Source organism: Schistocerca serialis, chromosome 1, assembly GCF_023864345.2.
Source record: "Schistocerca serialis cubense isolate TAMUIC-IGC-003099 chromosome 1, iqSchSeri2.2, whole genome shotgun sequence".
Classification (NCBI taxonomy): domain Eukaryota; kingdom Metazoa; phylum Arthropoda; class Insecta; order Orthoptera; family Acrididae; genus Schistocerca; species Schistocerca serialis.
Window position 1 is genome coordinate 909,825,762 of NC_064638.1, and position 1,004,485 is coordinate 910,830,246.

Genomic DNA, 1,004,485 nt, shown 5'->3' on the forward strand with positions numbered 1-1,004,485 from the left:
CAACTTACAACTGAAAGGGAACAACAGTTACAATGAATTGTGGTTAAATGCATGAAAGGGGCGGCGGTGCTAATCAGTTGCGGTTTATCTTGAAGTGCGTGAAAGAGTTTAGCAGATCCAGCTGACAGAAGAAATTTAGTGTCCATTAGAGAAAGCGGTCGGCTACGGCGTTTGCAATGCAAAGCAGCGGCCGTCACAGACGGACAGGAGGAGGGAGTCAGTTCCCAGCCCGTTAAAGGGGGGGGGGAGGCGCGCTCTCGTTAATTCACTTCAACTCAGCCGGCGGCTCCACCCCCAGGCCCAGAGTTACGGCCGGAAGCATAAAACATGGGGATCCTGCTGCAGACATTGCCGACCACGACACGGCCTGTCGGTAAACCGCGTGACGTGCAGTCACCACGTGCAAGTCCACCGTCGTGTTACGGCTTGCAATGAATGCGTGGGAGAACAGGTCGCTATTGACTCCGGGAGCGAGAGCTTTTTTTTGGCCAGCTCCCAGTCAGAGGACAAGGCATGAACGAACACGTACTTGATTTTGAGGAACCAGTAGTGCAGCACCCAGTATTCACGAATCCGTTCACTACAGTCGTACACGAGGAGGAAATGGGCTTCTTACTTTCTCCCGGAAAGTAAGAAGACTGAATAAAACTGTTAGAAGCCGACCTCGGGGAAGATCAGTTTGGATTCCGCAGAAATGTTGGAACACGTGAGGCAATACTGACTCTACGTCCTATCTTAGACGAAAGTTTAAGGAAAGGCAAACCTACGTTTCTAGCATTTGTAGACTTAGAGAAAGCTTTTGACAATGTTGACTGGAATACTCTCTTTCAAATTCAGAAGGTGGCAGGGTTAAAATACAGGGAGCGATAGGCTATTTACAATTCGTACAGAAACCAGATGGCAGTTATAAGAGTCACATGAAAGGGAAGCAGTGGTTTGGAAGGGAATGAGACAGGGTTGTAGCCTATCCCCGATGTTATTCAATCTGTATATTGAGCAAGCTATAAAGGAAACAAAAGAAAAGTTCGGAGTAGGTATTAAAATACATGGAGACGAAATAAAAACTTTCAGGTTCACCGATGACATTGTAATTCTGTCAGAGGCAGCAAATGACTTTGAAGAGAGTTTGAACGGAATGGACTGTGTCTTGAAAGGGGGGTATAAGATGAACATCAACAAAAGCAAAACGAGGATAATGGAATGTAGTCTAATTAAATCGGGTGTGCTGAGGGAATTAGATTAGGAAATGAGACATTTAAAGTAGTAGATGAGTTTTGCTATTTGGAGAGCAAAATAACTGATGATGGTCGAAGTAGAGAGGATATAAAATGTAGACTGGCAATGGCAAGGAAAGCGTTTCTGAAAAAGAAAAAATTAACATCGAGTATAGATTTAAGTGTCAGGAATTATGGAGTATAGCCATGTATTGAAGGGAAACGTGGACGATAAATAGTTTAGACAAGAAGAGAATAGAAGCTTTCGAAATGTGGTGCTAGAGAAGAATGCTCAAGATTAGATGGGTAGATCACGTAACTAATGAGGAGGTATTGATTGGAATTGGGGAGAAGAGGAGCTTGTGGCACAACTTGACTAGAAGATGGGATCGGTTGGTAGGACATGTTCTGAGACACCGAGGGATCATCAATTTAGTATTGGAGGGCAGCGTGGAGGGTAAAATTTGTAGAGGGAGACCAAGAGATGAATATACTAAGCAGATTCAGAAGGATGTAGGCTGCAGTAGGTACTGGGATATGAAGATGAAGATGCTTGCACAGGATAGAGTAGCATGCACAGCTGCATCAAACCAGTCTCAGGACTGAAGACCAGAACAACAACAACTTTCTCCCGGTATAGGCCACAATGAGTATATGATTCTGGGCCTGCGGTTTTAGAGGTCACGCAAGGTGTTTTATTTAATCGTCACACTCGTCAATCTGGTACTGTAAATTTCCTGTGTGAATGAGAACATTATCATCCTGGAAAATTCAACCCCTTGATCAGAACAAAACGTGAATGAAGTTAATTCCCCAAGGTGGCATAGCAGACCTGAGCGGTTATCTTAAAGTGCGAAAATATGACCCTCTGAGAAAAAACGGTGTAATCACCTAAATCATTATACAATTCCAATCGTGGTTCAAAGCTGGAAAAAAGCGATCCGTATTTTAGATATCGCCCGGTGTTCTTCAAATGTAGCTCGTTCCATGGCAGGGAAAAGTGCAAAAATAAACAAATAGGAGGACATTACGTGTTCATAAATTTATTCGGTATTGAGCGTAACTATGATATTTAACAAATCGTCTACTTTCACAGTGAGGTGACAGAAGTTATGGGATATCCATATGCGCACACACAGATAGTTCTAGTATCGCGTACACAAGGTGTAAAGGGTCGCTGCATTAGAAAAGCTTGCATTTGTTCAGTTGATTCATGTGAAGAGGTATCCGACGTGATTGTGATCGCACGGCGGGAATCAACAGAAACTGAACGCGGAAAGGCAGTTGGAGCTAGACTCATTCCATTTCGGAAATCGTTAGGAAATTTGATAATCCGAGATCCACAACGTCAAGAGTGTGACGGGAACACGAAATTTCAAGCTTTACTTCTAACTAAGGACAACACAGTGACTGACGGCAGCGGAGTTTGCGTAGAGTTGTCAGCCTTAACAGCCAAGCAACACTGCGTGAAATAACGGCAGAAATCCATGTGGGACACACGACGAACGTATCCATTAGGACCGGGCGTCGAAATTTGGCGTTAATGTGCCATGGCAGCAGACGACCGACACCACTGCCTTAGCTAACAGCACGACATCGCCTGCAGCGCCTCTCTTGGGCCCGTGAGCATATCGGTTGGACCTTAGACGACTTGTCCAGATTTCAGTTGGTAATAACTGGCGGTAGCGTTCGAGTGTGAAGCCATGTACCCATGAAATTACAATGAAATGAAAACCCTTACCTGCTTACAGCCGTTGACATACGTCAACGGGGACAGGTGAAAATGTGTGCCTCGACCAGAATTCGAACCCGGCATCTCATGCTTACATGGCAGACGCTCTATCCATCTGAGCCACCGAGGATACTGAGGATAGTGCGACTGCAGGGATTTATCTCTGGCACGCCTCCCGCGAAACCCACATTCTCAACGTATTGTCCCGCACTACATTCATAGTGCCCCCGCCCATTATACTCATTACTCGCGGCGCGTCGCCGATTCCCGAAAGAGTTCGGGCACTGTTTGCGCATTCGCACAGAAGAAGAAGATGGTCAAGTGGCCGGTGAGCCTTGACTATATATATACTAAGATGGTATCTGTTCTTTCATATATAGTAAAGACTCACCGGTCACTTGACCATCTTCTTCTTCTGTGCGAATGCACAAACAGTGCCCTAACTCTTATGGGAATCGGCAACGCGCCGCGGGTAATGAGTGTAATGGCCGGGGCACTACGAATGTAGTGCGGGACAATACGTTGAGAATGTGGGTTTCGCGGGAGGTGTGCCAGAGATAAATCCCTGCAGTCCCGCTATCCTCTGTGTCCTCTGTGGCTCAGATGGATAGAGCGTCTGCCATCCAAGCAGGAGATCCCGGGTTCGAATCCTGGTCGGGGCACACATTTTCGTCTGTCCCCGTTGACGTATGTCAACGCCTGTAAGCAGCTAAGCGTTTTCATTTCATTGTAATTTCATTCTAACGAGATGCATGGTCACCGATGGTATCTCTTCTTTCGGACATGTCCGAAGGAACAGATAGTATCCTAGTATAAACAATTCATTGTGCAAGATGGAGGTGGCTCCATAGTGATGCTTGGCTGTGTTTACATGGAATGGACTGGGTCCTCTAGTTCAACTGAACGTATCATTGACTAGAAATCGCTACGTGGACACCACTTACAGCCCTTCATGGATTTCATCTTTCCAAACAACGATGTCATGTCACAGGGCTACAATTGTTGGCAATTTGTTTGAAGAACATCCTGAACAGTTCGAGCACATGATTTGGCTACCCAGATCGCCCGACATGAATCCCACCGAACATTAATGGAACGTAAACGAGGGCTCAGTTCGCGCACAGCATACTACACTGGCAACACTTTCGCAGTTATCGGTGGCTATAGCGGCAGAATGGATCAATATTTGTAACGACTTGTTGAGTCCATGCCACGTCGAGTTGCTGCACTGCGCCGGGTAAAAGAAGTCAGACTCGATACCAGGAGGCGTCCCATGACTCCCGTAGCCTCAGTGTATGTGATTTGTTCCTATTGGTAGTAGCCCCAGTTTCCTGCGCCTTGTACATTTAACACTTTGACTGTCGCGAGGGCACCGGCGGACGCAGCATAGGTACAAACCTGACGTCGTGTGCCCGCCGGTGGCCACGCTGTCACACTCTTGTATAGCAGAATATACTGAGTGATTCCGTGATACTGTTACAGACTTTCAGGGATGATGTAGAAGGTAAATGTATGAATCTGAGCTAAGGGACTCCGGTCCGGAAACGACCGAATCGGAAGTTATGAGCGAAAATCGTTTTGATATCTCTGTTAGTGGACTTCTTCTGTCCGCAAAGCAAGAAAATAATGACCAGTAAGCATAGGCTCTAAAGTGCGTACCTTAAGACCTATGAACACTACTACAACATTAATCCTAGGATTGGCAATAATCTGTTTATCTGCATTTACATTACATTACTCGAAGATGCGCCGGTTTTGTATTTTCCCTATGCTTCACGTTGTAATGGTACTTGAATTGCATAACCATTACGGCAGCTCACCCGAACCTCTCGATACCAGCAATATTCTACTGTGTTTCTGTAACGTAGTACTAAGGAATGACGAGATACGTTTGAAGTTCTCTAACGTTATAGATACAGCAATAAGGAATAGCGCAGTAGGCAGTACAGTTGAAGAGGAATGGACATCTCTAAAAACGGCCATCACAGAAGTTGGGAAGGAAAACATAGGTACAAAGAAGGTAGCTGCGAAGAAACCATGGGTAACAGAAGAAATACTTCAGTTGATTGATGAAAGGAGGAAGTACAAACATGTTCCGGGAAAATCAGGAATACAGAAATACAAGTCGCTGAGGAATGAAATAAGTAGGAAGTGCAGGGAAGCTAAGACGAAATGGCTGCAGGAAAAATGTGAAGACATCGAAAAAGATATGATTGTCGGAAGGACAGACTCAGCATACAGGAAAGTCAAAACAACCTTTGGTGACATTAAAAGCAACGGTGAAAACATTAAGAGTGCAACGGGAATTCCACTGTTAAATGCAGAGGAGAAAGCAGATAGGTGGAAAGAATACATTGAAAGCCTCTATGAGGGTGAAGATTTGTCTGATGTGATAGAAGAAGAAACAGGAGTCGATTTAGAAGAGATAGGGGATCCAGTATTAGACTCGGAATTTAAAAGAGCTTTGGAGGACTTACGGTCAAATAAGGCAGAAGGGATAGATAACATTCCATCAGAATTTCTAAAATCATTGGGGGAAGTGGCAACAAAACGACTATTCACGTTGGTGTGTAGAATATATGAGTCTGGCGATATACCATATGACTTTCGGAAAAGCATCATCCACACAATTCCGAAGACGGCAAGAGCTGACAAGTGCGAGAATTATCGCACAATCAGCTTAACAGCTCATGCATAGAAGCTGCTTACAAGAATAATATACAGAAGAATGGAAAAGAAAATTGAGAATGCGCTAGGTGACGATCAGTTTGGCTTTAGGAAAAGTAAAGGGACGAGAGAGGCAATTCTGACGTTACGGCTAATAATGGAAGCAAGACTAAAGAAAAATCAACACTTTCATAGGATTTGTCGACCTGGAAAAAGCGTTCGACAGTATAAAATGGTGCAAGCTGTTCGAGATTCTGAAAAAAGTAGGGGTAAGCTATAGGGAGAGACGGGTCATATACAATATGTACAACAACCAAGAGGGAATAATAAGAGTGGGCGATCAAGAACGAAGTGCTCGTATTAAGAAGGGTGTAAGACAAGGCTGTAGCCTTTCGCCCCTACTCTTCAATCTGTACATCGAGGAAGCAATGATGGAAATAAAAGAAAGGTTCAGGAGTGGAATTAAAATACAAGGTGAAAGGATATCAATGATACGATTCGCTGATGACATTGCTATCCTGAGTGAAAGTGAAGAAGAATTAAATGATCTGCTGAATGGAATGAACAGTCTAATGAGTACACAGTATGGTTTGAGAGTAATTCGGAGAAAGACGAAGGTAATGAGAGGTAGTAGAAATGAGAACAGCGAGAAACTTAACATCAGGATTGATGGTCACGAAGTCAATGAAGTTAAGGAATTCTGCTACCTAGGCAGCAAAATAACCAATGACGGTCGGAGCAAGGAGGACATCAAAAGCAGACTCGCTATGACAAAAAAGGCGTTTCTGGCCAAGAGAAGTCTACTAATAACAAATACCGGCCTTAATTTGAGGAAGAAATTTCTGAGGATGTACGTCTGGAGTACAGCATTGTATGGTAGTGAAACATGGACTGTGGGAAAACCAGAACAGAAGAGAATCGAAGCATTTGAGGTGTGGTGCTATAGACGAATGTTGAAAATTAGGTGGACTGATAAGGTAAGGAATGAGGAGGTTCTACGCAGAATCGGAGAGCAAAGGAATATGTGGAAAACACTGATAAGGAGAAGGGACAGGATGATAGGACATCTGCTAAGACATGAGGGAATGACTTCCATGGTACTAGAGGGAGCTGTAGAGGGCAAAAACTGTAGAGGAAGACAGAGATTGGAATACGTCAAGCAAATAATTGAGGACGTAGGTTGCAAGTGCAACTCTGAGATGAAGAGGTTAGCACAGGAACGGAATTCGTGGCGGGCGGCATCAAACCAGTCAGTAGACTGATGACAAAAAAAAAGAAAATGTTAACAAATTTCTGAGACAACATTCAGATTTGATTTCATTAATGTAGAGGTACTTTGATACATCGATATGTTTATGTTGCAATGATATTGTTCTTATGTGTATTCTTTCTTTTGTCACTATGATCTTTGACGTACTTGTAACTCTGATTTTTGAGCGCGTAAGCGATTATTAGTTGCTAGAGAGTCAGACCTTGAAAAAGTCAAGTCTTGGACGTCATGTTGGAAAGACGCATATTGTAGTCAGCTTATAAAATGTGAACTTTAGCAGTGACTGTGAGGAAGATGTTTTCAAGTATGTTTTGTATTGTGAAGTGATGTTTTGTGTACTACGTGATATTGCAACAAAAGCAATAAAAAGGATGTGTAACTTAAATTGGGAGTGCTGATTATTTTTTTTTACATCACTATTGTGCTAACTTTGAAAGGTTTAATCTTCAAGAATGGTTTGTGAAGCGCATCTACAAAACTTTTGAACATAGCAGAATAAAACCTAGGCCTCTTTGCATCCGAGCTTGGAATCATCACCACCTAGATTTTCGATTGAACCATGATTTTACAACGAGACCAGCGTGGGATACACGAAAAGATGAGTGCCTAGTTTATTCATTATTACATGAAATGAGTTTATTAACTGTGCTCTAATGACACCTGCCATATAATAACTTTGTTGTTGCCCGAAAATGCAGTATTTAGCAGCGTGAGCAACACCACAATCATTATTAAATTTTGACCTTTGTTGTGGTCGGGTTGTTAGAACGTACAGCAGTACAACTCTCCCATTCTTGTCTTATTTTATAACCATTTTTCAGCAATACATTCAGAGAATTAACACTTACATCAGAAACTTCATATTGCCCCGGTCTCTACAGACAGAAATGAACAAATTATTTCTTTGAAACTGCAACTATATCCATTCTGTGCAAATCAACATCGAAGAGCAAGACAGCGGGTGGTTCTCATTATAAGTTGCATTAGCGTTCTTTCCGGTCCATCTGCGTGTGGACGACGAGAAAAACAATCGAGAGCTTCTGTGCACCCTATCTTCGCGGTTCCTGCTGCAGCGGTATGTAGACAGCTGTCATACATTCCCAGATTCCTCAGTCAGTGCTGTTACTTGATGCTATGTAAATAGTATTTCCGAGGTAGTTGACTTGTACCTTCAAGTGTCTACCTGTTCAGCTTTTTGAGCAGCTCATTGACGCTCTTCCGTGGGTCAAACAATCGTGTAACATGTCGCGCTGCCTTACTCTGTAAAAGTACAGTATCCACTATTAGTGCCATACTGCACTGGACCCACACACTTGAGCCATATTCTGGGATGAATCAGGCGTTGTGACACCAGCTTCATATAGTTTGTGCCTCATTCAGCTTGACATTTCCACGTCACAACCGCTTAAAAAAGAAAAAAATGAGGCTTAACATATTGTCAACCAAGTTGTCTTTAAGTCAGAGTGAAGATTCGGAATCGGGAAAGCTGGGGAACATCTAAAGTACTGTGTTAGAGGAATCATCTAAGCATTCACCGTAAGTGCTGTCCGCCTCCGGTTGCTGAGTGGTCAGCGTGACGGACTGTCAATCCTAAGGGCCTGGGTCCGATTCCCGGCTGGGTCGGAGATTTTCTCGGCTCAGGGACCGGGTGTCGTGTAGTCCTAATCAGCACCATTTCATCTACATCGACGCGCAGGTCGCCGAAGTGCCATCAAATCTAAAGACTTGCATCCGGCGAACAGTCTACCCGACGGGAGGCCCTCGGCACACGACATTTAAATTGACATTTTACCGTAAGTGATTTACTCAAATGGCTGAAAATCTAAATCTGAACGGCAGGACGGGGATTGAACCGGCGTCCCTCACAACACTAGCCCAGTGTCATACCGCTGCTCCGCCTCTCTCTGACTAAAACAGCTGAGTGAACGCTGAAATAGGTTCTGGGAGATAGCAAAATTTACTATCGTAATAGTTTTTCAGTTGGAAAGAATGTTACCACTGAGTGTGATATACACTACTGGTCATTAAAATTGCTACACCACGAAAATGACGTGCTACAGACGCCAAATTTAACCGACAGGAAGAAGATTCTGTGATACGCAAACGATTAGCTTTTCAGAGCATTCACACAAGGTTGGCGCCGGTGGCGACACCTACAACGTGCTGGCATGAGGAAAGTTTCCAACCGATTTCTCATACACAGTTGACCGGCGTTGCCTGGTGAAACGTTGTTGTGATGCCTCGTGTAAGGAGGAGAAATGCGTACCATAACGTTTCCGACTTTGATAAAGGTCGGATTGTAGCCTATCGTGATTGCGGTTTATCGTATCGCGACATTTCTGCTCGCGTTGGTCGAGATCCAATGACTTTTTGCAGAATATGGAATCGGTGTGTTTAGGAGGGTAATACGGAACGCCGTGCTGGATTCCAATGGCCTCGTATCACTAGCAGTTAAGATGACAGGCATATTATCCGCATGGCTGTAACGGATCGTGCAGCCACGTCTCGATCCCTGAGTCAACAGATGGGGACGTTTGCAAGACAACAACCATCTACACGAACAGTTCGACGACGTTTGCAGCATCATGGACTATCATCTATGAGACCGTGGCTGCGGTTACCCTTGACGCTGCATCACAGGCAGGAGCGCCTGCGATGGTGTACTCAACGACGAACCTGGGTGCACGAATGGCAGAACGTCATTTTTTCGGACGAATCCAGGTTCTGTTTACAGCATCATGATGGTCGGATCCGTGTTTGGCGACATTCCGGTGAACGCACATTGGAAGCGTGTATTCGTCATCGCCATACTGGCGTATCACACAGCGTGATGGTATGGGGTGCCATTGGTTACACGTCTCGGTCACCTCTTGATCGCATTGACGACACTTTGAACAGTGGACATTACATTTCAGATGTGTTACGACCCGTGGCTCTGCCCTTCACTCGATATCTGCGAAACTCTACATTTCAGCAGGATAATGCACGGCCGCATGTTGCAGGTCCTGTACGGGCCTTTCTGGATACAGAAAATGTTCGAGTGCTGCCCTGGCCAGCACATTCTCCTGATCTCTCCCCAATTGAAAACGTCTGGTCAATGGTGGCCGAGCAACTGGCCCGTCACAATACGACAGTCAGTACTCTTGATGAACTGTGATATCGTGTTGAAGCTGCATGGGCAGCTGTTACTGTACACGCCATCCAAGCTCTGTGTGACTCAATGCCCAGGCGTATCAAGGCCGTTATTACGGTTGTTCTGGGTACTGATTTATCAGGATCTATGCACCCAAATTGTGTGAAAATGTAATGACATGTCAGTTCTAGTATAATATACACTCCTGGAAATTGAAATAAGAACACCGTGAAATCATTGTCCCAGGAAGGGGAAACTTTGTTGACACATTCCTGGGGTCAGATACATCACATGATCACACTGACAGAAACACAGGCACATAGACACAGGCAACAGAGCATGCACAATGTCGGCACTAGTACAGTGTATATCCACCTTTCGCAGCAATGCAGGCTGCTATTCTCCCATGGAGACGATCGTAGAGATACTGGATGTAGTCCTGTGGAACGGCTTGCCATGCCATTTCCACCTGGCGCCTCAGTTGGACCAGCGTTCGTGCTGGACGTGCAGACCGCGTGAGACGACGCTTCTTCCAGTCCCAAACATGCGCAGTGGGGGACAGATCCGGAGATCTTGCTGGCCAGGGTAGTTGACTTACACCTTCTAGAGCACGTTGGGTGGCACGGGATACATGCGGACGTGCATTGTCCTGTTGGAACAGCAAGTTCCCTTGCCGGTCTAGGAATGGTAGAACGATGGGTTCGATGACGGTTTGGATGTACCGTGCACTATTCAGTGTCCCCTCGACGATCACCAATGGTGTACGGCCAGTGTAGGAGATCGCTCCCCACACCATGATGCCGGGTGTTGGCCCTGTGTGCCTCGGTCGTATGCAGTCCTGATTGTGGCGCTCACCTGCACGGCGCCAAACACGCATACGACCATCGTTTGCACCAAGGCAGAAGCGACTCTCATCGCTGAAGACGACACGTCTCCATTCGTCCATCCATTCACGCCTGTCGCGACACCACTGGAGGCGGGCTGCACGATGTTGGGGCGTGAGCGGAAGACGGCCTAACGGTGTGCGGGACCGTAGCCTAGCTTCATGGAGACGGTTGCGAATGGTCCTCGCCGATACCCCAGGAGCAACAGTGTCCCTAATTTGCTGGGAAGTGGCGGTGCGGTCCCCTACGGCACTGCGTAGGATCCTACGGTCTTGGCGTGCATCCGTGCGTCGCTGCGGTCCGGTCCCAGGTCGACGGGCACGTGCACCTTCCGCCGACCACTGGCGATAACATCGATGTACTGTGGAGACCTCAAGTCCCACGTGTTGAGCAATTCGGCGGTACGTCCACCCGGCCTCCCGCATGCCCACTATACGCCCTCGCTCAAAGTCCGTCAACTGCACATACGGTTCACGTCCACGCTGTCGCGGCATGCTACCAGTGTTAAAGACTGCGATGGAGCTCCGTATGCCACGGCAAACTGGCTGACACTGACGGCGGCGGTGCACAAATGCTGAGCAGCTAGCGCCATTCGACGGCCAACACCGCGGTTCCTGGTGTGTCCGCTGTGCCGTGCGTGTGATCATTGCTTGTACAGCCCTCTCGCAGTGTCCGGAGCAAGTATGGTGGGTCTGACACACCGGTGTCAATGTGTTCTTTTTTCCATTTCCAGGAGTGTATTTGTCCAATGAATATCCGTTTATCATCTGCATTTCTTCTAGGTGTAGCAATTTCAATGGCCCGTAGTGTACTAACATGTTTCAAAAAGAACAGTATTACTTAAAAATGAAAGATTGTTCCGCAATACATGCGTTGAATACAACGCTTCGAAAAAACTTTGCATAAGCTGAACTTAACAAAACTCCATATCTCTACCGTCGTGAAGGACTTTTGTCTGCTCCCTGACCCCTGCTTCATCATCTATAAATACTTGAGTACCATTGGGATGGCACTGTTCTACGTTCTGATGTTCACACGCAGCAGCCTCACAACTGTTAATGGTGGACCCGGTACTTCTCCTTAAAAAGTGGCTCCACTGCTGCTCTCGCAGAGACTTCGTGGGCCACACTGAAGTACCTGCACTAAGGAAATACTCTTGACCATAGTGTGGCCAAACTGGATCCTCATTTACAGTCGGACGAACTTGGAGCGAACAATCGCTGAATTTACTCCTTCAAATTTCTAGTGTAATATTCCTGAATATGCGTGGGAATATGTTACCCAACACAGATTTGTGTAATGCGTATGCAGTAGGTATGAAGTTGTAAGTTACAGCTAAATTTCTTCTAAAATAAGAACTACTATCTGTTCACACTCTGTCTAGTGTTCGCACTCTGGTTACAAGACCCATATCGGAGGGGAGAGTTAGTCAAAATTCTGTTCCATCACTATTGAAGTAAGGTCCCAGTGGTTTCAATAGATTGTTCAGAATGAGCTTCCAACAATGCCGCCGCTGCTTACAAATCCCCTCCTCGCCTCTCCACCGCCGTACGAGCATATTTCCCAAACTGCTCTTTCTCCAACTAACATAAGATATCGACAATTAGTCACTAACTTCGTTTTCTTCACGAAATTCAACTATTAGAGCGTGTTCCAACACTTCTTCGATGTCAGTCAGTCACGGGCGTTAGTAAGCCACATCTACAGATCGGAGACGCATTGGGTATTCATCAGTTTTCAATGGGTACCATCTCACACTGCTTCCCTCCCCTCGGTAAACATCCTGTTTATTTTGATTGTGTCAGGCCTGTGTTAAACGTTCGGTTACATATGTATCCAATAATCAATTTACGACTGTAAATTACTGCAACCAGCTCCCTTCAACACAGATTGACAAGCCGCAAAATTATATTTGCATTGCAATTGATCTATGCACATGACTATGAGGGTACGTCACACACAGGTGACATCTGTTCATCTTATCAAGTCAAATCAATCTTATAATGGCTTCCTACAACATAACGGGATTACAGAAGAAATTTCAGTACATCTTCTCAGTTACTGTAAAACATAGCGGTTCTCTTCGCGTTTGTCTTTGAAAAATTGTTCTTGCTGTACCGCGTTAGCAGCGTCGCAAAACCTAACGGATTTTTCCGTTATCTCTAGGCTGATATTTAACTGACCACTATTCTTAAAATCATGTAGTTACACTATGAGATCAAAAGTGTCCGGACACTCCGAAAAACATACGTTTTTCATATTAGGTGCATTGTGCTGCCACCTACTGCCAGATACTCCATATCAGCGACCTCCGTAGTCACTAGGCATCGTGAGAGAGCAGTATGGGGCGCTTGGCGGAACTCACAGACTTCGAACGTGGTCAGGTTCAAAAGAACGTTCAGATGTGTGTGAAATCTTATGGGACTTAACTGATAGGGTCATCAGTCCCTAAGCTTACATTCTACTTAACCTAAATTATCCTAAGGACAAACACACACACCTATGCCCGAGGGAGGACTCAAAGCTCCGCCGGGACGTGGTCAGGTGATTGGGTGTCACTTGTGTCATACATCTGTACGCTAGATTTCCACACTCCTAAACATCCCTATGTCCACTCTTTCCGATGTGATAGTAAGGTGGTAACATGAAAGAACGCGTACAGCACAAAAGCGTAAAGGCCGACCTCTTCTGTTGACTGACAGAGACCGCCGACAGTTGGAGAGGGTAGTAATGTGTAATAGGCAGACATCGATCCAGACCATCACACAGGAATTCCAAACCGCATCAGGATCCACTGCAAGTACTATGACAGTTAGACGAGAGGTGAGAAAACGTGGCTTTCATTGTCGAGCTCATAAGCCACAAATCACGCCGGTAAATGGCAAACGACGCCTCGCTTGGTGTAAGGAGCGTAAACATTGGACTATTGAACAGTGGAAAAACGTTGTGTAGAGTGACGAACCACGGTACACAATGTGGTGACCGGTGGCAGAGTGTGGGTATGGTGAATGCCCGGCAAACGTCATCTGCCAGCGTGTGTAGTGCCAACAGTAACATTCGGAGGTGGTGGTGTTATGGTGTGGTCTTGTTTTTCATGGAGGGGGATTGCACCCCTTGTTGTTTTGCGTGGCACTATCACAGCACAGGCCTACATTGATGTTTTAAGCTTCTTCTTGCCTCCCACGGTTGAAGAGCAATTCGGGGATGCGTTTGCATCTTTCAACAGAATCGAGCACCTGTTCATAACGCACGGCCTGTGTCGGAGTGGCTACACGACAGTAACATGCCTGTAATGGACTGGCAGGAGGCACAGAGTCCTGACCTGAATCCCATAGAACACGTTTGGGATGTTTTGAAACTCCGACTTCGCCCCAGGCTTCATCGATCGTCATCGATATCTCTCCTCCAGCACTCCGTGGAGAATGGGCTGCCATTCCCCAAGAAACCTTCCTGCACCTGATTGAACGTTTGCCTGTGAGAGTGGAAGCTATCAATTAATGCAAAGGGTGGGCCAACACCATACTGAATTCGAGCATTACCGATGGAGGGCGCCATGAAGGTGTAAGTCATTTTCTGCCAAATTTACGGATACTTTTGATCACATAGTGTATTTGTTCTGTTTTCAACCCAATTTTTGTCCAAATCCTCCGTACGCATTTTTTCCTTTCGATCGTCATTTGGGTAATAACTTTTAAAATAGCCAACATATTCATCCCTAGAGAATCAACAACTGTATTAATATTTAAGGCAATTCTTATTTATTCTTTAGGCGAAGATGACAGTTTTATGTACACGACATATTTCGATCTCTTGGGATGATCTTTAGATCTACGTCATTACATCACCAACCCGTCATGTCTCCGTCCGTGGTATGAGGTTCTGACTCGTACAAGACGGATTGCTGAAACAATTAGTTATATCTGAAGATGATTTAGAGAGATCGAAGCAGGTCATGGGTTTAAAAATGTGCAACTGAGACTGAGGAATATTGAGAGTTGTTTTAACTATTTTCAACTTTGATTGGCAATAGCGAGTCTTAACATTAATATACTTTTCGCTTGAAATATTGTTAACGTTAGGATCATCACAGATATTTTCGCTAGTAAAACGATACGAATTTACGACCATTTTTACGCACTGTTAATGGTTTGAGATTTTTGGTTTGTTTCCGATATTAAATAATGCCGTACGGCACATTGTATTCAGTTTAGAGTATAACTACAAATTAGAAACATTCTTAAATATATCTGGTTTTCCTTCTTATCTGTTATACTTAAGATATGATCTTATAATCTGACAACTCGAAATGTTTGCAAATTAAAACTAGTTATCGTTAACGTTTTTCGAAACTGCGACAAGTCATCTTCGCCGTTGTATGCCCTTGTCATTCGTGGATCGTCACCTTGTCTCAACATATTCAACAGGTTTTAGTAACTACGTAGCTCTCTGCTAAGTCTTACTGCATTTTTTTTGATGTGACACATAACATACTTAGCGTCTAACACCAAACGGTGAGTTTTCCAGAAACTCATGTAACTTTTCTCTGTAATTGCGGCACTGAAATTTCGTGATTTTTCCATGTTGTATAATTCATCTGGCATTCAGTTTAATTTATATTCTACCACACATACTATAAACATTTTGAAAATGTATTTTATCAGACATTTCTCAAAAATCCTATTTAGTCTCTTTATCTTTAGATTCAATTCTGGATATATCTTCTTATCCATATTGACGCTAGTTTCTATATAATCTTTTATCGTTTCCACCTATTTCCAGGCAACATGCAGTTTATTCATCATATTAGATTTTTATATTTTCAGCTTTTGTTTTTCCTACTTCTCTCACAAGTCACTGTTTATTTTGCTAATTGTCTCTATCGATATCAAAATCTTTAACTGGTTTGAAAGCATTTATTGTTATACTGTCTTGTGTTCCCATTTTACACACCCTTCGTAGCTGCCCGAGTTTCATCTTAGTTTTTAAAGCACATAACTTGTAGTATTTGAAATTTGTTCTCATAAAAATTCAGTAAGATTTTGGATTTATTCCGTAACCTTAATATATAACTTTGGTTTACGTTTTATTCACGTCTTTTCAGTGAAGCCACTCACCATTTTCACTGTACCTCGTGTGACGTCGCCAAGCCATATTCTCACGTTGTCATTTTTAATTTGATGTACAACGCTTTTATAATACTCCTACTCTTTTACTCTGCTCGCTAATAAGAAATAATGTTTCCACTCTATTTTGACTATATGCACTTTCCGAACGTAAGATTTGCTCATGTTAGTCCCTATATAAATTAGCTTCGGGTATACAAACATAATACCTCATTCACAGATTTTTGGCACAAAATTCCTATTAATATTTTCTTTAGAGTTCTTAATCATTTAGGGACGGAATACATATTCCTATGTTCACGTACATCTTAGTCATTCACTTTATTTCTCTTTCACTCTTCTTAGTTATAGACAGTTCAGAATGCCGTATATCTTACACAGACATATAGCAATATACTGTACAACACTGAATGTGCCAATGTACTTCAAGTACTATTTGAAGAAGTGCTTCGAATATCACTGTACCGAATCTGGAGTTACAGCCTGTTCTAATATTATATCCTCGCTTTTTATTCCACTCGTGAATTACTGGCGCGAAGAGCGAGTGTCGGTGATTGGCCGTATAATGTCCAGTCCAGAAATTTTAACATAAACTTTTCTTGAACAATTCTGCTATTATTTTGGGCTAAATAAGCAAACTCATGGCAAATCGAGAAATTATTCACCCTCTTTTCCACTAACACAATTTGGTAACTGTCCCATATTAACCATCAATATCATGTAATCCGTCATCTTAAAACCTGACTTCCTTTGGATCATTCTATTCAAATTCAGTCTAGCATCTCTTTCTGCACCTCGAAATTTGCGTGATATTTCCATCATGAATCATTCTGGGATGGAATCTCTGGTTATTTAACGGCAATGACACATTTGTGCCAGTGATTTTGGGAATTTTTTTTAAAGGAATCCGCATCCTCCTGATTATTCACGTAAATTACATTTATTCTGGTTGACGTAGTGCCCGCAATTGTTCCAAGCACTGATCGTCTTTATACTTCTCTGCGCTTCAGAACAATTTCCCAACTGCTTCACTTGTCTGCATAACAATACTATGTCCTCTGTCAATAATGCAAATTATTAGGTGGTTTATAGTGAACAGTTACGGTATTATAAAACTGTCTTAAGGTATTAAAAACACAATATTCACGTTTGGAAATATTTTTCTGCTGAAAACGATTTACAGATCCGTTTCTTACGAAGTCTTTAGTCGACCTTTGCGGTCTCTCGATAGCAGCGTTGCCTTCCAAAATGAAAAAAAAGTGAGGTTTGGAGATATTTGTCTCGGTTCGGTCATGGCTGTGTGTTTAAAATTTACCATTACTGTACGTATTCTATAAATTCAATATAATCTAAGAGTGTACGTTGCTACTGATTTAATGCACAATATCTTCTAAATACATCAGAATGAAACTTGCCAGTACACTGAACTAGATCCTCAGTGCTGATTCCTCACTGGGCCAGTGATGTCTCAGGATAACCTCGTTTTAAAGGGAAGTCTCTTTCTAAAAGACACATTGTGTGACATACCGAAGCCATGTACGTTATTTACTGCTGGAATGGTCCATACAACTAGTGAAAAACTGGTTCATATAGTTCACCACAGCTGCAGTACCTTGCAACAGACTTACAACATGCCTTTTGCTGGTGGAGGGTACCTGGCGGTATCGATCACCCACGACGAGTATGTGGCTAAGGTGGGTGGGGGGTTGCTTTCACACATGCCAGCCAGTGAACGCTTCTCACTTGGGCACAAGCGTGACGTCCGCATTCCAGGAGCCGCGCTACCCTCTGCAGAACGCGTGTCGCCGGCCACTTCCCGGGGCCTTTGTCCACCCTGTACCCGGAACAACGGGAGGAGCGATATAATAGCAAACGACTCTCATGGTATAGAGGGGTCTGAAAAGATTCATCCGCTTTTAGGAGACTATATTTTCCACAAGAGAGAAGATAGAAACTTTGGGCTGGTTTTAACTTAGCATGTCACTACAAAGCCTTTATTTTCAAGAGAATCACCCTATTTTACATGGGCTATATCTTTCACGTGTATGTAAGTTCAGCCTTAAGGTACTTACTATAATTAAATGGTTCAAATGGCTCAAATGGCTCTGAGCACTATGCGACTTAACTTCTGAGGTCATCAGTCGCCTAGAACTTAGAACTAATTAAACCTAACTAACCTAAGGACATCACACACATCCATGCCCGAGGCAGGATTCGAACCCGCGACCGTAGCGGTCGCTCGGTTCCAGACTGTAGCGCCGGCCGGCCCTTAGGTTAAAATTTTCATTTCGCTTCCACAAGCGTTTAGTGTGTCATACTTTTTCTTCATTTTGGGTACTATAGCCACAAATTTACTAAGTACATAGAGTACTTTTTCATTTAAGCTGCTATTTATTTAAACTTCTTTTTCGTTTCATAACTACTACTTTGCAGGTACTAGTAGACGGGAACAGTGGCAGGAGGGTGTCCACAATGAGGAAATCAAAGAAAAACTGGGAATGAACTCTATAAATGTAGCAGTCAGGGCGAACAGGGTTAGATGGTGGGGCCATGTTACACGCATGGGAGAAGCAAGGTTACCCAAGAGACTCATGGGTTCAGCAGTAGATGGTAGGAGGAGTCGGGGCAGACCAAGGAGAAGGTACCTGGATTCGGTTAAGAATGATTTTGAAGTAATAGGTTCAACTTCAGAATAGGGGATCATGGAAGAATTTTATAAGATTTGCAGATCTGCTTCGTTACATTCGATCGGTAACGTTGTTTTAAAGCTACACTCACACCTAGGTCGATAGGCTGTATGAGTGTCATAATGTAAGTTAGAAGGTATGTCAGAAAAATCAGTCGGTCAATCGAAACAAGCAATTCTTCTGCAGGACAAAGTGCGTGTTCCATTAAAGTAACAGAAACCACCCGTAGCTTCAGCAACAACAAGAATTGTGATATAAAGTAATGGTCCATTTTAGGAGCTCTTATTGACGTATTTCAATTTCTACAGAAACAAAATTAACCTTGCATCTCCTGGACTTTTAGCCTCTAGGGAAAGTTACAGACCAGTATCGACTGCAGAAAATGGTTCAAATGACTCTGAGCACTATGGGACTTAACATCTGTGGTCATCAGTCCCCTAGAACTTAGAACTACTTAAACCTAACTAACCTAAGGACAGCACACACATCCATGCCCGAGGCAGGATTCGAACCTGCGACCGTAGCTGTCCCGCGGTTCCGGACTGAGCGCCTGAACCGCTAGATCACCGCGGCCGGCATCGACTGCAGACAGAGTCCCTACACTTACCTGAAGATGAGATGGGAACCTACGGACAAATATTTCAGGGGGTTCGTTCATGAGATTGGGGCTTGGATCAAATTCTAGCGGTAAAACATGAGTCACGTATTACTCGTTTATTCTCAACAAAAATATTCGTTCCCACGACAACATAATACTCCGTTCTTCTTTACTTTTTTACAAATCTTCAAAGTTTGTGTTGATAATCGGCAAACCGGAGCAGCCGCACCTTGAAAATAGAGAGCCTGTGTGTGTTGCGTGCTGGGAATAGAACAACGTAGCTGTTTAACGACTTTACTGTTTCAGGAGTTGGTACGTCATTGAATGTCAAATTGACAATAAAAATCAAAGTTTTAGAAAATCAAACATAAAAAACCAAAGCTTCGTAGACAGATTCAAACATTTTTTCGTTTTACACTTTTTTGTCTATGTTGATTTGTTTTTGACATATTCTGATAAAAGACAAAAGACGACCGTTCTGAATGCTTCAGCGGACCCCATTTGGATGTCCATAAGAAAATGCGAACCATTTATGTAGTTGTTACTTTACAAGAAAAAAAAATAACCTGTCGCAGAAATATCAATTTCATCAATTAGGTAACGAGGATGAACACAGATGGTCGCTTTTAAACCGTTAAACAGTGTACTCAAAAGCTTAGCACATTGTTTCGGCGAGTTTAAACGCCACTCCTGCGCAAACGAAAATGAAATTCCTCTCTTTTGGAAGCAGAAGTTGTTAATTTTATTCGGAGCGACTAGAACGACATTTATGAGAGAACTGTAGCGGCTTGTTCCCCACGCCGTTAACCATTTCGGCAGGGCTGCTACATGAAATTCTGGTATTTAGCTTTATGTACGGTACACATTCCTCGAATGTTTTGTATTTACTCTACAGCGAAGAAGTTATGCAAACATGGGGAAGCTTTTAACCGTATGTTACTGCGGAGATGAACGTACCACATTACTGCATAGGTGCAAAGTCACTTTGGTGGTGGTGGTTGGTGGTGGTGGTGGTGGTTAGTGTTTAACGTCCCGTCGACAACGAGGTCATTAGAGACGGAGCGCAAGCTCGGGTTAGGGAAGGATTGGGAAGGAAATCGGCCGTGCCCTTTCAAAGGAACCATCCCGGCATTTGCCTGAAACGATTTAGGGAAATCACGGAAAACCTAAATCAGGATGGCTGGAGACGGGATTGAACCGTCGTCCTCCCGAATGCGAGTCCAGTGTGCTAACCACTGCGCCACCTCGCTCGGTAAAGTCACTTTGGTCCTGCAACATAACGTAGAGAAAAACCAATAGGGGAAACAAATAACACGTAAATTTCTTTACAAGAAGCATGAATGATTACCGCTAAGTTTTGTCGCTGTGACCGATTAGATAGGCCTCCCGCTTTATAGTTTCGGTATCCCAATGTCATCTTAAGGTATTCGTAGAATTGCTACATAAATCTAACTTTGAATCTTCTTTGCAATATTTTGCCTCTATATGTGTTCGGCATCTAGGTAGATCACATGCTGTGGCGTGTATCAAATGCGATTCAGTTGTTTTGCGCTCACGAACGTCGGGGCTTTTAGTGAGGCGCACGTTAGCTACGTTTCAGTCAATATCTATTATCTGGCGTACACTGCATGAAGACAGAGGTTTCTTTGTGTACCACAAAAAGTATGTTGTTTCGCTGGGCAAGGTTTACTAATAGAACAAGGAATAAGTAATAAACTGTGAACATGCTTGTAGTATAAATTTACGAATTTATGTAATATAAAGTTAGAGATCTTATTTCAATTCATTTGGAAATGAGTGATATGGTTATTTCCATATTCACTAATTATATATCTACTAAAATGAAACGTGTCCTTTCACAAAATTAACTGACAGTTGTGCCCTATATGTTTATCTAAATAATTTCTTTTATGCGGGTACAGATATTAAAGAAGCCCTTGGTGAATGTAAACAGCAAGTTTTATACTTATTTAACTTTTACGTTTTTTGCTGTAAGCAACTACGTTTTCCCAATACTCTTTGTATAAAATTTGTAACACCAAAAACACGCTTTGCACAGAACTATTTAGATGATAATTACTCAAGTGTATGGAATACTGATATCTTCTTTAAGTGAAGTTTCACAATTCTTCGAAGATCCGAAGACAGCAAACTATTTGTATTATTTTGTTTGCTTTACTTACTTATTTTTCTTCAATACAGGCTGTCCTATTTATTTTGTGCACCCCAAATAACTTTTTATCCAGAAAAACAAAAAATGTGCAATGTAAATGTTGTTTAACTGTCAGGGGAACATTATCTAGCACGACTAGCGTGATTGCTTTTCTTACATTTTTGTTAGTTACGAATATGTGAATAGCAGTACGTCTTTTTTAAATAGCTCTTCTTATACTTTAAGCGGTAATCCAGTTCCTCTCCTTAAAACCTGCTTAAAATTGTATCCATATTCACGCAAACACAATATTCGACATAATTAGTAGAAACGAAGAATTTTAAATGTCATTTCGTAGTACTGTAATATATTATGAGTACAAAAAGCTGGAATATTCAAGAGTGCTTAAATTGGTGACCATGGACCGCGAGAAAGAATTCATAGCTACTGGCGGTGTGCCCGTTGAAGCGAAAATACAACCAGACATACTACGTTCTGCATGTTTCGTAGAGTTGTTGGAATATCGCGACAGGTGGCGTCTCTTACACATCCTCCCCCCCCCCCCCACCCCCTAAAAAAAGAAAAAAATTAAGCTACGGTGGCGGGCTTATCCACTGCCCTCCACGACCAATCCATTTGTCGGGATATCTTCGGTTCAGAAGACGACATGATCTCAAGGCGTTATGTGCTGGACATCCGTCGTGTTAGTAGCACAGAGGCATTCTGGTTCTCAGCGGCACTTCGCGCAGGAGACGAGGGAGAATTCGTGTGAAAAAGTGGGCATATACACCTGCGTTTAGGCTACCATTGATGCAAGAAGGACGAAAAACTGTGTCATCAAGCAACAAAAAAATGGTTCAAATGGCTCTGAGCACTATGGGACTTAACAGCGGTGGTCATCAGTCCCCTAGAACTTAGAAATACTTAAACCTAACTAACCTAAGGACATCACACACATCCATGCCCGAGGCAGGATTCGAACCCGCGACCGTAGCGGTCACGCGGTTCCACACTGAAGCGCCTAAAACCGCACGGCCACATCGGCCGGCCATCAAGCAACCCACAGCTGGCTTTAACTGACCATTGTCGCTAAAGCTCTACTTGTCGAAAGCTATCCTGGGTTTTTGTGGATCAATAATGCACATTCTTTGTATTTATTTCTTTTTTTGAGAAGGAACTTTCATCACCAAAAAGAACGTCAGGGAAGAACTTCTGATTGACGAGGATTTCCTTCTGCTCCCATCGTCAGAAATGTACACGATTCTGAAAATAATTCCCATGCAATTCTCGGCGTAAGTGCACATTATAATGATGGAACTGGTGACGTGTTTGAGTGCGATGTGGGCAGGGTGGCATCGAAGCTGTTGACGAAGTGGGAGGGGGAGAGGGGGCGGGGATATTAGAGGGATTCTTTGCCATTTTATACACGCACGTGTCAGAGTCTCACCGCTTCACGATAATGTGTCAGAAAGGTACGAAACAGGAGAGCTGAAAAAGCATAAGCGCATTTTTCTGTTTCGCATGACGTTCAAATTTCGTCGAATGATTTTGAACGGTCCCTAGTGTTTCCACGCTGTACAGCAGAGCAATTATTGCGCTCGCACTGCACTCCAAAGGGGTGCGATCACGTCCAATGGGGTTTCCGGCACACAACATCCTTAGAAAGGGTTGAATCGTCCGGGGGCTGTGAGCAGTGTCAAAGGTTGTCAAGAACGTCGATCTGTTGCTCACTGCACTGCGAAATCATTTTCGACCGCGAAATCTGTGTGAAGCAACGTCCCAAAGAAAGGTGTCGCTTCACTGACAACCCCCAGAGGCCTTTTCATATCTATTCTGAGTGTCGGTTTGTCTGAAATGTTTTCCTCTGCCACCCACAAGAGAACCGGATGATTGCAACGATGAGTGCCACGATTCTGACCTCTGACCTCGCAGAGGTTTCAAAAGAAGGGGTTGAATTTGAGTTAGAGAGGTTGCGACGACACTACCATTGTGTGACACGTCTACTGTGGCTTTCGGCGGATTTGTGGTGAAATTTAGTGCCAATTTGGCATCATTAATCCGCCTCAGACAAATATATGAGCTGTGGGCTTTTTCTCCTTAAGTGTCGGCACCTCACAGTCTGCAGCGTTGCCGAGCCCGAGTGTGACGTCACAGAGCGCCACGTCTTGCACTACTACAGAAGGAGGTTCTGGGCACCGGTGACCGGAATTTCAAACTTCTACGTCGCAATGATACACAGTTAGGGCATTTCGAAAAAGTGATCCTTTAATTGCGTTTGTTTACTCTGCCGATATCTTGCATGACTGCCGAACATATTATAGCGATCCCCTGTAAGAGACAAAATGGCTCTGAGCACTAATGGACTCAACTTCTGAGGTCATTAGTCCCCTAGAACTTAGAACTAGTTAAACCTAACTAACCTAAGGACATCACACACATCCATGCCCGAGGCAGGATTCGAACCTGCGACCGTAGCGGTCTCGCGGTGCCAGACTGCAGCGCCTAGAACCGCACGGCCACTTCGGCCGGCTAAGAGACAAGTAAAAAGATTAACATCTGTAATTTTTGCAAAAACGCGCAACGGAGCGAGATAGTCTCTATTCTGATACACTGGACTCGTACTGTGGAGGTCGGCGCTGAATCCCCGTCCAGCCATTCGGATTTATGTTTTCCATGATGTCCTTAAACCCCCAGATGGTTCCTTTAAAAAGGATACGACTGATTTCCTTCTTCATGCTTCCGGAATCCTAGTCCGTGCTCTGTGTCTAACGACATCGTAGCCGAGGGTAACTCACCGCCGATGGGAGGTTACTCTCACTTTTCCTCCCCTTTAAATGGACTGAACTATCGGCCTGTAGGACATTTCCATGTAAGCCGAATGCTGGTTCACCCACTGGCCTAAAAAGTCTCTGGACGGCAGTTTTGCAGTTATCACACGCTTCCGCATCCGTTAATGTCGATTGTCGTAACCAGAGACTCTGTATCTAATTCAGATAATTGCTAATGCCTCTTTACGAGACTCAGTGTATATGACTGCAGACCTCTCACTGAAAGATTTCGTTCGCCCGAGCCTCTAAGCTGTCGTGGTATCCGGCGGATGCGGCCATAAACCACACACTCTCTTACCAATATTCGGCGCACGGAACAGATAACGCAACGTGTTGCTCCGTATATTTACTCGGAAACTTTTATTGGTGAACCCTGATTAATCCTTTCCTCTGCTACATTATCAAGTGCCTGAAAAAGAGTCGCTAGTCTCGTTTTGATTAGAGAGATATCGTTCAAATTGTGACTGCTGTGAAGTCCATCACTAAAGTCCTGTAGCGAACTACTTTTCAAATACTCAGAATACAATCATTGGAATGGAATATTTCCCCGCTAACAATTTAGGAGTGCAACGGGAATTCTTCTGTTTAATATAGAAAGGAGAGCGGATGCAAACTTACTACTTTCTTCTGTAATCAGGACTTTAATAAAAATGGCAAAGGTAATCTTAATCAGCCAACAGGAAGGAGTTGTGAACTAACTAACAATAGATTTATTCATTCTTAACATCACAAGACAAACACTTTCACTAATATGGGGGCTACGGTGGACAAAGTGATCACGTGGGGATCGACACACGGCACTAACCAGAACACTAATCGCTTTATCTGACTTCATGAAAGTGAATCCGGGTTATGGCACAAAAACTACGCCACAATCAAGCATCTATACTCTACTATTCCATAAAGAAAAATATGGTTCCAAAGAACAGGGCGCTGAGAAGCATATATTGGAGCCCTAAGCTGTAGCAGCGAATACTTTACCATCCTGCTGGTCAGGTCGCCACACCACGATGCGTTCGGCGACTGAAGTCAAGGACGGCAGCAATCTGTTACTAATGGCGCGCGCCCGAAAAATTCAAGTATGCGGTCTCGCGTTCGGCTAATTCGGAATGCAGGTATTTCCCTATTAGCCTCAGAAAACCCGGTGGATTCCAGTGTGCAGGTGCACCAGTTTTCTAGTCTGCCAAACCAATTTGACTCCATCCCACGACTATGCGTGACGGAATATGTCAAATGTTTAGACGGCCATCTCAAGACAAATAAGTACAGTCACACATTACTCATTGTGTGCCTGTTGCTAGAGGCAGTACCTCTAATGGTTCAGGAGGTGATTGGCACAGGCTCTAAGTGGCACATCAGCAAAGGACACCGTTTAGGTAAAGACCTGCCGTTCCTCACTAGCGAAGCGCCAGTACAAGGGTGTCCCTTCTCCTTCTCTCCGCTTTCCTCGCCAGCTCAGCAGCAAAGCCCATTAACATCTTAGACTACTCCCACTTTAGCAAAAGCCAATCACAAGCTGGTGCGCCGCATTCGAAGATGGGAGACTACCACTTGCTCTGCATACACAGATTTGACCAGTCAGAGACTTTAAAGTTAATTGGGAGAAAAACAAGATTCAACTTTGCGGCCTCTTTCCCACACATTTATGCCATGTCTTTTTGCTAACAACATGCCCTGGATGGAATCACAGCCCTCCATAAAAAGATCGTTATCTCCCCTGTGCCATCCATTTAGAACTTTACAAAGAGCGGCCATAAACTCGCTAAAAGCCTGATGTCTTCACAAATATGTTTTGTGACAGAGTCTGGACGTCTGGGTGCCATTTACCTGTCAGACGGAAATTAGCAGAAAGCTCACAGTCGTCTCGTCGGCTTCCTGCCTAACAAGGGCCCATCCTCTGCTTTACTGCCGGTCTTTAATGTGCTACCCGTTGCAGCGGCGACTTCTCAGCGCTAGTCAGTCTACATGGACGCGGACGCCGACCGACCGGCGCCATCCAACATGTGTGCACAATGAGACTGCAAAACTCGGCAGTCCGCAGAAAAAACGCTCCCCTTGGCTCTCAGCCACTGTACGCTTTTACTGCAGTCGTTTAAATCGGCACCCTATTCCTTTGAATGCAGGTAAAGCTTACTGCTATTCCTTCACTAGAGCACACAAGCAAGAGCATTAACTACTGCCCACCATTTCATCATGATGTATGAAGTCAGATCGTATCCAGGTATAGCAACGAAGTAATAAAGGTCAACTTCTCTAAGAACATTATGCAGCACGACACCGAATCAGAAATGAGAGTGCCCTGCAATCTTTCACGGATAGGTGGAAAGAGTACACTGAAGGCATCTGTGTGGGGGTTGACTTGTCTGATGGCATAACAGAAGAGGCAATGGGAGTCGACAGCGAAGAGATAGGGGATTCAGTTTTAGAGTCAGTATTTAAAAGAGGTTTGGAAGTCTTAAGATGAAATAAGGAAGAAGATATAGATAACAATTCATCGGAGTTTCTAAAATCGTTGGGGAAAGTGGATGAAAACGACTATTGACTTTCAGAAGAACCTCATCTACACAATTCCGAATATTGCAAGAGCCGACAAGTGCGAGAATTATCGCACAATCAGCTTAACAGCTCATGGATCCAATTTGCTGACAAGTATAATATATAGGAGAATGGAAATGAAAACTGAGTACTGTTAGAGACGATTTGTTTGGCTTCAGGAAAGGTAAAGGTACCAGAGCGGTAGTTCTGACGTTGCCATTGATAGTGAAACAAGAATGAAGAAAAATCATGTTCACAGTATTTGTCGACCAGGATAAAGCGTTCGACAAGTAAAATGGTTCGAGCTGTTATAAATTCTGAGAAAAATAGGGGCAAGCTAGAAGGAAAGACGGGTAATACATTGTAAGCATATTCGGAAGTTCCCATTACAAACATCTAGGACTTGTATAGCGGAGCGAGTACATAATATTTTGAATAGGAACTCATGGCCGGAAACATACCGTTTCCGTTGTACGACGGTTTCAGTTTAGACGTTTAACTCATCCACTTTAGTTTTAGGAACTGAATTAGGAGTGACGCAATACAATTATTAGGTAACAATTCGGAAGGAAACATAACGAAACTTCCATTTATCTCTTAAGCACATTTGTTTGTATTAAAACTGAAATGCAAACATTCCAAAATGAAAAGGAATCCGGCATACTATACGTACAGAACAATACCAATGCATTGCAACAGCGGCTCGATGTGCCGACTAGCTACGTTGTTGCGGGCATTCTACCTGGAACACACTCTCCGCCCCACCTCCTCTCTTTTCAATTTCTGCTGCAGTGGCCAGAACTCGCACCATTAGGTCTTCCACTGTCGCTAGAGGTAAATTAAATTTTACATAGGACTCCACAAGAAGTGTTTGATGGTGGTTGGTAGATTCGAGGGTGGGGACCAAACAGCGAGGTCATCGGTTGCATCGGATTAGGGAAGGATGGGAGAAGAAGTCGGCCGTCCCCTTTCAAAGGAACCATTCCAGCATTTGCCTGAAGCCATTTAGGGAAATCACGGAAAACCTAAATCTGGATGGCCGGACGCGGGTTTGAACCGTTGTCATCCCGAATGTGAGTCCAATGTGCTAACCACTGCGCCGCCTCGCTCTGCCACAAGAAGTAGTACGCGTCATCCTGTCCTATTGCATACCAGCAGAACCTACTGTGAGACTTTTCTCTTTCTCTCAGCAGACGTGGTTGCGTTACACATCCGATCTGAAACCGTCGTAGAACGAAAACGGCACGCTTCAAATTGGGTTCCTATTCAACATATCATGTACTTACTGCCTTCTGGAGCTCTTAGAAATTTGTAACGGGAATTTCCGAACACACTGTATGTACAACAGCCAAGACGGAACAATAAGAGTGGGAGATCTAAAAAAGGGAGTGAGACAGTGATGTAGTCTTTCGCTCTTTCCGTTCAATCTGTACATCGAAGAAGGAATGACGAAAATAAAAGAAGGGTTAAAGAGTGGAATTAAAATTCAAGGTGAAGGGATATTAATGATAAAGAGTCGCTGAGGACATTGCGGTCCTCAATGAAAGTGAAGAAGAATTGCAGTATCAGTTGAAGGGTATGAAAAGTCTAATGGGCACAGAATACTGATTGAAAATAAGTCGAAGAAAGACGAAAGTAAAGAGATCCAGGAAAAAATCAAAATAATGAGAAACATCAGAATTGTGGATCACGAAGCAGATGACGTTAAGGAGCAAAATAATCCATGATGGAAGGACCAAGGAGGATATAAAAAGCAGACCAGAACTAGCAAAAAGGGGATTCCTGGCCAAGAGAGGTCTAATAGTATGAAACATAGGCCTCAATTTGAGGATAAAATTCCTGAGATTGTGCGTCGCGGCGACAGCATTGTATGGTAATGAGATTTGAGATGTGGTGGTACAGAAGAATGCTGAAAATTAGGTGGACTGGTAAGATGGGGAATGAAGTGGTTCTCCGCAGTGTCTGCGAGGAAAGGAATACATGGAAACACTGACAAGAAGATGGGATAGGATGATAGGGCATCTATTAGATGGAGCTGTAGGAGATAAAAACTGTTGTGGAGGGCAGAGATTGGAATACATACAACAAATAATTAAGGAAGCAGGGTGCAAGTGTTACTGTGAGATGGAAAGGTTGGCACAGGAGAGGAAAACATGGAGGCCTCATCAAACCAGTCAGAAGATTGATTACTTAACTTTATACACGTTACAGTATCTACAGTTCGTTCCTAATTATTTGTGCATGTAATCTTCACATCTACAAAACAGGAAATAGATATGTAAATAGGTAAAAGCCACACAATAGAATATTTTAACTTTCCACGAAAAAAGTTTCATGCATCGACCTTAGTTAAATTTGACCAATACGTCTCTTCTTCAAACGCCATCTCCCATTTAGCTACTGTCTCACCAATCTGATGTAATGGTCCTGTAAAACAACCAGTTGCATGCTCGAAAACAACACTCGCCTAGAAAACCATAAAATGCGTTAGCAGAAAAGCACGCTCTCATCCGAGGACGCACTTCGTTTTAAGTGTGGACTCCCAGTACTGTAACAGTAACTTCACTCATCAGAAACGATCACAAATTCCAGGCTTCTGAAATGATAACAACCTTAGAAAACAAACTTAGCTCCAGAGTGCACACAACTTGTACCTCCGCTAGCGCTGCCGGCTTGCTTCTGGTTTTGCAAGCTCCAAACCGCTCCACGAAATTATTGCTACATTCTGGTCTTTCAGCCTGTCATTAGATTCACTAGCAGAATGTAGGCATTTTATTTTGTCGTTTTCTGCTCCTACTAACAGCGCTCTTCAACAACGAACTGCCCCCAGCCAGGGTTTTACAGAAGTTTCTCTCCAACAGATGCAGGAAAATATCTACCGTCATGGGAAAGTCACAAGAGCTTGAGGCATCCTCTTAGATTTTGACCACAACCCATTTACAAGGTTAATGAAGAGACCGGTCTATCATCTTAGAGCTGAACAAAATCCCCCATCTCCTGGATACCGGAAAAGGGCTATAGAGTCCACAATAGCAACAGGACGAAAATACAAGTGCCGTCAGGAAACGATATGTTAGACCACAAAAGAAAAATCAATGTGCTGCTGGGGATTGAGCCTGGGCCTTCCGTGTAGCAGACTGCCCAATTTCAGTTTTTCTGCGGAGCAGGGAAACTGCGGGTTGGAGGCACAAATACGGAAGTTATCTTTCTTCAACTTTCCTGCACGTTTCTCTCACTCGTGTTCTTGCCTTTTCTACATCTCTGTCGTCAGATGACGAAGACGGAAGCCTACGGGCCAAAGCACCATGCGTGTCAAGGTGAACCGTATGAACTATGCTGTCTGCCAGCCTCATGTATGCACAAGACGCTCTCATAAAAAAAAAACATGAAAACCGAAATCGAGAGACAGCGCATTGCAATATCGATTTTACATCTGGAAGCAGGAGTGACTTCTATTCAATAATTTATCGTGGCTACGAATCCATACATCAAGAAAATGTTTGAAAATATTTAGCCATTGTTTCATTCTAGCACCTGTTATATTAATGTACAAGCGGAACCGGCAATGCTTCGCAATTCTTAAATGTTCATGCAAACTACATACATATTCTAATCTCCTCTCCTTCCCCCTCTCTGCACATTTCCCCGTCCACGTACCTTTGTCCGCCTTCACATCCTCTCCCCTCTCTCTGTCCTTCCTGTCTTACCGTCTCCTCTATCCCCTCTCTCTGTCAGTCGCCTCCTTCCATCTCTCTATGTCAATTTCCCTTCTTTCACCATCTATTCCTGCCCCTTTCCCTGATCTTGAGCCTTGTTCACTGTTACAGCAAATTCAGATTACGTAGCAGTGCTCTAATCATAAGCTGATAAGCTATATACATGAGAAAGAATTTGTATGGAAGAAACAATTTCTCTAATGGTCTAACTATCGTGTTTAAAACTGATAGCGAGAAAAAACGAAACCACACAGATTCACAGCAGAGCAATGGACGAAATTTATTTCTGGCTTTCTGGCAGTCGGTTTTGACAGAAAACATGTACATTGCTGTTTTTTTATTTTTATTTTTTTTTAAAAGGTCAATATGAATCTTTAATAGGGTGTCCTGTAAAAATTCAAAGTGATTTTGTTAGGAACTTTTCGTAATTTTTACTAACAACTTTTCCGTATTATACAGGGTGTTACAAAAATGTACGGCCAAACTTTCAGGAAACATTCTTCACACACAAATAAAGAAAATATGTTATGTGGACATGTGTCCGGAAACGCTTAATTTCCATGTTAGACTTCATTTTAGTTTCGTCAGTATGTACTGTACTTCCTCGATTCACCGCCAGTTGGCCAATTGAAGGAAGGTAATGTTGACTTCGGTGCTTGTGTTGACATGCGACTCATTGCTCTACAGTACTAGCATCAAGCACATCAGTACGTAGCATCAACAGGTTAGTGTTCATCACGAACGTGGTTTTGCAGTCAGCGCAATGTTTACAAATGTGGAGTTGGCAGATGCCCATTTGATGTATGGATTAGCACGGGGCATTAGCCGTGGCGCGGTACGTTTGTATCGAGACAGATTTCCAGAACGAAGGTGTCCCGACAGGAAGACGTTAGAAGCAATTGATCGGCGTCTTAGGGAGCACGCAACATTCCAGCCTATGACTCGCGACTGGGGAAGACCTAGAACGACGAGGACACCTGCAATGGACGAGGCAATTCTTCGTGCAGTTGACGATAACCCTAATGTCAGCGTCGGAGAAGTTGCTGCTGTACAAGGTAACGTTGACCACGTCACTGTATGGAGAGTGCTACGGGAGAACCAGTTGTTTCCGTACCATGTACAGCGTGTGCAGGCACTATCAGCAGCTGATTGCCCTCCACGGGTACACTTCTGCGAATTGTTCATCCAACGATGTGTCAATCCTCATTTCAGTGCAAATGTTCTCTTTACGGATGAGGCTTCATTCCATCGTGATCAAATTGTAAATTTTCACAATCAACATGTGTGGGCTGACGAGAATCCGCACGCAATAGTGCAATCACGTCATCAACACAGATTTTCTCTGAACGTTTGGGCAGGCATTGTTGGTGATGTCTCGATTGGGCCCCATGTTCTTCCACCTACACTCAATGGAGCACGTTATCATGATTTCATACGGGATACTCTACCTGTGATGCTAGAACATGTGCCTTTACAAGTACAACATGTGGTTCATGCACGATGGAGCTCCTGCACATTTCAGTCGAAGTGTTCGTACGCTTCTCAACAACAGATTCGGTGACCGATGGATTGATAGAGGCGGACCAATTCCATGGCCTCCACGCTCTCCTGACCTCAACCCTCTTGACTTTCATTTGCGGGGGCATTTGAAAGCTCTTGTCTACGCAACCCCGGTACCAAATGTAGAGACTCTTCGTGCTCGTATTGTGGACGGCTGTGATACAATATGCCATTCTCCAGGGCTGCATCAGCGCATCAGGGATTCCATGCGACGGAGGGTGGATGCATGTATCCTCGCTAACGGAGGACATTTTGAACATTTCCTGTAACTAAGTGTTTGACGTCACGCTGGTACGTTCTATTGCTGTGTGTTTCCATTCCATGATTAATGTGATTTGAAGAGAAGTAATAAAATGAGCTCTAACATGGAAAGTAAGCGTTTCCGGACACATGTCCACATAACATATTTTCTTTCTTTGTGTGTGAGGAATTTTTCCTGAAAGTTTGGCCGTACCTTTTTGTAACACCCTGGATATTGTACATATATTTATAATAGCGTATGTACAACAGAACGTTTGTTAGAGAAACGTGGAAAAATATGAAATCGATCCGTCAAACTACATTTCAAGATTTTCGCTAACAATGTTTTCCTTTTCTATATTATCTATGTATTTAGATATTATAAGATGGCGCTGCAGTAGGTGTATAAACCAAGCGCGTATTCGAAAGCACCATTTTGTCAAAATTTCCAAACAATCGGCCAAGAACTTTCGAAGATTTAAGATTTTGAACAAATGAACATTTACGTTTTTGTTTGTTCAGTTATTTGTACGTTTATCCATTACTCATCTGTGTACCTTAGTTTTAAGTTTGGTACAATGCACAAAATACTGCTGTCCAGACCCAGCGGGGCTAATGTGCGAAGGCGTATTGCTATTATGCATTGTATTAATAATTTTTAGCGTTAGAGAGGAAAGGGAAAGACGACAGGAACGGAGAGGCGGAACAGTGTTAATAGCTTTTAGCAATAGAGATAACAAGTAAAGTATTGGTTAATGTAATTTGTTCTTGTTAAGTTATCCTGCTCTGAAGAAATAAGGACAACCCAAAGAAAAAAAAAAGATAAGAAGTAGTATCGGAGCTGTCATATGAAGCAATGACAATTTTTGAACAAAATTTTGTATCAAATTTTCAGTGTGGCGTACGCACTTAATTCTGTCTTTTATAGTAATAACATCAATGAATTTATCAAGTAATTTCTGTTCTTCAATTCTGAATGTGCAGTCTTCTTATTCACTTGTCACTAGCGTCCATACTTTTTGTTTGGACTGTATTGACAGCAGTAAGAGTAAAATTTCTGCTGCTAAACAGTCAATTACAAACTGATTGTAAAGGTGCTTGTGGCGCCTGAATTCCTCCACCACCTGAGCTTTGGCATAAAGTTTTCTCTTTTAATGACCGTAGTGGCAGCATTAATGAAGTACGTTAATGCTTCGTAAATCTCGTAAACAATGGGCGACCTTCTGATCTCCTCGCAGTCACCAGTTTCACTGCTCTCTGTTTAATAGAGAGCTATTCATTAAGAACTCCAGGGTTCCACAAAGAGAAAATGGTTCAAATGGCTGTGAGCACTATGGGACTTAACTTCAGAGATCATCAGTGCCCTAGAACTTAGAACTACTTAAACCTAACTAACCTAAGGACATCAAACACATCCATGCCCGAGGCAGGATTCGAACCTGCGACCGTAGCGGTCACGCGGTTCCAAACTGTAGCGCCTGGAACCGCTCGGCCACTTCGGCCGACCCACAAAGAGAATGCGTGAAAAGTACGAGATATAAAACAAAACGACACTGGTCGATGGGCTGAACATCTCTCGAACTCTCGATTCGTAATACGCTCCGTGGCGTTGTCGCACTAGACTGCAGGCGTATCAGAAAGTTTACAGAAATCATCCACACCTTATAGTCGCATCGAACTAGTTCACGTCAGCAAACAGGCGACCTAACAAACAAATTTCCAAAGCAGCCCTTTTCCGCCAATCTGTGTCAGCGACCTCAATGAACTACACCCACGTATTGGCGTTTGTGTCGTCACAAACGTATTGAGCATCTGTGACGTGATTCACAAAGCTGGGGAAATGCTCTATCCACAGATTCGTGTCTATTTTCTGCATCTACATCTACATACATACTCCCCAAGCTACCGTAGGGTGCGTAGCGAAGGTCACCTTGCACCACTGTTATACTTTGTTCATCATAAGACTAAACGTGATGTAAACAAAAACAAACGCGAAGACCGGTTATAGGCCATAGCACATGTACACTGGCGATGTTACGTGCTTGGAAGTAGGTCCTACTTTTAGATATTCTAATACATTTCTTTTAATCATACTTTAGCTATGAAGTTCTTATTTGAAATATCGTGTACAGTCGCAGTCACTGTGGTGTTGAGCTCTGATTGTCGCACTGATAATATGAAAACAGCTGACGCTGCTACCTACTCCGAAGTGGAACACGGTTAAAACGTGACGAGAAACAAGTTGCTCTTGATGTTTTTCGTACGTTTGCAGAAAAAGGAAATCAGATTTGAAGATTTCTAAGGACGTTTATTCACTAAAGTGGTGGACTTAGGAAGTACGATACATAGCTGAACTAAAAAAAGAAAAAGGAGTTAAGGACTCAACGACGAACTTGAACGTCATGTGACGTCTGCCCAGACTAAATTCGTTCAATTTGGAATATCTACATCAGTTAAATATAAAATTCATCAAATATACGTATGTTAGTTAACACACATCTCATCTCCATTTTTGATGAAAAATGCGCGACTTTCTGTTTCTAATTACAAATTGCACGCAAAATTCAAATTGTCACCGCAAAAATAGATTCCTTATTATCAACATTTTATAAAAGATTGTTGATGAAGGCTGGGTAAATTAAGGAAACTTAGCAAATAAAATTTATACGACAAAAATGAAAAACCAAGTACTCTTTACGTGGAGTATGTCCATTGTTTTATATCACAGATGTTGTCTCACACTAGTCAAACTGAGACGCCTCGCATGCAAACATGGAAAACAATAATTTTCAGAACATTGAGCACATCGTACAAACTCTGCAGTTTTACAGTTGCTACCCTACCACTGAATTATGAACCAAGCAGAACTGATCTGGAGCCAATTTAAGAGATTTGTCTCGAGGAATAACTAGATATTAAAGCTGCCAGACGTACTGAAACTAATGGACGAAGCTTTGTCACGTGTCACTGCCGAACGCTGGCAGGGTACACAACGGCACGCCGTACAAGAAGGGAAGAAAATGTGGGGCATGGATGACTTCGTGGTTTCTTTTGTTAATCGACTCGTTATCAACAGTTCCAGTCCTGAAATGTATTTATTGGATTCGGAGTTAAGATATTACCAGATAACTGCTGTAAGTAATACCTTCAGTGGCTTCACTATTTAACTCTACGGTCAAATCCCTGCACTTTTTCGTCGCGCAGAAAAATTATCCTGTGTTTAAGAATTTTCAGCACTCTCGTCATTAATTACAATATTATTTTAGCTAAGAACGAGAGCACGCTATGCTTTCCGTCCGGTCCCCAGGAAGCGTGCGGAATTGCTGGAGTTTTGCCGAATATTATTTCATTCTCTTTAAAAATTTAATCACATTTGAAGCTGTATTGTTTCTCAGCTCATCTCTTTTTATGTTGTAACTGCATTGCTCACATCACTGCAAACTAGTTGCACCAGCTGAATGGCCAGTACTGTCCAATGTAAAGTGCGGGTCAAGCAGTGGTCCTGTATTACCGCTCAGTCGATGTGCGCGTAACGCACAGCATGTAACGAATCCTTATTATCGTACCTGACTGTACTCTAGATAGCTTGGTTTTCTCTCCACGTGAAACCAAATTCAATGAGATTCCAGCAAACACCGAAGAATACATGGGGCGATTTTTACATAAGTTTATTCTTATGATGAACACAGTATAGTCATTTACTTCTCTGATCAACTCACAAATAGAGCGAGGAGAAAAACGACTGTCCACAAGCTTCCGTACGAGAGCTAATTTCTCTCATCTTATCTTCGTGTTCCTTATGCGAAACATACGTTGGTGGCAATAGAATTGTTCTACAATGGGCTTGGCTGGTCCCGGCGGAGGTTCGAGTCGTCCCTCGGGAATGGGTGTGTGTGTTTGTCCTTAGGATAATTTAGGTTAAATAGTGTGTAAGCTTAGGGACTGATGACCTTAGCAGTTAAGTCCCATAAGATTTCACACACACATTTTTTACAATGGGCTTGAAATTCCGGTTCTCTGAATTTTCTCAATAATTTTGCGGGAAAAGAATGTCGTCTACCCTCTAGAAATTCCCACTTGAGTTTACGAATATCCTCGCAGTGCTCACGTGTTGATTAAACCTACCGGTAGCAAATCTAGCAGCCTGCCGTTGAACTGATGACTTCCTGTAAACCAGCGTGTTGCGCATCCCAACATACGAGGAACACTCTATAATGCGTCGCACTAGTGTTCTGTACGTAGCCTATTTTACAGATGAACCGCACTTTCATTAAATTTTTCCAGTAAACCATTTCGACCATTACCCTTCCCTACTGCCGTCCTTACGTACCCGCTCCATTTCAAACCGTTATTCAACGTTACTCCTAGGTATTTAATCGATGTGACTGTGGCAAACAGAGCACTACTAATGCTGTATTCGTATATTGCGGAATTGTTTTCCCTACTCAGCTACAGGGACATACGTTATCCAAGAAAGCAGCCTCCAAAACAGCCGCCGTGCTTGTAACATAGCTCTTGACTCTCCCCCCACCCCCACCCCCACCCCCACCCCCACGCCGTATCCCAATATCCCACATTGAATACCAACGTAGTTGCCGCTGCCAACCGACCGCATGGTGAAGAGACGCCTGGGCTGGTCTTCAGTTAAATAGTTTTAATTCGACATGGTACCACGGTACTATAGGTTTTAATTTTAGTGTTGACTGTGCCTTACTCTGGCATGTTATAGTAATTTTAAGCTTCTGGAGAAGGCTAGATTAATTTAGCCGAAACCTGGTAAAGACCAGAAAATTTGCGCAACTGAGGCTGATTTTTCAAAATATTAAAAATATAAATCCGACACTAGTCGTCGCCAAACCTGCACTCATTCACCATCCGTCTTGTAGTTTTCCGCGCAGTCCATTACTGAAACCCCGGAGCTACTTGCGGACAACCGTGTGCCTCACTGAAGTGACAGAAGTCACGGGATAGCGATATGCATATGTACAGATGGCGGCAGTATCTCGTACATGAGGTATAAAAGGCCAGTGCAATGGCGGAGCTTGAGCTGTCATTTGCACTCAGGTGATTCAAATTAAAAGGTTTGCGACGCGATTATGCTTACCACGGCAATTAGACTGTGAACGCGGAACGGTAGGCGGAGCTAGAAGCATGCGACATCCCATTTCCGAAGTCGTTGGAGAATTTGATATTCCGAGATCCACAGTGTTAATAGCGTGCCGAGAATATCAAATCTGAGGCATTACCTCTCACCACGCACTACACAGTTGTCGACGACCGAGAGCAGCGGCTTCTACTTAGAGTTGTCAGTGCTAACAGACAAGCAACACTGCGCGAAATACCCGCAGAAATCAATGTGCTACGTACGACGAACGTAGGCGTTAGAATAGTGCTGCGAAATTCGGTCAGAACGGGCTATAGCAGCCGACGACCGATGGAAGGTTCCTTGCCAACAGCACGTCATCACCAGCAGCGGCTCTCCTGACCTCGTGATCATGTCGGTTAGACCATGTGTAACGTCCCCCTTCCCTTCTATCGACAATGTTAGAAATATATGACCGTGTAAGCATGTGCCTAAACAATTGAAATAAAATTTTGAAAAGGCTATCGTTCGGAAGATTCAAAAGAAAGTCGATAAATGAGGGCGAGGTTAACCACTAGATGCCTTCTAGGACAACTTATTCCGCCTACTTAATTACTGTAAAATTTAGTATGGTTGTTCGAAGGGTTTGTGCTATCATTCACGTACTGTCCCGACAAGAAGGGGTACCACGTGGATAGGAAAAGAATAATAAGAGTTACTGAAATAATTATAGCTAAAAGAAATACGGTCGCCAGCCCAATTGGGCAAAATTTCTGTTCGGTAGGTGAATGAATGAGCCGAACAGTCAATGTGAAGAATTACTCGAACACGCCCGGCAACAGAGGGCTGAACGCACGTTAGCAAAAACAATTGAATCATTTGCGTATTAAAGCGAGAAAGAAAACAGTTTGCACTCGAAATATCATTAACTAATAGAGCTGAAATTTTAAAATCATACAAGATAACACTTAGTTTAATGGTTACTTACTGTTGTAAGTGACAGTGGCGCAACCTCACAATGTCTACTTTTTTCATATGAATTTCGGAAAACGGCAAAAATAATTAAAAGAAACTCTATTGACTTCTGAACAGGGCAGTAGAAATTGATAATTACTGTATCAAAAGGTAATTATTATACTTTAGCACGGCTGCAAGTCAAAATGTGAACCAGAACTTTACTAACAACAGCCGGCCTCGGTGGCCGAGCGGTTCTAGGCGCTTCAGTCCGGAACCGCGCGACTGATACGGTCGCAAGTTCGAATCCTGCCTCGGGCATGGATGTGTATGATGTCCTTAGGTTAGTTAGGTTTAAGTAGTTCTAAGTTCTAGGGGACTGATGACCTCAGATGTTAAGTTCCATAGTGCTCAGAGCCAATTGAATTTTTTACTAACAACAAATTACAATAATCACTGATATTTGCACTCATTCATTAATTCTAGTTAGTGCTATTTTCATAGTGCCAGGAATCATTTCAATTTGATTAGTTGATTTACTATTTGCAACAATTAGATTGCCTCAGATTAAAGTTCAAATTTAAAGTTAGTGAGACTGAAATTCCTGAATGCTTTAAGTTCAAATCTTTAATCTAACTGAATCATTTAGTTCATAATCAAAATTAACTGTCACTGCAATTTTCATTTTTCATAAACGGTACTCGGATTATTGTAACAACGGGACAGGAGAGGAACCTACTTGGTGAATGATTTTAGGAGAATCACGGGTAAACAGTTTTGATTAAACTGTGGTAGATATTCACTCGCAAGACGCCACAAAGCTGAGTAACGCCGTTACAAAACTAGTTGACAATAAGTTGTGATGCAGCAATCTTACTTCAGTCCATTCTCGCCGAGACGAAGTTGCTGACGACGATACTGCTGCTGGGTCCTTTCCATGATAATTAGCGAGCTCGGGAGTAAATGGCAATGATATTGGCGTGGCGGGTTCTTGATGTTACGGCAGCCAATATTTCCAGCGCCCACGCTCATCACTTGCCACGTGCCGCTAAACAATCACTCCTCCAGTACAGTGCACGCCATCCATGCGTCCGCACTTCACCGAGTCTCACACCAGAGTCCTCTCTCTGTCTAGCGCGCGCTCTGACGTAACATCCTCCCGTGTCCACAGACGCCGCTACTCCAACGATACTTATTCGTTGACAAAAACCTAACGTTTCCTAACATTCCCTCAACGATATTTACATAATATACATAACTGATTATACAGCAAAATAAACAAATTAATTCATACAGCGCGTAATATAAATTTTCATAAAGATAAAAGTAAGTATATATACAATAATTTATTTTTATTATTTTGAGCTTTTCCTCATTACAGAGGCTTATCTCCAACAAAATAGTTTACTTGGAAATTACAATACAAACAGTAAACATTCTTAAACTATATTCTCAAAATATTCCTCCAGGTGTTTCGATCAAGTGTGTCCTCTTCCTCTGCGCCCATTCTCCTCATTGTGTGCTGTACATTTTGGAGCCAGGTGGTCATAGGTCGTCCTCTTCTTCTTCTCCCCTCCGGTTCCCACTGCAGTATCAATTTCGGTATTCTGGCTTTCTCCATTCATCGTACATACCCGTACCACTGTAATTTCTTCCTATCCATTACGTCATATATTCTTTCTTTTATTTGCATTCTCCTTATTATTTCGGTGTTCCTTATCTTTTCTTTCCTGGAGATTCTTGGCGATCTTCTCCAAAAGTCCATCTCTAGAGCTTGTAATTTTTAATGTGCTTCATGTTAATTGTCCAGGTCTCCGTTCCATACAGAACCACACTCTCTAATATGGATTTGTATATTAATTTTTTAGTTCTGCTCATTACATTCCTGCTCCATAAGATTGAGTTAAGCATCCCAATAACCCTCCGTCCGCTACTAATTCTTTTATTGATTTCTGACTCTGATTTTCCCTCGATTTCTAAAACGGATCCCAAACAACAGAAAGTGTTTATCTTTTTGATTTTCTTTCCTTCAATGTATAGCTCATCTGAATCATTAGTCAAGTATTCTGTTTTTTTGGTAATAATACAATAATAAATGGTCAAAGAGCACATCGGCATGAAAATGTTAGACATGGAAAACCGTGGCCTGGTCAGATGAGACCTCATTCCAGTTGGTAAGAGCTGATGACAGGGTTCGACTGTGCAAGCTGGTGGTGGCTTCATAATGTTATGAGCTCGGGCGAATGAACGGGACACCCATATCGTCCGACTTCCATCGAACATAATCGAGAGGTCAGTGCATAAAATCCTGAGGGCAACACTTTCTCAATTATGGACGGCTCATTATTTCTGCAGGGGACTTCCAACGACTTGTTGAGTCCGTGTTACATAGAGTTGCTGCACTACGCTGGCAAAAGAAGATCCGACACGATATTAGGAGGTAACCCATGACTTTCGTCTCCTCAGTGCATAGTTTAGGTACTAGCCATGCTGTGGCGGAACGGCGATGCGTGCTTGACCCCGCGCAGCCTGGTAGTGTACACGCAGCATTGGGGGCGGGTCGCGTGAAGAGGGCTCGCGTGCCCTGTAAGCGATACGAGGCCTTAGGCAATCGTCAATGGTTGCCGCGCCGCTATCACGTTGCGCGGGCGGACGGCTCTTAGCGAAACCCGAGGCGGCGCGGCGCGCAGCGTCGTAGCAAAGAGTTTGCCAGGCAAACACGGAGCCAGGCCGGGCCTGTGATGCTGCGCGCTGCCAGCAGGTTGGCTGGCCGGCCCAGAAGCTAACTGGCGACTGGTGACTGGTGGGTGACTGATGCCGCTGTGGGCCGCCGCGCCGCGCCACGCCAGCTCAGCTCTCGAACGCACCCGCATCTCGGTTGCTGCGAAAGCAGGGCTCGCACGGAAAACTTGTGGGCCAGTTTTTCGCACACCCTGTTAGAGAATGGAACGGTAGAAAAATAGTCTGACGGTGGTTCGATATACCCTCTGCTATGACCTTAAAATTGCAGATGTATATGTAGACGAAGATGCAACCTTAGATGCAGCCTAGAGGCCCTTATAACAGAAAAAGTAAAAATTTCTGTGTTAGATAGCCGTGCTGCGGGTCCTCGTAGAATAGTAAATGAAGTGAAAGTAACTATTCTCTATGGGATTATTCGATTCAGTTTTCCAGAGGTCACCTGATATGAATCAAGTCTGCATTCTCTTCTCAAACCTCCGCCTTCTTGCGCCAAATACTAGTGGCGCCTAGTCGAACGCCTGACACTTCCGTTGCTAAATCTGTTGAGAGTTTTAAAAGATGGATTTTCGGCACTTTGGACTCACGGAAACTTGATTTACTTTACACTTTATACTTTACTGATCTTATCGAAGCCAGGACGTTCTCTTATCGGTTTGAAAGGACATGATTTATGGTTTTTAACGACCTTAAATCTATTACATATTTTTAAAATACATATTATGGCATATTTTCGAAATGTATAAAAGCTACTCATTTCTACGTCTTTTAAAATCGTAAAAATAAATTACGCACACATATGCAGACTTTTTTGTATTAATATTATTGTTTGTTCTCTATGTCGAATAGTCTTCCAACAAACACGTCACAAATTTTGGCCTAACGTTTTTTGCATGGGAATAACTGCATCACTAAGTAGACTACGCCTATCAGTATAGACTAACAGTTTTGCGTCCACGTGTCCACACTTATAACACCTGACGTGCTGCTGAGGGGAAAATAAGCATTAATGACTTGCTCTTGTCATATATACCTGAAAGTATTAACCAATCTAAAAACGTACTACTCGTAATAGCTACAAATATTAGTCTCCAAATGAAGTAAATACTGATGTATCGTTGTTCAGTACACCTTCCTCAGCCACCAGCAGAAATACCTGCAATTATATACCCGTTACACCCTAACGTATATATATACACTCCTGGAAATTGAAATAAGAACACCGTGAATTCATTGTCCCAGGAAGGGGAAACTTTATTGACACATTCCTGGGGTCAGATACATCACATGATCACACTGACAGAACCACAGGCACATAGACACAGGCAACAGAGCATGCACAATGTCGGCACTAGTACAGTGTATATCCACCTTTCGCAGCAATGCAGGCTGCTATTCTCCCATGGAGACGATCGTAGAGATGCTGAATGTAGTCCTGTGGAACGGCTTGCCATGCCATTTCCACCTGGCGCCTCAGTTGGACCAGCGTTCGTGCTGGACGTGCAGACCGCGTGAGACGACGCTTCATCCAGTCCCAAACATGCTCAATGGGGGACAGATCCGGAGATCTTGCTGGCCAGGGTAGTTGACTTACACCTTCTAGAGCACGTTGGGTGGCACGGGATACATGCGGACGTGCATTGTCCTGTTGGAACAGCAAGTTCCCTTGCCGGTCTAGGAATGGTAGAACGATGGGTTCGATGACGGTTTGGATGTACCGTGCACTATTCAGTGTCCCCTCGACGATCACCAGTGGTGTACGGCCAGTGTAGGAGATCGCTCCCCACACCATGATGCCGGGTGTTGGCCCTGTGTGCCTCGGTCGTATGCAGTCCTGATTGTGGCGCTCACCTGCACGGCGCCAAACACGCATACGACCATCATTGGCACCAAGGCAGAAGCGACTCTCATCGCTGAAGACGACACGTCTCCATTCGTCCCTCCATTCACGCCTGTCGCGACACCACTGGAGGCGGGCTGCACGATGTTGGGGCGTGAGCGGAAGACGGCCTAACGGTGTGCGGGACCGTAGCCCAGCTTCATGGAGACGTTTGCGAATGGTCCTCGCCGATACCCCAGGAGCAACAGTGTCCCTAATTTGCTGGGAAGTGGCGGTGCGGTCCCCTACGGCACTGCGTAGGATCCTTCGGTCTTGGCGTGCATCCGTGCGTCGCTGCGGTCCGGTCCCAGGTCGACGGGCACGTGCACCTTCCGCCGACCACTGGCGACAACATCGATGTACTGTGGAGACCTCACGCCCCACGTGTTGAGCAATTCGGCGGTACGTCCACCCGGCCTCCCGCATGCCCACTATACGCCCTCGCTCAAAGTCCGTCAACTGCACATACGGTTCACGCCCACGCTGTCGCGGCATGCTACCAGTGTTAAAGACTGCGATGGAGCTCCGTATGCCACGGCAAACTGGCCGACACTGACGGCGGCGGTGCACAAATGCTGCGCAGCTATCGCCATTCGACGGCCAACACCACGGTTCCTGGTGTGTCCGCTGTGCCGTGCGTGTGATCATTGCTTGTACAGCCCTCTCGCAGTGTCCGGAGCAAGTATGGTGGGTCTGACACACCGGTGTCAATGTGTTCTTTTTTCCATTTCCAGGAGTGTATATAGACTCTCCTAAGAGTAGCATTTTCTCTTGTGTTTTGGCAGATAACTGCAATTTTGTGTTTGTAATGTGTAGCTGGAGCCACCCCAAATAAACACCACTCATCATATCTTTCGTACAACGTGCAGTGTTGGAGAAAAGGGTCGGTTTGTTTCCCGCTGACAAACAAAATGTTTTTTGAAGCGGTATTTTACGGGCTCATTCGATAGAGAGGTTCCAAATTAATATAGTGCAATGTTTATTTTATTGATATGTATTAACAGGACAGTAGAACACGATGAATAGCCAGTACCCCAGCAGCGACTGAGTAGCGCTACTGCATGGCTGTAGCAGTCATCACAAGAGAAAGCAGTGCTCTCGCAGCTCGAGTACTGGATATACTTTGTATCTTACTGTCCCTGCTAGTATATATGAATACTAGACTAATTTAGAACCTCTCTATCGAATGGGCACCTAAAATTCCTCTTTAATAATATCTCTTTTTGTAATGGGAAACAAACGGATGGTTTCCGTCGAGTTTGGGCGTCACATGAAAGATGTGATCGGCAATATTTGTTTCACTGTCTCCAGCAACGCACTGCAAAACGCAAAGCTGCAGATACCTTCGGGTGCCTCTCTTAGGAGAGGCACCCAGTAATACACTGAAGCGTCAAAGAACTTGATAAGGGAATTCGTATTCAAATACAGAGATATATAAACAGGCAGAATACGACACTGCGGTTTGCGACCCCTATGTAAGACAGCAAGTGTCTGGTGCAGTTGCTAGATCGGTTACTGCTGCTACAATGGCAGGTTATCAAGATTTAAGTGAGTTTGAACGTGGTGTTATGGTCGGCGCAGGAGTGATGGGACACAGCATCTCCGAGGTAGCGATGAAGTGGTGGTTTTCCCGTAAGACCGTTTCACTAGTGTACCATGAATATCAGGAATCCGGTAAAACATCCAATCTTTGACATCGCTGCGGCCGGAAAAAGATCCTGCAAGACCGGGACCAACGACGACTGAAGAGAATTGTTCAGCGTAGCAGAAGTGCAGCCCTCCTCAAATTGATGCAGATTTCAATGCTGGGTTATCAACAAGTGTCAGCGTGCGAGCCATTCAACGAAACACATCGATATGTTCTTTTGGAGCCGAAAGCTCACTCGTGTACCCTTGACGACTGCTCGACTCAAAGCTTTACGCCTCGCATGGGTCCGTCAACACCGATTTTGGACTGTTAATGACTGGAAACATACTGCCTAGTCGGACGAGTCTCGTTTCCAACTGTATCGAGTGGATGGACGTGTACGGGTATGGAGGCAACCTCATGAATCCATGGACTCTGCATGTCAGCAGGGTCTCTTCAAGCTGGTGGATGCTCTGTGATCATGTGGGTCGTGTGCAGTTGGAGTGATATGGGACTCCTGATTCGTCTAGATATGACTCTGACAGGTGACACGTACGTAAGCATCCTGTCTGATCACCTGCATCCATTCACGTCCATTGTAGATTCCGATGTACTTGGCCAATTCTAGCAGGACAATGCGACCCCCTACACGTCCATATATGCTACAGAACGGCTCCAGGAACTCTTTTCTGAGTTTAAACACTTCCGCTGGCCATCAAACTCCCCAGACGTGAACATTATTGAGCATATCTGCGATGCCTTGCAACGTGCTTTTTAGAAGAGGTCTCCACCCCCTAGTACTCTTATGGATTTATGGACAGCCCTGCAGGATTTATGGTGTCGATTCCCTCCAGCACTCCTTCAGACACTCGTCGAGTCCACGACACCTCGTGTTGCGGAGCTTCTGCGTGTTCGCAGGGGACCTATACGATATCAGGCAGGTGTACCAGTTTCTTTGACTCTTCATTGTATATAAGTGGCTATCAAAAAATGTCCATTTGAGGCCGTTGCTGTAGAGTATATGCAACCGAGCGCGACTCGGTGCGGGTGTATAAGCACCAACATGTAAGCAAGGGATTAATGTGACCTTGCAACTGAAACTTCTTTATCGCCCCTTTACGTAAAGAATTTTTTTGAATAGTCTTACGTGATTTTTACTAATGCAATTAGCCTTGATCAATATCCCCCCTCCCACTCTTGTTCATCTATGTACCATATACGTGCCCTCGTGTCACTTCTGTAGTCGTAGGGAGCTTGTTCAGTTCATTCGCACATTTAATTCGTCCTTTTTTTTGTTTTATAAATCTATTGATATGTTTTTGTTCGTATTTTCCAAATTTCATTTATCTTATGGCAAAAACCGGTAAGTAAGTTTGTAAAATAGAGTATGACCAAGACGTTGGCTTTTATAATTCATTCCGATACAGAAAGTGCTCCTCCACAGGGTCAAACGGCATCATTTCGCGAAATGCAGGAATTTAATTCCAAAAATTCCCCTAAAATGGCCCCACCATAGGTTCAACCTCCTGCCAGCGCCACCCCTTCACCACATCTTGAAATCGAAGCGTAGCACACACTAGGGCACAGGCGACGCAGTGCAGCGAGGTGTCGCGAGGTGGCCGAGTGGAAGGAGTTCGATGTGGGCCTCAAACCCCGAAACCCCCGGAGACGTGGTGGAGAAAACATCAGGGAATTCCCGCAACAGTTGTTGGAGGTGGTCACCCGCCTAAAGAGACTGGACCGCTGGCTCCGAATCATGGATCTCCAAGCACAACAAAGGGAAAAGATCCATGCCCAATAGGTTCGTGGCCATCTAGTGGTACATTACCGACTACGAAGACATTCTGATAAAATTTACAAGAAAATTGTTGTGGCAAATGATGAGGAGAAAAAAACCCAGCAGAATTGATTCCTAAAAAACCGACAGTCCCGGGAGAGGCCTTGAAGTGTGGCAATCCAGTCCCTGTAATATTGGGAGGGGAGCTTCTGACAACAAAAAAACTTGTGACGGGCAGCCGCCGCGTGGACCTCAGAATCAAAATACTCCAACGAACTCGAAGTCAACTGTTCGTACGAGAGAGCGTGCGGCTCCGTGTCGGGGTGCAACTGCTGCAACAGATGATATACTTCCGGACCGACATAGGCAAGAAAAAATGCGCGCCTCTGCATCTCGCCAACTCAGTAGTGGACTGTCAATTATGACGACACGTACGATGACACAACACCCAGTCTCCAAACGGAGAAGAATCTTCGACCCGAGCTGGACTCGAAGCCGGGCCCCTACCTTTAGCAATCCGCCGCGTAGACCGCGCAGCTACCGAGACAGACGAGGAGAAGTTCCGCGGCTCAGCGTAAGCGCGCACTGGCAGGCTGTTTCGCAGGCGAGGTCGAGTGTTTCTTTGTGAAGCTGTGGATCTTAGTTCTGAGTCGGATCCTGACGACGAAATGGACATGCTGATGTAGTTGTTATCTGATACTTGAAATCGAAAGACATCAAAATGGAAAAACTGACAGACGAGCAAGAGAAAAAACCCAGGGGAATTCACTTCTTTGTCGTGGTTTTTCTAATAAACCATTTCTAGCCCCAAGAGTTCTCAAGCAATGTACAAAATACTACAATAATCAACATGAAAATTTCCGTCAAAACGAATAGTCAACATAACAAAAGAATGACTGTGTTACGGTAGCTCAAACCCACCTTCGAATTAAACATCGTGACGTACTGCCCCCGCTTGTGTGTCGGAAACTTCGAGTTCACTGACACACATATGATTCTGTTTCTCACCAAGAAGTTAGTAACCGAATTTTATCAAGCTATTACTTGCATTTGTCGTGTCTCTTTCACAATTAAGTAACCACACAAAAAGAGACAAAAACTATATAAAATTATCCCCTCCAGAATACTGCACACACATACATATAGAAACAAAGCAGTTGAATTATGTAAAAAAAGTTTCATAAAAAGGTGATTTATACGCAACGACCATCCACAACGCCGATTTACTCACAACACAGCAATACCACAGCAAATTAAAGGCAGCAGGAATTAAAGGAACAACATATATTATAGTTAAATTAATCTGTTACCCCTTAGACCTTCTACTGTTATTTTCCTATTCCACAATAGCTTCGTTAACTTACTGAAATAAGCAGAGGACCAATTGCTATCCTGTCCGTCACCCACAATGATTTTACAGTGGTGATTGGCTTGTAACACGCATTTCCTCTATCTTTTTATTGGTACACATTATCTTTAGGGATCAATTCTGCCGTTTTTTCTCCTCATCATTTGCCACCTCAATTTTCTTGTAAATTTTATCAGAATGTCTTCGTAGTCGGTAATGTACAACTTGCCTTTAAATTCACATTCAACCCCTTTCGCGATTGTCTGCCTAATGAAAATATAGTTTGTGATAAATCGCCCCCTCACCTTCCAGAGCCTCATCCTATAAAAACTTGCAGAGCGAATAAATATAAAAGATGAAATGGAAGAATTGAACACCGATGAAAAAAAAAGTACGAAGCATTTATAGTATGTCATAAAATGAATAAACACCGAAAACCTACAGATTTCGATGAACGTGATAGCGAGCTAATCAAATATTTATTATTGGACCCGAAATAAGAACTACAACTTAGAATCAGTTCGAGGATTAACGTTACGCTGCTGCTAGTCAGAGAATGCTGCGAAGTTATATAGTGGATGGTTTAGTGGTAACGATAGTGTTAATATTAAAGAGGTATCAATATGAAACTTCTGTTTAATGGTGCGAGTGACTGTCCTAAACGACTTCGGTCAAAGGTTTGTAGTCAATGACCCTTGCAACCATACGAATGTGCCACAGTCGTTTTATGTTCGCGTATTACCGACAACGGTGAAGTTCCCTCCGCCTGTCCAGTCGCTTCGTTAATCCTTGTCGCAGGCTGCGTGTAGCGCCTATTAAACGTTAAGCGAGCGGAACGAGCCACAAATGGAGGCATAAATGTCTATCGTGTTGCCCGTCGACTGTTCGCCTAGGGATTTATGGACGATTACAGCTCTGTGTCACTGAGAAAATGGTTGCGTGGAAGCTGTAAACACACTAGTATTTATATGTGTAGGTCGACATGGATCTAAGGAGAAACGACTTACTGTAAATTAGACCAAGAGAGTCCTTTTGCAGATTGTAGCAGAATCAGTTTCCAGACGATATGGTTACACAATGTGAATTAACAGAAACATAACTGTGACATCAAAATTTGGCTTTTATTTTCTTTCACTAAAGATACAATATACTTTCCAAAGTTACTGGACAATAATTGAGACACTAATATGAGTCGAAGAAAATGGGGTGGGGGCTATTCAACTTTTCAGTCAGCGATTTTGTGGTACGCTTCTCATGATTGAAAAGAACTAAAACCGTCAATGGGATTATCGATATGGTTGATTAGATTTCTATAGATTTCCTTTCCCATCCTCGTCAGTACGAGCTTGCGCTCTATCCCTAATGAACTCAAGGCCAATGGAATACTGAACCCTCCTTCCTTGGTCACCCACTGTTGTTGCTTGAAAGATATCTACCGATCTCTGATCCATAATTCAGTCGGTTCTTCAACGTAAATCTCCTACTAAATTCTCATAAATACATTTAGTCTTTTCGCAGTCGGGATTACAAGCGAGTTATGTTTTAAGGTAGACTATGTGTTTTTAGTGAACGATGCAATGAACTTTCATTTACTTAATATACTATACTAGTGTTGATATCCAATTTTTTATCAACCAAACTCTTTTTATTGTGTATAAAGGTTATTTTATGTGGCGTCTTGCTATTTGAGGGATGATATCAGTATTATACTATTACGAGGGTTGTTCGGAAAGTCAGGTCCGATCAGTCGCGATATGGAAACCACAATGAAAATCAAAAACGTTTGCTACATCTTCCAGCTATTTCTCTACGTAGTCGCCGCTCCGACTTAGACATTTGTCTTAGCTCTGTACTAACTTTCCAATACCCTCGTTATAGAAGCCAGCCCCTTGTGCGTTCCACCACTTCTCTACACTGGCCTGCAGTTTGTTGTTTATACCAAAATGTTATCTTCATAATCAGCGGTTCATGTGAGCAGAATGAACATCAGAGGGGCTCATTCCGGGCTCTATGGTGGGTGAGCAAACACTTCCCATCGAAAACGCTCCAAGTGCCCCCTGCGTTGTGCCGCCGAGAATTTTCATGAAGAAGAAAATGCGTGACAGGTACGTTATGTGGGACTGCATGAATTCAGGAGAAACCTCGCAACGAGTAGACATACTTGGCCGGAGACACTACTGTATAGACTGTTTTACATGCCTAATGTGTCCTCAGAACTGAAAAGAGCGACGTGATGCGATCGACAGGTGTACTAAAGACACTGCCCAAGACATCAGTGCAGACACTGCCCAAGACATCAGTGCAGAGTTTCATCGGATTTTCACTGTCGGCCGCGCGACCACTACAGTCGCAGGTTCGAATCCTGCCTTGGGCAAGGATGTGTGTGATTTCAAAAATGGCTTCAAATGGCTCTGAGCACTATGGGACTCAACTGCTGTGGTCATAAGTCCCCTAGAACTTAGAACTACTTAAACCTAACTAACCTAAGGACATCACACACATCCATGCCCGAGGCAGGATTCGAACCTGCGACCGTAGCGGTCGTGCGGTTCCAGACTGTAGCGCCTTTAACCGCTCGGCCACTCCGGCTGGCTGTGTGATTTCCTTAGGTTAGTTAGGTTTCAGTAGTTCTAAGTTCTGGGGGACTGATGACCTCAGAAGTTAAGTCCCATAGTGCTCAAAGCCATTTGAACCATTCACTGCCGTTTTCATTTCGCGATCTATCGGACCTGACATTCTGAATAGCCCTCGTATAAACAGCTTCAGTCCATATCAAGAACTGCATTGCCAGTGAATTGTGCTAATAAATAAATATATATGTAATTAACAAATTATTGAGGGCATTTCAGGAGCACGCACATAAAATTATTTGCTTCATGAAAGTCAAACTCCAGAATGTGTCATTCACCAGGTACACATACTTGTATGAGTACTTGTATGAGTATGTGTGACCAACGAATCTATGAACGTCACATCAAATTTTGTTTGTAGAAATGCTCTTTATGTTAATGACAGCGCCAATTACAGGAGCAATTGTCATACCCTGTGGCTTCTGGTCATATATTGAGGCGAATGCCGACGGTTAGTTCGTTTTTGATGGCAGTGTTTGAGTCCATTATGTTCACTTTGATGACTTCTGAATGGAATCTGGGAAATCTCCAATTGTATCGTCAGATATCGGCCGCTTTCTGGCACCAGGATAGCGAATTATACCTTAAAATATCTATGTGTAAATATAGTCAAGCACCTTCTTTCATACACTGCATGAATTTAAGGTTGTGAGGTATACTGTTTGTAATGGGTATAAATGTAGATATTTTTACTGATAACTGAGGACGGTATGCTGAACGATATTACATCAGTATTTAATTCATTAGCAGACTAATAATTTTAGCTATTAGGAGTAGTATGTTTTTAGGTTGCTTATTACCTCCAAGTACATGTAGCAAGAGTAAGCCCATAATGGTTATCTTCCACTGGGCAACACATCAGATGCTGAAGAGTGGACTCATGGATGCGAAATGGTTAGTTTGTTCTGTAGGCGCCATCCACTTAGTAGTACAGTTATGACCTGACTAAACATCAGGTAGTAAATTATCTGACGTGTTTGCGGGAAGACTATTGGATGCGGAAAAAAACAACCAAGACACTAATGTTATACATACACTACTGGCCATTTAAATTGCTACACCAAGAAGAAATGCAAATGATAAACGGGTATTCGTTGGACAAATATATTATACTAGAACTGACATATGATTACATTTTCACGCAATTTGGTGCACAGATCCTGAGAAATTAGTACCCAGAACAACCACCTCTGGCCGTAATAACGGCCTTGATACGCCTGGGCGTTGAGCCAAACAGAGCTTGGATGGCGTGTACAGGTACAGATGCCCATGCAGCTTCAACTCGACACCACAGTTCATCAAGAGTAGTGACTGGCGTAGTGTGACGAGTCAGTTACTCGGCCACCATTGACCTGACGTTTTCAATTGGTGAAGGATCTGGAGAATGTGCTGGCCAGGGCAGTAGTCGAACATTTTCTGTATCCAGAAAGGTCCGTACGGGACCTGCAACATGCGGTCGTGCATTATCCTGCTGAAATGTAGGATTTCACAGGGATCGAATGAAAGGTAGAGCCACGGGTCGTAACACATCTGAAATGTAACGTCCACTGTTCAAAGTGCTGTCAATGCGAACAAGAGGTGACCGAGACGTGTAACCAATGGCACCGCATACCATCACTCCGTGTAATACGCCAGTATGGCGATGACGAATACACGCTTCCAATGTGCGTTCACCGCGATGTCGCCAAACACGGATGCAACCATCATGCTGCTGTAAACAGAACCTGGATTCATCCGAAAAAAAGACGTTTTGCCATTCGTGCACCCAGGTTCGTCGTTGAGTACACCATCGCAGGCGCTCCTGTCTGTGATGCAGCGTCAAGGGTAACCGTAGCCATGGTCTCCGAGATGATAGTCCATGCTGCTGCAAACGTCGTCGAACTGTTAATGCAGATGGTCGTGTCTTGCAAACGTCCCCATCTATTGACTCAGGAATCGAGACGTGGCTGCACGATCCGTTACATCCATGCGGATAAGATGCCTGTAATCTCGACTGCTAGTGATACAAAGCCGTTGGGATCCAGCACGGCGTTCCGTATTATCCTCCTGAACCCACTGATTCCATATTCTACTAATAGTCATTGGATTTCGACCAACGCGAGCAGCACGAAGCATCACAATAACGTTTCACCAGGCAACGCCGGTCAACTGCTGTTTGCGTATGAGAAATCGGTTGGAAACTTTCCTCATGTCAGCACGTAGGTGTCGCCACCGGCGCTAACCTTGTGTGAATGCTCTGAAAAGCTAATCATTTGCATAGCGCAGCATCTTCTTCCTGTCGGTTAAATTTCGCGTGTGTAGCACGTCATCTTCGTGGTGTAGCAATTAATGGCCAGTAGTGTATAAACGTACCGTATATAAGAAATATATGCACTTACACCAGTTACACCCTCTGTAAGGGAAGAGTAAGAAAGAGAGACAAAGCTAAACAGATAGTGTGGAATTTGCAGTGACTTCCTCACCGCAATTGTAGTGTTTCCGATTTTACGCGCCTCTTAGAATCACAAACGCAAATCAACGTCGTGGGTGGCGCAGAAACATCATATACTGCACGGAAAATAAACGTAGGCTTTGCACATTCATGAAGAGGCCGCAAGGCCCTAGTTTAGACTGGTCTCTGGAAATCAAATTTTGTATGTAGGCTGATGGTTGAGCGCCACTGACGTAATAAATCCGGTTACACTTCTTTCTCCATATCACCCGTAACCGACAAGCAGTGGAAAGCTAGGGTGGCATGAGTTAAAGACTGTTGATACCTTTATTATCGGAAGCAGCAGTCAGTCGCAACTACTGTATGTTGGCGGAGTTAGTCGATGGCAGCGGTGGTGGAACTGTAGCGGAAGTTACCCCAGACTGCATGCTCGTGGTCACTACAGGATCGGTGTTGGTAGGTCTACCTCACGATTATTTCCTTTTGTCGTTATTTCATTCCTACTTACAATCGTGTGACAGCGGTACAGCTCTTCAACTGAGGCCACTTACAAAATAAGTAAACAAAATTTTCTAAAAGTATAAAATATTCATTTTACAACTTCACACGACCTTTTCTAGTTTCAATATAATATTCATTAATGTTCCAGATGCGTTGCACCTTTTATGCAGAAGGTGTCTGCAGTGGATTCTTTCTGGAGAAATAAAATTTTAATTGTGGTGTGAACTACACTCCTGGAAATTGAAATAAGAACACCGTGAATTCATTGTCCCAGGAAGGGGAAACTTTATTGACACATTCCTGGGGTCAGATACATCACATGATCACACCGACAGAACCACAGGCACATAGACACAGGCAACAGAGCATGCACAATGTCGGCACTAGTACAGTGTATATCCACCTTTCGCAGCAATGCAGGCTGCTATTCTCCCATGGAGACGATCGTAGAGATGCTGGATGTAGTCCTGTGGAACGGCTCGCCATGCCATTTCCACCTGGCGCCTCAGTTGGACCAGCGTTCGTGCTGGACGTGCAGATCGCGTGAGACGACGCTTCATCCAGTCCCAAACATGCTCAATGGGGGACAGATCCGGAGATCTTGCTGGCCAGGGTAGTTGACTTACACCTTCTAGAGCACGTTGGGTGGCACGGAATACATGCGGACGTGCATTGTCCTGTTGGAACAGCAAGTTCACTTGCCGGTCTAGGAATGGTAGAACGATGGGTTCGATGACGGTTTGGATGTACCGTGCACTATTCAGTGTCCCCTCGATGATCACCAGTGGTGTACGGCCAGTGTAGGGGATCGCTCCCCACACCATGATGCCGGGTGTTGGCCCTGTGTGCCTCGGTCGTATGCAGTCCTGATTGTGGCGCTCACCTGCACGGCGCCAAACACGCATACGACCATCATTGGCACCAAGGCAGAAGCGACTCTCATCGCTGAAGACGACACGTCTCCATTCGTCCCTCCATTCACGCCTGTCGCGACACCACTGGAGGCGGGCTGCACGAAGTTGGGGCGTGAGCGGAAGACGGCCTAACGGTGTGCGGGACCGTAGCCCAGCTTCATGGAGACGGTTGCGAATGGTCCTCGCCGATACCCCAGGAGCAACAGTGTTCCTAATTTGCTGGGAAGTGGCAGTGCGGTCCCCTACGGCACTGCGTAGGATCCTACGGTCTTAGCGTGCATCCGTGCATCGCTGCGGTCCGGTCCCAGGTCGACGGCCACGTGCACCTTCCGCCGACCACTGGCGACAACATCGATGTACTTTGGAGACCTCACGCCCCACGTGTTGAGCAATTCGGCGGTACGTCCACCCGGCCTCCCGCATGCCCACTATACGCCCTCGCTCAAAATCCGTCAACTGCACATACGGTTCACGTCCACGCTGTCGCGGCATGCTACCAGTGTTAAAGACTGCGATGGAGCTCCGTATGCCACGGCAAAGTGGCTGACACTGACGGCGGCGGTGCACAAATGCTGCGCAGCTAGCGCCATTCGACGGCCAACACCGCGGTTCCTGGTGTGTCTGCTGTGCCGTGCGTGTGATCATTGCTTGTACAGCCCTCTCGCAGTGTCTGGAGCAAGTATGGTGGGTCTGACACACCGGTGTCAATGTGTTCTGTTTTCCATTTCCAGGAGTGTATTTTCGAGTATTGATATACAGGGTGTCCCAGAAGTCTTTCCCTGATTACACACACGCATAAGGTAGAAAATACACTCATCAAAAAAGTTTTGTATCACCTCGGTTCCGAGACTTCCGGAACCTGTACAGAAAATTTTAATTCATATCTCGAGTGTATTGAATACAGTCCCGTCTGAAGCTGCAAAATACGGATAAAATTTAAAAAAATCCAATAGTGTTATGTGTGGTGATCGTAGAGGCCGGTTGATGTGATGGTCACGCCTTAACGACCTTCCTGGAAATGTCGTATCCGAAGTTGTATATGTAGGATGCGGTGTAATGATGGCTTCGGAATCTGCAACTCTTGTGAGGCTGTGTGAACTGACTTCTTGGGGCTTCTCACGAAAGCATCAATCACTGTCTGAATTGTCTGCGCACTAGGTTCAGACCCGCCTGTTCTAGAGAGACCACAATGCTAGCAGTTTCCTTAAACTTCGCATATCACATCTGGTTTCTATCTATGGTATGTCGCGTGGAATTTTCTCTGGACGGTTATTGGTGACTATCTCGTGATATCAGACTATGCATTCGACTTTCCCCTAGTTTGAGTACATGTTGTTTGCAAACGGTTTCCGATTCCCCTGTCCTTTCGTAACTGGGCCATGTAACAAACAAAGTAACATTAACTATGTATGTACACATAAATTTGAATATGTGACATGCATTTAAAGATCAAAAGTATTTGTCTGTGTACCACGTTTTATACCTTATGAATATTTGTGATCAGGGTAAGGCTTCTGGAACACCCGGCATTATTTCCCAGCGTAGTCTCAACGACGTGCAATGCAGGTATTCCACCGTTTTGGAAGTGCATGGATACCTCGTGAGAAAAATTCTTTTGGTTGTGAATGTAGGCAATTGTGACCTCGGTTTTCATCGCTTCTGAAATGTCTGCCTCCCAAAGCTTCGCAGAACCATCCGAACATATGGAGGCCACTTGTTTGTGTAAGATGGAAGTTCCAGACATTAAAACATAAACTGTAACGTTGCCGCAACTGACCCAACATTATGGGGTGCAGCATTGTCATGTTGCAACAAACATTGCAGTCAGACGTCCTCGTGATGTACTTGTGATTGCAGGAAGAAGGTTATTTTGTGGCAGGGTTGAATATGACGTACTGGACACTGTTAATACCCTTTCCGCGTAATGCTCCGAAAATACTTTTGCTTCCCAAAAGAGAGTGAACATGGTTTTTCTGCCGTTTTGACGAAGAAGTATGGCGCCATGCCTTGTTCAGTCGCTACGTTTCTTGTTGGTGCAACCAGCGCTCATCTTATGTAATAATTGTGTCCAGAAATCCATATATTTCGCCATGGAAACGACGTAATAGTTTCTCACAGCATCGACGCAGTGGTCTCTGATATGCCAGTAATCTTGTGGACAGTTTAGTGAATCATGGACAACATTATGTGCTGAACTAATGCCAATGTCTAAAACAGTGGTTACTTCGTTTACAGTTTTGCGCCATTTCTCCTTCACAAGCTTTTCCACTTTGACAATGTTTTCGTTCACCACCACGCACTTTCCACAGAAGTTACGCCACTTTGAAATTCCCTGTACCACTCGTACGCTTGCTACAGGGACACTCATGATTCGCGGCACTGTACTTTCATTCTGAAATGCATTTCCACAGGTTTAACAGCTCCACTGCTCAAAAAATATGTCGCAGATCTCTGTTCCAACATGGTGCAACTCGATAATGGAACGGGCATCTTCGAACTCTGACAGATTCCTTTTCTGTGATACAACAACATGCTGCCATTTGTGCAAGCACGTGGCTAACTTCTTCCAACTGCGGAACTGATAGCAGACTGTTTAGGAATTTTGTTACACTTCTAAGGCTTTCATCTGAATCACCTTCGTATTTTTCAACTATCTTACACTTCTTGTACCTCATTGCGATAAAAAATTATTGTACTATTTGACTTTCGACGAAAATTCTCCTTGCAGCTGCGCGAAGTAAATAAATAAGGAATTATAAAAAAAGTTGTCTGAGCCATAACGTTATAAATACTCAAGCACACGCAGTTGCGGTAGCAGTGAAAAACGCTCAGAGAATACAGTATGAGAGACCGCTTATCCTTTGTCCCTCTGCCTCGCTGTGACGTCCTGGCGCAACAAGGGGCAGCAGCGCCAAACGGAGATGTCTGAACAGCCGGAGTTACGGCGGCCCGTCACGCATGCTCTCCGCCCGCGATGTTACGTGCACGTCGGCTCTCACGTGCCCTCCTGGAATAGTAATCGGCGATTAGCACTGCTCTGGAGGCAGCTGACTCTTCTTACGTGCATCCAGTGGCAGCGGCGTAGGAGCAAATCGGGTGGAATGCTGAAAGAGCAGCAGCCGAGTCGTAGCGCAAAGTCTCACTGCTCACTTCAGTCACTCTGACCTGAGAATAAAATATGAGCGATGTCATCGTTTAGTGCCAGAATATCTTTGTGATGGGATTGAAATAATTGATGTGTGCTCACTTTCGGAAGGAGCAAGTTTCAAACACTCATTCAATCATCGAAATTAAACTTTTACGCTGAGGTTTCTTCCTTTTCTTTTTTTTTTTTTACAAAAAAAAAAAGAAAAGTGTTTTCTTTCCCTTGCGATGGATCTTGTGCACCGTCTCTGATAGGTCTGTCCGCGGTTGTGCGCTAAACTTTAATGTTCCTTCCTTCCCCCCCCCCCCCCCCCCCCACCTCCTCCCGGCGCTGATATATTCAAAACCTGCCCCATTAGTTAATGATTCTTATTTATGGTCTACAGGAAAAGTACTCTCTTCAGAAGATCTGCCAGTTCATCATCTAAGTTTTCCAGCATCAAACTAACCTGACTTTGTGTGTATTCCTTAGTCTTTCCTTGGGTACAGAATAAAATGCTCCACAAGAAATCGCGAGAAGTTGGTTCAAGCCACATAATACTACTAAACATGCGAAATTATCACACAAAACAATGAACTCGAAAGAGTTGACACCCCATTTAGTCACAGGCTTTATGCAACTACCACTGGATGTTGTTTTATGAGTTCAAATTGTTATGACAGCAATAGGGAAAACGCTGCAGTAAATGAAAATACATTATGCCGTCTTGTTGACATTATTAAAAAAAATACATAATTATTGCACGCCCATTTAGGAATTTTGTTGCCGCAATGATTATTGCAACATGCAATAGAGCGAAAAAAAATTCTCTGTAGTAAAAATTACAGATGATCTTATATTCATTCTAGTTGTTCACAGAGACAACATTTCACAGATCATATAGGAGCAGAAGGTTTTTATATTGGTTTTTTTCTGAATGTCGATGACTTTCAATTGTGTTCGATTCATATAGGCCACGGATGCATCACTGTCGTTGGTCAGTAGTGTGTGCTGACCACAGCTGCTACCTGCCAGTCGAAAGTTCCTTTTAGGCCGTACACTGCTCGTTAGAGCGCACCTCTCGGCCAGTCCTGCGCTCGTCACACCAAGGAAAGGACAGAAAGAAACATTCTGCAAATTCCTACTCCTATCAAATTTACGCTTAACTGAGAATTAAAATTCGTTTGCCTCTTATTAACAAGAATTTAAATTTCTGAAGCTCTATGCAGGCAGTTTTGAAAGTAGCCAAAAGACCAAAAGAGGAAACCAAATCAGGTCTCTAAAAGCAATGAGGGAATTGGGATCTCACAAGAAGAAGACAGGCACTAGGCATGTTGTTTGGGTTCAAATGGCTCTGAGCACTATGGGACTCAATTTCTGAGGTCATAAGTCCCCTAGAACGTAGAACTACTTAAACCTAACTAACCTAAGGACATCACACACCTCCATGCCCGAGGCAGGATTCGAACCTGCGACCGTAGCGGTCGCGCTGTTCCAGACTGTAGCGCCTAGAACTGCTCGGTCACTCCGGCCGGCGCATGTTGTTTACTGACATAACATCCATAGCAGGCGGCATTCCTGCAACTACTTCCGGTAGTGAAATTAAAATTAAATCAATACCATTGACTGCTTACAGGCGTTGATATACACAAACGGGGACAGTTGGAAATGTGTGCCTCGACCGGGACTCGAACCTGTGATCTCCTGCTGATATGGCAGACGCTCTATCCATCTGAGCCACCGAGGGCACAGAGGATAGTGCGACTGCAGGGACTTATCCGTGGCACGCTCCCCGTGAGACCCACACTCTCATCTTATAGTCCACACACTACATTCGTAGTGCCCTTGCCATTGTACCCACTACTCGCGGCAGACAATCCACTAAGTCCCGTAAGCGTTCAGGCAGCTCCTGTGCATCCGCACTGAAGAAGGTCATCAGCCGGTTAGCCTTAACGATATGAAGATGGCATCCGTTCTTTTAGGACATGTCCGAAAGAACAGTTGCAATCTTCATATCACTTCCAATAGCGAACTCACCCTGATTGCCAGATGTGGAAAAATATTGTTAAACTTGCCAGTAAAGTGACGTTTGTTAAGTCCTGATCCCACTATGTAGATATTAAACCAGAACTCTGATTCCTAGTCCTCTTGCGACGAGTCAGTATAATGGATAAGCGGATGAAATCAGATAGTACCACCACTACACTCTGGGTTTAATTCTAGGCGTAATAAATTGGAAAGTATGTCTGACAGCAACTGCAAAATTGTTAGGTCCAACTGCACGATGGTGGTATTTGTTAGTAGAAGGTGATTCCATTAAATGGGACTGAAAATAATAAAATTGTTTTCCAAAAATAACTTCCTCAGTTGAACTATATCTGCTGTTGAGAGCCCCACCAGCCGACCGGAAAACGTTTCTCAGAAACGTTCGCTATAAAATTTGTGGGTGTACTCTGGTGGAGGATGATGGGTCTGGGTGAGTAAAAAAGTCTTGATGACTATAGACTCTCTCTATCACTTTCCAACATTTTGCATTAGTAGCTCAAACCCACATCTGGCGTGCAAGGTGAACAATGATCCACGAATCTCGATAGCACTGTCATGAAGACGTCTGTAGCTGCTACGCCCAATGCAGACCAGTTTCTGCGCGAACCTGCTTGGTAAACACTCCCGGCTGGTGGCTGTACTACCTCAGGACTTGATGCGGCATATTGGCAGAGTCAGACCGAATGTAGGAGGAGCTGGCAGCCTGTGCAGCGGTGGTGAGTGACGAGTATGTAAACGTCTGGGGACGAACCCCGGCCCGGAATTTGGCTGGTGGCATCAGGCGCTGGCGGACGCCCAGCTCGGTCGCTAGGAGAGCCTCAGTTCGACCCTCGGGCCATGAGTGCAGCGGGTGGACGCCCTGGTAAGTGGTCCTGTCAGTATGACGGTGGATCAGTTGCGAACTCATGGCGAAAGACATCACTGACATTCGATGAATCGGAGACTGAATGATCTGCTTGGCTGGACAGCCATTGTTTATACATGCCAAAGCAGGTTTTTTTTTGTGTTGTTGCGGCTGCAAATATCACGTATGCCATATGCTGAAGTGCCTCTGGTTTCAGTACTAGCTGGACACAGACCGGCAGAAGGCAGCGGCGACCAGTGGATGGCGTCGCATTGCATTTTGCGGTAAGAGTCCTTTTACGGCATCGAGCCCTCGTTCCTAGGATCGCACCATTAGAGCTATGTCACAGGAAGAATAGAAGAGAATCCTATAAACAATTGCCACAAAAAGACTGACTATGGTAAGTGTCTGGCATCCTAATCCGAATACATCGTTTTCGTGGGTTTTACGCTATCATCTGTGTCAGAAATGTTGGGAGACAATTTGTGACAGACTGAAATCGGTCGGTGTGTATGAGGCGTATTCGAGTGCGTGCGTGGGACTCTTCCAATTTACCGCCGAATGTCAAATGTTTCAAATGGCTCTGAGCACTATGGGACTTAACATCTGAGGTCATCAGTGCCCTAGAACTTTGAACTACTTAAACGTAACTAACCTAAGGACATCACACACATCACGCCCGAGGCAGGATTCGAACCTGCGACCGCAGCGCTCGCGCGGTTCCAGACTAAAGCGCCTAGAACCGCTCGGCCACAACGACCGGCGCCGAATGTCAGCTAATGGTGTGAACGCATAGATTACTTTCTCTTACAGATCAACTGGTCACGCTATGTAGTTATTTCACCACATGATAAAATTGAGAGGGAGCTTTCTCACATCAGCTGTACAACTACATCGTCACCAGCATCACACGGTGTTCCTAAATTGTCATTCGCTTTCACGCAGTTACACGGAAACTCGGCATCGACTATCAGCGCCGATTACTTTCCGCACACTGGTACATTCCGGCTGGATGCACGTGCAGGCCATCAGCGCGGCACGCAGAACGCGGTGCGCGACCGCACTGGGAAGCGGGTGTGCGAGCCGCGTCGTACAATGCAATATAAATTGCGGTCTCTTATCTGGTGGTACAGGGCGCGCCGCGATAGCCGCCGGCCTTTTTAAAACACACGGACAGATCCGACGGCGGCCACAGCGGGCGGCCACCGCCGCCGACTGCCGGTCCGCTGCTGCGCCCACTCCGCGCTCCCTGGGCGCCTCTCACAGAGCAGACCACACCTACAATGCAGCTGATGCCATGCCAGACACCTTCCTAGAGGCTATAATACACTACACGACGGTCGTTCCCAACCTTCTAAGACCATCAACCCTGAGCGTAATTAGACATTAGCTAGTACCCTCCATCCCCATCGCCAGCCGCGGTGGCCGAGCGGTTCTAGGCGCTTCAGTCCGGAACCACGCGACTACTACCATCGCAGGTTCGAATGCTGCCTCGGGCATGGATGTGTGTGATGTCCTTTGGTTAGTTAGGTTTAAGTAGTTCTAAGTCTAGGAGACTGATGACCTCAGATGTTAAGTCCCATAGTGCTCAGAGCCATTTGAACCACCCCCATCCCCCGCATTATCACGAACTTCATCACCTAACTACACAGTAGAATGACTTTTCTTGAAACACACTTTTAAAACGATGAAAGATGACTGATATTGTGTGTGTGTGTGTGTGTGTGTTTGTGTGTGTGTGTGTGTGTGTGTGTGTGTGTGTGTGCATGCCCGTGTTAGAATGAATGACGAAGGAATTCGTGGTGCTACCCACAACTCCTTCTCAGATGAGAAAGCGAACTATCCACACTGAGGGTAGACACTTGTTGCAAAACCTACCTCCCCTGCATTACTCTTCATTGTGACACTTGGTTGACTTGCACACTGCATCCCCATTTAAAATGTGTGCTCTATACTTACTGTTCGAAAAACACTTGATTGGTGCACTCCTTACTTCTGATCTGGCAGACATTGGAAAACTAGTCTGTTAATGCTTTATATCTGACCACGGTCATTAATAATAGTATAATAGTAATAATAATAATAATAATGTGTCCAGCAGTATAGTAGCCCTTATGTAATTACTGCTATGTCATGCTGTTAATTAATTCATATTGCTGTTACGAAGTGAGTAATGAAGAAATTTCTGGACTACTGCAGATACTGTCTACAACATTTTCTTGAGATATTTAGCATTTGTTACGTATATATCTCACTTTTATCACCAGCGATGTACGGGATAAAACACAAGATAAGTATGTGGTGGGTGACTATGTCATGAACCTGTAACCTTCATCGCCCGCCGAGCGGTCTGAGGCGCTGCACTCATGGACTGTGTGGCTGGTCCCGGCGGAGGTTTAGCCGGCCGAAGTGGCCGTGCGGTTAAAGGCGTTGCAGTCTGGAACCGCAAGACCGCTACGGTCGCAGGTTCGAATCCTGCCTCGGGCATGGATGTTTGTGATGTCCTTAGGATAGTTAGGTTTAACTAGTTCTAAGTTCTAGGCGACTAATGACCTCAGCAGTTGAGTCCCATAGTGCTCAGAGCCATTTTTTGAACCGGCGGAGGTTCGAGTACTCTGTCGGGCATGGATGTGTGTGTTGTCCTTAGGACAATTTAGGTTAAGTAATGTGTAAGCTTAGGGACTGATGACCTTAGGAGTTAAGTCCCATAGGATTTCACACACATTTGAACATTTCTTTTGTAACCTCCACCACATTAATGCTAGTAGTTGAGAAAAAATTACTATTGATAACTTCTATAATCAACATCAGACTCTTATAAAATAGTGATAATAGTAATGATCTTTGGAAAATAATTTAGTTTCGTGACCTAAACAGAATCGAATCTTTTAGTTCTTACCTCACAGAAAACTTCATTTTACCCCCAAGTTGGGAACCACTGCTGTAGAAAGTTGAAAGTGTTACATAACGGGTGGGCATCCGGCGAGATCAGGGTGGGATCCGACCTTCGATTGGTTTAAATCCGGCCCACTGAAGAAATTCGTACTCAGCCGAGCAGCATTTTCGGATGTTTCCACCAACGCTCGGCTGGTGTCGGGTTTGCAGCTCGTGACGGAGACCAGTCTAGGTTTTATACTTATATGGATATGGTGTCTGCTCTTTCGGACATCTCTGAAAAAACTGACACCATTGATGACCTGCAGCCGTCTAGAACAAATTAGAATTATATATTAATACCTTCAGCTTCTGACGGGCATTGATATACACTCCTGGAAATGGAAAAAAGAACACATTGACACCGGTGTGTCAGACCCACCATACTTGCTCCGGACACTGCGAGAGGGCTGTACAAGCAATGATCACACGCACGGCACAGCGGACACACCAGGAACCGCGGTGTTGGCCGTCGAATGGCGCTAGCTGCGCAGCATTTGTGCACCGCCGCCGTCAGTGTCAGCCAGTTTGCCGTGGCATACGGAGCTCCATCGCAGTCTTTAACACTGGTAGCATGCCGCGACAGCGTGGACGTGAACCGTATGTGCAGTTGACGGACTTTGAGCGAGGGCGTATAGTGGGCATGCGGGAGGCCAGGTGGACGTACCGCCGAATTGCTCAACACGTGGGGCGTGAGGTCTCCACAGTACATCGATGTTGTCGCCAGTGGTCGGCGGAAGGTGCACGTGCCCGTCGACCTGGGACCGGACCGCAGCGACGCACGGATGCACGCCAAGACCGTAGGATCCTACGCAGTGCCGTAGGGGACCGGACCGCGACTTCCCAGCAAATTAGGGACACTGTTGCTCCTGAGGTATCGGCGAGGACCATTCGCAACCGTCTCCATGAAGCTGGGCTACGGTCCCGCACACCGTTAGGCCGTCTTCCGCTCACGCCCCAACATCGTGCAGCCCGCCTCCAGTGGTGTCGCGACAGGCGTGAATGGAGGGACGAATGGAGACGTGTCGTCTTCAGCGATGAGAGTCGCTTCTGCCTTGGTGCCAATGATGGTCGTATGCGTGTTTGGCGCCGTGCAGGTGAGCGCCACAATCAGGACTGCATACGACCGAGGCACACAGGGCCAACAACCGGCATCATGGTGTGGGGAGCGATCTCCTACACTGGCCATACACCACTGGTGATCGTCGAGGGGACACTGAATAGTGCACGGTACATCCAAACCGTCATCGAACCCATCGTTCTACCATTCCTAGACCGGCAAGGGAACTTGCTGTTCCAACAGGACAATGCACGTCCGCATGTATCCCGTGCCACCCAACGTGCTCTAGAAGGTGTAAGTCAACTACCCTGGCCAGCAAGATCTCCGGATCTGTCCCCCATTGAGCATGTTTGGGACTGGATGAAGCGTCGTCTCACGCGGTCTGCACGTCCAGCACGAACGCTGGTCCAACTGAGGCGCCAGGTGGAAATAGCATGGCAAGCCGTTCCACAGGACTACATCCAGCATCTCTACGATCGTCTCCATGGGAGAATAGCAGCCTGCATTGCTGCGAAAGGTGGATATAATACACTGTACTAGTGCCGACATTGTGCATGCTCTGTTGCCTGTGTCTATGTGCCTGTGGTTCTGTCAGTGTGATCATGTGATGTATCTGACCCCAGGAATGTGTCAATAAAGTTTCCCCTTCCTGGGACAATGAATTCACGGTGTTCTTATTTCAATTTCCAGGAGTGTATATCAACGGGGACAGGTGAAAATGTGTCGCCCGACCGGCTTACATGGCAGACGCTCTATCCATCTGAACCACCGAGGGCACAGAGGATAGAGCGACTGCAGGGACTATCTCACGCATGCCTCCCGCGAGACCCACATTCTCACCTTATATGTCCACACACTGCTTTCGTAGTGTCCCTAACCAAAACAATCATTGCTCGTGGAAGACATTATTACCAAGTCCCATAAGAGTTCGGGCAATGCGTGTGCACAGAAGAAGAAGGTCAATGGCCGGTTAGCCTTAACTGTATGAAGAACAGATACCATATCTATATAAGTATATAGTTCTGGATATACCGGCCTTCTGGGCGGATGCACACATATTACCCGAACGCTTATGGGACTTGGTAAGAATGTCTTCCACGAGTAAAGAGTGTGTTGGGTAGGGGCACTACGAAAGTAGTGTGTGGACATACAAGGTGAGAATGTGGGTCTCGCTGGAGGCGTGCGCGATATAGTCCTTGCAGACGCACTATCCTCAGTGCCCTCGGTGGCTGAGATGGATAGCAAGTCTGCGATGTAAGCAGGAGACCCGGGTTCGAGTCCCGTTTTCACCTGTCCCCGTAAATATAATTCAACGCCCGTCAGCAGCTGAAGGAATTAATATATAATTCTAATAGTGTAGGTTTTGCTTACTCCTATGTATATAGATCCATTTAGCCGTCACTCAATTTGAACAACAAAGAGAAACAGGTTTCCATTCTTAGCGCGAAATTACGGTCCATGTGCTCATGTGCTTGCGGAGAGTGGGGGGAAATGGCTCATTATCTTGAAGGGCTCCGGTGAGAGGTGTTTTCGCCTCTGGATCAGTGCTAATAACACGCACACGTATGTACTGCTTACAGAAATAACCCATGTGTATGCGGCCAGTTATGAAAAGCACTTTTAGACAAATATTTAAAAATTGCTTGCTTAAAAGGTTTGTGAGCATCACACTAAATTTCAAACAGTCGGATGACCTGCCTGTGCCCAAAAAACGCAAATTTACTCCCTATTGCTTTTCGACTGGAATAGCATATTTCAGTGGCATATTTTGTTTTTACTGTTCTTTCGCGCAGAACGTTATAATTAATTCTTGCGAGCTGCGGACGTACGAGGGGTGATCCGAAACTGAGTTTACAAAGCCTGCAGTGAAAGGAGTACTTTTTATTTCATACAACCAATACAGCCAACTGACAGTGCATACATTAGGTTATTTTTCTACTTCATATCGATTTAGGTACTTGCGCCTGTGTGGAATGCTTTCAATAAATCCTCCCGGTAAAAATCGTGTCCTTGCTTGTTCAGTCACGTTGTCACGAAGTGTTTCACCTCTCCGTCAAAAGCGAATTGTTGGCCTCCTAGGTGCTCCTTTGAGTGACGAAGTAGGTGGAAGCGGCTTGGAGAGAGGTCCGGGCCGTAGGTACGAGCAGGTTGGTCGATGATGTCCCAGCGAAACTGCTTCAACAGCGTGGTGCTCGGCCACTGCGATCCTCGCCGATGACGTATTTTCTACCGGCCGCAACCATTCGCCACCACTCTGCTACCAGCTGCCGGTGAATTGCAGACGCGATTACATCTTGCGTCCACAGAAAACGAATAACTGAGCGGATTTCTTCGAGAGACATTTTCTTCTCACGGGTCGCCATTTGTTTCTACCTACAACTAGCGCTGAAACTCTGCACAGCTGCCAACTGCACGTATCATACTTACTGCACAGGTTACTTATTTCTCTAAACAGACGAAACTCTAGGAATATCGTTCTTGCAAACTTGGTTTCTTATCATTCATCGTATTATGACATTGCAATTTGAAGGTTATTTATTGAATTGGCTGCAACTAGTTGCTTTCGATGGCATTCATTTTTCCTTAATGACATTTGAAGAGGCCTCGCAATCCACTCCTCAGATATTTACTTTTAATTACGTGTCACGAACATTGTTTCTTTACTAAGGGCATTGTACAATTTCGTAACGGAAGTTTTTGAGACGACTGTTGCAAAACGTCATTAAGTGGAGAAACAATATTTACGAGGCGTAAATGAGACGGAGTGAACATAAAATGAATGTTTCTTTATATATAATTTGCTTGTGTGGCGTAGTGGGAAAAGATGATATTCATATCTGTTACAGCATGGAAATGTTTTCTGTTGATATAATAGCGTACCTGATACGTGACACGTCTTAAAACTCAATCTATAGAAAATAACAGAACATACGAATGATAGAGTTTCCACTTTTATTGTGAGAATGAAACTATTCATAGATGATCTGAGTCTTTACTTTCGTCATCGAGATCAGTTTGATAAGTAAAACACATCTCCGATCCCTGGTATGTCACCTTATTATTTAAGGTTACTAGGACAAGAAAGTCTTTTCGATTTCACTTGTCTGGGTTTGCAACCAGTGGTGGAACTATGAATGTACCTGACGAGCTATGGCACACAGAATTCCACGTTTTTTGGCTGCAGCAGACAGTTTCTTTTCCAGAAACAGTTGTTGTGGTCTTCAGTCCAGAGACTGGTTTGATGCAGCTCTCCATGCTACCCTATCCTGTGCAAGCTTCTTCATCTCCCAGTACCTACTGCAACCTACATCCTTCTGAATCTGCTTAGAGTATTCATCTCTTGGTCTCCCTCTACGATTTTTACCCTCCACGCTGCCTTCCAGTACTAAATTAGTGATCCTTTGATGCCTCAGAATATGCCCTACCAACCGATCTCTTCTTCTTGTCAAGTTGTGCCACAAATTTCTCTTCTCTCCGATTCTATTCAGTACCTCCTCATTAGTTATGTGATCTACCCATATAATCTTCAGCATTCTTCTGTAGCATCACATTTCGAAAGCTTCTATTCTCTTCTTGTCCAAACTATTTATCGTCCATGTTTCACTTCCATACATGGCTACACTCCATGCAAATACTTTCAGAAACGACTTCCTGACACTTAAATCTATACTCGATGTTAACAAATTTCTGTTCTTCAGAAACACTTCCCTTGCCATTGCCAGTCTACATTTTATATCCTCTCTACTTCAAAAAAATGGTTCAAATGGCTCTGAGCACTATGGGACTCAACTGCTGAGGTCATTAGTCCCCTAGAACTTAGAACTAGTTAAACCTAACTAACCTAAGGACATCACAAACATCCATGCCCGAGGCAGGATTCGAACCTGCGACCGCTGCGGTCTTGCGGTTCCAGACTGCAGCGCCTTTAACCGCACGGCCACTTCGGCCGGCCTCTCTACTTCTACCACCATCAGTTATTTTGCTCCCTAAATAGCAAAACTCATTTACTACTGTAAGCACCTCATTTCCTAATCTAATTCCCTCAGCATCATCCGATTTAATTCGACTACATTCCATTATCCTCGTTTTGCTTTTGTTGGTGTTCATCTTATATCCTCCTTTCAAAACACTGTCCATTCCGTTCAGCTGCCGTTCCAAGTCCTTTGCTGTCTCTGACAGAATTACAATGTCATCGGCGAATCACAAAGTTTTTATTTCTTCTCCATGGATTTTAATTCCAACTCCGAATTTTTCTTTTGTTTCCTTTACTGCTTGCTCAATATACAGATTGAAAAACATCAGGGATAGGTTACAACCCTGTCTCACTCTCTTCTCAACCACTGATTCCCTGTGATGCCCCTCGACTCTTATAACCGCCATCTGGTTTCTGTACAAATTGTAAATAGCCTTTCGCTCCCTGTATTTTACCCCTGCCACCTTCAGAATTTGAAAGAGAGTATTCCAGTCAACATTGTCAAAAGATTTCTCTAAGTCTACAAATGCTAGAAACGTAGGTTTGTCTTTCCTTAATCTATTTTCTAAGATAATTCGTAGGGTCAGTATTGTCTCACGTGTTCCAACATGTCCCCGGATCGAATCTGATCTTCCCCGAGGTCGGCTTCTGCCAGTTTTTCTATTCGTCTGTAAAGTATTCGCGTAAGTATTTTGCAGCAGTGGCTCATTAAACTGTGTCTGAGGGTATTTTGCCTGTCTCATACATCTTGTTCACCAGATGATAGAGGGAAACAGGGATCAGTAAATTATACCTCTTAAATAATTACCAAACAGAGGAAAATAAAGCGTTTGCAATAAAGCGTTTGCAATATTGCAACTGATGATATCAGAAGGCAATAACTCTCGAGCCAATACTCCGGTTTCGAGTACGGTATCTGCGCAACTGTTGCACCGTACCTCCTGATGAACAGGAAGAGAGGGGGAGGGGGAAAAAAATTCACCTAAAGCTTGTTCAAGGCACTGCACGAACCTGCATGTGTAGCGATTTAGAGAAATTATGGAAATTCTAAATGAAATTCCTCTTTTGACGAATACTGTCGCGTTGTGTTGGCCATAACGGTTTGTGTCCCACGCCACGGCGGGAGCAGACATAGGCTCTGCTGTTCTCGACCGCTGCACTAACTCGGACGTTAAGGCGTTTTATGGAAATCCGGCGGCAGTACGTGAAATACTCGGCGAGGCACTTGGACGGGCCGTTTGTGGCTTTTGTGCTGAGCGGGGGGCACGAGCCTGTGGCGCTGAATTAGCATTTTAATTTGTCGGTTATGGAGGCGGCGTCGCTTCGGGCGCGGGGCGCTGCGACCAGCCGTCTTCACGACAAGCACGGTCCCGGGTGTTCGCCGCCCTGGCAGCCAGCAGCTGCTGTCTCTCGCCTAAATATGTATACGCAAACAGATATTCGCTTCGGCATCCTTCAGTTCTCTCGTTGATTTAAATGTAAACGGTTTCGAAAAGTACTAAAGCAAGAAGTTAGCTTTTATAAATAGCAGCTACATTGCTATATCACGAAGGCTTTCACGACCGTATGTTTCAGCTGCTGAGAATTTTTCCGGGTTGTATGGCCGTGGTCCAAGGAACTATTCAATCCCTGACGTTTCGTCCAAGGGTACGTTGGACATCTTCGGAGGTGCTCCTGGTTGTGCTGAATCTTGCCGACTGACGAGTTGGACGTCGAAGAGCGGCCTAAATACTGTGGAAAGTGGGCGTGGTCTACATTTCACGTGATAACAGAGACAAACCTTGTCAAAGATAAAATTTTTTAACTATCGATTGTAGTACGTCAGAAATAAAAACTTCTCATTGATTCTGTAGCGCCACAGTCCAAATATCGCTGAGTTTCATAGCTTCTTCTTTTCTGTTAAAAACAGAAACGTCTATCTGTCGTGACATAGATGGGCGTCAATACGACTTTTCGTCATTTTGTATGTTCTTTCCTCGAAATAGATACATGATATAAGATCTTTTTAAATTGCGTTTCTTTTGAAATAATCCATAGAAATAAGAAATAAAATGCGTCAATAGAATATTGCGTATTTGCAAAGACTTTGCGTAAAAGAAAAAAGAAATACGCACAAGGGTTTTCTTCTCTGTTAATTAGTCCTACACGTTCAGTTAGAGAAGTCATCGCTTTTATGCAGCAGCGCTCTGTACCTGTGACGTGGCCGCAGTGTGCGTGACTTTTAATTAGTTTCGATTCCGCGGCAGCACCGTCTGTTTACGGGCAGGGATGTGGCCTGGCCTGCAGGCGAAAGATCTTTGTGTCTCGACGGGCCAACTTGCCTAGAGTCCCCCTTATCTTCTCATTAAATCTTCGGTAACTTATCTCCTTCACGACGCATCGCTGCTTTATTAATTCAAACTTTTAGGCCGCGACGGACCGTAAGGAGTGTACCGGACCTAAAGTGCTTTATTAGGCTGGATAATATTGCCAGTCCCCAAAGGTATCGATACGGCATCACAATAGCAAGAGACTACCTTTTGTCCTGAAAAAAAGGAAATAAGGCAATGTTTTAAGGGCAGGTATTGTGTTTTTAATGTCTGAATTATTCGCTTACAAAATTTGTCGTTCCTGTTAGTATATATGAACCCAAAGTAGTGAATTATTACCTTTCTCGGATGAAAAACTGTTATTTCTTCAAGTATGAGTGTTCAACTACGGTCAGTTCTGAGTATTACTAAAAAGCTTATATCAGGTTTACATTTACCTGCCATAGTATTGTAACTGTGCTTATCAAATGGTTCAAATGGCTCTGAACACTATGGGACTTAACATCTGAGGTCATCAGTCCCCTAGAACTTAGAACTACTTAAACCTAACTAACCTTAGGACATCACACACATCCATGCCCGAGGCAGGATTCGAACATGCGAGCGTAGCAGTCGCACGGTTCCAGACTGAAGCGCCTAGAACCGCTCGGCCACACCGGCTGGCAACTGTGATTATCAACAGCTGTTGTATGAAACAAATATTCTCCTATATTGTAATACTAAAATACTGAGCCAAAGCTGTTGTGATATTAATGAACTGACTATGTCTTCAAGTCTAGCAGGCGATGCATGGTGATACCTCGCGTAAGGCAATCAGGTTATGAAAATATTGCGTCAGGAAGTTAAATCCGAGGAAGGTTTCGTATATTGATGTATGCTTTTTGTCTAAAAGTCGTAAGACAGCTGTACAGCTTTATAAGAAGATGATAACGGTAAAAGTACTTCACATCCACGATTATTCAAAGCGCTGCATTACTCATCCCTGGGGCTTTTATAAACACAAGATGTTACTGATGCCGATCTGTTGTCTGCATTACATCGCTCCCATAATCCACGCTAGCAATGCTGAACGTGCATTATTATTTGATGAATCATAGCGTACTTTTAGGACCTATTAAACAGTTGACATTACAGCTCCAGTCCTTATAAAAGCTCAGGGGCCTACTAAACTGTGTAGCTATTTTTTTTTAGAGTTAATTGCGGCTATCAAGACAAGCCACAGTTTAGAGGCTTTGTATACGTCCGTATTTTCAGTGAAGATGGTATAATGAATTGTGGTGTAGTGTAATCAATAAATTATAATTTGCGAGCCATATCCTTGTTTGTAGTGTATTACCTTACTTTTCCACTGGAGGACAGAGTAGCTGTACTTAAGTCGAATGTTTAGTAGTCGTTCTGAGAAATGTATATTGACCTCTATAATTTGAAAAGTAGCATTTGGGAACTGAAAGTAACTAACTCATACCCCAAATAACGGTGAGCACAATAAAGCGAATGTGTTTCGCATAATATACGCCACAATTAACAGGCCCTTATGACTTTAAACAAAAAGTTATATGATATTTGTTTTCCCTACACTGGTGTGTGAAAATAAGACATGGGTTTTTAATAAGAAACAAGAAAAACATTTTCAAAGTATCGAAATGAAATTTTAATTGCCACCAAAGCAGGTAAAAGGAGGGGGAAGACGGTAAAAGAGAACGTTAGGAAAGAACTTCAGACAGAATGCGAACGAGAACATTTTGGAAAACAGCAGATGAAATGAACACCTAAGAAGAATGTTTCCAGAAAGGCCGTTAACGAAGTGTACAAAATTCGAGATAAGCGAGTTAAGCAGTATTGACGGTTAAGGAAAAGATCGGGGTCATAACAGACGATTAACACACCTATTCGGTTGAGGAATAGGAAGAAGCAGAAGAAGATTAAGATGGAGAAGAAGATGACATTCTTTTCGTTATTTTGTTCTTTGCGGAAATTTTTGAGACGTGTTATATACTTGTATCTATCCTTGATAACTTGTTATTTGCCCGCATCTCGTGGTCGTGCGGTAGCGTTCTCGCTTCCCACGCCCGGGTTCCCGGGTTAGATTCCCGGCGGGGTCAGGGATTTTCTCTGCCTCGTGATGGCTGGGTGTTGTGTGCTGTCCTTAGGTTAGTTAGGTTTAAGTAGTTCTAAGTTCTAGGGGACTTATGACCACAGCAGTTGAGTCCCATAGTGCTCAGAGCCATTTGAACTTGTTATTTCAGTTTACTCCTCTGTATTGCTCTATAGTATGGGTTATCACCTCAACTTCTTTTACTAACAACGTAACAGAAAAACGCGTGAGAAACATTTATGACCTTTATTTGTAAGTGGATGACATTTATCATGTACTGTTTTCATACACTTACATATTAGCTTTAAGTTTCTGTTCATTACAAGGGTCATAGTCTACTATATGCAGAAACCTTCTGTCGTATTGTTAGTGCAAAGTTAGTTGACTGTGTCGGCGATGACAGCTACGTCGTTCTCTGCACAAATAATGTGCCCAACTGCTAATGCATAAGCATATCCTACATCTCTTTGCACATAGTTTGGACTCATTGGCTCGTTGCCAGCTTGGTATTAAACGGCGATTTACACATACATTGATACGAACCCGACCTTACCACGTGTTTGCTCTTGCTCGATGACACATCATCTATCAGAGCCCACTTTGTCGGGCAGGAATTCATCAAAGGCCTGCATCACCGGCAATTAATCAAGCGAGTGCTCGGGGTCCCGGTACACCAGCATTGTCTGTCGCCGTATCATATGAAGAGGAGGCGTGACTTGGACTATTTACGGCGGGAGTACTCACAGGACAGAACTACAGTGACTGCGGCGTGTTCTGTTCATTTAACGAACATTCAACCATTCCCTCGACAGCTGATCAATAGCAGCCTTCTTTGTGACATCTCGGATGGCAGGAGCTCTTACAAGCGAAATCTACTGTAAGGCTAATGAACACATATCTCCTCATAGGATGGTTGACTTTTTATTATGCATGCTTCGATGTTTTGCATGTTTTCAGGTACATATGTACGGCCGTTATTTTAGTGAGACAGGTAAGATACAGTTATAAACACATACACATATTTAATTTAGTTACACTCGGAGGCCACGGATTCGCTGGAGGCCACGGTTTTCAAGTTATTCAAGAAAATCTTGTAAAAGGGACTTTCAAACGCATCTCCATCCCCACACTCATCGCTCACCAGTCAGGATTTGTAGTATGCTGATCGTGCCACTCCTTCCTACCACTGCACAAAAATTTCTTACTAGACGAACTATTCCCGATATTCAACATTATCTATTAATTGGGCTGTTATGGTGTCACCATAGACGGCTATTTCGTTAAAATTGTTAATTTAAACATTTCGGTGATGGCAATGAAACAAAAACTTTTGCAAACGTTATGCTAAAACTAATTACGTGGAAAGTTCGATCTAACCTTAACCCTTGCAAGTACAGTAGTTTCGTTATTAGAAGGCCTGACGAATACAGTGATGTAATTGTTTATTTTATTCCTGTTAAAATTCATAAAATTATTAGGTAAAATTTGCACAAACATCTGTTTCACAATTTTAAACTAAGGCGGGGTCGTATTGTCAATCGGTGAAGACCTAAGAAGGTCGAATGTGGAAAATAATTGGTGCAGTCGCAAATGTTTCTACAGCGGTAGGTAGAAGTGGCACGAACAACATACTAGAAATCCTGGGCTCACTTTAAAAGTGGGGGTGCATTTATAGGTTTCATTTCGTAACTTTAGGTGGGTGATCGATTCTTTTGAATGTAGGGATTCTAACGTCTCAGGCAGTTAATTAGAGGATCTGTGAGGAAAATATCACCTGAGCGTAGTTTTTGTGGTACTGACCGCATCTCAGTTGGTTGTTGTTGCTCGGAAATAAGGCTTAGAACTTCTTTGTGAGTTATGTATCGTGTGGTCCATACAAATGTGTACTGGCTAGTGGAGGGTACACTTATAAGACCATGTTTTGGCCCGTAATTAGACTGTAGTATGCTGTTTCTACAACGGAATATTACGATTATATACCTTATGTCATACATTTTTCACAAGGGAATGTTTCATATTACGCCATATTAGGAAAGAGGTAAACAAAATATATGTAACTTCCTGTCAGATTAAAACTGTGTGCCCGACCGAGACTCGAACTCGGGACCTTTGCCTTTCGCGGGCAAGTGCTCTACCATCTGAGCTACCGAACCACGACTCACGCCCGGTACTCACAGCTTTACTTTTGCCAGTATCGCGTCTCCTACCTTCCAAACTTTACAGAAGCTCTCCTGCGAACCTTGCAGAACTAAAGCTGGCAGAACTAAAACTGGCAGAAGTAAAGCTGTGAGTAGCGGCCGTGAGTCGTGCTTCGGTAGCTCAGATGGTAGAGCACTTGCCCGCGAAAGCCAAAGGTCCCGAGGTCGAGTCTCGGTGTGGCACACAGTTTTAATCTGCCAGGAAGTTTCATATCAGCGCACACTCCGCTGCAGAGTGAAAATCTCATTCTGAAAATATATGTACTCTAAGCGAACTTTAAAGTTTTAAACAATTCAACTGCTTACCCGAAACGTTTTGAGGGGTCGGCATAGCTTTTCCAAAATGGTTAGAAAATGTTCTTTTCTTTACAATTCATATTATAAGATAATGTAAAATGCACCTTTTTAGCTTGTGGAGGATAAGAACATTTTCATTGCTTCCAAAATTGTTAGCTATGAGCAACTGCAACTACTTAACACAGCAGCACCCTTCACTACTGTAACTGTGTAACTCCGTCAGGAGATTCTCACAGGCCCATCGATACCGACCGACCGCCGTGTCACCCTCTGCCAGTAGCGTCATTCCATGCGGTATGCGGGCGGTGGGGTCAGTTTACCACTCTCTCGATCATTGTCAGTTTTCGTGACCTAGAGCCGCTACTTCTCGGGCAAGTAGCCTCACGAGGCAGATTGCACCCCGTACCACTCCTCCCACAAAGTAAAAATCCCTGGCAGTAACGGGAATCGAACCCGTATCATATGTGTAGCAGCCACACACGCTTATCACTTAGCTAAGGAGGCGACCCCTTCATCAGTGTGGTGTATCAATATTAGGAACAATATAACTTTTTACAAGCTAAATACGAGGGCGTTCTGAAAAGTAAAGCCACCAAATTTTTTATGTGAAAACTCTTAAACTATTTTAAATTAAACGAACTTGCTTAACACTCCAGAACTTTATTCATCATTTCTACGTATTTATTTCTCAACATAGTCACCCTGGCGCCGAAAAGATTTCTCCCAAGGAGAAACCAGTTTGTTGATATCATTTCTGTACAATGTTTGACTTTGTTGACGGAACCACAGCCTCACCTCTGCTTACACCGCTTCGTCACTATCAAAGTGAAGTCCTTGAAGGTTTTCTTTGTGTTTTGGAAGCAGATGAAAATCAGATGAGACCAAGTCGGGTATGTATGGAGGATGATCGATGACAGCGAACCCAAGGGGTCGGATTGTGGCAGACGTAGCGGAGTTCGTGTGTGGTCAGGTATTAGCACGCTAAAGAAGAGGGTGCTCCACGTACTCTTCTGGTGTTAGAAACTCGATTACAGCACGCTGTTTCTCGCGCGGCAGCCTTTTTAGTTTACACACCGCCATGTTACACGCTACAATTCGGAGCCCTCTAACGCCAGAGGCTTGAGACTTACGTCAGCGGCCGGTAGCGGTGGCCGAGCGGTTCTAGGCGCTTCAGTCCGGAACCGCGCGACTGCTACGGTCGCAGGTTCGAATCCTGCCTCGGGCATGGATGTGTGTGATGTCCTTAGGTTAGTTCGGTTTAAGTAGTTCTAAGTCTAGGGGACTGATGACCTCAGATGTTAAGTCCCATAGTGCTGAGAGCCATTTGAACCATTTTTTACGTCAGCGAAGTGGGAAAGTCGAGCGAGTGATATGTGTGACACGTAATACCGGGTGGTTGTAATTAAAGTGCAGTTACTCAAGGAGCTCCAGTGTGTGGTGTAGTTATCGCATGGCGGCGAACGTTGGTAGATATGCCAAAATGTCAATGAGGCACCGATTCACGCTAAAAATCAAAATAATTCCAGTTTTGGCCACAATATATACACTGTTCCTATGACGGCATGACAACCACACTGCCATTTGAAAAGCCATAACGTGAGTGAGCAATATGGCTGTCAAGGAGAGACCTGTTAGTTGCCGGCCGCGGTGGTCTTGCGGTTCTAGGCGCTCAGTCAGGAATCGCGCGACTGCTACGGTCGCACGTTCGAATCCTGCCTCGGGCATGGATGTGTGTGATGTCCTTAGGTTAGTTAGGTTTAAGTAGTTCTAAGTTCTAGGGGACTGATGACCTCAGATGTTAAGTCCCATAGTGCTCAGAGCCATTTGAACCATTTGATAATACGTGGGTGGGCAACATTCTATGGAGTGGCAAAGCATTCATTACGCTACAAGGTGCAGTGAATACACAGAACTGCCAAATATGGGCTACTATTAGATCACGTGTTGTGCAAGAAGAGCAATGTGTGCGTGATTTGAATCGACAGGCACCTTTACATCTACATCTACATCCATACTCCGCAAGCCACCTGACGGTGTGTGGCGGAGGGTACCTTGAGTACTTCTATCGGTTCTCCCTTCTATTCCAGTCTCGCATTGTTCGTGGAAATAAGGATTGTCGGTATGCCTCTGTGTGGGTTCTAATCTCTCTGATTTTATCCTCATGGTCTCTTTGCGAGGTATACGCAGGAAGGAGCAATATACTGCTTGACTCTTCGGTGAAGGTATGTTATGGAAACTTCAACAAAAGCCCGTACGGAGTTACTGAGCGTCTTTCCTGCAGAGTCTTCCACTGGAGTTTATCTATCATCTTTTCTATGAAGAGAATACACCCAGAGGGCTGTCATGTGTACCGCAACGTCTACACGGATGGAGACCTCATAGTACGGCATGTGATTCCTGCTTTGGAAGAGCAAAACTGTGTGAACTGTTTTCATGCCAGATGGGGCGACACCCCATGTCGCTCGCCCAGCGAAAGATCGGCTTAATGCGACCTTCCACGAACGTGTTATCCCCAGAGCTATACCAGATGCATAGCCTGCAAGATCATCTGATCAAAATACGTGACTTCTAGCTCTGGGGACATCTAAAAGTACGCGTCTTCCAGGAACATACTGGGTCTCCACATGACTTTAAGGCCAGTATACAGGAATACCTTGCTCAGATTCCACCGGAACTGCCGCGGGAAATTCTTGATCACGTCGTTATGCGGATGCAGCATTTCGTCGACGTCTCCGATGCTCATACTGAACAAATTATGTAAGAAGCGGTTTATAATAGTTATGTGTTTCTCACTTGTCTAACTTATCCATTACATGTGGAACCATTTCTATACCTTTTTGTTACATTCACAGCGCCAGATATGCACCTGGTGGTCTAAACTGAAACTAATTTTTCCCAGCGTAAAGCGGTTCCACATTAAAGTATCAGCATATCTTTCCAATTTCGCTGCCATTCGATAATTAAAGCCACGCGGGATTAGCCGAGCGGTCTTAGGCGCTGCAGTCATGGACTGTGCGGTTGGTCCCGGCGGAGGTTCGAGTCCTCCCTCGGGCATGGGTGTGTCTGTTTGTCCTTAGGATAATTTAGGTTAAGTAGTGTGTAAGCTTAGGGACTGATGACCTTAGCAGTTAAATCCCATAAGATTTCACACACATTTGAACTTTTGATAATTACAGCTCACGCTGAACTTCTGTGAGCAGCTGCATTTTAATTATGGCCACTCGATACCTCAACCGATATTGACAAGGGAACCAACCCATCGCACCCCCCTCAGATTTAGTTATAAGTTGGCACAGTGGATAGGCCTTGAAAAACTGAACACAGATCAATCGAGAAAACAGGAAGAAGTTGTGTGGAACTATGAAAAAAATAAGCAAAATATACAATGTGAGTAGTCCATGTGCAAGATAAGCAACATCAAGGAGCGCGTGAGCTCGGGAGCGCCGTGATCCCGTGGTTAGCGTGAGCAGTTGCGGAATGAGAGGTCCTTGGTTCAAGTCTTCCCTCGAGTGAAAAGTTTAATTTTTTATTTTCAGTTTATGTGACAAACTCTTATGTTTTCATCACTTTTTTGGGAGTGATTATCACATCCACAAGAAAACCTAAATCGGGCAAGGTAGAAGAATCTTTTTACCCATTCGCCAAGTGTACATGTTAGGTGGGTCGACAACATATTCCCGTCATGTGACGCACATGCCGTCACCAGTCTCGTACAGAATATATCAGACGTGTTTTCCTGTGGAGGAATCGGTTGACCTATGCCCTTCCGATCAAATGTTTTCGGTTCCCATTGGAGATGCACGTCCTTTCGTCTACTAATCGCACGGTTTTGCGGTGCGGTGGCTAAACACAGACACTAAACTTATTAAAGTGAACAGAGAGGTCAATGAACGAATGGCCAGATCATAACTTTGCGAAAATAAAGAATGTAAACTTTTCACTAGAGGGAAAACTTGAACCAAGGACCTCTCGTTCCGCACCTGCTCACGCTAACCACGGGACCAAGGCGCTCCTGAGCTCACTTTATCATTGATGTTGCCTATCTTGCGCATGGCTACTAAATTTGTATATTTTGCTTAGTTTTTTCATAGTTCCACACAACTTCTTCCTGTTTTCTCGATTGATCTGTGTTCAGTTTTTCAAGGCCTATCCACTGTGCCAACTTATAACTAAATCTGAGGCGGTGCGATGGGGAGGTTCCCCTGTGAGAACTGAATAAAAAATTCGGAGGTGTCACTGTTTAGCACACCCTCATAACACCGTGTTGTTGCGTCCTAACAAAACCACGAAGTAAATAATGTGTTGCGGGTATGGAGCTGTGTAACATTCTTATATGTTGGTAGCCGATTTAGGAGGCATAGATTGCAGCTATCATGAACGGTATTGTAGACGAAGACCAGAGCGTAAGGTGAACGAGGGAGGGAATGTGAGCAGCGCGGAAGACTCAAAGTGGCGGCCGGCGTGCTGGCTGCCGCCTGCCGGCTGTCGGCTGCCTCTGGTGTCGCATTCCTGGCGTTTCCGCAGGACACGGCGGGCATGCGCCGCCCCAGGCGCCAAAACACCGGAGGGAGGCGAGGCCGCCGCCCCACCTCCAATACAAGCACGCCCTGCGCCCCGAAACACCTTCTCCGGCAGCTTCGTCTCTAGCACTGACAAGCGCAGTTAGGTTTGCATTTCTGAGGACAATTAAGTGACTTCAACAACAGTGAGTCTCAATTGGAATCAGTTAAGTCGAACAAAAACCTTGACGAAAATACACAGCCTGACAAAGTGAAACACCCAGAAGACACTGTCGGATGTCATTGTAACTTAGTACACGTACACACCATCGCCGGGTATGCATATGATTAGCGTTGAAGTTCTCTCGGATAAATAGACCGGCCACCAGACTGTACGAGTGTCGTTCATGTTTAGTGTTGTTACTAGGCCCCGTGGGTAATACACTGAGATCACAAAAATTATGGGATACCTCCTAATACCGTGTCGGACTTCCTTTTGTCCGACGTAGTGCAGCAGCTTGATGTGGCGTAGCCTTGGGAAGCCATTGGAAGTTCCCTGCAGAAATACTGAGCCATGCTGCCTCCATAGCCGTCCATAAATGTGGAAGTGTTGCCGGTGCAGGATTTTGCGCACGAACTGACCTCTAGCTTATGTTCCGTAAATGCTCGATAGGATTCATGTCGGGCGATTTGGGTGGTCAAATCATTTGCCCGAGGTGTCCAGAATGTTCTTCAAACCAATCGCGAACATTTGTGGCACAGTGACATGACGAATTGTCATCCATTAAAATTCCATCGTTGTTTGGGAACATTAAGTCCATGTTGGCTGGAATTGGTCTCCAAGTAACCGAAAGTAACATTTACAAGCAGTGATCGGTTTACTTGGGCCAGAGGATCCAGTCAGTTCCATGTAAACACAGCCCACGCCATTATGGTGCTACCACCAGCTTGCACAGTGCCATGTCGACAACTGGGTTCGATGACTTAGTAGGTTCTGTATCACAGTCGAACCCTACCATCAGCTCTTACCAACTGAAATCGGGGCTCATCTGGACTGGCCACGGTTTTCCAGTCTTTAGGGTCTAACCGATATGGTCATGAGCCCAGGAGAGTCACTGCAGGCGATGTCATGATATTAGCAAAGGCATTCGCGTCAGTCTTCAGCAGACTTCGCCGCACTGTCCTAAATGATACATTCGTCGTAGTTCCACATTGATATCTACGGTTTTTTCGCACAGTGTTGGTTGTCTGTTAGCACTGACAACTCTACGCCAACGCCGTTTACTCGGTCGTTAGCCGGCCGAAGTGGCCGTGCGGTTAAAGGCGCTGCAGTCTGGAACCGCAAGACCGCTACGGTCGCAGGTTCGAATCCTGCCTCGGGCATGGATGTTTGTGATGTCCTTAGGTTAGTTAGGTTTAACTAGTTCTAAGTTCTAGGGGAATAATGACCTCAGCAGTTGAGTCCCATAGTGCTCAGAGCCATTTGAACCATTTTTTTACTCGGTCGTTAAGTGAAGGCCGTAGGCCACTGCGTTGTCCGTGGTGAGAGGTAATGCCTGAAATCTGGTATGCTCGGCATAGTCTTGACACACTGTATCTCTGAATACTGAACTCCCTAACGATTTCCGAAATTAAAAGTCCCATACGTTTAGCTCCCGCTACCATTCCGCGATCAAAGTCTGTTAATTCGTCTCGTGCGCCACAATCACGTCGGAAACATTTACACGTAAATCACATAAGTACAAATGACAGTTCCCCGAATGCACTGACGTTTTATACCTTGTGTACACGATACTACCGCCATCTGCATATAGGCATTTTGCTATCCCATTGAATTTAGTCACCTTGGTGTATAAGGGGCGTGAGCAGCGTCAGATGTTGGCCACTTTGAAAGACACGCAGATGCAGTGCACTCGTTTGAGACAGCGTTAACAGCACCTGAAAGAGTTTGGAAGGGCACTCATTGTGGGAACACCATTTGATCAACGAATCTGTTCTACATTACCTCGGAAGACCATCGTCGGCGAGATCCCACTCTTCCTATGTTTTGGAGAGACACAATAGTGTTACCCCTGGCGTTATAGTGTGAGGAGTCATTCGGTATGACTTCAAGTCGCGTCCGACAGTGATTGAGGGAAGTCTGGTGGCACAACGGTACGCTATGAATTTTCTGCGTGGCATCAGCCCTGCCGATAGGTCCATATCTGTCATAGAAGTAGCAGTGAGGACAAGCTGTAAGGTACGCTTCGGCATGTCGACTAGATGATGCGCAACTTTAACGTAGTATTATGCCCTAAGACTCTTAACATCAATGGAGTCTCCATATGCATCCCTACAGCAGCAATACGGGACGAAATTTGGAACTTTAGACCTAAACTCTTTTCACTCTGTCCAGGCGGCTACAGGTCATGTCGCTTTATGCCCACTCTACACTCTCCCCCATACCTTCTTGCCCCGACCGCAGTGGTCTAGTGGTTCTAGGCTTTCAGTCCGGAACCGCGGGACTGCTACGGTCGCAGGTCCGAATCCTGCCTCGGGCATGGATGTGTGTGATGTCCTTAGAGTTAGTTAGGCTTAAGTAGTTCTAAGTTTTAGGGGACTGATGACCACAGATGTTAAGTCCCATAGTGCTCAGAGCCATTTGAACCATACCTTCTTGCAAGCACACTGCACAGTCAACAGCTATTCCCGGTTAAACAAGGCACCAACAATAGTAAATATTTCGGATTTTTGAATTAATTTATTCCACTTTAATGAACTTTATTTCGCACAATTCAGTATGTTTAAACACTACTGTCAGGATTATTACAGGAAATAAAAGGAAAAGTTTAAATTTAATCCACCAACCAGAAATTGTAGTGGGCAGACGTCATCTCCACTACCTTCGTCGTCATCGTTGTCGCTGGAACTGTCGTCACTATCTTCACAGATTTTTTACAATGTTCTGAATGCGTTCATCTAGAAGTCCTTCCCACACAAAGTCTTCTTCCTGCAGGCGCTCAGCAAGGGCAACAAATTTCTGCCAATCTTCTATTTTCAAGCGTTTAATGGCGTCCTCACTTCTCTCACGTATCTAATTTTAAATGTAGAATTCTTGTCTGCTACCTCTTGCTTTATTTGAGCCCATCTCATTTCAATGGGGCTATACTGAAAGCGATATGGAGAAAGCCGTATTGCTTCATGTTCCGCTTTTGCAGCTAACTCATCAGGTTCATATCGCCTATAATTGTTGCTGTGTTGCCTAACAGTGAAAAGCATCTCGGATATTGTAAATGTAGGATCATGAGGTATGCTTCTGATTTGTAGCCATTCTAAAATGTCAGCTTTCATGGATTTTGTGTTGAGAATTTTTTCGTTAAGCTTGGAATGATAGTTTGTATTATCAACGACCATCACACATCCTTCCAGGCTTCGAGGGAGATCGGTAAACCATTGACTAAACGCTATATTATTCTTCTATTGATGATGATGAACACCGCTTTTAGACTGAAACAGCAATTCTATCCCTCCGTGAAACAGGGTTTGGCCTATCCGGCATGGCAGATGTAATCCTTTACCTAACGCAGCCTTTGGACCACCGTTTCTTTTAAAATCCTATACAATAAAATATCTAGAGTGATTTTAAGTGACCCAACATTCGTCGATGTAAATAACAGGACGACATCGATCCTCATTCCTTAACTCACACAGTTTTCTTAAAAATGAGGCTCTTGCGGTTTCAGTATCTTTTCTCTCCATCAAGAATGTCAGACCGTCATTAGCTTTTCGATTCCTAAAGCCAAGCGTTCTTAAAATTTTATACAAAAAAGGAATAGCTCCTGTATAATCTATTTTAGCTTTTAAAACAGCATTACGTTTTTTAAGTACTGAATATTCGCCATTACCACAAAATTCTTGAATTGAACGACGGTTTACGTCTTTCTGGAAATCATCTAATCCTTTGACAGGTTTTTCGTGCAATGTTTTCTCTTGGAAAGGAAAAGCTTGGCCCTAGAACATCCTCATTTTAGAATGCATTTTTAAGGGCTTCCTCACAGAAACGCTGCTCTGTTCTTACCGAGACCTGACAGGCTACTGCGGTTGTCTTTTGCGTATCTCTGAAAAAACCATAAACCTTTTCTTGGCAGTTTTCCAGCACTTCGAAAAAATTGTACACTTTATACACAATGTGCTCAGACTGTCGCCTAATACCACTCAGATTCGACAATAAGAATAATTTAAACGTAAACGCATAGACTCACTCCCGCGCTTTTCTTGTATGACTGCATAACGGATGGATATTGCTTTGGGAGAGGAGCGAAAAGCCATTGTGGAGGGAGTGGTCATGTGAGGTGCGGGCGGTGTGCGGGACGAATGACTTCGAGCCGCCTGGCGGCTGTGAAAAGAGTATAGTCACTGAGTGATTCAAAATCTTTTGTTCTCTTCTTATGTGAAGTGTCCGTTGTCCATGCTTCACTTCAGTACAAGGTTACATTCCAGCCATGCCCCCCCCCCCCCCCCCAGATACACTTCTTAACATTGAAATTCATGAATGATGTTAACAAATTTATCTTTTTCAGATATGCATTTTTAGCTATACTCACTCTGCATTTTATATCTTTTCCATTTCAGCCGTCGTCAGTTACTTCGCTGCGCAGCTAGGGAAAAACATCTACTACTTTTACTGCCTGGTTTCCTAATCTAATTACCTGAACGACGTCTGCTTCACTTTGACTCCAGTCCACTGTCCTTGTTTCAGCTTTGTTGATGTTCACCTTATAACCATTTTTCAAGACGCTATCCATTCCGTTCATCTTCTGTTCGAAGTCCTTTGGCGTCTCTGACAGAATTACAGTGACATCGGCAAACGTGAAAGTTCTTATTTCATTTCGCTGAACTTTAATTTAATTTTCATATTTCTCATGTTTTTCTTTACTGCTTGTTCACTGTACAGATTGATTAATATTGTGCATTGGCTACAACGCTGTTTCACTCTCTTCTCGAATACTGCTTCCCTTCCATGTCTATCGACTTTTACAACTGCAGTCATGTTTCTGACTAAAACACTAACATTCTATGCTAGTAAAGTCTATTTTGAAATCCTATACTGTTATGATGAATTTGGCTTTGTGATGTAATTCACTGATTCTTTGTCAATGTAAGATCTATTGCTAAATTTCAATTTACGTATAGTAGATTTCTTCAGATGGAAGGAACTTTAATGATCATACACTACATTTCCACGTAACAAAAAGGGATTCTGATGTCAGATTACAAACTTTCAACTAAAACATAAATTTTCTCTGCTTTATTCGTTTCCCTTGTTGTTAGTAAGTTCTCCTCATCGTGTGATTAACGTCTTCGCTTTTAGTTCTCTCTTCAGGTTTTAAGCTGAGAATTACTGGTACTTATTTGAACTCAGAGCCACTAGTGACGTAATAGGTTTTGTGGGAAACAGCTACCATGAAATTGTCCCACCATGCATGATACGAGAGCACTGCTTAAATTGTTTTTTTCTGTCTTTATAAACAAAACTCAGATATCTCAGTCGACATACGAGGTCGCTATATTTCGATTCAGGTAACTCGATTCCTCTAATACACCAAGATGGTTCAAATGGCTCTGAGCACTATGGGACTTAACATCTATGGTCATCAGTCCCCTAGAACTTAGAACTACTTAAATCTAACTAACCTAAGGACATCACACAACACCCAGCCATCACGAGGCAGAGAAAATCCCTGACCCCGCCGGGAATCGAACCCGGGAACCCGGGCGTGGGAAGCGAGAACGCTACCGCACGACCACGAGATGCGGGCAATATACACCAAGATTTAATTAATATTAATTAATTGAAACATCAATGAAAGTGCATCCATAACTTTCAAAATAATTTGCCTTGACGAAGTTCCGATATCAGATTTGAACTCTGTAAATCAAATAAAAACATCTGATTCAAGTGTGAATATCATTGTGTTCAGGTTTCATCTGCACATTTTAAAAGCAATTTTCGTTTCTGTATTGTTTTAGCTCTTTTATCGCCATTTCAGCTCGGTTCAATCAACATATTATAAACACAGTTAGCATACGAACAGAACTGGCATTTTATAAGGAACTTCAAAGTTCATTTTAATCCAGAGAATCTAACAAAAAATTAATCTTCAGAGTGATTTAAAATGATGCAATCGATAATATGGATCGAAGGAGATTGTATTTGGCGACATAAGTTACCATTACAAAATAAGGTTCCCCGTCTGTATGGTGGGCGGTTACTGAGTGAGTGGCAGAGGTTGTCAGCAGAGTGAAGGCAGCGAGCGACACGTGGTGATTGGTACAACAGCTACAGCTGTGTGCGATTCAGATGGCACTGTACCTTCGTTTTTGTGTAATGGTATATTGGCAACGCTGATTGAAGTCACGTTGGGGGGCATCAAATAAATTTTTTGTTGACAGTAATAAAAAATTCACTACAGCTTCTCACTTTTCCTCAGTATCACTTCAGACGTGGAATGACATCGTGGACCTGTAACTCCGAAGGAAACAGAATTTGGTTACCTATTAATGGGGCCTCGACTGAATACCAGGAAAGAAAGATGGATCAGCCTGGGCGTACCGTTGTGGCTTTCCTAGATGAGTTTTTCCTCAAGCACGTGCCTAGTTGTTTTCCACGGACCAATCGAATGGACTGGTGTGTTGGCTGTATTAATGCTGGTGTCAGGGGGACGTTAAACTACCGCTCTATTCCCTCATTTTCAGGCGATTGTTGTCCACGACATAAATAAACACCACGAAGTCGCCAAGTAAGCCCAATGCGCCAAGCATCGACATTTAAAGGAAAGTCTCCTGAGTTATTCGTTCTTGCTCCTTTTCGGCAACAATGGCAGATACCGACAAGGACTAAGCGAGAAGGAATGCTGGAGAGAAATATTCTAATTTTTATGGCATTGCGGTGAGCGCTGGGGTGTGCAGAACGAGTACTCGGAGAGCTGCGACAGAGAACTCTTCCACGCCACAAACATCCTCAATTCTCAGAAATTGTCGTCTTCCTGTATATCTATATAAATTAATTTAATCTTGGCGGAAGTAACAATGAAATTGCGGCGTCTTGACGAAATCAAAGAAGTGCTGCGCTTTATTACGGGAGGGGAAGCAGTTTAGTCTAATTGGAAATGTAGCGGCGCGTTAAGACCGTTAGAGATGTGTTTGTGCGGCTTCCTTTAAGACGGCCGCCCGCCTGCTTTCTCACCGCAGGGGCGGCCTGCGTCTGCCGAGCGCTGCCGCTGTCTCCGCCGCATTCATTACTTGCACGTGTTTCGGTGTACATGCACCTCCTGAGCCGAACCTGCGCACCGCAGCTCCATGCTCACAGTGTGCAGACAGAGCGGCCATTATTCCTCGCATTTCCCTTCCCTTATAACTGTAATGTCTCGCGTTCTCCAGCACGCATTTTGGGATCTCCTTCTCCGTTAAATGGTTCAAATGGCTCTAAGCACTATTGGACTTAACTGCTGAGGTCATCAGTCCCCTAGAACTTAGAACTACTTAAACCTAACTAACCTAAGGACATCATACACATCCATGCCCGAGGCAGGATTCGAACCTGCGACCGTAGCGGTCGCGCGGTTCCAGACTGTTGCGCCTAGAACCGCTCGGCCACACAGGCCGGCCCTTCTCTGTTACTCGTGTTCATTTTCTCCTCGCATTTATTTTCAGTAACTTTCTTAGAAATACGGCATTCCACGGTATTTCGTCACGATATTTCCCACTGCCTAGTAGGTACAATATTTTCCCTCTCTGCTTTTACCGTAAAAGCTCTTACGGTCTATCCGATGACATATGCGGTTGGATAGAATGTTTTCTAACAGACAGGGAGCAGTATCTCGTCCTGAACGGGGTGGCTTCAACAGAAACAAGCGTAACTTCAGGTGTGCCCCAGGGCAGCGTAATAGATCCACTGCTTTTTACGATTTACATTAACGATATGGTTGATAGTACTGTCAGCGTCATTGGACTGTTTGCCGATGACGCTGTAGTCTACAGGAAAGTAGCATCACACGAAGGTTGTGAACAAATCAATGAGGATTTGCAGAAAATAAATGCGTAGTTTAATGACTGGCAGTTATCTCTCAATATTAGTAAGTGTAAGCTACTGCGTATAACATGGCGAGAATCCCCATTAATGTAAGAGTACAAAATAAATGCCCAGTCTTTGGAAGCAGATAGACGGCGCACTAAACGGAAGGGGGTGTTCACTAATTTCCGAAATCCGATCTTCACCGAGGATGTAGAGCATATATTAGTACCACCAACTTTCAAATCGCGCAGTGATCACCATTCAAAGATAAGGGAAATTGGAAGTCGTACTGAGGCGTTCAGACAGCCGTTTATCCCTCGCGCGATCCGCGAGTGGAACAGAGGGGAGAAAATATGACTTTGGCGCGAATTGTGCCCTCCCCCACACACTGCTTGGTGGCTAGCGGAGTATATATGTAGATGTAGATGAGTGATTGAGTCTTTCAGCGCATTTATTTTTCAAAAGGATTTGGCTGTACTCTCCACAAACCTGGTTTTTCGTTTTCCCATGGCCTTCCACTTTCAGTATATTTATTTTTTCTTATACCAACGTTTAGATGAAATGTCTCAAACTGTACAGTTCTTTTCGATGTTGAATACTTAAAACTGCATTTTGCTTCAGCTTACTGAACTGTACAAAGTTAATATCATTGGTTTAGACTTTACATTAAACTGTAGGTTCACCTGTATTTGGCTCATGAACTTAATTAAAAGCACTTATGAACGCAAGTGTATACGACTCCTACTACGACCTTGCCTAATGAAGCACTGCAGTTTTCAAACCCAACAGCCACTTGAGGGTAGCCTCTTCACTTGTTGATATTTATCTTATAATTGTGAACTCGAAGAGTGATTATGTACGACCTTCTCGATGTTTCGCCATTCTTCCCTTACCAGGAAAACAAAGTGGTCAATAAGGATATTTATGAAGTGCATTACATTTTGTATGACACAAAATGAAATTATGGCTTTCTCTCATAACATTTAATAAAATTTAAAGAAAATGCACGATACGAGATGTTCTTAGCTTTTATTCACTGTGGTTTTTAATGGTTTTTAATGTTCCATAAGTCGTCTGAAGCATTCTTTTATTGAAATGATGTGGAACGATTCAGTTTACAGGCTATGTATGTATGATTAGTGTTGACGTTAATGCACCCATCGTTATTTTTAGTCCTATTCATGGAGCTATGCTTTTATGTTATTTTATTTCATTTTCTGGCTACCAGTTTCTAAGTAGAAACTCGTCAATGAAATAGAAGGAGTAGTCCGGGAGAATTTAAAATTTGCTTCGCTACCTGTCAGACATTTTATATTATTGGCCAAATGATGAAAAATATTCGTTGCTTCATATTGAACTTCTCTCTGAGCCACTGACAGCTTCAGCAGTGGATAATAAATGTAATTTTCCTCTCTAGTGTCATAGCTGTGGGCATCACTGTACTTCGAAATTTGTGATGGATTATTTATGACGAATTTCATTAGCGAATACTTGTATTTGATGGTGCGGTAAAATTTATAGCTCCTTGAAGAGGTACCTGCATGACGTCTGTGGGTGACCACCACATATTGTTCTTACTGTTCGCTTTTGTGCACTCAATACTTTTTTCCTAAGTGATGAGTTATCCCAGAAAATTATTGCGTAAGGCATTATTGAGTGGAAATACGCAGTGTGTCAGGAGATTGATACGTTTGTTTACAAGAGTAGCAATTATACGAACAGCAAAAGTAGCTGAACTTAAATTATTTGAGCAATTCAGTTATAATCTTCTTCTGATTCAAATTTTCATCAATATTTACACCCAAAAATTTGGAGCATTCTCCCCTATTTACTGACTTCTGCTCATGTGCTACTTTAGTTGTTGGTATGGCTCTGTTTGTTGTAGAGAACAGAATGTAGTGCACTTTTTCAAAATTTAGGCAGAGTCTATTTTCAGAGAACTAATTAATAATTCTTGGGAAAGTATCAGTTTCTAACTCCTCTGTTTCATCCTCTCTAATGGGACTTGTTTTAACACTATGTAATTAAGACGAATTATCAACAGTGATTAGCAGTTGTTTTTCGAGTCTATAAAGTTTCATGTGCGAGAAGATATGGAACCCAGAAAAGGATATTATTACTTAAGATTAGTTTCAACCTCTAATGTCAGTAAACCTACGAGAACCGACAACTCATAACATCGATTGTTTTCATGTTATTGTTCCCACAGACCGGATAACCTCAAAATAATGAATGATAAAATTAACCACGTAAAGCTATATCCTAATGATTACATTGTTTTCCAACAAGTGACTGTGTAGATTGTTTTGATTCAGTTGTTCCCGGCACAATTGCTTAGAGTCCCAGATTTTTTCACTAAACCACATATAACGGTTCTCTGGATATTTTACAGAGTTTTTATAAACTGATTTCATGATGATTGTTCTAGACAGGGTACACCCGATCTCCAAGAAAAATTTCGGGTGTTATTCACGTATATTTTTTTACATTTATGGTATTACGGGATCTTGATCTCCCGTAGCACTTTACAGAGTTTGGTTTGGTTTCTTACCACCACGTATCATTGCATCTGGATTTCACTGAAAATATTTGCACAACAGTGCAAATGTCGGCGGTACACACTGTGCCCGTTGTTAAAGGAAACCTTGTGTCATTCACGTGCAGTACTTTCTTCTGATGCCCACTCTACTCTTCGCCCTCAATCTTGAACTCAGTACTGCTCGACTATACCTCGGGTTTGTTTCAATGGCAGTGTTAGTTGTGCGTTAACAGTGATACACAGAAGTATGGATAACTTTACTGATGGAGAGATGGTCGATAGCACCTACTACATGTGTTCACTGAATTTAATGAAAGAGCTGCTATGCTGAGCTGTTCCCGCAACGACGGCAACCACAGCACATTGGTCTGACACCTGTACATAAGCGCCTATGACAAAAAGGATTCTTAAATCTTGGAGCGAAAGATACTGTCCGCATTTTACAGAATTAGTCTCTATTGTGAAGATATTTTGCGGTATGCCCTTTGTTTCAATAAAAGTCTTCTGGGTCTGTAACAATATCATTATGTAAGGTATTCATACATTTTGTCCGTTGTAATGAATCTTAACAAAGACCAAAATTGCTGTTTACCTGTATGTAGTAACTTAGTAACGGAAACTCATTCCGTTCATCGATCTGAAAAATGCAATATACAGTAGTTAACTGCACGGAGAATGAAATCCTTACTGGTTTCAAAAGTTTGTTTGCATGGCCACTCTCCGCTTCAAGCACAAAAGTATTTGTTTTTTAAATAAAACCATCTCTTCTTGCTGCACTGTATTTTATTTTTCCCAGATGCGTTTCACTTTTTTGAATTTTTTATTTATTTATTTTTTACTTTGTGCCATATTCAATGGAATATAGAGTGATAGAGTTTTGTTTTGATAAGTGTTATTTGTAGATTACGGGACAGTTGACGTCTCGTTTCTATGTACATAAGTGATTACGTACAGTTCTTCACGTTTTTGGTTGGCATCTGCGTTTCTCTCGTCTGGTCAGTGCTGAAGGTCGCACTATAACTGCATTTGCCAACCGTAAGCTTGTTTTCATGTTACGAACCTTTGTCTTCACAATTTTCATATTGTTTGCTCTTTTTGGTGTGCGCACTATTAGTCGTCTGTCACAGGCTGTGGATATTTGGTCGAAAACCGTGATTTGAAGACGTAATCTCGTAAGTTCACTGTATATCTCATCCCGTTCGGTTTGTTTACGTACCTGTTGTCAGCTTTACGGGTTTGGTTATGAACGAGATGACGCTTGGACATTCTACCCCACAAAGAATATATATGGCACGCCTAAAGTTCCTGTATGGCCTTCAGTCGAAAGAGCAGTCGCAAAAATTATCTCTTTATATTAAACTTATCTGTTACAGATATTTTACAACCCGTGACTGTTAACTGAATGTAAATACTTAAAACTGCAATCATCACTTTTTTGAATAGTTATTTATTATTCCATGAATAGGTCTTCGAACCTTTTCAGGTTCATCTTCAGATGGTTTTCCGGAATTTACATGTCTATTTCTAGCATAAAGCTGGGTGTTGGCTCTGTGACAAGATGATGGAACATGCTTTAATTTAACGCCACGTTTATTGTTTATCTGTCGACATGGATGTAAAATTTTAGTTTTTTAGTTACTGCTGCGGTATGGCGGCTGTTTTCCGTTAGTGTCCATCTGTCTGCTTACATTTTGACGGCCAGTCTGTACTTTATTTTGCACACTTCTGCATAACCTATATGCTTTCGCGAAAGCTCCACCATCCAGCACGTCCTATACAACTGTTGCTTGTTACAAACATCTTGACAGAAAGATATGACTTAGGCCTACTTTGTTCAGAGATGTTATTTGTTGTTGTTTGCATGTATTAAAGTTGATACATGGGCGAATGATTTAATCAGACTGTCGTTAACATGAAAGCTCAAAATAAAATAAGGAAATAAATGAATTACTACAAGAACAAACATGAAGTGATCTGACGTCTTCTATTCGTACATTAACTTATAATACTGACAATTTATGACCAATACTTTAATCAAGACTGGCATTAACTTGATTGCCTAGCAATAAAATGATACAGAGTTATAGTATTTGCAATGAAATGCAGGTGTTTGTGTTTATATTTATATTTAAAACAGTAACAAAAGTTGAAATGAAGTGCTAACTTATTTCTGTTTCTGCATTAATATCTGGAGTACTAGCAAAGGCAGATTCTGTTTACTTCAGCTAGAGGTAACATGAATAAAGGTACTGATATATTTTAACAGTAGAGAGCTTCACCATTTAGAAATATAGTACAGGTTTTATTCTGTGGTAGGATATTTACATTGACACCAGTGTAGTTAGGATGTAAAGAGAGGGATAGGGGGTTTGGGGAGAGGGGGGCGGGCTTTAGCGGAGGGGGTGGCCTCAGAGACTAGTTTCATTCGGTTACTTCATTCAACTAAAAATCCGACTGAACGAAAAATCAATCGACTGGCCGAATAAAACTAGTCTCTGCGAACACGTGAGCTGTGCGGATTTCTTCTCTAACGCTCTGGGTTTGAGTTGTTTCATTCAGTGTGAGACAGCCGACTCACACAAGTCCCTGACGATTACATGAGTCATGTGAATGTTTTCGCTCATTCCGCAGGTATGAATGTTTTCACTTACATACTCACTCAGTCTTTTCGTTTCTAAATGAACTCTTATTAGTCTCGCCAACTTTTTGGAGGCTGATGACGTATTTTATTTCAAGACGACGGAAATAAAAATTATATATCTAAGATTACTCGTTTTCAGAATTTATAATTTATTTACTTTCATCGCCACATTTTACGATACAACCGTAACGATACAGGCTAAGTGCACTTTGTAATCCTCTGGCCCTGCTGCATAATAAATGTCTTTCAGAGACATAACAAATTTGTATCTCGAGTTACGCTGCTACGAGTATTATTTTTATCTAAACTGTAGGCCCATTTACACATAAAAAATTATTCAGTTAATCGTCAACGGACAAAAAGAGTTTATCGAAAACTTTATTGACATTATCCAGCAAGAGCCTGGATACACCATAATACAATTAGAGACAAAATTTAACTTAATCACTACCACAAATAACCATTGATATCACCCAATAATATCGCCGATAGAACTGTCAACAAGCAGCCATAACCATGCAATATCGCTAATTATCTGACATAATTGCTGTCACACAGTTTTAACTGGAAATTAAGTTTATTACTGACAGTTACTAGTGAAATATCAGAACATAACACACAACTGATTACTACTAGAGCTACAATAAAAGAATAATCAGTAAACAAATAGCAACAGAAATAACAGAAGCGCCGATCATATGTCACAGCTGCTGTCACTAACTGTCAGCTACAGACTAAGATTTGTGTCTGACCACTACTAAACGAAAAGTCAGGAAATACTCCAAAATTGATTATTGTTGCTACATTAAAGTAAAATGTAATCAGTATTAAGTTGACAGCAACAGAAACAACAATACTGCATGGAAGTGAGGACTCGTAAACGTATGTAAAGTCATATTATTCATAAGTAACTCACATGTAGTACAACAAATGCACCAAAATTTATAAAATGTTCTACTACAGAAAACCTGATGATGGGTGTGTAGCTGAAATAGACTTACAGTTCGTATAAAACTTGTACTCATAGTAGAGAAACTCGCGACACAGATTTTTTATGTCCATGAGAGACACTAAGTGCAGTTATTACAATAGTTGACACCGAACGAATTTAAGATGCGTATATAATATTTCACCAACAAGGGGTACCGATAGGTTGCTGGATACGAAACGTCTTGTGTCTGACACCTAACCAACGCCAGAAGGCTCGCCAACAAATTTTATTCTGTCTCCCTTTATTTATTCCGTGCTCCGATCTGTTCATCAATGAGTAGGCTATACTTCGGGTACTAAATCAAAGCCTAAGACTAAAGAAAGACAGGGAAGTTACGCCGGCAGTGGCCACGGACAGCTCGGCGGCGGTGGGTGGCGCAGTGAGCACCCTATCCTCTCCTCATACCGAAGTCGGTTTCCATTTCTGCTGTAAGGCGCTTATGTGGCCGATCGGTAAACGCGTTTCAGCGTCGCTGCTATCTGCCCTCCAGACTGCGTCACACCACCAACCTTCACCAGCAGGCTCTTGGCGGGCGTGAGCCGCCGTCTACATCGCCCGATGAGGACCGTCTCCCTGTCTGATCTCCTACAGTGAGTGCTGCCCAGCTAGGAGGATCAGTTGGAGCTCTCCATTTCATTGCATTTCGGTAAATCATTGTTACGGTGGACAAAAAAAAAAAATCAGTCATTTCCATAAGACATCACCACGTAACTCTGATTCCCGCAGTTGTAATGTTCTCATTTAGCGAGCACGACAGTACACGAGCTTTCCTGGTATGCTATACGCAGGTGAAGCCACTAATTAATGTTTATATCCCTTAGAGCAAGCCTGTTCATTCGATCCGGTTGTGCGAGCTGGTTCGTGCTCACGCCACAACAGTGCGCCAACAGCCAGCTCACAGCGCGTGACGGCATGAAAAGGGTTGGAAAAGGGGAGTGGGGGAGGCTAGTTCCGTACGGGAAATTTTTGTCAAAGAATCGGTTCTCCGGCCACTAATGTTAATTGTACGGAGATGTATCGCTTCGCGGTTGTTAATTAATCCCTTTAGTGGCAAATTAATTTTCTAAGGTTGTTACACTGATGAGAAATGACAATGAAATGAATCTTATATTTCTTTCAGTTGATGAAGCGAAGAACCTGGGCAGCTATGTACGAAACGTGACAATTCTTACGACTGATGGAACCATAAGATGAATATCGTTATCGGATGAAGTTTAACTGGCGTTAACTTGTGAATATTTTATTCACAGTTTGAACATGTCAATGAATACTACTTATTTTGCTTCCCCCTAAAGAATCAACATCTTGCATCAGTTTGTGAGCACTGCTGATTCGAAGTCCGTCAGTGAGCTTCTGTGGGTCGATTACGTTCTCTTCACTGCGGAAGAAAGTTACTGGTATGAACATATAGATTGCAACATCGACATACCGTAGCATCAAACTTATGACGTTGTGGAAATTTATGTGGAGTTAAATTTTTGTGCAAATGTACGACTATGAGAATTATTTTATAATGAAATTCATCACACAACTACCTGTTACACTGTGGATCTATAAGCGCTAACTATAGCTAAGCATTCTGCACTGACGCCTTGTACATTTATGTCTGTGTGTCTGAACTTGGCCTTGAAGTTTCTAACCCGGCCATAGTACTGTTGCCGGTCGGGGTGGGCGAGCGGTTCTAGGCGCTACAGTCTGGAACCGCGCAACCGCTACGGTCGCAGGTTCGAATCCTGCCTCGGGCATGGATGTGTGTGTTGTCCTTAGGTCAGTTAGGTTTAAATAGTTCTAAGTTCTAGGGGACTGACGACCTCAGAAGTTAAGTCCCATAGTGCTCAGAGCCATTTGAACCATTTGAACCATAGTACTGCTTGTCGTCTATTTCAAATAAGTTACTCAGCACTTTAAGCACTGCGCCGTATGTATATACGGGTTGAGTCACTAACTATTGCCACATAGATTAATTCCGGAAGTATGATGGTAGCTGAAAAATTTGTACAACAAATGTTGCATGAGACAACGGGGACCATAATATGACTTTGCTTTTTTGTTGCTAGGTGGGGTCGTGTCACAGATATGAAGGTCAACTTTGATTTTTTTAAATGAGATGTATAGTATAGTACTTATATTCTGATAGCGGATATCGAGACGAATCCAATGACGTGCCACAATTAGGTCTTTGAAGGTCAGCGAAGGTCAAATAGCATGAACGTCGATTTACAGAAGATGTTCGAAGCGATGACCATTGGTATAAATGCAGTGCTGCAATCTTCTTATCATGGATTGAGTGGTATCCCTTATCACTTCGGCACTTATCGCAGCACATGCTCTGACAATTCTCTCTCGTACATCGTGCAAATAGTAAATATTCGCCGAATACGGCGTATCCATCTAACGTGCCATTGACATGTGAACACCATTCTACGGTTTCGCAATACAACCCTTATAGGAACGATAAGACTAGTATCGTGGAATCAAGCGAATATTAACGATGTATTCCTTCGAAGAACAAGTCAATATACGTCTCATTTACGGAGAATGCCAACGAAATTCGGTGAGAGCTAGAGACTTATACGCTGCAAGACATCGTTAACGTACTCCCCCTACACGTCGTACATTTAAATATGTGTATGATAGATATATTGAGAACATCGCATCGGAAACATATCCGGCAAAGGCAAGTTACTAACGAGGAATGGAAATTGGTACCCTTTACACTGTGTTTCGAGATCCTTGTGTTAGTTCGCGTCAAATCGCAAGGGATTCTGATACGCGCCAGAGTAGTGTTGTTCGTGTTCTGCATCGCCATAAATATCATACTTACCACATCAGTATGCACCAAGAATTAACTGGTGCGGATTGTATGCGTCGCATCGAATTCTGACGATGGGCTCAACTTCAGATTTAGAGGGATGACACATTTATTGATTTGATTTTATTTACTGACGAGGCTACATTCACGAACCATGGAAATGTTAATTTGCATAACATGCAACTGATAATCCATGTTAGCTGCGGAAAGTTGCATACCAAAAACCGTGGTCGATGAATGTATGGTGTGGGATTCGGGGGTATAGAATTATAGGCCCCTATTTTATCGAAGGAAATCTTAATGATAGGAAGTACACCACGTTCCTGAGAGAAATATTAGGTCTGTTAATGGAAGAAGTACGTTTAGGAACAATGAACAGAATGTAGTATCAACACGATGTGTATCCGGCACATTTTTCGCTGATGGCTAGAAATGAGTTGCAGAGACAATTCCCAGATCGTTGGATTGGACGCGGAGGAGATGTGTCGTGGCCGGCTCGTTCGCCAGACTTGACGCTTCTGGATTTTTACTTGTGGGGATTCGTAAAAGACATTGTTTGTAAAGACGTTGCAGATACACCTGAAGATATGTGTGAGAGAGAATTATCAGAGCAGGTGTTTCGATAAATGCCGATGTGATAAGGAATATTACTCAATCCATGATAATAAGATTGCAGCACTGATTTGACACGAATGGTTATCACTTCGAATACCATCTGTAAATGGACGTTCGTGCCACCTTTGTGACCTTCGTTTACCTTCAAAGACCTTACTGTTACACATAACTGGACTCGTCTCGATAGCCGCTATCAGAAAATAAGTATCAAACTATAGCATCCCATTAAAAAAAATTGACCTTCACATCTCTGAAGCGACCCCACCTAGCAACAAAAAAGCATCGTCTTAATATCGTCCCCGTTGTCCCTGCAAATTTGTCCCACAACCTCTCAGCTCCTATTATACTTATATCAGAGTTCTTCTTGGTGGCAATAGCTAGTGACTCACCCTGTATACGACGAACCTTGTATATCGTCGTTCCTCTGGAGACAGCGCACAGTTTGCGCTCCCCCTGACTGCCTCATTTTACCACGAGCGGTCACTATCCAGAAGGTGATGGAGTGCGAGCGCTCGCGCTCGCCCAGCCGCCTCCTGAACAGGCCTGACTTTCAGCTTCAAAATGGAAGGGATGTTTACTGCCACGTTTCATTCGCTCTTTTAGATAGCCCCGATGTTTTCCTTGGGATTATAACTAGGTGATTTAGGAGGCCAGTTGAGGTGTGATAGCGTGCCTGAATGTTCGTCAAACCAGCAACGTACGCACACAGTCCTGGGAACACCGCTGTTGTCATATTGGAAAACGTGTATGACCACAGTACACTCATCATGAACATTTAGAAGAAAGGGCGAAACTTCGTCATCATGAATGTTGAAAGAAACGTCTTTGTTCATGTTCATGGCTCCCTGAATTAGCAGACCCTTGTCATAGAACGAAAAACGCCTCTATCCCGAACGTCATCCTCCACCCACTATCGATTAAACCGTTCAAAAATGGTTCAAATGGATCTGAGCACTATGGGACTTAACTTCTAAGGTCATCAGTCCCCTAGAACTTAGAGCTACTTAAACCTAACTAACCTAAGGACATTACACACATCCATGCCCGAGGCAGGATTCGAACCTGCGACCGTAGCGGTCGCGCCGTTCCAGACTGTAGCGCCTAGAACCGCTCGGCCAACCCGGCCGGCGATTAAACCTTCATTTGATTGTTGGCGTGCTCGACGCCTTGCATCACTTGAAGAGTGACCACACTATACACTTCTAATTGGCTCCCGTCCAGTTCCAGAGTTATTTTGGACATTACAGTAATGAAACTTTATGTGCCGCTATGCCGACGGCCTTCTGCGAGGTACCCGACCTCAAATATCCATTGTATGCTCTTCCTTTCGCGGATTTCTGTCGGAAAATAGGTAGCTTACGAAACCCACGTTCGCAATATTTGAGTATTGCTAGTCAGTATAGTATCCGTACCAGATAGGGTTGATAGAGGAAATAGAGAATATCCAAAGAAAAAAAGCGCGTTTCGTTACAGGTTCACTTAGTAAGCAGGAAAGCGTTATGGAGATGATTAACTAGCTCCAGTGGCAGACGCTGAAAGAGAGGAGTTCTGCATAACGGTATGGTTTACTCCTAATGTTCTGAGAGTGTGCGTTTCTAAAAGAGTCAACAAATATATTGTTTTATCTTATGTTTGTCTTACGAAAAGACCATGAAGATAAAATTAGAGAGATTAGAACCCAAATGGAAGCTCACGGCAAAATTTTTTCCCGCGAACAACTCGCAACGGAAACAAGAAAGTGGGGAAGTACCAGTGGTACGCAAAGTACCCTCCGTCACACACCCCAACGTTGCTTGCGGAAGTCAGATGTAGATGTAGATCTAGAAATTAGTTCAAATGAACATTTATTCATTGTTAACAGCAATTCATGTCAAGTTTGCAGTCGACTATCGTTGATAAGACGTGACACTCGTTTCTCTGGTGACTGCCGGACTTCTTTTTTTTTTTTTTTTTTTTTTTTTTTTAACACACCGGCTACAGCGCTCCAAAGTGACCCGTGTACTCTTTTAAGGAAGACGTCTAATATTTTTCCATATGTGTTTTCGAATAGATACGTCCAGAAGGAACAGAAAGATAGCAACCACAGCTAGTGTGCAGATAAAGAACAAGAAATTATTATTATTTCGTATCTCCGTTGTCAGACGGTATGTTTTAACGTGATATCGGGCAGTATAACTTACAAAAATAATTCTAAGGATAGGGAGGTACGAAGCACAAGGGTAGGTCAAAAATTATCCGCAATTTTTTTGTAGTCATACTGCTTTCCCCGGATGCGTGTTTACGGTTGGTACTACTGTGGTGACGCGAGCCTCATTTGACCTTCATCGAAACAGAAGTGATCCGACAATAGCAGCGTAAAAATGTTCGCTCCGCTAGCATTTTGCATGAAGGAAGAACAATGAATACTAATACGATTTCTTTGGTCAGAACGAGTGAAAAGTGGTGAAATTTATACTGGACTATTAGCAAAGAACGGGGTCACTATACTGCAGCGGTCAAGTGTCTTAGATTGGTCGAACAAACGTAATGCACAACAGGAAACAGAGGGCCCATCAATGTTCACAACGTCCCGACAAAATAGAGCAAGCTCAACTGAAAATTTGACGAAAAGGCGACTTACTGTCAATGGCATAGCGTCTGCGTTAAACACCAGTCATGATTGTGGCTATACCATCATCACCCATGATGAATTTCGCTTCCGTAAAGTTTGTTCGCAATGGGTGCCACGAGAGCTCACTGGAGAACACAAACTCTGCCGATGTTTACTCGACCATTACAACACAGATGGCGAGTCAGTTTTGGAAAGAATAATTACCTGTGATGAGACGTGGCCTCATCATTATGAGCCAGAATCAAGACGCCAGAGTGTGGAATGGAAGCACCGGGAATCACCAGCGAAGAAAAAAGTCAATTTTACGGCATCGGTGGGGAAGGTTATACCAACCGTGTCTTGGGACACAAAAGGGCCAATCGTGGAAGATTACATGGAGAATGGAATAACCATTAACTGTGCATTGTCAACTAACAATCTTAAATCAGCAATTCCCAGCAAACGATGAGGTCTTTTGCCAAGGAAAGTGTTGCTGTTACATGATAACGCCCGTCCTCACGCGGCTCGCCTCACCCTTGAAACCATCCAGAAATTGGGTTTCAAGCTGGTTGAAAATACAGCTTGCAGCCCAGATCTTGCTCCGTTCGGGCAGCTGAATGACGCTTTGCCAGGTCATCGATTTTTCTCAGACTTAGGGAGGTAAGAAGCAGTGTCTCACTTACTTTGCAACCAATCAAATAGCTTCTTTTCGGCGGGAATACACAAGCTTTTGTACCGCTGCACCATGTACATTTCTAAGAAGGGAGCCTATGCTGAAAAATAATTTTTAAATCAACCTGTATTTTGGAAGTAAACAATGTGTTTTATGAAAAGCCCAGATAATTTTTGACTTACCCTCGCACTATAAAGCTATATTGGTGTCTTCCTTTGAGTCACCTAGCGTAGCTTCAATTTTACACGTCGCTTCATGTTATTTAAAAGCCATAACTGTTTCAGCAAGGCACAGAGGTATGAAGTACATCAGACAAAGCACATCCACTGCTGTCAGACGTGCGTATGTTGTTAACTGGCTCCGTAAAAGAGTACAGCCTCTGATAGCAGTGAGTGTGTTCTATCTGATGTGCTCTTATGATGTATTTGATATCTCTGTGCCTTGCTGATAGAGTTACGACTTTTGTTTAGTGTACATGGTGTTGCATGGGAGTATGTTGTCTGTGAGTTTACTTCTACGTTTGCAATAGCCAGATGGCAATGTACCACGAGTAATTACAGTTGTTACTATAAATAAGAGTGACAATGTATTCGAGTAGTATGTGGGGTTAGGCAGATTTAGATCATGTTCTGAAATGGCGAAGGTACGTAGTAACGACAGTTACTCAGAACTGCCGTGCACCAATGGGTAGTGACAGCAGTGCGGGTGGGGGTAGGGGTGGTTGAGGTAAGACGAATGGTTTTTGCATGAGCCTTTGAGTTGTCTATAGGGAGATACCTGTGTCGTAAGGCCAAATAATGTTTCATTATTGTAGCCGAAATAAACGGTCGTTCATCATGATTGTCTCTTTTCCCTGGATAGAGACTGATTTGTAGATGCCTTCCCAGCTCATTGTATATACATAAAAAGCTTATACTTTTCTAGACCGATCCCAATATTTTGTGCTAACGCCCGTCTTTCTGCCCTCTTACTTTTACTGTACTATTAGTCCCTGTCACCTTCGCCAAACTCCAACACGGCTATACGATCGCCTATCTTTCAAGTCCTGGTCGTAAATAGGAAGGCGAAATGACTTTCCTGGAGGAAAACAAGTTTATCTCATACAATCGACACTGATTAAGCAAACGCCACTCCTGTGAAACACAGCCTGCTTTATTTATGCATGGTATCTTGCAAATATTAGATGTAGGTGATAACTAAATTCCGTTTTTCTAGACTTCTGAAAGGCATTGAACACTGTAGCTTATCGTCGCGTACTAATCGATATACGATTTCACGTAGTATCTTCACAAGTACGTGACTGGCCCGAGGAATATTGGAATAATACAAGGCAGTATGATATATTATAAGGCGAATGTTCCACAGACACGAGAATAATATCGGGTGTTCCCAAAGGAAGTAGAGTAGGGCGCCTAATTTTTTCGCTATACATAAACGCTGTATGAAATAGGATCAGCAGCATTTTAAGACCGTTAGCCAATGATACTACTGTATACGAAAGTGTATCTTCGTTGGAGAATTGTAAGGAATTGCAGAAAAATTTGGACAAACTTTTCACTTGATGTAATGAATGGCAGCTATTTTTAAATTTGGAAACATGTAAGGTGATGCATATCAGAAAGAGAAAAAAGCCCGATAGTGACTGAGACAAGAATAAAGGTACATATCTTGAGCACAGTACATGACATCGTATTAGTATTTATAGGTCATACAAAGAAGCATATGAAGTGGGACGACGTCGTAAAATCAACAATAGGGTAGGCGGATGTAAGACTCGTATATGTTGGAAGGGTTTTGGGAAAGGCAGTACATCTGTAAAGGAAATCGCGCACAAGGAAATAGCGCGACCAATTGAAAGGGTTGTTGGAAGAAAGTGTCGACCCACAAGAGCGTATTTTCAGTTACTGCGTGTTATGTTTGGTTAAATTAAAAAAGAATATAAGTATAATAAGACAAGACAATTTATATAGCAGACAGCATTTACGGAACCGCCACCATGTGGACCTACTTGCTAGAGCATGTGGTGCGTTCAGAAACACAGACTGATCCAATGTCTGACGTTCTTATCTAGTAGGCGTGACGGCACGCCTCGAAACAGTTCAAAGACGTGCTGCTAGGATGTAGGCTGTGCAAAAGTGTTGGACAAATGCTCTTGGAACTTAAATCGCAATCCTTGGAATAACTGGAATAATGACGACTTAGTTCTCACGAAAGCCTTTTGGGTAAATTTAGAAAACCTCAATTCGAAGAAGAATGTGTATCGACTATGTTGCCATTATCGCATACATTCGCATAGGAATAATGAAAAACAGACAAATGGATTTAGGACACTTATAGCCTTGCTCTATAGGGAAAGAAAGGAAGATTAGGGTTTCAAGTCCCGTCGAAATCGAGGTCGTTTGAGACAGCGCATATGTTCGGTTTTCTTCAAGTGTGGGGAACGAAACCTGCGGTGCACTTTCAAAGAAACCATTCCGTCATTTGCCTGTATAGATTTAGGGAAATCACAGAAAACCAAAGCCTGGATGGCTGGACGCGGATTTCAACCGTTGTACTCCCGAATTAGAATCCAGTGCGCCAACCACTGCGGCATCTCGCGCTGTTCAATAAGTTAATGGAACAGGAAGGTAAAGCGGTAATTTTTGTTTCATGCAACCACCCGCCATGCACTATACAATAGCTTGCGGAGTTTACCGACAACGTTTCATATGTTGTGCGGGAAGGCAAACTGATCGATTTTCAAGAAAATAACTGTATCCGAATATGCATGGCGTGGGCGCTGGAAAGCGTCGAAGTCTGAAGTGGGTGTGCATTCCAAATTACGCTAGTAAACACAACATGGTTAATACATCGTGCTGTCTCCGTTACAAGCGGGCTTAGAACTGCCTACCTCCTACTTCAATGCAGAGCCTACATCGGCGGTGCTGTGCCTCACGCATATGAGCCAATATGTGCGATTGTCTTTGAAGTATTTCAAGCACGCCGTGTACTCGAGCAATAAGGTCCTCCGCTGACGTTACAGGTGTCCCATACACCATACTCCTCTTACTATGCCACAGACCATGCAACTTGTCCACCATTACCAATCCATCGATTGAGATATGCGACGTTGAGGCGATTCCTCAGATCGACATCAAAGTGTGCTGAAGCTCCGTCGTGTTTCAGCCACATATCCATCCCAACATTTAGTGGCACTACGTCCGATATGGTAGGCAAAACACTTGTAATAAGTTTGAAATAGATCAGTCCTGTTAGTCTGTTTTGCAGTAGATATGACCTAATGATATGGTCACCAGTTATTCCGGAGTAGATGTTAGTACCCATTCTGTGTTGGTGATTTTGGATCACCTGCCCACGCGGATTTCCGTCCGCCCAAACACAGAAGTTATGCAAGTTTAATATGCCATTTGTAGTAAACGTGCATTCATCCTTGAATAGCTCCAAGCTCATAAATTTTGGCTAGAGTATTGATTGTTGTAAGTACTACTGCACAAACTGTGCCCATCGTGGGCAGTCCTCCTTTCGTAATGCTTGGACTTTCTGCAGATAGCAAGGACAGAGCAGGTCTTCATAGACAACAGGCCACACAGAACTTTCGCCCCTGTACAGCGCCTAAGCCACGTGCCGAGTGCTGATGGCCGGGTCGTCGTCGAACATTGTCACCGCGTCCTCCTCCAACTATAGGGTTCGAGCCGAGTGGGACGACCTAGTCAAGTTTCGGCACCTACCAGATCACAAACAATAGATTGGGGATAGTATTCTCAAATGTCAACTATAAAGTGCTACTACTTTACTGTACGATGGACACAACTCAGGCAGAAAATACCTACATGCAACTTAGCGGCTTCTCTCTGTGGACGAGAACGTGGAATAATACGGGTTACGTCTGTTCGGAAAACGCTCCGCATACAACCTTGCAGCAGCTCTCCCCACTGAAATGCTCTTTTCTGTATGTAAGCACCATATTGGTCATTTCCGCAGCTATGTACTGGTACACGTCGCACAGCTGTCAACAACGTTACTGCCCTGGCAGACCACACAAGACCCGCAGTAGGACGCGCACAAGGAGTATGCAGAAGAGTGGCGCATGGGCGTGAACGTTATTACGCTCAGGTCGTCCATCCCCAGCTGTAACACTGATACAGCATGTGGAATAGTACCTGCCAGAAGAGTAGATCCTGGATGGTAGTAAAACCTGCATGGGTGTGTTGTGGTAAAACCGGATAAAAATGAAAGATGTAACAGTCATTTTACAGTAGTCCAACGGTTTGATAGACTTCAGTGGAATTTTATTGTACAAGAATGTCTTCAAACAGGGGTCTTGATCTGAACTGAATGAAGAATCACATGTCGGAGAGCTGCCTGATGATGCCGAAGAGCAGACCAGTATTAGATGTAAAAAAGTTAACGATCTCGTAACGATGTGCTATTTTAATATAAAGTTGACAGAAGTTGTTTAAAATAATTAATTAGTAGGTATATGCTATGTTATTCCTTCTAGTGTGCGATGTCCCACCCAGTTCTATCCCTATATGGATTAGTTTTCGCCTGTAAACGACCGTGGTTGGCGAACGGACTCGTAATTATAATGGGCAGACACTCGCGCGCTGTAAGACCTCAGGGGTGATTTCGCTAATCACTCTAAACGCGGCAGAGCTAATCTCTTACCAAACAATCTTTAATTTTGAATGATTGGAACCGATATAGTAACTTGACGAGCAAACAAGGAGGAGGAGAGCACACACTTTGAATTAGCGACATACACTGCATGTGGAAAATATATATTACTTTCGTAACCACAGCCAAAGACACTTTCATCAGTACATTGTAAGTCTATTTTAAACTTGACTCTTATGTAAAATAACACTCAAATATTGAGTGAAAAGATCCTGCTAAGCACTGAAGATGCATAGCTACTGTGGTGGTGTTATTTGTAATTTTTGTAACTTATAAACGTCTTTCATTAACCTCCTCAGTATACATTTAGCTGACCCATGACCTCAGCAGTTTGGTCCCTTAGGAATTCACACGCTCACAGGTAAACTGTACGATGGCGACAGAAGTGCATGAGGCAAGTCTTGGCGGCTGAAAACTGAAAGCCTTGGGTGAGGGCCCTTGACTGCATCTTTTGCATGGCACTCTGCAGTCGATGTTCAGACACACTAATAGTCGTCAGCGTGTAAGAAGGGTGACAGTTAGGACCCCACAGCCGCTGCGAAACTATTAATGGGCTCTAAAACGGGAGGGACGCTCAGTACAGAGCTCCGTGGGACCCCATTCTCTTGGATATGTGGGGAACTGTGTGAAGCACCCACTCTAACTCTGAAGGTACGGAACGAAAAAAAGTTCTGTATAAAAATCAGGAGTGGGCCCTGGAGACCCTACTCGTGAAATGTAGAGAGGATGTGGTGTCTCCAAGCTGTGTCATTAGCTTTCGTCAGGTCAAAAAAGGCGGCAATAAGCTAACGATGACGAGAAAAGGTCGTTCGGATGGCAGACTCTAGGTATACCAAGTTGTCAGTGGTGAAACGGCCTTGGTGAAAACTGCCATGGGATGGAGCCAGAAGGCCCTTAGAATCAAGAAGCCAACACAATTGGCGGCTCACCATACTTTCAAGCAGCTTTCACAAAACGTTGGTGAGACTAATAGGATGATACCAAGTGTTAGCATTGGAATGATGATACTTTCACCATCGCCATCTCTCCAGATGCGGTAAAAGATGGCAAGGATGTGGCGTTGGTAGTCTGCTGATAGATGTTTAATCATTTGGGGTTGGATGCGGTCTGACCCAGTGGTGTCAGCACAATATGCACAGACACTGAGAAATTCCCACTCACTGAACGGAGCATTGTATGGTACAAGGTGGCGTGTAGTAAAAGCCAAGTGCTTTCGTTCCACTTACTGTTCTAGGGTACGAGAGGCAGGCTGGTAATTCTCAGACGCAGAGGTGCGAGCAGAAGGCTCACCAAAACCTTCTGTGATGGTGTCTGAGCCAGTATAGATAGCTCCATTCATGGAAATTCCAGGTGTAGGAGTTTGATATCCGTAAAGGCGTCTGATCTTAGTCCAAGCCTGGGAAGCAGAGGTTTGTGTTCTAGTTGTGGAGATGTACCATTCCCAGCACTCCTGCTTTCGTGTATTTATTAGCTGACAGACTTGAGCACTCAGCCATTTAAAGGCAGGTGCCATTGACAGGTGCCACTTATGATGTTGTAGGGTCCACCTAAGATCTCTAATGGCCGCAGCGATTTACATCGACCACCAAGACTCTGTCTTCCGCCGGAGGCAACCTGAGGAACACGGGATTGCCAGTTCATCTGCAGAAACAATGGTTGTAGTAATAGTCTGCATCACCACACCGATGTTGACGTGCGATGGAGATCCAAAGGTGGTAGCAGAGGTGAAAGCATCCCAGTCAGTCTTGGTAAGAGCCCATCTGGGCAAGCGTCCAGGTGAGTGACATTGGAGGAGGCACAGGAAGAGTGGAAAGTGGTCACTACCACGCAAGTCGTGAGTTCTCCAGTGTATAGATGGTAGAGACAGAACTGCAAACTAAGAGAATCGCCGAGTATGTACTATATGCTACACTGAAATGAACAGTGTTTGATGTTTCTGAGCAACAGTCATTCAATGATTTTTAAATGAACACACAGTCATTTGACTGTATTGTTGTTTATTTAATTACGACCCGTGTTTCAGCCTTTTATACCATTTTCAATTGACTGAGTTTATATCATTAACACATAGTGAAGGATGTCAAGCTCAAAATTGACCATAAACTAAGAAACATATTTGCTCCCCACGAAATACCATATGTAAAATCATATTGTAAAAAGATCAGTAAATAAAACCAGTAATATGATGTGCTCCCACTATTATGCCAGATGTAAAATCATAATTTTGTAAAAAGATCAGTAAATAAGATCACCAATAGGACGCGCTTCCACTATTATACCAGATGTAAAATCATCATCTTGTAACAATATCAGCAAATAAGATCAGTAATGTGAATATTATTAACTGACCTTTTTATAAGATGATGATTTTACATCTGGCATTTCGTGGGGAGCGAATATTTTGCTAAATTTATGGCCAATTTTGAGCTTGATGTCCTATAATATACGTTAATGAGACATACTCAATCACTTGGAAATGGCCTGATCGTAATTAAATAAACAACAATACAGTCAAATGATGGTGTGTTTATTTAAAAGCATTGAAATGAGTGTGGGCACCCGTATTTAGGGGGAAAAGGTCGAGTTGACTCAGTAGATTCTCGACATCTCTACAACAGCCACTAATATTGATGCTACACCACAGAGGGCTATGGGCCTTGAAGTCACCCAAAAGCAGGAAAGTTGGGGGGGTTGAAAATATAGTGCAGCCAATACGTTTTCTGATATCTCGTCATCTGGAGGAAGGCAGACGTTGCAAATGGTAATTTCCTGCATTGTCCTCACCCAACAGCTAAAGTTGTTTGAAGGGTCACAGGTTCGCTATATACAGAGGCAAGGGTGTATGTACATACTCTGCCCGATATCGTATTATACTCATTAAGATTTTTGTATACCCCTGACGGCCACGAAGGATGGGGGTCCGCATTGCTGGAAACCAGATTTCCAGAAGGGTAAGGCTGAAAGCATGTGTAATATTTAAGAATTAACATAGTTCAGTCAGCTGGTGGAAAAATCTGCGGCAATTCCACTGGAGGATGACCCCTTCTGTAGTCTGGGGAGGCACGAAGGGACCAAGGAGGCAATTTACGACTGTGGCCTGCCTGCGACCATCGTTTGAGTGCTGGTATCCATTACCATAGATTCTGAGGCGTCTGCGAGATCTAGGGGGGAAGATAGAATCTCCACCTCATCCTCAGACACAGAACTCGGAGTGGTGGTCTGGGGGCCACTTTAGTCTCTTGTTTCCTTACAATTTTCTTCTTTGTCTGCTGTCTTTTAATCCTAGGAGCTTGCTGGGAGGGCGTCTCTGAAGTAGCTGCAGGTACAGATGAAGAGCGTGAAGCCCTTCGACCAGCGGCTTGTGACTCCTTCAGCCAGAGGCTGGTGTCCACTTTTTCACAGGTGTAGACCTTGAAAGGTAGAGTCCCAAGGACCTCTTCCATGTGAGAGGAGCTGGAGCTATAACGACGTCACCCACGCTGGCGACGGCAGTTCCCTCTTTTATGCCTACTATTTCTCCCACAAGTGCCCCCCACTACTGAAGGTTGGAGGGGGGAGTAGGGGAGGCAGACGGGTGACCCTGAGGGCCCACTGTTGAAGGCATAAATGAGGAAACTACCATCGCTAGTGAGAGCGACGTCGTCGTAGTTGCAGCATAGGACGTTAGGAATCGAATGGGGTCCAACCAGTCATATTTCTTTTTAGCCTCTTGATAAGTAAGCCTGTCCATGATCTTGCGTTTCATAATTTTCCTATCCTTTTGAAGAACCATGCTGTCTGCCGAGCAATGGGACTGCTGCTCTTCACAGTTGACACAGGTGGGAGGAGGGTACTTGGAGTATGAATGCAATGGACGCCTGCAATCTCTATACGTGGCACTGGAATTGCATTGGGAAGACATGTGCTCAAATTTCCTGTGCTTAAAGCACCACATAGGGGGAGGGATGTACATCATATTGGTACAGCATCACCTTGACTTTTCGGGTAAAAAATCACCCTCAAAGGCCAGATGAAGGCACCAGTAGCAACTCCATTATCTTTTGGTCCCCTATAGATGCGCCAGACGAAGTGAACAACCCGTCGTCCTAAATTGGCGCTTAGTTCATCGTCGGTCGGATGAAAAATAATGAAAAATAATCTCCTGGACCACGTTTAGGCATTTATGAAGAGTGACTGAAACAGCAATATCACCCAGCTTGTCACAGGCGAGAAATGCCTGTGACTGGGGTAGGGACACTGTCTTAATCAGGACTGATCCATTTCTCATTTTGGGCAGCACCCCACTTCCCCAAGTTTATCATCTAGGTTTCAACAAAAAACAGAGGCTTTGTGACCAGAAAGGAGTCCCCATACATTCTACTGAAAACTACCAAGGTGAATATGTCTCTTGTTTCTTAAGCCCTACATTCCTCCCTTGGCGAAGTTAGGAAGGGGAACTATTTGGGGTCATAATTCTCGCCATTGAAATGTAGCCTTCCTTCCTTAGAGACTACTTGGGCATTTGGTCACCAACAAAAGACGACTTGGTCCACTTCATTGCGGAGCATCCGCCCAGATGCCACCCACTCTGACCAGGGGCTCTCCCTATGGAAACCTCCCAGCCTCAGCAAAGTCTATCTGGCAGGATGGTCGTCGCCAGGAGTCCTGATCAGCAATGCCCCTGTGTTGTTAGGGGGCTACAACCAAGAGAGTACATGACAGCCACTCCAGGACAGATTGGTTACCACACTGGGTACTGGATGCAGAACATGACAGCGGACAGTGGATGTAGATTATGCACCCTGCAGGTGTTCTCGGCTGCATAGCTGCAGAGCCAGGTCAGTAGTAAGTGCAGAAGGTCTCAGTGCATGATGGATATATGATGCACCACGTAAGGTGTCCTTCCCCAAGTGGTCTGCAATTCTGAAACATCTGGTTGGTTGGTTGGTTGTTTGGGGAAGGAGACCAGACAGCGAGGTCATCGGTCTCATTGGATTAGGGAAGGACGGGGAAGGAAGTCGGCCGTGCCCTTTCAAAGGAACCATCCCGGTATTTGCCTGGAGCGATTTAGGGAAATGACGGAAAACCTAAATCAGGATGGCCGGACACGGGAATGAACCGTCGTCCTCCCGAAGAGTCCAGTGGAAACATCTGGAAAATATGGAGATCAAGCCCTAAAAGAGGACCATAATACTGAAGGTCGAAAAGTAGGAGACTTCTTTTAGTCGCCTCTTACGACAGGCAGGAGTACATCGGGTCTATTCCAGCCCCCAAACTCGCAGGGGGACCTATCAGGTTGCCTTCCCGCACAACATACCAAGCATTGTCGGTCGTTTTTGGGAGACCTTGTATATGGAGATGTAAAAGTTCTTCCAATAGACTGTAACCGACGAAGGTAAAACATCTGGACGTTGATAATGTGTGCTAAGAGAACGGCAAGAGAGTCTCGTGTGACCGCATTTCGTGGAAATGAATCTCTTGCGTGTGAGTCTCGCACCGGCTGATAGTCTTGACGGCGGAGACGTCATCAGGTCGCCGTAGCGTGTCGGCCTTTGTGGCGGGCACCTCGCTGTTTGTACGTATTCCGGCAAGCGTCGGTTACGTCAGCGGCTGGGCCACGTCGTAGGGGCCGTGGGTGGCCTGCGGACGGAAAGCGGGCGCCAGGGGAAGGCGAGGCGAGGCGAGGCGGCGCGCACCGCGCAGTGTGTCGCAGGCGGCCGGCCCGGGCGCGGCAGGCGGCAGCGGCATGCAAGCTGGCGTGCGTCCGCTACTACCGACGCTATGGCTCGCTCCAGGTACCAGCGAACGCACACCAAACACTGTTCAACACGTTCTCTGACCTTTCAAAGTGTAGCGATAGTTCGTCTTTGAAGAAACAATTCCACTTGACTTTTTCGATTTTACGGATTTCGGCAGTTGACACACTTGGCTCAGCGCACCTGCTGTTACCGTGGGAATAACGAGAGATCAGTCTCTGCAATGAAGATAAATCCGAAGAAATACTTCCTATGCCTTTTATACCTCTTAAGACCATTCCTTGCTCCCTTGTATCCAAGTATCCCACCCTTGTATAAATCTTCTTTCAAATTCCTTCGTTGCGTATTCTCCAGCACTTGACTGTTCCATTCCGCAAAGAGTCTTCCCCTTTATCTTGTGTGGAGGTAGTCACGTAGCACTTATTTATGTCATCGTACATCCCCTAATCACATCACAGGCCCGTAACATTCTAAAACGTCTTTTTTCCACCTCTTCGCCGATGTAGATATGCGCCGGAGTTTTCATTTGCTTCTCGATTTTTTTATTTGGGACTTTTCTTGTCTTCAAACCGCACAATTTCTAAAAAAAATCAATCTGAGTGGCTACTAGTCTTCCATCTTGTTTTGTCGTTTCCACGGATTCACTTCTATTTAAGCAAATGCTTTGCATTATTGAGTCATGTAAACTTTCCATGTCTTTTTATTAATATTATCGGACCAAATGATAGAATTAGCTTATTGATTGCTCGTTTACCTTTCGTTGCCCTGTGCCTTATTTTTTGTTTTCTGGAACCCTGATGTGAGATTACAAGTGCCAGATATTTATACTTTTGAGGTGTCTCAACAGCTTTTCCATCAATGATAATGTCATTATATTTGTTTCGTATAGAGAGATTATTTACTATAGAAAAATTTATTGTTATTCTGGCCTTTTTGTGAGTTTCTTAGATTTTCTTCATAATATCCTGTAAATCATAGCCATCGGTAGCCCATATTATTTGATCATCGGCGAATAGTACAGTCGACAGTTTATCTCCATCAATGTCTAGGTCTGTTCCTCCGCACTTTCTCATCCTTTCTTTAAGAAGATCATTCAGATAATATTTAAACGAAGTAAGTGCTATACAGTACCCTTCTCAAAGGCCATTGGTTGGTCATATTGCTCGGGGGAGTTCTTTTCCAATTTAATTCTTGTCTCTAACGCCTCATAGACTTTTTTAATTGCAGCAACGTATTATCTTGTTTATTGTGCTCTCACGAAGATATGGACGCAGATTCTTTATTAGTACAGCGTCATAAGCTTTTTGTAAATCTGTGGAAACTATGTGTGTGTGTTTCTTCTTTTCGCTCTTCTTTTTTTCAGTTGTCTCTAACGTATTGTCTACACAGGATCGAGCCGCGGTAAAGCCATTATGCTCAACTCCTATTACAGTTTATTTCTACGGAAGTTCTTTTACAATTCTTCTATAAATAAATTTAAAATGTATAAATTTCTTATAACTGCAAAAGAACAAAATACTACGCAACTGGAACCTTTGAAGTCCAGTGAATCTGTTCACTTAACGAGGAGGTTGCAACGTCACAAAGACTGTCGCTAGATGGAGTAAGACCTGCAGACGCTCGACGTTTGGTTGCACTGTATATTTGGTGTCAGTCACTCTATAAAACTGATCTCCATTCCCATATGGTACCGAGCGAGGTGTCGCAGTGGTTAGCACACTGGACTCGCCTTGGGAGGAGGACGGTTAAAACCCGCGTCCGGTCATCCTGATTTAGATTTTCCGTGATTTCCCTAAATCGCTTCAGGCGAATGCCGGGATGGTTCCTTTGCAAGAGAATGGCCGACCTCCTTCCCCACTCTTTCTTATTGCGATGGAATCGATGATCTCGCTGTTTGGTCCCCTCCTCCAAATCATACAACCATCCAATCCCGTATGCTACTTGCAAGCGAGCAATTATTTCTTTAATGTTGAAAAGAACGTCTTGTGAAACGCTGCACATTTGTATTAACTGAAGCCTTGACTCTAGAACTCCTTTCTGGCACAATGGCAACTTAGATTTTACATTTACATGTAAAAAAGGCACAGAATCAGTTGCGTGGTATAGTTTCCTCAACGACGTTTTGCCGATCTCGTAAATGTAGGAACAAAACAGCTTACGGTAGGATGGCTAAATCTCACGTTCCTGTCCAACTCTGTAAGCTCTAACCGTTGTGCAGACATTCTTGGCTTCCTTACTCTAGAGACCTCGATTACTTCTTGCTAATGATGGCCAATGAATGGGGCAGGATCGATATATTACTCGTATGTCACATGAACGTGACAGACGTTGTCACTGAGGTATACTTGTCCTAATTTCTTTTATGTTGCAGAACATTATTTTTTTTTATTATAATAGACTTTTCACAGAAACCTGTTGAAATTTACTACTTGGCTTCCGGCTAGGTAAACTGTACAGCTAAGCGCTAATAGTGGAAACATTGTGCAGATAATCAATTAGAAAATTAAGGAATTGCTCTCCAAATGCCCTTGAAACTAACCCACTGAAGTACTAAATGAACGAAATCACGGATGTTACACATTGACACCCTCTTCCTGCTTTCTTTTATTTCTTCGTTTTGTTCACTTATGGATCGTCTTCGAACTTGGTAGTTGGGCTTGGTGATTTGTGCCTTCTCATATTCTCAAAATCTCTCCATGAATGCACCATATTTTGTCTTCCATTTTTCTGATTATTTTTTGCCAGTCTTCTTTTGGAGTTTCACTGGGAATTTGTGCTTCGTTACTAGTTATCCACAATCTAGACGATGTGTTATGTTTTCTTCTGTGATTTTCATGTCTTGTAAATCTTCCCTAGTTTTTTTATAACCACGTGTTTCTGACCTTTTTTGTGTTAAAAATTTCGAATACTCATTTGATGAGTCTGTGGTTATCCATTCTACAAATGTGGCCATAGAATTTCATGTGTCTCTTGCGTACGGTGTTACTGAAATTACCTATTTGTTTGTAGAAGCCAGATATTCTCCTCTTCCTCCGGTATTAATAAATCATTCTAAGAGTTTTCTGTGCCTCTTTCTGACTTTCTACAGCTTTAGAATGTTCTTCAAAAATTACTAGCTGTGATCTATGATGCATATAGTGATTATGGTAAAGAAACTGTCTTGTAATGTAGCAATTTCGTATTACGAATATGCGGTATTACTTGTGGTTATAGGGGTTCCATATGATTCTGAGTGCCTTTTAAAGTTCATGGCCTTTTTTAGGCTTGTGATAGTGTTCAAGTCCAATGGAAACATGATATTCCCAAAATATCTAAAATAGGACACCTGCAAAACCGTCCCATATTCTATATTTAGACGAAGATTCCTGCCTTTTTGATGCAGAGTTTCTTGTAATGGTTTTCTATTAAGATATCAGATGGCTTTCTCCCGCCACTACTTCGTATAGCTTTCCTATGGCACGTTTTACGCCTTCTCTAGTGTTGGCGATCACCGCTAAATCATCAGCAAAGGCTATTTTTTTTCGGAAAGACACTTGAGTACCTCTAGCAAAATCTGTAATGTAGGACCCTAAATTGATATGAAGAGATGGAAGAAACTGTTGTACCTTACCTTAAGAAATTACCTGCGTAACCTTTCCTTTCAGCTCTTATAGAGTCAATGCATTCTATCCAGTGTTTGTGTCACTTCAACAAAATTATGCTTGAAATGATTTTACAGTACCCATTACGATTTCAGTAGTTCTGAGTCGGAAAATAAGGCAACATTGCGTCAGCAAATAGTAATTTTGTTTTTGGGTATTTATGCTCAGAAACTGCCACTTTTGCGAGATCACTACTGTGCGTCTCACTTTGTTCGTTTACTTCCTTACAAGATTTCATATGGGAATAAAACTACTTATCTCTTGTGCTATAATTGCTGTGCTTCTTTTCGGTTACATAGAAACGATATAAGTAAAAAACCCGACTAAATATATTTATAAAAACAGTCATTCTAGAACAGACGCTGATGAGTTCTTAATAAAGTATTCCATTATGGCAGTTTTCCGCAGTTCATCCATTTCCTCAGTGAGATGGAAATTATCCCCATTTTTCTTTTTGAATACGCCGTACACAGTCGTTGGACCAGATAAGAATTCAGATGTTGATCATAATTAATTCTGGCTATGAAATTATATGGTGCATAAGAATAAATTCCACAACATTGTGATGAGCAGGCTACTAACCTGTCACCATGCAACTTGCTGTAATGATTCTTTTCAGTTTTCTTTTTAATTCATACATTAACATACTACAATATTTTGTTTTAAGCCTCTCAATAATTTTTAGTATATTTGAAAAATGCCGTTTAACCTCTTTGAGCAAATAATGAAATTCTTTACTTGCAAAACCACTTTCGGTCAACTGACTGTCATCAGCTTTTTACACGGTTAAAGCCTACTGCAGTTACAATATGAATTAGTGTACTACCTAGTACGCTTGCTTTCAATTAGTATTCGATTCCTATTGCTGTGAAAACGAAATTTCAAATGGTAGTAAGAAGATGAAGAATAACTGTAACACGTAGGTTAGCATCCATGAAATCTACCATTGAAGAAGCCTTGCAAATAATGAAGGCAAAAAAGCGTCTGGCACAAAAGTATGTTTTATTCAGTTGTGATTCGTCGGTCCCCAACTAATAATTATCTGCATACCGTAATACTTACGCCACTCAGAACGACGGAACTACGAAGCTGAAGATAATACTAAGTGACAAACTACCTGCTGACATCCATGCTTCCGACTGCTCTGACGCAAATTTACCTTCTGCTCTACCAGGGATAGCTTATAGCAGCGGCTGTGTTGCAAGTCTGTCAACCTTTAAATAAAGATCGTCTAATTAATAGCACTTTCGCCATCTACTTGCTGTTTTAATACGTTTTGGACACTATTGCAATTTAGGATCTACAGCCATTTCCATATACTTCGGTATTACACTATGAAAATTATCAGTTAATTATAATAGTAACGTCCATGCATGAAAACTGACAACGGCTAGGAAAGCGGTGTGCTTACCACATGCCCCTCCATATCCGCATCCGGTGATGCCTATCGGCTGAGGATGAGAAGGCGGTCGGTCTGTACCGTTGGGTCTTCCGAAGCCTGTTCGGATGGAGAGAGGTAAAAGTAATGAATAATGTGGGAATGATAGCAGAGCCGAAACTACTCTGGTGTCGAAAAGGAAATAAAAGAACAATGGATGAAAGCGTTTAAACACCTCTAGGTAACTATGACATCCAAAAGTAAGAAAATCATCTATTGCGTCATTGTAACTCTGAGAGGAAGTTCTGAGAACTAAAAGAAATACCGTCCAGAACACACAGAGACGTAAAACCTGGTCCGAGCGAGTGGCCAGCCCGCCCGTGTTTCTCTGCTGTCGTGAGTTGGAGACCGGCAACTTTTTACTGTCGCGAGCTCAAACTGAAGGAAGCACTATGCTGCTGTACCTCTTCTGAAATCTGACCTGTAAAAAACTTTATTGCTCGTAATTCTCAGAGTCAGTTTCTCAGGTTACGGTGATCAACAGAAATAAAATCAAAATCGTAAGTGAAATAACTAGTAATGTCTCGCTCGATCGAGAAATAACGTAAAATATGGCATGGTGTTTGAAAATTGAACTTTTAGGGTTTCTTGTTTCAGTAAACGATGATGCTAATTTTGTTTCGTAGGAGGAGTGAATTTCTAACCATTTCCTTTTTGATTAACATTTCGGCATTTCATTTCGACTTAGTATTCGACCGACACAGTATTACATGATTTCTTACATTTTACACATTGTTATTCTTCATACTATCAACTCTGATTAAATAATGCGTGCTGCATCGTTCCATTAGATTAAATGTAGCTTGCACTGCGTCTGGGCGCTGATGACCCCGCTGTTTAGCGCCCGTAAACCTCAAAACCACACACCGCACTGCGTCACATTAAGGAACTGCAGTGCTATAGGCAGAACCCGCGGTACAGGCGCCAACAGAGGAATGTTGTGATAATTAAACCGCAAAAGTAACATTTTGGAACAACTTTCGATTAAAAAGCATTTAAAGTTTATTGTTAAATTATGTATAATTTTAGTTTACTATTTATGATTTAGTGAACTGACGAGGTTAAGAAATGAATAGAACTGAATCCGTTAAAATAGCCACCGTGATTTACACTATTTACGCTCATAACAAATTTTCAAAAAGAAAAGAAAAAAAGTGGAGATTCATTGTCATGCAAAGATCAACATTTCTGTTTTAAAAAGAATTCGTTGCAACTAGAAGAAAACATTTGGTTAGTCAAATGAAATTTGTTAAGGGAATGTCACAACGTAGCAAATATTATATAATTACGAAATATTACGTTACGGCAATGTTACGTTTAAGAATAAAGGTATTCGAAAGTTGTCTCTCCAGTATCAGTCGCTTATATTTAAAACTTCCTGGCAGATTAAAGCTGTGTGACTGACCGGGTCCCGAACCTCCGTCCTTTGCTTTGCCACCGTTTGAATCTGCTAGCAAGTTTCGAAGCAGCGCACACCACGCTGCAGAGTGAAAATTCGTTCTCACAACAATCCGCAGGTAGTGGCTAAGCCATGTCTCCGCAATGTCCTTTCTTCCAGGAATGATAATCAAGCAAACGATGCAGGAGAACCGTTAAACTTGGAAGGCAGGAAGTAGGATTGTGAGGGCGGGTCGTAGGTCGTACTTAGCTCAGTGTGAAGAGTATTTGCCTGAGAAAGGCAAAGGTTCCTAGTTATAGTCCCAGTCCTGCAGACAGTTTTAATCTGTGAGGACGTTTCAGATCAGTGCAGACTCTGCTGCAGAGTAAAATTTCATTCTGGAGCTTATGTGTAGTTCAAACACAATATGTATTATACTGCAATATTTCGTTAATGAATAAAGTTATTCGGAAGTCATCTTTCCAGTGACGCGCGTCTGGTGACGTGAACATGAGATGTGGAAGAAATTAGCTTTACACCAAACATAATTCACTTTAAATTGCCAAAATTTCATTAGCCATTATTTCGAAAATTAGAGATTTTTACCTTTTGAAACTACGGACGTTTGAGCGGAGTGCACCGAAAATCTGACTCTATGGAGATAGGGACTTGAGAGATGAATGCAATGGCAAGAATTCAGACTTGTTCTATGCAACAGAACCGAGTAGAGAGTTGTTAGCTGTACCGAAGCTGAGCCAGTGAGCGTGCGACTCCGCTGACTGTCTAAAGAGCGCCTCTGGGCTCGTGAAATTGAGTTGTCGGTCGTGTACCCTCTTGGACGGAAGAAAACAGGTCCTACGGGAGCAGGATACAGAATTTTATTACCGTTTCCGAGATTCGTAACTTATTTATTTATTTACTTAATTTTCTTTTTTTTTCTTTTTTTGTGCATTCGTGGTAGATTTCATAGTGATAGTTTTGCTGTAGGAATAGCTGGCCGTCAGTTGTGGCTTTCAAACTCGAGTGTGCAATGATTTAGCCCCAGCTTGTATAATTATTCGGTAGTAGTTTCGTATTAGATGAGCAACCTAGAAGTTAGAAGAGACGCTGGAAGGAGAAATTAACTCTGTGAGGTTTATCAGAGCACGAATAATCCGTATTTTCAAAATGAGTCACACGCTCTACGGCGAAGTGTGCGCTGTTTTTGTTATTTCCTGGTAGATCAAAATTTTGCACTGGAGCGCCACACGAACCCCGATCGAGCTGTCCAGTCACGTCTTACAAGGCCCCCTTGCACGTTTATTTCTACAACTACTAGGTTTATGCTTTATAAACTCCACAGTACGTCTCCTGCAAACCGTGAAGGAAGAAAGGAATCAAGTGCATTGTTTCCGTGGAATGAAAGTATTTTGTATGACAGAGTGACCCACATATGTTTGAGCTGTTCTATAGAGACTTCTATCTTTAGTGAGATTGTCAAGGGCTTTACAACGAGCCGGTTGTAGGTGAACCCGGAGCAGTTTGCGGTGAGTGTTTCCAGCCCAGTGTTCAAATGGCTCAAATGGCTCTGAGCACTATGGGACTTAACTTCTTAGGTCATCAGTCCCCTAGAACTTGGAACTACTTAAACCTAACTAACCTAAGGACATCACACACATCCATGCAAAAGGCAGGATTCGAACCTGCGACCGTAGCGGTCGCGCGGTTCCAAACTGTAGCGCCAAGAACCGCTCGGCCACCCCGGCCGGCCGCTCAGTGTTCGGATTGGGTTTGCTCTGAATGAAATCACGTTACTGCTGGCACATTTGTGGCTCTTCAGACTTGTCTCGGGGGTCAGAGCGAGGATAGCAACTTTTATCAAAAACTGTATAATATTACCGCCGAAGAACCAAATTTACTTATTTGCAAAGCGGTTTCAGAACATTATAGCTCAATTTCCAATGGAATTAATTGATTTTCGGTTCTTTTACGTTGTGTACTAACCTCATGTTATAGCACTATCCCATCGGAAATAAAGTAGTATGCCACTTCTACGATGAAAAATTTATTAAATGAATCGTTTGCGTGTAAAAGGAGTCTCTAATGCTCTGAAGTCGGCATGATAACAAGCAGATTCTGAATCTGTGTGTGAAGATATTTTTATTTCATATAGTGAAGGACGCTTTTTCCGGCCCATCCCGTTCCACCATATTGTGGAAAAGTCTCTCATTAGAAAAAAAATATTGTTAAAGTGATATTGCAGTACACGGACTAGATTCCAATTCGTCGACTATCAGTTATTATAGTTACTTCGTCGATAACAGCGCGATTACGTCGCGCAGCAGCTTCCTATTATAACGAATTGTCAGTATTTTTTCTTATAAATCCGTAGTATTTCAAAATCTGGAGGAAGAGGTATAAATTACATCTTCTTTGTGATGTGAGCTCTGTCTGTCTTTGTTCTTCTGTCTCTTCTTTCGTTACCTTTCCTCCTCCTGACCTTGGTCTGTTAAGATGTACATATCATTGCGAACGCATGCAAGTGCGAATAATTATAACTCTTGTAACGTGGGTGTGTCTTATTACCTGAGCGCGGCTTGGTCGATATTTGTTTAGCCGCCATTGCGGCCATCTTAGCAAGATAACTGAGCAATGTAGTAACTGCTTAAAAATTGCTCTGAGCACTATCGGACTTAACTTCCAAGGTCATCAGTCGCCTAGATGTTACAACTACTTAAACCTAACTAACCTAAGGAGATCACACACATCCATGCCCGAGGCAGGATTCGAACCTGCGACCGCAGCGGTCGCGCGGTTTCAGACTGTAGCGCCTAGAGCCGCTCGGCCATCTCAGTAACTGCTTAAACTCTGCATATCATCTGAATAAAAAAGTATGATTGCCAAATGCGAATCAAATTAGTACGCTTGCGATATTCCAAATCCTTACGGCCAAGCTAGTTATACCGAGAGAATAATACTTTGTGAACAAATTTTAAATCCTGAAATCTTTTATCTTTCTAAATCGCCTAGTTTTCATTACGGTGTATTAAACAATGCACGGAAAATGCACAGAATGCGTAGGCAGAGAGTCAGTTGTGCTTTAGCGACACTATAATGAAGACTTCTGTTCACAGTAGTCGGCGAGATCACCTCCCCGGTGGGCGCAGGGCAGGTGTGTGCTGTCTAGTGGCAGATATTGCCTGCACCCGCTCTGCCACTTGCCCCTCATTACAGCTGGCCCCATACTTGAGGCGTCGATCGCGTTCGACCGAGCTGGTAACTCCTGCCGGTCTCCCTCACTGTGACAGCTGGCTTGTTCTGTCACGCGTTTGTTTACTGCGCGCAAGCAGATTGTGGTATAGCTGGTTGTGACTGGTTTCACGTAGTCTCTATATACAATGGTTCAAATGGCTCTGAGCACTATGGGACTTAACATCTGACGTCATCAGTCCCCTAGACTTAGAAATACTTAAAGCTATGTAACCTAAGGACATCAAACACATCCATGCCCGAGGCAGGATTCCAACCTGCGATCGTAGCAGCAGCGCGGTTCCGGACTGAAGCGCCTACAACCGCTCGGTCACAGTGGCCGGCCTCTGTATACACTGAGGTGACAAAAGCCATGGGACAGCGATATGCACTTACACAGATAGTAATACTATGGCGTACACAAGGCGTGAAAGAGCAGTGGATTGGTGTTGTCATTTGTACTCAGATGATTGATATGAAAATGCTTCCGACGTCATTATGGCGGTACGACTGGAATTAACAGACATTGATCGCCGACTGGTAGTTAGAAGCATGGGAAATTCCATTTCTGAAATCGTTAGGGATTTTAGTATTTCGAGATACACAGTGTCAAGAGTATGCCGAGAATACCAAATTTCAGGTATTACCTCTCACCACGGACCCCGCAATACCTGACGGCCTTCACATAACGACCGAGAGCAGCGGAGTTTGTGTAGAGTTATCAGTGCTAACAGACAGGCACCATTGCATGAAGTAACAGCAGAGATCAATGTGGGACGTACGACGAACGTATCCTTTAGGATAGTGCGCGAAATTAGCGTTAACGGGCTATGGAAGTAGGCCCCTCATTACCTTGGCTTGTTTCGTAACCTGCCAGTGAATCTCTACAGTTCTGTCAATCTTGAGGGCTACGACAGGGGTGACAGACCAAGGTACGAGCACTTCTACGTACCCATCACTCTACACATCTCCTTGTCGAATATAGAATATTCCCTTAAGAGAAAGTGCCTAATTTGTTACCTTTTAAGACGCCCCAGTTCAAAACTACTATTTCGAATCTGAAATCGACAAAAGAGCACTTTTGGCAGAGGGATACAAGTACGATTTCCACAATTTAACAAGAGACATTTATATCCTTCTGCCACAAGTTTATTTGAATCGCGTTGGCCCCAAACGCAAAAAAAATCTTCAAAGTGTTCAAAATAGGATTGCACTCTTCTGCTCAAATGACGTTATCACTATTGCTAGTGTTAGATTTTCTCATCTTTTTCCCCTTATATCTGAAGAAGAGCCAGTCATTGCCAGTTACTCAGATATAAATCTTCTGTAAATAGCCCTTTGGCTATTTAACTGAAGCATGCTCTTTCGTCTTTAAGTTAACGCTTCCTTGGATTTCACCTTCCCATTAACAGGAATAAGACTGCTGGTGTTTCATTGCCTGCAGCTAACCACAAAGATTTTAGTGAGCAGAGAATTTTCTGTGTAATGTGTACCCAGCATAATTGCAAGGCACACAGGAATGTAAATGATAATATCAGAATGGTTACGATGTAACTTTTTGGCTTAATAGCATTGTAACACGTTAGATTTCCTTTCTTTATAATATGAAGACTCTCCACAACGACCGAAATCGATTATTGCCTATACATAGTGTATCCCAGTTCCATTACTGCTGTGGCTGTGAAAAATATAAGCCATGAATTATCTTCACTAAACCACTGCATTTATTCAAAATAATTATTTCCTGGATCAATACACAGCTGAAATCGTTTTAAGAGTATTTAGAAACAGTCACTGTAGTCTGTGGCGTAACGGAGTTCCAATTTTGGAACTACCATTACTACTGAAGCACAATTTTGCCAGGCTGTTCTTATCTGTGTCGTAACGGTACCTATCATTCAAAGCTTCAATTAAGGAACAAACAGAAGTCGGCTGGGTGCAAGTCTCGTTAACACGGTGAATGATCCAGAACTGTCGTCCGTCTACTGACCAAACGCTCGCGCACGATTTTCGGTTTTTGGGCATGAGTGATGTCGTGGAGGAACAACCAGAAACCTTCCTATCGGTATTTGGATTTAATTCGCCAAATTCTCGTCCACAAAACTGATGCTGCCTCGCTGCTCCACCGTCGTTTTCCGACGAGTGTCATGCATGTACTGTTAAATTCGTGAACAGGAAGCATGCTGTAGAAGCTTTGAGCTTCTACACGGCTGTTATGGAATTGGCGCAGTATCAACCTGTAATGTTGTAGATAGTCGCGGGAAGGAAGATGATGTGGCTGGGGTACATGCATTACGTTTACATGTGACGCGTCTTTCGAAAGACGAAAACTGAACTTCGGAAACCGGTTTTCGCTGAAGTGTTTACGTATTAACAACTGAAACGGATTTGCTAGCCCATTCAAATATGGTGTCTGGGAAACAGCTGCTCCAGTTTCTGAATTATTCAGAACAGTCACTATTTTTCTTCGCCTTAATATTAGAGGTAGACAGGTTCATGCTCAGTCTAATATTTCTGCTTTTCCTTCACTGCACAATAAGTCATTCCGTACATTTCATTATAATTTCATTCTATCGTGCTGCTTGGTCACCGATGGTATCTGTTCTTTCGGACGTGTCCGAAAGAACAGATACCATCTTAGTAAATATATAGATAAGGCTCACCGGCCACTTGACCATCTTCTTCTTCTGTGCGAATGCACAAACAGTGCCCGAACTCTTACGGGAATCGGCAACGCGCCGCGGGTAATGAGTATAATGGGCGGGGCCACTACGAATGTAGTGCGGGACAATACGTTGAGAATGTGGGTTTCGCGGGAGGTGTGCCAGTGATAAATCCCTGCAGTCGCGCTATCCTCTGTGTCCTCGGTGGCTCAGATGGATAGAGCGTCTGTCATGTAAGCAGGAGATCCCGGGTTCGAGTCCCGGTCGGGGCACACATTTTCATCTGTCCCCGTTGGCGTATGTCAACGTCTGTAAGCAGCTAAGGGTACAAATTAGTCGAAAATTTTGATAACAAGACGTTACCTGACAATCCAAACACGTTTCAGAAACTGTTGTGCGTTTACGTGGGAGCGAAAATCAGTTGTGGAAGTGGAAAACCGGCAGCTAGAAAGGGATCTCCAGAATCAATTTTGGAGTGTTTACATGACGAACCAGGAACAGAATTGTGAAATACATTTACGAGACACAATGCTGGAAGCCTCATGTAAACATAGTGATGGTAACAATGGAACAGTTGGTCGCAGAGACCGAATCGTCAGCCTCCTGTGCGAAGACGAAAATGAGGTCATAGAAAATCAAGATGTATAACCATTGTAGGAATCTGAGATTGAGGAAGCGTAACGTGAATGAGATTCGTGGGGATTAGAAAACGTCGTGATCTGTAGAATTACAGGGAGATGACAAAAGAAAACGAAAAAGTAAGCGCGAAGCCCCGGTAACAACACATATTTTCAGTTACATTAATAACATTTAAATGCTCCAGGGTTGTAAGCAGTTGTATGGAGACGCGCGTACAAGGACGTCTTGCTGGCGGCTCGTAAATGTCGGCCAGATGAGGCAGCAGACATTCGTTGAAAAGAGCCATTGGCGTTGTTTTACGTGCGACGTTGACCAGCAGGCTAAGTGATTGTTCGGGTCCGCCAGCATGTGTGTCTATTCCGGGACGAGGCTGTTCAGCGAGCAGGCTGCAGCCCGCGCCGCACCTCGCAGCGTTACCTGGCTAGCTGGTTGTAAATTCTCAGTCGTCGCTTATTAAGGGCCGGCGGCAAGGGTGCTTATTGTTCACTGCCGTTTCTCTCAGGTGTCACACCCCGGCGAAATAACTACGCACGCGATGTGTACAGAGAGAAACGTCATCTTATAGAAAATGTACGACAGTCATACAAAGCAAATTTTAGCACAACGAACCAATCACTTTACGAGGAAAGAACTACGTGCCGGCCATATATCAGTCATTTCGAAAACTGCGAGGGGTGTTATATAAGTAATGAATGACTTTTTCTTATAGGCCTGTTTAAATTGAAGAGCTGCTGAATTTGTTGTGGTACATTGCGGAATATTCCTGCTGAAGCCACTTTAACTTCATGGACATACGAAAGTTTGCGGTGCAATATGTAGTTTTCAAAATGGCGTCCATAACGGAGGTGCATTCCAAGCAGGGATCTGTCATTGAATTTCTTTTGGCGGTAAACCAGAGCATCGCAGTTATGCATAAGCGCTTGCGGAGTGTCTACGGAGACCTGGCAGCCGACAAAATGGCTCAAATGGCTCTGAGCTCTATGGGACTTAACTTCTGCAGTCATCAGTCCCATAGAACTTAGAACTACTTAAATCTAACAAACCTAAGGACATCACACGCATCCATGCCCGAGGCAGGATTCGAACCTGCGACCGTAGCGGTCGCACGGTTCCAGACTGTAGCGCCTAGAACCGCTCGGCCACCCCGGCCGGACGGCAGCGGACAAAATCACGGTGGGTCGTTGAGAAAAGCATCCAACACCGTTACAACAAAATTTGCTACGTAGACTATTTTTTTAAATTAATTATCATGGCAACAAAGTCGCCCAAATCTGTCTGATCTTCCGCGTGCTGGGACCAGTAGACCAGTAGTGATATACCATGCGGGCATACAGACCCTCGCAGTTTGGTGGCATAAGCCATCGCATTGAACGGACATTATGTTGAAGAATAGGGTTTTGTCGCCAAAAGAGCAGGAATAATATGGTGTATTGGAATCCTGAATAAAGCCAACCTGTTTTCAGAAAAGAAAAAAAAATGTTGCACTACTTACAGAAGACCCTCGTATGTGCCACTTGCCTATATTTAAATGTCGGCAGCTCAGAACAAAGTTGGACTGATACAGCACTGTCTACTGATTTTTTTATGAAACCACAGAACTCGTCAGAGCTGTATTTATGCGTTGGCCAGGTAGAACCAGGTCTAAGGGCACGTTAGGAAAGCACGTAGTTCGAAAACTTGGAAGGAGTAATACTGTCGCTTAGAACAGCATTTGATTCATTGTTGTATTCAGCTGGAGTGCGATTGCGAATTTTGCTGGACGAATCTGCAGTATAGATGGTTTCACATCGATTCGAATCATGTTGGCACTGCTTTGTTTTTCAATTGCCATCCTTTCGCTTTTTAGTTATTATTTGCTATCTCTATTCACGCTTTTGCTCTTCCTTTAAGAAAATGAACAATGCATATCATATCCGTCCGTTATAGCCACCCTCAAAATGCTCCTGTCAGCGACGATATCGAATTTCTCAGCGAAAAGGTCCTTTTCTGTTTTAAAAAGAATTCAAACGATCTCCGGGTTACTCCTCTGCGAGGAAGTATTGTCGCTTTAACTGCGTAGGAAATTGAAATAGGATTATTTGTGATGGTATAGTTGATAAATCTGCCGAAAGGAAATCTTGAAGAAAACATTTCTAGTTGAAATGGGAACTTTATGGATCGACGTTTGTATTCATGAATCAAATCAAAATATATTTACTTTTTTGTTTCTGTGAAAGACGGTATGAATCAGATTAATTTGATTGTTATCCTAACTTGAAAATGGCTGTGGCGTGTCCCTCGTACGTACCCTCTTCCTTTCTATAACGTCTCATTGCATAAGTCAAGCTGCTTCTTTCCCTCTCGTTTCACATCAGCAAGATAACTGTAAGCAGAAAGATAACTTTTAAATACACTAGTAGCAAAAATTTCGTTTACGTGGTCTCTTCCAGGTCAATAAAAAAGTAAGAAAACTAAAAACTGGTAAAATTGGAAACAAGTTACGGAAACGACACGTGTTTTGCCTGGGGCGCCTCCGTCTGTAAATCAAGCCCCAGGAAGAAACTGTGTTGATTTAGTAGTCGTTTTACTGTGGGTGAAGGCAAACAAGAGCGGGTTCGAAAATCATTGCTCTCACCAGTTGCCAAGTGCTTACGGTGGCTAGACTGATTACCATAGCATCGAGACACACCAAAAATGAACGCAAAATACATAGATGTGAAACAGCAGATAACAATTTCCAGAATGAAATTTTCACTCTGCAGCGGAGTGTGCGCTGATATGAAACTTCCTGGCAGATTAAAACTGTGTGCCGGACCGAGACTCGAAGTGGGGACCTTTGCCCTTCGCGGGCAAGTGCTCTACCAAGGCAAAGGTCCCGAGTTCGAGTATCGGTCCGGCACACAGTTTTAATCTGCCAGGAAGTTTCAGATAAAAATTTGCTTGACGCCTTGCTAAGAGACAGTCTCCACTCCTTCCACTCAATGCAAGCGTAGACCAAATGTGGTTTAAATTCAAAGAAATAGTGTCGATGGCAGTTGAGAGGTATATTCCAAATACATTAATAATAAATAGTACTGTGGTACTGATCCCCCATGGTACACAAAACAAGACAGAACACTATCGCAGAAGAATGGAAAAAAATGCCAAATTTAAAAGAACGCAAAGTTTTTTGGCGAAGTTTTAAGGAAGTTCGAAATTTAGCGCGAACTTCAGAGCGAGATGCTTTTAATAGTTCCCAAAACGAAACTCTGTCTCGAAATTTGGGCGAAATCCCAAGGAGATTCTGGTCGTATGTAAAGTACGCCAGTGGCAAGACACAATCAAAACATTTACTGAACAGTAACAATGGTGATATTATTGATGATAGCGCCACTAAAGCGACTTTTAAACACTGTTTTCCGGAATTCCTTCACAAAAGAAGACGAAGTAAATACTCAGAATTCCAGTCAAGAACAACTATCAACATAAGTAACTTAGATGTAAGTATCCTTTGTGTAGCAAAACAGCTTAATAAACGCAAGGTTTCCGTCCCAGATTATACACCATTCAGGCTCCCTTCATGGTATGCTGATAGTGTAGCTCCATATTTAGCATTCATTAGCACTCATATACGACCGCTCGCTCGTAGGAAGGTCCTCATGTCACACTAACACCCAAGAAAGAAAATATGAGTAATCCGCTTGAATTGCAAACCCATATCACTAACATCGATTTCCAGTAGGATTTTGGAACAACATATGCTGTGTTCGAACATTACGAATCACCTCGAAGAAAACAGTTTATTAACAAATAACCAACACGGATTCAGAAAATATCGGTCTTGTGAAACACAACTACCTCTTTATTCTCACAAAGTAATGAATGCTTTCTACAGGAGTACGTAAATTGATTCAATGTTTTTAGATTTCCAGAAGGTTTTTGACACCGCTCCTTACAAGTGACTTCCAATTAAATTGCATTTTGAAGGAGTATGGTCTCACTTGTATGACTGGATTCATGATTTCCTGTCACAAGGGTCACAACCCGTAGTAATTGACGGGAAGTAATATCTGGCATTCCCCAAGGAAGTGTTACAGGCGCTGTGTTGCTCCTGATCTGCATAAACGATTGGGGAGACGATCTGAGATGTACTCTTAGACTGACTGCTGGTGATGCTGTCATTTACGCTCGTGTATCGTCATCAGATGACCAAAAGGAATTGCAAAATGATTGAGACAAGATAACTGTATAGAACAAAGAAAAGCAATTGACTCTGAATCATGAAAAGCGCGAAGACGTCCACATGTCCACTAAAAAGAGTCCGCTAAGTTTCAGTTGGGCGATAAATCACACAAATATAAAGGATGTAAACTCAACTAAATAATTACGGATTACATTTAGGAATAACTAGAATTGGAACAATCACTTAGATAATGTTGTGGGAAAAGCAAACCAAAGACTGTGCTTTATTGCCAGAACATTTACAAAGACAGGTTTTCTGCAGAAACTGCTTACACTACGCTTGTGCGTCCTCTTCTGGAGTACTGCTGTGCGGTGTGGGTTCTGTATTGGTAGGATTGACGGAGGACATTGAAAAAGTTCAACGAAGAGCAGCTCGTTTTGTATTATGGCGAAATAGTGGAGAGAGTACTACAGATATGATACACGAGCTGGGATGGCAATCATTACAACAAAGGCGTTTTTCACAGCGGCAAAACCTTTTCATGAAATTTCAGTCACCAACTTTCTCCTCAGACTGTGACAATATTTTAGCGCCGCCCACCTACAAAGGGAGAAACGATCATCATAGTAGAATAAGAGAAACCATAGCTCATGCGGAAAGATTTAAGAGTTCGTTTTCCCGTGCGCTATTCAAGACTGGAACGGTACAGAACTAGCTTAAAAGTGAATCGATGAACCCTCTGCCAGACACTTAATTTTGAATTGCACAGTAAACATGTAGATTTATATGTAGATGTAATTCGATTTTTAAACGCAAAATGATCTACAGTTGCTAGACTCATCGGTAGCTAAGCCTTGTTTGTGGGTCCCTTGTATTGAGCAAAGGAGAGATTAGAAAACAGTGTCGAGACTTCAAAAGTGGCTGTGCAAATCATTATGCAGAGCGGAGTGCCAGAGCCAATCGCACGACTAGTGTACCAAACACTGCGCCCAGTTGATGACTGAATATTGGTGTTCTGGCTAATGAATTTTCTCGTGCAAGAAAACCCAACATTTACGAGTGTGATTAGACGACTCCAGAAGATACTTCACGACCAATACAATGGGAAGCTCACGAAATTACAATCACCAACTTTCTCCTCCGAATGCGAAAATATTTTGTTGACCCCGACCTGCATGGGGAGGAACGATAACCACAATAAAATAAGGGAAATCAGAGCTCGTACTGAAAGATATAGGTGTTCATTCTCTGCGCGGGCTATACGAAATTGGAGTAATAGAGAATTGTGAAGGTGGTTCGATGAACCCTCTGCTAGGCACTGAAATGTGATTTGCAGAGTATCCATGTAGATGTAGATTTAGAGGATGATGAGGATTTTACCACGCCTATGGAAAAGTCCCGATCTCACACGTGGCGAGTATTATCTTTCCATACACTTCACGAAAGGAGGATTAAGGTTAATCGTTCCTTCGGTGACGAGATCTTTATGGATGGAACTTTAATTCCGATCGAGGAACAATGAGATATAATCGTTCCATCGGTGACGAGATCTTTATGGATGGAACTTTAATTCCGATCGAGGAACAATGAGAATAGAAATTGGCCACGCCCTCTCAATGTAACCACCAGCAGATAAATACTCGTATTAGACTACAAAAACTGCGAGTATGTTCCTGTTTATTTAAAAGACTTTAAGACTTTGACTGAAAACTGGTATACCAGCTTTTTTATTCTACCTTCAATAATGTTCACATGTGAACATATTCATGACTCTATAACATTCAAATCACGTGGCACCCACAAGCTTCCCTAACTGTAACTCGCTCACATCCACTTCTACATCGCTGTACGTCGCTCATATCCATCCACTCTCGCCCACAACCTTCCACTCCCAGTTGCCCTCCCTCACTCATTCATTCATTACAGCTCATCGTCATTATCTCTTTGTGTCTCTCTGTCATTGTCTCCTATGTCACAGCCGCAGTCCCCTTCGTTCTGTCCTACTACTACAGTCTCCTCTCACCGTCGCTGTCTCCCTCTTACTCTCTCTCTGACTGCTAATATCTCATTCTTTCCTTCTTACTGGTGCTGTGTCTACTCACTGTCACTATCTCTCCGTTGATCGTTGTCGTTGTCATAAACTTTGTCACTCATTATCACTGGCTCTCACTCACTTCCACTTTTTCTTCCTCTTTGTTATTCCCGCCTGACGCTGTCTCCTTCACTCTTTTCCTAGCATTGTTCTGTCACTGTCAGCTATGCTGTACTGCCACTGTGTACCTATCTTTCTCTCATACTGTCATTGTCTCCTTCGCTCTTTCTGTAACACAGCTACTGTCTACTATCTTTCGGTATTAATTACATTCCCGTCTTGAAAGTCTCTTCGGGTTTGCTGCCGGATCCTAAAATCAACTTGACTCGATATTTCGGCCATCCAACTGGTCGCCATCTTCAGGAGAATGCTGTTTCTGCTGATGAGTCCCGCTGAGAAGCAGAGGCAGTGGGAGCAGCATTCTCCTGAAGATGGCGACCAGTTGGATCGCCGAAATATCGAGTCAAGTTGATTTTAGGATCCGGCAGCAAACCCGAAGAGTCTTTCAAGACTTATTACGCCGGGAAAGCCTACGTAGTTACTTTCCCGTCTGTCTACCACTCTCTCAGTATAAAAAAGCACAGATATGTCTGCATGCCAAAATATTTGGAAAAATTTTAAAAGTGCTGAAGAAGGCAGGTTGAGGCTGCCGACACCCCACTTATTGTTCAGTATTTTAAATAATCCGGAACATATTGGCATTTTTTTGCTCCAACAGGAGCATTTTCCCGCTGGTTCTCTTCTTTCCCCCGTTGCAGCAAGGTATGTATTTCTTATGAAAAGAAATGTATGATTAATAAGATCTAGATAAGTTACTTACGTGAAACTGAAATAACGCAAAACTAATTTCATACCTCAAAAAATGGTGTATGTGCTTCAATACTACAACATGGGATTCCCAGCACTCTTCTCTTGATAACAGAGACGCTACACGGCATATTTCTCCGTGCTACGTCACTTTACAAACTACGTTTCCGCCCCACACCGTACTTTACGTGTGAAAGAGTGTAACTTTGAACCCCTGTATCTCGGAAAAAGATAAAGATATCAAGAACATTTGAAAGACTGTTCGAGATCGAGATATTAGGAACATGTCATAAAAACGTCAGCCCCTTGCTGTGCATTGCCGTCTCGGAATTCTCTAATGGGTTTTGGTCCGCTGGCGACGTCGAAAATATAGTAAAAAACTCTTTTTATGGGATTTTTCGAGGGACTTCACGTGAGTTGATGATGCTTCCGTAAGTCCTATCAAGCACACCGTAGACCACATCAAATGCAAAAAGACTCAACCAATTTTCTCGAATTGCCTATGCAGGAGGAAGTGTGTAATTTTCGTACTTTAAATCTGTACTGTGGGATAGTTACAGTAAGATGATCCTTCCGTTCCGTAACAAATACTCTCTAGGCCAAAGGCTATTCAGAATACTTGATGCTACCTTTTTATCACCAATGGAACCGGAGAATCAAGTTTTTGTGCGCCACGTTTTTGGAACATATCAGAAATTTTAAAGACTGCCGTATCCTTGACGATTCTAGGATTTTCCTTCAGTTATTAGAGGAAATTACACACTCAGTTTAAAATAACATCCCCAAGAATTGTTTTTTTTTAAAAACGGTCTCATTTCTAAATTTATTTGTGATTGCGATGTAGGAAAAGATAGATTGCTACCTACCGTAAAGAAGACACGTTAAATTGTAGACAGGCACGATTAAAGGACACATGAAGACACTCACACGTAGCTTTCGGGCACAGCCTTCGTCAGTAAAAAGACATTCACATACACACACACACACACACACACACACACACACACACACACACACAAGTAAGTACACCTCACGCACACACGACCACCAACTCCAGCATCTCAGACCGGAATCTTCTCCTATGTTGTTCTGAGATTCCTACCTGGAATTTCGGTTGTTTTGATTTATGCGTAACTAATTCGACAACCTATTATGTAATTTTTAGTTACATTTTTCGTCTTCAATTAGTCCAACGTTTCCTTTATTCTACGTTTACTTACTTGTCATGATTACTTTCATATTTCGTATCTGCCAGATTATAAACTGTAGACTTCAGGCATTAAGAGAACTGAGCGTTGCTAACGTGACGCACTAGCTCACACAAGTTCTTTATTGCAATGAAACTATGATGAACTGAACCTGTTCTTACTTCGTTAGGTGAGGAGAAGTGCTGTTTGATTTTCTAAAGCCATTTAACCAGGGGATGCAAGCTTTATTGTTGTCAATATTGTTGGTACCATTTCAACAGGCAAAATCAATACACTTAAGGCACGGTGCACTGCAGTTTATATTGCTCCTAGTTTGACAGCAAACCAGCAATTAGCGTTATGCAGTAGTCACATCTCCTGTGATGAAGCGGCTGCTGGGCGCGTCCAACGAAATCCGTACGGACACGCCCTGCTTGTTAAACATGAACGCCATTCAGACTGCCTGTGCCTTCGGGGATGTTGGATTGCCCGTCAGCGACAACAAAGAACGTGCTCGCAGCCTTGACAGGCTGTCTGCTGCTGCGGGGTCAGATGTCATAGCGGCAAACACACACACGTTGATATTTTGAAAGAGTGCTTAGGCCGTGACAATTGAAAACTTGGACCAAAGGGGGACTCGAACCCGTATTTACCGTTTACCAAAGCAGCCGCATTAGTATTTTTTCATTCACATTAGTTTGATTATAAAAGTACAGTTTCTTTTGTACGTAGCGCTTAGAGTTTCCTATAATATACGTCATGGGAGCGGTATGCAGTAAACAAAACAGAAAGAAGCACTGCCTGGCTTACTCAGATTAACACTTCAATTTGTAAGAGAGACAGATTAATATGAGAATCAGTATTAAAGTTAGTTTACATCATTTTCAAAATTTGGGAAATGAAAACAATATCATTTGTGTTTACAATCCACTTTTTAAACAAACGAAAGCTAATAGTCAATTTGAAACTTCTGTTTGTGACTTTTTCAATATTAGTTTCACTTGCTTCATATCATACTTTTCCACAGTCTCGCAGCAAACGTCACAGGCTTTTCCTTGTACTGTATTACAAATGCTAAATTTACAAAAATTTGTCGTTCCGTATCACGTTTAGGAAAAAGTGGGCTTAAAGTAAAATACCAACATCATGTCAATAATGTAAGTATGTATTTATGTTACTTTTTTTAGACAAGCTATTTTTTGACATCTGCCGAGTTTCAGTGTAGGATGTGGTCAAGAAGTGTTGACTCCTGACCCTATACACCGGCGGTCGACACATGCAGGACGAGAAAAAATCCTCGTTGAAAAATTGCCAAGACCTCAAAATGCACGAGCAAACTGGCGAGTCCGCTACGTACCAAATAGAACACGATATCTTGTTTTCTTTATCGATCATTTCTTTCTCCACCATCCTACATATGAGGGATTGTGGGAGTCGGTAGTGGGCTGTAGAATTGGCAACAGTCATATGGCTGCTCTTCAGAATAATGTAATTTAACGTTTGAGTACATATTTAAATTTTCTATCATGTGTGTCTCCTTGTATGCAGTTTGCCGTCAGTTAAAAATTGTGTACAGACGATGTTAATTCGGCTCAGAAAGAGCTGAAGGTCTTCTATGTTATTAGTGAGTATCGCAGTGTCACCTGCATAACAAAATAATTGCCCAAGTGTTTACTATTTTTGTTTTTTCCTCCAACGATAACATTCAACGCTTCTTGAAGAATATATCTTAGTCTGACAGGTTTCATTTATCATATACGTGGTCGTATAACATGATTCGGGGTGTCTGAGTTCAACACAGTTCGTCAGTAACGTTGTCTCCTTGCTGTCGAGCCCTATGAGTTTAGGCTTCTCAGTAATGGCCTTAGTTCAGAGACTGCACCTAGAACCAGACTGTGTTTCGCTGACTTCTGCCTCTGTTTCTCCCGTAGCCGACTCTGCAGCATTTTCAGGAACACTTGCAGAGCGTCACACATTAATCGCGGTAGTTTGTAGTCAGTACCGTGTTATACAGTTCTTACGCAGTAGGACTTCAGACACTGTAAAAATATGTTCTCGGTTTTGTAAATACATCTGTACAATTTCAGTAGTATGTTAATATTGTCTCAATTGATACGGTCCATCTGCGCTTCGATATTAAATCCTATTTAACGCTTCCTTTAGAATTTATGAGCCCACTAGTTCCTTTGCAGCATTACTCACTGTCAGCGATTGTCAGTGAAGTGGTCTGTCGGTTATTTAGTCCAGACTAACTCTTCTTTTTCTGTATCTAAGATTATTGCCATTTCCAACTCTTTTTTTTTTTTTTTTTTTTTTTTTTTTTGGTTCTAGGCTGAATTAGTGAAAGGGAGAAACAACCCTGAAAAAAAAACAAAGAAATTACTTTGGGAGGAAAGAGGCATTGATGACCGAAGTTACATAAAGGTGGGACATTCATTTCTCTGATTTTAACAAGAAAACTTGTCGTCAACACGATGTTTGACATCGACACCTTATCATGCTCTATTGCAGGTGGTACGCCGCTGGCTTCCTCGAACCTTTGAACTCACCAAGCCAGATATAAGAGGAACTAGAGCTTTGATGTTGATAGCGAACCGCGGTGCAAACCGGAATTTTTCACGTAAACAAGCGTCGCCAGAGGTGGAAGAATAAGTGACACATCGGAATCTTAGAACTGGCCAGGGATCCAACTCGAGACCTTCAGATTTCTAGCTGCCACTTTACTTCTGAGCCAGTAAGCCACAATTATTTCATTTAACCACAAAAATAAGAAAAATACTCTTATTCACCGGAAATAGTAACTCTTACTCTTTGAGAAACATGAAGAATGAAGAAATGTAAGAAATGGAGAGATTCACAATATTAACAAAGACTGGAAAAGGATTGAAACATAGTTTTAGGAAATATAAGCGTTCATAAAATACTATTAAAATATAATAAAAACAGTCAGCACTGGGTAAAATACTCTAACGGGAAAAATCGCTGTACCAAGAACGAGTTATGCGACATAAACGAAAGTAGAGTGTTTCTACATCTAAAAGATGATGTCTGTATAATTTCGCGGAATTCGCATCAGAGTGGCGCTAGTAGCGCCAGAATGATAATGCGGTAACGGTCTTGAGCGTTAGCTACCTTATGGTGATGAGCGTTTGTTACCTTTGAAATGGGACATGATGAGATCATGTTAACCAAGAACGCCTTTAAGGCGACAAAGACGCCGTTATTAACACCTCACTATGTTCGAACGAGGTCGTGTAATAGCGCCACGAGAAGCTGGATGCTCCTTATGCGATACTGCAGAAAGGCTTGGCAGGAATATAGCCACTGTACGTTATTGCTGGCAGCAGTATGCATGAGAATGTGCGGCCGCGAGAAGACCGGGCTCTGGGCGGCCATAGTATTCGGCTATGGCTCCGGCGAATCGCTCTGCATCTGCAGCAGCAGTTTGTGCAGCAGTTGGCACTACAGTGACGTAACGAACTGTTAAAAATCGGTTATGAAGACAGTTTCGAGCCAGACGCCCTGTAGCGTGCATTCAGCTGTTCCCAAATCATACCATTGGCGATTACAGCTGCGCCAGGAGAGAGCTCACTGTAGGGCGGGTTGGAGATGTGTTTTCTGATAAACACGTTCCGCCTCGGTGCAAGTGATGGCCGTATGTCGGTTAGGAAGTCGCCAGTTGAGCGTCTGCAACAATCCTGCCTAAGAGCTATTCACACTGGACCTTTGACACCAGGAGCACTCTCGTGGCTATCACACGCCCACTGGCTGCAGAATTACACGTCAGTCTGGTGATTCAACCTGTTGTGCTGCCATTCACGAGAAGCATTTCTGGTGGAGTTTTCTAACAGGATAACGCTCGACCACATATCGCTGTTATGACCCAACATGCCTTACAGAGTGTCGACATGTTGTCTTGACCTGCTCGATTATCAGATCTGTCTCCAATCGAGCACGTATGAGACGTCATCTGTACAACACAATACATGCACGTTTGCATGCTTGTATTCAACATTCCGGCGATTACACTGGTTATTAATGTAGCAACATTTCACATTTACAACGGTTTATCTTGCGCTTACATTTTCCTGTGATCTTGCAATGTTAATCACTTAAATACCAGGGGCGTTTGAAACGTCCGTGCGAAGACCGAGAGATGGCAGCACTGTCGCGTATCGAGGTCATGTTTAGTTAGTATCATCTTTGGAAAGAACGCACACCAAATTTCAGCCATATTGGTCTATTTCTTTGTGTTTGGCATTCGTGTGAATCAAAGACGTCGAGTGACTGTCAAAAAATGGACGAAAAAGAATTTCGTATGGTGATTAAACATTACTTTATGAAAGGCTAAACGCCTCAGGAGACTAAAGAGAAGCTTGATAAACATTACGGTGATTCTGCGCCTTCGATTGTAAGTGGTTTCAAAATTATTTGAGTGGCCATATGGGCACAAGTGATGCTGAACGTTCTGGACGCCCTGTGGAGGTTAAGACTCCAGAAATCATGGATAAAGTCCATGATATGGTGGGATGACAGAAGACTTAAGGTGCGTGAGAATGCAAGTGCTGTGGGCTTCTCGAATGAATGGGTACATAATATTTTGCATAAACGTTTGGACATGAGAAAGCTATCCGCAAGACGGGTTTCGCGATTGCTCACGCTTGACCAAAAACGGAATCGTGTGAAGTGTTGCAAGGATGGTTTGCAGCTGTTCAGGAAGCATCCGCAGGACTTTAAGCGTCGTTTCATCACTGTGGATGAGACATGGATACATTACTATACTCCTGAGACCAAAGAAGAATCTAAACAATGGGTTACCAAGGGAGAAACTGCACCTAAAAAGGCGAAGAACAGTCCTTCGGCCGGAAAGGTTATGGTGACTGTCTTTTGAGATTCGCAAGGGATAATCCTCATCGACAATCTGGAAAAGGATAAAACTATTACAGGTGCATATTATTCATCGTTATTGAACCGTTTGAAATCCGAGCTGCGAGAAAAACGCCGGCGATTGGACCGCAAAAAAGTCATTTTCCATCACGACAATGCACCAGCACAAACCACAGCACTTGTGGTCGCAAAATTAATGGAAATAGGATTCCAACTCGTTTCACATACCCCCTATTCTCCAGACTTGGCCCCCTCGGACTACTATTTGTTCCTCAATTTGAAGAAATGGCTGGGCGGACAAAGATTTTATTCAAACGAGGTGGTGATTGCAGTAATTAATAGCCCATTATTCCGAAGGGATCAAAAGTTAGAACAGCGTTGGACGAAGTGTATAGGTCCTAAAGGAGACTATGTCTAAAAATAAAAAAGGTTTACCCAAACACGTAAGTAGTTTTTATTTTTGCACGGACTTTTCGAACGCCCCTCGAATGTTACCTAGACAAATGTATTCCCGAAATTTCATTACCTCGTCAGTATATTTTATTTTAAAAAACGGTGACCGGTTGCTCTTCACATCGGTCAACAGCAATCAGTACGCCATGCCACCTGCTCCAGCAGTCAGCAAGGCGTATGTAACGCTCTGATGATGATCAGATATTGGTCATAACCGGTCACCATTTTTAAAAATAAAATATTTTGCGCGGTCTAGACTCATTTTATTACATATTTAACTGGAAAATGAGTTTATTACGCTCAATGCATGATGATAACTTGGGATTACAGAAGGCACTAAGCTCTCTCTCTTAAGGCGTGCGTACGCCACCGCATCCCGGATCCCTGTCTGTTTCAACTTTACGACCATGTTTATGTGAAGAGTTAGGAGAAAGTCAGCTTAGTGGAAAACGGGAAGGATTAGCTGTAATGAGTTTACGGCAACGTCGGGATGCCCGGTGTAAGCACCACTTTCGTAGAATCTCTTATTATAAACAAGTCTGTTTCAAGCTTCACAATCACTCAGCCCATTGTAGTCTGTTGTTAAAGAATGACAGTAGGAGACCTGAGAAACTGAAAGTGTTTGTAAACATTAGGTCACCTACCGGCAATAATACTACATAGCAAACCATACATTTTAATTATCTACTACGTATTCTTTCACTTCACTCCGATCTCTTCTGGGAGAGCTAGTTTCAAGTCTTGCTTCGGCTATCCAAAAAACGTTCACTTGGCTTCTTGCATGCCATCACCTTCAAAAGGTATGCGGTCGATTCCCTCTCCCTTCCTTGCCCAATCCACGCTTGTGTTCCGATTGTATAAACCTTGGTGTTGATAGTGATCATCCTTCCTTCTCCCCTGATGTTTTACCTGTCACATATCTGCACAGAAAAGTGTTTATTTACTGCGTTTTACTAATTTCTTCTGCAGCTCCTTTCTTGACGGTCGGCTGTTAGTGTCTTTATAATTTTTTCGCCGTAAGTATCGGTACGGAAAGCTCTTAGGCTAGGGGCCATTTGTATACCAAAGAGAAGGATCGTCTTACTGTATCTGTCCTACAGTCCACGGTCAAAGTTTAACCGCCAGCTTAGGCAAATGGTCCTTTTGCATTAGATGTGGTTTACGGTGCGCCTCAAGCGACTTATGTAGGCGCGATTTGGTTCACGCGCGATTCATGAGAAAACCAGAAAAAAAGGTTTTCATTATTTTTTCTCCGTCAGCAGTGGACATCCAAATAACTAACAGCAACAAAGTGCTGAAATTTTAACGTGCATTTTCTAGTCATTTTTCAAGATATACCACCCTCCCGTTTTCAAACATCTGTATCCATTATCGATGAAAACCCCAGAAACATGGTTTTAGGGTTTCAAAACTGAGCCGCAGATTTCAAGATGGTTATGCACGGCAAATCGCTAAAATTTTCACGATATATTCCTAACGTCCGGTTTCAAATTCCTTGAAAGATTTATTGATATATTTATTCGTTTCCGAGATGCAGAGGTTCAAAGTCTGCACGTGTATATGTAAAACACGTACGTAAAAAGTATCGTAACACTGAGAATAGGTTCTAAAACGTCTCCTTTAGTATTACAAGGTTTCTGGGAACGCCATGTTGTAGTACTAACTGAGGCCTGAAGTGTAAAATTAGTTTTCCGCTACTTCAGTTTCACATAAGTAAACTATCAAAATTTTTCTGAACGATAAAGTTCTTTTCATATGAGTGGTGCCCTACTGAAGCAGGGAAAAGAAAGGACCCGTCGATAAAATGCTTCTATTGTAGCACAAAATCATGCTCCTATTCAATAAAAGACTTTGGTAGCAAACTGGGATACCAACTACCTCTTTCTGCCTTCCTTAACGTCTTCAAAAATTTTCGCAAAAAAATTGGTATGCGAACATATTCGCGCTTTTTTATACTGAGAGAGATGAAAGCAGTGGCGGTGGGAGAGAGGACGGCAAAGTAATAAATACTGAAAGATAGTAGATAGTGGTTGTGGTACATAAATAGCGAAGGATACAATAACACTGTAAGAGAGACAGGTAGACAGTGGTAGTGGAACATAGCTGATAGTACAGGACAGTTCTAGAAAAAGAGTGAAGGAGACGGTGGCAGTGGAAGAGGAATAAAGAGACGGAAGAAATGGATGTGGGTGAGAGGCAGATAATGAGACACAGTATCTATGACAGTGACAACCACGAAGAGAGAAATAGTGACCGTAAGGAAAAGACAGCGGCAATGGGAAGGAATTAATGACTTTTTTTTTTTTTTGGTCATCAGTCTACTGACTGGTTTGATGCGGCCCGCCACAAATTCCTTTCCTGTGCTAACTTCTTCATCTCAGAGAAGCACTTGCATCCTACGTCCTCAATTATTTTCTTGACGTATTCCAATCTCTGTCTTCCTCTACAGTTTTTGCCTCTACAGCTCCCTCTAGTACCATGGAAGTCATTCCCTCATGTCTTAGCATATGTCCTATCATCCTGTCCTTTCTCCTTATCAGTGTTTTCCACATATTCCTTTCCTCTCCGATTCTGCGTAGAACCTCCTCATTCCTTACCTTATCAGTCCACCTAATTTTCAACATTCGTCTATAGCACCACATCTCAAATTCTTCGATTCTCTTCTGTTCCGGTTTTCCCACAGTCCATGTTTCACTACCGTACAATGCTGTACTCCAGACGTACATCCTCAGAAATTTCTTCCTCAAATTAAGGCCGGTATTTGATATTAGTAGACTTCTCTTGGCCAGAAATGCCTTTTTTGCCATAGCGAGTCTGCTTTTGATGTCCTCCTTGCTCCGATCGTCATTGGTTATTTTACTGCCTAGGTAGCAGAATTCCTTAACTTCATTGACTTCGTGACCATCAATCCTGATGTTAAGTTTCTCGCTGTTCTCATTTCTACTACTTCTCATTCCCTTCGTCTTTCTCCGATTTACTCTCAAACCATACTGTGTACTCATTAGACTGTTCATTCCGTTCAGCAGATCATTTAATTCTTCTTCACTTTCATTCAGGATAGCAATGTCATCAGTGAATCGTATCATTGGTATCCTTTCACCTTGTATTTTAATTCCACTCCTGAACCTTTCTTTTATTTCCATCATTGCTTCCTCGACGTACAGATTGAAGAGTAGGGGCGAAAGGCTACAGCCTTGTCTTACACCCTTCTTAATACGAGCACTTCGTTCTTGATCGCCCACTCTTATAATTCCCTCTTGGTTGTTGTACATATTGTATATGACCCGTCTCTCCCTATAGCTTACCCCTACTTTTTTCAGAATCTCGAACAGCTTGCACCATTTTATATTGTCGAACGCTTTTTCCAGGTCGACAAATCCTATGAAAGTGTCTTGATTTTTCTTTAGCCTTGCTTCCATTATTAGCCGTAACGTCAGAATTGCCTCTCTCGTCCCTTTACTTTTCCTATAGCCAAACTGCTCGTCACCTAGCGCATTATCAATTTTCTTTTCCATTCTTCAGTATATTAATCTTGTAAGCAGCTTCGATGCATGAGCTGTTAAGCTAATTTGTGCGATAATTCTCGCACTTGTTAGCTCTTTCCGTCTGAGCAATACTCAAGTATAGGTCGAACGAGAGTTTTGTAAGCCACCTCCTTTGTTGATGGACTACATTTTCTAAGCACTCTCCCAATGAATCTCAACCTGGTTCCCGCCTTACCAACAATTAATTTTATATGATCATTCCACTTCAAATCGTTCCGCACGCATACTCCCAGATATTTTACAGAAGTAACTGCTACCAGTGTTTGTTCCGCTATCATATAATCATACGAGGGCGGTTCAGAAAGTAACCTCCGATTGGTCACAGTGCGGGTTGTGGGGGGAGTAGCGACGCCATCTGTGCGTTCACGCACTCAACAGGTCAGTCGGCATCAACCCGTGGTCGAGTGAACGTCGTACCTGCGCTAGTTTAGTTTTTGTGGCAGTTTGAAATGTGTGCTGCAATAGAAAACCCCGCCAAATGTGAAGTGCGTGCTGTCATAAGGTTTTTTACAGCCAAAGGATATTCTGCAGCAGCTATTCATCGTGAGCTTTGTGCCGTGTACGGACCAAGAGTTATGAGTGAAGGAGTTGTCCGTGAATGGGTACGTTTATTTAAAAGTGGACGAGAAAACGTTCATGATGAAGAGAGGAGTGGTAGACCATCATTGGTGACTGACGAACTCGTTCAGACAGTTGATGCAAAAGTTCGTGAAAATCGACGTTTCTCAATGTCGGAGTTGTCTACTGGTTTTCCACAGATTTCTAAGACTCTCTTGTACGAGATAGTGACAGCAAGATTGGGTTACCGTAAGTTCTGTGCACGATGGGTGCCCAAAATTCTTACCGACCACCACAAAACTCAAAGAATGGCCTCTGCATTAGACTTTCTGTCACGTTATGAGGACGAAGGAGAACCATTGTTAAACAGAATCGTGACCGGTGACGAAACCTGGATTAAGTACGTGAACCCTGAGACAAAAGAACAATCAAAGATGTGGGCACATTCAAATTCGCCTACCAAACCAAGAAAAGCCTCGCAAGATTTTTCTGCCAGAAAACTGATGGCAACGGTGTTTTGGGATGCCAAAGAGGTGTTGTTGGTTGAATTCATGGAACGTGGTACGACCATTAATCAAGACGTGTACTGTGAAACAATAAAAAAGTTACGACGGGCTATACAGAACAAACGCCGTGGTATGCTGACTTCCGGTATCGTTTTTTTGCACGATAACGCCCGTCCTCACTCTGCTCGCAGAACAACGGCCCTTCTTGAGTCCTTCAAGTGGGACGTTATCAACCATCCACCTTACAGCCCAGACCTGGCGCCAAGTGATTATCACCTCTTCATGCATTTGAAGAAATGGCTCGGGTCACAGCGGTTTGATGACGACGAAGAGTTCAAAGATGCGGTCACAGGCTGGCTCCAGGCACAAGCGGGTGATTTTTATGCAGAAGGAATTTCAAAGCTTGTGAAGAGATACGATAAGTGCCTCAATCGCTATGGAGACTATGTAGAAAAATAGTGCAAAGATGTAGTTGTAAGATGTATATATTAAAATATTTTTATTTAAGTTGGTGTATTTTTTTAAATCAACCGGAGGTTACTTTCTGAACGGCCCTCGTACAATAAAGGATCCTTCTTTCTATGTATTCGCAATACATTACATTTGTCTATGTTAAGGGACAGTTGCCACTCCCTGCACCAAGTGCCTATCCGCTGCAGATCTTCCTGCATTTCGCTACAATTTTCTAACGCTGCAACTTCTCTGTATACTACAGCATCATCCGCGAAAAGCCGCATGGAACTTCCGACACTATCTACTAGGTCATTTATATATATTGTGAAAAGCAATGGTCCCATAACACTCCCCGGTGGCACGCCAGAGGTTACTTTAACGTCTGTAGACGTCTCTCCATTGATAACAACATGCTGTGTTCTGTTTGCTAAAAACTCTTCAATCCAGCCACACAGCTGGTCTGATATTCCGTAGGCTCTTACTTTGTTTATCAGGCGACAGTGCGGAACTGTATCGACCGCCTTCCGGAAGTCAAGAAAAATAGCATCTACCTGGGAGCCTGTATCTAATATTTTCTGGGTCTCATGAACAAATAAAGCGAGTTGGGTCTCACACGATCGCTGTTTCCGGAATCCATGTTGATTCCTACATAGTAGATTCTGGGTTTCCAGAAACGACATGATACTCGAGCAAAAAACATGTTCTAAAATTCTACAGCAGATCGACGTAAGAGATATAGGTCTATAGTTTTGCGCAACTGCTCGACGACCCTTCTTGAAGACTGGGACTACCTGTGATCTTTTCCAATCATTTGGAACCCTCCGTTCCTCTAGAGACTTGCGGTACACGGCTGTTAGAAGGGGGGCAAGTTCTTTCGCGTACTCTGTGTAGACTCGAATTGGTATCCCGTCAGGTCCAGTGGACTTTCCTCTATTGATTCCAGTTGCTTTTCTATTCCTTGGACACTTATTTCGAAATCAGCCATTTTTTCGTTTGTGCGAGGATTTAGAGAAGGAATTGCAGTGCGGTCTTCCTCTGTGAAACAGCTTTGGAAAAAGGTGTTTAGTATTTCAGCTTTACGCGTGTCATCCTCTGTTTCAATGCCATCATCATCCCGGAGTGTCTGGATATGCTGTTTCGAGCCACTTACTGATTTAACGTAAGACCAGAACTTCCTATGATTTTCTGCCAAGTCGGTACATAGAATTTTACTTTCGAATTCACTGAACGCTTCACGCATAGCCCTCCTTACGCTAACTTTGACATCGTTTAGCTTCTGTTTGTCTGAGAGGTTTTGGCTGCGTTTAAACTTGGAGTGAAGCTCTCTTTGCTTTCGCAGTAGTTTCCTAACTTTGTTGTTGTACCACGGTGGGTTTTTCCCGTCCCTCACAGTTTTACTCGGCACATACCTGTCTAAAACGCATTTTACGATTGCCTTGAACTTTTTCCATAAACACTCAACATTGTCAGTGTCGGAACAGAAATTTTCGTTTTGGTCTGTGAGGTAGTCTGAAATCTGCCTTCTATTACTCTTGCTAAACAGATAAACCTTCCTCTCTTTTTTTATATTCCTATTAACTTCCATATTCAGGGATGCTGCAACGGCCTTATGATCACTGATTCCCTGTTCTGCACTTAAAGAGTCGAAAAGTTCGGGTCTGTTTGTTATCAGTAGGTCCAAGATGTTATCTCCACGAGTCGGTTCTCTGTTTAATTGTTTGAGGTAATTTTCGGATAGTGCACTCAGTATAATGTCACTCGATGCTCTGTCCCTACCACCCGTCCTAAACATCTGAGTGTCCCAGTCTATATCTGGTAAATTGAAATCACCACCTAAGACTATAACATGCTGAGAAAATTTATGTGAAATGTATTCCAAATTTTCTCTCAGTTGTTCTGCCACTAATGCTGCTGAGTCGGGAGGTCGGTAAAAGGAGCCAATTATTAACCTAGATCGGTTGTTGAGTGTAGCCTCCACCCATAATAATTCACAGGGACTATCCACTTCTACTTCACTACAGGATAAACTACTACTAACAGCGACGAACACTCCACCACCGGTTGCATGCAATCTATCCTTTCTAAACACCGTCTGTACCTTTGTAAAAATTTCGGCAGAATTTATCTCTGGCTTAAGCCAGCTTTCTGTACCTATAACGATTTCAGCTTCGATGCTCTCTATCAGCGCTTGAAGTTCTGGTACTTTACCAACGCAGCTTCGACAGTTGACAATTACAATTCCGATTGCTGCTTGGTCCCCGCATGTCCTGACTTTGCCCCGCACCCGTTGAGGCTGTTGCCCTTTCTGTACTTGCCCAAGGCCATCTAACCTAAAAACCCGCCCAGCCCACGCCACAAAACCCATGTTACCCGTGTAGCCGCTTGTTGCGTGTAGTGGACTCCTGACCTATCCAGCGGAACCCGAAACCCCACCACCCTATGGCGCAAGTCGAGGAATCTGCAGCCCACACGGTCGCAGAACCGTCTCAGCCTCTGATTCAGACCCTCCACTCGGCTCTGTAACAAAGGTCCGCAGTCAGTCCTGTCGACGATGCTGCAGATGGTGAGCTTTGCTTTCATCCCGCTAGCGAGACTGGCAGTCTTCACCAAATCAAATAGCCGCCGGAAGCCAGAGAGGATTTCCTCCGATCCATAGCGACACACATCATTGGTGCCGACATGAGCGACCACCTGCAGACGGGTGCACCCTGTACCCTTCATGGCATCCGGAAGGACCCTTTCCACATCTGGAATGACTCCCCCCGGTATGCACACGGAGTGCACATTGGTTTTCTTCCCCTCTCTTGCTGCCATTTCCCTAAGGGGCCCCATTACGCGCCTGACGTTGGAGCTCCCAACTACCAGTAAGCCCACCCTCTGCGACCGCCCGGATCTTGCAGACTGAGGGGCAACCTCTGGAACAGGACAAGCAGCCATGTCAGGCCAAAGATCAGTATCAGCCTGAGACAGAGCCTGAAACCGGTTCGTCAGACAAACTGGAGAGGCCTTCCGTTCAGCCCTCCGGAATGTCTTTCGCCCCCTGCCACACCTTGAGACGACCTCCCACTCTACCACGGGCGAGTGATCAGCCTCAATGCGGGCAGTATCGTTATTGCTGTATCTATAGCGTTAGAGAACTTCAAGCGTATCTCGTCATTCCTTAGTACTTCCATATCCCACTTCATTGCGTATTGATTCTTCCTGACTAATGTCTTGAACTTCAGCCTACTCTTCATCACTACTATATTGTGATCTGGGTCTATATCTGCTCCTTGGTACGCCTTACAATCCAGTATCTAATTTCGGAATCTCTGTCTGACCATGATGTAATCTAATTGAAATCTTCCCGTATCTCCCTGCCTTTTCCAAGTATACCTCCTCCTCTTGTGATTCTTGAACAGGGTATTCGCTATTACTAGCTGAAACTTGTTATAGAAAATTAGTCTTTCTCCTCTTTCATTCTTTGTCCCAAGCCCATATTCTCCTGTAACCTTTTCTTCTACTCCTTCCCCTACAACTGCATTCCAGTCGCCCATGACTATTAGATTTTCGTCCCCCTTTACATACTGCATTACCCTATCAATATCCTCATACACTTTCTCTATCTGTTCATCTTCAGCTTGCGACGTCGGTATGTACATCTGAACTATCGTTGTCGGTGATGGTCTGCTGTCGATTCTGATTAGAACAACTCGGTCACTGAACTGTTCACAGTAACACACCCTCTGCCCTACCTTCCTATTCATAACGAAACCTACACCTGTTAGACCATTTCCTGCTGCTGTTGATATTACCCGATACTCATCTGACCAGAAATCCTTGTCTTCCTTCCACTTCACTTCACTGACCCCTACTATATCTAGATTGAGCCTTTGCATTTCCCTTTTCAGATTTTCTAGTTTCCCTACCACGTTCAAGCTTCTGACATTCCACGCCCCGACTCATAGAACGTTATCTTTTCGTTGATTATTCAATCTTTTTCTCATGGTAACCTCCCCCTTGGCAGTCCCCTCCCGGAGATCCGAATGGGGGACTATTCCGGAATCTTTGGCAATGGAGAGATCATCATGATACTTCTTCAATTACAGGCCACATGTCCTGTTGATACACGTTACATGTCTTTAATGCAGTGGTTTCCATTGCCTTCTGCATCCTCATGTCGTTGATCATTGCTGATTCTTCCGCCTTTAGGGGCAATTTCCCACCCCTAGGACAAGAGAGTGCCCTGAACCTCTATCCGCTCCTCCGCCCTCCTTGACAAGGCCGTTGGCAGAATGAGGCTGACTTCTTATGCCGGAAGTTTTCGGCCGCCAATGCTGATTATTTATCAAAATTTAGGCAGTGGCGGGGATCGAACCCTGGACCGAAGACGTTTTGATTATGAATCAAAGACGCTACCCCTAGACCACGGGTTACATTATTAATGAGACAGCACCAGTAAGAGACAGAAACAGGGAGATAGCGACAGTGAGAGGGGACAGTAGTAGTAGTAGCAGAGAACGAATGGGACAGTGACTGTGAGAGTTGGAGAGACACAAAGAGATAATGAGTTTGGTTGAATGATTGACTGAGAATGGGCACATGGGAATGGATGTGCATGAAGAACTTAACAGCGATGGGCTCGTGAGGATGAGCGAGTTACTGTTATGGTAGCTTATGGAAGTGAAAGGTGAGTTGTACGTTAAAAAGAGCGCGAATATATTCGCATGCCAAAATTTTTGGGGAAGATTTTTATAGCTGTTGAGAAAGTTATGAGGTGTCTGGTCACCCCAATTTCAGTCAGAATCTTTTATTAAACAGAAGGATATTAGTTTTTTGTGTTCCCATAAGAGCAAGTTTCTTCTGGTATAATTTTCTCAGTACTTTCTGATTGTGGGATCCTGCCCACTCGCGTAATATAGGGTTCCAAGGAGGCTGTTTTCTCGGATAGCTAGACAACATACAAGAAAATCATGTTATTACAGTAATTGAATTGTCAAGCAAATGGCGACATGCAAATAATCAAGGTCCTTCGATATATGCGGTTTCCATGCAATTAATTGCACTAGATCACAAGTCTCAGCTAAACAGTTAGGATGACGGCTCTACTCCTAGTGCTCGTCTTCTAGTGCGTCCGAGGCTAGCAGGAGCTGCGCTTACATTCCCTTCAGATAGGGGCCACACCTGTCGTGGTGCGGTCCTTATCAGCCTACTATTGGCTGGCGTCATCTCACTATATATTCTAGACTACACTGAGTGCCAAGGAGCAGATACGTCAGTGTCCATGATTACTGCCCAAGTGTATGTGTGTGTGTGTGTGTGTGTGTGTGTGTGTGTGTGTGTGTGTGTGTCAGAAATTCTTCCACGACTCTTGTAATTCCTTCTGCGAGGAGGTCACGAAAATGTAGAGCGTTTCTCTTTCAAACGCGACGCTTCTGGGTGAAGCCTGTACGGGATTCGCAAAGAAAAATCTCATTTGCTTAAGCGCCGACTTGTTTCATCCACTTTAGTGAAGTCGTTCTACTCCGAACCCACATTTCCGTACTAAGACGTCCTGTTATCTCTCTCAGGATTAAAAATTTTGTAGTTACTGCTGAAATACACTCATTCCATCGAAATTATATAGTAAATCTTTCTGATCTGTTCACATACTATTGACTTATAGTTAACGAAATTAACTGTTGATCAGTTGTGGAGTCTATATCATTATGAGCAACAGTAACTTCAACTGGCGAATCAGAAACTGATGTGTTATTTCTGAACTCTTTCGTTCAAATTTAGCACTGCTTTTACAAACGTAAGAAGTCTAGTAAGATTTTATATCGAAGTTCCATCTATTTCCGCATAATTATTTAGCAGCTCGGAAGCTGTTTGAGAATACTAGTTTTCGCAAAGTCACTTACGCACGTATTTGACAACAGAGCCGGCCGAGGTAGCCGAGCGGTTCTAGGCGCTACAGCCTGGAACCGCGTGACCGCTACAGTCACAGGTTCGAATCCTGCCTCGGGCATGGATATTTGTGATGTCCTTAGGTTAGTTAGGTTTAAGCAGTTCTAAGTTCTAGGGGACTGATGACCTCAGAATTTAAGTCCCATAGTGCTCAGAGCCATTTGAACCATTTATGACAACAGAATAAAATTTACTCATTTTTGCTTTATTTGGGTTTTAAAAGTCTCAGCATGATAAAAAGTTAAAATGAACTTTTGGTAACAAAGAGATTTAACTATTTTTCTGTTTTTCTATTTAGATACGAAAATTAGAGACATATGTAGTCGTGTTTAAGTTATTTCTCTGTGATAAGTCTTATGTCATTCGTCTTTACGTTTGTCTATAAAATGAATTGCCGTATTCAATGACACCAGTATGAAAGATCCTGCATCCAATTTTTTTTGCGTTGATCTGTAGTTCCCTCTTACAGATATGTAATAGAAAGCAACGATTGTAGTAAAGGGATTTCCATCTGTGGTTGCTCTCTATTCTATAGGACCTTCTCTACCTAATGAAATCAGAATAATCTAAAGGGTTTTCCTTTCGTAGCTACACTGGCATAGACTTAGTTTCCCACCAGCCTTTTGTTGCTGTCGTAAAACAGGCTCGAACATCGACTGTGGATCTACGCCTTGTGCGTCAGATTTGCAAGGTATATTTCTCTACCATAGTACTTTCGTGCACAGAAAAATCATTATCGGTTTCCAACTTTATATTTGCGCATATACCACGGCGAAACAATTTACTCGTTGTATTTGACTTATGTCGATATTCGGTCTAAATGAAAACGATATGTTCCACGGATCTTTATTGCTTCGTAATTTTTTTTAGATTGTTCTGTAAGGCCATTACGACTGTCGTTACTCCAGTTACATTCAGTGTTTCAGGATATTATAAAAATTGCGATACATAGTTGGCAACAGAGCATTGCTTATACAATCTGCCGCTACCACGTCTGAGGGCACAGTATCCGTTTCTCTGTCCATACACAAAGTACTCACGTTCTAGTAATAAAGATTAATTTCGAACAGCATGGTACGTCACAAAAAATTATCTCATGAAGAAAGCACGCAAGTGTGAATGATGACGATTTTTCATTAAACATTTATTTGATATGAAACTTACTGGATCAATAGCTCAGTCTGCTGGGCATTTGCCAGCTCAAAGAAAAGGTTTCCTGTTAGAGACCCAACCCAGCACACAGTTTTGATTTTCAAGAAGTTTCAGACCTGCGCGCAACACGATACAGAGTGAAAATTAATTCCGCAAACTATTTGATACCTTAAATCAAAAGTGCTATTGGAGAAACACTGTTAATTTACCATATAGAGAGTATAAATTGCAGGATAACATCGGAAGCCTGTAGGAAGGATGTTTTCTCCATATGAGTAACACAGAAAAAGAAATGCGTTGAAGTAAGTAAGTGAGAAATTCAGAGATGCTACTTGAAGTATATAGTACAGTTAGATAACCGATTACAAACACAGGAAGAAATATTGATGGAAGTCTCCAGAAAACAGGAGCCAGCCACGTATTTCATAACTTTCAGGACTCTCTTTCACTGCTGCGGAAAGGCTTTCAGCTATAAGGTACAGTCAAATAAAAACGAGAGAGATGGAACAAAAGTAAGGAAACTGGTTATTTTTTTAAAGTAACTGCCATAACTGTTGATACAGGTTAGTTATAATTAAACTTTATCTACTTGAGCCAATGTAGACGGAAAACTGTTTACCATATGAATGCCCAACTTTATAGGAATGATTATCAGAATGCACACTGCAGGATTTGCTTTGTTAGTACTCTTAGTGTCACAACTTTCCGTTAGGCGCCGATACTGGCACCGCGAAGCAGGGTTGAAACATAAGCATCAGTGTGCAGTGCAGGTGTAGACAGTCAACGTGGGTCTGGACAAGGTGAGCAGGACTCCAGTCGTAAAGTTTATATACACTCGCAAAAAGCAGCAGCACTATTGCTGATATATATACTGAGAGGTGGCATGAGCCCCCTCTCATATTTCTGTCTTACTCTGAGTAATTCGATTTTCCTCTCTAATTGCATGCGGTGAAAAGTTGCTATTCCTTCACACGCGGACTTCCCACGCAGTGTCTCTCGTCACCCGGGTGGTCCGGTGGCAGGCGGGTTCTGCTGGTCCTGAAAGGGTTAAGCAGAAAGGTGTGAGTGAGTCGAGTGGATGCTTTCCAGACGCCGACATTGTCATAAGAGCGGGGGCGACACGCCCACAGGCGCCTGACGGAGCGGCTGGGCTAGAGATTCCGTTACTTCGCAGAAACTTAGTGAAAACACTTTCTGGCGGGCTACCAGCGAGGCGTGGAAATGACTTGTGTTCCCAGACAGTCTTTGCGGGCAAATTCCCGCGTTTTCTGCAACATCGTAACTGTTATTGGCTTGCTCAAGGGATAGCTCCGTGGCGTAGCAAAATCGGTGCAGAAATTGGAGCCAAGTATCTCCATTAGTGGAATAGTAGTGCATCGCCAATAGAGTGGAATTTTCCGCCGGTTTTCGAGTTGCGGATTGGAACGTTTAACCACGGCCACTGTCGTGGGGGCGGGAATGTTCTGGGTTCGGCTTGTACGGTGTTCTTGAGGGAGTCGGCTCTCGCCTTTCGGTCGGAGTAGGTTACAAGACTGAGCTCTCGTTGCTCTGGACAGCCTGCCTTCCGTTGGCTATCTAATATACTTTATTATAATTGTAGCTCTTTGACGAAGTTGCTGAAGTTTCGATTTCAACGTAACTTTCCGAGTACAGTGGGCAGTTGAGCGTTCTGCATACAAGGGCCTATGTTGTCTGTCTTTAGCAGTTTTGACTAAAGTTGACTGTATCGGAGTTACTATGTGACTTCGTTTGTTAAAATCAATCACTGTTCCATCAGTGATTGCGTGGCGAGCCTTCTTCGCCTCCCTCAGAGGCGCATTTCTATTGATAGGAAGTCTTTAGTCTGGAACAACCAGACCAGGATAATTTGTTTCGGGCTATACTCGTGATATTATCATCACCACGATTGGACGTCGAAGCAACCAGCCATCGCTTCCGGTACACCAGATCGTGTCCTTGCAGTTAAGAAGACAGCTTGGTAATGTATGTCCACAGCACCGGCAGATTAGGGAATTTTGCTCTGTGATAATCAGAGCTCAGCAGAGCGCGCCTGTTCCCGTCTTTTCTTACGTGGTTCTGTCTTGCGTGTTCATTATCTGAGTTCTCACTACTGTAACAGCAATTAATGTTGGGTTGGCTGGGTGTTTCTCTTAAGATTTGAGTTGCAAGGAATTGGCTCCACATACCACTTGGTCATAAAGGGCACAAGTTAGTTTACGGACAACTTCACTTTCACAGCATTTATTTGAGTATTCATTTTGACGTATTGTAAATGTTTCATGTGTTGTGTTTATTATTTTGAGTTTAGTCATAATAAATCAAATTGTTATTTTAGACAGAACTTTCATTCTGTAGATCGATAGAGCAACCTTTCTATTTCTCACCACGTTAATGAAACTTATTTATCAAATTAATTTCTGTCAAATTAAATTATTGCAGGTGCCAGACTCTTTTCTACTCCACTTGCAGGGTCGATTAAAGTCAGATCGCGTTTCTTCTTAATCCATGTGCAACAGCAAAAGTCGGAGTAAGAAAAGGGGGGGGGGGCTTAGAGCATCATTTCCATATGAAGATTCTAGAAGAATTTAGTGTTAAATACACTGCTAACCCCGGCACCTCGCCATACATAATGCTCTTCTCGAGTGTCGACGCATACCGGGAAGTCCTCTTTCTGCACCGGGATTGAAGGACGTCATTTAGAATTTCAAGTTAATTGGCGATTTAGGGAATAGCTCCTGGGACAGGCCGAGTGACAACTGTGCCACAAATTGTTGAAGAAGCTATTGTTGCCATCGCAGAGAATACTGGACGCAATGTGCGAACTTCAAACAGGGCCAGTAGCACGACTGCTGAACATTCCACAGCCCACCGTTCGAGAAGTGCTACGAAAAATCGTGACCTGATACCTCTGATACGATTCGAGGCTGTCGTGTATATAGATGGTTGTCACATTGAGCAACGTTTGTAACCTGCAGCGTAAACTTGCAACGCAATTAACTAAAGTTACTTGATTTAGAAAATAAAATGTGCATCTATCAATTGTTCATGCGTTATTTCTCTTCCACGTGTCTTTAAAAAGGTGTTCACAAAGTTTTGTTGTCCTACGATCACTTGTTTTTCATGGAAGCCCTCTCAAGTACATTTAACCCACGGCGAGACAAGACAGTCAGTGCCCTCATGGAAGAATCTCTGTGGTTGCCTGCGGAACCATCACCTTTTCGTCCGAAACAAATCGTCGGCAATGACTGTCTTTCTTCAGGGCTCCAAAAATGTGGAATTCGCATGGAGACATATCGGGACTGTTTGGAGGATGTGTAAGAAGGGTTTCCAAGCGAAACTTCTGCAGTGTAGTCGAAACAATCTTGGTTCACGCGGCAGAATTTCGCTGTGAAGTCCTGACACATCCTCCATACAGTCCCGATATATCCTCAGACGAATTCCATATTTTTGGAGCCCTGAAGAAAGGCAGTCGTTGCCGTCGATTCGTTTCGGGTGAAACGGTGCTCGCCTGGGTACAATCACGGTTCCGTAGACACCCGCAACATTTTTCCATGCAGGCACGGACCACTGACCGCTTTGTCTCGCAGTGGGATGAATGTATTAACAACTGTGGCGATTACATTTAAAATAGTAAACAAATTATTTACTTTTTTCCATCAATCTCGTTTTAATTTGACGGCCCCTTACACATTCTGATTCACTAAGATGGAGAACTTTCCCATTCGCCTTGTAGCAGAACGATTAGTCGTCCGTTTTTGTCTGAACAGATATGGCATGCAACGAAGGTTCGTGTGTGTGTGTTGATGTAAGTCACATGCCTCGTAATTCGAAATTTGGAAATTTTTTGGAAATTTGTGGTAAGGTCTCATGGGACCAAACCGCTGAGGTCATCGTACCCTAAGCTTACATACAACTTAATCTAGCTTAAACTAACTTATGCTAAGGACGACACACACATCCATGCCAGAGGGAGGACTCGAACCTCCGACGAGGGAAGCCGCGGGGACCGTGACAAGACGCCCTTAGACCACTCGGCTACCCACCGCGGAGTAATTCGGAATAACACAGCCACTGCAGTATCGTATTTATCCGCCGACACCGGGCAAGCGACTGTCAAGTAAAATATGTCTCCTATAAGGGAATTTACGTAATGGATGTAAGAGTACAGGACGTAGCCACGTGGCTAACCATATATGAAAGTTTGGGTCTGGGCGTGAGTTGTGCACTGGTAGCCAAATAGTGAGGTGACCGCTCGCGATAAAGTGGGAAACTGTCGTCGTTCCCTTATATACCTGACGGTTATCCATATTCGCAACTGTGAATACATTTCTTGTCACTGAATTAGATGGGGTATATGTGGCATTAAGAAAAAGTGTTTACGTTAGGTCAACAACCTTCAGAATGTTTCATATGAGAAGTGCCTGAAGACTTTCATTTTACAGGTAGTGTCCTGAATCCATCTGTTCACGGCAGAACCGTGAATAATTATGACCTAACATGGGAGCCATAGTCATTTACAGATCAACATCGTGTAAAGAACGTTTAGGAATTCGAAGTCTTTTAAACGTATTATTTGAATTGCTATGACTTGTGCGTAATCGGTTCTCTATAGCTTTCTTTAATTGGAGGTACATGGGAGTAAATTGTTGCATGTATCTCTACCGTCAGTACACATTTTATACCTTTCAGATCTACAATGTTATAAATTTTAGTATATATTTGTGATATATGGCAACTACATAGTAACTTATATGGAAAACGTTCGATTCTATCGTCAAAATAATTTGAGAATATTCTATCGCACGGTGCGTCTGAATGTCAAACGTAACACTTTAAAAGTAATATCTAATGCAAGATTCCAGGCTTCGAACTAAGTACTCAAGGAATTTTATTTTATATTTTTGGTCATTTGGTCTGCGAATAAGCACTATGTCTTATCTTTAGGATATATTAGAATGCGGCCTCTGTTCATCCATCTGACGCGATGTGCGTATCTGTGTCGTATGGATAATTGTAACGAATGCCTATTCCATGTAGTGCTGTGTTTCTGTTTCGCAGAAGCGTTCACAACTTTTTGCGCAATAAAAATTACTGAATCGCTTTTAGATCTGACCAGCTGAAATATCACACCAACAGTTTATGGATCGATCGAAAGTATCTTTGGCAGAAAGTAATTCATACTGGTGTAACCTTACCACTAACTGCTAGATGAAAGTTCCAAGAAGAACCAACTACAGACCCTCCAGCTCCAAGTCTCTGTCGATATCTACACTCATGCTAATAAATTAAGGATAATGCTGATACATGGTGAAATAACGCTCTGGTGGGTGGTTTGCGGGTTTAAATCACCTCGGCGTATGGCTATGCGGTGCATTTGACCTGCGGTCGTCGCACGGTGGCGCTGGCAGCAGTCCACATATGCAGAGCTGTGTTTGTGCATGACCGAGTACGGTGCAGCAAGTGTACAGATGTTTTCAGACGTGCTAATGGTGACTGTGTGTTGAAAATGGCTCAAAGAAGACATATTGATGACGTTATGAGGGGTAGAATACTAGCGAGACTGGAGGCTGGTCAAACACAGCAGATCGTAGCACGGACCCTCCGTGTGCCACAAAGTGTAATCCCAAGATTATGGAAACGATTCCAGCAGACAGGAAACGTGTCCAGGCGCTACAGTACGGGACATCCACAGTGTACAACACCACAAGAAGACCGATATCTCACCATCAGTGGCCGCAGACGGCCACTGAGTACTGCAGGTAACCTTGCTCGGGACCTTACCACAGCCAATGGAACAGTTGTCTCCAGACACACAGTCTACAGACGACTGAACAGACTCGGTTTATTCGCCCGGTGACCTGCAAGGTGCATTCCACTGACCCCTGGTTACAGGAGAGCCTGCAAAACCTGGTGTCAAGAATACAGTACATGGTCATTGGAACAGTGGTCCCAGGTTATGTTAACGGACGAGTCCAGGTGTAGTCTGAACGGTGATTCTCCCAGGGTTTTCATCTGGTGTGAACCAGGAAACAGATACCAACCTCTTAATGCCCTCGAAAGGGACCTGTATGGAGGTCATGGTTTGATGGTGTGGAGGGATTATGATTGGTGCACGTACACCACTGCATGTCTTTGACAGAGGAACTGTAATAGGTCAGGTGTATCGGGACGTCATTTTGCACCATGTCCGCCTTTTCAGGGGTGCAGTGGGTCCAACCTTCCTCCTGATGGATGATAACGCATGGCCTCACCGAGCTGTCATCGTGGAGGAGTACCTTGAAACAGAGGATATCAGGCGAATGGTCTGCATGTTCTCCAGACCTAAACTCCATCGAGCACGTCTGGGATGCTTTCGATCGACGTATCGCTGCACGTCTTCACACCCCTAGGACACTTCAGGAGCTCCGACAGGCACTGGTGCAAGAATGGGAGGCTGTACTCCAGCAGCTGCTCGACCACCCGGTCGAGAGTGCGCCAACCTGTTGTGCGGCCTGTCTACGTGTGCAAGGTGATCATATCCCAAGTTGATGTCGGGGTACATGCGCAGGAAACAGTGGCGTTTTGTAGCACATGTGTTTCGGGACGGTTTTCTCAACTTATCACATATACCGTGGACTTATAGATCCGTGTCTTGTGTGTTCCCTATCTGCCTATGCTATCAGCACCAGTTTTGCGTAGAGCCACGTTGTGTGGCGCCACATTCTGCAATTATCCTTAATTTATGAGCAGGATTGCGATTTATTGCCGGCCGCGGTGATCTAGCGGTTCTGGCGCTGCAGTCCGGAACCGCGGGACTGCTACGGTCGCAGGTTCGAATCCTGCCTCGGGCATGGGTGTGTGTGATGTCCTTAGGTTAGTTAGGTTTAAGTAGTTCTAAGTTCTATGGGACTTATGACCTAAGATGTTGAGTCCCATAGTGCTCAGAGCCATTTGAACCATTTTGTGATTTATTTTCACTAGGCCACACATATCTTTTGTTTTTAGACCCATTCAGCGGCATTTTAAACTAATTGTAATTATTTAGAATTTAGCGAATTCACATTTCGTTGAGTGACAAGTGAGGAAAGAGCGGTGGATCTTTACCGTCGTACGACGCAGGCAACGGGGCGCTGTTTGCCGTCAGCTTACGCAAGCGGGCTGCAGGTGCCCGCTGGGAGTGGAATGTTTGTGACCGCAGAAACCGATAGCACGCCGGCGACACCGCCATTAATCATGGGGTTTTGGTCTGTGGACGGCTATCATTAATGACGCAGGGGACGTACAAAAATGTGGCACTCCCTCACCTCTAGGGCTTAGCAAAATTTTACCTGCCGGAGCTTGATTACCGCGAATGTCCGTGTAGCGAGTCTCTTGCCACAACAACATACATGCATACACATGCGCTTTGCTAATGTGCAAGCTTAGTCCACAAAACTAATTTAGAATATAGATATTTAACCCGCTCCAGATGACCGGAGCGCGACAGGAATCAAATGTGGACATTTAATGTGGATTGTGTTCTGTCCTGTTTTTTATCTGCATTGTCATATGGCTTAGAAATCAGTGTGAGACTTCTGAAAGCTGATATGTCATATCGTATGTACGGTTTAAGCTGTGTGTAATTAACGAACTCACTGAAAGGCATTCCTTATAACAATGATTACTTCTCATTGATGAAAACAAGTTACCAACAAGAGAGCTATGATTAAATCTGGTGGTGATCCAGAAAAATACAATCAATAGTTATTCTAGTGCAACAGTTGTGTAAACTGTTATGAGTGTCTAGACCTTCGAAGATCAGAATGTAAATTTCGTGACAAATCACGGTCATAAGTTGTACAGTATTTATGGAACTGATTCCTTCTTACTTGAAAGTTCTTTTTTTTATATCCTCATCTCTCTCTCTCTCTCTCTCTCTCTCTGTGTGTTTGTGTGTGTGTGTGTGTGTGTGTGTGTGTATGTGTCTGTATATGTCGTCTTTCTGTTTCTGATGGTAGTAGCATTTACGGTAGTTTCTGTGCAGAGTGGATTTTTCTTACACTAGTGTACAGTGTTGACTGAGAATTTTCAATGAACCAGCTGTAAGCCACCTCCATGACAAGACTTCACTGCCGTATCGCTACGCCTGACCACGAATTCTTCAGACAAAATAATCACGGAACTTCATATCTTCACTGCAAGTGAAGTGTTGTTCTTTGAAGTCATCTATCTTCGAACTGTTTTTAAGAAATCTTCCACCTTCCTCTGTCTTCTGTCAACCTCCTCTCCCACCTCCCCTTCACTCGACGTAACTACCACATACAAACTCCTCTGCGATCTAATTGATATACACTTCTGGCCATTAAAATTGCTACATCAAGAAGAAATGCAGATGATAAACGGGTATTCATTGGAAAAATATATTATACTAGAACTGACGTGTGATTACATTTTCACGCAATTTGGGTGCATAGATCCTGAGAAATCAGTATCCAGAACAACCACGTCTGGTCGTAATAACTGCCTTGATACGCTTGGGCATTGAGTCAAACAGAGCTTGGATGGCGTGTACAGGTACAGCTGCCCATGCAGCTTCAACACGATACCACAGTTCATCAAGAGTAGTGACTGGCGTATTGTGACGAGCCAGTTGCTCGGCCACCATTCACCAGACGTTTTCAGTTGGTGAGAGGTCTGGAGAATGTGCTGGCCAGGGCAGCAGTCGAACATTTTCTGTATACAGAAAGGCCCGTAAGGACCTGCAACATGCGGTCGTGCATTATCCTGCTGAACTGTACGGTTTCGCAAGGGATCGAATGAAGAGTAGAGCCACGGGTCGTAACACATCTGAAATGTGACGTCCACTGTTTAAAGTGCCGTCAATGCGAAAAAGAGGTGACCGAGACGTGTAACCAATGGCACTCCACACCATCGCGCCTTGTGATACTCCAGTATGGCGATGACGAATACATGCTTCCAATGTGCATTCACTGCGATGTCGCCAAATACGGATGCGACCATCATGATGCTGTAAACAGAACCTGGATCCATCCGAAAAAAATGACGTTTTGCCATTCGTGCACCCAGGTTCGTCGTTGCGTACACCATCGCAGGCGCTCCCGCCTGTGATGCAGCGTCAAGGGTAACCACAGCCACGTTCTCCGAGCTGATAGTACATGCTGCTGCAAACGTCTTCGAACTGTTCGTGCAGATGGTTGTTGTCTTGGAAACGTCCTCATATGTTGACTCAGGGGTCGAGACGTGGCCGCACGATCCGTTACAGCCATGCGAATAAGATGCTTGTCATCTCACTCGACATTCACACAAGGTTGGCGCCGACAGCACCGACAACGTGCTGACATGAGGAAAGTTTCCAACCGATTTCTCATACACAAACAGCAGTTGACCGGCGTTGCCTGGTGAAACCTTGTTGTGATGCCTCTTGTAAGAAGGGGAAATGCGTAACATCACGTTTCCGACTTTGATAAAGGTCGGATTGTAGCCTATCGCGATTGCGGTTTACCGTATCGCGACATTGCTGCTCGCGTTGGTCGAGATCCGATGACTGCTGGCAGAATATGGAATCGGTGGGCTCAGGAGGGTAATACGGAACGCCGTGCTGGATCCCTAACGGCTTCGTATCACTGGCAGTCGAGATGACAGGCATCTCATCCGCATGGCTGCAACGGATCGTGCAGCCGCGTCGCGATCCCTGAGTCAACAGATGGGGATGTTTCCAAGACAACAACCATCGGCACAAACAGTTTGACGACGTTTACGGCAGCATGGACTATCAGCTCGGAGACCGTGGCTGCGGTTACCCTTGACGCTGCATCACAGACAGGAGCGCCTGCGATGGTGTACTCAACGACGAACCTGGGTGCACGAATGGCAAAACGTCATTTTTTCGGATGAATCCAGGTTCTGTTTACAGTATCATGATGGTTGCATCCGTGTTTGGCGACATCGCGGTGAACGCACATTGGTAGCGTGTATTCGTCATCGCCATACTGGCGTATCACTCGGCGTGATGGTATGGGGTGCCATTGGTTACACGTCTCGGTCACCTCTTCTTCGCATTGACGGCCCTTTGAACAGTGGACATTACATTTCAGATGTGTTACGAACTTTGGCTCTACCCTTCATTCGATCCCTGCGAACCCTATATTTCAGGAGGATAATGCACGACCGCATGTTGCAGGTCCTGTACTGGCCTTTCTGGATACAGAAAATGTTCGACTGCTGCCCTGACCAGCACATACTCCAGATCTCTCACCAATTGAAAACGTCTGGTCAATGGTGGCCGAGCAGCTGGCTCGTCACAATACGCCAGTCACTACTCTTGATGAACTGTGCTATCGTGTTGAAGCTGCATGGGCAGCTGTACCTGTACACGCCATCCAAGCTCTGTTTGACTCAATGCACAGGCGTATCAAGGCCGTTATTACGGCCAGGGGTGGTTATTCTGGGTACTGATTTCTCAGGATCTATGCTCCCAAATTGCGTAAAAATGTAACCACATGTCAGTTGCAGTATAATATATCTGCCCAATGAATACCCTTTTATCATCTGCATTTCTTCTTGATGTAGCAATTTTAATGGCCAGAAGTGAAAAGCAGTCGTCGGGCAGCTCTATATCAGCCACACATTATTATACTCACTGCCACGCGTCGCTTGCAGTGGTGAAAAGGGTGACGGCACTGATCGGCGGATGGCTCGAAAAGAGTGATTTGAAGTGATGAATCACGGTGCAGCCTATGGCAGTTTGATGTAAGAATGCTTGGAGAATGTGGTAACAGTGAAGTATGGAGGAGTGATTTTACGTTACAGGTGTTCCCTTGGTGGTTAGGGCGTAGTGCGCTCATTGCGCTTAAGCAAACGATAAAAGTTGAAGGATATGAACACAATTTACAGGATTTTTTTCAGCGTACAGTAAAGAAGCAGCGTACAGTGAGAAGACGGTGATTGACTGTATCAACTCGGCAGTGCGCTCTGTCATGAAGCAGCACCTATTTCGAAATATCCTGTGGACAGTAAGATTCCCAAAATGAACTGGTTACTCCATAGTCCCGACCTGATCGCAATGTAACATCTTCGGCAAGAGTTAGAACGTCGACTTAGCACGAGAACCCCGGCGTCCAGGATGACTTCCTTCTCTGGTTTCGGCTTATCGATTCCTTTCAACAGGCCTTCTAGGTCTTCCTTATCCCTGGCCAGGAAACGTTATGTCGTCTGTGAACTTTAGGATTGGAATCTAAAAACATTGTTTCGCTTCATTCATTGCTTCTTCGACGTACAACAACAGTGGTGATAAGCTCCAATCCTGCCTTACATGTTTCCGAAGAATAGTGTTTCTTGACCTCACACTTTCATTGCTCACACTTGGTGTTATTTACATGCTGCAGAGTATTCGTCTGTCTCTGTACATAAGCCCCTTTCTACCAAGGAGCGTTTACTTCCTATTTCACCTTGCCTCAAACAGGCCTCTGTTACAAAGCGAAACGTCAGAACTGCTTCTTTCCTCCTTTATTCGTCTTGAAATCAATCTGATGTTCGTCCATTACGTCTTCAATTTTTTTGTTCTATTGTGCTATACATCATTCTGATCAGAAATTTTCAAGGATGACTTACCAGACAAATCGCTCAATAGTTCTTGCACGCGCATTCTTCTGCAACGTGATGGTAATACTTTTCTGGAAATATTATGGTAGAAAGTGTTGTTACGAACTAATTACTACCTATCGATGCCAGTTCTCTGTCGGGCATGGTATGTTGTCATTAGAAGTTTAACTCGTGTGTTTTGTAATAAGAAATGAACTACACCCATGAGCAGGGAATAGTAAAGCTCTGAAGTTCTACACTATTCGTTGCGAACCTTCAAGCGCCACAATGGAACTGGAATCTGAGCACTATGGGACTTAACAACGGCGGTCATCAGTCCCCTAGAACTTAGAACTACTTAAACCTAACTAACCTAAGGACATCACACACATCCATGCCCGAGGCAGGATTCGAACCTGCGACCGTAGCGCACACACACACACACACACACACACACACACACACACACACACACACACACACACACACACACACACACACACGCGCGCACACAAACGGTTTATGGATACCATTTCCATCTAATATCTCAGCAAGGCGCCAGATCACACCGCATCACAATTAATAAGCAGCGATCGCCGTAATCGCAGCCGTAGACCTTTCATTCCACATCTGAAATCTAATTTCGTCATAAGAGGGAATAGTTATTTACAATGTTTTGAAGTTGCAAAATTGGTTCAGTGAGTGGCATCTGATGCGTAAGAAATTCACGAGCCTTATTGCAATCAGCAAGTGTAAGCAATGTGGCGGCGTAGCATCATAGCGCTGTATCCCTTGCAAGTAACAGAGAAATGACTTGGTGTACATGGAAAAAATTAAGAATGACGTTCATTCATAAGCAAATATTTTGTTGCCGAAAGACTAGTTGATTTATAAGGCCACATGGGTCCACAAAACAATACAAAGATGTGTGAGCGTCACAATGAGCAATCTGTATATTAAATTCTGGCACACAACATTTAATAACACAGCAATACTTCTACAAATTAGGAGAGGATGATAACATTGACTACACTATGTAGTGGCTTGAAATGGTAACAGTCGTCACTACAATCAGCTCCCATTTATTTTATTTTTTCTGTTTCCCATGCAAACAACTCTTGGATTTCTGTGCCAGTATGGGCTTAGTAACCACAAACTCCTTTTTTAAACATAAGAACATTCACCGGTATACTTGGGAAGGCAGGGGAACCAGATCTGTCATTGACTGTATAATAACAGATCAGGAATTCAGGAAGGCTGTGAGGGACACACGTGTATTCAGGGGATTCTTTGATGACACTGATCATTATTTAATCTGCAGTGCAATTGGGATTGTGAGGCCGAAAGTGCAGGAGGTCAGGTCCATATGTAGGAGGATAAGAGTGGAAAAACTTCAGGATAAGGAAATCAGGCACAAGTACATAACAGCGATCTCAGAAAGGTACCAGTTAGTTGAGTGTAGTCAATTACAGTCATTGGAAAAGGAATGGACAAGGTACAGGGACACAGTACTAGAAGTGGCTAAAGAATGTCTTGGAACAGTAGTGTGTAAAAGTAGGATGAAGCAAACAGCTTGGTGGAATGATACAGTCAAGGCAGCCTGTAAAAGGAAAAAGAAGGCGTATCAAAAATGGCTACATACCAGAACCCAGGTAGACAGAGAAAGTTATGTTGAAGAAAGAAACAAAGCCAAACAGATAATTGCAGCATCCAAGAAGAAATCATGGGAAGACTTTGGAAACAGGTTGGAGACTATGGGTCAAGCTGCTGGAAAACCATTCTGGAGTGTAATTAGTAGTCTTCGAAAGGGAGGTAAGAAGGAAATGACAAGTATTTTGGACAGGTCAGGAAAACTGCTGGTGAATCCTGTGGATGCCTTGGGCAGATGGAGGGAATATTTTGAAGAGTTGCTCAATGTAGGTGAAAATGCGATCAGTAATGTTTCAGATTTCGATGTATAATGGGATAGGAATGATGATGGAAATAGGATCACATTTGAGGAAGTGGAAAAAATGGTCAATAGATTGCAGTGCAATAAAGCGGCTGGGGTGGATGAAATTAAGTCGGAACTCATCAAATACAGTGGAATGTCAGGTCTTAAATGGCTACACAGGATAATTGAAATGGCCTGGGAGTCGGGACAGGTTCCATCAGACTGGACAAAAGCAGTAATCACACCAATCTTTAAACATGGAAACAGAAAAGATTGTAACAACTACAGAGGTATCTCTTTAATCAGCGTTGCGGGTAAAATCTTCTCAGGTATTCTTGAAAGGAAAGTGCGAGTATTAGTTGAGGACCAATTGGATGAAAATCAGTGTGGGTTTAGGCCTCTTAGAGGCTGTCAGGACCAGATCTTTAGCTTACGGCAAATAATGGAGAAGTGTTATGAGTGGAACAGGGAATTGTATCTATGCTTTATAGATCTAGAAAAGGCATATGACCGGGTTCCTAGGAGGAAGTTATTATCTGTTCTACAAGATTATGGAATAGGAGGCAAACTTTTGCAAGCAATTAAAGGTCTTTACATGGATAGTCAGGCAGCAGTTAGAGTTGACGGTAAATTTTCATGGTTCAGAGTAGTTTCAGGGGTAAGACAAGGCTGCAACCTGTCTCCACTGTTGTTCATATTATTTATGGATCATACGTTGAAAACAATAGACTGGCTGGGTGAGATTAAGATATGTGAACACAAAATAAGCAGTCTTGCGTATGCAGATGACTTAGTTGTGATGGCAGATTCGATTGAAAGTTTGCAAAGTAATATTTCAGAGCTTGATCAGAAATGTAAGGACTATGGTATGAAGATTAGCATCTCCAAAACGAAAGTAATGTCAGTGGGAAAGAAATATAAACGGATTGAGTGCCAAATAGGAGGAACAAAGTTAGAACAGGTGGACGGTTTCAAGTACTTAGGATGCATATTCTCACAGTATGGCAACATAGTGAAGGAAGTGGAAGCGAGGTGTAGCAAAGCTAATGCAGTGAGCGCTCAGCTACGATCTACTCTCTTCTGCAAGAAGGAAGTCAGTACCAAGACTAAGTTATCTGTGCACCGTTCAATCTTTCGACCAACTCTGTTGTATGGGAGCGAAAGCTGGGTGGATTCAGGTTACCTTATCAACAAGGTTGAGGTTACGGATATGAAAGTAACTAGGATGATTGCAGGTACTTGTAGATGGGAACAATGGCAGGAGGGTGTCCACGATGAGGAAATCAAAGAAAAACTGGGAATGAACTCTATAGATGTAGCAGTCAGGGCGAACAGGCTTAGGTGGTGGGGTCATGTTACACGCATGGGAGAAGCAAGGTTACCCAAGAGACTCATGGATTCAGCAGTAGAGGGTAAGAGGAGTCGGGGCAGACCGAGGAGAAGGTACCTGGATTCGGTTAAGAATGATTTTGAAGTAATAGATTTAACATCAGAAGAGGCACCAATGTTAGCACTGAACAGGGGATCATGGAGGAACTGTATAAGGGGGCTATGCTCCAGACTGAACGCTGAAAGGCATAATCAGTCTTAAATGATGATGATGATGATGATGTTTCCCATGCGGAAGGATACGACGACTAGCCCGAACGCGGAGTAATCGCAAGTAAAATGTGCAGAAATTTAGCAATCGTTCCGAACTAACTTAACCAGACCACCTAAGCGACTCACCCAACGTTTTCACCATTGTAGAATCTCCAAACCAGCAACGATCGACATCAGGCAAGGCCAGCATTCCTCCCAAAGTGCAACTCCCACAGATACAAGAAGAGAACACAGAATAACACGGAGTGGCCGAAGCACGGTCAAACAAAGAGCCCCTCGTGGGTTCCAAACGGCGAATCTTTCTCCTCGGTTAACAGAGAAACCGACTTCTCAAATACAATAAAGCGTCTCAAAAGACATGCAAAGAAATTTCTCAAAGAACTTATTTCGATCTGTCGAAGCTGAGTATAGTACAGATGTCCAAGGTATCGCACAGATAACTGTCGCAAATACAGTGGGTAAAAGTGAATTTTCGGAATGAACAGACAACTTTCAATGGGTAGTTAGTAGTGGACGAGGAATAGGAACCACACCTATCCTGACAATTACCTGACAAAAAACAGTAACCATTTCCTCCTGCAACCATTCTCCAAATGAACAGATGCTCAGTTTGCAACATCATTCGCTACACTTGTTTCAGTTTTCCCATTGGATAACGTATATGGTTGAGAACAGCGATTCCGTGCGTGCTGTTTTGCACCTTCTCGTGAAGTACGTAACATCGTTTGCGAAATATAAGAACAGTCAAACCTTACTACAGATAGCACATGCAGTAGGTAGGCATGAAAGAGGTCACAGGCAGACCTGAACTCAGTAGTTAAAGTGGAACTCTCATACCTACGCATTACATCGAAATTTCTACGATCATTGTGAATGGGAGAAAGGTCTGTTCGACTGCGAGAATCCTAGAGCACAAGCTCTCCTTTCCTGTGACGCCCCCACGTCAGCTGCGCGACTCTGACTAAACTGACCCGTTACGAAATGTGCAAGTTAGCTGTGGTGTACCACTGAGTCTTTCTTACACGTTTCTTGGATGAACCAAACATGCTGGAAATAACTCTCTTCCAAAATTACTAACAAACAGATTACTAATACAGGGTAGGAATTTGTAATCGAGTCACAGACCTTTACGTCGCTTACCATCCAGAGTGATAATTCAATGCCGGAAAATAAAAATGCAACACCCTCAAGGACAAGCACCTTTTATTGACGAGTTAGGCGACAGGTTGTTCCTCATTGCAGCAGTATACGATAAATTCACATCAGACCCCATTCAGAGTCACATTCAGTGTCACAGTAAAGGAGGCCCAAAGAGTTGCACCGATACACAAGGTACCACGCCCCCCTCCCCCCCTGGCGACCACGCAGCCATGTATTCTCACTTACAAACTATCATAATGGTACCAAATGGCATCCTGCGACAGGTTGTGCAAAACATCTTACTCGTTGTCGAGAGCCTGCAACAAAAGGTGCAAGTTCCCACTTCATTTTGTCCCATTCGTGTTCAGTTGCAGAGAGATATGCTGATCTTGCTGGTAAGGGCAGACACTACGAATACACGTCGAGTCGCAACGGCCTTATGCGGACGTGCTTTGTGCTGCTGAAAAAGCACGTCACCTTCGCTTGGGATGGGACCTGTGTATTGTGGGCGGATACACTCTAAAACAGGACGCTCGATAAGCCTACGAGTACACGTCCACGTCCATGACTCGCATACAGACAGATCCTACTCTCAGCACTGATGATTCCACGCTTCAGTAAACTCTTTCACGACACTGGGTTATCCGTGCTTGGCAATGTGGTGCCAGTGATTGATGTCAGTGATGGCCTAACGAGAGACATACGTGATCTTAATCGTGGTGCACGCTGACAGTTCCCAGTGGTCCTTTGTGCCACAGAAGGTGCAACGTGTGCCATGGTTTCTTCCTTGGGTTGTGTTCCACCGATGCCCACACAGTGCGTCGATCTTGACGACGTCCAGACCCTTGCCTACGGGCGTGGGAATGATCCACAGACCACTACTGTAAACAGCGACACCCATGTGCCGCCGATACGTTCATCGAGCTTCCCGCAGGCCCACAGTGTGACCCCGTTCAAACTACTGATGTTCAACAAGAGTACATACTCGTCGGTGGGGCATGGTTGTATCCTAGAATGAATGTTGTAAACAGTGTTCACCTCTAAACTCAGTACAAACACTGCCGACAGAGTCAAAACAGAAGGCGCTCAGGAAGGTATTCTGAGCGCTGTGTGATCGCCAATGACATGACAAACGAATAACTAACGATACACCGCGACAGTACTCACGTGTTGTATATTGGCGCCACTGAATTCAGTTTTTGAGGGGGTCGCATTTTTTCCGGCAGTGTGTGTTTTTGAGTTACTCTCCTTTGTTTGCATTGCATATTTGAGATCCAGATAGAAAACTTATCAACCTGACAAACATGTCTACCTGTATCGATTACTGCACCATTGATCATCAATGCAATTGACAGATCCGAACCATGTATGTTCAGCTAACGGGTGTGAAAGCATCTACGAACTACTGTTCTGTTAACCGACCAATAGAACAGTTAATAAGCTGTTTACTCATTCCACGTAGACACGTCAGGTATACTTTTTCAGTTTCGTCCTGCTTTCCGTGTAAAAGCAGAATGTCAGACTCCCTCGGCAAAGGTTTCTGGCCGATAAGAGATGGCTGACGTATGAGATAAAGTTGCGGGAGACTCAATCTCAGTTGGGAATTTTTATCCTGAGGGGAGAGGAGGAATGCAGAAGGGAACAGGACTTGGCACGCTGCTTTGTCACAGTCACTAACTTTGGCTGGAAGCTCGGAGAATGCTGCGGCCACTTAAGCTGTGTATGTTTGTGGGAAACACAAACAGATCTTCACAAAAGGTCGACGCTGTGTTTAACGACTGTTACACAAAAGTTGTCCACCAACATTCATCAACAAAAGCGTCGTGCATAAGTGAGTTACAGTCTCCTAACAACACACAACTGAACTTTACAATTAATAACACTTATTTTTACAGTTTTCTGTGGCACAAAGAATTACTGCCGCCTTTCGGACATAGTAGTCGTATGAAACCAAGTCATATCTCGATATATATCTCAGGCTATCTTTGAAAGAGTTCTAACGTGTTCTTTTTCCTCCTCCTTAATGGAACTCCTTCGTTTACATAACATATTTATCACTGTTAAGTTTTAATCCCTGTTTCCAGAACTTCAGATACTGAATATATATTTACTGACCAATTTAGAGACGTATGAAACTATAAAAAGCAATATGTACATAAAACATAATTTAAAGACAATGATTTACTAGCTCTATGATGAGGGAAAAAGTTATTTATTATCATTATTACCTAATCGACAAAAGATCTAAAAAGAATAAAAAGTTGTCATTCAGTGTTCTTGGAAGTGCAAATGTAATCATGTGCGAGCCGCCGTAGGCTTTAAGCGTAACACATCTTTTGACGCTATCATACTAGTTTCTTTTACAGCTTTTATTCATCAGCCATACGACTGGTTTAGTTGCATGATAGGTATACGTAGATGAAATAAATCGGTGAATCACGCCCAAAACTGTTTAATTCGCGATTCTACTATTTTGTGCAATTTTGTTCCATTTGTTCAGTCAGCCTTAATTATCAGTTATAAATATTTTACTACTTCTTGAGCCATTCTATTTTTCCCATAACCACTTCTCTTGCCATGTTATCTTTTCCTGTGCACGATACCGTATATCTCACTACCCTCTCTTTCCGTCTTGTAAGGCTTTTCCAGAGACTTATTCGTCATCTACTCTTCAACAATACTTTCTCCGGTCGTGATACATCGGTACGCTTTGGCACGCAGCACTTTCTTCCTTCAGCCATTTCCACAAGGTCCATATAGCGCTCGAGCTTAATATTTCAAAAGGAAGTTCGTAATTTTATGTCAGCTTCTGATGCCACATTGAAAAATCCTTGTAGGGTGCCGCTTAAAATGTCTCCCTTGCTTCGCCTGCTATCATCGGAATTTAAAAAGTGATTGCCAAATGGAGTAAAGTTCTGGCAATTGTAATTTCACTTTACTGTCCCTCAGTACGTATCCAAACATCAAACTCAATTGATGATCGTTTCTTTATTGGAGACAGCAATCCCAAAAAAAAAATAAAAAATAAAAAATAAAAATAAAAATAAAAATAAATAAATAAAAAAAGTTCAAATGTGTGTGAAATCTTATGGGATTAAACTGCTAAGGTCATCAGTCCCTAAGCTTACACACTACTTAACCTACATTACCCTAAGGACAAACACACACATCGATGCCCGAGGGAGGACTCGAACCTCCGCCGGGACAAGCCGCACAGTCCATGACTGGATAATCCCGCGCGGCTGGAGACAGCAATCCAAAATTTTCAAAAGAGGACATTTCCACCATTTGACCATAATTTTGTTTATTATAGCCAGTACTCCAATTTATGCCAACGGACTCTCCGCAGTGGTAACTTCTGTTCCCGCCAGACGTTAAGAGCCGTTGGGCTTGACTAGCAGTTAGGTGGGTCATCGTCCAGGTCTGCCAAGCACTGTTCGCAAGTGAGGAGCGCTCAGCCCTTGTGAGGCCAATTGGGGTGCTGCTTGGTTGAGAAGTAGCGGCTCTGGTCACGAAAACTGACAACGGCCGGGAGAGCTGTGTGCTGACCACTTGCCCTCCATATGTGCATTCAGTGACGCCTGTCGGCAGAGGATGACAAGGCGGTTGGTCGGTTGCATAAAGCCGTTGGACCTGTTGGGTCGGCGAGAGAGAGTACTGCAATTTAGTGTGTGGAGTCATTACATGCTGCGTTCATCCCACTAAGACATCCTCAATCTAATCACTAATTTCACTTGATATCCGTTTTGATCGGGTTTCAAGAATAAACGTAGATGTGGAAGTAAATGAGATCCTTTGTGGAAGTCAACAAAAACTGCAGCCACTTGGTGACCACTTCCTTTCAGGGCGTTATGTCCGTGTATGGTTAGTTCTCGCACTTTGTGACAGGACGTCTGGTTGAATTACGCACATAACAAATAAAAGTGTGATGAGTCCTTTTATATGCAGATCTCGACATGTTTGACGTCTGCTGTGAGATGTACTGCACTTGAAAATAGTTCCCAATCCGATACCAAATACCTGGACTTCATAAAAAGATTTGCGATCAAATGGCAAAAATGACTACAAAATTATTTAATTAGTTGTGCTTTGTACTGACGAAGTACCCCAGTTAAGCATCTTACAACAGGTTAATATTCCTGAACATGTTTCCGACCGTAAAAATTGTATTAGATACATTGGAATGATTCCGCTGACGCCAAACCGAAGAACAGATAATTTATAAAGCGAGGTCAAATGAAAACGAGACAGTTGGTAAAAAGTAAGCAAACTGTTTATTATTTCAACAGTAATCGCTATAGCTGTTAATACATTTGTTGTGTGTGTGTGGCAACGTGGTGGTAAAATGATAAACAACATTTTTGAACATGTGTTGTGACCAGGCGAAACCACTTTCATCCGACCACCACTGTGGTTTCTTTGATTGCTCTGGGAGAAGGCTTATCGCACTAGAACAGATGAAATACTAGTTCACTTTATTACGTAAATGAATAAAAGATTTACTTAATTTTAACACAACACTGTCCTACAACGATGATTATCTGTAGCTGAAGTCCTCAGCACTATATTGACCTCAGCGTGAGGACGCTGCTGTGCTGAGAGGCGAAGTGTCATCTTGACGAGTGAGTCTCATACATCGTTGCGAATTGCAGGTAGCCTTCGCTAATGTCTGTGGTATCGATCTATGTTGTCAACTTTGGTGCGGCAACATTATCTCAGTACAATGCCACAACATTTATCCCTCTGTATTACAAGACGATCAATGCCTTCATGGAAAAATGTTTGTGGTTGCCTAAAGAATCACCATTTTACCCAGGCATGCACCTATTCGTCAAGAGCAAATAGATTGCAACGGATGTCTTTCTTCAGGGCTCCAAAAATATGAAAATCGCATGATGAGAGACAGGGGACTGTGTGGAGTATGTGTGAGGTCTTCCCAGTGAAACTTCAGGAGAGTAGTAGAAACAACTTGGCAACGTGTGGGTGGTTCCACACACCATACCAGTCTCTCCCCATACCATTTCGGTATGTTTGGACCGAGCGAGAAGGTACAGTGGTTAGCATACTGGACTCGTATTCGGGAGGGCGGCGGTTCAAACCCGCGTCCGGGCATCATTATTTAGTTTTCCGTGACTTCCCTAAATCGCTTCAGGCAAATGTCAGGATGGTTCCTTTGAAAGGGCACGGCCAGCTTCCCTAATCCGATGGGACCTACGACCTTGCTGTTTGGTCCCCTCCCCGAATCAACCAACCAACCAACCAATCAGATGTTTGCAGGCCTGAACAAAGACATTTGTGTCCGTCAATTTACTTTAGACAAAGAGGTACACATCTGGATATGATCAGTGAAGCCATTGACTGTCTTGTTTCACAATGGGGTAAGGGAATTACCGAATATGGCGATTAATTTTGAAATAATAAATTGTTTACTTACTTTTTTTTGTCTCTCGTTTTCATTTGATTGCCACTTTTATTAGGTTGGTGCAAAAGTTCGTAACTTTTTCGTTTTGCATTTTATTATTCATGTTGCTATTGGTTTATTTATCGATTGTCATTTTTTATTTGTAGTTCGCTGTTGCTATTTGAGTTTGCGTATTGTCATTTTGTCATTTGCAGATAGTAAGTGGAGCTGTGGACGCTAGAAAAAAGAGAAGAAATCAGAACATTGCGACATATTATTTTATTTGAGTTCGATAGAGGGGTGACAGCAACAGAGGCAGCCAGAAACATTTGAGCCATGTGTGGGGATAAATGTAAATGTCGTGTAACTAGGGCCCCCCGTCGAGTAGAACGTTCGCCGAGTGTAAGTCTCGATTTGACGCCACTTCGGCGACTTGCGGGTCGATGAGGATGAAATGATGATGATTAGGACAACACTACACCCAGTCCGTGAGCGGAGAAATCTCCGACCCAGCCGGGAATCGAACCCGGGCTCTTAGCGCTGACAGTCTGTCGCGCTGACCACTCAGCTACCGGGGACGGACTGTGTGTGTGATGAACTACCATTCCAACGTCGCGCGACTTTTACATTCAATGGGGAAGGTTCAAAGATCGGATGTACGGGTACCACACACTCTAAGCCAAAATCACGAAAATCTGTGGGTTGCCATAATTGCATCTCCGCTTGATCCGCATCAATTGGCTCGTGAACCACACCGACCATTACTATCCTGTATCCCTACTGGCCACGAGAAATGGTGTCTTTAAGCTAACACAAGGAAAATAAATCAGCAGTTGAGCCCAAACAAAGCAACAACTTCCCGTACAAAGAATTGCTCGCATCCACAAAAATAATGTTATGCATCTGGTGGATCAGCGACGGTGTTGTGAACTACGAATGACTTCCCAGAGGTGTAACCATCACTGGTGACATGTGCTGTAAACAACTGAAGCGTCTAACAAACGCAGTCCGAGAACAACGCTCAGGAAGACTGTGTGAAGTGATGGTACTCCACGATATAGCGAGCCCACAGTCAGCTAGACTGGCAAACACGCTGGGTTGGAAAGTCATTCCGCATCCCCCTTATTCACCGAATCTTGGGCCCTCAGATTTTCATCTTTTCCGCTCACTATCTAACAACGTTCAAAGAACTTCCTTTCTGGACGAAAATGCGCTCAGCACATGGTTCGAACAAAATTTTGCTTGAAAACCATTGATTTCTACAGCCACTGGGTCGAAAAGCTACCCCAGCCTTGGCAGACTGTTGCAAAAGGTGAAGGAGAAAATATTGTTGATGACTAAAGTCTCCGTTGGCAAAACGCACCTACCCTATATTATAGGTATAATGTTTTGCGATACAGAACAGTGTATTCGCTTTGGCCTGTTTCACGTTAGTATGCGTAATGCGTCGTGAGGTCATTACGGCAGTGCGTCTGACAATAGCTGCCCTGGGCCTAGTAATGGCTCGTCACTCAACAGAACGTTGCGTTTAGGCAGCGGTCTGGGGGCCGGACCAAATGAAGACCGAGAGCGGCTCTAGCGGAAGTGCGACCACTCGCGGTGGCCGGTTTGCCCCCTCCTCCTCTCCCTCTCCCCCCCCCCCCCCTGCCGTGACGTAGCGCTCCGTGGCTCTGCCTCTGTGGCGGCGCCTGCCTTGATCCCCGCCAGATTTAGTGCTGCGCCGTGCCGCGCCACGCTGGCCAATCAATGAGCCGGCAGGCAGCGTGCGTGCGTGTGGGGTGTCTGCCTGCTCACGCCAAGGCCGCACGTTCGCGCTAGGCACCGTAACAACTAAACTTACCGATACCATCCCATTACGTAATGATGTTACGGCGTGTGACGTCATACATGCGCAAACAGGAAGAGAACAGAACACGGACAATATTTCTTTGCATCTGTACAACACTGACGGAGAGAATCACAGTACCAAAATGTACTTAATGTAGAGTAATGAATTTTCAGGAATACATTGACTAGGTAACATACTTAAGTAATATAAGGGCGATACAAGCCTTTGCAAATGTGAAATGCTGGTACATTAATAACCGGTGTAACAGCAAGCATGTTGCATGCAAACATGAAAACGAGCATGCATTATGTTATACAGGTGTTGGGTGTCAGTTTCCGGGATGTATTTCTGTGGCTGTTGCACTTGGTCGCCCAATGCCGGGACCGTTGATACTGTTTGTTGATGACGCTGGATGTCGTCGGCTGATGTCCAACACGGAGTGTTACGGGACCTTTGCTTTTCACAATATATATAAATGACCTAGTAGATATTGTTGGAAGTTCCGTGCGGCTTTTCGCGCATGATGCTGTAATATACAGAAAAGTTGCAGCATTACAAAATTGCAGCGAAATGCAGGAATGTCTGCAGCGGATAGGCACTTGGTGCAGGGAGTGGCAACTGACCCTTAACATAGACAAGTGTAATGTATTGCGAATACATAGAAAGAAGGATCCTTTATTGTATGATTATATGATAGCAGAACAAACACTGGTAACAGTTACTTCTGTAAAATATCTGGGAGTGTGGATGCGGAACGATTTCAAGTGGAATGATCATATGAAATTAATTGTTGGTAAGGCGGGTACCAGGTTGAGATTCATTGGGAGAGTCCTTAGAAAATGTAGTCCATCAACAAAGGAGATGGCTTACAAAACACTCGTTCGACCTATACTTGAATATTGCTCATCAGTGTGGGATCCGTACCAGATCGGGTTGACGGAGAAGATAGAGAAGATCCAAAGAAGAGCGGCGCGTTTCGTCACAGGGTTATTTGGTAAGCGTTACGGAGATGTTTAGCAAACTCAAGTGGCAGACTCTGCAAGAGAGGCGCTCTGCATCGCGGTGTAGCTTGCTGCCCAGCTTTCGAGAGGGTGCGTTTCTGGATGAGGTATCGAGTATATTGCTTCCCCCTACTTATACCTCCCGAGGAGATCACGAATGTAAAATTAGAGAGATTCGAGCGCGCACCATACGCGACTGGAACAGGAAAGGAAGGTAATGACAGTGGCACGTAAAATGCCCTCGGCCACACACCGTTGGTTGGCTTGCGGAGTATAAATGTAGATGTAGATGTAGATGTAGTCTTCAACTGGTGACGGATTTCGTGATGGAGCAGGCCAACGCAACATGTCGAAGCTCTGTAGAGCATGTTAGGTTACACAGCGGTGTGAGGGCAAGCGTTATCCTGTTGGAAAACACCCCTTGGAATGCTGTTTATGAATTCCTGCACAACAGCTCGAACCAGCAGACTTACGTACAGAGTTGCAGCCAGGGTGCGTGGGATAACGAGAGTGCCGCTGCTGTCATACGAAAGCGCACCCCATGCCAGGTGTAGGTCCAGAGTGTCTAGCACGCTGGCTGGTTGGTTGGTACCCTCAACTGGCCTCCTGAGCCACACACGGCATCGGGGCAGAACCAGTTTTCATCAGAAAAGCACAAAAGACCTACAACCTACCCTCCAATGAGCTGTCGCTTGGCACAACTAAAGTCGGAAATGGTGGTGGTTTGAGGCCAGTGCAGTGCACGTTACAAGGGCGTCTGGCTCGAAGCGGTCCTTGAAGTAACCGATTTGTAACAGTTTGTTGTGTCACTATGGTGTCAACTGCTGCTCAGATTGCTGCTGCACATGTAGCACGGTGCGCGCCAGAGCCATACGCCGAACACTATGGTCTTCCCTCTCGGTAGTGCCACGTGGCTGTCCGGAGCCCGGTCTTCTTGCGACCGTGCACTCTGGTGACCAACGTTGCCAGCAATTATGTATGATACGTGATTCCTTAATCGTACCCACTTACACGCCATATCTTAAATAGTATAAAAGAGGAAGTGGAATGGAATCATGGGTGGCAGTCCCAATTTATAATTAAGACAGTTTATTGACATTACCCCTTTAAAAAATTGACAATTGCAAATTGTGGACGAGCCACTAGATAAAGCTTTGCAAATACAGTTAGAAACCCAACGACTCAATACATTAACAAACAATTCCAAATTAAGAAAACAGGGTTACTGACAAACTTAAGAACTTCAAACTCCCATATAGGACTTCCCTCAAAATAGATATCGTGGAACCAACTACAGGTAAAGGGTGACTTAAGAACACTAGAACACTAGTGCCAAGCTAAGATGCCATTACATAACATGATAGAACCACTTAAATAAAAAAAAGACAACAGAAACACTGATCTTTAAAAAATAAATGTTCACTTGCTCAGACGTGTTAATAAAAAATACTAGAAAAAGCTGCAGAAGGAACGCAGCAGCTGCTATGCAGTTTAAGGTTTAGCCAGTTGCCAGTCCCTGATATTCCAGAAAACAAGTTCATATGCAAACAGGTTACATACAATATACAATCCTGGAAATTGAAATAAGAACACCGTGAATTCATTGTCCCAGGAAGGGGAAACTTTATTGACACATTCCTGGGGTCAGATACATCACATGATCACACTGACAGAACCACAGGCACATAGACACAGGCAACAGAGCATGCACAATGTCGGCACTAGTACAGTGTATATCCACCTTTCGCAGCAATGCAGGCTGCTATTCTCCCATGGAGACGATCGTAGAGATGCTGGATGTAGTCCTGTGGAACGGCTTGCCATGCCATTTCCACCTGGCGCCTCAGTTGGACCAGCGTTCGTGCTGGACGTGCAGACCGCGTGAGACGACGCTTCATCCAGTCCCAAACATGCTCAGGGGGACAGATCCGGAGATCTTGCTGGCCAGGGTAGTTGACTTACACCTTCTAGAGCACGTTGGGTGGCACGGGATACATGCGGACGTGCATTGTCCTGTTGGAACAGCAAGTTCCCTTGCCGGTCTAGGAATGGTAGAACGATGGGTTCGATGACGGTTTGGATGTACCGTGCACTATTCAGTGTCTCCTCGACGATCACCAGTGGTGTACGGCCAGTGTAGGAGATCGCTCCCCACACCATGATGCCGGGTGTTGGCCCTGTGTGCCTCGGTCGTATGCAGTCCTGATTGTGGCGCTCACCTGCACGGCGCCAAACACGCATACGACCATCATTGGCACCAAGGCAGAAGCGACTCTCATCGCTGAAGACGACACGTCTCCATTCGTCCCTCCATTCACGCCTGTCGCGACACCACTGGAGACGTGCTGCACGATGTTGGGGCGTGAGCGGAAGACGGCCTAACGGTGTGCGGGACCGCAGCCCAGCTTCATGGAGACGGTTGCGAATGGTCCTCGCCGATACCCCAGGAGCAACAGTGTCCCTAATTTGCTGGGAAGTGGCGGTGCGGTCCCCTACGGCACTGCGTAGGATCCTACGGTCTTGGCGTGCATCCGTGCGTCGCTGCGGTCCGGTCCCAGGTCGACGGGCACGTGCACCTTCCGCCGACCACTGGCGACAACATCGATGTACTGTGGAGACCTCACGCCCCACGTGTTGAGCAATTCGGCGGTACGTCCACCCGGCCTCCCGCATGCCCACTATACGCCCTCGCTCAAAGTCCGTCAACTGCACATACGGTTCACGTCCACGCTGTCGCGGCATGCTACCAATGTTAAAGACTGCGATGGAGCTCCGTATGCCACGGCAAACTGGCTGACACTGACGGCGGCGGTGCACAAATGCTGCGCAGCTAGCGCCATTCGACGGCCAACACCGCGGTTCCTGGTGTGTCCGCTGTGCCGTGCGTGTGATCATTGCTTGTACAGCCCTCTCGCAGTGTCCGGAGCAAGTATGGTGGGTCTGACACACCGGTGTCAATGTGTTCTTTTTTCCATTTCCAGGAGTGTATATATCTACCAGCTTAACGAACTTTGACGGAAAGGAAGATAAATACTAAACTTTGGAAGGCAATATGTGAAAAACTCCGGTAGTGGCCAGATTCTTAAAACACTGCTAGGCCTAGACCTCGGGTGACATTTCACTCCCCGCCACGGCGCTTTCACAATCAAAAGTTTCTGCCCGAATCACAAAGACATTCCAAAACTCTTAAACATAAAAACACTCGGCAGAACCTTAGACTCACTTACACATGGAGAGCTGTATTAATAGAGTACTGGCTTTAAAGACGGCAACATAAAATCATTTGATTGCAAGAGACACAAAGCACTAGTAACACTGAGAAAATTTTCAAGTAACGGCCACCATTTAACTAGGCCAACTAAACTCTTCCACACCGTCTTAAGGTTCGGCTACGAAAGTCGCACCATAATAATAACGTTTAAAATCTCTGAGTGCGTCGGTAAACAAACACAATCACGACGACTTACTCCATATCAGGTACACAATACGAGGGAGCGCGTTCCACAGCTTCACCGCTTTCCTTCAAATTTTGTTCCCCTCGAAGTAACAGAACTTGTATCCCCAAGCTGCCCAGTCGGAAAAACGCCCAACCAATTTCACACCACAACGTGTAACGGTCATCACGCTTGTTCGGCAGCAGTTGACACTCGTCTCCCCACGAATGTCACGAGATCTCCAGGGTTACCCATAGAAGGCTAAGAACCAACTCGCTTCTCCTGCCAAACCGCAAGATAAGACATGGGAAAAGCAAAGATAGCTTACGTCAACCACAATCAATCTCAACTATACATGAACAAAATAAGACTGGCGCCAGCTCGCCACGGCGCATTGTAGAATGACTACATTCCTGCGAAGTATTCTTGCAGTATCCCAAAATAACATCCAACTTTTCATAGCCCTATAACATGACCTCATTCAAACTCAGTAAAGTGTTGATAATGGTGTCTTTGTCACCTTAAAGGCATGCTTGACCAACATCAACCCGGTACGTCCAGTCTCAAAGGAAAATATCTCTCACGATCGTCGCAGCGTCAACTTAAAGCAAACCTGATTTGCATCGTCATAGTGGCGATACTTGCTCCATTCTCATTCGACTGGCGCGAAATTTGAATAGACTTCATCTTTCAGATCTAGAAACAAGCCTACCACATTTGTTCATGTCGCACAACTCCTTCTTCGTGTTGCTATTTTTTTTTTCTTTTTTGCGTCAGTGTATTATTTTTGGAACGTAGGTTGTGGTGATAGACTGATCTGTAGCGTAACTCGAGGTCCAGATTTGGTTCGAACGGCGACATTCTGGTTGCGTGTTCGAGAAGCGAACGAAAATAAATACGAAATCTTAGTCGCGACGAGCACTGATATGTAGCGTCCCTCTAGGCCTGTGTTGTATTGAAAGGTGACTGATTGTGGGTTGGCAAAGCGATATTGAAGGCGTCAGTTAATGCCTAGACACCTGCTGTCCGACGTTGTTCGTGTATCTTAGCAACGTTAAACGCACATTTAGTGAACTAGTACTAAAAGTAAAGTATAGAGTACACAGTACCTTTTTCTATGACAATGGATCCTAATGGGGGCACTAAAACTTCCAGAATGTATATTTCATTCTGAACGCTGTTTCGAAACTTCGTGGCAGATTAAAACTGTATGCCGCGCAGCGACTCGAACCCCGAAGGTTGCTATTCGGGGCTAATGCTAATATTTACTAAGGCGTCCAAGCATGACATAAAACCCAGGCTCACAGCTGCCAGTATCTCGGTTCTTCTGCGTATGCTTTTAATACAATGTTTTACGAAATATTGTGTCAGTACCACATAGCTTTTCCGTGACTTTCACTGATAACGTGTCAACGACATGCGGGTCTATGATGCAAAATTATGTGCGGCCTTGGTGACGCAGGAGTAGAAGAGATGTCTTCAAACAGCTAAACTCGTGAGTTTTAATCTGCCAGGAAGTTTCAGCGGATAACGTAATCCAGAATGTTGACGACGCCCTTCTCCAGCTAGAAAAGCTGGGGAATGAGGTGTCTTTCTACTGTGCACCAGGGCAATTTAGAGAAACGAGTTATCAAATTCAGCAGCCAAGGAGCCGTATAGCTATAATCAGATTGTGTAGCGGGCCTTCTAAGTGCTATCGCCTAACTGTTGAGGTGCAATTCACGCGTAGATGGGAAGGAGAATGGCTGGAAATGATGGACAATAAGCTGCGGCTAGTAAAACCAACAGCGCGGCCAAGGCTTACCTCCGTCCCGTAATACAGACGAGATGAATTGCTATTTCGTCTTTTCGTAGAACACAACGTTATGACGCGACTCTTCTTGCTCCAACGAGACGGAACTCCAATGTGTGGTACGGATTACAGTGTGCCATAGTTTAGTTGACTGTTTTACGTTCACGTTTTAACGCTATTTTAGCTGACAATGAGGAGAATTTTGTACGACTTCTAAGATTCACTGAGCTGTTCGAATTTCTCCATAAAATATTAGGGAGCAGTTTTTAATGTGTTGTTACCAGGACTGGTAGCTCTTCCAAATTCCTTCGTAATAATCAGCCAGCTCCATACCTTTGTGTAACTATCTCAGCCTCTTTCTTCTATTACCTGTGTTTCAACAGAACATTTAACGAAACTTACATTACTGTAAAACATGCGCGATAGTGGGATTGTGTTATTCAAAGTGAGAGAGACTGTTGTTTATTTTTCTTTAATATTTTACACGCTTTACCCATAGTCATTTTTACTTGGCATTGAAAATCTGGTCATTGAGAGCGCCCGTACTTAACGGGACAAGCACTCTGGAAGAAATTATATTGCGAGTAAATGGAATAGCCCCGACTTAGGCGATTATTACTAGAATGAATCTCTCACCCAGCCTCAGCATTACTGATAACTCTCACTGGGCGTTAATGACAATTATTGGAGGAGAGAGCTAAAGACAATTAGCTGTGCAGATGACCAACAGTCCTGGCTGACTCAGAGGAAGAACTACAGTTTACTATGGTCGCAAAGAAGGGAAGCGAGTACTGAATGTGGATAGACGCAGAAAAGACCAAGGTGATGAGAACCAGAAATCAACACGGTTCAGTCAAAATATCGATGTAGGGAAAGACCTTAGAGCAAGTAGAATCTAGTAAGTACTTATGAACTTTGGTGACGAGAAGTGGAAACTGCATGAAGGAAATAAAAATTAGAGTGTCTGTCGGTAAAAGAGATTTCCGAAACGTGAAAGTTCTGATAGCATTAAACAGAGTTCCAATATAACTAAGGAACAGATCCAGTTTTGATTGGAATGTTGAGCTTTATGGCTGCGAATCAAGAACAGAACAGAGAAAGCGACAAATTAGTTGGATACTTTTCAGATGTGCGTATGGTGTGACAGAACGAGGAATGAGAAGGAAATAATAGTATTATAAGTGATAAGAACGAGGAAAATATGTTGAACGGCACATACATTGCTAAAAATTTGCCTTCAACGAAGTCTCCTTGAAGGAAGTACTTATGTCAAAGCGGTAGGTGGATCAAAACAAAATGTCCAGACACTCTGTGACCAAAATGGTACTGAAATAGAGGACGACAGACTAAAGGCCGAAATACTAAATGTCTTTTCCAAAGCTGTTTCACAGAGGAAGACTGCACTGTAGTTCCTTCTCTAGATTGTCGCACAGATGACAAAATGGTAGATATCGAAATAGACGACAGAGGGATAGAGAAACAATTAAAATCGCTCAAAAGAGGAAAGGCCGCTGGACCTGATGGCATACCAGTTCGATTTTACACAGAGTACGCGAAGGAACTTTCCCCCCTTCTTGCAGCTGTGTACCGTAGGTCTCCAGAAGAGCGTACCGTTCCAAAAGATTGGAAAAGGGCACAGGTCATCCCCGTTTTCAAGAAGGGACGTCGAACAGATGTGCAGAACTATAGACCTATATCTCTAACGTCTATCAGTTGTAGAATTTTGGAACACGTATTATGTTCGAGTATAATGACTTTTCTGGAGACTAGAAATCTACTCTGTAGGAATCAGCATGGGTTTCGAAAAAGACGATCGTGTGAATCCCAGTTCGCGCTATTCGTCCACGAGACTCAGAGGGCCATAGACGCGGGTTCCCAGGTAGATGCCGCGTTTCTTGACTTCCGCAAGGCGTTCAATACAGTTCCCCACAGTCGTTTAATGAACAAAGTAAGAGCATATGGACTATCAGACCAATTGTGTGATTGGATTGAAGAGTTCTTAGATAACAGAACGCAGCATGTCAATCTCAATGGAGAGAAGTCTTCCGAAGTAAGAGTGATTTCAGGTGTGCCGCAGGGGGGTGTCGTAGGACCGTTGCTATTCACAATATACATAAATGACCTTGTGGATGACATCGGGAGTTCACTGAGGCTTTTTGCGGATGATGCTGTGGTATATCGAGAGGTTGTAACAACGGAAAATTGTACTGAAATTCAGGAGGATCTGCAGCGAATTGACGCATGGTGCAGGGAATGGCAATTGAATCTCAATGTAGACAAGTGTAATGTGCTGCGAATACATAGAAAGATGGATCCCTTATCATTTAGCTACAAAATAGCATGTCAGCAACTGGAAGCAGTTAATCCATAAATTATCTGGGAGTAGGCATTAGGAGTGATTTAAAATGGAATGATCATATGAAGTTGTTCGTCGGTAAAGCAGATGCCAGACTGAGATTCATTGGAAGAATCCTAAGGAAATGCAATCCGAAAACAAAGGAAGTAGGTTACAGTACGCTTGTTCGCCCACTGCTTGAATACTGCTCAGTAGTGTGGGATTCGTACCAGATAGGGTTGATAGAAGAGATAGAGAAGATCCAACGGAGAGCAGCGCGCTTCATTACAGGATTGTTTAGTAATCGCGAAAGTGTTACGGAGATGATAGATAAACTCCAGTAGAGGACTCTGCAGGAGAGACGCTCAGTAGCTCGGTACGGGCTTTTGTTGAAGTTTCGAGAACATACCTTCACCGAAGAGTCAAGATTGCTCCCTCCTACGTATATCTCGCGAAGAGCCCATGAGGATAAAATCAGAGAGATTAGAGCCCACACAGAAGCGTACCGACAATCCTTCTTTCCACGAACAATACGAGACTGGAATAGAAGGGAGACCCGATAGAGGTACTCTAAGTACCCTCCGCCACACACCGTCAGGTGGCTTGCGGAGTGTGGATGTAGATGTAGAGGGAAGAGTGGAAGAGGTAGAAGAGTTTAAATGCAGGAAGACATTAAAAATGGTCGACGTTATCAGCACAGTAAGTAAGAGACACACGATATACCAAAGTGGGTAGTGCCCAGCACGGCAGTCTGTCAGAGATGAAGAGGAAAGTGAATGGATATAGCGTGTGTCGTGGTTCCGGCTCCTTATTCCGCAAGGAAGATGGGATCTGTTGCACATACCAATATTTCACAACGTCTTATCTTTCTTGAATGGCAGTCCCTCTTCGTCACAACATACTGACGGCATTAGCCAACGACAGTAACTTCCTTAAGGAGGCATATACAGCAGAAAAAGCCGTAAATTTTTTTAATGGCGGAGAGGACACAGACGATCCTCGTAATTATGAGTAATTATCGATCTTATATGAGCTGCCGGTGTATTTTCCGGGTTGTATGGCCATGTGCATGAAACTTTTTGTTCCTTACGTCTCGTACAGTTCTTCATGGACACATTCAGAGGTACTGTGGGCGGAACGTCACCAACAAAGGTTGCATGAACCACGCCTACACAGCCTGGAAGATGCACCATCAACTAAGACAACTGGCCGTCAAAGCCTTTATTTTATATAAGTGTGTCGCTATGCTATATTTCATACCATATAGCAGAATGTGCGATAATTATTATTTAGTGTACTCTACATGAAATTATTCGCAGTTGTGAATATGGAAAACCATCAGCTGTATAATGAAATGACGACAATGAAAGTTTGAACCGTACCGGGGCTCGAACTCGGATTTCCCGTTTATCGCGAGTGATCGCCTTACCATTGGTCTATCCGAGCATGACTAACTGCTAGACTGAAACTTCCATATTTCGTCAACCATGTATCTTCAACCGGTACTCGTACATCCACTTTGTATTTTCCAGTACAGGTGAGATATTTTTACTTGAATGTCGCTTTCCCGTTGTCGGCGGTTAAATACGATATTTCAGTGCCTACATTATTCCAAATTACGATGCAATGGAACATTCCATCGCAATTATCGATCTTATATGAGCTGCCGGTGTATTTTCCGGGTTGTATGGCCATGTGCATAGTGTACACAATATCCAATTTAGTTTACTCTATTGCGTAGCACTGTAGATTTCAGCAGTAATAAGCAAATATACTTTTTCATTACTAATATTTAGTATGAATTACAGGCTGTACTAACGCACTTGGAAGCAGTTCAGATGGTTACCTTAATACTGACTTCTTACGTGCCCCCCATGGTTTCGCAGTTCTTCATACTGCATTATGAAAATATTATTGCCTTGTTCCTAGTTTTCTTTGTGAGCTTTTATGTCATAAAACTCACTAACGATGCTTTCAGGTGACGAATGTACCATCTTCAATAATGTTTTATAACATTCACGGATTGATCACAATAACACTAGTGAAACTCACCTCTTGAAGCATATCGGCGTTTGCAGTGATGGAGTGAAGATTACAGTAGAATCGATTTTTCCAAAGCTCCGTTATTCCCCTACCTTAAAATTTCCGTCATATTCATATTCGCCTTCGTTATGAATTCGCCTGTTCTCTATTATTGTGTTTGTTAACCATTGTTATCAAAGATATATTCCACCTTCGACATTTCCCTGCTTGTTAATCTCAGAAAAGAAAGTCCGTATCCTATGCCTTAGATTAACGTTTCGTGAGTAATAACGTTAAGGGCACGCACTAAAATAAGCGACAATGAAGATAAACGCGGACATGCTAGGTTAGGCCGAAAAGCAATATGCAGAGCAGTTTTAATGCACCATTTCCTTTTTTGGAAATAAGTGCTATCACGAAATACAGGGAATGTGCGATGGTTTTTTGGAATGCTGCGTAGCAAAGTATTTTACAAATAAGGTAGAAATAGCTCTTATGCCATTCATTCTTGAGAACTGTCAAATCAGTATCGGATATTTTCAAAATATTAGTTCTTTTGATAGATACTGGTCTGTGAAAGGCCTATTCGTTTTTTCTATAATCCTCTATATTGATTTATATTATAAGTCTTCGCAATTCAACTATTCTTTGAATCTTTTCTAAGATGTACTGCACTCCATAAAAGAAAGGAAAAAAATTTTGGATACCTGAAAGTATTTTTCTAGGAAGAAGCTACTCTTTAACATAAAACATCAATATGGTTCAATGATCTATGAGTAAGTAATCTTGAACGTGATACCTAAAACTCAAGATCAGATTTCAGCTGTCCATTGAAAGTTATTTGTTAGCTATGTTAAGTGCATTCGTGACGGAGAGAGAAACTTTTCTTCAGAGAAGCGAACTGGCTTGCCGTTGTAACGAAATTACCTGCGAAATTTTGTGTATTTTGCTGTATGACTAACAACACATTGAAGACCTTTATTCAGACTTTGGCTATAGTAAGGTATAGTGACAAGATTCACTGTCTAGAAAAATCGAATATCATCTGCGAGAATAAGGAACGAAATATGGATCACCCGATACGAATGAAGAGGCCAAGTACAAGAATGAAGATTTGTTTGTCCGAACGGTATCCTCTTAATGCTCTCGAATACCTTAATACTAATTCATTATAGTATTTTAAAAAACAACCTTCCTTAATAATTTACTTAATGACTGCAGTTACTGTTACAGCCTATTATCAAAGTAACATTATCAATGCTGAGATTTTATGATGACCATAAAATGTCAAAAGCTTGATTCAAACAATAAAATTTCTTACGATCAGAGATTGTACTTGCTATAAAATAATTTTTTGTGGATAAAGTTGTAGGAAGTAATTTTTGCGACCCCATAAATTGTGGCAGAAGCAAAGCACAGAATAATGACAGGGGTACGTGATTTAAGAGAATCAATGTCTCTAAGCTTTCTGCCTCTGAACAATTCGGTCTGTAAAATAAGCTGTGTGGAATGCTCTACCACTAAGCTACACTCCCACAAATAAACTGTGCCCGGAGATTTATCCCTCTTAAAACGCGCAATAAAACATACAGAAGCGTTTTATTGGTTATTTTATCGGCCATAGAAAGGGGCAGATTAGTCGGTATGTGCGTTACTTCTTCCCGTGCAGCGAGATGGGTGCATTAGCGCTACAGTGTCTGTGTTCGGTTACTCACCCCCTGAATCGCAGGTAGCAACTAAAATGTTGTTTTGAATTCGTAAGGAAATTTAATCTAAACCAGGAAACATGACATAAATTTACCTGGGGTTAAGTTAAAATACAGGGTGTTTATAAGTGAATATCGGGATTTTAACGCTTTATAGTATTTATTACATTACACTTAGAGTTATAGGTGATATGTCAGATGAAAGAGCAACTCAAACAGTTGTGTTTGGCATTAGTATGCATACGCAGCGCGCAATGTTTCCGCCACATTCCTCTAGATTGTTTGAACTTCACTGTACCCAAGCGCTGGGTAGGCCGCAAGGGGCCCAATGACAGAGTTTTCTTTGCATGCCCTCCAAGCTCACCCGACCTAACGCCATGCAGTTTTTTTTACTTTGAGGCTTCATCAAGGATCGTGTGTACGTGCCTACGCTACCAGAATTAAGAAACCGGATTGAAGCAGCTGTTGCTACTATCACTGAAGACACACTTATCAACGTTTGGGTAGAACTCGGCTATAGACTTGATGTGTGCCGTGTCACGAATGGTGCTCACATTGAAAATTTATATGGTTCTTGGTAAAACTGTTTGAGTTGTTCTTCATTTGACATATCATTTATAACTATAAGTTTAATATAATAAATATTATAAAGCATTAAAACCTCGATATTCATTTATAAACACCATGTAGTATGTCGGATTGGGACTCGAAAAGAATCACTTATATTTCTTAGACAAAGGAGCGAGGGACTTTCAAATTGAATATTTGAGTTAGACGTACCTGGGAAGCTCAGTTAGTACCACTGTAGCTAACGAAAGCCAATTGTACGCTTCAAATACTTTATAATGTGGGTGTATCGTTAATCTTTTCTTGGGTAGGCGTTAGTCCACCAAGAAATGCAAGAGGAGAGGAACTAGAAAAGTAGGAGAAACCAGTTGGCGAATCAAGCCCTTAATCTAGCTTTGGGACGTACCTGGATAATGTAGCCAGCAAGAAATTTTTTTATGAAAGCAAAAGTCTGGATTTTGCCTACGACTTGTTAGGAAGTGTTATACGAGTGTACACCTCTTCTCAGAATGCTAAATTCATTGTTGTCTACAATATTCCTCAAAAGTGGCAGTAGGACAGTATGTGGTAAATATTCGTATGTCAAAGCGCTGTTTCCGTATTCCCTTCCCAACAGCTAAAAGGAGTTGCTAGTGACAAGAGACCTCAGGATCGAGAGAATAATATAATTTTATATCCTCCTGTCGACATCGTGATCGTCAGGGTGAAATTAATGAGGCTCTAAATAGGCTACAGCATTTTGGAAGTAGTCATTCCACAATTCACCTGAGGTATTGTGCTGGAAAAAAGCGGGAACGTCACTAGGGAAGGCGGCCGCCCATACTACGTGCGAGTCCCGTTCCTTGCTGTCGTATAGGCGGAACCGTAATTGTTCCTCGTATGAACACCGTAATAACATCGTTATCATCATCACGGTCATCATCAACCGTTCAACACGAAATTACGTATCGAATAAACAATTGTTTAAATTCACAATGTGAGTGAAAGAACCAAAGTGAAGTGTAAAGATGAAACAGACAAATATTGTTCGAGCGACGTCCAATAAATAAGTTTCCCTACTTTTATAAAAAAATGTTATACACAATTTATTGGGTTGAAATAATTTTATTCACATTGTGCAATGCTTCTTTTACCTTTCTACACAGTCGCCATGTTTTTCCAAGCAGTTTTGGCAACGTGACAAGTTTTTCCAAACCAGTGATGTACCAGGCCGGTTCCTGTGTTCGTAACCAGCTGTTCACTGTAGATGTGACTTCATTATCGCTGCTGAAGTGGTTATGTCGACTATGACCTCTGAGTTGGGGGGAATATGTGAAAATCACTTGGGGCAAGATCTGATGAATATGGAGACAGCAGGAACACTTCGAGTTGAATCTTCATAGCTAACGTCAAGATATTTGGTGCTCATACGCCTTCTCCACGGACAGAGGAGGACACCGACAGCGGATGGTTATTCTTCGGCGAAAAATAGGATGACAGAGCGCAGTTCACAAGCGGACCCATTTTGTACTGGTAAGTCAACGCTAGCTGTTACCTTACTGGCAAGGTAATGCGGCATGCATCGTAGGCCGATGTGAGTGTTGTCAACACATGCCAGTCGACCTCGCCAGCCCTCATATGTCACGGACACAGTTTATTCTGCAGAGGAATAAAATAGCGAAACTTACTTATTAGACGACACTGGTGTATATTTATTCCAAGAGTAGATTCATATACGCTGAGGTGACAAAAATCATGAGATCCAATACAGTGTTGGACGTCCTTTTGTTCGGCGTAGTGCAGCGACTCGAAGTGGCAAGGAGTCAGCAAGTCTTTGGAAGTCCCCAGCAGAAATGTTGAGCCTTGCTGCCTCTACAGCCGTCTGTCAAAATGCCACTGGAGGATTTTGTGCACGATCTGACTCCTCGATTACGTCTCATAAATGTTCGATGGGATTTATGTATTGCGATGTGGGTGGCTGAACCATTCGCCCGATTTGTCCAGAATATTCTTCAAACGAATCCCGAATTGTGGCCCGGTGATGTGGAGTATTCTCATTCAAAAACAATTTCGTAATTGCTTGGGAACATGATGGGTTCAGTTGGACCAGAGGACACAATCCATTCCACGTAAACACAGTCCACACCATTATAGAGACCCTACCAGCTTGCACAGTGCCTTGTGGACAACTTGGGTCCATCAGTTCGTGAGATCTGCGCCACACTGGAACCCTACCATCAGCTCTTACCAGGTGAAATCGGGACTCAGCTGACTAGGCCACGGTTTTATAGTCGTCTAGAGTCCATCCGATATGGTCACGAGTCCAGGAGAGGCGCTGCCGTGCTGTTAGCAAATGCACTCGCGTCGGTAGTCTGCTGCATAGCACATTAGTGCCAAATTTCGTTTCAGTGTCATAACTGATACATTCGTCGTACTCCCACATTCATCTCTGCGGTTATTTCATGTATTGTTGCTTGTCTGTCAGCATTGACAACTCTCTGTAAACGCCGCTGCTCTCGGTCGTTAAGTGTAGGCCGTCGTCTACTGCGTTTTCCGTGATTAGAGGTAATGCCTGAAATTTCGTGCTCTCGGCGTGTTCTTGACACTGTGGGTATCAGAAGCTTGTTTTCCCTAAATATTTCCGAAATGGAATATTCCACGGATCTAGCGCCACCTACCACCCACGGTTCAAAGTCTCTTAATTCCCGTCGTGAGGGAATAATCACGTCGGAATTCCTTTCGCATGAATCAACTGAGCAAAACTGACAGTTCTGCCAATGCACTGCTCTTTTATACTTTATTACGTGATACTACCGCCATCTCTATACGTCCATATCACTTTCCCATGACTTTTGTCGCTTCAGTGTAAATATCTGCATGGTTAAGGTTCCTTTCTCTCAAATAACGTTCTAGAGGACAAAACGTACCTCACTGGACGGTATGCTTCCTTCTATGCAGTACAAAAAAGAAAATGTTATAGTTAATGTAAGACAGTGCCGAGCGCGAGTTTGGTTTGGCCACTACAGTGCTTTACTATGCGTGGGCCCCTTGCGGGTTGTGTTCCTTTGCCTTCCATCGACTTACGGGCTGATATACATGGATAGTGGTAACGGGACTTATAGCCTATCAAAGGACGCTTAACCACGGAGCAGTTCGGAATTTATCACACTAATAAATCATTATCAGAGGTGAAGAAATGGATAAGGCCTCTAGAGGTTTCCATTTGTTGTCTGACACTTACACAGTATGGCATTCAATGGTAATAAACACCCGAAAAAAACTTACACCCTAGGAGACATCTTGTCAATACAGTGAATTACGGCTTTTAGCCCTGAAAATATCCTCTGTTCAGCGAGGAAGAGAGTACACAAATTTCTTCAGATATCCAAATAAAGCTGCTCATTGATGATTGTACCTCACCTGGAAATAGTCCCACACATCTAATGTAGGATTCAGATCAGGTGATGTAGCGGAGCACTCGAGCTGCGGTGAAGTGCCTGAGTGTATATCGAGCTTGCAATGTATGCGGGCAGCCCCGTGAAAGCGGTTGTTGCCATCTTGGAAGGCGGGAGCGTCCTCAGTTTATCTGTCACGAAAATGTATAATAAAGGACTACACTTGGTCATTGCGAATGTTGAAATAAACATCCTCGTTCATTTCACTGTAACCTGAATGAGTATGGACAAGTCATGTTACAAAATACATACCCATGAAGGATGCAATATCGAACTTAGTTTCTGAATCTGGTAATAATCTATTTTTAAGTCATGTAACTCAGGTCGAAAACTTTATCTTTGGCGTCAACGTTATAAGAAAAACTTGGGCCAAAAAAAGAAAATATTTTCATTTTCATGTTTTGTAAATTATTGCATGAAAAAGTCAATAACAATTCTACTTATTAGAGTAGCTACCGCATACAGTTGGGTTGGAAGACGACTAATTTCAAAATTCCTAATCGACAGCGAAAAGAAATGTTTCCCCTTCGCAAACATTATCCGTAAATAATATCAGGCTCGTAAAATTAAAATGATTGAAAGTTCTAACGGATATGGTAAATGCATTAGTCACGCACAGAACAGTGATTAAAAAGATCGTAATCCAAACGGAAAGTCCCCGTACTTAAAAAATTAACCTTGACCAAAAATAACCACTTTCACTATGACTTTTAATGAGAAGAAGTGTAAAAAATGAAGTCTACACGCAAGAAAGTATTTTTGAGAGTTTCCAATATGAGACAGTTAACACACAAACTCACATTCCAATCGACACAGCAGTTAGCAGACGAGACAGCAACAGTAACAGGAAAACTGGAAGTAACGGTTGTTTTTCTTCGTATCGGTACTTCTATATATATGATATAGGGTTTTTATATTGTTATTCACTATTGATTACATACATCGCATACTAACACAAAATAAACTTAAAAAAATATTCTCTCATTTACGTGTATCATATGTGGTCATATAATAAATAAATTTAAATGTCGTGTGACTAGGGCCCCCCCGTCGGGTAGACCGTTCGCCGGGTGCAAGTCTTTCGATTTGACGCCACTTCGGCGACTTGCGCTTTGATGGGGATGAAATGATGATGATTAGGACAACACAACACCCAGTCCCTGAGCGGAGAAAATCTCCGACCCAGCCGGGAATCGAGCCCGGACTCTTGGGATTGACATTCTGTCGCGCTGACCACTCAGCTACCGGGGGCCGACGTGGTCATATAATATGTAATGTTTATCAAACAAGGGGAAATTTTTCCAAGTCCGGCTGTAACGTCACAACATCACAGCACCACTTCAGAATTAAACGGCACGCACCGCAGACTGAGGGTTAAACACCCCATTTGAGCCGTTCGTGCATCATATGAAAATGATTGAAGTGGTGAAGGCAAATAGCTGACTTCGTTTAAATGGGGCAATTTTAGGAAAGTCTGGTTCATCTGCACAGGAGACCCATTCTTGAGTACTGCTCAATGTTTGGGATCCGCACCACTCGTCTCTGGTCGCTGCCGATGAGGGTGTTTTTAGGTCGCTGTTGCTAGGCTGTGAAAGGCATACCATTCTCTGTAGACACGTTGGGCATTCTTTGTTGTCACACGAAGAAATCGGGCAACTCTAACCGGATGGTATGAACGTGTCCAAACACGATAGCTGCTTCCTGTCGTTCGGTCATGTCTCCACTTCGAACCGTCTTACTGCTGTGATCTGCAGCTGCTTCGTACCAGTTCACCATCAGCCACTGTGCTCTAAGGCGACGAGTGACTCTGTTAAAGGGCGGTTGCTTATATTACCATTTTTACTTAGTCCCTCGCCAACCACTTAATCAAGGAAGCAAAGAGCTTTACGTCCCGTTGACAATTAGTTAATAACAGACGCTGTAAAAGCTCGTTATGACGAAGGATAGATGATGTTTGGTTTGTGGGGCGCTGAACTGTACGGTCATTGGCGCCCGTACAAAGTCCCAATTTTTTCACAGTCCAATCTATCCCCTCTCAGGAATAATAATGATGATGATGATGATGATGATGATGATGATGACAACACAAACACCCAGTCCCCGGGCAGAGAAAATCCCTAGTCCAGACGGGAATCGAACCTGGGACCCCGTAATCCAGAGGTATCAATGCTAGACACTAGACCATTAGCTGCGGACATGATGGAGGATAGAGAGGGAACTAGGCCATGCATTTTCAAAGCATTCATCCCGAAAGTTACATAAGCGACGGGGAGAAATTACGGACAATCTATCTGATTGGCTGGACGGAAATTTATCCTCCATCCTTTCGAATACTAATTACTGTATCATCTCACTTTGTCTCCCTTAACGCTAGTATTCCTCACCAAAGCAAATTACATGCACTCGAGATTGATTTACTAATCCCACTTTAGAAAGTTATTTGGAAGACGCATGAAGCTTTTATAAGATCTGTGGCTGAGTGAACGAGAATTGAGATGTGACGTGTATTTAATACGCCACTTATTTATTCAACATCAAAATAAAATAGCGGGTAAAGGCCATAGACGTGGAATTTATCTTAAGTAAAATGCTACGCATAAAGATGTCTTTTTAATATTCTACAAGAATTGGAGCTATTTTGAATTTGGCCCACTTATTTGCACTTCTTGAGGCATAATACGAACGGCTATTGTTGGTTAGTAACTATTCCAGCTAAGATTTGAAAATTAATTGCCTAAAAACTTTGGATTGTGTTCAATAATAAATGACAACTCAAGAACAAGGCCTCAGATTACTTAGTACTGCACAATTCTTCAGTATTTCAGCAGTTTGTATTTGAATCCTAAAAACACCTCATCTGACTATATCAAATTAATAATAGGTAGTGTCTTGATAAAATCTTCACAGCAATTACGCTGCGTTCTTTACTGCTGTACCAATCGTTATTTGCCAGTACACTATAATATCATTGTTTATAAAAATCTGAATTAAACTGGAAATTATGTTAACCAAGTAACGGGAAATATTCTGTAAATAAGGTCGCTGACATCTGAATAATTTGTTAGAGTGTAAATTAGATATACATATCTCATTAAGTTGGTAAGTCCTTCAAGTTGGTTTTTGTATTTCGAACATTTTCGTGTTCAACAACTGTTTAAACATTTCCTTTTAGAGCTAAATAATATCCGTATTGAGAAAAAAACGGAACTCTAAAGTAGTATTGTGCGTCATTTCGTAAGTTAAGATTTTGAAATAATTGGAAATTCTCGAGTCGCTACAAGTACAGACAAGTTTTTAAAATTAGTTGTATAATAACTCAGTTTATTTTACGTAATGAGTGTGATAAATGTACTCAGGTGTTATGGTTACTGGACTGTATATTTTATTTTAATACCGAAAACACTGAAAATGTCAGATATTGTAGGTGCAAAAATCAAATGTATGTTCTTCATAAGAAGCACCAGCTCACGGTTTGTCCCTATAGGTTTTTTCTGCAACGGTATGTTGCGTTAATAACTGGAATTTAAAGTAAATAGGTTGCAATCTCCGTTTGACATATCGTTTCAGTCTCGAAAGAAGGATTACTAGAAAAGAAAGTCTACTGACATGGACGTCATCAGAAGCAGTACACTAGTTCAGATGGCTTAGAACGGGCCTGGACTTTGGTCTAGCTGAAGGAATCATTGCATCATTCGGATTTGATCTGAAAGTACCAGGAAACCTAAATGTTGGTGGTCGGCTGCACATACTGCGGTTTAGGATGCAGATATCACCCGGTTCACACATCTAGAGAAGAAAATCAATCTAAAAGGTCTGCCAACTATATCTGTGTGTTTTTGGATAGCCAATTATGCCCATTTCCCTTCAATGTCCGGCTGCTACTCGTTACATCGATCACCCTTCGCTAGGGTGTCGGCTTCGTTCTGTGAGAATAAACTGATGCCTGATTGCGTTTGGGATTGGAACGGCATTGGAACGCTTTAATACGGCAAAGCACTGAGGTTGATTAAAAGCTTCAAGAATGATTTGTGTCAATGGCCAAATAGCCCACCTTCGACTAAAGGGACATACACATCCACGATTTATAATTTTCTCATTCACTAATTACGGGCGCATAACTGTGCTGTTCTCTTATTTCGGTTAACAATAGAGATTCTGAATTCAATAACTTTGTATTGTTTCGCAGTGGACAGAAATGCGGAAAGGACAAAGAGCTTCTGTTCTTTTAGGATCGCTCAATACAGTTCACTTTATAATGTGTTTCTGGCCCATTTGCAGAAATAAAACCAAAACAATGTGTTTACTGCACAGAAATGAATTTTTTCCGTTCTGAAATGACGTGACAAGAAATATATGAGGATCGACTTCGGCTCTCCAGATAATATTTATTTTTCATTCGAACTTGTGATAAGACGATCGTTTTTAAATAGCATACTTGTCATAATCATCAACACAAGAAGAGATAACTTTTTCTTCTTTTTGGTATAAGTAGACATTGAGAAATTCTCTTACTGCTATTTTACATTTGATTGGGGTTTTATTTCAGTGTTGTGTGTGTTTGCTTACTTAGCTGTAGGTTAACTACTCGGTGAGTAAGGAAATTTGGTGGCTTTGTTATTGAGAAAGATATTGCTAGTAAAAGTTAGATGGAAGCAAAGGAACTGTGGCTACAGCTCCTATCTGTTCTTATAACACACACAAATATTTTAAATTTTACTAAAATGTAATAATATTGCTTGAATAAAATGAATGATAGCAGAGCAATAAAGGAAGTAGAACCACTGCCCGGAAACAGTCCCATGGTTTACACTCGACTTTAGCTTTCCGTCTCTTTATTTCACCCCGTTAAGAATGGTATCCCCTGTCTTCTAGGTATTTCTGAATATAATCAAAAAGCGGTCCCATATTCTTAAGCTTGTATTTTATTCATTAGGCGGCAGTGTCTCCGTTCGTACATTTTCAGTACATATTAAAAATGTTGTGAGTTCGTGAAAACTGGATGGTTTCCGTTTTCTCCCATCCAGAAATTGGGGATGAAAGTCACTTAAATTAGTGACTTCCTTTTCCATTTGCATATGCAACTAAGCAAATGATTTGTCTCTCCACGTTTCGTTCTGTATCAACTTTGATCGAGATAGATGAGGGTGATAATTCTTGTCAAATGATGATAGGCAAATGTCCTGCCTCAATTACGTATATACATTATCTGACCAAAAATGTGCAGACACTTATTGATGAACATTAATATGGGGTCCGTCTACTCTTCACTTTAATGACGGATTGACATCTGCTGGGAACACTTTCAATGAGGTGTGTGTGAACGTCTGTGGAGGAATGGCTTCCATTCTTTCTCAAGAGCGGAAACCAGAGGAGGTAGCGATGTAGAATGCTGAGATGTGAAGCGATGTCTACGTTCTGACTCATCCCGGAAGTGTTCCAAGATGTTGAGGTCGGGGCTCTGGGCAGACAAATCCGTATCAGTAATGTTACTGTCCACAAACCGATGGGTAACAGATTCCGCATTATGGCGGTTTGCATTGCCATACAAATTACAGCCATCGTACCCGAACTGTTTCTCTACTGTCTGCAAAGGTGTACAACGTGTTCACATCTACCCACATTTAGCGTTTTCTTAAATGCAATAAGAGCTCGACAACCTAACCACGGAAAACAGCTCCTTACCTCAATATCACCTCCCCCGTACATCGCTATTGACACTTCATATGACGGCAGGTAATGTTCTCCAGGCTTTCATCAAACCCAAAATGACTGCAGAAATCTGTAGCTTATGAAGAACTACTCGGTCACCGTACTCCATTCTTTTCAACGCCATACGCACAGTTGTTGAGCAGGCAGGACTGCTAGAAGCGCTTTGGGACTCACGAATGATTCATTTCACTGATTTTTTCCAACCACCTTCTGGACGTTCGAATAGCCCTGTCCATAGGTACATGAGATCTGCCTGGTCGTGGCTAAGCCTTGGTTTTCCTTCACCTTTCCATTTCAGTCACCTCACCGACATTCGAGTTGGCCGGATTCTAGAAATTTTGGAATGTCCGTCATCGGTTCGTCACTCAGTCGACAGCCAATGGCTAGTCCACGATCGAAGTCAATGATCTCTTATGACTGATGCGTTCTACAGTTACCGTTTTTCTACTGGCAACACAATACTCCCCGCCTCCTTTTATACTAGCGGGCGAGCCTCTTGCTACAACTAGTGGCCAGTTCGACGTTACATAGGAATGTCAAGATACTTTTTTTCAGATGTGAAGAGGTGAAAATATCTCTGAAGAATAATCCTTAGCTGACCAATCAGAGTACCCACTATGAAGTAAAATATTGCGTTTTAAGATGCGAGGGTCGCATTGTAAGTTTTTATAAATGACGTTACTGAAAAACCACATTACTATTGTTTCCAAATTTTCCATTTGTTATTGCTAAAATTATGGTAACTCAGAAAACAGCCTAGTGCACAGTTTACAGTGCGCGTTTATAGAAACAGTGTCGTAAAAAGATGAAAATGTCATGTGAAGGCTATCAGTGGTTAATTTGTTTAAATATTTTCTTAACTGAAACGGTAGATTTGTTCGATTGGTGACTTCCAGTAATCGATCACTTTCAGAAAAATCTGTTTACGATTGACTGTCAAAAGTTTTTCGTATTCGGTATACCATCAGTGACGAATTTAGTGACTGTGCAGCAAATCTTCAACTTCCCCATCACTTTTAATACCTGGTTGCACCCGAGGTCTGTAATTTCTCTGTTTCTTAGCGAATATGGATCAAAATCAGTTACTGTTCCAGTAACATTGATTCTGTGCAAGAACTGATTGACGAGGATAAGCGTGTGATTTACTGTGAGACAGCTATACTCTTAGGCATATCTTTGTTTTGTCACTCACTCCCTTCGGCATCAACAGTTTAGCCATGGAAAATAATCAGTTCCCAGTCAGTTCGTCCCAGTTTGACCTAAATTCAGTGAGAAATTTATCTCTATTACTGCAAAGAAAATGTGTAAACATTGTACCGAGGAAATCCGAAAATCCATGAGTTATGCAACAGCGTAAGAGGTGATGAACTTTGGGTATATTTCATAGATCGATAAACTGAGCAGCAATCAACTGTTTGGGTATTAGAGCGTGCACTACCTGGTCACGTATATCTAGGATTAAACTTCAAGAGATATCATTTCTTGCTACCGGACCAGAGTTTTAACGTTGAGTGTACACAACCAACTTACTATATTTTGTGTTGAAAAGCAGCGCTCTCCACACTCAGATACATTTCAAGTGTGGCCCTTGGCTATTTAGAGTAAGTTGTCTTGTCGTGAGTTGAGTCCGTGGTTTTATTACATTTTATGGTGGTGTGACACGTTGCATTTCCACAGTTCTGAAGATGTTCGCATATGCCGAGTGAAACATGTGAATAAAACAAATTTGCATGCGATTTGTGGCTGCTCTACAATTTTAATTTTCAACGGTCGCTGTTTCCCCTGTAGGCAGTGACTGCACTCGTTACTTGACCGTGTGACAAAGAGGTATATTCAATTTATGTCTCATTGCCTATATTCGCCTGACTGAAGAATTCTTTTTGTTTCCATATGTGAGACAAGAAATATGTGGACAGTAACCATGTTTTTGAGGTACTAACATCACAGTGGAAAAAATTTTTCCATGCTTGATTCGAACGCATGAAAAATTGTGTAAATTTTAAAGTGGAGATCTTTGAGAAAGACTTTATAAAAAGTTAATAGTAAGTCCTCGAAATGTAAGGCTGTCATCAACTAAACGTTTAGTTTGAACATAGCAGTGCTGCTCTAGAGCTGATGTTATTGGAAGTGGTATGCGTTTGTCTTTCTTCCATCTTTGAAGTGAGTTATCTAGGGAGCTAAAAGCGTACTCTGAACATTTCTATTTCTGGTTTAAAGTAAGATGCAATACTATATGAAAGCACAAGACCAGCTAGAGTAGTCGCAAACTGGGGACAGAGGTATCAGATCCGCTTGAAACAGCCTGAAAATTATTTTCCTTTTCAACATACTCCCCTTATAAACTCAGAATTATCCCATCAGAGATACAAGAAGACCGTTGTGTCCATGTTGGCAGCTAAATACGTCTAGACAGGGAGAATCAATGTGCCAAAAGCGGATGAACAGAGCGGCCGGTACGCTCCTTGTTCGTGATTTTTTTCGTCCTTTGCTGAAACCCTGTGTCAGATTGAACAAATTTCCATTAAATACATCTCTAACTATTTACGGGACGAAATTCACTATGGACGAGCTCTGCGGACAGTCCCTCAGCTCACAGAAATTGTGCTGTATTCGGGTTCACACTCATAGCACACCTGCCATTTTGGTCTGATTGCAGATCATAAATCATTGGCCGCGGAATGTCGTGTATCGGCTACCTTTCACACGACGTGTGCTACCTTCTTCTAGGTACGAAATTTAAAATGATTAGCGATATTCCGGCGTTTGGGACTTATTTATTGACTCGCCCTCGTATACTTTTTGTCCTGGTATGTTGTAGAATAACCCACAGCCTTATTGCCAGTTCATAACGTAAATCGAGCACAATATATCGGCGATCAGACGTGTCACCAACTTCAGGTCCCTTTTCGGCCGCCGAAAGGCGCCCAGGGGCTCGGACCAAACACGGAGCGGCCCACTTGGGAAGAGGATGTAAGTGATCCGTGGGACACCCAGGAAATCATTTAGTTAGCGCACCTGGTGATTGCAACATGTCTGATAGCCGAAATATTGTGCCGCTGGACAGTATGAACCAGAAAAACAGCCAGAGACTGTACGATTCATATTACCAGTTAATTTTGGCATATGGACGTTGTTGCTGGGCTGACACAAGCCTTGTGGTGGTAAGATGAATGAAATACACCTAAAGTAATATAAACTCCACGACAAACACGAAATGGATGAGATGCAGTCCGATCCACAAACATTCAACCAACGTCTATAGTTCGTGGCGATTTACCAGAGCTTGATAGCATTCCTAATTAATGTGACTGAAATTAGGTTAGCTAACCTAAGTCTTGGAGAGGGGGAGCAGCACACAAGCACTTCCATACATAAATGAAGCGATGAGATGATTAAATAGATTAACTGTCGTGGGTTATAGATGGACATAATGGCAGGTACATAACTGTCAGAATTGAAACACTGTGGAGGCGGTATGCAACAAGCCTCAAACTAAAAAGAAGAATGCTACCTAGGCCGACAACCTTGCCACAACGATACCGCCGGTTCCCGTTAGATCACCGAAGTTAAATGCTGTTGGGCTTGGCTAACACGTGGATGGATGACCGTCCGTGTCTGCCGAGTGTTGTTGGTGAGCGAGATGCACTCAGTCATTGCGAAATCAGTTGAGGAGCTACTTGACTGACGAGTAGGGCACCGGTCACCAAAACCGAGAACGGCTGGGAGAGCGGTGTGCTGACCACATGCTCCTCCATACCCGCATCCACCAATGCCGTTCGGCCGAGGATGACACGGTGGTCGGGCAGTGCATTGAGCCTTTCGAGGCCTATTCGAACGGAGTTATGCTACATAGTTGTATATGCGGTGATAAGCATTTCAGGGTGATCGCACAAAATAGCTAGGAGTAACGTCATAAAGTGTATATAAAGGAAGTTTACGCAGCGAGCTCTCATTCATAAATGTAGTTTTATTGCAAATCATTTGTGAGAATATAGTGTTATGCTTCGTGTGAGGACAATTGTCAGCCACTATGTATCGGATAAGACATTGCCAGCGTCGTGGCCTATAGAGATTGCGCATTAATCCTTCCGCATTACTGATGCTACCATTGGTCAAGATCTTCTGATAGGGAATCTATGGGTTCAGGAGGGCCATAGCGCCTTGTAGAATCTCCGCGGTTCCATGTGACAAGCGCCCAAGAGGATAGTGGACAGTATGTCCACTGAGTTGTGCAAGAATTTACACTCACATCATGCACCTTCAGTCACAAAATTGCCTTCTTTGCAGTAAGACACATATCCACACTGACAGTGCGGCGATGGCTGTAGCAACACGACGATCATTGTTGCAACTTTCATCGACGCTGCGGCAAAGAAAGGCAGGGTGACACTGGATCCCCAGGGACAGCTCTGGACACGAGAGCGACATCACGTCGTCTTTTCAGATGACTCCTAATTCTGCATACAGCATCACGATGCACGTACCCGCGTGTGGAGGCTCTGAGGAGAACTAACGCTGCCAGGCTGCATTCATTTTTGTCGAACACGGTCCCAGAACTCTGCGTGACGTAAGGGGTGCTATTGGATGCATAAAACGATCACCTGTAGTTCATATGGTAGCTAATTTGGACAACAGTCTTTACATTTCCGAGCTTTCAAGGTCATTGACTATGCCGTATCTTTGAGGTCTCCGTCATCTTTATCCTGGAACAAGATAACGCGTGTTACCCATGCTCTCCTGACCTACCATCGTACAGAGGGCGTTCAACTGTTGTTCTCGGCGGCACGTTCTCCAGATCTCTCATTCTCTGCAAATATTTGGCTGTCGGTAGGCATGGCACCACTCTCCAGTCACTGCTATTCATGAACTCTGGCACAAAGTTGAAGCGATATGGAATGAGGTACCCGTATCCGACATCCAGTCTGAGTTCGACTCGCTGCCCAGCCGTTGTTGCTACCAGACGTGGCAACTCTAAAATGGTTCAAGTGGCTCTGAGCACTATGGGACTTAACATCTGAGGTCATCAGTCCCCTAGAACTTAGAACTACTTAAACATAACTAACCTAAGGACATCACACACATCCATGCCCGAGGCAGGATCCGGACCTGCGACCGTAGCGGTCGTGCGGTTCCGGACTGAAGCGCCTAGAACCGCTTGTCCGTGGCAACCCTATATTTTAAATTTCGCATGTTGTGTTCCAGCAAATCATGTGTAAGTCTTTCCATATACTACATTGTATATGAACAATAAGTAAAATTTCTTTAGTTGCTATCCTTACTACAATGTAATTCTGCGGCAGTGTGTATCAGGGTCCCTATGGAACACACTGCACATGAATGTACCAGCCCGAATAGTGCTCAGTCGGCGATCGGGATGAATTGTCTTGTGTGGTTTTCTGCATGCTTGTACCTGTTATTTGGTTGTAAGAACGTGTGTCACGTCTGATCAGTCCAGACGATCTTCCAGTGTCTAATGTCGGTGTTCTTGCGCCGACTTTAATCTCGGGGCCATATGGCCTTCGATGACCGGAGGTACTCGCCCAGGCGGTGGTATCTGCTTCCCACAGTGTGTGCTAATTCGGTATTGCATGGCTGCTTGTCGATTGTTGTCGCTCAGCGCTAGATTCATTGCGAAGACGGGGAAGCTCTTCCTCCAATACAACAGCTGTCTCCAATTCAGTTACTGATGAGTGTAAGCTTTTTCTCAGAGCCGCAGTGATGACGTTTTTCAACAAATTCGTTTTGAAGTTTTATCAGTGTTTCTAATAAAAAGTAGGGAAGTACGCAGCCTAAATTCATATTACGAAAAATTTATTCACTTGTGGCAGGCGTAATAGTGAAAAATATACGAAGTTTACGAATATCTCACAGCAAGTAAGTCATTCCAGAGAATTGTGCCTTCGCTACATGTACGTGTGTGGTGTGAGAAGAAAAATCTAGTTGTACGTGATGTATGAGTAGTTCAGAGGGTTTGAATACACGGAAGTGCTTCTGGAGCCGGACTTGTTCCGTGAGTTGGTCGGCGGCACACGCTGTCGGCAGCCCCCGGCTCTTCAGTTTTCTGCTTTAAGCCGTGCTGGCAGTAACTCGAAGGGTCGCAACTTTCTCCTCAAACAGGACAGCCCTTTCTGGCAGGCTACACCAGCTCCATGCCTCTACCGAGTAGCCGCTCACCAGAACACATACCAAACGTCTAAACCTTCCATCGGTCTATACTTCCATCCTTCTTTGAAAAACATTATAGTACTAACCACAACACACACGAATAACAACTGACGGACCATGTACAGTACCGAGTATATCCAGAGTAAATATCTCGTTGTGGCCCAACGTGAGTAGTTTACGGTTGCGTCTAAACACGGGAGCCCAGTGTGCACCGTAACCACTTCTAAGTGTTCTACCAATAAATCGCAGTCTTTGGTTAGCTTTTCCCACAACTTTATCTATGTGATCGCTTGTCTTTAAGTTATTCATAATAGTAATCCATAAGCATTTAGTTGAATTGACAGCTTTTAAATTTGTATGACTTGATTTGTCGCGTAACCAAAATTTAGTACTAACGTGGATGACTTCGCACTTTTAATTATTTATTGTCAATTAGCACTTTTCGTACCTTACAGATATTTTGTTCAAAATGGCTCTAAGCACTATGGGACTTAACATCTGAGGTCATCAGTCCCTTAGACTTAGAACTACTTAAACCTGACTAACCTAACGATATCACACACTTCCGCGTCCGAGGCACGATTCGAACCTGCGCCGTAGCAGTAGCGCCGTTCCGGACTGAAGCGCCTAGAACCGCGCGGCCACAGCGGCCTGCTCAGATATTTTGTCTAAATCATTTTGCAATTGCTTTTGATCATCCAATGACTTTAAAGGACAGCATAATCTGCAAACAATGTAAGAGTGCTGCTCAGCTGTTCTCTTAAATCGTTTATATTGATTAGGAATACCAGAGGGCCCATAATGCTTCCCTGCGGACTTCCAGATAATACTTTTGCTAGACTCAATGACTTATCGTCAGTTACTACGAAGCTTTCTGACAGGAAATCACGAATCCAGACGCCCAACTGAGATGATAATCCGTAGGCTAGCTGTTTGATTGCAAGTCGCTTATGAGGAACTGTGATTGTTTCTTAACTGGTTCCTGTTTGGTGAGTAAATTATGTCCATACTAAAACACAGTTATCAGCTCATGACTGGGATTAAAAACAACAAAAAGCTTATATATTTTGTTCTATTGTATTAATTTGAGATTTACTTCCACAGAACTAGCAGCTCTTACTGATGTTACTCAGAAGTAACGAAGTATTGAATACACATGAACTCTATTATTTATTGTTACACGCTTTCATTAAGAGGAAACTCTTCACTTACCATTAAAAATTATCACAAAATAAATTAAAAGGCAGGCTGAGCTTCGAAAGAGCCCTTTTCTGGTGAACAGTTGCTTCTGATCGATAGGACCATACTGCAAATACCCGGAGCTTTTAACGACCATGTTTCGGTTTTACCTTCAGTTATATACTACTTCACTATTAATCGTCAGAAACACCCTGCAAAGTCTATACTGCAGAGCGTGAAAAAGGTGGAGGCTGGGTTGCGCTCCCACCGCCCTTTAAACAATCATTCCACATTGCCTGCCCGTTCGGTCTGGTTTAGCCGATAGAAGCAGTGTTGACGAAAATTCGACTAAATACCTACTACGCAAAGCCCACGTAACTCCAGTCCAGGGACAGTAGCTGAAAGTTAGTTAAAGTGTCGAGCATTCGGAATTCAACCATAACTCCTTTCAAAAAATGTCTAAAATTTCCTTTCAGTTTTTTACTGTCTATAAAACACAGAAAATGGCTATCAAGACCGTATTTAATATCCCGACATCATAATGCACTACTACTGATGTCTCTGATACAAGTGCACACCCGAAAGCAAATATTTAGTCCGATCCGATATTTTAGACGTCCTACAAAGTCACTGACCCACGACTGCTGGCGAGTTAACACATTCAGTCGTTCTACAGACTTCTTGTAAAGAAGTGCTCACCATAATGTCTCTTTAAATGCACTAAACACGCCACGCGGAGTTCCTGGACGACGTGAAATGTTCGCAAGCAAATATCTCTTAAAATAAACCACTCACAAGACTCAAACTTTCATAAAAACTCAAAACTGTAGCAGCTTTCCGTCAGCGATGCGAAAACCGATCAAACGGGTGAATTTCTTTGTTTTGGCACAAAGCTGATAGGCGTTTACCAGAACACGGCCCCCGAGCGACTCTATTGGCTCACAAATCTAAAGCACAACGCCCTACACAAACGCGCGGGAAAACATTCCATTTCTGTTCGCTACTATGTTAAGCGGCCAATCACATGATCTCGAGCACGTCTATACTCGCGACATTTCTAATGTCATCCAATCTGATTACCACAAATAATTCAGACCAGAAATTTTGTTATTCCGAAACGAAACAAAATTTAATGGAAACAAAATACGATTTCGTTCCACAAAATAAATTATTAATAAATTTAATACTCCACGCCCCTTCTGGCTGCCTTTTACAAAATCAGGCTCACTCGGACATACATCACAAATTCCCCTATTGCACAATTTTCTCACGCATACATTTATTCAGTTTTAGTAAAATATCACATTCTCACTTGACGTATGTCCGCCATTCATTCTCAATCTCTCGAAAACACTCAAACAACCAAAACACGATGAAATAATTTTCCAAAGTACTTTTTATTGCGTCAGAAATCTGTGGTAATGAAACTGAAGAAAATTCCAGAAAATTATATTATATGAACCTGTTCTCTTAGTTGCAGTTTCAGTTCATACTATACATGAATACATTACAGTACCTAAACCTGTTTCACTTTGTTACTATGTGTTTTAGGTAAAAATTTTTTTCCCCGGAAGCATTGAAGTTATTGATCTGAAATTTTAACATTGTGGTTGTGTTATCCACAGAATTTGGTACACAAAGTATGAAAAAGATGGATTAATATTTAACAGTACTTCTTCAGATTCGTAGAGAGCATGTGTAATGTATTGCATGCAGCGTTAAGCAAGTACACGTCTCGCCCTGCCCAGTATCCAGCGTCAGCTGTGCAAGCGTGAGAACTAAACGTCTGCTCCCCTTGTGGCTCCACGGCTAGCTGCACTTTCAGTGCAAGTTGACAACTCGTAATAATCTGCTACGTTACAACTTCGTCTACTACACGTGTTACACTTCCAGTAAAACTGAGGCACCAAGCACGGCAGGGATGGTTCAAATGATTCTAATGGCTCTGACAAGGGAACCTCCCCATCGCACCCCCCTCAGATTTAGTTATAAGTTGGCACAGTGGATAGGCCTTGATAAACTGAACACAGATCAATTGAGAAAACAGGGAGAAGTTGTGTGGAACTGTGAAAAAATAAGCAAAATATACAAACTGAGTAGTCCATGGGCCACATGAGCAACATCATGGAAGAAGCGTGCTTAGAAGCGCCGTGGTCCCGTGGTAGCGTGAGCAGCTGCTGCACGAGAAATCCTTGGTTCAAGTCTTCCCTCGACTGAAAATTTTACTTTCTTTAGTTTTGCATAGTTATTATCTGTCCGTTCGTTCATTGACATCTCTGTTCACTGTAATAAGTTTAGTGTCCGTGTTTTGCGACCGCACTGCAAAACCGTGCGATTAGTAGACGAAAGGACGTGCCTCTCCAATGGGAACAGAAAACATTTGATCGTAAGGTCATAGGTCAACCGATTCCTCCACAGGAAAACACATCTGATGTATTCTATACGACACTGGTGACGACATGTGCGTCACATGACAGGAATATGTTGTCGACCCACCTAACTTGTACACTTGGCGAATGGGTAAAAAGATTCTTCTACCTTGCCCGATTTAGGTTTTCTTGTGGATGTGATAATCACTCCCAAAAAAGTGATGAAAACATAAGAGTTTGTCACATAAACGGAAAATAAAAAATTAAAATTTACACCCGATGGAAGATTTGAACCTAGGACCTATCGTTCCGCAGCTGCTCACGTTACCACGAGACCACGGCGCTCCTCCGTTCGTATTGTCCTTATTATTGCTTATCTTTCCTTGAACTACTCAGTTTGTGTATTTTGCTTATTTTTTCACAGTTCTACACAACTTCTTCCTGTTTTCTCAATTGATCTGTGTTCAGTTTCTCAAGGCCTATCCACTGTGCCAACTTATAACTAAATCTGAGGGGGGTGCGATGGGGAGGTTCCCTTGTGACGACTATGTGACTTAACATCTGAGGTCATCAGTCCCCTAGAATTTAGAACTACGTAAACCTAACTAACCTAAGGACATCACACACATCCATGCCAGAGTCAGGATTCGAACCTGTGACCGTAGCGGTCGCGCGGTTCCAGAATGAAGCGCCTAGAACCGCACGGCCACCACGACAGGGATCAAACTGGGCTTTTGAAAGCTTTTTCTAAAGTAAGGAAGATAAAGAATGAACGATGAGGACTGCCTCCAGTATTTTCTAAGAGCAGTGACTACGGATTTCAGAGCGGCAATTGGAACTGAAGCCCCTGCACGGGCCATTCGTCGAGTGCTGGCAGACATTACGTCATCATGAGTGAGTGACAACACACAAACAGAAAACTCCCGAACTGATTTCTCATCGACGTTTACAACGATGCAAAGAACGATGCTGATGGACTGTAATGTGTGATGAATTACGTTACACACCGAACTAGTATACTGCAAGCGTGTGAATCAGAGGAATACGAATACCGCTTTATTAGCTCTACTGTTCGCAAAGTGCGTAATTAATGGTTAAGAATTTACGTTGTTGAACTGATGCTGCTGGTCGACAAGTTACGAATGACAGCATATCGACCATTAACGGACATTTCTCTGCTACTCTCTATCAGAAAAAAGTTTTGAAAATGCTCCCTTTCGTTCAGTCATAGACATAAAAGATTAGCTCGGGAAAACACAAGGAAGTGAAATAGAACTGCAGGCTCTGCCCTCCACAATACTGCCACTTTTGGTACGAGACACAGCTCTGGTTTACGGAAGATAACGGCTGCGGCAGTTTACTCCTGTTCGACAGTGCTAACCTCTCTTCCCAGTGAAACGTGAGGCAAACGCAATTACACAGCTGCCGGAATACTCAGGAGAACTGTTTGACGGATAAAACTGGCAGAACTGTTCGCTTCCTGGCGCTGAAAATTTAAGACACTACCTTCGACATCTGCCGAAATAATACGAACACGATTTTAACATCCCACCGTAATCGAAGTCATGGAAAAAACTGAAACGGATGATAATGAGAAATAATTCGGAAGCAGGCTCAATGGTGGACTTTCACCAGCAGGTGCTATCTTTTATCGAAGCCGTAGCGTCCAAGCTTCTGCAAAACATAGTCTGATACCGTAATGTGATGTGAATTCTTTGAACAAGAGGGCAAGATACGTCTAACACAGACACAATGACGGCGCCATGTAAGTACTCTCCTATGGTTGACCTGTCACTAAATAGTCATGCCAGGATCTACGACCAAGCCAGGTGGTGCAGTGGTTAGCACACTGGACTCGCATTCGGGAGGACGACGGTTCAATCCCGCATCCTGATTTAGGTTTTCCGTGATTTCCTTGAATGGCTTCAGTGATGGTTCCTTTGAAAGGGCACGGACGGCTTCCTTCGCCATCCTTTTCTAATCCGATGAGACCCATGACCTCGTTGTTTGCTCCCTTCCCCCGAATCAACCACCACCATCACCCCAGGATCAACGTGTAGTAGAGTCATTTCAGAATCTACTTGTAATAAAGTCATTGCAGGATATACGTGTATGCAGTTTAGGTAAAGCAGAAAATCTCCCAAAGAGTTCTGATTATACTTCACTGCTGTTCAATAACTTTGCGTGTTGAGCTAGTCCTGTTGAATGCAAGCAAAAGAATAACGAAGAGGTCTGGTAAGTCGATTAATCTGAGTGAGGTTCTTACCCGGTTTTCAATATTCCTCTACGTGAATTCCTGTTTGGGTTCCCACTTTATCTTCAGAGCCACAACACGTGCAGCGTTACCTATACTGAATAGAATGTGGGCGCTGACAGGCGGTTAGTGTTCATATGGTTCAAATGGCTCTGAGCACTATGGGACAAAACATCTGAGGTCATCAGTCCCATAGAACTTAAAACTACTTAAACCTAACTAACCTAAGGACATCACACACATCCATGCCCGAGGCAGGATTCGAACCTACGACCGTAGCGGTCGCGCTGTTCCAGACTGAAGCGCCTAGAACCGCTCGGCCACTCCGGCCGGTGGTTTAGTGTTCGTATGGCATTCCTGTCTCGAGATAAGATAAAGCTTGATGACAGAAACGAGGAACATGCAACACAAAAATGAACGGAGGTGCATGTTGTGGCATTAAAAGTGAGAACGAAACTTCAATCAAATAAATAAGAAAAGCACCCTGCCATATTAGATTGTAGAGAATATGCTTACGAACGAATCCAGAGTGAAAACTCCCTCATGGTATCATCTGTAATTTACAATCTTATGACTTATCATATGGTGATGCATCCTATATATGGATAAAAAGTAAAAAGGTAATAAATTCGGGGCCAGAGATAGAAATAAATAAATTATTAGTAAGGGCAACAATTTATCGTCACTGACAGTGCTTCAGTTAACATTTTAGATTGTAGGTATATTGGTGAAACGCAGGTACGGTCGTGGGCATTTACATGTGTGTTAAGCGGAAAGTGCGCCTCATTTTTGCACAGTTACATCGAACAATTATTTTCCTAGCAATCGGCATATCCGATAAAGTAAAGACGGGCGTTAGCTGTTGGTGATGCACGGCAATATTATGATGACAAGTTTTTACCATCTAAAGAAATGTTTTTTAATCATTTTTATGAAAATTCAAATACCTCTTCGTGTTACCTATTCTCCCGCCCTAGATATAGGCTGTAACTGCTATAAATCCAGGTATTTTTACATGTGGTACCTTAATGTGTACAAACGTCAGGGTGCTGGTAGTTTTCTCGCTGCGTCTAATGGTATACCGACAAATTTTCTGCATGGTAGTAACCACATGGCTAAGTGGACTACACCTGCCGGTATAGACCAATCACGTTGCACCCATGTGTTCACACTTAAACGCCTCATCTGCTGACGAGCAGGAAGTAAACATTTATCGCTTGCTCTTGCTATTCATACTTGGAGGGGTAGCTAACCTAAAAACATACAACTTTCACAAACGAAGACGACAGTCGCCAGAGAAGGCTCCGCATCTCACAGCAATTGGTCGTTCATCTTTGGCGAAGGCTTACTTTACCGTGACAACATGATTCCTGTTATTTTACAGCCATACCTGGAATAAATTTGGCTTGGTAACATTTTTATGTAATCAACATTTCAGCGTTACGGGTTAATGTAAGCGCGAGATAAGCCATTGGAAATGTGAAATGCTGATACAGTAATAACCAGCGTTAACGCAAGAATGTTGAAGGCAACCGTGCAAACGTGCATGCATTCTGTTGTACAGGTGCCGGTTGTCAGTTTGTGAGATGGGATTCCATGCCTGTTGCACTTGGTCGGACAATACAGTGACGATTAATGCTGTTTGTTGTTTACGCTGCTTTGTCGTCCGATGATGTAGCATACGTCCTCGACTGGAGACAGATTTGGTGCCGGCTGAGGTGCCCGAGCGGTTCTAGGCGCTACAGTCTGGAACCGCGCGACCGCTACGGTCGCAGGTTCCAATCCTGCCTCGGGCATGGATGTGTGTGATGTACTTAGGTTAGTTAGGTTTAAGTAGTCCTGAGTTCTAGGGGACTGATGACCTCAGCAGTTAAGTCCCATAATGCTCAGAGCCATTTTGAACAGATTTGGTGATCGGGCAGGCCAAGACAACAAGTCGACACTCTGTAGAACATGTCGGCTTACAACAGCGGTACGTGGGCGAGCGATATCCTGTTGGAAAACACAGCCTGGAATGCTGTTCACGAATTCCAGAACAACAGGTCGAATCACCAGGATGACGTACAGATTTATAGTTAGGGTGTGTGGGATAACAACGAGAGTGTTTCTGTTGTCATACGAATTCTCACCATTGTAGGTCCAAGTTCAGGTGTGTCTAGCACGCAGGCAGATTTGTTGCAGGTGCCTCTTTCTATCTAACACACAGGCATCATTGGAATCGAGTCAGAACCAGCTTTCATCAGATAACCTCTACCTTGCCCTCCATGGAACTGTTTGCTTGACACCACTGAAGTCGCAAACGGCGGTTGTTGGGTCAGTGAGATGTTGGGTGCCTGGCCCTAAGCTGTTCTTCAAGTAACCAGTGTGTAAGAATTCGTTGTTACTGTGGTGCGAACTGCTGTTCATATCACTGGTGGAGATACGTACGATGCGCCTGAGCCATACGCCAAACACTACTATCTTCCCTCTCGACCGTGGCACGTGACCTCCAAAGACCGGTCTCCTTGTGATTGTACCTTCCGGTGACAACCGTCATGTACAGTGGCTACATTACTGTAAAATCTTTCTGTAATACTGCAGAAAGAACATCCAGATTCTCGATCAAACTCAGTGAAGTGTTGATGGCGTATTTGTCGCCTGAACGCCATTCTTGACTAATATCAACTCACTGTGTCCAATCTAAAAGGTAACTCACACTTATGTCTGTTACAGTGTATGTTTAAGGCAAACCTGATTTGCATCCTCATAGTGGCGCTACAAGCGCCACTCTTATGCGACTGGCGCGAAATTACATCTTTAAGATGCAGGAACATGTCTATCAACTTTCGTTTATGCCTCACAGCTCCTTCTTGGCGTTGCAATTTTTTTTTCCAATCAGTGTATATGGAGAGTAAGTAAAATCCCGTTATTTGCTGTCCTTCTTGGTGTCGCGGCACAATAAATTTTAAGTCATCAATCAATGTTCATTAGAAAAACAGAAAGCGTTATCTTAAAGTAGGATGATTTTGATATGCGTGTAGAGAGGGCAGTGACGCAGGTAGTCGCGAAGCAGAGGCCGCCGCGAGAAAAGAGCCTGTGGAATGGGTGTGGGCACACTTATCTGGTGCCAGATCCCGCGGAGCTGTGACAGTTAGTTACGGGAAGACGTGCCTCCGCCTGATAACGGCTGCGTCACGGCTTTATACCTCTCCTCTCCGCACTCCGGGAGAAAAATACCGTTAATTAACTCGACTTGGTTGATTAAAAACTGAGTTCTGCGGATTAGGGAGGCCACTGGGTCGCCGAGTGTCTCTCAGACAGCCACTGTGGCAGTAGATGGGTTCCCACCCCTCCCCTCACACCTACTCTGATTGCAGCTTCGCTCGTCAGAAGCGCCAAGAAAAGGAAAATTCCGGTGTCTCTAGCAACACGAGAGCCGGAACTTTGAAAGAACTCCGGGAATGATGGTCTACAGTCTCTGTCTAGGGAGGCATGTGCAGCTTCTACTGATTGACTCTTAGTTCCAAAATTGTTATTTTTCCTAGCTTAGGTTCACCGTCATCGTCACCTTTGACTATTAAACCTCTTAAAATTGTCCCTCTTTTGCTTAAAACACTTGTATTACTTATTTTTATTTATGTTTGTGCTTATATTCCTGATTCTTATTCATGTTCGTTTTCTTATTTTCTGAATAACATTTTTTCCCGTGTGCCATGGACTTCTGGGTAACTACTATGACTTTTACTAAGCCTTTTACAAAACCTCCCTGTATCCCAGTTCCACCATGTACTTTGCCATGTGAAGTCTCTATGAAACTACACTTTTATTCTCCACTGTGAATTATTAAAAAAGAAAGGCGCAACGGAAATGAATTTTGAGACTTCAGTAAGACAATCCAGAGAAAGGGTTTTATTAAATACTAGTGCACGAAGCAATGTTTCGCCTTTGCTGAACATGTATGGGAATTGGATATACGTCCTAACATCCTTCTATCCCTTCTCTCTATCCCTCTCCTCCTCTCCCTCCCTTTCTCCATCTCTTCCTCCCTATCTCTGTCCATCATTTCCCCCCCCCCCCTCCCTGTACATCTCTTATCCCGCAATCACTCTATCCATTTTCTCGTCTCTCATCTATCTATCCGTATCCTCCTTCGCCTTATTTACATCCATTTCCTTCCTCTTACCTGTCCATCTCCTCCTCACACCTATCTCTTATCTCATTTATTGTTGTTATACCGAAAACTGGATTGAGAATAGAACTCAAAACGAATGGGTAAATTGGTTTGAATTATTAGTGCACGCCGGATGAGAGAGATCTTTCCGGCTGCTGGATCTATGAATAAAATAGTTTTAAACGGCGTTATTTTGGATGGTTTTAATCAACGAACAGGAAGGATTAGAAAATTATCAATAAACACAACTTCGCTATTTTCTGTTAAAAATAACTGTGAAAGGGAAAACAAAACCGCTTATTTTCGCACCGCAGCTCAGTATGTTCTATCTCGCAGCCGGTTGAACAGAGAGTGTTAGTTGTAGAGTTCTTATTTGATTTGTCTCCAAACGCTGTCTACCCTTTTCGTCATTGACCCGATAATCGTGTAGTCACTGGTGTCATTTTTTCCAAAGAAATAAACCACGGACTGAAATGAATTGAACCTTTGCAAGACACCAAATTATCACGAACTGACGTCAATTAAATATTTGCAACACATCAAAGATATCCTCATCACCGATAATACTCTGAAATATCGCTTTCGAGTGTATTCGTTTTCGCAAAATATCAACATTCATTTGCGGAATTTGTTTTTGTTATGAAAACATGCAGCAGCAGAACTGTCGAACTGAACGTCACATTTTTTCTCTTTTTATGAAAATATGTGATAGAACCGTCAAATCGACCGTCACATTTCTTTCATTGAGATTTTCACACAAAAATACCATGCAATTTTCCGACTTTTCCAGTAGATTTTCCAAAAATATTTCTTCACTGTCCCGACAATTACGGACACACCACACGCACACACACAAACCACAAAAAAAAAAACAGCCAAATCGGCCGACTCGTTCCCACCTGATGTTTCATACATGCGGCGGTTGATTTTTATTTATATAGAGTAGTTATTTCCCCAGCAAGTCTATTTCCATCAGTATTTCACAGGGGCTGCAAGAGAAATGGTGGAAATCTTATGGGCGAAAGAATCAAGCATGAATTATAATTAATGAAAAAAACACTTAACAGCTAGACATTCTTTCCTCTCGATTCACACATCGTATACCAAGAAACAATCGTATTAATATGATTTCTTAAAAGGAAGCAGTATTTCCCTTAAACTTTATTTACATTTAATATCAGCATCTGTGTTCAAAGTTGATAGGATATGGATACACTGGGGAACGCAGTAAACTCCGACTATTGCAATACACAACACTTATTTACAATTTGTAAGGCTATTTACAATTTGTACAGAAACCAGATGGCAGTTATAAGAGTCGAGGGACATGAAAGGGAAGCAGTGGTTGGGAAGGGAGTAAGACAGGGTTGTAGCCTCTCCCCGATGTTGTTCAATCTGTATATTGAGCAAGCAGTAAAGGAAACAAAAGAAAAATTCGGAGTAGGTATTAAAATTCATGGAGAAGAAATAAAAACTTTGAGGTTCGCCGATGACATTGTAATTCTGTCAGAGACAGCAAAGGACTTGGAAGAGCAGTTGAATGGAATGGAGAGTGTCTTGAAAGGAGGATATAAGATGAACATCAACAAAAGCAAAACAAGGATAATGGAATGTAGTCTAATTAAGTCGGGTGATGCTGAGGGAATTAGATTAGGAAATGAGGCACTTAAAGTAGTAAAGGAGTTTTGCTATTTGGGGAGCAAAATAACTGATGATGGTCGAAGTAGAGAGGATATAAAATGTAGGCTGGCAATGGCAAGGAAAGTGTTTCTGAAGAAGAGAAATTTGTTAACATCCAGTATTGATTTAAGTGTCAGGAAGTCATTTCTGAAAGTATTTGTATGGAGTGTAGCCATGTATGGAAGTGAAACATGGACGATAAATAGTTTGGACAAGAAGAGAATAGAAGCTTTCGAAATGGAGTGCTACAGAAGAATGCTGAAGATTAGATGGATAGATCACATAACTAATGAGGAAGTATTGAATAGGATTGGGGAGAAGAGAAGTTTGTGGCACAACTTGACCAGAAGAAGGGATCGGTTGGTAGGACATGTTCTGAGGCATCAAGGGATCACCAATTTAGTATTGGAGGGCAGCGTGGAGGGTAAAAATCGTAGAGGGAGACCAAGAGATGAATACACTAAGCAGATTCAGAAGGATGTAGGTTGCAGTAGGTACTGGGAGATGAAAAAGCTTGCACAGGATAGAGTAGCATGGAGAGCTGCATCAAACCAGTCTCAGGACTGAAGACCACAACAACAACAACACTTACCTGAGCCAAAAACAAACTTTGGGATGACGTTGCACAGCATTCACATAGCAGAGTGCACTATCATTACAGATGACTCAAGGCAAACAAGAAGCTGAGCCTACCACGCTGACTAAAAGTCAAATAATTCCAATAAATCCTCGCTAAAAACATTATCTGGCTTGTGAGTATTCATTTTGATCAGGAGACTGGGAAGGGTACGATTTTTTATGATCCTGTTGTCGATGTACACTAACTTTAAAGTCAACCCCTCAAAATAGAAGGAGGCTGATGAAATTCGGCATACGAAAATTTATATATATGACACAGAGACCGTGCACATGGGTCGTAAAAAGCACACAATAAATCTAAATAAATGCTCGTTTTACACAATGCCACTGAGTAATAATTCTCTTGGTTCTTGATGCAAGCAAACACTATCATCACCAACATTGAAAAGAAAAACGGTTAACCAATACCGACAAAACTGAAACTTACATCATGTGTTCCCCGAAGAGCGCCATCCACTCACCATGCCGTCACCAGGGTAGTTAGGAATGAAATCCTCTTATTTTTGGACACGAATGAGATGAGATTTTGTTACAAAAATAGCATGCAACGAGTGGAGGCATGAGATGATGTACGCAGCTGATATAGTTCAGAAACTGAATGAACCGAATACGACATTGCAGGGAATGAGGTTGTTTGCATATGAAATGTGACTATATGTAAAATCAGAGCAAAAGTAGGTCCCTTTATTAGGAAGACAGAAAGTGCCTGAAAGTATTTCTGTTGAGATTAGGTATCATCCGCAGAGTGTGGAGGTCGAGCTGACATGAAGATTTCAGGACTTTAAGAAAATTAAGCCTCGATTCAGTTTGCTACTTTATCCCGTCACTGATGATTCTGACACAGCACATGAGCAGCTGCAGCCTGAACTCGGTGACATGCAGTCATATCACACTGTGAAAGAAATGTTTAATGCTATGACAGTTGACATTTACAAATCCACGTTTGAAGGAATTTGCTGGGCGAGTGCTCTTCATACTCGAGTTTATTTGTGAGGAAAGCTTCTCTTTTTTGAAGATCAAGAAGAGTAAATGCCGATAATCTTTGAAGGACATTAACTTTCAGGGAGGGATGAGAATCTCAACAAGCAATCTCACTCCTGATCTAAAAAAAAATCGTACAAAAGTGTGATAGGATACAACAGTCTCATTAAACTGGTTCTGAAATTAAATGTGCTTGCAGATATAAATGATATGAAATTAGCAAAATAAATAAATTCAATAAAACCACGACTATTTTATTTATGTTTATTGATTTTTGTGTAAAGTTTATACCTTTTCCGAAACGCAAAGTTAAGTAATGGATGCATTTACTTTAAAAGGTGCAGCCCTCCATTAGCCTCCGCTTCCGCAAGCTATCCCTCGAGTCAAAACAATTGCCCACTCCTGTCCTAGACGGCATGATTCTCGCAGAATATACCGTGCGACGTGAGCTAATAGCGTTTTGCAAATGTAATTCGAAATATACTTTTTCTCATTAATTGTAACCCAAATAAAACCTTCGCATTCACAAATTAGAAATAGCATAAAACCTATCTTCACTCGACGAAGGAGGTTCTTAAATGTTGACAACGATTCAGTTGAAATAGCTAATAAACATCTATTTTCCAAGTTGTATAAAAGTGGTAGATGCTCTGTTAAAAAACAGCTTCCTTTTCCACACAAAAATTATTAAGTTACGTCAATGATCTCGGACCAAAGGTTCTCAGAACACTCTGCTTCATAAACGGTCCATTCTTGTGTGGAGATCGTTCTAGAATCTCCAAGTGAGTCGGAGCGTCAGAAATTGTGCGCTACGATTCAATCTGAAAAAGTCCTATATTAAAAAAAAACCCTTATTCACAAGCTACTGTTTTGAGTCAAGAGCCCTTTAAAGTTCCACAACAAATGAAAGAAAAGCGGAAGAAAAGAGAGAGAGAGAGAGAGAGACTACTATTAATTCCAAAGGCCAATGAAACAGAGCAGGTAACTATCTGTTACGGTACTACTATCTTACTCGTTCCAGTCTGTTTGATTTAGCTGTAGGATCGCAATAAATATGTTTATACGCTGCTTATTCTTCAGAGAGTTTCATATTGTCAATTACTGACAACATCCGCTGCTTCTTGAAATCGGTGTAATTTGCAACGTAACTATCACAAGAGTAAGGTAAATTAAATTAAAGATTCCGATCTCGAAACAAGTAAATAAGTATAATATTAGTCAATTTTAAATGCTAATAACAATGCAAGAAGTGTTAAGTATTCTGATATTTATTCACACATTTTGGATCCCACAGGTGCGACGTACAAGTAACTTTCGATATCAATTCTTCATGCCAAGCGGGATAGCGGGATGGTTTCGGTATGATACTGTCGTATTTGTAAATTCGCAGCCGAGTGAGACTTTTGTACATATACTCCCCACTCTCTGCCCCGTAAGTGTGGAACGGGCTGTTCGAGTTCTAATCAGTTGTCAGATAAGGATCTATCAGTGGGAGAGATTTTGTCATCTGGCAAGAAAAACCATACTGAACTTATGTCTGGGAGATTTGTGCCCTTAGCCCGCTGGCCGACCTCACCTCCACGTCGCCCGGCGTTCCAGTGTTCCAAAATGTACGAAACGCGATGTGCGCGTTACTTCGATTCCCCCGATGGACTGGTACAGCCGTCCGCATAAATTTCGCCAAACGCGCCCCGTAGTCGGGTGTAAATCAGCACGAACAAGGGAGCGCTTTATCAGGGTTAATTGAAATTTTCGTTTGCGCAGTGGGACGGACTGTGAGGCTGGCCAGCGCCCCAGTAAACGCCCGCAAGGCAGCCAACCGAGCAGTGGCGTAGCTGTTGCTCGCCACAGCACCAGGAGCCACTGTGTGTGCTCTCCTCGACAGGTGGAGATAACGCGTGAATTTTGCGTTATTACACGATTGTCGATACTATTATTGATATCATTATAAAATAATCGTTTAAATAAAAATGAAAATTTAATGTATGACGTTTCTAAATCACACTAAAAAGGTAAATTATTTCTCCTAGACCCATACCGATTACTAAACTCATACAGATTGTCGGAAATTTGTGATTAAAAATTTTTCATAACTATTAAAATTCTTGTAAGATTTAGAGCGAAAAGCGTGGAGCACATTCAGTAGCCAATACAACTACGGAGAAAAATCGTAACACCAAGAAGAAGTTGTGCGGCATAAAAGAAAGTTGGTAGATGTGTTTATACATCTGAAAAGTTATGTATATTCAACTTTCACGTCAGTCTCATAAGAGTGGTTCTAGCAGCGTCGGGACTGGTGACCTCAGAAGTTAAGTACCATAGTGCTCAGTGCCAAGCCTAGCAGCGTCACTATGTGGATGCAAATCTGGTTTGCTTTAAATACTCGCTGTAACGAATGTGAGCTTTAGTTGCCTCTGAGAGTGGACGCCTTTAGGGTGTCAAAGATGCCACTATCAGCACTTCACTGAGTTTGAACGAATCTTGTAATAGAGCTACGAGAAGCTGGATGTTCCTTCTGCGATACTACAGAACGACTTCGCAGGAATGTAGGCACTGTTCGTGATTTCTGGCAGCAGTGACAACGAGAAGGTACGGTCGCTAGAAGATCGGGCTCCGTACGACCACGTGGTACTACAGCAAAGGAAGACCATCGTGTCCGGCGTATGGCTGTGACGCATCATATTCCATCTGCAGCAGCAATTTGAGCAGCACGTGGCACCACATACTGTTACACGAACTGTTACAAATCGGTTACTTCAAGGACAGCTTCGAGCCAGAACCCAAACCACCACCATTTGCGACTTCAGTGGTGCTCACTGGAGGGCAGTGTTTTGTTGTACTGTGTTTTCTGCTGAAAGCTGGTGTTGTTTCGGTGCCAGTGAAGGCCGTGTATTGGTTAGAAGGGGATCAGCAGAAAGCCTGCAACCAACCTGGTTCAAATGGCTCTGAGCACTATGGGACTTAACATCTATGGTCATCAGTCCCCTAGAACTTAGAGCTACTTAAACCTAACTAACCTAAGGACAGCACACAACACCCAGCCATCACGAGGCAGAGAAAATCCCTGACCCCGCCGGGAATCGAACCCGGGAACCCGGGCGTGGGAAGCGAGAACGCTACCGCACGACCACGAGATGCTGGCTGCAACCAATCTGTCTGCGACCTAGACACACAGCAGCTACACACTGTCTGGAGTGCGACAGCAGGAACGCTCTCGTGTTATCTCACGCAGTCTGATACAAAGTTTGTACGTCCGTCTGGTGATTCGACCTGTTGTGCTGGAATTCATGAACAGCATTCCAGGGGGTGTTTTCCAACAAGATAACGCTCGCCCACATACCCCTGTTGTAACTGAACGTACTCTACAGAGTCGCAACATGTTGCGTTGGCCTGCCCGATCACCACATTTGTCTCCAGTTGAGCATGTATGGGTCATCATCGAACGACAACTTCAGCGTCCTCCACGAACAGCATTGACAGCTCCTGTACTGACAGATCAAGTTCAAAAGCTATGGCACTCCGTCTCACAAACTGAAATCCGCCACCTGTGTGAGACAATTCATGTACGTTTACACTCTTGCATGCAACGTTCTGGTAGTTACACAATCGTTTCACTTTGCGATGGCTTATCTCGAGCTTACATCAACCTCCGACTTCGCGATGTTAATCACTTAAATATGTTACCTAGACAAATGGATTCCCGAAATTTCATTACTCAACATTAATTAGTTTTTGATTTCGCGATTTCTTTCATCAGTGAGATAAAAAGGTGAATTATTTCACGTATCAGTTAGTACGCAATCTAAAAGTAATGATGTAAATTACTCATTCATCAATTACATACTGCATGCACCCCAGGTTTTTTGTTTCAAATATTAGAAATATTTTCGTAGCTAAAAAAACTCACAATCACGAATGTTAGGACTATCAGTATGGGGTGAGATTATTTTATACTTTTAGTCCGATTTAAAAATATGTACGTTAATCATTCTTTTTCATTTAAATAATTATGTTCTGCATTTTAATCTCGTGTATTTGAAATTTTTCAACCATTTAAAATATTTTTATAAGATTACAACATGGAAATTTGGTTAACTTTCAGGTTTATTTTAGTGCCTCGTCACCTGACACACTATATATTGCTTCCTCTTTCATATACCTCGCGAAGTCACTGTGAAAGTCAAAATGAGAGAGATACGAGATCACACGGAGGATGTCTAGCAGTTGTTCTTCCTTCATAACATTCGTGACTGGATCAGGAGAGAGAGGTTGTGACACTAGTACACAAAGTATCCTCTGCCACACACCAGACAAGAAAGCGAATTAATACCGCATTGTCATGCAGTGCTGAGCTACGTTAAATTTCGTCTCTAGCTCATCCGGGAGTTACTTTAAAATCAACTGCAAAATTTGTGCCGAACAGATAGACAGACCAGAAAGAGACCTAATAAAACTTACATGGAGATGGTATCTGTTCTTTCGGACATGTCCGAAAGATCAGATACCATCTCTATATATAGTTAAGGCTAACCGGCCATTGACCTTCTTCTTCTGTGCGAATTCACACGCCTTGCCCGAACTCTTACGGGACTCGGTCATATTGTAATGAGTGTAGTGGGCAGGGGCATTACGAATGTAGTGTGTGGACATTAAGTTGGGAATGTGGCTCTCACGGGGAGCGTGCAAGGGATAAATCCCTGCAGTCGCACTATCCTCTGTGCCCTCGGTGGCTCAGATGGATAGAGCGTTTGCCATGTAAGCAGGAGATCCTGGGTTCGAGTCGTGGTCGGAGCACACATTTTCAACTGTCCCCGTTGATTTATATGTAAGATTTGAAAATGTCGCCTACCTTCATGAATTTTATGGAAAAATCATTCTGTTCCATAGGATGGAATTATGGCGACGTCAGAGAGAAGAAGTAAAAAAGATTATTGTTTAACGCTCACTAAAAATCGTTGTAATTGTAGATGAAACAATGGGTCACTTATATAAGAGTGTAAGAGGAAATCAGCACGGACACAATGAAAGAACCGTAATGGCATTCATTGGCATTCATCCGAACCGAGCGAGGTGGCGCAGTGGTTAGTACATTGGACTCTCATACGGGAGGACGACGGTTCGAACCCGCAAACGGCCATCCTTATTTAGGTTTTCCATCATTTCCCTAAATCGCTTTAGGGAAATGTCGGGATGGTCGAAAGGGCACGGCCGACTTCCTCCCCCATCCTTCTCTAATCCTATGGGACCGATGACTTCGCTGTTTGGTTCCCTTACCCCAATCAATCAAGCAATTAAACAACCACTCTTCCGGAATGATACAGACGCATCACGGAACACTTAAATCAGAATGGCCAGAGGGTTATATGAGTGTGATCTGTCGAGAACTTAACCATCCCAATGCGTAATGAGATGGAGTACACAGAGAAACGAGGATGTCATTAAAAGTAGGATAGTAAAATAGATATTTTTCAATGCGATTCGACGAGAATCTTCGTGACGGTGTACAGTTCACTAAACGGGTGTGTGAGGAAATATGCTCCTCTTCTTTGGATCGACTTTGTTTCCTATATCATTCATAGATAAGGGTCCGCCATTGACGAGCAGTACTCAAATATCGGTGGCATGAGGGCATTCCTTCGTAGGTGGGATTAACCTCCTTAACGTTCTTTCGCTGTTTCGCAGTCTGGTACCTACATTTCTCATTCTCAAGTGACAGATCACTACGAAGTGCCTCTATGCATAATCGTTTCTTTTAAGAGGAGACAGTTCTCGTTTCAACCCTGTTTACGTATCTGATACATATACTAACACAAGATTATTCGTGAGGTGTATAAATGGCCATAGAAATTCATGTAATAAATCCTATCGTATTCATCTCTTATAACGCTCTTAATATCTGAAAGAAGAATTAAGCCAGTTGGTTACATGTTCGTTGCAGATCTGAGCTGCATCGAAAAGACTGCGTACCAAGTACTGAGTATGCTGAATGATGCGTGCAATAGGGCTAACCTGTGAATCCTTGGATGATCAGGGGCCTGAGTAATATAAAAGAAGAAGATTTTCAGATTAAAGAGAAGTATTTTGTGTAACACAGAAGGATAGAGATCGAATCGTCAGATTAATAGTATACAGTGCGTGTAGGCAAATTTGAAACATTTTGTCTGATTATGGGTAAAAGCTGCTTATACACAAATGACGAGATATTTCATAAATTTCTGATAAATTAAATGCAGGGTCACAACACTGTTTAAATAATAAATGGGAATGCTGGTGAATTCCAAACAATGTGAACGCACAGAAACATAACTATATTCGATCTATGTTCAGGTTCAGAAACTGAAACACACTGTTTGCCACCGTCTATAAATCATTAACGATATTATTAAATGGTACTACGGAACCTAATTGTCAGACATTTCACTGTACTGTGTTTACAAAAGGGCCTGTTGCAATTGCGGGTTTTCGGCTTGCCGTAATTATTCGGAGTTAGCGGAGTAAGTATGTCGGGTGGTGTGGTAGAAGGGATTACGGCCCTATTTCACACCTAACAAATTGGCCCTGGGTCAATGCGCGGCTCCCTCTGTTGGGATTACTCCCAGGGGCTGTAATTACACGCGTTTGCCCGCCAGAGTAGCCCTCCCACTGTTACGGGATTTGTCCAAAGTTTGCCGAGCACTACAAATGAATTCAATGACAGAGTTTACTCCATTGTTTTGTTACTTTTATGTTCTCTCGAACAGGTTTCAGGTGTCCGGGGCTAATGTGTTCGCACTCCAGTCGTGAATAATGCTCTTACTATCCTAGATGCTAATACGATAGCAAGTAAAATACGGAAATAGTTATTTCCACGAGATTAAAAAGGGGCTGCAACTATAGAGAACGTCTATCAGAAGGTATAAACTATTGAGCGTATTTACTTTGTAGTTTCAAAATGCTGAACCAGTAACTATGGTGCTGTATCTATACTACGATATAAAGACAAAACGTTGATTAACTTTGTTACCAAAAACCTCGAAATATTCTTGACCGATGTGCTTCAGATTTTTATGCAATGCTCCAATAAACACCTGGACGGACGTAGGCTATATAATAAAGGAGAACCCCATTTCTAAAAATCTAGAATATTTCGTGACTGAATTATTTTAAATATTTTGACCGGTTTATACAAAATTTTTGCAGAGTACTCTCATAAACAATAGGACGGACGTACACTATATATTCTCATATATAAAGACGATAGGTTATATATTCTTATATATGTGGACGAAACGTTGCCTCACATTGTCTCCAAAAATCTCGAAAAGTTCTTGACTGATTTACTTCTAATTTTATCACGATCCTCGTCTAAACATACGGACGGACAAAGAATAATTTTGTTAGAATAACTGGGGACTACTATTAGCAACAGTCTCGAATAGTTCTTGACCGATACACTTCTAGTTTTTCCATGATTAATAACAAAATGGTTCACATGGCACTGAGCACTATGGGACTTAACAGCTAAGGTCATCAGTCCCCTAGAACTTAAAACTAATGAAACCTAACTAACCTAAGGACAGTACACACATCCATGCCCGAGGCAGGATTCAAACCTGCGACCGTAGCGGTCGCGCGGTTCCAGACTGTAGCGCCTAGAACCGCTCGGCCACTCCGGCCGGCGATTAATAACATTTCGGAAAAACATAAGGTCTCTAGCAAAAACCTCTAAAAGTTCTTGAACAATTTAATCCTAATTTTTACACGATACACGTGGAGAGACATAGGATCTTTAGGAAATACCATTATTTTAAATAAAAATGTACAGGTTTTCTGTTAAAACTGACTGCGTGAAACAAAATGCTGTGCTAGAAAAATTTGTGATTTCTTTTTCTTTCTCGCAGTTACTTTTAATAATGACAGCAGGGCATTTAAGCTCATAGTCAAATTGCTTTCTCCCTATGCAGTCTGTACATAAAGTCCGGAAACACTTTCAGTTATTTATTGCACAAGAACTAAACATTGTACAGATGTCATGCATATTGCATTTTGAAGAGAAACTCTGAAAGTTTTTTTACATACATTCGATATGCGAACCATGAGTGACCTGCCAAATGTCAATATGGTAATCGAATTCTTGCCATACCCGTTCCAGCGTGGCGTCGTCGACTGTGACAGTCGCTTCCCGTATTCTCTCCCGGAGCTCTGCTACATCACGTGGTAGAGGCGGTACATACACCAGATCTTTAATATGTCCCCTCAGAAAAAAAGTCACTCGGAGTGAGGTCTGGTGATCGGGGAGACCATTTCATGAAATAGCTGTCCCCATCTGTAGCAAAGCCGGCCGCGGTGGCCGTGCGGTTCTAGGCGCTCAGTTCGGAACCGCGTGACTGCTACGGTCCCAGGATCGCATCCTGCCTCGGGCATGGATGTGTGTGATGTCCTTAGGTTAGTTAGGTTTAAGTAGTTCTAAGTTCTAGGGGACTGATGACCACAGATGTTAAGTCCCATAGTGCTCAGAGCCATTTGAACCATCTGTAGCAAAGCCGATCCATCGATGCAGCAGCTCGGTGTTCAGGTACCGACGTACTTCACGATGAAAATTGGTTGGAGCCCCATCTTGCTGAAAGATGAACTGAGAATCCGATTGCATTTGAGGCATCAGCCATTGCTGAATCATGTCCAAGTAGGAATATCCAGTGACAGTGCTATCAGCGAAGAAGAATGGCCGGTACAGTTTTCGACTTGACAAGGCACAAAAAAACATTTGCTTTTGAGGAATCACGCTCAAATTCAATGCATTCGTGTGGATGCTTTTTACGCCAGAATCGACAATTATGCCTGTTCACTTTACCATTAGTGTGAAAAGCGGCTTCGGCGTTAAAAATTAAGCGATCAACAATGCCATCCCCATCCTCATTCAATTGTTGCAACTGCGAACAAAACTCAAAGCGCTTGTCTTTGTCGTCATCACTGAGCTTCTGCACTAGCTCCAATTCGAATGGTTTCATAGACAGTTCTGTCGCAGTCGCAGGACTTTCCACACTGTCATTGGAGCCATTTCGAGTTCACGGTATGCACGACGCACTGATTTCATTGGATTCCTTATGAATGTCTCTCGTACACGCTCCACATTCACTTCACTCACATTGGGATGTTCGCTTCTCTTTGCCGGGCACAAGCAACCCGCCGTAACGAATTTGTTGTGCCAGTGGTAAATGGCCTTCCTTGTTGGTGAATTACCGTACTTGGTTCTAAACATCCGTTGAATAGCTGAAGCACACTTGTTTTTGTCGAACTCCAACAAAGTAAAAGCTCGCTCCGCACCTGAACTCGCCATGTTTGCAACTAGCGCTGACTATCGGCAAATTATCAAGCTACGCTGTGGCGGTATACATGAAAAAAACCTTTCAGGGTTTCTCTTCAAAGTGACGTATGTATGATATCTGTACAATGTTTGTTTCTTGTGCAATAAATAATTGAATGTGTTCCCGGACTTTATGTGCACCCTGTATATTCTTGCTCCTTATATACAATTTTAAACGAAAAATTGTTCACGCAATATTGTGTTGATTTGTCTTCTTCCTTGCAGTCAATTTTCACAGACAGATTGCAATGTAATTCTTCAGGCTTTCTCGGCCAGGCGTTGTCATATTGAAGAATAGAGTTTCTGCCGGTTATTCGTGCCTTTCCTGCACAAATATTTGCATACAGACTGTACTTATGGCTTATGATTAGAATACTACTACGGAATCTGTGTCGGCCTAAACTCTGTAATCCCATCCGTTCGCAGACTAAAAGTATGTGAAATACTGTCACTGAAGCTGCTATTTTCACAGATCCAGCAGCTGAGGGGATCTCTCTCGTACCCTGTATATCAACGACCCCAACAGATTTACGTATTCATTTTAAGAGACTTCGAGAGATGGGGGAAGAAATGGAGGGGGGAGGTGATGGATAGAGGAATAGGGGAGGGACAGATGAATAAAGAGAGGGAGCGAGAAGGAGACTGATAGAGAGCGGTGGAGAAGAAAATTAGGACATCTATCCAATTCTCGTACTTGTTTAGCAATTGCGAAGCATGCCGGGTTTGCTAGTATAACATAAATCGAAAGATGCATTACGAAGGAAGCTTTAATACTGTGCAGGAATAAACCGAAACATTGCACTCAGGGCAAACTGCGGCAGAAAATGAAGAGAAAGACAATTGCTGATGCGGAATCTACTGAGCATTTTGATGAATTATTTATTTGCAGGAAATAGATTGTTGCTGGTAATACCGTCTTTTTCTATACACACGCATTGTGACTGTAGCTCCTTACGAATTACGCTGACTCATTTGACGAGGCATATTTTAGAAACATTGACTGTGGAAGGCTGTCGTTTTAGTTATTTTTTAGTGGATAGCGTGCCCTATATATTGTTTTGTTCCCAAAATTATTTGATTGGCACGGCATGTTTCGTAGAGGACCTTCGTTTTAGTGTTTTTGGTTAACGTAGTGGGTTTTATAATGACAAAATTGAGAGGAATTTACAAGAACTGTGCACACAAGAGTAACAGTCTTTACAGCATATGTGTAACTGGCTTTTATTTCATGACGAACTCAAAAAACTGTGAAAGGGTGCTCCGACGAGAAATTGCAGTGAGAGTGTTCCACAGTCCTTCAAAAACGAAAGAGATCTTCGGCGTTTATGCGAACCTCACTCCATAAAATGAGAAGGATAGCGACATAGTTATTGATTTCCATATCTGGGCTCGAGACTTAAGTGAAACTGCGAGCGGTGGTGCAGAACATCAGTAAGGAGAGTGGTTTATTTTAACTGCATTTTGTCTCTCTGACACAAAAATTAGAGATTTATGATGCTGTAATAACGTTTATTAGAGGGTGCAGTGTAGAAAGAGTAATTGGGAAGCTGGTAATGAGTATTAGAAAGTATACAGTGGAAGTAGTTCACGCCGTGGATACAGGCGGAGTATGACAAGCTGAGCTTTGAGGAAAATACTATGTGTGTTAGAAAAGTTTTTTTGTCAATCAATGTCTTTTTCTTTCAAAAAAATAATATTTATCTCTTCTAAGCATTTCACCTGTGGAGTCGTTGTTCACAGTCTTGCTAGCACCGCTGAAAGGCTGCAACTGGTAGGGCCATTAACATGTCGGTCACATTCTTTCGGATGTTCTCCAAAGTCTCAAAATGACGTTCTTTTAAAACATTTTTCAATTTCGGGGAAAGGAAAAAGTCACAATGATCCAGATCAGGTGAACAGGGGAACTGTGGAACAACAGGAATGCCTGTTGAGATCAAAAATTCCGTGATATAAGTGGCCATGTGACATGGGGGGTTGTCATGGTGCAGCATCCAATTGTCTGCAATGTCCGGTCTCACTCAGTTCACCCTGTACCTGAGCCGTTCAAGGACGTCTTTGTAAAAGGCTTGGTCGAAATTTTGTCCTGGACGACAAAATTCTTTATGCACAACACTCCTCCAACCAAAAAAGCAAATCAGTATTGAAACTTCCTGGCAGATTAAAACTGTGTGCCGGACCGAGACAGATTAGGGACCTTTGCCTTTCGCGGGCAAGTGCTCTACCATCTGAGCTACCCAAGCACGACTCACGCCCCGTCCTCACAGCTTTACTTCTGCCAGTATCTCGTCTCCTACCTTCCAAACTTCGCAGAAGCTCTCTTGCGAACCTTGCAGAAGTAACGCTCCTGGAAGAAAAGATATTGCGGAGACATGGGTTAGCCATAACCTGGGGGATGTTTCTAGAATGAGATTTACACTCTGCAGCAGAGTGTGTGCTGATATGAAACTTCTTGGCAGATTAAAACTGTGTAGCGGACCGAGGCTCGAACTCGGGACCTTTGACTTTCTCAGGCAAATACTCTACCATTTTTTTTATTTTAATTTTGTTCATTATTCATCGTTGTGTTTGGTCGTTGCGGACGTCACATGACATCCGCTGAAGTTCGTTTGTTGATCCGTTTACTCAGTTTTTTTATTACAGAGGCCAACCGGCTTTCTGACCGAACACGCTGAGCTACCGTGCCGGCGACCATCTGAGCTTCCCAAACACGACTCACGCCCCATCATCACAGCTTTACTTCTGCCAGTATCTCGTCTCCCACCTCCCAAACTTCACAGAAGGTCTCCTGCGAACCTTGCAGAACTAGCACTCCTGGAAGAAAGGATATTGCGGAGACATGGCTGAGCCACAGCCTGGGGTGTATTTTCAGAATGAGTAAAGCTGTGAGGACGGGGCGTGAGTCGTGCTTGGGTAGCTCAGATGGTAGAGCACTTGCCCGCGTAAAGCAAATATCCAGAGTTCAAGTCTCGGTCCGGCACGCAGATTTAATCTGCCAGGAAGTTTCATATCAGCGCACACTCCGCTGCAGAGTGAAAATCTCATTCTAGCAAATCAGTATTGTTTTGATCTTTGACTTTCTCATTCGAAATTTTTTCGGTCGTGGAGATGTCTCAGGGTGACGTTCGCACTTTGTCACTTCGTCTCAGCATTGTATGCAAAAATCCGCTGTTCATTACTTGTGCTCACGCAGCTGAACCATTCGTGGTCTTTGGCAATCCTCTCAAGTAGATCAACGCACACGTTTCTTCGATTGTCCTTCTGCTCATTTGTGAAGTTTTAAGGCACCATTTTGGCACCAGGTTACTCATCAACCTTATTGTTAAACGTCGGTCTGATCTCATAAGAGCCCGCACGCGTTCAATGTTTCCTTCCGTTTTTGAAATTTAAGGTCTCGCTGAGCGAAGTTCATCATCAACCTCTTTTCGGTCTTCCAAAAACGATTTGCGGCAGCGAAAAAGTTGTGCTGTTGTTAATGGATGTTCCCCGTAGGCCTGTTTCAACTTTTCAAATGTCACACTCACGGATTCCCTAAGTTTAACAGAAATCTTGATGGCGTAACATTCCTCTAAATTGCACTGTTCCATTGTCGTAACACACAACAAAAACGCAGTTTCACTGATGGCGCTCTTGAAAATCACTTGTTGACTATACGGAGCTGAATCTCGGAGAGAACGTCTGGAGGGGACAAACACGGCGGTCTACACAAGCAGAACAACAAAGCTTTGCTAGATAGATCTCAGTGTTGTCAGTCTCATTACTCTCCTCGCACACCTCTTATGTAACCAAAAAAGCTGGAACAAAAGGCAACAGCTGTGGCAGAGTGTTGATGTACGATATAGAACAGAGTGTTTGTAATTAAAATCATGTAACAATAAAACTGAGAAATTTCATACTAAAATTTTAAATGCCGTTTTGCTTCAGACAGCCCTTTTTCTCGGAATCCATTTTGCCTATTATTTTGAAACTTGCACAGATTCCTCGACAATCATCTGGGAAGCTATTGAACTGCGCTCATGAATATACTTACTATTAATTCATTTTATGTATATATTATAGAAATTTCCAATCACTCCAACAGTCTCCGAAATAACTGGTTATAAACATCGGATATGTGGCAAGATAGGACACCAGATCTGACCTTAATGGAAACTCTTAGGAAAAAAGTTTGTTCAGTAAATTATATGTAGCTATGCTGTATTGAAACTGTTTTTATTTTCATATAAAGAAGGCAAATTCTGGCGACCTAAATTTGACTCCTTACGTTTCACATGAAGGTTTAATGTACATACAGAATCCTCATTAATTTAAAACAATACGACAATACGTGAGACGTTGGTGGTTAGCACCGAAACAATATCAGAAGTATATTGGTGCAAGTATGGGAAAGAGCTGGCATCAAAATTGACAGTTTAGTTCGAAAGGGAGCGTACCTCAAACACCGCATCATATTGAAAAGAAAACTAATGAAGGAGTCGGGTTCAATTGAACTATGGTGCTAGAAATGCATTACAATAACAGATAAACGATACGTTGGCTGTAGCAATCTACGGACGGGGTAATCGGGCATCTAATATGAAGTCTATGGCTAGCAACGACCATTCGTTATCATGCCAACTACAGAAAAGCTGAACTGTATGGCAATACGAACCAGGTCCTTGGTTGTAGCACGTATGTTGAGACATTACCTAGTTGAAGACAGGAAGGGAGGAAGTGGGATGGGGGATCACATCACACCAATCGGAAAACTAATGACATAAAAAAACTCCAATTATGCAAGATGTTCTATGGAAAAATTTTGAAACAATAACAGCGAAAAAAATTAAAAACTTCTGTAAGATAGCGTCAGAACGTTCAGAGAAAATATGACTGGATACCAACCACCCAACTTGTGCTTCAAAAGACCGAACGGAACCCTGGAAACCAATACCAAAAACAATTGTGACATTCTGGCAAAGCACTTTGAAAAACTCAACACGGACCCCCCTATGGAAGAACTGATGACAGAAGCGAGTACGTACAATCCATATAGTGAACCTCCAACTCTAAAAGAAGTTAAAGAAATAAAAAAGTCACTCAAGAATCGTAGAGCACCAGTTGTAGAATTTTGGAACACGTATTATGTTCGAGTATAATGACTTTTATGGAGACTAGAAATCTACTCTGAAGGAATCAGCATGGGTTTCGAAAAAGACGGTCGTGTGAAACCCAGCTCGCGCAATTCGTCCACGAGACTCAGAGGGCCATAGACACGGGTTCACAGGTAGATGCCGTGTTTCTTGACTTCCGCAAGGCGTTCGATACAGTTCCCCACAGTCGTTTAATGAACAAAGTAAGAGCATATGGACTATCAGACCAATTGTGTGATTGGATTGAAGAGTTCCTAGATAACAGGACGCAGCATGTCATTCTCAATGGAGAGAAGTCTTCCGAAGTAAGAGTGATTTCAGGTGTGCCCCAGGGGAGTGTCATAGGACCGTTGGTACTCACAATATACGTAAATGACCTTGTGGATGACATCGGGAATTCACTGAGGCTTTTTGCAGATGATGCTGTGGTGTATCGAGAGGTTGTAACAATGGAAAATGGTACTGAAATGCAGTAGGATCTGCAGCGAATTGACGCATGGTGCAGGGAACGGCAATTGAATCTCAATGTAGACAAGTGTAATGTGCTGCGAATACATAGAAAGATAGATCCCTTATCATTTAGCTACAAAATAGCATGTCAACAACTGGAAGCAATTAAATCCATAAATTACTGGGAGTACGCATTGGGAGGGATTTAAAATGGAATGATCATATAAACTTGAGCGTCGGTAAAGCAGATGCCAGACAGATTCATTGGAAGAATCCTACGGAAATGCAATCCGAAAACAAAGGAAGTAGGTTACAGCACGCTTGTTCGCCCACTGAATACTGCTCAGCAGTGTGGGATGAGTACCAGATAGGGTTGATAGAAGAGATAGAGAAGATCCAACGGAGAGCAGCGTGGTTCGTTACAGGATCATTTAGTAATCGCGAAAGAGTTGATAGATAAACTCCAGTGGAAGACTCTGCAGGAGAGACGCTAAGTAGCTCGATACGGGCTTTTATTAAAGTTTTGAGAGCATACCTTCACCGAAGAGTCAAGCAGTATATTGCTGCCACCTACGTATATCTCGCGAAGAGACCATGAGGATAAAATCAGAGAGATTAGAGCCCGTACAGAAGCATACCGACAATCCTTTCCACGAACAATACGAGACTGGAATAGAAGGGAGAAACGATAGAGGTACTCAAGGTACCCTCCGCCACACACCGTCAGGTGGCTTGCGGAGTATGGATGTAGATGTAGATGTAGATGTAGAAGACGGCTTCATTGTGGAAATCTTGAAGTTACAAGACCCAGAACTCACCAAAGACATCTACGGGACTTTGGAAGATATCTGGGAGACCATGGAAATTCCTGAAGACTGTAAAACTGCCCTGATACACCCCACGAAAAGAAATTATTCAGATAGTGAAGGGTGACGAAAATTTAATAGTCATGGGTGACTGGGAATCGGTAGCAGGAAAAGGGAGAGAAGGAAACGTAGTAGGTGAATGTGGATTGGGGCTAAGAAATGAAAGAGCAAACCGCCTGGTAGAATTTTGCACAGAGCACAACTTAATCATAGCTAACACTTGGTTCAAGAATCATAAAAGAAGGCTGTATACATGGAAGAAGCCTGGAGATACTGACAGGTTTCAGATAGATTATCTAATGGTAAGACAGAGATTTAGGAACCAGGTTTTAAATTGTAAGACATTTCCAGGGGCACATGTGGACACTGACCACAATCTACTGCTTATGACCTGTAGAATAAAACTGAAGAAATTGCAAAAAGGTGAGAATTTAAGGAGATGGGACCTGGATAAACTGAAAGAACCAGAGATTGGACAGAGTTTCAGGGAGAGCATAAGGGAACAATTGACAGGAATTGGGGAAAGAAATACAGTAGATGAAGAATGGGTAGCTTTGAGGGATGAAGTAGTGAAGGCAGCAGAGGATCAAGTAGGTAAAAAGGCGAGGGCTAGTAGAAATCCTTGGGTAACAGAATATATATTGAATTTAATTGAAGAAAGGAGAAAATATAAAAATGCAGTAAATGAAGCAGGCAAAAAGGAATACAAACGTCTCAAAAATGAGATCAACAGGAAGTGCTAAATGCCTAAGTAGGGATGGCTAGAGGACAAATGTAAGGATGTAGAGGCTTATCTCACTAGGGGTAAGATAGATACTGCCTACAGGAAAATTAAAGAGACCTTTGGAGATAAGAGAACCACTTGCATGAACATCAAGAGCTCAGATGGAAACCCAGTTCTAAGCAAAGAAGGGAAAGCAGAAAGGTGGAAGGAGTATATAGAGGGTCTATACAAGGGCGATGTACTTGAGGACAGTATTATGGAAATGGAAGAGGCTGTAGATGAAGATGAAATGGGAGATACGTTACTGCGTGAAGAGTTTGACAGAGCACTGAAAGACCTGAGTCAAAACAAGGTCCCCGGAGTAGACAACATTCCATTGGAACTACTGACGGCCTTGGGAGAGCCAGTCCTGACAATACTCTACCATCTGGTGAGCAAGATGTATGAAACAGGCGAAATACCCTCAGACTTCAAGAAGAATATAATAATTCCAATAACAAAGAATGCAGGTGTTGACAGATGTGAAAATTACCGAACTATCAGTTTAATAAGTCACAGCTGCAAAATACTAACGCGAATTCTTTACAGAAGAATGGAAAAACTAGTAGAAGCCGACCTCGGGGAAGATCAGTTTGGATTCCGTAGAAATGTTGGAACACGTGAGGCAATACTGACCCTATGACTCATCTTAGAAGCTAGATTAAGGAATCGCAAACCTACGTTTGTAGGCTTAGAGAAGGCTTTTGACAATGTTGACTGGAATACTCTCTTTCAAATTCTGAACGTGGCAGGGGTAAAATACAGGGAGCGAAAGGCTATTTACAATTTGTACAGAAACCAGATGGCAGTAATAAGAATCGAGGGGCATGAAAGGGAAGCAGTGGTTGGGAAGGGAGTGAGACAGGGCTGTAGCCTATCCCCGATGTTATTGAATCTGTATATTGAGCAAGCAGTGAAGGAAACAAAATAAAAATTCGGAGTAGGTATTAAAATCCATGGAGAAGAAATAAAAACTTTGAGGTTCGCCGAGGACATTGTAATTCTGTCAGAGACAGCAAAGGACTTGGAAGAGAACTTGAACGGAATGGATAGTGTCTTGAAGGATGAGCATCAACAAAGGCAAAACGAGGATAATGGAATGTAGTCGAATTAAGTCGGGTGATGCTGAGGGAATTACATTAGGAATATCCCTACTATCGGTCACATACACGATCCTCTCTAAAGCTTTACTAAACAGACTAGAATGCCAGACCGACCACTTGATTGGGGAATACCAAGCAGGCTTCCGTAAAGGGCGGTCTTGTTCGGAACAAATATGGAACCTGAAAATGATTTTACAACACAAACAGAACCTGATCATTACCTCTGTCGACTTCAAAAAGACGCACGACTATCGACCGGAAAATGCTAGCTGAATACAAAGTCGACAACAAAACACTATCAAGAGCAAACCTTGACCAACAAGACCTCCAAAGTAAAGTTCTGTGGGGAAGTATCAGAGCCCTTTGAAATTCGCACAGGTGTCCGACAAGGCGATGGGCTCTCACCTCTCCTTTTCAATCTAGTGTTAGATACGGTAATAAAAGAATGCGGAAATATCAAAACAGGGGATAAGCTTAGCAGACCTACAGATTAAATGCCTGGCTTTTGCAGACTATTAGGCTATTGTGAAGAAAGGAATAAACGAAACAAAAGAAGATATTGAAAAACTACAAGAAGTCTCTCTCAAAACTCTTACGAAAAGACACAGTTTATGAGTACAAAGAAACTCTCATCCCTGAACACAAAGTACGGCACGATTTACAAAACGGCAAGCTCCAAATACCTCGGTGAAACACTACAAATGAGCGGACATAACAGAGACTCAAACGAAGAAAGAAAAACTAAACTGGCCAAAGCATACAAAGTAGTGTGGAATCATTACAGCAAGAAGTCTATCTCACAAAACGCCGAATTACGGCACTACGACACGGTGGTGCTCTCCGAGGTACTGTATGTAGCAGAGACCACACTAATCCTAGGGCATACACGTATCAGACAACTAGAAAAAGTAGATCGGGAAATACTTAGGAAAATATTTGGCGCAACTAATATGGATCAAGAAACCTACAGAGGAACTATACAAACATACGGGCACAATCACAGAAAAGATTAGAAAACGTAGACTACAATTCCTTGGACACCTATAGAGAATGCCATGACACAGACTGACCAAACAGATCTTTGACTGGGTAACCAATAGAAAGAACAAATGAGTGGCAGAGGTGAAAACGACCGGAACCAACTCAACATCACACCAGACACAATAAATGACAAAATAAAATTGAGAAACATCATTATGAAAAGTAAACTATATGAGATACAATGTGACAAACGGACAGACGTAAAATGGACCGAATAACGCAAACAAGATCACAGCCGGAAGATGAAAGAAATATGGGCAACCAAAAAGGCAACTAAGATGATGCCGAAGACACGAAGCCGACAAGAGGCATGGACAGTAGACTGGATCAGAAACACAGCGAACGAATGAGGGAAGTTTTGACAGCAAGGAAGACAGCTAAAGGAATTGGCCATGTGGTTTAGTCCACCTGCGCTCTTTAAAGGCAAAACATCAATAATAATAATAATAATAATAATAAGATAGTGTATCGTTGTAGTATTTCCAAGCAAAATTATTCTAGTGATAAATTCTCCAGTAATGACTACACAAGTATCTTATAACACAAAAATATACTGATAATGATGATGATGATGAAGATAATGAGGATGACGGTGACTTTGATGACGACAGGTTTGAAGACACTACACATCTAAGGCCATGTCTCTTATTCACCCCGCAGGACGGAATGTGTGTCTTCATCTGTCTGCTACTAGAGTAAATTTTATGTGCAAGTGTGAGATACACTCCTGGAAATTGAAATAAGAACACCGTGAATTCATTGTCCCAGGAAGGGGAAACTTTATTGACACATTCCTGGGGTCAGATACATCACATGATCACACTGACAGAACCACAGGCACATAGACACAGGCAACAGAGCATGCACAATGTCGGCACTAGTACAGTGTATATCCACCTTTCGCAGCAATGCAGGCCGCTATTCTCCCATGGAGACGATCGTAGAGATGCTGGATGTAGTCCTGTGGAACGGCTTGCCATGCCATTTCCACCTGGCCCCTCAGTTGGACCAGCGTTCGTGCTGGACGTGCAGACCGCGTGAGACGACGCTTCATCCAGTCCCAAACATGCTCAATGGGGGACAGATCCGGAGATCTTGCTGGCCAGGGTAGTTGACTTACACCTTCTAGAGCACGTTGGGTGGCACGGGATACATGCGGACGTGCATTGTCCTGTTGGAACAGCAAGTTCCTTTGCCGGTCTAGGAATGGTAGAACGATGGGTTCGATGATGGTTTGGATGTACCGTGCACTATTCAGTGTCCCCTCGACGATCACCAGTGGTGTACGGCCAGTGTAGGAGATCGCTCCCCACACCATGATGCCGGGTGTTGGCCCTGTGTGCCTCGGTCGTATGCAGTCCTGATTGTGGCGCTCACCTGCACGGCGCCAAACACGCATACGACCATCATTGGCACCAAGGCAGAAGCGAGTCTCATCGCTGAAGACGACACGTCTCCATTCGTCCCTCCATTCACGCCTGTCGCGACACCACTGGAGGCGGGCTGCACGATGTTGGGGCGTGAGCGGAAGGCGGCCTAACGGTGTGCGGAACCGTAGCCCAGCTTCATGGAGACGGTTGCGAATGGTCCTCGCCGATACCCCAGGAGCAACAGTGTCCCTAATTTGCTGGGAAGTGGCGGTGCGGTCCCCTACGGCACTGCGTAGGATCCTACGGTCTTGGCGTGCATCCGTGCGTCGCTGTGGTCCGGTGCCAGGTAGACGGGCACGTGCACCTTCCGCCGACCACTGGCGACAGCATCGATGTACTGTGGAGACCTCACGCCCCACGTGTTGAGCAATTCGGCGGTACGTCCACCCGGCCTCCCGCATGCCCACTATACGCCCTCGCTCAAAGTCCATCAACTGCACATACGGTTCACGTCCACGCTGTCGCGGCATGCTACCAGTGTTAAAAACTGCGATGGGGCTCCGTATGCCGCGGCAACCTGGCTGACACTGACGGCGGCGGTGCACAAATGCTGCGCAGCTAGCGCCATTCGACGGCCAACACCGCGGTTCCTGGTGTGTCCGCTGTGCCGTGCGTGTGATCATTGCTTGTACAGCCCTCTCGCAGTGTCCGGAGCAAGTATGGTGGGTCTGACACACCGGTGTCAATGTGTTCTTTTTTCCATTTCCAGGAGTGTATTTTCTAAATGTTTGCGTAGCGTGTATCTGACGTCGTACGTAGGTACCAGCCCGATATTCACCTAGTGGGATGTGGGAATCCACCTAATAACCACATCAGGCTATCCGGCGCAGCAGCCTTCGCAGTTAATCCACGAGGTCAGGTTCACCTCCCGGTGTCTCAGAAGCCGTAGGTTAACGCGCTCGGGTAGGAGGGAAATAAAAGTATACTAATATGTGATACTTTTATAAGCTCTTTAGTATATCTCAAGTCGAAAATACTGATTACAGGCACAAAGTACTCCTTACAGATACATTATCTTGTCAAATATCTACATACTACTTTTATATGAAAAAGAAACTGGAATTGTGATCACTTAAGCTTTTCCTCTCACTGAAAACTGCTACATTGTACACGATGACTCGTGTAAAATATGTACGCAAATACTGCGGAAATGGAAGGCGCTTCTGATGTGCGGTTTTCACAGAATGGCTTCGTAGTAAGGGGATTGTATTTTTAGCCAATCAACAGATTGTAATAATACTTAGGACGTTTATTTTTTGTGCAGACATACACTTTTTAAATATAATAATGCTTATTGACATTAACAAACTAAAACTAGAGAGTAAATTAGAATGCCAGTGGTGTTTGCTGCTGGATTCTGGTACGAGTCGTTTAGGTGATAACGTATTTTGAAAAGTTCCCACACCGACACTTGTTTGCGTCATTCAACCTTTGTAGTTTGCAAGGTTGTTATGTTTACTTGCAGTGTGCCTGTGTCTTCTTTGAGCCCACTGCGACTGGCTAGTCAGTTAGTGAGTGACAGTTCTAGCAGGAATTCGTGAGTGGACGATGGGATTTACCAAAGCAGAAAAAGTCGACAGGCCCATGGTGTATGGAGAGTTTAGGAAGAATGCATTTCGTTCTTGTACTGTGTATGCGGCCACATACCCCAATACAGTCAACCATCGAAGCAATTATTTACAAGCTCTTCAACCAGTTGCGTGGAAGTGGTACTGTATCATCCAGACAACTTACTGAACGACAGAAGAGGGGGAAATTATATGCGAATAGTGATAACTTCTGTACATGGACATTAAGACAGGATACACCAGATATGTTACGTACCTTTATTAGTGATGAAGCCACATTTACCAGGTAAACAACCAAAACACGCACTGTTGGTCGGTTGACAAACCCCGCTGGCTTCGTCCGGTGGGACGTCAGTGCCCATGGAGTGTAAACGTGTGGTGTGGGATAGTGTACCATCAGCTCATAGGCCCTTTCTCATAGACGGAACACTGAACGCGCACAAGTATCACAGCCTCCTAATAGACCATTTTCCACGGATGTTAGAAGACGTTCCTTTGCAGACTAGGAGGAACCTGTGGTACCAACGTGATGGTTATCCAGCCCATAGTGCGTGAAGTGCTGGAGCTATGTATTCACGAATTCTTTCGAAATCATTCGACTGGACGGGGAGTGCCAGTTCCTTCACCCATCCTCGGATTTTACGCACCTAGAGTTTTTTTCTGTGGGGAAAGCTGAAAGACGCTGTCTACAAAAACATAGCAACTACTCCCGATGATATGTAACGACGTATGGCTACAGCCTGCTCAGACATCTCCGCTGGAATGCTACCATATGCCGCTGCCGGTATTCATTTTGAACACATCCGTAATGTTCAATTGCCTCGTTACTGCTCAAAATCAGCTGCCTCGCCTTTGCTCAAAATCCACGTAACTAGTGTATACCCTTGTGTTGTTCTTTAATCTGTGCTGCCACATGTATTGTATAAGTAATTTTCAAAATACGATACCTCGTAAGCGGCTCGCACCAGAATCCTGCAACAAACACCACTGACATTCTAATGTACCCAACTTTTAATTTGTTAATGTTAACAGGAATTGCTCCATTTAAAACCTGTGTGTTTGCACAAAAAATAAACTTTCCAAGTATTATTACAATCTGTTTATTGGCTAACAATACGAGTTCCTTACTACCAACCCGTTTTGTGAAAACCGCACGTCAGTAGCACTTTCCATTTCCGCAATATTTGCCTTGAAAGTTTTAGGTGATTCACCTTATGAGTTTCGGGATTTACATTTACGAGCTTTCTCTTCATAACCCACTTGTTTCTACAGCACTTGAAGCTACCTGTATCTCGAATCGTCCTTGTGCGCACGGTTTGCGTTTCAATTGTTTCATTTTATATACGCTTTGCCCCCTTGTGGCCAAACGAGGTAACACATAGATCGCTGTAGCCCTTGCGTTAGGATTCTGCGACCGAGCCTCTAACTTATTGCTACCGTTAAGACATTCGATACATAATAACCACTGTAGTGCTGTGACAAAGGTGATCATCTGTCACACTGCTTTAACTGGCGTAGGTTCCTAAACGGCTCTCCAGCAAATAATATTTATTCTTTATTCGACTACGTTAGTTGACTAACCCTGTATCTTAAATCGCTCAATGACGTTACTTTGCAGGACGTAACACACGAGTATAATGTTACTTTGTAGAGATATTAGTTTATCCTTGTTGTCGACATAACTTTATATTGTCGAAGAAGTGAGTAAAACAGTCGCCTGCGACTGATGTTCTTTTATGTTTACACAAAATAAACGGAAGGTGTTTTACCTTCGTTTAAGCTAAGTAGCATCAATGATCGCTGAAGAAAATTCTGGATTCCAAATTTGTTGTTCTCACAATTGTTTGAAGCATTCGAAGTGATTTATTAGTGGAAAGATTACACCAATCTTCCTGTTAACCGGTTTTTAAATTTCCACCTGGTTATGGAAATTTTAGTTTTTTCGAAATTAGTACTTGTGTGTACCGAGGTAGTGTCATAAATACGGCCGCTGCCGTTGTAGCACCCTCTTCAAAAATGTTCAAATGTGTGTGAGTTCTTGAGGGACCAAACTGCAAAGATCATCGGTCCCAAGACTTACACTCTACTTAAACTAAATTAAACTAATCTATGCTAATAACAGCACACACACACACACACTATTGCCCAAGGGAGGACTCGAACCTCCGGGGGGAGGGGCCGCGTAGTCAGTGACATGGCGCCTCTAACAGCGCGGCGCTCCCTCTTCTTTACTCGTTGCAAACGGCTACAAAATTTAATTTAGTGATCTTTTTTAGGATAGGCGACAGTGTTATACCCAGACGATACAGTACTCAGGCACATATGGTGGCTTTTGGTCAGTGACTGAGTTTGGAATCACATGAAGGACTGAGCACTAGAGCTCGCCATAAGAAGTTTCCGCCATTTTCTACAGTTTTTGTTGTTGCTGGACATATAGTATTTTATGCATCATCTACATCTATGTCCTGTTACTCTGAACACCACCGTGAAGTGCATGGCAGAGGGTACGTCCCATTATACCAGTAATTAAGGTTCCTTCCTGTTCCATTCACGTACGGAGCGCGGGAGGAATGTTTGAATGCCTATGTGGATTATTCTAATCTTGTCCTCATTATCCCTACGTGAGCGATACGTATGGGGTTGTACAATAGCATATTCCTAGAGTTGTTATTTAAACAAGAATCTGCCAGCGCAATTTCTTCAGGATCTCGGTAACACACACACGGGTCAAACACGCATCAATAAATTTTTCTAATACTGCACAATTAAATATTGTGTGGTGTAGCCAAGCCATTTGGAACAGATTGTTAATTCATCAGCTGCAGAGTTAATGGCAAGTAAAATGGTATGTGTTTTTAAAACTAGTTATATAACGTGCGGACGGTTTAGCCATTTTTCTTCGGTCGCTCACCATTCTGCATTTGAAATAGAAGACGGCGTTTTACCAAGAAACGTATGATATTTTCCAATTAAATGAGTTTCGTTAACGTCTTAACAATTTCACCTGTCTTGAAAATGGAAATTCGTATTAGTTTCCAATAGCTTCAGTATCAAAATGTATTTAACTTGTAACATGTTAGTTTCCAGTAGCTTCAGTTTCAAAATGTATTTAATTTCTGTTTTTTTTTATAATACTTCTGCTTAGTTTGATTTTAGTTACTGCTTATTGGTGTGTAACCGACACGCGATGAAATACAGTACTGACAAGACTTTCTCAATTGCAACGCTTTTAAAATTTAGTGGAATATTTGATCCTAGATACATAACCATGTTGTACATCAGAACATGTTTTTACGTTTTGGGAGAAACTAAATTTTTCTGGAGTAATTTTTGTAAACTCTGAAAAAGACAGCAATACATGAAACGTGAACGCCCGCAGTTAAAAATGGGATATGAAAATACCTTAAATCTGTATTATAGGGCTGGCTAGAGGCGAAGGTCTGAAGAGTGTTGCAAGATACAACCCTCTACCCTATATTCCTGCAAGGGTGTCCGCAAATCACTTGGAAACCTCTTCCATGTATCCCAGAATAAATCGTCCGCTCTGTAGCAGAGTCTGCGCTGTTTGCAAACTTCCTCTCAGGTTAAAATTGTGGGTCGTACTGAGACTTGCACCAGGAACATTGCCTATCGCGAACAATGCCCTTATCGACTCAGCTACTCAGACTCGTATCACGACCCGCCCTCACATTTTCCCTTCTGTCATTACGTCTCTCCAAGCTTCAAAATGTCAAAGACATTATCCTAAGTACGTAGTGGGACTAGCACTCCCGCAAGAAATGGTAAGATAGTGAAATGGCTTTGCAACGGAGTGGTGGATTGTTTCCAAAATCAAACTAACGTCCTGGTTTCGAGCCTCGGTATGGCACACAGTTAATTTCTTGTCTGTGTATGTTACAATAAAGAGATAAACAACGTGATTTGCAGTCCTGATATATCTGTGGACATTTTAATGAATATGGAGAAAAGGTAACCCTAATGTCATGGACGTCGAATGTTACATGATATACCAGAATGATTTTCTCTCCTTCGTGTTCCATCCCCGGGAAGGAAGGTTGCCTATACGTCTCTGTAAACTACAGTTTTTTTTCTGACACTGCAGTTGTCGTTATTAAGCACTGTGCATGTTGGAGGAAGCGATAATCATTTTGAGTTACAGGAACGTACCGTTTTGTATTTAGAGAATAAATAATTCCACAAAGAACAGAGACTTTCTTGCAGAGGTTTCCTTTGAAGATGGTTGAACATTTCTGTGGCGTTCTGTCGTCGATTAGCGCGCAGATCTTCCTTGAATATTTTACGTTAATCTCACTTGTTAAGGGTATCAGAAAACTGAAGAATTGGTCAAAGGAGGGTTTTTAAAGCTACATCTTTCTTGCGTGAAGTAAAATTCTCTTGGACTCATCAGACAAATTTCAGTCTGTCATTTGCGTCCCCGTGTCATGATTCAATTGGTCTTTCCACGTTGCATCTGTCCAAGTAATACTCCCAGATAAGTGACAGTTATGACTGAGTCTCATCGCTAATCGTCTAACATTGAATACCTTCTTGAATTTTGAAATAATATTCTAAAAACGCGACTTCTCTGTATACAATTGCATCGTTTCCGAACAACAAGAAGAATTTAAAAAATGTTACCTGCCGGTAACTGTTCAAACACACTTCTCTTTGCCACTAGATATTTGGAGAATAGCACACACGGACTAGTTTTTGAACGTGTCTAAGGTCCAGGAAAGGTCAAGAGAAGATGCTAATGTCATTTTAAAATCTTAAATGAAAATAAAAGACAAAACTATCAGAAGTTGCAGAATTTGAATCACATACATTGCGATGTTTGAACACTGTTCCAACACAACTACAGCCATATGTACTAGTGTTTCTGTCTGTCGTTGGCGTGTTGGAGCACTTGGCTGAGGAGAAACACCAGAGGGTGAAATATAGCGAAATTGCGAAACACGGATTCATTCATCTATTAGCTCTTACCATTTACATAGAACGAAATTATTGACAATAGAAATGAGAGTAAATCGAGTTTATACAGGACTTTCCTAATATTAGTTACTATCGCACAACATTTTTACAAGTAATGGGGAGGTGAGGTGGTTAAAGTGGTAGGCAATACACTCTCTTCCACACATCATAAGTTACCTTGACACCGTAAGTTATCATGCTAAATAGAAATCTGGATCATCTTTATACGGGGACGGACAAAAATATGGAAGCACTAAAAATACAACACATTATACATATATACATTGATCTTTGTTCCATAGATCATGAATGTGACATTTCGTAATGCTGTGGAATATAAGATTTCTTTACGTAAAATAATTAATTTTTTTACAGTTACTACTACATATTTAAAAATTCATCTACTGAGTATAAGGAGTAGAAGGAGTTCTTCAAGTGTTGTAGCTATGAACTTCGCTGGTATTTTTGAATTGGGGTAGGTTAACGACAAATTTCATAAGTGAATATATGTATTGCGAAGGTACTGGGAATATCCCGAGTTCCTTAAACAAATGTCTGCAAGGTGATATTGGGTGCACTCCAGCTATTATTCTGATTACATGCTTTTGTGCAATGAATACATTCTCTCTTAATGACGAATTGCCCCAAAATATGATACCATATGAAAGCAATGAATGAAGACAGGCATAGTAGGAAAATGTTCTGTTATGCTTATCACCAACATTTGCAATAACCCTAATAGCATAAGTAGCTGGACCTAATCGATTCAGATGATCATCAATATGTTCTTCCAATTCAATTTCTCGCCAATGCATACACATGGAAATTTAGAATACTCTGCCTTAACAACAGACTTCTGTTCATAGTCTATATTTATCAATGGTGTTATGCCATTTACTATACAGAATTGTATAAACTGAGTTTTCTCAAAATTTAGTGAGAGTCCATTTCCAGAGAACCACATAATAATTTTCTGAAAGACATTATTTACAATTTACTGAGCTGATTCTTGCTTGTTGGGTGTGATTACTATACTTGTATCATCAGCAAAAAGAACTAGCTTTGAATCTTCATGGATATAGCACGGCAAGTCATTAATATATATTAAAAACAATAAGGGACCCAAAACTGAACCCTGTGGACACCATTCTTGATACCTCCCCAGTTAGAGGACTCTGCTGATTTTTGCAGACTATCTGTACTGTTATCATATCTAATACAGCGTACGAAAACCGTTGGCGTTCAGAACAGGTTCCAGTCGTCTCATAATGGATAAATACAGGTCCTGTAAGCTTCTCTATGGAATGCGATACTGACTCTGCAAAACAGTAGCATGTTCAGGTAATAATGATGGATTTGGATCGCGATCACGCAACTTTATCTCCAAAGTAGAGCCCAAAGGTCCAATAACATTGATATCTGGGGACTGTGGAGATGCTACAATTCATTCTCGTGCTCACCAAACCAGATGTGTACGATGTGAGCTGTGTGAACAGGGATCCTGTCGACTTGCAACACAGCATCACTACTGAGAACAAACGTTACAGTTTTGGAAGGACCGGGTCAGCCAAAATCATTACATATTACATATTGTGGCCAAGATAGACATGAAGCCCACACTTACTACAGTAGTACAAGTTTATATGTCAACTAGCTCTGGGGATGATGAAGAAATTGATGAAATGTATGATGAGATAAAAGAAATTATTCACGTAGTGAAGGGAGACGAAAATGTAACTGTCATGAGTGACTGGAGTTCGATAGTAGGAAAAAGGAGAGAAGGAAACGTAGTAGGTGAATGGGGGGGTAAGAAATGAAAGAGGAAGCCGTCTGGTAGAATTTTGCACAGAGCATAACTTAATCATAGTTAACACTTGGTTCAAGACTCATAAAAGAAGGTTGTATACATGGAAGAACCCTGGAGATACTAGGAGGTATCAGATAGATAATATAATGGTAAGACAGATTTAGGAACCAGGTTTTAAATTGTAAGACATTTCCAGGGGCAGATGTGGACTCTGACCACAATCTATTGGTTATGAACTGTAGATTAAAACTGAAGAAACTGCAAAAAGGTGGAAATTTAAGGAGATGGGACCTGGATAAACTGACTAAACCAGAGGTTGTACAGAGTTTCAGGGAGAGCATAAGGGAACAATTGACAGGAAAGGGGGAAAGACGTACAGTACAAGAAGAATGGGTAGCTTTGAGGGATGAAGTAGTGAAAGCAGCAGAGGACCAAGTAGGTAAAAAGACGATGGAAAGTAGAACCCCTTAGGTAACAGAAGAAATAGTGAATTTAATTGATGAAAGAGAAAACATAAAAATGCAGTAAATGAAGCAGGCAAAAAGGAATACAAACGTCTCAAAAATGAGATCGACAGGAAGTGCAAAATGGCTAAGCAGGGATGGTTACAGGACAAATGTAAGGATGTAGATGCTTATCTCACTAGGGATAAGATAGATACTGCCTATAGGAAAATTAAAGAGACCTTTGGAGAGAAGAGAACCACTTGTATGAATATCAAGGGCTCAGATGGAAACCCAGTTCTAAGCAAAGAAGGGGAAACAGAAAGGAGGGTCAGTATAAGGGCGATGTACTTGAGGACAATATTATGGAAATGGAAGAGGATGTAGGTGAAGGTCAAATGGGAGATACGATACTGCGTGAAGAGTTTGACAGAGCGCTGAAAGACCTGAGTCGAAACAAGGCACCGGGAGTACACAACATTCCATTAGAACTACTGACGGCCTTGGGAGAGCCAGTCCTGACGAAGCTCTACCATCTGGTGAGAAAGATGTATGAGACAGGTGAAATACCCTCAGACTTCAAGAACAATATAATAATTCCAACACCAAAGAAAGCAGGTGTTGACAGATGTGAAAATTGCCGAACTATCAGTTTAATAAGTCACAGCTGCAAAACACTAACGCGAATTCTTTACAGACGAATGGAAAAACTGGTAGAAGCCATCCTCGGGGAAGATCAGTTTGGATTCCGTAGAAATATTGGAACACGTGACGCAATACTGCTCTTACGACTAATCTTAGAAGAAAGATTAAGGAAAGACAAACCTACGTTTCTAGCATTTGTAGTCTTAGAGAAAGCTTTTGACAATGTTGATTGGAATACTCTTTTTCAAATTCTAAAGGTGGCAGGGGTAAAATATAGGGAGCGAAAGTCTCTTTACAATTTGTACAGAAACCAGATGGCAGTTATAAGGGTCGAGGGGCACGAAAAGGAAGCAGTGGTTGGGAAGAGAGTGAGACAGGGTTGTAGCCTATCCCCGATGTTATTCAATCTGTATATGGAGCAAGCAGTGAAGGAAACAAAATAAAATTTCGGAGTAGGTATTAAAATCCATGGAGAAGAAATAAAAGCTTTGAGGTTCGCCGATGACATTGTAATTCTGTCAGAGACAGCAAAGGACTTGGAAGAGCTGTTGAACGGAATGGACAGTGTCTTGAAAGGAGGATATAAGATGAACATCAACAAAAGCAAAACGAGGATAATGGAATGTAGTCAAATTAAGTCGGGTGATGCTGAGGGTATTAGATTAGGAAATGAGACACTTAAAGTAGTAAAGGAGTTTTGCTATTTGGGGAGCAAAATAACTGATGATGGCCGAAGTAGAGAGGATATGAAATGTAGACTGGCAATGGCAAGGAAAGCGGTTCTGAAGAAGAGAAATTTGTTAACATCGAGTATAGATTTAAGTGTCAGGAAGTCGTTTCTGAAAGTATTTGTATGGAGTGTAGCCATGTTTGGAAGTGAAACATGGACGATAACTAGTTTGGACAAGAATAGAATAGAAGCTTTCGAAATGTGGTGCTACAGAAGAATGCTGAAGATTAGATGGGTAGATCACATAACTAATGAGGAGGTATTGAATAGAATTGGGAAGAAGAGGAGTTTGTGGCACAACTTGACTAGAAGAATGGACCGGTTGGTGGGACATGTTCTCAGGCATCAAGGGATCATAAATTTTGCATTAGAGGCCACCGTGGAGGGTAAAAATCGTAGAGGTAGATCAAGAGATGAATACACTAAGGAGATTCATAAGGATGCAGTAAGTACTGGGGGATGAAGAAGCTTGCACAGGATAGGGTAGCATGGAGAGCTGCATCAAACCAGTCTCAGGACTGAAGACCACAACAATAACAACAATGGTTGGCAGTAATGCGACCTTGCAGAACACATATGGAGCTCATGGAAAGCAGCGCTTATCTGCCAAAATTATCAGGAAACGTTCTTCATGTTTCACTTTTGGGACGTACATTCGACCAGAAACAGTGTGAAACAAGAGCCATCTAACCAAATGACTTTCATCCATTGCTAGATAGTGCAGGTTTTACCGCTTCGATCCACGTCTTCATGTTGTGGGGGTTTGCGTCAATGATGAGTGTTTCTGAAATACTGCTTGCCCAGCAACCTCCATGTTGTACAGCTGTTCCCTTCGTGTTGTTTAGGTACTGACAGGGTTCGAGAGTGCGACATTCAGTTCTGCAACGTCTTTTGCAGCTGTTGTCCTCATTTTTTTCGCCACAATCGTCTCCGTCTGTATCTATCACACATTTTCGTCCGAGTTGTGAATTAACGGTTACTGTTTTTCCGGTACTGTATAAATCTTCGACCTCTTGACACACCAAATACTTCGGCTGCTTCGGTTACGGAAGCACCCACCATGTGAGCACCAACAATTTGCACATGTTCGGTTTCACGTAGCTCCGATATAATGCACTCACAACTAAACAGAAAACTGTTCTGACCCGATGTATTTAAGACATTGCACGTGGCCGGATACAACAGCATATTCTGCAGGCCTAGCTAACATCTGCATTTATGTTCAAGGGCGTGTTTCTTGCAACGTTTTGTAGTTTTGTCCAAACGCTGCTTGTAAGTAACCTAGATCACTGACTCACAGTGAAAACCCAAGTTGGGCTGTTCCCACATTAAACAGTTAAATAAACGGTTAATAAACCTGTGAAGGCAAATGGCGAAACTGATTCAGTGCACTGGCGAAAGTGAACACCCAGAGCCGGCACTGAATGCCACGGAAGCGACCTGATATAAACTTCCTCCTCGCATTAAGCAAAACTACACCTTGTCGCCTATAAATGATAATTTACGAACTGTTGTCAGATATAGTTGATAGTAATACATACAGGGTGATCAAAAAGTCAGTATAAATTTGAAACCTGAATAAATCACTGAATAATGTAGATAGAGAGGTACAAATTGACACACATGCTTGGAATGACATGGGGTCTTATTAGCACCAAAAAAATACAAACGTTCAAAAAATGCCCGACAGATGGCGCTTCATCTGATAAGAATAGCAATAATTAGCATAAGAAAGTAAGACAAAGAAAAGATGATGTTGTTTACAGGAAATGCTCAATATGTCCATATTCATTCCTCAACAATAGCTGTAGGTCGAGGAATAATGTTGTGAACAGCACTGTAAAGAATGTCCGGAGTTTTGGTGAGGCATTGGCGTCGGATGCTGTCTTTCAACATCCCTAGAGATGTCGGTCGATCACAATACACTTGCGACTTCAGGTAACCCCAAAGACAATAATCGCACGGACTGAGGTCTGGGGACCTTGGAGGCCAAGCATGACGAAAGTGGCGGCTGAGCACACGATCATCGCCAAACGACGCGCACAAGAGATCTTTCACGCGTTTAGCAATATGGGGTGCTTTTTTTGTTCTAATAAAACCCCAGGTCATTCCAAGCATGTGTGCCAATTTTTACCTCTCTATCTACATTACTCCGTGGTTTATTAACTTTTCAAAATTATACTGACTTTTTGATCACCCGGTACAACCCACGAAGAAAAATAGGAATAAGGTAAATGAAGAAACGGTTAATATATAATATGTAGTAAGACCGTCATAAACTTTTAATTACAACCGTGTTGTTTCGAGATCAAACTAAAACACTCAACGCCAGGAAATGTACAAGGCGACTAAATAAATCATCTGGACTGGCCTGACAGATGCAGCATGTAGACCGCTTCCTCGGTTCGGTGTGTTTTTTGTAGGGGAGTGAGCGATAGTGAATCCCACAGGGCGGGGACCATTGTCGTGTTGAAAATATTGTGCAAGATTTTGAAAACTAATCCACGACTGCTAACCACTTTTTCCACCATCGCGTGGTGTGTCATAAGCCAGTCTTCAAGCACCAGGGCATCTACTTTTCGCGAGATTCCCTGTTATTTACAGAGAGGTGGTCTCCCACTTCATTCTCCGTCATTCAGACCACGATGGAAGCAGTTACGCCACCTAATCACTGGGTCATATCGACGGCTCCAAGTACTGCGTGTAATACCGTAATTCAAAAAAGGCCAAACTGAATTACGAATTCACCAGACTTTTAACTATTCTTCTCCTTCATAAAATTCACATCTTCAGCGCCGCGACTTACGCAGCAATCTTCTGAATATTGTAAATGATCTAAGCATCTTATTCACCAGTGAAAACAATCGCAAATTGTGTTACGATTTATCCTGGGAGAATGGTAGCACAACTAAAACTATAACTGCAGCTACGATGTTCGTACAGGGAAAGTTTATAATTCACAAGAGTGCGATGTTTATCGTCCTCGCTATCAAGTGTGGAGCATAGGCAAGCAGGGTTGCCTGGGGCCAGTAATAGCTAGCTCATTGTAGACGTGATCATCAGTGTGGGTACAACCAGCGATTTCGCCTAGAATACTAATTTATGAATAGCTGTGTGAAAGGGCTTCGAGTTGTCTACTTTTATAATTGGTATCAGTAATTAAGTTGTTTACTAACTTTGCAGTCAAGCCCAATATTAAAAATAATGAACATGCTTCTCAACCCAATGAATACTGTTGAACATAAGTATTCATTTTCTGCCGTAATAACAATTAGAAAGAACATAATGCCGTTTGGAGAAATGAAAATCTGAAAATGACCCTGAAATTCTGTAGATAATAATATATGTGCAAATTAAGATTATTTTTCTGAATTTGTTGGCTGCATAGAGGTCTTTAGCGCCACAAATAGGGATTTGTGTTGTTGCAGTAATCATTATTATTTGAAACCACCTATTTATTTTCCACAGATGAGGGAAGAGAGAGAGAGAGAGAGAGAGAGAGAGAGAGAGAGAGAGAGAGAGAGATAAAGAAAGAGAGAGATAAAGACTCGTTTCCCACTGATGTTGGAGGATGTAGTTTGTAATTTCCAAATGATCATCCCAATAACGGCACAGATTTATTATCAAAAGGCGATTACTGAAGTATTTATTGTGCATTATTGTGTAGAGGTAATATCAATTCTTTGTTTTGTTCGTCCCACCGGTTTTTTGAAAAGCTTTATTTTTGTGCAGCTGAAGTTGTGACAACGAGGAAAAGAGCAAAAAGTATTGATTCCTCGTGTTTTGGTAATGGTGAGGACTCTGATGTTGACCCTCATTTTGTTGTCACAACTGAAGTTTTACATACAAAGGCCGAAACAGAGCTGGACTCCAAGCTAGATTAATGAAACCTGGATGTAATCCTAACTTACGCCTACCAAAATGCCATAGTAAGTTAACCCAAGGAAAAAGGCAGCATATTTTTTGGGAGACCATAGCAGACTGCGAAAATTCATCAGTCGGCATTTGAAATATGTTAGCAGAAAACAAATCAGATGTGTGACTGTATGAAGAAGAAAAATTTCAAGACTGTCTCTAACAGTTGATGGGAATAACTTTAATGTGTGTTACAATTTGTTTCTGCATAACCTCACTATTACTGGTATGAGGGTGAGGACTGCCATGAAAAAAGTAGGAGAAACTAAGACTTTCTCGCCTGATATGGAAGGAAAAAGCTCCAAAAGGGTAACACAACAAAAACTGAAATAAACTGAGCCAGTGCGAGAACATACAAGAAGCTTTCACTGTGTGTAGTCACACTGCACGAAGAAAGAAACAAGCACATTACGAACTTTACGATAGTTCTTCTGGAGAAAAGAGAGCAAAGTTGTGAGACGAATATGCTTCTGACATTGCAAATGAAGCAATTGTCAGTGAATTGAACGTAAAAGACAAAATCAATACAACCTCAGTGAAGAACATTAGCAGTCCATGTTTCTATCTGCAGAAACGTTGGCTGCTCGTCAGTCTACGAGAACCATTATTACTACAAACACAAGTATTTCACTTTAAATTTCACTGTATACGACATGGGAAACAACGAAGGGCACTGAAATGTTCGGCATGAGGCCACTGACCATCGTGGTCCAAATGAACCAGCCAGCTGTCTTTACAATTTCTTACAAAAACGAGGACGAAATTAGTGTTTAACGTACCGTCGACAACGAGGTCGTTAGAGACGAAAGACAAGCTAGGATTAAGGAAGGGTGAACAAGGGAAGCGGCCGTGCACTTCGAAGGAACCATCCCGGAATTTTTTTTAGCGATTTAAGGAAATCGAGGAGAACCTAAATCGGGATGGCCGGATGCGTGTTTGAACCTTTGTCCACCAGAATGCGAGTTCAGTATGCTAACCACTGCGGTATTCCGCTCGGTTTATTTCTTACTGGTGCAAACTGGTAAAAGACGTAAAACATTAAAACCTACTCGGATAGCTGCGGAGGGAAAAATAGCGGCACATTCCAATTTTCTGCGTTTGTCATAGCATCTCTTAAGTTTAGAATGTCAATCACACAGTGCTTTTGTAGAGCGGATGCAATCGCAGAATAAAAGTGAGTCAATGCACGCTCGGGTAGAAAGAAGAAAAAAAGGAGCAATTTGTGTTCATTCTGCATCAGTGGGTCACTTTAATTAGAACGAGTAAGGTCATAGGTAAGACATATATACAATTAACGGGATGAGTCTGGACTTAATATGCGACTTCAAAAAAGCAGTGCAGAAGCAAGACTGAATGTGCGAGCCCAGTAAGAATAAAGTGATGTGGAGTAAAATGCGGGACACTGTTGCCTTGGAAGGACGACCGTACGAAGTGAACTTCAAATATACTTACCGGGAAGAATCAAAGCGTTATTTATCCAGAAGCGTTCTAGAGGTAGCTAGCTAATATCCTCAATAGGCATCTTACGCGATCCTGCCGATCAGTGAAGAGAAGCTGAATGATTGTTCGACCATATCCGGTAGCAAGTACATCCCAACTGCGTATCAAAGCCTGTTCCAATACAAACCGCTACACCAGAACATACTGATGATGATGTATCAACTGCTGATTAACGAGGATCTCTTGTGAATAGAGCACAGGAATATAATAAAATAATTTTTGTTATTGTAAAGGTGTTTTAGCGCAACCTACGATAGAAACATGCTGTATATTTTTCCAAAGAAAGGTATCGTGAGTTCACAAAGTCCATTTTACAAAACAGGTGGCACACATTAGTACGAACGTTTACATCTGTTCATTTGTAACTCTTTATCTATGAAGTTTCAATAAAATTTAAATATTTTTGGATTTATACCTTTCATTTAAACTTATTTTGCTCTCCTGTAAATCTGACAGTTTGAAGATAACACCTCGAGCTTCACTATGATGATGAAATGATACCGTATACTTCCATAAACACAGCGTGGGCTGATGCAGCGCCGTACTTGTTCTAATGCAACACGCGTATTACCCGAAGGTACACTACTTCATCTTTAGATGTACCATATTCTCAGGCCCTTCTAACGGTGTGATACGAAATTGCGGCGCGGAGATTTCAAATTGTACCAGAACTGCAGACATACACCTGTAAACAAATAATTAACGAGCGGAAAAATGTTCCTATCGGAGCACAAAAAATGCGAATATGTTCCCACTTATTTAAAAGCCTCTGACTGACAAGTGGGGTACCAGCTGCCTCATTCTACCTCCCTGAGCACCTTCATAAATTTTCTCAAATATTTTGGTATGTGAACATATTCGTACCAAATGCCACAAATGGCTCTGAGCATTATGGGACTTAACATCTGAGGTCATCAGTCCCCTAGAATTTAGAACTACTTAAACCTGACTAACCTAAGCACATCACACACGTCAATGACCGAGGCAGGATTCGAACCTGCGACTGTAGCGGTCGCGCTGTTCCAGACTGAAGCGCCTAGAACCGCTCGGCCACACAGGCCGGCTATTCGTACCTGCAACTCACGTTAAACACCCACAAGCTCCCCCAACGTAACTCGCTCACATGCACTAGTACATCGCCGTAAGTCGCTCATATTGATCCTGTTGTGTTGGCAGAAGAGCCAACACCTTGTTACTAGTGGCGGCCGAAAAGGCACGCGTTTTAGCTCACGCAAGCTGGCGTGAAGAGGGAAGAACTATACTGACGTGTGGTCTGGCACATGACAAGGAATGATAATTCAGAAAGCGGACATAATTAGTTTGATACTTTAGTCCATTAATGATGAACGTCGCTCTTGATGGTACATGATTCACAATATTATCTGTTCAGAATAGTAACTGAATATGGCGCCTTGCTAGGTCGTAGCAAATGACGTAGCGGAAGGCTATGCTAAACTGTCGTCTCTGCAAATGAGAGCGTAAGTAGTCAGTGAACCATCGCTAGCAAAGTCGGCCTTACAACCGGGGCGAGTGCTAGGGAGTCTCTCTGGACTAGACCTGCCCTGTGGCGGCGCTCGATCTGCAATCACTGATAGTGGCGACACGCGGGTCCGACGTATACTAACTGACCGCGGCCGATTTAAAGGCTACCACATAACAAGTGTGGTGTCTGGCGGTGACACCACAGATACACTCCCAGTTGCCCTTTCTCACTCTCTCATTCATTCCAGCTCATCGTCATCATCTCTTTGTGTCTCTTTGTCATTGTCTCCCGTGTAACAGCCGCAGTCCCCTTCGTTCTGGCCAACAACTACAGTCTCCTCTCGCTATCACTGTCTCCCTCTTGCTCTCTCTTTCTTCCTTCCTACTACTGCTGCTGCCTTTTCTCACTGTCACACTGTCCTTCTCGTTACCGTTGTCGTGTACTCTGTCTCTCATTGTCACTAGTTCTCACCCAATTCCACTTTTTCTTTATTCCTCTTCCACTGATGCTGTCTCCGTCACTCTTTTTGAGCACTGTTGTGTCACTGTCTGTTATGTTCCACTGAAACTGCGTCCCTCTCTTTCTCTCACACTGTCATTTTGTCCTTCGCTCTTTGCATAACACAACCACTGTCTACTCTCTTCCAGTATTTATCACTTTTCCTTATGCTTGCCAATTCCATTGTCTTCTTCTCTCTCAGCATAAAGAAGCACAATATGTTTGCACACTAAAATTTTTGGGAAAATTTTGAAGGTGCTGGGGAAAGTAGAACGATGCAGCTTGTACCCTGCTTTTCAGTCAGAATATTTTAAATAAACAGCAAAATATTCACATTTTTTGTGCTTCGATAGGAGCATTTTTCCGCTGGTTCCCTTGTTTTCCCTGCTGCAGCAGGGCATGTAACTCAAATGTCTTGATCGGTAATGTTTAGACACTTTACTGTGTGAAATTGAAATAATGCAAAATTAATTTTACGCCTAAGATCGGATTTTTCGTGCAAAACGTATTGCATGTGCTGTAGTGCGACAACATGGGATTCCTGGCTGATAACACACTCGTGCTGCGTCATTTTATAAGCTGAGTTTTCGTCTCACACCGGATTTTATGTGCATATTTTACGTCTACAAGTTGGGTTAGTTTTAACCTCTCTATCTTTATGAAAGGAATTGTCGAAATTCAGAATGAGAATGGTTCAAATAGCTCTGAGCACTATGGGACTTAACATCTTAGGTCATCAGTCCCCTAGAACTTAGAACTACTTAAACCTAACTAACCTAAGGACACCACACACATCCATGCCCGAGGCAGGATTCGAAACTGCGACTGTAGCAGTCCCACGGTTCCGGACTGTAGCTCCTAGAACCGCACGGCCACCACGGCCGGCAACGAGAATGGTCCCAAGTTCGAGTCTCGGTCCGGCGTACAGTTTTAATCTGCCAGGAAGTTTGAATTTTCAAAATTATTGCCATCTGCATCTTAAGAATACATCGTAAAAACTTCAGCCATTTGCTATGCGTAGCCGACTTGGTACACTGGACTGGGTTTTGATCCACTAGTGACGGCGAAAATATAGTTTAAAAATTATTTTCTGAGGGTTTTCTTGGCAACCTCCCATGAACTAATGGTGCCTCCATAAGTGTCATCAAGCCCACCGTACACCACATCAAATGCAAAAAGAACCAACCGATTGGCTCCATTTGCCTAAATAGGAGGAATTGTAAGATATTCATACTTTGATCCTGTCTGTAGGATACTGGCACTAAGAAGATACTTCTGTTGAGTGCACAAATGATCCCTAGTCGAAGGGCTACCCAAAAATCTTGATCCCATCCTTTTATCACCAAAAGAACATCACGTATGAGCACCGTAAAATCCCTTTATAATGCGCGGCATTCTGGAGAGTATGAAGTAAGCATGCTATCACAGACATACGGATTACATAACTTCTCCTTCTTGAGCTGATAATTAATCAAACTTTATGAGCCCCTTCCCCTCGTAGTTGTGAAAATTTCTGACAGCTTATCACCATTCAGCAGTCGGACTGTTCCCTCCACAGCCTGGAACGCCTGCGAGCGTCCTTGTCAGTAAGTGCAGAGAGGTTCTCGGCTGTTGCAGGAGCGAGGCGAGGCAGGCGCAGGCATGGCGGGCGAGCAGCCGCGCCAGGGGCAGCCGGCCGCCCCTCCGCCCCCGCAGCCGCCCCCGCAGGCGCAGCCGCAGCCGCAGGCAGACGCGGCCGCCGGCAAGTACGCCGCCGTCGTGGTGGCGCTGACGCCGGCCAGGCCCCGCGAGACCTGGGCCAAGAAGGTCGAGTTCCTGCTCGCAGTAATCGGCTTCGCCGTCGACCTCGGCAACGTCTGGCGCTTCCCCTACATCTGCTACCAAAACGGCGGCGGTGAGTCTCCTCTACTATGCACTCTTTTGCTGACAGCATCATGTTCTAGTGGCCAGGATGTATGCCTACGTATATGACAATATCGTGGCTTCGATTCACAGTGACAGCCTCACATTATACTTACATGAAACCTAAGACGAGGTCCAGAGCACATCCCATTATACCAAGTCTAGTCTGCTACGATCTGCTCAAGTCTCTCCTCCCCCATTACATTGACCTCCACCCTCCAAAAATCCGAACGTCCCTTTCAACCGCACCTCAACCAGTGGTTCCTCGGCATCAACCTTTCCAAGACTAAAGCAATAATTTTAGGACGAAACATCCACAGCTTCTACGTCTTCTACCTCGCCATTGCCATTTCTGACTGACCTATTCAATTAAATAACAAACTGAAACACTTCACACCAACCGTCGATTGCAGTTATTAATTATATGGCAAAGAGTTCTCAACAGATTGAAATTACTAAAAACACTAACCAGCAGAACATAGGTGAAAGAACTCTTTCACTTCTCATCTATAGGACCTAAATTTGACGTAAGCTCTCTTATGTCAATGTCGCTTAGATTTCCTCTTCGACAATTTGTAAACCCTCAGAAGCCATGCATACCACGTCGCCTTACATATCTAACCTTCCCACTTCGAATAAATAAACATGTTCATAAGGATATGAACATGTTTATTTCACTTCACCTCTTCTGAAGTGGTCACCTTTGCTTTTGGTGCGTTTTTCCTAAACTTGACGATTCATCCATATCAATCATCGTACTCTATCACACTTGAAGCTTTCACCTATACTTTCTGCACAGGTCATATCTTTAATGACCTCCTTAATCCGAGTACGAAATCCACCCATCCTTCTAGCTTTAACAGAATATCCCTGTTCCTTTCCATGTCCTCTTAGTCCTACTTTTCTCCCTCCCTTCCCAACAGCTAACTTAGGGTCAACTTTCTCATCTTTTCCATTCAGTTTCTCCGTTTTTTCCTCGTCAGTCTTCTGGCTGGTTTCATGCAGCCCATCACGACTTCATCTCATAGTAGCACTATCACCCATATTCTTAATTATTAATTGTATGGATTCCTGTACTTGTCTTGCTCTGCAGGTTTTACTCTCTACAGATCCCTTTTAGTACCATGGAATATATTGCGTGATCTCTTGACATGTGTCGTATTATCCTTCTGTCTCTTCTAGTTAGTTTTCCATATGCTCCTTCCCTCATCCATTCTGTGCAGAACCTCTTCATTTCTGAGAATGTCAGTACACTTAATCTTCGACATTCTTTTGTAACACCACATTTGCTACGCTTCAGTTTTCTTCTTCTCTTTTTCCCACGATTCATGTTCAGTGCTGTACTCCAGAGGAACATCTATACAAATTTCAGCCTCAAATTGAGACCTCCGTTTGATACTAGTAGATTTTTTGTTGCGATGGAGTCCTTCTTTACCTATGATGTTCTGCTTCTTATATCCACCATGTTTCATCTGCCCTGCAGTACTCTGCTTCGAAGGCAACAAAAATCATCCATTATGTCGTCCTCGATATTGATCTTAAGTTTATCGATAATGTTGTTCCTACTATACATTAACACTTTCGTGTTTCTCAGTCCATATTCTTCGCACCTCAGACTGTTCATTCCTTACAATGGGTCCTGTATTCTTCTCCACATAGTAATGCCATCGGCGAACCTTATCGTTGATATTTTGTCTCTATATCCAAGCACATTATCTCTCTCTTCACCTTTCCTAAAGGCGAATTTTCTGTTTCTACTCTTCTGTAATATTACTCTTGACAGCAACGTGGGACCATGAGCTGATTGTGCGATAGTTTTACTACTTATCTGACTGTGTTTATCTTAAGAATTATGTCTGTGGTGCTGTGCCGAAAGTTCGATGGCATTTATCCAGTCACATATATTCTACAAGTTAACTTGAATAATCACTTAGTTGCCACTTCCATCAATGACTTAAAAATTCTGCAGGAAGGATACGCATCTTTTCCGTCTTATTTTATTCCAAATCTTCCTCATATCTGTGAAACTCTGACTCTGTTAGTGTATGTACCATGTCTTCCAAATTTACATCCATTCCTTCTTCTATAATGTCAGGAAACGGTTCGTCTGTTCTTAAAGTTCCTCAAGACACCATTTCAATTAATCCGCTCTCCTCTGCGTTTAAGTTGGATTTCTTTACACTTTTATTGTTGACAGCTTTACTTTTAATTTAACCAAAAGTTATTGTGACTTTTGTATTTGCTGAATCTGTCCTTTTCGATTTCCCCACGTTTTTTCCTGTAACCGATTCCCTTAGATGAACTTTCTATTGACTTCATTCCTAAGCGACTTACGTTACTGAATTAAATTTTATCCAGAAATATTTTTGTGTCATCTTCTTTCGTCGATCCATTGAAATACTCCTGTTACAAAAGATTCCTTCATAGCTACCTGCATTGTACCTGTGTGTGTAGTAGAAGCTACAGACTAGAAGAGCATCAAAAGCACATTATTCTCTTGTGATTTACAAACAGTGTATTTGTTATTACTAGTTGAAGGTTACTGCAGAACTCGAAATTTTTCTCATTTCTATTTCCTACTACAAGCCTGTATTCTCCAGTAACACTGTTACTGTTCCTTCTCCTACTACACCGTTCAAATCCACATGATTATGAGATTGTCGTGTACCTTTATACGATGAGTTTTACGTTCAATGCTCTCACATACTCTACCTCTTCGGTGACCTTTGTTGTGGGTTTTGGTTTGCTGTCCAGTCTGATGAGAGTAATTCTACCACTGAATTGTTCACAGTATCTCACTCTTTATCCCTAGTTTACTATGAATAACGAATCATACTTCAGTTACATAGTTTTCTGTTACTATATCTATATATATACCTCATTCGAGCAATCACAGAGTCAGATTTGCACCTGGTGATCAAAATTGTTACTAATTTTTCCCACCTTAAATCAGTTTCACATTAACGCATTACCTACCATGTTTCGCTGACATACAATAATCACAGCCCACACTGGACCTCTCTGAGTAGCTGCATTTTAAGTATAAAAACCAGATAGTAATGTAAATTTCGTCAACAATTCCGGATTGTCAACATTGTTATTATGAACATTGTTGGGCGTAGTGTTAGTTGCGTAGTTACTGTCACAATTTATAATGACGCCCGCCTGACGAATGAGAGATACACGGCGCAGTCAGTGGCTGACTACGCAAATAGAGTGACTGCCACAAATAGCCATGGTCTGGCGTCCTGCAACCACAGAAACATTGCTGAGAAATCGTCTCGGAAAAAAATGGTCGGAAGGATTTTTTTTTACCGTAGAAGTAATGTCTCTTGTTGTGGCGTTCAGTCCAAAGAATGGTTTTTTGTAGCACTCCATCCTACTCTAACCTCTGTAAGTCTCTTCATCTTCGAGTAACTTCTGCAACCAAATCCTTCTGAATCTGCTTGATGGATTCCTCCTTTGGTTTTCCTCTACTATTTTTAACCCTCCTGTACTAAACTGGTCATCTCTTGATGTCTCAGAATATGTCCTACCAATCGATCCCTTCTTCTAGTCAGATTGTGCTACAACTTTCTTTACTCCCCAGTTCTACTCAGTACTTCCTCATTAGTTACGTGATGTACACATCTAATTTTCTGCATTATTTTGTAGCACGTTTAAAAACTTCTATTTCCTTCTTCTATAAACTGTTTAAAGTCCTTGTTACATTTCTATACATAGCTACACTCCATACAAATACTTTCAGAAAACACTTGTTAACACTTAAATCTATCTTCGCTGTTAACAAATTTCCCTTCTTCAGAAATGCTTTCCTTGCAATTGCCAGTCTACATTTTATATCCTCTCTACTTCGTGCGACATAAGTTATTTTGCTGCCCAAATGCATAACTGATTTACTACTTTAAGTGCGTTGTTTCCTAAGATAATCGCCTCAGCATCACCTGATTTAATACGACTATGTTCTACTGTTTTACTTTTATTGATGTTCATCTCATATCCTCCTTTCAAGACACTGTCCATTTCGTTCAACTGCTCTTCCAAGTCCTTTGTTGTCACTGACAGAATTACAATGGCTTCGTCAAACCTCAGAATTTTCATTTCTTCTCCCTGAACTATAAATCCTACTCCAAGTTCTTTTTTTCTTGTTTCCACCACTGCTTGTTCAATGAACAGATTGACTGACACCTGGGACAGGCTACAACCCTATCTCACTCCGGTCCCAACCACTGCTTCCCTTTCATGCCCCTCGATTCTTATACATGCCGTCTGGTTTCTGCACAAGTTGTAAATAGCCTTTTGCTCCCAGTGTTTTACTACTGCTACCTTCAGGATGTCAAAGAGAGTATTCCAGTCAACATTGTCAAAAACTTTTCCTAAGTCCATAAATGCTTAACCTATCTTATAAGACAAGTCCTATGGTCAAATGCTTCAAATGGCTCTGAGCACTATGGGACTTAACATCGGAGGTCATCAGTCCCCTAGAACTTAGAACTACTTAAACCTAACTAACCTAAGGACATCACACACATCCATGCCCGAGGCAGGATTCCAACCTGCAACCGTAGCAGTCTCGCGGTTCCGGACTGAGGCGCCTAGAACCGCACGCCACCTCGGCCGGCTAGGGTCAACATCGACTCATGTTCCTACATTTCTCAGGAATCCAAAATGATCTTCTCCAAGGTCGATTTACATCAGTTTTTCAATTTCTCTCTAACGATTTCATGTTATTTTTTTGCAACAATGACTTATTAAACTGACTGATCGTGAATTTTCACATCTGTCAGCAATTGCACTCTTTGGAATTGGAATTACTATATTCTTCTTGAAGTCTAAGGGTATCTCGCCCGTCTCATACGTCTTGCGTGCGAGATGGAATAGGTTTGATATGGCTTGCTGTCCCAAGGCGACCAGTAGTTCCGACGGAATGTCATCTACTCCCGAATTAAATCTTTCAGTGCTCTGCCAAATTCTTCACGTAGTATCATATCTCCTATCTCATCTTCATCTACGTCCTCTTCCGTTTTTATAATACTGCCGTCAACCACATCTCCCTTGTATAGATCCTCTATGTACCCCTTCTATCTTTCAGCTTTCTTTTCTTTGCTTAGGACTGTTTACCATCAGACCTCTTGATATTCGCAGAGCTGCTTCTCTTTTCCCCAATTACCTCTTTAATTTTCCTGTATTTGGTGCCTATCTTTCCTTTAAAGAGATATGATTGTTCGTCTTTTTATCAAATAAATTCAGTATTCTTGTGTCACCCAAAGATTTCTACTAGACCTCGTCTTTTTACCTATTTGATCTTCTTCTGCCTACAGTATTTCATCTCCCAACGCTACACATTCTTCATCTACTGTATTCCTTGTCCCCGTTTATCCAGGTCCCATATCCTTAATTTCGTACCTTTTTCCAATTTCTTTACTTTTAATCTATAGTTCATAGCCAATAAATTGTGGTCAGAGTGCACATATGCACCTGGAAATGTTTACAATTTGTAATCTAGTTCCTAAATCTCTGTCTTATCATTATATAAATAATATGAAATCTCCCAGTGTCTCCAGGTCGCTCCCACGTATACAACCTTCTTTCATGATTCTTAAACCTAGTGTTACCTATGATTAAATTATTCTCTGTGCAAAATTCTACCAGGCGGATTCCTCTCTCATTCCTTTCTCCCAGTTCTTCTTCACCCGCTATTTTTCCCTCTCTCTTTCTCTACTCGCGAATTCCAATCCCCCATCACCATTAAATTTTCGTGGCCCTTAACTATAAGAATAATTTGTTTTATCTCATCATAGCTGTGGGGCTAGCTGACATATGAACTTGTACTACTGTGGTGGGTGTGGGCTTTGCGTCTCTCTTGCCCACAACAATGCATTTACTATGCTGTTCGTAGTAGCTTATCCGCATTCATATTTTCTTATTTATTATTAAACCTTCACCTTAATAGCCTCAACTTGATTTTACATTTATAGCCCTGTATTCACTTGACGAGAAGTCCTGTTCCTCCAGCCACAGAACTTCCCTAATTCCAAGTATGTGTAAATTTAAGCTACCCATTTCCCTTTTTAAATTTTCTAACCTGCTTACTCGATTAAGAGATCTTATATTCCACGATCCCATATGTAGTTTTGTTTCTTCTGATAACGACATCCTCGTGAGTAGCCCCCCCCCCCTTCCCTTTAACCATACAGTGGAACTGCAAGTCAACGGAAAGGTTACGGTTGCAGTTTCCCCTTGCTTTCAGCTGTTCGCAGTACCAGAACAGCGAGGCCGTTTTGATTAAAGGCCAGATCAGTCAATCATGGAGACGGTTGCTCCTGCAACTACTGAAAAAGCTGCTGCCCCTCTTCAGGTACCACGCTTTCGTCTGGCCTCTCAACAGGTACCCCTCCGTCGTGGTTGCACCTGCGTCTGTATGTATCAATGAGGCACGGAAGCCTCCCCACCAACGGCAAGGTCCATGTTTCCTGGGGAAAAGTTATGTCGGTAATTCTAATATGACGATTATGTTTTCAGCTAAAATTTACACCATGAACACTACACTTTTTCACGAACTTTCAGATGTTAGTCAGAATGAACTGTAGGTTTACAAGGAAGACAATGGAACTCAAACAATTTTGCAATATTTTTAGGCCGAGTTAAAATGTGCTGGGCCGAATTGTTACTGAGGTTCTTTTCCGTCTTAGCTAATTGCCAGACACCCCCGATTCTTTAAAGAATCGAAATGCTATGTATAAAACAGTTTCAAATTTACGGATACCTTACAAATGAGTTAACCTATTAAATATTTGACATTGAGGGAGTAAGTGAAGAAAAGTTTACAAAAAGTTTTAAATTAAGAGTAAAGTTTGTTGGAAGTGGCTAAGTGCTTTCATTATCAAATACTAACCGAATATAATATGGTTAATTTCCGCGCCGCGAGTAACGCTGCCTCGAAGCATATGTGCAGTTTCTAACTGTAATACTTGATTTATTACGTCAAACCTGTAAACTGAAATTATTTTTTTTAAATAGTCGAGTATGATAGTGTGTGAAATTTTTATATTCGGTCAATAATTATATGAAATACTGAAAATCAAATTCTTGCTGCCCTGTAAGTCATTAGATAGGCAACCTGCAACTCAAATTCGGTGACGGGATGATCGTTTCAGTCGTTCAGTGATACAGATACGCCACAATTAATAATTTTGGTACAAATTACCATTGGGTGCCGGGCAACCCAAACGCTGTGGTGAATTCAATCTCTCTACTGTATCGCTTCTTATACTGGTAGTAGCCATAGACCATAGGAAGAGAGACTCTGTGGAGTCTTGGGATACAAACAACAAGTTGACAGCCACATTGCGAGCCACGTGACTGGTTGCACAGAGCACTGTGTACTACGCTGCATTAAATATGAGGATCGTTCAATAAGTAATGAAACACTTTTTTTCCGAAAGCAGGTTGGTTTTATTCAGGATTCGAATACATCATATTAATCTCCACTCGTTTGGCTTCAAAACTCTGTTTTTCAACATAATCTTCGTTCAATGCGACGGTCTTACGCCACGTTACTGGCAGGGCCCGTATGTCTTCATGGCACCACTCTACTGGCCGACGTCAGAGCCAACGTCTTGCTGCATCAATAAACTCCCCAACATCCACATACTGTCTCCCTCGGAATGCATCCTTCATGAACAAACAGGTGGAAGGCGGAAGGTGAAAGACCCGGGCTACAGCATGGATGAGGAAGAACAGTCCAATTGAGTTTTGTGCTTGTCTCTCGGATGCGCAGACTTGCGTGAGGCCTTGCGCTGCCATGGAGAAGAAATTCGTTTGCATTATTGTTGCGACGAACACGCTGAAGTCGTTTTTACAACTTCATGACGGTAGCACAATCCACTTCAGAGTTGATCGTTGCACCGTGAAGGAGGACATCAAACAGAATAATCCCTTCCGAGCTCCAGGAGACCATCATGACTTCAGCAGCTGAGGGTGCGGCTTTGAACTTTTTCTTCGGAGGAGCGCTGGTGTGGAGCCACTCCATGAGTTGCCTTTTTATTTACGGTTCTAAGTGATGCTGTTCGACAAAAAATTGTCACAAACGGCCTCGTAACGCCCCTGCAGATCCGCACAGATGGCCCTTCGTTGCTCTTCATGGTCTTCTGTTCGGCGGCGAGGAACACATCAGGCACACGCATCTGAGTACCCCATCCGGTAAACGAGTGTGTCAGCACTAGCTACAGAGACGTCCAGTTGAGCAGTGAGATGTTGGATTGTGATCCGAAAATCACCTCGGTTGAGACTGCCGGTGAGTTCCAGCATTTTAGGATTGTAGGAGTCACAGTTGTTGCGGCCAGCCGATCGGCACGCGGGAGATCGGACATGTTTGAGCGACCTCGTCGCGACGATGGCAGACGCCTCGCCACACGACTCACCGTGCTTTTGATTATGGCCAGGTCTCCATTTACATTCCACAAAAGGCTATGAAGATATACGATGCTCTGGTTTCCCACCTAGAGATGGTTCAAAAGACTCTAACAAGGGAACGTCCCCATCGCACCCCCCTGAGATTTAGTTATAAGTTGGCACAGTGGATAGGCCTTGAAAAGCTGAACACAGATCAATCGAGAAAACAGGAAGAAGTTGTGTGGAACTATGAAAAAAATAATCAAAATATACAAACTGAGAAGACCATGCATAAGACAAGAAACATCAAGGATAGTGACAGCTCAGCAGCGCCGTGGTCCCGTAGTTAGCGTGAGCAGTTGCGGAACGAGAGGTCCTTGGTTCAAGTCTTCCCTCGAGTGAAAATTTAATTTTTTTATTTTCAGACAATTATTATCTGTCCGTCCGTCCGTCCGATGCGATCACTTTTTTGGGAGTGATTATCACATCCACAAGAAAACCTAAATCGGGCAAGGTAGGAGAATCTTTTTACGCATTCGCCAGGTGTACAAGTTAGGTGGCTCGACAACATATTCCTGTCATGAGACGCACATGCCGTCACCAGCGTCGTATAGAATATATCAGACGTGCTTTCCTGTGGAGGAATCGGTTGACCTATGACCTTGCGATCAAATGTTTTAGGTTCCCATTGGAGAGGCACGTCCTTTCGTCTACTAATCGCACGGTTTTGCGGTGCGGTCGCAAAACACAGACACTAAACTTATTACAGTGAACAGAGACGTCAACGAACGAACGGACAGATCATAACTCTGCGAAAATAAAGAAAGTAAAATTTTCACTCGATGTGAGACTTGAACCAAGGGCCTCGCGTTCTGCAGCTGCCCACGCTAACCACGGGACCGCGGCGGTGCTGAGCGCACATTAACCTTGATGTTGCCTATCTTGCACAGGACTACGCAGTTTGTATATTTTGCTTATTTTTTTCATACTTCCGTACAACTTCTTCCTGTTTTCTCGATTGATCTGTGTTCAGTTTTTCAAGGTCTATCCACTGTGCCAACTTATAACTAAATCTGACGGGGGTGCGATGGGGAGGTTCCCTTGTAAGCACTATGGGACCTAACATCTGAGGTCATCAGTCCCCTAGACTTTGAACTACTTAGACCCAAGTAACCTAAGGACATCACATTTGAACCTGCGACCGTAGCAGCAGTGCGGTTCCGGACTGAAGCACCTAGAACCGCTCGGCCACAGCGGCCGGCTCCACCAACTCAATTACAGCTCTCTACTTGGAATGCTGGAATGCACCTCCGTTAGACGCCATTTCGAAAGCTACGTATAGCGCCGCGCCCTCCCGGAACTTAATAAAGCTGCATTGGCTGAAGGCTGAATATTGCGCGATGCCGTACAACAAATTCTTCACTTTTTCAACCGAAAATGGCTGAGAAAAATAAGAAAGTGTGCATTACTTATTGAACGACCTATGTAAGATACAGCAATAAAAAAGGTTATTATAATTAACTGCAAGAACTGACACAGGTGCGACTATACAATAATAAAACCAAAATCGTTCCAGCAAACTTAGATCCTCAAACTAGTCATTTACGAGATTGCTGCGAATGTATGATTACTGCTCACTACTGACAGTATTATGATATTTTTTAGTAATCAGCACAAAACTTGAAACATAAATTTTTCGAATAAATCAGCATGTAAGAGACCTCAAATTTCACTCGTCAACCCTGTTTAGGAAATGAGCATGTATGACATCACACTGGCATATTTTTTCCGTTGATATAAGATGGCGTCTAACGCGCCATTGTGGCCCAAGATGGCTAGGTCGAGCAGGGCCAACATCTTAGCCTTCAAGATGATTTGACCTCCGTCCTCTGGATTGTTCTGCAAGAGTGAATTCAAAAATGCTCCCGCAGATGAGGTTGAAGAACTGGAGCTGCAAACAGTACAGTCTTGTGAAGTCACGAGATAACCGTGAGGTGTTCGAAAGTTTTCTTAACTCACTGCGGAGATAAGAGTAGTGTTTCATCCAAGCGCAGAGACGCCACGTGGAACATTATCTTCAACGGTGCGAGTCTATAGTAAATTTCATAATGTAGCGCGTTGAAGCGGTAATGCATTTCAATTCATTATAGAACAAGGGTGAAGTTTAAATGGAAATCGATGGGATCTTGAACGAACAGACTACGTCATAATTATATTAGTATTGACTAAGACAATATTTCATACCGGAGTCAGTGGCTGCCCGAAACCATACATCTCCAATTAATTCCTACTTCAAATTCATCTTTTAATGAATGACATCGGGGATAGGCTACAACCGTCTCTCACTCCCTTCGCAACCACTGTTTCCCGTTCGTGTCTCTGGACTCTTGTAACTGCCACCTGGTTTCTGCACAAGTTGTAAATAGCCTTCTACAACCTGTATTTTACTGCTGCTACCTTCAGAATGTCAAGGAAACTATTCCAGTCGACATTGTCAAAAGCTTTCTTTAAGTATACAATGCTACAAACGTATATTTGCATTCCCTTGCCATATGTTCTATGAGAAATCCTAATGTCAGTATTATCTCGCTATTCCTACATTTCTCTAAAATCCAAACTGATCTTCCCCGAGGTCGGCTTCTATCAGTTTTTCCATTCTTCAGTAAGGAATTCCTGTTAGTATTTTGTAACCATGACTTACTAAATTGATAGTTCGGTAATTTTCACACCTGTCAGCAATTGTTTTCTTTGTAATTAGAATTACTATATTCTTGAAGTGTTGTGATATTTCGCCCACCTCATACATCTTGCACACAAGATGGAATAGTTTTGTCATGGCTGGCTCTCCAAAGGCTATCAGTAGTTCCGACAGCGTATCGTTTACTTCCAGGGCCCTGTTTAGACTTGGGTCTTTCACTGCTCTGACAAATATTCTCGCAGTATCATTTCTCCCATCTCATCTTCATCTACGGCCTCTCCCTTTTTTATAATACTGGCTTCAAGTACATCTCCCTTGTATAGACCCTCCATGTACTCCTTCCACCTGTCAGCATTCCCTTCATTGCTTAGGACTGGTTTACCATTTGAGCTTTTGATATTCATAGAGCTGCTTCTCTTTTCCCCAAAGAGCTCTTTAATTTAGCTGTAGGCGGTATCTATCTTTCCTCTAATGAAATATGTTTCTAAACCCTTACATTTGTCCTCTAGCCGTTCCTGTTTAGCAATCTTGCACTTCCTGTGAATCTCATTTCTCTACCTTTCACTTGATTTATTTACTGCATTTTTAAATGTTCTCCCTTCATCAGTTAAATTCCCTATATCTAATGTTAACCAAGGATTTCTTCTAGGCCTGGTCTTTTTACCTATTTTATACTCTGCTGCCTTCACTATTTCATCTCTCAAAGCTACCCATTCTTCTTCTACTGTGTTCCTTTCCCATGTTCTAGTCAACCAATGTGTAATGCTCCCTCTGAAGCTCTCAGCAACCTCTGGTTCTTTCAATTTATGCAGGTGCCATCGCCTTAGTTTCCTGTCTTTTTGCAGTTTCTTTAATTTTAATCTGCAGTTCATAACCAATAAATTGAGGTCAGAGTGCATATCTGTACCTGGAATGTCTTAAAATTTAAAATATGGTTCAGAAATTTCTGTTTAACCGTTATATAATCAGTCTGAAATCGTCCAGTGTCTCCAGCTCCACGTATACAGTCTTATTGTATGATTCTTAAACCAAGTGTTAGCGATGATGAAACAATGCTCTGTGCAAAATTCTACCAGGCGACTTCCTCTTTAATTCCTGTTCAAAAATGTTTAAATGGGTGTGAAATCTTATGGGAATTAACTGCTAAGGTCATCAGTCTCTAAGCTTACACACTACTTAACCTAAATTATCCTAAGGACGAACACACACACCCATGCCCGAGGGAGGACTCGAACCTCCGCCGGGACCAGCCGCACAGTCCATGACTGCAGCGTCTTAGACTGCTCGGCTCTTTCCGCGCGGCTTTAATTCCTGTCCCCCAGTCCATGTTCACCTACACTTTTCCTTCTCTTCCTTTGTCTGCTATCGAATTCCAGTCCCGCATCACTATTAATTTTTCGACTTCCTTACCTATCTGAACAATTTGTTATATTTCATCATATATTTCTTCAATCTCTTCACTACTGTGGTAGGCGTGGACTTTGTGTCTACCTTGGCTACGATAATGCGTCCACTATACTGTTCTTAGTAGCCTGTTCGCATTCCTATGTACTTACTCATTATTAAACCTGCTCCTGCATTGTCCCTGTTTGACTTTGTATTTATAATCCTGTATTCACCTGACGAGAAGTCCTGTTCCTCCTGCCACCGAACTTCACTAATTTCCATTACACTGCTGGTTACTAAAACTGCTACACCAAGAAGAAATGCAGATGATAAACAGGTATTCATTGGACAAATATATTATACTAGAACTGACATGTGATTACATATTCACGCAATTTGGGTGCATAGATCTTGAGAAATCAGTGCCCAGAACAACCACCTCCTGTTATTATAACGGCCTTGATACGCCTGGGCATCGAGTCAAACAAAGCTTGGATGGCGTGTACAGGTACAGCTGCCCATGCAGCTTCAACACGATACCACAGTTCATCAAGAGTAGTGACTGGCGTATTGTGACGTGCCAGTTGCTCGGTCACCATTGACCAGACGTTTTCAGTTGGTGGGAGATCTGGAGAACGTGCTGGCCAGGGCAGTAGTCGAACATTTTCTGTATCCAGAAAGACCCATACAGGACCTGCTACATGCGGTCGTGCATTATCCTGCTGAAATGTAGGGTTTCGCAGGGATCGAATGAAGGGTACAGCCACGGGTCGTAACACATCTGAAATGTAACGTCCACTGTTCAAAGTGCTGTCAATGCGAACAAGAGGTGAGCGAGGCGTGTAACCAATGGCACTCCATACCATCACGACGGGTGATACGCCAGTATGGCGATAACGAATACACGCTTCCAATGTGAGTTCACCGCGATGTCGCCAAAGACGTATGCGACCATCATGATGCTGTAAACAGAACGTGGATTCATCCGAAAAAATGACGTTTTGCCATTCGTGCACACAGGTTCGTCGTTGAGTACACCATCGCGGGCGCTCGTGTCTGTGATGCAGCGTCAAGGGTAACCGCAACCATGGTCTCCCAGCTGATAGTCCATGCTGCTGCAAATGTCGTCGAACTGTTCTTGCAGATGGTTGTTGTCTTGCAAACGTCCCCATCTGTTGACTCGGGGATCGAGACGTGGCTGCACGATCCGTTACAGCCATGTGGATAAGATGCCTGTCATCTCGACTGCTAGTGATACGTGGCCACTGGGATCCAGCATGGGGTTCCGTATTACTCTCCTGAACACACCGATTCCCTATTCTGCTAACAGTCATTGGATCTCGACCAACGCGAGCAGCAATGTCGCGATACGATAAACCGAAATCGCGATAGGCTCAATCCGACCTTTATCAAAGTCGGAAACGTGATGGAACGCATTTCTCCTCCTTACATGAGGCATCACAACAACGTTTCACCAGGCAATGCCGGTCAACTGCTGCTTGTGTATGAGAAATCGGTTGGGAACTTTACTCATGTCAGCACGTTGTAGGTGTCGCCACCGGCGCCAATCTTGTGTGAATGCTCTGAAAAGCTAATCAATTGCATATCACAGCATCTTCTTCCTGTCGGTTAAATTTCGCATCTGTAGCACGTCATCTTCGTGGTGTAGCAATTGTAATGGCCAGTAATGTATATGTAACTTAAACCTATGCATTTCCCTTTTTAAATTCTCTAATCTACCTGTCCGATTAAGGGAATTACCATTTCACTCTCCAATCCCTAGAACGCCGGCTTTGTTTCTCTTGATGACGATATCCTCCTGAGTAGTTTCCACTCGCAGATCCGAATGGGGGACTGTTTTATCTCCGGAATATTTTACGAAAGGAGACGTCATCAATTAACCATACAGTAGAGCAGCATGCCCTCAGGAAAAATTGCGGCTGTAATTCCTTCTTGCTTTCAGCCGTTCGCAGTAACAGAACAGCTAGGCCGCTTTGGTTGATGTTACAAGGCCAGATCAGTCAATCATCCAGACTGTTGACCCTGCAACTATTGAAACGGCTACTAACCTTCTTCAGGAACAACACGTTTGTCTGGCTTCTCAAAAGTTATCCCTCCGTTGAAGTTGTACCTCCAATAAGGTTCTCTGTATCGCTGAGTTTTGTTATGCGCTTTAGTATCGACCCAGTTTACGTTCTGACTCACAATAAGACGACCAGAGAATCCTCACTCAGAGGTGCAATGATACTGCGGTCTACTAATACATCCCAGACAAGCTAAGTGAGGAGATTTTGCGGGCAGTTGGATCGGGAAGGTCATTGAACTGGTTCCAAATATGATGCTTGTGTATAAAACCTTTGAGCGAGCATTTCGCTGTTGTAGTTGTTCTGTTGATGTCGTTATTTCGGTTGGTACTGAGCCTCAAAAATACGTAAGTGTATACATTTTGTACCATTAAATTAATAACTGTTTTACTCGGTTTGCTAAATGAAACTGCAAGTACAGAAAATAATTCCACAGCCACAATTTCGTTGTGAAAAATTCTCTCTATTTACACTGAGAATAAATTCTCCATAAATAATGATGTTTCATGTATCAATTGATAATTCGTCTTGTTTTTCGCTGGAGCTTAAATAATGGACAGCTGACGGAAAATGTGTGTGCAGCATTAATTAACAATTTTTTTGTCTGGTCACCACGGTCACAGCTTTGACAAAGTCCTGATTGAGTTCTTTTGCAGTGCGGATTTACGACTCACTCATTTCATTCCCTTCATCAGTTGTTTGTGAGGAGAGAGCACTGTGTACGGACACTGAACGACCGCAGTTAGATTATCACTGGGATTTGTGCTGAAAAGAAACGAATTGTAAAAGAGCACACGAGCTCTCTCTCTCTCTCTCTCTCTCTCTCTCTCTCTCTCTCTCTCTCTCTCTCTCCCTCCCTCCCTCCCTCTCTCTTTTTCTCCTTCTCTCTTTCTCTCTGTCTTCATATTTTTACCTGGCGCAATATAGTCCTACAGATATGACATATAGTGCCAATACTCCACTTACATTTGAGGCATTTGGAGGAACCTTTAGGAAGGAAAACTTTTGTCACCAAAGAGACGCTTTTGTTGGAAAATATTGAAATGAACGATACTTTTAAAAATCTCAAAATATAGATGTTGAGTACAGTTGAAGTTAAAAGAGGACCTCAGGGACATCATAGAAGAAGAAAATAGGTATATTCGAAAGGTGATGCTAATAATGGAAATTAAAAACCGATGTAAAGTCTTCATCAGGCTCGTCTATTGCAATATTGCAACTGCTGCCATTTCTTTCATCCAGATTGCCAGTGGTGTCCATAGCCCCAATAGCCCTAGCTGTAGTGATCGATATACCATGGCTCGTTGAATTTCTATTGTCCGATTCCATCAAGGTTGTCCTCTTTTCTTTTCCTTCCTGGCAGTGTCTAGTCTATCATTCTATTCGGCGATTTGCCTAATGGGTTTCCCTCAATGCGCCCAAACCACGTAGTCAACCTTCTCTATAATACCAGTTTCGATTCCCTCCCTCCTCCTCAACGCCCCCCCCCCCCTCTCTCTCTCTCTCTCTATCCCTTAGTTCTTCATTTCTTATCCGATCCCACGATGTTTTTTTCTTTTTTTTTGTCATCCTTGTTTCTTCATTCTCTTTTTGTGCCCCACATGCATATATTTTTTCGACAATCCTTTTATGCACATATCTCTTGCTACTCTTGTATTTTTGCTCCACGTTACTTAGTTTGTTTATTGTTGCCCTGTTATGATCAACTTCGTCCAAACTCTATGGTATGCTACTTTAGTTGTAACTGACACTACTTGATACTTTTAGCAGAACGTTTCAGTGGAGCCCAAACAAGATTTGTCAAATGTTTGCGAACAGCGAAAACAAGATCCTTAAAAACTACACAATGGGTTATTGTCCGAATTTTCATAGCTTAACTAAGATTTGAAAATGGATAAATGTGGTATACCAGCGTGAAGCCTAGTTTTGCAACAATATATTTAATCGCTTCAAAGTATTCAGAGTAATTAAAAAAGTTTAATGAGTATTTTGGAGGAATTTGCAGTATTTCAAGAACATTTGCGGCTAGCTATGCACATGAAGTATCGAAAAGTTCGTATCTTCCAGGCGTGGGTATTTTGGTCATAAAAAGTTACAGTGTTGTGACATTTAACTGTCAACATGATTTCTTTCATATCAAGTATCGAACTAAGGGGATTTTGAGAACACAAGACGTTAGGAAAGCGAATGAGGCGTCAATAAGACAAAGCCTACTCAAGAAAACTTAAAAAAATTAAAAAAAGAAGTAGCTCAAACATTTTGTGAAATGATCTGTCTAAAAGGGAAATGTGGTGTCACCGCCAGACACCACACTTGCTAGGTGGTAGCCTTTAAATCGGCCGCGGTCCGTTAGTTTACGTCGGACCCGCGTGTCGCCACTATCAGTGATTGCAGACCGAGCACCGCCACACGGCAGGTCTAGTCTAGAGAGACTCCCTAGCACTCGCCCCAGTTGTACAGCCGACTTTGCTAGGGATGGTTCACTGTCTACATACGCTCTCATTTGCAGAGTAGACAGTTTAGCATAGCCTTCAGCTACAGCATTTGCTACGACCTAGCAAGGCGCCATATTCAGTTACTAACAGATAATATTGTGAATCATGTACCGTCAAGAGCGGCGTTCATCATTAATGGATTAAAGTTACGTATCAAACTAATTACGTCCGCTTTCTGAATTCTAATTCCTTGTCATGTTCCAGACCTTACGTCAGTATAGTTCTTCCCTCCTCACGCCAGCCTGCGTCAGTTAAAACTCGTGCGTTTCGGCCCACAATCGTAACACGGAGTTGGCTCTTCGGCCAACACAACAGGAAAAATAGAGCAAAGGAGGGAAACATCTGACACGCCTTTCTCCGCTCGATATTATGTACAGCAAATGACGTGCATCAAATGTTTCTCCTGTGTATAAGGGGTAGTAAAATGAATACGAAACAGATGGACGAAAAGTAAGTAAACAGTTTATTATTTCAAAAGTACCCGCCATAATTTTTAGTACATTCATACCACTGTGAGACAAGACGGACAGTGTATTCATTGGAAAATGTTTGGGGTTGCCTACGGAACCATGTTTGTACCTCTTTGACCGAAGGAAATCGACGGCCATGAGTGTCTCTCTTCAGGATTCCAAAAATATGGAAACGGCATGGGTTGAGATCGTGACTGTATGGAGGGAGGATGTGTAAGTGCTTCCCAGCGTAACTTGTGCAGCGTAGTGGAAACAATCTTGACAACATGTGGGCGTTGAGTGGGAGTAACTGTCCTCATTTCGAGCACTTGCTGTCTTATTAAGACGTAAGTTTTTATGTCAATTAAAATCTAAATATTCATTTGTGGTAATTATTTCCTCACTTAGGAACACCAACTTTAGCTTATTCTATAATTTTAACCCTAATGGCCTATGGATGCGAAAAGAGTGTTGTGGATATTATAGAAAGCTTTCGATAATGTTCACCGTAATTCACTCTTCGAAGTTCTGAAGTCAGCGAGGGTGAAATACGAAAAAAAGAATTGTTTACAACTTGAACAGAAACCAGATGGCAGTTACAAGAGTCGCGGGTGACGGAAGGAAGGTGATGGTTGAGACTGGAGTGAGACAGAGTTGTAGCCTTATCTTCTTCCCGATGTTATTCAATTTTCATTTTGGATATTTAGCAGGCAGTAAAGGCAGCCAAAGCGAAATTTGGAAAGATAATTAAAATTCAGGGCGAGGAATAAAAACTTTGAATTTTGCTAATGACGCTGCAATTCCGTTCAAGACAGCGAAGCACCTGATAGAGAATGGATCGTGTCTTGATAAGATAGTAAAAGATGAACATCGACAATTACAAAACAATACAGACTGCAGAATGCAGTCACATTAAATCAGGTGGTTCTGAGAGAAATTAGGAAATAAGACGCTAAAAGTAGTCGATATGTTACACTATTTGGACAGAAATATAAATGACAATGGCTGAAGTAGGGAGGATTTAAAATATAGTTAGGCAACAAAAACAAATGCGTTACTGGAAGGGAATTTTTTACGTAAATTGTAAATTTAAATGTTAGGAATACTTTTCGGAAGGTATTTATCTGCAGTGCAGCCTTGTGGGGAATGAAACGTGAACGATGAACATTTTAGACAACAGTAACCTTTTGAAACGTGCTGCTAAAGAACAACGCCGAAAATTAGGCGGCGAGATCGAATAACTAATGTGGAGGTACCGAATCGAATTTGAGAGAAAAGAAAGTTATGCCGAAACTTGACACAGATTGAGGCATCAAGGAATTGCCAGTTTGTGAAATGTGGAATAAACATCGAAGAGGAAGACAAGGTATTGCTTTATATAAAGGTCCACATTAGTGGGAACCTTTTTCTCACGCGTGTATGCGCTTTACTTTATTTGAATACATGAAAGTTTCTCATAAAATCTCAATGAATTAAGTACCACATAATGAAAAGTAATCCCAAAGAAAATCAGGCACATAAAACAGACACTGAAGGGTATTTTTCATTTGTCTTATGGTAGGATAGTAGCTCTGTATATTTTTCTTCAGTGTCTTTTGTTAGCCTAACCTAGCGAGCAAACGTACTCGTATATTGTATCGCGACTCGATGATTGTTAGAGTTATTCTTAGAATTCAATATGAACCATGTGGAACCTTTTGTTATTATTCTTGTAATAAGTTCTCCCACTGTGGATATTTACATGTTTGTATAACTCTATTTTAGATTGTTTTTGGGTGAAATAGCGAAGCCAGCAGATCATTGTGAAGAGAATTAACGGCAGAATGGGCATTGATTTCAATAATTTGTTCCTCCTCATAGCTAACTGCAAGTCTGAGATTAGGTGCCGATCACTGATCATTTTTATATGTCTTTCGCTTATTATGTGCAAGAAACTATTCTGACTGATTCAGTCATTCATGTCTGGTCATCGATTCCGTCAGGCATCGATTCCATTAGGTACTAGGCACACTAAACAATGTTGATAGATGATGGTTGACATAAACTAGCTAGGGTATTTGTTAATAACGTATTACAGCTTCTTCTGGGCATATTAAGTGGTCATAACACGCACGATAGCGGTGCGCTATTAAGTTAGTTGATTAGTTATATGTTCCAAAGATCATTTGAACCATCCTTTTATCGAAGTGATGTGGAACGAGTCAGTTTACAGGATATGTGTACATGGTCAGTGTTCACATTAATGAACGCAGTATCATCTTATTTATACTCGTAGAACTACACTTAACTCTTTGTTTTTTGCTGACTACCAGTTTTTAAGTAGAAATATGTTGATCGAATAGAAGGCATTGTGTAGAAGAAATGATCTTAAATTAGATTTAAGACTTGATCCGCTACTTGTCAGACGTTGAATGTTACTGGGCAAATGATCAAAAATTTTTATTGCTGCTGAGCAGCTGACAGCTTCAACTACGGATAATACAGGTTATTTTTCCCTCTAGTGTTTTGGATATGTGCATCACTGTTCTCAAATTGTGATGAATTATTTATTACAAATTTCCTTAGCAAATATGTGTATTACGATAGGTCAGTTAAAATGCCTAGCTGATTGACGAGGTGAATACATGACCTGTGGGTGAACACCATATATTCTTGATGTTCGTTTCTGTGCAATCAGTATTTTCTTTCTAAGTGATAAATTACCCCATAATATTACTCCAAACGACATTATTGAGTGGTAATATGCAAAATATGTCAGGAGGCTGATACATTTGTTCCAAGATGAGCATCTATACCAAGAGCAAAAGAAGCTGAACCCAACTGTTTGAGAAGCTCAGTAATGTATGTCAATATGTACACCCAAAATTTGGAACATTCCAGCCTACTTACTGACTGCTGCTCATGTGCTACATCAACTGTTAATCAATAGTTGGTATGATTCTAGTTGTCATACACAACAGAATATAGTGTGTTTTTTCAAAACATAGAGAGAGTCTATTTTCAGATAGACACTTAATAATTCTTTGGGAAAATGATTTACTAACTGTTCTGTTGCCTTCTCTCTAATGGGATTTATTGTAACACTGTTATTATCTGCAAAAAGTACCAATTTCGATTGTTGAATGTTAAGTGGGAGGTAATTCACTTATATAAGGAACTTATATAAGGAACGAAAATCAACCCTATGGGACTTCCTTTGCGATTTGTACGCCAGTCATTAAAATCTTCTACCTTTTTGGCATTGTCTGAATTATTCAAAACAACAAAATTCAAGCCAGTTGTACGTAACGCTATTGATGTGATAAGTGAATGTATAGATACCATTCTCAGTAGAGCAATCTTGGAATCAAAACTGTGATATGTAAAGCAAGTTGTTTCCACTCAAGTGTGCGACTACTCTTAACTACATTACTTTTTCGAATATTTTGGAAAAAGATATTTGTAAAGAAAATTGGTGGTAATTGTTTAAGTCTGACTTGTTACCTTTCTTATGAAGTGGTTTCATAATTCAGTATACTAACTTCTCTTGACAAATTCCCTGTGCATTCCATATCACTAAGGACATTACTTGTTAAGTTGGAGAAACCTTCCAGATTTGTGTTTGAAATACGATCAACCTCACAAGAGCTTTTGTTATTTAGAATTTTTATAAATGTATTAATTTCAGTGAAGTATATTGATGCTACTTCTAGCTGCTTAAAGTTTTGTGGAAAGGCATTTTTAATATATTCTCTTGTTTCCCCAACTGAACCATTTGATCCTACATTTGCTGCTATGAGTGGAAATTGACTATTAAAAATACCTGCAACTTGTGAATTGTGTGTCCCAACATTGCCATTTAGTTTAATTTCTATCGAATTTGTACACTGACTGGCTGTCCTGCCTCCTATTTCACAATGCTTCATATAATTTTAATTTTATTATCTGGATTGTTTATTTCTGTCAGGGCATGTGTACTCCTGGACATTTTAATGACTTTGCTTTAAACAGAATAGTATTTTTTGTAGTATGCAAATAATGTTGGATTTTGTCTTACTGCGGCATTTGCATACGTTTCCTTCTTGCTCTTACATGAGATTTTAATTTCCTTCTTTATCCAAAGCTTACTTGCTTTTTTTGAAATGGATCTCTCAGATAAGTTTTTAGAGAAGCCACTTTCAAGTATCAGCACAATTTACTATGGAATAAATTTAATTTGACATTAGCATCTCTTTCTACATATACCTCATCCCATAGCATCCCTTTTAGCTAACTCTTAAAACTTTGTATCCTGTTCTCATTAATAAGCCTCACTACTTTGTTTGAACCTGTCTCATGCCTGTAAGGTGCCATAGTGTTTATTTCCATTAACTGTATGTCATGATCAGATGGTCCATTAGCAATTGGTTACACTTTAATTGTTTCAGCCTTTGCACTGTCTATAAAGATATTATCAATCATTGTCCTACAATTTTGCTGCCCTTGAATTGGAGAATTGTCTACTGAAGTTAGTTTGAAATAAAAATTCTAGGTAACTTTTCTGGCCATGTCTATTAAGAAATCTCCACTGAAATCCCCAAAAACTAGTAATTGTTCCTTCTTATTTGACAGATAGTTCAACAATGCATCTAGATTTCTCATAAATAACATAAAGTTTCATAGAGGTGATTGTAAGCTGTTATAATTAACAAAGAAGTATTTTGTAGTAACAACTCATAAGCATATGCTTCTAGGTTCTGATCAATGCAAAAACCATTTGTTCCAATATTTTTTACTTTATGTCTAACTTGTACATATGAATTGGTTCATAAAGAAAGGGCATTAGTCACATTTTCTTCGAATTTGGGTTAACATTGAATTTACGACTTGAATGTTAAGCACATTTTTTTATAAAGAAAGGAAATCAGTCCACTCACTCGTTCACTGTGGTATTGTGATTGGAACGTTAGCGTTTTCTGTAGGAAGGGTATCAGTCCGGACTGAAGCCTTACTTTTGTGAAATATTCATAGAGATGCTACATGCTCTTATTTCTTGTTTATTGTCTTGAGGTGATTTGAGTGAGTAACTGAATCGTTATTGCATACTGAAGTATTTTACTAATTTTCGTTATACAGAATCTCGAATACTTTGTTTTAGCATGTCTGGCATTCACCATGTGACAGTAACGAATGACGATTGTGTTGAATGCGATTAATCAAAAGGAAGACGGAAGTGTGAGCCATCACTCTCGAAACAGAATGTCAGAAAACAACGTCGGACCAAAGGCTTGGAGTACATCAGTGCAAAAGGGACAACTATGTCAACAAAAACAGTTGGGCCTGACTTCAGGTAGACTATACTAAAATGTTAATTTGCCCAGTCTAGTATACTGTATATCTATCCGAATTTATTAGTGAGGTTATGGAACAGCATTAGTTTACTAGCTATATGTGCCTATTTTGTTTCTGTTACGTCCCACGTGCAAGAAGAAATATGTGCAGAAACTTCCTGCTGGTGAAATATTATTAATTTATAGGCGGGTTTCTAACATGGACAGCAAGAATCAACAAGACGCATTCTTAAATGGTCTCGTTGATAGTCATCCTGTTGCCTGGTGTAATAAACGAGTGAAAGATGGTACATCCACATTTATATACCATGTAATAGTGGGTGAAAACCGAATAGAGATATGCTTGAAAGCGTTCTGTCCATTGTGCAGTGTAGGTCTGAAACGAGTGAGAAGACTTCAGACACTTCTACTACTTGGCCGGATTCGAAAGGACTTATGAGGAAATAACACGAAACGGTTTGCTTTACCACTAGGAACATTACTTCTTGTCAAGGAGCATATTGAGAGTTTCTCATCATATGTAAGTCATTATTCTTGGTCTGAAATTAAATATTTTGATGAAAGGCTTAACGTTAAAGAATTATATAGATGTTAAAATAGGCTTCACCTCATACTATCAGTACTTCAAAACACAATCCCACCTGAAATTTGGTCAGCCTCAAGTTAATTACTGCAGTATATGTGAAGCACTGAAAATGTAAATAAAGAGCTCGCATTTGAGCGATGCAGTGAAAAGAACTGCTACTGGTGAGATGGTAGTACACCAGCGGAGAGCAAAGAAATTTTATAACAGGTTAAAGCAGGTGTCTCAAAAAAAGTGAAAATAAACAAGAGTCACGCCATTTGCCAAGATATACGCAAAATTTAATTGTGCCAGCAATTCCTGCCAGTAAACATATTACTTAATCAAATTAATGTCAATGTTTTTGCCAATCATAACTTCAAAGAGAATACTGCCAAAATATATCGGTATCATGAAGGACATGAAAAAAGTGTCCCGATGAGGTATGTTTATTTCTCATGGGTTATGTGAACAATGAAGTCCCCGCAACTGCTGAAGAATTGCATACTTATTCCGATTATTGTGGGGGCCAAAATAAGAATCATGCCTTCTTCAAATATCTTTGTGCGCTGATGGATATAGAAAGCTTAAAAAAATTGAACACTTTTTCCCAGTGAGAAGGCACAGCTTCATGCTATGCGATCGAGGTTTCCGTATCATTAAGAGATCACAGAAAAGAGAAGACCGTTTTTACACAACGAGAGATATAATGCTGAGGATTATTCATAGCTCAAATAATCTCAATATGTTCATTGTGAAGTGCATTCACACTCCTGACGTAATATATTTTAAAAGCTGGCGGCTTCAGTTTTGTTCGAAGATTTCAGTTTCAGAGGAGACTAGAGCTAGAATGATCTGGAAGAAAGACAAAAATCACTTTAACATCCAATTGTTGTAGCATTTGAATTGATCGGTAAAGAAAGGGCTTCAGTGCGTTTTAGCTACCTGTTGGGAAATAGAAACTATTTAGACATTTTGCTGCCATAATAGAAATTTAAAAATGGTTACCATGAAATAGATAATGTACGTTAGGATTCCTCTGAACATGTTTCATGAATAGTTGAATTGTACAGGTTATTTAAATCTTGTCGCCTGTTGATCTTTCTTTAGGAATGAGTGTTCAACTGCGTACCCGTAGTGATCTAACCACACAAAGTTTCTAAACAGCCATTATTTGTTAGACTATTATAACAAACTTCCTAGTTTCGGGATGAAGAACAGATAATGAAATGAGACTAAGTCTTCCATGTCCCACTCTAATAATCATCTTCATTCTCATCTCCTCCTGTCACAGTAGGCCAAGAAATCAGCTCCATGAAGCACTCCTTATACTAACCAAGTACATATTCGGCCAGTTTCTCCAGATCATCAGTTTTCCTCTTCTTTTCCTGCTGGGTACGCAGGTTCCTTGGCATTCGATTGGGACTATCTAGTCTGAAAGTGTTTATGCTCAAGCCATCAATGTATGCATAGCAATGATAACACCCTTAAACTCTGAAATATAGGACAAAAATGTTGCAGCTCCTAATTTTTACATGTTAACTCAACACGAACATGATGCATGTCTCTAATACCTGATACTTAACTTCTCTACCCCTATGATCACATTATGTTCGGAGAGGCACGGAACATCTACCTCTTCACATGTTTTTTACGTATTATAGGCGTACTATTAACTCATATGCATTGTTGTTTAACCCTATAATCTTCAGATTAAATAAATTAATTTTATTTTTCTGGAAACTGTTACAGGTACTATGGCCAAGTTACCACTATCTAAATTATGTGTTGCTCTACCTCCTTCTGATCAGAGTTTCACTATTTTTAAAGCTGACAACCATACTTAACAACTTTACGTTCAATGGAAGCTATAGCTAAATTTCCAGAGCAGAGCTACGCAGAAGAGGCCAAGGCTTGGCTATAGTAAACAGGTTCAGATGGATGTGGGTCACAATGGTTATGTGGACATACGCTTAGGCTAAGCTAGTGTGGAGAGTTGTATTAACCCAGTTTTCAGAGTGAAGACAACAACAGCAGCAGCATTCCTACTTGAATCGATTATTTTGTATGGGTTCTCACAGTTTTACAGTTTCCCTGTACTTTATTACTAGCTGAGATGTTTTCTTACATGGTTCATCTAGTTATAAGCTAGCATTCCTCACCGTAGCCAAAAAGAGCCTTTACATGGTTTACAAAAGGACGGTGGATGTCTCTACTTCTTTCGATATACTTTCTAATCATCTGCTCCAGGTAAAACGCGTTGCTTGTGCGTGATCTTCTAGTCCGAAACAACTTTGCGTCTGTTTCTTGACTCTGTCTACAGTACTTTTTATCTGCTGGATCCTGTATACTTTCGCAACTGTTCCTGTTGCCAAAGAACTTATATTGTGTAAGTGGATCAACCTTTCCTGTCCAATTTCCCGAAGATTTCAGTTCTTAAATTCCACTCACTCTTTTCTTCTCTGGTTTTCAGTAGGTTCGGCAGCAATTCAAAGCTTTTTGTGAACGGTTTTTCAATATTCGTTGTATGTATTTCCTTGTTCAGGGGTATTCATACTTTTTCAATTTTACCACTGTTTGACGTCATTTATTGTAATTTTTTTACGGAGCTATCTCTCTGTCTCCAGGGTGTTCACTTTGAAATTGTTGTCTGCTTCCCTTGAGTTACATCTTTTAAAAATTTGAAAGCTATAGTGAGAGACTAAAGATACCAAATAGAATACTGAGATAAAGAAGTTTATGAAGAAATGTTACCAAACATAAGGACAGGTAGGTTACTGAAGGATCAATAGACAGGTAACACGGTAGTGTAGGACAGTAAAACATTCAACTGGGGTCAACAGAATAGCAAATAAGCAGTATGATAACGTTGGGGCTACATAAAGATATCATATGTTCACTCTTGTTTGCGCCACTGTGTTTGTAAAGTGGCAACAGACTAAAACAACAATAGATGTCAAAACACATGGCTCTGTACAGGAATGTAAGAGGTGCCATTTGATGTTGTCCTATACTGCCGAGTTTTGAGCATTCCAAGTATTTTACACATCATCGTTCCATTTTAGTCTAACACGTCAGTCCAAAAAGTTCCAATATTGGAAGAATGAAGTATAGAGAAACACTAAGATGGTGGTTTTAATGCTTCAAATGCTGTAAATAGTTTCCTCCCGCTTGAATACAACGCAATGAACGTTCTTTCAACCATGTGAAACTCAGCAAATTCTTTGGGATGTTGTCCAACTCGTGCGTCACATTGGCGTGAATGTCACTAAGTCGTCAAACCGTTGAATCTTCATGTGAATTTCAGCAGTTTTGTCGTTCTGTCATAGGTTCGATTACAACACCAAGTCTTGTCACCCGTGATGACGTCTTTCCAGAAAAGAAACGTGCTCGTTTGGAATATCGATTAATCGCGGCAGAGGTCTTCTCGACATTGTTTCTGTTCTGGAGTCATTGTGTTCGGGACTAACTTCGCAGCTTTTTTTCTTCTCTTTTTCAAAATATTCTGCAATAAATTTGTGTCGGAATCCACTGGAAACGGCTGCAGATAGAAACAGATAACCGAATTGTTTGACAATCGTATAACAGACAGTAGTCTGGAGAAATTATTGTTAGTTCGTAAGTGTAGGGAGAGAGAGCGGCTTGAAACGAGTAGTAAGAAAGGGAGAAATGGGGAATCTGAGACTAGCAGATTTGACGTAGAAGATAGGTTAAGGAAAGGCAAACCTACGTTTATAGCGTTTGCATACTTACAGAAAGCTTTTGACTCTGTTGACTGGAATAACCTCTTTGAAACTCTGAGGGTGTCGGGGGTAAAATACAGGGAGCGAAGGGCTGTTTCCAACTTGCACAGAAACCAGACGGCAGTCATAAGAATCGAGGGGCCTGAAAGGGAAGCAATTGTTGAGAAGGGAGTGAGACAGGATGTAGCGTATCGCCTGTATTATTCAATCTGTGCATTGAGCAAGCAGTAAAGGAAACAAGAGAAAAATTTGTAGTAGTTAAAGTCCAGGTAGAAGAAATAAAACCTTTGAGGTTGGCCGATGACATTGTAATTCTATCAGTGACAGCAGAGGACCTGGAAGAGCAGTTGAACGGAATGGACAGAGGATACAAACTGTAGACTGGCAATGGCAAGAAAAGCATTTCTGAAGAAGAGAAATTTGTTAACATGAAGTATAGGTTTAAGTGTCAGGATGTCTTTTGTGAAAGTCTTTGGATGGAGTGTAGCCATATATGAAAGCGAAACATGGACGATGAACAGGTCACACAAGAAGAGAATAGAAGCTTTTGAAAGGTAGTGCGGCAGAAGAATACCAAAGATTAGGCGGGTAGATCACTTAACTAACGAGGAAGTGCTGAAGAGAATTGGGGAAAAAAAATATGTGGCACAATCTGACTAGAAGAAGGGATCGGTTGGTAGGACATACACTGAGACATCAAGGGATCACTAGTTATTACTGGAGGTAAAAATCGTAGAGGGTGACCAAGAGATTTATACAGTAAGCAGATTCAAAAGGATGGAGATTGCAGTAGTCACATGGAGATGAAGCTTTCGCGGGATAGGGTAGCTTGGAGAGTTGCATTTAACCAGTCTTCGGACTGAAAACCACAAGAACAACACATATTCGAGAATACACACTCCTTTCACAAATTTGTGCAACGTAAGCTACAGTCGAAGCAAAAGGCACTTTCGAAAAGAGACGATGCTCGAAGCATTTGCTTCTGGTGGAATCATTAGTTCATTCTTAAGCCTACTGGTTACGTGCACACATCTGTTTGTTAATATATGCATTCCTTTCTTTTACTTTGCTGGCGTGGTACAGCACGTGACATTTCGCTCGAAGCGAAAATAAACTTCTATTTTTAATCGCCCAGTTCATGAACTTCTCTTATTGCATTATGACTGTGTGTGCGTGTGTGTGTGTGTGAGAGAGAGAGAGAGAGAGACAGAGAGAGAGAAGAGCGGTGTGAATAGAGCACGTGACATTTGTGCGCGCCTGTTCCTGCGCCAGCACGAGTGATTGAATGCACGGTCTGACGGGCGTGCTTAATAGCCTACCCCTGGCTGCTGACGTCGCCGCTGCCCCGCTCCCTACTCCCCCACCGCCCCCACCAAAGCAACTCCCCGCACACGGGGGCACTGACCACCTGTTGCTAGCGGTCACGTGCGCTCTGGCCTACATCACGTGCGGCACGCGCAACTCTGCATGAGGAACGCCGCTATTTTCACGTGCTATGCCACGACGGATGCTAAACGATCGTCTACGCCAGGGCCAGAAATTCTGCACGCGTGCGGTGCTCCTGTACGTGTGCAACTTCCGGGTCACAGCGTGCACGCCGCAGCCGTCAGCGTTCATGTAGTGCATGTTTCAACGCACAGATGTCGCTTTATCCACTTGCTGGGATACTCTGTACCGCAGCATTCTAGTGCTCTTTCCACAGCTTGCAAGCCAACCATGGGAAGGTATTTCGCGTATTAAACATTTAAAATACTGTCACAGTCTACTCGTTGAGATGTCAACTTTTATGTTAACAGTTTAACCCAGTAAGACAAGTAATACAGTTAACAACCGTGGGTTTTTATGAAGGCAGCTTGACTGACGGCACGTAAATACGCGTAATGTTTTTGATCTAGTATTTAAGAAAGAGAGCACTTGGCGACTTCCAACGAACCTTATTCATGATTTCAAATAACATTAAACTAATGCAAAGTTTCCTATAACTAATTCTCGGTGCCCTCAGTTACACCCACGTAATTTGTCTCATTGACCTCCGAACAGAATGATAACCGCAGACGTCTCAATGATCACCTGTTATTTCAATACCATTATTGCTACATCTTTCATCAGTTCCGTCTGAAATCTACATAATAACCGACAATTAGATGAATGTTACGTTTTATCGACTTCAGCTGAGCATAGCCCTTCACACATTAAAAAAAAAAAAAAAAAACCCTAAATGTAAGTATACATTGGAACAATCGGTTTAATGACCAACTTTACTGATAATAATGTAACATGGAGCAGAATGAGGCAATAATGCACAGTTAGTAAACAATAATTTTAAATTATGAAAGGAATAAATCCAAACACGTTCATCACTGCTCATGAGAAATGATAATCGAGTTGATGTGTCTCATCCATTGTCTTAGGGACATTTAGTTTTGCTTGCCGTTCTTCACTGTTGAGTACACTACACTCGTCTTTGTGATATGTATTGTAGTGTCTTTCAATTGAAAACTTACGCTGGCCGCCTATTATTCGGCGGCATAGCAAACACTGTGAGTTTTCACCAAAGGTTACAAAAAAGAATTGCAGTTCCCAGTCATTTTTAAGCGACTGATAATACAGATCTCCCGTCCTTTGCTTTTTCACAGTACCTGCTATTTCTCAGTACCTCTCTGTTAAGGTTACGGTTACCAGGGGTAAACGAGACTGGGTATGTTGCGCTCTTGCTTGTGCCACATAAACAGGGAAGTGGAGCCGCCGCCGTTCATTTAGGACACATGTCTAATAACAGATGTCGCTATCGCTCGCTGTCGCACACGTGCGCACATGTGCAGCACTTCCGCACGTGTGCACACTGTGCAGCGTTTGGCCGGCCCTGGTCTACGCCTTTTCATTTGGAAAACATACATGCATCGAAGAAAGCATACGACCATCGGGTCACCGATTTTACCCACCTTTCGCACGATAATAGCACGTACTTAGATGTACAAAAAAGAAGTTGTTATAGTATGATGAGCTTCTTAAGGGGTCCTATAAATCGAGATGCAAAGTTTTACGAACCTGGTGAGTACCATAGAGCAATGCCGTTAGCGCAGCCGGCGAAGAGCCAGTTTACCTGATCTTTTAGCGCGCGAGGGAACAGTAACTGACTAATGAACACAATTTTTAACTGAGTCTTTGGCTGCTATAACTTCTCAACACTACAAAATGCACACATTGATCATAACAAAACAACTGAACACCTACTGACATCACACACAACACAATGTATAACATGGTAATCAGAAGTTCCCTTTAATTTTCAGGTAAACATATGAATTCTAAATACATTTCAACAAATAAACAATATATAGTAAAAATATTTGTATTTTACACTCAAGGAGCTATGAACACAATCATTGCAGTACTTCCCTGAAGAGAATTTCATGAGATCGTTAAATATTCTGACAAACGCACAAACTTGCAAATTTGGAACCTGCATGCATTTCAACATGCATAACTATGTACAAACACACACACACACACACACACACACACACACACACACACACACACACACACACACACATTCTGGAGAGAGCTGTACACACATTTCAATACATGAGGTGTCAAAATGAGATGCAGCTGCAAATATATCACACTCCATTAAAACTGTCAAATTCTGCATCAAATACAGTGAATAAGGCATCTCACTTTGCAGGTAAGTCAGTTCAAATATTGAAAAAAATTAATATAATTTAACAGATTTTACAATCATTAACTGCAGCCAGCTTCTGTTTTCTGAACAACAGTATGTACATGCTGCAGTGCAGTTTCTAATAACTGCTCACTAGTTGTCTTACAAGTATCTTCTCTGGACTGTACAAGTAACGTGTTGCCTACAACCTTTAAAAGAAGCCTTGTCAGTGATGACGCACGGGGATGGAAAAGATGGTGAGTCATTGTGATGCCCGTTCCCCTCAGAGCCTCAGCTACGGCCCACAATAACTTCTCAAAAATTAAAGAGACTGGTTCACACAAAAAGTTTCAAACATTTACTAAGTGCCTTACTGGTTAAATATCATATTAGAGCTGTTCATGCTTGTGGGGAATTACCTTCTTGTACGTGCCACTTATTCTACTCTCTGATGCTGCTTGACTTGAAGAAAGTGGCTGTGTAAATACTTGGCTTCTATGATTTCCATTAACGTAAGACGAATTTGACTTCTCTTCTGTCAGCTGTCTGCTGACTGATGAGTGTCGGTTGAATTGTATATTATGTGATAAGGAATGCCCCACTGGCTGAGAGGCATCAAAGACAAGTCTACGTGAAATCTTTCTTGGATGAGATTGTGAATCATGCATCACTCTTTTTCCATTTATATTGAAATTTTCATTAAGATTGCGACTTCTGTTTTCTGCAAGCTTTGTCGTTCCTCCCCAAGCATCTGTTTTCGTATTATTGGATTCTGTCCTGGATTTTAAATAAGAAGAAACTTTCTTCTCATCACTGGGCTCTGGAAGAGCGCTCTCCTTGAACTTCTTAGCATGCTATCGTCTTCCCCTATAAAGATTGTGTTTCTCTGGAGTCGGCGATTATTAAATTTATGTTCCTGTAGTTTCTCTTTTTTCCTATAATACAGAACAGTCAACTCAGGAACTAGTCACACACACACACACACACACACACACACACACACACACACACACACACACAGAGCTACGCAGGTTGTGAAAACTCGCTTCTCCCACCTTGCTGCTGCATGTTACACGGAATTATAAACAAGTCTATATCCGTGTGTGAAAGTTCAGAGGATGTTACACTAATGCTGCTGATTTCTAGCAAAAGGATTTACTCACATTTGTGCTTCCAAGCGGTGAAGACAACTGCAGCTGTGCATTTCGTAGCTCTCGCTGCGTGCCGATTAAGTGCTACCGAGATGAAAGAAGGCAGAATAAGCAAACTTCCTGAAAACAGCACATGAGTTAACAGAAAAGTATGAAGGCGTTTGACATAAGATGTATGGATTATCACAACAGAAACTATCATTATACAGCATTAAAGGAAATATAGTGTATGTTAACGTTCTGCGCACACGGTATGGTGGAGAATCACCCGCCCGCCCTATTTGGCTTAGTGCGTAGACGCGATGTAGCTCAGGTCTTGTCTCCAGCTTGTGTATCCTTCTCGCCCGTCACACTCACCGTACTGGAGCTGTCGCCTGCTCTGTGGTACGTACTACCACGGTGGCACTCCACCCGACGTTGTTGTCAACGTTCTTCCAGTTTGCGTTATGGGCAAAGGGTTGGAAGAATGTAGGCTGCAGACGGCAGGCGAGTATATTAAAAAGAACATAAAAGCTTTGTGTTCACAGTACTACTAAGAAAGGTGTGTCATTGAAACCTCTAAGAGAAGTACTGTCAGTGAGAATGTTAACTTTCGGAAAGTACAATTTTTTGAGAGATTTAGATGCACCATTGCTTGGAATCTTAGAGTAACCGATAACTTCTCAGAAGAAGTAATTACTTTTCTCATCACAGTGTCTTGCTTTGTCAATTTACATTGCAAAAAGTTCTTTAAGAATCGATGATTATCCTCACTAATCAAATAACTCTGGACGGGTATTCCTCCTCTAAAAGAAGTAATTTTTGGAGAATTTTGAAGTGTCCCCTCTTTACCCGTCTGCTCACACGTTGTTGCCACTATAACGACGGTTGTCTTTTCGTGTTATTCACTACCACAGAATATAATGCAGAGAAAGCAATACGTACTGATTTCCTATTAGCATACGACGCCATGTTAGTTTCCTTTCTGTGCATGCTGAGTTGAAGTTCGCTTTATGGCGACTCTGACTACACACGACTTTCCAGTTCAGTTAAGCGTGCGCATTGCTGCGTACTTCGAGGCAGGCGTAGATAGGCATTAGGTCGCCGGACTAGCAATTGTTTCAAAATTCGATCGAGTTTCGCCACTGATTTGTTTTTATAATCCATCCCCAAGCACTTTTATCGATACAGCGTATCGTGTTCCTTCGGGAAGAATCGGCAATAATAATAACGATAATCATAGCAATGTCTGATCGAAGTTCAATAACGAATTATAAATAAATGAACATTTATATACGAGAGGTATATGTAAATATCGCAGTAACATCATACTTGCTTCGGATAATGTACACAGCATTTGTATCACATTTGGAGCATTAATAGAAAGCAGCTACGTCCCAGATTTGTGGAATGAGCAGAGGGCTGCTTTCTTTCCAACCTGGTGCGTTGCAGACCTCTTCTTTTCGATACCAGAACTGATCGAGTTGTTAGCCAACAGTTCATAATTGTTCAAGACGCACGTTCGTTACTATAGACAGCATAAATATGTTACTACAGATAGCGTAGATATGCTTACTGTGCTTTCGAAATGAAACCCTTACAAGGGCATTCAACGGCGGTTGAAGAATCGTCGTACGACTTTTTAATGGAAGAGTATTTTAGCAGTTGCACTAGCGCCGCTGTTCGATGGCTGATGGTCTTGTCTGCTATTGTTAAACAATGGACCTCTATTTCTTGGAAATGTTTGACAGTCGCGTCGCTCTGTAGCTCCGTTTGTTGCTTCTAAGCCCATACTACGGTTGTGCGAAAGATGAGCAAATTTGGTGACCATTGGGTGTATAACGGACTAGTAACTTCCAAACAATGTACGCAGTGCCATTTGCGAAGCTCAGTTCCATTTATAAAAAGGTGTGCTAGAAGCATTTTTATTTATTTATGCATTTATTTTATTGAGCACTGTTATAGTTCCCACAGCCCTTTTCTCACCTCACATCACACATTTTAAAAGATTTTCTTTCCAGTAAATATTACACTGCGCTTAGGAAATATGATGATATAATAAAAAACAATAAAATAATTATAGCGTGGCAACCATTAACTGGATAATTTCTGACATACTAACTTTGTGATACGGGCGTTACTCCTGTCAAATAAGTGTAATGATATTCCTACAGCAACACTGGCAAAAGCTAGAAATATCAAAGGTAGCACAAGAGATAACGAAATGAAAAGCAATGGAGGCGAAACAAAAAAAAAAAAAAATCATTGCAACAAGGGAAGCTTGGAGTGTGCTGGCAAAGAACGGTGATTTTTGGACAACATGGTTGTGGAGATGAAGCAGCGATTAATATGGTTAATCAATTATTCAAAAACAGTCTTAATCGCAATTATTATTATTATACCGCCATCGGGTTTCAACCCGACGTAGGGCTCATCTTCTGGGCGTTTACACCATTGGTCGACTGCTGGTGGTGTCACTCCTGTCTACATAACTGCAGGAAACTATAGATGACCCCTACGTCGGGTTGATACCGGTTGGCGATGTAATAATAATAAATGCGATTAAGACTGTTTTTGAATAATTAATTAAAGGACGGTGATGTTGGTTCGCTCTTTGACAGATGGAGAACTTAGCGAGAAGCTACTCAAAAATCTAACACGAAAGCTCCCATCTCCTTTAAATTGCAGCGTCGTTTTTGGATAGACACAAATTGTTGGCTAATTTGTTCCACTTATGACTGGCTAAAACGGAGGACAAGCAGATAAATTGAGACATAATAGTTGCAGGCAGGACGCTGAAAATTACGGACTGTGCTTTTCAGTGGCTAACTGACGATGGGTACTAATAGGTACCAAGAGGTTGTAGTTATTGGAATTTGCTCTAGTAATGGGCACATGTTGATGAAACACTTCAACCTTATTACATTTATTAATAATAAGATACTTGCATTTGAGTGCTTCGTTTCAGCATTGATAATAAACAGAGAGATCAGGTGCTCCAGCTCTGAGAATGTAAATAGAGCTCATTATAACGTTTTATTTGCGCCACCCGTTGTCTAAGGCGTCTTTGATAAGTAATCAAAACGTGCTCGTTCCCGGGTTCGAAACCCGACATCGCTTAGATTTTGACTAATGATCAGCATTGGCGGCCGAGTGATTCCGGTATAAAAAGCCATCCTCATTCTGCCAATAACCTTGTCAAAGAGGGCGGAAGAGCGGACAGATGATCAGGGCATTCTCTTGTCTAGGAAACGGCCCCTAAAGAACCAGCAACGACCAACGACATGAGGATGCAGAAGACAATCCAAGCCACTGCATTAAACACACGTAACGAGTATCCACAGAGCATCCGGCCATTAATTGAAAAGTGTCATGATAATCTCTCGATTGGTAAAAGATCCCGGATAGTCACCTATTCGGATCTCTGGAAGGGCACTGTCAAAAGGGACGTGGCCGTAAGGGAAAGATTGAATAACCAAGGGAGGATAACATTCTACGAATCGGAGCGTGGAATGCCGGAAAACTGAATGTGGTAAGGCCGTTAGGAAATCTGAAAATGGAAATGCAGAGGCTCAATCTTGACATAGTTGGGGTCGGTGAAGTGAAATGGAAAGAAGACAAGGATTTCTGGTCAGATGAGAATAGGGTAGTATCAGTAGCAGCAGAAAATGTTATAACGGGAGTTGCATTGGTTATGAATAGGAAGCTAGGGCAGAGCGTATGTTACTGAGAACATTTCAGTGATATGGTAGTTCTTATCAGAACCAACAGCAAACCGTCACCGACAGCGATAGTTCAGGTATACATGCTGACGTCACAAGCTGAACACGAAGAGATATAGAAAGTATATGAGGATAATGAAAGGGTAATAGAGTACATAGAGGTAGACGAAAATCTAAGTCATGGAATGCAATTGTAGGGGAAGGAGTAGAACAAGAAGTTACGGAAAAATATGCGCTTGGGACAAGCAATGAAAGAGGAGGAAGACTAATTGAGTTGTGTAACAAGTTTCAGCGTGTAATAGCAAATACTCTGCTCAAGAATCACAAGAGGAGGAGATATACTTGGAAAAGGCTGGGTGATACGGGAGGATTTCAGTTAGATTACATCATGGTCAGACAGAGATTCCGAAATCAGATACTGGATTGTAAAGTGTACCCAGGAGCAGATATACTCAGATCACAATATAGTAGTGATGAGGGGTAGGCTAAAGTCTAAGACATTAGCAGGGGAGAATCAACACGCAAAGAAGTGTGGGATAAGGAAGTACTAAGGAATGACGAGATACAGTTGGTCTAAGCCTATAGATACAGCAATAACCAATAGCTGAGTAGGCGGTACAGTTGAAGAGGAATGGACATCTCTAAAAAGGACCATCACAGAAGTTAGGAGGAAAACATACGTACAAAGAAGGTAACTGCGAAGAAACCATGCGTAACAAAAGAAGTACTACAATTGATCGATGAAAGGAGGAAGTACAAAAATTTGCCGGGAAACTCAGGAATACAGAAAGAGAAGCCGCTGAGCAATGAAATAAATGCGAAGTGCAGGGAATCTAAGACGAAATAGCTGCAGGAAAAATGTGAAGCCATCGAAAAAGAAATGATTTTTGAAAGGATAGACTCAGCATAAAGAAAAGTCAAAACAACCTTCGATGACATTAAAAGCAAAGGTGATAACATTAAGAGTCCAACGGGAATACCACTGTTAAATGCAGAGGAGAGAGCGGATAGATGGAAAGAATACATTGAAAGCCTCTATGAGGGGGAAGATTTGGCTGATGTGATAGAAGAAAAAACAGGAGTCGATTTAGAAAAGATAGGAGCTCCAATATTAGAATCAAAATTTAAAAGAGCTTTGGAGGACTTAAGGTCAATAAGGCAGAAGGACTAGATAACATATTATTGACAAGAAAACGACTATTCACATTGGTCTGGCGACATAACCATCTGACATTCGAAAAAATATCATCCACACAATTCCGAAGACGGCAAGAGCTGACAAGTGCGAGAATTATCGCACAATCAACTTAACAGGTCATGCATCCAAGCCACTTACAAGAATAATGTACAGAAGAATGGCAAAGAAAATTGAGGATACGCTAGATGACGATCAGTTTCGCTTTGGGAAAGGTAAAGGCACGAGAGAGGCAATTCTGACGTTGCGGTTAATAATGGAAGGAAGACTAAAGAAAAAACAAGACAGGTTCATAGGATTTGTCGATCTGAAAAAAGTGTTCGACAATGTAATATGGTGCAAGATGTTCGAAATTGTGAAAAAGTAGGGGTAAGCTATAGGGAGAGATGGGCCATATACAATATGGACAACAGCCAAGAGGCAATAATAAGAGTGGAAGACCAAGAACGAAGTGCTGCTATTAAAAAGGGTGTAAGACAAGGTTGAAGCCTTTCACTCCTGCTGTTCAATCTTTATATCAAGGAAGCAATGATGAAAATAAAAGGAAGGTTCAGGAGTGGAATTAAAATTCAAGGTGAAAGGATATCAATGATACGATTAGCTGATGACATTGTTATCTTGAGTGAAAGTGAAGAAGAATTACATGATGTGCTGAACGGAAGGAACGATCTAATGAGTACAGAGTATGGATTGAGAGTAAATCGAAGGAAGACGAAGGTAATGAAAAGTAGCAGGAATGAGAACATCGAGAAATTTAACATCCGGACTGAGGATCACGAAGTAGATGAAGTTAAGGAATTCTGCTACCTAGGCAATAAAATAACCAATGATGGACGGAGCAAGGAGGACATCAGAAGCAGACTAGCAATGACAAAAAGGCCATTCCTGGCAAAGAGATGTCTGCTAATTTCCAATATCAACCTTAAATTGAGGAAGAAGTTTCTCAGAATGTACGTCTGGAGTACAACATTGTATGGCAGGGAAACATGGACTATGGGAAAACCGAAGCAGAGGGTGAATCGAAGCATTTGATATGTATTGCTACAGACTAACGTTGAAAATTAGGTGGACTGATAAGGTAAGGAATGAGGAGGTTCTACGCAGAATCGGAGAGGAAAGGAATATGTGGAAAACACTGACAAGGAGAAGGGACAGGATGACAGGACATCTGTTAAAACATCAGCAAATGACGTCCATGGTACTGGAGGGAGCTGTAGAGGGCAAAAGCTGTAGAGGAAGACGGAGATTGGAATATATTCAGCAAATAAACGAGGACGTAGGTTGCAAGTGCTACTCTGAGATGAAGAGGTTAGCACCAGTCAGAGGATTGATGACAAAAAAAAAAAAAAAAAGACAAGGTGTACAGCAACAACCCCAAACGATTACTGAGCTGAAAACGGCTGTTCAGGATGTCATCGACAGCACTGACGTTGCGACACTGCAGCGCGCCATACAGAGTTTCGCTATTAGTTTGCGTCACATTGCCGTCAATGTTGGCAGGCATGTCGAACGTGTTATAACCTAAATCCAGTTATCTGTAGTGATGCTTACATGTTGAATAAAGTGTGTGCACGCCTTGCTTTGTAACTGATTACGTTTTTTTCCTTATAGACCAATAATTGTCATCCTGTGTATAACATATTCTGCAATTTCTGGACACGTGGTTATTAGCGTTTTAAGCATTGAAGCTTGCCACATGGTGGCGAAATAGCCGAAACCAATTAGAGCATAATGACGTTTTCCTCCTGTGATTTTAGAGGTTTTGTAGAAATATTATTCATCCTTTCTGTCTTGCTTGCTTTCAAAGAGAAACTTTAACTCCGTGCCTTCAAAACTTACATCTATTTATTCTTCTACCATGTTACCAGACGGCTGCTCTCGCTTGTAGAGCCTCACAAAGTGCTCTTTCCTCCTGCCTTGTCTCTCTTCTGTGTTTAATACTGTATTTCTTTTTGTCATCTTAATGCTGGCATATTCACATTTAAGTTCTCCGAAAGTTAATTTTACTTTTTCAGTATGCATCAGATGTCCTTCCGACGAACGTCTCATTCGTTATTTTCAAATTTTTCCTGCAGCAACTGCTTTTCAGCTTTTTTCATCTGTTAATAAATGTATCAACTAACCTACTTAATACGTTACACAATTTGTTCGCAGTCAACCTACCTTATATCTGATTTGTCCGTTGCACTATTTTGAACAAGTCATTTGAAATGATCTTTTGCGGATGTGTGTGGCTTGTTTGAAACTATCAGTCAGTTGGATGAAAGGAGGTGATGGTATGGGACGATTGGCCGGGACATTGCGACAGAGGGCGGACCTTTCTATTGGAGCCACTCGCCACTTCATCGGCGGCTTGCACGTCGATAAAAATGATATAAAATGACTAGCACAACACACACAAAAACATAAAAACACACACACACACACACACACACACACACACACACACACGCACACACACACACACACACACACACACACACACAGTCCTCGAGCGAAGGAGATTCCGACCCGGTTGAGAACAGAACCCGGGATCCCGCGACATAGAGACACCGACGTTAACCACTGGGCCTCAAGTTGTCGAGAGTCAGTTTGTTTATTTATTTCAGCAGTTGTACTGTGTTGTTTTCCGAATCTCAGTTAATCTTTGTCGCGAACGATGTCAGCGTATCTAGCACAACGCCATTGACCTTACAATTTAGTGCCCTAAAACTGTAGCATCATCATTATCGTAAATACTGTCTATAATAATCTAATCGTTCTGTATTACATGGAGGTCTTCGGTTATTATTGTTGTATCTTTGAGAGAGCACCGACAACTCTGCAGCTGCAGACCATTAGATTCTCTTGAAGACATATTTTCATTGTCACTACTTGACAACGTTATATCACGGCAATGTATGCACATACTTGAATCGAAATACTGGAATTAACATCCTCGAAACAACAAACATTCACTTGGTCTCGGTGACTACCCGATTGACAGCTCGTGTATTTCCGAACAGAGGGGAAATATCCGGATTTATTTTGAAAAGAAAACTAGTCAGTGACTTACGTCTTTTTCCAAATATACGAGGGCAGTTCAGTAAGTAATGCAACACATTTTTTTTCTCGGCCAATTTTGGTTGAAAAAACCGAAAATTTCTTGTGGAATATTTTCAGACATTCCCGCTTCGTCTCGTATAGTTTCATTGACTTCCGACAGGTGGCAGCGCTGTACGGAGCTGTTAAAATGGCGTCTGTAACGGATGTGCGTTGCAAACAATGGGCAGTGATCGAGTTTCTTTTGGCGGAAAACCAGGGCATCTCAGATATTCATAGGCGCTTGCAGAATGTCTACGGTGATCTGGCAGTGGACAAAAGCACGGTGAGTCGTTGGGGAAAGCGTGTGTCATCATCACCGCAAGGTCAAGCAAGACTGTCTGATCTCCCGCGTGCGGGCCGGCCGTGCACAGCTGTGACTCCTGCAATGGCGGAGCGTGCGAACACACTCGTTCGAGATGATCGACGGATCACCATCAAACAACTCAGTGCTCAACTTGACATCTCTGTTGGTAGTGCTGTCACAATTGTTCACCAGTTGGGATATTCAAAGGTTTGTTCCCGCTGGGTCCCTCGTTGTCTAACCGAACACCATAAAGAGCAAAGGAGAACCATCTGTGCGGAATTGCTTGCTCATCATGTGGCTGAGGGTGACAATTTCTTGTCAAAGATTGTTACAGGCGATGAAACATGGGTTCATCACTTCGAACCTGAAACAAAACGGCAATCAATGGAGTGGCGCCACACCCACTCCCCTACCAAGAAAAAGTTTAAAGCCATACCCTCAGCCGGTAAAGTCATGGTTACAGTCTTCTGGGACGCTGAAGGGGTTATTCTGTTCGATGTCCTTCCCCATGGTCAAACGATCAACTCTGAAGTGTATTGTGTTACTCTTCAGAAATTGAAGAAACGACTTCAGCGTGTTCGTAGGCGCAAAAATCTGAACGAACTTCTCCTTCTTCATGACAACGCAAGACCTCACACAAGTCTTCGCACCCGAGAGGAGCTCACAAAACTTCAGTGGACTGTTCTTCCTCATGCACCCTACAGCCCCGATCTCGCACCGTCGGATTTCCATATGTTTGGCCCAATGAAGGACGCAATCCGTGGGAGGCACTACGCGGATGATGAAGAAGTTATTGATGCAGTACGACGGTGGCTCCGACATCGACCAGTGGAATGGTACGGTGCAGGCATACAGGCCCTCATTTCAAGGTGGCGTAAGGCCGTAGCATTGAATGGAGATTACGTAGAAAAATAGTGTTGTGTAGCTAAAAGATTGGGGAATAACCTGGTGTATTTCAATGCTGAATAAAACAACCCCTGTTTCAGAAAAAAAATGTGTTGCATTACTTATTGAACTGCCCTCGTATATAATATTGCACTCAGTGATAAAATGGGCCGAAAGTATGTAGTTTCTGTTCTTTTTATACAAATATATGTATTTCATTAACCAACGTAACTTAATTTTTTGGTTAATTGGCTTCAACTGCCCTTCAAATAATCGGTTCAATTCTTTGACTTATACAGATTTTTATTACATTGAATATTTCGTAAAGTCACAGCCCGTTGATTTCTGAAGTGTGGTACAGTTCTCGCGGTTTCCTTCCGATGTCAAAACGTAAAATCATAAAAAGTTTGTCTTCATAGTACAGCAATGATGAAATTGTTCTACTGTTAGCTCTGAGTCTATGTTCTGCGGTTTGAGAAATACGAGCGTCGGTTATTGTTGATATACTAGCGTTCCTCCGTATAGAACTGAGCAGTGTGGAAGACATGTGTGGCTACCGGCTAAGTTCACGATGCAGGTTGTTCGCTGGTCTATTTGGTCCAGTTTCTGTCTCTAGGCTTTAAACATAGCTCTAGCGTAAACATTACTGTGGAGGAGCGTGGAAAGGAGTGAAACGGAATACTATCAATGAGGCTAGAACACACAGTGAGTGCAGAAATGGTCACCTAACTTTTACGAGAAGTGGAATAAACTGTAAAAACAACAAGCAGTACACTAAATGGTCCTCTCACAGCTTACAAATTTACATCATATGGCTCGTGCGCTTCGTTCTGTTAGCTGATCCGAGAGTTGTGGGATTACTGATTTATATCATTGTATAGAAACTAAAGGAAAAACTTAATGATATATGTTGTTGTTGTTGTTGTGGTCTTCAGTCCTGAGGCTGGTTTGATGCAGCTCTCCATGCTACTCTATCCTGTGCAAGCTTCTTCATCTCCCAGTACCTACTGCAACCTACATCCTTCTGAATCTGCTTAGTGTATTCATCTCTTGGTCTCCCTCTATGATTTTTACCCTCCACGCTGCCCTCTAATACTAAATTGGTGATCCCTTGATGCCTCAGAACATGTCCTACCAATCGATCCCTTCTTCTGGTCAAGTTGTGCAACAAACTTCTCTTCTCCCCAATCCTATTCAATACTTCCTCATTAGTTATGTGATCTACCCATCTAATCTTCAGCATTCTTCTGTAGCACCACATTTCGAAAGCTTCTATTCTCTTCTTGTCCAAACTATTTATCGTCCATGTTGCACTTCCATACATGGCTACACTCCATACAAATACTTTCAGAAATGACTTCCTGACACTTAAATCTATACTCGATGTTAACAAATTTCTCTTCTTCAGAAACGCTTTCCTTGCCATTGCCAGTCTACATTTTATATCCTCTCTACTTCGACCATCATCAGTTATTTTGCTCCCCAAATAGCAAAACTCCTTTACTACTTTAAGTCTCTCATTTCCTAATCTAATTCCCTCAGCATCACCCGACTTAATTCGACTACATTCCATTATCCTCGTTTTGCTTTTGTTGATGTTCATCTTATATCCTCCTTTCAAGACACTGTCCATTCCATTCAACTGCTCTTCCAAGTCCTTTGCTGTCTCTGACAGAATTACAATGTCATCGGCGAACCTCAAAGTTTTTATTTCTTCTCCATGGATTTTAAAACCTACTCCGAATTTTTCTTTTGTTTCCTTTACTGCTTGCTCAGTATACAGATTGAATAACATCGAGGAGAGGCTACAACCCTGTCTTACTCCCTTCTCAACCACTGCTTCCCTTTCATGTCCCTCGACTCTTATAACTGCCATCTGGTTTCTGTACAAATTGTAAACAGCCTTTCGCTCCCTGTATTTTACCCCTGCCACCTTTAGAATTTGAAAGAGAGTATTCCAGTCAACATTGTCAAAAACCTTCTCTAAGTCTACAAATGCTAGAAACGTAGGTTTGCCCTTCCTTCATCTTTCTTCTAAGATAAGTCGTAAGGTCAGTATTGCCTCACGTGTTCCAGTGTTTCTACGGAATCCAAACCGATCTTCCCCAAGGTCGGCTTCTACTAGTTTTTTCCATTCGTCTGTAAAGAATTCGTGTTAGTATTTTGCAGCCATGGCTTATTAAACTGATAGTTCGGTAATTTTCACATCTGTCAACACCTGCATTCTTTGTTATTGGAATTATTATATTGTTGTTGAAGTCTGAGGGTATTTCACCTGTTTCATACATCTTGCTCACCAGATGGTAGAGTTTTGTCAGGACTGGCTCTCCCAAGGCCGTCAGTAGTTCCAGTGGAATGTTGTCTACTCCGGGGGCCTTGTTTCGACTCAGGTCTTTCAGTGCTCTGTCAAACTCTTCACGCAGTATCGTATCTCCCATTTCATCTTCATCTACATCCTTTTCCATTTCCATAATATTGTCCTCAAGTACATCGCCCTTGTATAGACCCTCTATATACTCCTTCCACCTTTCTGCTTTCCTTTCTTTGCTTAGAACTGGGTTTCCATCTGAGCTCTTGATGTTCATACAAGTGGTTCTCTTATCTCCAAAGGTCTCTTTAATTTTCCTGTAGGCAGTATCTATCTTACCCTAGTGAGATAAGCCTCTACATTCTTACATTTGTCGTCTAGCCATCCCTGCTTAGCCATTTTACACTTCCTGTCGATCTCATTTTTGAGACTTTTGTATTCCTTTTTGCCTGCTTCATTTACTGCATTTTTATATTTTCTCCTTTCATCAATTAAATTCAATATTTCTTCTGTTACCCAAGGATTTCTACTAGCCCTCGTCTTTTTACCTACTTGATCCGCTGCTGCCTTCACTACTTCATCCCTCAAAGCTACCCAATCTTCTTCTACTGTATTTCTTTCCCCCATTTCTGTCAATTGTTCCCTAATGCTCTCCCTGAAACTCTGTACAACCTCTGGTTCTTTCAGTTTATCCAGGTCCCATCTACTTAAATTCCCACCTTTTTGTAGTTTCTTCAGTTTTAATCTACAGGTCATAACCAATTGATTGTGGTCAGAGTCCACATCTGCCCCTGTAAATGTCTTACAATTTAAAACCTGGTTCCTAAATCTCTGTCTTACCATTATATAATCTATCTGATACCTTTTAGTATCTCCAGGGTTCTTCCATGTATACAACCTTCTTTTATGATTCTTAAACCAGGTGTTAGCTATGATTATGTTGTGCTCTGTGCAAAATTCTACCAGGCGGCTTCCTCTTTTATTTCTTATCCCCCATCCATATTCACCTACTACGTTTCCTTCTCTCCCTTTTCCTACACTCGAATTCCAGTCACCAATGACTATTAAATTTTCGTCTCCCTTCACTATCTGAATAATTTCTTTTATTTCATCATACATTTCTTCAATTTCTTCGTCATCTGCAGAGCTAGTTGGCATATAAACTTGTACTACTGTAGTAGGTGTGGGCTTCGTATCTATCTTGGCCACAAGATCTTGGCCACATGATATATACGTTAGCGTTACCTTCACTGTTAAATTAAGAAATACTTACCACAGCTGAAACACACATTAGTTAGTAGTGACACAGCTGACGCAGCCCACAGTTGTAATTGAGACAGAGCTCTCGTTAATCAGACACGAAAGCACATCACGGATCCGAAAGTTAAATTTGTTACTGAGGTACTTCACTGTCGTAATGCAAGACGTAATGTTAGGAATAATGTAGTTTTGTAAGACGTTCAGCATAATATCATTATTTCCTGGAAAATTCTACTTTTTCAAATTCTTCTCTTAATATGGAAAACTTAACGCTCTTTTAGCAGAGTAATTCTCGTTAATGTGCTTGCCGTCCCAAAGTTATGTATTTTTCACGTCGATCCGCTCCTACGTTTTTCTTATGGTATTTATCAATTCTTTCACCTTTGGCAACGTTTATTGAAAGATGTGTATTCTTTAGGGGGGGGGGGGGGGTCTACGTAAGCTTTATTCTTTAGGGGGGGGGGGGGGTCTACGTAAGCTTTTGGTTGAGTCTACTAGTGATTTTGGACAAGGGTCGCCAGATGCCCGGGCATCAGTGATTAATACAAAAATAAAGTTTTTAAATAAACACACCGTCATTTGGCTGTATTGTTGTTTATTTAATTACAACCCAGGTTTCGGCGTTTTACGCTATCTTTAAGTAACTGAATTTATGTCATTAATATATATATTGTATGATCAAGCTCAAAATTGTGCATCAATTAAGAAAAATATTGGCTCCCTACGAAATGCCAGATGTTAAATCATCATCTTGTAAAAAGATCTGTAAATAACAGTGAACACATATCCTTGAGTCTTAAACTATGGCTCAAGGACTTGCGTTCATCTTTTATATACGAAAGTAAACCTGTTTTTATTAAATATGACGTGCTCCCACAATTATTTACTGATCATTTTACAAGATGATTATTTTACATCTGGCATTTCGTAGGGTGCCAATACTTTCTCTAATTTATTTCCAGTATTGTGCGTGATCCTGCACTATATGCTAAGGACATAAATTCAGTCAATTGGAAATGTCATAAATGGCCGAAACCTGGGTCGTAATTAAGTAAACAACAGTACAGCCAAATGACAGTATGTTCATTTAAAAAGTATTATATAACTGTTTCTCAGGAACATCAAAAATTGTTTACAAAAATGAAGAAATACATCCCATGGCCTGTAGGCTGATTGGAAGCTGTCTGTTAATTAAAAGAATGTTTTCACCATGGATTTGTCATAAGAAACAATATCCCTCCCACATTAGTACGGCTGATGTACTTCATTAATCTGTATTCAAGCGACATATGGTTAACTAACTACCAAAATGATGCCGAGAGGAATTCTATAAGTTCACATTTATTTCGCAAAGGTCTACACACCTGAGTAAAGCTAAACGTGACGAACGTCTTTGTTCAAAATAACAAGAAACACATGAAGTATTAAACTGTCTCAGTTACAAGTAAATCGAATGTGGTGGGTCCGCAAAACACTGCGAAACACGGCACAAAAGACGTGTTACTTCCAGAGATCGCGACTGAATGGACTTTAATCGATACAGCGGAAATAACTTCTTTACCTATCGTATTCGGCAGAGTTTGGATATGCAGCGGAATTAATACTTCTACTGGGCAAGTTAACGAGCAAGTCATGGTAACATCAGATTCATTGTAATGAACGTTGAGTCCTGCATCGCGTAAGAATAGAATGATAAAATTAAGAATGATGACTGCGACTGTAAATCGACAGTAATTTCATTCCGAGGTTCTTAAACTTCATTCGATGCTAATCTCAGTTAAATCGTAACGCCGTAGTGAGAACAATTACCATCCTGTGCAGTCTCGAACGAACGTCAACTGCTCTCCATCTATCTCAAAACCAAAAATCCCCTTACCTCCACCGCTTTTTGAAATAGCATTCCCTCTTCACACGTCTCCGAAACCGAATACCTTCCGTACTTTTAGATTTCCTAACTCTCGTGTTTCATCAAAAATAGTTGCTCTAGAATCCCACATCGGCCAATCAAAGTTCGTGATTATTAGCTGATCTATGAGGCTCAAGAAGATGTACGCCATTTATCAGCGGTCAATGACAGCTATTGTCTCAGCGTTAGCCTATGCATCGTGATCAAATGTTCGTCTCTTTCGGTACCACTCAGAGTATTTTGGAAAGCCTCTTAACCAAACGACGAAAGTTCCCACGATTCTTTTAATTAACATACTGTCTACTCTTGGCTGGGTCCAGCAAGTCTATCGTGAGCGTATCCCATCGTCAACTTGTAATCTGCTTTCTCGCGACAGGTGGCAAGGTGTCTGCAGAAGGTGTCGCTCCCCCGTCAAGTGGAAGGCTGTCTACCAATGTGCATTCCCCAAGCTCCAGCAACGACAGACTCAGAGCGTGTTTGAGAAGAACTAGTAAGCGACCGCCCAAGGAAGATAGACGTGTATCCATTACGTGAGGGTCTCCATTGTCTCAGGGACCCAAAAGCCGATCTGCCTTTAGAGACACGCGACTGAAGTAAGAGTTCGTTCAGGCGAAACCACAACATGAGACGAAAACACACTATAATTCAATAAACTGTGACTTGCTTAATCCTTACCCAGTTAAGAGGGGTGTCGAATTATCTGTTTGGATACTATTATCAAGATGATTGTAACTACTTTTGCTCCTCTTATGCGCACACTAAAAATACTTGTGGAAACTAATCAGGCCGATGTCTCGCTGAAGGCGCAGGTAGAGAGAGAGAGAGAGAGAGAGAGAGAGAGAGGCTTACATCTTCATGCATTCCCTTCATTAATCAATTTACTTCTTCATCATTCGTTGTCCGATCCGATTTTCATGTTAGGTGCATTATAAAAGGAGTTAGGAATGCGGACCAATTAATTAAACATGCAAACGTAAAGAATACAATGGCACACTTCTTTCTGAGAGATTGGTTACTTTCCCAAAATTTAGCAAGTGATAAATGCAACTGAACAGTTCAGAAAGGCAAAAAGATATGAGAGGGATCTGACAGGTATCTCTCATTGTTAATATGAAAAATCCCGAGCTTCACTGTCGTTTGAAGTCCACGTTAAATTGTAATTCCCCGTATAACACACAAAAGTCTGCTCCTAGGAAGGCAACTGCGTACCACCTCCAGTTAAGACTGTAAAAGTGAAAGAGATTCGGTGTTCCAGCCAACTTTTGGACTGATGACAGCTCGGCGTTTTGTCGTGACAGGGGTTCACCTAAATTATATGCTAGGTTAAGATTTCAATTGAATAACACTTTTTTTATTGTAACTGAATAACAGCTTCAAAGAATAACAGGTTGACTGCTACCAGGGCACTTGATCTCATCAGCGTCGTCACAGAATCGACGCTCGGATATTTAAGGACCACGTTATCTGTACTTTGTAAGGAAAAGATTGGAATGATAATGTTTTACACAATTACTTACGTTCTCAGTCACGTAACTTGCGATCTGTCTGCGAGAATCTGTATGTCTCTGTGCTAAGAGAAATCTGACAGTAGCATCTTAATTAACTTGCGTCCCGTTATCGCAGTTTGCCACTAGAGCCTATTTAAAGTACACCTAGAAAGTTGTGATCACTGGGAACGATATGAGACTTACTCGAAACTGTCGCATTTTCCTCGTCCCATAAGACCTTACCACAAATTTCCAATTTTTCCAAATAATTGTCACCATGTGCTGTAATCTTAAACCGGTCTCTTTGATGGCAACGAGCTTCACTATTGGAAACAGCATCAGACTTACTCGAAAATCGTTGCATCTCCTTGGCACCGAGAAGGCCATGTTAACATTGCAGTACTTAGTGACATTTACTCAAAAGGGTTGTTTGGGATCTCTTATATATGGGGTGGCTGTAATTTAGCTTTCGTTATTTGAGCCATTATAGACGGAAAACTATTCATACATTAAATGTATTCGCAGTTGCGAACACGGACAACCATCAGCTGTATAATGGAACGATGACAATGAAAATTTGTGCCGAACCGGGACTTCAACCCAGATTTCCCGCTTTACGCGACCTGTCGCCTTATGCCGGCCGGTGTGGCCGTGCGGTTAAAGGCGGTTCAGTCTGGAACCGCGTGACCACTACGGTCGCAGGTTCCAATCCTGCCTCGGGCATGGATGTGTGTGATGTCCTTAGGTTCGTTAGGCTTAATTAGTTCTACGTTCTAGGCGACTGTTGACCTCAGAAGTTAAATCGCATAGTGCTCAGAGCCATTTGATCCTGTCGCCTTAACCGCTTTGATTGTCCATGCACGACTCACGGGCAGACCCAAACTTCCATGTGTCGTCGTCCATGCGTCACAACCTACACTCGTACATATTATGTAATTCCCGTACAGGGGGAGGGAAGGGGGACATTTTAATTGAATGTTGCGGCTTGGTATCGGCGGATAAATACGATTTTGCAGTGCCTGTGTTGTTTAGAAGAACGATGCAGTGTTCTTTAGGACATATAGGACATGCCTCCCAAACAACCCAGGCACTGCAATATCGTACCAGAAAACTGTTTACCATATCGGTACACAACTTCATACAAATGATGTTCAGACTGCGGTGCTGCAGTATCTGCGCGGCTGGTGGTGACAGTGTCATGACTTCCCGTTAGGCACCGGGACTGGAACGACGACATTGGAAGGAACTCTAACACCAACGGCCAAGGACATGCAGCGTGAACGGCACACGTTACTGTGGTCTGCTTCACCAACGTGTGAACACTGCTCTGTAGGCGAGAGGTGATTTGGACTCATCTATTTTGATGCACGTTTAAACTCCATCTCACGCTGTTCGTGTGGTCACTCAGTCACTCCGTAACACATTGGGAGAAAGCCGAATCATTGGCCGATCTTTACGAACTGCTTGGCCACGTAGCTCACAAGATCTGAACGAGTGCTATTTTTGACCATGGGGTTTCTTGAAGGGACACTAACATACGTTGGAAGTTCAAGCTGAGAAAAGCCAACATCACGCCTGCGATGTTTCGTGCAGCAGTAGAGCAATCTCTGGTGCAGTTACAACGTGTCGGGGATGTAGATGGCCGCGACATTGAGCAACGTATGTAACCTGGAACGTAAATATGGCACGCAATTAACACATGTCACCCTCTCATCTGGAACCTAAATGTGTTTCTTTCAGTGGTTTACTCGTTATTTCTCTTCCAAGTGTCCTTACGAATGTTTTGATAAAGTTCTACGATAATTTGTTTGCCATAGGGCCTTCACAAGTAGCGAAAGATTAATTGTAACTGTGGTTGTCTTCCATGTATCAAAATATTTTTGTTGACCCTATTTACGTGTTTTTATGCCACAATACTGCCCGAGATTCGAAATTTAAGCTAGTTACTGGCCAATGACGTCAAAGCCACGGCTTTGACAAGACACTCTATTTCTGTTGACAGTAAAATTTACTTGTCAACGGGGAAGACACGAAACGAGTTATAGCAGCAGAAAGTCATGGGAGAGGCTAACTGGGTTAAAAGTTACGAAGGAGGTCAAAGTAACGGGCACAATAAAATTCGGGAAGTAACTTCACGTCATAAAATTACGAAGTCATTATTGTTAGGTAGGTATGAGCGTGGTAGGAATTAGCGTCTTAGATGGGTAGTGTTGCTTTTGTACGACATAATTACAGTTGCAAGCATACTGAGACAGACAAAACGGCTCTTGGGCTGTAGACGTGTTAATTCTAAGCATATGATAGGAGCGATAACTATTCCGTTTAGCACTATGCTTTAAGGAACCCGTAATATACGTGCAAAGGCACATAACTTATGGATGTGCAGTTCATAAGATGCTCAGGCTCAGTGAAAGTACGTGTTGCGACAAGGCAGTGTGAGAAGAAATTTTTCTTTAATGACTATTTAAAATTTCTTGAAGCTCTTATTGTTACTACCGTACACTCTGACGTTTCAGGGCGATGGATCCATGAACAGGGTGTTTCAAAAATATATTTACAAACTTGAGGGACATGTTCATCACATCAAAACAATAAATAATTTCAGATTCCTATACACCCGAAACTCCTTCGTTTTTGTGATATTAATAAAGGCTGACGCTCAACTGTTTCCCAGGTACAACTCATCAACTGTACTTTTCTAAACATCCTTTCGACGCACTGTACCCCGATGGCACTGTGTTGCCAGTTAAACTTATTTACATTCGACATTCGTCTGTCTGCAACGTGTCAGCTGTGTAACTGTGTAAATGTACTACAGGTAGTGAGTTAACCACAAGGGCACCGTTCAAACATGGCAGGCAGGCAGGCACGACTTTTATGTACCTCCGTGCTAATTGTAATGGACACGAGGCTGCAAGGCTGTATCAGGCGCCGTTTCCAGACCGGAGTGAGCTGAGTCATCCAACCTTTGATGCTGTATATAGTCGCGTTGCCGAGAGAGGTTCCGCAGCTTCACAGACTATTGAGTGAGGAAGACCACGTGTTGATCGTGTGCTTGACCAGAAAGAGCACGTTTTCTAAGTACTGTCAAAGAAGCTGTACCAGCACGAGAGGAGTGGCTGTGGTACATCTCCAAGTTCAATATGGAGGATACTTCATGAGCAACTCATGTTTCCCTATCATCTTCAACGTTGAAGGGCCTTACGCATGCCAGTCATTCACTACGGGAGAGCTTCTGGCGATGTCTTTTTCTTTCTTTTTTTCACAAACTTCCAGTTCTGTTCGTTATTTGTCTGTTTAGTTGTTCTTACAGGCGAGACAAGGTTTGGAAGAGATGGAATAACAAATTTCCACAACCAACACATATGGGACGATCACAATCCTTAGTACAGGCTAGGCATCAGCATCATACGTGGGCTGTAATTGTAGGTGACTCATAAGCTCTCCCAACACGTCTTACAGGTGCCACCTACAGGGTCTTTAGTCAGAATATCCTTCAGGACCTACTAGGAGAAGCATGCTTGCAAATAAGATGAAATATGTGGTTTATTGATTTAGGAGTGATGGAGCTCCAGTACATTTAAATCTCAGTGTTCGAGATGCACTGACTATTATCTGCCATGACAAACGTATAGGTAGAGGAGGATCAGTTCCATGGCCTACACGTTTCCCCGACCTCAGTTCCTTGGATTATTGGCTCTGGGGGTATTGGCTTACGCAGTAGATCTCCTGAATGTAAAAATTAGCCATTAACGTGTCGCGGAGGCTTGCGAAAGTATTCGAAACTGTCAGGGAGTATGTGAAAGGGTGTGATAACCCTTAGTTGGACGTGTGCATGTGTATTTAGACGCTTGAAGTATATTTCGGGCGATTATTATGTCTTTGTTGTTGAGATCCTGTCACCTAAATTGAAAACTTTCATTAATAACACGAAAACATAAGATTTTTGCATGCAGTTTTGCCTCTGTTTTTCTGTAAGGAACCTGGTATCAAAGTTTGTAAAAGTACTTTTGAAACATCCTGAAGAAGAGCGGAACGAACAATTATCAGTTAAAAATCGCAATTTTGATGTGAACTGTGCTATTATCAAAAACCTTCGGAGTAAATCCACAATTAAAACCTATTCTAAACATGTTTTGATGCTACGTCATGATTACGTGTTGCGCAGAAGAAAGAAAGAGAGAGAGAGAGAGAGAGAGAGAGAGAGGGGGGGGGGGGGGGGAGAAAGAGAGAGATCGACCAGCGCTACATCCTGAAATACATCAACAGTGATTCGTGATGACAGTCGTAGCTATATTTAAGACGTGTTCTAAGCGTATCATAATAAACAGCGAAAACTGATACAGAATAAAGTATGTGGTAACAAAATCAAAAACGGTCGGGTAAACGTGACCGCAATCGAGTCGTTTGCTAGATATTGCGAATGTGTGATTTGGCGCCGTCACTCCCTTCGCAACGAAATATTGTCCTACTTAGTACAAATGTATCTGACATGCAAACTTTTCACTTTATTCCGTAACCAAGTGTTTTCAAATTTATGACCTACATAGACAAGAGACAGAGAAGCCACTACTCCAGAACACTACACGATACAGTTCATTGTATACTCAAATCTGTTAAAGAAGGAGTTCCACGTGTCATCCTCGCATTTACACTCTTATCTGCAGTGAGGAATGAAACTTGCAAATCATGGCAAGATTGTGCTTTGTTCACTAATTTAACCTTACCTACGGAAGTGCCGTACACCTCACTTTTTGGAAGGTCCAGGGCAGAAAAACTAGAAGACCGATGTCAGATGGTATGTTATGCCAACTAGAGGCCCTGCTCGGCCTATTCGACTTCAGCCAAACTGACATGTTAGATGTCGTCTTACACCATCACTAAAATATCCCGGTGCCTCATTCTCCGCCCACGGGACTTGGGTGAAAATCGTGCCCAGTTAGATGGGGATGTTATCGAAAAGATTACATTTCAAATATTTTTGTACAAACAAGGACAATATTTCAAAGTGAAATTAGTTGTAAATCGTAACTACACACTCGCATTTATCTCGCTAACGGCTCGTTTGCGAAACCATGTTTACTGGAAGTCTTGTGCTTCTAATGTCGTGTACTTTACCCGTGCCAATGTTTGCTATTAATTATGGTAGACCCTAAACACCGCAGGTGGACTTGAGAAGATGGAAGGAAGATGCAGACGTCTTGCGGAAAGTGTGAGTGAGTAGTGTCGTATGGGGGTCCGACAGCACACAGTGCGTGTCTCGCGTCGCCAGCTGCCACCGCCGCCACCGCCTCCGCCAAACACTTTGCGGCAGCGGTGATTGCTTTCTTGTTTGTCCTCCTGATAGCGCCACCCGGCTGTCCAAACGTCATCACCGAGTCCGGCCTCCCTTCAGCGAACACTGCTTTGTCACCAAGCGCCACTGTTTGTTTCGCTGTCTTCTTCAGGGGCAAGGCCATAAATTCCTGTCTGCCGGACACTGTTCGAACAAGCAGACGAACTTGACGAATAAAATTGACGACCGAAATAACTACACTATGGTGCTATAGAAAGAAAAGAACGCGTAGATGAAGATGAGATACGAGATGTGATACTGAGAGAAGAACCAAACAGAGCAGTCCTAAGTCGAAACAATGCTCCTGGAGTAGACGGCACTCCCTCAGAACTACTGATGTCCTTGGGAGAGCCAGCCATTAAATTACTATCAGTTTAACAAGTCATGGTTGCAACATACTACGTGGCCGAGCGGTTCTAGGCACTTCAGTCCGGAACCGCGCTGCTGCCACGGTCGCAGGTTCGAATCCTGCCTCGGGCATGGATGTGAGTGATGTCCTTAGGTTAGTTAGGTTTAAGTAGTTCTACGTCTAGGGGACTGATGACCTCTGATGTTAAGACCCATAGTGCTCAGAGCCATTTGAACAATTTGAACAATGGGAAAATTAGTAGAAGCCGACCTCAGGGGAGATTAGTTTGGGTCACGGAGATATTTAGAAACACGCGAGGCAGTACTGACCAAACGTTTTATTACAGAGAATAAGTTAAGAAAAGGCAAACGTACACTTATAGCATTTGCAGATTTAGAGAAAGCTTTTCTCAATGTCGACGGAATACACTCTTTGAAATAATGAACGTATAGGGGCAAAATACACCGAAAAATAGATTATTTTTGTAACTTGAACAAAAACAAAAGCCAGTTTAAGAGCCTTAGTGTATGAAAGGAAAGCAATGGCTGAGAAGAAAATGAGACTTGGTAGTAGGTTATCCCCAGTTTTATTCAATACGTTAAGGAAACTATGAACGAAAGGAAGGAGAAATTTGGAAACTGAATTAAATTCCAGGGAGAAGAAATAAAAACTTTACGGTTTGTCAGTGACATTGTAATTCTGTCAGAGACAACAAAGGACTTGAGTGCAACTGAACGGAATGGACAGTGTCTTGAAAGCACGATATAAAATTAACGCCAATAAAAGAAAAACAAGAGTAATGGGATGTACTAGAATTAAATCAAGGATATTGATGGAATTAGAGTAAGAAATGAAACAGTGAAAGTAGTAGATGAGTTTTGCTACTTGGGCAGTAAAATAACTAATGATCACCAAAGTAGAAAGAGTAGTCTCATATGGAAGTGAAAAGTGGTCGATAAACAGTTCAGACAAGAAGTTAATGGAAGCCTTTAAAATGTGGTGTTGCAGGATAATCCTGGAGATTAGTTGGGTGGGTCATGTAAACAATGAGGTGGTACTGAAATGAATTCGGGAGAAAAAAAATTTTCTGCGTAACTTAACAAAAAATGGGATCAGTTGACAGGACTATTTCTGAGACATCAAGGGATCATCACGTAATACTGGTTCGAAGTGTGTGAGATAAAAATCATACAGGGAGACAAAGAGATGAGTACAGTAAGCAGAATGAAAACTATGTATTAGTTTGCAGTAGTTATTCGGAGATGAAGAGGCTTGCCCAGGACAGAGTAGTGTGGAGAGCAGGACAGCTGCATAAAACCAGTATTTGGATTGAAGACCACTGGAATAGGTTACAGTTTTTTTTCCGGACGTACCCATGCAACCATCTCAATAGTGTAATGTCTAATGTGACGATACGAACGAAGGACAATACAACACCCAGTTCCAAGCGGGAATCGAACCCAGGCCCTTTTTGTTACAAAATATAGGCGGAACATTTAGAAAATTAGAAAAATTAGAACAACAAAGATTATACGCCAATGTAGACGTAAGGGTATAGAGGGCATCCTTAAGGCTGAAATATTTAGCGGATTTCTCTGTATCCCCCAGAGTTAAAGGCAATTAAGGTCACTGCAGTTAACGTCATAAAATGCGCAGACGTCTAACGATAGTGGAAATCAATTATTAATAATAAAAATCATAGGAAGATTCCAGGCACTAATCAGTATCGTTATGACACTTACAACAGGGATTTCCTTACTCAATCAGATCATAAAAGCAGTTTAGTTTCCAAAAATCGTCACCTCTGTGCTCACGAAATCGAGTAACTAAAATTGAGAGAATGTTTCCGATTTCATTGGGATTATGAAACCACAGACAGATAGACAGAAAGAGATCAACTTTGGAGTGTGCAGTTCGTCTAGGCTGTCTGATATTTATTTCTGGTTTTGCATGTTAATACTTTTTTTGTAATTTCAAGCATAACTAATTCCGGCCTAATACCCAGTAAATAGGACCGTCGCTTCAACTGCAATTACTTGCTCCCCTGGAATGCGATCTACTGACAACATGCTCTCTATGCACTTGCTTTGGGTAGCCCAAAAGCCTTTGTCTCGCCATCTCAGAGCCCACCAAAACTGGCAAACGGCCGCACTGTCCGACCTGGTCGCGCCCATTCTTCTATTGAATATAACCTGATTCTATTACTTCTTAACCACGTATTTCATTTACAGATCCCTTCAGATGTCCACATCCTCTGATTATATCTCCCCTGCACCTGTACAGAACAGACAAGATCCGAAATACAGGGTGTATCAAAAAGAATCATCCGATTTGGCACGTCAATATTTCTGAAACTAAGAAACATATATAACGAATTCTGCTTTTTGATTAACGGGAAACTCAAAAAGATTTTTTTCATAACTTTCCATAGGTGTTCATTGTGGCCCTCCCCCCTTGAGATGCACGGCATATGTCCGTGCATTATTCAAATTATTTACACACTGTAGCGAGCATGTCTTGAGCTACAGCTTCGACAGCTGCTATTATGCGATGTCTCAGTTTATTCATTGTTGCTGGTAACGGAGGTACATAAACAGAGTCTTTTATAAAGCCCACAAGAAATAATCACATTCAGTCAGGTCCGGTGACCTTAGAGGCCAGTAATGTAAGGCTGAAGCATTTGGTCCAGTGTGACCTATCCATCGTTCAGTAATCCTTTGATTTAAAAGCTCCCGCACTTCCAGATGTCAATGTGGCGGTGCCCCATCCTACTGGTAAATGAAGTCGCTCGAATCAGTCTCCAACTGTGGGAAAAGAAAGTTGTCAACCATATTGATATATGTGCTTCCTGTAACAGTGTTCTCGGCAAAGAAAAATGGTCCATACAGCTTTTCCTCTGAAACTGTACAAAACACATTAAAGTTTGGAGAGTCCCTCTCATGCTGTACAACTTCATGTGATTGTTCCCTTCTCCATAGTCTAACATTATGACGGTTCACCTTCCTCTTAAATTGAATGTAGCCTCGTCACTAAAGACTAAGCGTGGAAGAAAACTGTCATCCTCCATCTTACCAACAACGAAATTACAGGACTGCACACGTTGTTGTTTGCCACCTTCACGAAAAGCTGGCAGTAACTGAATTTCGTATGGTTTCATATGTAAACGTCGACGCAACACACGCCAGAAGGACATCGGGGCAATGATGAGCTGTCGAGCTGCACGGCGAACGGATTTCTGCGGACTCCTTGTGAGACTATGGCGGATGCGTTCGACTTCTGTGTCAGACACTGGTGGACGGCCCGGTGATTTGCCTTTACACAGACAACCTGTTTCTCGGAATTATCTTCACATCGTCTAATGCTCTGTGCTGTAGGAGGTTCCACACAATACATAGTACGGAAGTCACGCTGGAAAGTTATTACCGACCCGCACTGCGCAAAACGTAGAACACAAAATGATTTCTATTGTCCTGACACCATTTTCACTAGAACTGAAGTGGACGCATACTGCTGTTACCTAGGGGGAACCGTGTAAGACCCGAGAGTTTGCTCTTTTCAACAGTACGTTGTTCATGCACATATCTCATATGACATAATTATTATGATTTTTTTTAAACTGGATGATCCTTTTTGATACACCCTGTAGTTGTATTCACTTATCGGCCGTACCTCACAGAATACGTTCCACGAACAACGAAGGATGACTTCTTAGTTAATTATTTAGTTAGTTAGTTACCGAACTAGTTATTTAGTTAGTCAGATACATAATCCGTGGGTCACTTTGTACGATATATCGTACTGGCATGGAACCAATCATTTTAAAGAGTATTAATTACTGTTTAACTATGACTTTATGCTCACAAAACAGAGGACAAGGTTCACTTTAATAACTCGAGTAAGTATGTAAGATTCTTGCCCTAAATAAGCTACAAGTTTCTGAATAATGTTTCTACTATGAAACAGAAGAAGTTACTAAGAAGGAACTTATTCATGTTACCTTCAAATTTAGTTTTGTCGCCTGTCAGAAATTTAACGTCATTGAATGGATGATAAAAGATTTTTGTACCTAAGTTACTCACCTTTTATGAGCTAAAGCCAATTTTAATCAATAGTAATGAAGAAAAATTTTCTTGTTTATAAGGAGTGTTCAAATGAAAAAGTAAGAAATGTCGTCACAACCAAATCGGTTGAAATTTGCACATGCCGCTTTGGGATGACGTAGTGAGTCATCTAGGGAAGCGACTGAAGCGTCGTCACCTCCTCATAAAAGATTCAAAGCTTTGCTCTCTGCAGACAAGGTGATGCTTACCCTCTTTTTCGACGTCCGAGGTTCCGAATTCGTCGAGCACGGGAATACCATTAACAGTGATTTGTATTGTGTGACACTACATAGCCTATGCAAGTCTATCATGTGCAGAAGGTTTGGGCTGCTCACCGAGGGAGTGATTCCGTTCCACGATAACGCGCGTCCACACGTCTCCAAGGTCACAAAAAGTGTAATGGTCAAATGCAAGTGCGAGCAGGTTGAGCACCCGCCCTGTATTCCGGACATGTCGTCCTGTGTCTCCTATCTATTTGGTCTGCTGAAACAACACCTCAAAGAAAAGCGCTTTAACAAAGTAAAGCACATCAACTCGGACGACGAACTGAATGACACGGTGGAGGCATGTATCCTGATACAGAAACGGGAATTCTGGGAGCAGGTAACCCTTCGGCTCGTGAAATTGGGGTAGTTGTGCTCACGCCTCTGATTATTACTTTTGAATAAATACTTCAATTATACCCACAGTGTTGTTTCGTACCATTTCTTTTGAACATCCCTCGTGACACTTATAGACGCCATTATTCCTTCTGAATGCCAACGTACCGTTTACAATAAATGTCATGAGAACGAATATGCATTGCGACGCTGTACTTACAGTACTTAATTTTTTAATCAGTTTCCTTCTTTATGATCAGCACCACATATTTTATGGCATGCTTTTGTGCAATTAAGATTTTTTCCCCTTAAACATACATTAGCCCAGAACACAATCCCATATGACATTAGTGGAATCAAATTAAGCATAGTATGTTACCGATTCACATGTTTCCATGATTTCGGTAACATGCATTGCAAAAGTGTCTCAACAGCGGTGTATAAGATTCTCTGAAATGTATTGTGCCCCACTTAATATTTAGTCATATTCAAGAAGTTTCAAAAATCTGCCTTGGTTACCAAGCCATACTCATAATTTAAATTTATCTCTGCTTTTGTACCCTTTGATGTGCAGAACTGAGTACGTTAGTTTTTTACAAAATTAAGACAGAGACCATTCGCAGAAATCCAACGAATAATGCTTCTAAACATGTCAATTATAATTTCCTCTGCCTCTGTTGCTGCTTGTCTATTAAAATTTATTATAACACTTATCTGCAAAAAATTCATGTTGATGATTATGTAAATACCTGATATTAGTAACAGTTCTAAAGACATAATTCGCATTTCAGTTGTGATTTGCAGCGACGCATTCCCACCACTATCTTGACCATGTATATTTCATGCTAGTGCCTGTCACAGCTTTCACTATCAGGTACTACATTGTATAGAAAAACATGTTAGTAGTAGCCTGAATGGAAATACGTGTGCCACAGAACAGTAATCACACGGAAATACTGCACTCTAGCTCTAGCTCTAGGAACAATGTTACTGAATTCAAACATGCACTCGAAAAAACAACTGAGTGATAATGCAATGAACAATAAGGAAGAAAATAAGTAAACAGAGCAGTGAAAACGCATAAGGAAGATGACAGAAATTTTCTAAACTACGTCACACGTCTTATATCATAATCGTTCATTACGTACTCTAGACACACATTAGTTTGTGCATAGTTCCGAGCAATATCTAAAAAGGAGCAATGCAGCGTAAAATCTAATTAGTCCACCACCGTTTGTAATGAAAAGTTTGCTACCACTGTCATGTATTTCAATTATGTGGTTCGGTATTATTTTTACTATCTTTGTTATCTTTGCTCATATACACGAGCAAGGTATCAGAACCCAGTTTTAATCAAATTCAGATTTTAAAAAGTCTCATAATTTTTAAATTTTTAAATGAAGAATAAACTTTAGGTAATATTCGATTACAGGTTTTATGTTCTGAGGCCAAATAAGAAGCCTGATGGAAGCTGTGAAATAGCAGTTACTCTAAAGTGTATTGTTCACGATAAGAAATGATAAGATTATCAAATAAGAATTTTTGTAAATGAAATAGTTCTTATCTTGGTAAAAAGAAATGTTAAGCCAATTCTGTAACATGTGATACCCTACCACTAGATGACTCTATAATGTATGGAGTACATCCTACACAACGACAAATATGCTGACGATGTTATCTACTGATTTGTTGTCGAAGATTTACATCTGTAAGGTACTGAAATAAAAAAGAAGACTGTAAGTGGGATGAGCATATTTCTAAGGTGGTGGTGGTTAGTGTTTAACGTCCCGTCGACAACGAGGTCATTAGAGACGGAGCGCAAGCTCGGGTCAGGGAAGGATTGGGAAGGAAATCGGCCGTGCCCTTTCGAAGGAACCATCCCGGCATTTGCCTGAAACGATTTAGGGAAATCACGGAAAACCTAAATCAGGATGGCTGGAGACGGGATTGAACCGTCGTCCTCCCGAATGCGAGTCCAGTGTGCTAACCATTGCGCCACCTCGCTCGGTGCATATTTCTAAACTCAGAGACGCAGTAGCCAAGTAGTTGGACAGTTACACTGGCGTTGACTGTGTTTATATCGGGCGATTATCCACGCCACGGAGTTGTGCAGTGCTGCATGTGTTCCAGATGCCTAACGCTGATAGGATGTCGCACGCGGCAGCGTACATTTGGGGCACCGTAGGTTAGGTCGCCTTGTTGTTTCGCACGGTTGCATGAGTCGCAGGCGCCCACCTGTTACGGTGCCCCAACCGTCGCAGCTACAGCTGATGTGTGACGCCCTTGTGTTCTCTTGCGTTTCAGGCGCCTTCCTGATCCCTTACTGCATCATGCTGGTCTTCGGCGGCCTGCCCCTCTTCTACATGGAGCTGGCTCTGGGGCAGTTCCATCGATGCGGCTGTCTCACCATCTGGAAGCGCATCTGTCCCGCTCTCAAAGGTAGGTTGTGTTCCTTACAAATAATACAGCAAAAAAGTACAGGATGCGGAATGCTAAACTAAGGATATAAGATTTTTGGAACCATATATAAGTTTCCCATTGGTATTACTGATACATCGCTTGTGGCATGTTCATACACTATTTTTTTACTATACAGTTTTTCTCGTTCCAATAGTACTTCCTTACCTGAATTCGATACTTTCGATAAGTCTCAGCATCTCAGCGTGACACATTCATATACATCTACGTGCGTACTCTGCAAGATGCGGTACAGTGCATGGCAGAGGGTACTCTGTACCTCTACCAGTCATTTCCATTCCAGATCCACTCGCAAATATAGTAAGGGAAAAAGACTATCAATATGCCTATGTGAGTCGTATCTTATGTTAGTGGTTCCTACCGGAAATGTATGTTAGCGGCAGTGTAATCGTTCTGCATTTAGCTTCAAAAGCCGGTCCTCTAAATTTTCTCAATAGTGTTCCTCGAAAAGAACGTCGTCTTCCCTCCATGGATTCCCATTTGGGTTCTCGGAGCGCTCCAAATGATCATGCATATTAATTTAAATAAGGATACTGTCACACACCTGAAACGTCTTATTTAAATAAATATTAATAGGAATGGCCCAATTAAGCATAAAACAAATGGGTACCACACCAATTCCGTAGCTATGTTAATGGGAGGAGGATCTTCTAGCTTTGAACGGGAACAAGTAATCACTATATCAATTATATTTATTGTCTTTAAACATTAAAATCTCCCAGTGATATATTGACAAACAGACAAGGGATTATAACTCTAAATTGTAGCCTTGGTACGGCTGGACGTGAAAGATGAAATGTAGTTACGTTAATAATTCGTAGACACACAGGGACTGCTTAAGTTGTTACTTAAATGAAGAAAGACCACGGAAAGATAGGAGAAAACACCAAAATATTGCCAAAACGCGCTGAAGGCAACGAGCTGGGTGCGTGACTTTAAAATCGTGTACTCGGCTCCTGAAGGAAGCGAGTTAACTTCGCTTCTAAATGGTGCCCGCACGTGCAACTTACCAGGCGCGCAGAGTACGAATAAATTGGACGGTGGTTGTAGCGATAGCAGTTTAAGATGCAATTGTCTCTTTGTACGTAACGCTCAAATATAGACATACCAGTGGCAGGAAGGCTTCTCTCACCAGTCATCTCTCCTGTGCTAACCTGAAGTCTTTACCCTGCAAAAACATGGACAGAAGTCTACCCCTTTTGGTTGCTCTGTAACCCTGGTGTTTTCCGCCAGAGTAGGAACTCGCCGGCCAGTGGTTACAAAATGCAAGCGCCGAGCAGTAAAACTAAGTGAAGATTTCAACAATATCCTACGCTTATGGATTTTTGGTTTGTCGAACCAATAGTGTTCTTAGGTGTGGAGGAATGCAGAAAATCTCTCACACTACATGGCACAGTTTTTTAAAGGGCCTATCCAGTGCTCTGCACATATACACAGCGAGAAAGTGCACGCTCTCGGGCAAGTGACAATATGATCCAATCAGAAAGCTGGATTCCCAAAGTTTAAACTTAACGTTATTCTGAGGCGTCGTAACGAAAATTCACATGGTCTCTGGGAAGCCACACCTGCCTATAAACATCGTATCTTGATAAATGCCTTCTGCGAAGAATTCGATGTTCGTTTCGACAGAAAAAGGGGTGTCTCGCGTCGCACCTTCGGGGATGGGCGCGGCAGGAGCGGTTGAGAATTGCTGCGAATTCCAGTCAGGGATCCGAGCTAGGGCTCAATATTTTTGTAACGGCCAACTCCTCTTAAAATGATTTTTATTCCGAACAGCCAGCTTGTCAACTTTCAACTCTTGTAAACCTCCGCCATGCTACAGAGCAAAGGTAAAGAAACCAAAAGTGAAATGAAAACAGCCCCTGGCATGCTAATCCATATCCACAATTATAGAGCAGTGTAACTGAGCGACTACTAGATCAACGGAGCTTGCATATCATCCTCTGAAATATGTTAGTAGGCAATCATACAGAAAATTGACCATGTTACAATGTATCTGTCTTTCAAAAGTACGTGGATTTTGTGAAATATTAATTAACTGGTATTTTCTTCTTTCCAACCTTAATACGAAATTTTTACATTCACTTTACGTAATCAGTAATACTGGTAAAGCTTTTGCTCACTACTGAAGTACAAAGGAATGCTCGGACTCCCTCCTTGACTGGAAGAATTTTGTTTCGTTGATCATAAGCAACTACGCAGCCAATATTTATTACCTGAATAACAGTGAGGTCTTTGGTGTCAGAAGAAAAGTAAAGCCTGAGTAATGTGAAACTAATTTTTAATTTTATTTTCGCATTTAGCACTTAAAGAAAATACCATTGTAGAGAAATATGCAAGCAACGTCTTATTTGCACATTTATCGATATGACTGGAAGAACATTATTATATACAAGTTTTAATCACTTAGACGTGTCGTTAATTACATTTGAAACTGAATTTAGGTGAAGTTGTATTCAATCTGTATAAATTCTGACAAAACGCTCTATTACGAAAGGGATCCTGATGCAAAATCGTAGCACAAATATTTCCGTGCGTTATACGATCATTAATATTTACGTTGGTCCTCAGAACCAAACTTTACGAATGAGTAGTATTTTGAAATGATAATATTACCTGATTCACTTCATTGGCTTGAAGAATGATCTTAGGTGTCAACGTTTTCCAATATATTCTGCATCTTGTGTTATTGTTGTCTCAACATGCGTACTAGATTTAAGGAAATATAGTCACTTGTTTTGCGCAAAAATTGAGTGTGATGGGTAGCGTCGGATATCATTTCTGATACAGTATAAGAAGTATTTTACACATATTTTTGAGGAATCGTGTAAAAAGGCAATACTTCCTTACAAAAGTAACTATATTCCAGGCTTGTGGAAGCCAGATGATACACAGTGTAAGAATGAAGAAATGTTAATTACGGTCCTTGTAAAATTTTTGTACAAAGATAATTGTAAATATGTTTCAAACTGGGTTGCGCTTTTGTCTAAAAGTCACATTTATATTGGGAATTTTGCAGAAATTATGTTAACTGCATTGATACTTGAGTATTATTAATACAACACGGGCTCAGTTGTTAAAATTAATTTCCGATTTCTGCACTTCACATACGGCATGACGACAGGAAGCCAACACGTGAATTTGATGTCAATGCTTAGAACAGCAATCCTTGGGTCATGCATGCTTTCAACGTATCTATTATATAAGGTTGCAGCCATGTGAACAAAATGGATGTCATCTTGAGCTTTAGTCATGTAACGTGGGCACATACGCTCTGGAACGGAACAGGGTGGACTCCGAAGACATTTGGTTCATATTTACAGCCAGTCTCATAGATTTAGATATTCTGTGGTTCCCTAAAGCGCTTAAGGCAAAATTGGAATGGTTCCTTTGGAAAGAACATTGGCGACATGCTTCCCGACCTCTATCCTAGCGGCTGAGCATTAATCTCGAATATTCAATCAGTTTTTACCTAACGATCGTGCTACGCATGAAGATACTCTACCTACTGATCTCACCAGCTCTTCGCTGTGGAAGTAGCATGTCAGCGCCACGCTGTGACAAACACATTTGACAAAGGCCAATCATTGCGCCACATTCGAGCTCCATCACATGCTGATATTTTGTCTTTTGAGATCGTGTATGCACTTTTCCACTTTTTCGCACGACTCCTTAGTGACTAAAATTGTCCTAACATTTCTTTCCCGCTATATAAGGAAGGGTGTTTCTGTCCTACAAGCACGCCACCTCTGCTACCTTAACAAGTTATTTCCGGTAAACGTTTTAGTTTTGATTAATTCGGATCGATCTACGTGATTGAGGTGTTGCAGTGGTTAGGACAGTGGACTCGTATTCGGGAGGACGACCGTTCAAAACCCCATCCGCACATACAGATCTAGATTTTCAGAGATTTTCCTACATCGTCCCAGTGGGTCCTTTGAAAGGGCTTGGTTGATTTTTTTCCTCATCCTTCTCGAATTCTAGCTTCTGCTCCTCATCTAATGATCTCGTTGTCGACTGTACGTTAAACTTAGAATCGTCTTCCTTTCTTCTGTGTATTAGTTCCGGTTTCAGAGCAGTTAGCGTGCAGTTACTGGTACCTTGAATGTTTTCAAAGGGGGTTTCATCACCCAGACCAATTGTCGTCAATCTGTGGCCCGCTGGGCCCATGCGGCCCGAACCAACTATTCATGTGGCCCGCGATCCTCAGCCGTATTTTATAACAATATGCATCTGGCAACTAACAGCCGAGTCCAGCACGTCAGCTAACGTTAAGATCTGTAGTTTTTCTGCTTAGTAACAAAAAAGTACTTACACAGCCAGTTACGATTTTAAGATGTGCTTGATTTTAATCGATGTTAATGAAATCGTCCATGAGCTATGTAAAGTTACCTCAGGGGTATACGGGTCAAGTAGCGCTTCCACTGCTGTGTTACAGCGGGAAATTTTTATTGTTTTGTCTTCCAGTACCGATAACTCACGCGTACGAGCGTCTCGTAGCGATCAGCTGCTACGGTATGAATTTTGAGACGGAAGTAACATGGATTTGTGAATGCGTGTTACAGAGACGGTCATCTTCAAATGTGGTACTTACTTGCAGCGAGGAACATTACATTAAAGAGAAGAAAATTGACATTCATATGTCATAGTGTCATAGTGTCTCATATTGAATAATGCTTTGAAACATTAGTACAGTTACTTTTATTAACCAGTTAACCATCCGTTCACAAAGAGAACACAACACTTAGTTAGGGAAAGCTGTCCTACGACTTTGGGCTCGCTGAGGGTGCAACAATCTGAAACAGAGAACAGCTGATAGGAAGTGGTCTGAATCGTACCGATTTTTACGATCACTACTTGGGGGACAGCTGCCAACTTATCGCCCCCTTACCACAACTAGTCTACCGGACGCATGCAACTTACCGATTTGTACAGCTTACCAATTAACAATACGATTGGTACGTATGCGGCCCTAGGTATCGTCCCTCAATGTTAATACTGGCTCTTTAGCAAAAAGCTTTGACGATCGCTGACCCAGACCTTCATCCGACCAGTCTTTTGCTTCCTGTCGAATGTAGGTTACAATGAGCCGCCGTTGTCATCCAGAGGAAGGAATGTGGTACACGCTGCTAAGAATACATTTCCGACTGAAAAGCATTTCGCCGCGTAAGCCCTAAGTGATCTACGACAGAGAAGTGCTCCCGTAAAGCGACCTGCTACTTGTTCTGCCGCGGCAGGTGGCGTGAGCGGCCACCGTTAGCTCGTGGTGGACCGTCAGCGGGATCCTGGGGACCCCGTCAGCCACCGCTGCTGACGCGGCAGCCGCCGGAACCGGCGCTGCTGACTCGGCCGACGACCAAAGATGGACGCAGCTGCTCGCCACCTCCTCTCGCTCGTTTGTTTTCGTCGCCGAAACCCTTACGTTTGCCAGCTAGTTCACTGCTACTGAATCCGAACGTGTGAATCTTTGGTTTGGGTCTCACCGCAGGTTTTCATTGCCGAGGCTTAACAAGAAAAAAATATTGTTGTGAGTGAGAAATCATAATAAAGTACCGAGCAAATGATAGATTACTTTCAGGCGATGTAATTTTTTAATTGCAGAATATGGTAAAGTTGACGTTCCGTTTATAAGGGATACTCTTTCGGCAGATAGGGTTCTGCGCGCTTGGAGCAGTACTAAAACTTTCTAGTAGAAGTTTCACCTTTGAGAGTGTCCATAACTTATCATACAGATTGCCCCCTACATTCTTCCGGTAATTAAATATAAAATAAAGGAAAATTACTACCAAGCTCCTGCTCAAATGTCTAATGAATTAATTTATCTTTTGAAACATAATAAAGATTGTGTCTGGTATCTAAGGTGCAATAACACATTGGGAAATATGGGTGAATGTTGTCTTAAAATATGAGTAGTGGAGACAGGGGCATGCTGACGATGTTAACGCTCAACTATTTTTCGTAAATCCCTTACCGTATGATAGCTAGTTGTATTAATTTTTACTTTAAGATAATTACAGTTATATTGCTAATTTTAAAAACTAATTCAACTGCGCAACGTTACGTTCTTTCGGCTTTTTTCTTGCTATAAACGTTCTTCTTCCCTGATGTAGGCTTCGTAGTCAAGCAACTTCTTTTTCATTGTATCTCCATGAAGAAGTGGAACAGGAAATAGCGGAGAAGAAGAGTACCAGGAATCTGTCGAGGAACCTACACTGGAAGAACTGAAAGCTAGTATCAAGACTCATAAAAACAATAAATCGCCGGGAGAAGACAATATTGCAACAGAAATGACCAAATATAGTGGAGAATAACTAATAACGTTTTTTGCATGAGATCATAGAGGAAATTGGTGGAAAGAAAATATGCCGAACAGTGAAATACAGCAATATTGTGCCCTATACATAAGAAACATGACAAAGCCGACTGTGCGAATTATAGAGGAATTGCATGGCACTGTATAGTACATAAAGTAATAGGATAAATCATGGAGGGGTGACTCAGAAAATATGCAGAAGAGTATCTAGGAGACTATCAATGTGGTTTCAGAACTCAGAGATCCACTACAGATCAGATTTTTACTATCAGACACACCGTTGAAAAATGTTATGAGTAAAACATCGATGTCCACCAGCTATTCATTGATTTCAAACAAGCTTATGATACAGATCAACTCTGGAAGGCAGTTCAAGAGGCAGGATACCCAACGAACTAATGAGATTGGTTCAAATGACTGAGAAGAACAGTACCTAAAGGAAAAGTTGCGGGAACTTTGTCAAAGGCATTTGAAGTTAACCAAGGATTGCAACAGGGTGATATGCTCTCCACTATTCTTTTCAATGTCGTCTTGGAGAGGGTAATGCGAAAGACACAAAGTGGCAACCCTGCACGATCTTGCATATGTAGATGATATTGATATGTTATCCAGGAGGAAACAGGGCCTGGAAGAAAAGCTTGAAAGATTAGAAAGATCTGGAGCAGAGATTAGACTGACAATTAATCAAAGACCAAGTATATGTTAACATCTAGGTAAAGGTATAGTGAAGGAGAAATAAACGTGACTTTGAACGAGAAAGAATTTGAACGCTGTGAGGGCTTTAAATATCTTGGGTCACTGATAACTGAGAACAGTTATGTGAAAGAAGAAATACATGCAAGCATTAATGCTGGTAACAGGAGATACTTTGCTCTGATTAAAGTATTTAAAGCAAGAAACTATAGTAGGAATCTGAAGCTGGCAGCGTATCGTACAGTAGTGAGACCTGTGGTGCTGTATGGTTCGGAGACTTGGACAATGTCGCATAACGCTGAGAAGTTGCTGCAGAGATGAAAAAGGAAGGTATTTAGGAAAATATTCGGGCCAGTGAATGATAGGGGTTTTGGGCGAAATTTAATTAATGAGATCAGAGAGTTGTGCAACAAAACCAGATATCGTGACAGAAATAAATACGTGACAGAAATAAAGAGTAATAGACTACGCTGGTTGGAACATGTGGAAAGAGTGGTGGAGAGGAGCACAATCAAGAATGTTTTCAAGGGAAAACCAGGTGGACACCGTATAAGGGGCAGATTAAGGGCCAGATGGCTAGACAACGTGGAGAGGACTTGAGAAGAATGCGAGTTAGAAGATGAACAGCCAGCAGAGAAAAGTGTGCAGGAATTGTCCAGGAGGCCAAGGTCATACACTGGCTGTAGCGCCAAAGAGTAAGTCAGTACGTAATGTGTTTTTCATAGTTGAGATAGTTAAAACACTTGCACATTGATCATGGGGCAGCATGACAATAATGACATAGTTGAATGCATTTTTGTTCAAAAAATATAAGACAGCGTGTTAATTAAGTAAACATTGCCGTGTATTTCTTATTGAGTCGAATATAATGAAATGATTATTGTTTTGGAAATTAATATATATTAACGTAAGAGCTTCTCATTTTAAAAAAATACACATGAAGATACCTCCCCGGATCACGTTCTGTGGCGTATGGAACACACTACCTAGTCTTCTAATGGAGGGCAACGTATGTTTCATCACATGCAGGACACTACACTTTCCTCGGAAGTGTTTCTATCTTTTTTTTAAAATGTTCTCGTTCTATGTTGTGTGCTTTACAATATCAAACAGCTTTTTCATTAGTGGGCTTGTTAAAACACTTGTAATTTCCGCCATGTGACTGTACTGCTCATTCTATCACTTGTTTTTTTTTCTGTACGCAATGGTTAAAATAAAAAAATACTTCGGTGAATTTTGGTTTAATGAGAGAATCATTTGTTGTAGGCATTCGTCCTTTGTTTAGCCTTACCTGACCCTTATCAGGAGATTCTGCGAACATACCTTTGGATGTTGCAACATGAACTGCAGCTTTTCCAGTTTCGGCACGGTCTGTAAGAAGAATACGATCTGTGGTTTTCGCCTCAGTAAAACTGTACAAGTGAAACTCGCGGGATCAAAAGGTTAGAATCCACAACCTTTGAACCCATTAACTGCATTACCGACATTAAATGCCTCGGAAGAAGCAGAGCTCAATAGATCCGCAGTAGATAAGGAGGTCGTGAGCTTGCCAATGTCGGATCTACCAAAAGTCTTTGATTTTTAGAATAAGACTAACAAGAATAACAGGAAGTACCCAGTCAGTGCAAAAAGTACCCGGACTGAATTAGTTAGAAATAGAGAAAAGTAAGGAAGGTTGTTTTAGCGCTTCAGGTGTTTGTAACGTATATAAATTTTCGGTGCCTACAGTGTCACGTCTTTCAGTGTCACACAAATTATTATTTTTAAAGGGGATCACTTAAGACTATTTCCATTGGTTCGCCCCTCAAATTTCTCCCTCAAATCACAAAATTGTCGTCTGATGTAGTACAAACTGAAAAAATAAATTTCTTTTAAAGCACCGTTTCGTATATAATTTATATTCAAAACCTTCCACGTGTGTCACAGAACAAATCCTACATCGAGAATACTTTACACAAGTTTAAGGGAAGAAATGCTTCCAATAATTATTACAGTATTTAAATAACATGAAAATATGAACAGGCTGAAATGAACAAACAATACATGAGACTATGTTAATCAATTCAACTGTAAAAAGCTAAGGAACATGTTATTAGCAAAATGAGAAATATGCAAAAGTGAAATGCCAAAATGAGCACTTCTCAACTGGGAGTAAAAAAGAGCTAAACAACTAAGCAAATAAGAGATTAGGCAAAAATGAGATGCCAACAAAATGAGAGCTGGCTGAACTCCGTCGGCACTTATATACGGTTGCGCTCGTGGCGGCAACTCGCGGCCAATAAGCAACACTTGTGCCTGCTATCGCAATGCACTCTTAGCGCTCGTGGCGGCGTCTAGCGGCCCGTACGCAAGTTGTGCGATTGCTGTCGCAGGTCGACCCTTAATCTATGATGTTAGATGTTCTACATAGTCTTCTCCGTTAACCCACTTGAGTACAGTGGAAAGAACATTTATAAAACCGCTTGAAGCAACCGGAAAACTCCTTTGAGACGTTTTTCAGTTCAGAAGCCGTTCTACATTTTGTCGTGTTGTGGTAGGTTTCATATTGATGACACCAGTGCTTCCTCTCCCCTGATGATTTTTTCCAGAAAATACTTCTCCGCGTTTTCCATTTCATTAAATGAAACAACAAGTTTACGGTTACCAATCACTGTTTATTAACCTCCACGACGCGTTTCAATGGTTTAAAGCTCCATCATCAGGTAGATTTACATTTGTTAGTATGACATTTGTATGTGTGTTGTGTTACGATTTTTTGGAGGAACTTGTGGCACTGTCTAGTGCTGTGAACACACACACAAATGTCATACTAACAAATGTAAATCCACGTGATGATGGAGGTATAAACCTTTGAAACACGTCGTGGAGATAAATAAACAGTGATTGGTAACAGTAAACATGTTGTTTCATTTAATGTCAATAACAGTCACGGTAAAGCCTAACCTAAAATGTTCGCACTTAAAGTTTTCCGTTTCATTCAAGTCACGGCAGGGGTCAATGTATTGTTGCTTTTCTTCTGGAGTTAAGGTGATCGGCATGAACTTTACTCTTCTTAAAAACACTCTGGATAATGTCTTTAACGCTTGATTTAAAGATGTTCGGTTCGTTGCTACACTTAGGCATGCGACACAACAAAGCTGATGCAGCACGGCCGCACGTCCTCCGCTTAACATAGGCTGCTCGCAGCTGAGTCGTCTGATCGACATATGTTGTTTACAATTGTTAATTCTAGCTTCCACCGTAGTTACTGCTCTGTCGTCGCTTATACGCCAGGGATGAAATCAGTCCCGGAGCTTGCTTGACGGACAGTATATATGGCGACTTTGAAACGTTTATATCTAAAACAGCCATGTGTAGCAAAGAGTAACTAAATACCGTATATTTTAACTCACAAGAGCTTTTAATGAATGTCTTAAAACTTGTGTAATGGTTCGTTATAATTAAAGTGCAGCTATTCACAGAGGTCCTCTGTGGACTGTAATTATCATGGCAGCGAAACTTGGTAGATATCCTGCTGCGTTTAGCATTTATGCTAAAAATAATTGGTTACCAGGTGTAAATCTGGCGCTGTGAACGTAAGAAGTACAAAAATGTTTTCATATGCAATAAATTAGGAACGGGACTTGAGCTGAAAAGGCCAAGCAAGTGAGAATGGCATATTGTTGATTTTCTTATTAACCGCCACCGCTTACGCAGTTTGTTATGTATGAGCACCGCAGATGTCGACGAGATACTGCATACGTAAAACGACGTGATCAACAGATGTTTACAGCAGTGCCTGTCGAATCTGAGCCTTCAGATAGGTAGAGACGCAACGTGTCCCTGGTAAACGCGTTCCTTTAGTCAGTTTCAAACCAGGTGATATAACAAGCCATGCGTTTGTAAATCTCAGGAGACAACACGTTCTTGGAAGGTTGGATTAAGCAGGTCTTTCACTGGGCGAGCGACATGAGGTGTTGCCCCAAACATTCGTTCCCGCACATTTGTGCTCTTCCAAAACAGAAACCACGTGCCGTACAAGAAGGTCTCAATAACGTGCAGACGTCACAGAACAAACGACAGGCCCTCTGTGTGTATTCTCTTCAAAGAAAGACGGATGGGGAATGAAGGTGCTTGTGAATCCACACCACAGAGTCACATACAGCGAGTGCAGTTGCTCTTCGTGCTCGTCATGCGGTTTAACAGTACACGGCAGTTCTATTTATTCACTGCACCCTGTAGTGTAAAATGTACCTCATCATTGAGTAGAATACTGCCCAACCACATGTCATCATCTTTGATCCGTGAGAGAAACCGAAGAGCAAATTCAGACTGTTGTTGCGGATAACGGGGTTTCAGCTGCTGCACCGTCTGGATCTTGAATGGTCACCAGTGTAAAATAGACAGCAAAACTTTCACTACTGTTGCTCACGGAGTGGACATTTCTCGGGACACTGCACAAGAAGTATCACCGCCCAGTGCACTTGCTGCATGGTCAGTTGCTGCAACAGCAACCTCGCCAATAACTTCCACCGGAATAGGACGCCTTCCTCTTCCAGGTGCCATACTAAGCTCACCCGCGTTTCCGAATTTCATTGTCATCTTCTTTAAACCATTAAATGACATCGGGCCTCTCATCAGACATTTCAGTCGGTGATACTCTCTCAATGCAGCACTATCACTTCACACAAAACAATTCCACTAATAGCGCAGGGTCTCTTTCCTCGGTAGCCATACTGTTCAGTTACGTTACGACTTCTCAAATGACAGCGTGGATGACACACAAAACAGTGTACATCGCCAGATTTGCACCTGGTGATCACAACTGCGAACTAATTTGTTTTCAAGTGTAAATCTGTCCCGCATTAACTCATTAGCATATCTTTAACTACAATCACGCGGTACATGACATTTATGTAATTCACACAGAAGTGGCGACAGAGGGTTCACTGCGATAGCTTTTCACCGTGCGAAACGTTCGTAGTGCATGTATGGTGGTGCTGCCTGGAAGCATCAACTTTAAGTAAGTAATTCTTCATCAACGTGCTCACGTCTCCCGTATTTAATAACTTGCACCTCTCTGCCACGTATGATAATTGGCATGTCGTCCTTGATAGAAGACTGAAGGGAAGTTGAAGCATACGCCTGTATCTGTATTTGTTCAAGCGGCAAATGATAATATTTCGAGAGAATGTAACTGGGTATAGCATATGTGAGACTATTTCCTTACTGCATTGTTAATGCGTCACTCGCTAGCACGGAAACTTGTTTGACATCCCACAGTTCCAGTCTGTGTGGCGCATCCATAATGTTCGTGGTGTCAATGTCATCAGGTACTGAGGTACTGTTTGCGTGCGTATAGAATACCCACAACATTTCGTGTTATTTAAATTGACCTGCTACCGTTGGTAAGATTCATTGCAGCTGATTCCTACGGTGCAAATGACAGGCTTTTATCCTCGCAGTGGCTTGCCGGCACATAGATTTTGCATCGTGACTGAACCATCACGACTCGTAAGCTAGAAGACACTACCAGTGAACTTTGCAGACGTCGGTTTTTCTAGTACTTAACCAAAGTTTCTATTGTAAAACATGAAACTAGTTCACATACCTCGCAGAGAATTACGGCAATCAAAGTCCCTCTGTAGTACTCCTGAGTGTTTATACTCTAAGCAATTTCATAACAACCTATTTTCGGGGCAAGAGACCGATGAAAAACGATCGTATGACGTTACTGGCCGGGACACTCCATCTCGGTTTCTTTGCCCACGTGGTGCAGGTCTTTCTACTTGACTGCACTTCGGCGACTTGCGGGTCCTTACGATGAAGCTGACATGAAATGATTAGGACAACACAAACACCCAGCGAATGAAATCTCCGACCCGGGCGGAAATCGAAACCGGGACACCACAATCTAGGGACGGAGAAGCTAAACGCTACGCCACGAGCTGAGGACAGAGAACGATGCTGAAACGTGTCACACACCACAAGATGTTTGCAAAAAATTCATCCGATTTTACAAAACTGAGTTTTTACTTGAATTAATGTGTATGCTTGAGATTAATTTTAACTTGTGCATAGAAACTGAAGTTTTACCCTCACGCCAGTTTATATTGGCTATTTATGTGGTTGCCTGTAAGTGTCCCCTGTGGCAGCTATCTCGCTCACTGGCTCTCTCGCTTGTGTTGTACCCAGTGTGCGTCGAGAGAGGTGGCGATAACACGGCAACAATAAGGCAAGTTGGTACACCGTTCGAGCAGGAGCAATTCAGTTTCAACAGTGCGGACGCGAATTTCGAGATTACGGCCACGACGATGGAATCACCGTAAGGTGGGTAATGGATATAACATTGCACCATTATCTTCCAAGGTTTCCTCACGCTCTGCGACATTTTTTGGTGGGCTTGTGTCAAAGATTCCGTCTATGTAGCTCCCCTTCCAATAGCGATGAATGATACATAACAAATTTAATGGTCTTGTTCGCCATTTTGCCTGAGAAAAAAAGTGTAGCACCCAGAAGACATTGTTAGATATCAATGTAACTATGTATACGTACACACCATCGGTGGTTATGGAAAGGATTAGAGTTCCAAATCTCTGTGACAGGTAGAACTGCCACCTTAGTGCGTTAGTGTTTTTCGTATTTAGTGTTGTTACGAAGCTTGGTTGCGTATATCAGGGGTGTGATGAGCGTCAGATGTTGAGTAATCACTGTGAAGGAATTGGGGATGCCGCATACTCTTGAGAGACAGCGTTATCGACACCCAGTGGAGAGGCCTCATTGTGGGTCTCCGTTTAGTCGGCTGGTTGAATCACGCAATATCCAGATTTATGGGATATTCGGATCTGACAGGGCCTGATGTTGGACTATATGGGAACTTGATGGCAGGTGTCCTTATCGTCAGTGTTTTGGTAGACCACTTCTGACCACTACAAGGGAGGATCGCCTTATTGTGCGCCAAGTACATCGTACCCCCTTCACATCTACCCTCAAACAACAAGTAATGGACTCTATGGAAGATCCCGTGGCATCCCTCACTATTGGCCGCAAACTATCAGAGCAGAGTATTACTGCTCCATTCGTAGGCTGCTGTTAACACAACAGAAACCGCTCCGTTCAGAGTGGTGCCATGACAAGGAACCATGGTCTGCTGATGAACGGCGTGACGTTTTGTTCAGCAATACATCGTGCTTCTGCACTGCTCCTGATGACCACAGTCAGCCAGTATGATGTAATCCTGGGGAAAGGTCGCATTCCTCCAACATTCTGAAGAGGTACAACGCTGTTACTCCCGGCGTTTGGGTATGATTTCAGGTCATGGTTGATAGTGACTGAGGCAAATCTGAGTACACAACGGTGTGGCACAGACAACTTGAATCTTCATGTGTCATCTCTCATCCGTCAATCTCTTGGAGCCATTTTTCATCAGGAGAATGCACGTCCACAAATGGCTCATGTCTCTTTGAACTGCCTGCGTAATATTGGGATACTTCCATTGCCAGCAAGATCCCCTGATCTGTTCTTGATGGAACATGTTTTGAACCAGGTCACACGTACACTCTGTCGCAGTGTCATTGTCCGCAATATTAAGGACCAGTTACAGCTGTAGGGCAGCTTGCCTCAGGAGAGGATACAACGGTTTTACGACACCGTTCCCAGTTCACGTCTTCAGGCCAGACGATGTGCAGCGTCATAGCCATAAGTGGGCTCATCCTGTCTAGTTCTTCGTAAATTTGCCTCGATTTTGTAATCACTGAAATAACATCACACACCCTCTCAGCCTGTGAAGTTTCATTTCGACTCCTCTTCCCTTTCTGGGTGCTTCCTTGTCAGGCATTATATCCACTCTTCTAAAATCGTATGGTTGTTATGAAAATGAAACCTACCTTGTCCTATGAAAAAGTAAAAATTTAGCCCCAGGATAACTAAGTCAAGTTTCCAAACGACTACCAGACGAATACAAACAGTACGCCAAAGTTACGAATCACCTCGACGAAAACGATCTTGAACCATGATTTATTTTCAAAGAATATACTTAAGAATTTATTTTATTTACTAACGATTCATCAAGAACATTAACACATTTAATCACACTATGTAAGCATGGAAGTAGTTGCCAGGGAGTAAATGATGAAATCATAACCAAATTCCTTTTAACAAATGGGAATATTATTCACTTTAATAGTGCCTAAAAGCATTTTTTAAAAGAAACAGATTTAAAATTGTAATCAGAAAGCACCCTCTAAATATCAAAGTTACAATTTATTCAGAGGCAGAAAGAAACAAGTTTTGACTGTATGTGCTTTCGAGGAGAGAACCTTGCCGCTCCCTTTTGACACGGCCGTTGTTACGACCGCTCACAACAGCGTCTGAAAGACTACACTGGTGCAAATCTGCAACACAACAGATAACTTTAAACTAAGAGTTTTAACAATTTAAACAAGCACACAAACTATGCACCCCCCATAGCAGGGATGGAAATGGTAAAAAACACTAACAATTAAAATATTAACCTTGCCACCGAAGGTGCAACTTGATTTTAACTTCTAAGAAAAGTCTTACGATGAAAGGGTGGCAACTTTATATACTAAAATGATCATTTAAGTAAAAGCCCATGAAATGAAATCTTATATAAATTTCTACAAGGTTGGCCAAACAATAGTTAAGATGCTCTGAAGTACACCGATACCGCCTCTCAAGATCATAGGCAATAATATAAAAGTTTCCATAGATCAAAACATATTTCAGGTACCAGGCCGTTACACTCCAAGCAATAAATTCGTTAACACACCAAATCCGACAAACATGACAGAGGCAGCTACTGACATACAGTAGATTGATAGGGAACAACTCGAACCGCAGGTTGCTCTAACCCACCCCTACTCCACAAGGGAAAAACGGACCACCCAATTTATAAACAACCACTTTCCCGCAGGTGGGCAAACGGAGAAGAATGGTGGGACGACCCCAAAGCAAAACGGCTGGTGACCTCACCAAGAAAACAAGTAGAATTTAACAAGAGTAAATCAAACAATATATCACCAATCACTTAACTTCTAATAAACTGCGACTTCTCGAGAATACCTGGAGCAGCACCCACAAATCGCTCTCCCGAACCGTCCGCTGCCAGCCGCTTCAACAGAAGCAGGAAGGCGCACCGATCTTCCGTCTCACGGCGTCGCAGCTCGCACCGGCCAGACTGATGTCGTGGGTTGACTCCTGTTGCTCTCGTGTCGACCGCGAAGTCACTACCCCTCGCTATACGCCGCGGCCCACTGGACTCACGTGGCGACCTCACATGCACCGACGCTCAAGACGGACAAGTCATCTTGTGTCTCAATGCGCTACCGCCAACCGATCGATCCAACCGCCAATGACCATTGCCTGAGCAAACTCGAGCAGACTGGCGGCCTAAAGCGCAGACTCAGATGCAGGAACTAAGCCCGACCGGGTGACCACTCGCAGAGTTCTCTTACTGGCGGAGTGGAAAGACTCTCATTTTGCCGGCTTTAAAGATTGATCCGGACGTTAGACATACTAGCACTCCGAACGACTGCCTAACGAATGCGGACGAGAGACAGACTAGCAAGCTGGGGACGAGAGACTGACCCAGACTGACCGACTGGCGAGCTCATAGCGCCCCTCAAATGCACGTGAACAGGCAACCTTTCCCCTTTCCCACCAGAGGGAGACAACAAAGCTGCGATTGCCAAAGCGGCGCCACCGCCAGAAACGGAGGGCGACTGCTTCACACTACGCGCTGCGGCGCGCTCTTCAAAACAGCAATTTTTATCACGGCTCAGATCTGTTGACAAATAGTCATCACGTATTCAGAAAATATACATTTTGTGAAACGCAACTAGCTTTTCATTCACACAAAGTAATGTACGCCATCAGCAGAGGGCGTCAAAGTGATTCCACACATAAAGATTTCCAGAAGGCTTCCGACACCGTTCCTCACAAGGGACTTTTAAGGAAATTGCATACCTATCGACTGTCGTCTCATTTGTGCGGTTCGATTCTTTATTTTCTGTCTCAAAGTCGCAGTTTACAGTAACTCAAAGTCATTGAGTAACGCAGAAGTGATATCTGGTGTTTCGCAAGAAAGTGTTATATGCTCCTTGTTGTTCCTAATCTATAGAAACAACTTAGGAGTCGATGTAAGCAGCCCTCTTACGTTGTTAGCAAATGATACTGCAATTTATTCTCTTGTAAAAACCTCAGATAATGAAAACCAACTGCAAAATGATTTTGACAAGATAGCTGCATGGCGCGAAAAGTGGCATTCGACCCTAAATAACGAAAGCTGTGAAGTCATCCACCTGAGTATTAAACAGAATTACACGATAAATCACACAAATCTAAAGTTTGTGAATTCAACTAAGTACATAGTGATTACCGTTACGAATAACTTAAATTGGTACGATCACGTAGATAATCTTGTGGGGAAGGAAAACCAAAGTCTGTGTCTTATCGACAGAACACTTAGGAGATGCAACAGGTCTCGTAAAGACACTGCCTAAACCGCGTCTGTCCGTCCTGTGTTAGAGTACGGCAGCGCGGTATGGGGTCATTATCAGATATGATTGACAAAGGACAACGAAAAAGTCCAAAGAACGGCAGCTAGTTTTGTATTATTGTGAAATAGAGGAGAGAGCGTCACGAATATGATGCGCGAGTTCGGGTGCCAATCATTAAAAGAAAGGCATGTTTCCTTGCGGAGATATCTTTTCTTGAAATTTCTATCACCAACTTTCTCTTCCGAATGCGAAAATATTTTGTTGGCACTCACTTATACAGGGAGAAATTATCGTCCTAATAAAATAAGAGAAATCAGAGCTCACACGGGAAGATTTAAGTGTTCACTTTTTCACGCGGGCTGGTCAAGTGTGGGTCGATGAACCCTCTGCCAGGTACTTTATTGTGAACTGCGTTGTAGTCCATTAGATGTAGATGTAAAAATGTATTATTTTCAACCAGCATATCGTATTTATAGTAATAGTGTCGTTAGTGTCGTTGGGGATGCTTGAAAAGGAGGGAGCCCCTAGCTGATTATACCAAGTAGTATTTTCTTCCTTTGGCGGTCGTCCCAAAGCTGTATATGTGGTGCTAAGCACGCAGCAGCCGGAATGGTCAGCTGTTTTTTGCTTTCTCCAGCGGTGAAACTGTAACCGCCACCAGCGACCATTTCGCGTGGCACCGCTGGCAGCCCGCTATCGCCCGTGCGCCCCTGTAGATAATGACGCGGCTCTCGGCAATGAAACAGCGGCTTAATTAACTCGACGAATACACACGCCGCTTCCGCCGCAAATAATGCCGCCCCCTGGACGCGCCTCGCCTCTAACGGCACCGCGAGCGGCGCATTGCTCGAGGCTTAGCTGACCGCCCAGTCCCGGCTAGCGGCGCCAATGAAGCTCGCCGCGTTATGTCCACGATGAGGATATCACGCTGGCCCACAGAAGCTGCTTTTAAGCTAAAAAAAGAACATCAAAATCTTTCTTTCACTACATGATCCTAAAATTCCAACGAATCAGTCTAGATTCAATGTTATAACGATGAAATCGAACCAAGCAAACACTGAGAAGGAAAATAATAGTAGCGAACAGTAAACAAGGAACTAAAAATTCTGGGTCGATCATTTAACATTAAAAGCTGACTATTTCAATGGTCATAGTCCATTTCGTCTCCCCTAGGAGCGAATATTTTTGAGAAACGTCTGAAATCGGCTTTGGTCAAAAAGAGAAACTTGGAAGAGAGACGTGAAATATCGCTTTCAATGGAGATAAATCTTCATTCCTTCACAGAGAATCTAGCAACTACAATCATACAGACAGTGATGCTGGGATAGGCCGTCGAGAAGAGGTGACTGACAAAGTTTTTTGGGGAACTTTTGGTTTATTAAAAAGTTTTCGATGGTGTTGAGCCACAGTCATGCAAAACGTTTTGAAAGAATAAACCCTCATTTGACTGTGTGTTACTGTATTTATCCTCTGTACTATCTAGATTTCGGCTTTTATGCCGTTGTGATGAACAATCCTAAATGTTCTCAGACCATTAACCTGCCATACGCATTAAGGAGGTCCAGACAAGAGTAACATGATGTGATACATGTGCTAGATGTTAAAGATTATTATTAACCCCAGGTTACTAAACCCCACCAATCTGTTATTGCTAGTATAGTGTGTAAAACAGGACACTTTATACTTATTTTGTACGTGACATACCAGTGGAAAACTTATAACCATAATTAACTAATGCCTAAACTATAAATTATGATTTCCTTACAATAAAATACAGAATAGTGAAATTTACAATGGTTTAGTAACAATGTAACATTTTCTCTCCTTTAGCGTTCCGCAGTTAAGGTCAAAAAAAATGTATGGACAATGAAAACTAAGTGTACTTTTAGCTAAACATAAATAATGGCTGCCGGCCGCGGTGGCCGAGCGGTTCTAGGCGCTTCAGTCTGGAACCACGCGACCGCTACGGTCGCAGGTTCGAATCCTGTCTCGGGCATCGATGTGTGTGGTGTCCTTAGGTTAGTTAGGCTTAAACACTTCCACGTTCTAGGGGACTGAGACCTCAGCTGTTAAGTCCCATAGTGCTCACAGCCATTTCAACCATATTTTGAAATAATGGCTGGAAGAATCAGTAACACATCAACCAATCAACAAGAGATGCGGACAGTATTCAGACAATCCCAACAGATTTCCGGTTCGAAATCGCTATCACACAAAACCAATTTGACGCTCTACAATAGGATTCTAAAACCATTATACCATGACACATCATAAATTTTTTTATGAAAAGGGCCCTCGTTGTACAAAAGAAGGAAAGAAAATTGCTAAGTAAATGAGAAGAACTAAAAGGAAAAGTAGAACGTCTGTATGCTACACTATGTGTTCCAAAGTAGCCGGACACATGGCTGAAAATGACTCACAAATTCGTGGCGCCTTCCATCGGTAATGCTGGAATTCAATAGGGTGTTGTCCTTGAAGACGGCTTCCACTTCCACAGGTATACGTTCAATCACGTGCTGGAAGGTTTTTTCGGGAATGGCATCCCATTGTTCACGGAGTGCTGCACTGAGGAGAGGTATCGATGTCGGTGAGCCCGGCACGAAGGCGGCGTTCCAAAGCATCGAAAAGGTGTTCTATAGGATTCAGGTCAGGACTCTGTGCAGGCCAGCGGATGTTATTATCGTTTAACCACTCCGCCACAGGCCGTGCATTACGAACAGGTGTTCGTTCGTGTTGAAAGATGCAATCGCCATCCCCGAATTGCTCTTCAACAGTAGGAAGCAAGAAGGTGCTTAAAATAACCTGTGCTGCGATAGGGCGCCAGGGTCGGACTATATTTTTTTGTGTGCCTTCACGTTTCCACTTCACTATCGCATCGGAAACAGTGGACCTAGGGATGTTTAGAAGTGTGGAAATCTCGCATACAGACGTATGACACAAGTGACACTCAATCACCTGACCACGTTCAAAGACTGTGAGTTCCGCGGTGCGCCCCATCCTCCTCTCTGACGATGTATAATGATTACTGAGGTCGCTGATATGGAGTAACTGGTAGTAGCTGGCAGCACAATGCACCTAATATGAAAAAGTGTGTGTTTTGGGAGTGTCCGCATACTTTTGATCACATAGTGTATAAAGGCCAGTGAAGCAGTCCTTAAAATATTTACGGTGTAGGACATGGCCTGATGATTTGAAGAAGAATTAGAAATCACTTGCACTGAAGAAAGACAAAATTACTTAAGAAATATCATCGAAGGACAAAAAGGAAGAATTGTGTAACCTCGTAGAAAAATTAACAAAACGAGAAACAACGATGATTCTACTTTGTGTACTCGTATATTGCGATTAAAAGGACTTTTTAAAAATATAATAGTTGAAATCGTCACCTGAATTTAGCCGGGTTGTGTTTATTTCATAAAAAATAAATACCAAGGTTATTAATATATTCCAGACTCTTGCGCCGTGGCAGATGGATTTCTTGTTGAAAGCCAACGTTATGTCTTCCTTTGCAGAGGACATCTTCAGAGGTAGTTATAGATTTTCCGAAGGTTCAGCGTAGTTAGCAGCGATCCAGTATGTGCATAGGGCCTTCAAGAAAGCTACAACACCCCTTGACAACTACCTCCGCAGAAAGGGACATAACGTAAGCCATTAACAATAAATTCAACGGACCACAGCAAAACAGCCCTTAAAAATTTAATAAGTATATATTCATTTCATGAATTGGAATAGTTGTTCAGTTATGTCGTCCTGTTGTCAAAGGAGTGGCAGGAAGTGGCGGAGGGCGGAGGAGTGTGTTAATAGTTCCTTTTCCTCAAGAACATTCTCTAGATAAGTTAATGTAGTTTGAATGAGTCGGTCATGGAATTCTGTTCCGAAAATAACATTGCTCTTTGATGAATTCAAATGAGACGAAGAATAAAACTGGGGTGATTGTATCAAAAGGAACTTGTTACTGAATATGTAAAGTACATTTCCAGATTTAGAATAGCACAACGTACAAATACACTAAGCAGATTCAGAAGGATGTAGGTTGCAGTAAGTACTGGGAGATGAAGAAGCTTGCACAGGATAGAGTAGCATGGAGAGCTGCATCAAACCAGTCTCAGGACTGAAGACAACAACAACAAACAACAACGTACAAATCTGCAGCGTTGAAGGACATGCTGTTCTCCATCTCACGAGCAGGTCTTCACGAGCTTAAAGTCATCGTCATAATTAGAAGCCTACGTTGCAACAACGCATATCACTTTCGAGCGTGATTTTGACCTCTCGTGCATGTTCGTGCAGACCGTGTAGAAACCATTACTAGACGGAGGTATTCCTTGGCGGATTATTACGGAACAGTCGTCACTGTTACATTCATCGTACGTGGCTAGAACTTTTGAAAACCCGTAGATAATGATGGTGATGGTGATGTGTTCTTCCCCTTAGTCATATTCAGCTTTCTCTATTTTTCCTAGTTTCCGTCATTCTTTTCGTAACTGCGTATCTGTATTTGCCTTGATGTTATCAATTCGCTAATATCTTCTTCAAACTCTTTTCAGTCACCATTTATTCTAGTGCACGTTTCATTATGAAGTCTTTTCTCGTGCAGTGTCATAGTCAATTTATTATCCACCTCTTAATTATTTCCAATATTTGCATTTTCTCGTTCATCCTTTTTAACATAACCTCAGTCGATAAGAAAATTATAATAAACTGCCCGTTTCTTACTCTTTCTACCGAGTTTCACCTTCTGTGGCTTTCTCAGAAGGCCATTAAGCTTGTGGTTTACACAATTTACAAATATACCTGTTCCGATGAGCAGAACTAGCGTGACGCCGCAGTATTACTCTATGAGTTATTTATTACAACGCATGAGTTTTAGGAAGTTTCAGAAATAAATGTATCATGAAGTTACTAAATCCCCTCATCTTTCGTTCTTTAATATCTGCTCTTAAGTTCTACAGAATGTTCCCCATTATTTGACGAATCATCAATAATGTGGAAACATTAAAATATGCAGTGAGTTATTTAATCTAAAGCAGATAGTTTCTACTTCACAGGAAAGCTGCACAGTGTGGAGTCCAAATGAATTCTGCCCCATGTCAGCTTGGCAATATATACTTCCTATATAATAATGGGGGCGCTGCACATAAATCTGCCAGATGAGTGACTGCTCCCGAAAACCAAAACTCGTACTGAAGTTTACGCAAGCGCTTTAGTCAGGCAGTGGGAAATGCCAAACTCATGTACGTTCCTTGTAGCGTCCTTAGTCCGGTTGTTTTCTAGAGAAAATACGTAAACTGAATCACTATTCACGCACATCATAAAACGTGCAGAACGATAAGATATATACTGTCACAACAAGTGAGAAATTCCAGGGAACAATGATATTACCATTTGCTCGATTAAAATCGATGCATTAGTGCCCATTACGACCGATAATTTCAATTTTTACTTTACATTGTATGCTTTCATATGTAAATTTAGGCTTACTCTAATAAAACCTATTCCATTGAAAAGTACCACAAATTTCCGTTCTGATTATAAACATTAACTCTTTTTTCAGAGTTGCTAAATAAACAGTGCGCGATCAGTCACTCGGTGATCGGTGTTAGTATCATTGTTACCGTCCTCATAGATGAATATCGTATCTTCATCACCGCCCTTCAATTCTATGTAAGCAACACACCACAGAATTTTACACAAGTTATAAACTCTACTAGCGACTCCAGACTGTTATGACTGGTCCGACAAAACGGGACTCAAGCCGAACTGCAGGATGTCCCAGGAGTAAAGGCCAATATTCAGCAATGTGACGTAAATGATCATTCGAAGCAAAAAGATCTGTTAAATATGGGTTCCAAAAAGGGTACCTTAAGATTTATGAGCACTTCATTATCTTCGCTACAGCAAAACATATTCTTTTCTATTGAAAAGGATTCATGGCTCTGAATGTAGAGTGCATGTGTACAAAATTTTTTTCTTGTTTTGGTCCATACTACTTCCTCTCGAAATACGGATAGCGAAAAGCTTGCACTAGAAGAGATTTGTTTCAGAGTATCGAGGACGGAGTTTTCCTAGCCTTTAAGGTATGCATTTTAGAGCCCACGTTTACTAAAATCTTTGCTTCGAATAATCGTTTTTGTTATATCCTAAAATACTGGCCATTTCTCCTCGTACACACTGTATACTATACCACAAGGTATCTTCATAGCGCATAAGCGATCTATCAGTTTAATTCTATGTGAATGTCTTCCACCCCTCATTCTTAATAATAGAGAAATATCTTTGAATACTACAGATAGAGGTGAACGAACTTTTGAACTGGGCTGAAGATACCGTGTCTTTGTTTCACAACTTCAAGTTTACAGCCTCTTTCCCAGCGGCCTCAAAGGGACCAGGGACGTGATTTGGGCATCTTGGTTACTTTGACGTCTTGCATCGGGGTCTAAATGGCGATAACAAAGGAGCCTTGAGATTGTCTAAAATACCTTTACCGAGCGAGGTGCCGCATTCGGAGGACGACAGTTCAAACCCGCGTCCGGCCTTCCTGATTTAGGTTTTCCGTGATTTCCCAAAATCGCTTCAAGCAAATGCCGGGAGGCTTCCTTTGAAAGGGCAAGGCGGCCGATTTCCTTCCCATCCATCCCTAATCCGTTGGGACCGATGACCTCGCTCTTTGGTTCCCTCCCCCAAAACCACCCAACCAAAATACTTTTCTGGGATAAGCAGCACCGTATGATCGCACTAGCCCCTCTTACAGAGGATTATCGACAAGTGTAGCGTTTGTGGCAATACACCAGGAAATAAATTGCCCTGTAACGTCAGAGAAATTACTAGTTTCCAAAAGCAAACTGGTAAATTGTTCTCAGCTCTTAAAGAGCTGTCACACCCTGTTTATTTACCTTGTAGAGGCATGAAAAATCGGAATCAACTACATGCAATTTACAAATACAGCTCCCCCCTGCCCCCTTCCCCCACTCACCAATTTAGGAGGCCTGTTCATAATAAGCGATCAACTTACCCGCTCCAAATTTTCGAAAATTATTATTTTAAAATAATAAACGACAGTTAAAGCATAAAATAACAAATCAGTGTGACAGTAGAATATAAGATAATGACAGCACTGTAATCTAACATTAGCAAAGCGAAAAAAAAAACAGTAGTTTCACTTTAGGAGTATCATTTTGGTCAATATACATAACATAATACTGGAAAATCCTAACTCATTGTAAATGAAAAAAAATGATGCAGAATATAAGCTGTATTGCAAATGTCAGGGAGCCATATAAACATCAGTATGTGATATTAAGGTATGTATTTTTCTGTTATTAACGTTGTAAACGTAAATAATAAATCTCAAACCTGTTTATGTTATTACGAAAAAAGCGTCCTTATTGTGCTGTTCGACAGAAAATAAATAAAATCACCGACGATGGCGAAACTACAGCTATACACATTTGGGCGCTAAACAAGAGTAAAAGTAATAAATGGTTTTAGATCCGTCACAAGTTGCGTTACGAAGTATCTTTTTTATTTCTTGATGGTGATTAGTTTCGGACACCTATGTCGATTTTCAAACTATCCGTATCGTAAGTCTGACAATGCAGCGAAAGCCTGTGTATAAAAGTTGCCCCTGTAGTGACTATCAAAGGGACACAATGGCCGACTCAGCAACAGTAAATAGGCCACATAGGACAGACACTGGAGCACTCTCCAATGTCTTTGCTATGTAGTCTATTTAATGTTGCTGAATCTGCCATTGTGCCGCTTCGATAGTCACTGCAGGGGCAAGTTTTGTACACAGGCTTTCGCCCGTATTGTCACACGATACGGATGGCCTGGGAATGGACACAGGTGTCCGAAACCAATCACCATCAAGAAATAAAAAAGATCGTTCTTAATGCATCTTATGACGGAATTACTATCATTTACTTCAATTATAAATAAAGTTGCAGACTTATTTTTCACCTGCGACATGCTGCAAGTTCGAAAAGGAAAATTGTGTTTGCTCAAATCAAAACTGTATTTCTAAGATCATATTTAGAGTGTAAACGTGGTGCTACGTAATTCAGCTATAGATAGGTGACATTTTTATGACTGTAGAAAAATCACTAATGGTGTTCCTCAGTTAATATTAACTGCTGTTTCTTATATGTAGAAATGACTATTTAATAATCTTCAAGCATAATTTATTGTGATCTTAGATGACTGGAATATTATTCAGAATTCCACAGAGTATCAAAAGAAACTGGGATTAATGTGTTTAAAAGAATTATAAATTTTTTAAATAAAAAGGTCTTTCTTAATTAAAAAGACAGCAATTAAATTCTGTACCCATAAGGATACCACACAAATGACAAATTTAATGCTTTGGCAATCGGCTAATTTAAATAAAAAAATACGAATACTCGTTTATGAACTTTTTAAGCTCAGTCCAGTCTCCTTTCCACTTCGAGTTACTTCGGGTGTTGGACAGAGCCGAAGCTGTGAGTAACAATATTGTGATTCTTTACATTCACAAACTTACAATGGAATTCTGCTCTACATGAACAAAAATATTCCTGTCACGTAAATGTTGATAAGAATGGCTTCTGAAACTCCATCATGATCAACTTGTAGTCAACTGTTTAAGGAGTTAAATATTTCAGCTAAATTTTCACAATTCATACATTCTGTCATTAAAATCGTTGTAAATAAATTTCGATGTTACATTTCAGTTGGAATAATTATATTCATAGTTACAAGGTAAAAATAAATCTTACCTGCATTCAATTTCACTAAAATTAACTGTAGTTCAAAACAAGATTAATCTCTTACAAAGATTTGTTATCATTCATAGGATACAAAATCCTCGACCAACAGCAAAGCTCAAGTTGAACGTAAGGTACAATGTTTCTTTTGGACAACTGGTAGGATATCCATTACATTTAGATATGGTGTTCCCAAATGTTAGACATATAAAGTATCTCACTGAATTGGCTACGAATGGTCATACGTTAAGACGTATATACCCAGCCGCCGTGTACTCTGCTACTGCATGTGTACTGAAATTTAAAATGAACGCTGCCGTTTTATCCAGCATACCATTTACTTCCTTCATTATATTTTCACTTCAGTTACTTTATTTGTGACCACCCTTGCTGCAATTCTTTCTTGTCGATGTCCATGATTTCCCAGTATGTCACAACAAAAGGAGTGTGTTTTGCTGTTTGTTGAGCAGGGGAAGTCTCTTTCAGAACGGTGTAATTATGCAGCCGTATCATGGCTTTGTGTTTTGAGTATATAGCACGGAGGTATTCTCAGAGCTTTCTTATTCTCTCTTAACAGCAATAAACTGTGACAAAAGATAGCGCATTGCTATTCCTTGATTTTATTTTGTTTGTGGAGTTAATTGACTGCGTGTTAATTTTCCCTAGTGGTCCAACCAAACCGTTGTGTTCCATGGAAATATCGCGACTTAGATCGAGCCCCGCTTTTCTAATCAAAATTTATGTAACTGATTCCTTAGGTTGTCCAAATGGTTCAGATGGCTCTGAGCACTATGGGACTTAAGTGCTGTGGTCATCAGTCCCCTAGAACTTAGAACCACTTAAACCTAACTAACCTAAGGACATCACACACATCCATGCCCGAAGCAGGATTCGAACCTGCGACCGGAGCGGTCGCGCGGTTCCAGACTGTACCGCCTATAACCGCTCGGCCACTCCGGCCGGCTTTAGGTTGTCCACTAACGATTCTTTCGCCTCGACCAACAACAAACCCGTTAGCATACTGCACACATCTTTTGAAATATGTTTTTACCATCATCGCGATATGGGCAGTTAATCCGAGTTTTCCGTTCACTGTGACGTACAACGCCCCACCACATGGTCACAACGTGGTCGTTTAAGCCATGCTTATGGTGATAGAGACCTTACAATACTCATCTCTCTCCAGTTGAGAAGTCCGAGGGTCGTCAAACTGGAACTCGGCGGCGAAGACTGCTTTGCTCTATTTCAGTTATTAAAGCAAATATTTTTCTATAACATATGAAGTAATCTGTATGGCGACAGGAAGGGCATTCGGTCACCCTTTAAAATTAACATGTCACATCTGATTAACCAGCAGACCCCTCATATATATATGAAGTAATCTGTAAATTGTCAGCATCTAGGTGTAGATAAATAACATTTCACTTAATATCATTTAGACTAACCTTCCACTCAGTCTTTTGAAATTCTGCAAATAATTGTGTGACTCAAGAGACACTTTGCACTGCTGACAAAGGGCTTGGTTGCCACCGTAATAATGACGTCACAATTCACCATAATAAAAGAAGATGCCTCAGCTGAACGTCACTGAGTGACGGCAGTTACTATCAGTGTGACGGGAGCAGCAGTTGCTGATTTGTTTTGAAAGTTTCAGGTGACTGGATTTGTTCCTGAGATCTAGTGTTGTCACTAATGACGGCCATATTGAAGTGGACCAGAGATGTTTTTATTTTTATGCTGAAGGATAATATTAAGAAACTGTACGCAGGCTTTTTGTGTGTTATTGATACCTATCAAGTGACCCCAGATATCATATGAAGCAGAGGACCTAAAATTCCAGACAAAACGGCTCAGAAAGATAAATACATCCCCAGGACAAGTGGATTTTAAAAACTACTGAAGAGGATCTGCATTTATACACTCTGCCATCAAAATTACATGGACACCATTTAGTGGACACTAATATGAAAGCTTGAATTCTACTGGATGTGGAGAAATGGCAGTCCATTCGTGCTCAAATTCCGAAACTATAGTAGATCGTAATGTTGAACGCTTGTCTCATGGAGCGAAGTCGACATTCTAATTCATCCCAAAGGTGTTCCATCGGATTCAGCTCTGGGCTCTCGGTTCACAGTTTCATTTCAGGTATCTTATGTCCACCAACCATTGCCTCACATATGCTGCTTTGTAACGGAATGCATTGTCATGCTGATATAAGCAACCATAGTCTCGAAATACTCACTCTAGTGTATGCAGTAAACAGTGCTGCAACACAATTAGTATTTTCTTAAGTACTATGAGGGGACCGCACCGTAATCACGAAAATCACCTCTGTGCTGTAACATCACCTCCTCCGTACTTCAATGTTATTATTACACGTGATGTCAGTAACGTTTTCCAGATATCCACCAAACCCAAATTCTTCCACTGAGTTACCACAGGGCACGAAGTGATTCATCAGTGCAAGTCAGTTGGTTGCAGCCGTCCACTCTCCAGTGGCATCGCTCTTTACGCCACCTGGCACTGACTACGGAAAAATGTGGCTTATGAGAAGCTGCTCGAGCATTGTAACTCAATCTTTTTAGCTTCCTATACACAGTCTTTGTGATAGCCGGACTGCTGGTAGCATGTTGCAACTCACGAGTGATTCCTTCGGCCGATTTCGTGCGAAATTTCACAACTACACTCCCAATGCTCGACAGTCTTTGGTCGTCAGTACATTAGATCTGGCTTCTCCCTGATTAGCTGTGGTTGTCCCTCCGTGTTACCACTCCTCAGTTGTATCACCAACAGACTTGATCAGTTTTAGAAGTGTTGAAATCTATCTGATGCAATTCTTACTCATATGACATCCAAAGACTAATCCACATCCAAAGTCACTGAGTTCGCTGACCGAGCCATTGTGCTGTTACTGCTTCCATACTGATAATAAAGCACTCCCTGTCTGCTTTAAAGCTGGCGCCTTCGCCTCTAAAGACATACGCTTGTCAGTGCTGCAATACATAGCAGTGTCCAGATACTTCCGATCACTTAGTGTCCGCCAAAAACAAAATGTAGGTAAACCTGTAGCTAAATATTCGCAACTTCTGAAGCAAATCACCCATTGATTCTGCGACCCATGATGGCCGTCAATCCAGAACGAGATGTTTGTGTAATTACTGCGTGAAGGACATGTTAAGGTTGGTAACTGACACAAAGGAATTGATGGTAAGTTAGGTGGTCTCTAGGATTCAGCATAAAATTGCAACCTCTCCTCAAATGACATAGAAACAGGTGACTATGCAGATTTCCTCAAAGGATCAGGCCGCTGAGCTATTGGCCTCTTCCAGGTTGGACGACGCGTTACTCTCCCTCTAGTTAGTGGTCGCGCCGCTGGAGCGCGCCGTCAGCGACCGTCCGGAGCAGCCAGCCGGAGCAGGGATTTCTTCTACCGTGCCTTATTGGCGCGCTCGGGGCTGCGACCTGCCGTCGCGATATTTGGCCAATAGGGGCGCACCTCCGACGCCTAACGACCGCGCTACTACCAGTGGTCGCCTACCCGGGACGGGCGGCCCTCACACCCCGCCAGCTTCCAGACCGCGAAGAATCAGCATTTCAATTAAGTTTAAAAGAGACTCCTCCGTTATGGAAATCTCGAGACTTTTAACAACTCCAGCGCTAAGAAAGTTGATGTTTCACCGCATTCAGGACTCGCAGTGCTTTATTTTTCAAGACTCCTCTCTTTCTTTGTTTTTTGTTTTCAGAGAATTCAAGACAGCGTTTTGATACCTCCCCTCGACAGACGGTAAACATCATGGACGCTCGCAACTCCAAAAGTTAGCTGAATATTGTACCGTTTTTGTTGAATGTTATAGCTTACTACAAGCAGAATAAATAAATGACCGCACACTTTAAACACTCCTTAATTCTACAAGTATTCACTGAAAGACAGAAAGAAAACTAGAGAAAATGTGAAATGTGACGCAACTAAATATCTATGCACATTCTGATTAAGGCCTGTAACGAGAGCCTTGCGAAGTGTTAAAGCACACTGAGAAATTCTGTATAGAAGACAAGAAATATTCCAATGTGCGACCATTTCTAAGAATTACTTCGATTAAGAGTAGATAGACGTAGACTTGAAGGATTCTTGATAGAACAACAACGAAAAGCACAATATTGTGTCTACTATACAACTCTAATTTATTTAGTTAAATGATTTTCTACTTACAAGTTATCATCAGACTTTAACTGACTCTCACCGTCAAAGAAGTTAGAATATTTGTAAACGACATTGGGAAAGATGTTACTCATTCAGACTGGGGCACGAACACACAGTAAATGTCATCCCTGACAGTTGTGGTGTTAGCAACATGACCCACTTCCTTTCTGCTGGGCCGATGAAAAATGGTAGTGTAGAAATCTTAAGGTATGATAGTGGTAGAGGAAAGACAGAATACTGCGCACATTTTTACATCTATGCGCAGATATGAAACGTCATTGTAAGCACTATATACCCACAACGTGCGATTGAGATCGAGTGTTTACTGATGGGAAGGAGCCGTTTACATTTTGACGGCGTGACTTAGGGGTGCCTTGGACGCGAAAGAAGAAGAGGCCGAGACGACGATGGCTGTTGTTCCGAAAAGAAAAACGAAAGAAGACTGTATGGAGTTACTTAATTAATTACGTACTTACTTCTAGACTTTGGGATACTAACGATCTTTTTTTTTTTTTTTGACGAGTTTTGTTATCAAAAGCTTAAATACGAATGTTTAATTCATATGTTGAAAGTGTTATGCAGACTGTTAACTAGATATGGATTTCAAAAAAGAAGTGGAACGTGATTTCACAGCTACTCTTCAATATCACAGCGCTTTCCTGCAGACGGCGAAGAAGTTAGATACAGCTACGAGTATCCATGCGGCTTTTCGCGGATGATGCTGTAGTATACAGAGAAGTTGCAGCATTAGAAAACTGTAGCGAAATGCAGGAAGATCTGCAGCGGATAGGCACTTGGTGCAGGGAGTGGCAACTGTCCCTTAACATAGACAAATGTAATGTATTACGAATACATAGAAAGAAGGATCCTTTATTGTATGATTATATGATAGCGGAACAAACACTGGTAGCTTCTGTAAAATATCTGGGAGTATGCGTGCGGAACGATTTGAAGTGGAATGATCATTTAAAATTAATTGTTGGTAAGGCGGGTACGAGGTTGAGATTCATTGGGAGAGTGCTTAGAAAATGTAGTCTATCAACAAAGGAGGTGGCTTACAAAACACTCGTTCGACCTATACTTGAGTACTGCTCATCAGTGTGGGATCCGTACCAGATCGGTTTGACGCAGGAGATAGAGAAGATCCAAAGAAGAGCGGCGCGTTTCGTCACAGGGTTATTTGGTAACCGTGATAGCGTTACGGAGATGTTTAATAAACTCAAGTGGCAGACTCTGCAAGAGAGGCGCTCTGCATCGCGGTGTAGATTGCTCGCCAGGTTTCGAGGGGGTGCGTTTCTGGATGAGGTATCGAATATATTGCTTCCCCCTAATTATACTCCCGAGGAGATCACGAATGTAAAATTAGAGATATTAGAGCGCGCACGGAGGCTTTCAGACAGTCGTTCTTCCCGCGAACCATACGCGACTGGAACAGGAAAGGGAGGTAATGACAGTGGCACGTAAAGTGCCCTCCGCCACACACCGTTGGGTGGCTTGCGGAGTATAAATGTAGATGTAGATGTAGAGTGGTACTGGCCAGCAGGACCAGAGATTGAAGGAGCGATACGACTACGGAAAGAGAAGATTTAAAAGTGAAAGTAATTGCGAACATACGACTGGCAGATCACATCACAGAACTGGTACCCTGGTTAGCTGTTCTCCAGCGGTAACATTGCACAGTGCAGTGGTATGCGATTGAAAAGCTAAAAGACTTAACGGTAAATAAATATAAAGGCAGCAAAGCAGGAAAAACGTTAACGCTAAATTCGAAAAGAACAGTGCCTATACAATAATCTAAAGTAAATTAACACTCCCCATAAAATAAAATTAGTACTTGACAACATACTGTGCCAGTATTGGCCTAGTAATCATAAACTCCTTTTTTAAACATAAGAACATTCACCGGTATACTTGGGAAGGCAGGGGGACCAGATCTGTCATTGACTATATAATAACAGATCAGGAATTCAGGAAGGCTGTGAGGGACACACGTGTATTCAGGGGATTCTTTGATGACACTGATCACTATTTAATCTGCAGTGAAATTGGTATTGTGAGGCCGAAAGTGCAGCAGGTCAGGTCCATATGTAGGAGGATATGAGTGGAGAAACTTCAGGATAAGGAAATCAGGCACAAGTACATAACAGTGATCTTAGAAAGGTACCAGTTAGTTGAATGTAGTCAATTCCAGTCATTGGAAAAGGAACCGACAAGGTACAGGGACACAGTAATAGAAGTGGCTAAAGGATGTCTTGGAACAGTAGTGTGTAAAGGTAGAATGAAACAAACAGCTTGGTGGAATGACACGATCAAGGCAGCCTGTAAAAGAAAAAAGAAGGCGTATCAAAAATGGCTACGTACTAGAACTTAGGTAGACACAGAAAGCTATGTTGAAGAAAGAAACAAAGCCAAACAGATAATTGCAGCATCCAAGAAGAAATCTTGGGAAGACCTTTGAAACAGGTCGGAGACTTTGGGTCAAGCTGCTGGAAAACCATTCTGGAGTGAAATTAGCAGCCTTCGAAAGGGAGGTAAGAAGGAAATGACTAGTACTTTGGACAGGTCAGGAAAATTGCTGGTGAATCCTGTTGATAATTTGTGAAGATGCAGGGAATATTTTGAAGAATTGCTCAATGTAGGTGAAAATACGATCAGTAATGTTTCAGATTTCGATGTACAATGGGATAGGAATGATGATTGAAATAGGATCACATTTGAGGAAGTGGAGAAAAAATGGTTCAAATGGCCCTGAGCACTATGGGACTTAACACCTGAGGTCATCAGTCTCCTACAACTTAGAACTACATAAACGTAACTAACCTAAGGACATCACACACATCCATGCCCCAGGCAGGATTCGAACCTGCGACCGTAGCGGTCACGCGGTTCCAGACTGAAGCGCCTAGAACCGCACGGCCACACCGGCCGGCGAAGTGGAGAAAATGGTCAATAGATCGCAGTGCAATAAAGCGGTTGGGGTGGATGAAATTAAGTCGGAACTCATCAAATACAGTGGAATGTCAGGTCTTAAATGGCTACACAGGATAACTGAAATGGCGTGGGACAGGCTTGGCTCTGAGCACTATGGGATTTAGCTTCTGAGGTCACCAGTCCCCTAGAACTTACAAGTACCTAAACCTAACTAACCTAAGGACATCACACACATCCATGCCCGAGGCAGGATTCGAAACTGCGACCGTAGCGGTCGCGCAGCTCCAGACTGTAGTGCCTAGAACCGCTCGGCCACTCCGGCCGGCGTCGGGACAGGTTCCATCAGACTGGACGAAAGCAGTAATCACACCAATCTTTAAACATGGAAACGGAAAAGATTGCAACAACTACAGAGGTATCTCTTTAATCAGTGTTGTGGGTAAAATCTTCTCAGGTATTGTTGACAGGAAGGTACGAGTATTAGTTGAGGACAAATTCGATGATAATCAGTGTGGGTTTGGGCCTCTTAGAGGTTATCAGGACCAGATCCTTAGCTTACGGCAAATAATGGAGAAGTGTTACTAGTGGAACAGGGAATTGTATCTATGCTTTATAGAGATAGAAAAGGCATATGACCTGGTTCCTAGGAGGAAGTTATTGTCTGTTCTATGAGATTATGGAATAGGAGGCAAACTTTTGCAAGCAATTAAAGGTCTTTACATAGATAGTCAGGCAGCAGTTAGAGTTGACGGTAAATTGAGTTCATGGTTCAGAGTAGTTTCAGGGGTAAGACAAGGCTGCAACCTGTCTCCACTGTTGTTCATATTATTTATGGATCATATGTTGAAAACAATAGACTGGCTGGGTGAGATTAAGATATGTGAACACAAAATAAGCAGTCTCGCATATGCGGATGACTTAGTTGTGATAGGGGATTCGATTGAAAGTTTGCAAAGTAAAATAGAAATGTAAGGACTATGGTATAAAGATTAGCATCTCCAAAACGAAAGTAATGTCAGTGGGAAAGAGATATAAACAGATTGAGTGCCAAATAGGAAGAACAAAGTTAGAACAGGTGGACGGTTTCAAGTACTTAGGATGCATATTCTCACAGGATGGTAACATAGTGAAAGAACTGGAAGCGGGGTGTAGCAAAGCTAATGCAGTGAGCGCTCAGCTACGAAAGAAGTCAGTACCAAGACTAAGCTATCTGTGCACCGTTCAATCTTTAGACCAACTTTCTTGTGTGGGAGCGAAAGCTGGGTGGATTCAGGTTACCCTATCAATAAGGTTGAAGCTACGGATATAAAAGTAGCTAGGATGATTGCAGGTACTAGTAGATGGGAACAATGGCAGGAGGGTGTTCACAACGAGGAAATCAAAGAAAAACTGGGAATGAACTCTATAGATGTAGCAGTCAGGGCGAACAGGCTTAGATGGTGGGGTCGTGTTACACACATGGGAGATAGCATCAGAAGAGGCACCAATGTTAGCACTGAATAGGGGATCATGGAGGAATTTTCTAAGGGGGACTATGCTCCAGACTGAACGCTGAAAGGCATAATCAGTCTTAAATGATGATGATGATGATGATGACCTGACTTGAGTCAGTTCTATCTTTTACTCTGTTTCTCTATCACTTTTCATATGCAATATAACTTCAAACTATTCTTTAGTACTCTCGTCAACTACTAATTTTATTTAATTATTTCTCAGCACCTAACAGACATTGAAAGGAACATCATTGCTCGTCTCCATTTGGCCGCATGGACGAATCGTGGAATTATCAGGTTATCGGATGTGACAGCGCCCGATGCTGGAATGCTATGGAATGCGAGGGCAGGCATACTCGTTAAGATTCCAGTCGACCACCACAAGGGATTTTCGATGTACTGTGCACGGAGCACACCATAACCCCTCCTACGACAAGCGAAGGAATCCCTGCGGCATTCTGTGTCTTCACACACCACTGGTCGGAAACTGACAGCTGCCGCACCGGGAAATTACCGTTCCGCGCGCGGGCTGCAGTTAACACTGCAACACAAACGGCTGCATTTCAGTGATGCCGTGATCTGGAAGCTAGGACCGGTGATGAATCGCGTTGTATTATGTTCAGCTCTAAATCGAGGTCCGAGCGAGGTGGCGCAGTGGTTAGCACACTGGACTAGCATTCGGTAGGACGACGATTCAAACCCTCGTCCGGCCATCCTGATTTAGGTTTTCCCTTATTTCCCTTAATATTTTCAGGCAAATGCAGAGATGGTTCCTTTGAAAGGGCACTGCCGACTTCTTTCCCTATGCTTCCCTAATCCGATGGGACCGATGACCTCGCTGTTTGGTCCCCTCCCCTAAGCCAACCAACCAATCCACCAGCTAACCACCCTCAATCGTTGAAGTGCTCACCACGAATGCCACCGTCGGCGAATAGGGCACCGACCGGAAGAGGTCCCATTCTCCTAATGTTCTGTGAGGCACAGCGGCATAAGTCCTGACGTCATCGTGTGGAAGCCAACGTGTTTGGCTTCAGGTCACCACTGGTAGTGGTTGTGGGCGCTCTGACGGCACAACGGTACGTCGCAGACATCTTGCATCGTCATATATTACCGCTCATCTCTCATGCGACAGTATCGTGGAGGCACAGGGAAATGCTCGTCCACACATGGTACGTACCTTTATGAACTACTGATGCGTGTCGAGGTACACGCGTGGCCGGAAGTGTCACTACATCTGCCGATGAATGAACACATGTCAGAGCTGTTCGGCAGCGAATCCAACCCTGTGGCAATATCCAGAAATCAAGGACTATTTACAACAGTTGTGGGTTAGCTTGCCTCAGGAGAGGATGCACAGTTCCCTATCGAATCAGTGCATGCATTCACACAAGAGGGGGTGCAACGCCATACTGATAAGTGGCCTCATAGGGCTAAGGTTTTTTTTTTTTTAACTTGAATCGATATTAATTATAATCACTGAAATAACATGGCCGCTCGTGGTGGCCGAGCGGTTCTAGGCGCTTCAGTCCTGAACCGCGCGACTGCTACGATTCCAGGTTCGAATCCTGCCTCGGGCATGGATGTGTGTGATAACCTTAGGTTAGTTAGGTTTAAGTAGTTCTAAGTTCTAGGGAACTGATGACCTCAGATGTTAAGTCCCATAGTGCTCAGAGCCGTTTGAACCGTTTGAAATAACATCACATACTTTTCCTTAACCCGTGAGGTTTAATTTCTTTTTCCTCGTCTTCTGGGAGTTTAACTTCTTTTGTTAGGCAGTGTAGAATATGATATGGAACAGTCATTGTTCTCATTTTAAGTGTAGCAACCTTTCTTTCCGCTTCTAGACTAGAAGTGCCATAAAACGCAAACACTTCTTTCATAGTTTTGACGAAAAAGCTTTATTTTATGTTTTTCACGATGAACGAAACCACTTTGAAATCAATATCATTGTTTTCTGTAAACCCTGCCTCCTTCCATAGCAGAAGCGGTAAACGCATACCTGTCACCAGGCGCTCGCGTTGGAGGAAGCCGGCCGGAAGATACCTTCACCAGCTCTGTTTGTCCAGCAAGGAGATGCCAACTTTAAAAGAACGTAACATCCCCAAGATCGGCAAAGTTTTTGCAGAAGTTAGAAATATAGGGTGTACTTCAATACGAGATGCTTTTAACAATTTCCACAACGAAACTCTGTCTCAGAATATGGCAGAATACCCAAAGATATTCTGGTCATACATAAAGCCCACAAGTGGTAAGACGAAATCAATACCTTTACTGCGCGATAACAACTTGACTGTGCCACTAAAGCAGTGTTATTAAACACGGTCTTTCGAAACTCCTTCACCAAAGAAGACGAATTAAATATTCCTGGATTCCAATCAAGAACGACTGCCAAGATGAGAAACATAGAAATCGATATCCTCGGTGTAGCAAAGTAGCTTAAATCACTTAAAAAAGGCAAGGCCTCCGGTTCAGATTTCATACCAGTCACGTTCCTTTCAGAGTATGCTGATACAATAGTTCCATATTAACAATTATATACAACCACTCGCTCACAGAAAGATCCGTACGTACAGACTGGAAAATTGGTCAAGTCACACCAATACACAAAAAGGGAAGAAAGAGTGATCCACTGAATTACAGGCATGTATCACTAACGTCGATTTGCAGTAGAGTTTTGGGACCTATAATGTCTTCGAACATTATGAAGTACTCGAAGAAAACGATTTATTGACCCATAGTCAAGACGGATTCAGAAAATATCGTTCATGTTAAACACAACTAGCTCTTTATACTCGTGAAGTAATGAGTGCTATCGACAGGGGATGTCAAATTGGTTCCATATTTTTAAATTTCCAGAAGGCTTTCAACACCGTTCCTCACAAGCGTCTCCTAACCAAACTGCGTGCCTACGGAGTATCGCCTCAGTTGTGCGACTGGATTCGTGATTTCCTCTCAGAAAGGTCACAGTTCGTAGTAATAGACGGAAACTGTAAAATATCTGGGAGTATGCGTGCGGAACGATTTGAAGTGGAATGATCATATAAAATTAATTGTTGGTAAGGCGGGTACCAGGTTGAGATTCATTGGGAGAGTGCTTAGAAAATGTAGTCCATCAACAAAGGAGGTGGCTTACAAAACACTCGTTCGACCTATACCAGTTTTCTCCTCCGATTAAGAAAAAATTCTTTTGGCACCCACAATCATAGGGAGAAATGATCATCACGATAAAATAAGAGACATCAGGGCTCGCATAGAAAAATGTAGGTGCTCGTTTTCCCGAGCGCCGTTCGATAGTGGAACGGTGGAGAGAGCTTGAAGGTGGTTCATTGAACCCTCTGCCAGGCACTTTACTGTGAATAGCAGAGTAATCTCGTAGATGTGGATGTAGATTAGGTGATAGCGTTAAGTTCTTGATGCACTGCGTTTGTGCCCTATGTTAAACTCCAAACCTCTTCGCAAAGTCTCACGGAGTAAGCGCGCCCGTGATGCGTCCTTCGGATGGGGACGTTTATAAACCATTGGTCTCATTGCTGATATTCGACAGGAGTAGACTATGCACTGACGCCAGGTTTCACCCCCTTCTTTTTATAGTTATCATATAACACGAACATCTGATGCTGTTCACGCCCCAGAGTCCTCGTAACGACTCTAAATACGACTGATGCACTCTGATGGCCGTTCCACCCGTCACAGAGAATTGCTCTGTCGCCGTTTACCTACCCGCCGATGGTGTGTACGTAAAGGAAATTACATTGACATCCGATCACGCCTTCTGGATGCTTCACGGTTTATATCAAGCAGTGCATATTTTTCATTTTTTGGTTAAGAAGAATGTGTTGAATTATGCAGTTCCATGAACAACGTGTACTGCTGGCACGCAAATTTGAAACCGTGTTTATTAAGTTGTCACACATCCTGAATAATAGAGGTAAATTTGGAATACTTAGCGAGACATAAGTTTTCTAAAAGTAAGTGAGATATTCAATTTAGTTTTTGTGAAAAGTGCTTGAAATGATTACTGAACTCGATTACATCCATAATTTTATAATTTAGTTGTAGCTTCTGAATCACTAAAGAAAAGCATTTCTAATGTGGTTGTTATGTTCCATCTAACAAAAATGGCTCTGAGCACTATGGGACTTAACATCTGAGGTCATCAGTCCCCTAGAACTTAGAACTACTTAAACCTAACTGACCTAAGGTCATCACGCACATCCATGCCCGAGGTAGGATTCGAACTTGCGACCATATCATCGGTCGCGCAGTTCCAGACTGAAGCGCCTAGAACCGCTCGGCCACACCGGCCGGCGTCTAAGAATTAATGCTAAATTTTAATGGTACTTATTACTGGAGTAAGAGCTTTTTGTTCTTATTTGAATTTTATATGAATAATTGTGTCGAATATAAGAAAAATTTGAATGTTGTTTAAGTTGCACATTATAAAACACAGCAGCAGCTTAATCACTAATTACCCCTCCCTCCCAAAAGAAGAAGCATACGGCGGCCATACATGCTGTTATGCTACTATGGGTACTTGCTAACAAACTGTATGTATATCACGTTACGCCACTAACAAAGTGAAAGATAGAAGTCAATATGTGGGTTTCTACAATAATCTTCGAAGCTAGCACTCACTGAACTCTTGAGCCTATTTCTTGGTGCTCTTCCTCTCTCTCTCTCTCTCTCTCTCTCTCTCTTTCTCTCTCTCTCCCTCTGTCTCGTCCTTCAACTGCCACCTCGCTCCACTACCTCTTTTAATCTCTTCTCTCTCTCTCTATCTCTCTCTCTCTCTCGCTCCCTCACTCTTTCTCTCTACCTCTGTCTCTCGTAATTGCTCTGATTTTTTCATTTGATATCAGTGTTAGGATGATAGCGCATACTTGCTTCAAGGTGTCGCCACGAAAGTAAATTTCCATCTTCATCGATATTGAGTGTTATGGATATAACAGTTTGGTAAATGAAAATCAGTATGTAAAATTCCTATAACAAACAGAAGTGTACAAAAATTCAACAAATTGTACTAAATTCATAAATTTCCTTCCGTTTTTGTAATAAATGACACGTTTCGAGGTCAGAGTCTTGTTACCAGGCACCTTTGATATAAAAATCAAGCGATACTAATCTGTATCATGGGTAATGATTTGATATTTAGTGAAATTACGACGGCCAAAGTTGAGGGATTTGTCTCAATGCGAATGTCGTTATTAAGTATAAAACGAAAAGACTGAAGCGTATTTCTTTAGACAACGTAGTGCTTGTAGTTTGTAAAAACGAAATTACACGAAGCACATTAATATGTGTGTACAGTACCCTGAGAATACAAAAGTAGAAGGATCGGTCACAAATACGGCAGCAGTCGCAACAAAACACGACAGGCTTTCAGTCAGGACACCATACAGATGGTCCTGTAAAACTATACAACGTAAAAGCACATTTTCAATGAACAAAATCCAAGGATGATGGCATAGAGGTACCGAAACGCGTTTGGATAACTAGAAAAATCAGTATTGTAGTATAATAGGCAAAACCTTTATCCGATAATTCTTTAGACTTCTTCAAACTATTTACCATCAAGTGGGAGTGTAAAATAATTTTAGCAGGAAAAGAAAAGACATGATTTCTCAATGTAAGGGAATAAAAAAGTCATATTGTGGGTGAGGTATTAGGCGCGTGGAAAACAGATCTGCCTCGGACGTCGAGATGCTCCGCTCTCAACAGCGTCGTAATGTCGCGTGGTGCTATCCACCATCCTGTTACGCATAATGTATCCCCTCGGCTAGATCAGGCTTAGTCGCCCTTAACTGAAGCCCTACGCGTAGTGGAACCATTGATTACCACCCGCGTAATACCCTCTACTTAATGACGCCCTCGGCAGCTATTCTGAGGTCGATTTTCTGATGTAATAAAGTTCTGCCCTAAACTGTTTTACGGATAGACCATCTTTTGTAGACATTTTCCAAGAACTGAGAATGACAAAGACTGTGGTGTCGGAATTGTGAAATGCGTCGTATCATACAGTACACTGAGATGAAAAAAGTTACGGGATAGCGATATGCAAATATACAGATGGCGATAGTATCGCCAACGCAAGGTATAAAAGAGTAGTGCATTCACGTAACGACCTAGAGCAATGCCGTTTGCATTTAGTTGTTAGTGCTAACAGACAACAACATTGCGTGAAATAACCCCAGAAATCAGTATGTGATGTACGACGTACGTATCTGTTAGGACAGTGCGGCGAAATTGGGCGTTACTGGGCTATGGCATCATACGAACGAGTGCCTTTGCACGACATCGCCTGCAGCGCAAGGGGCAAGAGGAGGTCCGACACGATATTAGGAGCTATTCCGTGACATTTGTCACCTCGGTGTATTGTACCTCTAAGATAAGCACAAAAGCTCATCAAACTAAGTGCTGGTCACTTTAGACAGCACACAAGTCTCTCCGGAGGGTGTTGAGTACCGAATGAATCGGAGAAGTTATTAGTTCTCTGGGCTCAGATTCGGGAGGACAGTAATTCAGGCCCACATCTGGAAATCCAGATTTAGGTTTTTCGTTATTTCCCTAAGTCACCTAAGGCAGATTCCAGAAGAATTCCTTTGAAAGAATACAAACAATTTGCTTTCCCATCCTTCCCTACTACTTCTCTAAATGACCTAGTTGTCAACGGCACGTTATACCCTAATCTTCCGTCACCAGCTGAAGGCAGCGATTGGTGTAGAAATTGTCCCAGACGGTCTTATGATCCTCCACCACAAGTGTAAGTCACGGAAGGGAGGCGGTGTGCATTACCAGTCGGCTGGGTGGAATCGACACAGTAAGATGCATCGAAGCCAATTGTGACACAATGGCAAAGGAGCTGTGTGTTTTGACGATGCCCATGACCAGACAGAGAAATAAAATTGTCCAGTTTGTTGGTGTATCAAAAGGGACAAGGAATGGTGTATTACTCGCAGCCACAGCATAAGAACATTGGGCTTAAAAAGATCGAAATTAACAGGGACCTGAGACGAATGTCATGTCTTGCCAATGCCTATCGGCTTCAAACCAGATAGAATTGCTGCTGTCTAGGAAAAGGAGTAAGACAAGGATGCTGTTTATCACCTACTCTTTTCAACCTCTATTTGGAAAATATGATTGACCAATGCTTATTAGATGACAAAGGAGTAGAAATTGGAGGAAGAAGAGTAGGGTGTTTGAGATTTGCTGATGACATGGTCCTTGTAGCCACAGGGGAAAAAGAATTACAGGATTTGGTGGACACCATTGCAACTAACAGAAAAAAAATATGGAATGAAAATTAACACAAATAAAACAAAAGTACTGGCACTAGGAGGAAATAAGTAAATAAAAATTATGCTGAATGGAGAAACACTAGAACAGGTGCAAAATTTTAAGTATCTAGGAAGCAGGATAGACACCGACTGGAAGTGCACCACAGAAATTAAAACAAGGATAGCAATGGCAAAAGAGGCGTTTTATAAGAAAAGGAGAATCTTCTGCAGCGGTCTGGACAGAGAACTCAGAAAGAGACTAATAAAATGTCTTGTATGGAGTGTTCTTCTATATGGCGCTGAAACATGGACTATGAGGAAAAAGACAGAGAAAGGCTGGAGGCTTTTGAGATCTGGACATGGCGGAAGATGGAAATAATACGTTGGATGGACAGAGTAAAAAATGAAGAGGTACTGAGAAGAGAGAAAAGACAGTTAGTAGATGTAATAAAGAGAAGAAAAAGAAATTGGATTGGGCATATATAAAGAAAGAATGACGGACTGATAAAAACAGTTTTAGAAGGTTATGTAGAAGCGAAAAGGAAGCGAGGAAGGAAGAAATTCCAGACACTGGATGGCATGATGGACAGTACAACATACAGCAGCCTTATGAAGGAAACAATGGAGCGCAGAAAATGGAGAGGCAAAGGACCTGCTAATATAGCAGATAACTGATGATGATGATTTACGTAGGCCCATCTTAACTAGTTTTCTATCAATCAGGGAGCTGCATAGAATGGATAGCTGGAGTCGCAAAAGGCCGTAGGCTTCAGCCCCAATAAAGTTGCATCTGCGAATTGCTCCGTTTCAAATTAAACAAATCATCGAGTCCTCTTCTAACATATTGAGGCGTTTAACCATAATGTGTTGAGGTTGTAGTTCGGATCGGAGGTGGTTATGTAAAGCTTCGGGGGTTTTTTCGTGCCATGACTTGGGGCGATTCAAACATTTATCGTGAAGATAAAGTAGGATATTTACTTCAACATTATCGATGACCAATCTTTCAGCGTTTATCTACGTCTTCACGATGTGTATGTTGTGGTCACCCCGTGCTCCAAGATTACGACAGCCGTTTCCGCAGGGTTGTACGTCCACGTTCCTAACACCCTACCGCACCTCATCTGGCCATATAAATCACCCAATTATAACTCCATAGAAAATGTCAGGAGCTGTTTGTAATACTGGGCCAAACGCAGCAGCAAGCATCTTAGCAATATGGCAGCTCTACAGGATCTGATCTTCAGTGACTGGCTGCAGCTCGATATAGCATACTTCCTCAACGGATTGAGGCCTTTATCGAGGATAGAGGTGGTGTTACACGCTATTAGCGTGATGACCAGTTTTTTTGCCCGATGTACAACTGGGAGATGGGAGGATGTTGTGGAAAAATTGTCACAAGACATGTAGCATCATTAAGAAAGTACAGCGGGTGGATAAAAATATGGAAACACCAAAAACCCAACAAATTCCGTGTCTAATATGGTGTAGGAAAAACAGCTTCACACAGCTTCCAGTTGTCTCGAATAGGGATAAATACAGGTCCGTATGCTCTTCAAGACAATATTATACCGTTCTTCCTGCAAAATAGTGGCAAGATCAGGTAACGATGAAGGAGGTGGATAGCGATCAAGCAACGTTGTCCCCTAAGTAGATCACAAAGGTTCAGAGGAGATGCGATGCTTGATCCTCGTGCTCACAGAACCAGTGCTGGATGATGCGAGCTGTGTGAACAGGGGTGCTGTTGTATTGGAACACAGCAGTATCACTGGGGAACATACATCATACTACGAAATGGACCTGAACAGTCAAAATAGTCACGTAACCCTTGGCCGTAATACAGCCGTAAAGAGTGAACATAGGGCCCATGGAACACCACGATATGGCTGCCCAAATTATCACCGAACTCCAGTCATGTTTCACTCATGGGACGTAAACTCGCCCAGAAGTTGGAAACAGTACATTACAAGACTTATCCGATCGAATGACATTCTTTCATTGCTCCTTAGTCCAGGTTTTATGGTTTTGGTAACACGTTCTCCTGTTACGGGCTTTTGCATCACTGCTGAGTGGTTTTCGCATTCCAGCTCTTCCTGTAATTTCCTGCTTGTGGAGCTACCTTCGTATCGTTTTGTTGCTGTCAGGGTTCGCAAGTGAGACATTCTGTTCCGCAGTGACTTTTGCAGCTGTCGTCCTTTTATTTTTCGTCACAATTCTCTCCAGTGACCATCTGTCACAATCACTCAACACCCACTTTTCTCCTCGTTGTGACTTAGTGGACAATGTTTCTTCGCATTTCCTGTATGCGGTATAAATCTTCGTTGTGGTGCCTATTGAAACACGGAGCACTTCGGTTACTCCGGTAACAGAAAGACTCCACCATACGAGCACCAACCATTTTCCCAAGTTCGAATTCACTGAGCTCCGACATAAAGCACTGTCATGTACGCAGAACACTTTTCTACCATGAATAACACTTGCAACGTATGTATGACATTGCAGAGGTGCAGTTCGTGGTCAAATACAACAGCGCAACCTGCAGGCTTGCCTAGTGTCTCCATTTATGTTCAAGCATGCGTTCCCGCGGTGTTTCCAAATTTTAGTCCACCCCCCTGTAGTAAACAGTGGTAAACTGTTTTGTGAGGACTACTGTTTGATGAGATGTCTACAGTTACAACTGATTGTGAGGAAAAAAATAACGTTCTGGCCAAGAGATTAAGTGATTATGTTCTTCTTCTTTTTTTTGTACAATACAATCAAATGAACATTTCTCAATACTGTAACCCGTTTCGCCTACTGACCATCTCCAGACAAAAGGCACATGCTGTAATGGATATGTAATATTTTCCGAGCGTTGTCAAAGACACGTGCATTCAGAACGAAAGGCACCGAGCGAGGTGGTGTAGTGGTTAGCATTCTGGATCGAATTCGCGAAGATAGTGGTTCAAACCCGCGTCCGGCCTTCAAGAATTAGGTTCTCCGTGATTTTCCTAAGAAGCTCCAGGGAAATGCCTGGATGGTTCCTTTGAAAGGGCACGGTCGATTTCCTTCCCCATCCATGACATAATCCTAGCTTGTGCTCCGTCTCTAACGACCTCGGTGTCGATAAGACGTTAAACCCAATCTTCCTTCCTTCAGAACGTAAGCTGGACATTGCGGCACCACATACATATGCCTATAATCTGAAGACGATCGGCGGCTAGTCGAAACCGGTTCTGGTATTGTGAAATGCTTCTATGACTGTGTCGTAAATTATATACAAAAAATAAAATTGCAGTTTCTGTGTTAATTACAGCGACTCGGCGTGCCTTCCCGGTAATCAGGTTTGCAACTGGCGGGGCATAAAGCCCGCCTCCGGTAATCTAATTCACGGGTACGTGTAAGGTGTTATTAGAATCTCGCTTCGGATTAGTCTTTTTGGTTAGGCGGATACAAAAGAATAAGTACTTTGTAGACACCTGTTAGTCAGTAACAACAATTTGTCAACTTTACATGCAGAAGTTCTTCTTCAAATATCAACGTTTGTGGAGATTGTAGAGCCGATTGTGTCAGAAGTGAACTTCGTACCACCCATTAGGTGCGTGATAGTACATATAATTAGGTTTTCAAAACTGCTCTTCATATGACGTCGAGAATTCATTTAATTGTAAAGCCACCAGGTGCTGCGTTGGAAGTCTTTTAACATCGATGGCTGCAATCAAAGAATGTTCCTGACGAATCTCCATCCGCACATTAGTATACAAACCCACAAAAATCCTACAGTGGCTGCTGGAGGGCGTATCCTGGAGATTACGGATCGCTGATATCACTACGAATCTGCAGGCACTGTAGATCGTTCATTGAACAAGTAAGGGCTTGCACATTACTCGCGACACTTGATATCTTTTGTTTTACCAAAAAGATAAACATTACCTAGGCGTCCCGTCTTGTAGAGACTGCTATTCTGAGTGTCGTCAGTACGTAAGAATCCAGACTGCATTTTTCCCACCGGTGCCTGGAACCATAACACTTGGCGTTAATCCGCAATGCGGAAGGAAAATTCCGAGATTCTAATGACCACGGTAGCGTTTCACACGTACGCAGGTATGACTGTAAGAGCGGTTGAGGCCAAATTCGTCCTAAAACTCCGCATTTTTCTAAGAAACGCACCACCGGTGGCTTCTAATTGCAATCTGTCACATATGCAACTTCTGGGTGATGGAGGCCGGCTCATCGGTATGAGTGCCATGTGTCCAAACCTGCTGCAGTGCCCGAAGCCGATGCAACTCTGTGGATGACGATACACCGGTTGTTGCGGCTATTCGCACAAGATGGTGGTCATCCCATGCTGAGATCACGTTGTATGGTCCAATGTCTCCTCGCCACTGGGTTCTGTCTGCTTGTGTCTACTGCTATCACTTAACCATCACTGTCGTGACAACGTGCATTCTTGAGTAGAAACGTGGCGGTAGAAGAACTTGTCTCCTAGGAACAGACGATATGCTAATTCGTTATTAATCCCTGACAAATCGATTTTATCTCCTTTTTAAGTAGATTAGGCATACTCGCACTTGATTTCATGTTTATTCTGGCTCAGGTGAACGGCGAGTGACGCTGTGCGTGCGCAGAATTAGAACAAAACACTGACATTATTTATTTTGATACTTTAGATGTTATTGTTGTAATATTTTAAATTCCAGTGCCAGACTGATCTGTCACGTGGCTCTAGACGAGGCACAGGTTCGAAGGGGTTACTTGGGAAATGTGTCCGCGAAGTCTATAAATGTGAACACGCAATGTTTGTTGAGGTGACATTCTCATCTACTGTGTCAGACATATCTTGACCGCATCAGCTTGACGAAACACTGCGTTCCAGGTCCCACAGGAAAATGCAACGCTACTCCTAGCTGCGCGTCATCTCTCCGGAATCTTAATTATACTTATTGTATATGACTCGCATACATTCGGATCATTCTTATTGACTGTTGCAATTTTCGCGAAACGTTGTGTACCTAAATGTTAAAAAGTGGTTATTATAAAGCATACATATGTGCAATGTTCATATACACTCCTGGAAATTGAAATAAGAACACCGTGAATTCATTGTCCCAGGAAGGGGAAACTTTATTGACACATTCCTGGGGTCGGATACATCACATGATCACACTGACAGAACCACAGGCACATAGACACAGGCAACAGAGCATGCACAATGTCGGCACTAGTACAGTGTATATCCACCTTTCGCAGCAATGCAGGCTGCTATTCTCCCATGGAGACGATCGTAGAGATGCTGGATGTAGTCCTGTGGAACGGCTTGCCATGCCATTTCCACCTGGCGCCTCAGTTGGACCAGCGTTCGTGCTGGACGTGCAGACCGCGTGAGACGACGCTTCATCCAGTCCCAAACATGCTCAATGGGGGACAGATCCGGAGATCTTGCTGGCCAGGGTAGTTGACTTACACCTTCTAGAGCACGTTGGGTGGCACGGGATACATGCGGACGTGCATTGTCCTGTTGGAACAGCAAGTTCGCCGGCCGAAGTGGCCGTGCGGCTAAAGGCGCTGCAGTCTGGAACCGCAAGACCGCTACGGTCGCAGGTTCGAATCCTGCCTCTGGCATGGATGTTTGTGATGTCCTTAGGTTAGTTAGGTTTAACTAGTTCTAAGTTCTAGGGGACTAATGACCTCAGCAGTTGAGTCCCATAGTGCTCAGAGCCATTTGAACCATTTTGAACAGCAAGTTCCCTTGCCGGTCTAGGAATGGTAGAACGATGGGTTCGATGACGGTTTGGATGTACCGTGCACTATTCAGTGTCCCCTCGACGATCACCAGTGGTGTACGGCCAGTGTAGGAGATCGCTCCCCACACCATGATGCCGGGTGTTGGCCCTGTGTGCCTCGGTCGTATGCAGTCCTGATTGTGGCGCTCACCTGCACGGCGCCAAACACGCATACGACCATCATTGGCACCAAGGCAGAAGCGACTCTCATCGCTGAAGACGACACGTCTCCATTCGTCCCTCCATTCACGCCTGTCGCGACACCACTGGAGGCGGGCTGCACGATGTTGGGGCGTGAGCGGAAGACGGCCTAACGGTGTGCGGGACCGTAGCCCAGCTTCATGGAGACGGTTGCGAATGGTCCTCGCCGATACCCCAGGAGCAACAGTGTCCCTAATTTGCTGGGAAGTGGCGGTGCGGTCCCCTACGGCACTGCGTAGGATCCTACGGTCTTGGCGTGCATCCGTGCGTCGCTGCGGTCCGGTCCCAGGTCGACGGGCACGTGCACCTTCCGCCGACCACTGGCGACAACATCGATGTACTGTGGAGACCTCACGCCCCACGTGTTGAGCAATTCGGTGGTACGTCCACCCGGCCTCCCGCATGCCCACTATACGCCCTCGCTCAAAGTCCGTCAACTGCACATACGGTTCACGTCCACGCTGTCGCGGCATGTTACCAGTGTTAAAGACTGCGATGGAGCTCCGTATGCCACGGCAAACTGGCTGACGCTAGCGCCATTCGACGGCCAACACCGCGGTTCCTGGTGTGTCCGCTGTGCTGTGCGTGTGATCATTGCTTGTACAGCCCTCTCGCAGTGTCCGGAGCAACTATGGTGGGTCTGACACACCGGTGTCAATGTGTTCTTTTTTCCATTTCCAGGAGTGTAATTTATCAGAAGAAACAGTGAAACAAAATACATTAATTTTAAACGTATTTCAACCTACTACACGTAACATTCGTTATATGCGATCTGAGCAGAGGAAAATTTGCTAAAGATCTCTCTGATCAAACAACGTCCGCAGTCACGCTGATTCATCGAATCACGATTTAAGTTGACAGGCGTCGTGCGTCGTATCGGCGAGAGAGACGATTGCCTTGAAATTATTAATAGTAAAATAACTTTCTCTCACGCTGTTAATTAGTACACTGAACATGAAATATTTTCTTTTGAATTGACAGGCTTAGTTAAAAGAATTCTATGACCGTGAAATTCATATTATAAGACCACCAATTTCTGTTCCTACTGGTAAATCAGACTTCGTCGAAAAATAAATATGCGGGTGCTATGTGCAACAAATATAAATAATTATTATCTCAGTAAGTAATGGCGGTTAAACACATCGCGGCCAAGCCAGCTATTCTTTTCACCAAAAACTTGCCATTAAAAGAAATTGATTTAAGTCGTCCGTCTTCTGACTGGTTTGATGCGAGCGGCCACGAATTTTTCTCCATTGCCAACCTCATCATCTCAGAATATCGCTTGCAACCTACGTCCTCAGTTTTTTGCGGATTGTATTCTAACCCCTGTTTCCCTCTGCAGATTTTACCCTTTACAGCTACCTCTAGAACCATGGAAGTTATTCCATGTCCATTCAGCAGATCCTGTAATTCTTCTTCACTTTCACTGTAGATAGCAATGTCATCAGCGAATTTTATCATTGATATCCTTTCACCCTGGATCTTAATTCCACTCTTGGACTTTTATTTCCGTAATTGCTTCTTCGATGTGTAGACTGAACAGTACGGGCGAAAGATTAAATCCCTGTCTTACACCATTTGTAGTCCGAGCACTTCGTTCTTGGTCTTCCAGTCTTGGCGGCTCCCTCTTGGTTCTTTTACGTATTGAATATAACCGTCTTTCGCTGTAGGTTACACCTAATTTTCTCAGAATTTCGAACATCTTGCACTATTTTACATTGTCAAACGCTTTTTCCAGATCCAGAAATCCCATAAATCTGTCTTGGTTTTTGTTCAGTCTTGCTTCCATTACCAACCGCAACGTCACAATTGCCACTCTGGTGCCTCCACCTGTTCTAAAGCCAAACTGACCCTCATCTAACACATTCTCAATTTTCTTTTCCGTTATTACAATATTATTCTTGTCAGTAACTTGGTTGCATGAGCAGTTATGGTGATTGTGTGGTAATTCTCGCACTTGTCGGCTCTTGCTACATTCGGAGTTGTGTGGATGATGTTCCTCCGAAAGTAGATGGTTTCTCGCCAGCCTCATACATTCTACACATCAACGTGAATAGTCGGTTTGTTACCATTTTCCCCAGTGATGTTAGAAAATCTGATAGAATTTTATTTGTCCCTTCTGCCTTATTCGATTTTAGGTCTTTCAAAGCTCTTTCAAATTCTAATACTGGATCCCCTATCTCTTCTATCACGTCTTCTCCCATCAAGTCATCAGTCAAGTCTTCTCCCTCACATGGACCTGCAAAGTACTCTTTCCATCTATCCGCTGTCCCCTCTGCATTTAACAGTGGAATTCCCGTTGCACTTTCGTGTTACCGCCCTTGCTTCTAATTTCGCCGAACGTTGTTTTGACTTCCCTATACGCTGAGTCAGTCCTTCCGACAATCATTTCTTTTTCGATGTCTTCACATTTTTAGCTTCCCTGCCGTTCCTATTTATTTCATTCCTAAGTGACTTATATTTTTGTATTCCTGAATATCCCTGACGTTTTTTTACTTCCTTCTTTCATCGATCAACCGAAGTATTTTTTTTTTGTGTTGCCCGGTTTCTTCGCAGGTAACTCCTTTGTATCTATTTTTTTCCCTCCAACTTCTATGATTGTCCTTTTTAGAACTGTCCATTCCTCTTCACCTGAAATGCCCACTGAGCTATTCCTTATCACAATATCTACAGCCTTTGAGAGCTTCAAGAGTATCTTCTCATTCTTCAGTACTTCCGTATCCCACCTCTTTGCACGCCTATTTTTCCTGACAACACACATCAAAAAAAGTTTTGCATCACCCCAGTTCCCAGAACTCCTAGAGGTAGACATTGACTTTTGATATTGTATCACAGACACAGTCCCTTTGACTGTTCACAGATGTCACTAAACACGCCCAAAGATGTAAACAACCATGCATAAGCAGCTCCTATTAGACGGAGGGGGGCCAACAGCAGATCAGTTCCAGTCATTCCATCAGGAAGGAGGTACATGGCTTGTGTTGTTTGTAGTTCAACCCCAATACCGCAGTTTGATCGCATCCGCATTTTTACTTTGTGCCAGGGAGGACTCTCAAAGGGGGAAGTGTCCAGGCGTCTCGGAGTGAACCAAAGCGATGTTGTTTGATCATGGAGGAGATACAGAAAGACAGGAATTGTCGATGACACGCCTCGCTCAGGCCGCCCGAGGGTTACTAATGCAGTGGATGACCGCTACCTACGGATTATGGCTCGGAGGAACCCTGACAGCAAAGCCACCATGTTGAACAATGCTTTTCGTGTAGCCACAGGACGTCGTGTTACGACTCAAAATGTACGCAATAGGCTGCATGATGCGCAATTTCAATCCCGACGTCCATGGCGAGGTCCATCTTTGCAACCACGACACCATGCAGCGCGATACAGATGGGCCCAAATTCATGCCGAATGGACCGCTTAGGATTGGGATCACGTTCTCTTCACCGATTGGTATCGCATATGCCTTCAACCAGACAATCATCAGAGACATGTTTGGAGGCAACCCACTGTTCAGCGAGTGCAGTGAGGTAGAGGTTCCCTGCTGTTTTGGGGTGGCATTATGTGGGGCCGACGTACGCTGCTCGTGGCCACGAAAGGTGCCGTAACGGCTGTACGATACGTGAATGTCATCCTCCGACCGATAGTGCAACCATATCGGCAGCATATTGACGAGGCATTCGTCTTCTTGGACGACAATTCGCGCCCCCATCGTGCACATCTTGTGAATGACTTCCATCAGGATAACGACATCGCTCGACTAGAGTGGCCAGCATGTTCTCCAGACGTGAACCCTATCGACACGCCTGAGATGGATTGAAAATGGCTGTTTATGGACGACATGGCCCACTAACCAATCTGAGGGATCTACACCGATTTGCCATTGAGGAGTGGGACAATCTGGACCAACAGTGCCTTGATAAAATTGTGGATAGTATGCCACGACGAATACAGCCACGCATCAATTTTCTTAAACTTCAGCCTAATCTTCATCACTACTAAATTGTGATCTGAGTCTATATCTGCATCTGGGTACGCCTTACAATCCGTTACTTCGGAATCTCTGCCTGATTACGACGTAATCTAACTGAAATCGTCCCGTATCTACCAGCTTTTCTCAAGTATACCTCCTCCTCCTCTTGTGTTTCTTGAACAGAGTATTCGCTATTAATAGCTGAAATTTATTGCAGAACTCAAGTAGTCTTTCTCCTCTCTCGTTCCAATTACCAAGCCCAAATTCTCCCGCAACTCTTTCTTCAACTCCTTCGCCTGCAGCCACATTCTAATCCCCCATGACAATTAGATTTTTATCTCCCTTTACGTACTGAATTACCTGTCTAATATCCTCATAGATTTTCTCTTTCATTTTCGGCTTGCGACATCGGCATGTATACCTGGACTATTGTTGTCGGTGTTGGTTTGCTGTTGCTTCTAGTGAGCTGTAAAAACGTAATAATAGGATTAAAATGATTTATATAACACAGTACGTTGTCTTCCTCACAACTTATTATTTGACATAACTTACACGGACTACATGTTCCTTCACTTACAAGCCATAGGTAAAAATAAGAAACGATCACAAGAGGGACGTAAAAACAAGTGATACAAAGACGACGGAGTTTCTTCCCCCTTACTCATGGAGATAATAAATCAGCGTTATTGTCATTTAAAGTCCAAATAGCATGCGAGTCTTTTGCTCGTAATAACATTATTTTCACTTCAATAAAATGTCACTGTCTCTTCGAATTAAATTGTACAGACTAAGAAAGAAGAGAAAACATGTCATTCATCCCTTACATACAGCACTGCCTCATGTGAAGTAACATTAATATCACGACCTCATAGTGAAACATATTCCTTAAACTCTGCACTAAAAAGTATGTAACTATGAATACGGATGATAACGACTATTTGCAACTAAGATAAATTTTAAGTCATAACCTGGGCAGAATGAGGAGGTATTGAATAGGATTGGGGAGAAGAGAAGTTTGTGGCACAACTTGACTAGAAGAAGGGATCGGTTGGTAGGACATGTTTTGAGGCATCAAGGGATCACAAATTTAGCATTGGAGGGCAGCGTGGAGGGTAAAAATCGTAGAGGGAGACCAAGAGATCAATACACTAAGCAGATTCAGAAGGATGTAGGTTGCAGTAGGTACTGGGAGATGAAGAAGCTTGCACAGGATAGAGTAGCATGGAGAGCTGCATCAAACCAATCTCAGGACTGAAGACCACAACAACACAACAACAACCTGGGCAGTCTTGAAAACAAAACACGGCTACACTGAAAGAAGGAATTTAACGCCAGTAGAGCTTTATTCATAAGTACACAGCACAGTAGAATTAAAGGATTACGTTTCGAAACCTCTTATCTGCTTTCTACTGAGACGCCGTCACACGATGCCGTCATTTTGCACCAATACAGAGGAAAGTTTTAGGGACCTTTGTGCCAAATTTAAAAATTCTGTGTCCCAATGGGAGACAATTAATGGGTTTCTATAGAATGAAGCTTTTCGCTGCGCAGTGTACTTCCGGGTTTTTACAACTGCCTAAAAATTCAAGACATACGGAAAAGTGAAACACGTCAAGTGATAGAGCGTCGGTACAAGTTTCGATTCGAAACAAGTGGCACGGTGTAGATGCACCAGGGGGCAAACATGTCACAATATGCAGAAAAATTGGAAAAGTGTGTGTAGTAGCACTCAAGCTTTCTGGGTCCCGGGCAAACGTAATAATATATGCACGTATAGTTCATCCGTCCTAGGAATCGAGAATCCCAACGATTTTTGCCAGTTTTCGGTATAGATACTTGTTAGATTACTGTCCTGGAAATTTCAAGACTGTATCAAAATCTCTACAGTAGTTCCTCTGACTAGCCCGGACAATAAAAAGAAGCGAACATGATACTTCGGTTTATACCTCTAGGTATAAAAGATTTAATAGAATATTATTTATTTTCCTACCAAACCATGCCTACAACTTACATTTTGTGTTTGTGTGCAGTAACGTTCACCTGTTGTGCTTTTGACGGGTGACGAATGCAATGTGTGTTCTAACGGCAAAAAGATATTTTTATGTGATATAATTGCAGTCTAATAAGTTTCAGACATTTTTACATTACTTTTACTGCGAAACCTTGCTTCTTACCAAATTTCATGATTTAGGTTGCAAGGCCATACCGGACTTGCCATATGATTTGAAAGGATACAGGCGACTATGAGTTTAGGCCGTGACGATATTCACTTTGACTAGTAAGCCTTCCACTTGACTAACTGGCCCATGCATCTGCTAAATTGATTTTCAATTGTCGCTGTGATTGTTGTTGTTAACCTCTATTAGAGGTTATCACGTTTATCAGCATCTAAATGAACTTGGATGCTGATATAATGTTAATGAAATGGCGGCTCTGTCATTATTGTAGTCAGGCGTTGATGGGTGATTAATATATCAACATGGGATTGATCTTATATAAAAGTTATGGCTCAAGTTTATTGATTGAGAAATAGGACAAACAATATATGTTAAGCGTGATGAGAAATAAATCCTGAACTTTTGGCTACACAGATAGACGCAAAAAACGGTAGACAGTCCACTAGATGGTTACTGGTTGGCAAAGACTAAGATTGTCTGATCGGATTATTTACTCTGGCTCAAAACATGGATACCGCGATCTGAAATTATCTAACACAGGATAGATTTTGATGGATTTATTCTACCCAGAATTTATACTGTGTTGGTGCAGCTGTGAAAGAGCGGCAAGATTGTGATTCTGTTTTCCCCACCAGGCCAGAACAGCAATACTATAGACCTTACTCGATGTGCAGCGAAGTCTCAGGTGACGGTTGTGGTTCAAGCGTCTGCAGAGCACCGATGTGCGGCGGCTGTAATTCGTTATCGTGGGAATAAAATATGCAGAATCGCAGCTGGCCATCTGTTAGATCGCAATTACTCTCTAATGGAGCCCTGAAATCTCGGCAGATTCCAGCGTGTGATACTTCCGTTCGCTGATCATATCATGGGCCAATTTGAATCACTTATACAGGAGTGTGCGTAAGGAGATCAAATGTCAAGGCGGCAGACCTGTCACGAAAAAGATTTCACAGCGCGTTGTCCGGGATGACTGAGATCTAAACTGTCGCTATAGCTAAGTCCTTGCCACAGCCTCCCCAGTCAAGTCCAATGCTAGCACAAAGTCACACTCGGGGCAATGTCCCAAGTGCAGCCCACTCAAGAGTCAAGACCAAATATTCTCCAGACCGGAGTCTGAATCAGAAGAGCAAGCTTCTCCTCTCCTCCTTTTCAATCACACCTTGGCAAACTCCACAAAAGCACACATGCAACCACCCCACACGAGTTTCGCGCCTGTCACCAGATTCCAAGAGCTCCATGTCTCCCATCTAATTCATCAGCTCTACCCTCTACCCATCATCCAATCCTAATCAGAGTTAACAAAGCATTCTGGAGAAGCAGCCAATCCCTGACTTTCACATTCCTTCACAGAGAGGAGAAGACATTGTGCTCCTGAGTTCTTCTTCTTCTTCTTCTTCTTCTTCTTTTTTCTTTTTTTTTTTAACACATTTGCCACGGAGATCATTATCTCGATGCCCCCAACGTTACAGCGTGTCCGATCAGATGCCTCGGCTAAACTAAAAGAAGTGCTTTTCTGACCCAACATAGACCATTTCAGAGCCGCCATAAATGCTGTGTTCCATTCTAAAATTGTTTTAAAGGCCTGAGGTTTCCCAAAAGAAGCTCTTCACGCAGACGGATGACACCACCTGACGGCTCCCTCGAAAGTGTCTCGTCCACAATGAACATGGAAACTCGTAAATTCTTGTGGCGACCTTCCACGTTCACAATGGGCGTTTTGGACACTGTCGAAACACCCTGGCTGGGCGACGAAGAATTCTCTCGCAACTCCGCCCCTACCTTGGCTAGAAGCACCTAACAGGTAGGCGAAGGTACACAGTTTTTCTGCCTCTTCAGCTAAATGCATTGTCTGCATACCGGCGCAAGAAATTCTTGGGACCAGCATTCTGTCCCCAGTAAGCACTTTGAGATGTTTCTTTCCCTAACAGCTTCATGTCGATTCCAAGGCTCAAACATCCACTGCAAGATTAACTGCTAAATAATCAAACTGCCCGCTTGTTCCCAACTGCAGAAATATATTATTCGAAGAAGAGCTATCATAAAGATCACATACGCATTAACAACGTACGTGCTCCATCAGTGCCTGTTCATGCTGACAGATGTTGTGGATTGGCAAGACAGCCAACCCACTATGAGAGGAAACCGAAAGGCACGTGTTTTAGCTCACGCAGGCTGGCGTGAGGTCTGGAAGAGGTCATGGAAATGAGACTAACAAAAAACGTAAGTAGCTGCTGGAACACTTAACTTTAATCCATAATTGGTGAACATCGCTCTTGACGGTACATGTTTTACAGCATCAATAGTAACTGGTAATGGCGCCTTGCTAGGTCGTAGCAAATGACGTAGCTGAAGGCTATGCTAACTATCGTCTCGGCGAATGAGAGCGTAATTTGTCAGTGAACCATCGCTAGCAAAGTCGGCTGTACAACTGGGGCGAGTGCTAGGAAGTATCTCTAGACCTGCCGTGTGGCGGCGCTCGGTCTGCAATCTCTGATAGTGGCGACACGCGGGACCGACGTATACTAACGGACCGCGGCCGATTTAAAGGCTACCACCTAGTAAGTGTGGTGTCTGGCGGTGACACCACAATAGATTCCTGTCGCCTCACAAAAATGATGTCTTGGGTGTAAAACCAACATTAAATAGTAGCTTTGAATAAGGAAAATAGTGAGAGTGTGACTCTTCCTTTCTCAGGATGAACAGAAAGTACCATATAAGTTTTGATGAGTGAGTTTACGAGTTTAAAAATATGTGACATAAATAATCTAATCTTTTGATTGAATTGACTTATAAGCTTAAATGTTGTTCAGCAGCAAGGGATCATAGACCTTAGTATGTCACATAAATTTCAACTTGATGTGCCAACTTTTTTCAGAGACAAATAATAGGGCAGACAGACAGACAAAGACATGGACAACAAAGCGATCCTCTATGAGATCCGTTTTTACAGATTGAGGAACAGAACTCTAAAACTCATCCACCCCACAGAGCCACATCGAATTATCTCGCACCTGCAGGTAGGCAACACAATTAACTTATTTCCAAAGAGGGCTGCCGTCGAGCCATGTTGTGCAATTCGTGTCCAGTGATTTCGACAAACTGTACGCACGCTGGTCCACAAATGTTACCAATGTCGAGCACCTGTAATACGAGTTAAAATCTTGGACATGTACTCTATCCACTTACATGTGTATCTTTATATACACTACTGGCCATTAAAATTGCTACACCAAGAAGAAATGCAAATGATAATCGGGTATTCATTGGACAAATATATTATGCTATAACTGACATGTGATTACATTTTCACGCAATTTGGGTGCATAGATCCTGAGAAATCAGTACCCAGAACAACCACCTCTGGCCGTAATAACGGCCTTGATACGCCTGGGCATTGAGACAAACAGAGCTTGGATGGCGCGTACAAGTACAGCTGCCCATGCAGCCTCAACACAATACCACAATTCATCAAGAGTAGTGGTGGCGTATTGTGAGGAGCCAGTTGCTCGGCCAACATTGACCATATGTTTTCAATTGGTGAGAGATCTGGAGAATGTGCTGACCAGGGCAGCTGTCGAACATTTTCTGTATCCAGAAAGGCACGTACAGGACCTGCAACATAGGTCGTGCATTATCCTGCTGAAATGTAGGGTTTCGCAGGGATCGAATGAAGGGTGGAGCTACGGGTTGTAACACATCTGAAATGTAACGTCCACTGTTCAGAGTGCCGTCAATGCGAACAACAGCTGACCGTAACGTGTAACCAATGGCACCCCATACCATGACGCCGGGTGATACGCCAGTATGGCGATGACGAATACACGCTTCCAATGTGCGTTCACCGTGATGTCACCAAACACGGATGCGACGATGATGATGCTGTAAACAGAACCTGGATTCATCCGAAAAAATGACGTTTTGCCATTCGTGCACCTAGGTTGAGTACAGCGGCGCTCCTGTCTGTGATGCAGCGTCAAGGGTAACCGCAGCCATGGCCTCCGAGCTGATAGTCCATGCTGCTGCAAACGTCGTCGAACTGTTGCTGCAGATGATAGTTGTCTTGCAAACGTCCCCATCTGTTGACTCAGGGATCGAGGCGTGGCTGCACGATCCGTAACAGCCATGCGGTTAAGATGCCTGTCATCTCGACTGCTAGTGATACGAGGCCGTTAGGATCCAGCATGGCATTCCATATTACCCTCCTGAACCCACCGATTCCATATTCTGCTAACAGTCATTGGATCTCGACCAACACGAGCAGCAATGTCGCGATACGGTAAACCGCAATCGCTATAGGCTAAAATCCGACGTTTATCAAAGTCGGAATCGTGATGGTACGCATTTCTCCTCCTTACACGAGGCATCACAACGTTTCACCAGGCAACGCCGGTCAACTGCTGTTTGTGTACGAGAAATCGGTTGGAAATTTTCCTCATGTCAGCACGTTGTAGGTGTCTCCAACCTTGCGTGAATGCCCTGAAAAGGTAATCATTTGCATATCACAGCATCTTCTTCCTGTCGGATAAATTTGACGTCTGTAGCACGTCATCTGCGTGATGTAGCTTCTAGTTTTCGCGCAGTTGTCTTCCGAAACTCGAGCAATAGTGATGAACAGTCCCGTGTGCGCGATAGGGCCGTGGCTGATGAGGTGTCACCGGAGTCAGGGAGGACAAGACGCCGGCGCGGCGGCGGGAGTATCGCGTTAAGGATCTGGCTGCTGGCTGCTGGCTGCTGCTGCAGGGACAGGCGTAACTCTGCTGCGAACCGCGGCCACCAGGAGGCAGGCGGCCTGCGGCATCGAGTTATGGCGCACAATGGCGCCTCATTTGCACCTGCCGGAGTCTAATTACGGCGCGAGGCGCGGCCGTGGAGCGGGAAGGGCCAGACCGGAACGTCGCGTCTTGCCGGTAATCAGCTTTGCAGCCGGCGGCGCAAAAAGACTCGCGGAGAGCGCGACTTCCGACTTCTCGCTGCCAGTCTTGTCGCTGTTTCTGTCCCCTTCTCGAACTGCACCAAGTAGCAAACAATTTTTTGGTGGAAGCAAAGGGAGTTTTCCGCATCGGAATTATTGATTTTCGACTGTTATTTGCCATTCCAAGTACCTCCATTGTCCACCGTGCTGCTCCTCTTCGCACCTTTTCCAAAGCAGAACGACTGTTTACGGATCTAATAACCTAACGAAAATTATACACTTTGCCGACAAGCATCCTTTATATATTGTAAAGATCATTTAACCTCACAGAGTATTTCCACAATTGTACTTAATAACTATTAAACATAGATTAAATGATGATTAACTGAAACCTTCAGCTGCCGACAGGTGTGTTGATATACCTCGACGAGGACAGCTGAAAATGTGTGCCCCGACCGGGACTCGAACCCGGGTCTCCTGCTTACATGGCAGACGCTCTATCCATCTGAGACGCCGAGAACACAGATGAAGGTTTCAGTTAATCATCATTTATTCCAGGGAAAAGCTGCGCGTTCATGAACAGTCTCTCTTCTTTCGAGAACAGTTACTGTCTTCATATATATATAGTTAAAGGCTACCCAATCATTGACCTTCGTCTGTGCGAATGCGCACAGGTTGCCCAAACTCTTACGGGAATCGCCAAAGTGTGCGCGAGTAATGAGTGGAAGGGCAAATGTCTATAAGGTACATTACATGCCTAGAATTGCGGACAGTTGGGAATGCGAGTCTCACGGGAAGCGTGCAAGGGATAAGTCCCTGCAGTCGCGCTATTCATCTGCCATGTAAGCAGGAGATCCCGGGTTCGAGTCCCGGTCGGGGCACACATTTTCGGCTGTCCACATCGAGGTATATCAACAACACCTGTCGGCAGCTGAAGGTTTCAGTTAATCATCATTTATTCCAGAGAAAAGCTGCACGGTCATCAACAGTCTCTCTTCTTTCGAGAACAATTACTGTCTACATGTATATTAAACATAGGTTTTACAAGTCCCTATTTCCCTTTCATCTATCCAAAAAGTTTAATCCGAAGCGGAAATGTGATAACATCTTACATGTTACAGCTATTTTTAATTTATAGACAACTACTTGTAAAGTATCACCATGTTTACATTATAAGTATAAAAATCCAAGAATGTGCTATAATGTCTTTGTAAGACATACAGAGTGCTCTAAAATTCCTCTTATAAAATTCTACGACTTGTAGAGAGGACTCAGTAGACAATATTTTGAACTGGAACCCTTGTCCAGAAAAGTACCGCACCTGTGTTACAGCCGTTTGAAAACATGTTTGCTAGGGAGATATGCAGCAATGTGGGGATTCTAAGGTCGGATCGGCTGTGGTTATTTGACGTCTATCCTATCTCTCTGACCTCGTTCGAGCCTCATTCATGTGCTGTGAGAGTTAGAGTAGCGTGGTTGACTACATGTTTGCGCAAATACACCGACAAGATCCTTCTATAAGGTGAAGCTCAATGTTGTGGAAAAACTGCTCGTGCCTTCATCAAGATCGTTATCCACAACATCCGAGACCATTGCATACGCTTTTCGCCACAATTACGCAATGATTTCCAGAAAGTCTTTACCTTCACCATTTGCAGGCGTGACTGTGCGAGTTCCAAGGAGGCGTAGCACATCCGAACTAAAAAAGGCCGTACTGCATCACGTTAAGATAATCCGTCAATGAGTTTTTTTGTCGTTAACGATTGGAACTGCGAAAAAAGTGAAGTACTGGGCCACATCTAATAAAAAATGGTTCAAATAGCTCTTAACATCCGACGTCATCAGTCCCCTAGAACTTAGGACTACTTAAACTTTACTAACCTAAGGACATCACACACATCCATGCCCGAGACAGGATTTGAACCTGCGACAATAGCGGTCACGTGGTTCCAGACTGAAGCGCCTAGAACTGCTCGGCCACAGCTGCCGGCCGGTCGTTTCCGGACATGGTTCTAATTCAAAATGATATTGCGCAGTTCCCTCTACAAGTCCAAGAACACAGACAAAACTATCTTTTACGTTCTGCAATATTAGTTCCTTTATGTGTGGGGATACAACCTCGACGTTATTTCTGAATAATAAAACTTTTCAAATGCTTTACACAAAATGATCTGTAATTCATCACGTATTAGATTACAATCCTGGCCACTTTCGGCCTGTGACCATTTTCAAATGCATGTAATACCATCAAAGTAAGAACATAAACTATTTCTTCAATACTATTACGCTTTACGTGTTATAATTACCATTACATTACTGACAGTTGCATCTGTGATGCGTTTGTCACTAATTACTGCTACGTCGGAACAGATACTTGTTCCCACACACACACATCGACAGTCTGCGTGCGTAGTCTTGCGTATCACACGCTGCATAACGACTGTGCTTACGTCTGTGGAAGCGAAAGTACAAGTCTTGCTCCTACATAAATTATGTAAGGACTTAGAAGCCGTTTGTTACACGACGTATTACAAAATGTGTTCTTGTGTGCAGATGGCTTGTGATACGCAGATTTTCGGCGTGTGTGTGTGCGTGCGTGAGCGTGAGCGGGTGTGTGTGTGTGTGTGTGTGTGTGTGTGTGTGTGTGTGTGTGTGTGTGTGTGTGAGAGAGAGAGAGAGAGAGAGAGAGAGAGAGAGAGATATTGAGATAGAGGTATTTATTCATTCGTCATGTATAGAACCAAAACCGATATTTATTCATTCGTCATGTATATAACCAAAACCTTTAAGTAAAATTAAAATTGTGTGGGCTTATGCTAAAATATTTGATTTTGAAATGAAGAAGTCGTTTAAATAAGAGAATTTTTCACAAGATTCCAATACCAGTAAACACAGCCCAGTTAATAGTGCTCGGCAGATATTTTTCGTTTTACTCAGAAGGAAAAGAAATGGAATTATTGTCAACGAAAAACATATTTTCCTAAGAGACCTGATTGCAGGTGTATGATGAAAAGTGCACAAGACATGGACAAAGAACATATTTATTCTTGATCATTGTTGTCACATAGCTCTATATGATTTCAAAACAACGGAAGAGAGAACCGGTGGCAACTGACCCTCCATCTCCGTCAGTGTCGTTTTTACCGTGTTTTCATTTTAAAATAATTACTGTGGCCCGATAGGTGTTCTTTTGAGCTGTTAATTAATCATTAAATGATTTGTGGTATCCTTTACTAACTGTAAAGCCGCAGAATTTATTGCTTTTCTTGAATTCGGAAGTTTTATTGATTGTCATGAAGTTCTACAACCTCTTGTTGTTCGTGGTTGCAGAATGCTTGTACCGTCTGCTTTTATAAGGTCTATTAATCAGAGGTACGCTTTGTTGAAGGATAAGCAGATTACGGCAGCCAGCACGAAACCTTGCAGCTGGAGAAGACAATGTATTAATTAGGGTGGGGCAAACATCAAACGGCGTCCTTATCCGCCGCAGAATGTTGGAAATCACAGCCGTATCTCTTACCACAACTTCGTCAGCAGCTCTTGGTACATGACGTGTGACGTAGATTTTACTCGATGGGAGAGTGGATGTAGGATACTCTGTACAATGAATAACGAACAATTTTTATTTATTATTTAAGTAAATTTATGTAAAAAGGTACATTTTGGCTACTTGTTAGTGACACATATTAAATCCCAAAGAGAGATACACTGCTTTTTATGGGTGGCAGTCCTCAAAACAGGGAGCATGCGTTTTTCATAGTGATCTATAAAGTGATGTAAGCCAAAAATAATTTATGGAGAACGTAATGACAAAAATTCCTGCCCTGCACAATGGAAACATGATGAAATGAACTGTCAGAAGAATGTCTCAAGGACTGAGGTAAAATAAGATCTCATATATATTGCTTCACATCTGTCAATTACACTGTGATGTGATTGTGAAAATAAATTTTCTACATTCTGGTAAAGTGCCAATACACAAGGTTCTTAGCTGTGTAAGAAACTAAAGCTAGCTGACGTAGACATAAACATTAGAAGGAATTAATTGTAAATTTCACTTGAGATAGTCGTTAAAGGAAACGGCTCCAACAGGGATTTTAAGAGCACATAATCTTCAAGGGACCAATAACCTTAAAACTACAGTCTTCATTTCCTGTTCATTGTCCGAAAGCTAAAAAGAAACAAAAAGAACATTCCATATCCATACATGAAACTATGAGTACAGTTTAGATATTAGGTGACAATATTTTGTAGCAGATATATGCATTGAGCTTAAGCTAGTAAGAGTCTATGTACAACTAAAACGTAAATACTAGGTACTTCAGTAATGGGGGACGACATATCCCTAAAGATTTTACACATTACTGATGTTTCTTAAAAGGGCTATGGACGGAATTGTGTGACACAAGAAATAAATATATGCGAACACTTAAAAATTTTGTATCAATCATATTAATACCCCGCAGTTGGATATAAGCAAATAGTTTACATAACGTCTAGCATGAGTGTGATCAAAACAACATACGAGCAATTATAATTCAAGAAAAAAGTACTAATGTTACTACGCATGGGTGCACATTTTTTTTAAATCATGGTAATAGTAACATACACTCATTAAATTAACATAACAGAATTATTTAATGCAGATAGATCTGTATCTTGTGATAATATTTATACACAGTGAATACATGATCTGCACTCTTAATACTGAAAAACAGCTGTGTATACACAGGGTGTCCCATTTACCTTGAGTACGGCAAATAACGTAGTCCCCAGAAGCAAAATAAAAAAGTCAAGCAAATATTGTTTAGATACTAAGGAGATAATAACCAGCATGGTTGCGTTTCTTCTAATTTCGTTCGTTATATATCCAGCAGTAAACATCAACAGAACAAGTAAAGTGGACTGTATTCCATCTGCTCCCTGAACTTGTCATGAAGGAAAAAAGTACAGAAAAGCATATTGTGGATTGTTAAGTTTATTGCATTAACAGTCACAATTATGGCTAGAAATATGTTTTTAAAGCTTTACCGTGGTAAATAAGACTGCAGTGTACTACAACATAATATTTAAAATGCTACAGATTTTTCATGTCTAGAAGCGTGAATTCGATTTTTATTTATTGGGATGTATGCCACACAAGAGAGAAGGTACAGTGCAACTGGATTTATTTTCAACTATAATATAAATGAATTATGCCTAGCAGAAAATAAAAGCTATGACAAGCTATATACGTAGATACCACCATCAGAAACTGCATAACGAGCGAATGAATATATATTTGAAATAGAACTATTGTTAAAAAGTTATATAACAGTGTATGCTGATCAAGACTATATAGAAGATTCCATTTACCATATTATCATACCATGGCATTTTAACGAAATTGAAATAAAGTATTTGTTCGTCATCAAATAACACTCTTGATACAAAGATCATCTTTGACATGATTGTCTTACGAAACAGTATCTAGAAGACACTAGTCACTATAACCATATTATGAAGGCTTTCAATCAACATTTCATGGGTTGCTCCTCGTTAGGGACTCTACCTGACTTTACTTTCTACAGCAGAATGCGAGGAAAATTTAAGTAAACAGACTCACCCACAAAATGAAAGAAATGTTATATGTTTATACAAAATGTTCCCAAATGTTGCTGAAGGCCCTAGTTTGATGCTGCTTCCTTCGACAACCAAAAACAAATCTCTTGTAATATTTCCGCTTCCGCTGGAAGTGGTGAACTACACTCCTGGAAATTGAAATAAGAACACGGTGAATTCATTGTCTCAGGAAGGGGAAACTTTATTGACACATTCCTGGGGTCAGATACATCACATGATCACACTGACAGAACCACAGGCACATAGACACAGGCAACAGAGCATGCACAATGTCGGCACTAGTACAGTGTATATCCACCTTTCGCAGCAATGCAGGCTGCTATTCTCCCATGGAGACGATCGTAGAGATGCTGGATGTAGTCCTGTGGAACGGCTTGCCATGCCATTTCCACCTGGCGCCTCAGTTGGACCAGCGTTCGTGCTGGACGTGCAGACCGCGTGAGACGACGCTTCATCCAGTCCCAAACATGCTCAATGGGGGACAGATCCGGAGATCTTGCTGGCCAGGGTAGTTGACTTACACCTTCTAGAGCACGTTGGGTGGCACGGGATACATGCGGACGTGCATTGTCCTGTTGGAACAGCAAGTTCCCTTGCCGGTCTAGGAATGGTAGAACGATGGCTTCGATGACGGTTTGGATGTACCGTGCACTATTCAGTGTCCCCTCGACGATCACCAGTGGTGTACGGCCAGTGTAGGAGATCGCTCCCCACACCATGATGCCGGGTGTTGGCCCTGTGTGCCTCGGTCGTATGCAGTCCTGATTGTGGCGCTCACCTGCACGGCGCCAAACACGCTTACGACCATCATTGGCACCAAGGCAGAAGCGACTCTCATCGCTGAAGACGACACGTCTCCATTCGTCCCTCCATTCACGCCTGTCGCGACACCACTGGAGGCGGGCTGCACGATGTTGGGGCGTGAGCGGAAGACGGCCTAACGGTGTGCGGGACCGTAGCCCAGCTTCATGGAGACGGTTGCGAATGGTCCTCGCCGATACCCCAGGAGCAACAGTGTCCCTAATTTGCTGGGAAGTGGCGGTGCGGTCCCCTACGGCACTGCGTAGGATCCTACGGTCTTGGCGTGCATCCGTGCGTCGCTGCGGTCCGGTCCCAGGTCGACGGGCACGTGCACCTTCCGCCGACCACTGGCGACAACATCGATGTACTGTGGAGACCTCACGCCCCACGTGTTGAGCAATTCGGCGGTACGTCCACCCGGCCTCCCGCATGCCCACTATACGCCCTCGCTCAAAGTCCGTCAACTGCACATACGGTTCACGTCCACGCTGTCGCGGCATGCTACCAGTGTTAAAGACTGCGATGGAGCTCCGTATGCTACGGCAAACTGGCTGACACTGACGGCGGCGGTGCACAAATGCTGCGCAGCTAGCGCCATTCGACGGCCAACACGGCGGTTCCTGGTGTGTCCGCTGTGCCGTGCGTGCGATCATTGCTTGTACAGCCCTCTCGCAGTGTCCGGAGCAAGTATGGTGGGTCTGACACACCGGTGTCAATGTGTTCTTTTTTCCATTTCCAGGAGTGTACAAAGGAAAATAAGAAACAAGCATGAAAATACCTTTTCTCGACCTCTGTGCCTGCTGTGATTGTAGCCAGTGCTGTGTTATTCTGATATTAACGCAATAGTTATGCTTTAAGCACACAAACTGTGTGGCGCGACCCTGAGAGGGAGCGCGAATGGCGCGCAAGGGGGTCGCGTTATGTTCTGGAAAAAAATGCTCTTAACAACAAACAATTAGATTTATCTTTTGTCGAACAATCGACATGCCGCTGATCTGGTTTGAATTTCGCCCGACCTCGGTGTTAACGCCAGACGTTGTCGACGTCACTGAAACCGCTGTCATATTTTCAGCCTTGTTTGAAACGATCGGTCGAGCTGCGCGACTTCCTTTAAAGCCACCCAAGAACAAAGCCTACACACGCGAACTGAGTAGGCTTTGTTCGTAGGTGGCGTTACTTCCTTCGATGGTCGGCGGAATACCCTTTGTCGCTAGCGCCTTTACTGTTTCCGTAACTATCAAGGTTTGGCTCGTGTATTTCAAAGCATCCTTACAGTGACGACTATAATTATAGTCTTAAGATTATATATTTTTCGAGGAAGACTCGACTGCAGTGTGGAGCTGTTACTAATTAGTGACAAACATGTAGGCAGGAGTGGTTTGTTAACTGGTGGAGCGGAGAGAGATACTCCAAAGGCGTAAACGAGGAGGTACGACAACTCATCTGCTCTTTTTTAGTAATGCTCGGCGGCTTTCAAGGGGTAAACTATTGAAAAGAATGCTTGAACGGAGGAATGAGGTATTCTGTTTTTTAAAGGAGAGAAGTCACTCTTTGGCAAACTGTTTCAACGGAGACGTTTTACTTAAAAAGGCTTACTTCACTGATATTTCTGAGAAACTAAATATTCTTAACATTTCAAGGTAGTTAGGCAACTGAACTATCTTGGAATGAAAATCATCTGATGAAGATAAAGCGACTTCTTCAGTTTCTTCAAACACACCCTCTTTATCGATGTCTTGGTGGGCAATTAGTTCGTCTTGTTCCACAATGAGAGGAAGCCGAAAGGCACGCGTTAAGCACACGCATTTTGGCGTGAGGTCTGGAACAGTTAAAGGAATTAATAGTAGCAAATAAAGTACGTAGTTGATGTAATACTTAACTTTAGTCCACAATTGGAGTACATCGCTCTTGATGATACAAAAGTATAATAAGCTCAATATAACGGGTAATGGCGCCTTGCTAGGTCGTAGCAAATGACGTAGCTGAAGGCTATGCTAACTATCGTCTCGGCAAATGAGAGCGTAGTTGTCAGTGATCCATCTCTGGCTAAGTCGGCTGTACAACTGGGGCGAGTGCTAGTAAGTCTCTCTAGACCTGCCGTGTGGTGGCGCTCGGTCTGCAATCACTGACAGTGGCGACACGCGGGTCCGCCGTATACTAATGGACCGCGGCCGATTTAAAGGCTACCACCTAGCAAGTGTGGTGTCTGGCGGTGACACCACAATTTGTTTCTCCGCTAACATTTCGAAAATTCTGCGATATATTTCTTCTCCGGTTTTCACGTATTCTTGTGATATTACCGCAGAAGGTTTCGAAGCGATGAGATTGCTTGGAGAACGGGCTGTTAAATGAGCACAAGAGTCGTCTTTAATCGTACTTTTGAAACTTCATGGTAAAGCGATTGCTGTCGAAGTACCAAGCACATCAATACGATAACTCGTAACATCAGACATCATGGAGCGTTGACATGTGATTACCTCTGGGTGGGGCTAACATGCGAATGAAGTGTTCTTTGTCTTTGTAAAAGCTGTTCCCTTTCCCCCTCCATCAACCGAAAGTTTTTTGTGCACACGCAGCTGTACGTCAAAAGTAACTGCAGGATTAACGGGAAAATGGGTTCATGCAGTGAATCGTACCATAGCTGTACCTATACCGGGAAAATGGGGTCATGAAGGTTTGAAACGTAACTGCAGGAATATGGCTACAATGGTAAACAACTTCGAAAACGTTAGACTGTATGTGTGTGTGTGAAATCTTATGGGACTTAGCTGCTAACGTCATTAGTCCCTAAGCTTACACACAACCTAAATTATCCTAAGGACAAACACACACACCCATGCCCGAGGAAGGACTCGAACCTCCGCCGGGACCAGCCGCACAGTCCATGACTGCAGCGCCTCAGACCGCTCGGCTAATCCCAATAGGCGAAAACGTTAGAGAAACATCCGAAATCTCAAGGTGAAGATTATGTTAACAATTAATGATCCCTTAGGTGCTGATAATTTGCACACTCACAAGAATTACGCGGGCATCGAAATTCATTTCAGAGTCCTGCATCTTACGAAACCAAGCGCTTACTGTCGGCTGCAGACTCCTTGGCTACTAGCGGATACATGTAAGCTCATATGCATGCCTAAAACTATCAAACTCGATTTTGATGAAAACGGTTGAGAGTTGCGCCTTCCATTTTACATTTGCTGCAGTCCTAGCCATGATCTACACAACTTATCGATACGAATCGAATCGGGGAGGGTAAGTACGTAAGGTCTCCGTGTCAGTATTGCGTCGCTGCGTTCACCGGACGTCACCCTCTGCCTGCCGGTCTGTGCCCAGCCGCTTACCGTGGGCACGGGCACCTCGCCATGCGACGCACGTATACCCGCTCTGGCACGTGTAGATACTGATCGTACATCCAGGCAGGTCACTGGTTCATCGGCCAGATAGGGAAGGCATTGAGTCGTTAGCCGTCGTCGTGTCAGCTTGCCCCTCGATGCCCCTCTGTCGCCTCACGCCGGGCCGCAGCCAGCTCGACATAGGTCCGGAGTTCATATCCGGATGCCTCAATCACCTCACAACGCGCCGACTGCCTTCAAGCCTCGCCTGCGGCCGAGCGCGGCCTCCGAGTCTCTGGGCGTCCGCCAGCACCAGCCCTCGCCTGCCGGCACGCCCTTTACTCGGCCGCCACGCTAGCACCGTTAACAACAGACGTCCACATCAGCATCTGACTCGGCGCCGCTGAAGAATGCTTCAAACACAGGGACGTCCTCTGCTCAGGCCACGCTGTGCGTTGCAGCAGTTGGCGACTTCATGCCGTCGAATGTCACGAAATCGACGCCTCAACGCGCTTTCGAAAGACGGACACTGTGGGCCGACGCTTGGCTCCGCTAGGCAACGACGGGGCGCTACTGCAGCTTGTTGGAATAATAAAGTGTTTACATGCACGACATCTGTCTTACTGCAGCCACCGTATACCTGCGTAAGAGTTACTATCCCTCGCTGTCCCGTCAGGTGGAAGAGCAAAACGCTCTCTGCAACTATAAAAATGGCTCTTCCACCCGTACGTATTGTTACTGCTTACTAGACTGCAACATAAAGTGGTTTGTAGAAAACCGATTTCTTATTTTTAAAATTAATTAGTTCAACATGCAGGGTACTCGGAAATTCCTGTTGCAGTCTTCTAGGTCTTGTAGACGGAAGTGAGGATATAATATCTGAATTGGAACCGATGCCCGGAAACTTACCGTTTCCGTGCTGCAGCCATTCGGAAACATGTCGATAATGCGATGATAGTTACAAGCGATTTAGTAGACACCACACAGTACATCATTTGTTTTACAGTTTTACTCATTAATAGCCAAGGAAATTACTCGTGTACTCGTTGACGGTTTCTCTTCAGCGCGATGAAGTACGGCGTCTTCGAATTCGGGTGTGCGGCGTCGCCTCGGAGCACCACAGTCACGATTGCTGACAAAAGAAGTACCCTTTCCTCCGTAACTATGGCGAGAAGGGTATGCGATGGAGTCGGAGTGTGCGGAGAACGATCTTGACAAAGAGGACCAGAAGCTCACCCATTACCGTGAGATTCGCCATTCAGAAGGGTCATGTCGGTGTCTTGTGCAAACATATAGTCAACCATGTTGTTCTAACACTCACGTGAATGTGGCTCTAACAGGTCAGAGAGGTAGACAGACATCAAATAACATCAGCCGATCCAAAGTAACCATCCCCCACCATGATTACACTGTTGAATACCTACCTAAAAAACCTGTTTTTAAACGACTGTGTTCCTATTGAAAATGTCATGTACTCACTCCTCTCTGTACGTCTTAAAGATTATAATGGGAATTTCCAAACACGCTGTAGATTTCAAGTGTTAGTAGCGTTTATGACGTTTAGCACCTTTTGCATCCTTTAATTGGAATGGAACGAGTACAGTTTTTTTCCGTTTATTTCTGTTCTCTACTATTTGGAGACTAAGAGGCTTTTGGCATATCTCTGTACCTCAGACTGGCGGCGAAATGGAAGGGAAAAGGGAAGTAGGCACTGAGCAGCCTCTGTTATAGTAATAAGCCCGTTGTCAGTATTAAGGAGCATAAGATCGCAGTACATTAGAGAAACTGACTACCCACAGACACCACTCCCATCACACACACACACACACACACACACACACAGAGAGAGAGAGAGAGAGAGACAAAGGTGCGCACGCATGTATAATTGTCATCATCACCGCCACCGCCACCATCAAATCCTGAAAATTGTACCAACTGAAAGTTGGTTGAAATCATTATGTAATTACATATTTGTTTCGAATTAATCCTGATGTTATGACTATTGACGAATCCTAATCATTTTAAAATGCTTTGTTTGCTTTTGTCATACAAGTTTTCTAATGAGTTGTATGGATTGATGTTTCTCCCGCAGAAATGTTTTACCCATTTCGAAGTACGTTTTTTGTATGTCAACCCTAGTAAAATTGCCAGCTCTGAATTTAGATGGATGTGAAGCAGTCTTTTTTCTTTCTTTTTTTTCTGCAATAGACGGAAGATAAACGGTTATCATCTTTTCCATCAGCAAATTTCACTTCAATTCAAAATGTAACTGTGTTTTGGTGAGCCAGGCGATCTTGTGTCATATGGATCAATATGATTCTGCCTTGAGTTGCGAACCTATCGAATATCTTGCCCTTTAGACTTCTGTTTAAAGACTCAACAGTAGATGTTTTCGAAACTGAAAAGAGAAGAAGATAATAAATAATTTTGAGTTCTAGCATTAACTCTTTGAAATTGTTGTACCAAAAATTCTATTCCTATGCAAGTTGAAATATTTTAGGATAATCTTTCTTTTCTAATTGTATCTCCAACTACAGTAACAGTTTTGGTCCCCAGAGCAGAAACCTACAAATATTTAAACTTGTAACACTATAAATACCTATAGAAACATGTAGTTGGAAATTAAGTTAGATTTGTTGCAGTCAGCACAAGAATGTAACTATTGTGACATCGCTGATGGTGCACATACGAGTGAGTACTGAGAACGCAGTGCAGCTGGAACCAGTGGTGAAGGAGGGGAATGTGTTACTTCCATCTTTTGTGTTCGTCAGAAATACGGATATTGAAAGCAACTACCAGAATTTCTTTGAAGCGTGCAAGAAATGGCGTTCAAAGAAAACTAATTTACGGTAGTCTATTAATCAAGATGCTGACATTTAGGATACGAGATAGAAGATCCTCATGAATAGTTTGATAGTCATGAATGACAAATGAGCCCACTGTAAAATAAAATACTTTATTTTATTGCGGAAGAAGGAGAGAAACTAAAGAACGTTTCTTCAGAAGAAAACTTTGAACATGATATCAGAAATGACAGAGATCGTATTTTAGTAGGATTTCATGGACTTGCCAAGGACATAGTGAAAGTAGAAAAGAAACTGACTGCATTTCACAAGACAATAAGGAAACTGTGCAGCATAAGACGTCCTAAAATCACTTCATGATCTCTATCTACCACAAAATATGAACTGGGAGATTAAAAAGCTAGTTGATAGCCAGAAACAAACAAATTCATAGCGCAGAAAATTATAAATGGAAGTTATGAGAATAGCTAAAATTATGCAACAAGTTTAACATTTCAGAAAACGAAGAGGATTTTGATGTATAAGAAAGAGGAGATTATTTCACATAGGTGTTTAGCAAACAGCAAAATACGTCACAGATACGATTAAAATTAAGAAAAGAAAATCTGAAATGGGAAGATTCAACTACGTCTTTCAGGAACCTGAATAACTGCCTTTCGCAGTGCAGACCGCTGCGAGATATGCAGAAAGAGAGTCAATGAGGTTCTGGAAGGTACCAGCAGGGATGTGCAGCCATGCTGATTACAGGGGCGTGGTCAGCTGCGTTAGGTTTCTCGGTTGAGGATCCATTGCGGGAACAACCTGATCGTGTTGTCCCACAGGTTCTCGATATGGTTTAAATACGGGGTGGCTGGTGTTCAGGGGAGTGTGGTAAACTCGTTCCGGTACTCTTCCAACCATGCACGTACACAGCGAACTGTGCGACACGTTGCATTGTCCTGCTGGTAAATGTCATCGTGCTGGGAAAAAACAAACTGCAGGTAGGGATGGACATGTCCCCAACGATAGGTGTATACTTGTGTTGGTTCACTGTGCCTTCCAGAATGACGAGATCACGCAGTGAATTCCATGAAAACATTCAGCATACCGCAGCGTCCCTCCTCAGGCCTGGAGCCTTCCGACGCTTGTTGCAGGAGGGTATTTGCCTTTCAGAGGCTCAACGTCGTACTTGTCATCTGAGGAAGTCGCCTGTCTCCACTCATTGGTCGTCCAGTTCCGGTATTGGCGTGACCACTCAAGTCTTCGTCGCAGATGAACGGCAGTCAGCAAAGATGCATGGACGAGGCGCCCGCTGCGGAGGATCATACGCAGCAATGTTCGATGAACGGTCGTAGTGGAGACGTTATTGGAAGTCCTTCGGTTCAACTGGGCGATCAGTTGCTCAACAGTTCCACGTCCGTTCGCCCGTACATGTCTCCGCAACCGTAGTTCTATGGCCCGTGGTGCAACTCAGTTGCCTTGATGCTGGATTTTGAGAGCGCCGTTTTTCCATGGACGGTACGCTTTAACGGCGGCGACACGGGATCAGTTTACAAACTTAGCCGCTTCGGAAATGCTTCTAAATTTTGCCCAAAATCCAATGATCACGCCTCTTTTGAACTTCAGATAAACCGCTCCGTTTCTGCATTACGACAACGAATGCACTGTTTTCAGCATCTTCCCGACACGCTTTACATACCCTCCAATGCTGTTGCTGCCACCTGTCGTTTGTAAGTGGTTATTTCACTTTGACGTCTAACGTAGGCGGTGGTTACAGCAATGTTACTGGATCGTGTGTTACAGAGGGGGCGAAACTCTGAAGTAAACGCTACTGGGTGCACGTTAGAATATGCTGAACTAAGAGAATTATTTAAAGTCTTCAAGAGGATGCGAGGATTTTGTAAGAGCAGTAATTGCAAAAAATAAAATTGTGAAGAATAGTAACAGAAAAGTAAGCTAGGAAGACATCACATCTTATGAATTACGATGGTAGGTTATCTCGTAACTAACTACCGAGAGAAAATTTTACAGTTGTCATTGGTAGGCACGTTTTACAGCAAGGTTCTGCATACGTAGTGCTCATTTCACTCCTGTTGGACGAGGGGACTCGTTGTTCTTTAATTTCCGTTTCTACTTCTCCCGTGAAGACGAAGTCACAGCTTGCAAGCAAGTTCATTTTGAGACGCTGATGCTAGTGGAGAGACTCTGGAAGTTACCCAACAGTGAATTTTCCTGCAGTGGAATAAAAGAGCCGTATTCTCTGTTCCTTTGTGCTGTTTACATTTGGAGAATTGGCCGTAATGAAATCAGCGACAGTCTACAGCCTAATGAAGTACTGTGTTCATTACCCCCTTGCCTACTCGAAAATTGGAGACCCCACTGACAGACAAGAAGACGTAGAAATTTATGAAATGTGTTTGGCAATTTCCATGTTCTAGGTGCCTCAAATGCTGATGTTAGTACAACTACACGGAGTAAGACAACGTACACTTGACACGAGTTATTCTTGGTTACGTTTGATTATTATTGTGACGGATAACCGGAATGCACTTATAATAACATTAATTCTTGCTTGTCATACAGTAAACGGAAGTGTATATACAGCAGAATATTCGCAGATCACCAGAAACTCTGCCGCGTGTCAGAAAATCCAGAGCTTTGGCTGTTCAGTTCATTCATTAAAAGAGAAAATTGCAATGAAGCAGTAGGTATATCTGTCGCTGCGAGGTCCCCCGGCAGCACTAACAGGAAAATTTTGTTGCTCGGAGCGTATCACATCGAACTGTATGAAAAATCGTAATGAAACGAGTTTTACGTTCTGATCATTGACCTGTCTGACTGTTCGCATCAGACGAGTATACTGTATTTCGTCTGATTTCTGGAAAATCAGGCGAACCGAATATCTCACGATTACAGATATTAAACAATATTTTTGTGTGAAATAATTATTTTGGAAATACCAAATCCACTATGGGAATAGCATACGTTAGAGCATGACAATACAGGTTAAGTTATGTAGCCTTGTTATTTTTCTCCCCATTCCTCCAGACACTTTTTACACCTTGGGAAACGTTGGCACGGAAACGTTTCTGAGGCAGGTTCTTCTTGAACAAATTCAGGTAATAACCCGGCTGCGGTTTTCACGAACCTTAGTTTTGTATCTTACCTTACGCAGGAATATGATATACAACATGTCCAAAATAAGTAGAGTGGAAAAGATAATTAAGATTAAACTGGGATCTTCTCTATCTCAGATGATGAATTTTGCCCTGATCGAGAAACAGGAGAAACCTTCAAATCCTCTGAAGGTAGATGACCTCAGGAATGTCGTTACTACTGCTAGGCCATTTGACCCTAGAAGGTTTTACAAATGGCAAGACAAAGCTTCCTCGAATGTGACAGTGCTTCAGTAACATAGACAGACATTTCGAGGCTTCCTGCTAGTCAAGTTTCGTATGTACGGACCACAGAAGAAGATTTATGGGTCTTTTATTGCAAGAAAAACTATGGTGACCTACTTAAGTGTGACAAGCTTTTACTTTAAAACGAGGAATTATTGCCTATCAAGCAAGATCAGCACAGTTCTCGTGTTTTCCTACTGTAGTACCATTGAGTAAATACAAGACATCTGTCCTAAGCTTGAATTTTTGAGAGAAGAAAGTTAGGAATTTTACAACAGTATTCTAAGAACTCAACATCTTATTTAATGGTTGGACAACTCGACATGGATACAGATTCTTTTCTGACTTCAAAAATTGAAAAGGTTCATTTGATCTGGCTTTCTCGAAAATTAAAAAAGAATAAAAACAGAAATTGGCTAATTTCTTACCGCCACGATGGTTTTTGGTTCTCCTGAAAAAGAAAAAGGCGATGGAACTTTGATTAATTAACTTTTCACTCGTATAAATTATTAATTATTACGCATAACGGAAAATCCAAGCGTCATTTAGTCAAGACTTACGAGATGAATATTATGATGTTGTTATGTACAATTGTGATGATGACACTATACGCCATGGGGTACTTGAAAGATGAAAGTCCCTTTGTAGTATAGGTACTTCTTTTAGAAAATAGTGTAAAATCAGTTTTTGAAAGAAATGTAGCACTGTATGCAGATACTAATGACATGTTTATGACAATCCTGCACCCTATCATACCGAAACCATATGCGAACTCCTGCGTGGAAGGCTACCTAGCAAGTCGTTCACAATCTTGCATACATCAATCTGTTATTAAGGACCTAAAATTGTTTTGTGAGATGGGGGTGTCTTTTATTGCCTATTAATTAAGATGAATTCCAAAGATTGTATAGACACCGCACTATTCATGAAATGATGCCGCCCCACTGAGATGAATGTACAATAGATTCTGAACCTGCTGAAGGCTGGAGTTTACAAGATTGCTTTTGTTTCGCACGTGTTGTAATTAAGAGAATAGCTAACGTACTTGTCTAGTTTTCTTTTAAAGAATTGTAAACTGACAAACGAAGATAACCATAACTGCCATCAATCTAGCTATCTTCCAAAACAGATATATTTAGATGAAGAAAAACAGTAATCATATACTAAGGTTCCACTCCTGCAGATGGTGCATCTAATACCTTTATCATTAACTGAAAATGCAAAACTCAACTGTAATTACTTATAAGTAGTGGAACTTGTAACATAATAAATGCATCATTGGTTAATGAACTTCCACAGTAGCACTAACCAAATGGGTCACCCCCTTTCTAAGCTTAACAAAACGGGGTGCAAATAATAACAGAACTATGTACTACATCGATTGTCTTCCAATATGGCTCTAACAGTCAACACACTACAGCTCTTTATGACTTCCTCTCAGTATCTTCCACCTACCTGTGGCTTACGTCAAACCAGTTCTATCGATGGCAGCGAGTCTCGCTGTTGTTGGCTGTATTCACTGTCGGATTTTTTTTTATCTTACAGTATTTGCTTCTTATGCTGGTTTTGGGCACAATAAAAATATAAAAATTAAAACACGTAAACTCTTACGAACTAACAGTAATCTTCTACAAAACAGTTTACACAGAGTTATTAATTTGTAAACATTTAAAGTTATTTAAAAAATTAAAAAACAGTCGTATGCTGCCTCCGTTATTTGTCTCATTAGCTCTCTGAAACCAATAGAAAGTAATTGATTATTGTACACTAAGCTCTTTTTATGATTGATGTAGGTCTGCAGAAGAACAATGCGGAATTTGTGGGTTTACGCTGAAGCAAATACTTCGTTTCTTTTCACTAAATTAATTTCAGGATTGTTTTCCTGCTATAGAATGCTTTGAACGATGGACTGCTAAATAACATAAACTTTTTAAATGTTTATTTGATACGTTTCATCCCGATATCTAGCCCACCACCATTTACTGTTTAAATTATTCCTTACATGTCACCATTGAACGAAAAAAGCACAATAAGTTATCAAAGTAATGTCATCTAAGGCACAGAAAGAAAGAGAAAGGTGAACATATTAACTAGTTGGAAACAAATTCTCAAAAAATACAAGAGCAAAAAGAACCCAGGTAAGGAAGGAAAGAAGTTTATTACACTGAAATATGACTGTGTTACCAAAAAAACAGTACAAATTAGCATTTCGAACTGCAACTCAGTTAAGGCGAAAACTAAGACTTAAAATTGTACAAAATGTAAAAAAAAATATGCATCTGGTGTGTATGGATTACAGTGTCGAACATGTGATCGCTTTTATATAGGCCAAACCTGTTATAATTTTTTAACTAGATACAACGAACATATCAGCCCAAACTACAAGACTGCTTTTGGACATCATTTGCGAAGCACAGAACACACAGTGGGTGTTGTTAACAGTACTATGAAAATTTTACACGTAGAATCTAAAGGAATGAAGTTAGACATATTTAAAGAGTGGCAAATATATAAACGGAGGATTGAGGAGATGGACCAATTGATGAAGGAACAATCCTAATATAAATACAATGATTTCTTTTGCTCTTCTTCAAAATGATTCATGATTTAGTAAGGCAGTTAGCTTATGATATGCCAGTAATTTATAAAACAGTGAGATAATGTCTGCGACCTTTACTAATATAGCATCTATGTATTTAGTTGTCAATGAGCTCTGTCTCTTAGAGATCCTAATGTTACAAACAATAGACAACTGAAGGCGTCTGTTGAATTGTTATCTCTAAACAACTAAAAGCACATCTCGAATTTGGAATGTATCAAGGCACTTGGTGTAGAGTAAAGTAACATGTTTTATATTGATCTTATGTAAAATTAAACGTTGTATCTGTAGTGAAACATCACATATGCAGGTATGTTACAAAAGATTTATTGTATTGCACTGCTGTAATCTGAGCAGACAAAATATTTGAAAATGGTGTATTTCATGTTTTATCAATAACACTGTACCTTTTAATATAGCTACTGGTTTAAGAATTATCGGAAATTTCGAAACTATTCACTAATAAAAATATTATTTTTAACTTCGACGGACACCTTAATTAATAAATTACAAATAAACAAAGCATCTGTACCAAGGCGTAGCAACAGATCCCATATCAAAAGTATTCATCTCTGGTGTTCAAAGTCCCACGGGCAACCGAGTGCCATTTTCCCTTGATGGACGTACCACAATAAAGAACTTGAAGCGTGTTGTCAAATGGTTCAAATGGCTCTGAGCACTATGGGACTTAACATCTGTGGTCATCAGTCCCCTAGAACTTAGAACTACTTAAACCTAACTAACCTAAGGACATCACACACATCCATGCCCGAGGCAGGATTCGAACCTGCGACCGTAGCAGTCGCGCGGTGACTGAGCGCCTAGAACCGCTAGACAACCGCGACCGGCGAAGCGTGCTGTCCCACTGGCTCAACCGTAGGTGATAGATTTAACTGTAACGAATATTTTGTTTTATTTTTTCATTATTAAAAATGATTTTATTATTTCCGTGAAAACCCGACGCTACTAGGTGCTAGGGGTGATAATTGTTTAATTACGCTGCTGGCCGTTAAAGGTCCAACCAGTAAGACGACAAACAACAATATCAAACTCAATCCACTGCATACAAAAATGATCACCATTTCAGTGAAAACGTGCGATGTAGATGAGAGAAACACCATCTAAATCCATACATATTGTAAGAATGTATGTGTGTATGTATGTTCTACGCCTCTTCCTACACTACTTGACCGACTTCAACCAAGCTTGGGAGACGTGTTCCTTACTATCAGGCAACAATCGCTGTGGCGGTAAGAAGCATCTACCCATTATAGTTCAGGAGACATAAGTCATAAACAATGAGATGCGTGAAAAGTTGCCGCAGTGTGCATGACGTTTATCTTTATTACTTCTTCGCTACTGCCTGCATTCACAATAAATACACCTACAAAATTATATCACTGTACGGCACATAGTTCAGGACATATAACATCACAAACACTGAGATGAATGAAAAAATGCCGCATCATGCGCGAAGTGTTAATACATTTTTTCTTTACTACTAAGTCACTGCTGAAGTCGAATCAACTTAAGGAAATCCATAACTCGTGGCAGCACTTTTGACAGCTGTCAACTGCCAAGGGCAAACGGCTGTAGGAGAAAACAGTAGTAGTGTGTAGAGCTACGAAGGGATGTTGCCATAGAGACCTTTACAAAATCACGTTAGACACGCGAAGCTGCTGCGCCTAGCGTACAGAAGCTATCCGGAATCATTTCACACCGACTCTGCTGCAGATGTACATACATTGAAGCGCCAAGGAAACTAATATAGGCGAGCGTATTCAAATACAGATACATGTAAACTGGAAGATGGTTCAAATGGCTCTGAGCACAATGGGACTTAACATCTGAGGTCATCAGTCCCCTAGAACTTAGAACTACTTAAACCAAACTAACCTAGGACATGACACACATCCATGCCCGAGGCAGGATGCGGACCTGCGACCGTAGCGGTCGCGCGGTTCCAGACTGAAGCGCCTAGAACCGCTCTGCCACACCGGCCGGCTAAACTGGAAGAATACGGCGCTGTGGTCGGCAACGCCTATATAAGAAAACTAGGGTCTGGCGCAGTTGTTAGATCGGTTACTGCTGCTACAGTGGCAGGTTATCAAGATTTAAGTGGGTTTGAACGTTGTGTTATAGTCGGCGCACGAGAGATGGGACACAGCATCTCCGAGGTAGCGATGAAGTGGGGATTTTCCAGTACGACCATTTCACGAGTGCACCGTGAACATCAGGTATCCAAATCTCCGACATCGCTGCGGCCGGAAACAGATCCTGCAAGAACGAGACCAACGAAGACTGAAGAGAATCGTAGAACGTGACAGAAGTGCAACCGTTCCGCAAATTGCTGCAGAATTCAATGCTGGGCAATCAATAAGCGCCAGTGTGCGCACCATTCAACGAAACATCATCAATATGGGCTTTCGGAACTGAAGGCCCACTCGTGTACTCTTGATGACTACACGCCTCGCCTGGGCCTGTCAGCACCGACATTGGACTGTTGATGACTGGAACCATGTTGCCTAGGTGGACGAGTGTCGTTTCAATTGTATCGAGCGGATGGACGTGTATGGGAACGGAGGCATCCTCATGAATCCATGGAGCCTACTTATCAGCAGGGGACTGTTCAAGCTGGTCGAGGCTCTCTGAGGGTTTGAGACCTGTGCAGTTGGAGTGATATGGGACCCTTGATACGTCTAGATACGATTCTGACAGGTGGCATACGTAAGCATCCTGTCTAATCACCTGCGTCCATTCATGCCCATTGTGTATTCCGAAGGACGTGGACAATTCCATCAGGACAATGCCATATCCCACACGTCCAGAATTGCTACAGAGTGGCTCCAGGAACACACTTCTGAGTGTTCCTGGACATGAACATTATTGAGCATATCTGGGATGCCTTGCAACGTGCTGTTCAGAAGAGATCTCCATCCCCACGTACTCTTACAGACTTATGGACAGCCCTGGAGGATTCTTGGTGGCAGTTCCGTCCAGCACTACTTCAGGCATTAGTCGAGTCCATGCCAAGTCATCTTGCGATACTTCTTTGAACTCGCTAGTGCCCTAAACGATATTAGGCAGGTGCACCAGTTTCTTTAGCTGTTCAGTGTATAAGATACAGTTTCTGATCGAAAGGTGACAGAATGATTTCCAGGGAAACGCTAGTTTTGTATACTATATAAGGAAAGACTACACAGTCGATTTCTCATTCGAAAGTCTCTTTTGAATGTTCAGCACAGCATCATTTACTATTTTAATTTATTGCTTACGTCTAATCATTTAATGAGTTTATTAACAGGTTATCAACGTAAAAGCATGCAAGAAATAAAAAACAGAAAAAAGTTTTACGACGGTTCTGATGTTACATCTACACTAGGAAGTGTTCTGGATTCACATAGTATTTGAAAAACCCTGGGAAATACCCTGAGGCAGAAGGTTCGTCAATCAGGGAAATGTCTCTGGTATTCTGCCGCAGCCACACAGGCACCACCACTACCTCACTACCTACCTGTATACAAACAACATGTCTGCGAATTCTGCGTGGGTGAACGTATGCGGCATGTTGGTATTCACCGACACAGTGGACCAGCACTTGGGAGTCCGTGGCGCCCCTCTCAGCTTGCCGTCCGAAGCGGCCGTTGTCAATCATTGTAATATGTCCCCGTATAGAAACCTAACATTTGTGGTGACTCTGACACCCCTGCCATGTTGGCACCCCAAGCGGGTGTTTGTGTCGATTGGGCCTCAAACCGGCTCTGCATCTGTGGGAGGAAGTAATATGAATTAAAACGTGCGGTCTCAGAACATTAAACTCCCCAGTGATGCACAGTAGCAACCTTTAGCGCTCGATACTGACGTTAGTTGTTCATCTTCGTAACGTTCTCGCGGTTACTAAACAGTTCCATTATGAAACCTGCCGCTTTTCGTTGGATCTTCTGTATCTCACGTATTAAGTAAAGCTGCCCAGGGTATCAAAACGATGACCAATGTCAGTAAGAAATATTACAAGCGTTTTGTATGCAACTTCATTCGAAGGTGGAGTACATTTTCTTAACGTTTTCCGATGAATCTCAGTGTAGCATTTACTTTTGCTACAATTATTTTCATCTGTTAGATCGCTCTGGAGGATTACTTCTAGGTATTTTACAGTTGTTACCCTTTCCAGTTGAAAGCTGGCTACCACCTATTGGACGTCAACCTGAATGCATAGCATACATGACTCCACTATGAGTATTCTGAAAATATTGCCTCTCACGAATAAAACTGTGAGCCACGAATGAATAACAGCAAGATGTGATTTCTGTTAATAAAATATCTGGTAGTGAGCACACTGTCGTAGCGCAACGGAATACATGACAGGGTCTTTAAGAAGTGCAAAGTAACTCACAGTTATAACCAAAACGCTCAACTATTGTAACTCAACGAATAAGGGCAGCCGCGTCTTCTCTTATAGCGAAAACTTGTGCAAAGCAGATGTAAACTGCACCTTGCATTGCCTAACACCTAGTACCAAGAGACATGAATCACAAAAGCGAGAATTCCCGATGTATTCAGGACTCTAACACATGTCTCAAAGTTCTCTGCTGCTCAAATCTACGTTATGTTGGCAGTAAATTCCATGCAAAGAAAAAATTCTCTACCTGCTGAAAACACTTCGTAATGTTACTAATTCTGGTAAAGGCAGCATCTGGAAAGTGACCAGTGCTTACATTGGTTGCTGACGTGAATAAAGGACAAACGAACACGTGTAGAATGAACATAAAAGTCGTAAGACTGGAAATGATTGCAAGAAGAAGATAATTAGGGAGAGACTTTCGATTAGTTCCACTGTCCAGAGGCGTCACTCGTGACACCACATCAAGCGTCTCTCAGAACACACTACAGAAATGCGTGTCTTATAAAGACAAAATGAACACTGTATAGTGTATACTGTATTGTAACTCCCTACGCACAGTCAGCGCACCAGCAGGACTGCTGGTAGTACTGTCAAACTCACGATTTGCATTCCACTCATTTCATGCGGTTTTTTAAAACCACTTTTCGCAACGCTGGACGGTCCCCGTCCGTCAGCACATCTACATCTAGAATGAGATTTTCACTCTGCAGCGGAGTGTGCGCTGATATGTTAACTTCCTGGCAGATTAAAATTGTGTGCCCGACCGAGACTCGAACTCGGGACCTTTGCCTTTCGCGGGCTCTTTGGTAGAGCACTTGCACGCGAAAGGCAAAGGTCTCGAGTTCGAGTCTCGGTCCGGCACACAGTTTTAATCTGCCAGGAAGTTTCATATCAGCGCACACTCCGCTGCAGAGTGAAAATCTCATTCTGGAAACATCCCCCAGGCTGTGGCTAAGCCATGTCTCCGCAATATCCTTTCTATCAGGAGTGCTAGTTCTGCAAGGTTCGCAGGAGAGCTTCTGTAAAGTTTGGAAGGTAGGAGACGAGGTACTGGCAGAAGTAAAGCTGTGAGTACCGGGCGTGAGTCGTGCTTCGGTAGCTCAGTTGGTAGAGCACTTGCCCGCGAAAGGCAAAGATCCCGAGTTCGAGTCTCGGTCGGGCACACAGTTTTAATCTGCCAGGAAGTTTCACATCTACATCTACCTCTACGTCTACATGACTATTGTGCAAGTCCCACTTAAGTGCCTGCAAAGCGCTCTTCGAACTACACACTATTTTTCTGCCACTCCACTAACAGAGCGTGGGAAAAGTGAACACTTAAATCTTTCATTACCAGCTCTGATTCCTCTTATTTTGCTATGATGACGATTTATCCTGTGTAGGTTGGCGCAAATAAAATATTTTCACGTTCAGAGGAAGGAGTTTGTGACTTGAAGTTCATGAAAAGATCTAGCCGCAATGAAAAACGCTATTGTTTTAATGACTCCCATCCCAACTAGCTTACCACGTCTGTGACACTTTCTCCCCTATTTCGCGGTAATAAAGAACGAGATGCTCTTCTTTGAACTTTTCCTATGTCCTCCGTCAATCCTATCTGATAAGGATCCCACAAAGCACAGCAGAGGACGAACAAGCGTTGTGTTTTAATAGACCCATTGCATCTCCTAAGCAATATGCCAATAAAACGTAGTTTTTGGTTTGCCTTCCACGCAACATTATTTGTCTGATCATTCCAATTTAAGTTGTTCGCAACTGACTGTAATTCCTTGGTACTTAGTCTAACTGACAGCCTTTATAATTGTGTGACTTATCGTATAAACGAAAGATTATGAGATCTTCCTGGTTTTGGTTTAGGTGCGATTGTTTCTTCGCTTTTTAACTTCCCAACCAAATCACTAACAGTTGATTTGGGCATCTTTAGAACGATTCAATTGCTCCTGATGGATTTCTTGTTTAGATGAAACCCAATGACTGGTCCACGTTCGAAGTCACTGAGCTTTCCTGGATGACCTATTTTGCTGTTACTGCTTCTCTGTCCACAAACCCAGTACCCCAGGCCCCTTATAGGGTACTCCGTCTTTGGTAACCCCTAGTGGCCAATGTCGCATTACATAGAGGTTTCCGGAGACTTTTTATCGGGTAATGTATACGACACGTCCTAGTATTCACGCCAAAATACCTGCCGATTGAAATCAATTTTCGAGATTATGACACCAGACATTAAATTTGGTTAAGAGGAGGAAGGTCGCCCAATTTGAGGAACATTTGCTGAACGGCCAATATGCTAATTGCAGAGCCGTGTAGAGAGGAGCTGGTGTCATTCTCTAAGCCGTAATACGGAATGAAAGTAGGATTGGTCTGGGCGGCGGATGTAATGGGCGGTTGAGTAGACGGTGAATGCTCTAAGCTCAGGGGGCCGCGGAGGGAAGGCACGGAGCGAGGCCGGGGCCCACACAAAAGGTAAGCAGCGTGTTCTCGCAGGCTGGCCGCATCTGCCTAATGGACAGCCCACCTCCCCAGCAGCTGGGCCCCTGGGACAGCAGACTACAATCTCTGCCAGCACTCCCTGAAAGAGGCGCCGCGATCCGAGTGTTGTGGCCATCGCGGCGCAGCATCCCGTGATAAGCTGCCAGTGCCAGGGCTAAACCGAGATACCAGCATTTCCACGGTACAGGCAATAAATTCCGACAGTCAGTCGCAAGGATAGCGAAAGACAAAAATGAGATGTCTGCAGCAGTAGCACATAGCGGTAGTTTGAGCTAGTTGCATCAGGGAATGCCATCTCACAGTCCCAATGGTATGAAGGTTAAAGAAATACATTCAGCACGTCACTGGATAGAGAAAGGTTCAAAGTTCTGTGACAGCTACCCTGTTATTTGTTTGTTAGCAACATAGCAACGACACCAAAAGAGAAATCATTTTGTGTGTTGTACTCTGTCTCTGTAAGTGCAGCATGCACTCCGCCGCCGTTTCAGCAAAAGCAGATCTATCATTACAGAAAAAGATCTTGGAAGTTGTCTGCATATGCAAAAGGAAGAGCACTGGTCGGCCACGCATGCCTGATGAAAATGTCGAGAGTATTCGAGATCCGTCCATACAGAGCCCTCGAAAGTCCACAAGACTTCCTCAAAGAAAGTTGTGGCGTGTTTTGAAACGACACCTGCGTATGGAGCCTTATAAGTTGCAGTTACTGCAGCAATTGCTTACCGGCGACCGCAACATAAGGTACGAATTTTGGATCTCAATTCTCCTGGATATGGCAGCGGATGCTTTTTCCGAACGATTCATCTTTTCAGATGAGTCGAAATTTCATACATCCAGTAAAGGAAACCTCCATAATTTAAGAATTTGGGGATCACAAGACTTGTAATTAACTTAATGTCTAAGGCACGAATCAACGCCACAGTAAACCAACCAATGCCCTGAGTTCTGGTATCGTTAGTCTCTACAGTAAAATTTAAAACAGCAGCGACAAAGACACATGACAGACGGAACATTTTGTGCGACAATTGGTTTGGTGTTAATCTTAATGTTGTCCACAGATTTGTAGATGGTAGACGCAGCACATCTTCTTCTCATCCTGTAATGCGGTATCTCCTTGGCTCCATTCAATGCAGTTGCCTGTGCAGCAGCCCGATCAAGACTGGAGAGGCAGTCAATGTCGGAGGGCCTTTTATACGGTTGCCTCCTGGAGCCCCTGGTTCGTCGAACATGAAGAAGACTCACCGAAACTGAATGTGTTTTGTGCCATTTCCGTTCACAATGATTATGCACCTTTCTTTTTTGAGGAGAAAACTGTGTCAGAAGTGTAACCCCGAACACGCTGAAAAATTGGCTGTTCCCTCTACTGCACGAAGATTCACCTTGAGGTGCTGCGTTATATCAACAACACCATCCCACAACGTTGGATTGGAAGAGGTGGACAACAAGATCTCATTCATTGTTTTTGACCACCCAGGTCACAAGAACTCACGCCTTGTGATTTTTTTTTTTTTTTTTTTTTGTGGCGATAAATAAAGGCAGAGTCCTTGTACCATCTATGGCAGTTGCTCTTCAAGGTGTGAGAAATCGAAATTTTGAAGCTGTTGATTCAGTAAATAGGGATCTGGAATGAGATTTTCACTCTGCAGCGGAGTGTGCGCTGATATGAAACTTCGTGGCAGATTAAAACTGTGTGCCGGACCGAGACTCGAACTCGGGACCTTTGCCTTTTGCGGGTAAGTGCTCTACCATCTGAGCTACCCAAGTACGACTCACGCCCCGTCCTCGCAGCTTCACTTCCGCCAGTACCTCGCTTCCTACCTTCGAAACTTTACAGAAGCTCTCCTGCGAACCTTGCAGAACTAGCACTTCTGAAAGAAAGGATATTGCGGACACATGTCTTAGCCATAGCCTGGGGGATGTTTCCAGAATGAGATTTTCACTCTGCAGCGGAGTGTGCGCTGATACGAAACTTCCTGGCAGATTAAAACTGTGTGCCGGACCGAGACTCGAACTCGAGACCTTTGCCTTTCGCGGGCAAGTGCTCTACCGACTGAGGTACCCAAGCACGACTGTCTGTTGATTGGGGTGTGGAATGAACTACCGTTTCGAAGTTTCTCGAGCAATGCATGGTGCTCATGTTGACTGTATGCTATAGTGTCCGCGCAGACGTAAGACTTTGAACCTTCCTCCACACAGGTGGTCTGCTGTTCTTTCTTTTTGAATCCCCCTGTATTTCTCCATATTATCCATGCCAACACTTAGTGCTAACATTTCACTAGTCTAGTGCTTCTTCTGAAATTGGTTTTTCACAAACTGGTTGCGGTAAAGTGCACACAAAGTGACTTGGATTGTACCTGGGCAGACGGCACATTACTGGGGGAGACCAGGCTAGAGGTGGGGGCTCCGCTGCGGATGACCACTGCACGGTAACAGAGGTGTAGCTGGACAGCTGAAGTTTATGCACGAACTCATATCTCGTGCAACTTGTAAGCTACAGCTGATGAGTCTGCGAACGATTGTATCAACAGTTTATGTCAGTACAACCAATAATTTGACAGAGTTAGACGTTCAGAGTCAATAGTTTTGTATTGGAGCACCCAAAAAAGAAACAGCTGCATAAACAAAGGGTCAAGATCGACCGCACATAGCTAGAAAGAATCTCATAAACACAAAAGGGGTAAAAAATTTAGAACAGTGAACAGTATCGCTTACTACAACATTGACAACATAATATAAAAAAATATTTCAGATGGAAGTTTTATAGTACTCCAGTTACAACCTGTTCGGGTGTATTAGGTAAAAATTGAATTTTCTTCTTCATCTTCTTCTTCTTCTTGCACATCTTTCCGAAGTAGTGAAGCATTCGGGAGTATACTCAAATAACCGACGACGCACCACGAAGGAATTATCCGAATGGGGCCGGAGTCGGTAGATGTGATGTGCTCTTACATGTACAAACAAATGATTACAATTTCAAAAAAATTGGATGACTTACAAAAGAGAAACAGCTTCACAAATTGAGCAAGTCAATAACGCATTGGTACACGTTTGGCACTGATGCAAACAGAATTCGGCTCGGCATTGAGGGATAGAGTTGTTGTATGTCCTTCTGAGGGATATTGTGCTACATTCCCGGCGGCCATGCTGTCCAAGGAAGGGTTTGGCAAGCACGAAGACAAGTAGTACCAACTCTCGCCGTGTGCGGGCGGGCATTACCTTGCTTAAGCAAAGGCCTAGGACGGCTTACCGTGAAGAGCAAGGAAACGGGCTCGGCTTTGATTGATGGAGTTGTTGGATGTCCTCCTGCGGGATACCATGCCAAATTCTGTCTAACTGCTGCGTTATATCGACAGAATCCCGAAATATTTGGAGGGCCCTGCCCATAACACTCCAAACGATCTCAATTGGGAAAAGATCCGGAGCCCATGCTTGCCGAGGTAGGGATTGGCAAGCACTCAGACATGTCTAGATTAATAGAATATCTTGAGAGTGAAATGATGTCTTTATATCCTTTATTCTGATACTAAGAATAAAGACAGAGTAGCACCTAAATGGTTTTGGCGATGGGTCGCTTGGCCCAGTGGAAACACTACTGACAATAAAGAAGACTTTTATTTAATTTCGGTACTTGGTTTGTCGTGGCTCGGTGAGGAAAACCACGCCTCACACGGTTGACACTGATGTACAGGCGGCGGCCTCCGTCCTGGTGAGAGGATGTTGCGTAGGCACCTCGCAGTGCTGTCGACACACCCATGGACACCCAGTCCCTCTGTAGGCCATTGTCGTGACGTCAGCAGGACACCACTGCTTCGTCGGCGGCGACGACTCTGACAGCCCATCGTTTTTGCACACGGCCACCCCGATGTCGAGACTGCTGTCCACGGGATTCGACCCGCTCCTCCCTGGCGGGAGTTGGACGGCGGCTGACGCTATGCTACTAAGCCCTGGTGAAAGAAGACAGTGATGGCGGCAGCAAGTGCCGATGTAGACATAGCGAGCTGTGGCACCAAGGCCCGTGAGGAACTTAATGTTGGTGGCGACATGGGCCCGTGGCTGGTGCTGGCGATGCCCAGTATTTTTCGTTGTGTGACGTGGCCCTGATGTCGTAGTGGTGCGGCCAGTCTGTAGTAATGAGAATGCTTCTGGTTCAGAATTATATGTACATATCACTCCGAGACTAATTTGTTTCACTAATGAAGTGATCCGGCTTGGGGAACTTTCGCAATAAGTCATTTGATTACACTAAAAAAACCAGTTTATTGAGACAATCAGTTTTGTTGATAAATATGAATTCTGCTTTCTTCAACATTTCAAAATCAATGAGAAAAGTCCTTGAAAATAAAAGAATGATTTCTTTGACAACTTGAAGTTCTTGATAAACAACACAAGTAAATCTCTGCAGAAGACTATCTTCTGAAAATTTCTCTCCCAACCGAAACAGACTATCTTCTTAGACAACAACAGTAGACAGAAAATTAAAATCACATGTCACGAGCAGTACAAGGAATTCTGGCATCAGAATTCACTTCTAGAGCAGCGGTCACGACGTGCGGTAGTTCCAGGTGGCAAGGGGCCGAGCAGACGCGACGAAGCTGACAATCTTCTAATTCGGCTGGCTGAGACGGAACTGCCTGCTGCTAGCTAGACGAGGGCATTTACAGCCGCGTGTCGGATGACTACCGGATAGCTATTGGTCTGGCGAAGTGGGCTAGGATTGTCTGGAAAAAATGTCGAGGTGGATGCAGAAAAAGGTCCGTATATGTGGCGGCCTCTGCTGCTCGAAAGGTTCGTAGGTGTGGCTGCCTCTGCTGCTCTTGCGTGCACCCTCAGAACTAGTCTGCTTCCTGCAGGTCAGGGGAAGTTCGGCTGACTTCAGCCGGTGCGCCTGCGGTGCGAGAGCGATGACCCGCATAGCGCTGCCACGTTGTGGGTTGGCGGCATTGCAGGAGACCCTGGAAACACGGCAACTGAACTTCGCACCTAGTCACATAGCCCGTAACAAGAGACTTGTCCTGGTGTGGTGACGTCGACCCACCCGCTCCGGTCATTACAGCTGTGTGGTGCAGTTTCCTGCCGAACATGTCTAACTTCGGGTTGCAATCCCCTTGCGTGTATGTTTACTCCGATCCACATATCGCCACACTGAGGCTACCTGCCTGCGGCTGTTATTGCAATAGTTTATCGTGGCTTTCTGACTCCTGCTTACTACTTTTGCTAAAACACTGGGTAGTGACACTAAACTTCGTAAGTCTCTACATTTCATATGAAGCACTGTGTTGTCCAAATTTCTTGATACGTTTCATCTTTCATATGTTTTGGCCAGCAGAATATGTGTCTTGTACCTAGTAATCACCTGTCACTGCCCATATATATATATATATATATATATATATATATATATATATATATGTATATATATATATATATATATATTATTGGTGTTTTGCCCTTAAAGAGCGCATTTTGACTAAACTACATGGCCAGTTCCTTTTGCTGCCTTCCTTGCTGCCCAAACTTCCCTCATTCGCTCGCTGTGTTTCTGTTTCCGGTCCTCTATCCATGCTTCTTGTCGGCTTCGTGTCTTCGGCTTCATCTTGATTGCCTTTTTGGTTGCCCATATTTCTTTCATCTTCTGGCTGTGATCTTGCTTGCGTTCTTCGGTCCATTTTATGCCTGTTCGTTTGTCGCATTGTATCTCATGTAGTTTACTTTTCTTGATGATGTTTCTGAACTTTATTCTGTCGTTTATTGTGTCTGCTGTTATGTTGAGCTGGTTCAGGTCGTTTTCTACCTCTGCCACTCATTTGTTGTTTCTAGTGGTTACCCAGTCAAAGATCTGTTTGGTCAGCCTGTGTGATGGCATTCTGTATAGGTGTCCATAGAATTGTAGTCTGCGTTTTCTAATCTTTTCTGTGATTGTCTCCGTATGTTTGTACAGTTCCTCTGTAGGTTTCTTGATCCATATTCCATTGTTGTTAGTTGCGCCAAATATTTTCCTAAGTATTTTCCGTTCTACTTTTTCTAATTGTCTGATACGTGTATGCCCTCGGATTAGTGTGGTCTCTGCTGCATATAGTGCCTCGAGGAGCACCACCGTGTCGTAATGGCGTAATTTGGCTTTTTGTGAGACAGACTTCTTGTTGTAATGATTCCACACTACTTTGTATGCCTTGTCCAGTTTAGTCTTTCTTTCTTCATTTGAGTCTCTGTTATGTCCACTCACTTGTAGTGTTTCACCGAGGTATTTGAAGTTTGCTGTTTTGTAAATCGTGCCATACTTTGTGTTCAGAGATGAGAGTTTCTTTGTGCTCATAAACTGTGTCTTTTCGTAAGAGATCTGTAGTCCAGTTTTGGAAGCGATTTCGTGCAGTTTTTCAATAGCGTCTTTTGTTTCCTTTATACCTTTCGTGACAATCGCCAAATCGTCTGCAAAAGCCAGGCATTTAATCTGTAGGTTTCCTAAGGTTATCCCCTGTTGTGATGTTTCCCATTCTTTTATGACCTTATCTAACACCAGATTGAAAAGGAGAGGTGAGAGGCCATCGCCTTGTCGGACACCTGTGCGAATTTCAAAGGGCTCTGATAGTTCCCCACAGAACTTTACTTTGGAGGTCGTGTTGGTTAAAGTTTGCTCTATGATAGCCCGTGTTTTGTTGTCTACTTTGTATTCTGCTAGAATTTTGAAGAGAGTTTTCCGGTCGATAGAGTCGTACGCCTTTTTGAAGTCAACAAAGGTAATGATCAGGTTCTGTTTGTGTTGTAAAATCATTTTCAGGTTCCAAATTTGTTCCGCACAAGACCGCCCTTTACGGAAGCCTGCTTGGTATTCCCCAATCAAGTGGTCGGTTTGGCATTCTAGTCTGTTCAGTAAAGCTTTAGAGAGGATCTTGTATGTGACCGGTAGTAGAGATATTCCTCTGTAGTTGTTCGGGTTAGTCTTGTCACCTTTTTTGTGTAGTGGGTGTATCAGGGCAGTTTTCCAGTCGTCAGGAATTTTCATGATCTTCCAGATGTCTTCCAAGATCCTGTGGATGTCTTTGGTGAGTTCTGGGTCTTGTAACTTCCAGATTTCCGCGATGATGCCATCTTCTCCTGGTGCTCTACGATTCTTGAGTGACTTTATTATTTCTTTAACTTCTTCTAGAGTTGGAGGTTCACTATCTGGATTGTATGTGCTCGTTTCTGTCATCATTTCTTCCATTGGGGGGGGGGGGGGGGGGGTCCGTGTTGAGCAGTTTTTCAAAGTACTTCGCCAGAATGTCACAATTGTTTTTGGTATTGGTTTCTAGGGTTCCATCCGGTCTTCTGAAGCACAAGTTGGGTGGTTGATATCCAGCCATATTTTCTCTGAACGTTCTGTAGAAGTTTCTTGTATTGTTCTTCATGAAGTCCGATTCGATCTCTGTCAGTCGCCGTTTGTCATACTGTCGTTTTTCACTGCGAATGATTTTGCTTGATTGCTTCTGTGTTTTCAAGAAGTTCATCCAATTCTCTTGGGATTTATGGCAACTAAATTTTTTCCATGCACTGATTCGTTGGTCAATAGCTTGGTCACATGTGTGGTTCCACCAACGGTGTTTCCGTGTTCGTGGTGCTTGCGCTAGTTTCATGGCCTCTCGGATTCTTCGTGAAAGTTGTGTCCAGTCTGTCGTTTTCTCCATTTTAATTTTGTGTAATATTTGTGTCTGGTTTAAAGTAACGTATTCTGGATCTGGTCTAACAATTTTGTTCTTCTGGAGCTTTATATATATATATATATATATATATATATATATATATATATAAAGTTAGAAATAAGAGGGTTTCCAGTGAAACACAGAGGACAGTGACATCTGGACAGGTGATTACTAGGTAAAAGACACACATATATATGTCGGCAAGCAAAGACCTACTAAGGACACAGCCCACAGATACCAACTCTTCCTTATACATAGTGCCAATTCGGACGCAAGAGGGATAATCGATACTACACCTGAACCAGTGGCGCCAGACAAAACGGTCTTCTGACTCATGGCTCCACTGCTGAGCAAGGACGCCACTAATGTCTGAAGTAGTTCTGGAGGAAATTGACACCATGAATCCTGCAGGACTGTACATAAATCCATAAGAATACCAGTGGGTGGAAATTTCTTCTGAGTAGCACGTTGCAAGGCATCCCAGATATGCTGAATAATGTTCACGTCAGGGGAGTTTGGTGTACGGCGGAAGTGTTTAAACTCAGAGTAGTGTTCTTGGAGCCACTCTATAGCAATTCTGGACGTGTGGGATATCGCATTGTCCTGATGGAATTGCCCAATGCACAATGCACATGAATGGATGCAGGCGATCTGGCTCAATGCTTACGTACGTGTCATCTGATACACGAGTTTGTCACCATACCCTTACAGGTCCATCTGCTCGATACAATTTGAAACGAGACTCGTCCGACCAGGCAACATGTTTCCATTCATCAACAGTCCAATGTCGGTGTTGACAGGCCCAGGCGTGGCATAAAGCTGTGTCGTGCAGTCATCAAGGGTACACGAGTGGGCCTTCGGTTCCGAAAGCCCATATCGATAATGTTTCGTTGAATGGTTCACACACTGACACTTGTTGATAACCCAACATTGATATCTGCAGCAGTTTGCGGACGGGTTGGACTTCTGTCACTTTGAACGATTCTTTTCAGTCGTCGTTGGGCCCGTTTTTGCAGGATCTTTTTCAGGCCGCTGCGATGTCCGATATTTGATGTTGCACCGGATTCCTGATATTCATGGTGCACTCATGAAATGGTCGTACAAGAAAATCACCACTTCAACGCTACCACGGAGATGTGTCCCCTCGCTCGTTCGCCGACTATAACGCCACGTTCAAACTCACTTAAATCTTGATAACCTGCCACTGTAGCAGCAGTAACCGATCTAACAGCTGCGCGACATATATGCTGTCTTGTATAGGCGTTTCCGACCGCAGCGCCGTATTCTGCTTGTTTACATGTCTCTGTATTTGTTAGAGATTGAAAATACCGCTTGAGTTGTAAATTTTTTTTATTGTCACGACCGGTTTCGGGCTCTCATAAGCCCATCCCCAGGTGTCACTACTGTGCTGCAACTGAGCGCTCATAGATAGCAAACCGCGCCTGGTACACGTCCACCGCGATGCTCGGGGGCCACAGCACAGTTACGACACATGTGGATGGGCTTATGAGAGCCAGAAACAGGTCGTGACAATAAAAGAAGATAACAACCGAATCGGTATTTTGAACCTCTAGTATAATGCTCAGTTGCGGATGTTCGTCCGACAGGATTCTTTGTATTTGTTTACGCATGTCTGTACCAGTTTCTTTGGTGCTTGAGTGTATATCTAGATAGTATACAAGGTGTTACAGAAGTTATGGTCAATATTAATGGATATGCCAGGAATGGTCTTTCGAAACAAAAAAGTCAAATAAACACGGCCTCTAAAACGCATACCTTTAATAGCTATGAGCAACTACTCTTCGATACTGTCAAACAAATCTCTTCTACAGCAAGCTCTTTGGTCTCATATTTTGGGAAGTGGTAGTATACACGAAAAGAAGAAAGAACTGTCCAACAAGCACGTGGTCTAAAATGCATACCTTAAGAGCTATGATCACTTGTTCATCTTCGATACTTTGGAACTCTATTCTTCTAATGTTCAAGTGCTCATAACTTCTAAGGTTCGCTTTCTAGATGACATGTTTACTGGCAATATTTTCTTTGTTTTGGTCCGTACTACTACTTCCAAAAATATGGAAAGCAAAGAGCTTGCAGTAATAGAGAGTTGTTTGACAGTATCGAAGTTCAAGGTATGCGTTTAAGAGCCCATGATTACTTGATACTTTGTTTAGAATGATCATTCCTATCATATCACTGACTATTGACTACCACTTCTGAAACACCCTGTATATTTTCAAAACAATGTTGGAACTTCTGTGAGGTTTTATTGCGCAAAGTCACATTTTTAGATTAATTTCCTGGCCGTCCACCTTTTGTCTGATTGTTTATGTATGATACCATCAAGTATTAATAAATTCTCATTTTTCCTGGTCCGTATCTTGCGAGATCGGCTTGTTAATCTGGATTTGCCAATGTTAGTGGTAGAGGGTGTCCTGTTGCGCATCCTGTCGCAAACTCCCCCGCCTCCCACCCCTCTCCAGTGCCCGCGTGGCCGAATTTGTGTACCCCATCCGTCTGCGTATAGGGTTTCCCGTGCGAAATTGTGAGAATGTTTTCGAAATGTTTCTCGTTAATCTGCCAGGTGCATCCAATCTGAGACTGGCGCACATCTGCGAATCCGACAAGCGGTGTGTTAACGCGAGTGGATATCCGGGCAAATCTGGTACCTGAATAATTGATACATTTAACAATTTATTTCTGAAGTTACAATCAAAACTAAATTTTACGTATCAGTACTGTTACTTTCTGTCGTAGCACATCACCTCTTCCCGTAGAAAAGAACGGAGATTGAGTAATATTGGGGGAAATTCGAAGGGTGTTCTCTGTTTTCAGACACATGTAAACGTCAATTAGTACAGCTATTAGGTTTTAGTGGCGTGAAAGCAACATGCACACAAGTACGATATCGTCAGATGGGGAAAACGTGGAAGGTTTTTACCTTGTGACATCGAACGTTAATTTGAAAACAGCGAACGGATTCGGAGTGGCGTTCTTTGAGAGTTTCCACGCAGCCAGGCGTGACAGAAAGTCAACCAACATCTTCCACCTGAAGGCGCACGTCCTTCCAGTGACAGTCTGATGGGCGAGCGACTTGCCGGAGGTTTCTGCTGGGTGGTGGCTAATGTGGCGTGTCTTTCTGTGAGGGGGAGGGAAAGGAGCCACAGTCAGCGGGATTTGGCTTCTGGCGCACAGGGGAATTGCCAACAAGAAGCCTTTTTTTCCTGTGTCGCTTCGCTGTGGAACGAGCTGCGACAGTTGTGGCTGGCTAAACACAGAGATAACTTATTATTGGTTCTTGTGTACTATTTCTAGCTGTGACTCCATTCGTACAATGTCCAGTGAAAAAATATAAGATCAAGATTTTCAGGGGGCAGGCACTATCTTCAAACCCATGGAAATATGACTGGTTAGCTATGTGTTTGGAGATCTTAGATGTAAACTTTGTTTTAGAAGTGACGGCATAGTAAATACACTCCTGGAAATTGAAATAAGAACACCGTGAATTCATTGTCCCAGTAAGGGGAAACTTTATTGACACATTCCTGGGGTCAGATACATCACATGATCACACTGACAGAACCACAGGCACATAGACACAGGCAACAGAGCATGCACAATGTCGGCATTAGTACAGTGTATATCCACCTTTCGCAGCAATGCAGGCTGCTATTCTCCCATGGAGACGATCGTAGAGATGCTGGATGTAGTCCTGTGGAACGGCTTGCCATGCCATTTCCACCTGGCGCCTCAGTTGGACCAGCGTTCGTGCTGGACGTGCAGACCGCGTGAGACGACGCTTCATCCAGTCCCAAACATGCTCAATGGGGGACAGATCCGGAGATCTTGCTGGCCAGGGTAGTTGATTACACCTTCTAGAGCACGTTGGGTGGCACGGGATACATGCGGACGTGCATTGTCCTGTTGGAACAGCAAGTTCCCTTGCCGGTTTAGGAATGGTAGAACGATGGGTTCGATGACGGTTTGGATGTACCGTGCACTATTCAGTGTCCCCTCGACGATCACCAGTGGTGTACGGCCAGTGTAGGAGATCGCTCCCCACACCATGATGCCGGGTGTTGGCCCTGTGTGCCTCGGTCGTATGCAGTCCTGATTGTGGCGCTCACCTGCACGGCGCCAAACACGCATACGACCATCATTGGCACCAAGGCAGAAGCGACTCTCATCGCTGAAGACGACACGTCTCCATTCGTCCCTCCATTCACGCCTGTCGTGACACCACTGGAGGCGGGTTGCACGATGTTGGGGCGTGAGCGGAAGACGGCCTAACGGTGTGCGGGACCGTAGCCCAGCTTCATGGAGACGGTTGCGAATGGTCCTCGCCGATACCCCAGGAGCAACAGTGTCCCTAATTTGCTGGGAAGTGGCGGTGCGGTCCCCTACGGCACTGCGTAGGATCCTACGGTCTTGGCGTGCATCCGTGCGTCGCTGCGGTCTGGTCCCAGGTCGACGGGCACGTGCACCTTCCGCCGACCACTGGCGACAACATCGATGTACTGTGGAGACCTCACGCCCCACGTGTTGAGCAATTCGGCGGTACGTCCACCCGGCCTCCCGCATGCCCACTATACGCCCTCGCTCAAAGTCCGTCAACTGCACATACGGTTCACGTCCACGCTGTCGCGGCATGCTACCAGTGTTAAAGACTGCGATGGAGCTCCGTATGCCACGGCAAACTGGCTGACACTGACGGCGGCGGTGCACAAATGCTGCGCAGCTAGCGCCATTCGACGGCCAACACCGCGGTTCCTGGTGTGTCCGCTGTGCCGTGCGTGTGATCATTGCTTGTACAGCCCTCTCGCAGTGTCCGGAGCAAGTATGGTGGGTCTGACACACCGGTGTCAATGTGTTCTTTTTTCCATTTCCAGGAGTGTACATTTAACTACAATGTCCTGTGATGCGTGTGTGAGTAGAGACTATACAGGGTGCTCTGAAATTTCCCTTATAAACGTCTAGAACTCGTAGTGGGAGTACATAATATTTTGAATAGTAACCCATGCCCGAAAACCTATAGTTTCCGTCCTATGACGTTTTAAGCTAAGATGTTTAACTCATCCGTTTTCGCTTGAGGAATTGAATTAGGCGTGACACAGTACATTTATAGGCAACAGTTCGAAAGGAAAGATAACGAAACATCCATTTATCACTTAAGCACATTTGATTGTATTAATACTCAAACAGTACGTTTTTGCATTTTTCGAGAACAAATGTAAACACGTGCTGTTTACGTATTAATGCAAACAAATGTGCTTAAGTGGTAAATGGATGTTTAGTTATGTTTCCTTTCGAACTGTTACCTAATGGCTGTACTGTGTGGCGCCTAATTCAATTCTTCATACTGTAAGTACAGAACAATACTCATGCACTGCAACAGCGGCTCGATGTTGTGACCACCAACGATGTTACATACATTGTAGCTATGAAGGTCCACCCTACTGAATACCAGGGCTAGTAACTCTGAGGCTTTTCTCTTTCCCTCAGCAGACGTGGACGCTTTACACATCTGAACTGAAACCGCCGTAGAGCGGAACGGGGCGTTTTCGGACGTGAGTTCCCATTCAAAATATGTAATCACTCCACTCTATAAGTTCTAGAAGTTTGTAACGTGGATTTCCGAGCACCCTGTATATATACAGAAAAATTATTTCGTGTAAAATAAATCTTAAACTATCTTTCTACGGAGCTCTCACCGCATTGTAGGCACTTAGCACCGCGGAGGAGTTTTTGCATGCCTTTCTCATAGCACAGTGCCACCTCTTTTGTTAACCATGAGGTAATTTTTGAAACCCGAGGAACGTTTTCAGGTGCAGCTCCCAGATGCAACAAGAGATGGAAGTCACTAGGGGCGAGGTCAGGGATCTAAGAAGTCACTTTGGCTCCATCCGAGGAGTTGTCGCGTCTTGTTCCCGGTGTGATGTCGGGCATTCTAATGAATCTAAACAATACGTTTGTGGGCTTTCCGTAGCTCTTATTCTATGTTTTGTGACGTTTTTTCACTAGCATCTGGCATTAAAAGTTCGTATTGATTGTTTGACCTCGCAGTAACAAACCCACTAGAAGAACGCACATGACTTGCTGAGGTGTTAAGATTTCCTTGGCTGTAGTCTTTACCAGTGACGCAGTATGCCTCCATTAAATTGATTGTCGTTCCAATTAAGGGTTTCATAAGCAACTCAAATCCTTTTCATGTTTATTATCTCTTGCTCTGAAAATCACCACTTTTGTTGTAACGTAAATAAAGGTAAGTACTCTGCCCAGACGCTGTTTCTTGTGTTGATATGTAAGAGTTTTGGCACCCAGGGAGCACACAGTTATCTAAAATAGTTTTTCAGAAACAATTTCATCAAGAAGTCATGTTTAAATTTGCGGAAATTTCGTAGAAAGATCAGATGCCGTAAATGTACGGTTTCACTTTACGAGTGCTTCAACTGCACGAAGCAGTGCTTCATTAAACAAACGGCGACACTCACTCGGTTCGTTAACATGGACTTGATTACGTCCTTGATTGAACTATCGGATCCATTTCCTTACCACTGAATCACTCTGCGAATTTTGTCCGTAAAGCTCGCAAATCTATCAACGAATGTCGACTAGTTTAGAGTTCCTCGCATTTAGAACAGGTCTACTCTCACAGGAGGCGACATTGTCAATTGATTATGTCCTTTTAAACAAACATTATACAACGTAAAGAACACACAGAAAACTGTAAATGGTATCACATGCTTCTCCTTGACTCAAAGCAACAACAAACTCTTTTCGCAGCAGCAGACCAAGTACAAAACAGGTTACAGTTTGCTTGTGTTTTACGATTAACACCAAGTAAGTATCCATGCAATTGTCCACCTGGGGATGATGGTGCGAGCCTTCGACACGCGTAATGCTCCCGTAAACAAGTGACTGACGCAGAAAACTGTTTCATTTATATTGCAACTAATACTGCTGCTCATTCGTAGCCACTATCCCACTCACAAAAAATATGTATGCAAGGCATATTTTCTGGTTTCTAGTTACACATTTATCAGTTATTCTCAATAGAGGATCTCTCAGTGTCTCAAAAGTTCCTTCACTGGTCGAATGTATTCTGGCATCGGAAATAGGTAACACGTACAAGAGGACATTATTTTAGATTGCTCACGCGCTCAAAATGTGTTTTAGCCTGTTTCAAAATGTACTATTTTGGAAGCATGCCCAACCTATAATCTGGGTGGCAGTTTTATCCTTACTCGTCGCTACAACTGTACATCAGCTACCCCGATGGCACCAGTCTTCACAGTAGTATGGAAAATGTGACCTTTGATAAATCCCTTTAGAAAAGGAAGTAATGTTGGGTCACCTAGCGAGCTGGTACAGGAAACCGTCATGGGTAGCTTTCAGCGGCGCCATTTTGGGCCAGGCACGCTGCTGTTCGCTGCAGTATATTTCGCCGTTTCCGCCAAAGCAGCGATCGTAACTACCTTGTGTATTGCTAAGGTAGAGCGCTAGTTTCAAACTGAACGTCTATAGCTCTTAACATCAAAGAATGGAGGAAAAGCGTGCCGTAAAAATCTTTTGTGAGGAGGATAAGCACCGGTTCAACTATCGTGATGGTGTAATTTATTCGCAGCAACAGCGACAGACGGCGTAGTTACTGTTACGGAAGCGAACTCAAATACCTAGTGTAATCGTAAATATCTTTAAAATGATCATCTTGAGCGCTAGGCAACAGCAGCAGAAAATGATAACGTTGGAAGAAATCGTTTTCACAAATAGAAATCAAAGCTGCGGGACAAAAACCGGAAATTTGGAGCAGTGTATTTAAGGAAACTTAAAAGAAACTACCTTATTGCAGTGCCGGTGTTATTCTTATGACGACGCACTGCGGCGGCCATAGCCGTTACTAAACCCATAACATAAATTCGCAGTTGCGAATAATGACTACCATCTGTCGTAGAATGAAATGACTGCAATGAAAATTTCTGTCGGGTCGAGACTCGAACCCGGATTTCACGCTTATCTCAAGCGGTCGCCTTACCATTTGGATATGCATGCACGACTAAGCGCCAGACCCAAACTTCCATATGTCGTCAACCATACGTCTACGATCTGTACTCGCACATGCACTATGTGTATTCCCATACAGGTCAGACGTTGTGCTTCAAAGTCGCATGCCCGGTATCGGCAGATAAATATGATATTGAAGTGCCGGCGGCCACAGCCGTTACTAAACACATCAGATAAATTTGCAGTTGCGAATTGTCATCATTCCATTCTACAGCTGATGGTAGTCCTTATTCACAATTGCGAATTTATCTGATGTAAAAGAAACTAGATGAAAAAACTACTTATTATCACAGATGCATAGATCTTCGTCAGCAAGGTTATTGAAGGGTCGAGGTTAAATGTTTTCCTGTTTCAAGGTTTGTTATTACAATGCTTTCGTAAGCTCTCATTTATTACCAAGGCAGAATCATAATTTGTTATATACTGTGTGTAATAAGTTCGGATTTTTGACAAGGGATTTGTCTGAAGCCAAGCTATCACAAAAAAACTAAGTGCGTTTGGTATCATGGGTACGGAATGAACAGGATCCTCTGTAGAACTGTATCACCCAAGTATAAAATATTTACAGCATTCTTGCGTTATAGAAAACAGACCATACAAACATATATCGACTACGGTGTAATTGTTGTGTAACGTATGTATAGGCCGCTGTAAGAAGTGTTTGAACTTTCCGCAAAACTATACAACAGACATTGTTTGACACACATACTGCACATAGTTTTCCTTTTAAAACTGCTTAGTCTAGCACAGAAATAGCTGTAAAATAACGAGGATTAAGAAAATCGACTGTACTGCTCCAATAACATTTGCAAGTCCATCATGGTTTGTTAGCTTTCTTATTTCTTTGTTGGTCGTAACGATGCACTAAATGAAAGTAACAAATATGCAGCAGTCTTCAAGAGTTCCACATTAACTATGAAATGAGGTGAAGCAATAATAACATTTGTAGCATCAGTTATGGGTCATCTTTGCTGGAGTATTTCAACCATCTGCATACATTAGTATAAAACCTCGATACGTCATGAATTAAACTCACATCAGTATGCAGAAAATTTTCGTCATGAATTTGTTCAAGCTGAAACACTGCTGCTCTTTTTCACGTGATAAACTCCTTAGAGAATGTTAAACGTCAGCAGGATTCACCGTAATCTTCTCTCTCTCTCTCTATATATATATATATATAAAAGATAATGCCCCGGCTGACTGACTGACTGACTCACTCACTGACTTACCATCGCGTAGCTCAAAACACTAAGGGCAGAAACTCGAAATTTGCAGAGAATGTTGACCTTATACTGTCGGCGTCATTTAAGAAGGTATTTTTCGAAATACCACACCTAAGGAGGTGAAATAGGGGATGAAGGTTTTGCAGTATTCTTGCTTTACACCACTATTAATGCAATGCTGAGACTATAGGTACAAAAATTGGTATTTGGTTTCTCAGTAAGACATAAAGAAATACTTGTTTCAGAATATTTGGAAATTTAACACCTATGGGGGTTAAAGATGTACTAAAGCATTTTTAAGGCTACATCTATGAAAATTAGTTTCAGTTTTATTTGTTTATTTATTTTTTTAAAATTCAATCCCTAAGGGGGTGAAGTGGGAGATGAAACTTTTTATGGAAATATTTCATTACGGAAGTCATTTCAGGAGCATTTTCGAAGCTAAACCTATGAAAATTTGTGTTTGGCTTCTCGGTTTGAAATGAAATACAACGTGTTTCAGAGTTTTTAGAAAATCAACTCGTAAGGGATTGAAAGAGAGCCGTCCATTGACGCATCATCGCCCAGCCCATACCACTAACGACAAAAACTTGAAATCTGAAGTGGGTGTTGATCTTATACTGTAGATATCGCTTAGTAAGGGATCGTTCGAAATTGCACCCCTGGGAGACGAAGCATGTCATGAAAGGTTTTTTGAAAAAGAGTTGCTGTTAAGATAACTTTGAAAAAAGTGGCTGATAGCATTTTTGAAAATAAATCATCGCTAAAGTCCTAATAAAGTATTTTTAAAGCCACGTCTATGAACATTGGTGTTCAATGTCTCGAATAGAAATAGAAAAACACATGTTTCAGTGGTTTTGGAAATTCAACCCCCAGGGAATGGAAATTTTTATGATAGTATTTCATCATGAAATAATTTTTAAGCTAAATCTAAGAAAATTTGTACATGGCTATTTGATTAAGAAAAAAATTCGTGTTTCACGGGTTTTGGAAAGCCAACCCCTAAGGGGTAAAATAGAGAGCGAAAATTTTTATGAAAATATTTCGTTATATTCTTAAAGTTAAATCTGTGAACATTTCCATTTGACTTCTAAATAAATATGAGTTAGGTGATGAAAGTTTCTATGGAAATATCACCACGAGAACTCAAAAGGCAATATTAACAAATGCCTCCAACTCTATCTGCCAGAATCGATTTTTGTCTGACGTAAATTCGAAAAGATCATGCTTCTGTGGCCTTAATTAGCGTGCAACGTTTAGAAGATCTTGCAATTTGTGAACAACATAAATATTCGATTAAAGGGAAAAAAAACAGCGAAAGCGTGGAAAGGAGCGGCTGTTAAACCAAACTATTTTTTCTTGCTGCACTTTTCTCTCAAATTTCCTACTCTTCCTGCTTCGAAAAATCCAGCCAAAATCACAAAACTGCAGTATTATTCATGTGGAGACTTCCGAAAATACATAACATGGCCTATGTCACAGAAGTAGCTGGAGGGGTGAATACAGCCGGAAGGGACATACATCGGGGCTTCATACAACCGCAAAGTATAGACGGCTGTGTAGAGTAGAATAGTGTCCACATTTTCCCTATACAGAGCTTTACATTATCTCTCTGGAGGATGTAAGATAGTTATTGCGGCATTACTGCGTAACTGTGCTTCTAGTTGCCTACACACGACCGTTATGTTCGTTCTGCATACAGTAAATGTGAAAAAAGGGTAATTCGGAAAACTCTGTCTTCTTTAGGAAGTCTGGATATTCATTCAAATGAAAATTGATCACAAGAAACTGGGTTGCAACACTCCAAACCTCTTTAATCGATATGGAAACAGCGGTAAATGTTTTCGAAGTTCTCAGTACCCGTTTGTTCTATGAATTTGGAGCTCTTGCGAGCTACTCCGGAGAGCTTTGCGTGTCGAAGGCTGGAAAATTGTGTAATAGCTTTAGTTGTCCTTGGCCAAACAGAATGAAGCTCCACATTGTGGGCATGACATTTTCGTGCTAATGACGTATCGATGGTGAGTGTGATTGCCTTACCTACTGTGCTGGGAAATCCGTCTGAACATGAGAGGTCAGATGTGGGCAGTACTCAGTACTCTGTGCCTTTTATTTGACAATAGTAACTGCGTTACTTTCTTGAAGTAGCCTGACACATGCACATGAAAACCTTTTAGAGTTTGTTTCGCTTATGTTACTTTTATCTGCTGGTAAAACAAATTAAAATGGTTCATAAATTATTTTCGTAGATATTGATTCCGACAGAATGTAGTTCGTGTAACTCATCTTTTTATCACCGGTAGCAGCCGTTAAATCTCACAAATACGAAGGCTGTACCTGTGTGTTAAACTGTTAAAGCAACAAAAATGCCCCACAACCAGCCGCTATGCTCTTTTTTTATTTATTTTGTCAACCATTTTACCGTGACGCTTTGCGTGAGCTCGCCATCTCTTATTACTAGTAAAGAATTAGATCGCATTAACACTGGGCCATATTTTCTGTCTGGATGTATTTTTCGGGGCATAAATTGCTTTCATACTTAGTTTGAACACTCCTGTATGGGTCTGAAAGGAGTGGCACACTTTTTTTGTCTTCGTTCAAGAGGTGTGAGATTCGTAGTAAAGGAAGGCTTATCAGACGCGGATTGTACAATGAAACAAATAGAAGTTATGTCAATTTACAAAGATTCAATGCTTTCCATTCACTGTTTACTCCTTTGTGCCTGTCATAGATTCAAGACAAACTTTACTGATAGAGACATCGCCGTCAGTCACCTTAAAACCATCAGTTTAGGCTTGAAGTTACCAATACGCACATCAATTTTTCAGCAAGTTCTAGCAACTCACTTTCGAAGATAAATTGGTTTATTAATATTCTGGTGTAATTATTTTGTGTAATTTATTTACACAAGGAAAAAAATATTAAAAATCTGTCACTGTACGCCACTTTCCTGAAGGAATGCAAGATCTTTGCTTTCAGCACCCTCTCTCCTTTGAAATCTCCATTGCATGAGTCCATCGACTGAACTTGATAATGAAAATTATTTTTCTTATCTTTTTATAACTCTGTTCAAGCTACAGAAATATCTAAAAATATGTACTGTGAAATTCGTCGATGTAGTCGTGCAAATATGGTCAAACTCTCTCTAAATTCTTTTGAAATAGATATACTAAAAGCTCCTGATAATTTGAAAATGGAAATGTCTGGACAGCTTATTTCTTAAGATTTGTTTGATAATAGTAGTTTTACGTCAATTTTAAATGTTTCCCGATGCCTGGTGTTGAAGTAAAGACGTCTGTAGCTAGTATGCTCTGTTTTCTACACCAGTGCTTACGAATGTGCGACAACACTTACCATCTAATTTAGGACAGTACAACAGACAACAAACTGCGAACCATAAGGCACACGCATCATATTGTTAAAAGTTTCCTGATACACATTCTCTCTTACATTACGTTCTCACTCAAGGCTACATACTTTCCGCTACAGGATATCAGTATGCACGTGACTATGTGAATGTGTCAGTGGACAGGAATGAATCACCACGGGCCACGGTTTTAGCGATTTCACGGTAGTTACATGTACCCAGAGCCACCATTAGTGATGTTATTGTGAATTCTAAACATGGAATAGTTTCAGAACTCGCTCCCTCACGCCTTTGACATAAACACGATAGACGGATTGCTGGATTATAGAGCTTATCCATATATCGGTTATGAAAAAATATTGTTAGCCGTTACAGACGATCAGCGACCAAGCTTAGGTACAGAGGCCAGGCGCAAAAAGAGATTTTAAACGCTGTTGGTTGCCTGACGTATTTGGAATAAACAGAAATGTCTTTAAGGAGACATTTGCTAATATAGTGAAAGAACCGTATGTTTTCACATTTTATTCACTATTGCTTAGTTTTGAAAGAAACACCGAAGTCATTAATACATAAATGTGAAAAAATATGTTTGACTGAAATCTAATGTCGCCTTCATGCGTTGTATTTCCTCGCCCGCTTAGGTTCGGAAATTTCAGTGCTTTTCATCATAGCATTTCAATATCGTTCATCATACGAAGGCTGGACATCCAGATAGCATATATTTGACAAAGAGGATTTTTACCCAAATAATACAATTCAACTAGCTTAGAGTATTTTTTTTTTACTTAAAAACATTTTTAGGACAATGTCATTATGAGAGTGAAAACTCTTATACTTCAGCAAATTGTCAACTCATGTTATTCGTAAGTATTCATAATTGTCGATTTTTAAGTAATCATAATTGATACGTGGTATTTACTGGAATTAATGATAATGTGGAAGGGACGACCCACCAATATAACTTTCTTTTCACACAAACTGTTTATTTAACAATATATATAACCAAAAAAATTTTTGCACAAAGTGACAAATTTGCAAAATTCTTTTGACCTTAAACCTAAAGATGAATAAACCTTTGCAAAAGAATTCATAACACCAAACAATATGGTAATGATTACAAGACGGCCGGACCTGCCGCCCGCCCCTTATAGGGTGAAACAGCGGTGTTTACTACCACGCTGCACACAGTCTCTCTTATTAAATGCCCTCCTGCAACACATGAAAACTATATAAGCACCATTGATGACAAGAGTGATTCAGTTACCCAAAACAGATGACGTAACTTTTAATTTGAAACATGTATGTTGAAAAGTTCGGGGTTAAGATGAGCACATGTGCTTAAAGATTAAACAGATTATGGAAACAATATGACAATGATAAGGGTTACCTCAAAGCAACTATCCTCTTAATTTCAATCGGCAACCAAGGTGCGTCTGGATCCCACTCTTCTCTTTTGACAATCTTATTTTGCCTAAAGCCCTGGTGACAGTTGGCTGTTAATATTTTCAAAGTTAGACATTGTCAGTCATTAAGACCGTTCTGAAGAAACGTCTTAAAACATTATTGTGATCACTTATTACAAGGGAACTCACTCGGTGGAACTACAAGATCCAGATAAAATACGCCAATAATGACCTGGTTTTTCCAACGCAGAAACGAACAGCTTAGTACAGCAGGTTGTTCAGATTATAACTAATGACTAAGAAATGCAAAGTCAAAGAATTGAACCGGTTAACAACTAAATCTAACCACAAGAGCCCTCTTTTGTTTAACGACAACCTGTGCGTGACTACAATTGTTCCATTTGTATTTACGACCAGGAACTGTTTCATTAGAACATTAGTGATCGGGTAGAATCAGGAAGGAAAGGCAGTATAACAGAGGGACAAATTTTCTAACGACAACTAGTGTCTTAGTACAATACTACTGCCTATTTTTAAGACCAAAGAGCCGACCAAGTAAAACCCTGCGTGTCGGGTACAAACCGGAAAATAATAAGGAGGGCGGGTAGACAATGACACAAATCGACACGAGGATTACAGAATGTTAATTAACAAGCAGTTCCATGGATCCACGGTGCATCGCAGCGGTTACTGAGTGGTGCCAATGAAAGCCAGGTAGAAGAGGGCAGTTATTCCACTAGCGGTCGTCCGACACGAATGTTGCCAACCAACGGGCGGGATGTCGGCTTTTCATTCGACGCTGACCCCGGTGAAGTACTTTTTTTTTTTAATTTCTGGTAAGGTCTTATGGGACCAAATTGCTGAGGTCATTGGTCCCTAAGCTTATACAACACTTACTCTAACTTAAACTAACTTACGATAAGGACGACACACACCCATTTGCGAGGGAGGATTCGACCTCCGACGGGAGAAGCCGCGCGGACCGTGGCAAGACGCCTCAAACCGGTCGGCTACCCCGTGCGGCTGGTGAAGCACTACGTATCTTCGCTCTGCGCAGGCCCTCCTTGCGCAGCTCGTGGCTTCGGCCGCTCGGACCTCAGCACCACCTCTTGTCGCGACGCTACCGCCAATCCGCAAACATCTGAGGTCATCAGTCCCCTAGAACTTAGAACTACTTAAACCTAACTAACCTAAGGACATCACACACATCCATGCCTGAGGCAGGATTCGAACCTGCGACCGTAGCAGTCGCGCGGTTCCCGACTGAAGCGCCTAGAACCGCTCGGCCACCTCGACCGGCAAGCACCACGTCGGCAAGCTCTCGATTCGAATATGGAACAACTGTGTGCAACGCTGTATAACATCCATTACAAGTTGAGTCAGCAAGATACACTCCTGGAAATGGAAAAAAGAACACATTGACACCGGTGTGTCAGATCCACCATACTTGCTCCGGACACTGCGAGAGGGCTGTACAAGCAATGATCACACGCACGGCACAGCGGACATACCAGGAACCGCGGTGTTGGCCGTCGAATGGCGCTAGCTGCGCAGCATTTGTGCACCGCCGCCGTCAGTGTCAGCCAGTTTGCCGTGGCATACGGAGCTCCATCGCATTCTTTAACACTGGTAGCATGCCGCGACAGCGTGGACGTGAACCGTATGTGCAGTGGACGGACTTTGAGCGAGGGCGTATAGTGGGCATGCGGGAGGCCGGCTGGACGTACCGCCGAATTGCTCAACACGTGGGGCGTGAGGTCTCCACAGTACATCGATGTTGTCGCCAGTGGTCGGCGGAAGGTGCACGTGCCCGTCGACCTAGGACCAGACCGCAACGTTGCACGGATGCACGCCAAGACCGTAGGATCCTACGCAGTGCCGTAGGGGACCGCACCGCCACTTCCCAGCAAATTAGGGACACTGTTGCTCCTGGGGTATCGGCGAGGACCATTCGCAACCGTCTCCATGAAGCTGGGATACGGTCCCGCACACCGTTAGGCCGTCTTCCGCTCACGCCCCAACATCCTGCAGTCCGCCTCCAGTGGTGTCGCGACAGGCGTGAATGGAGGGACGAATGGAGACGTGTCGTCTTCAGCTATGAGAGTCGCTTCTGTCTTGGTGCCAATGATGGTCGTATGCGTGTTTGGCGCCGTGCAGGTGAGCGCCACAATCAGAACTGGATACGACCGAGGCACACAGGGCCAACACCCGGCATCATGGTATGGGGAGCGATCTCCTACACTGGCCGTACACCACTGGTGATCGTCGAGGGGACACTGAATAGTGCACGGTACATCCAAACCGTCATCGAACCCATCGTTCTACCATTCCTAGACCGGCAAGGGAACTTGCTGTTCCAACAGGACAATGCACGTCCGCATGTATCCCGTGCCACCCAACGTGCTCTAGAAGGTGTAAGTCAACTACCCTGGCCAGCAAGATCTCCGGATCTGTCCCCAATTGAGCATGTTTGGGACTGGATGAAGCGTCGTCTCACGCGGTCTGCACGTCCAGCACGAACGCTGGTCCAACTGAGGCGCCAGGTGGAAATGGCATGGCAAGCCGTTCCACAGGACTACATCCAGCATCTCTACGATCGTCTCCATGGGAGAATAGCAGCCTGCATTGCTGCGAAAGGTGGATATACACTGTACTAGTGCCGAAATTGTGCATGCTCTGTTGCCTGTGTCTATGTGCCTGTGGTTCTGTCAGTGTGATCATGTGATGTATCTGACCCCAGGAATGTGTCAATAAAGTTTCCCCTTCCTGGGACAATGAATTCACGGTGTTCTTATTTCAATTTCCAGGAGTGTAAGTGAATCGCAAAATCACCACGAATGGCCATGGCGGGAGAGGGCGCTAGGGCGTGACGTATCATGGACGGTACCACCCTCTAGGAGGAAACCAAGCGTACTGCGTGGCTGCATGGTTCAGCGCCTATTAGATCACAGTCTCTGTCAGCAAGTATAATTGAATTAATGGCCTCTAGCATGGAAACCATCCATTTCTGGACATAAGTTCATTAGACCATTTTTGTTCCGTATCAACTCATCGATCAATCCCTAGTTTGTACACGGTTGAAAAAATCACCCTCTATAAAGATTTAAATACGTATAGCACGATAACCAGAATGTTACATATACACTATGTGATCAAAAGTATCCGGACACATGGCTGAAAATGACTAACAAGTTCGTTAGGCCCTCCATCGGTAATGCTGGAATTCCATAAGGTGTTGGCACACCCTTAGCCTTGATGACACCTTCCACTCTCGCAGGCATACGTTCAAACAAGAGCTCGGAGGCTTCTTGCTGAATGACAGCCCATTCTTCACGGAATGCTGCACCGAGGAGAGAAATCGATGTCGGTCGCTGAGGCCTGGCAAGAAGTCGGCGTTCCAAAACATCCCAAAGTTGTTCTGTAGGATTCAGGTCAGGACTTTGTGCAGGCCAGTTCAGTACAAGGATGTTATTGTCGTGAAACCACTCCGCCACAGGCCGTCTACATCTACGTGATTACTCTGCTATTCACAATAAAGTGCTTGGCAAAGGATTCATTGAACACCTTCATGCGCCGGCCGAAGTGGCCACGCGGTTCTGGCGCTGCAGTCTGGAACCGCAAGACCGCTACGGTCGCAGGTTCGAATCCTGCCTCGGGCATGGATGTGTGTGATGTCCTTAGGTTAGTTAGGTTTAACTAGTTCTAAGTTCTAGGGGACTAATGACCTCAGCAGTTGAGTCCCATAGTGCTCAGAGGCATTTGAACCATTTGAACACCTTCACGCTGTCTCTCTTCCGTTCCACTCTCGAACCGCACGCGGGAAAAACGAGAACTTAAATTTTTCTGTGCGATCCCTGGCTCTGAGCACTATGGGACTCAACTGCTGAGGTCATTAGTCCCCTAGAACTTAGAACTAGTTAAACCTAACCAACCTAAGGACATCACAAACATCCATGCCCGAGGCAGGATTCGAACCTGCGACCGTAGCGGTCTTGCGGTTCCAGACTGCAGCGCCTTTAACTGTGCGATCCCTGATTTCTCTTATTTTATCATGGCGATCATTCCTACCTATGTACGTGGGTGTCAACAGAGAGTTTTCGCAATCGGAGTAGAAAACTGGTGATTGAAATTTCATGAGGAGATTCCGTCGCAACGAAAAACGCCTTTGTTTTAATGATTGCCACTCCAGTTCACGTATCATGTCTGTGACACTATCTGCCCTATTTCACGATAATACAAAACGAGCTACCCTTCTTTGTACTTTTTCGATGTCATCCGTCAGTCCCACCTGATGCGGAACCCACGCCGCACAGCAATACTCCAGAATAGGGCGCACAAGCGTGGTGTGAGCAGTCTCTTTAGTAGACCTGTTGCACTTTCTAAGTGTTCTGCCAATTAATCGTAGTCTTTGGTTTGCTCTCCGTGAATTATGGTGCTTCTAAGTGTTCTGCCAATGAATCGCAGTCTTTGGTTTGCTCTCCGTGAATTATGAACAGGTGCTCTATCGTGTTGAAACATGCAGTCGCCATCCCCGAATTGCTCTTCAATAGTGGAAAGCAAGAAGGTGCTTAAAATATTAATGTAGGCCTGTGATGTGATAGTGCCACCCAAGACAACAAGCGGTGCAAGCCCCCTCCATGATAAGCACGACCACACCATAACACCACCGCCTCCGAATTTTACTGTTGGCACTACACACGCTGGCAGATAACGTTCACCGGGCCTTCGCCATACTCACATCTATCCATCAGATCGCCACATTGTGTATCGTGATTCATCACTGCACACAACGTTTATCCACTGTTCAATCGACCAACGTTTACGCTCCTTACACCAAGCGAGGCGTCGTTTGGCATTTACCGCCATTATGTGTGGCTTATGAGCAGCCCCTCGACCATGAAATCCAAGTTTTCTCACCTCCCGCCTAACTGTCATAGTACTTGTAGTGGATCCTGATGCACTTTGGAACTCCTGGGTGATGATCTGGATAGATTTCTGCCTATTACACAATACGACCCTCTTCAACTGTCGACGGTCTCTCTCAGTCAACAGACGAGGCTGGCCTGTACGCTTTTGTGCTGTACGCGTCCCTTCACGTTTCCACTTTACTATCACCACGGAAACAGTGGACCTAGGGATGATTAGGAGTGTGGAAATCTCGCGTACAGACGTATGACACAAGTGACACCCAATCACCTGACCACGTTCGAAGTCCATGAGTTCCGCGAAGCGCCCCATTCTGCTCTCTCACGATGTCTAATGACTACGAGGATCGCTGATATTGAGTACCTGACAGTAAGTGGCAGCACAATGCACTTAATAAAATGTCGTGTGACTAGGGCCTCCCGTCGGGTAGACCGTTGGCCGGGTGCAAGTCTTTCGATTTGACGCCACTTTGGCGACTTGAGCGTCGATGGGGATGAAATGATGATGATTAGGACAACACAACACCCAGTCTCTGAGCGCAGAAAATCTGCCGGGAATCGAACCCGGGCAGTTAGGATTGACATTCTGTCGCGTTGACGACTCAGCTACCGGGGGCGAACACCTAATATGAAAAACGCATGTTTTGGGGGGTGTCCGGATACTTTTGATCACGAAGTGTATCAGGCATCGTCAGCCACCTTTTTAAAATAGCACACTGATTTATTCGTAGCGCTGTAGACGCTGCAGAACTGGTATCAGTGAGTCATGTGAGCTCTCGCCGTTGACGAGCCATGTCGCTGACGTTATTATACACCCCTTTGTTATATTACTATTATAACAAGTTAGTGGTAAACTTTTGCACGATTTATGGCCGTGATCGTGTTATTAACGGACTTCAAGCAATTGCAACATCTGTGTATAAAATGACAAGAAGTTGTTTAACGTTGTTAACAAAAATCTTGACAAATTCTTGACCGATTTACTTCAGATTTTCACACGATGCTGTAGTAAACATTCGGACAGACTTAGGACATATATATGGAGGGGAAACGGTTTTGCCAAACATATCGAATAGTTCTTGACCGATTTACTTTAAATTTTTACACGATACTCTTATAAACATTCGGCAGATACAGAATATATAATCAAGTTCCTATTATTCTTTACACGTTGTAAATTTTGATGGTGATCTGATGAACATAAATGAAAATGTGAAATTGCTTTTATGGAAACCATTTATTTTAGAAAAACGTACAAATGATTCTATGAAACTACAAATATTTTTAATGAAATTCTAAAGTGACATTGTATTTCGTTTTTTCGTCTGTGGGTTTGGTAAAAGTATTGGGGAACTAATACTGTCTAGTTCTCTGCAATGAGTTGCTTTCCTCCTTTTATGAGGAATGAGCGCCTCTTGTAGTTATTCCTGTTTGCCTAACCCGGCGTAAGATGCAGCCATATTATAAACGCATTCGGTACACTAATATCAATAATGTTATAAAATAATATCATTAGCCACCTGCTCATTCTTTTCGTAGTGTACGTTCTAACCAACTTGTCTACTGTATCTACTTCTGACTCTGTTTTACTATAATCCAGAATCATTATTTACTTGGATTCTTCACGATCTTCTATTCCTACCTTGAATGCTTTATAGTGAGCAAAGTTGTAACCTTGCCCTTTTTGGACAATACAAAACATTTCTTACATCTCTTGGATCCCAAAAATTGATGGCTATTTGACTATACCTTTGGTCTGAGTGAAAGCTCTGCTCTATTTCTTCTAATTGTTTGTAAACGTGTGCGATTGATTTTCAGAAGTGCTCTCGCCAGACTAAGGATTATGGAAAAATGTCAGCTGTCACATTTTTGCCGCTGTCTTCTAAGCCTTTCACCCTCAGGCAACTCTCTTGCCTTGACCAACTTCAAGTGATTCATTTTCTTGTCGACCCGTGTAAGCCTGCAGATAGAGAACGTAGAATGTTGCACTATCACATACAGCTCGTAACTTCAACCCATATTTTCCTGGTTTTCGAGGAATACACTCCTGGAAATGGAAAAAAGAACACATTGACACCGGTGTGTCAGACCCACCATACTTGCTCCGGACACTACGAGAGGGCTGTACAAGCAATGATCACACGCACGGCACAGCGGACACACCAGGAACCGCGGTGTTGGCCGTCGAATGGCGCTAGCTGCGCAGCATTTGTGCACCGCCGCCGTCAGTGTTAGCCAGTTTGCCGTGGCATACGGAGCTCCATCGCAGTCTTTAACACTGGTAGCATGCCGCGACAGCGTGGACGTGAACCGTATGTGCAGTTGACGGCCTTTGAGCGAGGGCGTATAGTAGGCATGCGGGAGGCCGGGTGGACGTACCGCCGAATTGCTCAACACGTGGGGCGTGAGGTCTCCACAGTACATCGATGTTGTCGCCAGTGGTCGGCGGAAGGTGCACGTGCCCGTCGACCTGGGACCGGACCGCAGCGACGCACGGATGCACGCCAAGACCGTAGGATCCTACGCAGTGCCGTAGGGGACCGCACCGCCACTTCCCAGCAAATTAGGGACTCTGTTGCTCCTGGGGTATCGGCGAGGACCATTCGCAACCGTCTCCATGAAGCTGGGCTACGGTCCCGCACACCGTTAGGCCGTCTTCCGCTCACACCCCAACATCGTGCAGCCCGCCTCCAGTGGTGTCGCGACAGGCGTGAATGGAGGGACGAATGGAGACGTGTCGTCTTCAGCGATGAGAGTCGCTTCTACCTTGGTGCCAATGATGGTCGTATGCGTGTTTGGCGCCGTGCAGGTGAGCGCCACAATCAGGACTGCATACGACCGAGGCACACAGGGCCTATACCCGGCCTCATGGTGTGGGGAGCGATCTCCTACACTGGGCGTACACCACTGGTGATCGTCGAGGGGACACTGAATAGTGCACGGTACATCCAAACCGTCATCGAACCCATCGTTCTACCATTCCTAGACCGGCAAGGGAACTTGCTGTTCCAACAGGACAATGCACGTCCGCATGTATCCCGTGCCACCCAACGTGCTCTAGAAGGTGTAAGTCAACTACCCTGGCCAGCAAGATCTCCGGATCTGTCCCCCATTGAGCATGTTTGGGACTGGATGAAGCGTCGTCTCACGCGGTCTGCACGTCCAGCACGAACGCTGGTCCAACTGAGGCGCCAGGTGGAAATGGCATGGCAAGCCGTTCCACAGGACTACATCCAGCATCTCTACGATCGTCTCCATGGGAGAATAGCAGCCTGCATTGCTGCGAAAGGTGGATATACACTGTACTAGTGCCGACATTGTGCACGCTCTGTTGCCTGTGTCTATGTGCCTGTGGTTCTGTCAGTGTGATCATGTGATGTATCTGACCCCAGGAATGTGTCAATAAAGTTTCCCCTTCCTGGGACAATGAATTCACGGTGTTCTTATTTCAATTTCCAGGAGTGTATATTGTAGGAAACGACACCGAGCATGAAATGTCAGAAGCTGTTCGTCAGTTGTTATATTCCTGTGAGAAACATAAGCATCTTGACATGTCTTTACCCTCATTTCAAATATTTCTCTCATGGGAGCCAGCTTGTCACAGGCACGATTGCATCGTCTCGCATCCATGTCGTCAAATCAGTTGCATCATGAAAGTTGGATGAAATGCCATTGCTTCACTAAAATGGATCTACCATATTTGTATCTTTGTTCCACAGATGTGTAATTACATCATTATGGGACCTGTAAGCAGCTGGCAGCATCAAGACACCGATAAAGCACTTCAGTTCAGCTGCAGCTATTGGTGTCCATATACTACCGTTAACTTCCCTATTTGTTAGTGCACTTTAGTATTTCATCAACTATCTTCCTAAGAAATAACTAAAAAGCTGATTTTATGGTGTCCACATTTTCATTGCATATTTTGCTGGGCCTGGCTTTACTCACATCATGTTGCATCTTTCTTCGACAAGTTCTTCTCAACTCGTGTTTGGGCCCCACTTCTTTGTTTCTTTGACCTAGAGTTGTAGATAGATCAAAGAAATAAAAAGTACGTATCGTGGCACTAGACGCTTCAGAACTTATGTAGTAATTTGAAATACAATAGGTACTTAACTATAAAAGTCAGAAGTATGTGTCAGTCTCTTTACGGGCTGGATGTTTGCACTGCACAAATCTTTTTCCGAACTTTCATCTGATCCAGGAATGTTCTCTTGTAGGTCGTCTATTTTTCCATCACTACATGAGACACCAGACTCTATATCTCAAATATCACTATTTGATTCTACAGAGAGAGGATTATCTTGCAGTAATATTTCGAACCCTGCTGTCAGTTAACGCAGCTCCATCGCAAACAGGTTTTCTAGCTAACAATATGAAGGGTAGTGCGTACGGTGGACATTCGTAATCGGATATCTCGCTAAAGGCCATTGTAAGTGGTATTTAAAGTTGCATACCTTTAATGGAGCAAGTAAAACAGTAAACGGACAAAATCTGTTAAGAGACATGAGTGTGGTGCGACGATCTACGACTTTACCTCTCTCTAAAAGATGTAACATGCACCGACGTCGTAGTGAGGCATTTAACCCAAAGGATGTGGAGCTGTTACTTCAGGCTTCTGTGAGTTTTTGGTAGTGTTTTCGTACTTTGACTTGGACCCAGTCATTTAGGTTACGGTAAACACGAACCAGGATAATTGTTTCAACACTGTTGGTGAACAGGTGTTGCCACTAGTTCCTCGTTTTCATGATCAGTGTGCTATTGACCCATCTTCCAGGACAACAACAGTTCCATTCACAGGGATACTTACATACGTTCCTACATTTACGTTTTCTCACGTACCCTACTGCACTGCGAATGGCCCACTAAATCAACTGCTGCGAAATGTCGTTGAAAATTTCTGCGACTATTTGGAAATGCGGATGAAATGTAGCAATCAAGATCCGTACAGGTTAGTAGCCTTACAAGTTGCAGTCATCAATGAGTGGCTCCATCTGTATATGGCATACATAACACTGAGGATATTATCAAAGCTACAGACAATTTACACCATACTAACGTGCAGTCTGCTATTAGTGACAATTTTATTTTCAGGTGTGCTTATCTCGAGTTGGAACACTAACGATACAATTAGATGTAGGAAAGCTTGATGGGAGCCTAACACACAAATGTTAACAACTGCGTGCTTTACGAATAATTTCTAATTATTTTCTACACAATTTATATACGAAAAACTAGTTTTGAAAGGAAATTTGTTTGGGGCGGAATCCACCTTCAGAAAACACAATTTTTCTTCTTATTCGCAGGCATGTTCCTCTGAAGTTACAGCATCATAAGTCTGTTTTTATTCTCTTTTTATTACATAATAGGAAAATTTCTATTTACTATCCGTACATATATAATGTTAGTTCTTAAAAGAATATTGACAAACAGCCAAGATTTTTATTATGTCTTGTGACGTCGTGATTTATGTCCGTTCTGATAGCTGAGTGGTCAGCGTGACGGACTGCCGTCCACAGGGGCCCGGTTTCGATTCCTGGCTGGATCGGGGATTTTCTCCGATCAGGGACTGGGTGTTGTGTTGTCTTCATCATCATTTCATCCCCATCCGGCTCGCAGATCGCCCAATGTGGCGTCGAATGTAGTAAGGCTTGCACCCAGGCCAATGACGCCAAACGCTCATTCCCTTTACCACGTGTTTTATGCACTATTTTTTCTTTGAAAATTTTTCATTTGCATCTGGGAATGTAATAGTTGTTTGTTTTATTTTATATGGAAGATTCTGTAGGTGTGTGTGTGTGTGTGTGTGTGTGTGTGTGTGTGTGTGTGTGTGTGTGTGTGTATGTGTGTGTGTGTGTGTTTTCAGGTTAGTGTCTGTTGCAGAGAGCTCTCTATTCGTTTATTTCTTCTTTTGCTTCAACTATGGCTTCCTGAACTTAATTATTAACTTTTTTTGGGTGGTTATTGATGACTTTGAGAATTGTTAACTCTTTGTTGATGACAGGTGATCTGTATTTCATATCCAAATGGCGTCGTTACGGATATAGAATGACAATTCTAACTTTTTAGTCCTCTTCTGTGTACTTAAGACTGAAATATCTGCTAGCCTTTCTAGTATAAATAGAACTGGGATCTTGACATGTCATTTGGTAAATACCAGATGTGTTGTGTTTGTCTATGTTGGTATTGCGTTTGCTTAGTTTTCCTTGCATTAAATTATCTGTACTGTAGGATATTTCTAGTCCTTTTTTGAGTTTGTTGCCTATCCTGTAGACTGCTTTGTTGCTGTCAATAGAAGTGTACCGTTTGTTTGTTGCTTTGTGTGTTTCAGGGTTTCTTATTCATGTGTTCTGTGCCTTCTATGTGTTTGCATTGTGTGCATCTGTGTTTGCATGTTGGTGATCATATGTTTGTTTTTGTGTACCAGGTGTCTCTTTCCACTTTTATTTTTGTTTTAATGTTTGCGTCATATCCATTCTCCTCAGCTATTTGTGTGATTATCCTTAGCTCGTTTTTGTCTTCACTGAGTGGAGTTTTATTCAGTCAGCGCAGTATGTACTGGAAACTGGCTTGTTTGTGCATAACTGGATGGTGTGAGTTTTTGTATACACCACACTTAGACTAAAACATTTGAGACAGTAGTAATCCACAATGACATTAACACAGAACATCCAAAAATAAAATGCGCCATAGAAAATAATATGACAAAAAATTGAATATCCTTGACCTACGGAACACAGACATCAAACAAACACCAATTTTCCACCTTCAGGAAATTCACCACCATCAACACAATTGTACACAAAAATCCAAGTCTTGCGATTAAGCACAAACACAGAGAGACACAGGGCATAAAAACACACAACAAAAAACACACACAAGCAAATAGGAACAAGAAACACCCACAACAACAAAGAAATGGTAAACTCTCACTTACAACAACTAAGTAGCCCACAGGATAGGCGTTATGCTAAAAAAAAAAAAAAGACTAAAAATAGCCTACAAAACAGATAACTCAATACATGGAAGGATAATTATAACCAGTTCCAACACAGACAAACACAACACATCTGGTATTTAGCAACTCACATGTCAGAACTATAACTGAATTTATTCTGGACAGGCGAGCAGGAATTTCAGTGTTAAGTACACAGGATTACAGGAACACTAAAAAGTGGTAGCTGCCATTCTACATTCGCAGAAAGCCTTATGGTTATGAAAAACAGACCAACAGATATCTTCACCAATATAAAAATCCTAAAATGCAGCAACAGCTGCCCACAAAAATTGATAATTTAGTAAAACTACGAAATATGGGAAGCCATAGTTGAAGGAAAGGTAATAATGAAGGAATACACGGCCCTGTGCAGCAGAACTGTTTACTCCGCCCTCAAAGAACTGCTAAACCACACGAACCCATTAAAGTGTCAGCACACACACACACACACACACACACACACACACACACAGAGTGTCAGATAAACCTCTAGAAGATTCAAAACTCCCACCCAGAACACATTTAACTATTCAACTTTGCGCCTACTTGATTTCGTCGTTTCATAAACAGTGACAGTGAAAGTTAAAAAAAAAGTGCATGTTTTCACAGTGAATGGGAAACTGTAAGTAAGTGAAATATACTACACACACACACACACACACACACAGCACAGGTACAAAATGTTCCACCCGGAATAATTTAATGTTAATCATAATATTCTCAATTGCAGTTGAAAAACTGTGAAAGTAAAAAGCTGTAACGTAAAATATAAAAGTCACAAAAACCAGAGCATGTGACGACAAGGTAAATATAAAAAAAATTTGGCTGTTTTCAAAATTGCGAGAACTTTCTCAAAAACCCTTATTCATATTTGTACAGGTAGAAAAGAGAAAGTTCCCGCTTATTTAATGGAAAGAAAATAGAAAAACTCATTGATACTGCGCTTGCAGCGAAACATGTCTGTGTGAAAGAAGAAAACCTGTGTTTGCTCGAAACTGATTCCGTCCAAAAATAGATTTATTTGTTAAGAAACACGGACACAAAGATTTCAACCTCAAGAGGACGACTCTATATTATTATTGAGTCAGTGCCAATTTCGCAGCTATAAGCTGTTAAAAATCCTGGCCGAGCTTTTCGATCCGTTGACAGCAGGCAGCCCACCTGTGTGTAAATTCTTCCCGTGCTGCTTTCGGAAGCTGGGACGGCTGGTCGCGTCGATATGGCGCGGGGATTTACGGCGCCCCGCCACGCAGATATCATGGGCCACAAGCGCTGGCGTCTTTTGTGCCCTGCCTTTGCCTCGGTGTGCGTCTCCCCGCTAGCGGCCGACGCACCTTGCCGATGCCGATACGGCCGAGCGTTGAGTATGACACGTCGCCACAGCCTGCCGGCCTGGTTCGGCCCCCACCTTTGACGCGACCCGCAACGACACGACTGTCCCGGCACTTCTCTTATTTCCAGTATTATTTTCTCACTAAACTACAGCCGTAATTTTTCCCGAGGGCATGCAGCTTTAGGTTCGCCGATGACACTGTAGTTCTGTCAGAGACAGCAAAGGACTTACAAGAGCAGCTGAACGGAATGGACAGTGTCTTGAAAGGAGGATATAAGATGAACATCAAGAAAAGCAAAAGGAGGATAATGGAATGTAGTCGAATTAAGTTGGGTGATGCTGAGGGAATTAGATTAGGAAATGAGACACTTAAAGTAGTAAAGGAGTTTTGCTATTTGGGGAGCAAAATAACTGATGATGGTCGAAGTAGAGAAGATATAAAATGTAGACTGGCAATGGCAAGTAAAGCATTTCTGAAGAAGAGAAATTTGTCAACATCGAGTATAGATTTAAGTATCAGGAAGTCTTTTCTGAAAGTATTTGTATGGAGTGTTGCCATGTATGGAAGTGAAACATGGATGATAAATAGTTTGGACAAGAAGAGAATAGAAGCTTTCGAAATGTGGTGCTACAGAAGAATGCTGAAGATTAGATGGGTAGATGATATAACTAATGAGGAGGTATTGAATAGGATTGGGGAGAAGGGGAGTTTGTGGCACAACTTGACAAGAAGAAAGGACCGGTTGGTGGGACATGTTCCGAGGCATCAAGGGATCACAAATTTAGCATTGGAGGGCAGCGTGGAGTGTAAAAATCGTAGAGGGAGACCAAGAGATGAATACACTAAGCAGATTCAGAAGGATGTAGGTTGCAGTAAGTACCGACCGGGAGATGAAGAAGCTTGCACAGGATAGGGTAGCATGGAGAGCTGCATCAAACCAGTCTCAGGACTGAAGACCACAACAACAACAACAACATTTTCTCACTGGCCGCTTCCTAGATTTGAGGACAGTATCTGACATAGTGACACACTGCACGCGGTTTACGAATGTCCGAGCATGCGGAATACGATTCATATTTGTACCCAGTACGTTATCCTGGAGAACGTGTTCACTAGAGGCAAAGGTATCGACAGCAGAGAGCCAGGCAATTGCGATACGACCGCTCTTGTTTTCTATACGGTGTGAACCAGAACTCCACCTACTGAACTTCAGAGGTGCTAGCATGGGTCAAAACAAGAAGAAAATATCTAATAATCATAGGCTCTAAAATAGATACTTTAAGACCTATGAGCACTTGTTCATCTTCGCTAGTGTGAATGACATCTCTTGAAAACAAAAAGTGTTCATAGCTGTTAAGGTACCCACTCTAGAGCCCATGTTTACCACGCACGGTTCTCTCGTTCCTGTAGGTGAGTTCCGCATCACCCTGTGCACAGAAAACATCTTACTGATATGCTGAGCAGCAATTTGCGACTACTTGCTGATGACGCTGTACTGTACGGAGGATACAAGACGACCTTGTCAGAATTTCTATACTGCGTGGTGAATGGCGCCTTGGTCTAAATGAGATAAAATATCAGTTAATGAGCCCGGCCGGCTAGCCGCGCGATCCAACGCGCAGCTTCCCTGGCGGGATTGCGTGAATGTCCCCGGCACAAATCTGCCCGGCTGATTAGTGCCGAGGTCTGGTGTACCGGCAAGCCTGTGGATGGTTTTAAGGCGGTTTTCCATCTGCCTCGGCGAATGCGGGCTGGTTCCCCTTATTCCACCTCAGTTACACTATGTCGGCGGTTGCTGTGCAAATACTGTCTCCACGTATGCGTACACCTCAATTAGTCACTACGCAAACATTTGGGGTACAATAGCCTGGTATGAGTCGTTCCTGGGGTGGGGGTTGGAAGGGGGGGGGGGTGAACCGCACAATAACCCTGAGTTCGGTGTGGGGCGGCGGTGGGGTGGGTGGACTGATGTGGCGTGTTGTGGGGTTGTGAACCACTGAGGGCTACAGCGGGACGAAGCCTCCCCGGTGCAATACACAATCAGTTAATGAGGATGGGTAAGAGAAAAAAATTCTGTAATATTCAAATACAATATTAGTAATGTGACTGACACAGTTCCATTGATTAAGTATTTATGCATGACGTTGCAAAGCGACATGAAATGAATCGAGCAGCTAAGGTCGCATGCAGAGGAGGTAAATGGTCAACTTGAGTGTAATGGGAGAACTATAGGATAGTGTGGCACATATTGCTATAAAGGAGACTCTGCACAGAACATTTGTGCGATCCCGTTCTTGAGTACTGCTGCAGCGTTTGGGATCCCCACCAGGCCACAGAAAGGAAAGCTAAGAAGCAGTTCAGAGGCATGCTGGAAGATAGGTTACTGGCAGATTCCATAAACGCTCGTGTATTATGGAAACGCTCCGCGATCTTAAATTGGAGCTCCTGGAAGTTAATAAGGCGCTTTTTTCGTGAAACGCTACTGGGTAAACTTAGAGAACCGACTTTTACGAAAGACTGGAGAAAGATGCTACTGCCACTAATGTACTTCACGCGTAAGGACCGCGAGAACAAGTTAACAGAAATCCGCGATTGTATTGAAGCGTATTGACCCTTGTTCTATCCTCACTCCATTTTCGAGTTTAGCGAGAAGAGGGGATGACTTGGAAGTCGATGTCATAAAATTATAAGTTCGCTGATTTTGTAACATATTTTCTACTCTTTGCATTATGATCGTTCAAAGTTTTGGGGATTCGAATCGCACATTAAATTTTTATTGCTTAAAAAAATATTTTTGTTACAAAAATTATTAATCGGATCGTAAATAGATATACAATTGAGTTTGTCCAACAACTCATATAGTTCCTTGAACCGATATTTTATTTACAGTTGCTCGCCATATTTCTGCACTAGGCTGAAAAGTTCATCTTTACTCAAAGTATAATAGGAAATTGTAACGGCTGTATTGTGAAGAAATAAGATACCATGTTCCTGCGGACATGCATGGATGTGCGAAGGAACATTGCACTGTACTTCTTGACAGCATAGGCACTACAATTTCATTTTTATTGGCCAATACCCAGCGTGCGACTTGCAAATAAAATTTCTCCCCTGTACGGGAATAGCATTAATGGGACGCACGAGTACAGGTGTGACACATAAGCGCGATCGTACTCGGATGGCCGAAACGGTTAAGGCGACACCTTGCTTGAAGCGGGACATCCACCTTCGAGTCCCGGGCCGGCAGCAACTTTCATTGTCATCATTCAATTATACACCTGGAGGTGGCTCAAACTCGCAGCTGTGAATTCATGTCCTGTCAAAGATATACGTTGACTATATAAATTTTTAGTATAATCGCACAATACTGTTTCCTGTTCATCACTGAATCCTCTTGGAAAGATCATATTAGTTATGAAAGCCGATTTCATGGCGACCTTTTTCGTTCTCCCCTAAAGTTTGACCTCTGCCCCTAATGTACATCTTGGATTGGAACTGAATACTGATCGTCATTTCAGGCACTCTATTTTTTTTCATTCTATTAATGTCCTGAGTTTTACGTCATTGTCTTTCAAAGAAAAAAAAAACAAATTTTAGTTTTGTTGCTATATGTTTAGTCCGACACAACCCGAAATTGCTTTCTCCGATGCAACCCGAACGTACAACTGTGGCAGTTTAATATTCCCATAGCTATTATTTGAGCTAGACACTGCGACAACCTAGAATATAGTGCATAATGCCAGTTGGCTTTAAAGACACAATAAAAATGTAATATCACTAACTTGCAAACGAAAACATAACAGTGGCGCAAAAGATGCTATCACTAGCGCTTGCGTTTAGAAATTGCTCTTTTCCGATACAATCCACTGATACTATCCGGCCTCCCCAAACCCAGGGTCATAAGAAACGTTCAACGACATAAAAATAATGAAACTAACAATGTTATACATCTGTATATCGAAGTCGAGATACTGACATTTACAGACCCTTGACGCTGCACGACTGCTACATGTACTATAAACCGTAAAAGAAGAAGTAACATGTTTTTAATGTGTGGTATACGACGTAACTCTCTCAACGTGTTTCCAAAACTTTATTTTTATTCTGATTAAGATATATTCATCCAAGTTGCAAGTAAGAAATTAGTTTATAACCATTTAGGTAGGATGCCCGACACTCAGGATTCAAATAAAATTGTAAACATGGCGTGGATATCTTTGATACTGTGATATTAGTGTAGATCTAAGTTGAGTGCAGTTTAACTTCTTTTAAATATCAGCATCTGAGGCTGATTGTAAATACTATCAGGATGACGGTCTGGTGTACTCTCAAAGAAGAGATAGCAGCAATATGCATTACAGATATTCACTTTCTTCATTTATTATGGGTTCTACATGATTCATAGGTCTCTCCATTCACACTTCGCTGAGGTGATTACTCGACTGACACAGACGGTGATGATGATGATGATGATGATGATGGTGATGATGATGATGATGACGATGTGGTAAGAAGGCAGTTCTCTCCGTGAATTGTGAATAGCTGCTTCTTAAATCACTACAACTGAGGGTCGCAAACATTTCACGTTGTCTGCATCTCTGTGAAACATTTAATGGAGTGATGTATCGCTTCACTCGGCTGTCACCGTGATACGTAATGGACAACCGCTGTAAGGAGGAGGCAGCCTAAGGGGGTGCGCACGCCTGTGTGGTTGCAGCAGGAACTGGAAATTACTGGCGCTTCTCTCTCTCAGCAAAAGCTTCGCTCAAAGACCGAATGTTGACAAGTGGAGGAATCAATAAATGATAAATTATGATGTGTACTGATATGACCAGATATTTGACAACCTACGTCTAGAATATCACTAGATATAATCACGCCGATGTGCCGTAATATTATGGACGCCTGCGTAATAACATTTCATCCACCTTTGTAACGCAATACAACAACGATTCTGCCTCGCACTGATTTCATATAATAAATTTCCTTGAGACGGGAAATCGTCTGTTCACAAATAAGCTCCGTGCGAAATTCAGCTTACCCTTTTTCTCGTGGTATACTGCGAACCATGAATGAAGGGCAACAGAATCCACAAACCTAGATTTCAGAAAAGCGTTTGACATAGTGCCCCACTGGTGACTGTTAACGAAGGTACGACCATATCGGTTCCCAGATATGAAATAGAATTAGCATGTAAGGATTGTATTAGGGAAGGCGAATAGTCAAATTCAGTGTATTGGGAAAATTTTAGGAACGAGTCGTTCATCTTTAAAGAATACCGCATATAGAACACTATTACGACCCATTCTTGCGTACTGCTGGAGTGTTGGGGATCTCCACCGGTTCGGACTTAAGGTAGATATCGAAGCAACTCAGAGGCGGGCTGATGTAGTTGTTACCGGTAGAGTGTATCAACAAACAAGTATTATGGAAATGCATCATGAATTCAAATGGGAGTCCCTAGAGGGAAGACGACGCTATACTCGCGAGGGACTATTGAGAAAATTTAAAGGAATGGCACTTGAATCTGAATACAGACTGAGTCTACTGCCACAAACTTACATTTCACGCGAGGACCACTAAAATAAGAGAAACTAGGGCTCGTATATAGATAAACGTTTTTCACTCGCTCTACTTCAATATGGAACAGGAAAGGAAATGACTAGTGGTGGCACGGTGTACCCTTCGACATTCACGGTACAGTGGCTTGTGGAGTATATACGTAAACGTAGATGATGAGTTCTTTTTACGTTACAGGTGGCGTGTGGCACGATATGTTTACGTGCTGTTCACGCGGTTCCCGTAAATTTCTGGACGGATATTTGTGGGCACGTGTAACGCTACTACCGAGCACCTTAAACGATAATCGGTGTTAACGTTATACCTCTGCGAGGAATTTTTAAGTAGTCGTGGCCGTGGGATACCCTAATGGTTGGTTGGTTGTTTGGGGAAGCAGACCAGACAGCGAGGTCATCGGTCTCATCGGATTAGGGAAGGATGGGGAAGGAAGTCGGCCGTGCCCTTTCAGAGGAACCATCCCGGCATTTGCCTGGAGTGAATACTCTAATGGAAATAGAACAATAAGACTGGGATTGGTTATGGTGACATTAAATCATATAACTTTCCTATTTCCTTTGCAGATCACCTATGTCAGGTGGCTTGACCTCCACCTCGACTTGGGGTTGGGTTGATTTGGTGGAAGAGACCAAACAGCGAGGTCATCCGTCTCATCGCATTAAGGAAGGATGGGAAAGGAAGTCAGCCTGCCCTTTCAAAGGAGCCATCCCGGTATTTGCCTGAAGCGATTTAGGGAAATCACGGAAAACCTAAATCAGGATGGCCGGACGCGGGATAGAACAGTCGTCCTCCCGAATGCGAGTCCAGTGTGCTAACCACTGCGCCACCTCGCTCGCTCAAGTGGCTCCTTCGGTTTCGGGAGTTAAAGTTTTTAAATACTTGAACTCCTTTTTTATGTGGTATCGTATCATCAGGTGGTTCTTTCTTTCTTTACTCAGTAATCACGTTAGGATTTTGTGGGGAAACATTGTCATTGGTTGGTACAATATTGCAATTAGTTGCACTTTCATTGGTCTCAGGTACATCAAAATTTTCGTCATCCGAACAGTCGTCCGAATCCCACCATTCTATTTCGCTTTTGGGCTCTAACATGAAAGCTTTCTTAAGACAGGCGCTAATTTCGTTTTCCGATTTCTCGTCAGATCTTAACTCAGGCGCTTACGTCCACAGTTACTTCATACTTCGTATCATCTTTATGGGCTCTAAGAACACGTAAACAATTGCCTATATTTTCATTATTTTCAAATTCTCGCCTTTCGGTAGCAGTTATTACTGTTCTCGAAACGTTAACAGAGGTTATTTCACAATTCATGATGAGTATTTCGTCCTCCGACACCCTTCTCTGCATAACAACCCTTTTATTGGCTGCTCACGAACGTTGAGCAGCGCTTTTCATTTTCTCCTCCTTATTTTAAGACAACGTCATCTTATCGACGTCCCTATTATCTCTCCTGTCTTCAATTAACTTTTTGGTCGCATATGCTTTCTTAAAATCCATTCACATTGTGTGAGGCCCCTGTACAAATCGTCCATCTGCACACGTCATCCTGTCACCTCTGAAAACTCATTTTCGCCATTTACACTACTATTTGTACTGCCATTCGTGCCTTCTCTTGTGTCTACGAATTCGCCTGCTCTTTCCTAGACTACGGAACTATTGTTTGTCGTAGCGGTTTCGCTTCTATCTGCTGTGACGTTTACATTCTGTTCCGCCGCCTCACATACGACTTCTCTTGGAACAGCTTGAACATCCGCACCCGTCATTGCTCTCTGATAGCTTGTAAGTTTGCTAATACTGGGCCCGCTGCCTGCTATCGGTGAATCTCCGTAGAGCACACCTGTCGTTGAACATACTGCGTCACGCTTTGGCGCGCTACCGCTTTCCTGTTTCAATTCTCGGTGGCTATTACGGCATAAGTTACTTCGTCGGGGCCGGTAAAGTCTGTCCGCGTCAGTTTGGCATTCAACATCGGCGGTATTGTTTTCCGTATTGCTCTGGAAACATTTCATGCGGAAAAACCTCTACCGCGTCCGGCAGAGTTTCCTTTTCCTCTCTGCCCCTGCCTCTACCTCTCTGAGTCACATTGAAGCGATATCCATCGCCGTCCTTTTCTTCGGCATGACTACAGCTGCTACTGTTAGTATTATTCTGTTGGTTATCCTTGTTTCCTCGCCAATGGTCTTCGTCTTCCAGCCTTTCTAAAAACACTGAGAAGCTTTGGTGGTTGCTTCTTACGTATCTTTTAGAATCTCCTGGAAGCTTTTTCCATAGTTACCAGATAATTTCGGATTCTGATCGTCTACTTCGTATGTGAACTTTCTGTACCAGTAGTCGCAGAAATCTTTTAAAGAATTCCTGCCCCTATTATCATGGAGTTTACCCATGATAAACTCCCGCCATAAGCAGTCCTGCTTTTGTTCAATCCAATATTCTTCTGTGAATTTTTGTTTAAATTCATTAAAAATCATATGCTCAGAGTTTAGATTAGGTCTCCAGCGCTTGACATCACCTGCGAAGATACTGATCATTACATTTGTCTTTTCCAAATGAGATAAATCATCAGGAAAAGTTCTTTTGCAATTCTTTACGAATTTTAAAGGATGCCTTCCGTTATGCTTCTTGGCGGGATCGAACCTTTCCTCGCCTTGCTATAATTTGCTAAGCGGTGTTCCGTTACTAATGACGCCAGGTCTGTCTCGTATTTTACAGTCAAGGTCAGAAATTTTTCCTTGATTTTCCGAAGTGTTTTGAACACACTTCTGTTCACATTCAACAAATTGTTTACTTAAAACTTTTCGGTATCAGAAACTGTTCTTCTCGAATGTGAGATTTCGTTCTTGCACTCGTCTATTACTATATTTTTCGGACCAAAAGTTTTTTGGTCCACTTTCGTCACTACCAAAGGTTCTATTATGTCCTGGGTGTTAATGATTTCAACATTGAACGTTGCATTAATATCATTAATTTGTTCCTGCATATTAGCCATATTTTTATAAATGGAATAAATTTCATTTTACATTTCAGACACACTAGAACTTAAAGTACCTACTTTTTGATCAGTCTGTTCAATCTGTTGACTTAATTTTATGTTATGAAACTTCATTTGACTTTTGAGATCACCAACCGGTCTTTCAATCTGGCTTTCAAGATTGCTACCTTGGCCTTTAAGCTGGCTGTTAAGACCACTGATTTGTGTTTTCATCTAGTCAGACAACATCTAACATCTTCGAATAGTCAGTCACACTCAACTTTTGTCTACTTTCGTGTTCTGACTCAACCTTATACGTTTCTTTCGGTTCTTTCTTTATCTGAGACGAATCAAACGTGTCAACTCATTGGTTCACACATCTCTATTGTCTACAAAGTCCTCATCTTTTGTGTGCTTTAGTTTTTCTTGTTTGATTTGGGATGCTCTCAACATCTCGATCTATTCATTTACGTGTTTGTGATAATAAATTGTGTGTAGGCTAGCTGCCAATCACTAGCGCCATCTGTTATATATTCGCGTGAACTACTATTAATGTTGCCAGCAGTATTGCCCATGGCGCCCGACACTATTTCTTTGTGTTAATTCAGTGTAGTTACTGCATTCACACCTTCGTCCTTTCTGCATGTGCACTACTGGCCATTAAAATTGCTACATCAAGAAGAAATGCAGATGATAAACGGGTATTCATTGGACAAATATATTATACTAGAACTGAGATGGGATTACATTTTCACGCAATTTAGATGCATAGATCCTGAGAAATCAGTACTCAGAACAACCACATCTGGCCGTTATAACGGCCTTGATACGCATGGGCATGGAGTCAAACAGAGCTTGGATGGCGTGTACAGGTACAGCTGCCCATGCAGCTTCAACACGATACCACAGTTCATCAAGAGTAGTGACTGGCGTACTGGCGTATTGCGACGAGCCAGTTGCTCGGCCACCATTGACCAGACGTTTTAAATTGGTGACAGATCTGGAGAATGTGCTGCCCAGGGCAGCAGTCGAACATTTTCTGTATCCAGAAAGGGCCGTACAGGACCTGCAACATGCGATCGTGCATTATCCTGTTGAAATTAATGGTTTCACAGGGATCGAATGAAGGGTAGAGCCACGGGTCGTCATACATCTGAAATGTAACGTCCACTGTTCAAAGTGCCGTCAGGGCGAACAAGGGGTGACCGAGACGTGTAACCAATGGCACCCCATACCACGCCGGACTATACGCCAGTATGGCAATGACGAATACACGCTTCCAATGTGCGTTCACCACGATGTCGCCAAACACGGATGCGACCATCACGATGCTGTAAACAGAATCTGGATTCATCGTGCACCCAGGTTCGTCGTGAGTACATCATCGTAGGCGCTCCTATCTGTGACGCAGCGTCAAGGGTAATCGCACCCACGGTCTCCGAGCTGGTAGTCCATGCTGCTGCAAACGTCGTCGAAATGTTCGTGCAGATGGTTGTTGTCTTGCAAACGTCCCCATCTGTTGGCTCAGGGATCGAGACGTGGCTGCACGATCCGTTACAGCCATGCGGATAAGATGCCTGTCATTTCGACCGCCAGTGATACGAGGCCGTTGGGATCCAGCACGGCGTTCCGTATTACCCTCCTGAACCCACCGATTCCATATTCTGCTAACAGTCATTGGATCTCGACCAACGCGAGCAGCAATGTCGCGATGCGATAAACCGCAGTCGCAATAGGCTACAATCCGACCTTTATCAAAGTCGGAAACGTGGTGGTACGCATTTCTCCTCCTTACACGAGGCATCACAACAACGTTTCACCTGGCAACGCCAGTCAACTGCTGTTTGTGTATGAGAAATCGGTTGGAAACTTTCCTCATGTCAGCACGTTGTAGGTGTCGCCACCGGCGCCAACCTTGTGTGAATGCTCTGAAAAGCTAATCATTTGCATATCACAGCATCTTCTTCCTGTCGGCTAAATTTCGCGTCTGTAGCACGTCATCTTCGTGGTGTAGCAATTTTAATGGCCAGTAAGGTATATTACAATTTACTTTTGTTCGCAGTGTCTACTGTTGTTCACTCTACCGGACTTGATTGCTCTCTCGCCCCACTGGACATTCACTGCTCGAAACACATTAATTTTTCACCAAATATTTAATGTATATTATGATAGAGGGCAACGGTATTGTAGGGTTGGATTCCGTCAGTTCCAAGTAGAGGAATTACACTGTCTGGGCAACATCCAGGATGTATCATCGCTTTGGAAGAGGCTCCTGCCGTTGCTGTCTGTCTGTCTGTCGGCCGCTGTCGTCCTTCTGTCCGTCTGCACGCCGCCGCCGCCGGCCCCTGCTTTAGTTCCTTTGGCACTTCGGCGACTCCTGTCGCCTCGGAACGCCCCTTCAATGATGGATGCAACCACTACATCATCTATAAATCCACTTCACCTGCACCCACTGTAACCTTCTGCAGTGCTGCGTCTGGGCTTAAACCGTCTCATCCACCTCTCATACTCACAGTTTCCTCCCCTTCTATCTCCTCATCAAGCATGTATCGCCACCCATACGTTGCTCCTTCCCCTACTCCTGACCCTGCTCCTGCTGCTGTCGCCCACCGAGACGACTATTCCCACCTGCCCCACTACAACTACGCCAACTTCCCCCACCCAAGTAACCGCCCACCGCACCACAGAGCACCCCACCCAATTACTCAGTGCCGCCGCCTCCCAAGAGGGGCCTGCCTCCCACCAACTCTCCATCCATCCAGCCTCTCATATCTCCTCCCAGGCCACATCCACCGAAAAACCTCCCAAGCGCCCAAGTGGCGACCTCACCTACACCCCTTCCTCCAAAAAACCACAACCCACCTCACTTCCCGCCATGGATACCATTCCTCCTCTTGCCTCCCCAGCCCCCAGACTGCATACCTTGGTCCTTGCCAAACCTGATCTGAAATTTGGAGATGCCCTTACCCTCACCCTTGATATCTGGAAATACATCCCCAGTGCACCCATTACCCAATGTATCCCTTTCAGAGACTCTGTTCCCATCAAGTCCTCCTCTCCCTCATTCCATACTGATCTCCTCCGGCACCTTTCCCGTATCACCTTTGGCCCCCAGGCGTCCCTCACCCTTTTCCTTACTTCCTCCTCATCAGCCTCAACACCCTTGTCATCCACCAACCCTCCCCTCTGTGATCACAAAACTCAGCCCTGTGGTCACAGAGGCAGAGGTGTTGGCAGAGGTGTTGGCCGAACTGATCGCCCATCCTGCATTGGAAATTCGGCCTGCTATATTTACATCTCCTCTGGCCCTACATTCCTCATGTGTATCTTTACTGAGTCTGCCTCCTCCATCGATCACCTCATCACACAGGGAACCCTGATTTTCAACCACAGCCACCCTGTTGACCTGTCCCATTGCCCCCTCAATCCTAATTGCTGCCAGTGCTGTCTCCTGTACAATGACCATCTGACACAAACTGCAAACCCCCCCCCCCCCCACCGGCCACCATTGTAAAGCCTTCCACTTCCTTAAACAGTGTCCTAACCTCGCCTCTCACCCTTCCTAAAACACCTGCAACAAACAACACCCCACCTACCCCTCCAAATGCAAAGCAAAAACCCCCTTATGCCAACCCTGAGCTCACTGTCCCCATTCGCCCCATCAACCCACCCATCCACCCAAACAATTACCCCCGCCCTTCCCCACAGCAGAAGACCTCATCTGGTTCCTAACCATAGTCCTGCAGAACATCCACCCCTTCCAGCGCCCCCACACCATCCAGCAGATTTCCCTCGCCACCTGCTCTGTTTTCCATTTAAATACCTGTGCCACCTACTCTCACAACCAGGCCCACTTTACCTTCATCCATCTAGACACTCTCGTTTAAGCCCCTCTCTCCTCATCCCAATTCATCCCCTCTTCCACCTCCTGCCACATCACCAGTATCTTCTCCTGTACCTCAACATTTGCTCCCTCCCTGCCAACAAATACCTCTTCATAATTACCCTATCCCAGCACCAGGTTGATGCCTTCATCCTTAATGAAACCTTCCTCCAACATCGCCATGCTGTCCACACCTCTCCCTATCTCCATCACCACACCGACAATCCCCTTCCCCTCGCCTGAGGTGCGGTTACTATTGTCCACCTCAATCATCTCCCTGTCCAGCCACAGCCCCTCCTCAGTGACCCAACTGAACAACTTCTCCTAAGTATCTTTTTTCCCTCCCTCACTATCAACTCTGCCACTATCTATATCTGTCCCACGCCTCCTCTTCCCTATGACTTCATTTGCCATGTTGACCATACCTTCTCGACCTATGTGATTGCCTCCAACATCAACATCCTCAACTGTGACCCTGCCACCCTTTGGCAGTGGTATCAGTTCGTTGCCACCCTCCATGGTGACCTTGTTCCTCTCCCACAAGACACCTGTACTGAAAGTAACTCCACCCCCAATGTTATCCTCACTTCCCCCAACCTCCTTGGTCATATTACCGTTGGTAGTGACCAACTCCCCATCCTTCTCACCATCTCCTCTGTTCGTGGTCCCCCTGCAGCCCCCCTCCCAGCTGCCCCTTGCCCCTCCCAAGACCATCCATGACTACTGCCATGCCAACTGGGATGCCTACTGGGAATCCATTGCCCCACAGTTCGATAGCCACCCCCTCACCTTTCACTGTCCTGCTGACATCACCCATGCCTCTTCATTCCAAGACCATCACTGACGATGTGGAGGCCTATGTCCCTACCAAACTCATCCACCCTCACCACCCTAAGCCTCCTCCATAGGCTGTCCTTCTTCATGAACCCTGCAGGCTATACCACCCTTTCCTCTGCACCTGTGACTGGGATACACTCATCCACTACCGTCAATTACAGCAACACATCTGGAACCTCCTTACAGCAAAGAAACGCCGAGACTGGCGCCAGACATGGACAAGCCTCAACTCCACCCTCCCTGTCAACTCCTCCAAATACTGGTCACCTCCCACCACCTTACTGGTAGCCATCCCACCTCGCATTTCTCTATCTTCCACGACGATCACCCCCTCCTTGACAACCTCAGTAACTTTAACCATTTTGCATCCCACCTCTCTGAGGTCTTCTCCATTCCTGACAATCCCCATTTTGAATACTCCCTCTTCCCCACCATCCTTGACTGCACTGATACCTCTGTCCCACCACTCACCCAAAGTTTCCAGTACTGGTGTCAGTTATCCCCCTCAGACATCAACACTCCCATCACTGCACATAACATCACACTCGTCCTCTGCTCCAAACACAGCACCACACCCTGGTCGTGATGGCTTCACCTACTGTCACCTCAAGGAATTCCCCCTATCCTTCCTGGCTGTCCTTGCTAACCTGTACAATTTCCTCCTCTTCACTAGTTTTTACCCCAACATGTGCAAGACTTCCCATGTCCTGCTGTTCCCTAAACCCAACAAACCCCCCTCCTATTGTCCCATCTGTCTCACCTCCATGTTCAGTAAGGTCTTCAAGACCATCCTCTCCCATCATATTCTCTGCCACCTTAGCCAGTACCACCTCCTTCCCCTTACCCAGTGTGGCTTCCGGTCTTCCTTCTCATTCGACAACCAGCTCCTTAACCTTACCAATTTCCTTTCACTCCAACTTAACTTCTATTGCTCCACTATCTTTGTTTCCCTTGACCTCGACAATGCCTACAACTGTGTCTGGCATCATGGGCTCCTCTTCAAACTCTGGACCTAAGCTCTCCCTATCAATTTCGTCTGCCTTGTTGCTTCCTTCCTCTCCCGTCTTCCCTCCTATGTCACTAACCACAACTCCTATACCTTCTATCCCTCTGCCAGTGCGCCCCAAGACTCCATCCTTTCCCCTCTCCTCTATCTCCTGTACACTGCTGATTTGCCCAAACCTACCCCGTGTGTTGATTGCCTCCAATTTGCTAATGACACCGCCTTCCTAGCCCTTTATCCAACCCTTAAGTGGTCCTAACATACCCTCCAAACCCACGTTGACCAGTTCACCACTTGGTGCAACCAGTGGTTTATCAACCCCTCCAATACCCAGGCCATCATCATAGGCCACACCACCTGCTCCTTCCATGATTTCTACGTAACCATTTATGGCTGACCTATCCACCTCACTCCTACCCTCAAATACCTTGGCCTCACCCTCGACCACCACCTCACCTGGACTTCCCATCTCCTTACAATCCAACACAAAGCCCACAACAGACTCCACCTGACCGGCTGGACATGAGAACTGCATCCTTCCACCATCCCTCACACCTACAAATCCTTGATCAACCCCATCCTTTGTTATGCCAGCGTTGCTTGGATTTCTGCCCCTCCCAGGTTCTATAACGCCATCCAAATCCTTGAACACCATGCACTCCACCTTGCCTTCCATGTCCATCCCATGTGCATCCTCTACGACCTCATCCCGTTCCCCCATCTTCTCCTTTTCCTTCAACTCATCCGCACCCTGTATATTGTCCACTAACTCGATCCCCCCCAACCCCTGGTGTTCCCCTTCCCCTTCCTAAACCCCCTCCTTCTCTCGTTCTCCCCTTCAGTGTTTCTAACCCCCCCCCCCCCCCGTGCCATGCCTTCCCTCTTCATCTCCTGCCCCACCTGTTTCCCATCTCTTGGTACACCACCTGACCCACCCTATTTCTTTCATCCTGCCCCTGCCCTGCTGCACCTTGCTCTCCCCTCTTTTTCCATCCTCTCAGGCCTCTCCCTCGGCAGGTCCCTCCTGGCAGTTTTTGTTCTTTGTCATGTTTGATTCTTCTCTTAAAGTGGTTTTAAGGTGTCTTTGTTCTGGAGTGTTTTAATACTGTGGCCGACTTTTAAGAAGTGTGTGTGAGACTTCAGTGTCTTTTTTGTGCTCTACGAATCGTCAACTGTGTTTTTTAACTTTATGTAAACTTTTTTAAGTGTCCCCCATGAATGTCTCCGTGTCAGTGTATATTTTCTCTCCATTGTCTCCCCTTACTCTCTTTTGATGTCCCCCTTTTTTTTCGCCTTTATACGTATAATTTTCTCCTGTTACTAGCTGTCATGTCACTCGGCTGAAGAGTGGCTGATTGTGCAGCTGCCAGTCCTCCCCTGCCCATATGGGGTAGGGGAATGAAATCAAATACAGGAAAACAAATCGAGAACAATAAATGTCCTGTCCCAGTCGCCAAGTGTAACACTGCCACCGCCCACCTTAAACGATAATCGATGTTAACGTCACACTTCTGCGAGGAATTTTTAAGTAGTTGTGACCATGTGATACCCTAATGGAAATAGAACAATCAAACTGGGATTCGTTTCCGAAATACTCCAGCAGAGTATAAACAACAGCAAACGGTGGGTCAGGAACAGATGTTCTCCCAGCACGAAAGCAAGTTGTAATATTAAATATTAAAACAGATCGCCAGCATAATTAGGCATTCTTGTGTCAACCAAAATCATAAAGCAGAAGGCAGTGCTAAGGTTTACCTAACCTTCCTTGACACACACACTTAACTCTTTCCTTATATCTGTTCACACTAACACAGTAGACTGCTGAGGTCATCGGTCACTAGACTGACACATTACTTAAACTAACTTATGTTAAGATCAACACACACACCCATGCCCGAGGGATAACACAATTCTTTCTTAAACTCGGTTTGAAGCAACTAAACAGAATGCAAATCTAACTACACTGGTTCTGAATGAGCCTTTGCATTGCTTCATTAAATAACTAGGCCAGTACATGGGGACCCTTAAACTTTCATGGTTTCACAGGAGCAACCATGCAGTCCGTGACATGGTACAACACAGTAACGTAACTTTGTAAATAAATGTGCTACTAACTAGTAAGCCAGATAAGCAAATGGACAATGAGATGGTAAACAGCAACAAATGCCTCTCAAAAACACGTATCTTAAATGAAGTAGGTGCAACAGTTTATAAAACCAAATACCGACACACACAAAACTAGTAGCAATACTGAACAGGGAAAAGCTTGAAATGATTCTTAATTTAAATCAGGGGGCCTACTAATGATCATAATCTATAACTTAATTCCCTAATACAGGTTCTCTATGCCTGTGCATAAACCAACTTACATTAGAACAGATAACACAATTCTTTCTTAAACTCGGTTTGAAGCAACTAAACAGAATGCAAATCTAACTACACTGGTTCTGAATGAGCCTTTGCATTGCTTCATTAAATAACTAGGCCAGTACATGGGGACCCTTAAACTTTCATGGTTTGAAGAACCATGTTCATTAACAAAACTACACCAGTATGTATGAGAAAATGTAAATATTCATATCATTAATTATTAGTTAAGTAAAGCACAACAAATGGCAACTCTTTAAATAACAAATGTGGTTTCATAAGCAGTCTTTTGACCTACTCAAAATTATAGTTGTCTATGAAAATGACAACACAACGTTACATTCAATTTCAACCACTTTCTCATAATAAATTAGGACATTCGGAATTAAATTCGCTAGGATAGGAATCCTGTCCAGGTTTGTGATTTGGGATAATCACGGGTGTAAGACAGTAACACTATGATTATTATTAAAATCAAGCAAAGTTCACAAATACCTGGTCCATTTTCAGAGTGCCAAATACACAACTATTTAAACGAAGGCTGGTGGCACTGGTGGCGGAATTAGCAATGGCTGTTTACCTGGCGGCGATGCAGTCATGGCAGTACTGTTGGCCTCACCCTATTACTGATCTTCTTGGCGTCGAAATACTATTTCTATAGGCCCAAAAAACATACCATGATAATAGTATCACCAAATGCAGCATCCGAGGCCCATAGATACTGCCCTTAAGCTCTTCTAGCCTCAAACCTCCAGGACTAGGAGCCACTAATATCCGCTGCTGCTGGCGAGGTGTTAACCACAGCACTGCTCAGCCCAGACGCCTTACCCGTCACAAAGGACTAGTTGCCACTTGCGCGCCAACCACACCTTTTTCACTCCACCAGGCGACTTTTGTAGCTACTGGACTTCCCCACAACTTTTACATTGAACCCTACGTTCCCTAATTGTGGACCAAGTCATATATAGTACAATACGTAACTACATTTCAGTAGTTATCTGAATTCACAAGCATAATTCAAAACAACAGCGTTCAAAAATTCACGTAACTGAAACATGTATAAATAGTCAAAAATTTCCATGACGGATACATTATATATAAGCAATACTAGAAAATGACATCGAAATATCGATACAGATACAAAATAAGCCGAAGAAAGGTCTTACATACGGATCTAGTATCAAGTAGCGTCCTAGCTGCGTTATATCGGGTTCAGATCACGCGAAACTGTTGCCTATGACATCAACTTGAGTTCACTGTCATGTCCCTCAAACAACCACCGTTGGAGAAGGCATCAAGCATTAAGGGATGCAGGCGGAAATAATGTTCACTCTCTCCACTGGTCCCACGTACGCCCAGGTCAATATCCACCATAGCAAAATACTGCCTCCACCGGCCTGCGTAGGGGCTGCGGTGCATGTTTCATAGAGGCGTTCGCCTCGATAACGGCATACTCACGACCATCGACTTAGGTAACAAGAAACTTTTCCATTGACTCGCCGTAAAATATAAATGATCTCGTGTGCACTGCAGAGCCCCTGTTTGACAATGTATCCGGCGCAGTGAGCTCTGAAACACCCATGCCTGCGCCGATATACGAGTAGTATTCGCCGTCAGGTGTCCCAAAGATCGATGCCAATCCTACTTTACAGAGTGGGCAGTCCTCCTTCCTCCACGTTCAGTGATGAGTTCCGGATATTCAACACCTTATCTCCTACTCGAGGTTTCACGGTCCTTCAACCCATTTCCATAGATACTCACGACAGTAGCACATGAGTAGATGCCCAGATTCACCGTATCAGAGTTGCTCGTTCCCGGACCTCGGGCCCGTAGTAGCCCTTTGCAAGAGTCGTTCACGTCATTGGTTTTCCCCATTTACGGCCCATATGGTCGCTGGGATTATTCACAGATCGTCTCTGCAACGCTTATAAACTTTTTTTACTGCTTCACGTGGACGCAATGCCATCAGATGACATTCAGTCTCGTGGTGAGTACTGATCGAAAGTGTATTTTTAGGTGTCGAACGTAATTTGAGTATAACTCACCTAAATTGTTAGGGGGAAAGCACAGCAAATTCTTCACTGACATCTACACAGATTCGATAGTACTCGCTGCACCCTCGCATTGTTTGCTGACGATGCTGCTGTCTGTAGGGAAGTGTCGTCGCTGCATGTTCGTTTGGAAATTCAGGAAACGTAGACAGTTGAAAGTCTTTATGTCCCCTGTACTGAATAATCACTCTCGTTAAACATAAACAGATGCTCGGTAACACATGCAAGCAAAACGACCCAATAGTATTGGAGTTCAGCATTCCGAGCCTGTGACTATTTTCTTCTCGATGAACGCGCTCTTCGCTGTTTCCGCATGTTTTTCCGTATGTAACACAGACAGCGGTAATGCTTGCGTAGACACACCAACATGCTCTCGTTTGTCTTAATAACACATACAAAATCTATGTAGTCCCCGTTGAGAACAGTTTACTCCCCATTAAGGTTTGTACAGTCGGTGTCACGTTTGAGGAAATTTGGAAATTTGTGGTAAGGACTACGGGACCGAACTGCTGAGGTCATATGTCCCTAGGCTTACACACTACTTAACCTACTCTAAACTAACTTACACTAAGGACAACACACACACCCATGCCCGAGGGAGGACTCATACTTCCGAATAGGGGAGCCACGTGAGCCGTCACAAGACGCCTCAGACCGCACGGCTATCCCGCTCGGCCACGTTTGTGGTATAGTTGCCGTATTCAAGATACGATTACGTCCCGTGCTTGTGCATTCTCCTTCCTCAGAGAATTCTTTATGTTTTCTATATGAAATGAATATTCTAATCAAACCGAAACGTAGATTTTAAAAAAATGTTCCTTAATAGCTTTTATCTAAAAATTTGTTTTATAAGGTACCATAGAAACTTGTATATCGATAAAATATATGAAGACACAGTTCACATGAAATTGTACATTCTTCGAACATTAATAAATTATTAACACAGTTGTCAGAAAAGAACTAAAGTAGGAGCAGATACAGAAGACCAGAGAAGCTCTCTCTCTATGCCTCTTACGGACCCAAGCAGCTACCGCCACTTGGACTTTTCTACGGATATTCCGGAACTGAATCTTCAAATTCAACAATCCAGATAATGTTGATTAAAGACAACGTTTAGAAACGTCTTGCTCTTGGCCTGACAGAAGAATATTTGAAACAAAAAGTGTTACTTCAAACAAATCCCAAGTATATTCACGCCTTCTTGGCCAGGTACAGGGACGAACAAGAAAATGTTCAGGATTTAGATCGAACTGTAATTTTTTTCTTGTGTGGTAGGCATTAAAACAAGAGAACAAAAAACAATTGGTATTCAATGCAACGAAAACGTGTGCAAGAAACATGGTGAGCAGTAGACGGAACCTGAGTAATTTATTAGTCGCTCCACATGATTCGTAAACGTTATGTCCTTCTTTATCAAAATACTCTTAAACGTTTATATGTAAGCCTATGTATTTTCCTGAGACGAAAATAGAACAATACTTAAAGTATTAATTGCTGTGTACATAGGAGAAAGCGTGTACTCATGGAAACTTGAACGGGGCGTCACCGAAGGATAAAATTCTACGAGGTAACAATACGAAGCAATATGGAACAGAAGAAAACATGTGAAATTAGTAGCAAGGAAGGGGAATGGAAAATATAAGAGTTATTGGGAGAATTCTGGGTAATTACATAGTATACGAAAACGGCATTTAGTGCTAAATTTCTATGACATTTATCCTAAATTTACGGCAACAATCTATGATGAATGTTTTGTTCGAGAACGATAGTGTAATAATAAAGTGATTTAAATATTTCGCAGATTGTTACCGGTTGCAGAACTTATCTCACTGTATAGTCATCCTAGTTCCATCTGTTACTAACATAGCTGTACTAATCCAGTTTTGGGGTTTTCATCCAATTTTCCTGATTAGAAACAATGAAGGATGTTCACAGGAACTTTGCTAGGATAGTTACAGATCGATATATCCCATACACACGTCTACCATACATAGATTATCAAACAACTGAAATTTTATCTGTGGTACAAAGGCGTAGTTGTTCTCGGGAAACACTATTGAGTTGATTTGAGAAGCTGTTCAGCACTTGTACATCCTCCGGATGTTGAAATAACGTAGTGGAGGTTGGACAGGATGTGGAGGTAAACAGAGAACCCTTTCTTCAGACGCTTCATAACCGAATGGAACAAGTTAGTGACTGCTGCTTTTGTTGAGAAGTATCCCACGTTGTCCTTTCAGTGGCTTATGGAACATACATGGAGATATGGATATAAGTGCATACAGTGGAACATGGTGGTGGGAAGACTGCTGGTGTACAGTACATCCACTGATTTCAGAAAAAATTTTAAGTTACTAGTCATCTAAGTCAATATCATACTTAGGAAATGAATGTTGCGGGCAGATAACACAATCGATGTCATGATTTCTTAGCGGAGGCGCTTTGCCTTTACCTTTCTGTCATCTGTTACGAAGAGTCAAGTGGACGTGTATATTCGTGTCGTGTGGCTAACTGACTAGTGCTGGTAGAGTGCAGATTTGCCTTTGGATTGTTGAGGGTGAATGCAAGGGACAGGGTGAGACCCAGTCACATCACATATCGAACTGCAGCAAGAGGACCACCGACCTTAATGTCCCTATCCAACGGACGGAACACTATCAGTCGTGTCATATGTGGTCTCACCATGAGACATTACGGAGAGGTTTGGTGTTTAGACCAGGACATTTGCACAAAGCCTGGTGACAGTACTCTGCCAACCATCCTCCCTTTGTTGGCCCAATACTAGCAGCGAAATCTGTGAATGCCCGGTCTTGCAGCAATATGATGGAATGAAATTTCTCGGGCTTCCAGGCACGCCAGGTAGCTTCACCTGGTGTATCACAATTAATAATGAAAACTGACGCTGTTGAAAATATACGACGACAGAAGTAAAAACAATTCAGTGAACACTGGTTAATAAACGAGCTGTTTGCTAGATAATTCCGGATGTATGGTTAGGAGGCGACACTGATATCGATATGAGATATTAGCAACCAACCGGCCATCTTTTGCTGTCGCTCAGTCTTCTTCAATGGAAAAGAGAAAGCACACGTTTATAACATGTATGACAATTGAGTATATGTTGTCATATCCTTCTCTCCTCTGTCCGTATCCCCCGCCCCCTTTCTTTGTCCATCTGCTCCCCCCTGTAATTCTCCATCTCCATGACCCTCTCTCTCCCCTCTCTCAGTCCATCACCTTCTCCTTCCTTCCTCTGTCCATCTTCTGCTCCCTCCTCTCAAGTAGTACTCTAATCAGAAGCCAGTAAGCCATAAGCTTTTGTGTTTGCCAACAACGTTCACTATTGTATAGTCTACATGTGTATAAATGTTTATCACACTAACGTGTAAAAATTTGAAATAGATCGGAAAGGCTAATTTTGAGATTTTTGGTAAACATATTATCCCTTTATTTATGCATGCTGTTCACTTTAACTGAAGACATTGAAATATTTTGAAACCTACACACCGGAACAACAAACTTCATTATTCCAATTTCTTTGTTTCAGAGGGGGACATGCAGCGATACCACACTCGATCCATCACCCCAGCATGTGCGTGGGTGACGGGAGGCAAAAATTGAAATAGTCAATGGGAACTCCCTTTTTTATTGCAGATTGCGATTCTACGGGAAAATGTACTTATGTTTTGTCTGAAGCATTTTCTTCGTTTCGCAACAGATGGTGCTGTAATCGTAGGAATAAAAGTGGGTACACAACAATAATTTACGACGTGCTACTAAATGGCAATTGAATATCCAGTGGCACTTGGGACCCCAACTCCATGCTACAAGGGTAGAACAGGCCAGTATTTCTTAACATCTAACTGGAAACCCCGTTCGCAACGTTGTATTCTTTCGACCTGTTGAACAGTGTACTACTCGACGCGTCTCTGTGGCCGCGTAGAGAAATACGACGTATCATAAGAGGCAGTACACTGCGACCGGAGTCCGCGTACCGTGGAGACGTGGAACAGATAGTGGCTCTAAACTTTACAGTACTTGCGTAGTGTCTGTTGCCTCCACACCCACCTATAATTGGAGAAATGTTGCAGCCACAGAAGGAAAAAATTAAATGATCCTGATTTACGGAGAATGTAGAAGAAATGTTGATGCTGCTGTTGCCTTGTATGCACAGAGATTTCTAGAGAACGCTCGCTCTCTTTCGTCTTATACAAGGTTTTGAACACCTTTATGTCCGATGGCAGCGTACTGACGGAAAAAGGAAATTACAGTGGAAGCTAATGACAAAGCTGTACTAACAGCGGTGCACCACAACCCACGGAAAAACGGTCGGCAATCATACTGCGATTCCGGTGTGTCCGTACGTAGTATTGTCACAATACTGCATCGTCATAAGTATCATTCATACCACGTGATAAGTATCATCCATACCACGTGTCACTGCATCAACAACTTCATGACACCGATTTCCATAACCGGGTATTGTTTTGTCAACGGGCACGTCAACAAATGCACACAACGGTGCGAATGGTGTTTCCAATTAGAAGTTAAGAAAAACTGGCCTGTACTACCGTCGCAACATGGTTGTAGGGTCCCATGTGCCATTAGATATTCAAGGGCCATTGAATGGCATGTCGTAAATTACTTTTGTGTACCAATTTCTATTCCTTCGATTACACCCCCATTTGTGGCAAAACGAAGAAACTGCTTCAGACAAAATGTATGCAGATCTTGCCGTCAAATAGTATTATGCAGTGAAAAACTGGAGTTCCCACTGAAGATTTCAAAGTTGCCTCCCGCCACCCACGCACGGGGTCGGGTGGTGGGTCGCCTGTGGTATCATTGAATGTCTCCCTCCGAGACAAACAAATTAGAATTATAACTCTTTTTGATCCGATGTGTGGTTTTTGAAATATTTCAATGTCTTCAGTCAAAATGATTAAACAATCTGCCAAGAACGTTTGGAGATTAACGATTTTGCACAAAACAATATTTACATTTTTATAACGTTTCTCCTCTTGTAGCATATATAGCAGATGGAGTTCCAGCAGATATAGAAACACTTTAGTATTCTAATGCAATGTTGTGTCAAAATTTCAAAGCCTCGCACGAAGAGCTTTCTGAGATCTGAGATTTTGAAGAAACGAACATATACGTCTGCACTTATATAGAAAATAGATGTTCCTATTTGCAAATCTCCGAAAGTTGTTGACGGATGGCTTTCAAATTTTGGCACAATTTTCCAATGGTGTACGTACATGATTTACTCACTTATTTTGAAATATATGTAATACAAAAGTTTATGTAAATTTAATAACAGGGAAATGTTGTTACAAAACATTCAAAATCAGTTACATTTACATATATTAAATATCATATATTAAAGAATTAGGTACCTATAAATACGCCCATATGTGAAAATTAAAAAGCGATTTGCAAGAAATTTCGGATATTTACGGTTTTTAACAAACCAAAACTTAGATTTTTATAAAGTTTCCCCTTTGTTACATATATCAGATTGTAACACCAATATCGATTTGAGCAGGTTTATACTATGTAAATGTGTATCTATGATTAAGATGTGTTTGTTCTTTGCTAGTTAAGGTCATTGATGTGTGACAAAAAGTTTGCAATATACGAGGGTTATTCCAAAAGTAAGGTCCGATCGGTCGCGAAATGGAAACGACTATGAAAATCCGATAAAGCTTTGCACAGATGTGTTGGGTAGTGTCTCTAGTATAACCCCAGTTAGCATCACGTCGCTCTTCTCATTTCTGAGCTCGCAGTGAGTGCGTAAAGATGTCTAGAAAATAGTGTCTGCCGCCAAGTACGAGGGCCTGGTGAGAAATTTCGCCTGAAGCTATGCAGCTAACATTACATAACTGTCGTGCTGTTTCTTCTTCAAGACAATTCTCAGCCGCATTCTGCAGGGGCAATGAAGATGCTCCTGCATCGTTTTCAAATGGAAATGTGAGATTACCCACAATACAGTCCGCAATTGTCTCCCCCTGAGTTTCATCTCTGGTCACATGAACCGCTGTCTTTGAAGACAACATTTTGACACAGACAACGAGGTGTAGGCCAGCGTGGAGAATTGGCGGAAAGCACTGGCGACTGCCTTCTATGATGAGGCTATTGAAAAGTTGGTACAACGCTATGACAAAAGTCAAAGTCAGAACGGCGACTACGTAGAGAAGTAGCTGAAAGGTGTAGCTAATTGTTACAAGTAAAACATTTCTGATGTTCACTGTGGTTTCAATTTGGCAATCAATCGGACCTTACTTTTGGAATAACCCTCGTATATCTGGAAAAAGTAAATTATGTTTAAAAATAATGAAATTTTATGATATAAGCATGTGCATAAAGGAAAATTTGTGTATTGGAAGCTGCTTCATGATTAGGGAACTTGTATTGTGAAATGTAAAAGCTGTAGGGAACCCCCTCCGCAACGAAGTTACTTGGCGCGGTGTAAAAGGTGGTTTTGGTGTTCTATCTGGGCGGCTACTTGGTGGGAACGGTATGCACTCAGTGGCTAGTCGTTGCACGGTATGCGTCAAGGTTGCTAAGGGATGCATTTCGAAGCCGTTTTGTATGGAAATTTGCCTCGGATGTGGATTTGGCTGTTGCATGATACTCTTGGAATAAGGAATGGCTCTAATACGATAAAAATCCGTCGGCAAGAAGAAATTACAAAGAGCATTCAACATGAAGAGCCGTGAGTACAGCTAGCTGCAATGTCGCTTGCCACCACTACTCTGCCACTGCTCCAAAAACTTCAGACACACACATATGTATTAGAGCATGGACCAGTTAATTTGTGTGAATGTTTTCAGTAATAACCCAAGTGCTATTAACCTGTGTTTAGAACCAGAACTTTCATCCTAATTATGAATCTATGCAGCATCCACTCCTAAGGGTTCAAAAAACCGAGTTCCTGTTTCAAACGAACTAGTGATTTATTGCTTCGTATTAAATGTGCAAAAATTGAGTGCCAGACTGTGTAAGTGTTACTGTCTAAAATATCTGCTTTACAGGTCATGAAAGAGGCACTTAAATTAAACTTACTTTAAACGTAATTTAGCCTTGATTGCTGTCATGAATAATTCTGTTGAGGTTAATCGAGTTCTGTGTTTAGTAAATTGTCTTGAAAGATGAAAATATAAATTAATATAAATTATTCCAAGTGGTACTAAGAATTAATTTTGATGGAACTGCACTTTGCTTCTGAAATAATCATAGAGTTGCCTATTGAGACAGTATCAATTTATGGATCTTCACTATATTGTCCTCATATTAGAAAGATAAATGGAATATTGTAGCTACTAGATGAATGTGATGCATTTCTATAAATGAGGATATAAACAGTGCAATTGTAGTATTATTTAATTTTACTTGTGCTATTTGCATGTCAGTTAAGCTAGAAATCTTTTCAAGCCCAATTTTAGTTCAGTGTATCCTGAAGTAACATCTCAGTACTGAATCAAGTGATTGTAATAATCGTAACTGTTTTTAATATGAGTGAGGTACAATCTAGCTTTCTATGATTACTGATTGGTGCATTAATGGTAACTACTGCAACCCACAACTTAGATTATCCTGTATTTCTGTGTATCCAGTCTGCTATCAACGGGAATCTTAATGAAAGTCACTACGAAAACTGATATACAATTTCCTTAAACTTAGTGTTTCAAATTAATATGCCTAATTACGCCGGCGACCGTTTATTGTTTCATTCGTATGAACTTTTCTACTTTCATTGTCCCCATAGTAAAGCCTGTTTAGTTTTCTATTAATTACGTTATATTCGAAATTACTGTTCGATACTTTATCCGCTAGACACACGCACGGTCAAAACCTGAAATCCTTCCAGAGGGTAACACTAGTTTCTGTCACAGCAAACGAGAGCTAGTGTTATAAGATGTCGTTCCAGTAGGTATATAAAAACACATGAGTATTCGAATGCAATTTTGCTTCAGAATTTCAGAATAATCCGTGAAGAACTTTCGGAGTTTTGAGATTTAGAAGAAACGAACATCTATGTTTGTACTTATACAGAAAATGTAAATGTTCATAATAGCAAATCTCCGAAAGTTTTTGACCGAATGCTTTGAAATTTTGACACAACGTTGTATTGGAATATGTGTATGTTTCTATAAACCGCTTCTTTAAATTCATGTTATATATATTTTTTATAAATTAAATAATAGGGAAATGTTGATACAACAAATCTCAAATAATTATATATAAATATATTGTATATCCTATATTAAATAAATATGTACCTAAAACCTTGCCTGCATTAGAAAGCACTGTTGTGTCAAAATGTCAAAGATTGCCCTAGTTAATACAATTGTATTTGAAACGTAAAAATTTCGATTATTACCCCATATAACTGGTCTCTGATATTACACATGGCCTACCTCATTGAGATATTCAATACTACTTCAGCATGTTACACGTTACAGTTTACTGTCCAGTCCTTAAAGGACATGCTCCACGTGTCAGTACTGCACGCGTCTCTGTGTTGAGAGAAGAATTCTGTCAAACACCTTTAGATCATTGAATGAAGCTTGATAAGACAGTACAATTCTGTACTCCAGTTCTTTAATCGCATCAGCGCGAGAGCTGTATACTTCAAGACAGAAAAATCCAGAGGTTTAAGATCAGCTAGTGTTGGAGGCCAACGAAGACGCTTTGCTCGACCAATACATCTTTGATCATATTGGAGCGATAGATTTCTTACATCAGCAACGACATGTGCTGGTGCCTCATTATGCATGTACCACATTCCTCAACCGCAGCCCATGGACGAAATTTGAGCCCAATTACTTACAGGGTGAATCTAAAAGTTTACATTTCAGATACATTTATACTAAGACAATGTTTCATACTGTAGTCATTTGCGGCCACATTTTATAGCGCTAATGGTTCGTTTTCAGACATATCGTTGATGGAACTTTTTGCTTCTAGCATCGTATAATTTCACCGGTGTCACTTTTCGCTATTAATTTTAATACACTCGCTATTAGTTTCCATACACCCGGTATAATCACGAGTCTGCCTTTATAGCTCGTGTCTGGCTGCTATCTGGAAGACCCAGGCTCGATTCCCGGTTATGCATAGGACTTTTGCTTGGTGGAACGACTGGTCGTGGTGCACTCAACCTCTTGAGATCGACTGAGAGATTATCTGAATGAAAAGTAGCGATTCCAAGGTGAAGAAAGCCGGCAACGGCCGCGAGAGTGGTGCAATGATGCCATGCCCCTCCATACCGCATGCAATGACGCCGTTGGCAAAGAACGACAGGGCAGTCAGTTCGTCCCGACTGGCCCATCGTGGCCAAGGAGCTCTCCTCTTTGTTGGTTATCCGCGAGCTATCCACCGGATGCTCCTTGGCCATCGTCAAGCTGTAACCAACTTGACTACCTCTTGATAATGGACGGAGAGCACTCGGCCTCGTGAATGTATAACCACCTGACGCGGCATGAAAGTTGTGAATATTTTATTTGATCGGCAACGAAAATTACTTGCCCCGCCAGGTTTCGAAACGGCTACATCTTAGTCAAGAGTCTCTGCAGTGTCATGCGTTAGTATTCTTCAGTACAGAGGCGAGTAAGTTACTAGTCGCTGTTTAAATAGGTGTTGGGGAATGTCAAAACCTGGACTTTGGACCCTGATTTCAGAATAATATGGATAAATGTAGACGTTTGTACACCGACAGAAAAAAATCGCAACACCAAGAAGGAGTTGTGCGACAGACACAGAAGTTTGTAGGCATGTCTCAACATATGAAAGATGATGTCTGTTCACATTTCGCGCCAGTCGCTTAAGAGTCCAGAGGATCCAGATCAGCTTTGCTTCAAATACACTCTGTAACAGTCGTGAGCGTTAGTTACCCTTTGAAACTGGACGTGGTGAGTTGATGTTGGTCAAGAACGCCTTTAAGGTGGCAAAGACGCGATTATCAACGCTTCACTGAGTTTGTACAAGGTAGTGTAATAGGGCTACGACTAGCGCGATGGTTCTTGTGCGATACTGCAGAAAGACTTGTCGTGAATGCAGCCATTGTACATTATTGCTAGCAGTGGCGGTGGCGAGAATGTGCGATAGCAAGAAAACCGGGCTGCACATGCCCACGTGACACTACCGAGAGAGACCATAGTGTTGGGCATATGGCTGTGGCACCATACTACATCTACAGCAGCAATTTGTGCAGCAGTTGGCACCACAGTAACACAATGAATTGTTACAAATAGTTTACTTCATGGACAGCTCCGGGGCAGACGCCCTGTAGCATGCATTCCACTGACACCAAACCGCCACCATTTCCGACTTAGCGGTATCAAGCGAAATCTCACTGGGGGCAGTGTGATGGTCTGTTGTGTTTTCTGATGAAAGCTGGTTTTGTATCGGTGCCAGAGACAGCTGTGTGTTGGTTAGAAGGAAACCAGTTGAGAGTCTGGAACCAATCGGTCTGTGTGGCTGGACTGCCCAATCACCAGATCTGTCTCCAATCGAGCCCATGTGGGACATCGTCGGTCCCTGTATTCGCCGACCGAGTGTAAGAGACATGGAACTCCATCCCACAAACTGAGATCCGGCACCTGTACAAGGAATTGCATGGACGTCTGCATGCTTGCCTTCAACATTCTGGCGATTACACCGGTTACTAAAGTACTTGCATTTCACATTTCCAACGGCTTATCTTGCGTTTACATTAACCTGTGTTCTTGCAATTTATCACTTAAATATGTTGCATAGACAAATGTATTCCGAAATTTCATTACTCTATATTAATTATTTTTGGTGTAACTATTTTTTCTCGGCAGTATGTTATTAGGGAAAGCCTTCGGGCTTTTTTTTAAGAAGGGGGAGCGAGAGACACACATTATACGGTACATTTGTTCCGGGCCGGGAAACAGCCTGGGGCGGACTGTAACGGAGCGCGGCGGCGTTGTTGCAGGTGTGGGCTACGCCATCTGCCTGATCGACGTGTACATGGGCATGTACTACAACACCATCATCGGCTGGGCGGTGTACTACCTGTTCGCGTCGTTCCGCTCGGAGCTGCCGTGGACGAGCTGCGACAACCCGTGGAACACGGCCGACTGCACGCCCGTCTTCTCGCTCGCGCGCACCAACCGCTCCGTCAGCCCCGCCCGCGAGTTCTTTGAGTGAGTACCACCACCACCACCACCACCACCACCACCACCATCACCACTCACCTTCTATCAGCCACGCTTCTCCTCCCTATAGTACACTGCACGCCACACTATTTTATTACGAAGTGCTTTTCATGCCTCGAACACAAGAAGAGCAAGAGTTATTTTAATGAGACAATGGGATAGAATACATTGGCCTTGAAAATTTAATCAGAAGATTCTCACACGTCGTCAGTAATACTGATACGTCCACTAAACCCGCTGGGCAGAACAGGTCATTACGATTGTGGAAAGGGCCAAATAAGGTTGGGGTCAGTTTCGCCTTAAAATTGTAATTAATTTAATAACACATTTACAACCAAAGCGGCACATAGCCGAACTTTTACAGGTACGAGTCTCAAACTCGAAATCTTTCATGGTTGAAGGCCTCCAAACGAGAAATTTTAAAAATCAATAAGGTAAATTTCAAGTGACTGAAATCACGCAGTTACAATTACAAATAATATATATGTGTTACAAAAAGGTACGGCTAAACTTTCAGGAAACATTCCTCACACACAAATAAAGAAAAGATGTTATGTGGACATCTGTCCGGAATCGCTTAATTTCCATGTTAGAGCTCATTTTAGTTTCGTCAGTATGTACTGTTCTTCCTCGATTCACCGCCACTTGGCCCAATGGAAGGAAGGTAATGTTGACTTCGGTGCTTGTGTTGACATGCGACTCATTGCTCTACAGTACTAGCATCAAGCACATCAGTACGTAGCATCAACAGGTTACTGTTCATCACGAACGTGGTTTTGCAGTCAGTGCAATGTTTACAAATGCCGAGTTGGGAGATGCCCATTTGATGTACGGATTAGCACGGGGCAATAGCCTTGGCGCGGTACGTTTGTATCGAGACAGATTTCCAGAACGAAGGTGTCCCGACAGGAAGACGTTCGAAGCAATTGATCGGCGTCTTATGGAGCACGGAACATTCCAGCCTATGACTCGCGACTGGGGAAGGCCTAGAACGACGAGGACACCTGCAATGGACGAGGCAATTCTTCGTGCAGTTGACGATAACCTTTATGTCAGCGTGAGAGAAGTTGCTCCTGTACAAGGTAACGTTGACCACGTCACTGTATGGAGAGTGCTACGGGAGAACCAGTTGTTTCCGTGCCATGTACAGCGTGTGCAGGCACTATCAGCAGCTGATTGGCCTCCACGGGTACACTTCTGCGAATGGTTCATCCAACAATGTGTCAATCCTCATTCCAGTGCCAATGTTCTCTTTACGGATGAGGCTTCATTCCAACGTGATCAAATTGTAAATTTTCGCAAGCAACTTGTGTGGGGTGACGAGAATCCGCACGCAATTGTGCAATCACGCCATCAACACAGATTTTCTGTGAACGTTTGGGCAGGCATTGTTGGTGATGTCTTGATTGGGCCCCACGTTCTTCCACCTACTCTCAATGGAGCACGTTATCGTGTTTTCATACGGGATACTCTACCTGTGCTGCTAGAACATGTGCCTTTACAAGTACGACACAACATGTGGTTCATGCACGATGGATCTCCTGTACATTTCAGTCGAAGTGTTCGTACGCTTCTCAACAACTGATTCGGTGACCGATGGATTGGTAGAGGCGGACCAATTCCATGGCCTCCACGCTCTCCTGACCTCAACCCTCTTGACTCTCATTTATGGGGGCATTTGAAAGCTCTTGTCTACGCAGCCCCGGTACCAAATGAAGAGACTCTTCGTGCTCGTATTGTGGACGGCTGTGATACAATACGCCATTCTCCAGGGCTGCATCAGCGCATCACGCATTCCCTGCGACGGAGGGTGGATGCATGTATCTTCGATAACGGAGGACATTTTGAAGATTTCCTGTAACAAAGTGTTTGAAGTCACGCTGGTACATTCTGTTGCTGTGTGTTTCCATTCCATGATTAATGTGATTTGAAGAGAAGTAATAAAATGAGCTCTAACATGGAAAGTAAGCGTTTCCGGACACATGTCCACATAACATATTTTCTTTCTTTGTGTGAGAGGAATGTTTCCTGAAAGTTTGGCCGTACCTTTTTGCAAAAGGTCCGCAGCTCGTGGTCGTGCGGTAGCATTCTCGCTTCCCACGCCCGGGTGCTCAGAGCCATTTGAACCATATATATATATATATATATATATATATATATATATATATATATATATATATATATATATATATATACCAATCAGCCGTTTGTACCGTATCTTGTTTATGTTTGTCTATCCACCCTTGCCGTGAGGCTTTCAACCGAGCTGTGATTATATATATATATATATATATATAATCACAGCTCGGTTGAAAGCCTCACGGCAAGGGTGGATAGACAAACATAAACAAGATACGGTACAAACGGCTGAAGACCCGCAATAAAATTTCCAAGATTTTAAAATAAATTACTGTAACTTTTCAAAGGCAGAAGGCCGCAATGTTTAAGCTTGAAAGGTAATTTTGAGAATAAGGTTCCAATCCACAATGTTTAAGTTTGAAAGGTAATTTTAAGAAAAAGGTTCCAAGGCAGATGGCCCACAATCAATTTTCCAAAATTAAAAAAAGTATATAACCATAATCCTTACGTCTTAAGTAGCTGAAACCGGACTAGAAGGAAAGACAACACAAAGGCAATAACCTTTCAGGAAATATCCACTCGCCGGAATTCAAACTTACTTACATAAAACACAGTAAAACCAAGTAATTTTTTTATCATTGGCTATGATAGCTTATAAACAGACAATTAAAAACTGGTGAGAAAGTAATAAAACTGCACTCAGAAGCCTCCAGGGAGTCGGTATGCCCTCGTTCACTTAGGTGAGACAGGTGGTGAGCCCAACTACACTTGATCCGTCGGAACCCAACCAAGGGACAACCACGGGCCGACCAACAAACGACTTGCTTGCCACCAGTCGATAAATGAGAAATCAAACACAAAATGTTACGGGTGTGTTTATCGACAATAAAATATGTATGTGTATTAAGCTGTCAAAACTACACACCGTGTTGGATAGCGACAACAGGTCAGGAAAGGACACTGTCGGAAATTACGTTAGTGGCCAGGGCATGTAACCGGAACACTAACGGCAAGAAGGCAGGTAATTCCGCTGGTGCACTTGAATTGTAGTCAACCAATATAGTTAATTTCGCCGCATGGCGGCTAAATTTCAGCGATACAAACACTCGCTGTTGCTCACAGGAAAACCTCCCCAACAACGAACCACCGAAACGAACCATACAATGTGAATGGACGTGGCTTGGGTACTTGAAACCACTACTCAACTTCGACGTCCTGGGTCGGTGAATCACGAAGCTCGTAGCGATCGGACAGCTCCACACTTTCTCCGACACTGAGCAGGGACCGCCAGCGGACCCAGCCAACTGCACCGCGCGGAGATAACTTCCCTGGTCCGTAGCAACCGACCGACTGCCCGCAGACCCCCTAACTAGAAACTATATGCACAAAACCCAAGATGGTACACGGTGCAAATATCGATACACTTCGCTGCTGCCACACGTAGAAGGAAGAAGAATCACGGTGTAACCGCAACAAGGGCGGGAAACCAAACACAGATAGACAGCCAAGTTGACGAATACGCATAGTTGGGAGTGAGCATGGCTCAAATACCTTACAACGTAACAATCATACTTCAATATCGTGTGGTCTCAGTAATCGGTACATAATGAATAACTGAATTACGACTGGTCACTTGGTCAATGAAACATAATAATTACACTCCTGGAAATTGAAATAAGAACACCGTGAATTCTTTGTCCCAGGAAGGGGAAACTTTATTGATACATTCCTGGGGTCAGATACATCACATGATCACACTGACAGAACCACAGGCACATAGACACAGGCAACAGAGCATGCACAATGTCGGCACTAGTACAGTTTATATCCACCTTTCGCAGCAATGCAGGCTGCTATTCTCCCATGGAGACGATCGTAGAGATGCTGGATGTAGTCCTGTGGAACGGCTTGCCATGCCATTTCCACCTGGCGCCTCAGTTGGACCAGCTTTCGTGCTGGACGTGCAGACCGCGTGAGACGACGCTTCATCCAGTCCCAAACATGCTCAATGGGGGACAGATCCGGAGATCTTGCTGGCCAGGGTAGTTGACTTACACCTTCTAGAGCACGTTGGGTGGCACGGGATACATGCGGACGTGCATTGTCCTGTTGGAACAGCAAGTTCCCTTGCCGGTCTAGGAATGGTAGAACGATGGGTTCGATGACGGTTTGGATGTACCGTGCACTATTCAGTGTTCCCTCGACGATCACCAGTGGTGTACGGCCATGTAGGAGATCGCTCCCCACACCATGATGCCGGGTGTTGGCCCTGTGTGCCTCGGTCGTATGCAGTCCTGATTGTGGCGCTCACCTGCACGGCGCCAAACACGCATACGACCATCATTGGCACCAAGGCAGAAGCGACTCCCATCGCTGAAGACGACACGTCTCCATTCGTTACTCCATTCACGCCTGTCGCGACACCACTGGAGGCGGGCCGCACGATGTTGGGGCGTGAGCGGAAGACGGCCTAACGGTGTGCAGGACCGTAGCCCAGCTTCATGGAGACGGTTGCGAATGGTCCTCGCCGATACCACAGGAGCAACAGTGTCCCTAATTTGCTGGGAAGTGGCGGTGCGGTCCCCTACGGCACTGCGTAGGATCCTACGGTCTTGGCGTGCATCCTGCGTCGCTGCGGTCCGGTCCCAGGTCGACGGGCACGTGCACCTTCCGCCGACCACTGGCGACAACATCGATGTACTGTGGAGACCTCACGCCCCACGTGTTGAGCAATTCGGCGGTACGTCCACCCAGCCTCCCGCATGCCCACTATACGCCCTCGCTCAAAGTCCGTCAACTGCACATACGGTTCACGTCCACGCTGTCGCGGCACGCTACCAGTGTTAAAGACTGCGATGGAGCTCCGTATGCCACGGCAAACTGGCTGACACTGACGGCGGCGGTGCACAAATGCTACGCAGCTAGCGCCATTCGACGGCCAACACCGCGGTTCCTGGTGTGTCCGCTGTGCCGTGCGTGTGATCATTGCTTGTACAGCCCTCTCGCAGTGTCCGGAGCAAGTATGGTGGGTCTGACACACCGGTGTCAATGTGTTCTTTTTTCCATTTCCAGGAGTGTATATGATTGCTTGGTGTCTGCTCTTTCAGACATGTTCGAAAGCACAGACATCATGTGGAATTCTCAGCTGTTAATATGTTTTACATATATTGTAGACAGAGAGGGAAAGAAGGGCAGGAAACGTAGAGGGTCACTGCTGTCAGCTGCAATGGGACATTACGCGGAATCAGCGGCGATGAGTGAAAATGTGTACCGGACCGAAATTCGAACCCAGGATATCCTGCTTACTAGACAGGTACATTAATCACTGCGCCATCCGCGACACAGCGTTAACGCAACTCCGCAGACTATCTCGGCACGCCTCACGGCCGATCCACATTCCCATCGATCCCCGGATCGAATCCCGGTCACGTACACGTTTACACTCATCGCCGCTGATTCCGCGTAATGACAGCTGACAGCAGTGATTCCCTCCCTTTCCTTTCGCTTCTGCCCCTCTCCACCTTCAATTTATATGTAAGGTATTAACTGCTGCGGATTCCTGCGGAGTCTTTTCTTGCGAACATGTCCGAAAGAACAGACACCACGCATTCATATAATCTGATAGGCCTGGCTGGGTGGGTGCGGATGCACAAATACGTTCAGTTTCTTGTGGGAATCTCCGAGAGCCAACATGGAGGAAATGGACAGGGACTGCGGGTAGGTGGCGCTCTATGGGAATGTGGATCGGCCGAGAGGCGTGCCGAGGTAGTCCGTTCAGTTGCGGTAACCCTGTGTCCCGGATAGCGCCTTAGTTAACGCACCTACCTTCTAATCAGGAGATCCCGGGTTCGAATCCCTGTCCAGTACACATTTCACTCGCCGCCGCTGATTCCTCCTAATGTCCAGATCAGCTGTCAGCAGTGATCACCTCCGTTTCCTGTCCTTCCTTCCCCTCTCCACCTTCAATTTACATAGAACCAGAATAAAATCTTTAAAGCCGGCCTCTGTGAACGAGCGGTTCTAGGCGCTTCAGTCCTGTCGCAGGTTCGAATCCTGCTTCGGCCATGGATGTGTATGACGTCCTTATGTTAGTTAGGTTTAAGTAGTTCTCTAAGTCTAGGGGACTGATCACCTCAGATGTTAAGTCCCATAGTGCTCAGAGCCATTTGATCCATTTTGAAAATCTTTAAATGATAAAATATCAGCAGGTGGATTCTTGTGTGGCTCAGCGAAGGTATTTAACCTGCGAATCATAATATTCTGTTAGAACGTTATGTATGGAATTTAAAGTTCAGATCAAGCCTCTAAGAAACTGAATACATAAAGTTATCCCAATCTGCTTAGGTAGTATAAAGAAGGACATCATATGAACTGTATGGAAAGATATTACTGTGGGAGTCCGCAGTGTTCAATCATTGGCACACTAATTCTTCTTGCTTTCTGTTATATAATCTGCCATTTTATTTCAGTCAGCAGGAAAAATTAGGCCTATTTGTAAAGAATGCAAAGGATGCCAGGAAAGGGGCGTCAATAGAGAATATAGTTGAAGATGTTTTTGTAAATGTTACTAATAGATTTTCCGCAACTGGGCTGGCTTTAAACTTTGAAAAAACACAACTTTTTACTGTCATCTGATATTAACTAGTATACCAAAGTGAAATAGTAAAAGAAGGAGAAACTTCTAAGTTTTTAGATATGCTTACTGACGACAACTTAAACTGGGAAAACCATATAGCACATTTACTAACATGTTTAGGTTCTAAGTCGTTGCCATAAGAAAAACTGCCAATTTTGGGAACACAGTAGTAAGTAATTTAACGAATTTTACATCTTTTGATTCACTAATGTCTTATTGTGTAATAGAGTCGGCTATTTTTCATTTATACAGAAAGCACTCACTGCCCGAAAGAAAGGAACTAGATTATGAGTGGCGTTCACACACGTGGCAGCTGGAAATATTAACCACAGCCACACAATACTTTTATTCACTTATAAAATTTGTTATCAACAGTCCATCTAGATTTTGAGAGTAAGAGAGATATTCAAGGAAAAATGGTTCGCATTACCCCTTAATGAGTCTAACTTCGACACAGAAAGGGGTTAAATATCCATCTATTAACCTGTTTGACGACCTAAATTAAAATAAAATGTCAGGCAGATGGCAGAAGTGATTTAAAATGGAGATTAAAGATTTTTCTTCATATCAACACCTTCTCCACCACACAGGACTACATGAGTGGAAATAGTGACTAAAAAAAAAATTAAAAAAGAACTTGTATACGTCAAGCATGTGGCCATATATATAAAGGCGTTTGCCCGTGCTTGCGCTTTGTTTGTTTGTTTTGTTTTTGGGCGCAAAAACAACTAAGGTCATACGCGCCCATGCCCATGTCAGAACTATTGATCACGAAGACGAAAAACAAGTTAAAAGCGACTACACGTGAAGCCCAGTCGACAAAATGAAAGACAGCTAAAAACAGGGACTTGGAGAAAGGTCCATAAAATAAGCCGTAGAGACAACGGAGTTCCTGAACTAAAGATTAAATGTCCTATTATCATATTGCTAAGATAGATAAAAAGTAAAACGCGCTCAACACCCAGCGCGCCTTTCGCTAAAACGACCGATAACTCAGACGATAAATATAAATCAGAACGTAAGTGGTTAAAAAGGAGGCATTCCGTCAGTAAATGGCGAACCGTCAAACACTGGGGACAATGGGCACAAAGTTGTGGGGGGTCACCACTTAAAATGGGGATGACTAAAGAGATAGTACCCAATACGCAATCTAGCCAAAAAGATTTCCTCGCGGCAAGAGGGCTGAGATGAGGTGTGTGTGTGTGTGTGTGTGTGTGCGTGCGTGTGTGTGTGTGTGTGTGTGTGCGTGCGTGTGTGCGTGTGTGCATGTGTCTGTATTTTTCCTGTTGATGCATTCCACATCATAGCATTCATTGAGAATATGATCTATGGAACAAGTAACTAACTAACTCCATTATTTTAGCAGTACATCAGTGGTCCTACATTCGAAAGTCTGTTGATTCTTTTAAGTTCTGACTCCCCTGTGTTACTGATTTTCCACATATTAAACAACCGCATCGTCACTTGCATTCCAAGTTAAAGTGTTATTTACTTCGTAAGTTGCTAGACGAACTCGCCTAAAACACGACACAACACGAGGAATATGCTAAATAAAGTGAAGTTTTGTTTAAACCAACCATTGGATTCAGCTTTCACTTTAATAAATCATCATAAATAAGCGATATCAACAAGATTTCTATTTTAATTGATGAATATACCATACGTGTTTCACGTTAGGCAAGTAACAGATTAATTTGAATATACGTGTAAACACATTGTAATCAAAGGTATGAGTGAGATTCAATCTTACCACCAAAAATATAACTACGCAAACACTGACGTAAAAAATTGCAACACCAAAAAAACGAAATTTCGAGAAAACATACACGCTGTATAGATCGTGAACGATAGACTTTTGAATCTGGACGTGGTAAGTTGATGTTGCTCAAGAATGCTTTTAAGGCGAGAAGACTGAGGCTGAACGAGGTCATGTAATAGGGCTACAAGAAGCTGGATTTTCATCCTCACAGTGGCGCAACTGGTGCGAAATTTGAACAGAAATCACCTTTCAGATGTAGAAACGCCCCTTCCAACTTTCGTTTACGTCGCACGACTTCTTCTTGGTGTTGCGATTTCTTTTTCCGTCACTGTACTTTCAAAGTGGAAACATTTTAGCTCGTTTTTACAAAAGATGAGTTTCAATGGACATAATACGATTCTTTTATCTTTGTGGCAAAAATTATGCTTGGAAAGACAACTCGAGTGGTTCCAAAACCAACGACACAACTTAAACCAGGCTATGCGCATGGACATAAGTGGACGGTGTTTTCGGAAATGCGCGGTCATTCCAGCAATAGCAAACGGTAGCTTATAATGACGCAATGACACTGACAACACTATTTTCCGTCGTAGCTCTCGCATATTCGTCACCGTCATCAGAATTTTCTTCCTCTTCGCCTTCTTCTTCTTCTTTTTATTCTGATCTTCGTCCGGTTCTTAATAAATTACCCGGCTGGGGTTGCCGAGCGGTTCTAGGAGCTACAGTCTGGAACCGCGCCACTGCTACGGTCGCAGGTTCGAATCCTGCCTCCGGCATGGATGTGTGTGATGTCCTTAGGTTAGTTATGTTTAAGTAGTTCTACGTTCTAGAATACTGATGACCTTAGAAGTTAAGTCCCATAGTGCTCAGAGCCATTTTTTAATAAATTACTTTTCCAGAAATCTCTCCAGATTACTGTCTTTACAGCAATACTAAATTGCTAACTTCTAATTAAAAAATAAAAATTACGAACAGAGAGCCGAAAGCGAAGATTCAAGAAATACAGCTTAGTGTACAATATGTGATAAAGGATACGATTCATTATTCCTGATTATTTTTCATGGCAAAGCGGCAGCATTGAATGAAAAAGAATAATAATAAAAGAGTCCCATAGATAACATTGTCATTCGAGGTGAAATTAAAGAGGATTTAGAAGATCCTTTAAATGAAATTAACTGACAGCATAACTCGGAATTGGATCTAAGAATAGAGGACAGAAGACCAAAGTAACAAATAGTATCAGAAATAAGAAGACATCTGCCGAAAACCCATAGTGTAGCAAATAGAAAAAGCAGAACAACTGTTTTATCTCGGACTCGAGTTTACATACACTATGTGATACCGAGCGGGGTGGCGCAGTGGTTAGACACTGGACTCGCATTCGAGAGGACGACGGTTCAATCCCGCGTCCGACCACCCTGATTTAGGTTTTCCGTGATTTCCCTAAATCACTCCAGGCAAATGCCGGGATGGTTCCTCTGAAAGGACACGGCCGACTTCCTTCCCTATCCTTCCCTAATCCGATGAGACCGATGACCACGCTGTCTGGTCCCCTTCCCCAAACCAACCAACCAACCACTATGTGATCAAAAGTATCCAGACACCTGGCTGAAAATGACTTACAAGTTCGTGACGCCCTCCATCGGTAATGCTGGAATTCAATATGGTGTTGGCCCACCCTTAGCCGTGATGACAGCTTCCATTCTCACAGGCATACGTTCAATCAGGTGCTGGAAGGTTTCTTGGGAAGTGGCAGCTCATTCTTCACGGAGTGTTCCACTGAGGAGAGGTATCTATGTCGATCGGTGAGGCCTGGGACGAAGTCGACGGTCTAAAACATCCCAAAAGTTTTCTATAAGATTCAGGTCAGGACTCTGTGCAGGCCAATCCATTACAGAGATGTTTTTGTCGTGTAACCACTCCGCCAAAGGCCGTGCATTATGAACAGGTGCTCGATCGTGTTGAAAGATGCAATTGCAATCCCCGAATTGCTCGTCAACAGTGGTAAGCGAGAAGGTGCTTAAAACATCAATGTAGGCATGTGTTGTGATAGGGCTAAGCAAAACATCAAGGGGTGCAAGCCTCCTCCATGAAAAACACGACTACACCATAACACCACTGCCTCCAAATTTTACTGTTGGCACTACACACGCTGGCAGCTGACGTTCATCAAGCATTCGCCATACCCACCTCCCATCCCATCGCCACATTGTGTACCGTAATTCTTCAGTCCACAAAACGTTTTTCCACTGTTCAATCGTCCAATGTTTACCCTCCTTACACCAAGCGAGGTGTCGTTTGGCACTTACCGGCGTGATGTGTGGATTATGCGCAGCCGTTCGACCATGAAATCCAAGTTTTCTCACCTCCCGGCTGACTGTCATAGTAATCATAGTACTTGCAGTGAATCTTGATGCAGTTCGGAATTCCTGTGTGATGGTCTGGATAGATGTCTGCCTATTACAAAAAAATGGCTCTGAGCAGTATGGGACTTTACTTCTGAGGTCATCAGTCCCCTAGAACTTGGAACTACTTAAACCTAACTACCCAAAGGACATCACACACATCCATGCCCGAGGCAAGATTCGAACCTGCGACCGCAGCGGTCGCGCGGTTCCAGACTGTAGCGCCTAGAACCACTCGGCCACTCCGGCCGGCCTGCCTATTACACATTACGACCCTCTTCAAATGTCGGCGGTCTCTGTCAGTCAACAGATGACGTTGCCTTGTACGCTTTTGTGAAGTACGTGTCCCTTCATGTTTCCACTTCATTATCACATCGGAAACAGTGGACTTAGGGATGTTTTGGAATGTGGAAATGTCGTGTACAGACGTATGACACAAGTGGCACCCAATCATCTGATCACGTTCCAAGTCCGTGAGTTCCGCGGAGAGCCCCTTTCTGCTCTCTGACGCTGATATGAAGTACCTAGCAGTAGGTGACAGCACACTGCACCTAATATGAAAAACGTATGATTTTGGGGGTGTCCGGATACTTTTGATCACATAGTGTAACATACCTGGAAAATAAAACACACAATAACAAAATGAGACTACTAGTGCAGTTAAAGAGATCATCATGCAAACAAAATCACGTCATCAAGTTTTCTAAAACTTTAGTTTCGGACCCAAGGTCGTACGGAACACTAAAATACATTGTAGAGAAGAAACTAGTTGCAGCTGAAATTTGCTGTCACTGAAGTACGTTAAGTGTACAGACAATGTACGAAATAAAATACTACTAGACATAATACAGGTATGTTAAGAAAGATACCTACCAGGGTTTCAAACGGGACTGCCGAAAATGTCTTACGCGGTGGCAGAAATCACAATTCTGACTATATGTGAATCATGTGGAGCGTTGTGGTTCCTGCGGAGCCCAGGACGTTTGTCTGCAAGGGGTAGTGGCAGTTGAAGAGCTTCTGCGAAGTTCTAAATGCAGGTAGATACACAGAAACGGGACCTTGATTGTGGTGACGTGTACTTTGCATGAGAGCAGCTGCTTCCAAATGAAGATCAAAACTGTTTTCCTGTGTGCACAGTAATTCTGCAGTCACCTTCATTCAGGATGACAAACCACAGCTGGAGATTGACTCGTACTGAACAACGATGAGACATAATATTACAGTGACGGTTTTTAAGGGAACCAATCCAGCATTCACCCTAAGAAGGTCGAGTAAACCACTCCAACATAGCAACAATTTCTCGCATTCGGCTAATGTGAGTCTGATTGGCCGGAAAAACTTGAAAGAATAAATATACATTCATTACAAATGAAACACACACAACACTGGTGTAATATTCTACTATAATAATTATTTGTTATACGAACCTGTTTTCAGCTGTTACGCCATCATCTGGAACAAAGATAAGTATGTGATGCAGTGAAATTTTGTTGTACCAAAGATTTTAAACTAGTCCATGTACAGAGTACATCTATTTCCAGAGATGGAAAAGTTAATGCTAGAATTAGGAATGAAACAAGAGGGATTATTTCAGTGTAAATGCGATATAAGATTATTTAACAAAAATAAAACCTGTGACACATTAGCTAATGAACTATAGACAAATTGCACAAGATGTACATAGAAGTAACTAATCGAACAATAACTACCTTGAAATAATGGTAATCAATAAACAGATATCCATCAACCCTAGATTAATACTGAATGACAAGACACAGTTCCCCCCACTCACCACTTCTGTGTCTGTGATACAGTATCCACAGTCAACGTCTATCTTCAGGAGTTCTGGGAACAGGGGTGATACAAAACTTTTTTTGATGTGTGTATAATCAAGAAAAACATCGATTAGGGAGTAGCCAAGGATCACATCAAAGAATACTTGTTGCAATCGGTCAAACGTCAGACTATTATTGTACCTCATATGGCCAATAATTAACATTTTATCTAGTTTCTTACCTTTCTCCCTTTGCTTCCTCCTTACACATCTTTGATGACTTCTCACACCCTTGACGACTTATGAGACCTCACTACAGTAATACATTTAACATAATTACTATAATAAAGGCGTCACATCCTATAGTAACAATTTATACAGAGAATATGCATTATAAAGGATCTGAATAAATAATGTAAGTGTAAGAGGCAAATAGAATCCGAAAATTCCTTAAGCTAAAGCAATGCATGGTATTATTTTACATCGTATGTAAATACATGAAGAGAGTTAGTCTGCAATGTCACACATGTCAATAGACAAATATTTATAAGAGACTCTTATCCTATTTATTTATTATATTTACACGTTAAGTTTCGTAGGACCAAATTGAGGAGCAAATCTCCAAGGTCATGGAACGTGCCAGTACATGAACTTACAACACAAAAGTAATAACAGATAAAAATGAATGTTCATGAACCTGAAAAAAGTCAGTCCATAAGTGTAACCCTAGGATTCATGGTGCCGAAAACACAAATAAATGCATATGCAGGGCCTCCAAGGCCCTGCCCTAATTTAAAATTTTCCTCTTTTCATATAATCATTCTTTGGAGTTAAATTTATTTCTGTCAAATTTATTGTCATATTGAAAGATTCCTAAGATGCAGTAACAGGATCTGGTGGGCCTGATTAATATTTTATTAATTTTTTTAAAAAACCCTAAGAGTGAATTTTTCTTAGTTACATCCATTTACATGCAACATATACAAATAATTTTATTAATTCACTTATAAGTTGCAGTTTACATTTTATAACATTTATTACAACGAATTTCTTCAATTAAAACATACTTATTATTCACAATATTATGTATATAGGCAATATTTTGACAAAAAGTTATTATTCATTGTTCACATAAAATTGCATTTTTCTTAGTTTTCAACAAGTGACAAAGAAGAAGCACAGAGAACGCACTATGTTCCTTACAAATGTTGGTTTTACACTTAATGCATGTCATAGCACTTTTCCTGTATTTATTATATGGACAATAATTGCATCTTCTTCTTTTTCCTGAAACAGGTAGTTGGTTCAGCAATATGGCATCTTTTTGAACACCACATCTTTGCTTGGCATCAACGATTTTCTTTGGAAGATTAGGGATCTGAATACGAAGTTCCATTAGTGGTTTTACCATTTCCTCTGCTAAATCTCTTACGAACAAACGCCTTTTATCACTTCTTCCACTATGGTATTTCAGATGTTGGCCAGAAAATAAAATTTCACTGTTCACTGCTGCGACGTCCGTCATATTCATCCATAATGCAAATGGCCATCTTCTTGTTTGTCTCTTGAAAGTGTAATAACGAATTTTCTGGTCCATTTGATGTACTCCACCCTTCGTAGAGTTATAGAGCTTTATTATATCTGGTTTCTTTTTTGCATGAGTTTAATCCATGTTTCTGTCGTGATGTTTTTTACTAATGGCAACTACAGACTTTTTCTTTTTGGAAACATAACTCACCATTGTAATGTCACCTCCAAATGCAAACAAAGAGGAATGAATCGCTCTTGAGGCAGATGGTTTCATCTCATTAGGAATTTCTGGTTTATTTTGTTTGATTGTTCCCACCCCTGTAATTTGCTTCTGAAGCATCTCTTCTACCAGCTGCACACTCGTAAAGAAGTTGTCAACAGTAATATTTTTTGATGATCCTTCAATGCTTTTAGCAAGATCTTTCACCATATTCAATCCAAGATTTTTCTGAATAGGTTCATGGGGCTTCCTTTCTGTGTAAACAATTCCGTCTAAAGCATATGCAGATGTAGCATCACATAACCAAAATATTTTTATGCCATACTTGGCTGGTTTAGAGGGCATATACTGGGTGAAGCTGCATCTTCCACGGAATCGGACTAGCTGTTCGTCAACTGTGAGCGAATCATTGGGAATCATTCAATTTCTACACTTGTTAAGAAATAGTTTCCATACATAGCGAACAGCTGCAAGTTTGTCATCTGCAGATCGAGCTTCACGGGTACGCCTGTCATCAGATCTAATCATTCTCTTTATATCCTCGAGTCTATTTACTGACATTGTGGCCTTATATGTAGGATTTGCCTTTTCATCAAAGAATAATTCTCTAATAGGGACATCCCAACTCTTCTCAACACCAGAAAGCAGTAAAAGACCAAGAAAACCCTCCATTTCAGCAAGCGAAACGTTTTTCCACTCTTCTGCCTTCAATATTTGTGCAGTTGATGATTTCCTCTAGTATTTCCTTGGAGATAAAATAGTCCCAGGCATCCTTAGGTTTACAGATTTTCAACCCACGGCCTGGACTAGGTGCCTTCTTTGCGATATTATAGACAAGCATACGAAAAGTTGCAGGAGGATCTAATTTCCAAATCGTTCCATTCCGACTAATGTATGTGTGGTCTTCTATACCTTTTTGTGGCGGTTCTTCATTTTCAGACTCTGATGAAGTAATATTATCGGAAGGACTGTCATCTGCCTCAATTTTCACATCTGCAGGTTCATTGTCTGATTCTTCACTACTTGCATCTTCAAAAATATTTCCTTCCTTGCAAGAATCATCTTCTTCAAACCACTGAGCCACAAAACTTTCAAAATTAGCTGCATTTGCACGTAGTGACTCTCTTGCTTTGCGTGTCGAAGCCATAGCAAAAGGCGTGTCTCTCGAACAGCAGCTTGTGCAGCACTAAACGAGTCCTGCTCGTAACAATATGAGCCTTGCAGCAACAAACAAACAAACTACAGTAACAATGAGGCTGACAAGAGTAGCACAGGATAACAGTACTATGCAATAATAAAACATTTGATAGCAAAAAGATCAATAATACACCGACATCGCCAATATGTGAAATTAGTGTGTATTATTTTTTAGTTATACAATTACTACTACAGCTACTGCTGCTGTTGGCAGTCTTGTAGCTGGAAATAGCACTACAGTTATTGTTGTATTAATAACTGCTCCCAAACAAATGTTGAAGACAATATACGCTAAAGAACATTTATAAATGTAAGAGGGCTTCTGAAACCCTGCTTATGCATTCACAGTGTGCGGGTGAACGTATTGAATTATACAAAAAACTTAAAAAGGTATCTTGTTTAGATTTAATAGGAGGAATGTCACAGTGTTAGTGAAAGAGTACTGGAAAGCAGTTTGAAATCAAACAAAAAATTACAGATTTTTTAAAAAATGAAGACATACAAGGACCTCGGAGGCCCTGTATATGCATCCTAGGATTTGTAAACGCTATCAGCAATACAGTAAGAATCAGCTTAAATTTTCAAGGAACTCTTCGACAGAATAGAAGGAGTGACCCATGAGGAAACTCTTCAGTTTCGATTTGAAAGCGCGTGGATTACTGCTAAGATTTTTGAATTCGAGTGGCAGCGTATTGAAAATGGATGCAGCAGTATACTGCACACCTTTTTGCACAAGAGTTAAGGAAGTCCGATCCAAATGGAGGTTTGATTTCTGCCGAGTATTAATCGTGTGAAAGCTGCTTATTCTTGGAAATAAAATAATAGTGGTAACAAGAAACGGCAATAAGGACTATACATATTGAGAGGCCAATGTCAAGATACCCAGACTCGTGAACAGAGGTCTACAAGAGGTTCGTGAACTCACACCACTTATTGCCCAAACCGCCCGTTTCTGAGCCAAAAATATCCTTCTAGAATAGGAAGAGTTACTCCAAAACATAATACCAAAGGACATAAGTGAATGAAAATAAGCAAAGTAGACTAATTTACATGTCGAAGTATCACTCACTTTTGATACCGTTCGAATAGTGAAAATGACAGTATTAAGTCTTTGAACAAGATCCAGAACGTGGGCTTTCCACGACAGCTTACTATCTATCTGAACACCTAGAAATTTGAGCTGTTCAGTTTCACTAATCATATGCCCCTTCTATGAGATTAAAACGTCAGGTTTTGTTGAATTGTGTGTTAGAAACTGTAAAAACTGAATCTTACTGTGATTTAACGTTAGTTTATTTTCTACAAGCCATGAACTGGCTAGAATCATCAGCACGCTAGTGTCATCAGCAAACAGAAATATTTTAGAGTTACCCATAATAATAGAGGGCATATCATTTATATAAAAAAGGAACAGGAGCGGCCCCAAACTGATCCCTGGGGCACCCCCCACTTGACAGTACCCCACTCAGATCCCACATCACAGCCGTTATCAACATTGTGAATAATGACCTTTTGCTGCCTGTTGCTAAAGTAAGAGGTGAACCAATTGTGAGCTACTCCCCTTATTCTGTAATGATCCAACTTCTGGAGCAATATTGTGAGATCAACACAGTCAAATGCGTTTGTTAAACTAAAAAATACGCCAAGCGTTCGAAACTCTTTATTTAGCCCATCCAGTACCTCACAGGCAAAAGAGAATATAGCATTTTCAGTTGTCAAACGACTTCTAAAGCCGAACTGTACATTTGATAGCAAATCGTGTGATATAAAATGATCAATTAAGCTTACATACACAGCCTTTTCGATAACTTTTGCAAACACTGATGGCATAGAAATAGGTCTAAAATTATCTACATTATCCCTTTCCCCCTTTTTATAAAGCGCCTTTACTACTGAGTACTTTAATCGCTCAGGAAACGGACCATTACTAAAGGAAAAATTAGAAATATGCCTAAATACAGGGCTAACATGTGCAGCACAGTACTTTAATATTCTGCTAGACACTCCATCATAACCATGAAAGTCCTTAGTCTTCAGTGATTTAATTATTGACTCAATCTCCCTCTTGTCTGTATCACAGAGGAGTATTTCAGACGTCAATCTCGGAAAGGCATTTGCTAAGAAATTTTTATGATTTCCTGTAGAAGCTAAATTTTTATTTAATTCACCAGCAATGCTCTGAAAATGATTGTTAAATACTGTACATATATCTTATTTATCAGTAACAGGAATATTATCACTGCGAACTGACTTTATATCATCGACGTTGTGCTGCTGACCAGACACTTCCTTCACAAGTGACCATATAGCTTCAATTTTATCCTGTGAATTAGCTATTCTATTTGCATACCACATACTTTTTACTTTGCTAATAATATTATTAAGCACCTTACAATACTGTTTGTAATGGGCTACTGTAGCTTGATTGTGACTACTTCTAACATTTTGATATAATTCCCGCTTTGTTCTACATGATATTCTGCGGTTACCCTTGACGCTGCATCACAGACAGGAGCGCCTGCGGTGGTGTACTCAACGACGAACCTGGTTGCACGAATGGCAAAACATCATTTTTTGGGATGAATTCAGCATCATGATGGTCGCATCCGTGTTTGGCGACATCGCGGTGAACGCACCACATTGGAAGCGTGTATACGTCATCGCCATACTGGCGTATCACCCGGCGTGATGGTATGGGGTGCCATTGGTTACACGTATCGGTCACCTCTTGTTCGCATTGACGGCACTTTGAACAGTGGATGTTACATTTCAGCCCGTGGCTTTACGCTTCATTCAATCCCTGCGAAACCCCACATTTCAGCAGGATAATGCACGACCGCGTGTTGCAGGTCCTGTACGGGCCTTTCTGGATACAGAAAATGTTCGAATGCTGCCCTGGCCAGCACATTCTCCAGATCTCTCACCAATTGAAAACGTCTGCTCAATGGTGGCCGAGCAACTGGCTCGTCACAGTACGCCAGTCACTACTCTTGTGGTATCGTGTTCAAGCTGTATGGACAGCTGTACCTGTACACGCCGGCCAAGCTCTGTTCGACTCAATGCCCACGCGTATCAAGGCCGTTATTACGGCAAGAGGTGGTTGTTCTGGGTACTGATTTCTCAGGATCTATGCACCCAAATTGCGTGAAAATGTAATCACATGTCAGTTCTAGTTTAGTATATTTGTCCAATGAATACCCGTTTGTCATCTGCATTTCTTCTAGGTGTAGCAATTTTAATGGCCAGTAGTGTATTCGTCTGATCACTCTGAGATTTAAAAATTTAAACATTAATATACTGAAGCATATTTTGAGAAAGTTTGGAAAAGCTACTTTAATTTTTAATTTCATCCTTACATTATGCTGCAAACTTTTATGCTACGCACAGGCGCGTTATGTCGACTTGGCGCTAGTAGCAGTGAACTGTGGAAGTCCATGCACACTCGATCGCCTCTGTATCTCTCACATGATACAGCGCTTGTTTCGCTAGAGGGTCGTCTCTCTCTCAGCTCTGAGCAAATTAACTAACTGACAATGATTATTCTAAAAAATTAGCTCAGCAGTGTTGCAGTCTTACTACAATCCTCTTCTCGTCAGAAATAGTAACATTTTCAACATTTATATACTCTTCACTTTCTAGTATATACCGGATGATCAAAAAGTCAGCATAAATTTGAAAACTGAATAAATCACGGAATAATGTAAATAAGAGGCGCAAATTGACACACATGCTTGGAATGACCTGTGGTTTTATTAGAACCAAAAATATACAAACGTTCAAAAAAATGTCCGACCGATGGCGCTTCATCTGATCAGAACAGCAATAATTAGCATAACAAAGTAAGACAAAGCAAAGATGATGTTCTTTACAGGAAATGTCCACCATCATTCCTCAGCAATAGCTGTAGTGGAGGAATAATGTTGTGAACAGCACTGTAAAGCATGTCCGGAGTTATGGTGAGGCGTTGGCGTTGGATGTTGTCTTTCAGCATCCCTAGAGATGTCGGTCGATCACGACACACTTGCGACTTCAGGTAACCCCAAAGCCAATAATCGCACAGACTGAGGTCTGGAGACCTGGGAGGCCAAGCATGACGAAAGTGGCGGCTGAGTACACGATCATCACCAAACGACGCGCGCAACAGATCTTTCACGCGTCTAATCATATGAGGTGGAGCGCAATCCTGCATAAACATCGTACATTTCAGCAGGTGTTTATCAGCCAGGCTGGGGATGATGCGATTCTGTAACAAATCGGCGTACCTCTCACCCGTCACGGTAGCAGTTACAAAACCAGAATAACGAATTTCCTCGATGAAAAAAGGCGCGATAACGGTAGATGTGGTAAATCCAACCCATACCGTGACTTTCTCGTCGTGGAATGGAGTTTCCACGACAGTTTTAGGATTTTCGGTAGCCCAAATTCTGCAGTTGTGGGCGTTGACAGACCCTCGGAGCATGAAATGAGCTTCGTCGGTCCACAACACGTTACTCAACCAATCGTCATCTTCCGCCATCTTTTGAAACGCCCACACCGCAAATGCCCTCCGCTTCACTAAATCACCAGGTTCATGATGCCGATGGATTTTGTACGGATAGCATCGGAGGGTATGCCTCAGTGCCAACCAAACAGTAGTGTATGGAATGCCGGTGCGATGTGCGACTGCACGGGCGCTGACTTCCCCGTGCATAGACGAACCCGCTACAGTCTCCATTTCTTCCTGAACTGTCTCCGCAGCATTACGCCTTGTGCTCGGTCGGCCACTACGGGATCTATCTTATAAACAACCCGTGGTTTCGAACTTCGAAATCAGTCTCGCCACAGCTGCATTTGTCAGCGGACTTTCACCCGTTCGAATCCCCTTCCTATGGCGATAGAATAGTAACGCTGAACTAGCACATTCCCCATTCTCATAATACAGCTTCATTAAAAGCGCTGGTGGAGGTTCGAGTCCTCCCTCGGGCATGGGTGTGGGTGTTTGTCCTTAGGATAATTTAGGTTAAGTAGTGTGTAAGCCTAGGGACTGATGACTTTAGCAGTTAAGTCCCATAAGATTTAACACACACAACACACTAAAAGCGCCTTTTCAGGTAACGTCAACATGCTGCGACTGCTGGCGCATCTGATTCTCTCTCTCATTACAGCTCCTTTTATGCACGATTGTCATGCGCAGTCACTGACGTTTTGCTGTCCAGCGCCATCTGTCAGACATTTTGTGAACTTTGTTTTCCTTTTTCGGTTCTAATAAAAATCCATGTCATTCCCAGCATGTTTGTCAATTTTTACCTCTCTATCTACATTATTCTGTGGTTTATTAAGTTTTCAAATTTATACTGACTTTTTGATCACCCAGTACATCATATTCATCCTTGCTGTCCTTTAAAATAAATCTTTCTTCATCTAACAATACAATCATAAGTCAACAGAGCACTTCTGAATACGTCCTTCACCTACCACATTTCAACTAAGAATGTATCCGACTGCGGAAAGGCAAAGACTATGCCGTAACAAGACCAAAGACTGTTTAACAGTAACATAATTTGCCCTCTCTCTCTGACGTGCACTTCGATAACTTGCAAATACAAAATGACATGCCTACCTTGCACTTGTAATGGCCTGTCTGCATATAGAAAAGGTATCTGATAGTGTCTCCCCGGCCGATGTGGCCGAGAGGTTCTAGGCGCTTCAGTCTGGAACAGCGCAATCGCTACGGTTGCAGGTTCGAATCCTGCCTCGGGCATGGATGTGTGTGATGTCCTTAGGTTAGTCAGGTTTAAGTAGTTCTAAGTTATAGGGGAGTGATGACCTTAGATGTTAAGTCCCATAGTGCTCAGAGCCAGTTGAACTATTTGATAGTGTCTCTTGGAGAAGGGCCAGGGAAGCATTAGATTAGGAGTGGAAAAAGAGACCACAACCAGAGTGGAAGAGATGTACTCCGGAAGTGTGTGTTATGTGAAAGAGGAAATGAAAGGACGGATTGGTAACAGGAAACAAGTTGTGTGAAACGGGGCAGTGCATTGTCCTCCTCCTCCTCTTCATTGGAAATCTGGAAATTTATGGTAAGTTACTATGGGACCAAACTGCTGTGGTCATCGGTCCCTAGGCTTATACACTACTTAATCTAACTTATACTGACTTACCGTAAGAACAACATACACACCCATACCCGCGGGAGAACTCGAATCGGCGACGGGGGGATCCGCGCGAACCGTGGCAAGGCGCCCCCACCTCGCGGCTACCGTGTGCGGCTCCTCTTCATTGTGGTCTTGGGTGAGTTACTGACTATAGTGGCAGAAAAGAATGGTCAAGACAAAATGAAAGCAATGTGGTTCGCAGATGAGTTAATGATCTGGAGAAAAAGGGAGGAGGAGATTCAGGAACAGCTGGATGCTTGGCAAGTAACTATGAGGCAGCATGAAATGAAAGTTAATGTAAATAAATGTGATAACCTGGTTACAACTACAACGAAAAATAGACCAAACACTGGAATAAGGATTGGGAGTGAACATTTGAAGAAGGTGGAATTACGTATGACAGAGGAAAATGGGAGAAATGAGAAGGAGATCACTGAGCGTTTCAGACTGGCAGAAGAATTCCTGCGACGTTTTAGGAGCTTGGTTTGAAACAAAGACGTCCCACAAAACAGCAAAGAAGTAATATATAAAAATTACTACATCCCAATACCTGACCTATGCACATGAAACATCGGTAATGAAGAAAAAAGACGTAAGCAGTTTACGAGCAGTGTGACAGGATGAGGAATGTAAGGCTACGAAAAATAGTGAAAGAGGAACCCTTGCAGAGCAGAATAGAAACATCAAGGCTAAGATGCTATAGACATTTAAAGAGAATGGAGAGGAATCCCAAGAACATATATGAAATGGAGATGCGAAGGAAACGAACAAGAGGAATACCAAGCGATAAACGACTGAAAGACGTGCAGAGGTTTGTTGAAAAAATGGGACGTTGACTGGATCAGAGTGAACACAGAAAGTTGTGAGAAAAACAGGAATAGATGTTATGGCATGGTCTTTGTCTTTGCGCAGTCTGATACATTCTTAGTTGAAATGTGATCGGTGATGGTCGTATTCAATAGTGTTTATGTTCCGAGCAGACTCAACCTGTTCGGAATGATGATGAAGACGTATGAATGTGTCAAATACAGCATACCTTACAATGTATATTGAGTACTGATGTTATTGAATACTCTTCTACTTTCAATTCGTATACTGAATTTGACGTATGCTAAGATGTATCCTTACACATTAATTTATAATATATTAGTTTGTTCCAACGTGCGATCTTCGTGCATTCCCATTAGTCCAGACGGACCCTAATACACAAATAGCATCATTCGCTTCTACGGAATTAATCTTGCTGCGTGTTTTCTCAAAACACACAGCGCAATCTTCACTGGCAGCAGGTAGCACGCAGCACCTTCCAGTCAGATCGTGTGTCCTCTGCGGCTGGTGATCCTCGCATGTGCTATCCTTTTGCAGGAGAAGCCTTTGTGCTGGGGTAGCATTTTCTCAGGTACAGTGTCCACATAATGATCACGCTCTTTGTGTCGCTACGTGCCCTCTCGCCTCAAACGCACCGTGAACCCGAAACTTCACCAGTCTTTGAAAGTAAACCAGTGCGTCCACGGCTCGTTACCTTGCCGAGTTACAATGGGCCTCACGGTTTTCATGTGCACTGCCAGTTAATACACCGTAAGTGCCATACTTCGAATTTGACGGTTCCGTGTACTATTTCAGTAGTATATTGTGTCTCGCAGCAGCAGTGTGCACCGCTTAATTCAAAGTTAACTTGTTTATATGTTACTTACATTCGTGACCTGTTTGTGGATCAAGCATAGTAATTAACCGCTGAGATGATGTTCAGTGAAATTATTGTTCGGGATTTACTAGTACTAATACGACGAATCTGGTGGTCTGTAAAGAGGGAAAGATACTATGTTCCATTACATAGTGCGATTTTTCGAAGTCGCTTATGTGGCTTTTGTGCAATCTGTGGTTGGTTTGTTACGATGTTCGTCAGTAAGATATTCAAGAACTTTCTTTTAATGTGTCTCTCTCTGTGTTGTCCGTCAATATATGAGGGTCACCTCATGCCGTATTTTCATCCACTCCATCTACCACAGTGTTTAGTATTACATGTTTTCATCGCAGTAATATGACGCTTATGAATAAAACGTTAGAAAAAAGATATTTTCAAGGCGTATTTTAGGGAAACAGTACAATAAAGCTGAGGCAAATAATATGGGACATCAGATTCATAAAGCAAAGACTAAAATATCGACTCATAAGTCATTCTTTGTTAACGTTTTATTTACATAAATAGCATGGAATAGCATTGCACTATACTATAAAAAATCTTTTCTTTTATTTGGAAATGAAAAATTATCCAAATTTATTGAAAGACGGACTATGAGATGCCTTTGTTCATTATAAGTACTGCATTTGTTGAATGAAGTACTTGTTATGAAGAAACAAATGCCATTAGAAATTCTGAGCAACTTTTCGATCAGTCTAAAAGTAATTCCTTGATTATGTGTGCTGATTTGTTACTGTGAATGAACAGAAAGACCACCGCATCATATCATAAGCGAAACAGAGGCCTGGACTACGAATAAAAAAAAAACGTTCATGGGGGCAATGTACTCATCCACACAGGCACCTTGGGCAATGGGGAAACGAATTGTTTGAACATGCACACTATCCATTAAGTATAATGCCAGAAATAGAAAATGTATCACCACGAACATCTTGACCAAACTCATTCCTGATTATTTCGATGCCATCGGAATATGTTGATTAAATTTTCGTCCTTATTTAAGCATATTTTCCAGTAGACGGTCAGAGGTTACGGACGGAGTGTCACCACGAGCCATTGGGGATGTACGTATTACTGGAAACTGGATTTTGGTCGCGAGGTGCCAAGCATATTTTACAGCCAACACCATTCGCAGAGCACAGTCTTACGTGGTTTAGATTTAAAGTCAACCAGAAGATTACTGGTATTCCCGGGGGTTCGGGGATGAATGTTGCTTCTGTTCGTGGTGGTCAGGTAGACACCAGCTTGTCGGTAGACGACCTGGTGAAAGACCACAGGAAGCGGCGACACCTCAAGGCCGGTACGGCTCCAACTCCTGGAACCATGGTGTACGGAGCTATCAGATATGATAACAGGAATGATTTGGTAATTTCTGAAGAGAGGCTGAATGCTCGGCAATATGTGGCAAGAATGCCAAATCCTATACTCTTTGTGCGAAGGGTACTATTCAGCATATCCCATCAGGCTAATGAAAGACCCTACACTGTAGCTACCACCAGAAACACTTTGAGGAATGTACGGTTTCTTGACTGGCCTGTCCAGTTCGTTGAATTGTCATTCATGGAGCATGTCAAGATGTATACTTTCATAGCAGCTACCAGCCAGCAATCGTCGCGAGCCACACAGCATGTGTTCCAGGCATTGTAATAAAATCCTCAAGATGACTTTCGGAAGTCCTTTCCTTCCATGCCACATCGAATGCAAGAGGGTATTCGTGTCCTTACGGATGTTCATCAGTTCCAAATGGAACGGCGTTCTAATCACTTAGTACTCGTTACGTTACGAACATCTGCACAGTGTTTGCTACACATCGGACTGGTCCTACACTGTGTATCACTTTCCATATCCGTCAGTGTATACGCCCCTTGTTACACCCCATCACCTCTCCGTCACACATCCGCGTCCTTTTGGATCCAAAAAATGTATTTGTGACTAGAAAAGAATTTGATTCAACAGATGACTATCTGAAATGACCTCGTCGTTCACAAGTGCTAAATATTAATTGCTTTCGCTATTTCTTCCAGCAAGAAGGTTGTGGCTGCTGAAAATTAGTATTTTGCCAGATTTCCAAAACCACACTTCAGAGATGCAGTTTTTAATCCCCCACCATACAGAAATCTGGAAACGGAGAGTCGTGGCAACAGTATTTGCGTGGTAAAGAGTTCAGATTTCGGCTGCTGCAGCTCCATGATTTGCGATAAATATGTCTCTTGGGGCTGACAGCTGTTTCGTTACGGGAAACGGGTGTACTGCCTGTTGGGTGGACTGGCAGTTTGTATTTCGTCTCTGACGCCTCCTTACGCAGATTATCCCCTCGGTTTTTTGACCTGGACACTGATCTTATGTTGCTATGTAATTCCAATCTGGCTATGTTCCTGGGTACTGACATGGGCCACTCAGCGTCGAACTTGGTCTCTGTACGCTACGCTGTCCGTGCCCAGAGCACTACGTCGAAAGTTGGCTGCAGTTCTTTTCTGTGAATCATAGTGTATCACTGCGTTCCCGGAAACTTCCAGCCTGACCTCGTACTGCTAGTGCTAAGACCTTTTGCTGTCGACTATTTGCAACTGCTTGTCACCTATGCCCTACAACTATCTTCACAATTAATAACCCACGTTCCTGCCCAGCAGTTAATCAGACGCATTATACAAATTAAAGTCTTGTGAAGAAGTTATTTCTTTACTTATGTATAGTTCTGTAAGAGCGGCATACGTTAATTAATCTCATAATAAGGTAAAGCAGTCATCAACCTGAAGCTCTGTTGGAACACTACAGTTTTTTACACCACTTCGCTTCGGTGGCTGCTCGGTCAGCGCGGCTGATTGATAGGCCCGGGTTCAGTTCCCGGCTGGGTCGGAGATTTTGTCCGCTCGGGGACGTTATAATCGTCACCATAAATGGCTGCGATGAAATTAAAATTTTAAGCTGCTCTGCATACCAGAGTCTATAGGACATAGTTCTTCTTTGTTTGAGGATAGAACTACACGTAAATCCCAGTGAACCATCAGACCCTCGTTACAGAAGTACATCTCAGAATAGTATCAGTTCACCTTTCTCTTGTTTTATTAAGGGCTTTCTTTTGGGACGACATGGATAAACTTTTTGCATTAATCCATTGAGTGTCTTCATGCCACTTGATCATTTTGCCAATATCGTTTACACAGCATGCGGATGACTGAAAGACTCGTTTCTCATAGTATTCCTGAAACTATGTTGACACTGTGTGTAGGTACATGGCGAAAGACCCCGAGGATATTTTAAAGTTAAAATTTCTTAAAAAAAAATGAAACACCGATCGACCATAAGCGTTGGCAAAGATGTTAATTATCAATGCGCGGTAAGAAGTGAACATACGTAAAATACCATCACTCATTTTTCTTTGTAGGTCTACATGCCTTTTGTTTCTCACTCTCTCTCTCGTACGGAGAAGAAGTCCGGCTCGGAGTATGACGGGCTGCGAGTGTTTGGTATCATATACGTTTCGAAATAAGAGAAAATTTGATATCAGTATTAAGTATTTTCTATTGAAGTAAAGTGGAACTAAATAAGGAGACATCTTATTTTTGACACGCACTGATGTCCTTGAAGTCTGCTGCCTGCATCTACAATTGGAATGTAAGAGAGGAAGTCCGATTAGCCAGAAATCGAACGAGCACAACATTGCTAATAATGCAACTGTAACATATTTTAAATTAATTATTTTACGTTCATATATACATTATTTTTTATTAGAACACAGCTGCCAGGCAGAGTGAACTAACTTCTGAGTTTATTAAAAATACTGTCCTTGTATTGGAATTAAACTGAAGTCAGAGCATGCCTGAATGTAATCAAACCTTGCATCAGTAAATTTAAAAGAGATTCCTACCTTTATTTTAGTGCTTACTTTTTAATAGGGGTCGGAAAACTGAGTGCAAAATCCTATTCTTTGCTTATACCGGTTGTAGCTATTCGTCAGATTCCCTCTTCCGCCACACAACATGGCATTCCTGGACACTCGGATCCTACGGTAGACGCAGGTCACTCATCTCCTTTTGTCTTATGGTCGCTCACTGTGCTTTTATAGTCACAGGAAGCCGTGGTAAGGTTGCTTATTAAGCCCTGAAAAATTAATAGTCAAACATTTAAGGTGCGTAACGGAAAATGCTGTAGTATCGATACGACCACGCAGTAACGAACGATTTTTTGAGTCTCTATGGTACTTAACGGAGCAAACTAGATATTTCAAGACAAGCAGATTTTTTCGGAACTTGATGGCTCTGATCTCTGGATTTCCAGTTATTATAAGGGAAAACGGTGTGAGGGAGCGATATCATAACTCACATGGGAAAACATTGTGAATTCTTTATCGTAATCATCATCATTTGCACCTCATGACACAATTAAGTGAAAAGTTCTAGGAATTGAGGAAATGAGTAGGTCTGCAGAACGCTTCAAATTATCATTCACACACAAAGAAATTAGGGGAATTATTACATGCTGTACCAACACAAGAAAGCTCGCTGACCACAAAGGAATACAAAGGATAGGAATGGAGTCTATTACATCCACCAAAAAGGAATGTGATAAATCTCAATATACGGAAATACTTAATGCCAGACATATACGGTTTCGTTTTGTTCAGGGAGGTTAGTACTATGTGATCAGAGATAAGTGAGGTTAAAAATCGTGTTCAGAACCAATCCATAAAAACACAATTATTTCGGTAATAACCGATTCATGTGTTACCGTAAGTGTAGGAGTACCGTTTCAGTGAGTAAATTTAGCCCAGCCTAATAAGAATGTTCCCTAAGAATAAATCAAAAATTCATTTACACGTGGCAGTCAATATAGGAAAAACAAACAAGTTCAACCTGGAGGACACCAGAAATTTCAGTGCCAAAAACCGCATCAGTGCACTAGCATGCATTAATTATTATCCTTAGGGTGGTACGCTGAACGTAACCAAGTGGACATCCAGACGACGAACAAAGCACAGTCACAAGTTTGGGCATTACGAGCAAATTTTATTGGAAGAGGAAAACGCGATACCAACCAAAAACGTTAATGAGCGCTAAACTGATACAAGCGCGTTGGTTAGTCTGTACTTACAACGGGCAAATTCTGAAGAACGGAGATACTAGCGAGTCGACAGCTACAACAAGAGTATCTTAAAAAGCCAGCAACCAACGTCCGATGATAGGGAAGAACTCTGTTACGTGGACCTGGCCAATAGAATGAACCAAAATAGCTTCGTTACTGGGTATCTATGGGAATATCTCAGTGAGACAGGTGCCACAATGCCCTGAGGAAATGAAATTTCTCTGACCTCTACAAGTACGTTTAAAATCATTCGGCCATGGAGCCACAAACCACAGAGAGTATTGAAGCCGTGGCAGTAAACAGGAATAGGATGCTAATTTGAGACTAAATAGAAAAAGATTGCTGCAGTGTGTTCCTTTCCCAAGTACTCGTCGTAAGTACAAACACACAGCAGAAACTATATCTACGATATTTCAAACAATAGATAACGAGACATCGGACTACAAATAACATGAAAGTGGGCTAAAACAGGTCGCTTTCAAGTTCTAATAAACTTTTTAGCGGGTCCGTCGTAAGCACGGCTACTACGTCTGCACAGATGGTCGGTATCTGTGATCCGTAGACCATATGAAGTCGACTGAGTTGCGTATGTGGTGGTACATCTTACACATGGGTAGGGGCAGCATCGTCTTGAGAGATTTAGAGAGTTGCCGAAGCACCCACGTTGCTCACCATGTGCGACAGCGAGACTGCTTCCTTAATCACCTCGGGTTGCCTCCTGTCGCATTAGGACTGCTGATGGCCTCGAACGCTGACACTTGTTGATCTTTTCTCGTATGCCTGTGGCTTTGACTAATGTTGCTTGTATCCCGTGCTGGTGAAGTAACTGGAATAAAGCTAATGGCTGTGAAACCTGATCGCAAACTGAATGTCGCGATATACGGATAGCATTAGTACCGCAGTGCTGTCCTTTCACCGCTGGGGACGTTGGATTGAGGAGAACTCGCAAAAATAAGATCAGGATTGTAATTCTGGTAGCGGGAACTAACTTCCGTGTAAGTACATTTGAGTACACGCTCTTACTACCTTCATTTCTCTTTCTCTCTCTTTCTTCGTGCCACCCTGACCAGATCTTCTGATCACTTTTATCAGATAATACACTTGTGTTCAGTAGTTAAGGACGAAAGTATCTTTCGCACGGCCCCTCCCGCCGGAGGTTCGAGTCCTCCCTCAGACATGGGTGTGTGTGTTGTTCTTAGCATAAGTTACTTTAAGTTAGTTTAAATTGTGTGTATGTCTACGGACCGATGACGTAAGCAGTTTGGTCTCCTCGGAATTCACACACATTTTTTTTATCTTTCGCATGGTGTGTCACTGCAAAGTAATATAGCTCGGTAAAACTTGGACCATACGTAGAAGGAACTTCTACAGCATGTTACAGAAGGTAACTGCTATAAATACGCAATGAGATGAACATAAAATACACTTTCGTCCAGAAACAATTATTGCACTGATGTCACCACGACCAAAAGACGGGTCATGTTTCTCAATAGGGTATGTGACCACCACGGACGGCAGAGCATGTTCTGCAACGTGTTCTCATGCTGGCTACGAAGTTGTTAAAGAGTTCTTAGGGTAGGGCGTTCCACTCTTTCACCAGCGAGGTTAACAACTGCTGGATGTCGTGGCTGCACGTGGACTTGGTGCAATACATCTCCCCAACGCACCCTATACGTGCTTAATGGGATGTCAGTCGAGGGAACAGGCTTGCTCATCGATTCCCCAAATATCCTCTCGTTCCAAGGGCTCCTCAACCTGTGCAGTTCGATGTTGTCCCGCATTGTCATCAATAAAAAATATGTCAGAAGTGAATGAACCTCTGAAAAGACGCACGTTGGGGAGGAGTACAGCGTCACAGCAACATCTGAACGGTGAGTGCACTGTGTTCAAAGATTTGGAGGTCAGTACTCCCATGCAGCATGGCGCTTCCCCACACCGTAACACCTGCACCACCGAAACGATTATGTTCGACAATTTTCCGGGTTGCAATACGTGGTCCCACCTCGCGCCTTAGAAGGGTGCGTCCAAATCCCTATCCAGACTGAGTATGGTCTCCTCGCCACCCTGGCAAATCTTTGAACAAGGAACACTCACCAGTCAACATTATTGTGACACTGTACTCCTTCCCGACGTGCGTGATTGCAGGGATGCATTCGGTCCTGAAGTAATGCTTATGGACGACAATAATCGACCGCATCGAACAACGGAGGAGGTCTTGGAAAGAGAAGACATTCGACGAACAGAGTAGCCTGCACGTGCCCCCGACTTAAATCCCATGAAGCGCGTGTGAGATGCGTTGCTGGGACATATTGCAACAAATCCACATATACGAAAGTTTCGGCAGTTTTCAACCGCGCTGGTGCAGGAATGCTTCGACCTACCACGGGAATTGCTTACCAACCTCGCGGACATCATGGGTGCACATTGCAGAGCATGCATTCCCGACCGTAGTGATCACACACCCTATTAAGAACCATTACCTGCATATTGTGATGTCCAGCGAAGCTACATAAACTGCCGTGACTTCAGTGTAATGAATATCTTTGAATAAAAGTGTCATATCTGTTCGTCTCATCGCGTATTTCTTTCAGCGTTCTGTACTATACCGTTTCAGTTCTTTCTATACATGTTCTAAGTTTCATCTAGCTGTGTTACTTGACATTGACACATCTCACGAAAGTTACTTTCGTCCTTAAGTTGTGCACACCAGTGCACTTTGATTGGTAAACATCGAAAAGTGTGTGTTGGTAGCCGTTATGGTGCTCAACTATTCCGACTTCTATGTTGTTTGTATATATGACAAAAGTGGCACACGAATTTAATAATGAAACATACATAAACTTTACGTGCACTAATGCCACAGTCTTGTTTACAATGTTTATAAAATCGTGACGAAGTTGTACAGGTGGAGGATATTCGATAGTAATGTTAGCAATATTTTGTCCTACTGTGTTTGTCTATGCAACTTGGAAAAAAATGACTTTCCTTATGCCTTTATGCGTGCCTTCTCATAGTACTCTCATATAACAAGCAGTCAGCTCAATGTCGCAGAGTCTTGTTTGAATACTGATACCACGCATTTGCTCAATAGGATTCCACGAGAATATGTCACCTTTCTTCGAGAGATTTGTCATTAACTTCCTAAACATCCTTGTTACAGTTGTGTACGGACGATTCTAGTCTGTTGCGATCCAAGCAGAGCGCTTCTGTATTCTTACACCTTCTATTACCGCTTCTACTTCATAAGGACTCCAAACTGGAGAAAAGCTCTAGACAAGCTCGCTCGTTCCTCTTCAATGCGATTTCCTTTACAGATGGCCTACACTGTCCCAGAATCTTTTCAGCAAGTCCAGGTACTCCATCCGCCTTTCTTACAGTCTATCAGTCGTTTCATTCCATTTCATATTAAACGACGTAACACGTTCCAAAAGTTGGCCACTGATTTTCCGACCATCCAGGGACGGAACTTTCCTATAGACAACAGGCACCACCAACGGACACTCTGATAGAGCTGCTGAAAATATCTAACACACTGTTCAGTCATACTGTGGATATCAGCGCTCATACTGGTTGCCTTGATGCACGCCAGCCGTTACTTTCACATTTCTTGAACAGATAACTTGATCTGACAGAAAACGCCCACGAATCTTTAATGTAACTGATTGTCTGCAAAATGAGAAAAAATAGGTTATCCAGCTGGTAGTATATGGACCCCTCACGCTCACAGATACCTAGGCATTGTAGATACACACTGTCTACACAAACAAATTTGCATAGGAAGCATTTTATAACGGGAAATTTTTAATCTTTCGAGTGTGTATTTCATAAACCTCTTCTCTCCGTTGAGAACATGGTACTGTCTTCAGAACCTCGCACTCTCAGCATACAATAAGACCGCAGCTCGTGATTCAATTAATCATTGGCCACTGTGAAAAATGGCCTTTATGGCTTCTCTCATTTAACCTTTCGTGAGTGGGTGATTCTCATTTCCATTCCATTTAATACAAAAAGAAAAGCCTAATGAATGGGTCATTTTTAATTTTGCCAGAATCTTTGGATAACTAATGTGGCGTGGTTTTTAAATACCTGCCTGACAAGTTGGCACGCAAATTGGATAGCAATTGAAATAGTAAAACGTCTCAATCAAATAGCGGTACAGCAGCGAAAAACGAGGTACATATGCAGTCACTATCAAATACCCAAGTGTTTTAAAAATAGCTCAGAACTCAAAATACCGTCCGTGATTATCTAGAAATCTTCAACTGCCGGGAAAAGAAACGCCTACGTTTTCAGAATTCATGTAGCCATGTGATCTTACACCAGAAACGCAGCAACCGCGAAATTCCGCTCAATGTACCTAAAATATTGTTTTATGTTCGAAGCACCCGAACTGTTAATTTAAGTGATGACAGATTGTTCTATTTCATTGTAATAAGTTATAGCCGAAATTATGGAATCACTATAATAACACTTGTTACGTGTAGTAAAATTGTTCTAGGTACCTGAAAGTGTCGTGGTCCTTAATGTAAACGAATTTTAATGAGTTACGCTGATGGAAGTTGATTTTAAAAGTAACAGAAACATCACTTTTCGTTATCTATCATGGCAAGGACACAAGTATAGAAAAACTTTTTCTAATTTTCCTTCGGCCGCAAAACAATTAGTGAACATTCGGTGTCCCCGTGTTAAGATCTCGTATACTGGCCATAAATAAATCACAGAACAAGAGTAAACATTATGGACAGAAGTCACCCAGTCCTTAAGCGTTGCTTACTATTAAATGAGTTCACTTGTATCTGTACCCTTAAGGATACTCGGAACGGAGTTTGACAAATTAGAGAAACGTGGTTCGTTTCGTGGACAGCTGAGCGTGTTTGATTCTAGACTCTCATTGCTATATTTCGCCAATATACGCTAAAAAAATACACGTCACGGGCAAGTGTGCTGGAATGACATAAAATTTGATCCAGCGCCGTAAAATACATTCCACTACAAACTCGTCCTTTCGTTATAATTTGTTATGTTGCGTGTGAGGGTGAAAACCGTAGAATCTCTGAGACTGGACTGTGTATTTGATATCTACAAACCTAAAAAATGGTTCAAATGGCTCTGAGCACTATGGGACTCAACTGCTGTGGTCACAAGTCCCCTAGAACTTAGAACTACTTAAACCTAACTAACCTAAGGACAGCACACAACACCCAGCCATCACGAGGCAGAGAAAATCCCTGACCCCGCCGGGAATCGAACCCGGGAACCCGGGCGTGGGAAGCGAGAACGCTACCGCACGACCACGAGATGCGGGCTACAAACCTAGATTCCGCATATGCTATGATCAAAATACCTCCAGTGAAGAACATTTTTGGCACAATAATCTCTACATGAGTAGACACAGGAAGAAATGGTTCATATGACGGTTGTATTTCTGGATCATCTATTATAGTACGACGTGAATAATACACTTTAATAAAGCAGCCAATAGAGCGACCAATTGGGTTTGAAAAATTAGAGATAGGAGTCGCGGAATCTGACAGCTGTGGTCCACTAGCGAGTCTGCACGGTCAGTCTCTCTGATAGCAGTAAGAATAAGAGTTAGATTATCTGTAGCACCAGGGACGCTTCCTTAGTGACAGCACTCAAACGGGGCCTCGTAAGTCACGTAACAACAAAGCAGTTACTTAAATAAAAAATACCTTGTCTGAGGCTGATGCGATGGTCGAGAGACAAGCTCATGCACTGAGGGACGAGAGAGAGGCATAGGCTTCAATCTTACTTTGTTACCTCAGTGATAAAAATGTTGTGATTGCGAGGAACTATTGTAACAGAAGATAAAGCATGAGTGCGTCCGTTTCTCACAAACGAATTACATTCATCATAGCCTATTATGAAAGGAATATTCTAACTAGTCGTCTGGGAACGTCACAGACACAGTTGTTTTCCACGAATAATAATTAATTTTCTCGAGCTTCCATTCTAATATTGTTACTAAATGTGCACTGCTTTCTCATAGATGCCTTCTTCAACCAACACACGGCAATCACTGACACCGAGGTAGAAGCAGCTTTCATCAGAAACCACAGCAGACTCTCCCCAATGAGCTCTCGCTTGACATTACTGAAGTCGCAAATGGCGGTGGTTTGGGATCAGAGCCATACGACAACACGATGGTCTTCCCTCTCAGTAAGAAAAATGTCGTATGACTAGGGCCTCCCGTCGGGTACACCGTTCGCCGGGTGCAAGTCTTTCGACTTGACACCACTTCGGTGACTTTCGCGTCGATGGGGATGAAATGATGATGATTAGGACAACGCAACACCCAGTCCCTGAGCGGAGAAAATTTCCGACCCAGCCAGGAATCGAACCCGGGCCATCAGGATCGATATTCTGTCGCGCTGACCACTCAGCTATCACGGGTGGACTTCCGTCTCAGTGATCGTCCAGATCTCGGTCTGCTTGCGACTGTGCATTCTCGTGAGCACAGCGGCAAGCAATCATGTGGCTACATTCCTGCCAAGTCTTTCTGTAATATCGCAGAAGGAACATCCAACTTCTCGTAGCCCTATTACACGACCTCGTTTGACCTCAGCGAGGTATTGATAATGGTATCTTTGTCACCTTAAAGGCATTCTTGAATAACATCAAGACACCACTTCCAATTTCAAAGGTATAGTAACTAACGTTCACGCCGGTTACAGCTTGCACTCAAATCGAATCTGATTTGCATCCTCATAGTCACTCTTATGTGACTCCCGCGATATTTGAATGATGTATAAACGCGCCTACCAACTTTCGATTATGTCGCACGACTCCTTCTTGATGCTGCTATATTTTCCGTTAGTGTATTCAGCTGCGGAGACACAAGCAGTTCTCGGTAAATGAGATGTTATTCTGTGGTGTCATTGATATACCAAGGAACGGATTTTAGTGAAACCTAACTTTGCCTTAGATGCGTTAGGCGATATTCACAGCGAATATCTCCCCCTCACTTGCTTTAGCGGACGTGAATTACTTTCAGAAGAAAGCAGCACCAGCAGTTTCGCTGTGTTGCACTCTGTGAATATCCTTTTATACTTCCGCAGATTTTTTTCTGATTTTCAACGACGTATTGACTGAAAGCTGTAGACATGTCATGGATTTTATTTCTCCCCCCTCGGCTGAGGCTTGTTATTTATGCTTTCATTAACTTAAGGTTTACGGAATGTAATTCTGCTAGTTTCCTTTAAATACAGAGTGAATGGCCCAGATCAGGCGACAGGATTTTGTAAGCTGGGATGAAGAATGCTTATTATTCGCGAAGGATTAAATTATACGAGGGCGTGTAAATAAATACCAGCTTGGCTAGCATTTCCATACACAGAGTATCGTAATGTAACATAAAAACATGGCGGAGTGCGAGTAAGACACGCGCACGAAGGGTTTTGTAAAAACTTAATTATGGGTATATATTGTTCATCCCTCCCGGGAATCGAATATTTCAAAGATTTTTGCGTGTTATCTATATCGATACTGGCAGGATATTGATTCCTGAAATTCCAAGACCGCACCAAATTCACTAGGGTAGCTCCTCAGGCATACAAAAAGAAGCGGGCAGGAGACTTCAGTTCATGTATGTAGAGAGAGAGAGAAGATTTCATAAAATATTTTTATTTACGTATTAAAACTTTAGTACAATATACAATTTATGTTTGCATGCAGTAATGATCGTCTATAATGCTTTTGACGGATGATGAATGCAATGTATGTTCAAACAGCAAAATATATTTTTATGTGATATAATTACAATTTGAACAAGTTCCAGATATTTTATTTTTCCTGTGCTCTAGGACATTACTTGTTGCCGAATTTCATTATTGTAGGTCAACGTGAGGTTGATGAATGAGTTTGCGAGTGTCAAATTATGTTAAATAAATGACCGAATCTTTTGATTGCGTTGATTTAGAAGCTTAAATCATTTACACCGCCAACGGACCATCGCCTTTAGTGTGTGACATAAATTTTAACATGATACGCCAATCTGTTCTAGAGGGTCTTAAAAGACGGACAACAAACACGAATAAAAAAATGAAAAAAAATTGTTTATGTGATGTAATTACAAACTAACAATTTTCGGGTTTCTTCCGTTAATTGCTCTTTGAAACCTTGCTTGCTACAAAGCTTCATGATCGGAAGTCAACGGACAGCACGGTATAGGTCTTGATGAATGAGTTGTCGACTTTCAATATGTGACATAAATGGCAGTATCTTTTGACTTAAGTGACTTAAAAGTTTCACACTTTTACACCGCCAAGGAACAATAAACTGTAGTATATGTCATAAAAAAACAATTTGATTCGTCTTCCTGTTCCTGAGAAATATGGTTCTTAACAGTCGGACAGACTGACAGACAGACGGACGGATAACAAAAGGATCCTATAAGGTTCCGGTTTTAGAGACTAAGGAGCGGAATTCCTAAGAAGTAGCACTTTAGGGACTGGGAGGCAGCCTTTTCCTTCTTTTTGCATTCTAGGACTTGGTTGTTAAACAGGACAACGGATTTCGGTGCCAGAAGGTTCCCTTAACTGTGACACAGTTTCCGTATTAAGCAAGGTGTGAAATCTGGTAATGTAAGCAACGTGAACACTACAGTTGCTGCTATGCGCTTGTCCTCTAGAGATTCAATTACAGATAAAATTTCCTGACATCAGATATTTCTGACTTGCGGATACACGTTAACTTTTTCTGAACTGTTTATAACCTAAATATCTGCTGAAATGTTGCGCACACTTAGATGCATAACCAGTTGGAACACCGAGAAGGCAGCAGAGACTGTATTTTGAGACGCAGAAGATATTCTGTTCATGACCAACCTCAAACGTTGTTCTACGGCGATTTGTGGGGACTACTTCAACATTATTCCCCAACTTCGTGCTGCTGTCACAACTAAATGGCGCGGAAAGCTCTCGTGTGAAGGAAGAGCTGCGTGATAAGAAATTTCTCCTTGAAGAAGATATCACGGAAGTCGAGAAGGAGTGCTCACTGACACAAAACTCTCCTGTTCTTGCTGTAATAGTTATCTTAGAGAAAGATGGTGCAGTCGTACGTTGCTCAGAAAGTACGACTTTGAAGAAATTTTGAAAAAAAATTCTCAATAGCTAAAGAAGAAAAAGAATTAACTAAATAGACTTAATAACTTTACAGTGTTAATACCCGACGTCATGATCCATATTCTGTGCTCTGCGAGTACGAAGCCTGTTAACATCTCAATAATAACGATGCTTTGATGCTCATCTAAATTCATAAACTCAAGAAAAATAAATTATTTTGTAACTAGAACAACACGACCTCTTTCATGGTAAACTGCATGAATTCCAAGAACAATAATGAAGGAAAAGCTCATTCCACTTAATATCTACATCTACAGCTATACTCTGCAAATCACCGTGAGGAGCATGGCAGAGGGTACGTTCTACTGCATCAGTTATCATTCTTCCTGTTCCATTCACGCATGGAGGCCGGTAAAAATGATTGTTTGAATGCCTGTGTGAGTGCAGTAATTATTCTAATCTTATCTTCACGATCTCTGTGTGAGCGATATGTAGTGGGCTGTAATATATTCCTAGAATAATCATTTAACACCGGTTCTTCAAACTTTATTAATAGATTTTCTCGAGATAGTTTACGTCTATTTTCAGAGACTTCAAGTTCAGTTTCTTCAGTATCTCTGTGACATTCTCCCACGAATTAAACAAACCTGTGACCGTTCGAGCTGCCCTTCTGTGAATACGTTCAATATCCCCTGTCCTATCTGGTACAGGTCCCATATACTTGAGCGATACTGTAGAAACGATCGCACGAGTGATTTGTAAGCAATCTCCTTTGTAGATTGATTGCACTTCCCCAGTGTTCTACCAATAAACCGAAGCCTACCACCAGCTTAACCCACGACTGAAACTATGTGATCATTCCATTTCATAGCACAACAATGTGTTACACTAAGCTATTTAAATGAGTTGGCCGATTCCAGCAGTGACTCACTAATATTATAGTCATAGGATACTACGTTTTTTCGTTATTTGAAGAGCAAAATTTTACAATTCTGTATATTGAAAGCAAGTTGCCAATCTCTGCACTACGTTGAAATCTTATCAAGATCTGACTGTATATTTATGCAGCTTCTTTAAGATAGTACTTCATTATAGACAATTGCGTCGTGTGATGGAAAAAGCCTGATTTTACTATTAATATTGCCTACAAGCTCATTAATATACAACATGAACAGCAGGAGTCCCAATACACTTCCCTGGGGCACACCCGAAGTTACTTCTACATCTGACGATGACTCTCCATCCAAGATACCTTGTTGCGTCCTCCTTACTAAAAAGTCAGTCCAGTCACAGGTTTCATTTGATACTCCTTACGATCGCAATTTTCACACTAAGCGCAGTTGTGGTACCGAGTCAAACCTTTTTCGGAAGTCAAAGAAATACAGCATCTATATTCCTGCCTTGATCCAAAGCTTTCAGTATGTCTTTTGAGAACAGTGTGAGTTGGATTTCATGTTTTCATCATGCTGTTTTCGAAATCTATGCTGGTTGGAAATGAGGTGACCATTCTGTTCAAGATACCTCTTTATGTTTGAGCTCAGAATATGTTCTAAGATTCTACAACAAACTGATGTCAAGGACATTGGATGGTAGTTTTGTGGATCAATTCAATTACCCTTCTTGTATTATGAGCAGTCTTTAATTACATCGTTTTCGAAGGAACGTTGAATCCTAATCTTCCTTCCGTATGAGAGGGGATTCATAAAAATATCAAGAAAGACTGAGAATTGACAAGAGGTAAATAAAATACAATAAGTCACCAAAGGTCTTCAGAGGCTCGTCAGCTATGTACGCAGACTCAGCTTGCTGCTATTACAGTGTTCAGTTTTCGTGTAAGGCTTCCACTAAGTCCAGAAAAACAGAAGGTGGAGTTTGTTTCTATAATTTCTAAGGCGTAGTAGATAGGTATTGCTGCGATTTTTAACTAACTAACGTAGCTCGAAAATGAGGAAAATATTACATGGTATACAGCCTGTAACTTTCGAGCAGGCCAATACTGAAAGTTCATTTGATTTTTTTTGAGATGCAATACAATGGTCGTTGCTTTGTCGACAGGAGCATTATAAAAAGATACAGAAAAGGGCCGATTTAGTACTTTCGATACTCTTTGAAAAGAATTGTTTCTTTTATAGCGAGGGGAGAGAGAAATATTGGTGATGTTATAGTCTGAGAGACGAGTCTTTGAAACTGACAACTCAGTAGCGACGTTCCGTTGCTTAGCGACCGCAGGTAGCAAACCAGCGACAGATTGCACTCAAGCAGGTAGTAGGTGGCAGGTTGCCTCTCTGCAAATCTGACGCACGAGTGTCAAAAACGTACCAGTGAGTGTCTCACGTGCAACCGGTGCTGTCGTTTAGTCGTTTGTGTTAACAGTTCAGTTCTTAGTTTATTTCGTTTCTGTTGTTTTTGGTTTTTATTTGCTACTTTTTCCTTTTAAACAACGCCCAGTGCAACGAGCAGTGCCAGCCCAACACGTGAAGTGAAACAGAGGAAGAAAAGTGTGCTACATAGCCAGGCCCGCGAATTCGTGTGTTTGTGAAAAAGAAAAGGAAAAAGGTAAGCCCTTATTTCCTGTTGCTCAGATTGTTAAGAGGACTGCAGCAGCCTTGAAAATAAGCAAGAACACTATTGTAACGGTAGGGAAAGAACAGTACAGTATATTTTGTGGTGAGAGTGGCACAACAACGCCGATCACACCAAGGCCTAGATAGAAGCAAGTGACAGATTTGGCCGATTGCGAGAAAGACGCTGTTTGTCGTCGTATATGCAGCTATTATAAGAGAAGGAAAAATCTCACTCTGTTACTAGTATCACTTCAGAGTGATACAGTTTTCAAGGAAGCAAATTTTCATTAGGTGTATTGCTGAAAGACATAGGCTTCAGATCTTCAGTGCTTAACGGAGGCAAAACATTGACGGAAAGGATAGATGAAGTTGCATGGCGGTGAAGATTTCTGCGCAGGACCGTGGTACTGAGATTCGAAAATATGGCGTGGATAGATGACGCTTGCGTTAATGCCAGCCGTTCATTACGTTGATCCAGGAGTGGTGGAATGCTGTAGTGGATCTTGGTAGAGTCTGTTAGAAAAGGAGGGCGAATTATCGTGTTATATGCAGATAAATCGTACAGTTACGTGCCAACTGCTTGTTAATGTTTCGTTCCAGAAATAAGGTGATTACCACGAAGAGATGAACAGTGTAGTTTTTCAAAACTGTTTCGAGACATCGCTCATGACGAACCGATCAGTGATCGTCGTGAGCAATTCACCTTATCATTCCGTTGTTGACAATAGGACACCAACTTTGACAACGATAAAAGAAGATATTATTCATTGTCTGAAATGACGAAATGTGGAATTCAGAGAAGATTTGAAGAAGGCGGAATTACTCGAAACCGTGGCACAAAGGAACCACATTTTCCGACATAAGTAGTTGATGAGATTGCTAAAAGGCAACGACATGAAATTGTTCAACTTCTTCCGTACCATTATCACTTCAGTGCCATTGAAGTGGTTGTTTTTGTTGTTGTTGTGGTCTTCAGTCCTGAGACTGGTTTGATGCAGCTCTCCATGCTACTCTATCCTGTGCAAGCTTTTTCATCTCCCAGTACCTACTGCAACCTACATCCTTCTGAATCTGCTTAGTGTATTCATCTCTTGGTCTCCCTCTACGATTTTTACCCTCCACGCTGCCCTCCAATACTAAATTGGTGATCCCTTGATGCCTCAGAACATGTCCTACCAACCGATCCCTTCTTCTGGTCAAGTTGTGCCACAAACTTCTCTTCTCCCCAATCCTATTCAATACTTCCTCATTAGTTATGTGATCTACCCATCTAATCTTCAGCATTCTTCTGTAGCACCACATTTCGAAAGCTTCTATTCTCTTCTTGTCCAACTATTTATCGTCCATGTTTCACTTCCATACATGGCTGCACTCCATACGAATACTTTCAGAAATGACTTCCTGACACTTAAATCAATACTGGATGTTAACAAATTTCTCTTCTTCAGAAACGCTTTCCTTGCCATTGCCAGCCTACATTTTATATCCTCTCTACTTCGACCATCATCAGTTATTTTGCTCCCCAAATAGCAAAACTCCTTTACTACTTTATGTGCCTCATTTCCTAATCTAATTCCCTCAGCATCACCCGACTTAATTAGACTACATTCCATTATCCTTGTTTTGCTTTTGCTGATGTTCATCTTATATCCTCCTTTCAAGACACTGTCCATTCCATTCAACTGCTCTTCCAAGTCCTTTGCTGTCTCTGACAGAATTACAATGTCATCGGCGAACCTCAAAGTTTTTATTTCTTCTCCATGAATTTCAATACCTACTCCAAATTTTTCTTTTGTTTCCTTTACTGCTTGCTCAATATACAGATTGAACAACATCGGGGAGAGGCTACAACCCTGTCTTACTCCCTTCCCAACCACTGCTTCCCTTTCATGTCCCTCGACTCTTATAACTGCCATCTGGTCTCTGTACAAATTGTAAATAGCCTTTCGCTCCCTGTATTTTACCCCTGCCACCTTTAGAATTAGAAAGAGAGTATTCCAGTCAACATTATCAAAAGCTTTCTCTAAGTCTACAAATGCTAGAAACGTAGGTTTGCCTTTCCTTAATCTTTCTTCTAAGATAAGTCGTAAGGTCAGTATTGCCTCACGTGTTCCAGTGTTTCTACGGAATCCAAACTGATCTTCCCCAAGGTTGGCTTCTACTAGTTTTTCCATTCGTCTGTTATAAATTACGTTACTGCAAGTAATAAAAATTCACGATCTCTGAAGCTGAAAATCTTCGTGTAGCAGCTGTGAATCAACTGACAAGCAAGACGTGAACAATAATTGTGATCAGTAGTGCAAGTGTCCTCAGAGAGGCAGCATAAAACGAAGGCGTTGTGGAAGAATGCGTAGAAAATTTAATTATACGTCTGGGAGGGAACATTGATAGTTTGAGCAGTGCTGAAGAAGACCATGTTAAATTAGATTCTGACACTAATAAGCATAACTACACATCACCCAAGAATGCAAGGAGAGAGCATGCCACCGACCTATCATCATATTGTGTGTACGATCTTCATATTATAACTGTCAGTATACTGATAAATTATTGTCGCTCGTTATAGAGCTAATTTATATTCCTAATATTTAACAACGGAAACAGAAACTGCGAATGTTTAACGACTTGCGAAAGTATTTTTTACTTCTGTTGTGAAGTTTGACAAATGTTGTTGTTGTGGTCTTCAGTCCTGAGACTGGTTTGATGCAGCTCTCCATGCTAATCTATCATGTGCAAGCCCCTTCATCTCCCAGTACCTACTGCAACCTACATCCGTCTGAATCTGCTTAGTGTATTCATCTCTTTGTCTCCGTCTACGATTTTTATCCTCCACACTGCCCTCCAATGCTAAATTTGTGATCCCTTGATGCCTCAGGACATGTCCTACCAACCGATCCCTTCTTCCAGTCAAGTTGTGCCACAAACTTCTCTTCTCCCCAATCCTATTCAAAACCTCCTCATTAGTTACGTGATCTACCCAGCTAATCTTCAACATTCTTCCGTAGCACCACATTTCAAAAGCTTCTATTCTCTTCTTGTCCAAACTATTTATTGTCCATGTTTCACTTCCATACATGGCTACACTCCATACAAATACGTTCAGATACGACTTCCTGACACTTAATTCTATACTCGATGTTAACAAATTTCTCATCTTCAGAAACGCTTTCCTTCCAATTGCCAGTCTACATTTTATATCCTCTCTACTTCGACCATCATCAGTTATTTTGCTCCCCAAATAGCAAAACTTTTTTACTACTTTAAGTGTCTCATTTCCTAATCTAATTGCCTCAGCATCACTCGACTTAACTCGACTACATTCCATTATCCTCGTTTTGCTTTTGTAGATGTTCATCTTATATCCTCCTTTCAAGACACTGTCCATTCCATTCAACTGCTCTTCCAAGTCCTTTGCTGTCTCTGACAGAATTACAATGTCATCGGCGAACCTCAAAGTTTTTATTTCTTCTCCCTGGATTTTAATACCTACTCCGAATTTTTCTTTTGTTTCCTTTACTGCTTGCTCAATATAGAGATTGAATAACATCGGGGAGAGGCTACAACCCTGTCTCACTCCGTTCCCAACCACTGCTTCCCTTTCATGCCCCTCGACTCTTATAACTGCCATCTGGTTTCTGTACAAACTGTAAATAGCCTTTCGCTCCCTGTATTTTACCCCTGCCACCTTTAGAATTTGAGAGAGAGTATTCCAGTCAACATTGTCGAAAGCTCTAAGTCTACAAATGCTAGAAACGTAGGTTTGCCTTTCCTTAACCTATTTTCTAAGATAAGTCGTAGGGTCAGTATTGCCTCACGTGTTTCAACATTTCTACGGAATCCAAACTGATCTTCCCCGACGTCGGCTTCTACCAGTTTTTCCATTCGTCTGTAAATAATTCGCGTTAGTATTTTGCAGCTGTGACTTATTAAACTGATAGTTTGGTAATTTTCACATTTGTCAACACCTGCTTTCTTTGGGATTGGAATTATTATATTCTTCTTGGAGTCTGAGGGTATTTCGCCTGTCTCGTACATCTTGCTCACCAGATGGTAGAGTTTTGTCAGAACTGGCTCTCCCAAGGCCGTCAGTAGTTCTAATGGAATGTTGTCTACTCCCGGGGCCTTGTTTCGACTCAGGTCTTTCAGTGCTGTATCAAACTCTTCACGCAGTATCGTATCTCCCATTTCATCTTCATCTACATCCTCTTCCATTTCCATAATACTGTCCTCAAGTGCATCGCCCTTATATAGACCCTCTATATACTCCTTCCACCTTTCTGCTTTCCCCTCTTTGCTTAGAACTGGGTTTCCATCTGAGCTCTTGATATTCATACAAGTGGCTCTCTTTTCTCCAAAGGTCTCTCTAATTTTCCTGTAGGCTGTATCTATCTTACCCCTCGTGAGATAAGCCTCTACATCCTTACATTTGTCCTCTAGCCATGCCTGCTCAGCCATTTTGCACTTCCTGTCGATCTCATATTTGAGACGTTTGTATTCCTGTTTGCATGCTTCATTTACTGCATTTTTATATTTTCTCCATTCATCAATTAAATTCAATAGTTCTTCTGTTACCCAAGGATTTCTACTAGCCCTCGTCTTTTTACCTACTTGATCCTCTGCTGCCTTCACTACTTCATCCCTCAGAGCTACCCATTCTTCTTCTACTGTATTTCTTTCCCCCATTCCTGTCAATTGTTCCCTTATGCTCTCCCTGAAACTCTGTACAACCTCTGGTTTAGTCAGTTTATCCAGGTCCCATCTCCTTAAATTCCCACCTTTTTGCAGTTTCTTCAGTTTTAATCTACAGTTCATAACCAATAGCTTGTAGTCAGAGTCTGCCCCTGTAAACGTCCGACAATTTAAAACCTGGTTCCTAAATCTCTGTCTTACCATTATATAATCTATCTGATACCTTTTAGTATCTCTAGGATTCTTCCATGTACACAACCTTCTTTTATGGTTCTTGAACCTAGTGTTAGCTATGATTAAGTTATGCTCTATGCAAAATTCTACCAGACGGCTTCCTTTTTCATTTCTTAGCCCCAATCCACATTCACCTACTATGTTTCCTTCTCTCCCTTTTCCTACTGTCGAATTCCAGTCATCCATGACTATTAAATTTTCGTGTCCCTTCACTACCTGAGAAACTTCTTTTATCTCATCATACATTTCTTCAGTTTTTTCGTCATCTGCAGAGCTAGTTGGCATACAAACTTGTACTACTATAGTAGGCATGGGCTTCGTGTCTATCTTGGCCACAATAATGCGTTCACTGTGCTGTTTGTAGTAGCTTACCCTCACGCCTATTTTCCTATTCATTATTAAGCCTACTCCTGCATTACCCCTATTTGATTTCGTATTTATAACCCTGTATTCACCTGACCAGAAGTCTGGTTCCTCCTGCCACCGAACCTCACTAATTCCCACTATATCTAACTTTAACCTATCCATTTCCCTTTTTAAATTTTCTAATCTACCTGCCCGATTAAGGGATCTGACATTCCACGCTCCAATCCGTAGAATGCCAGTTTTCTTGCTCCTGATTACGACGTCCTCCTGAGTAGTCCCCGCCCGGAGATCCGAATGGGGAACTATTTTGCATCAGGAATATTTTACCCAATAGGGCGCCATTATCATTTAAACATACAGTAAAGCTGCATGCCCTCGGGAAAAATTACGGCTGTAGTTTCCCCTTTCTTTCAGCCGTTCGCAGTACCACAACAGCAAGGCCGTTTTGGTTAGTGTTAGAAGGTCAGATCAGTCAATCATCCAGACTGTTGCCCCTGCAACTACTGAAAAGGCTGCTGCCCCTCTTCAGGAACCACACGTTTGTCTTGCCTCTCAACAGATACCCCTCCGTTGTGGTTGCGCCTACGGTACGGCTATCTGTATCGCTGAGGCACGCATGCCTCCCCACCAACGGGAAAGTCCATGGTTCAGGGGGGGGGGGGGGGGGGGGGTTGACAAATAACTTTACGATATTTCGTCATATTAGATACTTAATAACTCTCTTCAGTTTTTCGAGATTATATATTACAAGTGGCGCCTATAAATAAATTCACGTGTACAAATACGAACTTCATGTTGTCGACGCTTGTGTTTGTGCTGCTAGAGATCACGTGTAAGCGCAGACCGGGAACGGAGTGGCGTAAGTCACGTTCGGCAACATTGCCGTCTGCCCTTCCCCCCCTCCCCCAATCATTCGTCTCACGGACTACAATAATGATTGCTTGTACCACTTACTTCTGTTCTAGTTGTTATGTTTCTTCTTGAGCCAAGACCCCCTATAATTGGAGAAATAATGAAATGTCAGCTCTCCTTAATCTGTCGGTGCTTGTAAAAGTATGTTGATTTATTGTTTGAACTCTGACTTAAAATGAACGCAAATTTTTGGATAACGCTAACTGACAAGGGGAGGCCGCCAATTGTGAAATTCAGATTTGATTCATACTGCGCATAATAAAAGCTCATGGCCAGAGGTGTAATGTGGCAAAGCACCAAGATGTACTTCTCAGCCGTTGTCGAGAAAAAAGAAACCGTTGCCGTGAAATACTCTCTACGATTAATATTTTTCTACAGCGTCGTGGCTCAGCGGTAAGCGCTCGGGTTGGTAATCCGAAGGTCGCCGGATCGAATCTCGCGCCATGCAGTTTTTTTTTTTTTAGTGTTTGTATTTTGTAATTCAAATATATATATATATATATATGTATATATAATTCCTGGCAATCAGTTGCAACAATTATGCATATAATAAGTTGTTGAAAGTCGTTTGTCGTGGAAAAACTGGCGACTTCGACCATCATTATGTTTTCCGCGAACAAAGTTGTATTTCACAAATGTTATTTATTGTCTTCATACTGTTAACCACGTATAGTTAACGGAAGACGTAGAAACGATATTCCGAAACGAATACGTATAGCGTAAGTCAAACGTTCGAATTAGAATAGAGACCCCACGAACACAAATTTGCTGTGGCAGGTATGAAATATAAACTCCATTACTCGCTCGTTACATTTGAAAGACAGATGTTCAATGGGCCGAAACGAGCCGCCGCATAACAGCGTAGTTGCCTGCTAACTTCGAAAGAAGGTAGATGCGGTCCCTAGTGCAACTTATAACATCGTCGAAAGTCAGTGCGGACGGGAGAGCTTTGGTACACCCTGTTAAATAAACGGAAAAATGGAGGCGGTACAATTGGAGAGCGATCCGCCTTCACCAACATGCATAAGCAATTCATTAATAGTTTATATATATATATATATATAATATACAATATATATATATATATATATATTTGAATTACAAAAAACTAATAACAAAAACAAATTGCATGGCGCGATATTCGATCCGGCGACCTTCGGATTACGAACCCGAGCGCTTACCGCTGCCCCACGACGCTGCAGAAAATTATTAATCGTAGAGAGTATTTCACCACAACGGTTTCTTTTAACTGTCGATTTTCTCGACAACGGCTGAGAAGTGTATCTTGGTGCTTTGCCACATTACACCTCCGGCCATGAGCTTTTATTATGCGCAGTATGAATCAAATCTGAATTTCACAATTGGCGGCCTCCCCTTGTGAGATTAGAATTTGAAATGACGTTGTGAGCAGCAAGTGTAGTTTAAATTGAATAGATAGTTCCCTCCTTCATGCAAAATTCTAGTAGTTGTCCGATCAAGTCATTTGATCTGTGACTCAGTTTAAATTGAAAAAAATTACCAAATTAATCCATCACGTAAACAAATTATACCACCTCGAGATACATCCAGAAAATTATTTGAGCATTTGCTATTGCATGTACATAACTCGGCTCAGTTCAGTATCTACGTACACAAGATATTTAAAAACATGAGGTAACTGAATCCTTTGTTTGCAGTTATTTCCTGTAATGAGAGAATATGATTGCAGAACAGAATGCTGAATTTTATTAACGCATTTATTCGACAGAATTTTCATTGAAATCGCACAGATCCACATGTATTCAATATCAGTATAAACAAAATAGGCTTTAACTCTGTATGTGTGTGTGTGTGTGTGTGTGTGTGTGTGTGTGTGTGTGTGTGTGTGTTTGTGTGTGTCAGCTGTGAACTAACCGCCGTTTAGATCAGTGATTGAACGCACTATGTTTGTCCTTCAACATACATAATACATATTAATTAACATACAAAAGTTTATGCATTCACAGTTGGAGTAAGATACAACGTTTCTAATTTTCAATTGCGAGACGGCATTTCTATACTGGTATGTTTTGTTGCGTCCAGCGTTTGTGTTCGTAGTTGATAATGAGGTCTTATTCCAAAACTTTCGGGGCAAAACGATTGAGAACAGTACAGACAATTAGTAACAGTAACATCTTAACAATATTAGATACTACAATCACTGTTTCCTACCAGTAACATTGATTCTAAAATGCTACTGAAACTCGTTACAATTTTCTCTGACACATAGCAATTTGTCTGTCAGGCATAAATGACAATGTCCTTGAAAATTGGCGAAGACATCTCGTCGTATACAGATAAGTGAGGTTTACATTATTAATACTTTGTCATGTAATTTATCTTTGGAATCCTCTTGAAAAAATTTATTCGTAATGCAATCTTTAGGACTGTGAACAAGTTCGTTCCCTGAAGAAGTTGACGTCTAAAGGTTATGTGTATGTAGTGGTTAATGGGTGGAGGGGGGAGGGGGGGGGGGATTATTTCTGTCCTATTGCGTTTTCCATTCAAGGGTTACTGAATTGGAAAATGTATATATCGTTAATTTGTGACATGACTAAAAATGTCATAACTAAAAATTTGTTTTTTCAGGAGAGCCTTCTAAAGATTCTAAAGTCTAATTGTTTTAGTAGATAGACATTTAAAAATTTTTCCATAGTACATGTTCATAGAAGGAAGTTTCCAAAATAAAGTTGTGTACATTAATAGCTCAGAAACTTGCTCTGTCTTACCCATGAGTTCCTTCTGTTGCCCTCGGCCGGATTTGTGACATCCATGCTACAAATTCCATGCAGTTTTATTTTCAAGAAGGACGTTTTTCTCACCATACAAAATTGTTTTACTTCAAGTTTTGACTACATTAAAATAGGAAAATAATAATTATTTCAACGAAATTTTCTTAATTATTTGGAAAGTGTACAGCGCCACCCTTTAGATACCACAAACTCGTAGGACGTATACTGTATGAACAGTCTCTAACAGCAGTGCAATACGTAGGTAAAAACGTCGGACAATGAAGCTCAGTCTCATAACGCTACAATAAGTTGTACTGACATAACCTTTCCTACTCTCATCAATGTAATCTGCGTGACTTAAAATAATCGTCTGTACTAACACAACGACGCCACGTAAGATTTGATATTCAGTTTCTCACGCTATAGATCACATTACACTTTATTTGCTTTTCTCCTTCATTCGATGAAGCTTACGATATTCAAATTGTGATCGGTCTGTATTGGAAATACTGTTTCCCCTATACCCTTCACCTACGATTAAGGCGTTGACCTTGTGTGCAAATGCTGCAGCAGACTCCATACGTCTTTTCCGTCCTTCATATCTTCAGCAGAAACAAAACTTGTTATTTTTCGGGATCGAATGCGGTTTACTGTTTTAGCTCTGTTTACAAATGCTTTCGACGCAACGTATTAATGAGCGTGTTTTTCGGCAGAAATAATAGCCCAATTTCTTAAACTGTAATAGTGGACAATCAGATCATGCGCCCTGCCTTCTTTGTATTTTTCAAACATTTCCTTTTCTGTTAATTAAAACATTGATTTTGGTGGGGTTCTGCTAGATCTTACTGTTTTATTAACTGCATAGTACAATTAAACTTCTTTGTGGTCGCCGATACATATTTTCTAGCAGACTATTATGGTTCTGTTTTAACAAATCGGCATATGCATATATCTTCCTCTACCACTCTGTAGTGGTTGCTGTCAATTCGTTTCGTTTGGTTATGTCTGGTGATGATGGTTCATAGTCATCACTTGTAGAATAATCTTCATTAATTGCTGTAGCCCCATAAAGACATTCATCCGCAAAGGTATTCTCATCCTCAACATCTAATGTATCATTTGCAGACAGAGATATATCTCCAAAGAACATATCGTTAATTAGTTCAAATAGTGAATTCGCAGAAGAAAAGTATTCAATTCTATCGTCGATCGCATTATGATACATTGTTGATTATGCCACATAGTTTCGTAAAATTTCTACGACATGAATTGAATTGATGAGATGCATGCCGGCTGAAAACCAAAAGTTTATAATATTAATGTGAAAGTTTTTAAGTTGACGAATAAATGTACTGACAGTATGACAGTAACTACACCCCTCATTATACTTTGTACTTCCATGAATGTTTAAGAGCATGATGTCAGACTGATCTAGGACGTGTAAATACGCACTAGCACACTTGCGTTAGTCCCTTCCGCATACCACAGTGGTAAATACCTGAATGAATGTTCCTTAGCTAAAGGCCCCATCTCACAATACCATGCTGCACACAGTAAAGTGACGTAGTTGCGTGCCACAAGGTCGTACCGTTCAGAACCATGTATCTTCATAATACGAAAACCAAGCATTTCCACGACAGGGGGAAACCAGCAACACACAATTAGCCCAGTACCTATGTTTCACCGAATCATGATTGGTACATTTTTTTTCTTAAATAAAAGTCTTTCTTGATGTAGTTGTAATTTATTTCTCCCAGACACGTTTCGCCTTTTATTACTCTAAGGCATCTTCACTGGGATCTAAAACAATACAGTTTTGTTTTGATATGTTCTGTTTTTAGATTATAAAACAGTGCACGTCGCGGTTTTTTTATGTAACTAAGTAATTACTTACAGTCTATTGGCATCTGTGTTTCCTCTCATCTGGTCTGGAGGTCGTACTTCGACTTTATTTCAGACACATAAGAACATTTTTACATTCCGAATTTTTGCTTTCACACTGTTCATCACGTTTATCCTTACTTTTGTGGTGCACAATTACTCTTTTGGCACTATTTATAGATATATTTTTAACCTCTGCTTTCAAAGACATAAATAATGTGTGCTTATTTTGTGTTTCATCCTGTTTGGTAAATTTACCTACATGTTGCCAACCTAACGAAGTATATGTTGAAAACTAACGTCTATTCGTGATGCTTATGTGTGTGTGTGTGTGTATGTGTTTTTGGGGCGGGGGGTGGGTTGGTGGTTATCCAACACTCTACAACTCAGACCACCAGCTCTTCAACCCACCCCATATGCACACTCTCACACTGTCTCACACACACAATCTCACACACACAGAATCTCACAAACACAATCTCTCTCTCTCTCTCTCTCTCTCTCTCTCTCTCTCTCTCTCTCTCTCTCTCTCTCTCTCTCACACACACACACACACACACACACACACACACACACACTCAGTCTCACACTCTCTCTCACACACACACACACACACACACACAAACACACACACAAATGGTTCAAATGGCTCTGAGCACTAACCTAAGGACATCACACACATCCATGCCCGAGGCAGGATTCGAACTTGCGATCGTAGCGGTTGCGCGGTTACAGATTGAAGCGCCTAGAAACGCTCGGCCACTCCGGCCGGCCCCCCCTCCCCCCCCCCCCCCCGCACACACACACATACAGATATAAATATAATGGATGTTAATATTCAACATATACTTTGTCAGATTGGGAAGATGTAGGTAAACAGACCAAACAAGAGTAAACACATAAGGGCCGGCCGGAGTGGCTGTGCGGTTCTAGGCTCTACAGTCTGCAACCGAGCGACCGCTACGGTCGCAGGTTCGAATCCTGCCTCGGGCATGGATGTGTGTGATGTCTTTAGGTTAGTTTGGTTTAATTAGTTCTAAGTTCTAGGCGACTGATGACCTCAGAAGTTAAGTCGCATAGTGCTCAGAGCCAGCCAAACACATAAGGAACTCACAATATTTACGTCTTTGAAAGCACAGTTTCTTTTAAAAAAATATCAATAACTAGTGCCAAAAGAGTAATAGCGCACCACAAAAGTAACGATAAACAGTGAAGAATGTGAAAGAAAAAGTTCGGAATATAAAAATGTGCTTATTTTCGGAAATGAAGTGGTAGTACGACCTTCAGCCCAGATCAGAGGAAATACAGATGCCTACAAACCGTAAGTAATTACTTATTTAAATAAAAAACGCGGCGCGAATTTTTTATAATCGGAAAATAACAGATATAAAAAAAACTGTATTGTTTTAGAGCCAACTGAAGATACCTTAGAGTAAAAGAAGGCTAAACTCATATCGGAGAAATAAATTACAGTTGCTGCAAGAAAGGTGGTTTTATTCACAAAACAAATATTTCTGTGCTTGCTGCGGAGGATGGCCATGCAAACAAACTTATTTTGACAGATACAGTTGAAACACCTGCCTTGTAAGTGAAGGAGACTTTGACGCATGGCACTCTGCAACCCAGAGGGAAGAACTGCTTGGCACAAAGATCATGGACCATCTAGTAATGAATGAAAAATTTTCTCCACAAGATTAAGACGTTTGTCGTATCCACCCTTCAGATGTTCCCTTCGGTCTTTTTAATTGTCTTGTAGTCTGGTGTTCGAAGCACGTGGTGCGCGGTGCGAGCAGGCAGTGGAGTGTCAGTCTGGTGGCTGGTGTTGCAGGCGCAGCGTGCTGGAGCTGCACCGGTCGGACGGCCTGGACCGCATGGGGCCCATCAAGTGGTCGCTGGCGCTCTGCGTCCTCGCCGTCTTCCTGCTCGTCTACTTCTCCCTCTGGAAGGGCGTGCGCAGCGCCGGCAAGGTGCGTACTCCTAGCCCCGCCGCCCTTCACGCACCGTTCCCCTGGCCCAGGCTGTCCTCAGGGCCGCAACTACTGTTTTTTTAATCTTATGGGACTTAACTGCTAAGGTCATCAGTCCCTAAGCTTACACTCTACTTAACCTAAATTATCCTAAGGACAAACACACACACCCATGCCCGCGGGAGGACTCGAACCTCCGCCGGGACCAGCCGCACAGTCCATGACTGCAGCGCCACTGCTACTATAGTTCAATTCTTTTATCTTTGCGATTCGCGCATTCCCGCCCAGACGCAGGAGATTGCTGCGTTGCCAGTTGTACGCGCCAAGAGAAGCAACGCCATAGTATAGTTCACAAACTTACATCTAGGGGGGAGCGTTCAGTTTATGAAGTAAACCCACCACGGCCGCATTAACCCTTTCGCTGCTACAGAGACGTGCTCCCCGCATTCCGCGATGTGCGCGATTTTGTCACCATAGCACTGCTCGCCTGTGCAGACACATGGTGTTTCGACTGCTTTGACACACTTTATCATTCGATTTCACAAAAACTATTTGGCCCAAAAATTTGATTTTTACACATCTTGACTGATACCTTCCCCCATAAATGACTTAATTTTGTTACGATGTTCAACGCAGTTATTGTGCAGCATTAAATGTAGTAAACCATTGCACGAAATTTTGAAGAGTTTGCAGGGGTAAAAGTCCATAGCGTATACTTTCCATATGGTCGATTTAAGTCGCCACTATAAATTTCAAACAATTACATTCAAACGAATAAAATTCGTGAAGTAAGACACTTCGATATTGTTTTTAAATAAGGAAAAAATTAAGCACCGATCAAGGTTTGAACTCAGATCCTTTCGTGTAGCAGCCATACACTTTAACCATTACGCAACCTTTCTCTGCCTCGTGGTGACTGGATGTTGTGTGCTGTCCTTAGGTTAGTTAGGTTTAAGTAGTTCTAAGTTCTAGGGGACTGATGACCACAGATGTTAAGTCCCATAGTGCTCAGAGCCATTTGATTACGCTACCGCAGCTCGTCGTTCAATCTGTCTCCCAGTAGACTTTAAAATATCACGCAAAATACCGACAAACACTGTTGGTATGATTATGAATTACTCACGTTTCGTCGAAGTACAATAGGAAATAAACAATTACCGCTGTTTTTTATTGCGAAAAAGCGGTTAGTGGGAATGATACAAACACCTTTCCTTGCTATCGCCTGAATTAGGAGGCTTGTTGCTTGTTTGGTTTAATTAATTAATAGAATATGAAGCAATTGGTATATATAATGCTTTTTCCAAACTTTCTATAAAAGAAAGTCTGCTATCAAGACATTGCTTTTGTTCAATTACTTTATTCATGACTGAATGTTTCTAAAACTGAAGACACTCGTCCGTGCTCTGCACTGCACTCGAGCTCTGGCAACGTCGTTCTCTGTTCATTGGCTGACTGTGTTTTGTGACGTCAGATGCGCAGAACGGACCTAAACTCGGCCGCCATCATAAATGACGCGCACTGTAATCAGTCCACACAGCTGTTCACGCTTGCATCGGTTTATGATGATGACGCAGTACACCATGAGTTATCGATTTCTTGCCGCCTTACATGTGGAGCTAATACGGAAGGAAAGATACATAAAAGGCGGTAGACATCCGCTTCATAATTTTATTGCCTCATTTCACATTGATTGTTAAGGTTCAAATGGTTCAAATGGCTCTGAGCACTATGGGACTTAACTTCTGACGTCATCAGTCCGCCAGAACTTAGAACTACTTAAACCTAACTAACCTAAGGACATCACACACATCCATGCCTGAGGCAGGAGTCCTGCGACCGTAGCGGTCGCGCGGTTCCAGACTGTAGCACCTAGAACCGCTCGGCCACACCGGCCGTCTGAGTTTTAAGGGACATCCATTAATTACGTAACCTGTCACCAAATCTCATTTAAATGGGGCGAGAGGCAATGAAACTATCAGGTTCTCTTTTTAATTCAGAGTATACAGTATTGTAATGTCAACATTTTGTTTTATATAATTAATCCTGGCCGCACGGGATTAGCCGAGAGGTCTAAGGCGCTACAGTCATGGGCTATGCGGCTGGTCCCGGCGGAGGTTCGAGTCCTCCCTCGGGCATGGGTGTGTGTATTTGTCCTTAGGATAATTTTTTAAGTTAATTAGGGTGTAAGCTTAGGGACTGATGACTTTAGCAGTTAAGTCCCATAAGATTTCACACACGTTTGAACATTTTTAATTAATCCTGAAAATAGACAATATTACATTTCCGAACAGTATTTATGATCTCTCTGAACTGAATGCTTTACACATGTGCATGCCCAGGCTTTCCCATGTTGAAATAAGTGCCCCGTAAGTGTCAGACTGCATTCCGGGAGTTCTCTGCTACACCGGTCAAAATTACCGTTTGTCAGTCTTTGAGTCATTCGTGATATTCTGCAACGCATAAATAAACAATGTTATTGTGTTTCAGATGAATTTGTACCAAACTATACAATTCGTATGCTAAGCGGCATGCCGACATGTCGAAACACATGTATTGATCAAGAAGCTGATCGTTTATGGAAGGAAGCTAAGCTGAAATTCACCGACAATAATGTTCTTACTGATCACGTAAATCAAGAGATAGAAATGCTACGTAATCATACACTTCAAAGGAAAGTACAAGCAATGTCTATTATCTGAAAATTAAGTAAAGTTTCAGTGACATTTAATGTCACATTTAATTCACCGACAATAATGTTCTTGCTGATCACGTAAATCAAGAGATAGAAATGCTACGTTATCATACAGTTCAAAGGAAAGTACAAGCAATGTCTATTATCTGAAAATTAAGTAAAATTTCAGTGACATTTAATGTACGTTGTATACCAAAAAAGGTTAATTTTTTAGAGCTCAGTCAGAAGGGTTAATACTATTTTCGTGCAGCCTTTTCGTCCTTCTATCTTTCTGTCTGTCCGTCCCTCCCTTCGAATACTGCGCAGGGTTGGCATGTTTAAAATAAAGTATTTTAATCAAGTGTGGAAAACACTGCTTAACACACTTTATAAATAAAACATGTTTCTATACAAGTCTTTAATCAACGTTGAAAACAAATAAAACATTAAATGTCACGTATTTTTAGCCTACTGCAGTGTAAACTTCACGTTAGCGGGAGGGTGTCCCAACAAATATCAGAAAATATCACGACAGAGGGAAAGGGGGTCCAAATTTTAAAGAAAACCGCCTCAAGAAATTAATGGACATCCCCTTATGTTACAGAGCATGGGTGAACAGACTTGCTAGTACCACAGGCCGAAAACCCCGCACTGTGAGAATGTAAGCACCAGAATGAAAAAAAATTCATAGTTATGTTTCATCATTTGTTTCACACATATTTACTTAATTTAGCAAATATAGTTACACAAATGTATTCTCAAAAGAAATAAGAAATAATTTTTACGAGGCCAAACCGTCTCATTTCTTGGAAAGAATAGAAGATGAGGAAAGAAAAAAAAACTACTAAGGATGGGAGGTCAGTCTGTGCGTTCCTGATATAGATAATTGCGAGGGGGTGAAGTGGGGTTGTTGCATGTCCCCGATGATATTTACTCTGTTAATTCAGCAACGAGGAAAGAAAATCAAATAGGAAATTCTGAAAGAAAATTTTAGTCTACAGAGAGGAAATAAAATCTTTGGGGTTTGTCGATGACTCTATAATTCTCACTGGTACGGCAGAGGATTTGAAAAAAAAAAAAAAAACAGTTAAACGGAATGGACAATGACTTGAAAAGAGGTTGTAACAAAATAGCAACAAAATAAAAACACGCTTAGTGGAACGTGGTCTAATAGAAGCAGGTGATGCTGGGGGGATTAGAATAGGAAACGGGACACTAAAAATAATAGATGAGTTTTTTTATGTGGTCAGAAAAGTAACTGACGTTTGCAGAAGCAGAAAGGTTGCAAAACGTGGATGGCAACAGAAAAAAATGTTTCTGAAAAACATAAATTTGTTAACATAAAATGTCAATGTAAGTGTTACGAACTCTTTTTCTGAAGGTACACTGCACAAGAGAATTAAAGAACCACTTTTTTGAAACAGCGTAATTGCCTCCCATTGCGACGCATCAGTTTGAAAGTTTGCTCAAAGGTGCGTACAACGTTCCTCTGTAATAATGCAAACTCTTAACATAACCGTCGGGCCCTAGACGCTTCAAACAGCAAGATATCGACACATGCGTAGAAAAGGCCAGAGCTCAGAAGTTCATGTGTGGTGTCAAGTGGGTTAATGATGTCACATTGGCACTAAATTTCATCAAAATTCTCCACAACGCCTTCTTAGACGTGTCACGTGATGAAAACGTCGGGCCACCCTTACACACATTTCACCCCTTCTTTCAACTCCTCTGCGGTGGAGGTCACAGCCGCGACACTCACCGTCTAACTCACAAGCTTTTCTTACGGGTGACCGAAGAAAATATTTGAGGTACACCGCCGCTCAGAACTGACACGAAAAGGCGTCAGGCGTGGCATAAATGGCGTCAATTAATCCACTCCTTTCCCTGAGGCGTTGATTCCTAAACATTTTGCGGTAGAAAACGAGAGTTCGCAGTGCGGTGAGCAACAGGAAGGCGTTCTTGACATCCTTTGACTCTGCTGACACCCTCTGTCGTTTCAGTTATTTTCTGAAGATTTATGGCAGTGCATCCCCACTGAACGTGACTGCAGACTTTGGAGAGCAGTACGGCCGTAATTTTTGCTCTCGTGTACAGGCTAGAACCACTAGGGCCCGTTCAAAACCATTCGACGAAATTTGAAACCCTCCCACTTTCCTGTGGCGTCATCACACAAGAGAGCAACGTTAACATGTGCGTGAATAGAACGGCAAAAGTTCTATCTAAGACCCCCCACCTCCCAGTTCGCCAACACCCTCGGTGCCACTAACGCACATTTCTTGAGCACGTTAGAAATGTAGCTTCAAAAATTTCGACATCAAAGAGTCTAGAGGCTACATCTACATCTTCACCTACGTGATTACTCTGCTATTCACAATAAAGTGGCTGGCATAGGGTTACATGAACCACCTTCAAGCTGTCTCTCGAACGGCACGCTAAAAAACGAACACTTAAATTTTTCTGTGCGAGCCCTGATTTCTCTTATTTTATCATGATGATCATTTCTTCCTATGTAGGTGGGTGTCAACAGAATGTTTTCGCAATTGGAGGAGAAAACTGGTGAGTTAAATTTCATGAGAAGATCCCGTCGCAACGAAAAACGCCTTTGTTTTAATGATTGCCGCTCCAATTCACGTATCATGTCTGTGATTCTATCTCCCCTATTTCGTGATAATACAAACGAGCTGCCCTTCTTTGTACTGTTTCGATGTCATCCGTCAGTCCCACCCGATGCGGATCCCACACCGCACAGCTATACTCCAGAATAGGGCGGACAAGCGTGGTGTAAGCAGTCTCTTTAAAAGACCTGTTGCACCTTCTAAGCGTTCTGCCATTGAATCGAAGTCTTTGGTTTCCTCTACCCACAATACTATCTATGTGATCGTTCCAGTTTAGGTTATTTGTAATTGTAATTCCTAAGTATCTAATTGAATTTACAGCCTTCAGATTTATGCGACTTATCGCGCAATCGAAATTTAGCTGATTTCTTTTAGTACTCATCTGAATAAATTCACACTTTTCCTTATTCAGGGTCAATTGCTACTTTTCGCACCGTACAAATATCTTATCTAAATCATTTTGTAAGTCGTTATGATCATCTGATGACTTGACAAGACGGTAAATGACAGCATCATCTGCAAACAATGTAAGACGGTTACTCAGGTTGTCTCCTATGTCGTTAATATAGATCAGGAACAATAGAGGGCCTATAACGCTTCCTTGGGGAACGCCGGTTATTACTTCTATTTTACTCGATGACTTTCCGTCTATTAGTACGAACTGTGGCCTTTCTGACAGGAAATAACGAAGCCAGTCGGACAACTGAGGCGATACTCCGTAGGCACGCAGTTTGGTTAGAAGATGCTTGTGAGGAACAGTGTCGAAAGCCTTCTGGAAATCTAAAACTATGGAATCAATTTGACATCCCCTGTCGATAGCACTTACTATTTCATAAGTATAAACAGTTAGTTGTGTTTCACAAGAACGATATTTTCGGAAACCGTGCTGACTATGTGTCAATAAATCGTTTTCTTCGAGGTACTTCATAATGTTCGAATACAGTTTATGTTCTAAAATCCTACTGCAAATCGACGTTAGTGATATACGCCTGTAATTCTGTGGATTACTCCCACTTCCCTTTTTGGGTATTGGTGTGACTTGAACAATTTTCCAGTCTTTAGGTAAGGGTCTTTCTGTGAGCGAGTGGTTGTATATAATTGCTAAATATGGAGCTATTTTATCAACATACTGGTTACTCCAGTACCTCAGAGTTAGGCAATTCCTTCGACACCTTTGCGTGCTGTTTGTCTACCTTTAGGTGCTAGGGCAGCCGCCAGGCTGATTTGGTGTCGAAGTGTCTGGCAGGTATGTTTGTAACGTGCTCAATAAAGCGCTGAAGGTGTTGCCCATCTGACTGGTTTCAAAGGGACCCTTTGCCGTTTTATTCACGCATGTGATCACGCCACAGGAGGACGAGAAAGAGGAGAAGTTAAAAAGCGTAAATACCCGTTACTGCTTCGGATCAAGTCCAAATTTCGTCTTATTCTTTTCAAGGGTCCCCAGTGGTTCCAACCTGCACACGAGAGCAAAATTTGTATCGTGCTGCACTCCAAAGGAGTACGATGATGTTTAATGTGAATGCAACCCCAAAATGTCCTTAGGGAAGAGTTGAAACGTCCGAGGGTGTCAGCAGTGTAAAAGGATGTAATGAACTTCTAACTGTTTCTCATCGCTCTGTGAACTGTCGTTTTCGACCGCGAAATATGTGGCTATCAATGTCCCAAGGCAAGGGGCGTTTTTCACTGGCGCCCTTTATGCCACTCCCTTAGGCCTTTTCGTGTCGATTCTGAGTGACGCTATGTTTGAAATATTTTCCACGGCAATCCATAATAAAAACGGTGATTTGAACAGTGGGCGTCGCGGTTCCGACCTCCATCGCATAGGTCCGATAGTAAGTGTTAAGTGTGGGCAAGAGGGCTGTGACGACCTTCCATCGTGTGACACTTCCACGATGGCGGTGAGCAGAATTTTAGTGAAATTTGGTACCAGTGTGACATAAATAGCCCACTTTACACGTCGCAAAAGCTTCTGATCTCCATCTGGTTTGTGTGTGTGTGTGTGTGTGTGTGTGTGTGTGTGTGTGTGTGTGTGTGTGCGTCTTCGAGCGCGATGGTACCTTAGCTGGGTGCAACGTGAAGTATAGGCGAAGACGTCTGCACATGGTACACTGGCATGGACAGCTGCATCAACCAGTCTTCTGTCTGAAGATTACAAAAGCAACAAAAACAACAACAAATCGAAACTTAATGTGTTCTCCTTGCTATAACATTTTAAGATGATAGCTAGCCGAGATCATCTATTACGCGTTATTAGATTTTTGCAAAGAAAACGTATACCTGATTTGAAGATATCATACAAAACTCAATGAGAGTGACGTACATACTGCAGTAAATTCCACAGTCTCTAATCTACACTTCACTTATTAAGTGGCAGTACACCCCGTGTTACACATTTGCAAAACTCGGTGGCAAATCGAGGTGAAAAGTTGACGCCACTCTTACAAGTGATCGCGTTTGGTGTGGAGATACAGTACTGAATTGTGTTTCAGACTTAAATACGTGTTTAGTTAGTTACTTAGATCTACTGCACATTTCTTACTATAGCCAAGGGGCTTACGGGAAGGTACTGATCAATGAAATCCAGCATTTCTGCATATCCTACTCTTCTACAATAGTACCGACGTATCATCTAGCTGACGGATCGGCGGAAATAATTTCCCATGGATTCATACCATTTTAACAGTGCATAAAACAAGTCCAACTCAATTAGGAACAACTGAAACAACCAGAAGGCAGTATTCCTGATACTTGGACGAATGAAAGTACCCTGTTGTATGCTGGCAGTAATGTCATCAGACCCAATACTTGCCATCCCAATGAAAAGGTCGGCAGGGCGGACAAGCCACACAATTTAGTGACGTGATTTTGAGCGGATCGTCAGAGACAAATGTATGGGGCACACTACCTTCGACATTCGACAACAGGAGAGCTTTTGATGTTGCTGTTTAATGAACGTATGTACATATAACAGGCTCCGAAGTACAGCCAACAGTAGGAGTGATCGCAATGTTACTCTTAGTAATGGCGATCTGTTTGACACAAACTGAAATTAATTTGATATTCATAAATGAATTTGGAGACTCTTCTCCTTTAATTTCCACCTTGAAGGAAAGTGCTATCGAATTTAAACGAGGTCTTAAAAGTGTTCGAGGTGATCCACGTGGAGGGCGGGTGGAAGGTGTAAATACACCATAAACCGTCAAAAAGTGCCCGATATGATTTTGGAAAACAGGCGTATCGAGGTGCGTAAAATTGTCAAGATTGGAGGAATTTAACTACAACTTGTCGCCTACGCTTTACATGAAGTCCTGCATAGAGAAAGCTTTGAGAAAAATTGGTTCCTGCTCTTGCTCATGGCGGATCAGAAACGAATCCGCACGCAATATCCTAACAGTGTTTGGCGCGTTTTCTTATAAACGAAAGTCATTTCTTATGTGGGTATGTAACAATAGGTGAAACGTCGATTCACCATAAATACATAAATAGAAATAACGATCGAAAGGAACTATCTGTTGAGCTCTTTCTCTATCTCTCTCTCTCTCTCTCTCTCTCTCTCTCTCTCTCTGAGTCATCAGGCTTTGGAATGATTTGATGCGGCCTCCACGAATTGCTCTCCTGTGCCAACCTCTTCATCTCAGAATAGCACTTTCAACCTATGTCCCAAATTATTTGCTGGATGTATTCCAATCTCTGTCTTCCTCTACAGTTTTTGCCCTCTACAGCTCCCTCTAATACCAGGGAAGACATTCCCTCATAGCTTAACAGTTGTCCCAACATCCAGTCCCTTCTCCTTTTCAGTGTTTCCCACGTATTCCTTTGCTCTCCGATTCTGCGCAGAATCTCCTTATTCCTTACCTTATCAGTCCACCTAAAAATCAACATTCGTCTGTAGCTCCACACAGATCCACATCTGAAATGCTTCGATTCTACATCTACATCTACAGCTATACTCCGCGAGCCACCTTACGGTGTGTGGCGGAGGGTACTTATTGTACCACTATCTGATCCCCCCTTCCCTGTTCCATTCACGAATTGTGCGTGGGAAGAACGACTGCTTGTAAGTCTCCGTATTGGCTCTAATTTCTCGGATCTTTTCGTTGTGATCATTACGCGAGATATATGTGGGCGGTAGTAATATGTTGCCCATCTCTTCCCGGAATGTGCTCTCTCGTAATTTCGATAATAAACCTCTCCGTATTGCGTAACGCCTTTCTTGAAGTGTCCGCCACTGGAGCTTGTTCAGCATCTCCGTAACGCTCTCGCGCTGACTAAATGTCCCCATGACGAATCGCGCTGCTTTTCGCTGGATCATGTCTATCTCTTCTATTAATCCAACCTGGTAAGGGTCCCATACTGATGAGCAATACTCAAGAAACGGACGAACAAGCGTTTTGTAAGCTACTTCTTTCGTCGATGAGTCACATTTTCTTAGAATTCTTCCTATGAATCTCAACCTGGCGCCTGCTTTTCCCACTATTTGTTTTATGTGATCATTCCACTTCAGATCGCTCCGGATAGTAACTCCTAAGTATTTTACGGTCGTTACCGCTTCCAATGATTTACCACCTATGGCATAATCGTACTGGAATTCTCCTCTCTAATCTCATTCTCCTCTGTTCGACTTTTCCAACAGTCCATATTTCACTACCACACAATGCTGTGCTCAAAACTTACATTCTCAGAAATGTCTTCCTCGAATTAAAACCTGTGTTTGATAGTAGAAGACTTCTCTTGGTCAGGAATGCCTTTTTTGCCGGTGCTAGTCTGTTTTTGATGTCCTCCTTACTCCCTTCCATCATTGCTTATTTTGATGCATAGGTAGCAGAATTCCTTAACTTCATCTATTTTGTGACCATCAATCCTGATGTTAACTTACTCGCTGTTCTCATTTCTGCTACTTCTCATTACTTTCGTCTTTCTTCGATTTACTCTCAATTCATATTCTGTACTCATTAGACTGTTCATTCCATTGAGTATATCATTTAATTCCTCTTCACTCTCACTCAGGATAGCAATGTCATCTGCGAATCGTTTCATTGATATCCTTTCACCTTCCACTCCAGAACCTTCTTTCTTTCCGTCATTGCTTCTTCGATGTACTTATTGAACCGTAAGAGCGAAAGACTATGTTCCTGTCTCACATCTTTTTTAATCCGAGCACTTTGTTCTTGGTCATTCAATGTTATTATTCCCTCTTGGCTCTTGTACATAGTGTATATTACCAGCCCCTCCGTAGGGCTTACCCCTATTTTTTCTCAGAATGTCGAACATCTTGCACCATTTTACATTCTCGAATATTTTTCCCAAGTCGATAGATCCTATGAACGTGTCTTAAGTTTTCTTTAGTCTTACTTAAATTATCAGCCGAACGTCAGAATTGCCTCTCTCGTGCATTTACCTTTCCTAAAGCCAAACTGATCGTCCTCAAACACATCGTCAATTTTTTTTCCATCGCTCTGTATATTATTCTTGTCAGCAGCTTGGATGCATTACCTGTTAATCTGATAGTGCGATAATTCTCGCACTTGTCAGCACTTGCAGTCTTCTTAATTGTGTGGATGATATTTTCTTGAAATTCAGCTGGTATGTCGCCAAACTCATACATTCTACAGACCAACGTGTTTAGTCATTTTATTGCCACTTCCCCCAATGAGTTTGGAAATTCTAATGGAATGTTTTCTGTCCCTTCTGTCTTATTTGATCTCAAGTCTTCCAAAGCTCTCTTAAATTCTGATCCTAATATTGTATCCCCTGTTGCTTATAAATCCACTCGTGTTTCTTCTTCTATCACAACAGACATATCTTCCTCTTTATAGAGGCCTTCGATGTACTCTTGCCGCCTATCTGTTCTCTCCTCTGCATATAACTGTGGGATTCCCGTTGTACTTGCTTTAATTTCACCGAGGGCTGTTTTGACTTTTCTGTATGCTGAGATAGTCCTTCCGACAATCATTTCATGAGCAGTTTCGTCTTAGCTTCCCTGCACTTCTTATTTATTTCATTCCTCAGCGACCTGTATTTCTGAATTTCTCTGAACATTTTTGTACTTCCTTCTTTCATCGATCAGCTGACGTATTTCTTCTGTTACCTATGGTTTCTTGGCAGTAACTTCTTTGTACCTATGCTTTTCTTCCAAACCTCTGTGATTGCACTTTTTAGAGATGTCCATTCCTCTTCAACTGTACTGCCTGCTGAGCTATTCCTTACTGTGTATCTATAGTCTTGGAGAACTTCAAGCGTATGTCGTCATTCCTTAGTACTTCCGTATCCCACTTTTTTACGTATTGATTACTCCTGATTAATTTCTTAAACTTCAGCCAGCTCGTCATCACTACTATATTGTGATCTGATTATATATCTGCTCCTGGGTACGCCTTAAAGTCGAGTATCTGATTTTGGAATATCTGTCTGACCGTGATGTAATTTAATTGAAACCTTCCCCGTATCACCCGGCCTTTTCCAAGTATACCTTCTTCTCTTGGGATTCTTGAACAGAGTCTACACTCCTGGAAATTGAAATAAGAACACCGTGAATTCATTGTCCCAGGAAGGGGAAACTTTATTGACACATTCCTGGGGTCTGATACATCACATGATCACACTGACAGAACCACAGGCACATAGACACAGGCAACAGAGCATGCACAATGTCGGCACTAGTACAGTGTATATCCACCTTTCGCAGCAATGCAGGCTGCTATTCTCCCATGGAGACGATCGTAGAGATGCTGGATGTAGTCCTGTGGAACGGCTTGCCATGCCATTTCCACCTGGCGCCTCAGTTGGACCAGCGTTCGTGCTGGGCGTGCAGAGCGCGTGAGACAACGCTTCATCCAGTCCCAAACATGCTCAATGGGGGACAGATCCGGAGATCTTGCTGGCCAGGGTAGTTGACTTACACCTTCTAGAGCACGTTGGGTGGCACGGGATACATGCGGACGTGCATTGTCCTGTTGGAACAGCAAGTTCCCTTGCCGATCTAGGAATGGTAGAACGATGGGTTCGATGACGGTTTGGATGTACCGTGCACTATTCAGTGTCCCCTCGACGATCACCAGTGGTGTACGGCCAGTGTAGGAGATCGCTCCCCACACCATGATGCCGGGTGTTGGCCCTGTGTGCCTCGGTCGTATGCAGTCCTGATTGTGGCGCTCACCTGCACGGCGCCAAACACGCATACGACCATCATTGGCACCAAGGCAGAAGCGACTCTCATCGCTGAAGACGACACGTCTCCATTCGTCCCTCCATTCACGCCTGTCGCGACACCACTGGAGGCGGGCTGCACGATGTTGGGGCGTGAGCGGAAGACGGCCTAACGGTGTGCGGGACCGTAGCCCAGCTTCATGGAGACGGTTGCGAATGGTCCTCGCCGATACCCCAGGAGCAACAGTGTCCCTAATTTGCTGGGAAGTGGCGGTGAGGTCCCCTACGGCACTGCGTAGGATCCTACGGTCTTGGCGTGCATCCGTGCGTCGCTGCGGTCCGGTCCCAGGTCGACGGGCACGTGCACCTTCCGCCGACCACTGGCGACAACATCGATGTACTGTGGAGACCTCACGCCCCACGTGTTGAGCAATTCGGCGGTACATCCACCCGGTCTCCCGCATGCCCACTATACGCCCTCGCTCAAAGTCCGTCAACTGCACATACGGTTCACGTCCACGCTGTCGCGGCATGCTACCAGTGTTAAAGACTGCGATGGAGCTCCGTATGCCACGGCAAACTGGCTGACACTGACGGCGGCGGTGCACAAATGCTGCGCAGCTAGCGCCATTCGACGGCCAACACCGCGGTTCCTGGTGTGTCCGCTGTGCCGTGCGTGTGATCATTGCTTGTACAGCCCTCTCGCAGTGTCCGGAGCAAGTATGGTGGGTCTGACACACTGGTGTCAATGTGTTCTTTTTTCCATTTCCAGGAGTGTATATGAAATTTATTACAGAACTCAATTAGTCTTTCTCCTCTCTCATTCCTTGTACCAAGCCCATATTCTTCTGTAAAATTTTCTTATGCACCTCCCCCTACAACTGCTTTCCAGTTCCCTATGAGTATTTGATCTTCATCTCGATTTACGTACTGTATTATTCTTTCAATATCCTCATATACTTTCTCTATCTCTTCATCTTCAGCTTGCGACGTCGGTATGTATACCTGAACTATCGTTGTCGGTGTTAGCTTGGTGTCGATTCTGATAAGAACAGCCCTATCAGTGAACAGTAACACACTCTCTGCCCTATCTTCCTATTCATAACGAATCCTACTCCCGTTACAACATTTTCTGCTGCTATTGATATTGACCTATACTTGTCTTCTTTTCACTTAACTTCACTCATACTTACTATCTCAAGATTGAGCTTCTGCATTTCCATTTTCAGATTCCCTAGCTTCCCTACCACGTTCAAGCTTCTGACATTCCACGCTCCTACTCATATAACGTTATCCTTTCGTTGGTTATTCAATCTTCTTCTTCTCATGGTCACCTTCCCTTTGGCAGTCCCCTCCCGGAGATCCGAATGGGGACTCTTCCTAATCTTTTGCGAATGGAGAGGTCTTCATAACAATTTTTCAATTACAGGACACATTCCCAATGGATACACGTTATGTGCCTTTAATCACTGGTTTCCATTGCCTACTGCATCCTCATGTCATTGATCATTGCTGATTCTTCCGCTTTTAGGGGTAGTTTCCCTCCCCAAAAACAAGAACGTAACCCTGAAATTCTGTCCGCTCCTCCGCCCACTTTGACAAGGCTGTTGGCAGAAGGAGGGTGACTCCTTGTGCCGGCAATCTTCGGCCTCCATTGCTGGTTATTAATCAAAATTTAAGTGGTAGCGGATTTCGAACCCGGCACAGAGAACGTTTTGATTAGTAATCGAAGACACTACCCCCTTTCTTTTTATCTAATTTTGTTCTATTTTGTTCATTGAATTTGTTCGGGGCGGACGTCCGATGACACCCATTTAGGTTCTTCGCTGATCCATTCACTCAGTTTTTTTGTTACAGAGGGAAGCTAGCCCTTTGACGGAACACGCTGAACTACCGAAGGTAAAGATGATGTCATCAGCGGGAAAGGACATGGAATGGGTGTTTTGATCTGTGAAATGAGTCATCTGCGCTTTGAAGTGTTGGCACGTCAGCCATGTTACTCAGATTTGACTCCTTCAGACTTAATCTCTTCCCATAATTTAAAGTCTTCCTCGTCAGTCAGCGTTTTTCGATAATCCAAGAAACGATTTTAGCTGCAGAAGGGTATTTTGCAATGCTTCCACAGGAACACTAAAGAGAGTGATGCCACTGGAAGTGCATTAATGTTAAACGAATTGTGTCTTGAAAATTAAACGGTTTTCAAATCACAGATTTTCATTTTCGCCATGAGGACGAGAACTTCTGAGACCAGTCTCGTACTTTTCTTACGCTCTCGCATTTCGCTGCATTTCTGTGATTGATCCTTTATTCTTTAGGGTTCACTGAGGCCACAGACTTGGTTCGGAAGGAGGAGGACGTTATTACCTGTGGTTCTAATGAAGAAATATTTTCACTGCTGCCTGGTGGTGTTTAGGAGAAGATGAGAACAAAAATCAGAAATAGCTAGCATTACATACATAACAGATTGTTTTCTTGATGTTGTGGCCTTTTCCGATGATGACCATGAACTCTCTTTCATATTCACTTTTTTCATTTTCTCTAGCTTTCTGATCAACTTTTCTTCTATGCCGGCCGCGGTGGTCTAGCGGTTGTAGGCGCGCAGTCCGGAACCGCGCGACTGCTACGGTCGCAGGTTCGAATCCTGCCTCGGGCATGGATGTGTGTGATGTAGTTCGGTTAGTTAGGTTTAAGTAGTTCTAAGTTCTAGGGGACTGATGACCACAGATGTTAAGTCCCATAGTGCTCAGAGCCATTTGAACCATTTTTTCTTCTATGGTTGTGTTGCTCGCGGGTAAAGTGATCTATTTTTGGTTTGTACCAAACATCGTACAGCTCGTAACAGGAATGTGTTGCTATATTATGATCCATTCTCTGTGATCTCGGAAACAAACTTCTATCTTGATGTTGTCTGGAGGAGATAGAATCACGTGTGAATATTTAGCGTCCAAACAGTAACCATAATATGTACTTAATAGCACAAAATACTATCTGGCGTTATTGGGCCTCAGGTATTTTACATTTCATCTTTAGACATGTTACTGGGTCTAATTGTTCTTGGGTGTAATCAGTGTGTTATCTGGTTCGACCTGCCTTTTCTATACCAATATGTTTAATGATTCCAACAGGTTTGTTTCGTTAATCATTCCCTTATCCAAAATCGTCTCGAACGGCAGTTCATTTCCTCTCGGTATTCTGTCACATCTGTATTGTGCATTTACTAGCTTTTCGTACCCGTTGACAAAGTGTTAATTAGCTACATGGAAGAGTGCTGTCATAGATAACTAGACCGAAGTCTGTACGAACTGAAAACACAAAATGTCAGAAGCGTAACGATGATAATGCTTTATTGGATTTAGCAGCATGTAGGTATCGCTTCGGACGATTCTGTCGGTAACGAGTGGAAGTCGACGTTCTGTATGTGGCCAGGCAAACGATTTGCTGGCCGACACAGTTCATTAAGCTGCCGTGGCTACCGTTCGTGTGGATCAGCAATAAATTTCGCAACGCTCTGGCCCGTTGCAGTCAGCATGTGCCGCCACCGCAAGCGCTATTGATTTTCGCCGTAGAGTAAGCATTTTGCATTTAATTAGCGAAACCCAAACAAACGTAAACTGCGCAGCATTTGTTTGGTATTTAAATCTGCATACTAAACTTTCGACTGGAACTTGCATCTGCCCTCGTTGCATGGTAACTAAGTGGATACTCGCTGCAAGACTTTTAGCTTTTATGTTCACCCGATAGCTTCAGTTTGGTTTATTTTCATTGAAGTGGAACTTTTGCAAGTCGGATTCGTCACGATGACAATTACAAAAAACTGTATTTCACTTTGCGAGAGTATCAGTTGCTGTCGACGAGCCAAGAGATGCCAATCTGTGTGTTGTCACACATCTAGTGGCGTACACTTATTAGTATGGGCACACGTAGGAAGTAGTGGACAGAAAGTTGGAAGGGTAATGATTCAGGGTAGAGGGAGAAATTGCCGCGGCCAGACGTGTAGCCAAACAAAAAAAAAGACCTCTACGACAGCCTGGAAATGTAATTAGGTTTGTGGGCGAATTACGCTGTCAGCAGCGACAGTTGATGCAGGAGTGCAATCGTATGCTAGTCATGGGGAAGTTATCATTGTTGCTGGGCACCGACATTGTCTCCTGTACCAACCACAGAAGCCTCGTACCCGTAGCATGTCAAAGTCGTCATCAGAGGAATTCATTTCATTAACAAAGTGGTCATTGGGTGTAGACTGCTGTGTGAGTCTTGTCTGTGATTTAGATTCTTCCAACTTCCCTGGCCGGCCGCTGTGGCCGAGCGGTTCTAAGCGCTTCAGTCCGGAACCGAGCTGCTGCAACGGTCGCAGGTTCGAATCCTGCCTCGGGCATGGATGTGTGTGCTGTCCTTAGGTTAGTTAGCTTCAAGTAGTTGTAAGTCTAGGGGACTGATGACCTCAGGTGATAAGTCCCATAGTGCTCAGAGCCATTTGAACCATTTGAACCAACTTCCCTGCTGCAGCCAGGGGGATGTTTCCAGAATGAGTTCTGCAAGGTTCGCAGGAGAGCTTCTGTAAAGTTTGGAAGGTAGGAGACGAGATACTGGCAGAAGTGAAGCTGTGAGGACCGGGCGTGAGTCGTGATTCGGTAGCTCAGATGGTAGAGCACTTGCCCGCGAAAGGCAAAGGTCCCGAGTTCGAGTCTCGGTCGGGCACACAGTTTTAATCTGCCAGGAAGTTTCATATCAGCGCACACTCCGCTGCAGAGTGAAAATCTCATTCTGGAAACCTCCCCCAGGCTGTGGCTAAGCCATGTCTCCGCAGTATCCTTTCTTTCAGGAGTGCTAGTTCTGCAAGGTTCGCAGGAGAGCTTCTGTAAAGTTTGGAAAGTAAGAGACGAGATACTGGCAGAAGTGAAGCTGTGAGGACTGGGCGTGAGTCGTGCTTCGGTAGCTCAGATGGTAGAGCACTTTCCCGCGAAAGGAAAAGGTCCCGAGTTCGAGTCTCGGTCGGGCACACAGTTTTAATCTGGCAGGAAGTTTCATATCGGCGTAAAATTTCTTTTAAAAGCACCAAGTTGTGCAAAACAGTTGATTAATCTGGAACTGAGATTTTTATTTACCTTCTCTCGGCCATCACCTAGAATAATTATACCTTGACCTTTATCAAGCCAGTGAGTACGTTGGTTAATGTCATTGTTTGATGATGCATGATCGATCAATCAACGAAAAATTACGGAAGGTACAAGAAATGATTGGCAGAGAGATTCAGTCTTCTACTAAAGAAGGACTAACGACAAAACACGAATTGTGTTCTGTCGTTCTATTTTGAAAGAATCCATTTCCCTTTTCTTTCATTCGGGATCGAAAAATTCTTAAAACAAAATGAAAGCCACTTTCGTGACCAGTAGATAAGGCAGATAGATAATTCGAAAATCACTAACACAACTATGTGCAATTAACAACACAATTATTAGCCAGCAGTTGGGATTACACAATTTACACCGATTCTCCGAGAGCTCACACCAGCGGAAGATACAAATGGTCAGCCGGTGTGACCGAGCAGTTCTAGGCGCCTCATTCCGGAACCGCGCTGTTGCTACGGTCGCAGGTTCGAATCGTGCCTCGGAAATGGATGTGTGTGATGTCCTTAGGTTAGTTGGTTTAAGTAGTTCTAAGTCTAGGAGACTGATTACTTCAGATGTCAAGTTCCATAGTGCTCAGAGCCATTTTTTGAAGATAAAAATGTAACAGTAAGATAGCTGAAGATCAGTCTCTTCATTTGTTAGTTCCGATATAAAATAAGCATTTAACAGAATTCCATAAACTTTGTTGTGAATTAAATTCTTCCTGTGACTAAAAGAAAAGAGTTCGTTGAATTCCAACTAAAATAAAAGAAATAGTTTATAGAATACACCCATTACTTCATTGTCTTCGCCTTGCCCACAGGGTAGCTTTTTAAATACCACTCAGTAAAAATAATGCTAAGTTTGTATTGTAAAGCATTGCTTATTATACAAAGACTCTTGTTCTGTATGTTCTGCTGACAGTGCGGGAGCGGTGTAACTGAGTATCTGCTGATAGGAGTAACTAATTTCATCGGGAGTGAAACAAGGGCCATATAAATGGTTGTCTACATCGTGCTGTTTCAAGTCCTTTGTCCGTCAAATATCGATCACAGTTGCTTGAGCCCCGCGAATGATCTGTTGGCTACATATCGTATGTGGTCCTCACAAGACAATTTGCAGTCTAGCTAGACACGGAATGCCTGGCCTTCTCGTGAAATCGTATTGGTCGTGTGTGTATTCCAACTCATCTACAGTGTTTAAGACCGTGTGGTTTCCTCGTTCTGCGTGTGAGAAAAACTGTTTCGCACTTTTCGACGTTTACTGTAACACGTCATTACACCAGCCACAGCTCGGTAGTTCTTAGTGTGGTCTGTACTCATGAACACATGATTTATGGCTCCAAGTCCTGTGCTGGAATGGCTGTGTCGTCAGCATTTAAGGCAACCATATTGTATGTGTTGGAAGATTATTAATGTAGAAGTTACAGTAGGGGCCACTTCCGGTACTCGACCCGAACACCACCTTGTGTTTACTTTGAAGTGATCTGGCCAATCCATACAAGTGCAACATCTGCGCTGCTGCTCAAAACGGCTTACCGCATGGCCCGCATCTCGTGGTCGTGCGGTAGCGTTCTCGCTTCCCGCGCCCGGGTTCCCGGGTTCGATTCCCGGCGGGGTCAGGGATTTTCTCTGCCTCGTGATGGCCGGGTGTTGTGTGTTGTCCTTAGGTTAGTTAGGTTTAGGTAGTTCTAAGTTCTAAGGGACTGATGACCATAGATGTTAAGTCCCATAGTGCTCAGAGCCATTTGAACCATTTTAGCTTACCGCATGATCGTCCACCTTATAATGGTCTACACCGTTTTAACCGTTTTGTTTGACTCATCTAGAGACACACTGCGGTAGTGTGGTGCGGAGATTGCAGTGTGTACCAGGATTGCAGACATAAACCTGCAAAGAAACAGGAACTTATTATGCAACTTTATTTTGTCAAGGCAATAATTAAAACTTTAGAGTACCCCTTCTACTTCTCGTATTCAATCATCTCTCTCTCTCTCTCTCTCTCTCTCTCTCTCTCTTTTTTTTAACCACCCTTTCGTATGCTTTCAAACTAATTAAAAATACTAATGAATCGATCAGACTATAGTTTCGTGACATCTTCTGAGAATGCGTGCCTCTTCCGTAGGATTTGTCTAACACAGTTCAGATTGCCATTAACAATTTCCGCAACATTTTTCTCAATTTTTGTGAACGTTCCATCTTTATTTATTCACATAAATTTAATAGTGAATAGTTACAGTGATTGATTGCGGATGGTGTAATTAATGCGCTTATCTATGCGCATCGCATTGAATGTTCTGAAGTTGAGATTCAATTGCCATTCTTTACGTCACACACTGAACGACTACAGTCCTTCCAGTATTTTAGAATAACTTTGTACATGTACAGCAGCGGCCCCACCACAGCTTATTAAGTTTCACCCAACGCTTCTAACTACGTTCCACGTTCAGAACGATGTATCGGGTTCTGTTTCTTAAGATGTCTAGGTCTGCTATTTCGAGAGTAAATATCTTGGTTACAAGATAACAGTGCCAGATAAAGGAGAAGTCTAATTTCCCTGAGTAAAGAATCTGTGGACATACCTTGGATGTTAAATTGAAAGTTGTGTCGCAGTTTCAGGGCTCTGGAATAAATTCGCCATTGTCTGTCATATGTCACATTTTTATGTAGTCAAATTACGTTATTGTTCGATGACTGTTGGCGCGCAGTAGATTTCACCCACGTACGCAGAAATTGCTGGACCCACAAAGAGCCATTCGCTGTTACTCGAACCAACATTTCACATCACACAAATTGCGAAATGGAAATGATCAAAGAGATTTTGCAATGACGTCAGCAAATGCTAAATACAGACAGCATAAATCATAAGTGATGTGGGAAGTAGGTTGCCCTCTCACGGCAATATAAGTAACGATACGACGGCACAACTAGTTGCTCATGTGATTTAATCAGTACACCCGAGCACGTAGTACTGCAATGCCTCGCAAATGGTGAGTTATGGTTCTAATACAACAAGTACATTAAGCGACAGTGATGGAGACAAAAGAGTGTCAAGGAGGAATTCTTTAACGGTCTGGTGTCATGAAAGTGTCTACTGGGCTTCATATGTACCTAGAGAGCACAAGTTCAAACAGAACTGTGCGACGATAATTGCACAAAGAATAGATCCCTGGTACGGTTGCAACTGCTCAATCTCTTGGAAACGAGGCGGGTACAAAGAGGAGGTTTCGGCAGTGCAAGAGGCTCAAGATACGAACAGCCGAGGAATTGAAACATGTGATGTGCTTCAACGACTGATCTTTCACACAGTTCCCTAAAGCAGGATGTATTTACGATGGGTGGTCATAAGACGACTTACAGGATGCGTTGAATGAAATGAACAGTCTAATGAGTATTGAATATGGATTGAGAGTAAATCGAAGAAAGACGAAAGTAATGAGAAGTAACACTAATGATAACAGCATGAAACTTAATATCTGAATTAAGGACCACGAAGCAGATAAAGTTAAGTAATTCATCTACCAGGCAGCAAAACAACCCATGATGGACGGAGCAAGCAGGATATAAAAAGCAGACTAGCGCTGGCAAAAATGGAATTCCTGGCCAAGAGAAGTATACTGGTTTGAAACGTAGGCCTTAACCTCAGGAAGAATTTTCTGAGGATGTCCCTTTGGAGCACAGCATTGTGTGATAGTAAAACACGGACTGTGGGGAAACCGGAACAGAAGATAATCGAAGCATTTGAGATGTTGTGCTAAGGAAGAATGTTGAACATTATGTGGCCTGATTAGATAAGGAGGTTCATCGCAGAATTGGTGAGGAAATGAATATATGGAAAACACTGACAAGAAGAAAAGACAAGATGACAGGACCTCTGTTAAGACATCAGACAATAAACTGTATGCAACTAGAAGGAGCTGTGTAGCGTAAAAACTGTAGAGGAAAACAGAAATTGGAATACGTGGAACGAAATAACTGAGGATGTACGTTGGAAGTACTACTCTGAGATGAAAAGTTTGGCACGACAGAGAAATTCGTTACGACCCCATCAAACTTTTCGTAAGACTGATGACTAAAAAAATTCATAATTTCAGTGTTATCACTTCTAAAAATAAAGTAATTCATTTTTTACTTGTTTGCAGATACAGTGCATGTTTGTAGTTGTGGTTAAAATTGAAATTCCTGCTACACAGTACTACGATACGCTGCTAAGGTAGACAAGAACACTGGAAATGTTGCAGCTACGTCAGACCAACCCAGACGGCCAAAGAAGTTATCTGGGTTGGCTTGATGAAGCTTCAGCAGTCCCGCTGTAGCCGAAAACGAATTACCGGACGATCCTCCTCTTTATAAATGGGCTCCGCAATTTCGTTTTGCCTCCTCTAGTGGCGCGTTACGGCACTGTGACGCGGGCATTTCAGTGTGTTGCAGGAGTTCAGACATATGCCAGCAAACGAGAAAAAAGTTAATTCCTTGACCTTAGTTTTTTGAGATTATTACTGTAACACTCTGACTAACCACAGTGTATCCTCAGGGGAAGCATGGAATCAGGGTGTGATGTATTCGTCTGTACTACTCGACAACTGCTAAAATTGTAATATAGACTATTAAGTTGTAAATTTAAACGAAGATAATCTTTGGAGAAACTCTCACGAAGATGAAGGTTTGAAACTATAGTTAAATGAATAATCGAAGGATGATCGTACAACAACTCGACAGGTTTTGTGGCCAAATAAACGCACAAATGTCACATTAAAACAGTTACTGGAAAGTCCATACGACCCTTCTGAAATATTAAATATGAAGCAGCTAAGAGAAACCACCCCAGATATATCCAAAAATGATTAAATACATCGATTTGCGGTTTTCGACAAGTTGTACAGGACAGTATGGCAAATTCCCTGACGTTAAAAAGTAATTTTTATCCTTTACAGTGGCCGTATTACGACAATGACTTTTTTCTCTGGCATTTCAAAGAAGCTTCTATGAGAACTACAACGACATAACATGTGTGGGATTTGATCAAATAGTATCAAGATAACAGCGCCGCTAACTATTGTCTCGCCACTATGAGAAGAGCTTCCACAAACGTCCTCCCTATTATATAAAAAGTAAACAAACGCCTAGCTCAGAGGTACGGTTCGTGTATTTATTATCATGGCTCTCACAACACGTGCTAAGAATGTTGACCTTGACCATTACTACACCCTATACACTAACTGTGGAGAAACAATACTGCTCGTTAAATTTGATGTGGAGTTAACGGCAACACAGGCCCGTGTTATAAGGCGTTTTATGCCATCAGGAGTCGTCGGTGGTTCCTAATTTTGTTTTAATTTTCGCCAGAGATAAAAGGATAGAAGTGTTACGTGTGGTGAGTGTGCAGATATTTTTAGTTTCCTGGAGACCGTTTCAAGGCTCCCCAAATGTTTACTTAATAGGGTCTGTTTTGTGCGGAAAGGAAGGGACATCCGCCATGTTGGTACACTGACTGCCCTACGTCCGTATGGATGTCTCCCAATAACTGCAGCAGCAGCATACCTTAGCGACTCGAGACACTTGACTATATTTCGGTTCCCATCAATAAAACAAGGACCAATGATGCACCTCTTGAAAAATACGCATCAAACATTGATAGACCAAGAGCGTTGGTTTACACACTTCTTTTGAATCAGCTTTTATTTTTCAACTGATGATTAGTACATATTTCGAAGGTTGTCTTGCTCATGCTTTGTAAACGATGCTTATTCCGTAAACAAAATTTTGCAGAGATATGCCGCATCACTTTGAACTTCCGGTATATAACGTTTGGGAAATGCAATCAGTTTTTTAAGCCAATGCCACGAAGCTGTAGATGCAGCGAATTTTGAGGAGAATGAAATGCGCGTGAATATAGTGTTCGCAGAATACTAATTTGCTTGATCCCTCTCGTACTTCCGAGATGCCTCTTAGTGACATTTGCGTTGTGTGTTACTACTGCTAAAATACTAGTTTTATATCTTCTATCAGTTGCTCTTTCTTTTCCTTGGCGTATTTTATTCTCCTCAGTTCTTAGTATTTTTTATCATGTTTGCACAGGCAGATAGTGAGTGCTTGACACGATCTGGATACTTTTCAGCATACAACCGCACCGCTCCTCTAATAGTTTCGCGATGTTCGTTATAAACGATATTCAGTTTTTCGTCCGTCGTATACAGTGTGAATGTCTCAACAGCTTTACGAGCAAATTGGGCCAAGTACTTAATAAATTAAAAATTTTACCAAATTACTTCTTTGCTTTTCTGGAAAACTACTGCAGATACACGTCTGGGACAAATTTTATTAGATTCACTAGATCAATAACAACAGAATAAATGGAAATCGTGCTTTGCTTTAACCTCTTACAGTTTTTCGATGACTTCATATTAGCGAAGTTGCTTAATTTCAGGCAAAATCTTTTATTAGCCCTAACTCCGTGACTATACATTTGCGTACCTGTGTTTATATGAACTTTTTCTTTAGTTTTACTTGTAAAACAACATATTAAAATAATTGCATATCGTCGTAAATCACCCTGTATATTCGTATTGAGTCACTATAGACCAGAAAACGGCCTACTTTATTTGAATTTTTTTCCATTTTCGGTGTGCTTCATGCTTATTCATTTATTTTGGTATGAACGATTTTCTCTGTAACTTCGACCTCTTTCGACTAGTATGGCTAGTCTCAATTCGAGAAGGGGCCGATAACATCGCAGTGTAGTTCCTTTAACCTACAAACCAATCAACCAACCCAATTCGAGCCATCATCAGGTCATCTCTAACACATGTCTTATGTAGTAATCACAACTATCTCTGAATGTCGAGATTTGTTGCCCCTAAGAACCTGAAGCTGTCTAATAAACTGCAATGTCAGCTGAAGTAAGGTTTTGGAAGTCTAATTTCTGTAACTTTAGTGTGTTTCAGGCAAATATGAACCCAGTTACATCAATTTTAATTACTTTTTGCATGATTTGTATTGCGAGTTCACTGAGTTCATTCTAAGTGGCAAAAACGGTTCATTCTAAATCCTTGAAGTGCATTTTAGCAAACACGAAGTTCAATTTTTCCCAGTATGTTGATCTAAAAGGTGTATGACTGAAAGAAATGCTTTTCTTTTCTACATAGCCGTCTTTTCACTGTGATGCATACTACCAGTATCCCTGAAGTGCATTTTAGCAAACACGAAGTTCAATTTTTCCCAGTATGTTGATATAAAAGGTGTATGACTGAAAGAAAAAGCTTTTCTTTTCTACATAGCCTTCTTTTCACTGTGATGCATACTACCAGTATGTGATTTTTAATATACATATTGCATGTAATGGTGTCCAAGCCAAATCCTGTATCACGTCCGTGACATTCTCTCTTATATTTCTCGATAATTCAAAACGAACTGCCCTTCTTTGAACTTTCTACGAGGGTTGGAACTTCAATAGTGGCCACTACTTATTTACAGCTGGTACAAAATAGATACGTGTTTCAAAGTTTTACTGACCTATAAAAGTTCCAACCCTCGTATATGTACTCCTTTAATCCGATTTCGTAAGGATCCCACACCGAGCAGCAGTACTCCAAAAGAGGACGTACAAGCGTAGTGTTGGCAGTCTCTTTAGTAGATCTGTTGCACCTTCTGATTGTTCTGCCAATGAAACACAGTCTTTGGTTCGCCTTCCCCACACTGTTCCTGTGTGTTCTCTCCAATTTCAGTTGTTCCTAATTGTAATTCCTAGGTATTTAGTTGGATTTGCGGCCTTTAGATCTGATTGACTTCTAGTGTAACCATAGTTTAACGGATTCCTTTTAGCGCTCATGTTCATGATATCACACTTTTCATTGCTGAAGGTCAATTACTAATTTTCCCCCATACAGATATCTTTTCTAAATCGTTTTGCAATTTGTTTTGATATTTTGATGACTTTACTAGACGATTAATGACAGCATTATCTGCAAAACTTAATACAGCTGCTCAGAGTGTCTCCTAAACCGTTTATATAGATAAGGAACAGCAGAGGATAAGTAGATTATTGCATAAAAGTCTAATGAGGTGGGTTTTGTTTTTACAAGAATTTCGAATAGAAATAAATCACATAAAAGGTTCTCAGAACTAACTCCCCAGTGTACTGTCCATATTACTTCTGCGTACGAATGAAATAAGACGTACTGAGCCACTTGGTGTCATTTTTACGATATACCTTTGAACCTTAAGTTATACCAGTAACAAGGTAAGGACCCTGCCTTAAGAATGAATCAGAGAATGAAGGCAGAGGAATATTTTAGCAATATTTCAGCAATGTGCACAGGTGAGATTGTTACAATACGAGGAGGAATTATGGACGATTATTGATGGTATTTTGTCTTGAAACTGAAAAACACAATTTCTAGTTAGAATTTATACACTCCTGGAAATTGAAATAAGAACACCGTGAATTCATTGTCCCAGGAAGGGGAAACTTTATTGACACATTCCTGGGGTCTGATACATCACATGATCACACTGACAGAACCACAGGCACATAGACACAGGCAACAGAGCATGCACAATGTCGGCACTAGTACAGTGTATATCCACCTTTCGCAGCAATGCAGGCTGCTATTCTCCCATGGAGACGATCGTAGAGATGCTGGATGTAGTCGTGTGGAACGGCTTGCCATGCCATTTCCACCTGGCGCCTCAGTTGGACCAGCGTTCGTGCTGGACGTGCAGACCGCGTGAGACGACGCTTCATCCAGTCCCAAACATGCTCAATGGGGGACAGATCCGGAGATCTTGCTGGCCAGGGTAGTTGACTTACACATTCTAGAGCACGTTGGGTGGCACGGGATACATGCGGACGTGCATTGTCCTGTTGGAACAGCAAGTTCCCTTGCCGGTCTAGGAATGGTAGAACGATGGGTTCGATGACGGTTTGGATGTAGCGTGCACTATTCAGTGTCCCCACGACGATCACTAGTGGTGTACGGCCAGTGTAGGAGATCGCTCCCCACACCATGATGCCTGGTGTTGGCCCTGTGTGCCTCGGTCGTATGCAGTCCTGATTGTGGCGCTCACCTGCACGGCGCCAAACACGCATACGACCATCATTGGCACCAAGGCAGAAGCGACTCTCATCGCTGAAGACGACACGTCTCCATTCGTCCCTCCATTCACGCCTGTCGCGACACCACTGGAGGCGGGCTGCACGATGTTGGGGCGTGAGCGGAAGACGGCCTAACGGTGTGCGGGACCATAGCCCAGCTTCATGGAGATGGTTGCGAATGGTCCTCGCCGATACCCCAGGAGCAACAGTGTCCCTAATTTGCTGGGAAGTGGCGGTGCGGTCCCCTACGGCACTGCGTAGGATCCTACGGTCTTGGCTTGCATCCGTGCGTCGCTGCGGTCCGGTCCCAGGTCGACGGGCATGTGCACCTTCCGCCGACCACTGGCGACGACATCGATGTACTGTGGAGACCTCACGCCCCACATGTTGAACAATTTGGCAGTACGTCCACCCGGCCTCCCGCATGCCCACTATATGCCCTCGCTCAAAGTCCGTCAACTGCACATACGGTTCACGTCCACGCTGTCGCGGCATGCTACCAGTGTTAAAGACTGCGATGGAGCTCCGTATGCCACAGCAAACTGGCTGACACTGACGGCGGCGGTGCACAATTGCTGCGCAGCTAGCGCCATTCGACGGCCAACACCGCGGTTCCTGGTGTGTCCGCTGTGCCGTGCGTGTGATCATTGCTTGTACAGCCCTCTCGCAGTGTCCGGAGCAAGTATGGTGGGTCTGACACACCGGTGTCAATGTGTTCTTTTTTCCATTTCCAGGAGTGTATATACCACAGAGCATGGAAGAAGATCTAATATGATTTACCTTTCAGGGATGCATACATTTTGATATTCGAAAGTGAATAAATTTTATTACTTTACGAACTTAAGTTTGAAAATAGCTAAGATATTGTGATGCTATGAAGTTTGCTAGAATGTTAAAGATGATAATAGCCGTCTGCACTACAAGTCACGTCCAGTAAAACCCAAAGGTTTAAATGATTTAACTGCTTCTGATTTTTTTGGACAGTTACTTCAGGTCAAGTAGGGGTAAGCTATATCTTCGCACCGATAGAGTTTTTTTCGAAATACATCATATCCAACAAGACGACGCAGATATAGTGATAAAATGTTGGCCTGTTTTAATGACGTAGGTAAGCCTCGGAGGAACCTCATAGCTAATGAATCACGCTTTACAAGTAATAATTTCAAAGAATTTTTAGCATGGGAAGGCGTAAATGATATGTCTATTTCAAAACATCACCAGCAATCTGACCCTTGTCAACGGGTAATGATGGAGATAGGACATGTGTGTAAAACATGTTGCTCCAAAAAGCATACCACCGGGGCTCAATTGATCCCTGATTTCCTAACTATTTTGAATGAACTATCCCACATGTCTCCATATATCTATCGATTTATCACCCACAGAAAGTTTCAAAAGAACTTTTATTGGTGAATCACAGTTAAAGTTACAAAACCAAGTAGAAAGTAGATTAAGAAAATACAATGAAAAATCAGTCACACTTGCATTTTAGGTTGATGACTTAGTATTAGTCAAGGACTTTCATCCTAGTTCTAATTTAAAGAAAGAAACAAGCAATTTTTTGCAAGATTTAGACGACCTATTACGGTACTAGGTCTTCCTCATGAGAAAGCAATATACCGTGTAGATCCTGTGACATGTGAAGAAAATGGATCATAAAATATAAAGACATTAAAGAAATTCAAACACCCAGAGAATCTGCAATCTTTACAAATTCTGCGGTTTGACACCTGTTGGGTGTCCGAGTTAACTGTTTCAGTATTTCACATATCGTTTTCCCTGGAGCAGCTTCTTCTACTTACACTATCCTGTAGTCTCTAACCTAAATCTACTTTACTCTGTCGTGTCTTAGTTTTCAGTGGTGAACTGTCTTTGAGACTGTCATTGTCATATCACAGAGGGTTTACCGTAGCTCTCTCGTAAATGAAAAAAGTTGCCAGATACTGATTATGTTTTAAGGCGGGGTCTTTATGATTTTCTATACGAAACGTTACCTATTGTAGACCAGTACCGACTTGTGGAGATGGTGACAATAGACTGAAATACTTATAATGATGGCTGACCGACGAACTTCGAAAGTGTTATTCCTCCATACCTACATGCTTATCATAGGGGTCAATTTTCTGGGCCTGTTCGGGTGTAGCTGAGACAAGACCGTTCTGTAGGGTATATCGACTACACTTTATCCTTTGGTGTCTTGGTGAAAGGGGGGGGGGGGGTCGTAAGGGATTCTGTCTTTGGGGCTCTCTTTCTTTCTTTCTTCAGTTCTAGCAACACATTCTCAGTTTTCGTTTTTTTACTTCTTCATGAGAAGTTCCAGCTCTCTCTTCCTTCTTCTTTTACATACCTATGTTTCTATTGCTCAACCCTTCTTTTCTGTAGATCACATTGTGGTAATTACAAGCTACTAGCGGTGGACAGCATAAGGTAGTAACAAACGTTCGTCAATGAAATAATTACACAGTAAATTGATGCTGACAATATGTATGGTGGAAATACACGTCCGCCACGTCACAAAAACAGGGGGAAGTGAACGGGAACGGAAACCATTCCCTAAATGAAGGCAAATATGACGGCCAATATACAAGTGAAAAAACGTTGATAGTTAGGAGACTCAAGTTATCTCTGAAAAGAAAGCGCTAGCGAATAAAAGATGGGAAAATTCAATAAAAATAATACAGTTATTCATGTATTACGATTCTTAAAGTAAAATCGAAAGATTGATGAGATATTAAGTGGATGTGTCTTACCTTATAATTACGAAGAAGAGGAAATACAGTGTAATAACAAGTTTGGAGTTATTCTCAACAGAACAGGAGAAAGGGCTTTCAATATATTGTGCGATTATACGTTTCAACAAGTGAAGAATAGAGTATGTTCTTATTAAACTGCATTTCTTCAAGATTTTTAACGTGGGCGGAATGTGGCTGTTGTGATAATAAAAAAATACAGCCATATAAGCTAATATATGTGAGTAAATCGTAGGCAAACAGTAAATAATAAATCGTATTTGTGGGAAGATAATTTACAACATTGCAACAAACATGAGTAGAAGTTATAAAAGAATAGTCAGGAAACAACATTGGGGTATTCGGGTAGTGTCGATCTGTTACAGAGAGATTTTCTCATCGGAAGGTGTAAAAATAAGGGTTAGAGACTGTGCATGCTGTTAAAGTTTTTTTTTTTTTTTAGGTAGAAGTGAGACTTGAGGGACACTTGCATTGGAAGGATAAAAAGATCATTACACAGTATCTGCCCGTACAACAAGAGAGAGAGGAAGCTGTGCAGTGACTGTTAATCACACTGTCGAGGCGTTCCTCAAAATAGTTAAAGGCTAATAAACTTAACTTTGCACTGATGATTTTCGGCTTTCACGTTTCTGCAGATGGTTGGATTACCAAAAATCCGAGATTTAAAATTGTAGAGACTGTGTAAATTACAATGCCAGCACGTAACTCCTTACTGTGAAGATGAACTTAATCGCTTAATCATACTGTTGTGATCAGTAATTTCAAAGGAATGAGAACGCAGTCACTTCTGAGTAATTATAACACACTCCGATTAAGCAATTTGACTATTTCTCCTACTCTTCTCTATGAAAAGGGATGAAGGAATGATCAACTGAATATCCACAAGTATTTTGAATGAAGTGTGTTAAGCATAACCCTAGCTTTGTCCCATCACGCTGAATAATTTGATGAAGATTTATTTTCAAAAATAAGATTGGATTCTGTCCTAAGGGGAGTTAAGCACTGGAAATAGTGATAACGGAAATAAAGAGGAGTCTATTAAGATTTAAAGAACAATTTTTGTTATGCGAAGTTGCAAGTAGTTAAGTAAGTTGGGTTACACGAGATCTTTCGTGTAAGTGGTGGGTCTGCAGCGTAACATGGGATTCTACGGAATATCATTCCCAATTTTATCCTCGCAGACGACGAAAGACGCTCGTGGATAGTGAAAACAAAGTTTTTGTACTTTTTTAGTGTAGGACCCTCACTGTATACACTTTGGTTTAACATATATTCAGATAGGCTGCCGGCCGGGGTGGCCGAGCGGTTCTAGGCGCTACAGTCTGGAACCATGCGACCGCTACGGTCGCAGGTTCAAATCCTGCCTCGTACATGGATGTGTGTGATGTCCTTAGGTTAGTTAGGCTTAAGTAGTTCTATGTGCTAGGGGACTGATGGCCTCAGAAGTTAAGTCCCATAGTTCTCAGAGCCATTTGAACTATCAGATAGGCTGCGAAATCCGCCAGGTCCGGACACAGACAAGGTGCAATGACAATTGCGCGTCTCCTGCTGGTGGGAATGCTCGCTTATGCTTTGGCGTCGCGGCTTGGCGGTGCCCTGGAGGTCAAAGAGCAAAGGAGCGCTGACATGAATGTGAACGATGGAACAGACGAAGATTCATTAACAGAACTGTCAGTCGGTTATGCGCTGTGCTGTAATGTAAAAGGGGTACATGAATATTCACTGATCAGTCAGAATAGTATGGCCACCAATTTACTATCGATGTAAACACGACCAGGCGAAATGATTGCCGGTAAGACACACGCACGATGCACATAGAATCAGTGAGCGTGCTGTCTGTGTGTAGAACGGAGAAAGCGCGTGGTGACCGAGGACAGACTGTGATGGCCCGGAGGCTCGGCACGAGCATTTCGGAAACTGCATGACTTGTCGGACATTTGAGGAGTGTTGTGGTGCGTATCTTCAACACGTGGGGAAAACAAGGTGAAACCATGGGGGGTTAGGCGGCCAGCCCTCATTACAGATGTCGGACGTCGTAGGCTGAGCAGACTGGTAAAACAGGACAGGCGGCGAACAGTGGTAGAACAAACATCAGACTTTAACGCTGGACAGAGTACAAGTGTGCTTGAATACACAGTGTACCGAACACTAATGATGGGGCTCTGCAGGCGACGATCCATGCATGTGCCAATGTTAACATCACGACATCAGCAACTTCGACTGAAATGGGAAAGTGACAATCGGCACTGGACGTTGGCGCAGTGGCAGAGCGTTGCATGGTCTGATGAATCCCGATACCTTCTTCATCTTGCCGATGGGAGGGCGCGAATCCGTCGTCTTCCAGGTGAACAACTCCTTGATACCTATACCGTGCGACGGGGACAGGCTAGCGGCGGCTCCATTATGCTCTGGGGAATATTAACGAGGGCGTCCAGTGGAGCTCGTGCAAGGCACCATGGCGGTCGAGGAGTAGTGTACACTAGTTGCAGACACGGGCACTCTTTCTTGACGATCACGTTTTCGGACAGCAGTGGCATTTTTCGGCAAGATAATGCGCCATGTCACACGGCCAAGAGTGTGATGGATTAATTCGAGGAGCACACTGGCGAGTTCCAGTTGATACGCTGCCCCCTCCCCCCCCCCCCCCCCCTCAGCTTGCCAGATCTGAATTCGATCGAATAAATCTGGGGTGCCCCAGAACTCGTCGCTCCCCTCCCTGGGATGTACGGGAATTAGGCGACTTGTGTGTACAGATGTGGTGTCAACTCCCTTCAACGACCTACTAATCTACCAACTCCTCATTACTTCCATGCCACGACGTGTCGCCACTGTTATCCGTTACAAAGTTGAACATGCAGTCTATCAGGTAGGTGGTTATAATATACTGGCTGACCAGTGTATGTTGTAGTTCGTTATGAGCTACAAAGTAAGAAAGATCTGTTCCCTATCTTTGTGATTGGAGATGTACATGTAAAATATTGAACGTAAAATACAGAAGTGTTACCGCAAAGCTGTCTACGTCGTTTCGTAGTTGGAGCGAGTGAAGCACTCTACCAGCGCTGACCCCCATAGTAGAAGATGAGAAAGCCACACGTCAGAATCACGTAGCACGGCATAGTAGGCTACGAAAATAATCAACTTCAGGGACGACGACCGGAGAATGTTTAAGAGGTGAATCTGACAAACATGCATCAGGAAGAAAGACAGTACATCAGTTAGCAATGTCGCCCTGTAACTCTCCACGGCACATGACACTATTAACAGTGTCTGTGTTGCGTTTTTAAGGAATAGTTACTTTTATAAGGTGTACTGCAATTACTAGCTTTTAATCTGTTCGTGGTGCGAAATAAAAGGGTCGGAAGGCTATCGGAAGTTGGAAGTGAGGAGAGTAGCATATATATCAATACGGTATGTATATGGGGTATCAAAATAGGAATTGTCAGCAATGATTAACGTGCCGGGAAAGCATGAGGCAATTGGACGAATGTCTCTTAGGTCGTTAGGGACGTGCTCATACTTGGGACTGGATTGCAACCCATGTCAGTCGAAAGCACTGAAATACAGGAGTTTACCATTTGTGTACTGTAAAGCCTTCCAGCACGTACTCAAGTTTGTATGTAACGTTCTGTTATGCTTAATACATGACCTGTAGTTTTTGAGGACGTATTACTGTGATTATCGTTGGTGTGTTTCCTTTGCCTGAGGGTGGGAGTATGTTCGATCCAGTGTGCATAATTCGTACGTACATTAAGAAACGCTGTAGACCAAGGACGGGAGAGCATAGTTTACATTAAATTTCGCCAACCTTACGTGGAAGATGACCTGAAATTGAGAAAGTTTAGCCACATTGTAATAAAACTCTGTGTATTTTCATAACTTAAATGCAAGCTTCTTGCCATTTTGCTTCGGCGGCTGCACGGTCTGCGTAGCCGAGTGGTACCAAATGTGCCTGGGTTTCATTTCCGGTCGGGTGGAGATTTTCTCTCCTCAGCGGACTGGATGTTTTGTTGTCTTTGTGTTGGTATAGTCGTAATTGACATTCCACTATTTATGTAGCTTTATGGGTACGCCCCGAAAGCTAATAAATTGAAAAGGGAAAAAAATGCTTTTTCCTTTAAATAAGGCATCAAGTACGAAGAGAGAATGTTGCTTCAGGCTGGAGCTAAGTAAGTCGCATATCGACTTCAATGACACGAGGTTTTGAGACGTGAACGGTGAACAAACGTGCCGTCCTACCGAGTCGGAACCTGTGAACAACACCAGGCGCCAGGTGCGTGCTGGACGCTGGCTTTACACGCGCGGCCACGCCGTACTTAGCAGGGGAGAGACGTGCAGTATTACCGCGGAGGGCCGGCCAGATTGGAGCGCGCATTTCTGAACGCTGGCGCCGCACCGCGTGTGTTGTGGCGTCATTAGCTCGTCCAGCACAAAGCGGCAGCCGCCCCCTGCCGCCGCCCCTGCCACCCACGCCGCCACAGCTGCAGCCGCCGCTGACGATGTCCAAACTGGTGGCCTGTGCTGGGCCAGGCTCACAAACATGCGGTCGCGCCCCCTGACTGCGGCCGCCGCTGCTGCCGCTGCCGCCAGTAAGGAACTGCAAACGCCTCATACATTCTGCTCTGACGCCACGCCTCCCCCCCCCCCTCTCTCTCTCTCTCTCTCTCCTCCCCGCGGCAACGCATGAGTGAACCGCCGAAAATCTGCGGATCCGGAGCTGCTAATTTCCGAGGTGTCCGAGAAGCTCCCATATCACTTTGACTTTGTACTGTTTTGGAAATAGATTTATAAATAATTCTAGGCGTAACATAGATGGAATTACAGCGATTTCTACGTTCGTATTATAAATAATTACCGGTACTTAAATAAAACTAAATTTTTAATCCAACCCCTTTTTATATCGGATTAACAAGCATAAAACAGTTTCTGCAGCCTCATGCAGATTCCTACCCTTACACAGTTCTGGAAGTGCGTGATTGTGATTTTTTAATAGCTATGTAAATAGTTATAACATTTATAACAAAAATCGTGGAGCGCAAGCGACCGATAATTGTTAGAAAGTGAAGTATTCGTGCATCAATTATGTATTGCATGCTCCAGTATTCTTTAATCATTTTTTGTGAGCTGAAGACATAATTTAATTTTTATCTAATACGAGCTCTCGGTACGCGGCCAGATGTGGACAGTTCCACAGATTTTGGCACTCAGGTTACACCTTCGTTGTGACTTTTTCGGTTTCATAGTCGATGAAAGGCCTTAACACACAGACGAATGTTGATAAAAAAACTGTAGCACATTTGCAACCTTTCAAAGGAGACGTGGAAATTCTACCTGTATAAAACAATGCAGATGTCCTGGACAGGTTTAACGTAAAAGAAGATGTCTTTAAAATGGGAATAATATTCCAGATTAGTCAGTTACATTTGCACATGCAGATTTGCATTTTCAATGGAAAGTCAAACGGTCTCCGAAACAGAAGTAAGATTGGCAGTATTCTCAGAACCTTTAGAAAACTATTCTTGTAATTCTTTCAAGGCCTCAGTGAATTATTCACACTTTACGTTTTATTTGACGTTCAAAGTTTTTTTCCTTCCATACTGCGATTTTTTCACAGTTCATCCAAATCAACTCAGAAATAAGTTGTTGCACACCTTGCAATGTCCTATTGTGGGCAGTGTGCAGTCAAGTCCATTTAAATAGCGAAGTCTGCAATCCTTTCCAGATTTTCTAATTTTCATTCCTGCACTCCTTTCTCCCTCATAAATTAAACATTAGCGTTTGTAAATGAAAAAAAGTAAGTTCCATGCATGGCCCTTGACTTAGCCAACACTACAAATTTAGCTCAGACTACTTCTTGAAGTACGGAGAAATGAATCCTGACTAGCGGTCGTTGTAATTTTTTCCTTTTTCATTGTCAACTAAATTTTTAAATTATTTCTGTGTGGTATTGTAATGCAGGTTGATAACAAATCTGCAGTACATATCGATTATAGACTACATAATAGACATTGAGAATTCTCGCCTCCCTCTTCTGTCCCTTCCATTCATTTTTAAATGGTTCAAATGGCTCTGAGCACCATGGGGCTTAACATCTGAGGTCATCAGTCCCCTAGAACTTAGAACTACTTAAACCTAACTAACCTAAGTACATCACGCACATCCATGCCCGAGGCAGGATTCGAACCTGCGACCGTTGCGGTCGCGCGGTTTCAGACTGAAGCGCCTAGAACCTCTCGATTACAGCGGTCGGCTCATTTTTAAAGCTTGTGGCGACTGATCAGTACACTATCTCTGTTTGTGCAAACAGTTAGTCGACCTTTGAACGTCCTTCGTACCACAAACAAATGGCTAAGAGTAAACAGCACTAACACTACAGTTCTACCGAAATGAAGAGAGCTTTGCCGATCGAAAAATGTCAGATCACAATACTGAATGAAATGTTGTGCTAAACTGGATACTTCCAAGAAGGGCAGAACAAAGGCGATAAAGGCAGAGCCTTAACCTGTACATTTCCTTCACTCCGGGCATTGGCGCTGTTTGTCAAGCCATGGCTGATCCTGCTCTAGTTCATTACGAAACGAAAGTGGTAAAATAAGTACCCTGGACGTTCATCTAGTTTTGAACTGTGTTGAAAGTCTGAAGTCTCTAGCTCATCCGAAAGTTGGGTTAAAATCAATCTTCAAATTTGTAACAAGCAGACAAACAGAGACTGAAGAGAGCTAGTTCAGAAAAATGTTTTAAAATGAGTCGTCTATACATCACATTTGGTCTAAATTGTTCCAGGTGTCACTAAGGTGTACTTTAATGTCACCTTTTTCATGCCCACCATAAGCCATGAGGACGCCAGGGGGCATCTTACTGTCACAGTAATATTTTTCCAGACTGCAGCTGTACCAAGATTGGAAAAAATTGGTTCAGGTGTTACATAGGTGCACCTATAAATCTCATGAACTATTGCGAACTCTTTCTGCAGCAGGTAATTTATGCACAATGCGCATTGAGTGATTATGACCCTATCTGCTAAGCACAGCTATCACGCAGGTAGTCCAATTGGACGGGCGGTGCCCTGTACTATGCATCTATGTCATCATGTTTCCATCACTACTACGTCCTGTATTGCAAATGAATGCTTCTTAGTCTCACAAAAATGCATTCTCACACTATTATGGGTATGTTTAAAATTTCAAGTCTGTAGTTCATTGGCAGGTGAGTTTAAAATCAGTTTTAAAATACACTGCCGGAAACAAGTAATATTCCCTTTCAGAGATTTCCAATTCACTCAAGATTTATCGTTGCAACAGTGCATATGGAGTACATGAAATGATTACATTTACAGATCAATAGTGCAAGTGGTTATGAGGTGCAAGGTATCGGCCCATGCTGAAACACCCGTGTAAGTACGTGCTGTAGCCCCCACGGGTGGCAATGCAGAAGCTGACTCTGGCTTCCAGTAGATCGTAGGATACGTTATTCCACGTCTGCTCAAACTGTTCATGTAGTTCTGTGAGAGTTGTTGGTTAATGATTCGCATGTATTCCATTGGAGACGAGTCTGGAGATCGTGCTGGCCAGGAAAGTTGATAGTTGCTGCACGTTTCGCAGAGCACGTTGAGCTTCACGGACACGGTGTGGGCGAACATTATCCTGCTGGAACAACACAACACTTTATTGTTGCAATAATATCAAAATAACTGGGCTAACAACGTTCTGCATTACCGAGTGCTGGATAGTGTCGCTCCAGAAACACCAAAGATGAACGACAGTTGTCACTTATGGCACCCCAGACCATAAGGCCTGGGGTCCGGTCAGTGTTTCTTGGACGAAAGCACTCTGCGAGACATCACTCACCAGGTCTCATGGAAACGACCATTACTTAAGTACAGATAGATCTGATTTCATCCTTCAAGACCACATCGCGCCATTCCATCTTCAAAGTGATTCTCTGACTGCACCAGTCGAGCTGCCCACGTCGATGCTGTGATACGAGTAGGAGACGGGCTATAGGTGTGCGTCCCCATCGTCCTACTGTTAATAACCGGTTCGCAACAGTTCGTGTTGACACATATCGGTGAAAGAGCCCTGTTATCTGTGTTTGTGTGTAGTAGCTGTACTGCCACTGCTGCCGTTACAGTACGATGATCCTGGCGAACGTCTGTGCTGTGTGGGCGTCCACAATCTCGTCTACGAGTGTTACAACGTCCACGTGACCACTGGTAACAGCATCGTTGCACAACTGACGCAGCACCTCCAACTTGTGTGGTAATTCTCCGAAAGGACCATCCTGCCACTCGGAGGCCACTATTTGACCACTTTCAGACTCGCTCATTGGGTCTAGGAAGAACCATTTTGTCTCCGTGGCATGTCTGTCTTCTTGCTTCACATGTCTGCACCACATCGAACCTTCTGGCTTTGGGCATGTCATATTAAATGGTAGACACAGATGCTGCTCTGGTTGCTATGCCACTACGCTATCTGTTGGCAGACGACGGTGAAACCATTATCAGTACATTTAATATTCCCCAGATGTCATTTGCCGTCATAGGATCAAAATCGACATCGTCTTACCAGGCGTAATAATGTTCTTCACGGTGGTGCATGTACCGTTCAGAAAGGCAGCCAAGAAACCGACCTGATAAAAACATGTTAAAAACGGTGTCACCATAGTCGGTAAGATGTTTTGCCTGCGCCACTGTCGACTGGCATTGTTGCGACGACCACTAGACATCATTCAGTTGTACGGCATGAGGCAAGAGGACGTGCTCATTGTCACAACTCTGGCATAGCATTACGCTATGACACCCGTCTAGGAACCACTTGTTCGTTTAGGGACCGACGGAGTTGCCGACACCAGAGACGCTTCATCACAAAGCGTACGTGATTTCAGCGACTGGCACTCAACAAGGAACCCACTCTGGCACATATAGTTGCTGGTTGGTCATCGAATCCGGCGAGTCACTTTTCAGCATCCGCTGTAGTGTAGGCGTCTGCCTTGAGGCTGCCAACCCTTAGCAGCCATCCTGACTGGTCCACCTGTTGGGGACGAGCCACTGCCTGATGGGTCGTGGGTCAAACTGAGGCCTTCACAGCGACGGAATCACTGGCCACCCATAAGCGCCAGACACCACTATCCAGATGCAAGACAGGTTTTGGTACCCGAATGCATCCGCTACCACACATTGGAGCTATCCTCCAGACAGCCTCACCTAAGGCCGAGCCCATCCGAGCGGCCTCGTTTCGCAGCTGAGCCAGCACCGTTGGTCGCTTGGCAACGAACACGTCGCATGGTTGCTCCGCCGCTTAGCCGGACTTAACGGTAGCTGGCTATGTCTCCTCTACCCATGGTGCACCGTGGTCCACAGGTTCGACATCCACCACTCCATTCATGCCATACGTAGGACCGAGTTTAGTTTTAGAAACTCTTCAGGAACAACCAACGGTTTCTACTGTCATCGAGCTGCTTGTGACTTATCCTGCGCACTTACCTCCACCAGAGAGAAGTCGGACGCCTATAACATATATCTGTGGCTCAGAAAAGGTTATGCACGCTACGTGAAGTATGTAGGTGGTGTCTTTTTCCCCGATGTTACAACAATAATACCTCGTTATCACTGCTTTCAAACTTGTTTTAACCTTTAAAATCATAAAAAATTTCTAGATGTTACTGTACTCTTTATTCTGAGGGATACGTCTTATTAAATTAAATTACATTCCACGTGAGGAAAAGATGATGTACTGTCGTAATGGAATTGGAGTTCTGTTGCCGTGCTTGCAAAACATTAGGATGAATTAAGAGGATCTGCCTTCTCGCAAGAACACAATCTAGTTTTATTTCAAATGTGTTTCACCGAAGTTATGGACAGGACCCTCTAACCATCTCAGGATTCTGAGAATCTAATTCGCCAGTAGGACAGAATTTGGCACGATATCCCTCAGGACACCAAGTAACTCTATCAATCAATGCCAAGCTGAACAACTGCCTGCATAAATGAATCAACTGACTTGTTCAATTTGTAAATTTCTTTACCTTTAATAAAACGTCCAACATTTCTAAAACTGCAATCATTGGTTTTCTGTACATCCCATGCAGATAATTCGTTCGTGGTGACTCGTTGTTTTCTTCTCTCATTAGAGTGTATTATCATCAGTCACATATTATTAAGACAAACATTTCTTAGGCAAAAATCGAACAGAGAATCGTAAAATATCTTATCAAATGTAGCAGATCAGATACAAACTAAAGAAAAAAAAAAGAAACTTATCGTGACTAAATAAAGCTAGTATCGGAAAATACGCTTTAGACAAACAGCTCAAGTCGAGTGTGGGATACGGATTTATTAATATATGTATGTTTCAGGAAGCAGGCTGCGTTGAAATAGGGCAAATTATCATACGTGGTTCAATATTAAACTAAAAGAAATTCAAATGCACCCAAACAGGACAATTCAAAACCATTACATACAAACATGTCCACGCAAATAAGGGGCTTAGAAAAGACGGAGAGGCTCCATCCCCGCCGCAGCCGCAGTGGTCCACAACCCCACGACGACTACCGTAGTCCACATCGCCCCTCCGCCTCCCCACACTGAACCACTCTTTCAGGGTTATTGTGCGGTTCGGCCCCCGGTGGACCCGCCCAGGGAACGTCTCACACCAGACGAGTGTAACCCCTATGTTTGTGTGGTAGAGTAATGGTGGTGTACGCGTACGTGGAGAACTGGTTTGTGCAGCCATGGCTGACACAGTGTTGCTGAGGCAGAATGAGGAGAACCAGCCCGCATTCACCGAGGCAGATGGAAAACCGCCTAAAAACCATCCACAGACTGACCGGCTCACCGGACCTCGACATATGTCCGCCGGGCGGATTCGTGCCGTTGACCAGGCGCTCGTTCCCAACCCGGAAAGCCGTGCGTTAGACCGCACGGCTAACCGGGCCGACCCAGTTATAGGATACTCAGCAGTTTTATCAGCTGAGTATTTTCACATAGCGTCGTCTATGAGAAATCTAGACTAACCATGAAACTCTTTAAACGAAAAGACCTCAAACGAAACATAAAACAGTTAAGAAAAAGACCAAAATAGAAATAGCAATTGAAGTGGTCATTTAAAGGCAGAAATAAATTTGAAATATCAGTCCATTAACTTAGAGCTGTACGATGCAATCAGACAATTTCCGTTAGAAGGCGTACAGTCCAGAATCAGTGTGTCAACATTCAAAACCGCCATCAGCATTGAGTACACCCACATCGGAGTCGCGCTACGCGGCATACTCGTACACACTGCGGCAACGCATTCAAACGGTAACTTTTTTATCGCCTCTTATAATATTTACCGTCTCAGAAAGCCCAACTCAAACAATTAAATTCCTAATTAGCCAAAGTTCTCTCGTTATGATGACCCGAAAACCTTCATCAGTAACCTGAAAAATTAAGCTAAAATCCAAAATTTTACGAAGAGCTTGCAACCTTTGCTCAACGTAAATAGAAAACTAATTTTCTTTTTTTGGAATTTAAGTTTTCCCCATGCGTCTTAAAAGTAATTCAAAACATCCAGATTTCCTGGTAGGCATGCTTTTCTGCCACTCCTACTCATCTACTTGGGGCTTTAATTACTACATTCGTCCCTACCCCCGCCATATGATAGTTTGTCCCCCACCCCTTTCCCCAATACCAGCCTGTAGTATTAGTACAGGCCCCAGCGTCTTTTACTTATAAATTTACTGGAATGTTGCCCTACTGGAAATTTAAAAACAAACTCGTTAAACCCTTGCAACCTGCCTGCTCGTCTGCCATTATAACTGACCTATTGGCTGTATCCTTCTTATTAAGGAAAACTTGGTGGTAGCTGCTGTGTTTTCCATTAATTTGAAAACCATGTGAAGGTTAATACTACCCACAGAAACTAGCGCCCCACACCCAAGATCCCATAAAATCATGCACTCTCCCACACCCCTTCTTGCCTAACAGGGACTCATTGATTTCAACAGTTTTCCTGACAGTCTCAGATTCGTGGCCAGCAAACCACACAACACTCTTCAGGCAAACAAACAGCTCAGCAATAAAATATTGTTTATAGTCAGACTTGATTTGTCGAGCCATGTATCGTGACGAATTGATCACCACATATAATCTCTATTGCAGTGCGAAAACAATTGGTCTTCAAATACGTTTCTTGGAAATCTATGCCAACCGCATGTCGCATCCACGTAAGCCGCGTTTATATGGATTTGTAGTAACAGTAACCTTTTTCTCAAAATTAATAGTAATGACAGAACCTGTAAGCTCTCTGTCAATTTCAGCGTGGAGAAATGCACTTCAGAACATTCAACACTCCCGCTCTCCTCAGCAACATCTTCGAAATTTGGAACAGCAGATGAAAGGGCTAATAAATGACTAATTGTCAGAATTCCCGCACATACAGAAGAGACAGTATTTTGATCTCATACTCAGCAGAGACTAAAAAGAAAATTTATCTGCTAAGTGACAAGAACATTACAGCATATAACGCTACAGAGTGATGTCATTCAGAATACGTGACGTCAAAGCTGGCATTAACACCACTTATTTGGTCAAAACCGACGGCTAATATTGCAGATTCCTTGCGACGTAACATGGCCAGCTGCTGAAGAGGCGGGAACACTAATGTCGCTAAAACCTGCAAACGTGAAACTCGGTGCAGGAGGAGGAGATTAGTGTTTAACGTCCCGTCGACAACGAGGTCATTAGAGACGGAGATCAAGCTCGGGGGAGGGAAGGATGGGGAAGGAAATCGGCCGTGCCCTTTCAAAGGAACCACCCCGCATTTGCCTGAAGCGATTTAGGGAAATCACGGAAAACCTAAATCAGTATGGCCGGAGACGGGATTGAACCGTCGTCCGCCCGAATGCGAGTCCAGTGTGCTAACCACTGCGCCACCTCACTCGGTAACTCAGTGCAGCACGCCAATATATCCCTGAAACGAAAGAGGATGAACCGTGAAAGACGTCCAGCATCTGGCCGGGAGTCACTTCCGTCCCCGAGTCGATTGTTGAGGAACATCCATTCACTTTCGGAAGGGTAATCGACCGCTTCACGAATTAAACCAACTCAGGAGGATCCAGCAACGAGCTTGGTGAGCGACTTCTATATCGTGGCTGTGTCTAGGCAACTACCCTGGAACGAATGTCGATCGCTCTAGAAATACTAATGATTATTCCAGCTTTGTGCTTGTTTGCTGATATATGCTATGGATTTACCCTAGAAAATTTGAGATGTCGTTTGACTGTGTCAGAGGTTTCCTTTTAATTTTATGCATTGTATCATTTAAGAATTTTATTTGGATCGGATAGTTTCTCTCTCTCTGAAGTGCAGGAGGGGGTTGTGTTGATCAGCATAGACATACATGCCTGGGCAAACCTGGTAAGTCAACGGTCGCGGAGCACTGCCTGAACACGGAGGGTCACACATTGTACTTGAAGTATCGTCGTTCTGGGATTGCGATTTTAAGAAGGCCATATACAGGGTTTTTGGGGAGGAAAGGTCAATATTTTAAACAGTGATAGTGTAAGTAATTCTGAGCAAAAAATGTTATATGAACACAGGTCCGCAAATGCTTCGGTAGGCAGGTATGGGTATTGAGAGGAAGTTCAAGTCTGCAACACTGATGTGCACAACGTGAACGTATACGCAATAAAACTGGACCGTAACGTGATTTTCTTGCAAACAATGCACGGTTACATGCTACGTATTATGGTTATGTGGCGTACGTAGTACAATCACCCGTTGTTAGCGCAATTGTGCCGTGTAAGCCACATTTTGTAGTGTACCGGCGACAGATCGGTTAGCTGTGTAGTGTATGGTGTTAAATATGTTCGTGGAAGCGCTGCGAACAATGCCACACGTCTACAATAATGAGGAATACGCAGATGTGGTGTATGTTTATGGCTTCTGCAATGGTAGTGCTACCGCCCTCGAGAGAAGAATACCACAGGCGTTATCCTACACGACGATTACCTGATCGCAGGGTGTTTACCGAAGAGTTTATCATTTTGCGCTCAGCAGGCTCTCTTCCAAGTAGACGTTTTTCGTCCGAGTGTGCTCGTCAACAAATTTTGCAAGAACAGGAAGAAATTATCGCAAGTGTTGAGCGAAGTCCCGGTACGAGCATACGAAGAATGTCCCTGCGTATGACTGTCCCACAGACACGTGTATGGGAAACATTACATACCGAAAACCCGTATCCATTTCACATATAGCGTGTCCAAAATATCCACACTGGCGACAATGCCCATCGACTTCATTTCTTTTACTGGGTAATTGAGAATATTCATTTGCTACCATACATACTATTCACTGACGAAGCCCAGTTTTCACAACATGGAATAAACAAAACACCCAATAATCATCGATGGTCACGGGAAAATACACATTCTTCAGTGGATAGCAATTTCCAAGTTCGTTTTGCCATAAATGTTTGGTGCGGCATGATCGGTAACTTTTTGATTTTTTTTTTTTTTTTGGTCATCAGTCTACTGACTGGTTTGATGCGGCCCGCCACGAATTCCTCTCCTGTGCCAACCTCTTCATCTCAGAGTAGCACTTGCAACCTACGTCCTCAATTATTTGCTTGACGTATTCCAATCTCTGTCGTCCACTACAGTTTTTGCCCTCTACAGCTCCCTCTAGTACCATGGAAGTCATTCCCGCATGTCTTAGCAGATGTCCTATCATCCTGTCCCTTCTCCTTATCAGTGTTTTCCATATATTCCTTTCCTCTCCGATTCTGCGTAGAACCTCCTCATTCCTTACCTTATCAGTCCACCTCATTTTCAACATTCGTCTATAGCACCACATCTCAAATGCATCGATTCTCTTCTGTTCCGGTTTTCCCACAGTCCATGTTTCACTACCATACAATGCTGTACTCCAGACGTACATCCTTCGTTCTTGATCGTCCACTCTTATTATTCCCTCTTGGTTGTTGTACATATTGTATATGACCCGTCTCTCCCTATAGCTTACCCCTACTTTTTTTCAGAATCTCGAACAGCTTGCACCATTTTATATTGTCGAACGCTTATTCCACGTCGACAAATCCTATGAAAGTGTCCTGATTTTTCTTTAGTCTTGCTTCCATTATTAGTCGTAACGTCAGAATTGCCTCTCTCGTCCCTTTACTTTTCCTAAAGCCATACTGATCGTCACCCAGCGCATTCTCAATTTTCTTTTCCATTCTTCTGTATATTATTCTTGTAAGTAGCTTCGATGCATGAGCTGTTAAGCTGATCGTGCGATAATTCTTGCACTTGTCAGCTCTTGCCGTCTTCGGAATTGTGTTGATGATGCTTTTCCGAAAGTCAGATGGTATGTCGCCAGACTCATATATTCTACACACCAACGTGAATAGTCGTTTTGTTGCCACTTTCCCCAATGATTTTAGAAATTCTGATGGAATGTCATCTATCCCTTCTGCCTTATTTGACCGTAAGTCCTCCAAAGCTCTTTTAAATTCCGATTCTACTACTGGATCCCCTATCTCTTCTAAATCGACTCCTGTTTCTTTTTCTATCACATCAGACAAATCTGCACCCTCATAGAGGCTTTCAACGTATTCTTTCCACCTATCTGCTCTCTCGTCTGCATTTAACATTGGAATTCCCGTTGCACTCTTAATGTTACCACCGTTGCTTTTAATGTCACCAAAGGTTGTTTTGACTTTCCTGTATGCTGAGTCTGTCCTTCCGACAATCATATCTTTTTCGATGTCTTCACATTTTTCCTGCAGCCATTTCGTCTTAGCTTCCCTGCACTTCCTATTAATTTCATTCCTCAGCGACTTGTATTTCTGTATTCCTGACTTTCCCGGAACATGTTTGTACTTCCTCCTTTCATCAATCAACTGAAGTATTTCTTCTGTTACCCATGGTTTCTTCGCAGCTACCTTCTTTGTACCTATGTTTTCCTTCCCAACTTCTGTGATGGCCCTTTTTAGAGATGTCCATTCCTCTTCAACTGAACTGCCTACTGTGCTATTCCTTATTGCTGTATCTATAGCGTTAGAGAACTTCAAACGTATCTCGTCATTCCTTAGTGCTTCCGTATCCCACTTCTTTGCGTATTGATTCTTCCTGAATAATGTCTTGAACTTCAGCCTACTCTTCATCACTACTATATTGTGATCTGAGTCTATATCTGCTCCTGGGTACGCCTTACAATCCAGTATCCGATTTCTGAAACTCTGTCTGACCATGATGTAATCTAATTGAAATATTCCCGTATCTCCCGGCCTTTTCCAAGTATACCTCCTCCTCTTGTGATTCTTGAACAGGGTATTCGCTATTACTAGCGGAAACTTGTTACAGAACTCAATTAGTCTTTCTCCTCTTTCATTCCTTGTCCCAAGCCCATATTCTCCTGTAACCTTTTCTTCTACTCCTTCCCCTACAACTGCATTCCAGTCGCCCATGACTATTAGATTTTAGTCCCCCTTTACATACTGCATTACCCTTTCAATATCCTCATACACTTTCTCTATCTGTTCATCTTCAGCTTGCGACGTCGGCATGTATACCTGAACTATCGTTGTCGGTGTTGGTCTGCTGTCGATTCTGATTAGAACAACCCGGTCACTGAACTGTTCACAGTAACACACCCTCTGCCCTACCTTCCTATTCATAACGAATCCTACACCTGTTATACCATTTTCTGCTGCTGTTGATATTACCCGATACTCATCTGACCAGAAATCCTTGTCTTGCTTGCACTTCACTTCACTGACCCCTACTATATGTAGATTGAACCTTTGCATTTCCCTTTTCAGATTTTCTAGTTTCCCTACCACGTTCAAGCTTCTGACATTCCACGCCCCGACTCGTAGAACGTTATCCTTTCGTTGATTATTCAATCTTTTTCTCATGGTAACCTCCCCCTTGGGAGTCCCCTCCCAGAGATCCGAATGGGGGACTATTCCGGAATCTTTTGCCAATGGAGAGATCATCATGACACTTCTTCAAATACAGGCCATATGTCCTGTGGATACACGTTACGTGTCTTTAATGCAGTGGTTTCCATTGCCTTCTGCATCCTCATGTCGTTGATCATTGCTGATTCTTTCGCCTTTAGGGGCAATTTCCCACACCTAGGACAAGTGAGTGCCCTGAACCTCTATCCGCTCCTCCGCCCTCTTTGACAAGGCCGTTGGCAGAATGAGGCTGACTTCTTATGCCGGAAGTCTTCGGGCGCCAATGCTGATTATTTATCAAAGTTTAGGCAGTGGCGGGGATCGAACCCGGGACCGAAGACGTTTTTGATTATGAATCAAAGACGCTACCCCTCTTTTTTTTAATCTCATTTTGTTCGGTTTCGTTCGTTGCATCTGCTCGGGGCGGACGTCGTAAGACATCCATTTAAGTTCGTTGTTGATCGATTAACTCAGTTTTTTTATTACAGAGGGCGGTTAACCCTCTGACCGAACACGCTGAGCTACCGTGCCGGCAATTTTATTATTAATCAGCGATTGATGGGAGAGAGGAATCTACGTTTTTTGGAAAATTCATTTGTGGAACTATTGGCCAAGCGAACAGGAATGCACTATCAACATGACGGTGCCCCTCCACATGTTGCCTTACGTGTGAGGGACCATCTCAACCGCACATATCCTAATCGCTGGATTGGCCCTGGCGGTGCTATTAACTGGCCTCCAAGATCACCCGACCTCACACCTATATATTTATGTTTATGGGGATGGATGAAATCAGAGGTCCACAAAGTGAAGGTAAATACACGAGATGAACTGCTTCGTCGCATCATGGACGCTGCTGAATTGATTAGGAACCAACCACAGGCAACTGAACAAGCATCACAACATGTTATCGCTAGAGCGCAAAAGTGCATTGACGTTCATGGTGGGATATTCGAACCTGTTCCGTGAACTGTACAACATCTGTACGATAAGTGTTAAAGCCGTCTGTAAAAGACGTTGTACATCTTTTCAACTGAATACATGCTACATGCGTGTTGTAATGCATTATGTATTAAATACAAAGTGAATAAACTTTCTGTAAAAATGTGTAACATAACTGTACTTCTCTGTAACATTGTTTTCAAGAAAATCACGTTACGATTCAGTTGTATTGCGTATACGTTCACATTGTGCACATCAGTTTTGCAGAATTAAAGTTCCTTTCAATACCCATACCTCCCTAACGAAGCATTTGCGGACCTATGTTCATATAACATTTTTTGTTCAGAATTACTTATACTATCACTGTGTAAAATATTGAACTTTCCTTCCCAAACACCCTGTATGTCCGTACGGCAGCAATCTTATCAACAGGGATGCAGGATTTCAACCAAGCACTGTCTGTAATCCAGCGCTGGCTGCCATTAAGTTAAAGCGGGAGATAAAAGAACCTTCACCTTACGACACGACACAGCTATTGCAGAGAGTCAGTTCAACTTTTAATCACATTAGCCTCCAGCGGTACGGTCATTAGCCACTGCACATGCATGGGAGGCCTCTGTTCGGCTCCCAGCAGGGGGCCGTATGAGCGCCACGTTCATCGAACTTGATCGCCTCCCCTCGCAAGCGTGATTCCTACTCCTGGTCCCATATTTACCACCAACCGCGTCTTGCAGCAGTGACGGCAGCAACTACTACCTGCTGAAGATGTCAATAATTGTGCCGATGAAATAGTGTGCAACTTGCACGAAACTTGCGCCAGATCCGGGAAGCATGTTTGCAACAGAGCGCTCGGGAAATCTTGAAAAATCGTGGTACGTGTGTTCAAAAGGAATCGAAGCTTCCATTTTCATGATTAAACCAATGAAGCTTGGGAAATGTTCTTCGGCGGTGATGTGAGACACACTCATGCGCAATCGTGAACTTCTTCCCGCTAGCAGAAAGAGTTGGTTGGTTGGTTGGTTGATTCGAAGGAGGAGATCAAACGGCGAGGTCATCAGTTCCATCAGGTTATGAAAAGATGGGGAATGAAATCGACCGTGTCCATTCAAAGGAACCATCCCTGCATTGGCCTGAAGAGATTTAGGGAAATCACTGAAAACCTAAATCAGGACGACCGGACGTGGGTTATGAACCGTCGTCCTCCCGAGTGCGAGTTCAGTGTGATAACCACTGCAGCATTTCCTCGGTAGCAGAGTCAGGCGCTGGCAGTCGGCCTATGGAATGTACCACGATGTTGCATCACATTTTGCCAAAAACTTTGCGATACCCAAGTGGAAAACATTCGCAGGATCCTACAGACTTTCATGGACGATGTCATGAGAACTCAGGGATGTAGGAGTGGTACATCCATTTCGAATATTGTTTCACATCAGTAGTCAGTGAACTACTTTCAGACAGACCCTCAACAAGCCGAAATAGCAACGTCATTGTGCAAGTGCAGACTTTGGTCATACAAGAATGTTGTATTACACCGTACGAGAACTTGTGAACGAAGTAGGGGCAGATATTGGATTGGAACAACCAACTTTGACAGGGGATTTGTGAATTAGATTTTCGCGAAATTCGTACCGAGACTGCTGACAACAGAGGAGAAAAACTCCATCTGATAGTCGCACAGAAAATGCTGGACAATTTAAATAGTAACCCCAACTTTCTACTCATCGAGATCACATATGGTGAGACAGGGATTTATGGATACTACACAGAAACGATGCCACAGTCGCCACAGCGGAAACATTCGACGTTGGTGAGGCCATAATAGACACGGCATGTCTGCAGCAACGTTTTGGTCATGCTGAGAATTTTCTTCGACTTTCGGAGTGGTGCATCACGACTACGCATCACAAGGCCAAACTATGACAAAGGAATGCTACCAGGACGTCGTTCGTCGCCGTCGGGAAACTGTGCGGCGGAGACGACCAGATCTGTGGGCAGCAAAAGCTTGGAAGCTCCATCATTATAGCGCACTCACCTTTTTTGCACATCTGATGTACACTTTCCTCTTCAAATACATCATTCCTGTGGTTATTCAGGCTCCCGACATGGAGCCATGTGTCTTTGGCTAAATCCTAAGCTAAAAATTCCCTTGAAAGGAACATGATAAGAGTCAAGAAAAGACGACATGCGAAAGACGTGTTCCAGAAGTGTTTCTAACAATGGCGGGAGCGCTGAGAGAAGTGTGTGAATTACCAAGAAGACTACTTTGAAGGGGCTAGTGTTCTGTACCTCCAAATAAATAAATATGTTTCTATCAACCAAAGGGTCGACGCTGTCATACATGGACTAGTAAAGTCATCGGAAGGTCAAAAAAATTGCAAAACGATTCAGAAAAGATATCTGTAAAGTGCGAAAATTGGCAATTGACCCTAAATAACGAAAAGTGTGAGCTCATCAACATGAGTGCTAAAAGGAATCCGTTAAACTTTGGTTACACGATAAATCAGTCGAATCTAAAGGCCGTAAATTCAACTAAATGCCTAGGAATTACAATTACGAACAGCTTAAATTAGAAGGAACATATAGAAAATGTTGTGGGAAAGGCTAACCAAAGATTGCGTTTTATTGGCAGGGCGCTTGGAAAATGTAACAGATCTACTAATTAGACGGCCTGCACTACACTTGACGCTCCTCTTCAAGAATACTGCTGCACGATGTGGGATCCTTACCAGATAGATTTAACGGAGTACATGGAGAAAGTTCAAATAAGACCAGCATGTTTTGTATTATCGTGAAGTAGGGGAGAGTGTCACTGAAATGATACATGATTCCGGGTGGACATAATTAAAACAAAGGCGTTTTCGGCCGAATGCGAAAATATTTTGCTGACGCTGACCTCCATATGGAGAAACGATCACCATAATAAAATAAGGGAAATCAGGGCTCGCAGGTTTTCTTTTTTTCCACGCGCTAAAAGACTTTGGAATAAAAGAGAATTGTGAAGGTGGTTCTATGAACCCTCTGCCAGGCATTTAAATATGGTTTGCAGAGAATCCATGTAGATGTAGATGTAGATTTGAAGGTTGTCGATTTAACAAAATACCTCGGGATTGCATTTATGACAAATATAATGGAACCAACGCATATGAAATGTTGCGGAGAAGACGACCGAAGACTAAACTTTCTTGGCAGTACAGTTGGAAGATCCAGCAGCGCTACTAAAGGGAGTGCCTACACTGCGGCTGCCTTCCTCGTCTGGTGTACTGCTGCACGGTATGGGATACTCACCCGATATCCTCTCTCAAATGCTGAAATCTGCATATATTGTTCACACGCATGTCTACGAGGCATAGTAATAGTCCAGCTCAGAACACAGAATGAAATTCACAAGGACTTTATGTCCTGGTATTGGCATGTCCCCCGTTCATTACCCTTGTCAGCTGAATTGGGCTGTTGCGTCACACATTCTTCCATCATCCGCCAGGGTTTACAATTTTGCATTTTCCGTCGATACCGTGACCAATCTGCGCAACTCCTTCGTGGCACGTTTTCTCTTTCTCGTATTTTGTTGACGTATAAGAAGTAATGACCATCGTAATAAAACACGAGAAATCAGCGCTCGCGCGGAAATATTAAATTGTCCATTTTCCCCACGTGCTATTCGAGAGTAGAACGGTAGACAAATATTGTGAATGGGGTTCTATGAAATTTGCGAAACACTTCAGTGTGAACTGGAAAGTTATCGTACAAATGTAGAAGTATAACAAATGTCTTTTTGTTTTAAGGTATCGAATGATCTACCAAGAAGTGCGCAGAGTTCTCGGCGTAGCGCCTAGAAAGTGGCACGTGTGTCTGCTGAGTGGAAAATGAATCGTCCTCGCGGAACGGCCGGTAGGTTATTTACTTGGCGAGGCCGCTGGCTGCTGGCCCCACGACCGGTTGATGAATCGTGGCGTCCAGTGATGGATCAGCGATACCTGAGCCGCGGGCCGCGAGCCGGTCAGCGGCAGAGATAGCGCCCAGGGGCCGGGGCGTCGCTCAGACAGCGACGAGAGCTGTGCTGTGTGACCTTGCAGCGCCTTCGCTCGTCGTTTTAGCAGGCAGGCGTATTGCAGGTAGACACGCACACGTCAGGCACACATCGCGAGGTTTATTTCCTCTGACCCTGCGTCTCCTTATGATACGTCCCTTACACAGGAGACATGGCACGGTCTAAGTCCGTTGACAGCCCCTACCTTTACTGCTACGAGGATAGGTACTAATTGTTAATAGGCTGCTTGGCTACTGACGACATAAAAGGGACACCAACACGTTTTTTATCTTCCATGACAATTCTCTTTTTGGAATGTGTACCACTCGTAATGACGATCTTTTTGAATAATAATTACACATACTTAAAATAAGTAGTACTTAAAACACGCACCTGCACTACGCCTGCCGGCCGGGGTGGCCGAGCGGATCTAGGCGCCACAGTCTGGGACCGTGCGATCGCTACGGTCGCAGCTACGAATCCTGCCTCGGCCATGGATGTGTGTGATGTCCTTAGGTTAGTTAGTTCTAAGTTCTAGGGGACCGATGACCTAAGAAGTTAAGTAGGATGCATGCCTTAACCCGCTTCTCTGGCCGAGAACACCGCCACGGTAGCTTAGCCTGTTCGGCCAGAGAGGTAGAGGGCTGGCTGTAATAAAAAACTAAGTCAATTAGTGATTAGGTATGAATTTGAACCGCTGTCATGTGACGACCGCCCCAACCAAATGTACGAACAATATCGAAAAAAAAGAAAAAAATGAAGAAGGAAGAAGGTCGCTAACGTACGTTTGTTCGGTGTTGGTCGAACAGGGGGTGAACCAGTTCGAATCCTAGTGGTGGAAAAATTTCACGTGTTAGAACATTCATTGTAAGAGACTTATGTGAAGACGGTTAACATTTTGAAAAGGTTTATTTTTGACGATGACATGTATATATTTGGAGTATTTTAATGTCTAACATTGCCGAAGTCAAATATTTTGCAGTAACACTTCAAAATGGCCCCAAGGTCGAAATTGCAAATGTGAAATAAATAACTTCTACAGTCAATGACGAATATAATGTTCTTTAGATAAAATTCTTACTTTCAGTATTTGGCCAGCAAGGGGAGGACAGGTGGAGGCGTAAAGTTTCTGATCGCCAATGCCCTGGATTCAATAACAAACCTCTGCGCAGAGTCTCATGAAGTGTGGGCATGTGAATGAGTTGATGGTGATCCGCCTTTCGGCTCTACAGATATTGTTATGGAGCATGTTCTAAATAAATTAATTAATAAATACATAAGCAAAAAAATATAAATCCCTTTTAGAGGACAGTGAAGTCAGCCTAGCTGGTGGTATAGTAGCTGGCGTCGCGCCCTCTCACTTTTGCGTCCTGTATTCGAAACCCGTTTTTATTTATTTTACTTTATTTTTTTTCATTTACGTGCCCATGTCCATAGAAGGTTACTAGCCAAAAGTTCCTTGTCAACTTAGTGGACAGAGGATAGATGAAATTTCAACTGTATAATATACATATGTGTGATATTGTCACGGGTCACAATCCTTTTAAATTATCCTATACTTATATATAACTTTTATATCAGTTCTTAATTCTTATATTTTACTCTTATGCTTCTTCTTAAGGAAGATTTGGTGCATTCCCCTGGATGGTACCGATCATAGAAACATTCGAAACATAGAAACACCACAATCATCACGCAAATACAGGTTTGCAACATCGACGTTTCTTCGCGTGAATCTCAACTCGGGAAAGAAATGTCGTTAACGCTACTGAAGATTTCACGCTTTCGCAATAATTTCGCGGTAAACACACTTAACGGAACACTTTTCCGAAGACTGGTGCTTGTAATTGATTATGCACCAACGTTCTCTACAGGAGTTTCACCGAAAACAATTTCAACTAATTTTTCTATTCATTCATTTATTTCTTTAAATTCATTCACCAGACATACAAGTAGTAGACGAATAAGAACAACGCTATTTCCGTATACATTGGAAAACACTCATTTACTAATCTTCTAAGGACAATGGTAGATAAATGAAAAACAAAAATAAAAATAATAATTGGGTTTCGAACACTTGGCGTAGAAGTGAATGCAGCGACGCTTGAAACTGTTCCGCTGCTTCAGATGGACTATTTATTCCACGGTAGACATATAAAGTACCTCAAAAACTTTCATTACAGTTTTCTCAAAAAAGGGTCGACTACCTACGGATAAGCCGAGACACTTGTTCACTTGTTCAGTCATTTTGACTGCTCTTGCAGTGATCGAAGTTTCTGGTACATTGGGTTATGGCACTTGCCGAGTCCTCCACGGTAGTTCAACAGGTGGCTGACTGCGAGGCCGACTGTTGTGTGGCGTGTGTACCACAGCCTGCGGCAGTGCCGTTAAAGCTACGATGTCGATGGTAAAGCTACAAGACCAGGATATTCTACACACAGTTACCTCAGTATGGCGGAGTAATCTGTGCGACTGAGATGATACCTGAAGTTATATTCTTGCTTAAAATCATTTTGAGTGTAACCCTTTAGTACACCGTACAATAAAACGAAATAAAACCTAACTTCTTGAGAAACTTTCAACGGACTCTTAGAAACCCCACAGCAGTGATCAGGGGAGTTGAAGACAGTCGTACCTTGCCGGGAATGTTGTTCCGATACTGAGTGACAAAGAAGTTACACCGAAAATTCTTTATTTGCCCACATCTTCATAAATACTTCGCAAGGCGCTGAACAATATTATCATACCAATAGTATACATTTCCTGTCCCATTCTGTCCGCGATTTAACCCTTTCGGACCCTCTGGCTACAATTGTGTACATAAACTTTTACAGTCTGTTAGCTGCAATAAAAGTACTTGTTCCCTAAGCGAACCTGAGCTACACACTTGTAAATGTTCAACCTTTTCATCACACGCAAATGCTGCCAACCGTTGGGCATCACTATAAAAATATCATCAAGTCAATGTAGTAGTGCGCAGCAACTCGTGACCACCAGAATACATGGTTCGCTATATTCCAGTGGATAATTGAATATTGTTGTTGTTATTTTACATGGAAATTATTGAATGATCAGTTTACTAATTGTTACAATAGAGAATATTTCATAATTAGTTATTTTAGTCCTTAAAGTGAAGCCAAGTGAACAAAGTACGTTCAGGAAACGGGTACATATTTTTGTATAAATCTTGCTCCTAAAATCATTAAAAAATTACCTAAGACCACTACCACATAAATAAAATTTTTTTTCCTCCAGCAAAATTTCGGATCTGAAAGGGTTAAGCGAGGGAAGATGACTAACTCCTTGCTTCTGCACAAGCCCTAATCTCTCTCATGTTATTCTCTCGATCCCCGCGTGAGGCAAACAATAGTGGTAGAATAATGGTATTTCACTCTTCTTTGAATTTCGGTTCTCTATCCAAAGTGTTCACCACTAGTTTTGCAATTATATATTACCAGAGTATATCTCTTCGTTATAGGCATTATCTTACTTTTATTCACAGTTAAAGAAAACTGCCATTTATTACACGAAGTGGAAACATGTCCTACTCTTTCTCCGTTTCCTTGTGATCGTCCAACAAGGATAATACGCTGAACACGATAACACCGTCGGCGAACAATCTTGCACTGCAGATCCTGTCTGATGACTTGTTTTGTATATTGAGAGCATTAGAGATCCTCTAAAGTCGTTTTTCCCTTCTTCTTTTGCGGCTGTGAAATACAATTTATTCTATTGTCAACCGGAAAAACTAGTACTGTTTGGGCATTCTGTCACAGGAGATGGAAAAAAATCTAGAAAAAAAATCGTGGCAGGAAAGACGTAGGGTACAATACCGAGAGTTGGATCTATCAAGTCAACAAGATATGGAGTCTAGCTCTTCAGCAGCCTCTAAGAGAAGGTGGTAACCGCTCGGGTTGGAGACGTTTTGTTCATTTGGTTACGACGCTCAGTAATGAGTACAACCACTTATGATTATGGGGGAACCTGTTACGCCGGCCGGTGTGGCCGAGCTGCTCTATGCGCTACAGTCTGGAGCCGCGCGACCGCATCGGTCGCAGGTTCGAATCCTGCTTCGGGCTTGGACGTGTGTGATGTCCTTAGTTTAGTTAGGTTTAAGTAGTTCTACGTTCTAGGGGACTGATGACCTCAGAAGTTAAGTCCCATAGTGCTCAGAGCCATTTGAACCATTTGTTGATCCTGTTACATTTCCGTGGAGCACACTTGTTGTTACTTTCGTTACTGTGGAACATTCGCCGTCCAGTATGGTGTAGGGGTACGGTTACACAAATATTCATGGAGTCAATCATGTAGTTGCGAAAGTACTCCATAGCACTGTCCGCCTCCCTGGCTGAGTGGTCGGGACCGCTAGCTGCCATGCAGATAACCTCGGCTCGATTACCGGTACTGCCAGGGGTTTTTCCTTGCTGGGAGGACTGGAAAGGGGTGCACTCGGCCTCGTGATGCCAATTGAGGAGCTACCTGACCGAGCAGTCGCGGCTCCAGGTCACGAAAACTGACAATTGACGGGTGAACGGTAAGCTAATATTACGCCTCTCTGTACCGAATCCAATGATTCCATTGGCAGAAGATGACACAGCGGTCGGTCGGCAGCGACGGGCCTACTAGGATCTCTGGAACGGGTTCACATTACTCGTTATGATCGTATTGTTGTTAGCAGTCAACAACGTGGTACCTTGTCGTACGTCGTTCATAAATCTAAGAAGCTGTCTGTTCAACTGGATCTGTTGTTTGCACACTATCATGTATGAGTGAATCAGACTTACAGAGTTGGCCTACTCCCTTAGGGAAACACGGAAACTGTATTCTAAAAATGTTTGTCATGTATTTCATCCACAGCCGACACAACTGGTCAAATTACTGGTTTCTGTCAGTTGCAAAGTCATATGTATAAAAGTAAAGAAAAGGGGGATAGTAAAACACGGGGAAACTAAATTACAATTCAAGCTAACTTCAATACGTAGCCTTATTTGAATGCGTGTCGACTGAGGAAGGTAAGATTAATCAGTGCACACACATGTTGGCATTAGCTTACCGCCAGCTGCCTCGCTCACATAGACTCTAGAGTCTGTAAATCTCTTTTTTTCTTAATTTTATTTACTCAAATTTGTATGTTGTCACGCCCATACCTCAAGCATCTAGTCTACGTAACCTAAGTTGCAGTCAGGGTGTTAAAATTTAATAAAGCAATTCTTCCTATAAGATTTACACATTTTTTAAAAGATAACTAAATTCATTTGTTCTTACACACATTTTCATGTACAAATCAACTATATACAAACAGTGAACCTGGTCATCTAAAACGAATATTTCTATACATTGATTCGCATTTAAGCGTGGTATCTATTTTGTCATCAGCAGTGATTAGTTTCCGTAGTAAATAGCTTTCTGTGATTGAGTCCCCAAATTGTAACACCATCTAAACTTTCCATGCCAATTGAGACCATGGAAGCATGGTCGTTTCCGAATGTACTGCTGACCAAAAGATACACTGGAAGCTGCGGTCGGAGGTTGTTGTTAACCTTGCCTTTTGACTTCTTGTGTTGGTACTTCCATGGAAACTTTCATCGCCTTATACTTTTGTTTTCATTTCTAACCTAGAAGACAAATAGCAGTTTTTGTAGTTATAGCTTCAAAATAGCCTTAATAGCGACATATTTCCAAGAAACCTTTTATCCCCTGTTTCACCCTCTTGTGGGTGGAATTTAGAAAAATATCTTTTAACGATACCGTATAAGATCAATACCATCTCCAAATTTGAAATTTCTATCATTAACGCTTTGGGGTTGCCAACAATGAGTCAGTGAATTAGTCAGGACCTTTCATTTTATACAGGGTAGCCCAAAAGCCCATTAACATTTGAAAAGTCAATATTTCGGGGAATAATGTAAGTAGAAATGCTTTAAATGACTTGGGGTTTATTGAAAACAAAAAATTACACAAAATGACCAACAGATGGCGTTTCATATGATGCTAAAGCGGTAATTAGCATAGCAATGGATTTTTTAGCAAAGATAACGAATGCGTAACATGCTGGTCGTCATTCATTAAGAATGCCTGCAGCCGAGAGACAATACTGTGAACAACACTGTACAGCATATCAGTAGGCACGGTGAGAAATTGCCTGAGGATGTAGTCTTTTAGCATCCCTAATGAGGCCGGCAGATCCCGGTAGACTTGCGACTTCAGGTAGCCCCACAACCAATAATCACGGGACATAGACGCCAAGCATGGCGGCTCAGCACGCGATCTTCACCAAAAATGAGCGCACCTTCCAGCAGATATTTATCAGACAGAGCAGGAAGGCCCGATATCAGTGTGTATACCCCCCCCCCCCCCCCCCGTCGAGCTGACAGTCTCCATTTCTTCCTGAACTTTCCGTGCAGTAGTAGATCTCGTGTGTGGTCACCCACCATGGGGCCAATCGTTTAAACAATCAGTGTCTTCGAATTTCGTGATCATTTTCTTCACAACGAAAAATATCACTGAACGTTTACCTGATCGAATATTCTTCTTATGACGATAGGATAGTAAAGGTGCAGCAGCGGATTCTCCATTTCTATAGTAAAGGTTCACTAACAGTACCTTTTCTGGTAAAGTCAATATGCCGCGACAACTGCCGCATCTGACTACCTCTCCCACTACAGCCCATTTTATACACTGTTCTCATGCGTCGTTACTGACGTGTTGCTGTCCAGCGCCTTCTATTGGCCGACTTTCGCACTCATTTTTATTTTCAATAAAACCCCATGTCATTCCGGGCATGTGTGTCACTTTTACCTGTCAACCTACATTATTAGCGCATTTTCAAATGTTAACGGACTTTTGGATGACCCTGTATATAAAATGTGTTTGTGCTTCACCGGAAAATTACAGCTTTGTCCCTTGTGAACTATTATACTGTGACTTAGCATTCCTCTTGTACTAAAACACTGCTACCGCATGGTGTTAGGAATTCCATATTTCAAATAAAAGTTATGCTTTTCACCACTACTTTAAATTCATTGTGTATGTTCACGGTCTGAATTCAAGCTAGGACCTAATTTCAATTTTACCCAGGTTTCAGATTCTGGAACATTAGCGTTCTTTCCGCGAGATGCTTTGTCTTCTTTAACAGGGGCAACGTTTGGTCTTCGTTCGAGTCTACAATTTCGTTAGAACACATGGGAAGCAATATTAAAGTTTCATTCAGTCATCCGAGTTTTCGTGTTGTTTACCTCGTTGCTCTTCCACTCATCGCATAGTATTTTGGACGTGAGTACAAATATATGTCGATTTTATTGTCTTTTGTACATAGATGGTTATGCAAAGTCATGTATACCATCGACAAATATTTGTATATGAACCTGTGATTTCCCTTCGAATTTCTAGACAATATATTCAGTGTTCCTATAATTTGGGATTTACTACTCTAATCGCTCTTTAAATCTATACACGCGCTCACTTAAGAACAACGTTCTCAAACGTACAACTATTACTTTAACTGCATTTAAAGGTGACGGAAATAAACTGGCTTCAGCAGTGACGAGAATTTTGTCTGTAATTAAATTTTCAGCCATCCCGGAATGTTCATGTCAGCTGTTGGACTTAAAGGTACGTGCTTGCGCTGCCAGAGACGTCGAGATAAATTTCTGCTCTCATACTAGCTCAGATGTTTCCATTTAATGGATCTAGGATACGGAGTGTACGCACATTTTCATCCCACGAATTACGTGTATAAAACGTAATTCATATACATGTATAATGAGTACCTGGATGACATGCATAGTATACTGATGTTAAAAAAGCGCATAACAAAATAATTAATGTACTAAATAAAATTTCGACAATAATGCCTAGGTAACATATTTCAGTGATTAACATTGCAAAAACACAGCTTAATGTAAGCGCGTGGTAAGCCACTGCAAATGTGAAGCACTGGTATTTTAATAACCGATGTAACCGCCGGACTGCCAGACTGCTGAATGCCAGCACACAAACGTGCATACATTGTGTTGTGAGGGTAGCGGATGTCAATTTATGGGATGGAGTTACATGCCTGTTGCATCAGGTCGCTCAATACATGGACGGTTATACTGCTTGTGGATGACAATGGAGTTATCATCCGATAATGTCCCATATAAACTCGATTGAAGCCGTAACTAATGATCGAACAGGCCAAGGGAAACGTCAATACTCTGTAGACCATATTGGATTATAACAGTGTTATGTGGGTGAGCGTTATCATGTTGGAAAACACCTCCTATCATGACATTCATAAATGACAGCACAGCGTGTCTAATCACCACATTAACGTGCAAATATGCAGTCAGGGTGCATGGTGTGGCCAAGAGTGTGCTCCTGCTGTCATACGAAATCGCACCCCAGAACATAACTCCAGGTGTAGGTCCAGTGTGCCTAGCTTACAGACAGGTTAGGTGAATCAGATCAACTGGGCTCCTCCTAACCAACACGCAGCCATCACTGGCATCGAGACAGGAACCTCTTTCATCGGAAAACACAACATACCTTCACCCTCTCCTCGAATGAACTCTCACTTGACACCACTGAAGTCCCAAATGGTGGTGCTTTGGGGCCAATGGAATGCACACTACAGGGCGTCTGGCTCCGAGGTGTCGTTGAAGTAACCAATTTTTAATAGTTCGTTGTGTCACTGCGGTGCCAACTGCTGTTCATACTGCTGCTCCATATGCAACAGAATCCGACAGAATCATAATCCAAACACGATGGTATTCTCCCTCGGTAATGCCACATGGCTGTCCAGAGCCCGGCCTTCTTGCGACCGTACAGTCTCGTGACCACCGCTACCAGCACCCACGTACAGCGGCTACGTTCCTGCCAAGTCTTTCTGTAATATCTCAGAAGGAACATGCAGCTTCTCGTAGCCCTAAGGTCCCGAGTTCGAGTCTCGGCCCGGCACACAGTTTTAATCTGCCGGGAAGTTTCATATCAGCGCACACTCCGCTGCAAAGTGAAAATCTCTTTCTGGAAATGGCGTCTTTATAACCTAAAAGGCATTCTTGATTAACGTCAAGTCACTACGTCCAATGTCAAAGCTAACTAACGCTCACGACCGTTACAGCGTGTATTTAAAACAAATCTGATTAGGGCCCCCTTAATGGTGCTACTAGCTCCACTATTACGCGACTGGCGCGCAATTTGAATAATCATTTTTCAACTACTGAAACACGCCTAACAACTTTCGTTTATGTCGCACAACTCCTTTTTGGTGCTGCGATTTCTTCCGTCAGTGAACATGTTCACGGTTGCAGTTCAAGACGGTACCTAATTTCAGTTTTACCCAATTTTCTGTATAAATATGTTGGCGAAGCAGTCACATCTTAACGATGGTCTTTGGCAATCTCTTACCTCCCAGAATTGAACCGATGTCATTTTTGTGCATTTGGGAAAGCTCCATAATAAAACGAAGCACGAAAAATTTTGGTAAACTGTTGTGCGTGAACTGGTATACGTTCTGACTGACGTTAGACCACTCTTATACTGCAGCCAGGGGACTTTTTGTAAAACACGCAAACTGAACAAATTTGTAGGCCTCATACGCGACGCTGATGTTGCCTTAATGTACACTGTTCACTGCGACAGTTCTGTGTTGCACTCCGATCACAGTCCCCACTATCTGCTTACCTGAGTGAAACACTCTTCAATAGCTACGCCTGAGTGATAACAACCTCTGTTACTACATTTCCATGATAACTTATGTATCCTTTTGCTAAGAAAGTAACATTACCTAAGGTAAAACAGGAGACTGTGCTTTTTCAGCGACTTCATTGATTTGAACTCAACTACAAAAATAATAATCTGAAAACAGGTGCATTGAATTTCGATACCACTCGGAATCACCCGTGGGTTTGTATTAAGTTCCTTGTTCTCCGTGCATACGTATAAAAGGAAATGTGCGGACTGATTCACTGACTCATCAGCGTCCAGCCCAAACCACTAAGGACAGAAACTTGAAATTAAGAGAAGTTCTAGATATCATACTGTAGTCATCTTTTATGAAGAGATTTTTGGAATTTCCACCCATAATGAGGTGAAATAGGGGATCCAAAGTTTTTGTAATTATATCACCATTAAGGCCATTTTGAAGATATAACTACGAAATTGGGTTTTTGGTATCTCGGTCAGAAACAAAGAAATTTTTGGAAATTCAACCCCTAAGGGTTGATACAGAAGATGGACATCTTTATGAAAAAATTTCATTATATTAAAACATTTTCAAAGCTAAATCTATGAAAATTGATATTTGAATTCTCGGTTACAAATAAAGAAATATGTTTGCAGATGTGAGTTTCTATGGAACTCAAAAGGGAGGATTAACTCTCAGATTTCAGCTACAAGAATCAAATTTCGGTCAGTAGCACATTCGGAGAAGGTCATTCATCTATACCCTTAATTAGCATGGAAAGCTTAGGAGATGTTGCAGTTTCTGAACTAATTCAAAGAAAGCTATTTAACAGTCATGATGACAAATCAGCTTTTTCAGAATTGCATAGAAAAAGAAACATCTTTCTAATGTGTGAACTTTACAGTAGGCGTAAGGTATGTTAATAAACTTATATTTGTTGTAATTACCACGCGACTAATCATTACTGATGCAAAAGTAGATACCACATTTAAATGCAATTAAATTACAGGAATATGCATTGGAGACGACGAGGTGTACTTTTTCTAGATTTTCGATTTGCGCATGAACAATGTACGGAATAATACATAAATTCAATTAAATTCTCAAAAAAAGTGCAAATCTTTTACGATGTATTGCTTCATTAAATGTTAATACCACGTCTGGAACTTTGTTCCTATAGACTAGGTGCTCTGTTCTTAGAGTGTTGATTTGTACGTGAACAATGTGCACAAGAATATATAGCACTCCGTCTTCAGGCCACGAGTGGCCTACCGGGACCATCCGACCGCTGTATCATCTTCAGTGGAGGATGCGGATAGGAGGGGCGTGGGGTCAGCACACCGGTCTCCCGGTCGTTATGATGGTATTCTTGACCGAAGCCGCTACTATTCGGTCGAATAGCTACTCAGTCGGCATCACGAGGCTGAGAGCACCCCGAAAAATGACAACAGCGCATGGCGGCCGGGATAGTCACCCATCCAAGCGCCGACCACGCCCGACAGCGCTTAACTTCGGTGATCTCACGGGAACCGGTGTACCCACTGCACAAGAATATATAAGTTCAACAATTTTTTTTAAAAAAAGGGCGCAACTGTTGTAGAGTGATTTGCTTTATTAAATTTTAATGTCCTGTCTGCAGCTTAGCTTGCGTGGACTAGACACGTTTGCTCAGTGTATACTTTCATGAATTTCCACCCATTATGTGGTGAAATAGGGGATGCAAAATTTTTTGTAATTATATCACCATTACGGCCATTTTTAAGATGGAACTACGAAAATGGGTTTTTGGTATCTCGGTCAGAAACAAAGAAATTCTTATTTAGAATTTTTGGAAATTCAACCCCTAAGGGTTGATACAAGAGATGGAGACAGCAATGGGCTTTACAACATACAAATTATACTAAAGAAAAACAAAAACAAAAAAAGCAAAATATCTGTAGAGACCATAAGTCTACACGAGCGAAGCAGCGGGCACTAAGCTAGCAGTCAGATATTTCGCAACTCAATTCTGCCATCACTAAACTATTGGACTGGCGTCCGCGACAATTTGTAATTCAAATCTACAGTTTTCCTGCTGAAGTGCTAATCATGCTGACATATTGTCACAGTAATCAAGACTGACAAGAAAATATTGCTCCGTATCCATTTGAAAATCCTGTCAACTGTTGAAAGGACAGTGTAGTTACAGATTCATATCGCAGGGGAAATCCGCACATCATTGCCTATCAGATATATCCACAAATATGAATGACGAGAATTTACATATAGAATGGTCTCCTTTTTACATTCATAACCTGAACGCGGAAATATGATTACATATTCCAAGAAAATGTGCATATAAAAACATTTAAACAGGCCGTCACGAAAACGTACGGTTTTCTGTTGTACGTTGCCCATACCGTTACGTGTTCTGCGAGAGTATAGATTATCGTACTTAGGTTTCTGCAGTTACAGATTTGTTGTAAAAATGTTACAACTGCGTCCGTATGTTCCTTTTCTTTCCAAATATAATTAAAATTTCTCAAATTCTCTGGGGATCTGAGGCCTGCTCTGGTCAAGAAAGAGAGAAAATACCCATTACAATAGAGCTACTTGTAACGTTGAAAATTTGGATTCTCATGAGGTGTCTAGGGTTCTTTATTTTGTAAGACATGCAAAATAACCTTTATTTATGAGCTTGAGGGAGGGTAGAAGTTGTGAAGTCAGTCTGGAACTTCCCTTGAGTTGCCCATGACATTCAGTGGTATCACATGTTTCATAGTGTGGCAGCAGCACATTGGGCAGCGCTTCACCTCATTTCTTCTGTGAAGCACTGCAACAACAGCGTAGTTTCGAGATTCAAGAAATTGTCGACAGCGAAATTTATTTTCTCATAATATTTGCACTATATACTAAGTGACTGATTACTTTTTTCTCAGCGCTTCCTACTTCTACAGTTCTTAGTATTTTTTAATGGTCCGTGTTTACTGAGGAAACCTGTTCTGCTACACTCTATGAAACATCCTGCTTACTTTCTTTGCCGTTTTACGCGAATCAGAAACTTGCGCCGTACCATACTTAATGCCACAGACTCCTCAATAGTTCTAACAAGGGAAAACTGGAAGATCATCCTCACAATCGAGAACTTTGTTTTGCTATAGTAAAAGTTTGTGCTGAAATTTGACAGAACGTCTATTGCCGTTTCTCCTTAGAGCAACAATTCAGTAGTTTTGGGCGTTAGTTGTCGGATCCTAAGCCACCCTCCAGTTTCATAGGCCAATGGAATGATGGAGGGGGTGACATCTACGTGCGAGGAAGTGCCCTGCCTCTTTTGCAAAGGATTGCGTAGGTCGTCCAGCAAGTGGAACTGGAAATGGTTCAAATGGCTCTGACCACTATGGGACTTGACTTCTGAGGTCATCAGTCCCCTTGAACTTAGAACTACTTAAACCTAACTGACCTAAGGGCATCACTCACATCCATGCCCGAGGCAGGATTCGAACCTGCGACCGTAGCGGTCGCGCGGTTCCAGACTGTAGCGCCTAGAACCGCTCGGCCACTCCGACCGGCGGAACTGGAAATCCATCATGGCCTCCTAAATATCTGAGACACTTAAATCCGTTGTTTCACTATGTTCAAATAGATTACGTTGATATAGTGGCAATAATGCGAAAACTGCAATGTAATATGCGTATATATTAAGGTGTTTATGTTGATTGTCCTGTTATTAAAAAAATGAGATTTTATGTGTACCAGGAGGTGTATGTGTGCACAATACAAAACACCATGTATCCTGTACACCACGAAGCTTCAGGGTTTCGACAAGCATCAGTTCTTCATTATGATATATAGTGGCCTCCACTGATGTTTCTGCTTTGGTAACCATCTACACTGCCGGTAGTAAGTAAACGTAGATCACACTTCTACAGTTGTACCAGAAGTGGCAAGCGAAGCCAATTGAATAACTATGGTACATGTTTTTTGTGCTCCACTGGAAATTGTTTAAGAAGTCTGTAACAACAAGAACGAGACTGACGCCGTAAATTTTCTTACTTATAAAATACATCGCCGGAAAAAAATTAGAGCACCATATTAAAAGTTTCCAATTCTCTCAAGATTTATTGCCGCAACAGGAAATACGAGGTACATGAAATGATTACATTTGCAGATGAACCGCTAAAGCGGTTCTGAGGTACCATGTATCGACGCATACGGAAATACTCATATTAGTATGTGCCGTAGCATCCACGGGCGGCAATGCATGCACTAACTCTGTAATCCAGTCAACCGTACAGACGGCGAACACTGTCCTGGAATACGTTATGCCACGCCTGCTCGACCTGTTCACGTAGTTCTGAAAGGGTTGTTGGTTGACGAGCCGTACGAATCATTCCTCATCGCACCATATGCCACAAGTGCTCGATTGGAGACATGTCCAGTGATCCTGCTGTGCATGTCTTGCAGAGCACGTTGCGCTTCAAAGGCGGTGTATGGCCAAGCGTTATCTTGTTGGAACAATACATCACCTTCCTGTTACAAGAGTGGCAAAATAACGGATCTAACAACATTCTGCACGTCAAGCGCAGTGTAGTGTCCCCTCCAGAAACACCAAAGCTGAACGGGACTTGTAGCTTATCGCAACACTGACGATAAGGCCTGGGGTCGGGCCAGTGAGTTTGGACGAGTCTACTCCGTGAGCCAGCGCTCACCAGGTCTACGTCGTACGTGCTGACGACCATCACTTTCCTGCAGGGAGTATCTGATTTCATCACTGAATACCACGGCGCGACATTTCATCTTCCAAGTGGTCCTCTGACGGCACCAGTTTAGCAGTGCACGTCGATCCTGTAGCGTTTGTGGAAGACGCTCCTGGGCTCACAAGGCCTCTTATCTGTGCTGTGGTAGCTGTACAATCTGCCGGCCGGGGTGGCCGAGCGGTTCTAGGTGCTACAGTTCGGAACCTCGCTGCTGCTACGGTCGCAGGTTCGAATCCTGCCTCGGGCATGGATGTGTGTGGTGTCCTTAGGTTAGTTAGGTTTAAGTAGTTCTAAGTTCTAGGGGACTGATGACCTCAGATGTTAAGTCCCATAGTGCACAGAGCCATTAGAACCATTAGCTCTACAATCTGCTACTGCTGCCTTTACGATACGACAATCCTTGCGGGTGTATGTGCTCGTCTAGGGGTGTGAGAATTTTGACGTCACCACCGATACCAGCACCTTTGCACGACTGAGGCAGTACGTCCAAATTGTATGGCAATTCTCCGAAAGGAACACTCCGCCACTCGTAAGGCCACAATCTGAGCCCTTTCAAACTCGCTCAGTTTGATGCAGGTAGCACAAACGGATCTCCGTGGCATGGCTGCACATCTGCACCCCAACGAGCCTTTTGGCTGTAAGCATTCCTTATTAAAAGGTAGACACAGATGGCGCGCTGATAGCTATGCACACTAGCTATCTGTTGGCGGACGTCCGTAAAACCATTTTCAGTACATCTACTATCCCCCGGGTGGCATATGCAGTTATCGGATCAAAATCGACGTCGTCTTTCCCGGTGTACTAATTTTTTCCCGGCAGTGTAATTACGTAAATTGCGTGACGGTTGCCTTCACCTTAGGAAAAAGAGCCGGTGGACACTATACGTATTTCTACATTTTTTGTTTCTCATCGTGTTTGTAATCGGAGACCTCCGGTTTAGACGTCTGCTATTAGAGAGTGCACAGGTTACACTATACAGGGTGGTCCATTGATCGTGATCGGGCCAAATATCTCACGAAATAAGCGTCAAACGAAAAAAACTACAGAGAACGAAACTCGTCTAGCTTGAAGGGGGAAACCAGATGGCGCTATGGTTGGCCCACTAGATGGCGCTGCAATAGGTCAAACGGATATCAACTGCGTTTTTTTAAATAGGAACCCCCATTTTTATTACATATTCGTGTAGTACATAAAGAAATATGAATATTTTAGTTGGACCACTCATTTCGTTTTGTGATAGCTGCCGCTGTAATAGTCACACATTTTAGACGAACAGTTGCTAACAGGTAGGTTTTTAAATTAACATACAGCACGTAGGTACGTTTGAACATTTTATTTCGGTTGTTCCAATGTGATGCATGCACCTTCGTGAACTTATCATTTCTGAGAACGCATGCTGTTACAGCTTTATTACCTGTAAATACCACATTAATGCAATAAATGCTCAAAATGATGTCCGTCAACCTCAATGCATTTGGCAATACGTGTAACGACATTCCTCTCAACAGCGAGTAGTTCGCCTTCCGTAATGTTCGCACATGCATTGACAATGCGCTGACACATGTTATCAGGTGTTGTAGGTGGATCACGATGGCAAATATCCTTCAACTTTCCTCACAGAAAGAAATCCGGGGACCTCAGATCCGGTGAACGTGTGGGCCATGGTATGGTGCTTCGTCGACCAATCCACCTGTCATGAAATATGATATTCAATACCGCTTTAACCGCACGGGAGCTATGTGCCGGACATCCATCATGTTGGAAGTACATCGCCATTCTGTCATGCAGTGAAACATCTTGTAGTAACATCGGTGGAACATTACGTAGGAAATCAGCATACATTGCACCATTTAGATTGCCATCGATAAAATGGGGACAATTATCCTTCATCCCATAATGCCGCATCATACATTAACCCGCCAAGGTCGCTGATGTTCCAGTTGCCCAGTGAATTTTACGTTGCCCAACAGTGCATATTATGCCGGTTTACGTTACCGCTGTTGGTGAATGACGCTTCGTCGCTAAATAAAACGCGCGCAAAAAATCTGTCATCGTCCCGTAATTTCTCTTGTCCCCAGTGGCAGAACTGTACACGACGTTCAAAGTTGTCGCCATGCAATTCCTGGTGCATAGAAATATGGTACGGGTGCAATCGATGTTGATGTAGCACTTCAACACCGACGTTTTTGAGATTCTCCCGCAGTTTGTCTGCTACTGATATGCAGATTAGCCGCGACAGCAGCTAAAACATCTACTTGGGCATCATCATTTGTTGCATGTTGTGATTGACGCTTCACATGTGGCTGAACACTTCCTGTTTCCTTAAATAATGTAACAATACGGCGAACGGTCCGGACACTTGGATGATGTCGTCCAGGATACCGATCAGCATACATAGCACACGCCCGTTGGGCATTTTGATCACAATAGTCATAAATCAATACGATATCGACCTTTTCCGCAATTGATAAACGGTCCATTATAACACGGGTAATGTATCACGAAGCAAAAACCGTCCGCACTGGCGGAATGTTACGTGATACCACGTACTTACACGTTTGTGACTATTACACCGCCATCTATCACAAAGCGAAAAAAGTGGTCCAACTAAAACATTCATATTTCTTTACGTACTACACGAATATGTAATAAAAATGGGGGTTCCTATTTTAAAAAAACGCAGTTGATGTCCGTTTGACCTATGGCAGTACCATCTAGCGGGCCAACCATGACGCCACCTGGATTCTCCCTTCAAGCTAGACGAGTTTCGCTCTTTGTAGTTTTTTCGTTTGATGCTTATTTCGTGAGATATTTGGCCCGGTCACCATCAATGGACCACCATGTACACAAGACATAGATGTCATATTTATTAACGTAAATCCACTTGATTATCGTGAGAATAAAAATAAATCGTGAGCGGTTACAATAATTTGTACCGTAGTTTCACCTGGTACCAACAACAGTCGCGATGTAGTCCAACCTGGAATGGTCACATTTGTAGGTTCCTTTTAGAGGGGCTTTACTAGAAATGAGTGAGTTGCAAGAAGGAAATGTTTGTCTCTGTGGGGGGTGCCCGCCGCTGTGAGGACGGGTTTAAGACGCCGTGCGCCGGGTAGCCGCCGCAGGCGCAGCGCCGCCTTTGTTGCTGGAGTGGAGTGCTGCGCCGCACACGCCTTGACGCGCCGCGCGGGCCTGCGTACTTCGTTAGGCCACGGCGCGCCACCAGCACCCCGTACTCTGTAGTCTGAACTCCAGCTCAGCACTGGTGTCCCGCATCGTACACAGCCCTCGTCCTCAGCTGCGACTATGCTCCGCTGAGTACCTTATGGTGTGTGGCGGACGTTTCTTCTGATAACACTATCTCTCTCCCATCCACCGCTCCCCTCGCCCACAAGACTTTACTTATTTATCGCGAATGATGCCTGGTAAGAATAAACTAACACTAATTTCTCTCGTGTTGTCGCCCTGGTAGTTTCGCGAGACGTCTGTGGGAGGAACTAATACGTTCTTTGGCTCGTCTTGGAAAGTACGCCTTCGGAAACCTCTCCACACTTCACAACGCCTCCCTTGCAGCGTCTCCCACTGGAATTTGTTAAGTTTCTGCGTAATGCTGTCCCGCCGACTGATCGATTCCACATCTTCTATTAATACAGATCGATGAACAATACGCAAGACTCGCTCCAGAACGTGTGTTGTAAGCCATTTACTTCGCAGATAAATTACATATCATTATGATCCTCTCAGTGAACAGTTTGTTTCATGTGGTTATTGCACTTTAAGTCAGTCTGTACGATGGAAATGGAAATGCTGTGTGGCTAGGGCCCCGTTGGGTAGACCGTTCGCCAAGCGCAAGTCTTTCGAGTTGAAGCCACTTTGGCGACTTGTGTGTCGATGGGGATGAAATGATGATGATTAGGACAACACAACACCCAGTCCCTGAGCAGAGAAAATCTCCGACCCAGCCAGGAATCGAACATGGGCCGTTAGGTATGACATTCCGTCACTCTCACCACTCAGCTACCAGAGGCGGACTGTCCGTACGATTAATCGTAGGTGTTTAATGGATGTTACTGTTTCCAGTGAATAGTTACCAGTGGGGTAATATCTTCATCTGTCATGCTCAATATGTTGCAACTATACTGGTGTGCAAAACTTAAGCACGAAATATGTGCCACGAATGTGATACGCTAATTGAGATGGCAGTCATTAAAACAAAGGTGTTTATCGCTGCGACACGACTTTCTCACGAAATTTCAATCAACAGATTTGTCCTCAGAGTGAAAATTTTGTTGGCGATCTCTTACATAGGGAGAAATGATCATAATAATAAAATAAGACAAATAAGAGCTCGCACAAGAAGACTTAAGTGTTCAAATTGCCCGCACACTGCTCGAGAAGAATCTGCAGAGAGAAGTTTAAAGGCGGTTCCATGAACTCTCACCGGCTGCTGTGGCCGAGTGGTTCTAGGCCCTTCAGTCCGGAACAGCGCTGCCGCTACGGTCGCAGGTTCGAATCCTACCTCGGGAATGGATGTGTGTGATGATCTTAGGTTAGTTAGGTTTAAGTAGTTCTACGTTCTAGGGGATTGATGACCTCAGATGTTAAGTCCCATAGTGCTCAGAGCCATTTGAACCATTTTTTATTAATATTATATGTACGCAGCAACATTAACACATCATGGGGATCCACTGGACCCCACGTTACCACTTGTGAAAATAATGCCACCTTAACAAAGAAATGCTAAGCACAAAGCACTCTCTTCCGTGTCATCACATCGAGCAAACGTGGAGACTGTCAACATCTATGTCTAGCCTTTTGTTCGTCTCAATGGATATTACTTTCAATTACCTTCAGTACTGTACTGTTCCTTCTAGGCATGCTTCAAGTTACGTTATTTGGCACTGACACATTATGCGAAATTTTGCTTTCGTCAGCAATCGTTTTGGGTTTATTACTTTACACCTTGTCTTTAATATAGCCCCACAAAATGGAGTCGCATGTGTTCAGATCCGGAGAATTTGGCATCTGGGTACCGCAGAGCCAGAGTGTTGTCCCAAAAGTGTTCCTCCCAGGACATCAAACACTCTCCTGTTTCGATGTCGAACTTCGTCTTGCATGAACCACATCTTGTAGAAATCAGGGTCGCTTTAGATAATGGGGATGAAATAATTTTCCAAATGATCCATGTACCGTTCGGTAATCTCCGTGCCCTCAAAGAAAATATCGCACCGATTACTCCGTGACTGGACATTGCAAGCCGACCGCGGTAGTCGAGCTGTTCTAGGCGCTTCAGTCCGGAACCGCGGGACTGCTACGGTCGCAGGTTCGAATCCTGCCTCGGGCATGGATGTGTGTGATGTCCTTAGGTTAGTTAGGTTTAAGTAGTTCTAAGTTCTAGGGGACTGATGTTAAGTCCCATAGTGCTCAGAGCCATTTGAAGAATTTGGACATTACACGCCACGCACTCACCAATTGAGGGTGAAGATACTTCTCGATCGCGAAATGCGGGTTGTCAGTTCCCCAAATGCGCCAGTTTTGCTTGCTGACTAACTAATTCAGATAAAAGTGGGCTTCGAAGCTTGACAAAACCATGCAAGCGGTTACTAATTTCCATCATGCCCCGCTGTCAATCGTGTTGTTTGAAAGTTGTAATTCAAACCGTTCAGAAGTTAGGATGATTTTATTTCATACAGTTCAATAATTATTCCATTAAATTTCGGGCATGCAGCGGCGCAAATAAAATTTCCTCCACTGATATTTCGGCAGCGTATCGTCCGGCCATCCTCAGAGTGAGACCTTAGTGCATCGAGCGCACTGTGTATCCGATAAAGACAATTTGCAAGAAGAGCTCACGTACCTCAAGAGCATTTTTAAATCGAATGGATTTTCCCCGCAACAAATTCGTAGAGAATTCGATGCAAGACCTAAAATGCAGGTATGTAATGGGGAAGAAGATAGTAATTTCTTTAGATCTTGTGCTCTTTTGCCTTATGTGGGTGCTCTTTCCTCGAAGATAGGCCGTATTCTGAGAAACACTGTGTTAAGGTGATCGGTTCCCCCACGGAGATTGCAGCTTTACTCGGGTCTGTGAAGGACGATTTACAGCTTCGTAAAGCGGGTGTGTATCAGATTCCTTGCGGAAATTGTGAGAAGTCATACGTAGGGCAAACAACACGCGCCGTTCGTGAGAGGTGTGTGGAGTATCGAAGATACACACGCTTATTACAGCCAGACAAGTCAGCTGTGGCCGAACATTATATTGATACAGGACATTCCACGAATTACAGTGATGTGAAGATTTTAACATCCACCTCTTCTTTTTGGGAATCTGTCTTCAAGGAAGCTGTAGAGATTAAATTAGCTAATAATTTAATAAATAGATATAATGGTTTTAATTTGGACAAAGCGTGGAATCCATCTCTTGGAGTAATCAAACTGCAGAGAAGTCGTCATGGTGTCACCGCCACCGATCATGCATCGATAAGCGAATCGAATGTCTGTACGCCTTCGCCACAGGCGGCGCAAGTGTAAGCGTATTTCTCTGCCGCCGCCAGCATCTGTGACCCGCATGCGCAGTACCGCCGCGGTGGAGCATATAAGGCCGCACTTGGCATCTTGTCATCTTACGCCGATGACACCGCCTTCCTTGCCCTCGCCCCCACCCTGCAGCGCTCCCAACACCTTCTCCAATCCCATCTTGACCGGTTCACCACTTGGTGCAACCAGTGGTTGCTTAAGGTCAATCCTTCCAAAACCCAGGCGATCATTGTAAGTAAAACCACCCCTTCCTTCCACCTCCTCGATTTCTATATCACCGTCTATGGCCGTCCTATCGCCCTCACCCCCACACTTAAGTACCTTGGCGTCACCCACGACCGTCGCCTCTCCTGGACCCCCCACCTCCGGACAATCCAAGCCAAGGCACGCTCCCGACTCCGTCTCATCTGGCCGTACATGGGGTCTGGACCCCTTCACCATGCTCCATACCTATAAATCCCTCATCCGCCCTATCCTTTGCTACGCCCACCCTGCCTGCATCTCCGCTCCCCCTACCTTTTACAAATCCCTTCAGATCCTAGAACGCCATGCTCTTCGCCTCGCCTATCGCATCCGTCTCCCCTCCCCCACGTGGATCCTGTATGACCTTATTCCGTTCCCGCACCTCCTCCTTTTCCTCGAACGGATGTGGATCCTCTGCACCTCCCGTAAACTCAATCCTCCTCACCCGCTGGTTTCTCCCATCCTCTCCCGCCCCCATCCGCTGCCACGCCTGTATTTTCACGTCCCACCTGCTCTCCATCTCTCCACTCTCCATACCCTCTCCCAAGGTTGCTTCCGCCAGCTCCCCCTCCCTGATGATGCCCTCCTCCCCTCCATCTACCCCTCCTAACAACTTTGATCCTCCCTCCCTCTTCCTGTGTTTGTTCCTATGGGCACCCTCTCTCCCTTCTCTCCCCCTTCCCTCCATTCTCCCTTTCTCCCCACTCCTCCCCTGGGCTTCCCCTACCCCTATACCTCCATTCCTCCTACCATCTCCTCTGCCATTGGCATCTTTGCTTTGCCCTCTCCCTCCCCCACCGCCTTCTTCCCCTCTTGGTAAGTCCCCGGACTCGCACATGTTACGTTGATATTCGCGCGCCGGAGATCATCGCCTAGTGTTTGTGTGTGGCGTCGTGTTCGTGCTCAAGTGTTCCAGTGTTCATTCGTTTGTGCTCCAACGTTCGCGTGTGCCATCTATCATCTCTGTGCGTGTCCACGTGCCTGAACATTCTTATCTTGGACTCTGCGCCCGTGAACGGCTCCGTGTGTTTTAATTTTGTATGTCTACGTCTGTATATCCACCCTGTCTGTTCTACGATTGACTTCTTTTGAATCTTTAGTTTTATCTGTGGCCGAAGAGCGACATAATAAGCCGCTGCTGGCCTACCTGCATCAGGTGTGAAATTAACAATAAAGGAAAAAAAACATGTTGTCATCAGTCTAGTGACTCACTCTGAGGAAGGTCGGATGATACGCGGCCGAAATATCAGTGGAGGAAATTTTATTTGCACGGCTGCATGTCCGAAATTTAATGGACTATTCATTACGTCGCGAGAAGTTGAAAATGCGCAGTTTAATAATTGTCACCCTGTATACGTCGTATGTGAACAAAGTTTCATTCGACTGAGTCGAGCCCTTCGTTCCGTTTGGACGTATGTAACGGCCTCATGCTGTGACTGGGGGAGTTCACTTGCTGGGCTTCCGTGGTTTGCAGCCCCTGTCGCCGGCGTCGTGTCGTATCGTGTCGTGTCGGCAGCAGGCGTCGCCTGGCGCGGCGTGGCCTGGAGACTGGGCGGTGCGCTGGCAACGGCTCATAACGCGCGGCGCGGCGCCACCTTCAAAAGGTGGCCGCTCGATAGCCGCTCCCCGGCGTTTACTTAAAATATACGAGCCCGGCCCGTCCCTGGATTGCCGCTCTCGGCAGCCGGCATTTAATACCTGCTGCACCTCCCGCCGTCCCCTCTCCTGCCGTCCTGCCCTTCACACCCGACATACTCGCTGTCGTCGACCTTCACTTGGGTACTTGCGAACTTGATGCACACCAGGACTCCTCACACGCAACAATCACGTATGCTGCACACACCTTGCAGCGGATTGTGGCTGCATGCAAAGCAGCTTGTCAAAGCCTTTTTATTTTGGGGACACCTATAAAATCGACATCGTATACGTTGCAGCCTCCCGTCGGTTAATACAGTACCTATTTTTCGTTTTATACTTTACTGACAGTGACTATAATGCTTTTCGAAATAAATGGATGATTGGTGGTCGATAAATAATCGTTGTTCTATGACTTCTCAGTATGGGTAAGAACTTACATGAAACGAAATAGCAGTCACATAAATGTTGTACAACAAATGGTATCAGGGGATTGTAGTTGCGTGTTTGCAAGATATCCATGTGCTCCCAAACCTTTGCAGGGTGATTCTCATTAACGTTTAAAAACTTCCGAAGTTATGTAGATGACGCTGAGACAAGTAATTTAATATAAGACTCACGGAGCCAAAAATGTCGGGAAATAGCCCGAAAGTTCATGACAAATGTTGTACATGTGATGTTACCTCGTGACGTATTTCGTAGCACGTGCAGCAGTTGGGCTTGTCGAAGTAAGGTAAAGTGGTACTTATCGCTCCGCTAGGCTACACTGGTATCGTCCTTGCATTATTTCATGTAATACGGTAGTGCTCGCGATTGTGGTAATACGATGAATCGGTTTGCGTTTAAATAGCTTCCAGACATGCATCTACGTCACAGAAAGTTTCCCACTGTGCGTTTTACTTTCTCACGCATGGTTTGTTACTGAGGATTGTCGAATGCGTGAACCAGAAACCCTGCACGTAAGTCTACACTCAAGGCTAAAAGTGTTTTGAGGGAAGGTAAACCAATGGTCCTCGTGGTCTCGCGGTAGCGTTCTCGCTTCCCGAGCACGGGGTCCCGGGTTCGATTCCCGGCGGGGTCAGGGATTTCTCCTGCCTCGAGATGACTGGGTGTTGTTGTGTCGTCTTCATCATCATCATTCATTCCCATTACGGTCGGCAACGGCAAACCACCTCCATTAGGACCTTGCCTAGTAAGGCGGTGCGGGTCTCCCGCATCGTTCCCCTACGCTCTGTAAAGAAGCATGGGACTTCATTTCCATTTCCAACCCAATGGTCAGCCATGCTGCATTCTGAAATCAAGGTCAATTATCAGATAAGACTTAACGTATGAAATGACATTTGGTTTGTTGCTATTTGTGTGCACTACTGTGTCCCACTGGATGGTACATGAATGAAAACAGAGAAGCAAGCGGAGCCATGTGCAGCACTGCCCCCTACCGGCGCGGGTAGGGTCGACAATCACAACCGCTGTACGTGCGTGAGTTACGTCATCTGGTTCCGTCACATGTTTAACGCTTGTCATCCACTTTTGGGGTATTCCCCGACTTTTTCGGCCACTTGTGTCTTATATCAAACTACTTATTTCAGTGTCATCGACACCGCTTGGAGGGTTTTTAAATGTTAATAGAAATCACCCAGTATAAACGTTTCTCAGTTTAGCCACTCGTTCATACGAAACGGTAGACAAGGTGTACCGAACAACCTGTGATACCTCCCCGCTTGAGAATGCATAAGTTAACCCTTTCCTGGATTACCTGAATGAATCTGTGTGTATGAATTGCTCTTACATGTTCTCCGTAGATCTCTCATTGATGTTGTTCCTTAAAGCAGTTCTGAAAGAATGTTGGATTCCTTCAGAGATACAAGCAGATGACCTGGAGATCGGATAGCTAATCTATTTGAAATAAGTCCTGGAATGCCATTACGGTGTATTTATTAACAAGAACCGTAAAACAGTTTTCAATGAACTAGTTGACACAATTTATCACAAAAAGTGATTAAAATTCGAGAACATAGTTAGAATGACTAGTACAGAGACCAGATGTGGATGACATCCTACCACCGACTGGCGAGATCGGTGCACAGCAGAAATCTTATGAACACTTGTATAAGTTCGTACCGATTCATGTGCTATCAGTAGCAGAATAATTTTCATTTGTTTACTAATTTGCATGATTTACGGCATAATGTTGTTGTAGTGTAAAAGATTTAATGACCTGTAGGTTTCCTCAAGAATTTACTATGGCGAAGTGAGTCTTAACAATTAATGCTTGATAAAGAAAAATCTCAGTTTCGAACCTGAATTATGATGTTGCCCTACACACAGATCGCCAAACAGGTAACCTTCTGTGGCACGCATACATCTCCTCACTCCGATGACTCACTAACGCACGTTATGGTCCATCCGTCAACAACGCCTACGTGGGAAATAGTTTTTGAACAGCTGCATAAAACAGTGAATTACTTCTGCCCCGGCCGGCGGACTCCAGACAATCTACACTTGGATATCGCAACGATTTTCCTGTTAATGGCAGGGTTTACTATGCGAGACTTCTTGCTTATCTTGAGTTACAGGTATAGTTACATAGTAAACTGCTGACTGCTTAGATATTGGAGCGTTACACTAAGAGGATGTAGGTGTTGCTTCGTGGACCTTATCTTGTATCATCATCTAAATGTTCAAATGTGTGTGAATTCCTAAGGTACCAAACTGCCGAGGTCATCAGTCCCTATACTTACACACTACTTAAACTAACTGAAACACACACATCCATGCCCGAGGAAAGGACTCGAACCTCCGGTTGGAAGAGCCGTGCGATCCGTGACATGGCGCCTAAAACCGCGTGATCACATCATCTATCTGGGCTTCTGCGAGCAATGAATGCTTCAGCAATGACTCAGAAAATGTTCAGTCATCCCAACAAACTCTGGGATACTTTTTACATGTTACCTGGAATGTGAACACAGTTTTACTGAGCAGCAGAAATCAGCTCTTCCCTTATCCACTTGCACACTACTGATTAACAGCGAAAGTGTGGTACATAACTTTCAAGTCTTCAGATTTGATGACGATTAGGTAAAATGACAAATTGTATCTGGAAATAGTGTCGTTATTTTGATTTTGAAGCTTGGTTGTTTGTCTGTTATACGGATTTTTTGGGGAATCTACATGTCTGAGGTACTTACATTTTTTGTTGGGCAAAGTATCTGCTGCACATTCTCCCTATTCAGGGTGAATCAGCTGTTCTTACCCATGAGTTTTATGCAACCCGAAACACCCTAAAATACCACGTGCATGACTTTCATATTCTTTCGCTCGCCACGTGCAAACCATTAATCCCACCCAAACAAATGAACAGGACCTTTTTGTAGAAAAATTTCCTGTAGTAAAATTTTGCATTGGGATATATTTTCTGGAGAGGCGCTAGTTCTCTAATTATTCAAGAAAAAGTGACCTTCAAACGTGTTATTCTTAAACTTGAAAACTGTAGCCTCCAGCAAAAACGTATCACACCGAAAAACTTAACTCCATTAAATTTCCCACAAAAAGATCTGTTGAAAAAAAAAAAAAGAAATGATCGTATGGCATTTATTGGCTGGGCTATCCCCTCTGGGGTTCGGCCGCCGTATTGCAAGTCTTTTTTAGTTGACGCCACTTCGGCGACTTGCGTGTCAACGATGATGGAAGACACACAACACTTGACCCCTGCCAGGAATCGAACCTTGCGTGGTATGCGGTAACGCAACCGCTGCACTACGGAGGCGGACAAAGATCTGTTCATTTTTAATGTAGAACTAGTAGTTTGCACATCGGAAATACGAAAAACTCGGGTGTGGGTTTTGAAAGCGTTGCAGGTTGCATAAAACATATAGGTAGGGGCAGCTGAATCATCCTGCATACAAGGAAATATAAGATGGTTTCTCAACTGAATTGTAGCCTCTTTATGCATCCAGAAGCTACTTAACCTGTACTTGACATTGATATTAACAACTCAAAGCGTGTGTCAAAACGTTACCTTCAGCGTCAGGTGTGAATTTTGGTTTTTAGGAAGTAAGAGAGAAAACTACCCACTAAAGATAGCGATAGCCTCCGAAACGCGTCGCGATTAATGAATGTTAAATTTATGTATGCTGGTTATGTAGTGTGTGGTGTGATGTTGGTGAGCGCTGTGTGCTGGGAGGGCTGGCGTTTGTCGTGTTCTGCAGGCGGTGTGGGTGACGGCGCTGGCGCCGTACGGCGTGCTGGTGATCCTGCTGTGCCGCGGCGTGACGCTGCCGGGGGCCGCCGAGGGCATCCGCTACTACCTCACCCCGGAGTGGCACAAGCTCAGCAACGCCAAGGTCAGCGCCACTGCCACTGTTGCTGCACTGCGCTCAGCCTGCCACTGCGAATACCGTCCCGTCGTCCAAGATATAGTATTCCTTGCTGCGAAGCTCTTCACTAGAACACCTCTGAGGAATGGTGCAAATAATTTCATCACACCCTCTCTTGTAAATGTTTGGGTTTTGCATAAACACAAGGAAATATCAACTAGCATTGATTGACTGTTCCTTCGGTTCTTGATACAATATTTCATATTTTTTGAACGAAAACATATACAAGACTGGTGTAATATTCTACAATATTTATTACTTATTTCACAAACCGATTTTCGGTTATTGCACCATCATCAGGTACACAGATACCTGTATCTGATGATGGCGTAACGCCCGAAAAGTGGTTGGTGAAAAAAATGGTTCAAATGGCTCTGAGCACTATGGGACTTAACATCTGAGGTCATTAGTCCCCTAGAACTTAGAACTACTTTAACCTAACCTAAGGACATTGCACACATCCACGCCCGAGGCAGGATTCGAACCTGCGACCGTAGCGGTCGCGCGGTTCCAGATTGAAGTGCCTAGAACAGCTCGGCTACAATGGCCGGCCCGGTTTGTGGAATAAATAATAAATATTGTCGAATATTACACCAGTATTGTGTGCGTTTTCATTTATAATGAATATAAATTAAGTTAAATGCGTGACAAGTAGGATTAACTGAAACTATATTTATGTTTGAAACAACAAAAACCGAAATACGAAGAAGGCACGGACGCCTGACATGCGATTCGTGCCAGACAACAGAGTAATGCAAGTAACCAAGCCGCATACGAAATTTCGTATTACGGTAAATAGTAAATTGGAGAAGCTTACTAGTTTAACGACGGTGCCTGAACATAAATTTCTTAAAACAGTATGAACCAATTCTAAAAAAATAAAAAAATCCCCTTTAAAGATTAGAAGATTTCCGAGCACTTTTAACCTCAGAACATTCCTGGCTTATCGATATAATTCTCCGTTGCTCAGTGCATAGTGTAAGTGTCCTCGAATCGTAAAGTTTCTGATTGAAATCATGCTAACAGCAGCATATTTATTACTTTTATTTAAATTCCGTATTTAGCAACAGATAGAAATGTTAATTAACGAGTACCGAATCATAATTATTAAATGAAAATAACATATTTTTATTTTTAATTACTTATCGCATGAAGGTCCCCCTATTCACAATAAGTCAAATTTTGGTGCAAAAAAATAGGAAACATCTAAGAGAAAATAAAATATCTTTTTATTGATAGAGACTGAACAGTAATTAGTTTTTTTTTCATTTCGCAGATTTGTATAAAGTCGTAAGTTATTTTCATTCGATCAGTAACCAAAAATTAAAAAAATGTTGTTTTCGCTAAAAAATCATATCATATTCCGTAAATTAATACATACTGAATTTAACTGCTGCTAGCTTGTGTATGAAACATGAGGCTTTGTAATGCAGTCTGCTGATCTTTGAATGTTTTGCGCTCAGATTTACTTGATTTGTGAATCTGATGTCCAAGCTTTCTCTTTCATCAGCAAATATGAAGGAGTTACTGGGTAGTTCCACCCACTCAAAAATCGAGGGACAACGAAGCAGCAAATCAGACGGCAACAGACGAGATTAATACCGATTTCCGTTACTGATTTTGACTACAATACAGTCAGAAACGGTCAATGCTACTGATAGGCCTCATAGACCATGCAAGATTTAAATAGAACAGGGCAAATATTTTTCATTTCTGATATTGACTCAAGAAATTATATAGACACTTCGGGAACAGTAGTTCATGCTGTATTGAAGAATCAGTGTCCACATGAGAGCAGAAGAATTTTCGTGCTTGCCTTCTGTGGTACCCTTGAAATAAATAAAGAAAACGAGCATTAGCGCTGTGGTTGAATTTGAAACAAAACAAGGAAGTCTGTAATATCGAGTGCATAACAGATTATTTAAGGATTTCACGTGGTTCGCATTGGACAACTCACCATAGGTATAGATCTATTATAACCTTGGAAATTGTAAAAAATCGGTTTGATGATGTTACCTCAGAACTATTTCTGCATCCATTATTCTCAACAATTAGCAAAATAAAGAATTTGCTTGAATTTTATCACCTCACAATTTTTTAGCACTTTTGAAATAATGTTTTTGGTACTTGGATCAGTTGTCAGTTTTGCACAATATTTATTCTTACGTGCACTTTGTTCCTACTCGTAATAATGCTCATGAACCCAACCGCTCTGCAAGTAGGCGCGGAAGAAATATTTGAAGGCCGAGGAGCGACTGTACTCAGCTGCAGCATACATAAGTTCACTTGATTCCTGGATCTATAGCTGCTACTCACTTATGTCACAGTCATAGTTTGGCTGCCCTGATCACCCTTTAAACATCATTTGCTTGTAACTCAGGCGGAAAGTGCAGTGCATTATTCATCAGCCAGGTACGCTATTCTAGACTGGCCTTTGCATGTGTACAAAGACAATTACATTCGTTAGCCAATAATCACACTTGACATAACAACCCCCAAGAGGCCTTTCTTCATTCCATTTCACACAGATCGTGCGGAATTCAAGAATTATGACTCGAAAGAAATATGTATTTACTAAATCTTACGACGTAGTGGCCTCAAATACAACATATAACATTCGCAAGTAAGTACTTTAGGTGCCAAAAGTCATGGGATACCATGAAATATCGTGTTGGACCTCGTTTCCCCTGCGTAGTGCAGGTCCCGACGTGGCGTGGACTCAACAAGTCGTTGGAAGGCCCATGCAGCAATATTGAGTACCGCTGCCTCTACCGCCGCCCATAATTGCGAAAGTATTGTCGCTGCGAGATTTTGTGCACGAACTGGCCTCTCGATTATGTCCCATTAATGTTAGATTGTATTTAAGTAGGGCGACCTGGGTGGCCAAGCCATTCGCTCAAATTGTCCAGAAAGTTCTCCAAACCAATCGCCAACAATCGTGGCCTGGTGACAATGTGCATAGCATCCATAAAATTCCCATCCTTTTTTCGTCTCCAAGTAGCCGAACACAACCATTTCCGTCAATGATCGTTTCAGCTGGGCCAGAGAACCATTCCATGTAAACACGGCCCACACCATTATGGAGCCACCAGCAGCCCGCACAGTGCCTTGTTAACAATTGGGGTCCATGGCTTCGTGGGTGTGCGCCACACTCGAGCCCTACCAACAGCATTTATCAACTAAAATTGTGTCTCATCGGACGAAGCCACGGTTTCCCAGTTGTTTAGGGTCCAACCGATATGATCACGAGCACGGGAGAGGCGCTGCAGGCGATGTCGTGCTGTTAGCAAAGCCACTCGCGTCCGTCGTCTGCTGTCATAGCCCATTGAGGCCAAATTTCGCCACCCTGTCGTAACGGATACGTTCGTCGTACGTTCCACATTGATTTCTGCGGTAATATCCATTCTCGCTTTTCAGTTAGCACTTACAAATCTATGCAAACGCCGCTGCTTCTGGTCATTAAGTGAAGGCCTTGTGCCACTGTCTCGTCCGTGGTGAGAGGTAATGCCTGAAATTTGGTATTCGCAGCACTCTCTTGACAATTGGGATCTCGGATTATCGAATTCCCTAGCGATTTCCGAAATGGAATGTCCTATGCCTCCAGCTCCAACCTACCATTCCGAGGTCAAAATCCGTTAATTCCCCACGATTTTATGTGAAACAGCAGCTAACACAACTGATAGCATCCACGATCGCTTTGAGTAAGAAAATGGTGCTGCTGATTATACATTATAACTATCGGGACTGAGCATATCTGTGTCCGTTCTCACTCTCTGACCACGTTGCATTGCTGTGTAACCGTTCCAGGCCCTCTTCACTGAGTGAATATCAGCCATTCTACCGTAAGTTTACAAAATTATTTGGGTTGGGTAACTGTATGCAGTCTGTGAACGAGAATTTTGTATGAAATGAGACCTCGACGTCGTAGAGTGGAATCAGAGAACACCCGGAAGTGTTCTTCGAGTATCCTCTCCACGCGGATTGTATGCGAGTCCACAAAGCGTCGACAGCAGGTTTCCACGGTCCGTATTTGCATTCTTGTATTTCTTTATTTTTTATATTACAGGCTTCAGGCCGTGGTCAAATGGATATTTCTGTGTCTAACGTTCCTTATCTCAATGCTGAAAACATCATCAGAATTTATAAAGATTCACATAGTAGTTTCACTCTTAAACAAGCTCAGAAATGCTGTACCGCAATACTGTACTGGAACATTATGAATCACCTTGAAGAAAATGACTTATTGATACATAGCCAACACGGATTCAGAAAATATCGTTCTTGTGCAGTACAGCTAGCTCTTTATTCCCAGCCGGCCGCGGTGGTCTAGCGGTTCTAGGCGCGCAGTCCGGAACCGCGCGACTGCTACGGTCGCAGGTTCGAATCCTGCCTCGGGCATGGATGTGTGTGATGTCCTTAGGTTAGTTAGGTTTAAGTAGCTCTAAGTTCTAGGGGACTGATGATCACAGTAGTTAAGTCCCATAGTGCTCAGAGCCATTTTTTTTCTTTATTCCCATGAAGTAATGAGTGCTATCGACAAGGGATCTCAGATCGATTCCATATTCCTAGATTTCGAGATGGGTTTTGAACCGTTCCTCACAAGCGACTATTAATCAAATTGGGTGCATATGGAGTATCGTCTCAGTTGTGTGACTGGATTCGTGATTTCCTCTCAGAGAGGTCATAGTTTGTAGTTATAATCGGTAAATCATCGAGTAGAACAGAAGTGATATCTGGCGTTCCGCAAGGTACTGTCATAGGCTCTCTGCTTTTCCTGATTTACATAAATGATCTAGGTGATAATCTGAGCAGCCCCTCTAGTTTGTTTGCAGATGACGCTGTAATTTACCGTCTAGTAAAATTATCAGACGATCAATTCTTATTACAAAATGATATAGAGAGAATTTCTGTATGGTGTGAAAAGAGGCAATTGGCACTAAACAAAGAAAAGTGAGAGGTCATCTACATGGGTACTAAACTAAATCCGATAAATTTTGGGTATATGATAAATCGCACAAATCTCAGGGCTGTCAATTCCACTAAGTACCTAGGAATTACACTTACGAGCAACTTAAACTGGAAAGACTACATAGATAATATTGTGGGGAAGGTGAAACAAAATTCCTGGCAGATTAAAACTGTATGCCGGACAGAGACTCGAACTCGGGACCTTTGCCTTTCGCGGGAAAGTGCTCTACAAACTTTTTTTCATTTTTTTACAAACCTTAAATGAAATGCATCCTCTGCAAATACAAAAAAAAAAAAAAATAAAAAAAAATCATTGTAAAACAAATCACAAATGTAAAGGAACAGGGATGCAGGGATGTTATTTTTATGTATGTATTTACTTATTTTTCATAAAGATCACTCTGTTAAAAGGAACATGTAGATCATTTCATGGTATAGTATGTGCATTATATATGGAGCGGTGAGAGAAACGTGAGGTTCATTATCAGCTGTCAAATGTGCACACCGACTGCACCCGGCACATCCCAACTGCGTGGGGGGGGGGGGGGGGGGGGTCGAGGAAGACTGCCTGAAAATAATTGGCAAAGGTTTTCCGATAGTGAGACCATCTATGAACCTCATTGTGGGCTTGCTGCAAGAAATACCAAAAGTTGAGTCGCGACTTGGCAGCATCCCCATAGAGGTACGCGATCGTCCAACCATTGACCCAGATGATCGAGTGTGATTTACTCGCCGGAAAGTAGTCACTCTCCGGATGTAAGAAGGAAGCAGGTGTAATATGTTGCGGGGTCACACGGAGGTAGCAAGCCACCATCTGCCTTCCTAGGAGCCATACCTCCTCCACCGCGATACAAGTTAAGCGGTGATGGTCGTCATCCACTTGGCGACATTTCGGGCATAGTGGAGTGTCCACTAGTCCAATTGCATGGAGTCGTTGGTTGGTGTTGAACTTGCCACAGGTGACAGAGAACCACAGTGCCCGAAAGAAGGTAGGAAGGAATTTTTGGTGCACATGTCTCCAAATCTTCGGCCAATGCAACTTGGGGTGTTTTAATTCAATGACATTACGACTTATCCGTCGTAGCAGCCAAACATAAAAATCCTTCGCGCATGGTGGTCTCGTGCGCGGAAGCTCGTCTCTGATATAACTAAGTTCCACGATAAATGTTGATACATGCGCAAAATGTGACGTAATGTTGCCCACCGCCACCGGAGGTGTGAGGGACGCTGGAACTAGGAGATCCAGTAGGCGGGATGTAAGGGAATCACGCCCGCTACGCCATTGCTTGTACATCGTGGCTAGAAGGAGCGCCGTCGCTCGGCAGTGAACATTTGTAAGTCCGACTCCCCCCTTGTCCGTAGGGAGCGTGAGCGTTGCGTATCGCACCTTGAGGGGCGATCCAATCATCACAAAATAGCCTAGTGCTGATTGAAGTCGACGTCCGAGCGTGAGTGGTAGGGGCAGGATCTGCGAAATATGCACCATTCGAGAAACCACATAAGTGTTCAGATATTCGACTCGCTGCAAAGGATCAAGGCGCCGTAGGAGATGTTGTCGGACCATGGTACGTGTTGTCTGTAAAATACGTCGGTAGTTAACTGCCGCAGTATGTTTTACAGATGAGGTAAAGTCTATGCCGAGATAGCGGAATCGTTGCACATAAGGAAACGGACTGATTTCTTCCGGCGTAAGGCCCCTTCCAACCGGCATTGCTGCTGATTTGTTCATGTTCACTGCACTACCCGCCGTCGCACTGTGGTCCAACAACAGTTCAAGGACCGTCTTCACCTCTTCCTCAGAACGAACGAACGAGCAGCAGGAGGTCGTCCGCATAGGCACGACATTTGAAGGTGTAGCCCCGCAGTTCCATCCCAGTAAGAGAATTTGTTAGCCTCCCAATTAATGGTTCCAACGCTATCGCGAACAGCAGCATCGAAAGAGGGCAGCCCTGGCGAATGGATCGTCGAATTTGAATGGGCCCTGCTATACGCCCATTAACCTGTACCAAGGATTGTGCGCCCCCATAAATCCTTCTAATGAGACCAGTAAAACGATCTGGAAATCCCATTTGTTCCAGTACAGCGTACAGATAGTTGTGGCGCACCATATCAAAAGCACTGTCAAAATCAGCCGCCACCATCGCCGCTTTAAGCCGGCACTCCTCCGCTAGCGCTATCACATCACGGCATTCGGCAGTAGCTGTTTGCACATTCACCGATCCACCCGGTGTCGTCTGTTCTGGAGAGAGAACGCTACGAATTAACATACGACATCGGGACGCTAGCAACCGTGCAAAGATCTTATAGTCGGCATTAAGCAGGGTGATGGGGCGATAATGTGTGACCGTAATTCCTGGCTTCGGTTTATGTACTGGCACCAAGAGGCCTTCCATAAAAGCCGGTGGAATAGGCGCATCAGAATTTAACATCTCGTTGTACATTTCCGTCCATCGCGGTGCCATTTCGTTGCGAAATTCTCGATAAAATTCAGCAGGAAGTCCATCAATGCCTGGGGACCGATTCAACGCACCCTTTGCGATCGAATCATGTATTTCCTCACAGCTAATGGCTTCCAGTAAGGTTCCCGCGGCTTCCACCGTCAGTGTACGGGAGACGTACGTGGCTATACGTTCGAGGTCATCGACAGGGGCTGCTTCTTCCCGATAGATGTGTTGGTAATGGTCGACGAATGCAGAGACAATGTCCGCTTGACGCGTCACTCTTCGGTCTTCGCGGGTAATTAAGTCCCGTACCAAAACGCGTCGTCGGTGTTTCCGTTCATTCACGACGTGGTGCATGGAAGGGATCTCGTGCATTATCGTATCGTGACATCTGGCGCGCACCATGGTTCCCTGAAGATGTTTCCGAGCTAAAGCCACTAGTTTAGCTTTTATCCTTTTGCGTTCGATCCAGACATCCTGTCCCGGCGGACCATCGTCCAGGTCGCGCAGTGCTGCAAAATAAAAGTCGGTCGTACGGCGGCGCCATTCTGCCATCTCCCTGCTATATGAGATGAATGTACGGCGAAGCGCCGGTTTAGCACAAGTCAGCCACCAGTCAAGCTTCGTCGCATACCTTCCAACCCTTCGCTCGCACATCGTCCATGTCTCAAGGATCCGGTGACGGCATTCAGGATCATGTAGATGTTGAATGTTTAATTTCTACGGGGCCTTACTGTTCCACACCTCTCTACGGGGAAGAAGCACCGTACAGATGTAAGCGCTGTGATCTGAAAATGCCAATGGCCAGCGTTCCGCGTCCTGGACATCATTTGCATGAGCCCGCGAGATATAAATGCGATCTAACCTGCTCGCCGAATGACTTGTCACATAGGTGTATCCCGGTGCATCTCCATGTCGTAATTCCCACGTGTCACTAAGTACAAGGTCGTTGACAACGATTCGCAACTCCTGGCTGATGTTTGCTTGAGGCCATTGGTCTTTCTGGCTGAGAACACAGTTGAAATCTCCACCAATTATTACACATTCATAACGTCCATGGAAAAGTGGGACAATGTCTTCTCCATAAAATCGTGCCCTTTCCCGCCGCCGATTGTTCCCCGACGGTGCATAAAGATTGATGATGCGTGTCCCAAACGTCGTGAAAGCCATTCCCCTGGCCGACGGAAGGTAACACACGTTTTCCACTGGGAAGCCATCTCGCACGTAAACTGCCACCCCACTCCCATTGTGATCTCCATGTGACGAATAGGTTTGGTAGCCTGCGATGTATGGGAGTGCAGCTATGTGGACTTCCTGCAGCAAAGCAATATCCACATCAGATGCCCAAATCGTTTCCTTCAGTAGGTGTATTTTGGCCGGTGAACGCACGTCATTTATATTTAATGTCGCAATACGGTTCGCATGGCGTTGAATCCCACTCTGTCGATGCTCAACAACATCTCCCTGCATCGGCCCTGGGGGCTGAGTTAGAAGACGTTCTCTCGCCCCTCTCCCTTCACCTTCAGCAATTATTAGGCTGTCTTCGTGAGTGCCAGCTGCCTCTGTATGACGTCCGGCGCCTCCTCAATATCGTCATACCACATCTTTGCAGGCAGTGATATATTCGTGTCCATTGCCACATCATCTGCGTCTGGAGCGCCAACTGGTTGTGCTTCCTCTTCAGCATCACCACGTCCCGGTACCGTCAATGTGACAGACCGATGCGGGTCTGATCGAACAGTTTCCATTGCTTCTTCCTGTTTCGTAGAGGCTGTTGTGTCGTCTTGGTCCACAGGCACATCGTCGTCGGGGCAAGGGGAGTCATCCCTAGGAGATGTCGTGCGACGACGCCGTTTCCTCCTTTTCGAGGAACGTTGTTTGCGTGATCTTCCTTCCGTGTCCTCAGATTGTAAGGAATCACGGCTGCCCGACAGAAAAGCATCCGTAGGAGTTCGGTCGAAACTGATGTTGTCGTCACAGAGTGCATTCCAGACGGAACAGCATCCGTAGTGGCTGGAACTGCTTCGTGTACTATCAGTGTGCTTGGTGGGAGTTCGGTCTCATCTGATGTTGTCGCCGTAGATTGTATGCTCGATGGAGCAGCATCCTCTGTCAGCCCGACGTCTGCTACAAGGTTTCGGAGAGTGCCATCTTGATCTTCCACCGGGGCTGTGTCCTTTCGGTCATCAGCGGACGCAGTGAGGGCCTTGGCATAGGTGATCGCTAGTACTGTCATCGCTGGCGACGGCTCCCGCACATCTGAAGGCAGTTGCGTAATCCGCCGTTGCATACAGTTCGACCTGAGGTGTCCCTCCTGGCCACAGCCAGAACATGTACGTGGTTGACCATCGTAAATCACCACCGCCCGACAACCACCAATTGTCAGATAGGACGGTACATGTTTCTGAAGATCAATAGTGATCTGTCGCACTCCGTTAAGAACGGGGTACGTGGCGAATTGTGTCCAGCGTTCTGCTGTGTGACCATGTACCGTGCCGTATGGCTTAAAAGCCTCAATAACTTCGTCAGCCGGGAGCTCAAATGGTAGCTCAAACACACGTATTGTCCGTACACCCAGACCAGCATGTTCTACAGTTACCGTGCAGACATTCCCGTCACTATGGCAAAATCGGAGACCTACTTTTGTCGCCTGTAGAATTCTCTCACACGCTGCGTCATTTACCATCTTAACATACACCGTGGGACTAACGATGGACAGGTGAATTCCGACAATATCGTTTGGCGGTATCTTGACGTCCTCTCGAATGAATCGTTCCACTGCTAAAGCCTTTGGTCGTTCGTAGTCTTTGCAGAAATTGAATCGTAATGTAGTTTTCCTGTACTTCTTCGCCATGATCGTTGTTACTAGCCCGCGCGCAGACTAAGTCCACAAGTAAACAAACACTCGCACGCGCCGCACAGGCGGAAGTATCGGACCTCCGCTTCGCACGGCCGCTAGCGCCGAACTGCCAACTGAGCTACCCAAGCACGACTCACGTCCCGTCCTCACAGCTTTACTTCTGCCAGTACCTCGTCTCCTACCTTCCAAACTTTACGGAAGCTCTCCCGCGAACCTTGCAGAACTAGCACTCCTGAAAGAAAGGATACTGCGGAGACATGGCTTAGCCACAGCCTAGGGGATGTTTCTAGAATGTGAGGACGGGGCGTGAGTCGTGCTTGGGTAGCTCAGTTGGTAGAGCACTTGCCCGCGAAAGACAAAGGTCCCGAGTTCGAGTCTCGGTCCTGCACACAGTTTTAATCTGCCAGGAAGTTTCATATCAGCGCACACTCCGCTGCAGAGTGAAAATCTCATTCAGGTGAAACAAAGACTGCGCTTTGTTGGCAGAACACTTAGAAGATGCAACAAGCCCACTAAAGAGACAGCCTACATTACGTCCTTTCTGCTGGAATATTGCTGCTCGGGGTGGGATCTTTACCAGGTGGGATTGACGGGGGACGTCGAAAAAGGGCAAAGAATGGTAGCTCGTTTCGTCTTATCGCGCAATAGGGATGAGAGTGTCACTGATATCATGTGCGAGTTGGGTGGCAGTCACTGAAACGAAGGCGGTTTTCTCAGCGGCGAGATCTATTTACGAAATTTCAATCACCAACTTTCTCTTCCGAATGCGAAATATTTTCTTGACACCTACCTACGTAGGGAGAAATGATCATCATAATAAAATAAGAGAAATCAGAGCTCGAACGGAAAGATTTAGGTGTTCCTTTTTCCGACGCACCATTCGAGAGTTATAGGGTAGAGAAGTAGTATGAAAATGGTTTGATGAACTCTCTGCCAGGCACTTAAGTGTGAACTGCATAGTAACCATGTAGATGATGTAGATGTAGGGACTCTGATAATATCTACAGCAATGAGGGACGAAAACTGAGATAGAAAAATATGCCTTGTACCACAACCTAAGGCCCATAAAACAAAAACCACCCAGAAAGCTTTAACTTATGTTGTTGTCGTGGGACCGTTATGAATAGCTTGTCAAACAACTATAATCAGTACGTGTGTAGTTAGGCTCGGTTATTTTGCTTTTTGTTTATCCGAAGACTTCCTAAGAAAAGTGCCAAGGATCTTCAGTTTGAAAAATAGAATAAATGAGCATCGCGGGAAGTGACACACAATAAAGGTACCATAATGGACCAAATGGAACGCTGATAACTTTTTTGGTTAGGACATTTAATGAAAATGGAACAAGAAAGAATACCTAAAAACGTATTGAATAGTGACTGAAAAACAGACGATGCAAGGGAAGACCGTGACTTAAATGGATTCAAGGGATAGAAAGGAGTATGACCAATAGAGATTTGATCGTTGAAGAAGACATAGCCTATGAAACAGGTTATTATGGAGGCTGAGGGATGAACTGTAGGACTCCCTATAAATATGGGCGATCCACTCACGTTAATGTGACCACCTCCCATATTGGACGTCAACGTGCAATAACCACTCACAGACGGCAGGTGGCATCACTAACAGTGGAGGATATATGAAGCCTGTGGTGGGAATGCGGTAAACAGCGAAGTCGTTGTAATGAGGCAATGGAGAAATTTATGTGATGTCCGAAAGGGCATGATCATTAGCTTTGGGGCCATGGGTGGAATCATCCGTGAAACGGCTAAGTTTGTAAACTGTTCGCTTGCCCTTTGGTTTACCGTGCATGTCAAAATAGCGCCATTCAAAACCGTCGACGAGGCATCCTTTACCAATCACGGGTCATGGATGGAGGGGTGAACGATGGATGCAAAGATATGTACGTGCTAATAGAGCAGCAACTGTTGAGCAACTGAAAATCCTTATGAACCGATGGGCTACCAACAGAGTCTCCTCAACAACTAATCAGCGAACATTGCTGTGTGTGGGCCTCTGCAGCAGGTGCTTGGTTCATGCACCCATGCTCACTGCTCTTCATCAGCTACGAAGGCTGGAATTTCCACACCATTACCACAACTGGAAGTCCATTGAATGGCGACAGGTGGCATTTTCAGATGAATCACATTTTATGCTCTATCGGATAGATGTCCGTTGAAGCATATGGCTCTGCAGCACTCGTCGTAAGGGTTCAGGCCGGAGGACCAAGGATTATGATTTAGGAAACATTTTCTTGGCATTCTGTGGGAGATCCCGTATTCTAGAAGGCACAATGGATCAACACAAGTATGCATCTACCCATGGGGACCATGTCCAACCCTACATGTAGTTTGGTTTTTCCTTGGCATCTACCAGCAGGACTATGGCACGTGTCCCACATACTCATTTGTACATGCGTGGCTCGAAAAGCACCACGATGAGTTTACCGTACTCCTCTGACCACCGAACTCACCAGATTTATACCAAATCGAGAATTTGTGGGACCACCTCGATCGGGCTGTTCGTGCCATGGATCCTCAACCGAGAGACCTGACGCAGCTTTCCACGGCACTGGAGTCGGTATGGCTCCACATCCCAGTCGGTACCTTCCAGAACCTTACTGACTCTCTTTCTGCACGTTCTCGCTGCAAAAGATGATTATTCACGCTTTTGACTGGACTGTGCATATCCATACGTATCTTTTTCTTACACGACCATGTAGGAACAATGATCATTTTAGTCATCACATGGAGTTATGAAACAACAATTTTTCTCTCCTGATTTTGAATTCATAACTGCCTCGTAATTAATAAAATGAAGAAATTAACTTCAAACAGGTACTGTTGATTGTTAGAAGAATCTTGAATAAGAAATTGTACAAGATTTAAAACTGATGCTGTCATTCGTGATAGTCAAAATGATCTCTTTCATGTTATATCAGTTGTCATGGTAACTCTCTAATTGTCTTGAATCTCTTAATATCTTCAAATAATAGAATTATGTTGTCGTGGTATAGAATATCTAATCTTACTGAAACTATCACTCTTACATACAGTTCTCTAGAAGCCAGATACGAAAGCATTATAGGGATAGAATTTTTGAATCCATGGCATCAAGCACAACAACGTACACTATGTGATCAAAAATATACGGAAACCATCAAAAACATACATTTTTCATATTAGGTTCATTGCGCTGCCAGGTACATCACATCAGCGACCTCAGTAGTCATTAGACATCGTGACAGAGCAGAATGGGGCGCTCCGCGGAACACATGGACTTCAAACGTGGTCTGGTGACCGGGTGTCACTTGTGTCATACGTCTGTACGCGAGATTTCCACACTCCTAAACATTCCTAGGTCCACTGTTTCCGATGTGATAGTGATGTGGAAACGTGAAGGGCCACGTACAGCGCAAGAGTGTACAGGCCGACCTCGTCTGTTGACTGACAGAGACCGCCGATAGACCATCACACAGGAATTACAGACTGCATCAGAATCCACTGCAAATACTATGACTGCGAGGCGGGAGATGAGAAAACTTGGATTTCATGGTTGAGCGGCTGCTCATAAACCACAAATCACGCCGATAAATGCCAAACGACGCCTGGTTTGGTGTAAGGAGCGCAAAAACTGGACGATAGAGCAGAGGAGAACGTTGCGTGGAGTGACGAATCACGGTACACAACGTGAGGATCCGATGGCAGGGTGTGGATATGGAGTGTTTAGTGCCTACAGTAAAATAATGAGGCGGTGGTGTTACTGTGTGGTCGTGTTTTTCATGGAGGGGGCTTGCACCCCTTGTTGTTTTGCTTGGCACTATCACAGCACAGGCCTTCATGATGTTTTAAGCACCTTCTTGCTTCCCCCTGTTGAAGAGGAATTCGGGGATGGCGATTGCATCTTTCAAGACGATCGAGCACCTGTTCATGATGCACAGCCTGTGGCGGAGTGGTTACACGACAATAACATCCCTTTAATGGACTGGCCAGCACAGAGTCCTGACCTGAATCCTATAGAACACCTTTGGGATATTTTGGAACGCCGACTTCGTGCCAGGCCTCACCGACCGACATCGACAATTCTCCTCAGTGCGGCACTACATGAAGAATGGGCTGCCATTCCCCAAGAATCCTTCCAGCACCTGATTGAAGGTGTGCCTCCGAAAGTGCAAGCTGTCATCAAGGCTAAGGGTGGGCCAATGCCATGTTGAATTACAGCATTACCGATGGAGGGCGCCACGAACTTGTAAGTAATTTTCAGCCAGGTGTCCGGATGCTTTTGATCACGTAGTGTACTGGAGCAGTAACCACATTGTTGAAAGGATTCCTTGAACAGGTATTAAACCACCGAAGCCAGTATATTCAGAGACTAATACTGGACTCTCTGAACGTAGTGGAATAAAAACTAATTCAGTTCCATACTGTGACTGCGTGTTAGCAGTGTCATTATTGTAATTATAGAATATCAAAAGCATTTACTGTAAACATTAGTGCCTACTGCCTACATCATTTACAGACAGTTACACATGCATTCGTGTGCTCAATGTTACACGACATACGTTTATAAAGTTGTGGTAGAGGATAGGGGTAATAATGCGAGTTCTGTATCATGTGAATATATTTTGTGGATCACTGGATGAAGAGAAGTGTTTGTAAGCGAAACTATGGCGTTCGCTTTACTGTTACGTCGATTTCCGTGGTGCTACTTCTTTCATCATTCCTTATAGTTTTCATTTGTAGTTTTAAAAACTGATGAGCTTCATTTACGAGGTGCCGAAAATTTCGTACAGAGAACGTACGGGACACAACAAGGTTGATGCCAAGGATCTAATTAACATACTAGAGGTAGTCATAAGGCGAAACAATAAAGTTACGCAATTTTAATGTGTCCCAAGACTGCAGACATGTACCCACAAAATTAAAAAAAAAAAAAATATGCGGGGTCGTTATTAAAGCTCAACGACTACCCCTCTTACTTATTATATCTTCTCCAAAGATTTCTCATTTGCGGGTTAACTAAAGGTGTGAAACTGGTAGTATGTACACGCATAGCCTGCAGCCGCTGTTATCAGCAAGCCGGCCTGGTGCTCCTGTTCCAGGTGTGGATAGACGCGGCGTCGCAGATCTTCTTCTCCCTGGGTCCTGGCTTCGGCACTCTGCTCGCACTCTCCAGCTACAACAAGTTCAACAACAACTGCTACCGGTGAGTGCACACGCTAAAACACTGTCAGAGACCGTAGTGTAATCCCAGTCATCTTCAGCGAGGCTGTGAAGTGTCCCTCTTCGGCATTCACCACCCTTGGGGTGAATGTAATTTAATCACATTGTATTTTCTTTTATCGTCTGATGTGTGAGTTCCCTGAAGCGAATCATACAGGCAAAAGATTTTGCTACGTTATATTAAAAGTTTCTTCGACTTCTGCTTTCCTAATGCTTTTGCGTCGCGGGAATCCTCACTCACATCACCACGTGTTCCTAGCGATGAGCGCAGTGTGAAGCAAATTATGCGACTGACTGCGTCACTGATCAGCAAAGAAACATTTGTAGGTGTATCTGGATTAATTCTCGTCAATGCTACACTTGCTAATCAGTCTTAATGACGGTCGCCAGCAATGCTTTTACCTCTGTAAAAGTTATAATTCGAATATCAGCGACAAATGTCCTGCAATAATGTAACTGCGCTGGAGAGTGTCAAAGATCCTACTACAGGACTGAAAAATTCACTCCGTTCCAACCGCCTCCATCTGGTTTCTTGAAACGTTCACGGAAACGTCGCTAAGGGAAAGCAGGGTAACGCTTAAAGATCGTACACTGAACATCAAACCCAGATCAAACATTCCACGTTTTTATGCACAATAAGCAACTCCCAAAAAGTCCGTCCTTTACGTCAAACACCATGTCGGGCTAGATAATAGCTCCACAATCTGTTACGAGATCTAAGACAACCAATCACGTGAGCACTCGCTAAGCCAGAAAATTCGCCTACAAGTAGTGGGCCAAAAAATCTGAATTCCATGTCTGCATGCCCAACGCAGTCGACAGTTATTGTAAAGTTTTCCAAGTTGACAGAATAACTTTCTTGATCACTGTGCCTGAACAGCCAGTATCTCTATCACACAGCATCTCTGCGCCGGACAGCCTGCAACTTGCCTTCGCACCCAACAGGACTAAACGCCACCTCCTAGAGTTCACAAATTCCAAGCAACTTCCAAATGTATTTAAACATTTACGCTTTTCAGGTACTGAGGACAGCAAAAGATTGGCTTTTGAGTCTAGTATGACTACACGCATTGGTCACCCTCTTTCCCCAGTAGTACCTCTCATCAGAAAAGTGCGGCCTCCCGGCAGGACTTCCGTAATTATATTTTCAGTTCAATGGTATTGAGACAACGACGTCTTTAGAAAGTTTCTGTGCACTGAGCGAGCCGGCTACTGCGTTTGTACGTAATAACGGATCTCATGAACGTCTATCGGGTCAGACTAAATTTAAATGTAAAATTCCTTTCTCAACTAAAATATCAATCGGATAACTACTGCTCCTAACCCTTGCTTGAACTGGATCTGATATCGTGTCCAAAATCTTCATACAACCATTATGTCGAGACCAGGATCACAAATCACTCCAGTCATGGGCCACTATTTCCCACTGCGAAGTCTAAAAAATCGTTCAAATGGCTCTGAGCACTATGGGACTTAACTGCTGTGGTCATAGTCCCATAGAACTTAGAACTACTTAAACCTAACTAACCTAAGGACATTACACACATCCATGCCCGAGGCAGGATTCGAGCCTGCGACCGTAGCGGTGGCGCGGTTCCAGACTGTAGCGCCTAGAACCGCTCGGCCACTCTGGCCGGCTACTGCGAAGTCTGTAACAAGTTGACGCCCTTTAGGTCCAAATGCAGATACATTATTCAGACGTTGGAGCAGCAAATATCAGCCAAAGTCATATCAACTGCCTTCACACATTTGACGTTTCAAGTAGACAGAAATTTATGTAACACTGCTATTTGACCTACTTATTTTCTCTTCACAAATATTGTTATTATGAAAACGAATTAGTGACGAACTACTGTTTTCTCCCAGTCGAAGGTAAAACTTTTACTTGTTTGAATATCGTGCACGCGCTGTTTGTGGCGTATATTCCATGGGCTAGCTATCAATTGTGAAGCAGTCAAGGCACAGAATTCTTAGTATTGATGTTGTAATATTTTACTGTGACAGTGCATAAGACGCAAATTTCCTCGGCATACAAGAAGTAGTCATAAGGTTATACAAAAATTTCCTCCCATAAAATCGCAACCTTCACGTTTCCTCACTTCAAAGCGTGGTTACCGCACTGTCTACGCTGGGCAATATAAAAAAAATGCAACAAGTGCCTCAAAGTCCGAAATTACTGACAAGAAATCTGCAAACAGAAAGGAAAACTAAACGCATTTTCCTCTCCAACATTTCAGTAAGTGATCACCACAAAACGTTTCACCGACGTTCTGTTATTTTCAGGTGTCTTTCGTCCCAGTTTAATATTTACAAGAAAAGAAGAATATGAGTATAAATTTGAGCTATTTCATTTTCCTTGTTGTACAGATACGTTTATGACCCTGTGAAACACATTTAAAACAAACCATCCCTGATTATCGAAAAATGCCGAACAAATACTGATTAAGTTAAAAATGTGAATAATAAAATTTGGTGTACTATATTAACTTATCTTCACTTTCTAAAATAACTGAATGCATTTCAACAGTTTAATTTACACAAGGAAGAAAAGGAAATTAATAATAATGCTCGCTGCGATTCACTTGCGTCTAAACCACACAGTCCTGCAGGAAATACGTGGCGCATCTATAAAAGGGTCGTTACCGCCAGTCGCAGTTTTCTAGAAGATTTTCCTGTCTCACCTCCAAATGTCGATGTAATGACTTAAATGGCAATGGTAGCCTGACAGCCTTCTATAATGAACATGTGAATAAGAAATGGCAGTTCAACTTACTTTATGAATCTGCACTGCCTAATGGCCAAGTTTTAGTCGATCTAGTTTTAAATGGTGCAAAGGAAATTACACGGCTGCGTCCCCGCTAGAAGGCCGTTGGCGCCCCGTGCAGCGCCTGTCAGGGAGTAATCAGAGTTCTCGGAGGAAAGCTTAAACGACGCATGGCGTGCTGCGAACAGCAGGACGATGAGATTAAGGTCGCCGCCTTTCACAGAGGAAGATTGACGACACTTCTTATCTCCGTTAGAGTCTTCTCTTTCATAGAAACAGCTCCTCCGATGCTAACTTAACTTTCACTATACATCCCAATACATATCGATTATTTTCAGCCGTGCGGTTCTGGCGCAGCAGTCCGGAACCGGGGGACTGCTACGGTCGCAGGTTCGAATCCTGCCTCGGGCATGGGTGTGTGTGATCTCCTTAGGTTAGTTAGGTTTAAGTAGTTCTAAGTTCGAGGGGATTTATGACCTAAGATGTTGAGTCCCATAGTGATCAGAGCCATTTTTTGATTATTTTCAGGTGAACTATGCGTTACCATTAGTTAATCTTCCTCCTCTTCAGTTGCCAGCTTTCTAAATCCTCTCGAGTTTTCATGTTGTTTCTTTTCATGTTTTAAGTGCCTGCAGCTCTTTTACCAGTAAGCAAGCTTTCTTCATGTCAGTTTATGAACAGCAATCGGCATTTCTTTAAGTAAAATATTGAACGTAAACTGGTACACACTACACTTTCAGAAAATTTAAAATATTTAGAATTCAATTGTGGTCAAAGCATTTCTATTTGGATACAGATGGCCCTACCGTAGGTGCAACCACAACGGAGGGGTATCTGTTAAGAGGCCAGACAAACGTGTGGTTCCTGAAGAGGGGCAGCAGCCTTTTCAGTAGTTGTAAGGGCAACAGTCTGGATGATTGGCTAATATGGCCTTGTAACACTAACCAAAAAGGTCTTGCTGTGCTGGTACTACGAACGGCTGAAAGCAAGGGGAAACTACGGCCGTAATTTTTCCCGAGGGCATGCAGATTTACTGTAGGGTTAAATGATGATGGCGTCCTCTTGGGTAAAATATTCCGGAGGTAAAGTAGAGGATGTTGTTATCAGGAGAAAGAAAACTGGCGTTCTACGGATCGGAGCGTGGAATAGTTTGGACAAGAAGAGAATAGAAGCTTTTGAAATGTGGTGCTACAGAAGAATGCTGAAGATTACATGGGTAGATCACATAACTAATGAGGAAGTATTGAATAGGATTGGGGAGAAGAGAAGTTTGTGGCACAACTTGACTAGAAGAAGGGATCGGTTGGTAGGACATGTTCTGAGGCATCAAGGGATCACAAATTTAGTATTGGAGGGCAGCGTGGAGGGTAAAAATCGTAGAGGGAGACCAAGAGATGAATACACTAAGCAGATTCAGAAGGAAGTAGGTTGCGGTAGGTACTGGGAGATGAAGAGGCTTGCACAGGATAGAGTAGCATGGAGAGCTGCATCAAACCAGTCTCAGGATTGAAGACCACAACAACATCAACATGTTAAAACGGAGGGAGAGGTGATAAAAATAGTATATTACAATTGTGTACTTACTCTGGCCAACCTCAGCAAGGTTGTTTCAATAAAACTACGCCAGACTCATTGCCTAATCTACCTTACTACACGTGGAAAACTAAACAGTAAAAATTTTGCGATAAAGCAAACATTTAGACAGGAAGAAGTTATTTGCCATACATTCGGTGAACGTTGTACGTGTCGGTCTCAGTATTACATGAAGCGGCAAAGAAGTGTTTTACATAATTTATGAATACTGTATCATCGAACAGATATACAAATAATCTGTTTCTGCATAACTTCATCAGTTACGGTCACTAATAGTCTTATAATGTCAACACTGAAATACAAACACTTGCATAATTGTCTGTAGTTAGTCCTTTTGTTCTCCATATACGACTAGCATCGATCTCATCTAACAGTGATGACAGTAGCAGTCATTCAATACTGTCAACAACAGTGCATTCATCAGTATCCAGCTAGAAATTGGGGACATTTTGAATGTCATGAGCTGACTTTTTTTATTGAAAAACCTAATTTCGGACATTCTTAAGTTGGATTTTTCGAAGTCAGCCCAGCATTCTTGAAACCCATCTGTGCTCACTTAGCCCAAGAATTATGAGGACGTGATTGCAAAATATTACTACCTGAAAACAGAATAAAATGTTAAAAAAGAATGTTGTAGGCCTTAAAGATCTCTGTCGATTGCCTTCTTATAAACATCGATTGCTTTCTTGTAAGTATCGATTGCATTCTTACTTTCCGAGATACATTGAAAGAACCGTTAAAAATCGGGTTCCTTGTAACTTGTTACATTCGCGTTCCCGAACATGCTATTTAAAGGGAGTACACCCGTGGTAATTAAACAAATATTTGTTTGAAAAATTAAAAATAAATATATTTTCAGATATATCGCTTTCTTGAAAAAAAAAAAAAAAAGAGATGGCGTTGTAGGTAAATAAGTGTATCTTCTCGACGGATGCCCCTACAGTAACAGATTTAGACTTATTTTCTTTCGCAAAGAAGTATCTTACCACGTTATTGAGTAGTTTTTAAGATTTTATTAATTTTAATACTAAAAAAAAGACTTCGAAAAACTTGAATTTCATCGGCACGTTTTTAATTAACTATTTCAATTTTTATTTTGTGTAAATAGCTTTTAAAGAAAGAACATACTAACATTTTTTCACGAATTTAAAAAAAGAAAAATTTTTTTTGCGACCATTCGGAAACGAGACTTTTTTTAAATAAAATATCTAGTGTACTTAGTTGACGTTTTACAACGAGGCCCTTAACATTTCCAAGAAAAAACTGAGTAGTAAAATTAAGCGTGCAAGTACAGAGTGCGTCTGTGCAGTGGAGTGAACCGGTGCGCCCTCGTTCTGAAAACTGATTCTAAATGAATGTGCGAGTACGTGCTGTAAAAAGAAGCCCCTCAAATGTAAGAGTATTTGAAACATTGTGACTCAGCACAATGTGAAAACTTTGATATTCTCCCTAACATCGAAATACACGATGACTCTGTTGATGCTTTCGGCAACTTCTCAATGCAAACGTTCTTGAGTTGCAATGTCTAAATGTTGACGTTCTCCCGATTCTTTCAACTTTCTTCTTCATTAAAATGTAGAAGAGGACGTACAAGAAAATGAAGCAGAAGACCATCCAACAAAGAAAACAAGGCATTCTTTTGATAAATAATTTTATGGATACAGGAAAAGTGTGTAACATAGTTTCCGTTATAATGGTTTTTATGTACTTTACAGAAAGTTGTCTTATTACATATTTGCGTAAATAAATGAAATCTTTGAAGTTACCTTGACATGTTGCATTTACTTAATTTTTTACCAAAAGTAATTAAGGACTGGAGTAATGAAGTAAGCGTTCAAGAGACCAACAACCAGTATAACGTAAGTATCATTAATTTAAAAAAATTGAGGCGTTACATCAAAAATTCTGTTGTAATAATAAAAAAAATTTAAACTGAAAATAAACATAAACAAAATGTAAATAAGAAACTAAGGATTTCCTGGGCTATTTTGATTCTAAGGCAAAAATGATATCGCATTCACTTCTATCTCGTCAAATAACCCCAGAGTAAATTCAAAAGGATTTTTGTATGTGGTCCAGAAGCCGAGATATCAAAGATTATGCAAGTGTGGCAGTTTCCAGATCGAGCCCACGCCCGTTCCAACCACTCCACTGTCTCTCTAACTGACGCACTGCGTGTTTGTAAGTTCCGTTTTATTGCCCAGTTACTAATACTAAAATCAATTAAACACATGCTACTATTTTCCTGAAAGTATAAATATTACCCTCCATAAAGCGAATTGCTGTAAAATGTTAGCTGGGCCCGCTGATGAAAAATAACGGTTATTTCGGTTCCAGGTGGTCGTAATAGCTTTTCTTAAAAAAATCGTGGAAAAATTTCAGCAGTTTCTTTCCTAAAAAGTTATTTTCCTAAAATAAAAATTGAGATACTTATTTGAAAAAAGAAAACAACGAAGTTCAAGTTGTTCGAATCTTTTTTTATATATTTAGAATTAATAAAATTGTTAAAATTATTTAATATTATGGTAGCACAACTTTTTGCGACAAAAATAAACCTAAAATCGCTCAGCTCCGTCTGCTGAGAATATCTACCCAATTATCGAGGGCGCCATTTTTCAAAAAAAATCGATATATCTGGAAAAAGAATATTTTTTAATTTGTCAAACAAGTACTATTTTGAAGCATCATTTACAGTAAATAGCAAGTATGGGAACAAACGTTAACGAGTTTTAATGAACCACGTTCCCAACGGTTTCTTCGATGTATCTCGAAACATAAAAAAGCAGTCGATTCTTATTCGAAAATAGTCGATAGATCTTTTTAAGCCATACAACTTTCTCATTTACCATCTTTCGACCGGTTCTATAGTTTCTACTTATTTTAAAAGCCCGTTTATCGCAACTTTCGTCGAATTTCACCATCTTGGATCACCTTATCTTTAATAATAAAAATATTTGTCTCTTCGCATATTTCCTATGTAACTGGCAGTAGCAAATAGACTGTGTCGGCTTGCTTGCAGCAATGTTCTTCAGAGCGTGACGGCCGAGATGTTTCTGTCCTCATGTAGAAAATTATATGGATCAGTTGAATAAATTAAAAATAAAAATTGCATCGTAGTTTGTCCAAGAATTCATATAAATGTAAAAGAGCAATTGCGTGAATTCTTTTCAAAGATCTAAAGCGACCAGTACATGGATGTGTCAGTACAAGTACAGATTTACATGTGCATAATCCTCTGTAAGACGACTGTTATTCTGTCCCCGTGCAAGTCTCTCACATTAAAGATCTGTATGACAAGAGGACGTACTGTGGAAGTCACAGACCTTCACTGCAAACCTGTTTTCCACCCCTTCCGGAGCTGACAGTTCCTCAGTTACGCTATAAAGACAAGGACGTCCTCAGAGACAGGCGCTGATGACGGCTGCTATGATGTTGCAGGGATGCCATTCTGACGAGCAGCATCAACTGCCTGACGAGCTTCCTGGCCGGCTTCGTCATCTTCTCCGTGCTGGGCTACATGGCGCACGTTCAAAACAAGAGCGTCTCAGAAGTCGGCCTCGAAGGTAGGGCCACTCCTGTCCCTATGAGGGAAGTATACCCTGTCTCTGATACAGGGGTTCCCAAACTGTTACGCTGACGAAACACTTTGAGAATCCTCGTACTTTGACGGAACACCCTTTTTATATTGAAAATTAATAAAATTTCGAATATTGATAATAAGCTTGTTTTACTCAGTGACTACTTCTGATTTAAATCGTAACTAATTACACAGAAACCATAAAAAAATTTTAAGAAATAGTTAGTATCGACAAAACATCGAAAAAAATTCCATGTTATTAATACTTTTCTGCCAAGCACTTATTTTCTTCCCGTGGAACACAGTTTGGGAAACCCTGGCCTAATACAAGCTTCAGCAACACATCTGCAGATTACGTGACCTGACCAGGAACCGACACAACTCGCCCCACTTTGTGTCCTGCCTCTATTGCTCCATCAGCCTCTTGGTAACCTTTATAATGTGTACCGCAAAATATTTTCGAATTACAGGCCAAGAAAAATAGCACCTGCGTAATACTTTGGGGGGTAGCAATCGGTTATAGTTCCTGACATTCATTTTTGATATATGTTACAAACAAGAACTGAAAAACTGTGATAACTCAAGTAGCTGTGATTACAAAATAGTTCCACTAATCTATTTTTGTGTCGATGTTTCAGACACGAAAGCTACTTCTAACTATTTTTATGTGCTTGCTGATATATTTATGACAATATCTTTATCGTACACATTATTTCTATTACAGAGTCTCATTTGAAGTTTCAGTCTGTGGTAATTGCATTCCAAGTTTGTTGTATTGCTGTACAATGTGGTTCAAACAGCTAGTATGATCTGGAACTCACTGATATGAGACTACAATTGAGCATTTACCACACCCCAGTAATACCAACATGATCTGAAACCAGTGATTATTCCTTATAAGATCAAGCAAGGTATTATGACAAGGTGTGCAAAAAAAACTATTGCTCATCTGAATCTGTGCTGGAGTGGCCCTATTAAACAAGATGTATAGGTACCATCGTTCATATAGATGTAATTTGAAAGGGTTTCGTCAAACTGTGGAATGAAACTAAACGTCACAATACAGGTCTGTTTATTACTAAGATGCATTAACTTGATTACAATCACTGATCGGGCAAAACATAGAGTTATAGAGTGCACAAAGATTCAAATGAATCATTAAACATATACTTTGGCACAGGTGGATGGAATTGGAAATGAAATAATACATGTAGCTATGTACATAATTGCCAATGATATAAATTAATGAGTGGATTATAGAACAGAACCAGAAAAGTGCATACAGTCACCACTTCCCCTGCCTAAGAACGTGTTGACTTCAGTTACATGACGGCTCGAATTAGTTCAGAGAAGCAAACCTTTAACTCGAATTAAACGACTCTTTGGTCCCCTCATCGTTACATAAGCAAATGCGGTTCACGCCTGCCATCATTCTAAAACTCTACTGCAGAGGATGGTTGCAGTGGAGGATGAGTTCATCCCCGGCATCTACGATCAACCCTAGGACGAAATCCCACCTCTCTCCAGTTCTACGCGGAAGACATCTCTGCCCCTGACGATCCAGGATGAAGTGTCTATATGCCTCCTTCTCAAAATCGTGCTGGTTCTGCCAGCACTGGATTCTCGTTAGCCAACTGTTGTAGACTTTCCATGTTCTGGCCAATGAAAAATTTATAATGACTGCAACAATCTTCCGTCTCCTAAATAATCTGCTGTGATTAACCACTAATACACATTTCTCTCTTAGAGCGGGGCAAAAAGCAGAAATTCTCTCCCACTATGAGGATGTTTTCACGTTTCAACCCATGACAGTGGCTACACGTATGCACTCACTAGTCTTCATGCCCACTGCAGAAATCATTTTGGTCAACGAGTGCGGGAATCCCTTACAGTGACTGCTGGGGTCCTTTGGATCCAACAGATTTTTGTCACTCTGAGTGCCTTATTTTTTCACTTACCGTTGTAGATCTATATCTTTTTTTAGGAAGCATCCCTTATGCTGCTTCTCACAATGCAAGTTTACAGTTAGCCTCAGCGAAGCTCTTATCGGAATGTGGGACACCGCCTGTGACAGCGCCTGTCCATTCAGTGTGTACCTGGCCTGGACTATGCCTTCCAGTGAGGAACAATTGTATCCTTTCGGTCCTCACTCTCCATCAGTCAGCCAGTGGAACCAGCTTACAGGAAAACATTACACTTATCCTCCACCATATAGAAATGAAATGAACAAGTATTTGTTAGATTCACAGTCACTGATGTTTGTTTCAGTTACATCTGCAATTTCATGTATCGCTCGTAATATTAATTGGTTTGGTGGGCTAATTTGAACAGTGGGTTATGTATTAGGTTACAGATCAGCTTTGGAAAGAAACTATTCCATAGCTCTGGGTAACACGACAGTACACTTTATTTTATTTCATTTATTTGCATTTCATTCGATCCTGGACTTTTGACTTCTTTGTTCTTAGCAAATGAGTTATAAAGTCATGACTTTCAGCCAATCAGTTACCTCCCTGCTACTCACAAAAGTGCACAAAAGCTTTCCTGTACACCTTCATGACGGAGCACTCCGAAGGGAGACATTAGGGAGTAACTAGTAAATTGAAGCTGTGACACGTGCTGTAAATCGTTTTTTACTACCTTAGTTGATAAGACCACGGACAAATGGCTGTGTCTGATGGTTGGTCCTGTACAAAATTTTACACTCTGACTTAGTTTTAGTGCCGCTAAGGAAATGAGGAAACCAATGTAAGATAAATTTTACCGTGAAGCAGGCGTAACAATAGCGAGCTAATGAAGAAAAAAGGTAATGAGAAGAAGGAATATTACACCAAAAACAACAAAATTGTGATTGATTCTTATAGTTGGACCACAATTAAAAAGAAAATACTTCCTTACCTTCACACTAAAAACAAAATACTTCCTTACCTTCACACAGATTCTGCCCCGAAAACATGATGATTCTGCACAATTTTGTGGGATTTAAGCGCTAGTACACACTGAAATTCCAAAAATTTAAAATGATATCAGCATAATAATATTTGTGGAGAACTAATTTAATACCTTAGGTATGGTAGTGATGTGAAACTTACAAAAACTATTAATGGTACTTTTAAACAGTGGAAACACTAAGAAATGAAATTTTAATGTGAATACATTGTAAGTTTGCCATTTGGTAGTGTTTCATTGGGTTATCTTTACGCGTAGCAATTCAGATTTAAATGAGATATTTTAATGCAGAATAAGAACAATTTGACGGTAATAACATTGTAATAGTTTTCAGTCGATGATCATATTCTGAAAATCTCTTTATATTTTGGCATATTCAGAGTTTATCTGAATACAGGAATTTCCCAAAACAGAGCCACATTGAGAAATTAGAATATTGTAACAAATGTAAATTATCATCAAGGGAACGCAACTTAATCACTTCTGTCACGCTTAGATAAAAACTTAGCAGAGGAGTTACTTTGAAAGATGATTACTTCACATTTCGAGGCCCTGTAAGAAATTAAAAGTACTTTTTAAACTGAGCTTCCAGACCGCTGTTATCCGAGTATAAGTTCAACTGCCTCCTAAGTTCCGTTTTCACCAACGCCACCTTGCCTCCTGTTGCAGGTCCGGGCCTTGTGTTCATCGTGTACCCGGAGGCCATAGCGACTATGTCTGGTTCCGTCTTCTGGTCCATCATCTTCTTCCTCATGCTCATCACTCTCGGTACGTACACGTCTATTTATGATTTATTTCTTTATCCATGGTAATGCCTATACCTGCGATGTCTACGTAGAAATGCAATGAGGAAGGTACAAACAATACACTCTCACAATGAACCTTTTTATTTTAGTTACTATACCACCGTACACACCATTGAAAAGTACAAACATAAAGAGAGAGAGAAGCAAATGTATCGAGCTACTGTCCTGAACGCTTCTGTCGAAAATTGTGAAATTTTTGCGTGTGTTTATCTTAGAGTTATATTTGAATCCACAAACAGTTAAGAATATTTATGACTTTATGAATGATTCGAGAAGAGAGGTATTTGTAGGACATTCATCGTGCGTATTCTTATTATTGTTTCTATGTTCAGTACAATTTTGTCAGTGTTTTACACATAAAATATTAATATACTTGCTCGTGTGCGTTTTATTATTTTCCTAAAGTAAGGAATCAACGAATACCATAACAGCAAAGGAAGGGTTTTGAGTACAGAATACTGTATTTCATTTTTAAAAATTTGAAAACTTCCTGTTTAGATGGATAGTTAATTTCTCTGTTTCTGTTAACGAAGTTATTGTCCAAAGAAAGAAATTATTTTCGCACATCATACGGAAAGATCATTGGCTAAAACATTGAAATTCGTCTCTTACAAGTTTCTGCAAGATTATTTTTAAATACTATTGAGTGCACTAGCTTAATCTAGACACCGTTCTAGGCGCTTCAGTCAGGAACCGCACTGCCGCTACGGTCGCAGGTTCGAATCCTGCCTCGGGAATGGATGTGTGTGATGTCGTGATGTCCTTAGGTTAGCTATGTTTAAATAGTTCTAGGGGACTGATGACCTCAGATGTTAAGTCCCTTAGTGCTCAGAGCCATTTTTTGTCATCGTTACTTTAGTTATTATAGAGAATAACCGGTATTTCCAACACATGTTGTGGAGAGACGAATTGAAACTAATTTAAATGGGGCTGTAGTAGGGTGATACTCTAGTCAGTCTCTGTCTCAGAAGTTAAAATAGCAAGGAAGAAAAAAAGAAAGACTACAGTTTAACGTAGCGCCTACCTAGCCAACACATAGTGTTGATACCAGCAAATAAATAAATAAAATGAAAATTAAAGTAAATAAATTAACATACCATCGCTGACGTCTTTGGAATCGGGGCCCAAATTCGGATAGGAGAATAATACAGTAGGAAATTGGCCGTGTAATTTTTAAACGAACCAACCCGGAGTTCACTTTAACCGATTTATAGAAACCATAGAATATAAATACCTGAATGGTTGGCCGAGGGTTTTAACCTCGCTCCTATGGAATGTGAGCCTATCAACAGCTGCTACACGCGACTCGATAAGAGCTGTGAAAGGAGAAATGGGGAACAATTAACACACTCAACGCGACAGCAAGTTTCCACACAATTTCAGTTGCAGTAAAATCCTAAAAATCTGAGGAACATGGAAGCACTTCGAGGTGAAGTCATACTGAAGCTATTCCAGCCATTTTCGGCAATCCTTAGACCTGCGGTAAAGTGGACAGTCTCACTGGCAGGTCACTTCTCCAACTGGCAACGCCAAACACCACGTGCAGGTTAACTTTACCTCCGGTTGTGGATCCGTAGCTAGAGCGGTGCAGAAGTAATTATTAACCGTAGACAATAACATTAAGTAGATCTTAACGCTGATCTCCACGCGACAGGTACCATGAAAAAGAAAACACTTCTCGTCGGAGAAGGTTAGTCTTAGTCAGCCAGCATCCATACAGTTCGATTAAAAGCATCAGGGTAAAAGCAGGGTTGCTAAAGACCGGTCTCGCCGGCTACAGGTTAATTGCTAAAACTGTTACGAGTGAACGTATATGAAAAACATGGCCGATGGCCGGAGAGTATGGGAGGTGATGATGCACCCTAAGCAAAAAAAAAAAAAAAAAAAAAAAAAAATGAAAAAAGGAAAAGTCGACGCACCACAAAGGAATTATTCGAATGGGAGGGAAGTCGGTTAAATGTGAAGTAAATGTTCAGACAAACAAATGATTACAACTTCAGAGAAAACTAAATGATTTACTCAAGAGGAAAAGCTTCACAAACTGAACAAGTCAAGAAAGCGTTGGTCCATCTCTGGCCCTCTGCAAGCAACCGTTGGCGGCACAAACGATACCAAGGATTCTTAAGAAAGTTTATTAACAAAACAAAGAAACACTGTTCGTCTGCTCGTTGAGACTGTCTTGAAGCAAAGTTCAAACAAACCTTCAGTTCTTCCTTCAGCGCACTGAGTTTAAGTTCCATAAAGGGTTTAAGTTCTTCCTTCTCAAGACTGAACTCATGTTCCCTTGGAACAGTGTATGGTCAATGTACTACAAAAACAATTCGAGCCGAGTTTTACGATATCCATATCCAGAAGACATATCCGCCAGCGGCGTCACTGGAACTCGATGGGTTCTCCGTAGCGCCAGCGGAGACAGTGACGTCGGCGTGGCCTGGAATCCGAACCAGAGTACTGGCTCGGAGTCAGCTGCCGACGAATGACGGTGCAACGGCCGTCAACGAATGACGGCAGCATGTCTTCGGATCTACACTGCCGGGAAAAGAAAATTAGTACAACGGGGAAGACGACGTCGATTTCGATCCGATGACGGCGTATGCCACCTGGCAGATAGTAGATGTACTAATAATCGGTCAACGTCAGCATAAGCCACCTGGCGGGTAGTAGATGCACTGATAATGGATCAGCATTATCCGCCAACAAATAGCATAGTGGCATAGCTACCAGAGCGCAATCTATGTATATCCCTTAAGACGGAAAGCTCACAGCCAGAAGGCTCAGTGTGGTGCAAATGTGTGAAACAAGCAGGCAACCATGCCACAGAACCGCTTTCTTGTTGGTGAAAGTTTCTCGGGTCTCCAGCCGGGTGGTAGCGTTGATAACTCGAGACGTTTCGGGAAGTGTCATACTACCCATCTTCTGGCGAAGCGTCGAGATTTGCGGAGAGCGGGCTATTTATATGCGCGGTCACCCCCCGCAGCCTCGGGAGGCTGCGGTGGACCGGTGGCGTACGCGCGGTGGTGGTGGGGGGATAGCGGTCGTCCCCGGCGGCCGCGTTCGGTTCTCGGTGTGAGCGTTCTGTCTGCGTCCGCGGCGGAGGACGTTGACGTGCGCGCTCCCAACGGATTGCCGCTATCGCGGGGTTCCGTGCTGCGCTGAGTTGGTATCCCTCATCTCTGTTGACTAGATTGTCGTGAATCCTTATTTCTATGAATTCTTTGATAACGCTTTCCATAGCAGAACACACCGTAAAGGAAGAACACACCTTCAACTTCAAAAAAACGAAGGTACTCTGCCGAGCATTTGGCTTCTGGGAAAGCGTTATCAAAGAATTCATAGAAATAAGGATTCACGGCAATCTAGTCAACAGAGATGAGGGATACCAACTCAGCGCAGCTCGGAACCCTGCGATAGCGGCAATCTGTCGGGAGCGCGCCTGTCAACGGCCTCCGCCGCGAACGCAGACAGAATGCTCACACCGAGAACCGAACGCAGGCCGCCGGGGACGACTGCTATCCACACCACTACCGCGCGCACGCCACCGGTCCACCGCAGCCTCCCGAGGTCTACTGTAGGGGGGTGACCGCGCACATAAATAGCCCGCTCTCCACGTACCTCGACGCTTCGCCAGAAGGTGAGTAGTATGACACGTACCGAAACGTCTCGAGTTATCAACGCTACCACCCGGCTGGAGACCCGAGAAACTTTCATCAATAGTTTACGCCGGGAAAGCCTACAGTCACATATACACACTCTTGTTTCCTACAGTCAACTGAGCGAATCTGAAAGGTGTCAAATTGCGGCCTTCCGAATGGCGGGATGGTCCTTTCGGAGAACACCCACACAATTTGGACGTCCTGCGTCATTTATGGAATGATGCTGAATCAGTGGTCGTTGAACATTCTGACACCCGTAGACGAGATTCTGACCGTCCATGCACTACAAATGCCCGCCAAGATCGTTTTACCGTAAATGTAGCAGTGGCAGATTTTACAGCTACCACGGCATAGGGTTTCTGAGCCTAGAAGTGTCAACAAGAATTGTTGCGAACCGGTTATTAGCAGTCGGACTACGGGCACGCGCACGTTTTGTCCGTCTTCCACTCACGCCACATCATCGATGTACAAAGCTTAACTAGTGCGGTCTGTAAGAGGTCAACCACACCTTAGGTACTGAGAACAATATATCGGTGCCTCACGCAGGTCCCAGTAGGTACTATCGATAGTCGAGCGCCCAGTGCGGCAGAGAGTAGTCACTCTTGAGACTCCGAGCAATTATGTTGTTGGCTGCTAACCGAGCAGGGCGGATTTCGGCAGGACGGCCGACCGCGTTTACAGCTGCTTAACGGCTGGGAGTGTCACCCAAAGCCGTGGGCTTGACATCGAACAAATACATAAATGGCGCTAATTGAATGATTTTTTTGATGTGTTTAAGTGCTTCCTTGTGCACTACGATTACGCAACAACCGCGCCGACGCCAACGATTTGGATTGCAGTGAGGATTGTGTATTCAGTGCCACATGCAGAGTATTGGCGTGTGACGACATTGGTAGCCTACCTGTAATGAGTTAACTGTTATTACTTTATCAGACGAAGGGTGTAGCTGCCTCGTTCGTGCTGTTTGGACAAAAGATATAGAATGTTAACGACAAAGTATGTACCAGTTATTGCTACCTGACATCCTAGTTAGCTTTGTTCGATTTGACACGACACAACTCCCTTGCAAATACTAACCGATCAGCCTTTATCAGCTGCACACGGTCCAACTGTTTTAAACTGTTAGGCTGTAATCCACTGGTCGATAATGGTGGGTTAAATAGGGAGTGTTTCAGATCTGAGGATCACTTGGAAGATGGAATAGCGCGCCGTGGTCTTCAGCGATGAAAGCAGATTCTGCGTGCATGCAAGTGATGGTCGTTTGCGCTTACGGCGTAGAGCTGATGAGCGCTGTCTCGTAGAATGCATTCGTCCAAGATACACTGTATCCATCCCAGACCTTATGGGATGGGGTGCAATGAGATACAACTCTTGTTCACCTCTGGTGAGGACGCTAACCAGCGCTCAGTACCTGCATAACGTTGCTAGACACATTCTTTTGCTGTTCTTGCAATAGGACGGTGGTGTGTTGGTTCAACAGGATAACGCTCGTCCACACATTGCCCGCGAAACTCAACGTGCTCTCCAAGACGTGCACCAACTTCCCTAGCCAGCATGATCTCCAGACTTGTCTCCAACCGAGGACGTGTGGTATATGATGGGATAAGAAGCGACTCTTGCGACTCGTCAACCAACGACTTTTACAGAACTACCTGAACAGGTCTAGCAGGCGTGGAATAACGTATCCTAGGACAGTATTCGCCTTCTGAACGATCAACTAGATGCCAGGGTCAGCGCCTCCATTACCGCTCGTAGAGACTACTCAACGTACTAGTATGGGTGTTTCAACATGTGTCCATACCTGATATCTCAGAACGCTTGGGCTATTCATCCGTAAATGTAATCATTTAATGTACTCCACATGCACTGTTGCAACAATAAATCTTGAGTGAGCTGGAAACCTCTAATAGAGCGTACTAATTTTTTTCAGGCAGTGTATTTTCGCTCACGTGTGTGTTAGAAACAAGTAGCTTTCCGCGACCTGCGACCAGCCAGGATACCTACTTTTCGACGAAAACTGGTTGCCTTGCAAGCAGACAATCCCTACTGCTGGAACGTATGATGTTTTGTTGACCCTGCAGGCGTAACGTCGCGACATATCAGACCCTGAATAGTACTAACGATTTGTGTGATAAAGGAAAGCTCTTATGTCCATTTTCATAAAAGAAGTAACAAAGTACAAGATCTCAAGATAAAAACTGAAATAGATATCGATTTGTTTATCTATACAACTGTGTGTAATTCCATAGTGGCCGTATTGGGATTGCCTTAGTCGGTTCCTTCATTTTTAATGGAGTAGAATAGTGAATTATTCAAGCATGTATCGTCAGGTATTCTGCTGTTGAAAGTAAAGCAGGAAATTTTCACAGCGACTTAGATGTGCCACCTCGGCGAACGACCGCAAATGTAGGGTCTATGCAGTTGACGGCGATGGGCAGAGATTTGTTGCCGTAGCGGCAGTGTGTGAGCTGCGGTGACGTGGGGAGGGGACGGGACGGGCGTGAGCTGAGGCAATCCTGTTAGCAGGCCGCAAGCGGCGCACCGCAAAGGCTTTGCCGGCACCGGCCGCTGCAGCTGCGGTCGCCGCCAAGGCCCAAGACTCGCGTGGGCCGACTTCCTCCAGCACGGACTAACGAACTCTTCACGCCGAACTGTTTGCCGGTGTTCCGAACGTCCACCTGCGTGGCATTTCAGTATTCCAGACATCGCCTTTGGATGTCATTTAATTCAGACGAAGCTCATGCGCAATCTTCATACAAGTCGACTGCGTAGGGATCGCGATAGGTACGCCAATTTGTGAATAGTACGTCTGAGTTCTAGCAGCGAATACAGAAGTATCCACTTCGTAAGTGTCACGGATTTCCGTAATGTTTTGAGTAACATCCGTATCTGCTGTTTCGGAATTGCCTTCACCCTTTAAATAATGTAAGGTGATCCAAATACGATACACAATCACAAAATTTGTCTGTATTTTTGTAATAAAAAGAGCAATGGTTAGGAAACAAGGGAGTATAAGCTGCTTTAGAGCAACACTGCATTTAATACCAAAATGTAGAGTTTCAAGGCCGGAACATTTGGAAGAGCACAAGGGCAATTGTAGAAGAGGAGAAACGGAACGATCAGCTGTTGCGGAGCATGCTTTCCATCCAGGTAACCACCATATTCGTTTTGAGGAGACGCAAGTACTAGCGGCCACAATGTGATATTACGAAAGGCTCTACAGGGAGGCAATCGAAATCGCCAAACACCCTAACAATTTCAATCGAAAGGAGGAGAGCGCGAAATTAAACGGTATAGATGCCGGTGGTGAAGAAGATGTGTACCACCCGTCCACAACTGGGTGATGGCAATGGCGATCGACGGCAGCGGCCAGCGGCCAGTTGCACTGACGTTTTCAAAACACGTGACGTCACGCCTCGGCGAGGGAGCGCGCGGACACGGAATTTAGCGGCAGTCAGTAGCGAGCCAGTGGGTGTGTTGGACCTGCCATCGAGCTACAGATGTCCTCCGCAGACGGGGACGAAACGTTGGGAATTGACACAGAATTCATCAACCGACCACGGCATAACAGCCCGGATAATTATAATGGACACTGTATTTAATCCTTTAAATTTACAAATGTAGACTAGAAAAAATAAAATCAATGTTGCAATTTTTGGACTGAAATTCTTAAATGTGGCACTATTGTACCAAAATGTGGTACACACTTGATATCATTATGTGCACTGAAGATAGAAATTTGGAAATTTGTGGTAAAGTCTTATGGGATCAAACTGCTGAATACATCTGCGCTAAACTTACACACTACTTAATCGAACTTCAACTAACTTACGCTAAGGACCTCACACACACCCATGCCCGAGGGAGGACTGGAACCTCCGATGGGGGCAGCCGCACGGACCGTGACAAGACGCCAAAGACAACGCGGCTACCCCATGCGGCGGAAGATAAAAAGTTGTGTTAGAAATCTGAAAGAGAACACACACAGGAATACAAATGTATAAATGGGATTTTTCTGTGTGGGATATTTCTAGGACATTTAAGACATGAAATATAATTCAGGGTAAACTATACAAATTTCATTATTTGTAATATTATACACTCAGCTAGCAATGATTAGGAATTGTTGACAAATACTAGGGATTTCAATAAGTAATGCAACACATATTTTTTAGAAAGTTGGTTGGTTTTATTCAGGATTCCAATATAACATATTACTCCCCATCTCTTTTTGCTACAGAACGCTACTTTTCAAAATAATCTCCGTTCAATGCGGTGGCCTTACCGCACCTTATTGCGAGGCGCTTTATGTTCGCATGGTATCACTCCGGTGATCGACGTCGGAGCCAACATCTTGCTGCTTCAGTAACCTGCGCATCATCAACGTGCTGATTCCCGCGGAGTGAATCCTTCATTGTGCCAAGCAAATGGAGGTCGGAAAGCGTGAGATCCGGGCTGTAGGATGGACGAGGAAGAACAGTTGCCGGCCGAAGTGGCCGTGCGGTTAAAGGCGCTGCAGTCTGGAACCGCAAGACCGCTACGGTCGCAGGTTCGAATCCTGCCTCGGGCATGGATGTTTGTGATGTCCTTAGGTTAGTTAGGTTTAACTAGTTCTAAGTTCTAGGGGACTAATGACCACAGCAGTTGAGTCCCATAGTGCTCAGAGCCATTTTTTGAAGCACAGTTCAATTAAGTTTTGTAAGCTCGTCTCTGGTGTGCAGATTTGTCTGAGACCTTGCTTTGTCATGGAGAAGGAGAAGTTCGTTAGCATTTTTGTGGTGACGAACACGCTGAAGTTGTTTCTTCAGTTTCGTTAGAGTAGCACAGTAAACTCCAGAGTTGATTACTGCATCATCAGGGAGGATATCAAACAGAATAACCCCGTCAGAGTCTCGGAAGACCGTACGGCTGAAGGTTCGGCTTTGAACTTTTTCTTCGAAGGAGAGGTGGTGTGACGTCACTCCTTCGGAGGAGAGATGGGGTGGCGCCGCTCCATTGATTGTCGTTTTATTTCTGGTTCGAAGTCATGAGCCCATGTTTCATCCCCTGTGATGATGTTCGACAAAAAATTGTCACAGTCAGCCTCGTCACACGCAAGCAGCTCTGTACAGATGGTCCTTCGTTGCTCTTTATGGTCTTCTGATAGACGGCGAGGAACAAAGCTGGTACACACTTTTGAGTACCCCAAATGGTGGATGAATGTGTCAGCAGTACCAACAGAGACGTCCAGTTGCGCAGCGCGATGTCTGGATGTGATCCTACGATCACCTCGAATGAGAGTTTGCGCATGTTCCAACACTGCAGGAATCACAGCTGTGTACGGCCGGCTGGTACGCGAGAGATCAGACAGTTTGGGCGACCTTGTTACGATGATGACCAACGCTTCGCCGAACAACTCAGCGTGCTCCTTCTCGGTGACAGGTGTCCGTAGACATCGTGCAAGCGCCTATGAATATCTGCGCCTATGAATGTCTGTGATGGTCAGCACTCTGCTTGGAACGCTCCTCCTTTACAGAAGCCATTTTGAAGGCTGTGTAAAGCGCCGCTACCTATCTGAACTTCATAAACCTATAGGGGCTGAAGCAGGAAACAAATTACGCATTGTTTCAACCAAAAACTGGTAGAAAAAAATGTATTGCAGTACTTATTGAACGTCCCTCGTATACTTAATACAGCGTGGGACTAAATTCTCTTTACAGATGTTGAAGGCTTTTAGTGGGTGCCAAGACGGGCAAACTTATAATAAGAACTAGTTTTCGGAAACGTGCTGTTCTATCGATACATGCAAACTAGGACAACACACATACAAATCTCCCGCATTTTCGATGCCACGTAGTATGTACGTCATTCACCGGTCACCTGCTGTCCCATGCCCACTACAGGTTAGTTTATACACAGAAGAGCCAAAGAAACTGGTACACCTGCCTAACATCGTGTAGGGACCCCGCGAGCACACAGAAGTGCCACCAAACAACGTGGCATGGGCTCGACTAATGTCTGAAGTAGTGCTGCAGCGAATTGTCACCATCAATCCTGCAGGACTGTCCATCAAAGCGTAAGAGTACGAGAGGATGGAGACTTCTGAACAACACGTTTCAAGGCATCCCAGATGCTGAATAACGTCCATGCCTGGTGAGTTTGGTGGCCATCGTAAGTTTTTAAATTCCGAAGAGTGTACCTGGAGCCACTGTGTAGTAATTCCGGACATTTGGGGTGTCGCATTGTAGTGCTGGAATTGCCCACGTCCGTCGGAATACACAATGGATATGAGTATATCCAGGTGATCAGACAGGATGCTTACGTACGTATCACCCGTTAGAGTCGTATCTAGGCGTATCAGGGGTGCCCGTATCACCCCTACTGCACACGCCTCACACCATTACATGGCCTCCACCAGCTTGTGCAGTCCCCTGCTGACATGCAGGATCCATGGATTCATAGATTGTCTCCATACCCATGCAAGTTCATCCGCTCGATACGATTTGAAACGAGACTCGTCCGACCAGGAAGCATGTTTCCAGTCATCAACAGTCCAATTTCGGTGTTGACAGGTCCAGGCGATGCATAAAGTTTTGTTTCGTGCTGCCATCAACGGTACACGAGTGGGCCTTCGCCTCCGAAAGCCCGTGTCGGTGATGTTTTGTTGTATGGTTCGCATACTGACACTTGTTGATGGCCCAGCATTGCAATTTGCAGAAATTTGCGGAAGGATTGCTCTTCTGTCACGTTGAACGATTCGCTTCAGTCGTCGTTGGTCCCCTTCTTGCAGGATTTTTTTCTATCATCAGTGATGTTGAAGATTTGATGTTTTATCGGATTCCTGATATTCACGGTACACTCGTGAAATGGGCGTACGGAGAAATCCCCACTTCATTGCTACCTTGAAGATGCTGTGTCCCATTACTCGTACGCCGACTATAACACCACGTTCAAACCCACTTAAATCTACATAACCTGCCATTGTAGCAACAGTAACTGATTTATCAACTGCGCCAGACACTTGTCTTATATAGGCGTTGCGGACCGCAGCGCTGTATTCTGCCTGTTTACATATCTCTGTATTTGAATAGGTATGCCTATACCAGTGTCTTTGGCGTTTCAGTGTATGCCATTCAGTTGAGTTAGTGATCTCTCCAGAGAGTTTTGTACCTGATGTTACGCTTGTACGCATGCTACTACCTGTTGCCTCATATAATATCCTTGTTTTCCTGTGCTATCCGAGGGAGATCTACTGGCGTCGGTTATGACTGTGGCGGATGCTGGAGGACAAGGAGTGGGGATCATGTTTTCCGGACAAGGTACGGATGTACTCTGTCTGTGTTGGCATCGATGATTGTTACATCGAGCCGTGCTTGAAATGGACCCAGGTGATAAACAACGGCGTGTTGTGGTATTTGGTGTGTAGCAAGGAAACGGTACGTTCCCCGACACTAGTTCCACTTAACCGTCTCGGTCCTCACTACAAGTCCTCAAAGTCTGTAAAAAAATTTAGTTGCACCCTCTATATTGACACTAATATAAAAAATAATAGATACATAAATTAGAATCATTGGCTTGTTTTTCATGAGTATCAGCAGGATCATTAAACATAGAGCAGACTCCTCGTTTGCTGTTTCCCACCCCAATAACAACATGAGAAACTGGCAATGTCTCTATCACACCACTCTTATTAATTATAGAAATTTTCTTTTCTTTTAGTTTAAAAACTGTTTTGTCCTTACAAACTCTACAACCATAACTGGTGGGTCATCTGCCAGTACTTTTCGTATGGTGTAGACGTATCTGTAACTATATGAATATCTCTTTCCTCGACGGATATTAGCCAATTATAATCGCCTCCACTTAGATGTGCTAGATCAGACAATGCAATAGCATGTGGTGTAAATTATCCAAAGGGGCAGACTTGATCCATGCTGTCGCCACTCTATAAACAGATGTCGGAATCAGAAGCAGTTTCCTCCTTTTTTTTTTTTTTCAGCAATGAGTTTACTGCTGTAGACGTGGTCTCCAGCGATTTTGCCGCGGACTTTTGGTAAGGCGACAGCCCGTGGTACACCGCTGTGTGGCTGGTTGGCTGGTGTCTGGGAATTAGGCGACGGTGTATAACTTTTAGGAACGAACCTCCGTCATATTCTGGGACGGGCCGTGTGATATTTGAGGATTATAATGATTGTTTGGTAATAGATGGGATAATAATAAATATTTCACCACACAGAGCATAATTTTTCGAGTGTGTCTAAAATGAATTTGGTAGATACATAACCAGTATTCGCATAAATGTAACGACTAACTGTTCCTAACAATAGAAATGTTTCACGAGATGCGACATCGTCGCGAAAAAACACAGTGACCCGTATATGTAATTAGTTTCCTTTAATTTACGTCTATGGTCACAATCTTTTCTGTTTAACAGATTACCGGTTTCGGTCTTTAATGACCATCATCAGATCTGTCTCATAAAAGCAAAGTCCTAATGCACTGCAGCCATAGTGGCATAGTCAACTGTTAAATGCTGGTGCTGATTCCGCATTTAACAGTTGACTATGCCACTATGGCTGCAGTGCATTAGGACTTTGCTTTTATGAGACAGATCTGATGATGGTCATTAAAGACCGAAACCGGTAATCTGTTAAACAGAAAAGATTGTGACCATAGACGTAAATTAAAGAATAGAAATGTTTGTGATAGGTGTGATTTTCTTATGAACAGACGGATAGTCATTTTTTCGAAAGTTTTTGCCGTATCAATTTTAGGACACCGTATCCTACGTGAATGTGGTGAACTTGAAAAGAAAATTAAAGTTCAGGCATCACAATTAAAACTTAGGCGTTTTCTGATGACACAATAGTTCTGTCTGAGACGGCAAATTTCTTGGAAGAGCAGTTAAATGGAATGGATAGCATCTGGAGACGTTATAAGATGAACGTCAACAAAAATAAAATAAGGATAATAGAACGCAGTCTAAGTCAAGTGATTCTCACGGAATAACATTAGGGAATGAGACGCTAAGAGTAATAGATGAGTTTTGTTATTTAGGTAGTGACTGTAGTAGTAACTGAATGTTACTATTAATTCTGTCCAAACGCCGGCGGTAGCAGAAAACTTGCACTACTACCTTTTCTCAGTGGTAGCTGATTTTGCACGTTTGCAAATACACACTTGTCTGAGAGGGCAGCGCTATAAGAAAGCTGTGGAAACACACTAAGAAATAACCAATAAGATTTTTAACAGAGTACGTTACAAATGGCACTGAACTTCGGTACAGTCTGATGCGTGGTACTTGATGTCCTAAACCCGATCCAATGATATCTAAATATCTTTCCTGGCTATTCGCAGTCTTCATACTGGGTGATTCCATGAAGGTGTTACAAACTTTGAGGGATGATGGAAACGATACATATATAATTTTGGGGTAAGGGATCCTGGTCCGGAAACGACCGAATCGAAAGTTATAACGAAAATCGTTCAGATACCTCTGTTAGTGGAATACATGTACCTGTACTGTTTCTGCTAAGATTGTAGGGTAGGCAACTTACAGAGTTGGTAGTATGGTCCAAAACAAGAACAAAATATTTAGTAAACATGGGCTCTAAAACACATACCTTAAGAGCTATGAGCACTGCTGATCTTCGATACTGTGAAAGACAATTCTTCCACTGCAGACTCTTTGGTTTCCATATTTCATTAAAAAATCCAGTAAATACTGGCGCTAAATTGCATATCTTTAAGCTAAGAGCACTTGCCCATCTTCGCTACTATGAACAGATCACTAGTGAATAAGTGCGCATATCTCTCTTAAGGTATGCATTTTAGAGCCCACGTTTACAGCACATATTTTTTTCTTTTTCCGGTCCATACCACCACCTCTGAAACTTTCCAATCCTATAATATTCGCAACAACACTACCGATACATATATTGCACTATCAGAGGTATTAGATCGATTTTTCGCTTGTAACTTCGGATTCGGGCGTTTCAGAACCATGGTTCCCTAGCTCCAACTGATATATGTACGCTTCCCATAATTCCTGAAATTTTGTAACACCATTACGGAATCGCTCTGGATTTTCACTGTATCAGCCTGTAATTCTTACTGACATTCTACTACTAGCCGAAAATAGGGTAGGGTAGTCTTCAGAGTCCTGTACTGCGCTATTTGCAAACACCGCAGTGCACTGTCTGACTGATGGTTCGTAACTGTCTAGTAGCTGATGCGCAACTGTCTAACGGCTGAGTTGTAACCCTTGAGTCTACTCGGCGTGTCGGGGTTTGGTGCTTGTCTGGAGGAAAATATTCCACGTTAGCTATTACGAGGCGAAAGCAAAGTAGACACAAAAAAAATTTGTGTCATAACTTGATTAAAAGAAGGAATCAGCTATCCTATCATCTTGAACCGTCAAGGAATGGTCAATCTGGTAATAGCGAGAAGTATGTGTACATTGGAAGGGCGGGGCGGGATCGTAAAAATTGCAGAAGGCACCAAGATTTGCAAGTGCAGTTTGATGTACTTTGCAGTAGCTATGCAGAGTGTTACACAGGATAGATTAGGGTGGAGAGATTTATGAAACCAGTCTTCATACCATAGGCCAAGGTTTCTCAACCTTCGATGATAATTTTCATTTCTCATTGCCCTTTTTCCCAAAATTACAAAGAATGAGTAAATTTATTGCTATTTCGCAGCACCGATCCGCCACACTGACAAAACGAAAAGCGGTGGCACTCAGCTGCACTCTGTCCACAGGTAGCGTGCGAAAATAGCTGCAGAAGATCTCTCAACTACCGAAGAAGAAGTCCTCATAGATTTGACGGCAAATGGCGAAATCAGAAAATAATTTAGCAATAAATCGCTCTTTGAATTAGGGGCAAGGATGGATCAATGAGTTTTCTCGACTGAAAACAAGAATATTTCACGTACTCTTACTACTTTCCACATCCTGCTTTTGAGAAACTGGATTTTCTCTGTCGGCTGGCTTGAAGACAAAATACTGATTTCAGCTAAACGCAGAAAAAAGAACTGAGAGTGCCTATTTATAATATTAAACATTCCTTCGAAAAACTTTGCTCTCAAAACCAGGTCAAAGGGAGACATTGATAATTACAGATCTCGTTATCTAATTTATTATTGAAAAGTTGATTATTAAATGAATTGTGCAGTACCGACACAGTTCTACTTAAAAGTGCGTTATATAACAGTAAATGTAAATTTTAATTTTTTATTCGGCAGAATGTGTTTTGATTTTCTTTTCTGTCAGTAAATTAACCGGTTTTTGAATTATTACTTTTCTTTTCTTTTCAGTGAGCTGTCGCCCCCCATTTAGTGGTATCTCGTTCCCCTATAGGGACGCACCCCATAGATTGAGAATCGCTGGTGTAGACTACGACAACAACATGTTCAGATACCGTCACTGAGTCTCAAATCAGAGGCATCATTCTTGCGTAGGAAATCCGGAGTAACACGCAATTACATATTACTAAACTGTGCAATGTGTATAGAACACATTTACTTATTAAATGCAGTCACATTTATAGGATAACATGTTAACAGTCAATTAGTGAAGAGCTACCTACCTCTACATAATAATACCTTTGTCTCAAACAGAGCTTCGACTTTTGAACATGAAGAAAATTACGCCAGTTCTGCCAGAGAAGCGCAAACGAAACGTTTCAAACGTATGGAAAAACGAACAGGGTGCTTTCCAGAAGGAGCAACAGAATTGACCAGACAGACTGCATTGTCTGTCTGTCTGTCTGTCCCTCTCTCTCTCTCTCTCGCTCTCTCTCTCTCTCTCTCTCTCTCTCTCTATCTCTCTCTCTCCCTCCCACCCCTTCCCCCCCCCCCCCCCCACTCCATACGTAAAGGGTAGCATAGCTCCAAAACTAATCAAAATGGTGTACTACTTTCAAGGGGTCAGCATGACGAGTTACCAGCAGAAATAACACGAATGAAATAGTGCATCTTTTCAGTATAACGTAAATGTTACGCGAAACGATTCGACACTACACTTCAAAACAGACACAGCGCAGTCGACGGCACGAACGGCATTTAAAACTAGCATTCACAAGGGGCGGACAGGAGTAGTCCAGCTGTTGATTCTCCATTTTTCGTAGTCACACACTGCTAGTGGATGAAACAGCATTCGCTGCAGTCTGCAAAGCTGCCATAGCAGAGCTGTAGAAGTGTAATAAAATGCATTTTTTTTTCGCTAAGCAAAGTGAAAACCAGAGTGAGACAACACAACTACAATATTCGACACGGACACGAATCATAGGGATACGATGTTTTACGTTCACAGTTGAGACATGGACATGAAATGGCCGGGTTATTTGTAAGTACCTGTGTGTTTTCGAAAGAGTTAACTGCATGAAAACTGCACCATGTACGGATAATAAATTTTGAAAAGCAACATCCAACTGTACATGCTCTTACTATTTCGTCTGTACTGTAGCTGGCCCTTACAAATTTTTTGGCTTACCTTTGGCAACAGAAACTCAGTATTGCTTGAAGTGATGAGCATGTAATACGCAGCCCAGCGCAGCGTTCAGAACTGTTCTGAGCGCGTTGCTGTGGATGCCGTAGCTAATGCGAGCATTAAACATGATCGTAACGAGTTCTTTTGTGAATTTCTATTCTATTTGTTGCGAGTTGTCGTCGCTGATGGTGTGGTAAGTGATAAATCGTGCATAAGCAAGCGAGAGACATAAATTGCAGGATATATGATTTCTTCAACCGGAAACCACGCGCATGCGCATTCGGCAGCTGTCGCTTGAAATTGCCAACAACGCAATCCCCGTCCGTGCCTCTTTCGAGGGTCGGACTATAGCAACCAAAGGTCAGTGGTTCTACTCAGAAGCTCCACTGCGTAACGTATCGACTATCGAAAACTAGTGTTTGAAGAAGTTTTAGCGTACAAATATGAAACATGACAAATCCAATAGAAATATGAAGCTCGGGACTCTTTCCCTGATTGTGTTGTGGTCTTCAGTGCTCAGACTGGTTTGATGCAGCTCTCCATGCTACTCTATCCTGTGCAAGCTTCTTCGACTCACAGTACCTACTGCAGCCTACATCCTTCTGAATCTGTTTAGTGTATTCATCTCTTTGTCTCCACCTACGATTCTTACCCTCCACGCCGCCCTCCAGTACTAAATTGGTGATCCCTCGATGTCTCAGAACATGTCCTACCAACCGGTCCCTTCTTCTAGTCAACTTGTACCACAAGCTCCTCTTCTCCCCAATTCTATTCAATACCTCCTCATTAGTTATGTGATCTACCCATCTAATCTTCAGCATTCTTCTGTAGCACCACATTTCGAAAGCTCCTATTCTCTTCTTGTCTAAACTATTTATCGTCCACGTTTCACTTCCAAAATGGCTACACTCCATACAAATACTTTCAGAAACGACTTCCTGACACTTAAATCTATACTCGATGTTAACAAATTTTTCTTCTTCAGAAACGCTTTCCTTGCCATTGCCAGTCTACATTTTATATCCTCTCTACTTCGACCATCATCAGTTATTTTGCTCACCAAATAGCAAAACTCCTTTACTACTTTAAGTGTCTCATTTCCTAATCTAATTTCCTCAGCATCACCCGACTGAATTCGACTACATTCCATTATCCTCGTTTTGCTTTTGTTGATGTTCATCTTATACCCTCCTTTCAAGACACTGTCCATTCCGTTCAACTTCTCTTTCAAGTCCTTTGCTGTCTCTGACAGAATTACAATGTCATCGGTGAACCTCAAAGTTCTTATTTCTTCTCCATGGATTTTAATACCTACTCTGAACTTTTCATTTGTTTCCTTTATTGCTTGCTCAATATACAGATTGAATAACGTCGGGGAGAGGCTACAACCCTGTCTCACTCCCATCCCAACCACTGCTTTCCTTTCATGTCCCTCGACTCTCATAACTGCCATTTGGTTTCTGTACAAATTGTAAATAGCCTTTCGCTCCCTGTATTTTACGCCTGCCACCTTCAGAATTTGAAAGAGAGTGTTCCAATCAACATTGTCAAAAGCTTTCTCTAAGTCTACAAATGCTAGAAATGTGGGTTTGCCATTCCTTAATCTTTCTTCTAAGATAAGTCGTAGGGTCAGTATTGCCTCACGTGTTCCAACATTTCTACGGAATCCAAACTGATATTCACCGAAGTCGGCTTCTATCAGCTTTTCCATTCGTCTGTAAAGAATTCCCGTTAGTATTTTGCAGCTGTGACTCATTAAACTGAAAGTTCGGTAATTTTCACATCTGTCAACACCTACTTTCTTTGGTATTGGAATTATTATATTCTTCTTGAAGTCTGAGGGTATTTCGCCTCTCTCATATATCTTGCTCACCCGATGGTAAAGTGATTACTAAAAATGAACTAGAAACCTTACAAGGTAACATTTGATTCTCATTTGTTACATCCTGGAAAACAGCAGTGTCCATCATATGTTGTCGATGGCTCCTGTACATCATTACGCTCACCGAATATTATGCCTCCACAGTTGTCAAAAATTCTTGTCCAGTTTCGTACATCGCATCTTGTGACTTCCCTACCCCAAATCCTTACTGATGGGGGGATAAGGCCAGCCGGTGGACTACCGCCGCCCTAGCAACGGAGTACGCGCTCTCGGCTGTTGCCGAGATGACGTGGGGCGGACGCCGGTAGCTGTCAGCGTGACAGGCAGCTGATTTTTCTACCTACTGTCGGCGAGAAAGGCGAGGGACAGGCCGACGCAGACGCCTGACGAAAATCCGCGCGTGACAAATTGTGCGCAACCCGGAGGTCGCGCCAGGCGCGGCGAACCCGCAATCCTCCTTCGAACGCAGCTGTCCTCGCTGCCGCCAGAACAACACAACACAGCTCGGTCGTAGCACTGTCCAAATATTATTTGGTGACATGTTACGTTGACATCATACTCCCCAAGCCACTTAATGGTGTGTCATGGAGGATACTTCTCGTACCACTGATTGACCGCCCCGACTAAGTTCCACACGCGAATGGCACATGGGAAGAACGTCGATAAACCTCTGTATAGGTTCTAACTTCTAGAATTTTCACGTCGTGCTCATTACACGAAATGTATGTGGCAGGAAGTAATACGTTGTCCGACTCTTCAGGGGAAGTGCTCTCTCGAAATTTCAGTAGTAACCTCCCTATTATGCATAATGCCTCTCTTGTAACATCTGCCACAGGAGTCTTTTTAGCATCTCGGTAACGCTGTAGCGCCGATTTGACGGTCCAGTGACGAAACGCGCCACTCTTCTTTGGCTCTTCTCTTCTATCAGTTCTGCCTGGTAGGGATTCCAGATTGATGAACATTACTCAAGAATCAGTCGAATAACCAGCTTACAAGCCACTTCCTTCGTGGATGAATTACATTTCCTTAAGTTTCTTCCTATGACTCTCAGTCTGGCAGCTGCTTTTCCTATTATTTGTTTTACTTGGTCATTCCATTATGGTGGCTCTGGATAGTTACTCCCAGATATTTTAATGTATATACTATTTCTAGAAATTTGTCGTCGATAGTGTAGCTGTTCAGTAGTGGATTTCTTTTCGTATGAATGCGCAATATGTTACATTTATTTACGTTCAGGGTCAGCTGCCAGAGCATGCGCTATTCATCAGTCCTCTGCAAGCCATTCTGCAAATCGATATTGTTTTCTAGCAGTTTCTACATTTTATAGATATAGATCATCTGCGAACACGCTTAGAGAGCTTTCCACGCTTCCTACTACATCATTTATATACACTGCAAACAGTAACGGTCCTTTCACACTTCCATGGGTACTCCGGAAATTCCTTTACACCCGTCGATTTTGTTCCGTTAAGGGCGACGTGTTGGGTTCTATTTGCAAGGAATTCTTGAGTCCAGTCACAACTCTGGCCCACTTCTCGCCAAGCACGTATTTTTTCTACTAAACGGCAGCGCGGGAAGGTGTCAAGTACTTTCCTGAAGTCAAGGAATATGGAATTAACCTGAGCGCCGTTGTTTACATCGCTGTGGATCTCATGGAAGAACAGAACGAATTGATTTTCGCAAGATCTCTGTTTTCAGGCTTCGCGTTGATTTTTATAGAGAAGATCGTTCGTTTTCCAAAACCGTAATGATTCTTGAGCATAAAACATTTACCATAATTCTACAGAAGAGTGACGGCAGTGATATAGATCTATAATTGTGTGCATCAGTTCTGCGGCCATTCTTGAAAATACTATGTACCCTTCTTTGCTCTAGTGATCTACAGTAAACTGCTGCTATAAATGGAGCAAGTTCTTTCGCATAATCTTTCTAGAATCTTATGGGTATCTCATCTGGTCCTGATGCCTTTCCATTATTAAGTTATTGTAGTAGCTTTTCTATTCCGCGATCGGTTATCACAGTGTCTGCCACTTCGCAAACTAATCTGTGCGCCTCTAATGTGTGGCATCTGGAGATATTTGCAGTAGTGTGTAGGTAAGATTGGGCTGAACGAAGCGTTCTCCTCGCAGACAGGCTGTGTGGGGACGTCGTTATTTCACTGTCTGGGGGATAAGTCCTACCAGTGCTATCCCTTCCTGACAACTGCCAAAAGGGAGATATGTTTCACGTGGAGAGCCAGTCTGCCATTAATAGTCACTTGAGATAGGCCGCAGAATGTATTCGAGAGTTAAGTGCTTCAAATACTCCTCTGTCTATCCAGAGTTACATTATCCCTTTGTTATTCTAAATCGCTTGAGAAAAATTCATATCATGCCCCATCCGAAGTTGTTCCATGTCTGTTTAGATCTCGTCATCAAACCGTATTACTCCATTTTATTATGGCATTTTCTGTATAATAAGGTATCTTTTCTTATTGATGCCCATAACTTACATATAGTAACAAAGTATAATATATTTGTATAACCAGTTCCTCTGCTGTAAATATTACACTACTGACCATTAAAATTGCTACACCACGAAGTGACGTGCTACAGACACGAAATTTAACCAACAGGGAGAAAATACTGTGATATGCAAATGATTAGCTTTTCAGAGCATTCACACAAGGTTGGCGCCGGTGGTGACACCTACAACGTGCTGACATGAGGAAAGTTTCCAATCGATTTCTCATACACAAACAGCAGTTGACCGGCGTTGCCTGGTGAAACGTTGTTGTGATGCCTCGTGTAAGGAGGTGAAATGCGTACCATCACGTTTCCGATTTTGATAAAGGTCGGATTGTAGCCTATTGCGATTGCGATTTATCGTATCGCGACATTGCTGCTCGCGTTCGTCGAGATCCAATGCCTGTTAGCAGACTATGGTATCGGTGGGTTCAGGAGGGTAAAACGGAACGCCGTGCTGGATCCCAATGGCCTCGTATTACTAGCAGTCGAGATGACAGGCTTCTTATTTGCATGGCTGTTACGGATCTTGCATCCACGTTTCGATCTCTGAGTCAACAGATGGGGACGTTTGCAAGACAACAACCATCTGCACCAACAGTTCGACGGCATTTGCAGCAGCATGGGCTATCAGCTCGGAGACCATGGCTGCGCTAACCCTTGACGCTGAATCACAGACAGGAGCGCCTGCGATGGTATACTCAACGACGAACCTGGGTGCACGAATGGCAAAACGTCATTTTTTCGGATGAATCCAGGTTCTGTTTACAGTATCATGATGGTCACACCCGTGTTTGGCGACATCACGGTGAACGCACATTGGAAGCGAGTATTCGTCATCGCCATACTGGCATATCACCCGGCATGATGGAAGGGGTGCCATTGGTTACAAGTCTCGGTCATCTCTTGTTCGCATTGACGGCACTTTGAACAGTGAACATTTTAGATGTGTTACGACCGTGGCTCTACCCTTCATTCGATCTCTGCGAAACCTTACACTTCAATAGGATAATACACGACCGCATGTTGCTGGTCCTGTACGGGCCTTTCTGGATACAGAAAATGTTCGACTGCTGCCATAGCCAGTACATTCTCCAGATCTCTCAACAATTGAAACGTCTGGTCAATTGTGGCCGAGCAACTGGCTCGTCACAATACGCCAGTCACTACTCTTGATGAACTGTGGTATCGTGTTGAAGCTGCATGGGCAGCTGTACCTGTACATGCCATCCAAGCTCCGTTTGACTCAATGCCCAGGCGTATCAAGGCCCTTATTACGCCAGAGGTGGTTGTTTTGGGTACTGATTTCTCAGGATCTATGCACCCAATTGCGTGAAAATCTAATCAGATGTCAGTTCTAGTATAATATATTTGTCCAATGAATGCCCGTTTATCATCTGCATTTCTTCTTGGTGTAGCAATTTTAATGGCCAGTAGTGCTATTTCATTTGAACTGTAGGCCTATTTACCTGTATTAGAGCACCTTATAAATTTTGGAACATTTATTGTATTGCATGTAAGTTACTTATGAATAATATAATGTCACATACGTTTTCAAGTCCTGATTACTATGCAGTATAGTTGTTTCTGGTTCTACACTTCTGGAAATTGAAATGAGAACACCGTGAATTCATTGTCCCAGGAAGGGGAAACTTTATTGACACATTCCTGGGGTCAGATACATCACATGATCACACTGACAGAACCACAGGCACATAGACACAGGCAACAGAGCATGCACAATGTCGGCACTAGTACAGTGTATATCCACCTTTCGCAGCAATGCAGGCTGCTATTCTCCCATGGAGACGATCGTACAGATGCTGGATGTAGTCCTGTGGAACGGCTTGCCATGCCATTTCCACCTGGCGCCTCAGTTGGACCAGCGTTCGTGCTGGACGTGCAGACCGCGTGAGACGACGCTTCATCCAGTCCCAAACATGCTCAATGGGGGACAGATCCGGAGATCTTGCTGGCCAGGGTAGTTGACTTACACCTTCTAGAGCACGTTGGGTGGCACGGGATACATGCGGACGTGCATTGTCCTGTTGGAACAGCAAGTTCCCTTGCCGGTCTAGGAATAGTAGAACGATGGGTTCGATGACGGTTTGGATGTACCGTGCACTATTCAGTGTCCCCTCGACGATCACCAGTGGTGTACGGCCAGTGTAGGAGATCGCTCCCCACACCATGATGCCGGGTGTTGGCCCTGTGTGCCTCGGTCGTATGCAGTCCTGATTGTGGCGCTCACCTGCACGGCGCCAAACACGCATACGACCATCATTGGCACCAAGGCAGAAGCGACTCTCATCGCTGAAGACGACACGTCTCCATTCGTCCCTCCATTCACGCCTGTCGCGACACCACTGGAGTTGGGCTGCACGATGTTGGGGCGTGAGCGGAAGACGGCCTAACGGTGTGCGGGACCGTAGCCCAGCTTCATGGAGACGGTTGCGAATGGTCCTCGTCGATACCCCAGGAGCAACAGTGTCCCTAATTTGCTGGGAAGTGTCGGTGCGGTCCCCTACGGCACTGCGTAGGATCCTACGGTCTTGGCGTGCATCCGTGCGTCGCTGCGGTCCGGTCCCAGGTCGACGGGCACGTGCACCTTCCGCCGACCACTGGCGACAACATCGACGTACTGTGGAGACCGCACGCCCCACGTGTTGAGCAATTCGGCGGTACGTCCACCCGGCCTCCCGCATGCCCACTATATGCCCTCGCTCAAAGTCCGTCAACTGCACATACGGTTCACGTCCACGCTGTCGTGGCATGCTACCAGTGTTAAAGACTGCGATGGAGCTCCGGATGCCACGGCAAACTGGCTGACACTGACGGCGGCGGTGCACAAATGCTGCGCAGCTAGCGCCATTCGACGGCCAACACCGCGGTTCCAGGTGTGTCCGCTGTGCCGTGCATGTGATCATTGCTTGTACAGCCCTCTCGCAGTGTCCGGAGCAAGTATGGTGGGTCTGACACACCGGTGTCAATGTGTTCTTTTTTCCATTTCCAGGAGTGTATTTCTTACTGATTATATTTTACGTTGATGTAGCAATGATAACCAGTTTTTTAGTACGTTCTGACTTTTCGTTTGTTAGTCGTCGGATATAAATCTTAATCTGTTGTTGACATTTAGTGACAGCTCTTGCCGGCCTGGGTGGTCAAGTGGTTCTAGGCGCTACAGTCTGGAACCGCGCGACCGCTACGGTCGCAGGTTCGAATCCTGCCTCGGGCATGGATGTGTGTGATGTCCTTAGGTTAGTTAGGTTTAAGTAGTTCTAAGTTCTAGGGGACTGATAACCTCAGCAGTTAAGTCCCATAGTGCTCAGAGCCATTTGAAATTGAACAGCTCTTGTGACAGATAATCAGCGATTTTCTTATTTCTGTTGATGGCTGTTTGTTTACTGATTACATTCATTGTTATTCTACATTCGTTGTTATTCTAGTAGTAATCAGTTGTGCGCTATCTCTGACATTTCATGAATACTGGACAGAACTAAACTTAATTTCCAGCTGAAATTTAGTGACGACAATTATGTCAGATGATCAGCGATATTGTATGATTGCATATGCTTGTTGACAATTCTACTAGAAATGTTACTGGGCTATGCTATACTTATTGTTAAATGGTGTCTCTGGTTGTATTATGGTTTATCCAGTATCTTACAAATAACATGATAGTTATGACTAAACACAGAGATCATCGCTAGATGTCCAACTTGTTCTTCTGGTCGCACGCCGCTTTTGCACATGGGACCAGAAGGAACCCAGCGGGAGACCTGTCACGGGGTATTCCCTTGCGTTCGCCACAGAATAGCTGCCTGCCTCAGGCCTTCTTCGGTGAGCACTACTCCAGTAACCACTAAAGCTTCCGTCAGCGTTCCAAAAGGGACCCTTCGTTATAATCTTCTTGACAATCACTACTGTGTAGATTTCCACGACCAATGAGAATTTCAGTGAAACCATATTGGATGGTATGGTGTGTCATTATGAATCACTAAAACAACTGTAAAACTAATGTTTCATTCGTCGTCTTCAATGCGACAGTACTTCTTCAGGGTGACCAGGTATACCGTACTGCCTGTTAATTGATATGTTCCTTTTTTTTCTTGTTGCTCCTTTCTCGCTTCACAGACCCGTCGGTCCCTCATGAGTTCGAACTATCATCTACCCGACAATCACAGAGCCAATACCTATAGCGCTCTCTTGTCGCTAACAGTACAACATACCCTGTAAGGTACAGGTCACAAGCTGGTTGAATAATGTACACTACTATCATGCATTATGTCATATATATAATTATTTATTATGATAAGGTGAAAAAACTACGCTCTTTTTCCATCCACAGATGTTTTCCATGGCAATATTAATTTCGAATGACAGTATTTAATCATAACCTGTAACGCTAAGCTCATGCTTTCTGTAATAGCTGAGACAGTTAAGGTCCCCACGTACGTAATCGGCGTCACAAGAGAATGGACAGAGAAAGAGACAAAAACAGAAACTGAGAGACAGAGAGAGAGAGAGAGAGGGGGTGGGGGTGGGGGTGGGGGTGGGGGAGGGAGAGCGAGAGACAGTTTTGAGTTTAAGGGAGGCGGTGATAGATAGAGGGAGAGGTGGGGAGGAGAGGGCACACACACACACACACACACACAAACACACGCACGCACAGAGAGGGAGAGAGAAAGCAGTAGATTACAATAGAGGGTGGGCTGGGGAACGGACGCTGGGGCAGAACCTGACGTGTGCCAGGACTAGCACCAGCACGAGTAGAACGAGCAACTGCACCTTGTGTGTGGTGCGCCAGCCCTGAAAGAGCGTCGCAGCTGCGTTGCATAAGCGGATTTCCCTTTACTCTGGCTCTCGTCACTCATTTCTCGGAACGACGAACAGAGTGTTTCTCAGGAGCTCTCGTGTGAAAGCCTTTCTCGAGCGACCGCCGTCCCAACCGGAAGCCCACCATATGGCCCAACCTCTGTCTCCTCCAAGCCGTACGACGTCGTCTCACACTTGAACAATGAGTGGATCGTGCTCCCACTTCCATTTACTGCAGTAAGCTGGACATAAACGATTCTTTCGTCATCGGAATTTTTCCAAGACAGATGTTCCACTCGAGCTCCTCTGACTTTATTTGCATTTAACCGTGCATGTGTCGTGCTTTAACAATCCGCCGGTAGGAGAAAACGGGAACAATCGTAAACTTTTGTTCCAAGTCACGTTCGACGTAACCAAAATGTATATATTTCGGGATTTTAAGTCTGTCGGGTGACTCTACTTCAGTATTTCAAGTTTTTATTTCAGATACGTATTTCGGAATGAAACTTCCACGTTCAGGGATTCCAGTATTCGCGCGAGGTTTTTCACCTTAACCTGGTGAAGCAAACACATCTGACGACGGTTATATTCTTACATCAATGAAAAGAAAAGCATATGAGCGCTACACTTCTATAGCTTACCTGTATCTTGCAAGAATTTGCATCATTGGTGGACCATGGCGAAATTCCTCTAAGACTGTCGGTTTCCATTATATAAACATATCGTTAACAAACAGTAGTACGAAAAAATTGAGAAAAAACATCTTATTTGACCAAAATATTTGCCGGTCAGTGTGGCCGAGCGGTTCTAGGCGCTTCAGTCTGAAACCACGTGACCGCTACGGTCGCAGGTTCGAATCCGGCCTCGGGTATTAATGAGTGTGATGTCCTTAGGTTAGTTAGGTTTAAGTAGTTGTAAGTTCTACTGGACTGATGACCTCAGATGTTAAGTCCCATAGTGCTGAGAGCCATTTGAACCACCAAAATATTTGCTTACGGTAGTTCTGTGTTATAGGTGTAAGACCATAACTATGTTACTACTATGAGAAATTACGTAAGTGACTATTAAAAGAGAAATTATGTAAAACACAATGGAAAAAATAATTCGCGGTTTTACAATTAATTTTTATGATAACTTGATCTGAAGGAACAGAGGAAAGACATTTTGAAATAAGAACTTGCAATGAGTGGGATACTTTAAGCCAAAATTTCTAGAAAATATCGCGTCATCCTTAACTGCGCTAAAATTAATATTCGTAATCAAACAGGTGCTGCTCTTTTATAGTATCGCACCGATTGTAAGCTGCTACACAAAAATTAACTATAGTAATATAAAGTACTTCTTTTCAACAATCTTACTGATCCAATGTAACCTGTTCATAAATGGCAACTATCTTAAGTGAATATCTTTGGTTATGGAGATGGGAAGCAAATGATCGCTACTTAGAAAAAAAAAAGACAGATCTCTGCATATTCAGAGAATCTGTTTCACTTCTGCTCCGTACAGAAATTGTTCTCGGATGTTTTAGAGTAAACATACATACTATGTATGTTTCCTCTCAAAAATCTATGAAGAATTTCTGTATGGAGCAGATTCCCTGAACATACAGATAGCTCTTTTTTTTTCTTAGTAGCGATCATTTGTTTCCCATGTACATACATAATATGTTTTCTCTCAATATTTTCGTACTCTTGTTTGTCAATTATGTTTTCATGTAATTGAAACCAAAAATCTGAGAAGAGTTTCTGCATCGAGCAGAAGTAGAACAGATTCTTTGAATATGGAGACACACCTTGCTTTTTTCTTTTGACGGTTTTCCATTTACATAATAACATAACATCCCTCAGATGTGCTTGCTACCCCATTTCATGATGAAACATGTTGACTGCCTCTAGGAAACCCTGACGATGGAGGTTTCACTCCGAAATAAATTTTGGAAACAAAAAGAAATAAAAACCGAAATACAGACATAGGACGGACTTTGAATTCGTAAAATTTATAACTGTTCCACTGTCATTTTGTGCAACATGAAATCATTATCCTACGAATTCGAGGAAAAGATCTCAATTACAAAATCTGAATTAGTAACGAAACTATACACTTATTTTGTTTCACTGCAGTCCTGAAATATAAACACCATATAAAATCCTCTCATTCATGTACATCTAAACCTGTGTGTGAGGCTGCAGAGTACATGGCATCCAAGGAGTGATTTTCATAGTCCTGTTTCATTTACGAGTGGTACAGTCACGTTCAAACCATCTAACAAGACACTTTTGATGTGGATCGCGTCACTCTGTATTTCTTAGGCCCGAATGTAAAAGTTTCCTCAGGATTCGAGATGGAATGGGTGGAGTGTTCAGAGATGTTCAGATGTGTGTGAAATCTTATTGGACTTAACTGCTAAGGTCATCAGTCCCTAAACTTACACACTACATAACCTAAATTATCCTAAGGACAAACACACACAACCATGCCCGAGGGAGGACTCGAACCTCCGCCGGGACAAGCCGCGCAGTCCACGACTGCAGCGCCTAAGCCCGCTCGGCTAATCCCGCGCGGCTGGGTGGAGTGTGGGGGATCTTCTGTGTGGTAGACTAAGTGAGGAGGAATTTCTTGCAAAATAGAGCTCAGAATCATTTAAAAATCTGTGTTTATCATTCACTAAACATGCTATAGTGCAGACACTGTAACGCGACAGCCTGCCGAGAGCGTAAACAAACGAGAAGTTACGGAAGAGGAGCGGTGCGGGTGAAAAACGCCCGCATCCTTCTCATAGTCTATATCCACCATTTTTGATTGTGCGTAAACAGAACTGACATACGGTGGTAGCAATCGACGATTCCTTCTTGTGTTGTGAGAATGGGACTCGAAATCGTTGGTAGATTAGTGTTTGTCACATTACTCATTTCAAAAGAAGCAACGCACAAACGAAACAAAATCGGAGGACACAGAACATTCGGTAATGGGTAACAACCAATTGCTTCCCTAGGTTGGCAGTTCCAGGCGAAGTAGTTCAGGACCTACATACATCTGTACTTTATGCAACTATAGTTCAAAACAAACCCCATCCATTAAATGTTCTGACTTTCTTCACTCTGATTCTGAATTGCAACGTCTTCCCGTGCAACTGAGCAGAAATTCATTTTCCTTTCCTAGAGTTTGCGGTGGTGAGGGGCGGGGGGGACTTGCTGAATAGGTCCTTGGATGACGTTGTCAACAACACAAGCTACATCCTTCTCTAATACTTCCTGCTTTGTAGCGAGTGATTTGCTTGTACATCACGGATAGAAGAGCGAGCATATTATGAAAAAACGTTACCAAAACAACGTGAAGAATATTTTTCTAAAATTCTACGATCTAATCATTCGACCCAGTTAGTGTCGTTGTCTTTTTTTGTTTCAGAATAACATTGGTGACAACATTCCTTTAGTGAACGATGATTTCAAGACAGAAGAAAAGTATTTTAGTCAAGAACGAGGGCATTGTAATATATTTCGTATTAATGATTTTGTTTACTTATTTTCATTCCAGTGAACCTGTGTGTTTGACCAGTAGTCATGGAATAGGTCTTCAAAACGCCAGAAATATTTTAAAGGAAAAATATATCTGAACATCTGACTATAGGAATCAACACAGGCTCCATTAGTTACAATCTTCTACTTTTTGCTAACAATGTAACCTGTTTGTCATAAGATAATTGATTCTATAATACAAGTTGATTCCCACAATGCAGTTTCTCGGCACCAAAAACAGTAATTGTACACAAGCATGTAATTGTTTCATAGTTCAACAACAAAGTTCGTACTTCTCCGATTTTCTCTTATTACTCATGTGAGGCAGGAATTATCCGTCCCTTTTTCACTTATGTAAACGCGCTACTCGCCTTAACATGATGTGTAGTAGAATAAAACGACATTGAACTCTGTGCTTGACACAAGTGAGAATCTAAAGGTGGGGACATGTCAACATCCAATCGACACTCTCTCTCTGATTGAGACATGGGAAAATCTAAAGGTGTGTACATGTCAACATCCAGTCCACACATTGTTTTTTCACTGGATAAAACAATGTCTTCGAATATTACTTAGTGGTTTGCTTAGCACAGTTAACTGAAGGATCATTTACGATGGCTTTCAGTTTGCTCTCTTCCTAATGAAACACCGTCTTGGTTCACTTATTTTCTGGTCAGGTATTGTGTGTTGCTTTTTTTCGTAACTGGAGTGTCATGGGAAGGAGATGACAGTGATGGAGTTGTAGTAACCATTGTAACCAGTAAAGCGCACTGCTAAATTCACAATACATGTTGACCGGTTAATAGAGATTTCTAAGGCTTTTTTTATACACAGTGAAGTCACATGCTCCCAAGAAGAATCAGATACATTCGGTAGTTACACATTGATTACTAGCAAACTTGTCTATTAAAAGAGAAGACAGGTTTTCAGTACAGCTAGTGCAGTTTTTAAGTATGTTGTATGGGACCAGAACAGAAATGAACGCAGTCTTTTGCCCCGCCCACGTAGTTGATCAACATCACGTACAAATAAAGTCCACAAAACATAAGTTTGCATCAAAAAATCTTGATTTTCTAAAACCTTTCATTAAAAAATATAAGTAAGCAATATAGATCATAGTTCCAAGATTTTTAAAAACAATAGACTAATTCTCTCCCTCAAACATAGTGAACCAAATCGTAGATCTATTGACGCAATGAGAGCTATGTTCCACAAACAAAAAGAAAAAAAAACATAGCTCACAATGGTAACGTAGCTTCCGAACTGCACGTATACTTATCAGCAAATAAAAAAAAAGGGTAAGTGTCTTACGCCATAAACTGTCCTCAAGTATACCATGTGTTGTTCCGTGCTATGTTCCTCACGAGTGACTCTCACAATCACATATTGGCAAATTATTGCCAATTAACAGTCATAAATACGCGAACGACAGTAAGCAAAAATTTGGAATACACAAAAAGCGTCATAAATAGGTAACTGGGCAGTCTACGTCAATTCTTTGCCGGGTGCTTTCCAGCTCAGGACACCAGGATGTATGAGACGAAGCAGAATGGTCCGCTGTGCAACCCATAGAGTAAGACCGGTATACCTCAGAAAGAGAGAGAGAGAGAGAAGAACTTCATTGAATTTATATGCAGATAATGAAAGAGTTCGGCAGATGAAATAAGAAGTGAAACATACGCGAAATGAAACAGACTCCTTTGAATACACACATACACAGGCACACACACACACACACACACACACACACACACACGCACATACACACAGAGTGTAAGAAAAGCTGACCAACTTCGAGGGGTTGTACACGATGACTTATTTGATTCCTTGAGGATAGGATCCCATTACTGGAAACGTCATAGAACGCGTTATCTGGACCATCAGCTGCAGTTAGTCCACAAATTCGGCAGCTATCGTGAGTTTATGCACTCTACGCTCTACACTTCGTTGTTGTTATGACAGGCAAGAATGCATTCGACGCCATCTGCCGTGCTGAACGCTGTCACAAGCATTGCTAGGAGTCCTACTTGCCGTCACGCTGTACGCAAAGGCAAGTCCCGTATTCAAGAAACAAGCATTGAGGTACAAATTTGGTAATCCCGCACTGACGTCCTTGACTAGGCTCTAGGGTGGGTGGTTTATGGTGGACTTTCTGCTACCTGTTATGAAGTTTTGGTTCGGTATCTGTGTCGTGTGGATGACAGTGAAGTGTGCTTGTAGAACGTAGTGTTGTGTTCGTTTTGTAATGAATGAAGAGGAAGGAGAGTGTTAAACGCAATTGCAGCTCGTAGCCTTCTTCTTCTCTTTCTTCTTAACTGTCACTTGGGCCTTGGAGACTATACGCTTTCTCTACATTCCTCTTCCAGTGCTCTCTGTTCCTGGCTTTTGTAGTGCATTCTCCTTTTCTCAGGCCCATTGCCACTGCGTCCTCGTCGATGTCCTGCTTCCATCATGTTCGTGGCCTTCCTCGCTTCCTTCTGCCCCCTATGGCTCCAGAGAATGCTACTTCAAGTATTCGTTCCTCTTCCATCCGAATTAGATGTCCGGCCCACATCAGTCTCTTCCTCTTCATCCTTTGGCTGATGTCAGCCTGTTTTTATAGCTCATTCAGTTCCTGGTTTTAAAGTATTCTCCACTCCTGTGCTTCTGGTCTCTCTTCGGTACAAAAATTTTCCTTAATATTTTCCTTTCAAAAACTAATAATTTTTGCTCATCTGATTTTCTAAATATGAAGTAGCCTAGTCCTCTCTAAAAGCTCCAGCCTAAATATTCTTATCCCGCAGATGGAGCAGCAGTATGACAAACCCTCACTTTGCGGGGAAATTTGGGTTTCACCCAGGAGGTAACTGCAAAGCCTCATGAAGATTTCTCCTCCCCTTCCCTAGCAAGTTCTTCCTCCACCATGATCCGAAACAGCTGCCTCTGAAATGAGTATCTCTGCATAAGGACGAACATCTGAAATGAACTGCGTTCTCTTTAACAGTGAATTACACATAAAAATTTGCTCGTGAAAGTGTTGAGTGAGTGCACGTGGTGTGTGCAGGGCTGGACAGCACGTTCGGCGGCCTGGAGGCTATGATCACGGCGCTGTGCGACGAGTACCCGCGCGTGCTCGGCCGGCACCGCGAGGCCTTCGTCGCTGTGCTGCTGCTTGCCGTCTACATCTGCGCACTCCCCACCACCACCTACGTGAGTACTCACCGCCAGCAAACCCATGCTCACAACCACCAACTAGGCGAGTACTGGCCACCACCACCACCACCACCTACGTGAGTACTGACTACCACCATCACCCACGTGAATATTCCGAGTACACCTCACCACTATCCACGTGAGTCCCACTACCAACTATGTGAGTACTCCCCACCACCAACTACACGAGTGCTTCCCACAACCACTTACGTGAGTACCTTTTTTTATAAGGCCCTTGCAAAAAGTTGTTAAGTATTCTACAAAATTCATGATGTACAGTTGCCGATACGTTCGTTATTTAATAACTGTCATTACAGTATCTGTCTGGATAAAAAAAGATGAAAGAATGACAACTGCATAGCGTACAATTCGTTACAGAAGAGCTGATACAATACAATACTTCCAAAGTTTCATATATTATTTATGTATCTTGCCACGTCGTATCTGTACGGCAATGTTATTACCACAACCCTATCAAAAATGTTCGACACTAAAGAATACACAGGTGTCTCATCTAAAGAGGTGCTGCAGCAGTTGCGAAAGCATAGCTGAAACTGATCATCAGCCAATTTTAAACAAATCGAAGAGTAAATAACCATAGATGTGTGTTATGAAGAACAAGCCAAAGAACAGATATAGCAAGAGCTACTTCATATGTTTAGTCTTAAAAGTTACTAAAACATGTGTCCCAAAAATTGACTCTGAACATGGAAACATAAAAGTATTAGTCAGCTGTATAAATGTATGATGATAAAAGAGAAAACTATGGTAACATCTCAGAATTTATTGTGTATTAATGTACAAAGTATAATAATATACATTAGCATGCAGTAACTGTAGTAATTTATGTTATGACATGTAGTGTATAATCAGTGATAGTTAAAGGATAATATCACATAATGCGGTACTAGAAAACAAACGCATATTTTAAAATGGATATGTCAATGATGATATAAAACGTAGGGTCATATACACGGTACTGAACACTTCAGTCAAGTATTTTAAGTATTTCTTGTTTATTAATTCTGCTTGTTTATTCAAAATTTCATTCTGGGTGTTTCTGCACACCAAAGAATACTGCTTATTCTTCAAGTAAATTTGTGACTAATTCCTTATTACCTTTATGCAGTAGTTCCAGTTGCTCATGCATACAGTTAAGTGTCTGCTTGTGAAATTTTAATTGGGTACCTATAGGTAATGAGTTACTTTGGTAAGAGTGTTCCTTGATATGCTTCTTAGCTTTCTGCCTTTCTAACCAACATAGAAATGGTCACACTGTTGCCAGTAAAGCTTATAAATGTCCGACTGATCATATGTGGAGTACTTCTCAGTACTATGTTACAATTTCAAACTTAAATTATTTTCATTCTGGAAAGAGATAGTGACATTACTTTTTTTGAGTAAATGACTAGTTTTCTCTGAAATTCTTCTAAGATTCAAGAGAATTATATATTTAGTTTGTTTCTTTTATCAATATTCGTCAATTCTACTCAAGAAATTTACATTAAAGTCTCCCACTTCCTTTCAGTAAACGTCCTGTAATCAGTGTGCGAAATGACATTCAGTAACCCAATCTGAAGGCCAGAAAATCTATCACGATCAAAAGCTGTATGCTATAAAATCAACGCTATGGTCACTGATACGTGCTAAATATAAACACGGAGAAACTAAACATTACTATATTCCTATGGGAAGTCGATTCATGTAATCCTTAAATAAAATCTATAATGAGGAAACAGTGTTCAATTAGAAAGTTACTGTGTATTCACTGGCTCACAGTGACATCCCATTGCAGAATAGCTAGGCCCTTGCAACGCAGTCCTGACTCACTCCTAACCCTGTTAAATTGAGATCAGTTACACAAAATATACTGATAAAATACAGTGACTAGACATATGCAGAATTATCGCCAAGCCAGATACATTCAACAGAGCTACTGTGGATTTGTGACATGAATTCGTCTTTGCTACAGTGAAACATATCTCTTCGATTGAACAAGTGCTGATGTCTCTTAAGGTATGCATTTTTGAGTCAATTTTTGACTGGATTTTTTTTTTTTGGGTCCATTCTACCTCTTCCTCAAAATACATACTCTGAAAGAGACGTGTTTCACTGTATCGAAGATGACAAGTGCTCTTAGCTCTTAAGACAGACCTTTTAGAACCGATTTTTAGTAGATATATTTTTTTTTATTAGTTTGGAGTAAGGAACCTATCCCCAAGTTTTTGAATGTATTTTTGAAACACCCTGCATAACCTGTCAACTAAAACTGGTTAGTTAAAATTCTGCAAAGATAACTTAATACATTATGGCACATCACCTCTAGACAGCTACATATCACATCTTTCATAACATGTGTGACTATTCCCGAGCACCACCTTTGTCCATGAGTACTTCCCACCACTAATTGCACAAATACTACCCAGCATCATCCACGCGAGTACCCTCCACCACTAGCTACATAAGTACTGTATATCATCACCTACATGAGTACTCCCCACCACCATCTACGTGAGCACTTTCAGCCACCACCTACAAGAGTACTCCCCACCACCAAATATGTGAGCACTGAGAACCACCACCTACATGAGTACTCACAGTCACCTCCCGAGTGAGTTCTCTCTACTATACTTTGAACATTCTTTACACGGAAGTTGGACCACTATGCACTTGTTAATGACGAGAGCAGATATTTCAATAGAGCTTAGGTGTATCGCATATCGTAAGAAAATTGGTCTGTGAGTCAATACACTGTGCAAAAAAAAAAAAAAAAAAAAAATCGCTTTTCGAAACCATTTAATTGTCTCCCTTTGTAACGCATAATTTCGAAATTTTGTTCAAAGGTGCCTAAAACCTGCTCTCAGGCAATCCCACCTAAGCTTGCCTCACCTCAGATTCTAGAGCAGGCAGCAGAGCACCAATCAGCTGAATGGGTGTCGAGGTCTGTGACAAGTGCATTTGTAACGTGCTCAACAAAAGTGCGTGGTTGGCAAGGCGGATGTCGCCAAACTGGGGCTCTTAGAGGGACTCTTTGCCGTTTTATTCATGTATAGGTGAGTGGCGCACCCCTCTATGATCACGCCACACGTGGGCGCGAAATAGGATGGCTGATGAAGCATATAACGCACTTTGTTGCTTCGGATCACATTTAGATTTCGTCGAACGCTTTTGAACGGTCGCTAGTGGTTCCATCCTATATACGAGAGCAACAATTGCGGTCGCACTATACTCCAAAAGAATCGGAGCACGTTCAATGGGGCTGCAGCCCCACGATGTCCCTAGAGTGGGGTTGAATCATCCGAGATGTCAGCAAGAAAGTGTTCCTGTTGCTCGTTGCACTGCAGACTGTTGTTTTCGACAGCGAAATGTGTGGGAATCAACGTTCCATGGGAGGCAGTAGTTTGATTGAAGCCCTTTATGCCGTCTACGCAGGGCTTTTCGTGTCGACTGAGTCGCAGAGTGTCTTAAACGTTTTTCCTCTGCTACCCATAAGGAAACCAAGTGATTTCAATGCTGTGTGTCGCGGCTCTGACCTCCATCGCAGAGGCGTCAAAAAAATGGGATGAAATGTGGGTAAGAGGAGTTGTGACGACCTTTCCATCGTGGGACACTCCTGCGATAGCGCTGGATAGAATTGTGATAAAATCTGGCGCCAATGTTACATCATTAACCCACCTTACAGCTCACTTCTCAGCAGTGGCCTTTTTTCGCATGTATCGAAATGTAAAACAGAAGTAATATCCGGCGTTATCCAAGGAAGTGTTATAGGCCCTATATTGTTCCTGATCTATATTAACGACATAAGAGACAATCTGAGTAGCCGTCTTTGATTGTTTGCAGATGATGCTGTCATTTACCGGCTTGTAAAGTCATCAGATGGTCAAGACGACTTGCAAAATGATTTAGATAAGATATCTGTATGGTGTGAAAAGTGGAAATTGACCCTGAATAAGGAAAAGTGTGAAGTTATTCACATGAGTAGCAAAAGAAATCGGCTAAATTTCGATTACGTGATAAGTCACACAAATCTGAAGGCTGTAAATTCAACTAAATACTTAGGGATTACAGTTACAAGTAATCTAAATTGAAACGATCACATAAATAATATTGTGGGTAGAGCAAACCAAAGCTTGCGATTCATTGACAGAACACTTAGAAGGTGCAACAGGTCTACCAAAGAGACTGCATTCATCTCGCTTGTCGGCCCTATCTGGAGTATTGCTGTGCGATGTGGGATCCGCATCAGGTGGGACTGACGGATGACATCGAAAAAGTACAAAGAAGGGCAGCTCTTTTGTATTATCGCGAAATAGGGCAGACAGTGTCACAGACATGATACGTGAATTGGAGTGGCAATCATTAAAACAAAGTCATTTTTCGTTGCGACGGGATCTTCTCATGTAATTTCAATCACCAGTTTTCTCCTCCGATTTCTAAAACATTCTGTTGGCACCCACCTACATAGGGAGAAATGATCATCACGATAAAATAAGAGCTGTCTCTGATGGCCGAGCGGTTCTAGGCGCTTCAGTGCGGAACCGCGCGACTCTTACGGTCGCAGGTTCGAATCCTGCCTCGGGCATGGATGTGTATGATGTCCTTAGGTTAGTTAGGTTTAAGTAGTTCTAAGTTCTAGGGGACTGATGACCTCAGATGTTAAGTCCCATAGTGCTCAGAGCCACTTGAACCATTTTTTGATAAAATAAGAGAAATCAGGGCTTGCACAGAAAAATTTAAGTACTCATTTTTCCCGTGTGCCGTTCGAGAGTGGAACTGTAGAGAGACAGCTTTAACGTGGTTCATTGAACCCTCTTTCTTTTGTCGATAGATTGTTTTCTTGTGTTACTCAAGATTTCCTCGCACTTATCTTTATTTTACATATATTTGCCTGTCCAACTTCCGTGGCTGTGCATCTTCATGATGTTAGTTACTCTTCAATTTAACTATTTACTGAGCCACTCACTAGTGCAGTATCTGCTGCCTCGCGAGTTTCAAACCTACATCATCTTTTCTCAATGCTGCATTATTTCACTGCTTTACACAATGGTTCTCCTGGACTATTCTCCTAAGCTCACGAGGAGATCGCGGAAAGTGCAGTAATCTGATTTCCCTAAAACTTCTCTGAGTGGAGGAGGGGTCAAAATAAGCTGACAAGTGTCTCCGCTTATCCGTAGATATCTGACCGTTTCTGAGAAAACGGCGGTCAAAGTTTACGAGATAGTGCGTGTGCATTTTGAGTAGGAATTAGTTGAGCGGATACGATGCTGCAGTTGTTGTTGTTGTGGTCTTCAGTCCTGAGACTGGTTTGATGCAGCTCTCCATGCTACTCTATCCTGTGAAAGCTCCTTCATCTTCCAGTACCTACTGCAACCTACATCCTTCTGAATCTGCTTAGTGTATTCATCTCTTGGTCTCCCTCTACGATTTTTACCCTCCACGCTGCACTCCAATGCTAAATTTGTGATCCCTTGATGCCTCAGAACATGTCCTACTAACCGGTCCCTTCTTCTCGTCAAGTTGTGCCACAAGCTCCTCTTCTCCCCAATTCTATTCAATACCTCCTCATTAGTTATGTGATCTACGCATCTAATCTTCAGCATTCTTCTGTAGCACCACATCTCGAAAGCTTCTATTCTCTTCCTGTCCAAACTATTTATCGTCCATGTTTCACTTCCATACATGGCTACAGTCCATACAAATACTTTCAGAAATGACTTCCTGACACATAAATCTATACTCGATGTTAACAAATTTCACTTCTTCAGAAACGCTTTCCTTGCCAATGCCAGTCTACATTTTATATCTTCTCTACTTCGACCATCATCAGTTATTTTGCTCCCCAAATAGGAAATCTCCTTTACTACTTTAAGTGTCTCATTTCCTAATCTAATTCCCTAAGCATCACACGACTTAATTCGACTACATTCCATTATCCTCGTTTTGCTTTTGTTGATGTTCATCTTATATCCTCCTTTCAAGACACTGTCCATTCCGTTCAACTGCTCTTCCAAGTCCTTTGCTGTCTCTGACAGAATTACAATGTCATCGGCGAACTTCAAAGTTTTTATTTCTTCTCCATGGATTTTCATATCTACTCCGAATTTTTCTTTTGTTTCCTTTACTGCATGCTCAATATACAGTTTGAAATAACATTGGGGAGAGGCTACAGCCCTGTCTCACTCCCTTCCCAACCACTGCCTCCCTTTCATGTCCCCCCTCGACTCTCATAACTGCCATTTGCTTTCTGTACAAATTGTAAATAGCCTTTCGCTCCCTGTATTTGACCACTGCCACCTTTAGACTTTGAAAGAGAGTATTCCAGTCAACATTGTCAAAAGCTTTCTCTAAGTCTACAAATGCTAGAAACGTAGGTTTGCCTTTCCTTAATCTTTCTTCTAAGATAAGTCGTAAGGTCCGTATTCCCTCACGTGTCCAAATATTTCTACGGAATCCAATCTGATCTTCCCCGAGGTCGGCTTCTACCAGTTTTTCCATTCGTCTGTAAATAATTCGCCTTAGTATTTTGCAGCTGTGACTTATTAAACTGATAGTTCGGTAATTTTCACATCTGTCAACACCTGCTTTCTTTGGGATTGGAATTATTATATTCTTCTTGAAGTCTGAGGGTACTTCGCCTGTCTCATACATCTTGCTCAGAGTTTTGTCAGGACTGGCTCTCCCAAGGCCGTCAGTAGTTCTATTGGAATGTTGTCTACTCCCGCGGCCTTGCTTCGGCTCAGGTCTTTCAGTGCTCTGTCAAACTCTTCACGCAGTATCGTATCTCGCATTTCATCTGCATCTACATTCTCTACCATTTCTATAATATTGTCCTCAAGTACATCGCCCTTGTATAGACCCTCTATATACTCCTTCCACCTTTCCCTTCTTCGGTTAGGACTGGGTTTCCATCTGAGCTCTTGATATTCATACAAGTGGTACTCTTTTCTCCAAAAGGTCTCTTTAATTTTCCTGTAGGCAGTATCTATCTTACCCCTAGTGATCTGTACCTCTACATCCTTACATTTGTCCTCTAGCCATCCCTGCTTAGCCATTTTGCACTTCCTGTCGATCTCATTTTTGAGACGTTTCTATTCCTTTTTGCCTGCTTCATTTACTGCGTTTTTATGTTTCCTCCTTTCATCAATTAAATTCAGTATTTCTTCTGTTACCCAAGGATTTCTACTAGCCCTCGTCTTTTTACCTACTTGATCCTCTGCTGCCTTCACTACTTCATCCCTCAGAGCTACCCATTCTTCATCTACTGTACTTCTTTCCCCCACTGCTGTCAATTGTTCCCTTATGCTCTCCCTGAAACTCTGCACAACCTCTGGTTTTGCCAGTTTATCCAGGTCCCATCTCCTTAAATTCCCATCTTTTTGAAGTTTCTTCAATTTTAATCTGCAGTTCATAACCAATAGATTGTGGTCAGAGTCCACATGTGCCTCTGGAAATGTCTTACAGTTTAAAACCTGGTTCCTAAATCTCTGTCGTACCATTATATAATCTATGTGATACCTTGTTTTATGATTCTTGAACCAAGTGTTAGCTATGATTAAGTTATGCTCTGTGCAAAATTCTAACACACGGCTTCCTCTTTCATTTCTTACCCCCAATCCATATTCACCTACTATGTTTCCTTCTCCCCCTTTTTTCTACACTCGAATTCCAGTCACCCATGACTATTAAATTTTCGTCTCCCTTCACTATCTGAATAATTTCTTTTATTTCGTCATAGAATATTACTAAAACCATGTTTTCCAGTGATATTGGAATAACGTTGTCCTTATTTGTCTAATAATTGTATGATGAATGCATTCAAAAGGTAAAAAGACAATAAATGAATGGAAAATTATTTAAAATTGATTTTGGTGAAATTCATGTGATATATCTTGATTCATCATCAACTGCAAGCTCCAGTTTTCGGAGAAATGATCCATTACGTGTGGTTTGCCTCGAAACTATTGCCAACGTGTGAAACCTTCTACTGCGTTAATGACGTTTGTTTGCTGAGTGAGATTCATAGGAAGAAATGTCGCTGTGACAAACCTGCCTTCCCGCGCTGGTCGCATTGTTCGGAATTTCTCTGTTTCGAATGTTTCAGCGATCGATATCATCCAAGGGGATACACCAAATCTTCCTGAAGAATAAAAATAAGAATAAAATATATAAGAATGATTCATAAGGACATCAGAATTTAAAAAGATTGCAGTCCCTGAAAATACCATGAGACATGTATTATATAATAAATGTGCGACATTTGCAGTAAAACCCAGTGGTAATTTTACAATTTCCCTTTTATTGATAAGAAGGATTTGTATAGTAGTCTTCTACGGGCATGTAGATAAATGAAAACGAAATAAATAAAAACAGTAATCGGGTTTCGAACACGGGACGCGAATGTGAGATGCCGCAATGCTAGCCACTGTGCCACCAGTTGAACTAAGCTTATTGCTCGTTTAAAGCCATCTAAGATGTCTCGGAACCTCGACGGTCGTTTTTTTTCAGAAACGGTCGAGTACCTACGAATAAGTCGAGACACGTGTTCGCTTATTTTGGCCCCTCTTCCAATGAGCGAAGTTTCTGGCAAATCGGGTTATGACACTTGCCGTGTTATCCTCGTCAGTGTGTTCTTCATCATAACCAAATGGTGACTGCCTCTATATCTGCTCCTGATTACGCCTTACAATTCTGTATCTGATTTGGGAATTTCTGTCTTCCATGATGCAATCCACCTGGCATCTTTCCGCATCTCCAGGTCTTGCAGAGGCACACGTCCACCTCTTGTGATTTTTGAACAGTGTATTTCCTGTAAATAATCCTAGGAGCCATTATCTTCTTCCCTTCTCACTACGGAGTCCGTACTTGGCTCCCTTGTGGAGGTCAGCCGTGATCGACCAGTACCTAGATAACGTGTGTGACGTTCTGATGCAGTCTAACATCGGGCCACCTTTACATCCGAATGCCCGAAAAATCTGGATATAGCACACTCGACCTGCTGGCTAAATGTAGACCCACAGTGAAGTGCCTTCCAAATCCTGTCAGGTACTGTTAACTCTGTCTTACACAACTATACTGTACCCCGTGTGATTGACAGTGATCACTCAGAATTTGACGCTGTTTATGGCCTTTGTAACTTATACCCTAGCAGGCATGGTAACAGTGCTAAAAGCGAATGAAACTAATGCACTTTCACAGTCACAGAGAAATGCAGCTTCAGCCATTTACATATCCCCCGGTGATGTGTACGTGAACGAAGTTATTTAAAGTTTGTTTCTGGTAGAATCCGCAACCTCTAAATACTTTATGAAACAGAACATGATCTTTAGTAGGGTGTAATATAAAATCGAACAGCTACCTAATTTCGACTATAACTCATTACTTTGACATCCGCCCACGTATTCGGGTGCCTCACTTTTTTTTTGTCTTGCAGTACTGTGACAGGTAACTATCATACAAGTGTTATTTTTTTTTTCAACGTCCATTCAATGGTTCGAAATTAAAACCGCAGTCGAAAACCGGTAAAGCTTTGTGTTACACATTGTATCTAGAATGCCTTTCCATCATTTTAAGTCGCACTTGTCAATTCTAAGCGCATAGTGACCACGAAAATATGCTTACAAAATAGTGTCTCCCGCCAATTGTGAAGTCGTACTGAGGGTTTCTGCCTGATTTCATGCGGCCCACATAACATAACTGTCAAGTGTTTCCATCTTCATGAAAATTCTCGTCGGCACACTGCAAAGGCAACTAACACGCCTCTGGAGCACTTCCAAGGGACGTTTTTGATCTCCCACCATACAACCTGGACTTGAGTCATTCTTCGTTCCAGTGAACCGCCGGCTATGAGGACAGCATTCTGGTACAGACAACGAACTGCAGACAAGCGTATGCGCTGGAAATCACAGGCGTCTGCCTTCTATTTAGAGCGTTTGAAAGATGATACCACGCTACGACAAATGTCTAAGTCGGAGCGGCGGTTATGAAGAGATGTAGCTGCAAGGTGTAGCCAAATGTAGCAAATAAAACATTTTTTCTTTTCGCTGTGGTTTCCATTTCGCGACCATTCGGATGTTGGAAAGAAATAACACTTCCTTATAGTACACCCGAAGTTACGTTTACATTTGATAATGCCTTAAGCCAACGGCACACGGGACGAGTCAACTAACGTAGACATCCATGCGGACAGGCTATGCAGCGTCGTATGAGACAGCACCACCGGCACACGGCACGGGCTGGTTGGCGTGAGTTTACTCTCTCGGCGTTCTCCAGCGGCGGCTGAGACTTTATTTGGCTCATAAATCATACCGTTTAACCACGAAAATGGTCGCACGTAGCTCTGTTTCCGTCTTGGCCATATGCTAGACATGTTATTCTGTCTGAGGCACACACAAATAAAAGCTTCAGTATCCGTGAACGTGTAATAAGACAAAAATGAAAGATACATGTTCACTCAGCAAGGACATCAGCTTATAAAGTTTCACCAAATCGAACAAACTTACTCCCGACAGTGTATGTATACAGGGTGTTACAAAAAGGTCCGGCAAACTTTCAGGAAACATTCCTCACACACAAATAAAGAAAAGGTGTTATTTGGACATGTGTCCGGAAACGCTTAATTTCCATGTTAGAGCTCATTTTAGTTTCGTCAGTATGTACTGTACTTCCTCGATTCACCGCCAGTTGGCCCAATTGAAGGAAGGTAATGTTGAATCCGCACGCAATTGTGCAATCACCAATCACGTCATCAACACAGATTTTCTGTGAACGTTTGGGCAGGCATTGTTGGTGATGTCTTGATTGGGTCCCATGTTCTTCCACCTACGCTCAATGGAGGACGTTATCATGATTTCATACGGGATACTCTACCTGTGCTGCTAGAGCATGTGCCTTTACTAGTACGACACAACATGTGGTTTATGCACGATGGAGCTCCTGCACATTTCAGTCGAAGTGTTCGTACGCTTCTCAACAACAGATTCGGTGACCGATGAATTGGTAGAGGCGGACCAATTCCATGGCCCCCACGCTCTCCTGACCTCAACCCTCTTGACTTTCAATTATGGGGGCATTTGAAAGCTCTTGTCTACGCAACCCCGGTACCAAATGTAGAGACTCTTCGTGCTCGTATTGTGGACGGCTGTGATACACTACGCCATTCTCCAGGGCTGCATCAGCGCATCAGGGATTCCATGCTACGGAGGGTGGATGCATGTATCCTCGCTAACGGAGGACATTTTGAACATTTCCTGTAACAAAGTGTCTGAAGTCACGCTGGTACGTTCTGTTGCTGTGTGTTTCCATTCCATGATTAATGTGATTTGAAGAGAAGTAATAAAATGAGCTCTAACATGGAAAGTAAGCGTTTCCGGCCACATGTCCACATATTTTCTTTCTTTGTGTGTGAGGAATATTTCCTGAAAGTTTGGCCGTACCTTTTTGTAACACCATGTATAACATCAGGTATTACAGAAATTAATTTTATTAATTTCATGAGAAACTCCCACAACCTTTTAGAAAACGTGAAGGGGAAAAGAAACTGTTTACAGCAGGACACAAACCCTCTACCGATCTACCTCCACTCCTGTAACGTGGCACGTCAACCAATTACGCTGTGTTGAAACTCTGCTACTCATCACCTCGTATTTTATGTTACGGTCTTCTATAGGCCTTAATCACCAAAATGTTATTATCTCACATTTAGTTATAAGAAGTACTAACAAGAACGACGCGTTTTCATGGATATTCAACGGATCGTTGCCTTAAAACGGCTTATTGTCATAATACAGAAGTTATAACATGAAAGTAGCTAAACACGAACGTTCTTTAACCACGAATACGACGTTCCCCGTCGTTTTATTGCAACAAATCGTACCAATAACGATTCGCTCCGGAGACGTTCAATGTCCTGGTGGCTATAAACAGCATATATTCACGCGGTGCAGCGTATAACATTTAATATGGGCTTCTACTGAACACGACGGATAGAGTCTTACCTTTTGCTTGTGACGTAGTGAGCGTTCTTACCACCTATTGATTCTACTTTGCTTAATTTATGTTTCATGTGATGAAATGGGTCTGAAAGTGAAACAGGAGGAAGCGAAGTAAAAAAACTTGTAGACTCCCACGTCAACGATAGCTAATTCGTCCGGTGTGGCGACGGCTTTGTATGACACTGCTCCGTTCCGTTTCCTGAAGGTCTCTCGGCGGCTTGAGAAACTCGTGGGTTGTTCATCAAGCACCCAGAGGGCGCTCAAAGCACGTGGTAGTCCGGGACAGCACGACGTCGCGCCGGGCATAGGACACCAGTGGCCGGCAACAGCTCTGGGCCCCACCTGCTGTCATCAGGCGAGTGGCCCGGGCCGTAACTCAGCGCGGACGCTGACAAACGCCCTATGTTAAGGCGGCGGCCACTAAGTCTGATGGAATAATTCGGGCGCGCTCGCGGCTTGTCCCTCGCGCCTTTATCGCCACGCACTGCTCTCCGCCGGCGCGACATGAATCTTCCATGAGAAGGGCGCCGGCGGCCGCCTCGTCCTCCTTGAAAGGATTCCAATGTTATTCCGAGATCAATCCAAGTCAATTCGATTCAACTGCGGCCAATCAATTTGGCCGGACAGCCTTTAGCTCTCCCGCTTCTGTTTGGTTAATTCTGTTTGCAGCCCTCGAGGTGAGATAATGGCCGACCGTAGCAGGTGGTTGCTGCAGCCCCTTAGCACCCCCACCACCACCAGCATACACCCTACTCCGTGCTACGCAGGTAGCTTCCCCGCGATCTGTCATCTCTCAAGGGGAGGCGAAGACGTTCGTAGCATGGATGTACTTCAAACTTTGTACACTATTGGTAGTCCATTAGGAGAACATAATTTGCAAGTAGTAAGGCGTACTACCTAGGCAATTTCGAGAAATGCGCAAGAAAAGTTTTACCCGTAGAATACGTACCAATGTATTGCGGCATTAACCACGAGATTACAACGGTAAGGTGGTTAATTTTCAAACTCCGTAATCGCTAAGTCTCTGGATCGAGCCGAGCTCATTCTTTTAAATGTATATTTTTTCAACGCTGGTCATATTATTTCATATATATGACATTTGAAAGGGAATATAATGGGACAAAAAGCGTATTTCCATTAACTTTTATTTAATTTCCAATAGTATTATGCTGTTCATTAATTTTAATTATAACAATACGTTTTAAATTTATAGTTATCGGTAAGTAAACGACCAAACTTACATAAAGTTTTTCTGAAAATGTATGCCTGTCGTGATTTGCTAAATCCGTTGTACCTGCAATCAGTTAAGGTACTCGGAACTGCTTTGTACCTGGACGCTTCGACCAGCAGATACAAGTTTCAAGTACCAGGGACAGACTTGGAAAGCCCCGGTCAAATCTCGATAATAATTCTGTTCAGTAATACAATGAGTTAAAATATACCAGAATATAAGGGTAATGTGCAAACAATAGTAGCATGTACTTTAGAGATAAATATAGTGCGTACGATTTTTTTAAAATCAAATTTACACTTATACTGCAAAAATGGAGATGTCTCCTGATACTTCGACTACTATGGATGATGAATGTCGTGGTGATTCAGTGCATAATGCAGTTGCAAAACGTCTGTTAAGGCATGCGTTGGTGTACTGTGATAGTCTTCTTCAAGAAGCGGACTTCATTCATAAATCGAGACTGGCAACCGTTTTCAAAAAAACTTCATGCGTTTTATCGTTTTCTCATCGATAGTTACAAATATAATAACTGCAATAGATAAACAGCCAAATAACATTGCAAAGTCAATATATGTTCATGCAAGTACACCTGTTTTATCATTACATTATCTTTCACATGTCATCTATACGAAATAATATGACCAGTGTTAAAGAGTATATATACAAAAATTTAAAAAAAATGAGAGACTCGATCCAGCGAGCTTGCGATTACAATGCTTAAAACCTAACCTCTTCGACGCCGCCATCTCCTGCTTAGAACCGCAACGTACTGGTACAGATTAACCGCCTAAAACTTCTCTTGCGATTTTCTCGAATTAGTCTGAGTAGTGCACCTTACTACTTGCACACATTATGTTGTCCTAATAGACTTCCACAGGTGTACAAAGTTCGAAGTAAATCCGTGATCCGAACGCCATGGCCTCCCCTTCTCAGAAATTGGCCCCCGGACTAACTTTCGGCGTTACAAGCCTGTAGGTAAGTAGCTCAGCGATTTGAATGAAATGGTAATTTCAACACATACAGGATGCGCACTAACAGTATGTGTGAAGTTTGCTGTGTTTTGAAATTTTCTTGCGTCATAAGTTACCAAATGAAAGTTTCAATTCGTACTTTTAGCTGCAGCATCCTCCATGCTTTTCAACTAACTATATTGTAGAAATTTTCTACATTTGCACTCACTGACGCAGCGTATTCTGCGACTCCTCATCTGATAACATATTTATACCAGAGCTGTTGCTGGCTCCAAGGAGTGTCTCCTGATGCACTACAACTAAAAACACCTGCACCTCATTTTTGCCTCTGTTTTGCGCAATGGTTCGACACTAAGATAACCTCCAAAAGCGAATCATTAGCCTACGGTAACACTGGCGTATCGCCACCAGACTTTGTATTTTCTATCATTGAACGCGAGCAATGCTGGAATTGAAGCTACAGCAATAAGTCATTACGAAACGAATTCATTTGATTCAGTTATACTAGGTATAGATATTCGATCTATTAGTGACATATGAAAAGAGATTGTATATCTATACCCAGTGCAGCTAACGTCAAATGAATTCGCAATATTTGAATAAGTTTCTTAATATTTAATACAGCTGTGGATCGTTAGCAATGTCTGTTCCTCCAAACATGCAAAATGAAATAAATAATAGATCAATTGCTTTCGTATAATGGGTAGTTTGTTATACCGACCCAAGTGGTCGACTAACAGTACCGGCTAGTCATCACAATAAGATAATTTATCTGACATCAACGATTATACGCCTAGGAAGCACCATTGCACTAGAAGCACGCCTGCATAAAGGCCATCAACAGTTAATGCAACTTTTCTGAGCTGCTTCTCACCGGCCACATACCTTCCTCATGTGTGCCACTAAAACGTGTCTGCTTCCTAGCTCGGTGTGTCACATAGTGAACAAGCTCCTTCACTTTGGAACAACGCAAAGGTGTAACCAATGACTATCCCAGTTATCTGGCGCTCATTTAAATTTCGAAAAATTGTGAATTCTATTTCGCACGGAAGCTTGTATGCATCGAACGTTCGAGCGCCAAGCAAGGCTGACTCCCCTTAAGTTCCGTTAGTAATCCACCTTCGTCATTTAGCATTGCGGAGATTTTCTCTTGTCATGCAATAAATGATGACGAATAATAGTTAAACTCAAAACCGTGAACATACCAATTTTCATACCAATTTCCTCAGTGACCACGTGGTTGCCCTTTCTTCTGTATCTTCTGATGGATATGCTGTGGACACTCCTGCCTTCCTAGAGGGCAACAGCTGTGTTCACAGGCTTCCACTCATAGATTTCCGGTTTAACGGGCACCCTACCGTCCCTCGACTGGCCCACGAAATCACTAGAGCTTAACCGTTTTGTGCCCAAACTATATTTAATATTTGGATAAAACATTATCAAAGCACCTAAAAACAGAATAGTGCGTTGTTTTCAGTGTGGTGTGTGTGTGTGTGTGTGTGTGTGTGTGTGTGTGTGTGTGTGTGTGTGTGTGTGTGTGTGTGTGTGTGTGTGCGCGAGTGTGTGTGTGTGTGTGTGTGTGTGATCTTTCCAGAAATAATGTGCATGCCGAGGTTTTAAATTCCCTTGCACAGAGCGTTCATTCTGCATTTGTACCCTGAAAATTAGAAGGTGTGGAACTGTAGAAGTATGGATGGGTGTCGAAGACGTCACTTGTCTTCATTCCTGTAAGTTATGTACTCCCGAATAAAATCAGGTTTCACAGTAAGTACACTGCATAGAGAACGCAGACAGTTGTATACTAATAACATTCAGTTTAGCCGGCCGGGGTGGCCGAGCGGTTCTAGGCGCTACAGTGCTCTTCATTTTATGATGAAAAATGTATGTCATCCGTCTAAGGCTGCTGATAACGTCATCATCATCTTCAGCTAAATAACAACTTACATGGGAATACAGATACTTTGGTGTCAAATAACATAAAATCCATCTTAAATGAGCTGTTATTCTTTGTCTATTCTTCTAACTGACTAACACCGTCTCGTGTAGAGGCACTCTACATACTGGCGACTGGAAGCTAATTTCAGACCTGACAGGAATTGCTGCCTTTTGTAAATGCAGTTCCATTTCAACCAGTCATGCAATGTTTAGAGGCAGGTGTATGTAGAGTTCCTCCACACGAGAAGCTGGAACTCGATTACAGCTGGATGGCTTTTGTCTTACTTGACGACATAGTATTAACATTGTCATGAACACTATGTCCGCCCCTCGTGGTCTCGCGGTAGAGTTCTCGCTTCCCGAGCACTGGGTCCCGGGTTCGATTCCCGGCGGGGTCAGGAATTTTTCCTGCCTCGAGATGGCTGGGTGTTATTGTGTCGTCTTCATCATTATCATCCATCCCCATTACGGTCGGAGGAAGGCAATGGCAAACCACCTCCACTAGGACCTTGCCTAGTAAGGCGGCGCGGTTCTCCCGCGTCGCTCCCCTACGCTCTGTAAAGAAGTATGGGACTCATCATCATCATGAACATTATTGTAAAAAACTTGAAGATATCTGAAGACAGAAGCCCGTAGTAAATAAAGAATTATTTATGAATAGCTGTCATCGGTTAAAATACGACGCTTTTCAACTACTTACCGGCTGTGGAGCACCAACTGCACACGAGGTATATTTTTATTGACACAACTAAATTTAGTTATTCCGCCACAACAAGCTAACAGACTCGCCTTAAAAACGTATTTACAAATGGACATTCTACTGCCGACGTCCAGTAATCTGTTATCAGCTTACCACACTAAGAACCAGTAATATAGCAAATCCCCCCACAACGACTCTGCCTACAGTTTTGCTCCGACACCGAAAGCATCTACCCAGACAGTGAGACACGACAAGTAAAGTTTCACTTTATACCTTGCAAGGTAGTCCAGCTGAATCGACGTCGCTCCCACAGCAATTCTCTCACTGTCTGGATTGAATCCCACAACTACTTCTTCCTAGCTGTTTCAAAGAATTAATCTATGTTCCAAATTCTTGCGTTATTTTTAGTTCTGATCAGCGATCTTTGCTTTATCATTAATCGTAAACCCTCGCCATCACCATCTTAACGACTCACCAGAGCCGCTTTAGACATATGGTAGAGGTCCTTCTTTTCCCTGAGATTAAAAGTTTTCCCACACGAGAACTGTGAGCTTCTTCAGTCCCTGTCGGCGCATGTTCCCCTCGCCTCTGCTTTCATCCCATTTCAGATTTTCCGCCTGCTTTCGAAGACTCTACGCTGATCAAACAATACCACCACGCTACTTTCTATATTCGTTGGGACACTCCTGGTTTCCTTGCTCCTCGTTACTCTGAGTCGTTGGGTCTGCGTTTCCTGATTCATGAAATACGGGGGTCCATTGCGTATACGGTTCCTCTGATGAGATATTACAAAAAGTGGTTCAGATGGCTCTAAGCACTAAGGGACTTGACATCTGAGGTCATCAGTCCCCTTGTCTTAGAACTACATTACTGGCCATTAAAACTGCTACACCAAGAAGAAATGCAGATGATATACGGGTAATCATTGGACAAATATATTATACAAATGACATGTGATTACATTTTCACGCAACTTGGGTGCACAGATCCTGAGAAATCAGTATCCAGAACAACCACCTGTGGCCGTAATAACGGCCTTGATACGCCTGGGCATTGAGTCAAACAGAGCTTGGATGGCGTGTACAGGTACAGCTGCCCATGCAGCTTCAACACGATACCACAGTTCATCAAGAGTAGTGACTGGCGTATTGTGACGAGCCAGTTGCTCGGCCACCATTGACCAGACGTTTTCAGTTCGTGAGAGATCTGAAGAATGTGCTGGCCAGGGCAGCAGTCGAACATTTTCTGTATCCAGAAAGGCCCGTACAGGACCTGCAACATGTGGTCGTGCATTATCCTGCTGAAATGTAGGGTTTCGCAGGGATCGAATGAAGGGTAGAGCCACGGGTCGTAACACATCTGAAATGTAACGTCCACTGTTCGAAGTGCCGTCAATGCGAACAAGAGGTGACCGAGACGTGTAACCTATAGCATCCCATACCATCACGCCGGGTGATACGCCAGTATGGCGATGACGAATACGCGCTTCCAATGTGCGTTCACCGCGATGTCGCCAAACATGGATGCGACCATCATGATGCTGTAAACACAACCTGGATTCATCAGAGAAAATGACGTTTTGCCATTCGTGCACTCAGGTTCGTCGTTTAACACTATCGCAGGCGCTCCAGATTGTGATGCAGCGTCAAGAGTAGCCGCAGCCATGGTCTCCGAGCCGATAGTCCATGCTGCAGCAAACGTCGTCGAACTGTTCGCGCAGATTGTTGTTGTCCTGTAAACGTCCCCATCTGTTGACTCAGGGATCGAGACGTGGCTGCACTATCCGTTACAGCCATGTGGATAAGATGCCTGTCATCTCGACTGCTAGTGATACGAGGCCGTTGGGATCCAGCACGGCGTTCCGTATTACCCTCCTGAACGCATCGATTCCATATTTTGCTAACAGTCATTGGATCTCGACCAACGCGAGCAGCTATGTCACGATACGATAAACCGCAATCGCGATAGGCTACAATCCGACCTTTATCAAAGTCGGAAACGTTATGGTACGCATTTCTCCTCCTTACACGAGTCATCACAAAAACGTTTCACCAGGCGACGCCGGTCAACTGCTGTTTGTGTATGAGCAATCGGTTGGAAACTTTCCTCATGTCAGCACGTTGTAGGTGTCGCCACCGGCGCCAACCTTGTGTGAATGCTCTGAAAAGCTAATCATTTTCATATCACAGCATCTTCTTCCCGTCGGTTAAATTTCGCGTCTGTAGCACGTCATCTTCGTGGTGTAGCAATTTTAATGGCCAGTAGTGTAAGTAGTGTGACCATCTTGAACAGCAAGTTGGCTTCACACAACGCGCGACGACTTCACCCGACGGACAGTTCGTAGCAAATACTCTTCCTCCGCTGGACACTGTAGAAGATTTGGGATTTAAATCAGTGTTTTGTGTTACTATACGATGGGGTGTACAGCGAAGTCCACATTCTGATGTATCCCAAAGAGGAAATGATAATTAAATCAAGACTTTAAGTGGTCGATAGACGTTGATATACATCAACGGGGCCGTTGAAAATGTGTGCCCCGACGGGGACTCGAACCCGGGATCTCCTGCTTACATGGCAGACGCTCTATCGATCTGAGCCACCGAGGACACAGAGGATAGAGCGACTGCAGGGACTTATCCTTTGCACGCTCCCCTGATATCCACATTCCCAACTTAATGTCCATACGCTACATTCGTAGTGCCCCTGTCCATTACACTCATTGCTCGTGGCAGACAATCTTACCGAGTCCCGTAATAGTTCGGGCAATGCGAGTGCATCCACACAGAAGAAGAAGGTCAGTGGCCGGTTAGCCTTAACTATATGAAGACGGCATCTGTCCGAAAGAAAAGATAGCATCTTCTTACAGTTAAGACTAACCGGCAGTGGCGTTGCTCTTTGCATCACCTCAGTTGTCGCTAGGACTGAATACAGAAAGGTATACCGATACCTGGTGATGACATTAGATAAAGTGAACTTTTTATTTGCTGAAATATTTTTGACTATGCGCAAACACTTTGACAGAGGCGTGAGTAAAGAAAAATGTAACTAAGATTAATTTGAGAATAATGTCGATGTATCGGCATAGAAATTGTATAATAATAAATAAATTCTTTGTTCTGAGTAATTAAAATGAAAGATTTTATTTTTTAATCATTGCACAAGGACTAAGATTTCACTATCAGGTTTTTCTTATTCTGGAATGAACGCAACTGTCGGCCGTCGAAACATTGTACGTCTGTAATTACTTAATAAATGTTAAAGTATATTATATAAAGAGTTATTATTGTTTCATTTAAGTATACAGTCGTTCCCCATGCAGGAAATAGTAGCTTTTATAATTTTCAGTGACAGAAATAGCGCAGTAAGATCGCGCCAATAAAAGTAGTTGTTGGCCACCATTACCGACCGTAACATTTCTTTAAATATTTTCACAGCTTCTTTCAGGCGTAAATAATTTGTTTTTTACATGCCTTTTATGAATATATTAGTAACTTTAATGAGTTTGCAGTATTCATCGTAGTTTGTGGACTATCAGTTCAGTGATTCAAATAGGATGCTTCACGGCGATCGATTACGATTTCAAAGACAGTATTTTTGAGTTAAGAAATAGCAAATAATTTACGTTTCCTTACGAAGAGACAGCAATATATCGCCACGCGACACCTACGAATATTAATATTGTCCCATGTTTAAGTTTATCAAGGTTACTCTCAGATGCTTAGCTTTTCGACAGATGATGTAAACTTTTTACCTGTAACATTTTAAGGCGCCTCTCGCCATGCAACTGTAACAAGGCTGTGTGCCGTTATTTAAAAGAAAAATTATTTTAGTTAAAGAACCAGAGCAGATTTCAGTGTATTGTCCCCCACTGTTTCTGTAATATGTGTTTCACTACAGTTTTTTCCAGTACAATTTTCCTGCCTTTAAGATAGATGCCACAAAACCTAATACAGTGCAGCCACCAGTACAAAAGTGTGGCGTATGAGTAGAAGCTAAACAGTTGTACTCTATTCTTGTTAACTCCCTACGCACAGTCACTGTGCTAACTCGACTGTTGGTCGCACTTCGGAACTCATGAATGATAGCTCCCGCTAACTTCATGCAATTTTTTACAGCTACCTTCCACAATACTGGATGGTGCGTATCTGTCAGTTCATGAAATCTGCCTGGACTTCCTGCAGCTGTAGTTGTTCCTTCGCTCCGGCCGGTGTGGCCGAGCGGTTCTAGGCGCTACAGTCTGGAACCGCGCAACCGTTACGGTCACAGGCTCGAATCCTACTTCGGGCATGGATGTGTGTGATGTCCTTAGGTTAGTTACGTTTAAGTAGTTCTAAGTCTAGGGGACTGATGACCTCAGATGTTAAGTCCCATAGTGCTCAGAGTCATTTGAACCATTTGTTCCTTCGCATTTCCACTTCAGAGTCATACCATCAACAGGTGACTCGCGCAGCTTTAGAAACGTTGAAATGTTCGTGACGTTGCCAGTCAGGTGTCAGCCAAGGGCTAGTCATATTCGGAATCATTGGATGTTCCTCACTGACCAGTTCTGCTGTAACTGCTACACTACTGAGAACACAGTACTCCCTACCTGTTTATACTGGCGGGTCCACATCTTTTTACATCTAGTGGTCAGTTCCACATTACGTAGGCACGTACAGATACTTCCGATCAGGTGGTGTATAACCAGCTGCACACAGTCTAAATGGCAGTTTTCGACCGAGCGAGGTGGCGCAGTGGCTAGCACACTGGACTCGCATTCGGGAGAACGACGGTTCAATCCCGCGTCCGGCCATCCTGATTTAGGTTTTCCGTGATTTCCCTAAATCGCTCCAGGCAAATGCCGGAATGGTTCCTTTGAAAGGGCACGGCCGGCTTCCTTCCCTAATCCGTTGAGACCGATGACCTCGCTGTCTGGTCTCCTCCCCCCAAACAATCCAATCCAATGGCAGTTCGAGTTAGGTAGTTTGGCAGCTGAGTAGTGTTTACTGAGTGCATTAGTGTTGTTCTTCAGTACTTGCTAACCGTTGCAGCAGAAAGTGGCTATACTAAGTTCGAGACAACGACACTTTAAGTAAAGTGATACACGACGTCGATAGTGTCACTAGATGAAATTAAAAATTGACTGTCTAGGTTAATAACTGACGAGAAGCGACTAGAAGTGTGACAAAAGTCACTGTCGTTACTACACGACCTATAACATCTGAGAAATATATCTTCATGTAAATCAAAACAAAAAAATATGTCCCACAAAGCTACTACGTTTCGCTGTTTATGTCATTTTATTAGTCGACTATAAAATAAACGGAAAGCCTGTCCACCAACCTGACAATGAAAATTTTATAATGGAGTCGTTATGATACTGCTTACTGCTTACTGTCTTACGAAAATAATAATGAGTTCATTTTCCTAGTTCAGTCTCAGTTTTTTTTTTTCATTATTTACATTTCATCTTGCATTCATAACCTTTTCCCTGAAGTAGTAATGTGTTATACTTTTCTACCAAATACCAGTGTTCAACATACGTATATAATACTGCTGAATGAAATAATTAGTTAGCGGAATAAAAAAGAAATTATTCTACAGCAAATTTACTTCCCCATTCCTATCTTGTGCTACATCTGTAATGCCCTCGTCGTTGATGGGGCATTAAATCCTAATCTTCATTTTAAGAGAAACCATTTTGCTACTGTTGTTAGCTGACCATGTTGTACACTCAGATTTAAGACATCTTGGTAACGGACTGACCTACGGCTTCCTCCCTTCCAAGTCCGAAATAGTCGTATTTTTCTCTATGATTTTACAAATCAATAAAGGCTGTTACTGTGCTGTAAAATGCAATGAACTCTATAATTTAATGCATAACTAGTAGAAAATATTTGCTGTATTCGGGTATGCTACTTACTGACTGAATTAAAGACAAACTAGTTTTGTTTTGTTCCCATGGAATGAGACACTAATTATGCAAATGAACTCAGAGTGAGCGAGTAGGAATTACAGTGCAGCGCGGCAGTCGCAATGAATCAGAGAACCCGGGGAGCATGTGCGAGCAGCTGGATCTGCAACGGTCCGCTGTACAGTGCGTGTTCTGCGTTGCTCGTCTCTGCGAGTTACGCGCTGCAGACTGTCTGGTTAAAGCGGACATTATGCGACTGCACTGGTATTTTAAAACGGGTAGCTAATTTGCTTATCCAGTTAACACAACTCCGGATGCGCATAAGTCCATAAGTTCATGTTTCATCAACTGTTGAGAAAATGAGAATGGAATTTGAGAAGCATGTTCCATATATTTATACTATTCAGAATACACAAGATGCTGCGGTCCTTATTTTTCTTTATATTGATGTAAATTTTCTTCAAAGAGAGACATTCGTTTCAAACAGTTTAAAAGAAGAACTTAAAAGTGGAACAACATGGAGATGGAATTAAAACCAGCGATTTTCATGTGGTAATATCTTATATGGTGATCATCTTTGCATTGACTTTGATGACATTATAGCCCGTATACGCGCAATTGTCTGGGATTTGATGAGCGTCTCTGTGTTTAAAAGCTGAAAAGTTTGCGATCGTCCGGGGAGTAATACAAGTGTTATATTATCAGAGATCTGAATCTATGAAGGTGTATCACTTGGGCAGGTTTAGTCAGAGGAACCTTTGCCTTGATTTTCAGGACTGTGTGGGATGGAATACCCTGCAACCACTATTATATGGAGCAGCGAAAGTGTAGGGAGGTTATTTGTGTGAAGGAATGATTAGTTGAGCAATGGAAGCTTGTCGTGTGTCTTTAATCTCGTATGAAACAGTTGTTGTGTGTAAGATATTTCTGGGAACGGCATCGTGGGACTCAAAGAGCCATTAGTAATGAAGTGTCCATGCAGCGATAAGTCGAATGAACACTAGAGATATCATGAACATCAGAATCAGGAAGAACACAAGCATGGAGTCTGATCCCCATCTCACAGAGATTAAGTGTCTCAGCTCTTGATGACATTCGACTGAAACATTCTTCCAGTATTCTTTCAATAAATATTCCTCGATAAGGTCAATCAAACAATTATCTCTCTTTGACTCACAGGCGGCAAATAAAATACCGAAGTGTTAGACATAAATCCTCATGATTTATGTCTAACACATCGATGACGCTGCCACTGCTCCTTCCACCGCATTTCACCACGAGCTTCACACAGAAAACGGATCTCCCGCTACTGTGGTGGTGTTGGATCCATTTGTAAACCTTATGGTAGAAGAGATCAGCAGTATTTCGCTATGTATGGCTAGAAGGGAGGCGTTCAACACGTTATGATCACAAGACAGAAATGCAATACCCTGAGATAAATCCCAGATCTTCTACTGTCAGCCGGCCGGTGTGGCCGAGTGGTTCTAGGCGCTTCAGTTCGGAACCCCGCAGCTGCTACTGCCGCAGGTTCGAATCCTGTCTCGGGCATGGATGTGTGTGATGTCCTTAGGTTAGTTAGGTTTAGGTAGTTCTATGTCTAGGGGACTGATGAAAAGTGGTTCAAATGGCTCTGAGTACTATGGGACTTAACTGCTGTGGTCATCAGTCCCCTAGAACTTAGAACTACTTAAACCTAACTAACTTAAGGACATCACACAGATCCATGCCCGTGGCAGGATATGTACCTGCGACCGTGGCGGTCACGCGGTTCCAGACTGTAGCGCCTAGGATCGCCCGGCCACGCTGGCCGACCGGGACTGATGACCTCAGATGTCAAGTCCCATAGTGCTTAGAACCATTTCTCTACTGTCAAAGCATTTGGAATGACCTATCTGTCGGGTCAAGTGCCCGTGTTTTGTGGAGTCAACAGCACTATTCAAGATGGGGATGCTACGTTCTGCCAAACGAGTCATTATGTCACATTTGTTGCTTATTATTTCCATTTACATTCGCTACAGTTATACTGCATTATTTTAATGTCCACTAATAGGTGTGTGGATGCTGATGATCAGATAGTGTATGTTGTTGCAATTAGATTGTGTCACCGAAGCAAACATAATTATGGCTATGATATTGCTGATTAATGAATTTAAAATGAATTTGGATTGGTCAATAAATTAGTCAGGACTAACTAAATACGATTTCATACTCATTCGTCTAACCACAACAGCTTAAAAGCGTTTCCATGTCCTGATCCACAGCACCCACAAGTTTTAGAATTTGGAAAACGTATTCCTTGAATGCTTCAAAGAACCTCTCACCCAGGATGCATTTCATATTATACTGTCTCTTCAGACCAGGAAAGAATCTTATTTCAGCAAGTCTAAAATACACGCAGCCCTAGGAGATTACATGACATTCCCATTATTTCAATGCTTTTGATTATTTAAAAATTGACTGTGGGTTAATTTCTGTTAAACATTAGACACAATACAGTTATCATCCAGTTAATAATCTGATTAAGAATACATTAAATTACAACGTAAAAATTTATTTTATTCCTGGACTCCATGGCGTGCGGTCTCTGGCTTATGTAAGGAAGTCAAAGATGTCCATTTAATTTAAGTGTAATGAAATAAAATTGCTAAAACTTTCAAAAGTGCTGCTCATTTAAAATATAAAATGACATGAATCATGTAACTGAGAAGTTCCTGTGATGATATTCTTCAATGGAATGGAAGGAATTGCACCACAGAAAGTTTTTTAATTAATTAATTTTTAAACTCCACAGCATTATCTACATGACATTTACTATGTTCTGGCACGTTGTTAAATATATGTGTAACCATGTATCTAACACCTTTCTAAAGTAATTTTAAGCATTTGTAGATGTTACTTTTGGCCCTGGTGTTATATTCGTGTTTTTACTATTTTAGTAAAAAGAGATATATCCATGACAAAGAACATAAATGAACATCTATTCAGTGGAATAATTGTCAAAATATCAAGTTTCTTGAAGAAGTCTCTGCAGGATGTTTTAGAATTAACACCACCATGTAATTAATATAACATGCTTTTTTGTTTTGAAAAATGTTTTCCCCGAAAGTTAAGTTTCCTCAAAAAACGTTTTTATAACTCATTAGTTAATAGAAACATGCAAAATAACCTAGTTTCTGAAATTTTGAATCACCTAAAGCAGTAATTCAAGTACTGCAGTCGTACCTGAATACATATGCTTAATTGTAAGCAGTTGGTTTTCCAATTTAAAGAAGTTATCTACATTCACCTGTAATCCCAAAACCTTAACAGTTGACCGAGAGAGGTGGAGCAGTGGTTACCACATTGGACTCACGTTCGGGAGGACGTTGGTTCAAACCCGTGTCCAGCCTTCCTGATTGCAATGTAGTGATTTTCTTAAATCGCTTCAGGCAAATGCCAGAATGATTCCTTCGTAAGGGCTAGGCCGACTTCCTTCTCCATCCTTCCCCAAACCGATGGACCTCGCTGTTTGGTACTCCCCCTCCCCCCCCCCCCAAAAAAAAAATCAACCAACCAACTGACCTTAACAGTTCCTACTTCATGTATTTCAGTGTTTGAAAACAATATTTTTATGTTTTCTTGAGTGTTATGAGATGTAGTGAACAGTATGTACCGAGTCTTGCCAACATTCAAACACATCCCATTGTCTAGGAACCATCTGTTAATGCTTTAGAATGTTTCGTTACCTATCATTTCTGTAAGGGGACTGGAGCAGACTTTTATTCCTGTACTTACATCATCTGCAAAAGTAACAAAATTTGCATCATCTGATAGTGCAAATGGAAGATTATTTATGCGTAAGAGAAACAACACAAGACCCAACCTTAAGTATCTGCTGTTATTTGATCATCTTGGTACTGATCTATCTTAGCGTCTGTCATTCAGATTGTATACAAACCATGAACTTGCTGTGTGTCTGCTCTCTCACGATGTTTTAAATTTTGCTTCAGGATATCATAGTTTACACATTCAAATGCCTTAGTCAATACACAAAAATTTGTCAGTGGCAATAATTGCTGATTTATTGAGTCTAGTAAATTAAAGAAGAAGGTCAGGCTTCTTAAGTTTCCAGTCATTCTTGAAATCAAAATTGTTTGCTACTGCGTATTTTTTTCTGTATTAAATGTTATCACGTCTATAGTACATGAACTTGAAAATTGCTACAGATATTGGCAGTTATAAGATTGGTTGGTAGTTGTTTACCATTATTTCATCTTCTTTTTGTGAAGTGGCTTGACAGCAGTATGTTTAAGCCTGTCTGGAAAAGTCAAGACATTCATTACGTAGTTATGTCGATATAGTACACAAATCATTGAACGACATTTTAATATTTTACTACTGATTTCGTTACTGCTATTTGTAACCCTAGGTTTAGGTACATTTCATCGACTTCAAAATACTGTATATCTCATTGACATCAAGTGTGTTGTATACATATTTCCAATTTTTATTTCATAAATTTTTCTCCGATTCCTCAATTTCTTTTCATTTATTATGCTTTTAATTTTCTATTCTCTTTTATGTCAGACAACTAGATCTGGAGCTGGTGGTTTATGCAGGTATAACACGCAACAAGACACATCTGGAATTTCATTAGATTTGTTGGGCTATTCACTGCTTTCCTACTTTCTAAGCCACTATAGGCTGATAATCACGTGTACTTGGTCCAAGATGTAATGTTCATGTGACACCCCCACCTGATGATGAGCCTGCAGTGTTTCAGTAAGTAAGTAATAGCACAACAAATCGTAACAAATTCCAAAAGGGTCCTCTTGCGTGCTACACCCACATTAACTGCTAGTTCAAATAACAATTGCAGCTCGTCGTCCACGATGGATATAAAGAATTTGTTGATATTAAACTTCAACAGCTGGCGTCATACTTCGAAAGACCATTAACTATGGGAATTACTATAAGCAAACTCGATACAGCTTTAAAAATGTGGTCAAAATAAGTATTGCTGATTTCCATAGCTCTGCTTGTAAAATGTGTGAGGGGGGCTAGGTTATATGAACTGGCAAGGGACTCAAGTATAGCTCTAGAATAGATAGAGTCCAACAAATTTAAATGTTAATGTTTATATAATTCCTCATTCTGCTTAGAAGTTAAGACGTTTCATGATAACTAATGTCATTTCATAATTCAAAATTGCCAGATGAAGCGTGGTATTTGATTAACATTCATGACAATGTGCTTCTGCAACAGAACCTGTAAATATCTATCATTGAAAGATTTATGTTTTTATATTTCTATGCATTCTTAACGTATGTGGTATCTTCCTCTATCTACTACATATGTGACCTGCAATAACTGGATCCACATTCAGCCTTCCTATAGCACAGGTAAAATGATACACAGAAACACACATTAAATCTGTACGATTTATTGGCTGCTGTTCATCTCAACAAATCATAAATTCATAGATTTTATTTTTCAACCCTGTATTCGTTTTACACTACTTTTCTATCTTCGCGAGTTTAAGGCTCAAGATTTCCTGTTATATTTTCTTTCTTTAATACCAATAGGCTGAAATGAGCTAAGGTGCTCAATCCAGCCAGTTTCTATTTCCCATTCCTGTAGACATTTAGGCCATGCCTAAGTAATCCCACTTGCCTTTCGGTAGCGGTCTGTTGACGGACCCTCGGAGTTTGAAATGGGTTTCCTCGGTCCATAACATGTTAGACAACCAGCCGTCATCTTCCATCCATTTTTTGATGTGCTCATACCGCAAATTCTCTCCCCGTCACGGAATCGGTGGATAATAGTTCACGATGACGCTAAGTTCTGTACTAATAGCATTGGAGGGTACACTTTAGTGCTCTCCAAGCAGAAGTGCGTGGAACGCCGATGCGCCGTAGGACTTCACGGGCGTTGACTTCACCATCCGGGGATGAACTCGCTAAATTCCGCTTTTCTTCCTAAACTGTCCGAGCCGCGGTAGCACTTGTCTGGTAGCCCACTACGGGGACGATCGTCTAAATAGCCCTCAGATTCGAACTTCGTGATCATTTTATTTACAGCTACGCTTGCTTTACAGTATCGTAAAGCTTCAATAGCGGATTCTCCTTTCTGATAGTAAAGCTTCAGTAATAGTGCCGTTTCTGGTAAAGTCAACATACCGCGACTGCCGGCGCATATGACTCCCTGTCTCACTATAATTCATTTTATACACGATTCTCATTCAGGGTCACTGACGTGTTGCTGTTTAGCGTCATCTGTTAGCCGGTTTCTGAAGTTGTTATTGGTTTCAATAAAACTCCATGTCATTTCACGCATGTGTATCAAGATTTACTTTTCTACGTAGATTATTCCGTGAATTAGTACATTTTCAAATGTTAGCAAACTTTTGGGTCGAAAAATCTGAAAAGTTCATCGTTGGTTGTTTCGCATTAGGATCTATGTTAGCTTCCATCTTCCTTATCGTTCAGTTATATTGAAAACCCCGTCCCGGATATCCGAGCGTGTTAATGCGCCACTTCCGGGACTTGGGGAGGTGAGCCTGCCCTGGACAGAATTCGCACCGCGAATTAGCGATGAGGACTGGTGAGGCGGCAAGCTTGGATGTAGTTTTTAGGCGGTTTCACGCATTCATCTAGGTAAATACCAGGCTGTTACCCACGTTCCACCTCAGATACATGCCACGCAACGGAGACCTGGCAGGGATCACCAGATGAAAGTTGAACGTTTTATTACCTCTTTGCACTGATAATACTACTGTTAAAATGACCAAGTGCTTGTGTTGTATGGCACTCAATCAGGTGTACTGGTTATCCCAAAAACTATTTTGAATCAATTCCTTAGAGCCAGTACACAGCACCCTTCCCCGTCCCGGATATCCGAGCGTGTTAATGCGCCACTTCCGGGACTTGGGGAGGTGAGCCTGCCCTGGACAGAATTCGCACCGCGAATTAGCGATGAGGACTGGTGAGGCGGCAAGCTTGGATGTAGTTTTTAGGCGGTTTCACGCATTCATCTAGGTAAATACCAGGCTGTTACCCACGTTCCACCTCAGATACATGCCACGCAAACATTTATAAGACGTTCCCACGCTTGAACACGAGATGTACTGTAGATGCAGAGAGTTTTTGTGCACGAGTTTCTACAATGGGGTCGGGGATGGTGGCGTCAGAAAGGGCACACAGCTACCAAGTATTGTTAATACTGCCAAAACCCGTTTAAGACTTCCCACCGCGTAGAGAAACGGGGAAAAACAAGGAAAAAGGAGAAGAACAAGATTGATAGTGAGTACACAGCCATAACTAAGCCTGAGCCCCATAACACGTGGAACTCTCTTAGCAATGATTAAGTAGATTGAATTAATTAGTGTTAATTACAAATTCGGAACTAATATGCAATGGACTGCATGTTGCCCTCTTACTTCCAGCCCGCTAGAAAGTTCATCACATAGTAAGAACAAACCTACTTGTTCTATTTAGATATTGACGTCATTTCACACTGAAGTGGCAAAAGCCACGGGGTACCTCGCAATACCACGCCGGACCTGGCATGGTGCAGCATCTCGTTCGATGCGATTCAAGTCGGGCGATCTGTATGGCCAATTCATTTGCTCGAATTGTTCAGAACTTTCTTCAAATCTACAGCGAACAGTTGTGGCCCGGTGATATGGCGCATTGTTATCCATAAAGCTCTATCGTTGTTGGGAACATGACGTTCATGAATGGCTGCAAATGGTCTCCCAAGTAGCTGAACATCCAGAGAGGACACAGTTCATTCCGTGTAAACAGAACCCATTTCATTGTGGAAACACCACCAGCTTTCACAGTGTCTTGTTGACAACTTTGCACCATAGCTTCGAGAGGTCTGCGCCACACTCGAACCTTACCATCACCTCTTACCATCTGAAATCGAGACTCATCTGACCAGGCCACAATTTTCCAGTTGCCTAGGACCCAACCGACACTCTCACGAGCCCAAGGAAGGCGCTGCAGGCGGTGCCGTGCCGTTAGCGAAGACACTCGCGTCAGTCGTCACCTGCCCTAACCCATTAACGCCACATTTCGCCACACTGTCCTAACGGATACATTCGCGTATGTCCCATGTTGTTGTTTTGCGGTTATTTCATGCAGTGTTGCTTGTATGTTAGCACTGACACTCTACGCTAACGCCGCTGCTCTCGGTCGTTAAGCGAAGGCCGTCGGCCACTGCGTTGTCGGTGGTGAGAGGTAATACCTGAAAGTAGGTATTCTCGGCGTACGCTTGTCATTGTGGATCTCGGAACATAGAATTCTTTAACGATTTCCTGAATGGAACGTCCCGTGCACCTAGATCCAACTACACTGCCTGCTGAAACGTTGTTGTGATGCCTCGTGTAAGGAGGAGAAATGCCTACCATAACGTTTCCGACTTTGATAAAGGTCGGATTGTAGCCTATCGCGATTGCGGTTTATCGTATCGCGACATTGCTGCTCGCGTTGGTCGAGATCCAATGACTGTTAGCAGAATATGGAATCGGTGGGTTCAGGAGTGTAATACGGAACGCCGTGCTGGATCCCAACGGCCTCGTATCACTAGCAGTCGAGATGATAGGCATCTTATCCGAATGACTGTAACGGATCTTGTATCCACGTCTCGATCCCTGAGTCAACAGATGGGGACGTTTGCAAGACAACAAACATCTGCACGAACAGTTCGACGACGTTTGAAGCAGCTTCGACTATCAGCTCGGAGACCATGGCTGCGATTACCCTTGACGCTGCATCACAAACAGGAGCGCCTGCGATGGCGTACTTAACGACGAACCTGGGTGCACGCTGGCAAAACGTCATTTTTTCGGATGAATCCAGGTTCTGTTTACAGTATCATGATGGTCGCATCCGTGTTTGGCGACATCGCGGTGAACGCAAATTGGAAACGTGTAGCCGGCCGAAGTGGCCGCGCGGTTCTGGCGCTGCAGTCTGGAACCGCGAGACCGCTACGGTCGCAGGTTCGAATCCTGCCTCGGGCATGGATGTGCGTGATGTCCTTAGGTTAGTTAGGTTTAACTAGTTCTAAGTTCTAGGGGACTAATGACCTCAGCAGTTGAGTCCCATAGTGCTCAGGGCCATTTGGAAGCGTGTATTATCACCATACTATCGTATCACCCGGCGTTATGTTAGCCGGTGCAATTGGTTACACGTCTCGGTCACCTCTTGTTCGCATTGACGGGACTTTGAACAGTGGACGCTACATTTCAGATGTGTTACGACCCGTGGCTCTACCCTTCATTCGATCCCTGTGAAACCCTACATTTCAGCAGGATAATACACGACCGCATGTTGCAGGTCCTGTACAGACCTTTCTGGAGACAGAAACTGTTCGACTGCTGCCCTAGCCAGCACATTCTCCAGATCTCTCACCAATTGAAAACGTCTGATCAATGGTGGCCGAGCAACTGGTTCGTCACAATGCGCCAGTCAACTATTCTTGATGAACTGTGTTATCGTGTTGAAGCTGCATGGGCAGCTGTACCTGTACACGCCATCCAAGCTCTGTTTGACTCAATGCCGAGTCGTATCAAGGCCGTTATTACGGCCAGAGGTGGTTGTTCTGGGTACTGATTTCTCAGCATCTATGCACCCAAATTGAGTGAAAATGTAATCAAATGTCAGTTCTAGTATAATATACCTGTCCAATGAATAGCCGTTTATCATCTGCATTTCTTCAAATGCTTCAAATGGCTCTGAGCACTAAGCGACTGAACTTCTGAGGTCATGAGTTGCCTAGAACGTAGAACTAATTACACCTAACTAACATAAAAACATCACACACATCCATGCACGAGGCAGGATTCGAATCTGCGACCGGAGCGGTCGCTCGGCTCCAGACTGTAGCGCCTGGAACCCCACAGCCACTCCGGCCGGCTGCATTTCTTCTTGGTGTAGCAATTTTAGTGGCCAGTAGTGTACTATTGCGCGCTCAGAGTCTGTTAATTCTCGTAGTGCGACCATAATCATGTTGGAAAGCTTTTCACATGAATCCATGAATCACTTGAATACAAATGACAGCTCTGCCAATGCACAGCCCTTTTGTGCCTTGTGTAAGCGATAGTACTGCCATCTATGTATGCGCATATCGGTATCCCTCGACCTTTGTCACGACAGTGTATGTGACGCATAGACCAAAGCACTTCTGCTGCAGCGTTCTATGTCACCAACTTTTACTCCAAGGACATTGAGCAGATTGTGAAGATATCGATGTATTGATACACTTAGCGATGGCTAATTTCAGCAAGGCAGAGAGAGAAAAGTATGTCTATAAGTTCAGCGAATGTTCGCCCCCGGCAGCTGAGTGGTTGCCGGCACGGTAGCTCAGCGTGTTCGGTCAGGTGGTTTAGCTACCCTCTGTAATAAAAAAACTGAGTGAACGGATCCACGGTCAACCTTAACGGATGTCATCGGACGTCCGCCACGAACAAATTCAACGAACAATCTAGAACAAAATGGGATTTTAAAAAAATAAAAAGTGGTCAGGGCGACAGAATGTCAATCCTAAGGGCCCGGGTTCGATTCCCGGCTGCGTCGGAGATTTTCTCCACTCATGGACTGGGTGTTGTGTTGTCCTAATCATCATCATTTCATCCCAATCGACGCGCAAGTCGCCGAAGTGGCGTCAAATCGAAAGACTTGCACCCGGCGAACGGTCTACCGGACGGGAGGCCCTAGTCACACGACATTTACATTTAGTGCAGCGAATAATCGCTTGCTGCATGTTAAATGTGCGTAAATGTTGTAAATTTCGTGATGATGAAAGTTTGCGGAAGATGCAGCCACCTTTCAATGTGCAAGGCTTTCGTCAGTTCCCCAGTTAACGACGCACAGAGTGGTAATGAAGCAGGAGGGAAGGGGGGGAAATGAAGGCCAAGACGGCGGCTTATAATCAATCCGGCGCGGCTGCCCGCAGGCGCTGCCAATGATTTGGGCCTGGCGGCCGGTGCGGACCACGTCCAGCACGCAGATACCGCCGATGACTGATGAGGGCTGCTCTCTGCGCGACGGCGCCGCGATAAAGAGAGTGAGCGCGGCGGCCGCGGAGCAGGCCGGGCTGCGAGCCCTGCTCTCCAACCGGGGCGCGCCGTTTCATCTCGCACGGACACAGGCCACCGACGGCCAGCCTATCTAGATGCGGCCGCAAACAACATGGTGCAGACGACTCTGCTGCTTCTCACACATTTATTTTCTGTTTCGTATTTCTAACAGTGTGTAGGAAATCATGAAGGTATCATTTAGTGTGAAAATGCAGTAATCGCTGTTACGATCAGTGAAAAGTGGATACATTCAATGGTCTGCTCAGTTACACGTTTCCTTGGTCAAAATATAATTTAATCAAGACACAAAGGATTACTGCTATTAGCTGTCACTGGGCACTGATTTAAATCAATGTGGAAAGTTGAAAATTCTGCAGACCGGGATTCAAACCCGGATATCCTACATAGCGGGCAGATACGCAGACCACTGCGCCATCTAGACACAGTGGTCATCGTAACGGTACAGACTACTCTAGCATGCCTCCCATCAACCCAAATTCTCAATTTATCAGTACACTACTAATGTAGTTCAAATGGTTCAAATGGCTCTGAGCACTATGGGACTTAACTTCTGAGGTCATCAGTCCCCTAGAACTTAGAACTACTTAAACCTAACTAACCTAAGGACATCACACACACCCATGCCCGAGGCAGGATCCGAACCTGCGACCGTAGCAGTCACGCGGTTCCAGACTGAAGCGCCTAGAACCGCACGGCCACACCGGACGGCCTAGTGTAGTGCCCCTTGTCCATTACCCTCTTCTTCGGTGTCCAAGTAACGGAAACTAGTCCATGTTAGTTCGTTGCACAACATAACGCAGAATTATGTTCCAGTTTACAGCAGATTAAGCACGTCTGTATCCTCTCTCCTGTTTTCGTAACCTCTACAGCAGCATTAACGTTAGAAGCGGTTTATCGTAGGTAAATGAGAAACTGAGCATTTCAAACCATTTTAAAAAGATTCCTGTATCAGAAAGCACCGTAAAACAGATACACTTAGATGAAGACCTACCTTGTTTACCTCAGGTTAGTAGTGGATTACCCATCACATTTTAAGGTCGTGTATCTGTTAGGAGAACGAATATCTCTGCAGCAGTCGGCATGGATCTCGTACACAAAGATCTTTTTGAATTCTGCTCCCTCTGTTCACGTATGAGATACAGGAATTAGATAGTGTCACCGAAGCTGATGCTTTGTTTCTTGACTTACCGTAAAGTGTACGATTAAATACTGCATTTTAGCTTAGTGAGTTTACGGAGATGTGGAACTAGTTTCAGCGGCAGCTCAAGTGAGTGGTAGTGCTATTAGGATGTCTCTTTTAGTCTTCGCGTAAACACTGCATACCAACTCCGCAATTTTGTGCCCGCGTGATTCTGTATTATGTACGGCAAAAAATTATTGAAGAATGAAGTAAGGCCTGCAATGGAGCGAATTTTTTTTTGCAAGATCTGACGTTCCTCAGCGTAACTGTATGTAATGCAGTATTCTGCATTACCAGGCGGAAAACCTTGCTACTGTTAAGTTATATCAGTCACTGGAAACAGTCATAACAAGTAAAAATACAAGAGTGTGAAAACAGAACAATTTAAAGCCGTAAAACTAGTCGTAAGAAATCTAAGTGCCGCGGATTAATTCGATATGTACTCAGGGAATGTAACACACACATAGTAGATAGTGTATGAAACTATGGTTCTTCCAGTTTTGGGATATTTCTTGCCAGTCTGGGATCCATACCGGGTGAAATTAGTAGAGAGCTGTCGGTAAGCCAAACGACTCCTTGTCCTCTTGTATGTAATACTGTACTCCGATGTCCTACGTTTCATCCTTATTTTCTTCTGTGTTTTTAGTATTTTGTTACATTTTATATTTTCTAAGGCTTTTTTTCTTAAGCTTGAACCATCAATAATTGTATCTTGCTTTCCTTTGAACTAACAGTTCTAAGCTGCCCGTGCGTTAGAATATGTGTTACAGTCGTTCCTTTCAACGCCGATATTGCCGAATATAAGTGTTCCTCATCATAGCTTCAGAGCTCTTACAACTGCTGTATCACGTGCAAATGAAATGGTGATATTTTCGAATGCCCACCCTGCTATCGGACACAGTTTCAGCTTCTAAAGAAAAACCAGATGAGTAATGTTATTTTGTGTACTCTACCAGATAGTAACGTAGTATGCAACCATTTTTATAGCATCAAAAAATTGATGGCTTCTGTGGACATACGTGGAAAGGTATACACCAGTTCATACCAATTTTTCTCGCTTTCGTTAGTGCACTTTTTCTAACAGGAGACGTTTCTGTAGGACCAGACTATGTTGCCTTGCCATTTATTGGTCATAATCATTCGCGTATAATATCTTGTGAACCTTTTCATACATAGATCGCACTCCACAGCGATAGTTGTGATGGTATGGATACATAGGGCCATGCGGTGGCGTTTTTGGATATCAGTACTAAGTCACCTTTGTTTTTCTCTCGGCGAGACACCGATCCCATACGGGCTATTATGAATATCAGGCATCCATAATCTCAATATTTCTCACTAGCATTAGTCAACTGATATGATCTGGATACTTACGTTCTTTCTTTGTTTTCATATAAAGGACGGCAGCACGAATAATCACAGTTCTGAGCCTCGGCAGGGCGTTATGGAATGCTGAAAAACATGAATATACGGGCAACTGGACGTGACTATCCACAGAAAGTCTAGATACAGTGTTTCAACAAGCAAAATTAAGTGAGGATTCGAGAAATCTCAACTCATCGCTCCAGGAGACCTCGAAGACAAGATTAGACAAGTTATAGAGCATGAAAAACTAAACTCCGCCCGGCCATGAAGGCTCAATGGAACCAACCGGCTGCCATATCGTCCTCAGCCCACAGGCGTCACTGGATGGGAATATGGAGGGTCGTGTGGTCAGTACGCCGCTCTCGCAGCCGTACGTCAGTTTACTAGACCAGAAGTTACAGAGCATACAGAGACTTCTCAGGAGTCATCTTTCCCGCACTCTATAGGCGATTTGAACGAGAAGGAACGCTAGTACGCGGTGCAATGCGGAGTATCCTCTGCCTCGCACTTCATCATGATTTGTAAAATATGGGTGTAAACATGCTTCATCCGAACATTTAAACCTCGACCGATTTATTAGTACGTTCAGGCCATTCACAGCTATCGGGGCTATGCTGATACTGCAAATGGCTCTAAGCACTATGGGACTTAACATCTGAGGTCACCAGTCCCCTAGACTTAGATCTACTTAAACGTAACTAACCTAAAGACATACACACATCCATGCCCGAGGCAGGATTCGAACCTGCGACCGTTACAGCCGCTTGGTTCCAGACTAAAGCGCCTAGAACCGCTCGGCCACAGCGGCCGCTGCTACTGCATTTCACGTTTGTATTATACAAGGAAGGTTCAATAAGTAAGGCAATAACAGCTCTCACCATCGTATTGTCGCCCCGTGCGAATTAAATTCCGCATCTGGACAGAAGCACTTTTGAACCGATACCGTCGTTCAAGACGCTAAGTAGTTCCTACGACTGAACTCTTGATTCCTTTTCAGTTGTTTCGACAGGTTGGTTAAGAGATGCGACAAATGATAGACAGACCTGGTGACTGTGTGCAAAAGAAATATATTGTACTGTCTTATTAATTTTGTGTATCTATTTTCATTCCTAGATACACCTTTTTTCGCAGATGACTTGTGGCCTTACTTTTTGAACCACTCTCGTATACTGCTGTTATTTGGACGTGTCTGTGAGTATCGAGCATTCATTGTCTGGTCATGTTGATTTACGGGAACTATTTGCAGCTATACTCGTATTTGTGGGTTTCGTCACATTGGTACTATAGGCAGAGTGTGATTATTGAACCTACACGGAGTAGCATAATTCATAGTAAAATCTGACAAGGGTGAAACTATACCATAATAGAAAAAGAAAGGTAACAGTAAACTTCCATTCGCAAATTCATTCTTTGCGGGTTAATTTCGAATGTGTAGTTAAGAGGAGTAACTGACCACTAATTTTGTCATGTTGTTTATAATGTCTTCAGTCCGAATACTAGTTTCATGCAATTTGATGCATCTCTACAGGTTACTCTGTCCTACTCAAGACTTTTTATCTTTCATAGCTACTGCAACCTTCATCCATTTGAACCTGCATACTGTGTTCATCCCTTGGTCTCCCTCTACAATTGTTATGCCTCCGCACTTCCCTCCATTACCGAACTGAAGGTCCCTTCATTTCTCAGGACGTGCCTCATCAACTATCACCCTGATTTTACATAGTAAACTTCAGACATAAATTTCTATTTTCCTCATTTCTATTCAGTACCTGCTCAGTAGTTTCTCTATTTACCCACCTAATCTTCAGCATTCTACTGTAACACCACATTTCAAAAGCTTCTATATTCTTGTTGTTGAGCTGCTTATGGTCTACGTTTCACTTTCATACAAGGCAACACTCTAGACAAATACTTTCAGAAAAGTCTTCCTAATATTTAATTTCATTTTTGATGTTAACAAGTCCCTATTTTTCAGAAACAAAGTTTCGTGCTAGAGCCAGTCTGCATTTCATATCCAATCTTCTTCGGCCATCATTACTTATTCTGCTGCCAAAATATTATTATTTTAGTGTATAGTTTCCTGATATAATTCCCTCAGTATCACCTGATTTAATTCTGCTACATTATATTACCCTTGTTTTGCCTTTCTTGATGTTCATCTTATATTCTCATTTCGAGACACTGTCCGTTCCGTCCAACTGCTCTTCGAAGCTCTGCTATTTCTGACAGAATTATAATGTCATCGACAAACCTCAAAATTTTTATTTCTTCACCCTGAACTTTAATTCCTTTTCTGAATTATTCTTTGGTCTCCTTTCCTGTTTGTTCATTGTAGATACTGAATAACGTCAGAGGTAGGCCACAATCCTGTTTCAAACCCTTCTGAACTACTACTTTCTTTCATGTCCTTTGAGTCTTATACGAGGAAGTGCAGCCGGTTTCTATGCAAGCTATCTGTAACCCACATCCATATGAATACTCTCCAATTCACAATTAAGTGCCTGTCAGAGGGTTCATCGAACCACCTTGAAGCTATTTCTCTGGTATTCCAGTCTCGCCATACCCACGGCACTCTTTCCTCTATTTCGTGATAATATGAAACGAACCGCCCTTCTCTGAACTTTTTCTACGTCCTCCCTCACTCCTATGTGACGCAGATCGCACATCACACAGTAATACTCCAGAGAACGGCGGACAGGGGTAGTGTAAGCAGTCTCTTCTGTAGAACTGTTGCATTTTCTAAGCAATCTGCCAATAGCCTTTCGCTCCATACATTTTGTGCCTTCTACCTTCAGAATTTCAGAAAGTGCATTCCATTTAGCATTGTCGAAAGCTTCCTCTAAATCGAAATACGCTATACACGTAAGTCTAATTTACTTAATCTGTCTTCTAAGAGAAGTCGTAGTGTCAGTATTGCCTCGCGTGTTCCCACATTTCTCCGGAATGCCAACTGAATCCCCCCGAGGTTCGCTTCTGTCAGTTTTTCCGTTTTCTTCTAAATAATTCGTGTTACTGTTTTGAAAGCGTGACTTATTGAACTGATAGTTTGGTAGTATTCTCGTCTGTCAGCACCTGCCTTCTGTGAAATTAGAATTGTTACATTCTTTTTGAAGTCTGATATTATTTCGCATATCTCACATTTATGTATTGCCGTAGTATAAATACATTTGATATGTAAATTTTTACGTCAATGGCCCAACTAAATGGACCCAAATTTCACACTAACGGAACGTTCGCTAATGTGGCAGATACAATGTGGGACATCGGTACATTTTTCTGCTGGTATAAGACAACGTCTAGCGCTCCAGTATGGTTCTCGACTGATACATCGACGAGGGCTTGCATCTTCAACTTCAAGAATACGGAACCTCAGTCCTCTGGATTTTCCTGTCTACATTCACCTCGAATTTGAAATGTACACCGCTACTGATGAAGCAGTTGAAGAACAGGAACAGCAGGTCACATAGTCCTGACTAGACTTACGAGACGATTCGACTGTTTTTTAATAAATTCGTAAGAGAGCATTATGGCCTCCGAATCTGAGAACGAGGTACAATTTATTGAACGGGTCGAGTGTACAGTAAATGTTAACATGGAACACGCTGAAGGATACAGTAATTCTTGTTAATGGTACGCCATGGGGGACAATATGAGACCAGTTATGTGGGAACTTAATCGAAAAGCTTAGAAATACATTTGTATTATGAAAAAGTTCTCTCAGAGGCCGCTACTATTCAAAAAATATGTTGACTTACTAAGTCATTTAATGAAGTAACGCGTTTCTAGAGAATGACCTCATCTCCAGGGTATAATGGCAGTACAAAAACAGTTAACGAAAGTACTCATAGAAATGAAAGTTGACTTGTGCTGTCGTCATCCAGCGGTGAAGGAGAATCTAATTTGAAAGAATATTTGCTTAATTTGTTAATCCGCTGTTAATACACAAAAGACTTTCAAGTAATGACTTATTTTGTTCATATGAAATGCCTGTCTTCTTGCTGGGTGTTCAGTTGCCTCCAGTGCTATTGCTTCTATGTCAACCACTGTTCACAAACTTGCAAGTGACAGTTAAAATACATCACTATCAGCTATACTGTGCAGTAGAAATAAGATGGCGGTCAAAACAAAAATGTTTCGATTTAAGTATCGATACGTCGATCCTCGTGTTATCACTCGCTTGCAATGTGTTCCGCAAATCTCTCCATTGCATCTCTGATGTTGGTTGACAAAATATAATAAGAGAAGCTTTGCCAATTTGATGTTAAAATTAAAGTACAAAAACTATTTTATTTTAAAGAATTACCAAGACAGTGCTGTTGATACCTGGGGTTTTACATATTCTTTATTCTATTTTACCGTCATGAATTGAAGTTGATGAAGAAGTATGAGTTCATGAAATCAGCAATTTCGTTTTTCTAGTTTTGGCCGTGGATGAGTATTTTTATTTCTTCCAAGATGTCAATTTTCCTGCTTTGCTCTAAACTATGCAATACTCTATAATCGCAGTCTATTGCAATACTGTGTTCTGTTTCGTTTATAATCTTCGCTGCAGTTGTCTTGTTAGCTCCTTCAAGTCTAAAACAGACAGTATCTTCTTCAAAACGAATTTTAAAATTTCTACGCATTTGGTCACTGTGATTTGTTGCAATGACCGGATGTTACTTTATAAATTCATGATTTACTCAGTTTCCCAGCTAGTCTTTGGATGTCATGAACCAGATCCTCCATAGGTTGTTGGTGGTGGTAAAAGTGATCTGAAATGTGTGTTTTTATAAATAGCTTGACTAATTTTCTCGAAATTACATCTAAATAGGGCATAGACTTAGATTTCTATGTGTTGTTCTAGATAGTGGTCAAGGTAGTTATGTGTTGTGAATGTGCATTTATTTCATGTTCACAATAGCCATTGCTGTGTGCAATGGATTTGATTATGTTCACTTCTGTCTCATAGTCAATAGAACTAAATAGAGCTCCTGTACTCTGTTTAAGAACACTTTGAATTCAGCTTGTTTATATGGGCAGGTGTGTGGAGGATTTATCAGTGGCAGTCTATGTATTTGTTGGTTTTCTGTGTATAATGACATTCAGGGTCTGATTTGTGTTAGTTATTGTAATGTATCTCTGGTGAAGTGGATGATTTTGTGTAAACTATTAAATGTACAAAACAAAGTTTATATTTCTTTTTCAGTTCATTATATACCACGAGTGTGTCATCTACGCATGCGTGGTAGCGCAATTTTCTTGGCTATGATGTAACTGTTGTTCAAAAGTTTATTTTTAGTATGATTAATGAAAATGTCTGCAATGATCCTCCAGAGTGGACTACTTATTGCTAGACCTACAACCTGTTTATACATTTTGCCACTGAATGGGAATAGTTCAACTATTTCCCTGTGGAATTTCTCCGGTATTCCAAAAAAAACATATAATTGTATCCAGGGATTCCTTGACAGATATGCTGCTGCATAAGTTTATTGTATTGAGGAAAATAAATTTCACAGTGATTGAGACGTGAAGTTATTTGAATCCTAGAGTAGGTTGATTCTGATGGAAACAGTAGTTTTATGGATTTTTGGTTGAACCTGAACTTCGGAGCTGTTGGGTTTATTATTCTTAAATTATGAATTTATTCCCTTGCTGATAAGATACATGTTTATTCAGTACCTTCTTTAGTTTATTGTTGAACTTCTGTATGGCATAGTGTGACATATGCAGTGTGTTGCTTCATTAAGTAACTGAAATAAGTCAACCAATTTTGTCACCGTTAGCATTCCCTGTAAAACGTTGAAACTGTCGTGATCGATTAACATTTTTATTCACGAGGGCAATATTTTATATTGAAGCCAGCAGTAGCTTATGATCACGTAACACAGTTATCTCGGAAATGATGCATTTGTAGACCTATGTTTACTATAACGTTTTTGATTCAGTTATCGTTTAATAACTGATGATGGTCGAAGTAGACAGGGTATAAAATGAAGACTGGCAATGGCAAGGAAAGCGTTTCTGAAGAAGAGAAATTTGTTAACATCGAGTATAGATTTAAGCGTCAGGCAGTTTTTTCTGAAAGTATTTGTATGGAGTGTAGCCATGTATGGAAGTGAAACGTGGACGATAAATAGTTTAGACCTGAAGATAATATAAGCTTTCGAAATGTGGTGCTACAGAAGAATGCTGAAGATTAGATGAGTAGATCACACAACTAATGATGGAGTATTGAATAGAATTGGGGTGAAGAGAAATTTGTGGCACAACTTGACTAGAAGAAGAGATCGGTTGGTAGGACATGTTCTGAGGCATCAAGGGATCACCAATTTAGTATTGGAGGGCAGCGTGGAGGGTAAAAATCGTAAAGGGAGACCAAGAGAGGAATAAACTAAGCAGATTCAGAAGGATGTAGGTTGCAGTAGGTACTGGGAGATAAAGAAGCTTGCACAGGATAGAGTAGCATGGAGAGCTGCATCAAACCAGTCTCAGGACTGAAGACCACAACAACAACAACAACTGATGATGGTCGAAGTAGAGAGGATATAAAATGTAGACTGGCAATGGCACGGAAAGCGTTTCTGAAGAAGATAAATTCGTTAACATCGAGTATAGACTTCAGTGTCAGGAAGTTGTTTCTGAAAGTGTTTGTATGGAGTGTAGCCATGTATGGAAGTGAAACGTGGACGGTAAATAGTGTAGACAAGAAGAAAATATAAGCTTTCGAAATGTGGTGCTACATAAGAATGCTGAAGATTATATGGGTAGATCACATAACTAATGAGAAGGTATTGAATAGAACTGGGGTGAAGAGAAATTTGTGGCACAACTTGGCTAGAAGAAGGGATCGGTTGGTAGGACATGTTCTGAGGCATCAAGGGATCACCAATTTAGTATTGGAGGGCAGCGTGGAGGGTAAAAATCGTAAAGGGAGACCAAGAGATGAATAAACTAAGCAGATTCAGAAGGATGTAGGTTGCAGTAGGTACTGGGAGATAAAGAAACTTGCACAGGATAGAGTAGCATGGAGAGCTGCACCAAACCAGTCTCTGGACTGAAGACCACCACAACAACAAGAACAACAAAATCGTTTAATTTCATCAGTGTCAGATTCTGCTATTTATTATTACGTCCCCTACATACCTTCTGCTCATTTACTGTAGTAAACGCAGCGACAATACGAGATTCGTATTCTCCGTATAATGAGCCACTTGGAGAGCTTTAAGCTCGTTGTCGGCCCCGACTTCCGCGGACGACTCTCTTCTGTACCGGTGTAGCCCGCTTGCCGCGCCTGCACGCTAGCGCCAGCTCAGTTCCGTGTTGACACAGTGTCCGCAGCAAATACCACGACTGCGCGCCCCGTGCTGCGCCCGGCGCAGCCGCTGCGTGTCGCGAGCGCTAACACTTGTCGCCGGAGCTCACCACCCCGCCTGCATTATTCATGCTGCCTCCGCCGTCGCCGCTGCCGCCCTCGCACCGCCCTCGAGTGGATTGAGAGCATCCCCCGCAGCGCGGCGCCACTGGCACAGGCCTCACACCTAAACACGTGCCGATCCTTCGCCTTCCTCACGCCTAATAGCTTTTGTGACTGCGGTTCTTGGCACTAAGATGTACTTCTACATCCGATCCACCCTTTCCAGCTACTTCTCTACATAGTCCGCGCTCGGACGGAGACATCTGTCGTAGCATTGTACCAACTTTCCAATACCTTCGTTCTAGAAGGCAGCCGCCTGTGCTTTACCCAATTCTCTACGCTGCTCCGCAACTTGTTGACTGAGCCAAAATGTTGTCTTTGTAGCCAGCGGTTCACTTGAACAGAGATGAAAATCGGAGGGAGCTACGTCTGGGCTGGAGGTGGGAGATCAAACACGTCTCATCGAAAACGCTGCAGGAGCGTCTTCATTGTCCCTGCAGGGTGAAACCGAGCATTGTCATGAAGAAGTAAATGTATGACAGTTAAGTGGTGTTGCATGAAATCAGGCGAAATCTCTCACAAGCACTCATAACACTGTGCCCTCAGAACTGAAAAGAGTGATTTGGCGCGATCGACGGGAATACTAGAGACATTGTACACCAACATATCTGTGCAATGCTTCAACGGATTTTCACTGTGGTTTCCATCTCGCGATCGACTCCAGAAAACCCTCGTGCATGTACTTGATTACCCCGTAGTTCGCAGTTAAGTGGTTGGCGAAGGTTTCATACAATCACTTTCAGTCTATTTCTCTATCAGTCCAATCCCAAACAGCACATGCGGACAACGAACCCCTAAATCCTTCTGTGCGAGCTCTGGCGTCTCTTATTTTATCAAGATCATCATTCATTCCCAGTTAAATGGAAGTCAACATATTTGGCGACTGTGATCTTATGAAATGACCACTCGCTACGAAAAAGGCTTTGTTTTAATGATTTCCATTCTCACTTATCATATCTGTGACACTGTCTCCCACAATTCATGATAATACGAAACGAGCTGCTCTTCTATGAACTTTCTCGATGTTCTCTGTCAATATTATAAAGTAGGGATCTTTTACCACACAGTAGTACTTCAGAAGGTACAGACAAGCGTAGTGTAGGCACACTCTTTACTAAATTTGTGCATCTTTTAAGTGTTCTGCCAGTAAATCACAGTCTTTGGTTCAATTTCCTCACAACATTTTCTATGTGATAGTCCCCAATTTAACCTGTTCGTAATCGTAATCTCAACGTGTTTAGTTGACTCTACGACCTTTCAAACTGTGAGATTTATCATTTAACTGCAATTTAATTGATTTTTTATTAATCGTGTATAGGATCTCGCACTCATTGTTAAGGGCCAAATTACACTTTTCGCACCATGCAGATATCTGATCTAAAGCATTTTATAATTCTTTTTCACCTTCTATGACTTTACTAGGCGCTAAGCTATAGCACCGTCAACAAAAAATCTTTGCGTATCATTCGAATGGTCTTCTAAATCGCTGACATAGATTAACAACAGCAGAGTGTCTATAACGCTCCCTTTTGCAGCCCCAGATATAACTTCGGTTTCACTAGTTGACTGACTGTCAATTACTAAGAATTGTCAAATTAGTATTTTACTAACTAGGGTCGTTCAATAATTTTTGCAACACATTTTTATTTCAGTGCACTATTGCTTTAACTAAGATTTAAATACGCCCAATTTTTCTGCAATTTTGTTCTTATAAAGCCCTTCTTTCCAACATAAGTTTCTTTCAGTTGTATGGCCTAACGTCACCTTAAAGTGAGAGCTCATGTCTCACTATCGTGCTATCTTACTGGCTCAATAACTTCCCCGTCATCGCTCTAGTGCTTCCCGCTGTGTCCATCCTTCGTTGAGCCAGATACATGGAAGCCGGAAGGTGTCAGATCTGAGCTGCGGGGCGGATGAACAAAAGCAGTCCACCCAAGTCGTTTGTTCTGCACTCTGGCGCGCAGGCTTGTGTGTGGCCTTGTGTTATCGAGGAAATGGTGAAGTACGTTTGCATTTCTGAGGGCACGAACACGCTCTAATCGTTTCTCCGGTTTCCTGAGAATTTCACAACAGACATCACAGTTAATCACTGGAGCATGAGGGACAGCATCGAACAGAATGAACCTTTCAAAATCCCAGAAAATTGTTGCTAGAAGTTTAGCAGCTGACATCACAATTTTGGGACACCACAGAAAACCTAAATCAGTTTGGCCGGAAGCAGATTTGAATTCGATTCCTTCTGAACGCAAATATAATGTGGAAACCACTACTTCGCCAACCAGCAATAATATCACCAACTCGTTCCTTATTCATGATTTAAATGAGATTCAATAGTTCTACATACATTTATACAACTTGCAATTCCTTAATTCTTTTGTTTGGACTTGGAATAGTGGAAAACATAATTCCCGCACTCAGCGATATATTTTTTCAGAAAATTAGCCAAAGAAAACTGTCGGCCCAGATGTACATGGATGGAAGAACCAAGTCAACCTGTAGGGGCACGACATTACCTCACCTTTGTTGTGGTAATTCTGTCCTTTCCCAGTCAACACCCTACTCTCTCCATGCATGAATGTGTGTGTGTGTGTGTGTGTGTGTGTGTGTGTGTGTGTGTGTGTGTGTGTGTCTCCAAATGTGCGGTAAAATGATTAGCTGGCACTAGTTAGATCTAACAATGATTTCACATTTCACGCAGTGGGTTATCTACCGGCCACGAGAATTTGGTTTTGCATACTTTCCCCAAATCACTAACAATGTATGATGATATAGTTCCTTTCTCCTCTGAATGTAAAAATATTTTGTTCACACCGACCTACATAGGCAGAAACGATCATAAAGTAAGGGAAATCAGAGCTCGCATGGAAAGATATCGGTGTCCGTTCTTTCTCCTCGCTGTTCGAGAGTAGAATTATTGTGAAGGTGGTTCGATGAATCTTCTGCCGACACTCAAGTATGGTTTGCAGAGAATCCAGGTAGATTTAAATATAGAACATGTCCAATAGTTTTCTCATCCTTTCCCAACTAAGCTAGTGCTGTGTCCCAATTGATCTCACAGTGTACAAGACAACAAATTCTGACCTTTCGTCTTTCTAACTATTGCAATAGGTACGTAAGGTTTTGGGTCTCTATCACAAATTTCAGCTTCTGGTCGTTCTTCAGTAGCGTCACCGGGGGCAGTAAGACAACAGCCACTCTCAGAATTCTGATAATCATTAACGATGATTCATTAAACTCTTTAGACAATATGATTTTTGTATCCTACTGCCCAATTGTAAGTCAGAGGATGATGAAACCGAGTCACTATCAAATCAAATTATAAACTGTAATCATGGATAAAAAAAAATAGCGCTACTCATTCGCTTCGAGGCTCCTAATATTCTGAAGCGTATTAATATTTATAAATACTTTTATGTTGGTGCACGTAGAGACTGAATAATTTTGAACTCTTTCGAACTCATTTTTGACTCAATTTTGCATAGTTTATTTGTCTTTCCTTCTGAATTAAGCAATAAAATTAAAAGGCTGAATCCGTGATGGTAGTATCATCTGTGCATAGGTCTAAGGTGCCCCTCTCCCCAGTGCCTCAACCTCATGTACAAGTATTATCTGGGAGAGAGGGATGATCCTACGTGCTCAATTATTTGTTGCATGTATTCCAATTCCAGTCTTCCCCTACAATTTTGGCACTCTACAGCTCCCTATAGTACCATGGAAGTTATTCCCTGATGTCTTACCAGATGTCCTACAACATTGTCTCTTCTCTTTGTCAGTGTTTTCCATGTACTGCTTTCCTCGTCATTTCTGCGGAGAGCTTCAACATTCTTCTGCAGCACCACATCTCAAATGCTTCGATTCTGTTCTGTTCCGATATTCCTACAGCCCTTGTTTCACTATCATACAATGCTGTGCTCCAAACGTACATTCTCAGAAATTTCTTCCTCAAATTAAGGCTTCTGCTCGATACTGGCCAGGAGTGCCCTTTTTGCCAGTGCTAGTCTCCTCTTATGGCCTTGCTACGCCCGTCACGGGTTATTTTGCTGCCTAGGGAGCAGATTTCCTTAATTTCCTGTACTTCGTGATTCCCAGTTCCGTTGTTCTCGTTTCTGCTGCTTCTCAGTACTTTCGTCTCTCTTCGATTTACTCTCCATTCCATATTCTGTACACATTAGATTGTTCATTCCATTCAACACATCCTCTAATTCTTCTTTTCCACTGAGGATAGCAATGGTATCAGTATATTTTATCACTGATATCGTTTCACCTTGAATTTTAATCCCACTGTGGAACCTTCCTTATATTTCCACCATCATTCCTTACATGTATAGATTGACCAGTAGGGTCGAAAGACGACATCTCTTTGTTATACCCTTTTTAATCGGAGCATTTCCTATTTGGTCTTCCATTCTTATTGTTTCCTCTTGATTCTTGGACATATTGTATAGTGCTTGGCTTTCTCTATAGCTGAACCCCATTTTTCCCAGAATTTCGAACATCTTGCACCATTTTATACTGTCGAAAGCTTCCTGCAGGTCAACAAGCCCTATGAATGTATCTTGATTTTTCTTCAGTCTTCCTTCCATTATGAAATGCAACGTCAGAACTGCTGTTCTATTGCCTTTAAGTTTCCTAAAGCCAAAGTGTTCACCACCTAACAGATCATTAATTTTCTTTTTCGTTCTTCTGTATATCATGCTTCTCAGCAGCTTGGATGCATTAGCTCTTAAGCTGATTATTGATAGTTCTCGCTCTACCGGGTTTTGCTCTCTTCAAAATTGTGTGGTTGATGTTTTTCTGAAACTCAGATGGTATATCACCAATTTGATACATTCTACACACAAACGTCACTAGTCGTTTTGTTGCCACTTCTCCAATGATTTTACTAATTCCGATGAAATCTGTCCCGTCAGCCTTCTATGATCATGTTTCTTTCAAAGCTCTTTTAAATTCTGATTATAATACTGGATCCCTAACTCTTCCTTGTCGACTCCTCTTTCTCTTTCTAGTATGTCATCAAGCAAGTCCACCCGCTCATAGAGACGTTCGGTGTACTCTTTCCACTTATTCACCCTCTCCTCTGCATTTAATAGTGGAATTCCCATTGCACTCTTAGTGCCATCGCCTTCACTTTTAATTTCATTGAAGGTTGTTTCGACTTTTCTATATACCGAGTCAGTCCTTCCAACAATCATATCTCTTTCGATTTCTTCAAATTTTCTGCAGCCATTTCGCCATAGCTTCCCTGTACTTCCTGTTTATTCCTACGTGACTTGTGTATCAGTATTGCAGAATTTCCTTGAACAATTTCGTACTTCCTTCTTTCATCGATAAACTGAAGTATTTTTTCTGTTACCCATGGTTTCTTCGCAGTTACTTTCTTTGTACCGGTACCTATACTTTTCTTTACAATTTGCGTAATTGTACCTTTTAGAGATGTCCATTCCCCTTCAACTAAACTGGCTACAGAGCTATTTATTATCGTGTCCATTGCCATAGAGAACTTCAAGCGTATCGCTTCATTTCTTAGAAGTTCCGTATTCCACTTCTTCGCGCACTGATTCTTCCTTACTAATCTCTTAAACTTCAGCCTACTCTTCATCATTACTAAATTGTGATCTGAGTCTATATTTGCTCCTGGGTAGGCCTTACAATCCAATATCTGGTTTCGCAATCTCTGCGTGACCATGGTATAATCTAACTGGAATCCTTCCATAACTGCCGGTCTTTTCAAAGTATATTGCCTCTTCTTTTGATTCTTGAATAGAGTATTCGTTATTATTAACTCAAATTTGTCGCCGAACTCAATTAGTTTTTCTCCTTTCTCATACCTACTACTAAGCCCATATTCTCCCACAACTCTTTCTCTACTTCTTCCCATACGATCGCACTCCAGCCACCATGACTATTCTGTTTTCTCCTCCCTATACGTACTGAGTTACGCATTCAATATCCTCATATGCTTGCTCTATATCTTCATCTTATGCTAGCTACGTCGGCACTTATACCTGAGAAATCGTTGTCACAGTTGATTTGCTGTCGATTCTGATGAGAACAACCATATCATTGAACTGTTCATAGTAGCTTACTTTCTACCCTACCTTCCTATTTGTAAGGCATCCTACTTATGATATACCATTTTCTGCTGCTGTTGATATTACCCTACACTCGTCTGACTAAAAATCCTTGTCTTCTTTCCATTTCACCTCAATGATGCCCACTATATCTAGATTGAACCTTAGCATTTCCCTTTTCAGGTTTTCTGGTTTCCCTACCACTTTCAAACTTCTGACATTCTACGCCCCGATTCGTAGAACGTAAATATTTCGTTCGTTATTCAATCTTTCTCTCATGGTCACCTTTCCCTTCGCAGTCCCCCCCCAGAATCTGAATCGGGAACTACTCTGGAATCTTTTTCCAATGTAGAGATCATCATGACGCTTTTTAAATTACAGGACACATGTCCTGTGGATACATATTAGTGCTTTTGTCTAGTGGTTCCTGTTGCCTTCTGCACTCTCATGACGTTGATTATTGCTGATTCCTCCGCATTATAGGGGTGGTTTTCCACTTCAAGGGCAAAAGAGCTCCCTGGAACTCGATCTTATGCCAGAAGTGTTTGGTCGCCATTTTTGATGATTTTTATCAAAATTTTAAGTAGTGGCACGTTTTTTACCTGGGACCGAGGTCGTTTCGGTCACCAGTCAAAGACTCTAACCCCCTTTTTTTCTTCACTTGGTTAGTCATTGTTCTCGGCATCTGGTCAGAACGTTAGTCACATTATACCCCTTCAAGTTCATCGTTGAATACAGTCTCTTTTTATTACATAGAGCAGCCAGTCCTCTGACCGAACACGCTGAACTACCGTGCCGGCATTCTAGACGACGGCGTGTTGAGCCAGCGATGCTCTCACGCCCTCACTCTCCACTGTCTGGGCAACGCATATGACTCTGTAGCGCAACTTTACTCTAGCACAGGAAAGGTTCAGTTAATGAAAGGACTAAGCCACAATTCTCAAATATGATTGACTTTATTACAATATAACTCTCTCAGCAGGTTTCATTCCTTGGTACTCACTAGAAAAAAAAGCACAGAGTATAACATTTTAAGACAAAATTTCTCATAAAAACATTAATTAAATATAGAAATCTCAAAAGCAAATGCAAGCTGACAAGTAAATTACTTTAGAGTTAACTTCTGTAATAGTTCAACACAGGATCATTAAACAACATGAAACAAACTAGTGGTTTTAAAATTAAGCCACCACTCACGCAACTACAAATGCATCAAGAGATAATGGTTATAACTGGAGGCGTATACTCAAAGCAGGATTACACAGCTTTCCTTTCATTACACATGAACTGCCGCTCTTGGTACGAGCCCTTTTACTCTCCAACAATCAACAGGCCCTGCTCGCCCGTCGCCTCAGGCGGGAGAGAACGCAAAGTAACAAGACAAACTTTGAAACACACAAACAGAAGGTGTTAATTCAACAAACCTCAAAAACATGTTCATACGTGCTTCAAGGAATACGGGCCAGACAATAATGACAATTTAAACTATGGCCTGGAAGACTTTAAGCAACCAATTGGTCCAGTAATTTCCTACTAAGGAAATCGTTTAGGACTGGCGGTTGGCAAATACCCTTAGCACAGATTTAAGTAGCTGACGAGAATTTCGAATGAGGCAACAAGAGGCAGTAATACATTAAACCACGTTGTTACCACAGTTCATAGGCTGAAATTTTTCTCACAAAAAAAAAAAAACACCTATCCATTATTCCAATGCCTTCTGTCATTATCCGGCGTGAGACTGAAGTCAGGGACCACTGTATCGCTGAAAATGAAAACATTTCTCTCCAGTATCTCCAGAAATGCTGTCTCTTAGTGACCAATTTCGCTGCGATGATATGCAATCATGTTCTTGTGCAGAATATGATATCCGAAGAGACCACGACAGAAGAACATCACCACCTGCAGTCGTCGGCCTCAGTCACACTGTGCAACACAGTAATGTAACTACATGCCATGAGGGGTGGCAGACAAAAGACGCTGGCATATCGTGCACTTTATAGAATAAAACTGAACATTACGCCGTCATCGTGGCATAGTTCTGCGGTTAATGGAACTTTTTTACGGGATGACGATTGATAATTCTAAAAGAGATGATACTATGTAATAGTAAATGAAAAGAAATAAAATGTTTCATGCACAAAAATGACTTTTGTTTTCGTGAAAAATGAAGCAGTCTCTGCAGAAATAGCACTGAATTCCCTTCGCCGACTTGTCTGTGTACCGATAATCGGTATTCATTTAACGCCTTCCTAGACTAACACGGTGTACACATTGGGTTTTCCCTCTATACAGAAACTCTCTTCATCTGTGAAATTGCAAGATTGCCATCCCAACCTATTCGCTTCCATTCGACTCTGGCTCGTACGCCCATCGACTGCACTGTCACACCCATTATAACTAAGACAACGTCTTTTCATCGAAACAGGCTTTTTCTGATTCTCGCAGCTGAATACCTTCATATTACTCTGCTAGATTCACGGTCCGCAAAACTGATTCCATCACATTCTGATTAGTGAGTAGTTTCTAATAGCGCAGTTGTGTATACTGTTATACTTCCTCAGGTTATCAATTTCCTGTATTAAACCTATTTTCACAGCTGTGTTAAGACTGTGATTGAAATACTTTTCCAGAAATAGAAATTTCTGCAGAATAATGAACATTCATTATAGATGGTCCACACTGTTCCGTTGTGCTACCAATTTCAGTTTTTCTGGACCGATTGGCCTGGACGATATCATCTATTGTCCCACGCTCATTGCGTTAGTCTGACACACCCTGCGATGCTCCTATTCTGTATCTTGTTTATTTTCGACATTATCGTTTTTTTGTCCCTGCTGCTTTCACTTCAAATGCACTTTTTTCCGATTCAGTCTCTCGTCGTTTACTTGGTCTTATCTTCATTCAACGAAAATCTACAGTAATTCCACGATGAATATAAAGTAGACAAGTGCTGTTTCTTTTCCTTTGACTTTACTTATCCCATCCTATCAAACCTCCTCTCCTCACATGACTTAGTCTTCTTCAACTTGCAAGAAGTGAATTTCATTTCATGTCTTTTGAGTAACATCTGTCATAGGATTTCATGAAGCTACATCGTAATTCTGCAACAGGAAATGTTCTGCAAAAGTGTGGGCCATTAAGATATCAAAATATCGCATATTCAGATTGTATCTTTACGGCTCTACTGGAGAGTTCAGATGGCCACGTTTTCAGGTTATCAAGGCTGAGGAATCTGTGTCCAGGAGCGAATTTCCGCTCTTTCCAAGGGGACGTCTTCACTTCGGTCGTATCTCGGTTCTCTCGTGTTCTTGTCTCCTGCGTGTCAGGTCTCCAACAACGATCTGCAAAGCCGTACGCAATGACGACACTGCTATAGGAAGGTTTTCGTTAGGCACAAGGTCTATTCATACATCGAGAAATTAATGACGGCAATCAAGCGACTGTACAATATCTTCTTCTATATGTTTTTCTAGTTGAAAATTTACAACAACAAAACAAAGTCTAGCTGGTACCAGTTGTTTTGAATTTTCGTTGTTTTGGACTTTATATCAAACAATATTCAGTTTATAATACCTTCCACTACGTTCCCATTCTCAGAGAGTATCTCACCTGCACTTCGTAATTTATATGAAGTCAAATGCTTTTCTTAATCGACTTTTTTCACCAGCTCAATGTCTTATACTTCCGTTTTATGGTTCCGCTTTTTCTTTTATCCTTCCGAAGAAGGGCTTGAATGTATTATTGTCACGTAGCTGTCCTTCACTTGACAATCCTTATAGTTTTTCCTAATGCAAAATTGCGCTAAATCTTCGTTCACCCACTTGTAATTTTTTATGACAATGGTTTTTACTACTTTACATGAAGAATGGAAACTATTTACTGTTAATATTTTGCGTTAATAATCTGCGGTTTACTGCTTTGTATGTATTTGTAACCGATATCGAGGTTCTAAGGCCTCGTCTTGGTAATCAGTAACGTGTATCGGGTAATTGTAACCCAGCTTCCTGTGATATGGATATTATACGACACTTTGGACAATTTCCTGACTAACCAGTCTGTGCTTCTACGAATATCTTGTTGCTTCATTTCTAAGCTAATACAGCCCAGTTCGCATATTTATATTTCTTAGCCGCGCGGGATTAGCCGAGTGGTCTAGGGCGCTGCAGTCATGGACTGTGCTGCTGATCCCGGCGGAGGTTCGAGTCCTCCCTCGGGCATGGGTGTGTGTGTTTGTCCTTAGGATAATTTAGGTTAAGTAGTGTGTAAGCTTAGGGTCTGAAGACCTTAGCAGTTAAGTCCCATAAGATTTCACACACATTTATATTTCTTACTTTCACCCTTAAGCCAGAGTACTGTAGCATAAATATTTAGTTTTTACATCTACGTTTCTCTAAATTTTGTGGCCTTTCTGAGCTTAATTAGTTTCTTCTTTCGTACATAATACGTTCCTTCGTTACCTAAACAACATTCATTAGGGTAAAGAGACGAATGGCAGGAATGTCTTCACAGTGTAAAGACATTCTGGGTGTTAAAGAACGCAGTGTACAGAACAGGTGGTTAATTGTTTGTTGAACGGAGAGAAATGCATCATTAAGTTGTTTAGATAATTAGTCAGACATTTGTATGCAATTGTATTATCAATGGAACATATTTATAATTTTAGTCAGCATAGCTGGATTCAAATGCCTTATTACTGAATCATTTACTTAAGAAAACGAAAATAACTCTTTAGTTTTGTGTGCATTTCAGACAAAATGGCTCCATCTCTCAGCAAATGTGGGAAGAAGGAAAAGCCAAAAATGAGTTTCGTGAGCAGGGCAAGATAATCCTATTCAACTGAAGACCTTTGTGGAAAACTTCAGAAGGTATTGGAAGAAAAGTGGTCGACACACACAGCTGCTGAACATGTCTCCATTCCAGGGAGTACGTTAAAAGATTATGTAGATCGCAGTTATGGTCATTGGCAAAAGAGATAGACCGTTTGCACTTACGACTGAACTGGAAGTTAAGTTAATTAATTCGATAATACAAATGCAGGAATAGGGTTCGGGTTGAACGTTAACCGAATAATCCACTAACCATTGCAGCAGAGTGAAGTAGGGAAAACAGAAGTCAAAGAAAAAAAGAAATGATGATATTTGCGCCCCTTGTAATGAGACCTACAGCTGTGGAAAGAATACATGTGCTTGTACTCAGTGTTGGTTTTGTCTGTGATAGTCCTTTGAAAGTTGTCAGTCCATCGATTCACCTCATGCAACAATGTTTATTTGTAATATTTGCGCAAATTTTAGTGACAGTGACACCGATGCTGAAAATGAATGAAAGGTGCATCAAGTGAATTATAACAATGTAAAAGAAAATTGTCACTAAATTAAGTTCATTATCACGAAGTTAAGTATCTAGTGCCACAGACTTAGCCGTACTATAACGAAATTAAGTGACATGCCCACTTTTCTTACTACATTTTATAACTTCGACAGTTTTTCATTTCTTAATGTATTTTGTCCCCCCCATGAACCATGGACCTTGCCGATGGTGGGGAGGCTTGCGTGCCTCAGCGATACAGATAGCCGTACCGTAGGTGCAACCACAACGGAGGGGTATCTGTTGAGAGGCCAGACAAACATGTGGTTCCTGAAGAGGGGCAGCAGCCTTTTCAGTAGTTGCAAGGGCAACAGTCTGGATGATTGACTGATCTGGCCTTGTAACAATAACCAAAACGGCCTTGCTGTGCTGGTACTGCGAACGGCTGAAAGCAAGGGGAAATTACAGCCGTAATTTTTCCCGAGGGCATGCAGCTTTACTGTATGATTACATGATGATGGCGTCCTCTTGGGTAAAATATTCCGGAGGTAAAATAGTCCCCCATTCGGATCTCCGGGCGGTGACTACTCAAGAGGATGTCGTTATCAGGAGAAAGAAAACTGGCGTTCTACGGATCGGAGCGTGGAATGTCAGATCCCTTAATCGGGCAGGTAGGTTAGAAAATTTAAAAAGGGAAATGGATAGGTTGAAGTTAGATATAGTGGGAATTAGTGAAGTTCGGTGGCAGGAGGAACAAGACTTCTGGTCAGGTAACTACAGGGTTATAAACACAAAATCAAATAGGGGTAATGCAGGAGTAGGTTTAATAATGAATAGGAAAATAGGAATGCGGGTAAGCTACTACAAACAGCATAGTGAACGCATTATTGTGGCCAAGATAGAAACGAAGCCCACGCCTACTACAGTAGTACAAGTTTATATGCCAACTAGCTCTGCAGATGGCGAAGAAATTGAAGAAATGTATGATGAAATAAAAGAAATTATTCATATTGTGAAGGGAGACGAAAATTTAATAGTCATGGGTGACTGGAATTCGAGTGTAGGAAAAGGGAGAGAAGGAAACATAGTAGGTGAATTTGGATTGGGGGACAGAAATGAAAGAGGAAGCCGCCTGGTCGAATTTTGCACAGAGCACAACATAATAATAACTAACACTTGGTTTAAGAATCATGAAAGAAGGTTGTATACATGGAAGAACCCTGGAGATACTAAAAGGTATCAGATAGATTATATAATGGTAAGACAGAGATTTAGGAACCAGGTTTTAAATTGTAAGACATTTCCAGGGGCAGATGTGGACTCTGACCACAATCTATTGGTTATGACCTGTAGATTAAAACTGAAGAAACTTCAAAAAGGTGGGAATTTAAGGAGATGGGACCTGGATAAACTAAAAGAACCAGAGGTTGTACAGAGATTCAGGGAGAGCATAAGGGAGCAATTGACAGGAATGGGGGAAATAAATACAGTAGAAGAAGAATGGGTAGCTTTGAGGGATGAAGTAGTGAAGGCAGCAGACGATCAAGTAGGTAAAAAGACGAGGGCTAGTAGAAATCCTTGGGTAACAGAAGAAATATTGAATTTAATTGATGAAAGGAGAAAATATAAAAATGCAGTAAGTGAAACAGGCAAAAAGGAATACAGACGTCTCAAAAATGAGATCGACAGAAAGTGCAAAATGGCTAAGCAGGGATGGCTAGAGGACAAATGTAAGGATGTAGAGGCCTATCTCACTAGGGGTAAGATAGATACCGCCTACAGGAAAATTAAAGACACCTTTGGAGATAAGAGAACGACTTGTATGAATATCAAGAGCTCAGATGGAAACCCAGTTCTAAGCAAAGAAGGGAAAGCAGAAAGGTGGAAGGAGTATATAGAGGATCTATACAAGGGCGATGTACTTGAGGACAATATTATGGAAATGGAAGAGGATGTAGATGAAGATGAAATGGGAGATATGATACTGCGTGAAGAGTTTGACAGAGCACTTTTAAAGACCTGAGTCGAAACATGGCCCCCGGAGTAGACAATATTCCATTGGAACTACTGACGGCCGTGGGAGAGCCAGTCCTGACAAAACTCTACCATCTGGTGAGCAAGATGTATGAAACAGGCGAAATACCCTCAGACTTCAAGAAGAATATAATAATTCCAATCCCAAAGAAAGCAGGTGTTGACAGATGTGAAAATTACCGAACTATCAGCTTAATAAGTCACAGCTGCAAAATACTAACACGAATTCTTTACAGACGAATGGAAAAACTAGTAGACGCCAACCTCGGGGAAGATCAGATTGGATTCCGTAGAAACACTGGAACACGTGAGGCAATACTGACCTCACGACTTATCTTAGAAGAAAGATTAAGGAAAGGCAGACCTACGTTTCTAGCATTTGTAGACTTAGAGAAAGCTTTTGACAATGTTGACTGGAATACTCTCTTTCAAATTCTAAAGGTGGCAGGGGTAAAATACAGGGAGCGAAAGGCTATTTACAATTTGTACAGAAACCAGATGGCAGTTATAAGAGTCGAGGGACATGAAAGGGAAGCAGTGGTTGGGAAGGGAGTAAGACAGGGTTGTAGCCTCTCCCCGATGTTGTTCAATCTGTATATTGAGCAAGCAGTAAAGGAAACAAAAGAAAAATTCGGAGTAGGTATTAAAATTCATGGAGAAGAAATAAAAACTTTGAGGTTCGCCGATGGCATTGTAATTCTGTCAGAGACAGCAAAGGACTTGGAAGAGCAGTTGAATGGAATGGACAGTGTCTTGAAAGGAGGATATAAGATGAACATCAACAAAAGCAAAACAAGGATAATGGAATGTAGTCGAATTAAGTCGGGTGATGCTGAGGGAATTAGATTAGGAAATGAGGCACTTAAAGTAGTAAAGGAGTTTTGCTATTTGAGGAGCAAAATAACTGATGATGGTCGAAGTAGAGAGGATATAAAATGTAGGCTGGCAATGGCAAGTAAAGCGTTTCTGAAGAAGAGAAATTTGTTAACATCCAGTATTGATTTAAGTGTCAGGAAGTCATTTCTCAAGGTATTCGTATGGAGTGTAGCCATGTATGGAAGTGAAACATGGACGATAAATAGTTTGGACAAGAAGAGAATAGAAGCTTTCGAAATGTGGTGCTACAGAAGAATGCTGAAGATTAGATGGGTAGATCACATAACTAATGAGGAAGTATTGAATAGGATTGGGGAGAGGAGAAGTTTGTGGCACAACTTGACCAGAAGAAGGGATCGGTTGGTAGGACATGTTCTGAGGCATCAAGGGATCACCAATTTAGTATTGGAGGGCAGCGTGGAGGGTAAAAATCGTAGAGGGAGACCAAGAGATGAATACACTAAGCAGATTCAGAAGGATGTAGGTTGCAGTAGGTACTGGGAGATGAAAAAGCTTGCACAGGATAGAGTAGCATGGAGAGTTGCATCAAACCAGTCTCAGGACTGAAGACCATAACAACAACAACAATGTACTTTGTATTGAGTTAGCAGAGCAAGGTATTGGTCTCATACATGTGAAATATACAATTTCTAGATTGAATGTTGTTTTGCTTTTTCGTTTATCATCCTTAATGTCACAAAGGTAGGCAAATTTACCCTATTTTGTCCCACAACATTTCGGATGTTCGTAACTTTCTGCTGCGCATTTCGCCGCACAGTTTTCTGGTCCTCTTCAGATGTATACTTGTGAGAATACACTTGCGTGAACCGCGCAGGCGCATGCGTGGGGTACTAGTGTGATTTATATCGTGGTACCGATATACTGACATGTGGCAGTTCGCCCGAAATTTTATGGGATTATTCATAGGCCAGGAAAGTTTTCAATTTCACGTTCATTATTTTTGTTGTTCAAAATTTGCAATGATTGTTAGCAGTTTCCATGATTTGAACCCTGCAACGGTATGTGCTATGATTCAAAATTTTCTTACAGGTTGTGCTCTGAAAACAAAGGTTCGGGGTTTGTTGCCTGGTTGAGCACACACTTTTAATTTGACAGGAAGATTTATTTTCAGCAGTGTTTACGTGTCTTCATGCTTTATAAAAATGAAAACCGCTCTATTCGATGTACTGCTGAAGTATTAGACTGTAAGATCTTTGGCGTTGCTAGAAAGAAAATAGTAATAGTAGAATAGTAAATATTATTAAGTGCAGTTATAAAACTACTTAAAATAACGTACATAACAAGTATTTGCTACCCAATGGGAAATAACTGCAGCGGAGTATATAAATCCACCGATGATACCACAATTAGGAAAAAAATGTACCTATACAACGAAGGAAAAGAAGATACTAGTGTAAATTAGTGTGGAGCTGAATGAAAGATGTATGAGGTGTTTGCGTATTTTTTGTACAGGTAGTATGTGCACTTGCAGGGCGGCGAGTACCTGGTGAACCTGCTGAACGTGTACGGCCCGGGCATCTCGATCCTGTTCGTGGTGTTCGTCGAGGCGGTGGGCGTGTGCTGGTTCTACGGCGTCAGCCGCTTCTCCAGGGACATCGAGAAGATGCTCGGCCACCAGCCCGGCATCTTCTGGCGCGTCTGCTGGGCCTACATCAGCCCCATATTCATTCTCGTGAGTTCCCTCTCTCTGTCACACACATCCCAAGCATTTCAAGCAAAACCATTTCTGTGAAGATTGGGAATGCCTTTACGAATAACGACACTGAACACTGCCCAGCAACTCACTTTATTTTTTGGTGCAATAACTTTCCAACAGCCGTATCTATTGTAGAAATTTATTTTATGAATCAAATCGTTATGCATAACGATTTGAGTCACGGATCCAGTTATATGGCTCCTTCCTTGTATAGCGTTTTTACGACTATGACGTGTGGGGCCTGAAGATGGCATCAATGTGATACCTAAAATGGTAGCACATAAGAAGTTCATAAAATAAATTTCTGCAATACATACGGCTGTTGGTAAATCAAGAAATACATGCCAGCCGTTGTCCCACGGACCATAATAGATCAACAAAGAAGACTCTCTTTATTAGTCAACATCAGTCATCGTGCTTCACTTAGCATCATAAGAGGTTTCTCATGGTGTCGTTAGTAACTATATATGTTTTTGACCGTGTTCCATCCGTCTGAGTTCCTAGCTCTCCCATTCTAGAGCTTTTCATCCCCCTGGAAGAGTCTTCCATGGCAACTATCGAACAGTGTGGTGCTTGTTAGAACAAGCATGTAATAACGATGAGATATTGAGCATGAAACGAACAATAATAATAAATTCTGTTATCAGCAACAAGTAATTCAGCAATGTCATTTCCACTTATAATGCTTATGGCCGGCAAAGTCGATATTAGCCAGGAAAGCATTTTGAGACTACAGATACTATAGCTCCAACTGACACTGCTGTTAAGGAGTACAATAATATCAACCCAGATCATATTTAAATGGACATGTTGTATCCGGGAATGGTTTTAGTGGAACCTTCACTATAATATCTAACAGGGGCACAGAACCCCATACCTACAAATAATAACCTACCCTTTGGTAACGGCATTCATCCACTGCATAATCGAATGGAACTTTAGTAAATGGATGGCTAAGTTGCAGCAACGCTGAAGATCAGGTAAGCCCCGCACTACATTTACTGACAGTACATTGCGCGACACTTGTAGTACTCAATACAGCACGAGATCCTCCACTTGATTAAAAGAAGGCGAAACCAGAATTACTTGAAAGGTCTGCAGAGTCTTAACAATGTGAAAAAATACATAATTGTTCTGCAATGACCATGCGCAGCTTACCACATCTCTATTCATTAAGTTTACTTATTGCAATAACTTTTGTTACAAATTAGTTTCTTTCGTTTTTCATCTCAACTTACGCCCTTGAGATTTTTACTGTGTGGCCGATTCAATCGCTTTTCTTTCCTCTTACAGCAAATATTTGTTAGAAATAAGTTTTTTCCTATAACGATGGCGCGCCGAAAATTAATATCTCTGAATTTTCTATGTGGAATCCCATAAAGCTTTTTAAGTAAAACAAGCGTCATAAACATTCGACATTTTTATTCTTCATGTCCGCTCATTTATTTCACAACATAGTCAACCTGGCGACGAATACATTTCTCTCAACGAGTGCTTACTTTGTTGACATCGTCATTGTGGAATGCTGGATTTTGTTAACGGAACCACAACGTCATCTCTGCTTGCATCATTTCACCACTATCAAAGTGAAGTCCTCGAACGCATTCTTTAAATATTAGAAAGAGACTAAAATCGGAAGTGGCCAAGTCGGGACTGATTGAAGGATGATCGATGACAGTGAACCCAAGGCGTCGGATTGTTGCAGGTGTCGCAGCTGTGATGTGTGGTATGGCATTATCATTCTGAAGGCTACGGTGCTCCAACTCGATTACAGTATGCTTTTTCTCACGCAGCGACCTACTTAAGTTACACACCGGCATGTAACACGCTACCATTCGGAGACCTCTAGCGGTAGAGGGCTCCTAGTACGTAGAATAAAGAGTGTGTTAATAATGTTCGCTTTATCTAAAATGCTTTAAGGGCATTCATATAAAAATTTGGAGGCATTTGATTTTCAGCACGCCCTCATACGTTAGGACAGGATGACGAAGATTCGGCTGAGGATAGGTAATTGAGTGAAGTACACACATCGAGGAAGTCCTAGAGGAATTAGAGAATGATATTATGGATTTGGAGGAGATGGTATTGGGTGACTTAAATGCGTAGATGCGGAACAGAAGAGTAGGGACGGAAGAGATAACTGGTGCCTATGAATATGTGAAAAAGAAAGATGAAGGAGAGAAACTGACTAATTTTTGTGAAACGAATGGTTTTTTTTTCTTGTGGACAGTAAAAAAATATGACCGAGGAGAGAGAAGGATGAAGACAGTCATTGACTACTTTCTGGTGGTAAAGTCAACTGATGTAGCTGGGAGAAACTTTTGAAGGAGATGATCAAGTAGTGGCGGAAAAGATGAGGATAGGTCAAATGGAAAGAATAACTGGAGTAAGGGAGAAGAAAATTGAATTACCCAAACTAAAAGATAGAAAGCAACTGGTAAAGTTTAGGGAGTTACTTAAGATTAAAATCCTAAGCACTGAATGTAAAAGTGTGAAAGAGGAATGAGATAAATTGAAAGAGGTGTTTGTAAGCTCTGCACAGATTACCTGTGGCAGAGTGTCAGGAAGAGCGAAGAGTAAGGAGCCACCATGGTGGAATGAGCAGGTGAAAGAAATAGTGGCAAGAATGTAACAGTGACAAAAAGGAAGAAAACAAAATGATACACCAGGAAGACAAAAACAAATGTAAGAAAACGGTAGCGGAAGACAAGAGGGAAACCTGGGTGGAATTCACATAAGTGTTGTAAAAGAGTGTTAATGGGGAAAGGGGATGCTGTGTGGAATTACAAGAAGTAAGAGGTTGGAAAGTACTTCACAAAACTGGTGTAAGGAGAGAGTCAAGAGTTGATAACGTAATCAGAGGATATAATCGGCTTGACCTACTGGGCTACAGTGTTTATATAGGCTGGCGAGATGCATTTGGACACAAAATGGGTGACTGGAGAGTGGGGAAAGGAAATAATAATTCGAGCGTTGAAGACAGGAGACATGAACGTATGTGATAACTATCGAGGGATCACACCCAAATCACAAGTAGTAAAAATAATAGCTAGGATACTGTAAATAAGATTGGTGGAAAAATTTTAGGGTGAGTTAAAAGATAAGCAGTACGGCCTTCGACACATCAGAGGAATAATCGATCAAATCTTTAGTATAAAATAGACGATGGAAAGACATAGGAAATATGGGCAAGAGCTGGTGATGACATTTCTTGACTTAATAAAGAGAAAAGGAATGGGAAACCTTGAAGAGAAGGGGAGTTAAAAAACAAACAATTGAAATTCTTCAAACAATGTGTGACAGGAAGCTTCAGCTGCGTACAGAGCCAAGCTGGAAGAGCTGATTGGTTTTTAAAAAAAGTTATGAGACTGGGATAAGGAAATGTGACGTCATCATTGTTATTTGCAGTGGTGAGAGAGAAAATCACGAAAGAGACAAAAGAAGCTTTTACTGAAAGAGAGATAAAGTTATTGCTATTGCCAAAGATATTGTGTTGTGGGGAACTAACAGTATAGAAGTACAAGAACAACTGGATAGACCAAATGAAAAAAAAATTGAGAAATATGTCATGAAATATAATGTGGAGGAAAGTAAGAGCATGAGGGTGACTAGAGGAGATGAGGAAGAGAAAGAACAAATAAATATTGAAGAGCTGGAAACTGAAATTGTGGAGAACTTCAAATATTTAGGAAGTGAGATAAATCAGAACGCAAGGATGGAGGTAGAAATTTGGGAAAGGGTGCAGTACCTGAGTCTTATAAAATCATGAAACGACTAGAAAAACACAAGGGCAGCTGCAGAAGGGGAGAACTGATAAAGCAGTTTTTGCGGAACATGCTTCGCAGCCAAGAGGCCGTCGGATTCGATTTGATAAGACTCGAGTACAGACGCCCGAAAGCAGATGTTATAAAAACCTATAGAGTTTTCTAAACGCCCAGTAACTTTAATCGGAAGGAGGAGGGCGTGAAATTGAATTATACCTGCATTCTGGTACTGAAGAAGATGTATTCCACTCTTCCACCATGCGGTGATAGCAATAGCGGACGACAGCAGCTGTCAAAGGCCGATTTATTGGGATTGAGTTGTTAAAACTTGTGAAATCGCGTCCCTACGCGGGAGCACGAGGAAACGGAATTTTCGTTCAGTCAGTAGCGAGCCAGATTTTGCAACGAAACAAGCATATCCCCTCTTGATTACGTCCTCCGAAGATGGGGACGAAATGTTGGATTTCACGGCACAATAGACCAGATTACTTTAATAAGTGCCTCTAGCGGAAGGGTGGTTACCTGTGAATGTAGAGCATACCTAAACATTTAACGACTGTTGAACACCTTTCAGCGCTGTTGACCCTCCCTCCGCACCACCCACCCCTCTTGTGACGGCACAGAAAGCGGCGGCGGTTGGCAGCAGCAGGGCGTAATTTCCGGGGCGGTCTGTGCGTTCCGCCGCGTTGGCCGTTAGCGACAAACTATGCGGCGCCCTCGCTACAGCAGATATGTCCGGCCCTGCCAGGCGCGCCGAAATGGCCTCAAAGCGCCGCTGCACCGATAAAATACGCCAAAAGTTGGCAACATTACCGTTAAAGATACCTGCGCCGCCAACGCCTTACCACCACAGCAGAATCTAAGAATCACTTTTTCGAACAGTCGTTGTTCTTACCACTGCAATAACAGTGCATCATAGCAATTACAGGGTTATGTTAGATGATATTTCCATCCAGCTAATACCGTGTAACGCAGCCTTTTATATCTAAAACAGCCTGAATCATCTGTGCATTCGAGGTCATTTAAGAGTTGTGTTCCTAGTAAGTTGTCCAGAAAATCCATTAGCAAACAAGTAAGCCATGGATAACTAAGGGAATTAAACTCCCTTAAGAGAAGGAGATAACGTTATATAAAAGCCACAATAAGCAAAGATTCGAAATTAATTAACTACAACAAAAATACTATAATCTTACAGAAAAGTCATTAAAATGTCAATAAGTATGTACATCCTAACAGAAGATTATAATCATATGGGATACTGGCAAATAGGAGACACAACAGCCAGTAAGTGTTCACGATAGCATAGCAAAAAAAGTAAATGACAGTGCAAATACTTTTAAAAATCACTTTTTAAATGTAGCATCAAGAATAAAATTAAATATTTCGATTGAGGAAGCAAGAGAATACATTAAAAATGTCATTCCACAAGACTTTAAGCAGCTATAAGTACCACTAAAATCATTCACCGAAATTAACAGAATTATAAAAATTCTAAAAAACAAAAGTTGATGAAATTTCAGACACAATTCTGAAAATTTGTTCTGACTTAATAGGAATAATCTTTACTGATATATGTAATGCATCACTGGCATAGGCAATTTTTCCAGATGGATTAAAATATGCAGCTGTTAAACCTCTTTGTAAGAAAGCTGACAAGAAAGAAAAAATTACAGTCCAGTTTCCTTATTGACTTTTTTCCAAAATATTCGAAATAGTAATGTATTCAAGAGTACCCTCACATTTAAGAAGAAACAATTTACTCACCATATCACAGTTTAGATTCCAAAAGTGTTGCTCAACTGAGAATGTTGTTTACACTGTCACTGTCAAATATTACAAGCCTTAAATAATGAAATATCGACTTGTATTTTCTGTGACCTTTCTAAGGTTTTCGATTTTGTAGATCATGTTACACTCTTATAAAAACTCAGATTTTGTGGAATTGATGGTTTCACACACAACTGGTTTGAATGATACTTAACAAATAAAATGCAAAAAGTTGTGCTAAATAATTAAAAAAATGTTGGAACTTCAGTTACTGGGAAGAAATCGCAAAGCGAATCCCACAGGGCTCAATTTTAAGTCCACTCTTACTCCTTACTGACGATCTTCTACTTAACATGCAACACGCAGAACTGATACTTTTAATAAAGGATTCTAGTGTTGTAATAAATCTCATTAGAGAGAAAACAATAAAAAGGATGAAATTTCTGAAATAATTATTAAATAGTTGATCATGCACTTCTCCTTCATGAAATTCGTCATAAAATATCCGTTACAGTTTTAGAAAATAGTGCTGTCTCTACCTCCTACACCAGAGGAACAACTTGCCTTTATTACCTGTTATTACATCTGTTAGTTATTCAGAGGAGTTCAACATGCAGCAAAAAAATTTTTATCGGTTGCCTAATGATATAAGGATTCAAGGCTTTGCAACTACAAGTCTAAGAAGTCCACCTTGCATAGGGTATCGGATGGGTCACAGGTGGCAGATAGTGAACGTTCCATCAGATATGGTGTAGAGCCGTGAATACAGAATAAGGAGTCCCAGACCAAGGCAAAAGTGAAACCATATCCACTTTGCATCTGTCTTGTAGCAAGTCGCAAAGTTCTCAGCATCTTTTCAGCAGTGGTGCAGCTGAAATTTATATTCTGGTACTAACCCTTCCAGACTTAACACTTAGTTCACTCAGTGAGTCTGCTCAGCCCTACTTGACCCCAGGTACAATCTTCATGGAGAATATTGATAATCACAGTATTACCCCAGGTGGTCAATCCACCACCAGTATTACTAGCACCACTAGTCTTTCGGATTCTGGGGCAGCTAGGTTAAAATGCAGTGTGATTCAACACAGGAAGTTGGAATCCTCTGATCAACTTAAAACCAAAACAAATACATTTTTTGCAACAGTTAACATACAAACACTTTTACAACCAAGTAAACTTCATAAATTGGGAGATATATTAAAAGAACTGAAGTTTCAAATTTTGGCACTTCAAGAAACATGAATTATGGACAGTAACACGATGATTTCTGTAATTATCGTCTTTTTAAAAGTAAAACTGATAAAAGAACATTTTGCAATACACCACATATGAGAATTGTTTTTGCAGTCCCCAAAAGTATTTTAAATTCAATGACGGAGGTAAAACCGATTAATAAATAGGGAAACGTTAGAAAATATCATTTCGAAAATTCCCTCAAAACATGTTAAAGTATTGATGGTTGATTTTAATGCTCAGTTAGGTAAAGGGAAAAAAATTTAAGAAAATGGTGAGTGGATTTCTTGTGCATAAGTGGACAAACCAAAATGGTCAAAGACTTGCTGAGACATGCAAAAATTTTAACCTTAAAATCATGTCAACACGTTTTTTTAAAAAAAACCTTCTAAACAAAAAGTTGGTGGGCACAGAATACATTTATTGGGAATTTCAAATAGATCATGTAGCAATTTCATACCCTAATTACAAAGAAGTTTTAAATGTCTAAGTTAAGAAAGGGGCTAATATTGATTCTGATCATTATTTAACGTGAATAAAAATAAAACTTCAACCTCAAAAACTCTTCAAACCAATAAATGTTATCCCAAAATTTGACACTGCTGAAATAACCCCATCTGTAACAATCGACCCTGACAAAAAACAATCCAACAGTTGGCAAAGCCTAAATGAAAAATACATCAAAACAGCACAAAACTTAATTTCGCTTCGAAAGAAGCAAAAACACCCTTGGTGGAATGAGGATTGTGGAACAACAATTAAGTCTAGGAATGAGACATTTAAAAATTAGAATAGTAACAAAATTGAAAATACACCAAAAACCATTATACATACAACACCCTTCTAACTGTAAGAAAAGAAATATCTAAATTAATTCGACAGACTAAAAGAAATTACAAAAATGCTCAACATTTAAAATTCGAGGAAGAATTTCAAAAGAAAATTACAAGGAACATTTATAAAATATTCAAAACAAAACTAACCGGTTGCCAACCTCAAAGTCTTTGCTTCATAAATGAAAATGGCGGTTTGGCTCTTAACAACCAGAAAAAGTGTAAGGTACTTGCTAATTACTTTGAAAAACTTTTAAAATGTCCAGAACTAGCGTACGAATTCCAATCACGGAAAACTAATAACACCAACCCTAACTCTAAAGAGCCTGACGAAATCGAAATAACTAAAGAAATTGAGAGACTTTAAAACAATAAAGCAGATGATGCTATTGAAGAACTACTAAAATAGCTGGCCCTAACACCATAAAAGAGGTCACTCAACTAATAGGACATATCTGGCATACTGATAAAATACCTGAGGACTGGGAAAATGCCTAATTCATCCATTGCATAAAAAAGAAGATAGTACAGATATTAATAGTTACTGAGGAACCTTTCTTCTCCCAGTCACATACAAAATTCTCTCGCAGTGTTTAGTTGATTGAGCCCAAGAACAGTTGCAACACAGAACTGGTGAATACTAAGCAGGCTTTATTCAAAACACATCCTGTCCAAAACAAATTATTAATTTAAAACTAATCCTTAGACGCCAATGGATTACCAGTAACATTATCGTCTGTACATTTGTGGATTTCAAAAAGGTCAACGACTTAGTTCATTGTGAATCTCTTCACCAAATTTTAAAGAAAGAAGAGCCAGATAATAAAACTCTAACACTGATTAAGAAAACGAAAACTGAACACTAGCTCTGAAAAATTCATGGGAGAAAATTCTGAGCCATTTGATTTAAAGACTGGTGTTAAATGGGTAGATAGATTCTCTCCATTACTGTTTAACTATATTTCAGAATGGCGAGTGCAAAAGTCGAGTCAAAATATAGATCAATAAATCAAATTAGGCAGAAGTTATATTAGAGTAGATTTCCTCGCCTTTGCAGATCATCCAGCACTTTTAACTAGGCATATTACCACAGCTCAAAAACAAAATTGAAATTCTTAAAGAAGTTGAGAAAAACGTAGGACTACAAATATCATTCGAAAAAACGGAATATATGACATGCAACAACCAAGCTCCAAAATTTGTGAACACGAAACTGTGAACGCGCCACTTTTAGATGGCAATGCAGTTTGCAAGGAACACTTTGCATGGACCTTGGTTTCACAGCCGCAGTTGCCGAGAGGCTCTAGGCGCTTCAGTCCGGAACCACGCGGCTGCTACGGTCGCAGGTTCGAATCCTGCCTCAGGCATGGATGTGTGTGATTGCCTTAGATTAGTTAGGTTAACGTAGTTCTATGTCTAGGGGACTGATGACCTCAGATGATAAGTCCCAAGTCCCATAGTGCTATGAGCCATTTGATTTGGTTTCACATTTCATAACAACATACATCATACACGAAAAGATATTTTCGTATTGTTTAATAACTTTTGGCATTCTAAAAACATAACCTGGTACAAACTATCCGCATATAGACAATTATGTAGATTTTTGTTAGTTCGGTTGCCACGTAATCGTGACTCAATTAGTTTCATGATCGAAATAAGCCTATCATTCACATATGTTGATTGCAATATTGTATCAAGTTTGCAACCTCATTATGGGGACGTGGAACCCCTTCCCAAGGAAAACAATGTAGAGCTCCTGCAATGGTTTATCCTAAAAAAGTTTGTCTTTTAAACGTTAATTGCGCTAGGGATCGATCGGTCCCGTCTGCACAAGTAGAGGAGCGCATTCAACTGAAACATCAAACAGGCTCGAAAGCAACTCAAAGACAAGTGTGGGACTGGCAGTGTCCTCATAACGTTTAGACTACTGTTCCTGTAATTCCTTCAACGCCGCAATGAAGTCGCGGTTTCTGTAAAGCCCATGAGCTCAGAGAAATGGATGGTTTTTTGGTCAGTCACCCCTTCCACAATGCGATTTTCTTTTTAAATGCATCCCCACCAAATCATAAATCATCTTTCAACGTCTTACTGTCAAGTCCACTTGCAGTGAAAGGTCTGGAATCGATTCTGAATGTCCTTATTTCCCTTCCTGCTTTTCTTTTTGCTTCAGAAACTCAACAATACAGGGTCTTAAGACAAAAAACAGCTGCAGTTATGCACCTGGATTTAGCCTACTTTCTTTGCAGTAATATATAACGTCTCCATACTCTTCGTTCAATTCCGTTTAAAGCTGTTGCAACTGATCATGTAATAATGCTTGGAACTTCAGAAAATTTACTATTCATACCACTAATTTCATCTGTGCTCCGTACCTGCTAATTTAACAGAAAAGGCATTTTGCTGTACAGAACAATCAGTGCCATACAAATTTGTCGATCGTTGTAATTTTTTACTCTTTCTTCAAAAAATAAATATTACTCTTTTTGCATTGTGTTGTAGTACCATCCATAACAAATCTGTAATACCCGTCTATTATGTGACTGTATGATAGATATTGAGAATTTTCTTCCTTTTCTCCTGTGATTTCCATTCATTTTCAATGGTTGGGATGATAGATCGATAGACTGCCTCTTTTTGCGCAACCAACCACTGGACCTTTGAACTCATTTATGCTACGAATAAATAGCGAATGATAAACAGCGCTGATATCACTATTCTGCGGAACTGAAGAAAGTCGTGCCGACCGCAAAATACCACACCTAATACTGGAAGAAAGAGCGTCGCATCTTACTGCTAATGAAATGTTGCGCTGTATCAAGTACAGTAGTTTCGAGGAGGACCGCGCAACGCTGACATGTGCGAGACAGGCCGAGCCTCGGACTGCACGCATACAGAACATCGTGCGTGCGTCAAGTTTTACACGCATGTTCTACATGATCAGAGGAAGGGAAGAATGCAACGAAAAACTCACAGGGCCACATCACGTATTCTCATTGGTTTATTTTGTAACCCTTGCAGTACTGAAATCCTTACCTGTATTTCCAAATACATCTCTAGCAGTTCCCAGTGCAGTGTTTTCGCTAACACACTTAAGCTCAGTGACTGCTTTAATGACAACAATAGTCAGTCGACCTGGAACAGTATCACAGCAATGACAAGTGCATGTCTCACAATAATTACTTGGAAGATGGACATTTGGTATATTGGCTATATTGACAAAAGAAGTTTCAAGAAGGCTTAAGCAGTAAAGTTTAAACCGGCGATGTGTGTCCAAAAATTATGAGATATTAACCGTATTTTCGTTGCTCTTTGTGATAAAATGCTGACACGGTGATTATATTTTGTTGTAACTATACTGGAAGTACCAAAGAATTTGAACTATGTATCACTGCATACTGATGCCTTACACCACATCTATAACTTTTTTGCTTAACTATTGCTTAACCATCATTGTTCCTTCTAGTCCCATTGTTGAGCATATTATACCTTATTTTGTTAATTTTTTGGGCTTTGTTACTGTAATACGCATCCAGTACTTGCATAATTCTCAACAATTCTTTTGTACATACCTGCAGCTGTATCATAACAAGCGTGTACCTACAAGACCTAAACCAAATTAACAATTACAATAATATATAGCTTAAATTGATTGTAGTATCACTCGCTATCTGTACTTTTAGACCTTTATATATGTTTTTACAGTGGGACTGTGAATAATATACAGGCTGTTTCAAAAAAGAGTCATCCAGTTCCATTAGACTATATCTTCTAAATGAATGAAGATAGGAACTTGATATAAATTGTAGTTTTTATTTCCCAAAGAACAATCCGATTTACATGTCTTTCACTGGCATGAATATAGACGTTCGAAGCACTTTTTTTACAGTTAAGATTAGAATTAAAGTATTAACTTCTTTTACAAATTTTCGCTGTTCCCACGACGAGAAGCACGACAAAAATCCAGATGTTGTCTTAAAAAAGGCCAGGGTTGGCACGCAAAAAAGTGTTCTTTCACTAGGATAATGCACCATCCCACACATAAGCGAAAACAATGAGGAAAATGCATGAATCGGGCTTTGAACTGGTTCCTCATCCACACTATTCACCTGACTTAGCAGCAAGTGATGTCTTCCTGTTCCCTAAATGGAATGTTTGGCTTTCTGGGAAGAAATTTTCATCGAACGAGGAAGTCGTAGTTGCAGTCAACGAATATTTTGCAGAGTTTGACAGAACCTATTTTTCAGATGGAATGAAAATACTGGAGGATCGCTAGACTACGTGTATATCCCTCAAAGTAGACTATGTCGAGAACTAAGGTGAGCTGTTTACGAAACCAATCATTTTTCTTCCATTTTTACCAGACTTATCAAACCACCCTTGTATATGCCCGTTACGGCCGGCGGTGCAGTGCAGCACCCTCGACAAAAATCCTACACCACAGGTGTAATTGAGCTACGCATGTTGAAACTCAAAACACAAAATGCCTTTTGTTCGAAGCAAAGTGTGAGGTAGCCGCGCCAAGTAGAGCACTACCAGCAACCACATGATCCGGCAGTAAACAGCTGTCTCAAAGTGGATTTAGTTTTGAAATGGCAATATAAAATGCACCCCTAGTTATTAATTTCATTCATAATATAGTCTTGCGAAATTGTATGAACCTTCTCGAAGCACCTGGTGTTTTGTCGTTAGTTCTCCTCGATATGGAGTCTGTAGTGCGCGATTGACCATACAACCATTTTCATCATATAGTAACATTTCGTAATTAGCTCATCTGATGAGACATACTGCGAAACACGTCGAGAAAATAGAACAATAACAGACTCCAGTTACATAAATTCTTCTGTGATTCAACATTTCTTGGAGGCGATTGCTGACAGCTGATGAATATTTCATAAAATACGTGGCATGTGGATGTCTATATATCCTTTATTGTCGCTACCGGTTACAATTAATAGCCATAACTACAGTGTGTGTCTAAAGGAAACAACATATAGCAACCAGAAGCGCACTATCAGCTGTGCATAAAGTTGTATAATCAAATATCTGTTAAAGCCGATATCTAATTATAGTATCACGTCACGTCATATCAATATGGCAATGTTATAGAGACGGCCCCAACAGAACTGCTGAACATCAAAATAACAAACATGAATCCATACTCAAGAGTTGGTGTGTCAGGTGTAAAAGCACGGTTATAACTAATCATATACTAACAGTAAACAAATCAAACAGTAATCCACTGTAGATGTGTGTTATAAAAAGTAAAACATGGTAAAGATATAGATAACTGCTGGTTCATGCATGAAAATTACTAAGATATATTTCAAAACATCGGCTGTAGACAAAGAAATTTGATAAATATATAATATGAAAGCACAAGTCAATTTTACGGGAGTATAATGAAGCAAGAAAAAAAAATTGTAAACTCTCACAGCCAATAGTGTAATAAGTTAAAAAGTGTAATAACATAAATAGATATTTAAAAACAGACAACGAAAATATAGAAAGAGTGAGTAGTAGCACTACATTCTGATATCGTAACTATATTATTAAATGTAAAAAGGAAAGTTGTGTGCTATTGTTTGCTGGGAGTGCCGAAGGGACGTTAAGCCGACTAACTGAAAAGCTTTTTCTCTATTTCACGCAATGGCGCCTTACCTATGCGAAGTGTGGGAATTTTTGGTTTTAAATACATGTGATAAGCATGCACTCGTAGTCCAGGGGAAGCCGGCACGGTAGTTCACCGTGTTCGGTCAGAAGGTTAGCTGCCCTCTGTAATAACTTGAACAGGTGTCAAGGGACGTCAACCCCGGGCAAATGCAATGAACATTAACGAACGAAATGAGATTAGCAAAAAAAAAAAAAAAAGGGTAGCGTCTATGATGAATAATCAAAACATCCTCGGTCTCGGGTTCGAAATTCACCACAGCTTAAATTTTGATTAATAATCAGCATTGGCAACCGAAGACTTCCGGCATAAGAAGTTACCCTCATTCTACCAACGGCCTTGTCAAAGAGGGTAGAGAAGCGGATAGAGGTTCAGAGCACGCTCTTGGACTTGGGGTGGGAAACTGGCGGAAGAATCAACAATGATCAACGACATGAGGATGCAGAAGGCAATGGAAACCACAGCATTAAAGACAAATAATGTGTATCCGCAGGGCATGTGGCCTGCAATTGAAAAAGTGACATGATGATCTCATTGGCAAAAGATTTCGGAATAGTTCCTCATTCGGACCTCGAGGAGGGGATTGCCAAGGGCGAGGTGACCATGAGAAAGAAAGAAAAACGTCCTTCGAGTCGGGGCGTGGAATGTTAGAAGCTTGAACGTGGTAGGGAAGCTAGAAAATCTGAAAACGGAAATTCAAACACTCATTCTACACTCCTGGAAATTGAAATAAGAACACCGTGAATTCATTGTCCCAGGAAGGGGAAACTTTATTGACACATTCCTGGGGTCAGATACATCACATGATCACACTGACAGAACCACAGGCACATAGACACAGGCAACAGAGCATGCACAATGTCGGCACTAGTACAGTGTATATCCACCTTTCGCAGCAATGCAGGCTGCTATTCTCCCATGGAGACGATCGTAGAGATGCTGGATGTAGTCCTGTGGAACGGCTTGCCATGCCATTTCCACCTGGCGCCTCAGTTGGACCAGCGTTCGTGCTGGACGTGCAGACCGCGTGAGACGACGCTTCATCCAGTCCCAAACATGCTCAATGGGGGACAGATCCGGAGATCTTGCTGGCCAGGGTAGTTGACTTACACCTTCTAGAGCACGTTGGGTGGCACGGGATACATGCGGACGTGCATTGTCCTGTTGGAACAGCAAGTTCCCTTGCCGGTCTAGGAATGGTAGAACGATGGGTTCGATGACGGTTTGGATGTACCGTGCACTATTCAGTGTCCCCTCGACGATCATCAGTGGTGTACGGCCAGTGTAGGAGATCGCTCCCCACACCATGATGCCGGGTGTTGGCCCTGTGTGCCTCGGTCGTATGCAGTCCTGATTGTGGCGCTCACCTGCACGGCGCCAAACACGCATACGACCATCATTGGCACCAAGGCAGAAGCGACTCTCATCGCTGAAGACGACACGTCTCCATTCGTCCCTCCATTCACGCCTGTCGCGACACCACTGGAGGCGGGCTGCACGATGTTGGGGCGTGAGCGGAAGACGGCCTAACGGTGTGCGGGACCGTAGCCCAGCTTCATGTAGACGGTTGCGAATGGTCCTCGCCGATACCCCAGGAGCAACAGTGTCCCTAATTTGCTGGGAAGTGGCGGTGCGGTCCCCTACGGCACTGCGTAGGATCCTACGGTCTTGGCGTGCATCCGTGCGTCGCTGCGGTCCGGTCCCAGGTCGACGGGCACGTGCACCTTCCGCCGACCACTGGCGACAACATCGATGTACTGTGGAGACCTCACGCCCGACGTGTTGAGCAATCCGGCGGTACGTCCACCTGGCCTCCCGCATGCCCACTATACGCCCTCGCTCAAAGTCCATCAACTGCACATACGGTTCACGTCCACGCTGTCGCGGCACGCTACCAGTGTTAAAGACTGCGATGGAGCTCCGTATGCCATGGCAAACTGGCTGACACTGACTGCGGCGGTGCACAAATGCTGCGCAGCTAGAGCCATTCGACGGCCAACACCGCGGTTCCTGGTGTGTCCGCTGTGCCGTGCGTGTGATCATTGCTTGTACAGCCCTCTCGCAGTGTCCGGAGCAAGTATGGTGGGTCTGACACACAGGTGTCAATGTGTTCTTTTTTCCATTTCCAGGAGTGTAGGTATAGTAGGGGTCATTGAAGTGAAATGGAAAGAAGACAAGGATATCTGGTGAGATGAGTATAGGGTAATATCAACAGCAGCAGAAACTCGTATAACGGGAGTAGGATTCGTTATGAATAGAAAGGTAGAGCACAGAATGTGTTATTGCGAACTGTTTGGTGATAGGGTTGTTCTTATCAGAATCGTCATCAAACAACCACCGACAACGATAGTTCAGGTACACATGCCGACGTCGCAAGCTGAAGACGAAGAGACAGAGAAAGTATACGAGGATATCGAAAGGGTAACACAATACGTAAAGGGAGATGAAAACCTAATACCCGTGGGACTGGAAGGCAGTTGCAGGGGAAGAAGTGAGAGAAAATGTTACAGGAGAATATGGGTTTGGACAAGGAATGAGAGAGGAGAAAAACTGAGTTCTGTAATAAATTTGTGCTAGTAATAGCGAATACTCTGTTCAAGAAGCACAAGAGAAGGCGGTATACCTGGAAAACGCTGAGTGATACTGGAAGATTTCAATTAGTTACATCATGGTCAGACAGAGATTCCGAAATCAGATATTAGACTGTAAGGCGTACCCAGGAGCAGATATAGACTCAGATCACAATATAGTAGTGATGAGGGGTAGGCTGAAGATTAAGGGTCTAGTCAGCAGTGGCGTAGCGTGGTTGTAAAGGTTGGGGAGACTCTACAGTTATTAAAGGGAGACAAAATAGTACGATAAACAATAATTTAAACAAATGAAACAAAATGCATCAAATAAAACAACAAAAAGAACATCTACTACTACTACTACTACCACTACCACTACCACTACCACTACCACTACCACCGCCACTAATAATAATAATAACTAACTTGTTCAAGAAACGATGACAAATTTGTAGAACTCCAGCAGCAAGAGAAGAGCACTTATATTTTCTTGTACACAAATGCAATGCGCCTGTCTTTTCTTTACACGAATAAGTCTATAACTCGGTATACAAAGATCTGATCACTGGATAGCTCTCCAAGTAGTGTCTTTTCTATTGCTAACGTGCTCAAATACGATAGCCGGGTGTTGGATATTGAACTCCTTAAATAATTCTTCACTCGTTTACGAGTACTCTTGCTTCGTTCTATGATTGCTATAATTGCAGGTAGGGTCAAAACCAAACGCAGGAACTTCGTTGTTTCTTCATAAACAGAGCTTAAATCATTGTTGACAATGTGTTTTAAGAGGATTCTTGGAGATTGGAGATAAGTGCTTTTTCTCATCAGCGTATATGTTACACAGTTCATTCTCAAGTTGTTCTTTTTCGTAAAAAGGGTACTGTTCTAATAACTGAAGCAGTTTCAACTTTGGGAATTCTTTTTGATATTTTGGGAAACACTTTTCGTTCAGAAGTTCAACAAACTAAATTTGGGATAAAGTGTTTAAATCTTTCCGTCCGAACAATTTGCAAATCCAGTATCTCGTAAGTTAGTGCCCTGAGAGATTTCTTTTGACTGTCACAGATTGATAAGTTGCCATTCAAACACAAGCTGCATTTAATGCATTCAAGAACGAATGTTTCCGTTCTTAATTGTCATAAGTTTCTCAAAACAGTTCTTATTTCGTCGTGCTAAGCAGTTATACTGACAAATTTTGACTGAAGAACGTTAAAGAGATGATCAACATAAACAAAGCACCCACGGTAGAAGCAAAGCAAGTAGACAAACGTAGGATCATCCATTCGTCGTTTCATTCCCATAGCACAGCTCAAAGATTCTGGTTCCCATTGAGAGTCTATCATCAATTATGTAATTAAAAACACTATATAACTCTGAGAAATGACTAGATATTGTTGAAACTACCCTGGAAAGAAAGTTTCAGCAGGTGTTTCTTGCATGTGGCAGTTTAAATCCTTCCTCAGTTAGCAATACAGTTCGTTTTAATGATTTGCTTACAAACATGCGTACTTGTCATATGATTTTAGAGGCATGCAACAGTATTAAATTCAGGTGATGTGCGTAACAATGAATAAACAGCGCATAGAGACAGAACTGCTTCACCAATTGTTGTAGTCCTCTTTCCCTGCCCGCTATTACTGAAGCGCCATCATATGTTTGGCTAACCACTTTTCCTTCCACATTCCATTCTTTCAATACTGCATGAATAATGTTTGACAAACCTTCAGCAGTTTTATCTCCAGAAACATCGTAAAATCCAACGAATATTTCCTCAGTTTTGTCTGCAATACAATCCCTGAATATTATAATCATTGTCTCTTGCACGACATGTCTAATGTTTCATCAGCCTGACTCGAAATAAATTGCAGTTCTGAATTTCAGATTTTATTTTCTCATTAACTGCCAGAGTCATCACTTCTATTAAATCATTCTGTATATCTGGAGAAGTTCCTTTAAAGGTTACAGATGATGACAGATGGTCTCAGACTAACTGCTCTCCTTGAGCTAGTAAATCTAACAATTCCAGATAGTTACCGTTGTTGGTAGAGGATTCGTCTTCTCGATGGCCACAAAACGCTAGTTCTTGTTTACAAATAAATACAATTGCCTTAATAAGACGAGCCAATACTCTCCTGTTGGATGCAACTTGTTCGTCATATTTGGTGCTGTCAGGCGAGCGGCTTCAGAAAAGGCGTGCTCAATTCTACTTTTACCCAATAACTGAAATGATTCTTTTTTCTGCAGGTGACGTTTTGATATCTGATGCTTTTGCGTTTTTCTGTCAAAGATCTTTATGGTACAAATTCCCTCATTGCACCATTCCTTTTCACCACAAAACAGGAGACATATATAACAATATAATCTGTTATTAACCGCATTCGCACACACAGGTATACTTTTCGTACCAGGCTGTCTGAAAAGTGCGCTTTTGTTTAGCTTCACCTAAAACTACACTGAGTATAGGAGTAGGTCGTTTGTCTTTCAGTTCCCACTTTTTTCGTTCGTTAACGTAGAAAAAGGCGTTTTTAATAAAAAAAATTATAAGTTGTTCAGTTGCTGGCGACACGATGAAAATATGCACTAAAATCACACAAGAATGACTATGAACACAAACCGCGCGACTGTTCACTTCCATGTTAAAAGCCAGCATAGAAGCGGCAGAGACTAGTCTCGATACCTGCTAGCAAGTGAAGTGCACCGGCCTTCGTGGAACAGGGGAGGTGGAGGGGAGCCAAGAATGCCAGGTAAGGGAAGGGTGGCAGAGACTGGGAGCAGTCGAGTCTCAAAACAGGCAAATACACCGATACTCAGGGTGCGGCGCGGGCTACAAACCTGATGTCTTAGCACATTTAGAGCTCTTAGTAGAATGTTGTTTATATTTTTGTTATGAATTACTATTGCATCTTTTTTAAGCAGGAATATAGGGAAGACTATGTCTCAAAGTCTCCCCTCACGCTACGCCACTGCTAGTCAGAGTACGGTAGGAAGTGGGATACAGGAGCACTAAGGAATGAGAAGATACGCTTGAAGTTCTATGAAGCTGTAGATACAGCGATAAGGAATAGCTCAGTTGGCAGAACAGTTGAAGAGGAATGGACATCTCTGAAGAGGGCAATCACAGAAATTGGAAAGAAAAACATACGTAGAAAGAAGGTAGCTCCGAAGAAACCGTGGATAACAGAAGAAAGGTCGCACGGGATTAGCCGAGAGGTCTGAGGCGCTGCAGTCATGGACTGTGCGGCTGGTCCCGGCGGAGGTTCGAGTCCTCCCTCGGGCATGGATGTGTGTGTTTGTCCTTAGGATAATTTACGTTAAGTAGTGTGTAAGCTTAGGGACTGATGACCTTAGCAGTTAAGTCCCATAAGATTTCACACACATTTGTTTTGAACAGAAGAAATACTTCAGTTGATCGACGAAATAGGGAAGTACAAAAATGTTCTGGGGTGTTTAGGAATACAGAAATACAAGTCAGTCAGGAATGAAATAAATAGGAAGTGCAGGGAAGCTAAAGCGAAATTACTACATGAAAAATGTGATGAAACGGAAAAAGAAATTATTGTCGGAAGGACTGACTCAGCATACGGGAAAGTCAAAATAACCTTCGGTAACAAAATAAGCAAGGGTGGTAACATTAAGAGTGCAATGGGAATTCCACTGTTAAATGCGTATATGTGGAAGGAGTACATTGAAGGCCTCTAAGAGGGAGAAGATTTGTCTGATGCGATAGAAGAAGAAACAGGAATCGATTTAGAAGAAATAGGGGACCCAGTATTAGAATCAGAATTTAAAAGAGCTTTGGAGGAGTTGAGAGCAATTAAGGCAGTAGGGATAGATAACATTCCAGCAGAATTTCTAAAATCTGCAACAAAACGACTATTCACGTTGATGTGTAGAATGTATAAGTATGGCGACGTACCATCTGACTTTCGAAAAAATATCATCCACACAATTCCGAAGTTGCAAGAGCTGACAATTGCGAGAATTATCGCACAATCGACTTAACAGCTCAGGCATCCAAGTTTCTTACAAGAATAATATACATAAGAATGGTAAAGAAAAGCCGGCCGCGGTGGTCTAGCTGTTCTGGCGCTGCAGTCCGGAACCGCGGGACTGATACGGTCGCAGGTTCGAATCCTGCCTCGGGCATGGGTGTGTGTGATGTCCTTAGGTTAGTTAGGTTTAAGTAGTTCTAAGTTCTAGGGGACTTATGACCTAAGATGTTGAGTCCCATAGTGCTCAGAGCCATTTGAACCATTTTTTGGTAAAGAAAATTGAGGATATGTTAGATGACGATCAGTTTGGCTTTAGGAAAGGTAAAGGCACCAGAGAGGCAATTCTGACGTTGCAGTTGATAATGGAAACAAGACTAAATAAAAATCAAGACTCGTTCATATAATTTGTCTACCAGTAAAAAGCGATCGACAGTGTTAAATGATGCAAGATGTTCGAAATTCTGAGAAAAATAGGGGTAAGCTATAGAGACAGATGGATAATACCCAATATGTACAAGAACCAAGGGGAAATAATAAGAGCAGATGACCAAGGGCGGAGTGCTAGGATTAAAAAGGGTGTAAGACAGGGATGTGGCCTTTCGTCCGTACTGTTCAATCTGTGCATCGAAGAAGGATTGATGGAAGTAAAACAAAGGTTCAGTAGTGGGACTAAGGTGCTAGATGAAAGGATATCAATGATAACGATTCGCTGATGACATTGCTGTCCTGGCTGAAAGTTAAGGAGAATTACATGATCTTCTGAAAGGAATGTACAGAATATCGATTGAAAGTACATAGAAGAAAAGCGAAAGTATTGAGAAGTAGCAGAAATGAGAACAGCGAGAAACTTAACATCAGGATTGATGCTCACGAAGTCAATGAAGCAGCAAAATAACCGTTGACGGACGGAACAAGCAGGGCATCAAAAGCAGACTAGCAATGGCAAAAAGGTCATTCGTGGCCAACAAAAGTCTACTAGAATCTAACATAGGCCTTAATTTGAGGAAGAAATTTATGAGAATGTACGTTAGAGCACAGCACTGTATGGTAGTGAAACATGTACTGTGGGAAAACCGGAACAGAAGAGAATCAAAGCATGTGAGATGTGGTGCTACAGGTTGAAAATTAAGTGGACTGATAAGGTAAGGAATGAGGAGGTTCTGCGCAGAATCGGAGAGGAAAAGAATATGTGGAAAACACCGACAAGGAAAAGGGACAGGATGATACGATGCCTGTTAAGACATGAGGGAACGACTTCCATGGTACTAGAGGCAAAAACTGTAGAGGAAGACAGAGATTGGAATACATCCAAAAGTAATTGAAAGCGTAGGTTGCAAGTGCTACTCTGAGATGAAGAGGTTAGCACAGGAGAGGAATTCGTGACGGGCTGTATCAAACCAGCCAGAAGACCAATGTCTCAAAAAAAAGTATGGAGGTCTATAAGGTGTATGTATAGTGTAGTTTCATGTTTGTATTTCATGGTGACAAAGAAGGGGAAGCATGAAACCCGGTGCCGGCACATAGCCCACTCCTGTTGAACAGAACCAAGGGGGCCACCGAGCGTAAAGTCCTCATCCCATGGGTGGATCTCCGTCAACAGTGTCACATGCTCTCACTTCATGAGACGATGTGGAGAGGTCTGCATTTTCATCCAGGGTATTGGCGGAAGCCTAACGATCACGGACTTTACTCCTCCTCCATTTTGCCTTGATGGCAAAGGGAAAACTGCGAACAGCGCGTGGTGTAATCAGACGGTAATCCATCCAAGTACCAGGCACTCCCTACTTTGCTTAACTTCAGTGATCTGATGGGAACCGAAGTATTCAACGAGGCAAGTACTTTGGCGCGTTTGTTGGTGAGTAATCATATTACAGCTTGACATATGGGGTGTTGGATTCAACATACAATAATATAAAATGTAATAACTTCAGGCGTAGTTGATATATTTATTGGTAACTTAAAATGGTTTCTGTGTTTGCTTGTGGCAGTTGACACAGCGTGCTTTTTTTATTTCTATCCGAGAAGTCGAGTACCAATTGTCATGCTGTAGCCTTAAAATCCTTTAGTAGTTCTTTAGCAATTATCTATTTTCGAGGCAGGCAAACCAAAAAGATTTCTCTCTGATATTGGCCACTATTTGTCAGTAATGAAATTTCCTTAATAGCGACATACTTTCAAAAAGCCTTTCAGCCCCTATTTTCACCCTCTTGGGAGTAGAATTTCGGACAGTATAAGATCCGCACCATCCCCAAACTTAGTTTCTATTCTTAGCAATAGATTTAGCTTTAAAAATGCTTTCATAATAAAAAAATTTCATCAAAAATCTCATCCTCCATCCCCTATTTCACCCCGTTATGGATTCAGTTTCCAAAAACACTGAAACATTTTTTATTTGTAACCGAGAAGTCAGATAGCAGAGTTCATACATGTAGCTTTAAAATACTTCAGTAGTTCTTTAATAATGAAATGTCTTCAAAAATAACTTTCACCCACTATTTCACTCCAACAGAGTTAAATTTCCAAAAAGGCTGAAACACACATTTCTTTGTTTATGATCGAGAAACCAAACACCCGTTTTCATAGGGCTAGCCTCAAAACTGCCTTAATAGCAACATTTTTTTAAAGAAACACTTCATCCGCTATTTCTACCCTCTTCGTTAGAATTCCGAAAAATCCCTCCTTAAACGATGCCTACAGGATAAGATCCACACTTTGTCCCAATTTCAAGTTTAATCCTTAGCGGTTTGGACTGGGCGCTGATGAATCAACCAGTCAGTCAGTCAGGACATTGTCTTTGATAAATAAAGATATACGAGAGCTATCCACAAAGTACATTACGTTTTGGAAATAAAAATAAATAAAGTATTGAAAAATTTTTTTATTATATACAGATGAAAGCCACACTTAAATACTACTTTTCTACATAGTTGCCATTTAAATTAAGGCACTTATCGTAGCGATGGAAGAGCTTGGAAATTCCTTCGTCGTAAAATTCGGCCGCCTGCGCCTTCAACCACGTGGTTAACTCCTCTTGAAGCTGTGCGTCGTCATCAAAACGCTGCATAGCCAACCACTTCTTCATTGCTGGGAATAAGTGGAAGTCGCCCGGTGCCAGGTCGGGACTGTACGGCGGATGAGGAAACAACTCTCACTTAAAAGATTCGAGAACTTCACGAGTGGCATTTGCTGTGTGTGCCCGGGCGTTGTCATGAATCAGCAAGATCTTTGAGCCCAACTTTCCCCTGCGCTTGTTTTGTATTGCTCTTCTGAGGTTGTGCAGAGTTTGGCAATACCTTTGAGAGTTTATTGTAGTGCCTCTTTCCAGGAAATCCACAAAAATCACACCTTTTCTGTCGCAAAAGAAGAGGTAACCACGTGGTTGAAGGCGCACGCGGCCGAATTTTACGACGAAGGAATTTCCAAGCTCGTCCATCGCTACGATAAGTGCCTCAATTTAAATGGCAACTATGTAGAAAAGTAGTATTTAAGTGTGGCTTTCATCTGTATATAATAAAAAAAATTCCAATACTTTATTTATTTTTAATTCCAAAACGTAATGTACTTTGTGGATAGCCCTCGTATCTTGGAATATAGCTGACAGGTAAGTTGAGCAGGCGAACCTTTCTGATGAAATAAAAAGTAAAAGGAAAAGAATGTGAAGCTAAAATATAGAAATATCGGTGGCGAGGCGTCATATAAAATGTCAAATGTCTAATAACTAGCACAGCATTGTGTTGGAGCAAAAGCCGGCCGGTGTGGCCGTGCGGTTAAAGGCGCTTCAGTCTGGAACCGCGTGACCGCTACGGTCGCAGGTTCGAATCCTGCCTCGGGCATGGATGTGTGTGATGTCCTTAGGTTAGTTAGGTTTAATTAGTTCTAAGTTCTAGGCGACTGATGACCTCAGCAGTTGAGGCGCATAGTGCTCAGAGCCATTTGAACCATTTGTTGGAGCAAAGATATAGATGATAATGTGAGAAATAGAATTATCGACCAAGTAATGTCACAAGTGATTCCACGCAACGTAGAGGTAAATATATGGTGTAAGTGCAACGTAACTGAAGCTACTAACATGTGCTGACGCATGCCCGCAGGTGATCTTCATCTTCTCGCTGATGGGGTACGAGGAGATGCTGCCGGGCGAGTATGTGTACCCCGCGTGGAGCATCAGCGTGGGCTGGGTGCTGACCGCCTCGTCCCTCGTCTGCATCCCCCTGTACATCATCTACATGCTCATCACCACCCCCGGGACCTGCCTGCAGGTAACTGTCACTCTGATCCGTCAATTCTACCATCGGAAACCCATCTCTCCTAACCCGTCTCTAAGGAATCGGCTCATCGAGTAGAGTATGGTGTTGAACAATTGTGGGGCAGTACAAAGATCCTGACTGGAAGTCATAAAACGGCGTAATTTTCCAATATATCTAATTTTATGGATTAGATTAAGAACAAATATCTAACCGTGCCAATGTGCATCACATAAGACTGTCATCCTCCTATTCAGTCATGAATATTGCATCACACGAGTAATTTCTGCATATTGTACTCATGGAGTCAAATGTCTGCCGTAATATCAAGTAGTAGCTACAGCCATAATCATCATGAGGCATGGATTTCCACATATTCAGCTATCATACTGCCGCACGAAAGGATTTCTTCACACTTGTTGCTAAACATACCTAACCCTGATGTCATCGCGAGTGTTTCTTCCACGCTGCGATTGAATGTGAGTTGTCTGTTGAAACTGTTGGCTCCGGTACAGTGTGCTGTTACAAGCGAGAAGATCTCTACCATAACCTGCAGGAACACGATTCTGAATATTTGTGACCAATTTTATTTCGAATGGGTACCACATATACCGTGCGCTTTCTTTCACAGAAGATATTCTCGCTATCCTCCAGTCTGTACCTAACTGCATTCTTTGCTTCGATGCGCACTCCTCGCGTCCCTGCTATCAGTTACGCAAGTATTGTCTTGTTATTACTACCAGTAGTACACACATCACACACGGTGGTGTCAGATTTGTGAGTTCTTGCTATTCATCAATTCGTTAAAGGACTTCCTGTATTACCCTAATTTTCCTGTAATGCGTCAGGGTAAGTGGTGTGATTTTAAGTGCAAACGCTCTCCGTGCTGTTAGGAATATCTAAGTAGTATTCGGATATATTTTCATGATCTGTAATCGTCTCGACATTCCTGACATTCAGTGCAACAGTGGCAACTGCTGTAGACGATAGATCAGTAGATTTCGCTCCACAAATCCTAAAACGTGTTGATCTCTTACAGGCTATTTCTAAGACTATAAATAGCCACTAATGTGACTGTCATATGCTTTATCTGAGTATGTGAAAATGTCTTCTAACAAATTTCACGATATGTATATAGTTCATACTTCATGTTAAACTGACTGCGTTATAGTATTTGCCGGATATGTAAGTTCTCACATCTCGAGGAAGGTAAGAGTATACAGTCAAGTGGAAATCCGTAGTAGCAAGTTCTCGTTATACTTTCTCGCGTGTCTCAATCGTAAAGAGGGTGTTCCATGTACACCTCTCTCTACGATCGCGTAAGTCACTACCGTGCCTCAACGATCACAATGAAAGTGAAATGATCGTACAGCATTGTTGGCCGGCATGTCCCATTGGGGTTCTACCGCCAAGTGCAGGTCTCATTTCATTCGGCGCTACATTGGGGGACTTGCGCCTGATGATGATAGATGACATGATAAATGCAACACAACATCCAGTCCCCGAGCGGAGAAAATCTCCTACCCGGCCGGGAATCGAACCAAGGCCCAGTGCATGGGAAGCAAGCACGTAACCACTCACCTAAGCAGGCGGACAACGATCACAATAATGTGACGGTACCAAGGCAGTGTTTGCTGCATTTTTCATAGGTGAATTTCAGATCTTGTGGATCTGTCGTGGTGTCACAAAGTCATTTGGCTTGTCTAATCAAGTTTCGCCATGCCATTGCCATGGTCTCACATACTGAGTCCATGAACAACATAGTTCAAGGACACTGTTTAGCGTCTGAGGAATCTCTACAAACTTAGGTAAATTATGAACAGTAATTAAAGAGATTCTTCAAAGCTTTATAAATGCCGGGTCTTGCAGATCTCATTAAAAGTTCTCCGAAATAGCTATAAAACAAGTGAGATTAGAACATGCAACGCCAAACAGCTTGATATCAAATCGCCTGACAACGAGGACCGACACTTACACTCAATAGACGAATGTTGTATAAAATGCCTGAAATATGATACAGGTTTCTTGTTATACATAGCCCCACAGCTAATGTAACGGAAAATTATGACTCCCTGATGTAGTTGCTATCTTCCATACAATACTCCCTACATGTTAGGTATTGATGCTAATAATTAGTAACGGGTTGCTATGACGTTGCGTAAACAGTACGCACCGATAACGAGAGGTCTGCTAGTGCAAGGCATCTGTGCTCTGTCTCACGCGGAAAAAAACCCACGCAAGATATCTGTGACGAAAAAACACAGTCCTCGCCTTTTCTGCTGTTATAATCTAAAGCCGCGAACAGGCAAACGTAATCGGATTTCACACGGAAAAGGGGCTCGTTCCTCTTCAGATCACGCAAATAAAAGGTAAAGTACCGCTTATCCACGTCCTTTTCGAAATGAGAAGCTTAAAGGTATTGTACTCTCATTGTAACTTATTTCTCAAAGAACAAAACAGCAATCTACATGAATCGTGTAATTGTTGTAAGTGAGGAGAAAGGTTCTGTTTGGAATACTAAGGACAAATATTGTAAATTCATAAAATTGTTTCAATGCAGTGTACTAATGTGGTCTCAAATGTTCTTGGCTAATGTGAAGGAGTGAGTAACAACAAAAGTTGAAACTGTATCAGAGTTACTCGTGGATTGTACATTTAACGTAATATGCTGCAAACACTTGCAACTTTTTAAAGCTATGCAAATCGCTGTAATAGCACATCATTAAATCATATTCTATGTGGAATGCTGCTCTTTGTGTTATAAAGGTCGATCGGAAAGTTCCAGTTTGAAGGTGTTGCTGCAGCGTAGATGCAGCACCGACATGTAGGCTTGGGATTAGTGTGGCATTCGTGTCGTTCCAGAATGTTTTCAGTAAATGCGGAAACGTGAACTGTGTTAACGTTATTACTAAGTGCGTCCAAACAGACGAACGTTTTGTTATTCCTTTCTTGCCTGCCGAAGAGCAAACACCGGTAGACATCCATCATAGAATGAAGAATGTACACTACTGGCCATTAAAACTACAACACCACGAAGATGACGTGCTACAGACGCGAAATTTAACCGACTGGAAGAAGATGCTGTGACACGCAAATGATTAGCTTTTCAGAGCATTCACACAAGGTTGGCGCTGGTGGCGACACCTACAACGTGCTAAGATGAGGAAAGTTTCGAACCGATTTCTCATGTACAAACAGCAGTTGACCGGCGTTGCCTGTGATGCCTCGTGTGAGGAGGAGAAATGCGTGTCATCACGTTTCCGACATTGAAAAAGGTCGGATTGTAGCCTATCGCGATTGCGGTTTATCGTATCGCGACATTGCTGTTCGCGTTGGTCGAGATCCAATGACTGTTAGCAGAATATGGTATCGGTGGGTTCAGGAGGGTAATACGGAACGCCGTGCTGGATCCCAACAGCCTCGTATCACTATCAGTCGAGATGACAGGCATCTTATCCGCATGGCTATAACGGATCGTGCAGCCACGTCTTGATCCCTGAGTCAACAGATGGGGACGTTTGCAAGACAACAACCATCTGTAGGAACAGTTCGACGACGTTTGCAGCAGCATGGGCTATCAGCTCGGAGACCCTGGCTGCGGTTACCCTTGACGCTGCACCACAGACAGGAGCGCAAACGATGGTGTACTCAACGACGAACCTGGGTGCACGAATGGCAAAACGTCATTTATTCGGATGAATCCAGGTTCTGTTTACAGCATCATGATGGTCGCATCCGTGTTTGGCGACATCGCAGCGAACGCACATTGGAAGCGTGTATTCGTCATCGCCATACAGGCGTATAACCCGGCGTAATGGTATGGGGTGCCATTGGTTACACGTCTCGGTCACTTCTTGTTCGCATTGACGGCACTTTGAACAGTGGACGTTACATTTCAGATGTGTTACGACCCGTGGTCTACCCTCCATTTGATCCCTGCGACACCCTACATTTCATCAGGATAATGCACGACCGCATGTTGCAGGTCCTGTACGGGCTTTTCTGGATACAGAAAATGTTCGACTGCTGCCCTGGCCGGTACATTCTCCAGATCCCTCGCCACTTTAAAACGTCTGCTCAATGGCGACCGAGCAACTGGCTCGTCACAATTCGCCAGTCACTACTCTTGATGAACTGTGTTATCGTGTTGAAGCTGCATGGCAGTTGTACCTGTACACGCCATCCAAGCCCTGTTTGACTCAAAGCCCAGGCGTATCAACGCCGTCATTACGACCAGAGGTGGTTGTTCTGGATACTGATTTCTCAGGGTCTATGCACCCAAATTGCGTGAAAATATAATCACATGTCAGTTCTAGTATAATATATTTGTCCAATGAATACCCGTTTATCATCTGCATTTCTTCTTGGTGTAGCAATTTTAATGGCCAGTAGTGTATACTGGGTGGCATGTCTGCCGAAAACCGCCGTTGTAGAAATCTGCGATGGAGTTTGCTGATGCATCGTGCTAACGCATGTCCCCCTGTCGCAAATGCCGTAACGCCTTGATCTCTCCCGTGCTTTCAGTCCCTTGAGTAAGGCATTACAGGGACTTCTGACGGAAGAGGATGCGCAGCAGAAAGTTACCGATTTCTTCACGCACCAGGACACGGTGTTTTACCAAACAGCTACCTTCAGCCTTGTGCGTCAGTGGGAAGTTTGCCTCAATGCTCACAACTATTTTTCCTGATTGTCATACCGGTTCTGATAATACGGCCTTCGTACAGAAGCTTTTGATAGCTCCTTACACATTCTGGGAAATTAGAATTTTGTTTCCGTAATTTTGCGTGCTGAACATTTCTGTTTCTACTAAGGCAACCATTGTTGTTGTTGTGGTCTTCAGTCCTGAGACTGGTTTGGTGCAGCTCTCCATGCTACTCTATCCTGTGCAACCTTCTTCATCTCCCAGTACCTACTGCAACCTACATCCTTCTGAATCTGCTTACTGTATTTATCTCTTGGTCTCCCTCTACGATTTTTACCCTCCACGCTGCCCTCCAATACTAAATTGGTGATCCCTTGATGCCTCAGAACATGTCCTACCAACCGATCCCTTCTTCTAGTCAAGTTGTGCCACAAACTTCTCTTCTCCCCAATCCTATTCAATACCTCCTCATTAGTTACGTGATCTACCCACCTTATCATCAGCATTCTTCTGTAGCACCACATTTCGAAGGCTTATATTCTCTTCTTGTCCAAACTAGTTATCGTCCATGTTTCACTTCCGTACAGGGCTACACTCCATATAAATACTTTCAGAAACGACTTCCTGACACTTAAATCTATACTCGACGTTAACAAATTTCTCTTCTTCAGAAACGATTTCCTTGCCATTGCCAGTCTACATTTTATATCCTCTCTACTTCGACCATCATTAGTTATTTTACTCCCTAAATAGCAAAACTCCTTTACTACTTTAAGTGTCTCATTTCCTAATCTAATTCCCTCAGCATCACCCGATTTCATTTGACTACATTCCATAATCCTCGTTTGGCTTTTGTTGATTTTCATCTTATATCCTCCTTTCAAGACACTGTCCATTCCGTTCAACTGTTCTTCCAAGTCCTTTGCTGTCTCTGACAGAATTACAATGTCATCGGCGAACCTCAATGTTTTTATTTCTTCTCCATGATTTTTAATACCTACTCCGAATTTTTCTTTTGTTTCCTTTACTGCTTGCTCAATATGCAGATTGAATAACATCGGGGAGAGACTACAACCCTGTCTCACTCCTTTCCCAACCACTGCTTCCCTTTCATGCCCCTCGACTCTTATAACTGCTATCTGGTTTCTGTACAAATTGTAAATAGCCTTTCGCTCCCTGTATTTTACCCCTGCCACCTTCAGAATTTGAAAGAGAGTATTCCAGTTAACATTGTCAAAAGCTTTCTCTAAGTCTACAAATGCTAGAAACGTAGGTTTGCCTTTTCTTAATCTTTCTTCTAAGATAAGTCGTAAGGTTAGTATTGCCTCACGTGTTCCAACATTTCTACGGAATCCAAACTGATCTTCCCCGAGGTCCGTTTCTACCAGTTTTTCCATTCGTCTGTAAAGAATTCGCGTTAGTATTTTGCAGCTGTGACTTATTAAACTGATAGTTCGGTAATTTTCACATCTGTCAACACCTGCTTTCTTTGGGTTTGGAATTACTATATTCTTCTTGAAGTCTGAGGGTACTTCGCCTGTCTCATACATCTTGCTCACCAGGTGGTAGAGTTTTGTCATGACTGGCTCTCCCAAGCCCACCAGTAGTTCTAATGGAATGTTGTCTACTCCCGAGGCCTTGTTTCGACTCAGGTCTTTCAGTGCTCTGTCAAACTCTTCACGCAGTATCATATCTCCCTTTGCATCTTCATCTACATCCTCTTCTATTTCCATAATATTGTCCTCAAGTACATCGCCCTTGTATAAACCCTCTATATACTCCTTCCACCTTTCTGCCTTCCCTTCTTTGCGTAGAACTGGGTTGCCATTTGAGCTCTTGATATTCATACAAGTGGTTCTCTTCTCTCCAAAGGTCTCTTTAATTTTCCTGTAGGCAGTATCTATCTTACCCCTAGTGAGACAAGCCTCTACATCCTTACATTTGTCCTCTAGCCATGCCTGCTTAGCCATTTTGCACTTCCTGTCGATCTCATTTTTGAGACGTTTGTATTCCTTTTTGCCTGCTTCATTCACTGCATTTTTATATTTTCTCCTTTCATCAATTAAATTCAATATTTCTTCTATTACCCAAGGATTTCTATTAGCCCTCGTCTTTTTACCTACTTGATCGTCTGCTGCCTTCACTACTTCATCCCTCAGAGCTACCCATTCTTCTTCTACTGTATTTCTTTCCCCCATTCCTGTCAATTGTTCCCTTACGCGCTCCCTGAAACTCTTTACAACCTATGGTTCTTTCAGTTTATCCAGGTCCCATCTCATTAAATTCCCACCTTTTTTCAGTTTCTTCAGTTTCAATCTGCAGTTCATAACCAACAGATTGTGGTCAGAATCCACATCTGCCCCTGGGAATGTCTTACAATTTAAAACCTGGTTCCTAAATCTCTGTCTTACCATTATATAATCTATCTGATACCTTTTAGTATCTCCAGGCAACCATTAATGAGAGACAATTGTGTATGAACTCTTTTTCCATTACAATAAAACTTTTTTTAATTACTTTCCGACTCATGGAGAGTGAGCTGTCCGTAACTGTATCTTCAAGTAGGTGAAACTGTAGTGCGGTGTCAATAAATAATAGTTACTTACGATTGGCACCACGCCTTTCGAGAGCATGTTCTGATCTTGAGGTGTCCTTAGACTGAATTATATTCTCATGTCCATCACGGGCATCAGTACGAGGTGTGAGCTCCCCATGCACGAATGGCCTCTTGTATTCAATGTGGCATGGAAGCAAACAGCCTGCGAATGTCATCTTGAGGAATTTCTTGCCATGCCTGAAACGTATGCTATGACAGTTCGTGTAGAATACTGGCTGGAGGCTGATGCGAAACTGTACCTCTTCCCATCGCATTCCATACATGCTGAATGGATAACAAATTAGGGGATCGGGCAGACGAGTCAAGGATCCGTACATTGTTCAGTTCTTCTGTGGTTTGAACGACAGTGTGAGGTCCTGGATTATCTTGCTGGAAAATTCAATTTCATGAAGCGTATGACAACAAGGTTTACTACACACGTCACATACTGACGGTAATTCAGTCTCCATTCATTATTTATCAGATCAATCCTGTTATCATATCCAGTATCTCCTCACACCATTATTCTAGAAGGTGGAGAGGTATGGGTCTCGTCAATCGCTGCTCCCTGTAACTCATTACAAGGTTGTTAATGGACACTTTAACGTCGATCTGACCATCACAAACAAAAGTTGGAGTCATCGCTCTACACCACAGAAAGCCACACAATATCCCTGTTAACTATGTCCCTACACAGTGCAAATGCCTGTTGTCTGTGGTGTGGTAAACGACGCCTGCCAACTCGGGACCTCACAGTAATCTGTCCCGATGCTTTGTGGTGACGCACTGCCTGTAAACTTCGCTCAGATCTCAGTTGTTGTTATTCGCGTACTAATCAGAAAGCGTCGAACAATCCTCCGATGTTCCGATGGACCCGACCTCCTGGAAGGACCCGTGTCTGCTCTGCTCGACACACAGTTGTCCTGAGTCTGTCTCACTGTTACACTACAGGCAACAGTCAGTGAGATTTGTCGATATGAGACTCGTATGTTCCTCAAGCTAATGATTCGATCTTTCTCAGTTTTTCACTTCTCGACGGATGACGATGACTTGCGCGTGCACGTTCTGGGGGTATGGTGTGTTGCGATCACCAGCTGAAAAGTTCCAGTAGCGTTAGACACATCCAGTCGCCCCCATGCACTGTCGGAAAGGGTGCTTAAATTACATGCTCCTGAGGAAGTTAAACAAATATGTATTAGAAGAAAAGAAATACTAGAGTTTCAGGTGTTCATGGTTTGACACCCTCTATTCCCCTCATCAGACAATAGCTAAAATGTAGTTAGATGGTAGTTATAACGACAGTAAATGGTGAGTGACTTGGGACAGAACATGTACCTGTTTTTTAACCGGTAAGAGGCAGCTTTTTATATAATCGCCACATAGCATTGATTATGTCTACCACTGTCTTAGAGAAGCAATCAAGAGGTGTATTTCATATAATGCGATCATTAAACCCGAGAACTTATTGTGTTCTCACATAAAACAATGGACCATTTTTCAAGTTCATTGCCTCACTTATGACCAATGGCCAACGTTTTAGCTATTTGGGTGGTCAACTGAGAAACTGCATGTACTAAACATTGAAGAACTGTTGAATGTTTCGAGGTATATGGCAAAGAGATTGAGAGTCATATGCTGCTCACACTGTCCTCTGTGAAAGGTTGAAGGAATAGTAGGTCGGAAGGCCAGTGTCCTATGCGGTGATAGGGTTTTGGTTAAACAACATGTGCAAGGCATTATCTTGTCCCAATGTTTCCCCAAGAAATAGCAGTAGTACAATTTACTGTTTGTAATATTACCGGTTAGTAGCATTGAAAATCGCAGATGACATACTTTGGTAAACTCGCACAGAGTTACGTTTAGTAATATGTATATAGAAGCAAATATTTATTCACTGACGAGAATTCATCTTCAGTATGCTCTCAGCAGGTTGCTTCCGATCTAAATCACAAGATGGTACAAACCAGAAACGAGAAAAAGGCAATTACATTCCACCTGAAGGTGGGAAACTTTCATTTTAAAATTTGGGTGGTGACGTGTCTCCGTTTCCTTTCCATCGAGTGTTCAAAGTTTTATTTAAATAGCAATTCTAGGCTGATAATCACAGTTAGAGTAGGTATGGATCAAAACTTTATGATAATTTTTGGTTTTGGATATCACAATTCTATAATTCTAACCAAACCTTTTAATGTCTGTAGAAATGCCACAGCGAAAATCAGAATACGTATTTTACATCTGTAGGTATTCAGAACATAAAAGATTATAATTATTAAACTTTTAAGGCATACTTGATGCCTGTAAGTATTCAAAAATTTCTGATGGATTTTTCGTAAAATATTGAGCCGAACTGCTAAGAAACATTGTTTATAGTTAGCGCAAAGATTAATACCCAGTAACACGACTTACTTTTTACTGAAGAAGCTACGAAAAATGCTAGCTTCTAACACAAATACAGAAAAGATCAATAACATGTCATGCTGCCTTTGCGAAAAGCGTTTTGCATCATGTAGTATACTTGGCTCAGTCCTTTACTGAGCGGTGAATTGAAAGGCGTGCTGGAATAGCATTGCACCGCCAAAGAGATGTTATCCAAATCTTTACCAAAGAGGTAGCAGAGGTGTCATTTCTGTTGCACCAACCCTGTATGATTTTGGCCATATGGAGCAAGCGTAGACGAGAGCACGTGGGCTCGTTCATTGACGCACCCTGAGTTTGCACATGCAAATGCACTCTATTGTGACTTTCTGACGTCATCAGCCACTGTCAACAAGGCCACTGTTCATATAAGGAAGCATTGACAGCAGCATCAGCTGCCAGTTAACATTGCTTCTGATGTGTAGGCTACCGTCCAAGCTGGCACTTTGAGGATAAAAGGAATCTCTTATCTGCACCTGCCACCAGAAAAGGATCTATGATTGTAACTACTTTTCTTTATTTCTATTCGTATCGCTGTATTCACTTTAAGCTGAGAGCTATGTAACTCTTGACACTAATCAAAACTTTATTTTTAGTTAGTAGAAGTACTTGCAATGATCATGACATCCGTTTTTTGTCCGATATGAATAAAAATCTTAGTTCATAATATTTACTTCAAATAAATGATTCATATATTGTAAGACACTAGAAAATAGTCAAGAGGAAAAAAGGTTTCAGATACATGTTACAATAACTGGCCTGTCCTGTCTTTCTCGTTCTCTTGTACACCGGCTACCACTATACACAATCCCACTGTACAATATGTTATTTTTAAAAGAAAAATTATATAATACTTAGAGTCTCAAGGCACAGACATCTATTTTTCGATTAGACGTCAATTTAGTAAAAATAAGAAACAGCCATTAATGACCACACCATAAGCAGAAAATTGTAAAAAAAGTTGTTTATGGCAACAATCACATAAACAATTAATTCTTTGTGTATTATAATATAATAAAATAATGGAATAGATGATAATAAAATGTTAAAATGCGTGGCTTTTTAAAATGTATTGAATTAATGAGATTAATTTTTCGGCATGAATGACAAGCACAATAAGCTGAGCTATACCTGGAAATAAGTTCGTATTAGTTTATATAGTTTTGCAGGGGGAAGTAGTTTCTTTCTCCGCTGTAGATTTGTGCTTACCCTTCTTTATAATGCTACGTTTGGTCGCCGTCTTCCCATTGAGCTTATCAAACCTTCGTAATTTTCCAAAGTACACAGGTGGGCATTAGTTCCTGTAATTATCGTACTATTTGAAATAACAACTCACACGACATTTCTGTTAATAAAACAATACTGTATTTTTCTAATCGGTGCACATATGAAATACATACTCCTCACTTATTCATAGCGAGCCCAAAATGGCGGTCTACAATTACTCGCTTAAAATGGCTCGTTCACTAGCTGAGCGCGAATCCTTCCTTTCTCCTCCTGGTACGAGAAAAACTCGTCTGTTTTTTAACAACGGAAAATCAAAAATACCTGACGGTAGGCACAGGCTCTATGATGGGCTACCGCTTCATTTTTTCTCTTTGCCTTTAAAGAAGACGAAAACATAAAAGGAATGCAAAAGGTTTATCACAGTATGCAAGTAGATGTATATACTCGGCTGTTGTCACATTACACCGCACACATTTTCAATTATTTCTCTTCGTACCGTAATGTACTTTGTGCCTGTTTGTACATTAACACTACTTTCACTTTCAGATATTTGCCTTAGTGTACACGTATGTCATTTGTACAGCTTATAATTACTGAAGATATCATTGAACCTTATTAGTAATTTAGAGATTTCACTTTTCTTCCTTCTAGTAAATGCTCTCTTGTATTCTTTATCTCTTAATCAATATATCTGCTTTGATTTCCATGTGTGCATACGATACTAGATGTAGTAAGATACAAAAAGATGAGCTCAAATTCACAGAAGCATTAAAGTAATATATCGAAATTTTATTGGCTAAAGACGGGAGTAGTAGAGTCCCAAACTTTATATTAAGTTCTATAATTAGTTCTATAATTATTTCAAATCATTCCTAATGAACCCTGAAAGAAGTTAGTCAAAACAGTCAACTATTGTGAGAAATATTCCATTGTCTTTCCAAAACCTCTACTGACTGAGATTTGAGAAACACCATCACCAAAGGTTTTGCAGAATACAGCAGCCACAGCCAAAATCATCACCGCTAGATTACAAACTCTGTGCATAATTTAACTGAAATACCGTATGTCTGTAGCAGGTGTTCCATTCTGCAAGTAAAAGTGTCAACCAAATCCCAGGAAAAACATTCTTCAAGCACTTTAATGTAAATTTACAAAACTTGTAACAGCTAAGGCGTAGGAGAAGAATTAAAAATGGTTCAAATGGCTCTGAGCACTATAGGACTTAACAACTGAGGTCATCCGTCCCCTAGAACTTAGTACTTAAACATAACTAATCTAACGACATCATATACATCCATGCCCGAGGCAGGATTCGAACCTGTGACCGTAGCGATAGGCGGCGGCGCTATACGTAGCCTTTAAAATGGCGTCCATAATGGAGGTGCGTTCCAAATAAAGGATTGTTATTGAGTTTCTTTTCGCTGAAGATAAGAACATCGCTGATATTCATACGCGCTTGCACAGTGTCTACAGAGACCTGGCACTTCCTCAGAAGTTAATTCCCGTAGTGCTCAGAGTCATTTGAACCATTTTTGAACGTGGCACTTAACAAAAGCACTATTAGTCGTTCGGTAAGGCGTCCGTGGTCATCGCAATGAAAGTACATTGAAGTTCACTGTGCAGCTCAGATCTCGCAACTTCCGACCTCCAACTGCTGGCCCACGGAGGATGCACTCCGCGGGAAGCAGTACGTGGATGAGGGGGAGGTTATTTAGGCAGCAAGAGTTGGCGCAGACGTCGACCAGTAGTTTGGCACCATGCGGGTATACAGGCCCTTCCTGTAAAGTACCATAAGTTCGTCGCATTGCATGAAGATTACGTTGTAAAGTACGGTTTTGTAGCGAAAACAGTAAGAATAATGTGATGTACCGGAAACCTGAAGTGAACCTGCCCTCAGAAAAAATTGTGTTGTTTTATTTATTGAACACCTCTCGTAGGAGGATCATTATAGAAGTCATGGCGACTATGGCAGATAGTGCGAACGTGTAGCATCACTGTAGTCACAGTAAACACATTCTATAGCCCGCGGCAAACATTAAAGAAATCAACCGACAGATTGCGACTGCATGCGAGGAGAGCTCAGTACCATCGCCTGAAACATTCAGTGTGAGGTTGGCCTCGTTGCAGGATGACTCTCCCTCACCCACCCAACTTACCAGACCTCAGACCATGCGACTTCAACCTCATTCGACAACTGAGGAATCCACTGCGTGGGAGCAGGTTTGTAAACAAGTCGAATATGTCACGGTATTTCGTCGAGAGATGCCACACACTGATAGCAATCTCAGTGGCACTCAGTGCCTTCACCATCGTTGGAAACTCTGTGTGAATGCACTGCGGGACTACTCTGAAGCACAATAGTTGATTTTCATTCATTTTTGTTCCGTTTGTACTCACTCACAATACATTTACATTGAGTTCCAATACGTGTGTTTCATTTCAACCTTTGACGTGACCACCGGTACTGGAACCATTTTTCATGTTAGCACTCAGATGCACATGCCATACTGGTTCAGTGCACATAATGGAATTCTCATGATATCGCATTATCGTAAGGTATACCATAGTTGCCATCACTTATGGAATGACCCTTCTAATTGAAACGACTATTTAGGATTATCTTCCAATGTTCGTAAAGGTACAATACTTACAGCGAAATAAACTCCACATACCAGCTATAGAAAAAAATATAATATAAAAATCAACAGAGGTTGTGACCCGTATACCTGGTGATCGGTGTTTTATCATCAGATTTCATATAAACACGTTACTATTTCGCGTAAATGAGAAACGACGATAAATACTTGAGGACAACAAGAGCACTTATTGGAAGGGGCACCTTCAATTTCTCAAGTTTCGTACTAAACGAATTTGCTGAGCTTCGAAGAAACTGCTGGAAAACAGTGAATGGCTACATTTCCTTCTTATTTCTTCTTATAGTCGCCGAAACGGTTATCGTTGGCGCCTGCCCGATGTAAGTGCAACGGTGATGAACCATGGTGGACGATCGATCGTACCAAGGTAGTTATCAGCTTCCTGCTCAGCTGAAATTTTCGAAACCAAGTAGAGCTTCTAATTACTAGTTGGATCGCAACGTACTGTTGACCTTTTATGGGAGATGGAAAAGCGCCAAACCTCTTCCCATTTCTCTGCCGCCTGTTTCCGTATCCATAACAGGAAATCGGATAATGTTAGACTTATGGACATTACAGGACCAAAAGCGGTGGTCTCTTTCGGTAACTGGTCGACTTTTCCACTGTAACACAAACCTACATGAGCTGGTGCCCATAGAAAGGAGATCTCTTACCTCTTCGTTTACCTTGCAATGATTCTCGTATAATTTCCAATATTTGAATACTAATTTTACTGTTTCAGTTAAGACTGCAACAAGCAAAAATTCGTAAATTTGTGCTAAGATCTTAAGGGACCAAACTGCTTATGACATCGGCCCATAAGCTTACACACTACTTAATCTAACTTAAACTAACTTACGCTATGGACAACACTCACACCGATGCCCGAGCTAGGACTCGAACCTCCAATGAGGGAAGCCGCGCGGACCATGACAAGGCGCCATTACACCGCGCCGCTACTCCGCGCGGCTCACTGCAACAAGAAAAGCCACTACCACCGATTCCTTATAGAATCGAACTCCTATGTATAAAAGAACTTCAAACGTCTGACTACTTTACAAATGAGTTACTGTGTTAAATGCACGATCCAGTCACATTAGCGTTAGCACCGCCTATGTTCGACGTCAACGTGCAATAACCACTCAACCACGGCAGGTGGCAACACTAGCACAAGAGGTTATATAAAGCGTGTCAGGACACGGCAAGCAGTGCAGTCGTTGTCGTAATGCAGACATGTTCAAAAGGGCAAGATCACCGACTTTCGAGCCAACATTTGTGAAAACCATCGCCTCCCGCCGTGGTTAAAGTGTACTATGCGTGGCAAATTGGGTCTACCATTGGCGCCGAGGCAACTGCGCTGCTGGTTCAGATGGCTCTGAGCACTATGGGACTTAACTTCTGAGGTCATCAGTCCCCTAGAACTTAGAACAACTTAAACCTAACTAACCTAAAGACATCACACACATCTATGCCCGAGGCAGGATCCGAACCTGCGACCGTAGCAGTCACGCGGTTCCAGACTGAAGTGCCTAGAACCGCTCGGCCACAACGGCCGGCTAACTGTGGTGCACCACGGGCCGTAGGTGACAGAGGTGAATGACGGCTGTGAGGGTGTGTACTGGCGAATAGAAGTGCAACTGTTGAGCAAGTGACCGCCCAGATGAAGCAAGATCAACAGTGTCCCCTCAACAAACGTTCAGTGAATGTTGCTGCTGATAGGCCTCCGCAGCAGGTGCCCGGCTCGTGCACCCGTGCCGACTGAAGTTCATCGGCGACGAAAGCTGGAACTTGCATGCCAGCACCGCAACTAGATGCCCATGGAATGGCAACAGGTGGCCTTTTCCATCGAAGAGACGGCCATTGCCGCGTTCGGCCCTGCAGCTATCGTCGGAAGCGTCCTGTTCGAAACAGGAAGAGTTATGGCATTCCCTGGGTGATCTCGACATTCTGGAAGGCACAGTGGATCAACAAGAGTATGTATCTACCCTTGGTGACCAAGTCTACCCCGACACGTAGTTTGTTCTTTCTTCGACATGATGGCATCTGCCAACAGGAAAATTGCAACGTGCAACACAGCTAGAAGTGTACGTAAGCAGTTCGAAGAGCACAAGAATGACTTTGCCGTACTTTCCTGACCACCAAACTACCGGCATATAAATCCAGTCATGAATCTGTGGAGCCGCGTCGACGGGGCTGTTCTACACCTACATCTACATTTATACTCCGCAAGCCACCCAACGGTGTGTGGCGGAGGGCACTTTACGTGCCACTGTCATTACCTCCCTTTTCTGTTCCAGTCGCGTATGGTTCGCTGGAAGAAAGACTGTCTGAAAGCCTCCGTGCGCGCTCTAATCTCTCTAATTTTACATTCGTGATCTCCTCGGGAGGTATAAGTAGGTGGAAGCAATATATTCGATACCTCATCCAGAAACGCACCCTCTCGAAACCTGGCGAGCAAGCTACACCGCGATGCAGAGCGCCTCTCTTGCAGAGTCTGCCACTTGAGTTTATTAAACATCTCCGTAACGCTATCACGGTTACCAAATAACCCTGTGACGAAACGCGCCGCTCTTCTTTGGATCTTCTCTATCTCCTGCGTCAAACCGATCTGGTACGGATCCCACACGGATGAGCAATACTCAAGTATAGGTCGAACGAGTGTTTTGTAAGCCACCTCCTTTGTTGATGGACTACATTTTCTAAGCACTCTCCCAATGAATCTCAACCTGGTACCCGCCTTACCATCAATTAATTTTATAAATCGTTCCGCACGCATACTCCCAGATATTTTACAGAAGTAACTGCTACCAGTGTTTGTTCCGCTATCATATAATCATACAATAAAGGATCCTTCTTTCTATGTATTCGCAATACATTACATTTGTCTATGTTAAGGGTCAGTTGCCACTCCCTGCACCAAGTGCCTATCCGCTGCAGATCTTCCTGCATTTCGCTACAATTTTCTAATGCTGCAACTTCTCTGTATACTACAGCATCATCCGCGAAAAGCCGCATGGAACTTCCGACACTATCTACTAGGTCATTTATATATATTGTGAAAAGCAATGGTCCCATAACACTCCCCTGTGGCACGCCAGAGGTTACTTTAACGTCTGTAGACGTCTCTCCATTGATAACAACATGCTGTGTTCTGTTTGCCAAAAACTCTTCAATCCAGCCACACAGCTGGTCTGATATTCCGTAGGCTCTTACTTTGTTTATCAGGCGACAGTGCGGAACTGTATCGAACGCCTTCAGGAAGTCAAGAAAAATAGCATCTACCTGGGAGCCTGTATCTAATATTTTCTGGGTCTCATGAACAAATAAAGCGAGTTGGGTCTCACACGATCGCTGTTTCCGGAATCCATGTTGATTCCTACATAGTAGATTCTGGGTTTCCAAAAACGACATGATACTAGAGCAAAAAACATGTTCTAAAATTCTACAACAGATCGACGTCAGAGATATAGGTCTATAGTTTTGCACATCTGCTCGACGACCCTTCTTGAAGACTGGGACTATCTGTGCTCTTTTCCAATCACTTGGAACCTTCCGTTCCTCTAGAGACTTGCGATACACGGCTGTTAGAAGGGGGGCAAGTTCTTTCGCGTACTCTGTGTAGAATCGAATTGGTATCCCGTCAGGTCCAGTGGACTTTCCTCTATTGAGCTGTTAGCTGTTAGCGCCTCGACCGAGAAACCTAGCACACTTGGTCACGGCACTGGTCGGCATGGCTCCACATCTCCGCCAGTGGCTTCCAGAGCCTCACTCAGCCCCTTTCTGTACATCTGCGTTGCAAAAGGTGGCTACTCTGGCTTTTGACAGGTTCCCACATTAATGTGACTGGACCGTGTACTTAGAGTCAAGCATTTAAGCGAGAAAAAGCTTAGTAAGGGTTCTGAATTACTCCCATCAGCAAACAGTGGTGCGAATAGTCTGTATAATCTGCGCTCCGTCTCAAGCAAAAGCAGTTTTGCACTCACCTCATTGTTTGTGACTTCATATCCCCTGAACTTCACGTCATACGATGACGTAATTTAGCAGGTACATTCAGTGGTATCAGTGGATACTGTCTGATAAATGTGTTTGCAACAGAGACCGTAGTAAAGAGTTAATAAATTCAATCATTCAAACGTCGTACACGATGCTAAAGTTTTACTGCGTGAACTGAGAGAATGTAGTAAGTGAAAAACGTTTTTCGTTTCATCATTTTGTGGGGGCATGCCAGAGAGAAAAAGACTTGAAATTATGTGTAAAGCTTGTTGGTCGCTAACTGCTCTCATTCTCAGATACTGGCTGACTCACGTCTGCGTAATTTGAGCGCCGTGAGTCATGCTGCCTCAGAACGTATATTCAGTGTTTACCTGCAGTACGTGACTTGTTGTGTTAAACCATTGACATAAGATTATAACTCGGGATGAGCAAATTATGGAAACAATTTAAATTTTTAAATTCAGTCAATAGTTATATGGAAATGAGCGTTTGCTATCACTGGCCGGGAGGCCCCTTGTGGGACAGGTCCGGCCGCCTTGGTTCAGGTCTTATTACATTCGACGCCACACTGGGCGACCTGCGAGCCGCACGGGGATGAAATGATGATGAAGACAGAACAACACCCAATTCCTGAGTGGAGAAAAGCCCCGACCCAGCCGGGAATTGAACCCGGCCCCGTAGGACGGCAATCCGTCGCGCTGACCACTCAGCTGTCGGGGCGGGCGATAGTTATATCAAATACTGAAAATGAAATTTTTGTTCTGTTTGCAAGCTGTTAGATAGTCAAACTACAAGTGTCTTCTTCAACCGTGCACCTTGTTAGGCATTCAGTGCCGTATTGCAGTGTAATAAAATCTCTGGCAAAGTTCTTTTATCAAAGCCATTTGGTGAAGTCGTTGATAGTGTGCTAGGTAAGCTTTTATCAAAGATATTAGATAAAAGTTGAAGCATGGGTCTAGCTTTTACGCGTACATCTATACTTTGCAAACCACTGTGAGGTGCATGGCAGAGGGGACGTCCGATTTCACCAGTTATAAGGGTTTTTCTCCTGTTCCATTCACGTATGGAGCGCGGGAAGAATGACTGTTTGAATGTCAATTATCCTCTTTTTACATTCTAATCGATTCTGTGTATAGCCTCTCAGTGGACATGTTAGAGTCAGTGTGGTGTTCAGCTAAGCAATGTATGATTTACCTTTAGCATAGAAGCCTGTCCAAATCACGACATTTCCACCAACAAAATTTCTGCTCATTCTTACCTGCTGCTCTGTTCTCAGATAATGCCAATGATATTGAAATCTATCCGGCCTATCTTAATTAAACTTCTTCTCATGATTGAAAATCACTTTATCCCATTCTGAAGCATACGATTTATGTGTTTCACAAACTCCAATCTGGCCTGCTTATGTTTGGTTGTTAGGGCAGGTTTCTGCAGTCTTTCCTTGAATGCAAGATATTTGGCATTTGACAAAATTTGTTGTACACGTCTGGTAGTTATTAACAACTGTAGATCCGCAAGAAATTTAGAATAAAAGTACGTGGCCCTTGCTTCGTGTAAAAGGAACCTCTTCGATGCCTCAAATAATTTTCTACTTTGGCCATATTTTTCGTTCTATTCGTATCGTGCGCCCAATTTAACGAAATTACCAATCACTGTACTTGAACAGCTCAATATCTTGGCGATTTGACGATTAGAGTGTCCCATTTCCATACGCGCACCGAATTTTGTTTTTTCATCTCATGGTAAATGTTTCCCGTGAGGCATCGTCACAATTTATACAAAAAAAAGTTCAAATGTTTGTGAAATCTTATGGGACTTAACTGCTATGGTCATCAGTTCCTAAGCTTACACACTACTTAGCCTAAATTATCGTAAGGACAAACACACACACACCCAGGGAGGACTCGAACCTCCGCCGGGACCAGCCGCACAGTCCATGACTGCAGCGCCTCAGACCACTCGGCTAATCCTGCGCGGCTATAATTTAAACAAGCACTATCACTAATGATTTTTGTTTCTTATCTGCAGCAGAGGCACATACGCACACACTTACACTGCAAAGAGTTTACTGCCTTTATACTGTGTTCCACCTTCTACCACCTGAATCGTTGATTTCTTGTTACATACGCCATCAAATGCGATACCATTTGACTGCATTTGTCAGTGTACCAGATCTCATACTATTGCGTATACAATGGGCACAAACATTTCAGCCGTCAATGTTAATTTACCTGCAGTTATCCATGCGTTTATACTGATTTCCACTACTGTATGACGAAAAATTTTACAATAGTCTAATTGCTTCAGTGAAGGTGTTTGGTGAAAGAAGTTTGACGAAATCTTCGGAAAAGATCTTTTGCAGTAAAATAGATACTCTTTCTGACAAGGGAACCTTCCTATCGCACCCCCCTCAGATTTAGTTATAAGTTAGCACAGGGATAGGCCTTGAAAAACTGAACACAGATCAATCGAGAAAACAGGAAGAAGTTGTGTGGAACTATGAAAAAAGTAAGCAAAATATACAATGCGCAGGATAGGCAACATCAAGGATAATGTGAGCTCAGGAGCGCCGTGGCCCAGTGGTTAGCGTGAGCAGCTGCGGAGAGGTCCTTGGTTCAAGTCTTCCCTCGAGTGAAAAGTTTATATTCTTTATTTTCGCAAAGTTATGATCGTTCGTTCATTGACGTCTCTGTTCACTGCAATAAGTTTAGTGTCTGTGTTTTGCGACCGCACCGCAAAACCGTGCGGTTAGTAGACGAAAGGACGTGCCTCTCCAATGGGAACCGAAAACATTTGAACCCAAGGTCATAGGTCATCCGATTCCTCAACAAGAAAACGGGTCTGATATATTCTATACGACACTCGTGACGGCATGTGCGTCACATGACAGGAATATGTTGTCAACCACCTAACTTGTACACTTGGCGAATGGGTAAAAAGATTCTTCTACCTTGCCCGATTTAGGTTTTCTTGTGGATGTGATAATCACTCCCAAAAAAGTGGTGAAAACATAAGAGTTTGTCACATGTTGTTGTTGTGGTCTTCAGTACTGAGACTGGTTTGATGCAGCTCTCCATGCTACTCTATCCTGTGCAAGCTTCTTCATCTCCCAGTACCTACTGCAGCCTACATCCTTCTGAATCTGCTTAGTGTATTCATCTCTTGGTCTCCCTGTTCGATTTTTACCCTCCACGCTGCCCTCCAATACTAAATTTGTGATCCCTTGATGCCTCAGAACATGTCCTACTAACCGGTCCCTTCTTCTCGTCAAGTTGTGCCACAAGCTCCTCTTCTCCCCAATTCTATTCAATACCTCCTCATTAGTTATGTGATCAACCCATCCAATCTTCAGCATTCTTCTGTAACACCACATTTCGAAATCTTCTATTCTCTTCTTGTCTAAACTATTTATTGTCCACGTTTCACTACCACACATGGCTACACTCCATATTTTCAGAAACGACTTTCTGACATTTAAATCTATACTCGATGTTAACAAATTTTTCTTCTTCAGAAACGCTTTCCTTGCCATTGCCAGTCTACATTTTATATCCTCTCTACTGCGACCATCATCAGTTATTTAGCTCCCCAAATAGCAAAACTCCTTTACTACTTTAAGTGTCTCATTTCCTAATCTAATTCCGTCAGCATCACGCGACTTAATTCGACTACGTTCCATTATCCTCGTTTTGCTTTTGTTGATGTTCATCTTATACCCTCCTTTCAAGACACTGTCCATTCCGTTCAACTGCTCTTCCAAGTCCTTTGCTGTCTCTGCCAGAATTACAATGTCATCGGCGAACCTCAAAGTTTTTATTTCTTCTCCATGGATTTTAATACCTACTCCGAACTTTTGTCACATAAACTGCAACAAATGAATGCAACAGTTTCACAGTCGTGTGTTTCGATGTCTGTTTAGATGTAGCGTCCCCATACTACGGCGCAGTTACCTCGCATCGGACGGACGGACGGACAGATAATAACTGTCTGAAAATAAAAAATTTAACTTTTCACTCCAGGGAAGACTTGAACCAAGAACCTCTCGTTGCGCAGCTGCTCATGCTAACTACCGGACCACGGCGCTCCTGAGCTCACGTTCTCCTTGATGTTGCCTATCTTGCCCTTGGACTACCCAGTTTGTATATTTTGCTAATTTTTGTCATACTTCCACACAACTTCTTCCTGTTTCTCGATTGATCTGTGTTCAGTTTTTCAAGGCCTATCCACTGTGCCAACTTATAACTAAATCTGAGGGGGAGGGGGTGCGATGGGGAGGTTCCCTTGTGAGTGTGAAACACGTGCGAGTTGAACACCTGTCGTTGTTTGTGTGCAGCGCGTGAAAGCGGCAGTGAAGCCGTGCGACGAATGCGACGAGCCGGCAGCGGTGAGCGTCAACTCCAACTACGGCGCAGCGGACAGCACGGGCGGCGGCTGCGCCGGCGCAGTGGCGGTCTCTGGCGGCGGCGCGGGCACGCACGTGTGACGCAGCCGGCCGGAGTGGCTCGTGTGAGCGCGCCACAGCCACCGGGACCGCGACACCGCTGCAGCCGCAGCCGCGGAACGCGCAGGCGGTTCAGTCTGGCCGCCAGAAGCAAGGTCGCGAAGCGGCCCTCCGCTGCTGGCCGCTGTTTGCACAGCCGCAGAGATCGCATTACTCGACTCACTTTGTCTGCGGCTATTGTGGAACGCCGAGAGCTGCCTGCTCTCCTGCGCTCACCCCTTCCCACCCCCCTTCCCTCATTAATCCTCGCCCTTCCTCCCAATTCCCCTTTTTCATAAAAGGGCACCTTCCATTTACCGACGTGTCGACCAAGAAGAATTGCAGTTGACGATCAGCCTGCATTTGTACTCGCATTTCTATATCTCTCCGCTTTCTGTGTACCGATGTCTTTTTTTTTATACTTGTATATCTAGTATTGGTGTTAACGACGTGAGAAAACACGTCACCTCACGCCCTCGGCAAGAGGAAAATGCATGCAAAGCGATCTTCCGATTCTGTAACACCGTGCAAGTAGTGGTCTTAAGAATTGCTGGCTATATACGCACGGTAAGCTGTTAGTGTCGTAGTCACTATTAACGAATTTGATTAGGTGCTGAGTAGCAACCATTTCACGCATATTAAAGTTTTGATACAAATCGCGAGGATCCTCGAGTAGTATAAGACACGTTTAGAGAACTGTCACACATCTTGAAGTTTCGGCTGTTTACACTCACAGGCACGCTGCTTGTTAATGGGAATTTTCTTTAAGACATCTTTTATTTCCTTTAGTCGAAAACACGTTCTCAGTGAAAACCATTCCAGATATTTCTCGCTAAAATTTTTGTTAACATAATTTTATTAAGCCAACAGTTTCCAGCTTTTCTTTGTTGTTGGGGTAAAAACGTATTCCAACAATTTCAAAGAGAGCAGCCTATTTTTCCGTATAACTGTTTGGAAGGCACATCATTAAATTATCTCTTGTAAGCTGCTTTATATGTTACATTTCCCCAGGCAGTCTCTCTCGCTCTCTCTATTTCTCTCTCTCTCTTTTTTACACACACATACACACACACACACACACACACACACACACACACACACACAACTAATAGTCGGGATTTCAGGACTAAGTATAAACATGAAAATGTAGTGTACCATACTGAGTAAATTCCGTACATGTGTAGTTCATTTCAATCGTAATCTTATGCGTGTTCGCTGTGAAATGGTGAAAAAATAGGATCCTAAGGCCATTTTGATGTACTAGTGTTGCCTCAAATGACAAATCCGATATTAAGATATTTCAATTACAATATGCATTGTGAGTCTTTAGGAAGTTACTTGACGACTCTAAACTATACTTACAGAAGGTAGTGCTATAGATGCAATATAATATCAACATTATAATGGACCCATACACCACAAAAAACATAACTAACGGTACCAAGTATTCAAGAGCAAATCACTAAAAGTGATGGGATAGTTACTGTACAGTTTCTCAGACTCAGTGATTGAACCCTAAATCAGAAATAATTATTATGAATAAAGTAGTCTTTCGACAATCATCCTTCAATAACTAATACCATGTTGGCAATGTAAATGTATCTAGAGCCTTTTATGTAGGACCCACCTTCATATTATATCTGGAATGTTTAAAGAGTATGCTGTTATGAGAAAGGAATTTCTCAGATACCACATATTTGCTTTTTTACTCTACAATACTAGTGATGGGCAATTTGTTTCATCATTTTTCTTCATGTTCCCAGAAACACCAGAACTGTCATGATAAACAGTTTGATAGTAAAGCTTTTGTTTGAGATTCACAATGGACTATGTCCTTTCATGTTTGTGCGCTTTGCTTATACATGTCGCCCATGTAAATCGATGTATGTTCATAACCATAACCTTTGTAGAACATGAGCAAATGTAGTTGTAGAAGCGTATGTCAGGTAAATATGGCTTTACACAAATAGTAAAATCTGTATTTTAGGATGACATTTGTACTGTGTTCAAGTAAATCATGTATCATTAGACAATACTTACAGTTAGCTGAGAATGCTATACTTATAAAGGATTTATATGATTATATTACGAAAATATTAAAACCATGAAACTAAAGTTATAATGAACAATATTGTGTATATTGTAAATGTTAAAGGACAAAGACATTAATTTTCTATGAGGGACTTGTAAGTACTAAATTATATTTATGAAATATGTTTAAAGCTGGAAGAAACTATGCACAAGAGTCTAAAGATTTTATTACCTTATTGGTCATTGTGTAATCAAATGCCATCCTGTTCGGAGAAACAATTTGGCATTGTTGCCATGTTCATTGTATTTAACTGTACAAAATGAAAACAAACTAACAAACAATATTTATACTTTTTAAATAAGATATTAAATGGAGACAATAGATTTTATTGTGAAATAACTAGAACCTTTTGTTAAATGTTTGTAGTATTGTATGTAATTTGTTAGTTCAAAACAGTGAATGTTCCATTAGGGATGCTTAGGCAGGTGTAAATAGGCAATAATGGCAGACTGTTTACTTCGCCATATACATATTAGTGCAAGCCTAAATTATTAGAACCAGAGAAACTGTTTTTATTTATAGTGCTTATGTGTTTCCATGTTAAAATGTTTAAAACAAGTTCAGATGGGTGCTTCGTAAAAAAGTTATTCAATTTGGTATATTGTGGAGAGTTCGTTCTTAATTTACAGACTTCTATTCAATAAGACACTTTTTCGTAAGAATATGTGAACTATGATAAGCATAGAGTTAAGTTTCAGTGGTACTAAGGCAGGTTCCGAAGCCAGATATTACTGTCCTACCTCAGTCCGTTTGTGTACAAATATGTTTCAGATATTTCGTATGTCATCATGGAAAGTCCATCTCTGAGCTTAAGGCGTTTTAAGGCTACTGCCTAACCTGTAATGTTCAACAGCGGATGTTAGCATCCGATATCTTTGTTACATGCGAGGAGCTTCACCGCGGCCTAAAGCACGTGTGCACGTCCCGATCGTGGCGACACCGTAGGGTAAATAGCGCTGCTCACTAGCGGTGACTGCAAGAACTACACCTTTCTACAAATGGTTTGGCGCAGCATTTACATTTCGCTTATAGGATATTATTAGACGCTTTACTTATAATAGGCCGCAAATGAAAATAATGGGCGTGCACTTGCCGATATTAGGGTGACGTACAAAAGCAGTAGTTTGTGTGTTCGACTTTAAACACGATGCCCGGCATTCAGCAGAACATAATTCTCATTTAGGTGGGTCATAGTCTCATCGCTGACGGTACGAAATAATACCTGCGAAACGGTCGCGTAGAGAAGGCGTTGCATTCACAGCCAGAATGCAACTGTCTTGGTGTGCGTCCGATTAGCAGACACTAACATTTGTGCTATGATGTCATTTGTACCCTATCATTGTTCCTCACGGGATTCCCTAGCTATAGCTTTTCATCTCCCCTCATAAATTGCGTGTTAGGAAAGGCGATCTTGCGATTCACCAGTCATCTCATCAGTTTAAATACAAAACTCTGAAATTATATCTAAAAGTGTCTAAAATTTCTGTGATCAGTTCATATTATCGCCCGGCTGTGTTATCTGTTCTTTGTTCTGCCTTCTAACGCATTACCAGTAAAAAAAAGAAAAGCGGATACAAATCACAATTTTCAGTTTCCTCCTTCATAGTTCTCTTCCTTCTTTTTTGTCTCCTCTTCCCTTATCCTCACATTTCAGTAATCTGCCGCTGTGCAATACTGACACAATGTATGTTGGTTTCAGTTTAATGTATAACAAGTAAGAAACGTCAAAGCATTTTCAGCCCCCAGACGTTCCATGTGACAGACAGCTTTATGAAGCAAACGGCTAATAAGTTCATCCTCGGAATTGCTGCAAGTGAGAGGAAAACTCGTTGGCAGTAGTTTAGGCTTTAATGTACACAGAAAAACGCTACCCACAGCGTAAGGAGAAATTTTGATGATGTCCGAAATGTCTTAAATGAAAGCGAAGATCCTGTTGGCATCTTAAGAGGAATCTCATTCACAGATCATTTTTTTTTAAGTTGTGTGGTGCATGCGCTGGTTTTAAGATCGTTGTGTCACAGCTGTACACAAGGGACATGTTTGATTACTGTCCTTGATAATCCTCTACAATGTTAAAAGAAAACGCTTAGTCAATACTTCAGTGTTACAGCAAACGAAAATATATAAATATAGATGTATATGTCAAGCTAAACCTTTTGCAATCGACATTCAAAGCCATTTGCCGTTCTCTGGCTATAGATTACCAACTAAGAGCTCCTAATTAGTTTAAAGGACAACTTCTACGCTTGAACCTAGCAATGGCTGCTCTCCACACCTCGCCGTTGCCACAGAGATTCTCCCAAGTGGCTAACACTATCAGGAAAATGTATACTGCCGAGAGTTTGACCTTGACTCAGCCTCAACGTTGTTACTCGACGCATAAATTTTCTTTCAGTCTCTCTAGATTCATAGTAGCTTGAGAGAGCTCCACTGGAATTTGGAGGATATGAGGCAGTCTCGTTGACAACTCGAAGCCTTCATAGACTGCCCGACGGATTTCGTTCAAATTGTCGTATATAATCAACACAACGTGTACTCTGCCAACAACACCATTATGTCTCAGTCTGTAACAGTCTTCTGCCAACGGAGGGGAGCTTGTAGATTTCAAACGTCTGTAATTTCTCAGTGGTGATATCTTAGGGAATTGAAACGAACACTATATTTCTCTTGTGGTGGAAATATAGGAAAGATAATGTGGTTATGGTAGCTCGTCCCAAAAAATGTGTCGATAATCGCAGCTGTAATAAAAAGGACATATAGACTTATTCAAAAGAGGGAAATTTTGCTTTTGTTAGAAGATTCTGTTACATTATTTTAATCAGAAATCTACATGATGTTAATACAGTAATTTTGTAGTTCGTATTTGTTTTCATGCTGAGTGCCGGGTGATCATCCTTTCCGTGTGAGTGTGTTGTACAGAGCGTGTGTGAGTGTATGCGTGCGAGTGTATGTGTGTGTGTGACTTTGTGCCTGCCGCGGCTCATTGCTCAGCCATGAATGAGTCGCGGCCCGTGTGTCACTAATTTTTGCTGTTGTTTCAAAAAGAAAAGGACTGTGTGTTCCTACATCTACGATTGCTCCTTGTATGTTTTATAGATAAGAATACCAACTATAATTTTAAAGGAAATGTCTCACGCGGGACATCAGACACGTAAGATGCCGAATGGAAGTGCACAAAGAGAATAAAACATTGGTGTTTTTAACAGCGACTAAGTTTATTTCGCAGTTTATACAGTCTTTACCCATTCCTTTTAAATACACCCTTTCCTGAAATGTTTCAGAGAATGTTAATACATTATCTGCACTTACCGACCACGTCGAGGTCTGCAGTGGTGCTGAAGAACATCGTAGAACGTTGAAACACTGCACTCCAGTCACCGACAACAGAACTTTGAGGAAAAACTTCTTGCTGCAGAATCAGCTGCCAAGCTTATATCTTAGTGTGATACAGATTAACGGGAATATATGTGCACAGTATTTGACTTCACATACACACACACATTCAAGATGACTTCACAGTGATATAACTGTTCACTTATTGATTCATTGGTCTGTGCTACTTTCATTACGAAGGTTCCGATCGGTCGCGAATGGAAACGACAGTGAAAATCAGAAACCGTTAGCTGCACTCCCACCTACTTCTCTACATAGTTGCCGCTCCGACTTTGACATTTGTCGTAGCGTTGCACCAACTTTCCAATGCCCTTCTCACAGAACGCAGGCGCCTGTGCTTTCTGCAGTCCTCTACGATGGTCTGCAAATCGTAGTCTGTGCCAAAATGTCGTCTTCATAGCTAGCGGTTCACCTGAGCAGAGATGAAAATCAGAGGGAGCCACATCCGGGCTGCATGGTGGGTGATCAAACACTGCCCATCGGAAACGCTGCAGGAGCGTTTTCATCGACCCTGCAGAGTTCAACCGACAGTTCTCATGAAGAAGGAAATTCATGACACTTACGTTATTTGGGACTGCATGGATCAGGCGAATTCTGTCGGCAGGCACTCATACTTGCCGAGAGACGTATTTACACACTGTGCACTCAGAACTGCAAAGTGTAACGTGGCGCGACCGACGGGATATTAGAGAAACTGCTCAACATGTCTAAGCGAAGTTTCATCTGATTTTCACTATGGTTCCCATTTCACAACCGATCGGAACTCTTTCTGGATTCCCCCCCTCCCCCCCTCCCCCCCCCCCCCCCCCCGGACCGTTCCGTTTCACACGATATTAAATATTAACGCTTTTTAGAATAGTTTCCACTACGTGACGCTTTTGATTACAAGGCACTGCATGAGAGAATTTAACATTTGTTTGAAAACTGTTCACCCTATTGTGTCTTGATATGGTATTATGTTTACGATCCAGAAGAATCCGTTCCTTTGGATCAAAAGAAAGCATCGTTGTGTGGTTACGTGATGCCCTAATACAGTACTTTTACGTAAAGTTTTGATTTTGTTCTTCCAGTTTTCAGTACCAAGTGTGCAACAAAAATGTACGTATTTCAATACAAGACGTACATGTTACATCTTTGGAAGTTGTAATGGTGTACAACATAAATTAGTATCATGATATTTTAGTGAAATGCGGTTCGGTAGTGCTGCCGTATGAGAGGTAAGTCAATATACAGAATAAAAATAGTCACAACTGTAAAAGTAAAACACAATTTTAAAGTTTTATTTAAAGCCTGAAAACGAGTCTGAAACTCAAGGGGAAAGGTAAATTGCGTATGAAGCATAACAGTCAATTTCGACTAATAGCTACAGTGACACTAGATACTTTTGTAACTCCTTGTATCTCAAGTGATGCAGTGGCGGATACATATGGGTGGCGCACCCCTGCCTATGTAACACGCGCGTCCGCATCTGTCTGGCTCATAGATAGCTAACGCATACCTACGAGAAAATTCGTGGTCATTCTAATGATCTCGATACGTTAGTCTGTCTGGCACTTGTTCGAGGAAAGTCGCGAATATTCTACTGTTTTCTTGTACAGAGAACCTTCGATACGTAGCGTTATAAATAAGGAATATTCGCCGAATAGGAAGCTAGTTTACATTGATAAGCAGAAATATATTATGACCGAAGAACGAATAAGTAAAATGTTGTAGCTGCAGCAATAGCAAGTTTCAAGGTTAATCAAGAGTCAGTTGATTGTGAAGTATTAATAATAGTAATTCATAGTAACAATATTTTTACTAAATATCTCTGGTGATAGTGAGTTTCGATAAGATTCCTAAAAACGCATTATTATTATATAGGCCCTATGTTGTCGAATGCACTAGAAAGGAACGGAATCGACAATATAAGTTCAAATGGTTCAAATGGCTCTGAGCACTATGGGACTTAACATCTATGGTCATCAGTCCCCTAGAACTTAGAACTACTTAAACCTAACTAACCTAAGGACAGCACACAACACCCAGCCATCACGAGGCAGAGAAAATCCCTGACCCCGCCGGGAATCGAACCCGGGAACCCGGGCGTGGGAAGCGAGAACGCTACCGCACGACCACGAGATGCGGGCAATATAAGTTCCACACACATAACTTGCCGGATGACGTCATCATTGGAAACTCGCCCTTATACGTCGTAAGGTACGTGTTGGCTTGCTTTCACAGTAGGTATTTGTTCACGGTCCATAAAAGTCTGGAAGTGAATGTTCTCGAAACAACAGAGTCACATATATAAGTGAAGCAGAGTCGCTGCCAGGTAGTCAGTTTGAAAGCTACAGTCGTCGCGATAACTTGGCAGTGATAAAAAGTGAACAACTGCGATTATTGGCTATTATCACGGACTTCAGTCTGTGTTGTGCTTAGTGATATTAGAAATACGCGGAGAGTGACCGTGTATGTTTTAGTGCTACGTGTACTAGTGTTGCAGTTTTCAGTGCGAATAAAGTGTTCATTCGAGAATTAAGCTTTGCATGTGACTAGATTATTTTTCTTACGGTAAAAGTGAAGGTAGCTCAAGACATCCTTAGCTCCCCTTCCTTGAGGTTTCTCTGTATATGCCACTGATGTGACATGTGTGAAGACTGCACACAGCACCTTACCATTTACGTGTACTGAATCATGACATACACTATCTGATCAAAAGTATCTGGACACCGTTAAGTAACGCGGAATTGATCACTAGTAACAGAAGAGTAGGTCTGTCAGGAGAGCTCAGTGACATCTAATGTCCATTAATCAATGAATGTGATCTGACTAATAAATCCATTAGGAACATTTCAACCCTTGTAAAGCTGCCCCAATCGACTACTGGTGATGTGGCTGTGAAGTGGAAACGCGAAGGAATAACCATAGTCAAACCAATACCACGCAGACGAACAGGAATAGTGGGGCACTGCGCAAGGTGGCTGTAAAAGATCGCATGAAATCAGTGGAAGGAATCACGCGTAGGTTGAAAAGTGCTACTAGCAGTCCAACTGCCACTATGTTTGTACAGAGTTGAAAGGGATGGGGTACAATGGTCGGCCAGCTCGTCATAAGGCACATATTTCTGTAGTCAATGCCAAGCGATGCTTGTTGTTGTGTAAAGAGGGATGTCACTGCGCGGTCAATGACCGGAAGCGAGTAAATTGGAATAATGAACCACACTACACCCTATAGCTATCCGGTGTAAGGATTAGTATCTGGCAAACGCCATCATGGGTAGCGCCACCAATGAAAAGTACAGCAGAGGTTTTGTTGCGGTGCGGCGGCGCGGTTCCTTTTGTCCTGCACCTAGCTGTGAACTCCTTGCAGCAGATCGCCAGCAGGAAAGTCGAGCAGAAACCTACCGTAATGCAACTCGCACCAGGCTGCATACAACGTAACTAATCTAAGATTTGCGAAAACGCCTTAATTTTGAATGACAGGTGGAAATACTGGCAAAACTTCGGTATATTCTTAAGTTGAGAATTACAAGTCAACTGCCAACTGCCAAGCACGTGCTAATCGTAACAGAGTATGCACAAACCCTTTCATTCACGTTAACAAGTTTATGGTAACGTATTTCCTAAAATCTGAGCAGCTACTAAACACGGAATGTTCTTAAATGAAAATGCTCGCCACACTATTAAGTTTACCGGCGTGTAATGCACTCATGTTCTGGTCACCGATCTTCTCAATATGCCACGCGGTATTACTGTCTTTTCTCGTACACATAACTGCTTAAAACACCCATACTTCCTAAAAAAAAAAAAAAAAAAAAAAAAAAAAAAACACACACTGGAATAAATATGCCCTCACTTTAAAGCATTTTTGAGGCATGTAGCACAACTAAAACCGGCAAACTATAATTTCCTTCGCAGCTCATACTACACACGACCATAACGTTGAAAGGCTGGGCTCCGACTTCTTAGACTGCTGTAGGCATTGTCTATTTCCAATAGAAAAGACGCGCGGAGAATACTCCATTCTGATTGATCAGTTTTCTTTAAGGCCACTAAAAAACATTATTCTCCCGCATTAGTTCGCGCTTTTCATGACTAACCAATCAACAGGTAACACACTTTCAAACTGTTTTTTTTTTCGAAATAAATATTTAACATTCTGATATTTTGTTTACACTTTTTCATGTGCACTGGAATTAGCTTTCCTTTTACCATAAACTTACTTCACATATTATGATACAAAATTTCCCGTCGTCTGCATTCACACTGTCTAAAAACTTTCTCACACTACAGCGTTCATTAGTAGAACGATGATCTACATAGTCACTTTAGATCACATTCACGCATCATTCACACTACTAAAAGCATATACAAAACTGTACGAACATAAGTAACAATCAAGCCTTCAATTAATAAACAGAACATCCTCTTGACCTGTTCCTTGAATGTCTCTGTCCACTACTCTGCTCTGGTGGATGAAAATTAGAATTACATACTCGACTGAACCCACTTCTAACCATCTGTCACTGTACACGCATAAGTAATTCTCCCGATGCGCAGGCTCTAGACAGGAGCGATATAAGGCGCCACGCCTCAGCGGTACGGTGTGTTTTTCGTGGTTGGGCTGTGGTTCCCTTGATACGCTTAAGAAAACACTATATGCAGGTGATTGTTAACACATTTTATGCATTGTGTACTGCGAACAATAGAGGATCAGTTCAGAGACGATGAAAGTTTGTATCAGCATGAGAGTGCACAGTTTCATAAAGCGGCATTTGTGAGCAATGGTTTGTCGACAATAACATCCCTGAACCAAATGGAACACTTTTGGATGAGTTAGAAAGTCGAAGTCGCTTCAGATCCTAGTGTGCAACACCACCACCTTTCCTAGTTTTGGCTGTTGAGGAGGAATGTGCTGCTATTTCTCTGAAGACATTCAGGCAGCTCACTAAACGTGTCCCCAGCAGAATTCAAGCTGTCGTAAATGGGAATGGTGGACACACCACATGTTAACGTCCACTTTTCATCATATAGTGTATGACAGTGGTTGACCGGAACCGACATGCGCCGCGTTCTCAAAACAGCAGGATTTGCAGCGCACACCCTGAGACCTCTGCATTGGTTGAATTGTACTGAATCTTACTGGAGAATGCAGACCACTAGCTTTTCAGAAACATAGTGCAACAGCGGGAAGTTTTTGGGGGAATGTGGATTGGTTCGATGGGGCACAATTTTATTTGAATAACAGAGTAAACCTGCACAATACAATGTCTGCGATATGGATTGTTCATGTGTGTTTTCTGTAGTATTGTACATACATTTATCAGGGGTTAAAGTGTGATGGTGATTATCATCGAAAGGTACGATGGGATTATTGGTATTCGAAGGTATGGGAAGTGGAAAAATATTACTTAGATCGGACTTTCCTGCCATTCGACGCTGTACACGAAAGTGAAATTGTATTCAGCATGAGCAGCACACCATCACGTTAGCACACAGTAAAGGATGTAGCACTAAGTGGTTTCCTCGCGCTCTCTGCATTTCATACCACTGAAATGTTATCTGTAGATAAGCCTCCGGTAACGTTGTGTATCGCGGTTAGCCTTCTACACTAGCGGAGAAACTGAAGCAGCTTGGGCAGCAATTGCAACAGTCAACCTCCCGAACATAGCTCCAACAATATTTCACCGTTACTAGAAGTGTCTGGATACTCGTATCGGTCTGAGCCCCTCTCCTACCGCCGGCCGAAGTGGCCGTGCGGTTCTGGGCACTGCAGTCTGGAACCACGAGACCGCTACGGTCGCAGGTTCGAATCCTGCCTCGGGCATGGATGTGTGTGATGTCCTTAGGTTAGTTAGGTTTAAGTAGTTCTAAGTTCTAGGACACTGATGACCTCAGCAGTTAAGTCCCATAGTGCTCAGAGCCATTTGAACCCTCCCCTACGACCCAATACGGACCACCTCAGCAGTCTTTCACCTTCGAGGGAAGGTAGAAGACATCAGTGTATCGTCTTCAGTTTGTTTACAGGAGAAAATTTATTTATTGGAATATTACACTCATGAAATAAATTTAAACAAACTACTAAGGTATTCTTTTCCAATGTGGGTGTGTGGAAGTGTATTGGGCGTCAGAGTGACACTTTATCCGTGCTGGAAGCGATGTTTTACTGGGAAAAGCATGAATTCCGAAGAGTAACTGCATACAATGGTAGAAGGTTTGAATCAACAGTGCAGGCAATAAAAAAACATGGTGGAACGTCGCCGGGCGTTCACAAGCGAATGGAAACAAGTTTTATACAACGACGTAATTGCTATTGGACATAGCATATGCAGATGCTTTAAAAATTGGAATCGAGCACTAACTACCTGAGAAAGACAGAAGAGCATGTGAGCGAGTAGAGGCGGCTGGGAAGAGGCGAATATGAAATTCAACAACTATAAGTCATTTAATTCTTCAGTTTATAATATCAAATTTCATATATAACTACATTAGAAAGTATAAGAAAAGTGAAATCCATTAGTTATTTATTGCTGATAACTTTAGTCTTATTTCGATGGTTTAAGCTGCCATCGTTCAGAACTTTCTTTTTATTAATTGCGATCTTCTTTGGCCAAGCGCCGTTTCATGGAGTGTCTTTCCGTGCTCCAAAGCATATTCACCATTCAAGGCGAACGGAAAAAGACATTTACTGTTTGAAAACATTTGTGGTCTTTGATAAATATGAATTAACAAAACAAGATGAAACATTTTTGGGAGTGTGTGTGCTCCTTCTTCAGCCAGAGCACTGCGTATGGATTTCGGCATTCTTTCCTAGCTTTATTAATAATGTCAGGTCGCTTATTGCAATATCTTTCATGTGGTCTTACAAAAACTGAAAAATCGAGTATCATACACCTCTCCTGAACATGTTGTCATTATTGGCTTTCTATTTCTTGATCCCAGCTGCTCTTCTGTTTCAAAAATTAAATTGGTCGATGAATTCGACCATGACGCAAAACTATCAGACGAAAATCTTAAAGGGTACAAGTATGAATCAATTACATTTCAGAAATAATCAGTAAAAGGGTCGAAAAGTTTGTTTCCAGTAAAACAATGCTATTTTTTATCTTAAGACAGCTTTTTCGCAGTGATGCGAGAACCAAAATTCCGTAAACATTCTGCACGTAGCTAAGAAACTGGAAGCTGTACATGGAGGTGTCAGGCACGTAGAAGACTACAGTAAATTGTTCACAAAAAAGAGAAACAGAAGTAGTACGTACTTCACCTTGTATAAAATACTGACTTTATCACAGGATATGGATTTTTAACATTAATTTGATTTTGTCTTCATACTTGTCTTAGAAACATTGTAATTAGAAGTGTTATATAATTTACTTATTGCAGTCGTTACAAGATATTTACTAATAAAGTTGAAAGATATTCAGTAATCCGCATCTTCAGTGTAACATTTATGAGGTAAAAAGTAAATGAAATTTTTATGTGACTGTTCGCATTTTTTTAATGCAAGGTTTAAGGGCACTTCACTTGACCTATGGAGCACAAATTCTACATAAGTCGTTTTTTCTTGCAGTAGAACCAAACTAGGAGGGTAACACAAAGAAAAATTAAACTTGAAAAATAAGAGCAACTCTTGTGTGCAAGTTAATTGCAGGTGTAAGAAAGACAAAGCAACAGGAACTGCGTCGGCGTTACGTCGGCGTTTCTGTTGGTAGTCACCCCACTAAGCGGCCTAAGTTCACTGCCTGATGTAGGGCGATAAGAGACACAAGAAGAGCTGCTAGAAACTGACTGCATTGGATGTGATCCTACGATGCATTCCATTAACTGTGAATCTGCTGAAACTTCCTTGTACACATCAGGTCTATGTCACCAACTAAACGAGAAAAGTACTGTGGAAATACAGCTCTGCTGTATTTTCAAATAGAAAAGTTACAAAAAGTTGTTATCAGGTACGTACTGAAATAACAAATACATATTTCTGAAGTACGATTCATCTACTTCTTCTCTCGTTCAATCGTACGAAAAACTCTCACTAACAATCAATATATTTATATGGAACCAACGACCTTCCAATAAGATCTCATGACAAAGTCAGTTTCCGAAAAGTCAAATTCTCACACGGCATTCGATGATTAATGTGTTCGCCAAAATATTATTACGCAATACAGAGAGAGAGACGATTTTCACTTCAGCCAAAAAACTCACAGAAAGATGATTCAAGTCCGATATTAATGCTCATGTCTACTTTGTACTGTACACTAGCACACTTTTCCTCACCAAAAGCACTATTAGATCCAGACACAACTTTACTCTCTGAATACTAAAGCACGACAGCTCAATGCTTTAACATGCAGAGTCAATCTCCTGGCCCCAGAACGCTGGAAGATTACCTCCACTGATTTGCTGAGACAGACTATGATGATCAATAAGCGTCGTATCTGCCCACTTATAATTAGGCACTTCAACTATTAACCAATCACAAGCCTAAACGAATTTACTTATTTTGCCAGGATATATTACGTAAACTTGCCAGACAAACTTTAGCTCAAAATATCTTTACGTGTACTAAGACAGATGTAAGGATATTATCCTGTCGTTTGTAGTTTATGCCTTTCGTAGCGTGATCCAATCCAAGACTGCACAGAACTAGGTATGTCCGCATCGACACTTAATCACTAGCAGTTTCAAGTTCATTCTTCACCTAAATTCCTCATTCATTCCATAATACCTTCTAATATCGAGTAAACTGCATGTTGTTGAAGTGCAATCACAGGTTGTTCTATCAATTAGCCACTCGATGCGTCCCCGCATAGAGGCCTCACGGGCACGTCTATTGGCATCTCTTAAAGAGCGGATACACTCACTGCAACGCCACAGTGGCGTTAACCATCGGTTACTGAAACATTCTAGAATATATACACTTACACGGAAATAAAATAAATAAATAAATAACTACCATACAAATGAAGAGCACATATAGTGCTCTTAGAGCATAGTAAAGCAGCTTCAGATTTTCATATATCATCTTTCAAATCAAGGACACACGTTGACAAGCAAATTATGTATTCTTGCATCAAACTTTCGACGTACTGTACAGTCTTACTGAAGACTTTTACTTATTTATTTCGATTCTATAAGATTTCCTGTGATGGTACCCAGGATACACTACAGCTGTGCCAGAATACCGAACAGGAAGCAAGTTTAGAGTCTCATCGACAAACTTCATATTAGAGACGGAGCAATTATTCTGTTGTACAAGCATCTGGACTTAAAAAACCATCGTTTTACCTTAGGGAACTTCGTGTCATTTGCCTGAAGTTATTTGGAAATCCCGAAAAATCTAAATAATTATGGTCCAACGGGCATTGCAATTTGATCCTCCCCAGTGCAAGTCCACAGTCTCCACCATTTCATACTTCCACTCTTTGTTACACAATACCAATTGTATCATACGGCTTTACCTACAGTTATGGTGTATTAATAGAGCAGTCGAAGACTACAGCACTTTTATTAGCGAAGTGCAAAACTTTACCATTTATCTAAATGTAAACCAAGTAGCAAGTCAATATTATCTCAGGATTTCATGATGTTATAGGAGTTTTAATTAATAAAACTTTCTTATAGGAAACTCGTAGTTTGCGAGACTAATATTTTCCATTACATCATTAACGTAGCAATCCCCTTTTGTATGTGGGTGACACTCTTTCCTGGGTATTGTCCAATGTTCTGCCAGTATCCAGAAGCAAATAAAATTTTATATATATATATATATATATATATATATATATATATATATATATATATATATATATATAACATTGTTGGTGTAATTCTAATTCTTAAGTGGACTAACAAAGAGGGTAGTCTTGTTTACGGTACTAAATTAGTAGATCCCATTGAAATGAAGTGCTTTATCGGTGTCTTGATCCTAGCAGGTGCTTACAAAGCCCATAATATATATACATACATACATATATATATATATATATATATATATATATATATATATATATATATATATATATATATATATATATATATAAAAATCAGAATGTTTCAGAAACATTAAATCACATGGCTAGAATACTAATAAGCTTTTTTGAATCGTCTGTGAAGAGAACTAGTTCATTAACTGGGTAATTAATTTCACAGATATGGATTGGAATATCCAGGGATAAGGATCGAGCCAAGATATACGTTAACAAAGAGATACAGCTGTTAAAACTACATTAATAATTGACTGTTGCTAAATTGTTATAAGCTATTTGTCCTCCTTAAGCTAAATTTAACACATTAACCCTCCTAATACCGTGGGGTCTATAATGACCCCAGGCCGTAATTTTCTGTAAAATGTACCTTATTTCTTATTCCAAAAAATTATGAAAAATTCAGACTTTTCCTGAATTAAGTAATGCGTTCGTAATATATTAATACAACTTTTTGAAAATATTTAGTTTTGCAGAAAATCAAGAGAGAACCACTGAATACCATTGGGGTTAAATTCGACCCCATTTCTGTCTTGCGGTATTATTACCCAATAATGCTGCACTGAATCCGTAACTGTTGCTGTATTTCCTTTATTTTATTCTTGTAAATATTGTTGTAACGTGTGGTTATTACCAATACTTTATAATCCGACAGTTATTTGTCCCATACAAGTGGAGACTACTATTGTGTGTGTTGCATTTAGTGGAAAATGTCTAGCCACCTTTCCGAAGGCGAAGTGCTTGAAATATTACTGCAGGATAATCCTCTGACTGGAGAATCAAATAGTGATATCAGTGATATAGAAATTGACGTCTTAGAAGAGAATATTCTTCAATCAGACGGAAATTCAGAAAAAGATTTGGACAGCGCAGATGTCCAGCCTGAACAGGAAGTAACACATATTTCTGACTAAATGTGCGTTAGGGTCTAGCGCCAAGATATACCCTTTGTATTTTTTCTTTTTTTCTTTTGTGTAGGTCTAAAAACAAAAAAGAATTGTGGCACAAACACGAGTTGAGGAGAGCTTGTGGAAGAGAAGAGAGATGGAACATAATGCGAGTAAAGCCAGGTCCAGCAAAATTCGTAGTGAAAAATATGGACTCCATAGAATCAGCTTTTCCGTTGTTTCTTTGGAGAAACATTGTTGGTGTAATTCTAATTCTTAAGTGGACTAACAAAGAGGGTAGTCTTGTTTACGGTACTAAATTAGTAGATCCCATTGAAATGAAGTGCTTTATCGGTGTCTTGATCCTAGCAGGTGCTTACAAAGCTCATAATGAAGCAGTTACACATCTGTGGAAGAAAGAGGATGGTAGACCCATTTTTAGTGAAGCAGTGGCTAGAAATCGCTTTACGCAAATTGACCCGTTTTTGGTGAAGCAGTGGCTAGAAATCGCTTTACGCAAATTTCAAAGTGCATCCGATTTGATGACGCAGATGTGAGATGTCACAACCGTGCTTCTGACAAGCTGGCTCCCATTAGAGAAATATTTGAAATGTGGGTACACACATTTCAAGAAGCATATGTCCCTCACAGCAACGTAACAATTGATGAACAACTTGTGGCATTTCGTGGCAGATGTCGATTTCGGCAGTATAGTCCTTCAAAACCAGGAAAATATGGGTTGAAACGTCTTACGTTCTCAATCTCCAAGTTTACACAGGTCGACAAGAAAATGAATCTCGTGAAGTTGGTCAAGGCAAGAGAGTTGCTTTGGATATGGTGAAAGGCTTAGAAAACAGTGGCAGACATGTAACAACTGACAATTTTTTCACTAGCCTTAGTTTGGCGAGTGAGCTACTGAAAATCAATCTCGCACTCTTAGGAACAATTAGAAAAAATAAAGGAGAACTACCACAAGCTTTCACTCAGACCAAAGGTCAAGTCGTGAAGAATGCAAGCCAGTAATGATTCTGGATTATAATAAAACAAAATCAGGAGTAGATACCATGGACAAACCGGTTAGAACGTACACTACAAAGAGGATGAGCAGAAGGTGGCCAATGGTAACATTTCACAACTTGATTGATATCAGTGCACCGAATGCATTTATCATATGGCTACATCTTACACCAGACTGGGCAGAAAGGACCAACTACAAGAGACGAGCATTTCTCATAGAATTAGAAAAGCAGCTCGTCGGAAGAAAGGCAGACAAAATTATTTCCCCAGTACTTCTATCAACAGTACAGAAAAAAAGAGGAAGGTGTCCGTTTTGTAAAAGGTCTGAGGATTGAAAATTCGGCGATAAATGTTCAAAATGTGGATGTTCTGTGCGTAAAAACCACTCTGCAATATATTGCTATAAGCGTAAAGCGTCATTATTGTCAATTCGGAATTGAATCAAAAATGTTTGTAGTTTCATGAGAATCGTTTGTAAATTTTACGGAAATAAATAATTTAAAAAGATTTGCATTTTAATTTAATGTAATGTCACTGACATCACGTTTTAGATTGTGGAAAAAAAAGAAATGTGATTTTATTCTATCATTATTAAAACTATCCTTAATAAAAAATAAATTCCGTTGGGGCCACTAAAGACCCCAATGGTACTCAGTGTAACAAATAATACTCGGTATTAGAAGGGTTAAAATGAGCAGGAGGCTGCCTCTGAGGTATAGTTTATAGTATATATATACTAACTTAATATTTACATGTCTACATTCCCATTAACAATACAAAAAAACTATTTGTGATTCTAAGAATGGGGGTCCTCATATGCCGGGATGTAGGAACACTTAATGTATTCAGGAACGAAGTCGAACATTTTGGTGGTCCAGGTATTAATGATGTGGAGAGGCTTTAAGTTGCATAAGCGTACCGACTTTCAGATCTTTGAACACGGTACACTGACCGATCAACGTTACGTGACACTGTACTCTTTCCCCATGTGCGCCTTTTTAGGGATGCATTTAGCCCTGACTTCATTTCTATGGATAACAATGAGCGACCGCGTCGGACAGCGCACGCAGAAGCCTAAAGGGACCAGAACACAGTGAACTTAAATCCCATCGAGCAAGTGTGGAGGTTAACCTAGTGCCTCTGCATGTGCGATGCGTTAGCGAGGCGTACAGCTAGTGCAGCGTGTCCACATACACCAACGACCATCCGGCAGATATCATGCGCGCTGGTGGAGGAAGGGAACGCTCTGCCATAAGAACTTCTTAGCAACCTTGTAAGAGGTCCATGATTAAGGAATTTGTTGCTAGCACACTCGAGCAGATGTAATTTCGATGGATTGCTCACGCGCTGCCTGCGATATGTAAGGTATAAGAGAATCTCAGACCAGAGAGCAGTGTTGTCAGCAGTAGGAACTGTGTAGCAGTTGTACTAGTAGTAGCGAGCAGTCGTGTGTAAGAAGTTGGCTGGGCCGGTCGTGGGGGGCGATGGCGGAGCCTGAGCGATATAATGTAAGGTAAAAGCAGCCTCGGCATATGTAGTATTGTTATATCAAGTCCCATGTACATGTTTAAAAAAATCTCTTAATAATAATCCTTTTCATAAAAATTAACTTTTGACAATCATTCATCTCAGTTTAAAGAATTTACTAATTTCTCCAATCCATGGTCATCCCGATTACTGTAAAGAAAAATCAGTTGTTTCCTTTTATACATGACAAATCTATCGGCCAGCATTGCACTGGGCTGTGCCAGAAAAAAGTATTATAAGAGCAGATATATATGCGTTACCCGGCGACTTCATTGAGGTAAGAATTTTCTGTTTTTTATTCAGAATGATCTTTCAGGGCCATGACGCAGCACTGCTGACGTCCAAAATTTACCAGTTTAAATTCGCAGTCATTTATTGAAAGGTTATCTATGAGTCAGATTTTTTATTATGAGGTTAGTCACATTGTATTATTGGTAGGTTATGGAATTTATTTATTGGGAGGTTACGCTGAATGTGAATGATATTATATAATTATTTTTTTCTGTTGGGAGGTTACACTAACATACATTATTATACACTCCTGGAAATTGAAATCATAACACCGTGAATTCATTGTCCCAGGAAGGGGAAACTTTATTGACACATTCCTGGGGTCAGATACATCACATGATCACACTGACAGAACCACAGGCACATAGACACAGGCAACAGAGCATGCACAATGTCGGCACTAGTACAGTGTATATCCACCTTTCGCAGCAATGCAGGCTGCTATTCTGCCATGGAGACGATCGTAGAGATGCTGGATGTAGCCCTGTGGAACGGCTTGCCATGCCATTTGCACCTGGCGCCTCAGTTGGACCAGCGTTCGTGCTGAACGTGCAGACAGCGTGAGACGACGCTTCATCCAGTCCCAAACATGTTCAATGGGGGACAGATCCGGATATCTTGCTGGCCAGGGTAGTTGACTTACACCTTCTAGAGCACGTTGGGTGGCACGGGATACATGCGGACGTGCATTGTCCTGTTGGAACAGCAAGTTCCCTTGCCGGTCTAGGAATGGTAGAACGATGGGTTCGATGACGGTTTGGATGTACCGTGCACTATTCAGTGTTCCCTCGACGATCACCAGTGGTGTACTGCCAGTGTAGGAGATCGCTCCCCACACTATGATGCCGGGTGTTGGCCCTGTGTGCCTCGGTCGTATGCAGTCCTGATTGTGACGCTCACCTGCACGGCGCCAAACACGCATACGACCATCATTGGCACCAAGGCAGAAGCGACTCTCATCGCTGAAGACGACACGTCTCCATTCGTCCCTCCATTCACGCCTGTCGCGACACCACTGGAGGCGGGCTGCACGATGTTGGGGCGTGAGCGGAAGACGGCCTAACGGTGTGCGGGACCGTAGCCCAGCTTCATGGAGACGGTTGCGAATGGTCCTCGCCGATACCCCAGGAGCAACAGTGTCCCTAATTTGCTGGGAAGTGGCGATGCGGTCCCCTACGGCACTGCGTAGGATCCTACGGTCTTGGCGTGCATCCGTGCGTCGCTGCGGTCCGGTCCTAGGTCGACGGGCACGTGCACCTTCCGCCGACCACTGGCGACAACATCGATGTACTGTGGAGACCTCACGCCCCACGTGTTGAGCAATTCGGCGGTACGTCCACCCGGCCTCCCGCATGCCCACTATACGCCCTCGCTCAAAGTCCGTCAACTGCACATACGGTTCACGTCCAAGCTGTCGCGGCATGCTACCAGTGTTAAAGACTGCGATGGAGCTCCGTATGCCACGGCAAACTGGCTGACACTGACGGCGGCGGTGCACAAATGCTGCGCAGCTAGCGCCATTCGACGGCCAACACCGCGGTTCCTGGTGTGTCCGCTGTGCCGTGCGTGTGATCATTGCTTGTACAGCCCTCTCGCAGTGTCCGGAGCAAGTATGGTGGGTCTGACACACCGGTGTCAATGTGTTCTTTTTTCCATTTCCAGGAGTGTATTTTATTGTGGGGAGGTTACAACCTTGTGCCCAGCATGCGATCACATTTCAGAGCAAGCACTGCTGTCCGTCGCGATCGAACACTCTATTCGGAAGCATGTCCCACTTTTTTATTTTCGGCCATAATGGCTATGTTTGTGAACCGTGATTATGTGGGATAATTATTTATTTCTAATTTCTGCGACCAGTCACTTTTTTATTTTATGCTTAATCTAACATAATACAACGCGTTTCGAACATGTTCTGTTCATCTTCAGGCGTCTTATATACGTACATACATACAGAGAAATGTTACTTAAAAAGAAACAGTCTTAAACTAGATTAATCTAGAACCCTTTGTCCATTGTCTGTTTCTGTAGCGGCTGGTGTGGCATTTGCGGAGGGGGGGGGGGGGGGGGAGGAGGACGGCAGTGTATGGCTAGAAACCGAAATCTGTGATGTCTTCTGCTGGTTTTCTTCCTTGTGGTTGACTATGTATGATACCACAGCCTGTATAGGATGCAGATAGATTTGAATCAGTTATGTGTGTTACGAAAATAGTGTGAAGGGCTCTTATATGACGGTTGATCACTTACGATTCCATCATCTTGCTGCTTCACTTGCATCACTAGTGTAATGGCGGAGCTGTTGATTGACACTACACTATTGCACATTGTATTTTGTCACTGATTGCCAACGTAATTCACTGCACAGATTGCTTCGGTGCTATGCATACAACACAAGATGGCGGACTGTAGCATGTGAGTCTGTATCGATTATCGAGGGTTGTATCGATATTCTTGGTACTGAAAGATTTGTAGTCAATTATTTACACTGACATATCTAGAACGTAGTGAGTTAGAACTGGCTCTTTTGTTGTATCCAGGAAACTGTCACAAAACACGATGACTTCAGGGTAATTAATGTATTCAGTAAAAGTATCATTTCTGATCGTCTTTCAGTTCATTCCAGTGCTGCAGTCTAGCAGTTCTTCCTGTGTATAGTCCAAGTTTCTTTGAGCTATGTCATCCGGCGGTCACACATCATGCAAGGTTACTTTCTGTTTTACACGCCATTGTACTTCTAATTTCTCTGTAATTCCTTATTCTGAATTATAAGCTTCTCTCAAGTTTTTCTGAGGAAGCATAGTGTTTTAAAATGTCGAAAAAAATGAGTGTGTAGGCTTCTCAGACCCACGTCTCATGATCAGAGTGTCTTAACAGCGACTGCATTAGGTTAATAATTTTAAACGAAGTGTCTCTACCTTGGTTGCAGGAACTGACCCTGCATTTTCCAGGAGTGTTTCAAAGAAAAAACGAAATAATTACTACAGAGTAGTCTGAATGAGATTAAATTCCAGCTTCTCTCGACTGCTCGTGCAAGTCTCATTTTAACACAGTGCTATACCGCCCGGTCCTGTTCTGAATAGAGAGAAAGATAGGGAGAGAGCGAGAGAGAGAGAGAGAGAGAGAGAGCCTTTGGTAGCATAGAATCACATGCGTTTGTGGGTATATCAATTCCTCTCTCCGCAAATTTCATTATGTAGTGCAACACCGCGGAAAGAGTATTAGAAAGACTGGAAAATTAAATCCACAGAACTGTCTGTTGTCTGTTGTACTTGTATTACAATCTTTGACTGTCACTCCGTAATGGTAATCTTAGACAACGCAATATTTACAGTTCCTTGTATACACTCTTTGATTGTTTGTGCACCACATCAGTTTAAAGTACGATGACAGAGACGGAATTAGGAAACCGTCAACGCAACTTTAAAAGGGAGTGAAAGACTGAAAGAACGCTAAGAACACGGTTCAGTACGGTAATTGATGAAGGAGATACACGGGAAGATACAGATTATGAGTACTTTCGGACGCGACGACAAGATACGTTAGATCGTTTGAGAGTGCTTGACGGTACAATGCAGAATCTGCTTTCTGACAAAGACTATGACGCTGATATCAGTAGGTGCGAGGAACATGTAGACATAGAAATTTTGAAGGCACCTGGAATGACTAAAGTTAGTTTGTTGTCATCAATTACAAACCCGACATCAGCTTCAGTTGCGACAGCAGCTCTGACCCTGTGACATATATTTTCAATCTCCCGTTCATCAAATTAATGTCATTTTCAGGAAAAATGGAGAAGTGGTCTCGACTTTGGGAACAGTTCCAGTCATCCATCGACAGCAATTCTTCTATTTCTACTATAGAAAAGCAGGTCCATCCCCCCACCCTGAGTTATTTAGAAGATGAACCAAATAATTGTGATTGAAGGCATTCCCATCACTGCGGCTTTGTACGAGAAAACGAAACGTATATTACTGTCTCGCTATGGAGACAAAAACCGCGTAATTCAGGCTCATCTCGATTATTTTGAAACTATGAAACCGATGCCACATGCGTCAACAGATACATCGAATGTACATCGAATGTAACAAACGCATACGAGCCTTACTAGTCTTGGCGGAAAACGTAGACGATTATGAGCGCATGATAGCACCCAAAATTCCGCGTGCGTTTCCGGAAGATATAGTCAGGTGCTGAGTTATTCATGCTGGAAGAAAGAGGACTGTTGAAAGCCACGTCACGAAGCGAATGGAATTTTTGAACGATAAAGGAGAAGGAGCTATGATTACCCACAAATTTGTAGGATGTGGCCTTTTAGGTACATTCACATCCACAGCTGAGACTTTGCGGTGATTATGAAAGGGGAGAAGCCAGGTAGAAGGACGAAAAGAGAACGGTCGAAATATTGTATGTTTTGTGATTCACATCTTTATTGGGCACGGGAGTGTACGAAGATACGAACATCAAGGATAGGATCGACAAAATGAAACCTGCACGTCTATGTTTCTTGTTTGTAAATAGGGCCGTAACTTCAAAGAACGCACCAAGAAAAATAAAGTAGCTTGTTCTAGATGCAAAAGCGTCCCATCATGTGTCTATCTGCAATGAAGAAACGCGAGTCTCAGTGGGAAAGACTGATCTTCGACGAACCCTCTTCATGTATCTCCAGGTTTGACTGTGTTGACAGAAAGTACGCGCTGTTTACTCGACGCTGGAAGCCAATGTAGCTTCCATCAGCACGAATTTAGTCAACAGCTTGCAATTACGAGTCATCATCCACCAACCATTAGCTGTTGTAGGATTTGAGACAGCACATTTCACGTCAACAAATCGCATGCTTGTTCACTTCAAGCTGACAGGAGTCTGTACAAAAAATACCTTGACTTTCTCCGCTTCTGAAAGTAGGAACATGTATACAACTCCCATGTGCTACTCAAGATATTAATATCCATAAGCTACAACATACTGATCAGAGAAATAGCCTACTGAAATTCTTATAGGTGCAGACCAATAGTGGAAAATAATAAAGGATGACCCACCAATACCCCTTACTAATTCGGCAGTTCTTCTTCCTTCTAAATTTGGATGTATTTTCAGTGGGCATAGGTCGACTGTTATTGTTAGGCATGTTATTGTTAGCCATGTACACCTCAACGAAGGTTATACGTCCTAAGACAAGAATTGTGTCGTTTCAGGGACTTAGAATTGATGAGGATAAAAGAACAACAAGAACGACTTCTCTCAGCGAGACTTACCGTCGTTTTGCAGAACTTCCATGATACGTTCCAATTGATGGAACGCAGGAGGCTGGTGTCATTACTAAGGAAGGAAGAAGTAATACTTTCTTCAAATAATTGCAAAGCAGAAAGACGTTTTACGCCGTTACAAATGAAATTTTCTAGTACTGTTCATTTTCGTGAGCTGTATTACTCACAGATATTGCTTTATATTCAGAATGAGCACGCTGAAAGGATCAGTATGCAGTGTACTTCGAATGATGTATTCTACCTTCCTCATCACGCAGTGAAAAGGGAAAGACTGGGAATTACAAAATGGAGAATTGTATTGAACGCTTTATCACGAGAAAATGATTCACCGCCACTTACTTAATGACAGCTAGATCCAGGACCGAATTCGTTGCCTGAAATACTATCAACTTTAATTCGTTTCAGGACGTCCCGTCGACACGAGGTCATTGGAGCGCAAGCTCGGAATAGGAAAGGATGGGGAAGGAATCAGCCGTGCCCTTTCAAATGAACCATCCCGGTATTTGCCTGAAGCGATTTAGGGAAATCACGGAAAACCTAAAGCAGGGTGGGTGGAGACGAGTTTGAACCGAATGTGTGTCCAGTGTGCCAACCACTGCGCCACCTCGCTCGGTAATTCGTTTCAGGATGTTCAAAAGGCCATTGATGGAGATGGCATTGAAGCATTCTTACAACTGTTATTGAATGAAAAGGATAGAGATTTAAAGCGATTTTTCTGATTTCGTGTCGAGAAAAGGGAGGATGCAATTCGGCAAACTGCAAAAGGCATCGTCATTTATAGATTTACACGATTACCATTTGACCTCACAAACATCCCAGTTCTCTTACCTGCAACGCTGCGTGAATTGGCTACAAGGTTTAAAGGCACTTATCTCATTGCAGCAGAACTTACGGATAAAAGCACTTTCATGGACGACTTTGCCGCCTGATACGAGGACGACAATAAGGTCACACCTGTATACTATCAAATGATAGGTCTACTGCACCAAATAAAACTTCCAATGGAAAAATGGGCTCCAAATTCTAGTACACCAAAGGGCATATGGAAACCGAAAGGTAATCAGCTGAAAAACATACCACACCGTGTACTATCAAATGATAGGTCTATTGCAACAAATAAAACTTCCAATGGAAAAATGGGCTCCAAATTCTAGTACACTAAAGGGCATATGGAAACCGAAAGGAAGTCAGCTGAAAAACATACCACACTATATACTATCAAATGACAGGTATATTGCACCAAATAAAACTTCCAATGGAAAAATGGGCTCCAAATTCTAGTACACTAAAGGGCATATGGAAAAAGAAAGGTAATCAGCTGAAAAACATACCACACTGTATACAATCAAATGACAGGTCTAGTGCAACAAATAAAACTTCCAATGGAAAAATGGGCTCCAAATTCTAGTACACTAAAGGGCATATGGAAACCGAAAGGTAATCAGCTGAAAAACATACCACACTGTATACTATCAAATGACAGGTCTATTGCAACAAATAAAACTTCCAATGGAAAAATGGGCTCCAAATTCTAGTACACTAAAGGGCATATGGAAACCGCAAGGTAATCTGCTGAAAAACATACCACACTGTATACTATCAAATGACAGGTCTATCGCAACAAATAGAACTTCAAATGGAAAAATGGGCTCCAAATTCTAGTACACTAAAGGGTATATGGAAACCGAAAGGTAATCTGCTGAAAAACATACCACACTGTATACAATCAAATGACAGGTCTAGTGCAACAAATAAAACTTCCAATGGAAAAATGGGCTCCAAATTCTAGTACACTAAAGGGCATATGGAAACCGAAAGGTAATCAGCTGAAAAACATACCACACTGTATACTATCAAATGACAGGTCTATTGCAACAAATAAAACTTCCAACGGAAAAATTGGCTCCAAATTCTTGTACACTAAAGGGCATATGGAAACCGAAAGGTAATCTGCTGAAAAACATACCACACTGTATACTATCAAATGACAGGTCTATCGCAACAAATAAAACTTCAAATGGAAAAATGGGCTCCAAATTCTAGTACACTAAAGGGCATATGGAAACCGAAAGGTAATCTGCTGAAAAACATACCACACTGTATACTATCAAATGACAGGTCTATCGCAACAAATAAAACTTCAAATGGAAAATGGGCTCCAAATTCTAGTACACTAAAGGACATATGGAAACCGAAAGGTAATCAGCTGAAAAACATACCACACTGTATACTATCAAATGACAGGTCTATCGCAACAAATAAAACTTCAAATGGAAAAATTGGCTCCAAATTCTAGTACACTAAAGGGCATATGGAAACCGAAAGGTAATCTGCTGAAAAACATACCACACTGTATACTATCAAATGACAGGTCTATCGCAACAAATAAAACTTCAAATGGAAAAATGGGCTCCAAATTCTAGTACACAAAAGGGCATATGGAAACCGGAAGGTAATCTGCTGAAAAACATACCACACTGTATACAATCAAATGACAGGTCTAGTGCAACAAATAAAACTTCCAATGGAAAAATGGGCTCCAAATTCTAGTACACTAAAGGGCATATGGAAACCGAAAGGTAATCAGCTGAAAAACATACCACACTGTATACTATCAAATGACAGGTCTATTGCAACAAATAAAACTTCCAATGGAAAAATGGGCTCCAAATTCTAGTACACTAAAGGGCATATGGAAACCGAAAGGTAATCTGCTGAAAAACATACCACACTGTATACTATCAAATGACAGGTCTATCGCAACAAATAAAACTTCAAATGGAAAAATGGGCTCCAAATTCTAGTACACTAAAGGGCATATGGAAACCGAAAGGTAATCAGCTGAAAAACATACCACACTGTATACTATCAAATGACAGGTCTATTGCAACAAATAAAACTTCCAATGGAAAAATTGGATCCAAATTCTAGTACACTAAAGGAAATATGGAAACCGAAAGGTAATCTGCTGAAAAACATACCACACTGTATACTATCAAATGACAGGTCTATCGCAACAAATAAAACTTCCAATGGAAAAATGGGCTCCAAATTCTAGTACACTAAAGGGCATATGGAAACCGAATGGTAATCAGCTGAAAAACATACCACACTGTATGCTATCAAATGACAGGTCTATTGCAACAAATAAAACTTCCAATGGAAAAATTGGCTCCAAATTCTAGTACACTAAAGGGCATATGGAAACCGAAAGGTAATCTGCTGAAAAACATACCACACTGTATACTATCAAATGACAGGTCTATCGCAACAAATAAAACTTCAAATGGAAAAATGGGCTCCAAATTCTAGTACACTAAAGGGCATATGGAAACCGAAAGGTAATCAGTTGAAAAACATACCACACGGTATACTATCAAATGACAGGTCTATCGCAACAAATAAAACTTCAAATGGAAAAATGGGCTCCAAATTCTAGTACACTAAAGGGCATATGGAAACCGAAAGGTAATCTGCTGAAAAACATACCACACTGTATACTATCAAATGACAGGTCTATCGCAACAAATAAAACTTCAAATGGAAAAATGGGCTCCAAATTCTAGTACACAAAAGGGCATATGGAAACCGAAAGGTAATCAGCTGAAAAACATACCACAATGTATACAATCAAATGACAGGTCTAGTGCAACAAATAAAACTTCCAATGGAAAAATGGGCTCCAAATTCTAGTACACTAAAGGGCATATGGAAACCGAAAGGTAATCAGCTGAAAAACATACCACACTGTATACTATCAAATGACAGGTCTATTGCAACAAATAAAACTTCCAATGGAAAAATGGGCTCCAAATTCTAGTACACTAAAGGGCATATGGAAACCGAAAGGTAATCTGCTGAAAAACATACCACACTGTATACTATCAAATGACAGGTCTATTGCAACAAATAAAACTTCCAATGGAAAAATTGGCTCCAAATTCTAGTACACTAAAGGGCATATGGAAACCGAAAGGTAATCAGCTGAAAAACATACCACACTGTATACTATCAAATGACAGGTCTATCGCAACAAATAAAACTTCCAATGGAAAAATTGGCTCCAAATTCTAGTACACTAAAGGAAATATGGAAGCCGAAAGGTAATCTGCTGAAAAACATACCACACTGTATCCTATCAAATGACAGGTCTATCGCAACAAATAAAACTTCCAATGGAAAAATGGGCACCAAATTCTAGTACACTAAAGGGCATATGGAAACCGAAAGGTAATCAGCTGAAAAACATACCACACTGTATACAATCAAATGACAGGTCTAGTGCAACAAATAAAACTTCCAATGAAAAAATGGGCTCCAAATTCTAGTACACTAAAGGGCATATGGAAACCGAAAGGTAATCTGCTGAAAAACATACCACACTGTATACTATCAAATGACAGGTCTATTGCAACAAATAAAACTTCCAATGGAAAAATGGGCTCCAAATTCTAGTACACTAAAGGGCATATGGAAAACGCAAGGTAATTTGCTGAAAAACATACCACACTGTATACTATCAAATGACAGGTCTATCGCAACAAATAAAACTTCCAATGGAAAAATGGGCTCCAAATTCTAGTACACTAAAGGGTATATGGAAACCGAAATGTAATCTGCTGAAAAACATACCACACTGTATACAATCAAATGACAGGTCTAGTGCAACAAATAAAACTTCCAACGGAAAAATTGGCTCCAAATTCTAGTACACTAAAGGGCATACGGAAACCGAAAGGTAATCAGCTGAAAAACATACCACACTGTATACTATCAAATGACAGGTCTATTGCAACAAATAAAACTTCCAATGGAAAAATGGGCTCCAAATTCTAGTACACTAAAGGGCATATGGAAACCGAAAGGTAATCTGCTGAAAAACATACCACACTGTATACTATCAAATGACAGGTCTATCGCAACAAATAAAACTTCAAATGGAAAAATGGGCTCCAAATTCTAGTACACTAAAGGGCATATGGAAACCGAAAGGTAATCAGCTGAAAAACATACCACACTGTATACTATCAAATGACAGGTCTATCGCAACAAATAAAACTTCAAATGGAAAAATTGGCTCCAAATTCTAGTACACTAAAGGGCATATGGAAACCGAAAGGTAATGTGCTGAAAAACATACCACACTGTATACTATCAAATGACAGGTCTATCGCAACAAATAAAACTTCCAATGGAAAAATGGGCTCCAAATTCTAGTACACTAAAGGGCATATGGAAACCGAAAGGTAATCAGCTGAAAAACATACCACACTGTATACTATCAAATGACAGGTCTATCGCAACAAATAAAACTTCAAATGGAAAAATTGGCTCCAAATTCTAGTACACTAAAGGGCATATGGAAACCGAAAGGTAATCTGCTGAAAAACATACCACACTGTATACTATCAAATGACAGGTCTATCGCAACAAATAAAACTTCAAATGGAAAAATGGGCTCCAAATTCTAGTACACAAAAGGGCATATGGAAACCGAAAGGTAATCAGCTGAAAAACATACCACACTGTATACAATCAAATGACAGGTCTAGTGCAACAAATAAAACTTCCAATGGAAAAATGGGCTCCAAATTCTAGTACACTAAAGGGCATATGGAAACCGAAAGGTAATCAGCTGAAAAACATACCACACTGTATACTATCAAATGACAGGTCTATTGCAACAAATAAAACTTCCAATGGAAAAATGGGCTCCAAATTCTAGTACACTAAAGGGCATATGGAAACCGAAAGGTAATCTGCTGAAAAACATACCACACTGTATACTATCAAATGACAGGTCTATTGCAACAAATAAAACTTCCAATGGAAAAATTGGCTCCAAATTCTAGTACACTAAAGGGCATATGGAAACCGAAAGGTAATCTGCTGAAAAACATACCACACTGTATACTATCAAACGACAGGTCTATCGCAACAAATAAAACTTCCAATGGAAAAATGGGCTCCAAATTCTAGTACACTAAAGGGCATATGGAAACCGAAAGGTAATCTGCTGAAAAACATACCACACTGTATACTATCAAATGACAGGTCTATTGCAACAAATAAAACTTCCAATGGAAAAATTGGCTCCAAATTCTAGTACACTAAAGGGCATATGGAAACCGAAAGGTAATCTGCTGAAAAACATACCACACTGTATACTATCAAATGACAGGTCTATCGCAACAAATAAAACTTCAAATGGAAAAGTGGGCTCCAAATTCTAGTACACTAAAGGGTATATGGAAACCGAAAGGTAATCTGCTGAAAAACATACCACACTGTATACTATCAAATGACAGGTCTATTGCAACAAATAAAACTTCCAATGGAAAAATGGGCTCCAAATTCTAGTACACTAAAGGGCATATGGAAACCGAAAGGTAATCTGCTGAAAAACATACCACACTGTATACTATCAAATGACAGGTCTATCGCAACAAATAAAACTTCAAATGGAAAAATGGGCTCCAAATTCTAGTGCACTAAAGGGTATATGGAAACCGAAAGGTAATCTGCTGAAAAACATACCACACTGTATACTATCAAATGACAGGTCTATTGCAACAAATAAAACTTCCAATGGAAAATTGGGCTCCAAATTCTAGTACACTAAAGGGTATATGGATACCGAAAGGTAATCAGCTGAAAAACATACCACACTGTATACTATCAAATGACAGGTCTATTGCAACAAATAAAACTTCCAATGGAAAAATGGGCTCCAAATCCTAGTACACTAAAGGGCATATGGAAACCGAAAGGTGATCAGCTGAAAAACATATCAGTCTTAGGCTTCGACTGGCATGCGGAATCAGATTCAATCCTCTTTCATCACCATGTCATTACCAGTAAATTACAAGATGGACTCGCAATTAAACGTCAGTTACTGCACACGACAGAGAAATTTTATGATCCTTTTGGCATCGTTTCACCGATATCCATAACAGGAAAACCCTTCTTTCACCATATATGGCGTAAAGGCACACAATGGAACGAGATCTTGCCTCCAGACTTAGCCCACCGACGGAAATTTTGGACATCACGATTCACTCATCTGCAAAAATTCAGAATACCCAGATGGATAAGCTTGTAGAAATAAACACCGTAAATTTAATAAATTCAGGTTTTTTGTGATGCCTCAGAAAGGGCATACGGAGCAGTGCTGTACATTAGACACCAAAAAGACTTTTGTCCGTTTGGTGGTGAGTAATAACTGAGTTTCTCCTACCAAAAATGTAACGCTTCTGGGGTTTGAGTTACCAGCTACACTACTGTCGTCATGCCTTCTGAGATAATTCTGCCAGGCTTCCGGATTTACATCACAAAAACAATAATGTGGAGCAATGCTATGGCAGCGCTTGGCTGGATACGAAGCGATCCAAATCGCTGCAATACGTTTGTTGCTAATAGAGTAACTGAAATCCATGAAATTTTAACGTCATCGCAGTGGAGACACTCCCCTACCACTAACATTCCGACATACTTGCCATCACGTGGGACGTCGACAGAGAGATTACAAACTTCCATGCTATGGTGGTATGGACCTTAAAAACCTGAAACTTGGCCTCAAAACAAATCTCTTCTGATCGGTTAATCGAGACACGAAAAATATACAAATAATCCTTTGCTACTGACGCGTAGGTGTTTTTCTTTGACGCATCAAAACACAGTCCTTATTGAGGCATGGATTCTCCGTTTCAAACATAACGTTACAAGTCCAGGAAAGATAAACGGTAAATTCACTGCCCATGAACTAGAATCAGCAAAACGAAGTTGGATTCGGATGACGCAGCATGAAAGCCTTCTAGCGGAACACCGCGCACTTAAAAACAAGACCGAGTTTCCAGTGAAATCTAAGGTAGAAAGTCACAATCAGTTTCTTCAGGTGGACTCATATGACTAGGAGGACGACGTAACTTTGTGAACTTGAATATACTGGTAAAGCACTCACTACTCTTACAAGGTACTCATCAATTTACAAAGTTACTTGTTCGAAAAACGCACATACGCTTACACCACTTAGGAACTGCTGTAGTATTAGCTGAGTTACGGAATGAGTATTGGATTTTAAGAGCAAGAAAAACAGTAAAAGGCTTCATACATACGTGTCTCCCTTATACGGTAGCCAGAATTGCCCGAGGATGAGAAATAGAACCTCCTCTGCCACCTGACCACATTAGATTTATTAAGCCACTTGCAGTAGCAGGCTTAGAATTCGCAGAACCGCTTTTCGTCGAACTCGGCAACTTGTTACGAAAATGTTATATGTTACAAATTACATGTGCTACTACAAGACATCTCCATCACGATCTCGCGTCAGATATGAGCACAGATAAATTTTTGATACCTTCAGAAGACTTACTGCGAGAAGAGGACTACCAAATACTATTTATTCGGATAACGCAGAAGCTTTTTAAGCGGCAAACGCAGAACTGAAAGACATTGCTCATTTCTTGAAAGACGCAAGGATCAGCCAGCACATCGCTCACCAAGGTGTCGCTTGGAAGTTTATTCTGCCACAGACGGCTTGGTGGGGAGGCTGGTGGGAACGTGTGGTAGGAACTACGAACCACTGCCTCCGGAAGATTTTCGGAAAATCACTAGTAGACGAAGAAACACTTAGGACTTTATTAGTAGAAACAGAAACCGCAATAAACTCACTACCAATCGGGCGTGAGGAATCAGATGCACTGATACCAAGCCATGTCTTAACGGGAGAACGGTTAATTACAATACTCACAGGTCCTGAACCAAGAACACAGAAATATCTGTGAAGAGAAGCAAAGCTAAGAGAAAAATTGCAAAATGATTTTATGAAAAGATGGAAGAAAGAATTTTTCTTTTTAGAATTAAGAAACATTCATGAAGCACAGAGTACTAACGAGAAACCAGTTAAATGTAGAGTGGGAGACATTGTGCTCTTACAAGAGGCTAAGCACCCAAGACATATGTGGAAGAGAGCCCGAGTTATGGAAACAAGAGCAAGGTGAGCTGTAATGCCACAGTCTTTAATTATTCAAACCCCGGATGGAAGGAATATTAATTAGCCGTTGCAACTAGTTATCTCTCGCGGGATCGGCTAGGGTGGGGAGGATGTTTAGGATTAAATAAATACTCTGACTGTAATGTATTAATCTTTGCATTATATATGTCTGACTAAGAAAGTAAATAAAGCTGTAAGAACGATATATGTTGTCCTGTCACTTATTATACGATAGGTAAAATCTCCTGTGTAACACGACTTCGTTGACATCTGTTACTAATATTTAAATCTGAGTGTGTTGTAGAATCATGGGAAAAGAATTGAGAATACAAAAGTGGATTATTATTGTCCATTAATGGAATAATCCTGTCTGTACGACACTGCAGTACATAATCAAGGGAACACAGTTAAAAAAATTGAAATAGATTGGAATAAAAAGGGATATTACTGTTTGTGTCTCACCGACAACGTGGCAAGAAAAGTATTTCACAAAAAAATTAAAAAGTCGTAACATGAAGTCACTTAGGCGGAAAGAGACTATGGTAAACCATATATGTAGTACGTACAAAACTGAGTAAGTCGTAAGGTAACAAGTCATTAAATGAACTCAAAATTACTTAACTGATCTAAAATGACATATTTCGTGTATGCCATCATCAGATAATCCTGGCACCAAAGGCAACCAGAGGACCTGGTAGTTACATGATATTAACATAACCAACATGAACAGACTCAGGGTTGGCCACGTTAATATCATGTAACTATCAGCTCCACTGGTTGTCTTCACTGCCAAGATTATATGATGATATCATACGCCGAAGCGCGTCATTTCGATCAATGATGTGATTTTGTATTCAGTTAATGTCTTATTACCATGTGACCTACTCAGCTTTCTACAGACTACATATAAATAGAAATTTGTTAACATGGATTGTAAATTTAAGTGTTAGGAAGTCTTTTCTGAACGTAATTGTAAAGGAGCGTAGCCTTGTTCGGAAATGAAAAGCGGACAATAACACGAATGTGCTGCTACAAGACAACGTTGCAAATGAGATGAGTTGATCGAGTGACTTATGAAGAGAGAATCGAATACGGAAAAAATGAAATTTATGGTACAATTTGATTCAAAGCTGGAATCGGTCGGACTGAAGACAACGAAAACAGTATACGCTGCCTGACAAAAATGTTAAGCACTCAGAAGGGGAGGAGGAAAAGGAATTAAAATTCATGACTGTCGGAAGTGGCTCTTGATATCCTGGATACATACACTGGCGGGAAGTTGAAGTGAGAGCTTGTCCCATACATGTCCTATCGGTGAGAGCTGGTCCCATACATGTCATATCGGTGACAGATCTGGAGATCTTGTTGGCCAAGGGAGTACATCAACGTCAAGCAGACAGCTTGTTAAGTGTGTAGGACCACTGTCCCACTGAAAAATGTCGTAACCACTGTCCCATGAGAGGTTAACACATGAGGACGCAGGATGTCTGTGACGTACCGTTGCTCCATCAAGAGTTCCCTCAGTCACTAATAGCCGTGACATAATGTCATAGCCGATGACTCCCCACGCCATGGTGCCAGGAGCAATACCGCTGTGCCTGTCTATAAAACGTTGGAGAATTGGGACCTCTCCCGAGGTCACCAAGGTACTCGCCGATGATGGTCATATTGCAAAGTGCAGAACGGCGATTTATTCATAGCTGAACACAGCTCGTGTTCATCAGCAGTTTGTGCTTCCCAGGCACAGCACCACTCCAAATGCTGTCGTTTGTGTTGCATGGGACGGTAATTCCCTAACCTGGCTGCTGCTAAGTCTCTGACCAGTGGTGCGGGATGACATAGACTGTTTCAGTGAGTCTATTACTTGTTCTAGGGTTGCACACGCAGGTGTTAGGGGTTTATGATGTGCTTCATCTACATCTACATGGATACTCTGCAAATCACATTAAAGTGCCCGGTAGAGGGTTCATCGAACCACCTTCACAATTCTCTATTATTCCACGGAGGAGAAAGTTGGTGATTGGAATTTCGTGAGAAGATTCCATCGCAACGAACAACGCCTTTCTTTTAATGATGTCCCGTCCAAATCCTGTATCATTTCAATGACACTCGCTCCCATATTTCGCGGTCATACAAAACGTGCTGCCCTTCTTCGAACTTTTTCGATGTACTCGGTCAGTCCTATCTCGTAAGGATCCCACACAGCGCTGCAGTATTCAAAAAGAGGACGGACAAGCGTAGTGTAGGCAGCCGCCTTAGTAGATCTGTTATATTTTCTAAGTGTCCTGCCAATAAAACGCAGTCTTTGGTTAGCCTTCCCCACAACATTTTCTATGTATTCCTTCCAACTTACGTTGTTCGTAATTGTAATGCCTAGGTATTTAGTTGAATTTACGGCCTTTAGATTTGACTGATTTATCGTATAACCGAAGTTTAACGAATTCCTTTTAGCACTCATGTGGATGACCTCAAACTTTTCGTTATTTAGGGTCAACTGCCAATTTTCGCGCCATCGTTTTGCAATTTGTTTTGATCTTGTGATGTCGATAAACGACAGCGTCATCTGCAAACAACCGAAGACGGCTGCTCAGATTGTCTCCCAAATCATTTATATAGATCAGGAACAGCAAAGGGCCTATAACACTACCTTCGGGAACGCCAGAAATCACTTCTGTTTTACTCGAAGACTTTCCGTCAATTACTACGAACTGTGACCTCTCTGACAGAAAATCACAAATCCAGTCACATAACTGAGACGATTTCCACAAGCACGCAGTTTCACTACAAGTCGCTTGTGTGGTACAAAGTCAAATGCCTTCCGGAAATCCATAAATACGGAATCGATCTGAAATCCCTTGTCAATAGCACTTAACACTACATGCGAATAAAGAGATAGTTGTGTTTCACAAGAACGATGTTTTCTAAACCCATGTTGACTGTATGTCAGTAGACCGTTTTCTTCGAGGTAATTCATAATGTTGGAACACAATATATGTTCCAAAATCCTACTGCATATCGACGTTAATAATATGGGCCTGTAATTAAGTGTATTACTGCTACTACCTTTCTTGAATATTGGTGTGACCTGTGAAACTTTCCAGTCTTTGGGTACGAATCATTCGTCGAGCGAACGGTTGTAATCATTGTTAAGTATGAAGCTAATGCATCAGCATACTCCGAAAGGGACCTAATTGGTATACAGCCTGAACCAGAAGACTTGCTTGTATTAAGTGATTTAGGTTGCTTCACTACTCCGAGTATTTAGAACAGAAAAAGGAGTAATAACGTTACGCGAAATTGAACCTATCGCTCAGAAGGCAACTGCTGGGATTGGATGAGGAAGCCATTTATTTCACAACGCGCTCAAAACAGCTTCACGTTGTCTTCCTGTGGACTTCGAATGTATCGCTATGAAAATTTACTCAGTTTTTTACGACTATAGCTTTCGAGTGGAAGCTCTCAAACAGTTCTGTGATTCCAATGATACAGAGCATCAGAAACTGTTGGGGTACACCAAAACAAGGTGGCTCGCGTTAATGCCGGCGCTTGAAAGAATTCTAAAAGTATTTCAGCCCTTTAAAAGCTATTTTCTTAGCATCGATAAATGCCCAGATATTTTAAAAACGTTTTTCGAAAATCCCACCTCTTATTTATTGTTATAATTTTTGCATGCACAGACAGCGGCTTTCCGTCGAACGATGAAGAACAATGACTGTCGGCTGTAAAATCTACAAAGGAAATTAAGCATCTCCGATATAACTTGGCACGCTTAGCTTTATCTTCCTCACACCATCCGTAATTCAATAACAAAATTACAAGAAACTGACGCTGTTGTTCAGGGTGTAGAAACTGCGGCGGTTGAATTTTATAAGACCAGCAAAGACTACTTGGATCAGTGGGGTCAGTTTAATGCAGACTTAGAAGTGCTTGAATGGGCAACTTTGCCAAAAGTGTCTACGTGGGAAGAAATACAGAATGTGACGGATTTGCTGATTGCAGGAGGATTTTTTAGCAAAGACCAAGATACGACGTATTCGATGGGTTTCCTCTTATTTCCAACTACGTCACAGATGAAAAAATATCAAGCTGGAACGCTAAAAATGTTGCTACTGGAGACCATTGGGTGGAGTTACACATCTGAACTGTACGATGTCTCGCATTATTACTGAATACGTTTTACATTTGCTTGAAAATAACACATCTGTCGAAAGAATTTTTTTCTCTAATGAATAAGATACGGACAAGCGAAAAAACACACTTCAGCGTCGCTGTTTTGAAAACTATTTTTATTACCAAGACTAACATCAACAAACCATGTGACAAGCTCCATTCCTACTTTAAAACTAGAGCCGACATCTTGAAATTGATTTCCTCCGTCGACAAATATAAAACAAATGCGTCTGCAACTGCAATCTAATATTGACTGACTCTCCGTAACGTCTCAGTCGCAGTTGATGAAAAGCACCAACGAAATCGTGTTTAGCAGATGGAAAGCGGAAAGTACGACAAGAAAATGAACTCAAATGTGGCAACAGAACAGTGAAACAGGACTTATTGTTGATGCACTGGTATATTCAAGTTCCAAAAGCAATTATGAAATATCGTATGATACAACGGCGGCGTTTCTGGCACGTGATATGCCCTTTCCTAGCTCAACTATGAAATTTTCTGAAGAGTTGTCACAATTAAAGTGCACTAAGAAAGTTCAACCCTTACGTAAAGAAAAGGTTTCAAAAATCTGACGAGCACTACCTGAGGTTCCGCTCTATTTTATTACAAAAAAAAAAAACTACTGACGGGCAGAACAGATACTTTTTGTGTATCTGAGAGGAACACCGAATGGACAACCCAGGATTTTGTTAAATTGCTTTCTTGAGAAAACAGACAGTGCCACTGTATTTCGAGGTTTGTGTTGTAGGCTGATAGAGTAAAATATGATCGAATGTGGCTAATGCTTAGAGCATCATCCACGTTACTTACGTTTCTCGATCTCAAATCTATATTTCGTAACTTAAAAAACATAACCAGCATCGTGCACAACATTAATGAAATCAACGATTAAGGGAGGAATACTCTTAAGTGAATGGATTTCTGTCTTGCACTACGTAAGTCCTGGACAAAGCTCTCGGCAGAATACCAAAGTACAAACTAAATACAAGACTTCAGTAACTTCCTCCTCTATCTTCACTAGATGAGATAGGTCTACTTAGTGGCGGATTTAAAAATTTGCACCCTAGGCACACAATATTATATGCGCCCCCGACAGAAAAACATGTTTTAAATAATCTTACCCGACCACTTCATAATTGCCGTTTTGGGGGGGAGCGCTGTGAGCTGTTTCCGTACTCTGCAATTCGTTGTTCTGAAGGACGCATCAGCGCTCTAGTCGCGCTCAATCAAAATGTAATATATTTCCTGAACTGTTCTTGGTGTACGGCAGCGGATAAAACAAACTTAAAACTGCATTGTGTTAACGCATTCTTCTGTCGAAAGACTACAGAAACGAACGCAAGGAAAATAACTTTTCTTTTATGGCCCAAAAATTCAGCAGAGCGTGTAGGAGACAAAGGATTTTTGTTACATATTCACTTTTAATATGTTCTTTTACTACACGAAACCGTTGAAACTGAAAATAAAAAAGTTGTGTTACGATCTAAAAATTGAAGCGAACGTGTCATACATTAGAAATTAACACGTACTTTTACAGAGTTGCGTTCAAAATTAAAAGTGAACTGTCGTTTTACGATCAAATAACTTGAATGTGTGGCAGATAAAAAAAACACGTTCGGTATTAATACGTGAATCTGCAGGAAAGCGTAAGAAAGGAAAATGAAATAGCGATTTCGATGCACGAACTAATAACCAAGTACAACGAACAAACATAGAACTGGATATGCTAATACATAATTTTACAGACTAGTGTGGAAAAATCTAATTTGTTTTATAATGTAATAGTTAACGTGTAAAGCCTTAGGGTCTGTGTTAGCAGCATAATAAGTGTACACAATACCTTTAATTCATGTCAGTGCTGAACAGTTTTGTACTGCAGCTACTTCTCTCACCATAGCTCTTTCTAACGGTATTAGCAAAGCTTTTACGTAATATCGACAAACTATGTTATTTATTAACACTTTTTCATCTGAGCATACTCTCCGATAACGTATATTTCCGCGATAACTATACATTTCAGCAGACGCCAAGAATACGCATCAGTTGTAATAAACTACAGTATCAGTATGACTTGACTGTACAACACCGAGCAACCTGGATCATTCGGGTATTGTTTAGTATTGTCGGGCGCCTTCGGTCACGTCTGTACGTAAACAAAGTTTAGTTCCGCGTTCTGCCGTCAGCAATTGTAAAATTAAAACCAATGAATTTGCTCTAAGTAATAATAAAAATCACTTTATAATCTTCAATTTTAAAAGTAATATGAATAAATAAACAAAATCACCAGTCAGCAAAGTTTGCGTCTGGCTTTGACGGCAGAAAACTCGTTGATCATATCTTCATAGTTCAGACAGTTATCAGTTAGGAGGTCGGCTTCGATGTGAAGAATGGATAAGGCGTTCAATCTCTCCTTAGACAACGTAGAATGTAGGTACTATTTTAGACTTTTAAGAGCCGAAAACGAACGCTTTGCTGAAGAATTTGTAAGTGCCATAAATAGGAATACTCTACGAGCAATGTCAACATTCGGAAAAAACGGACTTTAACCTCTCTTTTCGTAAAAATTTACTCATTTCCACCGGTATATCACTAATCTCAGAAGACTTCAAAAGTTCAGCGAAATGTAGACATTCACTATGGAAGGAAGGCTCTAAATGTGTGTCATATGACGCTTGGAGTTTCACTGCACGTGCAGCAATATCGTCAGTTGAACTGTTCTTAAGGTTACTGAAAACTGTGAGGGAGTCCAACAGTGTTCTATAGCTTTCCTTCCTCCTCACTAATTCTGCATACAAGTTCTCGAGTACTTGGAGAAATGTATAGACTAAATTTTTCCCTTTCAGTCAGAAAAACGTCGTCAGAGTTCGCTATTTCGTCATCATGAAGTTTGCGCTTCCGTGCGCTTTTACAGGTTCATTCATAGTCTATATCAATGACAATCTCCATGGGTTTATTTTCATTTACAGTCGAACTGACATGGACAGATGCAATATATCCTACAAGTGATTCATATGAATCATGCACGATTTTAGTATCAATATTTACACTTTTCAATTTCAGAAAAAAATGGGTCAAATGGCACTAGGCACTATGGGACTTAACTTCGGAGGTCATCAGTCCCCTAGAACTTAGAACTACTTAAAACTAACTAACCTAAGGACATCACACACATCCATGCCCGAGGCAGGATTCGAACCTGCGACCGTAGCGGTCACGCTGTTCCAGACTGTAGCGCCTAGAACCGCTCGGCCACCCCGGCCGGCTTCAATTTCAGATTTCCACTATTAAATCTGTGCAGTATGTCCTCAAACTGTCATCATGAATACTGTTTCTCGTCTGTTGAGTTGCTTGAATAAAGCTGAAGGCTCATTTCGCACAAGTGGTTTTTCAAATGTGTTTTGGCAATGATTTTATCTTGGAGCTCTTCCATTTGGTCCGTGTTTGCATAGAAAAACAGTAATATCAGAAAATTGAGTCCGCCTTGATGCAAAACACCTTGTTTTTCGTTTATTTCTTTATTCTTCCAAACTGGTTTTGGCGACAAATATCACCATCATCAGTGGGTTTTTTTTAATCTGCATGTTTTGGATTTAAAAACCCCCACTGATGATGGTGATATTTGTCACCGAAACTAGTTTGAGAGAATAAAGAAAAAAAACGAAAAACAAGGCGTTTTGCATCAAGGTGGGCTCAATTTTCTGATATTACTGTATTTTTGGCAATATGTGTGAGGACACTGATAACGCCCTCCCATTTTTCATACGTACTTACACATGTTTCCTCTCTTGCTGACCAACGTGCTTTTGATAAACTTTTTTACCATTTTGCTTCCTGGCTGCATGAGAGAAAGAAGTGTATCCCAACGCTGTGTAGACGCAAAGAAAAATATTATAAAGGTTTTGCACTACATTGGAAAATGAACATGCTTCCTGACAACAGCTTGCAGCACTAGTGCCGACTAAATTCAAAGAATGTGCAGCATAAGGCACATAATTCGCTTTCGGATTTCGTTCTTTAATGCGTGCCTGCAAACCATTGTAGATTCCTGACATATTGCTTGTGTTGTCATATGACTGGCTTCTACGGTCAATAATACCAATGGAATTTGTAGACAGGACTTTTAGTACGGCCTCAGCTAAGTGTTCGGACTTGTGTCCTGGGTTTGATAAAAACAAGTTCACCATTCTCGATCACATATCTTAATATGAAAGATGAGTGATCAGTATGTGAAATGTCCACAGTAGAATCTACTATTATAGAGATATATTTGGCCTGTTTTATTTCACTTATGATATTCGTTCAGAAAGGAGCTCTATTATTTCATCAAAGACTGTTGAAGAAAGATAACTTGTATATCCTCGCCCTAGATCTCCATTCAATGTTCTCTGCGCGAAAAGGATCACACTCGGCTATAAGTTCAAGAGACATCATAAATTGACCATTATGTAAAGAATGGAATCTTTCAACGTGTCTATGTAGGGGAAGGCCACGACTTGTTGGCTTCTTCACTACTGCAAGCATCCTTTTCAACACACTAACTAACTAACTCCTCCCGAACAGGCCATGAAGGCCCAACGGTACCGACCGGCCGCCGTGTCATCCTCATCCCACAGGCGTCACTGGATGCAGATATGGAGGGGCATGTGGTCAGAACACCGCTCTCCCGGCTGTACGTCAGTTTCCGAGACCAGAACCGCTAATTCTCAATCAAGTAGCTCCTCGGTTTGCCTCACAAGGGCTGAGTGCACCCAACTTGCCAACAGCGCTCGGCAGACCAAGTGGTCACCCATCCAAGAGCTAGCCCAGCCCGACAATGCTTAACTTCGGTGATCTGACGGGAACCGGTGTTACCACTGCGGCAAGGCCGTTGGCTTTTCTACTATACAGGGTGGTCCATTGATCGTGACCGGGCCAAATATCTCACGAAATAAGCGTCAAACGAAAAAACTACAAACAACGAAACTTGTCTAGCTTGAAGGGGGAAACCAGATGGCGCTATGGTTGGCCCGCTAAATGGCGCTGCCATAGGTCAAACGGATATCAACTGCGTTATCTTAAATAGGAACCCCCATTTTTATTACATATACGTGTAGTACATAAAGAAAATATGAATGTTTTAGTTGGAGCACTTTTTTCGCTTTGTGATAGATGGCGCTGTAATAGTCACAAACCTATGGCTCACAATTTTGGAAGAACAGTTGGTAACAGATAGGTTTTTTAAATTAAAATACAGAACGTAGGTACGTTTGAATATTTTATTTCGGTCGTTCTAATGTGATACATGTAACTTTGTGAACTTATCATTTCTGAGAACGCATGCTGTTACAGCGTGATTACCTGTAAATACCATATTAATGCAATAAATGCTCAAAATTATATCCGTCAACCTCAATGCATTTGGCAATACGTGTAACGACATTCCTTTCAACAGCGAGTAGGTTGCATTCCGTAATGTTCGCACATGCATTGACAATGCGCTGACGCATGTTGTCAGGCGTTGTCGGTGGATCACGATAGCAAATATCCTTCAACTTTCCCCACAGATATAAATCCGGGGACGTCAGATCCGGTGAACGTGCGGGCCATGGTATGGCGCTTCGACGACCAATCCACCTGTCATGAAATATGCTATTCAATACCGCTTCAACCGCACGCGCGCTATGTGCCGGACATTCATCATGTTGGAAGTACATCGCCATTCTGTCATGTAGTGCAAAATCTTGTAGTAATGTCGGTAGAACGTTACGTAGGAAATCAGCATACATTGCACCATTTAGATTGCCATCGATAAAATGGGGGCCAATTATCCTTCTTCCCATGATGCCGCACCATACATTAACCCGCCAAGGTCGCTGATGTTCCACATGTCGCAGTCATAGTGCATTTTCCGTTGCCCAGTAGTGCATATTATGCCGGTTTACGTTACCGCTGTTGGTGACTGACGCTTCGTCGCTAAATAGAACGCGTGCAAAAAATCTGTCATCGTCCCGTAATTTCTCTTGTGCCCAGTGGCAAAACTGTTCCCGACGGTCAAAGTCGTCGCCATGCAATTCCTGGTGCATAGAAATATAGTACAGGTGCAATCGATGTTTTTGAGATTCCCGATTCTCGCGCAATTTCTCTGCTACAGCAGCTAAAACACCTACTTGGGCATCATCATTTGTTGCAGGTCGTGGTTGACGTTTCACATGTCATTGAACACTTCCTGTTGCCTTAAATAACGTAACTATCCGGCGAAAGGTCCGGACGCTTGGATGATGCCGTCCAGGATACCGAGCAGCATACATAGCACACGCCCGTTGGGCATTTTGATCACAATAGCCATACATCAACACGATATCGACCTTTTCCGCAATTGGTAAATGGTCCATTTTAACATGGGTAATGTATCACGAAGCAAATACCGTCCACACTGGCGGAATGTTACGTGATACCACGTACTTATACGTTTGTGACTATTACAGCGCCATCTATCACAAAGCGAAAAAAGTGGTCCAAATAAAACATTCATATTTCTTTACGTACTACACGAATATGTAATAAAAAATGGGAGTTCCTATTTTAAAAAACGCAGTTGATATCCGTTTTACCTATGGCAGCGCCATCTAGCGGGCCAACCATAGCGCCATCTGGTTTTCCCCTTCAAGCTAGACGAGTTTCGTTCTTCGTAGTTTTTTCGTTAGCTGCTTATTTTGTGAGATATTTGGCCCGGTCACTATCAATGGATCACCCTGTATATTACTAATACTAAAATTATTAATTATAAACTATAAATTATAAATTAATATTAAAATATTAGAAATATTTTTCCAATCTGCAATACCATTAGTAGCAGTACCGGCCTTACCTCCGAACAATTTACGTGGTGCACCAAAAACAACACTACTGCTACAAGAGTATACTAGAAAATCACGCATAGTTGATTCACCATTTAAAAGTTTATGGTAAAAAACATTTTTATTCAAATATCTGGTTTTACCCCCTGTTGATCTTCTTGAATTAGAAAAATCACCGTTACAATTTTGATTAATGCCATGTTGTAAGGGAATGTCGATTGTTGACTCATTGACACACCATTCTGCCGGATCATCACTAACGAGGTTATTTCTTTTTGTAATTTCTGCCTCGACACTTAGTTTTTCGTGAAACTCGAAATCAGGAACAATTTGCATTTCTTCATTTTCAACTTTTGTTTCGGTTGTATTTACTTCTTTCATAAGAGCTGCAGTGCCAGAAATATTATCCGTACCACTTGAACTCGAAGTTGAACCAGCAACATTTTTTGCGAAAAAAAGCGGTTTTAGATCATTGGCTTCTCGTTCTCGCCTTTCCTTCGATAATTTTAGAAATGCCGCCCCACTTAATTTTGCACATTTGCTTTTTGCACTGGTTTTCATTGTCAACCAACAGTCAAAGCAAAAGAAATATAATTGTAAAAGGAAAGAAAGAAAGACGGTATCCAGTTCCAGTCGTACTACACCGCACATGAGCACAAAGCGTTTTACTTTAAACACGGCACCCGCGCACAAAGATTTTTCCTTTAAACACGGAGCGGTGAACTGGCCAACTCGGATGACTCGACGTAACTGAGCTATGAAAGAACAACAATGCAGAATAATTTAATTTCATTGTTGCCTGTTCCTCTGTCCTCAGTAAAGAATAGAAGCACACCTCACGGATGGAATACGTCACCTAAAGGAAAAGGGACAGTCTCTCTTTCGGCTTCTGTTTACCGCGTCACCGGAATTTTAGCTGGGACGCAAATATGTTCTGAATATTCGTGACACCGTCTTTCTGATTTAAAAAGCAAATAATTTTTGCAGTTTCTAGCAGTGTGGTGTGCTGGATCCCACTTATTCTTATAACATTTTAGTGGTTTCTGTGGGCAGAGAAGACAGGTTACAAAGTTTAAATAGTCTTGTTGGCAGTTGATGTGATGTTTGTCATTTGTGTGAACACTGCTGTTATTTATACATGAAAATGCACCTTTTGTTCCAATATAAAATAAAAATAACATTTCCATGAAGAAAAAAAGCTTAGTTAAGAAGTTTAATATAAAATTTGCAATACCACGTACTATTCGATTGCACAGAGCGCGAACTTTGATATTGTGCAGGCTGCAGCACAATCAATGAGACAAAAGAAAGTTGGTTTCTCCTTCTCTTTCGCAAAAAAAGTAAAAAACTAAATAAAGTTTTTAAACTGCTATGAGGTGTATTTCACATATTATTAGATATTCTACTTATGTTCTTTTCGTATAAAGATGTATTTAAAAATGTGAAACATTCCCAGTATCAACATGTTTTGTTAAATGGGTGTCGTTAAATCAAAGCTCAGATATTGAAGACCACAGAGCTTTCACATTAATTACAGTAATGGAGAGTTGACTTGATACTTCCCCATAATTCCTACAAGAAATTTAAGTAGAGACGGGTTTTACATACTGAGGCCCACACATGATACAGGATTTAAGAAACTGCTGATTAGTTTATCACACCTTTTCAGATATATTCAAGGGGAAAATATGGTATGGTTGAGTAGAATCCGACAACGTTCTCGGAATAATAACGTTTCAAACATTGTATTGTGGATTGCCGTCCTGACAGCTTACTTCAAAATATTTTGAACAATCCTGAAGATGATACCAGACAGAAACCCAATGTTAAATTTCCATTCAGCCACCAAGTAAACTATGCGTATTTCCTAGCTTGTATTGTCAAATTTCGTTCTTAAGGCTTATTTAAAGTAGTAAGTTGCTTAACAATGTTAAAAAATTTTGTCGTTTGTAAGCGCAGTTATTTTAAAACGTAAAACGTTAAAATGAGTACAGAGCAAAAAATGTCGCACCCCTTAAGGTGCCGCCCCTAGACCCGTGACTAGTGAGCCTATATCTAAATCCACCACCACTTTGTCTACTTGACTGAAAGCTGCAGCTTTTGCCTGCAAAAATTTTCAGACTATATGCAGATTGTTAAATGCCTTGCTACGAGACTCTTCAGTTGTAAAGAAGGTGAAAGAACTATATAAAAAAAAAAAACACTCCGTCTTCAGGCCACGACCGGTCTACCGGGACCATCAGACCGCTGTGTCATCCTCCGAGGAGGATGCGGATAGGAGGGGCGTGGGGTGAGCACACCGCTCTCCCGGTCGTTATGCTGTTATTCTTGATCGAAGCCGCTACTATTCGGTCGAGTAGCTCCTCAATTGGCATCACGAGGCTGAGTGCACCCCGAAAAATAGCAACAACGCATGGCGGCTGGATGGTCACCCACCCAAGTGCAGGCCATGCCCAACAGCGCTTAACTTCTGTGATCTCACGGGAACCAGTGTATCCGCTGCGGCAAGGCCATTGCCGAAAGAACTATCAGCAGAAGAAAAACTGCAATATTGCAATATGTACTTTATATTCTCGTGGCAGAGGTGTAGGCTAGCAGTTGCAGGAAGTGCTGGGGAGTGAGTACCAGGTCACCAGCATTGTGAAACCTAATGCAGGATTGGCTCAGGTGACTGTTAACATAGGGGGGTTATGTAGGGATTTTACTAAAGAGGATCAGGTAGTGATAGTGGGTGGGGTTGGTAATAGTATTGATAGGGATGGGGAGTATGACATAGATGGTGACCTGGAAAAGATAGCCACTCAGACTGGCAACACGAATGTGCATTTCGTGGAACTGTTTCAGCGTCACGATCGGCCTCATCTTAATACAGCCGTCAGGCGTAATAACATGAGACTTGGGGGTGCGCTGATGACAGAAAGCATGGGTCACATTTCAGTGGTGTCGGTGGAGTCTATCAGCAGGACGGGTTTCACTAGACATGGCCTGCACCTCAACAGATATGGGAAGGGGAGGTTAGCAAACCTTATAAGTGACAGCATAGGTGGGGTTGGTGGGATCACTCATGGGAAAATTCCTGCAGTAGTGGGTGTTAGAGCTGCACCTTTTTTAGACTGAAGTCAGCTGATAGGTGTTCCAGCTTAAGGGAAGTCTCTCTAACAAAGGAACCACTTTTGACAAAGCTTAGGTATCGGAGTAATAAGGGAATTAGTATATTTCATCAAAATATACAAGGTATTAGAGATAAAGTTAATGAATTGCTTATAGATGTTGACTCTGAAATTGTTGGTGTATCTGAACACTTCTTCAATAAGGAGATAATCCAGAGGCTTCCTTTACCAGGATACAGGTTGGCTGGCAGCTTTTCGAGGAGCTCTTTGCGGTGTGGGGGAGTAGCCATGTATGTGAAAAACGGCATCCCATTTGAGTCATTTGATGTTTCAAAGTACTGCACTGAAAAGGTGTTTGAATGTTGTGCAGGTGTGGTTAAATTTAATGGAGCTAAACTTCTAACCGTTGTTATTTATAGACCCCAACTCCGATTTCACAACATTTCTGCTAAAGCTAGAGGAGGTTCATGGTTCACTTTATAGGAAATACAAAAAGTTAGTTATATGTGGTGACTTCAATATTAATTGTATAAGTGATTGTGCAAGGAAGAGGATTCTGGTAGACCTCCTTAATTCATATAATCTTATTCAAACCGTATTCTTTAAAACGAGAGTGCAAGGGAACAGTAGAACAACCATAGACAACATTTTTGTTCATTATAATTACTGGAAGGGCATTCTGTTAGCAAAAAAGTGAATGGTCTTTCAGATCATGATGCACAAATTTTTACTCTAAAAGATTTTTGTGCTGCAACACGTGTTAAATATAGTCATCAGCTGTTTAGGAAAGCTGATCCAGTTGCTGTAGAGACCTTTGTAAACCTTATCAAGGAACAAGAGTGGCAAGATGTTTATAGCGCTGATACAGTAGACGATAAATATAATGCTTTTCTCAAGACTTTTCTCGTGCTCTTTGAAAGTTGCTTTCCGTTAGAACGTTCAAAACAGGGTACTAGCACAAACATGCAGCCTGGGTGGCTGACTAGAGGGATAAGAATATCTTGTAGAACAAAGTAGCAATTATATCAAAACGTTAGAAACAGTCAGAATCTAAATGCAGCAGCCCAATACAAACAGTATTGTAAGGTGCTTAAAAATGTTATTAGGAAGGAAAAAAGTATGTGGTATGCAGATAGAATAGCTAAGTCTCAGGATAAAATTAGAACCATATGGTCAGTCGTAAAGGAAGTGGCTGGTCTGCAGAGACAGGTCGAGGATATAGAATCAGTGCGTAGTGGGAATGTCCGTGTTACTGATAAGTCGCATATATGCACAGTATTTAAAAATCACTTTCTGAATATAGCAGGTGAACTAAATGGAAACCTAGTCCCAACAGGGAATCATATAGCACTCTTAGAAAAAAGTGTTCGGAGACTGTTACCTGAAATGCTCCTCCATGATACTGACAAGAGAGAGATTGAGTTAATAATTAAATCACTAAAGACCAAGAACTCTCATGGATATGACGGTGTATCTAGCAGAATACTGAAGTATTGTTCTGTGTATGTTAGCCCAGTACTTAGCCATATCTGTAACTTTTCCTTTAGGAGTGGTCGGTTTCCTGACCGATTGAAGTATTCTGTAGTGAAGCCACTTTATAAAAAGGGAGACAGGGATAATGTTGACAACTTTAGACCTATTTCCATGCCGTCGGTTTATCGAGAAGGTTGTATATACAAGGTTACTGGAACATTTAAATTCACATAATTTGCTGTCAAATGTACAGTTTGGTTTTAGAAATGGTTTAACAATTGAAAATGCTATATTCTCTTTTCTCTGTGAGGTTTTGGACGCATTAAATAAAAGGTTGCGAACGCTAGGTGTTTTCTTTGATTTAACGAAGGCTTTTGACTGTGTTGACCACAAAATATTACTGCAGAAGTTGGACCATTATGGAGTAAGGGGAGTAGCTTACAATTGGTTCACCTCTTACTTTAAGAACAGAAAGCAGAAGGTAATTCTCCGCAATATTGAGAGTGGTAGAGATGTTCAGTCCCAATGGGGCACCGTTAAGTGGGGCGTTCCCCAAGGGTCGGTGCTGGGGCCACTGCTGTTTCTTATTTATATAAATGATATGCCTTCTAGTATTACAGGTGATTCAAAAATATTTCTGTTTGCTGATGACACCACCTTGGTAGTGAAGGATCTTGTGTGTAATATTGAAACAGTATCAAATAATGTAGTTCATGAAATAAGTTCGTGGCTTGTGGAACATAATTTGATGCTAAATCACAGTAAGACTCAGTTTTTACAGTTTCTAACTCACAATTCAACAAGAACCGATATTTTGATCAGACAGAATGGGCATATTATAAGCGAGACGGAACAGTTCAAGCTCCTAGGCCTTCGGATAGCTAGTAAGCTGTTGTGGAAAGCTCATGTCCAGGATCTTGTTCAGAAACAAAATTCTGCTTTATTTACCATTAGAACAGTATCTGAAATAAGTGACACTTCAACACGAAAAGTAGTCTACTTCGCATATTTTCATATGCTTATGTCGTATGGTATTATTTTTTGGGGTAATTCTTCTGATTCAAAAAGGGTATTTTTGGCTCAAAAACGGGCTTTTCGAGCTATATGTGGTGTAAGTTCGAGAACCTTTTGCCGACCCCTATCCAATAGTCTGGGAATTCTGACATTGCCCTCACAGTATATATTTTCTTTAATGTCGTTTGTTGTTAGCAATATTAGCCTGTTCCCAAGAGTTAGCAGCTTTCACTCAGTTAATCCTAGGTAGAAATCCAATCTGCATGTGGAATGCACTTCCTTGACTCTTGTGCAGAAAGGAGTGCAGTGTTCTGCTGCATCCATTTTCAATAAGCTACCACAAGAATTCAAAAATCTTAGCAGTAGCCCAAACTCTCTTAAGTCTAAACTGAAGAGTTTCCTCATGGCTCACTCCATCTATTCTGTCGAGGAGCTTCTGGAAGAGCTAAAACATTAAGCAAATTCCAGTGTTACATTCTTGATTTTCTTTATTTAAACTAACGATGTGTCGCCTGAATATGTTTCTTATATTTCATTTTATCTGTTTCTACAATCGTGTTATAATTTCATGTATTGACTCGTTCCATGACCATGGAGACTTCTCTTTAATTTGGTCCCATGGAACAATAAATAAATAAAAAAATTAAAAAAAAATAGTACACGGACGCCCTTTCTCGACAACTAGAGGATCGGGGTTTCGAGATTAACGCACAGTGGACCATTTCGATATGCTTGAAGCATGTTCGTGAAGGCTTTGGAAAACAGCATATAGAGCAAAGCTTAGCTGAAAACCCTGATGTTATGAGCCGATCACAATAAAGAAGGTTATTAAACTTCCTGGCAGATTTAAACTGTGTGCCGGACCGAGACTCGAAGTCGGGACATTTGCCTTTCCGGCACACAGTTTCATATCAGCGCACACTCCGCTGCAGAGTGAAAATCTCGTTCTGGGAACATCCCCCAGGCTGTGGCTAAGCCATGTCTCCGCAATATCCTTTCTTTCAGGGGTGCTAGTTCTGCGTGGTTCGCGGGAGAGCTTCTGTAAAGTTTGGAAGGTAGGAGACGAGGTACTGCCAGAAGTAAGGCTATGAAGAGGGGACGTGAGTCGTGCTTGGATAGCTCAGTTGGCAGTTTGGCTTCGGCAGTGACACAGTGCGGACCGTGTTGCCTGCCGGCCGCGCTGTGGTGCGCGCGCCTGTTTGTTTACGCCGGAGCAGCTTCGCGTGTGCGGTATTGTGAGTCTAGAACAGGATGGCACACTCGTACAGAAAAACGACTTTGAAGTTCAGTTTTGCGAACGACTATACACGACCTAAGGCACACGAGATTGAACGTTTCTTCAGAGAAGAGGTAAAAATCGATCCACAGGAAATCGTGGGAATCAATTATCGCTCGTTTCAAGCGTTGTCTATGTCAAGCTTGTTGACGAGGCTGCTTGCGAAAGACTTCTACAACGATCACCGAACGGGTATCGTTTCTTTCATGCCGACGGGAATGTTGGTGCGGTTACAATAGACCACGCGGGAATGGGGATCCGCACTATACGAGTCTTCGAACTTCCGTTTGAGGTCCCGTCTGAACTTGTTACCTACGCCTTTCGACCATACGGTACAGTTCTATCCCATGTGGCCGAAAAATGGACGAGTTTTACCACGTACCCCGTTTTAAATGGGGTGAGACAAATACGGATAGAACTGCGCAAGCACGTCCCCTCTTATTTGTTCATAGGAGGTTGTCGAGCGATTATAATCTATGATGGGCAACCTCGCACTTGCTCGGGGTGCGGGAAAGAAGGTCACGTCCGCTCGGAATGCCTCCAGCGACGTTTAGTGCAAACTCCACGGGATGACGTTCAGGCGCCACAACAGACGACTGTCTTACCGCTGACCTTTGTGGAAGCCCTGAGAGGCGACGTGAGGGAGATTTCCGATGGGCACCAGCAGCTGCCCCCTATAGAGAACATGGACACCAACGGACTGGAACTCCGACCACCGGTTCCACCACAGCAGACACAGGACACCACACAAGAGATGCAGCTGACGGCCGCTCCAGACTCATCCGTGGTGGCTGCCAGTGCTTCCACCGAGAGCGTGATAGGCCAGGACCAAGACGGAGGATACGCAACCCAAACAGCCGATGCGGAAGCAAGGCAACGGAAACAGCGTTCGCCGAAGAGAAGAAAGAAGCGTCGACTGACTCCTGCTGACGATAGCCATAGTCCCGAGGGGACAGTGGACGACAACGACAGTATCGACCTGACACCAGTGGATTCAACAGATACCGAGATGACGATGCAGGAACTACACAGCGACCATAACTTGAACTCTCCTTCTGGTGACCGGAAGGCGGAAGTGGAGATGACAACTGTCCAACATCAGAGCGATGACAACGTTACCTCCCATCCTTCGACCAGTACCGGAAATATGCTGGGGGACTGGGCGCAAGAAATGGACCAACAGGAACAGGATGAAAATACGAACGCGACGATTGAGGATAGTCCTGGCCAGAGGCCGGGAGGGGTCGGGAAATGTTGACCAACTTAGTGTGTTGAGGAGCGCCGGGGGTGCAGATGGACGCTTAATGACACCGCCCTACAACTGATGAACACAAGCCAGGCGTACCGCATTGCCACGATAAACATTAATGGCATACGGACACCGCTTAAAATTCAAATGCTGAAAGATATGTTACGCGCTGCGGACGTGGATATTGTACTCCTACAAGAAGTGCGTTTCACATCGCCGCCAGAGTTCTACGGTTACGAGGCACATTATTCAGTGCACGATGAAAGTGGATGCGGTGTGGCGATTCTCACCAGGGAAGGAATAGGAGTGGAGGACGTCAGGTCTCTCCCTTCAGCACGTGGCATAGCGATCACTGTCGACGGCGTTCGTTTCATCAATTTATACGCACCATCTGGCTCCACAAAACGAAGAGAAAGGGCGACTTTTTACACCGAAGAGATAGCACCGTTGTTCGCTGGACGCTTTGATAACTATATAGTGGGCGGCGACTTTAATTGTGTCGTCGACAAAAAGGACCAAGTACCTCATTATGTGCCATGCATGGAACTGCGTGCATTGATTACCGAAATGGTGCTTCTGGATACCTGGGAACTGCAGCATGGTGACAGACCGGGTTATACGTTTGTCACGGGACACTCGGCGAGTAGACTTGATAGAGTGTATGTGACACGAGCTCTACGGACGACGATACTGGATGCCGAAATCTGGCCAGCGGCTTTTACGGATCATATGGCATACGTCTGTACGATTTCACTAACGCGTCAGAAGATATGGCGGATTAAAGGTCACTGGAAAATGAATTGTGCACTTTTACGTGACACTGAATGTCACCGGTCGATAGAGGCGGCCTGGGAGACCTGCGTTCGCCGCCAACGAGCATACACCTCGGTTCTCCAGTGGTGGATTAAATGCGCAAAACCAACGTTACGGAGAACGTTGATACCATACGGGCAGGACAAATCGCAGTGGAACCGCACGACGGCTGATTTTTATTTTACAGCCCTGAGGGAGCTGATGACCCAACAACCATCGCCGGAAAGGCATACGGCCATGCGCAGGATAAAAGCCAAGTTATTACAGCTGACGAGACTAAGAATGGAAGATATAATGGTCCGGGCGAGATTGGCGGACACAGTTGCTGCCGAAACCCCCTCCATGCACCACGTGGTACGTGAACGCCAACGACGACGCAGGACATTGATCAGGGAACTAATCTCTGAAACTGGCCAGCAAGTTGTGCACCAGCGTGATATTGCGCATGTGTTTACCGACTATTTCAGCCAGTTATATGGACCTGTACATGTGAACCACGAGACACTACATGATGTCATCTCGGAAATGCCAGATAGAGGACCACCACTGGATGCAGAGACTTTCATCACAGCGATAACAGAGGACGAGCTGACAGACGCAATTGCCAGGGGGGCTCCGAACAAGTCCCCAGGACAGGACGGCTTCCCAATTGAATTTTACCGCGCCTTTGCATACCTCATGGGACGGACCTGGATTCAGATGTACAACGAACTCCTGTTACCGCAGACTGAGATACTTGCCGAATTCACGGAGGGTATCATCATCCCAATACCCAAACCACGCGGTGGCAGAAATCCACTCACTCTCTTGAACTGCGACTATAAGATTTTCGCGCGCATCCTTGGGGCTCGACTGCGGTCTTCACTTTGTGATAGACTCCTCATAGATCAAACTTGCCTCGGCGGTAAGAGTAACGTACATACGGCGCTCGGTGACTACCGAGATATCATCGCATTAGCAGCGTCATGCCGAGTGCGTGTGGCACTCATCGCTATTGACTTCGATCATGCGTTCGACAGAGTGGATCATACCTTTTTGCATGCGGTGATGGGCAGATTGGGAATCCCACAGGCCTTCATCCTAGTGATCATGCGACTGTTACACGGCGTACGATCAAAGGTCTCGGTGAATGGGCGCGGCACTAACTACATTGTTATTTCAAGGTCAGTTCGTCAAGGTTGCCCCCTTTCGATATTTTCGTATGCAATGGCTTTGGAACCCTGTCTATATGATCTCCGAAGACGGTTGGAGGGAGTCCCGTTGCCACAACTGATCTTCCATTGCCGCGCTTATGCTGACGATGTGATGCTGGTGGCACGGAAAGGCGAAGAAGTACGTACGGCGTTGGCATGGATACAGCGATACGGGATGGTGGCAGGAAGCGTGCTTAATCTACAAAAATCACGCTGCATGAATGTCGGTCGAGGATTACAACCGGGGGAGGAAGGCCCGCTCATCTTAGTTAAGACCATAAAATGCCTAGGTATTACGTTCCACACGGATGTGCAGCGGACAGCAGCGGATAACTACGGACGCATATTGAAGCTGATGCGGACAATGGTGCTGTTACAGAAATTAAGAGCGTTGGATATGATTCAGAGGGTGACCTATGTTAACGTATACCTAGCACCGAGACTCACTCACGTAGCGCATGTCCTGCCTTTAACGCGCACAATGGCATCACGGATACAAGCAACTTTCGGAATCTACGTGAGTGTGGGACACCTGTTTAAGATCCGATACACAACGCTTACGCTACCACCTGGAGAGGGTGGACTTGGTCTAGTGAACGTATATGAAAAGGCACGGGCGTTATTCGTCAGTACGATTTTCCGACAGTGGCGCGGGCAATTTCGCAATAGCTCGGGTGCGTTGGCCGATGTACTAGCGCCCACTTCAATGTTGCCCCCAGTCAATGTGGGCCATATTTCACCGAAGCTGTCACATTTCAAGTCTTTTTTTTTTTGGAGCTTAGCTATGTCAGAGATTCCTTCCCAACAACACGACTACCGACGACGCGAAACGTATACCAACTCTTACTGCGCCTGTGCCCCAGGAATACCCTGGAAAAGAAGTACCCAGACAAGAACTGGCGACAGATATGGCGCGTTATACGGAACGTTTACCTCCCCACGCCGGTACGCTCAACATGGTATGTGGTGATAAATAGGAAGTTCGCAACGAATCAACGGCGGCACGCCATTCATTTGGCAGACACTCCACTATGTTTAGGCTGCGCAACAGTGGACACTGATGAACATCGTTTAGCATGTAGTGGGACGGCTCCAGTGTGGCACTTGGCACGACAGATATTGGCGTTCCAGCTACGCTCCGCCCCTCACACAATTTTATCAGACACACTTTTTTTCCCCTAAGAATCTTATTTCCCGGTCCAAAAAACCAATGCAGTGACATGGGTGCGGGGAATGGTGGTGGGCTACGTGTATAACGAATCGGAAAAGGACAAAATTGATTTTTGGCATTTTCTCCTGGATGGACACACGAAGCTGCAACAGCATAAGAAATATAGGCAAGACTTCGCTAATTATTTGCGACTTACATTTACCGACCCGCCGGCCAGATGGGGTGTGACGGGTGAGAGATGAGATAGACGAAGAAGCCGAGATAGACATCGATCACACTTACGGACCCTTAGTTAATTTCGAGAAGACGACACAGTCTCTGGAGAACGAGTCGATAGATGGCTCTCTTGCTCTATCGTGAGCACGTGTCGCCCCCGACACGAATTTCATTTCATTGCTACAGGAGCATGTTTCTTTTGTATTTGTACTATCCGTAATGTCTTCATGTCTTTCATTTGGGCATTTTCAGTTTTATTCATTTCCTTAATTAATTTTATTTTTTAATTAGCCACTATTTGTCAACATATGGACTTTGTAGACACTATTTATGCGATAGTACAACAAAATGTATGTCAGCAAAGGTGGTAAGCCTGACATTGGATTAAAAAAAAAAAGGATGGCTAGAGCGCCTGCCATGTAAGCAGGAGATCCCGGGTTCGAGTCCCGGTCGGGGCACACATTTTCAGCTGTCCACATCGAGGTATAACAACAACACCTGTCGGCGGCTGAGGTTGTCAGTTAGTTATCATTTAACCCATTCTTAGAATAAAATAACCGCGTAACTTCATTTATATTGTCCCAAAACTCACAGCAGTTCTCTCTTCACCAGCTGTTTATGGTCCATAAAATTACATTATTTCACTAAAAAAAACTGTGGTTGCTCGTTATCGCGGCGGATATGAAAGTTTCGCATATTAATCACATGGCAAAATAGTCCGCTTTTCATTTGCCATAATCTTGTTTTGATACATCGAACAGGTTAATTTGATACGTGGGATTTATAACTATTTATTTCTGTCTATTTCGCTGGCGCGTGCTTTCATGACGGAGTGGTTTATATACATTCCATTTTCTCGAGACTACAGACAGATCCCTCCAAAACAGCAGTTCAGTATGTTTATACATTTCATGTGAGGCAACATATGACCTAACAAGCACGAAATGCAAGTTTATAGCGACCCTTATGTTCCACTGCAAACTTCAAGAATTTCTTGAAGTAATACTGAAATACCACAATAACTATGAGCATTAACGAAATGATATGCAGTTCGTCATGAAGCTGACGAATTAACCTACAAGATGTGCGAGGTTCAGATGTTTTTAGCTGATACTTTCTTTACAGTCGTCAGAAAGATCGCGGATCGGTCAGCTTGTGCGGCTTGCTGTTGCACGCAGTCAGCTGCTGACGCGCCCACCTCAAGCTGGCAACTACGCCTCTCTCCACTCGTTCGGCGCTGAATTGTCAAAAGTCGAAACTAATTTCAAACGCACTACAGTTACCGTTTTTTGCCTATGCGGTTATGACATCCAACAAAATAAAAAATAAAAATAACGGACAAAAAAAAGTTGGTAGAGCACTTGCTCTCGAAAGGCAAAGGTCCCGAGTTCGAGTCTCGGTCCGGCACACAGTTTTAATCTGCCAGGAAGTTTCATATCAGCGCACAATCCACTGCAGAGTGAAAATCTCATTCAAGAAGGTTATTGATTATCGTTTAAAAATAAAAAACGCGACTCTCATGCCTGCTGAAGTAAAATGCTTCTTTTCTGTTTACGAATGTTTGAAGAGTGACTGCAGGTGCAGCCTTACTCGAAAGCATAAATATTTTTAGCAAAAAATGAAATGTCATTTGTTTCAACAGTTTTTGAATGAGTGATTCAAATTGGTCAGTGGTCTTAGAGATGTCCATCAAAGAATCTCTGTTGGGAGATTTTCAATGTAATGTTTTGTGTGTGCATACCATTATAAAATTTTCGCGTTTGCGATTGATACCTTTCAGAAAATTTTATCGTCTAAGATGTTGCATCTTTTTCGTCACAATTTTGCAACTAAAAATGTTATATGTCCTCCAGCAAGAAAGGACTTCCCCTTACAGTTAAAGTGGTCTTGGTGCAGCTGCTTTGTGTGTTTGCCACGACTAAACATGTAACTCGATTTTGTTTACATTTCTATAGAAAGGTCTCACTCAGTTTGCCGCACAGTTAGGCAGTTACGGCCTTCAATCTCCTTTGCGGCAGTCGTTTTCATTTTACAGTTGAAAGATGGCAACAGCATTGCTAGGTGCCAGGGATCATCTTTCGCCATATATAGCGCAGGTCTAAGTTATATTCGCTCCTATAACACGCACGAAGATCGCAGTTCCCGATGTTATTTACCTGGTTACTTATCTATATATATTGCCGTTATTTCGAAAAGTAATTCATTTGTACAACATTTATGTTCTTAATTGCTATATCGAGTTCGGTGTGAAAATATTTGGAAGACGAGGCGGGAGGTGTTAGAGAGAAACAATGTGTAGTCACCAGATACTGGAAGTATGTCGAGTAAACTAATTTCTCAGAATTCTGACAGTTGCAAATCTGTGCACAAGACAATTTGCGAGCGTTACTTACTTTCCGAGTTGCATTCCATTCACCGTGTTGTTGGCTAATATCCAACTACTGCATTTTTTCAGTCCACCTGAACCATTATCGATTGTACCTTTACACAGTGCTAAGAGTTTAGATTTTCACAATTAAGCCTACAACATACGATTCTACTATAGACAGGTAATACTACGACATTCACCAAATTTCAAACGTATATTATTTTGCTTAGTATTCAACTAAACGAGTAAGTGCAGTGTGCGAGCTACTCAACAGATGCTTGCGTATCTTTCATTCCACGTCTATAAAATTTTCTTCCGTTTCATGCAAGTTCTATAGGTATATGAGATAACGATAACGATGTAAGGAGACACAAATGCATAATTTCAGACTGAGTTCAGAGCTACGGTCAGTATTAATCTAAAGAAATATGCAAATCTGCCTTCAGCTAACCTGGCGGGTGTTATCATGCGCTTTGTTGATTGGCTTGAAAGAACCGCCTTATCGCAACTTCTTACCATATGAGAAACCAATTTTTCATACTTAACCAAATGAAAAATGTCACACTTTCCTGCGCTGAAGACGCAGGAAAAAAGAAAGAAAAAGATCGAAACACTGGAAAACTGGCAAGAAAATCATGGCGGGGAAACAATAAATCTATGGAACCACAATACATGAAAAATCCTCATGCCAATTGTTAGAGGGATGTCTCCCACAAGTTTCTTACTAGGTTTATACGTGACTGATTAACAGCGAAACTCAGCGCTTAGCAATTTGAGTAATTCAGTACACAGAAATTGACATTGTGGTTAGTGACTTTGTTTATAATTTCACATTCTTATTTCTTTTCGAAATAAACATAGTGTGATGCTATCCTGCTTGCCAAGACATTGCGCATTGAGATCTAAAAACTATTTAACATTTCCTAATTATTTCGGGATATGAAAAACCTTCCAGCTTTATATCCGCAGACGTACGGAAATAAACGTGAACAGGCAACATGAATTGTAGGTTCCTCTTCGACATTGTAGATCGCAAGAAGTGGAACCAGAATTCTACATAATCATGACTTCTAATCGTCGATCTTGCAACAATTGGTTGAAACGGCGCCCCCGCGGTGCTGTCACAGGCAAAATTTCGGTACAGCTAGTGCCATCTGTCGCGCTGTCGCAGAACTGGATTGCGCAGTGTAACAGTCCCGAGAATCGGAGGTTTCGGCCGCTTCCTGAGCTTGCGGCGTCGTCGCCAGGGTGCGGGGGCGTACAGGGAAGTGCTGCCGCCCGCGTGAGAAGCCCGCCACCTGGCACGCAGTTCGGCGCCCTGAGGTGGCTCGGTCGATACCGCATCATCGTTGTGCCGCGCGCGGCAACATCTCGTGTGATGCCGACTCTAGTGGACTGTGTGCATGAACTCCTGTGCGTGACGCAAATGTTTAACGGTTATTGCTCACTTATCGCCCTGCTCCCATACGTAGCCGCAGTGTTACCTCTTTAAGGAGGTACAGGTCATCGCTTAATTTCAAAACTACGTAGCGCACACTGATTGCTGTCATCTACAATAGCTCTGTCGATGAAGGACGGAGAAGTAAGAGACGTGATCTTCCTCGGCAACGTTGACATTGTTATGGAACGATTAACGAAAATTTGCACCAAGGTGGCTAAAGGACGATTTGACCATAATTACTCATTTAGAATCCAGACCATCAACAGTTAAAGTAATAAAGAATTAAAAGATCATACCGGACGTCACCTTGGTCGCAACTAATACCACTTCACCCCATATTAGTGTGATGCAGCACACTGTCCTTTTTTTAACTGCGAGTATATGAGATTGACTCAAGTTGTACAACACTCGGAAAGTGTTTTTGTTTACAATGTAAATTGTGCATCAAATATCCATATAAAAAAAAATAAAGTCAACAATGGATAACACAATATTTTGAAGATGATCCCAGCAGAGGGGTCGAAACGTCGGGGGTTGGAAGAAATTTGACGCAGCCTAACAAACCAGAAGATTTTATCTTCACTAAAGACAAATTCGAATATTTCAAATATCTCATCATTAATTTAATTATAGGATACAAATTAAGAAGAATTTGGAGCAACATAGTACCATAAAATAATTTAAATGTAGATGCATAGAGTATGAAGTATAAAGATTGTGGAATGAATGGACGACGAAAAAATAGTTCAAATGGCTCTGAGCACTATGGGACTTAACAGCTGAGGTCATCAGTCCCCTAGAACTTAGAACTACTTGAACCTAACTAACCTAAGGACATCATACACATCCATGCCAGAGGCAGGATTCGAACCTGAGACCGTAGCGGTCGCGCGTTTCCAGACTGAAGCGCCTAGAAACGCTCGGCCACTCCGGCCGGCGGACGAGGAAAGATGGAGAAATCAGTCTAGCACCGGAAATACTAGAGAGGAAAAATGATATCCTCATAAAAATACCAGAATGTTCAAAACGGATATCCTACCCATTTGTAACATGTGACAAATACATTAAAACATTACAAACCAAATTTTGAAAAACAAATAATTTTTATTGAACAAAAGACATTATTTTCTGAGCACGAAAAGTAAAGCTCAGCTGGTAGCGCACTGCCTGTGAAAAGAAGTTATCCGGATTCGAGTACTAGGCAAACGCCCAATTTTTGGTCGATTTAAATGTTGAATATAACTAAAGTCTGTATGTAATTCCTACACGCGTGTGTTTCCTCAACTTTCATTTCATGTAGAGTTATCTGCATTCCGATGAACCACGCTCCACGCATGGAAGTATAAACACAGTACTTTTAAATGTTTGATTCGTGACACATTTGTACACACTAACCGCAGGTTTTTAGAAGAGGAACTTGTACTTACTGAAATAGTTTAATTTCCAATAAACACAACTGTAAGGAGTATCAACATAGTTATCAAGCTTTCCGCCTCCTGAAGTGAGCAAAATATGAAAGAAAATACTACACTGCCGAACTTTACTCGAACATTTGACTATTTGCATTGTAATTTAACCTTTCTCTACTTATTTCCCTATAGAGTTGTACCACATTATCATAAGTAAAGTGTACTAATTATTATCGCGTATTTGAATCACAGCACCAGTGATAAGCACCGAACTTGACATCTTCTGCCTGATGCCACGATCAAAGAGCCTGTGGATTGGTCATGTATTTAGTTTTCAAGGTCGGCTTTCTTGCACACTAGTATTTTTTGTGGAACCTTGTCATTTGTTATCTGATAATGGACAGTAAACCAAAAACGGCTTGTGGGTAACAAATATTAGTGAACAAAACAACAATTAGTTTGTTTTCCACCATTAAATGTCAAATTATTTTACCAAGAAGTGGGGGAAGAATCCGTTAACATTATAGGTTGCATTCTTCACGTAAAGTCGAAAAGTTGAGGAAAAATTCTACTTTGTTTGGTGAATTTCCTTATATACAATAATTTACAAAATATATTCCAAATCTGCAGTTCATTCAAAATTTAAAAAAACGAACGTTAGCTTGAAACGCTTTTAACATTCTAGGCTCAAGCGTAAGAGGCTACCAAGGACAGACAGCTTCTCCTATACGCGAACGCTAACTTAACTATTTAGGAAAATCGTAATAATTTCATCTTGCATCCTCGACAACAGCAGTTCAGAGTCTAATGCGCTGATGCAACTATAACTGTTCAAATTAAATGTTTAAGTGAATGCTCGCCATAATTTGATTATAATGTTCATCAAACGCCATGCTAATAATGGTAGAATTTCTGTCCTGCGGCGGCACGTGAAAATACGACATCGTAATAATTTCATCTTGCATCCTCGACAACAGCAGTTCAGAGTCTAATGCGCTGATGCAACTATAACTGTTCAAATTAAATGTTTAAGTGAATGCTCGCCATAATTTGATTATAATGTTCATCAAACGCCATGCTAATAATGGTAGAATTTCTGTCCTGCGGCGGCACGTGAAAATACGACGGCAAACTAAAGATAGATCATTAACGTCATCCCAAAATTAACACTTCACTCGAAAACGATTTCATGGTTACGCGTATCCCGAGTAACTTATTACTGCATCCGAGGCTGTTTATATCAACGATACCGACGCGACGCGACTCCCGGCACAGGTAGTGCGCTAATCAGCGTCTGGAGAGAACTGGGGCCTTTCTCCTTCACGCAGCTTTCTTATATATAAAGCCACGGTGCGGACGGCTAAGGGAACGCCTGATCAAATCTGCTCTCCCGACTAGCCGCTGGGCTAATAATGCACCACTTTAAGTTATCGAATAAATCATTGCTTCCTTTGCTGATGGCCGATGAAGCTCTCAATTTAAATGTGCAATCAGCACACAGGTAAGTAATCATAATAAAAGTCTGACGTGGCTAAGTCAAATATTTTGGGCGAGATAATTAATTTAATTACACTACACGCAGTAGACGAGCTCTGAACTTGCCCTTTAGATATACGCTATCGCTATAGTTTTATAGTTATTCAGTTGAAACTTCTCACATCTTTATGATTATAGCGGATCTCCCTTCTACTTAAATTTAAACATCCTAGCTTTATTTATTCGCCTACTTAGTCTATCTTGCTTCCTTAATTTTCAAGATAAAAACCAGAAAATCATGAATTTCAACTAAAATTTTAATTTGTGAGATTCAGAATACTATTTGTACTAAATTATTATGCAAAAGGAATCTAAATATAAATTTTTAAGTCTCTAGCTCTTTTCTGTTGCGCCAATGATTTTTACAGAGAAACATCCAAATTTCGAAAATGGTTAAAGTTATTGAACTGATATTCTACACATATTGATTTAGTATTACTCCTGACATGCTACAAACGTTTCAGGTTATTTACTTGATTTTTAAAGTATTGGGCAACATTTATGAAGTCAGAGCTAGTTACAGCGGACTGGCTGGCACAAAATTGAAAGACTGATGTGAACTTTATAAGGCATGAGTAGGCTGCTTCCCTACATCAACCCTCTACTTAATTTTTTTGAATGTAAATGAAAAAAAAATTAATTACAAAAAGGGAAGCAAGAGTACAGCTTAACTCCCTATGAAAAATTAAAATTGAAATGAAAACATATAGAAATATTAATAGAAAACTTATTACCTACTTCAATTATTTAAATTGCTGGGCTGTTCACTGCCTCTTAAGCAATATTATCACTCAAAATTTAAGCAAAAATCAATGAAACACTTTGGCATACATATTGCCTTAGACAGACAAACACATAAAAATATGTAAAATTATGAAAATCTTAAATTCATTAAATTGTCTGTAAATATTTTTTTTACATACATAAATTCAAAGATAATAACACGGTTATTCAAGATATATAAGCAGATAATTATACCTTAGCAGTCTTTTCTAAACCTAAAAGAAAATTTCACAAATCATGACAATTTCATTTCTTCACACGTGGTTGCAGCCGCTTTGGCTGGCGTTCTACACTTCCATTCACAAGGGGAGAAGGGGGGGGGGGAGTTGCTATGGTGTGCGTCCTTCACGTCCACTCTAACTTACATGGGGAAAGGGGAGGGGTCACTATGAGTGGTGTCCAAGTCACTCCACGCTTTCACGCAACTAACAGGCTGTCATTATTTGGTTTGTCCTCTAGAACAAACAAAAAGATTGCCTCAGACTCTGTTCACTTAGTATCTAAGGGTGGGTCACAATGAAATGGGGATATATACATTTCATCTTTCAATATGTTGCTGGAACAAAGTTAACAGAACTTTTTCAATTTTACTCTCGCGGTTACTTAACTGTCATAAAATCGGCAAACAAATGGCTCAAAACGCCGTTAGTCACGTACTAGAGAAAATTTATGCTCAAGGCATACAATCATGAATCCTATTTAATCTCAATTTATTATTTCTGGGCCAGAACACTGAACCAATGCTCGGTATATTCTTGATACATTTGTATTTTATTTACTTAGCTGACTCATCTTCAATTATCTTATTCTTAGAGATAGTATGAGTATATTTGATCAGTAGTTGTCTTCTCAGCTTCTTTGTACATGTGAGTAACTTGTGGTAATAGTACAGTTCTGAGTGTTCAAAACACACTACGTTTAGTTGACTACTAAATCCACTTATTGGTCTTCTGCTGGTGTGTCAGTTCCACATCTGCAATTATGTACTTACTTCCTTTGCTAGTGTATGAACATAAGTAATACTCACTCCATTAAAATTTAAAGTATAGGATAGCACATTTATTTCATATCTAGAGTGTATTGCAGCTGATCAGTTTGTCACGTTGCAATCCATTTCCACTTGATTGGATGCTGAAACTGTGGTGTCACCGCCAGACACCACACTTGCTAGGTGGTAGCTTTAAATCGGCCGCGGTCCATTAGTACATGTCGGACCCACGTGTCGCCACTGTCAGGGATCGCAGACCGAGTGCCACCACAAGGCAGGTCTCGAGATACGGACTAGCACTCGCCCGAGTTGTACGGACGACGTAGCTAGCGATGCACACTGACGAAGCCTCGCTCATTTGCAGAGCAGATAGTTAGAATAGCCTTCAGCTAAGTCCATGGCATCGTCAAGAGCGATGTATACAACAAGGATGGATTAAAGTTAAGTATTCCAGAAGCTACGTACTTTTCTTTGTAGCTTTCATTACGTATCCTGTTACAGACCTATCTCTTGCCTGCGTGACTAAACTCGTGCCTTTCGGCTACTTCCGTGGCGTGGCTGTCTTGCTACGCCACAACAGTTGGCGACGAGTCAAAAAAAAAGGGTCTTGTTCTTTCTAATTGCTTACATTTACTTGTGTCATGGCTTCGCCGGATGTGCTGTCCGAATTTTATCGCTTGCAGAATCAGCAGACGCAGGCATTATTGGATGCCCTTGGACAGCTCGTCCAGGGTCAACATGCACTGCAAAACGATGCGGCCGCCACCGCTTCATCGCTACCACAGCCACAACATGCAGTTGCACCCCCATTCCGTAATTTTCAAGCAGACGTGGAAACATGGACGGAGTGGTCACGCCAATTTGGATTCCATCTCGCTGCCTACAGAATTCAAGGTAATGAGCGGCAGCCTCACTTATTATCCTGTGTCGGTGTGTCCACCTACCATGTGATAGTGAAATTGCTTCCCCGACGCGATGTAGCAACTCTGTCCTACGAAGAAATTTTGTCGGCATTGGACGCCTATTTCAAAGAAACAGTCAATGTCATTGCAACAAGGTATACGTTCTTTCGTACAAAACGTACGGCCGGTCAAACTAATAGGGAGTGGGTTGCAACATTGCAAGGCCTTACAGGGGATTGTGCTTTTGAGTGTGAATGTGGACTCCCTTATTCAGATACTATGGTATGTGATGCAATAGCACAGAACGTTTCTGATGTTCGCATACGGGAACAGATTTTGAAACTCGTCAATCCCTCCCTTCAACAAGTGATAGACATATTGGATTGACAAGACACGCTTGACTTTGCTCAGGAATCATTTGCAACTTCGCCAGCCGCGTGTAACATTAACCTGCCCGCCGGGCGCGCTGCACGGACTGGTAAACTGCCCTCGTGCACGTCCACACAGCTGCCGCCACGCTCTAAACCAGGTGTGCCGCGCCAGCATACAAATGCAGTGAAATCATGCCCGCGGTGTGCTACTAGACATTCGCGTGAAAACTGCCCGTCACGCCAAGTTATTTGCTTTTTCTGTAATAAGAAAGGACATGTTCAAAGTGTTTGCCAGAAAAAGCTCAGATCAGACAATCACAACCATTCCAGGCCCTTTGCTTCGCGCCGGAATCGAACCAAGAATACTCAAGCTCGTGTACCTTCGCCCATGGACATTCATGTAGTTAATTCCACTTCGTCCAGTGCCACTGTCTCTAACAGTGACTGTGTTCGTCCCACAAATACTGTGCGTCGACATCGCCGGAAATCGCGTCAAGTCGCAAGTGCTTCTGTACCAGTGTCAGTTCAAATTGCACGAGACAGTCGCTCTTCTCGTCAGCCGGACAATAAACTTTTTGTCGATTTGGACATTCATGGCCATGTGATAGCATTCCAGCTCGATACCGGAGCTGCTGTTTCATTGATCAATCACGACACGTACAAACAACTGGGCAAACCTCCACTGCGTGCCGCAAATGTTAAGTTAAATAGTTATTCAGGTCAGAATATCCCTGTGTTAGGACAGTGCAGCCTTCTTGCAACATATAAGGGACAAACAAAACTTGTGTCATTTTACGTTCTTCGTTCTTCTTCTGCAGTGAACTTGTTTGGTTTAGATTTATTTCAATTGTTTAACTTGTCTATTGTAAATCAGGTCCTATCAGTGAATCAGACTGTGCCTTCCGCCAGTGTTTCTCGGCTATGTGAAGAACTTGCAGACATTTTTGCACCGGGCCTTGGTTGCGCTAAGAACTATGAAGCACATTTGGAACTGAAAGTAAACGCGCAACCGTAATTTTTCAGAGCGCGCAATGTTCCCCACGCATTGCGTGATGAGGTCGCAAGAACATTAAACGATTTAGAATCACAAGGAGTAACTGAACGTGTGCAGGCTTCTCTCTGGGCCTCACCCTTAGTAATTTTGCCAAAACCTTCCGGAAAACTGAGACTTTGAGTGGACTTCAAGGCAACAGTGAATCCACAACTAGTGATTGCAACTTTTCCCTTACCCCGCCTGGAAAATCTTTTTATAAACTGTGCCCGGGTAAATACTTTTCGAAGTTGGACCTAGCAGATGCGTACTTGCAAATCCCAGTGGACGCCTAATCCCAGCGCGTCTTCGTGGTTAACACGCATCTTGGTTTGTACCGATTCAAAAGACTGCCATTCAGGTGTGCATCCGCCCCTGCATTGTTTCAGCAATATTTACACACTGTTTGTGCGTCGGTCCCTACTGCTGCGAACTATCTGGACGATATTGTGATCTCCGGAATGACAGCAGACGAACATTTAGAACATCTCCGAACATTATTTCAAGTATTGCGACAAAATGGTCTTCGCTTGCGGAAGGACAAATGTGTGTTTTTTGCTCGTGACTTACCATATCTGGGACATGTCATAAATGCACAAGGCATACATCCCAGTCCAGAGCACCTCCGTGCCATACAAGACTTGCCTTCGCCGCAGAATTTGAAGCAGCTACAGAGTGTGTTGGGAAAAATTAACTACTATGCCAACTTTATCCCGCATGCCTCTTCCATTTCAGCTCCGCTTCATCGCTTACGCCGTAAAGGTGTTCCGTTCGTCTGGACGACGGAATGCGAACGCGCCTCTCGCCAGTTGAAATCGGCGTTGCTTTCTAATACTTGCCTTACGCCATTCGATCCCCAGAAACCCCTTTTGTTGATGGTAGATGCATCGGATTTCGGGATCGGTGCTGTGCTTGCGCACAGAGATGGGTCGCATGATTGCCCTATTGCCTTTGCGTCCAAATTGCTCTCGTCTGCGCAAAGAAATTATTCACAGATAGAGAAAGAAGCTTTGGCTCTCATGTTTGGTGCTACAAAGTTTCATGATTTCTTGTATGGTCGTCACTTTACCATCATCACAGACCACAAACCTTTGACGTCGCTTTTTCATACGCACAAGCCTATACCTCCGCGTACAGCGCAGAAATTCATTGGCTGGTATATTTTCCTCTCGCAGTACCGCTACGATATCTTGTATCGGTCCACTGCTAAGCACGGAAACGCCGATGCGTTGTCCCGTTTGCCTGTTGCTGAGGATAGAGCATTCGATTCTTCCGAAATTGCTTGCATGTTCCTTGATTCGGAAACCGATGAAGTGGTTGAATCGCTTCCGATTGATTTTCGTCGTGTAGCTACAGCCACAGCTGCTGACCCGGTCCTTGCTACCGTTTGGCGTTTTCTTGCTAAGCAATGGCCTTTGTCAAAGTCGCGGATCGAGGATCCGTTGGTTCGCAGATTTTTTGCTCACAAGGAGAGACTTTTTGTACGACGTGGTGTTTTGTTGTTGCGTTCTGATAATGATCAGTCCAGAGTCGTGGTCCCACGTTCGTTACAGTCCTCTGTCTTACGGCTTCTCCACCAAGGACATTGGGGTATAGTGCGAACGAAACAACTTGCTCGTCAGCACTGTACTTGGTTCGGAATCGATACTGCGATTACGAATATGTGCTCTTCTTGCCTGGCGTGTGCCGAACAACAATCTGCACCACCGCGGAATTTCTTTGCATGGCCGAAAGCCACTTCCCCTTGGCAACGCTTGCACATCGATTTTGCTGGTCCATTCTGGAATGCTCGATGTTTGGTTGTGGTCGATTCTTTCAGTAATTTTCCTTTTGTTGTCCGGATGTCTTCCACGGCGTCATCTGTTACCATCCAAGCGTTGTCTGCTATCTTTTGCATTGAAGGTCTTCCGCAGACTATTGTTTCCGACAATGGCCCACAATTCATGTCCGCAGAATTTCAGTCATTCTGCACGGCCAATGGTATTCAACATCTGACATCCGCGACGTTTTCGCCTCAGTCAAACGGTGCCGCTGAACGACTGGTCCGGACTTTCAAGTCACAGATGTTGAAGTTGAAAGAGTCGCATTCTCGGGAGGACGCGTTGTTGCTCTTTTTGTCATCGTATCGCTCTCAGCCCCGAGATGGTCGCTCGCCGGCTGAGTTGCTCCACGGTCGTCCTCATCGCACCTTGATGTCTTTGCTGCACCCGCCGCATCAGGTTCCTGTGCAGCGGCAGTCTTCAGCTTTTGCTCCAGGCGACGTTGTATTCTATCGCAACTTTCGCGGTTCACGGCGTTGGCTCGCAGGGCGCATTCTTCGCTGCCTCGGCCGCGCGATGTATTTGGTTTTGGGGGCCTCTGGTGAGGTGCGTCGGCATCTCAATCAGCTGCGCCTCTGCCGCTCCCCGTCTGCTTTCAGCGACGGTGCCGTCCGGTCAGCGCCCTGGGGACCCATCTACTGGCTCGCCTCATCCCCAGGTGTTACCGACGATGCCTTCCATTTTGCCCCATGGCGACGCGCCGCCGCCGCCTCCGCCGCCGAAGCCTGTCCTCCAGCCGGCGCCGCCCGCAGTGGACGCTTCGCTGCAGCCGCCACGCGCCTCCCTGGGTCACGCGCCGCCGATCGCTTCCCGTTACCAGCCGTCCTCCGCCATGGAACTCTTGCCCGCTCCGGACCACATAGCGTCTTCGCGCGTCGGGTACCCCGACGCAATGGAGGTCGACCCTTCGGCCCCTCCTGTCTCTTTCCGGGCGCATACACCGCATGTTGACGTGCACCCTGGACTAGGTTTTCAGGCGTTTCCTAGATCCCCTCGGACCGAATGGCCGGGTGCGGGTGGCACAGCCTCGCCTGTTGTTAGGCTCCCCACCTCATCGCATACGTCAACATGGGGAAGCCTTATAATACGACCGTTCGACGATTTGCGGGGGAGGAATGTGGTGTCACCGCCAGCTAGGTGGTAGCTTTAAATCGGCCGCGGTCCATTAGTACATGTCGGACCCGCGTGTCGCCACTGTCAGGGATCGCAGACCGAGCGCCACCACAAGGCAGGTCTCGAAATATGGACTAGCACTCGCCCCAGTTGTACGGACGCCGTAGCTATCGATGCACACTGACGAAGCCTCGCTCATTTGCAGAGCAGATAGAATAGCCTTCAGCAAAGTCCATGGCTACGACCTAGCAATGCGCCATTAGCCTTACATAGCTTGTATCTAAAGAGTCTCACTTGTATCGTCAAGAGCGATGTATACAACAAGGATGGATTAAAGTTAAGTATTCCAGAAGCTACGTACTTTTCTTTATAGCATTCATTACGTATCCTGTTACAGACCTATCTCTTGCCTGCGTGACTAAACGCGTGCCTTTCGGCTACTTCCATGGCGTGGCTGTCTTGCTACGCCTCAACAGAAACCACAGGTAGTCTCTCTCGACCTACCACTAAAGTGCATTAAGTAATTATAGCCGAGCGCAATGCTACATTCCTTAAACCTATAGGACACCATGAGCTGCTCTGTCTCATCTAACATAAGGGTACCTATGGTCGCATTCACGCCTCCAACTCATAACCTCAAAACGTATAGGTGTGTCCTGTCACACACTACACCAAATAAAGGCCAGCTCCAACCTTATAAATATTTCAAGGACGTGATAAGGTGAGATCATTCATACAACTTATCTGCATAGTTTTCATAACACTAAGCAATCTATTTTACAATTAATTAGTTAGCTCTACAGCATACAATAGGTTTCACTGCCACTACAGATCCTGCTTGTACACGAATTTATATATCTTTTTAAATTACTGTTGGTGGACCATATCCAATAAAACAACAACTTTGTACTTATAATATTTCCAGGGTTCTATACATACTTGTTACTCAAATACCTTTCTATCTTAATTACGTCATACTTCTCTATTGGTTATGTCACTGTTAGGTTCGTCACATTAGGTATTTTCTTCACTAATCGGTGGATAGGAGGGTTACAGAACTCATGGCTTGGTAGCCATGACGCAAAATTTTTGTATTGCAAAGAAGGAGTCGAAACTTTGGTGGATAGGAAAGATGAAGATAGAGTGAGACCAGAAATGGGAAAGAAGATCTCACACAGCTGGGACAGCACAGCTGCCACACTGTGTGGAGGTTACAGAACAACCTCCTCCCTACAGAATTAATTGGTTTCAGAAAATTTTCGTATTGGAAAGAAGGGGTCGAAATTTTTGTAGATAGGAAAGATGAAGAATGAGTGAGACCTTAAATGGAAAGAAGATCTCACACAGCTGGGACTGCACAGCTGCCTCAATGTGTAGAAGTTACACAACAATCACCTCCCTACAGAATTCATTAGTTTATTATTGGCTTGATAACCATAATGGAAAATTTAATGTGTTGGAAAGAAGAGGTCGAAATTTTAGGTGGATAGAAAAGATGAAGAGGGAGTGAAATCTGAAATGGGAAAGAAGATCTCACACAGCTGGGACTGCATAGCTGCCACACTGTGTAGAGGTTACAGAACAACCTCCTCCCTACAGATTTCATTCACTACCTATGAACATCTTTAGGTCGATCACGTTCCTGAGACCGAATAGCTTTTTACTCTTAGGATACTCTAGCATTCTCTGTATCTCCTTCCGAACCGCCTCCTTCCTAGCGACATGTATTTGGTATGGCTTCCTGAAAAACACTTGGCCAGGTTTCACCTTTAATTGACATTCATAACCTTTGACCACGCCAGGTCGATTTGAAAATACCTTATGATGCCTTTTTAAAACCTGTCTCAGTTCTTCTTTCTGATTAGCTGAAATTTTATTGATTTCCTGCAATTTGGCTTCTATTTTTTTCCAAAATAAATGCTTCTTCTTCTTCTGTGTTTAGCTTACTTTTACTAAGATTAACACCTTCGTCCCAATATCTCCTATTTTTCAGAACTCGTATAGGCAGCTCCCAAGTTTCATCATTAGTTACTACATGTTTATTAATAAAAGGTACCATAATTACTCCGGTTGTCGGCAAGACCAATTTTAACTGGCTTCTTTCAAAGTCAACAACACTCTGATATTTCGACAAGAAATCTATGCCAATTAAAACCTCAATACTGATATTGTTTACAATTAAGCATGGATGATCAATTAAATTACCATTAATATCAAAGGGCAGTAAAGCTTCTTGCTTTACCGTTTTTGACACCTTGCCAGTAGCACCAATTATTCTTAGTCCTAATACCCTCATTACGGTAAGCTTGTCTTTACTAGGTAATGCATCAAAGAAGGACTGAGATATGGCACTCACCCCACTTCCACTGTCTAAGAGACAACGTACATTGATACCCAACATATTCACTATTATTATAGGGTGGCTTATTCTAGGTTGTACAGGTGGTTCCTCAAACTCATCCAATAGTTCCTTTTGGATTTGTCTCCAACTAAAGTGATCGACATCTGTCTTCATTACATTTAGGTCAAAGTGCGTAGGGGGTTCCTGAATTACATTTTCAGCTGCCTTTTCCAGTCGGTCTATTAATTTTAAATCGCAACACCGCACGACTTCATTACATTTAGTTTCCTGAACATGACCCAAATTACTGTAGTCTGAGCGATTCTTCGCCTCCAGACCGGTCATAACACTAGTTACAGCTAAACCACTTTCACTACTATCGTCGGGTTCTTTCTCCAGTGACAACTGCTCACAGCTACTGGGTTAATCGACCCCCAACAGGCTACCCTCTACATTCTCACTTACCTACTGTCCTAAATCTATTAGTACAGTGTCAACATCCTGCACAGGCACTTTAGATAAGAGCACATCATCCTCATCGTAAATATAAGCATGAATTTCTTCTGCTTCTTCACCTGAAAATTCAGTATTTTGTAGCTCTTCCCTACCGTTACACTGCTGCGCCTTCTCTTTCTCTTCCCACTTAGAAAGCGTCTCTGACACAGTATCTATCAAATAGTGTGAGTGGTTAAATATTTCTGCAGTATCATTGGATGCTACCGACCCATCATCCGAATCCTCAGTTTGAGTATTCTGATTTGTCATACTAATTACTGTAATTACTGGCTTAGGAAAAGCAACCGCATGGTGAGCGCCAGTATCCTCATAGACGGGAACTAGTTTTCCAGCCTCTGCCTATTACTGTTACCTTTATTTGCGTTATAGTTAACTGGCACAGCATTGCTTTCAACACTGTTGTTTACTCGCACATTTTTGTTAGGAACAAAATTACTATCATTTGGATGCCATTGTTGGTTCTGGTAAATATTTCTCCGATTCCTTCCTTTCTTAGGATGGTGAACACCTACTGTTCTGATGTTTACATTGCCATTCTGCTAGTTCTTAAAATTACTACTAGTGTTATTAGCATTTCTGTTATTACGTGCTTGCTCCTCATTGGCAGCCACACGCTCTACACGTTCCAAATATTCAATGAAACGATCCAGATTGTCTCTAGGGGCAGATATAATTCTAGTTTGCCAATGCCATGGCAGTTTGGCTTCAAGACCTAGTATTATCATTTCAGGTTTCAGCTTTTCCGCCAAATATGACAAACGTGAAATCCATGACCTAGCAAACTCTTTAATAGATTTCTTGCCTGCATTGAAGCGTTTTCCACTCCAAAATTCTCTCAACACTTCATTTTGCTTATTGCTAGACCAATACTCATTAATGAAAGCTATTTTAAATTCCGGTAATGTTTTACACTTCAACATAACATCAGCTGCCCAACGCATAGCGTCACCTGCTAAATGGCTTCTTATAAATGAGATTTTCTCTCGTTCAGACCAAGTTGGTGGAACGACATCTTCAAAATCGTTCCAGAAATCTAGCGGGTGGATATTTTTATCTGGATCGAACCGCAAGAACTGCCGACATCCGATAAATGCGGCGTTTGCAGCTACAACTTGTTGCATACTCCCATTACCAAAATTTACTGAAGCTACTTTATTCTTAATGTTAGCAATGTTAGTGCTAATATTTTCTACTCTCATTTCAACATTATTTACTCTTTGCACTATATGAGTAGTATCAGTTTTGATTGCATCTACTTCTGCTTGACATATGTTTACTTTTACAATAACATCCTTAATCCTATCTGAGCCCAGTTCAGATTCCGCCTCGATCTTTTCCGCTAACTTGTGCTCCAACTTCGCATCTTCCATTTGGAAGTATATGCGAACCTCAGCAACTTCGGATTTTACTGTTTTATACATTACAGAAAATTGTTGAGCAACCTTTTTCTTAATATCCTCATGATTGTAATCAATTTTATAATTCAAACTGTCCAGATCCTCTTTCAACTTATTGCAACCAGCCTTGAAGGTATTGCCCATTACCTCCAATCGTTTATTAAAATTAGTTTGGCTGGCCACAATCTCATACTTTAATTCAGCATTACTGCTTTTGAGCTCAGCTATTTCAGACTTCAATTCAGCTGTCACTTTAGCATTACTGGTAGCTATTGCTTGTAATATAACATTTAAATTAATAGCCCCAGTATCCTTGGGTTGCTCACTAGCTGGTTTTTTATCACACTCAGGTGATGAAAAACTAGCTCCAATACCAGAATCATCAAAACGAAATGAAACATCTGATTTATCAGTCATATCTAACTTATCCTTTTTAAACTCGATCACCTCTGATGAATGTTTCGTTTTTAACTCATCAGATAAACTATCATCCAATAAATTAACAATTTCTGATTTCTGCTTTACTACAGGGGTCTCTATTATTGAATAATTGCCCCTTTTCACACTACTGTCAGGTGACAATACTTCATATTTCACTTTAACATTACTATTTTCATGCTTATTTACACTTGAACCATTGTCTGGATTTACAGTTCCCTCAACAGACATAGGTTCTGATTTAAGCTTAACCTCAGTTTCTTCTGGCAGTTCCATCGCCGACAATCTTTTAGTGCCGGTTAGTAAAAATATTAACAGATTTTCACGTAACTTAGTTCCTTCTGCACGACGTAAGGCGTTGCGGCGCGGAGTACCAGGATTACTGATGCGACGCAGCGCGTTGAACTGCAGACGGCACTTTGACGGCTGCTGTGTGTTTGCGTGGCCTGCAACTGCAGGCACGGCTCCGGTTGCTCCAGCAGACGACTGCGGGGAGGCGAAACTGGCTTCTCGCGATGCCGGCAGCGCCGCTAGACTCACTGCCAGCTCCATCAATCCAGATGCGTTGTTAATCCAATTGCGTCGTCCACATGCACACGTAACACTATCACTGTTCTATTACTCACTTGCATGTCGCATTTCACTCCCGAATCTGAATATTTAAAAATCACTTTCACTTTTATTCAGTTTCTTTCCCGGCCGAGTGGCACCATATGTGGGGTGGCGGGTGGAATAATTGTTACTGTTCCTATTATTTATTTGATGCTGTTGTTTGCCGTTCTCAACACTGGCTCTCTAGCTACAATATTGGTAACCAGAAAGTGATTAGCAAAACATTCTCTAAAATGTTCACTACATTCTGAAAGCAGCAGACCAAAAAGAATCCACACAATCTCACTACCAGAGAGTTCAGAGTCTAATGCGCTGATGCAACTATAACTGTTCAAATTAAATGTTTAAGTGAATGCTCGCCATAATTTGATGATAATGTTCATCAAACGCCATGCTAATAATGGCAGAATGTCTGTCCTGCGGCGGCACGTGAAAATACGACATACGCAAACTAAAGCTAGATCATTAACGTCATCCCAAAATTAACACTTCACTCGAAAACGATTTCATGGTTACGCGTATCCCGAGTAACTTATTACTGCATCCGAGGCTGTTTATATCAACGATACTGACGCGACGCGACTCCCGGCACAGGTGGTGCGCTAATCAGTGTCTGGAGAGAACTGGGGCCCTTCTCCTTCATGCAGCTTTCTTACATATAAAGCCGCGGTGCGGACGGCTAAGGGAACGCCTGATCAAATCTACTCTCCCGACTACCCGCTGGGCTAGTAATGCACCACTTTAAGTTATCGAATAAATCATTGCTTCCTTTGCTGATGGCCAATGAAGCTCTCAATTTAAATGTGCATTCAGCACACAGGTAAGTAATCATAATAAAAGTCTGACGTGGCTAAGTCAAATATTTTGGGCGAGATAATTAATTTAATTACACTACGCGCAGTAGACGAGCTCTGAACTTGCTCTTTGGAGATACGCTATCGCTATAGTTATCTAGTTATTCAGTTGAAACTTCTCACATCTTTATGATTATAGCGGATCTCCCTTCTACTTAAATTTAAACATCCTAGCCTTATTTATTAGCCTACTTAATCTATCTTGCTTCCTTAATTTTTAAGACAAAAACCAGAAAATATTGAATTTCAACTAAATTCTTAATTTGTGGGATCCAGAATACTCTTTCTACTAAATTATTATGAAAAAAGAATCTAAATATAAATGTTTAAGTCTCTAGCTCTTTTCTGTTGCGCCAATGATTTTTACAGAAAAACGTCCAAATTTCGAAAATGGTTAAAGTTATTGAACTGATATTCAACACATATTGATTTAGTGTTACTCCTGACATGCTAGAAACGTTTCAGGTTATTTACTTGATTTTTAAAGTATTTCACAATGTTTATGAAGTCAGAGCTAGTTACAGCGGTCTGGCTGGCACACAATGGAAAGACTGATGTGAATTTTATAAGGCATGAGTAGGCAGCTTCCCTACACAGTGCTTCCTCTTAGTTGCTTACTTACAAATTAGCATAGACAAAACTTGTGAAAAATGACTAGTGTAACTGGAGACATCACAAATGCACTTCGCAATGTGTTGTTAATCATTTTTACTGTAAGTGAAACAGAATGTGCACATGCTTACTTTCGTAGTCTTCATATTTATTTCAAGCAGTCCATAGATCAACTCAAAATAACATTTTCAAATACAGAGGTTCAAAAAGTAAGACACATTTGTACTGTAGAAAAAACTGAAGTTTTGAGGGCTAAATAGATAACAAGTCCTGATAATATATGATTGACTCATCTGCAATAAAGCACTCTTATCACTCATGGCTGTCTAAGCAGTGATAAGAGGAAACGAATACCTGTCGCAAGTAACAGGGAAAACAGGAAGTAAATCAAAGCGCGTTGCTAAACTTCATGAGAAGTGTAGCTTAACATGTTTGATTGACAAGGGATCCATTCACAGAATTTAGTGGGCGAGCTTCATGTGACATACTCCTCGAACATCTCACGATAAGGGTACCGTATACCGGCTATAGTTTGACCGCTGCTGTTACATGCACAAAAGTTTTACAGCTCTCCGTTCGCTATTATTAGAGTGTTTAGAATACACTGTTTCGTAGTAACATTCCATCAATATACGCTAAATACGTCATATATTGCCGATTTTCTTGTGCAACAGTTGGCAAATATGTTGCGACTTATGACTGTATACGAAAATGTCTGTTCAAATCAAGTCGAGAAAAATTCACCGATATCATTTAACTGCAGTTTCGTTGGTGTTTTCAACTATATTTTGTATGTTACTCGATTATTTATGAAAACAGACCAGTGACTAGTTTTTTGTTCGCATGTACCTATCTACCACTATGTTACGCTTTCCGAGGTCATGGTCATGATCTTCTCTGCTCAGGGTTACCTGGATCATTGGTCATTGTGACCCTTGGTCACAAACACAAAATTTATTAAACTGTGTTGATGCCGATCACTGTGTAGAACAAAGGAATGCAAATATTAACCATCAATATAGAGATGAGAGATCATTTGTTCAAATGGTTCAAATGGCTCTGAGCACTATGGGACTTAAACATCTGAGGTCATGAGTCCCCTAGAACTTCGAACTACTTAAAATAACCCAAGGACATCACACACATCCATGCCCGAGGCAGGATACGAACCTGCGACCGTAGCAGTCGCGCGGTTCCGGACTGAAGCGCCTAGAACCGCACAGCCACCGCGGCTGGCAGAGCTCATTTGTAATTGCTAATGTGCTTACAACTAAGAAAATCGAATATCAGTCATATATTGCTAAAATTGCAAGCTAATGTGGTTCGGGCAATGATTCAGGTACAACGTATAATGTCAGTCATCTCCGAAAAGAAGGAATGAAGTTTTGTTTGGCCACAAGTGCCAGATATTGTCTCGATAAATGAAGAACAGATAACCTTTAATTGTAACGGTAATGGGTGTTTTGAAACACGGATTTAGGTCAAGATGGATGAAATAGAAGGTATCGTGCTCAGATAAATTATGAGCTATATGTGTGGTGCTCCATCTTGGTATCTTTCATTATGGGCAAATCCATGCACCCGCCTTGGGGAATTTCAAATTGACCACATAGCAATCAGCTGGACAAAAAAGTTAGGAAGAACACAAGAATAGAATCGGACCATTATCTTACAGAAGTTAAGTGCCTTTGGATTCCAAATAGGGACAGACTGCCACAGACGAATAGAAGAACCGGAAACGTGAAGACAGACAGAGATAAATTAAGACACAATCGTTCCATATATGAGGAAGGAATTGAATCATTCAGTGAATGGGACGACATCAAGCGAAATATGGCGAAACAGGCTGAACTATGGGGAAAGGAAGAAAAGAAACGGAAGCACTGGTGGTGGAACAAGGAATGTGAGAAAGCGGTAGACACTCGCAGGAAAGCCTGGAGAGAATGGAGCGGCAAGAAGGATCCGAAAATGTGGGAAGTTTTCTTAGGAGCAAGGAAGGAAGGGGCTCGAACAATGAGGTGGACCAGAACACAGAAGATGAAGCAGGAACTGAACGAGATTGAAACCAACTTCAGGAAAAACAACAGCAGACAGTTTTTCGGGAAATTCGAAAAGAGTCTGACTGGATACAAGGGTAGAGAACTGTTTATAAGAGATAAGAAAGAGGATCTTGCTGTTAGTGCGAAGGAGAACTGTAGGATTTTTGCAGAGTGCTTTCACGACCTGCTGAACTGTGAACTACCTGCAGACGAGCTGCAATTGGGGGCTGACACAGAAGAGAGAGAGCCAGGCCGTCCAAGCAGGGATGAAGTCGCAAATGCCATAAGCGATCTAAAGAATAACAAGGTAACTAGAGAAGATGATATAGCAGCCGATATGATAGAGAGGGGAGACAGAAAAGCAATAGACAACATTACCAACATAATCCACCAGATTTGGAGAACATATAAGTTGCCAGAAGAATGGAAGACTGCAGTTGTAGTACCGATACATAAGAATGGGCACAAGAGAGATGCAAGCAACTACAGAGGAATATCGCTACTAGAGGTCGAATATAAGGTGCTGTCAAACATCTTGCTCAAGAGAGTAGAAGAACAGGTGGAAAGTACAGTTGGCGACTACCAAGCGGGATTCAGGAAGGGAAAAGGATGTATAGAACAGATATTTATCCTGAAGCAACTGATAGAACATAGGGCTTTAAAAAACAAAAGACAATAATAACTTTCGTGGACATCACAAAGGCGTATGATTCCATCGGCAGACAGACTCTTGTTAGGATCCTGAAATACAGGATTAGATGGAACTACACAAGAACTCATAAAAGCAATTCTGGCAGACACAAAAGCAAGGGTGAGATTCAGAAGGGCACTGTCAGAAGAATTTGAGATCAAGACTGGTGTTAAACAGAGAGATGAATTGTCACCATTGTCGTTCATTATAGTACTGGAAAAAGTGATCAGGGAGTGGAGAGCAATAAACGAGGAAATGGGAATGCCAAAGACACATGTGGGGGACAAAAAAGACAACAGGGCTCAAGTGGACTGCCTGGCCTTTGCAGACGACATAACAATAGTAAGTGAGACGGAAGAATACGCAAAGACACAACTAGACAGCTTAAGTAAGGTAGCCAGGAAGGTGGAAATGAGGATCGCCTGTAACAAATGGCTCCGAGCACTATGGGGCTTAACTTCTGAGGTCATCAGTCCCCTAGAACTCAATACTACGTAACCTAACTAACCTAACGACATCACACACATCCATGCCCGAGGCAGGATTCGAACCTGCGACCGTAGCGGTCGCGCGGTTCCAGACTGTAGCGCCTAGAACCACTCGGCCACCCGGCCGGCGCCTATAACAAGACAAAGACATTAAATACCACAGCAGACTGGGAAACACCGGAAGGCACTGTGCAAATGGTGGACAAATTTAAATACCTGGGTGAATTTACATCAGGAAGGAACAGGAACAAGGAGGGAGTAACATAGAGGATAAAAAAGATGAGGTCAGCCTTCTGTATTACGAGAGAGATATACAATAAAAAGAATATATCCACAGAGGCAAAAATAAGCCACTACAAGGCAATGGTGAGGAATGCAGTATTATATGCTGCTGAGACGATTACACTAGGAAGAAATGGGGCAGAACAACTAGAGAAAGAAGAGAGAAAAGTACTGAGAAAAATACTATGTCACAAAAGAGGTGGAGAGAGATGGATGCGAAGACCTAGAGAAGAACTGTACCGGAACATGAGAACAATATCCGGGGAAATTAGACTCAAAAGGGCAAGGTTTGTGGGACATGTAATTAGGATGAGTATGGACAGAATAACGGTGAGAGTGTGGGAAACAACAGGGAGGACAAGGGGAAAGACAGGAACCAAGTGGGTTATTGAACTTCGGAAGGACTATATACTTACATGCATATAGTGTCTGTTCTTTCGGAAATGTCCGAAAGAACAGACATATAGTATCTGTTCTTTCGGAAATGTCCGAAAGAACAGACACCATTTATGACCTGCAACCGTCTAGATAGAAATTAGAATTTTATTAATACCTTCAGCTACTAAAAAATGGTTCAAATGGCTCTGAGTACTATGGGACTTAACAGCTATGGTCATCAGTCCCCTAGAACTTAGAACTACTTAAACCTAACTAACCTAAGGACAGCACACAACACCCTGTCATCACGAGGCAGAGAAAATCCCTGACCCCGCCGGGAATCGAACCCTTCAGCTACTAACAAGCGTTGATATATATCAACGGGGACAGGTGAAAAATTGTGTCCCGACTGGGACTCGAACCTGGGATCTCGTGCTTACATGGCAGACGGTCTATCCATCCTAGCCACCGAGGGCACAGAGGATAGCGCGACTGCAGGGACTACCTCGCGCACGCCTCTTGCGAGACCCACATTCTCACCTTGGATGTCCACACACTACATTCATAGTGTCCCACCCCAACACACTCATTACTCGTGGAAGACATTCTTACCAAGTCCCATAAGAGTTCGGGGAATATGTGTGCATCCGCACACGAGAAGAAGGTCATGGCCGGTGTTGCCAGAACTATATATTTATATGGATATGGTGCTTCTTCTTACGGACATGTTGCGGTGGGACACTACGAATGTAGTGTGTGGACATACAAGGTGAGAATGTGGGTCTCGCGGGAGGCATGCGCCAGATAGTCCCTGCAGTCGCGCTATCGTCCGTACCCTCGGTGGCTCATGTGGATAGAGCGTCTGCCATGTAAGCAGGAGATCCCGGGTTCGAGCCGTAATCGGCGCACACATTTTCACTTGTCCCCGCTGATATATATCAACGCCCGTTAGCAGCTGAAGGTATTAATATAATTCTAATTTCTTTCGGAAGGACTGGTTGGAATTAGGGGCCGGCCGGAGTGGCCGTGCGGTTCTATGCGCTACAGTCTGGAGCCGAGCGACCGCTACGGTCGCAGGTTCGAATCCTGCCACGGGCATGGATGTGTGTGATGTCCTTAGGTTAGTTAGGTTAAATTAGTTCTACGTTCTAGGTCACTGATGACCTCAGATTAAGTCGCATAGTGCTCAGAGCCATTTGAACCATTTTTGGAATTAGGGATCAAGGTCGAAGGAAAGGAAAATTGGAGGAACAAATATACACCGACCAATATGCCGGAGATCAACCACAGAGAAGGATACAGGAAAAGATTAGAGAGTCACCAGTGGTGCCGACAGGAGAAAAGGACACTGAAGATCCCTGAAGATGAGCTGGAGGGAAGAAGAGAAAGAATGAAGAGGTTCTGGGAAAAGAAGAGGAATGTGCAGTCCACGAAGGGGATACCCGTGGTCCTATAGAGGCCGTAACGCAAGAAGAAATATTGACCACAAATGAAATGGTAGCTGATTGCTGCGGTGGAAGTACAGGCCGTTCAATATATCCCCAAATTCATGCTAAGACTAACTACCTACATTTTTTCCCATTACTTCCTCTGCGTTTCAGAAGATGTGTAGTACTAATTCGTATGTAATCCTTTCATACAGTTTACGATGTTCCCTAGCAGAAGTATCACCGAAGTTAAAAAACAGTCATGATAATCACATTTGAATCTGAAAATCGGTCAAAGTATACCCGGTTTAAATTCCGTGATATGGGTTGGCGATGGTAAGGCACCTACAGTGTTAATCATGCTTGACATTAGAGAAAATAGCTTGACATCACGAAGACTGATTCCAGAATATGAACTACATTTCTTCCAAACAAGTAAAAATAATCCATTGATATTCTTCTTTATAAGAAGGGTTACAGGAAGTTTATAAGTAATTACAGTCTAATTTCTTTGCTTATTTTGCACAAATTAACCTGCAAGGTAATGTAGTTTCAAGTGGAAACAATTTTCTCTGAACATCAAAGTTTTACCTCCAGAAGTGTCAGTCAACATAAAATGGTATTTATGAATTTACTCACGAAATAAGTCAACCTGTAAATGAAAAATACCATCATTCTGTAATTTCTATACATTATGATGCTCTCGTAAAAAAATCAAATTTTATAGAATTTGATTTTATAAGTAACCGAGCTGAAAAAATGCAAACTATAGTGCTAAATAACAACAACAATGCAGAAACATTAGGAAATATTAATGACAGGGTATTAAAGACAGGTATTCCTGTTACAGACACAGCAGTAGAAGAGACCACCAAAAAATTTCAAGGAATTGCAAAGTAGTCCGCCTTAATCTCATGAGAAAAAAATGATGTTCGCAGCAAACTGAATAATAAGTGTACCTGTGGTACATGAACTATAGTCAGTGAAGAGAGCGAAAAGTGTCGAATTTACGGCCGAAAAAATCATAAAAACTGTTGACAAGAAGAAATTTGTAGACAGTTAAACTCAGCTTTTGTTGATCTTTTCACGTAACTGCTAGTGTGAAGAAAAAATGAAATTTACGTATTTTACTATCCCAACTCATGACTTAGAAAGGACGCAGTTACTGCACGTAAGTGAGCTTTTTGAGTAGCGTGCAATATTACTGTTGACCGAAAGACATCTGCTCAGATATTCTCTGCTTCCCTCCCTCTCTCCCTTCTTCTCTTCCCCCCCCCCCCCCCTCACTCATCCTTTCCCCTTTCTTCTCTCTCTCATCCCCCCCCGGACCCCCCCCCCCCATCTATCTCTCTCTCTCTCTCTCTCTCACGCACATACACACACACACACACACACACACACACACACACACACATGAATAACTGACTAGTCAATGACATTGTTGTCGACCGACTTTACGATCATTCTTCTCGCAACTCGCCAACCTTATAGCGGCTTTTCAATTTATTGTACCACGGCTAGAGGTGTTAGAAATCCTGTTGATACGTGGAAAACACTTAGTTGCTTCCAAATACTTAGTTTATGAGCAGAATTAATACAGAACGAAGAGATATGAAGTAAGATCAAATGAGATATACAGGTTGGGCAAAATGAATCTGGCTCACAAAATATTTGTAAGACTGACTGGACTACATTGGAGAACAGCCTACCACAGAAAATGCTAGAAACAGTTATTTTCACGCACCAGTCGGTTACTACCTATCTCCCGCATGCTCTGCCCTGAGAACTTCGTTGTGTCAACGCGAATCAGTGAGTGAGAGGAGCGGACATGTTCAGTGACTAGTTGAATGCAACACGAAATGGTGGTCACGATAAAACAGCTCATATTCATTGTCGAGTGTTGAGCAAAGCACAAATCGTGGAAAAGTGTGCCGTACAGTTTGTACACGAGTTTAAGACTGGAAGTGTTTCGGCAAACCCACTAGCAAGCTCTGTAATCTAAAACTTAGTGGCCAAATAGCGCGAAGCGGGCTCCGAAGCGAATAAAAACTGTAACTATCTGAAACGAAATCGAAGACCAGTAAACAGTGCTCGAGTGAAGGAAAGCCTGGAACCATGCCAGAGGAAATCTCAAAGCCATTTATCTGTGCAATTGGGAAATAAAAGATCCTCGTTTCGAAACATTATCAAAAACCCGGGTAAGTGAACCTAAGATTTACGCACCGAGGGTTCCATACAAACTTGATTATATACGGTATATAGACAGTTTATCCTTCACATAATATGCAAAAAACTGGTGATTTTTCAAACTGGGGAATAATCAAGAATGGGGTGCCGCAAGGTTCCGTCTTTTGTCCTGTGCTGTTTTTAATATATATTAATGACTTGCCATTCTATATTCACGAAGATGCAAAGCTGGTACTTTTTGCCGATGATACAAGTACAGCTATCACACCCAACAGACAAAAATTAACTGATGAAATTGCAAACGATGTTTTTCAGAAAATCATTAAGTGGTTCTCTGCAAATGGGCTCTCATTAAACTTTGTCAAAACACAGTATATACAATTCCACACAGTAAATGGAATGACACCATTAATAAATATAGACTTCGATCAGAAATCGGTAGCTAAGGTAGAATATTCAAAATTTCTAGGTGCATGCACTGATGAGGGGTTGAACTGAAAAAAAAACACGCTGAAGATCTGCTGAAACGTTAAAGTTCAGCTACTTATGCTGTTAGGGTCATTGCAAATTTTGACGATGTACATCTCAGTAAATTAGTTTACCACGACTATTTTCATTCTCTGCTTTCGTATGGCATCATATTCTGGAGTAACTCATCACTGAGTAAAATAGTGTTCATTGCACAAAAGCGTCTAATAAGAAATACTGCTGGAGCTCATCTAAGATCATCCTGCAGACACTTATTTAAAGAGCTAGGGATCTTCACTGTAGCCTCACAATGTATATATTCACTTATGGAATTTGTTATTAACAAGCCGAACGAATTTAAAAGTAATAGCAATGTACATGGCTACAACACTAGGAGAAAGGATGATCTTCACTACTCAAGGTTAAATCTAACTTTGGCTCAGAAGGGGATAAATTGTGCTGCCACAAAAGTCTTTGGTCACTCACCTAATAGCATCAAAAGTCTGACAGATAGCCATATAGCATTTAAAAGGAGATTAAAAGAATTTCTGAATGGCAACTCCTTCTACTCATTAGATGAATTTTTGGATATAGTAAGTGGGTAATTTCCCCACCCCACCCCCCAAAAAAAAAGAAAAAAGAAAAAGAAAATATTAAGTGTCACGTAATATTTTGTGTAATGTAATATCTTATATAGACACCTTTTATTGACTTGACACGTTCCACATCATTACGAAGTGTCGTATTCATGATCTATGGAACGAGTACTAATCTAATCTAATCTAGCCTCCCGGGACTCGACAATTTCTACGATTTTTACCTGTTATCGATATCGATAGTGGCAAGGTTTCAAAATATGTTACATAAATGGCCGTATCTTTTAATTGCATTGACGTAGATGCCTAAATCGTCTACACCGTAAAGGTACCGTAAACCTTAGTATGTGACATACATTTCAACGACATATGTCTAGCCGTTCCTGAGAAAGAAAAATTGTTTCGTGTGAGACAATAACAAATTTGCAAATTTTCGGATTTTCTCACGAAAGATTACTGCTTGCCAAATTTCATGGTTCTAGACCAACGGGAAGCACCCTGCAGGTTTTGAGGAGTGAGTTTCTAATATCAAAATACACAACTGGCCATTAAAATTGCTACACCAAGAAGAAATGCAGATGATAATCGGGTATTCATTGGACAGTTATATTACACTAGAACTGACATATGATCACATTTTCACGCAATTTGGGAGCATAGATCCTGAGAAATCAGTACCCAGAACAACCACCTCTGGCCGTACTAACGACCTTGATACACCTGGGCATTGAGTCAAACAGAGCTTGGATGGCGTGTACAGGTACAGCTGCCCATGCAGCTTCAACACGATACCACAGTTCACCAAGAGTAGTGACTGGCGTATTGTGACGAGCCAGTTGCTCGGCCACCATTGACCAGACGTTTTCAGTTGGTGAGATATCTGGAGAATGTGCTGGTCAGGGCAGCAGTCGAACATTTTCTGTATCCAGAAAAGCCCGTACAGGACCAGCAACGTGCGGTCGTGCATTATCCCGCTGAAATGTAGGGTTTCACAGGGATCGAATGAAGAGTAGAGCCACGGGTCGTAACATATCTTAAATGTAACGTCCACTGTTCAAACTGCCGTCAATGCGAACAAGTGGTGACCGAGACGTTTAACCAATTGCACCCCATACCATCACGCCGGGTGATACGCCAGTATGACGATGACGAATACACGCTTCCAATGTGCGTTCACCGCGATGTCGCCGAACATGGATGCGACCATCATGATGCTGTAAACAGAACCTGGATTCATCCGAAGAAATGACGTTTTGCCATTCGTGCATCCAGGTTCGTCGTTGAGTACACAATCGCAGGCGCTTCTGCCTGTGATGCAGCGTCAAGGGTAACCGCAGCTATGGTCTCCGAGCTGATAGTCCATGCTACTGCAAACGTCGTCGAACTGTTCGTGCACATGGTAGTTGTCTTGCAAACGTCCCCATCTGTTGACTCAGGGATCGAGACGTGGCTGCACGATCCGTGACAGCCATGCGGGTAAGATGCCTGTCATCTAGACTGCTAGTGATACGAGGCCGTTGGGATCCAACACGGCGTTCCGTATTACCCTCCTGAACCCACCGATTCCATATTCTGCTAACAGTAATTGGATCTCGACCAACGCGAGCAGCAAAAGTCGCGATACTATAAACCGCAATCACGATAGGCTACAATCCGACCTTTATCAAAGTCGGAAACGTGATGGTACGCGTTTCTTCTTCTTACACGAGCCATCACAACAACGTTTCACCAGGCAACGCCGGTCAACTGCTGTTATTGTATGAGAAATCGATTGGAAACTTTCCTCATGTCAGCATGTTGTAGGTGTCGCCACCGGCGCCAATCTTGTGTGAATGCTCTTAAAAGCTAATCATTTGCATATCACAGCATCGTCTTCCTGTCGGTTAAATTTCGCATCTGTAGCATGTCATCCTCGTGGTGTAGCAATTTTAATGGCCAGTAGTGTATGTAACGTGAATGGCCACATCTTTTAACTTCAATGACTGAGAAGTACAAGTGTTGTACACCAGTAAGGAACACTAGAACATAGTATGTGACATAAATTTCAACTTGATACGTCTAGCCGATCCTGGGAAAAAGGGGCGTTAATATATCGATGGACAGACAGTCGCATTACAAACGACAAAAATTCTTTGTTGATGTGATGTAATTACAGATTAACATTTTTTTCTTTCGCTGTGTAGTGAAATCTTGCTTCTTGCCAAATTTCATGATTCTAGGTCAACGGGAAGTATGCTTTGGGTTTGATGAGTGAGTTGCATCAAAATATGTGACATAAATGTTTGTTTCTCTTGATTGCAAGGACGTAGAAGCTTCAATTTTTCACATCGCTAAGGGTAAGTATAGCGCAGTATGAGTCTACCTGTTTATGAGAAAAAGAATTTTAAACAGTTGGGCAGACGGGCAGGCAGAAGGGCAACTAAGTGATCCTATTAGCGTTCCGGTTTACCGATTGAGGTAGGATATCACAAAAAGCGCCTGGATCTGCATCCTTACAGATTTACTGTTGTGAAATTTTCTGTTGTCCATGAGTTAAAGCGTTGAGATGAACATTCGCGTGTCGCTCTACCGGTGATTTCTAAGTGAAGTGGATCCAGAACTTTGGGATCCTCATCCTCATTCAATTCATCATGTGAAGTCTGTTTCAGCTTGTCAGAATATGTGTGGTCACAGAACATGGGCCATTATGCATCACAGAATTCGCACCACAACTTTGAAGATCTGTTGCGTAATCCCAAAATTGATATACGGTGCCCAGTGTCGTGGGTCCTCACTGTAAAACGATTGTTTCATCAAAGTGTCGCTACTAACCGTTATATCCAGGAAGTGTTTAAACCATACGTGAATCAACTCGCAGAAGATGAACGACTCCCTTGATATTTTCAGCAAGACCAGGCAACAACCTTATAATGAGTGCAAGAGGTTTTCGGTGAGGAGAAGTCAGCAGCAGAGACAGTTCAATCTGCTGGCCACCTCGATCACCCCATATCCCTCCCAGTGATTTTTGCCTCTGTGGCAAATTGAAGGGGCCAGGTGAACTCAAATAACCTTCACACACTGGAAGAGCTTCAGCGGAACGTTAAAAACGCTGCTGCTGGAATCACCCAGGCACAGAGGCTCACAGTTCGGTTAATCGAGAACTGCGCTGTATCTTGCCATCGCTATCCATTTCCAGCATGTTCTGTGGTGGTCATTATCAACGGTCAGTCCCAAGTCAGTCTTACAGTAAATGTTTCCGGTACCACTTTTATTCTGTCCACCCTATATCAGTCTGATAAGAAGTACTTCGAAAAGAGTGTGTACCAAGTGCATTTAATTAAATCCAGGACTATTTTCATTGCACAAGAACAGAGAAGGCAATGCTACCGTCATGAAGAAAATAAAAAAAAATCATGCTGAAAAAACCTTAGACGGAGTAATAAGATTTTTTTTTTCAAAATTAATAAAAGATTTTCCACGGAAATCATTTTTAAAACAATATACAGGCAAGAAACTGAGCCAACACCACTGGATGGGAGGAGACAGGACGCCTGCTGCCGAGACGCAAGGAAGAGCCACGGGGATTGTAGCTTGGCGCCCGACCCGCTATAAGCTGCCAGAGGCCGAGAAAGGCGCCAGAGAAAGCCTCCAGCAGCCTCCATTGTATGGACGGATAGGGACCGACAGGACACAGATCCAGCGTGTATTGTTGGGCTTGAGTGAAAGCAAACGTCTGCAGCTTTAAAGACGCTTTTTGAAGACAGAGCTGACCAAAATACGTGCAGGCAGGGCTCGAGGTATTTGCAGGTACTGGAGAAAACGGAACTTGCTATAATGAAAGAACCCATTCCAAGAAGACAGTTGACAAGTGTGTGTCTTCTGTCTCGCCTGGGGAAAGAGTGCCGTGCAAAACACTTATGAAAGCTACTGGAAATATTCCGATAGGCATAATTCCACAAGCGAGAAGAAAAACATGGACGGGTTAATCAGACCCATAAAGATGTACATTCGATACCTTTACTGACATTTGTGAGATACACTGCATGTCCCAGAAATGTTGCGACTAATTACGAGGGTTTGTAGAGGGGGTCTTGAGCAACAAATTCCTCAGTAAGAACCAGTGTACGGAAACATCATCCAACGACTCTACAAAGCGTCAAAGTCACAGGTGTCTACACCTGCCACTAAGCCACTCCTTCGGTAACAGACGTAACTTTTTACGCTGTCAGACTGTAGGCGGAATGTTTCACAATGTTGTTTGTTACTGAGAGATCGTGACTGATTGCCACGATCGCCAGTGGTGAAGATGGACCTGGCTGCCGCGTAGACACACCTTCTCTCCTACGAAAGCTATGCTCTGTTGCCTTGGTCGATGATGATTTTGGACACGGGTTTCCATCTGCTGTTTATTTGTTTCGCTGAACCATTGTTTCTGATGTACAGGAGAAAAATGAACTGCAGATGTTCAAAGTTGTCATCCACCACGGCACAGAGCATAGCCTTCGTAGGAGAGATGGTGTGTCTACACGGCAGCTACCTCCATCTTTATCTCTGGCAACCATGGCAATCAGTCCCGATCGCTGAATAACAAACAACATTGTGAAACATTCCGCCTACTGTCCATCAATGTACAAAGACAAGTTTCCCGCTGAAGCGATGGCCTAGTAGCAGGCGCCGGTGAATCTAACGTCGAAGGTCTGCAGTGTCGTTGGGTGTCGTTTCTGGACACTGGTTCTTATCCTCAATGTATTCCTCAAGACACCCTTTACATCCCTGCGAAGCTGGTTGGAACATTTATGGAACACCCTGTATACTCTATCTCATACACTGCAACATTACGACAGTTTATTGCATATTGCATGTACACATTAAAAAATAAATTAAAAAAAAGTTTTTCAGCACCTCGGTTCCGAAAGTTCCGGAACCTGTACAGAAAATTGTAATAGAGACCAACATAAACATGATTTCCACACTTCTTTCAGAGGTGGTGGTTCAGATTCCTGTACACACTGGTACCTTTAATACCCAGTAGCACGTTCCCTTGCATTGATGCATTCCTGTATTCGTCGTGGCGTACTACCCACAAGTTCATCAAGGTGCTGTTGGTCCAAATTGTCCCACTCCTCAACGGTGGTTCGGCGTAGATCCCTCAGAGTAGTTGTTGCGTCATGCCATCCATAAACAGCCCATTTCAGTCAACCCCAGGCATGTTCGATAGGGTTCATGTCTGGAGAACATGCTCGCCACTCTAGTCGAGCGATGTCGTTATCCTAAAGGAAGTCATTCACAAGATGTGGGCAATGGAGGCGCGAACTGTCGTCCACGAAGACGACTGCCTCGCCAATATGGTTCTGATATGGTTGCTCTATCGGTCGGAGGATAGCATTCACGTATTGTACAGCCGTTATGGCGCCTTCCATTATCACCAGCGGCGTACGTCGCCCCCCCCCCCCAATAATGCCACCCTAAAACAGCAGGGAACCTCCACCTTGCTGCACTCGCTGGACAATGTGTCTAAGGCGTTCATCCTGACCGGGTTGCCTCCAAACACGTCTCCTACGATTGTCTGATGGAAGACATATGCGACACTCATCAGTGAAGAGAACATGATGCCAGTCCTGAGCGGTCCATTCAGCATGTTGTTGGGCTCATCTGTATCGCGCTGCATGGTGTCGTGTGTCGTGGTTGCAAAGATGGACCTCGCCATGGACGTCGGGAGTGAAGTTGCGCATAATGCAGCCTATTGCGCACATTTTGAGTCGTAACAAGACGTCCTGTAGCTGCACGAAAAGCATTACTGAACATGATGGCGTTGATGTCACTGTTCCTTCGAGCCATAATCCGTAAGTAGCGGTCATCCACTGCAGTAGTAGCCCTTGGGCGGCCTGAGCGAGTCATGACATCGACAATTACTGTCTCTCTGTATCTCCCCCATGTCCAAACAATGTCGCTTTGGTCCACTCCGAGACGCCTGGACACTTCCATTGTTGAGAGCCTTTCCTGGCACAAAGTAACAATGCAGACGCGTTCGAACCGCGGTATTGACCGTCTAGGCATGATTGAACTACAGACAACACGAGCCGTGTACCTCCTTCCTGATGGAATGACTAGAACTGATCGGCTGTCGGACCTCCTATGTCTAATAGGCGCTGTTTACATTTTTGGGTAGGTTTAGTGACATCTGAAAACAGTCAAAGGGACTGTGTCTGTGATACAATATCCACAATCAACGTTATCTGCAGGAGTTCTGGGAACTGGGGTGATGCAAGATTTTTTATGATGTGTGTATATATGTGAAATTTCGATCAGTTTGCTAAATACTTTGGTGTAACTTTAAAGAGTTGTGGCACAGAATTTGAGTGGGTGTGGGCTTTGCCTGGGGAAATGGGGGGGGGGGGGGGGGCGTGTGTGCAAGCATGATGTTTTAAGTTAACTTTGTATTATTAAAAAAGCTATTTTAAAATTTTATTTTATTATATACATTTTTAACAAGCGTTTACAATAGCAATATGGATACGAATGTAATAAACCTTGCACTCAATCTCTTGCGGTAATTAATTTCAGTGAACAAGTGACACAAAAAAATTCACCAGACTGTAATAAAACAATTTTATCTTCAAAGTGAGCAACAATAATCCTAAGATGGATAGAGCAATAGTGCTTCTGTCTACATATTATTTTACAAGAGGGTATTAGAAGTAGCAAGAAGAGGAATGTACAGTCCATTACTACACTGTCTCCCTTGTGGCGGTTTTCGTGTATCATCAACATCGACAAGTGAAATGAATATGGATGATACGATACTCTATGGTATTCTGCGGTTTGAATTCATTCTGTTATTTAGCAGTTGCATTGATTTGGTTTTGTAAATGATACTGACAATATTATACAAATGTGTAGTGCATTACTCATACTACAACTTCTCCTGGATAATTATTTTGTTCAAATTGCACAAAAATTCCACCTGACGTAATGTAATAACGTTGACTGTAAGCTGTGTTCATATCACTAAATTTACATATCGTATGTCAGAGCTTCTATAATTTTTGTCTTCAATGGATTTAATTATTCTTAGCAAGTTGATCATGAAAGGGAACCACAGAATACCACCCGCACACAACACTGACGTATACTACAAAAAATATTTTTCTCCGTGATTCGTGCGTAGTTTAATTTTGGCCACATACATCAGCAATGAAATCTTGTTCAACAATAAATACCATCAGCACTGTTATAAGAAAATGCAGTCTGATTCGATTATTTCTTTTCTGTTATAAATAGAGTTCAGTACCACCGGTGCACATTTATTTCTTACACATCGGAATATTGAAAGTTTGCCGTTTCAAGTAATTTAAATTTGCAGCTGTAATAAAAGTTAAGATGGCGGCCAACAAAAGATAGAGGATTTCTTTTTTAATTAAGATTTTCCTTTTCCCAATAAATCATTTAAATCATTTAAATTGATGCTATCAATAAGAAAAATGATTAAATTGTTTTTCAAATTAGTTTAACACAAACCCATGCTATTTTCAACTAGAAGTACAGACAAAGTTGCTATATAATCGCAACTAACAATGGCTGCGCTTCTTGCAGCTATGATAAAACAATTAATACAAAATTATAATTAAAACAGGAAGTGAATTTTCAATAATTAATCATAAATAGTTTTAACGTATTTGGCTCTATTTGTTTTTATCAGCAAATGAACATAAAATTACAATAATTTTACATTAAATGTTTTTCATTTAACAGACCTCAAATCGATTCCCGTCTTGCGATGTACATCAGAAGAAGACGACAAAAGGGTACAAAACAAAAGAAAAGAATGACATATATTAACAAAGAATGTGAGACAAATATTGTCTCTGTTTTACATAATTATCGTCTTTTTTTAGAAATAATTACATAATTGAATGAATATTATCCACACGTTCATATTCCACTCGTAATATATATATATATATATATATATATATATATATATATATATATATATATATATATATATATATATATATATATCGTGGATGCTGTACCCTGACAGGAAACACAGTCTACACATATATACAACCTACTGTAGAATCTACAAAGAAAATGCTTCAAGAAGCAAATAGGATACAATAAACTCACAATGACTTCACCGAGTTTATAAATAAAGACAATAATGGTACACTCAGACAGCACCACGACCAAGCCATGCAAGTACACCTATGAACACTTACGGCATAGTCATATGCATCACGGCCTCACCGGGATTCTTCACAATAATAAACAATTCCAGATCGATTTCACCAATCCCGACGCATACCACCACACAGTACTTTGGTCGGAAATACTCTTGACGACTACTAACGTCCGCCTACTGCAGTCAAGCCACACGCAAAAGCACACACACATTATTCTCGGCACTGTATTGCTGTAACCGAAACTCTCCATCGTCCTTCCTTTCTATGCGCTGCAGTCTTCTTTTGGACTCTGGAAGGGAGACACTGTCTGGTACCACACAGCTCGACCATGTACAAGTTACAGTCGGCCACGCCCAGTACTAACTGTTGCAGTCCACTGCTGCTGCTTCCGCGTTGTTCTCGGCTCCAGTGCACTCAGCTTCCCTTAAGGCCTGTTTTCCTTGGTGCCCGGCAGCGGACTTGCTGCGCTGCAAAACCCTCAGAAGACGACCACGGCCACGCATACTGGAATATACAGTAGGGATCACGAAGTTTACGAGCAAGAGCAAGCCGCGCCACTGACGTCAGAGTGAACTCAACTAGCGTACAGTGGCCCGCAGTTGCCATAACGTAATGTGTGGTAATTGCGTTTACGAGTGATAATAAGGTTGTTTACAGCAGTGTGAATTTTTATTAGCAGCTTGCGACTGAGTACAGAGCTGCACCGTAATTATCAGTATCTTGAGGGATTTTTTCACTATATGTTTAAGTGAAAAATAATGGTATGCTGCGCGGTCGCCCGTTGTACTAACCGCAGCCGCCAAATAAATAAGTTAGAAATTGAGTTTCATATATTTCCTAAAAACAGTTGAACGAAGCGAAAATGGATACATGCTTGTAAACATGCAGATTAATTTTCATTTTAAAATGATTGTGTTTGGTCAATACTTTTTACTGATTCTGATTAGGAAAGGGATCTGAAAAGTGAACTATTGAATATTCCTTCGAAACGCAAGTTCAAGACATGCTATCGCAACTCTAAGTCTGCCGTCCTCCGGTGCTGATTGAGGGCGAAGTAATGAGCCTAACAATGAGAGAAATATTCGGGCACAGAAACGAAGCTACCGTAAAGACACAGAAGATATTTTACAGGTAAATATGTTACCAATAATGAAGAAATTGCTACTAGACAAAACTTTAACTGTGAATGCGAAAATACGTGCCTACACCAACAATTATAAAATTATGAATACACAAATAAAATACCGTAGGCAAAAGAATGGAGATTTACCAATCGTCTCTCTCGATGTCCGCCAAGTTACTGAAATTGAAACACGTTATAAAAGTGATTCAGGGCTCTTTTTCTGACTGTCAACAACTGGTTATGAAAGGATGGTGCACTAACTGCTCATCCGAAGATTTTGCAGAGGCTTCGACTTTACGTTGCCTGTCTTATAAAACAGTATCGTCTGTCAGGACTTTGCTGTAACGTATTTCGTAAGGACACGTAGTGTCATCAGAATCAAAGCTATCAATAAGGGAAAAAGTGCAATGATAGTGAGTTTTATTTTCAGAATAAAAAAAGGAAACCTGTTAATATAGCTAAGGGGTATAAAATGACATTATAGAGGATTTCTTCATGCTACTGGTCTATGAGATCTAAGCCTGTGTGAGCCTCTTCTCCCAGGTAAAAATAACATCATTGTCCTCTGAGATGATGAAAGAGTCTTTTTTTTTTTTACACTAACATTTTGCCAACCACAAAAAATAGCCCAGCTCACGTAAAGCATAATAATAACAATAAATATACTAAAACTTGGAAAATCTCGATTAGATTCATAGCTGCTTATGAGTCAAACATACTCGTATGTACGCCGTGTGCTATAAGAATCAATGCAGCGCGGCGTCGTGAGAGGATTCACGATTATGTCACAGCTCACAGCTCGAGGCCCACGAGAAGACAGACCGCGGCGCGTACTTCACGAAGTTGGGCCTGCGCTTGCTTGCTCGCTTAGCAGATAAACTACGTTTCTGCGCCTGTTAACTCGTAACTAGGTGTGTACTAACAAACGAGAATTGCATCTTCTACTGGAAACCGCTATTAAGGAGTCTTACTGTTATTAGTCCTACAATGATCGGAAGTTCATAGGCCTACTTACAACTTGTTACGGCTGTAATGGGGTACTATAAAATTAAATCATGCCAAAATGGTTATCAGTTGCATATGGCACAACTTCTTGTATGAAATAAGGACTGTCAAGCGGAAGAGACTAAATGCTATAAACAAGCCGTTATACCATTTATATAGAGTATTGATCTTAAATTAAATTTTGTTGTTGTACAGTAAGACTAGCAGATTCCAGTAGAAGATAAAATTGTCGTTAGTTAGTACACTCCCAGCTGCGAGTTAACAGGTTTAGAAACGCATTTTGTCTGCTGAGCTGAGCGATCTAGCGAGTCCAGGCCTACCTTCGTGACGTACGCGCCGCGGCCTGTCTTCTCGTGGGGCTCGTCACAGCTCGTCTGCGCATGGCCCCTACTCTATTTTCTAGTATTCAAGATGACAACCAAGACAAGCACATGTGATACGTCAACTGGGGTGGCGCCAAACCCATTGCTTGCCAACCGCAACCAACAGCGGTCCACAGCACTGTCTGAATAGATGTGTCCACTTCCGCAAACAGTCGAGTCTGTGGCGCCAAAATGTGACCTCTGGTAGCTCACACAGGATTGTCAGCCGCTTTCTAACAGTGGCAACGGCGTTGTCATCCCGATGAAGTGCCCGACTCAGCTCCGTGTTTCCAACTCGCTCTGAACCGAGCATATCCTGAGACAGTCCCCGATTTCAAACAACCTCGGCCATCGTGCCAGTGCATTGCCAGGCCCGGTGTTGGTATCCGCAGGCGCTAGCGGCTGGGCAGATGCGAAGAGGAATTTACCGTGAAATTTCGGTTTCGTGGCACCGAGTACATTACTGACTGTATGTCATTTCCACAATGGCCCTGATAGGACAACCACCAGTGTGCAGCGCATGTCTTCTGGTGGTACGTACGAGAGAAAATCACTGTGCGGATACGTGTTTGGGACATTGATTCCACTTCGTATCAAGACCCACTGGTCAGGCGCGTTTAGTGTCTAGTATGATTTGTATTGCGTTAGGGCGATCGGTATATTAGTGTCAGGTAATCTTTAAGGAAATTATTAACTGTTGTAACAGATGTTTTGTAGAAATGAGATGGGAACAATAAAATATAGGTAGTCTTTCATATTTTGAGGGAGGAACCAACGTCAGCCGCAATTGATATAATTCAGTGGTGAAAGTTGAAAATTTGTGCCGGACTAGGAGTCGAACCCCGATTCCCCACATGACACAAGCAGTCGCCCTAATCGCTTCCACTATCCAAGCACGCCTCCCGTCTGATCCAAGTTCTCAACTTAATAGCTACTACGAAGTAGCGTACCTGTCGATTATACGTCATTTGCTCGCTGCATTTCCTGCACACCCACAAGAGGTACGGACACTGTTGTGCATTCACACAGAGGATATCATAGCAGACAAGCTTATGGATACACCAATTCACATCTTTTGTTGACCATTCCTGAAACTGACAGGATAGAACCCTATTTCATTGTACAATCCCCATTGTACACGTTCGGTGGATAACCAGAATTTTATTCAGCGGGAGGATAATAGGGGAGGAGATTACACACATCACAGCTAAACTTCAGAGTAGACACTTAGATGCCAGCCTTGATGAGAGATGCTTCGCTACAGCTCGGAGATCGCTCAAAAGTGTCTGGGCAGAGTGAGAGAAAGTGGGAGTGTCTGTCACTAACGCCAGAGGACTGCTGCAGCACCAGCAGCAACGTAACTGCGTGAAAGCTGCCACCCAAGAATGCTGACAAGCATAACTCACCTCCACAAGTCTCACATCAACTGTCCGACACACACCGTCTGGTAAAGATAGGCAGTCAAACACACTTCCATGTGAGTAACAATAACTAAATATCTTGCTAATGATCCTCAGAGATTTTCGTCAACATACTGGACCTGGGTAACAGCTTTAATTAATATTTTAAAACTATTGATATTATCCAATTAATCGCAGGAATGGAAATTTATTAATAGTCAAGGTACCTGCACTCAATAGGTGCTGTGTCTCAAGCATATTTTCTGAAAATAAATGATTGTAACGTAATCGATTTCCATTTCTGCAGCTAATCTATCTACGCACTTCACTTATTATTAATTTGCAAAGAACGCAATCATCTACAATTAAAATATAATCAATAAATTAATGACCTTAACCTCAAGCAAATTTATCAATATACATTCAAATCTATGCCCCAACTTCCTCTCATTCTGGTGGGAGGATAAAAGCCCTCTATGAATACTTACAGAAACTGATAAATAACAGCAGACTCATAAATAAATGGTCATTGAAGCTTTTAACACGAAAGTAGAATAAAAATGTAAAAAAAAATGTTCTATTGTAGGAAACTTTTGGTATGATAATACAAATTACAGAATACATTAACATAATTTCTCAAAGGAACCAGCATTTTTATCAATAACTCATTCTTACGGAACAAATAAATGAGCAGACTGCAAGTAGAAAATTTAATGTTGGCTAAACTGCATCAAATAAAAGAGATATTCCAATGATGATTGATTTTGAGTCTTAAGCTTACTACAAATAAACTTTATTTTTCACCAGACATGTTTCGCTTTTACTTATATACTGTACTCAGTCTCTGGAAATAACATAAATCTGCATTTTGATATTTGTAGATTAAAAAGAGTTTCTCCTCATTAGATTGCTGTACAACTTGCTTAAGGTGTTTTGCTTCTTATTTTTAAATATTCTAAACCCACTTTCGTTCACTGTTAGCGGAGTTTGAATCAAGAAAAGCTTCTTGCACATTCACTTTTCGTAAATGTGTATCTTTCTTGAACACGATTTTTCTTACATGGTACTTTTCTGCATCACTTTGCTTTGGTAACCTCCACAATAAGAATTGTTTCTAGTGTTCCACACTCAGAACAGTCTTTATGAATATTCATTACCTTTCTGTATAGGTTTTGAGTGTTGTCGACCTTTGAATGGAATTTATATTATACTGCATAGTCTATTAATTTGAAAAGTATGTGGCTTGCTAACTTCGTTTGATCGTTTTAGAGTTGTTTGTTTTCTGTAGAGTTTTATGAATGTGGTAATTTTCTTGTGAGAAGGCATCTTTTTTGTTGTTTATCCTTATGATTCCATGTTTGTGCTTCAGGTAGTGAGTTTATGTTGTATTGACGTAAGTGTACAAAAAAAGTTGAATGATTTGTTGTGTACTTCCATGCTCTTACATCAACTTTGTATCTGGTGTCAAATGTTGTCCTGATTTGACCTATACACCTTCCTTCACAAGTATTGCATTTCAGTTGGTGGATTCCTGCTTTCTGATACAGATCTATTTTTGTTATTGCTTTTTGAAACTATTGTTGATTTTATGAGTTATTTTTGCACTCTGTATTCTGAAAATATTAGAAAATCCATGTGTGTGAATTTGTGATTGTATGTCATTGTGCATTTTCTTTTGTTTTACTTTTCTTTCTCAATGAGTCTCATTCTGGTTCTTGTGTTCCATTTGTCCTTGTGTTGTTGATAGCTGAGTGTTTGCTCTTTTCTCTTTCTTGATTTTTCTGTTTGTTTTTGTTTCTAAGTTTTCCTTGCATCCATTGTTTGTGTTTATTTGCAATGTGGTATACATTTCTGTTTGATAGATCTCTTTATATAGTGGTATTGTGTTTAGTCTGTGGAGCGTATACCTAAGAACTGCTTGTTTTGTGTGAGATTTTGTGATTTTATGTCTAGTGTATTACTTTACCTATTGTGGATTTTTGGTTTGTATCGATTATGTATTGGTCGTTTTGAATCTTTACACTAATTTCCAATGGATTTAACAGTCTTTTTTACTTTATTTTATATTTTAAAATTTATCTTATTGTCAATAGAATTTATATCTGCATGTAAGACGTCAATTTTACTTCTGGGTTCATCTGCCTTGCTCAGGGTGTCATCTATATATATAACCCAGCGCAGGATGTTGTTGTAACTATGTGAAACTATTTTATTAAATATGACTTGTTCAATAAGGTTCATAAATATGTTTGCTATGGCTGCAGACAATCAGAATCCCTTTGGAAAATATTTCTTTGATAACGGAACTCATTATTGAATTGGAAACAATTCTGTTCCGTTATTTGTGCTAGCAGCTTGATTGTTTGTTTTATGTATTCATATGGAAGTGTGCTAGCCTTTCAAGACTTTCTTCTATTCTTTTTATAGTTTCTGTTATTGGTATATAAAAATACACATTCTATACATCATATGACGGGTAGGATGGATTGTATGTAATCTTTTTGTCTTTTATTTATTGGATCAGTCGTGTAATGTTTCTTATAGCCATAGCCTCGTATAATTTTTGGTTTTGTGATACTAGTTTCAGTATGTGTCCTGCAAGTAGGTGCGTGGGATCATTTCTAAGGTTCACAAGAGCTGTGACTGGGAAATCTTTCTTATGTAACTTTGGTTTCTATTAGAGGGAAAGTGAACTGGGATTGGACTTTTCTTTCTTCGCTGTCTTCCAGTGCGTGTTCAATGTCTTTCACAGTGTTTGTGTGGAACCTGTTAATTGAACGTGATTTTAGTTCTGCAGTTTTACTCTTTTGACGTTCTCTTGTATCTTATTTATGGATGAGAATCATTATTTTTCCTTTATGTGTTGTGTCCCTGCAGTTTCGCATTGAGTTTTTTCACAGTCATTTAGTCTTTATTGATTTGGTTCACAGCATTTTTTTGTCCCTGTCACTATGTTTTTGATTTCATTGCTTAATACATCCATTGTTAGCCCACTTTCACTTTATTTGCTTCGTTTCTGTCTTCCTGTGCAAAAATGCTTTCTGACCCATCTATGAGGTTATAATTTTTTTCTTTTATATGTTTAATGACATTATGCTTCACACCTTCTTCGAGCTGTTTTATTTGTTTTGTATAAACGCAGTGTCAGTGAGGTTTACAGGTCTGGGATAGAAATGATGTGCATTGTTACACTGGATGTAATCTGTTGCTTTGTTAGGTGTTTTTGAAATTAAAAATGCAATCTTTCTTATGTGTTCTTTTCTTCCTTTTTTCTATCAATGGGTATGCACAACTTTCAACGTTACTAACAAACTAGGAGAAAATGGTAGTATTTTTAAGAACTTTCATGAGATTAGGATGTGTTTTATATAGATTGCAATTAAGGCTTTGCTTTTTGGCATAAAGAGACTTTATTTTATTGTTTAGCCAGATTTTATTTCACTGGGAGTATTATTTAACTTGTTAATTTAGATATAATATTATTTGATATCCCAATAACGTTAAACTTTATACATTAGGTAGTTTTATGTAGTTTGAAATGTATTCCTCCAGATTTCACAAAGAGGACACTTGGAAATGTGGCAGTACTTGAAGAGCATTTCTTATATTACTTGTACTGGTAACACCAGTTTCATGCTGTAAAATAGCCCTAGCACATTATGCTGTTAGAAACAATATAATCCACCACTTCAGTGCTACAACTTTGTATTCCCTGCGACGAATTTTGATGCAAGAAAGGGCATCTTAAATATGTTACTCATTAGATAAGTTGTTTTACAAGCAAACAAACAAAAATCTCAGGTGATCATAGCCATGTATGTTCAAGATTAAAAGCAGCTATAAGGCTAAAGGATCCTCATCAAGTAGAAAGTTAGATATGTTGATATCGAAAATTTATCTAAGAGCTGGTAGGTATACAGCATTAAATATCTAATGAATTCAGCTTCCTGGGAACTGTAGATTACACAGATACAGACAACACAAATAAATGTTTGAGAAAGATGCTTAGTCAAACAGCAAAGATTTCAGCAGGTGAGAAAAAAATCAAGGAAATGAAAATTTCAATAGAAGCAAAGTGAAATTTGATATGAGAGACAAATGAAAACAATAAGAGTCGGAAGAAAGGAATACAATAACTTATGTTGTGTAGACGTATTATTTCATCAGTTAAAATAGCAAATATCGATATATTGGTAACTAAAAACAGATAGTAAGTTATGCAAGTGTTCAAATATTTCTTAAAGGTATTTATATATAACTTAAGAAACAGGAACACAGATAGTTAATAATGAAATCAATGATATTACTAAAATATTGTGAGAAGAGTTATATGTAGCCATTTGAGATATTTAAAAGAGATAGGTGGGTGGAGATGGTGGTATTTCGACATAAACAAGTAATGCAGAAGGGAAAGCAATACAAAAAGAGAAACTTGCTTTCAGGTTTTTGTGGAGGAAGACAATTTTCTAAAACTGGAATAGTTCTTTTATTATTCTACTGCTGAAGGAAGGCTATAGATAAGACTGAAAAACTATAAATCTGCCTGTCTCATATCAGTAGTATACAAGGTATTCGTTGTAGTTATCACTAGCTACACAACAAATATTGAATTTTAACAAGGTCAAAGAACAAGATGGCTACATCAGCGGAATAGCACACTGAATCAGTTGAAAGTCCTGAAAGGAATTGCAGAATGGGGCAATGAATATAAACTACCAATCTGCCCCAGTTCAAAGAATTTGAGAAGCATTTGACTCAGTTACAGCAAAGTGTGTGCTGACAACATTCCAGAAATAATATATTAAATTCAATCTCTGTTGCTATACTTAACAATGTATATGTCAATGCTACATCTTCTATTAGTTTTCTTCGTGGCAGGGAAGATGACTAATAGAATTGAAATAGGTATCAACAAAGGACATAATATGTAACCAGAACTATTCAAAAATGGTTCAAATGGCTCTGAGCACTATGGGACTTAACACCTGAGGTCATCAGTCCCCTAGAACTACTTAAACCCAACTAACGTAAGGACGTCACACACATCCATGCCAGAGGCCGGATTCGAACCTGCGACCGTAGTGGTCGCGCGGTTCCAGACTGATGCGCCTAGAACCGCTCGGCCACTCCCGCTGACACCAAAACTATCCTCGTAAGTCCTAGAGGAAATTCTCAGATACTCAAAATTAGAAAACGAAGAAGGAATACGTCACAACGGAACATACATATACCGCTTTCATTTTGCTGGTGACAATTTGCTGTTTGAATATAGTGCAATAAATTTTAACAGTAAATGGAAACTTTAAAAATTTGAAAATAGGCTTGCAACTAAATTACAATAAGACAAAACTAAGATTAAATACCCGAAAGAAATGTTGTAAAAATTACGATAAGGGTGTATTTCTTGTAATTTGGCAGTTGAAGACAACGGTTCGATAAATTGGAGAAAGGAAAAAATAAAAACAGAAAAAATCGCATGGTTACCTTTTTGGAAAATAAACAAGGTTTTAGATGTTTCTAGAAGTGAAAAGTTTACAGTCTGTATTCAATGCCAGTTTTGAAGTTAGGCATTGGGACATGGAATTTCAGTACGTATGCCACATAAAAACTGAGATTTGCTCATTGTGTTTTGGGGAGTCAGGGAACAGATTAGAATGGTATTCATAATCGTTGCAGATGCAAATTAAATATAGACTGCCTTGGGTACATAACCCTTCGAATGAATGGTCGATATGACTAGAAAATACTCTGCTGGATTATAAGATGTAAGAAAAGATCGAGTCATCGGGCAGACGATCTGATTATGTGAGGAAACCATCATACTGGAAAAGTTGCAGTAGCGTGGAGAGCTTTTATCCGCGAATTGACATCAAATGAGTTATGGTAGTATTTTTTTTTTTTTTTTTTTTTTTTTTTGCCATCAGTCTACCGACTGGTTTGATGCGGTCCGCAACGAATTCCTTTCCTGTGCTAACCTCTTCATCTCAGAGCAGCACTTGGAACCTACGTCCTCAATTATTTGCTTGACGTATTCCAATCTCTGTCTTCCTCTACAGTTTTTGCCCTCTACAGCTACCTCTAGTACCATGGAAGTCATTCCCTCATGTCTTATCAGATGTCCTATCATCCTGTCCCTTCTCCTTATCAGCGTTTTCCACATATTCCTTTCCTCTCCGATTCTGCGTAGAACCACCTCATTCCTTACCTTATCAGTCCACCTAATTTTCAACATTCGTCTATAGCACCACATCTCAAATGCCTCGATTCTCTTCTGTTCCGGTTTTCCCACAGTCCATGTTTCACTACCATACAATGCTGTACTCCAGACGTACATCCTCAGAAATTTCTTCCTCAAATTAAGGCCGGTATTTGATATTAGTAGACTTCTCTTGGCCAGAAATGCCTTTTTTGCCATAGCGAGTCTGCTTTTGATGTCCTCCTTGCTCCGTCCGTCATTGGTTATTTTACTGCCTAGGTAGCAGAATTCCTTAACTTCATTGACTTCGTGACCATCAATCCTGATGTTAAGTTTCTCGCTGTTCTCATTTCTACTACTTCTCATTACCTTCGTCTATCTCCGATTTACTCTCAAACCATACTGTGTACTCATTAGACTGTTCATTCCGTTCAGCAGATCATTTAATTCTTCTTCACTTTCACTCAGGATAGCAATGTCATCAGCGAATCGTATCATTGATATCCTTTCACCTTGTATTTTAATTCCACTCCTGAACCTTTCTTTTATTTCCATCATTGCTTCCTCGATGTACAGATTGAAGAGTAGGGGCGAAAGGCTACAGCCTTGTCTTACACCCTTCTTAATACGAGCACTTCGTTCTTATTATTCCCTCTTGATTGTTGTACATATTGTGTATGACCCGTCTCTCCCTATAGCTTACCCCTACTTTTTCAGAATCTCGAACAGCTTGCACCATTTTATATTGTCGAACGCTTTTTCCAGGTCGACAAATCCTATGAAAGTGTCTTGATTTTTCTTTAGCCTTGCTTCCATTATTAGCCGTAACGTCAGAATTGCCTCTCTCGTCCCTTTACTTTTCCTAAAGCCAAACTGATCGTCACCTAGCGCATTCTCAATTTTCTTTTCCATTCTTCTGTATATTATTCCTGTAAGCAGCTTCGATGCATGAGCTGTTAAGCTGATTGTGCGATAATTCTTGCACTTGTCAGCTCTTGCCGTCTTCGGAATTGTGTGGATGATGCTTTTCCGAAAGTCAGATGGTATATCGCCAGACTCATATATTCTACACACCAATGTGAATAGTCGGTTTGTTGCCACTTCCCTCAATGATTTTAGAAATTCTGATGGAATGTTATCTATCCCTTCTGCCTTATTTGACCGTAAGTCCTCCAAAGCTCTTTTAAATTCCGATTCTAATACTGGATCCCCTATCTCTTCTAAATCGACTCCTGTTTCTTCTTCTATCACATCAGACAAATCTTCTCCCTCATAGAGGCTTTTAAATGTATTCTTTCCACCTATATGCTCTCCCCTCTGCATTTAAGAGTGGAATTCCCGTTGCATTCTTAATGTTACCACCGTTGCTTTTAATGTCACCAAAGGTTGTTTTGACTTTCCTGTATGCTGAGTCTGTCCTTCCGACAATCATATCTTTTTCGATGTCTTCACATTTTTCCTGCAGCCATTTCGTCTTAGCTTCCCTGCACTTCCTATTTATTTCACTCCTCAGCGACTTGTATTTCTGTATTCCTGATTTTCCCGGAACATGTTTGTACTTCCTCCTTTCATCAATCAACTGAAGTATTTCTTTTGTTACCCATGGTTTCTTCGCAGTTACCTTCTTTGTACCTACGTTTTCCTTCCCAACTTCTGTGATGGCCCTTTTCAGAGATGTCCATTCCTCTTCAACTGTATTGCCTACTGCGCTATTCCTTATTGCTGTATCTATAGCGTTAGAGAACTTCAAACGTATCTCGTCATTCCTTAGTACTTCCGTATCGCACTTCTTTGCGTATTGATTCTTCCTGACTAATGTCTTGAACTTCAGCCTACTCTTCATCACTACTATATTGTGATCTGAGTCTATATCTGCTCCTGGGTACGCCTTACAATCCAGTATCTGATTTCGGAATCTCTGTCTGACCATGATGTAATCTAATTGAAATCTTCCCGTACCTCCCGGCCTTTTCCAAGTATGCCTCCTCCTCTTTGTGATTCTTGAACAGGGTATTCCCTATTACTAGCTGAAACTTGTTACAGAACTCAGTTAGTCTCTCTCCTCTTTCATTCCTTGTCCCAAGTCCATATTCTCCTGTAACCTTTTCTTCTACTGCTTCCCCTACAACTGCATTCCAGTCGCCCATGACTATTAGATTTTCGTCCCCCTTTACATACTGCATTACCCTTTCAATATCCTCATACACTTTCTCTATCTGTTCATCTTCAGCTTGCGACGTCGGCATGTATACCTGAACTATCGTTGTCGGTGTTGGTCTGCTGTCGATTCTGATTAGAACAACTCGGTCACTGAACTGTTCACAGTTACACACCCTCTGCCCTACCTTCCTATTCATAACGAATCCTACACCTGTTATACCATTTTCTGCTGCTGTTGATATTACCCCATAGTCATCTGACCAGAAATCCTAGTCTTCCTTCCACTTCACTTCACTGATCCCTACTATATCTAGATTGAGCCTTTGCATTTCCTTTTCAGATTTTCTAGTTTCCCTACCACGTTCAAGCTTCTGACATTCCACGCCCCGACTCGTAGAACGTTATCCTTTCGTTGATTATTCAATCTTTTTCTCATGGTAACCTCCCCCTTGGCAGTCCCCTCCCAGAGATCCGAATGGGGGACTATTCCGGAATCTTTTGCCAATGGAGAGATCATCATGACACTTCTTCAATTACAGGCCACATGTCCAGTGGATACACGTTACGTGTCTTTAATGCAGTGGTTTCCATTGCCTTCTGCATCCTCATGTCGTTGATCATTGCTGAATCTTCGCCTTTAGGGGCAATTTCGCACCCCTAGGACAAGAGAGTGCCCTGAACCTCTATCCGCTCCTCCGCCCTCTTTGACAAGGCCGTTGGCAGAATGAGGTTGACTTCTTATGCCGGAAGTCTTCGGCCGCCAATGCTGATTATTTATCAAATTTAGGCAGTGGCGGGGATCGAGCCCGGGACCGAAGACATTTTTGATTATGAATCAAAGACGCTACCCCTAGACCACGGTACAACGATGGTTATATATCACTAAGTAAATCCATTACAGTTTGAAACTAATAGAAAAATCCGGACTTAAAACTATAGAAAAAAAATTAACTTGAGCAACGGCTCTGTCAGCAGCTGGAAAGGGTTTTCTGTACATATGTATAAAAATCTTTGGGCATTTGTTTGATAATATAAATTGTCTGACTTGTAACGGAATAAATATTTGATCTAACTGAAATAATTTTTTTCTGAATGAGCCCCTTAATTCTATAAAAGTATGTGGTAAATAATGTAGCACTTCAAAAAAGATCACTCTTTTCGTAAAATCTAGGTATGCTTCACTAGGAACATGAAAAGACCAATATAATTACGTTCTTTAAATTTAAATCAGCAAGGTACTTCTTAATATGTAAATGGTCATAGCCATAGGTCTGACCGTCATATACTAATGCTCATATGCTAATGCAGTCCACATTATTGACATACATATAGTGCACAACATATGGAACACAGACTTATTCTTTTACTTTCCCATCATGTTTATGAAGTTTGTATAGTAACGCAATCCATATTTTTTAGATACAAATCGTGTACAACTATGGAACGCAGAATTCTTCTTTTACTTCCTCGCGACAACAATCACGAAAGCTTTTCAAAACGTAGTTATTGATTTTGACGAGACAGTGGCCGTTATCAAATTATTTGCACTACCTGGAACCGGTGACGTAGGATTTCCATATCATTGTCATCAAATATATACAAGAAATGAAAAATAATCATCACTTATTCTTCGTTGAAAATACGTTTTCTTTTCCAAAAACCATAGAATTTGCTACTTAACTAACTAACTGACTAGTAACTAAGTTATGTTCAGTTGGCTTTATTAATTTTTGTTAACAGTTAATTCTAGAAGTAAATTTATCAATCTAAATTTCGACTCTTTCTCTTGAATCTAGAGAACTCTGAATGAAAGAAACAAAGCACAGACAAGCACGGCGTATCATATCTTCAGGCATCACATATCTGCGTATCCTATTTGACGTTTAGACCACAACTGCTAATCTAAGTCACCTTGCCTCCACTTTCTAGGATACCTCCATACTCTGTTTTCCTCTGACGTAAGTGGCACCAGTCATTCTGTATGTTAACTCATCAGCGTCAAATCCGGTGTTGACTGAACATGTCGTGGTTGGATGATCGCGCTGTAGAACGAAGGTAGACTAACACAACTTGCTCCCAATATATACCAAAAACTGCAGTACAACGGGTGTGCAGGAGTCTCAATACCACAAAAGACGTACGGCTTATTACTGACAGTTTGTTCATACGGTGCATATTTGTCTGTCTGACCGCTGCTCCATTGAATACAAGATGCGATTTAGGCGTAGAACAATGCAGATTTTGGCAGCGTGCATTGTACCGGTCCACATTTTCTGGAAATACACTCCTGGAAATGAAAAAAAGAACACATTGACACCGGTGTGTCAGACCCACCATACTTGCTCCGAACACTGCGAAAGAGCTGTACAAGCAATGATCACACGCACGGCACAGCGGACACACCAGGAACCGCGGTGTTGGCCGTCGAATGGCGCTAGCTGCGCAGCATTTGTGCACCGCCGCCGTCAGTGTCAGCCAGTTTGCCGTGGCATACGGAGCTCCATCGCAGTCTTTAACACTGGTAGCATGCCGCGACAGCGTGGACGTGAACCGTATGTGCAGTTGACGGACTTTGAGCGAGGGCGTATAGTGGGCATGCGGGAGGCCGGGTGGACGTACCGCCGAATTGCTCAACACGTGGGGCGTGAGGTCTCCACAGTACATCGATGTTGTCGCCAGTGGTCGGCGGAAGGTGCACGTGCCCGTCGACCTGGGACCGGACCGCAGCGACGCACGGATGCACGCCAAGACCGTAGGATCCTACGCAGTGCCGTAGGGGACCGCACCACCACTTCCCAGCAAATTAGGGACACTGTTGCCCCTGGGGTATCGGAGAGGACCATTCGCAACCGTCTCCATGAAGCTGGGCTACGGTCCCGCACACCGTTAGGCCGTCTTCCGCTCACGCCCCAACATCGTGCAGCCCGCCTCCAGTGGTGTCGCGACAGGCGTGAATGGAGGGACGAATGGAGACGTGTCGTCTTCAGCGATGAGAGTCGCTTCTGCCTTGGTGCCAATGATGGTCGTATGCGTGTTTGGCGCAGTGCAGGTGAGCGCCACAATCAGGACTGCATACGACCGAGGCACACAGGGCCAACACCCGGCATCATGGTGTGGGGAGCGATCTCCTACACTGGCCGTACACCACTGGTGATCGTCGAGGGGACACTGAATAGTGCACGGTACATCCAAACCGTCATCGAACCCATCGTTCTACCATTCCTAGACCGGCAAGGGAACTTGCTGTTCCAACAGGACAATGCACGTCCGCATGTATCCCGTGCCACCCAACGTGCTCTAGAAGGTGTAAGTCAACTACCCTGGCCAGCAAGATCTCCGGATCTGTCCCCCATTGAGCATATTTGGGACTGGATGAAGCGTCGTCTCACGCGGTTTGCACGTCCAGCACGATCGCTGGTCCAACTGAGGCGCCAGGTGGAAATGGCATGGCAAGCCGTTCCACAGGACTACATCCAGCATCTCTACGATCGTCTCCATGGGAGAATAGCAGCCTGCATTGCTGCGAAAGGTGGATATACACTGTACTAGTGCCGACATTGTGCATGCTCTGTTGCCTGTGTCTATGTGCCTGTGGTTCTGTCAGTGTGATCATGTGATGTATCTGACCCCAGGAATGTGCCAATAAAGTTTCCCCTTCCTGGGACAATGAATTCACGGTGTTCTTATTTCAATTTCCAGGAGTGTATGTCTCTGGAACTCGTCGCTTATGAGGTTGTTGCAGGTGTCGATACAAGTGTTCTCGTGCTGTAAGGCATTCTGTAGGGTCATTGAAATAATATGCTTCCTACAAACCTTAAGATACAAGCAAGAGGTAATAAATGTCGCTGCAGGGTGTACTGCATATGGCGCTGTACTGTCAACGTCTCTCGCATCAATATCAGGAATGAATTAGAGCCAACTATCAAATGGCCATTGTGCTTGCCAAAAAAGAATCTAGACTCGTCGCTAAAGATAACCATACACTAGCTCCTAATAATAGTTGACGTCAACAGCAGCAACGTAACAGACGTCGCACTACTGGAGGCTTTTCGTCAAGCGTTTGGTTATCGTGTAAGTAGACAGTGGTTCACGCAGCATTGTTGTCGTCTGAATTGTAGATAATGAAGCTAATAAATCCGTCCAGTCTCACAAAATTGTTAGAAGACCAGACATTTCTCTTACCGAGTGGTATAGCAATGATGTTCTGACTCCGTTTGCCATGTGTTCATTGCCTCAACATTCTGTGGTCTCGACAAACCCAAATAGTCTGATCTTAATCATAGATGCTGCGAGTGATGCTGTGATGAGTCTCGCGTCGTCCATTACTGTGTCCCCACGTCCCTGCCGCGTTAATGGGGACGGGACGTCAAACGTGGATGACTTGGAGCAGGAGAGGCACCACAGGACATTCTAATTTCCACTGAATGGCTCTGAGCACTATGAGACTTAACATCTATGGTCATCAGTCCCCTAGAACTTAGAACTACTTAAACCTAACTAACCTAAGGACATCACACACATCCATGCCCGAGGCAGGATTCGAACCTGCGACCGTAGCAGTCACGCGGCTCCGGACTGAGCGCCTAGAACCGCTAGACCACCGCGGCCGACACTAATTTCCACTGTCTATACTTGTAACACGATCGGGGGTAGGAATACCGCGGGGTTATCTTAACTGGTTGTCGTTTCCACCGTGCGCCCTGTCCACACCACGTACCTGATAATGCCGCGGCAGTCGTATTGTTCTGCTCCACACTGCTGCTCGTTGCGTGTCGTACAGTACACTATCAATCATCCGCGCCTTGTTCGGTCTCCCAGAATGAACTGATGTATATCAGTAAAAATTAGTTACCATAAAAGAGTGCAGTCAAGTGCCAGCGACTTGTAGTGAGCGTGAGAACGTGCGTTCGAACATCGCGTTTCCGCATTATCAACAATCAGCCGCGCCCCAACGGATACGCGCACGCTCCTACAAGTGAGAACTGAGAACTGAGAAATTAACTTTACGAACAGTGTTTTATCATTACTAATGTCAAGGAGGACTATTACCATATACCTGTATGTGTGACGAGCGTAAGAACTTTTGTTCAATCTTCCGACTTCCGCATCATCAACAATCATCAGCGCCGTGTTCAGTTACGCGTACGCTCGTCCAAGTGATTTTGTGGACAGATAATCATCTAGAAGTTGGCATCAAAACTTATGACTTAGAATGCAAGCAGTGCAACGTGTGATTTCTTATCGTCTCAGAATATAGATGTTTATACCAGACGTAGGACAGTGTTGTGCTTGACGTTGAGTGGCTCCCCTAAACCCACTTGCCTGAAATTATCTATCTAAATATGCAAGAGAGATTCTTCGATGAATTTCGCACAGCATACAAACCATACTTATAGGTGTATGAAACTCTAGAATTTATTTAATTTATGAAAAAATGAATGATCTGTTACATTTTAAACTTCATGTTTAGAAAAAACTAAAATTTTATAGTTAATTATCCAAATTTTTACCACAGTTTTTAATAGATTTGGAAAATTCTAGGGTATCATACACCTGTAAGTATGGTTTGTACGCTGCACAAAATTCATCGAAGAATCTCTCTTACTTATGAAGAAAAGTGTACCTGTAACACCAAATGCAGTCAATAATAAGTGAAAAAATGATAAAATTTCAAAGGTAGAAAAAAATTATTTTGTTATATTTTTGAACTTCCACCGGTATGAGTGAATCCTGAATGCTTCCTGGTCATGCTGACAAAGGTTCATGAATTTTTGTAAAAGTATAGACAGTGGAAATTAGAATGTCCTGTGGCGCCTCTCCTGCTCGTTGACGTCCTGCCCCTCTTAACAGACAAACACCAGTCAACTGCTACATAAATACATGGCGCGTGGGCTGTCGAATCGACACGATTCGGAACACATCTTTTCACACCCTTCTCCGCCAGGTTCTGTGGTCACACGACGGTGACTTACGCAACCTAGCCTCATTAGCAGCCTCCAAGCTTCCACATGCGGAACCATACGTCCATTGTAGTGGTGCGCGCAGAACCGAGTTTCTGAAAAGATGACGCGGTGCCTCGCCTTTTTCCAGTGTTGTCGTTGGCCACATCACAGTCGGCGCATTTCCCTCTGCAATAACTGTTGTATGTCTGTGGTTCTCAGACGTCTTCGTACTGTGGATGTCTTCATGCAAAAAATCGAATTTCCAGACTCAAGGTAGGGACTACGGGCCTATTGTATCCTACATGACATAGGATACTACGCACGTGGGATCTACGAGACCTTATGTGGCGTTAAATATGCCCCTCTTGAACCCGTCCTTGGTAAAACTAAATGTTCCATATTCCTTCATGGTCAATACTGGACATACTAGAAAACAAAAGTGATTTTGTTCTGTCAGGTACAGTCATAAGGAAGGGAAAATTAAAAAGCTAAACGAATTTACACTTGATGAAAAAAAAAACCTTACAAAGTATTCGTCTGCAAACAGTACTCTCTCTTCTCACTTTCATTGTTCATAGCACAGTGTTTATGAAGGAATTAGCCGTCTTCGTAATTGGAGACGCTTTTGAAAGCAGTTAGGCATTCTTTTTTTTTGTCATCAGTCTTGTGACTCGTTTGATGCGGCCGGTCATGAATTCCTCTCCTGTGCCAACATCTACAGCTCAGAGTAGCACTTGCATCCTATGTACTCAACTATTTGCTGGATGTATTTCAATCACTGTCTTTCTCTACAGTTTTTACCCACTACAGCTCTCTCTAGTACGATGGAAGTTATTCCCTGATGTTTCCTAGCATCCTCTGCCGTCTCTTTGTCAGTGTTTTCCACATATTCCTTTCCTCTTCGATTCTGCGCAGAACCTCCTCATTCCTTAGCTTAACAGCCAACCTAATTTTCAACATTCGTTTGGGGGACATCTCAAATGCTTCAGTTCTCTTTTCTTTCGGATTTCCCACATCTACGTTTCACTACCATACAATACTGTGCTTCAAACGTACATTCTCAGAAATTTCTTCCTCAGATTAAGGCCTATGCTTGATACTACTAGAGTTCTCTTGGCCAGGAATGCTCTTTTTGTCAATACTAGTCTGCCATTGTTGTCCTCCTTGCTCCGTCCGTCATTGATTATTTTGCTCGGTAGGTAGCAGAATTCCTTAACTTCATCGATTTCGCGACCATCAATCCTGACGTTAATTTTCTCGCTGCTCTCATTTCTTCTACTTCTCATTACTTCCGTCTTTCTTCGATTTACTCTCAGTCCATATTCTGTACTCATTAGACTGTTCATCCCATTCAGTATATCCTGTAATCCTTATTCACTTTCACTCAGTATAGCAATGCTATCTGCGAATCGTAGCGTCGATATCTTTTCTCCTTGGGTTTTAATTCCACTTGTGAACCTTTCTTTTATTTACATCATTGCTTCTTCGATGTACAGTTTGAACTGAACAGTGGGGGCGAAAGATTAAATTCCTGTCTTACACCATTTTTAATCCGAGCAGTTCGTTCTTGGTCGTCCACTCTTATTATTCCCTTTTCGCTCTTGAACGTATTGTATATTGCTCGTCTCTCCCTATAGCTTACCCCTATTTTTCTCAGAATTTCGAACATCTTACACCATTTTGTATTGTGGAATGTGTTTTCCAGGTCTACAGATTTTTTTTATTTTTTATTTTTTGATTTTTTTTGCTGATTTCGGAATTGTGTGGATGATATTTTTTTCGAAAGTCAGATGGTAAATCGCCAGACTCGTACATAATGCAAACCAACGTGAATAGTCGTTTTGTTGCCGCTCCCCTCAATGATTTTAGAAATTCTGATGTTATCAATTCCTTCTGCGCTATTTGATCTATGTCTTTCAAAGCTCTCTTAAATTCTCATTCTAATACTGGATTCTCTATCTCATCTAAATCGACTCCTGTTCCTTCTTCTGTAACATCATGCAGATCTTCCCCCTCATAGAGGGGAATTCCCGTTGCTCTCTTAATGTTACCACCCTTACTTTTTCACCGAATGTTGTTTTGACTTTCATATATGCAGAGTCAGTCCTTCCGACAAATCATTTCTTCCTCGATTTCTTTTACATTTTTCCTGCAGCCATTTCGTCTTAGCTCCCCTGCACTTTGCATTTATTTTATTCCTCAGCAACTTTTATTTCTGTATTGCTGAACATTTTTGTACTTCCTTCTTTCATCGATCAACTAAAGTATTTCTTCTGTTACCTGTGGTTTCTTTGCAGTTACCTTCTTTGTACCTAAGTTTTTCTTTCCAGCTTCTGCGACTGCCCTTTTTAGAGATGTCCATTCCTCTTCAACTGTTCTGTCTACTGAGCTATTCCTTCTTGCTGTATCTACAGCCTTAGAGAACTTCAAGCGTATCTCGTGATTCCTCAGTACTTCCGTATCCAACTTTCTTGCGTATTGATTCTTCCCGACTAATCCCTTAAAATACTAAATTGTGATCTGAGTCTATATCTGCTCCTGGGTATGTCTTACAATCCCGTACGTGATTTGGTAATCTCTGTCAGACCGTGATGTAATTTAACTGAAATCTTCCCGTATCACCCGACCTTTTCCAAGTATACTTCCTCCTCTTGTGATCCTTGAACAGAGTATTCGCTGTTACTTGCTGAAATTTATCACAGAACTCAGTTAACCTTTCTCTTCTCTTATTCTTTGTCGCAAGTCCATATTCTCCTGTGACCGTTTCTTCTACTCCTTCCCTACAACTGCATTCCAGTCCCTCATGACTATTACATCTCCTTTTACGTACTGTATTACCCTTTCAATATCGTCGTATACTTTCTCCACCTCTTCATTTTCAGCTTGCGATGTTGGCATGTATACCTGAACTATCGTTGTCAGTGTTGGTATGCTGTCGATTCTGATAAGAACAAGCCTATCGCTGATTAATAATCACAGACGCTACTCCTAGACCGCGGGCGTAACCCTACAGCTAGGCATACTCCTTATCAAAATGTCCAGATAAGCCTGTGGGATACTGTCCGATTCCTCCACAGCAGTTTCTATGATGCCTTGTAAGATCTCTTGCAGACGGGACAATTGCAAATCGCTCATTTTAGCATGGTCCGTGCATTCTCAATGAGGGTGAGAGAAGGGGAATATGGAGGCCAATCCAATCCGACTGATTCTATGCTCCATTATGAAGGCGTTCACAAGACAGAGGCGATGGAGTTATCCGTCAGCGTGAATCCCATTCCAACATGTTCACCAAATGGAGGCACAATGGGATATCGTCCCGATACTTCACACCAGTCACCCTCCCTGGTGGAAGTGGAAATATTCCACGATGTCGCACAACAAGTTCCGCATTTTTTTCAACGGAAATTGGCCGAGACGAAAAAATGTGTTGCGTTACTTATTGATCGCCCCTCGTATACAGACAGTTCATGGTTATCGGGAATCGAGAATCTGAATGACTTTTGCTTGTTATCGACATTGATACTGGCAAGATATCGATCCTTGGAATTCCAACGCTTTCGACAATGTCTTAATTTTTAAGTACGAAGCCCTATAGCAAATGACGAAAGAAATATTTATTTCTGTTGTATAATTACAAATTAAAAATTTTCGTTCTTTACTTGTACTGTGAAACCTTGCTTCCTTCATCTTTTCTACTTTTTTTTTCTGTAACCAAACTTAAAGTCCAGTAAATTTCACGATTTTAGGCCAACGGCGAAAACACGATAGCTTTCAATGGATGAGTTTTCGAGTATCAAAATAAGTGACATAAATGACAATACCTTTTGATTTCATTGATTTAGGAGCTTCAATTTTATACACCGCCAAGGTTCCAGAGACTTCAAGTATGTGACACAAATTTCAACTTGATACGTCTACCCATTGAGAAAAAGATTTTTTAATTGTCAGACGGATAGACCGACAGACGGACGACAAAGTGATCTTTCCATGGGTTCCGTTTTTACTGACTGAGGTACCTAACCCTAAAAATGACGACGAATGTTTCATTAGGGTGCAGATTTTCTAGTAGTGCATCTAGAGCGCTGATGAGAAACACACATCATACTCGCCGGCAAGGACCGAATCCCATTTCGCAGAAGCGAGCGGAGCGTTTGCAGAGCGACGTGCAAGATAACACAATTCTGCCCGCTGAAAGAAGTCGGCGGAGGCCATAAGGCGAACGGCGACGTTGATTATCCGGCCGCGCCGAGGCAACACGCCACGCCCAGCCGCTTTATCAAGATGAGCCAAATCGAATCCCGCCAACAGGCTAATCAAATCCTCCGCGCAGGAGGACTCGCCTCGGCTTACGACTCTCCTGGGCGACCCCACCGGCACTGATTCTTTTCTGACGATGTATTCAGCCAGAGCCAGTGTTGCGAAGCAACGGAGCTTTTCTGAAAGGCGACAATCACATTTCAGATTTATTTCGTTCCAGATTTTCTGCATTGAGGAGGTATAAAGTTACAGCATGTTGTTTAACGAAATTCATTCATTACGCCGAGAGCTTAAAACTAGAGAATATCTGTAATATATTATTTGAGAGGCAGTGTCTTGAAAGGAGGATATAAGACAAACATCAACAAAAGCAAAACGAGGATAATGGAATGTAGTCGAATTAAGTCGGGTGATGCTGAGGGAATTAGATTAGGAAATGAGACACTTAAAGTAGTAAAGGAGTTTTGCTATTTGGGGAGCAAAATAACTGATGATGGTCGAAGTAGAGAGGATATAAAATGTAGACTGGCAATGGCAAGGAAAGCGTTTCTGAAGAAGAGAAATTTGTTAACATAGAGTAATGATTTAAATGTCAGGAAGTCGTTTCTGAAAGTATTTGTATGGAGTGTAGCCATGTATGGAAGTGAAACGTGGACGATAAATAGTTTACAAAAGAAGAGAAATGTGATGTTACAGAAGAATGCTGAAGATTTGGTGGGTAGATCACATAAGTAATGAGGAGGTATTGAATAGAATTGGGGAGAAGAGGAGTTTGTGGTACAACTTGACTAGAAGAAGGGATCGGTTGGTAGGACATGTTCTGAGGCATCAAGGGATCACCAATTTAGTACTGGAGGGCAGCGTGGAGGGTAAATATCTTAGAGGGAGACCGAGAGATGAATACACTAAGCTGATTCAGAAGGATGTAGGCTGCAGTAGGTACTGGGAGATGAAGAAGCTTGCACAGGATAGAGTAGCATGCAGAGCTGCATCAAATCAGTCTCAAGACTGAAGACCACAACAACAACAACATTATTTGAGATAACGTAGCCACTGATGACAGAGGTATTTTGGACAAATCTGAGGATAAAATTCACACATATATGTTTTCAGTTGACATTACTTTCGAAATTATAACCACCACGACTGATAGTAATGTTGTTGATTGAATCAGTTTACGGGCTGTCAGCCACAAAACAGTTTTGGACGTGGATACAAGATGTATCTACACATATGCTGACAGACGACAGCTAAAAGCAATTTAATAGCAGTAATCAATATATACTATAGAAGTAAGTGTACATTGCGCGTGTCGCTAAAACTCAGAAACGAGTTCCGGTAATATCAAGGGAGTTACATGGTGTGGTAAGCCTCTATCCCTCATCCATGAGGAATGTTGCCGTTTTAACGTGAAGGGAGAGGATTTGCAGCTGGGAAGTTTTAACCTCTAGAAATTTCTAGAACATTGCAGAACATTCGAGAGTATTCGAGAACATTCCAGCACATTAGAGATGTTCCACATAGATCCGGGATGTTCCGGAATGTTCGGGAATAGTCTGGAAAATTCGAGAAGATTCCAGCATGTTCGGGAACATCCCGGAACATACCAGATCATTGTGGAACATTCCAGAACATTCAGTTTCTTGTCAGTCACGAAGGGAGGAGCCGAAAATGTAGCGTAGGAGTGAATAAAAAAGTGTGAGCAGTCAGAGCTATACAGTGACTGTACATAAACAAAAAATAAGGTGTGAAAAGTGTGCATGGTGCACTTAGTGTATTTGTTAATAAAACGTTGATTTGATTTATATTTTAAGCAATGTCCAAACTCCCTGAGCAAAGCCGGGTACTCAAGATAATCAATATACATGAAGTAACATAATTAATAGTGAAAGCTAACACAAGAGAAACTATACGATAATAGAAGCAAAACCGTTCCAGTAAACGAAATATTTACGAATGTGTGGTTACTGGCTGACACTGACCTTGGCATGAGGCTAGCGACCCAACCTGGCTTCGCATGTGTAGCACCTAAGTAGATATGGCCGGACGACTTTTCTGGCACGGTGGTAATTTATTATATACACAAACATCCGTAGTGAATCTATCTATTAGTGGAAACCGTGTCAAAATCTCTACAGTAGTTTCTGGCATTAGACTTAATAGTCAAAAAATGCGGTGGGGGACTATACATAGAAAATATGTATAGATTCTGGTCAAGCTTCACTGCTCTCTGGCGTTGCGTCAACTGTTGTACTTTATTGCTTCTCCCGTCAGATACCACCTCCTCTCTAGATGACCAACTCCTAGCTCTCATCAGTGCCGAGAAATGTCACTCCAAACGTCAATTATATATGGAATACATATATTATAATTATGAATTGTATACACAACTTTTCCTCCTGACTCACTCTGCCTATTTGTAGAAAACCGTATTAAAACCCTACAATAGTTCCTGAGATTGTCCTTCACATAAAGCCAGGAAAACAGCCGTGTGGCACTTATATCCATGATACGTGCAGAGGATATTGTCCTAGTTAATACAAATGTGTTTGAAATATCAGTTTTTCGAACAAGCCCCCATCAAATTTGGCTCAAAATTCACCCACGGCCTATCTTAGCAACAATTTCAATTCCATTTCAGGATGTTACACATTACAGTTCACTAAACACTCGTCAAGCGACGTATCATCCTCGTATTTGGGTGTAATCTGAACTCCTCTCCACAGTGAGTTACGAATTCATTCGAACACCACTAAATCATCTCTGTAAGACTGTACCTCTGCTGCTTCAGTTCTTCAGTCCTATCAGTGGGGCCGCTGTACGTTTCACTTTTGTGACGACCCCTGACACAAAAACACAGTGGAATGAAGGTCAAGTGATTTGGGTAGCCTATGCATTGGCTCTGCTCGACCTATCAATCTAGGAGCTACATCAGTAGCAAGATGATCCGTTGCCCCATCATGCATGCCTATTGTTTTTGTAGCTTTTCGCTGTTGCATTGATAAAATTGTGCTGATATTTCACATACTATTCGACGAACGATAACTTTCATAGAATAGTATGTGAAATCGTTGCCTGACGGTGGCCATTATGTTCGTAGCGTTTCTGCTTTACATGATGGTATTCAGTTGCTATAGGTTTATTTATCGATTATCATGTTTTATTTGCAGTTCGCTGTTGCTATTTGAGTTTACACATTGACATTTTGTCATTTGGAGATAGTGAGTGGTGCTGTGGACGCTAGAAAATGGAGTGCCAAGTGGAGAAATGGGAACATTTCCCACAGATTCTTCTGTTTGAGTGCAGTAGAGGCCTGACAGCAGTGGAGGCCCCCAAAACATTCGCCCCGTGTATGAGGATAATGCCACTCGACAGAACAACAACAAAATGGTTTTCTCGTTTTAAGGAGGATAATTTTGACATTAGAGGCTGTCCCCACTCAGGATGTCTTTCAAGTTTTGATGAAGATCGTAGAAATGCATTAATCCACAATGATCCACTTCACTCTACTTGATAACTGGCAGATGTGATGAACTACGATCATTCTGCCATCGCACGACATCTCCATGCTGTGGGATTCTTATCACTATCGTTAACGGTGGCGAGAAATGGTGACTTTATGCTAACATAAGGAAAGCAAAGGAGTGGCTGAGCCCAAACACAGCAGCAAGTCCCCGTAAAAGACTTTCAAGCATCCACAAAAGATAATGTTATTGATCTCGTCGAATGCCAACGGTGTGGTGTGCTACGAACTGCTTCCCAGTGGTGTAACCATCACTGCTGGCATTTATTGTCAACAACTGAGTAGTCTTTCAGACGCAGACCAAGAACAACGTCCAGAAGACTCTCTGTAGAGATGATATTCCACGATAACGCCTTCTCGCATTCTGCTAGACTCACAAAAAACACTATACAGGAATTGACTTGGGAAGTCAGTTCGTACCTATCTTATGTGCTGATCTTGCGCCCTCAGATTTTCACCCCTTCCTCTCTCTATTGGATAATCTTCAAGTAACTTCCTTTTCAGACGAAAACGCTCTCTGAATGTAGTTCGACAAGTTCTTCGCCTCAAAACTACGTAATTTCTACAGTGTCGGAATCGCAAAGTTAGCGCAGCGTTGGCAGGCTGTGGAAATAATGAAGGAGAATACACATGGTGAGTCACTAACTACTGCCACCAAGAATAACTCCGAAAGTATGATAGGAGCTGAAAAGTTTGTGGGACAAATGTTGCATGCGACAACGGGGGCCATAATATGACCTTGGTCTTTTGTTGCTAGATGGGGTCGCGTCAGAGATATGAAGGTCAACTTAGTCTTTTTTTTCTTTCTTTTTTTTAAAAAAAATGGGATGCTATAGTTTGGTACTTATTTTCTGAAAGCTACTATCGAGACAAATCCAATTATGTGTAACAGTAAGGTCTTTGAAGGTCAACGAAGGTCACAAAGGTGGCATGAACGTCCATTTACAGAAGGTGTTCGAAGTGATGACCGTTGGTATCAATGCAGTGCTGCAATCTTCTTATGATGGATTGAGTGGTATTCCTTACCACATCTGCACTTTTCGAAGCACATGCTGTGACAATTTTCTCTCGCATATCTTCGGGTGTAGTTGGAACGTCTTTATAGACAATGTCTTCTACGAAGCCCCACGAGAGAAAATCCAGAGGCGTCAAGACTGGCAGACGAGCCAGCCACGACACATCTCCTCCGCGTCCAATCCAACGATTCGGGAATTGTCTCTGCAACTCATTTCTAGCCATCAGCGAAAAATGTGCCGGGCACCAATCGTCTTGAAAGCACATTCTATTCCTTTTTCCTAAAAGTATATCTTCCAATAACAGACCTAATGTTTCTTGCAGGGATGTGGTGTACTTCCTATCATTAAGATTTCCTTTGATGAAATAGGGCCTATAATTCTGTCCTCCAGAATCCCACACTATACATTCACCGACCACGGTTTTTGGTGTGCAACTTGCGGCAGTCAACATGGATTTTCAGTTGCCCAGTAATGCATGTTATGCAAATTAACATTTCCATCGTTCGTGAATGCAGCCTTGTCAGTAAATAAAATAAAATTAATAAATGTGTCATCCCTCTGAATCTGAAATTGAGCCCATCGGCGGAATTCAGTGCGACGCATATAATCCGTACCAGCTAATTCTTGGTGAAAAGTGATATGGTAAGGATGATATTTATGGCGATGCAGAACACGAAGAGCACTACTCTGGCTCATGTCAGATTCCCTTGCGATTTGATTCGATCTAACACAAAACTCTCGAACCACAGTGGCAAGAGTACCAATTTCCGTTTCCTCGTTAGTAACTTTCGTTTACCGAATATGTTTCCGACGTGTTAAAGATCCAGTGTTCTCAATTTACATATATTTAAATGTACGATGTTTATGGTGAGCACGTTGAGGATATCTTTCAGCGTATAAGTCTCTAGTTCTCACTGAATTTCGTTGAAATTCTCTGTAAATGAGAAGCATATCGATTTGCTCTTCGGAGGAATATATCATTCACATTCGCTTGATTCGACGATACTGGTCTTACCGTTCATATTAGTGTTGTATTGCGAAACCATCGATTGGCGTTTACATGTCAATGACACGTTAAATGATACGCCGTATCCGTCGAATATTTACTATTTGCACGATATACGAGAGAGAACTGTTAGAGCATGTACTTCGGTAACAGCCGCAGCGATAAGGAATACCACTCAGTCCATCATAAGAATATTGCAGCACTGCATTAATACCAATGGTCGTCAGTTCGAACACCTTCTGTAAATGGACGTTCATGCTACGTTTTTGACCTTCGTTGACCTTCAAAGACCTTACTGTTACACATCATTGGATTCGTCTCGATAGCCGCCATTACAAAAAGGTAGCAAACTATAGTATCCCAGTAAAAAAAAAAAGTTGAGCATATATTTGACGCGAACGCCACCTATCACCAAAAAACTACGTTATATTATGGCCTCCGTTGTCCCATGCAACATTTGCGGCACAAACTTTTCAGCTACTATCATACATTCGAAATTATTCTAGGTGGCAACAGTTAATGACTCACCCTATATTATTGATGACTAAAGTCTCTGTTATATTTATTAAACTTATGAAATAACGCAACGAACTTATGTTCAGATCTAATAGTTTCTATAATGGTTGACACTCGTTTTATCTTCTTTCATTCACTGCTCGCCGTTGATAATAATTCGGGGCGACCAGAATATTTATTCGGTTGGTTGGTTAATAATGGGAGGCGGATCAAACAGCGGGGTCATCGGTCCCATCGGATTAAGGAAGGATGGGGAAGGAAGTCGGCTGTGCCCTTTCAAAGGAACCATCCCGGCATTTGCCTGATTTAGGGAAATCACGGAAAACCTAAATCAGAATGCCCGGACGCGTATTCGAACCGTCGTCCTCCCAAATGCGAGTCCAGTGTGCTAACCACTGCGCCACCTCGCTCGGTAATATTTATTTAATCAATTCATTAGTTATATCTTGAACTGAACAACTTAGCACTACGGATAAGGCATTGATATGGCGGAAATACCTAAAGGAGGTAACTGAATGAAAGTAGTTGCATCCGTGTCTGACATCATCAGAAACCACATGGCTTTTGAGTTAGTTAACGAACTGATTCAACCTCATTTCATGGGGTGGAACTATTCAGGATTGCACTCTACTTTCGGGTGTCAGGTGTCAGGTGACTGAAACTAATAGCAAGAGCAATGAGGCTGATTCTTTCTAAAGATGCAGTTCGTTCTGGAACTTTGTCTAAATCTCAGTGAGAAACAAAGAAAATATATTTCATGATCTGATGGCGCTCAACATCTAAACCTAAGTGATCTCGTGCGTTGTTACGCATGGGATTGGGACGAAACTTATGTTGCTTGGGAATAAGATGATTCTTACACGTTACTTCCGTACTCATACCTTTCATACACTGGTTAATGGCGACTGGTTCTAATAATGATACACACAACGTAGCTATAGTGCGGAGGGGGGGGGGGGGGGGGGGACTGAGTACATCTGACGGGAATAATCAGTGCTTAACTTCAAGGTATTATAAAAAATGGGCATGTGGATGTCAACTAGACAAAAATACAGGGAATAAAATACAACAATGCATCACAGCAAATTCTTCACACTTTTGGCGTACTTGAAATTCTACAACATCGGTCATTCCGTTGTGACTGTGCAGCCTATCGGCGAGTGGAAGTCAATGCCAGGAATACGTACGCACCCTGTTGGATCGGCCTTGGATTAATAGCAAATTTTCACACACAACATACGCAAAAACCTATTCTTAAATTACACAAGAGCGGCCTCTTCCTCTTGACTGTGCAGCCAAAAGCATGGGGATGACTGGAAGTCAAAGGCGAAAATATGTACTCACCTTGTTGGGGCGTTCTTGGATTAATGGAAAAAGTTCACTTGCAGATCCTGTCCTTAACTAACTTAGGTAGCAGATGGTCTTTCGTCCATGCAGTAACTTGGGAGCATGGGGACAATGACTAGCAGAGACAAACAAATAATATAACTCCACGGGCGCAAATAATTAAATAGTTCACACTAATCAGTAGGTTATAATCCTAATTTGAAAATGCCTTGTCTTTGTTATAACGGTTGCAATCACTGGGCTGACTGAGACACAGTGAGTGACGCCCATATTTCAAAGAAAAAACGTTGACTATTATGCAAAAAAATTAACGAAACTAAATAAACGCACGTGAAGTGAGAAATGAATGAAACAAACATTAGACATGCAGGAGGCACTACAGGATTTCTTTCATACTACTGGATTTGAAATAGGTTCCACGTGCTCGTAGACATTTAACGCAAGTCCTAACCACTGAATTTATTTGGATAGTAATTACGAAAGGAGATCGCTACATAACCCTGACTAGGATGGTGATGAAAAAGAACTGATTAGTTATTTTAATTACTGTATACATCAAATTCTGAGTTTTACCAAACAACCTGACGGAGATCTACACAGAGACCGTTCCGGAAACAGAAGTCCCAAAATTGGTGGAGTGCCAGCTAAAACTCACTCTGTTTGTCCCTGAAGGAGAGGGGAAGACGCTCCTGCCAACCGCACTAAAGCTTAAGCAAAACATGTATCTTCACACAACAGCTGCCCAACTCACGAAACCACATTCAGGACACTCATTCCATAAATGAGAGCAACATAACAGGGATAGGAAATGAATGTGCAACATGAAATAAGTAAATAAATTCGGCCCTGTCCATCGCTTCTCCAGAGGTTCTCGGTACTCGAACAAAAAACTGTGAAGGTGGACAATGTGGCATTAATAGTAAGGAATATAGAGTACCTTGAGACGAAGTAACGGGAGATGGAATAATAGGGCGAAACGACCAGTTTCGTCTCAACCATGGGCTGTGGTTGAAGATTGAGCCGAATTAGAAGGAGACTTAAAGGAAAATCTAGCATTTCAGATAGATTTGTTCTGACTAGGACAGTATTTGATTCTGAAGCAGTGGCGGCTCCTAACCACACATCCACAAACAGCTCGTTTACTGGAACGGTTGCGCTTTATGGAATACTTTCATCCGTGCGCAATTTATTATAATACAACCTCTATCAAGTGTAGTATGTTTTAAATAAGATTATGCATATGTAGTAGAAGAACCTGTCAGTTTGCGTTTAAGCTCAACCTAGGTATATAGTGTGACGTCCCGTGTTATTAACTATATCACTGAAAATTCATAGTACAGTATGTGATTCAAATGAAGTCTTCAAGCGAGTGAGAAGGCGAATCTTTGCACCTATTTTCCTTATCAAGAAATTTACAATTCCTGCTACGAATTATCAGATGTAAACACATTATCGCAATGGAGAAGATGCTGCCTCGGGGACACAGTATTGCTATCCCGACGTCGGTTGGAATGTTTGTCCGTATCATGTGGCTGGGATACAATCAAATGTCGTACTGTCCGTCCGCTTGACGGCAGGGCCAAGGTGCCGTATGTCGGTGCATTTGCTCGGTGCCTTATAGAGGCTGACCGACTTTACCGTGCGTAGTGGCAGCGTGGTCTTAGGCACCATGTCACGAATTGCGCAGCCGTTCCCGCCGGAGGTTCGAGTCCTCCCTCAGGCATGGGTATGTGTGTTATTCTTAGCATAACACAGATTAAGTTAGTTTAAGTAGTGTGTAAGTCTATGGACCGATGACCTCAGCAGTTTGGTCCCTTAGGAATTTACACATCTGACCGACTTTCTCCGAAATGGTGCAGGTAGTGGGATTTTCACGTTCCAACGTACCTTACGTACTTCGATCCACTAGAGTCAACCGCCGTTAATAGATAAAATCACAGGACTCTCACCGTCGACATTTCGATCAGCGAAGATTCTAGCTAAAGTCAGACTGGCTGCAGAAAGGCAACTACAGGAGAGAAATCATCCCATCCAAAACCGCCTCCTCATTCTGCGCAAAAAAAGAAAAAAAGAAAAAATGGGGAAAGAAAGCTGCCCCCGTGAATACGAATACTGTTTATTAGCCAATGCATTTGTTACGAAGTGTATTTACTGTTTTAAAAAACAACATATGGTTCTCAGGGAAATCATCATTATAGTATTCTGGAGAAATAATCTGAAATTAATCTTCGATATAGGTTTTTCATGTATTGCTGTAATCATTTGCCACAATGGTATCTTCTACGTACGAAGTACGAAAATTTCTCATTTCGTTCTTTTTCCTCTTGGGAGCTACTATTAAAAGCCTGGCATCTCTTCTTCTGGAACGTTAGCACACTTTTGCAGTCCTGAGTGACATTATAAGACCAGAAATAATGCTGCCGCGACTTCTAACCTCGGAGATCGTGTTGCGTTGTCGATAGAAATTACTATATTACAAATTAAGCTGAGCGGTGGGCCACTACAACCCAACTTTTTCTAATAAAGATCAACTTCGCTTAAATGCATCGCATGCTTCTCTTTTAAACAATAGGAATAAAGGATAGCATGGCAGTATTCGACTACTTGTCCCACTAGTAATATATCATGCATTAGCGCACGTAAACTGTCCACTCAATGCTTCCTAGTGGTGCCGAGTAAATTACAAAGCGGTAGCTGATGCGGAAGCCCTGGAAACTATTGTATAAGCGCAACCGCTGTTTCCACAGATGGGAGAAGGAAGCCGAATATTGGTTTTGCAAGAGACAAAACAGTGCCACACCAGGAACAGACGTGATGCACAGTAGGTAGGGGAACAATAACGCCTACACAAAGGCAGTATGCAACTGTCGAGGGCTGCAGCTCGTATACTGCTCGTTACACGAATAAGTCCGAAACCCTACCCTCTGCAGCGGTACGTGCGTCGATATGAGTATTATGAAAGAGCCTCGAGTGACATTCCATCAATAAAATAACATAATTCCCCTAATTATGACTATAATATGTGTTCTGACGCACCAGTGACTGCACACTGTCCGCGAAATTAAAAGAACACGATTTGATGCTGGTGCAGCACAAATTTTTAATTTTCCCTTGGAACCTTTCATTCACTACGATACAAGAACAGTATTATAGAACGCTGCAGACTACGATACAGTCAGCTAGAATATCAGTTAAGACATGCGCTTCACAAGTTTTAAACGAAACGACTGTCAGTACTCGCTACATCGGACACCGCAGTTTATTTACGACACGGAAGTTACATCTGAAAAACCAGTAAACAGAATGGAAAGCTAGATACGGGAAATAAACCAGATAACATTTATGAAAAACGGCTAAAAACCCATCTACTCGAATGCATTTAGGTTTTTAAACATGTATTTGTAAAAATACTGTATACCGCTCCTAACAGAGTAGAAGAATTGCTATAAGTGACAGAATACGGACAGCCCACGCATCCCGTTTAAAAATCGATGTGATAAGCAGGGTATTACGATACTTGTCAGAGAATTAATACGATTGAACACTACAAACAGAAAAGAACAGTGTCAGTGTGCTGTTGGTACAACACGGTTTACGTTTCTCATATTGGATACGTGTTCTCTATAATTAACACACGTGTTAGTTGTGTTCGACTTATTTGCTTCCAACGACGAGGACAGTTTTATTTTAGTGGAAACAACACTTTGTGATATTGAAAGAAACAGCAGCAAATGTGGAGTGAACTGAAAACAATTCAGTGTTTTATGAACAACAAGATGCTCAATTGAAGTACGCATATAACTGTAATCCGTCACTTTTTTATTGGTCCATTACTTGTATAGTTACCTTACACCTCCATCTGCTGGAAGATCTATATAAAAATAGCGGAAAGCAGACGTTGCCTTAGGCGCACGATTTCTTGGCAATCTATGACAGTGTCTGATACCAGAAAGTGAAAGGATAATAGTTTAGTGTTTGGATCCTAACATTTATAGATTTCTTAGTCGCTTGTACTTTAAAGTTGTTTGTACTTTACATGCCTTTAAGAGTCCACAGGTAGCTTTTGGCAGTTGTATTTATACAACACACCTGTGGCCACTGAAGTACTAAGACACATTAAAATGATTATGTCATCGCTTTTTCCACATGCATGATGATACAAGTTTCCCAGATAATCATGCACAAACGAAGAACGTTAATGCTTCAGTAACACTCAAATACACCAGTTTAATGAAGAAAGTTTAATACCCTGATATACATGACGGAATCATACGTAATTTGACTGACAATGTTTGTTCATCTCCACAGATGTCCATAACATTTACGATTTAGCCAAACCGAAAATCTTGTCATTTAAAACAGACACTAATTTTATTAGAAAGGCAGTACAAAAGATGTATCAGCACCTTGGACTGATTTTATGGCTACTCAAACGTTTTTGCAGGTAAACATTTTCTTTTCGGAATTAGCTTCGCCGCCCTTTTGGACATATTTCACAAAATATCGATATCGAATGAAACAACAAGTTAATTATCAACAGTCACTGTTTATTTATATGCACGACGCGTTTCGAAGGCTTAAACCTCCATAACCAGGTGGATTTACATGTGTTAGTACGATATTGGTGTGTGCTGTGTTACGATTTTGGGGCTACTTCCGAAACTATCTAGTGGAGAAACAAAACACTATTTGGAAACATGTTTTTGGGTTTTTCCCAAAAACTAAACGTTTTTATAAAGTTGAAATTTTATTTGTTTTATTTTCACCGTCACATACACGTTAAGTTCTTAATTAAAAAAAAGTTCTGAAATAGTGTTTCCTTTCTCCACTAGACAGCGGCACAAGTTACCCTAACCGGATGATTATGGATGTTTAAACCTTCTAAACGTGTCATGGTTATAAATAAACAGTGACTGGTAACAGTAAACTTCTTTCATTCTATATCAGCAACAGTCACTGTAAAGCATAACTTAAAATGTTCGCATTTAAAATTTCGAGATCGTAACATTAACATTTTTCTTAAAAAATTCAGCTAACTACGTTCAACACTGCAAGTGAATCAGACAAGCAAAAGAATGTATTTTCCCCATATTATAAAAGTAAAAATCACTGAATTTCTGATAACAGCAAAACGAATTCATCGTCCTCAGTTACCTAACAACGCGGTTAAAATGATATAGGGGAGCGTCGTAGCTTGGAACAGTTTTCAGACTTTCGCCTCTAGACAGCCTTGTAATAGAACTTTCTTATAATTTCTTATTCTTTTTTAAATGATAGCATTGACTCTTTGTATGCTGAATTATTTTTAGAAAATTATAAAAATTATTTCGGAAATGTAAGGTTCTTTTTACGATGTGGAAAACTGTTACAAAGGACAACGTGGTCATGACCACAGTAACAAACATTATACAGAAATTTAAAAGTATTTCAACAGAGAAAATCTTATCAATACTGTATTTAATGGTACATCTGTTACATTATTATTCTACTCAGCAAGGGAAAGAAAATTAAGGAAAAGAATTATCAAAACTAGTTCCAAGTTAAATACGTTTTGAAGAAGAAGTTACTGAAAACTAACAGAAATTTCCATTTTCAGTATGGATAAGATTTGTAAGACATTAATGAAAACCAGTTCAGTTGCAAATATCGTATGCTTCATAGTAGCAGATCTTTCATTTCAACACACAATATGGTACACGACCGACGAAATGTGGTCTCAACCGTCCACATGTTATATAACACGTTATAGAAATAAATAGAATTTTTCTCTCCCTAAAATTTTGTAAAAAAGTAATTAACAAATACTTCCAAATAAGTTTAATGTATTATATGACACTTCTGTGTGTAGAAAAAATAATTACGAAGGCTGCACTAAACTAGCCTCATGTCTCACAACAACATAGACAAGGTATAATGCCGGATACAGCTTATAGTGATGAGTAATACGCATTCCTTCATGTAGTTCTAAAATCGATCACTAGTTTGGAACACCATCCAGGAAACATCATGCGTTCCTACGTACACTACACACAAGGTACAACACGCTCTCCTCCTGATAATTAAAATCTATAAATTCAATAATTTTTGAGCAAAAGCATATGTGACAGAAAACAATTATTACGATCAAACGGTAAGTAAATCACAGAATTAACTTTCTCTGAAAAAATTGCTAACGCTTTGTTGTTTCAAAGACTAATGCAGTTTACTTTGGGAATGTGTTTGAAAGCATGTTCGTCTTTTATATAATAGTCTGTGGGAAGAAATATTAAAAAAAAAAAAGAAAAGATTACAATGGAGTGCTGAAAAGTAATACTTCTGAATTCTTTATGTGAAAACTCTTCAAGGTTTTTTAATAAAACAAACGTTACTAACGGACGACGTATTTATTCTTCATTCTACATATTTATTTCTCAACATAGTCACAGTGGTGACGAACACATTTCTCCCACCGACAGACCAGTTTGTTGACACCGTCACTGTAGAATGTTTGACTTCGTTGACGGAGCCACAACCTCACGTCTGCTTGCCCCACTTCATCACCATCAAAATGAAGTCCTCGAAAGTGTCATTAAGTTTTGGAAACAATGAAAATCGGATGGGGCCAAGTCGGTACCGTATGGAGGCTGATCGATGACAGGGAACCCAAGGCATCGGATTGTTGCAGATGTCGAAGTACCCGTGTGTGGTTTGGCACTGCCATGCTGAAGAAGAGGTGCTCCAAGTGTGGGCGAACTCTTCGAATTCGAAACTCATTACAGCACACTGTTTCTCAAGCACCGACAGAGTTACGTTACACTCCGCCATATTACATGCTACAATTCGGAGCCATTTGGCAGCAGAGGGTTGCAAATATGTAGACATGAAGAATAAAGATGTAGAACGTTAATAACGTTTCTTATTTAAAGAACTTTAAACGTTTGCACATAAAAAAATCGGGGACATTATTTTTCAGCATGTCCGCGTATACAGCTAAATGTGAATAGCAGTGAGACGCGTGCTGAGAACAGATTGAAATAAATCTGAATTACCACGACTACTCAACGTATTACAGTAAACGCAACTAATAACTAAGGTTCGTTCTGTGTTACTGCCTATAAAACATTTAGTTTCCGGATACGCTAGTTGTGATTTGATAGCTGGTCTGAAATTCGTTTCTTTGACAAAGCATCTTTCACTAGTCACCGAAAACCTAATCGACCCTGCAGGAGATCTTAATGGAAAGATCGTTGACTCAGTGGTCACGAAGCGGCGTACCCTTCCGATTCAGATGCTAATTAAGGACAACAAACTTTGTGGAAATTATTGTTTGCGGACAAAGGAATGTTATTATGCAAATTAAAATAAAACTAGTAATTGAAAAACTTTCAAGGGCTTGTGTGCCCAGATGATTCAAGTTATTAATTCTATTTTCGTTTCGAAAATACAAGGCCACAGACCACCTCAGTTTAAGCCAACATCTAGAGGCAACGTTATTATTAGGCTGGTGCATAAGTTCGTAGCCTTCTTTCTTTTTCTTTCAGTGCATATGTGGCATGAATTGTATGAATTGTTTAATAGTATTAGTTGAAAACGGTCTTGGTTGCAGTTTTAGTTTTTTTTTTTTATTTGTCAACTACGCGTTTCACCTTATTTAGGCATCTTCAGACTATCTTAATTTGGTATTTCTTAAGACAATCCTTTAGACAGTGAAGCTAAAGGGCGACGTCGAGTACATCAGGCCAACATCGCCTTCGTTAACCTCAGTAAATACTTTCTAGGTGGACATGAGTGACTCCAAGACCTGCATAATGCTAACTACTTAAGCCCCATCTTATTCAATTATTTGCTCCTGTGAACATGTACGTGTTATGCAGGTCTTGGAGTCACTCATCTACATCTACATCTACATACATACTCCGCTAGCCACCAAGCGGCGTGTGGCGGAGGGCACAATTCGTGCCAGAGTCATATTTCCCCATCTCCCCCCCCCCCCCCCCCCCCCCTCTGTTCCACTCGCGGATCGCACGAGGGAAAAACGTCTGTCTGAACGCCTCAGTATGACCTTTTATTTCCCTTATCTTTGAATTGTGATCATTTCGCGATTTGAAAGTTGGTGGTAATAATATACGTCCTCGGTGAAGATCGGATTTCGGGATTTAGTGAGCAGCCCCTTCTGTTTAGCGCACCGTCTATCTGCAGGTGTGTCCCAGTTCAGACTTTCTACGAGATTTGTAACGCTCTCGCAATGGCTGAATGTACCAGTCACCATTCTTGGCGCTCTTCTTTGGGCCTTCTCAATCTCTTAAATCAGACCCAACTGGTAATGGTCACAAACAGACGAACAATACTCTAAGACCGGATGAACTGACGTATTGTAAGCTATTTCCTTTGTTGAAGGATTGCATCGCTTTAGGATTCTACCAATAAATCGCAATCTAGAGTTCGCCTTACCCTTTACTTGTGTAATCTGATCATTCCATTTGAGATCATTTCGAATAGTCACACCCAGATACTTGACTGATGTTGCCGCTACCAAAGATTGATCATTTATTTTGTGCTCATACATTAATGGGGATTTTCGCCTTGTTATACGCAGTAGGTCACACTTACTAATATTGAAAGATAACTGCCAGTCATTACACCACGCATTTATTTTCTGCAAATCCTCATTGATTTGTTCACAAATTTCGTGTGATACTACTTTCCTGTAGACAACAGCATCATCAGCAAACAGTCCAAGGCCGCTGTCAATACCATCAAGCAGATCGTTTATGTAAATCGTAACAAGCAGAGGACGTAGTACGCTGTCCTGGGGCACACCTGAAGTTACTCTTGTTTCTGTTGAAGTTACCCCGTTCAGGACGTCATATTGCTCCATGTCTGTTACAAAACTTCCTATCCAACCGCATATGCCATTGGATAGACCGTAAGCGCGCGCTTTTTGTAGCAAGTGACAGTGCGGAACTGAGTCGAACGCCTTTCGAAAGTCGAGGAATATGGCATCAACCTGGGAGCCGGTATCTAGAGCCTGTTGTATAACACGCACAAAGAGGGCCAGCTGAGTCCTAAAACCGTGCTGGTTTCCTAAAACCGTGCTGGTTTCTGCAGATGAGCTTATCAGAGTCTATTCATGTCCATCTAGAAATATTTACTGAGGTTAACGAAGGCGATGTTGGCTTGATGTATTCGACGATGTCCTTTAGCTACACTGTCTAAAGGATCGTCTTAAGAAACACCAAATTAAGATCAGCCTGAAGTTGCCTAAATAAGGTGAAGCGCGTAGTTAAAAAATAAAAAAACTGAAATTGCAACCAAGACTGTTTTCAACTAATACCGTAGCTTTTTTGTTTCGTTTGTTGTTATTCCGGTTGTTGCTCGTTTGATTATCGATTGTCATTTTTTACTTGTAGTTCTCTGTTGCTGTTTGAGTTTGCATATTGTCGCTTTGTCTTTTTGAGATAGTGAGTGGAGCTGTGGACTCTAGAAAATGCAATTCCAAGCAGAGAAATCGGAACATTTCCGACATATTGTTCTGTTTCAGTTCAATAGAGAGCCGACAGCAGCTGAGGAAGCCAGAAACATTTGCGCCCTGTATAGGGATAATGCCATTGGTTTTCTCGTTTTAAGGGGAATAGTTTAGACATTTCTGACTCTCCACGTTCTCGAATACATTCGGTGTTTGACGAAAATCGTTTACACGCATTAATCCACAATGGTACACGTCATAGGTATCGAGGACTGGCAAGTACGATGAACTGTGATCATTCTACCATCGTGTGACATCTACATGCAATGGAGTAGTTTCAAAAATCGGATCTATGGATACCGAGTGCTCTAAGTCAAAACCACAAAAATCAGAGGGTTGCCGTAAGTGCGTCTCTGCTTGCCCGTCATCAGTTGTCTTGTGAACAACACCGACCATTTTTATCCACTATCATTACTGGTGACCAGAAATGGCGTCGTTATGCTAACATAAGAAATGAAATGGAGTGGTTGAGCCCAAACAAAACAGCAACTCCCCGTGAAAGACCTTCCTGGGTACAAAAAAGATAATGTTACGGATCTGGTGGAACACCGACGGTGTGGTGTACTACGAACTGCTTCCCCGGGGTGTAACCATAATTGCTGACATTTATTGTAAACATCTGAGTAGTCTTTCAGACGCAGTCCAAGAAAAAAGATCAGGAAGACTCTCTGAGGGATTGATACTCCATGATAACGCCTGTTCGCATTCTGCTAAACTGACAAAACAACACTATACAGTATTTGGGTTGAAAAGTCATTCCACACGTATCTTATTAACCTGATCTTGCACCCTCAAATTTTCACCTTTTCCGCTCTAACAATCTTCAAGGAAAACCGCATTAAAATACGCTCTGAACATGGCACGACGAGTTCTTCGCCTCAAAACCACGCGATTTCTACAATCGCGGAATCGAAAAGTTACAACAGCGTTTGCAGGCTGTTTAAACAGTGAAGGATAATATGTTATTGCCATGTGTATCTGTTGTGTTTATTACATTTATGGAGAATCGCTACGAACTTATGCAGCAATCCAATAATAAACATAATCGTAGAAAAAGCTGCAATTCAATAATTGAATTTTATTTTTACACTTGTTAGTGTTAAGGATCGCAAATGATTAATAATAATAATAATAATAAGAATACCCTCAGTGAAAATGTATAGATGATTTGAGGCAATCATCAGAGTTATGTTCCGAAATACCAATAGTATTAGCAACAACAATGGTAATTATAATGGTTAAGGAAAGGCAGCTGTGACCTGCGAGATGTTGCAATAGGCAAAAGAAGCAGGAGTTACAGAAGCATAAAATAACACAATCGATGGATTAAGGAAGGAAGCATGAAATACATAGCATCACTGAAAGAGAAGAAGGAAAAGTCGATGGAAGGAAAGGAAGGAGAGGAGTAATCAGAAAAAATGCAGATTTCCTTCAGCGTTAGAATAAAGAACAATCTTTTTACCATTATCGCGACGTAGTCGGTACGACGATAGAAATTTCAACTTCTTCTTAAACATAGTATGGAGTTGGATTGTATGTAAACTGGCGAAACATATATTGAAGATGCGAAGAGCAGTAACTTACAAAAAGCACAAGAACGTTTTAATATTACGAATGGGTACAGGCAATATGCCACAAAGATCAGACCTTGTACGGCTCTCATGAACAGACGATTTGCATCTTCTAGTACCTTCCGCCGCGGAAGTCGAACACGCGGCACAGCAAATGGACCTGGTCAGCCCATAGAAGGCTCCGCCTCCGCGGCGGCTATTCCGCGCAGCGGCTCTCGCGCAGAGAGGGCGCCACAGCTAAGCCACGTGCAGACAGCGGCCAACAGCCGCTCCCCACGGCGTCGTATATAGGGGCCCGCTCTGCCCTAGTCCAGTCAGTCTGGTACTCGCTCTGGATTGCGTTTCTATCTCGGCGGTACTGCGTTCTGGTCGTTGCGCGTTGTTGACATTTGCCTGGCTCTGGTTGCGAGTGGATTTACGTTTGGTGTTTGGTGTTGTGGTTTCCACAAGCCTCCGTTGTGTATCTCTTGCTTGTTGTGTCGCTCATAGTCGGTCGTGGTCGGTTGTTGTCAGTTGTCGTTGGTCTGTCGTCCGACTCGTCCTGTGTTTACCCGGTGGTGCGTGCTCCACCGCCGGCGGCTTCCCTGCCTGGCGGCTCCGGTCCGCAGCCCTAGGTGTTCCCGCTGCTGGTTGTGGTTATGTTGTTGTTGTTGTTGTTTGTTTGGAGGGAAGAGACCAAACAGCGAGGTCATCGGTCTCATCGGATGAGGGAAGGATGGGGAAGGAAGTCGGCCGTTCCCTTTCAAAAGTACCATCCCAACATTTGCTTGGATCGATTTAGGAAAATCACGGAAAACCTAAATCAGGATGGCCGGACGCGGGATTGAACCGTCGTCCTCCCGAATGCGTGTCCAGTGTGGTCGTGGTTACTACACATCTGATGTAAGGGATGAGGTACTCAAGTGACTGGAGGGCCGGGAGCTGATGAAGCAGAAACAAAGTACGACAGCCTCGTTCCCAACCCGGCCGCATTCAGACTAACAAGTTATGAAGAGTAGACATGTTTAAGTAACTGAACGCTGAACCATATCCGAAGGAAGCATCTGAAACTAACTTGAGGGGCCGGTAGTTATCATTGCTAATAATGAAAATGAAGAAGTAATATCCTTTAATTGGATAATTAGGTTAGGAAACCTGAAAAACGAAATGGATAGGCTGAATTTGGGTACAGTGGGAACCTGGTAGCGCAGTGACAGAAAGCACACGATTTATGGTCAGGAGGGTACAGGTTATCAATACAAAATTGAAGACAGGTGATGCAGTAGTAGCCCTTATAATGAAGAAGAAAATAGCAATCCGGTGAATTACAGTGGTCACCATAGTGAACACATTATTGTATACATCTGAGAACAAAAGCTGTAGTACAGAGGTATACACATACCAACTTCGCAGACGTTAAACAAATTGAAAAAGATGTATCATAAAATAAAAGGAATTTTACAACTCATTACGGGAAAAGGAAATGTAATCGTGATGAGGAACTGGAATTCGATAGTATAAAAAGGAATAGAACGAAAAATAGTATGAGAACATGGACTGGGAGAAAGGAATAAAAGAAATGAAGCAGACAAAAGAGAATACATACGCCTTAAAATAACATTTACAGACACGGTCAACTGGCAAAGCAGAAATGAAGGGCAGAGCAGGAACAGTTAGCGTAGAAACGATTAATCTATGGAAGCAGGAATGACTATCGCAAAGATAGAAGCAGTATATGCAAAAATGAAAGAATATTTTTAGAAAATAGAACAACCTCTTTGCAAATCAGTGGCCCAGATGGAAGATCAGAACCACGCAAACAAGGGAAGTCTGGAAGGTGGAAGAAGTACATAGAGTACATAAACATAAGAACCTTGAAAAGAATACTTTAGAAAGTAAAGAGGAAGTAGATAAACAAGAGGTTAGGAGACACGATACAGCATGGAGAATTTGTAGAAAAGTGAAAAGATCTAGGTGAATTCGAAACAAGGCACACCGAGTGGACGACACCCTCTCAAAATTATTCAGATCCTCGGGAGAATCAGCAGCAACAAAAGTATTTCCCCTAGCATGCAAGTTATATGAAACAGGATAAATAGCCCCAGACTCCAAAAAAAGTGTAATAATACCAAAATTCTCAGAAAGCAGGTGCTAACATGTGTGAATATTAAAAAATCATCAGTTTCATAAGCAATAGTTGCAAACTACTAGCAGGTATTTTGTAGAGAAGAGTGGAGTCGTTGAGACAGCAGAAACCGAAATAAATGACAAATTTGGTAAGGAAATTCACGTTCTCAGAGAAGAAAAAGAACTTCCAGATTTGCCGACGGCATTGTAACTCTGTCAAAAACAGCAAAAGTCTTAGAATGCCGGTAAAACGGAAAACTTTAAAAAAGGTTGTAATATGAACATCAACAAAAGTTAAAAAAAGAAGAATGGAATATGTTCGAATTAAATTAGGCGATTCGGGAATGAGTCACTGAAATTAGTAGATGACTTCTGATATTTAGGTAGTACAATAACTGGCGATGCCCGAAACAGAGAGTTTATTAAACGCACAATGGCTGGGAAAAATTTCAATGGACCTGGCAATAAGCTTAAAGTAACTCTACAACACAAAATATCGCTGTTTACGTGTAACAGGTATTAGAGGCAAGATAAAATCCTCTAAGGAATGGAAAGGAGGTATTACTCAAAATATTCATAATCATACAAACAAATATTTTGTAATATATCTCTGGAGTGAGCATTCATATGCGCAGAACAAATTTTGTGTTGTCAACATACATTGCCGGCCTGGTCACGTGTTCTCGGGACGTCGTGTGGTTTTCCGTATAGCGCCCTGTGTATTTCGAATGTCACCACATCCCTAGTACAGACGGATTCTTTTCGCTCGTGTCGTGGATTATTTATATATGTTGCGCAGACAATTTAACAGTATCCATTTTATACCGGGAATAAACCACCTACGTAACTTTTAAAGGCAAGTGATATTGCATTCTGCTTCTTTGCGATAGGTGTCACAGTTCAGATGCACTCGATGTTTGGTAGTTTTCGGCATGATGCGGCACTTTATAGTATTACACAGCCTGGGATACATTTTTGCAGTGATAGTCTTGCAAAACGACTTCACAGTATGCTAGTACTTTTGCAAGTGTCCGAAAAACACCGAATTTGCCACACATTAGCGATTATATCCCTGCTAATTCGTCCTTTTTTCTGCTATTTCGCGTATTTATTTTCTCGTTGTAGATTAAAACTGAAGAAACTACAAAAAGGTGGTAATTTAAGGAGATGGGACCTGGATAAACTGACTAAACCAGAGGTTGTACAGAGTTTCAGGGAGAGCATAAGGGAACAATTCACAAGAATGGGGGAAAGAAATACAGTAGAAGATGAATGAGTAGCTTTGAGGGATGAAGTAGTTAAGGCAGCAGAGGATCAAATAGGTAGAAAGACGAAGGCTAGTAGAAATCCTTGGGTAACAGAAGAAATATTGAATTTAATTGATGAAAGGAGAAAATATAAAAATGCAGTAAATGAAGCAGGCAAAAAGGAGTACAAACATCTCAAATATGAGATCAACAGGAAGTGCAAAATGGCTAAGCAGGGATGTTGTTGTTGTTTTTGGGGAAGGAGACAAGACAGCGAGGTCATCGGTCTCATCGGATTAGGGAAGGACGGGGAAGGAAGTCGGCCGTGCCCTTTGAAAGGAACCATCCCGGCATTTGCCTGGAGCGATTTAGGGAAATCACGGAAAACCTAAATCAGGATGGCCGGACGCGGGATTGAACCGTCGTCCTCCCGAATGCGAGTCCTGTGTCTAACCACTGCGCCACCTCGCTCGGTCTAAGCAGGGATGGCTAGAGGACAAATGTAAGGATGTAGGCTTATCTCACTGGGGGTAAGATAGATACTGCCTACAGGAAAATTAAAGAGACCTTTGGAGAAAAGAGAACCACTTGTATGAATATCAAGAGCTCAGATGGAAACCCAGTTCTAAGCAAAGAAGGGAAAGCAGAAAGGTGGAAGGAGCATATAGAGGGTCTATACAAGGGCGATGTACTTGGGGACGATATTATGGAAATGGAAGCGGATGTAGATGAAGATGAAATGGGATATATGATACCGCTTGAAGAATTTGACAGAACACTGAAAGACCTGAGTCGAAACAAGGCCCCGGGAGTGGACAAAATTCCTTTAGAACTACTGACAGCCTTGGGAGAGCAAGTCCTGACAAAACTCTACCATCTGGTGATCAAGATGTATGAGACAGGCAAAATACACTCAGATTTCAAGAGGAATATAATAATTCCAATCCCAAAGAAAGCAGGTGTTGACAGGTGTGAAAATAACAGAACTATCAGTTTAGTAAGTCACGGCTGCAAAATACTAACGCGAATTCTTTACTGACGAATGGAAAAACTAGTAGATGCCGACCATGGGGAAGATCAGTTTCGATTCCGTAGAAATATCGGAACACGTGAGGCAATACTGACCCTACGACTTATCTTAGAAGCTAGCTTAAGGAAAGGCAAACCTACGTTTCTAGCATTTGTAGACTTAGAGAAAGCAGTGGTTGGGAAGGGAGTGAGACAGGGTTGTAGCCTCTCCCCGACGTTATTCAATCTCTATATTGAGCAAGCAGTGAAGGAATCAAAAGAAAATTTCAGAGTAGGAATTAAAATCCATGGAGAAGAAATAAAAACTTTGAGGTTCGCCGATGACATTGTAATTCTGTCAGAGACAGCAAAGGACTTGGAAGAGCAGTTGAACGGAATGGATAATGTCTTGAATGGAGGACATAAGATGAACATGAACAAAAGCAAAACGAGGATAATGCAATGTAGTCGAATTAAGTCGGGTGATGTTGAGGGAATTAGATTAGGAAATGAGACTCTTAAAGTAGTAAAGGAGTTTTGCTGTTTGGGGAGCAAAATAACTGATGATGGTCGAAGTGGAGAGGATATAAGATGTAGACTGGCAATGGCAAGGAAAGCGTTTCTGAAGAAGAGAAATTTGTTAACATCGAGTGTAGATTTAAGTGTCAGGAAGTCGTTTCTGAAAGTATTTGTATGGAGTGTAGCCATGTATGGAAGTGAAACATGGCCGATAAATAGTTTGGTCAAGAAGAGAATACAAGCTTTCGAAACGTGGTGCTACAGAAGAATGCTGAAGATTAGATGGGTATATCACGTAACTAATGAGGAAGTATTCAATAGGATTGGGGAGAAAAGGAGTTTGTTGCACAAATTGACTAGAAGAAGGGATCGGTTGGTAGGACATGTTCTGAGGCATCAAGGGATCACCAATTTGGCATTGGAGGGCAGCGTGGAGGGTAAAAATCGTAGAGGGAGACCAAGAGATGAATACACTAAACAGATACAGAAGGATGTAGGTTGCAGTAGGTACTGGGAGATGAAGAAACTTGCACAGGATAGAGTAGCATGGAGAGCTGCATCAAACCAGTCTCAGGACTAAAGACCATAACAACAACAACAACCATTTTCTCCTTTTTGCGACATAAAGCACAATTTTTCTTACTGGTGTCACTTTGAAGTGTTTATTTAATGCATTTTACGTATTTGCTCCCAGTTTATTAAATAAATAGTAGAATGAATAAGAAGGGGGAAAAAAGGCGATCGGAGAATAAATGAGCTCTAAAGCAAATACAGTTGGTCATGTAACAGTCAACCCATATCACCATTAAGGGAAGTGGAAAGTGACACAAATGAAAGAGTTTGGGGACATGTTTACTAATATTTTACGCTTCTTAATCAAATGGTGAAGAAAATAAACTGAAAGCAAAATACACCAAAGAAGACGAATATGTACTTTGATTAGCTACACTATTGTTTTTTTATTTGATTTGTGCAGAAAATGTATTTAAGCTGAATGCAGAAATTGGTAGTAGGTGCTGTGGAAAATTAAAAATAGTTGGTATAGCATCTACCTTCAGCCACACACGTCCAAATTTTTCTCTGTCTAAAACATTCCCCTTCATAGTGTTTTGAACATACTGTGGAATATTTTGTGGGGACAAAATTACTCTCCTTATTTTCTGGAGCCACATCTTTTCTCGTTGTTCATCTTTCGGGAAACTAAAATATAATACACATAATCACATACACATAATCATTCTCCATGCCCTAGACACACTTAGCATGGTCTCCTATTGTCACTTTATAGTAAACAAAAAGGTTTGGACACACACATTATACGAAGACAATTACAGACTCTCACTCTATTGAATTTATCCGTCTCCCGTCTTTCAAATCTATATACATAATCGACAAGTCATGGAGGATAGTATTTGCTGAAACAACTAACCACTCCCTTTCCTGTTCCACTAGCAAATTTACGAGAGGAAGCGATTGTTTGTAAGATTTTGTACAAGCCGTAATATGTATTATACAGTCATAAATTGTAGAAAAATAGGTCTACAGAATCAAGCCTTAATCATAATGAATCTCGAAATTTTTAAACATAGTACCCATGAAAAGTTACTATCCCTCCTTTCACATATTTTTCTTTGCATCCGTAGCAACAACTGTAATTCACCATCGCTATTACACTATCAACAAACGGTGAAAACACAACAAAAACTTTTGATATTATAAACTTCAAACTCTGCGGAAAGCACACACGCACAGCGAAGTCCCTAAAACACGTGACTATCCTAGTTTAATGTTGACAACATGCGCAGAACGCAATGCTCACTCCAGAGATATTTACTCTATGGCTTACACCAGCGACCTTTCGCTTTCCGCCTTCTGCGCATAACGTTCACTGTGCAAAGATTACTGACAGAGTAAATAAACTTGTGATATATCAGTTAACAGTTCAGTAAAGTGAACTGTATGGTAAAATTCAGTGACAATTGTTCCTTTGTTCGCCTCAACTAGTTGAGTGATACAAGACTGCAACCTTTACCCCATATTAACCAATCTGTACGTTGAGCAAGAAGTACCAGAAGCGAAGGACAAATTTGGTAAGAATTTCAACTTCAGAGAGAAGAAGTAGAAACTTTCAAGTTTGCCGATGGCTTTGTAATTCTGTCAGAAACTGCAAATGTCTTGGAATTCAGTGGGCCGGAGAGAATAGCTTCGTGAAGAGGGCTTGTAGTACGAATGTCAACAGAAGTATTTATCGCACATACACGGACTGCAATGAGGCTGAAATGTACAATTCCAGAGTCTTAGAGTGAGAGAATGTTTTGTCTATTTAATTAGTTCATTTTGAACTAACGAAGATGTGTGCTTAAATTATATCTGTAATTGCAGATCACGCAGAAAGATAATGAAAAAGCACAGTAAAATGTATAAAGGCAGACCAGAATGAATTCAAATAACGAACTACCAGAACAAATAACAGTACTTTTCGCCTTACTATCCAACTACTGCAACAAAATACTGATCTGTTGTTACGCTAGAACGAATAGCTACCTTCGTCGCCTTGTATGCATATAAATAACTTTTTCAGTAATTTTTCATGTCGTCAGTGAGTCTCATATTTTTGACGATATCTTCACCTGAAAACAAAAATTTCGGCGTAGAAACTTTAAAATTGTTTTCTTTGCTTAACACTATATACATTTGAAAATTGTTTTATGGCCTGATTTATTTCATACATTTACTAGTTTTGTGAAATAATGCATATAGTATTAGAGTTACAAACTTACGGATCATGTTAAGTTCGATGGCGACAGTGCCATTATTGCTTTTCTCCTGCAATGCAGCGTAATTTCGTTTAAGAATTGATTACACGTAAGGCGATAATCCACACTGCTCTCTTTGTTCAATGATTTAACTCTGCATCGCTGAACAATTTCTTAGTTCTATGTAAGAGATTCTCCACAATCGCGACAACGAAACCTTTGAAGTCAGCGATACTGATGCTTGAACCTCCTCTCCAAAGTGTATATAACGGCTAGCATAACATACACATTTCATGACTCCCCAAGAATCTAGTTACAATTAATGAGGAAACTCTAACTGACATATTTAAAAAAAAGTTTTACAAAGCAGTTCACATATACATCGAAATGAAACAGTGAATAATGGTTAAAGGGAGGGGAAGGTTTCTTTCCTAGGAACGTCATGTAGCAGCGTTAAGCCAAAACTGCTGTAATACTTTCTGGCGCAGACCAAGACTATGTAATTTAGAGATAAACGAGAACGCACTTTACAGCTAATATATCAATAAATAATAGCACAGTGGTAGCGTCTTCATGCACTGTTCTCTGTGTAAGACTGTAAGGTGTCAGGCAAATCCAACACCTTCCATGAAAACCCTGACATGATAAGCAAATCCAGTAGTATGTCACATAGCTCCGAATAAATCGTGATATTAAATTAACCAAAGTAATACGAGCAACGAGTGAGCAAATGGAATACCACAGACTAACATAAGAATGCCTAAATGCATGTCATACCTTCCCACCGTGAGACAGACGCAGTTCCGAGGGGAGAAACGAGAACAGAAGCCGAGAGCAGAACCGTGTTAAGCGAGAAGGCCCTGCGATAAGGGACGGACACCCACGTTGCCAGCTAATCGCTACGACTACACCACCCGCAAGTTTTTTGCGTGAGACTTTTCCGCGTCTCTGTTACGTTAGGACCACCCCCCCAGCCCATGTTAAAAGCTAGAGCCCTCCAGAAGAACAGTATAGATCTTACGATAACACAAAAAGGGCTACACCATCCGCAGGTTTTAGCGTGAGACCTTTTTCGCGTCTCTGTTACGTTAGGACCACCCCCCAGAAGAACAGTATAGATCTTACGATAACGCTAAAAGGACCACACCAGCTGCAAGTTTTAGCGTGAGACTTCTTCGCTTCTCTGTTACGTTGCAAACTTTAAAAACATTGCCCCACCACGAAAAGTATAACGTTTCTCATTGGATAGACAGAATTTTTGTAGGCGGAGCTTAAGGTTACCATTGAGACCCTGATTGGTCAGTTGAAAACACAGCCAGATAGTTTTTTTTAAACTTCGGTAAATTGTAGTAAGGAGAAGTTAGGAGAGAGTTGCTTCCGAGGCGGCGAGGTGAGCGGAGCTGAGCTGTCCGCCGCCCCCTGACGAACACCGACAAGGTAATGAACGCACGCGATGCCGCATAACAGCGCATAAAGCTTCACTCAGAACTGCAGAAGTCTCATCTGTTACACCCCTTTTTTGCGTAATACTAATCCACACTGCCATCGGATAAAATGTTTTCGTTTACTTTGCTGTGTCGTCTTGCGATACCAGCTACTGCGTTCGTCGAAGGATGTAGTAAATAAGCGTGTAACCCATCACAATGTTCTAACTATGGAACTGCTGATAATGTGTGTTCAATTTCCACTCACTTTTTATGTTTGTCAAGGAGAGTGTGGAATAAATCGCTCTCCGGCCAACTTGACAAGTCGCAACAATAAGTACTGCACCATGTTTCTACCAAGCTGTATCTGAAACTGCAATATATGGGGTGAAAATTTGAGAAATCTGAGTTGTGTTTGTTATTTAAGTACCACAATAATTGTACGTACATGGTACTGAAATGTACAAACGACGGAGGGAAGTTAGAAGTACCAGATCTTTTCCTTGACTGGGCAAGAGAAGGATCTGATAAATCCCAACAAAGATTCTGTGTGATCTTCGAACTGACAAGAAATTAAGTACTAGTTACAATTTTGTATAAAATTCTATCTACTCCTTGCATTTTTATTCCCATCCGGACACGACTAGAAAATGTAGAGGATCAGTTAGATTCCGTAGAGGGAGACGTCCGTGTAGTGTAGATTTTCGAGCTTTTTAATTGACGAATATCATTGGCAAAATAATCGAGGCAATATACCGCTTTTATTTCCGGCGGAAAGTGGAGAAAAGTATTTTTCGAAAATTGAAACGACTGATGCGCATGTGATTGTATTAATCGTATCAGTTCCTAGATCGCTTTCCTGGGCCACTTTCATGAAGCAGGCAATGACCTGAAACATTTATCTGCGAAATATTCACAGAAGGGAATTGAATTCGGATATGAAAACAAAACGATCGGAACAAAATGTTTCAACGGTTGAGGGAATGTAAACACAGCGGGAAGATAAGATCCGCCAAGCGATCGTAAACTTTACAGTGGACGCCCCGCCGCTGAAAAACTTTGTGACAGAAAGATCTCGAGAACGCCGTAAATCGTTCAAGCAAAAAACTGGGAAGTGCTTTACACCGATCCCTTAACATGATAAAAAGGCTGCCAAACCCTGATGTTTATTGCTTATGCTTACCGTATCTTGGAAAGGTCAAAGCGTTGTTTGCCTATCAAGATATCAAAATGTTTTATCAGTTATGTGTGAGAAAGGATATCAGGATTTGAATGAGAAGAGGCAACTGGAAATGTTTCGTTATACCAAGCTTGCTTGTATTTTACGTATTTATGTAGGTGTGTTTTCTCATTGTTTTTTCGTAATTGCTGTTGTGATATTATTTATTTGTTTGTATATTCCACCTCATAAGTTTGGTTACTCATTTTTGTGTAGAATATTTTGGGATTTGCATAATACTGGATATTTTCGTGGTTATATACCGTATTATATTTAATTACGATTTCGCGGCATTTCTGGCGAGCCAATATTTTTGTTATTTTTGTTATTTTTCTGATGGGTATTTTATACTATAACCGCCAGAATGGAAACTGCCTCGAGTTTTGCACCTGTTGGTGGCGCCAATGTCTAAGAAAAAAAAATAAAGTATCATTCACAAAACAGATTAATTCATGGCAACGTGAACAGAGACGCGAATACAAGCATTAAGCCATTACAATTCTACGGATATCTATAAAACAATTCTTATGCTAATATCAGGCAGTTCGTAGTGAGAACCCGCCAAGAGACGTAATACTACTGTACAGTGTCGTATAACACTGACATAAAGATTAGAAGTATGGGGAAGATTATCTCAGAAATCTCGCTGAAAAATCATCCATGGTTAATATTCTTCTAACTGTGGGGCAATGAACTGTTGCAAAACGTCTAGGTAAATGTTAGTGGTAATGGGTTTTTCCGCGATGAAAAACGGTACAAAACCCTTGTTATGCCTGAGGCCGCACCAAACATTCACTTTTTCGCTGTAACTGTACAGTAGTATGTGGAGACTCTGAACCCCATATATGCCTATTTACCATTCCACTGACATCAAAGGTGGATTCATTGGTAAAGCATATGCGATTTAAGTAATCTTAGCTCCATCAATCCTGTTGAGAATCTCAGTTGCAAATTCAGCATGTGTGAGCAAATCATTCAGTTACAAGGCCTGCACGATTTGCACTTTGTAAGCATGCTACCTAAGCCTTTCATGAAGAATCTTCACCACACTTGCTTGCGGTATTTGAAGTTCACGTGATGCTCGACGAGTTGATTAGATGGACTCCGTTGAAACGGTTGCCGAACACGATCAACAGTTGCATCACTCACATGAGGCCTGCCACTTCTAGGACGATCTTCAATGCTGCCTGTTTCGTTAAACTTTGCATACCATCGCTTTATTGATTTAACGTCAGGAGGGCTGCGTCCATAAGAAGCGCGAAATTGACGCTGAACACTGATGGGAGATTCCGTTTCGTGAAACCAAAGCACACTTTGCGCTTTCTCCTGCTTCGACGCCATTTCGCCAGCAACTAACGTGACCTCACAGACCGCGTCGGTGTTGTGGAGTACTAGCGCCATTTGTTGGTCACAACAACTAGTAACACTAACCTATGTAACGACATCAAATGTAAGTTATTGCCGCGCAGGATTAGCCGAGCGGTCTAGGGCGCTGCAGTCGTCGACTGTGCGGCTGGTCCCGGCGGAGGTTCGACTCCTCCCTCGGGCATGGGTGTGTTTGTCTTTAGGATACCTTAGATTAAGTAGTGTGTAAGCTTAGGGACTGATGACCTTAGCAGTTAAGTCCCATAAGATTTCACACACATTTGAACTTTTTTGTAACTTATTATGTCTAACGGTTATTCTGATATTGTTGTTGTTGTGGTCTTCAGTCCTGAGACTGGTTTGATGCAGCTCTCCATGCTACTCTATCCTGTGCAAGCTTTTTCATCTCCCAGTACCTACTGCAACCTACATCCTTCTGAATCTGCTTAGTGTATTCATCTCTTGGTCTCCCTCTACGATTTTTACCCTCCACACTGCCCTCCAATACTAAATTGGTGATCCCTTGATGCCTCAGAACATGTCCTACCAACCGATCCCTTCTTCTGGTCAAGTTGTGCCACAAACTTCTCTTCTCCCCAATCCTATTCAATACTTCCTCATTAGTTATGTGATCTACCCATCTAATCTTCAGCATTCTTCTGTAGCACCACATTTCGAAAGCTTCTATTCTCTTCTTGTCCAAACTATTTATCGTCCATGTTTCACTTCCATACATGGCTACACTCCATATGAATACTTTCAGAAATGACTTCCTGACACTTAAATCAATACTGGATGTTAACAAATTTCTCTTCTTCAGAAACGCTTTCCTTGCCATTGCCAGCCTACATTTTATATCCTCTCTACTTCGACCATCATCAGTTATTTTGCTCCCCAAATAGCAAATTCTGATATAAATTTTTATAATCAAGGCAAGACTTTGTGCTCACCCTGTACATCTGTGAGTATAATTTCATTAAATCATTTAAGAATGTATTCAAAGGTAGTTAGAAACTGTTTTTATCACACCAATAAACAATGATATTCAAAAGACCTCCAAATCAAATAACTTTTAAACGTGAACCGACACGAACTGAATGAGCACGCCGTCAGAAATATCGTATACGACTGATCTCTGCTGCTGATCCGTGACCTTGCCTTGTGATATCACATGTATTCCCACTGCCCATGACTGGGTAAAAATCTTTCCGTTTAAAGTGCCAGAGCGGATCAGGATATGATAGAATTAGGGGTGGGATGCAAATTTACTCATAGTTCTTCAGTTCGCCAAGAGAGTGCAGCACTAGCCAGTCAGTAGGCTCCTTGTATCAGTATCTTGAGTGGGAAGCGTTGGATGCAGTCGCAACAGATATTTTTCGCATTTGTGAGCTTCAGACCTATGGTAAGTGTTCGGCTATGGTAAGTGTTGCGCTTTAAATAACTGTAGATATATTTTAAAACAATAATAGTGCATGTATACACCTGTGTTATATATAACTGTGTGTTTACCGCTTAGTGCGCACGTTAACATATGTTTTACGTGTTGTTACATGCACCTGGTTGTCATATTGGATTAGACATATCACTGTGCATCTCTCTGGAACGTTGGGGAAGATGTCATATTTTCTTTGGGGTACATCTACATCTACGTCTACGTGATTACTCTGCTATTCACAATAAAGTGCCTGTCAGAGTGTTCAATGAACCACCTTCAAGCTAACTCTCTATCGTTCCACTCTCGAACGGCGCGCGGGAGAAAACGAACACTTAATTTTTTCTGTGCAAGCCCTGTAACCACATTCAAGCTGTCTCTCTATCGTTCCACTCTCGAATGGCGCGCGGAAAAAACGAGCACTTAAATTTTTCTGTGCGAGCACTGATTTCTCTTATTTTATAATGATGATCATTTCTCCCCATGTAGGTGGGTGCTAACAGAATTTTTTCGCAATCGGAGAGGAAACTGGCTATTGACATATCATGAGAAGATCCCGTCGCAATGAAAAACGCCTTGTTTTAATTATTGCCACTCCAATTCATGAATAATGTCTGTGACACTATCTCCCCATTTCGCCATAACACAAAACGAGCTGTCCTTCTTCGTACTTTCTCGGTGTCATCCGTCAGTCCCACCTGATGCGGATCCCACACCGCCTAGCAATACTCCAGAATAGGACGGACAAGCGTGGTGCAAGCAGTCTCTATAGTAGACCTGTTGCACCTTCTGAGTGTTCTGCCAATAAATCGCAGTCTTTGGTTTGCTCTATCCACAACATTATCTATGTGATCGTTCCAATTTGGGTTATTTGCAATTGTAATTCCTAAGTATTTAGTTGAATTTACAGCCTTCAGATTCGTGTGACTTATCGCGTAATCGAAATTTAACTTCCTCTTCCGAATGCGAAAATATTTTGTTGTGCCCAACCTATATAGGTAGGAATGATCATCAATATAAAATAAGAGAAATCAGAACTCGAACAGAAAGGTTTAGGTGTTCGTTTTTCCCGCGCGCTGTTCGGGAGTGGAATGGTAGAGAGATAGTATGATTGTGGTTCGATGAACCCTCTGCCAAGCACTTAAATGTGAATTGCAGAGTAAGCATGTAGATGTAGATTTAGATGTAGATATAGCGGATTTCTTTTAGTACTCATGTGAATAACTTCACACTTTTCTTTCAAAAATGGCTCTGAGCACTATGGGATTAACATCTGAGGTCATCAGTCCCCTAGAACTTAGAACTACTTAAACCTAACTAACCTAAGGACATCGCACACGTCCACACTTTTCTTCATTCTGGGTCAGTTCTGAGTGTTGTGGACAGGTACAACTATGCTCTGCTGTTGGGTATCTTCATCGATGAATGGTAAAGACAATTCCATATTCTTCTCCTGATCTAACACGCCGGCAATTTCCGCTACAAGAAGTCCGGAGTGCCTTTACTGGAACAAAAGTTTAGTGGAAGTGCTAGAGCACATGTGTGGAACTATCCACCTATGTTTGAAAACAGTATTTTCTCCTCTTGATATAAACACTTGTATGACAGCCAAAGGTATGTTCTGAAGACCAGTTTGGAAATATTTATTTTCTGCAGAAATCATGGAGGATCTGAGGATGTACTCTCTCTCTCTTATTACAACTAAAATGTTCCAGTCCCACCGTGTCCCATTATCCTGATTTCCAAGCATATCGCTACTCCTTAATTTTCAGACTGTCACTGAATTCTAGTAGGTTTTATGTTCTGAACGTATAACGTTGTCGCTTCATAGTATATAACAGGCTGCTCCACATATCCTACACAAGTCGCCCAGCATGTGGAACATCATGGGACGCCTACTTTCTCCTGGAATTATGAATCACTTTTCATTAGTTTTATTCGCTTGCTGATATGGCTCACGGTGCGCTACAATCCTGTCTAAATTGAAAGAATGTTATGGGGTTCCCCGTCAGATGACTTAAATGTAACTCTCTGCTTTAGGTGACTAAGTGTCTGTGTGTGAAGTCTAGTGAAGTATTTTAGTTGTTGGTCAGTAATATTGTTAGATGCTGTTTTTCTTTTTCTTTTTTGTCTGATGCAAGCACTACATAGATTAGTAAAAACAAAATAGATTTTAGAAAATGTGTCATTAGCAAAACCTTTATCGACATTAACAATTTTTTGTGAACGAATAATTGATAATCAGCTTTGAAATGATCATTGTCAACACAGCTTGTAAGAAGCTTCCGCATGCATATACTGTACGTTATGAGGGCAAATAGAAGAGGCTGAGATCGTTAGGTTCTTTAGCTTACAACTTGATGGTAAATCCATTTGGATATTTGTGGTATGAATTCAACAGTGTTTTGCACAAACCTGTTCAAGAACAGGCTATTTTGACCAATATTTCAGAGTAGATAATTTCATGAAAAAAAGTTAGTTGTGAATGACATAACACTTTTACCGACTAGAAGCTCGATTTGCCGGATCATAACTAAGTATACATCGTGAGTTGTTGGCTGTTGTGCCGGATATCAGCGGCGTTCTTGTGCGATATTTCGTCAACATCACTCGTTATCTTCGCCAGGTGCCACCTAAGACTGATTATCGAGTCACTGATCAATAAGTCTTTTCTCGGCTTGAGCTGGTGCAGGCTAAGTATTTGGGTCCAATTCCTGTGTAACCTGTCGGTGTTGCTTGAAGAGGCGTCTGGTTATATGAAATAAAAACAAGATACTTTTTGGCTAGCGGTTAGTGCTCCTGATGTGGTGGGCCTGTCAGGGCATTATTGTATGCTGCACAGACCCTCCGCTTCTTCTTCAGATTGGGGTAGACCAATCAGTCCGCTACAGAGTGGCTACGTCGTCCCTGTCTTCTGGAGTGAACACAGCATTGATGTCGATCAGGTCATCCCACGGGACAACTTCGTGCAACGCCGTTAGTTGGGACTGAGCGATAATAAAGAGTATATGCGGAAGGGGAAGCTTAGGTTTCCCAAGAGGAGTGAAGGGGTAATAATAACAACGACCGCAGAAATAGATGTAACAGGTATAGAGTTTGTTACAGCCTAATTTCAAGCGCTGGCACGCCAGTCGGGAACGTTAGAGAAGGGAGAAGACGTCAGCCAATCCCCCACTGACCGACCCCTCTCCAGGATGACAACGCGACAGCAGTGGCCCGTATGTGAAGAGCACATAAGCGCCATGACCGACTGGTGACGCCCCAGTTGAATAGCAGCTTCAAGATAGGCACTTGTACAGAAGCGTCAATGCGAGTGGCTTTGCTTGTATTCTATATGCAGTGCAGACTAGGAATTGTTTATAATGAAGAAGATAGATTATTTTGAATGTCACCCTTTGCTTGCGACAGATCTGTGTAATTGCTTTTTCCTTATTGTAATAAAACTCATTAATACGATTGGTCTTATTGTTTGTCATCCGAAAGGCAGGCTTCCTAGACGCCACAAATTTAGTATTTTTAAGCAGCTTCTTTCTATTCTGATGGGGAGGTGCTGGGCATCTTGGCTGCTGCTGATGCGTCATCGTACAGTGGGCTCTCGCAAGAGCACTGGTCGTTCTGGGGCTGTGGAAGAGGATGGCCTGCTGTAACCCTATCTGTTTGGCTATGGAGAGAACCATTATTAGTTGAAGATATTACTACTGTAGGTTTGGTACCGCCTCACAGTATAGCACCTAAGAATAACATTTACCTCCTGGACCGGTGGAAATCGTCTCTTGTGCGGTGGGAAATGTAGACTTATTAGCCTTTGCAAATAAGGTCTATAGCTTGAACACCATTAAACATCTGTACCAGCAGCGAAATGCATTTTAAGCCTATGGCTGCTTAACAATTATGCATGATGTCCCAATTTCGAGCGGCTATTGTTGGCTGAATTGCGAAACAGGCCAGTCAGCCACAGCATGTCGAGGCAAACACCCACTGTGTTTCTTGCCAATTTTTCACCCATGACATCAAGGTCATGTGACTGGATACAGTGTCATGCTTCCCACCCACTGATGGCGGTATTCTCAACTAGGTCACTCAGTCTCCACACATCAAGATGATCAAACACACAATAAAAAGCATTTGGGAAGCATTTTCCATTAGGATAACACCCAAAAACGGTAAATAAAGACATGTACTTCTACGCCAACAGCTCATCACAGGCTGAGCATTACCAGCATTTTTACAGGGGGTAGGGAGAGGAAGGGGTGGGTGGGGAGGGGTGGGGAGGGGAGGGAAGAGGATAGGATAAGCTTTTCCTGCTAATTATCAATGGGATAACACTCGAAATAAGGGAAAACACCACTCTATGTTCTTCCACACTAGCTGTGCAGCAGAGACTGAGTGATTTTTCCCGCCATTTTTCGATGTTGGGAGGGGAGAGGAGGTGTGAGTGTGAGAAGATGGGGGACTGATTAATTTATCAATTTAATTAACTAATTAATTTGATGTCAAAAGTGCGATGTTGCCACCTACATCAGGGTGTAGGGGCAGGGGTGGGAGAGAGAGAGAGTTCGTCATCTTGAATAGACTAGAACTGTCCTAGTACCCCAATTACTCCACTACTCGTTGGTCGCTCTTACATTTTATCTGCTATCCAGCCAGAATTTTTGAACAAATTAAAATCGAGGTTTGACGTGGAAAAAAATGCAGCCCATACGTTTTTATTGTGACCTATTTCATTAATGATTCATATCTTATTTCTTGAAAAAGGAATGGAAATGTGTTATGTTTTGGAGTCAGAATCGTCAGTTTTTATAAACTTTCCCTCCCGTACTCTTCAGGCATAGTGATATAAAGTGATGCAATTTTTGTGCGGTTTCAAACCTATTGATATATGATGGTTGTAGTTCGTCTGTGTTGACATACTACATTTCCTCTGTGAGGTGGTACATTGGAGGGTGTGTATAGTGCTTTAGAGTGCTCCCATTCTCCTGTTTCAAGCGAAGATGTATTATGACTTCCTTCTCACGAAAGTTGACGACATGTTCTTCATTAGTTACAACAGTCAAATCGAGTGTGTCTAATACCTGAACGACCATTGGGAAATATATCGTAGTAGATGACACTTCAGTCATTTTACGCTCTTGACTTACTGTAGGAAAAACACCGTAAAATTTCTGAATCAATTCATCTTTGAGGAACGCATCTGCCACAATAATACACTCAACACGATTGAGTTGATCAGTCTTATAAAATTTGTCAGAAGTCGATTTCATTGGCTGTCCCTTTGAAAAGCCTAAAGCCTTTCTACCCGAAGTTAACAGTCTCTTCCGCTGTACATTCTTCCGTTTTATGCATACTGACATTTACACGTAACTCAAAACCTTTTATAAACGGTTTTAAATATGTGTTTCGATCGTTAGTGTCATATACACCATACAGTATACAGAGTGATTCACTAACTACTGCCACCAAGAACAACTCCGAAAGTATGACAGTAGCTGAAATGTTTGTGGGACAAATGTTGCATGGGACAACGGGGGCCATAATATGACGTTGATTTTTTGTTGCTAGGTGGGGTCGCGTCAGAGATAAGAAGGTCAACTTTTTTTTAATGTGATACTGTAGTCTGGTACTTATTTTCTGATAGCGGCTATCGAGACGAATCCAATGATGTGTAACAGTAAGGTCTTTGAAGGTCAAAAAGGTGGCATGAACGACCATTTACAGAAGGTGTTGGAAGTGATTGCCATTGGTATCAATACAGCGCTGCAATCTTCTTATCATAGATTGAGTGGTATTCCTTATCATCAATGGCGTATTCTTCTTCTTCCTTTCTTTCTTCTTTGACTCAGTTTGATTTATTTACTGTCTGCAAGTCTTATTCATTGCTTTCACTAAAAGGTTTAAATTTTTGTTCGAAATGCTCAGCCCTTGTCAACTGCCTTGCTCTCAACAATCATCGTTATTGACGAATAGACTTAAAGTGCTAAAATAATTTTGTGTTATGTCGATATGTTACCGTGTACTACACAGACTCTCAGACAACACCTATTTTATATACACCTTCAGACTGTTTGTGCTGGTTTTTCCTTTTTTCATTTTTTAATACGGCTTCCATTTCAAACAACATTTGCATTTAACATATCGACTGTCCTCAAAACAGTCTTATTATATGCTTCCTCTGGTGCATTCCTTTCCTGGAAATTTTTTGTTAAATCTTCAATTTTCACTTCAACGTATTATTGAACTTTTTGTCCATTCGCAGTCTCGGGTTGAACATATGAAGCCCACGGAATTACCTCAATGCGTTGCTGCGAGGATCAGTCAAAAAGTAATGCCTCCCAATTTTTTTGCTCCTTCAATAAGGTTTCTTAACTGAAAAATTTGAATTTGACGCTATTCCACAAAGATTCTTCTACGATCCATTGCAGTAGTAACTTTCTGCGTCAGCAGATGTCAGTAATGCAGCAATATGACCGACTGCTGTGTTCGTATTAGACAGCGTTCTGTGAATAAATTCTTGAATGCTGAAGGTAAGACATCCATTCGCGTTCACGAACGACTGAAAAATGCCTACAGCAGTGTTAGGTGATAGGTTCGCCGCTGTAACTAAGCTGAAGGGCAAATACCACTCCCCGACGAAACACGGAGTGGCAGGCAGGTGGCTGCAGTGACTCAACACAGCGTTCAGCAAGTACATTTTTTGGAGCAGGATGCACAATAAATTCTGTTTAATACGTCAGAATCCTCAAACAGTTTAAAACACCTCTTCAGCGAGCGCGCCCAATGAAAACTACGGCAGATGTTCTCCTTTTTGCATGACAATGCAAGACCACAGACCAGTCGTCACACCACTGAAACTGGATGGGAAGTCTTACCTCATCTCCCATGCAGCCTTGACCTGGCACCATCAGACTTCCATCTGCTCGGGCCACTGAAAGAGGGTCACAGTGGGATTCACATGGAAGGTGAGGAGGCCTTCAAAACGACCACGTGTCAATGGCTTTGGAAGCAGGAACGTGCATTTTACACACGGGAAACATGCCCTTCTTAATCAATTGACCAAAACTGTGAAAATGGCTGGAGATGATATTGAAAAGTCATAAATTGTTAGTGAACGTTGTGGTTTTCAATCTATGTAGTTTCATTTGAAATTCTTGCCAAATAAAAACAAAAGTAGGAGGCTTTGTTTTTTGACTGACCCTCGTAGTTACAGCGAGCTGTGAAGTGTCTTGCAACCGATCTTGAATAATATGGGTTGGGTAATTTTTTAAGACGACTGCTGTTACTGTGTTATTATTAGTTTCGAGTTTGTTTATTCTTATTTTTCTATTTTGATCTACTATTATCGCAAAGAGGTCTTTCATCACACTTACTTTATCCATCAGTTTATCAATGTGGGCTTAGTGCCCTTTTTAGAATGTTCATTAACTCAGTTCCAACTATTTTTATCATATATCCGTATTTGTCTATAGAAATCCATATAGCGATGCACTTACATGTCATTACACCATGCCTTAAATACCCTTGAAAAGTTCTTCTGTATCGTCTGTCATTCACTTTTCTTATTTTGTCAATAAGTAGTAAGCCATACTTACTGTGATTCCAGCACTAGGCACATATGCCATCGTCTCACAGATGCTGCTTCATTACAGGGTGTATTGTCATGCTGCTACAAACGCTCATCGATCCTGAACGTTCCTCTACTGTACTCAGTACGCAATGGTGTCAAATGAGTTCCTATACTTTCGTATTTAGTGTTTTCCTAATCGCAAGCAAGGGACCACACCCTAACCACAAGAAACACGCCCTTACCGTAATTCACTGTTGGCACTACACACTAAGGCAAGCAACTTTCTCCAGACATTCTCCAAATCCTTTTGTTGGACTGCCACAGGGCATATCGTGATCAACCACTCCAAATCATTCGTTTGGAGACATCTGCTGTACAGCGGTGTCGCCCTTCACACCACCTCCATCGTCGCTTAACACTGACTAAACATATGTGTGGCTTACTAAGAGCTGCTCGACCACTGCATCCGATTAGTTTTAGCTCCCTGCGCACAGTCATTGTGCTAGGCAGGCTGTTGGTAGCAATTTTGGACACATAAGTGTTTCCTTCCACAGATTTTATGCGGTTTTTTACAACCACCCTCTACAATGCTTGACGGTCTCTGTGCATCAGTACATGGTTTAGATGTAGTTGTTCCTTCGTGATAAAATTTCACAATAACATTGTAAGTAGGCTTTTTAGGTTTTTATGTTGGTAACGCCACATAGCGCTCTGTATGAATATCACAGACTGTGCTGTGTGCACTCTGTGGCTGGTTTGCATTGTTGGAATATTTGCTATTGTAGTAGTGGGCAGCTGGATGTGAACGGCGAGTAGCTTTGGGCAATTGGAGGTGAGGCCGCCAGCAGTGGTGGATGTGGGGAGAGAGATGGCGGAGTTTTGAGATGTTAATATGAGCGGACGATCTGGACGTGTGTCCGTCATAAAAAGGAAATTTGTAAAGATGGATGTCAATACACTGTTTGTTCTCTATCAAAATCTTTCATTAGCTGACTATGCCTACCAGTAGTTAGTGCCTTCCGTAGTTAGAATCTTTTATTTAGCTGGCAGTATTGGCTATCGCTGTATTGCCGTAGTTCGAGTAACGAAGATTTTTGTGAGGTAAGTGATTCATGAAAGGTATAGGTTATTGTCTGTCAGAGCCATTCTTTTGTAGGGATTATTGAAAGTCAGATTGCGTTGCGCTAAAAATATTGTGTGTCAGTTTAGTGTTGATCAGAATGAGTAAAGAGAGAAATGTCTGAGTACGTTCTGTTTTGCTCAGCTGTTTGAAAATTAAATATCGTAGAGGTTTATTAGCACAGTCATTAATAATTTTCCAAAGAGGACGTTACAACATTACCAGTCGGGCAGCTTTAGAAGGGTTGAAATGTCCTTGATTGGTTTGTTACTCGGGCCGCACCCAATCACTAGTATATTAGATGTAACTAAGTTCTCCTGACCTATCCATTCTGCCGAGACTGTCCGGGTCCACCTCTCATGACATCTAGTGATCAATTCCGCGTTATAGAAGGGTGTTCGAATACTTTCTATTAGGTAGGGGACGTATCACACATACGACGTTTGTGGTTCTCTCGTTTGTCAGCTTTACGTTTCTGTAGACGACAAGCGAATCGAATCTCTCTCCGCACGTGCACCATATCTGAACTGAGGCAAAATAATGCTGCTTCACCGCTCGAATTACGCGACTTGGCACTACAGCTTTGTCCACGTGTGTAACAGGATCCGAGGATGAGAGTTATACGGAAGAAGTTACAGACGACGACAGAGGTAGATATGCCGCAGCCATAGGAAATATTCTCTCTCTTAAAAACACATAGTTGACGAATCGGTGATTCCTAATTTTCTCTACTTGCAACAAAGAGAAATGTGGCAGTGGTTGAGACACAGGACTAGAGGTGCTGGATTCGCATCTCTGTCCGCCCATTCAAATTCAGCTATGCTGTGGTCTCCACGACTCTCTTAACAACGACATCCGGATGGTATCATTCAAAAGGATATGATCAGTTGTTTCTAAAGATCCAGTCGCAGACGAGACACTAAATCCTACCCATCCTTCCATCTATGAGGAGTTGCTGCATTCAATTCGCCCTCTGGGCATGTTTATTTAGGTTTTACATCGTTCCCTCAATCTCCCTAGTCGAACACTGCGACAGTAGCATCAAGAAAGGAGAGGCCAGTTTCTCTTCACACTCCTCCCTATTTGAATTAATCCTCCGTATGTTACGCCGTCGACGTCAATCACAATCTAACAGGTAACAAGGTGAGCGTGCGAACTTACCCTCACAGATTTTATTCATATTTGCAAGCTGTGAAGAGCACAACTAGGACTTTAACATATTTAGGTAGTAAGAGGCAGCTCTCAACCGTTTTCGAGAAAATCGAGTATGAACATTTTACGCGTGCTTTCGTACATGGTCGCTGGTAACCAAGGATTTTGCAGCCAAGAGAGTAAGCGCTTATGTCTGTGGATCGAGCCTCGTTTCTGGTACTCCTTTTTATTTCATTCCCACATAATTCAAGCAGCAGTTATGCGAGTTAGGCTGCGAAACTGTGTGATGACGGAGAGCCACTTACGAAAGTAATCCAAGTTTTTTTTGCAATAGACACATCGAAAAACACCATACCCATGCAAAGATCCGGAATTCATTGCAAGTGCTGTATGTTGCAATCATTATTGTTTCCCATGTTTCCGTGATCAGTATCATCCTGATTCGTACATATGTTACACATTATACTTGCAGCGTATGTAGATAAAATGATTACACTGATTTGATTGAAGATTTCTATGTATCCATTTTTTTCCAATCTCATTATGAAAATTTTTTCATCTTCTTTCAGGATAAAAATTTTGAAAATAATGAATGAAACTTCCAATAATGGCAGCTCGCATAATCATAATAATTACTTTGGAAGAAAAAGAAAAGAAAGAAATGCAGGCAGGGATCTTCGATCCATGGTCCCCGGGCTCTTGAAACTAACCGCTGAATACACACACTTTTTTTTCTTCAAAGGAATCCTCCTCGCCCCTAAAGAGAGACGTGGGGGCAAAGAGGGCAGGGGTCGCAACCCGAGGCCTGGTCACCATGTCCTGTTCCCTCCCCATGAGAACCACGGAAAGCATAGGGAAGGTGGAGTAGATGTACAGAGAATATACATGATTTATTGACTTATTTTTCCATTTTGATATTATTATTAATACCACTGAAAATAGCAGGAAAGCGACGTCGTGAGGAGGAGGAAGCGACAACCCGCCAGACTCGGTGTATTGACTCGTACTTTTGCGATGAAGTACATTCTAATATATAGAGAATAACCTGTTCTAAGAGTGGAAAAGGCATGGATCACCTCCTCATTGCAGTAACACTCCAAATCTGCGATGCGTAAGGAAGATGCTACAAACGAAATTGGAGAAAAATTTTCTGTTTTTGGATTGTGGACAGCTGCACAATGGAGTTCATTAAGGAAGTGCCAAAAACCAAGAAAATTTTTCTGGCGGTCGGCAGGCAAGTACCAAATTGCGAGTCCAGAAATCCACTTCACGGAGGCCGTCATTGTTTGTGGGTAGCATTTCGAGTCCGGAAAGAGGAGCAGCTGAGTAGGTATCTGCCGAGAAGTCGTACGGGTAAGGAGGGACAACGTCTGACGCACCTCTTGCAGATCGGCACACCAGTCGATGCTCGTCCGTGTCCAGTACATCACAGGCAACACACGACGTGGTGTCTGCAAGGTGAATCCCGTGAATGCGTGACCGGCTTATTTACTTCCCACTGACCGTACGGTACCATGCAGACTTGTAATCAGTGGCGAGATAAGGAGCGCTCGCCGATCGCCGGACGGCACGCCAGTCGACGTGGGGATGCTTCCCCTCGACCACATTGGACCACAGTATCACTTCACGGCCGTAGCTCAGTTCGAGGCAAACACGGCGGGAGCAAAAGAAGGGCGGCGGGACGCCCAAAAGCTGGATGGGGGCTGATAGAGAGCGTGAAACAAGGGCCTCTAGCAACAAGATTGTAAGGCACGTAGGACAACGGCGCGACAACGCCATTTGAGAGCTGACGAAAATAAATTTGTGCCGCACCGGGACTCGAACCCACATACTCTCAGCTTTGGAATTCTCCAGTACATCTACATACATACTCCGCAATCCGCCATACGGTGCGTGGCAGAGGGTACCACGCACCACAACTAGCATCTTCTCTCCCTGTTCCATTCCCAAACAGAACGAGGGAAAAATGACTGCCTATATGCCTCTGTACGAGCCCTTATCTCTCTTATCTTATCTTTGTGGTCTTTCTGCGAAATGTAAGTTGGCGGCAGTAAAATTGTACTACAGTCAGCCTCGAATGCTGGTTCTCTAAATTTCCTCAGTAGCGATTCACGAAAAGAACGCCTCCTTTCCTCCAGAGACTCCGACCCGAGTTCCTGAAGCATTTCCGTAACACTCGCGTGATGATCAAACCTACCAGTAACAAATCTAGCAATCCGGACTGATAGGGATCCCAAACTCTCGAGCAGTACTCAAGAATAGGTCGCACCAGCGTTCTATAAGCGGTCTCGTTTACAGATGAACCACATCTTCCCAAAATTCTACCAATGAACCGAAGACGACCATCCGCCTTCCGCACAACTGCCATTACATGCTTGTCCCACTTCATATCGCTCTGCAATGTTACGCCCAAATATTTAATCGACGTGACTTTGTCAAGCACTACACTACCAATGGAGTATTCAAACATTACAGGATTCTTTTTCCTATTCATCCGCATTGATTTACATTTATCTATATTTAGAGTTAGCTGCACTCTTTACACCAATCACAGATCCTGTCCAAGTCATCTTGTATCTTCCTGCAGTCACTCAACGACGACACCTTCCCGTACACCACAACATCATCAGCAAACAGCTGCACATTGCTATCCACCCTATCCGAAAGATCATTTATGTAGATAGAAAACAACAGCGGACCTACCACACTTCCCTGGGGCACTCCAGATGATACCCTCACCTCCGATGAACACTCACCATCGAGGACAACGTACTGGGTTCTATTACTTAAGAAGTCTTCGAGCCACTCACGTATTTGGGAACCAATCGCATATCCTCGTACCTTAGTTAGGAGATTGCAGTGGGGCACCGAGTCAAACGCTTTCCGGAAGTCAAGGAATATGGCATCCGTCTGATACCCTTCATCCATGGTTCGTAAGATATCATGTGCAAAAAAGGAGAGTTGCGTTTCGCAAGAGTGATGTTTTCTAAAGCCGTGCTGATGCATGGACAACAAGTTCTCTCTCTCAAGGAAATTCATTATATTCTAACTGAGAATGTGTTCGACAATCCTGCAACAAACCGATGTTCAGGATATTGGTCTGTAATTTTGAGGATCTGTCCTTCTACCCTTCTTATATACAGGCGTCAACTGGCTTATTTCCAGTCGCTCGGGACTTGACATTGGGCAAGAGATTCGCGATATATGCAAGCTAAGTAAGGAGCCAATGCAGTAGAGTACTTTTTGTCAAATCGAATTGGAATCCCAGCAGGACCTGGCGATTTATTTATTTTCAACCCATTCAGCTGCTTCACAACCCCAGGGATGTACTAGAGACCATACAAAATGTATTAATAAGCGTAAATTTTTCTAACTCGATTTTCTCGAAAACGGTTGAGAGTTACGTCCTCCTGTTCACTTAGGTTCAAGTCGTTGTCGTTCCGTGTCAGTAAGAATCAAATTAGTGAGGGAACAATGGGTACGATCTCCTTTTGAGCCCACTAAGATTCCTCCCTTTCTTTCTGTTGTGTAATCTTAGCCCGCAAGCGGCACTCAGAGAGCTGAGTTGGTGCTGCCGCAGTGACGCGCAGTCCCAGAGCAGGCTGTGCCAGCGGCGGAGCGCCTGCCTGCCAGTGAGCCCGCAGGCCGCGGCTCTGCTGCAGTGGTCCGCCTCCAAGTGTGTCGAATCGAAGCGCGGACAAGTTTTCTGGGTGAAGGGCGGCCGCTTCCTGGCGCCCTGCCAAAGCCCGACCGCCAGAAATCTGCGTCTCTTCCGCAACCTCCACGTAGACCCTATATTCCTGGACCATCTGCCATGTTGTAACATTGGTAAACACAGATGACTGTGTCTCCGCTAGTCGAATTAACAAACACTTGATCGCGGCTATCACAGCAGGTAATGCGAGTAATATTTTGAAGAGTGCAGTTTCGATGCACCTCCCTTGGTGTAACTGTTGGGCACGCAGAGACATATTATCGAAGATTATAAACGTGCTTCTCTTTGTTTAACTAATCGTTGTATTCACTACGTAATTATCACAAAGGCGTCCGTGATATTAATTCAAATACTTTCCGTTCAACACTGTGTGGTAAAGCTTACCAGATACGGTATCCCAAGGGACTATAACAAATGCTACTTTACAGACTGGGGTATAGGAATAAATTTACTCTCTTCGCTCATCCCCAAAAGAAAATTGAAACGAAACAGACACAACATGGTCAAGTAATCTGTTCTTTTCAATGACATTTTCATTTATTGCCGTACGTTAACAAAATTATAAAAACACATTTTAATCTAAAAATTGCCATAAATACGTAAATGTGCTTGAAATAATTCATAATCATTTTAAAACAAAGAAATTTGTAACGTAAACTCATCAGTCATTAGTTATGCACTTGATCCGCAGAATTCGAATGTTATATAGAGCTTACGGTGTATAATTGTATTATTAACACACGTCATCTTGAAGTCCCAAACTGGCTCGTTGCATTCTGCTGCCCAGTAGAAGGATTCCTGCAGTTCTTGTTGTTGTATTTCAGTTTTTTTGCATACGACCGCTTTAAGCAGTTGCTGTTGTTGTATTTCACTTTTTTTTTTGCATAAGATCGCTTCAATATCGGTAAATTATCACAGAACAGGCAATTACATCACACGAGTAGTAATTCAATTTTTCTACAAGTAATAATAATAATAATAATAATAATAAGTAATAATATCAGTAATAATTATCATAAAGTATGGTGTATAACATTAATTTCAAATTACAAGTAATAATGAAAAAATTACTATGATGATATCCATAACCTGGAATCCAACTGGACTGAGTTAGGAAAACAGCTGAAATTCCAGCTTGGACCAGGAAAGAATAGGGATTCATAGCAACAGAAATAAAATTTCAAGTTTTTTTTACTTCAAAATGACTATTAAATGTAATTAATTAATTCGTGCGGGGAATGTAAAACCACAGGACACGTCCTCTACTTGGAATTTTAAATCCTGAGTCTTAATAATGCTTGTTTTTCTCCACTTACTGCTATCACTAGCCGGCCGCGGTGGCCGAGCGGTTCTAGGTTCTTCAGTCCGGAACCGCAGGACTGCTACGGTCGCAGGTTCGAATTCTGCCTCGGTCATGGATGTGTGTGATGTCCTTAGGTTAGTTAGGTTTAAGTAGTTCTAAGTTCTAGGGGACTGATGACCTAAGATGTTAAGTCCCATAGTGCTCAGAGCCATTTTTTTTGCTATCACTAAGAAGATAAGTCTTCAGAGCGTGTGCTGGACGCAGAGCTGTTTCCACTACGTCGCAGTCGCATAATTAGCCATTTTAATGAGCAGTAAAACATTCAGTTTTCGTAATTGTTGCTATATGAGCACCGTGGTGTTTGTGTTTACTCGAGGGTATCGATTTCACTTTCCAACACTTGAGATGCTTGAAATATCACTTGCCTGCTACCACAGTCCTTCACAACGCTTGAACTGTCACAAGTGTTAAACCAATTGTCTTGAGTCTTTTAATATGCACCCTGTCATCTGTGATGCAAAAGTGTATGTTGTATGTTAACCGGAGACCTAGAAACGACAGAGAGGCTCCGTCCCCGCCGCAGCCGCAGTGGTTCACAACCCCACGACGACTACCGCAGTCCACTTCACCCCTCCGCCGCCCTACATCGAACCCAGGGTTATTGTGCGGTTCGGCCCCCGGTGAACCCTCCCCCCCCCCCCCCCCGCTCCAGGGAACGTCTCACACCAGACGAGTGTAACCCCTATGTTTGCGTGGTAGAGTAATGGTGGTGTATGTGTACGAGGAGAACTTGTGTGCGCAGCAATCGCCGACATAAAATGGTTCAAATGGCTCTAAGCACTATGGGACTTAACTGCTGAGGTCATCAGTCCCCTAGAACTTAGAACTACTTAAGGGGATACGGAATCACCTATCCCCGCAATGTTAATATATGCCTACTATAGGGAACATTTTCTCACAAACTACTGGAGACAGAGAGGTAAAAATTTTACTGTATGTGCATTCATATGTTACAACAATACTGAAACAACAGTTTATTGTCAAAGTATTTTCTTACAGAGATATTGTACATTTATTTTTAAGTAAATTTTTTCCATCGCTTTTTACTAGATTATCACCCCTAAGTCTTTTTTAAATCAAGTAATTAAAAAATCGTTGTTTCAGTATGTAATAGGGACCTATGTCACTACGTCATAAAAATTTCAGACTTCTAGGTTGACCAGTACCTGAGATAATGTTCCTAGATGAAGTAAAAAGTAAACTTACGGGAAACGGAGAAAGAAGATTAAAACATTCCTGATCCGTAGCTAATACCCCCTTCACAGTCTTCATAATCATCTTCAAGTCTTCTTTTGGCACCCCTCTGCACATGTCTTGCTTTTTTCACTAATGTCTTGATTATATTATCAGCATGCCTTAGTCTGTGCTGATCTAAAAAGAACATAGCACGTACCGTACGGGAACCAACACACATACCCAACTTTTGAAGGACCTGGCATTTAGTTATATTTCCAAGATTGAAGGTTGCCACAGCATCATACACACCAAAATGTAGTGTATTAATTCCGACAAACACTGTTTTTGGGAGACGATGCCATATCACACTATTCAAGCACTCGTTGGGGTTCTGCGTTTTTCCGTGAAGACATTTCATCAGAAGACTTCTGTCAGCCAGATCTCTGAAAATGGGCTTTATTTCTGCCATGATGGCTGATGGTAGACTGTGGTGGTGAATGTATTTCTCTCCTGTTGTTAGTCCCCTATTGTATTTACACCAGCTGTTTTCACCTTTGGGGCACAAACCATGTTGTGGATGCTCATCCGTGGATGCGGTGTGGAAATATAAAGCCCATATAGCTCTCCTCATTTCTTCAAGATTGCCTGTATTTTGCCTGATTGCAAGGCCATAGCAGTTCTGAATGTGGTCTGTTATCGAATCAGTCAATCTTCCTCTGCCATCCAAGGTTTTCCCATCATCTAGTTTTTTCCCTTTCATAACTGATTTTAACCTTCTCAGCCTGGCACCCATTCTCTTCTGCACATGTCCTATACATTCAAGTTTGCTTATATTTACACTGTTCCCATATGGTTTGCTTTCCAAAACTTCTTTGAATGCTTTAGAGTCACCATCTCCCAGATATTTGACATAGCGAACATTATACCACTGTGAAGAGCGATGAAAAATTTTCTTCACCCCAGCAACCTCCATGCCACCACTACTACCATAATAATTAGCAATACAGTCATCACTGTGTTCATTTTTCAGCCTGCCTGTGCACCTACAGTATTTAGACATTATTGCAACATCAATAACCTTGCCAGTATCAACACTAGTTGCTGTTACAACACCATTGTTGGAGGTGTGGCCCCTTTTCTGCCACGTGCCATCAAACGCCACTGTGAGGTCACGACTGCCGTCATTTTCTTCCACTGCTTCTTCCACAGCAACCTGCATTGACTTCTGTGCTACATCTTCAACTGCAGATCCTAGTACATAATTGTAAGCTTCAAACTTTGAAGGTGCACTTGGAAGATTTAGAACACCACATAGCATATCACCAGCTGCTTTGCCCTTACCAATTGCTCGCAATCCATAAACTAACCTAATATTTACACTATAAAGTTCAGTTTTCTTGTATCCATTATTTACAGTTACTGAAACCGAACTTGGAAACTTACAGCTGTATTTACAAACACTGCATATTAAATTAAACTGGGCAGCCAGGCCAACATGGGATTCTACTTTCAGAGAAACGTTTCCATGACATTTTTTGCAGCACAAACTGTTTTCAAGAGCTTCACACAATATATTCGTATCAATGAGTTCAAAAACTTCATTCCCTCTATCAAGTAAATTATATTTCTCTTCCAAATCTCTTAGTTTTTTATGAGAAGCACTGTTTTCATTTGGTGTAAGTTCGTTCGGCAAATCAGTAATAAGTGGATTCACATTTTCCAACAGTGATGATGATGAACTGCTTTGCTTTGCTAATGAATCATTATTTCTTTTCTTTTGCCAGTTCACACGCTTTTTAAATACTTTTGCTTTAGCTCTAGGCATTTTCACTGCGAAAAATGAAGCACTAAATACGAAATAACTCAACAACAACTACTTTCTTATATCACACTGTTTACAAAACAGTCCCGCCACAAAGTCAAAGAGTAACTTGAGGAAACCAGAGAGAAACATTTTCGGGCAACTAGTGTATAAATAGTCGCTGGAAACCGGGATATTTGAATTCATGTCACTTTAAAGGTACTGCCAAAAAGTTCATGGTCAGCCACGAGAGACGTGTATAACTAAAGCGCAATACCCGATCTCACAAATATATAAAAATAAAATAGTTATAATTGTAGTAGAGCTATGTATGATACGTCATTTTAAAGAGAAAACATGGCAGAATATAATACGCCAATAAAAAAAAATCGATTTTTTAACCCAAAATCCGATTCCGTATCCCCTTAAACCTAACTAACCTAAGGACATCACACACATCTATGCCCGAGGCAGGATTCGAACCTGCATCCGTAGCGGTCGCGCGGTTCCAGACTGTAGCGCCTAGAACCGCTCGGCCATCCCGGCCGGCAATCGCCGACATAGTGTAGCTGAGGCGGAATAAGGGGAACCAGCCCGCATTCGCCGAGGCAGATGGAAAACCGCCTAAAAACCATCCACAGACTGGCCGGCTCACAGGACCTCGACGCAAGTCCGCCGGGCGGATTCGTGCCGGGGACCAGGCGCTCCTTCCCGCTCCGGAAAGCCGTGCGTTAGACCGCTCGGCTTATCGGGCGGGTTGATGCATAATTACTTTTGTATGTTTTCGGAGCTGCCTCTTTCTGCAAGATAATTCTCATTTATTGTTCCGTCTGAGTTGCACACTTTTAATGGGATTACGTGTTTCGATCACCATGGATCATCTACAGATCTAAGTAGTTGTTTCAGCAATCCGTCTTGTCTACTTAGAACTACATATGAGTTTACTTTTTTCTTTCAAAGGGTAACAGGCTGAGTTGGCTATTCCGACTTCTATATCTTATTTATGGTGCTAGTGTTTCAATCCTTTCCTTACTCATAGAAATACTCCCTGCCCATTTGGTCAATATAAACAAATCTTCTAAAGGATACATCTGTGGTCTGCTGTAAGAAAACCGTTTATCCGTTTTGATTTTTTTATACTTTATAATTACAATTCAGTCTTTGTTTTTTATTTATTTTCATATTTCTTCTTCTGTACTCTCTTGCTTTCATGAGAAGTCTTATTTGCTGTCTGAAATTGTTTTACTTACACTTTCTTTAAAGCTTGCCCCTCATTTATAGACGGTATAGTAATTTCTGTTGAGCATTTCGTTAATGCAACTGAATCGTCTTCTTTTCTTCCGAGTGTCCATTTCTTCCTAGAACAATAAAACGTGTCATAAGACCTCAGATGAACCCTTCCTCCTGTCCGTTTACTTTCAGTTATTGTTTTACACCTAATATGATCTAAATGTCGTATCTAAACCCTTTGATAACATCACAATTACCGGAGTCACTCTCCGGAGTGCGTTTGCTGGAATAAAAGTTTAGTGGAAGCCCTCGAGCAAATATGTGGAACTGGCCACGTATGTCTGAAAATGGGATCCTCTCCTCTTGATATAAACACTTGTAAGGCGGCTACAGATAAAAAGTCTTGAAGATCAGTTTTGAAATATTTACTTTCTGTAGATGCTGCGGTGACTCCGAAGACGTACTCTCTCCCACTGTGATCATTGTGTCCCAGTCCTTCCTTGTCCCATACCCTGATTGCCAAGCATATCGCTCTCCAGATTTAATATGTGCTCCTTGTCACGAATTCTGTCAGTCTTTGTAATCTGAACGTATCACATAGTAGCTTCATAATACGTAACAGGCTGCTCCAAGTATCCTACATAAGTCGTCCGGCATGTGGAGCGTCTTAGGACCAATACTTTCTCTTTCGAGTATGAATCCCTTTTCATTAGTTTTATTCACTTGCTGACATGGCTCACGGTGTGGTGCATGTCTAATTGATAGAATGTCATGGGATTCCCCATCAGATGTCTTTACTGCAACTATCTGTTTTAGGTGACAAGGTGTCTGTGTGTGAAGCGTAATGAAGTGTTTTAGTTGTTGGTCAGTAATATTGTTAGATGCTGTTTTACTTTTTATTTTTTTGACTGATGCAAGCACTGTATACATTAGTAAAAACTAAATAAAGTTTTGAAAAGTGTCATTAGTAAATTTTTGTGAACGCATAATCGATAATCAGCTTTGAAAGGATCATTATCAACACAAAAGAGCCTGTAAGAAGCTTCCATACGGCATATACGGTACTTGACGTTATGAGGTCAAATAGAAGAGGCTGAGAACGTTAGGTTCTTTAGCTTACAACTTTTGGTAAATCCATTTGGATATTTGTGGTATGAATTCAACAGCGCTCTGCAGAAACTTGGTCAAGAACTGGCTATTCTGAACATTAGTTGTGATTAACATAGCACTATTCCTGACCAGAAGCTCGGTTCGCAGGATCGTAACTACACAGGAATAAATTAGAGAAATTCTTAAAAAGCAGACATTGTAAGGTGTTGGGTCTTCTGCCGGATATCATCGGAGTTCTCGCACGATATCCGAGAACATGACTCGTTATCTTCACCAGGTGCTACGAGTGTTGCTCGTCGAGTCACTTGTCACTTGTCACATTAAAGACAGGCTGTTTTCGGCCTAAGCTGGTGCGTACTAAGTATTTGGGTGCTATTCCTGGTGCCTTTAGCACTCTGGTTGTATTGGAGTCTTTTTATCTGAAAATTAAAAAAAAAGATATATATTTGCTATCGAGCTGGCTGTTAGTACTGATGTGGTGAACCTGTCAGGGCGTTATTGTACGCTGCCTAGGCCCTCCGCTTCTTCTTCTTCTTCTTCTTCTTCCAGCTGGAGTTGACCAATCATATCGCTGCAGAGTGGGCAACGTGGTCGCAATCTTAGGGTGTGACCTCTGATACGGTGTTGATTACGTCTGTGAGTCGGAAACAGTGAGGGGTCGGCGCCGGCTGAGTGGTTCTATGCGCTTCAGTTCAGAACCGCGCTGCTGCTACGGTCGCAGGTTCGAATCCTGCCTCGGGCATGGATGTTTGTGATGTCCTTAGGTTAGTTAGGTTTAAGTAGTTCTACGTCTAGATGACTGATGACCTCAGATGTTAAGTCCGATAGTGCTTAGAGCCATTTGAACCATTTGAGGAGTCGGCGCTGATGCACGAGCCGGAGAGGCTTTCGGTGGTATGTCTATCGCCTGGGCGTGAACGGCGTCGGGAGCGGCTTGCTGCATGCCCGCTAGGACGTCTGAGGAAGGGGTGGCTGACGCATACGTTTCTTTTTCTTCAGGGACCACATCCACGGCTTTCTGCATCTTTACAGAAGCAATGAGAGCGTCCGTCTGCGTAGCGGCGTCCATACTCTCAGTTCCGTTGGAGGGTGGGTGGGGGGGGATGGATGGCGGGAACGGGCGTCCCTCGTTTGGCTGCCCTGATCTCCTCCTGCTGCTGCCGCTGCAGCTTGCGGCAAACGTCGTCGAGTTCCGCATGCAAGGCTACGCTCTCTGCTACCATGGTGACATAGACGGCAGCTACGGCGTCTTCGGTGGCAGTACACGGCATGGCGTGCATGTCATCGGAGTCTGCGGCCATGCCTTCACGGTGGCGTCTCCAGCTTCCCTCTCTCGAGTGGGGGGAGGGGGCTGGGCGGCCACCGCCTGTTCTTGCTCGGTGCCTCTGGCGACCGCCTCGACTGTTGACGTTGTGGACAGGTCTCAATTTTGTCTTTTCTTATTTTCGCGGCTCCAGCTAATGATGTAGTTGCAGCAGCGAAAATTTTCCATGTGCACGCCGCCGCGGTTGACACGTGTCTTCTTACAGGCGCGTGTGTCGTGTGCTTGTGTGCACTTCATACACAGCAGGTCTTCCTTCCCATACTTGGCGAAGTGGCCAAGCTTTTGGCACCGGTAGCACTGTTCCTTATTCGTCTTTTTGTAAAGTCTGCAGTGCCAGCCAACTCGAGCAGCTTGACTACAGTGTGCTCCACGATGATGGGGAGCTGGCAATCAATGGAGACTTTGGCTTCCCCTAGATTACGACTTCCTTTCCGCGTCGAGACATTCTCGGATGTGTAGGCGAACGAGACGAGTAGCGGAGATGATGTGATACGCTGCGAGTCGAGCAGGAGAATGTTTGGTAAGGTATTTTTTAGCACATTTCATGTTCTATTGCCTCTCCTTAAAGGTGAGGGGTGAGGGTGGGCTTTACTGGAGGTTGCGGATATGCTCTTTTTCAATCAAGGCGTAAGTTTTTGCACCTTTATATTTTTATTTTGGTTGCATTTGATTCTAGCGTAATAAGAGAGGCCCTGGTGGGGGCGGGGGGGATTTTTGCTAATGTTTACCAATGGGGACTGTAGGAGGAGTTGCAAGGAGCAATTCTGACGTTCGTGTTACGCTCGAGCGGTAACCTTCGAAAAGTCTAGCTAGAACTATTGGTATTTTACCAGCTATTTTGGTGGCGGTTGTGGTCGTCTGCTCGTCCCCGTTATGTGTTCTTTTTGGCTCGTGAAGGCCAACTGTCTGGTCTCCTGTACTGCTCCATGAAGGCTGCCTCTGGATGGCAGAGACCTGCTGCTTTTTCTTCTTCAAATCTCTTTTCCCTCCATGCGAAATCTCTCGGCGATATTAGTCAAGCTTTTCTTCCACCATGACGCCTTGGTCACCATAGCTGAGCGAAATGGCCTGCACACTTTTACTGATCGTCTCTGGACGTTGCGTTTTCGGCCCGCTGCGGTTCCAGGTGTTCTGTCTGCGGTCAGCTCCCACCTAAAAGGTTTTTAGGCGTTCCATCTTCGATCCGGTACACCAGTCCGAACGCTGGTGTTTCGTCTTCAGTCCCATGCAGCTACCTCCGCACTGGCTCTCCGGTTTCAGTCCGGTGCGGCAGTAGGTGTTCTCTGAGTGATCTTCTCCCGCGATAAACGCTCTGAGACGTTCCATCTTCGGTACAGTGCGCCTGGTGCTCTGTCTGGCGATCGTTGCCCATGTTCACACCCTCAGTCCTTCCTCTTGTGTTCTGCTGCAGTTCCTGCTGCGTTTTCAGCAGCTCCTGTGCAGGATTCCAGTCTTTACTGTGCTGGTACCCAGTGTCGCGATTCATGAGTTTTTCCATCACCTTTAACTCTGAGGTCTGTAACAGAATCCCCATTTCACCATAGTTCATGGAATGATTGAGTTCCAGGCAGTGCTCAGCAATGGCTGATTTTGTTGCATGTGTTAGTGGGGAGGGGGGGGGGGGCTCTGATGTTCTTTGCATCTGATGTCCACTGCCCTTTGGTCAATGTACGACATGCCACATTGGCAAATGGCTCAAATGGCTCTGAGCGCTACGGGACATAACTTCTGAGGTCATCAGTCCCCTAGAACATAGAACTACTTAAACCTAACTAACCTAAGGGCATCACACACAAACATGCCCGAGGCAGGATGCGAACCTGCGACCGTAGCGGTCGCGCGGTTCCAGACTGTAGCACCTAGAACCGCTCGGCCACTCCAGCCGGCCCATATTGGCAGTTTATATAGTAAATTCGTGATTTTCATTGTCCGAGATCATCTTAAAAGTTTCCCATTAGCGTTCCTTTCTTGATAGGTGGACAGAACACATGCTTCATGTTGTGCTTCTTGAGAATTCTACTAATTTCGACAGAAATAGAGCCCACATAAGCAGGTATGCCACAGTCTTTGCCTCATTTTGCTCTCTTCTATGTCGTGTGGTGGAGTGGCTGATCAAAGGGCCCCCTGGATCTGTTTGGTCGTGTATTCATTTTGCAGAGTATTGATCTTAAATTATTTCTACTGCCAAGCTTTCTGGGTCTGACAAGGTGTGTATCCTGTCGACCAATGTCTATGGAGAGAGTCTAGATAGATAAAGTTGACAGTAAATCTCATGAATCATGACACTCAGTAGAGTCTGGGGTCCTGTACTGGAGTTACTGAAAACGCAACAGGGCAGTACCAGAACGCCACAAAAATAAAAACTGGGTGTGTATACGTTGGAAACGAACTGAAGACAGAACACCAGCCGCACTGGACCGAAGACGGAATGTCACAGGACGCTTATAGCTGGAATGTGCAACAGAGGGAACACTTAGAACCACACCGGACCGAAAACGGAATGCCAGCGTGCAGATGGGTGCCATGGGACTGAAGACGAAACAGAAGCTCTCATCCTGGTACACCGGACCGAAGTAGGAAGGCCAAAAATGTTTCTAGTGGGAGAGGGCTGCAGAGACAACACCTGGAACAGCAGCAGACTAAAAACGAAATGCCAACGGATAGGTAGGCGCTCTAGACCGAAGACATCGTTGTCGTCGTGTCCTTTCAAGGTTCATAACCTCGGCGTTCTCTAGCTAGCAGCCAGTTTGACTGCATTTCCACCGGCCGCTGTGGCGGAGTGGTTCTAGGCGCTTCAGTCCGGAACCGCGCTACCGCTACGGTCGTAGGTTCGAATCCTGCCTTGGGTATGGATGTGTGTGATGTTCTTAGGTTAGTTAGATTTAAGTAGTTCTAAGTCTATGGGACTGATGACCCCAGATGTTAAGTCCGATAGTGCTTAGAGCCATTTGAACCATTTGATTGCATTTCCTATTTCATTCTCGGGTTGCTGATTCTTGTACTTACCTCGGCAGTTTTCTTTTTGCACTTCATGCTTGCTCTTCATGCTCACGTTACGGGGAACACTCTTGGCTACTCACATAGCGGGTTACGCCATATCGTTGTTGGTCACCAGTGAACCTCGTTACCCAGGGTACTGACGAGACGGTTTTCCCACTCATGCGCTGACGCGCAAAATTTCCTCGCAGCCTGCTCGAACAAATACTTTGGAGACTGCAGGCAGCAGGCTGATAGGTCAGAACGTCCGCGCCAGCTTGTGGTCTCTGTCTGCCTTAGGAATAGCTACCACTTCCACATGTTGAAATGCAGAGGGATTGTTGCAAGTCCTAACGATGGAGTTTATCACTTGTGGCGGCAGCATCATGTCATTGTCAATCTTGTCACACCCACTCTCTGCTTTTCCGGGCCGGAGGTGTGCTACTTGGTACAGCACTTCTTCTTCTGTGATGACTTCTATGACGTCTGCTTCATCCTTTTTGTCCATGAACATCAGTAGCCGGTCCTCCACTTTCATAACGTTAGCCACGAACGCGTCAGGTAACATGTTGGTTTTGGCGTCTGGTTCAGCTATGACGTCACGACCTATTTGCAACGACGTTATTCGCTGGTGTCGCAGCAAGAACTGATTTGCCGTCTTCCATGCGGTACCGTCATCGGTTGTGAGGGTGGAAATCTTGCCATTCTCGATTCCGGGTTGGTGATTGCAACTTTGATGTTGCAATGCACTTGAGTTAGCAGGTTCTTGGTTGCTCGTTGTCTCGTGACTCGTCACTCCCGAAACACTTGGTTTTTCTCCTGTATGGCTTACATGATGCGCGGGAGAGCTGGTTGCAGTAAGCCCTTTGCGTCCATATTCCGTGTGATGTAGCCGCATCGTCCAACCTGTAGGGTGTGAATATGACAAGGACTGCACCTGCGCCTTAGTGTTCTGGGTCGAGAATGGCGGCGACTGCCTCGGCCAGGTGAGTTCGGAAGTGCTTCCAGTCAATGTAGTGGCAACTCTTAAGACCCTCCAGTGGCGTGAGCCTGTCTGAGTGTATGTCGAAGATCACTGGCAGATGATATGAAGATAGGGCCGTGCGAGTGATCCTAAAAGCGCCGTTTGTGGTCCATTTGATGACTGTGATGTCCAAGACACCAGGATGGCCATGACGGGGGTAGTGATATTAGTCCCGTATGGCCCCAGCAATATCGCATTGTGGTTGTTGGCCACTTGGAGCACCCCTCTGCCGCTGGTGGTGGTGACTCGTGAGGATGCTTGGAGTCGAAGTCACCGCCAGTAAAGAGGTTGCCACGCATCAACAGCAGAGAGCGGGCACACTGATGTCTTTGACGTCGCAGTCATCAAGGAGACCACACAAAACGACCACGCCGGTCGTACTGTCTTCAGATCATCTGCCATTGCGACCTGGACACAGATGTGGTGTTACCACCGGAGGATCGTAAGAAGTATCACCACACAGACTGGGAGATGTTGCAGCTGATGGTACACTGAAATGAAGGGCACTTGGTCCGGCGAGGTACTGATGGTGATGCCTACTTCCAGTGTAGACAGAGCAGGAAGCTGTAACGGGTGTCGGTGCCATGATGTTTTCATGTACATCGCCTTCATGTCGCCCGCCATTTCTCTGTCTTTGCGGTAGCACCGCAAGTTCGGTACCTGCGTGTTGACTACAAGTTCGATCTAATGTTTCTGGGAAGAAGCAGACATCTACAGGTTCGTCGTGCAGGAACTGCCGAAATTCGTCCTCTTTGTGTTATTATGCTGTTCGCGTTCCACACGCAAACGGTGAGGCCCAAGATTGGCCTATTAGCCATGTCTGGGCGTTTCGGATGCTAATTTGGTGCTTGTCTGGATGGCCGCTTGCACTGCGGCTACGACTACCTGCAGAATCTATTTGAACTCGTTTGCCATCGCCATGAGCTCCGCAGCTCGTTTGTCGCATCTGTTTTCTCCTGGCGTAGTGTCATCTCCTGTGCTCGATTGGCAGTTTCGGGTGCAGCAGCATCGTGTGGTGGTCGCTACCACCGACGTCCGTGGCCCTGGCTCACCCTGGCTGGCGTCGGTCCCTCTGTCTGTTGTCCGCTCCCTATAGCGTCTATCGCGACAGGCCGTGCTCCGAACTCCTCGCTCCTGGACGTCTGTGAGGGCGGATGGGCGTTTCTGGGCTGGCCTGGCAGGCGTTGGTATCATTGTCGTTGCTGTGGCGTAGCTCCTTCCCTACTGTTCTAGCCCGCATGGGGCCAGTCGTGCTCTCTGGTTTGCAGCTACATGCTTGAAGACGATGCAGCCTCAGTAGTTTGCACGTGCTTTACCTGGCAGTTGCAGCACTGTTGCGGGACCGTCTTTGGAATAGTGCACTCCCAGCTAACGTACTCGCCGGACACTTCACAGAGCGTGGAGCAATCTGGCAGTAAGTGCTGTTGTTCAAATGGTTCAAATGGCTCTGAGCACTATGGGACTTAACATCTGTCATCAGTCCCCTAGAACTTAGCACTACTTAAACCTAACTAAAGGACATCACACACATCAATGCCCGAGGCAGGATTCGAACCTGCGACCAGCCGGCCGCGGTGGTCTAGCGGTTCTAGGCGCTCAGTCCGGAACCGCGAGACTGCTACGGTCGCAGGTTCGAATCCTGCCTCGGACATGGATGTGTGTGATGTCCTTAGGTTATTTAGGTTTAAGTAGTTCTAAGTTCTAGGGGACTGATGACCACAGATGTTAAGTCCCATAGTGCTCAGAGCCATTTGAACCATTTTTGAACCTGCGACCGTAGCGGTCGCGCGGTTTCAGACTGTAGCACCTAGAACCGCTCGGCCACTTCGGCCGGCAAGTGATGTCAAAGCCACTGCAGTTGAAGCCCTTTTGCCAACCTTTTCTTTTATAACTCCGACACTAACCACTCGCTTCACTTGGAAAATCTTCCTGTTTTCCACCTTGTAATCCAGGACGGCCAGAAAATGTGGTGTGTCGGAGTTGTTCCCGGGCGACTTCATGCGTGATGAAACGCAAATTTTGCAGCCCGTTTTTACCAGGAGCTCTTTTAGGAATACAGGGTCAGAGCTGAAGGGGTGCATGCAGAAGACGATCTTCAGCGTCTTCACCAGCCCCGAGAATTAGCGGAAGCAGCGCAAGCCCTCCTTTCCCATGAGATGTGTGATTCCTTTGTAGTCTTCGGTAGTGTTTGCGACAGCATTGTACAGCACACATTCTGTCATGCAAATTGTGAAGTTGCCCTTCACGACTGACTTTATCTTCTCTTGGAACCGTTTGAAAGGTCCCTCCCACTGGATGACGACAGGCGGTGCCGGTGGCGTGTTCTTCTGCTCTTGATTTTCCATAGTCTCCCCGCCTTTATACGTGAGGTTGGTGAGTTGGTTGGTAGAACTGAATTTATCTGCTATGGTGAGGTCTGTCATTCTGCCGGTGTGCTTGCATTATGGCTTCATAAAGCCATCTTCATCTGGCGTCTATGGGGGCCGAGTCCCGTTACTTTAAGTATTACGTTGCGTGTTTGGGAGTGCTGCTGGCGATGTCTGTGGCAGTGCACTTCATACTGGTGGTGGTCGCGTTCTCGTAAGCTGAGCTCTTCCGCGAGATTTGCTCCACCTCCCTCCTCTCACCTGCTGGTCTTGCCCCTGGTATGAGGCCTAGCAGTATGGCAAGGTCCTCCTCTGCCTCAGGTGTGGTGTCAGCACTCGTCGAAGGCGGCAGGCGGCGTGGTCTGCGATGGTGTACTGTTCATGGCGGTCGTAGGCCGGCAGGCAGTCGTAGTTGCGTGCCAAACAGAAACTTCGACCACTGTGCTGCTCGTGACTGTGGGGCGGGAGGCCATCTGTGCTTCTAGTAGTAGTGCGCTTGTTACTGTGTCAGGCATGACCCGATCGCTGAATGCGCGCGCTATTTCAGTTGCTTTGCACCTTTCTTCCTGGGTCGATCCGCCTTAGGTGGCAAGCAGAATCCCATACTACTAGCTTCCACAGCCAAGGCTGCGACCTCATAACGACGACCAGATCCAGTAGCATCGTGACAAATAGAAACACCTACAGCCGTCCTTATGGTTTTATTTTGTTTTGTCGCTACCAGTTTCAACACTTCAATGCGTCATCTTCAGGCTGTTTTTGATGCAGTACAGGTTGATATGATCCCCATGTATAACACATCAGTTGCCAGCATCACTGGATACGTAGATAATGTGTCAGCACTCCAACTGGCAATTGATGGTTGGAGTGCTGACACATTATCTGCGTACCACTGATGTGTGGGGATCATATCAACCTGTACTGCATCATAAACAGCCTGAGGATGACGCACTGAAGCGTTGAAACTGGTAACGACAAAGTAAAATAAAACCATAAGGACGGCTGTAAGTATTTTTCTTTATCACGATAGTAAACGGCCGTCGTCCCAGAGACCTCCTGCTAAAAGGATGGACATACAAAATATCCAGTAGTAGCTTTCTTCTCGATGTCCGAATCCGTGAGCCGGTTTTCGTAGGTAGCGGGTAGGATGAGGCCCCCTGCAGTGGAAGCTCTGCTGGGCGGCCACCCAGCACGCTACTCGATTTCCCGGCCGAAGCCACATCCGCACAATGACTTCTGGAGCTTAAATCGGTAGCCGTCTCGGAGTCCGATTTCTTCTGCCAGAAATATGAATTCACTAAAGAAATAAATTGTACCTGTACAACAAAAGGCTGAAAAGTCCACAGGCAGCCCGACCAAACCCATCAAGGATAGCTTGCCAACATGCTGATAACTTCGCCATTGAACGCTCATACAGAAAAAAGAAACGTCAGCTTGCCAACAACTACTAATAAAGTACAATTTGAGAAAAACCCAGATGATCGTTGATGGCCAGGACTTACTACTACATATAGAATTTCTTTGCCGGAACCAAAAGATACACATATAATTATGATCGTCTTCAACTTTTGTAGTCCTGTCTTCCTCAGATGTGTGTAATATTACTATATATTGGTTATTTTTACTTTTGGCCGTCTAACTACAATTGAATGAAACATCATTTTCGTACCACATGCGTTTCGTCTTTCTTCTCTGCAAGGCATCTTCAGTGGCCTGGAATATGTAAATAGTTTTACTATTTAGTTTACATTTTGGGGCAATGTACCTATAGGTTACAAACAGTTCTGGTGGTTGGTTTTTTTCTGTGATGAAGTAATATTTTAAATTCTACTTAAAATTACACTCGAGAGTTGGCAATAACATTCCACCTTAGCAATAACATACGTCAGTCGGCAACACAAACCAAACCATTGCATCAAAACAAGTGTTCAGTTCCTAGTGCTGTGAAATTTGGAAAACAAAAAATCCAAGTGGCAGTTATAAGAAGAGGAACAGCACCCAAAATGGAACAGAAACATAATATGTAGAAAATGGTCCACGTGACCTGTAAGTATAATTTAAGATATTACTACATCATAGATAAAAACCAATCGCCAGAACTGTTTATAACCTACAGGTACATTGCTCCAAACTGCGAACTACATAGTAAAAATATGTACATATTCCAGGCCATTGAAGATGGCTTGCAGACAATAAAGGCGAAACGAGTATGGTACGAAAATTCTGTTTATTCAGCTGTAGTTAGACGGTCCAAAAGTAAAAATATTCAATATACCGTAACATACCCGATCAATATAAGTAAACATTACAAATTTTCCATTTTTATGATACCTATAAAATACTACATACACATTTACATGTTTTTGTCAATTAATGTATTTATTTTTAAATAGAAATGCGTTTTTCAACTTCCTGTACTTTTTCCGATAACAACTTAACAGTAGCCCCAAAGCTACTTATAAGTCTCGTAAGTCCTGTGCAAGATATTGCATAGGCGGCTTCCATAGAATTCTGTACTATATACTTCTTTAAATCACGGAAAAGAGTGGAAGAAGCGAAGGAAGGAAGGAAGTTAACAGCGATCTCTCATAAACACACACGAACGTAATTTTCAGTAATTAATGTTCTTATTTCCAAGGTTATGCTTCCGACCCATTTCCTAGCAGAATTACATGGTATATCTTCTCCGTATATCAACCGCAATTATGCCGATCCGTGAACTATTATTACACGGTCGTTTGGCAATTAAGCCAGTAATGCTAGGAGCCAGATGCGGCTGATGCCAAATGAACATAGGATTATTATACTCAGTATATTCAGCGAATAGCTCCTAGTTTCGTTTTTCGCAAACATAATAACAGTACATTACCTTCAAATCAAAACAATGTTATACATCCATTACGAAAGAGTTTTACCATAACATAAAAACGTTAATTTGCAGTAATTTGTTTTGGAACAACATTGAAGAAATTTAACTGAGCATATTGTTTTCATATAAATTATTTTTGGAAAATCAACGTGTTGTGGTTGAGTAGTAACATGATGCCAAGACTGTTTAGACTATGCTTCAGAAGTTTCGCTGTGAAACCCTTACACGTCCTCGATATAGTCACGATGTGATTTCAGTATTTTTGGAGCCCTCAATAAGATATTCGAGGCAGTCTGCTCGTTTCGGACAAACAAGTGCCCGGCTGAGAACAATCATTTTTTTTAGTCATCAGTCTTCTGAATGAGCACGAATTCTTCTCCTGTGCCACTCTCTTTATTTCACAGTAGCAATTCCAACTTGCATTCTCAGTTATTAGCTGTATGTATCCCGATCTCCGTCTTCCACTAAAGATTTTGCCCTCTATAGCTCTGTCTAGCACAATAGAAATTATTTCCTGATGTCTTAACAGTTATACTATTACACTGTCCCTTCTTCATGCCAGTGTCTTTCATATGTTCCTGTCGAAGATCTCATTCCTTATCTTATCAACCACTTAAAAGTCAACGTTCGTCTGCAGCACGACGTCCCTAGTGATTCGATTCTCTTCTGTTCGGGTTTGCCCCCAGTCCATCTTAGAATGCTGTGCTCCAAACGTACGTTCTCAGAAATTTCTTCGTCAACTTAAGGGCTATAATTATTGATGCTAGTAGACTTCTCTCGGCCAAGAATGCCATTATTGCCGGTACTAGCCTAATTTTCATGTTCTTCTTGATGCGTCTGTCGCAAGTCATTTTGCTACTTAGAAACACTTGAGAAACACCACAAGAATACTGAACACTTGAAAAAACACTTGAAAACTAATGAACATGACAGAAGATACGTGACCAATGGAAAACTGTGCACTTTGGTAAAATTGGAAAAGGGCCTACCCAGAAACGGTAGATTGTAGGTGGAAAGAAGGGTGGTTCCTGAGGGAGATAATAGAGTTGTAGTGGTGAGCACTGGTAAGAGGTGGTGACGGGACAGTGGTGGCTGTGGGGGACAAGGATAGAGGGGTAAAAAATATTGGGATCTTAAGATAGGAGAGGAAAAGGGGTTGGAGGGTTGACAGGGAAGCGGAAAAGGAGGAGGTGTGATATGGAGAGACGAGGAGTAGAGAGCCCTTGGGGACTGGATAGAATAGTGTGGATTCATAGTTGGTGGGATGGGTATATGTTGGGGGACAGTTAGTGGTGTGGGGAGGGAGTTGGTTGAAATTTCGTTAAGAGAATATGTGCAGGGTTGTACATATTGAGGATTGGAAGGAGCGTGTAGGTAGATGCATGGCAGCACACTAGGATTGGAAAAGAATGGAAATACAATAGGATTTTTGGAGTCGAGTTTAAAGATGGTGTAGGTTATTCGGAGGTACTCAGTGTGAGTGGGGAGAGGTGGGACCTTGATGACCTGGTATAGAACCCTTGTGGGGGAAGGTAAGTAGATGCCAAAAGCGAGGTGGAGAGCAAGGCGTTTGAGGCTCTAGAGGGACTTGTAGAACTTTGGGGGAGGAGGGGCGCTGATATCTATACAATACTTACATAGTAAACAATGGACAGACCAGGGATTTGTATGTCTGAAGTACAGCGGAGTGGTGTAGTCCCCATGTTTAGCCAGTTAGTAGTTTTAGTAATTTTAGTCTATTGTGGGCTTTCTGTTGGGTGGTTAGTAGGTGAGGTTTCCAAATTAGTTGCCGGTTGAACGATAGTCCACGGTATTTTAGTGTGTTAGTTTGCTGGCTGGGATGGCTGTATATAGTGAGGTAAGCCATGGAGACAAAAGGTGCGGGTGCTGCATCCTATAATTATTGCATTGGTTTTGGAGGAGTTTATCTTAAGGAGCCATTGGTTACAACAGAAGATAAACTAACTGAGGTGGATTTCGAGGGATCGTTGAGAGCTGTGGAGTATAGGGTAGAGAGCGAGGAAAGCGGTGTTCCCAGCGTACTGAAGGAGGTGGACGGGAGGAGATGACACTTTCGTAATTTTAACCACAATGTAGTGTACAGTTAATGTAACTATATTCAAGACACAAGTAAAATTTATTGTGCGCATAATGTGAAATCCATGGTGTGGAAGCATGTGTGTATCGCTATAAAATACAAAATAAGTCAAATAAACAGCATGAAGCACTAATGTTACCGATATTCAAAGTGGTGATACGATACACAGCGTCTGTAATTAATGGAGCTACATAGATAGGCAGCCACATTGCGGTTGCTGACTGCGAGAACAGTGGCTCCATCTCTTAAGATTCAGTGAATCTATAGAGAAAACTTGGCGAGATACCCACATCAGAACGGCCCATGAGAATGGTGGCACAATCTAATATATAGGAAAATAACTAACGTACATACAGCTGTAATTATTGCAACGTATATAGTTGCCATGCACCTAACTTGCTGCGTAGCTCCCATTAATTACAGACACTGCGTATAGCATTGGCACTTTGCATTTTGCTGACATAAGTACCTCACACTATTAATTTAACTTATTTTACAATTTTATCGCAACATGTGCATGATTCAATGCCACAGATGTCATATTATGGGCAAAGTGAATTTAACTTTCGTCTTGAATATACACTCCTGGAAATTGAAATAAGAACACCGTGAATTCATTGTCCCAGGAAGGGGAAACTTTATTGACACATTCCTGGGGTCAGATACATCACATGATTACACTGACAGAACCACAGGCACATAGACACAGGCAACAGAGCATGCACAATGTCGGCACTAGTACAGTGTATATCCACCTTTCGCAGCAATGCAGGCTGCTGTTCTCCCATGGAGACGATCGTAGAGATGCTGGATGTAGTCCTGTGGAACGACTTGCCATGCCATTTCCACCTGGCGCCTCAGTTGGACCAGCGTTCGTGCTGGACGTGCAGACCGCGTGAGACGACGCTTCATCCAGTCCCAAACATGCTCAATGGGGGACAGATCCGGAGATCTTGCTGGCAAGGGTAGTTGACTTACACCTTCTAGAGCACGTTGGGTGGCACGGGATACATGCGGGTGCATTGTCCTGTTGGAACAGCAAGTTCCCTTGCCGGTCTAGGAATGGTAGAACGATGGGTTCGATGACGGTTTGGATGTACTGTGCACTATTCAGTGTCCCCTCGACGATCACCAGTGGTGTACGGCCAGTGTAGGAGATCGCTCCCCACACCATGATGCCGGGTGTTGGCCCTGTGTGCCTCGGTCGTATGCAGTCCTGATTGTGGCGCTCACCTGCACGGCGCCAAACACGCATACGACCATCATTGGCACCAAGGCAGAAGCGACTCTCATCGCTGAAGACGACACGTCTCCATTCGTCCCTCCATTCACGCCTGTCGCGACACAACTGGAGGCGGGCTGCACGATGTTGGGGCGTGAGCGGAAGACGGCCTAACGGTGTGCGGGACCGTAGCCCAGCTTCATGGAGACGGTTGCGAATGGTCCTCGCCGATACCCCAGGAGCAACAGTGTCCCTAATTTGCTGGGAAGTGGCGGTGCGGTCCCCTACGGCACTGCATAGGATCCTACGGTCTTGGCGTGCATCCGTGCGTCGCTGCGGTCCGGTCCCTGGTCGACGGGCACGTGCACCTTCCGCCGACCACTGGCGACAACATCGATGTACTGTGGAGACCTCACGCCCCACGTGTTGAGCAATTCGGCGGTACGTCCACCCGGCCTCCCGCATGCCCACTATACGCCCTCGCTCGAAGTCCGTCAACTGCACATACGGTTCACGTCCACGCTGTCGCGGCATGCTACCAGTGTTAAAGACTGCGATGGAGCTCCGTATGCCACGGCAAACTGGCTGACACTGACGGCGGCGGTGCAAAAATGGTGCGCAGCTAGCGCCATTCGACGGCCAACACCGCGGTTCCTGGTGTTTCCGCTGTGCCGTGCGTGTGATCATTGCTTGTACAGCCCTCTCGCAGTGTCCGGAGCAAGTATGGTGTGTCTGACACACCGGTGTCAATGTGTTCTTTTTTCCATTTCCAGGAGTGTAGTTATATTAAATGTACGTTACGTTGTGGTTAATATTACGACAGCATCTTCAGAACCAATCGACTAGCAGGCTCCTGTACTAGTTCGTTTGCTGCTGCCCTTGGATTTGCTTAGACTGGTAGAGACCACTCCCCTATGCTTTGTGTTCGTATCTGTTCGTCTGCTCAGTTTTGCTTGTGTCATCGAGACTTTCTTCTGTGTGTGTTCATTATTATCATCTCCTTGGGTATCATTGTTTTATTGTCGGCACTTCCGGCCTGCTGCACAAATGCCGTCGACGGCCCCTTCCCTTATCCGTCTCTGTCCTAGTTTTCATCTTCAGTGCCGCTGACGAAGCCATCTCGTCTTCGTCTCCACTGCCACCACTCCTTATCTGCTGTCATCAGACCATCTCAGACATTGCAACAGCACTTCTTCACCATCTTGGCAATGCTCCATCGCCAATACTTATCAACCCATATACCTGACTTCTCAAACCATGATGGACACCATTCCTTCCCCTGCTCTCTCCACCACTACATGGAGTACTTCCTCCAGTCCAAGTGCCCCCCCCCCCCCCCCACACACACACTTTCTGACAGTTTCTTCCCCATCCACATTCACATCAGCCACCTACCCTTCCCTCCACGTGACACCTTCCCAACCCACACATTTTCAATTGCCTATACTCCACTCTCAGTCATTCCAGCACTCACCACTTCCCCTGAATCATTTGCACAAATTACATCCTGCTCTGCCTCCAGCGCAACACCACATGCCACAAGACCATCCACCAGCAGCCACATTGAATCTGAACCAATGAAAAGACCTTTCTAGCGCCACATCCCACTATCTCCCAATCCTTGACATCCTCCCCATCTCATAGTCACCAGAAAAACCAAGAACTGGCCCAACACAGCCACCACTACCACCAAAAGCCACAAACCAACCCAGAAGCGACTGAACACATGGACACTGTTCCCTCCCCTGTACGTTTCTCCCGGCTGTCCACACCTTTGTCCTATCCAACCCTGATTCTGGATTCCTAAGTCCAAAATCCCTCACCCTCAAAATCAGAAAGTATGTCCTCCAAATTCCTGTCACCCACATTAACCCTCACAAAGGCTCTGTCCTCATCAAATCAAGTAATCCTAAATTCCACACATAACTTCTTCTCAAAGTTCCTCACATTATCGTTCGTCCTCATACATGTATCATTCCTTTCAACACCACCAACCCATCCAAACAACCCCAGCCTCCCCACATTCCCCACCCTCACCACTGGGATCACAAGTCATGGACCTAAGATGATGTCAGAGGAGGTGGTCACTGAACACAATTCCAATCCTTCCATAGAGATCCGTACTGCCCACTGTATCTTCAAAGACTCCAGTAATGGCTTCCTCATGAGACCATTCACAGAGCATGCTCCCTCCATTGATGATATGCTCATGGAGGGACCCCTCACCTGCAAGCACCTTCTCAATTTTCAACCCTCCAGATCCCACCTCCAATCCTACAGATGCCACAAAGGCTTCCTATGTAACAACCACCTTACTCCTGATTGTAAGAATCCTCCCACCTGATCCCACTTTAAGCAACCCCAATTCCTTAAGCAATGTTCCAAACTAGATTCCTCATCTCCCCACCTGCAATACATGCAATGATATCCTACTTAATCTTCCAAGTGCCTAAGAGTCCCCACATGTCAGTCCTGAATTATTAATTGTATCCTTCACTGCACTGATAAACCCCTTCTCCTCGCCAGAGGTGGAGCCTTGATTGGCCATCATAGGACCATCCTCATTCGGCCACACCTGCTAATCAATAATCCCACTGAACAACTTATTTTTAGTGACTTCTTCAAAACTCTGACTGTCACTTGTGCTACAAAATACACCCAATTCACTGGCCAACTCACCTACGACTTCCTCACCGACAATAACCGTACATACTCCACCTATATTACTGCCACTGGCGTCAACGTCCACAGTAGATCCCCTGCAGAACTCCATCGCTGGTATCAGTTCACGAACTCTCTCCAAAGTGACATAGTCCCCATCCACGGTAGAACCTATCCTGAAAGTAACACCACCGCAGACGTCATCCTAGCATCACCCAAAAGTAACCTCAAGATATAGGTTATAATAGGAAATGAATCTCGTGGAAGGGTTTGTCCACAATTCCTGAATCATTTATTCTTTGAATTATCACATTTGTCCACAATGCACATGATAGCACAAAATGAAAAACAATAATCACCAAATGTCTCTGTTAAATGAAAATAAACTGACGATTAAATTTGTTACCCCAAGTAATCAGCGCCAGCAACAAACAAAGCAACAAACCAAAATAAAACCTTGGTTAAGCAATAAGTAAGTGAAAGAGAACTCTTGCATAATCTTCTTAAACTGTCACAGTTATTATGTTAAGAATTGGTAATTTAGAATAAACACAAAAGCATGGCAAACCTGATGAATTTTCTTACATCCATAGAACGGATACAATAACAAATTAAGCTCAAGCAAAGAATAGCGTGTTATAATTAAAAATATAAATCTAAGGAGATATCAGAACAGAAATTACGTTGAAATTTTCCTCAGCACACCAGGTTTACACGCAAATACTTGAACAGGAAAAGGAACTACCAAAAAAATTAGTTATAACATGGCTAAAATATAGGCTTTTAGGCAGAATATTTAGAAGTTAAAGCAAGTACATCACAACCTTAAGAAGGGAAAGGCGAAATTTAACTTCAGAAGACAAGCCGCCAAGGTGAACATTTCCAGTATAGTAATTGCGGACGCCCACCGGCCGCTGTGACCGAGCGGTTCTAGGCGCTACAGTCCGGAACCGCGCTGCTGCTACGGTCGCAGGTTCGAATCCTGCCTCGGGCATGGATGTGTGTGATGCCCTTAGGTTAGTTAGGTTAAAGTAGTTTCTAAGTCTAGGGGACTGATGACCTCAGATGTTAAGTCCCATAATACTTAGAGCCATTTGATTTGAATTTCGGCCGCACCTCAAACATAGCTGGAACGTACATGCAGGAGCACAACAGTAACAGACCCTCGCGGCCGGCAGCCACTGAAATGTAGGGATCGCATTCATAAGGCTGCGAGGCACTGCTAACAAACACAACATATGTGAGATTTAGGCCACAGAATTGCAAATTACATGAATAACAATCGCCACCTCCTTGAGATATCACGGCTATAAGCCCAAAAAATACATCATAGAATAAGGTAGCAAATATTACTCCCAAAAAGCTGCCCAAATGAAACAGACCTTAAATCATTGATAAGGGAGGATAAAATTACAATGATTAACGTCTCCCCAAGCAATTTATGTAAACTTTACACGAAAATTGCACCGCCAAGTGCCTACTTGAATCATAGGTAGACAATAAATGATTAAGCTTATCAGTCCAATGGAAGTAAAGTGCAAATCCACTGAGGGCCGTAGGAGGACACCGCTGATACAGTAGTGCGATTGCCACTACCTAGTATCGAGGAGCCAGTGAAAGAAGGCACCAAGAAGACAGAAACAAAATGAACTGGAGCTGCCAGAATTCACCAATCTCCTTGGTCGCCTCAGTGTGTAGGTCCACAATCCACTTGGAAGTGACAATCTACCTGTCCTGCTCACCACATCTCACACTCTACCCCATCCCCATGCATCCACAACTACTTCAGTGCCAACTGGAACGCCTACCCAGAATCCGTAGGTACCCAGACAGTAAACCAGCCCCTAAGGTTCCAGCAACCCAGTGATAACCCCCATGCCACAAGCTTCCTGCTGCAGCCCTTGTCAGATGTGTCTATACCCATAGCCCTATGAAGGCCATATGTCTTCATCGTCTCACTCTCCGACCAAAAACTGTACTCCTTCTTCATGAATCCCATTGCTTATACATCTCCTTCCTACAGTCTCATGACCGGTATGCACTCACACGCTACTGTCAAATCCAGGGGCACGTTAGAAGTTTATTGAATGCAAGGAAACACTTCCAAGTGCTGGAAAATATTCCCTAACTTACTTGTACCCATCCCATAACTCATTACCCAGTCCTTGATAACAACCATCCCTTACCTGACGACCTGAGCGAAGCCATTCGCTTCACATCCTATCTGTCTGACATCTTTTCTATCGCTGACAATCCTCTAGATGACTACTTCCGATTCCCTACTGTCCATGAACGAGCAATTACCACAGTCCCACCCCTGGCTCCCAGCTTCTGGAACTTGAACAATGTATCAGAAACAGAATTAAACACTCCAATAACAGCACAAAACATAAAACAGGTACTTCACAAAAACACAACACATCCTCTGGTCACAACTGTATTATCCTTAGACACTTCAAAGAATGGTGTATCTCCTTTCTCATCAACCTTGCAACCCTATATACCACTGTCATCTACAAAGCCACTATCCCGATCTGTGGAAGACGTCCAGAATCCTACTATTCCTTAAACCGAACAAATCACCCTCTGACACCTCCTTTTACCACCCAATCTGCCTCACCTCAGCGTTTGACAAGGTCCTTGAATCCATCCTCTCTCAATCCATCCTCTCCTAAAACATCTACATCAACGCCATCTGCTTCCTATTACCCAGTGTGCCTTTAATCCCTCCTTATCTTCCGGTGATAAAATCGTAAACCTCTCCCATCTCCTATTCCAACAGGTGGACTATCGTAAATCAGCCATTTTTGTCTCCCTTGACCCATAGAAATCATACGGTTGTGTATGGCATTCTGGTCTTCTTTTCAGACTCTAGACTTATGCACTTCCAATCAAATAACCCCGCCTTATTGCATTCTTCCCATCCAATCACCCATGGCACTTAATTGTTAATAACACCAGTTCCCGTGCCTTCCACCCCACTGCAGGAGTGTCCCAAGATTCCGTTCTGTCTCCTCTCATTTACGTTTTGTACACTGCCGATATGCCCAAACCACCTCCTCCCATCCACCTCTTTCAGTATGCTGATGACATTGCTTTCCTCGTGCTCTATCCTATGCTCCAGAAATCCCAATGATCCCTCCAGATCCACCTTATTTAGTTCACCTGCTTGTGTAACCAATGGCTCCTTAAGATGAGCCCCTCCAATATCCAGGCAATGGTTACAACATGCACCAATTGCACCTTTCCTTCTCTACGACTTGTACCACATCATTTGCGACTGTCCTATCCAGCTAACTATAACACCGAAATACCTTGGACCCTTCGACCAGCAACTCACCTACTACCCACCAAACAAAAAGCCCACAATAGACAAAAATCATAAAATTGCCTACTTGGCCGAACGTGGGGATTAAACCCCTCTATTTTCCTTCACACCTACAAATCCCTGATCTGCTCCATCCTTTGCTATACAAATGTTGCATGGATATCCACCACACTCAAGTTCTGTAAGTCCCTCCAGATCCTCGAACGCCATCTTTCCCGCCTCGCTTTCCGCATCTGCTTATTTTCCTCCACAAGGATCTTTTTCATCAGATTGTACCGTTACTTTGTTACTTGGAACACTTCTGAATAACCTACATCATCCGCAAACTTGACTTCAACAATCCTATTGCACCACCTGTTCTTTCCAGTCCTAGTGCGCTGCCACGCAACTTCCTACACATTCCAGCAACCCTCCACCTGTACACCCTCCATGTCCTCTCCCAAAGAAAATTCTGCTGTCTCCCTCTCCCAGACCAAAAACTGTCCTGGCATATACCATCCTACCAAGTCTGAATCAACCGCCCCCCCCCCCCCCCCCTATGTAGCCCCCTAAGGACTCTCTCCTCGTGCTCGCCTCATACCACACCTCCTCCTTTTCCCCTTCCCTGTTGCTCCCTACTCCCTTTTTCTTTCAAATTTATAGATCCCAATACGAGCTACCTCTCCTAGTCCTCCACAGCCACCCCTGTCATCACTCCCTCTTACTAGTCCTCAGTCCTCATCTCCACAACTCTCCTATCTGCCTCCATACATTTTTTTTTCATCAATAATCCACCATCCCAGGGGAGGTCCTCTACCAGTTTTACTGAAAGTGTACGATGCTCCATTTTTAATGGTCAGTGTCTCTTCTGTCGTCTTCAGTGTTTTCCAAATATTCAGTGTTCTTGAAATGTTTTCAACTGTCCTGTCTGTCCACATTTTATCACCATTTTTAAACTACTCATGACGATACCATCATTTCTTACGTTCTGTCATATACATCACTTTGTAAAAAATTTAAATTCATGGTAAATATGTCTCCTTGTTTTGTGTTTAACGTTTAAGATAGTGAATAATGCCTACTGGCTGCAGAATGTGTTGACTGTGCAGCTACAAGCCAATGTTCGCATTGCATTACATGTACCTATGAGTCGAAATAGAATCCATTAATACCGAAGTAGTATGACTACTATTTCAGCATTATGATTGCTTATGCATCAGTTTTTGACCACTAATGATCCTAACTCTACATCCTCAAGCACTATATCCAAAGATGTTTTTTGGGTGTTGTCATGCATGTACTTCAAGCTAGGCTGTTATACAGTCCAATATTATTACCATTACACTTTTAGTATAAAATAAGAAAAAAATGAATAAAATACAAATAGTAATATTAGCTTATTTTATATTCAAGTTGTTGCCGCTAATCTCGGCTTACCTAAATGATTCTGTTGTATGTCATTTATTATATGTTCGACAGTTATAATATGGGTACATTTGGTGACACTTACGCAATATTTCATTTTGTGAGGCTTATAAATATATTCTTTCACAACTTATATTTTATTTGTGATCTATATCGGTTTTATGTTTTCCTTGTACTGTACCAGCTCATGGCTGCAAACATGTCTTGTGTTTTGATTATTGACTAACGGCTATCTCCGTTACGTCGTTCGCAATGTTACCGAACGAAGCACATTTCATGCTATGTTAATTTTACCTACTGTTAATACATGAGTTTCTGCGCCATAAAAGTAGCATGAACGTATCTTTGTCATGTTTCTCAAGATGTTTTGACATGTAGTTCATGGCAGTGGATAGTTCTTTCTAAAGTCACCTTTTAACTTCATTGCTGTGGTCGAGGCTATCATCACCTACTGTCGTTCGTTTACTTCTAACATAGCTTAATTGCTACAGTCAGTTTGGCACTGGTTCTCTTCGAAAAGACAGTCACTGTCAAATACGCCTATATCAGGTGCGACGTCTATTACTCGTACATTCAGCCAATGTGCTTACTTTTGTGAGTTTTTTACTAAATAAGGTTTAATTATAAGTACGACGTTAACTGAAAATTCTTTATGTGAATTTCTAAGATGCACACTTATGTTAGTCTGTGGATGTTTGCCGGCCGGTGTAGCTGAGCAGTTCTAGGCGCTTCAGTCTGAAACCGCGCGACCGCTACGGTCGCAGATTCGATTCCTGCCTCGGGCATGGATGTGTGTGTAGTCCTTAGATTAGTTAGGTTTAAGTAGTTGTAAGTTCTAGGGGACTGATGACCTCAGATGTTAAGTCCCACAGTGCTCAGAGGAGATAGAGAAGATCCAAAGAAGAGCGGCGCGTTTTGTCACCGGGTTATTTGGTAACCGTGATAGCGTTACGGAGATGTTTAATAAACTCAAGTGGCAGACTCTGCAAGAGAGGCGCTCTGCATCGCGGTGTAGCTTGCTCGCCAGGTTTCGAGAGGGTGCGTTTCTGGATGAGGTATCGAATATATTGCTTCCCCCTACTTATACCTCCCGAGGAGATCACGAATGTAAAATTAGAGAGATTAGAGCGCGCACGGAGGCTTTCAGACAGTCGTTCTTCCCGCGAACCATACGCGACTGGAACAGGAAAGGGAGGTAATGACAGTGGCACGTAAAGTGCCCTCCGCCACACACCGTTGGGTGGCTTGCGGAGTATCAATGTAGATGTAGATGTAGATGTAGATTTGAATCTGCGCATGTTTGTTATCGTTAATTCCTTTGTCCAATTTTGCAGCTTCAGTCTGATGACGAAATTTTGAAACACATAACACTTGATTAGAAACTGTGCGATCATAACCTTTCTATATTTCAAAGTTGTGTCATGGTCGCCTGCCTCTACTATGAATGCATTTCTTCATAAAATAATGGTAGCACCATGTAGAGAAGTTGCGCAGTGCTGGCTCGAAGCCACCTTGCGTGTTTCCGCAACAAGCTGCTCTGGCGATGTTATCAGCTGTGAAGTAGCATCCACGGCAGGCGTCGAAAGTATGCCATACTTTCGTGCCTCAACAAAAGGAAAATCCAAGAGTACTGTCCCATTTTCTTTCTCGCTCCATTGCAAAGATGAGTGAAATAGATGTTAATGTCATTCGTTTTGAAAAACACTTGAAATCTTTAAAACTGACCAAGCTCTAGAATTCTACACGTAATTTGCCTCTAAGTAGTCCCTCTTTTAACCATAATATACTGTATATTGTCCAACAAGAAACATGTTGGAAGGCAGTGCAGATCACAGCCCTCTACAAGAAGGGGTGCCGAAGTGAACTACCACCCAATAACCCTGACACCACTCTGTTGTAGAATATTAGTTCTCTGAGATCAGCCGGCCGGTGTGGCCGTGCGGTTCTAGGCGCGTCAGTCTGGAACTGCGTGACCGCTACGGTCGCAGGTTCGAATCCTGCCTCGGGCATGGATGTGTATGATGTCCTTAGGTTAGTTAGGTTTAAGTAGTTCTAAGTTCTAGGGGACTGATGACCACAGATGTTGAGTCCCATAGTGCTCAGAGCCATTTGAACCATTCTCTGAGATCGAATGTAATAAGATAACTCCAGCTGAATGGCCTCCTGCGTGCCAAACAGCATGCATTCCGAGAGACGTCTGTTATGCAAAACCCAACTCTCCCTTTCCCACATGACATTCTGAAAGCTATGCATCAAGTCAGTCCGGTCGATGCGGCATTTCTTGACTTCTGAGAAACCATTTGTCTCAGGACCACACCTACACTTTTTATTACAAGTATGACTGAACGGGGTGTAAACAGAAATTTGCAACTGGATTCGGCATTTCTTGATAGGGAAGGCGCAGTATGATATCTTGAATTGAGAGGCGTCGACAGTTGTGAAAGTAACCTCAAGTCTGTATCAGAAAAGTGCGTCAAGCCCGTTGCTGTTCATGTTGGATAATAATGATCTTGGAGGCTATTAACAGGAACACCAGACTTTTGCAGAAGATACATTAATCGACAACGAAGAACACTATGATAAGATTTGCACAAATATTTAATTAGATCTCTGATGAACTCGTCGTCATGCATTTTGCAGGACTATAAAACGTAGTATCTTATTATTACAGCGCCAGTATCAACTGGATTCGGTCAACTCATACAAAAACCTTAATGGCACATTTTGTGGGGATGTGGAATGTAACGACCACACAGGTGCAGTCGTTGGTGAAGCAGGTAGTAGTCTTCGGCTCGTTGGTAGGATACAAGGAAAATCTAATCAATCGACAAAGCTGAGTGCTTGCAAAACACTCGTCTGACACATCCTACAAGATTTCTCAAGTGTATGGGTTCCGTACCAAACATCACTAACAAGTACGCTTGTTTGAATGGCCATCTTTCGCAGCAGGTGTTAACATCTGTTATTATAGGTTTTCTGTCTTGAGCGGACTGCAATATACTTACAAAGAATTGCACCAGACGCGTTTCGCTTTTATTTATAAATCATCTTCCGTGGTTATTGGTGTTCTTACGTATTCTGCTCATTTCCTCCTTTCTAACAGCGGTTGGTGTCGGAAGACTTCATTTTACATCTGCATGTGGCAGTTTTTGGCATTCTGCAATATTTCCTGCACCGCACTATTTACAGTTCACTTTCTTAAAACCTATAGAAAAGTGTAAGGTTGAATAATTCCAGATGTTTTGCATTTTCTCTGTTTATTTCAACAACACTGTCGCTAATGAACATTGTGACCCAAAAAATTCACGTCCGTTGATTCCTGGTCACTTCCTCAGCTCAAATCGAAACTGAAGGAAGAAGAGTGTGAAATAATCTTGGAGGCAGAAGGGAGATTAGAGCATCACGGTTTCCTAGTGATTTGCCAAAACACGGCACTCCGAAGTAACGATATTATACCTCTTTTGGTGAAGGCTTGAGGTGCTTTTCTTGTTGCGGGTTCACTTTAAATGTTCGATATGTTGCGAGATGCCAAGTTGTTACTCGTTCCCACGTAGTAACAGTTACCTTCTTCCCACAATTTCCCGGACGCCGTCTTGATTTCTCTCGACGTTGTAGTCCTGCTATGCAGTGTCACCTTTTTAACTGCGGACTTCGTCTCCGATTTTGAGAGGGGCGAGGGCTATGAAAATGCTTCTACATTTAAATAACTCACTATGAAATCACAAAACACTGTTTCCATCATTCTCCTATGTTCAAATAAGTTATCAGTTCACAACAACTGATAATTAACAAAGCTTTTCGGATAACATGTTCGTACATGTTACTTCACTCCTTCACCAAAACCACCAGTTCGTAGACTCTCTATAACAACATTCATCTTTCTTTAGTGCTTAACCACAGTCGTCGGGCCCCTTTCTTCTTTGGAGTGCACAGCCACCCCAAAGCACGACTGCAAATTGCAAGTGACTCTTCACTGGCCAGTCACAATTATGCATCGGTCGTCGCTTTCTGCGTTATGCCCGCGTTTTTATTTCTCGTGTCTTCACATAAATTCCAACAAACCCGGGCGCAGCAAATTCTCTTTACTCCACACCCAATTAAAGTCGCGTTTTTGAGGCGCACATCTTTCATCGGTCTAGTAATAGGAAACTGATACGTGTTGCTATGCTTTATTGCAATATGCACCATTAACAGCTCCGAGTTCTTTGTCAAAGGAAATGGTTTATCATTCTTTATGGACATTCCATATTTTACGGAGCAAAATTGAGAAAATGCACTATTGTGCACAACAGCCTAATGTGATTAATATGCAAGAATGAAATGCAAAATATATAATATTTACTATAAAAAACCTAAATATGCATTATCCATGAATTTATTTCCTGTATGATCAACATTTCTAAACATGCACGAGAAAAGCTTGAAGCTTGCAGTGAATGGTTGATTTGTCTAAAATTCCATAAATTTTATCCGGCAAGCATCGATAGGCGCGACTGTTAGCACACTGCTTCCAGGATTCGGTAAGGCGATAGTGAACCTTATACTAGAAGACTGAACTGTGTTTGATATCAAAGAGGCCATACATTTCTTCTTGGTGCCATACACTTGTAGTGCGCCGGCTGCTCACAGGCGGCGTTCCCTTGCTTCTTGAACCAGCTCTTCAGAGTTGTTGATGCCAGGGCATGTCTTGATATTCTGTGACCATGATTGCTTCTTTCTACCTGGTGGACGCTTTCCTCCTATTCTGCCTCCTAGAATTAATTACCTTAAAATTATAGTTCTTTTTGTAATAGAGTAAGGTTATGGCATTGCCAAACAAAGAAATACTTATTTTTGCATTTGGGTGTTGCTCACTTACTGTTAAGAATATATATTATACTTTTAAAGAAAAAATTTCATGTTTAATTTTATTAATCAAATACTATTTGTATGAAAGCCTCCCTAAAAACTATGTACATAAAATTTAAAAAATAAACAAATATGTTTTCGGAATAAATGAAAAATGTGAGCTCTTGTAAGGTCTTCTGTAACAAACCGGAGCCCTCCCACCCTCCTCCCCACCCTTTGACAAAATCCTGCCTACGTCCTTGATTTATGATAGAAACATTAGTCAAGTGTGACACTGAGGTTCAATGAGTCCAGCATTTAATTGCCAGTGTAAACTTCCGTGGATCGGATACTAGTCATTATTAGACGGTTAATTACCATTAGCAGTTAAACAAGAGTTTCTTTTAGCGTAAGGAGTCCAAGCTGTTAGAGTGCTAACAGGCGTTGGTGCTGTTTCATTCCTGTAGAGCGGATTAGACCGTACCTAGACGCGACCTTCATCTCAAACGAAATTAGGCTCTTCATTCGTTCTCCATACGTCCAGTTCAATTAATACAGCCCCACATGGATGTATTGTTGACCAGAAGACAATATTAGACCTAGTATCAACACATCTGAACAATATATTGACTGGATAAGGGCGGACACGTCCGAATCATCTAACTGATGTCTATCGACTCCTTTTGCTGCCTCTGTCTTCTGTACTGTATGTCTCTTGTTTTAAGTTTGTTGATATGCGTGATTAAACAATACCTGTCCCCCAGTACTTTGCAACACACAGGGAATTTTAAAAACTTTCCTCAGATTTCAAGACTATGTCTTCCACGTTACTGAAGATAGAAACTACGAATGAATTTTAGCTTTTGGAATGAACTACAATTTTTTTTTTATTTTCCAACGAGCTATCTGATTTTACGAAAATATATCTTTTACATATATACTGATACAACTGCGGGTGATCAAAGTTTTCATTTATCGTTTACAAATGTTCGTTGTGCCATCTATCACATCTCCATACTTTTAGTAACATATCTGGAATTGCTAAATTCACCGCTGTTGCAGTGCCGGATAGCAATTCACCCAAGTATGTTGGAATGAGAGACCCACAGATGCAGTCTTTCGCAGATCTCACAAAAATAAAAACTAAATCATATTGTGTGAGACTGGGCAACTTGTGATCTGCGGGTCCTTCACAGTCGACCGGTCTTTGAGGCAGTTCATTATTAAAAAATGGTCTTGCATTGAAGTGCCAGTTCTCTGACGCACTGCCTTGTTAAAAAAAAATTCAGCATGTTTTAACAATTCCAAAGAAAGCCAGGTAAGTGCTTCCCGTAACCGTCTTTTCCGCACAAAAGAACGCGCCAAAGAAAACGGCATGATTTATTTCCATAAGCCAAGAATTAGTTTGTAACAAAGTTACTGAAAATTTTTCATTGGAACCTTGTGGTGGCGTTTTAATTCCCACATTTGAGACTGTAACATCTCACCTTGAATTACCTAACTAAATAACTACAGTTCAATGGGAAGACTTCTTTTCGTCTGACCAATCTGACCCGATGACGAAATCTTCTAAAGGTGACATACCGGTCTGGGTTGAACCATGCCTCGCAAATGCAGACTGCAGATGTGTTTTATATTTGGGATTTTCTTGATAACTCTCGTTATTGACTGCGACTATCAGCACACTCTCATGAAGAAACTTCATGATCATAACTCAAACGATGTTCTTTGTAACTATAGTGCGTAGTTATTTTCTGCTAGATAAGTGACCCAAAAATGCCGATATCAGGCTCCAAAATCTATGAATAGATAGCTGGTACCATTTGTTACAAAGTGGATAATCTGGACGGTAGTAGCTATCAGCCTTCTTTGGAACTGTTGAACAGTCCCTCAGGTGGAAAGCCAAACCCCAAACATACTCGAGTTAAAAATTATTATGTTCGTTAAATGCTCTCAGAATAGAACGCTTAAGATTGTTGTTTCTAGAATACAATTATCTTTGATATTGTCTGCACTGGAGTTGATTTTACTGGAAGGTTCTGTATCTAGCTGTTTCTGTTAGGGTGTATCTTGAGGTATCAACGGAAGAATCGAACTTCCTTTCTGAAGAACACGTTGATTATGAGGGGGTGGGGGAGGGGTGATCTGTGATCCCGTGTATCGAATATATGGCCTCGAGCTGAGAGTGTATACCTAACTACATTTATTATAAATCAGAGGGCCTTTCACTGCATATTGTTACATTATTGCCAAATATCGCTACGTGATACTAATTCACTTTCTTCCAATATTTCGTGGTTATTTTTGTGAGAATACTGGAGCTGTGTGCTTGGGAAGGCAGCCTTGCGTTCTCCATAGTAGGTTGGCGTGTCGCGGGAAATGTCTGTATCGTCCCTTAGCCGGACAGTAGGCAGTCTGTGAATCTCATTAGGCAAAGAGCGCCTGCTTTGGGGGTACAGGAATTTTTCAGGTAGCGACCCGCCATGAGGGTATGGTCAGTGAACGCCATGGTCTTCCTGCTGTCCCCAAAGAATACATTGAGCATGACATTTTGTCTTTCTGCACAAACATCAAAGAGCAAGACAGCGCAGTACCATCCGAGCAGCATGGGAGAGTCAGTTTTGTTCGCGTAAAAATTTCGTTCATCCAATACCATGGCGTCGTTCTGGGCAGCGTTCTTGGTGTGTAAGACTGCCCAGTCGTCAAGACACAGCTTCATTCTAGCACCAACTTCCTGTTTACAAATGTGCATATTGTATGCACACGGAGAAAAGATACCTGTGCTTTCCTCTGCTTTTTCACAAATTTAGCAACGATTCTCGCTCATCACAGTGGCAAGAGCATAAAGAAATCCCTTCTATTTAATGGTTTTTTTTTTTTCTTTTGAAACGGGGAGTTGGGAAAGCACAAGAAAGTTACAATCAATGGGCGGACGGCTGCCGCCTGGAGAGGTAATTTTGGAGAGATTGCTTCCTAGCGACCGTTTGGTGCTGTTTGATATATTTTGCTGTTCTTGAGGAAATGCAACTTCTCAATCTCCGGTAGCGCGACCAATATTCTGAGCAGCTCACTAGCATGTGTGTTTCTAATACGCAACTTCAGTTCTGAATTTGATTTATTGTTAACAGCAATTCTAGATCTTTAATTTTGAATTCACGAGCTGCATAAACTCCTGTTATACGCAGACTTAACTTGAATTTCAAGATCTTTTAACTTGTTCTACAATTTTTCCTGGTTAGTCGACAAGTTAAAAATAAACGTGACCTGTTGAATACCCAATTGGTTCACTTCAATGTGTCGACGTTTTCCTTGAGCACAGTGGGTAAGTACATGTTGCATGTTGTTATCAACGGAGAGACGTCTACAGACGTTAAGGTAACCTCTGGCGTGCCACAGGGGAGTGTTATGGGACCATTGCTTTTCACAATATATATAAATGACTTAGTAGATAGTGTCGGAAGTTCCATGCGGCTTTTCGCGGATGATGCTGTAGTATACAGAGAAGTTGCTGCATTAGAAAATTGTAGCGAAATACAGGAAGATCTGCAGCGGATAGGCACTTGGTGCAGGGAGTGGCAACTGACCCTTAACATAGACAAATGTAATGTATTGCGAATACATAGAAAGAAGGATCCTTTATTGTATGATTATATGATAGCGGAACAAACACTAGTAACAGTTACTTCTGTAAAATATCTGGGAGTATGCGTACGGAACGATTTGATGTGGAATGATCATATAAAATTAATTGTTGGTAAGGCGGGTACCAGGTTGAGATTCATTGGGAGAGTGCTTAGAAAATGTAGTCCATCAACAAAGGAGGTGGCTTACAAAACACTCGTTCGACCTATACTTGAGTATTGCTCATCAGTGTGGGATCCGTACCAGGTCGGGTTGACGGAGGAGATAGAGAAGATCCAAAGAAGAGCGGCGCGTTTCGTCACCGGGTTATTTGATAGCCGTGATAGCGTTACGGAGATGTTTAATAAACTCAAGTGGCAGACTCTGCAAGAGAGGCGCTCTGCATCGCGGTGTAGCTTGCTCGCCAGGTTTCGAGAGGGTGCGTTTCTGGATGAGGTATCGAATATATTGCTTCCCCCTACTTATACTTCCCGAGGAGATCACGAATGTAAAATTAGAGAGATTAGAGCGCGCACGGAGGCTTTCAGACAGTCGTTCTTCCCGCGAACCATACGCGACTGGAACAGGAAAGGGAGGTAATGACAGTGGCACGTAAAGTGCCCTCCGCCACACACCGTTGGGTGGCTTGCGGAGTATCAATGTAGATGTAGATGTAGATGTACTAGGATAATAATGTGTTTCCAAGCAGATAAACGTACTTGGAGATCTTTCACAAATCGGAATTTAGAGAATATGTTTGGAGTTAAATAACTGCTGACTGTCCTCCAATAATTATTCTCCACGTGAATCTGTACACCTTAATGTCTAACTGCTGATTCAATTTTCCATAGTATTTCTTACTCGTGAAATGCTATAGGTACTGTTTGAGTAACACTTTTCTTACGTATCAAATATGTAGATGTGAATGCTAGAAAAGTGTGCCTAGTAAATAAAACCGGCTGTACTAAAATGTTGGCAAAGAGTACTTTCGTTACTTCTCCTATATTTCCCGGCAGAGATTATATTAATAATTTTGCCTTTAGTTCCAGGATGCCTCAACCATCCTATTTTTAAAATTTATATTGGATGTATTTTGCTAACACTATGAATTTCAATTTCGATACAAACTTATTAAGAGCCACAGCAATTTGCATTATACAAATCGTTTTAACTAGAGCATCGATCATCACTGTTGTACTAATCCTGGTAATGTCACTTTTTAACTAGAATGGAAACAGTTTTTTCTGCGATACTTGTTACTTTCTCAGTAGTGAGGATTAACACGGCACCACAAAGTTACAGTTCAAAAAGTCATTGACTCTGTTACAAACTACCTCCTGGCTTGTATAAATAAAGTACTCATGAAATACAGAATCTTATATGTTAATAAATTGCTGATAAGCCAGACGAGTTATCTGATATTCTGGCATACGTAACAGCAAACACTTACCCAAACATTCGAACACTACGTGAACAAACGAGCAGGCCTACTGTATTACTCCACGTGAGCAAGGATATGTTTGCTAATAGAGCACATATGTCAGAGAGGAAAGTAATTTGCAATATGTGTCGAAATTAAGTGAATTAATACAGTGTAACACGAGCAGCTGTTCATATTATGTACCCACAATTAGCTTCCATCGCATTTTGAATTCCATTTGCCGCATCTGCCTCACTGCGTCAGCTTTTATTTTGTGGAGGCGGAGGTGACACCTGAAATAATCGAACCAGTCTGAATTATCAGAGAAAGATGATGGATCACTCGTTACATTTATGAGGTACACACACAAACTCTTAGCTTCTGCCTAAATTATAGTTACAGAAAGAGGTGATTTGTTGAGTTATATCCAGTGGAATATCGTCTTTTGCACTCATTCCATAGCATCCGAGCGAGTTTTTGTTACTCTCGTTACGCTGAGGGTGACTGAACATTGGCCTGGCTTTCGAATTAATTTGGAGTCGTCAAAGTGCTTAACCACCACACTATTGTTTGATAAGATTCCCCAATTCCCAGAGAGAACTATCTTCATTGAGCACGATTCCAGTGCACGGTAACCACACGTGTCTTAGCAGTCTTACATCAGTGAAATTCGGAGACACCTGATCGTTATTTCACGAATTAGTTACAATTGACCCTCACAAGACCAGTACTCATGCCATCTTGTTCTTCTGCGTAAAGCACTCTATTATGGAACTCCGGTAACATCAAAGAAATTGCGGATATCACAAGTTTCAAAATAATCAACTTGTCTCTTGAAAGAATGGTTGCTCCCACTGCAGTTGTCCGTTAATCTGCTCACACCACAATCTGTAGTCTCAACACTACTACAGCAAATGTTACACCTGTGCTAGTATATTGCCTCCCTTTTTATCTTTCTTCATTTTTGTATTCTCTTTCTCTTCCCTTCCTCTGTGTGTTTTGATTTTGCATCATACTTATTCCAAGAACGTTATGTATAATGTAAGTCGTTAAAGTATAACCAGGTTTTGATGTTGTCGCGTAAACATATGGAAGTGTTCACAGTTAAATGTTAGCTGTCTAGCAGTATGTAAGATAGTGACCTAGAGCCCTGGTCTGCCATTATTAATCAAGTGAATAAAAGAAGAAATATGCAAAAGTATCATAGGATTCTCAAATATGGCTAGCTTGTGCAGCTACTGAATAACGCAAGCACAGTCTTACCAGAAGAAGAATCTTGCTGAAAAACTGCGTTCAACTGTCTTCATTTCGAAGTTAACCTTCAAGTGTGATTGGCGACTTAAGGCACACGTCTTCAACTATGTTTTGTGGTTACTCAGAGCACCTTGGGAATTCTCATTGCTATGATTTTCTGTTATTGTTATTTTCGATATTCCACACGTGCAAGTTAAATGTAGAGTACATACAGGTTGGTCAGAAACAGTGTGGAAAGTGTTTAAGGGTTTTGAAGGGAAGACTGTGCTGAGAAATAATTGTTATGAAAAAAATCGATACGTTGCGTCGTTTCCAAGTTAATTGGCATTGAAAGTAGCCGATCACGTCGTTGCGCGGCCAAATTCCAGTGGCCTGCCAGAGACGGAGTCGCCAAGCGTAGTTTCCTAAAACAGAACAGGAGAGCGATACAAAAACTGGATTTGGGACGGTAGTAAGGATTGAACCCAAGCCAAATGCTAAGGAGTCTCGTGCGTTATCATCTACGCTATTAGAACAACTGCACTAACTGTATGTGGCGGTCCGTATGAATCTGCGTGCGCAACGTCCTGATTGGATAACTTTGGAAGGTTACAAGGTGTTTGGCGTGCCTCCTTTCATTTATACCAAATTTATCTGCCCCTTGTCACGACTGGCGGTAGGCAGGACACTTTAATTAACTTCTTAAAGTCTCATTGTGTTAATTTATTATTGGGAAGCGTATTTTACAGAATTTCAGTAGTCGTCGATAAAGTGGCTAATAGTTCCAGTGTGTGAATACGTGTGAAGTGCACATGCCGCACATTGCTCTAAAGCGACGCTGTGCCGCGCGCACTCAAAGCTTGCCTGTCAAGTGGCCACCCACGGAAGCTCACGGAGCATACCGGTCCTTTCCTCTAAGTCTGGGTTAGCGGCCTGTGGCATGACCCAGCTCTTCAGATGGCCAGGAGCATCAGTTTCAATTTTTTCTGGGACACCATACTTTTGGCGGAAAAGTACGAGAATGTGGTTCGGCCTGCTCTGATTCACCCATCGCAGGCTGATATCGGACGGGAATTTCTAGGAGAAGCAAGAGGGGAAGACGTGCTCTGGTTGCCCCGTGACTGACGACATTCCATGGCGGGAATTCATTAAACTTGGCATTGACTCTACTGGCGAAAACGAGTAACATTTTCCCCGATTGGCGTTTGAGGCTAGGTTGGTGCAAACTATCGAATCGGGAGATGTTGGAAGAAAAAGGGACACTTTTGGTTTGATTGTGGACGGAGACAGGTTGCTGGTTCGAGACGCCATGGCGCTTAGAGGTGTCCGAGTCCTGCTGAGCGAGATTCTGATTCTTCACTACGACCATGCTCCTCCAACTTAGCACCACAGGAAATTGATGAGAGTATACAGCAGCAGGGCTCACTGTATTGGAGGTTAATGTTTAGGTAGGAAGCGTATCGTTGCCACAGGTCCGCTAAACATGATTCATGCCCTAGTATCGTTTGATGTGGTATTCAGTCGACCACTGGAGTTTCTAAATTAATCATTGGGCTGTATTGGATTATTGATTTAATGAACAACTAGGATGCGGTGATACGTTAGCCACCTCTACGCTTGCCTATCTTTTTAGTTGTTGTCAGCAGTTAACTTTGTCTTTCATAGGATGTTGATGCCGATACGTCGTAATTCTTCAATATAATAAATAATTGGTTTAAGTTTATTTGCATTTTTCTTTGAATGAGCACGTAGTTACCTTCAGTTCACTGAATCATTCTATTGACTGAACAGATAGTTATATAGTAGGGTAATTGCAATTTCCCACCTTATGATTTTATGATAGGACATTTCGAGATAGCGACACAGTTGTGTGATTTACAGTTAACAGTGAATCTTCAGGAAGTGTGATAGAGTCTGGCTCAAATGGCTCTGAGCACTATGCGACTTAACTTCTGAGGTCATCAGTCGCCTAGAACTTAGAAATAATTAAACCTAACTAACCTAAGGACATCACACACATCCATGCCCGAGGCAGGATTCGAACCTGCGACCGTAGCGGTCGCTCTATTCCAGACTGTAGCGCCTAGAACCGCATGGCCACTCCAGCCGGCGATAGAGTCTGGGTAGATTCATTAATCTTATAGGTTTCACAGTCTCAAACACCACGGGGTATTCCATAAATTGGGGAACTCTGCTCGGTCTTCGTTTCTTGGGAGTTTCCGTGGGCAGACTAATTTTTTCTCTTAGATCATAAACTTAGTAAGTAGCTCGAGTGCACAGTTCACTTTGTTATTTCTATTTTGTGTCCAACGGTGGCAAACTTTATTAGATGCGTGCTAGTATTAGATTAATCTTAATGGATCAACGAAGATTAAGTTTCTGGCGTCTGTTTTCCATTTATTTGTATCTGCTACGCATTTCTTTTCCGTGGGGTCTGCATACGTCTCTACGTCGTTTGGCGGCGTTTTCACCTGCGTTGTGATTAGAAGGATATTGTGATCTTTTCTATTCATTTATGGTATCTAGGCACCTTTAGGGGTCTCAGCGAATTTTGTAATCGTGTATATTAGTATTCAGTGTGTATAATCACACGAAGTAAGGCCCGGTGACAGGAAGCTGAAGTAGATGTTGACACAGTAGCGAGTATAGAATGAGTTAAGACAGACATGAAGCGCAAATTAGCGCACGTGCATGAAGATATAGACGTTATCATGCAGGCTTTAGTCATGAGTGAAGTGTCGGAACAGGTAGAAATCGGTAGAGAAGCACTGAGCACGCTCATGGGAATGTCGAAAGAAGAGGAACAGATGTGATGGGGTTTCAACGATAAATATAATTTTTTGTGCAATAATTTCTGTTTAGTTGCTCAAATCTTTTGGTCCACCGTAAATTTTTTGAGCCTCAAAGACGTAAATAATAATAAGAAAATGATAAGGTCCGCAGAAGATTTTAAAAGGAATTGGAGGCAATGAACCACTGCTTTCATACACGATGTATTTTGTCTTGTTAAACCGCGGCGTGAGCATCAATGTGCAGGACTACGCATTTATAATTTTTGAATATCAGATTTGCATAATTTGCGTATACGCAATTCGACTGCATCTTTTGAAGGCATATAACCACTTTGTTGCACCTCATACTTACTGTTCATATGTAAGGGATGCTCAATGCATGTCAAAAGAAGGGTGGATCACGCAATTGACTGGAATGGGATATAAGGTGAAGGTGATGCCTATCACAGTTATGAGAGAGTAGTCGAGGATGATGATGAGGTTGCATCAAGATGCTAGAATGATCTAGAATACAGACCAGGCGGCAAGACCCAGAACAAAGGAAGTTCGGCAACGCCTAGCCCACCAGTCTCACGATCAAATTCACACACATCCCCTTGCAGCAATAGGATTCAAACTGAACAGAGCAGGGACGATCCGTTAATATTCTCTAGGAAAACGGAAGGAAAAAGAAGCAGAAAGGAGGGCAACAAAAGGGGGCACAAGCAGTGCTCAAAACAATTAGCGTAGAAGTGAAGGACGAAGGCAAAAATATCCGAACACTAGCTGTGCGTGCCTTGAAGGAAGCACAAGAGCCTAAACTCTTAGCAATTACAACTAACAGAGTGGCAAAGGAGGCTCACATGGAAATCAAGAAGCTACGGCGGCAGGATCGCGAGGTGTTAAAGCAAAGTAATGCTATGAAATGGATCGTCCTTTGTGACGAATTTACGGAAGCACTTAGAACAGATTTTGCGAAACGAATGAGGGATGAGCGGTGTAGACAACTGCATACCACTATGCAGAACTGTCGAGCGCATGAACAATGTGGCGAATGCTGTCGTAAGCGACGCCGGTTTTGTGAGAACGTCATCAGACCTGGATAGCCTTTTATGGAAGAATGGACGAAATATTCGACTTTCCCAATACCTTCATCTTACAATTTGACCTCTCGCTGCCTCCTCATTAACCACTTAAGTGTAAATTACTGCAACAGGTATCTCGTAGGAAGAGTTCAGGATGCGTTCTTGGTGAACTACTGGTCGACCAAGACGCAGGAATACATCAAACACGAAATCATGTGTTGCAAGGATCTGGTCGCCTCAGGATTTAAAAATCCTTAAAATTTTTCGATACTCTGGCCTAAAAGAACCAGTTCCTTGGTGATACGTGTAGCGATGTCGAAATAATCCGCTTCTGCCTTACGAAGTTCCCACCATACCACTAAGAAATATTTATTGACAAACGCGATAACAACATTGATTCTTTAAACATACCGTGCGGGAATTGGAATTCATGGTGGATGAAGAGAGCACAAATGAAAAAAGATGTGAACCTAATCACTGATACAACACCTATCAGAAGAGAAACAATTCTAAAGAAGCGCATGTAAACAGAGATGGAAAATATTTCGAGTAGATTTCCCCACCATGTTATAGTTCTAGGTCGAGATTTTAATTTGCCGGATATAGACTGGGAGACTCAAACGTTCATAACGGGTGGCAGGGACAAAGAATCCAGTGAAATTTTTTAAAAGTGCTTTATCTGAAAACTACCTTGAGCAGTTAAACAGAGAACCGACTCGTGGCGATAACATATTAGACCTTTCGGTGACAAACAGACCCGAACTATTTGAAACAGTTAACGCAGAACAGGGAATCAGCGATCATAAAGCGGTTACTGCATCGATGATTTCAGCCGTAAATAGAAATATTAAAAAAGGTAGGAAGATTTTTCTGATTAGCAAAAGTGACAAGAAGCAGATTACAGAGTACATGACGGCTCAACACAAAAGTTTTGTCTCAAGTACAGATGGTGTTGAGGATCAGTGGACAAAGTTCAAAACCATCGTACAATATGCGTCAGATGAGTATGTGCCAAGCAAGATCGTAAGAGATGGAAAAGAGCCACCGTGGTACAACAATCGAGTTAGGAAACTGCTGCGGAAGCAAAGGGAACTTCACAGCAAATATAAACACAGCCAAAGCCTTGCAGACAAGCAAAAATTACGCGAAGTGAAATGTAGTGTGAGGAGGGCTATGCGAGAGGCGTTCAAGGAATTCGAAAGTAAAGTTCTATGTACTGACTTGGCAGAAAATCCTAAGAAATTTTGGTCTTATGTCAAAGCGGTAGGTGGATCAAAACAAAATGTCCAGACACTCTGTGACCAAAATGGTGCTGAAACAGAGGATGACAGACTAAAGGCCGAAATACTAAATGTCTTTTTCCAAAGCTGTTTCACAGAGGAAGACTGCACTGTAGTTCCTTCTCTAGATTGTCGCACAGATGACACAATGGCAGATATCTAAATAGACGACAGAGGGATAGAGAAACAATTAAAATCGCTCAAAAGAGGAAAGGCCGCTGGACCTGATGGGATATCAGTTCGATTTTACACAGAGAACGCGAAGGAACTTGTCCCCCTTCTTGCAACGGTGTACCGTAGGTCTCTAGAAGAGCGTAGCGTTCCAAAGGATTGGAAAAGGTCACAGGTCATCCCCGTTTTCAAGAAGGGACGTCGAACAGTTGTGCAGAACTATAGACCTATATCTCTAACGTCGATCAGTTGTAGAATTTTGGAACACGTATTATGTTCGAGTATAATGACTTTTCTGGGGACTAGAAATCTACTCTAGGAATCAGCATGGGTTTCGAAAAAGACGGTCGTGTGAAACCCAGCTCGCGCTATTCGTCCACGAGACTCAGAGGGCCATAGACACGGGTTCCCAGGTAGATGCCGTGTTTCTTGACTTCCTCAAGGCGTTCGATACAGTTCCCCACACTCGTTTAATGAACAAAGTAAGAGTATATGGACTATCAGACCAATTGTGTGATTGGATTGAAGAGTTCCTAGATAACAGAACGCAGCATGTCATTCTCAATGGAGAGAAGTCTTCCGAAGTAAGAGTGATTTCAGGTGTGCCGCAGAGGAGTGTCGTGGGACAGTTGCTATTCACAATATACATAAATGACCTTGTGGATGACATCGGAAGTTGACTGAGGCTTTTTGCGGATGCTGCTGTGGTGTATCGAGAGGTTGTAACAATGGAAAATTGTACTGAAATGCAGGAGGATCTGCAGCGAATTGACGCATGGTGCAAGGAATGGCAATTGAATCTCAATGTAGACAAGTGTAATGTGCTGCGAATACATAGAAAGATAGTTCCCTTATCATTTAGCTACAAAATAGCAGGTCAGCAACTGGAAGCAGTTAATTCCATAAACTATCTGGGAGTAGGCATTAGGAGTGATTTAAAATGGAATGATCATATAAAGTTGATCGTCGGTAAAGCAGATGCCAGACTGAGATTCATTGGAAGAATCCTAAGGAAATGCAATCCGAAAACAATGGAAGTAGGTTACAGTACGCTTGTTCGCCCACTGTTTGAATACTGCTCAACAGTGTGGGATTCGTACCAGATAGGGTTGATAGAAGAGATAGAGAAGATCTAACGGAGATCAGCGCGCTTCGTTACAGGATCATTTAGTAATCGCGAAAGCGTTACGGAGGTGATAGATAAACTCCAGTGGAAGACTCTGCAGGAGAGACGCTCAGTAGCTCGGTACGGATTTTTGTTAAAGTTTCGAGAACATACCTTCACCGAAGAGTCAAGCAGTATATTGCTCCCTCCTACGTATATCTCGCGAAGAGACCATGAGGATAAAATCAGAGAGATTAGAGCCCACACAGAAGCATACCGACAATCCTTTCCACGAACAATACGAGACTGGAATAGAAGGGAGAACCGATAGAGGTACTTAGGGTACCCTCCGGCACACACCGTCAGGTGGCTTGCGAGTATGGATGTAGATGTAGATGTAGATGTAGATGTGGATAGAACCTCTGGTGTCAACAGACACAGTAGCAACCACCCACGCCAAACAGGAAGCTGGAACAACTAGCACTACCGCCAAAATGATAACTGGAGACATTTCAGTCACAATGAGTTTGCTCTCGAACAAGATAAAGTGGGGGTCACTGAACATCGCCCACCTGAGTTATCAGCAGTCATCAACAGGGAAATACGTGGGCATTCACCAGATCAGCCACCTGAAACCCCTCATTCATTGGCATAGTATTAGATCGTAAGAATCCACAGTACAGAATAATTTTGTGAAATTTTTACTTCCAGCCTTTATTTTCAATCTTGTGTTAGGTGAATATTGATATACGTTTACAACCCGTGTAAACAGAAGTTGTGTGGTAGGGACTAGTAAAATTCGGAGGCCCAAGTAATGTGTCTCCTCCTTATGACGTACCAGGGAGGAAAGACAGCCTTAGTTATAACGAAAGTCGGAAGAGAGAAAACATTATCTTTGCTTGCTTTTGCTGCGATCGTAAAACATCTATTATGGAGCTGGCTGTGGCGGAGAAGTGAACCATCTGATCCCTGTAGATAATACTGATGAATTTTTTGTGTCTACGGCGAAAAGGAAGTTTTGTAAGCCATAGGTATCCATTTTGCTGTAGTTTGTTGTGGACGTCTACATCTGTAGCGCGTTTTCAGGACGTTCAATTGTGATTTCGGACGAATTCGTGCTATCAATGCCTGGATCCATATCTAGAGTGTGGAAATTTAGGTTTTGTGTTACAGTGTGATGCCAGGGAGCATCGGCACTTGTCACGCATAAATAATGAGTTTGTATCTCATGTATGTTAACAGAGTGTGCAACATTATAGGTATGAAGATGCGACCTTCGACACTAACTTTTTCATCCGCTTTCATTACAGGAACAGGTCACTCTTGGGCACAACAGCCAAGGTTAAGAATTTTCTAGTACTACTAGTATTTGCAAAGTAGGTTGCATACAGGTTTCTGCTCAATAACTAAAGACTCTCTGAACTAAACACAAGGCGCTAACAAGATAGAAACAGAAAATGTGCATTTTTCTGTCTTTAACCACATAATTTTCATTTATAGGGCCAAGTTAAAATTTTAATTACACTGGTGTATAGGTAGTCGCATAGTTTCCTTAAGTATCCTAATAATGTTAATGTGTGGGTGTGGGGGTAGACACTCACATGTCTTATGTAACTATGACTTGGTAAGAACGTAGTTGTAGAATTAATAATAGTGAGTTAGCTCATGTTGGTATATTAGTTCTTGTGTCTTGTGTCATGCTGTTGTCCAGCATAGCTGTGGTATTGTGCAGGTTTATCGGGACAGCACCGCGACAAGGACAGCAGTCTGAAAGTTGCTCTAAACCGGGTTTTACACGGTGGCGTCCAGCAGACAATGGACAGAGGTCCTACTGCACGGTGGCGCCGCGCCAGCATAAACGCAAGTGGTGGAAGGGTCAACGCCTTCCGCGGACGACTAATCCACGTCACTCGGCATGCTGATTGCTCTCAAGGACAGCCCGTCTCAATTGCAAGCGTTGCGGTACGACGCTGCGATTGCACCGTTGTTTTTCTCCCTTTGGAGAGCGTCATAATAGCCAGGTTGTGGCTCTCCAACTTAAGGCTTTCCCGGGAATCTACATACTTGTCTGAACGGGACCATCCCTCTCTCTCCCCCCTCCCCCCTGCAATGGTTACTTCCAAAGAAGGTCCCTTAGATAGAGCACACAGATGTGGACCTACTTCATTCATATGATATTGCTCATGAGCTCTCAGCAGTTTTCTGTATCTGCACAGACGAGAGACGAGTTAACCCCACAGGTGTTGCCAGCCTGGGCAAGACTCGACGCACCAAGAGGACAGCAACCAGCGGATGATACTGATGTCCATTCCGGCTGCCACGACTAATGGACGGCCGGCCGCGGTGGTCTAGCGGTTCAGGCGCTCAGTCCGGAACCGCGCGACTGCTACGGTCGGAGGTTCGAATCCTGCCTCGGGCATGGATGTGTGTGATGTCCTTAGGTTAGTTAGGTTTAAGTAGTTCTAAGTTCTAGGGGACTGATGACCACAGATGTTAAGTCCCATAGTGCTCAGAGCCATTTGAACCATTTGAACTAATGGACGAAGTTCCGCGGTTGCTGCTGCTGCCCGTGATAGCGCCGGCCTTCGATGTGCCCCTTTGCGGTTAATGCAACAGCAGTGCAGACTATGGGCATCATGCCAACGCCGGAAACAGCAGTGCTCAGCCCTGTGACTCACCACACTCTGAGAAAAGACACCTAAATGTGATTAACCACACTTTTTGTGTGTCAGTGTGACAGTGACACATACCTCTAATCTCCTTGATACACTAGACAAAAGTCTCAGTGTACATTTGTACTTTCATTGTTTTCTTTATAGTACTCTGCACAACTGTAGGACGTCCCCTTTATCAAGAGTACTACAATTGTTTTAGCTACATTGTTCATAAATGTAGCACATTAGGACATGAAAATACTCATATCTGTAACAAGAATCTTGCCATAACCAACTATAGCCAATGGCCATGATCGATACAATGTGACCATTTCATATCCTTATTGTAAATCAAAATTTGCTTTAGTATGGTGCTGTTCTATATATATTTTGATGTAGCCTAAGATGTCGTTACAATATTAGCTAAATAACGTATTATGTACCTAAATTATATTACTTACACAACGTCAGTCAACATCACAGTCACACATGAGATATTTCACTGTTACATGCTAGATAATTTGCATAAAGTCATTTATACGAGCACAAGTTAACCCTCCATGGCGTAACCTGTATCACATTTTTCTCAATAATCCACTTCAGGCAAATCCATTCTGTTCACCTCTAACTTCATTTTCCAAGACTCATTGTTCATCGTGTTTGTAGTAGCTAATTTAACGGCCAACACGTTCTTTGTGCCTATCATTCCAGTGGTGTGGGATTATGTGTATTACGTCTTTCAGTAAGCAATAGAGCTACAGCTTGTCAGAACTTTTTTCGGCAACTCTTATACTTGAAAGAGTCAGAAACTGTAACTTAATTAAACAAGAATATCTTGGGTTGTAAAGTTCTAGGAATAGATCTTCTGCACCTTCGTATAGTATACACATACAGTGTTTGCAAAACATTAAACATACAATGAGGCCAGAATCCTAGCTGATAACTCTGGATTAATCTATAACTATAAGCAATTAGTAATTGAACTAGCAGACATTCCTCGTTGCCTTGGTATCGTTGTACTTGTTAAGCAAACTATGAACCATCAACATGAGGCCAGTTTATACGAGGGTTGGAACTTTAATAGTGGCAACTACTTGTTTACAGCTCGTACAAAATAGATACGTGTTTCAAAGTTGTACTGACTTTCATAGTAGTCACCAGCATTGAGTAAACCCGTTGCCAGTGGTGTCGAAGTTGTAGGATACTTTTAGCAGTGCCAGTTGTGTTGACAGTTCGAGCGGCGCGGTCTATTGCCCGACCAGTTTGTAGCAGTTCTGAAGCGAATGCCGTGAAGTGTTTACTTCAGTTTAGAAATCGAGTTGAACTCACGAGGGCTTAAGTTAGGGGAGTGCAGTAGGTGGTATAGCACTTAGCAGCCCCAACAGTCAAACAAATCAGTAACATCTTGCACTGTACGTGCTTGAGCATTGTCCCACAAAATGATGGTCAGGTCCTATAGAATGTGTCATCACTTCCGTATCTAAGCTGGTCGTAGGTTGTGTTCAAAAAATGGACAACATAGAGACAGAAGTGATGACACTTTCTGCAGGACCTGACCATCATTTTGCACGACAGTGCTCAAGCACGTACAGTGCAAGCTGTCACTGGTTTGTTTGACTGATGGGGCTGCTAAGTGCTATACCACTACTGGACTCCCATAACTTAAGCCCTCGTGAGTTCAACTCGATTTCTAAACTGAAGGAAACACTTCACGGCATTCCCTTCAGAACTGCTACAAATTCGTCGGGCAATAGACCGCGCCGCTCGAACTGTCAACACAACTGGCACTGCTAAGGGGATCATACGACTTCCACATCGCTGACAACCGGTTATACACAATGCTGGTGACTACTTTGACGGTCAGTAAAACTTTGAAACACGTATCTATTTTGTACGAGCTTAAAATAAATTGTTGCCACTATTAAAATTCCAAACCTGGTATTTATTCCAATTGTGTGATGGAGTGGGCTATCCAGTGCAGAGTTTATTCTGCTTACATCCCTGTTATGCCATTCAACACTACACATTTCTTTGTTGATCAGTTGATTGGTGATAGTTTTTTATTTTTATTTTTTTTATAATTTTGCGTGGAGCTGCCCCACTATCATGTCTCAGTAGGACAACTCCCGCTAAAAATTGTATTGCAAAGGGGAGGTTACGGAAGGTTACAAGCCATGTGGCTGGAATCCCTCCATTTATACCAAATCTATCTGCCCCTTGTCACAACAGGCGATACGCAGGACGCTTTAGTTGCATCTTCTTAAAGGCTTATTACATTGGTTTGAACGAGGAAATGTGTTTTATAAAATTTCCATTGTCGTCGGTAAAGAGGCTAATAGTTCCAGTCCGTGAATATGGAAGGTGTGTCGTGGACACTCACAAGGCTGAGCTGGCCTGCGCATGTCAAGTTGCCTATTAGTCCTTTTCGGGGTTACTGGCCTGTGACACCATGGCCAAGGGGAACAATTTGAAGTGCTTCCAGGGACACCACAATTTTTGGCGGAAAAGTACAAGTCTACAAATGTTGTCTGGCCTGCGCTGATTCACCCATTGCCAGCTGACGTCAGACAGTAATAAGGAGAAACTAGCGAGGAAGATGGGCTCTGACTAACCTGTGACTGACGACATTTCAGGGTGGGGATTTGTTAAACGTGTTATTGACACTCTATTGGCGGAAAAGAGTAACATTTTCCCTGATTGGCGTTTGCGGCCAGGTTGACGCAAACTATTGAATCTGGAGCTGGTGGAAGAGAAAGGGACACTCTTGGTTTGATTGCGGATGTAGATACGTCACTAGTTCGAGACGTTGTGGCGCTTGGAGGCCTGACGAACGAGATTCTGATTCTCCTCTACGACATGGTCCCCCACCTTACCGCCACAGCAAATTGGTGAGAGTATACAGCTGTATAGCTCATTAGATGGGGGTTGATGTTTAGAGAGAGCCGGCCGGAGTGGCCGAGCGGTTCTAGGCCCTACAATCTGGAACCGCGTGACCGCTACAGTCGCAGGTTCGAATCCTGCCTCGGGCATGGATGAGTGTGATGTCCTTAGTAATTCTAAGTTCTAGGGGACTGAAGAAGTCAGATGTTAAGTCCCATAGTGCTCAGAGCCATCTAAACCATTTAGGATGTTGATGCCAAAACCTTGTAGCTGTTTACGGTAATAAATAATCGGTTTATGTTTCATTTGCATTTTTATTTGAACGAGCACTTAGTTCCCTTCATTTCACTTAATTATTCTATTGAATGAACAGATAGTTATACAGTAGAATTACTGAAATTTCCCGCCTTATGATTCTATGTTAGGACATATCAAGATAGCGATTGCGTTGTGTGATATAAAGTTAACATTGAGTCTTAAGGAAAATGTGGCAGACTCTAGCTAGATCCATTATTCTGATAGCTTTCACAGTCTCACACATTGCGGGATTCTGCAACTTCAATGCTAATTACCTCTCAGCATAACCTACCCTGCAACACCCTTGCAAGTTCTTCAGGCTGTTTCTGACCACCTGTATATGACTGTATAATGTCCTAGCGTAGCACTAACAGTGTAATTACGGACGACATTTGCACTATCAGTATGAATCCCCAACTTAAAACTATTGTCCTGGAAGCTACTACAGAATGTGCGGAGCGAATATGGGATGAAACTGTGCTGCTAAGGAGACATCTCGCTTGAGAGTGATTGTTTCAAGGAGCGCATGAGAGACCCCACGATGTGGTCATAAAATGCAACATACACAGATGAGCCAAAACAATATGACGATGGCCCACCGCGAGATTGAACGCGTCCTGGTGATGGACACGAGACTGTGTGAGAAACGTTCATAAACGGAGAAGAGGCGAATGGGGGAATCATTATGACCACTATACGGTACGCAAATGGTAAAACCCACCGACTTTACAATTGATTGTTGAAAGTTGCAAAGCTGGTCGGCTGCTCATGTGCTAATCAAATTGGTTCAAATGGCTCTGAGCACTATGGGACTTAACTGCTGTGGTCAACAGTCCCCTAGAACTTAGAACTACTTAAACCTAACTAACCTAAGGACACACACACATCCATGCCCGAGGCAGGATTCGAACCTGCGACCGTAGCGGTCACGCGGCTCCAGACTGTAGCGCCTAGAAACGCACGGCCACTCCGGCCGGATGTGCTAATCACGTAAGCATTTACGGAAAGTGTTTGAAGGAGTGTGAAACCACAAGTAGATGACGAGGCGTTGTACGTCAACTCCTCATCACAGCGCACGGAGTTCGGAGGCTCTACCTCTCTATAAAGTGGGATAGGTAGCGATCTGTAATACATCAGACTATAGAGAACAGTGTTGGTGCAGGTTCAAATGTTTCAGGGCAAACCGTTCAGCGCTAACTGTTGGGGCTACGCAGTAGATGATTACGGCATGTTGCCATGCTGACACAAAGACAGCGCTAATTGCAGTTGCAATTGTAGTAGGTTTGGAATTGTCGGTATTGAACCGTTGATCAATGGAAATGTGTCGCAATGTCAGATGAGACGCGTCTCTTATTACACCAGGTCGATGTTCATATCTGGATACGCCGTCATCCAGGCACTGACCCATGGACGCCGGTGATTGGGGGCAGTATTATGCTATAGACAACATTCGTCTGGACTTCCCAGGGAACTGTGGTAATAATCGAAGGCACCACGACAGCTGCGGCCTACGTAAAAATTATTGCTGCCCACCTGCATTCCGTCATGCTTAATGTCTTCCTCGACGGCGATGGCATCTTGCATCAGGATAACTGTGGGTGTCACATGACCAGACTCGTGCTGATAGTGGTTTGAGTAGCGTAAGAGTGAACAGAGGTTAATGTCGTGCTCACCAAATTCGCCTGATCTGAACTCTGTGGGTCACTTATGGGTGCCAGCTCGGAGGCCACAAACCACCGGCCCATAGTTTACGGGAGTTGCGTGGCCCGTTTTAACACTTTGATACAGACGAACGTATTTAAATCTTTTTGCCTTTATGTTAGGGACGTGTATTAAACAGTAAAAACGCACTGGGTAGTGGCTTCTCTCGACGCGAGTGATGTGACGTCAGAACGCGCCCGCAGCACGGGTACTTGGCTGCGGAAACACGAGTTGCGTGCTAAGTCAATACGAGGAGAGTTATAAGTAGCGGCACGATAGCAGTTGATGAGCGTGAGCAGATGAAATGCCAGCTCCATTCACATCAAGATCCTGCTCCACCAATGGTCACTGCTAAGTGAATCTCTGCTCGTAAATTTTGTCTGGAGTTACTGCAGCATTGTCGACGACGGCTACAGTTTCATTTCTTCAACAACGGACGACGAAGACTGTCCTACTTAGTTCACGTTTTTTAGAACCATAACGACATTATCCAGTGATATTGGTGAACTTTTAGTTTTAATAATAATTCCTCTAAAAACTTAGAAACTTAGTAATTTTCCCAAGTCATTATCTCCAAGTAGTTTTTATATCTATTCCTGCTATTGAAACAGTTCTAGTTTAGTTTATTTGAAAGGAAAGATATACACTCCTGGAAATTGAAATAAGAACACCGTGAATTCATTGTCCCAGGAAGGGGAAACTTTATTGACACATTCCTGGGGTCAGATACATCACATGATCACACTGACAGAACCACAGGCACATAGACACAGGCAACAGAGCATGCACAATGTCGGCACTAGTACAGTGTATATCCACCTTTCGCAGCAATGCAGGCTGCTATTCTCCCATGGAGACGATCGTAGAGATGCTGGATGTAGTCCTGTGGAACGGCTTGCCATGCCATTTCCATCTGGCGCCTCAGTTGGACCAGCGTTCGTGCTGGACGTGCAGACCGCGTGAGACGACGCTTCATCCAGTCCCAAACATGCTCAATGGGGGACAGATCCGGAGATCTTGCTGGCCAGGGTAGTTGATTTACACCTTCTAGAGCACGTTGGGTGGCACGGGATACATGCGGACGTGCATTGTCCTGTTGGAACAGCAAGTTCCCTTGCCGGTCTAGGAATGGTAGAACGATGGGTTCGATGACGGTTTGGATGTACCGTGCACTATTCAGTGTCCCCTCGACGATCACCAGTGGTGTACGGCCAGTGTAGGAGATCGCTCCCCACACCATGATGCCGGGTGTTGGCCCTGTGTGCCTCGGTCGTATGCAGTCCTGATTGTGGCACTCACCTCCACGGCGCCAAACACGCATACGACCATCATTGGCACCAAGGCAGAAGCGACTCTCATCGCTGAAGACGACACGTCTCCATTCGTCCCTCCATTCACGCCTGTCGCGACACCACTGGAGGCGGGCTGCACGATGTTGGGGCGTGAGCGGAAGACGGCCTAACGGTGTGCGGGACCGTAGCCCAGCTTCATGGAGACGGTTGCGAATGGTCCTCGCCGATACCCCAGGAGCAACAGTGTCCCTAATTTGCTGGGAAGTGGCGGTGCGGTCCCCTACGGCACTGCGTAGGATCCTACGGTCTTGGCGTGCATCCGTGCGTCGCTGCGGTCCGGTCCCAGGTCGACGGGCACGTGCACCTTCCGCCGACCACTGGCGACAACATCGATGTACTGTGCAGACCTCACGCCCCACGTGTTGAGCAATTCGGCCTCCCGCATGCCCACTATACGCCCTCGCTCAAAGTCCGTCAACTGCACATACGGTTCACGTCCACGCTGTCGCGGCATGCTACCAGTGTTAAAGACTGCGATGGAGCTCCGTATGCCACGGCAAACTGGCTGACACTGACGGCGGCGGTGCACAAATGCTGCGCAGCTAGCGCCATTCGACGGCCAACACCGCGGTTCCTGGTGTGTCCGCTGTGCCGTGCGTGTGATCATTGCTTGTACAGCCCTCTCGCAGTGTCGGGAGCAAGTATGGTGGGTCTGACACACCGGTGTCAATGTGTTCTTTTTTCCATTTCCAGGAGTGTATATCACAATTAATTTCAGTATCAGTTCGTTTCTAAGTTTTTTAACAATTTTGAAAACAGAAGTAAAAGTATACTGAGATAAACATTGCTTAGAGGCAAAGTTATTGTTGCTCATAAAAAATAAATTCAATCATCTGGAAGTTAATTAATTTCTATCACTTCAAATTAAAATTTTTATTTAAAAGAAAACGATTATTCATATTTTCTAATTTTACGTAAACTTGTGAAGCTGTTTTGTGGACTGTCTTGGTTCGTATTTCGGCGTAGCATTTGTGTTGCTATTCAGTGATAGTTATTTTATTTAAACAACTCTAAAGTCAACTGATGTTTCTTTTCGAGTTTCATCGCTAATTCCTAAGTTTGCAAAAGTGACTAAACGCTACTGTGGTTATGTAACTATTTAGCACAAAAGTAGGCATCCAGTTAGTGTGAGATTTATTTCTTCCAAATTCATTTCGTTTAGTTTAATAACGAGTGTAGTAATAACTGAAATTCTTTCTCATTATTATTTCGTGACATGTTTTATTACTGAAAATGTGTGTGTAGCCTTCTGTTGTTACTTAGTGAGCAGAAAGTGCCCAACTGGGCTGGCGAGCGTTTCTTTCTTTATTCTACAAGTATTAGTCAAGTATCCAGAGTCCTGTGGTACACCTTTCTATTGGAACTACACGTGAATGATTGACAATTTTTGATAATTTCCCAATTGGGTACTGTCTATCCACTAAGTAATTAAAATTGCGAACAGCAATGAGTAAGGAATAACTTGAATATTTGCTGCAACAGGAGGCTAAACACACATTTTCAGAAACAATACACGTCACGAGATAATAATGAGAAAGATTTCAGTTATTACTGCACTCGTTATTAAACGCAATGAAAGTAGAATAGGCAGAGATATCTTGTTGTAAACTTCTCCTTCACTTGAAACGATAACATTGCCAAATTCTATTTCTTCTAGGCACACACGAAAGTGGGTCAAATGTATTTTCGCCATATCTGGTTAAGATAAAGAGGAACGTTACACGTGGCGACGCTGACGCCAGGATAGTTTCAACCTTGGGATTATCTAGTGACTGAATTTTGCTCTGTGTACAAAATTTCTTCTGCGAATAAAACCTCTTTTCGTAACGAACGAAGAGTCGTTCACGTACCGTTACCGTAAGTGCAGAGAAGAAATCACACGGGTGCAGAAGAATAAATTTGCTTTAATTAAAATGATGGAGAATACTGAAACATGGAATTTGGACCAGGCGGTCCAACAAAGGATACCACTTGAGGCGGAATCCATTGTTGAGGACCGGGTGGCAAGCATCACACGCGCTGCCACAGGAAAGCGAACACTTGCAGCAGAGGAATTTCGTGCTCTTGCAAACACCACCGAATACGATACATTTATTAATACTCAACCAGTTGGTGATGGATACGGAGAAGTTAAAGAGGAACCGAAATTAGAGGCACAACCGAATCCTCTGGGAAAAATAAATAATTTGTTAAGTATTTTCTTGGTAAAATGGAGGTACAAAGAAAGAAAATAGATGTGCAGAGTACACCGATAAAAAATGATATGGAGACACAGTCCAAGAAATTAGGTGAATCGATTACCATTCTCAATAATAATATTTATTACAGTGAACATAAAAGTAGATTCCTTAAAAAATGAAATAGAAACAATGAATACCGAAATCGGTAGTCTTAAACAAAACATGACGACTGTGCAGTCACAAGTTCAGTATACTGTGTAAACAGTCGATTTGACCAAGAAATAGTTAAGAGCCAGGAAGAAGTTGGAGCTATTGTCGAAGACAAAGTAGACAAGTTGCGGTATGGACTTCTAAAGAACAGATAGCTACAGCGCAACAGGGACAAGCGAATGATATCTCAAATTTGAAAAATCTGTTGGATCACTACGGAAATAACGAGTAAAGGTACGAACCTTGAACTAACAGTTCAGGGTAAACAAAGGTCTATATCCTGTCATGTACACAGTACGGATTTATTAGCGAAGGATAAGCGTTTTGAGCCACTCAAAAAACGGGGTGGAGCTCAACCAACAGATTTTTCTTTAAACAAATTGTGAAAAGAAGTTGCAAACAACGTGGATGGATAAACACAAGATTAATGCTGTCATCGATGTTCTGCAGGAGAAACTAACAGACTGGGTTTACACCTCAATTTTTGCAAAACTAGTTTTCATGAATTCAAGACCGAATTCTTAAAAGAGTATTGGTCTCAGCAGAAGCAGGAAATTGTGTGCCAGGATTCGATGACAACAATGCACGAACTTCAATGCGTTAGTTTTGCAAAAACTGGGTCCACAAGCTATGGAGTATTTGTGTGACCTACGGTCAGATCGTCTGGGAGCTGTGGAGAAGCTTCCCGACGACTTCAAACGGTACATTGGTAGTAATTACAGGACAATTACTGAATTTTTAGAAAAAGTAAAGAACAAAGATAACTGGCGGAGTAGCCGCGAAAACTTCAGGAGACACAATAATAACAATGCAGACTGGAATTGTAAAGGCCACTACCAGGAAATATGGCACGAGGACCACAGAATGATAATAGAAATAGCAAAAACAATCAAAATTAGAGGCAAACCGACAGGAACGGTGTTGCCAACATCAATCAGGAAAACCACTAACAGTGCTGATTAGGGGCCCTCGCAAAGACAAAATCCGTATCGTTATGGTACACCCTGAGCCGTGCGTGGCTCTTGTTCCCGCCATCATGTATTTTACACCCTGTTTCTAACGTATGTAACGCCGGAAATGCATATCCTCCTATTTCCATCTATTGTACTATAATTTGTTTTCCTTATTTTTGTTACCTGAATATATGACATTTCTGTGTCTTTACATATTGTAATTGTTTTACTATTTGTATATATATATTTATGCATTTATGTCGATGTATAATTGGTTTGTTTCGTAAATATTATTTGTATTTTTACGCTGGGTCTTGCCTAGGGAAAACTGCTATCGAACGATTACATCGATAGGTCGTGTGAAGACTCAAAGTGTGTAGGATCTTTGGTAGTGTTAACTCTGCCGCGTGGAGCGCGGGCAGAGCTGTCGGAGTCTGGCTGGAGTAGCGAGTGGAGCAGGTGTGTTGTGTGACGCTCCCGCGAGTTGCCGCGCTTTCGGGGTTCGGCAGCATGTAATTGCGCTCGACTCGCGATGATAGTTTCGGACATGGTGTCGCGGACAGGAAGCATTAGCTGGCGCACATCAAGAGCCCGTTTCGCCTGGTGACCGTGTCGAGAAGAAGGCGCGCCAACATCCAGCTTCTGCAACAGCGACGGCCGACAATGAGTGACTGTCGCCACATCCTCGATCGACGACTTCAAACCTTCAATCAACCAACAAGGAAGACTAAAGGCACGTAAAGTTTCAGAACTGTATGGCAGACCTCAGCTTTTCAAATTGTTCCATTTGCCTCGCAAAATTACCGCAACTTAGCATGAACCTTTGTTGCTCATTGTCCCAATTGCATTGCCAAGCAGGGTCCCTTCCTTTTCCGAAATGAACCCGAGTGTCGTTGAAATTCAAACGCCAGCGTAATTCCATTTCACTGCTTTAATTTCAAAGTTCAATTTAAGTATTCATAGCTGGCTACAATAGTTAGATTACACAAGCACAAATTAAGAGTGCGAGTTTTGTTACCGTATTTTAGCTTACCTGTGACTGCAGCTCAGCTTGGTACGTACTAAATTTTACTATTGTTAATTGTTCAGAATCGTTTAATTCAAGTTCAAAGTTAAATCTCTTCTTTCTAAATTGCGTAGATTCAAGTAGCTTTAGAAATGATTGTTGAGGTAGTCCAAGACTAACTGTACTTCGATGTGCTTCAGAAAGAAAGCTCACTATTAACTTCAGTCACTAAATTAACTTTCGATTTTCCGGTTTCATTCATTCTTTTGCTAAATTAAGTGTAGCGAAATTTATTACTTCTGACAAACTTTCAGTTTTCACACTACACGTGTCAACCTTCAGTTGCCACGCTTCTAGTGCTAATTATATGTGTAATAACCTTTCCTTTTCAGTTATTATAGTAATTGTCCATAGGACTGGCGACCGTAATTTCCCCCAAATCTCAAATATCTAATTACCGCTAGTTGATTGTTAACGTAACGGCCGCACATTTACTTTCTTTATTAACTTTATCCCTATTTCAAAATTAATTTCCACCAGTTTCACTTGCATTTTTCCTTTCATTTAGATGTAACCCTTTCCTCCCTCTTTACCGACAGGTTAACTTCGGTGACGATTGCTTTTCCAAAATTCCCATTAGGTACACGCGGTTTCATTTTTCACTGTCATTAAGGTCGATAAGTGAGGGGGAGGTTACACGTACTTGCATCTCACTACGTTATTTTAAATTACTACTGTCACTGAGTTGCTGCTTTGCTTGACCGTGAGTGGCGTTAGCAGCGCGTATCGATATATCCCCTCTCGTAGTACCTTTGCTTGACTGCTATTACTTCCCGCTCGCTGTCTGTTGTAAGTCAGTTGGTCGCAGTTCGGATAGCGAGTTTAAGTCGGTCAGTCTGCTGGAACGCGTCTGGAGCGCAATCCAGACCTGGCAGTCAGAGAGTTGCAATGCGGCTCTAGTGCAGTTTGGTTGGAGCAGCAGGAGCTCTGTGTCGACATGGCTCGCCCGACCATTGCCGCCACGCATCACTTGAGCCGGGCCATGGTCTTTGTGGATCGTTGGTCGGTCGTCCTAATGGACAACGTGTTTTGGCTCGCCGATCGTGCATGAGTAGGTTGTGTGTGTGTGTGCATCGACTTCCGATTTGTCTTCATGTGTGTTTAGTTACTGTTGGGTATCGTTCAGTTCTTCGTACAAGTCTTTGTCAGTTTGTGTGTGTAATTGTGTGATTTCCTTTGAGAATATATTTTAAATGTTGTCGGCATACTGGCTCTGAGAGGTCGGTCGTCTCATCGGGCCACGGGTAACTGTTTGTCTGAGCGCTTCAGGGCCCCTTCAATTACCATCTTGTGGAACTTGGGTCGGTCCTTTCCTGCTGCGGGGATGTCGATTAGGCCAGTGGGCGTGTTGCCTCTGCATGGTTGGGCACGAGCCAGTATTTCCGCCGTCGTGTGTCTGGAAGTGAGTCGGAGATGCACCAGCAGTGCAGTGACGATGGAGCAGCAGTCGCGGACGGATCGGCAGGCAGTTGGTCGGTTGGTGCCGACCAGGGAGGACATCTCTGTGCGGTGCAGTCACCTGGGTCCACTGCCGAGTCCTGCGCAGTGTCGGAGCGTGTATGGAGCTGTTCCATCGCTACGAGCTTCGTGGTTCACCGACCCAGGACGTCAGGGTTGAGTACTGGTTACACATATCCAAGCAACGTCCATTCATGTTGTGTGCTTCGTTTCGGTGGTTCGCTGTTGGCGAGATTTTCTGTTCGAATTCTCATGTGCCGACTGATGGCAAGCCAGTCGTTTGTCGGTCGGTCCATGGCTGTCCCCTGGTCGTGGTGGATGGATCAAGTATAGTTGGGCTCACCACCTGTGTCACCTAAGTGAATGAGGGCAGACCGACCTCCCTGGAGGCCTTCTGAGTGCCACCAGTATTTAATTAACTGTTGTCAGCTATTTTAAATTTTAGGCTTGTGACTATTGTTTGTTTCTTAAAATATTGCAAAATTAATTTTTAAAATTTTTCTTTCAAGCTTAAACACTGCGGCCTTCTGTCTCTAAACATCATGGTAATATATTTTGAAATTTTGAAGTTTGATTGTGGCCCTCAGCCATTGGTATTGCATTTTGCATATGTTGTTTCTTTAAATTATTTTATTGCTATCTTAATTGGATTTTTGTCTTATTGATTTTTTAGGATTTCTTGTTGTTAAACATGCTGACTTCTGTCTTTAAAGGTCTATGATAATATATTCTGAAGTTTTGAAATTTAATTGTTGTCATCAGCCATTTGTGTTGCACCTTGTATATGTTGTCTTTTAGGTTTTAAATTATTTTATTGCTATCTTAATTGAAGTTTTGATTTTTTAAAGATTTCTTGTTGGCCTTCTGCCTTTGAAGGTCTATGGTAATATATTCTAAAATTTTAGAAATTAATTGTGGCCGTCAGCCATTTGTATTGCAGTTTGCTTATGTTGTTTTCTGAATTTTTTTATTGCTATCTTAACTGGAGGGCTTCAGCCGTGGAAGAGTTGCTAAATTACAATAAATGACAATTAGAAGCAGAAAGTGACTTCAACCCTTGGCCCTTTCCACAATCCTATTACCCGTTGCGCCCAGCAGGTTTAGTGGGCGGTTTCACACCCGAATGGTTAAACTGGCGAGACGAGAGAGAGTGCGTTAATTCGGACCGTGCCGTACTCTCTGCAACAATTATTGACTTGGACTCAAGTGAAAGCAAAAAGCTTAACTACAGTAATGAAGCGGGAGTAGTACCGGTTTAAAACGAAGAGGCAGACGTTGCTAAAGCAACAGCGGAACTGCAGATTTCAGTAATGAGTGATTCACTGAAAGAAATGCAGTAAAGGAACCAATAGTAGAAGAATCTGCCGTTATTGAGTGCAAAGTTGAGGCAGAAGCTATTAACGTTTGGTTAAATCAATTCGGCCTTATGTACGACCAGTTGAAACAGTATGAGAGGAAGTGTTGGAGTTGTGCTACGGGGAGAAGTGACGAAAATCGATGTTTATCACACCAGTAGATACTAGCGAATCTAAGGTGGATTGCTTTGTACAAGAAATACAGGCATGTCCAGAAGAGTAGATGTTGTGACCCAACGCATTCAAGCTAGTCGTTGCGACTTCAATAGCAATCTATGTGAGAAGGGCCAAAGTGAAGTGGCAGACAATCACCGAGTACAACTTATCGAAAGCCATATCGATATTAACGTCTATGAGGTAAAGAAACAGTACATTCTGACGATATAGGAGAAGGATACGACAACTCAAAAAGAAACGAGACTGATACCGGTGAGGTGCATTCCTCAAAACTGATCGGAAGACGATACCCGTTTTTTCAATGAATCACGATCAGATATAGACTATGACGAACTTGTGCCAAAATAAAAACAATGGACTGTGGAATTAAGTGAAGATGTTACCGTGCATCGGCGCATATTCAGAAAGAAATGACAAAAATCAGAGATGAGGAAGAGGAAAGGAGAAAAAACCACCAGTCAGATGAATCTGGTTCGAAAATAGAACCGGGCGGATTTTTCTGGGACGACTTGGCAGTTAATGGTGATTTATTATGGGAAAAATGGAGAATCGGTGGCACGCTACGCAAACCTTTAGAAAACTTTCTCATTTACTGCTGAGCCATACAGATGGGGATACACAAATACCGTCCTAGGGGTGGGCGCAAGGAGGGGGGGTGGGGAGGGGGGTGGTGAGTGGAGCGGGTGGGCGGAGGGGGGGGGGGAGAATGGTGGTGTCAGGAAGGGCTTTCGATCAGCAGCACCCTTGTAAACAGATTGCGGTACCCATTGATATACAGGGACTACAAATTCAAGATTTGATAAATACTGGATCAGAATTAAGTGCTATGGCGGAAAAATTTTTTCTAAATGTTTAAAGATAATCCAGAAGTGGCAATAATACCATTAACGGGAGTACGAATAATGGGAGCTATAAGAAAGAGTAGCAAACCTGTAAAGAATTACATGTTACTTTGTTTTGAAATACAAGGGGCCAAATTTGTACATGAATTTGTAGTGGTGCTCGCTCTGAATACGGAATTAATTCTCGGACTCGTCTGGTTGTTGAAACAGCAGTTTGACGAAGTAAGCAACGATATGAATGATTATTATCGACCACTTCACATTGTGAAGTTACCTAACGCTGTGGGTTTAGGAGAAGGAATGGAACACCACGGTATTCGGAAAATGGGCATTGACGATTGTTTTGAGGATGTATTAGAAAGTATTGTAGACAAAGTACAAAATAATACGTCCGAGGAAAATGGAGATTTATTCGCGGTTGTAATTAAAATCAAAGATGTATTCTCGGACAAGCCAAGACTTGTTTGCAATTTGAGTGTCAATTAGATGTTAAACCATACGAACTGTTTTTTGTACGGTACAACCGTACAACAAGAGATAGATCTAAAACTGGAGCGGAATGTTACTGAAAGCAGCACCAGGCTTTATAACAACCCATTAATTATTGTCTTGAAACGTGATGGTAGCGTCAAAGTCGTAATCGATGCTCGTACGTTGAACAGAGTATGGACGAAGTACTACAAAGTTTCCGTAATATACAATTCAAGAAAAACCTCCATCTCACAATCGGCTTTTGGCAAGTGGCCCAAGAGCCAGAATCACGAAAATATACCGCGCTTTTGTTCGCAAGTAGATGTCACCAATATAAGGTAGTACCATTCAGACTAAACACATCCTTTTCAGTAGTCATCAGAGCGCTTGACAGGTGCAGTTTTAAAATCCAAGCTAACCTATTATGTCCACGACTTGTTGGTGGCTACGATCACCAAGGAGGAACATTCCAATTTACTAAATGACGTGTTCAGTGCATTACGCAAGTGCACAATGAAACTGAAGCTGAAAAAGTGTGACTTTGTACAACAAGAATTGAACTTTCTCCGTCACATAATTCGACGTCTGAAACTGCTAAAGATCCACAGAACATGGAGGCGATAAAGAATTGTCCTCCACTGAAAACGAAGGAACAACTTAAAAGTTTCCTTGGATTAACCGGATTCTATAGTAAATTCGTACAGGGGCAAGCGTTTTAACAACCTGTTACGAAACAACACACGTTTGTTTTGACTGTCAGAATGCTTTCGAGGATATTTTGTATCACCCTGATCTTTCGTTACCGTTTCATTCGGGAACAGATTCGTCGATTTATGTTATGGAGGGGAGTTATTTGAAGGAGTAGGAGCAGGAGAACCAAAAGAACCTCACACGATTGCATTCACGAGTCGGACTGTGCAAGTATGAACGCGACTACACGATTTTGGAGAAACGAGCTTTAGCGATTGTCGGAGGGTTTAACAAGTTTAAGGGTTATTTATGGGAGCATAAGATGATAATACACACAGACCAGAAGGCTCCAAGTTTTGCATAACCGACTGACCAGGTGATCGGCGTTCTTGAAACAATATGATTATGACATATAGTTAAGAAAGGGGACTGACAATTACATAGCTCTCACGTTTACCCTAGTCTGTGGGACGAATTGTAGAAGACGGTGCGGAAGGTGTTCTAAAATTGCTGTATTTTAAAGAAGTGGGAGGGCGAAAGAAGAATGAAATCATTGTAAAAACATGCGCCGTTATCAAAACAAAAAGGCTAAGTATGACAAGAAAAACTAAAGAAAGTATTACAAAGTTTACCATGGTGGTTATATTTATGGAATGACTTAGCAGTGACGAGCGGTGTGTGGTGTGTGTGTGTGTGTGTGTGTGTGTGTGTGTGTGTGTGTGTGTGTGTGTGTTAACCAGCGATGTATTTAAAAGAGCTTATAGATTATTACCACCTTGCTTACGGTCGTTGCGGACCTAATGTATATAAATAATAGTGATATTTAATAGTATAGTATAGTGATATTTAATAGTATGTCCCGGAAGGTCACAGAGGCAATTAAAACCTGTGCTCATTGTAAAAAAATTAAAGTACCTACTAGCACTAACCGTGGTCCTATGCAGAGCATAAGGCGAGCACGTCAAACATATTTTCGCAAAAAACGGTTACGTACATTACACTGTGCCTAGACATCTGGCGCCACATACTCCCGCAAAATAACCAGTGATTTGACAAATCCGTGTCATGTAGAATCACTGCTGTATTACGTTTCAATATGCTATAAGCAAGCGGTCATAATATTTTGGCACGTCATTTAATGAGCTGTGAAATCATACGAACTAAAATTAAAAACTGAGTGAATGACATCAGATGCAATAAGTAACTGACGAAAAGGCTACAGAAATAAACACAAAATAGAAAAAATTTACATTCAAGTAACTCAGCAGCCTGATAATTACTTTACTCAAGTAAGAGTATTTACAGACAAATGAAGAAAGTGTGCCGGATCGAAATTCGAACTCAGATCCCTTTCCTTCACGCTTACAGACACAGGGCTCTGCATAAGGCGCCACTTGGTGCTTTATTTGGGTACCGCGAGATCAAAGGAGGCCAATATCAGTGCGTGGTCGGTGGCATTCAGTAACGTGATCTGTAATTAGGACGCTATGCTGTTTTGACCTTCATGGCGGATGCCTGACGACAGACACACACGCAGGAGATCCCAAACGGTGGCTACTATACTGCACTTCATTCCATTCCCTCATGATTACAGTTATTATGTCATGGGGAGCACGGATGGGGGTGCAGTCATGATGTCTACCCAAGTGTCTCGCAAACTGATTAAATAAAGTATATATATCAGTATATTACTGACTTTGATTTGAATTTCCTGCCAAGAAATGCTTCCTCTCCAGCAGAGTTGGCAGCTTAGAGCCCATGGCCGAATCCATTCTCAGTGAGGCATTTGTCTCGGAAGGAGCTCTTATGTGCATCAGTATTATGCAGGGGTTTAACAGACAAACGTTCCTTTGTTTGTGGTGTGATCCGACCAATACCAATGGCATTTGCAGGCCCGGCTGTGGCATGCTACAGGAGCAAGAGAGAGAGAAAGAGAGAGCATGTGTTTCGACAGGAATTTCTCGGGTATCAAGTATGAAAGGGTTGCCGCACTGTGATTCTTTTTTTCGGGGATTAGCATAATATCCAGTCTGTCAGTCACAGGGCCCAAGCAGATACCTCTTGGACAACAGCGCATGGTGCAGCTGCTGACGAACACGTCGCTTCGTGGGGCCGCCGGTACACCTCGACTCCGGGCAGTCGGCGAAGGCGGCGAGACAGGAGAAAGTTTTTCAGATATGTAATTATGTGATTCGTTATGCGATCAGAATGAAATAAGCGCCGCAATTGTTTAAATATTCCACACACTGCGATCGATTTCCCACCAAATTCTTTAAATACACTGCAATGGATTTGCTACCACATCCCTTAAATAAATAAATAAGTAAACTATTTTCATATACAGTAATTTATCCCATAAATTGTTTAAATAAACACTATTCCACAATTGTCTGAATTGTTTAAAAATATTCCATACACTGCATCGATTTCCCACCAAATCGCCAATCAACTGGGTCTTTTTCCCGCCAATTTCCGGGTGGGAGAGGGGAGGGGGATGGCTGGGGGTTCTAAGATATATGGTTAATTAATTGATCGATTTAATTAACTAGTCAATCAAATTGATATTAAAAGTGTGCTTGTATTGGTGAGTGGAATTCCCAGAGAGATGGGGTAGGAGAAGGGGGAGGGGGATCAGGAGGGGGAGGGAAATGGGTGGGGGAACAAAAGGTTAAGGATCTGTCAGTCAAAAGGAAGGATTGTCCCCAGAAGGTTATAATCCACAGAACAACAGGTTAAGGACCTGTCAATCAAAAGAGAACAATAGATTTGCCCCTGAATGTATGCTTGCCTCTGAATGTAGGCAACCCCCACTAACAAACTGTGTTCTTTCCAGCCTTGCCCCACTACATCTGTGCTGCTCTCAACCTTGGTACAGGCGTCGACTGAAAGACTCCACTGATGTGATCTTCTCATAACACACCTCTCAACAAGACTACATTCATCAAGGATGTGCTTTACTGCTGTTAGTTCAAGTATGAGTGTTGCAGCTCACTTAAGAGCTGAGCAATTGCACGATGTGGAAAGTTGCAATATTGTTAATGCTATTAATGCTAGTAAACAGGAAAATATTTCTGGATAGCACTCTTTTTAAGGCAAATGATACATACCGATTCATAACATGCAAACCATTTGTCTCTATCACTGACCATTCTTGAGACTTATGATACCGCTTACATTATACATTTAACATTGAATCAGTCGACAAGGGGTGGTTTCACTGTTATGTAGAGTGCTAACGAACATGAACGTCCAGTATTACAAATTGAAGCTTCATCTGTCAGACGAATATCTTTTGCATAGTGGCAGTAGAAGTCTAATAGGTTTAAGGGGTATGTGAAAGAACTTTTTGCATTTCTTCGTCAACTGAGTGTATCCTGCATACTCTGTTTGTATTAGACAGATAACGGCACCATGTTCAGAAACATACGAAACTAGATACTTCACAGATTGATGGGCATCAAAGAACACTCGACGGCGTTTGTCAAGCTGAAATCACAGTATTTGGTAACGTTGAATGGCCCACTAAATGTCATAAAAGCAAGAAATTATTTATGGTTGTTCTTCGTGGGCTTCCTTCCATATCCATCCACTCAGGGTACATGCCCATGTCCAACACAAAGACTGTGGTGATCATGGTTTACTGTCCATTTTCCACCGTCGACTCAAAATAATGGTCATTAGTTCAGAAAATGAGGAAAGTCTTCGATCAAGATGTATTCTTTCCGTAGCTACACAATTAACTACACATTTATGGGGAATTCTTACAACATATGGATACCATTATATTCCTGCCACTGAAAAGAAGAAACAAACTTAAAAATATTTCAACGCAGGGAAAAAGTCTATGAAAAAATGATTTCATTGGATTTAGAACCTAGGTACTTTCGAGACAAGAAGAGTGTCTGTCAAAAATCTGCCGTTACACGAAAAAAAGACGAAAAGCTATTGAACAAGTTCTCGACGAAGGCGTTCAATGAAAAATATAACGTTTTCAGACTAGAAATCAATTCAGATACACCTGTGTTCAGTGTAAGGAATCAAAACAGATGATCTTGATTATGAGTTTGTTCAGAGCTGTTATTTTCTTAACAACTGTAGTATGTATTTCAGAATAAAATTCAGTCGTCTGCTATACAATTAGGAAATTTATTGTGCTTATTTATATTCAATATGTGTGATCTCTTTTAAAAAACGTCAGTCTCCACTTCCTGTGAACTGGAGTCATATTCTGATTCCCCTTTTCGATATTATTATCAAGCGTTCCACTGTTCTCGGACGTAAATAAGCGGCATTATATCTTATTCTACAAGTTTTTGTCCTCCCTTCTTCAGTCATCTTTACTTGAAGCGACAAGTCGCGTGTACTAGTTGAATCCACCTACCCCAAAGCAAGTGTTACAGTGTGATGTTGAGCTGTGTCCAGCCTGGTATCCATGGGAAGATGACAGTCCAGGCTACAGCATGCTGAAGGACGTGGATTCTTTTCGTTGCCTACGCGGGATTGACTGATCTGGCCTTGTAACACTAACCAAAACGGCCTTGCTGAGGTGGTACTGCGAACGGATGAAAGCAAGGGGAAACTACAGCCGTAATTTTTCCCGAGTGCATGCAGCTTTCTGTATGGTTAAATGATGATGGCGCCCTCTTAGGTAAAATATTCCGGAGGTAAAATAGTCCCCCATTCGGATCTCCGGTCGGGGACTACTCAGGAGGACGTCTTTATCAGGAGACAGAAAACTGGCATTCTACGGATCGGAGCCTGGAATGTCAGATCCCTTAATAGAGCAGGTAGGTTAGAAAATGGATAGGTTAAAGTTAGATACAGTAGGAATTACTGAAGTTCGCTGGCAGGAGGAACAAGACTTCTGGTCAGGCGAATACAGGGTTATAAATACAAAATGCAGGAGTAGGTTTAATAATGAATAAAAAAATAGGAGTGCGGGTAAGCTACTACAAATAGCATAGTGAACGCCTTATTGTGGCCAAGATAGACACGAAGCCCACGCCTACTACAGTAGTACAAGTTTATATGCCAACTAACTCTGCAGATGACGAAGAAATTGAAGATATGTATGATAAAATAAAAGAAATTATTCAGACAGTGAAAGGAGACGAAAATTTAATAGTCATGGGTGACTGGAATTCGGTAGTAGGAAAAGGGAGAGAAGGAAACGTAGTAGGTGAATATCGATTGGGGCTAAGAAATGAAAGAGAGAGCCGCCTGGTAGAATTTTGCACAGAGCACAACTTAATCATAGCTAACACTTGGTTCAAGAATAATAAAAGAAGGTTGTACAAATGGAAGAAGCCTGGAGATACTGACAGGTTTCAGATAGATTATATAATGGTAAGACAGAGATTTAGGAACCAGGTTTTAAATTGTAAGACATTTCCAGGGGCAGATGTGGACTCTGACCACAATCTGTTGGTTATGAACTGTAGATTAAAACTGAAGAAACTGCAAAAAGGTGGGAATTTAAGGAGATGGGACCTGGATAAACTGACGAAACCAGAGGTTGTACAGAGTTTCAGGGAGCGCATAAGGGAACAACTGACAGGAATGGGCAAAAGAAATACAGTAGAAGAACAATGGGTAGCTTTGAGAGATGAAATAGTGAAGGCAGCAGAGGATCAAGTACGTAAAAAGACGAGGTCTAATAGAAATCCTTGGGTAACAGAAGAAATATTGAATTTAATTGATGCAAGGAGAAAATATAAAAATGCAGTAAATGAAGCAGGCAAAAAGGAATACAAACGTCTCAAAAATGAGATCTGCAGGAAGTGCAAAATGGCTAAGCAGGGATGGCTAGAGGACAAATGTAAGGATGTAGAGGCTTATCTCACTAGGGGTAAGATAGATACTGCCTATAGGAAAATTAAAAAGACCTTTGGAGAAATGAGAACCACTTGTATGAATATCAAGAGTTCAGATGGAAACCCTGTTCTAAGCAAAGAACGGAAAGCAGAAAGGTGGAAGGAGTATATAGAGGGTCTATACAATGGCAATTTACTTGAGGACAATCTTATGGAAATGGAAGAGGACGTAGATGAAGATGAAATGCGAGATACGATACTGCGTGAAGAGTTTGCTAGATCACTGAGAGACCTAAGTCGAAACAAGGCCCCGGGAGTAGACAACATTCCATTAGAACTACTGACAGCCTTGGGAGAGCCAGGCCTAACAAAACTCTACCATCTGGCGAGCAAGATGTATGAGACACTCGAAATACCCTCAAACTTCAAGAAGAATATAATAATTCCAATCAGAAAGAAAGCCGGTTCTGACAGATGTGAAAATTACCGAACAATCAGTTTAATAAGTCACGGATGCAAAAAACTAACGCGAATTCTTTATAGACGAATGGAAAAACTGGTAGAAGCCGACCTCGGGGAAGATCAGTATGGATTCCGTAGAAATATGGGAACGCGTGAGGCAATACTGACCCTACGACGTATCTTAGATGCTAGATTAAGGAAAGGCAAACCTACGTTTCTAGCGTTTGTAGACGTAGAGAAAGCTTTTGAGAATGTTGACTGGAATGCTCTCTCTCAAATTCTGAAAGCGGCAGGGATAAAATACATGCAGCGAAAGGCTACTTACAATTTGTACAGAAACCAGACGGCAGTTTTAAGAATCGAGGGACACCAAAGGGAAGAAGTGGTTGGGAAGGGAGTGAGACAGGGTTGTAGCCTCTCCCCGATGTTATTCAATCTGTATATTGAGCAAGCAGTAAAGGAAACAAAAGAAAAATTCGGAGTAGGTATTAAAATCCATGGAGAAGAAATAAAAACTTTGAGGTTCGCCGATGACATTGTAATTCTGTCAGAGACAGCAAAGGACTTGCAAGAGCAGTTGAACGGAATGGATAGTGTCTTGAAAGGAGGATATAAGATGAACATCAACAAAAGCAAAAGGAGGATAACGGAATGTAGTCGAATTAAGTCGGGTGATGCTGAGGGAATTATATTGGGAAATGAGACACTTAAAGTAGTAAAGGAGTTTTGCTATTTGGGGAGCAAAATAACTGATGACAGTCGAAGTAGAGAGGATATAAAATGTAGTATGGCAATGGCAAGGTAAATGTTTCTGAAGAAGAGAAATTTGTTAACATCGACTATAGATTTAAGTGTCAGGAAGTCGTTTCTGAAAGTATTTGTATGGAGTGTAGCCATGTATGGAAGTGAAACGTGGACGATAAATAGTTTGGACAAGAAGAGAATAGAAACTTTCGAAATGTGGTGCTACAGAAGAATGCTGAAGATTAGATGGGTAGATCACATAACTAATGAGGAGGTATTGAATAGGATTGGGGAGAAGAGAAGTTTGTGGCACAACTTGAGTAGAAGAAGGGATCGGTTGGTAGGACATGTTCTGAGGCATCAGGGATCACCAATTTAGTATTGGAGGGCAGCGTGGAGGGTAAAAATCGTAGAGGGAGACCAAGAGATGAATACACTAAACAGATACAGAAGGATGTAGGATGCAGTAAGTACTGGGAGATGAAGAAGCTTGCACAGGATAGGGTAGCATGGAGAGCTGTATCAAACCAGTCTCTAGACTGAATACTACAACAACAACAACAAGCGGAGTATCCCGTGTTTGAGATGAAATGCCACCACGAGGAATGTTTCTGGCGTCACCTCTGTTTGTTACGAAGGCCGGTTGCAGCGAGTCCTTACTCAGGGGTCTCAAAGTGTCGCAAGTGGTGACCTAACGAAGGTACTTGGTCAATTACGTTCACAGTATCATATGCCGTCGGTTTTGCTGACATTCCACAGACAAATGAGCTGAAACATCTTGCTGATAACTGCTTATGCAAATACACTGAGAAGACAAAAGTCTTGTGATAGTGATATTTACATACACAGATGGCGGTATCATTTCAATTCGGAAATCGTTAGAGAATTCAACATTCCGAGACCCATAGTGTCAAGACTGCGCCGAGAATATCACATTTCACGTATTATCTCTCACTACGGACGAGGCAGTGATCGACGACCTTTATAACGACCAAGAGCAGAAGCGTTTGAGTAGTCGTTATTGTTAACAGACAAACAACACTGCTTGAAACAACGGCAGAAATCAATGTGGGATGTGCGACGAACGTATCCGTTAGGACAGTTCGAAGAAATTTGGCGTTACTGGGCAATGGCAGAAGATGACAGACGCGATCGCCTTTGCCTACAGCACGACATGGCCTACAACGCTTCTCCTCTGCTCGAGACAATATCGGTTGACCGTGGCCTGATCAGATGATTACCGATTTCAGTTTGTAAGATCTGATGGCTCGGTTTGAGTGCGACGCGGACCCCACGAAGCCACGGACGCAAGTTGTCGTCAAGGCACTGTGCCAGTTGGCGGTGGCTCCATAATGCTGTGGAATTTATTTACATGGAGGGGACTGGTTTCTCTGGTCAAACTGGACCGATCATTGACTAGAAATGGTTACGTTCGGTTAATTGGAGACCATTCGCACCCATTCATGGACTTCATGTTTACAAAAAACTATGGAATTTTTATGGACGACAATAAGCGATTTGTTTGAAGAACATTCTGGACAATTCGAGAGAATGGTTTGGTCACCCAGATCCCCCGACTTGGATCCCATAGAACATTTATGGGAGGTAATCGAGAGGTCAGTTCGTGCGCAAAATCTTGCTGTGGCAGCACTTTAGCAGTTACGGACAGCTATAGAGGCAGTAGGGCTCAATGTATTTGTAGTGGACACCCAATGACTTGTTGAGTCCATGCAACGTCGAGTTGCTGCACTGCACCGGGCAAAAGGAGGACGGACACGATGTTAGGAGGTAACCTATGACTTTTGTCACCTTAGGATAAGCAAGGCTAAGAGAGCTGTGATCCACTGTTCATAATTACTAACGGTACTTTCGAAAACGCTTCGCTGTTGTGTATTTGTTTCTGTTACTATTCACAGAATTGCAATGGTGTGCAAAACTTGAAGACGAAAGTAACTTTCTTATGGTGTGTCACGGCCAATTAGCGTAGCTCGATGAAAGCTGGGCCACACACAGAAAGAGCTGCCTGTAGCAGACAAGACAGTTAAGTGACGGAAAGAAATACGTAGTCAGAAGAATATAACACTTCTTCAAGGACAATAATTACCCTGAAGCACTTGCCCACGAATGGCAAGGGTCCCGAGTTCGAGTCTCGGTCCGGCACACAGTTTTAATCTGCCAGGAAGTTTCATATCAGCGCACACTCCGCTGCAGAGTGAAAATCTCATTCTGGAAACATCCTCCAGGCTGTGGCTAAGCCACGTCTCCGCAATATCCTTTCTTTCAGGGGTGCTAAAGTGCACGTCATTTATGTTGGTGGCCGAGTTTAGGTTCGTTCTGCGCATCTGACGTCACAAAACACAGTCAGCCAATGAACAGAGAACGACGTTGCCAGATCTCGACTGCAGTGCAGAGCACGGACGAGTGTCTTCAGTTTTAGAAACGTTCAGTCATAAATAAAGTAATACAACAAAAGCAATGTCTTGATAGCAGACTTTCTTTTATAGAAAGTTTGGAAAAAGCATTATTTATACCAATTGCTTCATATTCTATTAATTAATTAAACCAAACAAGCAATAAGACTCCTAATTCAGGCGATGGCAAGGAAAGGTGTTTGTTTAAAACTCACGAACTGCTTTTTCGCAATAAAGAACAGTGGTAATTGTTTATTTCCTATTGTACTTCGACGAAGCGTGAGTAATTCATAGTCATACCAACAGTGTTTATAAGTATTTGCATGAGTTGTTACAGTCCTTATGGAGTTAAACTGTTTGACGAGCTGTGGTAGCGAAACGGTTAAGGTGTTGGGCAGCCATGTGAAGGGTAATGAGCTCGAACCTTGTGCAGTGCTTAATATTTTCTTTATTTAAAAACAATATTGGAGTGCCTTACTTCACGAATTTTATTCGTTTGAATGAAATTTCTGGTGCTTTGCCTCTTCATTAACCCTTTCGCTGCTGCAGACACGTGCTCCCCGCATTCCGCGCTGTGCGCGATTTTGTCATCACTGCACTTCTCGCCTGTGCAGACACATGGTGTTCCCACTGCTTTGACACACTTATCATTCGATTTCACAAAAACTATTTGACCAAAAAAATTGATTTTTACACGTCTTCTTGACTGATACCTTCCCCCCATAAATGACTTAATTTTGTTTTGATGTTCAACGCAGTTATTGTGCACCATTAAATGTAGTAAACCATTGCAGAGGTAAAAGTCCATAGCGTATACTTTCCGTATGGTCGATTTTAGTTGCCACAATGTTGAGAATGAAATGTGGACAAGATACCTAAATTTCATATAATATTTACTGTATAACAATATCTGATTTAATTTAAGTACCACACAGGTGTCGTGTGTAATATTGAGAAATATTCCGTCTTTCGCGACTGTAATAAAAGTTTTATTTACACAGGGCGCGTTTGGCTTTATTTTAAAGCACTTCCATCAATGAAAGGTATGGCACATACGCAATCGTACTCAAGTTCTATTTCTTGTTTTTGTTCCACAGTCGCAGTTTTACCAATGGTATTGAAATATATTCCTCTTCTGCAACTGTAATAAGCGACGTATTTAGACCAGACGCGTTTCTCTCTTTTGAAGCATCATAAGAGGACTGTATTTTGTCTCCTCCATTGCCAAGTCACCTTTCGTAGTTTTGTGCTGCGGTAGCACAATATTCAACGTTTGTGTTGGCTCATCAGTGTTTTAGCAAATAAATGCTGTTTGTGTGTGCCACACACAAAATTATATTTGACATAGCTCTGAGCACTTCACTGACAGACGGTATATTCAAGTCCTAATGTTTTTGTAAGTCCACAGTTTTGTTTAATGTATTTTGTCTACTTCCTTTTGATTGATTGAAGTGCTTTAAAATAAAGCCAAACGTGCCCAGTGTAAGTAAAGCTTTTGTTACAGTCGCGAAAGATGGAATATTTCTCAATATTACATACGACACCTACGTGGTACTTAAATTAAATGAAATATATAGGTATCTTGTCCACATTTCATTCTCAACATTGTGGCAACTAAAATCGGCCATCCGGAAAGTATACTCTATTGACTTTACCTCTGCAAACTCTTCAAAATTTCGTGCAATGGTTTACTATATTTAATGCTGCATAATAACTGCGTTGAACATCAAAACAAAATTAAGTCATTTATGGGGGGAAGGTATCAGTCAACAAGATATGTAAAAATCTAATTGTTGAGTCAAGTGGTTTTTGTGGAATCGAATGATAAAGAGTGTCAAAGCAGTCGGAACACCATGTGTCTGCACAGGCGAGCAGTGCAGTGACAAAATGCAGGGAGCACGTCTTTGTAGCAGCGAAAGGGTTAATGCGGCCGTGGTGGCTTTACTTCATGGACTGCACGGTCCCCCCTAAACGTAAGCTTGCGAATTATGCTATACTATGGCGCTGCTTCTCTTGGCGCATGCGTCGTGTGCAACTGGCAAAGCAGCAATCTTCCGCGTCCAGGCGGGCATGCGCGAGCCGCCAAGATAAAAGAATTGAACTATAGTCGTGCATGGTTCGCACGACAGCTTCTGTGAAGTTTGGAAGGCAGGAGACGAGATACCGGCAGAAGTAAAGCTGTGAGGACGGGGCGTGAGTCTTGCTTGAGTAGCTCAGATGACAGAGCACTTGCCCGCGAAAGGCAAAGGTCCCGAGTTCGAGTCTCGGTCCGGCACACAGTTTTAATCTGCCAGGAAGTTTCAACAGTTATGATGGTCCCCTGGATATTACAAAGGGGGATGGGGGTCATGATTCTTAATACGGTGTATGATCACCACAGATGACAGTATATGCACTATAACGTGCGTCGAGACTGGCCAGGACATAGGTAAGGATTTCTTGTGACAGAGCGTTTTGCCGGCCGCGGTGGCCGAGCGGTTCTTGGCGGTTCAGTCTGGAACCGCGAGACTGCTACGGCCGCAGGTTGGAATCCTGCTTCGGGCATGGATGTGTGTGATGTCCTTAGGTTAGTTAAGTTTAAATAGTTCTAAGTACTAAGAGACTGATGACCTCAGATGTTCCACAATGCTCAGAGCCACTTGAACCATTTTTGAACAGAGCGTTTCACTGCTTCACCAGCACGGTTGACAAGTATTGGATGACCGTTGGTGCATATGGAAGTGCTGCAACACTTGGTCTCAACACATTCCACACGTCCTCAGTGGTCCAGGGGAGAGGCACGCCAGTCCATTCGCCGAATATCGTCTCGTTCCAATAGCTCCTCCACCTGCTCTGTTCGATGCGGTCGCTCATTGTTATCTATGAAACTGAAGACTGAGTGACACCCTGAAAAGTCTCACATCGGGTATAAGTACAGTATCGCAATAACGTTGGCCACTGAGTGTATCATGTTCAAAGATCTGTAGGTCAGTACGCCCGTGCAACATTATGTGGACCCACATCGTAACACGTTGACCACCAAAATGTTTATGTTTGACAATGCTGGAGGCCCCCTAAACAAAAGTCATGGGATACCTCCTAATATTGTGTCGAACTTCCTTTTGGCTGGAGTAATGCATGAACTCAGCAAGTCGCTGGAAGTCCCCTGCAGAAATATTGAACCACAGTGCCTCTATAGCCATTCATAATTGCCGAAATCTTGCCGGTGCAGGATTTTGTGCTCGAACTGACATTTCGATTACGTCCCATAAATGTTCGATGAGATTTATGTCCGTTGATCTGGGTGGTCAGATCATTTTCTCGTATTGTTCAGAATGTACATCAAACCAATCGGTAACATTTATGGACCGGTAACATAGCACATTGTCATCTATAAAAATTCCATCGTTGAATGGCTGCAAATGATCTCCACGTAACCATTTCCAGTGAATGATCTGTTCAGTTGGACCAGCAGACCCAGTCCATTCTATGTAAACACACCCCGCACAGTTAAATAGCCACCAGCGGCTTGCACAGTGTCTTGTTGACAAAGTGGGTCCACGGCTTCGAGGGGTCTGCGCAACACTCGAACCCTATCATCAGCTCTTACCAACCGAAATCGGGACTCAAGTGATAAGGTCATGATTTTCCAGTCGTCTGGGGTCCAACCGATATGGTCACAAGTTCAGGAGAGACGCTGCAGGTGAAGTCGTGCTGTTAGCAAAAACCCTCAAGTCGGTCATCAGCTGCCATAGCCCATTAACGTCAAATTTCGTTACACTGTCCTGCGGTTATAGCACGCAGTTTCGCTTGGATGTTAGTACTGACTACATCTACATCTACATCCGTACTCCTCAACCCACCTGGCGGTGTGTGGCGGAGGGTACCATGAGTACCTCTATTGGTTCTCCCTTCTGTTCTAGTCTCGTATTGTTCGTGGAAAGGAAGATTGTCGGTATGCCTCTGTGTGGGCTCTAATCTCTCTGATTTTATCCTCATGGTCACTTCGTGAGATATACGTAGGAGGGAGCAACATACTGCTTGAAGGTATGTTCTCGAAACTTCAACAAAAGCCCGTACCGAGCTAATGAGCGTCTCTCTTGCAGAGTCTTTCACTGAAGTTCATCTATCATCTCCGTAACGCTTTCTCGATTACTAAATGATCCTGTAATGAAGCACGCTGCTCTATCTAGTACTGATCCCACACCGGTGAGCAATATTCAAGCAGTGAGTGAACAAGTGTAGTGTAACCTACTTCCGTTGTTTTCGGAGTGCATTTCATTAGGACTCTTCGAATGAATCTCAATCTGGCATCTGCTTTACCGACGATCAACTTTATATGATCATTCCATTTTAAATCACTCCTAATGCCTACTCCCAGATAACTTATGGAATTAAGTGCTTCCAATTGCTGAATTACTATATTGTAGCTATATGATAAAGGATCTTCCTTTCTATGTATTCGCAGCACATTACACTTGTCTACATTGAGATTCAATTGCCATTCCCTGTACCATGCGTCAATTCGTTGCAGATCCTCCTGCATTTGAGTACAATTTTCCATTGGTACAACCTCTGGATATACTACAGCATCATCCGCAAAAAGCCTCAGTGAACTTAACGATGTTATCCACAAGGTCATTTATGTATATCGTGAATAGCAACGGTCCCACGACACTCCCCTGTGGCACACCTGTAATCACTCTAACTTCGGAACACTTCTCTCCATTGAGAATGACGTGCTGCGTTGTGTTATCTAGGAAGTCTTCAATCCAATCACACAATTGGTCTGATAGTCCATATGCTCTTACTTTGTTCATTAAACGACTGTGGGGAACTGTATCAAACGCCTTGCGGAAGTCAAGAAACACGGCATCTGCTTGGTAACCTGTTTCTATGGCCCTCTGAGTCTCGTGGACGAATAGTGCGAGCTGGGCTTCACACGATCGTCTTTTTCGAACCCCATGCTGATTCCTACAGAGTAGATTTCTAGCCTCCAGAAAACTCAACGTAAACACTGCAGTTCTCTGTTATTAAAGTGAACGTCGTCGGCCACTGCGTTGACAGTGGTGAGAGGTAATGCCTCGGCGCATTCTTGACTCTCTGGATCTCGTAATATTGAATTACCCAACTATTTCGGAAATGGAATTTCCAAGCACCTAGCTCAAGCAACCATTGCGCGTTCAACGTCTTTTAATTCGCTGCGTGCGGCCACAATTACGTTGGCTTTCACGCGAATCACCTAACTACAAATGACAGCTCCGCCAATGCAGTGCCTTTTTATGCCGTGTGTACGCAGTATTACCGCCATCTGTATACGTGCATTTTTGTTGGCGAGAGGTGGGAACTCGTGATCCATCCAGGAACATTGTCACACATGTTGGTTACCCAATCCCCCCCCGTCTCACCCCTCCCCGAAGCACGTGCGTTTGGACGACATATTCCAACACATCCACACGCAACAGTGACCATCCAGCAGTTATCGATCGCACTGGTAGAAGAATGGAACAACGCTGTCACAACAACTCCTTACGCTTCAGAGCATGTACTACCATCCGTGGTGATCATTAAGACATTAATAACAACGTCCTCCTTTTGTAAGGTCCATGGGACCATCGTAAATTGCGATGATTTCTGTGTAATCGTCTTTGAATAGATGTGACATTTCATTTCGTTTCATTGCCTATTGCCATCAGTTACCTACACTGAATTACTTCTTTTTATCTCGGGTCCAAATTTCATCGTGTTATGTTCCTTGGCAGTGACACAACATGAGGAAGTTACTTTCGTCCTTCAGTTTTCCACGCTATTGTATATAACAGAGTAATGAAGTAAATTGGGCCCTACTAAACATTAAGAATTATCTAAATTGTTTGATGTGTTGTAAAAATACTTTTACGAACCATGGGGACAAGTTCCTTACACGAAAACAAGAAAAAAGTTGACATAAACCTGTGTACAAAAATACTTCGTTTTCGAGTTACCAATAAAAGTTGACGTTCAACCTCTTTCCATTTACAACCGAACAGCTTCATTTATTTGCGCACCTGTCTGACTCATTTATCGTAGATGGCGCTGTGTTGCCAGCGAGACTTGTTTATATTCGTCAATCGTCACTAATCACAGTGTCCATTGTGTACATGTACTTCAGGTTGCGAGGTAGCTGAAAGTGCTCCCTTCAAACATGGCAGGGCATTCATTACGTGAGCAGGCAGGCATGATGTTATTGTACGGCCGTGTGAAGCGTAATGGACACGAGGCTACACGCCTGTATCAGATGGAGTTTCCAGACCAAAGACAGCAGAGTTATCCAACCTTTGGTGCTGTGTATCATCGCGTTGCTGAGATGAGATCATAGCACCACAGACTAATGACTGAGGAAGAACATGTGTTGCTCCTACGCCTGACCAGAAACGGCATGTTCTACGGGCTGTTGAGGACAAGCTAGGTATCTGCGCAAGGCATGTGGTCATGGAACTCTATACATCTCCAAAGCTAGTATCGAAGGTACTTCACGAGCAATTCATTTATACGTGTCATCTTCAACGTATACTGGGTCTTACGTGTGCTGATCGTCCAGCACAGGAGAACTTTCCCCCCGATGTTGTTTTGCACAAACCAACAATCCTTTGGTTGTCTCTTTAGTTTTGTTTTCAGACGTGACAATGTTTGGAAGAGATGGAATAACAAATTTCCACAACGAACACATGTAGGCCGGCATCGCAATCCTCATGCTACAGTACATGCAAGACATCAGCATCAGTTTAAGATTGATTTGCAGCATGGAATTGTGATGGATGGTAGGGCCATAAGTTCTCCCAATACGTCTTATAGCTGCTAGTACTTGGACTTCATTCCGGACACCCTCAAAGATCTACTAGAAGATGTGTCTCTTTAAATAAGAATAAACATGTGGTTTATGCGTCATGGAGCTCCTGCACATTCCAGTCTCAATGTTCGAGATGCACTGGCTGGTATCTACCATGACAGTCGAACAGCTACAGCAGAACAAAGTTCCATAACGTGTCATTCCTCCTGACCTCAGTTATTTACATTATTATCCCTGGATCCCTGGGAGGTGGGGGGGAGGGTGGGGGGGGGGGGGGGGGTGAGCGCCATAAGCAGCTGATCTATGCAGACCACATAAATGCAGAAACCCTATAGTGATGTGTCATGGAATCCTGCGAAGCCATTATAAACTGTCATGCAGTATCTGAAAAGATGCGAGAGTCTTCGATTCGACGATACCTTGCGTGGTTAGAAACCAGAGAGGTATATTCCCAGCATTCGCATTGAGTTTATGTGTTGAAGAGCTCCAAACACATAAATTGTTAATTTTCGCTAATAATGCGAAACAGAAAGGATTTTCGGACATATGTCCGTATGAACCATTTTCTAGTTTTGGTGTACAGAACATGTACCCAAATTTTGTAAAAGTATGTTTGAAACACCCTGTATAAAAATATACGACAGCTTTTGGTGTTTCCGTAATGCCGTTCTTTATATGCGTCAAAAATGTGCAGCCCTTGTAAAATATTATCGCCGCATAATAATTAGGTTAATCAGCGATTAAATGGCACTTGGGGCTAGCAATGATATTCCTAAATGAAGTAATTAATTTTGCCTATAATTTGGTTTATGCTTCTATGTGTGTTACAGGGCAGATGAGTGCAACCAAATAGACGGTACTGATTGGACGGTATAGAGGTACGAGTGCAGTGCATAATCGTTGCTGGTCGTAACTACAAATAATTTAAAAGTTAATAACTTTCGCCAAGATACCATTGTGAGTCTTTTGTCGAAGTACACATATTTAACTGAATTTATAGTTGACCTTTGCCCTGTCTGTCCAGAAAGTTAGGAGGCTGGATTAATTAAAAAATAGAAAGATTTTAAGATGGTGGTTTTCATCCTTCAGATGTTCTGCATACTCTCCTACCACTTGAGTACTAGATATATGACGGCCATAAAACCACGTGAAACTGTCAAAAAAAATTTCTTTGAGATGTTGTTCAGTTTGCATATCACAATTCCTTCAGTGTCAATTACGTCGTCAAAGCGTTGACCTTCATATGAATTTCTGCACTTTGTCGTTTTTTGGTAGATTTGTATTGGTAACATCAAGTTTCGTCAGCTGTGATGATATTTTCTAGAAAATAATTGTCCACGTGTTGCATTTCAATATAGGCGCAGCAGGCGTCCGGGAGTCATGGTGTGCAGGATAAACTTTCCACACACTTTTCTCTTCCTCAAAACATGCCAGAGAATATCTTGAACACCTGATCTGCAGATGTTGCTGCATTGCGACTTGTGACACAACTACTTTGAAACTCTATGGCCGGACGTCCACTGTTTAACACTGCCTGCTCGCAACTGACTGGTCGAACGCATATTGTTATTTACATTGTTAGCTCAAGCTGCCACTGTAGTTACAGCGGTGATGTCGCTTATGCGCCAGGAATTCTACTAACTTTTTGGATGAACAGTGTATTTAAGTAGAGTTGTGCTAATCCCCTTTCGTTCTTAATCTATCAGCATGCCTCACCTAATCCACTAATTTAGTTGTTAATTCGAATCATATCTGCAACAGGAGATGAATTCGACGCCTAAACAACTACCAGCGCAGTGAGTAGGGTAGTGGGTGCTCGTTTCCAACCCACACCGCTGGCAACGCGATTCATCTTTTCACGCACTATTCACAGCCAAAAATAAACATTCAAATTTTTAGGCAATATACTAACCTTACTTTCAGAATGAGATTTTCACTCTTCAGCGGAGTGTGCGCTGATATGAAACTTCCTGGCATATTAAAACTGTGTGCCGGACCGAGAATCAAACTCGGGACCTTTGCCCTTCGCGGGCAAGTGCTCTACCAACTTTCTTTTTTATGTTAATCTCATTTTGTTCGTTTTCGCTCGTTGTATCTACTCAGGGCGGACGTCTCAAGACACCACTTTTAGATCGCCGTTGATCCATTAACTCAGTTTTTTTTTTTTTTTTTTTTTAATTACAGAGGGCAGCTAACCCTCTGACCGAACACGCTGAGTTACCGTACCGGCATCAACTGAGCTACCCAAGCACGACTCACGCCCCGTCCTCACAGCCTTACTTCTGCCAGTATCTCGTCTCCTACCAAACTTTACAGAAGCTCTCCTGCCTACCTTGCAGAACTAGCACTCCTGAAATAAAGTATATTGCGGAGACCTGGCTTAGCCACAGCCTGGGGGATGTTTCCAGAATGAGATTTTCACTCTGCAGCGGAGTGTGCGCTGATATGAAACTTCCTGGCAGATTAAAGCTGTGCGGCGGACCGAGACTCGAACTCTGGACCTTTGCCTTTCGAGGGCAAGTGCTCTACCAATTGAGCACTTTCCCGCGGAAGGGAAAGGTCCTGAGTTCGAGTCTATGTCCGGCACACAGTTTTAATCTGCCAGGATGTTTCATAACCTTACTTTGATGTTACATTTATTTATGTTCTACATCTCTTAGTTTCTAAACTGCGATGGCATAAGTAAGCCAGTTTTAGAAATTGCACACTGATATGCGTCTAGCGCTTCGTCGCGGCATTTATGAAACGACGTTTTCCGAGGCCGTGGACTAC

The 1,004,485-nt window shown here is 42.5% G+C and overlaps 1 protein-coding gene and 1 pseudogene across 1 annotated transcript; one reads left to right on the forward strand and one right to left on the reverse strand.

The window, feature by feature from the left end:
• Positions 1 to 253,826: 253,826 nt before the first annotated feature.
• LOC126446060 (sodium-dependent serotonin transporter) lies at positions 253,827 to 761,723 on the forward strand. Its single transcript, XM_050090978.1, has 14 exons — positions 253,827 to 253,859; positions 253,911 to 254,079; positions 314,840 to 314,974; positions 464,232 to 464,442; positions 517,280 to 517,418; positions 595,725 to 595,859; positions 611,260 to 611,363; positions 619,176 to 619,300; positions 622,933 to 623,031; positions 654,951 to 655,096; positions 714,687 to 714,887; positions 738,833 to 739,000; positions 760,825 to 760,937; positions 761,708 to 761,723. Exons 1-14 carry the CDS (start codon positions 253,827 to 253,829, stop codon positions 761,721 to 761,723), a joined length of 1,794 nt encoding a protein of 597 aa, XP_049946935.1.
• A 41,599-nt stretch (positions 761,724 to 803,322) lies between these two features.
• LOC126426513 (5S ribosomal RNA) lies at positions 803,323 to 803,440 on the reverse strand (annotated as a pseudogene).
• Positions 803,441 to 1,004,485: the final 201,045 nt, after the last annotated feature.

Coding starts and splice junctions, on each gene's coding strand:
- LOC126446060 (XM_050090978.1), top strand. CDS start 253,827: ATGGCGGGCGAGCAGCCGCGCCAGGGGCAGCCG. Junction 517,419..595,724: donor GCGTGCGCAGCGCCGGCAAG/GTGCGTACTCCT, acceptor CGTGTTCTGCAG/GCGGTGTGGGTGACGGCGCT. Junction 595,860..611,259: donor ACAAGCTCAGCAACGCCAAG/GTCAGCGCCACT, acceptor CTCCTGTTCCAG/GTGTGGATAGACGCGGCGTC.